Below are 1,145,709 nucleotides of genomic sequence, written 5' to 3' on the forward strand. Positions count from 1 at the left end.
ATTACGTTTCTGTTACGATTGTTGGCGACGTATGCCAATACATAGACAGAAAATAACAGCTGAAACTAGTTACTTTATGACCTATAATTTCGTAATCGGCCGTTACCACAGACCATTATTGCCCCGTGTGATTATTAAGTTATAATTCGATATTTAACGCGATCTCAACCTGAGAATATGTAAAAAATTAAGAATTGTACTCAATAGCACTACAGTTTGGACCAGCATTATTTGAAACCATACGTAATAACAGAGACGTATGGTAAGGCGAGAGGGTAAACGACCGCTATAGATCAGCCAGAGATTATTAGTAAAGGGACAGAATGTATTGTAATACTACGATGTGTGTGTGAATGAATCCGAGTACGCTAATCTCACGCACACTACAGCGAGTGGTCAACAAGACGATACAGTCCAAAGTTCTCAAAATCCCCGTGAGAGCAAGCGAGACGACAATATAGAGAAGAATCCAAAACCAGATCAGTATTGGTCGAAACTCGGAAGAGACAACACGCGAGTCTTGTTTACAGTAGGTCGTTATGTGTGCGAGAGTGATACAGTGAACCGTGTGAACGTGGGACTATCAACTCGACGAATCGAGGCTCATAACGATCAATTTGATTATTAAATGACGTTGGATAGTGTTTCTAATGTACTTGTGATCGAGTAATTAGATGCGTAAGTAGAACTGGGTAGAGCCGGTTGGGGATCCTCGCGCTGGCCTTCCCGGGGTCTTATGATCGAGGTTTGGGCCCGGGGTGGTTGACACGTTGAGAAACCAACGCGGATCATGAACACTTGAAATTAATAAAAAATTGGTGTAGCCGTGCGGGCTGGCTAGTACGAAAGGAAATTTGAATACTTGTAGTACCCGGCTGTGAGGTCTGTCACCAACAACGATCATCGTGTGTTTACATCCTGAGAAGGTAGGAATTCATATGTATCAAACCATGCCGATATTCAGGTTCCAAAACAAGCAATACATCACTAATGAGCGATATAGTTTTCATTTCCGAAAGTAAAAATAGAAAACCTCTTATCGAAGACTTGCTTTTATTTCACAATTTTTTTCCCCGTTTTTACTTTTGTCTTCAAATTGTATGATGGATGAAAAGTGTTTTTATGCCTATCGTAACTTTCAAAATTAGATGTTATTGATTATTTCAATGATACTTGAAATTAACGTGTGCTTCTAGTACCAGACCAGAGACTTTATCCAAAATGTTGATATTTCTACTTACGATACAGTTTTTCGTATAAAATATCCTCCAGCACCGGTTCAATAAAGAGACGCTGTCTTAAATCAATGAAAGTTGGTTCCTTCTCACCTACAAAGTGCGGAAACGTCTTGTTAGCATCGCAATTTCTACATTTGACGCTGTTCCGTCTCACTAAAGACCAATAAAATCTTCTGCAAGTTAAACGGTGTTCTGCAGATATTTCATAATTAACCCACCCCCGTTCGATATCTTTCCAACAGTCTACATCCACCAAAACTAGTCGAAGGTTACAATGCAAGAGGAACTTGAAACGATCAGTGTAAAAAAAAAATGTTGGCAATTTTTTACCCTACAGCGTGCAGCCCTCTATACTTACCGCGCTGCATGTATGAATAAGATACTGCATATATACACTCGACTCGTGTATAAATTGCGATTTCGCATACGTATGCCGCACTCGCGACGCCGGAATGCACGGCAGTGTGTGTACAATGCATTTCTCGGTTACTCGAGTGAAACAAACGGTCCTATTTTCCGGACGACCTAGCCGAGTACGTAAGCAAGATCTACGTAGCTGGCTGTTCCGCTTCTATTCTTCATAATGACGTAATTGGGAACGTATACCAACGTACTGTTCCAAGTCTGCGGCGTCGCGACGCCCTGACAATGTCCAGCGTCGCGAAATGTGTATTTGCAGCGGGATTGTTAACAAAGCAGATCCTGGAGACAGTGCGAAGATTACTTCGTCTCTGCTGAACGTAGTTCGTTGCCCGCCGCCCCCATCTTCGCCCTGTTTCAACATCGCTATCTTCACCGCCGTCTTTTCTTCTCCTTTCTTTTATTTTTTCATCACTTTTTCTCATCGCAAGTATAAGGTATATACAAGGTATCGTCTTCCCTTCCTTTTGTCATTCGCACCGTAGCACTTTGTAGAATTCGATACTGTTCAAGTCACGTGGATCCGCGTTGCCGATATCGATCTCATTGTTTCTCCATTTTTCGTCACCGTCGAGATCTTCTTCTTCTTCTTCTTCTTCTTCTTCTTCTTTTTCTTCTTCTTCTAATTCTTCTTCGTCGGCCTCTTCAGTTCGGCTACACGGCACCGCTCATAATCTTCCGAAGGACTTGAGGAAAGACGAGTATTGCCCAGGTGCTACTCGTCGGTCGACTCCAAATTTAATAATACCGTCGGAGTAGACGTGATGTATCTTGATCGAGCTTCGGGCGACTCTCGGCCTCGTCGTTGACGTGTCCCAAGGCGTTGCTGTTACTCGTTCTAAAGTTAGTTACTCCCAGTCCCGGCGCAGAAGTATCCTCCCATGTACGTGTAGGAAAACCTTAAAACAAACCCGTCACTGTGTATTTCCACCGGCGAGGAATTGAAACGAAGAAGTACTCTCTTTTTCGCGAACGAAGAAGAAGAAGAAGAAGAAGAAGAAGAGAAATAAAAAGCAGAACGGAAGAGACAACGAAGAATTGATACAGTTCTCAAGACTGAAGCGTTTCAAGTTGTTTGAGTTATCTGCTAGAAAAATCTTGACCACTCACCTGCCAGTTTAGGCTTCTGGGTACGCGATCCGGTTACCATTGCGTTTCACGTATCTCCCCACCTATACCGACCGGCAAGAGGCTCCAGCGAGCGAATTTTCGCCATCAAACTTGAATATCCCTGCAAGAATAATCATAATAACAATGCGAATAATAAGAATAAAAATAGAAAAAAATCTCACCCACGTTCATGAATTTCAAATTCATACATATACCTAGACTCTTTACTCAAAACGTGCACAGCTTATCGTTGCTATATTCTTTCAAAGGTGTATGCGGCCAAGATTTTTCCTTCGCGACATGCAACGCGCATTTGAATGTACAAACGGTTTAGCTGATACATGGTATCAGCTATTACCAACGAAAGTCGAATCCCCCCGTCGTGGAATATGGTGAAAATCTGCCAAACTGCGCCCGTGATCAACCTGCACCTGTACTGTATAATGCAGCGAACGAATGCACGGGCGCAAAAAGCTCGGTGCAGGATGAATAATAGACGGGGTGTCCTACCGACCAATCGTTGCATGGATGTAATTGGGGAGGATGACGGTGGCCGACGTAGTGCCGACCACGCAGACCGGACAAGTCCTGGACCAGCGGGGTCACACAAGTTTCCCCTTCCATTTTCTTATTTGAGAACTTGTGACAATCTGCTAGCTCAGCAAGAAAAATAAATGCTGAAAAAAAATTGACTAGCAAAGGTGGTTGCATTCATTGTAATAATAACGTACAATGGAAATTCGGCTGCTCTTCCATCTTGAGAAGGCTGTGATATAATTGCGTTACCAAAAAGTTTGGGAGAAAACTGAAAAGTTCTACTAACCCTTGGTTATACTTCATCACCCAGCTCGATTCAAGGGTTCGGTTTATATCAATTCAATTTTCACGTTTGCCACCATCCAAGGATTTTGATTGGTTGCCTAAGCTTTGCAAACCAATGCATGGATGCTGAAACGTGAGAAGTAGAATTACATAATCGACCCCCTGATGGTAATGTTTTGCAAATCGATCCCCTGATGGTAATGTTTTGCAATGTGTTGCCAAACAAGAGTTCCATACTAAAGCATTGACTGTCACCCTGCTGCCCCGGGGGTCGACTTCGTAATCTCACTTTTCACATTTCCCACCTTTCAAGTATTCCGATTGGCTGACTGAACTTTGGAACGTGAAAAGTGAAACTACAGAATCTCAACCCTGGACTGTTTCTCCTCGGCGTGTCCGCGTATCGAGCATGGGGCGAGACGGAGCAATGACCCACCGGGGCCCAACCTGGAAGTAGGTATTCCAGTAGAGTATTCGACTCGTCGACGCGCTCTCACCGACTTGGAGTGCCTGCAGTGTTTCCAAGCTCGACTACGACGACACGCACCCATTATTCGGACCTCCCCGTGTCTGCGAGTGTGTGCATCGTGTGGTGGTGCTGCAGTCAGCGCGTGCGTTTGCATCAATGTGTGTTCAGTGCCACGTGAATATAGCCACCTGGGTACCTACGCGTGTTTTCACACTAATTTGCACGCAGCTATAACCCGCTAACGATCCACGCTCGAAATATATTACTCGGCTGTTTGCTCGCCCCCTCTTCGCCCTTCGGTTATTTTCTACTCACACCGCCACTGCATCATCGCAAAATGTGCAATACCCCGGTGACTGGTGGATTTTTTTAGCTTGTTCGTCGAGCGCATGTGGCCGATGTTTGTTTAGTTCGGAAACTGTATGCATGGAAATGACGGATTGTTTGAATGAATTTTTTTTTTTTTTTTTTTATTTTTATTTTCTAGATAGTAGGAATTTCTGGTTCCCGTAGATTTATGGCAACTTATTCCATTCCCTGGACGGAGTTATGATATTATAATAACCGGCGGATAGCTTTTCGAATATTTATTTGAAATATTCTGCTACCCACTCGCCGAGGTCTTGGAATTCGCAGTGGAAAAAAGGGAGGTGGACAAAATGTCCGACCTTTAATATCAGACCCGGGACTATGCCGAGGGAATCTAAGGGACCGATATTAGAAAACTGACGTTGAATCGACATGCCAACTCGCCATTACATAAATTTCATACGATAAAGTGCATGAACGCATGCATTACACGGAGGAAACACCGCAGGTAACTAACTCACCGCGTAATGACAGCAAAAAAGTACATTTTAACTACTTTTTCAAAAAGATACTCGTTCAATTATGATCATCAAAAGTTCACTGGCGGCAGCATTGCTGCGGAAAGGGAGTGAAGTATCCACCCTTCAACTTGTGACACAATTGCAATTCCGCGTAGGGTATGACCTGTCTGCGAACACGCGATATCCGGGATGTTAATTCGGCAAAAAAATTGCAAAACGAGCAAAGTCGTGACGTGGAAGTCTCGAATCTCCGCAGTATTCAATTGAGGTTTCTCTAACTTTTGTTTTCACTTCAAGTTTGTCTACAGTTACGAGTTATCCGTTACTGCAATGAATTTCCATACAGTGATGAGTCATGTTATTACAGAAAACATTCACGTACAATTATACAGTAATTTATACCCTAATACTGATGAAAATTTGATGCGTTGTATTTATTTTAACTTTAGGTTCCAACTTCGAGGGGGAATGCAAAAGCAACGACTGCTATCTCAAAGCAAACCGCAAGGAGATTCGTCTGGTATTTGTCAGCAAAAATCGTATACACGTCTGTTGAATAAATCGAAGAATTCAAACAGAATTGCCGATACAGCTGAGTAGCATTTTTGTTTGCATTTCGTTTGGCAAGGTACGTAGATCACAGAGGGGATGCGACGTAACCAGTGGTGGTATCTAGAGCCATGCTGTCCCAACATTCTTCTTGTTTGATTTGTTATCCGGCCGCGAAAAGCTCCGCGCTTTACCTCTCTCGTTGGATTTCTCGCAGCATATTTATCGAGCTTTGCCTTAAATCGGATATGATTAATGCATTTGTGTAATCGACGGTGTCTGCCAGGTAAGAGCAGCAGAAAATGATAATTTTATTGTTTCATTGTGGCTAGATTAATGGAAGGAATATTATAGAATGAAATGCATTCGAAAGCTACGTATTTCCGTTTTGAAACCATAAGAAATTTTTACAATTGTCTTAAAAATTGACTCCTTTACGTGGCGTCGCGGCGTCGGTTCAATAAAAACGTTCCCGAAAGTCTCAGAAAAAAGAACACGAAGTCTGATGAAAAAAATTGCAACCAAACCAAATTTTAATTGAACAAAAATCCGTTCCCTAGAAGCTTAGAGGATATATCGACGATTCTAAAATGCTTTGGATTTTGTATATCAGATATTCCGTTCGCCTACAAACGTAATTACTGCCAATCGTTTTCTGCAGAGCTCCGCTTAAACGGACGTGCATGAGTCAATTTTTTAAATAATGTGAAAAACTTTTTTGTGTTTTAAAGCAAATATCCGCTGCTTTCAAATTCGTTTTGGTTCACTCTTTTCCATCTATTAGTCTAGTCACAATAAATCATTAAATAAATGATCATTTTCTATTGCTCTTACCTGGGAAACCTCCTTAATGAACTCGAACGATTGTCCGTTATACCTCGCAGCGGTGTGTAACGTGGCAATTTGCAATCGGGCCTCTGGTAGTCTAGACCATATTAGACAAGTCTGTTTAGTTTGGCCATTTACGAGTATCTGCATGCGGCTCACTAAGAATAATATTGAATTCACAGTGCAGTTGTGCCAGGTGACGATACGTGTGAATACGGTCACCCATATCCCGGAAGCTGTTCGAAACGGTCGTAACATCAGGACATGCCTATATCAGAGGGTGCGGCTACGTATATATGTACATAAACACATACATATACATGTGCATATACACATATTATATATATATACCGTATCTATATACGGAATTTAATGGCGAACTGAATTTGCGACTGTCAAGTAAAACTGCGAGTATTGCCAAACATCTGGCGCTTTCGTGCGACACTATGTGCATGCCGAGTGAAGAAACAATGCATAATGTCGCATGTGTGTCATAGCGTTATGCATACATAATAGCGGGATAACTATGCACGCGAGATTTCTATTCCTACTTAGGGTATATAAGGTACGTATAGTTTCAATTTTGCGAAAAATATTTTCTTCGTTGGTATAACATCGCTCCGCGCTTTCCTTCGATCCTGCGAATGATCTTTACCTGAGAAACTAGGGGAATTACTGATGGATTGAATTACACTGATGACGTCTTTTGGCGTAGTATAGTAATGTATGTTATTACAGACGGCCGTAAATCCGGTAGAGTTACGACCTTGGTCCTGTAATTAGGAATTTTTAGTGTTTGATTGCCTGAGCGCCTCGCTTTATAACCGCACTTATGTAATATGTACATACATATGTTAAGCGAGCCGAATAAAGGTGTATACCATAGGTTTACGGGAAATCAGGAGTAGTTCAGTTTTTCCGACAATTTAATCATCGACTCGTTACATTACACTCCATATCGATTCTTTCCACGACGATTAAAGGATACACGCAATAGCATGAGTGTGTTGCCTAGAAAACCAGTATTTTTAATCAGCTACAAATGCAGCTCAACTTCCATCGCGGCGCGGGATTTCAATTTTCGCAGAAATAGGTTGTCTTTAATGTGTTGACATTCGCAATATACCGCAGACGGATCGCGGAAGAAGACGAAGCGCGGAAATCTGCCGGAGTTTGTGCCGTGAAGTTTCTAACATCCCGCATATCCAACCGACGAGTGCAGACTTGATGACACAGAAGTGACGATAACGTGGGCTTGCAGCTTGGCTGGTAATTCGCAAACCGGCCGTAACCCAGGGCGGTGTATAATGCAGTTCGGGTGTACCGAGGAAGTATAATAACCGGTGCGAGGATGTAATAGCCGGGCGTGTTTTAAGAGACATTTGGCGAAGCACGTTTCAGGAATACCTAACCGGTGACCCGGCGCGGCGGGGAGAATTGAACCCCTTTGCAGACCTCCCGGCGAATCCATCTGGCGTAATAAAGTGCAGCAGCAAGTCATCTTGTTATTAGCACCGTGTGCGGTACGAGCACGGCGTGGAACGGTGGCTGGTGCGGAGGATTCGCCATGGGTCGTCTACAGTTCGACGGCAGACCACGCGAGAGCCAAATGATCTCCATAATAATAAAAATAACAACGATAACAGCAGCAATAGAAGTAACAACGCCACCTGCACCACCAGCAGCAACAGCAACAACAACAACAGCAACAAGAGTGATAATACAACTGTATACGAATGCCAGGCATGATCAAAGGAGGAGTTGCGTAATTGCGCCGAGGCGTGTGCAGTGGAGCCAGGAATGGAAGAAACTCGGAAAATTTATGGTCGTTATTGTCGAGGCGTTCGGGGCCGCCTTTTCTATGGACCTTTGGGTGGGACGAGGGATGCTGAATGGGGCGAGCCTGGTTCTCCTCCCCGGGAACTTATTTACGTTTCCATGGGGCGTACGTCGCAGTCGCACAACGGAGACACCTGATGCCCGCGTAAGGAACGTCAGGATGCCGGATCCCTCCAGGATGCCGTCGACGATGGTTGACTCAATTTCATCGATTCGCGGAGAATCCTCGGAAGGACCATCCGACGCCGGAAGGAAGAAGAGAAGAGACTGCTCGGAGAGGAGCGAAGAGGACGTGGACTTGTGCCGTCGTATACATGATAATTAGCGCTCACCTTTGGCGCATTAATACAGCGGTTAATCAGTTCAAGGAAAAACTCTCCTCGGGGTCGAGTCCGATTCGCGCAATCCCTTTGTTTGGTCGCGTGTAATTATAATGCCGGTTTCACAATGTGCGTACCTGGACGTGGTTATCGTATCGGCGATGAGGTGGCCGACCTGGAGCGCCAAATATGAACACCTTGCGTGACTTATGGGGGAATCATTAAACGCGGATATGGTAGCTACACGGCGGCTCGCCTGCATACCGATTCGCTCCTGCGGTTTAGATGAATGTAATTACAGAAAGAGAAGAGAGGCGACGTCGGATGAACAAGGGAAGCACAAACGATCGCTCGCTACGCTTTTGCCAAACGATTGTTAAACACAAGAAGTGACAAGTTGCACGAGAGATCGAAACGAGACGGTGAAACACACGGCTGTCGAATCATCGGGAATTCAGTCGAGTGGTGTGAGTGGAGAAGGTCCAACGAAGCCGAGTGAATGGCTTGGAAGTTTTTACGGATCAAGAACCGTGGAAATGTCTACAAATTGCGTCTAGTTGTCTATTCGGACATCGTCAAAGAAGTTTCGCCGTCTCCTCGGCGGATTCCCCGAACTCGTTCTATGCCGTAATCTGGTCTCCTGTGGAGATTGAAGAAGATGAATAGGAGGTGGAAATTCGAGGAGTAAGCGCGTACGACGTATAATAGCTACGACGAGCTTTCTTCCAGCTGTCTGCCCGGCTTTTTCACCATCACTTAAAAATATTTGCTCCAACGGTTTTTGGGCTTTCAGAAAACCGTGTTGCGTTGTAGGTATATACATGCAACGTAAGTCGCTACTGTTTCAATTTGTTACTCCGACGGCTGCGGAAGTCTAACGTTAAGCTTGCGGAATTTCGCGAGGCAGGGGGAATATGCTCGTTTGAAAGTGAACGAATGAAAAGTTAACTTTTCTTCCAAGAGCCACATCCTTGATATACAGCAATTCCGTTGAGCTTTCAAAAACGCTGCAGGATCTCCTTCAACGTCACGGTTACCTATTTGCTCTAGCTATCTCCCCGACTCTGTTTCTACCGCCAGTTCAACTTCTCAGCTCACGTTCATCTCTCACGAGAGGTGTGCAACATCTGTGTATTTTCTATTAAACCGCATGCTCGTTACCGTGATTAATTCATTCTCTTGTCTCGGACGTAAATTCGGATTAATTGTTAAAGTTTTGCGACTGGTTGGACCGCTGCAAAGTAGGTGCACTGTAAAAAAAAAAACAAAAAAAAAAAGCAGCCGTGTGAACTTCTGTAGAATATTGTTCGGTGTCAATCTAACACCATCCAACGTTCAAGTTCTGGTCCCTTTTAGCACCGTCATTTCTTGCAGTGTTTGTTGTCTGAATTCAGTTTTGATTCAGGCGATATAGTTTAAAGACAAATTTTCTGCAGTCCAAACGTGAATCCCGCACCGCTGGCGGTGTGGATCATATACATACAGGGTGTCGCAGAGTTATAGGCTGACGGTAGCGTATATCAGGCGTGTAGTCGCTGATAGGCAATCACGCCTACAATATCCGGTGGAGTCTGTAGCTCCTTCCCAAAACCAATACCAATTCTCTCCGCATTTACGGGTGGATGGGGGTCCGTTTTCACCCGAGCAGGTTGGAAAGCCTGAATCCCCCCCGCCCCCCGAACGGCCACTTCCTGTAAAATGAATTCCAGCCGAGACGTTAGGATCGTCAGAGTGCGAAGCCGCGGAATTCGAGTCGGGCAGCATATCTCCGTTGTGTCTCGGTCATTATATCCCGGTGAATGCAACGGTTATACGCCATTATCATTAAAACCATCACTATTGTCCGTCCGTTATTGTTGCAGCGATTGTTATTAGCATAACAATATTATTACGCGAGGCCATGGTAATCCGCAGGCGAGGGGCTGTGAGATTGACAGCTCGCATAACCCTCGGGCCAGACAGCGCGAACGGAGGTCTGCGGTGTCAGTGTCGGCTGCACGCTACTCGATACAATTAATGTCGACTCATTGATTGGATTGTTACGTGCCTCGTTGAGCAAGTTCTCGCCACCGAAGGGATGCCGTTCACTCTGGTAGTCGAGGGTGGGCCAGAAGCCGCAAGGAAGAAGGAAACTTTGCCTGACCGAGCACCGTTACGCCAAACCCAGCCGGCAACTTCGGTCAGAGTCTTATGGGTATAATCCGAGCTATATGGCGCAGAGAAGTAGACTGCACGGTGGTGCTTGACAACGCCAGACTTCCCTGGCATCGACTAACCAACACTCGTGGGCACCCATAATACTGACCGTTACCTTAATACCCGTATGCTCGGATGATGCTTGCGGAATGGACGCTGGACTTACGAGCTCTCGCGTAGTGAGTTCTTCCAGGGCTGCGAGAAGAGCCGAAGCTTTCGGTATAAGGTTTGACGCTGAGGTGATTTGTAACGTCGTCGGGGAAGACGGTGGAAATCGGTCGAGCAAAGTGCTAGTTTCCTGTAAATCTCCTAGCGACGATTTTTCTTTCGTTTCGACGAAATTATCGTCTGCTCTTCCTTTTTCTCTCTCTCTCTCTCTCTTCTCGCGGGTAGAAGGGTACACCGGTAGCAGTCTGCGAGTCGCGACTCAGACCGTTTCCTCTTCCACTGCCGGCTGGTAACTCTTCTATAACTACGTAGATTCGTACGTATCCACCAGCGCATCTACCAACCTTCCTCTCGACGAACAACTTGGGCAAATATGCAAACGGGGAAAGACGGAGCGTGAGAGAGAGAGAGAGAGAGAGAGAGAGAGAACGGAGTAATAGAATAATGGAATAAGTATTTATTATGCGCTCTAGGAGGAGTCTGCACCGAGTACAAAGCACGGAGACACGCGGAAACTGCAATAAGTTAAAGCACTTAGCATTTGAAGTAGCTGTACAAATAAATGGACTGCTGTACATTGTTTCGCTGAGGGGAGTGACATCGAGAAAATTATGATTAAAGTGCTACACAGTTTGTAAAGTAGTAGTAAGTATACCGGTAACCCTAAAAAACCGTCTAATAACGTACATATTGCGATAAAGAGGTGGAATAAAAAAAACATCGATCACGCGTTGCACGCGGTAACATCGAATGAAACGGGCAACGGGCGAGTAAAAATCCTTCGTTCGATGTGTATTACCAAAAGTGTTGAAAGCAGCTTTTTGCCTCAATTTATTTGAAAGCAAAGCCAATTTAGCAAATTGTTTATACACAGGGTATAGCTCGTCGCTTGTTACCCTTCTCGAAACGCTCTGCGCGCGAGGTATACGTAATACCTGACAATAACATAGGCTAAACTTTTGTTAGAAACATTTTACCCACCCTGACGTGATCCGCCGTTATATCAGAGGGTGAAACCGTTCAGAAACAATTAAAATTCGTGCCACCCTGTGTATGCGCATAAAATACAGATTACGTACGTACGCATCTGATATTTGTCCCCGTTACGTGATACGTGATCGATACACCTTGTTCCGTCCATTCTCTCCCTCCTCGCTCCTCGAGTATCCCCGTTTTACCGGCAGTCTGGTTATTACTGGGTTATTGCCGGGTGTTACGGCTAAGCTTCTCGCCCCCCCGCATCCCTTCGCCCTGACGCCTTACGCCCTTGCACACCGGGTCATCTATCTTGCGCAAGAAAGACTAAACGAGGTAATGTAACGGGATGGGGATATGGTGGAGTTTGTCTTTTCTCTTCCTTCCTTTTATTCAATTTTTTAGTTTTATTTATTTAATGTTTTGTATTTTTTATTTTTTTACTTTTTTTATTTTTGCGCTTTTTCACCCATTTTAATTTTCGTGGATTTATTGATATGTGATGGTTCATTAATTGGTATAACGTCGTATTCGAGTGGTCGTTATTTTGTTAGCTTATTGTTATCGATACTACAAGATAAGTGTTGTATTCGCGAGGTATGTTATTATTTAAACGGATCTTCGTAGCTTCGGTACGAATACAATAATCTCATGATTACCCGATGTACAACTTTTACGATCTCGTAATAAAATTATGAAAGGTATCGAATCTTTTTGCCTACCAACATTCTGTTCACTCGTAAAGGGAAAACCAGATTTCATTCGGCCGATATCAGAACTTGTTAGATTACCTTCGTAGAGTGTTTGACTATAAAATCATTGTGTTTATTTAAGAATTCAAACTTCTGATTATCTTTAGTATTGATATATTCAGTTACAACTGCAGAATGATTATAGTTTTTTCAATGGTACGACGTTAGCAAGACGGGTTTTCTATAATTTATAACATAATGCGACGAACGAAAATTTTGGGTGAAATTTGTTGCAAAAACGGTTCGGAGATTAACGATGTATTATATATAAAGTTCCTTGCTTCAATTTAGCAAAATTTAAAACCACCAAATAAACAATACCGATTTTCTGTAATCAGAGGCATGTGTTAATTCAAAAGCTTCCGAGTGTTACTCGCACTGTTTTCCCAATTCCTACCTGTAACAAAGAGAAGCGACATCAAAGTTTATCCTTTCCTAGAACCTCGTGAAACCTCATAGTATCCCAAGTGGAGATATAAAAATATATAAACTCGGAAGAGAAATTAGCTAACTCCTTTATTTTAACTGTCCTTGAGTATAAATCGATAGGCGAGCCGCAGGTGCAGCGGTAATGAAGAGCCGTTTCGCAACGGCTCGCAATATGCGAATCAGAGGGCGAAATGGCCCCGCTAAATATCCGGGTGTAGGACTGTGACCTTACGTGGTGGATGCGGAGCGTCGCTGGTCCGGGGATACGACGTCTGCCGAGGAGACGAGATGGGGCGATGGTTCGCGGATGGGCGGAGAGAGTGGGTGGGTATATGCATTAATTTAACGGCCGGGCATAAATAGCGCACATTCTAATTGAACAATTACACCCCGAGGCCGTAAAACAGAGAGACACGGGGGCTTCGAAGGCTATGAATTTAGCGGCGTGGCGTTCACTGCGGCCATTCCGCAGCTCCTCCCGTGTTTATTCCCCCGACGGCTACTCCGGTGACATACGTAGGTATGGCACCACCAGACAGTCGAGTGACTAGCACGGACTGACTGCTTTAGTACTACGGCTAACAGCTAAACTTTCTGATTAAATTGCCTCTTCCGATGCGTTAAACTCGTTCCTCCAAAGACTCTAAACCTGTCGCTACGCACGCGACTTGCCAGAGGAATGCCTGCATGCTCGCTGCACGCCCTCCTATAACTTAGAACCGGGAATGACGAGCTTCGGCGTGCTTCTCTCCAACAACGATAAATTACAACGTGCATACCTAGCTCCTTTTTATCCCCGGTAGAAACCCGGGAATGCTCCGAGCCTACGGCACCTGCGGTATACCTGCACGATTCTCCGGAACTAATCGAGGGTACACGGACAGATTCTTGGCCCTGCAGGTTTGACCCACTTCGACGAAGATGGTCGTTCCAGAGTAGAAGCGAAAATTTTAATTTCTCTAAATTAGTTTGGAATTCTTCTTTGGTTCGCGATTAGGTCCAAGATTTTCTTCAAACCTTACATACTCGGCCGCGACTGACGTATGATTTGAACGAGAGGACGGCGGAGCTGCAGCGGGGATTATTTTTGAGGCTGTAAATCCACGGAGCCATGAGACCAGCGGAAATCGGAGGGCGAGTCTTTTTATTTAGAATTTGAATGGTCCCCATATCTTTATCGACGGTGCACGAAGCGCTCGGAGCTCCCCATATCGTCGGCTTACTGCCAAAATCCACTCGCGTAAGTATATTACGGTTATTTTCACTTTGCAGCTACTAAGGAACGTAAAATAATATTATCTTCCGACTGGTACGCTCGACCGAGTTAAAACTTTTCGCTCAACTCCACGTATAATATGTTATGCATATCCGCTGCAGTGGCGGTATAAAATATCAAAGATAAAATTATTTCCAACTAAAGAATTTCATCACCGGCTCGCCGACTCGGCCGTATCAAACTCTGTATTTTTCCAAACTCTTTGTTCTTTACCGTATCGGCGATATTCACGCATCGCGCAAAGTGAAAAGGGTCGCTTAGTGGTCAGACGCGAAGATCCTAAGATTCAATTCCAGCTAAAACGATAGTCGTTTTACCGATCACATACCGCTGGCTTATCAACTGGGTTGTCGACTAAGCTTGGTAAACTTTCTCAAACTTGTTCGAACCGTTTTACAACTTCCGAATTGCGTACCGTGTTGTACACGGTGTAACGAAGTGTAACATTGGTAAATTAGATTCATTCGAATCTTCATTACGTCTGCGAGGAACGCAGTTTCAATTAAAGCTTAACGGAATTTTAGTTGCCTGTTCTTGCAACGAGTTGAGTTGAATTGGACTCGCGGTGTGCTTCACCTATGAAGTAAAGAATTGTGAGCGTAGTTGCGTTGGTGCGACGAATGTATCGGACACATAAATCGTCAAAGCGTGTGAGAAATCGTCATATTTTTGAGCAAAGTAAGTTTTTCTCTTCTCACTTTTCTCTCTCTCTCTTTTCGAATAAGAGAAAAAACTGTTATTACACTCATCCAATAACGAAAAGTCGATCATGTTCCGACGCCATGTCAGTCCGTCCAATTTTGGATCCAACGATAATACGTATACGCGAATCTTTGAAAAACATTGTTACGATTTCCAAAGCTGTCGGATATATATATATTTGATGAAATTCGCTGACCTATAACATCGCCATGGAATTTCCGGCTTCGTTCGGCCGGAAATCGTGTTAGCTGTGCAGGTACGTAGCGAGCGTATACATATACCACAGAAGGACGGAGAAACGGCGATGCAGGTACAGACGTGAACACGTGTACATAAGTAGAACGGTAAAACAAATTCCGAAAGCTTCCTCCCTTCCTTCGGATGCGCCGAAGCAAATTTACCAGCAAACTCGCACTCTCCCTGGTGCAAAACCCGTACTGTGGAATAGCCGGACCCGGAACATCGGAAAGAAACGATTCCGTCCAATTTGCTTCGGTTGGCACTGGTTGCGCGACGGCGGCGACGGCGGCGGCGATTCGCGTCTCCTGGTGGAGGAGGACGGAGGAAGAGGAGCGTCGGTGTGCTCACCAACACCGGGGGAATATTTATACAGCCCTGCAGTGTCGGCAGGTGCGGCGAGCACTCGGGGTCCTCGTAAAAGCGTCCCTTGCCCAGCGGAGGAGGCTGAGGAGAGGAGCGTCGATGTCTGTCCGCCAGCCGCGATACCCACCCGTAAACTTGACCAATCTATATCGTAAACCACCACCGTCTTCCTCGGCGTTGCACCGGACCGGGATATTCGCCCCTACCCGCTGGAGGAATCAAAGGGGGTCTTTCAAGTCGGCTGCTGCTTCTGCTGCTTCTGCTGCTTCTGCTGCTTCTGCTGCGCTGCTGCATCTGAGGCCAGCCAGGCTTGGTTGAACGGAAGAGAAGCCGCTGCTACGGAGGTGGTCGGGCTCCGGGTTATACCTGGGGGCAAAAGCTGCTTTGAGATTACGCTGAGCGTTACCGGGAAGCTTCCTTGAATCCTACAGGACATTCGTGCAGGGTTGGAACGCGCAGCGCGAAGCGCGCATGCCTGTTTGTCGGAGTGAATTCAGCCAGCCGTCTAATGACTCCATTCATTTTTCATCTCCGACGTGAATTCTTTACGCGATAGCGTGTCTTGAAACTCCAGCGGCTGAGAGGAAGGAGAGATTGAGGTGATAGACAAGCCGCGTGACTCGCTGCAGGCGCAACGCTGCATTGTCGTAACATATTTATAGTTCGGCGGAAAAACCGATGCGAAATGCATGGGATTAATTCAGCTTATTAGGATGAAAGCTCTTCTCGCTCGAGTCGCAGACTCCCGCCTCGACGCCGTTTCCTATACTTCGTGCTCGCCTCTTCTACGTAGCTTTGATAATCGAATTACCTTCTAATTACCAACCGCGTCGCGGTTGTGCCGCAGTTGGCGTTATTAACCGACGTCGGAACATTGGATTGTAACAAAGCGTTAGGAATTCATCGCGATTACCGCGTGCAAACTGTAAAAGTTGGCTGGGTGTAGGACGGAATATGTATAAAATCCATACATGTGTACACGAGGGTGGAGCGTATTTAAACGTATACGGTCGCTGGCTGCGCTACAAAACAACCCCGTAAAAATGAGAATATCCGGTTTCGTGCAACCCTCGTACGTATCGGTATGTATGTACGTACATACCCACTCTGCCTATACCTATAACTTTGCACGGTAAGTGCATTTGTAGGTCCGCAACCCGCGGTTCAAAGCACACAGACGTCACGCCGTAATCCCTGAAATAAATATGATCCCTGACTGTGAGGAACTGCACCTTAAACTCCGCCCACCGGTGGACGAGCTGAGGGAATGAGAGTTGCATGTTGATGCCGAAATTATGATTCATGGTTGGCTTTTGGTTATAATTAGCAAACATTTCCTACAAACTGGCTAGGTATACGTATAAGGTGTACCATGACCAACGCTGCAACGCAACGAATTCGTTTGTGGAATGACGAAGTATTAGGATGGTTTTTTGAACAGATTCCTTTTTCTCTTTACGTACCCTTCGAAGAGTTGGTGTTTAGCCTGAAACAAAGCCTCCTGAAACCGGAATTCGGTAGCACAATTCTAAAAGGTGACTCATCCGGTTTGAATTTTTCAAACACTCTAACCGAAATATCTCGAAAACTATACAAGTTGGGAAGCTGTTTTCGGTTTCATTTTGTAGAAAGTCAAGTTTTCTATGAAAAAGTTTAAAGACTACTCTCGTATTCTCGATCTCGTATTCGATACCAACATTTACAGTTGAGTGAATTGAACAAATGAATGAAGATGCTTATGCACGTTCGTGTTGCTTGAAACGTTTAGGTGTAGGTGTAGCCTTGACTTTGTTTATAGAAAATTTGATTATCTACAAAATTAAACCAAAAACAGCTTCCCAACTTGTATAGTTTTCGAAATATTTCGGCTGGAGTGTTTGAAAAATTCAAACCGGATGAGTCACCTTTTAGAATTTTGCTACCGAGTTCCGGTTTCACGAAGCTACGTTTGAAGCTGAAAACTAACTTTTCGAAGTATACGTAAGAAAAAAAAAATAAATAAAAAGTTAAAAAAAAAACCAACCCCAATATATATATTTAGTCGGGAATAAATTGTCACTCGTAGCTTGCGTGATTATATTGCTGTTCGTTTATTTTTTCTGCATGTACAAAATGTATACGTTGAAATGTGTACAGGTGCTATTTAGCTATGCATCAGGAAGAGGAACGGTTCGTTTGCAGTTTCTACTGTACGTGTATGCGTGCAGGTTTGCTACCCACACCGCTAGTACCTACCGCCCACAAGCTTCTTGGTTTTGCTTCGTTTTCACGCACACATATCGTACAGAGAAACTCCTCCGACTATGCGCAGGTATGTGCAAGCACGCGATCCCGACCGGTCTTACTATTAAACGATTTTTCCACCCCGCGTTTAATGCAGAGGTTCGTGTAGAGTGGGGGACAGCGGTTACACCACAAGCATGCGGGATGCCTTTATAAACTATACGTATACAGACATCCGGGAGACGGAAACGGAATCGGAATCGGAATTGGAATTTGAAAATTGCTCAATTTCTTCCTTGCAGTCTACGACGGAAACGTATACATTCGTTAAGCAGCGCAACAGTTTCTTTCATCGACGAGACACCCCGGGGTGCGAATCCATCAGAGACATACCCGCCGAGTTGGCCGAAATAAAGCGTGCACCTTGTTCAAACTTGACTCCGTACCTTGCGGAGGTCTATAGTCTCTGAATTATGTAACGATATGTGAGTGTGTGTGTGTGTGTGTGTGTGTGCATCTGCATAGAAAGCTGAAGGAGGACTGTGCACGTACGCATACATTGTTTGGTGTACGTAGACGAGAGACGAACGAAGGGCGAAGGGTGAAGTGTGAAGTGGAAGTCGGCTGAGGGGGGTCGTTTGCTACCCTTATCAGTTGCTACCTAATGCTGACGCCGTTACCATTATATAGCTGTATATAAGCTCTATCTTCCACCTCCCTCTCCCCCCCCCCCCTCCCGCCCCTCTCCCTTCATCACCGAGACTAACCACCTCTCTTCACTATCCACCCAGCCGCACTACTAAGAATAGATTAGGTTATTCTGCATAACCAACTACAAGCGGCAAATTATTAGACGCTGCTGCATCTATATAACTTGATGCGGTGGTGCCCTGCCTACTTAACCACCACTGATTGCGAGCTCACCGCAGGAAATTTGCTTATCCCATTAATTTCGTCTAATCCTTGCGGAAATACAGGTACCTGTAATTTGCAATATAGGTGAATATACCTGCTGTATACGTATGCGAACGTACTTGCCAGCGGTATTTGCAACTTCTTCGATAACCATTCACCCTCATTTTCTCAACGAGTTTAGCGAAAAGCAACTTTTCTCCTGCGATTGTACGAATTGTGTTATTGCAAATTTCCCGTCCCTCTCAGCGCACTTTTCGCATACCTATTTCATTTCGCAACGATCGCGTATCCGCTAAGAAAACTTGGATAAATCTCGAAAAACGTATCGAGCTGTATGAGATTCCGATATCGAAGATGATGAAATTCTGTCCGTTCAACAATGTATTACGTACATATGTACACACCGTACGCAGGAGGTAAATATTTTTCGTTTCTCTACGACACTCGAGTGTTATACACTGTAGGACCGTATCAGGGGGTCGATACGAATTTCAATTCTCTGAATAAAATACTTGAATACGCGTACAGTCTTTCCGAGATGAAAAATTCCTCGTATCTTTACCGAGAATAGAAAAATTGCACGGTGTACGAACGGTAAGCGTATCGATATGCGTATATAGATACACGTGTGTGTGTATATATACATATATATAGAGCACATGTATACGTATACAGAAGTGTGAAGTTTTGCGAAGGGAGGAAATACCGTGTGTTATATGTACATGGCACGGTATAACAGGATCACGACTGATTTTGCGAAAGGTTGGAAGCGGGGCGAGAATCACCAGGTGGCTTATCCGATCCCACATCTTTTTGTCTCAATTCATCTGGACCAGCTTAGGTAAGGCAGTCTTTCATCCTACAATTTCCTTCAACGCTAGACTAAGCTTTCTGGGTTGATCCTCATAGACGCCGTCCTCCTATTCTCACCGTTCTTGCAGACCCGCGAAGGATGAGACTTCTTTCAGAAATTATTATTACAGTTTGTCGCCGCGACCCGACGAACAGGTATACCTATACCTATACGTGTATACGGGCGCAGAGGAATGACGGTGTCGAGGCGACGAGATGCAGAAGTAAATTCTAAATGATAATTCTTCATCGTTATAACCGCGGCATCAATTTTAATTTAATACCTGAGACCGTGACAGCATCGCGGGACTCCTAGACATCTTTTGCTCGCACCTCGACTCACGATCAGCTATACGAAACGTCTCGATGTAGATTCTCTGCGCCATTTCACTTCCTATTATTATACCGGCTGCATTCTCACGTCATAATTAGTCATAATCAATTACGACGGGACGAGCATCGCGTCGTTATACGTACATCTGAATTTCAAGTATTTATACCGGTAATAATCGCACGCTCTCAGACTGCGTCTGTGAGTCTGGGATTGATTGGTTTTTAAAAAATCAAGGGAAGGCGTTTCGCCTTCCAGTTTCTTCCTTGGCGATACGATCGGATTTTCAGCTTTTATATTTTCAGACGGAATACGCTTCGCAATCGACGTCTTCTATATTAAATCCACGCTCGGCTTGATCCGCGTTTCGGATTCACCGTTCGTACGACAGTTGACGTTTTTGATACCGGCAGCCGCGGCACGGCGGCGTGCAAAGCCTCGTTCTTAGACGAGCGCGATGACGTCTGAAACTCGGTTTTACTAGGATCGCGATTACGAGTGTCTGTCTGGCGCCGGCGGGGGATCCTTCCGCTGCAACGAAGACGCGATATTCAAATCCTAAGACATAGCCTGGCAAGACTGACGGCGGCGAAACGGCGAGCGCGTTTCTTCTTCGCGAATACAGCGCACTTCGATACATCTCTATACATATATGCTATACGTACATCCGTGCGTGCGCGGAGTCGCACGTATGTGTGCGTAATATACACGAATGTCAAAAATTGGCAAAGGACAACGTCAAAGCAGGTCACGTACGCGTGTCTCTTTCCTCTGCAACTCACTTGGCCAAATAGCACTTTTACATCCCTTGCCTCGCCGAAATTGACAGAGAGAAAGAGAGGGAGAGAGAGTTAGGAGATGAAGGGGTCGGTACGCTAAAGCGCCCGCTTTGTTTCCTCTTCCGTTTAATTTTTAAAACGTAAATATTTTTCACCGCAGTTTTCACTGTGCAGCGAAGCTTTTTCCGTTGCACATATATACGCGTTTGCAAACACGTATACACACACAAACACACACACACACACATGTAATCTACGTAAATAGATGTATAATATACCTATGTATACACATCTATACAGATACAATATAGAACGTGAAGCTTTAGAGCGGCGCCGCTCGTCCCGACGCGACGTGGAAAAATGACAGCGGTTGTAATTCACGGACCGCTTTTGTAAGCCATGCAAGCGTAGATAATAAACAAAGTTTTTGTCGTTGGATTGACATGAAAATTACTTCGTTCTATCGTTTCAATTCCAAACAAAGGTTATTATTCAGTAAAATAAATATCCACGGAAGAATTATAGACGGTGGATAAGAAACATCGACAAATAATATATATAACACGTGCCTACCTGTATAATATATAACTTACTGCAGCAGACTAGTAATTCATCCATCTTTAGTCTTGCGTGCATTCAAAACCGGTAGCGAGAAAAATAGAGCTTTTTTACAACAACTGGCTCACTGCTGCCAATTAGAAGAGAATAAGAAGAATCCGTATGTGTATACTTTAGGGTGCTTCTTAAAAAAGGTCATTTTTTGAATTTTGACCGGCTCTCCCCCCTAACCGGCTCCGGATAATTAAAAAATAACGCCCTACTTCTTTCAGATTTTTACCTCACCTCTAACGCGTGCCCCAAAGAGGGTGGATTCCATTCAATCCTTTGGATTTACTTGAAATTTGGTATATGGGGGTTTCTTGTGTCGCTGATTACGATTGTGAACTCAATATGACAAAATTCGAAATAGTGGATCCAGTATAGCAATATCAAGTGACTTTTGGCATTTTATTCCATCATATTGCATCCGCCACTTTAAATTTTGACTTCAGCTTCGTAATCAGTGACCCAAGAAACTTCGCTGTGCCAAATTTTATCTAAATCTCTTCTATAGATTTTATGTACCCCTGAAAAAGTTGAGATAAAAATCTGACATAATTAGGTGGTTATTCTCGAACAATCCGGAGCCGATTTGGAGATACTGACGTTTTCAAGAACTAGCCTAACGTTTACGAGTTTTGAAGGTACGTATACCCGACGCTAATGACGAGATGGGAGCTCCGCGTAGGTGGTCCGATTGATCGTGAAACCCCGTTGACGTAGAGGGCGATCACCCTCGACTGTACCGGTTGGCGCGATGTATGTGCCTCGGCAAAGGAGCGCATACACGTCTGCACCCATTGCAGATGCAATTTAATCAAGGTAAAGTTGGGGCAAACGCGTGTTCCCGACACCGTTGATGCGCAGTTCACAGATCAAGGACGCCCCGCAGCATCTCGAGCCCATAGTTCATTTGCTCGGTCTGCACTTACGCGGATTAACAGCTATCCGCCGGCGAATTTCCACCTCCGTGCAAACTTCAAACTTAAGTCCCAAGAGCCGTAACGGCAGCTATACCCAGCTGCGTCTCGATCGCTAAAGAAGCTCGCTTCAAATTCCGCCCAAACGCGGAATTCCCTTCTTTGTCTTTTGCGACTCTGAGCGCAATACGCGATGACGGATGCGTGCACGGATGGATGAACGCCACGGTTACGTTTGCGTCGTCCGTGCGGCCGGAAACTATCCGTGTATACACCGTGCATGTGCTTGTTTGTGAAGCTCGTAACACGGGGCTGGGGTGTAAACATCTATAAGGATCGCGTCAGGCAGGCCCTGCTGCAGTCTCGTGCAACCACCAGACATCCATAAAACAGCATAAACCCGGAGATAGCCGGAACGCTGCTGATGCTGCACCATATAATATAGGTAGGTAGGTACGTAGGTATCTTCGTCCCGCTACGCCATGCGAAGACACGCTCGATATCGGGAGGATATCCTCATTATACACAAATGTGGATTTAAGTCACGTGACGTATGCCGCTCGTATACCGTTCTTAGGCGAAGGGCGGTAAACTTCTTTTATTAATTGTGACGCCAATGGATTTTTTCAATGATTTTCTACGAATCGATAATCATTTTTTTAATCTATCAAATATTTCAAATTGATTGCATAAATTTATTTTCTAAAATAATAAAACAGGAGTTTTTCAAACTGTACTGATTTTTTACTCTTTATTGTCCGTTGAGATTATATTTTTATCTGTACTGACCGCGGGAAAATGCAGTGGCGGTAATTTAACCTCTTTCTCATTTTGGATCGTTGATATTTCACAATTAAACGGTCGTTGTGACTATGGGTCTATTTTGTTCACGTTTGTCCAGAAAATTATATCAGAGGTAAGTGTATGTTTGCCCAAGTAATTGAAATTGATTATTTCGAGCCTGGAAAAAGCAGTAATTCCGTTTTACAGAGTAGAAAGGTAGTAAAACAAATGTTGCTGCTTTTAGATTTATAAAATTAAAAGAGAGTACTTCACTTATTTCAGGCATTCTGATTCATTGTAATCTAAGGTCCCACCTAAATGACTTTTAAGGGAGTCGTGTGACATATTATTATTCGCTCAATCGTTACTACGAAAAACTAACATTATTAATTCAGTTTAGAAATATCATAAACTTGGATTCCAGTTTTCTCTGTCATTGCTTTTTACACTTTATTGCCTTTTACCCAAGCACGGCAGTAAAGATGTTCTATGATTCTGGTGAAGTGAAATGTTCCTGATTTTTATTATTTAAATATGATACAAGGATGATGAGGTAAAAGTGACGAAGAAACTTTTAATAGTATATCAAAATTATTAAAAAAATTAAAGTCTAGGTAATTCGGATAAGGATCAAAAGGTCCATTGTAGCTGTCTTTGCAACGTTAATTTATAAGCCAAAATCTGCACGTAACACAAATGTTACGTATACCTTTGATAACCTGGCTTCGCATCTCCTGTTCGTATAAATAATTAGGAAACTTTGGGTAGGATGTTACGGGTATAAGGTAAGCCCGAGTTTGGAGTACGTTGCCGTGTACCTGCAGTGACACGTGACGACGATGCTGAAACGAGTGTAATATAATCCAGTTGCGTCGAGCTTTACGAAAATAGCAGAGAAATTATAACTCATATACCCACGGAGTCGGGTTGGTAAACAGGAAAATACATGGATCATCCTCGGGGGTACGTGGTGTAAACGACAGTGATTACTGGTCCAATATATGTATATTGTTCGAGTCTGGTAATTGAGTTGTTAATTGAACGTTTATGCGAGCGATGGTTACAGAAATATTTCAATTCGTCGAAGCAATTAGCTGCAGAAAGGGCGAGATATCATATGACACAATGCGCCTAATTACATCGTTGATTGGTACGTTTACGCTTACGCATTTCGAACATCGATCAACTGTAAGCTGCCTTACTCCTTTGTACAATTTTAATAAATCAGACAAGTAAAGTATCTATCCATCTATCGATCGGGTGCAGACGGCGCTGTTGCGTGTAATAATGCGTATGACGTACAGCCGGTACCGTCGCGGTAAAGAATTGTAAAATGTAAAAACACGCCGACAAAGATTAGGGAACATAACTGTTATACCTATGCGAGAGAGATAAATAGAGAGAGAAAGAGACAAGTTGTAAAAATAGCGTGAAAAAAAGAACGTTGAGATTCGTATCAGAGTGAGAGTTTCGTTTTATGGGAATAACGGTAGTAAAATAGCTTAACGTCTGCGGTGTTAAAACAAGGGTATGTGTGAGTAGTTGGGGTATTATAGTGTATGGTATTCACAGGCCTGTGTACCGGCTGCCCGCAAAGCCTACGTAAAAACGATAATTATAACACACCGAGTATGGTAGAGGTTTGAAGATAAACGAAAGAGTTAAGGGTCGGTCACAATATATATAATAAAATGGGCTCTCGCTCTGCCCGGCACGTTACTTGATTAATTACCCGGTCACACATACACGCCTGCAAGTTCGCCTCGATTGCGGCACCGTACGACGATTAATATCAACTTGTTTATCGACGGCGTCGTCTCTCGCCCCGCAAACACGCCTCTAATATTATGCAATTTTGTCCCGCTTTTATATTTCCATGGTAAATCGCCGGCGTATTCTCCGCTAACCGGTTCAGACAGCGCAGGCCTGCCTAGTCTCGCGTATACTTGTACAAGCCTTCGGCGAGATGAAGCGTTGAGCTGTTTACCGAGGGCTGATGCTGCGAATGTTTCGTCGGGGGTTCGGCTCGCCGAAGGGTTTGCAAAGAGCGCCCTGCAAACCTCGCCCCGCACCCTTCTACGAATCTCGGATCGCCGTACTCGTTAAACAAGTGAAGATTGCCGAGGTGGTAGAAACTGCGCCCCCTCGAGTTCCAGAGCTTTTTTCTTTGTTACACGGCAACGTTCGATCGGTTTTCGCCTTCTTATTATACACGAGTTCGAAACTCGAATATCAGTTCGGGTATTAGGGATTGTAAGCCGAACTGACGATCAGACGATATTTGTCAAAATTATTCTAGGATAATGGCACATCTCTGAACACGTTTCATCAATCCATCGGATCGGTGTAATTTTATTGAAACCGATACACTCTGTAATCGCAAGCGATACATTTTCTAAAACACAATACTTCTAATCGATCCTGTACGAGAAAAAGATGGGCTGCGTTAAATATACAACGATTGATAGTAATCGTGTATCATATTTACCATCGGTTTCAACAAAGGGGTCTTCGCGTCTGATGTGAGTTTGATTATACGCTACGTACGTTATGTATCGGCAATTTAGAAATTAATCAAGTGTACGATTTGGGCCGTAGCTTATTCGCTTGGTGGTTATTTTTCCCGGATTCGACTGTGTGTATAATAGCGTCAGGGATTGATCATAATTGCAGGAAAATCACCACTTCTAAGGCAGTGATATAAACGCGCCTTAAAACCCCAAATATCTCCACGGTCGTTCGTAACTTCCGCCTCGGGCTGCGTTACGCGTACCTGACCAGGCAAACTCATCGTTAACTTCCGTTTCCGTGTTTGCTACTAATAATCACAGAGCCAGGGCATAATATTCGTTCTGTAAACGAAACCGGGCTGACCACAGCTCGTCCGGGATGTGCGTGGATTTGATTTTATTACGAAGCGTCGAGCAGCGGGCGAAGCATCATCCGGCCGAAACGGAGGTGGGTAGGAACCGCTGCAACCAGGTTGACGTTGCCTCACCGGGCAATATGGCGATAACCCAACGGAGAAGTACCTCCGGACAAACAGAGCTTCGCCGAGGCGAGTTCGCCTCGCTGAGAGGGGGTATCGAGACCTCGCCCGGTGTGTATACAGCGAGTTCCAAGAATCATCACCCTCGCCAATTACGAGTAAATTACCAGTAACGTGGCGCGAAGACAATTTGCTCAGCTTAATTATGACTTGTCGACTTTTCGAGATTTTCCCAAAGGTGGAATCACGGATAAAATGTTCTTGCCGTCTTCTTGTTTACCCTCAAGTTAAGCTCGATAATTGGCGTACAAACGAAATGATCCAATGGCGGAAATAAAATCTCAGGCGTACCAAAAGCGGCCATTTTTTTTTTTTTCCGTATCGGCGTCCCAATTCGTGTGCTAAGATTTTCAAGCCGAGATTAAAGGTCTGCTTGGATTCGTAATATCTTTTTCGCGGCTGTAGAGAGCTTTTTCCCGGAGCAAACCGGTGATGACGATTCACTTTTGAGGGTTCACTTGTAACTCGAACACGTTCGATAACGGCTCACGTTATTATCGTATTTTTTTGTTACTTTTTCATGAATTATAATTATAGAGAGAGAAAACGTGCTTGAAAAACATCATTTGTTTTTATGAATTCACGATAAACTGCGAACGCGGCGTATCCCGAGACCGAGAACTCAAAAATAACGGTTGAACGAACCTGACAGGCTCATGCGATCCGTGAAAGCCAAAAACTGCATTTACGGCTGGTTCTTTGACCGTGGCCAGACTTGAGTAATGATCCAGATATCGCTCTGCAACTAACCGTGGCAGGCGTTGTTGAGTAAACAGCGAATTTGTTCCACTCGAATGCATATTTCAGACTAGCTTGTACGAGGTAGGAAAAAATTTACATCACTGTGTGTGTAGAGAGAGAGCGAGAAAAAGAGAGAAAGAGAGAGAGAGAGAGAGAGAGAGAGAGAGAGAGAGAGAGAGAGAGAGAGAGAGAGAGAGAGAGAGAGAGAGAGAGAGAGAGAGAGAGAGAGTAAAACAATTCCCAGTTACTCAGCAGTTTCGTATTAAAAAATATACGCTTTTTCATTCTTAATTTAAATCTAACTACATCCACGGTGTTTTATAATTTGATACTGTTAGCTGTTAAGACTCGTCGAGTATGTCTATCTAAATGATTTTGAACAGAAAAATTGATTATTCTATTCATATTTCGATGCGCGAAAACTGATATAGCTGCATCGATGATCCAAAAACTTTCTCCATAAACCAAGACGACGTTTAGATAGTGTCTAAATGCACACACCTATTAACTATGGTAAAATCAGCAGATGTCCTTCCTGAACCGTGTCCTCCGGGGCCGCCGCAATTCCCTGACATGACTACAACCCGCAGGTCAGGCCCCGGGGAGGCTCCAGGGCGGCGATCATCCTGAGCAAACTAACCGAGAAGCATGGCGACTAGGACGATAATACAGAGATCCGTTAATTGGCGTGTAAGAGAGCTTGCGAATACCCGCTGTACGACGACCTGACTTTTTCACAGCTGCACGAAAGTAGGAATTTTTACCTTACTCTATACGTACAACATATCTCCGAGATACGGAAAAATGTTTCTCGCAATCAGAGACAGACGCACGCCAAACACAGTGCAATTTTCCACGACGCATCCTTACATTCTCGTATTATCGTTGCTATTATTTTCTTTTTCACTCGTCTGTTCGCTCCTCCCTCTCGGATACACGGCAGCCTAGGAGCGGGGTAACAGAACGAGTTACCTTTCCAGCTCACAGCAAAAAATATGTCGAAGAGTCGCAGCTTTCTTTGGCTTCTTTACTTCTACGTGCACATCACCATCAATTATTATAATAAAACTTGGTGAAATGTGAGGTTTTTCGCCCCTATTATATATTCAACGACTGCCAATTGAAGTGTTGTTCGAGCAGCGAACCGTAAGGAATCGGGAGTCGGGTAAGCGGGAGAGTTCGGTCAAGAGGAAACCGCGTGAACGAATGAGCTTCTTAGCACCTAGTGAGTAGCGTCCGCGTTCTTGTACTCGGTGGATGGGAATAACTCACGGTTAGCTGATCGGAAGGATACTTTATCATGTAACACTGGATTCAGCTCGATCTACTTTACATTTTTGGTGCAGAAACCCACACCCCCGTACAGTGTACGTGTAACATACCCACATGTATCGTATAAATATATGTATACAACGTCGAAAAAGAAAAGTTTGAAAAAGAAAAGCCCCCCACCAGCGATCAATCATTCGCGAATGAGATGCAGTTTGAAAAATCTATCCCGCCAATCATTCCTCCGTACGTAGGTACGTGGTACATGATATTCTTCACTTTTTTCCCGTCCGTTTTTTCATTCTCTTTCCCGTTTTTATTTTTTGTTTTCATTTTTTACGGCGCGCGTATACACGTAACAACAAAAAAGTCTGAAGGTTGCGATTGAACCTGTACAAGACGCGTTCGATAGGAGTATTCGCCCCGCAGATTCACCCTCACACGTCGTATCGCGTACCAACTCACACATGGTCTGGGCGACGCGACGTTCGAAAGGCTCACGCCTCGGTGCGTTTCGGATATCGCTGCACTCGACTTCAAAGCCAGGGCTGCAGGGCGCCGGCATGATCGCGCGACCATCCTCGACCGTTTCGCATTTTGACCTGCGAGAGGGCGGAGGAGGGCTTCCGATACGTCTGTGTGTACGATGCGCGATCCGGAGGGGGGAAGAAATCCGGTACCGCGGGCGGAATATCGCCGGACTAATAATCCAGCCCCGCGGCTTCAACCCCTATCCGCATGAAACGGCGAAAGAGGGTGCAGGAAGCGAAGTGGCCGCGGTACCTATAGCTCGGAATCGTTGCGGAAATTGACGCCCGCGATGCAGCGCGGTTATACTTGTATGTGTGATATAACGCTGTATAATAGAGAGGTGACTGATCGCGGTTCCGAGGGGTGAATCGTAGCGTTAAACGGCATAAAGTTTGTAACGATCGCGCTAGTCGACGGAGAAACGGCGGTAAGAAACACTTGGGAATTAATTTCCCGTAATATCGGCTGATAAGGCCGGTATAAACCCGGGGCGAAACTGGCACCCGACTGACTGGCTGTTGTGTTTTGTAACGGTGCGACGGTATGTATATTCAACGAGAAAAGTTCGCGTAACGATGGATGAGAAACGCGTCCTTCCTTTTCCTCCCTCGGCCAGCTCCCGCACACGTTCTGACGAGAAGCGAAAAATAAAGGAAGACTGGGTGCATTAGCTATACGAAGGGAGAAAGGCATCTACGTCAAACGTCGTGGATATCCGTGACAGTTCTTCGTGGCTCGATGGGTTATGATAAATCACGTTACCGAGGAAGAGGAGGAGGAGGACGGAGGATGGAAGAGAAAGAGGAAGAAGCGCGTAAGTATCTCTGGATGTTATTTCTGGCTGTCGTCCGACTTGTCATCCAAGGAGACTCGGGACCCGGCGACACGCGCACTCTGAATACGAAGCCGACGTCGAGTCCCGGATGCGTGGAGAACGATCGAAAAATCCTTGTACCGATACCCCGCGATATCTGCCGGTATCGAGGGGGGCTACCTGACCGACCGACCAACCGACAAAGCTCCTTCACGCAAGGAGCTGAACTTCATTCGTATACGTCGCATTTCTTTGACTTCAAGACTCCACCGCCGCGGGATTATCGAGTGGAAAATATTGATGTAAATCGTACGACTTTCAGTTATGAAACCGACCGGAGTTCGCCCCCGCTTCGAGTATGTATCTCAACTCTCTGACTTGAAACCGGTACAATACGTTGCACTGCGGTACAAGGTAGACGGGGAAATATGAAATATCTGGTCAACCGGAAAATAACAAATAAACTACCCCGTCCAATGCATGTAATAAAGAAAAAATTTGTTGCGCGGGTTATCGGCACGAATGACGGTAGAGTTTCGAGGCAAATGATTTTCATGGCGCGCTTGAAGCCGCGATGTCCAATTTTTTTTCCGAGAGACTAGAAAAATCGTTGAATGAAAAATGAGAACTCAGTCACCGGCACGGCCGCGGTATTGTCGACGTAACTTCTTGGATTCTCATCGGCTCGGCACCGTCGCGAAAACTGATTCCACCTTAGGTTTCAGTGTATTATTTATCCGGCGGAAGACTCAACGGAAGTTAAAAGCATCTTGAGAGGGGTTGAGGGGCGAGGTCAACGCAAGGTTGAACGTCACGTGACGAAGTAGACACTTCCTTTCATACTTTCACACTCGGATACCGCTCGCTTCGAAAAGAGACTTATAACGCGATAGCTGTCCCCAGCCTTCTTCGTATCCACTCCCGACTCCCTTCAATTTTTTATTCCCCTGCACACACAGGTTTAACGGGGAAACACTTTTCTCCGTCAGTTCAGTCAGTCGGCTTATTTTCTACCGTCGCAAGCACATGCACAGGCACTTCCCCGCACGTTCACAGGTCTCGATGCTCGAAGGTAAATTTTATCATCACGCTCAGGGTCGAGGACGAGGAGGAGTCTTTTTTGTGTTTTGTTTTTTCTGATGTATAATTGATGATTGCCCCCGGCTCAACTACAGTATTCATCAATTCATTAATTACTCAAATTTGAAGAGGCTCCGGCTCGTTATAAAGTAGCGGAAAATCACTGGCTCGTGGAAGCATCCACGTGGGACTGTACACGTACACACCCGGACACGTTTTACGAGCGCTTGCAGAGTACGTACATACATATATACATACATACACGTATACATATACACCGGCCAAAGCTCCTGCAGTACATCATTATTTCCGACTCGATGTCGCCACTCATCCTCCCCCTGCGCTGTCCGTTTACGCGATGCTTTACCGCGATAACGAACTTCGATAACGTATCATGAGTCTCCCGGCACTTCAGGCACCTATACCTGCTCTCTGCAGTCTGGCTCGTTGAGGAAAACGACCCGCCTTCTGACCTGAATGGCCGTTTGAATCGGTTTTGCGCTCAGCTCACCGAGAGTACCGCAAAAGCCGATCAACTGGGAACTGCTGTATACGAATGAAAAGTGAATAAACACCGAAACGAGTAGACGCGGTAAAGGTTGTTTGTAAACGGCTGTGCAGCTTCGTCATACCTACAGGTGAGGCAAGTCTACCGTTTATTGATACTCTTAGATCCAATTATTGACCCTTTCATTTTACAAAATTAAACTTCTCGATAACCACTAAACAAATTTATTGTTTGGTAATGTTAGAACCAAGGATCGAACAGATGCAACCAAAAAGGTACAATGCAATAACTGGTACACTCAACTTACTCGCGTTCGGAAAATGTGACTCGGAGCGCCGAAATTGAACCTAATTCTTTATCACGATCACGAGACGTTGAGGAGATCGTTTTTCGAGAGCCCGAATACGGCGACAGGTGGCCGAAGGTTCAGAGGTTTTAATTACGCGGTTGCTACACCAACAGCTGCGGAGAGACAAAAGAGCCCGCTTCGCAAGTCGTTGGAATTACCGAAGGTTCGAGCCGGGCGGACTTCCACGCGTCTGCACGTAAAAATACAGAGCTTCGCCGTAATTAATAGTACAGGCGAGGATGTCGCGCCCCGGACCTCCGCGATTCCACGATCTAATTACTCGGTCTGCTTCGTTCGCGGACGCCCGAGGGTCGGATTCCTCTCCTAGGTGAGATTGGCGTCCGACCACCGCCGGCTGTTACTACTCGCCGCGACGTCACCACCTGGACGGACGGATCGACGACTCGCACTACTGCTGCCTTCACCCTGGAGATTGGCGATCGCCGCCGAGCTAAAAATAATAAATGATGCATCGATCGATCGAATCCGAGAGAAGAACCGAACGCGACACGATCGAATCGGTAAGTCTTAACCGAGGAAAAGTTTTTTTATAACTAATAGTTTCATTAAAAATTTAGGTATTTCAATTTCAGGTGAAAATATTCATTTAGTATTTAAGACAACGACGATAATCGATACTTCAATCGCATAAATTGCTATTGTATCGCATCGTTCGTGGGAGCAAAAAGCGAAAACCAATTGCGAGGACGAATAATCGATTACAGCCGATTAATCGGGTAAAAATAATTGTTTTAATTGAAAATCGATTATCTTTCGTCATTCTTACTGGAGGTTTTATCATTGCCGACAACTGCCCTTTACCTTCGTGGAAGGTTTCGTCGCTGTCAGAGAATGAATTATCGCGTGCTCAGAATTTTGGCGCACGAATTTCCGAAAATAGTCATGAGCTGACTCACCTCTGGTCGGAAAAGTTTAACGGGAAAGTTTGTAAAAGAACAACAGAAAAGTACGACGATGAAAACAGAATTGGAAAAGTGAATCAACGAAAGTGCAGGTTTTGTTAAATCTCTTTCGAAGAAAGGAAATTTAAGTAATTGTTTTATAACTTACAAAAAATGCCACATTGTTTTCGCATTCGCTTCTTCGAGCCAAAATCGCTTAGCTGTTTTGTAAATGAATTTTTTGAAAATTATCTGAAATTAATAATTAACAAAGTTTGCAGACAGATTTCAACGTAGCGAAAGTTTATAGATTATCAAAACTTCATTAAAGGCGATTTGTAGAGAATTCATTCGCGAAAAAACGATCGTTAAAATCGTACAAAAATCACGCTTTCGGAATAAAACTCTACAGTCACGGCCTTTGATCGTGTGTTTAAGATTCGGTTTTTGTATCGACTGTACGCCGACCACATCCTTGACTCAAACTTCCCGCGGTTGGGTTTAAACTGTCAATTAAAATTTCCAGATCGTTTAGCAGCGCCGTATATATAAGAAGGCGTTTAATCTGCTTCGGAGGGGTTGCGAAATTTTTATCTGATGGTAGTACTCGAGTTGCGCTCTCGCAACTAAAGTACAAAAAAACAAGAAAGGGAATAAACAAGAAAAAAAAACAAGGAGAAACCGCGATGTTTTCAAGTGCGAATTATCCAAAGTTTCCCTAATCTTTGAAATTTGCCGGGGTGGTAAATACAGAAAATTACAGGCACCGCGGTCCCGATCCCGCGCGACACTGCACGGTGTTATATTAAACGGCGATCTCAAAATGCTAAGGCTGAACTGAGTTTTAAGGGCGATTACGCGGCACAACTAGCCGCGCAATCGTGATCACCCTCATATCTCGATGGCAGACCGTGCAGACGCAAATGTCGGGCGATCGCCGAGCCGGATTACATTTGCCAAGTTAGATTACCCCGTATTTCCCCGACGATGGTGTCGAAGTTTAATGGTCGCGGATCTGATTAATACCTTTTAGTTTTCCCTGACCTGCTGTGTAAAGCCCGGCAATTTCGCCTCGCGAACCGGCGTCGAGACGTCCAGCGACGCCGACGCTCGGTCGCGTCTCTGTGTGTCTTCCACCTACCTACTGTACGTGTTACCCATCCGTGCGGACCTCGAGTTGGTACGTATCTACCTACGTATATATAAGCTATAAGGTTACGTCGCCGTGACCCGACTGTTCCGGTAATTACGTTTGTATAAATACGAGGCTAGAGTAGGTGCCTATTAGGGCGCTGCGCTCCCTTGATAACGCTGGATTTAATTAAAATTAACGCTTTTCTAGACAAGAGCCGACTGCACGCTCGGCGCCATCGTCATCGTCCTCGTCCTCCTCGTCGTCGTCGGTGCAATGCGATACTTACCGACAGACGCATCAAACGCGAATTTCTCACTGCACCATATAGCTCCCATGCACGCCTGCACGGGATAACTTCCGCACCCGTCGACCGTTTAATTTTTATTTCACCCCTTGAATTGCACTCGCTAGAAGAATTAAAGAATCGCTTAGATGCGCTCACCGGAGGCGGGTGGAAAATAAAACGTCAAATAAAACCGCCATTTTCTTTCTTCTTTTTCTTCCGACGACGCTTCAATCCTCCGATTACCTCCGTTTATCACCTCAAAGTACATCATTCGTTTTATTTCGGTATATTCATTTATTTTTTGTTCGTTGCACGTTAGAGCGGAATCAAAACCAAGTCAAATGTACGGACAAAAATATATTCGATATACATGTATGTTATTTATAACGCAATTGTTCAATCTCTGCACGACTTAAGTCACGATATTTGGGCATCGTAGGGTTTTCTTCGAATCGTGAAATTCCGTGGGGATTTTCAAGAGCAATGATCGACCTGGCGCGGAGAGCGAAGGCGGGCGGGGATGCCGAACGATTCAATTTAATTGGATGGCGTCGAACCGGCCGCAAGTCAAGTTCGGCGAGGAACTCGCGGGGTCGCCCAGCTCTCGAAACGACGATACCTACCCCTTGGAACGCGAGGAAGGCGAGCCAGGGGTCGAAGCCGAAGAACAAAGGAGCCTTAGAGGTATGAGGTGTACGTGCACGAGGCGAAGCACAGACGAGCCTTGGGTTTAACTCTCACTTTGGCTCTTCCACTGCTACGCACTCGACTCATGCCGGTGTAAAGGAGCTTTCGCTTCAAGGGAAAGTTCCTCAAGATCCGCGGGACGCCGGGCTGAAGGGCTGAAGGTTTGCTGCCCGCGGAACAAGAGCCGCTGCTGCTGCTGCTGCAGAAATGAAAGCATTGTGAAAGAGTGCGAAGGAAAGAAAGTGGGGCTGGAACAGAGGGAGAACGGAGAAAGTGAACTACATGCTGTGAGCTGGAAAGGCGAAGGGCCAGATTGCGAACAAGGCGCGGTGATTAGGGCACGTAATCACAGCTGTCTAGACACACACACTGTGAGCAGCAACCGAGCGATAGAACTAGACGACCGAAACTCACAAAAGAAATCCCCCAAAAGCCAACGAGTCCGGTCTGATCTAGGTACCTACTCGAAATAAAAATACGTTGGGCTGCGCATCGGACAAATGTTGATGACAAAATTCTTGGCCTCGGTACTTAATTGTGCAGGAAAATGATGGGAATTTAGATTTTCTCAAAGAAATATTCTTTACCGTGGTGTCGGTCCTAGTGCGGGGCCCTCCCATTTAGGTTGTTGAATCAAACACATTGATACCAACCATAAGCAGTCGAGAATTAGGCAAGTATTAGATGTGTCGAAGACTTATTGTCAGTACTTTCATGGTTCGATTAATCTGTCGAATTCAACAACCTAAACTCTAATTAGTTTAGAAAAAACTGTTTTTGTATCTGTTTATTTATCCAGAATAAATGTTCCCTGAGGAGGACTCCACAATGGGGTTGAAACGTCGAACATCTATTGTTAAGGAAAGCTTAAACGAAGTAAAACCATAAAAAAATCATACGCAACATGGATTCTGTATCCCACCGAACAAGCAACGACTGTCACGACTAACTCCTGGCATATTGTAAAAGAGACTTGGCGTTATATTCTTCGTATCGCATAGATTCGGTACAATATGTATACACTGCTTGTGGGTATAACGTAACGCCGTAAATCGGGCGATTCGTAGAATACGTTACACATAATATATCGTATACGTGACACGCCGTCTGAGAAGGCTCGTAAAGTTTGCCCGATTTTTAGGGGGTATAAAATCACCGTGCAACACGCGCCTTCCCTTATCGCACCCTTAACCCCACACCCACCCCGATACTGAAATTTTCGGTAACGTTTGACCAATCCGAAAGCGGGGATATGTGCGGCAGACCTTAGCTTTTGCCTCGTACCTTACACGCCTCCGCAGGATAAACGTGGGGTGGATTTTACGATCGGTATGATTAATTCATGCACAGCTGTACGACGCAGGGTGGTCTTGCCAGTGGGGTGTTGGAGAGAGAAGAAAAGAAGAGGAGAAACCAAAAAAAAAAACACACACAAAAGATGAACAATAAATAAATAAATATCGCACGACCCCTTGGCCCCCTGAAATCTGTCCGTTCCGGTCTAAGAATTTCCAGGACGTGATGCGATCGGCTTGTCGTTTTCTCGGGAAAATAGGAATAGAGAAACGTCGGTTTCTTCCATTTCCAGAGACGACGGACAACAACAAGGCATGCGTAAAAAAAACAAAAAAAAAAAAGAAACAATCATTCGGGACAAAAAATCCCAGGCTTGTATAATAAATGGCGGGCAAGGGAAAGCTCGCGCTTTCATCATTAAAATGTTATTTCTTTCATCTTTTTTTTTTCTGGTTTTCTCTTTGCTTCCTTTGGTAAAAAATGTGTTGAATAATTAGTTACGATTAAAAGTAGATTGAAATTAAAAGCGCCGTAACTTTTTTCTGACATTATTTATTATTCTTCGCTCTTTTTTTTTTTTTTTTTTTTCGCTACGCAAGAAAGATAAAAGAATAATGGTATCTTAAAGAGGAAATCCTCAAGCTTTCCGTTCCTTTCTCTCCGACGACGGGTCTTTGGGAGTTCGTATTAGGAAACAGGAAAGGCTCAGGTATATTCTCAACGAGTTTCACTCCAAGGTCCCAGTACTCTTACTTGAAAAGATTGGTCAATAACTTATTCGTTGGTATTACTCCAACTCAAACAAAGTAATCGATTCTATATTTCAAATTGTACGTACGAGGTTTTGGCAACAATATTTCTTCGAAGCGAAATCAATTTGTTTGAAATCTTAGCGCGTATCGGCTCGAAACGAAACCATTTAAAAAAATATAAAACGATGAGATAATCCTGTGCAAATAATGAACTAAATTCCATGATAAATAGAGTAATTGCCGAACGGAGATGGATTGAAATCACTTGACAATAAATCATTACACGACGTGGCCAAAGTCTAGGCAAAGTCTTTGGCAAAGTAATTAAGCGCTCGTTTCAATCTGCGCCATACGGTAGCCGATACGTTTCGACACCTTATTGTTAGCGGTAACAGGTTTCCGAACGGACCTGACTTCCCCGCAACTATCGACACATCGAGCAGATGAAAGGGATCCGCGTTTCGTCGCGTATTCGCAAAACATGCACGCGACGTCGGGGGAAACAATTAGTAAAATGGTTTTGCGGGTTGGGGGGCTGGCTTTGATCCAACAAATGCACAATAGCTCCGATATTTAGCTTTATTAGCCGGTTGTAATTATCGGGCGAACGGTGCCGCGGTTAGCGCAGAGCTTAAGCGGGGCTTTGACGAGGAGCTACACCCACTCGCCCACCTTCGTACCAAACCTTTTCCTTCCGGGCGAAACTCCACAACGAGTTACGAAGGGCTTATCAAGTTTTAGTGGCAGTGCTTGCAGGGAACCAAGACGCTGGCGTGGCGCCGCCTCCGCAGCCATCCACCTACAGTACAGGCATGTATACCTCGGATAAAAATAAAACGTCACACCCAGCTCAGTCACTCGCATTCTCGCAGTTTTCCCTTCCTCTTTCTCTCCCTCATCTCTATTGTCTACCTGATACTTTTTACCCGCGGAATACATTCGCTTTGTCCAATCTATGATCGCGGTGCGCCGACGCAGCTACGCGACGTCACATCGAGGTGGGTGCAGGGTGGTTAATATTTTCCAGCTAGCAACCGCACGGCTGTATGAAACTTTTCATACAATCAGCAGGGTATAATTCGATTTTGATGAAAAATTCCTATCTTTGATACATAGAAACCGCAGAAATTGAGTACACTACCAATATCCGTATCGTCGTATACGCCTGCGGCGTGTTGTAAACTTGTACACGTATACATATAATACGTATAGCATATCTGTAAGAGATCGTTGCGGAAAAGTGCAACCTGATGTCGCTCCTTTTAAAAAAGTACATATTTTCCTAGTCTCGTCTGCAGTTTTATGCCCACAGGGGGGAGGGGATGGGGGATGAATGGTACGGAGTGGTTCGCATCTCTGATCACCGAGCGAAAGGCGCACCCACATGCACGTCTGTCGCGTCTATAATATACACACACACACACACACACACGTGTACACATCTCGACAGCATCAAATAGCGACAGCCTCTGGCGAGCCGTTAGAGTGCATTTATTATGAAAACATTAAAGCGATATGCAGCGCTCAGACAGGCCGCGATGCAGGCACGAAGACGTTGAGTTGGGGCATCCTTGCGGAGCCCATAACAACCGAGACCAGCTTCCTAATACATCCTGCATATCCATCCCATGGTAACTATCACTTTGTTTCAACAGACGGGCGGAGTTGCCCCATGCATATTTGATGGGGGTTCTATTATACGCGTGTGTATGCGCGTGTATGTATATATATATATATACATATATATATACACGTACACGCTTGTACCTATGTGCATTGTACGTATGCAGGCACGGTATATAGGTATATGGTACTATGTACGCGGATTACAGGTTGCGGGTGTATTTATGTTAGCGCATATTATAAGACGAGCAGGTATCCCGCTTCGCCGTGTCGAGGATGCCGGCCGGGGAGTTGCCGCAACGGCGATATATAGATAAATCGCTTCTGGAGATCCGATACCCGTATTATACCTTTAATCCCCGCCCGACGTACATATGTGCCTGCCTGCACGAAATAGGCGAGGATCGCTACCGCGCACCTACCGGAGGTGGTGGACGAGGACGAGGACGAGGGCGATGCGGTCGCAAACGTAGATTCTATTTAGATTATTTTTATTCCCTTCCGCGTAACACGTATCCCTCCTCATCCCCAGATTCAACGCAACACCGTAAAACCGTTATCTGTCTGTCCGCTGTCACGACGTAAAAAAAAGTTACCGCAAACGGTCCTCCTCTCCTCTCGTCTCCTCTCCTCTTTCGGATTATCGACGCCGTCGCTCCTCCGACGTGTGCCTTAGGGCCCTTTCGCTGCACGTCCTGCAGGGGCCAAAGGTCCGGGTCACGTACTCCTACTGGGGCACTAAGTCGGGCTAGGCAGTGAATCTGACAAAGTGTTGCACGCTGGAGGCTAGCGACTTCCGTCCTTACGCTCTCAATTTAATCGCTACGTATAATTCGCTCTTTGCGTGTTTCCGAACGGTTGATAATATTGAAATATACGTGGAATATTGGTCACTTATCGCTCAAGTACCCGGCTATTAATGCAACGGAGTGAATTAACGATCTGCGATCCGATTGTCGTTTATGACGTGCGGAACCAGATTTTTTATTATGCACACCGTGCGTCTGCTGGTTGAATTACGACCTTGCGTTACTTCGATTGTTTCGCCACTACGAGCTGCTGCACCGCTGTGTTTTATTAAAGCCATATCAATTCCTAACACCGATCGGTGGTAAAGATATCCCGAGGTGTGAGTTTCAGGCTTCTACTTCCAGCCCAACGCCGTTCGTAACGTGTATCAATGCCGTTGTTACGTATAAACTGCGTACAAGTTCGATACAATCTCGAAATGAATCACCGTACGGTTGGGGAAAAAATCCTTCTTCACCAGAACTTGGTGAATCGAATTGAAAAATCGACTTACGACTCCAAAGGCGCACGTACGTACAACGCTTCGCGTGCCTTCGAGTACAGGAGAGCCCCTCGTTTCATTTCAACTCCTTGGACTGTGGAGGAGCATCGTTTTTCGATACTTGGCTGCTCAAATATGCACATACCTCCTCCACTCGGCACGACTTGGCACATTATCTGAATACCATCTTTGTTGTCACTGATATCCGTCTTGGTTGGCTGGCTCGGTAACTGAGCGGAATCCGCGTATAATGAACGACATGGTGAATCGAACTTTTTAATCCTAGCCGCCGAAAATAATCAAAGTCCCTTGCGTGTGATACCTATATATGTGTATAAAGGGTGCGGGGCAAGAGAGCAAGTAACTATGGATACACCTAGAGAGGGAAAATCCCCCTCGATGAACGGAGAAGCACATACGCACCACGGACCGTGGCAACCACTGACGAGTAGAAAAGGTGCAGAGCGTGCGCAAAGGTGAACCATGTCGAGCATAACCGTAACCGTTAGCGGTGCCATTATTCCAGGAGGAACTCGAGGGACTCTCTCATCCCGATGTCCGAGGTTCCGGGTATTCCGAATGCCTCGACGCGGTCCGTCGTAGGGTGATCCTGGACCTAGAAAGGAGCGAAGGATGCGAGTGTGGTTGGATCGAGCACACGCGGGGCATGTTCGAGGTCGTGCATTGCGTACTTTGAGAGATACTTGTACATAATACGACGGGTATAGGAGTATGCGAGTGTACGTATGTACCGAAGGATGAAAACTGCAGCCGCGGAACCGAGTGAGATTTCAAAGTCGGAATCGGGGCGAGAGGGTGGATGCTGGCAGCGGTATAAGGTATGCGCTGGAAGTAGAATGGCAGGAAATAGCTGCGGGGAGAAAGGCGGTGGCTTCATTTGACTGCGTCTCACGATCTTCCGAAAAACATTCCTAGACCCGGGAATAACGCGCAGCGCGGCATTGCACTGTATAACTTGACGCGGGCGGAAAAAGCCGGCGGTAAAAATAAACTCGCCGAGCGGAAGTATCTCGAAGATCCGATTTTCCTGAAACTGTATCGACGCTGCAGCCGCGATCGTTCTTAGCGGACCCTGTACTTGGAGACACGAACGTCCGCCCGACGTCCTCTCTTTTCGGCCCACCCGTTACCCTTCAATTAAGATCAACTAACGCTCTGGCAGCTCATTAACTCGAGTCCCTTAGGATAAGCAGATCTTAGGCACGAACACCCTTAGGCGCTTTAGCCGAACGCAACTTACCACCCTCCCTGATAATCTACATCTAGACGTATACCTATATTACCGTAGAACCGAATATTCCCAACGACGATTCATCCCGTCGTCCACGGTTCTACCGCATTCAAGTTTCCGCCCTGGTCTCGTCTTCAATTATACACTGCCTTACGATTACCCGAACCATGAAATCCTACGTCGATTATATATCAGGTTTCCATTGAGTCTGTACCGGATTAAATTACCTCGAAGATGTATGAAACCGATGAAATTACTCGTCTCGTGGATATGTGTTATTTTTTTTACTTCATCTACGCAAGAATGACGAAATCATCGGACTTGGAAACTGTTCGCTCGATCCGCGCGTTATCTGACGTCGATCGGAGCACCGCGTTTCGCTGCTTCAAAAAAAACGTCGCGCAAGAATAACTCGCCCGGTGTCCGTAGTACATAATTCAAAATAACGTCCCTAAGGTTACGAGGCTTCATACAGGGAGGCTACCTGCAGCTCTTGCAGGCAGTAAAATGTAATGACTGGCGTCAGCTGTAAGTTGCATTGCCGTTTCCGCTTCGAGTGGACGAAGAAGCTGAGCGAACGCGTGCATTACACCTATGCACGTATGCACGTATGCACGTATGCGCCTAGGTATCGCACACAGACGCATACGTGCCTCGGATATCGGTTTTCCGAGTACGTGCGGATATCCTACGGTGGTATGGTTCGGTTAGCCCGTTCGCCCCGTCGTCGCTCCTGCACCACCTTTTTCCAAAGCCAAGCGCATCTATTTCCGGTTGATGTAACTATCGCCGGGCTCTTCTTACTTGTACGTCCAACCCCTGCCGCCCGACTATAGGAATACAATGAGGCGAAAGAGATAGCGCGCGAGTGACGACGTTGGACAAATCGAGCATTCCCACCCTCCCCTCATCCCTCCTGGCCATAGCGGCGTGCACGCTCGCGATCAAGAGACCGAGTCGTTTTCTGCGGCTTATAAATCACAAGCCATTAATTTCCGAACATCTTGAAACTAGATTTTCCCGAACACGTGAATTAGTATGATAATGAACCGTTAACGAAGAGATCGAAGGAAATCGTTGCACGTGCCTGTTCTGAGAAGTCCGTGTATTAAAATTCAACCTATGTTCATCTCGAGAAAATGCACTTTGCGATGGTGAAAGAACGATCCAAATCGTTTCAGCAGTTTCTCAGGTTACTTCAAACATATGCACGAAATTTCTAGCCCCGTGATGCTGTTGTAGACAGTGTAGACACAATTATGCATAGTTGGATAAATCACCCTCATCGGCTAGATCACCCCTGGTTGTTGCACGATTTCCATTATACCTGTATTATTCACCGCGTTAGCAGACAATTTTCTTGAACAAACAAATTGCCACGAGTACGCGAGATGCAAAGTAAATTTGAAAATTGCAGCACTCGCGGATGTGCGTTCTACATCTGCGAAGGAAAACGGAGATAGCCGATGCACGAAGCTCCGGTTGGTTTATCCAAAACGTTTATATACCTACGCGCTTGGCTTAGGCGAAATCCGTAATAACAATATTATTCCGAGAAATAACTAAAAGTAGGTACGAAAACGCGAGCGTCGCTGATTCCCCGGGAGCGGTTAGCCTCTCTATATATTATCACAGAGTGCATTATCCATACATCGAGCAGCGTACGAGGTACGTACCCGTACAACGTGTATCCGCATGCTGGAGAAGAGCAACTCCAGCGGAATATATATCTAAACATTAAGATTTCACGCCCAGCGTATCGGCGCGCGGCTTTCTCGCTGCCGCTGTTCTCTGCCCTCTACGTTCGTACCTTTCGTACGTATTCGTCGCACCAGTTTCCCGGCTGGCAAGGAGACAAAGACCCCGGGTATACGAGACAGTTTTCTCCCTTGTCTTGGACATACGCCAGTGATACACCGCACGGCGTTACGAGCGTAGACAAACCTCGAGTTTCCGCACCACCATGGAATGTCGAGTACGTGCCAGACTCCGTAACGTAGCATAAAGGGCTGGCTCTACTCCACCGCTGCCTGCATGGAAGATTTCCTTTTACTTCGAAACCGCACGCGGGTTCATATTCAGCTTTTAAACAAAATACCTAGGCTGATTTCAGAGCCCCTCGAATTGCCCCGAGAGAAATACCAACACTTTTCAACCCACCCGGGAAACTGCGTACGGCGTCACGAGGGTGGGTGTTTAGGGTGGAATTCCTTGAACGATGGCGTTCGACGTCGTCTCTGAGCTACCGGCACAATATGTTCGTTCGCGCGGAGGTAAGACTTGGAAACGTGAAGAAAAAAAAATCGCCCTCGCATTTGCTTCTTAATACCAGGTATACGTAACGTAGCGAGGCGGCGTAATATACAGGGTAAGAAAAGACGGTGCGCAAAATTAACAGGGAGCCCCGTTGTTCTCCGTCAGATACTATCCCGCACCATTCCTACTATAGGTATTAGGTACGTATATAGGTATAGTGTATCCGGTCTCGTCGACGAAATGCTTCCCGATTATAAATGAACGACCGGAACCGCCCCAGTGAATAAGACAAGTTAATTCAACGCGGGAAACTCCGGGATCCTCCTACCGGATTTTCACCTTTTGCCAGTCCGCGAACCGCGCCTCCCTACCCGTGAAAGCTCGACTAGAAAACACTGTTCCAATCGACTTTTTACATTGTAGGAAAACATCGTGTCGTCAATTGAGGGTCGTAAAATAAATCGAACGAAAATCGTAGATCAAAGTAAAGATAATTCAGCGAGACTCGAGGCTCGTTTTCTCCGACACGATTTAAACGGCGTTCCATTTTTTCCGTATAGTTTGAAGGGAGCCTGGACTTTGTTCGAACTTCGATTAACGTCCGGCGAAATCGTGCCTGAAATATCGTCGCGGATCTCGTTCCGCCTGCAGGCTGATTGGCCGTCGAATCTGCACCGTGTACGGAGCGGTGCATCAAATTTGCCATTTGCGGTTTATCTCGCCGCAACCGCACTTGATCCCCGCGTGGGAGTCAACTTCCAAGTCACTTCGCTAAACACCGACCGTCGCCATCGTCGTCGGGAACCAGTACGACAATAATAGTTAATTAAGCATTGAGCATCGCCGCCGCCGCCGCCGTCACCGACTCTCACCACTTCTTGGGACACAAGCGACCCAACCTACCGTAAAGTATGCCTCTACAGACTGCCGAATTTACCGTGAAACTGACTTAATCCCGTTCCTCTATGAAGCCGCACTCTGCTGCACTCGCCATCCACACCATCAGCCGTGCACTCGAGTTAGCAGCTAGCTCGATAATTGACGGCTTGCGCTTAAGCATCTCGGAGCTGCTTCTGCCCGTTGCGAGTCGCGATTATCTCCTGCAAGTTTGAACACCGAGGAAATCACGGCAGAAACCTGAATTCTAGGGGTGAATCACTGTTCTAGTCCGATGTTCTAGTCCACACGTACGTACGTAAACAATCTTTGTATATGATCTCGTACAACCCTTGTATCATCTTTTCTAATCGCTTTGTATTCGCTCGTCACGTTATCTTTGTAATCATTGATGATCTTGATAGTCACTTGTAACAAAAACCAGTTACACTAGGCATCCGACCCCGAGCGAGCTTTAGCGAGCGAGTGTTTTAAAACTAGTTTTTATTAATATCGCTGCGTTTCATAATCTCGTGTAATCTCTTTGTAATCAATATAATCGACTTGTAATTTTGTAGGAGTGCATCATTTTTGCATGAAATGAGATGAAATTTCAAAATTTCAACATCGCAGAGATCCTGAATATTTGACAAGTTTTAAAGAATCTCTAAAGATGTCGCGGGTGTGATGGTTAAGCGCTCGATTCAGTCTTTCCGAAACTTATTCCCGATTACTATAATCACGATAAACAATGCAGGATATGATATTTTCATATCAGTTATATCAGTTACACGTGAAGAAAGTTGCAATTTTTCATGATGTAAAAAAAGATTGCAGCTCAATTTCTGCAAGGATAAATACGAGTCTCGCCGCGTTTAGAGAAGCCTGAGACGTTTTTTTTTTTTTTTTTGCATCACTGATTCGAAATAACGCGAAAGATAGGCAGATTATGCCTGATACCGAACAGGGACGGGGGTTGTTCAAGGTGGCGAGTGCAAGAGAACCGGCGGCTGTTGGACGCGTGGGCGTGTCAGGCACAGATTCGCGATCGTAGATCTTCTGGGACTAACAGATCCGCATAACACCTCCCTTCCGCCCTTTCGCCCTTTTGCCCTCTGTCGACGACCGAGACTCGTTGCGAGACCGGAAGTGGATCCCAGCCGTTTGAAAAACGCTGCGCAGCCTTCCCCTCGGATGAAATACGACCACCATCTGAGTTATGACTACTTCGCTTTTTATACAGCCACCTTATTCAGGTATTTAGACCTTCTTAATTGCGGCTCTGCAGCGACTCGCCCACAGAAATATCACGGCGAAAGCTCTCTTATTTCTTTCACTCTTTCTCTTTCTCTCTGGATATAACTCTTCGCTGCAAAGAATCTTCAACGCAGCAGCCAGCCCGAGTGTATATAAAAATTAATCAGACTCGGGGAAAAACTATCCCTACCACGATGGTAATAATAAAATATAAAGAAAGAATGATGCCGTTTGACTCGGGGAGAAGAATTTTCGCCGACGTTCGACAATTTTACGACTTTCACGATATATTTACTTTTTACCATACGTGCAGAAGCTTGTTTCGAAGGAATTATAAATTCCTACGAGTTCGTTTACAGAGTGAGAAATATAATTACGTTCGAGATGTGAATCGGCACAAGATTGGCATCTTTTGTCCGTCCGGTTGGTCACCTTTCGTAAGATTTAAATATCTCCACCGTAACGCAGAGGTGCGGTATCGGTCTGCCTACACGTACAGAGAGGATGAGCCCCGTAAGAGCTTCGCAGAATGCAGATCGAATAACCGCGTGGGCGAAAAGCTCGAGATTTCCACGGTCGTCTACTATACGTTCCGTAAGGGAACGCCGAGGGTATAAGAGACCCGCGGCAAACTCTATACGTTTGCGAAAATTTATAGATTTGTTTTCGAAAGGTGGCAACAGATAACAATAGGGTCTCTCAAGAAATAGTAAATAAACGAATAAACGACTCTAAGATATTGGCTCGCGGCGCGCGGCAATAAATAACCGCCGGAAAAATCGCGGGTAAGTTGCTCTTCCGGTTTCGAAGAATCGAGAGGACTACGACTAGGACGACGACGATCATGACAATATTGATATAATAACCTATCTCTCGCTGTTTACTCGGGCGCAACGCGATCCTTCAACATCCGCAACGTGTTCCTCGCCCTGATTGGCCGGCCCATCGTCTAGAGCTGCCCCCGTCCTAGGTACACAGGCTATAGGCATTTACAGAGGAGAGATGCGTTTAAGCGGTTAAGCATGGGTACATATACAATCCCTGCGAAAGCTCCACGCGCCTCGGTAGGTGGCTAGAGAAGTGCAGAATATTCCTAAACTCTCTCCCTCTCTTGAAGTCTGCGCGTTGAAGGAGGCGGTGGTAAGTATTCCCCTGCACTGTTTCCTGTTTCACATCCCTCCGTTATTCTCGTTCTTCTTCTTCTTCCTCTTGCTTCCGTAGCGAGTGATACGAAAAGAATCTGCAGCAGCAGCAGCAGCAGCAGCAGCAGCATGCAAGCTATACAGACGTCCTTCGTGAATCTGAATATAAATGGTGCACTTTTCACTTGTTCTTCGTCCCGCTTCAATTTCCCGGATGAAACCCCGGCCCTCGGCAGTTCATTTGAAATGAATCATTTTGCACGTATATGGTTTAGACATATGTGTATATGTATATGTAGGGTATAATAATGCATGGGATTGTATGGGTATCTGTATACGTGCATAAGTACAACAACGCGTATACGCTACGGGCGGATTTAAACGCGTATAACTTTGTACACATTCATTGTCGCTTATACAGCTATGGCAGGGATCTCTTTCCACTCCGACATGTCAAATTAGCGAGGATGCGGTCACCGTAAAAACAACAATATTATAACTAGAATCGGTAAAGTGTTTTCGACAATGATCTGATTCACGTTAAATATAATACATTTTTATTGCACGTGTGCAAAACCATTTACATACGCGAGAAAGAAAGATATGAGCAAATGATTGAAGCCAAAAAATTGTATAACTTTACGTATACCTGTAAAACGAATCGTGACAAAAAAACGTTTGCGGAATTTGTATACCGGAAAAAAGGTGCTTTTAATTGTTATGGGTATCTAATTTTCGTCAAGAGGCTTGGCTTAATAATGCAAGTTTCGATAAGTCCTGCCTACATAGCTGTACACGATACATGTATGATAATACAGATATGTGTGCTCGTGTCTGTGCGTGTACGAGTATTTCGAACTTATTGCTTGCTAGGGAGCTTAGTAAGCGCCAATTTCATTTTCATCGTAGTTTCCGCGCAAACGTTAACAGAAGCAATTTCATCTTCCTACTTCGCAAATGTACCTTCCACGAGCTGCTCTAACTATCGAGGTAACGATAAACGCGACAAATTAAAACCCACACAGATGATATCTTCGTGTTCCAATCCTACCTATGCCGATACGAGTATATACATATATGTATATATAAATACGGTTAAATTTGGGTACGTAGTTCACGAGGCGCAGGCATCCTGAACACGAGTTGAAAAAAAAGCAAAGAGAAAGAGAGAGGAAAAATTACTGAAACAACCATATTGGGTAAAGAAATATAAATTGAATTTAGAAAATCCCATCGGCATCCTATAAATGATAACATACCTGTAATCGTACTATCTTGCAAACGAACCTGAACTCTGCTGGTGTAATCACGGCGATTTCAATACTTGAAATGTAACGCGTATGTGTACATATGTATGTAATTTCGGATTGCAGATGCACTCGTCGACGCGATGTAACCTGCAGGGGGAAAGAGTCATAAATTATATACATTGATACGTTAGGGTGGTTGAATAAAAGTTTCTTTTTCGCTTTTACCGTCTGAAATGTTGGTGCTTGACAGAAAAAAGTCCGCTCGAAAGATGAACTCACTAAGCTCAAGTCTAACAGCCCGATATTCTTATTTTTATTTCCCATTGATTTAACATCGGAAATTTCACTTATCGTTACAAAAGTTAAAATACTCGTAAATTATTTAATATTTTTCAAATTCGTGCATAGATCCTTGAAGCTGATTCTTCAGGCTTTGCAAACATTTGCGACAAAGTATACTTATATTCATTAGACCACACACGACTGTCATCAACTGTTAGGATCTATTCATGAATTTTGAAAAACACTGAATAATTTACGAACATTTTAACTCTTAGTACATATGTATAACACATGTATACCATATACAACGTATCATTATATATTGGCGTATATTGTATATTTCCGCTGTTCTTCGACTTTCACGGCCGGTAAGTATGCGAATTTTTGAGTCTACAACATCAACGCACTGAGTTTTTTTCTTTAGAGAATATAATGCCCTATTAATAAGAATATGCCTTGAAAATTTCTTTATCTCAAACGGTTTTCTTCTCAAAAGTTAAAAATCTTTCCAAAGGTGAGAATTTTTTTCTCACCAAATAGGTTCTTCTAAGACCACAGATTCGATAGGTTAGTTTTTTGGCTCACCCTAATATACACGTAAATACACAACACACCATGTATATCGGAACGAAGCGATAACATATATGGGTGATTTCTAAGACAGAGAGTATACGGTCTATTCCGTTAGTTTCCTGATTTCCGTCCGATCGATGTAGGCCCGCGTCCAACGTCATCGTAAACGCCTGCACATGCATACATCCGGATGTTCCGGTTCTCTCGGATACCGGGAATCGTATCATGCTGCATTATTAGGTGCCTGCACCGTGGCCAGCTGACCAGCTGCAAGTGCGGTGGGCGCACGAATACGTTGCTCGAAATTCCCTAAAGGAATAAAAGGGCTTTGGTTGCACCGGCGCCGCTACCGCGGCGGCGTAAAGACCTCCTCGACCATTCCCTTTACTTACTTATGGGAAAGGAGGGCAAGACTAAAACTACCTGTAAAACGGAACCACGTGACATGAGGCTCGAGTCGCTACGCACACAGATGCACGCCAACATATTTTGTTTAGGTACGAACAGAGTTCAATCCGACTGACATCAACCGGCGAAGTTTGGATGTGTTTTGTCTTTTTGCGCCGAATTTTTGCAGCGTTATTATTTGTGCGAGGTAAGTAACGTTACTGTTTCCATTTTCTGTTTTTTTTTTTTTTATTTTATCCCAAACTTGGACCTTCCACCTTGTCCTCCCTTCCCCTGAGCCTTGAATACTCCGATATGGATCGCGGCGACGGTAACGTTACAGGGTTGGAGGGGAATACGACGGTAATACACCCACTCCGTCGGCATTGATGTACGTCTGCAGTACCGGGATCGACGATCCCGCATTATTCGTGTCGACTGATCCTGGACAACCAACTCCCGTACCAGATAACAATACCCTTCCAGACATCAACGGACACTGGTCTAGGAAGCCGAAGGACCGCTTGGGGGTATTTGATCCTTCGTCCTTGTTTCCCGGAAGATCGGATCTTCTTTTTCGTGCACGCGGTGGTTGCACATTGGGTGATCATTTGATCAAACCCCATTCTCCGATGGTCAATTGCACGTTTGTTAAAAACCGATTGTTTCATTTCGATTCCAAGTGAATTGATCATTCTCGTCTTTCTTGTATAGAATCGCGGAGGAACTTGACAAAAAAGGACATTGACGTTGATGCAAAAATTTTGCGTTGATTCGATTATGCAAGATAGTCTAACAATGCAGACAGTTTAAGAAATTTATATATCAGCAAGTTGCAACGATTTTCCTGAAAAATCAAGAAAAAACAAGAGCTAATATATCGACTTTTTATTTCAAACCGCATGAAACTTGATTGAAATTTAATATAAATTCCTTATTTTCGAGATCTCTTTATAAAATATACGTAAAAGTGCGAAAGTATCGATTCTTGGCTGACCAATCTTTCGAGAAAAGTCAATAATACACTCGAGACGAACACCTTGTAGATTTAGGTACGTATTACATAGAAACGCGGAGAGGGATTTTCTCCTAAAGTTCGAACCATTCGGATTACGGTCGAGACATTGAGGACCGTCTAGCCGTTAACTTCGGACACGTATACCCTGGTATAGGTATACACCGGCACGTGAATATCTGATTGAAAAGTTTGATGTGGGAAATGAAACGCGACCGACCGTGGACCACGAGAGATGGCGAGTTGAAGTGGTTGGTTTATTAGAGAAACGAGGAATGCGGGATGGGATAGTTGTACACACACACACCTCGGACAATGTGCGTGCCGTACACCTATACATCGAGTCTTATCTTTGTTGGAGCGAAAAATAAGACACGAGAATGAATAAGATAGGAGAAAGCTGAACTTGCGCCGGCGAGCTTCTAATGTCTATACCTACCAGAGAGCGGAGAACATAGCGAATGTTTATAGATATATGTATAGTATACGTGTTTCATAGGTAGCCCGTTATCAAGTAATAACTCTACCGAGGAACCAACCGCGGGTGGCAATATCGCATGTATCATTGGTTATACCAAGATAACTGGAGCACGCGATTCTGTGTAATGTATAAACGCGATATTTCTCGACCTTTGCTTCTAGCGGGAGAGAACCGGCAGGACCTTGGCTATTTCTCTCATCCTGCAGACAAACGTTTCACAATTCTCAAGAGTTTTTCGACGCACAACGGAACAAGGTGATGGTTTCCCTTTCGTCCGTTATCTTTGAAAAATTTTCAATCACTTTCATCGACGGACATTTATTCGATGCAACGTTTGTGTTACTTCAGATGATTGACCACTATTTTCACATGTATGATAACGTGACGTACTTTATAGGTTTGATATATAAGCCAATGCATCTCACCACTTGTACTTGCGTTTTCTAATCGTTGAAGAAAAAAAGCGATAAATCTGTCCCCGCGGAATAAATTCAAATTCTGCTTGGCCCCGTCCGATTCATGAGGCGATCTCGGCAATGCATATAATCGAATTTCGCTCCTGCTTTCTGGAGCCCGCTCGTACGATTTTTCATCTAAAAAAGCTTCCGCGTTGGGAGAAGAAAAAAAAATTGCTGTCGCAATCGTATGCAAATTTCAATGATCGTTTGTATGAAGTTTAGAAGGCATGAGACATTAAGCTGCCAGAGGACGTCCGAGAATATATATTTCGATTAAATGAGGAGACATTTATGCGTGGTTTTATCCATACTTTTATGCGTCGCGTACATAATATCACAATATTACCTTCGGAACAATTTGTCTAATAATGTCCCGATTAATATTGGCTCTGCTTCGGTGATTGCCAATATCATAAATTAATATAAAACATTTCTTGTCGGGAAGAAACCCATTACGCCGAGGATTCAGACCGTTGCTCCTTCCGCAATAAAGGACTTTCTTTATATTTCCCTGCGACAAACATAATTATTTTTATTGCCACGTTACACTCCGATAGAATATTTAGCTCGGTTTCAGGGAGAATTCTTCCATTATCTACAATCTTTCGAAAGCAGTGATTTCCATGCGTATACCGTATAATGTATTTTTCAGCCAACTTATTGACGCCTCGTTGAATTCCCCTTCTCCTAACAATAACAAAAAGTTCAAAGTATAAGCATGCAACAGACAACTCCAGCAAGAGTTGCAAATGGCCGGTCTCTGGTCTTGATACTCTTTTAATTTTACGAAATGTTTCTCCATGTTTCACAGTGCAATTTGCATACTTGATGCATTTGCATTCACATCTTCACAATACTGCGAAATGATACAAACTTTTCTCCCCAGCTATCATACAAATAGCCGGGTATTATTTAGTTACCTACTTTCGAAGTCTTCTTGAGGTAGAATGTAAATATACCTATATACCTGCATACATATGTGTGCGGATCTATATTCTATGCGCATAAATACACTACGACGAACCTGCAGAGTTGGCCACCTGAATGTATGGGGCGTTCCGCCTCTTCCTGTTTATCCTTTATTTTATTTCTACAAAATATACAACTTCACATCCTATAAATTTATGCTCCCTTCAGGCTTACCTTCATCTCGACAGATTCTTGCCAGTACCTTGAAAATAATTTCTACGTCAATTTTCTTATTATCTTGGAGCGTCTCTAAATAAATCTGTTTCGCCATTATTTCAGGGATAGAACGATATCTGAATTTAAACAGAGCTCGCGCTAAATATTTGATTTTATGTCGTGTATGATTATTATACTTCGCACCTCCTCGCCGATCCAACATCCTTGCATTTTCTCAAAAGTTACCAACTTTTATTGCCAGTTGTCGAGTCGAGCTTAGTGTTTTGTAATAAAGTGAGGCTTGCAGTTTATTTTCGAAGCATGTTCGCAATGTAATGCAGGCGTTTCGAGTTTTGGCTAATATATCTTGCAGCGTGCGATACGCGTATGCGCATGTAAGTACCTATCATATTTAAATGACTAGAGGCGTTGATATCTGCCCTACATATACAAAGATATAATTCCTGCGGTACACAGAAATGTAGGCGAATGTACATATGTAATTATTCTGCAGACGCGGGAGAAAGAAACGAAGCAGGAGATGCATTTTCCCCGAGTTTATCTGCGACTGACGGGAAAAGACGTAATTATAATGCAGAAAAGTTTTAATTTTATGACATGGAGTTAAACTTGAATTAAACGGGGGTTCTCAATATGAGTTTTTTGAATCAAGCGATGCTTTTGAAACTTCTACTCGAGGGGAGGAGTCGAACTGACGAACGAAGCTCTTTCACTCGTAAAACAAAACCATGAACCCCGAAAAGAAGATCCTCTAGCTTAAATCTAAAGGATAACTTTTACAAGTTACGTTCTGGTCGACTATCATCTCAACTTATGTTAATTTTATGTAGGCAGGACCGAATTACCGCGCCGGGCTCATTTCATTTTAGTTTTATATACGCGAACTAGGGTAACACGAGATTTAATAGTGCACTCGGATACCGTAACGTGCTTGCAAAGTAGCCCTTAGTGCAATTGCCGCAAAGTTGCAAATTCTCCACGAGTCTTATAATCGTCAACTATACCATTTAGGCTGTAGTCAATTCCTTCCGACTGCGTTAAATGTCCTCTATTTGGCTAACATCAGACGCTATGCATCGCGACGTAAAATAGGATATGACGGTCGGATTCTACATGCAATTACGAACAGAAAGATATCAATACAGTTTAGTTTCATGCAATATTGAAGAAATGGAATGAAACAAATAAGAAATCGTTATCATGGTATCGTATTTTTTGCCGTATCTTTATTTCTGCGTAAAACCAAAATGCATTGGTGTGTTTTTGTTCATGATTGGACGCAGAATCCTACCGCCCTGTTCTGTTTTGCACTGCAAAACGTATAGCCTTTGATAATTTCACAATAGGAGACATTTATCGCAGTCGACAAGGACTGACGATAGCTTGCCCTGTGCTCGCATTTACATCGGTACATTTCCATTGGAAAAATGCAGATTGAATTAAAATAGAAAATAACTCTGTAGAAATAATCTCTATAGTTTTTTACTTTATGCAGTAACTAAAACAGCGGATCAAGCGTTGGCTGAAATATTCGTTATACTCTTTCACGTGTAACTTTGATAATAAGAGGTTATTCGTGTGAACTCTTTGATGTATACGATGATAAACACCTTTTATCAGATAGAGAAATCGTGATTATTGTAGAACGTTCGATTATAAGAACTCCTACGAGATCGCAAAGTTATTGTATCATCAGACAGCTACATCTCAACTGATTGTAAGATCGATTCTCACTTGTTTGTACAAACAATATTCATTAGTAGTAAATAGATATTTTTTTCGGTCAGGAGAAAATTGATTGTTTAATCCGACCGTTGAATTCTTTGTCAGACTTAGATGTGAAACGTGTAAAATACCTAGATTAATGAGAAAAAGCATCGAAGTAACAGTTAGTGGAAATTTTTAATCTTACGATTTAGTCGTTCACCGAAGAATATAAAGATAGTTGGGCTTTGGTGTGACAACCGAAAATCGTCGTTAGTATACATATATGTGCGGTCCATGTACGATATTAATATACATAATCCATTTACGATTAATACGTGATGCATATTATAAATTTTATAATTTTCCAGGAGACTAACTAGATTATCGACAATAATACGAATATAATATGACAATAGAAGAATTATTCATTTCGAAATGGGATTCTATTCGACACGCGCTCGATGTATTCCATAACATTAATATTCATAATTATTCCAACAACTTTTCATTTGCTCTCTCGATCTTGAATTTTCGTAGGCATGGAATCGAAACGCTGTTTTAGCTAGTCGCAAGTGAAGTGTCTACGTTGGGTAGAAAAGCAGAATTGATTTTCAAAAAGTGTTCGTATAGAAAAAAATTCAGAGTAACTGTAATACATCACGGATGCGCTAATCTCGATCCAGATGAAATAGATGCTCCGTATATGAGACAGCGTTTGACGCAGTGTTCTGATTTGAAGACCTAAAAAGGTGATTGTTGGAGATTTTTTTTTTTTGTTGATAGGGAGAGATAGAACGAAGCTTCTTAGAACTTCGAGTGTAATGTAACACACATTTGAGAGGTACAAGCAAAGATTTTTATCATCCAACCGTCGCAGAACGGCAGCGTTATTAGCTGACCCGTTAACTGAAGAATATATCTTTAGTCACCGGCTGACCGTCGAAAGGCCTAGCCGCTCGAGTCTGGAATCGGCAGAAAAGATGAAGTGCGTATTTCTTGTCTGAAATGGGAAAAGTAATATCATTATACATCATATCATACATTATACATCATACATCATACATAGTATTAAAGTTCGAAACCAAAGTTTGGGTGTTCGGATGTTCAGAAAGTGACGTCGCCCAAATTTTTTTTCTCTTGACGTCAACGATCTCCAGCCGAATTCCTCAGTCTAGAAACAACAGCATAGTAGAGCGGACGTATGAGAATCGCGTTCCGCAGATTTCGAGTACCGGGTACTCTACATTCTGGATCCTGCGCTCCGGGTCCGCTTCCTCGTGCATGTCGACTTTCTGAACAAGCGCTCCGTACTTTCTGCGCTCAAGCTCCGCTACCTTGTCAAACTCTACTTCCAGGACAAGCGCTACCTGGTGGAACTCTACTTCCGGGACAAGCGCTCCGCAGTTTCTACGCTCCAGGTCCGCTACCTAGTAAAACTAGACTTTCGGGATAAGCGCTCCGTGGTTTCTGCGCTCTAGGTCCGCTACCTGGTGAAACTCGACTTCCAGGTAAAGGGCTCCGCAGTTTCTATGCTCCAGGTCCGCTACCTGGTGAAACTCGACTTTCGGGATAAGCGCTCCGTGGTTTCTGCGCTCCAGGTCCGCTACTTGGTGAATCTCGACTTCCAGGACAAGTGCTCCGTAGCTCATTTTATAGTATTTCTGATTATTTTCTTGGTACAATGTGTCAATATAAAAATTATATTAATCCTTACACAATATTTTTGATTTGTTCTGATACTGAGAATATTTATTAGTATTCGACGTACAAACCGAGGTGGTTAGCGGTGGTCGTTGGAAGTGGTCGGAGGTGGTCGGAGGTGGTTGGGGGTGGTTGCGGGTCATCGAAGTGGACGAGGAGGAGGACGAGGTGAGGGAGGATAAGGAAGACGAGGAGAACAAGACGAGGATTTGTGCACAGTGAGCATAACATTTTTATAATATTTAATGGCAATTGTAATTATATTTTATCTGAAATTTTTCACACTTGTCATGTTTACAATAAATTATTTCGATTCATTTTTGCCGCAAGCCCAAATGCAGTAGCTATCAATGCGCTACTAAAATATCTACAATTTTTTATCATTTTCTTATAATCTTCTTGGTGGAATGCATCATTGAAAAAAATCATATTAATCCTTACACAATATTTTTATGTGTTCTAATGGTAAAAATATTTCATAGTATTCGACGTACAAACCGAGGTGGTTAGCGATGGTCGTTGGAAATGGTCGGAGGTGGTCGGAGGTGGTTGGGGGTGGTTGCGGGTCATCGAAGTGGACGAAGAAGAGGCCGAGGTGGAGGGGGATGAGAAAGACGAGGAGAACAAGGTGGACGAGATGGATGAGGATTTGTGCACAGTGAGTATAACATTTTTATAATATTTAATAGCAATTGTAATTATATTTTACTTCCCATTTTTCACACTTGTCATATTTACAATAAATTATTTCAATTCATTTGTCGCGCAAGCCCAAATTCAGTAGCTATCGATGCGCTAATAGAATTTCTATGATATGTAGCTATCGATGCGCTAATAAAATTTCTATGATATGTAATAATTTTCTTGTAATCTTCTTGGTAAAAAGTATCGTAAAAAAAATTATATTAATCCTTACACAATATTTTTGATCTGTCCTGATAATAAAAATATTTATTACTATTCAAGGTATAACCCGGGATGGTTCGCGGTGGTCGTTGGAGGTGGTTGGCGGTCATAGTGGGTGGCTGGAGAAGGAGGAGAAGGCGCAGGAGGAGGACCAAGAGGACTAGGACAAAGACGAGGAGGACAGAGTTGGTAGGAGGTAGTAAGAGATGGCAGGCAAGCGTAGAAGTAAGAGTAGTAGGAGTAGGAGTAGGTTAGCAGTTGATTGATTGATTGATTGATTGTTCAGTTTATTATGCCTTGGTAGCACCCTGAGGCAAATTACAAAGCTATGGAATAACTAAAAATAAGTCGGTAATTAGGTTTAGAATGATAAGTATAATAAGAAATGATATAAAATAAGTAACATGATAATAAAAATAAAAATGAATTAGAAATAAAGATATGAAGATATAATTGAGAAATGGTGAGTAACTAGTACTAATAATAAAAAATAATGAAATGATGCCAATATTATAAGATTATTTGAGAATTAAAAATTATTCAAAACCAATATTAAAAATCTTTTACAAACTATGAGTAGTGGAGTGAAAGTTTTAATTTATTTACAAATATATCCACACATGATCCGTCATTAAGTTTAAAATTCATTCATTCATCCATTCCACAATTCATTCATTCCAGGTGTATATGTTTTAAAACAGTGTATATGGTTAAAACTGGTGGATATGCTTGAAATTATAAATAATTGTCAGGAACCGTCTTTCGTCAAGGCACTATATTTGTTTATTGCACTTTTATTATTTCTCGTTCTATATCGTTCTTTTTTTTTGGGCAAAAAACTTTTGATCTCAGATTCGATTTAAATGACCCTTTCTTGACTGATTGGACCCTCAGGAACTCAGAAAACGCTGCGAAAAGAGCGTAGGACCAACAGGACGGAAACGGCGAGCGAAAAAACACCTGCTGAAAAATGTCGAAAATTCAGGTTCTGGTTTTTTGGCTGTAACTTTTGATGCGTTGATCGCAGCGTATTGGAATTGCGCCCAATCCATTTCTCTCGCAAAATAACGTCGATATAGTGGGCCAAAGAATTGATTTCAGCACTTTTCAAAATCGCAAAAATTTTAGCCAAAACACAAAGGGGTTAGCCTTACTTTTTTTTTGGGCAAAAAACTTTTGACCTCAGATTCGCTTTAAATGACCCTGATCTGACCATTTGGACCCTCAGGAACTCAGAAATCGCAGCGAAAAGAGCGCAGGACCAACAGGAGAGGAACGGCGAGCGAAAAAACACCTGCTGAAAAATGTCAAAAACGCAGGATCTCGTTTATTGGCTGTAACTTTTGATGCGTTCATCGCAGCGTATTGGAATTGCACCCAATCCATTTTTCTCGCAAAATTACGTCGATATAGTGCGCCAAAGAATTGATTCCAGCACTTTTCAAAATCACGAAAATTTTCGCCAAAAACACAAAGGGGTTAGCCTTACTTTTTTTTTGGGCAAAAAATTTTTGATCTCAGATTCGATTTAAATGACCCTTTCTTGACTGATTGGACCCTCAGGAACTCAGAAAACGCTGCGAAAAGAGCGTAGGACCAACAGGACAGAAACGGCGAGCGAAAAAACACCTGCTGAAAAATGTCGAAAGATCAGGTTCTGGTTTTTTGGCTGTAACTTTTGATGCGTTGATCGCAGCGTATTGGAATTGCGCCCAATCCATTTCTCTCGCAAAATAACGTCGATATAGTGGGCCAAAGAATTGATTTCAGCACTTTTCAAAATCGCAAAAATTTTAGCCAAAACACAAAGGGGTTAGCCTTACTTTTTTTTTGGGCAAAAAACTTTTGACCTCAGATTCGCTTTAAATGACCCTGATCTGACCATTTGGACCCTCAGGAACTCAGAAAACGCTGCGAAAAAAGCGTAGGACCAACAGGACAGAAACGGCGAGCAGAAAAACACCCGCTGAAAAATGTCAAAAACGCAGGATCTCGTTTATTGGCTGTAACTTTTGATGCGTTCATTTTTTTTTTGGGCAAAAAACTTTTGGTCTCAGATTCGATTTAAATGACCCTGATCTGACCATTTGGACCCTCAGGAACTCAGAAATCGCAGCGAAAAGAGCGCAGGACCAACAGGAGAGGAACGGCGAGCGAAAAAACACCTGCTGAAAAATGTCGAAAATTCTGGTTTTGGTTTTTTGGCTGTAACTTTCGATGCGTTGATCTCAGCGTATTGGAATTGCGCCCAATCCATTTCTCTCGCAAAATTACGTCGATATAGTGCGCCAAAAAATTGATTTCAGCACTTTCCAAAATCACGAAAATTTTCGCCAAAAACACAAAGGGGTTAGCCTTACTTTTTTTTTGGGCAAAAAACTTTTGGTCTCAGATTCGATTTAAATGACCCTGATCTGACTATTTGGACCCTCAGGAACTCAGAAATCGCAGCGAAAAGAGCACAGGACCAACAGGAGAGGAACGGCGAGCGAAAAAACACCTGCTGAAAAATGTCAAAAATTCTGGTTTTGGTTTTTTGGCTGTAACTTTCGATGCGTTGATCTCAGCGTATTGGAATCGCGCCCAATCCATTTTTCTCGCAAAATTACGTCGATATAGTGCGCCAAAGAATTGATTCCAGCACTTTTCAAAATCACGAAAATTTTCGCCAAAAACACAAAGGGGTTAGCCTTACTTTTTTTTTGGGCAAAAAACTTTTGGTCTCAGATTCGATTTAAATGACCCTGATCTGACTATTTGGACCCTCAGGAACTCAGAAATCGCAGCGAAAAGAGCACAGGACCAACAGGAGAGGAACGGCGAGCGAAAAAACACCTGCTGAAAAATGTCGAAAATTCAGGTTCTGGTTTTTTGGCTGTAACTTTTCATGCGTTGATCGCAGCGTATTGGAATTGCGCCCAATCCATTTTTCTCGCAAAATTACGTCGATATAGTGCGCCAAAGAATTGATTCCAGCACTTTTCAAAATCACGAAAATTTTCGCCAAAAACACAAAGGGGTTAGCCTTACTTTTTTTTTGGGCAAAAAACTTTTGGTCTCAGATTCGATTTAAATGACCCTGATCTGACTATTTGGACCCTCAGGAACTCAGAAATCGCAGCGAAAAGAGCGCAGGACCAACAGGAGAGGAACGGCGAGCGAAAAAACACCTGCTGAAAAATGTCGAAAATTCTGGTTTTGGTTTTTTGGCTGTAACTTTCGATGCGTTGATCTCAGCGTATTGGAATTGCGCCCAATCCATTTTTCTCACTAAATTACGTCGATATAGTGCGCCAAAGAATTGATTCCAGCACTTTTCAAAATCACGAAAATTTTCGCCAAAAACACAAAGGGGTTAGCCTTACTTTTTTTTTGGGCAAAAAACTTTTGGTCTCAGATTCGATTTAAATGACCCTGATCTGACTATTTGGACCCTCAGGAACTCAGAAATCGCAGCGAAAAGAGCACAGGACCAACAGGAGAGGAACGGCGAGCGAAAAAACACCTGCTGAAAAATGTCGAAAATTCAGGTTCTGGTTTTTTGGCTGTAACTTTTCATGCGTTGATCGCAGCGTATTGGAATTGCGCCCAATCCATTTTTCTCGCAAAATTACGTCGATATAGTGCGCCAAAGAATTGATTCCAGCACTTTTCAAAATCACGAAAATTTTCGCCAAAAACACAAAGGGGTTAGCCTTACTTTTTTTTTGGGCAAAAAACTTTTGGTCTCAGATTCGATTTAAATGACCCTGATCTGACTATTTGGACCCTCAGGAACTCAGAAATCGCAGCGAAAAGAGCGCAGGACCAACAGGAGAGGAACGGCGAGCGAAAAAACACCTGCTGAAAAATGTCGAAAATTCTGGTTTTGGTTTTTTGGCTGTAACTTTCGATGCGTTGATCTCAGCGTATTGGAATTGCGCCCAATCCATTTTTCTCGCTAAATTACGTCGATATAGTACGCCAAAGAATTGATTCCAGCACTTTTCAAAATCACGAAAATTTTCGCCAAAAACACAAAGGGGTTAGCTTTACTTTTTTTTTGGGCAAAAAACTTTTGGTCTCAGATTCGATTTAAATGACCCTGATCTGACTATTTGGACCCTCAGGAACTCAGAAATCGCAGCGAAAAGAGCGCAGGACCAACAGGAGAGGAACGGCGAGCGAAAAAACACCTGCTGAAAAATGTCGAAAATTCTGGTTTTGGTTTTTTGGCTGTAACTTTCGATGCGTTGATCTCAGCGTATTGGAATTGCGCCCAATCCATTTTTCTCGCTAAATTACGTCGATATAGTACGCCAAAGAATTGATTCCAGCACTTTTCAAAATCACGAAAATTTTCGCCAAAAACACAAAGGGGTTAGCTTTACTTTTTTTTTTGGGCAAAAAACTTTTGGTCTCAGATTCGATTTAAATGACCCTGATCTGACTATTTGGACCCTCAGGAACTCAGAAATCGCAGCGAAAAGAGCACAGGACCAACAGGAGAGGAACGGCGAGCGAAAAAACACCTGCTGAAAAATGTCAAAAATTCAGGTTCTGGTTTTTTGACTGTAACTTTTCATGCGTTGATCGCAGCGTATTGGAATTGCGCCCAATCCATTTTTCTCGCAAAATTACGTCGATATAGTGCGCCAAAGAATTGATTCCAGCACTTTTCAAAATCACGAAAATTTTCGCCAAAAACACAAAGGGGTTAGCCTTACTTTTTTTTTGGGCAAAAAACTTTTGGTCTCAGATTCGATTTAAATGACCCTGATCTGACTATTTGGACCCTCAGGAACTCAGAAATCGCAGCGAAAAGAGCGCAGGACCAACAGGAGAGGAACGGCGAGCGAAAAAACACCTGCTGAAAAATGTCGAAAATTCTGGTTTTGGTTTTTTGGCTGTAACTTTCGATGCGTTGATCTCAGCGTATTGGAATTGCGCCCAATCCATTTTTCTCGCTAAATTACGTCGATATAGTACGCCAAAGAATTGATTCCAGCACTTTTCAAAATCACGAAAATTTTCGCCAAAAACACAAAGGGGTTAGCTTTACTTTTTTTTTGGGCAAAAAACTTTTGGTCTCAGATTCGATTTAAATGACCCTGATCTGACTATTTGGACCCTCAGGAACTCAGAAATCGCAGCGAAAAGAGCACAGGACCAACAGGAGAGGAACGGCGAGCGAAAAAACACCTGCTGAAAAATGTCGAAAATTCAGGTTCTGGTTTTTTGGCTGTAACTTTTCATGCGTTGATCGCAGCGTATTGGAATTGCGCCCAATCCATTTTTCTCGCAAAATCACGTCGATATAGTGCGCCAAAAAATTGATTTCAGCACTTTTGAAAATCACGAAAATTTTCGCCAAAAACACAAAGGGGTTAGCCTTACTTTTTTTTTGGGCAAAAAACTTTTGATCTCAGATTCGATTTGAATGACCCTGATCTGACCATTTGGACCCTCAGGAACTCAGAAAACGCTGCGAAAAGAGCGTAGGACCAACAGGACAGAAACGGCGAGCAGAAAAACACCCGCTGAAAAATGTCAAAAACGCAGGATCTCGTTTATTGGCTGTAACTTTTGATGCGTTCATCGCAGCGTATTGGAATTGCACCCAATCCATTTTTCTCGCAAAATTACGTCGATATAGCGCGCCAAAGAATTGATTCCAGCACTTTTCAAAATCACGAAAATTTTCGCCAAAAACACAAAGGGGTTAGCCTTACTTTTTTTTTGGGCAAAAAACTTTTGGTCTCAGATTCGATTTAAATGACCCTTTTCTGACTTATTGGACCCTCAGGAACTCAGAAATCGCAGCGAAAAGAGCGCAGGACCAACAGGAGAGGAACGGCGAGCGAAAAAACACCTGCTGAAAAATGTCGAAAATTCTGGTTTTGGTTTTTTGGCTGTAACTTTCGATGCGTTGATCTCAGCGTATTGGAATTGCGCCCAATCCATTTTTCTCGCTAAATTACGTCGATATAGTACGCCAAAGAATTGATTCCAGCACTTTTCAAAATCACGAAAATTTTCGCCAAAAACACAAAGGGGTTAGCTTTACTTTTTTTTTGGGCAAAAAACTTTTAGTCTCAGATTCGATTTAAATGACCCTGATCTGACTATTTGGACCCTCAGGAACTCAGAAATCGCAGCGAAAAGAGCACAGGACCAACAGGAGAGGAACGGCGAGCGAAAAAACACCTGCTGAAAAATGTCAAAAATTCAGGTTCTGGTTTTTTGACTGTAACTTTTCATGCGTTGATCGCAGCGTATTGGAATTGCGCCCAATCCATTTTTCTCGCAAAATTACGTCGATATAGTGCGCCAAAGAATTGATTCCAGCACTTTTCAAAATCACGAAAATTTTCGCCAAAAACACAAAGGGGTTAGCCTTACTTTTTTTTTGGGCAAAAAACTTTTGGTCTCAGATTCGATTTAAATGACCCTGATCTGACTATTTGGACCCTCAGGAACTCAGAAATCGCAGCGAAAAGAGCGCAGGACCAACAGGAGAGGAACGGCGAGCGAAAAAACACCTGCTGAAAAATGTCGAAAATTCTGGTTTCGGTTTTTTGGCTGTAACTTTCGATGCGTTGATCTCAGCGTATTGGAATTGCGCCCAATCCATTTTTCTCGCTAAATTACGTCGATATAGTACGCCAAAGAATTGATTCCAGCACTTTTCAAAATCACGAAAATTTTCGCCAAAAACACAAAGGGGTTAGCTTTACTTTTTTTTTGGGCAAAAAACTTTTGGTCTCAGATTCGATTTAAATGACCCTGATCTGACTATTTGGACCCTCAGGAACTCAGAAATCGCAGCGAAAAGAGCACAGGACCAACAGGAGAGGAACGGCGAGCGAAAAAACACCTGCTGAAAAATGTCGAAAATTCAGGTTCTGGTTTTTTGGCTGTAACTTTTCATGCGTTGATCGCAGCGTATTGGAATTGCGCCCAATCCATTTTTCTCGCAAAATCACGTCGATATAGTGCGCCAAAAAATTGATTTCAGCACTTTTGAAAATCACGAAAATTTTCGCCAAAAACACAAAGGGGTTAGCCTTACTTTTTTTTTGGGCAAAAAACTTTTGATCTCAGATTCGATTTTAATGACCCTGATCTGACCAATTGGACCCTCAGGAACTCAGAAAACGCTGCGAAAAGAGCGTAGGACCAACAGGACAGAAACGGCGAGCAGAAAAACACCCGCTGAAAAATGTCAAAAACGCAGGATCTCGTTTATTGGCTGTAACTTTTGATGCGTTCATCGCAGCGTATTGGAATTGCACCCAATCCATTTTTCTCGCAAAATTACGTCGATATAGCGCGCCAAAGAATTGATTCCAGCACTTTTCAAAATCACGAAAATTTTCGCCAAAAACACAAAGGGGTTAGCCTTACTTTTTTTTTGGGCAAAAAACTTTTGGTCTCAGATTCGATTTAAATGACCCTTTTCTGACTTATTGGACCCTCAGGAACTCAGAAAACGCTGCGAAAAGAGCGTAGGACCAACAGGACAGAAACGGCGAGCGAAAAAATACCTGCTGAAAAATGTCGAAAATTAAGGTTTTGGTTTTTTGGCTGTAACTTTTGATGCGTTCATCGCAGCGTATTGGAATTGCACCCAATCCATTTTTCTCGCAAAATTACGTCGATATAGTGCGCCAAAGAATTGATTCCAGCACTTTTCAAAATCACGAAAATTTTCTCCAAAAACACAAAGGGGTTAGCCTTACTTTTTTTTTCGGGCAAAAAACTTTTGGTCTCAGATTCGATTTGAATGACCCTGATCTGACCATTTGGACCCTCAGGAACTCAGAAATCGCAGCGAAAAGAGCGCAGGACCAACAGGAGAGGAACGGCGAGCGAAAAAACACCTGCTGAAAAATGTCGAAAATTCAGGTTTTGGTTTTTTGGCTCTAACTTTCGATGCGTTGATCTCAGCGTATTGGAATTGCGCCTAATCCATTTCTCTCGCAAAATTACGTCGGAAGAATGCATGAAATAATTTATTCCAGCACTTTACAAAGTGGTGAAAATTTTCGCAAAAAATGCAAAGGGTCCCAAAGCCTTCCCCTACTCGGTTGTCACCTTGTCGTTGTGTAGTGGCTTGGTCGCAATGAGTCTTGAAAGTCATTCCGGCGCCGGGATCCTTGAATCTCGAGGCTGGGCTAACCTCAGGACGAGCGGTCACTCAGACAACCGGCTCAATCCCTCGGGATTGAGTGTGTGAATGGAACGAGTGCGTGGGTTGGTGCGTTGGGGCCCTAGAAGCGATTCCTCGGAGACTCACCACGGAAGGAGTAGTAGACGACCGACCGGGGCTGCGGGTGAAGTCAGTACCTTTACCGGACCTCTGTGGCGTACTACGGGTAAACGTAAATCCACGGAACCTCGGTTTCATGGCGACGGTCCCACGAAACCACATGCCCAAAGTGGGAGAACCGCTCCCCGCGGCTGTTTGGAGCCAATCTGGGGGTCAAACCTGGGGCCCCGGGCGCATGCGTGGAGGATTACCTGGTCAGTATTTCCTCATACCCGATGTCCGGTAGGCCAAATCCGGCAAGGTCTTACTCGGCCTTTGGCCTACCCTGCTTCGGATTAGCAGGGGAATCACCGGCCGCGCGACTGGAAAGAGCTAGGGATGGGGGGTTCGCATGGATAGGGCAGACCACCCGATAAACCGACAGCGGCTTGTGTGCGAGGGGATAGGATTTTTTCCAGTGGGGGAAGGTGCCACACCGCGGTGTGGCTGCCATGATGGCCGAACCGTCGTCATTAAACAAGCATTTCAGTATGGATAACTTAACAACAAGTAGGCAGAAGACGAAGCAAGGAGAGGTGCAAGAGCACCTGAATAGCAAGGGCACGCAGCGGCACGCAAGGGGTAGGGGCGCGCGCGCGCGAGGTCAGGCACTTGTGCGGGGTATTAGCTGGCCCCCTCTCGAAAGCACGGAGCCGGGGGGGGGGTACGCCAGGGCAGGCACTTGCACCCAACGTTTTCTCTTCCTCATCCCTGTCCACCTCCTCGTCTTTGTCACCCTCGTATTTTTCCTCCGATCACCTTTCATCACCGCCAACCACCTCCAACGATCACCGTTAACCACCTCGGGTTATACCTTCAATAGTAATAAATATTCTCAGTGTAAGAACACATAAAAAATATCGTGTAAGGATTGATATAAGTAATTATTTAATTAATAATAATATAAATTTCATCAGTGCATTCATAGCTACTGAATTTGTGCTTGCGCGAAAAATGAATTGAAATAATTTATTGTAAACATGACAAGTGTGAAAAATTGTAAATAAAATATAATTACAATTGCCATTAAATATTATAAAAATGTTATACTCACTGTGCACAAATCATCGTCCATCTCGTCCACCTTGTTCTCCTCGTCTTTCTCATCCCCCTCCACCTCGGCCTCCTCCTTGTCCACTTCGATGACCCGCAACCACCCCCAACCACCTCCGACCACCTCCGACCACTTCCAACGACCACCGCTAACTACCTCGGTTTGTACGTCGAATACTAATAAATATTCTCAGTATCAGAACAAATCAAAAATATTGTGTAAGGATTAATATAATTTTTATATTGACACATTGTACCAAGAAAATAATCAGAAATAAAATGAGCTACGGAGCACTTGTCCTGGAAGTCGAGATTCACCAAGTAGCGGACCTGGAGCGCAGAAGCCACGGAGCGCTTATCCCGAAAGTCTAGTTTTACTAGGTAACGGACCTGGAGCGCAGAAACCACGGAGCGCTTATCCCGAAAGTCGAGTTTCACCAGGTAGCGGACCTGGAGCATAGAAACTGCGGAGCGCTTTACCTGGAAGTCGAGTTTCACCAGGTAGCGGACCTAGAGCGCAGAAACCACGGAGCGCTTATCCCGAAAGTCTAGTTTTACTAGGTAGCGGACCTGGAGCGTAGAAACTGCGGAGCGCTTGTCCCGGAAATAGAGTTCCACCAGGTAGCGCTTGTCCTGGAAGTAGACTTTGACAAGGTAGCGGAGCTTGAGCGCAGAAAGTACGGAGCGCTTGTTCAGAAAGTCGACATGCACGAGGAAGCGGACCCGGAGCGCAGGATCCAGAATGTAGAGTACCCGGTACTCGAAATCTGCGGAACGCGATTCTCATACGTCCGCTCTACTATGCGGTTGTTTCTAGACTGAGGAATTCGGCTGGAGATCGTTGAAGTCAAGAGAAAAAAAATTTGGGCGACGTCACTTTAATACTATGTATGATGTATGATGTATAATGTATGATATGATGTATAATGATATTACTTTTCCCATTTCAGACAAGAAATACGCACTTCATCTTTTCTGCCGATTCCAGACTCGAGCGGCTAGGCCTTTCGACGGTCAGCCGGTGACTAAAGATATATTCTTCAGTTAACGGGTCAGCTAATAACGCTGCCGTTCTGCGACGGTTGGATGATAAAAATCTTTGCTTGTACCTCTCAAATGTGTGTTACATTACACTCGAAGTTCTAAGAAGCTTCGTTCTATCTCTCCCTATCAACAAAAAAAAAAAAATCTCCAACAATCACCTTTTTAGGTCTTCAAATCAGAACACTGCGTCAAACGCTGTCTCATATACGGAGCATCTATTTCATCTGGATCGAGATTAGCGCATCCGTGATGTATTACAGTTACTCTGAATTTTTTTCCATACGAACACTTTTTGAAAATCAATTCTGCTTTTCTACCCAACGTAGATACTTCACTTGCGACTAGCTAAAACAGCGTTTCGATTCCATGCCTACGAAAATTCAAGATCGAGAGAGCAAATGAAAAGTTGTTGGAATAATTATGAATATTAATGTTATGGAATACATCGAGCGCGTGTCGAATAGAATCCCATTTCGAAATGAATAATTCTTCTATTGTCATATTAAATTCGTATTATTGTAGATAATCTAGTTTGTCTCCAGGAAAATTATAAAATTTATAGTATGCATCACGTATTAATCGTAAATGGACTATGTATATTAATATCGTACATGGGCCGGATATACACATATAGTTTCTGGTCTCTGCATCATCACTACATCTGATCTATTATTATTTATGATCTATGTATACATTCGTTTCTCGCGTACCTATACTTTAATTAAATCACTATTTTGCTACGAATTTGGAAGAAATTTATTCTCATTATTAATTTCTTGTATCGCCGACAAGTCAGTAACGCTGCAAGTCCATAAGTGCACAGGCTAAGTACTGGCTTGGGCTTGTCATTGCGAAGACTGTTAGTCGGAAGGTGAATGCAACCAGCATCATGTCGTAATCGGCAACTCTCTGATGTTCTGCAATAAATTCTCAACTCTACCGTTGAAAAATCTCAGGGAGCGCAGGCACATGACGATTTTCGGTTGTCACACCAAAGTCCATGGCAACTGTCTTTATATTCTTTAGTCAACGTAGGAGGTGTTTGGTGGTGGTTGGCGGTGGTAGGAGGTGGCAGGTGGCGGGCAGGCGGTGGCAGGAGGCGGACGGAGATGGTAGGAGGTGTTTGGAGGTGATAGGAGAAGGTAGGTGGTCGTAGGAGGTGTTTCGAGGTGGTTGGAGGTGATCGGAGGTGGTCGAGCACGAGGACGACTTGAACGACGAGCGGGTGGAGGAGGAGGAGGAAGAGATAGTTGGGGTTGGTTGGCGATAGACGCGGTTACGCTTCATATCACAGGGATGATCGAGCTGATCGACATTTCTAAGGCGCAGTCGACAAGTAGTCTTACGTACTCACTTTGTACCGACTCAATCTCAAGCTTTGATACCGACACTTCTTTGGCTGCTACGAACGTCGGTGCGAGCTCGTTAGGTAGAGTCGATAGAGCAGAACCCTCCCACGCTCCCAGGCCCACCTGGATCCACTTGCCCGCCAAAAACTGGTCACAAAAATTTAACCAGGGTATCCGTCTTTATGTTCTTCAGTCAACGGCTGAGTACTCACAAAGAGAATTCATAATGACGTGCGGTGAAAATGGTTCCTCAAATTTTAGACCAGTTGACGCCACGTCCCGGAGCGATTGGCGGCGTCATCCTGCAGAATATTTGTAAAATAATAAGCAGCGACAAAATGCTTGCGTAAGATCATATGAGATGCTCAGATACCTACATTGTCACGTTATACACCGTGGTATGGTCAATTACGATTTTGACGACAGTAATTTGAACAGTGACTGCCAAAGGAAAACTGTACATCTGACGTCTGGCAACACTGTTCTGTTCATCCCAGCGTCGTACACTGGCTGAATTTCTTCATGTTCTACTGAGGAACTATTTAGTTTGCATCGCGGAGTAGAATATACACATATCTACTCAGCGTAATCAGAGTCGCAAGTCCAAATTACGAAGTTTGATTGTGGCCGTCGGTCTAGAAACGAATAGAGAAATTAATTGTGCGTACGTAATTGACGTACGTATGTGTTCGAAGAGTAATTGAACTGTATCAAATATGCAGACGACGAAAATTATAAGTGAGTCGATACAATTTAGAACAGTGTTGTATATCGTATAGAGGGGAATGTTATTAAAAAACGCTGTAATTGTTGCAGATTTTCTTCATCGCACCTGCAGGATTCAACACAATGCGAGAACTATTGCCTCCATCTCATCATTGCCTGAAACCCATCAGATGCTCTACAAAACATGCAGGTATGTACCTTATCAGAAGAATGATAAAGTATTTATAGAATGTCTTTGAAAAGGTGAAAAGTGTACCCAATTCATATTTGAAATATCTCGCCCATATGCTGTTGTTTCAGAGACTTTGCCGAAGCAGAGTTAAAACCGATTGCGGCAAAGACTGATAGAGAACACCGCTACCCGGGAGATAAGATACAAAAGATGGGGGAGCTAGGTCTGATGGGTATAACAATCCCTGAAAGTCTAGGTGGAACAGGTCTGGATTACCTGGCATATGCAATTGCCATGGAAGAGATATCGAGGGGTTGCGCAAGCGCTGGAGTTATAATGAGTGTAAACAATTCATTGTACTTGGGTCCGATAGAGAAATTTGGCAATCAGGAGCAAAAAGAGAAATTTATCACCGGGTTTACCGATGGTAAGAAAGTTGGTTGCTTTGCTCTGAGCGAACCAGGAAATGGATCAGATGCTGGGGCTGCGTCGACAACTGCAAAATTAGATGGAAGCACTTACGTAATCAATGGCACCAAGTCGTGGATCACAAATGGATTTGAATCTGAGGCTGTCGTTTTATTTGCCACCACAGATAAGTCTAAAAAGCACAAAGGAATCAGTGCTGTGATTGCACCCAAGCCAATTAATGGCCTAAGTCTAGGAAAAAAAGAAGACAAACTTGGGATTCGGGGTAGTAGCACGTGTTCTTTGATATTTGAAGACTGCGTTGTACCCAAAGAGAATCTGCTGGGTCAGCCAGGAATGGGCTTCAAAATTGCTATGATGACTCTAGGTAAGAATCCTTTTCCCTCAGCCATATTATTGCCAATGTTGAGTGTATTCCAAATCTGAAAATGATCACAGAATTAGTGCAACATTACAGACCTCCTAAAACATATCTCTTCACAGAAGAACCTACCATTCTCTAATTTTTGACATGACTCTTGTAAAAAACAACAATCAAATTAATTCTTTTTTCCTTGCTTTCAGATGCTGGTCGAATAGGAATTGCCAGTCAAGCGTTAGGAATCGCGCAAGCATCTCTGGATTGTGCAATGGAATATGCATCAAAGCGCACCGCGTTTGGTAACTCTATATTGAAATTGCAAGCAATTCAACAAAAAATTGCTGACATGGCACTGAAACTTGATAGTGCGCGTCTTCTCACGTGGCGAGCATGTTACTTCAAGGATAACAATAAACCATACACAAAGGTATGTTACTTTTAACAATGACGAAGATTTGTGCCTGCTCATATGATGCAAAAAAATGTCCAATTATTCATTTAGAGCATTCCCCAATTCTAATTGATCGTGAAATTGATAAACGCATTGATTGTTTTGTATACAGGAAGCAGCAATGGCAAAACTAGCTGCATCTGAAGCAGCAACGTTCTGTGCGCATCAATGCATCCAAATTTTAGGAGGCATGGGGTATGTAACAGATATGCCTGCCGAACGTCATTACAGGGACGCAAGAATTACTGAAATTTATGAAGGAACTTCGGAAATACAGAGACTTGTGATCGCAGGAAACCTTATTAAAGAATATGGTCTTAATTAGTAGTATCATATCTTTAGTTTGCCAAACGTCCGACTCACGACATAATCCACCTTACAATTGCTTTTGCAATAAAGTATTGTGCTACAAATACTGGCACACGTTTAAGCAGTAGTTTTTGCCACTGAAGACTTTGGAAATACCCTACGCGTCACGTTATAAATCTGGAATAACACCACACAACATGTCAAAGTGTAGTGTATTCGATTTTCGTAACTAATCAATTTTGATAATAACTACAGGTATACTTGGGTACTGATGATTTGAAACCATGACGTTTTAGTAATTAAACAATCAAAATTATGTACACATATAATTACTAGTACGTTCATTGCGACTTACTGCAAATAAATAAGTTTGCGAATTGCTGAGCAGTGAATTCTAGATGTTGAGTTGTAACCTGTACTTTTATACTTGCACTGGTTTTAGAAATTGCAGCAAATAATAAAGTTTGTAAATAAGAAAAAATTATCTGCAATATCCTTTTGATCCTAGTGCTGAATATACTGAAATTTAACAAATGTTTCACATGGGTCAGAGCATATGTAAATAAATACATAAATTTATCACGTATACGGAATAAAATTCTTGTATATTCAATAGATCTACTGAACTTTCATTCTTGCAGCTATTCAAATTCATAATGTATTTATTTTCGGTATTTTGGATATTGCTGAGCAAGTGAAAATTTCTTTGAATATTTTCTGTACACTCACCTGAGTGAATTATTTAACAAAATGTTGAATTCATACAAACAGCAAACTGAAAGTGGGATACATTTTTACACACTCTAAGCATTGCCAAGGAACACAGACTGATGTCGCTAATTATATTGAACTGTAATACACCTAGTATAGAAACATAATTATTATGATAACAAATGTCTATGCATATTTTTGTATATTGACAGGATCAATAAATTTTATACATTGCAGTATCTCTATTTTTATTAGCGTATTGACCTCGTGACTTGTCCAACACATATGGGTACTTCAGGGCCTTTGGCAGCGCTACAGGATTTCCCTCCCAATTTCTTAATTTTTTTTCTCATGGGTAACAACTAGCTTCTCATTAACAATTAGGTAGAATTAGGACAAAAGTAATATGTAGCTATATATAATATATATATACAGTGAAATTCAAATTATGTAGAGATCTATACAGCAACAATTTGCTTCAAGCAACGTAGTAATTTGTAAATCATATATTATTTTGCAGCTAGCCAGCAGTCTTATTTGTTAACATTTTGGGCAAATATTGTTGCTTGGTATTCAATGATATCTTTATCTAACGTAAATAATTAACCAGGCATTATTCTATTTAATTTTGAAATTTTTTTGTTACTTAATATTCCCAGTCAGCCATTTTACAGTAATAATAACTGAGTCAATTTTTTTTTATACTGAACCAAACCGACACCTTACTTTCAAAGCATTACTTTTTAATTCAAAGTTATATTAAAATTACGTAGTATATTTGCGCGCTAACAGAGATGTGCTAAAACAAATTTCAAAGTAAAAAGTATTACATGAAACAGGAAGTTAACCGAAGATGTCCAAAAAGATTACATTCATTGGTTGACTGAAATTTATTAGACAACACGCTTTGTCAACAAATATTCAGCATAGCATAGACTAAGTTAATGAGTTATAAAAACAAAGGTGACGCTCCTTCATATTTTTTCTACATTTTTATAATACATCACATCGTTATATCTGCCAGCATAGTTATCTTCTGAAGTACAATCAGTCATTTACGTTATAGCACATTAATAAGACATTAGTATGCCTAAGAAAAAGAAAATTAAAATCGCCTGTTATCGAACAATGTTCTAAGCAATTTCCTATAACGCGTAGAGTTAAAGTTATGTCGAATAACAAACATTACTTGTACGTTAGAGTTTGACATTTAAAAAATTTTCGGCTTTGTGACAGGCGCATGCAAAAAATGCTTGCTTCTAGTCTTAAAAAAAATGACTGAGCACTGTAAAACCAGTTTTAGAGTGTGCAAACAAGTTTTTTGTAAAAAACTGAAAAACTGATATTAGCATCCGTTCAACACATATTATCTCTTTTATATTTTAACAAGGAAAATGCAGTATGACCCAAAAAAATTATCTAACGTGCATTACAAATAAATGCTGATATAGAGGGATACTAAAATTTTTCATCATTTTCATTCTTATAATATTATATCTCTACCTTCTGGTGAGTGTTAACTTATTTTGCATATTGTTAATACATTATCGCGTACCTACCGGAAAAGGCAAGACAAGGTCTGCCAGGTTAGCTAGTATTATTATAAAAGATATAATACATGTTAAAAGGAAACCAATATCGATTTGTCACTTTTTTGGAAAAACAATTTTTGTACATCCTAAAACTGGTACTACAGTTCCCAGTCTTTTTGAGACCTCTTATTAGTCTATAAACAAGCATTTTTTGCATGCGCCCATAGAACATGTGAAAATTTTTTAAATGTGAAACACCCTAATGTACGCAAATCACTATGTAATAATATTTTGAATTTCACTGTACTTTCTTTTATGTACAGTACACCCTTCCTTCATTCGTCTACTGCTGACAAAATTTCAATTACCTAATTATTTCCATAGCATTTATCGACAGACAGCTAAAATTATTTATATATATATATATAGTATTATATAGTATATCTCAATTCGTTCAGTTTACATAGAATAATTCATATTTATACCTTCAAGATACAACTGGTAGTGGTAATGTGGTTTTAGGATCGTAGTCAAATGCCAAAAAATAAGCCAGCAAATACATTCAACTATTTAGCCTAGCAAAATGCAAATAGCTTGCATTCACCACTTTTCAACGTCATCATAATTATATTCAAGACTTTGAAGAGAGAAGTCGTGTATGAAAACAAATGTAAGAAAACAACAGTTCGATAAAAAAGTTTCCAACATATCAGATGATAAAAATATTTTCGTAATGAACAAACCAATTGTTGGAAAGAAGTGAGCGATAAATTTCAATACTATCACTCTGTCACTTGATAATTGTTAATTTTTTGCATTCAATCGTTGACAATTTTTCATAATTTTAGGTATGATATTTCAAAAGATCGAAGCTGATAACAAAGTCTGGCAAAGAATAACAAATTGTCAAGTTGACAAATAAAATCATCTAAGGCGACATTTTCAAAACAGAACTCAAATATGTGTGATGTGCTTTAACCGGAGGAAGAAAGAATGATAAAGTAAAAAGCACCGAACGTGATGAATTCATAAAAACAAAAAATACAACAACTGATTGTCTATTAACCCTGGAGCATATAATTTAGGAGATAAAAATCTCATCAGGTATACCCATTATTATGTAGGAACAAAGTATTCATTTGTCATGGCATAATATCAGTTTCGCATGGCCAAACTTGGCAAATTAAATGGAATTTTATAAGTTCACACTGTTATAAAACGTATTGAAAGTGGCAAGATTGTAATATTTAAATCTATTCTGCTCGAAATGAATTTTCGGACGTAGTATGGATGAAAATCGAAAAAACGAAATAGAAAGCTGCTAGAACAGTATTTATTGAGCCATGCTCACAAATCGTTTTACGACCGTTGAATGCAGAACATTACTTGTATATATTTTTGTTTCTTTTACGATTAATTTACCTTGAACACTTGTTTCATTACTATAAATGGACTAGGCTGACAGTTTTATAAGCGGTAGGTTCTTTTTTTTTTAAATATTTGACTACGATTTTCAGACAGTGCTACAACTTTTGAGCACCCTGCACTCACACAAGCCTTTGTTGATTGCTTGTTAACGAACGTTTATAATTAATATTATCCAGCTACTATGCTATTTATTATTATTATTATTATTGTTGTTATTGTTGTTTAATTGTTTATATTGGTTGCCATCAAACCCCATTTGAAACAATTATTACTTTAGTAGGGCCCCCCAGATTTAATATTTTATATTATTAATAATAGTAATCTTTGACAATAGGTACATCTATCTAAAACACTTGTAAATATAAATAAATTAAAATGGTGGTAATAATAATAATACATGCATTGCTGTATTCTAGACAGAAAAAATCTGAAAACAGCCACGGTCGCAGAAACCAAGTACAGCTGTATATACCTATGTGTGTTTATAGTGAAATCGTTTAAACTTATCCATAAGTGAGCACCAATGTCTCAATCTTCAGCCCGCATACCTCGTACTTCGCCTTGGTGTCGTTGCTAGAAACAATTTAAATACCATACTCAATAAGCAAGACTAAAAAAATTTTGGAATTATTGTACCAGCCAATTTTTTCATCCTATTTGTTTATATGATAATTTTTGAAAATTCATTTAATTATGGCGAGAATTTATTTTCACAAACGCAATAACATGAAAGTAACTATTCAAAATCTGTATTCAGTAAGTGTGTTGAAAAAAAAAATTCAATTTACGGTGATGATAGCAATACTTACTCTATCTAATTCTTCTTTAGTATTATCCTCAATGGCCCTAATGTCTGCCATTGTTAATCCTGACCAACGGTCCATCCAGCAGAAGACTTGTCGATGGAAATTGGTAAATAAACGTCTTTCCGCCTTCTGGATAAAGTTTTCAACCCGGGTCTGCAGACCAAACCACTTAAACTCACAAGTTACTAATTTGTAACAAGTCATTACAGGCTGAACATTATTTTTCCAGTCCTTGCCAACCAGCGGCCCTCGGCCTGTCTTTTTGGAATGGAACGTAGATGGATCTTCATCCGCCTTATAATCGGCACTTGCTATTGGATCATTAGCTATGTCTATGTAAACAACTTCTCGAATTTTCAATTTATCAGCAGGTAATTCGTGCACCTAAAATTATATTACATTGACCGGTTAGATTATCCCAATGATTAGATAAGATGAACGATTCGTGTTCGAGATAGTAGGGCAGCTCATTGATTTTTTGACTTGAAAATTGAAGATGCTTCAGCGCTATTAAAACAAATAATGAAGAACCCATATTTTAATGACAACGATACAAAACTTCAATGTATTCAGCTTGCAGCATAGCTAATAGTGACTAATCCAGTCCAATTTTTCAAGTCAAACTTCAATCTGTTATCTATATTGAATAGTTAATGAGAGCTTACATTATTTTGGTTTCCTACATCTCCAATGTGGAACGATTCAATCATAATAATAAAATTGTCCTTCATGTATCCTGGGTTCTGAAAAGCGGTGAAAAGGTTACTTCAGACAAATAGAAATATGAGTATGAATCCATCAAACTAAAGCATGCACTGCTACCTGTTTAGAAAAATAATAGAGATAATTCGCGATATGACTCAACCGATATCAAATAACATTACACGCAGTGAATTTATTAATCTAAGCACATTTAATATATTTGCTATCCATAGGCAAGGCATTTTTTCACTGGTAAGAGTTGATATCATCAAAACCAAGGTCATAGCCTTGCCGAGGATAGCTCGTTTATGTATATGAGCATATTTGGTGAAATTAATGTTTAGAAATAATTTTATATATCTTTGCACAAACGAAGCAGGCAAAAACGAAGGGATCTTAAATCATCAATGATTTTGAAAATTGATGATTACACATTTTACATTGCAGCATAAACTCCAAAACAACAAATGGTCTGTATTTCTATGCGAATAATATTGAATGTGACCTTAATAGATAATACTTAGTAATTGCCAATTACAGTTATCACTGTTTTGCAGTAGGGATAAGCATTCCACGCTTCTTCATGTATTTCCAAAGAGTTTTTTGGTAACAAGAGACGGATGAATGCTGGCACTTTGCTTGCTAAATGGTAGATTTTATACGTGTATTGCCCTGAAGAGTACTTTCCTCCAAGCAACGGATAGTCTGTGAATGGCTCATTTTTCAAAACTTCTATTCCTTCTCCACCTCCTGTATTGTTTTTACTCGCCTCAGCGACAGAGTAAAGTTGTGCCACCTGGTACTATAAACATATAATAATTAATTGAAAGAGATATAGGAGAATAGTAATTTCATCAAGCATGAAATGAGGAATCATGTTGCAACTTCTGTTTTTATCTTATATCTCAACCGAAATAATTCGAACTAGATACATATAAGGTGCAAATAAGTTTACAGACAAACACCTGGATTCAATGATATAAACTTAATCCAATGAAGAATCTCAAGTAACAGATAGGCTTGATATAATTATCATGAAAAGAAAACGACTGGACATATTTATCTTGGATGTGTTACATGCAATTGCTCTGCATATGACGTAGGGACAACCGGTAAAATTGATATCTAATTTTTTTTTAAGCTGGCAATCTAATAGCAGTGTATTCGGCATATCTAAGCAGCGTGTAAGATCCCGGAATGTTACCGTGCCGTACAATTAAATGCGTAGAAATACGGAGTAAACAATGTTTAGGTGAGTTGTGACTTGGAGATATTACGCAATGTCTGGAAACATTCAATTAACATTTGCTTCCTAGCATATGAATGAAGAGGCAGGTTTTAAAATGGTGAAATAAAATGAACCCAGAATATCCAATAATATTCAATCTTCATTATTGACTTACCTCTTCGACGGTGAGGGGAAGAGTGACACGGCTGTGAACAAAAACAATATAGAGTATTACAATACTGTCAAACTTTAACACTTTGGATCTGTGGCCTTGAACTGTTTTCTCCTAGCACCAAATGGCACATACAATGAAAACACGAGTTACTTTACTGCTTGCAATATGACTAATCAAAAAATAATCTATACATTAGCATAAAATATCGAAGTATGTGGACGTAGTTTATTTCTCTCTCTTTTTTTTTGTTACGCTAGCCCCTTCTTGCGCCAATACCCCTTAGAAAATTGTAGGGATGAGGCTGCCCTCCCCCCTTCCCGACGCCGTTAAAGATTAGCAACCACCCTCCAGCTTTCGATCAGAATTTGAAGAAATCCGGCCATACGGCTTAAGCGAACTACCTTGATATAAATTAATCGAAAATACTCACAATTCCTTGATCAGCATTTTAGTCAGCAAAGCACATGGACCGGAGATAAATTATCTTTGACGGGGAAAAGGCCACCCTTCCTTCGCTAGGTTCGCTATCTCTTTGCCAACAGCTACACACACACTACCGCCGGCTGCGACTTGCTAGTGCTGCTGCCTGCTGGCACGATACCTCCTCCCCGCCCATTCCACACTCGCAATGACGTCATTCTGTACACTCCGTAACAGAAGTTTTATTTACTAGCTATTCGCGATAGCCTTGTTACAACTGGAAAATAAATCAAGCATATGAATCGGAGCAGACCTCAGACGGGGAATCCACATGATTCGCTGCAAATTTTAAATTGATTTACGGTCTGAAATCATGAGGCTGATTTTTTCAACCGAAAAAACTTGCGTCGTATGTAACTAGAAAGTATACGTATATATGTATACACCGCAGTATGTTCGCCTCGAAGAATTGAAAATATCTGGAAATCGATTCTATGTATTCAACGTGGTGTTGCATTTTATTGTAATGGATTCTGTTTAAAGATTTACGATTATTAACGTAATAAGCAAAAATACGTCGTTTCAAAATATTTCCTCAATCATTACAGGCTTCGTGTCGTAGAGTTGATCAATATTGTAATCGATGTTTTCATTACTCAGTTATAGGTTTTTTTTTCCATCAGTTGGTACTTGCTCGTCAGAGACGCATAATATCCCTGCTACCTTCGCTCCTTTCCAGTTCTGCGTTCGCGCTACAAACACGTGGCTGGAGTTTTAGTTGTCGAATTTAAGGTGAAACATTGAATAAATCACGTAAGTAAAACCTCTAATACGTCTATCCAGTATTACTGTAATTTATTATAATACATTTATCCAACAATCCAGCTCCTGAGTATTGATAACCGTACCGGGTTGCATCTCGGGGTACCCAAACGTCGCCGCCTCTTCTCGATAATTCTGCTTTGTATCGGATATATTTTCCACCTAAAATACCTTAATATTTAAAAAAATGAGACTACCCACACTTGTACCGCGAATTAGTGCCCGATTGGTTGAAAATTTTACTCACATCATCGGAAAATACAGTATACCTTTTCTCACTATCTTGTGTCAAGTTGCACAAGATCTGCAGGCATGGTGAAGCAAAATTATAGGTTGTAATTCGCGTTCACATTACAACTTTTCCATAAGTTTGGAATATCCGTTTCCTATGTTTCATTTCTCAAGAATCTTCGATTACACTAATGAATTCCATCTGTAAATAAAAGAAAACAAAATAAACGTATATATAATCTGTTCATTTCTTAAACGCTAGTCGCATTATTCGCAGCCTATATATAAAATAACAAGTTTTATTTATGACTTTTTGAAAAATACGATTCTGAAGTACAGTTTTGAAAAGCCCAACTTGTAACATGATTAACCAAATGTTTCTTTTCTTTGCTATCCAGAATGCCCTTGGCTCGCGATTTCCTGCATCCCAGTCCAGCTGAGGAAAAGAGGCGCCACAAGCTGAAGAGATTGGTCCAGAAGCCAAACAGTTATTTCATGGATGTCAAATGTCCTGGTTGCTATGCAATCAAGACCATCTTTTCGCACGCGCAGCGTGCTGTTGAATGTGACGGATGCCGCACCATCCTTTGCACATCTACCGGAGGCAAGGCTCGCCTCACCGAAGGATGCTCTTTCAGAAAGAAGCCCCAATGCTAATGTATTGGACTCGCCTAATGACTACCTTTACATTCAATAAATAAACATTTCAAAAAGGAAACAAAAAAATTTAACTCAAGTGTCTGTTACTATGCTCATACCTTCCATTTTGCATCGAATCCAGATTTAGGGTGACGTCATTTTCAAATATACCATTAAGCTGTATTGAATAACTATACTAATTTTAATTTACTGTGTTAATATTATATAAATTTTCAAGCTGACAAATATCACACAGTAATCTTGTGAATTTGTCTGCATTTCAATACAGATCAAATTATTCATGAACATGGGACTTCCTGGCATTTGCAAAACAGTAAATAGATCGAAATTATCTCATGTAATCTAGTTGGCTAATTTCTTCTGCTCACAATCAGTATAAAACTGTGTCACAAATATCACAGACGTACTATGTGGAATTACCCAAAATCCTGTGCTGCAAAATACGTATGTGGTATATTATCAAGCTTAGTAGTTTATATGTATATCATATTTCTTCATTTTATTATTTATACATCATGGAGCACACAATTTAAATATGTTTGCGGCTACTCGAAAACAATTATGTTTAACACGATTTGTTTCAATATTATACACTATCACTTGTGTTCGTAGCAGATTTCAGTGAGAGTATATTGTTTCAAACAAATGATGTCTCGTGGAATTTCGTATTTCCTTTTCGAATGTGAGCTGAAATAGGTTGCATAATTTAGTGTAACATTTTAACTCAATCATAACATGTACAAGGTTTTAAAAATGTAAACAATTTCAAGAGAAATCTGGACAACGCATTCATTATAATTAATTTAATAATTAGCAATAAGATTCATATTTCTAAGTTCTTGGGTCGGGAATGATGGTGTTATTCACGAATGCAGAATCGCATCATAAGCGGCAAAGACTCCTGACGCCACCTCCACAGATCGTGACTTTAGTGACAGCTGTAACAAGAAGTATATGCTGCTGTACAAGTCAGAAAAAATGTAACTGATCAATTCCAAAATTGAATCGTACCAATAATAGGTAGCTTCTAAATTGAGTTGCAAAACCATACACAAAAGAATTTCAATATCAATACTTACTGTGACATTAGGGTTGCCTGGTTGGATTTTGAGTTCGTTAAGAACCCAGACGTTATTGGTCAGCTTGAGGGATTGATAAAGCATATCTTGCCCTTCAACGTTTCTTTTGGCTATTGTAAACACGTTATTTTGTTGCATCTTCTGTACTACCTGATCAGCAGTGAGCATAACTCCAGTCAACGTGTATTGTACCTATTATCAGAAAAAGTGACAAACACATCACATCTATTGAGATACGAGTTTCTTCCAATATCAGACAATTTCAACTAAATTGAAAAAGTCGTTTAGTAATCAATTGAAGTAATCTGTTTCTAAACATACGTATAGTTCAAACAATGAGCATCAAGCACCAGTTTGATATACTTCAGTAGGAATATAAATCATACTATAGGCTATTCAATATCTGTATAACATACCTCATTTTGAGCTGGAATATCTTTCCAAGTGGATAAGAAAATTCTTTTATCCAACTGTCCATCTTCAGTGAAGAACACGTTCATTGGTACAAGACAAGCAAAATAGAAGATGCCAATGTTATTCTTCATCGCAACTTGCAGATCATTCAAAGGATCCATACGCTGCACAGCACCAGCCGTTGACAGGATAACGCTTGTTTCAATACTAGCACCCGGGTTAAGAGGACCACCGACTTGCAATGGTGCAGCTGGCGTTAAACCAAAGCTGTTTTTGTTTAGTTGAATTGCAAATCCTCCCATGGGCTGCATTGCTTTATTAGAGAATGTCATATCCATACTGATTTGTCCGTTCCTGGTGGCAAAAAAGAGAATTATTTGTACAATTTCCATGAAGTCGGTGATATGCATGAGCATTTTTCACAGTTCTTACTTTCTCGAAAACGTCCCCCAAACATCGAATCCCTTTCCTTTCTCAGCTGGCAGCCAATTCACTTTAGGTGGTATATAGGACGTTGGTGCCTGACTGAATCCAAATATATCGCCCAAAAGGCCAGTGGTGGTTTGAGATATGGCGGGTGCGCTGATAGGGTCATTAGAACCTAAAATACCATCAAGTCCCCCTCCCAACAGATCTAAGCCCAATCCAGATTGCGACGTTGGTGCAGGTGTTACAACGCTTGGACCACCTTTCAGGAAAATAATATTTGCATGAGAAACTATATCTTCTGTATGAAAATGATGTAAAAACCTGTGACGTGAATTTTATTTAGGTTTCATGAGTCATCTGCACTCACCAATGTCCATGCTGAGGAGATCTCCGATCAGCGAATCCTGAGCAGGTATAACTTGTGACTGTGGCTGCGGAACTCGCTGTACAGTATCTTCGTTGGAGTTGCTCCTAGCTGGAAGTGATTTTCTGGCACCAGCAGCTCTTCCCTCCACAAAGGCTGTTGGTGGTTTGTGATAAACAGAGGCTAGACTGGATATGTGACAAATTAGTTCATCTAGAAGCGCGGGTTCCAAAAGGTCAGTTTCTTCGGAAATCAGTGGCTTCTCCGCTAATACGACTTCCTTGGCAGCTGCTGGATCTGTACTAAGTAATCTCCAGTAAATGAAGCCACGGTCTCGAAGATCAGGATTGTCGGAGTCTTGAGTAGCAAGACTGAGTACTTGCTGTACCAGCTCTTGAGTGTCGGTGGGCCGTTTCAGGAATAATTTTACAATCGCTGTGAGCAGCTGCAATTGTACCTGCGTATTTTCATCGTGAAATCCTTCTAGGAAACTCTCTAGTAATTCATCGGCATTATCGATTCTCTCCGCGTATTCGCCTATTATCCAGATCATTGACGCTCTTGCTTCCGGCTCGTCTAGAGTGTCCAAATTTTCACACAGGGTTGATATTATACTCTCGTATTTGTTGGGATATTTTCGGAATATGTCCTTGATGACAACAATTGCTTCTTGGACCACGTAATTGACCTGAAACAATAGGTATACATCATTAGTAATCTTGTAGTTAATAACGCGATGAGAATTGTAATAAATAGTTAGTATTTTGCAATTCAATATTTCACAAAATTAAATTCAATAGCGTGATTTAATGGAGATCTCTAAATGTTCTCAGATTTCATAAAATTTTTGTACCTCTAAATATTTTATAAATTTATGGATCTCTAAATTACAACATACTTTTGTTTGAATTAAATCCAGTAAGGTAGATACGCAGCGTTCAGCAGAAGGTTCAACTTTGATGGCGCAACGTCCAATGGCTCTAACTGCTTTCCTGACGAAATCTACGTCAACTTCAGTAGCATATTCTTTCAACTCGGATAGAACTTGAGCAATGTTTGCTTGAGAGGCCAATCTGATCATGATATCTAATTTTTCAAGTTTCACATAGATGGGATCGTTGTACTTGACAAAAAATACCTTCATTTCATGTTTCAATATATCTGGCCTTTTCTGGACGATCAGATTGATATTCCTTAAAGCTACATATTGAACTTCAGGCTCGGAACTAAGAAGGGTAACTAATGGTGGTGCTAATTTTTTAGTCAGCGTACCAACGAAGTCAGACTCTGATTGCAGCATTTCCATAAGCTTCATCAGAACCTGAAAACCATACGTAAACAACATTATTGAAGATGATCGGCTTAAAGACCATACATCTTTATTAAATAACGTGCCAAAAGCATGTGCAAGTGTAGTAAGTGTGACAACCTTGACAGCAGACAGAACTACTGCTGCGTTTGCATGGGCGAGACGTGGCGTGATCCGTTCGCAGATACTCTGTGCCTCACGATCGTCTTTTGGAGAATAGTTGGCTAGTGAATCAAGAATGAAAACTTGTCCCCATTCCGTACATTCGTTCAAGGCTGTAAGCAGCTTATTGATGGTCTGCGCATTCATCTCTACCAACGGCTGTCCACTGGGGCTTGCTTCATTTATCTCAGATAGCGCCGCAACAGCATTTGCAACAACCTTGTTAAAGAAGATATTGTCAGCAACAGAATCGAAGTACTGAAAACTTGAGATGAGATGGGACATGGGACTTAAAATGCATTAATCGTAATTGATTTTTCCCCATATTATTATTATAATTATTTTTATTTATTATTAAAAAAACCCATTTTATTAAAACGTGAAAACTCTTTTTGGACTGAAATGCTCGTAATTAGAGCTGAAAATCTTGTTGTAATGCAAGAATATCACGAAGTTATTTACCATAGGATTGCTGTCCGATAAAAGATCCTTCAGTTGATCCAGAAATCCTTGATCTTCAACAAGTGCTGCATTAATGTCATACAGCTTGGCGACGCAAACAGCAGCTGTCTTGCGTACGTACGGATCCTCGTCTTTCAAACACTTTCGAAGAGGTTCGCAGAGGTATTCAGTAATCTTATCCACTCGAATGCAGCCCATGGTGCGTACAGCCAAAGCTCGGATCAGGGGGTTCGGGTCCTCACAGTCCTACGCAAAAATCGGGCAAGCCAGGGATTCAAGTCTAGTCACAGCAGTGGCTATCTATCTCAACCCGTGACTTTTGAAAAATAGAAAAGGGTATGTGTACCTTTGTCATCGGAGATGTCGCTAGCTCCTTTTGCGTGTCAGAACGAAAAAGGACAGATTGGTCACCGTCACCATTTTTAGTGCTTATTAGTTATAAATATTAATCACTTATCTTAGTATGCAAATAAATTGATAACATTTTTCAAAGAACACGAGCCCAAGTGATTATAAGTATGAAAACTTCAAAAAAATTGTACATCCATATACACAATAACCAATAACTTACACTCGTGGTACTTAAAAAAATGTGCAATTGAATCAATAATTAGTTCAATACTTTTTGCACTGCAGATTAATCATAATGATAACTGGTATGAATATGTGTGAGATGAGAAAAACTTGAGACGAAGCAAGATGAAAAACAAATCACACTTTACTATTGGGTAATGGCATCCAAAACACTGATGGAACTCACCAGCGGGCTGCAGTTTTCTTTCCAATTTTGAGTTTAAGGCATCCCAAGTACAACAAACATGCAATTCTGACGGTACTTTTTGAATTACCTTATTTTAATCAAGTAAAATGTTGGCTTTAATGAGTGATCGAATTCGAATATAATTTGAGTGATACGATGCTCTAATTGCAAAGTACATTACTTCCAAATAACAATCTCTGTATTTTTTTAAGTTAAATAATCAAATAAATGTGAATTCAATAGCCCAAATATAACAATTTCTATAAATTTCTTATAAAAATATTGTACTCTGCATTTTACTTTGAAATGATCCGTGAAATTATACATGGACATACATATTCTTCACACATGAAAGAGACGATTTTTGCAACATGCCATCAGAACTACATGATTATGTGAGAAATCAATTAAAAAATATAACACCGTTGTCTTCAATACATCGTATCAGAGAACATCCCTATTTACAGTACGAAAAGAAAATTGTCGCCCACTTGCGAATGTGATATTAATTTTGAAATGAAATTACCCTAGTGATACATAAAAATGAGCAATGATGAGATGAAAGAGATAGTGATCTATCGTTGTATCCTGTTTAACAGCTTGCCTCGAAGCCTGTTCAATATACTCGCATAATGACTCGTGCATACAATATAAAAGTACATTTAAAAAAGAGTAAAAAGTTTGTTAGTATTATGAAATTGCTGGCAAAGTATAAACATGAAGAAAGTTCTAAACTACGTTACCTTAACAAAGGTGTTGACAGCCATGATCGCCATGTCGGGTTGACTTTTAGCATAGTTCATCAGGTACAAGTATACCAGCTTCTTCAATTCCAGGTTATCCGTCTGCATGCAGTTTACAACATCAGGAAAAAGCGCGGAGACATCTTTTCCTACCGTCATCGAAGCAATCACCTAAATAAAGAGCAACAAAATATTCGTCTTTAGTCAGTTCCCAAATTAACAGTCAGTAAATTCTGTGTTGACAACAAAATAAATTAGAATTGTACCTTTTTGACTGCTTCTTTCTTCTTTTCTTTTTTATCATTGTTTAACTCAGATTTCAGCTCGAAGATTTCACCTTTCTTCGTTGTTGTAAAATACTTCGAATCAGTCATTGTTACTGTTGGAAATATTGTTTCAAGATTAAACACAGTTACAGCAGACACTAATGCTGATTTTATGCATGCGCAGTTTGCTATTCATTCGCATCGAATTGGTGAGGTAACAAATGTCAGAATTTCGAACAAATTTGATACGTTAGTAGATGGATCAATGTGTAACATGTCTATAGTACGATCACGCTACTCTGGAGCACGACAAAAATCAATGTTCTTAAAAAATTATTCGATTGCCGAAACAGCTGTCTTTGTGAAATTGGAAAAGAAAATGTGCAAAAATCGGAACGATCGATATTGGTTTGCAGCGATAAATCTAATGGTAAACGATTACGGTGAAGTGAATTTTATACGCCTGTAGGTCCACGACGATCCATTAGTAGGCGGTACCAGATAAGTTAAACAAGATATGACCAAAACTCGACCGAAAGAACGAAGCTACGATTTTTATTATTCCGTATATAACCTAAACGAAATATAATTTCTCAACATACTTATAGCAATTTCCAGTTACCTGAATAGCTACAAAAATTCTGAAATGATGAACGAACCGTCTACTGACAGCAGAATCAACGCCCCCGGCGCTACTTGTCGTACACCATTTAACCAGAACGGAGCATGCGCTGTTGGCTGTCCCCTACCAACTTAAAAGATCGGTATCCTGCGGTAAAAAGTAAATTATTGTTTTACAATTTACAGTACGTTTAATGTGATAAAGATTACACTAGCCTATTTTACACTTACTCAAACCAAAGTTTTCACCTTCAAAGTTGAATCAAGCGTATATCTGTTCTCGAATTTAATCTTATGACACATGTATGCGATGTGATTTTCAGGAGGTTATGATCAATCATCATGCCATGTGCAGAAGCATAAAGTGAAAATGACGTGAATGTTAAACACGAAATTGATGAACGAAAATGGAAGTACTACGAATGTTACTTGACTTTGGGTTGGATTATAAATTCCTCCTGGGTTTGGGAATAGGGTTTAGTTACAGTATATTCAAGTTGCTACGAAACAACTCTAGCAGTAAGTCTGATTTGGACGAACAACATAACGTGGTTTGTAATTGTTTCATAAAGTATTACACTGTGTATAGAGACAAATATTTGTTGAGATTTTTGTACTCCTACTCCTAATATTTTTGTACATACAGATATTTAGCGATGCTGATAGCAACTACAAGCTGGTATTGGTTATCAGAACTGACTTGAAAATGGGCAAGGGGAAAGTCGCAGCACAGTGTTCTCACGCAGCTGTCGCAGCTTATAAATTAGCTACGAAGCACCCACAAATTCTCAGGGAATGGGATGATTGCGGCCAAGCTAAAATAACATTGAAGGTAAAATGAAATAACTTGTAATCACCGATAAGCAAATGCGAAACTTTCAAATCTCACTAATTATTATTACTGTGCTCATGTGATCTTATATTTATATAGAATGGTCTTCCTAGAATTGCTTGTAATACTTAATATTCATTTTCCCTTGTAGATGAGTGTGTAAAATCGAAATTCAAAAAGTTTACTTAAAGACAACATAAAAAATGACTTCATTGATTTATTACTTCTAATGTCACCTATGCTTGTTTTTCAGGTGGACAGTGAAGTAGCTTTACTTGAACTAGCGAAGCATGCCAAGGCAATAGGTCTTCTATCTAACGTAGTCAGAGATGCAGGTCGAACTCAGATAGCATCTGGTAGCAGAACTGTTTGTGGGATTGGTCCAGGTCCTGAAGAATTAATAGATCAGGTGACAGGACACTTGAAATTATTTTAACATTTTATTGATAAATAAAGCATATTTTAAAAAAAAATTCGATTTCTTCCATAAATATGATAAACTGCTAAGATATTTCGATAAACTTGTGGATTAAGTGTCAGTAGAACACTTGAACGTTATGAACACGTCAGATTGTTACTGCAGGCATGCGATGATGGAATGTATTATTATATTTCATGATACATAATATCTTACACACAGAAGTCTTATGGATAATATGTTACATTTTTCTTTTTCGTTCAAGCATATGGAAAAAAGTGTTGAATACTGACTGAATGTCTTCTTTGAGAGCTGTTTCATATTTTCAACACAGCAGTAACATGTTACATTCATTTGTACAATACTAAACTATCAGTCATTCAATACTGTTGCCCCGTACAATTTCCAGATGCATAATACTAGAGTTAAATATTCCAAATTTCTTACACTAAAGCGATACTTGATACCATTCCTATTTAAACTATACTATATTTGTTAAATATGTAACCATATGCATTTAATTTCATCCTGTTTTCCAATATTTAACACTAATCTCCGCACAAATATTTTAATCTGCAACGGACACAACATAAATAATTTATACTGGGGGTGGGGGAGCCTTCCTATGTATTTTATTAGAGCTTGTCGCACTGCACTGAGATTCGGCAATCGATCTACCATCTGCTTCATCTCTTCGGCATAATTCCGGTTCATTTTGCAACCAATTTTGAGTCTGGCTATGGGTTGGCCTAGAAATCTGACTCTGATCATTATCTTGGACAGAACCAACCTCCTCAAGGAGTTTAGACAGAGATGGTGCTAGACCAAGGCCCAAGTTTCGTTCATGGTATACTTCAGAGATCGTTGGAGTCAATTCTCGAGTTAAACTAGTCAATGATGTTGCTAGGTTTCTTAAATTATGAGGATGAACTTCTGATGGTTGAGAACCTTCAGTCTGCGGATTGATGTCTTCAGTAGAAGTGGGGTGGCGAGGTTTTCTAGGCGAGCTAGGCCCAACTTCTGTTCTCACACTTAACCTTTCAAGAACAGTAGCAGGTAATGGTGGAAGTGGTTGACGGCGCAAGACAGTTGCATGTCCGCTTTCCCAATCCGTTGCTGAACTGCTGGAACTAGAACCAGGTCTGGGATTTTGGTCAGAATATAAATTTCGGATACGTGTTTGATGATTCAAATTCAATGCAACCGGAGGACTTGGTGTGAATGCAGCGTCTGACTCTCCTATAAAAAATATAGCAAGCATTAAGATGGTAAATAACTTGGGAACCATTGCTTTACTTTGTCAGTCGTGTAAGCGAATGTCCTTCAATACCTCCACAGTTGCTCCGAGATGGTTGAACAATTGGAATATTAGGTGCTTCGGTAGTTTTCCCATCTGGTTCCCCACGACGACGTACATAACTTGCAAAAGCTCCTCCGAGTCTGGGTGGATCGGGCGAAGTTTTCTCAGTTTGTGATACTGAAGCTAGACTTTCCATAGAGCTGCTAGAATCTAGGCTAAGACTTTTGGGAGCTTCTTGGGTATCTGTCAAAAGTGAAGCATAACGAACAAGATGAAAATTTCAGCCTTTTGACCTTCTGGTACTCAGTGACGTACTTTCCTACTGTACGAATTACTTGATTCCCTTGAAGACTTGACAAGTCATTCAATAAAAATGTCTACCCACCAAACAAAGCTAGCAGTGCTTGCAGTGCAAATTGAACAGCTCGGCGTGAAGCTTGCTTTCCAGTTCTTAATGTAACTTCCGATTGTCCCACTTCCATCAAATCAAATCCTAAACTGGCAAACAACTCATGCGATCCTGCAGCCCGCCATACTCTGACAGGTAAACTAACTTCTTGACCTTCAGTTGCACAACTTGCTCTTCGCATTGCAGAGATCACATCCTCGGCAGCTTCGGGTACCTTTTTTGTATGAAAAATGATAGTCAAAACCAGAAAAAAGGGAATAATACGAAAATGAAGTAAAATCATTGAAATAAAATAGTGCTATGTGAATTTTAAAATATCATCACCATACCTGTAAAAGTCTGACGAGAGCGTGTAAAGAAGCAGGTCCTAATCCGAGTAATGCTTGTAAGCTGGCACTACATCTGGTTAATCTCTCTTCAGGGTCACTTTGTGGGAAAAACACTGACGATGGGATTCCATTACCAGCTGGTTCAAATCTGAACCCAACTGACATAAGCAATTCTCGCCAGCCCGCAGCCTCGCCAACTTTATTCTCAATACTACGCTGTGTTGTATACATTGCATTTTTCTGGCCACGGTGTATTCTTTGCAAAGATTTCTCAACTAGATGCAGTGTTACTCTTAACGCATCTCGACTCTGTTCTGGACCACTTCGTATAAGCTCTGCCAAAGCTTGACCCATGAGTGCCACCTATACAGTTATAAAGTCATGTTATCTTCTGTGCGTTTTTTTTGAAGAATCAATGAGTGATTTATTTATAATGACTAAACAATCCAATTTAATAAAAAGTCAACATAAAATTTACCTTATTCGAAAGTCGAGCGTCTCCACCAAGAAGAAGCCATCCTGCCCAGTTAGACGGGTGTGCGAAATGTCTTGTATGTTGTACAGTTTGCATGGCCTCAGCCAATGCCCTAGAAGCTCTAGCACCTTGCAGCATTGCACTATAGAAAGCTCTCAACAAAATGCTACCTGCCGTTGGTGGTACAGGCCACATTCCTATTAGTACGCATTGTGCTCCTGTGCCCAGTAAAGTTTTCGCCATTTGTTGGATTCCATCAGAACTTACACTTGTATTTTCACCTCCGCTCCAGCAGTGACCACTTGATATTACAACTAGACGGGCTGATAATCGCAATCTTGAAATATCTGAACAGGTCAAAAGGTATTCTGATTTGTCGGCTTGTTCCTCGCGTTGATCAGCAGTTAAAGCTATGCTTGCAGATTTCCAAAAAACAGGGGTTGTCAGATGAACGCATTCAGCGTCTGGTAATGCTCTTAAAACAGCTGATCTTGTAGCTTCGTTGCCTGTAAACAAGATTATACTTAAAAATTGTTAATCCGTATTTTATCTTATAATATGCAACCAAATTTGTTGCTATTTCTTGATACAGGAAAAATTTGATTTTTTTTTTTGTAAGATAGTGTGGAAATAATCATTTGACGTGGTATACCAATTAATGGTCGGGACTCTAGAAGCTCTGCAACAATTCCAGCTTCTGTTTCTGCAGATATAACGCTTTCTGGCCATCCGTATTCTTCTCTGATTTCATCGGGCACATTCGGATTTCCTGCGACTAGCGCAGCTACCGTTGCTCCACCTTCTGGCATCGGGATTCTTGATCTCCGCCTCAATGCTGCTAGTGATGGGACAACCAGTAGAGAAAATCTCTCACAAAGATAATCTTCACCTGGACTTGATTGTAGCGCAGGTAGAGGAGCCAAGTATAGAGATTTCTCGACAACCAGTATAAGTTCCTTTCTTGTTGGTGGTAGAAGATCTTCAAATGGTGCAAGGAGAAGGTCGTAGAGGCTTTGCACCTGAGCAGGAGCTTGCCAAACTGGCCCTTTAACTCCTATGCCCCAACGTGCACTTCCAGCACGCGAGCTTACCGATCCCACGCTGAATAAACTACTCAAGCTGTAAGAACTTGCATTTAAACGATGTCCTCTTGATGGTATTTTTCCAGGTTCTTCCACAGACTCGCTTGACTCTCCCAATAACGCTTCGCGTGCCAATGAAACTCTTCTCTCCAAACTTACCCCATCTTCTAGCGTTGCAGAGTGAAATCTGAGCAGACCCCGACCAGGTGCTAAACACCACGCATGTAATTCAGTTTCTGCTTCACTGAAGTATAATATAATACCTCGCTGTCTGTCTATTATTTCTGAATAATGTGTGGCATCATCTAGAGTTCGATTTTTACATCTCCGAGATCTTTCTGCCCAATTTAGAGCTTCCTCGGGTCTATTCAAACTTACTAAAACTTTCTGCAACATTCTATATGTGTTGGAAAGTAAATCTGCTCTGCTTGGCTGTCCAGAAGGAGGAGGTGGACAACCGTCCAAAGATTCTAATAAATTGGCTGCCCTTTCAAACTGCTCCACAGATGTTGTAGCTTCTCCAGCTTCCCAATGAACCAAGCCCAATCTGTGTCTCAAACTGGCGGCTTCTTCTCTCCGACCCAATCCCTCAGATAATGAGAGTCCAGACTGCAGATAACTTAATGCTCGCGACAGATCTCCACATAAATGATGAAGACGGCCAAGACTGGAAAAAGCAGCTGCTCTAGCTGACTGATCACCAGCTGCAGCAGCCAAACTCAATGATTGTTCTTGTAATCTAACAGCTTCCTCAAATTGACCAAGTGCTTCTTGTGTTGCTCCAAGATTTGCACAAGCTCGAGCTTGTAGTCCAGCTGCATCCAATCCTTCCGCAATAGATAGCTCCAGCTGATGGTGTCGTAGAGCTGAGCTCGGATCATCCATGAGAAGATGAACAGCACCAAGACCACTAGCTGCTTCGGCCTCCCCAGCTCTATCACCCAGACCTCTGGCAAGAGTCAGTTGATGCGATAAACAACTGACAGCCTGTTCATGATTGCCCAGTGCAGCATGCACTCTTCCTACATTGAAAATGCCAATTTTAGTTTTACGTGGAGTATAATTTGCACATTTAACAAAACTTACGAAACATACCCAAATCGCCATAGGCTGATCCTCTTGCTTCAGGACTATCAACTTCATGTGCAGCTACTAATCTTTTTTCAAAGCAAACCAAAGCTTGTTGCAAATTTCCTAGAGCCTCACGTGCTCTTCCCAATCCTCTGTAGGCACGTTCTTGATCCCGAATACTTCTAAGTCTATTTGCAGCAATCAGCTGTTGGTCATGACACTTTATCGCCTCTTCAGGATCCCCTAATGCTTCGTAACAGTCGCCCAAATTACCAAGAGCTCTTGCTTTATCAAGTAACGCTGTTGCTGTTGAAAGTGGTTCCAAAGTTGCCAGTTGTTGCTCAAAATATCCAATTGCATCTTCGTAGTGGGCCATGTTGAGTCTAGCTATACCCAAATTTCCTTTTAAAAAAAGAAAAGAATACAAATATAAATAGATCCGACCTTTTGTAAATTCGCCAGTTCAAAGCTGCGTCATATTCAATGCACTACTAGCTTACCTAGAGCCTGGGCTTCAACTCCAGAGTCTGCTAATTCTCTTGCTCGCTCCAATTGTTCCTGGTAACATTTGACAGCATGTGTATACTGACCCAGAGCCATATGAACAGCACCTAAGTTGCCATGGGCTCGACACTCTCCTCTTAAGTCTCCTGCTTCCTGCCTTAATGTCAGTTCTTGCGTATGAAATCCGAGAGCTTTGTCCAAATTTCTCGTTGCTCGATGTGCAACACCCAAAGCTCCGTACGCTGCTGCTTCGAGACTACGGTCGGCTGCTTGTCGCGCAAGACTCAACTGGCGTTGGTGCATTTTTATAGCTTCTTCAGGTTCATCGAGACGTAAAAAGCAATCTCCGATATTGCCCAGGGCTCTAAATTTTCCAGCTAGATGTTTAGTCATATGAGCAATTGCTAAATAGAAAAATTATAAGCTGGTAAAATTCCAGAGAAAGTTTCAAGTTAATGTATCCATAAATGTCCAATTTACCTAAATAATATTTCTGGCATTCCAAAGCTGTGTCTAAATTTCCAAGAGCCAAGTGTGCAAGACCTAAGTTGCAGTATGCTCTTCCCATTCCAGATTTATCCTGCAAATCTTTGGCCAAAGCTAAATCTTGATCATAATATCTCACTGCTTGTCGATGATTGCCAAGGCAATAATGGGCATAACCCAGAAAGTGACAAGCTTTAGCTTCCCCCTCTATGTCATGAAGTTCCTGCGATATCATAAGATAGTTTTCATAGTATGGAACAGCTTCTTCAAATCTAGCACGGGATGAGAGACAGTTGGCAAGGTTAAGCAGCGCGCAAGCTTCTCCAGCCACATCTTTCAATTCGCGAGCTATTGCCAAGTGAGCCCGATAATGTCGTAAGGCTGCTTCGTGTCCTTGTACAGCTTGATATGCAACGGCTAAATTTCCATGTGTACTTGCTTCCGAACTACGATCATTGACCTATAATAAATAATATGATTCCGAATTAACTGAAAATAGTTGACAATTCTAAGTAGTTTAGTAAAGTAAATCATAAAAGGTACTAAATAACATTGAATCACCTCTTTACTTATCGTCAACTCTTGCTTGTGGTATTTTATTGCTTGTTCGTAATAACCCAATGCATTATAGGCATTCCCAATGTTTCCATACGCTCTTCCCATACCAGCGGTGTCCCCAAGGGCTCTGGCAATACCTAAGTGGGCTTGATGAAGCTTCAATGCTGCATCGTGTTCTCCTAGCAGTTGATACACGATTCCCAAATTACTACAGGCACGTCCTTCTGCTACCTTATCTTTTGTCGTCAGGGCTACATCCAGTTGTCTCTGATGCCAGAGCTTTGCTTGTGCAAGATCACCTATAATCACATCCTGACCTTCGAATAGGATCGATTTTCACTTAATAGCCTTGTATTTGAGCTAATAGGGAATAATTTAATATTAGATTCTTGTGGATCTGGGCAAGGATTACAAAAGGCAATTACTACTTCGTTGATTCCGATCAGAGCTGCAACAACGAAATAAAATTATCTTTTGTAATCACTGTTGCCTCCTCTCTTGACCTGTACTCTCACAGGGTTCGTACGCTTTTTGGAACCCGAAATTCCCTGAGTTTTTCAGGTGTTCCAGCTTGAAAATAGGATTTTTTTCAGTAACCTTCCAAGAAATATGCCGCTGATTCATAACAATTTTTTTGCATATCAATACTAATACCTTAAATATTACCTAATAATTAATTTACTGTCCGACTACTAATTTACAAACAACAGCCAGCGATTTTCAGTAATAAAAAAACGAAAGGAGGTTTGATATCAAGTAATGTACGTATAAGAACGACTTTATTTCTTCAAGAAACTTAAAATTCCAGTCTTATTTTCGAAATTCCCTGCCTTTTTCCTGACTTTTCCCTGCTGTAAGAAACTCCCTGAGTTTTCCCGGTTTTCCCGGCGTTCCCTGTGCGTACGAACCCTGCCTCAATACATATTAGTGGAAAGCAGAAGATGAAGCTTCGTTAAAAGAACTAACTTTACTTCGTATAATTGAATCAGTATTCAATAGATTTGCGTACTACGATGTCAAGAATTTTTGTAGCTTGCCAGTACTAAAATTACTCACAGTGGAGTTGACTTCAAATTTTGCTGAATTGTAATACTCAATTGTATTGAAGATTAGATTCTATTTGTATTTCTCACGTAATGCTTGTGCCCTGTGATTGCAATACCTGGCGGAAATTATCTGCTTGTATAATGTTATACCATTACCTTGATACCAGAAAAGTAATGATTCGTTAAAATTAATATATTTTGATCACGAGATATGAGAATTCAAAACATATTGAATCTTATGATCTTGTGTTAATTAGCATGAATTATTACTCTGCTCAAGTAACATGTACCATTGAATTGGGTTTAGAGCAATTATAATGCTCACCTGCGCATCTTGCTGCATGTCCAAGTCCAGCATAGGCTCTTGTCTCCACAACTCGATCGCCAAGTTCCTGAGCTATTCTCAAAACATTTTCATGATAAGCCATAGCTTGACGAAAGTTTCTTCTATAGTGATGTGATGATCCTAAGTTACTGAAAGCTCTGGCTTCTTCTACTCGGTCTCCCAGACGTCGAGCTATTCTCAAATGCTGTGTGTGACAATCAACTGCACTCTCAAACTCGCCCATTGCCAAGTAAACTGCTCCCACGTTACCAATTTCTCTTGCTTCTTGTAGGCGATCTGCCATTTGTTTTACTAATTGAACGCATTGCTTGTGTGATGCTAAAGCATTTGGTAAATCTCCGATAGCTGTATAGACATGCCCTAAGCTCGTCAACGCTGACGCGGCTGCCTGGGTGTCTTTACACTTCATGGCTAAAACCAGTTGATATCTATGTGCTGTTAAAGCTTCCTTGAAGCTACCTTTGCTAAAGTATGCTGAGCCCAAATTGCCATGTGCTCTGCATTCGCCTTGAGTATCACCTAATGAACGTGCAACACCTAGAAATAATCTTGCATATTACTAAAAATATCATGTATACAAAGCAGACCAAGGTCCAAATTTTAACCGTATAGCTGAAAATGGTATCAGATGATTTTCGAAAATTGTACCTAAATCTTGTTGCATGTAACTGATTGCCTTGTCCAACGAATTGAGAGCCCAGTAAGCACTAGATAGGGCAGAAAAGACGGAACCCCTTAATTTCAGACTGCATGTTCCAATGGATAACGCTGCTTCTAGGACACCAGCTGCCGCTCGATATTGCCCAGCTCCTAACAGCTCTTGCCCAACTACAGATATAACTACAAATGGTGATTCATCCAGTTTCATTGCCCTGAGTTGTTGGAACGTTGGTTCTAGGGTTGTGCGTAAAGGTGATTTCAACGAAGCTTCCACCAACCCGGACAACAGTTGACAATTGGATGAATCCCTTGCCAAGCCAGCACTAAAAGCTGCCAAGGCTTCTCCATGTCTGCCTAGGCATTGGAGGGCTACTCCTTGCCGATAATATGCCTAAGAATAAATTGAACAATGTGTTTTAGAAACAGTTGAAGGTGATGGAAACGTTCGATTTGAGTTTATTATTTAGTAATAAATAGGACAGGTATGGCATTTATACTTTATGCCATTGGGGGTTCAGTTCCGTTGCTCTTACTGCATCTTGTAAAGCTAGAGCAAATTGTCCCATCTTTAAACGAGCCGCAGATCTATTTGAGTACAACACGTGACTAAGAGAGTCTAAGGCAAGGGCTTCCGAGTACAGAGTAGCAGCTAGGGGGTAGTCTCCATTCTGGCAAGCTGCGTTACTTCTGCGCACTGTTTCCAGAAACAGAGCCCGAGATCCAGCGGCCAGGGCCGACGTACCTTCGGGCTCCACCTAATGGTACCAAGTTATTATTATTACTTCGTGGAAAGAGTGTGTACTCGCATTTTAAGTTCAATATCTTGTAAGTAGACTAGACTTGAAGTTCTTAAGTATTCAGCTATTATTATACTGGTTTTAAATATGTTGATAATGAAACTTTATCACTATTTTTTTTTTTTTTTAATATCAGCTGCAAGCATTTTTCATAGTTTGAAGAAAATAGTACCGGTAAAAAGGTATCAGATTCTTTTTAGGAGAGTCCGTTTATCATTTGGTAGTATTAAGCATTGAAAAATCTGCTGTGAATTTGTTAAAAGCAGGATAATATTTGTTTTTAGATGGAATTGTTTCATGACTAGTCAAAGATTGCTGGATAGTACATAAAATGGTAAAAAATACGGGATTGAACTTGTAATTACCTCAGAGATATCCCTATGAGACATTGTTTAAGACGAGCCGGTAGCATCCTCTTTCATGGGCATTATCTGAGTCGGAGGGGGTCCATTAGATAAGGCCCTTTTCAGGGCCCTACCTCTTGCCAACTAGTTTAGTGATTCTGTAATAGTTCACTCAACACAATTGACAAACTTTCCAGCAATCACAATTTGTCACCAAACTCGTCATTTAACAGATAATTAGAGTACGGTTTGTTTATGATATTATGAATCTATTGAGTTGATTAAAAAAAGGGGGAAAGGTAGGCGTCTAAGGGGGGAACCCACTGCATTCCTAAGGTACAGCCATCTTGGAATGTGACCCCAGGTCTCCCCACTTAAAGCCACTAAGTGGGGTGGCAGGTGAGAGGGGCCTTAGGCCCAAGTCCCAAGATCTCCTCACCTCCCTCAGGTTCCTGCATTCACTACTACCATACTCTGCATAAATATACACCTGAGGTTCAGCCGACAATGCCTCTAATACACCTGCACACCCTTCCATAGAGCTAACTTTCGTTGAGATTGCATAAACACTTGTCGGCGCTTGACGAGAAGAATGCTAGGACAACAACAATCCCAATAGAAGCTTAAAATTTGCATCGATATCAATAAATTACACACATTCAATGATTTTTGCAGATTACACGACTCTTGATGTACCTCAGTTCTTAAAATTACCATCAAGCAGTGTTATTGAACGTTTCGGAATAATTATTATCCATGCAAGAACAACAGTTTCATTGTGATGTAAATATTCATGTGGTTATTTGTATTCAATTGGATTCCCGAAATATCCAATAAAAACTTCAATCACAAAAGCCAATTCTGTAATCAACATTAAATCATTTATATTATTGCCTGAATTCAGGCCAATACAGTGTATTACAAAGTGTTTACAAAACTATTGTGATCTTAAGATTACAATATATTTGTGTATTCTACGTGTTTGGATACATGCCAGCAGACATTATTTAATTAATGGACGTCATCCAACACTGAGTTAAGAAATTATTAAGTAATCATTCTTTTCCTAAAATAATAATTTGCCGAGTACTGTAAAAAGTAAAATAATGCATTTTTTTACAGTGTTGAGATGAATAACTAAATATAAATTGTAATAAGTTCCTGTCATTAATTGTATTTCAAAATTTTATTTGTTTTTACTTAAATTTGAATCACGTACATCATTTCCGTAAATAGTTATATGCATAACGTAAACGCATATTGTAAAAATATCCACCAATCATATAAATACATCAATTTTCCGGTAGATTCCACCGATTCAATATAATAAACAATTGCATGTATAAGTTGAGCTTGAATGTAGTGTTCCTTGTATATAGTTACCATTGCATGTTAAAGGACATACGGTATATAAAATTGACCCCTAACATATGCTACTGATATCTCACATATTTTTACATATATTATATATATATAATATTAAACTGTGTTATTTTTCATACAAAAGTACAGTCATACTCTCTAGAATGCATATTTTGGAATAATAGCGTAATATATTATTTTTTTAAATAAAATTCGTACGAAAGAAATAGCATTCCCATAGATAAACAAAGTAGATTTGTCATTACCAGTTGATTTCAAAATTTGTACATTAAAAGATGTACTTTAAGGTACAAGAAAAATATTGGTTGTAATTGATAAATGTTTTCTACTTTTTGGACCAGTTGCTAAGCCTTCCGTTATTATGAAAAATTACACAGATTATTGTACACAATGAAACAGTATTTGCTTTACATGAAATCCATGAAAATGAATGAACATTATTGAAAATTGATAAAGTGCTAAATCATTATTAAAGAATTTCTTTACTTTAGTTACTAAAGCGCCTTATACAAAGTCAGACTTTTTGGCACAACTTGAAACAAATAAATATCAAGAAAAAATGTGCATTTGTCTGTAAATTTGTAAGTTGGATTGCTAAAAAATAAAAAAATAAAATACAAGAAATTTGTCAAGGGTTGTTCAACTTTTTTACATTACAGTAGATTATCATGTAAACTTTAGCATATTACCACTGGTATATTTATAACTTGCAACCAAGATCACTTTGTATGTAAAAAAAGACCACTGCTGATACGAAAATGATGCAAAAGTATTGTACAGAAAATCCTAACATTATGGAATGTATAAGAAGAAGGTTACAAGCATGTGTGCAGGCTTGATTTATGGCCAAAATTTGTTAAACAAGTCCATAAACGAATCATAGACCATAAACGTAATTGCCACATCCAGACAAACTCTGCTCAATCGTGGAACTGTACCCTTGTAGAATGCAAATGCTCCTTCTTTTTTCCATACCTGTACTATACAGTCTACAGTGCCTTTGTACTTAGCAGCTTCCAAACCCTGTAAAAAAAAAAAAAAAACCCAAGAACTAAAATAGTATTACACTACCACCACTTTCAATCTACATATTTCGATTTTACCTCCTTTACTTTTTATGATGAAAGCACCAGAAATGTGTACTGCATAATTTGTGTTGCATTTAGTTTTACAACTAACAAACAAAATCTTTAAGGTCTAAAGTTGTATCTCTTCTTTTAAGATGGAAAGGTAATATTCTTAGTTTTTAGAGTGAAAAAGAAAATTCTTTTATTCAATTCATAAATACTAACCTGCATTCGTGTTTTTATTACATCAATTGGAGTATTTCCAAATACCGATGCCGCACCAGCAACTGCACCAAACGCACCCACGAGTAATTTGGGTACAGACTTTGAGTTATCTCCCCCTCTGTACCAGTCCTTTAGAGTTTCCATTACAAAAAACCTTATCGCTTGATTTGAACCTTGACGCATTACTGTTGGAACTAGTCCTTGATACACACCCCTTGCCCCTATAAAAGTAATATAAAACTGCAAGATCACATTTGTATTCAGGCACGGATGGCTATGTTAATTTTTTATTAAGTTATCTAATGGAGAGAAATAACTTCAGGTAGAACTTAGCTGTTCGGCATCATGTGTCAAGGAAATTGAGGTATATATTTATAAAGAAAAAAAAAATAATATGAACCATGCTTCAAGACTATGATGTAGGTAAAATCAATAAAGTCAAGTAGCCGTTATGTAACGATAATGAAATATAAAGTGAACCAGTCATGAGACTAAAATTTAGATCAAATATGTGTTCTTTGCCAACTTTGAATTCAATTCTACACCTGCAACTGTTACGCCACCAGAAATAATTGTCAGCTCAATTTGCGTCAAGTGTCTGGTTCGATGATAAAGCATCTAGTTACAGTAGAGTGGAATCTTTATATAATAACTTACGTTGCTGCTGGAATGTATTGCATTCTAAGTTGGAAACGCAGAGGGTTTTCTAATAAGTTGATATAATTTTGATAGAATATACTTCTATCATTTCTATCTCCATACTCAGTACAAAATACTTATGTAAGAAACTACAAGGAAAGAGAAATAATAAAACTACTTCGAACATGGTGGAAATATTTAAACTGAGTTTTTTTGTAATGGTAATGAAATTGATAAAAGTAATAGCGTTATGTGTTGTCAGGCAATCCTTATCAAACTGCCCTCAACAGCTTCACACCCTCACGTCACACAATCACGCATAGGCATGTAGTACATCAGTAGGCATGCGATATGTGTAAGTAACAGAGATTTTGAAAATAGATTAAAAATTTTTGTCCACTACATTCACAAATATGTATCAAGTCCATCATAGTAAGAATATAGTACATTACTTTGCAATTGTGATAGTCTGAAAGTATCTATAGAGTGTGGTAATATGTGAACGTGTTTTTTTCCACAGTTCAGCAAAGTGTTCGGCATAGGTAATGGTGTTATGTAATCTCACCGAACAAAGTCCAACATTTGGAAATTTAGACTTTGAATGAAGTTTAAGGTCATACTACCACTTTAAAAGCTTTCAAGCAGCTAATCATATACTTGTTAATTGACCGATTCTATCCTCTCGTAAATGAAAGTAAAAGTTCCGAGATTGAAAGCCTCAACTTACCACTTTCTTTGACTATCAAGGTCACTCCATGCAAGAATCCTTTGTATCTTGGGTTCCCTGACCTTTGGTCATTGATAAATTTCACTTTAACAGTTTCCATAGGCGTTACAACTAAAACAGCTTCGCTAACTCCAGCACAAAGTCCTGCTAAAAGTCTTGTTTGCGCATTCAATTTTCCTTCTGAATCGACTAGTCGTTTTTTAACTGATTCAAACGCCCCAAATCTCACAGCAGACTTGGGAATTGAACCATAAATTAAAACGGATAGTCCTCGGTATAGACCTAGGACACCGTGACCTTTTACTGTTTTTTTCACACAATCCAATATTCCAGAATATTCTTTGCCAGCTCCAGCTTTTCCATCCAGCTGCAGTTGTGTCTTGACATATTCGGTTGGATATGTTATGCAAATTTCTATACCACCCGTTATTCCACCTGAAATATTTGAATGAAAATATTTAATTCAGTCATCCTAGTGGTCATACTAGAAATTAGATTTTCTGTACCCCAAAGAATTCAGATAATATTTCTCGTGTATTTTAAAAATAGTTAAAATCATCGCAAAAAGAATAATCTTTACATAAAACTCGAATGCAACAATGAATGCTAACTAAAGTGTCAGCAAACGGGATAAGCCTTGATGTTTTTAAACAAGCATTGAGCAATTGATAAAGGTGCTTCTCTGAAAACCGGATTCATGTTTATCATTACAGTGTTAGCTCTTGGCATATTTGTTCTGGACATTAGCATTGAGCATTTTTTTGGTTCAGAAAATAATGTAATGGAATTCAAATTTTGCAATACGAACATAAAGAGATTAAAGGTAGAGAACGTACAGCAAAACTTGAAAGCAAACTTGAATCAAGCTAAGAAATTTTTGTCTTTAAGTATTGAGTGCTGACAAGGAATGAGTGAAGTTATCATTGAAATAATTTGTCTGAGTGTCAATGGTGATTTAGTAATTATTTTGTATAATAAATTGGTTTGATTCACATCTTTCGACTTGCTATCAATCGCGCAAATCAATGAGTGATAAAAATTGTAAGAAAAAAAAAACGAATCCAAATATAAAGGTATGTACGACATGTGTATACCAGCAACGATTCCCTTGAGTCCAACATTTCCACCACCAGCTGCAGCTGCAGCTGCAGAATCTTTTAGCCAAGGTCTCCTTGGGTATGGATTTTTAAAAGTGGTCAACGACGTGGGCGATTTGGTCAGCTGTTGTCTCAACCACAGCGGATCCATGGCTGATGGGTATACGTATTTAGAAACGTAATGTCGAAAGGACTCGGACGAGACCGATGAGCGTAGATTTGACACGCGGCGCCGTCAACGACTGTCACTTCCGACAGCCAAACTCCAACTATCCCAAGTCACCGTCGAACGCATAGCCCCCCCCCTTCCATTCGCCGCTTCCTTTTATCAACTCTTTACGAAAACCCAGCCGTATCACGCCACACTTGCGACAGCGTTTCTACACCATTCTACACGTAAATGAGTGGCGTGGCCCCTTAATCCCCACCCTTTCGGCCCCGCGAGTACCCGCGAGACACGAATGCCCCGGACCCCGCTTCGCCGCAGCGGTAATAGCCGGCGGGGCCGCCGGCAAAGAGCGGCACAAACAGCAATCCCAACATGTCTGTGAATCTCGATTGAGTGCTAGGATCGACTGGCCTGACTTCAGGGGCAGCTTCGGTAGCGCATCACAGCAAAACGGAATATGTATAAGTAATGATGGATGATGCACGAGTCCGTAGACAATGCTATAATGTTAATAATAAAATGAATTTGGATAGTAACTACAGAAATTGTTTCTGCCTGATTGGAGCAAGCAATCCCGTTCGCGTTTTAATCTTTGGAGAATGTCTATATGGCGCGTACTATTAGCATCTACTATTTTTCATTAGATCCGCGATTGTTAAACACTTACTGAAAACATCACATTATGAAGACTGAGTTCCAGCCAATCCAGCTGTAATGAATAAACACTGATCTTTTCAAGCCAGAGTTTATTGTCGAAACTATAAATAACTGATAGTTGACTGATAACAGAAACTTTTCTTTTTTGATTCCAATGAATCGGTAACGTTATCTTGTAGTATTATAGTTTGAGGATTGTTCAAGAAACTGGAATCTCAATTACTGATCATTCAAGATTCCTCGTGCAACGAGTCTGAAGTTTTTTTTTACGCATCTTCTGAAATGGAAGTTTGAATTTTCAACTAGAACTGTGTATCAAAGAGTTTAGATATCCTAGTCAGTATATAAATTGAAGATAGATACATGCAACATGGGAAATGCAGTATTTTAAATCCTTGAAACTTTCTGAGGATTACATTGAACTTAAGACTTGGAATTAAAGTTGGTAAAGATTGACTTAATGTAAGAAGCTTCTTGTTTCTACAGCAATTTATGATATCTTGAAGTGATGTTGAACATTGTTAATCAAGTCTGCACTCTGTTGTTAGTTTAGGCTGAGCTGTATCTTATAAAAATATGTAACAAGCATACTGCCTTGTTTACTCAATTCACAGTAATGGTATCGCCATGGACGTTGAATGTCACAGTCTATTGTTCGTAACTTCATCAACGGGCACACATACCACGTAAGAATATTTTTAGCTATTGCCAAGAAGCAAAATTTAGGTACATATGCCAAAGTTGGAAATAGATCTCTATTGAATAAATCTTTATCAAAGTTTCACAATCGCAAATGTTTATCACGTATTACATCAACTTGTTATTTTTTTCTGATATTACTGCTCAAGTTCGATCAGAATTTTTGTGAAATGATAAACAGCAAGCTACTATCTGATAATGCATAATCTGGCATATGAATTTTAGATAAATAACAGTCATTGGTTCACAATTTATTACACTCTGTCCTATCTATAGATAATTGTATTGCCCACGAGCTGTATTACAATTTTATAGTATAAGTTAATAATAGATACGACAAGAATAAGATATTATTTCACGCTGTACTGTAATGACATTTATTAGGCATATTCATTCGATCACATTAGTAGCAAGACTATTGATGACACGTAATCACGTTAAATACCGTTGTCACACAACATTTAAATACTGAACGAACTGCAGCATGACTTGCTGCACTGGTTATTCAAGTTCAAATGCAATCGATTATATTCATCTTTTAGTTTTACCACCCTGGTGTAGTATTAGCCAATCTCCGCATTCGTCTGTAACATAAATAGTTATTGGTTCCAAATTTTTTATAAAATAGCTTTTGGATTAGATGAACATTTCAAAAAAAGAAACGTACAAAAATGCTAATTAATTAATTTCTATCTTACCGAGTGTTTCTGTCTTGATCTCGTATCTTCTTTTCCATTTCTGCGTCAGTCAAGGTCTCGAGGAAAGGAGCCCATTGGTCGGCTTCTGAAGGAGGTCTAAATGGTACTTCAACAGTTGGCAGTGGTGCTTCAGAAAATGCGTATGTTCTTTGATGCCATGACAACTGACCTCTGACGCTACAAGTTTTGATTTTTCGTCATAGAATAAAAATTTATATTTATGATATAACACACCAAAACAATATAGTAAGCTTGAAATTGAATTTCACATCAATTCAAAGTTTGTTAAATTTTCACCTATAAGCAATGGCGGTGACAAATTCTCCTCCGAGCCCCAACTCTGCGCAAAGCTTCATTGCAAATTTTTCTGGATTATTCTCTTTCTCAGACATATCCCATTCAACTTGATCTACCAATGACGTATTTCCAACGTGGATATTTAACTTAATAATGACTCTCTGATCACATTGATCTTCCAAGATAGTCTCTTGAGGGAATGCTTCAATTTGTTGTCTAATTGCTTGTGCGATAGCAGGGACAAATGTTAACGGATTCAGATCCAAGTCATCACACAAGACTTCTGCAAACTGTTCTGGTGTTATAAGGCTTTCTGTAAAAGGCAACAGTTTCGTTGGTCAAAATAGGATGAAAATTAGTTAAATTTTATGATCTATGTGAAACTTGCTACAACTAATCACATTACCATTCTTGTTCCATGTAAAAGTATCTCTAAGTTTTTGCCCTTCAATTTCCATGTCCAAACGTATTGGGACAAGCATTTCTTGTTGAGCAGCATTTTCTAAATTTGCAGATGGATCTGTATCATCGAAGCTGCATGAAGATGAGATAAGATAAAAAATGATATACAACTTTCTTGTTCAGTAGTGTATGAGAAAGAAAAATCATAAATGTTCTTACCATAGAGGAAAAGTTCTGACTTTTTTAGTATGAACTCTATTGCGATTAATGGGCGTAGCTTGCGGTACAGCATCGAGATGCGAGCTGTTTGGTAAACTTGGAACCCAGGACATAGATTTTTTAGATTTTCCTTCCCTAGGAGCAGGTGGTTCGGTTGAATGGACCGAAACAGCCTTGTATTTATCATCATTGCCTTCTATAATGTCTTCAACTTCACTGGCACGTAACAAAGACACGCTGGAGGCGAGAACATGTTGACTAAGACCAAGTTCCACAAGTTTTTTTCTTTCGTCATTGGTTATAGATCTTCTGAACATGCCAGGGTATCTTTTGTACAAAGAACCACGAAAGAGACGCAAATAATTACCGACTTCTGAACCGATGCAATAATATTCTCCATTTTCTTCAACTTGAAAACTTATGGGCTTATCGCCATACGTTCGTAATGCCATTTTATCGACTTTAATTAACTTTAGCCACTAAGTTTCTGTGTCTATACTGTGATTAATGCGGTATTTTAACAATTCTTGCTTTTAATATAGAGGCCGGATTGTTGTTTGAAGCATTAGTTGGATATGAAACAAACGCTTGTTCGTGCGGTTTTCAACCGTTGCGTTGATAGTTGTTTAGCTACGCGGAAAGACTACGAGAAATCGTAATAGCTGTCAATTTTCCATTTGATTATTGCTTTTGTCGTATTTGGTTGACGTCTAGAACACTACACAAACTAGGTTTGAGATTCTAACCTCTGATTCACTCAGCGTCAGTAAACACGGATTATAAAACAATAAGAGAGGACCAGCAGACAGCAGCGCTAATGCCAGCTAATGCTGACAGAGTTTGGAATCTGAACTTTGAGCCGTCTACTTACCAAAAATCGCCACTACGAGGCGCTGATTTGAAATCGAAAATTTGTCACGTAATCGCTAGTAAACTTTCAAATTAAATTTGAATGTATTGTTTAGGATTCATCATTAATTATTTCTTTTGGTTCTGTAAGTAAAGATTGGGTAAATAATTTGCGGGTGAAAAGTTGTGAGTTGAAATAGATAAAGCTATAATTAGCTGAAACAAACGAAAGAGTAATTAGCTGATTGTGAGATGGGCCAAAAGATAATTAGTTAAAACAGACAAAAATATGATAAGTATGATAAGAAATGTATACATGTATATTCTGTATAGAAAAAAATTGCAAACCCGACAAAACATTTGCTTAAATAGCCTTCAGTAAGGCTTGTGGAATAAAAAATAATACGATTAGTATAAAAATGTTTTGTACACCATCATCAACAATATTGAATGAAACTTGAGAAAAGGTTTCATACTATACAGTCCGTGATTATTGCCGCGCATTTTTGTCAGAACCGAGAAGTATCAAGTCAACGCGCAAAAGGTATGGTCAAAACTGAAGATTTCATTGGGTGAAGGCTCTTGGAATAAAGAAATGTAGTGTATTCTTCGCTTATATTTTCGATTGTGATCTTTGTATAAGGTCCAGTCTTTTTTTTTTAGTCATGAATATTCAGTCCGAATTTCTCTCATCTTGGGCTAATCGAAAAGCAGAAAAACTTAAGCGCATAATAGTGAAATGTAATAGCAGTTTTCGTGTGTGCTTTTACACAGTATTGGCAAAACCGACACGTAAACGGCGCAAGCGATTTGCGTGGTTAATCGATGCGTAAAAAAACGTGATCGATGAAACTGTAGAAAAAGCAATGAAGGAAAATCCAATCAGTTCGGTAGACGACGGCAGTGTGTACATCAAAAATTTGTAGTCCGATGTTTCTGTTGATTTCTATATTCATCCACTGCATGTTAGCAGACAAAAATAGTTAATCAGCTAATAATTATTAAATAAATAATCTTATCTCCTCTCGGTTGGTTCATACTTTAAATATGATTCTCGGACCATCTGTCCAGATCTAAAGTTCAAGTCACACTTTTTAAATTTGACCATGTTCACTGAACTACGAACGTAGCAAAATATTCAGACACGTAACCCTTAACTCAATTTGCACGAATGCATAACTTACTCCTACCACTTCGTGCCTACCACTTTATTCACGTTTCGCTGCCGGAAAGCGAGTGACGCTACGCAAAATTCGCTCGTCGCGCGAGTTTGATCGCTCGGAGCGAACTGTGCACAGTAGTTAAACACGACGCGAGCTGATGTTTACTGAATTGAACGGGATATGTGACAGATTATAGATAAAGAATATAATACAATACAAAAAAAATCATTTTATAATATATCTAACTTAAAAACATATTTTAAAAAGTAGGTTATAATTTTATAAAAACTTTATTATAAAATAATGTTGTGTGTCGGTAGTAATATAAATTTACTTTTATGCAAATATGCTACATGGATGAAGTATTTGATAACCATGCAGCTTCGTACTACGACAGATAGTCTGCACGAATTTCAGCTCTGCTTACACTATATACATTTTATATTGGATTTAACCGTCATCTATTTGGATATTGATTATTCCACTTCTGACTGATACACATGGGCGCTCTTAGAATACCAATAATGCCTATATTAATCATATCTGTCCGTTCAAAAACTGGTACCGTTAAGTGAAGTAATTCTAAAATGATGAGAAACGGAGGTAAACACTTTTTTTACATGATTGCAAGTAAAATGATTCCTCACAGAGTATAAAGAGTACATCAAAATATATTTACATTGATTAGCTTTTTTCCTTCTTTGTATAATGAAACGATTCTATAGAATTCTATAGGAAAATAAAGCATTCAGTGATAAAAAGACCTTACCAAATTGATAATCCGTACTATGTTACATATTGGGATAAATTGTATAATAAGGATTTTTCAATTGCTTTCCATCTATTGCATAAAAATGAGGGTCCCCAACTGAAAAGGACTGACTGATATGGGTTGGAAGAGTTTTTTGACTCTGAACAGTCGTGACCAAATACTGTGGCGTTGGAGGTTGTGCAGCCTGAGGTTCACTGGGGACAATTTTTCTTTGGGAGTAAATCAACATTTGTGGTACTGTGGAAACGTCATTTTGATTGGCATTATCAACCGCAACTGTATAGGTGGATGCTGATCCTGATAATTGTTGCGCTCTGCATTTTTTTGTATGAGCATATAAAGAGCCAGCATTATTATAGCGCTTAGAACATATTTTACATGCATATGGTCTCTGGCCAGTATGAGTATAAGTATGTTCATTTAGGGAAGTCAATCGTCTGAATGATTTCATGCATATTTGACAATGATATTTCGCTTCTCCTGTATGCATCGTTATATGTCTAGCTAACGTATTAGCTCTAGCAAATGCTCTACTGCAATACTGACATATGTATGGTTTTTCACCACTATGTGTGCGGAGATGCAACTGCAAATATGTACTCTTTGTAAATGCTCTACTGCAAACATTGCAAACGTATGGCTTAATTCCTGTATGAGTTCTCATATGGGCTACTAGCGATCCACTTTGTGCAAAGCACTTACTGCATACTTCACAAAGGAAACGTTTTTGCGGCTCTTTGATGCGTTTGTGTCGTTCCATATGGTTGGCCAATGATTGCGCCTGCGCAAATGCCTTTGGACACATAGCGCATTGATGAGGTCTGCACTTTTTTTCCTATCAAATCAATCAGTCAGTTATTTTTCAAATATAGACAAGATTCATATAATTGAATAAAATTTGAATCAACAAGTTTTACTTTTGCAAAATTGTAAAAACTATCGGACAACTAAAATTTATGAATTCGCAATACTAAGTGCAAAGAATATCTCACCTTCCTTTTGGATTCGGCACCTTCATTTGGTCTACTTTCGTTATCTGTATCCTCATCTTCATCATCAGATGCCCCAAATATTTCTGCTTTGTGTTTTGACTGCTCATGATCTTTGAGTTTATCTAATCTAGAGAATTCCTTTCCACATGTTGAACAATTGAATCTAAGACCACTGTGGGTTGATACATGCCTTTTCAGGTTTCCTTTTGTTGCAAAAAGTTTACCACATTGAGTGCACTGTAAACCTTCGAGAGGTAAATCGTCGTCGTCGGATTCGTTTATTTTGGAATGAGACGAATCAGTTTGATGCTCCAGCGATTCTTCTATCGTTGTCAGCGGCATGGAATGATTATCTGAATTTTCACATTTTTCATATTCAGGGTGAGTCTTAATGTGGGAAAGAAATGATTTTTGATAGGTGAACTGTTTCGCACAGACTTTGCATTTCATTTTATAATTTTTTTTATCTGTTTTCTGTTTGTATATCGAAATGTCAATGTCTTTCTCTAACTTTTCCCCTTTTCTATCAGTATCTATTGCACCACAGTTATTATCAATATCAACTCTGTTATCATTTTTCAAAGAATCATGATTATCTGACACATGATTCTTCAACTTTGCAACAGTAGAAAATTGTTTGTCACACAAGTAGCAAACATATCTCAATTTAGTTTTGTGCTTGTGAATGGTCATGTGTCGTTGCAAAGCTAGATTTGTGGCAAAGCTCTTGATACAGTGAGGACATTTTCGTCTGCTGGTTCTCGTGATCAATGGTTTCTCTTCGTCACTATCATTCATTTCTTCATTAAAAATTTGACAATTGTTGGGTTTTAATTTACCCGATTCAGACGAAACATCAGCTTCGTCTTCCCCTTCAGAAAGTAAACTATTTTTTAATTCAAACTTGAGATCATCATGAAAAATAATTTCATCCTGATTGTTCCTCTCTCCTTCTAACAATTCACATTCCTCTGACAATGGCATATCCTCTTGTTTAATGGGTTCTGGTTCAGTATTTTGATCTGTCGAATCAATTAATTTACCTACTGTAACACCCTGGTCATCCAGCAATATCTCTGTACTCTCCAAAGCAGATATTATCTCGCGCTGGCTGAAATCGTCATCTTTCTCTATTTGCTTATCAATTGATTCATCGCTCAGGCTTTTGTCCTGCATTTCCTCCTCTTGTGAGGACTCGTTACCACTCATGCACTCCTCACTGATTTCAAAAGCTACTGTACTTTGTTTATCATCAAAATTAGTCAATACTACACGCTTCATCTCTTGTGCAGCTTGTGATTTTGATACACTCTGCATTTCCAATTCCTTTATTCCTGTTTGCTGATTAGGAATTTCGTCAGCAATGGCTTCCGTGATAACATCATTGATCGATTGTGATAATAACTCCTTAGCTGCATCTCCGTTTACTTTTAAATTCGATAGCAATATTTTACGTAAAGCAGCATCAGATTTTTCAACCTGACATTTGAAATCATATGACATATCCAATAGCTGACGACATGAAAAACAAATAACACTTGGGAGACCGTCGCCGTGTTCTACCTGTAAAAATGTTTAAAAATACATTGCCAATAATTTGTAAATTGAATTGTTAAGGAGTGTGAAGTAATGATAGTAGTAGTGTAACAAACAAAATACAAAGAATTGTTTATATTTCAAATGCAGTCTGGGTGGTTGAATAAGCGACGTTTATTGTTACCAACTGATCGAAAATTAGTTCTGACGGCAAATATGAATTGGAAAAATAAAACATGTTGATGATCGTAATATAACAGTGATGATACGGTTGAAAATGCCCAAAAACTAACCTGTATAGCTGCAAACGCCATGATTTTTCTTGGAATATCCTCATCATTTTGGAATAATTCCCAAAACTGGTTGCAATTTTTTAAACAAATACGACACTCCTGGATAGAAGCTAACTGAACTTGCGAAACACATTCGGCTGTTTCTATTTTTTCCACTTCCATTTCCATCACGAAGCAATACTCCGCTGAGCCCCGTCTTGCTGCGCCATTTGCTTGATTTTACTTTAAGTGACGTAGCGCTTAGTAAGGTAGACTGGTGGATGTGTTCGAAAATCTTTCGAACGAAAAGGATTCGAATTTTTCCTGTCTTTCTCTCATTTGGGTTAAAAGAAAGAGATGAAACCATAGGACTTGTAGAACAGTATCGAGCAGCTTCAAACAGTTGAAGTAACGATTATAAAAATAAACACTGCAAATCATGAGCTATCCGGGTAAGTCGTCATTAAGCTATGTGTGTAACACGCGACTTAAGTAACGTATCATAACGTGTAATATACATGCTGATTTCAGCCGCGACAGTTCGACACTGTTGCTTTGGGAACACCAAAACATCCTAGTCTCCTCAAGCCGTGGAATTAAAAGTAAGATAGCCTGATGTGACAGGCTAACGCGTATCATCTTTAATGAGCGTGAACATTGCCCGTGGCTCAAAGCTGTGAGCTGTCATGTGGTTCAGCAATTTCCAATCTGTTGGATGAAAATTATATTATATTATACTTGACGTAGTTAATCGCGTGAAGTGTTGCCTGTGATAATACATAGTATATTTGTTGAAAGTTGAGGATGCAATGCCAGCGCGTAGACGACGAGGTGGCTCCGAACACGAAATTGATCCAATGATCACAACCTCCAACAGTGCATATCAAAATCGTGATTTTGGACATCAATACTACAATGATAGAGTTGTTTCTCAACAACTAGATATCAACAATAAACAGCAAGAAGCTAACTTAGTGACAATGACTTCGCGAGACAGGACCAAAGAGTTTGCGAATGCGATTCGCACGATGCAGGGAAGGACAGTGGCGCGAGCCGCTGTTATGAGAGATCCTAGACAGGCTCGTCAAATACAGAGTTATTCCAATTTTATGATGATTGCTAAGAATATTGGAAAGAATATCGCTAGCACTTACACCAAACTGGAAAAACTTGCGTTGCGTAAGATGATGTTCAATTAATATTCAATAGTTCATTGGTATATTTGTTACTTTCACTTTTCACACGAATGAAAACAATCTTCTAAATCCTAGCTATCCTTGAAATTTTAAGTAGCTGCAAACAGTTATTGAAAATTTAAATGAAATGACACGAGTTTAAGAATTTTACTGCAAAGAAAAAACTGAAATTTGTTTCAATGACTTTTTCCTTGTATGTTGTAAGGTTTAAAAATAATTCAATATTCATCTACAACGTTCATGATGTTTCTTGTTATTGTAGTGGCAAAGAAGAAATCGTTGTTTGACGATAGACCATCAGAAATCCAAGAATTGACTTACATCATAAAAGGGGATTTGAATAGTTTGAATCAGCAAATAGCAAAATTGCAAGAAGTAGGTAGACAACAGCGGGAGAGTCTTGGGACGACACGTGGTCATCACCTTGCCTCTCACTCCTCTTCTGTAGTCGTCGCTCTGCAATCAAAATTAGCCAACATGTCTAATCACTTCAAAAACGTTCTTGAAGTGAGGACAGAAGTAAGTATAACATGCTATAAATGCCGTTATAGACTTCATAGTTTCAAACAAATGGATAAAACTTCATATCTAGATTATGGATGTCCAAACTCTGATTATTTCAACTTCTTAGTTTAATGGTTTATCTTCTTTTTTTTTTATTCTATGCTGTAACTTTGAATATAAAATGCATTTGAGCCTCCTATCATTTCTGCTTATTACATTTGTGTAGTTAAAATATTACATTCTGATTTTACTGATATAATTCAATAACTACCAGCCATGTATACATGAAAACATAATAATAGTTTTCCACTAACTTGAAACAAACTTGTGTAGAACTTGAAACAACAACAATGCCGAAGGGAACAGTTTACACAAGGATCGGTATCTTCGTCGTTACCTCCTAGTGCAGTATCAGGGCGTCAAGGTTCCTTGCTTCTTCAAGAACAAGCAAATTCTTCCTCTGTTAGCATCGATTTGGAACCCGCAATGGGACAGCAAGTAATGCAGCGTCAAGCAGTCCTCTACGACGAAACAGTGAGTAATCAATTGAGCTTCTTATCAGTAATTAGAATAACAGACATACTCAAATTGAATTTGTTCGTCAGGATACTTATGTACAGTCGAGATCAGATGCTATGCAGAATATTGAATCTACAATTGTTGAACTTGGAGGAATCTTTCAACAACTGGCTCACATGGTCAAAGAACAGGAAGAAATGGTTGAAAGGTATGATAGCGCTAGAGTTGAACATTATTCCTACGAATTTTTCATTATTGTAATCTTACGATATTTTGTTTGTTCAATTTCAGGATAGACAGCAACATACAAGATACCGAGTTAAACGTAGAGGCTGCGCATGGTGAAATTTTAAAATACTTCCAATCAGTCACGAACAATCGGTGGCTGATGATAAAAATTTTTGCTGTTCTTATATTCTTCTTTATATTCTTCGTTGTCTTTGTAGCATAGGGCAAAAATCCGTCAAAACGATATACTATTATAATTATGTATATTATTTGACCATTTACTTGTATTAAGAACTTATTAAAAAAAATATCTGTTTAACTGACGCGGGAATAACTTTTTTTTTTTATAAAGTAGGTTCAGTGTGGATATTGTACCATAAGCATCGAAATTGTATATTCACAACTGTTCCGATTACGGGAAATTAGCTATTTTTAATATTTTATAAATATAACAGAGTATTTGCATTCATATGTATATTATCAAACTATACCGTACATAGTGATAATTACGACAATATTCAATTAAATAATCACATGATAGTTAATTGAATTGTATTATCTTAGAAAAATTATATTTGTACGGTTTAGTTGATAATATTAAAGTTTTACCGTAATCACCTAGTAAGAATATTCGAGCTTCTAATGCTGAAATATTTTCGCAATATCGATTTATCTACATTAATTTTGAATCAATGTCGCTTAACACGGCCAATCCATCAATTGAATTTTTATGCATCTCCACCTAATCATTGTGTACAGTGGAATACAAGTTATTGAGGCCTTGATCAATTGTGTGAACTGGTATAGTCATAAGACTGCCCTTGACACTTAACCACAATTCGTATACGATTACTTGCGAGTCATGTGTCCCATTATGGATATAACAAGTAGCAACAGTTAATCGCAACAAAATATTACACACAAAATAGTATCTATTCTTGCCTAACTGGGTGCCTTATATGTATATTCTAAAGGAGTGGCAGTACAATTTCATACGTCAACACAATCGATCTTGGCTTTTACAATATCAATGTAAGGAATGAAGTGGGCCATCATTTCGCAAACTGCGTAACTGCAATTCTGATATTGGCAACTTATACTATTGTATCACTAAATTGTGGTTTACGCAAATGAATAGGCTGGTTATATTTGTATAAAGTATAAAGTCGTTTAGGCAAAGGTTGATAGAAAAATAAAATTAAAATACTACATTATGTATAAAGTTAACGCACTTTATGACATTCCTCAGTACTGTAGTAATTTCACTCAGCAGCTATTACTTATTTTACTCAAACTTGGAATTGACAAACTTGTTTTTCTGCAATAGACGATCAAGATTGAAGTTTTATAGAGATGTAACAGTAACTTTCACGAAATTATTTTTTATAGATTTAAACTCGACTAGGCAAATTAAATCCACATGTTAATTTGTAAAATATTGACGGTAAATTTAAAAAATGCATTTAATAAATGATCTTGTTATGAGCATAATTCTCCCGGATTTCAGTCAAATTCGAAGCCATAACTCGCGAATAATAATAAATTACAATTTATTTTGATTCTTTAAAATCATAAATATACATTTTACAGTGTGATTGTTATACTAAATATTACAAATTTTTTTCAACATGATTTCAATAATCACATTTTATTTTTATACAAATGTTCATATCTCTACGCATATATATAAATATGTATATCTGCTTTCCTTTGAAACGTTCGACTATAACATTTTCTGAAACCATGTAGTGTAAGCTATTTAGTATTTCCACAAAAACTCTTACATGAAGTGATTTGGTATCTACACATCAGCAAGTACGAATTTGCTACAGTCGAATTTCATCATACTCAGACGAAAATTTTCGAACATAGCCACATCCAAATTACGGATAAGTTCTTCAAAGTATTGATAATGCATAATTCAAATTTGAACTAGCATCATTTTATTAAACGGGAAGAAATCTATGGAATGAAATATTAAACGTATTTCTGGTTCCAGATAAGACAAAAGGCTTAGGCTTTTCCAGTATGATTTGATTTGTCCAGGGAGTCTCCAGAAGAATGTAACGAACCTACAAATAAAATAACAATTTATACATAAACAATAATTCAGATGCACATGCGTATATATAATATATTTGATTCTAATTTGCTTGGTAGCGTATTAGTGATGGTATGGATCTGGTGAATCAAGTAATCAAGTTAGTGCGTTATGTTTTGGAATTTCAAATAACAGTTTGCAAGCAAGAAAGCTTAACCAAGTGTCAAAAATTGATTCTACTTGACAAATGGTATTGATTTTTCCGTTCAGGCAACATTTTTAAATATTGACTCTACTGAAAACCAATTATGAAATGGGATGGTTAAGCAAACTAAGGTGAGTCTGTGCCTTGCATTAAGTGCTATGCGTGGTCCTTAGGACAAGTGTAAGCAGTTGGCTTTACAATTAACCACTAATACGTATACATATAAACACAAAGCCAATAAAAAAAACAGAAAAATTAAATAAGTAAGTGCCATTAGTGTACAAAGAAAAGCTGTATTGTTAAAATAGTACTGATTCAATATGTGTAAAGTAGTTAATGTTTCACAACTGAAGATCGATGATAAAGACGTGTAATTGAGCATTCTACTCTATGATGTGGTGCTATATGAATAAATATATTCTGCTCAATAACTGGATTACACAATTAAGAACTGCTAGAAAAAAAGTATATAAAGTAAAGATCTAAAATAAACCTGCCACAGATTCTATTTTGAATTATTTCCTTCCATTGTACTCCAAAACTGCCTTACTTTAGAGAAGCGCTTGCGTCCTTGCGTGCACAAATATAAAAATCCAACCGATTACAATATGACTGAAATAAGAATCATTCCAGTTTCCCTAAAGCCGGAGGTGAGGTGATGTGAGTATTTTGTGTGAAAGCTTTTATGCGATTTTTGAAACAAACCTTTGTGGTTCCGTACACGCTGCTCACGTTGATGGGGATGGAAAACCGGATTTCGTGTGGGTGGTAATATATCATCCCCCCATGAATGCAAAGTTCCCAAAGGTGGCAAAAATGGAGGAGGCGGACCATGATGATACATATGGGCATGTTCGTTGCTAAATGGTGGCGGTGATCGATGGTTGTAAGAGGGATGTAACGGAGGTGAAAGCGGTGGTGGTGGAGAACTGGCATCTTCATATCTACCAGGTGGATGAGGAAGAGGTATTGGGGGTGGTGAAGACAGACGTCCTCCTAATGGTGGAGGCCTCCTACTAATATCGTACATTGGTCCCCCTCCAGAATGTGGCGGTCCCGGTATAACGGGATACGGAGGGTACGGTGGAAATGGGGGTATAGGGGGAGGAATACCTGAGGAACCAGTAAACAATACAGGAGAATTTGATGTCTCTGCTCCCAAAAATAATTGAGGGGATGATGCTGTCTCTCCATTCGTCTCCATGCCTGCGTGGGAGTTTTCATTAGGTAAACATAATATGTAGCTGTACCCTGTGTATCAGTGACAAGCTTTTACATTATAAAATACGATCAACTTTTACCTGATCCTGATGCTTGTTACTATTTATAATAGTTCCAAATTAAGAAGGAACCATATTCAATATTTCACAAATTTAAATTTTTTATATGACTTTCAAATACATTTGAAAAAAGCTGAATTCTCAATAAAAGTAAATACTACCTAGCAAAATATTTCATCTGTTGGTCACTAATATTTCAAAGACTTTTTAGATTAGACTTAAAGCTTTTCGATGTCAGGTTTCAAAATGTTACATTAGAAGGTCACCATTTGATAGACTAGTATCACGGAAGTATTTGTAAAACTGTCAATACAAAGGGTGTAGATTCGCCTTGTAATGTAAGAGTATAAAAAATCCAAGTGTTGTCAGAATATTAAGTAAAAGATTTGATGGAAAAGTAACATTACCACTAGAAAAAGATATTCACATCAGAAATAATATACTTACGATGTAATTTTGAATCGGCATCTACTTCATTTATACTTTTCTCCACCAGGGTCAGTCGATTTCGTAATTGGCTGGCTTCAGCCTTCGATTCTTCCAAGCGTCGTTCACTTTGTCGAGCGATTACCTAGAAATTATAATAATAATAATGGTAAAAATCCTTTAGAACTGATCCTTATGATTAGAATATTTCAGAGATATAATGTCATGCATTAAATTACCCATTGTTCATGCGATTTTGTTTCCAAGGCTGAAATCTGACTCTTATATTCCCGTTCTTGATCTAGTATTTCCCTCTTCAAGGTCTCAATTTGTTGCCTATAATTCTGAATTTCATTCTGCATCGTTTGTATCCTGTCAACAGTCGAAGTTACCTCACCTTGCTTCTGCACCCACATTGCTTCCTGCATGCCAAGTTCTCTGAAAAAATAATTAAAAAAAAAAAAAGAAAATTAAATGTACATTTACCAACCATATTCAAGATTTATACAATCAATCACGGTTCCAAAAAAGTGAATTGAAGCAAAAGCCAAAATACATGGAGTCACTTAAAACATCCTCAACTTACTTTTGCAATTGACTTTCTTTTTCTTTAAAGTAATTTGAAAGCACTTCAAGTCGGGTTTGCGCTTCTATTTTATCACGTTCGGCCAATTCATATTGTTCCGTAACTGAAGCAATTTCCTCTTTAATTAGCTTCGTGTGTTCTGTAAATATGAAAATACGCATATCTACGTCTACAAATCAATGCTGAACAAGTAATGAAATCACTTGTATGCCTATGAAGAATATGTGCAAAAAACACGTACTATGTTACTACACTGACAAATGACATACCCTCCAGTAGCTGGTGAGCTCCTTCCACTTCGGTTAGTTTAATTTTAAGCTCATCTCTCTCTTTAGTGATGACTTGTGCATCAGCCTTGATGTGGGATATGTCATAAAGTTTCTTGAAATCCAATTTATCGTTACTTTGTTTCATTACTTCTGCGAGATCATTCAATGCCACTTCCTTCAAAGTCAACTGATTGATCAAAGTGGCTCGTTCTTCAGAAAGCTTTGCGAGCAAAATTTTTTGAAAAGAAGTTAATGAACAATTGCGTTGATATCGAGGAGAAAATTTGATAAACGCAGTAATGTTTGGTAATTACAGTAAGTTAAAATAGATCTTAATTATTGTACCTTATCAACTCGCTCATTCAGCTGCATAATTTTATTTGTCAAATCTTCTTCAAGATTCTTTTTCAAGTTTCTCTGAACTTTTAACTCTCCTGTGAGTTGTGTAACTTCTACCTCAAGTTGTTGGTACTTCTCTTGAGTAACGGCAAGCTCGGCAGTTAGGACTTCATTCTGTGAAGATTTTCATCATTTATATTTTTAAAGTATATCTTTAAATGCTTGAGGGCTTTACCATTTTCAATCTACATATAATTTACATGGGGCATTCCATTTCAACTCAACCAGGACCTTCATTTGTTGTTGCATTTCCCAAAATTATTTGTGGGTACAGGACCTCGAAATTAATGTAATTACTTATTTTTTATCTTGTGTCGAAATGATCATTGAAATTTTTTCAGATTTTACAATCAGAGTATTTTCTGATGACTTTTGCTAGTCATTGCTCATGGGTTATTGCTTAGAAGTGTTAAAAAAAAAATAACAGCTGTTTTTGAAGTCCTACTACATCTACAATAAATTTTGGGGAACCCAATATAAAATAATACAAGGATCAAGATCTGGTAGAGTTGATTTTGGAATACCCCACATATATTTCATAGTTTAAGTGAGCAGAATTTATTTATAAATGATTTTTGAAATAGGTCGTCTCTCACAGTTCGAAACAACAGAAAGCGTGACCGTGAAGCAATAGCAGGACACATACTTAGCATTATTTAAATATGGACTATAGCAATTTCTGTTATACTAATCACGATGATTTAGAATTCCAAGCCAATAACATATGACAAAATATAAGGATACTTTAGTGAATTTTGGATGGACACTTAAATTGCTGACGAGCTTTGGAATTTTAAAATATTGGTATTACAGGTAGATTACATTTGACAAACCTCAAGTCTGGTGAACTCGAGCTGAATTACAATAAGAATATATAGTTATTCATGAGCAAGAATGTATTTGGAAATTAAAATAAAGAAAACAAATTACCTCTTGGGATTTGAGATTGAGGCTGTTGGTCAATGATTCATTTGTAGCTTGTTGAGCATTTAACCGAGTTTGCAAATCTTCCACTGATTGAGCCAGTGGATTATCATCACTCTGTGATGCTAGAAACTCGCGTAACATACGCTCTAGTTCCAAACCTGCTTCTGTAGCACTCTCTAATTCCTTTTCCAATGTAATAATTTGGTCCTCCAATTCTCCTTTGGTGACCTATAACCAAGTTATTCGTAACAATTGTTAGAATAGTATTACGAAAATTGTGCCATCTGATATTTACCTGTGCCATTTCCAGCTCTGATTTTAACGAAAGCACCATTTCATTAGATCCAAAGGATTCATCTTCGATGGAATTCAACTAAAAACGAGATACAAATCGGCATTGAATTTGGCATCATTTCTATCATGTTCAATTTACTTTCTGTACATTGAATTGAATTAACACCTATTCAAGAGATGCTGTCTTCTCACCTTGTTTTTGGTAGTTTTCAAGTCTTCACCCAGTATCATGTTTTCTTTTGTTATGACTAGCAATTCCTTTTCAAATGTATTGATTTTAGCTACAAGCTCTTTATCACGTCTCTGGTTCTACAGAATATAAAATTATATTTAATTTATTACAAATATCAGGAAATGTAATTTCCTACATTGAGATATATGACATATCAACTAATTTAATGAGCGCGATAAAACAAACCTCAATATAATAATAGCCGAGCGAAAATAACAATGTTGTGAAAGCTGTTAAACCAAGATACATAAGTGTCTCTAAGTAATTATGTTGATCATAGACAGATCCCACATCTTCGTCTTCTGCAGCTTGTTCCTGAAAACACATGTCCTTGTTGAATGCGTATGAAAACAAAATCAGAGAAACATTACTCTGCAACTGTATAGATAATATGAAAAAATCTCATAACTTTCAGGATAAATTTATATCAAGTGTAACCTGACACCCTATAAGATAATTGGTCGAAAGTAGCGAATTGTGCCAAATATAAGTCGACCCTAGATATAGTCAACCTCTAGTTTTCAGTCTGCATTTCAGGCCTTTCTTTAAGTGATGAATATAAGTGGACTTTTATGACAAAATTGATATAACAGAAGTATATTTACATATGAATTTATGAATTGCAATTTTTTTTAAGTAGGTACATTTATCAATAGAACTTAGGTAGATTGAAATATTGCAGCCCAAATTCCATTGGTCTATTTTGATGATTAAACTATTCATAAAAAACAATTTCAGTCTGTAAGCTCAATTTCCTAAAAATCTCGAACATAAGTAGAGGACGATTTTTAGGGGTTCATATTAGCAACAAAAAACCTTGACTTATATTTGGAACAATACGGTATATGCACATCAAATTTTACATATTAATTCTAAGACGTGACAGTTAGTTATAAAAAATGAGATGATAAATGAAATGTACAGCATAGGTTGCCAGTAATATTGTCCTTTGTTTTGTGACAGACTGTACGCTGATTAGTATTATCAACAGTTGATGACTCACCGAGTTCGAAAAAGATTCATCATTATCTAAATCAGGACAGTTGGAATTAATATCACACACTTCAGGTGATGCCACTGAAAAAAAATATATTATTTACACACAAATTACATATTTTTATAGATTGGCTCACAATTGAATAGGTATGTTAATTTCATCACCTGCATTACTGGACTGTCCAGCAAATAGTAGAATTTTGCTAAATTGTGCCCAAATACCTTCTTCTGTAGATTCTATTAAGAGATCGGTTTCATGGTATATCTCATGTTCGTTTTCTTGCGGTGTTTGAGATGCAAAGGTATCAGGTTTATTCATGTCCAAGCCACCAATGGTTGATTGATCTAAAACACATTTTATTTTTAATATATTAGAAAAGTAATGGAAAGCACTTTCAAATTTATCTCTACCAATCAATTGAAGTTATTTGTTCTAGACATACAATTTGCATAGTTTTTGAAATAGATAATATCTTTTAATACTTACCATTGGCATGCTGAGAGTTATCTTCAAGAATTAACAGATTTCTGGTGGTTGTTGATTTTTCTTCTTCCAAATTTGAATATGGCTCTGTAACTACCTCTAGATGGCCAAAGTTGCGGTCATCCACTTGATCAGCGCTTTCTGTTACTACTTCTTGTAAATTATTCTGTGAATCGTCTTCAATTACAGTTTTGACTTCATCATCACTAGCATTGTGACTAGTGGAATTTTCGACATCACTCATTGCGTAAAAAGGTACTTGATTATCATCTTGTTTTTCTATTTGGTTACTCGGTGAAATTTCAGGGTTTCCTGCGAAATTTGTTTTCCCAACATTGCCAAGCCCATCCATTTCGTGGTTGTTGAAATTAATACTTCTGTCTAACAAATATTCCGTTTGTGCTTTTGAATCTTGAGAATCTTGTTCTGAGAAATTTCCATCAAGTACAGTTGTATCTACCGCAATGTCAGATGTGCTGTTATGAAATCCTGCTTCTCTTTGATAACTGCCACTACTTTCCAAATTCACTTCCGGCGCAATCACATCGCTGTGATGTATAGTTTTAAGATGCAGACCTTCATCGGTTTCCAGTGAAGGTACTGCATTTGGTGTAAAATTATTGTTAACTATATTATCAGGAATATCTTCCTCTGCACCAGGATTACTTCCTTGTGGATCATTAACAAAGCTGCCAGCAGCTGTATCAGAGTGAAGTAATTTCCCTTCATTGCCATTCATTTCAGAATTATCAACACGATTTTCCATTGTCCCAGTATTCTTTGGTGTATCATTATTATCGCTGAAAATTTCATCAGTCGGAAATTTTATCTCTGAACCATCTCCAGCTTTACTTTCCTTGTTGACATTCAGTTGATTTGCAGCATTATCTGCATTTCCCTGTGTTGGTATAAATTCGTTCATTGAACCAGATTCACCAATTTGATTTTCTGTTGCAAGATTTTCGTTTACGCCTGAATGCTCTTCAACTGTTTCTTGGCTATCGGGCAGACTGGATGTCAAAGGATGGCCAATTGAAGGATTTGGATGAACACTGAGAATTGGTCCTTGATCTGCTACATAGCTGGGTTTGATTAATACTGGGTCAGCTATAAACGGAATTCTAGTTCCATCTATAACCTCATACGATGGAGTTGCACTTTGTATATCCTGTAACACTTGTTCTGAATTTTCTTGATGAGCTTTTACTCCAAGTGCTTGAGAAAAATCAGCCGTGGGAGTATACTCTTCGTGACTTTCCAGAAATTTTACATCTTCTGCATCATTTGAGGTTTCTAATTTATTCACAGCCCCATTTGCTTCAATTTCTACATTTTCAACATTCTTTGAGACTTGCAATTCATCTGCAGGACCATTTGTTTGAAAATCAACCTTTTCGGAATCCTTTTGAATTTCTGGTTGACTTGGAACATTTATTTCGGTATCATGATTTGTATCAACTTCTTGTTGTGAAACTGATTCTTGAAATTGTTCATTGGTACTAAGTTCTTGTTGTGGAACATCTAGTTTAGTTTCATCAGTCGGAATAATTTCTTGCTGTGCAACATTTCCTTGAAATTGATCATTGCTACCAACTTCTTGTTGTTGAACATTTCCTTCAAATTGATCATTGATACTAACTTGTTGTTGCGAAACATCTACTTTAGTTTCATCAGTCGTAGTAACTTCTTGCTGTGGAACATGTCCTTGAGATTGGCTATCGGTACCAACTTCTTGTTGCAGAACATCTACTTTAGTTTGATCAGTTGCACTAACTTCTTGTTGAAAGAGTTCGGTAGGCACTTCATAAGTCAAATTGGTTTTCAAAATTTTCTGTTCCCTTACCATGTGTTTTGGTAAGTAACCACGCTTGCCGTGTACCTGAAATAGTGTGTTAAGCTATTTACAAGGCAGTACTTGAAGAAGAAAGGCACAGCTTGAATCTTAGATTGAAAACACTACAAATTAACTCTAACAGATGTTTGGTCAGTGAAATTTCCATAAGATGGTTGAGCATTTTTTTTAGAGTGTAATGAGACACAATCTACAATCTGCAACAGTGCACTCTTTATAGCCAATGAGAGACTGTCAAATACAATATAGCTGTCATAAGGACTGCAGAAAATAGTTTATGAGAAAGGTTTCAAATATACTTAGCTGGGAATATTTTCCAGTATACACCACTTTTGACTATTCAGCTAACTATATGGAATACGACTGTTTTGAAGGACTTTTACAAAGCACTTCAATTTTTTTATGAACAACATTCAGTACATTCTGATAACTGTTTTTACTTAAATTATATTTAACGATGAAGGACGATCCTCAATTTCAATCAAATACATTTCTTTAAAACTAATGCAATCTGTATCTAAAACAAAGCAGTACTTTGAAATGATTTTTTTAAAGATATTACAAGATGGATGTTTCACTTCAGTCAACAGTATTGGGGTATCTGATATCTTGATTACCTTCAAATGTAACAAAAGTTTTTTAATAGAGAAAGTGAATGAATAAGAGAAAGTGATATCACTTTGCAGTTTTGATAAGAACACTAAATTTGATGTTACATACATGCTAAATGTTGCATTCAAATTGAGCGTATGATGGTTTCAACAAACTGTTTGCAACGTTAACGTTTATAAAGAGAAAGAATAGAAAACTGTACCTCGGCACCCCACAAGTCTAGTCGACTTCCAGCTTCTTTACTGTAGATTCTGACCTCTACATTGGGAGGGAAAGAAAGCATCAACGGTTCGATGCCATTGTAACGAAGCAAAGTTCGGGCCAACGAGACAGGTTCTGTAAATATTTAGGAATGAGTACACTATAAAATGCTTATAAAAGTATAAAATATGGCTTCATTTACCATTGCACTTCTCATCGTAACATAACCGTTTATCCGAAATAACCCCATCGCACCGTGTTATTGCAAAAATAGCAATTATTGCTGATACTATAACAATATTCGTTAATAAATATATTTTCGTCATATTTTCACTAAAACAAAGTTCCACATCACTACAAAATTCCACTGACACAGCCTTGATCGCACATCGCAGTCACGGATTTCATATCACAGAGATTTGTAGACTCTGCCCGGAAAGCAGTTCAGCTTTTTTGGCGCCCTCTCGTGAATTCTTATCAAACTAGTCCCTCTAGATGTCGAGCCTAAAGCTAAGACTCCATGTATGCGTTGAGCTCCGGCAAACGCATGCGGAAGGCGACTCCATGCACGCGGCAGACTTTAGCGCCACGCCACGTATGGAAATCGAAGATGCGTCGTAAAAATGTATACAAACGATAGCTACATAACCTAAAAGAAAGGAATACTCTATCGCATAATTCCGGGCGGTTTCTCACGTAATGAATTACAAGTTCATTCACGTCATCACAATTATATTCCATAGTGGAATCTTTTGTTGATGTTATTGATGGTTTGTTTTCATAAACTGTTTTATATGACATAACCTACGTCGCGTTGACTATTATTTGAGCCATGATTTGAGCTTTGCCAGATTTCGAATGGCCCCGAAGGTTCTCGACTTTAGCCGAATGACGTGCGGTACTGCGGAAAAATTAAAATATTTTGATCTCAACGCAGTGCGGTGCGGCACAGTGCGGCACGCCGGAGGTTGCCGCTGCCGGACTTGCGCCGGGCTCCTGATTGGTCACCGCAGCATTTGCCGGAGCTAAACGCATACATGGAGTTTTAGCTTAAGTCCGTGGCGAGCCACTGATATGCACTGATATAGAACAATTCACAGGCATGAGCATCATCATATTTATTCATTCTCGTGGTTGTTGGTTGAGTAAATGCTTTTAAATCCCTTTACCACGGTCAACAGCTTACGTGACGTAAAATGTAAATAGGATTAAGGGTGACAGAAGCATGACAAAAGCTTATATGAATGAATTTCAGATGTTTTTATTTGATGTTGCAAAGTATTCACTTTAATCGCAAGCAACTACTACATTGTTTGGTATAATTTATATGATTTGGTATTAATTGTTAAGATGTGTAAACTTTTGACGTTACTTTGCACGTTTCCGCGTTGTCTTCAAAAATGAATGAAAACAAATATGTTCATACAAAGTAACTAGCTAAGACAGCATTTTTACACCTTGTTCTAGCCTGCGACGTTCTGAAACTGGCATGCCACAGTATTTTTCTAAATCCGTTAGTCGAACGTCGGTAGAATCTAATCGTGATAAATATATCAGAGCAGCTTCCAACTGAACATCTTTCGTCAATAGTCCTTCGCCTATGTAACAAGCTAGGAGTTGCAGATGTGGCCCAATAGCTGATCGATAACGTGTCGCTAAAGATTGCAAAAGATCCACACTAGCGTTCGTCATTGGTTTGCCCACTTCTTCTGCCTGGATATGCAAACAAAATCCATTTATTTCACTTTAAACAAAGCTCCAATTTGCTAGCATAAATGACGAATGAAAGTTGTGAGTTTATGAGTCTCATGATTTACTGACAGTATATTTCAAACTTACCTCTGCTTCAGCATATTTATAAATGGTGTAGAATATACGACGGCGCTGTTTTTCCATCATTGCAGTATCCTCATCATCTTCATTGCCCTGTTAAGATTTCGATTATGAATATAAGAAATTAATTTGGTATAGTGCAGTGCAAGACAGTTCAAATCCCAAGACATTTTGAATTAAAAATTTGATGCTACGTACTTTATCTTTTCCAAATAGGGTGACAAAAGACACGTATCCCTCTTCAACCTTTTCCAAAATTTTCAGGTAGGCTGTAAACGATTTTTCTTATGTCTTTAGATCGTAATCAAGTATCAAGTTACACAAATCCCTATGAAAAGAATTAAGTACAACCCAGGAGCTGAGAGATTATTCTCAACTAATTTGTTTCTAAATGTTCTTGGAAAAATATAATTTTTATATAGCATATGATGCATTTATTTCATTAGCTTATTTAGTAAATGTATAATATGTTGTGAAAATGGAATAGTTCAAAGCTACTGACTACGTTACTCGAATGTCTAATTACTATAATTCCTTCTGCGCTGTCATGCAACAGACAGTTTATTTTATGGAAAATATAACTCACATATCGTCAATATCATATTTCCTAAATATCTTTTAATGTATGAAGTATCAAATTAGCTTCTTTATAATAATTCAGAAATGTGATATTGACGTGTTATCTTTAGGGTTACAATAAAGTAATAAAAACCATCCAGTTTGACGGCGTTAGTTATCCTTTTATTGACAATCGACTCCACCAGTTGCAGGAAATATCGCATCACTTTCGGCTTCGCTTTCATTGCAAGTAGATAGAGCAGCGTGCCTTGAGTTGTTGCAATATGTGGGACCCAAATGCGTGCCTTCAATATGTATAAATCAAATGCGTTCTCTAGAAACAAGGATTATAGCTTACCTCTGTAAGGGCTGCTTTAAATCGATTTCGTACTTCGTCATCCCTAATTGCAGCAGTAGCTTCATCAACGCTAAATCCAAGAGCTAATAGAAAATCAAGTGGCGTATCATGGTCAGAGAAATTGAATATCTCTTCCTGTTCCGAAGTTGTGTCACTTGGTGCTCTTGTACACACGTACTCGTCCCCGGCCAGGGTTAATCCATCTGCTCGAAAACCTCTGCGAAAGCATCGTCCAATTTCTTCTGGAGTTACCTACATTTGATTTATCAGGCTTCAGACTCACTTATAAGTAGTACTTCCTTTTTTATGTCTTACGATTCCAGCAATATCCGGAGATTCCCAAATGCTCTGACCATTAATGTTGTTCTCTTCATTTTCCACCACTTGTACTTTACGAACCAGTTTAGCTTCCGAGCCAGATCGATGATATTTGCCCTTGAACATAAATCACAGAATTTTGATCGTACAATTGCACGCTGTTCAATGATTGTAATAGATTGTCACTAACTTTTTTGCCATCATCATCCAATGTGTCCATTTCAGCACGATTTTTTCTTCGAAATATTTTGAACAATTTACTAGATACTGTTTTCTTTTTTTCATCCTGTTTATTCTCGCTAATTTCAACAGGAGGTTCATCATCCTCACAAACTGAGGAATCAGTTTTCCTCAAATAAGACTCAGTAGTATTACTGCATGGAAAACAGGGTGCGTACCCTCTAGGCATCATTAGCCACTCGGGTGGTGGTTGAGCGTGTATGTTATTTGACGTTGTAAAATTCATTTCAGCACGTGGTAGGTGATCATGTACATTTGACATTGGTGGGAACCATGGAATGGGAACCATATCTGGAGGTGGTGGCTCATTGCCATTCTTTCTGACAGTCGGTTGCCAATCTCCGTCAGGTAGTGGAAGCTTTGAAGCCGGTGGTGGTTGTTGATAATTTTGCCAGTACTGCATCATATATGGAACAAATGGACAACAGAAGGGATAAGGTGGCGGTAGAGCTGAAGGAGGCGGGGGTGCAGCTGTATGCAGAGCATGAGGTGCAGTAAGCTGTTTTTCATTTATTGGATGTGCAGGTGATGACTGCAGATAAGTCTCGGTATCTTTATGTGAAGTTGAAGCACGATTGTTCGATTGAAGATGTAAATGATCATGATTTTCCTCAGGACTAGCGGTTACGTGATTTCTTCTGGAATGATTTGTGTGGGTAGGATCGGTGTAAGTTTTTGTAGCAGGATTTGTATGAAGCAGCAAAGTAGCACCTTTGTGAAGATTCAAAACAGTATCTGACTCCCAATAATTAGTGTCAGCTGTTGACGACAACATTGTAGACTGCGAGGGCGCAGAGCTTTCCAAAAACGAAGAGGGTGGTTTAGGTAGCTGGTCAAGAGGAATATGGGTAGTTTTTTCACTCTTACAAGATTTGATCTTTTTGAATATATTGAAATTAAACTTGTTTGTACGGCATCTCTTCGAGTCATTTGGTGCACAAATGAACCTTCTGGTTGTCTGAGATTCATTATCAGTGCTATTAGCAGTCGATTTATTATTTGCCCACAACTCATATACTTTGTTTGAATCATAAAAGTTTTCATTTTTGATTTTCAGTCGTTTGGAACATTTAATTCTCTTATGTCCTGGGTCCGTTTCCATAACGATTTTTTTATCCACTAGATACAATTTTGGATTGCCAGAGCCTGTTTCAATATCACTGATGCTCGATTTCACTCGTTCAGCAGCCTTGTTGTGCACTAGGGCAGATGTTAGATCTGTTGTGCTCCTCGATGTTTCAAAGGCTTCTCTAATCTCTTCATGCTTCACATCTTGTAGTGACGTAATGATTTTATGCTGAGCCGGTACTGTAGGTATATCTATAAAACTGTCTTGTCCTTCTGCATTGTTTAAATCCAAGAAACGTTTACTGACAACATATTCTAGACTTCTCTGCACTGCATTATTTGGCTTTTTCAGCACTATAACTTTATCCTGGTCAATTTTAGCATCTCTCGCAGAATTTAATTGCTCACTAGATTCTTCTTCCTCTGATAACTCATCTCTCGAATCCGAACTATTCTCTATTAAATATTTCCCAATTCGCATCTCAGCATTATCTACATCCTTCTCCTCAAGCTCTGGATTATTAAATTGGAAAACCTTACTTCTATTTACTTCTTTCATCTGATAAGCAGTAATTTGATATGGTGAATACATGTCCAGACTATTGGTAAATGCAGACAAATATTTATTTGTATCGTACAGAGTGTATTTTGTTTCGGTATCCCGCTTCTTGAGTTTTTCTTCACATAAATTCGGGTGGCTTTTAATATTTTCTCTAATTCCAACGAATTGTGTATTGACAGGATCATCCAAGGAGTTGAAGATACTTTCAAACCTATCATCATTAATATTGTGGTACAGAATAGTTTGCGTATTGTGAAATTTTCTTTCTGTAACATGTTCAATTTGTTGATGCTCAGTCGAGTTGATTTTGGCTTGATCGGAGTGATCAAAATGTCTCTTGTGCAAATCGTTGTGATATGATTTGTAGCCGCTGCTTTCTCCTCCGCTGGATTCAGTATTTTTCGCTGCCGTATTGTTACTTCTTCTACTTGGAGATGTTGTTTTCTCCGAACCATGACAAACAACACTGACACTGGATCTATCGTTAACTATTCTTATTCGGCTGGTTTTCGGGCTGTTTTCATCGATGATTATTTTGACGTTTTCTCGCTCTGGATCAATTTTCTTTTCATGTTTCTGATACTTTTTCTCATTCGATACCATTCTTTCAATGTAACGTGCCATATTGCAGCACGTATTTTTCTCTTTATGATTGAAACGTCTGTACTTTTTCGAATATTTATAACCATTCGTTTTCAAATTCGATATTATTTTGTCTGAGGTGTGACTTGACGACGGGTGTTTCAAATATGCTGTGATTTTAGCAGCATTCAAAGTCTCATAGCTCTCCATTTTACTCATGTTATCTGGTAACTGCGTTACAATATCTGATAAGCTTGCTGTTTCAACATTCACCGTGCTGTTGCTGCTTCCGGAGTTTTTGTAAACGTCTTGAGTTTTTTCATCCTTACAATTAGCTAGACCATCTTTCGATTGATGTTTGTAGAGTGAAAATTTGATAGTATTATTATTCAATCCTTGAGAACCATCAATTTCAGATGCTGGATGTATCAAGGTTTTCGTAAGATTATATTTTGCATCATCGTTGACAGTGCTTTTATCTTTTTCTAGTTTGGTCAATTTTATATCTGCATTAGTAGCATAGTTTCTGTAATCTTGTTGTTTGTTGGGTCCTTTACGATATGGTTGATCAGAATAGCATCCATAATTTATTGAATTGGCGTTATACATGATTTTATCTTCAGAAATAGACGAAAATTTGTTGGCAACTAACAATTGTTTCAGTCTGTTACAATCACAGTTCGATGGTTCTAGCAAATTCGCTATCGATTCAATCTCTGCTGTTTTTGAGACATCTTTCTCGCAACATATTTTTACATCCTTGCTCGACTGGATAGTATTACGAGTGGAATCAATACAACATTTTGTACAATTCAAGTTGGTCGGGTCACTTGCTTTACTTTTTGGCTTATTCTTGTGCTGTGTTTCAGGTGCAGAATTAACATCATTAGATTCAATCTTGGAAGTGGAAAAGTTTTTATCCATTTGTATAGACTTCTTAAGATTGAAAATTCTTGTTCGAGCTGCTCCATTGTTCTCATTCTTTGCATTGATACAGTCATTGTTGTCACGAGCATTATTTGTTTGTAAATTTTTGATTTCAACAATTTTTTGACGATATTTTTTCTTAGCCTCGTAACTCTTTTTTAAATTTTCTATATTTTTCTTAATTCGTTGTTTATCTAATTCGATCTTTTCCTGCATGTCGGCTTTTGCTGAAGTTTTTTTCGAGAAATGCACATCTTGCTTCTTTTTAACTTTTTTCACAACTTTCTCAGTGCAATGAGCTAATATTCCCTCTTTTCCCTTTTGACCCTTGTGTCTAAGTGCTTGCTGTGGAATGATACGCGGAACTGAGGACAGAACAGTATTACAAGACACTTCCTTTACTTTAGGTGGCTTCGTTTCTCCGCTTATTCTGCATGAAGTTTTTTGACAATCATTTGATTTATTTTTGAGAATTTCTCTATTACCTGTTGATCTGGATTGTCTTTTACATGTAGTTATCACCTCTGATTTGTCGTTTGAAATTAATATCTTAGAATTTTTTCCCTCCTGCTTATCACAAACTGTACCTCTTGGTTTTTCAACAGATCTAGGCACGACTTTGTTGAACTGCTCTGGCCAATGTTTGTAGGTTTGATCCTTTATCAGATTTTCGTTAACATGAGGAGATTTTTCTATCAAATTTTCAGGTAAAGGTGTTGTTATTGCAGTTGACACGTCGGTATTAGTTTTATCATGTGTTCCATAACCCAGTTGCGACCCCTTAGCAGTAATTAAAAAATGTGGATTTTCTTGGAGGCGTAAAGAATGGCGAATTGATTTTTCTTTAGGTATAGCAATGCTGCAAGCTCTAGCATTCGTTGTATCGTTATTAGTATGCGAGTTTTTTTCATTATTGTTCATAGTAGTAAAAGGAACCTCTTCGCAGCTTTTGTAGTCTATGTTGATATCAAATGTAACGCACTCCTGGTCAATGTAATGGATCTTTATATGCGATATGGCAATATCTTGATCCGTTGTATCGGTGGAACAGAGTGTGCGAGCCGTGCTCCCAGTTCTTTTTCCAAGCAACGTGATTTGCTATGTATTGGTGAACCTTTACTATCACCGGCTGTACTTAGAAATAAATAAGATTGTTGGGTCTTTGGAGATGTCTTGCTTCTTTCTAAGTGCTTCATTGCGTCTACCACGCTATTCACAATTGCTGTCACAATCAAATCATTCCAAATATTTCTCTATGTACGTGCAAAATTGTTGAAATAAATCATAAGCACAGGTGTTTTCAAATTTTTTTTGCAAAATTCGGTCCCGCTAGTGCCAAAAGAGAATTGAAGGTAATTAAAATATACTCAAATAATATCCACATTTTACGACATAAAAAAAATGAGCTGTCATTTTTAGCGACTTGGTAATAGTTTCATGAGAGTTCTCATTGGTTGCGTCACTTTTATGCTGATTTTTAGACTTAGCACTGCGTTCAAGCCTCTATCAAATCAATAGCTAGTGAGAGATGACGAAATATTTCAATTTCTTGACGTGATGTGAGTATGATTTGAAATTCAAAATCTGCGGCAGTACAGTCAATATCAATACTGAAAGTTCTCGACGAACAGAGCATTATTGGTATAAAAATACTATACGAGTTGACAAGTATATTCTTGCTCTCGGAATTTGATTTTAACTGAAATTATCTTTAAAATGAGCGAGTTTCGTTAGTTAAAATGATCATAAAACGCACACAGATGGTCTGTGGATCTCGACCGGCGAAAAAGTCCTGTGAGCGCGTGCGCAGCGTGACGCAACACCTGACCAATCCTGATAGGCATAAGGTGAAGGGCAGGTCACGTTAGCACGTAAAGCGCGGACAAGATCCGAAGAGTTCGAAGGGAGCAACCGAGTTGGCTGGTCGTTGGTAGCGCGTCAGAGGTCAAATAAAGTGCAGTGACATTTTGGTTGGTTATAAAATGGAACCCAAACTAAATTTGAGGGAAGAACCCACGTGGTTACAATTACAGCAGTTGTACGACAGCCAGGGGAGCAAAATCAATATATACGAATTATTCAAAGCTGATCCTAGTCGATTTGAAAAATACAGGTGGGTAGTGTCACGTATTCTACATTTGACCTTGCGACGACCTTCATTCCGAACATTGAGCTCGGCGGTTTTTAATTTGGTTTGAATCAGTATTTCTCACGGACATTGACTCAAGATTGATTGTTTCTTCTACATATCACGTAATTTGTTGGTTATACGTGCAGATTAAACATCACATTGTTGAACTGGTGATGTTTATACTATCCACGTTCACTGTGCACTTTTTTTTACAATGTTGTACATAATTTCAGCCTTCAAATCCAAACACCAGAGGATGGACCAATTTTACTTGACTATTCCAAAAATCGTATTAATGATGAAGTTCTTTCTCTACTCTTTCAACTGGTATGTATCGGCAAATAAAAAGAGGCGATGAATCTTGGGCATGTATTAAAATGGTTTCGAACATCTTTTGCAACTTAATAATGTGAGGGATGTTGAAGGATTTTGCCCGACGTTAAAAATTTCTGTTTCAAAAATATCCCTTATCTGCTCTTGTATAGCAAAAGACGCTTCGTTTATCAATTCGTATTATATATGGTCTGAATTTGAGCAAGATTAATATTATACTCATATTATATGAAATATATCTTGATGCTAAAAAAAAAGGTTATTACTCATCATGGTGTTATTAACATTATACTTTGACTTGTTTTGAGCCATTCGCGTTTGATGCTTTGTGATAAAGTTTCAGGGTGATGTGATCTTACATATAGTTAATAAAGTTTTGATGATAGGCGATACGAAACTAAAAAAATCCAATGTCCATTAATATAATTACATGTAAAATGTTTTTGTATCATTCAGATAATCTTATTGATAAAAATAAACAACACACAGATTGATATTCATTGAAAATTACATAGGTTATCTAATGAAGACTTGACACAAAGTGGTTGAAGAGAAGCTTATATCACTGTTTCGATTTTAGTATATCCTAATCAGTGCTAACCTGATTTCAAATTATTGTTGATATAAAATAGGCACGTGCCCGTAAAGTAGAAGCAGCAAGAAATGCCATGTTTTCCGGACAAAAGATCAACTTTACTGAAAATCGAGCAGTTTTGCATATTGCCCTACGAAATAGATTGAATACTCCAATTCTTGTTGATGGCAAAGATGTAATGCCTGATGTGAACGGGGTTTTAAGTCACATGAAGGAGTTTACTGAACAGGTGAGAAATTTTTTTTTCTGGTACATATACTGGCCTGTATTTCAGTTCGCTGTACAGTAAAAAAAATTAAATTTTTCCCGTATCGTTGCAGGTCATTACAAAAAAATGGACTGGATTTACAGGAAAACCCATTGAGGATGTTGTAAACATTGGAATTGGAGGTTCAGACCTGGTAAAACTGATTCAATAATATTCGTTAACATTGTAATACATGTATATTATAAAAAAAAAAAACTAAAACTAAAATACGAAGTGTCAAACTAATAAGTGTTAGTATCTATTGAAATAATTAATAAATATTACTTAGGGTCCCTTGATGGTGACAGAAGCTTTGAAGCCATATCATATTGGCCCCAGAGTTCACTTCGTGAGCAATATAGATGGAACTCACATTGCAGAAACTTTGAAGAAAATTAATCCTGAGACCAGTTTATTCATAATTGCCTCAAAAACCTTTACGACACAAGAAACCATAACCAATGCGACATCGGCTAAACTTTGGATTTTGGAACATTTAAAGAGTGTACGTTAGAATTCTTGGGTTTGATGAGATAGCTGTAATATCTAATAAAGTATCATTAATTATCTATTGATAATACATTTTCTTTTCATACAGGAAGCAGCCGTGGCTTCACACTTTGTAGCTCTGTCCACAAATACACAAAAGGTTAAAGAGTTCGGCATTGACGAAAAGAATATGTTTGGATTCTGGGACTGGGTCGGAGGTCGCTATTCACTATGGTCTGCTATTGGTCTTTCCATATCACTAGCTATAGGCTTTGAAAACTTTGAAAAGCTTTTGAGTGGCGCTCACTTCATGGATCAACACTTTTGCTCAGCTCCATTAGAAAAAAATGTAAGAACTGAAAAGCTAGTAATCTATCAAAAGCTAGTATTTCAAAGTAATGAAAAGTATTTATTCCAACTTATATTAATACCTTAGTTACTTTATCTCACCTTTCTAATTTGCAATTCATTTAGGTGATGGAAATCAATTAATGTTTTATCGTACCATATAATTTGCCAACTTTAATATTCCAGGCACCAGTAATTCTTGCTTTACTCGGTGTTTGGTATCACAACTTCTATGGGGCAGAAACTCATGCGCTACTACCATATGATCAGTATCTGCATAGATTTGCTACATACTTCCAACAAGGTGACATGGAAAGTAATGGAAAGTATGTCACTCGATCTGGTAAAACAGTAGATTATACTACAGGTAAAAATATATTTTGAAACGTGGATATAATTATTACATGTGAGTGTTATCCGTCAGAATGACAATATGTTCCGAATATACGTCAATTTCATTTTACTAAGGTCCGATTGTATGGGGAGAACCTGGAACAAATGGACAGCACGCATTTTATCAACTAATTCATCAGGGCACACGTCTCGTGCCAGCAGATTTTATAGCTCCTGCTATCTCACATAACAAGGTAAAACATTGCAAGTGTTTTTTACAGTTAGAATAGTGCAAAGGTCTTTGTATAGTGTTCGTATGTTCCACTGTTGTAAAAGCTTACTCAAGTAAACGTATGGATTTGCAAATAAACTTTTTAGGAAACGTGTACTTCATCAGTGAAACAAGTGTAGGCAATCTTTAATACCTGGTTCAAACAATATACGTCTTGAGTAAATAATGAATTAAATTTTTCTATATTTCAGGTCCAAGGAACTACGCATCACAAACTTTTGCTAGCTAACTTTTTAGCTCAAACTGAAGCGTTAATGAAGGGCAAGACCGAGTCTGAGGCTAAAGAAGAACTGCAAAAGGCTGGTTTGAGTCCAGGGGAATTGAGTGCTATACTACCGCACAAAGTCTTCCAAGGAAACCGACCTACAAACAGCATTGTGGTTAAGGGAGTTACTCCCTTTACTTTGGGAGCACTCATTGGTTAGTTGAATAATAGTGTATAATTATTAATTCAGTTTTAACCACCGAGATGTATAATCACTCAACCTTATTGATATATTTCAGCAATGTACGAACATAAAGTCTTCGTACAAGGAGTCATTTGGGACATTAATTCATACGATCAGTGGGGGTGAGTACAATCGTTTTCGAATTGTTATTGAACTATTTTCCATTGGAAGTAAAGTAATGCCAAATATCAAATATGTGAGATAGATCAATTTTAGAGCATTGGCACTTATTTATTGAATTTCAAAGAAAAGAGTGATTTGGTCCGGCTAGGAAGGAGTCTATTTGGACTTCACTTTGTTGTTATGTTGTTATTGTGCATTATCTTTTTGATGATAGTGAGTTCTTATCAAATTACAAACACAATACAAAATGGTTGTAAATTTAACAAATCAGATAAGGAGTATGTATACATTTTTTTTTAAATTCTGTCTTGTATACAGTGTGGAATTGGGAAAGCAGTTGGCTAAAGCTATAGAGCCTGAGCTTAAAAACAACAACACGATTACCAGCCATGATTCTTCGACAAATGGGTTGATTGCGTTTATTAAAGCTCACAGCTTTTAAGCATTTAATTGATTGTGTAGTGTGGAGTTGGGTAAACAGCTAGCACTGAAAATCCTTGCAATGCTGTATCACAATGGCGCTATCCAGACTGAAGATTCGTCTACGAACGGCATAATTAATTTCATCAAGATGCAGACCTGCATGTGTGCGTCCGCCAGCTGTGATACAGTGGAATCGGAACCCAAATCCCTTTTTTAACTATTTACGGTTCATTTCAATGTGAGTCAGCCTATTGTGAAATATAACTTCGCATTACTTGAAATTCCTCTATGTATGTTCAGTAAAGTCAAATATGCGTATTGGATTGTTGAATGTTAGTGATAGTCATGGACGTCTACTTTCTCATTTTCATTCGTTTTCTGTTAATATCTAGCTAATAACCCATGACCCGTCATCAGCCAAATTAGAAAGTCTGGAACTAATCACTTAAACAATTATTGATTAAATTAGTAGCTGTACATGTGAAACAATGTATACTGCTTCGTTTATTATACGTAAATATTATATACTTTGTTATACGCATAATTTATAATATTTTTTACATCAAACTGATTTCCTTGTATCATTCCCAGTGGAAAAAAATGTAATTTATTGGCTTTTCAGATTGATATTAAATATCAGTCATGTATGTAACATCACAACATTATTCTTAGCAACTACGTTCAATACAAGAACAGAATTTGAACTTATATAACTCGTGAATTTTTTCTATTTTTCATTACCTTATTCGTATTGCTGCCATAGGACAAATACCAACCAGTCCTTTTTAGCACATTGTTGTTTCCAAGGATGTTTTTCCTTTGATATGTACGACTTGGTAACATTTATATACATTATTTGACACAAAGTTGTAAAATAAAATTTTATCTATTTAAAAAGTTCTATAAAAAGTGTAGAAATATGAAAAAATGGAATTATACTTAAGGAAGCTTCATGAAAATTTATTCACCACCATACTTGACGAAATTCAAAACTGACGATCATGTTGTGAGTATTGTGGTCCAAATTTTTATTTAGGGCGGAACGTTCCATGGGTTATTTCTGTCAAGATTCTCCAGCTTTAGGTACATGAAATGAGAATAATTTTCGTAAAATCGCATACCTTTATCTTACATCATACAAGTTCTTACCTTCTGAGTTAGATGATCAACACATGCTGTACGGATACGAGCCGCAGTAGCTGGAGAGTCAAGTCTAAAGTAACCTGTAACATTAGCATCTCGGCGTGCACTTTCTATTGCATTTTTAATAGCAAAGAAAACTGAGGAAGCAAGGAACAACGGGGGTTCACCAACAGCCTAGAATTTCAAGAACAGAGTCTGTTAAATGTAGCCTTTTTATGAGTCACCCATAGGCAAAATGTTTCTGTTCTTATTATGTCTCACCTTTGAAGAATAAACCGCCCTGGGATTTGGTGCCCCTTTTAGAAGAGAAACATTGAATTCTACAGGAATGTCTGTAAAGCCGGGTATTTTGTAGGCTCCAGGGCCACGACTGTATAGTATTCCAGCTGGTGAATAGATCAACTCTTCCAGAGTAAACAATCCATACCCCTGGATGAAACCACCCTCAACTTGGCCGACATCTATGGCAGGATTTAAACTCTCACCTAAATCCATTACGATATCTGTCCGCAAAACCTGAAAGATTTTTCTATTAGCAAACTTACACGTAATCAGTTAACATAATAAATTGTTTTACGTCTAGTATCAAACACGTGCGAGCACCTGATGGTCTCCCGTTAGGCAATCAATTTCAACTTCGCTACATGCTGTTCCATATGTGAAGTAATTAAACGGGTTTCCTGAATTTGTTTCAAAAGAATATCCAACATCCGGAGTGGCATAAAATCCAGTCGCTGAGAGACTGATCCTTTGCATATAAGCCATATTTATCCAGTCTTCCCAAGTACCTCCTGGGTTTGCACTCATAATGGGTTTTAATCGGTCAACGATTTGTGTGCATGCATTCTGAAATGTGGCCAGAAACGCACAGGAAATTATTTATAATGGACTACTTCTTAGCAGCAAATTTCTGTAAGATACTACTGTCGATGATAACTAATTTGTTATTGTATTTACCATGACAGCCATTCCATTGAGATCAGATCCTGCACTGGCTGCAGTAGCAGATGTATTTGGTACTTTATCAGTCGCCGTTTCTGTTATATGTATTTTTTCTGGATTTACTTTGAGTACTCTGCTTGCAACCTGTAAGTAAATTCCAGTTGTAGAATCGTCTATGAGTAGAAAAATGTAACTTAGTCTCGTTCTTGATACGTACTTGGATCATTTTGGTATGTAAACCCTGTCCCATCTCGGTACCACCGTGGCTCACTAGTACAGAGCCATCTGTGTATACATGAACCAATGCACCACCCTGATTGAGGAATGCAGTTGTAAAGGCAATCCCGAATTTCGTTGGCACTACCGCAATTCCTCTTTTTTTATACCTGTTTTGTCTATATACGGAAAATTTACATGACATCAAAGTAGTCAATTTATTGTGATACTAGCTACTACGAGTGGTTGACGTTGTGTTACTTGATGGTGCCAATATGTAGTATGTAAAACTAATTTCTTACTTGTTATAATTTTCAACTGCAGCAGCTCTATTCGTGTAATCAGAAGTTTCAAGACATTGGTGCCAGCATCGCTCAATTGTGCAGTGATTGAGTTGTTGATTATAGTGTGTCAAATTTCCTTCTTTGTACAGATTCAACTCAGATACCTGTTTTGAAATATAAGCAATTATCCATGGTAATTTTCAAAACATGAACTGTTCTCGATAAATCGTATGAAATATGCTACAAGTAATTCAATCAGGCAGAGCCCTATCAATGAGAATGCTACGAAAATTACCTTTACAGTATCCATTTTGAGGAAATCAGCTACTTGACGTATCATGTTCTCCGCCACAAACATACCTTGCGGACCTCCAAAGCCTCGAAAAGCCGTATTGGAGGGTAAATTAGTTTTGCACATGTAACCATATAGATCTACCGATGGGATTCTATAGGCATTTTCGAAATGGAACAGTGCACGTTCAAGTATCTATATATCATGAATAGTGTTATTACGTCATAGATCTTACCATATGCAGAAAACCAGTGAAATGAAAGCATATTTATTGATTATACGACGAAAGATTTTCTGCTAACAATTTGCAGCTACTTGATTTTACTTAAATTTTCAACTTACCGAGGATGATAAATCGGCTGAATACCCTGCATTGTTATAAATGTATACTTGTGCAACTTTTATCAATCCATCACTATTAAAGCCAATTTTCCATTTATAATAAAATGGATGTCGAGTACCACTGATCATCATATCTTCATCTCTGTCAAGCATACAACGTACCGGCCTTTGCAACCTAATCAGATTTAGTGATTTATGAAATCATTCTTAGTTACATACAATGTCAATCAATCCATACTACAAAACGACAAACCTGTGCGCAGCTAGAGCAACTGGTAACGCAACTAACATTCCACGAGATTCCTTCCCTCCAAAGCCACCACCCATGCGTTTAACACGAGCAGTTACTCTATTGATGGGGACGTGGAGAACGTGCGCTACAAGTTTTTGAATTTCCGATGGATGTTGTGATGAACAAAAAACTTCGATCTCATCCTCTTCGTGAGGTACAGCAATAGAAGCATGTGTCTCCAGATAAAAATGTTCTTGTCCACCCATTCGAACTTCTCCCTCTAGGACATGGTCCACTTCTGCAAATACTTTTGCTGGATCTCCTTTCACAATCCGTTTTGGAGTATCTGAGATGAACGACTTCTCCTTGATAGCATCCTGTTTAGTAAAAACTAGATTACATGATTCAGAAGTCCGGTAGAAGGACAATCGATATTTTATTTTCTTTACCTCAATTGTTACAATAATTGGACGGAGATCTTCGTATTCAATTTGGACCATTCGTGCACCTTTTTGCGCTGTAGCTTGATCAACAGCAACAATTGCACCAATCAGTTGCCCCTGACTAGTTACCTAACATTGAACAACATGTTAATTATGGACACTTAGTGAGAATGATTCTTTGTTCTTTCTTCCTATAATTTTTTGTGTTACTTAACCAGTTTTTGTGAATAAACATTTAATAATGTTATATTACCTTTTCCGATATGAACAATTCCTCATCGTGGAAAATAGGACCAACCCATCTTCTGTCATCCGGTACATCTTTTGCACTGAAAAAGGCTTCAACGCCTTCAAGAGCTAGAGCTGTGGAAGCATCTATTTTGATTATTTTTGCATGTGCTCGTGTGGAAATAACTAAGGCTAGGTATAACTCTCCAACAAATTTCGGCATGTCGTCACAGTAAATTGCTTCGCCTGTAGCTTGTTTAAATGCGCTGGCGTGAATAATTGGCCTACCAACTAAATCAGTGCGTTCTTGAGTTTTGGAAGCCTGTAATCAAGTATGATGAATAGTAAGAAGATTTACACACGTCTTGTGAGTAGATTTGAAGTACTATAACATGTAAATTCAAGTCATTATTATTGGAGAGCAACATACTACTTGGAAGTACTGCGAGCTCATTGGAGGTTTGTAGTGAAAACCATCAGCAGCGTTGTTCAGCTCTTTGGGTAGCGATTCTACTCCAATTAAGTCCATGTTAAGGTACTTCGTTATCTGGAGAAAAGCCTTGAAGAACAAACTGAAAGCAGTATCATTTTTCACTTAGTATGTTATATCTAAGTATAAATTGAGTGTTGTCATCAACAGATTTTTGGATCATACGCACCTTAAAGTTAGTGCACGACGATATTGTACCATACCTCCAGGGACGTTTCCAGGCAACGGCAATTCCGTTATGAGCGAATTGAACACTGAGTCTAGTAGTTGTTCATCCCATTTTCTAAAAAATATTGTGTTATTTGCATTGAACATAGAGTACTTTGCAGAGGTGTGTTGTATTATTCCGTCAAATTATCCTTAATGTACCACGTACTTCCCTATCATAATTTCACAGGTTTTTCGGGCCAATGTAGTGGTTGGTGCCATGCCTCCATATGCTAAGAAAGCATTCTGAACATCAATTGTTCCTGGGTTAAATGATACATTTATTGCAGAATTGACAATAGCAATGTCATCGTCGCGTCGTTTTGCTTGTTTGTAGGCAACGAAATATTGATACTGAAATAAAACGTTTTTTCTGAATACTTTTGCTAATTTTACTTGAACTTTGATGCTCTCTCGATCGTTATTTCACAATCGCATGAGTGATAACAAATGAAACTACTGATATATCTATTCGTTAAAATAATGACGATTCATCGTACCTGTTTTGTAAAAGGTATTCCTATGGAAACTAAAATTTCATCTGGTAAAACAACATTGCGACGATAGCCAACCCAAAACGTGTGATCCATAGGAATTTCCCGTTCTCCTCGGTCCAGACTGCGCAACGTTAATGTTACATTAGCAGCCATAAATATAGGATTTAAGTCAGATATTGGGCTTCCAGTCATTATGTTTCCACCGACAGCCTGTAAAAAGAAAATACTGCCGGTTCTACCGATATTTTGTGAAATTCAGAGTATAACTGAAGTAATTATCTGAACTTACTGCGACATTGCGAATTTGTTTTCCTGCAAACCAATGCAGCATAGCTACTATTTGACTAAATATCCTCGTCTGAAATGCTATAAAATACTGCATATTAATGTACACGAAAATAATCACTATATACTCATTCTGAACAACTCACATCGTCATTAGCAAAAAAATATCGACATCATATGTAGTGAATTATAAGAGGGTTCAAACACTTCATACGTATGCACCATGATTACATTTTCAATAACCCAAAGTTGGTAAAATTCCTGACTCACTTGGTTTTATGCTTATTTGATGTTTAAGAGCTTCTTCTAATTCAATCAAAGTTACACTTGCCCCCACTTTCAAAATATTTCTCGTTTCTATTATTTGCTTCATTTCAGGCACCATCGTTGGTTGTATCAGTACAGGATACACGCAATGCTTGAATTTGACTTCGACTCCTTAATCAAAATGCATTAAAGATAATCAAGATATCATATAAAATCTTAGTAAAAGCTGTGTGTGAGACAAGTTAACTTACCGACTTCGGAATTTCCAACAATAATTTTTGCAGTTGGATATTTTTTTTTCAAAGCTAACAATTCATCGAGTTTATTTGGTCGGTACCATGTTACATTCTTTCCTCTAAATACCAAATACTGTTTATCAAGTTCGTCCGATACCTATTAATAGTCCAATGCCGAAAAGCAAATCAGATGGAATGAAATGCACATAAACTTGTGAGAAATAACGGATAGAAATTTGTTATTCGAAACGAAATGAATGTTTTTTTCCTATCAATTACAAAAAATAATGACTTGCATAATTGTTTCTACCTTCAACTTTGGCGGGAATATAAGTTCTTGTGAAGGGTCATAAGGTGTGAATTCTGTCGAATTAAACAGTTTATCAGGTGTAGAGGTGGGATTTGTTTTGCAGCATGCATCTCTGTTTTGACAAGTTCTTGCACATTGAGGCAGCGCATTGCTTTTTTTACAGCAAGCATCTCCCATTTGGCAGGATTTTTTGTTATTCAGCCTTCCATTATTCTGCATGTTTGATAGAATTTGGGATTGTTCCCACTCTTCTGTAAAAGTCCGGAAGCCTTCTATGATCGGTCGGTATCCTGTGCATCTACACAAATTGCCTGAAATAATTACAAAACGACTTCAGTGATATTGAGTTAGATGCGAATGTTAGTTTTGCAGATCAAGTATATAACCACTCGCATTGAAACATCGTTTCTCAACATTCTCTAGTCTGCGTGATAAAAATTTGTGTTTTAACGATGTTCATACGGTATGAAAAGTACCCAACATTTACCACATTACCTTGAAATGCTATCTCTAAATTTTCCATAGTAGGTTTTGGAATTGATCGCAACAAGGCATACATTGACATTATAATGCCAGGTGTGCAGAAGCCACACTGTGATCCATGAGCCTTGGCGAGACGTTCTTGAACAGGATGTAGCCTTGTTTTAACACTTCCTATCCCTTCAACTGTAGTTACTGCCATGCCATGCATGGCGCATACAGGCATTAGACATGCATTTACCGCAAGATGACTAGGAGTTATCAATATAAGAAATATAAGTTGCATGATTCAGAGATCCGTTTAAATAAATAAGCTAATAATTGCCCAATATGACGCTATGCTTCACAGTTATCAATAGACTATTTCTATTAAAGGATACACAATTTTTTGTGCAGAGTTGTCGTATCTTGAGACCATGACCGTACAGGCACCGCAACCACCTTCGGCACAGCCCAGTTTCGTGCCGCATAATCGTACTGTGTTCGTTGTTCAGGTTTTTGCAAATAGTCTAATGGATTATATAGTTTAAAATCGCCGGAATATTTCTTCAACCGTGGAAATTCTTGACTCTAACTTGGTCATACGAACACATCGCCATTGCTGAAAGGATTGTTGAATAGCACGATTTGTTGCAACAATCTATCTCAGTTTTAGGAAAAAAGGATACGCTTATTTCGCAGATAGTACAACAATGTCCACTCGGGATTGACACTTCTATCCTCTATCTAAAAAGTTGTGAAAAAACCAATGATTTTGTGATAAATTATTTCCAAAACTTTCGTAGCAAATTAAGTTTTTGTAAATTGCAGATCAAGATGTCAGGTATCTCATACCTCTGTTCCGTTGACATAAAATATAAGTGTAGTGTGGATATTCCTGGTTGTGGAAAGTTTCTGCATTTTTTTCACTTTGTGAGAAGTAAACATCTTGAACTTCCTCACTAAAACAAAAATATTTATAGTGATCAACATATTATTTTTATAAATCTTCAAGAGATTCGTTTATTTAACAGATGTATTATGTCCACGGAATGTTTCACTTAACGATATGTGGTGTCAATATATTCGAAATCATTTCGTAATCGCCAAAGTCACAGTCAAATGAGTAATATTAAAATAAAATTCTACAGTGGTGACCATCGTTAGTCATCACACTACTGAAAGTATTCGCGTGATAAATCATAATAATCATATGTCATGAATAATGACTTATCAGATATCATAGGTAGGTATATATATATGTATGTATATCCATATAGTAAAGTAAATTCGTGAAAGTATAAGGAAAAATTTTTCCTCTCATATTTTATTTCTTATTTAAATATGTTTTGTATAAAATTATTTAAAATTATTAAAGTTAATTTGTATCGACGAATTTACTTTATTACAAAAAGAACGACAAGGTGAGGAAGGAAACAATTATATCCATATATATCCATCAGTTGAAAAATGATATAGTCAAGTATATAGTTGATGTACGATTTTTAATCCGGTATAGCTGATGATTCATACTTTTGTAATTTATTCTTTGATTTCTTACTTGTTCTATGGAATTTACAAGATAAATGACGTAATAAATTACACGCTGCATTCTGCCATAACATTTTATAATTTATCAAATGAATATTTTCAGTAAGGTAGATGGAGAATCCATTTAGAAAACAGAAATCTCTTTGTAATTGTTACAAGCAATATGATGCTTTGTATAATGTATGCATGTATGTGTGTGAGTGTGTCATAGAGGTGTAAGAATGAGGTGAGGAATTAGATCAGTCGTGATGTGAGTGTTTTAGTTACTCTGCTTCCACACAACTTTGTTTATAGTTCGATTTCTATGGCACCTTGAATACACTCAAATCAAGTTCAGTTTGTGTATTCAGTTTCTACTCCTCCACCCTTGGCCGTAGCTGCATTAGTTGCAACAATAATATTAAGAAATCATATGAAATCTTGGAAATCCTAACAAATCACGTAATTAAAATAAAATTATTTGTCAAGTAATCCCTCGTAATCACTCTATAAAATGTAAGTAATTATGAAATATGTCACCATCGTGTCACTTTTTTCGCGCAGTGAAACACTCCTTCATTATCTCATATTATAATCTCATTTCGTTGTCAATTAAATCAGTGCACGAATTTAAATTCCTATAATATAACAGTTTGTCTGTAAGTTTTTTTTTTCTGGTAAACACGAAATTCTCTGACGTGGATGAATCTGGAATTTAATAAGAAGCTAAGATAGGTACAAAGTCTTCTTGACTGGTCAATTATCACTGACCGTAGCACAATTTAATTGATTCAACTCCTCAGCCATATGACAGATCGTATCTATAAAACGAATGTCATTACTTATATTTACTTCCAACGCTGGTATAAGTCATCTTGGCTTTATTCGCAATAAATTACTCAAAATACTTAAACATGCAAGATTTATCCACCAGTTCTATTGTGTATCGCGTAAGAAGTGTGCAGGCCAGTATTATATATATAATTTACTTACAATATGTCTTTAAACCTGGACTGACGACATCGTTTTGATTTTATTTCAAAGAAAAACTGTGTCGAGAGCCTAGGTTTATTACAAACATCAACATTATTGACGTAGACATACACGAACTGCGTATGGAAATAACAAAGCTACTGTCACGCGATATTAGAATACCAGTTGTGATTAGTTACAGCATAAACGTCACATTCCAAGACTCACGATACGATAATTAAAAAAAAATGTGCATTTATAATTTCTAAGAAATCTTATTAGATACTCACTTTGGCATCCGTGGCTTACAGTTCACGCACAGGGCATATATATGCAAGTGGTTCGATCTTGACTTTGAAGAAATTTATTGACATGATGATTTGCATGTACTTTAATACCGCAGGGTAAATCAAGATGTGTCTCCCGCTTTTAAAATATTAACAATTTGGAAAAGTTTTTAGTCCGCAAAATTACTACATAATAATTTCCATGCGTGCCGGAATGCAGTTCAGATAATTTTTCGCGTAACGTTTACTCGGAATCTCTCAAAATTTTTGCTTCATTTGTCGAAAAGAGATAGGAAATGACAAGAAATCTTCAAAACAACATAAAATATTTGTAAAAACTTTAAGTTCGGTAGGAGAAACCATTTTTCATGCTGTAAAGAATTTATATACGAATAATCTTATCTTCGTCTAGATAATTACCTTGTACAACACTCTGGTCGGTTTGAAGCAAATCATGCAGTTTTTAATGCAATGTAGGTGCAAAGAAGATACACTCTCGTATGGGAGGAGAACATAACTCGAGATTATATTCACATAAATATAATTGCGATTAGTGCAACGTAAGTATCATGTTATTGAATTTTCTCAAGTTCGTCTTACTTTTATTGCAAAGCGATAGCGCTAACACATGTTAAAATAAATTGAACACACATGTACATAATGCTATTTTTCAATTCGTACAGTCATACGTCACGTGCAAGATGAAAGCAAACAAGTAGTTTCGTGATGTGGATGTACATAGGCGTTTTATTTGATATGGGTCAGGATTTTATTAACGAATGAAATTTTAAAAAATTTCGGTAAACAGTACGTCACGTTTTCGCGATTGTACATCACTCGAGAATATAGCGACGTGCTTAATGCTGTTGTTTTCATTATGGATTTTCAGCACTAGTTGATTAAAATGCGTGCGTATTTTTTTGCAGCCTTTTCGCAAGGGTTGGGGTTTTATATAAATGCAAATATACTTTCAAATTTGGAAGCTTTCAGTAATTTTTTACCATGATTGTTGTCTGTTTCTTCTAACCGTGATGGTGATTTTATTCTTTCCAGATTTTTGACGCACGCACTGTTCTGAAACATTTCGATTGGACTCCAGACCTATGATACTAGTTTCAGTTGTATCTCGGTACTGAACAACGACAATTTTTCGGGGCATTGAGAATTTTTACATTATTATCTTCCAGTTTATGTAAATAAAGTAAATTAAAGCTCTTATATTCGGGCAAAGGTCAATTAAATGTGCCTTAATCGGACAGATACGCGTGACACATATTTTTTTAATCGAAACTGGACGCGTGCGCTTAGATATTTATCATCACTTATCGCTTCAATTGAAGTTCAACTTTAAAAGTTCAAATTAGACAGTTTGAAGAATAGACCTACCCACATTACCCTGTATAACGTTGTATACATTACAGCTAATTTTTACATCTACCATGTTCGTTACCTGTTTTAATAACGGCGACTTTAATCGGGAAGAATTGCAAATTTTTCGGTGCGCATTGAACTCATAATCGTGTTTTAATAGAATGCACTGCTGAACTAAGAAGATCTGAGAAAACCATGCTCAAAAAATGTGAATGCTATCTAGTCAAGTAGAGGGGTTATCAGTGTAGATGAACGTCTGTACGAGAAGCTGTCTGTTTGTACTATATCCTGTTTTTAACCCCCCACGTAATTCCAATATCTCAAGAACAAAAGATTGGCGATAAGCATTCGATAACAGCTGTGTGGCTCCATTGAAAGATAGATGGGAGATTTCTTGCTAATAGGCTCAACTTTATTGTACTCGAATATTTTTATTCACTCGCTGATAATGATCATTTATAATTGATTATAAAAATAATTTCAGTATCCCCGTGTTGTTTTTCCCCGAAATTCATCAACAAATTATCATTAATTGATTCATTTCCACGGAAAACACATTTGTTTCACTTCGTTTGATTACATAAAATACGAAAATGATCTATATGGCACATCTGAGGAGATCAGTACAATTTCTGAATATGATATTGAATACTTGTCCACCGACAAACGAATGGCACATCAAATCGGTAAATTCAAACAAGTTAGCAATAATTCATACCCGCAACAGTGATTGACTCAGAATAAATCTTCATAAATCACATAGAAAAATATGTGATTGTAGATAACAATTCCGGAGTTATAGATACTTTAAGGTTTGCAAATTTCAATTTTATTCAACGGAATATGTTTACCTCCATAAATTTATTCACTATCGTGTGCACGTTTTGATTTTTACATTTCATGTAATACATTCACTTAGAAATTCGCAAAATTGGTTTAGAAGTAACTACCATCCAGAATATAAGCCATGTCGGAAGTAAAACGCAGACCGTTACGCTGTACAGCCAATTCCCATAGACCATGGAATCGATAATCCCAAATACGATCGCTTGCTTTGATGCTTGGATCCATTTCAGTGCAAAAGCAATGATTGTGTAGTCCGGGAATGTAAAATGCGTATATACCGCTACTACTGTACATGCTAGACAAAGCGGATGTAGCAGTATCCAGGGTATACAACGTAAATTGTGGAATCTGAAAATTATATTTACGTTTTACTCATTTCTCAGCTAAATCACTTGGGCATTGTTTTATTCACGATTTAAAATATAAAAAAAAACGAATAAATGGTAAAATTGAAACCGTTAAATAAGCAGCACTTTACTCCCCAACATCAGTGTTTCGCAGCCTTCTTTTTTCCATGTAATTAATTTTTATTTGTAATATCATATATAAAGTACTGCATAGCTCGGTTTTTAATAAGTGCTTACGTCTAAAATATCCAAGCATCACTGTTTATTTCACTAAAATTGTTCTTAAATTATTGATTGACTAAAATGAAAACAGCAATTTATCACCCATGCCACTGTGTGCAAACCTCACAGTTATCAGCACGATGTTTTGTATGCATCTATCTTATCTAGAACGTGTTTAGTATATAATTTAAGAGCCAATTATTGATGAGATGTCTGGGTAAGCAAAACAAAATTCGTGGCGTATTCATAAATAAAATATTTGAAAGTTGTACAAAAATAAGCATAACAAGCCAAGTTTCCAAATAAGAGACAAGCATGCACTGCACTAATTATCTAGCATTGCACGGTAGGAAATGACTAGAAATTCTGTCGAGAAGTAAGTAATGGATGGTTTTATCAGCGGTACTTTTATCACCACTTTTTTCAGCGTGATTAGATTAGAAAAGTCATCTTACAACAGAAATGACAAAAGAACAAGCTTATCAGACCATGTAAAATTCTATGTATCGTATTTCCTGCAGACTTTAGTAATAATTACAAAATAAAAATATTCATACAGGTATAATTTGTGATGCCTGACCTGGATTCGTTTCCCTTCTTTGGTATGACGGTCAATGCTGCAGGAACGTACACAACGGCAGCTACTAATGCCAAGGAAAAGTTGTGCATTGAAATGCATAAAAGCATCGTTGCCAATTCTATTAATGCTATCACATAAAGTAAGGACGCAGTTTCGTAGGTCCTATGTCTGAAAAAATGATGCTTGTACAGTTTAAGCTCCTTGTAAAAAGATTAAAATTTTTGTTGCTGATGGAAGTGAAATCAATCTGATACTGTTCAATATTTTAGATTCTGGTTTGCAGATGCATTTTATTTCATATATTACCTTGTGATAATTGCTCAGATTACCTTTCAAAACAGAGAGTCCCAATAAACATCAGGATTGTGAGAAGTAAGAGGCCTAGGGATACTGAATTTTCGGTCGCTAGATGAAATTTTATGCCTATATAGGTAAACAATCGTGGGGCAGACAATGTCGCTACCCCCAATATGTGAGTCCAAAGTACCTCCCAAGCGATGTGTGACAGTACAAGTTCCTCTGACTAAATTAAATTATAAAAATTAATGACAACTTCGCGAATTTTGAGGACAGAAAAGGGTGGTGGAGAAAGTTGATAAAATTCACCTTGGCTTGTTTGACTGCATCACTTTCACCATCTTTTTTTTCAGTAGATTCTTGTAACTTAAGCCACACAGAAAATGCTTTTATGAAAAGCCCAGCAATAATTAGAGCTAATGGTGGCATATATAATCCTGAGAGGAAAAGTAGAACAATATAGTCTACACAAATTACACACTTTCAGTTCAAATTTCCATATTTGGCCAAATTCGGCAGGATTGGTCCGACCACTGTGACCAAAAATAAATTTTTGTGTTATTAACTTACCAATAGAAATATACCTATCTGTCGACGGTAACAGATAAAAAAAGAATGATTGATGGAATCGTTCTAATAAATTATTGAGCGAACGAATAAGACTTTCAACAACCCGTCCTATGTTGTAAATAGTAGATTCCGTCCCAGACCCGGATTTGGCAAAACCTTCCAATGTAATGGCTTCAATACCAAACCTTGAACAGAAAAATAATGGTTAATTTTTTTCTTGTAAAACAAATTAAAATCAACTTGAGAAAATATTTGATATTTTCATTTTTCATGATTCTTAACTTACTGACTTAATTGAACGACTTGACTTTCAATACAAAAAAAATGATTGCAGCAAAATGATTGCAGCAACAGAATTATAATACTTGTAATTAAACGTGTGCAACACGAGTAGGCCTGTGTCACAAAAATTGACCATGAGGTATAACATTATAAGGAGCACTTTAGATGTTTTCGGATCCAAATTAAGGGTTACTGAACTATTCTTTGAATAAGATGTGTTCATACCCCAACAATTTGTTTCTCGTTTCTTTACCATTTTCTACAAACTTGATATTGACAACTCAAAAAACTGAGAACTCTTCGAAGTTTTTGGCTGTATCTGTTGAACGTGTAGTCGGATCAAATTGGGATTGATCGCCATAGCTTTATTTTGCAAAACAACATTGATGTAGCATGTGAAATAATTGATTTCAGAACTTTTTTGGTAAATATTTTGGCAACAATCAAAAAGGAGAGCTAAGAGCACAACCTTCTCACAAGAAAGTTTGGTCTCGAAACAAGTCGAGCACCATTATTTTTAATATTAGACCTAATTATGCTATTATTCATCATCAAACTCTCTGAGGTGGCTCTGCTAATATTATCCACATTCCAAACAATACCTGTGAAAAACACCGTGATTTCCAGTTGGCACACCAGTTGCTTGCGTAGACACCATTGACATCATGGTAACAAATTGGTACCACCATTTTCGTATTTTGTCTTTTGGATTACTGTCTGCTCTGCGTTGAAATGTTCTCCGGATCCCTTCTTTGGCACACATTTTGTTTGCCAGATTAACAAGATCTAAATTTGGAAGTTGTCCATTTAAACCTTCCACCTGTACAAAAAAATTGATTGTGTATTTTTGCATAATCGAACTGGCTAAGTAGTAGCAAGTGGTTAATGAACTCCCCAGACACAGGGGTTCAGCTCCAATCACCTTGATGTCAATGGATCCAATTTTGAACGAGTGCATTTCCAGATTTATGGCAGCTTGAATAGACCCAGCTCTTCCTACCAAGTCGCCTGCAATCAATACCCCATCCTGCCCACAAGTACAGCGATGATACGCCTCCAGCCAAGCTTGCATTCCTAACTGCTCGTGCTCAGTCACAACAAAAATGATATCCTTTGCCCAATAATTCTGTTCTGAAAATTGCAATAATTGTAAATATGGCGTAAGTTAATGTTAGAGCTAAATGAGGGCACTTACTCCGGCAGAATTTAGCAAATGCAAGTAATAGAGCTATCGATGGTGCAGTGGTCAGATGAATGCTGCTTGCAGATCGGTATGGTACACTTAATATTATTGCTTCGGTACTGGCACTTCGCGGAGCTCTCAATATGCTATACACATTCTGTCCAGTAAACTGTAAAGAATAAAATTGTCATGCAGGATGAGCGGTGATAGTGAATTTTGAATAATTTTGCACCTAAGTTTCAAAGGAACCAAAAGTTGCATTACTTATCGAAATGGCACTAAGTAACTCTACTCATGAGTTTCAGATTTGAGAAATTAAGTGCAGTCGTTTGGTAAATAATTTTTCTAGTAACTGTGTTTCTGAAAATTGAAATTCTATTTATAGAATGCTAGAGTAAGGTTTCATTCATTTCTTTATAGTCAATAAAAGTTTTTTATTCGTTCATAAATATTCAAAATCGTATTTTGAATCAGTGTCTAAAATCAGCATGGAAATAAAAATTGGAAATTAGTTACTACAGAACATCTCACAAGTTAATAACGAGTCATGTTTTGGATCATGTTTCTGACAAAATTCATACCTTCTGTTGAGAGAGTGGATAGTTGAGCGTAAAGTTATGAGTATAAACATCTAAATTAAGTTGACGGAATTTTGCTAATAGCCAAGGGTAGGGCATGTCGTCCGGATATTTCTTCATCTCAGCGAGGAGTTCATCGTGAAATCGTTTCGCTCCGCCATCTTCATTAAATTCATTGGTAACCAATCCAGGTAAGAGAGCATTTTCAGAAAAATAGGTATCTATAAATTAATTTCAAGTGAAACTGGATACTACAACATTTTTGAAAATCAAATGGTTTAGTACGATAAAATATACTTACTGTCATTGAAATCAGGATATGCCAGGGACACAAACCATATTACGCCTGTAACGTACAGCGTCAAGCATAACAACTTTTCCCATTTCATAACAAATTTTATAACTGCTCCATTCCCAGCTCTGGGATCCGTTAAAAGACCCATTGTTTTAACACCGGGGAGAACAGAAGAATTCCAAACAGCGGCATATAACCTCAAACATTCGCGCAAAATCGTTTCCAACACTAAAATTACTAGTGAAAAACGCAGACTGTCCTGAACAGTGACATTTGAGGTAACTACAAATCACTCTGGTGTAATTAATTCATAATTAAATTCTTATGTCAGGTTATTTATAACAAATTTTCACCAGTCAACAACCTGCACATTCAATTTTGACAGCCCTGCCCACGGCCGGCGGCCATTTTTATAATCGATACTAAACTCCAGCTCTCGAATTGTGCTTAGCGGTTGCATATTTCGATTCAATATGTCGACGCTGCGGCGGATAATTTACAAATCATGACGAGGCACGGACACGCAGGCTAGTTTGGGATTTCAGATTCAACTTTTGGATCCCATTCATGCCGATGATTCATATCTTGACGAGGAATTACGTTGGGATTATGCTTACGTTTTGAAAAGCTGTATTCTGTTTCACAAGACGTTACGACGAATACAAATACCTGTCAAAAGACGTATTCACGCACGGTTCGACCGTAAAAATCACTGAGATATATAAAAATATATGAATAATGCGTTTCGATTGTTCGAACAGTAGTTGTTTTGATAAAACGAAAATTGTGTATATTGAACTATTTTCTGCAAATAAACTGCATTATATTCACAGTATTTAATTAATTGTTTAGGAATGATTTGTTCCTTTACTTTCACGCTATTATTACTGGAATTACAGACTTGTATAACTCATTCAAGCGCTTCAAAATGTAAATAATTCGATCCAGGGAACTTATTAACCTTCACAAGTGCAACTCTTTGAACATTTTGAATCCACTTATTAGCTATATGTTTTCGTCTCTGCAGCGGAACGAAACGCGACTCGTACCGATTTGTCCAGATGCAAGCTCACGCAATTGGGTACCGATTACATGGGTTCGATCACGACAACTGCTGGTGGAATTCGATGTCAGATGTGGTATTCGGAGAAACCTCTTCATCAGGTTCACTCTTACTGTACCCTCACGACTTTTTGTTATTTGTTCATGCTGTGATAACATAACACGAGTAGCTCGGCTATATCTGATCCATAAATTTTGAACGTATCGGCCAACACTTGTCGTTGATGATTAAGTTACACGGTACATTTTTCACGACATTATTTTAATCACCGCAGGTCAGCGAATCCATTACTGATAAAGTCTTTCCTGAAAGATCTTTACGACTTGTTAGAAACTATTGTAGAAATCCGACCAAAGATCCTCGAGGTCCTTGGTGTTATACAATGGACCCAAATCTGATTGACGACGAATGCGAAGTGCCTCTGTGTAATTTTGGAGGTGAACATTTAGGCGTTCATCCAATATCGTTACATCTGACCACCATACCAAAGTGTAGCATTCAATTTGGTGCTTCAGTTCAATTGATGCTGTATTAATTTCTTTCAATCATATTTTTAGAATGTAGAATATCAGGAACAGGTTCCGAGTATGGTGGAACTCGAGAAACGTCTTCGTCTGGTAGAAAATGTAATTCTTGGGACAAGCGTTTGAAATTGGCCGTTAATAAGGTAAAATTTTGACGGTCCTTACATTTTCGAAAGTATCTGTGGGCCTCATCACCATTTCATAATCGATTTTATCATTTCCTTAGACAGAAAAATTCCCCAGTAACTACTTCTCAGATCTGTCCCGAAACAAGGCCAAAAACTTCTGTAGAAATCCGGATAGCAGCGCAGGTGGTCCGTGGTGTTACGTTGATTCAGAAAATTATGACATTGTAGAGAAAGAATACTGCAGCGTTCCATTCTGCGATGACAAAGGTATACTAACAAAAATTTTATTGACGAAGCTTCAGTAAGATTTATTTTCTTTGATGAATTCTGGTCATTGAATGACTGATGCTTAACCTCACACATTATGCATCATGATAATTTTCATTCATACAGATTGTCTGGTTTATACTAAAAATGCTTCGACATACTCAATTCTGACAAGCTTGAACAGCACTATTGGCAACATAACGTTCTGGGTCAAGCTTTGGAATCCCGGTGATGAGCAAATAGTACGGTGTGAAATTTTTATTTAAGTTCATACCATAACAAATTTAGCTGTAGATGTGTTTTGGAGACTAAGGTGAATAACATGCTTGAAAAAAATGATTAAATTTAGGGCCAGGCAAGATTACTATTGTCTAATCTACAAGTACCGTCTTCAGCTGAAATGATTGCACAGAAATGGGGAACAGGTGTTGAAATTCTGATATCAAATTCTGGAAGTGGGCAAGAATATCCACGCACTGACGTTCGTTTCTGTCTAATAACCCCTGTACGTTTTAGTCCAATAAGAAATAAGCGAAAGCTTGTTTGCAGGAGGAGACGGATTTTGAAGAGACTCCGAATATTCTCATTGGCACCAAATGGACAGCTCTCTGGGTTACTTGGGGTGGCGGTTTTATCTCTGTTGGGCGTTCTGGTTCATCGAAGCCTATTTTTTTAGACGAATTTAAGCAGAAGAACACGATATCGAGCATGTATCCGGAAAGTTTTTTCCAGTATGGCATAATGGGCACGGGAATTTTATGGAGTATGCAATTCTGCGAAGCAAGTAAACTGAACATTTTTACTGAATTTCGTTTAAATAGCGGTATTGTACTCTCTGTTACTTCTGGCACTCTGTAAGGCCTCGACTTTTAGCATGTGAAGTTCATACTACTTTTGGACTTGAATTCCTGAGAATTTGGCCCCTGTTACAAAGTAACAGCAGTCATGATCTACAATTTCACATCAGAGCTAGTCACGGGGCAATGATACAACTGACGCAGACTCCCGCTGTTCCATTCCCACGTTATTTGGTACGCATGTCTTGTTCTTTGAGAATCGTATCAGTCAGAAAATCAGAAAAGAAATCGATTTCAACAGATTCACTTGTTACAAATTTCAGATAATTTTGGGCCAGTCTGGTTCTACTCTTCTTCTGTATCAAGAGAAGGAAACTTCTACAAAAAAAATTTTACTGGACATTGAAACTAAACAAATCCTCAATTTTTGGGCCTGGCATGAATTCACAATTAGGTTCGACTAACAGGGTAATGAATTTTTCGTTTCGATCGTTTCACGTGCTTGATATAATTTTAGCATTTTTGGTATGGCAATACAAATGTTTTGGCATCGGGATTATGGTAGAGAAAAAGTTTTCTCGATTCGAGACGATGCCATTCAGACTGTGAGGTGGTTCAGTATTGGAAGTGAGAATACCATAGCACATTGGACACTGTTTTGTACTCCAACAGGTAATTTCGTGAACGTTTATTTGCATCCTAAGATGTTCATGTTTGCATGAGTGCACATATTGAACTGAATAAAGGAATTATTATTAAAAGTCAGTAGATATAATAAGATAGAGTTCTAACGATTCGTATTATTGGCAGAAGAGAATGCGGTCGAAGCTCCGTGGTTTCCAAATTGCATTTCGAATTCAGCAGATTCAAGATATGAAGGTACACAGTGGATGGCTGAAGGCGAAGTTCCATGCGTTCCATGGATATTTGACAAGGTTCGCCTTCTTCTGCAATTCTTTTTCTCATAATTATTTGCTCGTCCATTTATAGAATATAGAAAAAGACTGACTTTTGTATGCAAAATATCCATCATTTAAAATTCTCCCCATTGGATAGATTCCTAAAGAAGATCGAGTAGATGACCATTTTATTGACGGATCTGCACTGAAAGCACTAAATAAGTGCAGGAATCCCACAAACGACCCTGAAGGCCCTTATTGTTATACATTACAGGATTTTAAAAGCTCTTCCGTCGAAAAACAGTACTGCTCCATCAGAAAATGTAGATCTTCTGGTGAGTTTTGTTGAAAAAAAAAAAAAAAACAACAATCCAGAAACTTTATCATAACAAGGATAATTTCCAGAATGTCGAATGGCTGGTACAGCCAATGACTACATAGGAACTATGTCGGTAACACGTTCCGGTCGTACGTGCGCTCCATGGTGGACAGGTTACAACCAGACAAATGTTACCACTGAAAAAACACCTAGCTTCAAATCACTGATGGTCAAAGCACTGACTAGTCTGAAATTCAAGAGAGAGAATGCGTTGAAGGATAATTTACTCGATACGCCAAGCGAACCTTGGGATAAAATTGGTCTTCGATATGGATTGTCCAAAGATTTTGACTTTGGACACACATCGCGACGAGTTGCCCGAAGTTATAAACAGTCGGAAGTGGACCAACTTATTAGACCTCACAGACACCCCATAAATTTAGATACACGTGGTACTCTGGAATCAGTTGGAGATGGTGATTGGCTTCGGTCCAACTTAAGCACTCGGCAGGTATTAGCCAGGTACAATTTGGTCAGCTTAAATCGAAGGTTGCTTCAAGAGCAAGACACTTCGAAAAAGGCCAATCTACATCCGATATTCAATCCATATCAAGAAATTGAGGAAATAACCACGGAATTAAACGAAAAAGATGAATTTTTCAATATGGTCCGAGAGACCGTTCCACAGGAAGACATTCCAAGCACGACTTCCGAGAGTTATAATTCGATATCGCCAAATTCACCGTACGGTGAAACATCGAAATTTACTTCAGAATTACCTGGATCGCCTGATTTTCTAACCGTTCATTCTAGTTTAGCTACTACTCTACCACCAATCGGTGCCACTTCCGAAAAACCTGAGGTAGATGAATTTTCTCACACAACTGCAAGCCCACAGCCAAAAACTGGCAGCACGGAGAAACCATCCAAGCCACATGATCATAAGAAACCGATTCATCCAGTTGATCCACTTTACCTAAACGACACGCTATATCCTGAGCAAAATGTTAAAAGTGCAAGTAATTTCTGTCGAAATCCTTCGCGTAATATAGCTGGCGCATGGTGCTACACAACGGATCCGGAAGTACCACAAGATCTCTGTAACGTCAGAGATTGTGAGCAGCCTGGTATACTTATAACTCTTCGTTAGATCTACTGACTGATTTTTTTTACTACATAAATTAATGTCTCATTTGGTTTAAAATTTTTTAATCTGATTGCAGAAGAATGCATTTTCCTCGTGAGAGGTCACGGTAGTGGTAGACGTCTGTACGTCTTACCGGATTATCGTTCGGAGGGACTTCAATTCTCTCTCAAAGAATGGGAACCCGATCATCCAGATTCAATAACTTTTGCGATATTAGGTGAAGACGATGTGAAGTCCCGTCTCATTCTGAAAGTTGGTGCCATGAAAAATGAGAAAGTACTTTTATACTACGAAACCGAAGGGAAGGGTAAGCCACCCGAGTGATGACGAATTATTGTACATGTTTATACTCAAGGTTGTTTAATATTGCCTTGAATTATACCTCTATTATATAAAAAATTATTCGTACATTTAACTACATCTAGCAATGAAATTGGTAAAGGAAAAAACCTTACCTCATCTCCTATACCTTGGAAAGTGGACTGGGTTCGTAATTCGTATGGAACGTGGTGGAATAAAACTCTACTATGAAGGTGCCCCGTATCCGTTGTTCGAATGGGAAGACCCGGAGCCTGCCAAAGCTTTCTTACCCGTGTATTATTACTACAGTAGTGAAATAGGCAATACTATCGGAGTTGCCTTCAAGTGTAACACAAGTATATATGTTGAAGTGTGACATTAACGTTTTTTGCAACAGTTTCCTTACTGTTATACTATACTTTGGCATAAGGCAATGAGCCTTCGATTTAAATCTTCAGAACATTGATATTTAAAAGCAGAACCACCATATATAGAATGTCACATAGAAGAGACGACCACGGATCGATTCACAAGAATACTACCAATTTCTATTTGGGAGACGGAAGAAACGCCAAGCCCTCACAGACTGGTACTAATGGTTCGTGGACAAGGAGTTATACTGCTCCCTTTGCTGATGCTGCCTACCATGCCTGTGTAAGCGTTTTAATTTTTCCTGCCAGTCTTCTGATAACTAAGATCATACCGTTCGTTTACAGGTACTACGCATTGACTATAGGTGAAAAGGGACATTGGGTGTTTTTTATGAAAAATAAGCTTCCCGCTGTTCACATACTTCACAAGCAAAATGCAAAGGGACAATTGTTTAATTTCAATACTTGGACCAATTTGACGATACAGTAAGCACGGACCGGAGATACTAACTGTCTCTGATATGATATGATCAATACGAAATAGATGTTTGATAAATTGAATTTACCCAATCACGATTTCGAGGATTTTGTATTGAAAATTTTTGTCTACTTAAAAGACAAATTGTTTTTCAAGGTTTTACGACTATACCATCAAGGTTTTGCGTAACGGTACCGAGGTATTCCATTACGATCATAACTTACCTTTGCTGTTCTACTTCTTTTCTCTTGCTGTCGACAAAGGTGGGTCAGTTACATGGGCCGCAAATTGCATGCCGACAGGCACGTTCATTAATCATTTTATAGCCATGATTTTAAGAATCTACCACAGAAATGCTCTTTTGAGACTACGGCCAAGTCTTTGCTGGTCATGTCATTCTCATCTCTACCATTTCAGACATAGATGGTTCTCCGGTGGATGGTGGATGGTCAGAATGGGGCCCTTGGAGGTGCAGCGCTACTTGCAATGGTGGAATAGGCGTAAGGAAACGGGTCTGCAACAACCCTGAACCGAACATAAGAGGTCAGCCATGTTTGGGACCGAGTACGTCAAGTGGCCGGTGCAACATGAACAAATGTGACGACGTAACAGAGGGTAGAATAACTTTGAACACCATACTGTATCGTTATAATCGTGTAATATGCTGTAGAAACATACATATTAAGTTACATTTTATAGTCACCCTCGAATTGATAAAGAGAAAAATTAGAACTCAGCACACGTCATTGATCGTGAAGGAAGGAGATCGTGTGAAGCTTTTAGCCGATCCTGATATTGTTTTAGCATTGAGAAATGAAACACCAAAGTCTGACATCAATTGGTCTCGCAATGGAATTTTTCTCGAAGAAGAAGAGGACAGAATCAAACTTGAAGATACTGCAGTATGTGAGTGACATAGAGTATCGATTCCTTCTACCAAACTTTTTACACGTGTTTTGAGCATTTGAATCGTGAATTTTTGATTTTTCAGCTATATCTTACACAGTTGTAAATGACTCGGGTGTATACACGCAAACTTTGCACCGAGTGGATGACACTCGCCTTATTTTTAAAATCATCACGCTAGCGGTTATTCCCGTCACGAATGAACTTGTAACTCGAGAAACTCTATCCTTTTCTATGACTTGCCACTGTGTTGTACTTGGATACGTATATTCGGATCTCAAAATATCATGGAAGTTGAATGGCCAAGTGTTCAAAGATTATGGAGTATCGACCCCTGTTGCGGTGAGTAAAAATTTGCGTCAAGCTTGGCGGGTTGTTAATGGATAGGTATTGTATTACTTCGAAACTTAAAGGGCCGGTTGGCATCACGTAATTACGTCGCATACTTGTAATTTATACGAACCGATTTTGTTGGGTTCGTTGATTTATTTATCAGGTAAATGCAGATCGTGTTCGAAAAGTTAACAAGTCCCATCGTGGAGAATGGAGATGCGAAGTTGAACAAAAGGACTTGAATTTCAAGTGGACTACCAACGCGATAAAAGTTCGAGGCAGGTATCTTATAAGCTTATAAACTGCAACCGATTTTATATGGTAGGTATGAATCTTATTATCAATCTCTATATGGTAACGTAGTTTTAGTTTCAAGCCATAAGCAGAGATTCGATCAACATTAATTGAGAGACATTTAATTTGCTTGTAATGAAACATTTTTACAGTATTGGGTCCTCCTAATTGGCGCACTCACTTGATGGACGATGAGCTAACACGCCCGATATTCGGTTGGATGCCGAACGAAAGTTTCGTTGCATTCTCAGCATTTCTATTGACATTTTTAATAATTGCGGCGATAATTGCTTCAACGATTACGTATTTAAGGTATTTTAATACGTTTTCCGAAGAATTGGAGTGTATAACTGTTTAAAAACGGTCGAAATTCAACTTTATTTTAACACGCAGGTTTCGTGAAAGCCTCAAGTACAAAGCGCCACAGACAGAAAAGTTAATTGACAGCGAAAAATCGTTCAACGACTCAGGAAGTGAAAATCTAATCGACGATAAAAAACGGTGAAATAAGAGGGTTCAAGGGTGGAGAAAGGTGCATGAAAACGATTTGCAGAAGAAAGGTTCTCTGCCCTCGGCATCAACTTGGCATGGCGATAATCTACGGTGTGCCGCCTCTACTGCGTGTCTATAAGTTATTTATAACTGCAGTTGTAATTATATGAGCGATTTCCGATCACGCAGCAGCAAAAATAGAATTCGATACGGCCGTGCTCCGTTTGTTTATTTTTGAAAAAAGGAAAAATAGTCACGCCTAGGCATCCGTAAGAAGCCGAGTCAATTCTCGGTTCGACGCACCTTTACGCACTACCAAGGATACCTTATAACATCCACTGTGGTACGCTTCTTTCAATCCTGCGGTAATCCATAATGCCGTGTTGAACCTTCATACCAGAAGGACGGCGTGCAAAACTAGTTTTCAATGGAGAAGTCCTCCCGATCAGACTCATTCATTTCCAGAAGAGAACAGACCTCGGCTAAAAACCCTTCGGCGAACGGGTAGATTGAAGAACGAGATCATCGATTCGATCGCCTCGCGTAGGTCTCGTTCCGAATTTTCAGTCTGAAAAAGTCCTCGCACAGCTAATTACAAGTCTATCGCGTGTAATAGCTGGCACATATAACTTATTACACGCAGATGCATGTAGTAGCAAAGAACTCGCCGAAGTCGTCGAGTGCTTGCTTTTTCTACAGTATTTATATAACCATGTGCAACCTGCAGACCCGGACGGCGATGCCATACACTTGGCACACGTATACCCGATGTGCACGCATGGCGCACCGCAGGGAAAGGTAAAAATGACGCTGGTTGGTCGGGACTAAATCAATGCGAGCGTACAAGAATTGACCGGAGGATGGTGCGTGCATGGCAGGCATGAAGGCAAGAGCATGAGGCCAGGGGAGCGACAGGTGCCGAGTCGCCCACGTGGGTTCTCTTAGCAGTGGAAGACGGCTTCCTTGTGACTGCTTGGAGTCAGGACGATGCCGAGTAAGCGAGTGGGGGGATCCATTCGGTAGCAAATGCTGCTAACCCGTCGCAAGGTCAAGATCAGTCGGTTAATCTCGTCCAGTGAGCGAAGACCTTGTTTGCACCTTGCACAATTATTGGAAATAAGTTGTACCCGTCTATGTTCAGGAATAAACATTGCTGCGTTATAGTTTGATTTTTCATCAAGCGGCAGAACAGCGCGACAAACTTACGAACCTTTTCCGCCTATTGCGTCCCAAGTAATTCTTTCCCTCCGAAAGGGATATTTCGTTTGATGGTGTTTATAGTGGATGAAACTTTGAAATTTTGCCGGGATTTATCCCCTCTCTCGATTCACCGCTAATCACTGTTACACGCGCGTGTAATCACACAGCCGTATTTTATTAATCACAACTTGTTATGGAAACTTGTGTTTTGATTCCAAAAGAGTTCTCATTGGTTCTTACTGCCGGTCCGTCGAACAAGCTATTCAAAAATGCACCCTTCTCCGAGATGCGGATCTCGGTGTGGTCCAACGTATTTATACCTTCGGGAACACTTATATACCCGTTTCAAGGATCAATCAGATTCGATAAAATTGATCTTTACTCCCTTCTCGATGACAACGATGTAAGTACGATGTATTTTCTTCATTACACATGACATTATGATATCATAACGACGACTCGACGTGGATACTAGTATTAAAATGTATAAATTTCACTCTGTTTGAAGTCTCAACTTCAAAGGCAACACCAATTATCCATATTGTTCTATCAGTACTGCTCTACAGTGTACATCCGATCAATTATAGTTACATCGAGAGAATAACGTAGTGTGAACATCGTTTCCGGTCGCATGATAATTGGCAGCCAGAAACACGTTTTTATTTAAGTCTGATCTAGAACCATCTGATCAATCCATAACTACTGAAATACACAGGTTGATCTCGAGTGATTAATGGGTTGGTATAGTTTTGAGATGGAGCTTTAAAAGTGATAAATCAATTGTGGAGGAAACAAGCCAATCAAGCAAAAAATGTCTCAAATACATGACCCACCTGCACGTTTCATTATACATATTTCATCTTATCAGATGCGAAGAGATAGATTTTTAATTGATACTATAGGAAAAACTGTTTAGTCCAATGCACGGACAAATGCATATGCTTACCTATCGCTCAATTGGTGCTTCTCGGTGGATTGAATTTATACTCACTTCGTTAAATTATATTCTTCCTTGCAAATGTTTCAAACGTCATTACGTTTTATTACGATCGAGTGCATGCCTGTAACGTATTTTAACGCGATTTACGAGCACGCCTTCGCCATGATTCGTACGAGCGCGAATATCACGCATACGTGCTATGAACGACCTGATAGAGTCTTTCCTTTTGTTATTGCCTTTTCTGAAAGGAACAACGAACATTATACATATCTATACTTTAGCCAGTAGCATCGAGAGCTCGCGACTGAAGAGAAAGGTATTATAATTCAGTTATATCGAGAACTGCACTATATGGCTAGGTAGGCCTGAGGTAAATAACAGTTATTACCTTATTTTCAAAAGTTGTGTTCCTATACATTATGCGTAACAACATGCTTTCAGTTAGTAAAATCAGTTGCAAGTATTGTTGAAGAATCGCACAATTTCGGTCAGCTGATCAGCATTTCAGAAATGCTGGAAGTTATATTTTTTTTTCACTTCCTGGTCACCGATCAAAGTGATCTGAGCACTTCCTTACCTTTCTAAATCAATTTATTCATAGAACATTCGAGATTTTAGAAGATTGAAAGAAATTATTTATCATCCACTGCCATACTCTTACGTTTTAGATACGGCGCGAGTACGGCTGCTACGACGAGGTGTCATTTTCGAGTTATAATCTGAACTACCGTCAGTGTAATTGGATAAGGTTCCTGCACATTGTACAGACTTACAACGAACAGGTGAATCTTATCGGCACAAAAGTCAAGGGTAAGTTGAACGGGAGTTCCTCGAGCAAACATTATTCATGTTATAAAAACCGTCTGTATATTCATTTCCTCGCTAATATATTCGACCCGATGATAAGTGGATGGATGTATAATTGTAAGTGCAAGAACAGGCAAGTGAGTTTTTTAAATAACAAAAGTCGAAACGATAACATTTCGGATCATAGGAGAACCGATATTTGAGGTGATCAAAGACGTTCAGCCGGACACGGAATTGGCAGCCTGTTTCGTACCTGTGGATGATAATGATTTGGTTTTTATATCACACGCTCAGTGGACACGTACTGCGATCTACAGGTACACGATCGATTCAATTTTGGACGGTAAGTAGCCTGTTCGCATGTATAATTTTACTCACGATGAAACTATTTAATTATCAAGTTCATGTTCGGTATGAAGTAAGGTAGCGCAGTGCAGAAATCGTTGTGTAAAAATGCTGGCAAGTGTTGCCTTGGGCGTATCGTGCAACGTGAGTTTGAGTGCGGCTGTAAAACATTAAACATAAACTCACTAGCCACTCGATCCCGGAACGGATGAATTTGCGAAGCTCTAGCACTGCTTTTTCTGGGTGGAGTTAAGTTTTCTTGGATGGAGCTGCAGGCCTTGCCTGTTCGGCGCTCCTGGAACACTTGATTCGACTGTAAAGAATACCTCATAAAAAAATTAACGATCTAAGCGGGTCTGGAGTCAGTGCCTATAAATCTAGTCCCGTAAAAATAGTGAAAACAAACTTGGAATAATGAGGTAATTTCATTAGGAGAGCGAGTCACTGACGGAAAGGGAGTGGCTCTTGGTTTCCGAGTACGCCAAGTTTTTGAGAATTTCTGAAGTACAAGTTCTCCTTTGAAAAATAATAAACTGAATTGAATATGTATTCTCTCTCTCTCTCTCTCTCCATATATATGCGTGTGTATGTGTGCTTATGTATATTGTCTCGGAGGTTCTATTCGAGTTAAACTTGGTAAGAAATACCGAGCCTGTTGTCAGTAGTCTGAACTGGGTTGAAGATGGTAGCTGGGTGGAGTAAACAGCTAAGGACCGTCCAGTTGCCACCCATTGTACTGTCTTTCAGTGGCTGTGAGCGCTACACATTTGAATCACAAGTAGCCGCCTTGATCTGCACCGACAAAAATTCCACCGATATTTGCATTTCAGATTTGTAGGCCTATTCTGTATTTCGCGTATAATTTAATCTTACGTTTTTCTTTCCACGAATCAAATTACGTTTAAGGGTCGACGCCACTTATTCCGCTGCATATTTACCTCGCCATCAAAATTCGGGTTGCCTTCAATTCGTTGCTTGCCATTGCCTCCTCATATAATCATTTTGAAATCCACTTCAATATTGAGTCAAAATTCCAGAAACAGAGCCAAAGGAGGTGCAGTTTACTCGACAGTTTCACTTACCAACGGTCATAGTCCGTGTTTAACTCAAAAGCCGTCATCAATCGGTTCGAATTCAGTAGAAATGCCTTTTATCTGCGTCGCTGCAACCTTCTCTGGAAATTGAAGAATACTTGAATGAATTCTCCCTATCGTTCTGTGTTGTTGACGAATTTTTGGCAACCTTGCACGGCATTTATTGATAGATGAGCTTAGTTTCTACGATTGTTAATTTGTCTTTTAGAGTCACCGCTCGATCTGTCAATGGCCTTATTATCGCATCAGTCATCGTCAGTTCCATCTTGTTACGAAGCCGATGAATACGAATCGACGTCCGGCGAATCGTCGACGTCCACGTTGTCCATAGTTGGTGATCATTTGGAATGCAGCATCTTGACGACTATGAAACGGGGCGAACGTGTTTTATTGCCATGCGAAGTTTGCGGAAAATCTTTCGACCGGCCATCCCTACTTAAGAGGCATATGAGAACGCACACAGGTGAGAATGATTTTATGATCGATAATGATTTCTCTGTATTATTAAGAATTGAAACTTTCCTTCCAGTCATCTTCCTTTTCATTTAATATGCACTAATAATGCATTACAAAGATATTATTTAAGGCGAGAAACCCCACGTCTGCATGGTATGCAGCAAAGGCTTCTCAACGTCAAGCTCCTTAAATACACACAAACGAATACACAGCGGGGAAAAACCGCACCAATGTCTTGTGTGTGGAAAAAAATTTACTGCTTCCTCGAATCTCTACTATCATCGCATGACTCACATAAAGGTGAGTACGTGCAAAACATGTCTACAGTGTAATCACCCTTATTTACAACGTACTAAACCGCCATTAGCATATAATTATTTATACGAAAAAATTGAGATTTTAAAATCTTTTCCGTCTAGGTATATAACGCGTCTCGCTATACCTACGTAATTATTGTCCCGTAGTAAAATATTAACAAAGCAAAAAATTTCTTGAGAAACATCAAATTGCAAAAGCAAGAAGTTCCGCAATTATTACAGGACTGAGAAAAAATAAACTGCCATGGTGCTACAGAACTGTTCAGAATGTTTCAAGTTAACCTGCAGAGCTAGCTTGAATAAAGCACGTGCACATATTTATACACGTGCTTTATTCTCCGAACTGATAAAAATGCCTCTAAGGACGAGGAGACTGGTGTTCGGATTTTGGTAGTTTTTGTAGAACCGGAGGAGAATGATAATGCGCAGTGAGAATGAATTCGACCAGACGACGAATCGTTCAGACTTGAAAGGTGAATGCAAGAATTCACTCAATCGGCTCTCCTCCATCCGCAGCACGCAAGACTGTAGCTTTTGCTTTCCAGCAAGGCTTAATTAAAACTTTAATGAACCCGAAGAAAGCGTTTCAATTTCCGATTGAACAAGAATTGTGAACGGGTTTTACTGAAACGGTGGATCGGTTTTTCTCTTTCCACAAAGGAACAAACTTGGCAAGTACGCTACAGGCTATTTCCCGCAGAACTGAATACGATGCAAAGACTGTCCAAGTCCAATCATCCGAAGCAAACGAAAGCTGCGCGTATCGCAAAACCTGGATTTCCATACTCGTAATCAGCGTTCCGTGTTAGTCGTTTCTCGGTTAGTAATTCCGTTTCCGGAAGCTGGTAAAACGTAATAAAAAGGTATAAAGTAGCGATTCTATGTTCCGTAAAGATGGTTTCTCCTCTCCCGATAACCCTTCAAGTTAGTGCCATCAGCTAGGCAAAAAACAGTCAAGATTCAAAATCGAATAGTAGACTCGCACACATCCAAGTGGCTTGTCGAGTTAACGAGCCCGAGAAATTGCAAAGCTACTTATTCTATCCTCCGCGCAAGCAGGTGGATAATAAATTTTGATACGACCTGTAGAATTTCGACAGATCTCAGTGGCTTCATCTCCGTTGACCAGTCTTGGCTGCCGCTGGTCAGTTCGCCGACGCCAGTAGCGGCATTGCTTTGAGCGTGTCGAGATAGCCTGCCTTGAATATCGGAGTAAAATCATTTTGCTGGCTCTGCAAATCCTCGCTCCAACTACGAAGTCGAGTATTCTGTAACCCGATTCGCAATGCCGGGCGAGTATTTGCAGCGTATTTCTGTACCATTAAAATTTGACTCAAGTATCGATCAGTTATCGATAATTTGTAACCGGTATAAGCTATCCATTGATCATCTCGAAATTGACTTTATACCTCGGAGAAAATTTTCACCAGGTACAAAAATATCGTTGCACGACTTAAAAGGATGGAAAATATATCGCGGATTATACCTACCAGCGTTCTAATATTCGGAAGTAATGGTACTTGGGAGCAACGCAGGTAGGCCTACCATCAGCTACTGTAATTGGTCCATTACTTGCTCCCGCGTGGAATGCAATCCAATTAGAGAGACAGAGAACGTTGCCCTGGGCGATTTCAGTCGGTATTAGTGCTGTGGTGTTGTACTACCGCTCTACTGCCGCAGCTCGTTGCTATCCATACTTTTCAGATTTCAACCTCTGCAGCTTACACACTCCGGCATGCGTTCGCCCGATTAACGAGTATACAGCGATATTCATTCGGCGTAGAAATATACTTGGGTGTTAGTTAGAAGCGGATTGACAAACGACGTAAACAAACCTTTGCATTGACCTCGATGACCCTACCCATGACGCTGCAAATAACACTTAATAATTTAATTGAGGATCGATTGTAGGTGAGCGTTTTCAGGCACGTAAACGAAATTTCGCGGTTGTTCTGAAAAGTTTGCAACTTTTTTTCAGGAAAAGCCACACAAGTGTTCGCAGTGCTCGAAGTCCTTTCCAACACCGGGTGATTTGAAAAGTCACACTTACGTTCACAACGGACTTTGGCCGTTCAGGTGCCACATATGTAATCGCGGATTCAGCAAACCGACGAATTTGAAAAACCACATGCTGCTGCATTTGGGCAGGTGTTCGAACAAGAAGTTTGTCAAGTCAGACTTATGATCGGCTGACGGATCTCACGAGAATAGGTATACAAATGCGTAGAGATACGTAGTTACGTCTCGCATATTGGGACGGCAAACGTGACAGTTAATCGTAACTTTGTTTCAGACTGACAATTAATTATAGTATGGAATTCATCTCACCGCATACCGAGGATGCACGGTTAACGGATATCGCGCGGGCTGCATCGTTAATGGGCTAAAAAAGGTGCAAAATGCTCATAAATCAAATTCAAGTGTCGTCTATACGTGTGCGTGAATTCTCACATCGATATCGTCTTACCTGGAATGAATTATAAGGAGGAGAAAAATTCTCCGCGATCAACACTGGTACATTACACACATACAGTCGCACATATGTATACACCTGCACCGGTATACACGGATCGAGATCGAGTCAGCTCACAAGCAATTTAAAACTGGGATTGACGGAGCAGGTTCACCTTGACGAAAAGTAGTTCCAGTACATATAGGTGACAAGAAAACTATATGTATGCATGGATGCGTGCAAGGGGTTTGCACTTTCGGTATAAATTGCGCGTGAAACTGAATTGCTGAATTAAATATTGTGATTAACGAGATTTCAAGGCTGAAATCTATGATACTTTGAGCAAATTACAGTCGAAGCGGCGCGTATTACAGCTTTAACATTATCAAGTCATGTTACTGATACGTATACTTGGTACTAGCTTTTGTAAGGATGTTTTTTTCTTTTTTAATCTGTCAATTTGCTTCAATTACAATGTAAGATTGCGATCGAGATAACGAATGGAGACATGGTTAAACCGTGTATTATGCATACTCTCTTATTATGGTCTCGCATGTGAGAATTTTTACTGACTGCCATATACAATGCTGACGAATATGTCACATACAGATAGTAACGTTATGTATTAAATATTCTATTGTATTATATCGATGAATTGATAATTAAGGATTTTTAAAGCAATATCATTTAGTCTTTGTAAGCGGCGCGTAGTCTTGCCTAACAGATTGAACATTGTCTGTTGTAAATAATGTTAGTCTAATAAAGTTAGTTTGAATAAATTTGAGTATTTTTCATTGCCTCCAAATCAGGACAGATAATTTTTTCACTTTTTTACCCGAGTACTTCGCGTCGTCAAAACGGTAAGAGCTTAACTCGTAACAGCGTGAACTAGCAATGCGTCATATATTCGTTCGTTAATTACCACGACCTGTTATTTTGTCAATCAAGTTTTGGAAGACAATCCTTACATCCATTAAAGCTTCATCCAATGTCGGACCGAGCAAATAGTAGAAGACAGTTGGTGAGCTGAAAAGCAAATAAGTTTATTTTATGTTAAATCTTTCATCGCATTTATATTCGTTGGATTAACCAGTGACGATAAATGTTGTAGAATTAAATCCCCCGGCAGTCTGAACGACGAAGGACTGCCAATTCTGACAGGATTTCAAGTTTTCTATAAATATTCCGAATTCGTGGTCGATATTATCTCTGAATATCTTCGTAGGTATTACTGCGCTGAATTATTTCTACTATAAAACTAGACTGCTCTCTTTACCTTGACGACTCTGCGTCTTGCGAACTACTGGAATCTTCGACTTGCGATTCTTTCCTCGGTGGGACAGGAGTTGCCATCATAACAACGGTGGATTTTCTGGTTGCAAACGGTATTGATTTCAAGTCATTCGGCGTGACCTGTGAAAGTGAGCTTTTCGGAAAACGTGGTCAACCATTGGAACCCTCCCCACGGTATAATTATCTCTAGCAGAACAATACTATCACCGGTGCTCATTGGAACTGTTATCTTTATTCTGCTATCACCAATTGTCAATCTCACCTTAAATTGGTACTGGTTTAAAGCATCGACTTGAATTTCAGCCTCAGGTGTATTTTGATCCAGAAGGCTGGTCAGAAAGCGTGTCTCGGAATTCGTAACCACAGATGGTAACTCGGTGTCCTTATTCTTCGTGCCCTTCATCGAATGTTTACTAGATTTTGGCCGGGTATTAGGCAGCGCTTCAATCGACTTTTTTCCGACGTTTCGAATTAACAGCACTGCAGATTCAGACTTGCTCGTTTCCAGCTCATCGGTAGGGTTGAGATTTTTAAAGTTTTTTTCATCGGTCGATCCGTTGTAGATTACGAAACTTTTATCGTCGTGCTTTTTTACGGTTACACTTCTGCCTGCGTCTTCGATATTCTCATTTCTCAAGACGTCAGTTAATGATGTTTTCCTACTTGTCATCTGACGGCCATCAGCCACACTCGTTTCAGCGTCGATGTTGGAGGCGACGGAGTCGGCTTGAGAGCTTCGTTTTTTGAACAATCTTTTCACACTTCTCGAGAACACGCTATCAGTCTTGGTAACGCCGTTTTCTTTCGACGTCTTCTTAGAACCATCGACTGCCAATCTCGATGAATCTACCCTCAACTCATCTTGGTTCTTTTCATCCATCCGTCGCTTTGAAGACTTCGATTCCAGTTCTTTTCCAGTTTCAATTCGCTTTCTGATATAGCTCTTCGCTACGGACAACAGGCTACTTTTTTTTACGCGACTCGATTGTTGACCTACTTGTTGCTCGGTCTCAACTGTATTGTTCGAATCCGTTTGCCTTACATGTGATATCACAACCTCGGCCAGATCTTGTACAATTTCAACATTGTTCACCGTAATGTTAGCCTGATCAGATATTATTAAAACATCATTCGATCCGCATTCGTAACTTTCCGTTTCCTGATTACATCTTAATTCACTTCGACTTGTCGCTAGGTTATTGACAATCAGCACTTCGCTGTGAGTTACGGGACTTTCAGGATTGCTGACACCTTCTGGTTCGCAACTTTTCACTTCAGACTTCGACACCTGCTTCTTACTTTGTCGTCGACTCTTTCGCTCGTTAGTATCAGCCTTGTCGTCCTTTCGCATCGAAGTCTTGGATTTCTGCTTGGCTTTGTCACTCGGCAAAGCTTCGAAAGAATCCCTACCTTCTTGGTACTTTACGGCACCAGTTTTTCGACACTCCAAGGAATCCCGCTTGGCTTCATGATCAATTTTACCGACGCAATGATCTTCCATCTCCGCGTGATCCTGTCTGCTTTTCACCGATGCTCTGGATAAGAGTTTACGTATCGTCGCAAAACTTTTCCCCGAAGATCTCTTGGGACGTTCCTCTACGTTGTCGTCCTCCTTACATGTATCGTCGTGTTCGTTCGATATGTATTTAGCACTCTCCACCATCGGGGCATATGAGACAATTGTGCCTTTGATTACGTGGATCTTTTCCAAAGGCTTCCTCATCTCCTCGTTGTCCCTCAACGAATATTTCTTCGTTAAATCATCAACTTCGAATCTCTTGCTATTGGAAGATACTCGATTTACCTCAGTCGAAGCAGCTAGCAAAAATTGACTGCCTAATTTTTCCGTACTGATAATTACGTCGTATGATGGTTCAGTCGCGTGTTGGGGCTCCAGAATTTGGTAGGAACGTTTCTTAACGACTGATGGTTGTTTGTAGTCGTTATGCTTTTCCGATCCAGGAACAGAGTCGAATGATTTTACAGCCACAAGCTCCTCTTTGTCATCGTCAGCTACGTCCGACTTACCGATTTGACGGTCATTTTTTTCCGCATTCGAATGGCTTGACAATGACAATGGTATTTTCGTAACTTCAAAATGGTCTTCCAGAATCATCTGCGAGTTACCCGTAATCATAGACAGACTGGTACCGGTTCTTTTTTTGGAAGTACTGCTAAAAATCCGAGACAACGAATTGGCGAATTTTTTTATATTTCCATCGATCTTTTCCTCATTATTTTCAACGGCATTATCTAGCATCCCGTGTTTTGCCCTCACATCTTTACTATTTTGCAGCAATTTTTTCTCCTTGGTTTTTTTGGTAACGGTATTTGATTCGGGAATTAATATGGCATTTGTATCGTTCGGTTTTTGCTTCTCTTGCGTTTTGTTTAGGAATGATTTTGACTTTTCAATTTCCTGTTTTACGGAGTCATTTTTAACGTCGTTCTTATTCATCGACGCGCTTTTCGGTGGCCCTTGGTCATCCTCGTTCTTCAGTATCGATTTTCTTGGGGACTTAAATAAGGATTTCAGGCTTTTTCTTAAAATCATGGTATCGTCATTGACAACGGCTGAGTTCGCATTTTCTGCTACAGATTCCACACTGTTTGCAGCAGACTTAGCTGATATCGATCCTAATAGCGAGTTTTTCTTAGACGTCTTCTTGGGTTCTTCTTTACTTGTTGGTAATTTTATGGATTCTTCGGAATGTTTCGCTGCCCTATAAACTCCAGCGTCTTCAGTTACGTCACTGGTGTGTTTTTGCATGAAATCGTTTGGGAAAATTGTTGCTTGATACGACTTCTGACTAACTTTTTCAATCACCAATGGACTATTTTCGTTACCCAATAGCTTGTGGCCGGCTGGCTGTCTCGAGTTTTTCGCTTGTTTTCTATTGTCTTCTAAGGACTTGGTACTTTGTATCGTTGGAATTTCTACAGCATTCTGTTCCGAAACATGAACATTTTGTTCATGATCAGTTTCGATTTCAGAGGCTGCGGGTTCCAGCCCACTGGGCTTCAATGAAAGCAGGGATTTTTCAACGTTGTTAAAGATTTTTGAATTTTTATTACCGGAATCAAAACCTTTTGGAGGCTGTGATTTGTTTGATGATTTGAATATAGATTTCACGTTCAATAACAGCCCGTGCTTTTCTTTATTTTCTGTTGTCAAATTATCTGACTGCTCTTCGCTCTTTACATTTTTTGGTGAAATTAAATTTGGTTGTAATTTAACGCCAATTGAACTTTCTCCTTGTAGCTGATCCTGGATCGATGGTTCAACCAGATACGTTGCGGCCACAAAGTTTGGGCTCTTGAAAATAACTGCTGGAGTGTTTCGAATAGTTGATTCAATCGGTTCCGGTGCTTTCGCCAAGATGTGTTCATCGCTGGTTTCATGTTCTTCGTTTTTCCGATGTTCCTTTTTTAATTCCTTCTTCACTGATCCTTTGCTTCTCTTTGTCAATTTTTCTTCACTCTTGAGACGATTCGCGGAATCTTTAGATTCTGGGAATTCACAATCATTTTCTGATTTCTTCAACGTCTCTTTGCTAGATGTTCTGAGATGCATCATTTGACGAAGTCTTGAAAATGATTTTTTCACTTTGGGGGAAAAAGTGTTTATATTTCCCGATCGACCCAACGTGCAGGATTCTGAATCCTCTGAATATTTCACTTCGAGTTCAAGATTTGGAACGGACTTTTTTTCATTTCTTCCTAAACCGCATCCACGTCTTTCACTCTGCAGATTCTTGCCACCATCAAGTATCGAATGTGAATTAGTTATCTCACGTGGCGAAGAAATACTCCGTTTATTGTTAGTTTCACTGTCCGTCACTACTGAATATAATTCGATCACATTCCTTGGTATAACATCAGCCGATCGTTTTGACACAACAGCAAATGTTTCTTCAAACATATTTTCGACGTCTGTTGATATTATTGGATCCACTAGTAGATTTTTAGAGTTTATTGATTTCTCATCGTACTGTACATCGCCATCTATCAATGAAATATTTTCACCCATATATTCTTGGCTGATCAAAAGATTTTCTTTGCTCAGTGGTGACAAGTTACTCGATTTCAAAGCGAGCGACTGCAAAGGTTTACTCGATTTTTCGTTATCATTTCCATTCTCGAAGTCGGTTGAATGTTTCGAAGCGAATTCTACGTCCATATCTGTCTGCGATTCTGTATCAATTTTTAACATTGCTTTGCTTCTTTTTGCAGAAGCTTTCGAGCGTTTTCGTTTAGATTGCAAACTTCGTTTCAAGCTTTTGGATAGACTGCTCGGTTCCTTGGCGTCTACAGATGCTTGAATGTCAGGTCCGACTGATGTCTGGTCGTTTGTCGTTACCGAGGTTGTAAATAACTGCAGTGATGCTAAGTTATTCTCTGTTTTATTCTGAAATTTGCCAGTTTTAAATTTGAAAAGTAGCTTCGGCTTTGTATCCTCGGTATTGGCCCGAACATCCTTAGGCTCTTCTCTATCTTCGATTACACCACCACCTGTCGGAGACGATTTTGAAACCACATTGAGCATGAATTTTTTTCGCTTCATAGGTTCTCTCACATTGGAACTCTTTCGTGAAACATCCACGCGATTATCTGTGACATTCGCCTCAGTTTCATTATCGCTGAGAAGTTTCTCGCCTTCTTTTACGTCAGTTTTAGATTTTTCACTACGCAGCGACCAGCGTGAATCATTCGCTTTGATGTTCATCGCGTCAATTTCTTTGTTCGTTTCCTGCTGCTGTGACGCTTCTGCGGCAATTGACGATTGTCCTGTGCTAGGAAGGTTTGGTTTTAATATGTCCTCAGTGGCAATGGGATATGCCTGAGTTTGAATACGTTTCAAATAACTTTCGAGTCCCATTTCGTTAATTTTTAATTCTTCGGTCAATTTCTGCTCAATTTTATTAACATCCGTGTCCACTGAATAGGAATTTCGAAGTTCACTGTCGTTACCAGATATTGGCAAAGTTTCCACAGGCTTATTTAGATTCAGACTTATTACCTTGTTGTCATCCGTTTCCAACAATGTTGCCGATGATTTACCACCTTCCTGCAGGGAAACTTTTGACGAAGTTTTTTTCAGAGAGGGATCGTTTCCCGATTGCTTGTCGTCGTTGCTGTCCATTCTCGACAATTTCTTTGATAATATACTCCCTGTTAGGGAAACTTTCTCCGAAGTTTTTTTCCAAGATTGATCGTTCGTCAGACCACTCTTTTTCTTCCCAAGTGTGAGCTCCGTATTCGGTTTATTACTGCCCAGTGTAGACACTCTATTCAGAGATTTGGTCTTCGATATTTCCTTACTATCTATTTTTCGAGTCACATTTTCATCTAACTTTACGTTTAGCGTTGAATTTCTTTTACCATCTCCTAAATCATTAAGAGAGTTAGTTCTTGGAACACTCGAACTTTGCGTGCCAACCAGAAGTTCACTACCAATTTTTGGTACTGCACTGTTCTCCTGCTCTGCTGTTGCATTTTGTTCAGTTTTATTTTCTTTGGAGACAGTATTTTTCTTCGACCTGACAATTCTTGAGAATAAAGACGGTTTTTTCGCAGAGAATTCCATAATTTCTTTACATTCTATTTCTTTCTCTATTCCAGGTGAGTGATTGGCAAATTCACCTGGCAAAGAGACGCTTTTTTCTACTTTAGACTCGCTCTCTTCAGCTAACATATAACTTGATTTCAATCGCGAATCGTTACTGTAATTATCTGAAGCATGATCATCGTTACTTTCGGTCACATTTTCTATGACTTGTCCATCTTCCAGATCCACTTGCATTGCGTTTACTTCGTTATAAGATTTAATCATTTGAATCGATTCCAAGTTTTTCACGACATTTTTATTCCTATTCACATATTTTTGCATGGGAAAAATAATTGGAAGCTTTAGAGCGTTTTCGTTTTTCACATTGGCGGCGATTAAACTTTTTTTGAAAAAATTCATGCCCAATCGATCAACTCTTTCCGTCCTTTCTATTACTTCAACATCACGTGGACTTTGAATAGTCGACGGTGTCTTGGAGGAAAGTATAATTTCGTCATTTCTAAGTTTCTCAGCACTGAGATTAGCACTTGTCCTTCCGTTTTCAAAATTTCTTTCTTCACCAGATTGATCCAGCTCCGCTGTTACTGTATCGAGTGCAAGAATTGACGAGGACTGTAATTTTAAATTTTCCAACGACTGAACCGATTGTGAATTTTCCGCCACGTGCGATTCCTCAACCGTACTTTTATCCCTAGTGCGCTTTTTACTAGTGGATAAGAAGTCTTTCACAAATTTCGGTAAATGATTAATTTTCTTCTTGTCATCGTTCATATTTTTACCGATATCTGTAGTCGGAATGACAACAATATCACTGCTAATGTTTGTATTCTCACGACTTGCTTTGCCTGTGGCACTTCTTTTCCGAGACACCTTTTCCACCACGTCCAGCTCGTATAAATCATTCGTGCCTTCTCGCCTTTTGTTGCAGCTATCGTTCAAATTATCCTTCGACGAGGAATTTGAAACCTCCAATTTTCTATGCTTACTCCTTCCTACATTCTCTATTGTCGATTGCTCTTCTTTCAACTTTATCTCGATATTGACGTTCAAGACCGAGGGTTTCGTTAGCGATGATTTTTCATCCAAGTATTCGACGCTGTCTATTCGTTTCTCGTTCCTCTCACTACCACTCGGTGACGCTGACAAATTATCGACGCTGCTTTCCACCGCGACGTACTTATCGCGACTACGTTTCGACGATTTTGATTCAGATCGGACAGGCATCTCCTTCCTTTTATCATTCTTAACATCATCTCTCGCATGCTCGGAATCATTTTCATCCAAGAGAAGAAGCGTGTTTGAATTCTCGACGATGTCGTCTGACGTCTTATTACTCATCGTCTTCAGATTTTCTAAGCGATCACAATTTTTTACCGACAAGCTGTTCGAACTATCTTTCGCAGCTTCTGCGTTCCCAGGCTGATTTTCTTTCGGTGATTTACGGAAGAGACCCTTTTGTTTTTGTTCGTTAGTCGGTTTTAGGCACTCCAATTCTTCATTCGTCCCAGCTCGATATGCATCACAGTGTCCATTCAACGGTTTCGATCGATTATTCATTTTCACGTTTCCGTTTTTGCTCAAATCCTTTTGACCTTCGTCAGACTGATCGCTTGCACTGCGAGAGTTGCGTGTATTCACTAAAAGGTAGGAAAAAAATTCAAGTTGAGACGAACTCTGCGAGACGTCGACGTTTTCTCGTTCCGTGACCTTATCTTTGGTTTTATCATCTTGGAAAATTAACTTCTTGGATTTCGTTTCTTCTCGAGTTCGGGAGAATTGATTTTCATCACTATTCGAGGTTGTTTTTGGTGTTAAAATTTCTTGAGTGTCGACATTTCTCAAGTTTATTTCCTCTTGCTTACGAAATTCGTCATCTTCGATTCGATGAGAACTCTCAACACCGATATCGCTTCGGTTTTTCTCAGAGCTCTTAAAGTTTTTCTCGAATATAAAATCGTTGTTTTCTTCTACGTTTTGCACGGTATTTTTTGACTCCGTACCATCGTTCTCAATTTCTACCACCTCGGTTACCAAACTGACTTCCTCCGGCGCAAAAAAATCGTTTTCAACTCCGTCAAAAACCCGCACATCCTCGTCCAAGCTGACGGACTTTTTTTGCTTCGTCGATAAATTTTCACTGGCAGAACTTGGTGCGGGGGATTCGACGTCGATGTACGGCAAAAAGCAAGCCTGGTCGTCATTGACGACGAGTCGACACACGAGGGACGTTTTTATCCCGTCAAATGGTATCTCCTTTCTGTTCGCCTGTTGTACCTTCAGTATTAAACTGTCTTTCACTCGCATGCCAAGAGTGTTCGAGCTGCGGTTGTTTAATCGATCGAAATTATCGTCTATGACGTGAAAAACCGCCTTAGTAATCGACTGGACAATATCCCTGACATCTTTCGTCTCGGTGTTCTCTGGTGTTGAATAATGGATATTAGAGAGTGATATTTGATGGTTTTCGATGTCATGATTTTGGTACTGACTTTCCGGATTCAAATTTTTTGATGCACCGATTGAAACCGCTGGTTGAGAATTTCTCGAAGGGATTCTGTCGGTCAGCGATTCGTCGTCACGATTATTGTTATTCCGGTTCGAGTTTTCCTCACCATTTTGCTCGTCGATCATTTTTCTCCTCGATTATTCACGACGGCAATTTAATCTCACATCTCAAGGCTGCTATATATGTAAATTACTATGTGATTCTGATTAGCACACGTGACAGTAAGGTTGTGAAATTTTTTCGCAGTTCTTTATCGGAAAACATATTGTATTTCTGCTCAAACGTGCAAAGCCTTCGTGAAAATGTCCAGCTACTCCATTAACCCAAACGACAATTTAATTCAGTTCTTGCTTGATTTGTCTGTAAAAATTCATTACGAATCATTCTTACACTTACTTGTCGAGTCGATCTCTTACTGACAAGAAGAAGCTACTTAATGCATATTGCTCTACAACAGATGTTTCAATAACAGGTCCATACCTTTCCTTCGAATGGATTTGACGAATACTCGAATCTTAGGAGTGCTAGCACTGACCGGCTGCCTTGGCTTTGAAGGAACTTCTTCGTTATTTTTGACGATAGTTTTTATCTCGGCGAAACTTTCACGCAATACGTTAAAGCAGTCGTTTATTGCTTCGTTTAATTGGCTTTCGCTCTCATTCCCAGTCTCGTGATAATTATTTTCCGATTTTACAAGAGGGTTACTAATTTCATTAGACTTGAACATCGCTGTGAGTATTACGCTGAGAAAATTTAGCACCTTGTGATCAATGCAAATTGCGTTCTCTAATTCGTAATACAAGTAGTAAAATAATTACAGACTTACGTTACATTTTCCTGAGGAAATATTACGCTGCGAAAGTATTGATTGACTGGTACAATTTTATAAGGATGGTTGAATGAAGATACGGAGGAAAAGATAAGGGAGTATGTATTTATTACGCAACAGCCTGAAACCGGCAATCAGTTCTGCACCCTCTTCCGAATGCATATGTTTTCAATGTTTCATTGACAGCCTTCACCGCATGTACGTGCGTACATACAATGAGATCTATAAGTTTACGTGGATTAGTTGAGAAAATTGCGGGAAAACTGCATTCCGACTAGTTTCTCGACGGTAATATCGAGATATTGGAATAGAGGGACGAACACTGATCGACTGTAAAAATGTAATTACCGTATCTGACAGTCACAAAAGTAGAATTTTATTATAGTAATAATAACTTTAACAATACATCATAGTACTGCATGAATAAATAATTATTATAGTATGTTTTGCGAATAAGATAATTAATATACGCGACCCGCGCCGTAGGTATTATATTAATTCAAACACCGATCATTTGTTTGTAAATATTGCAATTATAGATTATTATAAATTTCATTATACTTCCAACGATTGGTACGACAGAAATAATTTCTGCTACTAAACTAGCTACGGTAACTATTAAATATCATCATTGTTTTCCTTCACAGTATCTAGATAATTTTTGTTTTTTTCTCCGCTAAAGTTATCAGATAGTTATGTAATAGTTTCATTGACGCATCCATCATATAATAATAATACATCGCGTTCGTAATTATTTACACATTTTCACCTATTAATAGTATTATTGTTATTGTGTCAATTAACTAGGAATTATAGAGCAGGATTGTGTAAATTATTCCTTCGTAATATTTACAATAAATTATCTTAAAATTATTGCCTAACATGTGTATATATTATTCACGGACCTATATACGTAGACTAGATCCGTGATGTTATTGTATGTTTTTGTTGTTTTTTGAAATAAATTTTTTTTTTTTTTCGTTTTTCTTTTTGTCTCTTTCTAATTTATATATAATTGTATAATAATTGCAACACTAAGGTCTCCTATAATAATTAACTACTTTATAATATATAAATTCAATATCATGATGAATTATATACGTTAAAAGAATTTAGCAGTAACTGCAATAAAGCAGACCCTTGGTCGATAAAGCACTGCAGTTCAAAAACATGGTTCTTTTCTTATCGATTGACGCAACACTTTGGCGCAGTCGTGCAGGAAATTGTACTCATATACGTGGTATACGGGAGGTTTCAATTATTTTCAAGACAACGCAACGACGGGAAACGGGTAACGAAAATACCCGCCGCGGAGTGAAAACGGAATTATTATACATCGGTGGACATAATTCATCCAAGTATGCATTCCAGCCGGTATGTTCCATTTCGTGAAGGTATTGTGGCAACGCTTCCTTGGCTTTGCTTTTCGGGATTAACATTCGTATCTATACGGCGAACGAGCACGAACCGGATGCTACCGTACACCCGACACACGATCGATCTAATCGATAAGGTTTTTATATATAAATATAGAATTTTGTGTATTTTCTGCTAAGAGCTGATATCACATTACACGCGTGAAAGACGACATAGAAGGGAAGAAGAAGAATTCAACTTTTCACTACTCTTCTATATAGTTATCTTGGAGATTAATTTGGATTGTTTAAAATCTGATTGTTACCTTACTTTATTACGTTATAATATATCTTTGTTATTATTATTTAGAAAAATTATATATTATCATTTCGAACGCTTTCACTACAATAACCATATAATTATCAACCATCTGCCAGTTCTATTGGAAAACTTATCCGCACGTGCACTGTAAATATATTGAAAATTTTCACTGCTATAAGTCGATTACGAACGTTAAAAATATTCATGATTTAGTTTGGTACTGCGAGTGAGGATATTAAACCGTGCTTTGTAGATAGCAGGTTCTTTCTTCGACATCTTAAAGAAAAAAATTAACAACTATACAGGTTCAATATTAATAGAAAAATATCGATTCCGAAAAAAAAGACGGGATAAAAACCGGTCGAATTGGAAAATGCATAGGAACGAATTTTAAGGAGGATTCACCATTAAACGGAACACAATTTGGAGATAGTTATCATACCTAACTCGTGTATATAATATGGATTGCATATTCGTGGGGCCCAAAAAATATATATCGCTCCAGTATCAATTTCGTTCCGTCAGCTTATATCCCGTATCCTCCGCCGCTTCCCAATCCGGCCTTCGTGTCAACGGGTACTTGCTTGTGGAAACAGTCTTCTAAAAACTGAGCCATTGATAGGTAAAGATGCCTCTTCACGCCGGCCAAGCCGTGACTCTCGTCGGGATAAACCTAGTGGAGGAGAAAAAAATGTATTCAGATATGCGAGTATACATATATATGTATATATATATATATATTTTTTTTTTTTTTAAGGACGAACAACGACGGAGGGAAAGACATCTCGAGTCTGAAAGATAACCGAGGTTGTAATGGCTCTCTCTCTCTCTCTTCCTATCGTGCTCACTTGCTGACGGAATAGAATCCCCTTTTTGGCAAGATGGCCGGCGAGAGCCATGCTTTGTTGAAACTGCACGTTGTCGTCAGCGGTGCCGTGGACCAGGTAATACATTTTGTTCCGCAAGTGTTCCACCTTTTTAAAAACGTCGGATTCCTCGTACCCCTTGTAGTTTGAGGTTACATTCGGCGAGCCCATGTACCTCTCGGCGTAGGCCGAATCTGCGGGGAATCGTAATAATGAAAAATTTAGCGATACTGCAGCGTTATCCGCGATATATATGGAAATATGTGACTGTAAGGGCGTCTCACCACCCACCGTAAAGTTTCCACGAAACAACCGGGGCGACGCTGATTCCGCATTGGAAAACGTCTTGATCAGATTGGGCCAAGGCTAAGGCGGCGACAAATCCCCCGTAACTCCATCCCCAAACAGCGACTCGTCTCTTATCCACAAAATGTAACGAATCCCTCAAGTACCTGCGACAAGTAAATCCACTGTAAACTGGAAAACTTTACTCGCTACCAAATCCCAGCCATGGTAATATTATTCGAATTAAAATTGCGCTCCGAAGTTTATCGCTGGTTTTACGAGCCGCAGTCGTATCGGATTCTTTTTGCTACATCATGATTTTCATAGAATTTGTTAGTCGGAGGTGAAATTACACTTCAGCAACTCTGGCTGCATGTCATTTTCTTTAGCGTGACGTAAAATATTTTGCATAAAAATCCAACGAGTTCAGAAAACTAGCGTATGAATTCCTAAATATAATCACGAGGTTATCCAACGAGGGCCATTTTGATTTTTCCCCCAAGTTCGAATCTACCAGATGAATATTGTAAATATCAACACTTTCGACGGAACAATATTTTCATCAAATATTTGAATTCAACACGCAAAATTTAATTTGACCCATGTACAGTAATGTTCACTGTTGCCTTTGGCTTTCGGCTAACTTGTTTTCGGTCCGAAACACAACGCGAGTTCTATTCTATACGAATTACGTGACAACGACTCCCAATCCCTCACGTCGGCACCTAATCGGCTGCATCGCCAGTCGTTGTCACATAATTAATACAGTATCGAGCTCGCCTTTTGTTTCGGAGCGAAAACAAGTTAGCCGAAATCCCAAGGAATTAACGAACGTTACCGTGCGTATAACACGTGTTCGAAAAAGAAACGGAAACGGTTGTCCCGCAAGTCAAAAGCACATCGCGTTTTATTATTACACTCACTCCGTCACTTCCAGCTGGTCCGCCACTTCGACAGATCCCAATCTGTAGTACACTTCGTGAAGTAATTGATAGCCCTGGCCTCCGCTTCCTCGGCCATCAATTTGGGCCACAATTGCCCCCTTGCTGCTGGCCAGGTAGGTGTTCCAATCAATTTTAAATTTATCTGTCACCAGCTGCGAACCCGGCGCCCCGTACCTAAACGTGGAGCGCAAGGATAACGGGAGTGCAAGATAAAAATGAAAACTTTCTCCTTAAACCGGAAGCGATTATTCAACGGCGTAAGAAATCTTTTAATCGTTGTTATCGATACGTGTTCGCATGTCTATATATGTACCTATGTACACTGCAATTTTACGTACACTTGGACGACCATCGGGTAGCGAGTGATTTCTTCCTCCCGTAAACCAGGCGGCAAATGAAGACGTACCTGGGCGTTATAACCGCCACTTATTTGTACGGGGAAGGTCTTTACTTGGGGAAGAGCAATTTTCTCTACTCTTTCCTGTAACAATACCATTTCGTTCATCTAACGCGGTTTCAATATCTGTAACATTACAATCGAGTGGAGAACATTTTTTGTGGTCGGCGCGTCACAGCTCATTCACTGCGCTGATTTTAAAACTCGTGTCCGTTAATTAGCACACTTACATATGTATTCAGCCAGACGAAACGCAAGGTCGTAATCATTGTTTTAATTATTATATAATTAGTGTACGAAAATTGTCTGGGTTTGCTGAAAAAAAGCGCAACCAAAGTTTTTCTACCCTGCGATTCCAACGGGTGAATAACGGGGGTCCTTGGAGAGTAAATTAAAAATGTGCTAATTAAATTTCGCGCCTTCTTTTCTCGCAGTTAATTTATTCCAGGAATAACGATTCAACGGTGGATAAATATTACTATATACGCAATCTGTGCGTGCGATATGAGAAGTGAAGAAAAATTATATCGCGCGATTTTAAAAAATCCCCACCAATTACATCAGCGTGCAATTTGTGTAAATTGGTCGACTCACCCGAAGCTCGGTGTTGTTCTGCAAAAGTCCAATAAAGCGCGGATCTGGCAAGGTGGTTTTGTAAAGAGCGACCGTCGGTATGCTCGGTCCGAGGCATTCCAATACGAAGTAATCCAATCCAGGGGAAAAGACAGCGTTATGGTATTGGCAAGTCTCCAAATTTTCTGAAAAAATCATAACGAATTGGAGAACAGTTGCTTCCAGTACTGACACTTCGAAACCTCGTCGGCCTAGTTTTAATAAGTAGCATTTGATGTACAATAAGCCGCATATCAATAGACTGGGTATTTCATGCCCGCGTGTTTTTGTATATCGCAATGTTGGTATTATACAAAGTAAGCTCTTTATGTGCCGTGTGAACAATCGTGTGTATCGCATTTGTCTCTGCATTCGTCGAAACCCGACTTATTAATCTCAGACTTATTGGAAAGAGCTTAGAGAATCGAAGCTTCACGTTTTACCCGTCCCTCGTCATTAGTCGCGCTGACGAAGTGAATATTCTAACGATCTACGTAATTTCATAACATACGTAGGGCGAATTTCGCCTGATACTCAAATATCGCAGTAAAGCCGTTGTACAGCCCGTTCATTATTATTATTATTATTATTATTATTATTATTATTATTATTATTATTATTATTATTATTATTATACATGCCGAGAAGTTTTTGACGCGGTTCCGGACCCTCGTCGTCTTTTAACACGTGGCTGATTCCGTTTCATTAATCCTACCTTCATTTTTCTGGCTCACCCAACCGACATTCTTTTCATTCCGAAATCACCGCAATCGCTCCTGTATTCGTGAACGATCGTACAATCAGGGGTGACGTAGATTTGCTTTGTACGAGATTTCCTTGCAAATTTAATGACTGTAAGTGTGCAGGTAACAAGCCACCGGTACTTTCCACTAGAGACAGATAAGGGCTGACGACGAGAAGGCCAAAACGGAGAACCGATAAGAATAATGATAATATATAATAAATTTTTTGAGGGTGAGGATTTTGCACCGATGGTAAAAATTCGCCTCGTTTTCTGGTCTCCTCGAAAAGCTTTCAACCGAATTGTCAGCTTTATACCAGCTCCACGTGCAATTTTCGATTCAATTGTTATTTTATACCGTGTTCAGACTTGCACCGCCTTGGACTATGTCCAAATCCCTTTCGCCGACTTAAAATACAATCCTTTATCCGGTGATATACGTCTTGATCTTACGTCGAATTAGTAAAAATTCTTTAAAAATATCACTCAAGAACAGACCTGTTATTCAAAAATTCGAACGCTGTCTGTTCCACAGTGCCAATATATCGGCGGCCTCAAAAAGCAAATGCGTTTTCGCCAAAAATATTTCCAGCTAGTATTTTCTGTCACCAACCCACACTTAAGGATCCATCTTTCTTCGTCACATCTGTTGCAGACGAAACGTACGAGAGTGGAGTAGACGACAAGGATCTCGTAGCGAAACTGCAGGTTATCCGAACCGGCCATCGTGCAAAAAGCCACTTGACTTGGGTAACCGATATAATATAAAACGCAACTCTGCTATACATGTATAACTATCTTTGGCAAAGAAAATCAAATAAATCTGCATCGATGGGCCACAGGTGGACGATGAAAAATGATAAAGCTGTACACCTGGCACATCACACATTTAAATTCACTGGAGATTAAACTTGGCACAAATCAACCGGGATTTATTGTCCTTTTTCCGATATTCTCCGTTTCCTCTTTTTTCTTTCTTTCTTCTTTATCCCCTGAACTCGCGTGTTCAGCCTTGTGCCAGTTATATAATGTACTCTGACGCAACCCTCGCATGGGCAAAGCGTAATATGCTGACATCGAAACACGGTCACGTGAACATTTCACGTATTCTCACGTGATATTTTTTCACCCCGACGAGTATCCTCCAAAGGACCCCTGACCTTTGCCCCTTGTTTCTAATCGAGTTAACCGCTCAGCTGCGGGAATACCCGATATAAGTTTTAATCACGGGATCGACTGCATCAACGCTTGACTGCGTGTCACGTTAGAAAAACCCCGCGCTTAATTTCCTCAAAGTAAACTCTGCATGCTATCGCATTTTCCTGCGTTAGAATGTGTTATTTTATATTTAATATAAAGAGATAACGAGAAAGGAAATGATCCAATCTTAACACGTTACGCTTTCTTTGAGAAACATTCAGGCTTGCGTGTTTGATATTAAGAAAAATGTACCTACGCGATTTAAATTCTATTACACGAATTGTAGAGAGAAAACTGTGAAAACTTTTGTGCGTGTTCCGTGTAATTTTGGTCTGTTTGCATCAAAATAAAGTGAGAGAGAGAGAGAGAGAGAGCGAGAGAGAGAGAGAGAAACTTATCATACCCTACAGTCTGTAACGGAACACGATAAATATAAGTGTTCAAAGCTTACACCATATAACAGCTTATAAACTTAGGATTAATATATGTATACAGTTATATGTATGTACTACACCAAAAAACGTGACGGAGGAAAGTGTTGCGTAACATTTAACGTGTAATGACATTTTTGTGTGACAGGCGTGGAGGATTTTATCGTCGTAACGTGACTTCGTCGTTATCACTGCAAGCGAGCACACATCCATGGATCAAAAATATTTTTGCTTTCCAAAATATTTCCACAGGGAACATATGGCAAATACGATCGATGGATGATAATTTTTGTTCAACTTCGAAATAACGGATTGTCATGAGTGAAAATTGAGTACTTTCGCTGCTAAATCACGGCTTAAAGTAAAGGTGAAAAAATCTGTTATAGTCCTAATGTATTGTATAATGTGGGAAAAATCGAGCAAAAGAAAAAAGGTAAGTTGCAGGCGACAATCAAGTTGAAAATTTAAAACACCTCGAACAAAAATCATAACAGAATAAAAAGGTAAAAAATTATTCAACGACAGCAACTGTGACAAATTATTATCGAGCACGAGTACGACGAGTAGTGATACACATACATTTAATAATGCGCTGCAGTATCCAAATCTCAGCACCGCTGTGCATATAATTATTGATATATAACTTTGCGAATGGGTGATTTCTATTATTCGACGGCAACAGTGAAGCACAAAACGCTGCAAAAAACGCTGTACAATATGTAATATAATGATATAATGTAGTACTACTGCTAAAATTTCAGTAAAAAAAAAAAGAACGGTCGTGCCCACTTGATAAAATAATATTTTTCGAATGGTAAATACAACTAAAATAGGATTAAAGATAGATTTTAAGTGAAACGATGTATACATGTACATGTACGCGTATGTATCTAAGAAGCGCTTTTTACCATACCATTCCATTATTCAAACATACAAATAAATATTATAATACAATATAAGTTGAGAGGAAGAAAGAAAGAAAGAGAGAGAGAGAGAGAGAGAGAGAGAGAGAGAGAGAGAGAGAGAGAGAGATAGAGGTAAAGAAACAATTATTTTTTCTTTTCATACATTATTACTTCAGCGTACATCTAACAGTAAAGAACTGTACCGTCTCTACCTGCTTAACTTGGCCATCGTATCGCGTCCGACATACTCCGATCTGGAAGCACCGTTGTCAGGCGCTTAGGAGCCAGATGGCAATTAATGGTAATTACAGGGTAGACAGAAGGGCAGCAGTATTCTGTATTGTCGCCAGGATTCTGGGCGGCCACCGTCAACTACACTTCCAACAAAGGCGGCTGTATAAGAGATACTTGCAAACAATGCCGGGTAGTAAAAGAGTCAGGAGTCAATCATCAATCTATAATTCTATACTCTATAAACTCTGTAATATCGTGAAATGGTGTGTAAGTGCAGACGAGGATGACAGTAGCCGTGGGTAACTGTTCCTGTTACACTTGGGGCACGCCGAGTGATCGATCATCGATCGAGAGGGTTTAGTTATACGTACACCTGCTGTATAACGCGTCAGAGAGTCGGGGACAGAGATAACAATAACGAGGAGAGCCAACGGTGCTTGCCTGCGAGCGATTCGGTCGGAGGAATCCTTGCTCGCCCTTTACCCGCTCTATCTCAGACACTTGAAACTTTCAAGTCGATAAGTATATAGTGGGTAGGTATGTACGGTACAGAGAGTCTCGAGAACGTCCGTAACAAATTTGTCAAGTATGCAACCTCCGAGTACGGATAATCGAGTCCGCCGACACAGCGAGTTCGTTATTGTGAAAAACATGCTACCGAACGGTGGATCCTTTGGCTGTGAACCTAACGAGTCGATGGTGAAGGTGATCGGAAGTTGTCTCGAAGAAATCGGAGTGGAGTTGGCGTAGAAAATTTTATACACGTGATATCGTTGTTGCACGGAAACGGAAGTCGGAAACAAGTGTCCTTCTCCCTCAATGACGCGAGATGAAGATGAAGCAGCTGAATTACTTCTACTTTATTACTAGAATTACCGACTTCTAGAACGGGTGTTTCACTTCCAGCCGTCGACTTCCATTGTTACTGTTGTTGTGTTTTTCAATTTTTGCTATTGAAGCTGTGTCTACAATACGCATACCACTCTGTGCTGCTATCGAAACTAGCGATATAATTTTGGAAATTAGCTTTTGATTATAAGGTTTAATTGATGCGTGATGTATTACCTCGAAGAGCATTCACAGCTACGATAACGACCGAAGCCACAGACGTAAAAGAATGAAATGAAAGGAACGTCAGGGAAAAAGGAAATGAACAAACTGAAGGAATATTCGAAAATGAGACCTGGGATGGACCGTTCTTGCGTGAAAGGCTGATTAAAAACTCGCGGTTACGTCAAGGTGAATTATTTTGAATGAAACTGAAGGAAACGAGGTGCGCACTTTTTCTTTTCCCCTGTTATTCGACGTAGCAGCTCGCCAAGATCCGGGCAGATTTTGAGCAAGGCAACAGAGACGTGTTTAATGCTGTAGAGTATCAATTAACGAAAGTGCGTATAACAGGTATCTAAATATAGATAATAATTATTTAGTAAACTCTAAAAACTATTCCAAAATTAAGCAGAAAGAGAGATCAATAATTAACTATAAGTATATATATAAAAGCACTAATCAGGCTAAATCAATTAGTCAAATGTCAAACGAAATAAATAATATATAGGTATTATAACTTCACACATCTACGGTTGAACGATAACGAAAACGAAAACCTAAAGGTCTGCACGTACGGATTTAACGGTCACAATATTACATTATCGTTCGCATTAATTATATATTCTAGGGTAAAATTCAAATGCACGATATTTAGTGAGCGTATCGAGTGAAAGTCTACTTACTCGTGGTGGTTTTTTTCTTGCTGCCTCGACGTTCCTGCTTTTCTAAGGGAGGTTGAACCGCGCTTTGAGACTCGGTCAGCTCATATTCCGCCCAATCGCTGCTGTCCGGCCAGGTGTGATAACCGTTATTATTGTTATTGTTACTATCAGTACCAGCGTGCTTGCTTGGCCGGTCCGAATTGTATTGAGCTTCGGGATTCATCACAGGTGTACAAGTGATGCAAACGGGCGAGTGAAGAGAGGAGCCAAGGTGAGGTAGCTGAGAATTGACGCGGTACAAATGTCTTTGTCCGGGATGCGCTTGCGGTATTCCTATGAAATATCTGCAAGGGAACGATAACGCGCTGCTTTCAAAAGGACTCACCGCCAGGCATTGTTCATTTGAATTCTCTGTCTTTTCGTGGCTCAACTCACATCGTATTGTTGACTTGATCCCACGCCAGAATGCGGATCACTTCGTATCTCCCATGAGTTAACGGGACAACTCGCTTCTTCGATACATTTGCCAACATTATGTGTTTGTAGTATCCGGACGGGCCATCGCGGACGGGTATTATGGCGACGTAGCTACTTCCGTCCGTAGAAAAAACCGGCGATTCCGGCGGGGTGTCAACCCACCCTCGACCTTCTCCGACGATGCGCTGAATTTCCTGAAAAATACGGATAACGAGAAAGTGTACTTAAAAAGTGTAAAACGGGCACGCGGATCGTTATTCGCGTCGAGATTCGAAGCTTTGAAACACCCACCTGACAATGCCACATGGGACTTTTGCAGACGGTTATGATGGACAGATTTTGCGCCCGCGTTAGCCACGTGACGCAGACTTCTGTCAATGACACCCAAGAAGCTGTGGTGAAGTAGTGTTCCCTGAAAGGAATCAAAAACATGCTCGAGTACCTGCTTACTGAACGACTCTATACCTATACTAGGACGGTTTAACGATCCTCGGAGTGCCGAGCCATCGGATCTTTATCTTTTCGTGTCTTTGTCTCTTTGTGCTCGCGACTCTTTGGCAGTCGCCCGTTCGAACAGACCTCCATGACGGCGAAGGATGTAACGCGAAATCGGAGTAGAGTGACTGGGCTAAAACCAGAGCAAAGTCTTGAAAAGACAAGAATCGATAGACCAGCACGCGACGAGCTGAGAATTGAGCAGCACGCGAATCGACCCGTTGGCCAGTCATCCTGCAGAAAAAATAAATGGATTCCGAGCAAGTTGGAGGAAGCCGAGTCAACTTACGCATGCTCGATGGCAGGCGGAGGCCGCAATGTTCTCGATCGAATATTTTTCAGGTCGGCCAAATCAGCGACAATCAATTGTATCGACGGGTTCGGAGTTCCTGGCTGCAACAAATTGATCCTTGGGTAACAGTTCTGCGCTAAGGTGGGAACAATAAGGATTACAAGTAAAGGGTGACACTTGATTTCGATCAAGTTCAGAGATCAATCCACACCTGCAGGATGCCCGTGAATTGTTTCGTTTCGCATGAAAAATCGAGCGCACTAGATTCATCGAGTTACCTTCGGATAGCGAAGAGACCGGATGTCAGGGTACAAAGTTTTCGTCCCTTCTCCGAACCACGGAATCTTCATTTCTTGCACAAGCGAATCGTTGAATGACGCGTACAACATCAGGTGTCCGTCTTTGGACATCCATATCGCTTCTGCGCTGCGTAAGATCTCCTCTGCGCGACAAAGATTCAAAAAATTATTATGCATGTAAGAAGATGAAGAGAACTTCCGGAAAGTTTCAAGGTTCTTCCCCGGAAGTTGGTAAGAAAGAAAAGTTCTTCTTTCAGTTCCCACAGTGTGAAACTTTGATCGCTTGCTGCAGCATTGAAAACGATGAAAAATTCCGCAGACACGTATCATCTGTGTCCTGTAAACCAGCCGTGAACACAAAAGCTTCCGTCAATCACCCGCGACCTATGTTCAACACTTTGGCATTCGACGCCCCTCGAACGGGACGGGATTACGTATGTTTTTTAAACGTGATAAGCCGACGTTTATACCTTCGTACAACCAGTCCGGTAATCCGTTTGACAATATTCCCGGTATCGCCGAATTGGTGACACGGTACCCAGTGTTACTGAATGGACTAGGCCGGTAGTATATGTCGTAATCTTGAATCATGACGAGTCCGTGACCCCTCGGCGTCCATTGAGCCAACAGCAGATAGGGATGAGCATCGGTCTCCGGTTGAGGAGTCAGTGGTATTGTTTCTCTGAAATGGTGAAAAACGACAAGTTGTTCCAAAGGCAAGGTTTACCAAGCACATCGATGCTGTTTTTGCAAACTTGTTGGATTTAATCCCTGCAACCGTGGTGGTTATGAGATAAATAACGAGCAAAGTTGTCCACCAGGCAAGTTTGACGAGTCGACTCACCTCGTGTTCACGTCGTAGATAATGTACTGGGCGAGATACGAATGCCGGAATAATTTCTTTACGTTTTGCGCCAGTAGAAGATACTTGTGATCCGGAGACAGTGAGAATTTCGCCGGGTTCAATCGTCTCTGGAAATTTTCGCTCGGTATTAGTGTTACAACCCTGGTAATCCCGGGGTAATCCGGGACAGAAACATAACTGAACAATAAATCAACTTTGTCCACTCACGAAAGTTGAGTTCGGCATTAAGCTGTGCGATGTAATGTTCGGATCGGAAGCATCCAGCAGGGAAATTCCACCCGAAGGGTCACGAAAACAAATATGGCGACCGCTTACCCAGCTTCCATTGAATAGCAATGGCGATAAATCTCCAGACAAGACCTGACGAAAAGTCGCTTATTTAAAGCGTTCGCTACTCAGGGTCAAAGGATCGAGCTACGAGTCTGACGACGCTGGTTAATTTTTGCTAAATAATTCGTACCACGGCCACGTACTGCAAAGTACCGGGTACCATAAACCTCTATTTCGTCGCCTCGGCGTCGTTATATCATAAAAGTGAATTTATTAGCATGATGTTCGAATGCAAAGGGAATAATCTTCCCGGAGAGCACCGCATGAGAATAAGAACTACACTGAGAGAAATTTTTAGTTCCGGTTACCGCTCAGTCCTTAACTATTTTCATTTTTTACCACAACCGAAAAATATAGTACTAAGTAGAAAATGAAAATTAGTTTTCTAGCTGTTACCAGAAAGTCTAGTATCCGTTACTATTCTTTCTCATTTGCTAAAATTTAATGCTTGTGCAACGATAAATTGACGTTAAGGCCTTATTTAATTAAACAAGTACAGTAAACCGAACAAACTGATTTTGCGTTGTAATTACCAAAAAAAGGATCGACAATAGCGCAAAATGGTTTAGCGTACCTCGTTTTTCGTAATTCCAATAATATTCAAACAGTTTTTTTAACGATACCTGTTTTACTCAATTTTTCTACTTATTATAACAAATCAATTTTTTCTCAGTGTACATACTCTCGCTCCTTGGTGAATATCAGTTAAATAGCCGGGAGAAGGTTTGACACGAAAGGTCCTTGTACCTTTACACGCGGTACATTGCGTTGTTTCATAACGATACATATGAATTCTAATCGCATTTCACAGCAGCGGTAAAGAAAACAAAGAAAAAATAGCAACTAAGAAGGTAAACCCGTCGTCGCGTGGCATTGATAAATTAAGATGAAATGTACCAGATTCAACTGAAATGGGATCGAGCAAAGTTGTTCGAATCGATTAGGCGGGATGAAACACTTTCAGCTCCACAGATCATGACTTGGCGATACCAGGGGCAACCGTTCATCAATCAACGCACTCCCGTCGTTCTAGACTGCTAATGCGAAATGCGAGTAAACGGAGTCTGAAATACATTTACGTATTCGAACAAAAAATAAACTTCGACCAGAAAGGTAAGAGCGGCGGCTCAGAATTTTACTTCCACTCGGCGTCCATTTCCACATTCCGCATCTTGTCGTTTGACGAACAGAATTTCTACGACGTACGATGATTCTTTTGGTTACGGTAATGAGCAATATTTTCGCAACTCACCTCTGCCAGGCGAAGATGGGATCCGCGAACTCTTGGCCCCTCATCGGGAGGTGTGAGCAGTGCAACTGAAGTAACAATCAGAGCAAGAACCGCAATGATAACGAGCAGAGCGATTAAGATACCCCTCCAGTTCCTCTGATTCGGATTGGTCGAAACGAGCTCCTAGATTGAACAGATCGTCAATGCATTTTTCGACTAATTCCATATCGCTCGTTATAAAAACACAGTGCGTATAAGTTGTATTTGCGATGCTCTTTTGTTGGATCCTCCATTAAAGCAGGGATTACGTTACGCGCAGGTATAAGAACTGAGAACAAGTCGGTTCAAGACGACTCGAAGTTGTCAAATGTCACCGATAGTGAATAGTGAAAGACAGTGAATATTTTATGCAGATTCAGAAATATGCATCCTCCAACTCGAATACTACGTATATTCTCCAAAGTAAATCATTCAATCAACCGACAGGATAGATGGACGCCAGACGTCTGTTCGAGTTCAGAGTCTACTGAAATTTCGAAGCGAAGATTCACGAGCCGTGCTCGAGGCTGTTTGAAAGCGATTAATTAACCCGCGGCTAAATCCGAATGAGAACCCCGATAATTACTCAGGGAGGAATTAAAATACGCCACCTCCTTTGACTTGGATTATCCAGGACGAACACCTCGGCTGAGCAATTCATCAGCAACAGTATACATGTATTTATGTATGTGTATATTGCTCTGGGACTGACTTACATTTATTACCTTTCATCGCATGCAACACATTCCTTCCATACTTCTTTTTACTTCCTTTTCTTTTTTTTTGTCATTTCTTTTTGTTATTCTAGTATACCTGCCGTGCTTCATCACCGGAGCTACTTAATGTGCATTGATACAATAAAATAATGCGAAAGACGTTAATGTCGCAGAAGTTGAATGTTATACGGGAAACATGCAAGACTTTGAATAATTTATAGCATTTGGAGCGTGCATATTTTTTAACTAAATGGTCTCTGAACACGTATTGTGGAAATTATTTTCAATATTTTCGAGACCTCTTCGCAGTGGAAGCAAAGTGAGACGTCTCGTTGGGAACTTTTACGTGCTGTTCTCGTTTTTGACGGCATTTTTGAATCTCAGGTCAAAAACCTCCGCGTTCGCAGTGCAGATATTTGGAGAATGGAATTGTAATCGACTTCATTAGCGCAATTGGTGAGAAGAAGAAAAAAATTTTGCGTAACGAAATCCGAAGAAACCTTTATGATTCGCACTAGAGTAGTTTTAGACGTGCCGAATCAATATTTGTTAAACGCGATCTATCGATCATCATGAAAAAAGTACCGTACATGAACAACTGGTTCGATAGTAATTTTCTCAGAGACAAATCCAATACAGTATTTAGATCAAATTTTATGAATAAAATTTGTTTCGTACCACTGGAATGTTTGAATTAATTCTAGATCGGCGCGTTCCGAACCAGCGAAACGGCACCAAAGCGAGTTGTAATTAAATTCGTATTCAACTAAATCAGTCTAACCTGCAGGACGGTACGTTTACTCTGGCTAACGATAACGACAAACAATAATACGATCCGTGGAGCAAAGTTTACTCGGGAGTTTACCTCTTAACTCTGCTTGCAAAAAACGGTCGCGAAATTAGATTTCTTGAAATCGATAGGCAGTATATATAAACTGTACAACAAAATTTCTAAGTCGAGCAGAAAATTCCGGTTACTTTTTTATTAGCGTTGCCGCAACCGTAGGTTCCTTCCTTTGGAAATAAATAACGAATTCGTTTAAAAAAATCATCGTCATTGATAAGACACTGTCTGACTTTGAAGCTGAACTCATGTACATTGTATCTTGAAATATATCCTGAACGCACCTATAGCATCGAGAACAGTTTCTCATTTATTTACCCAGACGTGGGATTATAAAGCAATTTTCAAAGACCAAACGATATAAAAGATTGCGAAAACTTTACTACCAGCTGAATACGAGTCAACTGGAGTTTGTAAAAAACTGAGTCAAGAGAGCAATATATCACGAAGATGTTCAAGGCAAGTTAAGATTGAAAAAGAAGGCAGGAAGTAAATAAACAATATATATATATATATATATATATACGTACGTATAACTCAACAGCGAATTGAGCAGCATGATCGGCAAGTTTGAAATTTGTCTCGTCAGACAAGTTCTTTGGACTGAGGCGAAAATTTTTCCGGATGATATTGACGAGAGATAGAAAAGAAAAGGGGGAAAAAAGTAAACTTCGGCAATATGAGTTGCGAAGAGAAACGAGAAGGGAGAGAAGGCGAAGTGAAATTTCAAGAAAAAGAAAAAGACCGTGAAGACACAGTGCTGGTACTTGACATTATTACCTCCTTTTCAACCCCCTTACCTAGGATACTTACGCGACTTAAAGGAAGGCTAAGGCAACATCTAATCTTGGTTCAACCACCAGCAACCCTCTCGCATGTAAATATACACGCACTTACGTAGTAAAAGGCAAGAGCCTCACCTCCCAGCAACCGACTTAAACTCCGGTGGTAGTCAGCTGCTGGTTGAATCGATAGTTGCTCGGTACGCCTAGCAAAAAGCATGCAGGTCAAACGCTCAACACTTATCGACATAAAAAGGTGCACGTGATTCGCCCTGTTTCCCACGTACATGTAAAACGATATCCTTGCAATATTTATTGATACAAATGTACCGCGTGCATTTATAGCCTTCGCAACTCTGAAATACAGACGAAACTGATTCACCCGCAGCACTTTTGTGACACTATCTTTTACGTGGTGGTGAAAAGGCTGAATACATCGACCGCGTATAAAAACGCGGGACTTTCAGGGCTGCGGGGTTTGCTGCTGAAGACTCTTCTCGCTGATAGTTAGGACGGCACTAATGAAGACATTAAAAATAGCTCGGGATAACCGTTTTAAAGAATATGTTCTGGAAATAAAAACAACGTTGACGCGAGAGAACCTCGTTCCTTAGTGATTCGCTCCATTCTATTATACGTCTACCGCTGATATTTTCCCACGAAATTAGCATCGCCGATTGTCAAATAAATTGATCAAAACTTTGAAAAATAACACTATAAGTGACAGCGTGAATAACCTAACTGCCCATATTTTGAAAAATGAGCGAACTAAGCTGAGGTAACGAAGTGTAAACTGTGTCTGGTTCGCATCCGCGGTTTCCCATGAAAGCGGCATTAATTAACAATGTACACAGCGTTCTATTCAACTGTACGGTTGATATTGACAGTGACTGATATTATTTATTCCAAATAAACAGCAAATATGCCAGTATGATAGTAATAATAAAATACTGGGTGCTAAGAAGAGAATATCAACATCATATCAAATTATACATTAATATTTAATGCGAATGTGATTGAAATAACGAATCGATCATATACTTTCGTGACGAACGAGACCAGACACGAATTGAAAACACAGCAATAAACTTGTGCTATTTAATATCACGTGCCGTCGTGTACAGGTGCGTTCAGCCCCCGAGTTCCGCAGCATTTTCCCGTTTTCCATTATCTAAATCAAATATGAAGAGAGGTCGACCTTGTCGCAGGGCTCCTGAATTCAACGCGCGTGGAACTATAACGCTTACGACTTGACACTCTTCGACCTATATTCGTGAGTGTAACGACTTGTGAATAGAAACGCCGTATATCACGGTAATATTTCCTAAGACATCGAGGAGTGTGAATCTAGCAAAAATGTAGCTGCGGACTTCTTTCGGAAGAAAATGTTATAACGATTCGGAATGTTTATCTTGGGCTCGATCGGCGCGCTTTCTCTGTCAGAGTTGTCTTAATTAGTTTTACGGCGTCCGACTTGCGAATGTGATAGGTATCTTCACCGAAATGGTGTATAATACACAAGCAAATTCTACGAAGTTCTGGAAATGTGGTCTTGACAATTGACTTGATCAATCGCTTCTATTCCTTTCTCAGCAATAAGTTTCATTTCGCCGTTAATTAGAATTCGACGGAGTAAAAGCAGACTTTCGTGACAATAAAACAGGGTAATTTAAAAGTTGTCTTTTTTTTCAAGAGAAGTCAGGTTTTTCGAGCAACAATGAACGTTACATTTAAATGGGAGATCATCGATATTTATAGGTATAATTTCATCCCTGCACGAACGTGTGGAAACATCTCAAAAGTAACGTTATCATGTTTGCTCCAAACTTCTAATAATTAATCACCTACTAACTATGCTTGCAAAAAATCAACCAGCATGTAGAATTGAATGCGCAAATATGACCATTGCAATCGTGTGTACTACTTCTGGAGCAATTCGAGATAAGCTGTTGATGAAACATATTAAAGCGTGTAATTGAATTTTTATACTCACAGGCAAAACATTAATTCATGCATTTATAACGAATCGACATGCAATGCTAATCTATTCATCTACGGACCGGGACCAGTCGAGAAATTGATTGTACCCAAGTTTACGAGTTAGGAAATATCAGACGAGCCTGTACGAATGCAAAGTAAAACAGGAATGTATAATTTTCATTGTAATTTTTGATTTATCTATTTTTTTCTATACGTAAAAGTGTAGTTGAGCTGTATATATGTATGTTATAATTTCTATTCGAGACATGAAACGTGCTGTAACATAGACATAAAATTGAACTAACGTTAGGAATGGTGATAGTGTATCGTTGTGAATTGAATAATGTCTGTAGAAATGAGTTTGTTTAACACGGATTTGAAAATTATTACCTCGTCGTCGTAATTATTATCTGGGTCTGCCATTAGCGAGACAAGTGTGGCTCAATTTCTGTTAGAATATCCGATTAATAATATCAATTGCACCGCGAGCTTCGGTGGTGGTTAAAGTTTACATGGGGACCGAACCACCCACGGAGTACGAGGAGCCTTGGCTACTGGGCAACCGAGTCCGTAGTGATGCTGCGAGAGCGGAGGCTGCGCGTTTCCAGAGATGCGCGCTCCCATCTCGAAAATCTCATGGTACAGGTAGGATATCTGCACCCACGAGACGTGAGGGACACGAATAATAACAATAAGTGATGACGAAGACGACGACTATGACAACGATGCGAAAAATCTAATGTTATATAGGAGCAACAATGCGGTCACAACAGCAACAACAATTGACAAAAAGCTTTACGGTGATGCAGTACCAGTTTAGAAATAATTAGGGTGCACGGAAGGTGTTGACAGTTGAGCGACCGTGATCACCGCAAGAGCGGCGATTAGTCAGTTGTTAAATAAACAGATGGATAAACGAAGTGTGATCAGTTGCACGGATGTTATTTTTCACTGCACGATTATTGATGAAAAATAGTTTATAGACAGTCTCGGATCCGTACGTTGCTTCCGTTACTTCGACCCGAGAACGAATGGAACAACGCGCTCCGTCTCTCACTTTTACGCTTGATGTCAGCTGGATGTGTATTAGAGTTTTCTGTGGCTTTGTGTTAGTCAGAATACTCCGAGCGGATTCGATGTATGTAGAAGTAACCGCGTAATTGTCACTCCGCATCCTGCGTCTGCGCGTGGAATTCAATATTTGTACGTCGAACCCTCGACGCCGCTGGACGATAATCAAGTCGAGTTGGACCACCGTGTGCATCGCGTAAAAATCGATTTACTCTCGTTTACGAGTTCAAAATCATTAATTCAAGAAAATTTTATACAGCCCATTGCGATTCGACGATGAAGTTAATCATGTCGAAGTAACAAAATGTCCGATGAAAAATCATTATTTCACAACTCGAGGATAACTTTGAGGGAGTTGAAATCGAAAAACATGAGTTTCTCAATGCTGCATTTTACGTTTTACTGTATTTTAGACAATCCTAAAGTTGCGGAATATCAGGTTTTCCGAAAAACGTATCGTTATTATATGTGTAAACGTTACGAACTTGAGCCTCACACCGTATTTACAATTACAAACTTCTGTAAAGATCATTGTTTGAACGAGAACAGATCTTTAACAAGTACTAGCCCATTTGTTGTAAATTAAACCGCATACACTATCAGCTCTGATTCATTGTTGTCTCATACTAATAGAATAACAGACATGCTTGAAACCAAAAATCGTCGTCTTTTGCGCAAAGACTAACCAACCGATGGTACGTATCTCTTTGCTACGTATTTGATAATACAGTGTTCAACACGTTCAATCGGTTAAAGACGGTTAAAGTAGGCCTTGAGATTGAGAAAGTTAAAGCGAGCGCGCTACGTGCAGGTTCTTTCAAGAACTCTCGGTATATTATCTAACAATATGGTCTTCAGTCAACGCCGTTGAACGCTAGTGTAGCTAGTTGCGTTCTTTAAGCACGCTACTGATGTGCAAGACAAACCCATTGGGTGCTTGCCATAGGGATGGTAAAATCGATTCCGATTCTACCCGAGAATCGATTCTGTGGTCAAAAAACTCGATTCTTTAGATTCGATTCCCGGTTATCAGAATCGATCTAGAATCGATTCTTAGCGATCGATTCTATAATTTATTTTAAAACCGGAGTAATGACACTATAGCATCAATATTGAATGAAAAAATACTAGTCTTATTAATGTTTTCAAATGTTACTTTTTTAATAAAATATAATATTTTATAAATTTACATTTTATTGTACCTTTAACCTTATTTTACAAGTTTTATTTAAAAAAAAAAAAAATTTATTAAATTTTAATTAAAAAAAAGAAAAATCTTACTCAGAATCGATTCTTTAAAAGAATCGATTCTTGAAATTGATTAATCGATTCTGAGAATCGAAATCTCGGAAAAAAGAATCGGAATCGAGAATCGATTCTTCAGCTCATGTTTCCATCCCTAGCTTGCCATTTACTGACTCAAGTCGACTCGTGTCACTATTTCTGGTGTATTCCTTTGCTTAGATTGGCCGGTTACACCAGAAATAGCGACACGCGGCGAGTCGATTTGAGTCAAGTAAATGGAAGCACTCATTCTAAATTACCAATCAAAACCATGTCTGTCAAAATATTATTCATACTACTTATACGGTTCGTCGATAGTTAATAACCGTCATTTGGTCATTTTTAACAAGATGATTGATTTATATCGTAGTCGGAAGTCGACTTTTTCCGCAACTTTTCTCGGATTCAGCTCGGCAGCACCAGGAAGCAGCACTAAGCAACAGATCAACCATTTTAAAGTTGTTAGTCTCCATGATTTTTTCCATGATTCACTAATATATATATATATATACTCACAAAGAACTCCAGGGAAACCCCCGATACTCATAACCATAGCGATCAATATATATATATATTGATCGCTATGATTATGAGTATCGGGGGTTTCCCTGGAGTTCTTTGTATAATATATATATATATTGATCGCTATGATTATGAGTATCGGGGGTTTCCCTGGAGTTCTTTGTGAGTTTACTCATTACAAAGCAACCGTATTGTAACGCACAACGTCGCAAATCGTGGTCAAGAGCAGTAGGCTCGTTTTTTTGTCACATTAAGAGTTGTAAGATTTTGACGCGAAAATCGAAGTATCTGAGGACGACATTCGTCAACGAATGATCGATTCATTGATTTCTTTAATTTACACAACGTTTATACCGGCACTCGTGCAGCAAAATGCGTAGATCAAATGGTATGTAAAGTACATTACGTAACGCCACTGTAAAAACTAAAGAAAAGCGCTATTATATATCTCAAAATATTGAAGTCCACGAATCTCAAAAGTGAAAAAGGACCATTCTATACGCAATTCTAAACACAAAAACTCTAACACATTTTCATTCGACATAGAAATAATTAACGTATAGTCAGAATTGAGTATAGAATGAGGTTGTTGAGCCCTTTTTTGCGTTTGAGATACGTGGACTGTGATAGGGTAATTATATGATATACTATTCACATTGATCTATATAATTATTCCTTTCTATAACTTGAATTCACATTTCTAATTATATGATCGTGTGAAAATTTAATATTAGACAGTTGATCACATGTCTCATTCTGATACATGTATTAATTGCTATGCAGATCATGACAACTGGAGAAGTCGAAATGGATCCTCTGAAGAAAAATCTAATGGTGATACAGAGGGTGGTTTTCAACGGCACTTTCACAGTAGATTGAAAGGCACAAAACCGTAAGTCCGATTTATGTTAATTCGGCAGTCGCAAAATTTTTGGAATAAATTAAATTTTTATGACTGACTTCTAGTCTTATAAATTATGTTTGGTAGGTTAAAAAAGTAAAAACTATGAACAGGCAGGGGTTTTTCATAAATGAGTGACTTATATCGAATGTTACGTGAATCTGACCAGTAATGTAGGTATTTCAGAGTACAAAAATTCACGGTGATACAATAAGTTTCCCTGTGTGCTGTTATGCTGAGAACGTAGTCTGTAGCTTTATTTTTGATAATAGGTATTTGCATCGTAGAACCAAAGTATACGAATATATTTGCAAAAACAAAACACTTTTGGGCACTTTTTCTACACTCAATCGATCGACGCAAAGTTTGCTCTCGTAATGCAGTGAACTTTCAGATCTTGTTTCTAATAGGCAAATGAAGCTGTAAAACAAAATGCATCGAAAAAAGAACTTGTATGAGTGAATATCCATTTTTTGACCATGCTGACTGGGATAATTGGAGTATCAAGGTGGTTCTAAACTGCAACAAAAGTTTCCAAACCGGATCCAAATTTTGTGTATACGTAGTAAATGTAATGTTAAACGTGTGTACAAAATTTCGGCTTGATGGCCTTTACGGTTTTTAATTTATTTTCAATTGATGTTAACAAATTTACATGTGAGCAATGGTGCAAGTACTGCAAAGGAGATGTTTTTTGATTATAACTATTAATCGAATATCAAAACTAATGACAATTAAAACTTGTGATTTCATGATGACATTCACAGTGGTTTATGGATGCGCTGTAAACACGGAAACGTCACTTGCGCCACTCGTAGCATGCTATTCATGTAGCAGAGCTTGTCAGTGCCAATTTGTTTACTCAGGGCACTCTTGGATATGCCACTTCTAAATCACAATGCTGGTCATGATATGTCTATCTTTATTAATATTATTTATATTTCACAGTTTAACATACTATTTCACAGTTTAACATGCATAAATACTCGTCCAATAAAGTTTTTGTGATATTAAGTATTTTTTCTTCGATTTTACTATGACCAGAATTGTTCATTTAAAGCTATCTTAATACACAGACGCTACAACAATTCGTTCCCACATTTTGCAGAACCCCTCAGTATGAAGTATACAATAGAAGTTCTAATCATGGGTACCCCAATAGAAGTGCATATAATATACAAGAAACCAATAGCTTCACACGTTCTAGGTATGTACATAAAAACATTTTTCATATTCATATTTTCAGTTTCGCCGTTGCATAAGACTATCTTAAATGTAATATAATATTTTAGATATCACCGACAACACTCCTCGTACAAACCTAGTGGCAATATTTTTACTTGGGATACCAGAATTGGAGCCACATGTAGTGCAGAATACTTTAATTTTACGCACCTGGAACAATTAGACAAAATGACTAGTGATCGAGTCGTAGCTACGTTAATGAAACAAAGAACAGAATTTGAACAATTCTTGAACAGTACATTTACACCAGACGCCTTAGTAATGACTGTGCGGGTCCTCAAAAATCTTTGCAAAGGTAACTTCACAGAGAATATGAGCGGCATACTAAGTCGTGCCTGTTCTGAAACGTTTCTAAAAAGCTTAGAGACGTATCTGATGTCATTGCCTTTCGAAAGTGAATCGGCTGCTAAGAAAAGTAACAACATTTATTGGGAAGATAGAAATGGGTTCTGGAAGAATTTAATCGAAATATTCCAAACAATGGTTGATCTTTTGCCTAGTAAAGCTAGAGACGAACTTCCGGGGATTCTAGACAAAATGAATATTATTATCACAAGCATTGAAAACAATCAAGATTATGTAATTGATAAAAATGTCAAGACCGCTGCATTATATATGTCCAATAAGTTGCAAAGCCAATTACAAATTTTCGAAATGAAGAGCGCAATTCATGCTAAAAGGCCTGAAGAATTGGAGAAAAGTCCACCTGAAGACTTCAGGTCCTTGAGCATTATACCAACGAAAAAGGATTTGCTTGATAGTCATCCTTTCATTAGGATTAATAAAGTCAAAGAAGCTTACAATTCAGTAGAACATTATCTTGACGTGCAGTTTCGTTTACTGCGTGAAGATTTTATAGGCCCTCTTCGTGATGGCATTGACGAATACTTGAATGACTTCAACCAACGTCGGAACAAGAACCTACGCATTTACAAGAAAGTCAGATTCGTAATTCCCAATAGCGATGATTTTGGTGTTATTCGTGATGGAGTTGAAATATTTTTTGGAATCAAGAATAACATCAATTGGAGAGATTCCAAAAGGCTTATATTCGGTGGGCTGTTATGCCTGAGCAACGATAATTTCAATACCATTTTGTTCGCAACTATTTCCCACCGAGATGAGAAATATCTTGAAAAAGGTATACTTACAATCAAGCCATGCGGTGGAACAGAGATTAATTCGGAATTTTACGACAGTGATTTTGTCATGTTGGAACCAAAATTGTACTTTGAGCCATACTTTGTAGTACTAAATGCTATGCTGCATATGAATGAGAGGAATTTTCCAATGAGAAATTATCTAGTAGACGCTGATACTTCGACTTTCCGACCTCGTTACATTAACTCGACTTACTTGACCTTCGGAGAAACTATATTCAGTTACAAGGGAATCGAACTACCTGTAGCATCAAACCGAACATGGCCATCAGCTCAGGAATTAAATCTAGATGAAATGCAATACAAAGCATTCAAAAGTGCACTCACTCAAGAACTTGTACTTATCCAAGGACCACCAGGAACAGGCAAGACTTTTCTCGCTTTGCAAATAATCCGCACGATTTTGGAGAATCGTGAATACTGGCTGAAACATGGGCCAGTCATGGTTGTATGCTTGACAAATCATGCTCTGGATCAAATTCTTGATGGTATATTAAAGTACACGGACTCTATCGTCCGTGTTGGTAGCAAATCAAGTAATCCAAGATTGGAGCAATGCTCAATCAAGAACAAACGTAGCAACAGTTTTATTTTCAGCGATTCAGCAAGAAATGCGCAGTCAAATATGCATTTTGCAAAACGCGAATTGCAATACAATATACAGGAAATTAAAGAAACCTGCAATGTGATTGAGAATTTAACACAAGAGAATAGTATTGTGTCGGTATACGAACTGCAGAAATATTGTAGAGAACCAGCATTATACGAACTTGATAATCAGGACCTCTTGAAACGGCTGTTCGGATTCAGCGCTGAATTCATTGCAGAATATATCACTGTCGAGCAATTACGTGAGCATAGAGCTACCTTACGACATAAAAATTTTGAATGGAAATCTAACTTAGTCGAGCCCGTAACTAGGAAGAATTCGACGTATTCAACACATGAATTAGACATGCCTTGGCAAACTCAATTATTTTCCAAGTTATTCTTTTCACTTGATCACTGTGAATTTGTACTTCCTCTGGAATGTATAGATGAACTAATACATGAGAATTATGCACAAATGCATCTATGCACAAATGAAATGAGTATTCTGCCGTTTAATCCGACTACTGGATTGGAGTATGATATTACTGAACTACGTAAACTACGATCAAAATTACAGGTTAGTATAATTATGTATAGTCAATGGTGTAGTGTTAAAGATTCAAAAAAATATTCCAGTAGGGTTATAACATGACCTGCATCCCCGTAGATATAGATAAAAATTCAATTAAAAATATTCATATTACGTCATTTTAAAAATTCGAAACTAAAGGATAAAACTAAATGTTCCGTACAAGTTGAAACGTCGTTTTTGAAATCTCTAACATTATCAAGTTGTATTGGAATTGACTTTGATGGAACTGGAGTTTTTTATATTTTGTTTCTATTGTTAAATATTTGTACCTAATTTTATTTCTAATCTTTTTATATTTCAGCAACAATTGGCTCAACATCCATTATTAAATACAGAAAAAAACCGACGTCCTCAACATCCAAATTGGGAAGAATATTGGCGATGGATAACAATCAGTTATGAAACCGCAATGTCCACTTTAGCTGAACTTAAAAAAAGGTCTGGATACCTACTTCAGGAATTGAAAGACGCTAAAGAGTATTTTGATTTAGAAATACTACAGGAACATGAAGTCATCGGAATTACTACAACGGCTGCGGCAAGACTACACACTTCCATACGTGCTCTTCATGCACCAATAGGTAGATATAATATTTGCTCTGTGTAGAATGATACAAGTGCTCTTAATATTTTGATGCCAGTTTCTTGGCTGACGAAAACAACCTAGTACACAATGCAGAATTAACTTGGGAATAAATTATTTAAAGATTTATATTCAAGTAAATAAATTACTAAAAATATTCGTATAATTTGAAAATCATGATTTGATTCCGGAACAAAACAGACTCATATTAATTTTTATAACCATTCACAATAATTTTATTACCTATTTAGTACTGGTAGAAGAAGCAGCTGAAATTCTTGAAGCTCATGTAGTTTGCTCTCTAACTAAAAGTTGCCAACACCTCATCCTGGTTGGGGATCATAAGCAATTGCGACCAAAAGCAGCTGTTCACAAGTTAGGAACTAAATATAATTTGAACATATCGTTGTTCGAAAGAATGATCAATATACACGGAGATTATACGCAATTGACAAATCAACATCGAATGCGACCAGAAATTGCTGCATTGATATGCCCATCTATATATGACACGCTTTACAATCATGAATCCGTTTGCGCATACCCTCCAATTGAAGGTGTGAGTAAAAATTTATTTTTCCTGCATCATGAGCACAAGGAAGTTAGCTCTGATCACAATGATGACACTTGGACAAATCCGCACGAAGCCAAATTTCTGGTAGCATTTGCCAGACATCTGATATTACAAGGATATGATGTATCAGAAATTACGATAGTCTGTACCTATGCTGGTCAATTATTCGTATTGATAAAGGTGAGAATATTTCTTATGGCTCAGGCACTGTTACTGGATGAAAATGTTAGAAAACTCCATTGTGCTTTTTCTACTTTCAGGAGAGAGAGCGTTATTCAATCCTCAGAAATTTACGCATAACAACGATCGATAACTACCAGGGTGAAGAAAATAAAATAATTCTCTTATCATTAGTGCGAAACAATGAAGAAGGAAATGTCGGTTTTCTCAGAGAAGAAAACAGAGTTTGCGTAGCACTGTCGCGTGCTCGAGCGGGTCTTTACATTATGGGAAATATGCATAATCTCATAACAAATAATCATATTTGGCCCAAAATTAAAAATGTTTTGGAAAATGACAATGCGATTGGTGATTGTCTCGAATTACAATGTCAAATTCACCCTCATGAATTATTAAGCGTAAGTATTCATATCAATATGTTTCAAGTAATATAAGAATGTCAAACTACTTTTACAAATAATCAGCATAGAATTAACATACAGGTACAGAGTTCAATGGATTTTCAAAAATCTCCGGAAGGAGGCTGCTTGAGAAAATGTGATACAAAATTGTCTTGTGGACATACCTGTTTGAGCGTATGTCATGTTTTGGACCGTAAGCATGTTGCAGAACATAAGTGCCATCAACCTTGTCGTAAAGCTTGCCCAAAAGGTCATCCTTGTCCATTTACATGTTCTCAAACTTGTAAAGACTGCCTCGTATTCGAAGATCGAGAACTGAAATGTGGCCACACTGTGCCTGTCCCATGTTGGGTAGATTCAGGATCATTTTTATGTCCTGTCATGGTATGTTTGCAATAAAAGAATTACCGTCGTGTCTCAAGCTCGATGATCACTAATTTAAAGATCGCAGCTAACTCGAATTTTATAGGCTGCTCCAAATTTTCAGGTCAACGAGACTTTACCTGACTGTAATCACACGGTTGTAAAGCCGTGTCATAAATCTGTCAAAGATTACCCATGCTCATATCCCTGTGATGTTCGAGTTCCATGTGGCCACTCTTGTGAATTGAACTGCCACGTAAATGATGACCCTGATCACTTGACGGTATATTACGCTTTTTAGTAATGTCGAATGTTCAAGTTGTTTCAATGAAAATGTCATTAACATCAGGTCTTACTGAAATACATTATACAAGATATTAATTATTACAGTACATGTGTCAGAAGGAATGTACGAAAACTAATCTCAACTGTACCATGAATCATGTGTGCAAAAAGCAATGTAGCGAAGATTGCACCTTATGTGACATCAAAATGAAGAAAGAACGCTCATGCGGACATTACTTTGATTGCTTATGCAGTGAAGATGTTGAAGGAATTGTGTGTAATAAGCCATGCAAGCGTGACATGGATTGCGGTCACAAGTGTCAATTGAAATGCAGTGAAATTTGTGGAAAATGTCAAGTAATCGTGAGTAAAACATGCAAAATCGATTATATAATTGCATTCAATTCAAAAAACTTACCAAGGTGAATTACAATACTGAAAATATTGCAGGTTGAAAAAACAAGCACATGTGGACATAACATAAAATTAAAATGCTGCGAAGAGGCAACATCTTCAAAATGTAGTAATGAGTGCAAGCTTAAACTAGCCTGTGGACATCCTTGCAAAGCTAAGTGTAAAGACCCATGCACTACTGCATGTAAACTCATGGTGCGTAGAAGTGAACTCGGATTGTGTGGACACAATTTTTCAGTGCCTTGTTATTTGCAAGGAACAAGTAAGGAACTCATGAATTATAATAATGATTCAAATCATTTATAAAAATATGGAACAGTGTGGAATTTGACTCCAGTTATTTTTTGCAGACTGCACAATAAAATTCTGTTTTGAAGCTAGAAAAGTACTCAGCGATATCGCTTATAGTACAAATAGTTAAATATGAATCCTTTGACCAATAAATTTTTTGTTCCAATCAGGAAATCTGCTGGAATTATTGAAATACTGTAAAGAACCATGTATGACGGAACTGGCTTGTGGACACATCTGCAAAGGTAATTGTGGATACTGTAAACAAGGACGCATACACACACCTTGCGGCGAAATCTGTGGCAACATTCTCGTTTGTGGGCATAAGTAAGATATCTGCATGCATCAAGTGATTTTCTCTTTAGTATAGATAAGTGAAATACAAATCGTTTCAGATCTTAGATAAATTAAAACTATAATCTACCCCATTGATGTGAAACATATCAAATGTCTTAACACACAATGATTTTGATACAGTGAAAAATAAAACTATATTTGATGCAGATAAGAACAAGGAATAATGTTGTCAATATAACAAATATTAAATGTTTAGATGCGAAGTTCCTTGCAGACAAGAGTGTCCACCTTGTAAGAAAGTTTGTGAAGTTAAGTGTCGCCACAATAGATGCAATAAAAAATGTGGCGAACCATGCACACCATGCAAGGTATGATTTAAACTGACCTCACTGTGAGCAATATCATGATATTAGGTCTGTAAGATATTTTGTCTATTTGGATGTAGATAACGTACACTTATTTAGATTCAATATTTTTCGGATTTAATTATTCTTCAATATTTCTCGTTGTAGTTCGTTCATGACAAGAATTGATTATAAATTACTTTGTATTAGGAAAAATGTGGTTGGGGATGTCCTCACTCCAAATGCACCAAAAGCTGCTCCGAATTGTGTGATAGGGAGCCGTGCAATGAAGAGTGCCCAAAGCTATTAAAATGTGGCCATCCCTGTGTTGGTTTTTGCGGGGAGCCATGCCCACCATTATGCCGAATTTGTAATAAAGAAGAACTTATAGAAGAATTTTTCCTTGGCAATGAAGATGAACCAAATGCAAGGTGAATTACCATTATTTGCATCAATGGTGATATTTAACCCATTAAAATTACTGATAACTGATGAAAATGTTAATAAGTAACAAATTAAAATTTAATATTTCAACAGATTCATATTATTGGAAGATTGTGGACATTGCATAGAAAGTGAAGGGCTTTTGACATGGGTATCAGAACGCAGTGACCCAATTCAAATGAAAACCTGCCCACGCTGCAAAACGTTTATCAGTAAATGTATGCGAATAATGAATCAAATTAAAACTGATGTGGCAGATGTACAAGCAATCAAGAAAAAAATATTTGGAGATCAAACATGTTTGCTGAACCAGCAACAGCTTTTCCTCAAAGAAATTAAACGCATGCAAGAAAATCGAATTTCACAGAGTACGCACATAAACATATTATTAAATAATACCGCTATATCCATTACCTAGCAAGTCTCACATGGAAGTTCTCAATATCGAATGTATTGTGTGAATACAATAACCATCTGATTTATTTTTCATTTTGAATTCAGGCATAGTTTATTGCATCACTGCAAGGAAACACAACTACTACATCAAGCTGACAGATTCACTTTCTGATTTGAAAAGCTGAAGTTTTTATCGACAAGTTAACTTCCACTAGTGAAAAAACAGTATTGGTTTGGCAAAATTACTTGACCTCACTTGCGCTATAATCTTTCTTGATATCCTATTATACCATACATCCATATAAAGCAAAATCTTTGCCGACGCTTCAGTGACATTTATGTCAATATTGCGAAAAATAAACCATTAATTCATTAAATTTCTGTTTATTTAAAGAAGACTCAATTCAGGGCCGAAACGTATGGCGATAACTTTATTTTGCGAACCTATTAACCTCTTCTGGGTCGAATTTTTCACGCGTTCATTCCAAATATGGGACGATGGCTAGGAAGTGGTTAAATCAAATAACCCCTCAATGAACTCATTAACAATCTTTGACCATGTGGATAACAAACATTTTTAATTATAGGTTTCCCGGATCTGAACAATTTTTTAAAAATTTTGCACACAAAAGTGTTTCCTATGACAAAGAAAAAGCGCCGGCAGGTTTTGGATGTCCGAGCAACGGAAGCTACCAAGATCACACTGAACATCTTACAGCATGTAATCGAAAAACTGGAAAATATAGATCCCACCATTACGATCTATCCATGGTTAAACGATCAGGTTGTGATGTTGGTACAATCACTCTCAATTAGGGGACAGATTTCCAATCAGGAAATCAATGACATCGAAAAAGAACTTCAGAGATTACATTATATGGTAATAAATGTATTTGATCTGTATTTAGATACCAAATCTAGAAATTTTAAATACCAATTTTGAGAACTAAATTTTTCAACTGCTAAAATTTTATACTTTGTACTGATGTAATTCTTCATGTGTTCGCGATATGTAGATTAATTTTGATATGTGGTATAATATTTCATTTCTGACTGTTATATCTAAATAATCAAACTCCGTTCAATAGAAATTTCACTGTATCAAGCCACATCTTGCGTTTTAGTTTGAAGGATTTCTTTATTTGGTTTACATTTTCATTTGTTATGTATTTTACAGGCTGAAATTTGTAAGATGAATCTTCAGATCGTCTTCCAGCATAATGACACCGTGGAACATGAAATAGATTTCATAAATTTAGTAGAGAAACTGACAAGTGTTCATAAATTTACTGAAGAAAGAGAATTGGATATTAAAAACCAGATACATCTGCTCGCACCATTATTAGATATGAAAAAAGTAATCCTGATGGATAACGAGCGTAAGATGATTGTTAAAGCAATGGGCTACAAACAAGGCCATTGGTTCAAGTGTCCGAATGGACATATTTACACTATAGGAGATTGTGGAGGTGCCATGGAAGAAAGCAATTGTAACGAGTGTGGAGCTGCCATTGGCGGCGGATCACATCGTTTAAGAAGCGATAACTCATTGGCTACAGATATGGACGGAGCTACACGTCCTGCTTGGCTTGTATGGCCCGTATTCATAGGCCGGTATTCATAGTCAGTGCTTAAGACCGGACTCGAATAAAGCCCGCTGCACACGGGGCTTGTTTTGCTGATAGATCGCATGCGGGGTACTAGGATGGCTGCTCTGCTGGGAGCGCTGCTAGAAAGTGGCGCCTCTGATGGCTCTGAAGCGTGGTCGCGTGCTGGATTTCGGTGATAGAACGTGTGCTATTTTTCGTGATGGTTTTCTTGCGCGTAGCAAAATACTATTTTTAAAAACCTGATAAAAAAAAGACGAACGAGAAATTTTTATTTTCCACGTGTTCCTTTTCAAAATTCAAAAGTCGAAAAAAACACCCTATCGTGCCTTTATCTTCGTAGAAAAGCAAAAAAAACTTTTAAGCAGCCTGAAGGGAATGATAAATGAGAAATTTCCATTTTTCATGTGTTCCTTAAATTTTCAATTTTCAAAAATCGACAAACAAACCAGAAAAAAATGATGAACGAAGGAAATTTTTGTTTTCCACGTTTTCCTTAAATTTTCAAAATTCAAAAATCGAAAAAAAACAATCATGACAATTTCTTCGATGTAAAATCTTGTTCGATCGAGGGGGAATAAATTCTGGTTAGAAAGTGACAGAAAAAGAGTACACCAACCTGTTTTGACATCACCGACAACCAAAAAATCTTGATTTTCATTTTCTTTTATAAAAATTCCATTCCATAAGTCTCCTGTTTGTTTTTTCATTTCGTTATTTATGTTTAATATTTCACGTCATTCTTTATGTATAATTGTAAGCATTAAAAATTACTCCAATTGCTAAAATTAAGGTCAATGTGAAGCGGCAAGATCGATGAAGGAACAAAATTAACTACAGTTCACAGTACTCAGGAACTATGGATTTTTCTCGGTCGAACTTTTCTCTCTGACACCAGCTTCGATAATCGTTGAGAAAAAGTCGTAAAAAAATATAATCGTTCCCTTCGTCGCTTGCACTTCGAACGACACTCTGGCCATTCACACTCTCCGGAATTTCTCGAAATTTCCCAGAAGTCCTCGGCGAATATCCAAAAACTCGAGAATCTGTGTAATTTTGGAGGGATTCTTTTTTCAATTGTCGATGCTGCTTAGTCAAAGAGATATTTTCAAAAGTCTTTCGTACACAAACAAAATTTAAATAATATAAAACCAGTAATGGCATTTATTTATTTCTGTATAAACATTGTACAAATACTGTCCAATACAAATACAAGCCGCGGCCGCAGTGCTAGTAAATAAATTAATAAATGAATAAATACTATGAACTTGCTCGTAGAGCAACGACTAATAGTTACCTCGTTCAATAGCGGTATATTGAAATGGCACTATGCCTGTAGTATTAAAGTATTCACAAAATTTATCTCGTATCTCTAGAACTTCGTTACTGCTTCGGTTATTTCTCAGATATAGGGAGGCATTCTGCCCTTCGGATAATTGTACTGCATTACACTGCGGGTTGAGATTCTGTAATTATGCGGTACGTACCATTGACTGGAATCATTGTTAGATTTATTGATTAAATAATTATGTGAAAGCATACACGCGTAAGTTATTCTTTCTACTTTTTGAACGGAGAGAGATATCGTAGAAAGTAAAACGCGCCATCTGTTTGCCAGTATGCCAAAAGCGTTTTCAACAGTTCTGCGAGCACGGCTCAATCTGTAGTTGAATATTCTTTTGCCAAGCGTCAAGTTTCTATCCGGATACGGCTTTAACAAATTAGGTTTCAAGGCAAATGCGTCGTTACCGACAATCACGTACGGTAATTTGTAACAAAAGCCTGGAATTTCACATGGAGCAGGTAAGTTCAACGTTCCATCGTTGATCTTAGTCCATAATGGGCTCTCACGCAAAACAGCAGAATCGTGCATACGTCCATTTCTTCCGACGTCAACGAACAAAAATCTGTATTCAGCATCGACAAGACCCAGAAGCACAATGCTGTCTTTTCCCTTATAATTACGGTAAATCGATCAGTCACTTCGAGGGGGACGAAAATTGATGTGTTTCCCATCCAGCGCACCGATGCAATGAGGAAAATTCCATAAAGTATCGAATTTGTGAGCGATAACCTGCCATTCCTCCAGCGATGATGGGAAATTCCATACTTTTGAGTCGAGTACTTCTACTATTGCTCTTAAAGTTTCGTCAATCACTTTTGAAATTGTGTTCGCGGCTATGCGAGTGGAGTAACTCAAATCTTGAAAGGTATTGCCCGTTGCTAAATATCGAAGAGTCACAGTGAGTCTGTCCCTCGGTGATATAGCTTGACGCATAACGGTATCCTGTTTTTTTATGGCCGGAGTCAGAAGTGTCAACAACTCATTCCAGTCATCTTCCATCATTCAAGTATAATTGGTGAAACTGGCTGGATCTTCAGGGCTAAACAAAAATTTAGTATAAATATGCATTGAAAAGTCAAGTATAAAATTGAAAATCCAAAAAAGTAATAATAAATAAAATGAAAATCATATGGTTACATACCCGAGCTCACGAAATACCATATTTAGAACATTCTGTCCTCTATCACGCCGTAACAGCCACTCGCGACTCCACAATTTACGTTTTCGTTGTTTCAGTAGATGTCTACGTTTAAAAGCAGTTGCTACAGCTGACACGATAATTGCTTTCCTACGTCGAATTATTTCAGCCGCAATAGTTTGTTGCACTCGAGCGTCCATGGTACTGTTGAGGTTAGAAATGCTGGGACTACGTATTCGACTATACTTTCTCTCTAGGCTCCCTGCACGCCAGCACGCCTAGCGACAAGCATCGTGTGAAGCCAACCCAACGAGGGTGCCATCGTTGCACCCAGCGCCACAGCCAACTTGGAACCCAGCGGTAAAATCTAGCAAGCAATCCAGCAGCAAAACAAGCGTCGTGTGCGGGGGGCTTAAGACGGTCTTATACGAGGCCTTAAGATGGCGTTTGGTTCCATAGACGTCAAACAAGACGGTCTTGAGACGCGGCAAATAAGACGGTCTTCATCAAGTCGGTCTTATTCGAAGCGTGCTTACAAGGTTGCATAGTCCCGTCTTATTTGAAATAAGCATGGTCTTGAGCACGCAACGTTTCATAGTCAATTAACGCCGTCTTATTTACGTATCTTGATCAAGTCGAGTTCGGACTGCACTTAAGCAAATGCTTGTTGCCTAAATATTACTCAATTGCTCTGATGCGTACGAAATTGATAATTACGAATTGTTTGGAAAATATTATATTCGAACAATATAAATTAACAGGAATAGATTGTGAAGGAATGTTTGGGAAAGTGCAGCTGGGACGGGATTATTTACTGTAAAAGGGTAGCAACGGAAACTTGCAATTGAAATAGAGGTTATGAGAGCATTCGCTTTGAAAAATTTGTGAAGTGAAGTGAATAGTGAAATTCTATTGACTGGTGAATATGCAAGATATGTTTAATTTCTACGATCAGATCGAAGAAATGAATAATATGATTGAGGTGGTTGCAATGGTCAACGTTGGGCCGAATGACGAAGACGAGGGTGAAGTACAGCGAGCTCTAAAGAGATACATCAGAGATGGTCAAAACCCGTTCGAGTTTTAATCCGAGCAGGAGTTCAAACGGCGATTCCGATTTTCAAAGGATGGTATTATGTACGGAATACTACCTAGAATTGAAGCTGCCTTAGTCAGTGCCAATAATCGTGGTCTACCAATTCCACCTGTCATGCAATTATTAATATGTCTACGATTTTACGCTACCGCTAGCTTTCAAGTAAGGATCATTGTGATTATAATTTCTGACATTCTACTGAAAATATAAAGTGATTTCATTGCTTCCTGTGATCATGGAATAAATGATTGCTAATACATTTTGTACTGTACAGAGACAATCATGAGAGACAACTTACTGGAACCCTGGTTGGAGATGCCGGCTATCCGTGCTTGCCATTTCTGCTGACTCCATTGGCAAATCCAATTACAGATGCTCAACAAAGGTAAGATAAAGATTATCGCATTACTTTAGATTTCGATAAGTAGTCATAAAATTGACAAAGTATACATGTGTGAATTAACCAAGTCGGTATCTTGATAGGTATAACAACGTACAAAGCAGAACAAGGCAAATTGTTGAAAGAACATTTGGAGTTTGGAAGCGACGTTTTCCTTGCCTATCCCGAGGTTTGGGAACCAAATTGTTGTGCTCTACCACAATTGTTGTAGCTTGTGCCGTACTACACAATTTATCACTAACATTGGATAATGCTGTTCCGGAAGATAATCGCATCGAAGAAGAAGAAGCGGATGAATTGCCACCTCAAGCACCGCATTGGCAGTCTGGAGAGGGTTTTGCAATACGCGAAGCTCTAATCGAACGGTTATTCATTTAATCAAAATATATGTATATCAAGTTAATTTAATTGTAAAGACTAATTGATTTTAGAATGAATATACTCCAAATATTTAATAAAATTGAATTTAATTTGTACAAACAGTTAACATTAGAATACATATTTTACTCATAACTTATCATTGGTTCTCATTTTATTTTTAAACCCCTCACTTACTCATGAAAATACTGATATGTACGTAATTGTACTAAGCGTCAGTCTTATAGTTACGATAATACTTATGAAAATTTGTCTACGTAAAAATATTCTTCGTTTTATAGCTATACCCCCACTACAAAAAATTGTACGCGATTTGTTCCCGTTTTTTAGTTCCTCTACGTGGCGCTAACGTTGTTGTGTTCATAAACTATAAAAATACTCAAGAGCTGCATGTCTATACGAATATCTTGCACAGGCTGAGAAATAAAATCCGAGCGTCTTATTGGGGGATACATCGGAAATATTCCGAACATAACCGAACGTCGAATAAGACCGTCTTAAGCTCAGTCTTCGCCAAGACGGTCTTGAATGAAATAAGCTAGCGCTTGAGACCAAATTCTTGACGAAGACCGTCTTGTTTTCCGACTATGAATACATAGCATCTTAAGACGGTCTTGAACGAATAAGACGATCTTCACCAAGACGGTCTTAAGCACGTGCTTGAGACCTGACTATGAATACGGGCCATAGTCAGGTCTCAAGCACGTGCTTAAGACCGTCTTGGTGAAGATCGTCTTATTCGTTCAAGACCGTCTTAAGATGCTATGTATTCATAGTCGGAAAACAAGACGGTCTTCGTCAAGAATTTGGTCTCAAGCGCTAGCTTATTTCATTCAAGACCGTCTTGGCGAAGACTGAGCTTAAGACGGTCTTATTCGACGTTCGGTTATGTTCGGAATATTTCCGATGTATCCCCCAATAAGACGCTCGGATTTTATTTCTCAGCCTGTGCAAGATATTCGTATAGACATGCAGCTCTTGAGTATTTTTATAGTTTATGAACACAACAACGTTAGCGCCACGTAGAGGAACTAAAAAACGGGAACAAATCGCGTACAATTTTTTGTAGTGGGGGTATAGCTATAAAACGAAGAATATTTTTACGTAGACAAATTTTCATAAGTATTATCGTAACTATAAGACTGACGCTTAGTACAATTACGTACATATCAGTATTTTCATGAGTAAGTGAGGGGTTTAAAAATAAAATGAGAACCAATGATAAGTTATGAGTAAAATATGTATTCTAATGTTAACTGTTTGTACAAATTAAATTCAATTTTATTAAATATTTGGAGTATATTCATTCTAAAATCAATTAGTCTTTACAATTAAATTAACTTGATATACATATATTTTGATTAAATGAATAACCGTTCGATTAGAGCTTCGCGTATTGCAAAACCCTCTCCAGACTGCCAATGCGGTGCTTGAGGTGGCAATTCATCCGCTTCTTCTTCTTCGATGCGATTATCTTCCGGAACAGCATTATCCAATGTTAGTGATAAATTGTGTAGTACGGCACAAGCTACAACAATTGTGGTAGAGCACAACAATTTGGTTCCCAAACCTCGGGATAGGCAAGGAAAACGTCGCTTCCAAACTCCAAATGTTCTTTCAACAATTTGCCTTGTTCTGCTTTGTACGTTGTTATACCTATCAAGATACCGACTTGGTTAATTCACACATGTATACTTTGTCAATTTTATGACTACTTATCGAAATCTAAAGTAATGCGATAATCTTTATCTTACCTTTGTTGAGCATCTGTAATTGGATTTGCCAATGGAGTCAGCAGAAATGGCAAGCACGGATAGCCGGCATCTCCAACCAGGGTTCCAGTAAGTTGTCTCTCATGATTGTCTCTGTACAGTACAAAATGTATTAGCAATCATTTATTCCATGATCACAGGAAGCAATGAAATCACTTTATATTTTCAGTAGAATGTCAGAAATTATAATCACAATGATCCTTACTTGAAAGCTAGCGGTAGCGTAAAATCGTAGACATATTAATAATTGCATGACAGGTGGAATTGGTAGACCACGATTATTGGCACTGACTAAGGCAGCTTCAATTCTAGGTAGTATTCCGTACATAATACCATCCTTTGAAAATCGGAATCGCCGTTTGAACTCCTGCTCGGATTAAAACTCGAACGGGTTTTGACCATCTCTGATGTATCTCTTTAGAGCTCGCTGTACTTCACCCTCGTCTTCGTCATTCGGCCCAACGTTGACCATTGCAACCACCTCAATCATATTATTCATTTCTTCGATCTGATCGTAGAAATTAAACATATCTTGCATATTCACCAGTCAATAGAATTTCACTATTCACTTCACTTCACAAATTTTTCAAAGCGAATGCTCTCATAACCTCTATTTCAATTGCAAGTTTCCGTTGCTACCCTTTTACAGTAAATAATCCCGTCCCAGCTGCACTTTCCCAAACATTCCTTCACAATCTATTCCTGTTAATTTATATTGTTCGAATATAATATTTTCCAAACAATTCGTAATTATCAATTTCGTACGCATCAGAGCAATTGAGTAATATTTAGGCAACAAGCATTTGCTTAAGTGCAGTCCGAACTCGACTTGATCAAGATACGTAAATAAGACGGCGTTAATTGACTATGAAACGTTGCGTGCTCAAGACCATGCTTATTTCAAATAAGACGGGACTATGCAACCTTGTAAGCACGCTTCGAATAAGACCGACTTGATGAAGACCGTCTTATTTGCCGCGTCTCAAGACCGTCTTGTTTGACGTCTATGGAACCAAACGCCATCTTAAGGCCTCGTATAAGACCGTCTTATTCGAGTCCGGTCTTAAGCACTGACTATGAATACCGGCCTATGATAAACTCACGCCTTGTCTGAATAACACAAACAAACTTACATTAATGAGTACCACTTATTGACTAATGCTTTATAATAGTTTGTATTAATCGGTTTATTTTACTTTTTGACAATTATCAGTTTGACAGGAATTAGAGATTCGAAACTAAATGATTGTGAAATTCGATTGTTCATATTTCTCAGAATAACTTTTCTAATTAATTTATCAAAATGTGGAAATTCTGCGAACAAATCTAATGATATCAATGGACCTTGAATCCTCTGAACATCACCAATAATGTGAACATTTGGTTGGAACTCTTATTGCTGGACATAATCCGTGTGTAGTTTTAAGTGTTTAGTAATAAAAACTTGAAGTAAACCACAACTGTATTGCTCGTACTAGGCTGCACAACTAAAATGGATATTTTCAACATTTGTTATAAAAATTCATACTCGAAGTTGTTTGGGACTCAGTTACACATTCAGTAATGTACAGATTTGAATTGAAGATCTGTTGAATATTTAATGCACTCAAAATGATAGAAACACATCTTTTATCGAACAACTACTGATTTACTCGAGTCGATCACTTGACATAAAAAAAGAGGAAATTTCTTAAGTAAAATTATAAGGGTAAAGCAGGATAATTTGCGGCCGAATGAAGGACAACAGTAATTCGAGTTACTTATTTGCGTGTATTTAATACTTCGCGACCAGTACGATTTCGTATTTCATATGGTTTCTAGCCCTTAAAAACACATAATTTTTTGTCACGCTAAGTATGACTGACTATGAAATAAAATAATTCTATGTTTGTCAAATACACCAGAACTTGGTTCTTGGTCGTTTAATTCATTTCTCTGAAATACGTCCCTGCTGGTTCTATTAAATTCCGAATTTCGTGAACGTAGGTTCTTGAAGTAAGTTGGATTTTTTGGGGCTATTATTATTGTTCCAATTGACACTTACATGTTTTCTCATATGTCCGTGATACACGAATATCTTACACTTGAAATGCTTTATTCATACATGTGTATTTGCAATACTTGTATCTTTACAGCATCAAATCCCTTCAAAAGCGAATTGTAATCGTGAAATACGAAGTCCCGTAGCTAGTGCAAATTTACAGCGGCTAAAAGTTCGTCCAAAAATCGAAATCGGTCAACAGAATAACCATGCTTCATTTGAAGAGTTGTCTCAGAACCATCTCCTATTTGGAGGTAATTATCGAGGGAACGTGAATATGGCATCCAAGTTGTACTGCCATCCAAAGTTGTCGGTGTTCTGAAAGCATAATTCCGGATTTCCCATCAATCTTGTCTAGTTACAGTCAACTGAGATTTTCTTAATTTTTTTTTGTTTTTTTGTTTTTTGTTTTACTCTTATTTCTAGCTGCGCGCGTTTACCCGGTAGCTGCAAAGGATGTCCACAGCTGGACCATCGTGTCCACCATTTTCCAATCGGCCTCGCTAAATTCGTAGCCTGGAGGTCCAAACTGAGACTTCGGTCCCGGAAGAAGATAGAGAAGCTCATCACCGTGTGCTACACCCATGTTCGAAGTATCCCCTCCACTGAAGAAATAGCTGTAACTGACTGTACCCCGGTAGTTGAATGAGCAAAAATACTGGGGGCTTTTAGTATGAAGAGCTTTTTCCTGGATAGTTTTGTGCGAAAAATATGTGACGGTAAGATCACTCAGGAATAGCGAAAAATTATTGAATATCTGAAACAAGTACCGAATATTAGACCTGGTAATCGAGGAAATCGGAACTTAATTCGCTGACTTTGAATACCTACTATGTTTTGATCGACGGTCAAATTGTTAAAGTAGTATGACTTAACGGCATCAGCGAAAACAGTCATATTGTCAATATCATTCTCATATTGTAAGACGTAAGGTAGAACAATATGCAACTTGTCCAAAAACTCATTGATCAAGTCTTGTCGGTTGAGAAATACTAATGAGAACAGAAACAAAATTGTATCAAATTTGAATTCATCTGTTGGCTACACTTATATTCTACTGCTTTTTTTAAAAAAGTTTTCCGCTCGTGAATATTGTAAGATTACTTGCAGGCACTAAAGACAATTCCTTCATCGCGAACAACCAGGTTTATCGACGGCAGATCACGGACCATTCCGCGAGCATACAAGTTCCTCGGAGTATCCGTTATGAATGCTTCTTCTGTTTCCGGTTCGATACTTGGACCCCATATAACATACGGAAATACGAACCACTCGGTGAACACAGACGTCGTATCGACAAGTTGGGACGCGTTAAAAGTTCTCAGACAGTTAACAAGGGCAATAGAGGTATTAGTCGGGCAACCAAGATGTTCTCCAAGCTTAGCAGCATATTTTGCGCTCTGCGTTTTCGTATGTGGAAATAACAACCCGAGCGCGTTTCCACTTTGCAGGATATATCGATGAAAAAGTCCTGTAAGAATAAGGAAACTGTATCGGTAGCTGTTCGAGCGATACGCAAAAAATGACACGCATTCAATCACATAAAATGAAATTGAATTGTGCATCATGACTGGAGCTGAAGGAAATTCACGACCAAGAAACAGTAAGCTATATAAATATACGTAGGTATGTCAACAATAATCAACAGCTAGTGAGTCTCACCATTCGTTGAATTCGACATCGTCAAGAGATGAACGCACGCGGCCCCTGAACTTCCTCCGTGAACAGTGACTTGATTGGGATCACCGCCAAAATAACGAACGTTGTCTCGAGTCCATTCCAAAGCTCGAACTAGGTCCTTGAGACCGTAATTACCAGGTGATACTTCATCTCCCGTACTGAGATATCCTAAAGGACCCATACGATAATTAGGAACTAACAGAACGACATCTTTATCAAGGATGAATTGAGGTCCCCATCGTTTGGGATTATTCGTTCCTGTTTTGTGTCCACCGCCATAGGCAAAGAGCATTACTGGTAGTAAGGTAAAGTTGTCACCGGTAGGAAGCTGCAGGATTGAGCAAATCAAAAATCATTTTCAAAATACACATTCGGCAATCCAGATCTCCTCCTTGAAAGTGCATGGACTGACTACACGCAAGTTGAAAACATAAAAACTGCCATCCAATTGTGCTGAAAACATGAGGTATAATGATTACCCGTGGTGTATACACGTTGAGATATAGACAGTCCTCATTTCCGATGAACACTGTACCCTCCAGCTGAGGACATGGGGGGGAATCGATGCTACCATCTAAAGTACCATTCCACGCTCCTGCTGGTACGGGTCCCTTGAATCTGTATCGAGACAACAGCGAACGTTGTTTTACCGTTTACATAACGCGACATCCAGTATTCAAATTGATCGATCTATCAGTGGAGAGATTTAAGAATAGTTGTTGATCAAGCATTGTATAAGAAATAATTATTCGGAACACTTGTTCCAACCAACAAAAAAAAAACCACTTCGAAAGTTGAACTTGAGAATTACTCTATGCAGCAGATTATTAACTACTCGCTTCTTCGTTTTAAAGAAGTAGTGAAGTTTATTACAATGATCCCAAAAATGAAAAGTTAAATATTCATACGATTTTCACATTTTGAGGACTAGAGAATCACTTTCGACTATTTTCACAGGGACGTCCGGGAATGTGCGTATGTGTATTTATGTGATATTTTTTTTGAACAAGCAATATGAATTTTCTTGTTGTGAAGCAAACCTGAGATTTCCAATCGGCGGTTGGGCGAATGGGATTCCTTTAAAACCGAAGAATATCCTGTTGCGGCGCGTGACCAGATTTACACCTTGGATATTTCCTTGAAGTACGTGGATTTCTGGGCGAGTCGAATTTTCAAATATATCCGCATTTCCAGCCGGGGCACTGCCGCAAATACTAACATAACTGCTTAGTAGAAATAGTATCAAGACGTAGAATCTTACGCCACAATACGATTGTATAACCATCATCGTGTTTCCAGTTTCGCGATTTGTCGATAAATGATTCCCAAGCGATTTGGCTGTCTTTATTTAACCGTAGTACAACGTGTTACGTAATTCTTATACAAGCATGTGAACTCCGATCCTCGGTGATCTTTCATACTTACATTATTGCGAGTTGTGTGATTCGGGAGGCGTCTTGCTGATAATCAAGGCTGCGTAAGCATGATAAAGAATTTATTTGTGTAATATGGATAAAACGCGTGCTTCCTCAGATTCAACAATGATTAGAATTCATAGCATTTTAAACTTTCAAACCATTAACTGACATAGAAAATCGAGTAGAAAACCTTGTCAATTATTTTATCAATCGAACATAGCATATTCGAGAAATGAACAGGTTTCTACTAACTGGTATTAGCTAGAAGCAAAATAGGGGATGGACAATAGGGTGCTTAAAAAAATTAATTTCTGTCTTCGATCTCCCACTTCATGTGACCATAGTTCGTGACATATTAGGTATGTTTTGGCAAACCGCCAGTATAGATACCAAAATTACCTTACATTGAACATCGTGAAAGCAAAATGCCGATGGCGCAGCACAGCACATACGGGAATAATTGAATCTGACACGTAGAAAAGCCATTGAAACGGAATAGTAATGATAAGGAAATTGAATAAAACGATGTACTTGGTAAAGCACGGATCAGTATGGATAACAATATGGCTATACGATAGATGGCTGTTAATTGATTATAAACTTACAAACTGATTCAGTGGCTAGGTGTGGAAACGACTGAGAACTTTGAAACTTGGTGGAAATATTCTAGATCAACCCCAAATACCAGTCTTACATATTTGAGTCAGAAAGACTCATAATTACTACAGAGTTTTTTGATTTAACAGGACTTCAACTTACAATTGGCAAGTGGTTAGGAAAGACCTTTCTACCAACCATTTTCCACACCACTGAATTCCGCATTGTCAACAAGACAACGTATACACCTTCTGAACTTTTTTCATAAACAATGATGACTCGCTTGGGATCACGACTATGACGATAACACCGTGCTAACCTTCGGGTCCGGTCAAAGGTGCAGATCACTTTTTTTTTTGTGGGCCGGTGTAATCAAAGTATGTCATGTTATCACGATTCCATTATCAAACTATGTATAACCAGGTCCTTCAGGCCGTAATTTGCAGTTGGCAACGCGTGCCCAATGCTAAGGTATCCTGAGGCCCCTAAACGATATTAAAGATAAAATGAGTACACCAACGATTGGAATTATTGGCTCCTGTTTTAGGAGAACGAGATTTAAGGAATTCTACGAATATGTATGTAAGTGATAAGAAGCAGTTCTCAAATAAAAATAGTTTACGTCGAGTAAGTTAAATGACGTTCAGTAGTTTTATACTCTACAGTGTTTATACTTCGCTGAAATTGGAATTCGCTGATATTTTTTTTTTTTCAAATATTTGACTGTCGAAATTAAAAACCTTCAGTGCAAAATCAACCTATTCACTTTCAGACTGCACTATTCAGTTTAAACTTTAACGGCACTCATACTACGAGCCTCTGTTATCTCCCAAGTACACTGCTAAATTGTGTAATTCAAAAGCCATTGTTTCGATAATCGAGAGATGCCGAAAAATGTCGGAAAATTACTTTGTATACTTTGCATAAATGATAAAACGTATGCTATTTCGGCTTCAACGATGATATCTTCTTTTACGTGTTAAATGTTTATCACTATCGCGGATACGAAAATCGCTTCTTCTACCACTTTATCAATCGAATATAACATTAAGAAATCAAGGCAGTCCCATATGCCAATATTAATTAGAAACGATGATAATGCATGGACAGTGGAGCAAAATATAAACTTTACGGTATCACGAGATGATAATACCTACCCGAAGTATTAATAATCGTACACAAAGAAAGGACACTCATTTTTGAGTTACATGCAGTTCTAAGTATAAAAGTTCGCAATAGATCCAATATTACGCAATGGATTATTTTGAGCAAGATGTGATAACCCCCAGCAATATCTCTTCATCACTTGGTTTTTAATCATTTATTAGGCGATTATAAATAATTCTTGGTTGATCTTGACGTCTTAAATAGCCCTGACACGTGATTTCATAATTATCAGTGGCTGACCGTGAGTAGGATTCTTATGTCATGGTCAATGACCATGTAGCCTGCCATCTCAAGCTCCATTCCAAACAACAATCTACGAGTAGTGAGCCCTTGAATCTTGTTTATTCTCTCCGCTTCCAGCATGTTTGTAATTTAGGGGTTTCACAATGATATTAGTGGAACTTTGTTAGCAGTAGCCCTTAATCGTGAATCTGACAAACAAAAATGAATCTATATTATACTAAATCCATCATTGTCGCCAATAATAGTGATGGCAATGAAATATTTACCCACGGATAGCTTTGTTTTTTGTTTTTTCAGTACTATATAAAATAATTGTTCCTCGGTTTTTCGAAGCAAATGACATGACCACTCTACTCAATGGGTTGGGTAGTTTGTTGACAATTCGTGTGATTGTTCGCCGAAGATGAAAAACAGCGCCCAAAGTGTGCAGTTATTAGACAAGAATTATTCCATGAATTAAAACTCTTCAAACTACGTCAATTTCTCACATTCGGTAAGAGTGCTTGCAGCAAATCACGTTATAGCACGATTATAAGAGAATAATCTCTAATAACACAGTTATGATAAATGCTTAGCAATAAATCTTACAACTTATTATTTTATGTGATCGCAGTGCATGCGTAATCATGCCTCGATATGTTTCTCTTACCTGACACAGTTACGCTATTTAAATACATAATGTGTAACTTATGCAACTATTGATTTTAGTGTTTCTCGAAATTGGCAAAAAACGATACCTCGAAATCCATTAGTAAAAGTGATTTACTTCGAAAATTTCGTCGAACATTTCAAGTTGTTAAACATCAGATCGGCTCGAGCATACCCATTGAGATAATTTTTTATCTGTTTGGGCTCAGTAATGTGGAGTTATCAAATGAAGATTCTCCATTCAAAATATTCTAATTACTTAAGATTTTACATAGTATTTCATTAATTTCGGACGATCGTTAAAAAATGGTTTTTATATTTTTTTGTCAATTTTGGTACAATTGGCAAGCACCAATTATTCCGCGTGATTATCAAAACACTGCATGCGAAGCTGCGAAGTATCGGTAAGGTTCAGTCAGTTTAGTCGGGTTACTTTAACGAAATATTGAACCAAAATCATTAATTTGCAATTTTACCATAATGACTTTTAAGATGTCGAGTTTTTCGAATGAGATTCGTTTTGCTGTATTACGGTTTAATAAATTTCACACGCATCCTTGAATAGGGAAATTGCGATTTTTTCTAATCATTTAGTATTACACTAACGTTACGAACATCAACTTCCTAAAAGTACGAAGCCTACGCGCAATCGTATACGATAAAATTCAGACTGTCCTCAGAACCGAAGTGCATCAAGTCCACGCGCAAACAGCGCAGTTAAAGTCGAACAATTTAATTACTGAAATCGCGCTCATAGTATAATATTGCCGTTACTGCGTTCGGTTTGTTGACAGGACACGCGCAAAATCGACGTTAAAATTGATATTTCAGAAAAACGTCAATACGGGAATTTATATTCTGGAATACAATCGGTAGCGGCATCTCTATATTAATCTGATGAATAACGATGCAAATTCTTATTCTTAGAAGCGGTATCAAGTGCTAATAACTGTTTTGTAAAACAGAAGAAAAACTATTTATAATTTTAGTGATTTCAAGAGGGTTCGAATATTTAGCAGCAAGTGTTAGATAGAAAGTGCCCTCATCATAATAATTATTTTATAACAAATTTCATGACAGAAAAAATAAAATCATTTACTTGAAAAATAAACTCCCTTAAAATTGCGAAGAGTCTATATATTAATTTAATAAATCGAAACTTTCTGTAACGATTGTCACGGCCATGTCACATAATGAAAAAATGTAAGCAAGAAATCCGTAACCCAAACGCATGCGACATTCACCAATGATGTGAAGTAATTTCTGATTCACTCCATTTCTGACAGAAACTGAAAAAAGAACAGGGAAATTAATTTAGTTACCTTTCAGAATGTGTGCTTGGAGAGTTTTGTATTTTTTGATTCTAATTGCCATTCGATTTTTTTTTTCGATTTTGAATCATTATAAATTTTGCAAAAGCAGTGCAATGTTTATGCCAAGAAAATTTTATTCCTCTATCTTTTAATTCATCGATTGAAAGTGAATTTTTAGCTTCTCTTAGTTCGTATCTTCAAGTCATAAACTATACGTATATCGATTCAAAAAATGAACCTACAGCGTACGTCATAAAATGCGAAGAGAATTGCTCTCGTAATCATATAACTAGTTAAACCATTTTCAAAGGATATAACACAGTTACGCTCACATAGATCTCCTAACCGAACCAGAATTCTGAACAGTCCACCTGCGTATTAAGCACTGCATATTTGTGTGCACATTAGGTATAGAAGCCAAAATAATTTGAACGTAGTGACACAATTTGGAAGATAAGCCGCTATTTTGTAACTTTATGGTTGGCAGGATTTCAGTACGCCATAATGTAGCAGAGAAGGCTCAGATTTTCCAAACTCGACTCCTTAAAATTCTCTCCAAAGTTGAAAAATGATGATGTTTTGGATGATGTTTTGTTACGTTAACATTTCTAACGACAACATCATGATCGATTGGCAATTGATAATATTGGGGAAAAGAACTTGAAAGTCTTCTGCTGAATTTATAAGTTACGTTAGGAAATTCTATACAACTTTCTTGTATTTCGTTTTCTCCAACATTCCCGCGAATATTACAAAACACGTATACAAGTCTGTTCTCACCTGAGCTGCGAATTATGGCCAGTTTTCCAACGTCGATATTGTCACCAAAAATGTGTTAACCAATATTATTAAGTAACTCATGAATATGTCGATATTTTTAGAAAATTCATACGAAGATGGTTCAGATGTAGGCGGATATATTCCGCATTCGTATACACATCACACTATACACAAGAACTATATCAACCACAATCCCTGCAAAATAAAACCACGCAATGATCTTGCAATATTTTTTTATTCGGCGTATTGTTACGTCGAATGAACAAATATATACAATCACTAGTATAAGTGATATTACAATAATTTAGTGTAGCAGAAATCGCGAGAAGTGTCCTCGACACACGGTGTTGTTTTCAAAACTGTGAGAAACGGTAGGACTATACAAGTCTTATTTTGAGCGACAGTCGCACCGTTGATGTTTAACTCTTGATAGATACACCAGAGAGGAAGCCGATATTCAGAGACGGTGCTTAACAATTAGCCCGATTTTTGACACAAACGAATAGTATTATTAATATGTGTTACCATGCAGCACATGCTTACCATGGCATCCACTGATCTCGATATTTGCATCGCACAACGGCCGCAACGCTTCTCGAACGCCTCTCGTGGACAAAATCTGCAACACTGCACTTTGGTGTGAACATAGGTATATGACATTCGAGCAGTGCATTCGAGTCACCTGACAAAGCACCTGATCTGAACAAAATATAAATTCGGATTCCGTTTGGATCATATTTTTATATCTTTTTGTAGGATACATCTAATGTCATGAGTGTTTATCGTGATTTGTTCATGATTTTGACGTCTGTGGACTGGTCAATCGAAAATCTGTGAGAGAGTACCGAGACAGGGAATTCCAATCTCCACAGAAGAAACTGCGTGCTCCCATTGGGCGCTGCCGTTGTATCCTATAATATGATCGGTTCCTGGTGTCTTGATCTGTACCTCACTCTGATAGTTGCGCACCTCCGACGTGACATTGAATTCAGTGTTCGAGCAGAGATGAGTAGATCAGGGACCATCCGTCGGTTAACCTGTATTCAATAGTCTTTAAAATAGTGCAAGCAATAACCATACGTTCAATTTTTTACGGCCGCTAACGAGTGCCTCAGTGATCCGAATGTCGAAATTACGAACTGTAATTTTGGATCAATTTTCCGTAAAGATTCGGACAAGTTATTTCAAATTATGACATATTCGGACACTACTCATCCGAAGAAACGATATAATCAAAGCTTGAAGCCACATCAAGACCCGGTTTATATTATCAGGCCTACGGCTTAGAAATATATTACATAATTTATTAGTCATTACAAATAAATGCCGACAATATCATCGATGGGTTATCCGAGAGTTTGCATAAACTTATTTACAGGCAAACTTGAATTCAGCACTAGTTCGTTATTGTTTAAAAATCATTACGATACATTAGGCCTCTCTCCGAAGGCTACACAAAATGACATCAAGAGTGCTTACTACAAACTGACCATGATTTACCATCCAGACAAAAATAAAAGCGAGGCAGCAAAACACAAGTTTCGCAAGATCACAGACGCATATGAAGTATTGGGAAGTTACAAATCGCGAAAAATGTACGACCGTGGAATGAGACCTGGTGCTGGTTCTAGGCGCATGGAAGAGAGAGATCCAGAAGAAGTGAAAAAAGAAGACGCCCAAACTCGCTTTTACAAGGCTAGAATGAACAGAAGCAAAATCGTCACTTCTGACGGTCGCTCTCCGATATACAACTTTGACGAATGGGCTAAAGCACATTATGGTTCGTTATTTACTCAAACTAGTGAAAGCAAAGTAAACTGTGAGCGTTTGCAAAGAGAGAAAGAGGACGACATTCGTCGATCGCAACAGGTTGCAATTACCATGCCACTTGGTATTCTATTTCTGTTTACCTTGGCATCTTTCTACACTTATCGGGATAGCATAAGTTATGATGTGAACCGAATCACTCATGATACAAAAGATTCACAGCCTTCTTCTTCTCCAGGAATCAACAGTAATAAGGAGAGCTCTCCCAACACTTGAATGGCTAAGAATGTAATTTTCAGCTTTAGATGAGATAGATTGTCAGCTGTTACTGAGTATTGTATATAGTAGAAATTTGTTTATAGTGTTTACGCTGCTGTTCAAATAAAAAATACTTTATTCAAATATCTGATTTGTTTTCAACATTCTTTTCATTCAAATATATTTATAATTATTGTTTTTTTTTTATCTCTTATGGTTGTTAAAACCAAGTTCGCATATCAAATAATAATAAATGGATCATCTATTCAAAATACACCTTTAAATATCGTACTGCACTTGTTAGTTAGCATTATGTCACGTAAGATAAAATTGCTTTACATTCAAAGGAAATATAGAAGTTTCTTTGCATTTAGAGGAAATATGGGAATTCCAGGAATATGTGCACAGGGCACCATTTATTACGAGAAAAGTTGGAAGAGATGAATAACAAAAAACGACCAAGTAAATTGCAAGAACTCTAATCAGCCAAAATTCATAAATATAACTAGTAAAACGTTATAATATTAGTTTAGTCTTATCAGTTATATGTATGTATTTATAGTCTGAGAAAACCATTATTGTAAAACTCAAGGTTGATTCTTTGTTCATCGTATTCTGCCTTAGGCTTGCTTCCCTATAGGTCTCTGAGTACTCAGATAATGATGACGTAAGTAAATCGCCACACGTTTTTGATCTATGCGTCAAAGCTCTTAGATTTTCAGCTATGTGAAACTATCACATAACAATATCATTAAGCTTTGTAAATTTCACTTCGTCCAACACAGTGGACGGGTTTTTGAATCCCTGAGAAATAATTAAACTGTTATAGAATAATTCGGGATTATCAAACCATGTAGTGCAATTTACTACAAGTTGCTAGAATTTCAGTTTCTGATCAAAACATATGGTTTTTGTTCTTCATTATTAGAATATATCATGTTTACAAACCGCTTTTGTACTTCCAGAACATGATAAATTATACAGAACTGATCATTTAAATGACATGAGGAGTGCCAGATACTTAAATGAATGGAATTTCATTAGTTCAGATGGTAATGCCACATGTTTTCTGTAAAATAAACCTAAACAAACAAAGCACTAAATTTTCAGAAGCTTGTATAAAATTTGAATGTATATTACAACAGTACTGCACCTATGAATCTTTGTTTATTGATAATTCACTGGCAATGTAGATTAAGATTCTTCTTAACCATGAATATTAATTAAGGGTTAATTATACCTGGCATTGAATTAAAAGGGCCGATATACTGGCGGAACAGGCATGGGCATTCCTATGACACCTGTAGGATATGGAACGGAAGGTCCCATCCCTGGGAAGTTACCAGAGGTAGGATACCCTAAGATTCCAGAGGACGAAGGACAAGGCTTTAGCATTAGCTCCTTCATTTTGTCAACTTTCACTTTTCGCAAGTGCATCAGCTTACGGCGCGTCAAAAATTGCTCCAAAAATTCATCCACCTCCATTTCTTCATTCATAAACTTTCCTTGTATTTTCTGAAAACAGGAAAAGAAAACGATTGATTGGTATATCTCTAACTACTATTACATGACTAGGTAATAATCATATTTGTTAAATGCTCTCCAGATACACAAATGTATTTACCTCTGACTCTTCTTCGATTTCCGCTGCAGATGCTTGAAGTAGGGCCAAAGCTGTATCAACAGTCATCGTGCCTGACTGTTCCTCTGCAAAAGGTAACATTTAATGCCTATCTGAACCAATAATTAAAATTTATTAGGGACTATTCCTGAAGTGGATGCAAGAAGAATACAGTGAAATATTTAACTCTTAATAAATTTGGTGATTAAAAATTGTTCTTTGTCAGTCAATGTCCGGAGCTGACATCACAATTGAATGCTCGTATGATTCAAAGTTTTAGAACAACAGAAGGAAAAGTAACAGCAGAATTTCCAGTGTAGAAGACGAGACATACTCAGCTGATCTAGCTTTTCCATAACACTCGTACAGAGTCTGCTTCCCTTCTCGCTGAGTTCCCTTATTGCTTGTTTGCCTTCTTCTAATTTCGGTTTATTGGAAAGATTGAACTCTGCCATGGACCTGTTACTAGCCAAAAGCATCTCCTTTTCAGTATCTTGATCCTTGAACTATAAATAACACCTTAATTATACCATGGGTTTCGCGCTGTTCCAACTAACAACAAAATACGATCACGAAAACCTAACCTGTTTGACATCTTTGACAATCTCCTCGAACTTGTCATCGTCGTTCAACAACTCTTTTAGCTCCTCGTTGTTTAAATGAGCGAGCAATCCTAATGTTGCCACTATATCGGGCTCCTGATTGCACATTTTAGCAAAATAAATAAAAAACTATAAGGCTGCTTTGCTAGTCAACTCCTTTCTGACACAACCTCTGACAAATGACAATCTGCACCTTGACCTGAAGCCTTTACGCCACTGAAGTATAGTGATAATGTGAGTGCTTTACGCATACTCAACCGCACGGGGATTTCCACAAATAACTGACAAGCGATAGTCAAGCTGTCAAAATATGAATAGTGCGTCATTCAGGATGAACGAGATGTTCATCAATTTTTACCTGCTACTTTTGGTTAAAAAATAAAGACGAAAATATTTCCCATTGGTCCTACCCCTCTAATCTGCCGCCACTATTTTCAACAGAATACAGACTTTTATTATGTTCACAAACGAGAAATTCACAAAAGAGAGTTCGAGAAATGACCCAACTATAAGTATATTGCTGAGATTGCATTACCGGTAAACGTTCGAAATTTTATTTCTCTCTAAAGTATCTTAGTTCCTCGCAAGTTTCTTTTAAAAAACAGGTCATCAAAGTTTCGAATAATTTAACAAATTGAAGAAATCAAAATATTGTACACTTTTATCTAAATTGCAAATTGCGCGATCGTTGCTCAGTACATTTCATATAAGACTCAACAATGCTTATAATGAAGCATTCGTTGTTTTGTTCTAAAATGAATACGAAGGATTGCGTGGAGCTTTCCATTATCTGATATGGCTGTTAAGTTTTCGTCATTATTTGTGTACATAGTAAGCAGCTGTAAATGCAAAGTGTAGCATACAGTACTTCTAATTAAACAAACAAACCAAAGACTGTGAGCAAAGCAGACCACTGTACTTATTTGCAGCCAACTCTACGATAAAGCCGAACCAAAACTATTCTTTCAATTATTCAATTTTATTTTGCGTTTTTTTTTTTTATATTTTGTACATAGCAATTATACAAAAAAGATTTTTATTGTTATGTATACTATTTAGTATAATGTTAGTGATTTGATAGGATAAATCAAGTAACAGTTGTTGGGAAAAAAAAAAAAATAAATGCTTTAAAATTATCAAGGAAATCATGTCTTGAGTAAGTTCAAAGCAGACATATCGTCACATAAATGATTAAATATGATCACCAATCTATCACGCTTTCGTTTTTTTATTTTTTATCACGTGTATAACTGGAAACAAAGACTGTATGTGATATGAAGATGAAATACATAATAGGCCTTTGCTCAAAATGCCTAAAAATATGTATTATTAGACTGAGCGTTTTTTGTTTTCTATAATACCATTCCTTGAATTATTATAAATTTTTTTTCAATTGTAGAACACATTGTTAGATCACTCGATCACACAAGCTTGTAACTAATGTAAGCAACGCAATATAATGTTATGCCGTAGTTATTTACATTGCTCAAACTAATCTGATTACTAGTTATTACCTATATTACATTCATGATATCAACTCATATAATAAAATGAATAGTGAGTAGAAACGCTTGGTGATCATATTAACACTTTAAACACACAGTAATGTCTACTTCGTACAAAATATCTTAAAAAATATATCATAGACAGTGTTTGAAAGGTTTTTAATCGTCAAGCTGTTTTGCCAATGTTTCATAATTACGGGGAATTTTAAAACTTAGATATCTTATTGATAAATTTTTATCGTAATATCTTGTTCTCTCCTAATTCATTAATCATGAAGATTTGATAATCCTGTACAAATTCAAAATCAGATAAGTTCAGCTTAGTTCAAAAAAAGTTCGTGTATGTTTTTAGTAACAATTCATTAATATATTCTCAATAATTGAATATTGGTTGCAAATAAATACAGCTTATTATAAACACATTGAATCACGTTTCCTAAATTTTTTTTTCTATGCTTTTTTTAAATCCCTTCTTTCCTTCTTTCCCCAATCACTCTTCAAATACACAGGCCACCAGTAGCTTTGCTTGAAGCCTGGGTCGCATAGTACAAGTGTAATGGCTCCATTGTACCAAGTAGAGCGACTGCCGACCGACATTATACTAGCACAACTGTTGATATTATCATTATTACTATTACTATTTTTTTTTAACTTAAATGCAGTCAACTGAAATGCGATTTCAGGCTTGTCTACGTAGTCACAGTTCTGCAAGCCTAACTCCACCCACCAAATAACACAAGTGATATTACATTGGCAGTAAAAGCTGTACAAAATAAAGACAAGAACTAAAGTTACTCGAAAAGTTGACAATTTCAGAATAATAATTACGGAGAAACGTCACGATACAATCTAGCTATTATTACATTTCAACAAATTATTAAAACCAGCGTCATTGTTTCTATGAACTTAGATTACAGTAGTACCGGTGCACCTCGAATTTATTCCGTCCTAGTGTCATATGTAATTTAGATTTAGAGAATAAACCTTTACATGTGGAAAATGGTGTAAGAATTTTTTGTCTTTAAGGAAGCAATTATTTTTTCATTAAAGAAGTTTACATGGTCAAGAAAATTGCAAGAATACTTTGGAATAGGTGTGAAGTAAATATGGTCACATAAATAAGTAAGAGAAAAACATCAACGAATGTAGGTAAATGTCTCAAATAACAGCAATAGAGAGCTCAAAACTTGATGGGTTACGAAATTCTGTGATAATCTTGTTTATTTTAATGGGGTAACGAATGTACGCATTTGCACACAATTAATGTATACTATATCCTCTGAGCTTTGCTGATTTAGGACTTCATGAGTCTTTTCTTAATTTTATTAATTTCGGCAACACTAATTATCCACAAATATGTATTGGCTATACGTATACTGTGAACACTGAAAATTTTAGTTTGCTTCACAAACAGCAGGTGATTGAATACTGTAGATACTTTGCAAATTGCGACGACGGATCAAAATTGTTCTATTGTAACTGAAAAGTAGTATAATAACGAGATAAAAAGTGTTGCATGAAAAATATTCGCAGTTATTCTACAAATGCCTAATAACGAACCACAATCGTGAGATAGATTTCATTTTGGTAGGATGAGGACTGTTCCTATAAAACAACAATGCTTAGTTGTGATAAGTTTTAATTTACAGGATGCCAATTTACGACTCGCAATGCATATTATAAGTAGTAATAATGTAGTATTATAATACAACTTCACTCGGATAAAAACACACATATTCGCCTAGCACATTTATTTCACTAAAACCCTGCCGCAACGACACTATTTTATGCAATTAATATTCAAAATTCATACACCAAATCTCGATAGTGTATTCTAAATAATTACGTTCATGAAATATGCAAATCAGATTCAGTATTTTGTTACACTACTTCTTAGTGTAATGTACTACTTTAGATTACATTGACAATGGTAGTTAAGGTGGCGTGTGATTGGGCGCAAATCACCATATTTAGCCTAGTATTTTGCAGCCCCACTTCACAAACTCTATGTAGTATCTAAATGGAACGCGACATTGGTCCTGAGTTTGCTCGTTACTTCAATTTTGTGTCCTGCACTCGATCTCACAACACCCCAAGTAGCACCTACACTCGACGTCTGCGACTGTTAAATATAATTATTTATCTATTCACTCATCAATATAACTCACTGACAGATTCATTTTTTATTAGGCGTTCACAGATTCGGGAGTTGCAAATATTGAGTCTATGCTTTGTTAGTATTCAAATGAATGTTGATACAATAGAAAACAGTTGAAGGGTTCATAATCTCAAATCAAAGCAAAATTTAAAGGTAACGCAAAAGAGAATGGAACCCGGAATGGCATTCATGCAGTGCGTGTATGATAGGTACATAAGATGTCATTTAATGCGTAATGAATCGCAGTTCAATTTGGCAATGAGTATGTTACAAAATAACTTCATATTGCAACTTTAGTCTTCTGGCTTTGATTCGATTTTATTCATTTATTTCTGTGATATTATACCATTTAATACTTCACACAGTAGGATTATTATCCTCCAATTTTCTCTGATTTTGACCTAAAATTTAAATACAATCACCCCTTTTTCAAGTGATATCCAGTATAAAAAATTTACATTTCAAATTTACATTAACAGGTTTTTTTCGATCAGACTTCTAGTTGATAAATTTAAGGCATTACTAGATTCACGATGTTTAACCCAATTTAGATTTGCAGAACTCAGGCACAGCTTTATTTGTCAGTAAGTACAACTAAACATTTTATTGACGCAAAGTTCAGTATGATTTCTGGCTATAACACTGACATATTATAATGTTCAAGCTTGATTTTGATTAGCAAAATTATTCGAATGAAAAATTTATTTGATACGTTTTTTTTTCTTTTTTTTTTTGTAACTGAATTCTTTTTATGGAGAAAAACCTTGCATTCTAATAATTTTTGAATCCAATTTTCCCACCCAATAATTCATTTCGTTCAATTTTCATACAGACTATTGTACAAACTGATACTAATAGTGAATTAACAAATGCTGTACAGCGATACTTTCATCAACCATCATAATAAAGAGGGTAATACATACCACGAAGAGTACTGGACCCATTTGAAAAACTTTACTAAATTACTGTATCTCCATATAATTATTGCGAAATATAAAAAATACTGCTGCAGACTTGCAAAGTATTAATCTTACTATATTCACCCTATTATAAGATTTTCGAATTAATGAGAGAAAATTAGAAATAGAGAAAAAACCCCACAACGAAAACAAAAGAATCAGTAGAAACGTCACTCGTTGCTTCCAGAATGAGAACATTCAACCATCATTGGACCATTGAAGAACTCGTATAAAATGAATAGTCCAATATTACTTATGGCATGGTACTTCCACGTTAATGATGCACGCATACGGGTATACTACGAACAATTACAGATATCAAACGCACGAGAAAACGAAAACCTACCGATCATACTATTATGCAAAAATCATTCATTTTATTCTTATTCTTATTATTATTATTATATTTTTTTCATCATTTATTACTCTTAGACTTAATCTCGTAGAATTACTAAGAACTCCGATACACGAAATAGCGTCGGCGAGCAGGCATTCACATCTTACCCACAACAAGAACTCAATTTCATCTCGAATCCTATAACAGACAAACAAACAATCACCTCCTCTTAGCTTACCTCGTTAAAGGTATAATATTTTACACTTCTTGGCTCTGTTTAAGTATATAATATGTATCTGGGCGGTGGTGGGGGTGGCTGCAGATAAAAGGATACAGACGTATCTACAGCAGAGCACATTTCGATCAGATTTGTTGGGGTACAGTAGGGGCTGCGGGTGATTCAGTCCTGCATCTCCTCAGGCATCTCGTGAGGATTGAGGATACCCGGCACTGCCATTTGCTGTCGTCTCTTAACTCTCTGCGCATTTCGTAGGGCCGTTTCCCGCTCTTCCAAGTACAAATCTGTGTCATCTTCACCCGTGTATTCCTGCACACAAAAAATCAATCGGCATTATAATTAGCCAAAATAACGTTTGTCATTACCGCACAAATGACTAGAGCTTCAAGGCTATATTTTAAATATTCTAAACAATAAAGAGTAGGTATTTATATGTCAAAACATTCAATACTTACTCGAATTTGAACGAGGAAGTCCCTAAGATGCTCCTTAAATGCAGGTATGTCTTGGTCAAGATTAAATAGGCCCTGCACCGTGATCTTTATCTGATTATCACTTAGATGTGGAAATGCGGCTCTTAATAAACTTGCTACAAATTCTTGAACATATAACGTATTATCTGGTACAGGTCCTAGTGGCACTTGAATCCTTCCTAATTCTACTAACGTAAACATGTACGCCAGAATCGTTGCATGCATCGTCAAACCTAAGTTAAAATAATTCGCAATTACTACACAGTGTACACACTGTAACAAATATTTATTCAAACGTTACAGATTTTTTTACCGTAAGTAAATACTTCGAATTTTTTAAATTTCTTCAACACTAAGTACTTACCAGCTGTGTGCGAGGTGTCTGTTACGACACTGAATATGTGTTGTAGAATGTCAGTAAAGTATGTTTGATAAAAACTCTGTGCTGCTTGATTATGCATCTCAAGGTTTTGTATGAGCTGATAAAGTATTTGTAGTCCAGTATCTGCGACATTTCTCATTGTGTGCTTAAATGCCCAAATAATGGAGTCAAGAACCAGCTTAAACTGAGCTGGAGGGATTGACAGGAATGCAGGGAAACAGTGGCTATTCACTGCCTGTGGACGACAAAATATGGAAGATTAAAAGCATTGTACAGAACAAGACTATCATATATGGGAAATTTATAAAATAGTTTCTCAGTTTTTTTCCAACGGGTATTCTTATACAAAGAAACTGAAAATTCAATTACTCAAATGAGAAACGTTACCTGCAGTAATAGGAAGAAGTTTGTTCGGTGTTCAGGGAATTCTTCGAAGTCTTTATTAATCATTTCAAGAGTGCATTCGAAAACAGCGTCAAAAATTTTGGGTACTTCGCTTGTGATGTGCGCCTCTAATTTGTTGACAATAGTAGCCATTGCACCCAGTACTTCGGGCTCCCGAGCACAGTGCACATTTGTCTTCTGATAATCAAGCAAGACTGCGTCCAATAATGGAGGTATGAAATTTTCCAAAACCTGTTCAACAAATTTATTAAATTTTTATTACTGCCAACGTCAATATGTGAATAGTTTTTGAATTGAATAAAGAGAACCAGACAGGTAGTGAATTGAACTGAGGGCGTACATAGAATACTCATATGAATGCCAACTCTAATCACAGGTACATCACAGAATCTAAAAATGATTAAAATCACTACACTGATTAGTAACTGTTGTATTCAACATATGCTTTGAAAAATGTTACTAATTAGATTGGACTCTACGCTCTGGCTTAGAATACACCGAGTAAAGAATCAAATTGAGTCACTCCGTAAAATGCTTTCTATGAATAAGTAATGAGGGAGGAGTGTTTCAAAAAATAAAAACTCACCATTTGATGATCGTTTGATCTGCTGACCCAATCTGAGATTAATTTTAACGTTTCCTTTTTGACAACTCTCATACTTTTGATCAATGGCTGTTTCATAACCATTTCTCCATTTAAAGCTATTGCTGCAGTTATGTTTTCACTCATAACCTGGAATATTAAATTCACGTTCAGTAGGATAAGAAAAATAACAATACTGAGAGATGTAGAAACACATATATGATTAATTTTAATCAACCATAGACTTCGTAAGTATTTGAAAATATCAATTTATTAAAATTACAAAAATGGCTATCAACTTTATTCATTGTCGACTTATTACATATTCACAATGCTACTCCACAGTTAGTTCATCTAGTTTTTTTGTTCGTAATTTTGTAATAAAAAAAATTGCTTACCTTGTAAACATTTAACATATCTAAATATATTCTTCCTAGCTGCATGACGTAAGAATGTCCGAGAGCTTTGCAAGCTCGAACGTTTGTTTTTAGAATGCTAGCAAGCTGCTTGACAGCTTCTTGATTCTTCAATATATCAACATTCTAAAAAAAAATCCGAAGTGATGAGTATTAGTATTTTATGTAGATTATTTCACTTTTCCTACTTCTGCAATTGAATAAATCATACAGACAGTTTTGCTAATTACCTTTGATGCTTGACTAATTATATCATCCCAAACTTGATTAGGCAAAAGCATATATTTCTCTATAAGCTGTTCCTGTACACATGTATCAGCTTGAGCACTAATCATGTAGCCAACTGCCTCGTAAAACGTGTGCACCTGTACAAAAAAAAAAAAAAAATTTCGACTGTGAAACACAAGTTTTAAGGGGTTCTGTTTCAAATAAATAGTGAATTCAAGATTTCATTAGTGAATAATACTTCATTTTTGCTTGAACTAACTCGAGTTACGGATCTCCTGAATAATTATAATATCAAGATTTCTTTTTGAACAAACTCAAATCAGAAAATTTAAAACGCAACGTTTTAGGCGGTTTGATCAAATATACTGGTGGGTAAAAAGATTGGCATTACCTGCTGGGTTTGTAGATCGCAAATAATACTGCTGATCGTAGACAGTATTTCTTCGATAAACGGCATAGCTTCGCCAACCTGAATAGTTACGAAATGTCTTCTGCACTTCAATGCTATTTTGATAAAAGTATCACAGGCCATATCTTGTACTCCATCGTGTGTTTCTATAGGGGATAAAATGGCATAGAAAATTACATTAATGAGATACTGAAGTGGAGTTGCATTTACAACGGATAAGCTCAATAGTTACATGTAGACGGAGCTAATACATAAAATGAAAAATGCATCTCTCACCATGCATGAATTCGAATAGCTTATTGACAACAGTCTTCAGAAATTTCCAATGGGCTCTCAAAAATCTTGGATATTGGCCCACAACGTACATAATGTTACTTGCAATGATTGCTTTGTTATCTTTGCCTTTCTTCTGCTCGCACAATCCAAGCAAGTCCTTGATTACTGTTACTAAGAATCGTTTTTCATCTTCCTCGTGCATCGCACCTGAGATACTCCCAATTGCCCAGCATAACTATACCAGGAAAATAATAGTTACATCTGTCATACCGTAATCCATTTCTTGTTAAGTATATTCGATTCTCATCAACAATGCTAAGTTACCAAAAATTCAAAGCACAAACTCATAATTTATTTACTTTTTGGCATAATAGTACATGCACTTTCAGCGCTTACAGTCTAAAATAAATGCTATTAAATTCGAGCTTACGGTATTGAGATTCTTCCAAGACCACTCCGTACCATTGACTTGGTTCTGTAATTTTTCGGTCATAACTCTCTCTGTGTCAACATAGTCGAGATGCGTTAGATAAACTAAGGTCTCCCTCATGTTTTTGTAGAGGTTGATTGAATCGGTATCTTTCATGAATTCTCTGACGACTTCGCCATTTTCGTTTTCCACTACCAATACTTCTTCAGGCTTAGCCATTCGACTGATCATAATATACCGAACCTTGGTCAGCACAGGGAAATAAAATAGCCTTCGTGGTGGTATGGCTAAATTATTTTTATTTACGAACAAAGGCGATGGCGTAGTGAATGGGTTTTCTCTGTACAAATCGGCAGCCAGTCCATTCCAATATTCCAAACATATTTTGAATATCTCAACTTCTTCGACTTCGGAAATCAGCACAAGGTAATGAAGAGCTTTTAAAAGTGTTTCATTCAGTTGCTTTTTTTCAACAAGCGGCCCATGTTCTTTTAGATATGTGCACAGAAACATCGCCAAGTTCTGAATGAAATTCTGTTCTTGATCCTGTCCTACTGCATACGCATCACGGATATTCGTTTCAAGTGAAAGCATTTGCTCCAATTGCTGCATTGTATTAGCAAATAAAACCACAAACATCTCGTCGTAGCTTGTTACTGTGACTGCAGCTATTTCAGTTAAACACTTTAATGTAACATTACGAAATATCGGCACGTTCAAAAACTGAAAACAAAATTACTACTTAGTTTTCCAGTTCTGCAAATGCTAATAAACAAATTTTGAGACTGAAAAAGATACATTTTTTCTAATTTTCATTGTGGATTGGAATGTTCAAAAGGGTTTCTAGTTTGAAATTTTTATCCTTGAAGTAGAGTTTCATTTAAATTTTGAGTGTTACATCTCACATAAACATAGAAATTAGAAAATTAATAAAAATGCTATGTACCAAGTGAAGCATATTAAATAATGAGTATAATATTTCGAGTTACAGTATTGTTTCAAGTGAATTGAGGAAAGTTCCTTCAAGGGGAAGTTTGCTTACATTTATTATGATAAAACACGAATTGCCACTTTTCGTAGCACAATAAATTGAAAATTCTGTTAGAACATGAAAATTTGGCTACCTTGAAAACTAGGGTGTTGATCAACTTGGTTTCAAATATGTATCCAAGTGGAATCCAGTTGAGGAATCTGAGAAGAGTTTCGAGGGTAACAGCAACTAGAGGAACATTCTGTGAGTTGTCCATGACAAATTGACAAAGCTGGAATATTTGAGAGAACTCGCTACACATTGTATCCTTCAAGTGCTTAGCCTTTGTCTGCGTCATCTGACCACTTGAAAAGTCAAACACTTCTTCGCTGAGAAGTTTCAGAATAGCCATATTATTCTGACATAAGCTTTCGTTGGTTTTACTGGCACCCACAATGTCACCTATGAAGGATTCCCAGTTCTTTGGCCATTCTCGTTTTAGAACCTAAACATCAGCATCACGTGTTAAATAGTGATAATAAGTATTCCCGCAAAGAAAACAGTTTTCTTTTATTTTATTTTTTTTCAATTATTACCTGCACAAGGATCATATTCAGCTTGTTTAAGTAGACCTTAGAGGCCTCCATTGTTTCCAGGTCGCTACTAGTTTTGATGATCAACCCGACAATATACTTTTTAATACCCTCACATTGATTCCTTGGTAGAACTTTCCACCGTGTCTTGATAACCTGCTCTAAGATCTGTAGTGCGTAGTACTTTGTTTGTTGATTCTAAAGAATTAATGAAAAAGTTAGACGCATTCCTGTTTCATTCACATACTCCGTTCATTCAAGATTCTTTATTTCGGAGAGAAAAAAGAACATCATAAGGACCATTTTTTTTTTTTTTTAAATCACTGTGAAATTGACATGATCATACTAAACTTTCAGAGTTTTGAGGTTTTTGGGAACTCGTAATTTAATTCTATCTTGATTCAACTGTTCCAAGATTGAAATTTTATACAAATTGTTAGAACCACTGAAAAAAATTAGATGCTGAAGGTTTCCACTTTTATTCTGAAGTTTACTTATTCCAAAATGTTAACTTTAGTGAGAACTATTAATTCTGTGCAGCTGAACTTTTTTCTATGTCTAAAATAAATTCCAACTATCCAAAAAAAATAAATTGATACTCTTCTTACTTTCTGGTCTATAGAATTTCGCAATCAATTTTAAATTTTCGAAATCACCAACTTGAATGGCTAACCATAATAATTTGATATTTTTTTTTGTTGCAATACAATGAAAAATTGAAGGGAATTATTTTTATTTGGTAATTTATGTCAAATAGACCAAAAAGGCAATGGTGCTAAATTTGGCGTGAATAACTTTCAGCTAAGAGTTACAGAATTAACCAAATCATTTATGGTGATGCTAGTGGAAGGCATGACCATGTCTCTCTACATTGACAGCTGTTGATTATGAAATGATTACTTGAATAAAAAGATTTTCACACTTTTCATTCAATGGTCAAAGTTTTCTCTACAATTGGCATAACTCACCTGTGAGTATTCTAAGATGGTGTCAACTCGTGTCCACGCATCTGGATGTTCTTTGAGGGTGGTTAGCACTTCCTGAGCAACACGCTGTTGTTCACCAACCCCAGTATACATGCATCCGACTATATTATCCAGGAGCGTGATGTCCAGCTTTTGGTTGAAGTCCAATAACTTGGACGCTTGCTCTGCAAGTGTCGCCATTGCACTCACTTATTACCCTTGCTTTCACACACTCAATCTGCACACAAAAAAAATATCATTATTTGCATTGTTACTTGTAATGCGTCAACAGTGGTGAGCCTGCACTACGACTCTAGTAAATATTTTAGTTTAGAGGTTGCTGCTGATCAAATAGAGACTAACAGTTGCATGTAAACAGTAGAATTGTGGTAACTAAATTTTAATGAATACTGATAACTTATAATCATAACATTCTAAACAAACAATATTTCCTAGGCAATCTTATTTACATATGGGTACCTAAAAACAAAGTGCCCAACTGAGGGACTAATTTTTTCAAGTTTCTTTTTACCTAACATAATTTTTAAGCATAGCTCGTGCAGCGTAGAAGGACACAAAAACTAAGGTTTTAGAATATATGTGAAAATTTGCGAATTATGATAAATCCGGAAGCATATGGTCTGACAACGTAATTTCAGCTTGATAGAATAAATAAACAAAAATTACAATGTAAAAATGTTCATTGACCGCTATAGAATATGTTGTTCCCAAGTTGTTTCGGTGTGCACTTAAACAGCGTTTGTTAGCAAATTTGATAACTGATCAATATTTGCCATGAAGTATGATGCACTTGCGGTTCAATCATTACAATTTCAATGATATTGAAATATGAGACTACATGGAAAGATTCCAAAGTGCTTAAGAACAAAATAAGCAAAAGAAAAATAATGAAAACATCATTAACTTTCGAATTGATTTCTCAATGATTAATTAAAATTAGATATCAAAGTTTAAGCACATGCCCCGACATGTGTAATCACGTATGTTTGTTTATTCAATGAGGACAATACATTATTTGTTTTTAGATTAAATTTCAACGCAACAACTCTCAATCTAAGAATATTTTCATTTACTGATACAAGATTTAAAAATTTGTAAGTACGATGCTTGGTGCACCTAGTTTCCATCCAATTTTTGATACCGATAGCATCGAAATTGATCTTGCTAAGGAAACATGCCCAAAAAGTCACTGAAATTCTGAAATCTGAATCTCAAAGAACCTTCAAAAAAGATGCATCCATTATTCTAAACTTCATGCCATACATAATGGGATGGTGCTTGATGTATACTTTGTCTATTCAGAAGAGAGTTGGGAAGGGGAGGGAGGGGAGGGGGGATCATGTGCCATGATTAATTAGGGGATAAATAAATTTTCCGAACAAATGTTGAGAATTCAAGGAGCCCGATTCCTCCGCGTGCCGAAAAAACGGAAAAAAACCGAAAATGCTAGGAAGCGTGCCGCAGGGGAGGTCACCGCACTGCGACCGACCGAACAACCGACCTAACCTACATCTGACAATCGCAAACAAGGTTATGTGAATTTCGGATTTTGAAATATAGTGTAATATTTAGAGTGGAATCGGATGAGTAGAGGAAACGATACTAACATAATAAGACTCGACGACGACTACTGGAGTTAGGTTAAATAGTGTAAATTCGGTCGTCCAGGAAGCCCGGCTGCCGTTTTTCCATTGCGTCGTTGCCCGTTGGGCGAAGGTGATTTGAGATTGAAGGTTTTGACCTACCGTATAAACTCTTTCATACAGCTTCCCGTCCCCGGGGTAAAAAAAAGGACGTTTTATTTTCTTTCTCTCGCCAGTCGTTACGTTTCAGAGTAATTAACCACAAGCACAAAAGGGCTAAACACACAAGTCGACGATTCCCGCGCGCTACACACTTCTCGCTCCTCGTTCCACACACTCGCAGTTTCGCTCTTTCTCACTCATTTCTCCAACTCTCTACTTTCTCTCTCTTCCACTATCAGAATCAAATACACTAAAATAATATACCCACCGAGGCCGATGTACGTCAAACCTACTTTCCCCAGGTTTCATGCGAATTTCATGTGATTTTTTCCACCGATAATACGAGCAAACCCGTCAACTGTGTCGTCGCGAAACCCAACCTAAAGATTTTCGAAAATAATAACAAGATGGCCGAAAATTTTACGCGACAAATGCGGAGAAACAACGTTCACCATTGGTAGGCTACACCAATTTCGACCAATCCTCAATCGCATAAACGATAGTTTAGTATGACGTCAGTGGACGTCACATGACGTCACGAAAACACGTGTGCTCATTTTTACCTTGTAATAAAAATTTACGGAAGGATTCTGTTTTTAAGTGTATCAAATTTCGAAATTGTATTTATTTCTATTCGGCGCGCGCCAAAATTTATCCGGACATAATGTACGCTGCATCTATCCTCTCTTTTAAGGAACTTAGAACGCGTTGTTTGAAATTCCGCAATATATACTAGCATTCTCAGAAACATCGTGTCATATGATCTGACAATTCTACTAACTTTTCAGTCAATTTCCATCGAACTTTATTCCGCTACAGCCTGCATATTCATGCATATTCGAGATGAGAGTCATTTAACAACATATTTAGAATAAAGTGTCAGCACGAAAATGTCGTGCCAAATCAAAGGAATCGCTAATTTGGTCGATTTGCCCAACGTCAAGAATTCCTTACTCAGAGATGCTGCCTCCAAACGTAAGAAAATCCCATTCAATTAAAATCTCAACTGTCATCAATAACAGTAACCACTAAGGTTATCCAATAAACAATATGTACGTTATACCCATCTATATCTACATATTTATACCCAATCTTTCAGTGGATTATGTACCGGATAAAGAACTGCCTCTTCAAGATCTTATTATCTCCTTATCACCAGCAGGGGATGTCCTCGCAATTGCTTGGAATAAAAATATGGTCATTCTGACGTGTAAGTTTACAGCAAAAACTCATTGAGCAACAGTACAAGTTTTTGCTTATCACCACAACATCCTCTTGATGACTTTCTTATACAACAAAAGGAGCAATACAATCATCTCGACCTGCATCTGATTTATTACCGATGATAGAATCACAGAATTCTTCATACGAAATAAACTTTTTAAAAACACACAAATAAAATCCACAGAATCGATGATAGTTCCTAATTCAATAAAACTTACCCCGCTTTTGACAAGCTTATATCGCAGAGCTCAAATAGAGTAGCGGTGATGTTTTTGAATAAGCCTATCAAACTCATTCTAGCTTACGAGCTTATATGAACAGTTTTTCCCTACATTAAAAAGAGGTATAAGCAAAATAAAATGCCTTTCAAGAGCCCTTTAAATGCATAGCTGTTTCCACACCATAATTGGGCTAGATATAACTTTATTCTGTGTCAAACGACAAAACGTTAAATAGTACACATTTTGTAAGCATAAGAGACACAAAGTCATACTATATATATTTTTGCAATAATAGAGTAAGAATATACAAAATGTTAGTACGTGAACTGAATATATTCAATTTGCGAAGCCAAATAGCTCGGTAAAGTTCTTCATAAATTTTAGATCCATCTTCAACCATTATCTTGCTAGTATTACGTCTAAAATTCGAGATTAAGGTGCCGATTACTGGACCTCAAATATGTTCAATTTTTCATCACGGCATAGTAGAAAAATTAATAATACTGAGTATTCAAAAACTTTAACATCTTTCTAATACTAGCCAATGATTGATATGCCTGTATTATACTATAAGCATTAAAGTTCATTTCATACAAATAACGACAATTAATTCCGTAAACATTGTAATTTTTCACACACTGTTTGTCAATACAGCAAAATGGGATTCGCATGAACCTGGAGATGTGAAAATGAAATTTCATCATACATGGAGTGGAGATGTAACGGATGAGGAGAAGTAAGTTTTTCTAATTTCGTTGGGCTAGAATGATATTCCACCACAGATTGGGGTTAGTCAACAACTTTTATTTTGTTTCAGTGAACAGATAACATGTCTGGCATGTCTACCTCTTATATCTTTAGGCAAAACCAATGCTGGTAGCGGTCCTGATTGGACCTGTATGGCCGTTGGATTTTCTAGTGGGTTTATAAGGTTCTATACAGAGGTAAACCAGAATTATCCATGAAAAGAAATGTTAGAGCATTTTTTCCAATTTGCATAATACAAGCCAAATAAGTCATTTTTGTTCAGATTACGTACCAAATCATTCATTGTTGTAGACTGGTGCGTTGTTGATTGACGAACAGCTTCACAATGAAGCAGTTTTGGGAATCAAATGTCAATCACATTCTCCTTCCCGGCATGTTGGAGATTCTGGACTATCCGAAGAGATCCATGTACTGTATAACAGTGCAGTTTGCATAATGCAAGGGTTTCCGCTGTTTTCTACCTTGAGAGCATGCAGAAACCACTTGGCTAGAGGTAGTAATTTTAAATGTGTGTATTATCGATAATGAAGGCATGAGTTTGGTACATTCAATTTTTGATCTTCTAGTGCAGGCCAATTGCAATGCTAAGCCTCCGGCAGCAAATCTTTCATATAAAAAATGGGGCTTTAAGAACCAAGGAATCACAAATGACAGTGAAGTCATTGGTACAACATCCGTAGACACCTTTGACCATTTGATGTCTGCGTCTATTTGTGGTGGCTATAATGCTGCGTATCGCTCTAGTGCACCACAACACAGTCTAGTTATGGCAACTGGCAAAAGACCATTTATTGGTTTTCATTACGCATTGGAAGGTGGGGCTGCTCCAGTTTTATCTGACGTCGCGATTGCTATGGCTAGCAAATTAGCAAGTGCAATAGGAACTGCTGTTCCGTAAGTAGCTATTTGTAATGTGATTTTAAATAAACTTTAGCAACTAAAAAAATTGCAATCGAAAATGGCAAGATAAATTAATTCAGCCATCCATTGTGTCGATATTTTATAACCTAGTGATTCTCCCTGTCAAAAATTTGTGAAAATATTTCAGATGGTTTCGTGGAAACAAAAAAACTCCTACATCGCCAGAAAAGACCAAAGGAGTTATAAGCGAACCAGCAGAACCAATGATCTGCAGATTTGGTTTGAGCGATATTATGAGAGAAGGGGACTGCATTGTCGTAAGCCCTAATAGGGCTCTATCTATTGTATCAGATGCTATGGGGAGAGTTACGTTGGTTGATAACAGACGTGGTGTTGCTGTGAGAATGTGGAAAGGTATAATTGAATTTCTTCTTCAAATTCTGTTATGCAACATTCGTTCTCGAAAATGAGACGACTTACAAAATTTTACCGAGTAATAGACATGAGATTAACACTAACTTTACTCACTACGGGCATTATCTCTACATCATTCATATTTATTTCTATTCCCAGGGTATAGGAATGCTCAATGTGGGTGGATTGAAGTTATGGAGGAGAAAAACAATGGATCTCGCAAAAGTCGTGGCAGCAGCAGTAGCAGTAGTAGTGGTAATGTTCACGGTCGGCGAATTGCCTTATTTTTGACTATCTATGCACCAAAGAAAGGAGTAATCGATATTTGGGGAATTCAACAAGGACCCAAAATTGCAACCTTTTCTGCCAGTAAAAATGGACGGTAGGTAATGCACCTGTTAACATATTATATCCTCTATTCACGAAATTATAGACAACTGTTGAGCTACTGAAATGTTTGCAATCATAATCAGTTTTCCAGATCTGATCTCTCACAAGACTAACAGTTCGGAGAATAAGAAGCGAAGCTGCTCTGTAGACCATTGCAATAATATGAAAGATTTACCATCCTAGTGTTTTTTTTTTGTTTTACCTTCGTAAAATATGTCTAATGTTATTCTATCTGTGATATATCTAAAATTACAAGAAATCGTTGCAGGCTGCTATACACAAATTACGGTCTTCTGGGTTTAAATGATATGACGATGTCATCTGCAAACCGTGCGCAGTATCCTTGTGTGTTTGTGGACCCTTTGGGAGGTCTGAAAGAAGTGATTGTTCCATTTCACTTCGCTCTGAGTAGTAAAAATGGAAAAAGGGCTCGAGACTTACATCTGCTCAAAAAATTGAAAGCATTTCTAAGGGAGGAAGAGTTTGACAGTGAGAAATTAATTAACGAAGTTACTTCTACATGTATGGATTTCAAAACGAACGAAATTCGCCTGCAGGCTGTAGAAATGTTGATGGTCAACAAGCATATCACCCCCGAATCACTACTAGCAGCATTGGATGTATTTGTTGAAAACCTATCGCAATATAGTAAGTTGCTTTATGACGCATGTATAAGGAACACGACTAATGACATATCAATTTATAAACTATTGAAGATTTATCGTATTTCCAGAAGACGATGAGTTTGAACCAGCTGCCAAATCCCTTTATCAAACCTCGACGCGGCTCCAAAGAGTTATTGCGTTTTACAAATCTGTTTACCTGCAATTCAATCAACCTCCTGAGTACAATACCATCGCTTCAGATAGCTTGCCTAGTTGTAAACAGTTATCTGGAATTCTTTTAGCATCTGAAAGAGAGATACGACGTATTTTAAAGTTATCAAAGACGCTGAGTGAATTCGAAAAGCCAAAAAGTAGATCACAGACTAAGGTCCTATTCAAAGAAGATGGCAGTGCATTTGTGGATTTTCTATCTTGCTTTGAATTTGGTGGTTCAGGAGATTTTATTGGCATAAAAAAAGACGTACCGGAAGAAAAGAAACACAACATTTGTAAGCTTTTGCTGAAGCGCACTAGTGATCCTTAGGTTCAAAGTGAGTATAATTTTATTAATTTTATATATTATTGCAGGTCAATTGTTGTATCAGGGCTGGTTGTATTCAGATGATCCAATTACAAATTGGCAGAATGTAGCTCTACACAGTTGCATTCAGCCAGCTATTCTAATGCAATTTGCACTTATTTATTGGTTGCATAAAAAACCCGGGGCCCCACTGGAAGTTGAATTGAAACGATTCAAACAACTTCTTCACGCAATTTGTTCTCTGATGGGTAAATATTGCAGCTACAGCATTCAATTTCCGTGCTATTCAATATATTAGTAAAAACACCAGTTCAAGTTCTCTGAAATGTTTCAGAGGTAGAAGAAATTTGTGTTGAATATAATGAGATATCTTCGTGGTGGCAAGAAATGCGAAATATATTGTCAGACTCGACAAATCCGTTCAATGCACTGACAGCTGCGATGGTTTGTAGAGCAGTGGCAATGAAGCTTGAAAAAAGCAAAGATACAGCATACAACAGTGAACAGAAGGATGGTAATGGTAACAAGGATGAAGATGCAGAGAATGGGAATACTAGTGAAAAGATGGAGGACTTAGATGAAGAGCTTAATAGAACCCCAGAAGAAGAGAATTCCAGTTCAACAAGTGATTGGGAAAATGTAAGCAAAGATACTTGCCAATTTACAGCCCTTATCAGCAATCTCGAAGATATAGCTATATTAAATGCTATTGTCAGGTAAGTTGTCAAATAGAACTCATGTGCTGTCATGGTTATTCCTCAATTGTAGAAAATAACTCTCATATTTAATCCAAGATCTGCCTGACATAGATCATTCACACAACTTTGAATAATAATTTCACACCTACAGTCAAAAGCCACCATCAGACCACACAACAGAATTTTTCGGTCTGCCATTTGAAAGTATGAATATTTCTTTGGGCTATGTTCTCTCCAGAGGCCAAGGTATGTGCATTACACGTTCAGAACTGTTTATAACTTGAAATTAAATTATATTTTTCAATTATTGTAACTTCTTCATAAGGTTCAGTATCAGAAATCGTTGCCAAGTGGCTTAGTTCAACGGGAATTGATCCAGCTCGTTTGATAGACACAACAGATGTGGAGTTTGATCAAATGCAATTGTCAATGGATTCTTTAAAAATAGCAGAATCGTTAGATGAAGCTGCAGCAATGGAACTATCGCAGCAAGACCAAATGAAACTTCTCTCCGTTTCTGTAGAACTTGGTAGTGAAGCGCAAGCAGATTCAACTGCACAAAGTTACATTCTAGGTAGGTAAGATAGCTGATTTCACTACGTTTTCCCTTCCCATTGACTAAACTGTGTCCCAATATTTCAGAAAAATTAACTGTATTGAAGAAATCTTTCCCGTACAGTCTAACGACTAGTGTTCTGCTTGCTAATCTTTGTTGGGAATTTACTATGACTTGGAATAAGGATGTCACGCAACTTGATGCGCTTGAAGCAGCTTTAGCTGTTCTTAGACAAATTCCTATGAAGCACATGCGACAAGGTTTGTGATAAAATATTGTTTTGTCTAATATATCAACCAGGAGACAAAGAACCAAATGATATATACGTCAGACTGTCGTACATTTTGCTTAATATTTCATATCTTTCATTCTGTTGTTTTATTTGATAGGAGTTTGCTGCCTTCTTTGGACACTGCACATGAAAAAAAGGATGGAGGCGGCAGCAAAACTGATGAACAAGTCGGGAAAGTTGCCAAAAGAAAGATATTGTTTACAGGACGTTGGTGTTTCTGATATGCAATTAATTACACTACTACAACTCTGTGTTATGTTCTTGGATATATTTCTAGACGTAAGTATCCTATATCATTCACCACATTGTGTAAGAGTCACGAAAGTTTGAAGCCATGAATTACACAAAAAGATCTTGAATCAAGCTTCAATTGAATACTGCATAAGAGAACAGAATTTTTCTTAATCACTTCACTTTCAGGCAGAAGTGATGGAAATTGAGAATAGTTCGATTATAAAATCAGAAGAAATTTGGGAAAGTCATCCCATAGGTCCGCAACCCTTCGCAGCTCTAGCACTTTCTCAAACTCCTGCTTGGTATGAACTGGTGATGCTACATCTGCAATTGGCTAACGTCTTGCACATGATGGCTTACTTTAATCTGAAAGTACAAAAGCCTTTGAACATTCTTTTCGACTCTGTGGTTGGTATTTAAAAAACCGTCTATGTATAGAAACATCGGGACAATGATACTTTTACATTCCCGGAATTTCTCACTTTTACAGTCGCATCCATATTTTTTCCAAGACATCACCAACAAAGCATTGCTGACGTGGTTTCGAGATGAAAAACGCGATAGTGCAAGAACCGAGTTTCTTTGTCGTGTAATCACTGCTACTATGGACTCGATTCATCAAGAAACGACGGAAGAAAACAACTTTAGCTCTACGCAAGCTATTACCTGGATGAGCAAGTGTCAAACACTAGCTTCTATATGGAAAATAAATAACGATGAGCTGAGAATTCACCAAGTTTGTGAATTATATATTAACGGATTTGACCGATTAGCTGAAGAGGTGAGAACTGAGAAATAAACTAGTCACACAAAATCTTCAAGCTTACACGACTGTTTACTATTATATAATTAAATATTAGATCCTTACGGCGGTAAATGACACGGAGGGACTTGCAGTTAATTTGTTACCTATAGCTGGAAGAAGAATGATGGCTTACCTATCCAAAACGCCAGATCTTCTGGAAGAAATATCAAGAATAAGTCCTACGCTAACTACATATCTCGAGGGCTTGGTAAGTTGAATTAACGACATACATTATTGAGACTCTAATGTGATTGATTCCATCCTGGTTTATTATATTGTAAAATGAAGATGTCTCATTAAATCAAATGAAATGAACATGTGCAATTACTCTGTTTTAGTGTAATCCAAGCGCAGCATATACAAGTTGTTCAAATAGCGATACCATAGAACTTATTCAAAGGGTTTCAAGGACTTTACCTGAAACATATCCTAATTATCACATCGCGCAACTGATGCTTGATGCTACGTTTATTTACGAAGGTAAAACGTGATGAGCCAGTCTTTACTTCTGTCAACAAAGTACTAAAACCACAGACGTGAATCCAGAATGAAAAACGGTAGAAAATGTCACGTTTTTTGCATGATTCTGTTGATCATGAATTGTAAATGATTAGCAAAATGAATTAAGATGATCCTCTCAAAGCTGTCTTGACAATTCAGTGAAATACACAAATTTGAGATGTTACAAATATCATTAGATCAGCAAAACATTCCTTAAAAAATGATAAATTATCTAAATCGCAGTCGAAGTATGCATGACCAAAAATTTTAGTTTATATTATTAATTTGTGAAAAATTTCGAGATCAGGGAATGCGTAATGGATAAAAGTTATTACCCTGTTATTATCATTTGAATTATAATATTACATACTTTACATACTCGTTCAGAAACAGTGGATGCAGACTGTTCACTAAATGCCATACATCAAAGCCAAAATATCGCAACCGGTAATTGTTTTCGTCAATTATATCTATCAATCATCTTTTCAATTCGAATTGAACATAGCATTATGTGATTTATCATTGAGCATTTTGAATGACTGTTTTTAACATATTCGTCATCAATGGTTAATTACATCTAGATAGATAATTCAATAATTGTTATCAGATAATGATGTTAAATAAAATTATATTGATTACTAAATAACACGTTAACTATTTGAATTCATCACGTGAAACCTATTACTGTAAATATTATTGTCTTACTTGTATTTAAATAATGATACCAGTACGTGTAATGTGTATAACTTTGTACAAAATAAAAAAATCTGGATATATTCCTTGCTCGACTTTTCAGAATTTTTGTATAACCATCCCAATGTAGCCATGTATATAAGATCTCATATATTGGCTTGCCGCCATGTCCTGGTATCGTGTTCTTTTTCGCGTGCCATCAGTGTACAATAAACATTTCCCTCCGCAGTGTTTTGCAGGAGTAACAGTTTTTGTTCATTGTGTTTCTACGGTATGACGGGACGTTAACTGAAAATTTCTCACTCTACTGAAACGTATTATTTGCCGTCACATTTTCGTCTCAGATTCCAGGTGATATATATTACAATGAACGATGTGACGAAAATTTTCAACGTTTATTTTTTACATCTTTCTTCCACATATTCTTTCTTTAGTACTTAACTTAACGATTTAAGATTACTAGTCTATACAAATAGGAATCATTGACCAGCTAAACAATATTCACTAGTTGATAGTTCAAAGTAATTCAATAAAAGTAAGAGAATCTTCACTAAAAGTCTGTCATATCTAGTTGGTAATTCTTATGATTCAAATATTCCACTCTCTTTAAAACTAGTCCAAAGATTTTTGAACTTTTAAGTACTACTGTACAGCTTCAACGAGTTATAAATAAAATAGTATAATTATGGCATACTCTCACACATTCTCGGCATTCGTGCATGTATAATTAAATATTAAATATAATCCAAACCTGAGAGACATCAGAGATGTATACACCAGAGGTATCATTTATACAAAATAGCCTCTGTGGTCGATACATTTCAATTCTTTTACCCCTATAATCCTGGTGTTTAAATTTCTAAAATGGGAAACTAAAACAAGAGTACAATGACTCTTGCTATAAGATCACCGGTGTTTTTTTCCATAGAATACTCATAACAAAATGGGACATTGATATGAACTTCGAATTATATCTTTGACTGTTTCATTATTCAAATTTCCGATTCATTTGCCAAATTTTAGAGCCGAGAAACATTTTTTTCACATGGCAAGTATTTTTTTTTTGTGCCTTGTTTTGAAAAATGCAATATTGTTTTTGATTTTTCACGCATCGATCTCATTATGCTCGACGCTTTTTTCATTCAACAATTTTTTTCAAAAGGTGTTATTTTCACAACAACTGGAAGTATATAAATATGAAATGAATTTTCGGATTCATTTTACCCATCACCCTGATTTTACATCTCTTGCTTAAAATTAAAACCGAATTACAAAGCCCTGAAATTGCGGTCGTACCACATTCTCCCAGTTCGTGAATTCGCAATGATGAATTTCACTCCCAGGACTGCCCACCGTCGACAGCCACTCCGCCCTAATAAACAAAAAAAAAATAAATTCATTTTCCGTAGTCATCGTGAGTAGAATTGGTAATCAGACAGGTTTTTCATAATATCTGCAAAAAATCGGAACTTGTTGAAAAAAGAGGAAAAAAAAGAAACAAACTTGCGGTATGTTACACAATCGTTCTCTTTAATCGTTTCACTTATCTGGGCTGTTACTATAATTAAGCGTGAGCCTTTAGCGTACGCGTCAATCAAGATTTGTTTTCTATTCCGTGTCAAGTGTTGTAAGTCTCCATAGTGCGCAATTGGTGCGGTCATTTTGACACCACGAATTTATTTTAATTAAAAATCTTTCCGAGGCATCGTCGTCGCCGTGTCATTTGGCAAATTTCCAATGACGCACGTGCCAAACATTTTTCCTATTAGCAACGTAACGTTTCGCTACAAAGTACCGAGAATAACAGCTGTTAACACAAAATATCGCCATTCCAGTTTATTGTGTACTTTGAAGGCAGAAAAATTATTCACACTCCCACTGCTTGCATCAATGGTTTAAACAATAATGCGATATTTCGGGTCATTTTCCCTAACAATAAGAGAAATTTCAGGATTAATCACGCGACTTCCTATAATACGAAATGCTATTTCACGTGCATCTTTGAAGGTGACATCAATGGGACTAATTACAATTTTAACTTAACTTAACCGCACGACCGTTCTCTGATTAATATCGTTAATGACAAAAATGTCGTGCCAATGAAACTGCACAATGTCGACGGTACTGGATGTCCAAAGCGTACGAAAGAGACGTCGGCAAACAGTTCACTTACTTTTATCAAGACTTATGCTGCAATTTCACGCGTTGAAGTCACTCTTATATTGAGTTACGTGCAAGCTTACGTGACTGCGTGATATCATCGAAAATATGAGCCGAAATCCGTAACGATGTTTTTATTTCGATATTGATTCCCTTGTTTGCTAAACAAGACGAAAGCAGGCATCGTATTGTTACGGAGACGTGTTTCACCCTTATAGATTTGTTGCTCCGTTTGTTCTACGCCACTGTAAATGTTTGCCGAACAGCCAATTGGCCGTCGAACCAGTAACTGACCACTACCGCGAACATCTTGGATCTCTTTCCGATACCCCGACCTCGCATTTATTCCTCTTGCTTCTCTGATATTTATTATTAGCTCCTAATCAGACCGAGTGCAGTTATTTTTACCTCGCTTTGTCGAACTAGACGTTTAAAGGCGATCAGCTGTTTTTGAACAACACCTGCAAGTTTATTTAATTCAAAAAAATTACTCCATCCTAATTACTTATTGGGTATTTATATAAAGACAAACAGGAATGTTGACACGGAATAATTTTTCATAAGTGACGTAGAGATTGTACTCAATTCAATGTAATCAAATCGGGACTGTTGTACTTTTTGTAGAAAATGACCGATTGTTAGAAAATTATTCTTTACTAGACTGCTGGTTCCTTTGCTATTTGACGTTGTCTTGAATAGATCAGTATCTGTACCCGGAAGAACGAAACTTAACGAATTAGCAAACAGTTATAAACTCACTTGTAACTGCGGATATTGCCACATCTTTGCATTATATCTAATGTTTGCAAAGTCACTCGAAGGGCAAGTAAATGCGGTTACTTCCGCTTGGGGATAAGCCAGATCTCGATACGTTTGCTTTTTATAATCACAAAACAGACAAATAACGACTTAATTAGAGGTCGCCAGAAATAAAGCCTGATACAAATTTCTACACATCCCCGTAGTGCACCGCAGTTTGTGGCTGTTCAAGTCGACATAATTACGTAGAAATTTGAAAAGATTTCACAATATCAGTCAAATAATCAAGAGGATTCGACGTAAATAACGTTACAATTTCCAAGACATATCGAGTTTCAAAAGAAATAATTTACGCTTCGTTCCTATGACGTTGCATTAAAGCTATAACACTTTAAATTGAGTGTCCGAGAAATGGATTAGTAGAACTAGCTCACACCTAGAAATAACGACGAGCCTTATACTGAGAAACTCTGTCGGACGAAACCCGACTCGATAAATATCGAGTAATTGTTTTATTCCGCGAAAATTGGATTTTAGAAAACAATTGCTCGGTCGTGATAAACGGCCGTCTCAATTTTGCAATATTCATCAGACACTATATCGCCCCACACCCACGTTCATCTGCAAATAAAGAAGACGTAACAGGCGGAAAAACGCAGAGCAGTAGCTGAATCACTCTATAACTTATACGTTGGCTTGCTTCCTCAACCGGCTGCCTGACCATACATTGACCAGTTCTACTTGGAGAGAGTTGTTATCGGCTCGCAACATTCCGGCGAGTGAACATTACGCCGATTCAAAAATTTAGTTCAGAAACTTGACAATGATCGAGAGATCTGCTCTGCTGAGTTACTTGAAATTCGAACTGCTATTGCGAGGGGAAGCAAATATTCCCAAGTAGATTTTCGTCGGCCATTTCTTCCGCAGGATGCGTTATTAGGTACATACGGATTTAAACTCGGCTGTGGATGTAACGTCTTGAAGTAATTTGGTAGTGACTTGCGCATAGAGGAGGTGGTGATGTATTGGGCTATTACTTTATTAAAGCCAGTCTTCTGTCTAATGGACCTCGCAATTCATGACTGAGGTCATGCTTAACAGTCAACGAATACAAATGCTTCGGAGACAGCAATTTTGTACGACGGTACCGTGACCTCTTCATTCGTTACCTTCTGAGATACGTATACCCAACACACTAAATTTCTCAAGAGCATTTGTATCTACCGATCGAATTTGAACAGATTTTTAATACTTGTTGACAAATTTATAAATGCATGAGCTTACTTATATTGTGATAGAAAATGTTTTAAATTTATGAATCCATGGTCGAAGGTACAACTAATTCGTGTCAACATCGATATAGGTTCACGTGCACATGCGGCAATAATGTAACTTACATTTCATCTACAAGGGCCTTAGGACCTTGCATTTTTCCAAGAATTGTTCCTGTTTTACTGTTCTTCACCCACCCGCAAATATTCAGTTGCAGGCATATGTCTCTGACGTATTTGGTGAAGTATACGCCTAAAACATTGGCAAATTAAATCGAAAATTATTGTCTTCAGTCGGGAATAAAAACGCGTACGATATTTTTTTTTTTGACTAAAATTTCTCAAGAGTGTCATGTGAATACAGGCACCGGTTAATCGCAATCGTACTTTACGCGTACAGAGAAATATCTGGCACTGAACGCCGTTGTTACGTAAGGCCTCGGCGTTTTCCCTGATGATAAAATTTGTCCTTGCTTGGCATTAATCAACCGATCAACTCACCCTGAACTTTGCCAAAGACCTCGAAGTCTACGGATACGAGAGGCTCGGAGCAGAGTGGGTCATCCGCACCCATTTTACCCGTAACTTATCAATTCCTTTCCACCCTGTCTGTGCGTCCCCGATTAATTTCTGTGCCTACTTCTCCTCCTCGGCAAAAGGACTCGCTCTTCTGTCAATCGGACGCCACGGACAGTCGGTGGCAAGGATCTGTTTTTGTTTTAGCACACTAAACAAATTTTCCGTTCGACCAACTCTCGATGGCGAGATTTGCAAACTGACTCTTGGTACAACAAGGCGTTGCGACGCCTCAAATAGACGTCCATCCCCACTCTCCTGCGGTCAGGGGGCCAGCATGTCATTGGCGATTGATTGAAAACTAATTAAACTCAATTCTCTCGCCGAAAATCATGACCTCGGATCTCGGTGGTTGCATAACTTTTCTCATCTTCAACGGCGGTATTAACTGCTTCAACATTTTCCAATTTCACGTTCATGCCGCACAAGGTCTACCCTTTTGCGATGCGTAATAGGATCGCCAAATCGTCAAATTTATTCGGTATTATTATCTCTGGTACGACGTTGAGGCACATATCGCCAAAGAATCGGTCCTGTTTTCACTGGGATCTTTTCCAACTTATGTATCCAGCGGAATGAATTCCGCTTCTCGCAAGCTAAGCAGATCGTTAAATTTTTTTAACGAGCATCGTCCGAGAATATTATACAGGATCTAGTGTCGCGGTAAGGATAGTTTACGTAACAAGCAAAGCTACTCATCACACGGGGGTAGGTAATATTTCTCACCTGACAAGAAATAATGGGATTTGTTGCGAGTCGCGTTAATTTTACCAGCTCGTTAAAAGGAAATATGGCTATGCAAAAGGGAGGGTAAAGTAAAGCAGCACATGTGAGTGGACACTTGTTTCGTTTTACCGTAACGTTTCACCACGTGCAAAACAAATAAAAAATCGATTACTTATAGGACTTAAATGGTGAACCAAACTGTGAGTATTCGATCCTTTGCCCTAATGCGAAGATTGAAATAAAAGCCAAATCAAGGTCCGACCGCAGGTATTAAAATAAGGTTCATTGATTGACTTGAACGGCGCATCTGTCGCAACGAGTTCACGAATCAAGCAATTCAATAATAATTATCCACTGGATCACTGGATTAGCATTGGCCATTGAATATGGGCCAGGAGGACAGGAGCGCCCATCAGTGAACTAGGTACTTCCGACGATGGCATTGTCCCGTCATTATCATAGTTAATTAATAATTATCATGATGACATCACATAATTGGGGTATGTACAAGAGGAAAAGCGGGATTTACAGGATGCGAGGGAGAAGGTTAAACCGACTTATAATAGTCGTTTATTATAATCTCCCACCATTGTTATTCAAGGTCCTTTGTCAACCGTAAAGTGCATACCTATATCTTGGATAGTCTAAAATACAACGCCCGTTTAGCCCCGCTGTGATCCAGTCTGCAATTTCGGATGTAAAATATACTCTTCGCATCCTCAGCGTTCTCTGAAAAATTTAATAAGGATGCGAGCCTATTAGGGGGCGTAGTTAATTCTTATCGAGTTCAAGATCAACATTTTGCGAGCTTCCTTTCACCGCGAATTGCGACGAGACGATGCTCCTGGAATTTCTAAATTTTAATCGCCTTACGTACAGGAATGTTGGTGAAATATTAAACAGACTAAACCACACCTTTACAACGTTACAGTATAATTTATTTACATCGTATTAACATTTACTGGGAAACTATTTTTGATTCATACATTAAATTTTCTAATAAATATAAATAATCGTTATTCGATATTACGTGTAACAATTTCACAGTCATTCAAACGGTAATCTCGGCAAGAGTATTTTATATTTTATTGTTCTGAATTAAAGGGATACTCGGAATGATGTATAATATGTATTTTATGAGAAAATTCGTTCCTCTCATGTTTCTAATATCTCACCGAATTCTCAGTTATTTATAGTGTATAATGCTGTGATCCCAATAAAATTGAGAATTCAGAATATTTTATCATCAAATAATATCATAATAAATATACTTATACATTTCACCTGTCCGGTGTATTTACAATACTAATATGCCAACAAATTCATACGATTCGAGATGCACATCTTTGACAAAATCTTTTCCTGATTTCACACCACTTTCAAGCCTCACAGCCATTCTCGAATATACATAGAATTTTTTTTTAAATTATTCTTTTTTGTTCGTTTCTTTTTTTTTTTTTTTGTTTTGACTGCACGCGGCACAGCAAGCGACGAAATTTGCAACTAAATTTTTTGGCTGTTATTATTAGGAATCAGCGATGAGAATACTGCCATTCATAGTACTAATTTAACGTATTATACATACATATGGTATGTATATTAATTACCGCTACACGTTGCAATTTCACGTAAATTGAATTTTACGATTATCTAGATCGGGATTTACAGCCTCTTATAAATCCGTCTAAATGATAAGATAAACATCCAATTTATAAATTGTGTTAAATATCTTATACATAAAGTTTGAACGTAGCACTGTCACTCAAGCACACTTATATTTAGCTTTGGTACTTTTTAATCGTTATTTAACAGAATTTTTTTACCATTTTCTTCAACTTGAGACAAAAATATTACATCTGTTAGCCATTATCTGTTAAAGCAATTTTTAATCTTACTTTCATCCATCGACCGTTTAAGCGTTTGAATAATAACAAGCCGGAAGTCGTTTTACTTTGGAATTTCGAGTTTTTGTTATACTCTATATTCTTAACCGTATGTATACCAAGTATGTATACTCTGGTCATACCCGCTTCCAATACCTGATTGGAGCTTCTTATAAATTGTTTCGGCGATGCCGCGTAATTCGTGATTTCCGAATAAAACTTGCGAAACCTCAAGTTTGCATTAACAAAGAAAATAACGACATAAAAAAAAGAAAATCCCCTGACTTGGGCAAGCTTCGTAATACTATACATCTCATTGACTGACGGCCGTCCCGACATTTTGGCGTTTCTCGGCCAACATTTGTCACGCAAATGTACCGCCGCGCTGTTACGTTTGGAAGAAGCGCTGCTTCGACACTTTCATGCTCATAATGCTTTGGCCGGAAGTTCGGGGGCTGATAAACTGGTAGAAAAGTTGGGGGCACAGATCCTTAGCTGATCGATATAACTCTAGACGAGAGACTCGGGATTCTCTGCAGCGATTCCCGAATTAGGGGTGTTTATGAGGATCCCATTCTCCTCCTTCCCAGTGCGTTCTCTAATAGTTGCCAAGTCCCTCGAGGCCACAACGATATTTTGTCTCCTAGCTGCTTTTTTCTCCCTTTCAATCTGAAACGAGACATGCGTCATAACTAACCAACGACTGAACGCCCCTTGAAATTCGCGATAGTCGACTCGATGTATCATCCGGTATTCCGACGTATTGTAATATCGTACGTGAGCTGACCTTAAAGAAGAGCCTGAGGTAGTGGCAAGGAAATACGACGCACTGTCCGCCGTCTTCGTAACCGTCTATGTAAACACCCCGTACGAGGATGGAGTTGCTGCAGTTAAGGAGAACCAGGAATATGAAGCAGCCGAGGTGCGTTATCCAGCAGGACAGTTCGGGATCCTCGGGAAGGAACCAGAGGTCCAAAACATTCCATACTCCACGCCATACGTTCACCGTCGCTACGAAACTGAGCAGCATGAATAGGTCGGCGACTATAAGTCGAGAAAGTCCTTTTAGCCGGTCGCAGATGCAACACATTATCGGCTGCAGGGAAAATGTAATCACTACAAAAGTGTAGCCAATCACCTGAAACACACGTTCCACATGTTACAATTAACGCGTGTATTAATCGGTGTGGACATGCGATTTTGACTTTTTTTTTTAAAACAGACCAAGAGAACTTGTATTTCCTGAAAAATCATGCGATCCCGGAAGTAAAGCAAGCCTGGAGGAAGCTGACGAATCTTTATCACGAGCCAAAACCGTGGTCAAGTACAGTGGAGCAAGATCAATCTAGCCATCCACAGGATTAATGTCATTAAATGGTGGAGTGCTGGAAGCACTATGTCGGTTGGTTAATCTGTTTGAACGTCAACCTCGATTATTTAATCGCTTCTTGCTAAACGCTGCTTAGTATGAACTCTACTGTACAGAAGTCTTTCGTCGCCTCGTGTTACAACGTGGCAAGTATATTCACACCGAATCATAAAATTTTACGTCATCATCTCTTATTACATCAGGATCACGCGAATTGATACGTCACGTTTTCATGTCCCTGTAAAATCAAAAGATTCGACTGTTTCTGATAATGCAAATCTTTTCACTCTTGTCTCATCGCTTTGCTTAATCGTATAACCACGTCGACGAAACTTAAAAATCGTCAAGAGTCATACGACTCCAATTGCTGGGTTTCTAGTTCGTGGCGTGGGTGGGCCTCGTTAGCCTGACATCAAAAGTTGGGATTTCCTTTTGGTGTCGCTTTCGCTAATTGACAAGTTGACGGGAAGTACCAGATTTTCTCGAGATATAAGGTCCGGTAACAACGACAGAACGGTGAGCTTGCGAGACAGGCTCGTTAGGCGAAGTTGCTCTAATTTTAGACCTGAGGAACTGCGTATTGCACTCTGATAATTTTTGGAAAGTATAGATAGATCAATAGTTCAATCGGTTGCACTCTGACTGCGAACGAACGTTGACTTCTTTGAAGCTACGCTAATACTCTCTTCAAGAAATTGAACGAACCATTTGATATACATTCCATCGTTTGTGGTGTGATAAACAAGCGCTATTAAAGTGATATACATAAGTACGATACGTAGTTTAGTCAGACATGTGCCTGACGGCAATCATGCAATTGGCGAACATTGAATTATATAATCGAAACATTTGTGCCGTGGCCTAGTCGTAGAGTGCATTTATCACCTTACGAACGTCTTAAACTTTCAAAACTCTACGAAACATGCATATGTTTTCGTTATAGCTTTCTATGTAGCTTTCCGATTAATTCGCTGAACATAAATGGCACCGTAATTTCAGACAAATTTAATGGAACTCTAATTGTCGCATTCACTACTCTGCTCAATCTTCTAAAAAAAATATCAAGCAATATAATTTAAAGCTCAATTTGACCGATCAAAGTTCTAGTAGCACAAAACTGAAAAATTCTGGATTCAACTTTTACGTGAAAATGATCTTCAGAGTCCTTTTAATATTTTCCAGTAAGTCGACTCATGGATTTTTATGCTTTCAATTTAACACCTTTGATCAAACAAATTTCGCAAATGTTCAAATGATCTGAAAGCATTTATTAATCGCTTACGACGGATTGGCACTTTTGTTTCTAGAAAATAATTTTAAAAAATTGCTAATCGTTTAACCAGGTGCAAGTGCGACTTGAGCTTTTGAACTCATGACAAATTCGTAAATCCAGATACCTACTTGGGAATAAATAATTTATAAACTCACAAGAACTACGGCGTGAACGATATGGTCAGCCGTAAGTGGTAACGGTTTGGGCCACGTCAGCCAACAGTGGAAATACGTTATGCATTAGAAGACCGACGATTGTGAAGAATCGCATATAAAATAATTGCTTGATGCTATATGCTGTGAATTTTTGTCTTGGGTTACATATTTCATCGAAATGCTCATCGCGCAATGGCGACATCACTTTAACACAAGGGGTTATATTAGTTTTTATACTCCATTAAACCGGAGGGTACTTATAAACTCAAGAGGTTGCGTGGCCCATACTTATCCAGCTCATTAGCGCGGTTGAACTGATATTGTGGGTCAAGACATGTACGTTGTGTGAATTTATCTATGCGTGCCGAAATGCGTTGTACTCGGGAGTTAAAACCCTTTCGGCATAATTCGTTAAGTCGGGACTGACTAACATGTGCAATGAAATTTATGAGTTTGAGATTAATTGGCTTGAGAATCGTTTAGTGAAACAGTACAAGTTGCAGATAAGACACCTACGATTAATCAGACTGAAATCAATACAGGATTGTGCAATCCCGTAAGATAAAGCGTTCATTTTTTTACAGACTGCACGCCGAGCATTAGAGGCCACTGATTAACAGCTTCGTGATAACGCAAGCGGTAGTCCAATGTTTAGCATTGCTTAATTATCACGGTAAGATTGTTGACTCAAATTTGGCAGTTGAGGGTGAATCAACAATGTGAATCTAAAGTTGGGAAGAGCAAAAAATACGTTAAAAAACTTTTAACGATGTTATTTTCGCCAATAGTGAACATGAATGACAGAACATCCCTTACTGCCTAGTGAAAATCTGTTTGACCGAACAACATAAGTCAAGATGTTTACAATTTTTGAAACGTTATGCTATTAAAACATTCAAAACAATTAAAATCTGGTGATTTTCGGTCGTTTATAATGTTTAGGGCTTATTTTGTAGACTAAAGAGATCTTCACAGACCACCCGAAGAGAAATTTCACAACGAGTTATCTCCAGAGTGGATAAAAATAAGTTTGCACAAGTGACGATGCGACAGATGTTCGCCAACAATAACATTTAAATCGTTGATATCCTAGTTTGTGTTACTCGAAAATTTTCCCAGATTCATATCGATCGCCCAGTTGGGACATTGTTTAATTTATGCTCACTGTCATTGGCGCAAATAGCACTGTCATAGATTTCTTACTTTTCGTAACTTGCGATTCAGACAATGCCTTTGGCTGATTCGTGGATAAATTATCTTCGAGAAACGAAGAAATTTGCAGGTCTTTTAACCGTTTGTAATGCGCAATAGCAAGATTACTCTCAGATTGCAGTTAAACCAAACGAAAGGTTAGCCGGTGATTAGAGTATACTTACTACAGAGCCAACAGCTGAGTATTCAGCGTTGTCCGGAAACAGGTACAAGTCGAAACTGGCCCAAACACCTCGCCAGACAAATACAACCAACGTCCCTACAACTCCGACGCTGAAAGCGCAGTCCAAGATGTAGAGGGACCAATCTCTTGTGTTCTGCAACATCCAAAATTCATCTCTTATATTGGTTACCTTGCATATTTTACAACCATTCAGATACCGTAAAATTTTTGATAAATGTTAAGAGGTTCCAGGTACAAATGAATCATGATGGTTTGTTACCCGTGTCACATGTAAGTAACATTATCAGGTACATAAACTTACAAGAGAACGTTTTGTGAATCAATGCTTATTACGAGTTCAACTATAACGACCACAATTTGAAAGTTTTTTTCCTAATTGATACAGCTTATTATACCCTTAAAACTCCGGTTCAAGTTCCTTGTTAAAACTGTTGTAGCAATGAAGGTCGCAGGGATTATAAGTAAAGAACCCAGTATACCCAAAATAAGTAAACAAAAATTTGAGCCCAAAATATTGATCACGAATCACTATCGACAACGTAAACTGCGCTCTAAAAACCTAACTAGATTCTAAAAATGACAGACAATTAAAATCAAATCCGGTTTTCAGAGAAGATCGCACGGATCATAAACTGCGGTATAAAGAAATTAAGAAGTACACTGATATTTGTCTTGCCAGATCACCGTCCCCGCTGCAAATACCGTAATCTATCCGACGAACACGAAGTTGTAGCGTAACACAAAAGAAGCACATGGCGCAGACCAATTATCTCCATTCGTTATCGGTCACGGAGGCGAAAAATCGCGACGACCTCGCGTCAGTGGAAAACGGCGGTACCTGATCCGACTTCGCGGACACGTAAATACGTAGAATTACTTATTGTTAGAGCTGGTCAGACGGAGTTGCGATGCAACACGTGGCTGCGACGTCACCTCGATCGGCTTGCCGCGGCGCAAGTGATTAGCCCCAGTTAAGAATCAGGCCGCATTCTGCCCACTGGCCAAGCTTTTTCGCATTTCCAAGTTGACTGGATCACTTTCCGATTTTCTAATAATTATCGATAAGGCATCTTTAATCTTTAGACTTATTCGAACAGGTCTTATTAAAAGCCGCGGATATGTTTACAGAAATTTGCAATAATTTAGGTGTGAGTCTGAGAACTGTAAACAGATCTGTAATTGTGTATGAATATGGATAGATCTGATTCGAGTTGATTATACGATGAAACTGGAGCGATTATTTCGGACAAGTTCAAGCCAATCCTAAGCAGTCAATGAACGCATGGTGTGTAATAACGAGCTGCACACGAGCTTTTACGCAGGGAAAAACAAACGCATTCAGCTCGTGTCGGCTCCGATCGAACGTTGGCTATCGAGTTCGCAGATATGTATATAGAAAAGGGCGTACAAGAGTGTGACAGACAACCGGGGGACATAGCCGGAAACTGTGTATGTATAATATTATGTGCAGCATCGCGCGCTTTGACATGTGCGAAAGCAGAGACGTCGATATCTGCGTCAGCTTCGCTGGTAATCTTACCATTTTAAATCGTTCGGATTAAATACCGTTCGAATAGCATGAGCAAAGTTGGAAAGTTTCGCGCCGATTTTATGGATTGCAATCCAGTGCGCACGATACGTGAAACCTCGTTTTAGTTTGAAATAATAAAGAAGAAAATTTGCCGCCGACTTCAACGTGTTTAAGTATAATGTTTACTTTACTTCTTTGGGAATTACCATCGCACTTGCGGCAAAGTTTCAACGCGTATTGTATACCGGGCGAGAATTAAGTTAGCCGCAAGTTATTTCCGTTGTAAATAGTAGGAATAATAGCTTTTTATGATCCAAAAATGGTATAAAAAGCTTCTTACCTTGAATCCGAAAGGGTCAGGTATGGGAAATTCGTTTGATTTGACGTGAATTTACCATTGAGTGAACTTTAGTCGAGAAGAATAGTGTACTATGTGTAAACTCTGAAGAATGCAAAAAAGACAGATTCCATGACATTACAATTATTCGGTAGTGATAAGAAGTTATCCGAACACACAAATAAGGTTTCAGGATTTCTGCAGAATTCATTTAACTATACGATTCATCAATGATACTGTCTTATACGTTATAAAAATGACCAAATTACCATTCTCCGCTAAAATTTCTTGCCCGTCACAGAGTCATTTCAAGTTCGGCGCGTTGATCTTACTTCAATCGTTAGGGTCCGCGGCAAATAAGAAGAAAAGTTCCTGTCGCATAATTACTCTGAGGAAAAGTTGATAAAAAATGTTTGGCAAAAGTTCTTTCAGCCTATCTGAAGTAATTGTGAAACGCTTCCAATTGAACAACACTGTCAAGAATATAGATTTATCGAAACTATCTGTATTCGCGCAATAGAGACTTCTTCTCTGAGGTCTTAGGGACCCCCTAATGACCAAGATATGGAATCTTCCAACAAGCATACAATCTTGCTGAAAAATGGTGATTTGAACTGCCACGAATATTTAACGATCAGTGAAATGAGCTCCGGCAAGTCGGAACCTTCTTGATTTAGATTTGCTTCCGTTGGTCCAAAAACCGTAAGCCTTAGTACTGCGGAGAACAATAAAAACGTGACCTGCGACATTGACGCATGCGCACAGCTAAAATTCTCAATTTTACACACTGGGTCTTTTTCGTGCATGCGCACTTTCCGACAACTTAGTTTTACGTACGGACTTAACGGACCTCCAGTGACATCATAAGATTGAATTCAACCTGAAGTTTGCGCGAATAGGTTGAGTTTCATGAAACCGGGCCTATACCTTGATCTACTTCTTCAAAATTATTATATTACATTTATTTGCTTCTCAAACGAAACTTCTCTTCACAGGTATTTGAAAAAATAACGTGTGTCACACGTGCGAATGGGCGATATCCGACTCGTGTATAATTTCAAACTTCACACTCGTCTAAAATCGCCCACTTTCCGCACTTGCAACACAATATACTATTTCCTAATTCTTCAAAGTTCACATGTAACACTGGTCGTTTTAATTATTTAAGAGACAACTGTCACGATTGACATCTGCAATTTCGATACGGATATCGCTCCGCGTAAATTATCTTCGACGTTCCGTTCAGGATGATCTCGAAACGCTTTCTCGTACTTTCGTTTAACTCTGGCATGCTTACTCCGATACGTGTAATATCAGAGGTGGTGGAAGCGAGCGACTTACTTCGACGCGAAACATGGTGGGTACGTCAAAGTACCCGGGGCAAGAATCAACGGAGATGGTGAAGGGCGGTGCAGCGATGTTCCTGATGACGCGCAAGAGGGCAAGAGCGATCAGGGCTATCCCGGTGGTGGCGAGGACGGTGCTCGGCATGAGGCCGGTCGTTGCATCGAGGGCCTGCCACGCACCTCGCCACACGTTTACGCAGCAGAAGCCGAACACAGCGGTGTAAAGCCGGGAGCCGATGTAGTAGGAGAGGCGATGTTTATCCGGGTGAAAAAGCTCGTCGAGGAAATTCTGCGACACGCTGAATATAAAGAGGCCGGAAAACCCGATGACGATCGAGGCTATGCAGCTGAGGATCTCGTCCTCCGGGTATATGTAAAAGTCGCTCAGGCCCCAGGTTCCTCGCCAGTAACCGACGACCATCGGCGCCGCGACGCATCCCGAAAATACAGTGTCCAACACCGCCAAAATCGTGTAGTGGACGCTTCTCGACGAAGGGTTGTCCAACGCTCCTGTCACGCTGGCACCCCGAAGTTCGACCATTGTCCAATCTTGTCTCACACCGGACCTACTATCACTGGACATCATGCATTGTTCCCAGGATTTCGGATTTCACTTGTGATCGAACCAGTGAGGCCTTCTTATTTTTCCCTGGGTTTCCTTGATCGCTTTAACGGATGTAAATCTTTGTTTTTTTCTCACAGACCGTAGAAGAACTCCTCTGCCGAGGCTGGTTTACTCGAATTTGCAAAGAAGACTTTTACGCAGCTATCCTCTGGGGAGGGGGTAGGAGAATTTGCTCTTTGTTCGCGGATGCACTTGGAGAGACATTTGCAGTCTTGATGTTAATTATTAGTCTTATATCCCTGACGCTTTTCTCCGATGCATCCCGCTCCTTCAACTTCAATGCAATCAATCCTCTCGAGCGATTTCAAACCAAACCTGCTTCAGCGGTTCAACTATGACGCACAGATGCAGTTCCGATTTTATGCACGTACGAAAAACGTTCCGTACCTATAATAGACTCGTTCTCTGTTTGTCGGCTGCAATCTTATCCCTAATAATTTATAACCATCGCACGTTTTTCCCTGTCTCACCGTTTGGTGAAATTTCTACGATCCAATCCGTCGTTAACCATGTTGGAATGTCGTTTTATTTTTCTCTTCAAGGGCTCTAAGGACTGGAATATCTCACAGGTCTGCGTTTCGGAACCCGATCAAGTCCTACTCGAATGTATATAATTCACAAAGCTGGGCTTCTTTGCTGCAGCGGGAATAATTCTAAGACTTTTACTCTGTCATGTCTCTGTAAGGAATCGGTTTGCCTCCCGACTCCGAATCGTTGGAACGGGGACTCTCTCGTTCAAAGAAATCTAACAACTCTAAGCGAGTGCAACGGTTTCGCGAATTTGAAGCGGCTCTGAGTTTGCTCCGACTGACAGGTCAGAGCCGGATACCGGGTGGGTACTGGCCAGCTCTAGCCACCGCTATCTTTTATCAACCGTTGGGCACAAACTAACACCACCGCATTATCACATCGTACATAAAGTACTCTGGACCCCTCCTTCTCCCCAGCCTCTCACGTGTAATGATCATCCCAGCTCTACGGTGTGTCTCCATTGTGGCACACATCGACAACATCTCCTGCACACGTTTAATCTGCACGTACTGTAAACGTACGGTCTGCCTACGAACGTGCGGACGATGATGGTGCATGTGTGCATTATATCCACGAACACGGGGCCTCCTACGCTCGCCTAGCATCGCGGATGCGATTTTATCCGTTTTGTCAAGCCGAAGAAGTGCGCAGCCGGATCGTCGCGCGAATCCGGAAATTTTAAACCCGTTGAAATACGTCTGTAAATTATTCTCCTTCGCTTTCTCAAAGTTGACGTTGTCGCTGCGTAACGAGGAGAAACGAGGTCCGAGGTAAGTAGAAAGAGGGAAATTTTGCCTCATTACAACAGTTGTCAGTGTAAGCTGTCGAGTAAATTTACCAATAGTTCGTGTAAAACGGCGATGTAATATTATATTATTTGTTTACGAGGCGTTCCACGCCCAACTGACCTACGTCTCACCCTCATAAATGGCGATTGTTTCATTATTTTTCTCTGATTTTAACGACCCTTAAAAAACCCAATTTTCTAATGAATAATCCCGATCTATTGGCTCAAGATTTTTCCCATGAATTCTTTGTTAGCAAATAAAAACTTCAAGACCAGAATGGATGTGGGCAAGCTTTTGGTTTAGACGCTACAGGCGGTACAAGTAAATAAAAAGTCAGAAAAATCGAATTGAATATAAATTGATATTTTATTGCTGGAAAGGGCTGAAGTGAGAAAATTGGAATTAAATATGAATTTGTATTTTGTAAATTTACATTCAATTCGATTTTTCTCACTGTTCGATTACTTGCTTTGCCTGTGGCTTTTAAACGAAAAGCTTGCCCACTTCCATCTTGGTCTCAAGATTTTCATTTTTCAACAAAGGAAGCATGATAAACATTAAAGCCAATCGGTTGGAGCTATTTATTCGAAAATTGGGTTCTTGTGTAATATTTTTAGGAGCAGTAAACTCATACCCGTGCGGCCGTCGTCTAAAGGATCTACAACTCGGTGAAAAATGGTTTCCTTGTACACTCTACATCGCACTTAAAAATGAGAAAAATCGCCGATGGTGAGGGTCAGACGTAAATCGGTTTGGACTGGAATGGCTCGTATGGATTTTTTATAAGCCCACCCATACAGTCACAAGAATCATTCGTCAACCGATTCTACGCAAAGGAATATCGTTCGTTTGTTAATGACAATATTGAGATAATTAGCCGATGAGGAAGGAGGATATTTTCCCGTGCAGGCAACGTTACAGCGACGAACAAGGTATAAACAACCCCTCGCAGGATGAAATCGGCGTGTTGAAGTAGTCCGATTAGTTGCAGCTTGTGGGTGTTATAAAATTTGCGAAAAGCGTATGAAAAAAATTTTGTCACCGGGTGGCCTGCAATTGCCGATAGCTACCTTGAGCCATGATTTTTCTGAGTGACGTTTCCTGTCAGCAAATCCAGCGCTTTGTTGTGGAACCATCGACGCTAATAAACATCTTTTTGTGCCCCAATCAAGCTTCGGTTTCAATAATCTTCTCACCTTGGCTTGACACGTTTATCTCAAGCGCGCATTTATCAAGCTTAAAAAGCTCCGTCGATGAAACAATCAACTCTTATAGGGAGGCTAAAAAAGTCGTGGAATTATTTAGGGTTAAAAGGACCCCCGTTTGGAGAAAAAAAATATCTCTGGCTTTATTTCAGTCACCTGTCTAAATAACAAAAGGACCGATTACAATAACTGACTCCTGATTGCTAAAGCGAGAATTAAAAAACAGCAATGAATTTGTTTTCTGGTGAACGGTAAAAAACACTTACCACGTTGAATCTCGTCGTGAACTTGAACGTGTATTCACGATTGTCGATTCCCACTGTGAAAGGTGAACTCAAGAGGCCTCGGATACAACGCAGCAGCATCAAGACAATCAAGCAGATGCCAGTGGCGAAATTCGTGATCCTGAATTAACATCAAAATACGATTTAAATAACTTGAGGAAGGAATATCATGCGTTTATATTTTATTTGGCAGTTTGCAACACGGTCTTAAGTAGAAATGCAATCCATCAATTCTAATTCCCGTCTCCTTTTCTCGTGTCATTTGCCTGTCAGGCTTAGTTTAACGCCACTTAATATAACGTGTCGCGTAACTTAATTGATTTCCCACGAGAAGTCCACACTATCCCACTTAGCGTACGTTCATAAGAGGACGAAAGAAGAAACTCGAACTTTTCGGAAAAAAGAGAGAATGAAACGATTTTTTTTCCTTTTTTTTTTTTTGAAAACTAGAGCACATCGTAGATCAAAATATCGCTAGGGATTAAATTCTCGAGCAGGTTGCAATCAAGTACTCGCGTTCATCGAGCAGGTGTTAAATTTAACGAATAAACCTACACTGAAAAAAATTTCATTTGTTATAGTAACTAGAAAAGTTCAGTAAAACAGGTATCGTTAAAAAACTGTTTGAATATTGTTGGAATTACGAAAAACGAGGTAGGCGTAACCATTTTGCGCTATCGTCGATCCTTTTTCGGCAATTACAACGCAAAATCAGTTTGTTCGGTTTACTGTACTTGTTTAGTTAAATAAGGCTTTAACGTCAATTTGTCGTTGCACAAGCACTAAATTTTCTCAACAGTTGCAAGAAAATATAGTAACAGTGATGGTAATGAGAAAGAATAGTAACGGATACTAGACTTTCTGGTAACGGTTACAAAACTAATTTTCATTTTCTACTTAGAACTATATTTTTCGATTGTGGTAAAAAATGAAAATAGTTAAGGACTAAGCGGTAACCGGAACTAAAAATTTCTCTGGGTGTATAATTGAGTAATGAAAAATTCGACGAATGTAGCGGACACACCGTTCCAAGAAAAAGCTAACAAGAGAAGTAATCGAACATAAAGCCGTTTGATCAAGGATAATTTGCACCAATAAATCATGATCGAAAAGCATTGAGGCCAGTACCACGAAATTAGGCCTCGAGAGAATTGCGATTTTATAAATCATTGGCTGTGAAAGGTTTCACCCAGAGGATCGAGTGGGTGAAATCTTTTGCTAGATCATCAACGAAACCAATTACGATGTGATAAAGATAAAATTTATCAATGTAAAAGTAACTTACCACTCGTAGGCTGTAAAGTCAATGAAAATAGTCCACGCCCCTCGCCAATGCATGATGCACCCTGTGGTGAAAATGCACGTATACACCGTTCGCAGCATGCGATATCCCAATCGAGTGCAAACACTTTTGGCAGGTATTTCCTTCGCGAAGGAATCGTCTAGGTAATACTTCAAAACGGAGAGAATCGTCTGAATTATCGAACCCACCAAAATACTGCCCCACGCTGGAAATCTGTAAGAGGAACGTACCTCTTTCATCCTAACACATCCTATTCCTGTCGAATTTTGGCAAACAAGTTAAAGCGTTGATCGGTAGCTGATAAAAAAAATATTTCGAATCATTTCGAAGGTAAAAAAAAAACTCGAGCGATACTTTCAATCTCAATTACTGAAGCAAAGTTTAAATGTGAGGGGGGGGGGGGGGGGGGGGGCGTACAGCTTGCATGGTCTAAAATCGTACCTATTTTTAGGAGTTTTTTTTTTTTTTGAAATAACATGAAAACACTTGGAGCAATTTGAGTTTGAGGGCTTTGTTACTTATAGTTTGCAGAACATTTTAGAATTTTTTCATTTAAATTAATAACAAAATGGCAGAATGTTGCATATGAGTAGCAAAAGACCAAGTTTTCAATCCGTTCGCGCAGATTCCACGGTTAATTATTATCCGATAGACTTGAAATTTTGACACAACCGTTAAAACTTGTTTATCGATTCGAGCTCGTAGCTAGATTTTTGAATTTCGGTCCGATAATTTTTGTAATAAAAATTTATTAGTCGCAAAATGACATTTTTTGCTCATCGTCGTATATATTAGAAGAAAAATAATTTTTTTGTCGAAATTTGGGCTGTGAACTCGAACGCGAAAGGGTGTTTTTTAAATCTGAAATTTTTTTCTGTCTGTTACAAGCTGGCCAGTGATGTCAGGAGATGTGCCACGGCAAAATCCTTCGAGTTCCGAGTAGTTGGCCACTTATTATATGCGCCATGCCACCGTTTTCATAATAATTTCAATGAAGAAATTCTGCAATGTTCTTGAAATTATAAATAATGAAGCCCTCAAACTCGAATTGCTCAAAGTGTTTTTATTTTCTTTCAAAAAAAAACTCCTACCCCCCCCGCCCCCCCCCTCCACCTCCGTAATGCAAATGCAAAAAGAGATTGTATTAAACTGTTTCTTGGCCAAAAGCCGTTTTCAATCACTCGAGATGTTTGCACAGCGATTGTTAATTACTCAAAAGTTATAAACACATGTCATAAATACATCGAGAATTCTTTGCACTTCACCTATATACCGAGTGGCACTCACTTTAACGAGCTTTCGCTGCTCGTTTTCCCGCAATTAGCAAACGTATCACAAATCAACCCACCCGTCTGTACGCGACTGAATAATAGTCGCTATTATCAACATTCGATTGCAAGTGGTATTGGCCTTGAATAAATCCCAGTTATAAGTAATTCATTCTCTCCATTTCATAGTCGAGATATTTCTTTTATATCGACTGCTGCATATTCTTGATCTTCAAATGTTTCAAATGCACTCAAAACATTTCATGTTATAATTGGAATCTCTTCAATTATTCGAACTTGGCAAACTCTTATATTGACACGATGAAGTGTGAAATGTTCACAGATAACTGAGAAAACTCGGTAACGTCTATGGTGTAAGACTATCTATGTCTGATTAATCGTAAGTATAAAAAACGAAATTTACTAAAATTCCGCTCTAGTTTTTTTTCACACTTATAGCTTCCCCTGTCTGTGTTAATTACTATTCTTCAGCTCATTGTCCAGCTGTATAAAAATGCAGCAATCACGAACCCATTAAAACATTAATACTCGATCATAAATCACTCAAATATGAAAATTTCGTATACTGTAAAAGTATGACTCACCTTTCGAAATACATGTCCATCAAGGTCCAGTAACCCCTCCAATGACCAATTACCATCGGAGCAATGATAACAGTGGAGAAGAAATAGTCAGCGAATGACAAAACGCAATCATCGTCAAAATCTGCCTCTGTAGGCTTCACCTCATTTTTATTATTGATACTTGTTTCCGTGCTCGGTACATCGTCAATTGGCGTTTTCGTTTTTTCATTCTGTAACTTAAAAACATCATCGAAGATTTCCGATGACCAGTTTATGGTTGTACTGAATTTATTGCACAAAAGCTTCAACATTATTCTACGCGTATCATCAAGTAAATTAAACTGCTTCGCTGCAGTGAACTTACCTGCGGATAACTAGTTTTGCGGGCTAAGATAATTCTTGAGATTCCGTTTGAAAATTTCACCGCTGAATCTTCGCCGTTTTTGTAAGTATTTTCATTTCCGCATTTTGATGGTTTCGCGCTGATTTTTTCATCGCTAACAAAAGCGGTGTTACAGCAGCACAACTTCGTATTCAACTTATCCGGTCCCAAGTTGTCGTCGGGAGATGAACCATCGTTTGATCGAGGCAGCTTGCAGCTTTCGTCAAGAATTGAAGTTCGATACTTTTGGACATGATTCCGACGCTCCTCGTGATGGGAATTCGAGAGGTGCGCTACGACAAACTTTTTTACATCAGAATTATTCTTCTTGTCGCTATGAGAATGGTGTGTGTCATTAGAGATAACGTCTTTATCCTCGTCGATCGCATTTATAATTCTCGAAGCCCCGTTCGACGCTTTCACTTCACCACCCTCGATGTTATTCCACGTATCTTTATTTCCGCGATAATCTTTGTTGGCGGCTTCATCTGCTCCGGGTGTTGAAATTGGGCTTTTTTTGCTGTCAAAAGCACCCGCGACATTATTTTTGAATGAAATGGGTGCTGGACCATCGGGGAACGGATGATCAAAGCCCTTCACGAATATTAGAACTCGATGTTTGTGGTCAGCATTCGGACGTTCGAGACGTTCGGCAGTCAATCGGTGAATTACAACGTTTCTACTTAGGTCTAAACCGTTTTTTTCGTCATCAAGAGGACCGCCGTTTTCTACTTCGTTAGTTCCGCGCTCTTCAACAATTTCGCAATTACGATGCATATTGAAACGAATCCACTGGGCCAACAAAAAGCTGTCAAACAGTCTGACAACGGATCTGCAGGTTTTCACGTTAACTTCACTCCGATCAGAGACAAAGTACACATTTTCCGGAATCGTATTAAGATCCTTTATTTGTTCACGAATTTTTACCACAGAATTTATGACGAACGAAAACCGGTAATTGGTTCACGCTCCAGAGATGGAAAAAAAAACCTGTCCGATTTACAATCCTACTGTTTCGTCGCCTTACCGTAAACACTTAATACCGCCACTGTGATTGAGCTGTTCATGATTTATCGAGGAACGTGAAGGAATGTGAAGTAACAATTACTTGTACAACGATAATTTTAAACCACTCCATAAACATTTCGAAATTACAGACGTATATACCACCGTTGATTCTTCTTAATCTTCGATAGAGTTCCTACTTGTTCCACGCGATTGTCATGATCGACTTATACGTTCTACCCGCGTGAAACCGCGTATCGCACAGGTGGGAAAAAGCTATAGAATATACTTCTGCGCAAGTATCAACACGCATCCTCAAAAGTATTACATGATTGAATACGAAAACTTTCATTTATTTAAATGATATTATTCTTGTAATCCTAAACTCATAAAATGTGCGTTTGATGGCGATACCGCCTATTTTCCTAATTCACTAGTAGATATCAAGATTAACAAGAATGTCGATCAATTAAATTTTTTCTGTGTCAGTACTTGTACCCACGCAATATGAATACGCATTACAATGATAAGCTAACTATTATATACCGAATATATACGTGAAATATAGGTATGTGGATCTCAAGGAGGTATTATATATAATACGTCGTATGTTGTCTGGGTATCTATTCAAGTGCAATATAAAAAAAAAGAGGATGAACAATGTTAAGCTGAAGAACTGATTTCAAGGAGATTATACCACCGCTGAAGTAAAGGATTTGACACTATATTATAAAAATAGATGTTTGCCTTCACAGACATTCCACACATTTCGAATTGGTAGTAGGATTGGATGTATAGACACTGATCTAATTTCACGGTAAATCGACTCTATCGTACCTCATTAGCAATTGTTTACTATTTTTGATATGATAATTAACGTATTGTCAGTCGAAGAGCCTGATGTATAAGATTTTAGATAGTCTATTAGATAGTTAAAATTGATGACAATGTGAGTTTGAAAAAAATTCGCATTCTTTGTTAACTGTGTGTCTATACGTGTAAATTGTAAAAATTACGCAACGTAGGGGTAATAAAGTGCAAATTACACTGTGTTAAGTGCTCTAAAACGGTCCGCCGCGGTTATCGCAAGTAGTAATGACTTTATTCGCGCCTTATCGAGTGATGTAATCTTGTCAGGATTTGAGAAATATAATGACAGCATGGTGAGGAAATAGGTGACAGAACTCGAGATCGGTACGTAAGATTAATCAGATTTTTTGGCTCACGAGAGAGTGAGTGAGATGGAAAGTGGCAATCGGGGATTTTGTCAATTATTCCCTCGCTTTAGGATTTTGAGATACATTTCGATTCCTACGTACAATAAACTAGAAATAACTCAAGATACGCATCTGTCTTACAATTATAGGTGTTTGGTTTAAGAAATTTCGTCATGTTTGTTTTTCTTTTTTTTTTTTTTTGACAATGTAACACACGCAATTATATTTTGCACGTAAAAAAAAAAAAAATACCACCTAATCATTCTGTGTTCCTTTTCCTTAGATACGTATAAAAAAAATCTTTCCAAACGCGAAGACTAAATTATAGCGTCGTTTCGTATTCTCTTGGTAAAAAAAATACCACCTAATCATTTAGTGTTCCTTCTACTCAGGTACTTATAACAAAAAAATGTAGAAACTTAATTATAGTGTCGTTTCGTTTTCGGCTGGTAATGAAAAAAATAACGACTAATCGTTTTGTATTTCATCTCAGGAAAGTGTAAAAAAAAATCTCTTCAAAAACAAAGACTCAATTATAATGTCGTTCCGTTTTCCCGTGTTATATAGATATTTTATACATTCCTATGCTTATAAATTATAAAAAATCGGCTATCGATGACACGTTTGTAACACGAGTACACATTTTTTGTACAACTTCATTCAATAACTTCGGATTCGTGCTATGTACCTAATTATTCCGTCTCCTCGTTTTGCATTGTGTGCTTTAGGAATTCAGTCGCCGCTAACGCGAATAACCGTGCTGCACAATCAGGCCAAGGTACTGGATTTCCAAAAGTTTCCAACTCGTCACTTAGCCGTCACATTTTTCCCCACCTCCATTTCAATGGTTGACAATTTGAGGAATGCAATAGTTGAAGTGAATAATACTGCATAATAGATTTAATATACAGGCAATGTACTTGATATCACCAGTTTCTTCACTGGGTAATGAGAGGTAACATTAAATTTCTTTAAACGTAACAATTCGCTGTATGACGTAACGTTGTGAAACAAAAATATGAAAAAATTACGTGGCTCTTTGAAGCAAGGTAATCAGTTTTAACGACTATGAAAATTGGAAGATCAGACTATGCAGTAACGATGGCTTTGTCATTATATAACACGATACCTCACGCACACCTCAATTACTAATGAAGTGATATGTTTCTTTTTTTTTTTTTCAAAATTACATCAATTTACAGCGAACGAATATTCTTTCACGAGGTATTTTATATAACAGATGACATTCGGCGACTCACAATTCTATTGATGGTTAATTTTCGAAGGTCAGGAAATGCACCGCCTCTACCCTCTTCGAAATCGTTGCCTTTTTGGTATTGTTTGACAAGAAGTAATATTCAGACGGAATCGTTTAATAGAAGCTGATTATCGTTTCATGAACAATGAAAATGATTGAAGAAATCTACTTCACGATAAGACTCTCGTTCAATTTTACAGACTCGAAGCGGGGAGATGATGCTTGGAAAAACTAATGAACTCGAACTACGGAATGGGAAAATTTAGCAAACTTTAGAATCACGCGTAAACTTAGCCTCTGCGAATATGTCTAACCGTGACAGATTTTGCCGACAACATAATACAATCGCAATCCCAGCTGGAACTAGAGGAATCGGAGACTATATGCCACCGGAACTTACGTTCTTACACGCGCATCAAAATCCACATTACGATCGTTCTTAGCAGATGACACGTTGGTAATGAAAAATGTGAATTGGACATTCACAGCGAAGTATTCGAGTTTAAGGTAAATAATATTCTAGTGGCATCGATGAGTATCTATCAACTATTTCTAATTCCTTTTCGTTAAAAATAATTTTACCATTATCCATAAAGACATTGATCAGTTTACTTTTCATAGGTACTTGACTACCGTATCTTTTCATCATTTTACACATGTATAGGAATAGCTGTTTACTTTACTCGACAAGCTGCTTCACGGTTTCACAACGTAAGGTCTCATTATTCTCATCCTTCTTCATTCTTTTCGATTCTCGTCGCCCAGTGCATTCAAGCTAATTGACCAATTTGAGTTTTCAAACATTTCGCATTGAAACAAGATGCAACGAATTGTTAGTATGTGTTGAAGTTAATAGTTTTGAAAGCGGAATCTTGAAGGCCTGGCTTAATCCATAATTCATTAGTTTTCGTTTATATATATTTTCGGGTGTATGCCTATTCTGTTTGCATACAACAATCATATTTAAACTGCATTTTTATGTAACGCATGTATGGTTTACGCGACCGTTTTTACCAACGTTCCGTTCGTAAATTTAACGTTTTTAGGACAGTACAGAAAAGATTCCGAACAGTACAATAAAGAACTTGTGAACCACATTTTGTTACATAAAGTATCATATGCACCACAAGGGCAGTCTTTTTCGCCTCGCGTATTTGCAATATTCAGTCTTTAGAATTCAAAGATTTTTGAAAATTTTGTGACTAACATTGTACGTTTATTGAAAAATGTACGTCCAAAATAATTTTATTTTTATACAAAAACAAAAATTGTTGCACATCACTTCTAAACTTGTTGAAACCTCCTTGTATTTGTATTTGGTAAATTTTTTTTGAAAATTGGACAATACAACCATTGGGTACTGACCGTCCGATGTCCTTAAAAGTAATTAAAATTACATGACTGTATCTACAAATGTCGAATTTTTACAAACATCGAACCTTACAGGTATTTACTGAGAAAATTGCAGCATCGACAATTTTGAAAATATTTAAAAACTGAGCGAGAAAAGTTACCACTATCTTACGTCGATTCCTAGTACTTGTGGGGTAGATTCTTAATCAAATATATTAGTAATCGCATTTGATAAATGAAATCCACAAAATCGCAGTTTTAACAACTTTATTCAATCATCGTCGAATAAATTAAACATAATGTTATGTATCATATATATATATGTACAAAGTGCAGCAACAGAATATATTATACAACATACTTTTCTTTCGAACCAACGCACAATCACACGTTTAAATAACCGCTTCACAACTATATCTTTATAAATCTCCAGCACATGGCATTAAAAACGTCTTCAAAAATTGTAAAGTTCATTCAACTTACATCTATTAGCAAACTATCGTTCTCTTTGACCATTGCAGACTAGGATAAGTCGGAGAGTGCAACGCACATTACTATGGTTAGTATAGAATACTGCACCGGAAATCACATCTGCTGATATATGATTTCAAATGCCAAGAGACCAAAATGTGAGATTAGTTTTGTCTTGACCACCGAGTACTTCGCATTAATTTAACTATAATCAATTAGCTAGCAATTAATTTGTGCTAAAAAGAACGGTGGATTTTTAATTAAATTTTTGGTACTCGCTAAAACTAAAGTATTCAATTTGCGAAGAAAAATGCAACAATCTATTAGACTTTTAGGCATGTGAATGAAGTTTGATTTACAATTGATTCAATGACTACATCACTAATTACACCCACTATCAAATTTCTGGTAACATTTTATATACTGCTTGAGAAAAAGGAATTATTTGCAATTTGTAAGCTATTCTGAGATATTCACTCACTATTGATTTCCTTCTAAGCATGATTTAGTTTTCCGTATACGTCAGCTAAGTAATAATTACGACATAAAACGAACTGATAATTGGTAACATTTACAAATTTGTGCAATGAATAAGTTAAAGTTTTTGTATTCAAAATAGCTATGAGTGTTAGAAAATTTTTAGTCACTCATTAAATTTAAATAAAGCTAAATATTTAATCGTAAGAATAAAGTAGAGATATACGTATACTGGATCGGAAGAACAAGAAATTTTTAGCAATATTATTTAGAATGTAACATTGAGATGTGACATAGCAATAATGCACTTATTAATCTTTGGTTATATTTAAATGCAAACTGGTAATATATTTCACTGTTGGTATCGAATCAGTGTTACGAATTAACTTGTTCAAGCATTTGAGTTTGCCAAATACCTGGAGTCATGAATCACTATTTACAGATGGTAAATATTCGAATATACATAGGTGTGTGTAACGTAAGAAATAAAAAAACGATAATCTCAAACATTGATTACACTCTACTGTTTGAATTTACAGTAAAAATATTACATTGTTGAGTCATTATGTTCCTTTCCTCATGTATTCGGCACATTTTCAGTTCAATTTCAACACTTGTATATACATTTTTTTTTGTTTTATCACATAAGATGCTATACAGTATAATGACGATAGAGTTAAAATATAGTATTTCGAAACATTTCTTTTGTTTTCATTTTTTGATAAGTATACCTATGTACCTATAACATAGGAAACGGTATTTTTCACAGATCCCCAATATTTACTTCAGGAATAGTTAAAACTTAGGACAATGAGCAATATATTTCAAAGCATATTATAGAACATATATAATATATCATTGATATAATAGTATTCGTGCTGTACGAAAGAAAATACTTCAGTTCTGACTGCCATCATTTGCAATCACAGAAAATATTATTTGGAGGATGATTATTATGGAATACGGTTTTTGTTTCCGCTGTTGCTAATAGTGATTTATTGAATACACGGCTGTAGTTAAATGATATGAATCTTTGTATTTTACGGACGTAGTAGCGGGTAAAATGATATTTTCATATGTGTATAATATTTAAATGTCCACATTGTGCCGAACATATTTAGCTCTACCTATTGAATTTAGAAGTAATTACAAAATTTAGGTTATTTACGTACGATTGAGAAAAAAACCGAGTTGTAAATGTATCAATTATAATACATACCTCACTAGTACTCTTTATCATATCGCGTAATACCAATATGCTTACAATCACATGTGACCAAATTAAATGGTATTTAATCATTTACTTGATTTCTGAGATTGCAGGTTTAACTGTCAAACAGCTTGTCATAAGCATTGATTAATCATTGAGTCACAGCAAGTCAACACAATTACACTCCGGTTTCAAAATATAAAATATGTGCACGACCGAATGATCATTACTACATTATCATTATCTTCCATATTTTAATTTTTTTTTTTTGTAAACAGAGCTAAGATGTCTTAATGATCAAAACTTAAATAATCTTGAATACGGACTCAGAAGAGTTATTATCAACATTGATAACATTCTGTATGATTATATTTTTTAAGGCTTAAGAGATATTATTTCGTTAAGAGCTAAATTAATTTTACGCACGATTTTCCCCAATCCATTACTCAACCTGACGATGTCCGGTTATGGACATGAATACTTCACTTATACAACTAGACTATACGATCCTAGCATTAATCACATGTAAAAATCCTACAACGAAAAGACAAGTCGTTAATCACTGTCCAAAGTCGTAGTTTCTTTACTGGGCGCTTCCTTTAATTCTGATTCATCAACAAAATTGTTTTTGGAATTTCTCTCCTCGATTGATTTTACACACTGCAAGGAAAATGAAAATTTTTAATTCATTGAAACACATCGATATTGATTATACAAATCATTTTTCAATGAAATTTAATCTTCAAATCACCATATCCAATACACCACTGAAGATAGTTGATAATTGTATACGGTGCATATGCTTCAAAACAAATCAACAAAGAATGTATTTTGAAAGTTTATTATAATATACTAAGATCAGTATTTTCAGTATCGTTTCATTCAACATTTAGACAAACGGACTTTGAAACACAGGGATATAAGAAGCATATTACGTACGTCTTCAATTCGTATTCGAGGTGCACTGATTTGCTCTGGGAAATGCCAAGGCTTGTGATCAACCTTGTGGAGACTTTTCCAACTCGGATAACCGATGGCAGCTTTGTGTAATTTTTTCACCATCTATGGATTTTACCCAATTTGAGTAAAGCCACAAACTAATGTTGCTCAAATTTACGGAGAAAAATAATGACCTTTCGAAAATTAAGAAATATTTGAACAAGTTCTTACCTTTGGTGCAAATATTTGTGTCACTTTATTTACCAGCCATACTGGTAATTTTCCATGTGGATCTGTATGTGATACATATCCCAACTCACAACCATCTCCATTAAGAGATTGCCTCACTATGTATCCTGAAGAATTATTTACATCATCGCGTTAGATATTGTTGAAAATGTGTAAAATGTGTATAAAACAAGGCATCCAATGGCTAAGTGATACAAAATTCACTGAGAATTTCAGGATGAACAAGAATTTTTTCAATCAAACACGCAGGATCCAATATTTTTTGACCATTGAAATTTAAAAATGAACGCGTGATATGAACATGCTGATACTGAGATACAATAGATAAAGAAAGAGTCAAGCGTAATTAGAAGTATATCAGCCATGTACCTGTGAGATAAGACGTAGCTCTCACGTAATTTTTCCTTGGTGGATGGTCTTTGTGAAAGACAGAATGATTGATGATAAGCTGTTCGTGCCCAATATCCAACCATGAACGATGCAAAACAAAGTCTCTATTCTTCAAAGGGGACGGACATGCCACTGAAAAGTGAAGTATTTTTAGCAACGATAAATTATAAAACTATATTCTATTCTCGATGGATGACATTTGTTTTCTTCGGTAATACCTGAACATTGAATGTTATTACAAGTATTGTGTAGATAATAATAAACATAAGTTGCTGAATAACATTTCCAAACTCCACAAATATTCTCGAGGCTACTTACTTGAATAGTACCCGATGTCATTGTTAGGATTGAAAAAGCCAATGTCCTTGGACTCAATCATGTGTGTATCCCAAACTTTTCTATATTCAGGATCATGGAGGACGTCGTATAAAGTTTCTGGTAAAACATCAGGAAATCTTGTCTTAATCTATGAACGCACCAAAAAATACATTTCTCAAATGGCAATTTCCATACTCGAATTTGCAGTATATTTTTTTTAATTGTAACTACAAACATGTTCAGTCCGTGTTTTTTGAACCCCATCAACAACAACATGGATTAGGATGAATCAAGACTCACTTTAACCATCCTGAAGCTCGTCCCAGTCACAGTTTTAGTCCAGACCGAAAGATCAGGTTTGTTGTAATCCAGCCTCCACTCATTGTTATCATCGTACAGCTGCTTTAGCTTCTCAAAGTCTTTGTCCTCCGCTATCCTGACAACTCCCACGTCCATTATAATTGGTTTCTGGGCATAAACTAGAGAAAATCACGCCAAATTATTAACTAGTGAGATGCCATATATTTTTGTGAGTTATGCTTTTCAAAATTTTAATAACTCACTAGCTAGCTATCTAGGCTAGAGCCAAAAGCCGTCTGGCCAACACTCTTTTGCTTTTAGTCAATAGCAAATGGCATACTGATTAGATTATTCTCCTACAACGATCAAGTTATGTGGTACGTGTTTTAGTAGAACGTTATCGACACCGTCATCATCAATTATTCGCTAAGTTCTACCACCTGCTGTAGCTTTGGAATATTTATTACGTGTAATTGGAGTCAACTTACATCGACACGAAGAGCAATAAATTTAATTAAATATGTTCCTATACAAATGTACATTAAATGCTATAAATTAAACTAAAAATTAGTAGATTTTTAATACATTACCATCGTAAATTATAAACAAAATGATAGAAAAAACAAACTAGCAAACTAAATGAACGAAGTGAAATAATATATTTGCGGATACATTGATCATTATACGGAGATATTTCGACCAAATAATAAGTTTGCTTAGAAAGACAACGAAAAAATGTTATACAGATTCAATTTAGTTGGGTGACGGTCAGGGATGAAATGATACAATTTTAGCAATCAGTTATGTTTTTTCAAAACGACATTTCGGCAGGCCCCACCTACCATCATCAGGTTTCTTTAATGTAAAATAAGTTACAATTTTTACATGAGAATTTCTAGTGCTTACAAATTTACTAACGTACATTGTTTAACTTTATTATTGAAACTAACGTGAAAATTGAATTGTTCTAAACTTACATATATCGACATTCCTAAACATTTGCCATGTTTGTTACATGATCTGCAAGAGGGAAATGACTACCCACCTGCCTATACCACAGGACTGTTATCTCAATGTTTATTTCAGCAACTATCTTTGAAAGTCATACAATTGTTTACATAACAGTCAGTACAGTTTCTATTGAGAATTTATATGATGGCTAAATAGAGGTGACTGAGATTTTGAATGTCAGTTTTTTTGTTTAGTGTGTTGTTTTTATAAATATAAATCATGTCTTTGATAAGCCTCTGATGCCAGTTTGTTTCCTTGTCAATAATCTTTATGTTTTCGAAGTCAAACCTGTGCCCTTCAACCAATGAGTGTTGGGCCAAAGCCGATCTATCCGGATCACGTGTTTTTATATCATACTTATGATTTGCAATACGTTTATTTAGATGTTGTGATGATTAGCCAATATAACATTTATCGCAATCTTTACATTCAATTTTATAAACAATATTGGTTTGTTCCAGTGTAGCGGTTTTTGATTTTAGAGATGTAAATATATTATTCAATGTATTGGTAATTTTGTATGAGACTTTGATATTTTCTTTCAATAGTGTCTTTCTGATATTCTGTGACAGGCTGTTAATAAAAGGGATTGATCTAAGACATTTTTGTTTGCTGGTATCGATGTTATCAACATTGTTTTCTATGCAGCTATTATAATGTTTGTATTTTCGTTGTTCTCGTAAATGCCTAATCAGTTTCGATGGATTACCATTTTTCCTCAGATTTTCACATACTAATTTCAAGTTTTTCTATCTGAATTGAGCATCAGCATGTGTTATGCTTCTATCAAATAGGCCTATTGCTACACTTTTTTTATATTGAAGCAAATGGTGCAATTGATAGTTTATGTATCTGGCAGACCATGTTTCTTTATGATACCAATCCGTTAGCACTATTCCTTCGTAATTAATGATACAGGTATCAAAAAAGCTGATTCTATTGTTTGCTTCTATTTCATACGTGAACTTTTGTTGGATATCATCTTTGTGCACATGTGTAATTATATCATACACGTATCATTTATAAAAAATTAGTTCCAAATGAAGCGCACTGATGACTGTTTGTTATAATTTTTCGATTACTGAATGAGCTAGACATGGACTAATTGATGACCCCATAGCTACTCCATAGGTTTGTTTGTAAAAACTGTTATTATGTATAAAATACGTTGAGTTCACGCATATCTCAACAGTTTTCACAAATTCCATCTTAGGAATGGCTATGTGTTTTATTATTCGAGCCCAGTTTTTCTTTATGATCGCTATAACTAAATTAGTAGGTATGTTCGTATATAGAGAAGACACATCTAACGATAGGCGGGGCCTGCCGAAACGACGTTTTGAAAAAATATAACTAATTGCTAAAATTGCATCATTTCATCGCTGACCGTCACCCAACTAAATTGAATCTGTAGCACATCTACATGCTCATGTACATCAATCTCATCTATGAAAAAATGTTAGTGGTAAGATAATAAAAACTTTAACTACTCTGTCAAATTATGCACACACATAGATATGTCGAGAATCAAAAGACAATCGTCAGAGTCAACAGAGAGAAAAAATCCGCAAAGTATTAACGGTTTGGGGGTGTAGAGAAGTTATTTGTACAGGAAAAAGAAACAAAAAAAAAAAAAAAATGGAAAGTAATTTACTTACCTACCCTTATGCTGATACTCTTGTTCAGTGTCACGGCGACAAGTTCGTTTTATTCACTCCGCATGTGAGGATATATTCGTGAATTTGCGATTAGATAAACGATAACTACATATCGAAGCTAATATACTTTATGACATAGGTATGTGAGCAGGCGGGGAGAAGGCGGGGAAATAGCGATTATGAACACATAACATCTGCGTCAAGATGCGAATAAAACAAATGCGAATTTATGTGACGTTACTGCAACAAACCGAAGGGCAAATTAAATTGACGCATGAGCGACCAAAAAGTGGATAGAACTGGTACGGTCGAGGGCAAAAGAAAAGAAAAGAAATTCGCAAAAACTCCGCAGAAGGACGAGGAGAGAAACCTGCGCGACCTTACAATACGCACATCCCGTGAGTAAACTGTTCTGGCGTTTTATTGATTCGTAAAACATAATTCAAACTTTCAGTCGAGTATATATATTAACGGTATTTTCGCACGAATTCATTTACTCTATCGATTTGCCACTTGCCAGTCAAGGAATCGCCCGATTCTTCCGTAAGTGACCTAGCGTCAAATCGTATTTGCACGAGGTTATGTTGTCACTGTATTTTAAACACGCATTCTTGGCCCGACCGGGGGGCGATGTGCCTAAGAAACTGTTTTAAAAACATTGATATTACCTTATCTACGATATTGCATAACAGGGTCATGGCCACTGATATACATTCAACAAACTTTTCGCGTTTCTGCGACTAGACGACATATCCCAACTGACTGCCAGCCGTCCGCAAACTGCCGCAAACTTTCTGCTCGAGGGCTTGGGACTCCTCTCTGTCACCGAGAAACCGTGGGAATTTTTTTTAACTATTAACTGCTGTGAGTTTGTTACCCTCTTCTGTCTCGTGAAACTTCCCGAAATATAAGTATCGCCGATCATTTACGTCATTTCTGTGCTTACTTTACAACAGTGCGCAACTCGAAATCGTTAATTTCTCTAAAAAATGATAGGATTTAAGTTAACACTTACATCTAATTCGCAATTACGGATCATTCTATGACATAGTTTACACACAATATGATGACATCGATTTTTCTTATCTCTGACTGGAATGATTAAGATTAGATTATCGATGAAGACATTATCAAAAAATCCGTGTTATGCCGTGTATTTTTAAATCGTAAAGGGCATAACTCGAGTTTTGTCAAATTACTACAATTTACACTTCAACAAACTTATTTTTACGATTTATATTTTATATGTAACAAAACATGGATAGCAAAATTATTTTCACCTAAACAGTTTTTCATATATTGACGTAAAAACATTTTTAAAAATATTTTTGTGAATATCTAAGTATCTTGTGCATAATATTAATCAATCTATGATCACTGCACCATATTTTGATATTAATCATGGTACAAAAGGATAATTCGAATTATACCTTAGTAACCATTGTTTAGCAAATTTGGTAATCTCATTCACAACATCACGAATTGCAATGGCCAAAATTAATTACCTTGACTAGAAACACATATTTGTACGTAATATATATATATATTGTCATTTTTTAGTGTATAATAATAGTAAAATAATCTTAGAGATATTCTAAATCATTCTATTTCTAAGATTATTTTACTATTATTATACACTAAAAAATGACAATGCAAGTGTAACAGAGATTATTAAATGCTGTGCATTAATCTGTTCTTTCCTCTATAATTCCAGTCCCATTTTTGCATCATAAAATTTTATTTACAATCCGATTATGGCTCCAAAGGATTCTGTAAATACTGGAAACACGATCCTAGATGAAAAGATAAAGGAATGGCTGTCTTGGAATAATGTATGAACCAATTCTGTAATAAAAAAAAAAAATTTTCGCCTAAAGATTAATATTTTTTAATCTAAATTTTATTTCCAAGGATTCAGCAGCAGAAAATGAGATTCAGAATTACATCAATGAAGGAGATGTATCGACTCTGTCTAAACTTTTTCTTACGCGATTGGAATTTGGTACTGCTGGACTGCGTGGTCGTATGGGTCCAGGATACAGTCAACTAAACGATTTAGTAATTGTACAAACTGGACAAGGATTTGTCAAATATTTACTATCCACGATTTCTGATGCTAAGACAAAAGGAGTGGTGCTCGGATATGACGGTAGACATCATAGTAAAAGGTGTTACTCTATCATTCATTTCTTATTCAAGTGAAATTCATAAAGTTGTAGGCCCAATTGCTATGATTCAGAAAAAATGTGCACACGATAGTAGTTGGGATAGAAGTCCTAGAAATTTTTTTAATTCATCATGTGTGAACAAATCTCGCTAATTTAAAAGAAATTGTTTACAGATTTGCAGAGCTGACTGCCGCTATTCTTGTGAACAATGGTGTAAGAGTTTACATGTATTCAAAGGTTTGCCCAACACCTTTCGTCCCCTATGGAGTATTGAAGTATAAATGTGCAGCAGGTATAATGGTCACAGCGTCGCACAACCCAAAGGAAGATAATGGCTATAAAGTTTACTGGGATAACGGTGCTCAAATTATTTCACCCCATGATAAAGGAATTCAGAAATCCATCTTGGCTAATTTAGAACCATTGGAATCGTCGTTTAACACTTCAGGAATTAATAGCCATCAGCTATTCAGTGATCCACTTGAGGATGTTATGCAAACTTATTTTAAAACCCTTAAAGATATGGTTTTGTATCCTGAAACAAACAAAAATACAGTTCTAAAGTTTACATATACAGCTATGCATGGCGTGGGATATGATTACATGGTCAAAGCATTTGATGCAGCTAACTTCAAGGTAATTATTAGCTCAAAGTATCAATGTGACGGGAAAATAGTCTGGAACTCTATTCTAATTTAAAATAATTGAAAACATGTTTCTGTCTCACGCTCCATATTACTACATCTCATATTTTTCAGCCATTCATTGTGGTCGAGGAGCAAAAGGATCCCGACCCAGACTTTCCAACTGTTAAATTTCCAAATCCAGAAGAGGGTAAAAGTGCGTTAGATCTGAGTATGAGGACTGCTAATCAAAATGCTTCTGGAATAATTTTAGCCAATGATCCAGATGCAGACAGACTTGCTTGTGCTGAAAAAAATCAGAAGTACGTTATTGGAGGGGGTATATAATCTGTTAAGAAAAATGTTTTCAAACGACTCATGCATTTCAAGAAGGATACGATAATTAACTCACACCCTCGAAAATTTTTACACAAATGTCATATAACGACATGCATTAGAACTAATCCACCAACATTTAGGATTTAGTCCATTTTCATTGTCAAGAAGCATGTAATGGACTCTGAATACTGTTCTTATGAACAATTTTCATGATAGTGTATGAAACAAGGTGTACAAAATACCATTTTTTTTATTGTTCACTCGTTTCCAAATACCATCACTCTAGAATTATGTTATAAAATTCGTTAATTTTCTGACGAACCATGCAGTTTACATGTAGGAATAGCCTTTGATTTTGATTGTGTTTGATTATCACAATTGATGTTGTCCAAAATTGAATTTTCAACAACACATATTAACATCAATGCATTAGTAAATGATTAATTGCTCCATCAATAATAATGTGTCGAAACGTATCATTTGGCGTCAGCGCCAATTTTTTACCATCGAAATGACCGAAAACATTGACAACTTATTTTAGTTCATACACACAGAGCATAGCCATTAACTTTCTTTTATTAACGATTTTCTATGAGCACAGAAAAATATTTTTTTTCACTGATGTACTTATTTTACAAATTTTCAGAGGCGAATGGCGAGTTTTCACTGGCAATGAATTAGGAGCCTTATTAGGCTGGTGGATGCTACATCACCACCAAGTGCGATACCCGGATGCGAATTTAAGTGACGTGTTCATGTTAGCATCTACAGTTTCGAGTAAAATACTGCGATCTATGGCCAACAAAGAAGGTTTCACATTCGAAGTAAGCACACCTACCTAATTTGATAATGAATCATAACAACGGCTCGGACTAACAATTCTACTAATTTGTTCTTAGGAAACATTAACAGGCTTCAAGTGGATGGGTAACCGAGTAACAGAGCTGTTACGTCAAAAGAAAACCGTATTATTTGCTTTTGAAGAAGCTATTGGATTCATGTGCAGCTCCACTGTAATAGATAAAGATGGTATCAGTGCGGGTGTCCGCGTCGCTGAAATGGCATCATATTTAGAAACTATGGGGATATCGCTTGCTGGAAAGCTAGACGAGATTTATGCAGAGTGAGTATTTTTTGTCTACTTTATGGTGTGTAATATCGTCAAGACCAATTGCTACTGCAAAGTTGTTGAAGAAATTTAAGGTTCATGTTAAAAATAAAGTACATTAACTTTTTGAATGCAGCTCTTTAAAACAGCGATAACTGGGCATTCATTTCCGTCACTTACTTTATAATAGCATGAATCGACTCGAACATTCTTGCACGTGCAAATATTCCCACCTGTGCACAAACGTGCAATTAATAATGTTTTTGTATATGCTCGCAAGTTATACACACACTTGTATCACACAACCTGACTAGAAAATTTGTGCAACGCAAACTCTATAGTCAGAATCTTACTCAAGGTATGTAATTCTAAATGCAGGTATGGTCATCATATTAGTGATAATTCCTACTACATCTGTCATGAGCAACTGGTGATCAAAAGTATTTTTGAAAGACTAAGAAATTTCAACGGAAAACCAAATACGGTGAGTACCTTTACCTTGTTACTTCTTTCATTAAGACTAATCAGCGTAATGTGAAACTTGACCAGTTTGCACATAATTCAATTAAATTACCACAAGAAACACATGGTCTACTTTCCCTCGTAAAATTTCGTGTAATTGATGACTTCTATTACGTGCATCCACTCGAAGTCCTGCTAAACAAAGTGTGCATGTTACATGCTACTCTAACATGTTTCCTACCCTGGCCTCACTAATTTCTCTAACGCTATTGAAGTTATCATTTTTTTAGCGCTGCGAAGACTACTTTCATTTAAATTAATCTTGAGGAACGACCTTTACCCAAGTAGGGAATGAATCATGAAATTTATTTACTTTCCTAATAAGCTATTGTTTTTTTTCTCTCCTGTATTTGAATATTCTGTTTATACAAGTTGTATAACATCGTGGGAGAAAATCTAAATTCTACGTATCGGTTAACTTTGATTTCATTATATTCCAACATGAAACACATAGGTTGTGCTTGAGAATAATTCATAGATTAGTAAAAAAAATTTAAATACATAAGTAATATATATTAGTTAATTTAACTTCTGCAATATTTCTAATCCCGAGTTGTAGAATCTTGTAAAATTTTAGCTTTGTCATGTGTTTATGTGAACCTCCACGTCAACTTAACGGTTTACATAATAAACACATAATTTATTCTCAAGGTAAACGAGTTTCCAATTCATTACAATAACGCAAGAACTTCAAAGAACGTGATGGAAGGTAGTTCATATATTTGAAATGATAGGAATAGTACTCAATGTGTACATATAGAGAAAAAGATACCTTATCATTACTGACACATAGTTAAATACGTATGGAGGTATCTTTCAGAATGTAAATACTTATCTTCATTACAAAAGTAAGATTATCCAATCGGCACCCATGCGGTGCCAAGTTAGCCAATAAAAATATTTCTACCATTTTAATTGATGACAACGCTTGTATGGAAAATATTTTATCCAATTGGAATGGAAGTAATAGTCAGTTTCAACTGCAAGGCTGTCGTGACTGGATTGAGAACAAACAAAAATATCTCTTCAAATATTAGATATTACTTGATCTCAACTTTTTAGCCTCGTTTATTGCTTGAAAATACAATTGACAATGTTGTTCAAAAGTCATTTATTAACTATAAAAATAATATTTTGAAATTGATGTATTGAAGTTGCATGTTTATGTATGTGAGTTTTTACTAATAATGTACATGACTTACTTCACTTTATTTACAGTTCAAATTGCATTTTCTGAAACACTTCGTGTCGCTTGCTGCAATATTAATATCAGACGGGAAGTTTGCGATTTCTTTTTTAGTGTTTAAATACTGATTTTTATGATTGGTCTCCATTGATTTTCTTCACTTTGTTACATTTTTGGTACTGTTTTTTCCATTTCGATTCACTTTTTCCAGTGTTTTATTATCGTGTGCTGTTAACTCTTGAGTACTAACATTAGTGTGATGACCTTATCTATATATACATATAGGAGTTGGTCAGCAAAGTAGAGATAAAATTAAAACGAGCAGAAAACGTGAACATCTTTCACAGTTGAACTATCAACGTTCCTGAAAGTCATAAAATAATAATCAAAATGTCAAACAACACAGTGTGGTTGAATAAATTGACGGACATGTTCCTCACGTCGCTGACGCTCATTCCATTCCTTCTTTTGGGAATATTAGCCATTCCTGTAGTGCAGTCCTTATATTTTCTTACACCTTTCTTCGAGGAGACATCAGAAGTGGGTGTATCGTAAGTGAGGACATTGTTGATTTCTTCACCGGTAACTTTTCATTTACATATTTGTTCAACATAAATATTTGTTCTTTCCTTTTATATTTTATTACAAAAAGTTTGAGCCATAAGTTTATGATGTGTGTAAATGACTCAGAATTATTACATTCCGTAATATGTACTAAGACTACTGCAATAAAGAAATGCAAGGTTCAAAATGTTAATAATTTTCAATGAAGACGAGTTCGACAGGAAGTTTGCACAGAATTACTAAGCATCCATTTTTCCGGAAAAATTGGTTTATGCTGTGATTTTCTCCAAGTTCCCTGATGGATGCTAAATAAACTTGTGGAAAAAAGTAAAAGATGTAGCAGTAAATTTACCATTACATATAATTGTTTTGCTTTACCAATTGCATGTAAATGTATTTGGCAGCATTCTACTCATAATTTTTTAACCCTTTTCTGATTCTGATTCTTATTTTAGAAAAACTAAAATTTCTGGAATGCAATACAGTCCTCCCATTTTTCTTTAAAATACAGTAGACAGTATCTCATACCAAAAGTGATGAGCAAATAGTCTCACGAATTTTTCCTATGTACTTTATAAAGTTTTATTAGAAAACAATTTTAATGCTATGAATCCACCGTTTATGCTTTACAGTATCCAAGCAGCATCCTTGGAGGCAAATATCCCATAATTGGCATTCGCGATCTTACGACAGGATATGATAATACACAGCCCGACAACAAAGCAATTCTGCCAGTTTCAAAGTCCAGCCAAATGGTCACATTCACATTTGAGAATGGGCTTGTACTTACGTTGCGTACCAGTGGTACTGAACCCAAAATCAAATATTACACAGAGTTGTGCGCCTCGCCAAATAAGCAGTGAGTACTTCAACTTGCATAACTAACAAAATTTTGTATAAATTCACTGTCCTGATGAAAAGAATCATTGTCTTGTGATCATATTATTATTAAACAAGTATTATTTCGAATGTCTAAAAAAAACGTACATGCATTATCAAATTTTTTTTATAAATTTCACGCAATAACGTAAGGCAATTTACATGATACAAAATTGTTGTTAGCCCTTAAAAAATTTCGCACGAATTTCGTCTACACTTCGTAAATGTCTTATCATCAATGATCAATAACGATGGCAAATTGTTATGATTGTTAAACAGCTCAGCTATCATGTGATGATCAATATTTTAGACATTCTCATTAGAATTATCTTATCTCTGATCGAACAGGCCATATTTTATCCATGCTTTGATTAAATTTTTCATCAGGCTTGAGATGCCCAAGCAAAGCAGCTTGCCGCCATCTAACTTTATATGAAAAATATCGTACCAATCACAAATGAGTACGATCAGAGTAGAACACAAGCAGGAAATTCAAAAACGAATGTCTAACTTGTAATCTGTGTGATATTTTATAACGTATATACAATGCAATATTGATAATGGCATGACTAACTGTGCCAATTCCTTTTTCTAGGGACCTTACAGAGCTGAAGGATGTACTTAACGAAATGGTGGCTGCTATTGTGCTTGAGTTTTTACAACCAGAATTGAATGCGCTTATTGCGAGAAGTTCGTGACTTGATTACTATCTATTTAATTATGATATGGTATGAAGAATGAAGTTAATTTAAATGATTTCATGAACATTGTCAAAGGAATAGTTTAGTTCTAGTCACAAACCTATTTAACACAACCAGTGGATATTTGAAATAACCCATTAGATTTTTTCATAACATTCATATTTTCTCAAAATATTGCTAGTTACAGACAATAATTGAATTGAAATAACTTCTAGTTCTATTGTTTTTGGAAATTTTTGTTGAAGACAATCGAATTTCTAGTTCATCACGAAAAATAAAAAAGTATTCACTTATCAGTCATATTGAAATGAATAAATTAAAAGAACATATACGTTAATATTTCATTAAATGTTCGTTTTTTATATTCCAGTGATAGAAAGGCAAGATTTTTTATTATACCTCCATATTCTGTGTTAATAAAAGAAAATATATTGTTTCTTATTTTTCCGTATTTGTATCACAATATAATAACTAGTGATTTATTACAATTAATTGTAGTTGACTGGAACGATTTGTCCAAAAGGGTCTTGTGATTTTCATAATGATTAACGTTTGTTGGATTTAGGTTAAACCGAATGTTCTACTTTCTACAATAAACAAATTAATCTTAGCAGTGAATTATTAATTTATGATGCAACGATAATCATATTCTTATCCCTATGTCTTGCTAATTGATACCTGTGTATTGTACCTATCACAGCCGGTATAACCGATACATAAAACGGAAATTCTCAAACATTGCAGTAATGACAATTAAGACTTTATTTCGTAGATAATATATTCTTCATTCGATAAATGTATCTCATTAAATTCAGCAACTGGGTCAGTTGCCATGCAGTGATAATTATGATCAGACTCCAGGGCAAGATAATAACGATATCAAGAAATATAACTTGTCAGACATAATAGACATTTAATGTGCTGTCGTTCTAGATATCAACATGACCTAATTACCTATATTGTTGCATTATATTATTCTTCAGTCCCAATAAATGAGATTTGACATAAATGTTTTACAGCGAGAAATAATTTTTCTGATATACTTTCAGGATATTATAATCAAAAACAAAAATTTGACGCTTAATTTGAGTCGAATGCTGACAAGAGTAGCCAGATATAAGGAAACGATCAAGCTCTTTTTCCGATTTACCATGTCGTCAGTACAGAAAAATAAATTCAAGTATATAACATGTCATTTCCGTGCATCATAACTATGCATATACATGTAGGAATATGTATCTAATAACAATCGGTTAACTTGTATTTAAAATATTCTTACTTTCAACGACCTTTTGGTAATTTCTTGAGTTCTTTTTGACTCATTAGATACATCAGTTTTTTTTTGGGCTGATTTTCCGTTTAGTTCTACTCTTCTTTGAATTGGCCAATGTGCGGAATGTGATGCACTGTGAGAAAAATTAAAGAACATTTAAAATAATTTCTTTTTGTTGTTCTGAAAATTTACGGAGTAAATTTCATTTTTGGTGCAAAACCATATAAAATTCGGGCTCACCTGCTCATCTAACAAATCCATCAAAGCATTGAGATTGCATTTTAACCCTTGAGCTTTTAATGTTGCATGCAGATCCTCTAATATTAATGGTTCATAGGCCAAAATTTTGTTGTGTAGTACTTTATCCACCTGTATTAATTTCCGGAAAAAACTCTCCAAACTGTCCGAGTTATCAGACTGGCTGAGAGTGTAAGAATCATTATAGTCTGCTCCTTCGTAGTCGTCGGAGGCTTCCCCTACAGTTCTTCAAATCAACGAAAATTTTTTAGTAGGCATAACATGCAAAGAATCCATGCATTTTTACACTTATTATCATTAGTTGATTTCTATTGATATTTCTATTTACCTGGCATCAAAAACCAATGCTTCAGAGTCGGACTCAACATTAGCAGTGTTTTTGCCATTCAGATCTTCAATACTGTTACTCCTGTTCAGTCTTTTAGGAGCGGGGCATTCATTATTGCTACTGTATAAGTTAGAATATGAAGTCACATTGTCATCAGCCACAGGCACCAATGGGTGTAATTCGTTATAAATGTACCTGAGAAGTTGTTTAGCTCTGTGACGTTTTTGTGCCTTCAATCCGTATTTGTTCAACTCTTTCTGTTAAAAAGTAATAAAAACACTGTTACGAAAACATTCTTGTTGGAAAGAAAGTTAAATGAAACAACGTGTTTTGACTAAGAAATGAAACAACTTACCCTCAGTTCGGGTGTCTTCATTGCACTATAATTAGCCAGTGGTGTGACATTTTCGGTAGGTACTTCTTGTACTGGTGTCGTTTCATTTTCACCTTTGCTGATATCCTGATGTTGCACTGGTGGCGTCCTCACCTTTGCCAATTCACAGTCAAATGAATCACTCATTAAATTAGACGAATTTGATTCCTTTGTTTTGATAATATTTTCCGATATTGATCTCTTTTGCAAACTAACGAGAGAACGTTTTGGAATATTTATTGGTGATATGCTTCCACTCCTTGAGTGGCTTGTTGAATGTTTGGAAGTCCTGACTTTTGATCTTTTCATCGAAAAATTAGATGGAGTTTTACTCATTTTATGGATGTTAGAATTTTCATTGTCACTCAAATCACTGTCCAAGATATGATATTTTTTTACTGTGCTCTGATTGCTTGCATCTCCTCTCTTTTTGGTATTTACTGCGTTGATTTTCGAAGAATTCTGTTTAACAGAAAATTCTGCTTCATTGAAATCTGCGTCGCTTATTCTGTCATGTGAGAAAACATCATCGAATACAGTTCTATATGTTCGAGAAATAGGAGTCGATATAAATGAATCTGAAGGATCTGCTCTAGATGGTGTGGCTAAATTCACAGGCGATTTGGGTGAAGTATGATTACTCCTGCTGCATTTTTCAAGTAAACTGTCAACGTTATTGCTAACTATATTAACGAGATTAAGGTCCATCGAAGCGGATGATATTATTCCAGAAATTTCACAGTCAGGAGAAGATATGTCAAAGCTATTTTCGTCAAGATGTTGTAAATCCGGTATTTTTTCAATTTCGTCATCATTCTTCTCTTCCATATCCCCTGGGTCAGTCTCTTCACTGTAAATATCAGATTTTTTTGGTTTACCTAATTCGGACGATTCAACTTTTTCAGCCTGTCTAGGAAGTACAGACTCAATCCAACACTCAGCATCAGTGTCTTCATCGGATATGTTACTTTTTTTGGTTTTGCCATCATCATTTTCTAAGATTGTATCCTCCAGTTTTAAGTCAATGAAACTCTGAATTTCTTTGACCGTATTCTTGTCCATTCGTTCATCATCCGACATTTCATTATTCGATTTGATTTTTGATAAAGACATTCTGTAATATTTACCATTTTTTCTACTTTTCGTTGAGATGTTCAAAGATTTAGTGCTAGATAAATCAGATAGATCTATTTCCAAATCTGAGGGTTCAGCATCATCAAATTTCAAAACGTTCTGTTCCCCAGTATCCGAGTCAGTAGAACTCAAAATTTCTGGTGATTTTTCAACATTTTTTCTACCCATTGGCAATCTGCCTGATAATTCCCTCTGTATATTAGATGTGCTCTGATTTGGGTCTGTGTACTCATACTTTGACGAGTAACTATTACAATTCGCTGCATCATGTGTGTTCCATAGTTCATCACCAGAGCTTTGATAATCTTCAGATGATAAGCGTTCATTTGTAACTTTAGAACTCGATATGGAGATCCGCGAGTTATTATTTTTAAGGGCACACCGATATTTATCTATACTGTTGTGGCTGTGTTTTCTCTTATATTTTGTGAACATGGATAAATCCTTGTCTTCGGTATCAGTGTTATTGGTTTCTTCATCACTGTTAAGTTTACTTTCTCTGGAAGATTCCTGCGTTAGATCAAAAATGGCATTAACAGTGTCATCCAGTTTAGCGACTCGTTTTTGGGATGGTTCTATTTCATTCTCAGTATCTTCATCATTATCTTCTTCTTCATGGACTTTCGAGTCTGTTAATTCATCACAGCTGACTTCAGGTTTTGAGATGTGAGATGATCCCATATTTTTTAAGCATACGTCTGATATAATTTTATGGGTAGGTAAATTAAATATCGCAGGATTCTTAATAGCTTCTGACTCTATCTTCGCTTCAAAAATGCTCAGAGCTGTTCTTTTCTTTGATGGAACTTTATAATCTAAGTCAAGTCGTGTAGTATCTTGCAAATTTTTTTCAATTTTAGGCGAAACATCGGACCTTTTAATACGAAACGGATTTTTACGCTTTTTGCTAGGATACATGGCAACTGATTCGCATTCAGAATCCGATTCAGAAATGCCTTTAGAGTTTACCTTTTGGATTCGTTCAATTGCTATTGTAATATCGCCCTTTTTTTTTATAAACATGTTGGACTTATTTTTGTCAAAATTCATATCATCAACTTCCACATACGGATCAGCATCATTTATAGAAAGAGGGTGTCTGTAACTTTTTCGCTTACGAGTAGATACGAATTCAAAGTTCACTTCAGGTTTTCCACACTTTCTCCGGTGAGTCAGATCTGCTGTTTTATTAGCTGTTAATATATCATAATTAGAATTTTTAGTTTCCAAAGTTTTGGTGGAGGGAGATATAACTTCAATGTCTGAATCACTACCATTTGTAGTATGTTCCAAATTACATCCTTGTTGCTCCAATGCCATAATAGTATGTGAGGGATTTTCAATTACACTATCATCAAAAATGTCAGGGGATATGCTGCGATCTACTTCAAAATTTTTGTCAAGAAGTTTCAAGCTTTCAGTCCAAGGTAGAACATCACAATTGGTCTTGCTGAATGCTGAAGTAATTCTCTCGAAACTCTTTTCATTTGTGGTATTGAAGTTGACAGTTTCAATACTTTTGGAGTTCTTTTGGCTTGTCGGTATGGTTGATAAATTCTCACACGCAGTTCTGGTATTTGCTGAAGTTGATAAAAATTGTGCCCCGAAAGAGTCTTTGTTAAATGATACATGGGAAAACATTTCTCGTTTTTGTTGTATCTTCAATTCCAAATGCGCATCCTGAACATTATTACAATCAGATTTATGGTACTCAATGTCTTGCTTATTTTTCTCCAGATTATTCCACACACTGTCTGGTGGGTTGGAAGAAATACTCACTTCTTCTTTCCCAGAACAACTAGAATTACTATCAGGCATGTCAGTAAGGTCTGGCTCAGAATTCATCTTTAAATGTGGTTGTTGAGTTAACATATTAACTTTATTTGATTTCAGTTCTTTTGATTTATCCCTTAAGTAAACAAATATTTGTTTCAATTTATACTTTCTTGCAAGTGCTCTTACTTCTGACAGGGTATTAGGATCATCAAACACTGACACGTATTCCACTATAACACTGCAATAGATATATTCCAGAAATGCACTTGCTACAGAAACTTCTATTTCTGGCCAGTATATTCTGGCCATTATGTGATCATTAGGTATCGCATCATCCAAGACTTCTCTACATCTTACAAATAATACTAGTCGATGGGCAGGTAATTTTGTATCTCCTTTTACAATCACTGAGACGTCACTCATGTAGGAATTAATCAGTAAAAATCTCCAGTCGTTGGACAAATGACCAATGAACTCTCCATCTATTCTACTCTTTAATGTTGTTACAGGATTATCATCAGCCGTTAAACTTTCAGCTTCAGAAGAGATGGAACTTTCTGAAAGAGCTGTGATATTTTCATCAATTGTTCCTGGAAGGTATTTCGCACTTTGGTCGAGAGGTTCCTATGAAGCACAAAAATATTTGTATTTTGAAATTTTTTTTAATCAATACTTGACGTTATTTCAATTACTGTATGACGATGTAAGTTAACGACAGACGAAAAGGTAAACTGTCGTGTGTGAGTAATATACTAAAGAAACGAGAAAAAGTATATTGTTATTTCCTGTTTAAAGAATAACTCTAAAAAATATTTTACCTCTTTGGGCGGTTCTTCTTGTCCCGATTTTGTTTCAGACTCAACTGTGACTTTACATAATAAAAGCTCCAACTGATTACAAAAATATGAACCTTTACTACCGAGACATTGTTGAGTTTTATCCCATAATCTGTCTGTCTGTGGAAATCAAGGAAAAAAATTGATAATCAGAAAACAACTTATTAATCATAGGGCCAGAATTTATGAATATTCAAACTACGATCTAAATTCAATGCTTACCACACGTTCATAAGATTGAAGCAAGCGACTTTTGAGAATGATATTCTCTTCTGGTTTGGTAACTTCTCCCTCTTCCTCCACCATAGCTTGTGTTATCGCTTTGTCACCCATTAAAACTTCAGCGATTTGAACTGATAAAATATGATCTCTTTCCTGCTTAGTACGGGTTTGCAAAAGGGTTGGACCAGCCAGTCTTCCTAATGAAAAATAAGATTCAAATCTCATACATATATTTATAGTCTTCCATGTATAGTTAGTAAAAATGCATAGCGTCAATATTTTTGTGATTGTTCATTGTTTGTTCGATTGACTGTAGATGCGTGATGCCTTCCAATGGCTAACTCGAAGGTTACATGTGCTTACAATTGCCAACGCTAGAACTTATACTGCATTACATTGATATTACTATTCAGTTCAGACCATATTCTGTTGTTCAATTGGAGGTGTGGCTGATATTTAAATGAATCTCCATTTGTTTCATGATGTCAAGTTTCGAATCTTGAATATTCCTCATTTTATCGAGCATTGATAATTTATGAAACTAATAACAATGTTCATTCAAAACCTCCTACTAAGATCACTTCTGGGCATCCACATAAAGAATGTGTTAAAGGGATGGTAACATACTTTTTTTGGATTTGTTACTGGTAGATACTGTTGCAGGCTTGTTTGTTGTGAATCCAAAATTCTGCAGTGTTTTTCTACGCTCCTCCGTCATCTCTCCATAACTTGAAGGACAGGGTTCACCTACTAGTAAGTGTGCATCTTCGATTTCCTCCATCAATTGTGCTTCATGGAGTGACATTGAGAGAGCCAAAGCTATTTGTAGTTGCGGATCTTTGTCTGAGATCTGTAACATTATTTTGCTTCTTCATTCATATTCATAATTATATCCTAAACCATCAAATAATGATTTTACAAAGCTTTACATATTCAAATCGTACAGATACTTTCTCTGTTTCTCTACATCACTAATTTCTCTGGAGAGTTTTTAGTTCATCAAAATCCTTTACGTACCTTACAATAAATGCATGGGTAATAAATAAGCTATTAACATTACGTTAGTTTTCAAAATTGCATGATCCATTAGAAAACATAGTATAAAATTGCATACCAATTTACGCGATACGGTTTTCTTCGGCTGTATTGGAGGAGCTTCGAGGAGGCCCAATGCTTTTCTCTCATTAGCTTGTTTTGCCTGCAATTCGACGGCATCCAAAAGTGTTTTGGTTGATACCTTATTCTTCGTAGCGCAACTTTTCATATGACTATTTTTAGTTGTTGTATCTTTAAACGATTTGAAACACAATGGGCATGGAAAACCAGTTTTCACCATTGTTTGTGGTTTGAAAAAAGATGATTCTATCGATGGTTGATTTACATTTGACAGAGCATCTCGATTTTTTTTCTGCTTTTTCTTAAGAACAGGTTTGTTCTCTTTATGAGTTAATCGCTTGTTTCGTAACGAAACTTTGAAATCCGCTAAAGATTCGTTCAAGTCCGTCTCTTTTACTGGGGATCGAAAATCAGCCAAGCTATCATCTTTATCCAGCGACGTAATGTCGCTGAACATTCCACAACTAGAGGTACTTATAGAATTCTCTGAATGCAAAAATGTTTCAATAGCTTTTGAATGACCGGCAGACCGATCAGATTCTTGGGCCAATCTAAAAAGAAATAATCATATTTTATATCCTATTACCAGATTTAATTCTAATGAATTTTGTATCTGGCAAATTTCGAGCGTCTGCCGTTCAAAATCTGACTCAGAGATCCTAAAATATTACAAGGTCAAAAAAATCACATAGCGCAGAAGTTTAATAAGAATTTCTTTTTATTACAAAAGACAACATAAGGGTTCTTACATTGTACGATAAGGTATATTAAAACAGTCAGATGTTGGACGAGACTTTTATTGACTACATAATCAAATCAACAGGATCCTACCTTTCGTCATCTTGCTTTTTTATCGACAATTTTTTGTTTCTAAGTGATAAATTTCTAGGGTTTATTTTTCTTCTACAATCTAATTCCCTCAATTGAGAGGGATCATCATGCTCCCGATTTTCCATTCTTACGTTTCTTGATGTACAATATATTGCATAGCTCTAAATACTGGGCTCTGCAGATTTCTGTTTTTCGGCCTTTGCTCTATCATCCATTATGTTATAGAATGTACTGAGCATTAAATTATTTCTGTGTCTTTCTTCTTCAGTAGTTTCACTTAGTATCTCTCTCCTCAATGCGCTCTTGAGCTCAAACGATTGAAAGATGCCATGAAAAAGAGGAGTATACCTGTGGAAATGAAAAACTCACTGTTATGTGTAGTCAGATGTCAGATATTTTTGAATAGCTCAGGCTCTTGAGCAATGCATACTTGACAAGCACACTACCGATATATCTGCAATTTTGTCGAAATACCCATTTTTATCACATGCTCACCAAGTTATATCTAGAAGAGGCTTAATTTATCTATGAAGAGTAAACTTATATCACAGTGTTGATCTATAGCACAATTTTCAGACAAGTTCACTTTATTTGGTTTTCACGCACATTTTGTAATACGATATACGTCTAACGCCATGTGAATTATTGTCAACTATTGATGATATTATTTCGAATTGAAACTTACGTAAGTATAACTCCGGTTAAGAGAGTGAAAACAGACACGACACCACCAACATAATATCGGAATTTAAATAATGGTGTGCCTTTGGTTTTACGGGGTTTTCTATATCTAGCATCTATTGAAGCCATCGAATTGATTAAGTGTTATTAAATTTCGTTGTTGCCGGCACAATCATACACTTCGTGTTAATTCCTTAACGAAATCTAGTTTCCTCCGTGGTTTCCTCTTTCCCGTCTTCATGTGTGCGGCGCGGACCGTTGGCATTTGGCAACGACAATACTCTGGTCCGACCTGCGTTTACCGACCATGCACCTCGACCATTAGTACCAAATCATAAAACCTATTCGTGTTAGAGTGCGCCACTTCAATCAAGAACACACGAAAAACGCGTCGAATAGTTCCATTAATGACCACAAGGGTTTCAGTACTATTGGTATCATTGTGGTTTCAACCTCGAGTATAGTGAGAAGGGTGAGAAGCATAGCTAACTTCAGACAGATCATAGGGGTAGTAGTTTTTATGACCACTCAAACGCCACTCGTAAAAATGCGTCATTTGCCAAATAATAAATAATCCCCCTTATTAATTTGTTTTGATGCATTGGATATGTTGCATTTGGTGAGTAATTAATAAGTCCTCATCATCTCTCGGCGTAATACAGATTGAGTGCTAGGATAGATTCGAGTTTCATACGAGTTGTTGATCGTTTCTGAAAGTGCTTTTCATCAGATATGATAATCCAGACTTAAACACTTTTGACTGATTTTTGTTGAGATTCTCAAAGATAACACATACAGACACTCTCAATAATCATCGAGTCAATAGCCTCGACCTCTTCACCCAACAATAACAAGCACGTAACCATCTTTTTGCCGAATATGTAAACATTCTTGCCTGTCCTTTACTCTCAAACACAGTCAAATATTATTTAATAGTAAATTAATTATGAATCTCGGGTTGTGTAATAATCCTACTTATTACTAGGTTCGTGTTTAACCCCGTAATGATATATTACTGCAGAACAACATCGTCAACCAAAAAATTTGTTATACACACACACACACACTCATATATATATTTTGTATATTTAAAAATACAATTTTCACTTCAACAAGTGCTAAATCAAGTATACCTAGTTAAATAATATTGTTCATAAAACTACGCTTGTCAGGTACTAACTCGTCATAAGAAAGTAATGTCTATGAATCGATTGCTTTCTTTGAAGAGCTTGTCGTTTGTTGATGGACATGTTCTTTTATAAGTTTTTTAATAGCTCAAATAACAGACATGTATTGCTGACACACGTGCGATTTTATTTCTGTTTCATATTTTTCATTTCATATAAACCCCATGGTTAATCAAATTTGTCTTATGATATTTAACAAGAATGACCATATAGACATATACTTTCTAATATAACTAAGCATATTTATAGTATCAGAAAACAGAAGACTTGTGAACTTTTCTGAGTTTGCATTTATTATTATATAAACCTTTTCGTTCCTTTTTTTCAGATCAAGGAAGGATGGGGTGTGTTAACAGTCGGGCGGACATTAACGATCTTCATCCAAATATATTTCAAGTGATGAACGTTGATGATGCGGGCAACTTGATAACACCTGGTAAGCTAGAAATAACAGACTTAGATATAGTTTTGTATCAACGTGATAAGCAACCAGTCAAGTGGCCTCTACGCTGTTTACGTCGCTATGGCTATGACGCCGAAATATTCAGCTTTGAATCTGGAAGACGCTGTTCTACTGGGCCCGGCATTTACGCATTCAAGTGCCGTAGGGCTGAACAACTATTCAACCTTGTACAAACCAACATTCAGGTAATTGCCTATATACTCTATCAGATGCTTATTCGTCCCATAAAGAACAATGCACATAAATTTTACATTACAAATGCACAGAAATCTTATACCTTCCACTTGTCACTCAGGTTTGCAATAGTAGCGGAGATGATACGATATCGAGAGAACTGCCAGTTGCATCACATCCAGGATCGACGGTAACAATGCGAGTAATGATGCCTTCGGAGCCCAGTTATTTAGACCCAACTCCTGCAAGGAGCAACAGTCGAATAGGTCCGAGATTTTCTCACAGCCAGCAAAATGGAATTGGAAGATTAGGCAGCGTTGGAAGCAGTAGTGGCCCCATGTCACCCCAGGGTACTATGGGATCGCCATCACCGCCACCCATGCTTCCACCACCACCTCCAGTTCCCCATCCCCCTCCGTCCTCTCTCTATGTCAATGAAGAAGTGCTGACATCAGCCACAATCGAACGAGAACACAATAATAACAAAAGCCTTAGAAGAACTATGCAGAGGTATATTGCTGTTGATATTATTGATTAAGAGCAGTTTTAAAACTTCTGTATTTACGTTGAATCTTTTAAGTGAAAGTTGTTACATTTCACTTAGTTACGAACACATAGTTTTAATCAGTACTCCTCAATTTTATTTGCAGGTCTTGTACAGTGAGTAGTACCACATCTAGTAGTGGTTTTATGGCTTTGGAACCTACGCCTCTACCTCTACCTACCAGTCAAGAATCCAGTTGCCGAAGTAGGCCACCACCTCTTCCAATGGCATCTTATATCAATGTTGATCTGAGCAGTGATGCCAGCCCACTTTCTCCGTCGCACAGTATTTCTGATTCAACGCCTTTGCGAGAAGAAGCCAGTGAGCTTGATGGTGCTCAGCATGCCTACATGAATATCAGTCCTGGGCAAGAACATTATGATACTGCAACGACTACAATGCGCACATCGTTACCACAGGTACAACCTGACTGGGAGGATGAGCCTAGGCACTGCTATGCAAATCTTGAATCTAGTGATATAGAAGGATTGAGAAAAAGATTCTCAGGGATATCTACTGCAGAGAAATCTCCTCTGCTTCCCACCACTCCTCCTGCTGGGCCAGTCAGAGAGGTGAATTATGCCGTTCTGGACCTTGACCAAAAACATAACACAACAGCTGTGAGCCCTGAAGGTAATGTGAACCCTGCAAATACTCCAATTCCACCCGACTCACCAAATAAACCGTTGAAAGGGTATGCGACAATAGATTTTAATAAAACTACGGCTCTTTCTCATTCTGTTAATCCAAATCTTGTCAATGACAACGAGGGCTCTCGGAAAACTCGACACAATTCAACGATCAATGACTTATCAGCTCCATCTAGACACAGCTCATCTATTAGCGAGTGACCCATACTATTATGTACCTTTATTATGCTACAGGTATTTCTGAAGAAAGTTTCTTTAAAAAACGACCCATGGCTTCGTACAATATGCCTGCTTGTATAGCTTGTCACTTTTGAACAAGAATTTCTCATAGAAGAAATTTTGTAGGTAGCATAATTACGAATCTAAATAAATTCTGATCTTTTTATCAATATGGGCTACGTTTGTAAAAAACTATACAATTTTCGAACTATGACTATGTTGTGAACATGATATAAGACAACGACACGTATTGAAACTAATGACTTGATTAATCGTCCTCATTTATATGGATATATTCACACTTCTTAGCAAAGATATTAAAAAGACTAGGAGACTTGGAATGTTACAGTATGTATCGAAATACCAAGAATTCAATCTGAAGCTATGGATACAGATTTATAGGTTAGTCTACCCTGTAATTTCATTTGAAGTGTAACCTGATTTGTTACGCCTTACCTCGATCCTTTCACGACCTCTTAAAGAAAGAACCAAATTTTCAGCAAATATTTTCATACTATATATTTACTAATGATACTGTGTGCAGCCGAAAAATACTCCTCAAAATTAAACAACGAAACAGAAAATGTAATACTTATCAATAGTGTGTCATTCGTTTTTTTTTTTTTAAGTATAAAAATGTTTTTTGATTCGGTTTTCATAGTTCATTTTTTATTTCTAAAAGAGAGTTGGAGGCTGACTTTTCGATCGAGGAAAAGAAAATGCTCAATGCCTGTACGACTTGCGTGACTCCAAGTTGTGTACAGTACTACATTTACTGTTGACATTGTAGTTGATACCTTTGATGTCAGCCGATGAGGTTTTGCATTCTATTTTATGTCTTTCAATTCTACATATTACAGATCTTATATCGTGTACATGCACATACTCGTATTTGTACAGTTTAACGGCAGTTGACTCAGTGATATAATACGTAAATGTGATAGGTGTAAGGCCTATGAATTGATAGTAAAATAAGTACCACAAGACTCGTTCGAATATGTAATATATGTTTGATTGATAAGGAGCTTGATTCTGCCCAAATTGTAAGTAGCTTATTTTTGGACCATATGGCTTTTATGTCTGTTATTTAAGTGTAGACAAAATGTTATTTACAACGTAAATTTTTTTTGTTGGAATCAACTAAACTTTGCAGAAATCTGCCATTTCTAAAATTTTACTTTACTGCTCACGGAATTATCTCAACAATTCATGCCAGCAATGTATTGCTCAAATTAATAGAAGCAGACATGAAAAAGGAATCTGAATATTTCAGGAATTTCAAAGTTCAAATTTATTCATATATTAATATGTTACACATATGTGCGGTACTGGTAATGTAACAATTGCTGAAATTTTAGATGAAATCACAATCGAATCATTTCATGCTCGTTACAGTGTACTATTTTCACTGACCAATGCCATGCATATCGTTATGGATGGTCCTTGGTCTGTAAGGAATACTTAGCGTAGCTTTCCCAAAATGAATAGATTTTTAGATAATTGTAAAAAATATTATGTTAAGAGCCAATTTGTAAATAAATTCTATAACTTGTTTCGTACGAGTCTTGTGTTAAGAAAATATTATATAACGGACAATTAATAGCAGTGGTATATTAGGTATAGGTATATGCCAAAAGAATATTAAATGTATGTATAATACAGGCCAAAGAAATTAGCATAACCAGATTTTTTAATAAGCAAATAAATTTCTGGTACTTCCTTTGAGGACATTATATATTTTTAAACATTTATTTACGAATGTTTCATCAAATACCTGACAGCATGCTGTTGGTGTTTCATACGCACAATAAAGAGATTCATCAAATAACATATGAACTGAATATATATGTATATTTGTTTCTTATTTTTTAATCAACATAGATAATCGAGCAGATTCTCCATATAAATGAAGAAGTGAAATTGAATATATTGTAATTCGGTTTTACCTTTATGTCCTCAATATGAATGCTTACCAAAGCGCCATAGAGCACTTGCTCTCTAATCGAACTAAATGAAAGATGTATAAAACTATTTTGTAATCATAATTCTCTAGACAATTGTACATTGGAAAAAAGCACAAGGTTTTTAGAGATCAAGTATTTCATTCTGATATACAATATGTTAGACAACCATAGAGAATAATTATGAGATTTGAGTTAATTCACATCCATAGATACAATCTGGTTGTGATGAAATAATTGCTTCCACAAATACAATAATTCCATCCCAATTAGTACGGATTTTTGTAAAATTTGAAGACAATTTAGTGACAGTTCTATATTCCACAAATATTTGATCAAGTAGCATGACAAAAGTTTGATGAAATATTGGGATGAAAATGAATTTCTGATACTTGAAATACATACTGTGATTTACTAAACTATAATTAGAGTGAATTTTATAACTTTTCTTAGGTATTTTATTTTATTTACCTTTTTAAAGTGGCAGCAATTATAATTGTTTTGAATGTCTGAAATCTTGCGAGCTCTATGGTATATTAATATATTAGCTTCTGAAATCATGGTAAAATGGAATTTTGGGCACTATAGTATGGGAAATTCAAAGCATACTGCATATGTCATCGATAGTAGGGATCTCCTTGTCAGACATAGACAATAGATTGCTTATGGCCTATATTATGTTATTTATTATTTTCATGAGCCGTGCGAAATTATATTTAGATGTTAACCAAGATGGAAATTGTCATATACATATGTAGACTAAGCATTAGATTCTAGGTATCCAAAGTTTTGACCAGCCAAAGAATTTATCGATTCTGTTGATTCAGCTCACTGCATGATTTACCTTTTGTAAAATGTTACTTTTTATTATTATCATTGCTATTATTATCATTATGCATAAGTATGAGATTAAAAAAGCGTACTGTTATAATCTAAGGAAATATTGTGACAAGAAATGGAGCATTGAGATGTATACGGGGTAAAGTTGTAGCTTGAATGTGCAAATCCAATTGATTTGAATATCTAGCTATAACTTTTCATCAAAGCTAAACAGAATAAACATCGAACTGATTTTATCCAAAATCTATTTAACAGAAATTTTACGTGAGCAAATGAATGAAATATTTTTTATCACCGATAAAGCAATGTATTTAGAGACGAATTTTGTAAATACAGTAGTACTTCTAAATTTCATCTCTCTTATTTCGACAACGGGTCGTGCCAAAAAATGATATTTATTTTGTAATTGTACATTCTAAATTAGCATAAATAAAATGTCAAATTAGCTGTAAAAATTAAGAATAGATAAAACACCTCGTTAAGTTGGAAAAAAAAACAAAATCGAAAAACTAAAAAAAAAACTTGAAAAAAAACACAAGTACCAAACAATAAAGAAGCATTGCTCCATTTTTTCAGCTACAATGACACAACCATGTTTGCTATAGGCATGTACATCGAACTGATTTTTTATTGAGATAATAAATATATTATATGTACACAAAATTAGGTATTAGATCTATATTACACAGTCGAAGTGAAGGGCAACTCTCAACTGCCAAAAACTTACTAAAACAGGTTTACATCTGTTACAACTGCAACTTGCTACTCAACGGCTGCTACATTTTTTGCAACCCCTCAACGAAAACTTTTTTCTTGCTCGGATTCAAACACCTAATTTAAACTCTTACAAGACTTTGTTATAATCTTGAATAAAATTGCACATTCCACCTTTGAAACTGAGTTTCTATAAATGAAACAAAAAATAAAAAAGAAATTTTAGTAGCGTTTCAAGTTGTACAATGCATTTTACATTTTTTTTTTTTTTTTATTCGCGAATCACCGATATATAAATGGCAACTATTTAGAGTACAACACATGAAAGAATGCAGTGATTTCTAACAGTTATATTTTCTGAGTAAAGCTAGTCACCATTATCCCAAAAACGGTGCAGTGCATATTGCGAGTCATCAGATCAAATTGGAGTGCACCATATGTCTTTGTTGAGCACCTTAATTGAACAAACAGTTGAAATCAGTGCTTACAGGCAGTGCTTGTCAAGAGGGAAGAAATTTCTGCACTGAAATTAATTTGATAATGGTAGTTGAGATGTGGCCTAATTCGCATAGCACATACCATAAAAAACAGTATGCGATTCATGGATTTGTAGAAATAAAAAATAGCGACCTCAGGCTATAGAGTCAGAGAAAAGTAGATAAGTAAGATGTAACCCCACCATTACTTTTGGAATACCGACGTCGTAACATCTGATACCAGATTTTTATCTGTTACAAGAATTAATATACAAATTTATTAAAATGAATAGTGAAGAAAATCACAGTTGATAGTGTATCGATCTTTTTCATACTAATACTTACCAAGAATTGGTGTCCAGATGAATAGGTTACAGGTGTTCTATTGCCTCGTTGACACATCGAATACTTTTCCCCAATGACAAGTGCTATATTGTTTATTTTTATAAATCCATCATCAGGATATATCCAACATCAATGCATATTTTAATAAACTGTAGCTTATAGAATTATTTTATAAATAATTGTACATAAACAATCAAAGAAGCACATTTCATTCAATTGATTTGTGCTTCATTTTGAAATCATAACATATGGAATATACGAAAATGTTGTACAAGATCATGTTTTTATTATTAACAACAATACTTTGAAAATTACCTCATTCCTGTCAGAAAATTTCAACACTGATTAACAGGATACTATCCATCACCCGACAGTTTATGTATGATTTCGTAACATCACAGCTGCTAGATGGTGAAGAAGAAAAATCATTGCAAGCTGCTCTAGCCAATCAGTTGTGAAAATAATGAATTTGTGAATCAGAAGATTGGATCCAACATCTAAAATTGTGCCGGTGATAATTTAAACAACCTTCAGAAAGTTTACTTCTGTGATGTTATTTTTGGCAAACAGAGCACTCACAGTGGTAAAAAGTGGAACGTTTTCAAGAGGAAAGGATCGATCTAAAACAATGGTACATAAATTTTGTTGAAGAAAGAATATTTATTAAAAATATCAACAAATTCGTCTACATTCGATATAAGTTGTATTAATCGCTACGGCATGGTAAGCAATCCACAGGATAACAGTTTTATTACATAAAACTAGAACACATAGATGTGACTGTACAGTAAAAATGGTAATGAGTGTTAATCACTCACCGCATTGATAGAATATTAGCTATAGATATTTTTTTTATTACGAATACATCATTACCTGACATCTTTTGGTGCTGATGGCTGACAAAGTGAATCAGATCAAAATGAGCCGCAAGGCCAATTTGTGAAGAATTGACCAACAGCTGTTTGACAATTAATTCCCAATATGTAAATAATATCACAATAATTCAATGAATTTTCGAAGAAATGAGACAATTATAAAAATAATACAATAACATCATTGTATATAAAAATCGTTTGTTACTGTGAAATCATTCAAGCAGCGAGCTGTCGGCGTCTTGTTAACTCGTGATTAATTAATACAGAGATATCAGGATGACGATGTAAAGTAGTGACACAGTAATTAGCAGTTTGACTAGGATCGGCACCAGCTTTCAACAAAAGTTTTACTGCATTTACAAAACCGCTTTCAGCGGCAACTTGCAACGGTGTTAATCCGTCATCATTAGTTTTCTCCAACTGTGCCAAAGGCGAAGTAACCAGAAGTGAAACAGTCTGATGGAAGCCTCTTGCAGAAGCTAAATGCAGCGGTGTATTACCTCCTGCATCCTGCAAGCTTGGATCCTCCCCAAGTTTAAGGAGACTATCAACAACTTCGGACTGGTTTTTTCTCGCTGCAATGTGCAGAGGCGTTTCACCATATCTGGACGTTATACCGGTGGGTGTGTGAGGGATCAGAAGGAAAGCTGTATTGAGTGCGCCACACTCTAGAGCTTCGTGCAGAGGAGTTTCGCCACGGTCATTTTTTTGAGCCGGATCCGCTCCAGCTTCCAAAAGTGTTCTTATCATGGGTTCAATTTCTATTTTATGACTGTTGCCAAATGTTGAAGATGACGCCAACAGATGCAGAGCACTGCGTCCTTGATGATCTTTGGCATCGACTGGACCAACCTTTGCAAGGAGTTCCAGCGTTTTTAAAGCTATGTCAAAATTGTGATGAAGACTCTTTGAACTTTGTGCATTCGCTAGCTGCCGTGTCAAAATATGCAACGCCGTCAACCCTCCACCAGCTTCTTTCACCGTCGATGGACATCCATATTTTAGCAGCTCTTCTACTATCTCAAATACGCTTGACGGGCTGCCATTTATTATCGCACGATGAAGTGCAGTCTCACCACGTGGAGAACGGACCCCAGGATCACAGCCATTTGCAAGTAAGACCCTGTATTCACATTAAATGCATTAGAAAAAAATTTCAATCTTGAATTATCAGCTAAAAGGTCATCTGCTCAAAAAATCTTTTAAAAGAAAAAAAACATTTGAGCCAGTAGGTAATCAGTTCAAAACTGAAAATGGTAGAAGGGAGCAGTTTCAGACAAAAATGTTAGAAGCTTGAGACCTATTGAGAATTTTATTCGCATTATGATTATAATGAACTTGAAAGGAGGATGTATTGCGTTATTTTCATTTTAGTATGTCATTTTGTGAATCAATATTGAACATCTTGTTTAAAAATAGGCAAATTTCCGTCGAGTAAAATTAAACGAATTTCAGGAACTTTACTGAAAGTGAAAGTTACGATGACAACGGAATATAACGTACAAAGCGTTTGTAAATTGACTTGATTGTTCAAAGTTGTTAAAAAAAAAAAAAATTAATCCTACGATTGTTAAGTATATACGCACACAGGATTTTTTCGTTTCGAAGTAGGTACTTATAGGTATATTCGGTGAGTAAATTCAATCGTTGCGGATGTTTGAATATTATGCGTGGCACGCGGGTATTAAATTCGTACAATAATAATAATAATAATGCACTGCGTAAGCGAAAAAATAATTCCGTTTATATTAATGCATGCGAACAAATTCATTAAGCAACACGGAAGAGGAGACCTAATATTATATGTACTGCATATACCTACATATGTATCATGTATATTTAATGCAATGTCTGAAATCGGGGTGGTACTTTTTGTTAGTCCAGGATGCCGCATACCGCATGCCTACTCTTATATTTTATTTGTTACTGTTTTTTTTTACCTCAGAACCGGGAGGTTGTGATTTGTTGCCGCCACAAGTAGCGGCGGATCCCCCGAAACGTTCCAATCCGGTTCGTCAATATTTTGAACAACGCCGCGTGCTATGAGCAACTCGACGCTCTTCGCATCTCCAGTACGAATTGCCTCGTGAAAACTCATCGCGCATCCCGGGTCGTAATCATCAAAGTTTTCTTTGTTCAAAAATTCGGCGACCCCGCCTCTTTCGCATCTTTCCTCGAGTAAATCAGAGCCCCTTGTTTCGGGGAAAAAAGAATTTCTTTTTGATCGATAAACGTTTTGATACGTTTTGATCTGATCACTGGACTTCGACACCTGAATCCCATTTTCTGTAACGCACTCATCCGACGATTCAGAGGCATATTCGTGCAATGGGATACTTTTAACTCCGTTTTCTTGAGAGTTATTACAATTGACAGACAATGCGTTACTGTCGATAAGTAATTCTTGGAAGATCGCGAGCTTTTCGCTTTTATTCTCGTCTGTAAGATTACAGCTCAGATCTTTCTCTTCGCGGACATTGCCTTCCGAGGTAGACGGTGATGTTGGATCGAAAGAAACGGCATCTATCAATTCCGTGGATAACTTTTCAAAGTTGAAACTATCTTTACAAGGTTTATCCTCGATTTTTGTATCCGGTATTTTCGAAGCATTAGATTTCTGTACATTAATGGTCGAAAGATTTTCTTCCATGTCCGAAACCGTCTTCTCCACATTTTTTTGCTTACGAAGTATCAAACAAGTTTCCGATAAGTTCCCATGTTCGGAGCTTGTGCAATTCCCTTCGCCTTTATTTACTACTACATTTCCTACATCGACACATCGACCTGTTATCGAAGAATTTACAGTTTTATATCCTGCACAAGCCTCGGGGAATGGTAATTCCTCAGAATTTCGACTTGCGTTTTCAGAACTTTCATCTGCAGCTCCGTTTTCGAATCTCGAATTATTTACGGATTCATCCAAAGTTGTCGTTACAATTTTTTGCGAAGCGAAATCCACCGGCACATCGCAATTCTTAACGTCTTCTTGCCGGCACGGAGAAATCGTATCGTCATCGTACGCGGCGGTCATCTTCCAAATCCCGTAGATTTTTATTACTTCAAAAATAATTTGAGTCAGCTATTGTTGTTGTTGTTGTTATTATTATTATTATTGTTATTATTAATAATAATAATAATACAACAATGAGCGTTTTATAATCGTAGTTTGTTAATTCTGAATCCTTAATTCACGCATTCGAACTTTTCCGCCCGCAATTCACCGTCCGACTACTTCATTCACCTGTACGGCGGTCAATTCTCGAATGTCTGATACTCGGTCGCAAGAACACGATTCGCGGTAAGCGTAAGAAGACGACGGAGACGACTAAAAGAGACTAAACTAAAACGCGTCCACGCGATGCACGCTGCAACCTCCCCTCCTCGACAGAACACGACGAAACTCACCCGAGCATAGGCGTCAGCATTGAGGAATGCAAAGAAATTTTATGAAATAAGGAAATTTTAGATGGTTCCCCCGTATCTTCCGATCATCGATCGATTTCGGTTGACGTTTTAGTTTTGTTAATGATCTGAAAACGATGAAACTTATACCAATACTTTGATTAAAAACAAAGTAAGTTTTCAGTTACCGTATTGTTGCATGGAACATATTATCCGTAGGACTCCGCTGTCTGTATTTGCACAAGTGTTATTCGCCGCTCGCAGCCACTTCGTGGTAAACTTACAAGTGAATATTTTGCTTTGCGCTAATTAAACAACGTATTCGCGTCTTGACACACGGAAATTAATGTGCATGTTGTAATACGATATGTCGACAAACGATTATTATAAGTTACTTAAGCAGATATTACAGTACGCTGCCGAGCTGTATTCTTTTCTTTGCAGTGCATACGCCTGCCTTCTCGTGTCTCTAATAAAAATGCTGGTTAAAACAATTAACCGTAATAATACAACACTTGGTACAAAATGTTCGAGCGTTACTAACGATCGTATGACGTCGGATAGATATTATGCTTGTACGTTATATTGAGTACCGTTGATAAAATACGTTTGTAGCACTTGGTGTATCTTTTCCTTTTCTTGCGCTTTTTTTCTGCATATTTTGTGTATTTTCGGAGATTATAAATAGTTTTCGCTGCACATACTTCAAAGGTCAATACTTCGACGATGTTAGATATTAAATGTGTACCATGAAGAGCTTAGGTGTCGCGTAATATTTCAAACGTACAATACGAATATTCAAATATAAATATGTTATAGATATAATTTTAATGATTTTGGAAAAGAATGAAAATTAAAACGACCGACATATACCCAAATCCTCACGCTCCAATTCATTGTCTTACATTATCTTATCCGACTAGCCGTGTATACATCGAAATTCTGATTCTGAGGTTACAGTGTTTTTACTTCTAAAAATGAACCTTCCACCCGCTGGGCGGCCAGTCGGAACATAATCCGTCCCTTCCTCGGCATTTTTTTAAAGGTGGGGAATATACCTGCCTCTATTTGCTAATACAGTTCGAATACGTAGTTCGTCTATCTTTTTCTGAGATCTTCTAATATTCCTGTTTCTAGTTCTAGTCGGTACATCGATTACAGAAAAATTGCGTATAGACTACCATTTGTACCGTGGAACTTAGGGTCTTATCTTTACCAAACAAAGCTAATAACAGTATACACGATGTCTGTAAAACACTCAAGAAGTCCGATAATAAACGATATCTGTACATATATGTACAACAAATACGAAATTTGAACAGGAAGTGCTTAGAGAGATTAGAAAGTACATAGCTTCTAATGTTTACATTAGAAAAAAAAGACTTATAACGCATTCGTATATGCAGCAAAACGGTACATCTTGTATAATTCTACCTCGAAAGAAGTCCCAAAGTACCGGATGTGCATGAAAGATGATTAAATGACACTTGACCGTTTTATGTGAGCGTGTATTTTCATGATGCGTTTGCTTGAATATTCATTCCGTAAGCATTTCGCGTTTTGTAATGAAGAAGAATGCAACGGCTTCTTTAAAACTAACGGTCTGATCTCTCGACCACCGTAGCCAAGTGTATAGCAACAGATCCAATGTGAACCACGCGTACTTGAATAAGAGAAATCTTTTTCCAAAGCTAAACCACATGTGAACATGTGCGTGAAACAGCTTCTTCTCCCCTTGCGTTACATTAACTTTTTTTTGCCCTGCTTAAATCTTATGGATGACGGTTTGTCCGACTTGCTTGTCGTCGCTTCTAGTGCCAAGGGCATAAGAATAGCAGGATAGAAGGTCCCTTTATGCGTGGCCATTGAATAAAGTGTATTTTCAAGCGTTCGATTGCACGGCATATCATTCGTTAGATTAGAGTTGATTGCCTCTATCCGTATGACAATGAGCGTCGTCGGGAAGAGTACAAATTTATCAATAAGCTACCGAAGAATGACAAAACCCGTACGTCGAATGGATTTTTATAAACTTGACTCTCCAAGTCATGATGTAGTCGATTGATAAATATTTTATGGTAATGATTGTTGTTATATATTTCACTTTGAATGATCAATATAACGATACCATGGAAGCTGATAATCTAAGAATTGATTGCCATTTGAATTCACGTACCGGATCTAAGTATGATACATGTGTTTCTAATGGTTCCGCGCTGATATTTGTCAGAAATTTGCAATTTTTTTTCCTTCAAATTTCGACTTGACCTCGCAATGACGTTTCAACTATTTACACGGTATTAGCTATGTATAGTTTAAAAATTTTTCATTTTTCGCCTTCTAAAATTATGAAGAACTAAAGCAATTGACGAGGACAGATTTTTAATAAATGAGACAGTCTATATTATGGTATAAGCTTTTTTTATTGATAGTCAACACGTATTGTTACGAATATGTTCACACTTTCACTCAAACGTCAAACCTTAGGTTATTATTATTATTACTACTGTTATTATTTATCGTGTACCATTATAATACGAAGAGAAAATATCCATACAAATTTTGAATCAGCTTATACGTTTATACATACTTTTCTTTTGTTAACAATAAGAAAGAGTGTCAGAATAATGGGGCATTGTTTGAAGCAGTAATCAATGTCTACCCTAATTGAATACAACTTAAATTCTAATCTTCCTTGGCATTCCCATTCCGATCTCCAATTGCACGGCTCCTACATCGTCAAGGTGAGCAAAAAAAAAAAAAAACATCCATTTATTTCAAGCAATTATTTCTTCAAAATATGAAGGTGAATCCTTTTTAAATTCTAGCCTGATGTACACTGTAATTCATTGAATTTCTAGCTCGTGTACGATTTATGTTTTAACCCTTTGTGTGCACACTTCCTTAGAATTACGTACATTGAACACTAAGGCAAATAAACCGTAAGCAATTTTCCAACAATATAGCTCGATAACCTTGCTAGTTTTCTGAAAAGATGTATAAACACTTTTCGAAACTAACGAGTTATATTTTAATCCAGTATGGTCATTTTTCGTTCAAAAATAAGTAATGCAAAAGCAATATTTGAAGTCGACGATCATTCAACAAGTTATCGTGGGTAAAGGAAAATTTCCGTGTTAAAATGACTAAATGTTTAAACGGAAGGTTACAAATATACTTCAACACACTTTGTTTTTTACTTTATCTTAGTAAAAAACGTGCCAGAGTCTGTATGTTAATATTTTTAATGGATAACACATTGAAATACTTTGTTCCTGAAATTTCATGAGGAAAATACACCTACTGTCCTCTCCCGTATTATAAGATTCATTATATATAATCGCTGGAGTTTTTCAAAAACAGAAGACTCCTATGTATTTCTTTATTGGTAATCATGTATGTACTTGAATAAATACCAAATGCCGATGTTTACCGTTTACCTGCTGCGGGACCTCGAAGCTGACCTGGATTTGGTTCTGCGTGGACTACGATCTTTAGATACAGATCTGGCCTTACTGCGAGACCTGTCCCTATCTCGACCACCACCTCGACTGCGAGAACGGCTTCGTGAAGCTGAACGAGACCTGGAGTGTTTGCTGCGAGATCGTGAGCGTGATCGTGACCTAGAGTGAGACCTATAATGAACTTCACATTAAAATATGGATCGTTCGATCTGTGCCTATTATATGTGTATGTATACGTAATTTACTATTGCAACTTTGAAGTTTTTTGTTCAACTGTTACCAATTTAGATGCATGCTTTGAGCACAAATACCAGTCCCTCATCGTTATGTTTTTACCTATTGACATCAAACCATTCGATTCCCTAACCAGATAATAATTAATCAGAGAAAATGCAATGGCTCATTTGTAGGTAGGCTGCTTACTTACCTACCAACTCATTTGAAACTGTGCTAATCGCATCAAACGAATCGTATAATTCACATGTGAGAGCTAAGAGCTACAGATATGTAGTTCTTGGCTCTCAATATACATAATACGAATATGGTTTCTTTTACGACTGTAGCAACTAATAAAACCAGTCAATTGTGATAAATTTAAGCTGCAGCAAATTGAGGTTTCTAATAATTTTCCTTCGTTTTTTTATGGCTCCGTTTTCTTGCTCCATATAGCTTGATGAATGCCCAACAAGTATTTTTTAGTTTGTTAGTTAGTCATCAGAGAGTATGATATGAATTTCGATTTGACTGTATGTGATAGTCTACAGCTATATTACATCAACATGCAATGTTACGGATTATTAATTGATGAAACATTCCTTTCCTAATTTATTGTATCATTTTCTTCTGTATCATGAAAATCAGCATTTCAATGAAACTGTTGTATTGATGTAACATACATTCAAAAAGATTAACCAACATATAGACATAAAAGAAACGTTACTTACAAATAGTAAAGTTTTAGCAACTGATCAGTGAAAAAATTATGGCCAAGTCAGTGACAACATAATGAGGTTGAAAATTTTGATATCAAACCAAAAGGATATTATCTATTTTGTTCCGATCCATCTTACTGTCCAACAACTGACATTTGGTTTCATCTTCGTAAGAACATACATGTCGTGTAAAAAAAAAAAAAAAAAAAAATGCATCCCATAGTCTTAAGTAATACTCCCGAGATCGATTGGTTAGTCTTTTTTCGTTAATGTTACATATTGCAATACATTCGTCGTATACATAACATTGCCTTTTGTTTTTGTCGAAATATCTGATTACTATTTTATTTATATACCATAATTTGTGACAGCCTATAGTAGACGGCTGAAGAACGCGTGAAGGCAATGGCCAGGAGAATGGGAGAGTGGGCGAACACATATGTAGACGAAATCGCGCGAGGGTCAGATGGACAGATGTACGGACGGAGAGTGGCTAGACGAGATGGCTGGACAAAGACTGTCTCTCAGTGAAGGGTACGGTACTACGACGACTAGGCGCGAACTGCGAGCAGATAGAAGAAGGCTGGATCTACCAGACGTGCCGAGGTGAGCAAACTCTTTGTCTAGGGTGATGTCAGTGGTCAGTGAAGTACCGAAGTGCGTAGAACTAGCCACTCCGTCAGCCATGTTTGTCTCTTTCTCTCTGTCTTTCTCTCGCTTTCTCGTAGAGTGCAGAAGGTAACCCAAAGTAGGTGGGTGCTCTACGCTGTAACTCTACGCAGTGTGTGTGTCACAAAGTGAACCCAAGTCGAATCACGCGAGAATCTCAGTAGATACACATTTCTCAAGCGTGTGTCTGTGTTCAGCCGCATCTCCTATAAATAACGGGCAGGATTACATCGGCTTCGTCCTCTGCCAGTTTACCAATTTATTTCCTAGCAATCACTCTTACTTATTTGACTCTTTAATCTTTTTTCACATCAATTAGCTATTCAAGACATTATCACTTTTCTATGCTTCACCATTGACTTACATCTGATAGAGATTACTGCCTGGTAGGGTCCAACCTGTTTTTACCTCAATTTTAATCAGTTTACAATGAAGGGTCTAAATTTACAAATTGCCGATCAGGATACCGAGATCCATGAGCATTGTACCAAATGAAAGATAAAAATTTTCTTTCTATTTATAGAAAGAGATTTCTTTCATGGCATATGCTCACTTCCAAATTTCGTTTACCAAAAACAATTTACGGATTGCTCAGTTTTACAGCTAACGTACATCGAATTTAAACCACTCAGACCCCAGGACAAGCAACAAAAAAATGAATGGCTTTTTATATCTTCAGATAGATTTGAACCCTGCGAGCAATGACTCGCCTCACATTTTGCCACAACCATCAAACCAACCTTGCCCACCTTCAGAGAATAAATGAAAATACATATGTTCACAATATGATACTTTATCAAGGAACATGTTTATCATTCTATAAAATATCTCGAACTATTTCTCATGTACAGTGTCTTCAAGACTGCCATTAGAACTGTACTTTATGTAACACAAAGAAAAAAAAAAAAATTCCAAAAATCAATTCAATATTTTCTTGCACTCAGAAATAATTTATCACATAAATAGCAGCAAATGCATTTAGAAAAATATTAATGTTTTGGTGAGTCAATTTCGGATACACCTGACTACTTGAAACTAACCATAGGCGACATTAATACTTATTAGACAGCATTGTATCAAGAGTAGGGAGAAGTGCACAGAGTCTCAAATGAATGCTAAATATATTGGGTAATATTTTTTGATGACTTGCTCTGAAAAATTTTTTATGACGTATGACTCCAAATTATTAATAAGCAAGATAACGAACCTGCGCCTACGAGATCCGCGATGCCGTGGGCAATCTCTTGCATAATGTCCTCTTTCTCCACACTCGTAGCATCGATCCTCTGGATGGAAAGGACGTCCGCCGCCACGTCTTGACGGACCACCCCGATCTCTCAGTCTTTTCCCATTCGAAGGTTCAACCCTTGCTCTTCGGCCACAAATAGTGCGACCGTCTAACCCTCTCACTGCATCTTCAGCATCACGCGCATCCTCAAATTCAACAAACGCAAAACCAGGAGGGTTTCGTGCAACCCATACGTTTCTCAAAGGACCATAATACGAGAAGGCATCTTCTAATTCCTGCTTTGTGGCATTACTTCCAAGATCACCTACATAGATCTTACAGTCGGATGGGTAGCGTGACATCTGTTGGAAAAATAGTTATATTTTTAGCATACAGAATCCTTCAAGTTGGTCAGAGTCAGTATAAAAAGTTGGTTTATTAGTAATCCGCGAGATTTTCAAACACCAAAAGTGTCTCTGATGAAGGGTAAAAGTGTCAGGGTAAGAAAAATCGATTAAGTTAATTAATTAATGGCTGTAGTCTTTAACTATGTTATGACTTTTTATTGGTATTCACTTGCTAACAAATGCTCAGAGTCCCATAAAGTCTTAACGCCAGTCTAATATTATCAACTTTATTCAACAGGACTTAATTTTCTTATTTCGGCACCGTCTTGATCAAAGTGGTTAAAGCCTCTTCAATTTATATAAATCAGTCATAAATTAGCCAGTCATTTCATTAGTTGAAAATGGTTTATAAATTTCACGTGAATACGTGGCTCGTAAATAATTTGCGAATATTTAGCGCGTAACGTGTTATCGACAAAATACAATGAATTATGAGAGGGCGCTAACTGGACGCTGCATGATTGAGAATAATTTGGGCATTGTAAAGAACTTTTGGCGTCGCTTTGAGAAACTGATTCATCTTCATAAAATTCATATTCTGCGCTAAAAAATGTCGTTGGAATTGCGTGCAATTATACAAGCCTACTGAAATTATTACTATACATTGTTCTTCTGGAGTTCATAATTATGTTTAATCGCCATAGGAAAAAAGTTTGCACAATTTGCTGTATCTGTATTCTTTGACGCCATCTTTGCAACCACCCAAATCCACACCGTCCAACTGCCTGTGTAACGCAATACACTAAAGTAAAAATTTCACCCCGTTAAAAAGATATTAAGATTCACCTACCTTGTTCATTATTGAATCACGTTATCGCCCTCATACGTGCAGAATATCTTGGCAGAATTAATTAATTTACCGCAAGAAAAAGCCGGCTCTGTTTCAGCCGCACGGCGTCGTCACCCTTTGCCACTATCGATCTTTTCTCGAGAAAACAACATGGCTGTCGCACAAGCCCACCAATTACACCTCCGTGCCCTCCGTGACTAGACTATGGACTAGACGAGCCGAAGTTCGCCGACGTGGAAAGTGGCTGACGACGCCATCACCCGATTTCCTATACGCGCGAAAAATACAATTTACGAAATCTGCATGAAGAATTTATCGGGGAGTGCCAAGTGCTGTCACGGGATGTTAAAAATACAATTTAAACTACAAGATTTAAACAGCAAATGAATGAATACTTGACACACATTAATCGTTGTAGTATTTATGTATTATAATCTACGTTTTTCAAATTTAAACCATTTTCAAACCAAGGTTTATCGTTCATTTCGAAGAACTTCGAAATCTGTCAAGTATATCACTGAGAACTAACAACTTATGGGAATAGCAATATTTTCAAAGAAGTTAAGCAATTTGAAAAAATAAAAACTTGAGACGATTACAGAATTTTAGACAATATAAACATTTTCTGTATCTAATCGCTAGAATGAATTTGGGTCTTGAATTGTTACGGAAGTCAACGAAATAGATTAAATCTGGAAGAATTTCCTAAACGAAAGCACTAGAGCATTCATTGACTATGTGAACGATAATCTAGAATTCCTGAGTAAGTATCTGAAAACAGTTCTGTTGTAAAATTTTTCACGGTAAATCGTGGAGGAAAAATTTGTACCAGGAGCAATACTGTTACGGTACTAAACTGCGTAATTCACACTAGCAAATTTTCAAATCGCAATTCATTTGAAACACATCACAGTACCAACCGAACTATTTCTTTTTATTTCTACAAGCGATACAATCAATTTATTCTCTCGCTGAATACGCCATCCATGAATGCTCGTTACGATTAAATAAGTAGTTTACATCTAAATTTCTATAATTCTCCTTACATATCTCCATCGATCAATTGATAATGTAACTCTGTTTCAATTAAAGTCTCCATGAAATTAATCATGGATTTTCGCTATCGTCAAATCAGTGCCTATTGTGTAACATAATATTAGTGGAATTGACATCAAGAATTGGCACTCCCTAGTTAATAATTTCTTGAGGTTAAAAAATTATACATTCTACAAATTTGAATTTATTAACAATAAGAAATATTTCTATTTCCCCACCTACGCTGAAGCAAAACTTTATAAGTTATATTACTCACTCGTATTGACATAGGAAAATATAGCAATTATATTTACAACGCAACGCCTGAAAATTTCGGCCCTGGGTAACCGGCTCCTCCCCCTTCCTGACTCAGCCTCGGTAGCGAGGTAATTCCCGTTTTTCGTCGGCACCACGTATTGTACGGAGTCGCGGGCTTGTTTTGTTTTCAGTAGATATTCTCTAGTCAGTAGATCCAGTGACGTGGCGGAGGGAGGTGGTGCGGATCGCGCGTTAAGTAATTGGTTCTACGTACCGTACGTAAAGAGACAATATTTCTTCAATGGGAATCGTTGGTCTGCCGCGAATTAGAGGTACTCGATAAACGTATCGCCGCACTTCAACCCCAAATGAGTTCAATCATATTCCATTAATGTTCAGGCGACTTTTGAGCATTTTCTTTTGCGATGTGCTGTGCATAGGCGAGTTTTGCGGTAGGTCGCGTATCGAAAGCAAAATGACTTCCTTGAACTTGAAGGCTACCGACCCCGAGAGCATTCTTTCCCTGTTACAGGATCTCGCCGACGTTCCGTGCAATGTAGTCCAACAAAAATTGAACAGCTACGTAAGTTTTGTTTTATTTTTATCAAAGAATGATTAACTGAAAGCCATCCTAAATCCAGCAGATCGCGGATGCTGGCCTATTTTTTCATAAATTATCTAACATCGAATGGTATATCATTTGTTTTTTTTTTTGTTTTTTTTACAAATATTTGCACAACTTATTTGCACCTTGATGTTTATCCCTATACGTTTGTTTTCATTCATTGGACGTCTGGAATACATCCAGATAATCTGTAAATATTAGGTGAACGATGCCTGGTCGGTTGCACGTTTTATTTTCGAGCTTTTACGATGTAGTTATTCCGGATGTTTTTGTTTTACACACATCCTTTTCTCTTCCTCACATCTATGCATGCTCTATATTATCTTGTCACAATGCAACTACAGAATGGTTTTTAAACCATCTGTCGAACACAATTCTTTCTCATCATTTGGATTACTTTATTCCATAATATGAAGAGAAAAAAAAAAAATTTGCGTATATTTTCATAGTTTTCCGTTTTTATTTGCATACAAGAAAAGTAATAGTTTGACAGTGTTAAACTTCCGTAATTGCCATGGATGTATACAATGTGAAGAATGTCGGTATTGTGGTATTACGCAAAAGCAGCCTGTGCTACCAAGTTTGGTCAACATAAAACTACATAAGCCTAACACTGCTTATCTGTCTAGTTTTCAGAAGAATATCCCTCCCGACTAAAGAAAAACAAGGAAAAAAGGAAAAAATTTGCCGAATAGTATTTTTCCCTGTTGTATCAATATTTCCTTTTCAGTGTTTACGTTCACAGAAACTTTTCTATCATACGCCTGTGCACAAGATAATAACCAGACATCGTGGGATTTGATTATTTACCGATCATAAAACTTTGTCAAGTATATTTACAAGAGCTAACAAGTATTAGTTGAAATGATTCTGTAACAGAAAACAGTCCGGGATTTCATTAATCTTTTGTCATAGTTCACGGATGTTTAAAAATATTTCACGTGTACTAATCTGCCCGAGAATGAAGACATCGTAAAGAACCAGACAAATTTATGTTTCAGAATATTTGAAAATGTATTCCAATCGCCGAATAGTATTTTTTTTGTGCATCTTGCATGTTTCTAACGTGTTATTCTTTCAAATTTGTATTGACAAAGTTCATACTATGTAAAAACACCAATTTTTTTATCAAAGTGTAATCGAACACTATTGATCAGTATTTAAAGTTATTTCCTATTACAATAGTGGACACTGTTTAATTAAACCTTAATATTTCAAATCTTTGATAATCTTTCATCAAAATATACATTTAATTTTCAGTTACAAACGGCCACTGGATCGAAAGTGGTTTTCCTAGCTCCGATTCTCTTGGAAACAGAGGAGATGGTAATACATGTTGTGGGTGAGAAGATTCTTGAGAGAGAGCTAAGGTTCCCAGTAAGCCAATCCAATGTAATATTCAATATTTAGGTATTTTCTCTTTGTGTTTATTTATGTAGTAACTGAACACTTTATTACTTCTTTTACGTTGCCTAACACAAAATGTCATAATTAACAAAGTGATCTGCTAATATATGCTTGTGTCAATTTTATTAGTGCCATATATTTTCATTTATTGCTGTTTGAGGTATAGATTTAAATTCAATTTAAGTATGATGTTTTGCAATGAGGAAAGTGATTGAATTCCTAAAACAAAAGAACGTTTTCCGATGCAGTTATGTAAACATACCTATGTATATGCATAGCATTGTTACACATGGCATAATGTTCGAATTGCTTGAATGTACGAATGGCCTTGGTTAAACACGAGTTATGAATATCAATTAATCAGGAACCAAAACTGCGTTTACGTTGCTTTGATAGTAGCACATGTGAAAGATTAATCTATGGCTGTGTAACAGAACGCCAGTTTTGTTTGGCATGCGTATCAGATAAGAGGAACAAGTCAAACATCACCTCATTAGCTAACCCCACCTACTACTAAATCTGCCTGGCACTTTGAAAATGTTATGGGTCAACATTCAGCGGCTCCATATTTTACATTAATTTTTATTATGAAGCGCATACGACATGTATTACATACTGGATCTGATAATTCATAAAAGTACCGGATTGTATTATATCGTTATTGCAACATGGGAGACACCCAACAATCACTTGCTCCTTTATATCAATGCGATAAGTAAAATGAATCATTATGTCCTGACTCAACTTAATTCGATGCCATTGCATGTGTCAATATTATGATAATCAGCCACTCTCGAGCATATAGTATTGTTACGTAATTTTTTATGTATCTAGGCTAGTCCCTGAGTTGTTTCAATTACGTGCATAGGGTCGAGACGTCAGAAAAAGTGACGAACTTCCAAGTGATTGCATGTAATAAACACCGCCTCCATTTATCTCAACTACTGTGATACTTACTACATTTTGAAAGTTTTTAATTGGCTAAGTCAGTCGAGTAAAGCAATATACTTCTATAAAACTAATTTTCAGTTATTACCTAAGAGTATCATTCTTACTAAGATATCTGACACAATATGGGCCATTAAAAGTGAAAAGTAATCCCAGGTCTATGAAACACATTAATAAGATCAGAACTTTATCCGATGCAGACCATACTTTTAGTTCAGCAAAGCAATTAGTTCACGTTTATAGAACAAGAAACCGTAAATACTACCATGGATTCCACTGTTCAATTACATACATTTAGATTCTGAGTTATTCTTAGGATTAGCTTTGAGTGTACATCAGTTTGTATAATGATCATGTGTTTGTTCTATGAGTTCATAAAAAATTGCTGTTTAATTTGAAATCGGGTTACCAATTTTCTCATTTACATTCGTTTTACGAATATCTTTGTGGAATTGTCTTTGTTTGGAGTATTGTTTGAATAGCTGATGCTGAATTGAGTTGATAAATTGATCTATTTGCATGCTCTGAAATAGCTTTCTATAGAAAAGTTAGAGATGACTCTCTTAAAGACTTTACCACGGACAGATGAATTAATTGTAATGGAAAACAGGCAAGTTTACCAGTCTATGGAACTCCAATTATCTAATTACAATTAGCTGAGTGCTCAAACTATTAAGACAATTTAGTACCATTCGTAATTACCAAGACAATAGTAATATTAAATATTGGTAGAATTGATGACCTTCCATCATGCAACCACTAATGTCTTAATAGCCTTTTGTACTCTTACATCGAGCCCGTCTGCAGCGAGTCGTTAGATCAATATGTCCATCCATTGATGATGAAATGTATTTAAATGTTAGCTAATGTCTGGCCTTTCAAACTTATTGTTTTCATTACATTACCTATGTGATGACGTATTTCGACAAGGTAGATCTATGTTTTGAAAAGTTGAGCAATCAAAACTAAAAACATTCATGTATACAGTTCGTAAAGGCGTAACGAATTTTTTCTCACGTGGGTGAGTATCGTTAAAAGTGTTGCATTTTTTGCTAACTTCGAGCAGATTAAATTAATACAGGATACTTTTGTATTTATAGTAAATGTGCTTGCAACAAGAATCACGCGAACTGGACTTGTTCTTTAGGGTAGCACTGTTTTTGGCCATTTCGGTGTTTTGATGAGCCCAATCAAACACTGAAGTTTTTATTATAGTACTATGCAATCTTATTACAGAATTCAATTCACAAATTACTAAGGCCACAAATAGAGCAATGACCATAACGTTGTATCTACACTGGCTTAAGGCTTGACATTATTTTTGCGTACTATCAACCGAATTTGTAGATTCCATTTAATCGTTATTAATGATTAAAAACTTTCAAGATACCACTCTGTCAAATCGAATAGGTATCGCCAAAATAGTACTCGATTGTTAAAAATCGAATGACTGGTAGGAAATAATTTAACTGCGTTGAGGTAATGTTTGATTAAATTGTATATGGGAAATAATGCGAGAAATTAAATTTTCACAACTGTATATTTCTTACTTGTTCACTCGGTAACCGGACATTGCAAACATCAACAGATGGTATCTATGATAGCTTTTATTAGGTGTTTAATATCTAACCACAGCACCATTACACATGCAATAATCTCATGCCTGGAAAGTAATCTCTTTTGATAATATTGCTAATCAATATTTTGAATCCCTGTTGTAAACTATCAGAAGTATCTATCTAGTGATGAGAAGATAGGCTCTACGTTATGAGTAAAAAGAGTATTATCACAATTCATAACGAAGCTAGATATTTGAGATTGTCATCATCGCTTTCAGTATTTTCATTTGTCTCGAAAGAGTGTACATATTATGTAACATCACTCTCCCCTATATTCTATCACCTGTTGTTTCGAAGGCTGCGCTTGGAACTTAAAAAGTGGTTACCAATCATCACAAAAAGTGTTCATTCATGTTCTGAATACAAATGAATTTAAATAATGTATTCGTAACGTGACTTAACCCGTCAGAAGTAAATTTAACATAACAATTGCTAGTTTCAGCCCAGATACCATTAGAAACACCTCACGGCAATCATTGAATAATAAATCGAATTATTGCAAAGCGCGACACTACCAAATGTTATGTTCGTCTTTAGGCAAAATGAAAACTTGTGTTATGTGTCGATAGTTTATCAAACGGTGTATTAAAAAATGATGTATGATAATTTACTGAATATGAATCATTTTTGTCAATATATACACTTATTGTACACAATAACATCGTTATTATGAAACCTTTATGCCTCAATGATTACATTTATTAAATATTTTCTCTGTGAAAATTATATTTACATGTAATTACATCATCATTGAATTTGAACAATCAGGACTCAAAAGTAGCTGGAATTTATTTATAGAAAGTTATTTAATAGGTCTTTCGTATTTGTACAAGCTAAATAATTATGAGCTAAGCTCAGCTTCATCACATAGTTCTGGTTCTATTTTGAAGTTTTATTTAACAATAAGATAGATCAGTATACCTTTTTGCTAAACAACTGGTAAAACTAACATCCGTTCCAAAGTTTTTAAAAATAGGCCGTCAGTGCTCCGGCGAAAATAAATTGAGAAAGAACTTTGTATTTTTGAATAATTCGCATCTATTATCACCAATTCATGTATTCTAGTTTATCGCTAACTTTAAGAATACTTGGGTTCTCACATCAGTGTCGAATTTGCCAGATAATAAGATACATAATGTGATTGTAATTCTACAAATTACACAATCCAATTACCTAATAATCTGTCTACGTATGATACAACAGACTTAAAATTCGCATGTGCTGCTCATGAATAATATCTGCAAAACGGAAAATACAATTTATGCAGTTTCCAGTAGAAACACTAAAATTATTGTTTTTTTTCTCTGCATTATCTTAACTCGATAATAGTTTTTGAAATTCCATGCCATTTATAACTATTCTGAATTAGAAAATTATTATTTCTTCGAACCTTTCTCACTATAAGCTGATCGATTGTAACTTTATAGTTTTTATCTTTATTGATACTGTGATATATCCACGTCACAGTTTTACGAAGACGTCATTTTATAAGTACTGATAAGTTATCATATTTCATATCGCCAGCATGTAGTTTCACTAACGTCTTTATTTTCAACTTACAGGGCGTATGGGAATTTATTTTAATTGAGAATATTGCAATTCATTGATCTTATTTATTTTGAATTCTGAGAAAGAGAGAAATGATATTATTTTTCAAATTAGCGTTGAGAGTTATTTTTTTATTTAAACTAAGGCTGTTTTATCTTTAACGTGTTGTTTTCCACCTGTGATACCTTCGTTTATTATAATTTAATACATGCCCCACTTTATTATTTTTCTACTGAATTTAATCATTTTCAATGAATCTATGTTTTTACCATCTATACTTCAAACTGCTTATAAATTATGATTCAGTTTCTAGCACTGTTACAAATGTATTTACGTCTGTGATGTATGTGTCAAGTAATATATCAAAATTTAACACCAGCAATGCTTATATTTTGTCAGTTTACATCTCGTTTTCCGTTTTAGTGAAAGATATTATACGTATTCTTCATTACATATGTAGAATAATTTTATGAGCCTTATCAAATCTAATCTCAAACATGCAGTAAAATGTAAAAGTCAGATATCAATTGCTCCAGTTCACGTGTGGGCACATGACTTGAGACCAATTTTCAATCCCAAACTACCAAGAAAATACCTTTTTCAGGTGCTGAACCATGTCTTGCACAGAGCAGTGAAACATCGCAAGTCCGTAACGGCCCATGCAACAGAACTTGATCAAGAACTCTTACAACATCTTCACTCGGTCGTGAATCCTGTGCCAGATCTGTTTTTATCTATTCCGATACAGCATCCCGTCCGGCATCACATTGCTCTTGTTGTTTGTCTCGTGAATTGCGAGGACCGAGAAAATGCTGAATATATGTGTACAAAAATGGTCCAGGAGTGCTTTAAGTAAGTTCTTACCTTTGTATGCAACGATTAACACCCTGTCAGCCTAGCACCTTGTTTATCATTTGTTATATACGTACTCATACTAACTTTATTACAAAGCAAATACTTGTGTCTGGGATGCTAAAAGATATATGAGATCGTTATCCCATAAAATGAACTGGAAATTTTCCATCGGCATATGCATAAAAAAAATTCTATCTACTGTGAATATTATGTCAAGGTCTGGGCTGATAAATTCAATGATAAGCAAATAATATTTCTAGTTGAAATTATATTTGTTAGCTAATAACATCCTCAAGCCCACATCTGTTGACAATTTATCCTTTTGCATTTCATCAGTGTGCGCCAAACAGAATGTCCAATTCAATTAATTTTGTATGTAATATGCAATAATTTTAATTTTAGGTATTGTTTGGGTTTACTGTTGAGCACTTTGCGATGTCAAGAAGAAACACGATTGAAGTTACAATGTCAAGATTTACTGGCTGTCTCAAGAAAACTCTTCACACATTTAGGTGATAGATAATTTTATAACAGTTGTGCGTAAAACCATTTCAACGAAACCTGTTTAAATTGGCGAGAATTTGCAAATAATCCCTTGGTTATGATAGTATTTTCAAATTCACAGGAGATTTGTCAGATCTCCTGCGAGAGATCATGGCAGAAGCAAGAAAGCTAACTAATGCCGAAAGATGTTCCTTGTTTTTACTTGACCCAGAACAACAGGATCTAGTTGCTAAAGTGTTCGATGGTATATCTACAAGAGATGTAAGCAACATTGCTAAACATCAGTTGCATCCCAAAGTGAATATGTGTACTAACATGATTTATATGTGCTGCTCTTGTCTAATTTGATGGCTATAAAGCTTGTAATCAAACACAATCATGCAAATGTTTGTAAAGCAATTTTATCTGTTTACAGTCTGTAAAGGAAATGCGGATAGCTCGTGGCCGAGGCATAGCAGGTCATGTTGCTTCATCAGGAAAACTGCTTAACATAAGGAATGCTTATGATCATCCGCTTTTCTATAGAGGAATAGATGAGGTTACAGGTTTTAAAACGCGAAACATCCTGTGTTTTCCTATTCGCGACGAAAAAGGAATCATTGGTAAATTTCATTATTGCTCATATTATTAGAATTACCTGAGAAATGTTTTGTAGAAAGTTAAACTTTGTGGTAAATAGATTGGATGAAACCGTTTTTTCTCTAGGTGTGGCCCAGTTGTGCAACAAAATGGATGGGTTGTATTTTGATGTATGCGACGAAGAAGTGGCTACAGCTTTCAGTATCTATTGCGGTATATCCATAATGCACAGCATTGTTTACAAGAAAATTCAAGATGCCCAAGCGAGAAACAAACTCAGCAATGAACTCATGATGTATCATATGAAGGTGAGTTTCTATAAATGGTACACCATTATTAAATGTTTTCATAGAATTTTTCTACATTATTATTTTGAAGCCGTAATAGTATTTTTTAGAAAATATATTGTAAAAAGCGTTTAAATTTCGTCACTTTGGTATCGTAGTTTGTTGAATATGGAGAGGAAAAATAAATCTATCAAAATTTCTTGCAATACCAACATTGAATGAAAATATTAAATGCACGAATGAGATTATTTATTCATCTAAATCTACTTTTTATGATCATTCAATATCATTTTTATCTTTTCAATCTTACCATTGGTGATTACAGCAGGTAATGTGCTTATAATACTATTTAACAGAAATTTAGTCAAAGAAATTTCTGCTCTTTTAAATCTCACAGATTTCATTTGGCTGAATTGAAAATTTTAATACATCATAAATATAATAAGTGTTACAGAGAATCTGATAGAAAAATATATTTAATTGTTGACCATTCATTGTTTTCCTATGATTTGACGAAGTTCGTGAATATTAAAAATACATCCTACATTACATACTTTTATTTTTCAATGTTTTAGGTGGAAACTGAATCAGTTCAATCTTTCTTAAATTGTCGGGATGATCACAGTATTAAGGACTTCGATAAATTTCACTTTAGTCCTCGAAGTGTACCTTACAAACACATGCCATGCTATGTACTTAAAATGTTTGGCGAGTTAGGTTTTATTAATACTTGGAGAATTAAGACAACAACACTTGCTAGGTAAGTTCAACAACCGATCGAAATTTATATTGTATCACTCAAGTAGTGCTGGTATCAGATATCAAAAGAAAGCCTTAATTGTAGTATAAAAAAGTACGTACATGCTGTCATAGCTTCTGACATTTTTTTTTCTTTTATTCACTAATAAATGGATTTTTACAGATTTATATTGTTCGTGAAAAAAGGTTACAGAGATGCCCCCTACCATAATTGGGTTCATGCATTTTCAGTGGCTCACTTTGCTTACTTGCTGATGGTAAATCTAAATCTAATAAAAAATGATTACATAACATCTCTACAAGGCTTGGCATTCTTGGTTTCGTGTCTTTGTCACGACATTGACCACAGAGGAACTAACAACTCTTTTCAAACCAAATGCGGCACTGTTCTCGCGAGTCTGTATAGTTCTGAAGGATCTGTTATGGAGGCAAGTAATAATCAATGTTAAACACATATCATTACAGATTGTACATAGTGTTAATTAACCCGAGCTTTGCAGAACAATCTGTAAACTTCAAACTGATATTACAATTTACACAGCAGTGATATTTACAGTAACTGCAATGACTAAATATTTACCAAGTTCGTTACATATGGTAAAAATATTTATTTACATCTTGCAGAGGCATCATTTGGCACAGTCAATGTGCATTTTGAATACCGATGGCTGCAACATTTTTGAAAGCCTCTCCAGCGAAGAGTATAGTGAAGTATTAGATTTATTAAGGAACAATATCCTTTCGACTGACTTAACTTCTCACTTTCGTATGGCCGAACAACAACGCGAGATGATCTCAGCAGGATTCAAGAAAAATGATCCTACTCATAGAAAGCTTCTTCTAGCAATGTTTATGACGTGTTGTGACCTTAGTGATCAAACAAAAGATTGGAGGGTCACAAAGAAAACTGCAGTATGTAGTTCAAGTAATTTATATGGTGAACTCATGGTAATAACTATCGTAGGGACAGGGTAATAATAGTTTTCTATCTTTTAAGGAGCAAATATACGACGAATTTTTCTCACAAGGTGATTTAGAGAAGAGTATGGGAACTGCACCTGCAGAGATGATGGACAGAGAACGTGCCTCGATTCCGGATCTTCAAGTGCAATTTATAACGAATCTTGTACTGCCTCTTTTCAAGTAAGTTCAACCAACAAGATAGTGTAAAGAAATTGAAAACTCATTTGATTAATTATTTGTCGAATTTTCAGAAATTTGGCAGATTTGTTTCCTGCTGCGCAACCACTTGTAGATACAATTATTAATAATAAGAATGTTTGGAAGCACGCTCGCCATCTTTTTCAAGAGTACAGTCAGAATGGTACAAAGTCCATGGAAATTCTTCTGGATCCAACTTTGGAGGATGAAGTGCTTAAAGCATTCGAACAAAGTGGAGATATTGAGCAGGAATCGGCTACAGAAATGACGGAAGATGCAGTGGAAAGTAGTAGTAAACATGATTATGAAGTCGCAGATGAAGATTGAGATCCTGACCGTATTGATAATTATTAGCATTAGACAGAATATCTGATGACATTTCCAATCAACCTCTTACAACTTGGTATTACCAGCAATTACACTATATACTTCTACCTTGCTATTTCAGTAGCGATAGGGCTTACAAGATACGTCAATTGCTTTACTGCGAATATGAATTCTTTTGGGTCGTATTTAGAAAGGAAAAAAAATTATTTAACAATATTCTCGAAGATAAACCAAATGAAACACGTAAGCCGTGCAAACACATCTCAGTGCTCAAAGTTTGTCAATAAATTGATCATATCTAAACTTTACCTTAAACATGTTATTTGGTATACAGAAAATGCACTAAATTATAAAGAATTTGGGGTTATAAATTGCGAATACAATTTCACAAAGTTGGATTTTCTCAACTGAGTCCCAAAAAAAAAAAAGAGAATAAACAAGGTATATATTTTTCGATGGTTTAAATTTAACACCAGTGTCAAATAATACAAGTATTAAATTAATTATCTAAAAACAGATTTATAGTCTACTGAAAATAGAACGGCGAAATTTTTTCTCACAGCCTGAGTGCAAATAGCGGTTTAATGTCAGTATTTCATGGCCAAATTAGATTTATTGGAATAAAGTGTAGTGTGAACGTATAGAAATGATTAATAATAAATGTACAAAACACGTAGAATATATAGTTATAGTGACTTTACCCGCGAAAATAGTAATGAAAAATGGTTTCTTAATATAAAGTTATTCGGGAGTAATAATGTTTTCACCTACTGACCAAATACTTGACGAACTCATTGTGGTTAACTGTAGTCCAAAGTATTCTCTGTACTAAATAATACGGAAAAAAAATTATCCTAATGTTCCACGTTATGAAAGCTCAAAAATTTCATAATTCTAAAGTATTGGTTGGATTTAAACTGTGTCTGATATTTGTAATTACATATGTATTTTAGTCTGATTTGAAAATAACAAATTAAAATAGCGTAAGCTTGTAGCTTTAAAAGTTGACATGGCACTAAACAATTGCCCATCATTTTTATCAAAGTTCAGATAGTAATTTTTACAGTTGAGTGTAAATCCTCATATCATTATGAATTTGTGTAGAAGACCGTGATTTGGTCCAAAAATAATCTGGACATATCTGCTGATAGCGAATGAAATTTGATACATCCGCACTGATATAATAAGTCTCATAATTTCAGTAGTAACAATTATAATATAAGTAGTTATATGTGAAACCTCGTTCACTATTTTTTTTCTTCATCATGTTTGAATGCTACTGCTCAACTCTTGAATAGTCATCTGATATGAAAATATAATTTACCTCCTTATAGAGCGATTGTTCGTTCGTCTGAAATGCAACGTTTAAATATTCATAAAATTTACTTCCTGGACCTACAGGAACTTTTCTGATTGAAACTAAAAAATTGTAAAATCGATTATTAAGAATTTCTCGTAAGCACGTTGTCTTACCAACTACGTCTTTGTATTCTGAGGAAAATCAATGCCGGCGTAATTGTCAAAGTATGATTATTTATTTTAATGTGAAGATTCCACAAAGTAAATTATCTTTGATAAAACCAACAAGTCATTCTGTAACGTTGTATTTGGAGCAACTTTTTATATTTGGAGTATTCCTATGAATTACAAAACAATAATATATAGGACTCTCAATTTAAAAGTATAATTTTATTCCGACTACGCTTTTAGTCGCATAGCAATTTTATCATATTCATATAATTGTAAATAGCTCAACGTTCTATAATACATTAGTCTATTACCAATCAACCCTTCTCTATTCCATAATTGGTTAAACTGAGAAGATTCATTTAACAGAAAAATAGTGTATTAAGTTACAAATTATATAATATCATATCAGTTACATTCAAAAATTTAATCTTGCAGTTGCATATGATTTGTCGTAGATTCACTGTACCATAAAATCACTTCAGTACGGAATCAATCAAAACATAAAATCTTATCCAATGTAGAATAATACCTGTATTCGCACGTGCGAATTTGTATGAAACATTGTGACAGAAACTAACGACGTTTACATGACGAAAAGAGTGATTTGTCACATTGAGTCTTCATCCGTGATTCAATGCCATTCAATTTGATATCTGTATTTAGCACTAACAGATAAAATTCATCAGTTAATTCTTTTTTTTACCATGTGATTCTATAAACATGATTCAATCATATCATTATTTTTGTTGCATCGATATTCAGCTTTGGGTATCAACATTTTATAGTGTATTTATGAAAATTTACATATACTTTTTAATTATTATCATTATGATATTGATCATATGTATATTATTGTTGTTCACTTGAATAGATCCGACTTTTATTTCAAATTGTAGGCATTGGTATAAATTATCGTGGCTCAAATATTTGCCTATAGAAATTTGCCTTATTAGATATTTAATGAAATGTTGTACTTTGTTAGAATTTCCAGAGCCAAACGCAAAAAAATATGCAAAAAGCATACATCTAAGTAACAGTTTCATTAGTTTGTGTAACTATCATAATGTCTAGACATAGCATTTTTGTCTTAAATATCAAATGATTGTGATTAATGTTTAGTATGGAACATGTTACAGTGTACGAACGCAGTCTAAGGAAAGAGAGAAAAAAACGATCTAGTCACGCATACGATTTGTATTTTGCAAAAAAGTGTAATTTTACACAATATACACAACTGATTATTTGGTGTATTAAACATTTTTCTTTATATATATCACAATACTTATCTTTTGATGTACATATCTAATGCCAAATTTCAATTATAAGAGCTGATATATTGCAACATCGCACCCTTTGGCTGCACCGATACAAATTTGTCAAGAATGTAAAAAAAGTGCAGCTGATGAATATATCTATGTATATGAAAGTGTAAAAGTACGTTATAGTGCTTACTTACGGTTGAGAACAGGTTGAGAACCTTATCTAAGTGGTAGGAGCACTGATATATATATACACATATCAGTGGGTAGTAGAAAAGAAAATAAGTGCAGTCTGTCACAGATGGCGCTAGCTGGTAAAATTTAAACGAAAGAGACGTTATTTTGTGTGAAACTGCCAACAGGATCGGGATGCCAGTGAAGTGTTGACGTTCGTAGCCTCTTTTAATTGGTGATATTATTTTGAATTTGTAGGGGATTCTAATAATTTATCTCTATTAATGATTTAAAGCCGACGTTGAAGCTTTAGTTTCATTTTCACTACGAGTAGTTGCAGTCTCGATCTCGATTGAACGTTTTGATGAGATTCCATTGAGTAAATACCGCGCTGCATGGCTTCATGATTTTGAGCCAGCTTACGTTTAGGATATCATTAACAGGAGTTGAACGAACTGTTCGTCAAACCGATCTAATAATTTATGGAAAGCACTTAATATACTTGCTCTGTGCCAGAGGAACAAAGCTAATTTTGGCAGTAAATACACAGGTGCAAAAAAACAGTTATATTAAAGACCTACGTCTTAATTTCCAAAAGCTTTCCGTTTCACGTGAATATTATGTACGTAAATTAAATCTATACATATAAACTTAGGCACATAAATACCGAGCTTTAGATCTATGAAAGAAATTCTATTTTTAAGTCGTAGAAACTGGTGCTCATTAACGATTTTCTATTCCTTCCAGGATCTACAAAATAATGGAGGGCTGGACGAAGGAAAAGGTGTTCAATTTCCTTCAACAACAACTGGTCGATTTAAGCGAATTTGGTAAAGCTAATGAAAAGGAAATCGAAGATTCACTCCATGAAAACCTGACATTTTTGCGTCGTTTGGTGTCCCAAGTTCCAGACTCAAACAATGGTCCATTACTGCCGAAAACTCCAAAAGTTAATCGCAAGCATCCAGCACAACGAATCGAAACAATTCACGAGGATGAAGCTGTTACATTTGAAGTCACTCGGACGACCAGCATCATCTCTGCACCAATTGAACCAGCAGAAACTGATGACGAAGATGGTAAAACGTCTACTCGTAGATCGAGAAGAACGGCATCTAGACAAGCTTCAAGGAGCATAAAGCAGCAACAGTCTTTAACTCTTAATACTAAACTAAGAAGACCTGAAGCTGAAGATGAATCTGAACCACAATGTCAAGAGGTCTGCATAATATTTTTCTCAATATTCTACAAGCCAGTAAACTAGCTATCAAAGAAGTTTTTATGAAAAAACAGTCAGTTGCAAAGAATATACAGTTGTTTCCAAATTTTCACCTGAGCTAGTATTTACTACAAACTATTGTTAAGTATTGATAATCATATGACATCAAATTTTTAGGACAATGTGAAAGCTTCAAGTAGTTCAGAGAATGAAGATTATCTACCGCTTAGGCAATCCAAAGCTAGAAAAACATCCATTCAGAAGAAGAAACATGGCCAAAGGGCGACGTCAGAAATGAAAGACAGTACATTTGTTTTGAAACTTGAAAATGCTCACAAAAATTCAGAACCTGAAGAACGAGTTTCAAACAGCAAACGTAAACGTACTCAGGAGAGGTCTCCATCTCCAAATTTATCAGTCGAATCCAAGACTTTCAGGGCTCATAGTGGAGAACCTGCAGCTAAAAAGGCTAATCTTATTAACGAAACTTTGGAAAAATCAGACATCGATAATACTTTAGAGTCGTCGATTTATGAAGATGCTATTGGTAAACCTGCACCAATTCATAATTCGACTAAGATTATCGACGTTACAGTCACCCTGGATCGAAAATCTCGTGAATCGTCAAAGTCACGAGAATTACCGTATCCGTCAAAAGCTAATCAACAATCCAACATGAATGTAACCGTTGTACTGGACAGTTTGTCGAACAAGGCAAAAACTCAAGCCACTGCTCATCAAGACAGACTGGAAGATGATGAGGATGAAGTTGGCTGTACTCCGGAAGTCAAAACTGTTACTAGGGGTATTTTGCAGCAAGGATATCGCTCTAAAGTAGATCAAACAACGAAGAATACTCTAAAATCAAATGCATTGTTTAGTCCTTATGCTACGGATTCTGTGAGAAAACGAGTCCAAGCTTTTGAGCAAGTTGTTTTTAACAGTCCCAAACCTGTAGAGGTAGATGCTCCGACTAGATTAACAAGAACGAAGACTCGAGCAATGGCAGCTGCTGCAGCTTCAGGAAATACCGTTCAACCTCCGCAGTCTGTTCAGAGTCTTGCTCAAAAATTAGCGCGCAAATCTTTGGCCAAAGCAAAGAGGATTTCATTGGCTAAAAGGGTAAAAGATGTCGATGACAGCAAAGAGGTAAGCAGAAACGTCTGTATACTTAGCGTTATTGAAATTCGAAAAATATTGCCATTAGCACTTTCAGAAGGTATGTTCACTCATATTCATACTTTCTGTATTAGCACTGCAACTAAAATTTTGTTGAATTTATAGAATGAAAATGCGAACAACACAACAACAAAAGGCAGTACAATGTTAACACTCAATGAGAAACTGATGCAAAAGCAGCTACAAAGAGTAACTCCAGTTGGAAAAAGTCGTCTACAAATTCCCACATCTCTTAATCGCATGCCTCCCACACCATTGAGCGTACAGCCTTTTTCCAATGTAAGAATTTTCTTTTACTTCCTATATTTTCTCTACCATAAGATGTTTTCCTATCAGTTTTCTCGACTAAAAACTATTTCTCAACTAACCGTAATAGCAATAAATCCATTACAGTACCCAAAAGCCATGTCGGCATCTCGCACAAATATCATTATGAACGTAGACTCGTTCCTTCAATCAAATAAACGAGCTCAGAAATTGAGTTTGGCAGAGAAATTTGAAGAAAAAAGAAGAAAAGTACATGACGAAGACGCAAGACGGAAAAAGGAGGAGGCACTGAAAATTCAAGCTGAAGAAAAAAAAAGGTAATAGCCTTTAATATTATCTGTTTTCCCAATTATAATACTGTCCATTAAAATGCTAGAGTTAGTCATCCTACCTTCCCATTAATAACTTTCACAGAAAAAGGGAAGAGAAGGAGTTAAAGAATAAGATGGCTAGAGAAGCTAAAGAAAAACTTGATCTGGAAAAACGAATGAAGGCTGAAAAAGAACGGGAAGAGAAGGCTAAAATTGCGCTGCAAATGCAAGAAAAGATACGTGAGGAAGCTGAAAAAAAGCGAATTTTGCAGCTTCAACGGGCACAGGTTTGCATATTGACAATCCAAGAATCAATAATAGTAACAATAATTCATAATTATTAGTGTAAATATTTAAAGGAAAAAGAAGAAAGGCGTAAACAAGAAGAACAGATACGGTTGCAGCGATTACAAGAGCAGGAAGAAATGGAGCGGCAATTAGCTGAGCAGAAACGGAAAGAACAGGAAGCTGCTGAAAAACAACATCTACGTCGTCTGGCTGAAGCAAAGGCTCAGCAACAAGCAGTAGCTGAGGCTGCAAAAATCAAGGCTCAATATCAAGCAAAGGTGAGTAATATCCTCATACAGTCTAAATTGAAGCATTGCTAAAAGTTCACTCACATTAAAACATTTAAACTGCACAGTAAGTTAACTACAGAGTGAAAACTGTTAATATTTGTTCTAAAAATCAAAGCAATATTGTGTTTTACTTCTGTGAAGTGGATACTAGTACTTACTTGGAATCAAAATTAACAGGGGAAACAACATAACAATACTTACAATGTACCAACGCAAGCTCAAGGTCCAGCTGCATACAAAATAGAAAGTGAACCTGATGAAGATGATGATACTACAGATAACGAGGAAGCGCCTAAGCATGCCGTACCTACTTGGGCTAATGGTGGGTATAAAAAAAAAAATACCTTTGATTAAATTTCATAACTTCATGACGCATTTTGCAAGGTCTGACATTATTCAAAGTATTGTCGTTAAACCGTAATTTATGCATTTCATTTTTTTGTAACTTCGAAAATTATCTGGATTAATGAATTAACTCCGATTATTGTCGTTTCCAGCCCAAGTTCGCAGGGGTCAGCTGGCCTTACAAAAGTACATTCCAATTAGGGAAATATATGGGTATTTTGGCAGTAGACAATGTACACCAGATCTCACAGAGATATTCCAAGGCATTGACAAGAAACGACTAATACGCACATCTAGTGCGGTCTGGAAGACACCGCCACGATATTCTATTATGTATAGAGAATAATCGTTTTGCTGACATGGACGTCAATCATTCAAATGGAGTAGTTTTACTTTTATATTATTTAGACGTACATATTAATACTAATGATAAAAATGAGTCAAATTTTGCTTTGTATTCAGTTGGAACATGTAGTATCCACTGGATGATGTATACTGCTTTGGAAATCGATGAGCTCAAAGTATAGAATACGATGTACCTACCAAGTAGTATAATCTAATTTGATAATAAAAATTTTAAAGCTCAGATGATACGTTGTATAAAGATGAATAAAAAGTGGCAAGGTCATGATTTATCAATGTAACAAACGTAAAGCCACTCTTTCATCAGTGTCAAACACTAGACTTTAATTCGCTAGTTAGTGAACCGACGTAGTCGGAGTTTGAATTGCAAATAATTACTTGGTATAGTGACATATTTTAATTATTTTCTTACTGAAGTAAAATATTTGATATCATGTGATGTGTCACTTTTTAATTCGTATAATCTATCAGCACGTGTACGAATTCGTTAATTCCGTATTGTACTGAAAATTACTTTCAAAATTTTTAGCTGCATTACTGAACTGCCATTTATTTTTTAATAAACTGAGATATTAATTTTTTCTATTAATACATTGAAATCAATAATGAAATAGATAAACCAAAATAGGAACATGCTCTATTTTATTCATTAGTAGACATTGACAATAATTAATTTAGGTGTTAATTTGGGAAAACTCCATATGGTACCTCATGTATGATGAAATTATTAATACAATCAAAATGACGTTCATTTTAGTATCTCCAATAATATTCTCTACAGAACCATACTTAATGTGAACTTTTTGATTGAGTTTCTTTTGTAGGGTTCGATACACCTTTTGCTTTGATTTTTGAATGCAGGGTTCTGTTAGAAAAGAATAATAATAATTAGTACATATCTCTTTATCAATTTCGATGCTATTCTCATTATTATTATTATTACTAGCATATAAGATATCAATTATCTGTTTCTTTTCTTTATTTTATGTTTAAAAAATTCATACCAAATACTTACGGTACCGATTTCTGTATTAGTTGTGGTACTGGAGGTATCATTATTGGCTGTAATTCATGAGTTACTAGATGTGTATATACGGGAATCTGAATATAAACGGAATTACGTCGATGTATTACATACATGTCTGTACAACATTTGTATATCACGCTTTCTTCAAGTAATACTTACATAAGCTAGTGAACTATCCAGAATTGGCGGTGCACCATATGCATTAGAACGGGCAGGTAATTTGTAATAATGCCCAAGTTTAGGAGATGATAATCTTGTGCCATACAACATGTATCTCTCGTGTTCCGGTACCTCCTTCAGCATTTCAGCCTCTTCGGCCTTACCTTCTGTTCTCTGTGGAATCTGACCTCCATTTAAAACCTTAACAAAAATGGTACGATAATGTATGGCTCGTTATATTCATTTATCCAAACAATTCGTCTTTCAACCAATTTTTATTGGTTCGAACATCAGTCAGACTGAAATACCTTTCCGTTCAAGGGAAGCCCGAATATCATACCCTAGATCGTTAAATATTACTGAATTTCCCATCTCTCACAATTTTACCTTCATTGTAGTAAAACTTCCGACACCTTTGATATCAGGTGGCAATCTGTATGAACCAAAATATTTTTCCACCCAAGTGTTAGGGAGTAACGTGGACCATGGCCTGAATGTACCCAAAGTTGAAATGTAACGGCCATTCAATGTCCACAATCTAACAGTATGATCAGAACTGCCACTGCAAAAAATTTAATTACAAGTACATGTTTTCTTAATGTGCCTCTTTACGTACATACACATACACAAGATTGAGTTTAGAACAATTCATATTCTATTTTCAAATTAATTTTATTAGTCTTGTATATTGAGTGATTGACAAAGTAAATTTTACTACAGCGATTGAGAATACGATAATTAGCACCACTAAACCTTACCTAATAATCAGCCTTGCTTCTGGGATGTATTGCAGAGAATTAATTGTTTTACAGTGAGCACGAACGGACGAAAGTAAAAGTGGCTGCGGTTGATTTCGAACAGCCCTTTTTGCACGTCCGTCAATCCGATCTTTCCATAAGAACGGAAACTTCGGTTTTAATAGTGCTATAGACACCTCAGGAGGATGTGGTAAAACATAGTTCGAGAGCAACCAAACCTTTATGTATCCAGCAGTATGTCCTAGGAAAATATTATCTGTTTAATCAATAATGTTTCGTTACCAGAGTTAATTTACTGTGATTCATCTTCTTCATATAGTGTGTCTGAAACTTCACAGTTACAAGAGATGATCGATTGGAAATTGAAACCATAATTATATCAAATATTGATCGATTTCATTACATTTTCGATTACTATATCAAACCTGTAATCAAATATTGATTTTCGGGATCTGTTGCTAATGACATCACATAATCACCCAACATGTGAATAGCAGAAAAACTAGTTAAATATCCAGCTGCAGGGTGATGAGTCCACACTTGGATCATCCCGTTCTCTAACGATAGCAATAAAGAGCCAACATCGGGGGCAACTGGTCGTACATTGAGAAAAATCATAGCATATACACCGACTATCCTTGTAAAACTCAATGCGGACTTTTGATGTTTAGATACTTCATCGTCGGAAGTATATACTGGATTATTTTCTGTATCGCCATTCAGGTTTGCGTCTCTAAAAATAAATATCTAGTATTAGGATTTGAATATAATCTCTGTTCACTGGTGAACTAGATGTGGTACAAATGGAGTGCAATTTGAAAATAGGCATTTAATTCCTGTTTGATGCACTATATAATGCAAATTTGAAATTGCAGTAAGCTTTTTCTTGAAAAGGAAATTATTTCTTGTTACAATTTAGATGTATACGGGTTTTAAATTGTGGAACAAGCCTTACGATTTCAACAATAAGGTCTTTAGGTTTGATTTGAGTCTCTTCATTGGTATTTCTAATCTCTCCTTTATTTCTTTCTTGTATGATATAGCATACCTATGTTACAATAGATGAAACATCATTAGTGTTTCAACTTTATTACCAATCAACGAATTTTTAATAAGCTGTAAGAACAAGTAGATTTTATCAATCACTCAACTTCCCGTAGGATTGTTAACACGATATCTTCTGTAAGGCTGCCCAGTCTCTAATCGCCAAAGTATCAGTTCGCCGTTATATGATGCAGTCGCTAGGGCTTGAGGGTAATTTGCAGCAGTACAAAGTACGTCATCCGTGTGTCGGGTTTCCCAATTCTTTTTATGCACGCCAGCTTCGGTGTCTGCAAATTCGGTAATGTGGCGATTCCAACCGGTACAAAGAATTCGGTTCGATAACCAGGTAATGCTTGTTATTTCACTAGTGTAAATAGAAGAAACAATTATAAATCACAGAAATTAATATAGAGAGTATGGTTTACAAAACATACCACTGGGGTTCAATGCTCATGTTTCGTATACAGTTTCCTGAATGAAAAATCCACATTTTTATTGTCCCATCTCTAGCGCCAGTGACGAGGAACTGCTCCGACGTATCAAAACTGGCAGCAGTTATTTCAATGGGGACTCGTTCGCCATACACTAACTTATAGTGGGCATTTTTGCAAAGATACAGGCGGCGTCCTATCCAAGGATTCCAAACGATGAAGCAAGAATCCAAGCCTGTTGTAACAACCTGATGAATGTTTAACAAAGAGGTAACATTGTGGACCAATTTTATAATTTTTACTGTATGTAATTGTTTTGTGACTTATTAGGACATTCATTAATATTTACAACTTTATATAAGGTGTTATAAAGCACGCAGCTGACAGGTTTCGTATGCGTATATCCATCAGATATTTCCGCATTTATCACGTGTTCACATGTCAGTATGATCATTTTCATACTGGCTATTATCAGTTTTTGCGTTATCGAATTATACACGACAGACATTGGAGTATGTTCGCCAAGTTCACTTGGTAGACCGTTGTAAGTCTGTTTGAGAATTCATTTGAATTTTTATGGATACCACTACTTTTTTTTATTATACCAATGTGAACTCTATACGGAATATTCAACCTGCATACAAGCTTGAGCTGCGACATCCCATACTTTGATACATTTATCCTTGGCCAAAGAGTATATCCGTTTTCCACCATTGTGCGTTATTAGTGTACAAATAGTAGCATGATGTCCTTGGAGAATACAGTTAGGTTTATTAGGCACAAACGGATTCCATACACGAACTGTACAATCAGGGCCACCCGTCACTAGAATATGGCCTTCTGTAGGGGTAGATTCAATATTAATTACAAATTGGGAGTAAGCATTGCAACACGAACCAGTATTTCCCTGTGTACTAAATTGAGCTAAAGTAAATTTGACAAACCTTCACAGAAATCGAAGCATGAAACTCCCTTTGCTACATTGAATATGTATTGCATCCTAGTACCAGTTGCATCGCTGAGAAAAACTGAACGATCTGAGCAGATACCGCAAGATACGAACGCTCGCAGATTTCCATAATATCCTACTTGTCGTACCCAATCAGCGTGAATGTTTTTAAATTCTGTAACTTTCATGCCTTGGAGTTCGCCCTATTATTTGAAAAATCACTAACAGTAACGTGAAATAGCTGTATTGAATTAACTTCAGTGTAAGAAATTCAATCAGTTGTTTTCAAAGCTAACTCTAGCCACAGCTTCGTAACGAAGATGAATTAAATCATGTCGTGGAGCATGTTTAAAAGGTCCCTTCTGCAAAGAACTAAACGACATCACTTTGACAGTTCCTCCCATATCACCCAAAACAATGTGTGAGTTTTCTTTAATATTGGGACTAAAGTAATAGCTCATGCATACCACTGCATTTTCTAAGCTTGATATCTGTACAGAAATAATGCACAATCAAAATTCAGTATATTTTCCGGAATCAATATCGACAAATGCTAATTTTACTACACATATTACTCTACTGGAGCGCCCTGATGGTACCAGAATTTGAATGTTTGTTAAAATGAAAGTGTACACGTACTATTACTCTGAGATCAAATTTCCTTGCCATGGTATCATAAAACCGTAGGTCACGCTCCGAAGAACTTGTACATAATATTTGAATATCGGGTAGTACAATCATATCAGTTATAGTTGTAGAACAAACTTTCAAATATGCTGAAAGTTCAAAGTTAGCGCTCTACAATTCAATACTCACTCCCAAAAAATGTATTAAGATATATCTGCGTCAAAAAAAAGGTTTTGGAAATATTGGCTATAATTGTCTAAATTAGGAGTTTCTATTAAAATTAGGTTTCTTTGTGTGCTAAAATCTCTTGAACAAAATAAGTGAAATGATAAGAAAAATCAGGAAACATGACGAAAAAGATTCTTACGATTTGTTGATTGAACGCTTCGCTCATATTCAAGATCCAAAGACCAATAATTAATAACACCATCTCTACTTGCTGTTAAATAACAACCTTGCAGGAAATCCCAGGTTCGATCCTAAAAATTGAGAGAACCCAAATATTCTAAAAATGAATCACTGATAAGCTTATGGTGACACTCACTGGGCGAACTTCTGGACAGAACACAATTCTGCAGACCGCACTACGATGATGGGTTCTTTGTATCTCTGGTTCACCAGTTAAAGGGGGTTCCAGTGTTTGCCGCTGCAGGGTTGTATCTGTTTGTTGAAACTCTAACAGCAAATAAGTTATAAATTCATCCCATGTTGTGTACCCATTTCTTCTCAAGTTTATCTAATGAAAATCAAAAAGTATCCAGAAATCATATAGAAATGAAAAAATGGTACATAATCTTTAAAGAGTGTGAACCTTCTTGAATAATGTTCGAAATTCATCATTCGGGATATGAATTTTCAGTATAGTTCTGAATGCTTCTTGGAGTTGCAACTCGCTTATTTCTTCTCCTTCATTTGCCTATAAAAACAATTGGGTTTTTGAATTGATTACACTCTTTGAATCGTGATGAATAATGTCGTTAGGTGGAAAGTCAATGTTTTATGAGTTGAAATTGTTTCCCTAACTGTTCATAAAATATGTCATACTGAATATGTTCTGTGCTTATATGAATACGGCGAACGATAGAGAGTAAGCAGGAACTGACCAAGAAAGCTTCATGCAAATTTATCAAATCTTCCTCTGTGCATTGCTCTTCGATGTTTTGTTGGTTGTAAAATTCTTCGAACTGTTGTTGAATGCTGAACAAGTGCATTTGTAGGATTAAAATAAAATTTTCAATCATTTACTGAATATTCAACAACTAGTTTCATGGAATGAATATATCAGCCCAAATAACTTTGTGAATATTTGTCACGTCCTGCATAGGAAACTTGAATCGTTTTACTCAACTGTTAACGTTTTACGATAATATATCAGTAACATCACAATTTCATGAATTTCTCCACTAACCATGTTTCTGTTGTCAGTATTGTTTGGGGAAACATTCATTCACAGGATGCTATCAAATCATAAACGAATCAAAGGTAACTTTGCTATTTCCTCTTCTCTCCAATTCCCTCCAGCTCCTTCCACCCTTGTTGTCATGGTTTAGAATAGTCATGCAGACATCAGCCGCAAGATACTTCTTATAGTAGGTACTAAAGTATTTTTTATAGATGCAAAAAGATTATTTAAAATATTTCAGGGCAGAAGTGAGCAATTTGCCATGCAGAATGCTTTTCATTTATTTTATTGAAACGTAAGATCATGAAGTTCATAACATACTGCGATGCAATATTCAAGATACTATGGAAAAAAACTGCAACATTATATTATTGTATTATTAAAAATCATAATATGACAAAATTGGTCGTATCAATTTTCCGGCTAGCTACAATTCCACTTTTCATTGTGTTTTTTGTTCTTTGTCAAGGACAGAAATAATCAATATACATATGTCCAGCAGAACAGGTCATGATAGTTCTCTACCAAGTGATCAATATTAGTCTCCCCTGACACAACAGAGCCGGAAAAAATTCTTATTGTTTCTTGGACAATGGATCCCTTATATTCGGCAGTCAGTTTATTTAGCAGACGAAAGTACGAAGAATGTGCAGCTATATGTTCGACTCTGTTAAAGAAGAATCCGTTGGATCAGGTGAGTCACTTAAAATAGCTATTAATAATTATATTTTGAATGCATAATTTCCACATATCTTTCAAGAAATGACACACAGTAAATAAACATTGTCTTCAACTATTTGATATTAACAATAATAGTTTTATGCAGGCAATCTGGATTCTCAAAATGCGTGCTTTGACGCTTCAAGTTTATGTGGATGACATCGAAGGTGAAGAAGAAGGAATAGCAGAAAGTATTTTAGATAATGACACAATTGCTGCTATGCCTCGACCAGGGACATCACTTAAGAATCCAGGCACCTCACTACCTGGACAAGGTTTTCGGCCAAAAACAGAATCAGGTTAACATTCTGGCATTACCTCTAATGTATACCACTAAAAAATTTTACCGAGAGTTTTGACCGCTCAACCCTTAAGGGTATTCTCTAAAATCAATCACAGAGATTGTAGTTCAACATTACGAGTATTCACTAAATAATATAACATCAAAAATATTGAGTCAAACGATTGTTCTTGCATTGTTGAAGGTAGACCAGTCACAGGTGTAGTTCGACCCGCAACTCAATCTGCAAGATCAGAAACCATGGAACAAGCTTTGAGAACAGCTAGAACATCAAAAACAGCAAGACCAATCACTGCAAATACTGGCCGCAGTATTAGGTCAAACATATGACAAAGGCCATACGTTTGAATTAGTAATATTTTCTGTTCACATGTTTGTATACTGATTAATTATTTTCAGACTTGGCACAGCATCAATGTTGACAGAACCTGACGGACCATTTATACAGCTATCGCGTTTAAATATATCAAAATATGCGGCTCAACCTGGTATTGCCAAACCTTTATTTGAGTACATTTACTATCATGAACACGACGCGAGATATGTAAGTGGAGAATGGGATCATAGCGTCTTATGTGCTAACTCTCAAAAACATTTAGATGAGATTCACTGAAATTTTAGGCTCTTGATTTAGCAGTCCAAGCAACTCAAGCGTGCCAATTTAAAGATTGGTGGTGGAAAGTCCAGTTGGGTAAATGTTATTATGCTCTTGGACTAACTCGAGATGCAGAGCATCAGTTCAGATCTGCTTTGAAGAACCACAAAACCATTGAAACTATTGTTAGATTGATAAGGGTATATATCAGATTAGATCAGCCATTTGCTGCATTGGATATTTGCAAAGGAGGTCTCGATTATTTTTCAAATGAAGTAAGTCATGTTAAAAATCGAACCCAGATAATAAATTAATAACCAATGCTTCAGGTACCAAATTCAAACTTTCTTCCAACGAACTATACCTACCTAATATTTTATAATTCATCCACACATATTAAACCGTACTCCGAGACGTAAATTAAAAATTAAAAAAAATACGCCAACAGGTAACTATTTTGACCGAAATGGCTCGTGTTTTTGAAGGTTTAAATAACATGCAAATGTCTATGAAATATTATAAATCAGTACTGCAAGAGGATGCAGCACATATCGAAGCTATTGCAAGCATTGGCATGCATCATTTTTATAACGATCAACCAGAAACGGCATTGCGTTATTATAGGTAAGGTCAATCTTCTATTATATTTCATACAGTTTACTTTCAAGTTCTCTCTGAGATATTTGATTTACAGGCGTCTTTTACAAATGGGAGTTTTTAATGCTGAACTCTTCACCAATTTGGGCTTGTGCTGTTTCTATGCTCAGCAGTATGATCATACAATATCATGCTTTGAGAGAGCACTCAATCTTGCAACAGAAGAGAACATCGCTGACGTGTGGTATAATATTTCTCATGTGGCCATTGTAAGTTTGCATAATATAACAATATATTACATACATATGTATGTACGATATCCTTAAATCTAAAACTTGTATCGACATGTGTTCAATTTAATACTTTGGATTTTCAAGAGTGTAGGCGATATACACATGGCACAGGAATGTCTGAGACTAGCAATTTCTGCAGATAACAGTCATGCTTTATCTTACAACAATCTTGGAGTATTGGAATCTAGAAATAATAATGTAACAGCTGCTCGGACTTATTTTCATGCTTCGGCAAATCTTGCCGGCTATTTACATGAACCACACTACAACAGTGCAAAGTTAGCTTACGAGGTACGCTTTTAATGGCTAATGAAACAGATGACTAGGCAATGTATTAGATTTTTTTCTCAAAATGTTTATAATTTAGAGTGGTAGCTGAATATCAATGAGACCAAAGAAACTATGCTACAGTATAATGTCAGTTTATATTACATTTGATCTACTGAATTGACAGGTTGGAGATTTACAAACAAGTTATATTGTTGTGCAAAGAGCACTGCGAGCATATCCAAATCATCAGGAGAGCAGAGAACTTTTCCAGAGATTACAGAGGCATTTTTCTTACATCTAAATAGTAGGCAGAGAAAGATAGAATTTCGTATTGATGTCTTTTTTTTTATTGGAACATTTGATTTATGCTTATTCAATAGTTATCACTTAGTTATACACGTTAATATTATTATTTATATAATAAATATTACATATTTTCATTTGACATTGAAAATAAAATACTTTTAATCCTAGGAAATGCAACGTTGAATATTGATAATCACGTTTGATTATTCAGATGTTAAAAAGAGTTCAGAGGCTACATACCTTTGAAAGATTTTAACCCGCATTAAGAGAAAGACAGAACCAGCTTTAATCTTCAAGCAAATTTGCCAGTTAATTCAATGTCAATCTTTTATTGGGCTTTGTGCAGCTTTATACAGTCTTGAAGTCAAAATCAATTCTTCTTTGTGTTTAAGATTTTTCACGTGGAGTGTGATATCACTAACCACGATATGATAAAGTAAAACAAAAAAATAGGATAAACTGCTAATGCTTTTCGTCCAGCTGGCTGACTATCCCCAAGAAATGCCATGGAAGCTGAAACATGATAGTTTACGTGTGATAATGTTTCTTTAAAATTTTAGGACCTTTAAGACTATTTTGATACAGGGGCTAACAAATTTTTGCTTTTCATAAGATAATTTCTTTATACTGTACAAGCGAGCTCTAATACTACACGACCAGTAAATTTATGACAGAATGGTAACTGAAATTGAAATACTCACCATATGTAGCCCAGAGAAATCCAATTATCGTAATAATAAACCGTAGGATGAACCAAACAAGAGTTTGTTCTACCAACAAAATGATTCTGCAAATAATGAGAGCAACAGTTGTTGGTAGTAGGCAATAGCCTAGAACGCAAACACTTTGAAAGAATGATCTGAAACATGAGGAGAACGATAATAATAAAAGAATGTTATTCAAGAAGCTATTGACAAAATGGCATTTTCAACATTACTGAATAGCAAGTTCAACAAAGTAAATAAGTACTATATTAATCCCATTGATCTTTTCACTTAAATTATTTGAATATTATAACTGACTTACATGTTGCCTCCTAACAATTTAGAATTAAGGGTGACGATCATAGATCCGATCCAAACAATAACAAATACTTCAGCAAATTCTGGGCCACCATCATTTTTGTTGATTGCATCATCATCCGATCCTTGGAGAACCCTGTTAAAAATGATCAAGTTGATTATTAAATTATGCAGTCACTCAGGTTTAGTAAATGAGTAATTGAAATTTCAAATAAGAAAGAATATGATTTGGAACTAACTTACATCGCCATGAATGTACAAAGTACCAGAGGTCCCCAAAGATCCCCTAAAGATATAGAAAAACGTTAATATAATTATAAAACTCAACCAGCGAGTTTTTTTGTTGACTCTTCCGTTACAGGTAATTGTAATTTTGTAACAATGAAACAACGGCGGTTGCCAATGACAACTGATTTTTTGTATTAGACACAGGCTACTCGTAAACTGTTTGAAATGGAACGGCACCTATTTTTGTAATTAGCCGTACGCGCAAGGTTAGTGAATAAGCCTGTAATTTAACAGCTGTTCAAATACACATACATTCTTTGAGTAAACTCTTCTTTTCCTTTGGGTATAATACATGATAGAATTTTTTTCCAACTGCTCGAACATCTCTGAGCTGAAATGAAAGGAAAATTTTTAAATTATTTCTACTTTCTATACGCATCAAGTTTGTAGGTATTTGGACAACATGGGAGTCTGAAAAAATTATTCAAGGTGATGTAGCTAATAGATGTTGTGATTTTGTAACGCCTCAAGATGTGTTATGGAAAGAAGTAGAAAAGCAGTTGAATGTTTTGAGGATATTGTATTAGGAGGGAAATTGGAGAAGTTATTTAACTGTAGGTCTGCAAAGTGGAGTAAAAACATTGACCAATCAACTAACAATAGTGTCTCTAATCGGTTCGTCAAGGGTGTTGAAGTCAGGTTCCCCAATATTCGCTTTTTGTCTGGTGCCAACTGTCATCTCTCCTTCCACGTGTTGTGGATCAACAGCGTAGATCGTATCATCATACATCTGTAAAGTAAAATTTTATGAAAATGACACATCACTGATTAAACCACCAGTTGTTATATCAATTTATTCATTTCTAAATAAAACGATAGCGATCCGCGAAAACGGATTGTGCTCACTTAAACACATTTTACAGAATAATAGTATCAGAAAAATTCACATTCAACACAACCCACTTTGGCTAATAACAGAATTTATTTAAATATTATACGAACGTCAAGTTTTGCATCCACCATGGTGGCCATATTTGTTGCCGATGTGTTCACTCCAGCCCCCTGTCACTCCGTGTTTCAGAAAACGAGTCTATGTTGTCACACTCGGTAGAGAGCGTTAGTAATACAGTTGCACGGTTTGCGCGATTACCTTTACGGCCTTTACAGAGTGCAACCCACTGATACAGTGGTGCAACCCGTGCAACTGCACTACTAGCGCCTTCAATAAGAACTAAAATTATATGACATACTAGGTTAGTCTTTTTACTTTTTCGCTCGATCTAGTTGCAGGGGGCTGGTTCACTCCACGGTTCACTCATTGTTCACTGTTAAGATAAGACAGAGAGAGAAAAACGTGAAGCCTGGTTTACATTAAAACACGTTGTCGAAACGTGTAAGTGATAGTTAAAGTTCGCCATGGTAACCATACCCTACATTATTCACTGTTCACTGTAAATCCGGCAGAGTGCGAGTCGGTAACCGATATCCGCTTATCATTCGGTTAGGTACGTGGAAATTAATTTCAGGTAACTACTTCAAGCCTGAGCGCGCTACTGCATGGTCGAGACCATAGTGTAAGAAAATACATGGTCGAGACGACTAAATACGACCAAGCTGCCGCGGGCTCTGTCCGGTTTTATTATTTTTACACCGTGTTCAGCCTGGCATTAAATAATCTTCAGTCACAAGCGTCGTGCCCAGCTAGCGTCGTCTCTACACCCTATTTTCTTCAGTGTTCGTTACGTGGCGCGGATTGCGCCAATTGCAAGATGGCCGTATTTGAAATATACCCGTGCACGCGTGTAACCTGTCGTGATTTTAAACAGTTCTTTTAGAACTTATCGATACGGCACAAACAGGTTCGTTTTATGGTACTGAAGGTTTTTCCAAAATAGCTTCCCATGCACGTAAACAACGTACGCAAAACTCTTGCAATATGCAGACACCGAAGATGATTGCTTTTTATCTTCCTGTATTTGTCGCATCGTGCACAGCGCAGGTGCAAAATACGACGCCGGCCAGACCAATCGGCGTGGGAGAATCTACAGCCGGTGATTCAGTTCAAACTGATCCGAATGAGCTACTTTGTATCCTTCGTTTGTAAAGTTATTGACATTAATTCATTTCATGTTTACCGAAATTTTCTCTTGTATACGTATTGATTGACCCTTGACCGAATTTTTGATCGCATAGTCAAAAGACTCTTTGCCCGGCGGCGTGAGGAACATGTAGAAGCTGTTAGGGGATTAAGGAAAATGGAAAATTATGAAAGACAGTATAAAATGATCATGGTATTAGCTGAAAAAGTTTTCTCCGTCATGCAGACCAGCCGAGATATTTTAGAAAGTGCTGAATTTGAGCCGGGTAACACCCCATTTCCAGAGGATGCAAATCTGCGAGATGGTACAAGAAAAATGATTTCGATTCCAACATAACGCCGGATGCCACGTAGTCACTGAATATTACAAAAACTTTTCTGTGTCTCTGCATCTTGATATTTCCATAGCTTACCTATACTGATCAGCTGATGTTATTCTGTTTACTAGTCAATTTTATTCCTGATGCTCATACTTTGGATCACAAGTTGTAAGCGTGTTTCATATTAATATACAGTCGGTACTTGACCCCACATATTCTAAGAGATCTAATAACGTTCGGCTGGAACTGATAATTCTCAATAGTTATGACTTGTTGGTTTAATTGAATTTTTCCCTACTGCAATTTCAGCTTTATCCAATATTCTGGAAAATACAGCACTATTTGGCGACATAATCCTTCACTTACCAGAGATTAGCCAAAGGGTGTTAAACACACAGCCGCAATGGGATACGATGATGCAGTGGTCTTGGAACTTTGCTAATCAAACCAGACACTTGCTCGATAAGTCGACTAACACAATGATACATTTGGTTGGTCAAGAGCTCAACATAACAACTCGCGAGCCTGGGTATTTTAATCCATATTGGTCGAACGCTGCTGGAGAATCCATCCATAATGAGGATACTAATAACAAGCAAAAGAAGAGGTCGAAAAAAGAAAAACGAAAAAAAGGTCCTAGAATGACGAAAATGGAGTTGTAAATTGAAAAATTTATAAACAATGTCATATTCAGAAACGTCTTCGTGAGTTACTTCCTGTAAATACCTAATTTATAAACTATTGCAGAAAATTTTAATTCCATGCAAATAAAATGTGAATATAATGTGTTATTGTTGTTCTGCGATCGTGAAATTTAACAATGATTATATTATATATACTTTAAAGAATACTTTTCAATACACATATTGAACACGATGGTGATTAGAATAACGATAAAGTTACAAATCAATTTCTGTGACTTACTATGTTTTGTAGTAAGAGCGTCGACTGCTTTCAAAAATTTGAAATGAGTCGATTGTTGGAAATTGTGCTGGAAAAAAATTTCTACTGGTTGTTTTCTACCTTGTCACATATCTCTATTGATATATTGACAGATTTTATATGGTTTTTGAAGTCAAAATTTGCGTAAACAGTAAAGTAACATTCAATATGCATATTTTTTCGTTTTGACCAGTTGAAGTAGGCACTGCCCTTAAAAAAATCTTGATAAATGGTACGCTACCTTCTGATTTTCTAAAAAATTCAATACCCATAGGAGCATGTACATGTCTAAAATACTGAGATTTCGCTAATTGATTTACGTAAAAATCAAAGCCATATAGGTATACACTCTCTGAATCAGATTTTCTTAAGCAGAATTGTATCAGTCATTGCTCGAGAATGAGACTTGCGTTAGTGAGTAAGCATAACAATTCGAACAAAAGAATAGTTCAACAACGGTGGATAATAAATTATTGTAATGTAATTAGGTACGAACGGTTACAATAAGAGCCATTTGAAAATTGAAAGGGAATGATGAATAATTCATGGAATATTCAGCATGTAGTATTGTGCCAAAGATTGTGTGAAAACTTAAATATTTCATTCTTATACAGATGGAAATAGAAAAATTAAAGAATTATACTACATAAAATATTAAACGTTCCTCCACATTTATACAGAATGATTGGAATTCTACTACCTCGTACAATTAGCTTGTATGTACCACACGGAGGGAGTAGCTATCGTTTATTACGTAGAACGGAATGCTACATACTCAGAAAGCTTTCTATGCAACCAGAATATCTGGCCTTCAACTTATTTAGGAAATCAAATTCTCAGTTGGCCCTAGAAATTTCAAGTTTCTCTGGCAATTCCGATTTCTCCAGTGTCTAGGTCCCTCGACATCTCTGAACCACGTACGTAGGTATGTACATGGTATGAATGTGGCAAATTCATGTCGTAAATTATAACTCGGCTGTACATAAGTGTAAAATAAAAGTCGATGTATTATAACACACTTATGCCGAAAGTAAAATACAGAAAATCCCAAAGATTACCGGCTTTCCAGTGCAACGAAAAAATGTTAAAATAAAAAGTTGGTTGAACGTAGGGATCGCGTGCTACGTGACGATCCATTCACAGTCGCTTTTGTTCGATGAGTAAAATTTCTCTTCTTCTTAAGGATCCCAGGTTAGTGCTGGGTGTCTGAAACTTGTCGCGTGAGTATGTTGCGCGAGGTGGATACAGTCGGTAAAATAAACGAAGGATTCAATTTACTCTCACGAATGGCTCGGCGTTCGAATATAATATATACATAAAATACATACTTTCAATTTTTAAGCACGGCGACCTTAATGTATTTTCGAGATGCTGCGGGACGAATGCGTATGTACTTTCTTTTACTTTTTTTTTTTTTTTGGGTAGTCAATACCAGTCAGTGCAGCTTCTGGAGATACGTTGCCAAACAGGAATCATCGATTTTTTTCTCGTTATACCAATAACTTATAATGGACGAATACAGAGAAGTAATATTATTATGATGATGTTCTTCCACGAATTAAAGTTATATATATAATATTATATATATACACACACGTTCTGTGGATAAATGTGTGTGCACAGGACTTGAAAACCGGCAAATTCCACAGCTTGTATTATGTTATGTCCTGAACATCGAAAGTCGTTTGGAAAAACCGTTCACTATTAGTGAGAATTTCATCAAATCGCTGCGACTCGAATTACTTACCTTAAATATCAGTCTGCACTTGCACAGACTTGATGTAGGTACGCATTACATTTATTCGGGAAAAGGTGCCACAATTTCAGCCTTGAACTTGCCCTCTTAACGCTCGTGAGTAAAGTTACGAATTTCTTACACATGCACTCTACAAGTATAAAACGAATAAGTACTAGATGAACCTTGACTTCAGACTCCAAATAGAATACTGATTTTATCTGAAAAACGGTTACGTTCAGTTTACTCAATGTCGGAGTAACTTTAAAGAGTACTAAATGTTTTCTCAAAAATCGTTACTAGTATGATTTTTCTCACAAGTTTGATTTCGCAAAGTTTCAATCGAGGCAAATTTTCAGAATTTCTCAAGTGGAGTTCAGTCAAATTTAATAATTTCTCCCGTAAGTTTGAGAGGGACACATTCACCAGCAGACTCACTCGCATCACACGTACCAGTAAAATTCTGCAAAAATTGCGAACCTACAGTACTTTTGGCGCAACGAACAGTTCGTGATGTTCATGCATTCGAACATTGCGATGCGGGTTTATATTCGACCGAAATATATGTGTGCGTACCTGGCAGGTTCAGGTTTCAATAAATTTTGTCTCTTTCATTAGCAGTAGAGACAGTAGAAAGTGGTCAGCCAATCGTTGGTCGTCGAGGCGGCGACGGGTGCACCGTGAAATCGTGAAAGAGGGATCTCTGGAGTCTTTCCTGGCGATTCCGATCAGTCAGTGTTGGGCGAGCTGTTATTCCGGATAGTTGTCAAGTTAGAGAAAAAAAGTGTTACTGGAGAGTGACCGGGGGGCTATTTTTAGTCATTGTTTATTCAACGATCGAAAAGAGATCATCGAAGAAGTTCGAGAAGAGTTATGAAGCTACCAGGATCGGTGCTCGTATGCACCGCATTACTGGTTACAGGTGAACATCTAGTTTTCCAATTACATAATTACCATTTTTGTTTTCCCCATTTTAATTAAGTGAAATTTGCAGTCGGATAGTGTTGAGCATTTTTTGCGAAATGTAATTACAATTTAATTGAAACTACAAGATTGCCGAGGTGTTATACCGCGTGTCCCTGATAAGAGGGAAAGTTGCGCTTGTAGACTTTAAAGTTAACTACTTGTCAGGAATATGTTTCGCTGTGGAAAAAAAAATTTTCTTACATTTATACAATTCAATATTACTACAATCACAACGGGGACGTTGGCACGTTGTTTTTAAATTTTCAATTTCGATTTTACCTGGCTTGAAACGCCTTCGCAAACTTGTTCCATAATGGATGACCATTATCGTGATATATTCGCGTGAGACGTGGTCAAGATGCAGCGATGATTTTCACATTGATGCAACACCTCCTGCAGTGCAGTTTATCTTTCAATCGGATCGTGATCGATCGGTACATGACATTATACCCTTAGCTGACATAATGTTATACTCAAATATCACAGTTTGTTGTGTAATTATCACGGCACGTAACAAATAGACTTCTTTCTTAATTTATTTATAAAATCTCTCGAATGCGAATGAAATCGTCAACGCTTTCCAATTCGGACGTGCGCCATTGCATGACTCTTTGAAACGCAGCGAATTTCACAGGAGAATTAAAATTCCGCACGTGTTCAAATAATTCAGCATACAATTTGCAAAATTGTGCAATGCCTAATTAATAGCGAAAGATGGAGTCCAACACCGTACCAATATTGTTTCCCGAATTTCACTCCGAAGGTCTAGTAATCGTTCGGGAAGTAGTATAGCTTTTGGTGATTATCGTATTGTTATAATTTAAGCCTACAGAATTATTTATATTCTTGCATTTAACACCCATATGGAAGTCACGCGCAATGGTATATATGTACAAGTTATAACGGTATTGTCGCCTCTGGGCACCTGTAGATATATACCGTAAACATGTCATAAAATCCCATCGTTCTTACGTAAATTTGTGCTTTCGCTTTCCACTAATATATGCGCATCATTTAAAAATTCGAAATCACTATATTATTCAAAGTATAACAATATCATTACGAACTATACCTAATATGATTTCGATATTCTGAGTAATTTACTCGTTGTACGGCTAACCAGACGAATCTGTAAACAAATCAGTTTCAGTATAGAAAAATTCATTTCTTATAACCGTAACACGATGTGCAAAATGATGGTATCTCTTCTCGAGGAAATAGCTTGGTCTGTACGTTACAGAGGATCACAGTGAAACGTCCAACGCGCACAAACATCGCCAATACAAAAATGCCGGAAGAAATTAGAATCCCTTACACGTACTCTCTGTTTGACTGTCCCTCACGAGGATTGGTTTGTTGAACTTGTAGCTGGAACTAAATCCATCCTTATCTATATATTTTGCGGACCACGATCAGTACGCAGAAAATCTGAATATCGTGGCCATTTGAAGAATTTACGGAATTTTGGAAAAGGTCATCCTCATACTAGTCATTAGAGAAGCCTTCAGTTTTATCTGTTTACGATCACGTATACATACGAGTACTTATGTATGTAATACTTTATAGGTATTAGACGATCGATCCGTAGGTATGAGACTTTCTAAGAACGCGTCTACATCGATATCTACAGGATTTCTCTCTTCAATTCCTAATCACAATTTGGGAATGTACCGGAGACGATTAGCGTTAATTGCTTCTTTGAAATAAAAAGTAGAAATTAAAAGATATATTATATAAAGTTGGAACGAAGCGGGCCCTACGAATTGATTTCGTTACGTTAGCATCGTTAAAACTGTGATCAAGCACCGCGCATTCGGTATAGCTATAAAAAAATACGTCCTGTGCACGAAATGCTCAGGTACAATTATTAGGGAAACCGAAAGATGCTTCGGTGAAAACTTTCTCGCGTCTCAATTTACGTTTCGAATTCGTTTTCCATCTGTATAATTCGCTGAGACTCTGTTTTAATCTATGCGAAGATTGATTATCTGTGCGAGATAAACTTTCAGTTTAACTTTATCCAATGTATGAACAATATGGACTCAACTCGTCGCGGCATTGCGATCGTGATCGATTACCAAGGCTGCAAATTATACCGTATATGTGAACGTGGAAGAATGAATGTCATTTTATTTCACCTTGCACTCGACGGGACATAAACCTACTTTGAAGGTATAGATTGGAGCAGTTGTACGGATAGTTTTTCCAGTTACATGAAGCTTATTACAGTTCACCGAAAGCGTATTCTCGAATAATTACCGAAGCCTTTCTAATTCTTACAATTATCGGAATTCGAAATTTTTTAATAATTTATATTGAGATTCTCACGATTGCGGCCATGCGTCTGATTTTTTCTTGTCACAGTTCACCGTCTTCCTTATTATGCGAAACGAGAAAAGTATTTATGAAGATAATTTACATGTCACTAATTAGCAACACGAGTGAGAATATCGGAATTCTGAACCGAAGAATTAAACAAGCGAAGGTTGTTTTATCACCGATTTATGCATATAATGTTATTGCCGCGAATCTGATAGCCTTGGATTAAAACTTCGTGCGAACAATGTCGCCGACCATCTTATATATTAATTATACTGTACCTATGTTGCATTCCTCGTGCATGCGTGCATGCGTATACCTGTAAGACAGTCCGGGAGCAACAGAATGATAAATAAAATGAGATGATAATCATTCGTGAAAGTTCAGTATATCGTACGAAGCCGGTTACTCCTTTATAGATATACATATACACGCGCATGGCGTACGCATACTTGTACAATACAGAAACCGCACACATCATACCGGTCGCTACTGGAACGCACTATAAATTGTGATAGAGCAAGCACCTGTGATTTGACTTGCTAAATTTCAAGCTTTGACATTTATATAATGTACAAATGGTGGTTCCTCAGCGAATAGCGAATTATCTTGTTTTCTGTACGGTAGTCAAATTTGATTGGAAAAAGAGCCAGTCTCAAGGGTAAAGTGAAAATATTGTTTTGCTAATATTGGAATAAATGTATACGTACGTCGAAACGGAAATGTAATATTTGTGATATTTCGTCACTGAGGTGGTAAATCAAATACTGTTTTAGTGTGAATGCATACCGCGTGGTATGCATACATATGCACATGTATGTACACATTGTACATATCTACGCGTAGAAAGCCGGCGAGCGATCATTCGTGTTAGAGAAACTTTAAGTTTGTTTACCAGGAAATCAGGTGTAGTGAAATTGCAAATACATATTGGAATCGCAAGTATAGGTCGTTTGAGCCAAGCAGGTCAAACTTGTTCCTATAATCGCGTTACCATATTTGTATAAGAATTGATTTCCATCCGCAGAGGAAATTAAAATAATCACGCATCTTTGTAATTTTCTTTATTTTTGTTCCTACAGTTTGCGCTGAAAAAAGCGTCAAGTTCAGCGATGAACCGTTTATCTGCCCGGAAGGTCAAGGAAACGGTAATTTCGCCGATCCGGCGACCTGCAAAAGATTTTATCAGGTACGACGGTGGTTAATTTTATAGCACCGATTTGTTTCAACCCAATTTTCTTTCCGTGATAATATTACTAACACGTAACGTTCATCTCATACAGTGCGTAGATTCGTTTCCGTACCTGAACAGATGTCCCTCCGGGCTGCACTTTGACGATATCAGCAAATTCTGCACGTTCAAAAATGAAGCAAGATGCGGTCCAATTCCTGTTAGTAAGTACACATGAAATATTCATACTCGCATGATTTCAAGTTATCGTAAATTTTACAAACGACTACAAGGTACATCGGTTCTTTTTTTTTTTTTTTATGTGATTACAGCTCCTGCACCGATAACGGAAACGCCTATAGACATAGCGTTAAAATGCGACACCGCGAATTGTGAATTACCGTATTGTTTCTGCTCCCGCGATGGAACGATAATACCTGGAGGTATAGAGCGTGAAGAGGTAATTTTAATTGAATAGCTCGTTATGACATTAAATTATCAGGCGATTTTTATTTACCATTTACGTAAATTGTTGTCAAGTTTTTACAATAAGTCATTCGAATTTTAGTATTAACACTGCACTGGTTGAATCTTACAGACACCCCAAATGATTGTAATGACTTTCGATGGTGCAGTAAACCACAATAACTTTGATCACTATCAAAAGATATTTGCGAAGGACAGAGTGAATCCTAATAACTGCCCGATAAAGGGGACGTTCTTCATCTCACACGAATACTGCAATTACAACATGGTCCAAGGCCTGGCGCATGACGGTCACGAAATTGGTGTTGAAACCATATCGTAAGTGGAAGATTTTTAAATGGTGTATAAATTCGTTCTACATTTTTCAACTAATTTAAAAATTCCACGGATCTCTTTTTAAATATTTTGCTTTGAGTACGGAAATATTTCTTCTTCAGGAACGGCTTATATCACTATTTATGCTTTACAGTCTTCAGAAAGGTTTGGAGGACAAAGGGTACGAAGAATGGGTCGGTGAGATGATTGGTATGCGAGAGATTTTGAAATATTTCAGTAACGTTACATCCAGCGAAATGGTTGGCATGCGTGCACCATATCTAAAGCCTGGTCGTAACACGCAGTACAAAGTCATCGAAGACTTTGGGTTCATATACGATAGCAGTATTGGTATTTCACCATCAAAAATACCAATCTGGCCGTATACTCTCGACTACAAAATTCCTCATGAATGTAAAGCTGGAACATGTCCCACTAAAACTTTCCCAGGTAAGTAATGCATTAATAAGATGTAATGCTGTTAACAATCATTAGCACTGCGAAGAAAACGTTGAGTCAATTTACGTTGTTTGAATCTCAGGTGTTTGGGAATTGCCTCTCAATGCTCACTACGTAGAAAGCTACGAAGGTGGGCACTGTCCGTACTTGGATCAATGCGTTTTGCACAATCACGATGCCGATGATGTTCTCGAGTGGCTCCAAGAGGATTTCAGTCGTTACTATGACCAAAATCGGGCGCCTTACATGATGCCGTTCCACACGAATTGGTTCCAAATCAAAGAATTGGAACAAGGTCTTCACAAGTTTGTCGACTGGGCACTCTCATTGTATGTCTTGAAACGATTCTGAAGGTTTATTTTGTTGTTCTATGGAATACGTTTAAAAGAATTGAATGTATTTTCAGGCCTGACGTATACTTTGTGACAGGCACACAAGTCTTAAATTGGATGACTGATCCTACGCCATTGAAAAATTTGAATACATTTGACGCATGGGGATGTAAGAAGCGGGACAATGTTCCAGAGCCAATGTGCAATAATGCTAATAAGTGTGCACTTGATTTCAAGCCTGCGGAAGCCAATTTTACCGCAACTAGGTAAATAAATAATGGTTTATCAATTAAAGTAATACATTTTTGAGATTTTTAATTGAAACAGTTTTCCTTAGTCTGATTAATATAATATTTCATGATTATAACCGATTATCGATATGTTATAGGTATCTAGAAACATGTAGGGAATGCCCGAATAAGTATCCGTGGTTGGGAGATGCTGAGGGCACTGGATTATTCAATGACAACTACAATCCGGAAAGAAAATAGTATTCTTCTACATCCGATTTTGGATTGTGAGCTGGGAGGAAGAAATACATAACGGTTATGTGACGCACAATGAAATAGTTTAAGATGGTTTAAAAATATCCATTACTATTTCACACTGCATAGTGCTCAAAAATTTGAATGCCTGTTTTCAACAATCAGCATTCAAATACTTAATAATAAATACGTACGTTAATAGTTGACGAATTTATTGAATTAAGTTCCAGTCGATCTAAATAAGCATGTAGTCTTGTATAATTAATCTGTTCGAATTTTTCAAACACTTATTGAAAAGTTATTTTCTTATAGCGAACACCACAGATAAAATCTAAACTCAGTCATCGCCTGTTTAGACCGAACTTATCCTTTCGTTTCCCATGCCGGCGTGTGCTTTCTACCCCGTCTGATACCCGGAATCTTTACCGCTACTAGCAAGCCGCGGCAAGTCTAGGCGCGATTGCGGGGGTGGATCGTCGATAATCGCGAAAGATGGCGCTGATCGTTGGATGAATAGCGATAAATATCCGGGAATTGAGGCTCGGACTTTCAGTCAAATCGAGTCTACGGTAACGATAACATCGCTGCGGATCATCTTAGGTATTCTCATTTTTCCATCCTCTCAGTTGAGTCTCTGTTCCTCTCCTCTCCAATTAAAAAATAGTAGGTTCACGCCTTCAGGCCTCTGAATCTCACAGCAGCTCTCCACATGCGAGATAAAACCATGGATCGTACACTCACACCTCATACACCCTTGACACGACTTTATTACTAGATAATAAGGGGTTTTTATGCCTCAGCGGCTTTTCCTCTGCGAGCCAATAAATTGCAATAATTTTCTTGGCTCAATCGAGTGTTTTGATCACTTCATTTCGGCCCATATTTCATCCTCCAATCCTCATTTTTTTACTATAGAATCACGAAAGCTTTGCACGTTGGAAAGTTTTCTGACTCTACATTGCTACTTGTAGAATCATTCTCACTTTTCAAAAATGGGATCGCATTTAATAAGCTACTCCATTCAAGCTCATTGTTAAAAACTGTGCACTTGATGTGATGGGAAATATGTAAGCTGCTATATCATTATGATATAACACTTGTATGATGTATTTCGTGTTTCACTCAACACATGGCTGTCAAATAATTTTCTCGACAGCTTAGCTTGCTACTCAAGCTTGGAGCAAGTAATAAGATAAGTTCTACCATTATTCATTCTCAGATTATATCGGAACCTTTCAGTACCTTTCCCTCCAATAATTTGCTAACACATTAGGTTTAACGGAACAAGGTAAGATGATAAATAAAGTTCAGACAAACTCGTTGCTCGTTAGACAATGTCTAGATTATATATGTACACGTCATTAAAGGTAAATCAAGTCCTCTTGTGGCAGGAGAGGAGTGATTAAGAGTTTCACTCAAGAAAATAGATATATCCGTGCGATGAAAATTAATTTTTTCGTTTCAATTCAAATTATGATTCAAATGAAGTCGAAGCTAGCAGCCAAACGTGTTTAACTTTTTGGAAATGGAAAAATTCAGTTTAGTTTTATCCTCATTATTCTATAAAAGTGTTGGGGGTTCAAGGTGTTTCACGAAATTTTGATTTTCGGACTCCACTACCTTATTTGAATAAACATTAGAACGTTTGGCTGCTAATTCTGGCTGCTAGCTTCAACCTCGTGTAATTCAATTGATATCATTCGAACATTATTGTTATGTGTAAAAAAAATAGAATCCTTGGTATACGCAAAAACGGCATACCCTTCAATTGCAGAAAGGTTTTATAGATAGTTCGTAGGATGTAAAAAGTAAAGCGAATGTGGCATGTAGAAGATGTAACCTGAATGCTACCGGCCTATTACACAAAACTGTGTCGAAGTTTAATACTAGTGAAGAACCTTCAAAAATTCACTATACAAGACTGTTTTCAATACTTTCGTTATTCTATATTATGTAAATATTTACAAGAGAAGTTAATAATATTCACCATTTATTCAGAAACAGTAGTATTGCATGTATGAATGACCTATGAAAACGATACAATATTCTCATTGTGTCTAGCGCACTGGAACCCACTCCAGAAATTGGTCACCCCACTTTTTACGTTCTGAAAAAGAATTGGCATTCTGAATTAGATCAAGTTGCTGCTAGAGCTGACAGCATTGAGATTTTACTAGGTGGAAGAAAAGTTACTGAGATCTGTTCATAATAACATTGAAAATGGTGGCAGTATTTAGTAAGTATAAAATAATCATGATGATTGAAGCAAAGCTAACAAAAAAACATTTAAAATAAAAATTTATGATCCTATCATGTGTATAAAATTACAGAATATTACTGTTTACCTGGCTCTGGAAAATCTTCAGGATGGCGCCGAATGTAATCACGAAAAACGGCGTCCCTCTCTGAAAGTATGCTTTCTCTTTTGAGATGACCCCACTGACCTATACCAGCTCCCAGTACGGTAAGCACTATGTGTGATTGAATTCCTGGAAGAAAAAATTCGAGTCAATACATTGGGGATCAATTTCAATGTTATTACTATCAATGTGCAAAATGGTCATCTCAATTTAGACAACTAATGACTGTACGTGGGATTTTCGTACATACAAGATACAAAATAAGTAGAGTGCAAAACAGTTGAAATTTTAGCTGACAGCTGTAAGAAAACAACAATTCCGATGATACTTACAACGAATTTATTGTTACTTGCGATTGTTGCGTAACAGGGTAAGTAAGGTTAGGTTCAAATGTTGAGGGGCGGATCGATAACGAGTTACCACCGGTTAGCTCGTTCTAAATTTGTTGGGTTCAAAATATATAAATTGACGTAATTACCTGACATTAAAGGTCTTTTTCCAAAGTAATTTACGACTAGAGCCGAGGCGAAACCTGCCAGAGCACACGTTACAGGAGGCCAATAATCGTATAAAACAAAACGTTCACGCTCTGGATGGGGTGTCAATAGGTCTAAAGCCCACTGTATGTTGGGTTCTTTCTCTGTCATTTCGCCCATCGTCCACACGAGATTCTTCGACTTCACGGATAGTCAGGGTTCTAGTCAGGGCAATACTGCTTGAGCCAAATTAATTGATATCAAAAGTGTATGATCAGGGACGAACGTCGTTTAATCGACTTTCGATACTAGCTCAGCTGTCAAAAATGGCTGTGAGTACGACTATCGATCTCGAAGCGCGAAACTCTTTGAATTTCCGGCGATTTCGTTTTCAGCTGGGTAACATTGGAAAATTGATGTTGCATATCAAGTGTTTGTTAATTCGCGCAGTAGTAACAAAAGTGTGATATTGAATCTGGAAGTGCTTATATTGACAGTTACCTTCTCTGCTAAAATAAAAACAAGTTTACTGCGTTACACATTTCGTATAAATTAGTGAATATGACTAAGGTATAGAAGTATGAGATGCAATACAAGCATATCGATCACCCGGATGAAATTTGTGTCTGGATATTACTTTACAATTAATTTATTCTAACCTTTTTCAGGGCAAAGCTGGTAGTAAAAATGAGATAGAAAAAGAGAATTTAGCTGAACCCGCCCAGGCAAATACATCCGCTTTATCTCCGGAAGAATCAGATATCCAAAAGTCAATCGAGATAACTATCAACAGTATTGAAAATTTGTCTACAGTTAATATGGTAGGTGTTCAAAGCATGAGAATTAAAATCATCTATGATTCATGGCCATGTGAATAATTTACAGTTAATTTAATACGCAGGTGGGAGGAGAGGGTATCGAGGTACTGATAAAAGTTCAGCACAATGATAATATGTTGGGAGAAAGTCCTTTGCTAAAATTAGACCAGATTGAAGAGGACTCTGTGATCAACATCGATTATAATACTCTGTTTACAATTGTAATAAATGAAGAGAGCAGCACGCAAACCGCAGTATCGACGCCAATTTTAAGTAGGAAAGAACTTTGTGCTAAAATCAGATATGTTTCGGATTTTAATACATTTTTTTGGGTTTCATTGGTATGTTTGAATTTTGCAGTAACCGCTTTGACAAATTGCAACAGTAGCAATAATGCGACAATGAATACCATCGATTCATCTGGGGATGCCAGCAGTAAGGACAAGGCAAAGCGGAGTTCTGCCTTGAAACTGAAAAACTCGAAGGGAAATCATGAATCAGTTATTTTAGGAATCTGCAATTTTGATCTTATACCACTGTTCTTAGGTAAACAGAGCACTGTAAACTGAAAAAACGTTTTGTGACTAAGAGTTGTTATAAATAATCAATATCTCTTCTTAAACTCTTCAGGAGAAGAAAGCCTGACAGAAAAACTGATATTGGAAGTGCCATCGCTCAATGCTAGTGAAGCAATTATTTCTTGGAGTAGCTTACCACGTTTAACTGTCTCGGCACGGTTACTGGATAAAAACATTTTCCCTCCTGAAATGAACATCAATTTTCTGACAATCACCGTCGAAAGCATTTATAACTTGCCATCTTCTTTCACTGAAGATATGGACTACAAAGCAAGCACAGTCGTCTATGCCTCAAGTGAAGTATGTTATACCTGGTTATTAACAATAGCGTTGGACCATGTATTTGTCATTTGTTACATGGGTTCACCATCAAGCGGTATTCTCATGTATATCATACTCTTGCCGAATAACATTTGAGTGAAAAATGAAAATTGGTTGTTTGCTCTGCTTAACATAGGTGCCAGATGATATTACATTTGACAGTGGTGTAAGGATGAGTGTTCCTGATACTGAAAAAGTTAAGTGTTGGGAATCATTAGCCCATTTGGAAGGACATGCTAAGTTCGCGAAATACAAACTGAATAGTGATGTTACAAGAAATGAACTTAAAAACGACCTTGACCTCAAGGTACACAAGAGTATTCCTGTCTTGAATAGTCAGCTAGCTGATTAGACTCATTGTCAGAAAGATGACTTATCAGTTGAAATATAAACTGACTTCTCATAATCTATGTACCACCTATAATTTTCATGAACAGTTATCAGAAACAGCACCCAGAGTACAGTGGAATTCTATGCGACGTTCGTTGCTTTTGCATTCAGGATCTGAAGAGATGTTGAGCACAATCAAAAGGTGAATATTAATTAAGTGAAAATTAAATCTGAGAGAAAAGTGCCTGATATTAAGGAAGTACCAGTCACATCTTAACTTTTTTGTATGCAGGTACAAGTATTGGCCGTTTTTTTTTAATGTTAGTGGAAAGGCAAAGAATGGAGGAAAGCAAAAAACAAAAGAGACGGACACTTACCTACTATTTCAGAGCTATGTGGACGTTTCTGACCTCCTCTATCCTGGCAGTAAGTTAAAGTGAAGTAATTATACTTTCAAAATACACATACATCCTATTGATTGTTTTTATTTCTGAGATAAAAATCCCTGTAGTATTTTCAATTTTGAAGAAATGCGGTATACAATTTTACACACACAGCGACAAGAACTCGAGTGGTTGCACGATTACACACGTTCAGTTTGTCAGCTATGGCTGAACAGACGGGAGTTCATAAATCTGTATTTGTAAAATACATACCAAAAGAGTCGATCAAAGAAAAGGATTTGAAGAGGAGAAAATCTTCTACAAAAGATAGTTCACTTCCAATGGTTGGTAAAGCAACTATAAGACATCAGATATGAAATTCTTGAGTTTCGTAACACTATTGTACTATAATTTCTTCAAACTGAACAATTTATACAAGCAGACTGCAGGAGTATCAACAGAGACTGAATACGTACCAAGTTTTCCTGTAATGTCAGAAAACGGTCAGCCTACATTTGTCATCATCGAGTTTGAATTACATCATTCATTGCAGCCAGCACGAACATTGGCAGATCTGACAGGCAGGCAAGTTGAATTATAATGTACTATGTAAAGGTACTTCCAGCATCGATAAAAGAATGTTTGAAGGTAACGACAAACTAATAGTTGTTTATAAAGTTGGATGATAATGGATAGTTGCAATATTGATTGAATGCATTAATCTGTACGCATTTTTCACACTATTCATACTTTCCAAGGTAATTGTAAGCAAGTAATTCAGTACAATTCTTAAGCAATATTTACAGCATAGACAAGATGGTACACAGTTGTATCTTACCACCAATACCATGTACAAGTGATCTGGCTGAAGAACAGTACTCAAACTGTATCAGAAAATTAGTAGACACACTTTGCGAAGCATACCAGGTATCACTTTGTCGTCATAATTAAATTCTTCATCATTCAATACCTCGATTTTAATTTTACATTCTTGCGTATTGGTAAATTTCGTGATATTGTAAATAATTTTAATAAAGTAATAAGCACGACAATCACTTGGTATGCAGGATTTTATTCAAAACCATATGATACCTAGTGCATCTCAGCAGAGACCCCATAAGATTTCATCATCTGTAGAAATATTTGGTTCAAATGAAGGATCTAACAGCGGGAAAAAATTTGGTGACGATATTAATGTTGGATCAGGTGATCAGAAGGACTGTAAATATAGCTACATTAAGGTGATTATTCAAGTAGAAGCTACCACTCAGTACTAGTTTACATTGCATTATATAATTGACAGTAAAACAACCAATGTCAATCAAATTGTTTGTATTGAATTTATTCTCAAAATCAATTTTTATGAAACATTCAATTTGTTCAGGATGACATTGCTTGCTTTGTACAATATCTACATGACACAGGATCATATTTGACCGTACGTAGTACACTGAAAAGTAAAATAATAATGCTACTGGATCAAAAATTCAAAATAGAAATGTATATGCTCGGTAAAAAAGAGTGTCAGGTAAACTACAATTACTTATTATTGTAAAACTATAAAATAACTACAATTTCTAACAAAAAATGTTTCAGAACGAAAATTCATAATCGCTAAATTATTGATTTTTTCGTTTTTTAGAACTTTGTCGCTACAACTTATATATACCTGGTCGAACAAATGCATCGCACCTTGAATATAGTTGTCGAGGGCCAGAACGCCAGAGACTTGTTAAATGGTAATCCTATTGCAAACGCAAGTTTCTTTGCAGAAGAATCATGTGCATTTGAGTCCACAGACGATGCACGTACAGAGTATCTAAATGTATGCATTGTCATTTTTTATTTCTAATTGGTGAAGCCGTTACGATTATTGTATTCAAATCCCAATTCCTACTGTCCTCTTAGATAATAGAAAAGGATAAAAAAAATCCTGATAGTTGGGTCGAGTATGCCGTATACTTACTTCGCATTAAAGATATAGACCGTGCCACAGAATGTTGTCGCGAGGCCATTGTATTAGACAAAAAGCATAAAATCGCGTGAGTCTGATTACATAGTTTGATCACAATTATTACTACTTCATCGATGCGCTTGGATATCTACAATTTTCATGATAATTATTAATTCTTACACAGATTACTTTTATATGGCGTAATTCTTTGTCATAAAGAACAGTACTGTGATGCAGAGGTTTTTCTTCAAACTGTGACAAAAATTTATCCTCGGTTTCCCGAAGGATGGGCTATTCTTCATCTCTTTTATCTTCGAACGGAATACTTCCTAGGTATATTATATTGTTACATTAAACTGTGAAGTGATACCACATGTAATTTTAAATTTCAGGTGCTGATGTCACTATTCAAGTCGCACTAAAGTGCATGAAAGACAAGGATTTGGATAGCATTTCCACCCATTTTTTGAATCGCGATCCATTGGTTTGGACAGCATTAAATTATCCAAAGAATAGAATTTATCTTGTAACAGCAGTTTTACTGTTGAAAATGTTTTGCTTGGATGTAAGAAAAATTTATTTTTCTCTGATTCTCATAAATTGCAATAACGAAGTATTTAAATCAGTTTGCAGGCATAGCGCTTTCACAAGAATTGTTAGAAATGGGCAGAACAAGACATTTTCTGTATTTTATGGCTACACAACATTATATGGAAGATAGATATGACGATGCAATATGCCATTTACAAGAAATAGTAAGCTTACATGGAATGGTACGTGTATAACAATAATCGTTGCAATTTAGCGATCGTCACTTACACATTCTAGTTGAAAAAGGAATACTTAATTGGTGTACTAATGAAAATTTCCAGGAATACTCAGTGGCAAGCTTAATGGGACATTGTCACTTGAAAGTGGGCAACTTTGACCAAGCAATGTACTGTTACGAATTTGCCAATTGTTCATTTGATCGTCCTGAAGACCTACATCTTGCACAGCTAAGGTAAACAAATATAACTCTTCCATTTGGAAATGATACACTATATTTCAGTACTCAGAATATATTTTGAAATAGAGTAAGTTGGTAGGTTGAAAACATGATTTGTGGTCCACTAAAACTCTTGATTATCAGATTGGGATACCTGTATCTTGACACTGATAAATACGAAGCTGCAAGAAAACTTTTCCTTGTTGTTTGTAAGAATTCACCGACATGTCGGTCATGGCTTGGTGTAGGAATTGCCTCTTATTACGTATGTTATGTCCAATTATTAACATAAATATTTGGGACGTGATGATATCGCAATGAATAAACTTAAATTTTATTTTACTGTACATAGTTGAACGATATGAAAAATGCTGAAAAATCACTGACAGAAGCTAATAATTTGAGCATGCATAATGCTGAAGTGTGGGGTTATCTATGCTTAGTGAACATGTCATTACAGCGTTACGACGAATTTCTCCAATGCTATAGACAAGTTTTGAAGGTAATAATAATACTTAACAAAAATGACTTGTTTGTTGAGTATTGGGGGTACAGGGTAAAATAAAGAACGATTATATTTTGTTAGCAAGCATTATAGATTTATTGACTTTTATTTTTTTGAAAACATATCAGAACAATCTGTCGAATGTACGGGTATGGACAATGATAAAGGACCTAATGGACAGTCTCGATTATGTAACTCCTATGTTAACCATTGATTCCAAAGAAAGTTTTATGCACGAATCACCAGAATTTGAAGGTGGCCAGGATTGCCACGAGCCTGACGATAACTGAGGAAATTCAAGATTGCATATATTCCTGCAGCAACCCGTAGGTATGTTAAATAATTATTTTATATCAAGCAACGACTTGGAAAGTATCTGGTTTAACTTATATTTTCATGAGTTATTTTGTATTATTTGGGAATAATTATACCGTATCCACAGCGTTAACAAATGTAAAATTACAGGCTCTATCAATAACAATGAGTTACGTGTAAAGAGTAAAATTACCTTACTTGCAAGCACCTAAGTATACGGATACATAAATTGGATTAAGGTGTACCATGCATTTGCAACTATCACACGATGACTGTGATGTTGAATGCTATACAGTGTATTACTTCTAACATGAAAATTATTCATTTCTTATTATAAAAATGGTTAACATTCTTGAAATTTATGGAAGCTGCAGTTTTAATAACCAACATAAAGTATTTAGATAGTACTTTTGTATTGGTGACGGCGTTCAAAAAAATCAAGTCACATAAATAGTGGTTTGCAGAAACTGGTTGATTATAATTGTTAATAAAATAACATAAATAACAAAAATTTAAATAACAACAAAATAAATACACATATAAATTCTAAACAATTCAACAGTGTGCTAAAATAAAACTTGTAAAAATTTGCAATAAATAAACATCGATTTCGTGATAAGAAAAGAAAAAAATTCTTCATATTTCTTTTTCTAAAGCAGTCTTGCATCTTAAATTTTTAAATTCAAATATTTAGTATAAAAATATTCGATTGTTTTTTAAAATAAATAATTTTCTTTTTCTTTTCATTTACTTTTTTTCGTATTTACTTATGTGAATACGCATATTATATTCTATTGTGTTACAATAAGTCTGGTGCTACCATTGACTCCAATATGTGCGTTCACCATTTTCAACATTTCTGACTTCTGTTATTAATGTTATTCAACATTAAATGGCAGTAAAGATTACTATACTTCAACAATAATCGATAAGAGTATAAATATAAGTAATATTGATGGTACCCAAAATGTAAAAGTATTGCTTCAAGTTGAACAAGACAAATTAAGATCATGTCAAATATATTAAACGAAAAAATCAAACTGCCATATGATCACGATAGATAACTTTTGAGTAAGAAAATTTTTACTCATAAGTGGCAGTATAACAAATAAGAGAATAAAATCCCGAATAATTATTGTTAAACTAGAAATATTGGATACATTTTTATCAATGGGAATTGTTGACAATTTCAAACTTCTTTTGAAATCTTATATTTTAACCATACAGTTGGCATGATCATATTTTTTCAATAACCGTCTTCATTACAAATTATAAGATTTCATTTCGATTGACACAAAATTTACAAACTTGCAAGATATATAAATTGAGCATTGCAACTTGATATCGATATCTCTGCTTGCATTATTTACATCATCATGCCATCTGTTTTGATAACATTAAAAAAATTTCGTTTATTTAGCATTACCAGTTTTTGTGCATCACTATATTATGTACAAATTATTTTGTTTAGATTACTGAAGTTTCTTTATCTTCTGGATTCTTAGCAACTTGGCTGTCTACATTGCTTGAAGCTATTTCTTCATTATCCTGCACCTTGATTTCCAGTGATGAAAGCGCTTCTTTCTCGACATCTGAGATCTCAATGGCGTTACTAGCTTGCAGAAGTTCTTCTGCAATATCTTTAGGCTTCTGAAATATTTCAGCTTTTGCTTCACTCTGCAGTTCATTTGTCAGAGTGAGTACATTTTCTTCCGGCTCCTTCACATTATCAAGGCCTTTTGCAGGAATTGAATTCAGCTGTTCACATTTAATTTCGTTATCAGATATATTTTCGACAGTGCAGTTTGTTTCCAGTGTACTGTCTACTATATTGATTTCAGTAATTGTTTGAATGTCTGGTTTTTTTTGTGATTTATCTAATACTTTTGGCAATTCGTTACTAGTCTCAATTTGTTCAACAATATCACAGTGTTCACCGGTTTTATCTTCATCAGAATTCGGAATCATAGAATCAATTTCACTCTCTTTCGCAGCATTTTTATTACATAATTCTTCTGAATTGGTATTCTCATAGTTCAGTATAATCATTGGTTCAGATTTGTCAGTTATATCACAAGTATCAATGGAGCAAATTTTATCAGTATCACTTTTTTCAATTCCTATCACACCAGTAGATGGACTGGCATTTTCTGAATCTATAATTGGTTTCGACGCAAACTTGTCTCCGTTTTCGGTTTCATTGACTGCGTTAACGAGCGCAGTGCCCTCAGAAGATTGTTTTTCACAGATATCGTTTACATTATTGGTTTCATTGTAATTTTCACTGTTATTGACAATTTGGTTATTGGTAGATCGTTCAGATTTATCGTTATTAAGATTGTCTGACTGTGTGTTGCTTTCGTTAGTATTCGGTTCTTGCCCTTCTCTACAGTTACCGTGGTGTAAACTTTTTGATTTATCATTTCGCTTATGTGTTCGTTGAGGTTTTGGAGTATATGGCTCTTCAAACTTTTTTGGAGTAGTATATTTCTGTGAATCATTCTTGGTCTTATCAAACGTTCGTTTTTGAGAATGAGTAGATGCACCCGAAGATTTGTTTTTTTGCCTAATATTAGAGTCCCGATTTGAAAAATCGGATTTCTTTTCAAAATGTGGAGACTTTGGAGAGTCTTTAACTTGTTTTCGTTGCGGGTATGGTGATTTAGATTCGTTTTCTCCATGTCTCTGCTGTTGTGCATCATACTTAAATTCTTTCCTAGGTAAATACGGAGATTTAGAGTTACCATCCGTCTTACGATGTGGATGTGGGCTCTTTGGAACAGAGCGCTGTTGCTCATCATTATCTCGGTTGAAGTAAACATGACTTGTTTTATCATCTGGAGATTTATGATTGAAAAATTTATCATGTTCGTGGCTGGATGCCTCATTTTCTGATTGACTGCTGTACAGAATGCGGGGTTTTTGACGTGGTCCAACCCGGCCTGTACCAGCAATACTTGAAGAACTCACTAAAAGTTTATTAAAAATATAATTTCGTTTTCTGACATCTATGTACTAAGAATTTCTGCTAAATATGCCGGACATTGATTCTCAATTTCTTGCTATCTTCATTTACATACCTTTAACACTCATCACAGGACTCTTGCTAGTAGTTGTCTCGTGATTGACAATAACTTTGATACTTTTATCAGTCGCTACAACAGTCCGTTCATCAATTCCGTTCGGGGACAGAGATGCAGATTTATTAGCTGAAGGTGACGTATGCCCATGATATTGCTCAAATGAATTTGAATGCTGGTAAACTCGATTGATAGGAGATCCTCTCGGAGCACCACGACTAACATGCTGCTTTCCACCACGGCCACGAGGGGAATCATGATCATTGCCTGGTACAATTATCGCAAGAGAAGTAACAAGGTATGTCCATTACCAAAAATCTACATAACAGATAATTCATTCTATCGATTTTCAACTTTCAATCGTTCACCATTACTCCTAACCCGACTAACGAATCTCATAACTTGGCTACCTTGTTAAACAAAAACTATCTATACGCGATAATATTTTTATCAAGTGTGAACAACTGCTTCCTATTTATTGTTTCAGTCTATTCAGATCACACAAAGACATGAGTACTTGTTTAAAAATGCAATGGATTACCTATGTATGATCAGAAACTCAAATATCTGAATAATGTTCCCGTAATCTTACCGTAATCTGTAATACTAACCATTGCTTTGCCACTTATCGAACTCCTTATGGTCTTTTCTAACAGTCTCTCCAATATTTAGGCGCACAGATTTTGGAGCTCCAGTTTCATTTTCCGCAACGTTTACCTAAAGTACAAGAATAATTTCACCTTTCGCCATTTGATTGGCAAAAATCGTTTGCATCGAATTTTTTAGTTTATTCGCAATAATACGGGCTTGATGGAAACAATTTGGAACTAACTTCCCATTTTTTCACATTCTTCCTTTCTCATAAATGAAAACGAAATTCTTGACTGCAAGATTTGAGTTGGTGCAATACTGATCATTACTTTCTACTACCTTTCTACTATTTAAACCATTTTTAAATTCCCGTTTCTCTGTTCTCAGAGAAACAAGGAAGTTATTGCAACGACCTCGAAAATGTAAAGTTGATGTTTCATCAGTTCTCGATGTTTGGAGATCCAGACAACCACTTCTGACCACTTTCAGATGCTGTCTATGCGTATGTAAGCATGTGTGTGATCAATTTTTTTATTCGATAATATCTCAAAAACAAGTTGCCAGATTTCAATGATCTTGGGCTCAATCGATGTGGCTTTTCCAAACTTAGACTTGATTAGATTTTTGCTTTGAACGCGGGTTCAGTACTCTTTGAATTGTTTTAATAAAAAATTCCAAATATAAAATAAAAATAGTGTTTTCAGAATGGATGAATGGATTTGAATGAAAATTGGTACTCGAAAGTTTGTTGGGTGGCTGATTACGAATCTGAGGTCAGATTTGCGGAATCCAAAATGGCGAATCTAATATGATGGGAACAAAATCTAAAAATATTCCGATTTTGATAGAAATTAGTGGGTGGCGGTTTTTTGGGTCACCGATAAAGAATCTAAGGTCACACTACCAAAATTTGTAATGTTGGATCAATTATAGTGGTTCAAAAAAAAAAAAGAAATCGTAATATCTTCAGGTAACAGTATCCGAGGGCTTTTAAATCATTAATCACGATTCTGGTTTTGTAGTTCAAAATTTGAATTGGAGATTGTTATTTTTTTCTCTCTGAACTTGTAACCTGCACTATGAGAATGGGAAGTTAGGGGCTAGCACATGGCCTAAAGTTGCTTGTTTTTCTTTCTTTCTTGCAGTTTCAGATATCTCTATAAGGATTATCATTCTTGCGTAATAAAACACCTTAAGACTCACCTTATTATTATCCCACTCTCGACGCCAGTTACCCTCAGCTGTACGTTGGCGACTAATTCGGGCTTCGTCAATTCGATTGCGCTCAGCTCGCCAAGCTTCATACTCTGGTCTGGTAGCATCCTTAGTTCCCGAGGCTGATCCTCGATAATCCTTTGAAATGAGAAAGAAATAAATTCAATATTTACTCTGTCACCTGGAGTAACTAAGTTATTACCAGTAAATCGAGTCACTGATTTAAAATATTATTACAACTATAATATTAAAAGATTTTCGTGCAATGTCAACATTTTTTTTTGGCTCATGCAATATCACTTACTTTGGAATGCCCTTGCGGATCCCCGCCTCTTCTTTTAGAAGTTCCTCGCTGAGATCCACCGCGACCTCTGAATCGATCATCTCTCAAATCATCTCTAGCCCTTTCTTCTCTTTCAGCGTCAGCAAGAAAATTGTAGCTAGGATCTGGAGGTGGTCCATCGCCCTGAAGTATCAATGAATTTTTCAGATATCAATGAAATAGTCACTTCTTTTTACTCGATTATTTTCAAGTACCACTGCACTGAGAATAATATACTGGGATTTAATATTCTAAATTCAAACAGGTGAAGACAAATATCTTGGTAGAATATTTCTTTACCCTTGTACCATTCAATCTGAAAATTACATACCTCAGCAAATACATGTGTCTTCTTTCCATCTCCACCTGCAGCATGATATTGCTGTTGTTGCACACGATGTTCTCTCGCAGAAGATTTTGGCTTGTAATTACCATTACTTCTTGGAGCAGGTGGATTGGAGAATTCAGGTGGTTCCTTTCTCTCCGGCCAATCGGTCGGGGGGACCATTTTTACCAGGGCATTTAATTTAGCTGCATTTTGTTTGTCTGCTTCCACTTCCTGAGAGCAAAAAAAAATTACCACAAATGTAAATTTTAAATAACTTTCACAGAAATGTTACGTGAATTTCATTGTTGAGCAAATAGATCTTCCTTTTCCATTGCAATTTTTGTTTCATGCGTCATTTACAATTGAGAAAAAGTGACATAATTATCTAAAGATCTTTTGTAATTTTTTTTCCTTTTTCTCATAAATACATTCTATTCATATACAGATTGTATAATCATGCATATGATTGTTTCCTTGGAATGAGAATTTTGCATTGCTGATATAAGTACGTAAATAATTTGCTGTATTGGGTATCAACTATCAAATATGTGTAGATACAATATTTGCCGTGACTATAGATAAACATCTTAGGAATGTGTAAAAATGATGTCAGCAATGAGGCCGTTGTAGCACAGGGTATTCAATTACCCAATTCTACTACTTTACTCATCTTGTAAATATGACCCGTAACACATACTTCATGCCTTCGCCGGATCTCTTCATTCCTTTGCCTAATCTTATTAATTTTCTCTTCCAAAGCAGTCGACGCCATCTGAAACATGTAGAATGTACGTGCATGTGAAGTATAACTGAAGATATAAACTATTCAAAATTCAATCTATTGTTTAAATTTTTAATGCCGCATTTACTTGTTAAGCAAAACTGTGCTCTAAGTAGCACACGTACTGTAGCGATGATGCGTGTCTTTGAATTACTGATAAAAGTAAGAAATTGCTGTTTCACAGATGTGATTAATGCGAATTTATCAAAAGGCGATATAGATACTGGCACGATGGCTTGTAAAAGACGTTAATCGAACTGGACGGCGAGTACAATATTTGCAAACAACAGTTAGGCCGAGTTAATTAGTATTTCATATCACGTTTTAATATGGTATGATCAGACATCGAAGAAGGAATGTCACCTCAGTTTCCTGTCTATTTTTTGTTTTTGTTGCAAATATTCGCCCACACATACGGAGGTTTACGTATATAATTTAGGCTGATAAAATAATGCGAAATATCCGTACCTTCTGATTTGTAAATTGACTACAGCATCGGTTCGGCGTTATTCCATTAGACAAACGGAGTACTTGTCAATCAAACGAACCTAGGCGAGAGCAGAGAAGCGTACAAAAATACGGGAAAGACGATCTGGGTTCAGAACCAGACCCTCCAGACCGCAATGCCAGATGGCATCGGCATTTAAGCTGTCAAAACGCGTGCGCAAAACTGACTTCCTATTATTAAAGCGCAACTAGATTCGACGGATGAATTCGAAAAAGAATAACTAACAATATCGATTGCAATTGTCAATTAATAAATTAATTTGTTAACGCAAAGCTTTTCTTTCCTCAAAATTACACACTTCGGTAAGAAATGAAATAAGTAGGTGGCAATGAGGAAGTGTCAACGTGACAGCTGGTCAGCAGACGACGTGAAAATCGGACTATTTTTATTATCTGCACACACAGTGCAATTCCTGTTCCTACATCGTAATACTTATCTAGTCGGTCAATATAAGCCTCGGAATACGTGTCTCCTAATTGATTTTCAAAAATTTTTAATATCCAAAGTCTACCTCATTCATACTGTCAACTCCAATTCGTAACCTAACAATTTATTATTTTGATCGCGAAGTTTAGTGCACATTCGTGCATGCCTCTTTATTGCATACACACAATGTATATGCTGTAACACGCACAATTTTTCGAGGCGCCTAAAAAGGTGGCCGGGCGTAATTTAGCCACACCGGATCGATTTTATTCAAATAATCTGGATTTAAAATCAAGTTTAAAGCGTCGGATTTTTGAATCAAAGAAACCAGCCTGTGGACAGTTAAGATGTATTGAATGTTGAAAATGAGGATAGCAAAGTCTACTGTGATCTTTTTGGTCTTCGTACTGATGCTGTCAGTGTTTATGGCCAATGTAACCAATCTCATTAACGTTGACTCGCATGCCACTAACAATACACCACTCTACGAAGGATTGGATGACGCTGAACCCCAATGGCTCCCTCCAAAGAAATATGACATTTCTGAATCGCCTGACAACCTTGTGTGGTTTTTACAGGTTCGATTGTGATAACAATTGTTCGATGTCTATGCCTTTTTACTTACACTAAGTTATGCTCCGCCAATATGCAGCTGATTTCGTACTTTTATTTCAGACCACACAGCATGGTCATTGATTCACTTGTAATATTTTTCAGATATCGGATATTCATGTTAGCATCTTTCAAGATCCATCTAGAATTACAGAATTGAAAGAATTTTGTGACATCACGGTTAGCGCGATCAGGCCTGCGGTTGTTCTTGCCTCTGGTAAGCTTATTTCAGAATTATATTATAGAATTTGACTTGATGGCTAGATTGCAAATATTTAATTTTACATGGTGAATAAATTTTGTCTGTCTGAGTGTCTGAGTATATAAATTAAAAATTATGAACTGTGAATTTATAGGTGACTTGACTGATGCAAAGGCAAAGGATAAAATGGGGTCAGGGCAGATTCAAGGAGAATGGGAGCATTATAGGAAAGTTCTAGAAGAATCGGATGTTTTAAAAAAAACTGAGTGGCTCGACGTCAGAGGAAATCATGGTAGTATTCAAGCTATTTATCATAACTGAAATGCCAAAAATACAGCACAGCGAGTGGGAACAGAAACTGTTGAAGTTGATGACCGATCATCAGTATCTGTACAGACTTGCACCTTCGTTTTTTCTATATTTTGATTTACACTGTCTACATTTTATAATTTTGTATAATAAACCTTGCTACCAAAATTTCAGACAACTTCAATGTGCTCAGCTTGGCTTCCAAAGAGAATTATTACCTAAACTATTCAGTTCAGGGCCGTGAGCACCCACGATCATATATGCACCAAACTGCAGTCGGATCAGAGAAATATACTTTCATTGCGATTGACGCTTGCTTAGAACCTGGGCCACGTAGACCATTCAATTTTGTCGGAATTTTCACTAATACCGAAGCGGATAGTATTGGAAAATATGTGCAGCAGGCAAGGGCACAAGGTGGAGATTACATTATATGGTTTGGACACTATCCAACGTCGTGCATATTAGCACAATGCAGCGGAGGGATTCGAAGTATTCTGGGTAAATCTAATTTGTCGGAAGTCGGAGTGCAAATTGCATGCATTGTATTTAATATCACAAAGTGTTATATGTCATGCATTTTGTGAGAACCATCACGTGTCATGATTAATGGCAGTTGTTCTAATTTAGGGAGATATAGAGAAGGACTTGTCTACCTTTGTGGACACTTTCATACACTGGCTGGCACTGTGCCTAACATGTACACATTACAGCAGGCAGGATTTCTGGAATTGGAACTTGCGGACTGGAAGGATAACAGAGCGTAAGCTAAATGTAGTGGCTTGTTTATCTTATAAGGAAAAGAAGTTGTAAAATATCCTTAAACAATTATCTCGATATATAAATACTTGCGAAAAAATTTGACGTAACTGTGCATGAATACCGTACAAATTCGATATTGTTGGCATTTCTAATAGTCTATAGTACTTCATGAAACATGCATGGAAGATTGCACAGTTCGAATTTTATTTTTATGGTGTGGCTTTACCAGTAGTTCTGCCTCATTTACTTTTACTTATTGTTAGGTATCGACTAGCAGCAATAGATCATGGTCAATTTTCATTTATTGACATAAAACATCGTGACTGGCCTGTGGCATTGATCACCAATCCGAAACATGCACTATACGTGATGCCGCAAAAAGAGAATTTACAGTCTATTTTTGAATCTACGCACATCAGGTAAACACTGCTTTCAATGCGTTCATCTCTCCCCATAGACTTTTTTACCCATATGAAGCCTGCTTTAATCGGATCTCTCTCGTCATTGCTTTCTATTCAAAATGAGGACTGGCTATTATTCACTTTTTTAATCTTTTAATTTTAGTATGAAACTCACGAAAACGCATAAAGCGGCTAGAATATTTTCTCTGAATCATCTCATATCATATACGGTGTTATATCATTGAGGTGCAACAATTCTGGTAACATTGTCTGCTATCCAATCATTACTTATTTTGTTTTTTTTTTCTTTTACAATTTTTGGTCAATTTATAATACAATATCGAATTTAATATTAGATTGTGAAAAGTTATATTCCTCAGTGAAAAAGTCAATCCTTAGCTAATGAATTGTTGCAGAGTATTGGCATTCTCCATCACAGATCTGAAATCTGTTGAAGTTCAGATTGACAATGGGAGATGGTTGGAATGCCGACAAGTTAAAGGGCCACTTTACAGTGTCAAATGGAATCCAAAAGAATACAAAAGTGGGCTCCATCACATACAGGTTTATTTGCATGTTAAGCTGCTTACACACAGAATATTGAATGAGATTTTTCACGCAATTTTCTTGTTGATAAATATGCAATATACTCTTATACTGTTATTTGGATGTCAGACCATTGATTTGTGACATTTAGATAGTCTTGACTTGCTCACAGAATCTGATGTTTAAATACTCTCTATATGGTAATCCTGTTGAAGTCAAACTCTCTGTGTAAACAACTTACTGGTTGAAATTCTAATCACTCTAGGTAATGGTTTGTTGGTAAAGTTGTACTGATATTTTTTAAATCGTCTTTTTTCTGTTGCTCAACTTCCACAGTATATGATTTATATTTTTTAGACAATGTTCATGTAACCAAAACTAAATATCTGTAGAATCTGAGCTGAGTATTTCCGTCTTGATAATATTCTTTGATTAACTTGGCCTTTCGTTGCAGTATATTACATATTATAACAATGTTTGTCATATTGATATAGTTCCTGAATAGTTTAATGATATCATGTTAAAATTATTAATAAAATTACTGCATGGAAATGCTGTGAGATACGAATTTCATCGTTCGAAATGAGAAAAATCGTATGTGACTGGTGCTTTATTGGCTATTACTACCGATAAGCAGCATTACTAATAACTATCGACTAGTATCTACTATAACTACTTTTCTTACATTTTCCATCAAATCTGCATTCTCCTTGTTTCTTTGTATTTAAATTCATCAGGTTATGGCGTGACTTTAGATAAAGGGTGAAAGTAGCATCTTCCATCATTAGTCATGCTGTTTCTTTCACAGGTTCGAGTTGTGGATAATGATGGACGAGAGAAACTCACAAGTCAGCCATTTTCTTTGGATGGAACCAGATTGTCATTCCGAATCTTACCCAGAATGCTTCTCATGTCTAATATAAGTCACTTTGTAAGTGGTAAAAAAAACTTGTGTTCATTTTTCCGACTTGGGACATTTTTTTTTTTAAAGTGCCAACTATATTACTTTTAATTACATAGAGAAATTATTCTTGCTAAGATTGCTCAGAAGTAAATGACCAACTAACAATTTAATAATGATTACAGTTTCAAGTTTTGTTTGGCACAATGCTGATTCTGCTGGTGGTTCCATTAAGTGTTCTTCGATTTCTCCACAAGCTCTGTGAAAGTAAGCTATTACAAATCTGTTTCATTCGGTCAGAATGGTGTTGAAAACTCATCTGCTTATTCTTAGGTGGAAAGCTGCAGCGTCCTAGAATACGCATAAAAGTATTTCAGCGGTGGATTCGCAAATTATGGATTCTGTCCACCATTGACCGTCTTTTCTACCCATTAGTACTATATGCATTGTATCTAACAGTGGGTATGTAGGGATGTATATATATTTCTCTACAAATCGTGTAACATTTTGCAGGATGTGTTCACTAACTCATATTTATAGGTCCATGGAGTATCGGAGAAATCATCGAGAATCATACTGGGATGATATTCGCATGGGGCACATGGGTTGGATCGTCTTACCTTCCTGGATCTTTCACCTATGCTTATGGTTTCTTTCAATTATTATCTTTTCAATTACCTCTCACACTAATCCTAGCTCACCGTGCTGACCAAAGGTGATTTTATTCAAATAATGACATTTCATGTTCTCACCTGAAATTTATACCAGAAACATTTCCCCGTCTGTGTTGAAACCAATAATCTAATCTTTTGCAGGGTATATCTAACGGAGAAACCGTCAAGAAAACCTCCTACAATATTAAATCTGTTACAGAGGCATACATTGCTTGTGTTATTAGTTACTATGCAGGCAAGTATGGTGTATTTTTTCTGGCTTGCTTATGGAACCATGGCTATCATCCTTGGTCCCATGCGTACTTGGAGTGTACTTTTAGCCATTGTTTTATGGTACCAAATTAACGTGATGCCTGAAAAATGCTTCAGGTCAGTATTTTATTTTTCCTACATTTATTCTCATAATTTTCTCATGTATGAGTTTAAGCTGAAAGTTTCGCTGTGAGAATGTGGCAATTTATTCTTTAAATTAACAAAAAACAAATTGATCGTTTTTATTATGTAATATTTAGACGAAAATATCTTTTTACAACAGGAGCGCGGCAATGGTATGGTCATCCAAAAGACCCGTAATAAACAACACGGAAAATGAGGCTAATTCGGAGGAGTCTAGCAGTCATAAACAATGATTAAAAACTGTTTTGAATGGGTATTTGTTAGTTAGCCTAAATTAGGATTTGAATAGTCGCTCATAAGTTTGTTTCCAAAGGATATATCAATTTCCAGAATTCTTTCTTGATTAGAATCTACATGCATGGATACAAGAATTAATCAGCTACCAAAGATAACTATCTTACACGATCTCACTGATACAATCTTTATATTTGTAAGAAACTGAGCTGGGTTATATGTTTCATAAATGTTTTCCGCGAGTCAAGTTTAAACATCTCCATCGACAGCTGATATGAATTTTACAATTCCAAATTATATTAATAAACGTTGTCGATGATACACAATTGATTTGAAAACGCACAATCTGTTATTATAATTAGTAAATATTTAGACATACGTATGTATATATAAAATGTACTTTCAGCATATGATGAAACCATTCAACCTAGAATGAGTAATTGACGTTACTTTTTTTGGCTTGAAGTTTCTTATTGTTGAAGAAAAATCAGAGAGGCAAGTAAAAGCAGAAAATCCCATTGAATTAAAATTATCAGTATTTTTCTAAATTGCAAGAATTTAGGACAGCCCATTTCAAGTGAATTTGAAATTTCTGAAGTCCGTTACAGGAGTTAGGATACTGCGTGTCAAAGTAGCTTTTAGTGTGTGATTTTCTGTCAGGTGAAATAACTCATGAAGAATATACTTATTATCGTCGATATGAACTCTTACAATCTTACAGTATTTGAAGATTATCTAAAATCAAATGATCAAACACCTTATTCATGAGGTACGTATATTAATGTGATGCAGCAAACACGATAAATGTATTGTATAGGAAAACTATGCAACAACCATTATTGATGTCGCATTGAAATCTTAGATAAGATCAGTTTCTTTGAATAATAGATGAATCTATCTTTTTTAAAACTATATGAAAGTATTCCCTGAATGGACAATTGAGTCAGGTTTTCCTTGACCGAGATAGAGTAACTGGTACAGGAAAAAATGTCTGAAAAATAACATAACTGATGAACTCATACGTAGCGTTATTTATTCGTTGGGTTAAAACACTGATGAATATGTTCAATTGTTGGGTAGTAATTCTAGCACAAGTTCAATGTTACAAAGACAAGCCAGCGAATAATAAATATTTTTGAAAAAGAAAACTGTGTTCATCGATATCAGGAATGTGTAATAATATTGACAAGTTTGAAAACCTAATTTAAAACTCACTAAAACTTTTCCGAAAGTTGGTTTTGGATTAGGAAAAAAAACCATTTTTGTGATAATAACAATTTGTTGTATTCCAAACTCATTACTGAAAATAATTTTTTAATTTCCACAATTTTACGAAATTGAATGTATAACTAGGTTTGTGTTTTACTTGAATTTATTTCAGTTACTCAACTATGAATCTAATACTCGAGACTTGTCGTCGATAGAAAAATACGCAATAAAACTTATGCATGATAGTAAATATTGGAAATAGATAAATTTGATGATTTGAAATATTTATTTTCTTGACTTTGTACAATATTTTAAATAAGTTTATTACTTACTATACAAATAACCTTATAAAGAACAAATTTTTGGGAGAATTTCTCCGCATCTTGCTGCTACTTTAATTTGAGCATACTGATCTGCCCTTGTTTTACCAATGTTTACAATAGCTATAGGTCTTTTCGCCTCGACTGCCTGAAGAATTATTCTTAGCCCAGAGAAAACGGAAAGTGAAGATCCTAGTACCAGTAAAGAATCCGCCATTTCCACTTCCTGCTTTACTTTATCCACCCTTTGCCGTGGAACATTGTCCCCAAAGAACACAATGTCAGGTTTCAATATTCCTCCACATTTACCGCAAGATGGTACAACAAAGTTTTCAACCTGATCCTAAAGAAATGAAAGGGCAATTTATGTCAATATAGCAGTAACCAATAATGTTAATAATTGAATTTATTTTCTGATATATGATCGATGGTACCTGCGACAATTCAACATCTCCATCAGGTCTCATCATCTGAGCTTCAGCCTTCATGTCTTTATTGTTTTGCTGTAGTATTTTCTGTAAATCGTATCTAGAGATTTTATGGTCGCAGTTTAAACATGTAACTCTAAAAGCAGTTCCATGGAGTTCGATCACATTTTTACTTCCAGCTTTGAAATGCAAATTGTCTACATTTTGCGTAATTACGCAGCTTACTTTCCCCGCATCTTCCAAATTCTTCAGTATCTTGTGTGTAGAATTGGGTACAAAAGAAGAGAACCTGCAGTAATGTTATTAGCAAACAGCTCTACTTCGACGATTGGATTTGTCAATACTGAAAAGTAATCAGAATACCAAACCTCGGCCATCCAACGTAATTCCTTGCCCAATATCGTCGTCTCGTTTGTTTACTTTCACAAAACTCTTTGTACAACACAGGTCTTCGGTCACTCCTGGCATACAAGCCTACGCCTTCGGATCTATAATCTGGAATTCCACTTTCCGTTGATATTCCAGCACCAGTTAGAACGCATATTTTATTTGAATTTGTCATGAAACTTTCCAATTCCGATAATTCTTTCTCTCCGACGGGTTGACATTTCGGTACAAATGCTAGCGTTGAACAGCTGATACGATCTGTCAAATTAATGAAATTTAAACTCTGTTGAATATTGTGAATTTGAAATAACTTTCTCCATTTCAGAGACATTATTTTATATCCCTGCTAACTCTATTTGATATTTGCTACTTTACTATAATACATTTGAAAACATTGTTGAAACTAACAAGGTTAAAAACCCCGAAAATATTGGAGGTTACATAATGGAAATAATCCATACAATAATAGTGGCCATCGAGGTATCAAGGCTACATACGTTTAGCGTCACTGATATATTTCAGCGTCTTTGGTTTCAGCCATTAATATCTGTACTCAAAGCGTTCTCCAAACTAGCTATAATCGTGTCTAACTATTGTCTAGTGTCTAGGTATATGACGGAGCAATATTATATACCACAGTCTACTTCTTTATCGAATGCTTTCGAACAAACATTGCGAACAACGACATCAGGGCCTGCGGCGTATTTTAGAACTACGGTCTGTTGTCACTTAGGTGGTCGGTTCGCCTGGCCAAGAGTGGCCAAGAGTAGATGAGCAGAGCAGGATTTATATTTCACGCAGCGTTTTCTTGTTTATAATCTAATTTCTAGTACAAAAAAGTAGCAAAATTATTGTGAACATGGACGACAAACTTCGGCAGATGGAAGATGAAATGAACAGGTAATTAACACTTGCTCAATTCCTGGTAAATGTGTATCTTAACTTCTTCAGTTTTCCCCTAACCTCAGATGTCACGATACGTTTTTCAATCAACATCCGTATATCATAATCATATAAACAATTCAACTAAGTTACAATAATATGCATCTGTCTGAATTTCAGAATCTTATTTACCTTCATCTACATGACAGATCTGTACCTTTTCACGTATAAGGATAGCCCCGCTGCTCACTCTGTTTACATACAAATATGTTTACAATGTTTAGGTTTGAGGCTGAAATCGGGGGGCAGCTTGTTACCTCTGTAGTCAGACCTGTCATAGGAGTAAACACATACAGCCAAGTAGCCAGGCAACTCGAACAGCATGAAATACCAACTCCAGTGGTAGCAGCAGCTGCGGCTTCGTTGGCATTCTCTCCTATGATTGGCTTTCCACCTCCGCCACCACCACCACCGCCAATGCTAATACCCCCACAAGTTGCAAGACAATGTAAAGAAAAAATGAATAATTCGTTTTAATTTATTACATCGTCCTGACAATTTTTTACTAAGTTTTCAAATGACTTAATTTCAGCAGCTATCTCAATGTCGACGTATTCATCACCTGCTCAAATAAGCAACTCGTTCTTACCGAACACATCGGATAATAGCTTGAGTGCTACACCAAAAACATATGAGCCAACTTCAGCACCGATCATCCGTCAGGAAATTATAGAGCAAATAATTAATACTAAAATTCCTGAGGACGAGGGAAAAAAGAAAGTTAAAGCTAAAGGTGTCAGTACAGCAGCTGAGTTAGCAATCAGTCAAGGAAAAGCTAGCTCGATTATGGCCAATGCTAGTGCTGAGGAAACGCATCCTAAAGGCAAAGGAAAAAAGAACAAAAAAATCATACGAATGGCTGGTGGGCAAACATGGGAAGACACATCACTCTTGGAATGGGACGAAGGTAACGTTTGCTCTAAACTCAAAGTTATTAAGCAAATCATATTTACTTAATTTATTTGAGCTTATTTGTAAAGTTTGCCCTAATATCTTGATAAGTTGTCTTTTCATTAACCGAGATCATTACTTTTCCTCAGATGACTTTAGAATATTTTGTGGTGATCTGGGAAATGATGTTACTGACGAAATGTTAGTCAGAGTATTCAGCAAGTACCCAAGTTTCCAGAAGGCAAAAGTGGTGAGGGACAAAAGAACGAATAAAACCAAAGGTTTTGGTTTTGTTTCATTCAAGGATCCACAAGACTTCATCAGGGCCATGAAAGAGATGAACGGTAAGTTTTGTTACTTATTAATTCTCGAATTATGAACTGAATTCTTGTGCGCATTTGTTCCATGACTACGATCTTAAAATTTTGAGCTAATCGTAAGTTGGATGTCGAGCGATTCTGGGAATGTTGCTAATACTTAGTGTTGGAAACTCATACACCTATCAAATAATAAAAAGATATCTGGAAATTGAAATCATACCATGCCGTCTTGTGTGATTTTCATTTAATATTTGTTGTCAAATTCATATTCCTTTGCTCACACTCATTGATTGATTTTGCATTTGTAGAGACATCTTATTTCTTGACATGCCTCAATAACACATTATGATACCTTTGGCAGAAAAGGGGTAATCCTCATATTAGAAATATATTCATTATACTTTTTATGCTTTACTTGGAAACATAGTTCATTTATTACCTTTAGAGCTTAGTAAAACTGAGCATGTTTATTCAATAATTGCTCCAGCCTATACATCGAGTTTTTATGCAGTTGTTGAGAATTAATCAAGCAGAAAAAATAAGTCGTAAAGATTTCTCAAAGTAATCTTATAATCGTTCATTATTCGTTGAATTAAAATCTCTAAATAAATAACTACTTATCATGAATATTAGTAAATAAATAGCAGTAATAGTATACATAAATGACAACAATTTCATTTCAAGTACATATCGTGCGCATAAAATTTTGAGATTGTATGTGATGAGACTGTATTTACCACCGAAATTCGTAACAGTTACCAGTAACAATGAAATTAGCTGTGGTAATCTTGATTACGAATTCTGCATATTACAGTGAATTTTTTTATCGTTTTAAATTTAGCTATTGTTACGTTATAAACGCTGCTTTTGATACGATTATGTTGATAAAGTTTAAGCATAATAAATGATTGGGATTCTTGTAATATTCGAAAATTCATACATTTCATAAAGTGGCTAATTTTAGAGTTACCTACTGAATGGCAGTTTGTACAATTGGTAAATTGGGTTGAAGTTCAAGTTTTTTTTTTCAAGTACCTGATAATATAGCATTATTTGACAATTGTTTTAACTCTGTGAGATATTGATGCGGTTATTAACGAAGAGTACTTTTCTTTGGCAAACTTTGAATTGTGAGATTACAGTAATTATTCCTCTAATCGCGCGGTCCCTTAGTCACATTCGCATTTTTTATCTGGAAATAACTATTTCCCAAGCGGCCCCCATCCGTAAGATACAAAGAGTTGAGGTATTATGGAGTACTGCCTTCTTCCAGAAGCTCCGTTTCGTAGGGCTACGCGATTGGTCGAGTGTCTGGGTGGTGGTAGCAAAGCAGGGCTTTCCAATGGAAGTGCTCTCACCGGTTCGATCTCGTTAGCCCCTAAGCAAGCAAATTTATTATTTGAAAGTAATCATGTATTGGATCATTGAAAAAAATGTACGCAGATTGAGCCTCAAGAAGAATCCATAATAATTTGAAAGCCCAGCCAAACCTTACCTGTGTTACTGTTGGAGCGCGAACTGTGCGGATTCATATATAATACAGAAAAAGGCATTCCACCCGCTCCCCATCCGCGAGAGGTGAATACACCTTTTTTAGCTATTCTATTAGTTGGCGGCAAAGTGTCTAGAGATGGTTGCGCAACGATTGAATTTTGATCCCGGTGACTCTGGAGTCTGAAAGTATAGAAATAAAATGTTTAGTTTAATTTTATATTCATAAAAGAACTGTTTGCGCTTGAATCAACGGATTGCTAATCATGCTTCTAGTACCATGCAAATTTTTTTTGTCATCTGTCTAAACGTTGATAACTTTTGAGCTATTAATATACACACAATCGATAAAATTTTAGTCACAAATAACAAGTGAAGCGATAGGAGATGTTCAGTACACGTGTTAATGCTGCATGAGAGATAATTAATTTAAATCGGAGAACTAAATTGACTGAATCAGTCAACTTTGCCTGCTTCCCCCTCTCTAAAACATACATAATCGAAGCGTAATTCCTGTTTTTAAAATTCGCGTCAGTCTGGTATATACAAGTTGTGTAACGGATAGCTGCTTTTCAATTTCTCAACATCTTATCAATATTATCGATGGCACTTGCGCGTGTTTGTCAAATCATTTAGCCTGATAGATTCCCTCATTTCTCCTGCATATAGACCATTAATTAATCTGTCAGAACGAATGGCACTTTGATAGTTCAACTCTATTAGGTCAAAGAGACAGCTTATTTCTTTCTCAGATTTCCAATCTAAATATGTGGGGCATTACAGCTGAATCCAGATGTTGAGATAACTTACATTCTGTATTATTCATTCTGTTATTCAGTTAAGTTTAAAGGATTTCTTACGTAGAATATCGCAATTCGATTTTTTCTGTAAAAGCTTTCATACTCACAAAGAGAGAAAAAAGAAATAAAAAAATAAAATTGAAACACGATTTAACGTGAAATATTAATCCGAAGAAACGTGATGAAGTGAGATTAAATACGGCTAATTCCGAATAATAGAAGAGATTTCGTTAGTTCTAATTAATTTTGAACAAAGTCAAGATTCACACCTCGTTGGAAATCGTGAAATAAATTGGGTGTATAAAATCGTGGAGACTGGAAGATATGGATGACAAAAGTTTGGAGTTGCGATCGAGCAGTAGCTATTAATTACATGAGAAAGTCAGACTTAAATGAACCTATTGAATAAAACTTTTTTAGATAAAGATCGGTATTACATATTAGTGAGGGATTTTTGTCTACCTCAGAGGATCTTTGTAGTAATCTTGCTTAGCTGGTAGTTCCTGTCTCTGTAAATATTCCCAGCAACGTCCTCCGGGCGAACAATCCACCATATTTTCATCCCAGGATCCATCGGTCGTTTGGTGTAGAAAAGGGGCGCATTGAACCAGAAGTGCATTCAAGCTCAAGATTATAGTTACTTGATAAATAATCATCATTCTAGATTCTAATATAGGAAACATGTTGCTTCTTTTCTATTCCTTTCCTTCTTTTTTTCTTCTTCTCAGCAGGCTGATATACCTCGTCGAAGTGTATGTACTACACAGATTTACTTCTGTAACACAGAAAATTATACGAACCGTCAAACCTGAATGCTATTTAAGTCTAGAAAAGGTCGATGAAGATTATAGAAATATTAGTTCTAAATAGGAAGAGGGTAAAATCTCGAAGATAAGCTGGCGTAGTATCGCAAAGAAAAAAAAAAAAGGTAAACTGGAAATGTACTTTTGACTGTTTACCAGACGTCTGGCAACCGCCGAAGGTGACTTACTCACAATCGGTAGCCCCGTGTGTTTGCATTTCAAGACATTGATGGATGCAACCACTTCGCCTTACCATATTACGTATCAATATTAGAAGGAACGTCAGTGCCTTTTGTTTTCAGACACGTGGTTATACACGAGGGTAAAACTGTCCTACCCCGTGTGTCCTTCCTCCATGACTCATTATTCTTGTTTTGTCATATCGGGTTGTATTAACTTTATTCTTTTTTCTTTGAAAATTCTAATTGAATCTTAGAATATATCGAATTCGTTTAATCGAATGTTTGTGAGACGTTGGTATGGAATTGCGTTGGCATTAAATATTCTTATATTTTGTTAGAACGAAAACGTATGAGAATTTTTTTTCCCCCGTAGGGAAAGAGAGAAAGAGAGAGAGAGAGAGAGAGCGAGGAAGAGACGTTTCATTTTTTTGCGATTTACGTGAGATCAGAGATCAGGGCGTGAGACCTTTCAACAAGTCAATGCAATTTTTGAACCAGAGCCGGTTTCAACCACGCAGGGTTCAAGTATAATAGCCCACCACTTTCTGAGTATAACTCAATACTTGCAGGGGTCTGAAAATACGCTGCACGTGGCGTATGGTGTTACACGAAATTCAATTTGCTCGAGAATTATTTTCTAGCGCGGTAGTAAGTTCACGGTGCGACTATTTTTAGAAATAATCTCTCCCTCTCGGAATACATTTCTTCTAAAATTGTCGAACCTCGGTACGTTACCCGTGTAACTAAATTTTTATCGATGCCCGCGTTCTAAAATTTTAACGGCATCACGAAGGATTGTAAGAAACTTACGGAAAATTAACTGGTCGATGATGTATAGAAATTTCGTTAAATACCCGGAACATGGAATCTTGAGTGTAATTGAGATGTTTTTATGTGCATACATATTTTATACAATGGCTTAAATACTGCGGAACACCATAGAAATATGTGTCTTACGGTTCTCAGATCACTTTCAATTTCAATCTATAACTAAGTCGTATCAGTTGAGAATTTCAATCTTCGGTTCGGATTATATGGAAAAGTGAGACGGTTTCAATAATGAAAGTTTTCAATTATTCTGTCTTGGTTTAAAAACAAAAAAAAAAAAAAAAAACCTTTAAAAGGAAGGGAATTCTATTTGACATATTGTGACGGTTGCCGGCTGATAGCGAGGCGCCGTTGATAAGCTGGAGGTGGCAAAAAGTTCACCGGACAGCTGAGTATATCGTGCTTGATCGGGGCCAAGCTGGTCACGTAAATTTTAAATTAGAAGAAACAAGGAAAAGACGATCATCGTTCCATGTACGATTTGCAATCTGTATACAGTATTTTACTCGCGAGTCAAGTGACTCTCATCATTCGATCACGCACAATTATCTCACTGGCTGGTTGACCGCTTCAATTTCACATGTGCATGTGTACAGGCACACGCGAATAGGAGATGAAAAATGCCAAAAAAAAAAAAAAAGCAAAGTAAAATTCATTCTATTTTTTCACCGTAAATTTGATTTTTTCACTTTGCAATCAAATTCGTGTATACTCGATTTTATTATGACTAATGAAACGCGTGACTTAATCGATTTTAAACCGGAATTGTAGTTTTTCCGGAAAATTAGAAAAGAAAAGTAATATTTCGGTAAAATCGATACTAAATGATACCTAATTATTTTTGCGTCAAGATTCAAAGGATTTCCGCAATTGATTGAATTCCTTTGTCTGATGGCATAATATTATACGTATAAGTGTTACAAATATCTTTTTATCCCGTAACGCAATTCTAGCGTTGTTCTGCGGTAAACAGTCTTTAATTGATTATTATTCGCTGACTGTGCAGCCTTCATCTATTAAGAAAACATCGAGAAACTGTAAACAAGTTGTACCGAAATCTCGAACCGCAATTACCAAGAAGTATATTATACGTGTATAATGTATATCTATATAATATAAAACTAACATAACGATACAACGAATTATTAATTCAATGATAAAAATTTTGTTTAAGTAATTTAATGTTGTGATGCGGAGAGCGTTAAATATATTATACTTATACATAGGTGTGTATATATATATATACACATCTGATGAGGATATATATACCTATATATGATGCTTAAAAAAATTATCATTGAATTAATGATTCGTTCTATCTTTATGTTATTTTTATATCCATCGTCCATACTGAATGAAAATTAAATTTGACAGCAAAACCTACAATTTCAATTTGGCCTGCAGTTGTTTTGTATTTTTTTTTAAATTTCCGTTGATTCAATCCCGTTTTGACTGAGTTGTAACTCGCTGCATTTTGCGTTTATTGCTATTTTGATGTTGTTACGCGTGTCATTGTAAATCGAAAGCTTATTGAACGGAGTGCCGGTGTTTCAAACCCAGAAGAATCTAAGATTATGCATTTCTTATGATAAATCGTTTGCTTCGATTCGGAATCATTGAAAAGGATATTTGGGTATAACGACATTTTGTCTCTGATGATTAGATCTTTTTTCAATTTCACTTGAATTCTCGTCTAAGTGCCAATTCCTTTCTACGCTTAAATTCTTTCAACGATCATAACGTTGCAACAGGGATCCCATCGCTCTATCAGTAAACTGACTCTTTATTCAACCGTCTGGCCATTATAATGAAATTGGACTGTTTTTCGCTGTGTATATTATTTTTTCATTCTGGTTTTTTCAAAGAATTATTATATCATTCTCGTTTTCATTATTTGGACGCAAATTTCAGAGGGAACAGCAGCAAAGAAAAGCGCAACAATTTTGTACATTTGAAATATGTTTTATACGCTCGGTAAACCCTTCGTATATTTTCATCAAGGTAACTGAGCGTCAACGCGATTGATACCTCAGGTTTTCTTAAACTAGTTTCAGTTCATTTTATTCAACATTGCCAATTGACGACCGTTGCATGAAAATAATAGATTAAAAAATACCAATCCTAATGTTTTTTCTTTTAAAAATAACACTCGTAAGCCGAGTTTCCGAAAAGTCAAACTCGCGTTCTAAATGTTGCAGATTTTTTTTTTTTTTTGTCGCACTTCCGGAAAATAATTGTCCTCCGTCCGCATGAATTTATTTAGGTTGGCAGATTAAGGATTCAGTTGCATGTATTCAGATTGTTAAACTCTAGTGGATCGTATTTATTCGGCTTGTACAGCGTAAGGCAAGTGCGACGATATGCTCGTGTGTGATGATTAAGTTAAAGTCGAAGACAAGCAGTTTTGCGGGGGAATTACTGCAATGCGTGTATCTATTTCTGTGACATTCCGTATTATTTTTAGTACGACGTTATATTTATCATTGCGATTAAGTTCAGTGAGGAGGGAAGCGGGGTTGGGAAATGAAATGGTGGCAATTTTACAACTCGCAGACACCACGAGAACGCTTCGTTTGCCAGTCACTTCACCCAGCTTGTAACCTTTAACGGTGATGGCTTTATGTATGCGTGTTGCGGGAAAAGAGAAAATGTAAGAGCAACAAAAACAACGCGAAACGAGCTTCGGAATACTTCAATATTGCGTATATTTTTTAATACGCGAACAAAAATGCTCTGGAAATTTGTTTTTGGCCGATTTTCATTTGCGTGTTTGTTTATTTTTTCTTATTTGCCACTTGAGAAAACTCTCAACCTGTATCGGATTATAACAAAAGTTCGATTTTCCGGTCACGTGAGATAAGTACGCTATTAACATCGTATTGATGAGGCATATTTTCAACCCATCGTTGTGTGTGTGTATATATATATATATATTTTTCTGTGACCCATTTCTGAAATTTCATTACGTCACCAGATTTTGCCTATTATTTTTGCATCACGGAGGTACTGCACGTTGGCAAGAATTAAAAGAAGAAAGAAAAGATACAAGTATGCTGAAAGAAATTACCTCTTACTTTCTATAATTATTTTCAATTACTATAAGATTCAATAAAACACGCAAACGGAGAGATATTATCGATGAAAATTTTGTTCTAAAAAAGAAAAAAGAAACGACAGTGAAGCGTAACTACTTAATTAAATCGAATAATTTATTGAACTTCAATTAATGTTGATAAATATCAAAAGCCAGAGTTTACAGCAAACGCATATGCAGGGAAAAGCGAGGTACAGTTTATCGAAGAGTCGCTGGTAATTTAAAGTTATAAAACACTTTCCCTTGCCACGATTTAATTTCACACATCATGAGCACCTCCACGAGCTGCATGGCTTTGTCTATGGATATTGTAATTATTCTCGAAGATTGACTCGTTTGTACATTCTATCCGGATCTTGAGCTGTAATTATGTTATTGCTTGGAAATAACCTACGCAACTTACGTTACTAAGTCGGGTGAAGTCGCGGCTTTGACGTTACAGATAGGCGAATTTTACTTGAACTTACTTTGCAGTAATTAAAGTGGTCGTGTATGCTGTATATATCCTAGAATTTCGAATCGTCGGTTGAATGTCGCGGGAATTCGCTGAAAAAACGTTTCTGTTCGTTATTTCCGTTCTTTACATAACTCGTCCGAAACAAACGCAAATTGGGACACAGAGAGATTTATTCGTATGATGATTGAAGGAAAAAAACAAAAATGAATAAATAAAACATGAACCTTTGCCAGTGAAACACCGAAATTTGTCTACCAACGCGATAACGTATCACAGCATCAAAGTTGAATTATCTCTGTTCATAGATGGTTCAGAATGTGTAATTTCCTTTTTTTTTTCCATTTCGTTTCATTTCATGCCAGTGTAAGGATGGAATTAATAAAAATTGATTTCATGATTTCCCCACGCAAGTTTGCTTTCCCATAGACTTAAATCGAAAGGCTTTAACAATATTATAACAGAATTTCGACTCGTTCCAAACTTCTGTAAGGTTTTTGTGTACCTACATTATCAAAAGTTCCGACTACACCTTCGGTTAGTTTACTTGTCTTAATTCTAGAGCTCTCTCAAACCCCCGACAGTTATCCATACGAAGTTGTGCTTACGTACCGAAATTAATTACAAACTGTAGTGTAGCACGTTGTGTTGCGCCAAGTCAGAGGTAACCGCAAAATAAACATACGTACACAGATCTGCACGAGTTCCGTTCAAATTAATCGTTCGTTCGAGTTGATCAACTCGAGGAATCCAGCTTTATGTAACATTGTAACTTACTTGCGGTGGTTGCACCCACGAGATCCTCGGTCAAGGACCACTATCGAACGATCAGTCCATCTCTGCAACCTGTATCTGGAGCCAATTAATCGAGTTCGGATATCAATTTGGCCGAACATTGCAGACGGAGGTTTCACCTACGTTCTTGATCCGGCCGAGTAGTCAATGTTTAATACGGTTACGGTTATTTTCGCACCAACACAATCCTGACGAATTATGAATGGAATGCCAGTCGTGCGGAGTCACGTAACTTCGACATTTCATCATCGGAAGTTCGAATTAGCGGAGCAATTGGTATTCAGAAACCGCGATGACACCTACCTTGTTTGCGGTTTACATTGAAACAATACCAGCCATCTTGTACGCAGATACGTTCAATACGCACACTTCATCGGGAATATTTCGATGCGCGCGTATGGTATCGATCAATCGTCAATTTTTTAAAATATTCTCGAATCCCGATAAGAGTATTAAAGTTTACTGTTTCTGTGGATAACGATTCTCCATTTTCACGGATTATCTCATGATACTTTATAATTGTAGACATCCATCTTACAGGTACCCACTTTACCTATGTATTGTACTACCGATTAAAGTTTTATCGAAATAAACGCGAATTCGTGCTGCAGGGGCTGTGTGATCGATTGTTATATTAGCGAAATTAACCCGCCAAATATCGCACAGAGATTTGACGCGGGCTCGAAATGTATGTATAGTTGTATCAATAGAGCTAATACATATATATGTGTACATATTGGTTTGCATATTCGGGCTAAACCGGGCCGACAATGGAGTCGCAGATACGGCTGTTAGGTATTTTTACTCTCGCGGTTAAATTGAAACCCCGCGCGTTATTAATATATTATAATGCCGCAATTTAAAAAAAAAAAAAACGTACATGATGCACAAGTCATGATTTTCACGGTTCGATATCAACGAGATTGTCATTTACGGAAGCGCATTATTCAGCCGAGAATAAAAGAAGAAAGAAAAAATTGTAAATGAGATATCTCTGAAATTTTTTGTTTTTCGAAATTTACCAACATTTTTTGTTACGAACCATAACGTAAGAACTTAACCACCTAGTCATTTAAACTTTTTTCTCCCCGTGTAAAACTGAAGGTGACGAAATTTATGTTTCGCATATTATAGTTGGTTCTCCAGAAAGAAGTGAAAAAGTAGAACGAGATTACAAATCTATGTCATTATTACGATAATACGTGCTGTACGAGTGTAAGAATCGGAATCCATCAGATATTAGTTTGACGTTTTATATTCTTCGGTAACGTTGAACGGGGAAAAAAAAAAGCGCGCTTTCAAAACGATACACAGAAAAAATTCTAGTTACTTTTACTATGCAGTCCTTAAAGTTTTTCATGATAACCGAAAAATATACAAGTTCCAAGTACGAAATGAAAATTTCATTTGCAGTTGTAACCAGAAAATCTACTATGTGTTACTGTTCTTTTTGATTATAGTTACGCTTATCGAATTTCTTTCCAACTAATGCGATGATAATTCGCCGTTAGTGGAATAAAAAATTCATGTTGAGGCTTTAATTTAATTGAAATTTTTTTAGTAAACTAAGCAAACAGATTTCATCCTCCAACAATCACAAAATTTACCATCGGCAACTATAATCATACTAAATAGTTTCTCGTAGTACGTTTTATTTCTAATTCGAATATATAACATTTAAATCGTTGTTGTATCGTTGCCTACTTTATGAAAATTTCCAATGATACCAATAACAGATGTAACTTTTCTCAGTGTAAATGTTAGCTTTTTTTAATTACTTTCACTTTTTGCCTTTTTTCTATAAACGATGCTTGAAAGAGTTACCAGCAGTTGTTTCTCCAAGAGAAGTTGGAATAGCAAAAAAAAAATAAAAAGACGAAGACGAGTGATTAACTTTTCACGATTACCCCGAAAGTTCGCCATCAAGTAAGAAAGAAAGTTTCATTTACCTGTCGCATTCGTTCGTAGTCGTTTTCCTTGGGTTCTTCTACCCCGTATCGTTCGTCTCGTTTTCCGCGTTACTGCCTGTATAATTTACGTCAAAACTCCTCTAACACCTCTCTTTGGTTTACTTGATCTTACGATCTCACTCGTGTCTGTTTGTCTCTTTCTCTCTCTCCCCCTCTCTCTATCGCTCTCTGCAAACTACCAAGCCCTCGAAAATTAATTGCACCAGTTGTAGATGCTTCGCGTTGTGTTATACAGGCTGCACTTTGGTTTTCCTTTACTGCCAGGGTGACGGCGTCGGAGTGCGTCGCGACGAACGGCGTCTCGCTACTAATTCAACAACCCCTACCCGAACCGGACCTCCCACCCTTATAAGACAGGCCAATAGGATTTTAGGATATATTATCAGCCAATCGTCGAAAACTTTTTTTTTCCTCCCCACCATTTTCATGTATAAATTTTTTAAATGTTTTTAATTATTATTATTATTTTTTTTTTTTGTGTGTGTACTTTTTCATACAAACATACGTATAAATTTGTTTTTATTTGCATAAAAATCGGCGCGTATCGGGGGTGGGGGACTAGGAAAAAATTGACGCATCTGCATGCGCGTGTGCACGTGCTTTTTTATCCTGCAGTTTTGCGTAGAGGGAGAAGAAGAACTCGTGCAAATCGACGTCGCGTAACCCTGCAATAACAATAAAGACGATCCCATCGTGTCTACGTACATATACGTACGTGCATACGCACACGTAGGTCGCTGTGCTATCTCACATCCAGCGTACGCGTACGATAATTGATGAACTTACATCAATCTTCCATTTACTGGCTATTGTAGCTATTTATATACCACCTATAAACCAATATAATAATCGTCTTGCATTGCCGAGGTGTAGGTATATCTTTGTTACATATACGTTAATAATTAGAGGCCGAGGAGGCGAGTTGATAAGGGATGAAAGATTTCTACTCACTCGGTAATACATCCTCGTGGAATTTTTATTAATTTTTTTTTTTAGTTGCTGTTTGTTTATTTATTTATTTATTTACTTGATGCTTGCGGGTAATTTTTTTTCCATGCCATTTAACAGCTCTCCGAACGATTTTTGGGTCATGACTTCGAGATATACACTCGATAATTAATTATGAAAATCTCGCCATTACACAACACGTATATATATTATGTAAAATATATATATATATATATTTTTAATAAAAATTCTTTTCGCGTTTCTGATGTATATATTTATATTCTGATATATATATATATATCAGAAACGCGAAAAGAATTTTTACTCACGGAACACACAAGTCGTATGGAATTCTAAATGTGAATAACAGAAATAGAACGAATCGTGTATTTTTAGTCGCGGTTTTGTTGAATATTTAGTACTTGACTCAGGATATAGAAAATAAAAATGTGCAACCGATAGAATGCATGTGCGTATAGAAGTATATTTTTAGTTTCAACATCTGAGAACATTTTCAAACTCATCTCTGCAGGAATTTCAAATATATTTATTTATACATATGTATATATGTATTATGTGTTTATTATACCTTCGCTATGCGCCCTTGTATATACGCTAGGCGTGAATATGTTTAATAATATATTACACGAGTAGGCGATTGATCGCGGGCTGTAGGTGTAACCTAATTGTAAGAACATGTGACAAAAAACATAGTCTTCTGTGAAAAATGTAAAATTTATACTCCATATTTCACAATTCAGCTGCGGATGAAGAGACAGAGCTCGGAATTTTATAATTAACATTATAACTCTGGTTAATCGCGCAGCGCTTGACGAATGTTGTTATAACTGTGATTACCTAATTTTCCTCGACGAAAGTTCGGGAAATCGATCGTCGAGGTGAAAATGAAGTTGAAGAACAACGAAATATATCTTTCCTTCCTGTATTGCCATTCTTAAAATTCCACGCCGTCAAATCCATTGTAAAATTACAAATTAGTGATTTATCGAATTTTTCTTCAATGTTTCATTAGTTTGAAGTTAGGAACTTCAACCTCGTGTTTTTCAGTGATAAAGACTCGAGTCGCGCCGAAGCAACAAGTTGTTTCTATTCACTGCGGGCCGGGAACAGGCTGCAATTATAATTGTAATGAAACCTAAAGTTTACGAATTAGGTTTGAGATTAAGAAAGTATCTTATTATTATTTATTTGTTTATTTATTTATTTTTCAAACAGAATTACAGCGCGTTATATTGAAATTGTATTAAAATCATTGTGTACCGTTTCGTTTCCCCTCGAAAGAAGTTCTTTCTTATATTCACGTTGAAGCACACACTCCAATAAATGAATAATAATATAAACCTTTGTGAAAATTTAAACGAGCGTTTGATTCATACAGCATGTATAAGGTAGCGCTTGTAGCTTTACGCGATGTTTCATTATAATAAAGGTTGGTAAAAACACGCTTTCCTGGAGTCATTGTGTCGACATCGGCGAAGCTTTTGTCCTTTTTTTATGTCCTGCATCAAGCTCTCGCTTAGATTCAAGCCATTGACTGTAGGAAAAACTGAATCTGTCACGAGGATTAATAAGTTTAGCTTTTTCATTTCTGCGGGTTTTTGTCAAATTTTACACAGTTTTTAGATTAAAAATTCGCACACTCCAATAACGGCCGGGGTTTTGTTACTCTTAAACGGCTTTCCCCGCGTGCAAAGAATTTCATTATTATAATCATTCGATTTTGGTTCACAATCGAGTAATTGGGACGCGGAGATGATGATAAACTGAACGGATATCTAAACGGCGTTTGAGGTACCGGAACATCCGGTGTAACCTTGCGCTGTTATGATTAAAATTACACTGCTGATCCGTGTACAAGTCCTTCGATTACGCAAACCATTTAACACCTCTGTAGAATTGTAGTGATTTGTAGATTTCAACCGAATGTCAATAAATTCAGCGATATTTTTCTCCCTCTTTTGCCGTTCTTTAATTCGCTACTCGTTACAAATATTCAAGGAGCGCAGGAAATTTGACGAAGAAGAAAAACCTCGCAATAATAATCACATTTCATTAACAACTACAGGTGTACAAATAAGTTTATCCAATTTTGAAACATCTTTTCAACGATTTCGAGGTGGATGATTTTCCACGTAGTGAATAACAGGTCTAACGTTATACAAATGCATCGCAGAATATATACAAAGGAATATAACAGGACAGAATGTCTCTTATTGTGCATAAATCGTAAGCGTGGGCGAATAGAAAGGAGCCGGTATCCTCGTGCAGATTACCCTGCGATTTGTCGCTTCCGAATCCCACGCCTAGGTGATTCCTTATCGTTAATAGAAGGTCCTAGACTTGTGCAGTTTACCAACGTCATTCTATGACCCATCATGACCCGATACGCCTCTACGTCAAGTTCGCATTGAAGACAGCCAATGACCGTGGTTCCCAAAACAGATCCTTCTTATCTCGATATTGCGTTGCTTATTTTTGTACTTGAAAAATCCGCGCTGCGGATGAAGATGGAATAGATAATCCCGTCGGAATTTTCGACTTTGTGTGTGCGTATGTGTGTATAGAAGATGTTATGAAGCATGAAATTGATCCTTGATGCATGCTGAAAGAGTAGAGTTATTTACGTTGTACAAATTATTACATTATATTCAATGCGGTGTATAAGACACGTGGACTTTTTTTTGAATGGTAAGCTTGATTAAAATCGTCAAGGTATTTCTGCAAGATTAACCTCGGCATCTTTGTTTCGTTGTATATAACGTGGATAATTGCTTCTTATGCTACGAGAACAAACATTTTTTCAATTTCTTTTCAGGATTCTTGTTATTCTCACATCCTCATCGTGAAAATGAAGCGTGACAGAGAAGCTGAGTCGTATAATATATATTGTAACGGAGTTGTCCGGATCCCTAATACATCTTCGATCAACGGATCATATTCTCTAAATCAGCTGTTTCATCAACTGTCATAATCAATACCGTTGTCGTGTAAATCAATAACAGTTAACGTTCTTATTCTAGGTAAACAATCTTGTCTTAGACTTGAAACCCACATAACGTATAGCTATTTTCAATATACTGCCTTTTTCCAGATTTCATCTTTGCCTCTGTTTTATTTAACTTGCTTTCACTTAATTCACTCGGAGAACCGTTTTAATCGTTGTTTTCACGAGCTGTGTTGCCATATTGTAATAATATAAATTGAACAATGTCTCGGAGACTTTTTTTTTCTTATATATAACTCGGGGCTTAAATATTCCACCTGAACACAATATATCGTCGGAGATATTAGAACTGGAGAAGTTTCGCGCGGTACAGCGATAATTGAATTTACAAAACAATTAAAAATTATATCTCTGACGTCAATTGGTTTTTCAATTTTGTCAAGCCTGCAACCTCTCGATCTGCTTGAATATCGGGTATAGCCATTATTCGATAAACAATTTTCACGGTCTGGCTACCACCATGGCACCAGCTGTTCCATTAATTAATGAGTTGCTTGGAATTTGATTCTTTCAATTCGATCACATAATCATTGTTCAGCAAACGCGTGGGAAAATTTATTTCAGACGCATTCGATAATCACATGGTACGAGTAGTATTGCAAAACAATCTCTGATCCGCGAATTTAATTCACACTGCACGTATAATATATTATTCATCGGATAGCGTATAATTTATAGATCTCCGTTAATGCGAATCGATATTCCATGCAAATGTTGATTTTAAGCTGTTCTGACTGACCTAATTGTACTTAACGTAGTCCTCCGGCGCACAGAATTCCACTTCAGTGCAATTCAGTGATTAATTTGCCAATTCAACCGATATCGTTTCTCAATGGATATAAAGAGCAAATTTTTTTCACGAACGTTATACAAGCACCGAGTTGTACAAAGGAATAGCGATGTATACAAGTTACTAACATGATGTTCCACTAAGGCATTTCACGAATGCAATGCAGAGAAGCCGTTGCCAAATATCTCTTAAACGTTTTCTCCTCGCAATATTATTCGCGGGGTAAGTATTTTACACGAGTAAATAGGAAACAAGAAACGAATGCACACGTTGGCCAGAAATATTCTCACTATATCGTTTATATTTAACTCGATGTTCATCCTATACAATATGCTAAATCTGAATAACAGAGATCCTTGCTTCTACTGAAATGTCAATAACACAGGCCCGCGAATTATAACTTTTAATTTCCTCTTTAAGTAATGATAATTTTTTTGTCCAAGTATTTAGGTATTTTGAATTAAAATATAGCGTTAGATTTTTTACAGCACATCGAAATTTATTATATTATGCAATTTTGAACTATTTTCATGGGAAAAAAAATAAAATGATGTATAAAACTGGTGATTAGATATAAAATGAACAGCATTAGGTTCAAACAAGACTCAAGAGACTGGATAAGTCAAACAGATTCGTGATATCTTTTTCTACTTTCTTTAAAACTCCTGTTCAATGACGAGATGAACCGAATCGTCAATGGAAGAGAAAAAGATTAATTTACTTTATTTTTTTTTCATAAAAATAGTTCAAACATGCATAAAAATAAATCTTGGCGTGTTGTAAAAAGTCTAGCGCTATATTTCAATTCAACATATTTAAATACCTTTTAAAAAAAAGCATCGTTACTTGAGGGGGAAATTAAAGGTTGCATTTCGCAGGCCTGTGTAATCCTTTGTTTTTATTCTAAGAATACCTACTTCTCAGTCACAGTAATTGATAGACAGAGAGGGAAGAAAAAGCCCACGCAATAAAAGATGAACGATTTAAGTTTTTTTCTTCAACCCAGTACGTCGAGGGGAAAAATTTAATCCCCAAACATTTCTATACGCATATGTCTTATCTGTGTGATAAGGACAACGTGCGACTTGCCCTAAGATCATTTTACACGTACAAGAGAGAATAAGAGAGCCTTGTATTTTCGATATTGGATGTCATCTATTCTGCGCAATTCTTTTGTTCCTGGGTGGAAAAATTATTTTGCGCATTCTTTGTCTGCGTCATCGAAGAATCCTTGAAGAAGGAGAGGAATAAGAAGGTATAAAGGGGAGATCTATCATTTGATCCTTATTCGACAGCAGGCTTTTTTCACTTTATATTCTACTCTGTATTCCACGTGTATTTTAAACACGTACGAGGTGAGATACATTTCTTATATATTTTCATACGTGATGCAGGCGTATAACAAAACAGTGAGGAAACGAATCGTCGTTACTTTTAGAATACTTTTATATAGAATACCGGAATACTTTTTAATACCAATTTTAATTTCCCGTTGCACGTCAATTTCATTTTTATTTTCTTTTCCTTCGTTATATCTGATTGCAAATATTTATCCTTCACGTCATATTACTAAATGTTATTGAACAACCTTTAGATTATTATTTTTTACCCGATGTGTATACATAGGTACACAAATTTCTTCCGTATAAGAATTCCATTACCCTTATTAATATCCGAAATTTACATTTCAAGCAAGTACTTTGTTCATTCTTTTTCTATTTAATAACACAGGGTCCGTATCTTTCTTTTCTTATCTTCAGTAAAACATTGACGAAGACCGATGTTCGCGGTTTGATAAAGTCGTTTTAAACGTGTCGTGGTTTTACCTGCGGTTTTATAGTAGTAGTAATTGAATATTTTCCTCTTTCTATGTATGTCACACATTATGCGTATTTCCCCGTGAAATTACCTACCCTTTACAAAATTTCCGGAATATTTCTGATAAACGTGAAACCGCGTCGTGATCACAATTATATGCAAAACTGGTAAACCGATTAGAACACGCGGAATGAAATAATATCTGCAGCTGCACCCGCATCCTCCTCCAACTTTCATAAACATGCAACGAAACTTTCGTTCGTATCTCGATAATTTTCAATTTTCGCAACGATAACAAAGATTTTCACTCGAGCAAATGACGAAGAATTTTTGTCCCCTTTATCAAACTGGAATTAATTATAAGTTGAACGTGTGAAAATTATCATACGTGGCATTAGTTTTCATACACGTATACAATATCAGTCTCGATATTAACGAGACTGCGTCACTTGAAAAACTCCGCGAGGGTGTTGTTATACTCGATGAATAAAGTAGGTTTTTCGAGTGCTCTACCGTGAGAATATGGCAGCAGGGGTTATAAGGCTTCGTTGTCACCGCATAAAAACCAGTCGATGAGTTTATATGCGACGATAAAAGTGATCGTAGCTATTGCGTGGGCGATATATGTATCATTTTTCTCAATACTTAATATATAAATTCCAGCGGGCGACTCGGTATAACGAACTTCAATTCCCTCGGTATCGGTTTATAATTAACCCTGTCGTTTTACGCGAATTTCTCAACTCCGTTTTCCTTTCTCTCACCTCCCGTAGAAAATGATGTTTAATTTTCTCTGTTTATCAATATTTCAGGACGGTACGTCGGCTCGCGGCCCATCAAGTTGCGGAAAAGCTCATGGAAGCAGAGGAATTTGGACAGCGTTCGAAAGAAGGAAAAGGAAAAGCAGGCTCTGATCGGATTACTCACCGGCAGGTGATGCGGACGGTGTCGATATCGCCGTTTACCTACGTCAACTTCTTGCGAAACACCGGACCGACCTTGTCGACCATCTTCAAGTCGAAATCCTTGGTCTTTTATCTGTGTATAATATTTGCAACACGCGTCGCGTTGTATGCAATATTTAGGATACAGTTTTAGCCAAAAGAGAAACGCATCTCTGGCTGACGAGTACTGTTTATGTAATTTGTATGTTAAACGGGCCACTTTCGGTGCCACAGATGTCACTACCCTAATTTCGATGAGGAAAAAATGCGTACCGCTTGTTACTTGCAGATACGTTCAATACGTTTTGTTGTGTAATTTTCTACGTGTGTATGGCGATTGGATACTGAAAGTTGTTGTAACAATAAAATGTACGTGAGACTTTGTATATATATATATTTAAAAAAAAGCTACTTCGGTAAAAATAATAAAATCGCAACAGAATTGAACCGATCATGTCAAATTATATCCGGAAGTTATTTTTATTTACAACTTCTTAATAAAATCAAATACGTTCCATTGTGTAATCGAAGAAACACGCTTGTTATCATGTCTGTATAATGTGTTAATCCGAACGTTGAATTGTGGACTGTGTACTTTTAACTTTGTTGTAACTTTACCGCAAGTGTTTATGGAAAGAAGTTTACACGAATCAAATTTAATTCCCGCGAAAACAATTCGCATCATATCGATTTACCAATCAACGTTAGAAAGAACTGCATATTACACCCTATTTAAAAAAAAGTAAAGAAATACGTGACTAATACCAACCTTAGTAATCGAATTGAATTTTCTCGAAATGAAATCTGAACTTGCGCACGTATCCGTATACATATACTTGTTTCTGAGAATAACTGCCTGCAGCCTTATTCAGACGGTGTAAATTAAATCCTTGACGTTTGGGAAACGTCTCATTACTCTAAAAGATAAAACCTGACTTTCCAAAATGCCCGCGAGAACTGAAGCAAACGGTGAGGGTGGAGAAGAGGACCGCAATCCTCTCGGCGTGAGTTCCTAAATTTGAGTACCTGAATTGCGCTTGTAAGCTTAGGAAACCTCAACAAAGGAAACTTGAAACTCCCGAAGGAGTCTGTGTCATAATATTCACTCCCCATGCTGTCTTCAAAGTTTGGTGGAATGCGTGGAGTAGAAAATTCACATGCTAGCTGTTCGTACGATCTAGTCCTCGGTTGTGCTCTTCACAGCCAAAAGGCACTTCCCGCATGCCCTCATTTATTTTATCTCGTATTACACGTCCCAAATTTCCTTCGTGAAAATATCATCGAGTACCAAATTGTTTGTCCTCGAACCTCTGGCATTAGGAATACGAAGGGGAACGAAACGAACAAGGCGAGAGACACGGTCAGGGCAAAGCACTGCTACCGAACGGCGATATGTACGTCGGATCTTATTGCAAAGGATCGCGGCATGGTAAAGGACTCTACGTTTTTCGCAACGGTGCGCGTTACGAGGGCGAATGGCGCCGCGGCTTGAAGCATGGTCACGGGACATTTTGGTACCCGGACGGAACTAAGTACGAAGGTATAAAAGCCGGGCTTCCGGATCACCAGGAGACCGCGTGCTTGGGGAAATTTCACTAATGGTAAACCTGACCCTGAACGAACTCAGGAGATTGGAAACGCGACACGAAGTACGGCTTTGGCGCGTATTACTATGCGAACAAGGACGTCTACGAAGGATCCTGGAAGAAGAATCTGCGACACGGTATGGGAACGTACTTGTTCGAGGCGACTGGTACGAAATTTAACGGAACTTGGATCAAGGACCGTATGCAGGGTCCAGGGCAGCTCATTCATCCTCGACACCGCTTTCACGGATTTTGGGAACTGAATCAGGTGGAACAGCAAGTTTGATCTTATCGCAGCTTTTCTTCGCTGCGAATTGTTCGATTCTGCATATCAATTTTTAACCGATTCACAACCTCGAGTGCGTCCAAATAATTTAGCCCTACGGCCGAGGGTGCTTCACGTTTGAGAGCAACTGCATGCAGCATGGACATTACATTCACATCCGGGATCCGGACTACGACGAATCTCGAAAAGAGGTCGACGCGCCTGTTGTAAGTTTAACTCCCGTTGCCAATTTACAAACAATCTTGGGCGTTCCTTGTTCGCTTATATATAATGTCGTGCCGTTTGCACAGTGCTTACGGTAAAATATTCGATTTTTTTTTTATGCATATCACGATTTTTAACCAGCTGTATACTGAGAGTGAGACTGTTGCAGGAAGACTCTGTTGAGAGAATGATCGAAGAGGTACCTGAAACCACAGAAGAGGCAGTGCAGGATGGAAAAGTGGCTCCACAATCCAAGCCACCACTATTCGAAGAGCCGTTGCCCTTGAAAAAAGGAGTCATACCTCTGTGGAGAGCCAGGTATATCACGGCGTATAATCCTGATCTGCTTCCATTGGAACCAGCGCCTCTGCAAGAGGAGGTAAGATGATGGTATCACAAGAGTTTGAAGCTCTTCACTATTGAAGTAAGATGCATGCATGAATCGTCTGAGAAGAAGTTCTTGATGTGATAGAACAAATGTAGGAAGTGCAGTGAACAGGTTTTTTGTTAGAAAAAGCCCAGGTAGATATTTCTATGGATGTAGATTGACGTGACGAAGACTTACTTAGAATAGGTGGCTAGCTTGAAAGTGAATGGAGAGTGTGAGGAAAAGAGTGAGTGTAGAAAATATCTCGCAGCTTTCAGCCGAATTTTTACCAAGAGGGGTGAAAGGAAAATGAGAAAAATAACTCACCAGATTTATAGAACTTTGATTAGCCTTATACATTGCATTCAATTATCGCCACCTCTGTCATTTTGTGTAGCTAATTTTTTTCGAGCCATCTTTACGATGGAAGTTTCCCACAAAAGAAAAGGTGGGGAAAATTCTAGTGAATAATAGGAGAATACTCTACATTTTATATAATATAAAAAAATAAAATAACATTTTATTTCGAGTGCCTTCGTAAATAAGTAAAACAGCGACTAGAGAGATGGTTTAATTTTAGTGGTAGCCAACTGCGTGATTTCTAATTACATCTTCGCTGTAGAAAATACTAATAACAATTAGCAATCGCGTCTATAATAGCATTAAAAACTATACCAGGTACACCAATTACAGAATATTATCTCATGTATTTATTGTGCATTGTTGAGCTTCGGGAATACGCAGGAAGTAAAATTTCACTGTGAGACAGTCTCTGTTGAGGGGATGCTTCACTTTCATTAAACCATTTCATTCCTAAAATTGAAATTGACAAAATTCAATTTCCTCGCAGGCGTCTACGGATTCGCTAACTGATAAATGCGATGAGGATCTATGGCTTGAAGATATTGAATATTTGAAACACGAAGAAGGAGAAGGCGAATATCACGGCGAGGGAATCGAACGTGCGGAATATTTCGGGGACGGTGATGCGATAAGTGCAGATGCTGTGTCAAGTGAAGATAAATTTTAATGATCACTCATTGCCAGTTGTGAATGTTCAAGTTTTAAAGACAAGTTCGACAGAAATTTGATAATGGCCATTATAATGATTCGTGTACTGCGGATAATTATTCGAATTACAATTCACATTTATGATTTTCGATAAGACGTTAGTTACTAACTTATAGTATCGAACAATAGCGACTGGTCACCCAGACATTAGGAAACTTTGAATTTCTACCATGTTTTTGCGTACGGAATTTTTTTAAAACGTTCCACCAGCCAGATATAAGGTATGTTTCTTTCACTTTATCTACAGATCATTTCAGTGTTAATTACTTGAAGAGTTAGGACGGTATATTTCTTAGCTGTGGAAACACATCTACAAGATCGTGGAATCACTAGCTGAGAATATACGAAGAAAATATGAAGATATTTTCCATTTTTCGGCTCTCACTTTCGATGCGTGGTTCGCAGTGAATCTAGACTACGCGTAATCGATTCCTCTTGCAAAATTACGTTAACGTAATGCATCAAAGAATCGATTATAGCATTATTCAAAATTTGGCCAAATTTTTACCATGAAAGTCCAGCCTTGCTTTTTTTCGATCTTGGGGCCAGAAACGTTTTGCCTTAGAACTATTTAAGTCTTAGAATTGATGCAAATGACCTTTTCTAGACTAACTGGATCCCTAGGATCGCAATAAAGACATTCAAACTCTAGAACGCTACTATAGAGTGGCGGTACACCCCAGTTGTTCCTTGGCATAAGCTTTCTATATGCGATAACAGGATTTGAATATAATCAAATCTGTTCAACTCTTAACAAGGATGAGAATGGTGTAGTTAAAAGTCAGTTTCAGAATATTGAAGTTAGTGAAAAAACGATTTAAACGGAAAAGCATTGTGAGCATTGGCAAATTTCTAAATTTGGGAACAGGACAAAATCAATAATAATCCACTATAAATATTTTTGTTACAACTTATAATGTATATTACGCATCGGGAAAATATAATAATACTGAAAAGAAATAAACTTGTGTAAAATGGTTAGTTACGTTCGCTGCACAGTGGGCAGTAGAGTGTACGATGTTCTTCGCACAAAATTCGATTGCAAATTGCACAAACAGTACGCGATTTTCGATCGTTAGATCTTGGGCAAAAAGCACACCTTGCCCGCTTTCCGAGGGTGGGGGTACAGTTTGTGTGAACGATAGGCTTTTCAATGTCCAGAATTTCTTCAATATACAATCGCAAGTTCCGACATAGATTTACAGTCCGCAGTTTCGCGCGAAGGTGAGGCTCGATCAATGCTCTACCTAAAGTTTTCAAAAATTGTCTTCTAGCCAGCAGCTGGTTGTTCCCATTGAAATTGTAGAGTACCATTGCGTTGATGGCTGCTTGATCGAGCATGGCCATCCAAATTCTTGTAGGCCATCTTGAGGTTTTTCTCGCCGTGGTATACTCAAGGCACATTTGATTAAATGTGTCTGTGCCACCTTTCGTTGAGTTGTAAAATTTGATAATTTCTGGTTTTTGTGACTCCTTATCGATTTCAACAGTTTGATGGAAGGTTGAAAGTACTAGAACAATTTTCTTCTTTTGTAGAGTGTAACAAACTAATGTTTTCGTACCATCGAATGCAAATTTTGTGGATGAAACAGGCCCTGCTTTTCTGAAACTATCAGGAATTTGTCTCCTATTTCTTTTGATGGTCCCGACCATCATTAGGGAATGATCTTGTAACATCTTATCGAAGATCTCAACAGAAGAAAACCATTTGCCACACGTCAGATTTCTCAAGGTCCCATGTAGTGGCTCGGATAATTTTCGCAAGTAATAGGATGAAACACTCTCCCCAGGGTCCGTCGTCACTTTCCCTAAATATGGCTCCGCGCTGTACATATAAAAAGTATGTGAATCATTTACCATAACGATTTTTATGCCATATTTATCGGGCTTTAAGCCATTGTACACTTTAAATGGACAACGTCCTGAGAATGAAACCAATTGTTCATCAATTGTGCAATATGATGCTGGTATGTAAAACTTTGTACAGTTAGAGGTGAAGATTTCCCACACTAAGCGTATTGGGGCAAATTTATCCATTTCTCTCCGCTGTGGCCTTGTATTTTTATCATCAAATCGTATCATCCTCGAGAGGAAGTGGTACCTGTGAATCGACATTGTTGCCCGATATATTACCGAACCATAACCGGCAGACCACAAGTCATCAACATTTGCAGATGAAGTTTTCTGCAAGCCCATGAAATAAAGTATTCCGATAAAAGCTTTCAGTTCATGCATTGCCACATTGCTGTACACATGATTCACATTTTTTTCCGTTTCTACTGAATTTCGGTATCGTATAATTTCTTCATTTGTATGACGAACGATTTTTTCCAGGATGGAATCATTCAAGAGTAAACTCCATGCTTCGAGTGGAGTTTTAGCATTCCATGCTTCTCCAACTGGACCTGGCAAAAAACTCGTACTATGATTTTGGTGACGTATTTTTTGACATGCCGTTGAGTACCACTGGTACCCGTCATGTCCATAAATGACACTGGGTATTCTGCCATCACAAGACGTTTGAGTAGTTGGCCTTTGACGTTTTCTTCCAGTCTGGACCCAATATTGTTGACTTGCAGACTGTAAAAAATCAATTTTCTACCATTATACTTCCATGGTCAGAAGAGAAAAAAACCAAATGGAAATATGTTCGTGTAAAACGGTACAGTGTTCGTGTTCATACCTCTGATTCACTTTCATCTGCGGTTTCCAAGTCAGATACAGTTTCTTCGGATTCAGAGTTTGTTACTTCTTCTATGTAATCGCTTTCCTCATCTGAAGAAAGCCGGTCATTTCCTTCTTCTGTTTCTTCTCTCTCACAGATTTTTTTGACTTCCGCAACACTTCGCAATTTATATCGGTGACTCATCTGCTTTCTTGACGCTGCTTATAAAAAAAATGTGAATTCATACATGTTTTCCTCTTGAAAAACTAACTGAAGAAATGCGTAGGAAACTATGATAGCAATGCAAGGGACGTAGCTATTCGAATATTTCACCCATGAAGTACGTAAATCAGATTACAACTCAATTTATGAGAACCAGGAACTAATTGCGCGCTTCTAGGTGCAATATACTATTTTCAACAAAGGCATTAAAATTGAATTACCTGCACGTAACTGTAACGTAAGTGCCACAATGTTGTTTAAACGCGGCGCCGGCAGAACACGGGCAGGACCCTGGTCTTCTCTGTTCAGTAAACAAGCACGGACCACGCACCAACTGACACTTTTACCAACCTAACCTACTCCCAGGCACTGTACTCTTTGAATTATGTCAACGAAGGTCGAGTCACATTATAGGTCCGCTTCGAAATCAGGTTCCAGTGTTATCAATGACCTTTTATCTCTTTTGCGTTGCCGTGTTTGTAAGCAGCTCTGCCTTTAGAGAGTTTGTAGCGCTACCAGTTAGTTTTGGAACGCACCCTATGCATAGTACGAGCTGAAAATGTCTGCTCGGCCAGGGCCGTGATCCAAAGTTTGGTTGGGGGCACATGCGGCCTGTAATGGCCTTCTAGGACCTACACCGATACAACCTACAAGCCTGTGCTCTGGTTTATTACAGTTGTCTCGATAATTAGGCAGCAGCAAATGGCTAAATTTACAGAATACTTATAAACAATTAACCCTAGTAGACCATACGTCGGTCCGAGGGACAGACAGCGGATTTCACAGTACGCTAACTTTTTTATCAGTACAATAGAGCGCTTCGGCCTATGCGGTAAAAAAAAGTTTAGGAGATGCCCCAACTTACCCGGCGTTGAACCAAGTTCAGTGACGCAATAGCAGCTGGACAGGATGGTTGCTTAACCTAAGATCGGTCTGTCAGACCAGTGTGTGGTACAGACCGTGATTTTTTTGCGGATCGTAAGTACATTTTTTTTTCAATAAATATGTGATTACAATCTCTAAAAACAATAGTAAACTATCAACAGACGATTATAATCTTATGAAAAAAAAAATTTGCCGTGAAATCGAAAAAAATAAATAACCTGCGGCCACAGTACCCTAGTACACATAATCCTACCGAGCTAGTATTGTTGATATTTGGGATTTTAGATATGGTTGTGATAAGCACGACTTCGCGCAATCCGTTAGCGTCAAATAAGCTGGAGTACAAAAAAATTTATTTACTCTACCCATCAAAATTCAGTTAAAAGACACAGTACCAATGTTTAAAGTGTAAAAAGCCTATGTGCTTAAAACATGCGTCAAAATTGTGCTGCAGCTGTACTCCTGCTGAATAGTGCGTATATTATATGCATGATGGCATTTACATTTTTTTCACATTTATTTTTTCTATTGTTGAATTGGAATTCAAATTATCTGCTAAATTTTTTAACTAATTATTTATTTTAACATCCTATGTGATACCACTATTGATTATATATCTATTCACCAAGTTATTGAATTAAGTGAATTTTTTATTCTACATGTTCTTGAGCTTCTAACGATTCACTTTCACCATAATTAACCTGAAATATTACTTCATGTAATGAAGTTTCACAGTAATACCCGTAACTTCATGCATATTGACAAAGTCGTGCTTTCTTCAAAATCGCTCAAATTCAGTTGTCTGAGAAACTCAACTTATCGAAGCTAATTAGACTGGTATATTTTTTTCTAGCAGTTCAAAGTGTCTTCTTACAGAATCCAAATGCCATTTTGACTTATACAACGCAACAAAGAAATTGATTTTTTTCACGAAACATTGAATGTTCTATGAAGAAGTTTTTTATTTTTTTTTTGGCAGTTTTAAAGTTATGAATTGAAAACACTCAATGTCTCAAGTTTTGAGAATATTCGAAAAATTCAGAAGCACTTTTCTCTTTGCCTAGAAGTACGTTAATTGATGATATGTCGAAGGCTACACCTATTTTCTGTATTATTCCCAAGATTTAAAAGCGGTATTTAGTTTTAATTGAGAAAAATTACGCAGGTGCTTGAATAAATATACAGATCAATGATAGAAATGAATCTATTATGAGGTTCGTTGCAAATGAACTGGATTGAAAAATAAAAGTCTTGTTAATTTATTTAAAATTTTGGTAAAGTGTTAACATAGTCTTTCGATAATACAACTTCTTGGTAGTGTGGCGATAAGTTGCTAAAAAAATTTATCCCACCTTCTGCATTATATTGACGTGCTTATCAAACCATATTGTCCTTCCCGATTGTTGAAATGTTCGACATAGAGTATTGTCAATTCACGGTTCCTCAAAGTGCTGAAAAGACGGGGAAAAAATCTTTTACTCTTAGTAATTCTTAGTAAAAGCTTAGTAATTTCACTAGACTGTCTAGTTTGACTATTGCAATAAACGTATCACCTGCCTCTTATGGATAGCAATCCTGTGAGGTTATAATTGAACATGCGGATGACTTTGTCACAAACCATAATCATCCTTATTATATAAAAATATCTTTTGTGGAATATTTATTACAAGTTCGCATGAAATATTTTTGTTATTGTTAAGTGAAAAGCGTGTAAACCCAAAAAGTACAGACACGTGGATTTGGAATTTGACATAGATGTCAAAACAAATAGATGATTGGTTGCAAAATCTTCCGAAAGCTTGGAATCTTCTGTGTCGAATAATTCATCAGAAAAGGGTTATACAAATCGATTCCTAGGTACCGGGAGAAATCAAAAAGTACCGGGAGACCATCTGAGCCGAGGAGATCTTCCAAAAATACAGACTGACTGACGGATTGCTTGTGATTTTGATGCTTCATCTGAACACATGCCTGCCTGCTTGAGCGGACTCGTGAGCGTTTGATGAGCGAGCCACGGGACAAGAGTGATGGCCAAAAAGAATTCATAAAATTTGCACCAACTTTTTAAAGAGGAGGGGAACATTAATCAGAAACTCATAGATCCAAAATTTTAGTTTCGATTTATTCAATATGTCTTAATCGTTGTACAGATGTTCTGGTGTTGATGTGTAGTACTTTAACAAGTTGCTAAATAGTATTGTGGTGGAAGACAAAAAGAAATGTAAAAAAATGATGAAACATTACATAACAAATCTCACTATACCATGATGAAGAAGAAGTGCGATATATTTAATATAATCTCAGGCAGAATATGAAAAATATTAAACGAGATAGTTATTCTTGAAGTTGTAAGTAGAGTCTGAGCTCCGGCCTGTGTGCAGGTGCAACAGCTCTCTGCAGGAATCGGTATGTAAAATATTGTATTCTTACCATTTGATGTAACTCGTACTGAAATAAATCAATGAACGAATTCATCTTTCTTTCCTATTTTCTACGTATTTTCTGAGCTGTTGGTGCTACGATCTTTGAAGCCGCTTTTTTGCTCTGCTCAGGGAACTTCAAATGAGGTTCAATTGGTCTGAACAGGGTCGTTTGAGTCGAGTTAGAGGCAAAAAGTTCTTCGCCCCAAGATGAAAAAAAAGCAAGGCAAATGCTTTAGGTTTTATCCCTTTATTACAACTCCGTCGGCTATTTTCGTATTGATTCTATCAAGAACTGGTTCTTGAGTCAATAGTGTCGTTGACATGATGCTGGCTACATTCATTTTCCGAGTAACACAGTCTTCGCCATGATAAGCCCAAGGCTGTACTTACCGACTTGTCGGCGATACAAGAAGTTGATAATAAGAATAAATTTCTTCCAAAATTCATATCAAATAATATTCATAATTATTCCAACAACTTTTCATTTGCTCTCTCGATCTTGAATTATCGTAGGCATAGAATCGAAACGCTGATTTAGCTAGTCGCAAGTGAAGTATCTACGTTGAGTAGAGGAGCAGAATTGTTTTTCGAAAAGTGTTCGTATGGAAAGAAATTCAGAGTAACTGTCATACATCACGGATACGCTAATTTTCATCGAGATGAAATGGATGCTCCGTATATGAGACAGTATTTAACGCAGTGTCGTGATTTGAAGACCTAAAAAGGTGATTATCGGCGATTTTTTTTTTTATGATAGGGAGAGATAGAACGAAGCTTCTTATAACTTCGAGTGTATTTTAACCCACATTTGAAAGGTAGGACCAAAGATTTTTGTCATCCAACTGTCGCAGAACGGCAGCGTTACTAGCTGACCTGAAATGAAGAATATATCTTTAGTCAACGGCTGACCATCGAAGGGCCTAGTCGCTTGAGTCTGGAATCGGCAGGAAAGACAAAGTGCGCGTTTCTAGTCTGAAATGTAAAAACTAAAATCATTATACATCATATCATATCATCATACATGATACGTCATACATCATAGAGAGTATTAAAGTTCGAAACCAAAGTTTGGATGTTCGGATATTCAGAAAGTGCCGTCACTCAGAATTTTTTTTCTCTTGAAGTCATCGATCTATAGTAATCAGCTAGCCGAATTCCTCAGTCTGGAAACAACCGCGCAGTAGAGCGGACGGATGAGAATCGCGCTCCGCAGATTTCGAATACCGGGTTCTCTACGTCCGTGGTTCCTGCACTCCGGGTCCGCTTCCTGGTGCAACTCGAGTTCCAGGACAAGCGCTCCGTAGTTTCTAGGCTCCAGGTCGTCTACCTGGTGAAACTCGACTTCCAGGACGAGCGCTCCGTAGTTCTGTCTGTCCAGGTCCTTCACCTGGTGACTTTAGACGTTCAGAACTAATTTTCCGTAGTTCTGGTTAAACTTTCTCATGTTAACAAAAGATTATTTCAATTCATTTTTTGCCCAAGCACAAATTCAGTAGCTATCAATGCGCTAATAAAATTCTATAATTTTTTATAATCTCATAATCTTCTCGGTAATGTGTCAATAAAAAAATTGTATTAATCCTTACACAATACTTTTGTTGTGTTCTGATACTAAAAATATTTATTAGTATTCGAAGTATAACCCGAGGTAGTTAACGGTGATCGTTAGAGGTGGTTGGTGGTGGTTAGGGGTGGTTGCGGGTGATCAAGGTGGATGAGGAGGAGGACGAGGAAGACGGGCAGAACAAGGTAGACGAGGAGAACGAGGGTTTCTATACGGTGATTAAAACATTTCTATAATATTTAAAGGCAATTGTATTTATATTTTACCTAAAATTTTTTATACTCGTCATGTTTACAAAAAATTATTTCAAATCATTTTTCGCGCAAGCACAAATTCAGCATCTATAAATGCGCTAATAAAATTTATTATATAAATGATTTATTAATTAATTATATGAATCCTCACACAATATTATCGATGTGTTCTTATGCCGAGAATGTTTATTACTATTCAAGGTATAACCCGAGGTGGTTATCGGTGGTTGTTGGAGGTGGTTGGCGGTGGTTGGAGGTTGTTGGAGGTGGACGAGGAGAACAAGGTGGACGAGGAAGAGGAGGATTTGTACATTGTGAGTATAACATTTCTATGATATTTAACGGAGTAGGAGTAGGATCAGGAGTAGGAATAGAAGAAGAAGTAGGATCAGGAATAGGAGTAGAAGGAGTAGGATCTAGTGTGAAAGAAGGAGTAGAAGAAGTTTTTTCAGGTTCGGGGAGGTTCAATCTTCAATTTAAAAAAAAAAAAACGTATGTTCGATGAGGGAAGTTATGGACCAAAAAAGCCTACACTTAGGGGTGGCTGCCGCCCCCCTCGGCAGGGTGGAGGGTGGCACCTCGGTTTTTTCTTCAAGTACTCGACCTACCCTATCGATCGGTACTAGTTTTAATCGTATGTTCGATGAGGAAAGATAACCTCGAAAAAACTGACCGGAAGTGACATTTTTTTTGGCACTCCGGACAGGATCCATTGTCTATAAAGTCATGCACCCTATTGACCACTATATTCCCCATCGATTCATATGCATTTTGGACGTATGTTCGATGAAGGAAGATATGGTGCGGTCGGTACTGTTGCGTTTTTATCCTAAGAATTGAAAAATCTAGGATTGTTAATTCGAAATTTGACCAAACGGAGATAATGAAGAAGCAAAAAGGAAATCAATTTAAACGTTAGCAGTTTTTTGAGGTGAGAGAATAATCCAATTTATTCTCATTATTCCAGAATCGTGCACTCGTGCATAGTTATCATGCCTTTTCATACGTTTATTAACGCATCGTCTACACTGAAAACGTTGCGGTGTGTCCAGGGCCTTTCTTCTGAACAATAAACAAAAATAAAAAAGATAATAACACTTTATTCATTTCACTGCATTACATGTATGACGATTCTAGAATAATGAGAATGAATTAGATTTTTTTTCTTATATCTCTAACAGCTACTTATACAGCTTGTAGAAGAGTTTTGTGGAATACGCTGCGAGCGAAGTATCCAAAGTACAGCCGAAAACGTAAGATTTTGTTCGTAATTCCTCTGCTGTTGGTCCTATACATATACGCTTTATTAAATGTCTTTTCGACATTTTTGAAAGTTAGAATTATCTGATTTAAAAAGAGTCCTGCAAAACGATTTTACGACGAAAAGTTTCCAAACTCCGAGAATTGCAAATTTTTGGCTGATTTCGGGACATGCTGATATCGATTTATTCACACCCAGTATCAAATAATTTTGCAACGATTCAAAACTTACGGCTGAAAAACATCAAATTTGCACTGGATTTTTAACGAGGTGGGAAAGAAAAATCACGAACTTGTAGGGACAAAGTTCAAGTTCCAGTTTATTCAATGTAGTACAAGTGTTCAGGTGTCAGTGTATACTACTTTACCAAGTTTCCAACTACTATAAATTTATTATGTTACACTAGTACATTATACTAACGATTTTATACCAATAATTATTATAACAATATTCTCATTGATATAATTAGTATGTTATTTCTATATGGAATAGATACTGCGATATATATTGCATTGAGCAGAATATGAACAATGTTGTATAAAATAGTTATTGATGTTGTTTGTATGCGCAGTTTGGGTTCCAGTCTGAGTACCTACAACGCTAAAAGCTACAATGCACCTCTGCAGGATTCGAGATGTGTAATCTTGTATTACTATTATACCTAACATTTAATAAATTGAATAACACCTGCTGGAATTTCTCCGTAATTTTTCCGCATCTTCTCATATATTGGTCCCACGACGTTCCAAATACCTTTTTGTATTACTAGAGTTCCAATAAGTCTGGAAAGGGGCCGTTCGCATTGATTCTATGACGAAAAATTATCCGTTTGACAAAAAGGAAGGTAGACCTCGTCAGTTTTTTTCTACCCGTTCAAATTTTCCACAAATTTTCGGCTCCAAAAATGGAGAAAAAGTAAGGCTAACCTATTTGCATTTTTGGCGAAAATTTTCGCGATTTTGAAAAGTGCCGGAATGAATTCTTTCATGCACCATTTCGACGTAATTTTGCGAGAGAAATCGATTGGGCGCAGTCCCAATACGCTGCGATCAACGCATCGAAAGTTACAGCCAAAAAACGAGAACCTGTGTTTTCGACATATTTCAGCAGGTGCTTTTTCCTTCGTAATTTCTCTCCTGTTAATCCCACGCGCTTGTCGCTGCGTTTTCTGAGTTCCTGGGGGTCCAATTAGTCAGGAAAGGGTCATTCAAATCGAATCTGAGACCAAAAATTTTCAGCTCCAAGAATGGAGAAAAAGTAAGGCTAACTAATTTCTATAATGCTGCTTTTTTAGCTTTATTCTGCTTTCTCGTTTTTTCTTTTCTTTTTCGCTTTTTTTCAGACATTGTCTTCGCCGTCTGTCTCTGTTCTGTTCTCCGTTCTAATTTTTTATCCCTAGATCTTAAATAGTAATATAGAACTAGGCTAAGGTTTAGTAATTGAGGCTCTGTTTATTTTTAATTTTGTAAGAATGATTTCCAATAAATTATAATAAAATAAACCATCAAACCATCAAATCCCTTTGCATTTTTGGCGAAAATTTTCGCGATTTTGAAAAGTGCCGGAATGAATTCTTTCATGGACTATTTCGACGTAATTTTGCGAGAGAAATCGATTGGGCGCAGTCCCAATACGCTGCGATCAACGCATCGAAACATACAGCCAAAAAACGAGAACCTGTGTTTTCGACACATTTCAGCAGGTGCTTTTTCCTTCGTAATTTCTCTCCTGTTGATCCCACGCGCTTTTCGCTGCGTTTTCTGAGTTCCTGGGGGTCCAATTAGTCAGAAAAGGGTCAATCAAATCGAAACTGAGACCAAAAATTTTCGGCTCCAAAAATGAAGAAAAAGTAAGGCTAACCCCTTTGCATTTTTGGCGAAAATTTTCGCGATTTTGAAAAGTGCCGGAATGAATTCTTTCATGCACCATTTCGACGTAATTTTGCGAGAGAAATCGATTGGGCGCAGTCCCAATACGCTGCGATCAACGCATCGAAACATACAGCCAAAAAACGAGAACCTGTGTTTTCGACACATTTCAGCAGGTGCTTTTTCCTTCGTAATTTCTCTCCTGTTGATCCCACGCGCTTTTCGCTGCGTTTTCTGAGTTCCTGGGGGTCCGATTAGTCAGAAAAGGGTCAATCAAATCGAAACTGAGACCAAAAATTTTCAGCTCCAAAAATGAAGAAAAAGTAAGGCTAACCCCTTTGCATTTTTGGCGAAAATTTTTGCGATTTTGAAAAGTGCCGGAATGAATTCTTTCATGCACCATTTCGACGTAATTTTGCGAGAGAAATCGATTGGGCGCAGTCCCAATACGCTGCGATCAACGCATCGAAAGTTACAGCCAAAAAACGAGAACCTGTGTTTTCGACACATTTCAGCAGGTGCTTTTTCCTTCGTAATTTCTCTCCTGTTGATCCCACGCGCTTTTCGCTGCGTTTTCTGAGTTCCTGGGAGTCCAATTAGTCATGAAAGGGTCAATCAAATCGAATCTGAGACCAAAAATTTTCAGCTCCAAAAATGAAGAAAAAGTAAGGCTAACCCCTTTGCATTTTTGGCGAAAATTTTCGCGATTTTGAAAAGTGCCGGAATGAATTCTTTCATGCACCATTTCGACGTAATTTTGCGAGAGAAATCGATTGGGCGCAGTCCCAATACGCTGCGATCAACGCATCGAAAGTTACAGCCAAAAAACGAGAACCTGTGTTTTCGACACATTTCAGCAGGTGCTTTTTCCTCCGTAATTTCTCTCCTGTTGATCCCACGCGCTTGTCGCTGCGTTTTCTGAGTTCTTGGGGGTCCAATTAGTCAGGAAAGGGTCATTCAAATCGAATCTGAGACCAAAAATTTTCAGCTCCAAAAATGAAGAAAAAGTAAGGTTAACCCCTTTGCATTTTTGGCGAAAATTTTCGCGATTTTGAAAAGTGCCGGAATGAATTCTTTCATGCACCATTTCGACGTAATTTTGCGAGAGAAATCGATTGGGCGCAGTCCCAATACGCTGCGATCAACGCATCGAAACATACAGCCAAAAAACGAGAACCTGTGTTTTCGACACATTTCAGCAGGTGCTTTTTCCTTCGTAATTTCTCTCCTGTTGATCCCACGCGCTTTTCGCTGCGTTTTCTGAGTTCCTGGGGGTCCGATTAGTCAGAAAAGGGTCAATCAAATCGAAACTGAGACCAAAAATTTTCAGCTCCAAAAATGAAGAAAAAGTAAGGCTAACCCCTTTGCATTTTTGGCGAAAATTTTTGCGATTTTGAAAAGTGCCGGAATGAATTCTTTCATGCACCATTTCGACGTAATTTTGCGAGAGAAATCGATTGGGCGCAGTCCCAATACGCTGCGATCAACGCATCGAAAGTTACAGCCAAAAAACGAGAACCTGTGTTTTCGACACATTTCAGCAGGTGCTTTTTCCTTCGTAATTTCTCTCCTGTTGATTCCACGCGCTTTTCGCTGCGTTTTCTGAGTTCCTGGGAGTCCAATTAGTCATGAAAGGGTCAATCAAATCGAATCTGAGACCAAAAATTTTCAGCTCCAAAAATGAAGAAAAAGTAAGGCTAACCCCTTTGCATTTTTGGCGAAAATTTTCGCGATTTTGAAAAGTGCCGGAATGAATTCTTTCATGCACCATTTCGACGTAATTTTGCGAGAGAAATCGATTGGGCGCAGTCCCAATACGCTGCGATCAACGCATCGAAAGTTACAGCCAAAAAACGAGAACCTGTGTTTTCGACACATTTCAGCAGGTGCTTTTTCCTCCGTAATTTCTCTCCTGTTGATCCCACGCGCTTTTCGCTGCGTTTTCTGAGTTCCTGGGGGTCCAATTAGTCAGAAAAGGGTCAATCAAATCGAAACTGAGACCAAAAATTTTCGGCTCCAAAAATGAAGAAAAAGTAAGGCTAACCCCTTTGCATTTTTGGCGAAAATTTTCGCGATTTTGAAAAGTGCCGGAATGAATTCTTTCATGCACCATTTCGACGTAATTTTGCGAGAGAAATCGATTGGGCGCAGTCCCAATACGCTGCGATCAACGCATCGAAACATACAACCAAAAAACGAGAACCTGTGTTTTCGACACATTTCAGCAGGTGCTTTTTCCTTCGTAATTTCTCTCCTGTTGATCCCACGCGCTTTTCGCTGCGTTTTCTGAGTTCCTGGGGGTCCGATTAGTCAGAAAAGGGTCAATCAAATCGAAACTGAGACCAAAAATTTTCAGCTCCAAAAATGAAGAAAAAGTAAGGCTAACCCCTTTGCATTTTTGGCGAAAATTTTTGCGATTTTGAAAAGTGCCGGAATGAATTCTTTCATGCACCATTTCGACGTAATTTTGCGAGAGAAATCGATTGGGCGCAGTCCCAATACGCTGCGATCAACGCATCGAAAGTTACAGCCAAAAAACGAGAACCTGTGTTTTCGACACATTTCAGCAGGTGCTTTTTCCTTCGTAATTTCTCTCCTGTTGATTCCACGCGCTTTTCGCTGCGTTTTCTGAGTTCCTGGGAGTCCAATTAGTCATGAAAGGGTCAATCAAATCGAATCTGAGACCAAAAATTTTCAGCTCCAAAAATGAAGAAAAAGTAAGGTTAACCCCTTTGCATTTTTGGCGAAAATTTTCGCGATTTTGAAAAGTGCCGGAATGCATTCTTTCATGCACCATTTCGACGTAATTTTGCGAGAGAAATCGATTGGGCGCAGTCCCAATACGCTGCGATCAACGCATCGAAAGTTACAGCCAAAAAACGAGAACCTGTGTTTTCGACACATTTCAGCAGGTGCTTTTTCCTCTGTAATTTCTCTCCTGTTGATCCCACGCGCTTTTCGCTGCGTTTTCTGAGTTCCTGGGGGTCCAATTAGTCAGGAAAGGGTCATTCAAATCGAATCTGAGACCAAAAATTTTCGGCTCCAAAAATGAAGAAAAAGTAAGGCTAACCCCTTTGCATTTTTGGCGAAAATTTTCGCGATTTTGAAAAGTGCCGGAATGAATTCTTTCATGCACCATTTCGACGTAATTTTGCGAGAGAAATCGATTGGGCGCAGTCCCAATACGCTGCGATCAACGCATCGAAACATACAACCAAAAAACGAGAACCTGTGTTTTCGACACATTTCAGCAGGTGCTTTTTCCTTCGTAATTTCTCTCCTGTTGATCCCACGCGCTTTTCGCTGCGTTTTCTGAGTTCCTGGGGGTCCGATTAGTCAGAAAAGGGTCAATCAAATCGAAACTGAGACCAAAAATTTTCAGCTCCAAAAATGAAGAAAAAGTAAGGCTAACCCCTTTGCATTTTTGGCGAAAATTTTTGCGATTTTGAAAAGTGCCGGAATGAATTCTTTAATGCATTATTTCGACGTAATTTTGCGAGAGAAATCGATTGGGCGCAGTCCCAATACGCTGCGATCAACGCATCGAAAGTTACAGCCAAAAAACGAGAACCTGTGTTTTCGACACATTTCAGCAGGTGCTTTTTCCTTCGTAATTTCTCTCCTGTTGATTCCACGCGCTTTTCGCTGCGTTTTCTGAGTTCCTGGGAGTCCAATTAGTCATGAAAGGGTCAATCAAATCGAATCTGAGACCAAAAATTTTCAGCTCCAAAAATGAAGAAAAAGTAAGGTTAACCCCTTTGCATTTTTGGCGAAAATTTTCGCGATTTTGAAAAGTGCCGGAATGCATTCTTTCATGCACCATTTCGACGTAATTTTGCGAGAGAAATCGATTGGGCGCAGTCCCAATACGCTGCGATCAACGCATCGAAAGTTACAGCCAAAAAACGAGAACCTGTGTTTTCGACACATTTCAGCAGGTGCTTTTTCCTCTGTAATTTCTCTCCTGTTGATCCCACGCGCTTTTCGCTGCGTTTTCTGAGTTCCTGGGGGTCCAATTAGTCAGGAAAGGGTCATTCAAATCGAATCTGAGACCAAAAATTTTCGGCTCCAAAAATGAAGAAAAAGTAAGGCTAACCCCTTTGCATTTTTGGCGAAAATTTTCGCGATTTTGAAAAGTGCCGGAATGAATTCTTTCATGCACCATTTCGACGTAATTTTGCGAGAGAAATCGATTGGGCGCAGTCCCAATACGCTGCGATCAACGCATCGAAACATACAGCCAAAAAACGAGAACCTGTGTTTTCGACACATTTCAGCAGGTGCTTTTTCCTTTGTAATTTCTCTCCTGTTGATCCCACGCGCTTTTCGCTGCGTTTTCTGAGTTCCTGGGGGTCCAATTAGTCAGAAAAGGGTCAATCAAATCGAAACTGAGACCAAAAATTTTCAGCTCCAAAAATGAAGAAAAAGTAAGGCTAACCCCTTTGCATTTTTGGCGAAAATTTTTGCGATTTTGAAAAGTGCCGGAATGAATTCTTTCATGCACCATTTCGACGTAATTTTGCGAGAGAAATCGATTGGGCGCAGTCCCAATACGCTGCGATCAACGCATCGAAAGTTACAGCCAAAAAACGAGAACCTGTGTTTTCGACACATTTCAGCAGGTGCTTTTTCCTCCGTAATTTCTCTCCTGTTGATCCCACGCGCTTGTCGCTGCGTTTTCTGAGTTCTTGGGGGTCCAATTAGTCAGGAAAGGGTCATTCAAATCGAATCTGAGACCAAAAATTTTCAGCTCGAAAAATGAAGAAAAAGTAAGGTTAACCCCTTTGCATTTTTGGCGAAAATTTTCGCGATTTTGAAAAGTGCCGGAATGAATTCTTTCATGCACCATTTCGACGTAATTTTGCGAGAGAAATCGATTGGGCGCAGTCCCAATACGCTGCGATCAACGCATCGAAAGTTACAGCCAAAAAACGAGAACCTGTGTTTTCGACACATTTCAGCAGGTGCTTTTTCCTTCGTAATTTCTCTCCTGTTGATTCCACGCGCTTTTCGCTGCGTTTTCTGAGTTCCTGGGAGTCCAATTAGTCATGAAAGGGTCAATCAAATCGAATCTGAGACCAAAAATTTTCAGCTCCAAAAATGAAGAAAAAGTAAGGCTAACCCCTTTGCATTTTTGGCGAAAATTTTTGCGATTTTGAAAAGTGCCGGAATGAATTCTTTCATGCACCATTTCGACGTAATTTTGCGAGAGAAATCGATTGGGCGCAGTCCCAATACGCTGCGATCAACGCATCGAAAGTTACAGCCAAAAAACGAGAACCTGTGTTTTCGACACATTTCAGCAGGTGCTTTTTCCTTCGTAATTTCTCTCCTGTTGATCCCACGCGCTTTTCGCTGCGTTTTCTGAGTTCCTGGGAGTCCAATTAGTCATGAAAGGGTCAATCAAATCGAATCTGAGACCAAAAATTTTCAGCTCCAAAAATGAAGAAAAAGTAAGGCTAACCCCTTTGCATTTTTGGCGAAAATTTTCGCGATTTTGAAAAGTGCCGGAATGAATTCTTTCATGCACCATTTCGACGTAATTTTGCGAGAGAAATCGATTGGGCGCAGTCCCAATACGCTGCGATCAACGCATCGAAAGTTACAGCCAAAAAACGAGAACCTGTGTTTTCGACACATTTCAGCAGGTGCTTTTTCCTCCGTAATTTCTCTCCTGTTGATCCCACGCGCTTGTCGCTGCGTTTTCTGAGTTCTTGGGGGTCCAATTAGTCAGGAAAGGGTCATTCAAATCGAATCTGAGACCAAAAATTTTCAGCTCCAAAAATGAAGAAAAAGTAAGGTTAACCCCTTTGCATTTTTGGCGAAAATTTTCGCGATTTTGAAAAGTGCCGGAATGAATTCTTTCATGCACCATTTCGACGTAATTTTGCGAGAGAAATCGATTGGGCGCAGTCCCAATACGCTGCGATCAACGCATCGAAAGTTACAGCCAAAAAACGAGAACCTGTGTTTTCGACACATTTCAGCAGGTGCTTTTTCCTTCGTAATTTCTCTCCTGTTGATTCCACGCGCTTTTCGCTGCGTTTTCTGAGTTCCTGGGAGTCCAATTAGTCATGAAAGGGTCAATCAAATCGAATCTGAGACCAAAAATTTTCAGCTCCAAAAATGAAGAAAAAGTAAGGCTAACCCCTTTGCATTTTTGGCGAAAATTTTTGCGATTTTGAAAAGTGCCGGAATGAATTCTTTCATGCACCATTTCGACGTAATTTTGCGAGAGAAATCGATTGGGCGCAGTCCCAATACGCTGCGATCAACGCATCGAAAGTTACAGCCAAAAAACGAGAACCTGTGTTTTCGACACATTTCAGCAGGTGCTTTTTCCTTCGTAATTTCTCTCCTGTTGATCCCACGCGCTTTTCGCTGCGTTTTCTGAGTTCCTGGGAGTCCAATTAGTCATGAAAGGGTCAATCAAATCGAATCTGAGACCAAAAATTTTCAACTCCAAAAATGAAGAAAAAGTAAGGCTAACCCCTTTGCATTTTTGGCGAAAATTTTCGCGATTTTGAAAAGTGCCGGAATGAATTCTTTCATGCACCATTTCGACGTAATTTTGCGAGAGAAATCGATTGGGCGCAGTCCCAATACGCTGCGATCAACGCATCGAAAGTTACAGCCAAAAAACGAGAACCTGTGTTTTCGACACATTTCAGCAGGTGCTTTTTCCTCCGTAATTTCTCTCCTGTTGATCCCACGCGCTTGTCGCTGCGTTTTCTGAGTTCTTGGGGGTCCAATTAGTCAGGAAAGGGTCATTCAAATCGAATCTGAGACCAAAAATTTTCAGCTCGAAAAATGAAGAAAAAGTAAGGTTAACCCCTTTGCATTTTTGGCGAAAATTTTCGCGATTTTGAAAAGTGCCGGAATGAATTCTTTCATGCACCATTTCGACGTAATTTTGCGAGAGAAATCGATTGGGCGCAGTCCCAATACGCTGCGATCAACGCATCGAAAGTTACAGCCAAAAAACGAGAACCTGTGTTTTCGACACATTTCAGCAGGTGCTTTTTCCTTCGTAATTTCTCTCCTGTTGATTCCACGCGCTTTTCGCTGCGTTTTCTGAGTTCCTGGGAGTCCAATTAGTCATGAAAGGGTCAATCAAATCGAATCTGAGACCAAAAATTTTCAGCTCCAAAAATGAAGAAAAAGTAAGGCTAACCCCTTTGCATTTTTGGCGAAAATTTTCGCGATTTTGAAAAGTGCCGGAATGAATTCTTTCATGCACCATTTCGACGTAATTTTGCGAGAGAAATCGATTGGGCGCAGTCCCAATACGCTGCGATCAACGCATCGAAAGTTACAGCCAAAAAACGAGAACCTGTGTTTTCGACACATTTCAGCAGGTGCTTTTTCCTTTGTAATTTCTCTCCTATTGATCCCACGCGCTTTTCGCTGCGTTTTCTGAGTTCCTGGGGGTCCAATTAGTCAGGAAAGGGTCATTCAAATCGAATCTGAGACCAAAAATTTTCAGCTCGAAAAATGAAGAAAAAGTAAGGTTAACCCCTTTGCATTTTTGGCGAAAATTTTCGCGATTTTGAAAAGTGCCGGAATGAATTCTTTCATGCACCATTTCGACGTAATTTTGCGAGAGAAATCGATTGGGCGCAGTCCCAATACGCTGCGATCAACGCATCGAAAGTTACAGCCAAAAAACGAGAACCTGTGTTTTCGACACATTTCAGCAGGTGCTTTTTCCTTTGTCATTTCTCTCCTGTTGATCCCACGCGCTTTTCGCTGCGTTTTCTGAGTTCCTGGGGGTCCAATTAGTCAGGAAAGGGTCATTCAAATCGAATCTGAGACCAAAAATTTTCGGCTCCAAAAATGAAGAAAAAGTAAGGCTAACCCCTTTGCATTTGTGGCGAAAATTTTCGCGATTTTGAAAAGTGCCGGAATGAATTCTTTCATGCACCATTTCGACGTAATTTTGCGAGAGAAATCGATTGGGCGCAGTCCCAATACGCTGCGATCAACGCATCGAAAGTTACAGCCAAAAAACGAGAACCTGTGTTTTCGACACATTTCAGCAGGTGCTTTTTCCTTCGTAATTTCTCTCCTGTTGATCCCACGCGCTTTTCGCTGCGTTTTCTGAGTTCCTGGGGGTCCAATTAGTCAGGAAAGGGTCATTCAAATCGAATCTGAGACCAAAAATTTTCGGCTCCAAAAATGAAGAAAAAGTAAGGCTAACCCCTTTGCTTTTTTGGCGAAAATTCTCGCGATTTTGAAAAGTGCTGGAATGAATTTTTTCATGCACCATTTCGACGTAATTTTGCGAGAGAAATCGATTGGGCGCAGTCCCAATACGCTGCGATCAACGCATCGAAAGTTACAGCCAAAAAACGAGAACCTGTGTTTTCGACATATTTCAGCAGGTGCTTTTTCCTTCGTAATTTCTCTCCTGTTGATCCCACGCGCTTGTCGCTGCGTTTTCTGAGTTCCTGGGGGTCCAATTAGTCAGGAAAGGGTCATTCAAATCGAATCTGAGACCAAAAATGTATTCTCATTATCAACTTTTTGTATCGCCGACAAGTCGGTAAGTACACACAGGCCAAGTACTGCCTTGGGCTTACCATTGCAAAGACTGTGTTACTCGGAAAATGAATGCAGCCAGCATCATGTCGAAATCGGTAATTCTCAGATGTTCAGCAATAAGTTCTAAACTCTACGGTTGAAACATCTCGAGGGGCGCAGGCGCACGACGATTTTCAGTTGGCACACCGAAGCCCATTGGGGCAACTGTCTTTATGTATTACAGTCAACATAGGATGTGTCTGGCGGAGGTAGGAGGTCGCAGGAGGTGTCGTAGCTAGTTGGCGGAGTCGGAAGTGTTTGGCGTTGGTTGGCGGAAATCGGCGTAGCTCCATAGCGTAGGTCGCGGAGAACCATTCGGCCGACGACTACGAGGGGGTGGAGGAGCAATAGATCGGCGACGCGATGAACGATGATGAAGAAGGCGGCCGGAGGTGGGAGGTGGTGGTCGACGGAGGTTGGTGGTGCTCGGAGATAGTCGGGCCGGATGGCGGTGGGCGCTGTTACGCGTTTTATCATGGGGATGATGGAGCTGATCGACATTTCTAAGTCGCAATCGACAAGTAGTCTTTAGTACTCACTTTGTACCGACTTAATCTCAAGCTTCCATACCGACACTACTTTGGCCGCTACGATGTCGGTGCGAGCAAAGAGGATGAAGATGGGATGCGAGCTCGTTAGGTAGAGTCGATAGAGCAGAACGCTCCCAGGCCCACCTGGACCCACTTGCCCGCCAAAAACTGGTCACAAAAATTTACTTAGGGGTATCCGACTTTATATTCTTCAGTCCACGACACAAGTGTCTTACCTTTTCTCATCTTCCGCTTTGAACGAAGATAGAATACCGAACGACACTGACGACAAGATCAGTGGACGACATGCTTACCGATGTGTTCCTTTGCCAACAAACACCATTGTTACGTTGCTAAGATACCGACTAGCACTCTACTTACTTCAACCTCCGAAACGAATAATTTCATAGCGCCGGCATCGGCATCTTTGGTAGGATATGGTTACACAATGGCGTATATCTTTTTTCCGTTACCCGCCAAATTTCTTAACCGGCATCCTATTCGTCTCGTTTTCGCTGAGTGCGAACAGCGTGAATCGCGTTTTCTGAAATTTTCATAAAAAAAATAATAACTGTAGCGCGTAAAAGTAAATAACCTATTAAGCATGTCTATGTCAGGGAAATTGTACGTAATAAAACGAGGTATGTACGTAGTGATACGAAGTATGTATCAAAATTCTTATTTCTACGACACTCCAGTTGAACTGCGAACGTCGGTTCGGAATACCCCAGCACATCATTTTCTTTTTTTTTTTTTTTCTTTTTTCACTATTTCGCAATGTAGATCATCATTTTGCAGATGGGCGCAGGGAAGATGTTCATTATGACAAGATAACCTCGAGAATACAAAAATTATGCTACGGTTTGAATATGGACTTTGTCGATCCGGTAAGCTATGGCTATTTTGTGTTTAATACGTTCAACGTTGCTTATTTAACCCAAAACTGTCTTTCGAATCCTTTAGCATCACCTGTAAACTTTTATTTTGTACCACTTTATTCAGCCACTGTGAATATTCGCACGGCAGAGTGACTGCATGAAATTTGCATTAGAAATACATGTCAAACACTATTCGTACACATTTTCCTTTTCGCATTCTAAGTGATGCCAGTGTCTTGAACTGAGAATATAACGTGAGCAAGTTTTTAGCTGGATTTTCTCTACTATTACTATCTCTTGTGATGTATTTTATATCGATGCCCATTTTCCAGCCTGCAATTACCCGATGGGTCATCGGTGGCCTTTATTCTGGCGTGACCACGGTTGAGCTGGATAATCTGGCTGCGGAAACCGCTGCTACAATGACAACAAAGCATGCAGATTACGCTATACTGGCTGCCCGGATTGCAGTCTCCAATCTCCATAAGGAAACAAAAAAACAGTTCAGTGGTATGAGAAGACTATTTAATGTTGTTTACTTACATGAACTGACCAGTTATACCCTTTCAGGATTTCCAGCAACCCTGCAACCACCTGTTTCATATAGGTTGTTTAACATGGAAATACCTTGCCGTTTCACTTTTTTCTAAAAATTTTGTTGATTTCCTTTAGTATAAGTTTTGATTGCACGAATCTTGAAGTATCCACTTTTTAGTGTAAAGCGATTGACAAACTGGATTATACTCAGCTTGTATGAATTACGTTTTTTTCTGTTCTTTCAGTGATAAAAAGTTTTTCTAATTTATTTAAATTTACCTTCATGTTTCAATCTGCAAACCATGGAAATAACACTGCATTAAATGTTGCTTATAATTTTCAGATGTGATGCATGATTTGCATCATATGATAAATCCATATACCAAGTTACACACGCCAATGGTTAGCGAGCATTATTATAAGATAATAAAAAAACATGCGGAGAGATTGAACTCTGCGATTATTTATGACAGAGATTTTAGTTATAATTACTTTGGCTTCAAAACACTCGAAAGAAGTTATTTGCTGAAAATTAATGGCAAAGTCGCAGAGAGACCACAACATTTGTTGATGCGTGTTGCTGTGGGTATTCATGGAGAAGATATTGATAGAGCAATTGAAACCTACAATCTATTATCAGAAAAATATTTTACCCATGCTTCTCCCACTCTTTACTCAGCAGCTACTCCCAGGCCACAAATGTCGAGGTGTGTAGAGCAGATAATCTCAATTCAAGTCTAATGGATGTTTCATTTAAAGAAAATATTCAAATAATGTAATAAGTGTCACGTTATTGTAGCTGTTTTCTTTTGACAATGAAGGAGGATAGTATTGAAGGAATTTATGATACTTTGAAACAATGCGCACTGATAAGTAAGTCTGCGGGAGGTGTTGGATTAAATATACATTGTATCAGAGCCAAAGGTACTTACATAGCAGGAACTAATGGAGAATCTAGCGGAATTGTTCCTATGTTGCGTGTATATAATAATACAGCAAGGTACGTTGACCAAGGAGGCAATAAGAGGCCAGGTGCCTTTGCAGTTTACTTAGAACCATGGCACCCGGATGTTTTTGAGTTTTTGGATTTGAAAAAAAGTACTGGTGAGCTCAGATTCAAGTTGAGAAGGTTTAAACCCAAACCATAAAATTAGCTCATAAATTCTGAAATGGTAACCTTGTTTCACAGGCAAAGAGGAGATGCGAGCTAGAGAAATGTTTTACGCCCTTTGGATTCCTGATTTATTTATGAAACGTGTTTTGGAAAAACAAGTTTGGAGCCTCATGTGTCCTCACGAATGTCCTGGATTGGCGGATGTTTGGGGTGATGAATTTGAAGCTTTGTACACACAGTAAGCAATGAATAGCTCCAGTCTTGATTTTACAATCTTTTCCACATAAGTACTATTCGAATTCACAAAAATATGCATCATCGATAGATATGAAAAAGCGGGCCGATACAAACGACAAGTAGCAGCCCGGGATCTGTGGTTAGCTATCATGAACTCTCAGGTTGAAACTGGCACACCATACATGCTGTACAAAGATCACTGCAATCGCAAATCAAATCAACAGAATGTGGGCACAATCAAATGCAGTAATCTTTGCACTGAAATTATAGAATATTCAAGCCCTGAAGAAGTTGCTGTTTGTAATCTAGCATCGATTGCTGTTAACATGTTTGTTACCCCGGAAAAGACATACGATTTTAAAAAACTCAAGGAAGTTACCAAAATCGTAGCCTACAACCTGAACAAAATTATTGATATCAACTACTATCCAATTCCTGAAGCTGAAAAATCTAATATGAGACATAGACCAATTGGTAACTTGACAGAAATACTATCTTATCTCTTATTGAAATTTCACGTATTTGGAATCCGAATGGAGTTGAAATCTGGTTTTTTCTTCAGGCATTGGTATTCAGGGACTAGCAGATGCTTTCCTATTAATGCGATATCCTTTCGAAAGTGATGAAGCCCAGAAACTTAACATTGGAATCTTTGAAACATTGTACTATGGAGCATTGGAAGCCAGCTGCGAAATTGCAGAAAAAGAAGGACCTTATCCAACTTATGAAGGTTCTCCAGTCAGCAAAGGGGTAAAGCTGAACAAGACCAAATTTCAAACTATCTGTTTATTTAAATCATTGAGACATGTTATATTTATTAAGTATGCTGCAATGCCCTTCAGATTTTGCAGTATGACATGTGGAATGTCACACCAACAGATCTTTGGGACTGGGCAGCTCTGAAAGCTAAGATAGCTAAACACGGCGTACGGAATTCGCTACTCATAGCCCCAATGCCGACTGCATCCACAGCACAAATTCTCGGGAACAATGAATCAATCGAAGCTTATACCAGCAACGTTTATACACGCCGAGTCTTATCTGGAGAATTTCAAATAGTCAATCCCCATTTACTAACAGATCTTACTGCTAAAGATCTATGGGATGAAAATATGAAGAACGAGATTATTGCCAATAATGGTTCTGTTCAAGTGAGTTTAAATCTTTAGCCATTGATTGGCCGAAATTTATTGTATCCCATAAAACATGCACAATATTTAATCATTTTGATTTACAGAATATCGATCGCATTCCTGCAGACTTGAAAGCATTGTACAAAACAGTATGGGAAATTTCCCAGAAGACTGTTCTAAAGATGGCTGTCGATCGTGCAGCATTTATTGATCAATCACAATCGTTGAATATTCATATGGCAACACCAACGGAAGAAAAGCTTACATCCATGCATTTTTATGCCTGGAAAAATGTATGTCTTTATTATTTCAAATTTTCGAATATTTGATCAATTTAATATTATTGAGAAACTCAGCTAAAATTCTAATTGCCGAACGTTATTACGATTTCAAAAGAAAATCTAGTGTTAAACCCTTGACATTTGTCATTGCACAATCTTACATTAACGATTTTTTAGGGTTTGAAGACTGGAATGTACTACCTACGTATAAAGCCTGCTGCGAATGCTTTACAGTTTACTGTAGACAAGTTAAAACTGAAGGATGCATTCTCTACTTCAAATAGTAATTACACTCCAACAAAAGCACAAAATTCGTTGGAGTGCAATTCACCAGAACATAGTGAATGGTTGAAGAAAAAGCGGCTAAAGCAGCTTGAAGAAGAACGCGAAAGAGAACTCGATGAAGCGCTACTTTGTTCGCGAGAAAATGGTGATCAGTGTATGGCGTGTGGTTCCTAGAAAAATATTCACAATTCATTCAAACACTTAGTTAATCTCCATTTGTACATGAGCAAAATGTTTTGTATTCAATTCATTTCAATCTAACTGATCTAGCCATGATTTTACTTATTTTTTAGTGTGTATTCGTATCGTATTATATAGGGAAAAATAGAAAGAAAAAATAAGGTGATGAGTAATCAGAAACGAGGTTTTGTAAATCTGTACTTGTCAAAGTACTACGCTATTTAAAAGTATGATTTTTTTTCTACTGGTACAATATTTTCAGTCAAACTGTCTGACAGTGAAATTGATTTCTTCCTCAATAAATGTATTACTTTTAATTAAAAACTTAGAAATTAAGATCATTATAAAGTTGTGATTTGATACCGCAAGAGTGAGGCAAACTTCATAAATATACGATCAAGTACTACTTGAAATATTTTCTTACGAATCCTTACTCCTAAAACTGCCCACTTTCAGGGACTTGTTATGATTATAACTAACAACTTCCTTGAGGATAGGCAGATTTTCATAATCAATCTTACATCAATATTATCCTCGTGAAGCAAAGCCTGCAACATGCAAAAGAAAGGTAAGAAACGGATAACATTATTTATTTTTTTTTATTCAAGGTATTTCGAATTAAATGTTTAGAAGCAATAATAATTAAATATATGAAATAAAAAGCAAAAAAAAAAAAACACTTAAATCAGACGTTTCACCTCTTTTACATTGGCCACATTTTCGCTTATTCTTGATTCGACTCTTCATAATTACGTTTTTTTAATTTGTACTTCTCTTGGCGCAATCTTGTGCCCTACTACCTTATAAGAAATCATTCGTACAATTGCTTGCCCAACACTGACAGATTTGCGAGGTTCACTATGTTAATGTTGCAAAAATTATAGTATTTCGAACTTTGCAGCTTGATCACATAGAGTGCTTCCTGGCTTCGGTATATTATTAATATTCAAAGTTACATTTTCGAAAAATTATATGAGTTCAATATTTCGGAAAATAACTTATGTCTGGTATTTTGATATTGTTCTATGTATGTACATTCATGACGTTGTTGAAATAATATATACCAATATACTGTTCTTTATAGTTCCCGGACCAGCCCAAAATACAACTGGTTGATGCAATATCACACGGTGGTCAGACTGCTGAATATAATTTAACGTTGTGTATGAATAGTATGTTTAAACGACAAGAACAAGCCGAAACAAGCTGCATAGTTTTTATAATTATAATAATAATGATAATGATAATAACAATAGTAGTAGTAGTAGTAGTAGTAGTAGTAGTAGTAGTAGTAGTAGTATTAATATAATAAGTGCTCAATAAAACTGTAGATCAATAGTAAATTAATAATTAATAATAATTATCACTAATAATAATGATAATTACACGCCACTTCTAATTAATAATTACTGGAAATATACAAAATGTGTAGAAAAAGGAAAGTAAACTGTTTTTATAGCTTATTCTTTAAGGTAAATACATAATCGTGTTATGTAGTACCATGTGTTTCAACACTTATCAGAATTTGTTTGGACATACAGGGAACCCAATGTGAAGTAAGATACTCAATGCATGATTTTTGGAATTTGTAACACGGAATGAGAAAATTACCTGGCTAACACAAATCTTTTTCCAAAATGTGTCCGTGTAGCATGTGTGTTAATGAACATGTAGTTGTTTGATATTTTAACTAAAACATATTAATTAAATAGTGTAAGATCTATTTATTGCTGAAGAATACCGATTCTTGTACATCCGACTCAATAATTGTAACTATACCAACCAACAAATTATTCAGATCAAACGCTGAATTTTGTGCACCAGTATTTTCAGTAGCACCTTTATAAAGTGCAAATACAATATTGATATATCATTTTGGTACATCTTATTCCGTGCTGCTTACCCAATACTTAATTTACTGCTATTTGTGAGTTCTCTGTTTGTTCCGCAGATCAATTTTGAAACTCATGGTAGGTTTATGCATACTCTGTAGTATTCATATTTATTTTATGTATAATGGAGTAACAATAAAGCAATATGCAATTTATGAAGACTACTTTGCTCATTTGGAAAGGGGATTTGAAAACAGCATATTTTATGAAGGGACTTCATAATATACAGTAGCAGCATTGTATTTACTAATCAATGTCTTTCTTACTTCCAATCCTAGAAAAATTTTAATGTTGATAAATCGTGTTCAAATAAAAGTAATCATTACAGTGTGAAAAACCAGCATTCAATATATTGGAAGTGATATTTTCCATAAAATTGGTCAAGTCATATGCTTTTCGAAACCCCTAAATGAGTCTATTTTAATACAGTAAGTATAGTATTACTTATATTTCATAATCTGATTAGCCGATGAATATCCCGCTTTTATGGTTGCTTGCATCCATTTGTAATATTTCTCTCATTACATACAAACTTTAGCATAGCCTTATATTATAATTAAAACAGCATGGTCAGCAATGTAAGAAAATCAACACAGAAGATGCATAAAATTGAAGATTGTTCATGACATAGAAAACCCAGAAACTATGTCTGTGAATAAGTAGGGAGGACCAAAAGTACGTATAATTCTAGATAGTTTCTTTTAAATAGCATATATTAATGAAATCTATAATTATATTACTCGCTGCAGCTGACCATTCTGTAATAATGTTACAGAGCAACTAAAATCGTCAAAATTTCAACATGCCCAATTTTGTCTACTTATAGATTAATTATTAATTATCTTTCTTATGATTATTACAATTTTTCCTAAAATTTGCCTAATTCCACCTAATAACTTTGAACTACATGATCGGTTTCTCAGTCAATGTACGTAAACTTTTCTTTCTAATATCAAATTTTAAGTGAGCTGATGCCGAATGCAGTTTTGACGATCTTAGTTCAAATATATATATATATATATATATATATATATATATATTTATATATATTTATATATATGTATATATATATTTTTTCTTTTTTTTTAAATTATTTATGCTGTAATGACTGACAAAGGTGACAATTGTCAGTAGATATACGACAGTCACTCTAGGTTTACCCTAGATTAAAATTTTCTCACAATCTTCATGGAATAGACGATATTATAGCAAAGAGATAACGTGACATGTGTATGTAATATTTTAAGTAATAATGACAACTATGAATACATCATATGTTAATGTTATTAATCATTATAGTATATATCAGTAAATATTAACCAGTAAATAATAATCGTCATAATATAATGAAGTTATAAATACATCACAGAGATTTATGTTTTTTTTTTTTTTAATTATTTTCTTTTATACATATTCATGTTGCATTAATCGAGAGAGTGCATTCGGAATCATTAAATTGAATCATTCATGAACAGTTTGTTATACATAATCTGCCGATACAACTGCGGCTCTCAGAATATACTCACGATTAACATGCACTGTCTCGATATTACCCTTTTCAGTTAATTATTCAATAGGTTAATGGGTACGAATTGAGTGTTCAACGGAAAACCAAAAAATTGTTGCTAATATACGTCTTTCATTTATTTCATGTAATATCCATGTAATCAGCATGTATACCTATGCGTATGGTATGAATTTTGATTGATTTCAAAGCAATGTGACGATATACCTACGTTACCATTATTAAAGTGACTATGAGCTCCTGTATATGTAGTGGAAATTTGCGTAATTAGATGTTTGTTTATGTATATTAACTACAAACGTTTACAATCAAAGTCAGTGGCAGTCTGTTCTGTGGTAACTGTGTTTACGAAGTACAATCAATCATGGCTTAAAAGTATACACGATTAACCATTTTCACACGTACGATGTAAACGCAGTATGAGTGAGGAACTTTTTATTTTACTTTATATATGCCCGCAAATACCAGTTCATTGCTATAATAAATTATAGGCTGATTTTCTTTACTCCAGGTTCGGATGAAAGTTTGGTCATGTATTTGCAAATGATCACTAGTTTACCGATTTTCCTTTTTATACAATTACGATAATGTTTACTGAATTTCGAATGATGATTCAAAGTGGATCAAAATGCGGTACATAGTTTGCTAAATATTTGTAGGATGTACATACTATGCTTTATGTGGTATAAAAATTGGATCTTAAAAATGCCAAGTAATCTCAATTGAAGAAAAGTAATCATCACATCGAAAATTGGAAATAATTTTCAACTACCATCCTATCCTAAAGTAAGAGAAAACTGTCTACTACCGCTAACGTTTCACATTAGTAACCGGGTATCATTTTCATATCAGTTATAGTCTGCACTGATTGTAGAATAAGAAAAATGTTTTTCAAACAGTTTACACACTTTCACAGTACTATAATATATTCCTTTTTCTCCACGCTTACTCGCCCATATTAAATACTACTCAGTTCTGTTCCTGTTTGCAAACTGGAACCCATTTCCTCTCCATCATTTATACTAAATCCTAGCTATCAGCGACTGAATCTTGCAGGTGATGATAAAACAATACAATACCAAGCATGCTGCAACACAGTGTTTTCAACTACAATTTTCAATTAAATATTGCATGAAATGAAGAAAGTATCGTCGTGATGCAAACATGGTATTAGATATACTTGAAAAATTTTTAAAGAAATATATTGAATCAGTAGAAAGAGCCGTATTTCAGTTGGAAAATTTGACCTCTTGTAAGGAAATTCACCTCGTCAGTCGCCAATCGCGACAAAGTTCGAAATTATCTACACTTAATCTTAATTTCGTAATCGTTCACTCGTAATCTGCACAGCCTAATCCACTTGTCTAATATACTTTGAGAATTCAATGATGACTGATTAATGATAATGATTACTACCCAGCTACGCCCTGCAGGTCATATCCTATGATAATACGTTCAACAAGAAGTGAGATAATGCAGTTAGATTCAATGTCACATCTACTACCAACTATATCAGATGCACTACAATTTTAGTGAATTTTAAAGATTTGCTTCGTGCTGCCGGCACACCATTTGAAAAAATTTTAAGCTATGTTAGAAGTACTCAGCAATGAAATCGCTATTAAAATCGACTAATATACATATGAGTATTTATTGGATATTACTAATCCAACGCTTGATGAAATATTTAAATTTTATTTTCGAAAGCTGATTAATAGAATCGAATAAGTTTTATAAGTCTAGCGAAATATATAAAAAATAGTGGAAGAAAATAAGACACGTTGGAAACTATTTTCATGTATTCACTCACTTCTTGGATCTATTAAAAGACTATCAGAGTAGAAGCGCCGGCTCCTCGTCACCTAGCCAACAGCAACCTAAGGCTAAATAAATGTGTGGATAACATATCAAATTATTAACATTGTCAAATGTTCTAAAAATAACAACCTCAGTTGTAAACTGCGAGAAAAAGTGAAATCCAGAAAATTAATATTTTCAATTGTTCTCAAAGTTGAAGATTATTACAACAATAAAGCAATCCATTCTCTGCATAGAAATTGGATTATGGAAATATAATGAAGTATCAGGTTTCAATGTTTAGAGTTCAGTGACTCATTTTTATACAAATTTCCCCAGAGAATGTTACTGTTTTCAGTTCGTGACAAGTCATTGGTGTAATCGTATCCTGCATTGCACTAATTTTTGATATCCGGAACTCTTCTCCGTACGTATATGCTAGGTGGGACGAAATTAATGCCTATCTGACCCGCTGCAGGTGTAAAGTTGGTAAGGTTGTATAATACTAATGTTGCATACGCTAATTTGAATGCTCGAAAATAATCTGATAATATAATTCAGATGTAGAAAAGTCATGAATCAAAACTGTGCCTAATTATTAAAAATTATTGCAATTTGGTATCTGCTCACCCTCCAATTTATATAACGAATAGAATTTAATAAATAATCTAATACATTCACTAGAAATTTAGTTGCTAAGCCTACGCACACTTGGAATACACATTGAAGTAATCTTGTGAGTGGTAGAATGACAAAAAACATTGTGGTCATGCACGCACTAAGTCTCAAAGTTATTTTAGATTATATTTAAATATAAATTGTGTACGAATAGTGGTATGCCTATAGATGCGTGCTCTTGTTAAATACATATACATAAGCACGCACTAAGGTCTTTATGTATTTTTCATCATATGTGTGTGTATTTACCCACTTATTCGGTGTGTATTTGAATACTCGTTATACAGAACATTCCATAGAATCGTTTAAATTCCCATTGAGTAAAAAAATTTGGTTAACTTGGACATTAGTTACAAACTGACCACAGTCAGACAACTTCGAGTTATACTTTATTCCTTTCTTTCTGAGAAATCTATCGATAAGAAATATATTTCGTGTATAATAATAAAAGAATTGTGGAAACTTTGACGTTTCCCAAAGACTTGTTACTATGATTTTGAAAAGTAAGTTTACATATCCAAACTCTTAAGTCTTTAGACCAGATTCATTCAATTACAAACATTTAAATTTATTTATGATACACATCTTCCACATAGAGTGAAGTCTTGAAAAATTGAATAAAATCTCACCATCACACTCTGCCTAGGACATTTTGTGTGAGTAATATTATTCCGAATTACTTAAAAGGCCCTGGCTGTTTCATAGAAAACCTTGGTGAGGTTTTTAAACGGTTTTCCTTGGAACCACCCTGTATAATTGCGAATAATCTGATTTTATGTTATGCAGGTAATTGGACTTAATAATCTTACAAGTTTTTCCCGTACGTAGCATACAGCAACAAATGTTGAATCGAGCGATGCAGATGTACGAGTTATTAAATGATTGCATGATGTAAGCTCACCTGCACAATGAGCAAAATAATATCTCTCGGTTTCATTTTTACAACAAGAAAAGGTACTTGATGTTCTTAGAACGGTGATATACCAGACAAACATCTAGAAAACACAGTTTCGAAATATACTGTTAAGAAACAACACACTTTTTACGCGAGTAAGCTCGTTAAATGCAATCAAACTAATACACGTCAGGCCCATTCTTTTATTTCACTTGTAGTAACCACTAATGCTACGTATTGAATAACTCATGCAATACAACATAGTTATATTACTCTTCTTAGAGTATCGTAGTACCTAGGATCACGCGTGTCACGTATACAACATTGCTAATTTATATACATACAGTACAATACAGTTACAGAGTAGTGTCACATTTAATATTAATACGTAATATTAATCATTTTTTTAATAACTGTAATTATTCCATCTGCTCGTAACGATGATGGTATCATCAGATTTTTACCGTGTATGAATTAAACAATTCCTACTGACCTACTTGCCTAAAAAGTTACTCGATTACTTATTCTTAGTTCTGTTTATCATATTGTAGATATTATTTTCATATACTATTCTTAATATTATTGATCATATCGTTCATTACTCAATATCCGTTGTAGAAAATAATAATAATAATGATAATAAAAATGAAAATAATAGCAATAATAATAATGATAATAATAGTAATAATGATGATGATGATAACTGCAAATATCCATCATAATTGGGTATGAATAATTATTAATTCATAATATAAAAGTAACATAACAGAGAGACACAAAACAAAAAAAATTTACATACCAGGCCTCCCATTGGTCAGTCAGTCAGTCTATGGATATTCTGAACTTTTTCAGAGGGCGTAAAGTTTGCAAGAAACTAAGGTGGTGCACCGTTTTCCGATTGATATTTCAACGAACTGGTTTGAACAAGAATATTTTTTGAAAATAAATCATTTATCGGTGTGTCATATTCGAAACATATCTGGATAGGTGTAATCCTACCTGTGTCTACATGTTACGAGGTAGAATTAATATCATAGCAGTGCTTCCAATCACTGACTGACTCTGTCATTCTAACTCTAGAGCTATATGTTTACAAAGGAACAAAAGTCTCGGTACTCGATATTTGGCACAGATTAAACAAAATTCAATGAAATTTCATAGCGGTGCGAAATCGAATGCGAGAAAAACGAATCGCAATCGTTTATATGCACTACATACTTTTATTACATCTTAATGTGTGTCAAATATTAAGTATGAATATTTTGATTTTTTTAAATTGTTATTATTTTTTTTGTGGTTTTCAACAATGACTAAAAACATTGAGAAACGTATTTTTTATCATCAGTTTTCTGTAACAACGTAAAAAAACGTAAATCTTATAATACAGCGTACTTTTAAGAATTAGGAATATTATTGTTATAATAATATTAATCTTAAGACTACCTTACTGAAGAAAAACACTTACTCGATCTGTGAAAACATAAAAACAATTGTCCATCGAGCGAGATTCAGAACAGGAGAGTGTTCTTTGTTAATTAATAGAATATATAGAAAAATCGGATGTATTTACAAGAAAGTTCGATTATGTACGATTTTTTATGGGTGTACATATAGTGGTAATAAATACGAAACGATTTACTTTGACTCCGTAATTGCAATAATCAACCTTCTATGTGTCAAAACAAATAACGAAAGGATAATAATTATCTGAAATGGTCAAGTGTTGCGTCTGGATAAACTTTTTTAAGAAACGTTTACGAAGATTGCAGTGTAGTAGCAGAATTTCGAAGATTAGTGTCGTATAGTGCACATCGACTTTAGTTGAACATTGAAATTTTCAATGGATGTGTTCAACTCAGAAAAAACAATAATGTGTGACTCACAGTGAATACTTGACATCAATTATAACATCGATGTCTCATCTCATTCAAACATTGTTCAATGGGCAGTGAAAACTGAATTCAAGATCACGTAAGATTGATTAAATTTTGTGTCTGGTTTCTGATTCACACTATAATTTAACAGCTATCATTCAGTTTCCTAGTCGTATAAAATGTAGCCGTGAAAATTTCACATTTTTCAACAATTGTATATGAAACATCGAATTGCAGTATTTGGACCACTTTTCAAAGAATCTAGAAATTCTTTGAGCGACCATTCTTATATAATAGTAATTATTTGAACTTGGTCAGGAAATTCAGGTGTACTTATGTGATCAAATTAATAAACTTTGACCCACATCCAACGCACTCGCAAATCTATGATATACTTGCAATACTGTAAGCAGTTTAAAGACTTGTTCACGAGTCATAATTTATCAATTCGCTTGGCGAATCTATCGCTATCGCAAAGTAACAAAAGTTTTGTCTGAAATGCCCCTTTCACGCAGAAATTAAGAATTCTAGGAATTAGATTCCCATTGAATCTTTGTTACATGATTTGGATTGGAAAACAGAATAAACTTGACTACAAACAGAAGGCCGTTGAAAATTGCGTATTAAAGAGTCGAGTAAATGATAAAAAAAAAAGGAAAGAATTTGCAACAAAATATTGAAGAAGTTATCCGCAAATTTTTAAATAAAGTCAATGTACTGGGATCGTAGGTATTAATGTTTTGAGCGTGGCGTGATGGACGATCACGAATGTTTGACAACGATAACACCAGGTCGTTGCTGGGCTTGCTGTTGAGAATGAAACTGAAGGAAGTTGTTCATTTCTGCATGTAGCAATCGTTTGGTCGTTGTCGCTGGTGCCACAGTTGGTTTGTTTGTAAGAGCTAATGGTACATCCTGTGCTGGTTCATCGCTGAACAGGTGATCACCTTCTAAGTGGCGTATCGCTTCGACGATGGTTTCCAGGTTTTGGCGTGATGTATTAGCAAGATATAGCCTTGCTTGTGGCGTACCATCGTCCAACGAGTTTGCTGGCGAGGGCAACCTAGAATACAAAAACAGGTTTACTTAAACAGTACTGAATATAAGGTTGTATCAATTTTACTTATGGCGAATAGATTTTGACGTAGCGAATTAGATGGTATTTCTATGGTGCCTCAAGGCAAGTTCCACTGCCGAAACTACCGAGATCACACATGGTCGAGAAAATGTTAGGTATACGAACCTTTCAACCTCAACTTTGGGCTCTGCTTTCATAGCAGCTTCGAGGACACTGGGTAATCGCTGCGGTTCTACAGGTGGGGAAAATGGTCTTCTCGGACTTGTGGGTATAAACTGAGAAGGAACGTTTTTGAACTCAATTGGAGCCGTCGTGTACGTCACATGTGTTGGTGAGAACGATCCAAGTTTTTGTTTGGTAGGCGTGGAAAACCCTTGATTCTGAGAAAAACTACTAATCTTAGGAGTGCTGGGGCGAGATACTTCTTCTTTTATTTCATCTGGTACCATTTCTGGAAGTGGGGATGGGGATGGACTGGGATCTGGAGTTGTCGTTTCGACGGTTTGCGTCGAACCTACGGGAGGTAGAGCGACCACAGATACAACTTGTAACGAGGCAACTGCTTCTTCAGTTTCCTGGGCCATCACGTTGTCGGTATGCTCGATCACCTGCAGAACAGAAGGCAAATCATTAACTTTTGGATTGGTACCAAATCAGAGAAATTTCGTTCAAGAATGAATGTTAATTTCTATCTCGACATTTGAATTATTACTTTGCAGCACAAACCTCGTGTGGTTGATAAGCGATCAGTTGATTATCCCTAAATCTTTCGGGATAAATTTGACTTTGAAGAGCTCTCATCTGTTCCTCGACGCGTACCCTCGCACGACGTTCTCTTTCCAACTGTCGTCTCAGCTCAGAAACGTCGCTGCTCGATACCGAATGTGCATCCGCAGAGACGGTAATAACAGATAATGGCTCAGGGGACATGCTCCCTAATCCTTCGTCCCCGCTCTCGTTAACGTGCATTGGCAAGCTAACAACGACTGCTGAAAAAAAGAAGACAATACTATTCATATAATCGCTTGTGAAATGGTTTTTGCTGTATATTATTGAGAAAAGAAAACCCGAAAAAATGATTTCACCTATTACCTAAGATGTCGATGATGTCTGACAATGAGCTATAAAATCACTACGTTCGAGTACTACGTACATCTGCAATAGCGGTACAATTTTTGGCTTGCACGACGATGCGCCGAATCTTTACCCGAGAAAAATTGAAAGATAGAAAAATTAGTAGGCAGGTGATCGTTACGCCCGTGTAAAAAGCCTATCTCGTTCGTTTTATCGGCGTTGATCGTCTGATACCCGTAATTTCCGTTTCCCGTGCCTACTCTGGGTCTAATTGCAAACAACGTCTGTCGTCTCATTGTCAGAATCGCTCTGAACGTATTCTGCGTCCCGGTATGTCACGAATCAAGGAAAATGTGCGTGACGTGTATGATTGTAGGGACAGCGAATTACACCTTCTCCCATTATACTACGCGCTGTCCCCGGAGCTTAGATCCGAGCCACGCTTTCATTAATATACGACGTTTGGAGGTTCTACACGCAGGTTGCCCCGACGTAAACTCACACGCACTTAAAAAATCCGAGACAGTCTTTCATTGCGTCCAACGGAAGAAATGGCCTCAGAAACGTCGGTGTTGAAAAGGATGAAGAGAGGGAGAAAGAGAGAGAGAAAAAAACACCGTACATTTGAATTGGGTAAAACATACCTTGGTTGTCAGCCTTGCGCTTTTTGATTGGTACATCGCCACCTTCGTGCTGGTTGACCAATCGCTTGAGTTGACAATTTTGTGATAACAGCTGCGTCTTCTCTTGCTCCAACTGATAAATGTATTCGGCCGTTTGCTGCAGTATCGCCGCCTAGAACAGACAATGGGAAACGGTCAAGTCGACAATCTGACGTAGGGATCGCCGAAAAGCTTCGTCGATTCGTGACAGTTGGATAAAGTCTAGTTGAAATTTATTACGAGCAACGACTCGATGCGCTCGTCTTTGTGCCTGTAATCTGTGCAGAAGGAACACGTTGGATGACCACTTAATTTCCCTGCGTGGGTATACTTTAGGTGTGCGACGTACAGGAAGTTTCGAACAGTATTCAGATCGTTGAACACAGATCGAGCTGCAGATTGGACTTTCTATTACGCATTGTCGCTTATAGAGGAAGGAAATAAAGAGGAAATCAAACATCGCGCATATCTCCCTTCGTACTTTTCCTCATTTGACCAGGTATAATGTGATTCGACTTTTTTCAACGAGCTGAGCCAAGAAGGTTGATTAAAGGAGAGTCTCTCCTCGAATGCAATTTGCATTACCGATACGAGTATTTATCGAGCAAAATTTGCAAATTTCGGAGGGCTGAGAAATGAAAAACATTTCTCCATGATTTTTATAAAAGTAGTTTTATTTTCGTGTTGCGATCCCAACTCCTGCGGTCATGCGATCTTACGATTCCGTTTTTTTTTTTTCTTCTTTTTCTTGCGCAGTGGTTACATGAAACAAGGGTGTCCGTTTTTATAATGGCCACTGCGATGAAATGCGCAAATTTACGACAGGTGATCCGTCTTAATATTTCATACCGTTCGTTGCTGCGGGGCGGTATTGCTAGAATTATAGTCGTATTGCATTTTTTTACCGCGATAATTCGCCGTTACATCGCAAGGGGATATACACTCAAATTGCATTTTTTGTAGCATAATAAAACCAGAGTTACTGCCACGTCCAAGGCTCTAACGTTGGTGGGATTAAATTGAAATGGTATTTCTTTTTTAATACCCATTGCGAAAGTCAGTTTACAACTTGTACGTCCTGCACCTTTTTTTCTTTCGTTCTCTCTTACATCCTTCCGTTCTTTCACTTTTTCACCATCGTGTGAAACAAAAAAAAAAAAAAACACCGATTTCGAGTTTCGTTTACGGTGCTTGATTCGCATTGCGCGCGTGCACGGTCGTAGGAATACCGGTAGCGTACCGCGTGATGTCAGGTCAACCATATTGTCACGTTGGCATCGGATATCACGTGTCGTAAACAAGAATGACCTCGAAAAGGGTTGACGAAAACAAAGCGTAAATTGATACGCTATGCCATGCCCGAGGGGCCGAATATTGCGTACCGGGGCTTCGATCGCGTTTCACACCTGCCAAGAGTCGACAGGTGGTGATCGAAGATATGCCGCCTGCAGGGTGCACCTTTGTCGTCTTTCGGGTAATTGCAGTCGGTTAAAAAGTGACTACATCTCCGTTCGACCGACAATTGCGCAATGGCAGCCCCTCGACGTTTCCTCGCTGAGCCAACTATCCGGGCGTTATCGATCTACGAGACATGCGAAAACCAGATTTCCACGACCCTCGACTCATTGGCGTTGAACGGGGGAAACAAACTGAATCTTACCACTTGCCGCCGCCCTTGATCCTGGTATCGAGTCGCAGGTAAAGGTTTCCTCGTCGATTACTCGACTCGATGATAGCGACTATCCGTATCCTAAGTAGTGGAAAATAGTAAGACTATACGCAATATGCGAATGGGTGAGAATCTTTTTGAGCGTGGAAAATTTCTCTGGTAATGTTTTAGCATAAGGTTGAAAATGCACCGCGACGACACACTCCGTTGTGAAACATTCAACCTGCAGTCCGAACAACCAGAGGCTCACAGTCGATTCTCAAAATTGCAAACAGTGCACATTCTGTCAGTTGTAAGTATGCCGCGACAAGCTGGTGTTTAATTGCGATATTGCGTCGCAGTCTGATGTGTTCATTACCGGGTGAAGTTGTGCAGTTACAGATTTTTAACAAGATTTCGATCAGTCGAGTAATTTCATTTAGCTAAGTTTCAGGTGAGTACGTTATAGCTCGTTAGAAAACTCGGCTGCCTGGTACGAGTGCGTGCAAGGATCATAAAATCAGTATCGAGTAACAACAAATACCGCGGCGGTAATTAATCTCGATTTCATTCTTCGTATCGACTTGGTCAAACTGTATAACGCAAAGTCTCGTAGTGTAGTACAAATACGTCGTAACGTTGGCCGCATTAAAACTCTGATAATCCTTCCACCATCAGCAATTGGAGATCGTTAATCCGGCGCAATAGGCTGAGCGTGATTCCATTTTCTGCATCGAAGCAACTCGAGCATAGTGAAAAATAAGACGTAGATAGTCGAGGGCTTGAGAAAATATCATCTTGAATGCTACAAACTTTGTTTCAATGAGGTAATTGCTAATTTTAAGAATTACCAATACACGCTTAATAATATAAAGTCCAAACAGGCGTTTCCTCGTATTCTATCGATGTCGTATATTTTTCAATTTTTCTGTCCAATTATCACTTTGCAAAGTTGCAATTTAACGATTGATTAACTTTCGAAAATTCCATCGAGTATCAAGTGATTAGAGGCAGCCTAATTATATTAACGGAAGACGTACAATTATTACTGGATAGTTCAAACGGAAAAGTGAATACAATCATTCCGGGAGAATTCATCTGTTTTCAAGATCGGCCGTATCTAAATTCGTCTGAAAAATGCAATTAATCTAACCGAAAAGTGACACGCAATACGGAGCAGAATAACATTGGGGTCAACTGACAAAAAGACCTTACTATGCAGATGTTGGAGGTGGTAAACGTGGTACAAATTATAGCATTCTCGTGTGAAAAGTTAACAGATTCCCCGACGGACTGGCTTTCTGACTAAGCTAGTAGCGTAACTAGGAGGTTGAAAATTATCACGTACTGTGTAATTTGAATTTAAATTTCCAGGGGTCACGACTTAGACTTGAACTTCATCGTGAAAAATGACAAGAGTCAAGAGTTCGACCTGGAAGAGGTGATAAACAAGGATGTCAGCACGAACGATAAGTTTTATCACAGACTTGTGATTCCCAACCTGTTATACTTCGGCGCCCTCCACGTAGGCGCGGTAATTGGTATTTACCACTTGCTGGTGAACGCCAAGGTACTCACAATAATATGGGGTGAGTTGAAATTGCCTTATTCGTCGGAATACAGATATAAGAATCAGGGTGTAGGGCAGCCTAACTCCAAAAATTTCAACAATTACTTCGCAAAACTTCTCCACTCCTTTATTTCCTAGCGTTTTTCATGGCGTTCTGTACCGGCGAAGCCGTTACGTTGGGGGCCCATCGATACTATTCGCACAAGAGTTTCAAGGCGACAACGGCTCTCAGGCTGGCAATGATCATTTTTCAAACGGCGGCTGGACAGGTTAGTGACATTCAATTATTCGGCGCTAATCGCAGAAAAATCGGATTTCGGCAAACTCGTGCGCTCATTATACTCGAGTTAATAACAACGGGTATCATGGGTATAACGTGATAACAGTCGTTGTGGATTCAAGATCAAAGCGCTTTTACCCCCGTAATGTTTCCAACCCCCTTTTCGGTTTCCCCCTAACTACCTTTTAATAGCTGTGCGACAATCAGGCAATATTAGGTATACTTCTCGCATTACAGAACAGCATGTATACTTGGGCAAGAGATCACAGACTGCATCACAAGTACAGCGACACCGACGCCGATCCTCACAATGCTACCAGAGGATTTTTCTTTTCCCATGTCGGTTGGTTGATATCCAAGAAACATCCTCTCGTCAAAGAGAAGAGCAAGTGCATCGACGTCTCGGATCTGCTCGATGACAAAATCCTCATGTTTCAACACAAGTGAGTATCCGACATCGAACACGGCGCGAATTTGATTTTAATATAAAATCGGCACGATTTTTCGAATCAGAAACGTAAAAATACTAACTAGGACATCATCGACGGTTTTTATTTTCTCATTATATCGCGATGTAACCGTGGCTGTTCTTCGTCAACCAATATATCATATATATGCGGCTGTACGAGAAACAGATGGAAAGCAACTGATAAAAATTTACTTTCAGATATTTCGTACCGGTTTATCTACTCGTGGGATTTCTTTGTCCGACTTGTTTGCCAGTTTTCTGTTGGGATGAAAATTGGTGGACTTCCTTTTACGTCGTATACTGTCTTCGCTACGTCGGCATTCTCCATGCAACTTGGAGCGTAAATTCTATCGCTCACATGTTCGGCACAAAGCCCTACGACAAGTAAGTTCACGATCACCGATTCATTTCTAAATTTGCAGATGTAAAACACTTGCGGAATGATTTTCGAGATTCAAACCCTCATGGTTACCGCACTCTCCGTTTATACTTGGACGAATATGGATGAAATTCACAATTACCTGACAATTTCAGAAGAATTGTCTCCGTCGATTCCAACGTCGTTTCGTTTCTCACCGGCGGAGATGGATGGCACAATTACCATCACAGTTTTCCCTGGGATTGGAGAGCTGGGGAATTCAGTGTAAGGGGTGGTTTCAACACCAAGTTCCTGCAGAGGCTGGCGGATTACGGCTTCGCGTACGATTTAAAAACGGCCTCGGACTCGGTCGTCGAAGGGCATACCAAGAAGCACGGGGACGGAACGCGTCCGGTTGTAGACGTCGGGCTAAACGAACATGAAGATAAAAAGCCGAGAAACGGCGTTGTCCGCAACGCTCCGAAGGAAAAGAGCCTCGTAGCCGACTAAGGCTGCGTGTTTTGTCAGTCTTTCAACGTACAAGAGTCCTCGATCATTGAAGTATAAGCGCATTGATTGTCACGAAGGATAATCAGGATAAGCGAAGCACTTCGCATTTCACGTTTACGAATTCGGAACTTGTACTTGCAAAATTCCCCTTCCCTCGAAATTTAACATGCTCTAGAATAACTTTGAAAGAATTGTTTATTGAAATAAAATAATGCCATCATAATGCCACGTTACGCTATAAAAGTATTTTCACAACTTTTGTACATATATATGTGTATACGAATGAAACATGAAATTAAAAGAAATCGCCGATTTCCTCCCGTTTCCTCCAAATATCACCGAATGGCGTGTTTTTTGAAATTCTTAGTCCTAACCGGCGACGTCGGCGTCGCCCTCCTAAGCGTCGCCGTCACACGCAAGCGATAAGCGTTTGCATGCGTGCCCATGACATCACCCAACCTATGCCGGTTGCTTTTTAGCCCGCGGCCCCCGCGCGCGCAACGAAAATGTGCTAAATTTAGCTACGCACAGAAAGAGAGTTAAAGAAAGGCCGCCGGAGCAGCTCGCACTCGTATATACGCGCGAATTCTGAGAAGGCGTCCAACAATATCGTATAAACGTTGGCCGGATGCGGTTCGTTTTAATCTTATTTCTTCTCCATCCCTTTTTCACCTTCTTCGTCTTCTCTCGTTCTCTCTTCTTTCTTTTTCTTTTCCCTTTTCAAACCTATTTTCATTTCATGTCTTATAACGCTTCCACGCCTACGCACCAGAGAGAGAAGGAGAGAACGAGAGAGAAGAGAGACGAGAAAAAAAAAGTGCAGCCGGCATTCCGCTGCAATCTTCGTACTCAGAGGGTGCAGGCTATAATGCATGCTCGCGAATTATTAGGTACACCAGGCTCGCCTTTGCAGCTGCTGAGAGACCCTCGACGCGAAATATCTTGCGATTTGAAAAAGAGAGAACATTTTTTTTCACGTCCCCTGCGTTTTGTCGGCCTGAAAGAACATAAATTTACATACCTACATATATATATATATATATATATATATACACACATGTTTGTACGTGCATATGTAATACGTATGTGGTAACATTGACAAATATTCTAATTTATTCCTATACTATAACCAAACCTGTATAATAAAGGTATTATATATGTACACGTAATAAACATCCCGGTATGGCCGAAAGGAATGCTGTTAGTCCGTCGTTAGTTCGAATAGATTTAGGGAGGAAATTTTTGCCATTTCGACGATTTTTATTCTTTTTACTCTTGTATTGAATTTTAATTGATGTTAGGACGAAGATAAAGAAAAAAAAAAGGAAAGAAAATTGGTCGTAAATTTGGTAGAAATATCTCAACGATATAATTATATATATATACATATATATAGTTATAAGCGACCGGCGTAGTTTAAACAAACCAAAGACCGTGTGCGTAGGTATATCTCATGCCTTCGTGTTCCGCGTATTACCCAAAGATTCCCACAATCAATGAAACCTGGTAGATTTGTTTGCTCAGTTACGGACGGGCATGAGAGGACGGAGAGAAGAAACTAAAATTCAATTAGCGTTCTTCCTGAACACCGTCACGTGACGTGCTCGGCAAATTACAGTCTGGATCAACGGTGGTAAATAGTAATTGCATCAATGAGGTAATTAGCTGAATTGGCCACATGTACCGTCCATTAATCGCGGATGCATGAATCTCGAACCCGAATCCCTGCATACATATTTAATCGTTCCGGTTACACGCCGATAAGCGGTTGCGTCAAGTAGTTACCTGCCTAATTATTCGCTGAATCAAATCAAGTCAATTCCGTAATGGGTACACCCGCCTACAGTTGTTGCAAAATTCGGTAGGTAAAACAGTTTCCTCTGTTACATTGCACGCGCCGCATGTAAACTTGTAATGTCGAGGCACAAGGTGCGATGCTCATTTTGGCCATTTACATAACCGCGGGATGTGACTTAACTATATAATTTGATTTACGCTGTATCATTCGCATTGCAGCTTATATACGACTTTATACGGTCCATCCTAAATCTAACGGATCCAACTGTCGGCGAATACGGGACGGAGTAAGTAACGTGTGTCAGCTCTATTAACACGTATAGATATACGACTGTGTATGTATAACAGTACGTAGGTATAGTTGATACGGGGGCAGGGAGGAAAAGAGCGGGATGAGGGGAGGAGGGCTTCTGGATACGGTCGACTCGGTCAAAGTTACCTCGCACGTGCCGAAATCTTGCAAATATGTATATACATATATATTTGTTCCGCAAAGCCGACTTGGGGGCCAAGGCAGCGATCGCGGAGCGGTTCTTTCGCAGAACGCAATAGAGCCACTAATTGTGCTTTCGCTTGCAATCACTGTACGTATGTACGTATTTATGCCTGCTGTAACGTGGGTTTGTTATAACGCGATAGGCATATTATATTCTCGTCTTCGAGACGAACGGCGAATAAGCACGAATATGCCGGTAATGAGATTGGCAACGAGAACGATTGTATAAAAGGAGAATTTAAATTAAATTCAAATTTTTCGGAATAATTACAGACGTTTTTGGGTGAATGCAGGCAAGCCTGGAGTTGATCGGCTCGTTTTTGGCTTTCTTAAAACCGAGACGAATGAAACGTCTAGAAGATCCATTATATTATATTATTGTTGCAGGTAGGCATACCTACAGACATTAACGTAAACTTCTACCTGCCTATTGTCAGGGCCGTGGTACAGAAAAGTTCCAACGAAAAGAAAAAAAGGATGTGTATTCACGGAGCTCGGAAAGTGAGAGTGTATATTTATACTATATTGAAATGCAAATTTTACCACGTGCGTGACTTTGCAGAAACGTAAATCGAGCTATGGGAATGATCTGCGTTTCTTTCATTCTCGCATTTTTCGTTTATTTTTTACTTATCTCACTCTTTCCTTCTCCTTCTTATTTTGCCAATCTGCAGAAAGAAACGAAACAACGCCGCGGCGCGAAAATCAGGGTCAAGAAAAACTTGGAACTCATGTTTCGCCCATCTATCAGCCCGCTCCTTATCGTTGCTCCGTGTATTTCTTTTTTTCTTTCCTTTTATTTCGTCCATTCGACTTCGCGAACTTGACCGTTACCTGGTCAAAGTCTTATCGCGACTCATCGAAATTTATATATGTACATATATAGATATATACATATATACGTGTAGTATAAATCTATTTATAAAAGTTAACGAAGGGATTTTTCAAGGCCGAATCACTTGCCGACGACAAAATTATCGTACGTAGGTACGCGACGTCCCGACCAATGATATTTTAAAGACAATTATACAAAACAGAGTGACGATTTTTTCCTGCTGTCAACGACGGGTGCAAGACTTGCGTGCACATCGGAATGTCGGATTGCGCGAAGGTGAGAAGGTGAGAAGGAGGACCGACTCGAACCGAGCATCGACCGTTATCATTTCTGTCAAGAGCTGAGTTTTCCATTAATCGAACACGAATAGAACGCGCGAACGCGAACAACATTGTCGGTTGCTTCGGGCCGTTTGTTAACGTCCGCGGTATGTTGACAACTACAAGCGGTGTAGACATGCCAACATCCCCCGCAGCGTGTCGTCTCACTAAGTAAGCTAGATAATATCTGCAGTCGTGAAAAGCATCCCATATCGTAGATGCAAACCTGCAGGACGAACGGTGTATAATTTAGCGTATTCTGTTCGAACGAGAACGTAACCGGATACGGTCATCATGTGTTTATACGAAATTTCATGAAACGTTTCAAAGAGTTTAAGGTTTCGTTCGGAGTGCATTGAACAAGTAACGGTACGTGACGTGCGGGTTTCAACCGATGAAAAGCTTCAACGGCCGGCAAGTAATCTTTAAATGCATTTGAGGGGAAAAAAGAAAAATTTAAAAAAAAAACAATATATGAAGATGAAGAAGAAAAGTAAACGGCTCCGGTTCTTTTGTAGCGTCTTCTTCTATCCGTGTATGCGCACAGACACGCGTGTTTACAGCAAGCACTACGCGCGCACACACACACGCGTTCTGCGAGTGCGAGAGAGATCATTGGCGGTGGACGGCAGATGCTCAGAACTGGCATCGAGGGATTCTTCCTCCTGTTCCTTTACTATACTACACTATACTACTACTACTATTACTACTACTACCACTACTATAACCACCACCGCCAGCACCACTTACTTCGTCGGCAGAAAGAGGATTCTCCAAAAGAGTACAGGGGAGGGGAAAGAAGGCCCGGGACCACCTGGCTCTCCGTCCCCTCGCGACAAAGAACTCCTCAAATTCAGGAAAGCATAAATTGTGAGTAAAAGTTTGCGTAAAAGGTGCGGGTCGAACGAGATAGGCGAGTATTTATTTATGCGTACGTATACTCGGTCTGAACCGAGTCAATTTGTCAGATAATTTCAGGTATATTATAACATGATGTAAGAAGGAACAGAGCTACAGTCATGAATTCTACTCCGTGAAAATTGATCGCCGACGATGAATAATCGTCTTTGTGGCGAATTCGGATTACATGGTAAATAAACTTGGATCGAACGAATTCGCTGGTATTCACTTACAATTACCTCAATCAACCGAATCTCTCGAGAATTCCATTCTCACGATTGATTTTTAGCATAACAGATCAAGTATCACAAGCATGTAGATAGGTAGGATTCTCCAACGCTGGGAAAAGGTTACATTTTCAAACAATCAAACGCCGTAAAACTTTACAATCCGCTTTGAAACCGTGTTGTTCACGGAAAGATCGTTTCATCGAAAAGCATGGAATTCATTTCTCCTTTTGCGGTTCTAACGAGTCAAAAAAAAAAAAAAACCGATCGCTGTCAACAGGTTGTCATCCTCCCAGGCATTTGCCGCACGGAAACTCGGGAACGGTACCGCGGACGTACGTGACAGTGTGAATCTGGAATAACCCAAAGATCCGACACTCAAAGTCTTTCAGGAAAAACCCGACAACGTTGGAGGTTGAGGCTCGACTGACTTGATCCGGTCGATTGAAAAGAGGAATGAATGCTCGAATGGCGATCAGAGAAGATTGGCGCGTTACACGTAGAAGAAAGCGTCCCAGTTAGTGAGATGAAAAGGAAAGAAGGCGCGTGCGAAGTGAATTACAGCCTCGATGTTATTTACGCGTTAATTCAGGGATCGTAGAGTTCCCGCAGGAGCAGCAGCGGCAACACGATCAGCGACGTCGGCGTCGGTTTATCTCCGACCGATCGTCGGGCTGCATAAATTCTCATATCCAAAGGAATGAATGCAATGCTGAAATATACAGAGCCACGTGGATATAGGATAGCCGTTCGACTGCATGCGGTATCGTGGATGCAGCGTCAGCAGCAGCGCCACTCGTGCGTATTCCCTTCAAGACTTCAAGAACACAGCTGACGTGAGAGGCCCCGAGTGAAAATGACTTTGGTCTTACGGCTCGGCTGGCTGGCTGGCTGGCTGGCTGGCTGGTTCGTCTCGACGACGGCCCGTGTAGCATTCCACAACTGGTTACTTACTACTACTACGAGCTGCGGATGAGGAGGGGCGGAGGAAAGGAGGAAAGAAGGAAAGGATTGACTCGCCGTCAGCCCAGCAGACTGGGTCCGTTCTTCGTCGCTCTCTCGACGAGTTTCGGTCCCACCTCAAACTCCGAGGAGTAGGAAAAGAAGGAGAAGGAGAAGGAGGAGGAAAGGAGGCGAAGGAGGGGGTGTCGCAGTCTTCTTGTTGCACTGGCATTCCAGAGGGTCTCCGTTGCGGCCTTTCAGAGGCAGGCAGAGGCGGCTGTTCCGCTGACGGAGGGCCTGCGGGCCGGTTCGTTCGCCGTTGCTTTTACCCGACTGCATGTGGCGGTGAAGCAAGCACGGCAGGCAGTATCGTTGCGTCCATGCGGACGGTCGGGAATAACTCTAAGTTGCGGGTTTTTTTTTTTTTTTTTTAGCGCGTTTCATTTTCGTTACTTGTATAACCCGGCGTTAGACGTCCCGACAGGAAAGGTCCTTGAAGATGAGTATTATAAGAAGCCTGCACGCAGCGAAGAGCCGCAGTTTTAGACGTTAACAATATATAATCCGGCATTTGTGGAACAATTGGCCACCGCCGATGTCTATCCTTTAAATTCAAGCGTTGCGAAAAATTTTCGCCTCTTGTATTGCACGTTCCAGCCTACGGTTGTAAGGTTATATAAGAGATGTCATCGTCGACGTGAGATGAATTCAAAGAAATATTTCTACCGACAGTAGATCTCTGTTGAAACGCTGCGAGACTGGTTAAATGTGAAAAAGTCAAAGTTTGAAAGAGTTTTTCAGCAAGCTTGACATTATATTTGACTGAAAAGTTGTGTTTCTCTTAGATTCCCGGCGGCGTCGCCGTCGCCGCCCTTATCTTGCAAACACCTGAAAAACACCGCGTTGCGTACCTGCCGGGAGCAGCAGCAGACGTCTCGTTAGTAATTAGAATGAATGAAATCTGTTCGTATACGAGAAGGTGGTTGGTGTACCTGACTATGCGCATACCTGCCGACTGTAGTCGGGAGTAACTCTTTACGAGGGGCTATTTATAAAACACGGGGCGCATCGTGATGATAATTAATAGTAACAACACAATTGCACCAGCACACCAACAACAGCAGCAGCAGCAACAACAACAACAACAAGAACATTTATTCATAAGTACAAGGTAGTTTGCGGGTCCCGCCATCCCCATAGCGTTCCATCCCTCATGCGATAATTACAGCAATTACGAGGAGGAGGAGGAGGAATTCATTTTCAGTACGCCGCACATAACCAACCATACAATGAAAGCACGTAAAATTAGCATTTTTAGAAGTTATAGCAGATTCCCCACGGTCTCTACTCCGGCATTCTCTTATACACCCTGCGTATCTATCTATCTCTCCTTCCATCAGCGACGAAGAGGGGAAGAATTGCATTTTTTCAGGATAAACGCCCGTCCTGCAGCGATATACTCGATCGCCGTCGGATCGATAATTTCGTTTTCATGTATTACCCGGTGTTTTCGACGGTGAATTACCAAAGAATCACGAAATATACTTTTCTTATAGTTGACTACCACGTGATACGTCGCATCGTGAGTTGGAACGTTGTTCACATGCATCGAAATTACATGGGTTGATGTAACGTGTATGGTGGCTGTGGTGCGGGTAGATATTTCACTTTTTCCCCGCATAACCGGAGTATACGTAATAAATACAGGCTTTACGGTACTCAGGCTGGGTAATTTTAGGGTAAATAGGGAAAATAGGAGGGTGTTATACTTCGAATATTTTCTCACATTACTGACCAAATAGAGCAAAATTAGATACGCATACTGCGATAATAAAATGTCGAAGGAAAAAGATATTGCACTTGTACGGTTGTACGGATTATTGTAATAAGTTATCGTTCGGATTTCCCTTCTTCTCAAAATATTCTCGACACGTAACAGCGGGGTTTAAATAAATATTTAAAAGCTACATGCGAAGATAACTGCGACATGGCAAAGCTGATATATTATATCATATGCGTGTAAAATGATTATGTATTTGCGATGTTATTGTTTATACGCGATAGTAGAATTTTACGGAAGTTATACACGCCGCAGAATGAAATCTGATCGTAATACAGCTTGACTATAAGTGGAATAATAAAAAATTATGTTGTTGTTGTATGTTTTTATTTATTTTTTTTCCTCACCCTCAATCCGCGCATGTCAGAAGCCTCGCTTGACTGGGCATGAAATAACACATATGTGGTGAACGTGAGTAAGAATTGACATTTGGCACGGTGTGTATACATATATATATTCGGAGCGGTCAGGTAGGTAATAAGATCCTAAAAAATGCTGATCCCCTGGCCTTGGCCAAACAAAGAGCTCGTTTTTTGCCAACTTCTTCCAGGAAAGAAACGACCGATTTGGGATACGGGATTAGTTTTTATTTTTCTTTTCCCCCGCTCCTCCCTCTCCCATTCTTTTGTCTCTATTCTGTAAATTTCTCTATTTCACGTCCGTAACATCGTGGTATATTTTACGCAAAATCGGCGTTCCTTTGACGCCAACAGCTTACGCCGGCGATCATGCAAAACGGTCCGAATTACATTTCTTAGCTCGCGAAACTTTGTTCGGCGCGCGGAGCAAAATAGCGGAGAGTCGGAGGGAGGCGCGAGGGAGTTGAGTAAAAAGTAAAAAGTAGAAAATAAAAAAATGAATATGAAAATAAGGACCCGGCTCGGCGTAATACCCGTAACCCGTGAAAAAAAAAAAATACCTATTCGGAAGACTGGCGTTTTGAATTTTGCGCACGACTTTGAACCGCGTGCTTTGTCAAATAGCCGTGTCAAGAGATGGACAGTTGTTAAAGAAGCGGGTTTTATTGACGTTGTTTTTTTCACTCTTTGATGCCAACTTCAAAACCGTCGTAATTATCCGACTGGCGCCACTGATTTACCTACTCCTTTGTGCGAAGGTTTCTCTTCGGTTGGTCTTTCCGCATCTGTTGCGGCATGTTGCGCGGGTCAGGCGTCGCGGCGCCAGACGTCTAACCGCCCGCTTATAAAGCGACCTCGTCTCGTCGCGTCGCTTTGGCCAAAAATACACTCTGCATGATCTACGAAAAGGCTGCACCACGAGTACGTGGCCGTTGCATTATCCTGTATACAGCCAGGCTGTGTATTCGCTTAACGATTCAATATCAAATACCGCAATGTTGCCGCAAATAATTCATTTCTCGATTAATTGCAAATTTTATTCAACGCTCGAGCAAACTCGTCAATCGATTGTTGTACTGGAATAATTACGAAAACTTGGGTAGCTTGAAACTCTTTAAATAAGCTTGATCGATCAGCTTTTCGAGTATATGAAGCGATATATGAGGAATTCTACGTCAACTCGGCCACTTTTTTTTCGACCATCTCAGATCTGCCCCATAATTGGTTATATCAAAGTACTACTAAAAGGTATTCTATGTGAATTTTTTCAGATTTTTTAATTCATTATTCGAGAAGTTGCCGGTTTTTTTTTCAAATGAATGTATCTCGGAAACTTGAAGTAATTGAAAAAAAATGACTCCGCATAAAAGTTGTGGTTTTTTGTTAGCTTTCGAGAGGAATTTTTGAAAAAATTTTTACGTTCCGGTAACGCTGACTTTTTTATCAAAATAGGAAGAAATTATTTTTTTTATTCAAAAAGGGCCGTTTTTTTTTTTTTTTTTGCTGAAAAAATTACATGATTATGTACGTAGCACTGACGATGATCTCTCAGTGTATCGAGCACAGTTGAAATGGATAAATTCGAACTAACAAAGTATGTCTTACCGATTACAATTGATCTTCCGGGATACAGGTCACATAAAGCGACGTCGGGAATATGAACAAATTCAGCACAAATTTATAAAATTCAAGAAAAGAATGGTTTCGATACATTATAAACGATACAACTGGTCACGAGGTGCTAATGTCATTTTTTGGACACTTGAATCTGTGTCTTATAACATAATGAAGAAAAGTTTCAGAACTAAGTAAAATAATACAAATTAGTTCGCAATTATTAGACTACTTTATACATTGGTTTGAGTAACCGCGGAGCCCTCGATGAGACTAAACGCAGAGTTAGTAGTATTGCGAAGCCTAAGGCAGAATTGGATTTCTTACGCGTTAATTAAATGGCGAATAAAAAATTTTGATGCGGCATCGGTTAAAAAAATCGCACGGCGATTTCCTTTCACGAGGTCCAACATTATGTTAAAAGCTATGATTTAATGAAGCTGAAGAACGAAAAAAGATTTTTTTTTCAGGGTAGTCTAATATATTATACATATACACACGTATGTTTCGTATTATGTGTAACATATATAGGTATACGCACGCTGGTCTCTCCGTCTGAGAAACGTCAAAACTGTAACTAAATTATACAGATAAGTAGTAAGTAATGAAAGAGAGATAGCTGCGGCAATAACCGCATGTATAACGAAGACACAAGTATTTAGTACAAACGGATATTCGATTAATGTAAACTGTACAAGGCGGAGAGTTAATATTGCTTGAGGACAATAAATTTGCCCGCGAGCGCGCGGTTAAAGAGGACAGCGCATGTCGCCTGTCATTGCTTGATAAATTACGTTGACGGTAATAGGTGATATTACCGCAGCTTTTGAGGTCGAGACCGCGACGGTGAAAAGAAAATCCCTGCACCGCGACTTACCGCTATTTCGAGGTAGGAGGATGAGATTGGAAAACAAAAATACGGAGAAAACTGTATAAGCTGCATATCTGACGGATCGTTAAACATCAAAGGCTGGACTGATTGTTGGATATTATACGTGCAATATGACGGTCGTGTGTGACTTGGGCATGACACTGTTTTTTGCAATACTAGGTGAAAAGATGTACATATATAATTGGGTGTTTCAGAAAAAAATTATTTGCGATTTTCTACCACGGCGCCCCCTGAAAAGTTTGTTCAGGTTAAAAAAAAAATAATGTTTACGTTATTGACTGGAAGATCGCGGTGAGTTAATTTTTTATTTTTTGTACACTTTTTCGAATTCATAAAAAATCGTGAGGAAATTTTTTTTTTTTTATCCCTTGCATCAATCACAATATCAATTCACTTCCCAAAGAAAACCTACGCTTGTAATGTCAAGTCTCCAGTTGATATTTGAAAAGTGGATCTGACGACTTTTTCATTATTTAATTCAATCTCATTAGATGGTTATAATTTAACATAAAATTTTAATTTAGGAGAATACGATTTCCGGTAGATATATTTTTGTGTTACGGATCGTTATCTTTGGGTTGAATATAAATGTCAGGAAAGAAATAATAATTGAATTGAAAAAAAAAAAAAAAAAAATGAAAAATCAAATGAGCGCGATCTTCCACATAACGTAGAACGCTCATTTTTCGACAGAATCTTTCTTTCAATAAAACGAAAACTTTTTAGGGAATGTCACGGTCGAAAATCGTAAATTATTTTTTTTCTGAAAAAATCTAATAAACATACATTACAATGTATATACTTTTGCACAGAGTTTACTGCAGCGATGCTTATTTCTACATCAGAAATTGGTTCTCCGAAAGTACAATGAACGAAATTGCAAAAGGATTCCTCGAGATATCGCAGATTCTGGTAGTGACATCTTGCTTCAGGATGAGGTTACAATACCTATACCTCGACGAAGAAAAGGAAGGACAAAATTTTCATTCCATACCCTTATATTCGCGGCAATTTATCGCTAGGAAAGAAACTTGCCACGATATTTCGCTTCCAATCTCCCGCCGCAGACGTACAATCAATCGCGTTTGCGCTCGAGATATTTCGAATAGTTCGTTTATTCCCCGCGCGTCATCTGCGGAAGATGATCATTTTCTTTTTCTTTCTTATTCTGAATGTCCTGCATCCTCTATTTGGTTTCGCCTTTTCTTTCCAAATCAATTTTTACGTCTTTTTTCACCTGTTGGTTGGATTTTTTTTATTTTAATTTTTTAATTTTTTCTCTCCTATTACCCTTTCCCCGCCGTTCTTGTCAATGCCACGTCTAGAGAGGTGGTCGTTCTGCGGTAAAAGCCGCGGGTAATCTAAGCAGACGCGGACGGGAATCGCAATTTGCATAACTTATACATGACTCGCTTCAACAGACTCTCAGCCTCGTCAAGATTCCTACGTTAACATTCATAGTCTCGGGGTGGTCGGCCTCTTTTCTTTTTCCAACAAACCTGCACCATCATTCCGCGCAATGAAATTCGTCGTGATAAACTGCGAATCGAGCTCAAAAGCTGTGTTTTCGAAACACAAGTATGTACAATTATTATTTTCTCTCTCTATAGGACAATTTAAACCAACCGCGTGTGAATTCTTCTCTACAACCCCGTTCGAACAATTTTCCCAAGTTTTCCCATAAAAGACTAGAGTGGGTAGGTACAGGTATAATATAATGGTCTGCAGTGATGGGAAGTGGGTATAAACTGTATCAGTTTTTATGGTCGCAAGTATCGCAGTTCTTTCTCGATACGCAAGTGTAACAACGGCGACACGCATTTTTGCGACAACGTTTAATACGCGACGGAAGTGCGACAAGGACATTGGACGATTTTGCCTTTTGCGGAGCCGTCGACCAACGTCATTGCGGTAAAACGGTATACTTAACGATACTCACGGGTGACACTTACGAGTTAGCAGACTTGGAAAGTGGTCTTTCGAATCGCGTGCATTGGCTCGCATTGTTCCGGATGTCACGTAGGTACGGTGCGAGGTAGAAATTGATAAGGATAAACTGCGTGCGGTACGTTTCCAAGTTGTATTTTTAGTCTTATCGAGTGAGGAGATATCGGATTGACAAGTAACGCTTTACGATTGACTTCGCTCTTTGCTGCTGCTGTTGCTGCTGCTGCTGCTGCTTGCACGTCGAACTTATCGCCTATCGGAACTGTTAATAACGACGGCTGCATGGGTCTACAGCTGGGTGTTAGCCTTCGCGTAAAGTTCAAGTCTTTTCAAAGTTCTGACACGGACAAGCGCACATACATTGTGTAAAAAGACGCGAAAGCGGAAACTGATATTTTGCCGGATAGGTGCGAGTAGTCTGACGGACCGAGTCAACGAAACGTTAACGACATCGACGATCCAGGCACGGAACCAATTGCGAAGAACGAAAATTGAAAACATTGAATCGGAAAAATGCGATACAGGTTTTGGTCGGAGGAACTGGAAACTGACGCGTGTTTGTAATTTCAGAGAAACACCGCCTACGCGATTATATCGCAAGCCGGTACAGCTTCCGGTATAGTATAAAATGTCGTAGTTGGTCGTTGCTCGTCGACGACAAGATTTACGCAAGAGAACAGAACCAGAGAACTTGGAAGTACAAGAATTGAATTACGATCTTGATTACAAGGCGCGACTACCGGCCAATTTTTCCCTTGTCGTCTTCTCAGTGTCACCATAGATTTAAAATTCGGTACAAGAAGACGTCAGATTCCGAAAATTATGTACCACGGTCCGATTCAGTTGTAAATCAACGACGATGAATAGGTTGAAAGTATCCCGACTTAACCGCGAATATTTCACGTGGGAAAACTACAACTGTGTGATATTTCACGGTATAAAAATTCTCACCGACTGACGTTTATAAAACGCATAACTACACGTACAAATATACCTGCCCGTCTATGTAACAATTAATGTTCTCACGGAAATCGATGTAAAAGCGAAGACGGAGAGTACGTATAACGTAGGGCAGGAAGTCGAAGAATTGTTCGAGTGGGCAGCAAGAAGTTGAGTTACGTGGGCATAGCTTGTTACTCACTAGGTACGCATTATATCCTGGATGTGGATGAACTCGGGTTACTTACTTACTGCTTGCCGCGCATGCCAGACAAATGTGCAGGTATAACCATCCGCCGTTCAGTACTTGCCAATTTATACGCACATCCGCTCTAACTGTATAACGGAATGCGTTGATTCAGGACTATAATAGAGAAGAGAAACCCGATCGCGGTATACAAGAAAAGTAATTAGCCTGGTATATCCGTTGTTGTTTACGAGATAACCCTGAAATGCAGGGGTTACGGTCAAGGTCGGAATGAATAAATTTCGACACAATTACTACAGAGCCGCGTGTCACCGCACAATACAAGGTAGGTACGTAAATTTTCTGCATGACAAACAACGTGCCGAATGAAATGAGTGTATCGCACGTTGTATCGGTCACTTTGAATGTCCTGTCAGGATCAGGTATTCGCAATTTTATCTATGTATGTTGCCGCAGTGTCTCAACTACAGATATCCTTTCTTGTGACATGACGTACCTGTCTACAATTTAAGTTGAGCCGCTGAAAATCGACCTATATATTTCACGTCGGTTGTTCAACAAAGTACGTCGTAAGTTTCGAGTAAAAAGCACCTGGGTATAAGGTAGGTATTCGAGTGAAGTGAGTAAAATGGATCGCTCTTCTTGCGACGTTTTTCCCCCATCCGCATCGGTTGTATCACGTCAACGTACACGCGAGTAGGTTCGAGCATTTTTTTGTACGACCTTGGCCAACCTCGGGTCAATTTTCCACGAGTACTGTGAAAATGGATGAAACGGCATAAGGTTGGGCAAGAAGCGACGCGTCGTACCGCGATCGAATAAAACCTACATCACTCATCGTCAGAGGGAGGCAGGTTTAACAACGAAACCCCAAGTCACGGACAGAAGCGCATTTTACCAGCTGTTGCGACAGAAAAATAGGGGTGTTCGATGTACACGCGTTGTTCGATCAGATCAAGATAATTTTAGAATAATTGTATTAGTTTGTCGGGAGGATTGTGCGAATTCACTTCCGTTAATTATTCCTTAATCATCAGTCCATGCGAGAGTGAGCAAAGAATTTTTTCAATATTTTTTGTCGTAAAATGACACCGTAAACGTTGTTTTCGTTCTTCTTTTATGAGCATGAAACTGCAGGTTGGACAATCTATCGATAAGAATGCAAAGACCATACCCGTATTAAAATCCGTTTCACCGAATTACCTACCAATGGGCTCACGAGAAGGAGTGTATAAATGATATTTTCTTGTTTTCTCTTTCATACAGTTCGCGTGAATACATCGCAGAGAAAATAAATGCAAATGTGTGAAACACGGCGTTATTCGATAGTGCAAAAACTCGTCGCTGGTTTATAAGACTAGATTGTCGTTGGTTGTTTTTGTTATTCTTCTTCTTTTTCATTCATATTTATTTTCACACTGCGGACTTGTTTTGCTTTTATTCCGGCTTTCTCAGCCCTCTAATTCGCGCATTGTGCCAATTACAGCCTTTATACTCACTCCCCCCCTCCGCAGGAAGAAGGGGGGTCGACGTGCAGCCTCCACAAGGCATCTGTCAGTTTCGGGATGCAGCTGTCTGCCCCGTATTCCTTGTACTCCTTCGGCAATCATCGGCTATCCGCATAATAATTTCATGATATTCGTTTACAGCTGAATATCGTCATCTGTATTTATATATTTGGTAAGAGTATGGAAACGAGTAAAAAAGATACGACCGTAATGGTGCCACGAAATACCCTGAATCGTTTCAGCTGGTTATTCGTGCATAACGAGAAGAAGAGGAACAAGTCTTTTGAACTTGGTTGCAGGGATCGAATGTAAGAAAAGGCATTCCAAGATTTATTTATTTATCTTACCGACCGCAATTAACACGTAGGAATGTGCATTGTATGTATGCATGCATACACCGACTTCGTTCAAGTCGAAGGTATACAAACGGTGAATCTGGTCTCACGTACTCTATACGTATTTCGACATACGAGAAAAGCACGTGGCCGACTGGTAGGTCGGTGTGTTCTTCTTGTACTTTTCAAGTGTTTGTAACAGCCGGGAACGGGGGCTTCGGTTGAGAAGTCTCGGCGTCAGCAGCAGCAGCGACCGATCCACGGCTTGCGTACAGGACGGAACGGAACGGAACGGAACGGAACGGAACGGAATGGAACGGCGCGACTCGGCGGACGGACGAACTGACGACCCTGACCTTGACTGTCGGACGGAGACGACAGAGAAGAGCATCTCTCCTTTTCTCTCTCTCTTCCTTCCTTTCTGGAGCCATAACGCGGCGGTGAAGCCGACGCCGAACGCGAGACAGCTGAAGAAGGAGAGAAAAAACGGAGGGAACGGGCGAAGAGGGGGGGGGGGGGGAGGGGCGGTGAGAAAAGAGAGTCGATCTCGATACTGAATGAGCATTGAGCGAAGGGAGGGCTTCGATACAGGGAGTTGGTTTACGTCTTTCGATCTCGGTCAAACGTTAACCCGAACAAATGAGAATAGCTATAAAACGTATACCGGATCGGTCGAATTAACTCGTTCGATATGAGCGCAAAGACGAGTGGCGCCGCTTGTGGCAGGTGAAAATTTTTTCTACGTCGCAAGGATAATCCCTGCGGTAGTTCTCCTCGTCATCACCTATTTCTCCTTCTTTCTTATCCCGCAGAGAAACATTCTTGCCGCAGCATCCTCTTCGAGTAAAAGGATATCCCCCCCCCTCCAAGATATACGTTTCGTAGAAGGGGGATATTTGTGCACTATGGTAAGCGAGAGAAAAAGAGCGTTGCACGGGCACCGTGGTTTCGCGATTCGGTGTGCACGAAGCCTTAGAAAAAGACAAATAAAAGTCGCACGCCGCATGGCGGAGGTCCGTGAAAGAGGGCGGGGGGATCGAGGGATCGAGGGATCGAGATTCAGGATCGTAAGACGAGAGAAGCGGCTCGGGGGAACCGAATATTGCATTCCGCGAGACAAAGCGTGCGGGTCGTCGGTGGGACGCCGACAACACGGAGAGACGATGGTGGAAGAGGTACACTGACATCGAGCAGCCTATATATATATATACATATATATTATATATCGCGGAAATTATCGATGTACGCAAACCCGTCAGATCACCCGTTCCACATATGTATGTATGAATGTACCGCGGCGCGGGTACGTCCAACCGTCAGGGGGAACTAAAAATAGCCAGGAGGAAAGAGAAAGGTTACGGATGAGAAGATTCTTCTATAATCTACATACCTGCTTGCCTGCTCCGCCCGTGAGCGCTGCCTTCGTTGTCTTCTCCAACTTACGTATGCACGCACAAAGAGGCAAAGGCAAACACACTCACGCACGCACATACGCACGGAGAAGGAGAGGTACGTACGTATTCGTGCACGTGACGGCTTTCGTAGCGACGGCATCCGCCTGGGCGAGGTAAAAAGCGAAACATTCAACGAGACGGAGATGGAAAGAGAGAAGAGGTAAAAGGGTGGAGAAGGGTGGAGGCGAGGCGACGCCGATAGGACGAAGATGAAAAAACGGAAAAGAAGCACGCTCCATGAGTAGATAGAGAGAGAGAGAGAGAGAGAGAAAGAGAGAGAGAGCGAGAGATAAAGAGAGAAGAGGGAAGGAGAGAAGAAGAGAGAAGAGAGAAGAAAACGAGCAGCTAAGCTCGCTCGAGAAGATTCCTTCCTCTCCTCTCGGGAAGGAGAAGATCAGCTGACTCTACGCGGCGTCGAGAGAGTTATTGGTCAAGGCCAAAGGCTCGTCTTCTTTAGGTGTTCCATCCGCGACAGCATCACCGTCACCAGCAGCAACGTATTACATCTGCCTCTTGTGCCCCCCGCCGCCCGTCGTCGTTATACTTTGTTGCTCGGAACGTATGTACGCGGCCGGTATATTCAGCCGTGAAATTGGTTACGTTGAATTACAGCAGCGTTAGAAGAGGAAATTTAACGTAACGCCCGATGTAAGACCTTGTTATATATACGTATAGCCGTACGTTTACGCTGCAGTGTTACAGGTATGTATAAACGCAAGTCAGAGGTGTTTGCGTCGTTGGGTCTGAACGGAGGATTAATATTAGGGTAGGGATGTGGGTTAAAGTCTGACGAGTAGAGATGAAAAATTTTACACCATTTTTTACAGGTATTTTGTTTTTTATCCGACCCTTGTTGTTTGTTCGTATGGAACTTGTAGCGTGGGACGACTCCGAAGCGACCGTTAAGGATTTGAATAATCTGTCACGGTGTTGCGGGACAGAAACGGAGAGTAAGAGAGCGTGAAAGAGTAGAAAAAAAAAAATGGGAGACCGAGATTAGATTACAGGATGTGACGTAGCCGGTGCGGCGTAAACGAAGCCTCTGCGCTCTCTTTTCCAATTTACGCCGGTAATAGCCGTTCATCGATATTGGCCTGGCGACGTTCCTTCTTCCCGTTGGAAGATGCTCCCCCCACCCCGTTTTTCTCGCCTCCCTTATTCCCTCCGCCTTTCGCATCCATCCTCGCGCCTGCGGCCGCCTCGAACTTTCGCCCTCTCTCTCTCTCTCTCTCTCTCCCTCTTTCTTTCTCTCTTTCCTTTTTTTCTTTGGTTTCTCCCTCTCTCTTTTTCTCCCGAAGAAGGACTTACATTTAAACTCCATTTCGTGAGTTTTAAGTAGTTGTAAAGCCCTCGAAAACTTTAATATCCCCTCAACCGTCCTAGAAGATTAAAGATTCACCACTATTTGTTATTCCGCCACTTTTCCTACGGAGTAACCGACGACGACGCGGAGGCAAGAGAATTCCATTCCTTGCCAAGAGAGACAGGGACGAAAGGACAGAGAGAGTTTGAAAGCTTCCGGTATTGAAATCGGGCGAAAGGGGAACCCGGAAAATAAAGTTAAACGAATTTCGGGCTAATTTTTCGCAGCTTCTCAACGAGTCGGGAATTTTCGTGCTCGTTTTCAAAGTAAACTGTACAAGAAACTGAGAACCGGATACAAAGAAAAAAATTTCACCCACAACCGTAACTCGATAAATCGAATATTTCCGATAATCAGCTCGAAGCTTGATGGTACAAAGAAAAAAATTTCATTCACAACCATAACTCGATAAATCGAATATTTCGACAACAATCGTTCAGAATTTTGATTCGGTACAGAGATTGAGCTTCGACGGAGAGTGCGCCCGTTGTTCAACAGGCCCGAAAAACATGACCTAATAAAAAAAAATGACGTTCAATCCCGCGCCAGTGGTGTTGTATTATAAAAATAGTTATGAACGATGATTTATTCGCTCACGAGACAAGCCGTTGAAAGGATATAAAAATAAATCTTGCGGGGTATCTCTTTTACGTGACTCTGCAGTTCTGACGGTTGTACAGTTACGAACCCATTAGGCGATTGAAAAACTCAAAGACAGAAAGCGTTCGATCAATCAAACAAGAAGCGGAGGGAGGGGGAATGGCAGGGGGTAGTAGGATAAGGAAGTTTCGTGCTATCGGACAACTTCTACTTCCGTAGATAACATAAGTAAAACACCGCGTGTCATTTTTTTCAACTACAAACTAGAAAGCCTAAGAATCGCTAGATTATCAAAGAAATTAACGATAAACAATCCCTTTTTCCGGGCGCGTTAGGCTGTGTGGAAAATTCGAAACGGTAGCCGACTTAAAAAGGATGGGGCGATGCAGGTGCAGCAGCGAGGTGCTGCGCTCTGGCGGCGAAACGACGACGAAGAGAACTCGGGCTACGTTACTGAGTGTGCCGGGTGTAGAGGGTGAAGGAACTGCACGTATCGCCCGTGTGTGCGTGCGCGTGGTGGCGAAAGGGAGGGAGGGAGAAGAGGGAGAGGGCGATGTACACGCCAAAAGTGCAGCGCAGCGTAGCGGCTGACAAGCGCACTAGTCTCGTATCGGTACACGGGGGGGGATCGAGGAGCGTATCTCGAAGGAAACGTTTCACTGTCGTTGTGCCGAATGCACGAATGGGCGACGCGGCGGTCTCGATTTAGTATTGGTGTATATCGTAACACAGCGACGTAAGCGATCGTCGCCGTGCTTGCTGCACGCCACGTTACTGGGTGGTACCGTCGATTCAATAGTAGTAGCAGTAGTAGCAGTAGTAGCAGTAGTAGTAGTAGTAGTAGTAGTAGTAGTAGTAGTAGTAGTAGTAGTAGTAGTAGTAGTAGTAGTAGTAGTAGTAGTAGTAGTAATAGTAGTAGTGGTAGTAGTAGTAGTAGTAGTAGTAGTAGTAGTAACACGAGGTTAGTCAAAGATGGAATGTTGAGTGAGCGGTTTTAGCGCGATCTTTTTCACCGGCTTCGCGCGAATATACAGAAAGAGGAGGAGGAGGAGGAGGAGGAGGAGGAGAGACGGCTATACGTACGAGATACTTGCGACGGAATTATTCAACTCTTTTATTTTCGCTTCAACTTCACTCTTTCAGCTTTCGCGTGCAGCCGGTATACGTATGTATTACTCCATATACACACGACGAAATTCCACGGCCAAGGACAGAATTGTACCTGCATTATATAGAATGCAATTTTATACCTATCGTTGAGTGTGATACACGATAAGGTTTTCTAACATTGTGTAATTTATTTTGCGTCGTAGTTTGATATTTTTATTTTCATACTCGCCTCATACATCATTCTCTCGTATTATCTACGCTGTGCATGTAAGATCGTAAACGCAAAGAAACATTTCACGGTCTTCGACCGTAAATTTCCAGGTTTATAAAGTTAAGGTCATACCTTTACACTGTATAAAAAATAAGACGCTTCTTCCCTCGGTTAAACTACAACTGACCGTTTTTCGCGACTGTTTTATCATTTCTTCTTCTTTCTAAATCCACATAGATCCCCTAATGAAATTCTCTATCTACTCATACAAATATATGTATACTGTGGACTTGTAAAAAAAAAAACTCATAATAATAAATGAATGTGCAAAGAGACGAGCTGCAATTTTTTCATTAAGAAACAACGATTTCCCGCTTGCAGAATATGCCCGCATCATGAATATTTATAAACTTGGTCGCCTGACCGATCTCTATAATTCGCCGTTCGCGATTGCCCGTCTATATAACGATAAACGCTAAACATTCAATGCTTACGCAACGTTACGATTTTTTCAAAAATACCTCCTCAGAGGCACCTACGAGCGCTTCTGTTCCATTTATTTTAATATATTTCACCGGCTTGCCGATGGTTATATACCCGATTCATTGATCCGGTGTACGGCGATGATGGGGCATAGCATCGAGGCGGTTTTCGAACTTGAATATGGAACGATTTTCGGACCGGTATAAATGTAAACGAGTCGGTCGGAAGGTTGGTCGCTCGGTCGACTTTGCGGGCGGAAGTGAAACGAACCTAAATTAAACGTTGGTTAAAATAATAACAGAGTGCCGGTGTGAAGGCGACGGCGGCAGCGGCGTTGCAGTTCATTCATGCGTATTTCTCTGACTGGGCAGCAATCGTGCAGAATTAGAATGCAGCTGACGTTTATTGGCTTAAGCACAATACACTGCACCTACGATGAATATAGGCGTAGGATGTACATATAATATTCATACCGTATATTTAAATTTCAAATTATTAACCTGATGCTCGCAAACTGAAGGTTGTGATATTTTTTTTTTTTTTTTCAAATACTAAGATTTGCCCGCGATATTATTTGAATATTCAAAATTTCATTTTTACTATACACTTCTCTCCGTTTATCCCGCAAAGTGAGATTCAAAGTCTTATCAATTGAGTAAAATCATACACCGTGAAAAATTTCTAGAAATTAGAGGATTGGCAGTGACTAGAAAATTAAGTATACAATTGACAACTGTATCTAATCAGACTAAATTTCACTATAATTTCCCAGAAACTCTTTGACGGAAGATAAAATATTTCTCAGTGTAAATTATAAATTTTGTTAACCGTAGATTAATGCAGATTATCTCCCTATATATTTCTCCGAGTTTCTTACCCTCCGGAGAAACGCGAGACAGCTGTAAATGTTTCTACGTACGTCAATCTCTCGACTCGAAGCTTGTCGGAAATTAGAAAAGAGATAGATAGTAATACGGGATCATGCGCATATAATACGTAACGTATGTACGCCGTACGTAGAAGTATAAGCATTGCGAAGAAGACGAACGGTTGCGGTAACGAACCGCAACTTCATTTAAAACGTCTACTCTCAACGTTTCTATTTGATGTTGAGTTTTATTTATCGCGTATATACGTGCCTCTATATATATGTATAGGTATATAAGGCGCCGCGTTGTCTCAGGTTGCGGACGTAGATCATGTTCGCTACGATCTTGGATTTTTTACTTTCGTGTTATTTTTTTTCGTTTCTCTCTCTCTCACTCTTTCTTTTTTTATTACTACTAGTACTACTATTATTATTATTGTTATTGTTGTTATTATTATTATTATTATTCTCCTCTTTTTCCAACTGCGCCATACAAGACCAACGGACATAACCAGAAGAATATAATACACATTTGCACAGGTTTTCCGCCGCGACGTTTTGGAAAATAATAAAAACGTCAAGGTATAATAAGGTAATAATTACGTCCTACAAACGTAATATCTCGGGAAGAGATATAACCGCAACGTCAATTATCAGCTGTTACACATACCTGCATAAAATCATCGGCAAGGTCTTTTTTTCCCCCCCTTGTTCTTTTTCTTTACAACGATTGCCGCGAACGACGAAAGCTTGTATGTCGCGGGTGAGTTAATATTATTCATAATACTATAAACAAAATGAATACAAATCTAACGCGACAAGGCGGAGAAAAAGATACGACGCGTGATATAATTACGTGTAGTACGTCGAAGAGCGGCAAATAGATGTACAAAAGCCTCGCGACTCAAACATTCCAAGGTGTTCGGTGTGTGGTAAACGCGGGGTATATAAGAGATGTAACAATTCGCTAGAGAAATGGAGGCTGAGTCTCTCGAACGGCAGCAGCTGGGTGGTTGTAATATAAATATAAACAACGGTTCATTAACGACCGTTAAATCGCAACACAACAAGTTATTCGCGTCTCGAAACGCCGACGGCGGTTCGAAAATACATTACGTAACAATTCCAGCAGCAGCAACAGCAACAGAACTAGCTTCCTCTGCGGTGCAGACTTTTGTCTATAAAGCGTTACGACTACGCCGTAGCTCCGATTCGAGTGCATTCGCAGCTATATAGAAAAACATAAACACAACAGCGTGTTTTCGATTTTGTATGCAGGTTAAACCGGCTTGTTTAGTTTTTCGCTCGCTGGTGACACACGCCGGGTTAATTATAAATAAAATCGAAATTTGCGTCCCTTGGCAGAAACAGATCGATCCGATCAGTTTGTGCGAATACGTATTAAAGAACAAGACAAATATATACGTGAAGTATTGGGTAATGTCGTGATTATTATTCGTTAAAAATGCGTATCAAACTTGATACTGAATTCTTTTTCTCCAAAGTTACAAAAATTCGATTTATCCGGAATAATCTGCGCGACTCGATTGCGATTTTGACACACACACACGCACACCTATGATGACTCCCGCGACAATACAGACTGGAGATTTTAGTTATACGTGTTATTACATAACGTCGCAAGGCACGAAAGGAAGGTCGGTTATTCAACTAATCACGCGTGAAAGATGAGGAAAAAGAATAAGGAAGAGAGAACAGGCACATACAGACACAAAAAAGATAAAATACTGTGAAAAAAAAAATCGGCCTTCCACGTTGAGAAATTTTTTACACGCGTAAAGGTATCGCATATATAAATGGAAAAAAACAAAATCCACGGAGAAGCTGGAAAGAAAAGACACAACGAGGACCGAAAAAAAACTGTTTCGTTTGCGAAAGTCTGCCAAGAGGTAAGAATATCGGCGAACCAACTAACCAAAGAGATTGACCATAGGAATGCGATTCGCGATAGGTTACACACGCACGTATGTGTGTATATATATATATATATACACACATAAATACATACATAGATGGGTATGATGGATAACCGAGCTCAATAGATGACTATAATTATTGCGGCATTACGAAAGAGCGAAGAAGCCTGTTTGCGATGATTGATCAGTCATCATAGAGGCCGACCTTGCCCGGCGCCTGCCTGCGTAATTTTCTATTTAAGGTATATAACCGTCATGTAATTTAAGTATGTGCGCCTGCAGCGGTATCATCAGCTTCTGCATCATTATTGATAAAAAAAAAAGTATACAGCTATTATTATCTCGCAGGACGGATCATTGAAATTCTAGAGTCTTAGAAGACGTCACAGTACCAACGCTTTCGTGTACCTACGTATATCTGTACCATTGAAAATCTGACTCAATTTTTCGTCCCTCCGATTGAGCGGATCCCGATCATCCCCGTGTCCTTTCGTCCCATCTTCCCGCGCGTTACGAACGAGTAAGGAAGACACTGAGAAAAAGTTGTTTGAAAACTCGAGATACCGCTGGAGTAAGAGGAGGTGGACCTCGCCAGTTCGCGAATCTCTATAAATTCTCTTTCGAAGGGTCAGTGGTCCGCTCTTCTTTGGCGCGTGCCCGAGAGATGGAAGGAAGGCAAAAAGGAAAGAAGGGAGGGAAGGACGCTGCACCGCGAGAGAAGGACGGAGTCCATATAGTCATATCACCGTCCATGTGTGGGAAACCCGGAAAGCGGAAAGCGGAAAGCAAAGAGAACTTCGGGTCCGTCGTCTCTGTCCTCCATGGCGGGGGGGTCGCTTCGAGGGGGCTCCACACCCACACACGTGCACTACTAATAGTTTGTCAGTGTAGGATGAGGATGCAGAGGCTAAGGATTTTCTCCAAGTATAATAAGCGTAATATGCAGGTAAAGAGGACAGCGGAGAGACGCTGCGGGAAAGATGTAAGGATATTCGGCATCCTCGTAAACTCCTGCAGGAAACGAGTGTCTTCAATGGATCAACGACCGTCCGAAAACCCCGCGTAAATGTTCATGGAAACTGAATAACGTTTAAAACATCCCCCGAATATACGTGTCCGTGAGGATGATGTTAAGTGACTCGATCTTTACTCCTGACTTGTATAACATGCGTTATACAAATTGGGCGAGGATTTCTTGCCGGAAGGATAAACGTATCGATTCTATTTTATAGACTTAATTCGTTCGAGACATTCTCCATTTCGATAAAGCGCTAACCACGAATCACGAGTACCGTTACCGCAGTCAGGCGTGTCAATGAATTAATCAGCCAAGAATGTTACGCATAGCCCGTGTTACATATTCCTTGAGATATCAATTCGGATTAGGCTATATATCAGGATACAGGACAGTGTCGAAATATCCAGACGCGTCTTACAATTATCGCACGGCGGTGGGAAGAAGAGATAAGAATAAAACTAGGAATAGAGCAAAGAGCGAATTCGTATGCAGCGGAATGTGCTGAATTGTAAAGCCGTACGATGGAATAAACCTGTGTGTGTGCGCGCGCGCGCCCGGAGTTGAAAGAAAGATAATCAAAGACAGGAATCTACGTTACGAATCGTGAGGGAGTGGGTGGTTGGGTGGATGGATGGTTGGATGGATGGATGGATGGGTGGGTGGTTGGGCGGTTGGGTGGCGGTTGCGCTCGACCTGTGCAACGTAATGAATGGTTGTAGGTAGAAGGCGGGGGGCAACGCCCTGCAGTGCCGACCGACCAGCTGACTCAAATGAACCAGGTCCTAGATGGCTGCAGGAGGTGTGTGTGTGTGTGTGTGTGTGTGGGTGTAGTATACTACAGTATAGTATAGTGTAGCGTAGTATAGTGGGTACCGACCAATACTAGGCGCTGCCCGCGATTCCGTTCATGTTTATGCATATACGGAGCGGAATACTGCGCCACCCACGCAGGTCGACCCAGTAAAGGCGCGGTGAGAACCCTGCCGTACATAGTTGCCGACTGAACGAAGGGTGCAGTTGGTCTGCTCAACGAACGGTTAGAGTTACGTGTAGATAATAATGGACGTGTGTGTCGTAGGTATACGACATCGCTGCATGACACCGTGGCACGAGAGCCAACCCGGGTGGTGTTTCTTGAGTATAAGCGATAATCGATCACTGCAGATTCTACGCGTACGCCACCCTGGCCGGAATTATATGACCCTCTGCGGGAGTTTTGCCCGTCTCGTTCTTGTACGTTTTTCTCTCTTCTTGTTTCGTACACAGACCTACGCGCGTAAGGACGTGTCACACTTACCCGTCACCGCAATCCATAAGACGAGAGATTCGATTTTTTGAATCAAGCATCGTGTAGTACGTACCTGGAAAAGAAAAGGAGAAACAGAGGGTTAAATTAGGTCGACGAGAAAACCAGCAAAATTATACTAAAAGTTGACGAGTATTACATTTTTTTGTTGTTTTTTTTTTAGCATACTCTGTACGATTACCGTCGTACTTTTGATCAAATATAATCGTCTAACGAAATGCGGTTAAACGTTATTGTGTGAAATGGATCCTAAACTTTCAAAGAATATTTTTCATTTCCGTATACATATAAAGCTGCGATGCCGATTGTTAGAATTATGGGATGAGTTCATCGATATTACGGATACGTTAACGCAGGATTTTAGCAACGTCGGTTCATTCGCTTGTAACATAAACGAGAAACTACGTCGTCATCTACAATTTTTACAATAATAATATACATGTATAATAATACGTGCGTTACTTTGTAATCAATTATTTTCTCCTCTTATCGTATAATATGCAGAGAAACTATCAAGCGGTTCAAGGTAATCAAATAAACTATTCCAGCAATATAAAACTGTATATGTCCAATACATCGATCACAAGTGTTTCGTACATCTGATGGGTATTAAAATCTCGCATGCGGAAAGTAAATTTGAATTATGTCAACGAAAAACGTTACATAATATCGAAGTTTGTAAACGACCCGCAATTTGAACATTTCCAGTTACCTAAAAGCATCGCATCGATTTTATTCGTTCGTAGTTACGTAACACTTCGGACCGTATCCACATCCTGCAAGCAGCAATAGCTACAAAAAAAAATAAATAAAAATTTTCCGTTATACCAAAAACACCGAGCACCAACGATTCATCCGCGAGTGATCCGTTCTTTACTTTGTACCTGTACGAAAATCAGTCGATCTGGTTGAAACGAATCGCGACGCGACGGCGTGTTTCGGGAACGAAAGCCGAGAAACGCCAAAGCAAGTATCCTTTGCGCTATGCTAGCAATATAAGGTCGGAGGTAGGTGGGTGTAGGTGGATGTAGGTGGGTATTCGGGTTCCGTGCAGGCCGCGGTGAAGATCCCTGCGTGTAGCGTGATTCGAGTGCGGGCGTCGGCCGTGACGTCAGACACGGTTAGGAGCGTCGCCCGGGCGAGTAGAGTGGAGTATCGACCGAGAGGCGGCGTCGGGACGCCGACCCCCGCAAACCGTGACGTCACGACGTCAGCTGGTACCTACGCTCGGACGATGCGGCGGCCGGAGGAAAGGCCGCTTCGCTTCGACGGCGGTTTCTAGGTGAGGCTTGACTCGACACTGAGAAAAATTTCGATTGTTACGGTAACTAGAAAAATTTAGTGAAATAGGTATCGCTCAAAAAACTGTTTGAATATTGTTGGAATTAGGAAAAACGAGGTACGCCTAAACATTTTGCGCTATCGTCGATCCTTTTTTGGTAATTGCAACGCAAAATAAGTTTGTTCGATTTACTCTACTTTTTTAGTTAAACAAGGCTTTAATGTCAATTTATCGTTGCACGAGCGTTAAATTTTCGCAACGGTTGCAAGAAAATATAGTAACAGTGATCGTAATGAGAAAGAATAGTAACAGATACTAGACTTTCCGGTAACAGATAGAAAAACTAATTTCCATTTTCTACCTAGAACTATATTTTTCGATTCTGGTAAAAAATGAAAATAGTTAAGGACTGAACGGTAACCGGAACTAAAAATTTCTCTCGGAGAAGATTTCGGCGGAAGAGATGATCGAGATGACCGTTACGTCGTCAGCCGCAGACCGGAAGAGACGCGCATTTTTATCTGCTCGCGATTCCATTTCCGCGTCGGATTCCCCCAATATCACTCAACTCCTAATGTTACGTAATAACGTATACGTACGACTGTAATTTTTTCGCGCGAGCATAGAGGTTCCGATTTAATCCCAGAAACGCAGTTTTCGATTAGTTTCTCTTCAACGTTTTCTACACAATTATTTCGAATAATATTCAAATGGATATTTGAACGCATAACAGCTGCACTTGTTCTCTGATCGCGTGGGAAAATTCAACTCGTTTAATGATGCAAAACGAGCGGCGATTATTACGTGTCGTCGTTTATAAACTTTACGGTAGTAACTTTTGTCCTCAGCTACGGTTCGGAAGCCGCGGCCTGCCAACCGCGTTTTTACATCGTTGCAGAATTATAATTACAGGTATCAGCAGAAACGGTGAACAGCCGTTTCGTCAGTTTTTAAAAATTCAACACCAATTAAACAGCATATCGGTGATTGGCCTGGCATTTAAACGATTTCTCTTATAATAAACGCGTATCGTAATATAGTTGTTATAGTAGACATATGCCTCCATATTTCACGTGAAATTTTGAATATTTATTTTCTCAATGTTGTTACGTTTCTTCTTCCCAAGCGCTTGCCTCTCATTTTTTTACCTACATCAATCGTCTCGAACGTTCCTATCTCAGTCGTTTATCTACAATACTTATACATGCACTGAATCGTTGTATCATACCTACTACGTACTTTTTACGATGATTTAGTTTCCAGTATATACGCTAAAATTGCTTAGAGAAATAATGTTTCTTTTTCTTTCTTTTTCACATTTATTTCGCTAAGTTTCTACCGAGAACGTCGTAAATCGCATCAAATTAAGTCCCTGAAACAACAACAAATGAGTAAAGTAAATTAAATATCGTAAATTTACTCCGCTCCGCAATGACAAATTTCTCTCCCCCACACACCCCCCCGATTCTGGTTCTCTCCTAGCGTGTTCGCGGGTTCGTTGGTAATTGCGGACGGTAGGTTCGTAAAGGGACGCAGGCGTCGCGACGCCGTTTCCTCCCCTGCGCAACCTTGCCAACGACCGGTTTCTCTCCATCTCGACTGCTGCGTGACAGCTCTTCTCGTCCCTTTTCTAGTTGCGATTACGTTTCCGTTGCTTCCGGCAATTTTTCCACCGCCCCAGGCACGATCTCCGGGATGTAGTCACAAATCTATCTGACGCGGAACTTCCTCTGATATTCGTCGCAGGGATTTTCCTGGGAAAAAGAAACTCACTCTCTCTCTCTCTCCCTCTCTCTCTCTCTCTTTCCTTTTCTTACTTCTTTGCGTCGGGAAAGACTTGGGCGTTGGTCGCCTCTTACGGTGTCTAAAGAAAGACTGGCGTAACCGGAAGTAAAACGATACACGCGTCTGTGGATCTATGATGTTTATGTAAAGCCAAGTACTTTATTCTCTCGTATATCCACCGTCAATTTACGAGTCGACTTTCGATTTTTATACCCTCGTAGATACCTACTTTATCCGCACGATTTGACAACGTTACCATATCCAGGATCACGTGACCCTTTATCCCGATCTACGTGCATTTCGATTTCGTATTGTCTTGAATATTACGAGCCAACACAGATTTTGAAACTGCAGTTTATTCCAAGGCCTCGTACTTGATAATATGTAACAATAAAAGAAAGATATTCTGTCACAGAAAAATTGGCAAAGAAAGCGGCCCGATGTCAGCATAGTAAATAGTAGAGTGCAACAAAAGAATCCTCTTCGAATCTGACCATTCCAGGAGATAATCTTTGGGCTTGGATTTTCGCCGAGTATACGAGTATCCTTATCTCGAAACGATCGACACACGAGATTTTGCGATCGAGTTCTTTTTCCGCCGCTCGACCGTAGATCAGAATCAGCGTTCAACTCACTCTCTCTCTCTTATCTTGAGGACAAGACAAGCGAGTGTTTGCGACTGACCTGCAGTAAAAAGTTCAAATCACTGGAGAAAATCTCGAGGTCTACTTCAGAAGAGCGGCATTCGCACATTTCATTTTGACAAATAGAGAAAAAAAAAATAAAAAAAAGTACAGCAAAGTTAACTTCTCATTTCTGCGAATCACAACATATAACAATTATTTGTAAGAATGAATAAGAATTTTTAACAGTATTTGAAAATTTTTGTAAAAAAATGACGGTTTAAATTATACAGTTGCGTCTGATAAACAATTGAGAAAAAAAAAAATCTCCCTGATAATCGTGCGATGAATGTCAACTGACACCGATTTTCTTTGCAAATTAACAACTGAACGTGTTATAAAAATTAGGTTCAAGAACAATTTTCATACAGGCGAGTAATATTCAAAGGATCGAATAGTTGATGGTGAGCAAAGCTGGAGAAAAAGGGAGGTAAAATGAACCTTCCCTCATCGCGGATGAGGATGCGATTTATCGTATTGTTATTGCTCGACGCCAACCATTATCGGAGACTCCATCCAATGATCCCGGTATAATCCAATCCCGAAGTCTTAGGCTGTGGCATTTACGACACATTGTCGACACATGATACATTATACGCATGGACGTGTATATGTTATACACGCGTATATATACAATACTCGTACGTACACAGTTTGAAAAAATTACACTGCAGGTTCACTTTATGTTTGAGTTACCCGTTACATTTTTGTTACTAAATATGACACAAATTATTGTAATTTTAACATTTAAACTGTCATATCAAAATTTAATTTGTACTTTCTACTTTTTTTTTTCACGTAGTTATACGTAAAAAGAAACTAGTTACCAGTTAAAATTAATCTGTAATTAAAATTACCGGACCTGCTGGGACAATTCATTTTTCGAACCGTGTAGATTGATTCTGCGAACTCTACCAGACCTAACGCAACAAGCGAGTGTCATTTATGCCAATCAGCTTTGCATTAACACAAATTATACTCTATAGTTGTATCGACGCGACGCGACGTTATAAATACATGTATAACACACGCAACCTCCATGATTGCAAAAAAAAAAATAAAATAAAAAATGTTAGTCGACGTCTAATCGTAAGCTGCAAGGCGGTAAAAACACACTGCACGTTTCACCCGCTCATGTGCAACTACCATTTGTATTACATGCAGCGAGTCATTCAGATCTCGCGTATAGTACGAGTATACGGGCGCTACAAGTTGTTACACACACACGCAGACGCACATACACATAGGTATGAAATCTCTGCTAGGGTTGAGAAAACTGCATTCTTGTCAAGTACGTTTGCGTAATATTCCCACTTACGATTAGCAGTCACCGCGACTCACTCACTCACTCACTCGCGGTCGGTCAGTGATTATAATTATTCCCCGTGTCGTCCGGTGCAGCAGCCGATCGCGTAACGGCAAAACGTACAACGTCGAGGTGTACGAACGAGTCGTAAAAAATCCGTCAAATCGATTTCGTCAATTCTTGATACAATAAATTATTTTCATTCAATATTCTTACTACGAGGTACAGTCTGTCATGTTGCATTATTCGATCGGTTCTTAACAATCTTCAAACTTACCTCACACTTCTTATCGTAACAGTTATACATTTAGAGATAATTGTGTGATCTGTATCTTGGTTAACCGCACGATAAACGTTTTGCTGAATCTAATTAACGGAGTACAAATATACAACATACATGTTTCTGATAAGCGATAACGATGAGTCCTCTTGTCCGTTCTTTTCTCATTTCAGTTCTGTCTATTTACAATGTTACAGCGAAAGTCGTGTCAGTAGTAAATCAGGTCCGTTGCCTCCGGGAGTTTAGATCTTTTAATCCATTTTTAACAGTAATATTTGTATCTAAATAAAACGTGATTGTATCCACGTATCCACCGAGCTAAAAAGTAAAAACTTCTCATACGCGAGTCCTTCCTTCAGCTGTTTGTTACATCCTCCTGTATTTTTTAAGAACTTGTCGCATATGACCCGTTCATGAATTTCAATTGCCACAGAGTGTCTGGAGATATTTCTTATTATTCTCGCACGTTGTTTCTTTTCAAAACAGCCACGTAGACGAGTTCGACTCAAGGCAAGAGAGAGAAAGAAGGATAGAGAGGGAGAGATAGAGAGAGAGAGAGAGAGAGAGAGAGAGAGAGAGAGAGAGAGAGAGAGAGAGAGAGAGAGAGAGAGAGAGAGAGAGAGAGAGAGGAGGTAATTTTGACCTCAACAATCGTCAAGTTTTGAATAACAAATCGTCGGCAATTACAGGAACAACCGATATTGTAGCCGTTTGCCATCGGGTTATAATAGCGGCAAAGCATTGTGTCGAAGAATCAACGCCGCCTATGGTAATATTTGGATAAGAGATCAGACGGGCTTTTATATGGTATATACGTAGTAGCTCTTTCTCTCTCTCTCTCTCTCTGTAGGTATAACCTACTCAACTCCCCCACTGTTGAGAGCTATAACGTACCGTTGACAACTATTGTTCGTTAAAACTTCAATATACTACCGTGCAGCAAAATACAATATTGTACACTATCTATAACAGTCATCGTCTGAGGTGTTAAACTCACCTTGGGAAGCATTTGCAACGTCGTTTCAAGTCACGTTCCGAAGCACGGTGCCATAGGAAGCTTTTTCTTTTTTTTTTATTTCTTTTTAAACGACAAGCAAAATTCGTTGGCCTGAGTTGAGCGATCGAATTCGAGAAATCAATGGCCTCAAATATCGGTATAACTACAGAATAAACATTCCGGCATATTCTGCCTCGTTCTTGTCAACCGATAATTTTGTTTATTGAACTTTGTTATTTTCTTCTTTTTTCATTTTTCTCATACGAAGTTTGGTCAGACGCGTCGATCGAGTCGAGATCTAATTAGGCTTGATTTAATGGATCAGCTGTCCCCCTGTATATAACACAACAGAGTCGCGACACGCTGGTATTATAGAAAAAATAAAGAAGAATCTGTCTCGCGTTTCGAGATTGCGAAAGAGGAGAACGTGTGATAATTACATGCGTATAAATGGTATATGTATGTATGATGCAGCAGCAGCAGAAGCAGCTTGACTCATCAGTGATAATTATTGAATCATTCATTCGTTCTATCTCTGGTGTCGACAGCTTTCATCCTTGTGCTAAGTGGCATTCAGCGTTTTGTTACACACGAGATTTGAATTTTGTTTTTCTTCGTTTGTTTTTCCTTTCTTTCTTTTTTTTTTTATCATCGTTGCAAATACTTGTACTCTCATTTTCGATTCTTTCATATTATGCATGCTTCAATGTATTTCCAACGCCGACGAGTCATCCGGGCTTTCGATAATCTTACAATTTCAACAAAATTACTCCAAATTTCATCTTTACGGCTACGAATCAACAGCGCGATCCCGAAGCGAAAAACCACCAAGAAAGAAAGAAACCAGCCGGTTCCCTATTTCTACCATTCGAAGGCACGTACCTTCTTTTCGATCGAACTGAACTCAGTATCAATACAAATGGCAACGTTTTAGTGAGGTAAACGTCCCGCATCGGCAAACACCGCAAAAGCATGACAACCCGAAAGTTCTGGCATTTCTAGTTTTTTCGTGCAAGAGCTTCTGATAAGCGGGCAAGTTTTTTTTTTCTCAATTTTATACCGATCGATGCCAGTTTCCTTATGGTTTTCATTGCCCTAGATTAATTTTCCATCCAAAAACTTGTCAACTCTCCGCCGGTAAAACAATTTTCTTCGAAAGGCAATGAAAAAAAAAAAACCAGAAGTGCCAGAACTTTTTGTTTAGCCGGCGTTCAATCGACCCGAAAAGCTCTGATGAAACGGCCGGAAAAATTCTTCCGCAGACGAGTGTAAAGAAAGAAACAAAAAGGGGTAACAGAGAGAGAGAGGGAGAGAGAGAGGGTGAGAGAGGCAGGTACAAAACCGAACCATTTTCGCTTAGAATGAATTTCGTCGTTCGTTTTTTATTCTCATTACTTTTCGTCCCCTGCGGTAGGTCGGTAGATACATATTAGATCACCGGGTAAGATGGGCAGGAAAGTGGTACGTACGTCCAAACCCTTTCAGTAATCGGGATGATGAAATTTATCTCAGTCGAGTGGAGTGCGCTCGGTGATGCAGGGATTGCAGGGTCGAGTGTTGCAGGAGTTGAATAGCTGTCGAGGTTCAGCGGAGAGGAATGCGGAGGAGAGCCCTCAGCCTCGGGTAGAGAGAAGAAGAGATCCGATCTGGTCTGGTCTTCTTATCCGTACGAACGAAACGGACTCTGACTGGGATTGAAAAGTCCCATCCGATGCCGATGTAAAGAGAGGATTAATTAAGAAAACTGGGCTGACAACGCTCTCTTATCTCAAACGACAGCCTCCTGCCTTCCGGACGGTGGAAATTTTACGTCTCACGATTGCTAATTCACACGCGTATCGCGTAATATTGTCAAGTGCAATGCGTATCATCGTTCCTCGTCCACACGTCAATTGGTTGAGAGGTTTAGTCCTGATCTCTCCGGTAAATATTACCGATTTTTTTTTTCCAATCTTGAATTACAATAACAAAAAGTTACGGAGAGATGCGAGAGAGTTGAATAAAAGGATCGGGAGAAAGAATTCGGACGAGTTAATTGCTAATTAAAAGATCCAGGGTGGTGGCTGGCTTCTGTTCAGGATTACGACGAGATAAGTTTTGGAATTATATATTCTATACGTATGACAAAAGAAAGAGAGCTAGGGAGTTTTGAAAAGTTGAAATTGGAATGGACACGCACATTGAAAAACACGCGAACACAAATCACTGACGAAGACGAATGGAATTGCATTACATGACGGGTTGTGTCATTGTCAGATCGGAGGGTGAGAGAATAGATGTTCGTACCTACGTAATTACCGTGTATAATTATTAATAAGAATTAATTCCTGGAATTGACTCGATATAATATGCAATCGGAGATGATCCTCGCGCGCGATTAAAATTCCAACGAGATAAACAAACGAATAATAGTATACGTATGTATGTATACATATACATATATATCGTTGGCGCCGTCGCGTTTGCGAAATGAGAGAAAAAACGTGAAAATATGTGTTAAGAAAATGCACACGATACGTACATATACATGTAATATGTGAAGTAGAATTAACACGCGCGTGTTTTCTTCCTCTGTGCAAGGGTTATGAAAATCAGTCACGGCAGATCGGATAAAACGCATGATCATTAGTAGTCAGGTACGTACGACGGACCGACGGAGGTTCGTGTTTACTATCGCTGATATCGAGCTTGAAAATGCGCGTGATCACTTAGCAAACAAGGGATTGGTTTGTGGGGCGGGCTCTGATCCTTCTACGCGCGTATGTAATAATATAAGCTTGAGGAAAGAGCGCGCGAGAGAGAGCTTATCGAGTGCTATAAAAATAAAAAGGAATGAAAAAAACCGAGAAAAGAGTGGGCCGACTGACTCCACGGTCTATGAGTGATGACCGAGTGTCGTCGAACAAGAAAAGTCGAAAAGCAACGTGGGCAGGGGCAAAAGTCGATGACCTTATCTCTTCGGCGTGGCCGTGCATCGGATTCGTCGTGCAACGTCCAAACGATCTTCAAAAGTTTCGTCAGGTCGAGTTTTGTATCATATTCATCGGCTGGCGCAATCATTGACGGGTTACGGCTACGTATGACAACATTTCACGATTCATCGATAACGTGTAAAGTGAGTTGCGATAAAACAAAAGGAAATGGACCGCATCTAAAATCTTTACCGATCGACACTGTGTGCATGCGGATTTTGAATGATCATTGGTCTTGGTTTCTTCAATGATATCGCGTTGAAATCAGTAGTTGTACGCGCAAGCATCAGCTGTGTAAGAATTCCGGGTTGGTGCATTGAGTTCGATACATATGAGATATACAAAACACTCGATCTAATTTGTATTTACGAACTTTGCTGTAATTCAAACAACCCGTGCATGATTCGAACTGAAGTTTCTGACGTTCCGTTATCGAGCCCAACTTTAAGTGAGTAAAAATTTCCACTGTTAATTAGCGTTCAAAAATAGCTTTCGATAAAAGATGAATATGATCAAGAAACCGGATCCCGACAAAGTAGAGTATGGGACAAGTTTTGAAGAAAAAAAAAATATATATATATATATATGTATATAATATATCTATATTAAAAGTAATTCGTCGAAGTTGGTCACAGTAAAAAATTTTTTTATCAATTATTTAAAAGGTTGCGACGTTTCGATCAGCTTCAGGCAATAATTATTGACGATCCTACGAGCTTAACGTGTTATTATCTCGCCATGTCAGGAAGAAGTGAGGATCTTTCAAGAAGGATACATAACCACAGTGGTCAGTAAATCCAAACTCCTAATATATCTGTATATATCCTTCCAACCCAGCGAGGTGCGTCGTTGAAGAAGGGAAATTAGCAACGTTACGTTAATCACCTTGCGGGGATTTCTGCAGCAGCGGCGGGGAATCTGTGAAAACCGTTCTCAATACATGCGGCGATCTGCGTTCCTGTTTGTTGTGTAGGTTACACATGCACGCGCAGCGTTAACTATCAGCTGCAGCTGCAGCAGGTGAATGGAATGTTGCGAGGATCAGGTTCGCGGCAATGGAGAGAGAGGCAAAGAGAGAGAGAGAGAGAGAGAGAGACTGCGGATTTACGGAGGTTAAGAGCATCGCGACGTCCGAGACGAGTCGATTGATTCGTCAAACGCGCCACAAATGTCTCTTCGTTTCGACGCAGAACAGTAAAGACGAACGATCAACTCGGGACATCGAGACTAATTAATTAATTCGTAGACAACGATCGGCAGTCGCTGATGAGAAGTAAAACAAACCGCGCGAATAACGCAATTTATAATAACACGTTCATTGAATGTGGACCGATTGTTTGTTACTGGTGAAAATTCACCCGCACTTCGTCCCTGATTCATACCTGCGAGTAACATCGTTCGGGGAGTCCTATTGACGATTAAATTTTCCACGTTACGCGAAGCAACGTTCCGGTTTTTCGTCGAGATCGCCGTTCAATCGCAATCCGAGACAACGATCCGGTTTTCACCGAGCGAACCAATTCCAGCCCTAAAGAGGCTGGAAACTCTAGGCAAGAAGTAAGTAGTGCCCACCTAACGAGTAGGTTGAGTTGAGTAGCGAGTAACGAATAACGAGTAAGGAGAAAAGATCGTACAGCCGGCAGTCTACGAGACTGTCAATTAACGGTGCGTAGGTATGATACGCAACTTTGTCTCGAGTCGCGTCCGATAAAACCGGCGGCGTGAACGGAAACAGGGTCACCCCCAACGATCGGCACTTTAGCCGTTATGAAAGCGACGTAGAAACTCGATGCTTAGACAATTAATTACAAACAAACGGTACGAACGAACTGTGTAAACTTTCAGACGTTGAACAAGAAAATCATTGCAAAAATTTTCTTTACCTTTGTAGCCAATTAAAACAATTCCGATCCGATTGTCGGACGAGTAGCTTCTCTTCCCCAGGCAAAGGGAGATCAAAGAGAGAAAGATTAGATAGAATACGACGGTAAAGCTTCAAGTCTGAAATTATATCCGTAAAGGAATCCAGAATCGAATCGCGTTTCCGAATTGCGGAGATGATTTATTGGTTTAGTTTACAGAGTTTGGGGGAGGAAAGGAGATGGTAAAATCAGAAATAGATGAAACAAAAGAGAAAAAGAAAAAGACGATGCAAAGAAGCGAGAAATACCGAAAACTCGAAACGAATTATTGCTTATTGTGTATACGCGTGAGAAAAAAATTCGACCAAGCAATAAACAACCGAGGTGAAATCGTTTAAAATGCAAAGTTTATCTCCTCTATACTTGTGACATTTGTAAAAATGAAAGATACGACGTCAAGAGCGTCGCTTTGCACGATATCGGACAGTTATCAGGGCTCTGCCAACCTGGAGGCGGTATTAATTCATAAATAATTGGGACAAGCGTTCAACGCCCCTGTGTGTGACTTCGTGTTGTATACGGTAAAAGTTATACCGACAAAGTATGCGTGCACGTACACGTATGCGAGAGAACGATACGCACAGATGATATTTTTATTGCGTTCAAAGGTACGGAGGCAGAACGCGTTTGCTCCGTAAGCGTGTAATCTTAAAGCTCTTGGCCTTTCTTTTTCCGGAGGACGGATAGGAGAATACCTCGGCAACATTGTACCCACTAACGTCTTGTATTATAGTCCGCGGCGGGTCTTTTGTCTCTGGCAAAGTCCCCGTGTGTATTATTACCGGGTTGTAAATACATCAGACGGCTTGATAGAGATCAAGGATGGTCTTCTCGACGAGGAGGATAAGGAGGCGCAGCGCGCGCGCGCCGATGATAAACGCCACTGCAATTTGCCACGGATCAGTTGCTATTCACGTGCTCCTTTCTGCCTCATTTAAAAGCCTCTCGCCTTTCTTCATCCTCCTCTTCTTCTCAAACTCTTCCGCCTTACCAATGGCAATGGGAAAGGAACAACATTCACAGCCCCGAAGCCATAAATGAAAACAATTTCAGAATCAGATTGCGAGCCAGACTTTCATTTGCATATTTCATATTTCATTGCAAAAACGTTTCTTGAATAAGAAATTTGTCAAACAATTCAGAGAATAACTCTGCCGATATTTCTAGCAGGCTCATCGTCAATGCTGCAGAAAGCGGATCCGTCCAGATCCTGAGACGAAGAGCGACGTCTACGACGTCGTGACGAGGATTCTTTAAAGGGGCTTCCTTCAAAGAGAATCGACTAGATGGCATCTTTGAGATCTAATTTTTCTCCGTTAAGTGAATTCGCGTTACAGGTAAACTTTCCGCGTACATACGTATATAGGTGTGCGTGCGTATATATATATATATTTATATACACACAAAACATACGCTTACGTAGGAATCGAATGAAATGGAATAAAATCGCGACAAACAACGACCACTCGTAAGCTGCATATTTCACTCGAGCGCATGCTAGACACTTTGTATATGTATACTTGCGCTATATGCGAAGATGAAATGAAATTCAAAATAATTCACTCGCTTGGAAATGTTTGCTGCTGCTTGAGCAGCGTTCGCACGCTCCCTTTACAAAGTTATTCAAATACCTACTCAACGTTGAAATATATATCGTTCAAATGGTAATAATAATAACAATAATATCGTCCGCAGGCTGCCGTCCCTGCAGTGTCTCCTCCTACTGCCAAGTCGTTATTAACGATTGTGTTCATCGACCAAAACGGCGTCAATTTCTACAAAGAAATTAATCAAATTGTTCCAATCGTCGAATTCTGAGATGAGGGTTCAAAATTTACTGATAAGATAATTCCATTATATCTATAATTTATATACATGGAACACAGAGAAGGATATCGATTTAACGACGAAGAAAATTTCGGCCTCGAAACCCCATCGAATGTGCAGGTAATTAGCGGAAGCCATTGTCAACCAGATTCGGAGGGAAAAATGACCTCAGAGAGGGGAGAAATCAAAGACAATAATAACCACGTACAAAACCGGGCAATTCGAATCCTCGCTAACATTCCTGCCGGCAGTTTACGCCGGTGTAAATGTCAGGTTTGACGTAGTTTCAGCCATTATCTCTTATATTTCCCCGTACGTTGCGGGGAGGAAAATATCACAGAGTGGCAACGTTTGCGTTTCTTCGGTTGGTCAAGGGTTTCCAATGCACGATCTGTAGAAACCAGCGTCTCGAATGAGCGCAAAGTGAGTAAACCGGGTGATTTTAGCGTCTCGGTATGTAACAGCAGCCGGTATTCTCGTCTCGTTTCATTCGCGGCTTTTCTCCTCCAAGCTTTCTCTCTCTTTCGTTTCCTCCACTTAGCACCGAGTACTTAGCGTCCTGGAATGCTAGGAGAGGTGTTAACAAGGCACCTGTAGCCGCCTAACGAGAGAAAATGAATTATCATTCCTCCTGGAATTTGCGTTATTAAGGATCCCGGAAAGGGGGGCGAGGAGGAGGAGGGGGCGGGTCGCCCTGCAGCGAGAGGAAGGATACTTCTTACTATTTTTTTTTTTTTATTTTTCCACCTTCTTCTCAGACTCAAACTTATCTCCGTTCTCAACTCGCCACTTTCAAGCAGGTATAACTTATCCCGGTAATTTTCCCGGATGTATATTAAATTATGTTTGTTCAGATTTTTTTTTCCTTCACGTGCGTCTGAACGCGCCAGTTATTTTATCATTTTTAAAAATCCGGTGACGATACTTCAAGACTCTGTAATAATTCGAAATTCCAGAGTCCGCGATTGATAATTGCAGAAAAATTAGTTAACTCACCGCGTCGGTAATTTAGCGACAGATTAACCGTTAGTGGGAATTATCGTACGCGAAACGCGAACACGTGGTCGTGTCCGATGCAAATAACCGTAGATTTTTTATCGTTTCTGCCAGTAAACGGTTCGAAACAATGCGAAGCGAAACTGCCCGCTTCAGGGTTAGAGAAAATGCAGTGCACGAGACGTCGACGAACGTTTGTTGTTGAAATAGTCACGAAAATAACCTATAAACAACCACTGCGAGACACGAATTTTGCTCTCAAATTATAAATGATTAACGATCAACGCTGCTGGGGGTAATAAATTTTCTCCTCCACTACACAACAAAGATCATACGTTGAAGAACTTGAGAACATGGAGGAACAACAAAACATTCAGCGTCGCCGGTTTCGTATATTGTGTTTTTCTTCATTTGTTTTTTCCACCCCCTTCCGTCCTTGTCTTTCTCTTTCACCGATTATGCATAATACACATTTGCCAATTGGCGGTAGCGCGAGCGCTTGTTCCATGTACCTAATTGTCATTCGCGTACCCGTGCATGTGCAAATTTCTACTTGCGATACGTAAATACCTACCAAACCTACCTCGGATCTCTGATCGTGAGGATATTACAGTAGTCTCGGGTGAGAACGCGAGCCTCGCCGAGCTCGTGAAAAATTTCGCAAACATTCTATTTCTCAGTCCCGCCGCAATGTACACGTTTGCGCATACAATAACGTTACCTCTCTACGTGTTCTCGTCAGCCTGCATACTCAAAGTCGTTTACATGTACGAGTATATAGTACGTACCTAGGCACAAGAATACGCGTTGTACATGACGCCGAGTACAAAGGTTCGCCAGACGTATACGGATATGTTTATACGCGTGCATATATATATATACGTGCATTTCGTTAACACTCGAGTTTAAAAAAGCTTTCGGGACTTACTTCGTGCGGAATTGAAGCACAAGAAAGAATTATGACAAAGTTTGGCGCTCGTACGTGTTCGTCGCGTGACGATACGAGGCTTTTTTTATAACGTATCAAACGTTAGAATAAGAATATTACATCACGGGTATAGCCTGGAGGATAATGTAGACCGGCGTAACGACGGTACGTGTAGAAAAGCGATTCGAGGATGTACGCGTGCCTGGACGAAGTTGGCACAGTTATCGTCGCAACAATGTGTGTGCGCGCGATATTCCGAGTGTGGAGGAATAAGGACCGGCTCACCTTGACGGGGTCCTTCCACTCCTGCAGGGAATGCGGCGCTCGAGGAGGATTGCAACCGCGAGCATAGCCAGAGTGCACACGGACGGTCTGACGAGGCGTGGGGGAAACTGGGTTATAGGCCAGGGGGTTCAATGAGAATGCGCGAGGAAAAACGGCGATGATGTTGAAGGATGAAGAAGAAGAAGAAGAAGTAAGAGAGAAAAAAAAGGATACGAACGTAAAACGCGAAGGAAAGAAATGAGAAAAAGAAAAAAACCTTTACGGCAAAAAATATACATAAGCCATCGTTACGTTATCCGTGCAAAATGCAACTAGTTAACAACGAGAAGAGAAAAAAATAAACGAGTTCAAACGTAGAAGGTAAAATTGTACAACCTGTTCAACGGTGTTGCAGACTAGATTATTTTATCATATTTTTCACAATCATCTCAGCCCGTACAACGACGATCGAATGTCTAACCGAATTAGACGATTTTTTTAATACGTAAACGTTTTTTGGAAACCTTCCAAAAATCGGGCAACATTTGATACGACGTCAGTCGCAGAGGCGGTTAGGAATGATTTCTAACGACGACGGAGGACTGGCGACGTTTCCTTTTCTTCTTCTATTTACAATTAGAGAGACATCGTTCGTTATCTGATCAATTATCTTATCGCGTAATTTTATTTCGTTCCCTTTCGCAGTGTCGCGACTCGGTTTCTTAATCACTCTCGTGTTTGCGCGTTCGCTGGAGTCAGCGCGAATGCCAGAGCTTGAAATACGTATAGGTATATCTCTGTCAAAGGTCCGCTTTTTTTTTTTTTTTTTTTTTTTTCGTTACATACAACGCTGTGAGCCTATCCATTACGGCTACTGATGTGGGCTGTTCTTTACTTTGCATCATCTCGCGTCGTCAAGACTAAACAGAGTAACCGAATCCCTTGACCGAAGGGTATGTTGGTCGCCACATCTGATGCAGTATAAGAGCAACCCTAGACCGGCGTGTATCAAATATAATCAAAGATCACATCCCGACTCTCGGATATTGAGAGTCTCAAATTTCCCGAGTTTCCCCTTCGCCAAGCATTTCGAGTATTTTCTTTCTCTCTCTCTCTCTCTCTCTCTCTCTCTCTCTCTCTCTCATCATCATAATCATCATCATCATCATCATCATCATCATCATCATCATCATCATCTCTCTCTCTCTCTCTCTCTCTCTCTCTCTCTCAGGAATCCTAAGAGTACGCGTTTGTTTACTCTGCACGTCAAAATGCTCTGACGTGTAAATTTCAGTTGGTCAAGGTTCATTTCAAATGCGATTCTACCGTTTTACCACGGGTTGATTTTCCCCGAAAAATTAGAAAAGAGAATCGTAAATTGTTTTCCCCGATAAATTTTTATCACACACCGATAACTGATAAAATTGATATTCAATCGCATTTTTCATGAGTTTGCCTAAATTTTTGTACCCCCATACAACAAGTTTGACGCCAAGTATTTGACCACGCGTTAAACAAACCGATAACGTCGATTAAGTTACAAAAGTCGAAAAATTGCTCGGGCTTTCCAAATTTGTTTTTACTTTTTCTTCCAAGTTTCCATGCCGCAAGGAACAGGCGCACCAAGGATATCGATTGGTTAATATTTCACGCAGGTAAAGTCAAAGGTTCGTGCGTTAAGCCCAAGAGTCCGGAGGGTCGCGAAATTTGATAAGGCTACTCGCAACAGTTTAATTAACTCCAAACCGCTCATTATACATGGACGGATTCCACGGTAATAACGATCATCATCATCATCATCATCATCATCATCATCATCATCATCATCATCATCATCATCATCATCATCATCATCATCATCATCATCATCATCATCATCATCATCATCATCATCATCATCATCATCATCATCATCATCATCATCATCATCATCATCATCATCATCATCATCATCATCATCATCATCATCATCATCGTCGTCGTCGTCTCTCAGACCGATGTTATGGGTACGCGACGACGACGATATCGGCACGTAAACGCCGCGATACCCGCTGACCACAGGTGCATACCACCCATACATACACGCGATACCGTCTTCTTATCAATTATGCAACGGTGACCAAGTTCCTTGAAATATACACGCTTATTACTGCGTGCGTGCGCGTGTATACTTATTTATATTGCACACCGCAAGCTGACGAGGGTATATTTATATCACATAATTGCGTAAACTTCTTTTTCATTTCGTTGCAGAGTGAAATTGAGAAGGGTTTATAACTGCAGGCGTTCGTGGAACGACAATGGTAAAATAAAAATCGTCATATCGATAGATACAAGCGAAGATCCTATCGAATTTCACAAAGTTTCGACGCCAAACAATAATCGTCGACGAGTTCGGGGGGGTTGCGAAAAAAGGTGCAGCGTTTTCCCAATTCATGATAACAACAACAACAACAACAATAATAATTATCATTATCTTGCTCGCAGATATATATATTTATTTTTTCGCGGAAAGTTTGCGCGTTACAACGCGACGATCATCGGCAAGGTCGCGCGGCGTATCGGTTATTTACAGTAGAACGATTCCGCGTAAATCTTGACGGATCCTTGGCCGTTTGCCACGGATCTCCATTGGACTGTAAATACGTTATGCATATGCCACGATTCCATCAACGTTGCGCTGCGAGACGTTGTTAATAATACACAATGGCATTGAAAAGCACGTGCTGTGCGGGAGTCTCGAGGAAATTGCATGTGTTGCACGTCGCGATATCTTTCTATGCCTTGTACAACATTCGCCAACGTTTTGAAGAGAAAAAAAAAAAAAAAACATCACCAAAACTAATCTCGTTAGGTGTAATCATTTTGATGGAAAATGGATCTAAGAACGCCCTGTGCATACGACAACATCCGAAGAGCTAGTTGAATGATTAATTTTCCACTTTCTTTCACCTGCACAGTCGTCATCATCCCCAGCGGCGACTAATCGTTGGATTCCCGCGTCTAACCTAAATAACCGTTGCAGTCATATTAGGTATAACACAGACGGCCGAGTCACGCATATGCAGCGGGTTGATTGGCAAAAGCGAGAGCCCTCCCCCCCCTCCGCGCCCCTCTCCCTCTCCCTGCACTTACAAGTTGCAAACGCGCGTTGTTTTGTACCAAGACGGAGATCGGCCGGATTGGCGCCGGTCCTCATATGGCAAGGTCTGATCACGCAGGAGCAACTCTCGACATCTCGCGGGAATTTATATACATATATCTATAGTAATCGCGGGTAAATCGAGTATGATCGAGAGGCGAAGAGACGTAGAAGGCGAGGAGCCTTTCCTTCGCCGATATGAGGAGAATCGGAAAGATCCCTTTTTTCTTTTTTTTTTTGCCTCATCCCTCCCCGCCCCTCGCTGCTCGCGATATAATCCGTCGTATTATACACGCGTTGCAGTTTCCACGTGACGTTTAAATACCTACGTCCTAAATCCTCAGCCCTCGGAAAGTCGAGCCAACATTGCGCGGCACGTATTAATCAATCTACGGTTCTCCAATGGCATAACGGTCGTAAGTACGCAATATCTCGGACGACGAAGGCACGTTGGCATATATCTTTCCACCTGTCGCCTTGTACTCGCCTTACATATGCGTGTATAATAACACCTTCGTACGTACGTAAACGTATAGTAATCGTACCTTTGACCTTTTTACATTATCATGCCCCGATTGTCGGGAAAGAAATGAATACGCTGCGTGTAATGCGTCGAAGGTGCAGGGATATATAATAATAAAACGTGCATCGACGTCTCGCGAATGACGTACGATGGACATCGAACATCGATGCGTACACGGGGATTATCCCACGTATAAATACAACGAAAATGTAGGATACAGGAAGCGTAGCGCGAGTTGACTAAAAAAGAAACGTATCCTCGTCGCAATCAGTGTGTGAAAATATTAAAAGAACAGTTACAAGTCTTAGCGATCAATTCTATAACCGTCGTTCGGTAGGATAGGTAGGTTAGGTATATAAACGCTTAACGCGCGGGCGAGAACAAGATTAGCGATAAAGTAATCGGTTCGGTCTTGCTGGTAGCTCATAGCTGTAAGTATAACATAATTTATAATACGTATAATACAATACACGGAGAGAAACGTGCGTGTACAAAAGGTACGACGGCTATTCCAGAGCTGGCGATAAAGCGAGGGAGAGAGAGTCGAAGGATTACGTCAGAGCGACATGCACGAGGTCGGAATTATAAATGCAACGACAAATCGCAATAATAACAACGTGTAGCCAAAGTCAACAAACCCATCGATTAACTCGCTCTTCGCTCGGAGTAAGTCACATGACCGATGGATGACTCATTACGCCAACGGCACCTCGGTTGTTCCTCCGCCGCCTTGTGCTCTACACCTCAAGGCTATAACGACGCCGTAATGTAGGTACCTGCGCGTTTGAAATTGCGATTTTTCGACGGTACGATTTTCTTTATCCGTTGATTATCAAAATTCTCGAATTTCGTCCACATTCTGCGGTAGCTTCTACCGCCATCTTGAATCTATCGGTGAATTCGATTTTCGTCAAATAACTCGTCCGTTTTCAAATTTTTACCAACAATAAAAATGACCGTAATTAAACTTGTGGGAAATTTAATTTTATACAATTTTGCCCGTCGCAATGTTTTGCCTACGATTGATATCATCAGACTTGAACCATAAATTCAAGATGGCGGCCAAAGTCAGTTACGCCGGAATCTGATTCAAATTCTGATTTTAAACCAAACCCCTCGCCAGGGATTGAAAAAAGAAAATACTGGTATTTGATAATTGCGATTTGAGGTCCTCTTTTTTTGTGCAAAGTAAACGGGGTAATACGGGTCTGAAATTTCCGGAAAATTCCTTCGATTTCACAGCGGCCACGTTCCCGTTTCTGTTGTTCGACACTGCACGTATGTATGCGTAGTTATACCAGATGTATTCATGCACGAATTGCGATGGGTGCAAGCGAAGAGATCCTTATAAGGCGAAGCAGGAAAGTTGACAGCTCCTTCAAAGCTTCGGGCCAATGCGGTAGCTCAGATTTATCACGTCTCATCTGTTTCGTCAATCTCTTATATTTTACCATAAAACATTTTGCCGCGAGGGACGAATCGAGGAGCGCAAATATGCCGTTCAGCTGGTTTATAGTTTGAAAGGATGGAAAAAAAAACAGCGTACGAATTTGAACGTAATTCGGATAAATATACACGTGCCTAGATTGAATTTTGAACGACTTTGATGACTCCCGGTTTATCGTAACCGTGTTGAAAAAATTTTTTTTAAACATTTTACCAGATGTTTTTATCAATATTGTCACTACTCTTGTGGATTGTATTAACCGCTGCTTGTCCGGTAGGATTCCAAAAAGAGAGAAAGATAGAGCGAGTTTAATCCAAAAATAGCAAATTGCATCAAAAAACTGTGATTCCTCACATTGACCTGTTTGCGAATATTTTCCTGTACGGATATACTTTCAGATAATCATGGAATAAGCGTGTGAATAAAATAAAAAACACATAGGTACATATTTCTCATATCGTCATCTCGTTTCGCGTATATTTATAAAAAAAAAGTTAAATTCAAAACACTTTTTTTTTTTGTGCTGGAGAAATAAGAGATACGTGCAAGTTTCTTAAATAATTCGAAAGTTCTTTTCATGCAAAAGACTCGGGACGAAATAAGATTACAATAAATGAAAAAAAAAGGAAAAAAAAATAACACAAGAAAATATTCCTCGACACTTCATTAGGTGTGAATTTTACGCACATAATTAGACGATTCTTGAAGTAAGTTTAAAAAGGAATACGATTATATCCAACGTCGTTGAAACGGCGGTCTCGAAGTCCAACGCTGTCAACGTCGCAGCGTTATTTACTTTTTTTTCTCTTCTACTTCTTTTTTTTTTTTTTTTTTCCAACAATTATCCAACAACTACGGCATCGAATATTTTACCTTCGTGCTTAACAGCACTAACGTAGAGTTAAATAGGTGATCGATCTTTTGCAGAGTGTTTATTCGCAAGTACCTCCGCGCTTTCTCTCTCTCTATCTCTATCTCTCTTTTTCTCTCTGCCTGCATCGAGTCAGCGTTCAACAATCCAAACAAACGCCGTGTGATACCGGCAGCACGATGGTCATCAGACGATGGATAATTTTAAATTGGCGTCCGCGACGCGCAACTTGCGGAATTCTAAAATAGCCTGCGTGTCGCGTTGCAGACAAGACGAGCACCAGAGATTATAGCTTCTTCAAAAACGAAAGAGACATAGTAAGCCTCAGTTTGCCGGTACATCGGTTACATACCAGGGTAATAACATCGTACAAAAATTAAAGAAAATAAAATAAAATAAACTCGTGCGGTGACAAACAATTTAGGATGAATCTAGTCCGCGCGGGAAGGAAATAGATCGACTATGTATAAGGGAAGCTTACTGGTGGGAAATAGAATATACCATGTGCTCAACAGGCGCAGTGCTCAATTAATCGAGTGACATAAAATTTGCAGATTGCCATTGAATGTTTCCTCTTTGAAAACAATTACATCGAGGGAATTGGAACGGTAAAAGGATGATCTGCAGCTTCGTGAATTTCCGGATAAACGACGCAAGTAAAAATATTTATCACTCGTGTCAGAGTGATGATAAAAAAGAAAAAGGGAGAACAAGGAGGAAAAATGTCAGAATTAATCTAATTTTCGTAGCTTACCTTGTACAAATGATGAGAGAGAAGAAGATGTTTGATTGTAACGTAATAGTGGAGGCACGAAATACCTCCGGCAAAGTTAAGTTAAATGAAATCGCATCGGCAATCGGAAATCGGCGACGTCATCGTGCAAAGCGTTGTCAGTTGCAGCCTTCTAGAATCATAAGCTCGCGTCGTGCTATTAAGAATACGCGTGTGCGTGACTGACACACTTCGTGTTATTTACGACTGCATCAACGTCGCGGACCGGCCGTTTCAAGTTTTAACACGCGTGAGTTTCTTATGCGAATGCATGTCGAGCCGTTCAACATTTTGCGGTGTGTGTGTAGGGGTATAAAGACAATGTATAGAAACAAATCAGCCTGCTGCCTGGACTTAAACCTAACAATCGAACGCAACTCGCTTGCACAGACCGTGCGATTATTTATCGGCAATAATTTACCTCACCTCACGGGTCGCGAGACAATTTTCATCAGACTTTGAATAACGATAAGATTTTACGTAGCGCGGGTATTATACACCCGGCGTTGGATCGCACATTATTCTGCATATATTTATACACATCTATGTATTATTAAGAGAGCATTCTATGATTTGATTCTCACCCCCGGCAATCTCGTTAAAAAAGAGCCGTATTGCATAAACGATATTCCGATCTGCTCGACTCGTGACAATTTGTTTATGCGCCTGATGCACGGATACTCTTTGTATATAATATTGTAATATGCGTTTATGGGGCAGATAACAGCTGCAGCGTGTCATCGTAACGCCGTTGCAGTTGTACAAACGACTAATCACCGAGGCGTGTAATTATTCAAGGAGAATTACATACACGTATAGGTATGTGACGGGAGTTGAACAGCGATACGCATAAGTATACATTCTACATTGTACACAAATCAACGTTCATGCCCAACTCGGTCGATTTCACGCTCGTTTGATATCCCGGTGAAATATGATTTTTAAATACAAATCTGTTCGTTATACACCGAATTAAGGATAACACTGGGAAGAGAGAGAAAAAAAAGTATGATTATAATTATCATATTTCTCGAGTTTGCGGTTTCGAAGCGATACTTTTCTCAATTAAACAAACATGTAAGGTCTTCGGAAAATAATTGTTCACCTCAAAAACCTCCGAGATCTGGGTATACACGTGACGATGCATATGTTTTTGGTAATGCACTTCTTTTAAGACCGTTAGTTTAGAGGATTGTAAAAGAAAAATTTGACGACATAAAATCGACAAGTCGTGTATAACGTTCAGCTATAAATCTGACTCGCGGAGTTGGTTGGTTCGACGCGTATATCGGGTAATAAAAGATTTACTACGATCGTAAAATGATTTTTATATAGAACGATCGAGATCCGAGGAACGAGACCGAATTACTCGATCTCATTACTGCAAGCTTGTGAAAGTGAGAGGAGAAAAAACTATCGCGTCAATTTTTCGTTCAACGCGGTCGCAAAGTAAGTAAGAATTCTTCGCTTTGCGTAGGGTTTGAGGGAAAATTAACACCTTTTCTCACTTCAAAACTGATACATATAATACATATACTATATCGAATCAAATCACAATCGATACGCAAGCGCGAAATAATAGCTGTAGAAGACATTGGGGTTATGACTTTTATCGTAGACTGTATAAAATAAATGCAACGGAAATTACCTGATGTCGAATGAATTCTGTTATCGCCACAACCGAATAATAAGTAATGTTAAACAACGTAATATAACATAATATTTAGCAAGTATCCGAACGAATATATATATATCCAAGGATTAGACACATATTTATTTTTTCTCCATTACGTTCACGAAATCACGAAACATTCCTCGGCAATATTATACCAAGTAAAAACTTGGCAATAAATGATTCAACAACAATACCACGTGACAAAAGATTTACGAAGAAACGATGAGAACAGCGATTGATGGTCACGAGTCCGTCGATAAGATGATAAATGAAAATACCTTACACGTGTATACATGCGATACGCATGTACGGGATAACAGGAGCAAAGCAGAGGGGAAAAAAGCAAGCGAGTTTAAAGAAAAATGACAAATCTTCTCTTAAATTATATCTCACACTTTCCAGCCGTTTTCAAAACGATTATTCAACATCTCGTAAACGGGGGGGCTGCTTATAGACGTACGTAGCACGTATATTACACCTTACACCGATCGGAATTATGAGTGGACACGTTCCTTGCGGTGGAATGGTGTGATAAACAAGGTTACGCCGATGGGGTCGAGGTGAAGGGGTGTGACTCTAGCCTCGTGCGGAACAAGGAGTGCAAACATCGCGACACCGGGTCGAACCTACCTTACATTATACCCGGCACCCTTGGTAATTTTCGTATTTCTTTCTAGCCAAGGCACGGCACTCCTAACGACCGTGCTTGATTGGCTACGTGACCTACGTACCTTTGCGCCGTTTGTTTCTCACATCGCATGGGTGTGAAACAACCACGAGTCTTGTGTTGCGCATATTTATGCATTTTCAGTGCCGATCCGATTCTTCTATTATTCCTACGGCCAACGGAATAGATGAGAGAAGAAAGAACGAAAGAAAAATGAAATTGAAAAGGTCTGCCGATTTTTTATAACCCTGTGTACAGAGTAATTAGCTATCGACAAAACGGTTCGTCGTCTGCTACAGTTTAGTGCGCATGCGATGAAATTTGAGAACAGCCGTTTGTCAGGGTTACCAAATGCACTCATGCTGTCGGTGTTGAACGCGACTGTCAAAATTTTTGAGGTTACGTTTACGACGGTTGGTCGTACTGGCGCACAATTGCTCTCGAATTTCAGCGCATGCGCGAATTAAACCGTAACATGCGACGGACCATTCTGTCGATAGACAATTAATCTCTCTCTGTAGCTTGATAAATTTGACAACGAGCTGTAACAATGTTCGCCATTTTACATCGTTATTATTCCGTATACAGTTTATTCCACTTTCTCGACTCAGGCAAGTATGAAAAAAGAAGAAGAAGAGGAAGAAAAATAAGGTGGAATATTTCACTCTGCGAAGAGTTGCACAACTCGTGAAGCGTATAACGACTGAGAACTGGGGTATTACGTAGACGTGTAATGAGATATAAAACCGTAGTCGAGGTACGTGCATCGCAGTTTTGAGAAGTGATAATCGCCAGGCGCAAGTACCGCGGTCTTCGACTATACACACACAGATGCATACCCATTACACCGAAAGAAGTTACCCTCGGGGCAAAAAACGACGATGGTTGTATAAATTTATGGGGATCCTAACCTTTCTCAATCCCGCGAAAGAACAATAACAGACGCATAAATTTATACAGGAACATTTACGACGCCGAACTGTAATATAACTTTAGTTACGTACGTATACATATTATGTTTTAACGAAGGTACCTTCTCACCCTGTAGGATTAACACAAGGGAATATTACGAATAGATGAATTACTTGGTGCCGTGTCAACCATTGTTATTGTAAAAACAGTCTTTTTCTCTGGACATTAACCAAAAAGCATGCATTTTTTTGAATATACGATTTTGCCCGTCTTATTTTCCGTGTTTCACCGCATTAGTTTTTATCAACGTTCAGAGCGACGGCCAGGCTCTTTTAAAAGTCAGCAGATAATTCGGAAACTCCACCGGATGTGTTGACTACTCATATGTACATAAATCATGCGTGTATAAAAAAAAAAATACGGAATTTCAAGAGAAAAATGCCGGCCCTCTAAAGGTTAATCGGAGAACACTTTTATTTTCTTGTATGATAACACAAATCTACAATACACATAATACAAGTATAGTAAGTCCAACGTTCGAAAGAGAGTATAATTTATATTTGCCTTTTTGAATGAAATCCAAATTCATCCTCATACAAGTTCCTCGTGCATGAGACAGAAGTACAACGGCGGACTCTCAATTTGAGCGGAAAGGACGCGTTTCGGAGAGAAAAGGGAGAAAGAAAACATTGGGAAGTTGGGAAAAGATCAGCGACTCTTATCGTTTATCGTTCCACCGTCGCAACGTTTTATGTTATTTTGATTTTATTAGGCGCTTATTTTCCCTCCCGATTCACATCCGAGAAAGAGAGAAAAAGGTAGAGAGAGAGAGAGAGAGAGAGGGAAGGATCGTGGCGGCATAAGACACAAAAAGCTCACGTTTTACGTGGAAAATTTACGACTTTTCAGCACCTACTCTAACAGTTATAGATAACAGGGGCGAGGAGGGATGACGACGATCGAGAAAACGGCATTAACAACCTCTGCGACAACCGCCAGACTGAAAACCCCGTAAAACATTCATTGCAAGCGTATCAGACAATCCGACACCGAACCTGTTCGAATTGGCGCTCGTTTTCTCGTCTTCTACTTTTCGTATTTTAAAATTTTTCATTTTCTTTGTTAAATGAAAAGTTAATTGAATTGTTCCACGGTGTAAGACATGGATACATTTCACACAGTTTTTTTTTTTGTAAATTCTTTACAACGACGATTAGCGAAGTAGGGAATTAGACCAGCGAGGCAAAGTGTAACATCACCTCGGCGATCCTTGCAGTACATGACATCGCATTTATAATGCATACGTGTAACATGTACCTGAACGCAAAAGGCCGACCGGCGACTTCACGGAAGCACTGAAACCCGGAATCCTCGGCAATAAAAGGGACCAACCCAACCACCCATATTATATATATATATATACACGCATGTGTGTTTCTAGGTGAGCTTTTACCGCAAAAGATTCAAGCGGATGTAATGTTTCGAATTAACGCAGGGTTGACGACTTTGCGTCTGGAAAATTTGCCGGACGTCAGCCTTTTTCACCTCACCTCTTTCAGATTTCGTTTCGATGAGAACTGATCGGTTTTTCAAACCCTTAAGCTTCCTCGTCTGGTTCTCTGACCGATCCGATCCAACCCGCGTGTATTCATATACGGCAGACAATGTGACCGATCTTTGTTTCTATTTTAATATTCTCTCCTCTCTTCGTATTTTATCTCGCTTTCACTTCCCGTTGAAGAGATACGCACAGGAAACCGATTGTTTGCCGATGCGACTACCGTTGTAGCTCTTTCCGCTCTACCAACATCGGAATCAGTATTCATACAAGCGCAAGAGTGTCTGGAGGTCAAGGTAGTCGGTCGTCTCGGCGACGTTTCGATCGGTAAACTATATAATTGTATAAAGACCCTTGCCGAGTATAAATGTTCGCCTCAAACGGACAAGTATCATTCTTAAGGAATCTGTTGAGGAACAGAGGAAATGAAAATATAACGATCGTCCAGCCTTTATCGCGTTGTGATCCGAGTTATGCGCGTACATGATAATATTGTCCTGCGAAACAGCTGAGAAAATTTGCAGCTGCGGCAGTAAAGCTTCCTCGATAAAATTGTCAGGCATATATAACCTTTCGTAGATGTATACGTAATAACAATAAGTTGACACAAGTTGTATTACGCGTATGAAAAGTAACGAGAACTCAGTCATGTGTCAAGTATTATAATTCTCTGGAAAAGATTATCGTACACCGCAAACTCGTTGCGTATAACTGCATATATCAATATTTAACGAGACCCGGTTACGCCGCGAGTACAGCAACAATTATGACTCATTTTATTCATTATTCTCGCCGACGACCGGAATGCGATACGGCGTATGAGCGATTTATGCGGATAAACGAAGAGTCTGGATATTGATCGTATACGAAAGAGATTTTCAATCCGAGGAAAATGTTTAGTTTCGAGGATACAGCTTCGCTTTTTCACTCTACCGAGAATCTGTTACCAATGGTGACTTGCCGGTTGTTACGAAAATAGAGGATTACGAAGTAGGAGGAGAAAGAGGAGGCGAAATGTGAATTGAATTTTTAACAGCGACCAGCTGCACCGCGAGCCGCTTCATCACGCGTAGCGATCGTACATCATCCGAGATACACACGACTTGAATTATTAAAGAAAAATTGCATGTAGCTACTCAAATTCTCAGACACGCGTATTCGAGTACCTATAGTTAACGATAAGTAAATCACACGGAATTACACGCGGATGATCCGAGGACACCTTCGGAATCTTAATTAACCGCGTCTCATCAAAGGGGATTACGCTAAGCACAGGGTGATTACGAAAATGATATTTCGATATAGGAAAACACTCGAATAGATACGTACTTGAGAAACAAGCCTTCCTCTGCCCGGTTCTGATACATATATACATCAAGTATGGATCATCTCTTACCTGGAACAGAAAAAAATAATCACAGGTTAGTATAATTTTCGGAATGAAATGATCAACGCGACGAGAAATAATGTTTCAAATTTTAGTGTGTTCGTACGGAGTTCTTCATTATAATTATATAGAGGAAAACTGAATATTCGTCAGTGTAAATGGTCCTTATTCAAAAACACAATCGTTTTATTTTCTCACGTTTCGGTCGAAACAAGATTCGACGACGCTTCCTCGGAGCCTGTAAGATATGTAAAGTAAGATATGTTTTTTCAACCACGGGGGAACTTACTTTTTCAAAAATATAATTCTGCGTAATTGTAATATATATACAACAATACGGTCAAGATAACATTGCCATGTAATTATACAGGCATTATAATCAATTTACATCACTTTTCCCTGTTCAATCCGACTTGGAAACCGAAATGATCGGCGATTTTCTATAATTACGAAGATAGATATTACCCAAAATCCGCTGATTGGTAAGTACAACTGCTATACACTTTCTGCAGTAACATCGTTCTCCACGAGAACGTGTAAAAACTCTTTTGCAAATTGTCCCGCATTTATTTATTTATTTATTTTTTTTAATTTTTCATTTTTTTTTGGTTCGGTTGCCGGTTCGCTGCGCAGCTAGACGAATATAACGAATAAATTACAATCGTGATATATAACATTTTATACACATATATATTTCTTCTCTGGTGAAGGAGGGTCAACTTCGCTCCACCTGCGACACAGGAAATAGATATTCACGCGCTCACGCACACATCCGTAGACAGAGAGAGAGAGAGAGAGACAGAGACGCAAACAGACACCTTATACAGAAACTACGGAACGCAGGGAGGAAGCATCAAGGATAAGAAGATCTCCACACGATGTTCAGTCGACATGCCGCCACGTGGATGTGAAACACTCAGCGATAGTATCACTAGTACATAAAATATTGATCTTGCGTGCGTTAAATTTATCGACATTGGAATATATTTGTTTTACGGTCCCGCAACCCGCGGTTATACCCTCGGCACCCCTCCACTAAGGTATCGTCGTCAGGAGAGGTGAAGGTGCTCACCGACATCCTGCATCCACCACCAACGACGAACGAAACAGCGGCTCGACTCTCTCTCGATATCGTATCTTGTCGGTATTCCTCGTGCGAGATCCACCATCTTACGCGTCTCGCGTACGTTAGATAATTCTTGTGACGTTGCCCATTTCGATTGGAAAATGGAGGAAGGAGGGGGATGGCCAAGGAGAAGAAGAAATATGATTAAACTTGAAAATTAGTTCGAAAGGTCGAAAGTCATCGGGTCAAGGACCTGGACAGCTAGAACCACGGAGCGCTTCTCCTGGAACTCGAGTTTCACCAGGTAGCGGACCGGTAGCGCAGAATCCATGAGGTAGAAGAACCCGGTACTCGAAATCTGCGGATCGCGATTCTCATCCGTCCGTTCTACCGCGCGGTTGTTTCCAGACTGCGGAATTCGGCTAGCTGATTTTCGTCGTTACGATTACTGTAGATCAATGACGCCAGGAGAAAAAAAATTTTGGGCGACGTCACTTTCCGAACATCCGAACATCCGACCATCCAAACTTTCGTTTCGAACTTTAATACCATGTACGATGATGTATGATATACTTGTGTCACCCTCGAATGAAACGTAGTTTACAATAATTGATGTCATTTCGTATTTCCCCGTGACTTTCACGCTTGGCGGCAAACGGTAGACACATTGTGTAATTTAACACCCTAATCAAATCTGCCCCTACCCTGTATAACACGAGGACGGTGTTACGGTGATAATGTACCTATTGCGAAACTGGGAAGCTACCCGGTCTAATTAATAACCAGAGTATCATCCCCGTGTATCATCTCGGAGCTTATACGCCGATTTACAACTGCGCAGTTTATTCTTACCGTTATTATTATTATCATTGCGTTGGAACAAAAAAAATATTTTTCGATATTTTTTTCTTCAGTGCATAGCTCACGACAGATATGGATAATTCATGATCGTTACGTGTATTCAGATGGTGAGGATCGATGACTTTGATAGATGTCGGTAGTCATTAAGCGCGCTCCTCGACTCCCCTTATTCGGTGAGCAAATCATTTATATATATTAAATCATTATCATTATTATTATTATTATAAATTTTATATTTCATTCTTTCGACTCGGAATCTCGCGTAATTGCAATGATGCGTAAGTTACACGCGTATGCCTTGTGTAGTACATATCTATAGTATAATATTATAACGACGTGACGGGAAATTATATTTTTTTTCAATATATTTTTATTATACCTATCCTAATTACAACAGAGAGGACGATCTACTGTGTTATGTTCAAGTTGGTATCTGAGGAATAAGGAATGGTGAAGAAGAAGAAGACGAAGAAAAAGAATAACTTTATGTTTTGTTTCAATTTGAAAAGAGATTCTTTTATCCAACGAGATTCTTCTTCCCCTTCTTTCTTCCATAATTTATTAACCTATAAAAAGCTATTTCGTGAGATTAAACTCAAGAGGGAAGATAGAAAGTCAATTTGAATAATTCGTTTATTAATAAACCGTACGGTAGATTACGCTCTCGGTATTCTGTATAACCGGTAATTACTTCGATTCTTTTTCTTACTCTCAAATATTCCATTCTGTCTTCCTTAATCCTTACAGCTAGCACGACGCGTCGTTCGCCCTTTTTGCTAAATTACTCGTGCACGCCTCGTACCAAATCCAACGTCAGCGATACGCTTTCGTCGTTCGTTGGACATTTTATCTTGGATCTGTAGATATGCAAAAAAAAAAAAAAATAAAGGAAAGATCGTGAATAAATGTTTTGTAGAGAGAAGAAAAAAGTGTCGAACAAGCCGAAAACCGATTTCTTTTACTTGTACACGCGTGTTCAGCAATGAACGGGAATAACTGAAGCGAAAAGTCAGCATAGCGTAAATGATAATACGTTAGAGATAGTAGATAATTGGACGAGCGTGTCTTCCGCGGCTGATACGCAACCGAGGATGAATCGTCAGGGTCGGAACATCGCAGATTTCGACTACACCGAGTTTAGATAAGTTCCTAGATTTTTAATTTTTTTTTTTGCCGGACGATTCGAGTCGCTATCACACGCGGTGCGATTAATTGGTCTAGTAAAAACTTGGACCAAGAAAACAAGGAAAGAAAATATAAAAAAATTCAACATCCGATACACCAATGATTATAATTGAATTATTTTTAATCCGCTAATTTCCAACAACGGTGCAAATCGAGACTCGCGCGCGATCGAACGCAGAATTGCCGATTATACGAAATTCCCGAAGCGACGTTCAAATAAAATGCGCGGGGAAAGACGCGAACCAGAGAATGTTATTACAAGTTGCTACTGTACTATCTTATCTAAGAATTCCACGCCTGCTTGAGTAAGCAAGCGTGGAATTAGATAAAGGTATAAAAAAGGAGAAGAAAAAATGAAAAAAAAGAAAAAAAAAAAAAAAACAACGTAAAAAATTCTGTGGTTGGTAAACTCGCCACTTATAACTGATGCGTGTAAGTACGCGTATAATGAGGTATGTATGCGAGGAAGTAGGAAAATACAAGTGCGAGGGAGTAAGAAATTTGCATTTATATTGCACTTCGTAATTTATGGACGTCACTTCTTCTCTGCACCATATAATTATTTTCGTTCGGTTTAAACGACGATACTGTATATAGCAGCGGTAGCAGCAGGAGCAACAGCCTTAAGGGTTTCGATCATCTCTGGTAAGCTTGTACCTACGCCGATGATTACCGATCGAAAAGAAAACTACGTGAAAAACGAGAGAAACAGAAAAAAAAAAAAAATAGAACAAATAATCAAGCATAAATTATTCCGTTGCAAGACTATAAATTTTTCAAATATCGTTGCGCGTATCAAAGTCAAAGTAAATGTAAAACAAAAGGGTGAGGGGGGCTGACGTCACGGTAGATTTCATAATTTGTAAAATCACCGTACGAATCATTCCCCAACGAAACAATTCACGTATCGCACATTCGTAAGTATTCATGAATCAAATTCCGTGCTAACAAAAGGAAGCTAACTATCAGAATAAAAAATCCACTAAAGTGTTTCAAGTTCAGAACGCGGGTATTCATTAAAATAATGCCATGCCTTAGTCCTCGGGTGGAAACAATTGTGTTTATAAACCTTAGCATCAAGAGCAGTGGGTTATGCCGTGTATGTATAACCAATGGTATTTACCCGCGAAAGTTCAAACATGGAGTTGGCGAAACAAAAGAGGCGGGGAGGTGAAGGGGTAGTCAAGGGGTTAAGGGTTCGAGGCAAAAGACGAACGAACGAACGAACGAACGCGCATCGTATGGTGAATAAATACTCGATCATCGATTATTGCGTTCGTAAATTAAGCCTCGTAGGTACCGGATTAGCACAGTCGTAGAACACTCGAGATCTCTACGAGGCTGAAATTAGTAACGTTAACGTGACGAAACATCGGGTGAAAAAATCATAAATGCCATTTCAAAATAAGAGTATCTTTTGTTCATCATGGGTTTAGTAAATTTCGTACATTCCCAAAGGGTGCGATGTAAAGATTTTTTCTAAACACGCATCGTTGCAGTAACGTTACTCTAACTTCATGCTCATAGATCTCTCGATTCTATTGTTTTGAAGACTCTAACATATCGAATACCGTAAGAAACATCCGGTACGGACTTCTATACACAACAAATTGGTGAATCAATCCAACGACCAGATACGTGATGTTGCGTTTCTAAACTGACTTTTGGTCCATTTTGTAGGGAAAATTTTGTTACAGTCAAGAAAAAAAAAGGACTTTTCAGCATAACGTTGAACGAAATCGTTATTTTATGCGAGTGAAATTCGCGGGTGGGGATAAAAATAATCGACGCATATCGACACGTGCCCACAAATCTCGCGAATCGTAACGCAAGTAACGAGTTACCAGTTTCGGTATTCAATCTCTCACACGTGGTTCTCAAATAATGTTATATCTCTTATTACAAGTCACACACGACGATTTCCGCCGCCAACGCAATCAGGCACAACCGTAATCCGATTGCTTACTCGGTATTTACCGTGTCACAGTCCCTACCTACAGGTCTAGCAGTATAAGCACAGTTGGTACAGACGGCTTACATTCTCTCACGTGCACTTGCGTATATAGTTATTGTTGGATACGTGTCGCAGAGATAAGCAGGCATGCAGCAGGCCGACGACCAACGAGCAAAGCCGCCTTTCCCGCTGTCGCGAATGAATGAAGGTATCGCCCGTCTGCGGCTGGCTATTGCCGGATTATTTATAGACCACATGTACCGCGGCACAATCATCGATTTCAAAACGGTTAGCTTGTACCTGAGCATGTAACGTTAGAGAGCCGTGTAAGATGAGCCCAAGTCGGAGTCTGGAATACCCCGATCGGTAAAAGTACGCAAAGCTAAATCGCTGTAAAACGCAATAACGGTATAAAACTACCACGTTAAGAATCACTCGCTGTCATACGCTGAGAACGATCCCCAAGATTTCGAAAAGTCTCTGACCACCTTCGCCAGCGAGAAAATTGCGGGTAACCTTGGAACGACGTCGCAGTTCGTACGTTGTAATAAATAAATACGTACGTAAACTTTTCTAATTCAATCGCATTGTGCGCGTTCCGGAGCGCAGCTTTCTCCTCTCCTCTTTCCGGCTACCGCGACAACGATGACGTCAATCAGTTCTGTGAAAACAACGGTTCTACATAGTTGAGACTTGCAGCGACGATCGGCAGGCATGCGTTATACCCTCCGTAATACGTAACGTTGCAGATACGAACAACCATGACTTGAGTGTGTTGCTAGTCCGCGTGTAACGAAACCGGGATTCTCGGAACGAATCAATCAGTCGTCGAACGACCATGTTTAGAAACGTATTTATATAACGCGGAGTGATCGGTGCGCGTGTTCAAACGAAAAAATATCATTCGCCGACTGAATCGTTGCACTGGGGGGGGATAAAGATCAGAGAGAAAAATCGGCTTAGCCGTAAGGATTCGATACTCGAGCGAGTCTTTTCTTCGTATCACTTACGCGACTACTCGGTTCCAGGGATCGAGCTGCCACGTCCGGCGTCCGTCGAACACAAATCCGATCATCGAATGCCGGCTCGATGACGCCGTCAAGGAACGTGGGTACGGAGTGACACACCTCGGTTTTACGATCCTCCGGCGATACGGCAACGCCGAGACTCGAGTGAGCCTAGAAACTTCTCGGCTAGTCTACGATGCATAGAACTCGAGAAACAGAGATTCGTAACGCATGGCTACAAATGTAAATTCGTAATACTTTCCTTACTTATTCATCCTTCATTTTTATTCACCCTTTCATTTTATCCCATAATTTTCAGCGATTCAACAATTTTTATACAACATGTCACGAAACTGAGGAAGAAGCACCGCGTCGTCGTCATTATCGTTATTATTATTATTATTATTATTATCGTCATCATTTCACGAGCATAAACAAGCGATTATTTCTACGGTAGGAGGGGAGGAAGGATGGTAAAAATGAATGAAGAAAGATGTAGACAATGTAAGGACTAGGGGGAAAAAAATGAAGAAGAAGAAGCAGTGAGAATTTATGAAGCGTGACGATTGCTCGTCGGGAGAAGGATAAAAAAAAAAAAAAAAAGAAATCAAGGACGATAAGGGCTAGATTCTCTCTCTCTCTAACGGAGAGAACCTGCAGTCTGAAAAGGTAAAAAGGTTTGTTTATTCGCGCTTTAACAGAGACTCGGCAGGGCGGCTTCCCTGCTTTCTGCTGCTGCTTACCGCGGGAGAGGTAAAAAACGCCCGGTTACCATCGCACTGGTGCTAAAATCATTCCTCCCCTCCTCCATCATTGTGATGCGAATGAGACGAATGTTTGTCGCTGTTCATAAATATTTGGAAGCTGTCCAAAATAAATCGTTGACACGCGCGTTCCGTTTGACGAGGGCAAATAATGCCGTCATTATTCGATCCTACATTTCTCAAACGATACGCATCCGTCCCTCGATTCTCGCCTCTCCAATTCTGAACTCACCGTTTTGTGAATTTTATAACTTACATATATATATATATACACACATACACCCGAGACGATTCCACTTCGTTTAAACGCGCACTGTATATTCGAGAGAATTTCTCGTGCAAATTTACGCAACGTTTTATGAACGCGATGCTGGTTGTTCCAGGATAAAAATCGCGGCTGATCCTTGTTTTCTTCTTTCTGCGTACGTACAGGGAATAGGGTGCGTTTAGTTTCCTTCTTTTTTTTTTTTTTTTTTTAATTTCAGACTACACCCGACGTCGCGATTATTGTACTTCTCCGTCACATACAGTCAAACATGCGTGCGATAAAACCATCGTACGTACTTACGTACACGTGAAGTATCCCGAAGACCAAACACGAGACCATAACGAGAGAAAAAAAAAAAGAGACGCATACACACACGCATTTACACGAGGAACAGAAAAATTGACGCTGATTATACAACAGATCCTGTATAATTTAACTAACGCGGGATAAATCTTGACAGCGACAAATCGCACGACGCTTCTTCACCGCAATAAATTCCTTTTCCTCGCGCCGAACAAACCGCGAGCTTCGACGTTTATCTCCGCTTCATCCCTCGCACACATATACACATACATATACATGTATATGTTCCAACAAGATTATACTCAATGAAAGCTGTTTATTCCTAGAAACTTCACGATCACGATGGATCCTTCTTGCTTTGGTTTGTGTTCCTCGGCAAAGTGTGCCGCTAATTGCGAGCTGCGGATACAACAGGCATATAAGTAAGCAGCCCGCTACATACGCTGCATACCCACGGTCAAACGGACGATCTATATATCAATCGAGCAGATCTCGCGGTATTTCCGACAGAAATTACAGTCGGACAATGCGCAAGGAAAAGGAAAACAGCCGCGAAGTGTAGTCATGAATGAAAGCAATAGGATGATTAACAAATATTGCCAGCATACGCGTAAAGAGAAGTACGAAAGCGGTAAAAAGAAACCGACAGTGAATAACGACGAGTTTATGACACACGGCGGTAAAATTGGTCTCGATTGGAGAAAGAGAGACGGAGAGATTGTTATTGAATTTCGCATCCGTTGTACCTACGCAGCAACATTCTCAGCGCAACGAGTAACACGCTGCAAGGCGGTGCGCGACCCAGTGTTGTGGATTGTTGCAACCCTTTGACTGTGAACCCGTTTGACCCCTGGTAACCCGTCACAAGTCCATGCTGCGAGAGTAGTTTCAAGGTTCGCTGGCTCTCGGTGCCTGCGGAGTCAGCTGTTCGTCGAAGAGAACCGCGCGGCGTGCTTGATGCATACACCGAGAATATCGTCGCCTCGTTGGTAGGTACGCTAGAGAAGGAAGGAGAATTTATGCCGCGTAGTTTCCTTTCTAATTCCTCAACCCAGCTGCCTGCCGCCTCGCTCTACAGTTTGCCGTTACTGTTTCACGGACCGAATTTACGACGTTCGCTTTAAAAATCAAAGTATTTATTAAAGATACCTCCATTTGAGCAAAGAAACAATTTTTTTTTTACGATTTCGAGATGTTTTGGACAAGTTTCGGAAAGTGTATTTTTTTTTCGATTGTTTCCTCGAATTTTAATGATCTCTAGAAATGTGGGAATAATTTGAAAAAAAAAAATAAAAATAAATAAATAAATAGCGTCGATCGATTTGTCAGAAAATTTTACCCCTGTTTTGTATACCTGACAATTATTTAACATGCGATGCGTCTCGAGAAAATAGTTAAAAAAAAAAACAAAAACAAAAAAAAAAAAAACGGATAATCAAGATCGTACGCTACATTGTACAGAAAAAAAAGCGAAAGAGTTAATGCGAAATGAATCGATCCATCAGGGGAATCGCCTCAAGTACCCGGGTATTGAATGCTGATTATTGCCTGGACCACGCGACGAGCCCGCAGAGATATGAGCGTAGAGAACGTTATTAACAGATCTGACAAGATGTATAACCCTGTAATTCTGATTCGATCGATTTGATACAGGTATACACGCGCCGGTCACAAAAACGAGGAGGATGAACGAACGAACGGACGGACGGGTGTGAAAAAAATTTGATTGCTGTGATATGCAGAATCTTTGTTTGTACACGAGCTGTTACTTTGTAACCTGGTCGTATTTTGACGTAGGTACGTCGGTGTTACTCGTGTGTCGGTTGGCGGTCGGTTACGCGTACGAAAAGTACGATTAAAGGTTCGTCGGGTGGCCGAGGATAGCTGCAAGAGGTTGGGTAAGCTAATGAGGGTAATTATCTTGAAATTTTCAAAGGCCGGGTGGGTTTCGTTTACAATAGGGAACCTGCCACGCCAAGAACTCTGGGAATTGCAGCCCGCGCCCTGTTACGACGTAAAGATTAAAAAGCACGAGGGAGGGAGGGAGGGGAGGAAGAAACACGCCAGCTTTTCATTGTGCATCGCTACCCTTTACGAACTCGTTCAATTTACCCTTCAAGCCTTAATTTACCACCACGCCGCGTCCAAGACTCTAGACTTCGTAGTCATTAGTCCTTTCGTGTATCCACCTGATACGGGCGCACTCTTCGTTGCATATTTTATACGAACACGCACAAATGGGTTGGGAAAATTTGTGGTTTGGTACCAACTCGCTGACGATGAAGATCGCGAGACACGACGATGTTCTTCCTCTGCATATTAATGACACAATCATTTTTATTTCGCTCCTACTTTTACGCCGGAAGCCTACATCTATCCTTCGCTATCGCGGTATCTTTTCACCCTGCATTCGGTGCGTTTATCGTCCCGATCAGTCCCTGATCCTGCAGTCGATAAGCGGGCGATAGACCAACCGGTCTAAACTCACTCTGCGGAATATCAAATCCCCTTCGGCGATTGCATTGCGGAGAGAAAGCGAGAGAACTAGAGAGAAAAACAGAGAGAGGGAGAGGAATTGGCGGGTCGCAGGTGATGCAAATGGAACCGATATTGTCCCGACATTACCTTTCGACAAATTAGATCCGTCACACTCGCGATCCATTTATGGTAGATCTCCAATTCAAATGTTGCGTGTCGAAAACGTCAGTGAATGCGCCTGTGTACCCGCATAATGCCTAACTAACTTTCTATACAAATATACAACTACTTGCACCCAGTTACATAGTTTATGTCGGGCATCTGTCAAGCTGTCAGTTTCGAAAATTCTCGAAGAGAATGAGATGCAGTTACGCTAATCTTGCGCAATAAGGCCATCTCAGAGTGTCTCGGTTATTCGGTCGAAAGCTTCCACAATTATTTCTCCCAATTCAAACTTCCTCCATTTCCATTCTTCTCTTCTTACAACAAATCCTAAGGAAATCGGTGTAGAATGATGAAAAAATTCACGGAATACGGTTCGGTTTCGATTCACCTGCGTAGCAGAGGATACGATGCGTCCCTAAACGCGTCTCTGAGATGTACGCTTAATTGCGAATGACTGGGGGAGGTCTCGTCACGCTTGGCGCAAAGCTAGGAGAAATATGAAAACCCTCTCGGAAGCTCGTAGGTCCGACACCGGTCGTGTTGTGCCCCTCGTAAAAATATCTTCCCGGATTGGAGCAGGGAGGCATGAAGAGAAGGAGAAAAAGCAAGGTTCTAGCATGACAAGCGAAGTGTTACCCGAGGGGAAAACCATAGGAAAAAGGGGGAGGGTGGGGTTAGGACACGGGGGTGTAGTAACACGTACGCGCTTTTACGAGATCGTAATTAGGCCCGGTACACGAGACTCGGTCTCGTCACGACCACCGCAACCACCGTCAACCACCATCACCAACCACCACCAACCACCACCGACATCGAGGCCGCGAGCCGGCGTCATTACGACTACTATTGCCCTCGTCTTTCACGCTCGCGAGGGAACGAACCGCCACTTCGCTTTATGGCAGTGAATTAGCCTGAATAATTGAAGAGAGGACCCAGCGCAGGCCGAGCGGCGATTATAACGAGAGTAAGAAAGAGGCTCGAGACTCATACGTCGGATGAGCTTGCGAAGCGCTAATTTTTTGGTAATAGACCTGCAGGGGTGCTTTCGCCGCGCGCGTCTCTGTGTTTGTGTGCGTAGGTAAGACAAGCTTTACACACGTATACCCCAAAGCCTTATCGGTTCTCCGCTCTAGGGCATCGCGCTGATTGGCTGTGGCACTCGAAAGAGGAACGCTGGGTACTCGAGTTAATTATCATAATGGATTTTACCCAGTCTTGTTACACGAGCCGAACAAAGACGTAGCTACTTACCGCACCCTGATGACCAGTCACAGTGAAACGGCATCGATATTCTGTACTGATTTGAAAGATGTCAAGTAAAAGATAAAAAAAAAACTGATAACCCTGATACAACGGGCAGTTAGTTGCACGATCTTGTCTTTACGTCAAATGACAAACAACGCTCCCGATCGGATCGTCCAACATTCGTATCCCCATCGTGAGCTCTGGTTTTCAATTTCCAAGACATGAATAGACCAATTCGTGGCAACGATGACCAACGAATAACCACCAGCTATTAACCACCGTGCACCAGACAGATGATCAACACGCGTTACAACGGGATGTAAACCGAGGTTAGAGCAGAGGAAGGGATTAAACCGTGGATGATTCCGCTTCTGAGAAGTCAAAGACCGGAATACGAGGTCATAACCGCGCCTTGACCACGCGGAGGGAACTCGACGACGTAGAGAGGAGGAGAACAGAGACCAATCGTTCGTTGTAAGTTTCTCAAGGCCTCTCGACCGCCTAACCTAATAAACCGTTTGACTGTCTGCCCATCCGTTCGTCCGTCTGTCCGTCTGGTTCACAGTTCTGCCAAGTACCCGACGCCCGTTGCCTCCTCCTTCCTCTCCTCCTCCTCATCCATGGCTGGTGCATACCTACGGCTAACCCACTCTGCTCTCGACGAGTGCAACGCGCTCGTGGATTCAAACTCGGCGCTGAATTCCGGAATCACACGGTGATTGCCTGGCGGAGATCGATCGTTCCAAGATAATTAATATCCGTTCCTCCGATCAGGAACTCGAATATTCAAACGACGCTGACGGACCGTTATCGGTGTACGTTCGTCGTGGCGCGACTGCCTGGCATACGATTGTGAAACGAGTTTTGTCACATGATTTTTCGGCTTCGACTACCTGAGAAGTTCACACGGTCCGAATCCAAGCTTTCGTACCGTAGAAGCTCGCGCTGAGATCTGAAACTTTGCTGCGATTGTCAGCGTCTTTCTAATCGCACCGCAACCCGTGTTACCAACGATTCGGGTGAATAATGGCATGGTTGTTACAGCGAGCACGAGCACGCGCTTCGAGAGAGTCAAGAAAGAAAGAAGGAAGTAGTAATTTGGCGACAATGGACTCGTAAACTCTAAATTTCTGACGATGAGATAAAAATCAAGGAGGTTCAACGGTTCGAGCGTGGAAGAAGATTACTGCACAAGTTGGGTCAATTAACGTATCGGTCTACGGTATCCTCCTCCAACGACGGGCATTCTCGACGTTTCTGACGTTCCGTAGTCGCGACGTCACTCGGCGCGCAATCTGTGTCTAGGTATACCATACAGACCGCAGCCAAAACCTTCTCCTCTAATTGAGTAATTCTTATCCGATTACAGATCCGGCTTAAACGCTCCTTCGAAACTTCGGAATAACAGGGCGCTAAACAGCCCTCGACAAACTTGCGTTTTAAGGCTATAACATCGAAATCCGTTTGTCGATTTAAATCGAATTAAAGTCGACAGCAACGGCAGGAGCAGCAACAAGTTTCCTTCCATCGCAATTTCTGGATACACGGTCTCGGTGTTGGGGGGAAAATAAACACATGTCAGCCGTAACGAGGAATAATTTGTATTGTCTGTAATAAAATACGGTATTTCTGAGTAAATTGCAAATTCCGTCACAATTCGCGCACGATTGAGAGAATCCTGATTACGGTGAACCTAAATAATGATATTCATATTCGAGCTGAAGAAATTTTTTCGCAAACTCAACGGAGGTTGACCGGCATTGTCGTTACGATGGTTATTTTCGATCGTCATACCTGCTTTCACTCGCAATTTTTTCCGCATCCTGTTCGTTAAATTATACGTACTTATGCGTTAAAAATTGTCTGAAACTAAATAAGACCGGTACGTACCGCTCTAATCGCGAGCGACCTGAAATAAAGAAATAATCGAGTAACAATGACGGTTGAAAAAATATCCTTCACCGAAATACGATTAACCTACCCTACCATTGACAAGTTTAGCGTCTGATACTCGTTAATACGCGTTATCGCGAGTAAAAATAAATTCTCAAACGTATTTATCGATTCGATTAGAATCGAAGTAGAAGAAAAAAATGTCGAAACTAAAATAGTTAAATACGGACACGGGATTGCCGTAAATCCGTGAAGGGTATATCGCACCGTTGGGATGATACCTTCCGCGTTTCGAACGTTACCGCCCCTGCATCACTATCAGCAGCAGCAGCAGCAGCAATCCTCCGCCGTTGTGCACAGAGTAGTAAATTTTGTTTCCTTGGCGCAGTTACCCCCATTTACTACCCTTCTGGAGCGTTGCGTGTTACGCGGTGCGCTTAACGCAACGTAACGTAATGTAACGTAACACAAAGTAACGACGCCAGGCTGCACGGCGTAGAGGCTCTTCGGTTTTTACGACCAAAGGAATAGAGCGAACTCGTACTGAAACCTCCGTCCAGATCCTGTTGGAAGATCCTCGACGATGGTTTCCTCCTAACGTACATTGCAGGAAATTCAAGACCATTGCACCGCCGAGAGAGATAAAAACACGAAATTGATGGAACATGTTTGGATTTTGGATTATTGTACCTGCTCGATTAAAATAATTTGGAAAAAAACAACGTGAAAAAAGAATCGTATCTATAAGAATGTGAAAATATGGGAGGAAGAAATATAGAACTATACGAGTTATAATAACATCGTTTCGGATAAACCGAATCCAAACACACTGTATACGCGAGGATTTGTCCTTCGCAGTTCGTAAACTGCAGCCAGCGCATCAATGCGGAACGACTAAGAAAACCGTCACGTCCTCGTCACGTTGTAAAAATCGTATAAAATTATTATTCCACTTTATTTCTTTGAAATTCCCTGCAGTCACCGTGCAACTGAAAATTTAACGTTCAAATATTGTATAAAAATCCTAGGGAGAAAGCTTCTGATTTCAGGCTTTAAAGCCGAATCTGTAAAGACAATAATAGGAACAACAGAGAAAGAAAATGGCAGCACGACTGCCCAAAAATCGTATAACAATTTTTACTGCGCGTAGTTTTTTGAATATAGGGCAGAACGTTTGTTTGAAAACAAGTGGCGTGAAAAGCCCTTGATAAACTTTTCCTCTTCGCGGGAGAAAGGGACGTTTTACCTCATGTTTCTTGACGTGTGGCACGTTTCATGAAAATTATGTTGAATTCCACGGGGTGTTTTCAGCGGTTGATCCCCGGTACCGCCTCGCTCAATCTCTACGATCGTCGCTGTTAACCCCCGGTGAAAAACTGGCAAAGCACCCGATAACAATTAGTCCCCGAGCAGGGTTGAGACGCTAACGTCACTTTGAGCCCCAACTCACCCCAAGTTTATGTTTTCAACGACTCGGGGACGCGTGCCGATCCCCCAGCGCCACTTTACGACCGACCGACCGATCGACCGCCACCTTCTAGAGCTTTAAGTGTGCCTGCAGCACGCTGTGAATTTCGGCTAAAAGATACTTTCATCTTATCGATGCAGCATAGGACAGAGATGAAGAGCGAGAGAGAGAGAAACAAGGATGCGAACAACGCAGATTCCAGACGATGAAATGGAAGAGAGAACAAAATACAGGGACAGTGTTTCAAAGATCTTTAAATTCCCACTAGCTCTTGTCAACACCCCGAAGCCTGGCTCCCAGTCACTTTTCTCGGCGATAAATTAAACCTCAAGTTACGTAGCGATGATCTTGTACATACGACGGTAAAATAAAACCCACCCAAGTACCTGCCTCATTCTCGATTTTGGGATTTTACACAGAGGTAAATTTTATCATGTTATACCCGTATCTCTTTTTTTTCCCACGCAAGAAAATGAAGCTTTTCACACGCGCGCACACACACGTATAGGTGTAAAATATATATATACACACATCAACTCGTCAATGAACGTTAAGATTTCCATACGACGGAAGGATCTTGAGGCAGATCTTCGATTCGTTTGTTTGTTACGCTCTCCCGTTTCACGCCATCTCGTATTTCTCGCAGTGTATTCCTGCGGTATTTGCGGTACCGGTTGCGGCATCCTTCGCGTCAGAGTTACCGTTTCCCCGTATCGTACGAAACTACTCCACCGAAAGCTTCAACGCCATTGCGACCCGAGCCAAGGTAACGCAACACTTGGTAAGCGGTACTCTCGACAAGTTTCGCGTTCAATGAATTTGGGTAACCGAAAAAAAGCTCGTCACCTTCGGCCACTGACGACGAGTTTGAACAAGCTCCGCTACCAGATTGGATAAAACCTATGCACGAAAGAATCGCGTCGCACCGCGTTTAGAAATCAAGATAAGTATTCCGTTACAGGGTGCAACGCGTTGTCCAGGTCGTTTCTGTCGGCGTATTTCAGTCACAGCCCTAAATCAAGCAATACGCCATCCGCGTCGGTCTCGCCTCCGCCTCCGTCAGTGAATCATTGGCCAACGGTCTTGAGTGCCATGGAGTAGTTGTACAAGGTAGGCACTTCGAAAAGCGTGGAGCTTTGGCCGACCTCGCGATTGCTCGTTAACCCGCGTGTTTTCGTGAATACGGGAAATCCCCCCTCACTCCCCCCACGATCAAAATATTGGAGCAACTTCCTGTTGCTTCTATTACGGTTCCATTCTTCCATCCCGAGTACTTTCGACAAGCCGCGGAGGTCCTTTCGCTTCAACGACGGCTGAATTCTCACCACTCTCGATTTGTTCCTCGGGGTCTTGGATTTTAATTAAACGAATCTAATTACCCGCGAGAATCATCGACGACGTAGCGGCAACCCTTCTCTTCGTCTCCGAGATATCCGACCGACGACTAATCGGATAAATGCCCCAGAAATCGTTCCGCAAGAGATAAGAATGCCGGGATGGGCCTAATTTCAATTTTCTTATCCGAAAGGAGGGGCGACCGCCAGACTCTTCCGCCAAACTTAACGACGAACCAACTGATTAGAGAAGAAGTAATGTAATCTTGGTATTATCTTACTGCAGCGTCCTATCGTTTCATTATCGTTGTTTTCCCCTAATCGTAAAATTCCGAGGAGGAAAAAAAAAATGATCCTCCGATTCCCTTTCATCATGTTTATTGCATATACACTACGTAGATGGTAACTACTTAACGAATTGGTTTTTCTTTGCAAAAATTTCTAACCGCAAGTAAAAGTCGGTCGTAAAAATGCGTCGTTAAAAGATCTGTCAAAGTATCGCGATCCTTTCTTTGCGGAAAAAGAAGGCGGGAAAAAACTTTCGACAGTTCGATCAAGTACCAACGTATGTACAAGACCCCGATTGAGAAACGGTCAAAAATATGTAAAGAAATTTTTTCTTCCTTCTCCATTTCTTTTCAGGATCCCTCTCTTCCTTTCACGATAATCACGATTAAAGGGCAGCGGAAGTTTAATCAAGACGATGCTTCCGGTTGATCGATTCACGCAATATCTTTGAAACGTTTTTATTATACCTATACATGCAAAAGTATATTCAACCGATATAAATATCTGCAGCTTACGCAGCGAAATTTCGAACGATGGATAATCAAAGATTTGTAAAAGGAACCGATCGTTTCCGTATTCGAAGATTGCACAAGCCTGAGTGAAATTGACGGTCCGTGATTTTTTTTTTTTCTTTTTTTTTCTTTTGATATTAAAAAGTGTACGATGCACGTAGCGATGCGTATCGCCCAACGCTATGATTCGATCGATTTACACATATTTCTCAAGCACGTATCCACATTGAAATTGTTGAGCAAGGTGCACGACGCAGAAGAGTGAATATTTTTTAGGTAACAGGATCATCTTGTGTCATACCTGCGACTCTGTATACGTGTACAAACTACAGTACCCCCGAGGTAACTGAACCCAGCCGCGTTACGCAAGCTTTAACTCCGCTCTAGGAGTCTCTCTGCAGTTTCTTTACATCCGTACCCCGACACTAGTTAGCAACAGAACCGACCTACCGTAGAATTTGAACACATATGAAACGTTGCGCGTAGAAGAATAGAAAAATAGCGAGCGCGAAAGTGCGGTTGAGAATAATTCAAGAATCTAGCGCGCGAGAGAGAGAGAGAATGAATAAATGAATAGGTTTTATTATGCCCTGGAGAAAAAACTCCGTGGGCAATACGTACATAAAAAAGATTAAATATAATGTAATAAAATAAATAAATAAATAAATAAATAAAATAAAATAAAAAATAAAAAGAGAGAGAGAGAGAGAGTGAGAGAGAAAAAGAGGGAGAGCGGATCAGGAATCGCGTCTTGTCTCCTCAAACTTCGAAAAGCTTCTCTCTAACCATAATGAAAAAGATTTTTATCGATGGAAAAGTTGCCGATGTTTGTTTTTCATCTTATTCTCACCGCACTCCGCACGTCACTGGGTGTAATGTTTTTCCTCGTTTGCTTTTATTATTCTCTTATTTTCACAGTGCGGAGAAGCTGCGAATGAAGTAAAAAAATAGGACGGGTGGGGAGGACTCTGCTGGAAGGTTGTTTGGAATTTCCTCGATAAAACGCCCGATTTGTTCGCCGATCGGAACTCCGGGATTCGACGGCTCGAATCCGTCCGTAGAAAAGAGCATCGCGACTTCGCCCGCGGTGTCGTTATAACGTGTAATATTATTATGCAGAACATATTGTGCGCGTTGTTCCGTTTAGGCTAATGCTTCGCTTCGTCGAACTTCTGTGTAAACGAGGACCCTATAGAAGTCGTCGAACTGTTAAGTATCCTCTTGTACCAACTAAAGATAAGAATGAGAAAGAATAAGAAGAATAACACGAAGAGGCGGGAGAGAGTAAATACAGAAGAGAGAAAGAAAAAGTGTAATAGTATATTCCGAATTCGCGAAAAATTGTCTGGGATAAACAACACATTTCTACAAAAGTGTATGAGAAAAACGAGAGCTGAGAAAAAAAAATAAAATAAAAAAATTTAACCGACAAACGTGCCTATCATATTTTTAGATCATATCCACGAAGTCGATTTGTGAAAGAAAAAGAGTAGAAAAAAAAAAAAAAAAAACAGAGTAGTTGTTCCGAGTCGTATATAGGAATGATCATCGCGTACGCTGTGTTTAGTTACACGTACGATTCGAAAACAATTCGTGGAATGACGCATCCATTTTGGAATGCGGTTAGTCGAATCACGAGGACACGAGAAGAAGCGACTAGTTTTTGCAGTCCTTTTGCCAAATTTACAAGAATTTTATCTTAAACTGACGATATAGGTCTCTCAGACAAATCCCGTATGATTTACGAAAATTACGCGATAAGTGAAACAAAAATAAATGTGTACGATGCGGTAGATTTGACGAGTTCAGTTTTATCGTGTGAAAATTTTGTAGGTGGAAAATCGCGTATCGTAAGCGTAAGATTACGTTTTTTGGGACACGTCGTCCACCGTTTTCCTCTTCTTCTTTCCCCCCCACACGTCTGATTTCTATTCACGTATTCCGTCGAGAGGCATTTAAATAAAATATGCATTCATATTTAATATTATCGTCATTGGTATTCCAGGCGGCGGGAGGAGTGGGTGAAAAACTATTGGGTATTCCGAGGGGAAGTAGAAAGAAAGAAGAAAGAAGAGGGAAGAAGGAATAAGGGAGGATCGAAGGTGGGGATTTTCAAAGTCACAAACAAAAAATTGTCACAGATTTTATTCCCGATTCGTAGGAAACTCTCGTCTTTTCGAGTATCACGAGTATCTTTCCCTCGTCACTGCATGAATTTCACGGGGAAGAAGGCAGAGCGTATTATGGTAGAAAGGCTGCAGACTTATCGACGCCTCGATCGAGGCCCGGACTCCTTTTAGTTTTTTCAAAAAATCACGAACGCGCACATTGTTAAATTTTACTCAAAAGCAAGGCGTAGAATTTTGGATTAGCTCGAAGTTAGGCAACTTTGCTCCCTGTGATGCGATCGCACGTTTTGAAAAAAAATTGTTGATTCGCAATTACATACAGGATTATCTGAAATTTAGTAAGTATTTAAAAAAATCCTAAATAAAAGCATTTTAATATCCGTTATGTATCGTTTTGGAATTGATTAATACCCGCTTCGTCAGTCGTTTATTTCTCTTCCTTTCCAGCAGTGTTTATGAACAAAAAAATAAAGGTAAAAGGAAAATAGAAAAACGGAGAAAGAAAGAGTAGCACAAGTCATTTTCTTCCGACCCGCGCGCGATTCGCAACCGAATTCATGTAATAATCGTTGTCGCGAATTTCCCGAATCTTTTCAAATATTGCCGCCGATGTATCATTTGTACACGTATAACACATTACGTAATGAAATTCCGTTCAATTTCACTATCAGTACCTCAAATGACAAATTATTACTGTATATAAGAAGTTTTGCCTCGCCGGCACTGCACCGAAGTGGAAGAAAAAGAAGAGTACTTTCAAACTTGTCCACTCACTGAAAATCCGCGGGAAGACTGTTTATCGTTAGCCCCGTTTGCCGCAACTCCGAACCCGTCAGTCAGTCGGTAAACTCTTCCTCGCGTTCCAAATTAGCGTAAAGTTCATGGACAATTGCGCACAGCACTAGTTGAGGGGTAGAATTTTGAAACCTTGCAAGCGAAGAAAAAAACACGAAAAAAAATAAAAAAAATTCGAGAGAATTCATTGCATAATCATAACTCTTGCTACTGTATAAAAAAAAAAAAAAAAAAACAAATTTTACTCCGATATTCCGATTCAGAACGAATTCTCAGCAAAAAGATCCTCCCTCCTGGTATGCCCAATCTTTCATTCATTCCTTCATCCATTCATTCATTCGTTCAACTGTTTTCTTATTTCTGAACAGCACGATTTTTCTTTCCATTCGTCGTCGTCTGAAACGCGTTTCCACTTGTGCAAAGTACCGTTCGCTTATATAGGTGAATAGGACGTCGACCGCCTGTACCATCATCGCCGTATCTTTCGTCTCTCTGCGTACACCGATCCATGTAATATCGTAAGTAGGTATATAGCGTCGTTGGAGCATGGCGCCTACGTAAGGTGGTTTTTTTTTTATCCCCACCCTTAGCTCGATTTTTCCGCAACGTAAAAATACTACAATTAACGGCGTAGTGTCTCCCCGCCCACCCTCACCCCGCCCCCAGCCCCTCACGACAGCCCAGCGACGTCGAGCTTTGTTTCCCCCTCTCCACCCACCCCCCCCACCCTTACGTCCGATTCCGACTCGCCCCTCCCTTGCTCCCGCTTCCGTTTAAGGGAAGAAGGTAACCATGGAAACGAACGCTCGGTGCATCCAAAACCCGCGATGCAGTTACGCGCACGTTCACCGAGAACGGCGGGGATTTCCTACCTCCCCCCCACACCCCCACCAACTCCACCGACGTAGGGGATGTATATATATGCGTTGTACGTGAATCGGGGTGTCTGGCCGGCTGAAAGTCACCCGCTCCGTGTAGCTAGACCCCTAATTAAGCTCGGCCCTAGTTTTCCACACACTGAACGAGCTGATACAACACGCCGAAACGATACAGCGAGATTTTAGCGGATGAAAAACGTTCGTTTCTCGCGATCACGGAAAAGATTTAATTTTTCATCGCGCGGTTCAAGGAAAATTTCTTCATTCCCGCGCACGTGCCGTAATAATCATTAAAATAAGAAAACAAAATTTGGTAAAGAATTGAATGAATGAATGAGAGAGAGAGAGAGAGAGGGATAGAGAAAACCTAAATAATACGGAAAATATAAGAAAACCTTCGCGTACTTTAATGAGTTTCTCTCGTTTTTATACATACCTTACATATAACGCCGTTTCGCGTCTCGGCTTGTTATGTATTGTTAGTCGCGACAAGCGACGACGAGGCAATTAATTCTACAGTCTTAAAGAGAAGAGAGAAAAAAAAAGAAGCGAGAAAGAGAGGAATGAAGAAAGGAAGAACGAAAGAGATAGATGGACGGATAGATATACAGAGAAAGAGACGTAAAACGTTGTATAAAAGTCCAAACTCTCGCGTCCGATATAGCGATCCGGAATATTAAACGACGCAAGCGTTGCGACAAGTAGACGCGGCAGCTGCATCGGGAACATTCGTAATCGCGTATAAATTGGACGGGAATAATGAAAAACAAAATTAAATAAACAAAAAAATTGGGTGCCTACGAGGGGTGCGCAATTGCACCCCGTGCCAGCTTCTGGACCCGACGTCGCCGCCGCCGCTGCCGCTGCTTCGAGAATCGAGGCTGCGAGGGTGGGAAGAGGCTATAGGCTGCGGGGAGGGGGTGGAGGGTGTCTTGAGGCCGACGCCCAGATCGATGCTTTCGTCTGAGGCTTCTGTAGGCGGAGGCTGGCTGGATGGCTGGATGGCGGGGTGGATGGCTGGCTTGGTTGTGCCGCGGTCGCCGTGTGCCAAGGGCCGCTTCTTCCGGCCACCCTCGACGAGGACGAGGACGAGGGCGAGGACCACGTGACACTTTATTCCCCCTTTCGTTCCTCCTCCGCGTTTCCTCCATTACATTCTACGCGTACGTTGCGTTTATTTTATACGCTCACCCGATTCTCACGCAACAAAGTCTATATCCTTTAAATTTTTTTTTTTTTCTTCATTTTTCTTACCCAACTTTCGCATCCTTTCTTTTTTGTACGGTAAGTACTTTGCTACTTTTTTTTTTTTTATGTTTTGTCTCCCGGTCCCATGGTGTGTAACGTTTGCCGTGAGAAATTAAGATACATACGTAGATTTGTCGTTTCTCCATTCGGAAAGTTACTTTTACGTTCATTTTGTTAACGAACGTGTGCTTATTTTTTTTTTTCTCTCTCTCTTCTTCATCTTTACACGCGTTATTACACTACGTCCGATTGAAGATATTTTCAGTGCCACAAGGAAGTGAATCGTAAGTGAGAAAAAAAAATTAGATTACGCACGAGTATATGAGAATTGAATTTCTCACTTAAATTCCAACGTTCAATGGCACCAAATTGGTCTGCACAACCAATGCGATTAAAATAAGAATAAGAATAATAACAAGCAGTGATCCCCGTATTTTCGCAATCGAAAAATTAAACCTAAATCCAGAAAGAAAAGACCTTCCGCTCTCGGTTCTTATCTTACGATTAAAAAAAACAATCATTCGCGCGCACTTGAATGCTTGATTTCGCGCGAGATCTTAACTTGACGATAACCAATTTTACTTTTTATTTTAATTTTCCAACGCAGTAATACCAACGCGCACATTTTACGCGCAGAGAGAGAGAGAGAGAGAGAGAGAGAGAGATCGTCATGGATACATGTGAAAAGATTACCCACGCGAAGGTGTCGGTCGTCAACGCGGCGATGAAAAAGGTGAAAACTGGGGCGGCATAATCCCTCTCGAAACCCTTTCGTTTTCCGCCGCGAGGCCGCGTTTCGCTGTTTTATCAAAACAACCCCCACCCCTCACAGCTTGACGGTCCACGGCCCGGGCGACGAGTGCGGAGGTCGAAGCCGGGAGATTCGGGGTGGAAATAAGGAAGCAGGCAGGGAGCAACACTCACTCTCTCTCTCTCTCTCTCTCTCTCTCTCTCTCTCTCTCTCTCTCTCTCTCCTTCTCTCTCCCTTCCTTCTTCCAGCCACCCTCTTCCTCTCGCTTCTTTGCCTCGAGGGGGGGAATCCATTGTGGGATATTTGGGCTCGCGTCGAACCGAAGGAAGTCCGGACTGGTGACGGCGCTCACCGAACGGTCTCTCATTGTCCTTCTAATTGTCCTTCGAGGATAACCGCGAGCCTCGATGCTCGAGAGGCCCTAGCGAGGGTGTCCCAGAAGAGGCTCCTCAAGTGTCTCGCCTCCTTTTCAAAACTCTACCGGAGCCTCGATAGATCGAAATATATAACGAACTGCGCTGGCGCTGTTTGTACAACCTTTACACGTGCAATAACAATAAGAATATTTTTTACAAATTGAATCAATCCGTTCGATTATCGCGTAGAAATTGACACATTTTTTTTTTGCATCCCGTACGTTCTCGAAAGCACAAATTAGCATTGTTCGATCGTTTTTCCGTTTACATGGCGTACACGTGAATATCGCAGGCGAGTTCAAGAGTCACTTGGAACACGAATTTCCGGGTGAACGAGTAACTTCCGACATATGAAGGCAGGAACGAACGAACCTCTGTAATCAAGAATATTTGACTTGGCAGGAGAAGTTGAAAGGAGGGGACCGTGTGACGTCATCCCCCGCTCTCGTAATTGTCCTTTGAGGATACATCCTCGTGAGTCGAGGGTCGGATACCGGAGTGGATCATTGGGTATCTTGTATTTCAAAGGGTTCTCACAATTGATCCGAACGCGTCTTCGTCTTCGTCTTCGCTTATCACGTATGTACGCAAATCGAAGTACGCGACGTCCTATAATTATTCATATGCACGAATCTAAACACTGATTTACGGTTACACATATTAAAACCTCGGCGTTGAGCTTTTAAATCGAGCGAACTGATTGGCCAATCAAAAGATGAAAAACGTTCGATTACAAGTTTTGAAACGTTTCTCTTTCTCTTCCATCTTTCGCGCATCGACACGCGAACGGCAAGTTTGAAATTCGCGTGAAACGAGAAAATTTTTGAACAGCTACGTCGACTCGATCATCGAAATAATCACCATCTGCACACTCGATCAGGTGTCTCAAACAGATGTGCGGCAAAAAGTCTCGCGAGTTGTTGTTGTTGTTGAGAAAGAAACTTTGGCACGTAAAAAATGAAGGGGAAAGAAAAAAAAAAAAAAATCAAGAAACCCATAGAGACGAGAGATCGATCAGGGAAGGTGGGGGGAGGGGGGGGAAGGAAATCGAGCTCGTCCCTCTTGTAGTTGGATAATTTATCGCCGTTATTCGAGCCGCCAGAGGGATGCAATCCTTGATAAGAATCTGTGCCGAGCGATGTGCCTTTTGCGAAATTCGAATTGTCTCCTCGATGCTTGGAATATCATCCTTAAGCACCCAGTGAATTTCGCGCTGCGATAAATATAATGCAGGTAGAGAGAATTAATTGTCGGTACAGAGAGTCGCGAAACGTAGATTCGTCCCGAGACTCCAAGATGGATGTAATTACAAGATTAATTAGGACAACTCCCTCGAGTTTCCCACTTAGCATAGTAACGACGGGAGTTTGAATCTTACCGAGTTGCGAGTACGGTGTATAAGACAAGGTAACGTACTTGCTCGTCGGAACTTTTCTCGTGTTATTCCCGTTGTTTCGCCCGCTGCCACAGAAGTTGATAACTAGCTTGAGCTTCGACTATAACAAAACGTGCACTTCTGAATACAGAAAACAATTCGGACGAAAAGATACCGACGACTTCGAGTCTCTGCTTCGTGTTTCCTTCGTTCGAAACTTGGCGAATCGAACGCGCTTACGGGAAAAATAGTTCCTCCAATTTGATGAGATGATAAAGGAAAAAGAAGAAAAAAAAAAAAAAAATAACTAGCAAACTTCGGAAGCGTTATACGCACACCACCACCACCACCATCGACTCATTCATCCCCCGGACAATAAGCTGCAACCGTCGAATACAAAATGAATAGCAGAGAATTCGCGCGTACAAGAGTTAGTAGGTAGGGAAGTTGTACAATACGCGATAGAAGTCTATTGCTGTGGCCAGCTACTGGCTACTGTACGGTATGTACGACTGTGCCCGTTGCTAACTTTGCAGGGTGGTAGGAGTAGTACATAGAAGTTGTCTGTTCAACAAAGTTACACAGTGGCTGTATTAGCGGTGTGTATAGAAAGCAAGCGGTAATCCCCCAGAGTAGAAGCCTGCGGAAGCCAGTCACGAACGACTCTGGACAGGGAATCAAATCGAACCGTTTGTTTTATTCCTTGCAATTTCTGGCTTTTTTTTTTCCCCCCCGAACTTGCACGTCTGCACAATTCCCTCGGCAAATGACGCGACGTTGTAACACGATCGATCGATTCGCCTCATCGCCGATTCAGTCTCGTGTTTACCATGGAACCGTCCTGTTGTTGGTGGTTGCAGGACCATCAGCCCCTCTCCTCCTTTCGCTGGATTGCAATCAATTCGAGTTTTGGTACCTACGTTTCACGGTGTACCTAAAACGACGTCAACTGTTCCGCACCGGCTGGAAAACGCCATCCCGACGCTAATGAAATACGTGCAGGAGTTGCCTAAAAGAGGTGTCAGGTTGTTGATGTACAGGAGAGGGGTTGAAAACCTTTGCTTTTGTCTGGGAATTTCAACCCTCCCCCGCCCCCTCTTCAATTTTTCAAACGTCAGTGAGTCCGTTTGTAATTTATTTATTAATTTTCTTTCGTTTCTTTTAGGTACATTTATTTATTCGCTGTTTCATTTTTCACTTTCACTTCCTTTTCACCCCCTCCCTCGTTCTCTTGGTAATCCATCCTCCCTTCGCGCTTCTGCCGCATTCGTCAGTTTGACTATTCACCTCACGTACGTCCGCGCACGAATCTACGACTCTACTTTTCGTACACATAAGGGACGATGCTGACGTATCGACGAGGCCGATAATTCGAGCGTGACGGAAATGCCACCGTCGACGAGAGAATCATCCCCCGGAGTAAGAACGTAGCGGTGACTCGGCCAAATTGCAATACCGCAAAACGGTGCCGAGTAGGTATAATTCGCCTCTCAATTCCTTCCATATATATATATAATGAGATTGAGAATACGGGTGGGGGGGTTAAATTATCACCGCGATACAATCGATAACCGGAAGTGGCGTGGGCGGTCCAAAATGAATCCGGGACCTGAAATTGGCCGAAGCCAATCTACTTGACCTTGATCTTGGAAAGGTAATAACGGGACCTCGGTCAGGGAGTAAAGGACTCTCCTCCGAACCCCCCGAAGCTTCGAAGAGGACCGAGCACTCTGAAGACTTGCTTGGACGATCCGACCACCTTTCACATTCAACGAATTAATTCTCGATAACACCTTTCCAAAAGTATCGAAATATCGAGGCAAGAACGCAACCCTGAGGAGATTTCCACAGAAGCATGCTACTGCAAAATTAAATGCTATAAATTATCCACTCGTTGTCAGAACAAACACGTCGAACGAATATTAACCTATAACCGTGCTTAGAAATGACAAAATAATTCCTTCTTTTGCCGATTCTTTTACGTCCACGTATCTATCCAACATCGAATTACGGTTCGCGGTTCAGGCTGACTAATACCGTACGCATCTGCTCTACACATGCACGTACGGTGTAGAATTGCACGTGCGAAAGGATATTGCGAGAGTGCGATTTTTAATTATCCACAAACTGCAACCTGCAACCTGCGGACTACCGTTTCAACTTGCCAATTAGTTGTGACAAAACTTTGCGCTAGTCGACGTGGCGCGTGTACAGGTAGGTATATAAAGTTGTACGAAGTTCAGACACTGCAGTTTATCGGCTTCGGTGGAAGCGTATCGAGAAGCCGAAGATGATGGTCGGCGAGTGTTTCGATAGCCTGTAATGCAAATTCGCGATAGTCCCTCTCCTCGTCGATCCACCATGCAGCCTGTACGGTCCTTAAATAATAATTCGATGGTTTGAGAGCGCAGCTGCTACCCTCGTTAGGACTTCGATCCTCCCTCCCTCCCTCCCTCCGCATCATCCCCGTCAGAGTTCCCGTCGTCACGCGTTATGAATACATAGATATATGCACGGAAGCACGCAAGGAACCACGCACGCGGCAACCAAGACAGAGGGGGGCGAGATCATCGGCGGTGGTGAAGACAAGGTACGCGGAAACACCGCGTGATTAATACACGTCGGAAGTGCAGCACTTTGCCTCAAAATCGTGCGAATATTCACCGCGTCGTATTGTCGTGACGGAAAAGCGAGAGATCAAAAATTATTCGAAGGAGAATCTAACAATGTGAAAATACGACGTTTCGCGTTTCGGGAATAAATTACATACGACGAATCACTTTTTCATAGAGTTTGATGGAGTTTTGACTTGTACGGATATGATCGCGTCTCCCTGCGTGAAAAGATATGTGCACATATTACAATGTCTACATATGTGTACAAAAAAGATGCAGGAAGGGGATAAGCGAAAACAAGAGGAGAAAAAAAGGAGACGGAAGAATATGAAGAAAAACTACCGTAATGGGCGAAAAATACTCTCTCTGCCGTTGGGTCAAACGTGCGGGAAGCATTTGTGGCGTCACATCCGGTGGCGCGGGGATTGACGATGGGAATTTGAAAGCCCAAGGCAGAGGGTTCATTTTTCATCGCCGCTGCGCTGCGGAGCTTATATTTTATACATATATATACAATATACATACCTTGTACACACTGCACTCCGTCACACTCTCTCACCCGGGGCAGAGATTTTTCAAATCCATCGTGAGAAAAACAAAAATGATTAATTACATCCTGGCTGTGTACACAAATGTGCAATATACACAGCACGCATGGATGTGTATGTATACCTAAAGTCGACGATACGAGTGTCTATCGACACACTTGTAAAGCGACGTAGCGGTTAAGGAAGAATAGCAGGTAATGTCCCCTGCATAGACGGGAGTGAAATTGGAATGAAATATACTTGTGTCAACAGCATTCGGCAATGCGAAATACGCGAAAATTTTTTTCCTCACCCATGACGTCTCGATTTTTAAACTCCGTATTCAGGCTGTGGAAAAAAATTCATACACGAAAAATAACGCACGTAAGATGCGTATGTACACGTAAATACACGGTAATGGAAGAAATATATACGTACATACGTAGCTAACGACCTGCATCGATCGGGTATAATTTCTTTGTCATAAACAGAGCCGCGAGCCACCGAATTATGACACGGACTAAAAAACGTATAAATCAACGTTTCTTACGTTCCCAATTTTAAGATTTTTTACCAACTTACGAGAGCAGAGCCGGACGCCGAGGGCGTTCTGATCAGCGATCTGACGAAGTGGACTTACCTGAAACAAAAAAAAAAAAAAAAGAAAATTACAATTATAATTGCGACGATCTTCAAAGAATCGGGATGCTAAACGAAATTGCAGTTATTTAGCGGAAATAATTTATTGCGGTTAAATCGTTCAGCTGTCAATTTCAGGCGTGAGTTCTAGCTGTATTAATAATACCTGTAACGATAGTGAAACTCGATCTTAGGAACCCTTTGAAATAACCGCAACACCGCGGGTAATCGACTCTCAAATTTCGACGGGATCAAATATCAAAGATAAAATGAAGAGGAGATTCAAAAGTGCCCATCAAAAATCTTGGAATTATTAGTAATCGATACTGCATAGGTTTGCAATTAATCCTCAAAGTCTATTACGTCTATACTGTACAAAAAAAATCAACCTTTTTTTTTTCTTAACTCAAGTCGAAAACGTTGTTTGAAATAACGAAAAGAAGATGCTGTCCAAGTTTCAGCTCTTATTATTAATATCAAGAGGTACCTCATCCCGATTTTCTATTTCCAAAAATTTGTTTTAAACTTTGGAATTTTACAACTCGTCAGCGCATCAAATCAAAACGTATTCTTGTAGGGAAGTGAACGTTCTACAAAAACGAGCGTCATTTTGCGACGAAGAGTTGTCACTTTATGATAAATCCACTCGTTCAGAAGTTATTTAAGGTCAAAAGGTATTTAACGACCTTAAATAACTTTTGAAAGAGTAGATTTATCATAAAACGACAAAAGATCTATTTTGTAGACTGTTCAATTCCCGACAAAAATACTTTCTGGCTTTGCCGGTACACTAACGCGTTGACGAGTTATAAAATTCAAATATAAACAAAAAAACTGTCGATTTTTTTATACGGTCTAAAACATACATATATATACATATATTATATATATATTACATATGAATTCAGCAGTTCTAGCGTTCAAACGAATGAATTAAACCTTCGCATTCTGATAAATCAGTCGAACACGTTAATCAGTTATTTTCGGTACAATAGATTCATTAATTTATCTGCCATATAATAAAAATAATAATAATGATAGTTCTCCTTCTGCGATTGCGACGACAACCGATTTTCAACTCCACAACTATCATGTCCATACAATGAAATGACCACATAAAATATATATATAACTCTGCAGCGGGTGTAACTCGTAGACAGGTACGGGGTTTCATTTTCAAACAATCCCGCACGCGTCGTTCAATTGGAATACGTTACACATCCCCCACGGCCTGGTGATTAGTTTATGGTTTAATCACGCAATTAATATCGTGTTCCGGTGTAGGAAAGGCCTCGCGAGGATTGGCGTCGGCAGGAGCACCGATCTTACGATCAGCCGGCTTGGTTCTTACCTACGGACAAAACGTCCTTTCGAGATTCGGGGCTACGGAATTAAAATTTATCATACATCAACGAGCACCAAGGAATTCGAAAAGGAATTTTCCCGCTACGCGTATCCCGCATTGCAACAACGGACGTCGACGACGTCTTTCGCGATCTTTCCTCTCTCGGCTGCTTCACGTATTGTTGTAAAGACGGGGTTTAATCGTTCACCCGACTATTAGTTTTAATCAACACCTCTCCGAAAATGACAACGCTCCTTTTTAGTTTAACATACGCTGGCTGCGCCACACGAATCAAGAATTTTACTATTATTTGACACAACGTCGTCGCGACTATTAAAATTCATTCAACGAAGGGTCGGGGGTGGCATAGACTCAAAAAATTTTCATACAAAAATCCGTACTTCCGCCAAGTTTTATCGACGTCCTTATTCATTTTTATTTATTCCTCTCTGATTTCGCGACAACGGAAATCACGCCGAGTGACGGGTCTGCGAAGTGATTCGAGCATCGCAACGTACATCGAAGTGCGATGAAATTTCGCGGAGGGATTCATTCGAGTATAAATTACAGCGTAACTCCTCGACTTTTGCACCACGTACGACGTATGTGGAGTCAGCTACGTCGCGCGTCGATCCCGCGGTCTATGTTTAGACGAGCCACGTCACATCCGGTCTCTCATCTCCCCTCCGAATTGCACCCGGTCAAGTTCCCGACCTGCAGCAGGAAGTCAAGTCCTCGTGCTCTCGAACGCCTTGTACACATATATAAATGAGAATTGTACGTACGTATGTATGTGTTTGCATTGTATAGCGGTACGGCGCTTGTTACGGTGCCCGCATTGCGATATATTTATGAATACGTACAATACCTTGTACATACATACATACATACATACGTATATATATGTATATAAAACATACGTTGAATTGTTTCGCTTCTTCACGTTAGTTGGGTTATCAGTCATCATCGATCATATCGGCAGCGGCACGACCACCGAGCCTAACGATAATTTTTCAGGGATTTTCTCTCCCGCGCACGCTTTCAGGCCATCGGAAATATTTACACCCGATGCTTGTAATGCTCGAATACACAACGGTCGGCATCGATATAGTCTATCACATAACCCTGAATGAAGGAATGACGCGATTTTGTCAAACGAAAGGATAAATATTTCCTGTAAGAAGTCACAGACAGTCACAGCGATAGTAATTGTCGTACAGACGATAATTGGCCTTGACGGAAATGAAATAATCAGGTTTGCACACGTTTTAAGAAAATTTTTATTTCGGCAACTTAATTATAACGTAAACATTATACATATATACTCGTAGACGATACAGTGAACATATATTAGACTCGAATGTACTGCAACATATAATATAATATCGTGTATACACGTGAAGCGTGCGTAATTAGAAAAATGATCGTAAAGCGTCGGCGAGCCGACGCGCGGCTGACTATGATTAAAAAAGTAATTGCTATTAATGCAAAATCCAATTAAAAATATGGTGTGCTCCAATTAAAACGTCCGGCACGAGGATCGGTCCGAGGGGGCGGGAGATGGGGTATTAAAAAAAAAAAAAAAAAAAAAAAAAAAAAAAAAGTAGAAGAAAAAGAGCAAGAGAGTGAGAAAAAGAGTGCAGGGTTTTCATTAACAAGTGCATGTGCAGCTCCTAGTTACTAGTTTTCTATCTGGTATTAAGCAGCTGTAATCCCGTATCCCGTCCACGTGAATACCTACAGATATCTATGTCTAAACCGTATGTATCGTAACATATGTGCCGACTCACGATGCACGATATTCTGCATCGCCTTTCCCCGAAGTCAGCGAGACACGGACTTGAAGGGGAGAAAAATTTCTCGCAACGTCAATTTGCGGTATATAAATCAATCGATAAACAAAGGGGGATATCGTAGCTTGTTCGAAAGAAAAAATTTCCTACGAGATTTGGAGTTTCGACGAAACAAATATTTTTATGCTCTGTGCGTGCGATGATATACGAGAAAGGGAGGGGGGTGGAATACTTTAAAGTTCTACGAGGCGTGAAAACATCAGGTCGGAGACTATAACATTCGACTTCCAAACCTTTGGATGACACTAATTGGCAACATTTGGTAGACGAAAATTTACTTTCACGAACCGATAAATACATACAATAAATGTGTTATGATAATTTTTATGAAAAGACATAAGATGCTTCGAGAACCTTATTCATCGATATACAGAGTGAAAGCTGGAGTAGCACCAGTTTTTTTTATATAAAACTTTTATATAAAACTAGATATAATTAATAACAAGTTAACTACGCGCAAATAGATGTTTTGCACTGTTTTTCAATTGGAACGAACGATTCGGTTCGGTTTTTTTTTTTTTGCAATCTATAAGAATTTATACCCTCGTTAATTAGAAATCTCGAGGATGTGAAATCTCTGTGAGGAATAACAATTAGTTCGATTTAAAGATCGCGGATCGGTAAACTGGCTATAAGACGAGGGAACAGATGCAATGCAGCAAAATGATGAAAAAGAAAAAAGAAAAGAAAAAAAAAGACCAATACGATGATAGCTAAAACATTCCTCGAGCAAGTTCCTTCAGGGTACATACATAAAAATACACATCCATCCGTCCATCCATCCATCCATCGCGAGGTGCGCGCGTGTGTGTGTAAAAATTGATATCATCGATTTTTCGAGGGTATCCGAAAACGGTGAATCAGCCCGTAGTTGAGAGGGCCTGTTATCGTCTCATGAATCGGTCGTCGGTTTGCCCGCCTCGGTGTAGAGGAGCTGTTTGGAACAGCACGAGCCGTTCCGCAGGAGAGAGGAGGAGACTCGTCGTCGTGACGTATCCATAGTACTACTTTACTACAAGCCGAAAGTTCCACCTCTTTCCGCGGTGCACGTAGCTCGACGTAGCCATGGCAATATTGATCCAGAGAGCCGGGGGTGGCGATGGTGGTGGTGGTGGTGGCGGTGGCGGAGTTCGTCGCAGACGCGGGGGCGTCCAGGGCGTCGATCGGGGAGGAGGTGGCAGGCAGGCAGGAAGGAAGGAAGGCGAGAGGGCGCGCGGCTCTTCCGCTTATTCGCCGGTAGGATACCACGTGTCCGGCGTATCCATCCCGGCCGGAAAAGGTACGCAAAGATTTTTCCACCCTTACGCCGTCCTCGTCGAAAAAACGGCCGGTAAAATTTCACCCTATGAATTGTTGCCGACATTCCAGGATCGGGCAGAGTTTATCCTTCGACGGAATCCCGATGACGAGGTTTCGAGTCTAACAACGTAGAAAATAAATTGACGATTTTCCGAATCTTAATAGAATATCGTAGTGTACCCTACCTGTTCGTAATTCAGTCTAATCGTTGATTACCGAATATTACAAGACTCTTTCATTGTTTTACAATTGTAACGGAATAATTGCGATTTTTCCTTAAAACCACAAACAAAAAAAAAAAAAAAGAAAAAGAAAACAAGCCCTACCCAGTCATTTTAGTCTATGAACGATGTCGCCCTATTCTCCTGATTTTCTAAATTACAAACTGCGGAAATACCGGTTAAGAACCGAGCTCTGGACGGAGAGCAGGAATTTCGAGAGGAGCAAAATTCTATCCCGGTCCTTGTACGACGGAGGATGCCGAAGCTTTGGATCGAGCTTCGCGCTTTCCGAGGGAACCGCCCTTTTTTTTTGAACACCCGCCAAGAGAACATCCGAACGAAGAGGTGAGGATGCGATTTTTGCTGAAAACACGCGCAACTCGCCGATACTGTCTGCATTGTCAGTTTTCATACACGATGATCAACGAATCGAATAATTTGTAGACAATTTTTCGTCGGTTACTTGCCAACTAAAGAAGAAACTAAAACTAAAGAGTCGCTGTTCCGGAAAAGAATAGTTGAAAATTTTTCTAAGAAAATTCGTTTGTGATCTATTCCTTATTACTCGCGTATAATGAATAATATATTTACACATATAAAACACACACACACGCATCATGTACAGAGAAAAAAGAAAAGCGAAAAGGAAGGACGGGAGAAGAACCGTCATCAAGAATACAAAGGAAAGGTATACGACCGAAGGACAGGCAGGAATTGTGAATTCACCTCGCGCAGACTGACCTGGAGCCCGAAGGCGGACGTGCAGGCGGCGGTTCTCGTCTGGTCCATTAGGAGGGCGAATGAGAAGAGGTAGGGACATAGAAAACAACGGGGGTGGATACGTATACACACACACATTCATATCCATAAATATATAGTCTATGGGAAAAGTGAGGCAAAGCCCGGAGAGAAGGGAGGGAGGGACTGCTTTGAATACGGGTTGGCGGTGCAAGCCGAGAAGCGAAAAGGAAAGAGGAACAAATAAGAAGGGCGAGGGAGGGGAAGTTGTCCTAGGTCGGCGAATATGCCAACCTATAAACCGGCTGTCGGGAATTTCAGAAAAATACTATTTGTCACCGATCGACGAAAGAAATGATCCCAAGGAATTGGCGGCTAATGAAACGACTCGACTTTTGGCACCTGGATCGGTAGTAAAAAAAAAAAAAAAAAACTCCATATATATATATATGTATATATATATGTACGTATGAAACATGTATCGCAATTATCTGAAAAGGATGAAGAATTGCTCCTAATCTCGGCGTGTTATTTTTCCAATCCCGCGAGATGGCCGCAATTTTTTCTCTTCCCTCTCGGCAGTGTCGGATAACCTTTGCGCGAGGAAAAACCGACCCAGCGGAAATCTGACGCGAAAGCTGAAATCGGATAAAGGAACGAGATGACAACTGAATTCCAAAGAACACCTACGTATGTATAAAGAACGAGTCGAGCGGATTAATAAATCAAAGGATGATCCTCGAGGATGATCTTTTTCCCAGATTTCAATTCCTCCGCCATTCCGCACATTCGTCATACTTTTCACCCGTTTCCTCAAGATTCTCTGCGGCAGGAAAATCTCTGAAACGATCGCGCATTTATCGTTCCCAAGATTCCTACATCACGCCATTGCGCCTTGCGATTCGTTGGCAATTACTAATTATCGGCAACAGAATCAGCCTATCCATGTATCCGAGTGGGTTTTAAAACGCTACGGTCGAAAATCACAATGGGCATACGGTTAAAGGATCCGAAAGAATCCTGTTACCGGCATCGAGAGGCTTTTGTATACAGAGGGATAAGCTGAGAGCGATCGTCGCGGGAAAACGGAGGCTTATCGTCGATGCGCGTAACCGACATTCGGGAAATGCGTGCGCGGTATGCGTAACGCGTGCGTATTACGTGCACGCGTACCCGGTGTAAGTATACGTCGTAGGTATAAGACCCCGGGTACGGTGTGCGCCCGACGTCTATCACTCTCTCCATAAATCTCTGGGCGCGTTCAGCTTATACCAACCATCCGACCAAGCATCCAGCCAACGAGCGAACCTCCTACTACCAAACCCACCTGCAAAGAGGGGAGAATATTCACGGGGTTGTTTATTAGCGACGCTACACGTACGAGTATACGGTATACGGTGTGTGTATACCACACCGCCCGGAGGTACGTTCAGCTAAAACCAGACTCGTGACTTACGAGGCACTAGGGTTTGAGCCTCGGGGATAGACGGAGCGCGTCGCGAAGACCCTCCTCACCCCCCCAGCGGACACACCGACGAAGGCAACCCTGCGAAGAGTAAACCACCCTCAAGGCTTTCGGGTGCCGAAACGCGGCGGGAATTTCGAACGTATAATGTAATGGATAACGATGTTTACCGTTATAATAAGAATAATATTAACAACGAGAAGATTGAGTATTCTTCGAGGCGGATGGTAGTTGCAGGGGACGATGATTACTCTCTGACTTGACTTTGACGAATCGGTGGACAATTGCACATTACGTATATCTGTATACGTATATTAGGGATTCGGTAACGTTCCCAAATGTCGTGATACATCGTGTATAGTTGATCATCGTCGATCATAATAAGACTGTATAATTTGACGATACTCGGATGGAAATGAAGATATTAGACTGCGGTACGAGCTGATGAACGAAAACGGATTGAATGTAAAGAAAAAAAAGAAAAAACACATTCATACTTCGATTAGTTAAAAGAGTCCCGTTCGCCCCGCTGCTACAGGAAGTTGGCAAAGGGAAGGAAACCATGACGAACCGTTTCACCCCCGAGGGGGGTGAACGTTTCAAGATTCGTACAACTAAAAGACGGGGTACCGGGGCAGGAAAAAGTAATTTTGAGTCAGTGGCTCGTCGAGTGTTGTTCCGGCGTCAATGAGCGAGGATAAGGTGGCGTTGGGTGGCCGGGATGTAGTGCGGGGTGTGTGGCTGACTGAGAGCATAAAAGATACTAGGGATGTGGGGGGGGGGTGGTGAAGAGAGGGATATCGGCGAAGCAAGTTCTCCCTTTTATTTTACACGCGCTCGAGCAAATCCCGCAGCAACGGAATAAGGAGAGAAGAATTGATAGAGAGAGAATGAAAGAAGAATGAGAGAAGAAAACTGCGACGGCCCGAAGGTTGGATAAGGGGGAAAGCAAAGAGAGAAAAACGTTGGGTAGTGCATTGCAACGTACCTACAAAGAAACGCATACGTGTACGTAGACACACGCGGCTCTCCGGCAAATGAGAACGAAAAATAACACCCTCCATCCTCCACCTAGGCCTACCGCACCACTGAAACTTCCACCATGACACCAAACGACCCGCACGTGATGCGGGGAAAAAAAATGATCGGAGTGCGGCGGAAAAGTAATAGGTACAGATGAAGTGGATGATGGCGGTGTCGGTGGCTGCCTACCACTACCATTGAAAAACCTCCTGGAACCAAACCTCGTGGCCGTAATGATAATCGCTTGGTGCAGGCGTACATAGGGTCACGTGGTCGGCTACTTATCGTCACAAGTGCAACGGCGGCAGTCGGTTTGATGGGGTGAGGAGGGTGCGAGGGTGGTTAGAGGAGGTGGCTGACAAGCGAGTACCCCCGCTTCTCGAGGAATATTTACCGATCTTATCAGACGTTTACCTCAATTGAAATGCATTACGTGCCCCGTGCGGCGGCTCGGCGGACACTTAAAACCGCGCACACCAACGACGACGTGTACGATAGGTTGATATGATGCACAACCACGCAGGTGTGGATAAAGTGGGTGCGACGATACGCGTAATACGTGACACGGAACTCGACACCTCTGAGTATCCCGTCGAGGAGAGTCATTTTTACAAACTATCCAAGCTCCTTTCTTCCTTTCACCCTCTTTCGATAAATCCTCAAAATGGCAAAATATTTCAAAGCGAAACATCGGACGGCAAAAATTTCTTCCAACATTTCATACAAGGTCGGAGAAAAGATGATAAAAAAATTTTTTCTTTCATCTCTAGACTCTGTGACCACAGAAATCAATCACTCGAAGAAACAGGTGCTGCGTATCGATATTTTTATCAACGCGAACAGCTTCAACGCTGTACTGACCAAAATTTATTCTCGTTGTTACAATATTTATCGGTGATGATGAAAAAAAGAGAAAAAAAAAAAAACAGAAAGAAAAAAAAAATCGTAACTCGGTCAAAGTAATCTCAAGTGATGTTACGCAATCACTGTGTATGTATGGAAATAGATATCGCGCCACGATTTACAAAAAAAAAAAAATAATCTCTTCGTATCTCTGATAAAGAGGTAATTTAATATCGTTTTGAGTATAAAACGTGAAGCATGAGTGGTTATCTCGCATCCGATCGTAATATGATCGATAAAGATAGATTGTTAAAATAAGACAAAAATTTGTGTGTCTGTTAAACTGCGGCCATAATTTTTCAACACAATGTTATACGAGGAATCGTGTTTAAAATAGACGATAATTTTATCAGAAACAACGGAAACAAAAAACAAAACCCAACTTTAACAAACTCATTTTTTTTAATGATCATGACTCAAAAATTGGACATCAAGTGTCTCCGTCGTAAGTTAAAATAGTCCAATTTTTTTTTTCATTTTCAGCCACACTTTCGATACATGAAGATAAGAAAAATCGATCTGAAAGTATCAATTATCTTTGGTACTTGTACATATTTTTTATAAACATTACACAGTGCTCACGTCGATTTGTCAATTCTCAAAATTCTTCCAAAAATCATATTATTCGTCACCTTTTCGTGCCCTTTTCACACCGACCCTCTCAATTGTCTCAAAGACAATAATTTTGAACATTTCAAAAAATCGTACACCACCGAGGAAGAAAACACAAAAATTCCAGGACACACACCACAACTCTCTGACATTTCCTGATTTTTCTATACGCGTACAAATTCCCCGACAATTCCCGGATTTCTCTGACATCTGGACATCCTCGACAATCGTCTCTGCCATACGCAAGTAAAAACACCGCGCAACCGAGTGGCCGTTATAACGAAAAGTGTCGAGAGAGAACCGCAGCTCGAGGTTGTTAAAAAACTTGACTCCAATATGAAAAACAAAAAAAAAAATGAAAGAAACCCTGCAACCGCCGATCCGTTGCAATATCTAGAAAGAAGAAGATGAAAACTGAAAAAAAGAACAAGATAAGGTAAACAAGTGTAGTGAGTAGCAGCGGCAAGAAACGTGGCGAAGAAAAGATTTGAAAACAGCTTTGCAGCAGCGCGATCGGTGATTAAACTATTAATTATTCCGAAGGTTTACGATACGGAGCGCAAGTTGTATCTCATCTAATTCGTTTGTAACACGTACACGATATAATATAGAGTTACGTAGTAAAGACAATTAATTTTCCAGCAAGTGGTAGATGAGCTCTGTATTACGAAATAACGTCGTATGCATGTATATTATATATATATATATATATTATTACATGCATAACAACGTGCCCATAATCGCACCGTTCAGGTAAACTGATAATTGCACGATATACGAGGGTGTATAACGTGAAACGACGTTAGACGAGCGACGACTAATTAAGAGATAGCCGGCTGTACCGTAATGTACGGGGATAGAATGTAGCGAAGATGCGGGTGGGGGGGAGGTTTTCACACCGACAAGGCTGATCCCTGCAGTAAAACGAGTTGATCGCTCTTTTGCCCTACAAGGCCATCGGCGTCTTCTTGCGAAATTTCTCGTCGACGTCGGAACGTTCTGGTTTAAACGAAACCGAGGCACCGGCGTACGAACGTTTTTATTTATACCTGTCCGCGTATCCGCCCCTCTCGACAAGCACGACGTGTGTCCAAAAAACAACGGGAGATTTCGTTTTTTGAAATGACTTTTATTCGAAAATAGTCCCCAACGGTTATTATGCACTTACGCCGACGCTTTTTTCAATCCCCGAAACACTTCTGGAACTCGTTAAACGTGAAATTTATAAACAAATTCAATGAATTTCTTATTTGAAGCTTGCAAAACGACGACTCTTTAAGGTTCCCTTTATTTTTGGAAAGACAAAAAAAAAAAACTCACGCGGAGCCACGTTTGGTCAACAGAAAGGCTGGGGCGTCGTTACATTGGTATCGTTTTTGACTATAAAATCACGAACAATCAACGAAGTGCGAGCATGTGCGGTTGCAATAAATTCTCTGATCCCGCATTTTCAAAATCGCCGATTCTAACGCAGTACGACACGTAAAATTACAAAAAATTCCCATTATTCATTTTATTTATTTTATTTATTTTGAACTGTCGTCGCGTAAGCATGATTCGTGATAGAAGGAACAAAGACGGAAAAACATGTTAAAATTGTATGAAAAATCAAGATAAAAGGCGAAAGACGATCGGAGAATATCGGCCGAGCGAAAACAACGAGTGTCAGAGCGCCGTTGGGAGTTTTAGCGTCAGCTGATCGTGATCCGTTCCATATTTGGCTCGTCTGGGGCGAGTTTCAGAGCGTCCCACGCGTTTTGTGCCCCCCCGGGTGTCCGCGTGGTGGTTAAGCCAAGCCGTCGTGGGTTGCCAGACTCCGACTTACGACTGACTGACTATCCCTACGACCTACGACTCTCGACTCTTGAGTCTCGACTTACGACTTACGGCTTACGGTTCACCGCCCGACGAGAGACTACGCCTGAATAATTTATCAACCCGACGAGTATTTAAGGGGTATAAATCGGTGCTAAAACCCCGATCGAATAGACACGGAGAGAAAGATTTCCTATCGCGCAAGTTCCGTGCTGATAATTAGATATTTATCATCGATATACGATGCAGGTTATAAACAATTTATCAATCCGCGTCGCCTTTCGCCGTTACATCGACACAGATATCGGTATAGATATACGTCGTGATTCAAATACACGCGACATAACTCGTACAAAATGTGCCAATAATATAATTCCGATTCGTCTGTAAAATTCATTCGCCAATTCGTATCGGATTTTGATTTTTTTCCTTTTATCGATCAGCTGTAAACAGGCATCGGTTCGATTTTTGAAAATTTCAAGTATTCTCCGCGATTCTGATGTTACAGAGTTAGATCGGCAAAAATCTGATGAATTGTGCAGACGTTATTATTATTATTATGAGCGTCGCGTTGTTCACCGTAAATTTCGTTACTCGTAAATATAACAGTAATTACTTACTAGTTACCGAAAGCATCGTCTATCGGTATACAATCTTTCTCACATATTCCCACAACGCAGACGACAACGGCCGGCAGTAATTGATGTAAAAAGAAAAAAAAAATGAAAATGAAAATGCGACAACGTACAGTCAACAAACGCACATACAAACAAACGCATAGGTTTAGCGTGTACGGCTAATCGCCGATTGAAGATTCGAAAATTAACGATTTATCAGCCAGTATAATGTTTTCCAGTGACTGTGCTGCTGTAGGAAAGGGAAACAAAACTGCGTTGCATTCCTTCTGTGCCTGCATAAGCGTAAAAAAGAATCGTGATCAAAAAAGGTACAACAAGAGAAAAGGCAAATCTGAGGGAGATGGGAGGCGAAACTGTAAGAGAAACAAAAAGAAGGAAAGAAAAAAAAAAAAAAATAACAACACGAAACGAGCGTACAACGCGGGCAAAACAACACAACGAAGTTTGAAAGATGGAAGATTAATGAAATAATGGAAAAAAAAAATAAATAAATAAATAAAATAAAAAGAAAAGATACAAAAAAACAAGACAATCCAATGGAAATGCGAGGCGTAGTAAATCGTGTAGTAGTCAGCTGACATGCACATGCAACGAACGCACGAATCAGTCAGGCAGGCAGCCGCTTCGCCTCTCCCGCCGCCTTCGGCACGTCCTCATCCACTCGCCAATTTCGTTTCTCTTTCTCTCCCACGTACCTCTCTCTCTCTCTCTCTCTCTCTCCACCTCTCCCCGCCCCCGCCACTTTCGTCCGTACAACCGCGGTGTCTCGATGTGCTGCTGCTGCTGCTGCTTCCGCTGCCGTTGCTGTTGCTGCACACCCACGGAAAGAAGAGCCGCGCTGCTATGCTGCTGCACTCATTCATAAAAGTGGCCCCCGGAGTTGTAGCGGGCCGCGCCTTTTACCATAATCGTTTCATCGGCCCCAGGCAATTCGCAACTGCGGGCGTGTCGCTTTTATTGGCCTTTGGTGTGTGATAATTTCTTGAGGTGAATTTGCCATAGTCGACGATGGTGCCATTCCCGTGGCAAGGTTCTTGTCTCTCTCTTTTTTTCTTTCTTCCCCTTTTTTTTTTTTTTTACATTTCTTTATTTTCATTTATCTTACATCGAAATCCACCCCAGTCGCTGCATAATTTCCTGTCTCAGGGTATATATGAGAGGGGGGGGATTCAAAATTCGAAGTACAACGTTCTTCGGGTGATTTTTTCGACGATAATATGAATGTTAACGTAGTTCAGGGAATAAAAAAAAATGTGAAAACAAAGATTTGAAAAATGGAACTGAGGTTAGGCCATCGAATCGAGTCGATTGACTAGGATGGCTTATCGTCGCCATCCGGAAATGGGAAATGAGCCGTAATTTACGAGAATTGGATAACCGTGCGATATGCCTTGCGCATAAAAGAGAAACAGAGCGACACGATAACAGAATACCTACAAGTTCTGAGAACGAAGCAACTGCGTTCTTGTTCATAATTTGTTTATTTACACGATGTTTTGACTAGACTAAACTCGAGCAGACTAGAAGTAGATCTGATTACAAATTCATGAATCGTATAAAAACTTCAGCCTTTGATTAATTACGTGAATTTATACTAGTCCTTTTTTTAAATTAACTTATTTCTTTTTTCACTTCAAATAAAAACGATTTTCAAACCACATTCTGCCTGTCTTTAGTCAGTATAAAAAAAAGGAGGTCATTCAAACATTTTAGCCATTTTTTTTAAACATTTCCTGCTCTATTAGCTAGCTAATCGACACGATGCAAAATCCGTTCCTTAGAAGCTTAGAGGATATATTGACGATTCTCAAAAGTCTTGGTTTTTATATTTCGGATATTCCGTTCGATTGCAAACGTGATTACTCTTTTTTTGCCAATCATTTTCCGCAGAACTGTACTTGAACGAACGTACAGGAGTAAAAATAAAGCCAGCTGAATGGTTTCCTTTTTTCGTTTTTCTTGTTTCAAATTGAAAATTTCTAGCTTTCAAATTCATATTGTTTTGTTTTGTTCTCTTCCATCCATTATTCCAGCCACGATGTAACGATAAAATGATCAAATTCAACTGCTTTTATCTGGAAACCCCCGTCAAAATGAACTTGATGACATACGCTGCACGAAATCAACATTCCGAATTACAGAGGCCTTCTTGAGACAATGTCAAATAATATTGAAAATCGGTCGAAGGATCTGTGAAAAGAGAATTAAAAAAAATCCCACTCTGATACAAAAAACGCGGTGCTAACTTTCAACGAGCAAGTCTCGCCAAAGTTGTATAAAACTTTAGTCAAAGGTGCTTCGAAATCTCCGAACAATTTTAAGCTCCTAAGTGCGTCAAGAGGAGGCTCGGCACATGCCCCCGGATAACTTTGCGACGTCTGGAGGAAGATCCCAAGGTGGCGATAACGCGCAAGCATCAGTTTCTCTCAACCTTCTCCTGGGCTGAGTGAGTACAGCAAGCACCATCAGCGGCAGATGGTTGGTTGGTTGGTTGGTTGGTTCCATGGTCGGTCGAGAGGTAATCGTCACACCCCCGTTATACCAAGGCATCCGCATTCACCTCGCCTACATTAGCATAATCGAGGAATACTAGACGCACCTTGATCGCTTGGTGAATTACACACTCCTCCGCGTTGGAGGCAGACGACGAACGTGAACGTTCATTCATCCCGCGTACAAGCATTGACTGCCGGCATGCAACGTAACTACGTGGCAGTGGTTTCGATTCATTACTTACGCATCGATCGGCGACTCCCGGACGGCAATTTCATTTTTAATTTAACGACGCGTCGTCACGATGCGTTCCTTGCTTATGCTTCGACTTCGACGCGACGCGCACTTTCCGCTTCTTGGTATAACGATGATTTCGCGCGATGACGTGGAAGAGGCAAGGTTAAGAACGAGATTTATGTGCGTGCATACCTACGCTTGTCCAAGTTGTAACAAAACTGGCTTACGTTAGTCATGCAAAGATTATATACTATAAACTTCGTACCTGAGAAGAACATGTACAACTAGTAACTATAAACGAGGTGTTATTCGCTTCGTGAAATCATCGTTACGTCGCAACTCCTTAAGGTCAAGTCAGAATTGCCGACAACGACGTAAAATTGCGAACGTCTTGAGACGCGTCTTCTGAGTATAATTAAAATTTTTCAACGAGTCACAATTCGTTTCGACAACTTCGACTGTCGCTGATTGAAAAATTATCGTTTTCCCTAATCTGCTGAAATAAGTGGGAAAAAAAAGAAAGAAAGAAAGAAAAAAAAAACACCTCACGAGCGCTGAGACTGAGAAATTTTGCTGTCCCGCAATGCCTTTTATAGATTTGCGAGTACGGTTACAGGAATAGAATGGAGTGCCGCTAGACGTGTGAATTATGGAGATGATAGGCAGGCTGCAGCCTTGGATCGGGTCGGTAAGTCAGTCAGTCCTCGACGTCGTCTGGGATTTTATGCGGTCGCGGCATATTGTATGTCTGCTACGCAAATGATTATGGAAATAGAATGGATCTAATGTTGATTGAGGACATGTATAATCTGTTCGTATAGAATGATTTTTTTCACTCTCCCAGCTAGTTGCGTTGGCATTGCAATATCGTAACGTCGTTGCGTTTGTATGTTTAAAAAACCGACCGATATTTACCATTTGCCGCGCGTCGAAGAAGCGATAATTTACTTGCGTTTTGCGCGTAAAGAAATAAATCGAGATCCACAGCCCCACGGGATACTTAAATATGTAAGAATATAAGTGGTTAAAACGATCCTCGATTAATTGCGTAGGGTGTTATTATTCTCTTCGATATTTCATTTCAAGTGTTGCTGCGTCCTTTGAAAAAACGAAGTATTAAACGATAAGAAAACGACGGAATCGGACTCGGTGATATCAAGTATACCGTAGTACAAGTGTATCTACCGTTTAAGGTCTAGACGTATTTTCATTGTTTGTCGATCAAACCCGTAATTACGTTACAAAATAAAGACCAGCGATCGATCCTAAAATTATACGCCTACGTAGTGTAAGAAAAATGCTCTACAATTTAAAAAACGAGCAGCTGTTGTACAAATCCTAAAAATTATCAACGTTGTTCCAATACGAAAATATAATACGTACAGCAATTATACTGCAGAAAAGAAGAAAAAGAAAGTGTTGAACAAAGTAAACGATGACGATAATTTTTCTTTACGTGATTTTTTCCCATCTGTGGCCAATCGATCGTTTCAATTTACCTCGTTTACCAGCGATATGGAAAAAAAAAAAGAAAAAGAAAAAAAAATAACAAGAAACTGAATAATTCACCTCCTAGAAACGCGATCCCGTTCTTCCCACGCGCCCGTACGATCTACGAGCGTAATTGCACACGTACGCAATGCGCTTATTGTTAGCAAGGAGGTCGATTCTTGAACCCAAACTATGCGTAGTATTACAAACGTACGCTACAACTGAAATAGAACAAGGCTCATCGTCTGGCTATGTGACGTCTCTGTCCCGTGCAACATGCAAGTGTAACTCTACCCACGTGGTGCGTGAACGGAATGAAAAATAAAAAATATCAAGATAGCATCAGTCGTTGCACTTGCGCAATTTTAGATCAACAAACTGTATCTATAGGTATATTATTACAAACGAATTCCGCGATAAGAACACAAAAACAGCTTACACTTATACTCGTCGCCTACCCTATATATTATTTCCACCTGCCAAACTCGACCAAAGTTTAGCATAACCTATAAAGTATAACGGAATTTCACGATGGCCTGAAATAAGCTTTGAAAATTCTGTGCCAAGTAATCGCAAGCTGACTGACCGAAGAGAGACGGCGGGTGGTTGAATTTTCGAGAAGCTTCGCGTGAAGGGATTACTTCGTATCCTGGAAGACGTGAGATTTGTAGGTACGCCAAGTGTGGTAATGGCGCGTCCCTTTTGGCCTTAGATGGAAATTGGGATCGACTGGAAAGGGTGGCAGAACGGATCGCGCCGAAACTATCGGGCAGGGACCGAAACCGTCTGATCCGTCATCGAGACGTGCAGCCTGATATTACCTGCCCCGAAATTTCATTGCTCCGAGTTCTGTGCGTGACGGTTGGAGGACGAGGAAACTTGTTCGAAAAGAGAGACGATTTTGACCTTCGATTTTTCTTTAAAACTTCCTAGAAATTAATCAAACCGTTCGGTAAAATCGATGAAACTGCTACTCCGACGTGAGAACGTGTGAAAATGCAGCTTGTAAATCGGGCCACAAAATCATTTCGACGAATCGACTTTTCCAAATAACATACAGAAATTAAAAATCGGTATTAATATTATAGTACATAAATGATTCTGCTATCAAAAGCAGAAGGATGAAAAAAAACCGAATTATTGTATAAAAGTTATATTGCACACAGTCGGATCGAATTTCCATATCTTGTTATTAATTTCCCCTGTATAAATGAATATTGGCCGAAAGGAGGAGGAGGCTATTTTGCCGAAGCCGTGAAAAGGGGATAACAATTATATACGTAATGTGAGAATAATTGGCCTTTTCAAGCACGAAGAAGGCAATTAAGAATAAGAATAAGAAGTAGAAATAGAAGCGGAATACAGACGGCGTAACGGGCGTCGTTGTCCGAATCTATGCGTAATAACATCTCCGCAATTCTGCTGCCACGACATTTCGCCATTATTCGCAACAAAACACGTATAAAGCCAGCGGCAAAAACGAAACGCTGACAAACGCGTAAGAAGCAACGATGTATGTGTGTATACATATACGTACACATACACATATATATATATATATATATATATATTAGGATTGTGTAGGTACATTTAATACTCGCCACGTGTAACGACTCCTTATAAAATCAGGACGACAAATAGAATAGGTTAAAAGTACCCCGTGACCGAATAACTCTTCCAATCATTATTATAGTAGTCGAAGAGCATATACATATATATATATATACTCTTATGTACCAGTATACCTTAAAATTGGCCAAATCACTCGAAAGTATCGCATCAAAATTCTTGGACCGTTGTCAAGAATTTTTCAATCATCATTACACAGATAAGAAAAATCTTTTCATTTTAACGAAGCACAGAAATTCTTATCACTTCGATAGTCAAGAAAAAAAAAAATATATATATATGTGTGTATATATGTATGTATAAATTGATCCGATGAGTTTTTTGTCTGCTGATTCGTCCAACTTTACTCGACAGACCGGAAGTGCCACGTGTTACGGTCAACCGAAAGCGTAGTAGGGCTGCTGAAAAAAGGCTATTGGGTACATTATATATATATACATACAGACGCAAATGCGATCCGTGTCGGAAGAGGGGGGGAGAGGGCGGTGGGTTTTTACTTGGCGAATCGAAGTGGTGTATTCAGCGAAATAAAGGCAAAGGCAAAGGCGAGAGGATGCTTGGTGGGGGTTTCAGAAGCGCATGGCACGTGCGAATTTATTAGCCTTGTCCCAGTCTTCGGTTTGGCGCGACCTTCGAAATCGGTCGCGGCCTAATTCTGCACGGACAGTCAGGCAAAACCATGCGAGGAAACCTACAAGGGTACGTTCACACCGTATCGCCTCTTTGGCTTTACGTACGTGTGAGTGTCTGTGTGTGTGTTCCATACACACGTGGGTCTGTGTAGGTGCATACTTTACGTAAGGGATACGCCACCAACTCGCCGCGACGATGGATGCAGGGTTTACGATTTCATTGTCAGTATCGTGTTTCTCAATTTTAGAATATCGCAACCGCTAAACGTTGATTTGTAAAACAAAAAGGAGGAGGAAGAAAAAAAGAAAAAAAGTAACAGAAAGAGAGAGAGAGATAAAAGTGTTACACGGATCAGGTGTAATAAAATACGCCAACAATCGGTGTGCAAAAATTTCATTATAACGGCGAGAACAAATCCTCGAAAGAAAACGAATGCGAAAAGAACGTCGGCAAATGATTTTATTACACGGTTGTACAACATTTCTTGTTTACTCGACAATCCCCCCATATTTACTGCACTTTGCCAAATTGTTGTATCTACAATCAACACCGTATACTTGCGCGTGTATGGTAAAACTTATACACAAGAAAGTTTATTTCAGAACCTATTGAATCGATTCGAATCCCGGTTTGTTCCAGGTCAAGAGACGGATTTGACCAACCGCTCCGCAAGTTTGAAACTTCGTACGATAGAAATAGATTTATAAATCTGATCAACGTGATCCTCGTAAGTTCATCGGATATTCTCAGCTAAGAGAAACGCATTATTAAATGCAACAGCGACGGTGTTATACAGATATTATTACCAACGTATCATTAAAGCAGAGAACGAGGAAACGATTTTGGTCCCCTTGAGTATTGATTTTGGCTTCTGAACGTGGAACAGGTCAATTAGTTGCACGGAACCCTGCGGGAAAAGGTGACTGGTCAAAGCCGGGCGTTATCAAAACGCTATTAAAACGGAAAGTGGATGAGACCTGGTTGATTGGTGTGTCGCGGTTCAGCCTCACGGTTTGAATTTTTCATTTCGATCCGACAGCCACGATGACGGAAGGACGACGGACCGATCGCAGGCACGTATGTTCAGCGAGTGGCCCAGACAATGTATTTTGGCATACCGGAAACGGGATGAGAAAAAAGAGAGAGAGAAATTACAGGTCTTGCGTTTGACAATTGGAGGGAGGGAGGGAGGGATGTGCTACCAGGATGGAAGCCGTGTTTCAAGATACATGTACACATATATGTATACATATATGTAATATGCACACATTCCTACTATATATATATATATATAGTAGAGCTGCTGCGGTATGTGACGCGTATAATCTCGGGGTGGAAACGAGACGTGACGGTATAAACGCCCTCAGAGAGAATGTCTAAATACGAAAACGAGAGGAGAACAGCAGCAAAGGTAGATAAGGTAGGTTTACAGGCACTCTTGCCTTACTCGTGAATTTCAAGCTTTTCGAGGTGGTGTTTTTTCTACCATTGCGACGATCCCTTCTACATTCTATGTTACAGTGACTGAAGACTCGGGATAGATCATCGTCATCGTCGTCTTTATCGTTGTTACCACTTCGTTTCGCTCCATTCCGTTATCGCGAAAACTGGCGTTGCAACGTTGAGATCGAACTATGACGTACGGTAATGTTCGCTAACGGATTTCCAGTAGCTAACTGTGTTTTTGGAACGAAAACTAACGGTAAAACGAGTTTCTTTTCTATGGAAATACTTGTGTGTCTGCGATCAACGTGTCGCTTGTTTCACCTGTCACTTGAAATTTGCTAAGAAAGAAAACTCGTTCGAGTTTTCAATTAAAAATGAGACACAAATTTTTTAAAATGTGAGCCACCGAAAACATATTAACGAACATTACTGTACGTACATTAATCAACCATGATCTTGTAACAGTTTTGTTAACTCTGCTTGTTTTCTACACCGGATGATTATATCATATATACGATGGTTGTCGAATATTATGTTAATATTGGCAAGAAATGAGGCGAATATTTTCCACGAGGTCTGCAAGGTGGTCGTCGGTTAATTAGTTAAGACCCAACTTATTCGAAGCACGTTGTAGATGAATAGAATTTTCAAACGAATTCAAAACTCATCGTCGATCCTCTCGATTGAGATTCTGATTCAACCGATGTTTTTAAGTGGGATGTGAGTTTAAATATAAGAAGAAAGAGCTTTCTTGAATGGAATAATTGGCGTAATTATACATCACGGCGATGAATTGAACGAGTTAAATATTTGCAGTGATGTTTGCGAATATAATAAATAAAATTCGTACCGCGATGATCAAACGGGGTTTATTCGATATTAACGAGAGAGAGAGAGAGAGAGAGATGCGATGAATTCTTGTACGCAGGTTCGTGTAACTTTAGAATTTGCGAAACGGTGAGCTAATTAAGCGAAATTCAAACGAGCTCTTCTCTTCGCTAATTCCCCCTCATCAGATTTTCTCTCCATTCCCATTCCGGTGTATCTTGGCCTTCGCGAAATTTTCGAATCGAAGATATAATTTTCTCAAGCTTACAATATTATATTTCCGCGTGTCTTTTCCGTTTCGAAAATAAATCTTCTACTCTCGTATCTCAAAATTTCATCCAAATGTGAAATTGCGCCACAAAACCGGCACAACATTCTCCCATACAGCGCTTTGTCCACCGTGTTTCGGTTCAACTGTCGTCGATACCGAAAACTGCGACTCAACTTACATTGTAAATTATACATACCCACACTTTTATCACGTATACCTACGCGGTACATCTCTGACCACTAATCCTACACATTATACATGCGTACAAACATATTTTTTCGTTTTTTGTTCCTTGAAATTTTTTTGCGATTAGTTCTGCAACCGCCGTAGCAGCTGCAGGCTAGCTGTTATATACGTTGTACAAAATTCGCCTAACAAAAAAAGTTGTGCAAATCCCCCCCCCCCCCCCCCCCCCCCCTCGAACTATATACGTATACTTATAATTGCCAGGTGTTTGGAGACCTTGCGTTAGATTGCACATTGCGCCATTCACCGTGCGGCGCATGTCTCTCAAACTCAAGATCAAAACAACTACATGTGGGTATATAATTCGAATAGTAGGTTGAACGCGAGTGTGTGTAAAATCAACCGCACACGTGATACTTCGTTTCATGATTGAGTAAATCGAGTAATTGAATTTTCAATTAACATCGCGTGGGTACCTACTTTGTATGCTTTTCTTTTTTTTTCTTTTTTTTCTTTTTTTCTTTGCCGTCCTCCTTTTTGTCTTTACTCGGCGATAACGGAGAAAGCTGCTGCTTCGCGTATCGTATGCACGAGCGATTAATTACACGGATAAAAAAAAAAAAATATGCGTGCAAGTATCTTACGTAATAAGTTTACACCAAAGATAATTCGCGTGAATCATAATTATACACGACGTACGATACGAAATTGAATTCATATTTTTAACGGCGGCAGCGGCATTTAATTGCACGAATTAATTACAATGAAAGGAAACATCGGTGTATAATATAATTGATATACTATCGATAATAATAATTAGCATAAAAATTAATAATAATTCAACCAAGAAGAAACTAATTCGGCATGAATACTTGAGTGGTATCACAGGTATAAACACACAGGTGCGTACCTCTCAACGTTACCCGATCGACTAGTTAATTAACCAATAAATTAATATCCTCAATTAATTTACCACTGAACGCTTTTACCAAAAAACGAAAACGACCAGACTAGAGATATAATGTAACGTAATGATCCAAAGTTTGTATTATGTTCGTAAAGTGTTTTTAAAAACAAGTTGATCTTTGCGTCAAGTATTCCTATGCAAATAGTTAATATAACGATATGATCTCGGGGAGGGGAGCAAATAAATCCTTTCCGCAAGTGCATTGCAGACGTGAAGAGAACAACGCAAAGGAAATCTTTCAAGGTATCCGTATACAAGAATTCTCACTGCAAATGCATACGGAGAGAGACGTCGCCTGTTCTGCCTCTGTCCTTCCCCAAGAGGAAAAATATTCAAGTGTCGTGCAGTGGCAAAAATGCTACGTACACGATAGGATGGTCGCTCGGAGGTTGAAGGTGTCGCTCGAATAGATACGTATACTCGCGACGATTTCATTAACGTTTCCAGTGTAACAACACGGCGCAAAGGAGCATCAACTCTCGTAAAATCTGTTCGTGTTTGTGTGTTTGTGTGCGGTGTAGTATAATAAGTAGTCAGTGTCGGATGGTTCGCGTAGTACTCTAGCTTCTGTTACGACAATTACGTACTACGGTTGGTTGCTACGACTTGAATTTATGCAACAGTGTTTGTAGCGAGGTGTAGAAACGACGCTCGAAAAAGGAACAACCTTTTTTTACGCCATTTATTTCACCCGCCCCGGGATATTTGTTTCCAGTTTCAATTTTCAGAAGGAAATTTGTCTTTGTTTGTTTATTTTTATTTATTTTTTTTTTCATTTTTGTTTTTTTTTTTATTATTTTTTCCAATCTCTCTTCGCAGATGCAAGAACGCGGAAAGTTTCCGAGATAACGAGGCGATGCACGCCGGCAGCTGTGATATCTATTGTTCGAGGGTAGAGGGTATAATCTTGAACCAGACTCGAGCAAACTCTCAACTTTTCCCTACAAAACTTTACACGCGGTTGAACGTCAAAGTTACGCGGTATAATCATGCTTACGTTCTTGGCTATCTTCGATCTACGATCTACACACTGTAACGACGTTGTAAACCGACGTTAATTGCAATTAATTGTAACATCCAATTAGCCCTCGCTGTTCCTCCCGGGGTTTCAAGCCTATAGTCGTCCGGTGAATAAATACAGTGGTACTCAAACCCCGTGGCTCGTTTTCTCTCTCTTTCGACGTCTGTCGCGTGCGTGCAAGGCGGAAGAAAAACAACAACAACAACAATAAAAAATATCACAGATTGCTCGAATTTTCTCCTCAATTTTCAAGAGAAAGCGGGATACGTAAGAAAAGCAGAGAAAAAACAAAGATGCAGCAACCGTGATTTTGGCTACACGAAACGTTGCGCAAGAGGGAAGGAAGGAAAGGAAAGCACGGCATTTGTATTATTACACATACACGTTGGATCAGTGAAACGCGTCGTTACGGAAAGGGTATACTAATTGAAACGAGTCCGAGGATCCTTTTATACGCGAGTGTGTATACACAGGTACGCACATAGTCGTCTACGACGGGAGAAAATAAGCCGACAAAGTGTATTATTGCCTCGCGAGGTGAAAGAAAAAGAATTAAAGCTCGGGCGCGAACTTTCCAACTAAAATAGCCCGACGCGTTGGCTAATTACAGAGCAGGGGGACCCGCGTCTGTCCGTCAATTCCTCAGGATCTGCCCACGTGTCAGTCGGACGGACGTCTATAACGCCTCTCTCTCTCTCTCTCTCTCTCTCTCTCTCTCTCTCTCTGTCTCTCCAAGTGGAATATGACCTACAACTCGTTGTGCGTTTTATTATAAAATTGCGCCCACGTGTCGCGTTCCTGCCCGATTGACACGAGCTTAGAAATAAGGAACTTTGAGAATTATCGGTCGAGGAAAAAGGAAAAAGAATAATTATTCTTGGCAAAAAAAAAAAAAAATAAAAAGTATGTACGTACATAGATATACGAGTATATATATATATATATGTGTGCGCGCGTGTGTGTGAATATTTTTAGCGAGCAGCGTAGCCGCTAATCTCACTTTTTGTCATATACATAAATGCTGCGTGTATATTAGAGTATACGTATAGGTATAATTTAATTCGTGAATGTAATAGGAAGAAAAGGACGTTTTAGGCGAGGCGATTTTTATTCATTTTATTAAACAACGACGAGAAACGACCTTGTCGTGCATTAGCATAAATTCGCAATAAACTCGACCGCCTAATTATACCGCGAGATCGATAATTCGCACGTCGCTGCCACTCCGTATTTCGTCACACTGCTATATAACAAGCTTATAAATAATCCCACTCCATCGTTATACCTGGTGAACTATTTGCACTGTGAACGGGATTGAAATTTAGAATGGGGAAAAAAGACGGAAAGTGTCCGGATGACGATGCCCGACGATTTCCGCCGCAACGGCGCTCAGCGATAACCGGAAGTTGTGTTCAATGACGAGGAAAGATTTTTTAAAAATAAAAACAAAACGAAAATAAAGTAAGACGAATATATATCCATAAGTGGAAAAGTCTTCGAACCAGGCAACTGCGACGGATGCGGTTAGTAATTTAAAAAACATTACAGCAATTTCATTATCAAGCCTGCAAAGGCAGACACGTATTTATTATATACCTTGCATGTGATGCCTGATAACTCGAGCTTCTCCTCACCGCAAACGGCAGTCAACTTGTCCGTTCTCTTGCCATGCTACACGCGCAGGTATTGTCTGATTAAACGCGTTTTTTTTTTTTCTTTTTTTGGTAACTCTTTAATCCCTGGTTCTAAAAGTACCAAAAAAATCTAGCAATTAGTTTTAGTCAGATCCGAGAAATTCACAATATGCGCAGTTGATTTATAATTTTGGAAAATAAAAGAGCCAATAATGTGGTCAAAACATATAAATAACCGTTAGACTTACCTTACGTAAAAATAAAATTGTTCGTAAAGAGCTCTAATATGTTATTAATTTCGGTAGAAAGCTAATTACGTGTAATAATAAGACTGATTAAAAATTCTCACGATTCAAACGTTTATACAGTATATAAATCCTGTGTGTATCTCTGCATTCCACAGCCTCGGAATTAGCGAGCTTATTTCAGACGATAACGGAAGAACGATCGAATGAAATAAAGAAATAAAGATAAATAAGGGAATCCGAACAATCGGTGTGAATTTGCTTCACGACGCGACGGCCGCGGCCGATCGGTAAACGATGTTACATGCAAATTATTTTTCTTTGTTAAGCCAACCGACGAAAAACGTGACTTGGCCAACTTTTCTTTGTTCCCATGCCGCGGATACTGCTGCATAATTGCATAGGGCTGACCGAGAATATATATATATATATACACATAAAAGGAATTTGAATTTACGATCGCGTTCGAATTGCCCGTACCTTTCGTGCAAAAAACTTATTCGACTTATTGTTAGTTTAAAAAAAAACCAATTTGCAACCTCTCAAATATATTTAACCACAAGAAAATTGAGCGTACAATTTATGAAAAAATCACTTCGCTTTAATATTATTATATACCTAGCCTTAATAACTTATAGAAACCGTTAAACGCGGAGCAACCAGAATTTATTAAAATTCCAAAACGCGGGAGTCCGCCTTCTTTTCTTAACCTGCCATGAAAAACAATCGCATTTACAGCGAATATTCGTTGTCGAATGTAAGCAAAGGTTCGCTCGCCGAGCTCTCACCAGAGAATAAAATCATTTAACAAAAAAACTACAATTATTGTATCCGAATTAAGACATTATACGCAATGATAAGCGTATAAACCAATCTAGGAATGTTCGGAGTGAAAAATAGAAGCTTGGAAATTTTTTTAGAAATTGTCAGACCGTTTAAACATTATTAAAAGCACTGAACAAAAAAAAAAAAAAAACAACGACAACAAAGAATCGGCCAATAATGGAATCGATTTTGTGTAAGGTTTGAAAAAGAAAACACAGTTTTTTGACAATATTGCGCGAATTTCAAAAAAAGATCCTTTGCAAAATCACTCTCAAATATTCACAACTAATTAACCAATGGAATAAAGAGTCTGAAAAAATTCAAAGCACTGTTTCAGATTTTGGAAGAATTGCAGAAAAATTTTGAAACAAAATCCAAGATGGCGAGGGTCAGACGTCGGTTGGTTTCGCGTGGAATTATCCCACATGCATATAAGTATATTGTATTTTGTGGATCCAAGAGTAGCATCGAGGTATCAAGCGACTTTTGACTGCTTAAAAATAACTCGAAAGATAGAGATAACGTCCGCCGAGCGGTTCTTATCGAATCCCCGCTCCGTCGTTCGGTCAAAACTTACTTTACACGTTGCTGCAACCGCTCGGTGTCGAGTACGACGAAGGTAAAAATTGTCGTACACCTACAAACCTCAGCGTCTATCCGTCATTCGATATTGCGATAAATGTATCAATTTGAAAAAAAAAAAACCTTGCAGGGTAATTTCGATGAAAGAGACAATTTTTTACAAAACACCATTATCATTTTTCTCACCTTCTTCTCAATTTCCGAATTACCGCGTTATTGCAACAGAGTCAAATGCACTTCGGAGAGAGGTTCGTCGCGTTCGTTGGTTTTTATTATTTCTTTTTCCTTGTTCTTCGTTGTTGTTTTTTTTTTTTTCTTTTTTCTTTTTTCTTTTTTCACAACGGTGCCCAGCCGACGTACTCGAGGTGAACACGAACTACACGAGTATCAATTTACACGCTGGCAGTAAGCCATACGAGTACTCACCAACCTGCAACCGGTTACGTACGATCATATTCGAATATTACCTGAAACTGAGAAAGCCAATCGGATGCATGGATGCGGATTTGATCTGTCGCCTTGATTGAAAGAATTTTTTCTTTTTCTTTTACATTCAACTCCCCTCTCTCCGGTTTTTTTCATCATTCTTTTATTCAGGATGCAGCAAATGTAGAATACATTTCACGGAATATTGTCGTTCGAATCCAACGCCAATCTCGTCATCGATAAAAAAAAAAAAAAAAAACCTTATCTATGCCTCCTTCGTCTCTCTTTTCTGTAGCTCAATGCTCGTACATAGTTTGCATGGAAATGGCGACGATCGATTACAACTTGTACGATTTATAAAAAAGAAAAGCATATGTGGAGATAAGAGTGTAGTGGAAATAGGGCGGGGGGGGGCTGAAATTTAAAGTTGAGCGTAGGAGTTTGTACAAGGTGTCGCGTTAAAACCAAATTCTTCGCATATGTAATTTCGAATGGTGGGAATGCAAAAAATAAAAAAAAAAAAAGAAAAAAATATAAAAAAAACTGATCCACATTCACAAACGGTTTATCGATAACATTATTCAAGTTCCAATTCAAAGAACAGTTACGTAAATAGGTACGTTTAATTTAATCGTTGAAATTGCCGGATCACACAGCTGTTACAATTTTCCACACATTTCACAAACGTTTTTTGCATTGTTAAATTTTCTCAAACGTACGAAAAACATTGATTGACTAAATATATAATAGATTCTATATTATCAGAGCCGCAATAATATGATAACAAATTTGTATAAATATCCGATAGTAAAAATATGGAAACACGTAATTGGGAAGAAAAAGTTTATCGTATATATATATATATATATATATATACGCAGCAGCATCCAACATCCAACAGCAGCCGACCCGACATATTGTATCGCCGCAAGTTATTTAGCGCATCGAAGCGAAGTGCATCGGCGTGCCAGCGACACCGAAGTTAAATTCCCACAATTCGGCGAACGAACAACGTCCGCTCTCAGCGCGAAGAAAACTCGGTCAACAATTCGTACGGGCTTGCAATTAATTTAACCGGTTTACACGTTGCCGGCAAACGAGGCTTCGGAGACAAAAGGAAAAAACGAAAAAGAAAAAGAAAAAAGAAAAAACGTAATATAAATAAAAAAAACGGACGGGTTTTCAACAACTTGTATATATATATATTCAGGTATCTGACCAAAAGTTTTGTACGGTCCGGTAAGGTAAGGAGGTAAGGATAAAATGCAGACAAGAGACTATGAATGTAATAATAATATAAAAATTATATACGCTTTGAAGTGCATTTTGATCGACGCATATTTACGACGTATGACAAAGCATCTGCGCCACCGACTCGCAACAGTTATCAGTTATTTTGAACGAAGCACGACGCGAAACAGTTTCAGTTTCTCACCGCAGGCGCATTGCGGGAGGTAAACAAAGTCAGCAATCCGTGATCGTGACGTTAACTGAGCTTTCAAATTAGTCGGACCGCTAACTAGTTTCCCAATTAATTAACATCAGTTTACGCGAGGATTTCTATCGTTGTTTCAGCAGCCCGAATGGGATTTGCACCCGCTAAGCTTTGCGGAAAAGTATACCTAACCCTTAGATTCCGCTATATGACACGTAAATAGAAATCTTGAATTATACGAACGAACAACAATTGAGACGAAATTTTGTACACCCCAATCACGAGACAATAAGGATTTAAAATCGCGTAATAATATTCAAGCGAAACAATTTGATCATTAAACCACTTTTAAAAATTCATTCGGGCGCCAATTTTCATGTTATTACATAGCTGCACGTTCAGGTTGAAGAAACGTGCATGTATTATATGCAGTGTTCAAGATCGTTGAACGGTAAGAGTTTAGTTGAGGCAGGCCGTTGCATTTTTAACGTCACAGTAGATACGTTATGCAAAACAAATACGACACGATTTCATAAATTTATATACAACGCACGCAATTAACCGGTACGATAATTGTTTCTTTTCGTATATTTTTTATTTTTTCATTATTATTCGCGGACGGTTTCGTTCGTGGAACGGATATGCAGCGGCATTGAGACGTATCGTGAGAAATATTAATAACATTACGTAACCGCTACGCGTCGATGCAATTGTACTTAATCATTCGTTCCTTTTTTCCTTCGTCATTTATTACCTACACATTTTTTCCACTTTGATTCGATGAAAAAAAAAGTATGCAAAACGAAACGCGGAAATACTGCTAAACATGATTCGACATATAACGTACACATATTTTTATTCGAGAAATGCGCAAGTCACGTGATGATGTTATGTTGATTTACGTTGCTATATTTTTCAAGCATTAACCCCCAAAAAGATATATAATTATAATAATAATTATATTCCCTCTACGCGACGATAATCGTTTTTATTACACTTTTATATCTCGACTCGGACTGAATCAGTAATTGCGAAAAGTTGAAGTTCTCGTAAATCGAGATTTTAAACCGAGCAGGTATATTTATATTAAGGATAGTCTGACAAACTGTTTTAATAATTATTTTACATAAAATCGTCTTATACAACTTACGCTATGAAATGAATTTCATTGCGAAATATAAATCGATTATTGAGATTACAGCAACGGGCGCATTTCAAAATTCTGATACGATTGCAAGAAACAAAATTTCACCGACCAAATTACACCCAACAAGTTGAAAAGCTTCCGAGAGAAAGAGTAATTTCGAAAAAATTCCGCAATATTGGAAAAATATAGGCGTACAAAAAAAAAAAAAAAAACCATCGTTTCTCTTATTATTACATTACAATATACGAAAGGTGTTGTCCGGAAAATTTCGATCGTCGCATGTCAGCTGCGGTTAGCCGCTCAAACGGCATCAATAAAATCAACTATGTATGCGCGTACGTAAACACACGTACACATACGCACAAAACCGCGCCAGCTGTTCCTTTTCCCTGATTTCCCCACTTGGTTTTCATTACTTCCACCTTCCTTATCCCCCCCAGCGGCACTGGTTTCCGCCTACGTTTTCGATTCTACGACGCGTTGTCTTCGCGGTCGCGATTCGCCGCGCGTGTCAAGGTAGCCCAACAAACCAATAAACCAACCAACGTCAATAACGCACCACCCATCATAATGAAATGGAATAAAACGCGACAGGAAACGTTCTCTCGAGCAAATTGGATTATTGTTATAAAAGAAAAATAAGAAAATAAATAAAATAAAAGAATTTCACATCAAATTTCTCGCGTCTTTTTGTGCGGTTCGTGGCATACCTTTCGTTGTGGTCAAGTTAGCGTGTAAGGATAGTATTCGATGAGTGTACGCCAAAGTGTAAAATACATGAACCATAATGCATCGCGTCCCGTCGTTCGCTTTGGAAGCGACTCGTGCACGAACTAAGGAAGGAAGGAAGGAAGGAAGGAAGGAAGGAAGGGAGGAAGGAAGAAAGAAACGAACGGATGGATGGACACGCCGCTGTTAGCCGGTTCACGCTCCAGTTAAGGACCGTTAAACGAGAAAGGTTGTAGAGATCAGGTGCCCCGCATTACGGCGAACGTTTCTTCGAAATGGAATCTCTATTTCATTATCTTTTCATTCCTAACCCTCCGGTATCAATTAGACACAATATCACCGCGCCATAGATTATCGATAAATTGTAATGCAAAATCATGAAAAACGAGGTCAGACTAGAAGCAAAAAAGATAAAGAAGACAATAAAGAAATTCGTATTAACGCACAGTGCGAATGAGTTGGTGAAAAAAAATGTGACAAAGACCCGGATGAGCGTAAGTTCCGAGTCACGTAACGTCTCTCTTCCTCTCAATTTCCAAATAAATCCTCGACTGGCTCGTTACGATTGGTAATTTATCCCCATCGGGGAAAACGCGTAACCGGCCAACTCGCCTTGTGACACAAGCCACCGCGATTGTCTCCAAGATAACAGTTGTAAGGGTCGAATGTAATGGTTGGATCCTCGAAAGAGTAATCTTCCATTCAATCCAAACTTCCGGTGTCGTTTCACCGGAATTTAAGAAGGGGGCTTGCTCAAGCCTGCAATATACGTTATTATTATACTCAGACAATCCCTCCACAGGCGTATTATATAGACGATCCCCCATGTTTGCAGTAAACCCTCTTACGCGTCCGATACATGTAATCGTGTTTCTCGAGTGGTTGCTTACGATACACGCACTTACGCACAGCGTTTACTTTATACACCTGTAATAGGTACAGTCATATATTTACGTCACACAATACAGAGCTTGGAGGCTTTTACCTTGAGGTCGATGATTACAGGGGTTGAAAGAAACGCCGACTTCCGATTATCAACGTTCGTTATAAAGCGAGCGGCGTGACTTACCTGAAAGAAAACAAAAAAACGAACGTATAACATTTTATGAAAATACTGTAGTGCGCGTATAAATGCAAGTTTCTTTTTTTTTTTTTTTTAAATCTTTTTTTCTTTTTTCAACGAGTGATGACTGCTGCGCAATCATCAATGATTATATCGGCACTGCAGCAGAAACTGTTTTGGCAATCTGATTACAGTGTAATATGTTAATAAAAACGCCCACCGCAATTACAGACGGATCAAGATGACGATGACGATGCTCCTTCGCATAATTATTAATTTGAATAAAGTTGAAACCGAGCTGCGGATACGGAGGAGTCCAAGCTTCCGGTACGTTATTCAATTTCACGACGATAAAAGATACCTACGCCAAAGCGCACCTAACCAAAGACGAATAATTTTACGTCTGTAGTGCATGGTTGGATATTGTCACGACAGGTATTAAATATACACGTGTATATAAAAAATTAACGGTTGTAAAAAAAGAAAAACCGGAGAATCGTACGAAAATTCCTGAAGCAAATCAGGAATGGTGAGGGAAAATCATTGGTCGAGTAGACGTGGAATGCCTCATACATAGTATATATACATATACAGATGGAAATAGGAATGTAACTGATGCTATTGTGACTATCAATTCCGGGGGTGAATGAAATAAAATATGACAGATATTCCCAGCGGAGTGATTTCGACTCCTTCCGGCACGCGAGGTGATTTATCGTTCCGTTTGAGTATCGTTCACGAATTAAAATCGCGTTATTTCACTACCCTCAACACTTTAAAGTACATTATCGCGTGCGCTTGTGACGCCGAAAACGTTTTAACATATCGATACCCGAAAATAATTGGTCGGGAGTATCTAAATATTACTTAATAGGAATGACGCCGATGCAAAGTCGGAATGCAATCGGTAAGAAAAACAAACTGTTCAATTAACGCGCTGCAGCCACGATTAGCGAGGTGATCATCCGTGGTGGTTGAGCAAAGAAACAACAAACAGCTGAATAAACGACAATTAAGACGTCAACTTCAGAGACCGGGAGAAGCTGCAGCGTTGAATACTCTCACAATTAAAGAGCCTGAAACAAGAACCGAAAGAGAGGAAGAGACGAAGAGAGGGGGGGGGGAGAGGGAGAGACAGAGAGAGAGACAGAGAGAGAAAGAGAGAGAATCACGCAACACGTAGCCAAGCCAGCGCAGGTAAATGCGTCATTCCTAACGAAGCCAGGATAGACACTCTCTTTGCCTTTAAAGCGGATATGATTCAGCGGGATTCCAACGTGTGTCCATAATAATATAATCTAACACTGCTCGGTGTTGTCGTCGTGTTGCTAGCTATTCGTGAGTATAGTTACCACCAGCAATGCCTGGATGTTACACAGGTATAATATCGGCCAGTCCATGTGCGGGGTACGGCTGTAGGAGTAATCGAGTGTGCGATCCTTGTACCATAACGTAGTAAGTTGGACGCGAAGGTGCCTTCGATCCGCGTTGACAATGTTGTTGTGTACGTCGGGTATGGTTAGACGTTACACACCGTCTACCCTCACGGATCCAAGCCCTGCCACGCATTTGCAAAATCAGCAGCCAGTCGCTCACCGCGAACCGTGAACGGAGGAATACATCGTTTGTAGGTCTTTGGGTGAATGTACCCACGCGCGAGGCCGTCGTCGGCAACGAGAGCACCTACACGGTATAGGTATACACACCTTCGCTTTAAATAAACCTCTCTGTGCCAAATTTTTACAACCTACCCCCTTCCCTCCACCTTTCCACCAAGGATCGTCGTGAATGGTCCCACCACCATTGTCTCTGCACTCTGCGGTCTATCCTCGCGGTGTTTTTCCAGCATGTCTGTCGCTGCATTCGTCCACATTTTTTCACCCCTCTACCCCCCTCTTCTTATTGTTAGTAGGTGGACAGGTTAAGAACGGTCCCCGAGGCACTTTACGTGTCATATTCTACCGACAACGTTCCAACGAAGGAGAGATGACGTGAAACGCGGTTGATTGTCGCTGTACGCCGAAGAAGGTGGTCGATCGGTTGGCTCTCCGCGGATCGACGACTGCGACGAACGCCCGAAGCGATCCGATCGACGTAAGGCCCAAGGGCCGGTTTCTTTATATATGGTGGTCTTCTCGCCGAGGCGACGTCGTCTTGATCGTCTATGCGCCACTTTCACTCGAACCTTAAATACGACTCGCTCAATGGCTGACTGACTGACTGACTGACTGACTGATTGACTTTACGTTACGATCAAGATCGGGCCGCAAGACCTCTTTTCCCAAGGTGTAATTAAACGGTTTGACGATTTGATTCGGCTGAAAACAGGATTTCCAACGTGTCTGAAATTTCAATCGATCAAGCTCGAGACAGTAAACGAAACTAGATCGTCAACTATTGAAAAGCACGATACGGCGATGAACTTGAGGCTAAATACTCCATGATTTTTATCGAAAGTTTTACACTTCAACCGGTAATGAAAGAGTATAGTTCCAAGTTCATACATTCGTACTGTCACAAGAAACAAAAATGACCAATTCACTTGCTCGTCGGTAAGTAGAACGTGAATCCGTGACGTAAGTATACATGCATAAATTTCACCCTTCAGTTATTAAAAAGCATATCGATACTTGTATTGAAAATTTATTGCACTTTAAGCGCGGAAATACTTGGGATGAAAACCAGATTGCCGAGATAATTCCTCTCCTCCTCCCTCTGTGAAAACTGGCCGGTCGTTTAAATCCCCAAAACTCAGCGAGGGGGTTAAATTTTCCCGTAAAACAATGCCGCGGATTTTCGAAACCCCTGCATGTACGTCAAACTTTTTGTAATCCGACGAGAAACAAAAGTCCCGCGTTTTAAATAGACACAATTACTAACCTATGTAGATGATACGTGCATCTATCTTCAATTTATTTTTAAGAAGTTTTCGACGTTTCACATATTTCGAACGAAACGCACGAGAATCGACGATGACTGTACATACGACCGAGGTTAATCGACCTCTTGTTTCATCTGTCGCTACTTGCTGTTGCTGTTGTTCTTTCGTTTCGTACTATCCATTTTTCGCCTACAAGCCCACGACAGAGAAGACGCGTCGTCATAAAACGGCATTCGAACGGACCGAAGGGTTTCACCCCTGCAGACCGAACAAAACTGAAACCCTCGACGTAGTCGCGAGGCGAGGGGTTGTTAAATTACGAACCAGCAACCGACAATTAATATCGCCATTATTATCACGATGCTTGTTATTTTTCTCATTCTAGTTGTTATTCTTATTGCTATCGTCGTCGTCGTCATCATCATCATCATCATCATCATCGACATCGTCGTTGAGGGGACGATCGCCTCGAGATCTTCCATCGTCCTCGTAGCCGGTACACGTGTCCTCCCTCCTCCTCCTCCTCCTCCACCACCACCACCACTACTATTACTATTACTGCACTAGTATTATATTTGTACACGTATACGTATAGGTATAAAACCCGCGAGCTATTTGTAAACAGCGATGTTTGTAAACAACTGGTTCTTTGCGAGGCTTGACTATAATACACAATAACCCTCGGCTCCAGAAATCGTCGTATATAAAACAAGGTAGGTGGCCACCAGCTGGGAAAATTGAAAATTCCGAAACAATTTCAGCTTTTTGATATAAAAAGCACCATTCTTCAAACAAAAATTTTCTTTTTCATTTTACTCAATATCAATCTTTTGCCAATCTTTAGGTCAGTGCAAATGTGGAGAGAGAAATAAAGAGAGAGAGAGACATGTTGAAAGAGAAACGGGGAACAAGTTGCTTTCTTCTACATGAAAAATAAAATAAAATAAAATAAAACACAAAAATATTCTTTCACGCGAGATCGTTCAGAAATCATTCGGGTGTTGTACACATATACCAGATTCTTCTGCATATCACCGGCCACCGCAGTTGCTTCGCGATGATGACGAAAGATTCTCATTCATTGATGTTTCATTTTTTTTTCTCTCTTTCTTTCTCTTCTTTGATTAACACTCAAACAGCTTCTTTTTTTTTCATACACAAGCACACGTGTGTATAATTTTATCTGCTCACTTGGAGAGCGTCAAGTAAAAATTCATCCATTAACGCGAATCTTCGCGTTGAATGAAGAGAGCAGAAATTAGGAATAAAAAAAAAAAAAAGAACTTGATTTAAAATGCTAATAACGTCAAGAATCGAACGAAAATTTGGAAATGTTGTTCCGCGTGCCAGATTGCAAGAATTATACGCGATACGTGTTGCACGTCTACATTCTGTCTACAATATGGACACAGTATTGTTGGCGAAATATTAACACCTATAAGCGACGAAGACGCGAAATTTTCTAAATCTACGAAAAGAAATAAAGCAAGAAAAACACCGTTCACCGTTTTCAAACTATCTTCTTCTCGTTTCTCCGAGTTTCTTTTTTTTTTTTTTTTTTATCACAGTTTCGACGTTTCGTCGAGTTATCACTTTTCGTACCTCGCTCTAAAAATTGGGTTGCAATTGACTGACGCGTTGAATTTTTCCACGTAATTCTAGCAATCCTCGTCTCTCTCTCTCTCTCTCACTTCGTTTCTTCGCGATCGCCTTATTTTTGATCGTCTCTCTTATTGTTTCCCCCATCCTTCTCTCTAGCGCGCGTTCCTCGTCTTCCGGGACTGCGGCGCCTCGGGCGAATCGAGGCCAGTTTTATCCCCGATCTTTTTTTTTTCCCTTTCTTTTTTTCCTCTTCCTCTCGATCCTGCAGCAGAGCAGCAACATCGGCGGCATTCCCGCGCGCTCAGATCCGACCGAACATTGACCGCGGGACACTTGCGTAATGCGAAAGTCAGACAGACACAGACGGTAAACGCTAAGGAACGAAAGAGGCAGACACACCGGAGGCACGCGCTTTATCCACAGCCAAAACTCCGATCAGATCACAGCATGCGTGTAACGACGATGTTCTCCAAACGCTTAGAAACTGCGCTCGGAGTCTGCCTGTATCTACTTCTCCGCAATCTGTCCGAAAGCTGTAGAAAATTAGTTAAAAACAAGAAAAAGTAAATCAAACTCATACCATCGAGATGATCCTGCGTAGGATGCACGTATTTCTTTTTTTTTCTTTCTTTTTTAACGCAAAAATTAATCGACTTTCTTTCGATCTTACAACGAGAGACACGATTATCTGTTCGATGTGAAAATTAAGAATAATAATAACAACAATCGTGACATCGATCGTTGGATCGTGATTTTTTTTTTCTCTCTTTGTTCCGCGTAACACAATCGTTGACAGACGATGACGCTGTGCCGATAACCAACCGCGAATTGAGGAATAGATCGCGGTTTCTCGGTATATATTATAGATGCGGCTTGAGCCAGACGCGACTATTATACATCGATCGAGGCTGATAAGTGCCGCCGCCTAGGATTTCGAATTCTCCCACGATACTATATTTATATACATATCTGTACGTGTATACCTATACAAGGTATAACAGACGAGGAAAAAAGGAAGTAACAAGAAGCAAGGGGGGGAAAAAAAAATCCGTTGACCTTAGCCTAAAATCGGCACGTGTAGACTAATCCTTTGTTTGTGGTTCGCTTGGTTCTGCGCACATCTCTTCCTCTCTCTCTCTGTCTCTCTTTCTAACTCCATCTCCCTCTATACAGCATATTACACCTAGACGTCCCAACTAGCCGCCGTCGGTTCGCAAATTTAATCGCACGTATCGTATACTGTGTGTATAACATACCTCGCGATGTAGCAGTAAAAAAAAAAAATGAATAATAGCGGATAAGAATACTTAGGAATACAGAGATAAAAAAAAGAAACAAACACCGTTTGAAAGAAGAAAGAAAGAAAATAAATTGGCACCGGATTGACGATTGGAGGGAAAATTTGAGAAGCGGGAGACGGAAGGAGGAAGGAGGAAAGGGGAAGAGGACGAAACGAAAGGACCTCATCTGCGCGAACAAAAGTCTACCGCTCCGAAAATTATTTCGAGGAAAGTCAAATCGAGGCTGCGAGTGCAGTGAGAGGAAGAGGAGGAGGAGGAGGAGGAGGGCGGATCGAATCAAGACGCGACAACGACTGCATCGTAAAAATTTAACAAAGGTATATACGCGTCGTGCTTTCCGTTCATCGTTTTACAGTGCAAGCCGCGGGAGGAACCAGAATTCCTCGACCTGGTTCACCGAGCGTGGACAACGCGGAGTACGTACACGTTGTACGTAAGCCCTGCATATATACAAACACATGCATACGTTGTTACATAGATATAGCGGCGACGTCTGGCGTGTACAAAAATCGTCCTCTGGTAGGAAAGCTGGACTTGCGTAAGCCGGGCAACGGCAGCAGCGGCATCGAGTAACGTTATATTGCAGAGAACCCTGCCCGCCGCCTTCCTTTCACGTTCGACTTTCAGCGCGAAATGAGAGACCTCCCCCCGCATGCGGCAGCTTCCCATCTCGCGATTCGATTCGAAGGAATATAGAAAATGAAAGAACTTGGAAAAAGGAAAAACAAAAAAATAATATTACACTATCCCCGTTACGCTCGTAAATGATACTTTTGTTAATTATAATTCGAGGAGATGATTTTTAGCAAACGTTCGACGAGAGAGACACAACGCGACAACAACGCGTCTCTCACGATCTGCGTTTCGCAGACGATATCAAAAAGGGGACGCGCGGATTAGATCGTACGTTTGATAAAAAAAAAAAAAACAAAAAAAAAAAAAAAAAAACTGAAATGTCCCCAATTTAATTGAATTACATTAATATTAATAATTTGCCATCGTATAAAAAACCGTGCAAATCAGCGTGAAACAAGATCGCGAAAAAACCATCATTTTTCAATAAAACAATTAGGTATGCGATGACGCAGTTGTTAGATTTTACTATACTTCCAAAGGAATTAGGAATCCAATTATAAACAAGCTTTTATGAAAAATTTCCACTCTAATTACTCGATCTATATGATATATGTATATACACATGTAATAAAATTCCATTGTCGACAAAAATAATCGTTGTATAGCCTGAGAACGACGGACGGACAGGAAGGATAACAGATGAACGGCGTACGAATGATTAGAAAAAGTGATAACTTGTTAATTTCGACCCAACTGTATAATCGTCGATCGTTGATGGGGATTAATGAATTGAAATGAATTAGTGAAAGCCAGCTGAATTACCCTAGGTTCGTTCGTATCGCTCACTCTTTTTTTCCTCCATCAATCTAAAAATGTAATTTACACCCCGCAGTGGTTTGTGCACTGTATAATCATAGTCTAACATTTGCATACGTATACAAGTGATAACAACAATTAATTACGTTCCTTTTCTCTTCTTTGTTTTTTTTTTTTTTTCCCCTTCCAAGACCGCCGGACCATCAATTAAAGTAGGTAGGTATCTATCTATCCATCTATCTATCCCGTTATCTATCTGTCCATCTGTAGAAATGTTTAATCGCTGTATAATATTATTCAAATTAGTTAAGAACACGAGATATTTTGGTAATTTAGACAGGTATTACAAAAGTATTAGTGACCAAAGGCAAACAAGACTAAGGTTTCTTTTTTCTCTCTCTCTCTCTCTCTCTCTCTCTCTCTCTCTCTCTCTCTTTACAGGTGTACAAGTAGATTTAGACATCGATAATCGAACGTTGAATTTTCGGTATATACACGAAGGTATAATACCTACGACAGATGTACCGACGCCGCGCGTTATAATCCAAAAGACGAGATTCGGCATCGCGAGTCGAGTTTCCATTCACGGGGTGCGAAATACCGGCAATGACGAAATGTTTGTCAATTAATTGTCACGTATCGATATTATCCCAGAGTTTGATAAATATATGCACATATATAATAACGGTGTCATTGGCCACGCTGAAACGTGGCTGGTTTACGTAACACGGCCGAAAGACGGCGATACCTGAGTATTTGTGAGTTGCCGCACATACCTACATTCTCTGTGTAATAATTATAAAAGAAGAAGAGGGAAAGAAAAAAACACAACAAGAAATAAAGAAGACGAAGGCAAAGAATCTTACTCGCTGCCACGGTAGTCTTTCTCTACCGACCTGGCGGAATGTCACTTATTTTTAATATCTATAATCAAAAAGTTCATCTTATATTCATTTGTCAGATATTTTTATTCGGCGTTGCAACGCATGATCGCGCTTGCCGTGATATTTTCCCACGAGTGATGTACAGGCTTGCGAGCAGATAATAATAATAATAATAATAATAATCGATACAATTAAAATTCAATACATCGGGTAAAGACTGAACATAGCATAGTTTTAAATCGCAATAGCCAAAATGATTTATATGCAAAAACACACGTGCCTCTATTTTATTTCATCTTTTTTCCTTCGATGTGATTTCTCCTCTTTTTTTTTTTTTCAACAAAGACACGCGCTATCCAACTATGATTACACGTGTGTAAACAAAATGAAATATATATTCCCACGGTTTGCGTGACTGCATTCGGGACATTAATTCCTTGGATATAGACACGAGTGCTGTACGAACCTTATTCACGGACAGATACATGTAGAAATATCGGGTATCTTGTTCGGGATTTCCAATGTTCGTCGCTAATTGTTTGTATACCTTGTAAACAATGAAAGAAAAACATTGGCAAATTTTCAAACGAAACGATGGTTAAAAATGGAATAGAAAAAGAGATTAAAAAACAAAAACAAATAGAAACCAACAACGGCAAAGTGACTCGCGTGAGCGATAGCAATTAGTGTACCTGCAAGTTACATCCAAAAGTTTATAACGTAGAAATTTTAGTCGCGGATGTTGAAAGTTCGGTAATTGCATTCTACAACTGCACCTCTCGCGTTGTTATCGTCGTTGTCGTTGTCGTCGTCCGCCAAAGTTCGACAGTGATTCTCAACGTTGTTATCCGCGCGAAGGATTTCAACTCGACTGTCTGTTAGGATGAGAAGAGAATAAATGTAGGAGTAGCGAATGTCGCACCGCGTAGATTGTCGTCGGTAGATTGAAAATATTTACGCGAATTAAAATCTCGTGAAAGGATTCGTTCCGTGCGTTTGTTATAGTTCGGCGCGATTTTCTCTCCCGCTGCTTCGAGTCTCCGATTAGTTTATCAACGCGCTTCATTCGTAAAAAGATTCGCGACGATAAGACGGGTCTGCAAAAAATTTTTTTTTTTTTTTTCTTCCATGAATGACTTCCATTTCCCTCCAACACGTACAGTATTCTTGCAAAATACGAGGTGTTTCGATACAAAAAGCATAACAATAACGAAAAAACAAATCACCGTTTTATTACACTCGAGTAAATAATATTTCTTATAAAATTATGTATTCTGTTCGCCTGTGAAAACTTTTCTCCTTCTACTGTGCAATTTGCACACACGTTCAGACGTTTGTGACTCTGGACAATGAGTTGGTCACTCGTCGAGAGCTTTCCTTCCTCGGACCCTTGTAATAAATAACGCCAGTGCAGCTCTACGTGCGATCTTGTTTAAAGATCGTTATCTTCTTCCCTCCGTACAATCGACCGCGGGATGTTTCGCGCTAATTGACGTATGTAGGTAGGTGAGTAGGTAGGCAGGTACTAAAAGAACTTTGTGGAATGTGGAAGATACAGTGGCGCCTGAAACTAAGAACACGCCGCGAACTCGATGACTTTTTAACAACAATTCACCACAGATGTCAGAGTATAATAACGTTCGTAAACCGTTAATGTTGTTATTTCACGCCATAAACTCTGATCATAAAACGTATAACTACTATGGCCTAATTAATTTCACCGACGGTTAAACTTGCGGAATATCGTAGCGGATTACCCTTTTATTTCAATCAGCGTTTAGAATGACTAACGAGAAAGCTGCGTAAATTTTAACCTCCTGCTGTTCCGATAAATGATTATTTATTTCAACGGTTACGAGTTTCAGGATTACGTAAACGTGATCAATGTTGAATTTTAACTGGTCCGATACGAAAATTCAATATTTTCAACGTATCAAGATTCTTTTTTCACTTCATTTCTTCTCTCGCTTCTCCAAGTCAAACGATTACACGATGTCAACTCATCGCTCGTTCTACATATTTAATTCTGACGTAAATCTTTTTAAATTTTCTTCAACAGATGAAGATCTCTCGGCAGGTAAAACTTTGTTCGGTGAAGAAGCTAATGTAAACAAAGTGTGTGTAAATAGTTGTACTCGTATAGAATACTATACGGGAGTACCAGGGACATACAACCGACCGCAATAACTTGAACGAGCTTGAATTGTCCCTGCACGGTTAGAAAGAAGCGGTTTACCCAACATTCACAACACGCTACGAAAAGCAGAAGAAAAGAATCCCAAGCAGAGATAGCCAGAGATTGTGCAACGCGGTGCAGAGCAGCGGCGGAAGAAAACGTTATAAAAACTAAGACGAAAGAATTAAGAGAACGCGATAAAATATCTTGTACAAGAGTTTTGGACAAAGAGAAAGAGAGACGTTGTTCGTTTTTGGTACAATACGAGTTAGGCAAACTCTGCGCGAGTAAAAAACAAAAAATATATAATAAAATAAAATACCAGAGGAAGACCTTAACAAAGGGGATTCAAAAGGAACCGAGATTTTACCCTGAAGTCACGACGACGACGACGTTAGTTGAGAAACCAACCGAATATGAATAGACCGACATTTGCAGTGACGAATTTTGAGGTACGTATAATCGATTGATCGAGCGTCTTTCATCCCACTAATTTCCGTGCGAGCAATTTGGTACCGCACGTATTCTTGTTTGTTAGGTAAATCTGCCGACAGAGTTAAGAGCGTCCCTGCAGGGCATAGAAAATCGGGGCCTTATATTACCGTTGGTCCCAACACCGTCAGTCCAGCTCGCTTTTAACAAGAGGATCGCGAGTGTCAGTGCGTATGGACATACATATACATATATAGATCCATACGTGCGTCAAAGTAACCACGCACACGGTTGGTTATGTTTACGGCGCGATGGATGAAGAACGGCTTGAGGCTGAGAGAAGAGAAATCGGTCGACGATGAAACGTCTCTACTTTCCTAGGCCAGGCTGCTGTTGCTGCTGGTGCAGTTGCCCTCGGGTGACGGAGTCTTTTAAAAATCATTCCCGGTTTTTTACTTTCACGAATCCAGATAGACGTCACTGTCCGAAAATGTCCATATAATTTTTTATCTTTTTTTTTTTTTTTTTAAATGTTCTTTTCCCACGACTTTCGACAGTCTTCGGACACATCGCAGGCAATCATCGCGAAAAGCCGAAATGCTGTGAATTCCGTCTCTACTCCGGTTTGCAAGCTCATCTTCGTCTACCTATCCGACCGCTACGACTAATATGTAATTACATAATTAAATCAACGATTTCGTCGAGGTGCGCGAACGAAAGGTTCGAGTGATCGCATCGTGAGGCTTTGAAACCCTCGTAATGATAATAGTAAAGTAAACAGCCGTCGACAGCTTGTCTCAGTCAAGAGGACTCGACTCAACGCTGACAGTCAGTCGAGTTTATCCTTAGCCTAACCCGGGAATCGTGAAAAAAAAGAAAAATAATAAAATAAATAAATTAATACAGCGGTTTTACTGTGAGAGTAAAAAGAGAGAGGACGATGGTCGAGAGGAATCTCTCTATCCGGCTTCTATCACCTCGACGAGGAGTGCAGTGATAGAGCTGCGTTACACCCTCAAAGTGCTTCCAACCGCTAACGGCAAGCGGCGTATATGCATGCATATACGTATATACGTATGTACGTATGTACCAAGTTGCACTTAATGCACTTGGTCGTGTCACGGCGTAATGCAATGGACGCATGAAAGACGTCACGTGACGTCTGCGGCATTCTCGTCGTCCTTGCAGTCATCTCTCTCCCGACGCTCGACGACGTGCCGATCTCTTGGAAATCGTGTCTTTTTCCACTCGGTGGTAACATTACTTAACGTTCGATTTTACCCCGATGCCGATTAGCGTTTCGATTCACTTTTTTTATTATAATTTAGATAATCGCGCAGTGCAGCTGCGGTAATTAACGTTTGTTCCAAGTTTAACGGATACGTAGCTGCAAACAACTAAAAGTCGTTCGAAATTTATGGGCATCGTGTTTCGCATTGATGAAAAAAATAAATAAAAATAATAAAAAAAAAAAAAAAAACACATCCTCACCGGTTCCAGTCACGATTCCCTGACCTCTTTTTCAGCAATGCGTATCGCATAACAAGCTTGCCGATATATTTTTTACCATCGCGAGGTCCTCGGGATTCGTAATATCTTCAAGTCTCTCTAAGAATTCGCAACGTGTAAACGCCACGTGTACGGGGGTGAAATTTTTCAGGCTAAAATAGATCAGCGAACGAAGCACCGCGTCGATTCGCGATCGGATGGCACGGAGTCGAGTTTATAGCTACCGATAACGAGGCTGAAATTAGCAATCAAAAGTTCTAATCTTCGTTCAAATAAGGCAGTGAAGTCCGAAAATAAAAATTCGGTGAAATAACTCGAACCCCCTCCACCAAATACATCAACTCTAGCTGCTAGCTTCAGCTTCAGCTTCACGTACCGATATATATATATATATATATATGTACAAGAAGCATAGACACAAAGTTTCGGTCACTGCACTCTAGGCGCGGGTTCATTGTTCAGGTTGTACAGACAATCTAGGTGAGTGGATACCGACACCGAGGGCCGTAGAGTGAAACTTTGAAGTTTCCTCGAGGGAAAAAGATTACGGTATCCTCGATAGCGAGGAAGTGTCCTTCTTCCTTCCGCGTCAAGAAGCATTAGGTCAAAGTGGTCAATTTTTCATCCCCCGAAAGAGGGGAACGGAAGAGGCGGCGGCGTGGCAAAGAAGAAAGAACGGATATAACCCGACTTAAGCCGGTTAACATCGATTGATTGATCATGGAAGAGGACAAATTTCTCTCTCGGCGATTGTACCCTGGCTATGATCCTAGCGGTTTTGTACATGGACGAAACGAGTCGCAGGTCAACAGTTAAAGGATAAGCCGTTGAAAGTGAAGCCCTTGAGTGACGAAGAGGGGCAAACTTGTCTTCTTTTATCGTGGATGACGTTTATATTCAACACCGTAAACCGTAGTTAGGTATAAACTATACGTATATATATATATATATATATGTGAGTTACAGGATCTTCCGGATTATCAAAGTTCTCCGCGACTCTACGCGGTTCGTAAGCATACATAACAATATAAACAAAATTTATCGTCACGTGGGACATCGTTCTTTCAAGATTATTTAAATTCTACGGACCGTACGAACAAGACGAAATAAAGAGCGTCGCATTTCTTAAATATAATATGCAGCCGATACCTACTTCAAACACTACGCGAAAACCCCCCTCATGTATAACGAGGTTGAAGATAGTAATGTTAATCCTAACGAAACATTGGCGAAAAAAAAAGAACTATTTTCTCAACTTTGCAATGAATTTGCAGAAACTAAAATTTCTAATTATGAGTGTCGTTTTTTTTTTTCTTTTTTAATTCTATTACGGTTTACTGGACTTCAGATAATTCCAAAATCGCTTATGAATTGTTATGATATCGTTAGAAACTTTGATATGATTGGATATACATATACCTACATACAACATCCGGTTAACCGCGTGATAGATTTTCGACAACACCGTTCATTCCGGTTGAAATAATATCGTATCCTGATTGCGGTGAAAAATCGCTGAGTCGCGTGTAAGAGGATTTTAAAAATCTTAAAATTCATGTTTTACTGCTACCGTATCTTTGGTAAATACGCATACGTCGAAATGACGAAAAATAATATCGTCGTCGTCTTCTCCTCTCTCACGCGCAAACGGACATAATCCCGATGATCGAAGATTAAGCGATACACCCACAGTCAGCTGTTTCCAAAAAAATGTCAATATCACATAACGTACGTTACAAGCTTTCTTGGCGTGGTTTTACGCATCCCGCAACTCTCGACGTTCACCTGCAATACAGTTTGGTTTTCACGGTCTGCTTGCTGGTCTTCGAGGACTTAAAACCGCTCCATCAATCTCAAGTAGTTACACGCCGAAGCGTACCGACACTCGTCTTCGATACTCCGATACTCGAAAGCCGACTTCGCTTCAAGTATAAACTCGAGGGAAATTCCGATGATTTTAATACCAGGTAACCCTTGAGACCAAAGTCAACCGAACGCTGTTACGCGTGCAAAGCGATCACCGTTGCGACGCGACAAATAAGTAACAACGACCGAATACTATCGATCATTGATTTACGCTGTTTTGTTGGGAACAAATATCACATTCTTAATTACCAATCATTCCATTCGCGCGTCATAAAACAATAAAGACGTCCTTGTGATACCTCGTTCACCGCCAATTAGCTAATGACAATCGAGCTGAATCCGTGGCGTTCATTTGCCTCGATCAAGTCTCGATCAGGGCACTGTAAAAAAATATCAGTGCGTCGTCCTACGTCGTTCCCAAGTTTAAACCGACTTCTTTTGAACCACGGCCGATTATAACAGAGATCACGGAGGCTGTAATTTGTTTCGCGAAGAGTCATCTAAACACTGAACCACTGTCAAATCCTCCGTACCTTAAGTTCACCAACTTCTGCGTTAATTGAATGGTAAATAAGTTGCGTGAAGGAGAAATGCCGCGGGATAATTAAGCCGGAATATAACGGCTAGGCTGCGGTCAAAGCTGACATTGGTGTCTATTAGGTATGCGTCTGTCTCCGTTTCCCTGCCTTGTTGTGACAAGAGAAGCAACACAGTGTGCGGTATACGTGTAACAACATTTAGAGCTAGTCTCGTCTCGCATCGCCTCAAATATTGCAGACGTATACTTGGTCGAATCGGCACATTTGGCGAACGATTTCATACGCGAATTCGCAACGTAGTTCGAACATGTAGGACAATAACTGTTGCAAATAGAAAGAAAGTATAAACTATAAAAGCAGGTAGCATGAAAATGGCCGCTTTTCAACATTTGCCAACTTCGCAAGCCGCTATTTCTGCATACGTACAAAAATATCTCGCTTCGTTAGTTCTGTTTGATTATAAAATATCATATCGATGGATGTTTTTATAGGTTATAATTTATACACGGACCTTTAAAACTGTGCAAAAATGCCTATCGAATCAGAAATATCTCAAGAGTCGGTAAGATCAGAAGAAGCGGATTGGCAGGGCGTTCAAAGATGTACATTCAAGAGGGCATTCAGTCAGTCAGTCAGTCAGTCAGTCAGTCAGTGAGTGAGTGAGTCGCCGGGTCGGAGAAAGAGAGAGAATAAAGGAGATAGAGGGAGGGAGGGAGAGGAGGGAGTGCAACGGGGGAAAGGCCTAGTTTATTTTTATTTCTGTCTGGCTGACGGGTACGAAATAGGTCGAGGTGTCTGCGGCGACGCTTGTGCGGCACGCACGCACGCAAGCACGCATGCACGCATGCACGCGTGTGCGTGGGTGCCCCCAAGTGCATCCGTAAATGCATGCGTGCGACTACTGCAGCGGTGGAAAAGTTTGCACCGAGGTTGACTCGGCGAAAGCCTGAGAAAGTATACTAACCGAGTGAAGAAAAAAAAAAAAAAAGACCGCACCGCGCGGAGGTAATACGATTGCGGCATTAAACACGCGTGTCGATGGGAAATTGGAAGCTGCGCACGAAGTGCAGGGTAAGAGGTTGACTGAAAATGAAGCTGACAAACAACGATGCCGGTTGCGTGAAATTATCCAAAGGAACGCGTCGGCGATCATCGATTTCAAATATTTCATTTACCCGCTCCGGGTGAAGAGAAAAAGAGTAGATTTTACACAAAATGCAGCAGCAAAAACAAAAAATTACCATGTCAACCATATTTCATACTACAAATTTAGCATTGCAGATTTTATTCCACGCACAGTGGTTTTCACCGTTTTTAGAATAAATCCTTCGTTTTACGAAATATATTTTGGAAAAAAAGGAAACAATAACCTGACGCGTCCCGATTTTCTTCAAGTTTCGAGTAAAATCTGCCCTCTTATTTTCTGCGTTCAAATATTGAAGACAATTATTTGGCGGTACAGTCGGAAAACATTCTCGTCACTCCCTCTTGATAAAATTTTTTTGAAATTCAATATCTATGCCGAGTTCTTTTCAGTTTGAAAGCTCGTCGTCGATTTAAGTCCACAGCACTTGCTGATTTTAGCTTAATCAAAAGAAATTCCGTACATGCATTAATTTTAATAATAAACTATTGACGTCGTGTCATTCTCTTTTTCATAACGATTCCCTTTTTCTTATTGTCACTTTTCTCCCAATCCCCGCGTTACGTGCAATTTTGATTACGTAACAACGCAAAAATTCGCAATTTAGGGATTTTTATGTTTTTAATTTTACCGAAATCCTCTCAAATTTTTGCCATCGTCATCGTCATCATTACTATATACTACTACTACTACTACTACTACTACTACTACTTTCCTCAGCCGCGGTGGACGAAGTTAGGGAAGAGAGAAATGACAAAAATTTTGTTGGTGAAGTGAAAGCTTTGAAGGAGAAAAAAGGAAAAGAAATTCTCAGCCCGATACGCGTTTTGTATGCGATCTGCGTTCGTCGCTTCGTTGCCGTCGTGTCGATTCTTCGTCGATTATAAAAAGGTAAGACAAACGACGGCTGCTGCCTCACAAAAAAAAACAAAAAAAAAAAAAAGCAGGCCTTATCGTGGTAAAGGGTAGATTAACATCGTTCATGTCCGATCAATCTTACCGTTAGCCGCGACGTTACGCGAAGCGTTTCAACGGGGCGCAAACTTTGAGAAAACCATTCAAATGTGTAAAAACGAAACGGAGAGAAGTGATGAAAGAAGAGAAGAAATAAAAAAAAACAGCAACGAAGCAAACTCCGAGTTTGAAAGCAAAAATATCAAACAGTCAAACGCCGCGCTGCGCGATGATATCGAATGGGGGTCAAAGGTCGGGATAAACTGGCGCCTCTTCAGACCGGAAAAAGAACGAAAGATTAAACTCGTACGTGGAGTATGGAAGTAGGAAAATGCTGACGACTTCGGGATAGGTACAGTGTGCATATTTCACAACGTATGATTCGCTGTGACACGTCACGAGCTTTAATTTTATAAATCTAAAAGGTACAAGGTATGATTATATTGTTAAATAAAAAAAAAATAAACAAATTAATAAACGACGACAACGATAATAATAATATAAACAACGATAACAAAGCTAGTCAACTTGTTACCTCTTGGACGTTTTGGAAATCCCGATGTAACGATAATGAATATATTCCAACCAATGAATTTCTTGTATTACATTGATTTATCACTCAAATTGTTCCGAGTTCTATGAAGCTGCCGGTAGCAGGTGTTGTTTCACGGTGTATTAATCAACATTTCGATTCGTCTCTAATTGTAATTTTCCAACCGAGTTGGAAGACAAGGGTCAAAGGTCGAAGGCGACAAATTTCGTGGTAAAACCCGCGGTATATATATATATATATATATATATCCGTATTTATGTTTACGCTGTGTGTCGTACTATGTAAAATAGCTGTGTATATAAGATATACGCAAAGCGTCATTTACCTTTAAAGCAAATGCACAATACGGTGGACGATAGATGTGAAAAAGATATTAAATAAGATTTTATATACGAGAAAAGGAAAAATGAGGAGAGAGAAAAAAAAAAGTGAAAAATAATACGACGGTACGTACAGAAATAATTTATAGTCGACGGACTACCTATACACGTGTTATTTTAGTTTAATTTTAATTTTTTTTTTCTAATTTTTTATTCGCTCAATGAAACACAGCGTGCAGTTAATCCTTGTCGGAAGAACTTTACTATATTTTTACCAATTTATCCTGTATATCTGATAAACACGCGGGGCATTATTGTACACTTGTCACCGTTATTTACATCGGCAGGAAAAAGAAATGAGGCAAAAGACGGGCATAAAATTTGTAGCGCCGCGCCTCGCTCATATACCTACATACAACTATATGTTCAATATGGGTACTGCGACAACAAGGCTGAAAATCTCAAGAAGGTTGATGAAATTTCAACAATGACAAATGAGAAAGGTGGTCACGTTGGTGAAATTGCATATACATATATAAGACACGACGCTGTAACCTCCGCGCCTATGTTTTTCCCCATTTCTTTTTCTGCTCGCACACTTAACGGTCGCAAGCATGTAATAATGCCCTGCATGTATTTTTCATTAGGTAAATTCGGTTAGTTATTAGGTCAAATTTCGAATTTGAATCAAATAATTAACATCTCATGAAATGTTGTAAATATCTGCAAGAGAAAAAAAAAAACGAACGATCTGAAAGAAACACAGAAAAAAAAAAACTCAAAACAACGATAATTTAGCACGAACGTAAATTGAAAAACCGAGTCATCGAACGCAACTCCGTAATCCTCATGTTATTTTTTTCATTAATGTATTTTTGGTATCAATATCTAATTTCAATCGATTACACCTCTGATTTTGCGCAACCAATATTTGCCTATGAAACACATTCTCATCGTAGCGTTGACGTATTTTTTACAACTTGTACCTAACACTACCCATAACTACTGTCTTGAGTTTATCGTATCATTTTTTTTCTTTTGTTGTTGTTTGTCTTCTTTTTTTTTTTTTAACGTCAACTTTTTTCCTCTTGTCGTTGTTGTTAAGAAGATCACACACGCTGATAAAATCCGTACCGCGTACAACACAATTTTCGCCAACAGTAAAACGGTCACGTGACCTTCGCAATATCTATATCTAGGAGCATGCTTACGCACACGCACGCGTACGCGTACACAAAATACATTTAAGTCGAGTGTTGGTAACGCGTCGCGCGAACATATACAAAGCGATTAAAATTCCGTCTGGCATTCATTGAGGGAGTTTCATGTGAATGAAGTCCATTGTCGTGCGTCGTTCTACGCTGCTCGCTCCACTCGCGATCCGAGACTCCGCTTCCCGAAGACGTCATCGTTTCCATAAAGACCTGCACGTATATCGCTATGCGCACACACAAACACAAACACACACACACGCTACACGTGCACACATATTATACAGTTTCTGTCAACGCGTTACAACACCGCATACTATTTCATGTATATGTGTGTGTGTGTTGCACAAGCGATGATGTCGACGACCTCTCTCTCTCTCTCCGTCTCTCTCTTTCTCTCTCTCTCTCTCTCTCTCTCACTAACACACGCGCGCAACGTGCGGTGCGTATGCGTGACACCTGTACGTAAAAACACGGATTTGTGGAGCTTGATGTATCGAACCTCGGAGGCATGAAAAAAACTTCACCGCCATATAATCGACGAAAAATGAAACGCAATTACGGAGGATCATCTCGAAACGCTGCCGCGGTCTGGCGTAGAAATTCATTCCTCACGGATAAACTTCATTCGGTAGACCACCCCCCCCATCACCCCTAATTTCATCCTCCGTAATGTTGTTGGTTGATTATTAAAATTCAATTTCAATTATCTATCAATGCGATAAATTTGTTAAATACTCCGTGAAGTAGCTGAGGAAATGGGGGGGGGGTTGCCTGTAGCATATTATAAGAGAACACCTGGTAGTATAATAGTTTATCATATTCTCGTATTCATTTATTACGCGTCTTTGTAAACCGATTGTTGTTGAGATTGTTTTGAAAATAAAATTTATTCCGTTCGATCAAAGGTTTTCCTTACAGCCATGATAATAAATTTACTTCGATTAGCTTCGATGATTATTAACAATGATTTTTAGTTCGATTTCATCAAACGTTTCGCTGTTTAATAAACTAGACAGTTATACTACACTTCATACTAAAGACTATTCAAATAATTCGAAGATATTTGTTCGACGAAGCGCGTGAACGTTACTCTATTTGTTTTTCGTCAGGTTTCTTTCCTTCGCGCTTTCTTTATATACCGATCAATCAAATATTTGCTATAGAATTACAACTGATATTTATCAAATTCGAAAGAATGTTTAAATATGTAGATTCAAAACCAACTAATCATTTGAACAGTTCTTAGTAGCGATTTAATGGTAGGGGAGAAAAAAAAAAAAAAAAGTGTAATACATTTTCCCGTTACATTGTAACTTTTGCAAAGTACTCACTCACCGCGATTTTTGATTATAATCAAAGGCAGCGAGTGGCGAGTTAAAAAACAATGACGCGCTGCTCAATAATTCTACGAAACCAGCTGCTGTTTTTCTTTCTTTATTTTTTTTCGTCGCTAGGAAATATTTTTACTCGCTAAAGTCGTGAACAATATCTTTAGCGGTCAAGAATGGCATGTGAAACTTGTATAAAGTATAATAATCGCATCGCGGATCACGATGTTTCTTTATCGATGATAGAAATTTTTGCGGTTCCGACTTTTACGATGTAATAAAATATAAAACAAGGTAGTTGAACATACGTCAATACGACGGACCAAACAAAGATCGCCGATATGAGAATAAGGAGGATATTCGCCATTTCCGTTTTCACATTCCCGAAATGTGCGGTATAACAATTTCACCAAAAGTTAATGCATATATTACAAAACGGAAACGGATTAGACCTTAATTTCATTTCATTTTCAGTAGTGTAATATCCTAATTATGCTAATACAAACAATTTATTGTGATCTTTTAACCCACATACACCGATGTTGCAAATATTGTTAAATTGGCGTAATTCTAAGGGAACGTAACGAGTGAAAAAACAAATTAAAAAAAAAACGTGCATCCTCCGGGGATCAATTTGAAGTAATTGTTGGTTCCTTTATATAAAATAAGTAGGTAAACGTGCGAGTAATTTTACGACCGTAAAAATTGTCCTGCAACAGGGATGATGGAGGGTGGTTGAAAAAGTTTAAAAGGGAAAGAGCACGTGGGCACGGACGTTTAATGGCTTGATGAAAAAAAAAGAAACCAGATTAGTCAACTTGCCTTTGATAAGTTCTCCTTTTTTGATAACCGCCTGCAAGATTCGCTTGCAGGTCACCCCGACGATAATAATCTGGCCAAGAAATTTCACTCTCACTCTTCAACTCCGCATAACGTCCCCTTATTATTATTATTATTATTATTATTATTATTATTATTATTATTATTATTATTATTATTATTATTATTATTATTATTATTATTATTATTGGCATTGTTATTATATACGTACATATCTTCTCAGGTTCAACAATGTAATGTAATGCGAAGAAAATTCTTTGACGAACTGCGCGTTCGACGTTTGGCTATAAATTTAGTGAATATTACACAATGCGCAATAATAGCATAGAAGCAAGAGATAAAAAAAAAAAATCCATTTAGTTTTTTTTTTTTTTAAATTGATCGAACAACATTCAGCTATAGAAATCAATTGCAGATCGCCATATCGATAAGAGTGATAAGATAAACGCGGACAACAGACGATTTCGATGATCTGCAGCAGCAATTATTCAAGAAGATATGAAATTACTTCATGTTATTACGTATAAAACATACATAAATAAGCAGTGTCTTATAATAAACCGAATAAATATATTGACGACAATGTCAGGCGAAGAAGTGTGAACGACGCACGCTGTGCAATTCCAAAGTTTACTTACAGGGTGCAACAGCCAATATTACTCTGGACGTATAAACACGAATAAACAATACGGGTGTGTATGAAGATTTGTTTGTTTGCGCGTGCGTGCGTGAAAATTGCAGACTGCTGATAGAAGCTCGGTGTGTATTTGTATAATAACGGCGCAAGCTTAAGACTAAACTGACAATGTGAGCCATCGGCGAACGTTGCAGCTTCTTCTTTTTTTTACAGTGTCTCATACGTATCAAAGCTGCAGGCTTTCGACTATTACATCGGTATAGCGACTAGTAACTGACCTACATAATTATTCGTTTAGATAACTGCATACCGTAATCGTAATATCCGTATGTCCGTGGTCGTCGTTAGCAGTTGTTGGAGATAGGATAGAAAAATTGCTTGCTTGGCATAAAGTATAGCGCAGCCGCCGCCGTCTGGACCGCAACGCCATAATAAACAAGTATGTTACGGTTGAAACTTGTAGCGCACGATGAGATATCGCGTGAGGGTATCCCAAAGACTGCGTTACGATACAACAAAGATCGTGTAGGTATATTCGACGAAAAGCAATCGGCACCGAGGGACGATTATTAAATTCGTCAATCTCTCCGATCGCAAACGAGACGATAAACACCAGCGTGGCAATTGAATCCGTTCTATCATCGCTGTTTGAGTTTTCGCCTCGCGGACCTTAGACAAGAGAGAAATGATTGATACCGTTGTAAAAATTGTACGTAAAACGATAAGGCAGACCTCCGACGTACCGACGCGTTGTTGATTGTAAAGTAAAATACGAACAATAAATCATAATCGATCCTCAGCTTGGACTCTAACGACGAAATCTGATTTGTTCGATCAACGTTCGATTAATGAATAAATTTCCTCACCTTGGACAATTTCTCGCCTTCGTGATGGGGAAGAAGCGTCCTGAGGGATTGAAAGCCGGCGTTGATACTCTGCATTCGTCGTCGCTCGTTGCTGTTGGCGATTTCACGCCTCATTCTCTTCTCTTGCTCCATGTGGCTTCTTGGCGTAGTCCGACCCGCGACGCCGTTTCCGTTGTGACCGTTTAGATTGTTTCCAACCTGTCCGTCGTTAGATTCCTGAAGTTCGTGATGATCCCCGACAATCACGTTCGTCGCTACCGAACCCTCGTCCGCCCCCTCGCTGCTGCTGAAAACGAATGACCGCGCAATTTTTAAGAAAACAATTTACAAAATACGGTCTCCATCGACGATGGAAAAATTCCTAAATGAAATTCTCAAACGCGATAATGATACGATGAATGAAACGTCGAATTGTTATGAAAAAAATAACAGATTGTGAAATCTTTCTTAAACACTCCAAGTCGTAAAAATCCAATCTTGCGTTTCCTGATTCAGAAGGCAGAAGCCAAAATAGACATTTTCTTTGACGAAGCGATTCGCTTATCGCAACGTTTCCTCCAAATTCCCACATCGATTATACACATATATATGTATATATCTACGTGTGTGTATAGTACAAGCCACTGCACGAATGATAATATTACGTACAGGAATGGATGCTTCGAATTCTTCGAACCGATTTAGGTAGCGTTTAATTCATTACAAATGCACGCAGGCAAACGGTCAGCTTTAATATCTTAATTGCATTTTTTCCTCGCGTCACTATATCCAGCTATTATAATTATTACCGTACCACATATTTCCCAAAAATACGAATTACATGCATGTATTCATCGGTCACTCAATGTCGACGTGTTTTCAGAAAAAACCTTGATTAGTCAGGTGTAAAGGAATGCAAGCTTCGTGTCGGTCTTTCTTTCTTATTTACTTGGTTCGCTTACTCACTTCCTGCGTGTTTCTTTTTTTTTTCTTTTTTTTTTTTTATTCGAGATCATTCTAATCCGATTATTCATTTTCAGATGTGATTTTACAGATGCAGCCAAATCTGTTTAGGAAAACAAGAAATCGTTGGCGCCAGCGTCGAATGCTTTTCAAGAGTTTAAAAAGACTCTCGGAGGAATTGATTCGTATCGATGGATATGTGTATTGTTCGTGAATCGAGTGCAGAAGAAGCGTGCGGTTAGCTTTTAAGGAAATTGAAATCTCCGCCATGATTTCTTGGTTCTTTTCGCAGAGTAATTCTTTATACCTATCGATACAGCCGAAACCGTTTTAGCTTGTATAATAAAATTTCGCCCCGAAGCATTTCCGGATGGTTGAGTATATCAATACCGGCGGTACAACGTAACGAAGAGAGAATGCCTCCGGATCATTACCTTCATCCTTTACTACTGTTGTCTTCTTTCTGCAAACGAGGCGAATAATTCAATCGATAATATCGCTGCCCACTGACTAAAATTTTGTAAACGAAAAGTGTACATGTATATATCATAAATATTATAAACTGTAACAATCAATTAGTCAAAACAGACAAGAACTACCAGAATTAAAAATTCTCGATAATATACGTCGTCGAATAATAAACCGTCGCATCTCGCGTGTGAAGAAAAAATATCTCATAAATCAACGAACGATACTTCAATCTTTATTTTTGATGTTTCATGCGGTGCAACCTGAGCTCAAAATTATTCTCGTACCTACAAAATACACGTCGCGAGTGTACATAATTTATCGGCGAATATAAATTGGGCCTTACGGAGTCAAGATTACTACTAATAGTTTTTGATACATCAATATTTATGAATTTTGTACGTTACGACGTAACGCAGTAAATTATAAATACCCGTAATGCCTAAACGTATATGAAATTAATGATACACGACGGGCCTACGCAAATTTACACTGAAAACTCGTGCAGATATTACAGGTAATATATTAAACACACTGTTCCATTACTCGACGAATCTGGTGTCATAAATAAATAAAACTATGCAACGACGCAGAAAAAAAAAAAAAAATCGGTATTCGTAACCAAATTTTATATACGAATGCCGGAATCTTGTGCAAAAAGACTTGGCAATTATTTCGTTGTTTTTTTCTTAAAAAATGTAATAAAAAAAAAAAGAAGCAAGAAATTTCCAATCAATTTTTTTTATACCGAACATAAAAAGTCTTCCAATCCGATGAACGTATTATTTCGCACATCTGCCGAGAGTAGGACGAAAATAAAACAAAACGATGAAGATAAAGTATAAAAAAAATATTGACAAATATGATAAAGTATCGTAAACGTCAATAATTCCCACGCCGTCACGGATTCAGACGAGTCGAGTATATTCGAAATCGACAGTGAGGTTACGATCGTTTCGCGACCTAAATCTATGGATTATGAAAAGCGTCTTTACAAAGTTGCATAATTTTAAGATTTTCTCTCCTCACTGCAGTTATAAACGAAAAAATCGAGCGATCAATGAGAAGATGAAAGAAATCCATCCTATAATCAAAACTCGAGAACTATATTTTAAGTTTTCCAACTTGTGTTTATCTAATTATTTTGTTCGTTACTTCTTTTTGTTTTTCTGATTTCATAATACAAGGACAGCGATTCACGCGACCGCCGAATAATTTCTACGATCGTTCAAAGTCCTCGTCGCTGCATGGTTTCGCACATGGCGATAAGCGTGTAACGACTCCTCCCCCATGCATATATATACGTATGCATATATATATATGCATATATATATATATATAAGAATATAAATATATGTATACATTGCACACGTACCGTATACACAAAATTTATTTATAACGACAGCTGCAGGAATTATTTTGTTTACTTTAAATTATTCATCCGCATTTTTCCAACAACACAAATGAACTGTACCATGTACGTGTGTATGCATAAAGCTAATTGAATTTATTATTTATTATCGTTTCAATAAGCGGGCGCGGTGCGAGACAGTAGCAGCGATTCCGTAATACTTTGAAAACAATATAAGAGAAAATATCGTCAAACGTTATTTGCAGGAGATAGAAAGGAAAGATAAATAAAAAATGAAGAGAAAATTAATTATCCAAACACGAAGACGATATTGTCTAGGTATTGGATTGAAGAACTTACCGACCGAATATAAACATCGGTCCAAAGTACGCGTGAACTTAAGATTTGCATTACACGCTTGTCTTATTATCATTGTTATAATATACATATATTATATACGTACAATTATGCACTCCGGGAAAAAAAAAAACATCGTCGCAATGCAGCAGCAGCAGCAGCAGCAACAGCTTCGACAAAAGTTTAGTGATGAGAATTTTATCACTAACGACGAGTCCAACAACAGGAAAAAAAAAATAATCGAAGAGGAGAAACATCGCCGTGGTTTTTCCCGGCAAATTGGTCAAATGTTACAAAAAATTAGTGATTATCGTAGTAAAAGCCGATAACTTTTCCTTCGGCGCAGGATCAAAAAAAAAAAAACGAAGGTAATCAATCCGCAACCCGCGAGATCGCGTAAAAGTTTTGCCAAACTGTCTCAAGCGTTACGGGTATATTATAATATAACACAGGTCGCATACACATTCTACGTATAATACGTACATGGTACGTATGTATTGTATGAATCGATGTATACAAGAGAGACCCGAACGATAGTCGCATTCAAATAATCCTATATATTATATACACGTATATATACAGGTAATTATCCAATCATTATAACAGAAAGCGCCCGTGGTTAATGAATAATTAATATATGCAAATATTATTTGTTCCTTCTAAAAGTCGAGTAGGATAAAGAGGAGTGGGAGGCGGAAAAGGAGGATGACGGAGAAGAGGATCTCGCAACAGTATTAAAGTTAAAAAACACTCGCGGGGAGCAATTATTATATCACACTTATATATGTATACGTATACCTGTAATAAAATAAACGTCTGCAGCAAAGCGTGAAGTTTCATCGCAAAAACTGATCTACGTTTCACCCGGTCAAGTTGGCTCATACGTACCGATACAACCATTTATTCGACAAGAATATCATCACATACGTTAAACGATCCAAAAAATTACCGATCAAATTAATCGGACCGTAATAAAATCAAGAAGACAACAGGGGGGGGGGGGGGGGGGGAATAACAAATAATTTGAAAAAAAAGAACATAAATTCGTACAACCAAGCGTAAAATAACCAAGAGTCACCGCCGTGTGCAAAATAAGTGAAAAGAAAATTCCGATACCGCGTGAATGGATGGAGAAAAAAAAATTTATAAAATTATTTAATTGTTATCTAGAGCTGAAAGTTTATACCAGATGTACGTATATATGCGTGGTATAACGAGAAGAGCTAGGAAAGCGGGGTTGCCGAAATTGAATCGAGCCGGGCTAAAAGGCGGTGAGTCATCGTCAGAGGCCGTGACCTTCGGCGTTGCTGTTCCACGGAACACGCTCGTTCTACACGTGGCGGCGATAACGAAACTGCGAGGCTTATGGGCGACGTCGACGTCGACGACCGTCAGCCATAACCGTCGGAAGGGAGGGAAACGCGTCGCGGCGACGACGCGACGGATTCTTTGATCAAGTGGAATAAAAATAAATAAATGGATAAAATAAAAAATAATAGCGAAGCGATAAAAAGTAGGAAGAAAAAACCCTTTTCCATTTTCATTTGCCCATTTTTTTTTCTTTCTTTCTTTCTTTCTTTCTTTTTCGACTCTTCCTGCAGAAGTTTTTAGTGTAATTGCAATTACAGAGATACGCATGAAAGTACGATTGTAAATCTTTCCAATGAATTTGAAAAAAAAATTGATTTAATTCGGTTGGTTAATTTAATTAAGTTAGTCAGCGAGTAATCGCTGGGGAATTTTTTCAATTATATCTACAGATATACCAACCATAAGCTACATTGACAAAATAAATTTATAATCCAACGCAAGTATAATAGAATCGACTGAAATTTATTACACATTTTTGTACACCGCGCGAGTTAGTGAAAATGTACATATATTTAGTGCATCTTAATTCCACTCCGACCAAGTTAATTATGCTGTCAACTTATAATTATAAGTTGTAAGTTCGGTTGTATAATTTTTATAATCGCGATTCGGTTTCACAACTACGCGTTGATTTTACGGAAGAATAACAACGACAATATGGTAGGGAAAAAAACGCAAGCGACTTTCCCGAGGATGCGAGTGTTGGATTTTCTCTGTCAAATACGCGTGCAGGCCTGCAGGTGGTACTTCCTGTAAGACATGAGATATCTAACCCAAACTTCGTGTATCCCCTGGCGAGGTTATCACAGAGTTGAGGAAAAAAGAAGTTACCGCGTATATACGTGGTAAAATAACCGCGTACCGAACAAGCGTCTCAAGTGAAACGTACACTTTAAAACTGTTCTTGGTGCGTTTCTTCTTTAGTCTTTTTCATTATTTTATTTTATTTTATTTTATTTTATTTTATTCCATTTCATTTTATTTTATTTTATTCCATTTCATTTTATCAACACATGTACCGAATTCAACTTAAGAATTGGACGACGTAAATAAGAATAGGTACATGATTTATCTTCCGTAAAATGAACAAAATCCAAGTTGAATTGTGCGATCGGATTTTCGTCGCTTGAAAAGACAGCCTCAAATGTTGTACCCGCAGAAACGAAAGAAAAAAAATATATATATATAGATAAAGATTTGTCGAATTGACCAAATATGGCGATAGAAATATTTTGTTAAATCAAATATACATATGATTTCACTGCACAGACGTTCCAAATTATCGTTCTTCCGATAACTTTTCTTTTTTTAAATAATTAATAAACTCAATCACACGAAACTAATTATTCAAGAATTTGGATTCAAATCGTTAAACTAAATTAATACACACCAGATTCTTTTCTACAATACGTACATACCGCTGTATTTTTGGCCTTCAAGTATCACTTCACTTTCGGCATTAGCTGCGGATAATAATCGACATCCCATTACTACGCGGTGATTTTGAAAAGATAATTATCGCGCGCACATGGAATAAAGTATTTTTAGAGGTATGACTAAATGTGAGCCAACCCGATCTACGAAGCAAATTAAATCAAAGCATACCGAAACCAAAACCTAGGCTAGAAAAAAGCAACGAGTGTACCACGTACGTAGGTATCACTGATGGACAACAAAGAGAGAGAGAGAGAGAGAGAGAGAGAGAGAGAGAGAGAGAGAGAGAGAGAGAGAGAGAGAGAGAGAGAGAGAGAGAGAGAGAGAGAGAGATCAGAGTCGGAGCGAAGAAGAGTGTTGTACATCTTGTGATTCGAAACGCGCACCGTTACGCGCGTCCGTGAATTCATTAAAGAACGGAAGTCACCGGCCCTACGCACTACGACGGTGTTCAACTTCCGGTTCGCCAAGGTCCGCGAAGGTTCAAGGCCGGGCGTTGTTACACGTGGAATTCGCGTCCGTCCGTCCGTCCGTCGGCTTATCATCAGCTGCCGACGATGGCGACTCGCTTTCCTGACGTCACTCGAATCGCCCACGAAGCCACGCGAAGCGAAATAGACGAGAGATTAGATGAGATGAGATGAGACGAGATGAGATGAGATGAGAGTAGCCTCGGAGCTTCGGTACATAATTTACAGAACGCGAAGCGTGCCCGCCTACGTCGCGTGTTAATAGGAAGGAAGAGCAGGAAGTGGGTCGCCTGGATTTCCTCCCTTCTTTCGTCTTACTTTGACTTGTCGGAGAGACGTCGCGATTTCATGCGTTCAACTTCACAGCGCGGATATAACCCGCTCGTAGGTAATTAGATCCGTCGTGGTTAGCTGTGCCGTGCTCCGATCTCTTCTCCCCTCCTCGCATCTCTCGCTCTAGGCCACTTTCGCTTCACCCAGAATTCATTTCTTCCGCCCTTTATTACTAGACATTTCTTTATTTTTATTTATTGTTATTATTATTATTTTATTTGCGTAGAGAAGTTGTAACTACAAGAATTGCAGTGAGAACTGTTTATTACTATACAAATCTATAATGTATGTCTTTGAACTTTTCAGATACCAAAATCAAAGTAATTTTCATTCAAAAAAAAAAAAAAAATGAAATGCCGTCCACGCGATTACCTATTATTAGTAACTTTGACATTGATTTAACTTGACATGGACTCAAACATATGAAATAACGATTGCATAATGAATAAATTTTTTTTTTTTTTGTTTTGTAAATAAACAGCTTGACGTTGGCTGGCTGTACCCTGCCGAAACGTCGCAAAATTGCAACAATCTAATTTTGTAGGTCGTCAGTCAATGACCTTTTCCAAAGAACGTCTTCCTCACATATAATCACCATCGTGCTTATAAATCGAAGATTTCTTTTCTTTTCTTTTTTTTTTTTTGTCGTACAGAATCGATTGTAACAATATTCGAATACAAGTATCAATTGCGCACACGGAATTTAGTTGGAAAAACTTTTAGTTTCTATCGATTCTTTTATAGTTGCGTTCATACGTAAAACCACTGTGTACGTTACATCTTTTGACAAACGATAAGAATTTTATTTTACACAGGTAACATAATTGAATTATTCTGAGGAAAATAGGTGTTTACAAAGTTGGAAAAATACGTGAAAACGAAAATCAAATTATCGGTTTCACATGTCAGAGACAATTGCGAAAGATTCTTCAACATGTGTGAAACAAAATTTCTATACGATAAAAAGGAAATACGAAAATATTCAAAAAATAGTTTAACACTTTTCGACAACGAATTCATCGAATAATAAGTGAGATGCACGTCTACGCAATTAAATCCCAATACGAAACCCGTCGAGAATTTAGACGGTACCTGCAATCAATTGGCCAAATAAGTGGAGAAAAAAATGGTAGTACTTCTTCTTCGCCGAATATATTATTACGCGTGTACAAAAAATCGTGAAACGTACGACAATTAACACAAATCCAGCGTTACGATCGCAACGTCTCTTTCGATCGGACGCTGGAAGCCGGTTTTGCGCATCGCGGGCAGAGTCGTCGAAGGAAAAACCCGGAAACTCGTCGTCGGCGGTGCAAAAAGTGAATACGCGTCGAGCCCGACGGTTCGTTGGACGGATGATGGAAAGAAAGAAGGAAAGAAATAAGGAGGGAAGGAAGGAAGGAAGTAAGTAAGTAAAGAATAAATAAAGGAAGGAACGAAGGAACGAAACGAGGCGAGGCGACGTCCAGAGGCCAGTGAGTCACGCACAGCTGACGACTGGCGCCACTCAGCTGACTTGTAAGCCAGCTTATTCCCGGCGTCTGTCTATCATCAGCTGTCCGGTCCGTGCGGTAAAAAGCAGCGAGATACGTACGTAAACGTACAACAATCGCGGGATAGCCGCTCGTCTCTCGGTTTGCATTCCATTCCGCGTTTAGAGTTATTTGTTTTTCTTTTTCTTTTTTCTTTTTTCTTTTTTTTTTAATTTTTTTTGTTCGTCGCGGTGAAAAACGTGTCTCTTCCTCCATCGTGCGATTTCGGACAAGAGGATGTGTACCGTGAGAATAAATCATTTGCTACTCCCCGGCTATTGCACAGAAAATTTTGCATTTCAATTTTTCGTCAATTTATATTATACGCGATTCACGACGGACGAATAAGAATCCGAAATTCAGCACGTTTCAAAGATTGATATTTAATACTTGGCGAAGGCGATTTGTTTATTTATTTGTTTGTTTTTTTTTTCACGAAATTAAAACAGTTGAATATAAGCGACAGATTTTTGGAGAAAAAAAAAACACACAACCCTTGATCGTACGCTTGGAGAATAATACGGCATTATTTTCCGCGTTTTGCGTAACGATTTTCAATCTCCTTTGATTCGCATCCGTGAGGGCAACTTATATAATAGCGCGAAACAACGTGGAAGGCGGGAATTGAATCGGAGAGAGGCGAAAAACCGTCGACGAGAGCCGAGGTGATATATTCCGGTATCGCGTTGTTCGATCCTGTTTACGCGTCACCCGCGAAATACCCGCGAATCGCGATTACGTAAGATGCGAGAGTGAGAGAGAGGGGGGGGGGGGGGGGGAGGGAACATTGCAAATTCTAATTTCGATTTCAATGTCCGTGCCGAAACGAGATACATAACGCGGTCTAACAATACGGTGGGAGGATTTTGGCCTTGGCTGGAATGGGCAGCTGTTGCTGCTGCTGCTGTAAAGCTGTTAAACGTACATATGAGGCATTCCACGCCAACTCTACCAACGTTGGACCCTCGCCATTATTGATTTTCTTGAAAATATTTCGATGCAATTGTCCCAGCTCCAAAAGAGTACCCTAAATTTTTTCACATTATTTCGAGTCAATTTATATTACTAATGATTTTTGAAAACCAACATGTCCTGTGCCGTAATTTGAGAATGTGAAAAAATTGTCAAAAATCTTGCGTCAGTTGTGGAAATTTTTAAACTTGGACTCGGAGCGGGCCGGCTATCGCTGCGACTCTTTTTTGAGCTTTTTAAATAGGAAAAATTGAAGAAAAAAAAATAATTAAAAGAGGCGGTGCAAATTGGACGATTGCTCAAATGGAATCGGATATTTTGATAATTTTTCGACAATTTTTTCAGATTTTTAAATCACGGCGTAAGACATGTTGGTTTTCAAAAATAATAAGTAGTACAAATTTACTTAAAACAACGTGAAAAAATTCAAGGCATGTTTTGAAGTTTGGGACAATCGCACAAACTTTTTTCCAACATAATCAAAAATGGCAAGGGTCCAACATGGGTACAGTTGGCGTGGAATGCCCCATACATTCGTACATCCTATGAACCCAAAGCAGGCATAACGCGTACGTATAGATAATTGGGAGTACGCGCGTGACTCGACACCGAGGCTGGGTAAAAAAATTGTCAAATTTTATCACCACTGAGACAGTGATTAATTTTACATATTACCGTAATATATAATATCTTATACGAACAAGCTTTAATAAACTGAAATCGTTACATTGATCATCGGCGATTAATAACGCAGTAGTTGCGTACATTGTATAAAGAATTTGTAAAGAAGTGTACAAACTATTCAACAAAATTGGTATTACAGATTCTCGGCTTACGAATTTTAACTTTGTTATACTATACTCTAAAAACTAAACTAAAAGTGCAGGCAACATTTTAACGATATTGAATTTCGACACTATCGTTATTCGCATTGGGAGAGTAAAAATATAAAAAAAAGTAAAGAAACACGGGATTGCAACGAAAATTGATCTAGTATATGTGGGAAAAACATTTTTTTTTTTTTCCACAAATAAAAACGTATTTCACATCCGACTACACGAAACTTCACCGACGATCGATAGATACATGTGAATAATTTTTGTATCAAAAAATCACCGAAGCCTAGCCTTGAATGATAATAAATATAGAAAAGTATCCGCAATCCGTGGAAAAATTCTACTTTCTCCGTACCGTCAAAAACAATCCGTTGAAGCTCATCTGTGCAGTGGTACAGCTTATACTCTGCGCACAGCTCGATCATAAATTCATTCGCTCGACACGTTCAACCTATTTTATACGTACGTACGTACATGTACACATATATGAAACAAGGACAATTTTTCATCGTTCAAACGTCTCGGAATATGCAATGTGAGTGTATACGTACAGACAAAATGCCTCTTTTATCACGCTTATGTATCGTACACAGAGACAAAAAGTGATAAATAATTCAACGGAGATAGGGTGCAGCTGATCTCTGCTCGTATTGTACGATCCGCGGAGAAGGTTCGACCTGTATGGCGAAGGAGGAAAATGTAGGAAGAAAAGCTGTTCGCTCAGCCTCCGTTTACGTACTTTGACGTCGTCGACGTTCCGGGAAACAGAAACGTTTGCTTTTTACGAGCCGTTCAAAAAATTTGAAACGTGTATCTAGTGTCAACGGAGTCTCCGGATGTTAGAAAACACGTGAGTCACAGCGTAACGGAGTAGATGCTTTTCATGTGCCAAATTGAAAACTAAAATGAAAAAGTAAACAAATGAAACTTCACTTGTGTCTGTATTAAAAAAAAAAAAGACGTTGTTTCCAAATATAATTGTAAACCCAGGAATTCGAATCATCGATCGAATGAAAAATATGACATAATTTTTGCTATTTTTCATCGTTACTACATTTTTCGACCACATTGTCTGATCGACTAGCAGAAACTGGAGAGTTTCGCTGAAATATTTTACTACATTTCGCAATGACAAAACTTGCCTCGAGATTAATTCAACGATATCATTGTTTATAAATCGGGAGCGTAAAATTTCACCGAGTAAAATGGATAATAAATTACACCGACATTATTAGCAATACTAATCCTCGCTCGTTTCAATTCGCACAAAATCGGGATCTCAAATGTTGTCAATCCTACGTCGCGGTTTAGACATCGACGCCACGCTGCTGCTTCGGTGCAGCACAAGTTAAACCTGAGCCGTAAGATCTCCGAGCTGATCGCGAGCCTCGGACGTTGTTGAACCTTTCGCGAGATATTATTTACGATCGAAAAACATTCCACGTGAAGCTGATCAGTTGCAGGCAGGCGTTCCAATATCAACATCTATTATCTATAAATATATAATTTATACATATCGCAATACCGAGATACCGTGGAATGAGGCAAGAATTTTTGTGTAAAAAAAATAATAAATAATAAATTCAAACACAGTTTTGGACAAAAAAATTAGAAAAAAAAGAAAAAGAAATGAAATTAAAAATTTTTTTTTAAATCAAACATGTTTACATCGCACGCTGTTTACACAAAAACAATTGTGTCAATTACGATCAATTACTATCAATTAAAACTCTGGAGGTGACCTGCGTTGAATAATCAAAGATTTGATACCGCGCATTTTTCTCGCGAATGACGTTGCATTCATTGCTCGTGAGCTTTGTATATCATATACATACATTTAGAGAGCCACCCTAAAATTTTCTTTTATTTCATCACAATGCCGACAATGAATATAACAATAAGAAAATATGATTGATGAAATCTACGTTTATCAATTATGGAAGTAATTTTCGATCCGCTTAGTTTTTTTTTCATTCAATTTTTTCTTTACAACGATTAAAATTAATCATTGATTTTCAATCAGACATGCGTTCTCGAAATATTTCAATTCGATTCGCAGCGTCGAATGATATTTCGAAGTTATACATATTTCTCAATCAACACTGTTGTTGAAAACTTTGTATTATAAGAATTGCAAGGGTTTCAATCAATCTTCATCAATTGTTATACAGATAGGTACAAGAATAATACGAGAATGCTTGTGCAACACTACGCGCAAAACATCCAACGATAATTTTTAGTAAATGATCGATGAAATATCCCCCCCACACGCCTATGTAACACGATTATGTAGAAGTATACGTATAGATATAAATGGACCACAATGTAATAAAGTGACAATAAATTGGAAAAAAGAGAAAAAAAAGTAAAAATACCAACAATTCAACGTGCTAAAAACAGTTGCAACGATGACGGAAGTTTGAATTTCTTTGCTTCTTCATCTTAAACAAATATAAGAATGGCAGTAACTGCGTTAACGATTCCGTATATTTTCAAAGGATGTCCTTAGTTCATTCGTTACTTTCTTTCTTTATTTTTTACTAATCAAACATCTCAGCATCCGCTGACCGATCAATATCTTCGTTGTTGTCGCACAACTTCCGTTCGAACAATATCTCGAATGAAAGCAAGTCTCTTCGTTCCGTCCTTCCAAGCACAACGCATTGAATAAAACATGTATAAAAATTACGATTTATCGGAACGATTCCCGCCATATGCAAGGCTATTAAAGAATTTTCCCCCCAATTGTGTAAACGCTATGGAAATACGTATACGCTCGACGAATTGAAAACCGCGGTTATTTCAATTTTTTTCGTTTTATTTCCCTTTACGCACGCACCTTAAACGGTGATGATCGTAAAAAGCAACATCACCAAACTCTGTCGTGGACATTGTCCAACTGCAACGCAGCGGATCGTTTTCCTGTTCGAAAATTCAACTTTCTCTTCCCGCGAGTACGAGCGACCATTTCATACATTGATACACAATGTACCTATAATACGTATTCGTGCGTATACGTACGTACGTTATCCACACATATACGTATAACAAAAGCCATCAATTTTTTCCAACCGATACTGTGCAAGTAGATCATTGAAAGCGATATTCCACGTATAGTATATACATTCGGAACTGAGTGTAAAACATTACCCGAGATAATCGAAATTCGATTCAAGAATATGATAGGTATATAATATTCGTACAACAAATCTAAAACCATTCTTGCCCGCGATACATCATTATACCGAAATATACCCATTATACGACAATTGAACATATAATAAATAAACGAATCCCTGTAATAACAATAACAATGACGTTTACAAAATATGATGATTTCGCTCCGAAAATATGCCAATTCGTTTTTACAATACATACAGGGTGTCCAACTTGAATCGACACGGCAGAATATTTTGCGAACAAATGCGTTTGAGAGAAAAATTGTTCGAAGTAAAAGTTTTATGCTTCGAATTGGACAAAATGCATTGTAGTACCGTATTTTTTATTCCGTGGACGTTTGCAAGGTCATTTGAAGGATAACGTTGCTTTTTTAAATAGAACCGTGTGATTTTTTTCTCACAAATTTGAATTCTACAAAAAAAAAAAGTACTTAAAAAAAATTTTCCGCTTCGTCACCCGAAACGGTACACCCTGTATAGACGCGCGATCTTTGCCCACGTATACCACGCGTAGAATATCATATCGCGTCGTACGCAATGTAATCGATAATACGCGTTCATTGAATAATGGCGGTGGTGGTGAGTTGTAAAAAATGAGGCGTAGTTTCCAAGCTGCCTGCGGGCAGGGTTCGGCTCAAGGGCGTCGCTGCAGGCGTCGAGGATGGCGCAGCTGGCCGTCGCGTCCCTTGCTGCATCCATCCCGTGCCACATCGTCGGTAGCTTCACGCGGCCCAGAAAGAGTGTTTATTTTTAATTCCGTACGCCCTGCATCGTCGTCGCTAGTGGCGTTCATCGTCAGCTGGCGGTTGCTCCTCCAGCTTGCAGCTTGTACGATGCGTCCTTAGCTGTACGCCGCAGGGAATGGAAATATAACGCGACGACGTGCGACGATCGTGGTTTCATGCCTAACTTCGATTGAACTGCGGAGAGAAATCGGAAATAAAGAAAGAAAGAAAAAATCGCTCTTGCGCAATTTTAAAATCAGACTCTTGGCATGGAATTTTAACTTGCAAAATATATGATTATAGGTATACGTTTCGACTTTCCGTGGTTTATTAAATTTCCCACAATCCCAGAGGCGCGAAGTGCGAACGATTTTTCTGAAAAATGAATACCTTTACGGTAACGTAACCGCAAACCTCATCCTCGTAAAGAAAAACGATCCCGTGACAAAGACGACGACGTGGCGATCGTTGTGTATCGATACGTGACTGCGTAAACACTCGGTAAGTGAACGGGTTCAGGGCTCAGCAAAGAACCGAGGACAACATGGATTGTCAAAAAGCTTTTTACTGCAACAAAGAGTAACGTCAAGCCACGAGATCCAAGTGCCTGCTACTGGGTAGGAATAGAGGGATTATGATAGCATCGCGCGTCTTTTCGTGAAAAAGATCGAGATTGCGTATCAAGTACATAAGTAATGGGGGGAGAGGATCCGAGTACGACGTGCTTCGAGAACGCGGTCGGCCGATCGTGAGTCGAACCAAAAATAGCCGTCGAGGAAGAAAAAAGGCGGGCGGTAAGGCGGACGCTTTGGTCCGGACCTATATCACTACCTTGGCCCTCTTCTTCTTCTTCTTCTTCTTCGTCTTCAGCTTCGGGATCCGAGAGGCTCAGCAAGCCTTTGTCTGCGTGGCTGCGGGCGGAGGGAGAGAAGGAGACAGAGAGAGAGAGAGAGAGAGAGAGAGAGAGAGAGAGAGAGAGAGAGAGAGAGAGAGAGAGAGTGTGAGAGAGAGAAAGAGAGAAAGAACCGCCGCTTGAGTTTAGGCATCTTTTTGTTTTTTATTTCACTTTTATTATTTCTGTTTAGAAGACTGTACGGAGCCGATTAGGATCATCAGCACGGATGAATTCCTCCCAGGCGTACATTTTTTATTTTTCAGGATCGACAGAATTCGTTGTTATTAATCGTAAGGGAAAAAAAAACAATTTGTCTTCTTTCGAAGCATCGCTGTGTAAGGACTTGTAATTCTGTAATTATATCGTTATAAATGAATTTATTATCAGTACAGGGAATGTGATGATAAAAAAAATTGCATAATGTAATATAAATAATACGTTGTTTGAAATAAAATTTAAAATATCCAATTCCCGCGAGGTCAGACAACGAAACCCTCAACTATATAGATACGCCATGCACACCTGCCTTCTCTCACCATGTTGTTACACCTTATACGTTTTTATTAAATTTTTCTCCCGCCCGTCTATAATCTCATTACTAATAATCTTCAGTCTCGAGCTTCCGCTGTTTACATTACGCAAAACCGTTGAAATTTTCGCAACGAAATATTCGGCTTCCCGTGCTGCGGTACACGGATGAAAATTGAACTTGTATAAAAAAAAAAAAAATAAAATAAAATTCCTCCCCTCAGTCTCAGTCAGAAAAAAAAACAGGTCCTCCCTCTTAATTTACGAAACTAGGTCCTAGAGTAACGCCGTGGTGCGTCGCGACGCCTTGACCGCGTGGCGTCGTCTTGGGTCAGTGAACTTTATACAAGTTGCCTCAAAGTCATCGCCTGGTCCGGATAGCGCTGCGGTCAATCGAGCCCCGAGTCTCGTCGTTGCGGGGTCATTGGGTCAGTCTTGCCGCATGTTTGACCCGCTGCTGCAGTCCGTAACCGAGAGAATTTCGACTGCACCGCTCCGCGTACATGGATAATCAAAAATTAAGAAACTATGCGCTGCACTTGGCGACGTAACGCGAAATAATTCTTCGACGTGACGCGTTGGTAAGTGTGCATGTTAGAAAAATATATATCGATCAGAGTGGCGACAATTTTGCTCAAATAAAATTCCGAGAGTCTTCCCGTCAAAAGATTAAATATTCTCTGATCTTTTTCCACGAAACTTAGGCAATTTTGGGTGGCTTTTGTGACTTGTAAGAATGTTCCAAAAATTGGGCATCTTCGATGTATAAATTTGAATACAAAAATACATGGTGCTGTTTAGTTTCACAGAAGTAATTATAAATTGAATAATACCATTTTTGCAAGTTATCGTACAATTAGTTCAACCCGAGAACGGTAAAACTTAGATCTTTTTTTTTCTTTACCTATTCACGTAACGGGGGTGAGGGTGAAAAAACGCTCGAATCTTGTAAATTCCACCTCTCGAATGCATCGTAATATCGTTAAGGGTCTTATACAGGCCCTAATTTTCTTCGTTTTTGATTAAAGAATCATGTGAACCAAACAACTTTTTTTTACTCACGGTTAATGAAATCTAATTACGGTCGGTATCCCGAATCGAAAACGCAAGCTGTTCTCTTGCGATGGGAAATTTGAATTCCCGTGCGTATGTTTCTTAACCCCCCCGTTTACGCCGTTCTAATCTAAAACTAAATCAAATGTAAATCTAACAATAAAAAACACTGAATCTCATTCGTCCATTTTGAATCCATCCCAAAGTGTCATTAAAAATGACAGATGTCGAGCCGCTATTAATAACATAACTAACGCGATACACCTGCAAAGAATTCCTAATTTAACGATTTACTTGATTATATTATGTAAAAATGAAGTGTATCGAGCGACAAATCTCTTCCGGTTACAAAGAGATCCGTAGAAAACGTATCAGATTACCACGCAACGTCGACCTCTTCGCTTCGCGTTGTAACACCTATGCAGAATTACTCGTCGTTCGTTATTTCATTAAAGTTTGCTCTCACACACACATACAATATTATATTATAATAGACTAGTATACTACAGCAACTACTAGTATATACATATACGTATACATAGGTATAATATACTCGATTCTTTCGGCAAGGTTAAGCGAGAGCCGTAAAGAAAGAAAGAAAGTAACGCGGGCGAAAAGAGAGAAGATACATTTAGCGATTCGTGACGTCAGACGGAGCGACGCCGTCTAGCAGCTGCCTCAGTCTCCTCCTCCTTGTCCTCCTCCTCCACCGATTCTCACGGGTTTTCATCGGAATAAAAATAAAATTTAAAAATAATAACCACAATGAAAGTTTTTATTTATTTTTTTCAATTTAAAAAAAGATCACCTCTACAGCGATAGCCTTAAAAATTTATAATAATTATTATCTACTTTTACCTTGATCTGCCGCAGAAAATAAGATATAGAAAAACAAATTCCGAAGAATTACGACCAATAACTTTGTATATCGCACGAACCGTTGTCACATGCTGCACGATGCGCCGAAATGAGATGGACCCCAATTTTTCTCGTCATCCCAAACGACGGAAGCGACGTACGGAATATATAACGTATAGTGTATCCATCTCGACGTATTTCGTCGGGCGGCGCGAAATAAAATTGGATTTTTTTTGTTTCCTTTCTTTCTTTAATCATATTTTCCGAATACTATGTATGAACGCGTATACAACGATACTTAGAACGTGACAAGTTAATGATACGATGTACTGGAATCGGACGGACAAATTACAGTTGCAGTTATATACTACGTATGTTACATGTGCGGACCTACGCAGTATGCGAACGGTTATTATTTTGTTTACTGCATAAAACATTGAAATAAAACTTCATCCTTCTGTGTAAACTGCACAAATCAATTACGACAATACCCTCGTCAATATTTCATCAACGCCATTGATTCGTCCATGTAAAGAATACGAAAAAAAAAAAAAAAAGAATAAGAAAAAAACAAGGCATCAATTGGTAACGTTTACTTATGCGATGTTCCAGGTACATGCATGCATACATAATATCATTTTCGACATTGATAGACGTTTATAGGTATAATGCGTGCAGACAGAAATGCCTACAATCAGCGATCGAATGTCAACATCGTCTGCAGGCGGGCAATTTTTTACTGCAACTTCAGTAAAAGAAGTTCCATTATTCACTGCACAGTCATTCCTTGCATACGTATAGCCGGGATGTTTAGTTTTATTTCTCATTATTATTATATTGATTCCGAAATGTCGCTGCGATAATAGAAAAAGAAAAAAAATAAATAAAAATTACCTGCAAGATTACAAATTTTAACACGCAAGTTCACGCAATACGTGATAGAATTTGCATGAAACAAGCATACGCCCTAATATAAAATACATCTGTTAAATCACGTTGACGTACATAACGCACTCGGTATTTGGGAAAGTAACGTGGAGCGATATCTGACATCATCCTACACGTGACCGCTTATAATATTAACCATACACAATAAACATCATTCTAAATACCTAAATTCGAGTGTATACAGGTGCCTGAATTCATTTATCCCTTCCCCCCCTCCGCGTCCGTATACGTTAAGGAAACCTAACCTATAACTTAAACCAACCCAACTCCAACGTCAGCAATAAAGCACGTACCAACGACGAGACTGTACGCAGATGCATCGCCTACATTTTATAAATACTAGAAATAAAATGCGAATGACGCGCTATTACACTATACTCGGTATGAATTCCTAACGACTAGACAACACCCGGTCATCTCCTAGAGTTGCGATTCGCGCGCTTGCTCTAGAATTCGACAATTTAAATAAATTTCAAATATCCGATAGTTGGTCCCCCTGACGGACAGCCGTTATCGGATTCTAGCGCATGCGCATCGCCGCGAATCCAGAAGACTACGACGGTGTGTAGTAGTTGAGAATTCACTCTGTACACGCACATGTATATGTATATATATAATAGCCTGAGTGTTTGTACAACGATATCTCGACTAATCTCAACGCGACTGATGCTAGCGGGCTGCATCGGTTATACAATATTATAACCTTGTACCCATCACTCGAGTGAGAGAGAGAGAGAAAGAGAGAGAGAGAGAGGGAGAGAGAGAGAGAGAGAACGGATCGTACAGCCGGGCAAACGAAGAAAGGGCCCCTTGCCTGCATGTCGGGTACAAAGGGACGTGGGGGTTTCCTAGTACCGAAGGAGAGCGTAGGGAGAGAGAAACAGCGACGAAGAGGAGAGGAGAGGAGAGGAGAAGAGAGGAGAGGAGAGAAGAGAGCAAGGGCCAAAAAGAGACACGAAGAGGCGAGAGGCAAAAAAGGATAAAAGTGGGGGAGACCCTGCGGGGACTACTTTCTCCCTACCCAGCCCAGCCCCCCCCCCCCTGCCCCGCCCGGCGTCCATCCCTCAAGCAGCGTCGCTTCCGCCGTCCAAGACGGATAGAAGGAGAGGAAGAAAGGAGGGGCGCGAGGGTTGCCCAAACGAAGCGAGAGACGTTTCCTACGCTCCGAGAGAAGATGGAAAATTTCGATGCTGTATTCCGTGCGTGTACATACTTGTATATAACATGCAAATAATACACATGCGTACATGCACGTTCGCATATTATATATATATGTACGCATGTAAGGTTATGACGTTGCCGGAACTCTTTTGTACAACGAAGGAAAACAGTGGAATATTGTTATATTTTTCTTTGTTTTTTTTTATTCTTTTTTTTTCCTTTTTTTTTTCTTTTTTTCTCTCCCGTTTGTCGTTCGTCGCTGTTGCTGTTGTTATTGCTATGCTGCTGCTGCTGCGACGGAATTCATATCGATTACCAAACTTGCTGTATTTATTTTTAACGTTTTCACTTTTACATAAAAGCATGTATAACGCACCGACCGTAATGACAATCATAGATCCTAGTATATGTGTATATCAGGGTGGTCCTTGTATGAGGCAGAAAAAAAAATTCACAACGGAGGCTGTTGATTCGGTTCTAAATGGTGAAAAAAAAATTCATTCATTTTTTCAGATTCTTATTTTATTCCCCTAGTCTCCCTGTTTAAGCGGCAAGTTTCAAATTATCCAAAAACATGCTCGTTCACTATATTTTGTACTGAATTTTATTTCAAAGTTATTCGTAGGCAAAAAAAACCGTAATCTCGAATATTCGGTGAGATTCAACTTCTTTGCAGGGAATAAATAATAAAGAAAAAAATAAAAAATCCCAGTGTCAGACTTAATCTAAAAAAAAAAAATTTCAAACAAAACACTAACTAATTCATTTCATCAGCACTGTAGTGGAATAACCCAGATGTCAACGCTACGTATTATCACAGTCGATGACGTGCGAATGTTGAGGTTCTTTTCTTTTGAATTAATCTGATCCATTTGTCATCTTGGGGGAAGAAAAAAAATTAATAAATAAAAAAATTAACGTCGCATACGTTTCTCATGGAATACCCCATTTATGATTGTTTATTTATCACAGAAAAGCAGATGAATCTCACTGAAAATATGGATTTTTTGTTTGCCTACGAATAACCCTGAAATAAAATTCAGTACAAAATATAGTGAATAAGCATATTTTTTAATAGTTTGAAATTTTATATATATACCCTAGAAGGAGAATGAAAATTTTGACGGAATGACGATTCTCGGTCATGTCTGCAAACTGACCAGTTGCTTGTAAGAATAATATATATCTGAGAGATGTGGAATGAAGGGTGTTCGAAAGACATACAGTAAACTCCCGTTTATCCGAACAAACTTTTTCGAATGCACCTACCTCTACCTTCGAGTAATGTTGTGTTTCATATTTTTGTAGTTCATTTTTTGTTTCAAAGAGTACGTAGTAAAATTAAAACTCCTTTTTTTCCCGCTGGCAAACCAGGTGGATTTTTTCTGTATCGTCGCAAAATAAATGAGCTTTGTTATTCAGCACTTAAAAACTGTTTAACCCGTCAACAAAAATTGTTCAGTCAAAAACATACAGGCTTATTCGCAACCGTATCAATAGCATTCTACGTACGCACGTTTTACGATCATATTTCGCGGTATTGATGCAATTCGGGGTGTTTCACGCGAGACTTCCGTTCATCCGAAATTTTCGTTATCCGAACCGTCCTCCGTCCCGATCATTTCGGATAAACGGGAGTTTACTGTACTACTTATATTCTCCGAAAATGCTGCTCTAGAACGGGATCTGTATTCGACGAAAACGGTAGGGGTTCGATTCGGTTGTTATGCAAGTGCAACGTCGTGAAGAGTAAGAGAGAAGGAGAGAAGGAGAGAAGGAGAGAAAGAGAGAGAGATAGAGAGAACGAGAAGCATCACCGTATTGTGGGTAAGGCTGGTAACGCTGGAGGTCTCAGAGACACCATTGTTGTCTGCACGTCGTCGTTTCGACGCTTTGCGTACGACGAATTATACGTAAATCCAACGTACGAGAACAACAAACGACGTACGGAAGAATAAAATAATCGAACGTTATTTTCGTAGCTGCTTGGTAATCGCGGAAAACCGCAAAGAATCTGCGTACATCAAAAACCGATGCGGCGCAAAAAAAGGAAATAGTACAGCGGTAGCTGACGACGGAAATATTGGTATATTAAGGACGTGGAAAAAAAAAAAAAACCCCAGAAAAAACCAACAATAACACAATCATCGCCGCTCAGGAAGTATAAAAATAAGAATGATAACAATAACGATGATGATAATAAAACAACCTTACCGTTACATATACCTATGTATAATAATAAGCGCGTACTCGCGAGTTGTTGAATGGATGACACGAGCTTTACTTACTCTTACGCCTTACACGTACGTAATGTGTACACTCGTATGCGCGATGAATGTGGGTACGTGTATACTCGGTGCGACTGCCGATGAATTTTGCAACGTTGCATTATCGATGTATGAATTAATAAGAACAATACCTACGTCACGTGTGACGGGTTCTATGAACAGTTATCTGTAATCAATGGGACTCAATTCGCGTTATTATAGTTTTTATACTTGTTTTTTTTTTCTTTTTCTTTCTTTGGGCGGGTTCCTTCAGTTCCAATTTGCAGTCTTCTTAACCGCAGACTACGGCTCGTTCGATATACAAATAGTATATTAAGAGGGCTAGGGAGGTTTCTTTTATTTTCGTCTCTTTCTTTTCGTCGAACCGTTTTCAACATGCACGACGCAATTTGCTAGGCTAGGTCATAATGCTTGGCATGCCGAGATGTTACGTATGTCTGGTAATAAAGGGCATGATTCTTCAGCTCTGCAGTTATAGTTACAGTCCCGTGAACGCTGCACGTTATATAATTTTTTTTATTTAAGGTCTCTTATTCCACGGTGTAAATAATCGTAATTCATAGATTTGAAAAAAAAAAAAAAAATTAAATATTAAAAAAAAAAGAAAAAAAAAACATCTACCGTAACTAAAGTGAGTCGTTTGTATAATTAGCAAAAATTAAACTCCCGTAGGTACCTATCCGTACGACGTATAATACGTCTACGTTACGCGTAAGGATGAATGCGTCCTCTTAACGGTTTTTCACCGTTCAAAAGATCAAAAACTCGAAAATTCGTCTCGTCTCGTTCAGTCCCGTTCAGTCTCGTCTTCTCGATTCTTATTTTATTTTTTTTCGACGACCCTTGTACGATCCACCTGTTTGATTATACAGGTAGATAAAGAGGGCGATATACCTTAACACGTGAATGTTCCAGAGGAGAGAGTTCCACTGGCAGCAACTGCGCCATACGTAGGCGTACTACAAAGACGTTTTAAGATTAGGCTCTGTAGTGTATACTTTTATATTTTATAGACAGCCGTTCAGAGAGGGCAATACATCCAACGTTCGGTTGGTAATAATTTTTCCTTCATTTCATCATTTTTCTCAATCCCTTTACGGTTCTCTTCTCTTTTAGTTTCGTTACAAGTAGGTAACAGCACGAGCAAAGTATCCGTATTATCAGAACTAATCAACCCGATTATATCGCAGAAAGCAGCTCAATTGTTACAAGCCTCGGAAAACGAAAGGGGAAAAAACTCTGATGCACGGTTTTACCATACGATTATGTACATGTTTTATAACATACAATTAAATGGCTTTACACACAACGACGAGAAGAGACGGAATCTCCGCGCGGTTAAGCGAAATGTGACGATGAAAAAATAAATAAACAAAAAAAATATATTTACTTATCAAATATTATTTTTTAGTTTTTAGTTGTCCACTTTTCCTCTTCTATTTGTATTTTTATATTTTCGGTCCGCGTACAGGTTCATTATTGAACCTCTGCGGAATACGCGTGTATTGTTATGCGTATGTATTTACTTTGTAACCGGACAAACGATAAATAAAAAAAATAGATAAACATATACCTATAAATGAGAGAAGAGTTTTATTAACGAGATTAGGAAATATGCAGTCGCAGCAGCCGATAAGTCCATTCCTAGACGAGGCCGAGCAAGTGCATAGCTGTGCACCAGAAGCGATACTGCAAGCGGTTCTGCGGTGCCGTGGCAAATCGAATCGCCGCAGAGCTCGCAAAGGAGCGAATTTATCCTCTACAGATATGCATACGTGCATACAGAATGCATCGCTTCGATCGTACGGTAAACGATTTACGTACACGCATGTTGACACGAGTACCGAGAAGGAATGAATTAATTGAAAAGAAGGGCTTCGATATACACCGAGAAAAATTTCATTTGTACAGTAACTAGAAAAATTGAGTAAAACAGGTATCGTTAAAAAAAATGTTTGAATATTGTTGGAATTGGGAAAAACGAGGTACTCGTAACCATTTTGCGCTATCGTCGATCCTTTTTTGGTTATTGCAACGCAAAATCAGTTTGTTCGGTTTACTCTACTTTTTTAGTTAAACAAGGCTTTGACGTCAATTTATTGTTGCACAAGCATTAAATTTTCGCAACAGTTGCAAGAAAATATAGTAACAGTGATCGTAATGAGAAGGAATAGTAACGGATACCAGACTTTCTGGTAACAGCTACGAAACTAATTTTCATTTTGTACCTAGAACTATATTTTTCGATTGTGATAAAAAATGAAAATAGTTAAGGACTGAGCGGTAACCGGAACTAAAGATTTCTCTCACAATCAGTGTAATTTTCGCTGCCGCGGACGATACAAAGGCATTGTGTACGTACCTACGTATGTTACATATGTACGTGCGAATTAAGAGTATGCGAGGATAAGATGATTCGAACAAGATAAGGCCGCGTTCTTAAAGAATCGCTGCAATTTATAATTGAGTCACGATCTGTCTGCATCGATTTTGAAGGAACATCACATTTATCTAATTGTAGACATGTATATATGTGTATATACTACATACATTGCCGCCGCGACTTGATAACGATTAAATTAATAGAGAAAGGTTTATAAATATCTTATAATTATATACGTATACGAAACCTACAGCACATTTTTTACATTATCCTATAAATTTCCGAACAAGCAAAAGCTCCCAGAGGACCATCATCCTATAATTACCTCTTCCATGCACACAAAAAAGTAGGAGGATATAGATATTATCGCGCGACGAAAAATAAAATTCAGCAACTTGTCGGACGTCGTAAAGTTATTGTACAAAACGTCCTACACGGGTATTATTTATACACAGGCTAGAACAATATAAACGCGAGGTTATACGTTAGCAAAAATCTAACACAGAGAATGGCAGCTTGATATAAATAAATTGGAAAGAAGAAGAACCAAAAAACAAGGCACTGAATTCGAAATCGAAAAATAATGAACGTGTAGGCGACGAATGACGAATGTCGTTACTTCTTTTCTTACACTTCAGTGAAAAGAAACGAAATGAGGTCAAGATTAAAAAAAAAAAAAAAATAATAATTAACCAAAGAAAAGCACGAATTACGAGAGAGTAAAATTGTCGTAATTTTTAAAATTTATTTCTTTCGACTTCCATCGACGACGTCAAGTTACGTCTTCCCATGCACACACGCATCACCCTCCCTCCCCGTAGATGTGCGTTATAGACGCCGCGCGATATCTATTTTTCGCTCGTTCCTATTAGGTACACGTGCACCGAGCCGAGTGGTGCAACGCGGCGTGCAGTGTTATACATAACAGCGGCGATTGTACCTGCAGCACTCGTATACTATCGCGTTGACCGTGGTCAAGAGAACCGTATTATACATTCCGCACGTCTATGTCCAAGCAAGCCTGTTCCTGCGATTATTAGTGCGCAGGTAAAGAGAGGAGGGGGGAAAAAAGGGAGGAAATCATTATCGATATTTTTGACTGCTGATACGCAAACTCGTATGGCAAAGTGAGGTAAATTTTCAATTTCTATAAAGCGTGTCAAGTCGACCGTATAAGAGACAACATTTTTTTTAGTACATTATATATATTATATAACTTCTGGCGGGGATTAAGCGATTATAATAATACATCCTCTTGACGAAAACTTGATATAGCCTTTGTAAATATGTGTATATATATATATATATATATATATATATATATATATATATATATATATAATATATATTGTGTAACATGGATTTGCAATTATCTGATAACGACGCTATCGAGATGAAGAAGAGGAATTTGAGTTAAAAATGGCTTAAGGCGATGTTGCGAGCCGTTTATACCTACGCTTTGAAAAACTTTTGCACAATTTTTGACCACTTACTTATCTCTTGTTTTTATTCATAATTTGTTATGACGTGAGGAGGAAAGAAAAAAAAAAAAAAAACATAGAGAAAGAAAGATACCGAAACAAACAACCCGTTGAACAGGAACCGAAACGTGGACTGAATTTAAAAATATAGATATAGAGTTGCGGGTAAGAGTTTGACATGAAAAAACGAGGACGACGAGGACGACGAGGACAAGAAGCAACAAAGAAACTTGGTTAGAGGAAGCAGTCAAGCCCCTCGTCTATTTTTAAATCCGTACGCTCGTCCGTCGAACAGCAGCGTATAATAATACGTAACTAATACCTAGTAGCGTAATCAGTATACGGTACCACACACACCTCCATATATACATGCATGTATGTATGGATGCTATTGATGCCCTGCGGCGACCAAACCTAACCAGGTTATTTTTCAGATTTATGAAAATTATCGTCCAACAAACTCGTACAATATAGTTATAAACGTCTTGTATTTTCCCAAGGTCGTTCGTAAATGCGCAAACAATTGAACCCGTTGCGAATAATGATAATAATATTAAACGATTGATAATGATAAATCAATAAAACGATTGCTGCTGCATGTACGCAACCTGCACACGCGTAAAAAATATTTTATACATATACATTGCAGTAATAAATAGTGATAATAACTAATTCAATTACATTTCTCACGAAATATCTATGTGTATATATATATATTATATGTAAAATATAACGAGGCTGTAGAGATCCGGTAGAATTGATAATAAAAAAAAAAAATGAAGAAAACAAGGTACAATTAGTGAAATCTTATAATTGATAAGAGGCCGCGGTGCTCGTTACGTGGCATTCCACGTAAGTGCATACGTACATATTGACATACCCATGCACACATACCATATCGGTTTATACGAAAATGTCTACATAGCGTTTAATCACGGTTTGCAATCAGCTGATTGTCTTCTCTCTCTCTCCCTCCCCGCATGTGTCCATGTCCCTCTACCCAACGCGTATGTACAGGGTATTCCGTCAGCTGATACGCAGCCGATCGCGTAGACTCGTTGTCATTTGCACATGTGGCGCCACCAGATTTGACTCGAGTCACTCGAGTGACGTCGTACGACGTTACGTACCACCGAGGAAAATTGTGCACAAACAACGTGCGCACCTATATAACGTATCTATATAATATATTATATTATATGTGTTCATGTACACACTGCGGTATTGTAGTAACGCAATCGCATGCATAGATATATATGTAACTTTATTATAACACGTGTTCCACGTCCAGAAGACTACACACGCGCACACACACAATGTAGCGATATATGGTGTACGTATGTACCGCGTTTACCTATAATAATGCTGTACGGCGCCGATAGGGACTGGGTATTATTGTTATTATTACGGTTATAATATATACCGGCCCAAGCTTCCATCCTTAAACAGAGAACGACGACGCTTCAATTCAACCGATGCATGGAAAATTGAGAAGAACTTAAACATCTTTTTAAACTCGTTCGATATGTATTCGCGTAAGAAAATACTCCTTCCGAGACGCGGCATATGATCTATGACCGTACGACTACCCCATGGTGTGCAATACGTGTTACCATTTACACCACAGCGTAGTACATAATTATTCCGATGTATAATTATGATGTAATAGTATATTTTTCTATACCGGACAAGGAATAAAGTAAGAAAAAGAAGGGAAAAAAAAACGATTACTACATTACGAAAAACTAAACGATTCGTATATAAATTAACGATTGTGTTAAAGTTTAAAACATCCGATATTTTTTTTTCTTTCTCTTCTTAGTTTCCTTGTTTTTCGACAATCAAATTACGCACAATACCACATATTATTGTAGGTTGAAAGAAGTGTTATTCTAGTCTCTTCGGTGTGTTCGTAAAATCTCAAAAACATGTAGGTATATCATAATGACGGTATATTACGCAGGAAAACCTGTCGAAGTAGGTACAGCTTTGAAATCCTTATACCTGTATCAAACTGTAATAAGAAAAAAAGACAAAAAAAAGAGAGAGAGAGAGAGAGAGAACCCACCTACAGGATCCTGACGACGATCGAGCGTTGTGCGGGGTTTTTATTTTGGCGTGCCTTGAAAATTATTTTGCACACCCACGTGGACCCGCGATTGCACGTCTTTTCTTATTTTCTCACAAACTTTGCCAGAAATTTTCTTTTGTGCATTCGTTTGAGGGGAAATTGGCAAATAGAATTGAATAAAATGAAATGAAATGAAAAACAAAAACAAACAACAATGAAAAGAAAAAAAAGACTGCGAAACCTTATTTTCCAAAGCGCCATTGGCCATCGTATAGAAAACACAAGAGCGTGCAAGCAAGTGTCGTCAAAGAAGTAAATCGAAATTTTTTGCATGCGGAAAACAGAGAGAGGAAAAATCGAGGAGCGAGATGTTTGTATATCGCTTACTTCCTATTACAGGCAACAAAGTACATACATAAATACATTCGTGCGTAAATGTGATAACGTACCGATGTACGTTCGCCGTGTACAGCAATGGGAATATGTAAACAAGAAGAAGGCATTCAGCCGGCCGGCGGCGCGGCGTGGTTCGCGTCTTATTTATAGAAGCAAATTATTGTGCAACAAAACGCGGGGCTTACGTAACTTGCCGCCGGTCACTCTTTCTCCTTCTCTTTCGATTTCTATTTCTCTTGCTCCTTCTGTCCGTCTTTTGCAAACTTCTCTTCTCTTCTATTCTCTAGTATCGTTATTTATATGCAATTTATTAATGATATTAATGAAACTGTTCGCCCGACTTCTCGTGTAAAGTGTTTCTTTCTAAAATTCGAACCGTAGTGGTCGCAAGTACATACGTTGTATTGTTTCGTTTCATTGAGGAGAAAGACTAAAAGCTTGCCGCCAGTGCTAATTGTCGAAAATTATGAAAGAAACCTCAGAATAACAACAACAATAATAATAATAACAACACATCAACACGAGGGGAAACAAACCCGGTCGGTTATATTGTATGTACATAAATACACGGCACGTCCTACCACGCCTCTGATTCGCGTTTCCAAAACAACTCTTATAATAAAAACCGCGCCTCGGGTTGATCATGCGGTTGAGGTCCGAGTAAGGCTTTATGAATTAAAAATTCCTGACACGAGAAATACGCGATTCTACACGTGTTTCGTCATGTCATTAAAAAAAAAAAAGAAAAAAAAAGAGAAGAAATATAGTTGAAAATTACATTATCGATTTGGTGTCAAGTCCAAGGCCGTCGGGAATTACTACATAGGCAAAACTATTTGATTTATCGAAATAATGCTATTGAAATATCGTCGTTCGATTGACCCGCAAGATGATATAAAACACAGTAAAAGCAAAAGCAAAACCAAAGATAAAAAATAAAAACATATACAACATAATCGCACGTATTTACCTATCTGCTTCCCGTCATAATATTGCTGTTATGGATCGAAAAATATAAACCGTTAATAACGAGAGTAAGAATAAAAAAATTGAAAATTTCCTCACGAATTAACTGGTAAGACCTGCGTACAGAATGACTACACGATATACGCTCATAAACTCATTACACGAGGTAATTGTAAATACAAGAGCGAGAATGCGACGGCAAATGGCGTGGCGGCGAGGAAGGAGCATTGAGTGCAGAGACGAAAATCGAGAATAAAAGGAGAATCGAGAGAAGGAAGGAAAGCAGGTAGGCAGGCAGGCAGCCGGCCGGCCGGTCAGTCGGCGCCTCGCACCAGCTGAGTAAAATGAATTCGTTTAAATGCGCGTACATCGCGCGTCCTCCGTCCCACGTTTCTAATTATAGAAGTTCATTATCGCGGCGCTCGGACGCGCTCCGGTCTTCGGTTCGATAAGCGAATTACAACGGACAAAAGTTGACCCCACGGATGGGAATCGGGATCGGCTGCAGCAGCAGCAGCAGCGAAAGCAGCAGCATCATCATCATCATCAGCAGGGGGATGTCGAGGGAGCGGCGGCAGGGCGGCGAGAGTCGGGGAGGAAAGAGAGGGGGGGGGGGGGGGGAGACGAGGAGGGAAAACGTCGAGAGAAACGTGGGGTGGTGTCAACGGGAGAGACGGAGGTGCGCGTGTGTTTTTAGCCGGTAGCGCGAAATGGCGCGTCTGGTATAAGCGAGAAACGAGAGAAAAATAGAATATTTTTTAGCACGTTTTCGGTCGGCTTACCTGCAGAGTTCGGCTTCCTGTTCGTCCACCGCTTCAACGATTTCCTCGAGGAGAATTCTGTCGTCACTATTACTAAACACTGACATAATTCGTCGATCTACGCCACTTTGGTAAACCGCGTATTTTCACGTCCCACGGGTCACAGAGAATATGAAAATACAGTAGCACACCTCCGTTTTGGATGGTTAGAATAATAATAATAATGATAATAATAATAACAACAAAAACAACAACAACAACAACAGCAACAACACACACTTGAAACTCGCACAGGATATTTATACGACGTTATTGCGTACCATTTATCACGTATATCGTATATTAAACGCACGTCGGTTTTCGTCCGTCCACGGGGCAGCCACACCGCGGCGCACACACAACGCCCGATCGCGTTTTGTAATGGCGATCTTTGGCGGGAAACAGCTGAGGGCCCCTACGACGACGCACCGTGGATCACCAGGGATCACTCCGCCGCCGGCTACCCTAACCCACCGCCGAGTTTTATTACGCACCTCCGATATCGGGTGATAAAAATTGGTGCGACTGAGAAAACGGGACGAACCGCGGACTCGAATTAGGGCGAAATAAAACAAACTGCGACGAAAGTCATCGTCCACTAACTCTTACACACGAAATATCCACCGACCGGCATGCGAAATAACTCGAGCGAAGCGACGGACTAGTTTTCCTCCGTGTAGCTTACGCTAGACGTGCGCCACGGCCGCGCGGGAAACATCTGCCAGCTGGCGGAGGCCCCGCCCATAGAATACGCCGGGTATCCCCCCCTCTCATTCCTGCCATCCCTACGCCGAACGCCCCGCTCCGTAGCCTCGTCCCGCACGATACGCAAGTACACAAGCCCACGGCGACCCGCCGGCCGGCCACACGCCGTGACAGTTGACGATAAAAACTGCCCCACTCTTCTCTCCCCCGCCCCAAAGCCCGTGGCGTCGCCCCTCGTCAGCCGGCGTTACGCTTACGTTGCGGTGTAGTACGCGACTCGAGGACTCTGCGCGTACCCGGGAGTATTTTTCGCAAGTACCTGGTTTACTGAACGCGGAATTGAAAACTTGGAGGGGTACGACCGAGAGGAATCGATAACGGTCGAAATCTCACCTTTTAGCCTTTATTGCGGAATAAAATGTTAGCGCAAAAAACGAATAAATGAATACAATATTAGCGAGCATTAGCTCCAAACGTTTTTCTTTTTTCACCGTTCATCTTCATCGATGTCAACGGGCTAGATCTTTATCGTAATATTAATGATCAAAGTCTTTTAGGATAAAAATGTCTGCATTCACCAGCTGAACACTAGATGCTTGCGGACGCACTTGTGTACAAAAGGACCCACGCGGTCGCTGGTGTGGTCCGATATACCGAATGGAACTCTTTGAGCTGATTACGGCGAATCGATAACCTACCGAACAAGTTTTTCCGTTTTAATTAGTGCATCGTTATAAAATTCATAACGTTAATCGTTCCCCTCGAGCCATGCTTGGCGTTGTTCCGACTGTCTCGCGATTTCCTCCATAGGGAACTTGCGTTTTCGGGCTCGTTACGTGAATCAGGCAGACTATTGACATCTAGCGGTAGTTTTTGGTACTAGTCGAAGGACACTTCTCATAATCTGAATGTGAGAAGAAATGGAGGGACGTTCAGCTTAATTTTTAGACAAGACCCCTTTATCGTTATTTGCAAATATCTTTATAATACAAGTGTAAAACATTCATTATTCATAAATTTTCTCTTCACTTAATATAAAAGAAAATATTCGACGAGACAAACTTACAAATAAAAATAGAGGCCCTAGATTTTCATTCGAATCTCGTATTGATAAATACTGTATCTTATCTACCACGATGTAATATTTGTTATGTTTAGAAATAAAAATAATGCTAATAAAATTATCACTTTCGGGTAAATTAAATACGACTTAATTAACGACGTTATTATAGTATCCTATATATCATGTATACTGCAACGTGTGTTGACCCATTACACCAAATTATGTTCATCGGTTAGTGACATTTAGAAAAAAAATTGTAGTAAGATTAACTGCTGAATCGAATCACTTTTTGATGAGAAAACTTCCATCGTCGTAAAGTTTTAATATTTAACTTAATTCCCTGTACCGAAACTATTACCCACTGACATTGCTTGAACTATTTTTTGAAACAATGGAATGGCACAAGTATTAATCACAAGGTGAGGAAATTTTTTATCCATACAAAATGGCAGGAGATGAATCGATTGCCAAACTAATCCCAAGCCAGTACCGTACCATGAAATATATCTTCGGTGTCCGGATGGAAAAAAACATTGTCGGACATTGCCAGGAACCTTGACGAAGCAGGAACTAGAACCGAGCCAAAAACATTTATTCGGTCACCAGTCCGAATATTGGTATTTTAATTAAAAACATTAATTTCAATTCTCGCGTCGTTTATATGAATGCATCTGCCAATGTTCGACTATTATTGAATTATTATCACGAGTTAGTGATAAACCGCTACCTTGCAAACTGAGCCTAGTCCAATGGGTCAACAATCTTCGTATTTTGCACCTACAAATAATTCGTCAACAATCTCTTTGCAAATTCGTTAATGGTATATAACTCATTTCTCAAAGAACAGTCCCTTACCACAAGGACATTATTGAACATAAATAAATAATAGAAATGCCATTCTCGATTTGACGTATTAAATTAGTATTTGTAGATGCAAGGGGAGAGAGGGGGATCTAGATTTAAATTTATAATATTCAAATCGACTGGTTTCATTCACTGTACCGGTGAGTAAGCTATATTTACTGCTGTAGATGCCAGGTAAACGCATGCGCCATTACACAATCACTTATCACCATTCTACCAGCCACTTTTGGAAATTCGCATCTTATTCAAACTTTTTATGCTTCAAGTATTTATACAGACAAACAAGTGCTGAGAAATGTAATCACCTACATGATATTAGGTATCGGCAAACAAAAATGCATTTTCTTTTCATTCAGTGATGTACGTACATACAACATGGCTGATGCATCTTCCTGATATGGAGTGCGTTAAACAATGGATTTACACGTTGCGGCCGCATTGGATAATGAGAATTACTACCAGCCAAATACTGTTCGAGTGCAGCATTGGCAAACCACAAATTTGTAGATGAGTAATATGCTTTTAAGCAGGAATGTATTTCACGTTTATGTATAATTAAAAGCTGTTCGTAATATTGACTCCCAGTTTTGGGTTTGGCCATTTTTTGGAATTAGTTCTCAGTATTAAATTCATTCTAACTAGGCTAATGGTTCGTACTTGTTTAGCACAATCTATGTTGACGTAATTTATTCTAAGATATAGCAAATGTAATTAAAAAGCAGAATTGCTTTTTATACCCAGTGTGGATACATAGGTAATTTAAACAAAATAGGGGAAAGTTGAGCAAGCTTTAGTCAAACTGTGGTTTAGATGTTACATTTTGACAGTGGCCTGTCACGACATCCTAAATATCCCTTACTTCTGTCAAGTGAGATAAAAGAATCTTCTCAGATTTCTGAAAAAAATCTTATTGCATGTATGTCGCAAACTATAAAGGATTTTACTTTACTTATGTGTAATGTAAGTCTGGTCTAAAATATAGGTATGCACGACTTGCATAGTAAAGATAAGTTAAGTAGGGCAAGAGCAGCGATAGGTTGCGGGGCAACATTGTCACCGACTATTTGTATTAACTGATTATCGCTTATTTTTGTATATATTTACTATTTGTGTAAACTACTACGAAATTATTCATTAATTCTCGTAACGCCACGTGTGACAAAGTTGTCCCACATACACTACTCTAACTGTAGTTGCCCTATTTCTATAGGTATTACATGTCGAATTTTTCTCAAATATTATGAATTGTGAAAATTTGTACTCAACAAAGTCATCTCTAATTAAGAATTTGTCACTTCTATAAAATCACTTTTTTCCTTGTTGACTAAAATTTCAGAACGTTAAATACTACATCAACGGTATTAGGCTTGTTCGAAACTTCCCTACAAATTTGTAGATACGTGTGACGTTTTACGAATCATACTTGTAATTATAGTATTTTAATTTCGTTTACCTTGTCATGCTAATCTTGCGGATTTTAAATGTTTTGTAATGTCTTCTGTACTGTTAAGATTCAACATGCTCGTTTATGACTTCTCAGCGTTTATACTTTGCATCAGAATTGAGCAATAATTGTAAGTATGATGAAAGCACATACGAGAATTCGGAAAGTGCTAGCAGATATAGAACTTGAATCAGATTATAGCAAAAGCCGTTTAAGTACAGTGAAGAATTTTATCCAGTCATTGATAAGAATCTCCTATAATTGGTGTAGCGTTTGTGTTTGCATGAATTCATACTGAGAACCACAAACAAATCAATTTTGCATATTTCACTGCTAAATTAAGATTTCCGTGTTTGTAAAAATCATTATCACCATAAATTTGCAAATCATATCGAGTTACAGTGCATGGAACAAATTGTTTTCTCAGTTGCCTACTTTGTAAATCCATGTTTATCCTAAACTAATAATCTTATCGAAGATAAGCTATTATCCTAGCTTTGTTATAATAATTTTTTCAGTCCTAGTTTCAACCGTTCCTGAGCTGGATTCACTTTGATTTTCAATTGTTGAATAAGATCAAATATCTTCAGGGAAGGCCCAACTTTAAAACCAGTTAGATCTATAATTTGATCTTTAGTCAAGGTGAGCAATGCATTTCCATCTATTTTACGCTTACTAAAATTGTCACAATACGTGGCACAATCATTGACACGAAGGAACTGCGCAACGTCGAAAACATTCCATTCAGCAGGCACCAAATCACCGAAATCTGAATTCTTTTGTAGACCATCCGCTAACCGAGGAATAAATTTATTATTCGCTGAAGTTACCTGCAAATAAGAGCAAGGCTGTTAGTATTAGTACAGAGAATAGATGATCAGATGTAGTATCAAGACGGTCAACGATTATTGACAAAAATAGCACTATTTGGGACTCAAGTATTCACCTACATGTTAGTTGCTATCAGTTTGAAAATTACCTGTCGTTACCTTATGTTATTTGATCAGAACCATGAATAATAGATCGATTTTCTTTTTCAAAAGGAAAAACACGGTGAATCGATGATCAAAAGCCTTTTAAAACAAAATACGGCGAGGATTATGAAATTGTGGGCTATTGTGCGTACAATACAATACTATACATCGACAAAAAAAAATGACACAACGAATAGAAAGAACTTGATTTAGGTATGACACAAATGATATAACAGCATCCCAAAGCTCACGTTAATATAAGATGTAGCAGTTCTCCCCTTGGGTGGAATCAAATTTTGGGCCTCACTACGTGTTTCACTTTCAGCATGTCCTTGGCCAGTAGTAGGACTTGGCAGTGTTTGGTCAGGTCCAGCCGGTTCCTGTGCTGTTTCTGGCTCTCTGCCTCCCTCTTCCGGCAAACTTTCTAATTCTCGTTCTCTCTCAATTTTAGTACCTTGTGCCGGTTGTGGTTCTCTCTCACGATCACGACTTTCCATTCTACTACTTTGCCGGGGTAAAATACTTTTGGCACATGCCACCTTACCCCCTTTCTTCGGTTTTCGTTTACTTTTACGTTTAAGGCCTCTTGGTGATTTTACTGTGGATAATACATGAATTCATAAGTGTAAAAGAACCTTATAAAATCTTGAGCTGAAAGAACTGACTTGGTTTGCAATGAGTGCAATTTTTTTTTTTTGCAACTACACGTTTCTAAAAATTTACTCAACTTAATATTTTATCATATTTGAAGAAACAAAGAAAAAAAACGAGATTTATCGTGAACTTGTTAATCTGTTGAAATATCCTCCCTACACTCCAGAATATCTAAATTAAATAACTTTGAATTGCACACACTTTAACTTTTTGTTAAGATAAGCTTTTCAACAAATAATCAATTTACCAGTAGGACTAGTGTTTTTGCCAAGCAAACGGGGCCCTTCTAGCTTATGGTCGACGAGGTCACACCACCCGACAGGGTAAATGTCCGGACTATGACAATCGAGCCATTGATCATACTCATCCTCCCATCCATCAAAGTGTACCCTTAATAGCCTGCCAATTACCCTAGTGATTGTAGCTACGCACACCAATCGAGGATCCATTAAATCAGCAGCTTCTAGTCGCATTCCTTCAATGAATCCATGCTGTGGAATTTCCTGTTCAAAATAAATATTAGGTATTAGGTTGAAGTATGCAATTTTCTGTCTTACGACAAAAATCACGAACCAAAAGCTACAACTGGTACAACATTACACATTACGAAAATTATGTAATCACAGACTAATCTAAATTAAACAATTAATATGACTCACGTATAAACACACATTTAGCATACATGCCAATATTGCTTTACTAAAAGTATAAGCTTACCCTATTGAAAAGTTGAACAGGTGCAGGGATATTATTAGTTTCAGCCAGGTAAGCATCCCAGGTGAACGAAGTCGGATCGTATCCTTTTGGAGGTGTTAGCGGTAATCCATGTTGTGCGCAAAAACCAATTGGGAAAATACAAGGTGAACACGAGTGATAACAGAACCAATCCGCGCCGCTGGCATCTTCGTCATAACTGTCAATTCTAATCATGATGTAATCTTCCTTTAATACTTGCATCACAGTAGCTGCACAGATAGCAGAAAGATTGAGAGGATCGATAGCCTCGATTTTCATCCCTTCACGAAACGTGTAACCTTGATGTGAATGATGATTCTTTTGTGCCAAAAAATAGCTGTCTATTGCATCATCTTCGCACAATTGATCTAGCGAAACACGCTCCAAGTAGTCCGAGTACGCATCCAGAGTTTGTCCTACTTTCTTTGCCCATCCGACAGGATGAATCAGAGGTGAGTCTTCGTGGCACCAAAATCCGTTATCTTCCGGAGAAGAGTCGTAGTATCTGACGTGTAAACGTTTTCCTATAATTTTTTGCACTGTCGCAACTTTTACTTGTGAAATTCTATTCTTGTCCACCACTTCTAAATGAAGTCCACATCGGAATCGAGATTTCATACTATCGTTAACCTTGTTGTAAAAGTTAGTTGGCAGTGTTCTAGCGCCAGTTAATCGCCTCATTAGGAAATCCTTCCAATCTTTGTACTTGTTTGCTATTGCTGTAAAAGTAAATACGAGTCAGTTGGTATAAACTAGTCAAAGCATGCCGGTCCTACTTTACAAATAGTATAAGAACTCTAACATAACATAAAGATGTATTTTAAAACTCCGCTGGAGTAAATCCGAAGCGTCAAATTGATAGCAGCTACGTTTGTATGCTCTAGTCCAGTCGACACAGTACTGAAAATAGTGTTATATCCAGTGCCACGCGTTTTCCCAATTTATTGCTTCTGCTTGCTAACTCTCTCACGTTTCTTATATTAACACTATAGTCTGTATCCTACCCTATCTCCATCCAGCCTCAGACCACTTGCTTAGCTCAGCTAATTGCTTTCCTCACTACTCTGAATTCTCACACCTTTTCTGCATCCATCAGCTTTGTCTCTAGCTTCACTCGTATTTCTACTTTCATTGTCTCTCAAGACACACTCTTGATCTTTTACGCATTTTCAATTATAAACAATAAACTATTCAATATTGTTAAACAAACTACATTCGTCAAACAGTATCATTTATCAGTACCCTGCCAACGTCTTCATCGAATCCAGACCATATTACATTATAACCACCCTTCAGGTGTATCCAGACTTTAAGCGGGAAACAACCCAAACAAATAATATCAACATTCCATAAAGGACATAACAGGAGAAATCTCTCATTACTGAAATTCTTCCAGTTTTTTTTTCGTTGGCAGATGGTGTTGCGGTTGCCAAAACCCTTGGCTGCTAGCTACTGGAGAACCTAAGTGGCAGCAACCAGTGCAGGTTATGAGTATGATATCAAGTGACTATAAACTTACTCAAGTGTACTAATTAAATGAATGGGCATGCGAAGAAAAGGACTGTCACATTCGAGAAGAATTATTTCGTATAATCCAAAATACGGTACATAGTCTGCAAATATTTGACTAATGTTTGATGTGTTGAATATTTCTAAAACTTTTATCCATACAGCTGTATAGCGGGTTCTATTTTATAATTTTGCAACAAATTTTATACAAGTACGGCATCACAGTACTCCAACGTCAAGGTGGGACGCGCTTTGAGTGATGAACCAGGAATATCAATCTGCTTACTAGGACTTATTAGGAAAAAAATTGATTTTGCAACAATATTTGTAACTTCACAAAATTAAAAGAATTTTTATAATGTTCCATCAAATTATATACTTTAGAATTATATGCCTCTGTGTTAGAATCGAATACTATCTATAATCATCAGACGACGTCCTATTATAAAACTTGGAATATATAATACGTATTTTCTTGCAATGTGTATTGTGTGGGGTGGTTCTTATTTTACTCATGTCGCAATTTCTTCACGCTCACCCCCTTAAAAGTAATCAACATATATAGAAGAAAATTCAGCTAAATCTCCAAATTTATCCGATAACTCCAACACGCCACGTTAAGCAGTCGAATTTTTATATGGAAAAATGCATGCATTTGAATTGTTTTATGCTTGGCGGGGGATGTTAGAATTATTGAAAAAATTTGGAGATTTAGCCAAATTTTCTTCTGTATATGTTGATTACTTTTGGGGGGTGAGCGCGAAGAAATTCCGACAGGACCAAAATAAGAACCACCCTAGAATTACGAGAATGAACAACAACTGTTTTGCATTTTGTAAATCCACTTAATAACGAACGCGGAGGGTCTTCACCTAAGATAGCGCCATCAAAACGTTAAATTTATTAAGAATTATATTACAACCTGAGGCCAGTTATGAAGTTTATACCCTCTATAACACCCCGCGGTTCAGTTTCAAACTAATCGACCGTACTGCCCTCTATTAGGGAGTGATGTACTACACAAGATATCAAAACAGATTCGAGTTTGAATTGTTGAATCGTACGGTACAAAAATACAACTATGCAGAGCTATGTCGGTACCATAAAGGTCGGTATTACGAAGGTCGGTACAAATTTCTCTTGCCCTACGTCGATCAGAAATGTTGGTGAAAGTTCAAGTTCTCAAACGGAGCAATTCTATGGAAGAAACTTGTCAAAAAGCATGTGCATTATCATAGGGAGCTAAGGAGTGCCTGGCTAGAGAAAAATGCATGATCAAATTCAGACATTACATCAATATGAGAAATAACTACTTATAGAAAGTACTTGTATAAAATATTCTTTGGAAAAGGATTGTTAATCACTTGGCTTTGTGATGAGTGAATTAACTCCTGACAGTGTAATTACGATTTGGATACTAATATAATAAATTTTCAAACTCGTTTATAAATGTCCAAACTTTTTGTAAATAAATAGGCACAAGAGTACGAGAGAATTAAACACTGATCAATAATATCTTCGAAGTTATCAACTATTACTATCCCAATTACTTGAGTGCAATATAATAGATATGTATAAGTGGTAGTGGATATTTAGAACTCTATTCACTTACTGTTTGGTGGTATTAAGGGCTTCCCAATGGTCGCACACCAGCCCACAGGGTGGATATCGTTTGAGCACAGCGAAACCCAGAAGTCTTTGTCTGCGTTGTGACCAAACCCCTCGTACCTTAGCAGTGCTCTGTATCCAGAGATACGAAGCACAGTTGCGACCCAAAAGGAATCTGGAAATGCTTCACAAACTTCATCACAATCCGTATTTTCCACTTCAACTTTCATCCCAACTGTTATATTATCCCATATTTCGGATATTGGCGCCTAGAAATATTAATTTCAAACAGATTACACAACTGTAGGTCAGAACATATCTATGATACAAGTTTGATGTATAATTCATTGAACATGCTCACAATTTAGATAACCAAATTTAGCAAAAACTAATCGATGTCACGACAAAATCATACAACCCTAGACAAAAATTTCTAAACGAAAAAAAATTTCTCGATTTTTGAGTTTTATACAAAATATTAAATGTTGCAATCGGCATAGGATTGAATGAAATCGGCATACATGCTTAAAACAGGAAACCGGTGCAGCGCAAAATCCAGGCTCAGTGAGTTGTTGGGTCCAATCGTAAGAACCTGCCATTTCAGCCGTGCGTTTTCTCCTCACTGGAAGATCTTCTGGCATTGCAGGTTCTGCGACTACTTTGTCTTTTTCCACCTCAGCTTTCGAGTAGTCACTCGATTCCTTGTCATCTTCATCAGCAATCGTCTAAAAGTTAATAACATATTTAAATGTTGTAAGATGGTGGTGATGCATACTCTGAGAATGATTAAAAAAAAGTAGAAATGTGAAAAAGATTGAAACCTAAGTGCTTTATATATGTATCATATGAAAATACCAATATTGTGTGTCTCTAAAGGTCTGGTTGAATTATTGATATTTAAGCGGGGAAAGTGTTAAAAAATTCTTAAGTTAATCGCAAAGGGGATGAAACATTCGTAGTTGCCGATAGTTGGGATAACAGAAATCTTTGAATACAAGAGTTAGCTGTGGTAAGAAAAATGTAAATTGTGAAATCTAGTATTGAATACATAATCTAGCGATCATGAGAAAAATTGCAGTTAATAAGTAACCAACCTCGTTAGGAATGGCTTTTACATCCTCTGGTGAAGCAGGGTTACTTGAAGTGCGTTGTTGTGGATGTGACGGACTGTAAGTAGAATCAGCTGTAGGGGCAGTATGCTCTGAAGATCGGGCGCATGCTCTACTGCAAAACCGACGCTCCTTGGTGTAGAACGCGTGCTTCACACCAATTGCACCACATTTTTCACACACAGCTATGATAAAAGTTGAATTTATATTTTTTTTAGTCATTAGAATTGTTTGTGTTTGAATAGTAAGTATATTTCAATCACTGCAAAGAAAATATTTCGCCATTTAAGAAACTCTTGCCACTAGTATTACATTTCTCATGGACGATTTCACTTGAAAATTGCAAGTATGAAGGATCGTAATTCTGATCAAATCCAATTGAACAATTTCTATATGATATCATTAATCAGAAGTATAAAAATACAAGACGGACTTGAGATGTTTGGTTCTGAATAGGGAAGAGAATGAGTGCCTGGAATAACAGGGAATTGATGAAAGAATTCATATCGAGTAAGTAAGTGTGTAAACGAATATAAAAATAGAAAGAAAAGTGTCCGGTTACAGTGTGGAGATTCATAATAACAGGAAAAAGCGATGATAGTAGACAAGGAGATGCGTGGCGAATAGCCTAGACATAAAGAGACTGAATCCACAATTATCTCCTGCATCTTAATTATACGTGATTGAAACATATACATATATTGAGAAATATATCTTCACGTTGAAGTATGTGCTTTTCGTTAGCTTCGCCATAACATTTTCACGAGCTTATTCATTGAGCATCAAATTTTGTATTTCAGTTAATTCATTTGCCCTGATCGAAAACCAGTAAATAAAATAGAGAAATAAAACCCAAACGTTGTCGATTAACCATTTTTTCTTTTCTTTCGTATTTTTTAAAATTTAGGTGAAGTACATCACAGAAGTTATTTAAATAGCGCAGTCTCATAATTTGTGTGCAGATACTTTTTTTTTTTTTAACATATGGTATCTTTTTCAAGCTTCAACTGTAATGCATACCTGCTAGACGTGATTATAAAATATATTTCTTATAAGAATGACTTACCAATGCCATCCTTACGGATAGGTATAAAGTTCAAATCTGTATGTGGCTGATAAGCAATTGGAGTCTTTAGGACCAAGCCTGGATGTTTTATAGGTTTGATCTTGCGGTTTCGATTGTCTTGGGTCTGCGTAGCTGCATTTGTGACCACCTGTTCACGATCTCCATCAGCCATGTAATCCTCTATAGTCATGTACTCGCTCATCTCTGGCCCAGTTTGCGGGTCATATTCCTACACAATATTTTTAAACAAATTGACTGCATGTACAAACGTTGTTCATCAAAAAAATTGATATGATCTAAAATCAATAATCAGAGAATGGTTTTCTACGACGGGAGATATGACATAACTTACATTTTGTATTTCTTGAGTATCCACAGCCTCCATCGCTTCGTCAGGTTCTGAGCATTCGGCAGTAAACTGTGGGGCCAAATATCGCACCATAGTAGGCGGGCCCATGTGATGATTACGCAGATCGTCAAAAGAATGAGATCCATGAGAGAAAAAAGGGCTTTCTGGTTGGCGCGGGTCTAGCATTAACTCATGTGTTGGCTCCCCATGCATCATCATGTCACTCATCCATACCATCCCCAGCTCTGGCATCCCAGGGATGGATGTATATACTGGATATAGAGAACGTTAAGCTTATTAGACGTATGTATCAGTATCATTATCGCAATATCAGTGAATGGGTAAATAGACATAGAACCATAAATATAATTCTAATGATATTGATATATAGAGCTAATGCGTATTATTTACAATAACAGGAGCAGTAGTTATCATTGAATGAGCATCGCTCTAATTTAAAAGAGCATATTGTCCATTGCAATGCATTGATTATACACGTCGTATATGACGATGGACCGAAAAAAAATTGAACCAGCACGCGACTTCTTAGTCCATGAATATCGTCATTATTCAACACTTCTGACAGAATCAAGTTTCATTATGATGATAGCTACTATCAAGCAAAGCAGATGAATGGATGGATATATCTGATCCACTCTGGCTTCAATAACTAGGTGGCTCATTACTCAATAGTTAATGCTTTGTTATACAAAGTAGAAGTCAGATTTAAGATCTTAAATGTGCTACTATGTCAAGTCGCATTGAAAAATCTCAGAAGTATTTTACCGCTGACGAACACAATTACATTATTTTTATGTAAGCTTAATCAAGCTACCTGCTATGGTCACGGCAATCCAATATATGAAGCATTTGGTACTGCTTTAAAAAGAGAGCATGACACGCTACAGTGACAATTTTGTGCAAAGTTATCAAACGAGACAATTGTGACGAATACATGAAACATAAGAGAGCTCGGACAGGGACGTAACACACAATCGATATGATCTCTACGTTAGAGTAAAAAATGTTGTTTCCGAGAAGTATTGGGAATGGATTTAAAAAAATACATCATTTTCGATGTACTTATTATGTAGAAATGAAAATTGATCAGAATTATACAGATTAGTGTTCCATTCATCATAAATAGTCCATACCACATCGAGAGCGCCTTTGCTTCGGCGGTACGAACCCAAAGACCTAGGAAAACTTTGAAATTGGAAGAGTATTTAGTGCTTGCAGATAAAAACGTGTATTGTTAAGATATGAATAATACTATATTACGTGATTTTTCATATGTAATATGATGCATTCAAGCACATAGAAACGGCGATGTGGAGTGCAGAGGGAGCAGGAAGGGGGATGGGGGCGAGCAAGGGAAACTAGCGGCTGTAAATTAATTACGCTCCTGAAACCGACGCCTGGCGCCCGAAAGCCTGCGTTTATTTAACCTTTTTACATACGTTACCTTCGACCCGAATGATGTCCTTGAAAAACTTGGGAGAGAATCTAAAAAAAGGAGGTCTTATCCGTGCAGTAAAACATTCAACTACGACTATCTGAAAGTTATGGGGAAAATTGAGAAAAGGTAAAGATATATACAAACCATTGGAGGCCTGCATGTCCATGACAAAGGGTTTCGGAGGGTTTATTTGGAGATTTCGACCCGGTATTACCGCAATCTGTGTTTCTCGCGCAGTGGGTACTCCATCCCGATCGACACGAAGAACATTATCATCGAAATTTTCACCCGTAAACCGAGATTCACTTAAAAAAATTGTGTTTTACGCGACATCACCGAACAATAGCGAAAAACATTCGTGGTAGGCCTATTCGCTTCATCCCCACCATCGCAATCGCCCTCCTTAAACCCCAGGGCCGTACCATACGATTCTTCACTTCCCGTTGGAATCCCTTGGGCTGCTGTATCTATCTACTTCACACCAAATCACCGATGGACAAACTGCACACGTCCCATTTTTGTCCAATATCTAACTACGCATACCTTATGCATCAGTGTGTGGGCCTTGCGTAGATATAACGCTGGTGCCTCGGCCAAGTTCAAAGATCAATTGTCACTGCTGTAAATCTACCAATTCATCAAATAATTGCCACGTAATTGTGGTTAACGCAATGAAAGATAATTTTCCTGCCAGTAATTGATGGCATTTTTACGTAGCGTGTCAGGATCATATCAGGATACCGAAATTAATTTGAATGCGAAAAACAAACGATAAACAGTTGCTGAACTTTCAATCCAAGGACCAAGGACGACTTGTATAATTATTGTCAATTACCTGTTTTCACCTCTCACTTGTTATGAGACCTGCATGCCTGACTAGCTGTATCAGTCCTAAGGGTCCTAAGTTAAGACCGTTTGTATAAGGTCCTAAGTATCAACAAATGCATGTACAATTGACGAATAAAAAACCGTTTGCTCATAAATAATAAACAGATTTGTAGTTATGCGTGTGGTATATATTCAGTTCATTGATAGCCAAGCACGTTGAGTATCTTATCTCTGATTGACCTTGAAGTGTTGCCATTCTAAGGCCAAATAAAAACTGACAATCAGCAACTAAAAATTTTGAGTGTAACTGGTAACTCAACAATCAAGGTGATTTAACCGTTACGCCAAACAATTTGTTTTGTATTATAATCATATACTCACAGCATTGTATCACCCGTTCATCGTGTTACCTTTGTCTTGTTTTATGTCATTGCTTTATGCCAAATAACAGTATTACATCTTGTAGGAGTTGTCATTTCATCCTCTTGGAAGAATGGTGAAATCTTCACAAATATGCACTTACTTTGAAGTTCACCATTTTGTGTCAAGTTTTCCATTTTTATTCACAGATATGTCACCCGAGGAACTACGTCTTCCAATGCCATGGGGTCACATAGCAGCCAAGGCATGGGGTTCACCTAATGGCAAGCCTGTTTTGATGGTTCATGGACTTCTGGACAATGCAGGATCATTTGATCGCCTGATTCCATTTCTACCATTCGATTATTACTTTGTCTGCATTGATTTACCGGGCCATGGATTATCGTCACACTTCCCTGCAGGATTACCCCTGGATTATTTAAATCACGTTTTAGCTCTTCGCAGAGTCTTAGATAGTCTTAAATGGAGCAACTGTATCTATATAGGTCATAGTTTAGGCGCGACTATGGGACTGATGTTCACCTCAATTTATCCTGAGAGAGTAAAGAAAATTTTGTGTTTTGACGCAGTTACTGCTACGCCAATTACAAACAATAGACTAATTCCCCACATTCGGAAGGTACATGACAATATTTTGAGCATTGAAGGGAAAGAAAAGACTATGAAAGTATATACCGAGGACGAAGTGATGTACATGCTCATGTATACAAGATTCTTTGCTCTAAATTTTGCTGCTGCTGAAGCTTTGATGAAGCGATCTGTTACCAAAATTGGTGATAAATACAAGTTAAACCGCGACGTACGACTCAACGCCGGCTTGTTTCCGGTATTTAATTCTGATCAACACTTGAGTTTACTTGAGAAACTCAAATCACCTGCGACAGTCATTGCCGCAACAGCAACAATGGCTACAGCTCATTATGAAAAAATGTTATGGCTTAGTTCAGATAGGTTGACGAAATCACACAGGTTTCTAATAGTTGAAGGTAATCATGACGTACACAATAATCACCCTGAGAAAGTTGCTTCTCACGTATGCCAATTTTTGAGTGATCTTAAGAGCAATTTGTGATCTACGTAGCTCTTAGTTAATCTCAATTCACATGGAAACATGTACGATTTGATTAAAAATAAACAAAAAAATAATCTATATTAATTTAAATTCTGTTTCTATTACGTTTCTACACGTCAAAATCAATTTAGGGTATGGATTATAAATTACTTAAAAGTATGATTGTAATATATTGTGTAGTCAAATTAAAGGAAAAATGTAATTTAAAATGTAATAAGCTTTTTTGCTCTCTTGACGGTTAAAATATACAGTAAAAGTAGGTGAATGGTAAATATGTGGTGGGAATCATTGGAGGAAATTCTAATAAACTTGATAAATGCAAAACTTATTGATGTACTTTTTTTTTACCAGATTCAACAGAATTGTATTTTACATCAATTCTAAGATTTTATGAAGTAAAATTGACAAAGCTTTGTGGAGTGATGTAATATGATTGAAAGTGATAGCAAACTCTTCTATTGAATAAATCAATTTCTTTACTCGTTAAGATGTCACTAAGGTGACTCTGACTAGTCCATTCATTTGATATACCTTGAATGTGATTTCTTTATCCTGCAAAACAAGATCTCGCAGATGATCTTCTAAAACAACCGCTGTGTGATTCATAAATGAATCACATCTTCTGGTGCTGTGTATATGTTCTGGTGCGAGTTGAATTTCATACCAACAGATCAAAGCATTTGGAATAGCTCGTTCTGGTACTGATATCTTGCCAAAATTAACTAACGATTCGTTGGTCTTGGAATCGCCTAGCTGAGTCAAAGTTACTGCGTTCGTTGACGGTCTGCATTCATACATACTTGAGTTGAGATCAAAAACCTGATTTATCTGCAACATCAGGTCAAAGTTGTTAGCAATCAATCACAAGTCATATGAAGCATATTTCTCAGTTCAAGGATTGTCATGTTTTAATTTGTCTTGCAACTGGTTAGCAAATTGTGAAATATCACAAATGAAAGAAAGCTTAGAGAATAGTATTCAAGTCATCCTGAAAAGTACCTCATACAATTAAAGAGAGATTAAATCATCACCAACCTCAAATTCGTTAATACATTCTGCGACAAAAAAATATCTCCCATCATTACTAGTACTATGAATTGTCGAACCAGGTTCATTTTTACTGTCTGCACTCTGAAAAGATGTATGTAATCAAAGTTATGCTTAGACTACAGCTTCATATTTCACTGTCAGCTATTAGAGAAACTTTAACTTACCATGTCATATTTACTGTTCCTCAAATGTCCCTGAACATTTTTATCGTTAACTCTGACCATTTTGGGTAAATCAGTAGAATACACTAGTTGACCCATTAAAAAGATTTTCTGTTGTAGTATGAAACCAGCGTTATTTAAAAAGTAACTATAAAATAAAGCACGCTTAATTAATTAGCAATTACCGTGCAGTTATTCAGTAATTATTTAGAATCAGCTTACTCAAGGAAATCGTGGTAGTTTTGCTGGTCCCGATCCTTCAATTCTCCTTTGGCATCAAAGTTATGAATTAGAATGGCATCAATTTTGTTGTTAATTTCACTGTAATTCGATATCGGTTCAATTAGTGAAGTGATCCCACTGTCGGTTGCTACTTTGTGTAAAACAGTTTGCAATGCTAGTGAATTTGCTTCACAGTAGAGCTTTTCACAGTTCCTATTTTCCTTCAATAAAGTCAGTCCGTAAACAGGAAATGGTGAAGTATCTAGGACGTATTTAATGGGTTCATTTTTTTGATGTTTTGCAATTCTCACTAATGATATCACATAATCGAAATCATTCAAGAAAGTAATCACTTCTTTTGGAAGACGGAAAATCGGTTCCATTTTTGGTGTCGTATCTGTAACTAATTTGTACGAACAGTTGAGTTTTCCGTTCAAAATTTCAGCCGAAATTTCCACGTGATCACGTTGCTTGCAAATCCTAGGAATAGCTGGAAAAATAGCTTGCTGCCAGCAAGATTTCCCTTGTGATGAATTAAGTGTTATGTCTTCGTCTATATTCAATTTGAACCATGCTACCAAACCATCAATGATCCCATCGTATCTACATTTTACATTGACCATTCCTTTTTCACCATCTCCACTGAATGTTCTTAGTACCGATAAATCGTTGAAATTGACCTTTACTATTTCTTTCGGTTCAGTAACATAATTAACGTTGACATTTTCTAAATTCTCAGTATCATAGAATTCGTCGTCAACCAGGACAGATACGTTATCAAAATTTAAAAAACTTGGGTGATCGGACTTGTTGAATAATATTGTTGATCTAGACCGAATATGTTCAGACTCGACTGCAGCTACATAAAGCGTAGCTCCTAAGGGAATGACCATCCCTGAATTGTTTCCAACAAGGAGATTTTCATGTGCATCTATTAGTGTCGGTATCACACACTCCCCAAATAAACCAGCATCAAAAGTTTCTGTGATTATCAAATTTACCCTGAAACAGACCATGTAATATCCACATTTTATGATGCGTTAAAAAATGTGACAGTAAGGAAAAGGAATAACATTTAAAGTATTCTGTAGAACATAAATAATGGTAATTTAAATTGACCTATTAGGTATGTCCTGTGGGATGCACAAATTCTCTGAAGACTTGGGGAACAATTTTATATCACCGGCATTGTTTCTACTGAATACATTTCTTGCAACGTTTCCCATAACAGGTGAACATTCGCAGGCATATATTTCTTTTGCACCTGCCTCGTGCGCATACAAGCTCAACAGGCCAGTGCCAGTTCCTATGTCCAAGACAACGTCATAACCTTGAGCTATGCGCTTTTGAATTGCTCTTCTGAATCCTCTATTTCTAGCCGTGTCATTCAACATTGGAAAATGCCATCTGTCTACAGCCATACTGAAAGCATTCTGAAGGTTTCTTTCGGCGGGTAGAAAATTTGAATCCACTTGAAGCGCAAGTTTTAAATACTGAATGGCTTCTATTGGATTATTATTTCTAAAATGGCAAAATTAACAATTATCAATAAGCTAAGAACATACATAATACAAGAACTATGTGTGGTGTACTACCTAAGAAGATGAGCAGCAAAATTATTCAGCATACGTGTATTATTTGGATAAATATTTAGCGAATGTTTGTAACAGGTCACAGCATCCTCAATTCTATTCCCCAACTCTAACTGCATTCCCCACTCGCCTGCAAGGAAATATCAGTAATATTATTACTAAAATTTGAAGGAATGAGTCTTAATAAATCAATAACTATACAATTTGGATAGGAGGAAGAGAAATATTGAGTATACCTTGAAATAACTTACACAAAACGTCAGTAAACAATTTTTCCACTTCTGATCTCTTCGCTGGACATAATTCTGCAACTACTGTGTAATAAGCATAGGCTCTCCCAACATTTCCACATGCATCCTGTTCCTGAGCCTTTTCCAGTGCTTTTTCAACAATTTCCCTTATTTCCACATCCATCCTGGGGTGTGCTGTAATAAATATTGCACCATATTGGATAATCATTACAACTGTAAAACTGCTCACTGTCAGGGTGCATAATCGAGACCAGAAAAAAAATTCAAAGTGATCAGTGATTATAATTGAAGAGTGAAAGAGAAACATTTATAACATCCAAAATTAACAATCAATCGAATCATACTTCTCTCATTGATGTAATTAGGGTGGAATAATTCTTGAAAATATGTGAATCAGTAGAGTGGATCGACTTTTACGCCGAAACCAGATTGGGTATTTTCATTATATGACCCCTTGATATGACCTGCAGCGAATGAAGGACAGATTTATGTTTACAATCTCGTTCTGTCAAGCGGCATTGACATTCAAGGTTATGTTTCCGTCTCCGGCAATCAATTGTAAGTTTATAACACAAAAATACAAGGATACATAAATAATTAGGGACTATAATCTTCTCCACATCGCACTGGTTTACACACGACGTACGATTTGTGATATGTATCGTCAGTTGTTGGTAAAATATTCTGTGATTAGGTTATCCTCTGTCCAAATTCCCTAGCTTCTCAATCCTTCTGGTCATGGAAGAAGGATTACATTTCACCACACTTCTGGTTAATGGCTTAAGGAGACAAGAGAAAAAGCATTCGATACTTTAGAAATAGCCAATATTCGATTGGCACTGATTCATGGATAGGATTTTAGAGGATTTTTTTTTTACAAGTAAGTTTTGTGACTGAGATGTTAGATCGTAAATTTTATTAGCATATAAATCCAGGGGTGTGTATACATTTTAATTGAAATTTAGAAAAAGAGTACAACTAGGGTAAATTTTCATACAAATATTTGAGTCTGTATTAGGCAATTTGGAGAATTTACATTTTCAATCGCACCAATCAATATCATTAATATGTATGAACTACATTATTTTATGTACACATAAGTTGGCTACAGATTTTGAATTTTGTAATCCATTGAGAAGCCATATTAGGCATAGATAAACGGTCACTGTATTCTCTGAATACTTCGTGTATCCAAGGAACAATACAACAATCGTAACAATGTGATAATTACTTACAATTTCGTAAGATTAATATGACTTTTATATAAATATTAACATTTTCATCGTAGATTTAATAAATTACAAACTGTTCAACAACGACAAAATTCGAATCCAAAACAGCATTATTTACATTTAATCTAACAGAATTAATAGTTTGTGAAAAAATAAAAAATCCTCAATCTCGCATTGACCTACAATAAATATAGGAGAAAAAAAAACAAGAATGATTTAACTAAACAGTTGTACATCCATGCATGGATAGATTAATTTTTTGCAGTATAAGTAATGTTCAACATATCATTTGTTTCTTACTTTATTCATGTCTAGCATGTAGAAATCTGAATTGCTTGTTAAACTCGTAATGTTTTCTAACCGCACAGTGGTATTTAATTTGTTACTACATACCTATTGTAAATTTACCACTTATCTAATTCACTGCAGTTGCAAAATTCACGGGGAAATGGAGACGTGCATCAATTATCAAGCAGTGAACCAAATGAATCGCAAAGCACCGATCATGTAGGCATGTTGCATATGATGCGCAGACTGAAAATAGCTAACAAACGATACATGGTACGTACATTGATATTATGATCACTGTATCGCGTATCGTTTCATCACTATTTGCAGTCTGTGATTTTCTAAGATTTGAAGAGGACTGTCTGACTGACGGGTCAATTATAGAATGATCTGGTAAGCAGTTACATTCTTTCACATTAGCTGGTTACTGGATCATGTTACAGATAATATGGAATTTACAAAATGTACTGATACCTCCCAAAGTTTCGTGAATGGGCTAACGTCCTAATTAATTTATAATCGGAATGATTTTAAATATTGCACATCATTTCATCACATTTTGGATCAAAGTATTGAAAATGTTTTCCCAAATCCAGTTAATGTAGTTGACTCACCGAACAGCTATGAAAATGAAGATGAACCGTCTTCTAATTTAATTATGAATCAATTAGATCAATTTGTTGGAATGAATAGACCAGATGAATTTATAACATATGGCCGCCATTGGTTCATTAAAGTTGAGAATGATGACAAAGGTATGATCATGTCGTAGGGTGCCAAAAGACTTCAACTTTTTAGCTTCCATATAAATGATTTTGGTTGACCGGTTCGAAATAGCCCTGTTATACTACTGATGGAGCCCAACAATTCAGAACTGCTAGTTACAACTACAATTGAACAAATCGTACAACCCAGTGGCCTAGGAAACTTGTAAGACGAAAATTGCGAAAACAAATTTTTGAATCATTTCAGTCTCCAATTACCAAGAATCGATGAGCTCTGCAACATTCATAAACCGAAAAGTCCAACCATAAAAAGGAAACCCGCAAAATATAACTTTTGATGATAATCCTCAGTTCCTCAGTTGGTACTTAAAATCCTCAATTTTGCATTGGCCAGCAATGAATGTAAAAAAAAACAAGACCAATGTAACAAAACAGTTATACATGCATGCATAGCTACATTATATCTTCCGCAAATAAAAGAAGCCATAAAAGTACGGTGTGATGTAATTATACACATAATTACACTTTCGAAATTTTGCCAAAATTTTTGATTGTGTAAGCTATTGGTTGCTGTACTGGTTTTCAATTTGCTTTTAAAAAAATAATGAGCCCAAAATCATCTCTACGGTAAAAGTAATTTGGCTTATACAGTTACCAATCGCCTGCAACCATGAATGCATCTTCATCAGAGTCTTCATCATTCGAGTCAACATCTAGATACAACGCAGGTAAGTCTATATCATCTTCGTCATCATCTTCTTCTTGAACAACACCGTGAAAAAGCATGTTGTAGCATTTGGACTGTGGATTGCGGAAATGTACATAAGGTGTATCTGCCCGCAAACGCATTCCGCACAGCCAACAAAAATATGTATTGCACCTCCAGCATACCATCTTGTTGCAACCATCGGATTTCTAAACAAAATTTGAAAGCACATTATTATTTTTCGTGAATAAACTATAACACGTAAATAATATGCATAAGGTGAATAACATAAGGAAAAATTTTTTATCCCTGAACTAAATCTAGAGCTTTTACAGAAATGCTTTTTTGAAATTTTCTATTCGTTTTCGTTAACACGGAAAGTTTACAATTTGCTTCAGTGTTCTAGATTTGTTACAACGCTGAAATTCATATTTAGTTAATCAAAGAATACCTCAATTGCAGCATTGCAGTGCGGACAATTCCGGCTATACGTGTTTATCCAAGTTTCTGACATGGTGTTCTCAACCAGTGCTTGTAATTGTTTCTTCCCATAACGCTGTTCGAGTTGGATCTTCTTATCATCAGGTGCGTTTTGATACTCTGTCACAAGTTTTTGTTTTTCAGCTGCGGATGATTTTACTTGTATTAATAATAATCATGTGCTTTATTTTACTCCAACTTTTTTTTGCCTTAAGCTTTCGAATTACCTGACTTGAATTTGCATGGTTCGATTCCATGGTAAACCATTTTGCAATAAATACAAAAAGCGTACTGACAAGCAGGACAGTTTGCCATTCTATCATTTGGCTCGCGACTAACAGGATATTGACAATGGGGGCGTGGACAATAAACAATATCGGTCATTGTGTCTAATGTCACGCTTAGCAGAGTGGCGTCGTATTTCGCAAATAATTCTTGACTGACTAAATCCTTGACCTGTATGAGATAAAAAAATGAATGCATAAAAATTAAAATTGTTACATTATTCGATATGATGATAATGACGGAAGGATCAATTTTGAGGTAGTTGATGTTTGACAAACATTGCCAAACAATTTTCACGTGATCGCTGCAATGATTGTGGTAATTCTAGCAATTTAGAACATGTTACCAACTTACTTGCCCTGGAGTTGCTTCGGACGAGCATTTTTCTTCGGGACAGCTAATATTCTTGACATTTCCATCTTGAATCCTAATTTCCAAGTAGGTAAGAATACATTCTTTACAAAAGACATGAAAGCAGGGTACAAATTGTGTACAATGTTCACCCAATTTATCTAAGAAGCAAATTTTACATGTATAAAAGTTTCTCTTGAATTCAGTTTGCTTGCGTTTTGAGTCATAATCGATCAACATTTGCACTGGATTTCTACTGATTGACTGGTCTGAAACAGCTCGTTCATCGGCGAACTTTTTAGTCTTCTGTTTCCTCCCACGTCTTCTTGCAGGATGTTTTTCGTTGATTGTTTTTCTAACCCTTGGCTTTGTCAGGATTTGGTTACACTTAACTTCCTTGCTTTTCGAATCTTTCTTAATCTCTTCATCACCATCTTTAAATTTGTTCGTATCTTCCGCATTCTGAGTCTTCTCTAGGGCCATTTTATAACAAGTATAACCATAGTCGATTGCTAGGCTTGCTTCTATGTTTAAAAATTCCAACGTTTCATCTTTCAAGAATGCCATCCATGTAAAGAGGATTTCAAGCCCTTTGTTTTCTTCCCACAACTTATCCAATTTCTTACACAATTTAGCAATAGCGTATTGACTTAACCATGATGAGACAAGGGTAAATTTCGGCGGAGATTCTGAAGGATAATTAGATGGCAGTGTAATAAATAACGACAATGGGGGCAAATGAGATATCGGTACGCTTTGTACAGGCTCATCAGGAAATCTGCTGTCTTTGTAAGTGAAGGAATACTCCGGAGGAATAGTTACGTAAGCTTTTAAGGTACATTCATACTGTTCGTTCTCCTTGTGATATGAAAATTCTTCTTTGTTATAGATGCTTTCTAGGGCAACAATTTCATCTTTTTGCTTCTCGTTGTCAGTTGACTGAAAATGAAATATTGTTTATCAATTAAAAAATCAAAACAAATCCTATTTCGCATAAGTAAATTGTTCGTTACTATATATCATTTATGTCATAAACTTCGGAGAACAGATTTTTCTTTCGTATTGAAATAATATTGTAGGTATTTTTATAGGTTACGTTTAGTAAATAAAGCGCGATAAAGTTTATAAAATTTACCATTTTTTTCGCAGGTGAGGGTTGAATAACAAGATTTTTTCTGAAGAATAAGGTTATTCGATTTTTGTTTGAAATTTTTCAAATATATGATGAAAAAATTTTATTCCTGCGCACGGTTTCCTACAAGACTATGTTCCTGCTGGACAAAAATCCGAAACGGTGAAGGTCAGTGCAGCCGGAACATGAAGAAAACAGCTGTTTTTCTGTACCAGGAAGTACAAAATACAATTATGGCAGTTATCGATTAAAATCGAAGTATATTTTTTAGCCTATAAAGTATTCAGTGAAACTTGTCACACTTCCACTTCCTGCCGACGTCAGTTTGGTCGTCGTCAGCTGACGGAAGAAAAAGTAAACAAAAATATACTATGCAATATGCGTTCACGGAACAGGCATTTGACCAAAGTACATACATACGTGTGTTGGACAACATAGCTGAGCCGGGTTTAAAAAGTGATTTCTATTACTTTTACTGAAATGGAAGACCGTGAAGTGTTATCGAAAATGAATTACCCCATTTACGCAAATGTGCTCATGTCGGTAGTCTCTTATTTTTTGACAGTCCGATTGATACCAAAGTTTAGAGATATGTTCATCAAAGGTAACCTCTATGGCATAGATATGAACAAGAAGGACGGTGGTAAAGTGTGAGCGATATTCTTATTCTTTTACGTAGTTTTTAATCTCTGCATATTTTCGTTAAATAATAATGTATGTACAACTGTATGTATCTGTATAACCGTTCTTTTTCAGACCAGAGGCATTGGGTGTCGTGACAGGATGTGTGTTTCTTATCACAATGTTTTTATTCATTCCCGTTCCATTTACCGACTACATATTCAAGAATGCGGACTTTCCTCATAATGAGGTAAATATCATAGATTGAATGGTAAAATATATGAAATCATTTTTCAAACTTACACATCATCATCTCTGGGGAAAGATTTTGAAAGTAGATTTAACCTATGTTCTTTTCACTAAAATTTACCATATTTAATTGATTATTCTACTCTCATATGTTTTCTATTCTTGTGTACAAAAGTCGTTATTACTTTATCTGAATAAAGTACAATTAGGCTAAATGAAATTATGTGTTCGTAGATCATGCTAATAGTTCTTTATTTCCCAAAGAAAGATGTATGGATTTGAATGGTTAGAAACATCTTTATTTGTATAAATTGCCCATGAATAAATCCGTATTTTTTGGCCGTTAATAATTTTCAGTTGAAAATAAAAGGCACAAACAAGAGCTTTGATTGGAATAGAAAGCGTACTATTTTTCAAATGAATAAAACCTCGGCTTACGATAAATAAGCAAAGTTCCTGATGTATCACAATTTATGACACTTGCTATATCAAGTATGCTGCTAATTTTTATTTCTTGAATACTTATCATTTTCTTTGAATTCGAGCAGAGCAAATGGGGCAAAAAATATATAGATCATTCTCAGCATTGTTAAAAAAAACTCGACTCATTTGCTTACAGTTTGTCGAGATGTTGGCGGCTCTTTTATCGATATGCTGCATGTTATTGTTGGGATTTGCCGATGATGTCTTAGACCTGCGGTGGAGGCATAAGTTACTATTGCCCACAATTGCATCATTGCCACTGTTGATGGTTTACTACGTGAACTTTAATTCGACTTTGATCATAGTTCCAAAACCGCTACGACCATGGTTCGGTTTGTCAGTTGATCTGTGGCTGCTTTACTACGTTTACATGGGGATGCTAGCGGTATTTTGTACAAATGCTATAAATATATTGGCTGGTGTCAACGGACTGGAAGTTGGGCAGAGCTTGGTAATAGCAGCCAGCATATCAATCTTCAATTTAGTCGAATTATCTGGGAACGTGTGGAAAGCGCATCAGTTTTCATTGTATTTCATGCTACCGTACATGGCAACGTCACTTGCACTTTTCAAACACAACTGGTGAGTATAATACTCATATCATTAAATATTCACTGTTTTGAATGAACAAAGTTTTCCTTTTCAAGAGTTTTATTAAGAAGGAGATTGAATAGAAAATTTAGCGAATGAAACGACTGTGTTGCTGCAATGACGAATGAAATTCTGAATAGAAAATTGCTTTTTATTGTGTATCACATATGTTGGAAAGTTTCAGATATAGGTGAGCTGATCCATAAATATGAGCGGTATTTTCGTTTTACACATCTTATCTGTCTTATTCGCAACTTGATCTGGTGAAAGTAGGTTTTATAATGTGATATGGTACGGCAAAGTTCAAGCTAGAATCGTATTCATACCCATTACCCATTCGAAGAGTAAGGTGTTAATAATCTCAGACTAACGGTTTGCTTTGCTGTGACGAACTAAATACTGTAGAAAAACTACAACAAATAATGGAAGTACAGTATTATCTGTGGTATTTTTTATTCATAAAGACAGCCTTATTGAATCATATTGACAATAAATTGATTGTTTGTCCATTCTAAACTTGGACTCTTCGAAAAAAGTACTCATTTTCATAGGTCAGCTACTATAATGCCCTTTGGATCGAAACTTAACTATAAATGGTAAATTTAAAACAATTCCATTCCTCCATGAAACGAGAATTATTTTGTTCAGACTATTTCAAGGAGATGTGTATAACACGAGTAGAAAAGATTTATACTTAAAAATCATAATATAAATAGATTCCAATGTTCTTTTACATCTTACATACAAACTATTTAACATTAATATCTAAATCAACGTATTAACTTATTGTATAAATTTCTTGTACACTAATTAGTGTGTAGAGAGTATCGAGTATGAGATAATATCACAGTTGTGGTAACGGCCTGGGTGTTAATAATAGTCTAACTTTGCATAAAAATTTTCTACCAGCCAGTCATATTTCCACGTGTTATTCATCACTATGTCTGGAGCAAAATAAGGATCGCGGGATTTATAGGCCCTCAAAAGCGCAGTCTTGTTGTCCAACCATATCCCAGTTTCTATTAAATCTTCAATGTAAGGAACGTCAATAATTAGCTTTGCATTTTTCTCTTTTACATTTGCCTTTTGATGAAGAGACGTTACGATATTGGCAGGATCTTGACAGAGATAGCAGTACCATCCACCATAATGATTAAGATCCCCTATAACTAAACCTAGAGACTCTCTCTCGCTAACGTCACCATCAAAGTCTTTAGGTAGCACTAGCGAATTTTGATGATATGCTTCACGCAGTAAACTAATTGTCGATGCACCGATTACAATTGAAGTCTTGAGCGGATGCTGCCAAAAAAAGCCGAACACAGACCATCTCAATCGGAAGCCAATAGGTTGCGGCCACCCGTCGTATACCTTCAGGAACATTAGTGCTCGTGGATTTAAAATTTGTTCAGATTCAGTAGTCACGTAAATATCATCGTCTCTTAAGTTCCGCACAACCTGACATACTTTTTCCCATATATACTTAGATATCACTCTTAATGGCTTACGTATCTTACTAGCTATATTTATGTACAAAATCTTATTTTGCCCTTGTTGCAGCAAACCTTTCGCAAGCTTGTGCTTAAAATTATCCTCTGCATTGCTGAAATCGCAAATTACAAATAGATCTACGACCTTGTAAAGTTCCTCCACTATTACTTCAGCAATTGCTGAATTGTAATCGTTTAACGAAAACACATAGACAATTCGTCGCAGCGTTTTTCGTTGTTCTAATTTGATATTTTGCTTGGAAGCCATAATCGCTCGCCACACTACTTCTGGCTGGCCACAGTCGGTGCCATGCCAACCCTGGTTACAGATGCACCGTTTTCTTTCGATCTCCTCGCTGTTTGCCATTCTCGTTACATCTACTCCATCTCGCCAACACCATGTGTGATTGTATTTTTTGAATGATTGCAGTGTATGTTTGTCCTTTAGGTAAATATTGCTCTTGATTGTCTGAAGATGCGATGCTGAGTGGTCAAACGGTAGTACATTTTGTACTGGCTGCAATTACAAATCTAATTCAATACCTTGATACTAAAATCTTGGTGATTATTTTTGGAATTGCAACTTGGGATTGGGATTGACATTCTACCAAAACCGGAAACTGAAATAATATACTTTTAATTGGTAGATTTAAAAATGTATAATTGATCTTTACCTTCGGTTTTTCGATTTTCACGAAACTGACTGAGGTCTGTGTGGTCGGCGCTATAATATCCGGTGGTGGTGTAGAGGCCACGTAAATTACGACGATAAGAATTTGTAAAACTAACAACGTATAGAGCAGGGCCAGCTTCCCATCTAGACGGCCCTGCATATCCACACGTTTAGTCCTGAACTTTTGAATTGCGAATTTCACATTTCACTCCTTGATTAAAAATTCCAAAACGGTACCTCTCAATCCCGATACGGCTTGACGCAATGAATGCAATGAATGCATTTCTTCATCTGAAAAAATGATCAAATATGAATCTTAAAATCAGGTCAGGTGTAAAAATTATTACGTCGCGTATTATGAAAAATTTCCATCACGGTATGAAGGAGAGACATCAAAAGACGTCGTATATCGACCTTAGATATATTTTCATCTCGGAGATATATACATATATATATAAATCATTCGCTTAAAAATTGAGTTTTTTGTAAAACGTAATTTAGTCATGCAAAATATTTGAAAAGAACAATACTCAAAGTTGTGCGAAATTTGTAAAAAGCATATCGGATCATTTTGGTATGACGCAAAATTAAACTGTGCTGCCCAGTTTTTTAGAATTCAAATATTCCGTTGCATGATTTGAATATCTCATTTTTCGTATCAATGAGAAATTCTGAAAATGTATTGTTAGGGGTTAGCTCCTAGAGATGCATCCCGTTTTACATTCATGGGATGCTTGAAGCGCATCGGTTATTCCCAGGCTGATCTGACGGGTCCGATCCGTCTCGCGATTGACTCACGAAATACGATGACAACCGAGATAAGATAACGCAACGTGAAAATGCTGTTTTTTTTTTTTATTTTTATTTCATCACTATTGATGTCGAGTTAAATCGTATTTGAAACAATCAAATTCAACAGTTCATTTGTGCACGTTTATTTACTTTTCATTCGTTTATATGTTGAATATAAAAATTTTAACGTTATTATAATTATATCGCTTTATTTACATTAACAAATCGCTTGTAATGCGTATTTTACAAATCCGTTTTAATTCGAAATACTCCAAAGAATTTTAGCACACGATAGAATGTCAAAGGTGACATGATGAGGGATTTCAAATCGTCGGGCGTGTCTCACAAGTGACCGGGTATAGATTGCTGATTTGTCACGACTAATAAGCAACTCGCAAACGCGAGAAGACCGCCACTGAATGACGTCATTGTCCATGCATCGGTTCAAAGGCCTGCAATTTCGAATCACGGAATAACTCGACACTCAGTATACGCGCGAATTCAACGTTCAGTCGCAGTGCCTAGCAACAGTTCAATTGTTGTACAACACTCACCGAAAATTGCGGTCTTCCCTTGGCCTCCTAGCCGCACGTCAAGATACTTCTGGAACGGAATAAGCAGTCCCCCGCATTTCGCATATTTTTAGAAGCGATCGTAGCCGAGTGCGCGGCCCATTCGACGGCCGGGTGAAATTCCTACGGGCGCTACGTCTTCTCGGCTCGTCCCTTCTTCCGTAGCGAATGCGAATGTGAATGCGAAATCCAAACCACACCCGAAACACGGTGAAACGCGGTATGCGCAAGGCTGAACGAGGCGCGTGCGTCGCGCTCTAGTTCTGCACGTATAATTCGTCTGCAATGAAAACACCAATTACCAATTTCTATCAAGAGTTCAATCGCCTATTTGCAACAGTAAACAGGGTTCATAGAAATATGTCGATTCGTTGCCTCATCGGAATAAAGCGAATGTTACAATCATCGTCAAGCTAGGTCGTTGCCTCGCGTTGCGCGAGATGTATCTTTGTTCATTTTAAATATCTCGCAAGAATTTCCAAATTCTAATTGACGCGATGCACGAAAATTATAAAATTGATTAACTAAAAGGAGCGTTTTTATTCGGTAAATACTTTCAACATGCGTCGAATTTACCACAAGCTACATTTTTCATACACTCACGCGTGTTAAGAACATACACGCGTTCAACTAAAGTCGCACTGAGAAATTTATAGCGCGAAAAAATAATACCGATATCCGCACATTTTAAAATGGCTCTAATTATTGCGACGTTTTTAACGACGCGCATTGATGGTCGGATAGCTCTTGGCATACTACTGCCAGCTAGAATCTTGAGGTCGATTGCTTCTGTCTGTGGTTCCTTTTTCTCTTTCAATCGTAGCTACCTGTACAGATTTTCAAATGGCTCTAAAGACCATCTGCCTCGGACTTATCCGATGTATATGGGAGAAGAAGCAGCTGGTGTTCCTTTTTGAATGTCAGTCGTTCAACTGCCGGCCGGCTGCCTTCTTCTTTGATACAAAATTTACCCATTTTGCAGAAAAACAACTTTCTTCGAAATAGTTAAAATCGCTGGAATTTTTGTCAATTCATATTCTTATACGACAACGTAATAATATATATGTATACCGTGGTGATGATTATTTGTTTAAAGGTATCCGTCGCAGGTATTCGTCGGAGACACGTTTTGCTATCTTTCCGGAATGACCTTTGCAGTGGTCGGCATATTGGGTCACTTCAGTAAAACTATTCTACTATTCTTCATACCGCAAATTATAAACTTCTTGTACAGCATACCGCAACTATTTCATTTGGTACCTTGTCCGAGACACAGACTTCCTAGGTGAGCAGAAAACAAAAGTCCAATCAGTTAATTATTGGGATTTGAGATATTTTCATTGTTGCGAATGATCAGTATGATAAATTGATTATACATATTGCAAGATGAGGTTTTCGCACATTTTTGAATTATATAGTAAAGTTCGCGATGTTTTATACACTACAGGTAAATCAAGGTATTTTAAAGATAACATTGAACATAGGATTTTTTTTTTTTTTAGATATAACAAAGAAACGGACAAGCTGGATATCAGTGTTACAGTTTTTAAAAAATCAGAGCTCAACGTGCTTGGTAAGTTTGAATGTGATTATTTATGACTTTAATCAATTCATGCCTATATCAGGTGTCACGAAAAAAATAAACTTTCCGGCTGATTTCCTAATTGTTTTCGATTTTTTCCTAAGTGGTTCTCGTATTTTAATGTTGAATCTACATTTGTCAACAGCTAAGCTTTGCTTGTGGGTATTTCGCACATTGAAGATAGTAAGTTGGAAGGAAGACAAAACTGGTTTGGTGACATGTAACAATTTAACGTTGATCAATTTTATACTGTATATGATTGGTCCAACATCTGAGCCAAGTTTAACTATAATCCTCATACTTATTCAGGTAATTCAAAAGTCACATAATAGTGTAGTTCACAATAAGTTTCGCAGTCACAGCTTGCCAGATGTCATTGACCAAAATTCACGTATATTTATCAATTACTGAAAATTTTTCCTTGCAGATTATGAGCAGTGTATTGGCATTCATGATCAGGTATCCACTTGCGTCAGTGTTTTACGATATTTAGATGAGAGTTATTTTACGCAATGAAATTCGAATTTGGATATCTTAAGAATAAGCACCACGGGTCTTGATACTAATCAAATTTATGCATATTGCATTCTGTTATACCAAAACTTAATGATCATAATGATCACAAAAAGCTTTACTACTCTGTATATATATATATATATATATTAAATATTATATTATCAAGACGAAAATCGTATCTTTTATTGCCTGGAATATAATTGTACATAAATATTACCTGTATATTAAGTGAGGCAACTAATAGCTTGAGTATGTACTATTTACATATCAATAAAAACATGGATGTTAAAATGTTCACTTTAAATTAGTCAGTTAAGAATGGCTTGTTTAAAAATGATCACTATGAAGTCAGTAGATCTGTTTAAAATTATCACTGGAATTAGTATAGGTAAATATATGCAGTATATTGCAAGGAAAAAATTTCTTTCCCACATTAATTTTAAATCGTTACTTACGCCATAGTAATGTAGCTTTTTTGTAAGACTTCAAAAACTTTAGAACCAAATTGGTACATTTCTACGAAAGAATATGTGATTAGCTGCGATGTAAAATATATACATATATATATACGATGCTGCGTTACACCGTGTTTCTCGTGTGTTCATTATTCATAAAATAACGTATATTTGTCTTCAAAAAGCAGATATTGAGTTAAAATTTGCCCTAAGATATTTACGAGAAAACGTTGTTATATTTGGATTTCCTGTGCTCATTCTGAGGAAAGTGTTGGTATCAGGTATTCATAATGCTGAATATTTAATTAGTTTTATTTTTTTTTTTTCACGATACTATCAGTATACATTGAAACATGACCGTGCAGGAATATACATTTTTTTCACCACATCCTTATAAAAAACGTAACATACTTACTATACGTACAACATACATATATCTGTTAAAACTTATAATTCATGATTTACTATCACATATTTTTTCCCCAAGCATGGTAGCTAAACTCGCAATGTTACTTCACAAATGGAGACCGACAAAGTGTTGAAGCTGCATTGCAACGAGTTCGCTCAGCAAAACTGGTAAAATATAGAAATCTTCTGAAAGGTTAGCATTGTGGCACATCTTTCAACTTATTTTGCTTTATTGATCTGAACTCCATTTGAAACTTAAAAAAAAACTAATACATATTATGAGAACACGTCATGTACTGTACTTGACCAACATTACTGTAATTACACCATAGACTCTTTTCTAAACATATTTGGAGATGTTCTATCCTATTCTGATTCTACAGGTGAGGATGGAATCGAATGCAGACATTTTTCACATCTTACTAGAAAAACATGCCCCATAGGGCACTTATACCAATCTTCGTCATCTAGTCCCACTGTCTTAATCATGATGTTTTTCTCTTCGTTAATTGTTAAGGATGATTGTAGTGAGTCTTTCAGTCCCATTAGCTGTTTGTAGATTGTATTGCTGTTAACATCTGTAAATTTCCTGAGGTTCAACAGTCCCAAGTAAATTATTTCTGTTTGCAATGCAGTCTCGTCCTTGTTTAATTCATGGAATTTCTCAAGTTTACAGAGCTGAACCTGTGAACCAATTGATTCTTCAATATATGTATTATAACAATACAAACAAATCTGCGTGATAAATAAAAGCGGATTTGGTATAGGTATACTATTGTATCCAAATGATCCAAAAGCAGTAGACGATATTTTTTATTACCATATAATGTAATCTGATGAGCTCATTTTCGATATCCTTGACCATTTGATACGACATATTGTGATCAGTCGGAAGGCATGTGATCAGAATGATAATTTGATTAAGAACCACTGGCCAATTGTTGGTATCACGAACGATGTTTCGTATTTCAACGAGTTTTTGCAAAATAATTACGGTGACTCTTAGTTTCATCTTGATATCCTTCAAACATGAGATACTTAGGTGTTTTTGTCCATTCCCAATTGTTCTCAAGTTTTCGAACAATTTTTTGTGGGCATGAAAATCTGAAAGTTCAGTGAAAGTATACATAAGCAAATCATATAAACATTATTTCGATCTTAGAATACAGATAGAAATATTTATTGCAAACATACAGTTGTTGAAAGATCTTTCATCAGTTCAATTACTCAAGTATTTGGTCAAATGTAGTTCGAAATACCTGGTAATAATACAACTTGAAATAGCTTTGTATATAGTTGTGACATTTCATTAATGTCATTGACAAGTCTCTGTTGATCATCTCGTAACTTTTTTAGTCTGAAGGAGACCTGACCCACTACAAATTCTATATTTTTACATTCCTTCTTAAGCTGGTTTGTGTATCGTACACAATGTGTAATACGACTTTTGCATACTGGACATGCTTTAATACCAATTTTAAAGCTGTGGTGCCATTCCCAGTCAAGATAGTTACTTTCGATACAGTGACCACAGTCTGGCAAATACACAAACCTGTAGAAATTCAATGAAAATATTAATCAGCTTGGAATAGTTTGATAACATAAAAAAAAAAACTTCAAACTCTTGCAAGTCTTGTATGCACGATTATTCACTTCTATATAATGCAATATTTTTTTTGCTCGCTCAAAGTGGACTTACCGTGCATCAGATTTACTTTTATTAGAGACTAAAGTAGGTAGATCCTTCTCATCGCAAACACGGCAGAGCGGTGGGCATGGTTCACCGCAAAATCCGATGCAGGGATGCCCACATTTAGTAAGTTTTCGGCATGGTTCATTACATGCCTCTCGATCACATATTTCAAAGCACAGTTTCTCACATTGAAGATGTTCACAACGCCATGAACAGGGTTCCTAAGAAAAAAAAATAATGAATTACCAATATTCTAAATTATAAATGTTATATTTATTAATGTGAATTAATCTCGTGTCTTGTATCAAGTCGATTATATTCTTTATAATTTCTTTTGTTTTTATCAGCAATATGAAGTGAAATTGTTAATAATTCATACTTGGCTTACCTGACATGGCGTACAAGGTACCCGGCACTTGAGTTTACATTCAGTATGTTGACATTTCAGAGAACATATTTTATTACACGGCCGACATTGATCCTTGCAAAGAGCCGTGCATCTGTAACAACGACATTCCTTGTAATTGGGAAAGGAAAACTATCGGAAACTGTGACTTTGGTACCACTAGATTTGTCATACGTAATATACCTATGTTAAATGCATTAAAAAAATGTAAAATAGATTTGAATAGTCAAGAACTTGAATTCTAGACACTTTGAACGTATCATACTTATGACCACAGATGAGAATCTTGTTGCAAGGTTGGTGGCATGCAATATGGATTCGTCCTTGTTTACAGGAACCACAACTACCGTTACAAACGTGACCACAAGGTAACGCAGTGGCGCAAGGTTGTGGACAATGCTGCAAAAGTTTATCTGCATATTCTGGTAAACCTACGATATAACAAAAACTATCCATATTATTTTTGTAATTGTTTTATCATTGAAATGATCAACGAAGTTGGATTCGCTGAGAAAATTTCGTGAACTATGTTTACTCACCAGCTTCTATTTTGTAACATGGCACAGAATATATATGTTGACATAATCCCAGTTTTGGCAAGGGTCGTGGATATTCGCATCGTTTAGTACATGGTTCCTTGCATTGGGCTTTGCAGGGATGTCCACATTCAAGCTTCCGTGGGCATTGACCCGTACAAGCAGCAACTGTTGGATTCTCAGAACAAGGAATTTTTATTTCATGGCCACAGTCAGGTACAATCTTGACTGTCTGAAACGTCGACAAAATATTGTAGAAAAGAATATCAGATCAACATCAAATTCATATTTTGGTGAAAATAGTTAATACAGAAAAAAAACTGTGTCAACAGCAATCACATTGTTCGCAAAACTTTTTAATAATTAAGAATTACTTTTTGGAAATTGAAGGGCCAGCTTTTTTCATTGTTTTAGCGAAATATCTGAGTGTTATATACTAACCATTTCTTTACAATTTCCGCATGGCATGAAACACTTCTCTTTGCACGTATGACCACATGGTAGCTCGCGTTTGCATCGTCGACTACACATTTTTTTTTCCACATCATTTGAGCATTGCACTTTATATTTATGGCCACAGGAACGTTCCTTTATCACATCTACTATACAAACTCCACATGATTCATGGCATCGTTTATAGCATCGATGGTCAAGTGCACATTCAAGTGCTATTTTTTTACATTCTTCAAAACATACATACTGAAAATTCATAGCAAAGAACAATAGGGATAGAGTTATAGTGTATACAAAATTTGAGGCAATGGCGAATATTTTGAAAAGTTTGAACATACTTGTAGATGATCAGGATCTTCTTTGATGTGACATTTTCTTTTGCAAGTGTGACCACAAGATAACAATTTCGCACAAATATGAGTACACTGAAATGTCGCAAAAGGTAAATGACAAGGCTTTCTTACAGTGTGACCACAGCTTAAGGGAGTTAATTCCTATAAAGAAAGGTCTTATTAATTCAAATAAATAGTAATTGAATACTTGTTGTACAATTTCCAATTTATAAACATTCAAAAACGGTGCAAAACAAAAAAATGACAAAAAAAAAAAAACAGAGTATAATAATTATCAGGCGGGAATAAATTAAGTTGAAAAAAACTTCTGCAAAAAATATAAGCTATTTAATTAAAACTTCACCTTAAATTGACATTTATATTCTTCTAAATCTGTACAACAAGGAAAAGATGCGATATGACCGCACTTGATATTTGTCGTGATTGAAAATTTACAAGGTGGACAGGCTACATTGCACCCTGAATCACAACGATGGCCATTGGGGCAGCGTTTCAAACATGGTTCTTTGCAAACGTAATTCTCATGATCTCTGTCCGAAATATGACAAAGATTTATACAGGTATGACCGCAAGGCAATACAGTATCACATTGACGTGAGCATCCACCAGTAGGAGAGATTTTGAAATCGTTTGCTTTTCTTATCTGAAATAATATGCATAATCTGGTAGAAATTCAGATTCATGAAGGTGGACTAAACTTCAGAATTTTACGATCTTACCAAGATATTGAGCAGACATTAAAATGAGTTGTGAATTTATACCTCTGTTAATTGATCTGGATGATTTTGGCACTGCAAAACAAGCGAACTCCCGATAGCATCGTTGTTTTCAAGGGTTTTTTTTATCTTGGGCCAAATTTCATTGTTTACTATTAAGTTGTCCATATTTCCCATAATATAGAGTCCTTCGCGAGCACGTGATAGTGCTACACAAACTCTATTCTCAGTACGTAAAAATCCGATGTTACCATTATGGTTATTCCGAACCAACGATAGTAGTATTATTTTGTTTTCCTCTCCCTGGTAGTTGTCGACTGTTGTTACGCGTACATTACACAACATTGGCATACTTCTTTTAGCCTGAAATTCGTACACAACCTAAGCAATCAGCTTTCAAGCGCTAACCATGTTAATACCTATACGTTGCAATATACCACTGGACAAAGTATGAAAATATTAATACGGGAGCAAAATAGTTGGAATCGAAGTACTTGAGATACATAACAGATTTTGCTGATTCTGTCTGAGAAACTCACAAAAATTGTTAACTGTTATATGTATAATTAATTTATAATGTATCCTTACCTCTTTGAATTTCAATAACTGACCACTGTATGTACACAGTATAGTGATTTCATTCGAAGTATATCCTTGTTGCAGCAAATATTGTGCAAAAGCCAATAAAAATTTGATTTCGAAAGGGTTGGACATTGACTCGCTTTCTGAAGTTCCCAATTCATGATTTTGATGATTCAAAAAGAATAAATTTTTCTCCAAACCTTTGACTGCAGGATAAGTGAACACGGATACATGATTCACTAGTGTTTCATATATCGCCGGGGATATCAGCTCAGCAATTTGTGGCCGCATACGATGCTGAACAACTAACTGTGCACTTTTATTCCTCATCTTCACTATTCTCTCAAAGAGAGAAATGTTCAGGTTATAATTCACCTCCAACTCATAAGTAGCCGGTTTTGGTCGTAATTGTTTATGATCGCCTATAAGAATAACTTGTTGACAGTGTTCTGTCAGAGAACATATTACATGAGCTTCAAGAATTTCTGCTGCTTCCTCTACCAGTACTGAAATTAAAAAACAAACTCAGAGCCAGTATTTCACGCATCGTTTATGGAACGTGAAAAGTAAATCAAAATAATTTGGTTGCATACATGTCTCAAGTGTAAGAAGATATCCAACTAAGCAAAAAACCATCTACCTATTGGAGCCTTCAGGGCACGCAAGGTTTCGTGCAACCTAGCTGCACCTGTAGTGGTCAATCCTATGACCAAAGCATTACGCATCACTTCTAAATCAGTCATTTGTTTGAAATCATCCAGTTTAGCTGATATTTCATCATACTCCGTTTCTAGCTGCACAACACGTTTTTGCACCACTTCATGGCAGCTTAACAACCAACTACTATAGATTTCCCATGTTTCGTATTTTAGGTAGTTCTGTGATGTAGACTGATTTTCACTTAGGGGATGTTGACTCAGAATTCCCTTGAATAGAGAAATTTCCAATAACAAAATATAAAAACTATCATTGGTTGCTACTTGGTTGATATACGAAATGGAAATTGATACTTTCACAAAATATTCAGTAAGAACTTCATGATGACTAGACAGAACTATATATTTTGATTATAGTAAGTTTGAGATTATTCTAAATGGCGATCGTCAGAGAAATTGAGAGTCAAAGGGCTAATATTTTTTTGTCACATATTTTTGACAGTAAATTCCAAATATACCAGAATATTCTTAGATGGTTTCGCAGTTTTCTAAACCTATGGCAACTTCATCGATTTATAATTCGATTCTTTTATTCCCAAGTAATATAAAGAATAATGTATTCACAACTCCTTCTTACCTGTGCAGTTGTCTGTAGTGTTTTGAATTGCTCAAGTACTTTATTGAAATCCTCTTTAAGATGTACCTCTTCGGTTTTATTGGTGCTACACTGAATTATTTTTGTTTCAAGTCTGTGAATAGCAGCATCCAGATCACTGATATCGAAACAAGTAATTTGCGATTTATCCGCAAGTACTACACTTGCTACATCAAAATCATCATCTATATCTATGTTTTCATCCTCGGAGTCATATTCAGATTTTGCTGAAGACTCACCCGAATTGTATTTGTAGGTATTTATTTCCTGAATTAAAAGTATAGAATTTGCACCAAATAGTTGAGTAATTAAATCGTCAGCATTTATGCCATGCAATCTATCATCATTGGCATATTGCCGAAGTATATGTGGCGAGACTATAACAGTATCACTTGTCAAAGCCCTTAGCACTGAGTAGAGCATACTGAGCTCATTCAATATTACGTTTAATAGATTGCGGTTGTGATACATATGCCGCCATAAAGAGTTTTTCTTTTTCTCTTTGTTAAAGTAATTATCACGTACATTTTTCAATTTGTATTTGGTCAAATTTGGGTTTTTGGATTGTTCGCCAATGCGAACTAATGATTCTGTATGCAACATAATACCTTCCAGAAACTGATCAAGGGCATGATTTGTCAAGCAAACAACAATCATGGGTGTGGGCTGCGATGAGTTGTACCAACTTGAAGAATTGGCTAACAATGTGCTAGCTATTTGCAATGCCATAAATGTCTTACCAGTACCTGGTGGCCCATGTAATACTGATAATTCTTGTAGAAGCGCACATTTAAAGGCTTCATACTGGGATTGATCAAACTGAAAGTATTTAGCACTTGGCCATCGTTTAGTATCCATCACAGGAATTCTGAATCCTTTACACACATAGACTGTGCTTTGATCGAGATATTTCGGTGGAGAAGGAGATGATTCCGCATCTACGATATAGCGCTTCATTGGGAAATTCTCTTCAGTCATAAAGCGTAAGCTGCGAAGAGTATGGTAGTAGGGCAAAAAATATACTTTTGACTCTACCATAACAAATGAGCAGTTGTACATGTTTCGCATCATTTCTGATCCTGTACAAAGCTCAATGACTAGTTCGCCTCTTCCTAAGAGTTTTGGATCTCGCTCGGCGACAGTTGCGAAGAAAATGCTCTTGAAGTTATCATTAGTAAAACATAGGAGTGATCCGTACATGAACAACTTCGAACGATTCCAGTTTATTTTTGGCATAACTCCAAAAGAAATAGTTATGCCAACTTGATTTCGTACTATAGTTGAACCTATCAACTTTACATTTTGGAAAACCCTAATGTCTGACTTTGGCTTTAGGATTTTTCTATTTGCTGCTAACGCTTCTTTATACTCTCGAATACCCTCTCTCAATGGACATAAAAAGTCTTCGCGGACCAGTCGAAACTGGACATCCAGGTAATGGTCCACTGAATCATAGGCACCATGAGTTTTGCAAGGTCTGATGTATGGATGATGATCATTGAGATCTTCTACCGTTGGTACGATATTCAAAGTTCTGAAGTCCATGAATGTTTCACTACCCTTTTCTCTTTTCTTTTTCAGTTGCTGATGTAATTTCTGAATACCATATTCTATCTCTTTATCAATTTTATGATCAGCTTTGGTTTTTATAGACTCTATAACATATCGCATAGTTAGCTCCATGACTGGTATTAATGTACCATGAGAGTCTACAGGAACAAAATTGATGACTGCTTTATAAAAAGCATACAAGGTATTCCAGAATCCGTCAATGTTTTCCCAGTAAAATCTATTATCTTTTGTCTTGCTTTGAGTTTCAGAAGGCAGGGATACCAAATAGTGTTCTAAGTTGGCGAGGAATTTCGACTGGCATACATCGCTGAGGATATTTATCACAATTCTTGTGAAATTTGCTTGTCCAAGCTTTGCCAAAATACGAAGTGTAACAACAATGAAATCTTTGTTCAAATCGCTGTTCAGTAAGAGCTTGAAATCAGGGTTGTGTGACAGTTCTGCTGCTACTTCATTCTCATCCATTTCACTTAGTCTTTTTAATTGAAGAAAATGAAGGTACTTTGAACATTTTGCTTGATGAGAATACTGTGCGCTTCCACTAGAATTCCTGCTGTAATAAACATTACTTTGATCACTCCCAAAATAGAAGTAATATTATGTGACACTAGATATGGCATGAGAAAATAATGGCAATTGGTTTAAAGACTCATTCGCAATACATTTGTCATATTTTTGGAAAAGTAACATTTATAATTTGGCATATTTCATTATACTGATCTTACCTTTGTCTATGGAATTTTGGTCCTGAGAATTGTGATACAGAAGGTGAAGATGATCGTGAATCACTTTGTTGTGAGTTCTCATCAGGTTCAGCAACTTTTAGTTGCAAGTCAAACCAGTCATAATATTTAGATGGTTCACAAGATTCTTGCACATTTCGGCTCGCTTGGGCGGAGTGCTGTCCTCGCTGATTACTTTGTATATGTTGACCACGTTGTCCATGCTGACTTTGTCGACCACGTCGATATTTACCACGTTCCCCACGTTGACCATGTTCCTCATGCTGACTTTGTTGACCATGTTCCCTATGCTGACCTTGTTGACTATGTTCCCTATGCTGACCTTGTTGACTACGTGACCTATGCTGACCACGTTGCCCATGACCCCTAAATGGCCTTCTCGGCCCTGTAGACTGACCTCTTTGTGGGTGCCTATTCTGCATGTTGATATCGGGTATTAAAGATCTTGAAATTGTAGCGTTACTGCTCGGTCTACATGAAATAAAATTCAACAACGTTACTATTTGGTAAAACTGCTCACGACAGAATTTTGACCGTATTGCGATGGTGCGTGAGCCGTTTCAACTGTCACAAAAATTATCACTTTCGATGATTTCTTATCCGAGGAAATTGGGGAGTTCCCATTTCTACCACCAAGCAGCCAATTACAGCAACTCACAATTATGTCATGTTGGCGTTCATGTTTAGTTGGGAGCACGTTGGGAGAGGAGTTGGAGAGGTTATGTGGTTTAAACACACCAGCTAATTACCTAATCCAATTCCAATGCAATTTACTTTCAAGGAAAAATAGAAACTAGATATACTTTCATAGCCTACGAAAATTCATTGTAGTATTTCATTTTATTCAACATTTCCATACATGAATTATCTTTTATATCATCTAATAAATATGAGAAAGGCGGTTATTTTGTTATTCCTTCAAGAACATAGGCGGTTAACATGAATCGTCTCGTATCGCGGCTGACCGTTGGACGAAATTTCTTTCAAAAGTGCACACACTCTACTCGATAGTAGAAGATAAACTTTAGTGTCATTTTTGGCAGGTGTCTATATACATTGCATACGGCAGGATAGAAAATTAATCTTATTATAATTCAGGTTCTCTCATTGGATATCAATCGATTATGTGAGTAGTGAAACTCAATAGCTTCTTAGCTACTTATCTAAGGGCGATACCTGCTTCTTATAATATTTATTATATATGAGTGTTACTCACACTCATTTGCTTACGGTTAATACGGTATTTTTAATTATTTTAAGATCGTTACCCTTTAGGAACCTGTACTTAAATACGCAGAAGACAAGAATTTGTATTGTAACTCTGAATATATATGAAATCAAAGAAAAAAAATATATAGAACAACTTCTTCGTTTCTTTTTCGAATCAATACATTATCGTTCATATTTTTCAAACTGAATACTAGTAAGGCTCCAAAAAACATGCATCATTGAAATCAATTGTTCATTGGCATAACTACAATACTTCGAAAGTTGTCAAATCAAAAGATACATTAGTATTCAACAGATGTATAATATGTATTTGAATATTAAGGGTTAAAATATGAAATCAGTGGCAGGCAGACAAGGCCCTAAGGATAAGCGGGACGCGTAGCCCCATCAAGTTCTGTAGCTACTCTGTTATCAGCTCTCAAACGATGCGAAGTGCCACCAATTCTGGCGTCACACTCCATGCATTTGCTTTCCTCCATTGCGCCACCACAAGCATCTATCGCGTAAAAGTGGCCATTTGGACACTTATACCAATGGCCTTGTTTAAAGCCCATTGCTTTGACAATCATCTTTTGTTCTTTGATAATGTTATTATCAAACTGCTGTATTGCAATTTGTATTCCCTGTTTAACTTCCAATTCTCTGCTTTTGGTGAATTTTTGAATGCCTAATAATTTTACTAATACTGCATCGTATTCTTTTTGATGAGCAATTCCAGACTTATCATCTATTTCGCACATTTTCGCCTGTAACATAAAGTTGTGGTACAATTAAAATCTGAATATTACGGTTTTCTACTCTTTTTGAAATCAATGGTATCGTATTTCAACTATAATCCGATTTGAAAGTTTGAAAACCCTTAGAATTGTAGAAGTTACATATTGCGTAAAAGTGCAAATTCATATTCAAATGGTCATAATTTTTTTAAATATGCATTTCTCACAAGAGAAAAAATTAATGCTAATTGAAATTATACATCATCCGTCAGATTCGAAGGAAAAATGCAGATTTTCTTCTTTTATTACACAATAGTGCGCTTATGACTTGAACAACATTCTAAGTTCTGGAAACTACCGGAGGTATTTGATGTTAAAAATTTATAAATATGATCAAGGAGCATACCATGTATCTTAGCCGTTGAATTTCTAGTGCAATATCTTCTAATTCTTGATTGGATATTTGGCCTCGTGTTGGAAGAAACTGCACTAGCATAAGAAATTGATTTTTCACATGTTGATAAGATTTAACAGAACGGTCTTTTATTGACTTCAGTATGTCAAGCATCTCTTGTAGAAGTTTCAACACGGTTTCCATAGCGTCAAGTTCTTGTAAACTCAAAGTTTGCCATTTTCTATTTTTTATGAGGATTCCGTTTTCTCGTAAGTTTTGTAATAAATTCTTCACCTCCGGAAATTTGAAATCTTGAGGAAATACATGAAATGAGATTTTCAAAGAATTTATAAAGTAAGTAATTGTAAAAATACGAATTGTTAGTAGCAGAATATACATTTGCTTAAGAATAGGTAAAGATGTATCGAGAATTAATCGAGAATTAATCGAGAAATTATATCAATTTAATAAGCTTAATTACTCGGAAACGGCTTGTCTGACAAAAATCTATAATCAGACCTTTTTTGTAGGGAATTTAATTTTATAAAGGGATAAGTGAACATAAATTTTTTCACTTCAATATTTCGACAGTTCTGACGCAAAACATCAAATTATTACTAAAAATCAAAAATAGCGAGGATAGACCTCTTAAAGTTAATATTAAGGGCTTAAAATTTCATGAAATTTTTTTTTTGCCATACTGAATGATATTCTCAATATATTTTTCAAAAAAAAAAAATAGTCAATTTTTTTGGCCCAGTCTAATCTATATACTGTATCAAATAGGCTGTTGTAAGCCAATGATGAAATACTTAGCAGTATTGAAATATGTAGTTCATTTAATACAAGTACCTGCAACATCCAAGTCGGAATTCATATCTTGTATTGTCTCAACAATATTTGTCTGCCTAATTTTTTGTGTGTTCGGTTCACCGAATACTTTTATCTTTACTTGTAGTACATCAGCCATATCTTTTTTGATTTGGTTCATAACTCTCATACACTTTCTTATAGGAGTTTTACAGAGGGGACAAGTTTTCATTTGAATCATCTCACTGCATTTTGATGCCCATATTGTGAGTGCATCACTTTCTATACAATGACCACAATCTTCCAGAAATATAAACCTATCAAGATTGCAAAGATTGTGCAAAGTATATTAGGAAGTTGTTGTATGGTAAGGTTGGTACTTGCAATTTGTTATTGTATTCATGAAAAAATAAAGGTTTAAAAAATTAAGGTATTTTTAATTGTGTAAATTTACCTTGCATCTGGATCATCTTCATTGCCAAATAAAATTGTTGTGAGTTCCTCTTTATCGCAAATTCGGCATAATGGTGGGCAAGGATCGCCACAGAAGCCAACACAAGGATGTTCGCACTTTAACATCTTCGTGCAAGGTTCAATACATGGTTCTATATCGCATAGTTCATAGCAGCGTTTATTGCATTTTTGGTGTACGCATTTCCGTATGCAAGGTTCCTGAAAAAAATAATCCCCACATAATATTAACGTAACAAAAGGATATCTTTTCAAGATTTACTAGTATGTGAAAGGAATGTTCACATAAGGTTTTCAATTAGCCTGTGAAATTTGAAATCAAATTTATTTAAGGGGTAGATGTTGACACAAAATTCGAAATTCCAGAAAATTTGTTAATATCAGAATATTAGAAGCAAAAAAACAACAATATTCTGAGTAGTAGCAGTATTCCATCAATATTGTATTAAATGCTTTTACAGCGTCATAATTTGTACTTTATACCGCACTTTTTCTTTATAAAATATTTCGAGTATGATGCCACTATACTGGTTGCTGAATTTTTGGATTCGATTAGTAAAATTACTCTTAATTATAATAATAACAACAACAACAACAATAATAATAATAATCACTACCAGTCCCGCCATATCCTTTCTGGTATGGCCCCATAAGCGGATAGCTTGTGTGGTGTGAGGGAAGGATCGGTTAGTGATCATCATTATGCGTCTGCAGTCATCATAAAATGTTCAATAGAAACAGCCATATTCGCACAAGGGCCAAGGAAAACTACAGAGATTGCCCAGGTGTAGCTGGACCGAGTTCAAACTTCAGTTTGTCGATTCAGTGCCTGAATGAAGTGACCCGTATTACAATTTTGGCGAATTGCCACTCTGGTCCTCATCGACACTGTAAATTCGAACTCAAGTCTTCTTGTTCCGCAGTCTCGCATACTACGCACAACACTACTACGGTCGGTAATGAATTATTTATTTTTAAAATTTGTATGATCAATATGTGATTAATTTTGGATATACTAACTTTACATTCCGTACAAGGTATTCCACATTTCTTGTTACATCTGGTGTGAAAACATTTGACTTCGCAAGGCTTCTTACAGGGTTGACATTCCTGCCTGCAGGGCACATCACACCTAAAAAATTCATAACAATATTGTGAGCATGATGACATTTTTCCTAAAAATATTTGTAATAATTGGTTTTATATCTTGTTTAGATCATTGAGTAATGTTGAGCAGATGAGTTCATTTACAGAAACTTGAAACAATTGATTGATAATTTCACATTTTGGCATCGTTTACTACGTGTTTATTGTTAATATTAAAATATCAATTACTTATGTCCACAAACAAGGATGTTGCCACAAGGCTGTCTACAAGAGATGTGCATACGTCCTTGGTTGCAGTTTCCGCATGTCCCGCTACATAAATGTCCACAAATTAGTTGTGTTCTGCATGGTTCCTTACAGTACATCAGTATCTCTTTAGAGCTCGATTCTAGACGGAAAAAATAATTAACACTCAAAGTATGAATTTCCTTCCAAACTTAAACTACTCTGATTTTTTTCCCTTTTTAAACCTTGTTATACTGTATGAAAGTACCTTTCATGATTATAGAAAATAATGTTTTGGGCTCTGGTTCCAGAGTTAACAACAGCTGAAATGTGGTATGTAATAAAATTCTGCAATCATCAACCGAAATTTGGTCTGCAATAATTCCTGAATAGAGGCATAAAAATTGGTAAAATCAGAGAAAGTGCCCTTACATAGTGTAACAAAATCACAAGAGGGAAAAGAAGTTCAAATCGTTGAAGTCTGAATACATGAATATACTAAATTTGAAACCATTTTATAAATTTTCACCTGTTGCTGTTTATAGAATACTCACCAATGCTTCGTAAGTGACAAGGCACTGAGAAAATATGCCCGCATAGCCCAGGTTCACTTCGACGAGTCATTACTTTGCATTTGTCAGTGCATGGTTCTTTGCATTTTGCTGCACAGGGATGACCACACATTAATATTCTTTGGCATTTAGCACCACATTTAGAACGTGTTGGTTCTTCACTGCATTTGACTTCCACAGTATGCCCACAAGGACTGAGTTTATTGACCTGAAAAATATTCGTAACTTTTTTTTCAACTAATTTAATTACTACTCACTTGTTTCATTTTGAGGTAGATTTTATGAAAGAATAGGTAATATATTTATTGGTCAATTGAGAAACATGTTTTTCATTTTTCATAAAAGAATAAATTGATAAGAATTCGTAACAAATTTGGTTTGACAACTTAACTTATACTTTATATTACGAAAAAACTAGAGTCCATTGAAATGATGGTATATTTAAAATTATACTCACTTTTACTTCACAGCCACCGCAAACTTCATAGCATTGGCGATCACATTTGTGAGTACAACTCATAACACGCTTGCAAGGTCTTTTGCATAACAAATCTTCTACATTTACAGCGCATTGAATCTTTTTATAATAATGGCCACAGGAGCGCGTTTTCTGTACATATATGGTACACTCTCCACATGTCTCATGGCATCGTTTCTTGCATGGGTGGTTGGAAGTGCAACCAATATTATTTTTTGCACAATCTTTATAGCAGAGGTACTATAAAAGAAATACACATCAAATATTAAATTTCTAAATTAGTGTTACCATTGTTCTAATATTTCATCGACAAGTCAAACTTTACCTCAATATGATCAGGATCTGCATCAGCATGGCAAGTAAGTCTGCAACTATGACCACATGCCAAACGAATCTCACAAGGATGCGGGCACTTGCACTTTTCAATAGGTTGATAGCAAGGTTTTTTAATTTCATGATTACAATGCGGTAAGATGGCGTTTACCTATGTAAAAGAATCAAGTGATATATTTTTACAGGAGTTAAACAATCTTATTCATAACAAATCTTTCACTTATAATTAATGTAAAAGAAATTAGAAAAGAAATTTATTTGGTGACACATGAGAGCGCTAGATTCTTGTGAGAAAAATTTTTGCTCCTATTGCAAAGCACAGCGCTGCATACCTACCGTAATATAACATTCAAATGTTTCTACATCACATCCACAAGGCATTTGCACAGTGTGCCCACATTTGAGTTGACGATCTACCATCACTCGACATGGTTTACAGCCTTCAAAACACTTGAGCGGACAAGGATGATCATTCGGACAACTTTTAATGCAGGCTTGCTTACATTGAAATTCATTGTGCTCCCTATCTAATGTGTGACAAATACTTGTACAAGAATGTCCGCACGGTAAATCACCGTCACATTTCTTCAAGCAACCACCTTCCGGACATTGTTGGAAATCACTCACACTCTGTATCTGTGAATAAATTCTGGTTGAATGAAATGGCTTCCATAAGTGAGACGTCAGTATCCTGAAGAATAATAATTATCGCAATGAATTATTACCTTTAGCAACTGGTCAGAATGTATTTGACATCTTAATTCAAGGGTATCACCTATGGCATTCTCATTTTCTAAAACAGTATTAATTTTTGGCCAGATCTCATTTTTTGTAAGAAGGTCATTCATGTTTCCCATTATGTAGAGACCTTCACGTGCACGAGATAATGCCACACAGACTCTGTTTTCCTCTTTAAGGAATCCAATGTTCCCTTCACCATTGTTGCGTACGAGTGAGAGAAGAATGATCTTATTCTCTTCACCTTGGTAATTGTCAACTGTTGTTACACGTACCTGTTTGAGAATTGTATAACGAGCAGTTTCCTGTAAAGTATAAAGCAATGTAATTTGTATTTGTAATTGTAATTGTAGGTCAACATTATTTCAAATTTTAAGAAACACGTGCCGATATGGGAATTGCAGTTAGTATATATGAAATTGTTACATAATCGAAACTAAATTCTAAAAATCCATCAAAGTAAATACTAAAACCACTTACAATGACTACGGAGCAAAAACTGTAATTACCTTCATAAGAGCAAATAATTGTCCAGTATAAGTACACAATATGGTGATTGCTGTGCCACTGTAACCTTGCAGTATTAGGTGTCTAGCAAATGCCACTAGAAATTGCGCTTCGTATGGGTTAGTCCAACTTTCTTCGCTATTATGGCTATTTTCATGGTTGTTGTGATTAAGGAAAAATATATTTTTTACCAATCCTCTTACCGCAGGGTAATCAAGTACTGATTGATGATTATAAAGTGTCGGATAAATTGGCGGGCAGATTAATTTGGCAATCTGTGGTCTCATTCGGTGCTGATACGCTAATTGTGTGCAATCACCTCTGATATTAACCATTCTTTCAAAGAGCGATATGTTCAAATTGTATTTTGTGCCCAGTTTGTAAACAGACGCCTTCGGTCGAAGTTGTTTGTGATCCCCAATCAGGATCACATGTTGGCAAGCCTTCGTCAAAGAACACACAACGTGTGCTTCAAGAATTTCTGCCGCCTCTTCCACTAGTACTAAGAGGGTAAAAGAGATTGGCAAAGGATGAATAAGTACTAGATTCCAATTAAAAATAGTAATCGTGTAGTGACAAAACTAAACATATTTATAAATCATCAACAATAAAAAGGCACTACAAATTGATTTTACCTATCTCGCGTTACTGAGAATTTTCTAAATTCTACAAGAATGTTCAAAAATATCTTCACTTCCCAATACAAAACATTTCAAATTATGAGCTACTCGATCGATGATAGATCTTTATTTTACTGTGTACACAACTCTAACTTCTAGGAGTCCCTACTTTTCTTAATATCACCTATTGTTTTACTTTAATTCGTTTAGTTACTTAATGGATACATCTGTATCTTATACTGATCTTTTACTCTCCCAGGTCTCACTATAAGGTGAAGTTATAAATACTGTGGTATGATCAGTCAAACGTGATCGAAATGTACCTATGGGAGCATGAAGAGCACGTAAAGATGCGTGTTGTTTGGCAGCACCAGTTGTGGTAAGCCCAATTATTTTATGTTCTCGTAGTACAGCCAAATCAACCAGTTGTTTAGCTTCATCCAATTTTGAGCGCAGTTGACGAGATGTACGTTCCATCTCAGTTATTTTCTGCATTACATTTTCATAGCTTATCTTTACCCACTTCCAGTACATTCTCCAGCGAGGATTGCTGACTGGGAATCTTTGGTTAGTGTTTATTATTGGATGTGAATTCAATTTTTGCTGCAAAATTAAGTACAATTAATAATAATAATTCAATTTGCTACTTCGACAATTATGGATGAATTTTCGTAATAAAATGTGGTGAGTATTCTTGCCAAGTTTAAATTGCATACCTGTTAGATCTCATTCTGTCCTATAGGAAATGTTTCCTATTACGTCAATTACCATTACTAATTTCATGAGTACGAATTAAAGTTAAAAGTCTTGACTAAAACTTTGTAATTTATATTCTACTGTATATAAATTTTGCATTTATACATACTTCAGAGCATAGCAAAGCTTACCTGTAGATTCGTTCGTTGTACGAACAATGCATTTAAATCCTCTTCCCATTCAATGGTTGGATCAAATGGCAGAGCATGCACCTCTGGGCCTAAACTTCTGTATTCAAGTATCTGTTGATTCAGCCTGTGAATCAGCATATCTATACTTCTCAAGGGAAAAATAAGTTTATCAGAATCATCAACTTGAAAATTCAAGTTAAGTTCTAATTCGTCATCCATATGTACGTTTTCATCATATGGAAGTTTTTCTTCGGGAAAATTTTCAGCAGTAGCACCTTCCAGATCTTGAATTGGTGGTGAACTTTGTGGAACCATAGTTAGATTGGTACTCACGATTAAGTTTACCAGTTCTTCATTGGATTTGATTCGCTGTAATTCTACATCATGGCAATATTCTTGCAGACAGCTCAAAGGTACAATAGCCTCCGCGGTGGTCAAATGCTTAAGAGATGCGCGCATTCTTTGAATAGAACTCAGAACACTCTCCAATTCACGTTTCACGTCATACATTACTGACAACGCATGATTCCTATAACCACATTGGACTGCCTTGCGTCTTTCCATTAGCGTGAAGTGTTTCAAAGCTTCACTTTTCGATCTGCTGCCAACACGCACTATGGAATTAGTGTGCTGGAGAATACCTTCCAGAAATTGATCCAAGGCATGATTGGTCAAACAAACAACAACAATTGGTCCATGAGGCTTCCAATATTTTATGTTATCCAACAAAGTGCCCACTATTTTCAATGCAATAAATGTTTTTCCTGTTCCTGGTGGTCCTTGGATTACTGCAAACTCTTGTGTAAGAGCACACCTAAATGCTTTGTACTGTGTTTCATCTAATTTCATTTCCTTGGCACTCGGCCAAAGATGATCTCCGTCAATAGGAAGACTGAAATCTTCGTATTGCAACATTTGACCTGGTGTAAGGTAACGAGGCAGAGAAGTGGAAGTATCAGCATTTACGAGATACTTTGTCATTGGGAAGTTGGATTCCCTCATAAGTCGCATAGCATTTAGGACTGCTAAATATGGTTCAAAGTATATCTTTGATTCCAACATAACAAACTTAGAGCTGTATAAATCTCGAGTGATTTTTGTACCCTGACAAGGTTCTATCAAAACAAATCCTTTTTCGAGTTCTTTTTCATCGCGATTAGCAACAGTCACAAAGAGAATAGTGTTGAAGTTATCTTTACTCAGAAGTAATAATCCACCAAACATGAATCTTTTTGATGTATGCCACTTTACTTTTAGTACACCAAATGAGATCAAAATTCCACTATTATTTTTCGCAACATCTGGGGCTATGAGTGTTACATTTTTATAAATCCGAAGATCGTGATTTCGGTATTTCGCAGGACCATGCAAATACTCTTGTATGCCACTGCGCAGAGGGGATACAAAGTCTTCACGTAACAAACGAAACTGAACATCCAAGTAATGTTCAACTGAATCATATGCGTCTTTTATTTTGCATGCCCTGACAAAAGGGTTTTGATTGTACAAGTCTTCCACTGTTGGTATAACGCTCAATGATCTGAAATCTTCAGGTGGATTCTCTTCCACAACTTCTTGAGAAGTTGTCTCACGTTTTTTGTTTTTGTCTTCAATTTTCTTAATTTCTTTTTCCAACTCTTGCAGCATATTTGATGCATCATTTTTCAACTGTTCACGAATTTTGTATCCATCCCTAAGCTCAATAGCTGTGGTAATTGGGATTATTTTTTGTAAAATGGGGGTTAATTCGTCCCTAGCTTTACTCGGCAATAGTTCCATGATTTTTTTAAACAGCACAATCAGGTTAAGCCAAAAATTATCCTTGTCTTCATGGTATAGTCTATTTTGCATTTTGTCAATAGCACTTTCAAACGCCAATTTTGTCAAGTAACTTTCCAATTCTTTGAGGAATTTAGGTGAGCAAGCGTGGCTTAGTACACTAGTTACAATTTCAGCAAAATTAGCTTGCGAAACATTGGTCAAAACTCGCAATGTGACCACCATGAGATCTGGGGTGGTAATGTTGTTTAATAATTCTTCGAAGTCAGCTTTCTTGTTGGTTAATGTTGTAACAACATCATCACTATTGCTTATACTCAAATCATTCAACCGTCTGAAATTGAAGAATCGTGTACTATACTGATCTCTGTTAGTCGGTTGCCTATTGGCACCACTACTTCTGCTACGATGCTGACCTCTGTTCTTGCTGTGAAATTAATGAATATCATATTATTTCAAGAAATGTTATAAGACTTCACAAAGTACAATTGCTTATTAAGTTTGGTTCTATCAATAAGTATAAACGATTGTTCAAATACTCCTTCAATTAAAATTGATTACATATTAGATAAAAAAATTTTAAAAATGCAACTAAGTAGTAGATTTTTTTTCAGTAAATTTTGAAACAGAATAATTGTACAGCACTGAAATATCCGTGTGTAATATATTTACAATTGATCAATAAATGGACTGATGGTGATAATTATCGTTATGAAGCTTTAAATTACAGTTGGTTTTATTAGAGGAATTAGAGCTTTATTTCTCTCAGAAATTTTCAAAATATTGTGTTTACATCTTATATCTAACATATGTAAAAGTTCGATCACTGGCATAAACTTATATTTAGACTTTCCGGCAGTCTAAAGGTTAAATTGAAGATTATGAACAGGAATTGAATTTTACCAAATGTCATATTTTGTATAGCATATAGAGACAGTATTTGTAAGTTTCCAAAAAAAGTTCTTATTGTACAAGGAATAATTGGAACAACTGGGTGATCTACCAAATACGATTTGTAAATGTTTAGTGCAAAATAATTGGAAAATTGATCACAATAGTAAAATTCAGAAGCAGGAAATTGTTGGATATTATATCAGGTTCAGAGAACTCACTTTGCATTGGCATTATGATCTTGGGAATGATCATTACGCCGATATGGTGTTCTGTTATTGCTGTTATTCACATTATTATTTCTTCCACGATATCTGCAATGTGGACGTTGCCCTGTAAATAAAACAAAAAGCATGAGTTTTGATCTGTTGTTTTTCTTATAGCTTATAATCTACTTCCAAAGTTATGGATTCGGTAAAATTTGATGAATTATGGTATACCGACATGTTTTTCTTCAAGCTAAAATTATGAAATTAATCAGTCAACTGACAGAGCACGAATATTACATACGACTTTACTATTTATAAGAACATATCAAAATAACAGATAGAGTTTTGTGAAATAATACTAAATATATCGTTACGATTGTATACAAATCTTCCAATGACTGCACTTTTAGGAAAATAGGTATAACGTTTATGCAACTTAACACTTTTCTTTGAGGAAGTTTGATGTATGTATGTACGTTTAAATGGAATGTTGATCACGAACAAACGACGTTTATGCACATACATACCAGCGTCTGGTGGGTTTGACCTATCCATGGTATTTTGCCACGTCAGTGCCCCGAAACCATGAATATTGCGCTTCACTTGGCTCTACGATTTAATAACTTCACTGGATCCTTATTAACGTAAGAACTAGAAAGTGGCAACTCTCGTGTAAAGGCCTAGCATAAAGCATGAGCGTCTGGACGGTCTGGATCAAATCCTTCTTGGTCGAAAAAATCTGAATAAATGCACTTCACAGCTAGAGTCACCGTACGAGTTTATCGCGTCGGGGAACTCCCGCGTTTCGTACTCCTTGTGCCGGGAAACTTTTCCGCAGTTCTCCACTCTGCTGCTTCCCGACCACGGTCTTCCCGACTGTCGCCGACTACACTGGGGCAATGTTGACTTACATACATTAAACTTCTCTCGCACACTGTTTCGGCCCCCAGTGAATCACCTCAGTCAACGACGGCATGGGTAGCTGAGCGGAAAGGCAGAGCATGTCCTACCCTCTACATTTCCACAAACTCTATGGAAGTTCGTTTTTTGCCACAGCTGACGACGGTTGGACGACGGCTTCCACCGACGTTGTGACCGGCGTGTGTGTGGCTCGTGCTTCAAAAACGTCATTTCATCTTTTCACACGTACGACGTAAAGATAAATGTAGATTTATGTAACCAGTTATCGCAAAATGCCAGGATTAACGAAATTTCAAAAATATGCCATCTCCGGACTCGGCGTTGTCGGCGGAGCTGCACTGCTTTATTACAATGTTTACGGCGGCGGTGAATCTATGCATGTGCTTAACTCCTGGACCACGAATTTCACTCCATCTGTACAATGGGAGCACAATTGGGATAGGTTAGGATCGATTGGACTACAAAATTATCTGGCCACTGTTTTTGGTGGAACGCGCGAATCACGCAAATTTTTTCCTATCTGAATCTCTTATTTGCACACTCACGTGCTTAATTCATTCGACATAACCAACACGCAGCATAGTAGTTCGTGTTTCTGACATGTAAAGACGTTCTGTAATTCGCGTTCTTGTCCTCGGGATGGAAAATGAAATTTGTATAATACGGAGCCTAACTTTGCCATCACAAAATCACAGTATTACTCTGAATCTTTCATTCTATTTTGATGTTGCACTTTTCAGACGTGAGCCAAAGTCCTTGGTCAAACCTGTCAAGATCAACTCTGAATCTGATGAGAATAGGTACAATGAAGATCTGGCTTCGCAAAAAGTGACCGCTACACGTAATTTGTTCCTTATACGACATGGACAGTACAATACAAATGGGAAGACCGACTGTGAGAGAATTCTTACCAATCTCGGTGAGTAGCTTTGAGACGACAGGATTTTATGGTTCCCAATGCTATTGGCAGTAGATTTGGATATCATATTCTGCACAAACTGCTTCTGCAGATTTTTAATAAGCATTTCAGATTTTATTACGATGTTCATATTTCAGGCAGAATACAGGCAGAATCTACTGGCTCACGCCTCGTTGAATTGAACTACCCTTACACGCTGATCGTCAGATCGACGATGAGTCGGGCGCAAGAGACGTCTAAAATTATAGAAAAGAATTTTCCCGAAGTTCCTACAAAAGACGACAGTCTTCTGGAAGAAGGAGCGCCTATTCCTCCCGAACCACCAGTTGGTCATTGGAAACCTGAAAATTATGTAAGCATTACAAGTATTGTTGTGAATTTCGTTTTTCTTCAGAATCGTTTTATGCTCGTTTTAATTTGCAAATCAGTTATAAATTCCTACAGCAAGAGAATAGTGACTTCAAGCGTAGAGTATATATGAAAGATGTTGTTCCGTTATTCGTCTCTTTGTGTAAAGCATGTTTCATAAGCAGCTTGTTGCAGCAGTTCTTTCAAGATGGAGCTAGAATAGAAGCCGCATTCAGGAGATACTTTCACAGGGCAGATCCTAAGCAGACGCAAGATTCCTATACCGTACTCGTTTGTCACGCAAACGTGATAAGATACTTCGTCTGCAGGTAAAGATTGATAACTTTCGCTCAGGTCATTTCTTGAATAAATGATGAATAAATTACTGTTTTTACCCTCGCAATGTGCCATAATACGATAACATGAATACCTCTTAAAATTTGTAAAAAGTCTCTAATTTTCTTTACAGAGCTCTGCAATTTCCGCCAGAAGCTTGGCTACGTTTGTCATTGAATCACGCAAGTATTACTTGGATTAGAATATCTCCTTCTGGTAGAGTTACTCTGCGTTGTTTAGGCGACACTGGGCATATGTTACCTCAAAACGTTACTGCCAACTAAACTAATTGTCTACTAAGTAACAAGTGAAACATCTTCTATTTTTTAATCCATCAAAATACTTTTAATTTAAATTTGAATACATTTGTAAATTAGTATTACAGTAGATAGTATTAATTAATTAATGCAATATAATATGCATACACGTATTACATTTATGGGTATTTTAGATTGAAATTTACGGAGGTATGAAGGTGACTCATTTCTTTCGTTTTCTTAGGTCTCATGTTTGAAACGATAACGTTGGGTTTTATCTGTTGCAGTTTTTTCTTACAAAATTTTGCTGAATCGATACATGTATAACGTTCACCTGAAACTGAACGGCATCTTTTACATCATTTTTTACCGACATAATACAAATAGTTATCATTGTTTCAATCATTCAAAGTACATGATCACTTGTAAATTTTCCCCTCAAAATATTTCGATTGTGTTGATCGTATACATTTGTAAATTTAATGGAAATAATTATTTGTCAGGTTATTGTAATTTTGAAATTTTGAAAGTTGGCATCAATCAAAGAATTCAGCAGCCAATTATAAACTTCTAAGGTTAAAAAACATTTCTAATGATTTCCTGTGATTCCTGTACTCATGTCACATCTTTTTTCGCTCAGCAGGTACCTTGAACTAATCTAAGTAAGTCATTATATTGCTGGCTGTGAAAATGATAGATTGTGGGAAAGTTAATGAAAGCGAACTCTCGCCTGAAGTATCCGAGTAACTGAGAAACGTGCGTGATTAGACCAGAGATAGTATGATCGTCACGACTTCTCAAGCTGTCCGTTATCGTGAAAAATTAGACCTTCTCTCACATCTGGTAGAAAAGTCGATGATTTTCACTGCCAGTGGTCAAAGGGTACGGGTGGAAGGAGTGAAAGATAAATTGCGTGAGTAACGTTTTGTGATCGATTTATTAGATTTTCAAAATATTTGGAACAGCATGTAGTTTATCGTTATAATTATTTATTAGCATAGTAGGTAATAAGATATTTAAGGTACGAGACTTAATAAAAGTATTTAGCAATATAGACGAATATAATCTGAAAAATGTTCAATAGTAGGTACCATGATTCATTTAGGTTTCTTTTTCTTCATCCGTACGCGATATAATTATTATAATGTCAACAACGTTATAGAAATGTATAATGTGTATCTTTGAACAAGCATGAAAAACGACACTCCACATTATAGTAGACATTATGATATAGAAATGGGGATATCGATTATTTTTTTACTTTTTTTTTTTGTAAATCATCGTCGTCAAATGTTTCATATTCACAAGATTGATCCACAGTGGAAATATGATACTCCTGCGTCAACGAAAAAATTACGCTCACGTTGCACGAGTAAAGAATATTTTTCCTACGTAATAATATTTATTACCGATTACGTAAACGAGATAGAATAGGATATGTTTGAATTTTAAAATCGTTTAATTGCTTGTAAAATATGTTCTCGAATTTCGAATTTCGAATACCAGTCGCAATTCTTTCACACTAGATTGAGCAAAAACCGGACAAAAATACGACAACTTTTAAATTGGGAGATCTCGAAGAAGGAAGGTATAATAAAAGGAAGACTTCTGGAATCGCATTTCTTACTTTTTCTTGTTAGATTGGAAACAGTTAAAAGTTTAAACTGCGACCGTACAGAAATCGAATGTACATTTACAATCTTGATATTCGACTGGTTTTCGATAATGGTTCTGTTGCCGTCGAAAAGTTGCACGTGTGCTTTGTAGGGGTGCCGAGTAATAGGAACACGTTCGATGTTACCTGGTTTCTCCTCACCTTTTCTTTTTTCATATTCGTTCATTCGTACAAATTGACTGATCAAAAACCCCGAAAAACGAATCAAGACGCGTTATACCTGCTAGGGAAAAAACCGAAGTTTTTTTTTCTCTTTTCATCAAAAGATAATATTTGAACCAAATCCATTGCCCTTGTGGCCCCGTTAGAATAAAATATTGAACAACTTTCGGGGAATTCGAAAACTTTTAATTTTCTTCACGCACAGAAGGTCGAAGATTGAAGATCGCGACCCCTCCGGACACAGTGCTGCACAAAGATGCTCTTTATCGACGGCAAATATTTAATTTATTCTATCTAAGAAGATCGAAGCGGAAGATACAGTAGAATTTAGTCTGCTGGGGACTGGGGCTCGTCTTCCTCGTCCTCTTCGTCCTCGTCAATCCCCGGCTCGCCAAGCGCATGGACGAATTCTGGAATCGGACGGTCGGAAATTAATTGACATTGAATTAACGTGAGTATTTTTTCGAAGGACGAAAACTCGTACATCGACGTGGGGTGTGATTCAACGTTTCAGAGAGTTCGAAAGCGTTTCGGCGTAGGGTTCTTTTTTACCCTCGATTTTACAAAATGCCCTGCTTTTACACACCTATATCCGGATAAGCGAGAATCGCTAGTCTGGCAAATTGACACGTAAAAGCTATGCATCAGTCTTACAGAAGCGGGAGGTAGATTTCCTAAGGTTGCGCCAAGGGGGGATTTGGGGAGCCGTAAAAGGCAAACGTGCGCGCCTTGTGATCCCGATGACCCCTTTTTCAAGACTTTGGCGTGATCCGCGTCTACGTCGTCTCGTATGAAGCGCAATGCGAACGGGAATTCGGAGGCGCTAGACTTCGGGAAAATCCCCAAGATGAAACCGAAAAAACAAAAACATCAATGTGTAACGAATTAACGACTCGTGCCTCGAGTTTTTCCGCCGCACAAGCGACTGTGCAAAGTATCTTTAAATCTTGAACGATAAGAAGTTCTCTGCAAATACGTTTCAATATTTCAATTTTAGACGACAAGCTCTCTATTATTTTGAAAAACAATTTTAAAAAATCACCGCCGGATTTCTGTGCAGATTTTCTACGTAGTTTAGTATCAAATATCTCGTAATGTCTCTAAAATAATTTTCTCCGTCGTATTGTTAAAATAAATTCACCGGATGAAGTTTAATCTGCTCACGGATGAAGGTTTGATATATTTAAATCGATTTTTCGAATTATACGAGTTTGAATGCCGATCTTCTTCCCCTATTTTTGCATTACGGTCACCGGAGTAATCGCGAATGTCCAAGAGTCAAATAGGAGGTTACTCAAGCCGTTCTTCAGGGACGAGGACCGTCTCTTCGAATTATTCATTCGGTACCGCGTACACCGCGCGCTTTTATTATCAAATCTAATTTCGATTGCAGATGCTGGACCTACGGCCCATGGTATCCCCCAACCCCCGACCCCTCACCCCTTGACCCAAAGGGTGGCAAACAGAACTTACTCAGGCATCGCATCCCCTGTTAAGCCATCATCCACTCAAGTGTTGAACTTTTGCAGGGACGACGCGATCGGCTCGAAGATTTGGGAGCGCAAGAGGGATGGAGAGAGAGAGAGAGAGAGAGAGAGAGAAAGAGAGAGAGAGAGGGAATCGCCTAGCTCCTTCTGAATAGTTATTCGTGGGAACTGCACCCTCCTCCGAGTTTCCGATCGCGCGACCCTCGGCTGCTTTTCGTGCAACACATGCGGTATTTCTCGGGGCAATAGAGAACATGAGCAAGAACTAATCGCGGAGGGCTACAAGTTTGCCAAACTAGACGTAGGCTCGGCTCTCCCTCGGAGAAACCTACGATCTATGTGGCATTAGCAAATGGTCAACTTGTGCACTTAGCTTTATGCCTGGTCCTCTCTCTCTCTCTCTCTCTCTCTCTCTCTCTCTCTCTCTCTATCCACTGTTGTTCTACTTCTCATTGTATTTCTATCTCCGTTTTATTATGTTTTACGTTTATTCTCATTGTTATTCTTAATTTTATTATTACTTTTAATTTATTTTATATATCTTCCTGTACTACCTATTCTTATTCTTATCCTGCATCTATCAAATTGTGCACTATTATTTTATTCCTATCGTCGGTTCTTTAAATTGTAAACCATCATTATTTTTATTGATTATAAACTCTAAATTGTATATTTATTATTAGTTAACTATTTATATATTTTATCTTCCTGGTTCATAGTTAGTAATATATCCTTTTTATTATATTACACTTCTGTTATGTTGCACTATTATCACTAGATCTACTGTAAAATCCTGATCTTGTATCTTATGTTACTTGCCTTAAAACCCAAGTGGGTCATGGCATAAATAAACGCGATCTATCTATCTATCTATCTCTCTCTCTCTCTCTCTCTCTCTCTCTGTAGAGTTTAAAGTTCGACAAGAAAATTGTTATGTCATATTAATAACAGACGCGTAAGGCTCGGCCCGGTATCGAAAGAAAAGATCTGAAAATTTTCACGTCAAAAGAAGATCATTAACACGAAGTGCAGATGTGTTTTCTGTGGTTTTTTCATTCGATCGCACTTATAATTTGCGAATCTACATGTTTTTGTTGCGAAAGTGAGTTTATCCAACTCGTATCTCCCATGCCTGCGTGTGCTGTAAGGGAGGTACAGTGTGTGTGGTTGACGAGAGGAGCGCTAGTGTGCATGGATGCGCATAGAGTGTTGTTTGTTTGTCTTTGAAAAAAAAACAAAACTTGGCAACCGCATTGTTTAGCTTAGTAACCACGCTGTTTGTTAGTAATCACGTTGTTTTCGTTAATGTATCAATAAAGTTTTATTATCCAGTCTCATCCGAGTGAAATCGTCAACTAATTAATATATAGAGAATTGAATCTCATCTGAAATATCCCATCAGTTTTTACAGAACGTCGAGTGTTTTCCCAAGATTTATCTAGGTACAAGATAATAAAATGGACCGCGAATCACCCCATTGTCATCGCAGTTTTCGCCTTCTTACAGTGAATCGGCTCGCGATAGGGATGAAAAGGTGATAAACTTTACAATGATCTCGTAAAATGCATTTTCATCAAATCCCTCGGTTCGTCTCTTCTCGTCCTGCATGCATCATTCTCCGCACACAGCCGTGTACCTATGGTGTAAATATATCCTCGCACGGCCGATTTGATTATTTACGAACCGGAAGTTTACCGTTTCGGAAAATGGTACACGGCCGTGCGTTTTCCCCGCTATACGAGTAAAGGGTTCAAGGGGAAGGTATGACATAAGCCTCACCGTAAAAATCGATGCGACCGTCTCCGTCGACGTCCACTTCCTTTATCATATCTTCAACTGAAACATACAATCATACCAAACGTGTTCGTCAGATAGTGTAGCAATATAGATGTATAATAAGAGGGAAGCGGAAATTGTTTGAAACCTTCCGAAAAACGGGCGGCATGATAACCGCGCGATTGCAGATCACTGCAACGGCTATAAAAAGGGTCAAAAGAGAGGTATGGTGTAATAACACTAACATAAAAGAACCATTCAATCGCGTTTCTGTGTCCGGAAACTGTGCATAGGGGATCATTTTATGATGATATCGATAGCAGGATATCAGAAATGTACAAAAACAATCACCTTCCCTCGCATGGTGTATTGGAGGTCAATGCACGGATGAATTTAAATTTTCCCGATAGAATGCAAGCAGCAGCACTAAATTCATTAACTGGCATTATTGGAATACACGGGAAAATTTCTGAGTATGGTTACTATAATACAGTTCTTATCTATTTTCGTTTTTCACCATAAACGAAAAATATACAATTCTCGATACAAATTGAAAACAAATTTTGCAGCTGTAATTATAAAATCTAATACGTCTTATGTTGTTGTTTATTTTACTATCGTCACTCGCGTTATATTCGTTTCTAATTATTGCGATAATTTGATATTGAGTCAAAAATAAATTGATAAATTGATGAGACTATAATCACACGGAACAGTTTAGGTTTGTAGGTACCAATCTTTATCCAATTGCAATAATATCCAAACATTGTCGTTGTAACGATACAAAAAAAAAAGACAATAAAGAAATAAATGAAAGCCATCAGCTTGACCGATGCTTGAATTATTCTGGCAAGGCTATCATATAACATTAGCGTGAAGCAAATGATTTACGCTGTGATAACGGTATTACAATATTTCGTGAGAAACTTTAACACCGCGGATCTTATCGCGCTATTTAGTCACGACATAAACGCGCGTATAGCCAATAATCGCTTGCAAATATTGACCAAGCCGGGAAAATGAAAGCTAGGCGAGTTATTGGGCATTATTCCAAGAGGTTTTAACTCGCGATTACTCACTTTCTTCCTCCGACAGATCCTCCCCGAGACACTGGAGAACGGCTCTGAGGTCCGAAGCGGTGATGTAGCCGCGGTTGTGTTTGTCGAACACCTGAAAATTCAATTTCAAATGTGAAATTTCACTCCATATCTTCCTCAATTTCGGGGGAATTATACGGGACGCAATATTTTTCCAGTGAAAAATTGTACGGCTTAGAATAAATAACGCGGCTTCTTTCTTGGTAAGCGGGAAGAGCGAAATTTAAACGATAAATTTTTGTTAAATTTTTTACATTCTGAGGAGGGGAGAAAAAATAAATTTTTATTAATTCGAATATTCTTGTATAATATACAATAACGGCGAGGTAAGTTGATGCTCTAAACGAAGCTGAATCCGGTTATATATTTTCCTTCGTGTACTTAAGGGTCGATCTCCTACAAAGTACCGCGGGTTATATCCGTCGGACGGACTTCATCACGTTTAAAATTCGACGGGGCTTCATATCACGCAGAATTTTTTTTTATCCAATGAAACTTGAGTGTACATTGATCCTTCCAAATGAGAAATTCACGCGATGAATCAATCATGAACAGTTGCGGAAGATTTGAAAAATTCAAAGATCTTAGAACTCGAAATACAGCCCTTAACGTTCTTCCGAGCATGGAACACTTGCGTTTTTAAAAATGGGTAGCAAAGTTGTGGGTAAAGTATTTTTTGTTCGTTTATTGCAATAATTACGGAGGCATCGTTCATCCGATTCTTTGCGAAAATCATTCAGACGCGCTGCTTTCAGTCCGAACAGAATTACAATTAGAGCGTGAAGTCTTAGCGGGGTGATTTTCGATATTCAAAGTACCTGCAACGTTAAAGAGCTACTGTGATCAAAAGGCCCGCAAAGTTGGGGGTGTGCGGAACGGAAGCTGCGGTTTTACAACGCTCGAGATGAATCACCTCGAGCACTTTTCTCGGGGTGAAAATCCTGAATCCGTGATCAGTCGCAAACTGCTGAAGCCTTCCAGCGTGACGTAATCCTGCAGCATCTCTAGATATTCGTTCAAACGGATTCGCGTTGAAAAGCCTAAGCTCTTGTCGAGTTGGTAAATCTTCATCCTCATCGTCGTCGTCGACGTCGTCGTCGAATTCAATCGCATCCCGTAGATCTATGGAATCGTGCAGGATTTTAAGAGTCAGGGTTTTATTGCACTTTGTAAATGCGTTTCTAACCAATGCGACCCTTTTCACGAAATAGATTCAGAGCTTAATCGAACTGCGGCAGGTGATCGGACATTCCCAATTCTATTTCTCTTAGTCAGGTATGAATCAATCCTGCCGTGTAAAAGTGAAGAAAATTCCTATTTCAACCGAGAGGAGTTTCTCCCCTCATTTTTACCCCATCAACGGCAAAAGCTGTACGTGTATTACACGTTATCTATTCGATATCGATGTAATGACCCTTTTTACCCCACTTCGTTTGATCCTTCGCGATACATATATTATATCTTTTATTGGCCCGTCATTTATCGCTGATAACCGAACCTGCATATCCAATTCGCCGAATTATGTGTCATCTTTGAAAAATACGTGATGTGCGTGATCGGATTTTCACATCAAGAGACGGTATTAACCTGCAGAAACGTTAGGCTTGAAAAATATATCAGGGTAGAGTTACATCGCCAGTTGCGAATCCTGCAAACGGCTACGTGGTACGTATAAGCGATATTGAAACGACAAAACGCTGCGGCTTTGCATGCGGAAAGCGGCTCAGGTTCTTGTCAATTCAACGAAGCAAATCTCAAGCCCCCGCAACAATCTTTATACATAAGCTTATCAAGCATACGTCGTGCATGCGATCGGTAAATGTAGCATCGGATAAGTTGGGCACTTTGCCCACGGATAAATCTGCTGTATACATTGCAAATTCCCGGTAAATAGATGCTGTCGGTGCTTTGCACATTACATAATCCAGTGCATATCTAGACTGCAAGAAAAAGGTCGGCAGAGTTGAATATTGATTGAAATTTTCTCGATTGCATATTGAAAGAAACTTGTATTAGCGTAAAACAAATTAAATTTGAAGACCAATCATTTCCAATTGTTAATCACAATACTTGTTCAGGGGGAAAAAGCGTATCAAATTTTGTGTAGACATTTTCACTCGAAGATTATTCAAATGAAATTCAGTGCTGATGTGATATAACTCGTCAAAATTATTGTCTTCCCGCGTGTAGGTTATTCAGTCGGAATGATTACGTACAACTGAAAATATCGGTTTATATTTTCCGTCGACCATCGAACGGCGTAACGTATATGAAAACAAATGGAAAAAACAATAACATAATACCATAATAATTGCATTATCAGACTTGGCCGCGCCACTCGCCCCCGTTTTCAGCGGCCCTTTGGCCCGTTATAAGCGTTATAAAATTTGCAAATCATCCCCCGACGCGCAATATTTATGCCGTTACAGGCGTCCGTCGTTCGGTTCGACAAAAAATTTCAAAAACGAAATAAAAATAAAGGGGTACTTTATTTTTTGAAACTGAAGTATTTTTAACCCAAAAAAAGAACATGGATTTTATTTTTCCTAGAACCGCGCCGACGCCGCGGACATTTTTTAAATTATAGTTTCTGTCAGAATCGCGGACAGAATTAGCTGCGCTGAAATTCTAAGGAGAGAAGAAAACAGTCAAGTATAAGTTATGGACTGCGGAACGTGGATCCATTTTTTTTTTTTTATTACGTAGTAAAAATTTCTGCATTGAAAAAATGGAAATATTGCAGGGGGCCGAATGACTCTAATTAAATTTCGATGCCTGTTCATTCGGATTCCGTCTTCACGTCTGCTCGTTGATGCATTTTTGCTCAGTTAGTAATTTTTCCGGCACTGATTGACTTTATTGTTCTAGTTCACGCGTTCGAGTTGCGTTAGAATTTCAAGCTCCACTTCACCCACGCGGTTATTTAGGTATATGTATTATGTATATGTATACGATGAGAATTAACCCCGTTCGTATAGAAGTTTAAACGCGTTTGAAACTTGTCGAAACAGTTAGGAAAGGCGAACTGTAGGCGATTCCGCATAATTTTCACTCCGTTATTAATACGACTCTGAACGATGAGGGTTAGATTCCAGTATATTTTAGGCTCGTTTTGCCCGTTGATTAGAAATCTTACTATAGTTGTAACGTGCGAATGTAATTGTTGACGAACATCTGTTGCATCGAACTTACGCAGATAAATTCTTATCCACTTTGGAGATAACTTTTGGTGAAATTTTATATTCAGGAAATCCCTTGGAGAGATTTTTACAGCGAAAAAAATGAGCGAATAATACGATCAGAACTGGATCGAAAATAGCAGGGTTCGATCATTTTGAACGATCTGATTATAAAATCTTTTCTCCAATCGTTGACACCTTAACAGCTTGATCGCGTTATTCGAATTTGCTCGAATTCATTTCCAAACCTTAGCAGAGATATTGTTTTATTCGCGTTGACTACCATTCGCAGATTTGTCAAACGGGTTTTTTCCTCTTCTCCTAACTTTCGATTCACATCCATGACGCAACGATACGCGTTCACGGTTTCCGCACGTTCGAACAAAAAACCACCTTTCGAATCAATTCTCCAATCAACGGATCTTCGTGCTACGGTCTGTAGCTTTCGTAGCGATCCGATGGTCCCGTGGGGCCAACGATTGCAAAGGAAAAATAGAACGACAATCTTTTGTCCGGTTTATTCTGAGTTTACAATTGAATCGAACGAGGCGGTGAGGCTGACTAGAAAATCATTCGATAGCAGAATCGAAAAAGAAGCACACAGCTCTTGGTTACAAATTGGTGAACGGATTTTCACGACTTTTATCATTATTCTCATGCGAGGTAAACGCGATTAGATTCACGCAATCCCAGCAGGAATTTATTCAGATGCGTAAAGATTCTGGGAACTTTGAGCGTAGCTCGCATACAGATTAGAATATATCTCGTATTTAGGTCGCCGATGAATATTTTCAAGCACACCCCCGCAAATCAATTTTATTATATAATGCATGCTTAAAAAAATTGGTCCAAACCCTGAACATGTGACACCTGATATAGGTAGATATATTCACACCAGCTAGAAAGCTCTCTGGCGGTTGTTCCCATGAGTAAACGCCTTGTATATTTAACAGCGAGCTTATAATAATACGTCGATGGGACGTGAGCGCATACGGGACAAGAAAGCTGCAGACTTGAAATTTGCTTGGTTATAACTTGCGCGGATAAAACTTGCACGTGATTTATAGAGACTGTACAAACTGGGTTAGTTGGATACCTGGAGGAGTTAAATAGGCGTTGGGTATGCGGGTTTAATTATTTATAAGCAGCTGAGCTGTGGCTGTTTGTATTATAAATCCGCTGCTTGTCGTCGTGGGAAATCGAACTTGCTAATTTACGCTCGAATCTATGAATCATTTCTGCGTCCGAGACTTTGAATCGCAAAGAATCGTGTTGAACTATCATTGATCAGTAGCTACGTCAATAATTCTGGTTCGGAGTATAGGTGTTTATAAATTTTGTACCGAAAATCGAATTAGATAAGTGTTAAAAGGCATATCGATACTCCTTCTCCAGCGTGAGAAAATCGTGCGCTCCCCCTTTAATCGTTGGTAACTGCAGATACGGTATCATTTCCTGTCGATACTTTCCTCCCCCGCAGGTATGTGTGCACTCTATGAATTAAATATAGCGAAAATCGATCCTCGTGGCTTTGAGCTGCGGCTTCAACGTGTTTCGATTGGCGAACGAGAAATTTCTGTTCAAACACGCTACCTACGCGGGCTCAACAAATTGTGTTCATATGATTTTACGATATTGGATTGACCGTTGCGCCCTGAGCCATACCTGTAATGTTTGATCAAGAACGGGAAGTTGACTATGTGAATATTGTAACATGCACAAGATCAGCAGCAGGCGACTCAATTTCAACTTCTGGGTTATGTCTTTAGAGAGAGTAGTTTAAAAAATGGAGGAACGAATTAACACGAGACAAATTTTCCCGGTCGTATTACACGGACCGAAGTCTGAGGATTCGAATCGAAATTGAATTAGCTTCGAATCCCTCCCCACCCCTCGGTTTTCAATTATTAGGCGCTGGCCAAAATGCTATTCGAACCAGCTGCAATACACCCGAATTTTCCGATCTCATATCACAGTGGCGGCAGCTGTTATTTGAGGCACTCGAGAAGCATCAAGCTCCTTAAAATTTCATCATAATATAAACCCGCAAGAAATCAGGCCTACATATTATGTCGAGCCGCGATTAAATTCCCCGATCGAATCGGGTTCAATTTGAATCGGGATTAAACTCGGAGAGGCTTCTTGGATGCCGTGATTCAATTAAGACCTAGAGCAGGATCTTTGATGGCAAAAAAAAAAAAAAGAAATAAATAATTAAATAATTAAATAAATAAGCACCCTAAAATATTGGGAAAAGTTTTACGAACCATTCGTTTTATATTGGCAAACAATGACACGCAAGATGATAAATTCTTGCTGTCTTTCGGGGGTTTTCCAAGGCGCGTGAAGAATTTCCCCCCGCAGTGAAGGGTGACAAATTGGCCGACCCTGCGATCATCTAATCTCAAACTTTAATTGTCCCTGTCCTCCAACCCCCGGTATAACACACTTTTATCCGATGACTCACCACCGCTTTGCGCCATTTTTAAACGTCGCGCGTAAATAATTGCGCCTTTAAATATCTCCAAAAATTGTTTCCGTGATAGACGGACCCTCGAAGTTGTACTTATTCACGATTCAAGCGAAGGTCTGCGCTACATACGTGTAGGTATGTATAATCGCTGCGCAATAATAGGAAGCCCCGCATCAAGAGCTACAAGAGCTCTGTAAGATAAGGGCTGAACTCTGCGGGTGTGTAACGTTACAACTTGTATTATCAAGCGAGCACTTGGCGCGAAATAATTTCGTTATCTTCGCGTCACCTAATGTATTTTACAGCCCGCAGCTGTATAATATTCGTCCACGTGGAGATCGTTGATACGCAAGACACGAACGTCTCAGGTTGAAAGAAATTTTACTCAAAACTCTGCATCGCCGGCGATTTCATTTCGGCATTATTTGATCAATATCTTGTAAAATAGCTGCTGCAATGATCATTCCGACGCGTATAATTGATATGCGCAATTGAATTTAGAGCCCGTTGTCCGCCATTGTTCGACGATTGTTTGAACGTCAGCGTATTTGCACGAGTACTTGACCATGCACGGCGGTCAACCGTTTTCGCAAATTGGCTTACAATTAACTCCATCGAAGATTCCGTCGACGAGGCTTGTGGCTCCAGATTGTGCGGACAATGAACTCGCCTCGAAATTCAGCGCAGTGCGTTAAAGATGATGAGTTATCGAGCCACCCTTAAGACCTTAAGCTTTAACAATTCAATTTTCGACAAACGTTGGAACTTTTTGTTAGCATAAAAAGTCCCGAAAAATTTGATGCAGGGATGAAGTGGGAAGAGAAAAGCTTCCGGCAGGCGAACAGTTTTAGTTTGAACCGCAATTATATACATGCATGGGGGGGGAGGGCAAAGTTTTGTCAAACTTCAATCCGGCGGATTTGTTTTGCGGATAATTTATACAGGCCTCTGGAATTGTCGAAGTGTAACGAACGAATAAAAAGCCTACGGTGATATAATTGCGTGATTAATTTAATAAAGGTATTTCAATTTACATAGTGAAAAGTTTCCAACCGCGTCGCAAATTGAAATCGCATCGTTCTCTGATCGTTTTCTCAAATACGATTTTCGCCACTTTTCTCAACCATCAAAATTTCAACCACCCGAGTTTCTCGTTGGCAAGTCGCTGCGAAACTTGCCGGTTTCACATTTCGCCACTCTCTGGTAAATTGTTTCGTCGTAAACGATGGCTTAGGGTTCATATACGGAAAACGAAGTGAACCGACAAGCGTGGCTCGTGAAGTAGGATAATTTTAGCACGTATTTTTATAGTATAACAGGCCTCGACGCAAATTATCGGAAAATTATGCCAAAACGTATTTTCGTCTCAATGTAGAAGACTAATTTTTCATCGAATTCCAGTATATCAAGTATACCGTCGAAGTTTTACTGTACAAAAATCGCAAGAATTTCACTTGATGACGACCTGCATCTACGGGGACAAAAACAAAGAGAAAAAAAAAAGAAATAAAAAAGGGAACAGTTCCCATCCGTTTCAGCGGAGTCCGTGACAATCTGCAAGCTTCGGTAGAGACTGGCAGTGGCACGAGGTCGCGGAGATTAAAATATCGACTTCTTAACCACACGTGCGACTTGTCTCCGCGTTCCTTGCACCTGGAGCGGGAGATAAATGAAAATGATAAGCTCGGAGGAGCGTTATGTAAGAAAATATGATTATCAAGAATTACCGATTCAGGTGCGAGGCAAAGATTTCGCCAATTGATTCGCGCCTGTTTGAAAGATCCGGAACTCTGGGCGAGACGAGAATCCTCGATGTATATTCGGAGCTGCCTCGCAGCTCGAGCCTCTTAACCACTTCCGGTTTCGTGCTGAGCTCCCTAGAATTGACTCCCAATCGCTATTCGTTTCCTCTCCCCGCTTCTCCTCCAGTTATTAGCTCGTTACTCAGGCTCATTTCACGCGCGATCGGTTTATCGTAATCTCATGACACTCGGCGTCTTCCGCATATATCCATCCGTCCGTCCACGTTTCCCTTCGTATAACCGCCCTCCGCCGGTTTCTACGTCGCCCAAGACAGGGGAAATATTTTACAAACATCATTTCGTTCGTAATAACGAGGGAAGGTTGGTTGCCCGACATCCATACACAACGATCTTATTTAATTTAGAAATATCGGAAAACAAACTTTGATGTCGATACTTCGTTTCGAATCGCTTAAACATTTCAAGAATCTAAGATATTGGTTTCTATCCGGTAGACTGTTTTTAAAAAAACTTTACCGAAACACTTTCTTCTTTTTTATATCTGCATTTCGGTATCGTCGAATATTTAATTTTACCACGTAGTGACATTATTTATAATCAAGATACGGTAATATCGAAACGACCGTTACTGAAAGATAGAGAATCTCTTTTAGTAGGAATTTTAAAGCAGTTTTTAAATTTAGTTGAGACAATTGAAAAGAATATCATACCGTTCGAAAATACAGTTTTTCCTCGTCGTCTCTGCGAGCGTAATTTTCATATCATCTTTCTCAAATCCAACATACCTATCTGCTATACCTTAACGTTCGTTATTCTCCTTCTCATTTCGCGCCCTTCCACGCGCAGCCGGTTTTTACGACTCTTATTACCAGAAACGGTTTTCTCGTGTTGCCTTCTGCGGCGAATTGCGTCTGATTGTTCGCTGTATTGATTCTAATTGATAATAAATTCCCAGAGCATGACGTAGCTGGTCGAAGGGTTTTGGGTTGGTTTACTTTTTCTACTTATCTCAGGGCAGATCGTCCCACAGACTTTTTTTACATCTTATACCGTACAACGGAGAAAAGTTCCGCACCGATTTTAAGGGGGTTATTTTTTCCGAGTAAGAGTTTCGTTGATACCTACTTACGTTATCCGGTAAAACTTTTTTCCTCGTCTGGTTAAATAAGTTTCTCTGTAAATTAGGGTATATTTTCACCCCTTGTTTTGAGATAAATTTTTCGCCCCGTCTAATCGCGCGGCCACGTTTAAAGAATATTCGAGACTAAATATACATTAATGACGATTACACCGTACAACACGAGATAAAAGATGAAGGCTAAAAGGCGCGTAATCGTTATTTCGCATCACGCCTGCAGCTCTATCAAATTAGTTCACAGAGTCGGAAAAGCGGCCGCAAACGTCAAATTTCCCCGTAATTTTCCCACCAGCTGTAAAGTACCCTGCGGCACATTGCGATATATACATATATATGTATAATACGAAGCGAGAGAGAAAACTTAGTAATATGATTTAATCCCCGCTCAAAGCCCGCCTCTCAGAGGCTCGCGCAGAGCTCAGATGTTTCGTAACAGGTATATTCGAAAGGGTGAAAACCCATCCCTCAGCCGCGGGCTGCAAGCTTCGAAGTCCCGGGTGACACAATGCGCCCTAATGACCGTCGACACTCGGTTCCGGCGGCGTTGTTTTCATCCCGAAGGAATGACAGGACGCGAGTTCGTTATCTACATTCAGTGGCGTGCATGGCACTTTTTCGCATCTCGGGCTGTTTTTATGCATGCTAAGTGATGCGATTTTCAGCCAGTTAGGCGAAAAATACCATAGATTTAAATTTTTTAAAGTTTGAAAATTTGGTACCGCGGCGAAAGAAATTTTTTTACAGGAGTTAATCATTATCATTTTTTCACCGTAACGGGGAGACACGACTCGGGGTAAATAATGAAAATTAATTGTTTGTAGCTTTGATTGGGAAATCTGTAGTACGTTCGACTGTTTTTACTTCGGTTATATGGTCAATTTTCCTATACTATTCCTTACTACTATTACGATAAATTGATGCTCGTGCAAGCATGAATCGATATTAAGACCCTGTGTTGTAACCGAGGTAAATACATGTATATAGTCAACAAATCAAGTCAATTCAATAATGCAAAAATCAAAAATTGTGCCATTGACAACTTTGTAATTATCTAACCAAATGTAATTGCGTCTACCAAATTTTCTACAGTCATTCCAACCGTTGCAATTAAACCGTTGTCGTAACGATTGTAAACACAATATTTTACTGGACGGTCTTTAGTAACTTTAACAATTGAAATTTTTCTCACAATCAGTGTGCTTTCAGACGCAGGGCCGAAGGGCGCTCCACGAGTCCAAATTGCGAGGCGGCATGCGAAAGTTGTTGCAGGGTAGTAGGATTAAAGGGTTTCTACGGGTATACAATCTTAGTGAAACATCGTTGAACTCTGGACGCTGCAGCGGCGTCACTTGGTAATTTAACTCTGTCGGATTTATGCTCTGGAATAAATGACCCTCCCGTGTTTCACGATGCAACGCTTATTACAGCTATTACGGTTATTCAGTCAGCTATCTACTCGCTCCTCGTCCGTCGTTTCGTGCCGTTTCTGAAGCGGTGTCATTTTCCGGAAAACGTGGAATCGTCAACCGGTTCGCGTGAATTTCGCAGCGAACAAATCGCAGGTATGTACTTTAATTTATACACAATATAATTATAATTACAAAGGTAGCAGGCGCAGATGTTTGCGGTTTGTAAATAAGGAAAACGGCCCCCTTGATGGGAGAAAACACTCGACGATTCGGTAGTTAATTCGCGGAGTACTTTTAGGAGTGTTTTTCTCACCAGGCGTCCCCCTGCAGGGTTCGAGATGCGATTGTCCTTCCTCTCGCAATCAGATCGCAGGCTCCAGTCATTGTTCGAAAAATTTTTCAAATCAAATTAAGAGACGCATAATTCTATCCGGCGTCCCTCGTTTTCTACAGACAAAAAAAAAACTTTTCAAACTGGCTAAAACCGCGTTAAACCGCGAATCCGGCCTTATCAAATTTCCATAAAACAACCGAGGTATATTCGGCCGCTTCAAACGCAATAACAAAAGTTATCGCTCCCCATTCCTCCTGTACCGAAAAAAAAAAAAAAAAAAATTCCCATTCACGTTTAGGTATAACGTATTTTAATATATTTACCTACAAACGCAAAACAAGTTGGAGAACGGAGAATGTAAATTTTCTCACTTTATATTTATGCGATTGCTTCGAATTGAAGGACGAGAAGTTTTCCTTTTATTACCCTAAGGTGATAAGATGCGAGATCGGTCTTCCCGAATTGTTTTTCACGACGTTATCATTTCATCCGAGGCATGTTTAACGGGGCGAAAAATATCAAGACAACAGTTTGACCTCCCGAATATTATCCGCTGCATGCAGACGGCGTAAATATTTGTCACGCCCACCTTGTGTTAACGGGTACGTATTTCGTATGCGTAAAATCAGGCATTCGTGTATGCCGGTAGTGAAATGAATTTGTGATTTTCCAAGCCGTCGAGTGCAGCGTCGATCCTCGGTTCGATAAACTCGGAGAGCCTCGAGTTGAACGGGTTTGGATTCTTCGATTCGTCGTCAAGTTTACGTGCTTGCACGAACGTAGCGTCGGTACAACGAGATAATGTACACACGCCTGGATGAAGAAGCGGAGAATCGCTCGGCCAGAGAGGAATTCTTCACGTCGCGTCGATGGGTGTGTATTTTTGCAACTACCTTGCTCTTTAATCGCAAGTTGTTCCACTTACGTACGTACAATACGTACATACGCGAACGAGAATCGGGGATGAAGGTGAAGGGTTCGTCGGGGGTTCGCTTGGAGAAAAATTTTGTCTCGGAGACTGTGGGGGAGAATCGTGAGTCGCAAGATGCAAGCCTCGTTAGATGCATTCAAGATGCGAGTCAAGGCCGAAGGTGACTTGCAGGGAAATCCGGGACCTTGGCATGCTCTGTAAATAAACTCGATGCTGTGTGTTGGGAGAATCGATCGAGAAACGCGAGATTAACCGACACGCATCTCGGGGGTCTTTAACGTTTCAACGATCGGATAATTTGTTGACATTTTATACTTGTTTTAGAGCGGAAACAGCGTCTATAACGCGTGTATGCTACTCTTTTTCCACGAGGGAAAATTCTACCCTGTTAGGTTTTTCCCCACTGTTGGCTTCCAGCTCGTTAAGGACGCGCGGCTTATCAAGAATTTATTAACCCCTGGCTAATTGTTACCCGTGACGTCATCGCCATGCTTTCGCGGTGACACAAGCGCGGAGTGCGTTTAATCGCACGAACAGCTTTGTATTATTGCCCCTTTTCTTCTGAAAACTTACGCATGCGATTCGCACGGCTCTTCTGCGATGCGATTCGAGAATCGCTCGGTCTTAGTGCGTTCGATTTGACAACGGCTTGTTTCACTTAGATTGGGTTTTAAGTGACGCGGGACAGCTGAAACAACTCCCTGAATCGATTTAGGACCTCGGTACTTACTATTATCACTTTAAATTGACTGTTTCAACTCGCCACCTTCGCTCATCCTACAACAACACGATATAATTTTGAAGCAAAGCTGCTCGAAGTTCGAGAGATCCGGAGGAGGAGCCCCATTTATTTACCCGCTTCGTGGATTTTACCTCTATCGTCGGAGCTTCGCTCGTTTTTGCAAAACATTTGCACAACGTTCCCAATCAATATTTAACTTTATCCAAATTTTCAAAGTCCAATATTTATCTTTCGTGTTTTTGTTTAAACTCAACTTGTTATCGCGCGAATGAATTTCGGCAAGATTTGCTAAGAAATTCTTTGCACGATATTTTTTGGAGAAATAACCCTTTTTCTCCGCCGTCCTACTTCTCTCTACTTTTGCGATCTCACATCTCGACGCAGATTAGAAAACATGTCAGCGACGTTTACGCCGCGTTTGGGATTCGCTGTTCTACCTGCTCGTGTATATAACTCCCGGTTATCTCGAGCAGGACAAAAAATTGAAGGGATGTTTGTCACGCGAGAACGAGATAAGCGCCTCGCGGAATCGCATGAAAATACCATCCGGACAGTCACGCGAAACTTTTAGGTTCGCGACGTGTTTCGGTTTCGATCGATGCGGAATTTTCCAAGTCGTTGCATCCCGATGCGACATTGAATACCGCAGTGAAAAGTTTGAATTTTTGAGCGATTCGCGTAGTCGGATCGAGCACAATTTTATGACGAAACATCGACGCAACTGCTTTCAATAAACTCACCCGAAATGCGTCGCGCAGTTCCTTTTCCTCTTGATCTTCCGTCGCTTCTTCCGCACTCGTTCCTCCCATGTTGCTTACGATTTCTACGAATTCTTCAAAGCTTACGTTTCCGTCTCCTGAAAGAAAGAGGAAACGTCGACGTAATTTCAGTTGCAACATCTGTTTCAATCGTGTTGTCGTATTAACCGAATTAAAGAATGCTGTCTTTTTTCTCCAACTCACAATCTCGGAATAATTAGAATAAAAAATTATTTCACCTAGTGAATGTACATTTCGTTTTACTGTCCAGCGGAGAAGTAAAATCTTCATTAATCACGATGGCGATGTGGGAGTTGGAAATTTGCCGGGGAATCAAGAATTGCAGGGGAAATTTTACTAAATGGAAGAGTTGGAGAAATGTTGGACAATTTTCTCCTCGCGTTGGTCGGAGAATACTTCTGTGACGGTGAAAAAGGAGGAAAAGAAAACGAGAAAAAAAATCATATGCAGGCGAAAAAATTCTGTAACAGCTTGGTCACGCGAATTTCGTCGACCCTTGAGGCCGCGATATTAGCGTTTCCGATAAGGTTGAATTTACCTTTTCATGTATACAAACAAAAGAAAAAAAAACAGAAACGTTGAATTCGAATCTGGCGAAATAAATTTTTTGTCGATTTGCACGAATCTGCTTTCACTCGATAAGCCAAGTTTTTGTTCCGATCACTTTTATCTTGAATCAAAAGAGGCTGTTTTAAATTAAAAGAAGTATATTTCTTTTGCCGTTATTGGAATAAATTGAATCGTTTCTACGAGATTAAACCATACAAAAACAATATTAGCGATTAAGGTCATGTAATATTCCTATATTTACCGACCGAGCAAACTTACTCTTTTTTTCTCTATATTAAATAAGCAAACGAACGAAAAGAGTTCAAATTTCGATGGTGCATCGCGTGATTCTTTGACCTTCCGTTCATATTTGTTTCTTTAATGCATGGAGAAAAAAGCTGAATATGCTCGGTCGGTAAGGTTAGGAGTACTATATGGCCTTAATAGAAAACTTTGGTACCTGTAATGTGGTGTAGAGAGATAGAGAGAGAGAAAGCATAGGATGCTAACAAATAAGGCGAACTCTTTCGAGCAGGGTCGGAACAGTGCGAAGTTGCAATTTGCAAAGCAAGTGACAAGTAATCGATATTCCATTTAGGGGTCGCCGGTACGATGCGTGCGAAGGTTTGACCTCCAATTAGTTCGGGGCTATTTGTAATCCAAGAGAAAGGGAAAAACACTGCAAGGAGGTCCGGGTCCATTTTTGTCTCTTTCCTTTTTTCAACCTCGGAGGTGGATAAATTTGAAAGAAGGTTTCTAATTTCCGGTACGAGCAGCGTTCGCTTCGCGGTTTTTCCTTTTCTCCCGCTTCGCTTTTTTCAATGTTTTTCTTCTTCCTCCACCCCCCCTCCCCCCCTCCCCCGCCTTGTTTGGTCCTAATAAACTCTAGTGCCAGCGTGAGGCGGAAGCGGGTGAAAAATCGTCCCTCGTGGATTCCTGCGCAACTGAAACTATTGTACTTTTACTTTTCTTTATACACATATACGATGCACGCGGTGTTTATAACGTGCAGCTATGTATGCGACACACGTATCTTTTCAGTAATTAATTTTACAAAGTGTGTCTGAGATGATAACCCGTGCTGGCATGTTGCAGGGATTATATGAAAGTCGAAAATCTTGGCGAACCTGACTTCAGCGTGTCGCGTTTTCCGTCACGGAATTGGAATTCTGAAATCTAGACTCGGTAAAATATTCCATAGCGTCAAAGTTCAAAGCCATAAGATTCACCTTTAATTAAATACTTGACTCGATTGCTATCCGTTTGGATATCCGTTTTCTCAATGATATAAGCTTCAAACGGTTGTAGAATACCGGATTAAATTACCACTCTCGGCCGAATCTGGTGTAACCTGATCGGTATTTATAGTGCCGTATTGTACCTGTACCTAATTCTACAATCGTCTCAAACTGCAGTTTCGGTCATTCTCCCCCTCGTAGGGTACAACGTCAAAAGTTGCCAAGGCTTGTTCGCCGTTCAGTTTTCGAGAATCGCAAGCATCTTCTTTTACAAAATAATTGACCTCCCAGCGCGCTTCTGGCAAAAAATCGTTCAAACTCTGGCCAAGTTGTTACACGCTTGCATCTGCGTCTATACAACGCTTTCTTTCTCGGGTGAAAGCCGGCAATATATCTTAAAGCTAATCAGCTTTCGCCGGAGGCTCTCTCGACTTCTCCAGTTTTCGCAAACGTAGACGCGAGTTCATTTTCTCGAAAAGTATGTACGGGTAAAGTTGTAACGCAGACGTTACGCAGCAGCGCTGATCACAGTCGTAAACGCCAAAGGGAACTCGCCTAATTGGACAGAATTTTGCTTATATTTCGTACCATAATTGTCGGTGGGAGCCTTCAAAGAAGAATGGCCAGAAAACAGAAGGAAGGGCCACGACGTCGATTTTCAACGACGCTAAAATAAATTTCATACAATTTCAATATGCAGAAAGGTTGAAGTACATGTATATGTATATATATTATAGAATCGGTAGAATTCTTTTTGGTTTGGCACAATGTTCGTCTTGACGAATCAGTACTTAGGTCTTTTATGCTTTAACTTTTCTGCATTTCTACTATAAAACTTGAAGTTTCAGTATTGTGACCGTCCCACTAATTCACTCCCATTTTCAAACTGTAAATCGAGCTTACAGAATAGAAAAAAAATTGTCACCGTCAATTTTTCACACACAGTTTTTGCTCCGTCGTAAAAATTCGTGACCAAAATAGCCGAAATTTCTTTCCCACTCTCTTAAAAAAGAAAAAGAAAGAAAAAAGAAAAGACTAAAATATAAAACATTTCGCCGATGGGCCGTCCAATTTCTTATTCCTAACACGCCTCACCTTCCGGACGTTCAAACGAATGGTTTTCACCCCCGAAAGACGTTAGAAGGCGGCCGTTTATTGACCAAGCGAGTGTCGCGTTAAGGCGAGTGGCGTAACCCGCGGGACAAGCTGGAGCAGAGCAAGTCCTTGGATAAGCCATCGAAGGATTAGCGGGATTTCGGGACTTCGGAGGATGACTTCGGGAAATCCTTGCCGCTACTCGGCGATGCCTCGAGGCCTGCTAACGGGTGCTACACGCCGACGAACCTTGGAGATTCTGTAAAACCGATCGGAGTATCTCACACCTGCCGTTTTCTAATCCCCTAGAACAGATCAGCCGCCTTATTTATCGCCCTGATTAACGACGCCGGAAAGATCCAGGCAAATTAGCCTGCATTTATTCCCCATGTTCCGTACGGCGCGGCGCTCCCCTAGGCGCTTAATTTTTTTTCACCCCCTCAGGTTAACGTATTACGCTTTTTCTTCTCCCCCCTCCCCGACCTTCGCGCCATCCTTCTCTCTCGCACCCGATGCGTGGGTGCTCGAATTATGCACCGGCAGTAACGCTCCCCGACAATTATTAACGACGCGCCAACCAACCGTAATAGCATTTTTCTTTCGCGTTCCGTGAAATTAACGAACTCTGTGTGCGCTAACTTCACGAAGAGTCGGGCCAAAGTTTAAGGTGCTCCGATTTTTGTAACGCGTGTTAGTGCGACTCGGTGAAGTGGCTTTCAAAAGTGTTCTGTTTTCCTTCTTTTCTATTCCAATACTCAGTGATTAAATTTCGAATCGGCGAATCGACGGATGCCTGGAGTAGAAGTTTTAACGAGGACTGAAAGAATTCATTCGAGATATATGGAAGTATATTATCAGAAATTATATGACCTTGTGCTTTTGGCAGAATTGATGTCGCCTTTTTGATTGATTCTTTATTTCTCTTTTCCAGGCGACTGAACTTGACGGGAAACTTCCTCGACGTTTAAGTTACAGATACGTACGCATCATGACGCTTTCGAATTAATTTATCTTTACTCTCGGTCCCGTCTACCGACTTAAGCGGCAATTGAAATTTTACAGTGATACTAAGGAGGTAAATATGTTCGAGCAAAGTGATACTCACCGTTTGCTTCGTGACTTCCCATTTCTAATTTGAGCCTCCTTTCCACCTAATCCAAATATTTTCACTAGTTTACTTGGAGATTCTTTAAGAAAAAATGAAACGCCTTCTCACAATTTTAAACACTATAAGTTCTTCAGTAAAATGGAACTTTGTTCGCACAGTTTCACGAACATTTTCTCACAGTCACAGCGAAGTTAACGCGAGATTGATCGCGTGAGAAAACAGATCTGAACGTAAGAAAAAAGTTGAAGTAGATTATATGGGCGATGAAGAAGCTTTCGCCCGAGCTTTGTTCGAATTGTTCGGTACTCAGACTCGTTGGGATGCGTGTTTTTCTGACGAGTCTGAGAGAAACGTTCTTTCAATGTCTGTCTAGGTTTCCGTTTAGCTTGAAGGTTTTTTATTTCCCCGATTTAGGTTTGACTAACTATACACGATTTTTCGAACATCAAATGTGCGATCGTGAACAATTTACCACCGTCAGTTATTTTTTTCTCTTTAATCAAAACTTCCGATAACTCTGCATCTTTACAATCAAAAGCTCCGTAGCTTTTTGAGCTAATACACTTCGCAATTCCGTTCGCCTGCTCTATTTTGTTAATCCGTATTCATCCTTGCAAAGAATTTCACATTTCCTAAAATTTCTCAATCCCTGTCCGCTTCGAATGCTCTCCAGGGATGAAGTAACTGCACTCCTTAAGATTTTCGAGGGTAAAAAGGTCAGACAAAGTTCTGATCGCGTCTCAGCTTTTTTACGTCTGAAACAGAACCGTTGAATTGTGGGTATTCGAGATTGCGAATCCACCCTCCTTGCATACCTTCTACCTACAGGATGGACTGTAACGGGCAATTTTTGAAAAAGGTTCGGTAGAACGCTGCCACGAAATGGCCGCCCTCGCGCGCCTCTAAACTTTGCTTTCTGGTTTATGATACGAGACTTTTGGTACCGCGGGTGATGCGGCGCTGTATCGAAGCCGGATGTAGCTGGAAGTCGATCACTAAAGTCTCATTTTTCAAATATCACGAGGCCGGAATCCGGGGAGTCGGATTTCTGGTTAGCCGTACGAGCATCGGAGTGTCATGAAAATACGACCGTAAAAACGAACAGCGTACTATCGGCTTTTATATTTTCGGAATGGAAAATTCGATCCTTTTAATGCGAATGCAGGTATTTGCGATACTTGTCGACCCTCAACATGTTGTTGAAAAGGGTAAAATCACCCCTTGCGCTCCCCTTTTATGACGTAGCAGTTATCATCATACATAAAAGACACATAAAAGTCATCGAATGTTTATCGAATGAATAAAGTTACCGCGTCAACCTAGATTATTGTAAAAACAGTATTGTTTTCAACTTCCAACCAGAGAAACACGTTTCGCAAATAAATAGCATTTTTCTTTGCCCTTTAATTTTCATCTGTTTGGCCACTTATTTTCACTCGCGAGGTTTATTTATTTTTTTTTACTCCGCAAGGCAGCATTTCAGCGATATAAATATAATGATATAAATAACCCTCGATGAAAATCACCCTTAAAGTCAACCTCAAAAAATCGACGAATCAAGAATTTTTCGATAATGAAGTAAATTCTTTCGTTAATACCGATTGGACGTTGTTCACATCTTACCGAGCTAAACTGTAGGGATAGTGTCAACTCCCAAAAACTGCAAAATTGGCTCGTGAAAAAAAGAAGTTTTGAATGTTTTTAGGTCCACCAGAGTGTACGAAAAAATGAATAGAATCGGCGATGCGAGCCTCGGGAATTTTCCCTTTCCGCTCCTTTCGCGTCTCGGTTTGCGTTGTAAATTTAACAAGTTGAAGAGAGTACGAGACCTCGAAGAACGAGACAATGTATTCCCTTAAGCAGATTCGGAAGTTTCCTCGTTTCACAATCACAGGCTCGACCCGGCGTGGAAAATCCCCTTATCATCCGGCCATCTAACCCGAGAGCCACGCGGGTAAAAGTTGGGCCGAAATTATGTTGAAATTTAATCAAGACCGCGTCCGCTTGTCTCGGGAAAGTTAGAAGGCCCGCCTCTGCAAGGGTGGCCGATGTTCGCACACCGCGTTCCGCGCTCTTCTCCTGATCGCCGTTTAATCTCCGACGCCTCGGCCAATCCTCCGGGGACCGGGGTGCAGGTCGAAGGTGCAGAGCAAGGATCACGTGCGGTCCACAGTTGGAAGTTACCGGCATCAAATCCCGATCCGAGACCCTCGCCAATGTTTCTTGCGATTAAATTCACCAGGCACGCCGGTGTTCTTTGGGCCAGTACCTACGGCGCCAGCACTCGGCTTTAACTAGCGGTCGAAGCAAACAGCCCTTTTCGTTATACGGTTGCGTTCGCACGTGCTTCGAAACTTCGGTCAGCTGCAGGCGAGGTAAAAGAACTTTTCCCGGGCTGCTATCCCGACACCTAACCGCATTTCACCCGGATAATATCACCGGTATTTAAGCTCAACGAAGAGTTAGTTTATCGAGTTTCTTCGGCAGCTCGCTTCCTTTTTCCAACAACACTGCCCGCTTCGTGGTAGTCCCACATCTTTTATACCACAGTGTGCTTCGGACTTCCTTGGACGAAAACGCGCGATAAATTTTCATTATACGTATACTTTCACGGTACCTTCTTTCGTGGCTTCTTTTATGTAGGTACAGGCATACGGAACCGTGACGCATCGCAAACTTTCAAATCGAATTATACTTGCGTGAAAAAAGGTGAGCGTTTTCACCGTCGCGTCAGCGGAGTTCAAGTTTTTTCAAACGAATCGATGGGTTGGATTCAAAATCATTAATAATGTCGTTGACGCCGCCTCGTGTCGTGATTTTCGATGCGTCTACGACACTTGGTCTCAAAATGTAAAAATTAAGAAACGAAGACGAAGCTGACCAGGAATTTCCGGCCCTCGAGTTGGATCAGCGATTTAATTGAAGCTCGGTTCTTCCGGAGCCAACCGCGTTAAATGAATCGGTGAGAATTAGCCGGGATTCCTTTTGTCGAGGAGGATAAAAAAGGCGGATCGCGCGGAAGCACGCAGGTATGTGAAAAAGGGAGAAGAGACAGGTAGGGCACTCAGCGAGAAAGTAATTGCATTACAATGGATCACTAGGGACATCTGGGACCGAGTGTGGTCCCCTGGTGTCTGTCTTTGTAACGGAAATACCGCTCGTAAAATTCGTCTGCCACGTCGTTCTTTCGCCCCGGAATACCTTTCGGTAAATTGAAAATCACTTTCTGACGCTTCGAAACCGATGATTATTCGCCCTCCCTTTATTCAGCTCTCGTCGCAATTTTTTCACCCGGCGTTTCTGCCGGCTAACAAAGTTGACAAAGAGGCGGGAGTTCCAATTAGTATCTGTAAGTCTGACATGTTCGCCGATCGAGTTTTTCGGAACCGAATTCGTTCACTCGGAATTTTCAAGCGCGCAGGAAAGTTCGAAGCTTCGTCAGTTTCGAAACGTCGTCGATGAACGGTTCCATATCGGTCAAAAATCCAGAAACGAACTCCTCCTGCAGCCACGGACGGTTCGAACAACTAATCCGACAGTCTCGATCGCTACCGAAATACCAACTCTCTTTCATTTATTCTCTCCGGGGCTCTGCAAGAGGAACGTTTCAAACCCCACTATCGAATTCCCTCGCTTTTATTGTACACGTATATCCTCCGTCGTATTTCTCCACAGTGGAAGATTCGAATTATTGTTGATGAAGAAAGAAGCACAAACAGCGAGCCGTCCGGAGGCGTGTAGACATTGCTAATGCAACTTTGCCATCCGGGCCGTGAATGGTCTTTTGTTTCAACTTAACCCATGCTCTGTTATCTGGCTGACTTGGCATAGGAAACTGAGAGAACGAACGTGCGCGTGCATTTGATACACAGCTTGCAGATAAACGGACGGACACGGCATTCTCCAAGTTACAGCAGTGGCCAGAGCCGAAGTATGGAGTTGACGTTACGAGAGGATGAAGAGTGCGAAAACGCGATAAAATCCTGAACGTAATCGAGGAAATTCAAGCCCGGAAGTGCAACGTCGAACGAAACGCAGTGACGGTCAAGCTCTCCTCGACGTCGATCGAGTTGATCGCCGGATTCATCCGCACTGATTTCTTCTCTGGACATCTTTTGATCGTGATGCTTTTCAAGTTTGAACTTTCATTTCACGGATCGGTATGGCAAAAGCGTGGAACGATCGAGCTGTAATTTGAAATCCTGTCTTTGGATCTGACGCGACGCTCTCACGTATCTACAGTAAAGTGTAATTACGCGCCGACTGACATGCCTTTTGAAATTCGAACATCGGAGAATCCGTGACCTTATTGGCTTAACGACAATTACTCGATATCGAGGAAACGTTTTCCCGACATTTGGCTAATTGTAAGCTGCGACACTCGGGTAACGGAGTTCTGGAATTCTTTTTCACATTCCCAACTCTCTTTTGTATTAAATTCTTTTCCCATTAATTCTCACGACTTCTGCCGATAACGGCCCGTGTGGTTATGAATATCGAAACAACTTTACCGCACTATCGGTTATAAAATTGCGGCCAACCGCAGCACTCGTCGTAAATTTCGGCGCAACGTTGCTGATGACAATCCTCGAGTCTGTGGCCTTTCCGATTTCCGGTACCTACGTGGGAACGTCAACATAGGTATGAAAGCATGTACGTTTCGCGAGCAAATCGGGTCACCGATAAATAGTTATCAACTATCAACCGAACAGCGGTATCGCTGCTTGGTTTAAAACGGAACTGGACGCAGCTGGCCATTCGGATGCCAACTTGTTCGAACGGAAAGTTTTTTCACTCAGGTGTGACGCGTATTGAATATTTGAATTTCTTCCAGGCTCGGTTCATTCTCAGTGCGACGAACACACAAGTGTCGAAATGAAGGAAATTGAAGGGAGAGCTGTAACACATCGAAGACCAATCCTGGAGAGTGGCGGTTTCGATTACAAGCCATCGTCTGTAATTGCTCGTTTACTACCAGCGAAGGACTTTTGCACGGCTCAAACTTCTTCTCACAGGACGTGTTGAAACGATTTTGACATTCTTCGTAGAGAGTTAGTCTCGCCTAAATCGATCTACTCGGCTTGTCACCCTCAACACTTCGCCACCTATAGATGTCAAGCCGATTTCTATTATGATTTTCACTAAGATTTCCGCATTTGCGAGACCGAACCCGAGAAACTCGTAACCTTCGGTAGATCAATTTCAGAGCGAAGTTCTATTAAACCTTTTTCTTCGTCATTGGAATGTCTCGTGCGAGTATTAAAATGAAAAAAAAACAAAAAAAAAAAAAACGAAAAGTATTATCGATAATCGAGTGATGGAGAAAAATGCTCCAACACAATTTTCGTCTCAGGTCGAAATAATCATTCAAAAGCTATTTTTAATACTAATTTTGTTTTATAACTAATTTTGTTTTTGGCAGATGCAGATGTATCGAAGATCGTATCCGTCTTCCTCTCTAGTGCCTTAGCGGACATTTTTACCGTTGGAATTCAGATTTGCAAAATATTATTCAACCTGCTAGACGCCCCCGCGTTACAAGCATCGCAAATTTTCTTGCGGCGTCCCTCTATTCGTGAGCTTGAAATGCGGACTAACACAGACTTTTATACCGTAACAACTGGTATAAAAATTCCACCCACAGAGTTTGAAATTTACCCCAGAGAGCCGACCATCTAAGAGACTAAAAAGTGTGCCGCAGAGCGCTAATTTCTATTCTCTTTACAGGGTGTTTTGAAACATTCGAATCCAGCAGTGTTACAAGTAAACCGTTGAGCAGGTCGTGAATACTTGCGAAAAACACTAATGCGCGATTATGTTGCAAAGTGAGCAACGAATGGACGTTGTTTTAAAATTGTAAAGAGATTTCGGTTTTACTGCTTCTATTATTATTGCAGTTTTTGATATTTGCGTTTTGATTTTATTTGGTGAAGATACGTATTGAAATTCGTCTTTGAAGATTTTCGACGCAGACTTTGTCTTAAAAAAATATCGCATGTGTGTAATTTTTTCAATTTGTCCGACCCAATTTCACCGCAGCCTTGTCTCTTCTTCGCTTAAATTGAAAATCTAAGTAGACGCGCACAACTTGTCGCGGATTAAGGTAAAAGCAAGCAGAGGCAAACGGAAAATCAGGTGGAAAATACGATGATGCGATTTATTTCGCGTTTACGCCGCCCTTAAAAACAAAAAAGAAAAACTCGGAAGGCGTGGGTTTCAAGCATCTCAGACCTTCCGTCTGTCCTACGCGTCAACACCCCTCGGTAATCCCGGCACGGGTGTAAAAATCACGTCTCGGGAAAATTGCATCGCACGCTGTCAACATAATCCCCCATCGTCAACCATGTGTGCCGGGAAATTATTTCCGAATGGGTAATCCTCGATTGAAATAAGGAATATCAAATTTTGTTCCCGTTTGCATCGAGCTTTATAGAGCAGGCATATGCGAGTGTATAATATTATACGCATATTTCCTGTCGGTGGATTAAATTTGACAAACTTGAAACTTGACGAGGAAGAAAAAAATCACCAAGTATCGCCAGATCTTGAGATGTTTTCGACAATTGAAACGAATGAACAGGGATTAATCGTTCGAGAACCTCCGTCGCTAGAATAAAGATTTCGTTGCACCTTGGCATTTGAGAACTTTTTTTTTTACTCAACTTACATAGCTTACAGGGAGTATTTTTTAATAAAGTCGGAACTACTCGAGGCAAATGAAAAAAAAAAAAACGGAACGGTTTATAGGTACTTTGGGAACGCGCGAAGAATCTGCTAATAAAGTTTTTACCTGTCGTCGTTTAAACGCTGTGTTGACCTGTATTGAATTCTCACCGTGGTCGCTTCGCGAAGTAGGAGGTAATAAGTATAAATTTCGAAAGCTGTCGTTAGGCATCCTCCGTTAATACATCCAAGCTACCGGGAAGCTCCTGGTTATTATTTTTCCGCGGAAGCAATGACTTACAACGAAAACACAATTTTTTTCCACGTTCACACGATGATAAATTCTGCGAAAAATGATGAAGGGGTTCTCGAAGATTCTCTTGGCGGGGAAACAAATTTCTCAGAAGTAATGCATACCTATCATACGCGGGATATTTTACCCGGTAGATATGTTCGTGTGTATGGTGTTTTTTTTTTTTTTCCCCCTTCTCACCGGAAGCTGGAAAGCCGTGCAAGAAACTGCGCGGGTATAATATGAAGTATAGTAACGGGAAATTTCACACTGAATTCACACGGAGCGAGATTGGGAATGATGGACTTGGTCACGCGCTTCGTTATTGCCGAGCTTGTGTGAAGCTGAGACAGACTGGCTTTTGTAGATTTCACATCTTTGCCCACCGGTTCGCATTCCTTCCGCCCGATTCTCATTTCCGTTTATTTTCCACGTCATTGCTGCAGGTCTGATGATGGCTCACCTTCGGAGAATCGAGAAATAATGTGTGAGATGCCTGCTTCGAGTTATTAAACTTGAAGATATAATTTTTTTTTTCTTCGAGTATACTGTAAGCTCTGAAAGTTCGAAAAAAACCGTAATTTATATTTACTGTATAAACGTCAAGAAGCTTGATTTACGTGATACATTCACGCCCACCACGTAGATTCGTTTTTAATTAAAACCAATCGACTCTCGTAAGGTTGAAGGTGTAAGACGGTAGTCGATTTTGACTTCGTATAAAGGCATCGTTCTCTTCAGAAGACGTGCCTTTTCCACTTAAGCTCTGGAATTTCTCTGCTTCTTGTCTTTGACCGAGTTATGTATCTTATACGTTAAAAATAAGGACAGACTTTTTTTTTTATTTGAATTTACTTCAAAGTGTAGTAAATAGACGACATTTTCGGGATTACATTCTTTTCTCAGTTACCACACTCGAGCAGAGATTGCACGTTTTTTGAAAAGAACAGTCCCCTGCCAAGTCAAATCGGACCAACGGTGTACCTTCAACCTTGTGACATTCCCCCAAAATTCTCGGATTCGATTTTACTAGGACGTTCTGGAACGCGAATTAATGACAGTCGCGGTTTTTTTTCACTCTCGCATCTTCTTGACTTGCGACATTTTCTTTCCACCCTGTTTCCTTTTCTATGGATAGCTTTTTGTGCGATTCCAGACGTGCGGAGTCGAGCCAGATTTCTTGTAGCAGGCTAGTAGTAAAAACACGAAAAGGAAGAAGGATAGATTCGCGCGGTCGCGAAACGCGACAAGAGAAGAATTATTGTGTTTTCGCAGCTCCGCTTGACACGGTGTGATTGATATCTATCTGGATCGTATAAAATAAAGAACGGTTTTTTATAGCCGTGGAAGCGGTTTCAGCCTCCCGCCGGATATCGAATCCCTCGGATTAGTTGAAAATGAGAATGAAAAATTAGGAAAATTGCGAACCCTCGTCCCGAAGCTTACTCCAAAATGACAATATCGGAACACCTCGGAATCCCAGACCGCTGGGGAAGAAGGAAAGAGGGAATATCGAAGGAATTGAACAGGGAAAAGGGGAAAAGTTGGCACAGTAAATTAAATTTATCGTAACACAAAATTCCTCTGCACGTGATCTGTGATGGAAAACTATACCTACAAACAAATTCATTTCGAAGATTCACTTCTCCAAGATAGTGACGTGTATTTTGTTATTTTTATTTATTTAAAGACTCGTTACAGTTCTGATAGTATTATTGATTCTCTCAGCTATTTGCCCAATGCCAACGAGAGTAATAGTTTTCAATGTAAAAGTTCAAACTGCGCGAAAAAGGAACAAATACAAAGTTGCGCGATGAAAAAGCGCAAACTGTACTTTTGGTAAATTTTAACGGAGCAACTAGCCGCAAAGGTGAGGGAGAGAAAAAGAAAAAGACAAAGTAGTTCACTATTTTCATCGCTTTCGATGGCTCTTGGCAAATACTTTTATCCTCCACGGAATTGAACGGCAGTCGGTCCAGCTATGCATACAAATTCGTAGAAGAGCTCTGGCAATAATTACAGATATGGGTTAATTAATTGCGAGAAATGAGAAAACACTCACCGTCAATGTCAATCTCCTGGAGCATGGTCTGAAGTTCTTCGGCGCGTGCGAACTGCCCGAGGGAGCGCATAACTCGTCCCAGTTCTTCCTTGGTGATGCTGCCGTCGCCGTCCTTGTCGAATAGCCTGAACGCCTCTCTGAACTCTGTAAAAAATGGCGGTCGATAAGGTTCCTCACGAATGCCGATTGCCTTTCGACGATAGCGAAAACTAACGTCGTTTAAATGCGAAAATGGCGAAAAACGAAAATTTCCGCACTTTCGGCAAGTAGCGAGATTCGTCAGAACCGTAGGGCTTTAAATTCTTCCTGAAATTTTTCGACCGAATGAAAAGCCTCACCTGAACAGGGATTTGTCAGTCGCGGGTGGCCTGAGGGCGAAATTCGCTGCTTTTATTTTCCCCCTGCAGCGTGGGGTGGAAGTCGTGCAATTTGCTGCCCGGGAAACTGTGTGTGCAATCGTACATACCCGGTGAAAATACAGAGAACAAGAAGAAAGAAGCGGAGCGTAAAATGCGACCTGTTATACCTGGGATGCGTCCGTGTGAGCGTTTCTGCATCGGATGAACTTAGAGCGAGTTTGTGTGCTCGCGTTTCTCTTTGCGTGTGTGTCGAGGCATGTGCTCTGCACGAGTAAACTACGTGCAACTGTTCGTTAAGCCGACAATTCGATTCGCTCCTCCGCTCCAAAGTCACTGCGCGCATCTCCGACTGTTCGTGACGTTCCTCGTAACTTTTGCCTCAAATTCGTTGCAAATTTCTCACGGTTAATCTCCGGAGTAGCGAGGAATCGTGACGTGCAACTGGTTATCCGATAAAACTCGTTCCCAAGAATATCTGACACCTCCTCTACGCAGCTTGTCAGGACTCTTGCCACATTTCGTCGCAAAGCGCGTCTATTGTTCAACTCTCTAATTGCTTATACATGTATCACGTTTCGCTTCGAATGAGAGAATAATGTTTAAATTTACAAGTTTGATTTCTGCTTTAATCTAGGGAAAGAGGAAATTTTCCAAACTTCTACGCCGGATGGTTGATTCGTTTTTCTTTATTTCATAATGCGGACGACGAACCGCAACGCTGACGGCTGCAGGTCGTCTCGGGCTGAAATTGCTTCCTATTCTCGGACGAGATTTCTCTGTTGCGAGTGCCCGATTGTCCGCACGTGTCCGTCTAGGGTGTAATCGACAATTCGATTATATTTGTCGGGAAGAAGTGCAGGAGAAAGCGAGTCACGTTTTCACCGAGTGCCAATCACCTTTACTCCGACTACGTTCGCTTCGTAGAGTACACCAGAGAATACAGTAAACGTCTTCACCTTCCCACTTTATTCAACTTTGTAAATATTATTTACCGGGGAAAATCGATTTCCGTTAGAGTCAACAATAGCCAGAAGTGAAAATCATTTTTTTTCGGTGAAACAAAAATTGCAATCAGAAAATATACATTCGTATGGATAACTCGACGGTTGAAGGTGAAGTAAGAAGAACGAAATCTTCGAACTATAGCTGAAAAAATGCGAGGAGTGGTAAAAATCAACCTAATCGTAGCCTACTCCAATTATTTTCGGTTATTCATTTTTCTGACTGACAACTTTGCAACGCGGTTGATCTCCTTTTTTACTTGATAATTTTAGACAGCTTATATTACACGTGCAAACCTACATGCCTCCAGGCAGCGAAGCTTGAATATAGTCCGGCTTGACCAAAAGTTCTGAAAAATTATATCGCATTTTGCATACGTCACTCGTAAACTTTTCCCTCTTCGCTTATCTCGAAACTCGCTGCAAGGTTGGACTTTTTTTCAGTGAAATAACTCGTTCAGATTGCGAGGTGAGTAGTCGCTTCGTAAGAACGCTAGGAAAAGTCCACTGCCGTAAACTGTCATTCATTGTACATTATGCCAGTGTTTGTCATTAATTTGGAGCTATCAAAAACTGTCTATCGATATTTACCCACTTTCTATGTGAAAATATTTCGAGCAAATGTCAAGGTTTTAAATTTCTCGCCAACGAATCATTAGCTAAAATAACATAATCGTCCTCGGACATTCGCGAAAAATATGAATAACATTACACGTGTTATTTGAAAAAAACCAGCAAAGAGGTTTCCTTTCATTCCGAAATAACAAATGCTGATAGCATGTCTTGCCGTAATCCCAAAAGTCGTCCTCGTAGCAGGAATGGAACTCGTCTCCTTCTCTTTCAGGAGACAAATCGTCGGCTTGATTCGGTCAGCGGTCGAATAGCGTGGACGAAAGGACGGACAGGAAGGTTTACAGTGGCTTAAATCGAGATAACCTGGTTCGGGGTGAAAATAATACCGTCTACCGGAGGAAAACGTCCCTAGCCACTTTGTCGGGGTGCGACAACCCCTTCTGTCCCAAATCGCAAGGGCGAAACAACGCCATAGGTAATTTATAAACCACCCATCGCAGGAATGTGGGTAGAGAATCGCCTGTGGTTTCTGTACGTGAATTTGGGGAAGCGATAGACCTTGTAGTTCGGAGTCAGACGGTCCAAAAATTTTCCGAAAAGTATTCCGGGTCTGTGTGTTCAAATTTTATTTTGCTGTTAATTTCTTGAGTCTCGAAGTTTCATCGTCACTCGAAGACGATAGAAGAATTATGCGAATGAGAAGTGTAAGGATTTGAGGTTAGAAATCTCTTTTGTCCCACCTCGCGTTTTGCAACATTAATTGCAGCCGTTTCCCGAATGAGGGTTTGGTTTTTTTCACCTAGTTATTAGCCGAGAGACTGACGAAGAGATTTGCACCCTTAAGTTTTTACGTGAGTAGGCATTACGCTCCTTTTCGAACGGAGAGAAAAACGCGAAATAAAAATGGCGCAAAAAAACTCCTTATCGTTTTATCGCTTTCAGCTGAGCGATCTTCCCTCAACGGTTGGTGCAATTCACGCGTTTTCGATAGAATTTACATGGCATGTGTAATATGATATTCATGCATAAACATGGAAACGGCATGAGTCTGAACTCTGAGCGAAGCATCGTCTTGGCTCCGGAATCGTTCAACCTTATTTGACCGGCTGAATCGCGCACGGAGGAATTTAATAGCGCAGCGTGATAAATAAAAATTCTTCCCGGTAAACTGCGGCTGCGAAATCCATCGGTGGGATTCGTTTCGCACTAGAAGATCTTCTGCACGCATCCGCAACGTGGACGTAAACGTTACGCGTTTTTATTGGTTAGTATTGGAAGTTTTGCACGATGTTCGCAGTGGTGTTATACCGACGCAGCGTAAAACCCTGTGTGTCTACTTGTACCGCTTTGCAAAACACTTCACTCCGTCTGTCGAGAGAATAAATTCGTAAGTACGTGACTATATTCGAGAAAATTGATTCGGGCCACGTGGAGATAGGAAATTTTCTGAAACGCATCAAATTTCACCGTCGTTGGTGAGACATGTTCCGCTTGAATCGTCCCGGCTTTGCAGCAGGTAGACCTTCGTGCTATCTCAATTAACACAAAGCAGTGGTAAATTAAATACTTGTAAACGTCGCGGCTGGTATAACAATAATCTTCTCTTCATCAACGAAAATCCACTTTCTATGGAAATGTGTACTCACGTAACGAGAAATGTAATTCAACTGCAGTTCCAAGTCATTTCATTCCTCGAGTAAAAAGCAACGTGGTCCGATTATAAAATTTATTAATTTCGTATTTCCTCCTGCAGGGATTGCTGTTTGTATAAATTAATTCATTCGAGTAAAGAAAGTTTTCGATTGTTGGACCGAGATGATAATTTCTCTCAAAACACTTTGAAATTACTTTTGCATTTCTCTTTAATAACGCAAAAATAGCAAAATGTATTCCGGCAACTGTACACGCGTTTTCTTGACGACGAGTCGAATAGAATTTGTATCCATGTATCAAAATTTGCGTATACGATCTGATGCTAACGTTATTACCGTACATATGTACGTGCGGAGAGGTTCTGCATATGCATACGGCAGCCCCTCGAGGGGTTCGTGAGGATCTGAAGGCGGAATTTGAAGGGTTCCAAGGAGCGCGTGTTAAGCCATAATAATACGGTTTCCGTTACAGCGAGGGAGTTGAACTGCTTATAAGAACCTTGACGAAAGGGAATAGATGAGGACCGTCCGTGAAACGAAACTGATCCCTTTGTCCTGAAGTAAATGAAATAAAAAAAAAAATATAGAAAACAGTGCTTTCGATGCAAGTAACGGGTTGTACAGCACTTCGCAGGCTTCCGACCGTGGGATCGATAATATTTATGGATCCTTCGCAGTGATTTCGGGTAATTCATAAGTGTGTACGTATAACGCACGGCATCGATTTCCTGGGGGGGGGATTTTTCCATCGTAGTGACAGGGTGACAGGGGGCTAATCGTGAGAATATCGAAGTGCGGTTGGAGTGTGTAGCCGAGCTTTAGGAAGCAGAAATTATTGGGAAAAGAGCTTGCGTATAGCGTATATTCCATCATAGGCACCCTTGGCTCCCTCGCGTCTCGACCGACGAATCAGCAGATCCTCGAGAAAAGGCGCGATATTACCGGGAGATTCAGGCTCGGTGAAATATTCATGGAACACGTGTATACCCGGTAACTCGATCACTCCTCACCGTACGCGTTGCGTTAGCATGATTCGTTTCGGAACCGCGCGAGTTTCCGAATTTTCCACTTTCGGCTGGATCCGTACCTCAGAAGGTTCTGGTGTGAATCGTCCGATCGTCCGGCTTTCTGGACATGTTTACTACGCTTCAAGGGAGCTTACGCCTTTGCCTACCAACTTCTAGCCAAGAAGTTGCGGTCGTGCGGAATGAGGGAAAAAATTCGCGACCCGTTTGCTAACGGAAGGATGACGAACTTTGATCAGGGAATACCGGTGACAGATTGAGTTTCCAAGCTGACGTACAAGCGACGCCTCTCGAGGGAACGAACATCAGCTTTCAAGAGGGCGGACAATTTGATCCCCGAGCTCATACTTTTCCCCAATAAAGATTAGCTTGTTGGTCGCGAGGAGAGGGGCGATCATCAGACGGCAAAGATCTCTTGGCGAAAACTCGAAGTATCGCGTCAATTTGTTATGCGGAATTAGATCTGCTTTTCATTAATTCTGCACCGGCTGCTTGCCAGTTAATTGAGAGACCGATGTCTTTGTTAGCGCTTAATGAATTACCTTCAGCGTCGACCCTTCTGGTAGAAATGAGCGGTATCGTTGAAACTGCCTGGATGTTTCCGCCTCGCGTGCCTGTCAGATTAAGTGCAACATTCACAGAGAACGAATTTCCGTACCTACGAAGACGAAGCTTCTCTTTTTTTTTTTTATCCAGGAGTTCCGTAAGAGGATTGTCTTCTGGCTCCTTGGCTCTAGTTATGCCTCCAGCGCCAGACGTGACACGATAAAGGGGCCAATGATCTCCGCTCGACTCTCTCTACTATCTCATTTCGAACATTTTCGCGAGAAATAAGATCTGAGAAACTGACTCATATTTCTCTTCAACAAGCTGCGCCGACGCCACAGGTGGTAGATCAAAACGCAGGGTGTATAAATATAAGTGTGGAACATGAGTCAAGAAATTTTGCTGAGGAAATGTTTTTTCGCCACAGGAACACTGAATTCTTCTTCAATATTTCATTTCTGATTATAGTGGATACTTAAGAGAATAAGAGGGTACAGTGTTGGCGCCCCGACCTGTGTTTGTGTGTGAAAATGTAATCAAGATATGTCCGTGACCGACAAGAAAGTTATCCCAGGTCGATCTCTCCAATTTTGGTCTAGTACACACACGTTTTAGCGCGTCGAAAACTAAGCGTCACGTATTTTTGTTTTATAGGCCATGAAACAGTTTGAGGGGATGGAAACGAGGGAGATTTTCCCAAGGATGGGCATCCATCGAAATGATTTCTCGATGTATTTAAACGAAACCAACGCTGAAACGATTCATTCATTAATAGAACCATTACAGCGTTGCTTTCATTTAAATCTTTGGCGGTCGGTTTTACCCCTTTGGAATGTTTTATGGCCCATTAAAAAAAATACTTGTCGCTTAGTTTTCGATTTACTACGACATGTATGAACTATTAGGTACAAAGTCAGAAAGATCGTCCTGCGATACCTTCTTTGTAAATAGTGACTATATCTTAAGGTGTCTAAAAGTAAACATTCGTCAAAACTTTGTCTGCGGCTCCTCAGGATTCGTCGACACTTTCCATACAGACAATTGGAAAACGAAATCATAACTCGACGACCCGCTCGACGTGCTCACCTTTCATTTGTGCCTTGGTGATGGTGCTCCTCGGCCCCTTTTCATGGTGGCTCTTGGTGGCGGAGGCGGAACGTTGCGGTGTGGCGGGTAGGGCGAAGAGGAGGTTGGCCGGAAGTCTTGTTGCGCCCGACGGTGTGCTCGGTGTGTTCGAGGTGGGGAAGCTCACGTTACCCGGAACCGTCGTCACAGGAACCGGAAGCGGCAGTGGTAGGGCATAACTGTCCAAAGTTTCCTCCGGCGACGCGATCTGCATCGACGATGACGATATCATTGGTAATTTTGATGGTCCGCCCGCCACTTCGTCCCCCGCACTGCCGCCGACCACTCCGCTGGTTTGCCGCGTCTGAAAAATCGGGGAATTTCTCTTTCAAAATGTCTCTTCAATTTTCCGATTCGAGATGTGAATTCTCGTTGAATTCCGTCGGTCCTTGAACACTTTTCGTTACACCTATAATACCTGAAATCGATTTGACTATTCCGTGAGGGACGGAATTAATCGACGTAGTCAACTGTGAGAGCGTTTACCGCAAGAAAAAAAACCTTTGACGTGAAATAATTGGGTTTCAGCCTGCCTGATATTTTTATTCCTACTTTCTGGATCGTTGTAAATTGTTTGGAGGGGAACCCCAAACATCCTTGTACCTACGCAACAATATATATCCGGTATAAAACGAAACGACGGAGGAGGCAATCGAGCGATACTTTAGGCGGTTCTCAAAGAGGGTGGGAAAAGTCCGGAACGATTCGAGCTGAGACCCTAAACGAAATTACTATTGGCTTGAGGAAGTTGCCGGTATTGGCCACTTCTCCCTCTGAGGTCCTGCTTTTCCTGGTCACATGTGACCGATTGAGACTCGATCGTTCCCTAAGTGCGTTGTATAACACGCCTGCGACTCGTGAAGGGTGCCTTTATGGACTCTTTTGAATACGAAAAGGACCAATCGATTTCTCGACAGCGAATTGACGTGTTTTCGATAAAATAAATGCCCCGCGAACTCGACAAAAACAGAGAGAGGAAGAAAATGAATGAGTTTGCTGATAAAATTTCGGGGAACCTGGGATAATGGGAGCCTGCGGGTAATGAGAGCAGTGTAAAAATGGATTTTTCCAATGATCGTATTTTTACAATTATATAATATAAATTATGAGTTTCGTTAACAATTTACTTTACTAGCCTCTCATTCCCCCACGCCCCCCTGCCCAAAAGTTTTGCTGTAATATATATATTTCCGAATCAAATTTCCGAAGAAAATTTTTCATTCCGATTAATTGACTTTCTGAAATAGGTCAATCGTCAAAAATATGATTGTATTTTTTTGGTGTAAGTTTAATTTTTGTTAGAATTCTGTCACACAAACAGCGGCAAAGTTATTGCTTCAAGAATTTTTTTCGAGTAGATCGTAGGTGCACGAAATGGCGAGGCCATTAGGAAGTGGCTTTCTTATTTGGTTAACAAGCTAAGAGACGGACTTGAGTTCAGGGAAAATTTTTTTCTGTCAAGTATCCGGGCTCCAGGTTCGATACAAATTTACTTTGTTTCCTCCTCTCAGTTCGCCGATATATAGCTGCAGAGATGGCTGATCGAAGATTCTATCCCGTGATGCTAATACAAGATCAAATTTCGTTTCACCGTCCACGTCAGTCGTTGCACGGGGATTCCGGCGAATAAACCGAGCGAGATACCTAAAAGATCGAGCTTTGTATAAAGGAAAACGGTAGAATTGGCTCAATTCTGCGACAGGGTGTACAGAGTTGTTTTTTCTTTGATTTTCTTTTGCAATAGAAGGTCACAGATGCGTTTCGACAAGTCAGTGATTCAGAGAACAGGTAAAATGAATGTTTCTATTAGCTTGCAATATTCTTCGAATAGCTTGCAATATCTTTCAACGAGCTTCGACAAGTATCTTGCACCTTTGAAGCATCCGCACAGTCTGTCTCACGGATGGCGGTATTCTTCCATTGGCAGAGTTTCGAAATTTCGCGTGTCACTTCGCATTTTATCATTGTGCTCGGCCGAATATCGAGATCGGCAGGATCCAATTCTGATCCGTTTGTTCTTCAGATGCCAAAAACATTCGTGTTTTGATATGCGGATCAAATTCAAATACGCCGGGCTCAAACTTCACGATGTATAAATGCAGATATAATAATAACAACGCTGATACTTTAGGAATATTTCAACGGAATAAGCGTCGAGCAGCATGGCCGGAGTTTCCTCGCTGTTATTTTGCAAACAATGTTCACTCCCAGACACATCCTTTTTTACGCACCAATTCGGGCGTTTAGGGAATAAAAATTACCTCTAAAATATAACCTGGAAAATCGATTTTGTTCAATTTCTGGGTAACAACGTGATAGTTTTTTTTAAAACTCATGTACTACATCATCGATTAAGTAAAATCGGTGAAACGCACCTGGGGTACTTTCATCATGAGTGCGGAAAAATTCAACCCTTCGAACTAGAATTTTCAAGTAAAGGAAAGTGCCGATAAACGGCACGGACAATTTAGCCCGGGGTAAGATCGAATTTAATCCCGGCGGGATGCAAACTTTCTCGAGGAATCCTGACCGAACCCGTCGGAAGCCGCTTGTCGCCGACGTGCCCTCAGCCAGCCACAGGTGGCAACGAAAGTCGCTGGTGTAAGATTTCCCACCCCCAGCATTCATAATTTCAAGACAAACGTTTAAACCTCGTAACTGTATTAGATTTCCGAAGCGTGTCGCCTAGCTGCGATTTTCCGGAACACATCGTTCGGGGGTTCAGAGGTACTGGATGAACGTAGATGGAATTCCCGGAATACGTTGTGCTTTTGGAATTGATCCAAGCACCGGGAATTTGCGGAATAGCTAACCAGTGAATTATGCGAGTCGAGCTGTTCTCTCGAGATAATATACGAAATTATAGGAATGCGCGTCGTTAAACGATGGAGATGAAAAGTTGGCGCGATTTTCATGATTGACCGAGTCGAACGACCGTAAAGATGCAAATGAACGGTGTAACGGAACGGTGGCGAAAAACATTCTGGAACTCCGTACGATGGTACAGAAAATGACTCGAGGATAGTAAGGAGTATGCTAATATGCCACCCTTGAGGCGGTCTTGATGAACCGGATCAAGCTCGGAGCCTTCTAAATCTCGACGGGAATCACCGAGCAACAGTAACGTTCAAGCCGGAGGAAATATACCTGGCTATGTATTACAGCGCGGTGCTCATCGCAGGATAGCGCTGTTATTTGGCAGTGGAAATTGAGTTCATAACGGCGACGAGAGACCCTAAAACCCACGCAAACGATCAACTCGCCCTTTGAAACCGAGACCCGTAGTAAATGAAGGCTAATGAGGTAATGTCGTAATTATCTCCTAATTACCGACAGAATTGATTTTGCTCAGACGAATCCTCCTCCTTACCGTTTAACCAACGAAACGTCGTAATCTTTGGAATTTTGAGTAGCGCGATGCAGCGAGTATATGTATACAGCAATTAACGATGGATCGAGAAAGAGTTTCTAATTGGATGGACGAACGGACGAATTGCGGTAATGAAATTGAATACGACCGAACGTGTTTTGAAAATGGAATTCGCATTGCCGAACAAACAGGTATTATCGATTGGCGGAAAATGTGTGTGTGTGTGTGTGTGTGTCGAATGTTACGCATAAGATACTATTGGATGCGTGGAAAACAGCCGGGTGAATCGGACGTTAAGGTGGATAACGAGTATGGCGAGAATTATTGAATAATACATTCGCAACTTGATTATACTTGTTTTCATACAACCCAACCTAATCCTAACTCACAAACCCGTAAGCGACTTCGGACCTTTATTACCGTCATTAATCACAGCCCAATTGACTCCTCGGCAACGGTATATTACACGAATGAAATTACCGTGGGTCAAGAAGCGAAAAAGCGGAGTTTGAAGTTTCATATCCAAAGTGGAATTCACGAAATTGAATGAGGAGGGTAAAAAAGAGAAGAAAACAACCGTGAAATTGCGCACATATTTTCTCATGTCGCAAAAGAGTTTCGCATAATTCAGGAACGATTTACGCGGGCGGTAAAACTTTTTACGTTCAGCAGCGTGTGGTGGAAAATATATGAAAAATAATGCACCCTACACGCGACGAAGGAAATAACTGTTCGCAAACTCATTTTTTCCTCTACAAGAGAGTGTTGTAATATTTGGTGTGTTTTTAAACGTGCCTGTACAAGGAAATTCGGAAAATTTAGTAACCGCTTATCGCAATCCAAGCTTGCGGATTCCGGTAATCGAGACTATAACTCGAGTGGAAATTGAAAGCGTCAAATGTCGGACAGGTCGCGGTGAAAGCAAATATCGAAAAGCGGAGTGTCGGGTGTTTCCAGCAGGTGTGAAATATCGCAACGATTAGGAAAAGGTGGATATTGTGAGACGTAATTGGCCGCGATGTTATCGCCAATGACAACTTTGAACAGCAACGGCGGCTTATAGCTGCACGACAGTAATTAGAACGTCCTCGGCACGCGAATATTCGCGCTGAATGTTGTTTGCATTTTAACAAAACGACCGCCTAGCGGGCGTCGTATCATTCAGGCAAACACGGACTCGCGTTTTTACCGTGAAAGCTTGCGAGTCGTTATCTCTTCCTCGCTCACGCCGCTTTAATGGACACTCATCCTTCCCGAGTAATCGCGTCCAGTCCGTTTATCGACCCGATCCTACCTCGCATTTTCTCCCATACGTTACAGGTGTGCGTGCTCGTCGGACGTTACGACGTTTATGTTCACCTCGAAGCCGACTTGTGTCGTCCCTTCGAAGGCGTCGGAATCCGCAGTCGGGCCGCGGCCGTGACGCCGTGCGTCGCGACGCCAGCCCCTCTCGTCCGGTTTCTTCGATCTCGTAAGTCACGATTTTTACAAGTTGGAACAGTTTCGAGGGAATAAAGTTTACTGTAATGTCAATATGCGATCAGAGGACAAGTCGGTGAAGCTCCGAACTCTTTTAATTTACGATTGTTCGTATTGATACGAATTATTTCAACAATAAATGCAGGAAGATTCAATTTCTGAAAGAATTTTTATATTCTATTTTAACATCTTTGTTATTTTATAAGCGTATCTTTTTTTATCATTTCTAATTATTTGAAATTTTGATATCAAAATTTGCGATGGTTTTGGAGGACGCTCATTTTTTACACGATTAGAACCAGTGTCTAAAGACTTTTTGAGTAAAATCTGTTCGAAAAGGAAGTAGCGTTATACTTGTTTTACGAACGTCTACTGTTAGCATAAATTTCATGTCCATTAAAAAAGTTTCACTGACGTGTGCTCTAAACGAAACGTAATTTATTTGGAACGAGTACTTCTGATTTGATTACATAATTCGTTGGCCTATAAACTGAAATTTACATCATCAGGTTCTTATTCGAACGAACCTTTCCTGATCTGGGTGTAACCGCAGCAATAATGGAAGCTAATTGTCTTTCTATTTGAAATTGCGAGATCAATTTTTCGCCATTGTTAGAGTAATGCAACGTAACTTTTTCGTGGTTTCAAGGTTCAATTAAAAATACTCTTACTGTCAGATTGAATAAAAGACTTCCAATTTCGTGAACCCGTCGTATTAAACTTTAACTGAAACGAAAGGGACTCGATATAAACAAAGCGGATGTATAATTCTCATTTTGGGAGCAAAGTCACGACGTGGGATTCGTTTTAACGGAGTCGTCTGCTAAGATTTATCGGTTCGAAATCATGCCGCGAGTGATTAACCTTCGAGAGAGCGAATAGCCGTTGTTAACTTAATCGCATCAAATTTCCCATTACCTACTTCGGCGACCGTTTGCCTTATGCCCCCGAAACTTTTCGGCTTATGCCTCGTTCTCGGTAAGCCAGCTTCTGTTTTTTGCCTGCAGCGCTGCTACCTTGAGCCATCACTTGGAAACTTTATTGGGTTATATACTCATACTTTTGATGGTTCGGTGATGCTCCGGTTGTGAAAATCTGCGGATCCCACCCGGTGGCTTCTCTCCTCGAAAGGAAACCTCCGCTTTCTCGTCCCTCTCCCTTCAAAGAAGATCCGAAATCAATTTCACGCGCGTGGTTCATTGTTTCAAAGAAAGAAATGACCGGCTTTCGAAACAGTTCAATAATCCCGCTTCGCGCTTTTTCTGCAACTCGGCAAAAATTGCGGGCTGGTGAAATTTAACGCTAGTCGAGTTAGCGCGGATTAGCATTAATCACAAGGTTAGCGTTACCTGGATCCTGCCTGGAACCTGGCCGTTCACGTTCTCTGAATATTTCACATCGCTCACGGACAATCTCTTCGAGCCATTCGATTACAAATCGTTCGAACGCGACGAGACGCCGAGGCTTCAAATTGATCACGATTTTTTACTCGATGTTACGTGACAAATATCTCACATAATATTGGCACGGATTTTGCTTTACCGTAGAGAATTTGATCGAGCGAATCAGCTCGCCTCGAATCAATCTGTGTTGTAAGCTCCTTTGCCTCGCAGAGCTCAAGCTCAATTTTTTCTTCATCTCAAATTTTCGTCCCAGGTTAATAGAGTCTGCGTCTTCGGAGTTTTGAATTTAGGTCTCCATTTTCACGGTTCGCGAGCTTTTCTCCTGCGGACAATGTTCATCTTGAAAGCTCGGTCCGGTCAATTTTTAAAAAAGTTTCAACAACACTCGCAACTAATCTTCGTCTCTTTACATGGATTTTTTTTCTTATACACCGTGGACTTTGTATATTCTTTCAAGGTCGAACCGCAAATTTTAATATATATACAAAAAATATATATATATATTATGTATATCAGTATAGATACTCGTTTCCTTTTTTCTTGCCGGGACACTTTTTACCGGAGTCAATGAAGCGCCGCATGCTAAAAATCTTCCTCTCCACATTTCTCATGGTCTTTTTTTCATTATCTTTACTCACCCTTGTAATATTTTTTGTCTTGATTTACACAGCTTTCCTTGGGCTACTAAAAATCCAGAGTTGATTATTTCGTTACGTCTACCTATATTTGATATAATGAGGGGATTACATGTCTCCTTTATTTCTTCGTCCCCTCTGTCTCTGACCCAGCTTTTTAGCGGCAATAAAACACTCCGAACTCTACTGGAGACCATTCAGCAATGTCGATTTTCGACGCTCAGAGTTCAACCGAGGATTCCTGTTAAATTGTCACTATGTTCGTTGGAGCTGATCTGTAATGGGGCGCGTCGTTTGAACTAGATTAAAACGACCTTCGTGCCCGAGAATCGCGTGCATTCTTTCACGGATCATTTCATCCGCCATCCACCTCCCTCGCATTGCTTCGCAGGATCGATCTTTCACCTGTTTCACGTTCGAAATTCGTCCGCAGAATACATGTACTTGTAACGAACGATTAATTAGGCCACAAAACCACCCGCTAATTACTCGTGAATTATTCTATTAGTCTTACACAAAAGAAGGTTACTTCCGTATGTGCAAAGTTATACCCAGAATGTTATTCTGGATCCATGAAACTAACGGTGAAAATTCTCTCCTTTAACGGCCAGCGAAGAACACAAGATTTCCGACTTCGGCACCGTTCACCTTGCGATAAATTCTTCGAAAATTGGCGAACCGAGATCTACGTGGAAGCTGCTCTTCCGCTTATCTGGATTGGAGTGGTAACAACGCGAGATGCGCTGCCGCAAATGATTCCAATCCACCCAACAATGGACCGTAAGCTGACAACGAACCGATCGAGTTTTACTGCCTGCTCGGCGACTAGACAAAACTTCTACAGATGGCACATTTAACCCTTGTCGCTATTCAGCTGCGATTTTTCACTCGTGTACGTGAAATACACGATGATTCCTCAGTTTCGTTAAGCACAATGAGAGATCTCAGTTTCTGAAAAATTCTACAACTCATCCAACGTTGACGCATATCTTTGCTGGGAAAGCTGCGATAGCGGAAACGCTAATGAAACGAATGTATTTTTCTTTGTGGCAATTAACCTGCAATTAACACGGGACATAAATTAGCTGCGTTACGATTCCGTCCACCACAATTTTTAACGATAGTAATACGGTATGAGAATTACTCTCTGATTATAATATTCGGAAATAAATGTGCGGTTTGTGTTATGACGATAATTAAATTGTGCTTCGATTTTTTTTTTATGAAAACAGATACTCAACCGAGAGTTGGATGCGGAATTACGACAATTATCAATGGCTATAACATACAGTTTATTTCACCATAGATACACGTAGAATTATATGTTTATCGAAACACGTAATAACTGCAAGAATTTACGGATGCTGAGTTAATTACATTTTCAAAATTGTTGTATTGATTCACCAAGCGTCAGGCAGGCACCGAATATGATCGGTTTACTATCTGTTATTGGATTTTTACGAGTAGCCAAAGGTTGCTTCTGTATTGTCCGGCTGCGGAGCGGATATGAGCCCATCTGTTCATAATTACGAATTAATCATTAGCTGTTGGGTTTCGATGTGGTTAACGTTGACGAACACTAATGACGGGTTGAGTTTGATTGTTGTTCATGTTAGTCACGTTATTATAGCGTTTTCGTGATTGGTGTTTGTGATTTGCAAACTTAATGGTAGAGGGGAGAAAACCGAGTGTTTAAATAAATATTCCCGCACTTGATTTCGCGCGTTATGTATTAACTTTTGGGGATTAGAAATAAAACAAGTCATGGGTGTCTATACTGTCGATGTTGCCTGAATGTTATACTTATAAGTGTCTGTGTGTTACGGAGTTGAATAGTTAATCGTTTGATGCAGTTAGAAATTTTGCCAAAACTCATTTTAGTGTTGCCCAAATTACACGCAAATACTGTAAACATTTTTCCTCACGAATCGATAATGCAGCATAATAAATATTATCTAGACTTATCTGTAATCAACCAGTAATTTAATCGAGCGTGTAACTTTTCGCAGTCGTCTATATTAGATACGTAGCTTCGGAGTGCGAGGATAGTATGTATTTAGAAAATTGATAATAAAATATATAGCGTGTGGTTTGAAAGTTTGTAATTTTATTACCCTCCGGCACTTATTGTGAGTGCAAATAATAAAGAAAGAGAGAAAAGAAATCAATTCCTTGGCTGCTTCAAGAGATACTAAAAACGACGATCGCTGGTATAAAGTAAGAGCAGAAGTTACGGAGGGCTATCATACCCACTTACATCTACAGACACCCCGAAGAATCAAGTTAACCGAAGTCGATATTGGATTAAATTCGTACCGAGTGAACCAATCCGAAAAGTCAACATGAAAAATTTTATCGTATACGAATTTTACGATCGTATACTTCATCACGACTGGTATGAGAGCGAATGTATTATTTGTTTACAATAATGTTTTTGTAGAGGACTTTTTCAATGGCTTCGGGTCCATTTCAATCCTCGACCATCAATTTTGCTCTTGGTATGATATAAATTTTATACAATATGTTCCTGTTAAAAAAGAAGGCAATCCTCGTTTTCAGCTTGTCAGATTCGAATCATAATCCGTTATCAATCTCAATCCCAACGACAAAATATGAAACAATCGCACAATCATTGACCCATCATATTCAATAGATCGGAAAATTTCTGAGTACAACTTCACTGATCGATCTTGTATAGAGGATTCTAAAAATCTCCAAATGTAATGTTATTCGGCATGGGGGTAAATTTTTGCGCTGTGAATTGTTCCATTGTTCCATATTACTACATCTCTTTAAATTCTCGAAAGCCGTGCAATTGGCGTCGATATTTTAATAGGTCATAGCGGAAGCCCCGTCACCCTTCGAAGAAGAAGAATAGGTCAGATTCGGAGGTCAAGGCCGAATAGATGTGCCTTGCCGAATAGCCGTTCCTTGTTGCACGTATCATAGAATTCAAGCAAACGTAGAATCCGAAGGCAACGACAATCCTTAGTCTTGGTTCAAACTTTATTTATTTAAAGAAACGTCATTCGTCCATGTCGGAATTAGGGTAGTTCAAATAGAATGTTTTCCGTTTACAGTTAGCTCCGAAGTTCAAACTAGTTTTATCCACGTCTTGCGAAAATTGAACTAAAGCTAGTGATTGTAAGACTGGGATGTCGGTGGGTGCAGATATCTAATAAACTTTTGCGGCACACCGCAATTTTCGATGAAAAAAAATTTTTTTTTTTCATTCTCTTCGATTCGTTCCGACGAACGACACCATTGTTGAACGTGAATGGTCTGAAGTGGTTCGGTGTCCTCGAACCACGAAGACGAGGGGATGCCGAAGAGCGAATAGAAGCCGTGGCTATACATGTTTGAAGTAGCAGGCAGCAAGCAGCGTAGCCAAAAACTCGGCGGAAATGCGCCGCGATTGTTATCCGCAATTCCGTAGGTATTCCGCCCGAAAGAGTTTTAAAAAATTGCAAATATTCTGCGCACATTCAGGTCGTTGGATCCGAAAAATCGAGACCTTTTGCACTCGACCCGTTTCACGAGTTCGAACGAAACGCTGCCGCCAGCAATTGAATCGGTTCGATTTATAATCGACGCAGTGATAGTTGTGAAAAATTTTCAAGTCGGCACAGAGGCGAAGTTGGCTGTGATTGAGTGGATGGTGGTCGAGGAGTGCGCAGCGCGACCCTGAGGAGGGTCACACGAAAGTCAAAACGAAGAGATGAGAGAGACACCAACGTTACCTCAAGTGTCCTTGCTTGGGATCAGTAGACGGATGCCGAAAGAATGGAATCTCAGGCAGAAGAAGTCTCTTTGCCAAAGGGGTGAAAATATGAAGGGTGAAAAAGTCGGAATGGTTTCACCGACTCCCAGAGGAACATTTTCTCCTACAAAGTGTTAATCATTTTTAGACTTCTCGTCGCGTTACACCGTCTTTGTGACACCGTATCTCCCTTCTATTAGATTTTCAGCTGCGGCAGCTTTGATTAGTATTCATAGCCATAAAACGGGTGCATTATACTAGGTATATACTCACGTCGTTACCCTGAAGAGAAATAAGACTCTGTCCTGACGCCGCGTTATATCTCGTATACACTTTATATGGAAACATGGACAGGGTCGTAAGATTTCAGCGAACCTTTCGTGTAAATCTCCAGGCTCACGGAGATCTCGGTGGGTTCATTCGCTGCCGACACGTTTTCGTATATACGGGAGACCTCGTGTCGGGTTTATGGTTATTTCGGACAACGCCGAAGACGCCGGGTTAATTTCACCCGGCCCCCTGAGGCCTCGAGATCAAACGTCGCCTAAACTCGATATTAATGCAGTATACGATTGCGTAATCTGGGAGTAAGATCGCCTGGTTAATTAGTCGGAAAATTCCCCGTTGAGTTACAGTTTTTTTCGTTTCCATTTCCGCAGTGTCGAAAAGATTTTAGGGTAAACGGTAACGGTTCGGCCGAGCTTTCCTTCCGCCTGAAACTTTTCCAGTATTTCTGTGACTCGAAATCAGGCATGGATTTCCGAGGCGGTTGATGCGATTACGATCCTTCGGGGCTCTCGAGAAAAAATTGACCGATCAATTAGCAGAAAACATCGTAGCTATCTGATCGGAAATAATTGCCATTTAGGGTCATCCGCTTTTAGGATTCGCCGGTTAATTAAAGCTTCCGCGGAAGTCAGTCGTCGGGAAAGGCTGGGGAAAATTTGCTCCGTTGAACAAAACCGCGCATCGTTTCTGTTAGGATAAAATGATCGTTCGGCGCCTGTCATCCAGTTTCGTGACGAAGTTATTCGAAAGACGTCGTCATTCTTCCGACGGTTTTTTGCTCCGTCCAGAAAAATGTCGGGTCACGTTGTCGAGGCGAGGCTCGCGGCAGGGGTTGGAATGCAAGGGGATGGGGTGGCATGGAAGCTGAAAGAAACCCGGTGTGTTTCCTCGCCCTAATGATCCTCGGGCGTCGACCCGATCCCAAGGGGCAAGACAGACAGGCTCATTTGGCGTCTCATTTTCGCTCCCTGCAGATACCCCCTTGTTTTAAACATACACATCGTCCATATATACACGAGCACCGTGCGGAGCACTCACTTTTTCACCGCGAAATGGATACATGGCCCATAAAAACCCGTGGAGTATTCTCTTCCCGCTAGCTTGCAGGGAGAAACACTGCACCCCATGGAATTCTATCTGTTACATCAAAGTGGATTACTATGGAATGCTCGACTTTGAATGCTTGAATGTTAAAGAGCAGCGTCAATTAGCGATACGTCAATATACGTCGCGGGGTGGTGGATGGTTTGTTTTTTCATCAGTTTAATCCATGGTTTACACCCACGTGTCCTGCCCCCGCGGGCGGATCGAAAAAGCGTTAATATAATCGGATTTCAATGTACAAGAGAACGTTAACGAATTAGCGTTATATATACACATGGATCGGAGATGCTGGTACGAAATTGGATTGGGTAATTGTTGCGAGATGATTGATCCAGTACCGTGTTTGTTTTTTATTTTCTTTTTTCGTTTTTGCTCTTAATTTTTTTCAAACTCGTATATCTCTCGATAATTTTCCTATAAATCTCGACTTTTATCGAATGCAATTTACCGCCTGCATGCCCAATTGTAACCAAGGCCTCACTGCGGCTGCCATTCGTCGATTATCACCAACTTCAAGCTGCAGCAATGCAATTCGAGGCTGGTCGCGACTATTAGCTGCTACGGAATGCATCGAAGTGTGGCAAGCTGTAAGCTCGTAGTTCTGGCATCAACGAGCGGCTGTATTTCAGGGACTGATTCACGCTGATTGGATAACCAATTATTCACCGGCAGTTCGATCCCCAGTTAGTCACTGCAGGAACGAACCTTTTAATCACAAAACCAGCACGAAGAGAGCAAGCATTTAAATTTATCTTGTACTTTGAAAGCAGTTTGTCATTTTACTGTTGTGTAGAAAATTTTACATCTGGGAGGGATGAAGCCTGCAGGCGGTATTGGGCTGCAGGAGAATTGTAAAGAAGAATCTCTTTTACTCAAATTGGAAGACTTTCGATTTGTCTCGCGAGATTTGCGGGCCTCGTGCTTTCTCCTTGGACCGTAAAAAATGAAGACGCATCGAGGCAACGGTCTGATGAATTTTTAGGGGAAACACGAATGTCGAATATTTCCGTTCCATTACTCCCTGAAGCTCGACCCGGCGGGATGAAGTAAGGAAAGTGGATGCGTTACGCCCACGACTGTAAATGTCGGAAGTATAATGTATAAAAGTAGCGGGGTTGCGTGCCCGAGCACAGATTCCCACTGAGAATATATCGTACGCGTATCGTTAAGTAAAGACCATTTCCAAATGATCGAAGAATCGCGAAATAACGGCCGGACAAGCGCAGCTCAGATTCGTCGAGTTGAGTTAGATCGAAACAATTATGTCCTCTTGATATGGAGGAGCAAGAAAAAATAATTTAACAAATAAATTAGAAGAAAAAAAAAGAAATACAATGGATTCGCTGGGACAGATACCTTAATTCCTATTCTTCCTCTATTTATTCAAAAAAGAAATTTTCAAATGCACCGTATATCCAATTTCAATAAATCGTCGTTCGTTTTTTTTTTTTTTTGTAAATGAATTATGCGTAAATCACGTGAGCTTGAATTTTTATTCAGCTTTTTGCTTGACCGAAAGAAGAATTGATCCGAATCAATACGGCTGCAGGTTTTGTACGATGAATTAATGATTTATTTCAAAATACATTCATATTGTCATAAATTCATGTCAGGTGATTTGTGCTGAATTCATTCAGGAACAAAATGAGCTCTATTATTCATTGAAATGGGACAAATTACACGAATTTGACATCAAAAAGGGGCGTAATACTGGATAATGTAACTCATCTGAGATTAATAATTATACCGAACAATCTATGTTCACCGTCTTCAATTTTTCTTGAAACCAATCAGAGGGTAGATTTTTTACACAACAAATTGGAACTCAATTCGGTTATCGTTGATTGTCAAACTCTGCTTCATTATACCGGACTGTATACCTGATACACCCTTTTAGTAAGATTGACTTTCGAGTTTTCATCGAAGCTCGCATTTTCCCTCGTCGTTTTTGAAAGGAAGATGGGGCTTGCGATACGTCGCAGCGAGAAGATGAAATTCCGAATTTCGCACTATAATTACGTGTAGATATCGTACCTAAACACATATACAGGCAATTCCGTTTCAGGATGACGGTTATTCAACTAATTCCTTTCGGCCGCGAGGCGTCGTCGCCCGTTATCGACGAATCGCAGTCTCGGTCCTCATACCGGGAGCTTTGAAAGTGCGAGGGAACAAAAAGCCTTGGTCGCGTGCCATTTAGCCGACCGGCCATCCGACGCGTTAATTAGCCATTTAGGACTCGTCCTCCTCATAAATCACGGTGCAGTTGCAGCGTAGGCAGGAAGTTGAACCCTTTTTAAAAGCTGGAACTGGCCCATTTACCCCGCGAGTTTCATCCCGTCAAGATTACGTCCGAGGCTTTGCCATATCTCTCCATTTTCCGCTAAATATCAGGCTGCAGGTTCCGAGTCGACGCGACGCGAGACGCTTTAATTCTATTCTGCACAGCGAAAATGACTGGCCAAATTTTATGCACAAGCGTTTGTAAGACCGCGTCTCTTCTGGCAACGACTCGCACATGACGGAAGAGTCTGCGGGACCCGTGAAACACGCTAACTGTAGTAATTTCCTGTGCTCTGGGCGCAGCTTGTATAATTATATTGTGCCACGGTTAGGTTGGTTGCCCTTCGTCGGGTTACCCCAACAACAATTTTAATAACCCTCGTAATTTTTTATCGTTATTACCGCAGCTTGATTTTAGCGAGACGTGATTAGGGAGTATTGAGGAAACGGATCATGAGGTTTAATTTTCACCTGATGTGGAAAATGCCATTCGTAATGATCAGTTTCGGAACGGTCCGTCAACAATATCGTCCTGACGTTCGAGAAAAAACAGGCCTTCGTTAAATTTATGTGAGCTACGAGGTGCTCGGTGCATTTTTACTCAACTTGACGTTATTGCTTAATACCATCCAATTATAATACGTGATAATCGTGATTGAAATAAAGTTTCCTCGAATTTAATATGTACAATTATTATCTACCCGATCACATTTTTCATAATCTTCGTCAGATGTTCTATATCGTTTCATCGAATTTAAATCATTGTCATTCACTGTAACGAAGCATTTACTGCGGACTTCGGAAGCTCATTGGCACCTCTTAAAAATCGATGCTTTATCACTGATTTTATAGAGCATTTTATGGGGGGTGTTAAATTACAAAGCGATTGTATCTTTACAATACGTAAATACTGTCATTAATCGCAGCGAAGCAAAGTGTTGACGTCGGTATAGTTTGTCGCTTCGAAAAATGCAGAATGAAAAGAAGAAAAAAAAAAAATAAATAAAAAAAAGAATCAAAATCCAAACACAAGGTTGTGTTGAGCGTCGTAGTCGGTGGTTGTGACGTCATATCTATCCATCAGGGTCGAAGGGGTAAACTCGTAAATCTCGTAAAACGTAGACTTTAGTAAAACCAAAAAAAACAAACAATAAACACACGCGAGCTGCGCCTATCTGCTGCCTGTTTTCCGATGTAATTGATTGCCATAATGTTTTATATCCACCTTACCGCAAAAATTGCAAAAATTTTCATTGCCTTTTCGTTCCAATTTTTTTTACGCCACTCACGAGTTTCAGAACAAAATGAGACAGAGACGGAAATGTATTCTTACGGAAAATTCAGCGATGAGCAAACTCTTCGCCATATTTTCCCGGTTAAAAAATAGACGTAAAAAAAAAAAGAAAAAAAAAAAAAATCCTTTCAGCCGTAGCCGATGTTTAGATATATTTTCTGCCGACAGAAAATGATCCGCAGATCTTAATCACCACGTCCCTCGACACCTGCCACCTTAGTTGTCCTTTTTTCTTTCCACCCTTCCCTCGATTTCCACCGATCTTTCAACCCTAAACTTACTTGAAGCCTGTTACGTAAAAACTGTGATGATTTTCACACGGGTATTAATTTGTCAGTGAAAAAAATTTTATATTCAGGCTCAGTAGGAACGATGAAATAACTCTCCATATCAATCGATAGATAATAATGTTGCGTGGGTGGATGAACAACAGCGATACTGTCATTAATATCGAGTCTGATAATTGATTACGGCGATAGAGAATGATGCTGAAAATAAAAGCAAGCAACGGAGTGACGGGAAAGGGATACACAAAGGAGAGAATGGGCAGGTGGAAAAGCGCAGGTTAGAAGCATGCTCTTCTCTACTCCGTTACTTACACGGTGTAAATCAACAACGAGTACGTATACATACATACTTATACATACGGTGATCGTCCGTAATAAATTACCCTATCATTCCCTTTATACATTATTGTTTAACAACCTTATAGTTATACGTATGTTTCTTTATTGTAATTAAACTAATAAATTCGGTACGTATAAATTCACGCTATCGAATTCACTCCCGCATACAATGAACGAATGATCACCCAAGAGCATAATTCGGCAAGGGAGAAGAGAATCCGTCGGTCGCTATTTCTAAAATTTTGACGTCACCGAGCGACCGCTGAACGCTCGACGATACGAGCAACCACTTCTTATAAAAGCGCCACCGCGGAGCGACGCTCACTTCTCGTCTGATTAGCGCCGAGTTGACATCAGCTTTGATCATCGAAAGACCCCATATCTTGGTTACGTAAAAGGTTGACAATGAGTACCCTCTTTTTGTGCAACCTTCTTAAGAGCGTTTAATTCGTGTAATCTTGTCCGCAGCGCCTAATTCGCGCCATGTTCTCAAATCGACTTGTTCGGTTACAATAACGAAACGCATTCTGTTTACTCCTTCCTTCGAATTAACACTGTTCCTTTACTTTTCAGTTTCTTTCGATACAGCGCTACTCACGTTATAAAACTACGATTATTCTTCTAGTTTCCATTAAGTTTCTTATCCTTCCTTATTTATTATCATTATCTTTCAAATATATCTTTTCTTCCCAAAGACTCAGTCTGATCCTTCGGAAGATTCATCCGAGCCAAACCTGATATTATACAATTATGTAATTGGTTTATTATCAGAAGCAAGGGTAAAAGGATAATCGGCGTGAAGGAAATAAGGTAAATGTTGAAAACAATATCCCCAAATATGTGATTTTTTTTCTCGTAGGCCGGGTGGAGAATCGGAGAATAACAAGTTCGTAAAGAGTCTTCGAGGAGGCGTCGACGGATCTCTGTTGCTACTCAAAAGAGAGATATAAGCGAATCATCTACGGTGGAGCGATAAAAAGTGCGGCCGAGTAATGACGGATTTGCCTGTTGCCGTCGAGCTGCGGTTATTGAAGCAGAAATACGTTTGGCAAATGACGGGGTTATCCGTCAAGGGATCGAATCGAGGGATTGGCGAACGGACGGGTAATTGTGCTTGCATGGACATATTTACCCCCCTGCAGTTTGGATTACGTTCGATGAGCGTTGCTCCATTGATTAAATATAAATTGATCGCACCCGTTAGCCGTGTAGGTATATCGCCGTGGGGTGGGGCTGGAATTCCGAATTTGAACAGTTCCGAAAGCGCCTAATTCGGAATTGTTTGGTGGCGAAACTTGAAGCGAAGAGATCTTTACGAAGATACTTTTACGAAACGACAAAGTTTTTAATCGTCGGAAACCCGACGCTGCGATGGCTCATAGTTCGAAAACGCAAGATTGCGAAAATTCAAGCTGCGATAGAGCAAAGTTCCGATAAGAAAAGGTTAGGCAAACTCGAACTCCGTAAATTAATATATACTCGCGCAGCGAAGTTTACTTAGCGAGTGCGTACGAAAAATCAGATTCCGAAAATAAATGTTATCGAAAATCCAGAACAAAGATTAGTGGTGAAATTTTACCGAGCCAAAAATTCACAGAACTGAAAATCTTTGATCACTCGGAATTTCAATGTTTCAGATTTTTAATTTTCTCTTATTCGCACTCTCCGAACTTTGACTTGTCGGAGTTACGCACTTTCTGAATTTCGACCCTTCGGAACTTTGATGTTTCGTCATAGTTTGATTTCTTTACTTTAAATTTCGCCACCAAAAAATGTGGAATTCACGATTTCGGAACTTTTCAAATTTGGAATTTCAACCCCGCCTCATTGCCGATCGGCTCTAAGTAGGTATCCGTTAATTCAAGCTCTGTACCAGGAATCGGAGCTTTGGACGTTGAGTTATCGTGCATCGTTTTCCGGGAAGGAAGAATTCCGTAAGTCCGCGGGGCGTTAAGAATATAATGAACGACGCATCGAATATATTTTCTCGATGAGAAATTGCTGCAGCCCAGATAACAAGCTTCCAGCGTACCAGTTCAAAGGTACCTACATAAGATCTTTTATACAGCCGGTAGACGTCGATCGGAAGTAAATGAAGAGACGAAGGAGAAGCGGATGGGAGTAAAAAACGAAATCCGCAATGCTGGTTCGACTCAAACGATCCGTCGCGGAATACACGCTTCGGCGTACGACGATGGTAAGTACAGAAGTCTTTACTCCGGCTAGATGGATGCTCAAGTGACTTGAAAACCGGAGAAAAGTGTCGCTTTGCCTCCTTACACACCTCATTCGAATACCTTATAGTGTAACTCTGCTTCTCTACGGCGCCTTAGAGTGCTTCTGAAAAATCCACGCGGTCTCCTTGCTCCTGAATCTCATTCAGAGATTCTCCCTGGGGGGAATAATTTTGAATAACCGCGTGGTACAATTTGTTAAAATTTTTCTTTAACCTCTGCACTATTTTTTCCGATATTATTACGAGGTAAGAAATTGCCAAAAAAGCTCCCAAAAGTTTCTAACGAGAAAGAATTCGCGAAGGAGATGCGTAAACAGACGCGATGAACGATATGAGGTATTTTGTTTAAATTTTCGCGGCGAGTCTTCAGCCTCGGGGGAATTCCGCCTATTGATTTATTGGCCTCTTCGCATCTGCTTTTCCATCATTTTGCGTTCCGGCTGCCGCGATACTCAGAGCGAACAAAGTCTGATCTGTCTCTGCACTTATGCAGAATTCTTATCGACTCGAATACTTTGTTTACGCAGTATTATAACCTAGTTTAATAATTTTTTCCCCTATATCGATGATCGGAAGACTAATTTTTACCTACTTCATAAAATAACTAGCTCTTATCTCGAGGCTTGTGAAACATTATTAAAATCCGTTTGAGCAGTAATATAACCGGCGTCTTTTACGCCGGATCATCCGATCCGCATTTTCTTATTCCGACCTTTCTACATCGCTGTGTTCTACCTACTCTTCAATTTTCCCTGGGAAAATAACGATCGTTGATGCTCTGCGAGGTGTGCAGCTGCATCTCGGAGGGCCGTTTTCCCTCCATTTCTTGTAATTATAGTTCGAAAGCTTCTCGCCGACCCTTTGTTTTCACGATGGTGAAGAATTCTTATTAAACGACGAGCTGCTGCACAGTCATGGGTGATAATTAGAAAGTAATACCAAACCGCGATGCTGCTGCAACGAAGCGGCTGCAGAGACGCTATTACTCGACATTAAGAGGAACTGCATGTCGGACACATTTTTGTCCGGAGTAATACTATAAATTCTGAGGGTTACGGAGAATTCGCAGCAAATGCTTGCGGTTTGAACATCAGAAAGCTCATTTTACACGATTCGTGCCTGAACAATCGACCAGCCAGGTAGTTTTGCTGAAAAATGAACCTATTCGCTGACCTACGTAACAGGAATGAATTAATTATGGACAATGCTGTTTTCGATGTTTACAAACAGCGAACGTCCATAAAAAATTTGTCGAAACCGTCATAATTTCCAGTACTCGTGAAAAGAAAAAAAATGGGTCTTTGCACCTCACGACAATCAGTTTTCGTGATATACTGCAAGTTCGCTTAAAATTTCACACTCAACCGGCTGATCCTTGTTACACGGTGCCAAAACGCAAGGGGTCTATTTGTCTAGCACCCTACTTACAATGGCTTAGAATTAGTGCCGAGGAGGAAACTTAGGTTCCGGACGATCCTAATTCAGTCAAACACGGGTAAGAAGCCCCATGATAGCAAGCCTTCGTCAGGCGAGTCCAAAGAGCACCGCTGCAGCTTATAACGCGTTGTTTGCGAATCCCCGAAGCGTTTCTTGCCCACTCTTGTGTTTGTCAATTATCCTGCAAACCGGACAGCGGACAATATAAATCAGTCATCGCGCTACAAGGGCGGTAATTTTTTTCCCCCGAATTTTTTTCTCGTTCTTTACGGACTGGTGCCAACTGTCAACGCGACTCGTTATTCTCGACAACAGCAAATAGTGAATCGTGACTTGAACTCGACCCGGGACAAGTTGGATTAATGGCATTCGCGTGTTTTGCCACCCTGCCCATGCTCGCCGAAAGGGAGAGCCAGCTTCTTCCGCCCTCCCCGCCCTTCGGGTACTCAATTAACAAGCCCGGAAAATCGCTTCAGAAACCAAACCCGCGTAATTCTGTTGTTTAAGTTTCACCTCTTTCGTTGCTTTCTTGGGAATCGTTAAAGGTAAGAAGATTATCTGGAATGGAAAGAGTCTCCCGAGTCCTTTAATAATCGTTGCTAATTCAGCGGGTTTAAGTGATACTAAAGATCAGCAGGAGATCTTGAGAATCTTCGTTTCTTTAAAGCTGGCATAGCTCGTCCGCGAACGGATAATAATCCTGAGCGATTGCAACAGTCGGCCGGATCTCGTGAGCCATTTCTGAATAAGATTCGAGACGATTTCATCCCCCACAGTCGCCGTTCTAAGTCCTCCTCGATAATTTATGAATCTGAATTCGGAATTCAAAGGCTGCAGAGAAGCTTTCCCCTAATTTCCCAATTCCACCTCTGATAAATCGTTTGTGATTTCGCCTAGATCAGATGAAAAAAAAAGCCCAGCCCGTGAAGCAAACATCCGGTGACTCGTTCGAAGTTTCGTTTGTGAACAGAAACGACGGAGTAAATATTTGATGCTTGGATATACTGATTGAAAGATGCAGAGGCATCCGAGTTTCCCTTTTTCAAAAGAGAGTTTTTCGTCGTCTCAAGCATACCTGTGTTTGTGTGTGTGTGTGTTTCGATGTGTGAAGTCAATCGGCACACATGTTTTTGTGAAAGAACTTTTCTCTCTACACTTTTCTAATGAATTAATTAAACTGGAGACACGAACTCCTCGCTATTACCTTAGTTGGACGAGTAGTTCATTTTCTGCCAAAGAATTTTGCGCGCAGTTACTTTTCTCCGTGTTTCCTTTCAATCCGTCGCTGTGACCCTCGGCTCACTCATTCTACGCATACAAATTGGAAAATACGAAAGGAAAATACCTCAACGGGAAGAAAGAAGAATACCGAACGTAGGAAAATATATAACGAATGAGACGTTCGACGCGCTGCGAGATAAACGAACCAAACTCCACGTGTGTCTCTTTCTTCTACGTATTTTCGTTGTAATAATAAGAATGGAAAAGGTAATAATAGGCGAAAAGGTGTCGCCGTGAATTCAAAATGTAGGTACATCGTCCCAAGGGTAAAGCCTGGGGAAACAAATCAACTTTTATTTGCACAATGTCAACCTAGTCGCAGGTTTATCCGCTGTAAATACTTGTTTTATTTCGTGGAATTGAAATTCATCCATCAAGACGATGAATTTTTGAATAAATAATGAAATTCGTTCGGCAACCCTTTTCAGGTCATTATTCGCAGTTTGCACAGCATCTAATTGTTGAGCTTGCAAAGCGCCCTTATTTAGTCAGCAAATCAACGTTTCGGTGCAGCTGGTTAATTGCTTCAAATTTCGCATAGCAAAACGCAATCGCATTTCCGTGGAATTTCCTGCCGCAAAATTTTGCGAATTCCACCGAGGGATCCGAATTATACGTTAACTCGGAAACCATTTTGGGTACGTGTGTAGCTTTAGGCACGTACAAACACGTTCCTCCAAAACATACGACCACCTAGGATTCCTCCATTCTTCCCTGGCCGTATGCTGCAGCCACTGCGGATCCACGGGGAATTCTTTGAAACGCCGAATTCTGGTTTCACGTTGCAATTTATGAACCACGCGTTGAACTTGACGATTATCTACAAGCTTCGTGGTCGACTATTGCATCTCGAATAAAAACCAACACGGTTTTTATCAACGACGCCATCGTTGATCAGAAAACTTTTTATCTTGGACTACTTTATTTTAGTATCGCGTAGAATTTAAGGTCGAAGCATTTAGCTGTACAAAAAAGAACGACGCGGAATAGCACAACCGTAATTCGTGAAGTGAAGAAGAAGGAAAAGGGTTTTACGTTCTCTCTTCCGTTGTAACTGTCCGTCCGAATGCGGACGCAGTATAAAGCAGCGATGCCGATTTAAAGGCCTCTCTAAAACCGCCGCACATCCCCGCATTACCTCACCTGTTTATACGGACACCAACAGCAGGTGCTCTAGTTACATAACGCACGGTGGTCGTCACAGGCGGTAGTTGCTCTTTATTCGCGTTTCCGCCATTCTAGATCCTGGCAGACACCTGGGGCCTTACGCCTAGTCGACGGAAATATTTCCGGGTGAATTCGTCGGCGAAATGAAATTCGTATCGCAAGGGGAACGAAGAAACAAATAATCCGGATTCCAGCGATTCTTCCAAATGTGTCGCTCATCTCTGTACAACGATAGCTGATTCTTCTACCGATAAATCGATATAATTTACAAATCGTACCTGCTCTCGGTCTATTGCCTGCGTTTACGGTGCAAGGTATTGATTTTATACACCAGCCGTAAAGTTGAAATAGTTAAGCGCTTTGTTTCGGTACATAGACAAGGGTTTTCGCATCCACGGGGTTTGTTACTCCACACCTGCGGCAGAGGATTTGCTTCGTCGTTCGCGATTTAGCCGACCGTTTTTAGCGAGGGTAAAATTTTAGTTCACGTGAGGCATTAAACGTTCCGTTAAAATCTGCTCTGTACATATCACGTACCTTTTTGGACACCCGAAGATTGTGTCAGAAATATCAAGCTACATGACACCGTGCCTTGTTATCTCTGGATTACGTTCGACCTGAGCGGATTTCTAACCCGAAACTAATTATGCTTCAGAGTTGTAGATGAATTATTTACAGGTCTTGCCTGGAGGCTCATTGAATGTTTATAATCAACTAATTTGCGAGAGCTTAAAGTCGAGGGGTCAAGGGTTCAAGGGTTCGATATAAATTGATTTCCCGATGGTAAATCACGAGCTCGTGAATGTGATACATTTGCTCGTGTAATAAACAAATTTGGCCAAGTATTACAGGTTGTTATAAAAAATGCTTACCTACACTAGGCGTAACGGGAATTTCCGAGTAATAGGAAAGGGAAGATGAGGGGGAGCTAGAAAGAGTGAATGAAAAACTTTGCGGTCCTGATCTTTCGGTAAAAAGTTTTACTACAAGGCTGACGATGAAGCAAGACATACTCTCTTCTCTGGAGATCATCAGGGTCCAAATCTCCGCTAACTTCAATTTAACGAGCAAAAATTTAAAAACGGAACAAACAAATTAGGCTCTTCTTTAGGCAAGCTTCGTCTCGCCCATTCATGATAAAAATTTCATTTGTTACAGTTACTAGAAAATTCTGCTGCGATGGATATAGCAACAATTATAAAGGTTTAAATACTATCGGGATTACAAAAAAATGTTGTATACTACAAGTAACGATTTATAGAAATGTCTCTCGGTGTATTCACGTTTATACATATATGTATAATGTATATCGTACGATATTCTATACGGCAAAACGATATTAAGGTCATTACGGAATGTCGTGTTCACTTTATGTCTGCTTTCTCGCTGCTCGAAATGGCCTCACATTTGTTACGTATTTTACTCTCTGCGTGACGAGTTTCTAATCGAAATAATGGAATGATCAAAGCCTTCTGCGAGCGAACGGCCTTGCTATCGCCTGTATTGTACGATTGAGCTACGTTCCGCCAGACGGTTTAAAATCGTGAGACTGTTCCGACTAAGCGATCGCAGCTTTGACGCATTGACTCTCATCCTTGATCCTGGATCAAAATTTTTCCTCTGCGTTTAACGAACCGCGCGCATTTTCACTTCTGCTAATTAATTTCTGCACCACATATTCGCACTGCACCGATAAACGTTTCCTCAATTACAGGAGGCCATTGTCACCGGCCATGCAGGACAATTTCGCTGACATGGGAAACCGATGTATCCATTATAAACAAGGATCCACGGCTCAATTAGCCCACGCCCTGACTATTCACGAGGAACGTCGCCCGGGGAAGTCCCACGGGGTGTTTGGAGTTCACTCGGCTCACACTGATCGGTAATTATACTCTGACTAGTTGTCAAGCTTATCAACGAAGTCCCGTATACCCCGAGGTCCTCGGACGACGGGACGTCGGAAAATGTTATGCATAAACGAAAACGGAGCCCAGCCACTCGCGTGAAAATGGACCCGAAGTTATTCAAGAGGTGATAGTGAATTGCTTCCGACGATTTCATCCTACACCGGGATACAAAATAACCAGTCCATTTACTACAAGTCAAGAGAATCTTCTTCGTTTAATACCCGGTTAAATTATTACGCTTACGGAGCTTGCAGGGTGGTTTTACAATTAACGGGTCCTGAAGGATCGTTCGAAGCCCTGCCTGGCGGCGATTCATGGCCTCCGCGTGGTGACGAAAGGTGGATTAATAAATGCGTTCACGTAGTTGGCGAGCGTAAACCGATCAATTCCTTGGATCAGTTGACCTGGTGACCCGCGGTGGCCTGTTAGCTCGATCCTCTCATCTCGTTTCAGGTAGGTTTACGCGCCAGTCTGAATACTGATCGGTCTGTTCGTAATCTCCTTATCCGGCGAAGTCTCCTCACAGCCACATCCTCTAAGGACACGCGATTCACGCGAGGTTCTTACTCCGAAGGGTTTTGCCGCGTCCCCTGGAGAACAGGAGAGCTGAAAAGGGTTCGCGATTCGAAGGGTTGCCGGCTAATGATATTGCACGGGATGAAAATTAGGTGCGGAAACGAGAGGATTCTGTTATACCAGTAGCTTTTAAAGATTTTTCATTTTTCTTTTTTTCTTTCATCTGTACTACGACGGTAACAAGAGTGGTATTGATTGCATTGTTAATCAATAACTTTTGTCGCAATACTATGTATGCACACCTTATCCGTCAGTTTTTTTCTCGTTTTCCACCCTCCAGGGATCGAGGATTCTTTGTTATTACTTCAATAAAGCTTGCAACGTGTAACGAGTGCTGGTTAAAGTAACGAAAGAACTTAAAAGACTTTGGGCTTCTTTTTCCTCGGGGAAAATTTCTGGAATACCGGCTAGCCGTTTAGTGTAGGTAATCGGAGCAGCGGTTCTGTACCTCATATGAAATACTCCCGCAGCGTGTACTCGTGAATTTTACAAGAACTGCTGGTGTTTCATTCTCTTAGACAAAATTCCCTTTTTACACGGTGAGACGTGACAGTGAAATTCTCCAGAGTCTAGATGCTCGAGTAAATTCGTGCGCACGTCAATTTGGTCGACGATGTTCTGGAGGTGGAGGATGCAGCTGAGAAAAAAACATCGGTATTCCACTCATCCTGTAGAATCCGAACCCTGCAGGGATCGGCTGTATCTTGACCCGTTGACGGCTCTGGTAAATCCAATTGAAAGTCGCCTTTCACGAATTTCGAAGATTTGGACGGGAGCGTCTCGTCGGCGAAAAAAAATTCGTCGGAAAAACGTATGAAGAAATGCTCACGCTTTCCATCGATATAATTTGGGAACGAAATGTATTTGTTAATTTTGAGGAAATCTCTGTCAGGAGAACCAGATTTTTCCTGAGAACTGATTGCAGTTTTTATGCGCGGTTTGTACTAAAGGAACTTTTTAACGCTGTCGGAAGTATAAATAAATGCAAGATTGGACTTACTATGCACTGTTACTTTGAACTTTTTTTCTCTGCTGAATCGCGTGGGAAAATGAATTCCCTCGAGGCTGCGTCGGCGGTTTATCATACGTATGTAAATATAATATGAGCAAAATATTATTTCGAACTATTTCGTACCTGCATTCGTGGCGTATAAAATCTACGTTCATTTTATTCATTGCTTCGGTCGAATAGCAGTTGAACATGAATACGTTATTAAATGGTAAAATACACCCCCAGGCATGCGTAGCCGCATATATGCCGTACCCTTCGATTATAAAAATTTATCGGAAGAATCGCGGGATCCTCTTTTTATTTCTTCGTTGCAGGATTATCCGCGGATGTTTGTAAATTACATTCTCGAGGCTTTTCTTGTAATTCACCGCTATCTGTACGATGTAATGTTCGTATTGGAGGAAAAGTTGTCGGGAAGTTGGAAGAGTTGTTCATCTTTTGTCCAGACGGCCCAGCTGATGTCTCTCGAATCGTGTCTCGTATTTGTTGCGATGGTGATCAGTTTGATTCTCCGATATGCATACAGAGTACATTAAAATTTCTCGAGTGAATTCGTTGAAACTGATTCGAGAAACCTTTGCAAATTGTAACGTATAAGACTTGGGTTTTAGGTTGTTTGGCCAAAAATCGATTGTTTTACTGATTTTATTAACAGATAGTGCTAGATTGAGTATTCATCGAATTGTTAAGCTACATTCATAAGCTACGAAGATCTCTTTGAAATTACAAGAGTAAAAAATACTGGAATTATAAACAAAAGCTTAGATATCAATGTTTTGTTTCAAATCCCTTCAAAACTGTTGAAATTCCATTAGATCCATCCCTTTTAACCCTGAGACGACTTGATTTTGTCCCATAAATTCTCTGAAACTGATTTCGTTTTCTTCATCAGTCAATTCAATATTGCAACTGTTTAATCATAATCAATATCGATGCAATGTTACAAAATCAAATATTCACAGATGTCAGTTCGATAAACAAACAACAGACTGGAACGGAGCTGCGCAAATTCATTTTGGTATTTCCCCTGATATTCGGCCGCTAATATAACATAGATCGACTGTATCTCGGAAAATCCGTACGTGAAATATTAAAGCTGAAATGAATTTCCATCGGGGACTAAAGCTCTTTGTACGTTTTCCGAATAGAAGTGCATCAGTGAAAACCAAGGTAGTAAAGCTTCCCAAATTCAAGTTTAAATAATGAAAAGAAACCGACAAAGCACCCGGCCCCCATGTCCAAAGTAATCTCGACTATGGGCCCTATACATACATAATACGTAAGGTGAAATTCTCGCGAGATAGCCGCGCTCTTGTGTGAAAGCTCGGAAAGCTTCCCTTCACCCTTGCCGAGTCGTATCGAGCGCTTTGTCGACGTATCGGAAAGCGGGCTTGAATCGGAAGCATCGAGCCTGACACACTGACTTACTTTCTTGCGCACGCGGATCCAAGAATTACAAAGCCGAACATCAGGGTCATATCAATTTCCCGGTACAAATATGCCCGGCATCGAACGGGTCAGGATATCTGCCGATGACGCAGCCCGATTTCATTTAACCCCCGTCGGGGAATCCGGGACCGCCAGTTTTTTATCCCATCGAATTTACCTTGCAGCCGCAGCAAAACCGAGATAACAACGTTACGTATGACAATTTTTTTCCTCCCCGCCCGCTGGCGAGGGGCTGATAAGGGTTGAAAAATTAAAGCTCACCGCAGGAACGCTCGCGCCTATCTTCCACGGATTTTCCACCAGCGCTGGTCGCGTGAAGTTCGGTTTTCTTTTCGCGTAACTTATTATAATACGAAGAAAGAAAGTTCCGAACGCTCGGAGCCATTTTGGCGAACAATGCGAAACTCCTCGACGCACAATGACGATGAAAATAAAAAATCTATGTTCAACAAATTTTTCAACCAGCTAATTGTGACTCGGTGCATTCATCGCCTGTCTCACTCTGGCGTCGAGGTAATCAGGCAAGGCTATGCTTTGACTTTTCCCGCTCTGCGCAGCGTGTCTGCCTGCATGTTCAACATCACCCAGGCGTATTTCCGACTGTACATCGCCAGGCCAATCAGGATTCGTTGGCATAATTGGCGCACAGCCGGAGACAATAAACCGGGTTGTTTGGAAATTTACCGATGGATGTGCATTCGGAGCAAACGTCGGGCTTTTGAAAGTCCACTTCGCCATATCGTTACTGCGATTGTGTGCATAAAAATTCCTGACAATTTACTGTTTAGGAAAAATTATACGTCAGACCTCCGATGAAGCTCGGGATTGAACTCGTCACATTATACACAACGACGAGCAAATATCGTACCTAATGGGTGTTCCAGAAACGTTGGAAAATTTCGCAATTCCGCGTGGTTTTATCCGACTGCGACCGGGTAGCTGTTTGGTCCGTTGTATAATTACGGAGGGCTGAAAACAATTGTCGACTCGTTACATTTTATTTACCCTGAGAATGATTTTTTCCTAAAACCTCTGGTTTCTGGTCCCGCTGAGCGCGCGTAACTTCCGTTTTACGAGACGGCTGCGCGCACCTTGTTCTCATACTAGTTCTAATTTCTCAGAGTTACAGTATAGCGGATGTAATACCCATCTGCTCGCTAACTGCAAGGCTATACCGGCGAGGCTTTACGATGTCCTTGGCGATTTTTATGGGAACGAACGCGAACTTTTGCCGGACAAGTAAAGTACCGCAAAGCGTTTTCGCTCTTTAAAGGTTTCGATCGTTTTTCACCGACGTAAGAGAAACTCCGCCGCCGCTCTTCCTCGTCTTTCGATTCGATACCCGCGCGATCTCGACTTGAGGAACATATGTTTTTTGATCATACGGGAAGCTCCGCAGTTTCTGGATAAGAGTCAAATGTGCTTTAACTTGTCAACGATTCGCCGATGGGGAAAGATATGATACAGTAGATACCGCAGGCGGAACCGCAACGCTGGTCGCGGCTTGTTGACGTAGCAAAGAATAATGGAATGCAAATAGGTTTGTAATTACGCGTCATTCGAGGTTAATAACGCGTCTTGGGTACCGCGAAACGACCCCAAATCTTCGGGGGGAATTAATTACTCAAATAAGACGAGCAGCTTTGTTACACGCGGTTCGCACAACGGCAATCCATGCCGCACATCGACGTGCTCGGAATCCCGAGGGATTCACCATCCGGTTCGAGGAACGTGTAATTTACGTACGAGGGTACCGATGTCTTTATATATAGCATATATTTTCGCTGGTCAAATCTCACGTGGATTACAATTAGTGGATTGGATAATCGACGCGTGATACGAATGAAAAGTCGCAGGTATGTAAATGAGATCTGATTTATTTTGCAAAGAAAATAAAATATCTACTTCGATTCCGAGCGTGATGTATAAATAGATTTATTTTTCGTGCTTGGTGGGTTGAAATCTTAAATATTCATTAATTTTTCTTTCCGAGAAACAACATTTTAATACTGAATAATTCATTGCAAGTTTGTCGCATAAAGGAGTCAAGCTTTCAGATTTATCAAAAAAGTCTCTCGGCTCGGTGGCAGAATTGGCTGAGATGATGAAACCGTTTCGTTCCACGTGACTGGGGATTATACGATTTTTATATGAACCCTCGAAAGGGAGGTTTAAAATACATTACTTTCGAGAATTCATTTTTCAATAATCGCAAATGATCCGTGAAACTCTGAATTCAGACTGACAGACAGAGACTTAAAACGAAACGAAATAACGGTCAATCATTTGTTTATATAATTATACCTCAGGCGTAGGGTCGTTGAAAGTTAAGTTTTATTCGGTAAAAATTTTGAAGAAAATGTCTTAGTTTTCGAGCCGAACTTGAACTGCACTTGAATTATTGAATCCCATCCTCGAGATGTAATATATGGCGAATCGGAAGTGATACATCTCGAGAGTTGGATTCTTTTCTTTGTTTCCGCTCTGCTTTTTCTTGCGCTTCGTGATATATAAGAATAACGTAAAGCAACTTGGATGTTTTATTTTTAAACATGGTGGCAGGTACATAGTATACGTATGCAAGCACATGCGCGTATAAAATAACGTTCGTTCTTGAATAAGTCAAACGATTTATGGATACGGTTGAATTTTTAATAACTCCTTTCTCTTCCATTTCTTCTTGGAAAATGAAAAATAGGAAAACGTACCAAGAGGACGGAAGGGAAACAGGATCTTTGTTTCATGTGATGGGGAGAAACGGCTATTTTCTTCGTGAAAATACATCCCCTTGTTAATTTACCGTATTCTCTCTCTCTCTCTCTCTCTCTCTCTCTCTCTCTCTCTCTCTCTCTCGGGGGGGATCCAGTCCCTCTAATAAAATGTAAAACAACAAGAGTCGGACAACGTTGCAAAATTTTTGGAAACAACAACTCGCTCATTAATTATGATAACAATTGAAGAGGAGAATTAAAAAGGCTAAGAGTACAATTTTTTCTCTCGGCAATGTTCGGCCATGCGTTTCGATAGAAATTACACCTCGAAATCATAGCAACTGATCGATCAAAAGTAAGAGAAAAAGGGTCGATGCAAACGTTATGAACGAACATTTGCGACCTCATTTCCTTCCTAGCGTCCTTCATGGATATAATAATCCTGCTGACCACGCAGCGGAGTTTGTCTAGATTCGAGCAGGTATAACATTTGACCGAGGGATTTCTCTCGCTAAACGAAAGACGTAACGTCTTCTTCGGTTTGTTGCATTCGGCTGATTGATTCAGGGTGCCTGCGTCGGTTATCCGGACCACCTACCATCAATCAGTTCCATTCTACTTCGCGGTGTAAACGAGAGTTGAGTTGTGCTTCGAATCTCTTCCTATATTCGCGAAGCTGTAAATATTCACCCGCATGTATTTATGTATGAGATAATGTACATAATACATGTATATATGTATCTCTACGGACGTGCGAGAGAGATGAGAGGTTATCAAATCAGCCGAGCTTTTATGCACCCTTTAAATGTGAACGAGATTTATCGACATCGCAACAGCTACTATTTGCGAAAAATGAAATTCTACTTCTCTTATCTCTTCTTTCGAATGAAGAAAAAAGCAAAATTGAATCAGTCAAATGAAATAAATCACGAGAATTACCGGTGGATAATAAACTCCTACTCGATTCAGCGCCAATTTCGCTGTGGATGACGACGTCGCGGCGATGGAAAAAGATCGACGGTCGTTTAGCATTCTCGATAACATTTGTCATCTCACCCCTCAATCAAGTTCCGGAGTTTTTGCCGATCAAACAGAAGGTATGAGGAATTTTTAATCGCATGTCTATGAACAAAAAATATCCCCACGGAGTTGCCGGAGTTCCTGATCATGGATTGGCATATCTTTTCTCTCTTTCTCCGAACGCTCTTCCTCTTCTTCTCCACTTTAAAAGGGCTTTAATTTTCCCGCGGCTTCGACCGTATAATTCATACCCGTATCAATCGCTGCTGTGTGCAAAACGGAATAGCCAGCTGGAACCGCTTTCTCCGAGTCGGTAATATTTAGGCGAGAAACGCGTCGTAGATAGGAGAAAAAAAATTCAAGAAGGCCGGCTACTCCGTCTTAGTCAAACGTAATGTAACTACGAAATTTATCCTTTATAACCACGGACACGTGCTCAAAGGATCGCTCCAGGCTCCGAAATCCTTCGGGAAGGTAGGCGGATTATGGTTCTTTCCTCAAGCTGCTTTTTTCTTTAATTTTATTTTTCCCTCCTCCCTTGCAATACCCAACCGATCTATTTTCACTTAGCGAACGACACTGACGTAGGTCTAATATCGCCTCGCCTTGGAAGGCGTGAAGAACTTTCGGGGGGATACGTGTTCGATCTTCTTTTTGAACCACCTTAAGCCAAATAAATGTGCACATTGCATCAGCTCTCAATGAATTGCATCGCGGCTTCGTACCTAAATAAAAATACATATCCATTTTATTTCGATTTACGCACGTATACATAAAAGTCTACATTTTTTCTTTCACCAATAGAATCGGTTTTCTTAACTTCCGAAAAGTCGCTGACTCGAGAGATTTTCTGATCATAAAATTACGTAGAATCTGGCTAAGCTCAAGTCGAGTGAAATTGAAACAACGAACAATTGCCGATGAGGCTGGAAACCTCGATCAGCACGCAACACGTACACATATTTATGAGTTTCGAAAATTGCGTTGTCCGTAAGGTAATAAAGGCCCTGAATATTCAAATTTTCAGCATAATAACGAGGATAGTCAAGCCGGTGAGATTTTAAATCAAAAGCTACGACAATGAATAAAGAATACATAGTGTCGACGAAGAGGATCAGAGAGTAAAAAGAGGGATGGCGTAGGGAAGGGGGGGGGGGGGGGGGGGGGGAAGGTAATTCTTTACTTGACACGAAGCCTGTGAAAATTAAGCGGGGAATTAAACAAGCACACCGGGTACTATCCCCAAGACGCAAAACTGAGATGTAAATTGGTCCCATTAAAATATTGTTAACATGGGAAATTTGAATAGGGTAGGCTGGCTAAGTTCGAGTTACGATTCTACGTTGCCTGCAGGTTTACATCTACAATGTAAATGCGAGCCAATTACAGACCGCAGGTATCCACTCCGAGAGATTAGGAACTTCAAATTTACTCAAAACGGTGCTCGTACTTAGTTCTCCTGTGTTTTATGGCCTGTGTTATACGCGCTCGAGTCGGATCGCGATAGTTTCAGCCTCCGAAATGAACGACAGAGACTGATCGGCTCGAGTCACGTCGTCCCTTCATTCGGCCGTTGTTTCGGTTGAATTTACACGTGCCCAGAGAAGCTCATATTCCTTGTCAACCAAGCTATTTTTATCATGATACTTCCACACAACGTTCTCGAATTTATTTCTCGAGAGGATTTTTCACGAGCGCAACAAACAGTCGGTGATATTGGCTGATATTCAAGTTTCCTGAAACTCATTCTCAGTCATTGATCGTCGGGAATTCGTGACAGCCGAGTAGAAGTGACTTTACTGTCGCGAAGTTCGAAATTGACAAGTTAGTCGGACTCGAATTATTAGAGTTTTCGGAGAGACTGACAACCGAAAGCATTTCGCTGAAACTTTGTCATTTGCTCATATTGCTGTTAGGCTGTTAGACCATCGCATCAGGTCGCGATGATCAATAAACTGCAGAATGAGAATTAACAAGCCTTTGTATCCGCAGGTAATAACTATTTGTCACACTGTCAAGTTACGGCCAAGATAAATTATGAGTTCACTTCCTGCTCGCAAAGAGAAGCGTAATAAAAGTTATAAACTGTTACACGAATGTTATCATCATTCCTCCCGTAATTGTCAGAAATTTTCGCGCGTTTTTCACAGCCGATTCAAGTAGATGGAAGAATGTTTTAGAGCCAAGTCATTTTTTTCAACTCGTAGGGAAATTATTCTTAATGAGAAACAAACCGTGTTCAACAGTTGACAAATTCGAGCAGACAGTTTCGCGTGCGCAGCTCTTTGCGAATTGTAAGGCATACCCACTTCAATTTAGCCACCCCTGAATGAACGAGCCCCACGGTCAGGATAAAATTTCGTTATTCAATCGACACGAGAACGAGTGAAAAAATATGCGCAGACACTCTCAGAGTGCCGTTTGTTTTACGAAAAACCGCATATAATTTCACGCGGAAAATGTAGCGTTGATCTGAATTCGAGTAAAACACCAAAGACACAGAGATAAATGAATTGCCCTTTTTGCACTCACCATCAGAAGTTTGACTTTGTTAACCAAAGGGGATGTCGTGAAAAATTTGTTGACAGCTGTCAATATTTTCCCTTCCAATGTGTCGGCGTGTGGTTCGCATCCGGTTTCAACTCTGTCCCCGATTCTTGCCGCGCCTTCGGCCCGGAAGTTCTATTTCACTTGTTGTTTACCGCTCAGATCCGTGAACAGAACGAGACGCTACGCGGTCATCGGATCCGCGCGTTTTTTCAAATATACTTTTGAAACCTCGATTATTTGGAGCGATATTTCCCACCGCAGAGTGCGAGTTCGTATTTTTTTCTCTTGTCGAACAAAGCTTATACCGAAACTTTTCAAGTACAGTTGCAACTGAATATTACTAGCGGCGTAGTTCCTGGGACAAATTCTTCGATCGAGTCTTGAGTTTACTCTGAAAAGGGTTGAATTTTTCGTGCAGAATAACAAACGAGGGGCTCAGTTTTTGTACCTATGGATTTGAAACGACGATCGTTCGTGATCAAATTTAAGTATTTGCGTATCTGAGAACAGTTTTTACATCGTGGCAAGGTGACCGGTCAACAAGGAGAGAAACACGAGCAGTTGGCCCGAGTAAAATCGTTCGAAAATTCGGCAAAGTCTGCAAATCGCGTTGATTACCTTTAGTTTTAGGAGCAGGGTCTGCGGCGTCCCGAGGTGCCGACCGTTTTGTTCCAAATTGTTAAATTGGATAAAAACTTTAAGCTCGGGCAGGCGAATGCCGCGTACCGTAATTTGTCGCGTACCGGTTTTTGTTCGAAACAACTTATAGAACTCAGCCGAGAGCTTGCGTAGGCTCAGAAATAATTACCGCCGCATCTTGATTGACAGATTTGCTCTGTTACATGGTTCGCTTTTCCGGGCGATACGATGCCCTAATTATTAACCCAGGGTTTGCTAATTCAATAAACAGTTCCGAGTTCACCGAGAGTCGAGATTGAAAAGTGAGCTTAACACGTGATGGAAAATTCATGGCAAGAGTAACTTTAGTTTCAAGTAGCTACGTGTAGTACTTTATCTCACCCGAGCCACGAACGTGCGGTTCAACGTCTACTTTCAGCCTTTTACTTACAAGTTTGAAACACTCTCAGCCCCCTCTTTGTAAATTCATCAATGATTGATAGGAGTTAGCGAGCATGATACACTACGTCATAAAATCACGCCGCTTCTGAATAAAAAATCGAGCCCCTACTTGGTTATCAAAGAATTTTGAGAGCTGGTTAGCAATTTGAAATTACGATCGGCCAATGATACAAGCTGCTTTAGGGTTTCGTTCTCTCTGAACTGACGTCACCCCGCCACTTGGGGAAATGAAAATTCCGTCGATTTTTTCTCGGTGATCGATAAAGAGGAGAAAGGGTGAAAATTCATCGATCTTCTACCAAATATCTGGTAAAATGAATGGTCTATCAAAACAGAACGGGATCTAGGCTGATCGTGAGACGAGCGAAAATACTTTTTTGCTAATCTGTAAATCGTGTCACTGTACAATTAAGAATTCGGTGGGTCTTCCAACGAGTTTCTTGGAGCTACGGGCGCACCGCGTCAGGATCCTGGCTCCAGAGTAACGCGACGTCGCGGTCTTAGAGGCGACTGGATGCTGCGAGTCGCGGCTCCACAGTCATCCCGAAACCAGTCCGAGTTCACCAGACGCTGCGGCGTCGCGACGCACGGGGTTTGCTCTGCTTTTGCGCCGGCCAGCCGCCACTAGTTGAGCCTCTGCCGTGGTGTAGTCGAGGTCTCGTCGCCTCTCTTTACTTCTCATTCGCATCTTTATGGCTTGTATAAAAACTACCCGACTGCAGCCCTTGGTGCTGGAGGACTCTGGCTTCTCTGCCTCGAATCGCTGCATTCCGAATTCGAATGGCTCCGAATGCGTCAAATTCTTCAAGTAAAGAAACCAATATTTTACGTTAAGCATTGATGTTTTGAATGGTCCGAAAATCGATGCTCAAAGTTCCGGAAGGATAAAATGCCGAAAGGGCGTAATACAAGTCAAAGTTCCGAAAATGCGAAAACGAGAAGGTTTAATTATCTGAAACATCGAAATTCCGGATGACCGAAGATTTCTAGTTCTGTGAATTTCTGGCTTGCTGAAACTTCACCACTTTGATCTTTCTTTGTTTTGGATTTTCGATATTTTTACGTTGGGATTCCTGGTCATTCTGATTTTCGGTTTTTATCATTTATTACACTCACTCGTTGAGTAAACTACGCTGTGGGAGTATATTTTAATTTTCTGAGTTCTACTCTATAGAAATTTTATTTCTCGGAATTTTGCTCTATCGGAACTTTACTTTCCGGAGTTTGGTTTCATTTCTTCAAGTTTCGCCATCAAATAATTCAGAATTAGGTACTTTCAGAACTTTGACTCCGCCCCGCTGCAGTCTCACAATCAGTATCCTTTTCATCTTTCAGTGAAAGACGATTGCATACCTTATTTTCATTATTACATGGCACTTTTAGTTTTAAACTCTTTGAATCTCGCGTCAGTGATGCAGTTTTTTTTCCCATACTTCTTGTACAGTAGATTTTTTCTTCGTTATTATTTCGAACTCGGAAACTATTGTTTTTGTCAAGCTGCATGGAAACAAACTTTACAATTTTCTTATCTGTCTGCGTTTTATAATACCAATCAGACTCGACCCAGTTCTGCGATGTTGAAATTTCGAATAGCTCAAAATTTTACAATCGAAACCGCAAATAAGTAGCCTCAAAGTTTCGAGATTCAAGAAATTAACCATGCATTAGACAAAATGTATGCTTTGAAACGTCGATGACTGATTACAGGAATAACTTTCCTTTGATGCATCCAATGAAACTTTGATAGCATGATTGTTAATAATGACGCAACATGAAAGTTAAACTACCTCAGAGAAGCGTGAATCAAGCTTTCAATTAATGTTGCACAACAAACGCAACGGAACGTGGGTTCAATTTTCTGTTTTGCGAGCAGCTTCCGAATAAGTCTTGTGCAGGACCCCGGATATCACATCGGTGATCTCATATCCTGATGCCGTTGCAATATCTTTAATATTTTCTGGAAAAATACGCCACTGGTATAATATAATACGTGATGGAAAGTAAACCTGTACCTGCAGGGATGTAAGGTCGGTGAAACTCGTTACACGTCGGAAACTATATGTATACACGTAAATAGGACACTCGAGTGATCAGAAATAAAATTTAGATAAAGTAAATAATATTGCAAAGCGAAGCGGAGTGTTTATAAAATTCCTCAACTACAGGCGAACCTTGCTTCTGTTTCTCGTTTTCACATCCTGAAATTTTTTTCCCTATTTTACCTCGCTAACATCCACATTCGGCCTTGCAAACTACATACAGCAGAATGACGAACGATGTTGACTCGATTGTCACTGCAATGATGACGACTCAATGTCGAGATGCAGCGTCCAATTTGGCGAAGTGATTTATTACCCTTGACGATCGGTGATCTCGCATCCCGGCATATTTTTGCGATTTTATTATTTATTATTTTTTTCTGTCGTTTACAAGACCAAAATAACTCACCGAGAATGAAAAGTGGCTGACGCGCGTTTCTCGGCACCTTTTTTACTTTCGGTCTCTTCCGTTTCCCCGATTCCCGGTACACTTAATTAGTCTACGGATCTATTACGGACAAGCCGAGTATCAGTTTCGCGCGTGGCAATAATTCGGCCTTTGTTGCATCGACGAAGCTGAAGCCGCTCCCGTGACATTATTGCTGCACCTATATGTATAGTAGACTCGATGCAATTACGCCCATTCAGTGACTAATTTGAGAAACACGACTCATTCAATCGGTCAAAATCGGTACAGCTAGTGCAGAATTCTGTGTACAGGTAACTCTTGTATGGACTGATAGCAGCTAAACTACGGTACGGTGACCGAGTTATTTATTTTTCTATTTTCTCGTCGACCGAATTTGTTTCGTTTCGTTTAATTTTTTTTTTTTTTTATATCTTTTTCTTTTACTGCCCTGGACTAATGACGCATTCACCTGGCGAAGGTATGCACGTGAAAATTCCAATACTTTTATGATTCCGAGCCCGATTCGCCGGAGTCTATAATAAATTTTATATTCAATGAGGACTACTCGCATGTGTACGTTGCTTTTTTATTCAAATTTTTGCCAAAGTATAGGAGCTATGTATGTATACGCTTTCAATATAGCCGTGTCACGAAACGTATGACTTTCATGGCAGTCTGATTATTACGGGTATGGTGTACGGACACGATGGCGCCGAAGCATTTCGCTTTCCGAAACGAATCAGGATCAGAGCTCCAAACCAAAAATATCTTATCTCGTCTCACCGACCGAAGACTCAAAATGGAAAGAGACGTATGGCAGTCGCGTAACAGTGATTACGAGCGTTTAAATACGAAAATAGAACGTGTGTTCGGTGAATGAAAGAAAAAAGTTAAAGCTTGTCATTACGAAATAGTCAATAGTCAGTAGTCGTGCAAAGATGTGACTTGCAGTGTAAACTTTTCGCTGTGGACTAGATACGCGTAATCGTTTTTCAAGAACCTGAGCCGTGGTAGAGGGCGGGAAATGTGGAAGTTAGTTTTGCGAAAATTAATCCTGTCAGATAACTATTTTACCGTATAACTATTCCCTAGAAACCGATGTACCTACCAGATTTTACGCGAAGAGTTTTTAGTGATTGGATTGAAACTGCATTTTTAGTCAACTCCCTGCGGGATTTCCTTTGACCTAATTTTCTCAATTTCTTGTGTGAAGATCGCAGGGGAAGAACGTGTCGAGCATGAGCGTGGGGAAGACTGCGAAATCCTTGAAATGCAAATTTGCGTTATCCGATGAACCAGTTTCGAGGTAAGTTTGTTCGAATCGAAGGAGACGCGCTGGTTCTGCAATTGCGGACCAGGATGATGTATCTTGACGAGAAAACGTCCGAGAGAATTAAGAGCGGAACAACTCGGTAGTTCTGCTCGAGTCGATCATCACGAGTTACACAGCAAGACGTTTGAGTTGTTTCGCCGTGCAATGCGGGCGAAAATTCCGAATCGTAAAAACCATAACGAGCGAGGAAGAGAAGAAAAAGAAAAACAAACGAGGTAACTGGGATGAAACTGACCACCGACAAGAAAAGAAAATAATAAGAAATGTTAAAACAAGCGATACCTACTTCCACATCGAGTACACTTGAAAGCTCGAATGCCCCCCTCCCCGTCCCCCGGCTCTTTCTCCACCGTCGGACCATAAAAAAGCGCACGCTCGCCGCCCCCGTGAAAGAGCTTTTATTTCCGGAACTCTATATCTTTGGTAACCCAGGGCGAAGTGGTGCTGGCGTGGCGGTTGATTGGATACGGAGATACTCGTTCGTACGTCCGTTCTATCCGCATTGATACGCTGCCTGGCTAGACTCTGCACCAACCGAGATTTCAAAGTACTCTTACGGCTGCAATATCAACGCGTACGACGCGCAAACTTGCAGCCGGGAAACTTGGCTCGGGTAACTCAAACCTGGCAGGGTATAGTTTGCCGGGAAAACGGTGAAGCGCTACGTACATGTTATTGTCCTGGTTACACATCCGCCACGCCATGTTAGTCCTGTTACTCTTTCGAGCTTCCGTGCTTTCGATTATGGCCTCGGAGTTTATCACCCAGAAAATAGGAAAGCGAGCGTACCTACCATGAATCACTGGGACTCTGCGGTACGCGTGACCAGGTGTTACATGTAACGCTGGGAGTGTCGCCGAGTAATCGAGGTTAAACCACCCTTTCATACGCCGTATCTACCCTTCCTCGTTGAGTTACACTGAGATTACGTCGAGTGCATATTTTCCATCGGAAACTCACCCGCCACCTCGCTCTTTGTCTATCCACGGGAATCTCCGTTTATTCTCTTGCAAAAATATCCCGCACCGTGGGATTATCGTTTGCTGGCTACAGACTTTTATCGAGATCTAACGGTCTGCCGAGTTTTTCAGATCTTAAGGATTTTTCTTTTCTTTTTTCGCGCATGGTTGAAAAGAGCGATGTAATGAATTTCGACCGATTTTGCAGGGTGAGCTTTGAATCCGTGGTTTAATCATCGCGTTCTCTTCTTGTGGGAAAAAAAGTTTCCACGTTTCGAAATCAATTATTCGTCGTGCGGAATAGTGCTGGAACATCGTCTTTGAAAACAATTTCTTCTCTTCTCTGCAGTTTTATCAGCAAGTTTTGATATAGTTTCGACGTTTTTATCTGATAATGAGAGATCAGAAATTCGTTACGAAGACCTTAGTGAAAGTCAATAAACTTGTAAGTGAATTTTAGTCTTTCAATGGAAAATAGGTTGAATATGTAGTGCGACTATTGTATCGAAGAAAACAACTCAAATTCGATGAAAAAACTGAATTTTCTTTAAACTTAGACTCTGATATTCCAAAAATTTTACAGGCGTTAAGATTTTAGTGCAGGAGTACTAATCTGATACATGAGTGCAAGAGTGAATGTTACAGATGCAGAAAAGTAAAAATTCTTAACTTGGCTTGTAACGAGTTAGACTGAATTGTACAGCTGTAACAAATTTCGATACAATCTGAGGTAATTGTCATACCATTTACAGTGCGGTTTATTTCGCTGCCAAGAATTCTTTTTAATTTGTAGGTACTTCTCAGTTCCGTAGCTTTAAGGCGAGAAGTTAGAATTTCATTACGGAAACGGAACCCGATTTTCCGCAGATTACTACGATGATAAAATTGGAGAATAAAAAGCTGTGTAGTATAATATAAAAAGCTCCGTAATATTTTCATCGATGAAAATTCGTCTAGAAACAAGGCGAGCGGTTGGAAAAGTTTTAGGGAACGCTATTTGTCGAACCAGGTCACATCACCGACGGCGATTCGGACTTTGATAAGCCGTGTTTCAGGCTCAACAAATCCAGGATTATAACTGAGCTACGCACAGCTGGTCTGCCGGCATAATCTGCGCTGTTATATACCCGGAATCTTAATTGATATCGTGGATTTATGCGACGAATTCTTATTTTCAAAAAATCGCAACGGGCGTTCGGCGTTCCGAGATACGCGATGCGAACAAACGAACGTTCTTATCATTTCTCGAATTTAATTTGCCCTCCGTCGTAAACCTCAGCGGGAACTCGAATATAAACTTAAATACACAAATGACGAATCCTGCAGTTCGGCCCAACAAAGGACGAAGGAAAAGCTTCCGCTCGAGTTGATTGCCACTTTGGTGACGCGGTCTTGTCGGAGGTTTTTGACCAGAACAATGCTTCGACGGCATCTCTCTTTCTCTCCTCTTAGCTCTCCCTCTCTCTGTTTATTCTTATCTTTAGTCGTAACCGTGGCATTCGGCGAGTCCCGATGTTTCCAGCTATATTTCAAACGGACAGACTTACGTTGCGTGCTGAAAATTGCTGGCGAAAGAACCCCAGAAGAAATCGGGCCAAAGTAACAATCACAGTGGAGAAGTTTTGTCGGAAGAAAATGTCGCAGTTGAATTACACTGTTTTTCATATATTGTTATTCTTATTATTATCATTATTCTTACAGACATATTTTAGTATGTAAGCTTACGTCCCGTTAAGATGGGGGGGATAGTTTGAACCGTCTAAAATAATGTCTATTATTTTAGGATTTTTTTTTCAAAGAAAATGAAAATACTTAAAGCACTTTGAGTTTTAGGACTTTATTATTTATAGTTTCAAAAACATTTTCTAATTTTTTCGGGTTAAATTAACTACAAAACGGCGCCATGGCGCATATAAGTAGCGAACAACTTCGAACTCGAGGCTCTTTGCGGTCGCGTATCTCCTGACGTCACTGTTCAGCTTGTAACAGATAGAAAAATTTGTACAAAAAAATTTTAGGATTGAAATTCAAAAATCTAGCCATGAGTTTGAATCGATAAACAAGTCTTATAGATTGTGTCAAAATTTTGAAAACGTGGTCGTTAGCTACTCCTATGCGCCATGTCGCGATTTTGTTATCAAGTTCAATGAAAAATTCTAAAATGTCCTTGAAACTATAAATCATAAAGCCCTGACACTGAAATTGCTAAGTGGTTATATGATTTTGGACGGTCCAAGCTGTACCCCCCGCCCCTCATACAGTAAATCTTTAAAACATCTTGTATTTGCTTGAACTTTTCGTGAAAATGAATTTCGAGATGGAGTTCATACGGAACCGTTGCGTCTGTTTGAAAACCAGAGGAAGAAAAGTAAAGTCCGTGAGAAGGGTATAAAATGTAATCAATACACCTGGACGCTAACTTTGATTAAGAGGATTTTTCACCGTGAAAATGGATTGCTACAATTAAACGGTTCCCTTTATTCCGGAGAGAACATTCAATCTTTCATGCATCAAAATTTTTTTTTGCCCCTTGATAAGCTGGAAATACACATATATCAATGAATATTAATTTCCGGATAAATACTTCAGTTGTGAATCGACCTGAAGCGTCGGTGTAGACGCAGGGAAATGAAAATCAATGAATTTCTTTTATCGTCTCCGACACTAACGAACGGCCCAATTCCACGTCTGTTAATTTTCATCCAGCTGTCGTTCACAGCTTTGCAAATAAATTGGAAAGCATTTTTATTGCCACAGTGACACGCGGTTATTAGTAACCTATGTTGACGCAGAGCGCCATAGATTCACAGACGGATAACCCTGATCATGTCATACCTTCCGCATAAAACCCTTAACCTGTTTCTCGGTCAAGATTCTCGTCGATGAATTCTATCGGCAGTAATGGAACGAACTTTGTGCGTTCCTTTTTTTGCACAGTGTAATTTTTTTCAGGGTGCGATGATCAAACCGGCAGGTGGAGGTGTAACGCATGTCTTGTAGGTGCTGCCTGCGTGTAATGAAGAAGGTTTATTTATTTTCGAGGTGCAAGCATGGAATCGTGCTCAAGCTAAGGTGACAAGCCTTACCTTTCAGCGTGTCAACCTAACTCCAAGTAGGCTGTCATAATCCCGAAGTACGTTTCGAGAATAAATTATCGCGTAAATTATGTTTCGTTTCAAGTACGGTGATCCAGCCAAACTGGGCTGCTTTCCACTGAACGTTCTAATATTGTACCGTGGAAGTTTAGAATTTTGGAACTTAAACGACAGCAAGACACAAGGCAGAATTAAGCCAGGTATGATTTTCAGAAAACCAAACTGCACCGCACGGAAACTATACCCGTGTCACGTGCGGAGCGGTCTCGCACGCGACGACTTCACCCTCTTTGTTATTAACGAGGTTTATATTTAATTTTTACGTGGATTAGGAGGCGACGTCCTCTACAGGGCGTTCCGTGGGAAATGGTTTGAAGGATTTCAATTATTTTGTACCAATATTTTGAATGGAAGCAAGTAGAAATGTTTAATGAAATAACTGGAAGCAGCAAGGTTATAGACAAGGAAGCTTACAGTACGTTCTTATGCTACTCACGTTCTCGCTCTTTCGCACTCTCTCTCGCGGATTCTGCTTCGGCCTCGCAGGTGCCGAAGTTTACACCTTCACTCACTCACTTGCGTACTACACGGCTTGATCAAGTTCGTGGCTTTGCGTATTGCGCTTAATTCTAACTTCACAGACTGATGTCGCGACGCGAGATGCTTGGACGACCGGGGGTAGATTTAAAGGGAATTCTCTCTTTGATCGTCGGAGACCCAAGACTGATAACTCTTTACTCGACAGCTCTGAAGGAGGCTGATTCCGTAAATGTTGGTTTGATGCTGTCTCTAACGGACTGTCTTCGCTCGCTCGTCCGACACCCTTGGGAACGTCGGTCGGCGAGCGAGCTTTTCACTGACTTTGCAATTTCGAACAAAGGCTCGCCTCGCAACGGTCATCCTCGAAGCGCGTGATTTCGCGCTCGCCTCATCCCGGTGTTGATTACAATAAGATCTGGCGGGCGCGAAGACGCTGACGTTGCTGGCGCTGTCCAACTGCGCCGTTGCGCTTGGCTATACCACGAACTGATTATAATAAGATATTTTATATGGACTAACTAAAACTATGCTTCCTTGTCTCTAAAGATAATAATCATGAAAAATGATAATTGTTATGATCGGTAATATATTACAGTTTTGGGTAAATGTGCGGCGCTCGTGACACCCGAATAACACAAGCGTGAAACACATTACTCGAGGTGTTTTGCCAGCTTTTTTACCATCTTGCAAAGTGTAATGTAACCACACGTATAATATAATAAGAAGCCTGCAGACTCTTGCGCCTGAATGTGAAAAGGTAATTTCATTCTTCGCGACTTATGTAAAATGAGATAAAATGTTAATGACAAGAGGTAACTCGGAGTCTCGTACCGCTATAACCCATTTGTTGAAGGATATATTATACTGGCATTTTTCAACGGAGACAAAGGAAACTTTTCTAGTATTATCAGGCGTTACGTGACGGGCACAACAGTTTTTTAATTGCTCATTACCGCGGGTACCGTTGCACCTGACAATTATTAGTCAATTGTAGGCAAATACGTTCCAGTTGGTGCGGAATTCTCAGGAACATTTGCCACCGAATTCCGCAAACGATGTCCGCAACAACCAGCTGCTGTCGCAAATATGCCGTTAGCTAATTCGTGCCAATTGACAATCGTGGCATTTCTAGATGCTCTTAAAGACCGATTGAAACACTTCGCAGCATTTAGAACTCCGGTTTGTAGATCAGTGTAGGTACATATCCAGCTACGGTATGTATTACATCCAAAGTTGTACGGTTACACAGAATTCTATGGGGGAAGTGCAATTTGTCTGGTAACCGAACTCGACGTCTGTCTCCGCGGATATCAGATGAAGTGAGAAGGGTTGACGAACAGCCTATTTTTCTTTTCTGTTTTTTCTCGCATATCTCTTGGGAAAGAATCGTTATCTGAATGGTCAATTCCATACGCCAGAGTTGCGACCCAACTGCAGTATATACAGGATGAGGAAATTTAAACACTGATGGAATTGGGCATTTTGTTTGCTGTACGGCGATTTCAGAAAATATCACGTATATAACCGCAATCGTTGCTTTCTGGAAAGTGTCATGAAATCCAATTAGCAGTTTTCTTTCAGAAACTAATATCCCAAGGTCTGCAACAAATCGCGTACAGTATTCTACGTAAGTTTTTCTTTACTCCGAGTAAAGAGAAAATTTTCCCGAAAGGAGGTCGGCAACTTCTCGTATATAATACGTGGATTCGTGCAACCCAAAGGATTTGCCGAGTGCCCGTGTTTCGACGCAGTATATAAAGTATACATGTATATAATTGAAAAACACAAACAGAGATTACGTCGTGGACGGAGAAATTAAGTTTTCAAATATTCTCTTTTGATGTTAATGTACCTTTCAAATCCGTCCCGAGTCGAGACTCGCCGGGTCTTATGACTCGTGCCAGGTTTTTATTTGGCTTTCTTTTTGGATTTCTATTTTTGATCGTTTTCTCCCTCTCTTTTCGTCCCTTCATCCCCGTCGCTTTGCCTCGCCTTTTCGTCTGCACGCGTCACTGCTCCCTTGCAAGCTCGGTTGGAAATTGGTTCGCGGAGCCTAGAAACGATTTCCGTAAAAACGTAATTACAGTTTCCGAACGAACAGCGACGACTTTACCCAACGACGCTTATGCCTCGGCCTATACTCCACGTAATACGCGGTGCACGTCCTTCCCCTGTACACATATTACACAACCTGTGATAACCGACAGGCTGTGTTCAATTCCAATCAAGCGACTCGACTCGCGGCAGTAATACGTCGGCAGTCTGCAGCAGTGCCTATCTCGGTGTATCATCTGATTCCCAAAAGCTTGTTAACGAACGAGTGAGTCGATTGATCGATGGGCATTCATTTCTCCCGGTGAAATTGCGTCCAACGATTGGTGTAGAAGATGAATCGCATAAGTTGCGCCGAATTAAACGGGACGGCTTTCTCGATTTTCATATTTTAAGATTCATCGTTCTTTCTTCATGCAAATTTTTCTAGCGTCGGTAGAAGCATTGAATATCAACTATAGCAATTGCAGAGGATGATGATTATTTCAATTTCTACGATTTTCCACAATAAATAACACTGATGCACCAAGTTTTGAAAATAGATTTACGAAATATTACACATTCTATTCGATTTGTAAATAATGCACGATTCAAAGTAATAACTGATGTGACACCTACTTACCTGCCAATCGTAGATCGTGAAATATCGGTTTGGATCTAAAAGTCGGCCAAGTCTTACGACAGACTTCGTTCAGGTGTAGATTCAATTTCAGAGTGGGATTTTAATAAAATTGCCTGCTAGTCGTGCAATAAAAACCCAGAGTCATATCGCTATTTCCGTTTTCTATTTCTGGTTTATTTTACAAGCAAGGATAGATTTATCCAAAGATTAAAATTCAAATGTCATGACGTATGAAAAACAATTAATGCTCTTTCGAAAACGTGTCGAAACCTCCTTCGAGATATGTTTATCCAAACTTTTCTCGCATAAAATGAAAAAATCAATTTATGCCTACGAAATTTGACAATTTATAGTTAGTTTCGTCAAATCCTTACTGTCAGATCTCGATAATCTGTGGTCAAATTTCAAACAGGCCGTAAATATGTTAAAATTTTTTTCCTGTTTTATCGACAGATCTGCCTGCCGCAGTTACTAGATAGATAGCTTCATCTTTGCGGTGACAACCACAATTTTCATATTACCTTGCCATGATAAAAAAGGTATCTACCGTAAGTGTACTAAAGTAAACCTGTGATACCGACGACAAGATTGAATTAATTGTGTAAAGGCAATTCAAAATATGCTTCATCTGTCGAAATTTGTAATGACTGTGAAAGTGTTAACAGTTAAAATACTTCTGTTATTAAAATCTTTTTTGGGGATGAAGATCATACGCTAATATCAATTTCGGGTAGGAAAATTAATTAAAAATTGATGTTTAGTAATCAAAAAATATATATTTGAGATAGGAATTGTCTCTTCTCGTCGGAATTGTGTCTAACAAATTGTCTTCGTTCTGATATACAGGTAACATGCAGTATTGGTACACCTAACATTATACATATATTCAACGATTGACGATATCATCAATGTCAAGTTGGGATTTACATCTTGTACTAATCGGGTGTAGAATTCTCATAAGAGTTTCGGAGGACTTTTTACGGGCGTATTATTCTATGGATACCTCAAGCTCCATCGAATGTCTCGTTAAAAGAGCAGATACTTGGGAATCCTACGCGATCGGTATAAACAGTTGTTTCTTGATGATGATTAATCACATGGTGGCAAATCCGCTTGATTCATATTACAATAAAGCGAACACAATATGTCAGAAAAAGATAAAGACGTACAAATGACACAGCGAGACGTAAGTAAATATCATCATGGGTGTTAGAAATAAAATTAGAAAGAACTTTATTTACAAGAGTCGAATTTGAACAACCGTTTGACGTCATACAACTGACGTCATTAATCTCAATGCGAATTATCGCGGAATTGTAATGCAACGGTGCATACTTTGTAACTGACTTGAAATCAGTCTTAAGAAAAATTATAAATTAGTTTTCATTCCCGCTTCGTATTTCTTTGTACATACAACAAATGAGAGAACAAAAATAAATTCGGGGTATCTCTGTTTTCAATTTGAAATCGACTTCGTCGCCGAGCACGACATCGCCTCAACACGGATCGTAATTTAACATCGTTCGTATTAAGAACGTAAACAGTTATTTCTTTGCTCAGGTGCAGAAACTGCAGCTTATGAAAATATTCGAGCAATTCGTCGACCACCGCGATGCGCGTACACAGAGGTACCTAATGCTTGTATCATTTTGACTCAGACGCGTACAGCGCAGCGGCCAATATTTGTTGCATTTGTATTCTGACGTCGAGCTTCTTGACGTCGGGGACTTGTTTCATCATCGGCAAAAGCGAAAGGAGAAACATCCGGTCGTAATCCTCGTCCTGGATCATCGGCTGACTGTGGGAAGACAAAATGTCGTGGATATCGTTGTCGAACGAGTTCAACGACGTTTCGCAAATCTGCGTCGAGTATCGACCCCGCATTTTCGGCTGGCCCATGCTCATCGACACGTTGTTGTATTCCCTCGAGGTGCTCGGTTGCACGGCCGGAAAATCATATTCCTCGATCACGGGGTTGTCCATTTCGCTATCGCTGTCCGGGTGATGGGGCGAAGCCTTTTTGACCAGATTTCTGAAAATTCGAACTAGTCAACCATTTTGTACAAAGATCTCAACTCCTAATTCCTCTCAACGACGAGAACCGCCAAGTCGGCACGGAATTAAAATACCTTTTGTTCTCGACGGTCGGCAGAAGAAAGTACAACTGGTCGAAGTAAATATATTTCTTCCTTTTTCGTGCGGCCGGACCAGCTTTTTGCGAGCGTTGCATCTTCAGCTCCTTCATGAAGTAATCCCTGATGTTCCTCCATTTCCCGCGTAAATTCTTCTCTGAAACACAAATACAGCCCATGTCTCATCAGCCACCGCATCGTAAAGACCAGTAGCAAGAAAATTATTGAAATATTGGTGTAAATTCAAGTCGCAGCTTCGAAGCTCGCAGTCTTTCTCCAGCCAAACGGCTTAATTATCGGCTCGAGGGGTTCGCTGCGCATGCGCAGACCGCAGCCGTGCCCATCTGCGAGGACGCGTACACAAGAACGAGAACAATTTTCAACGGTAAGCCGTCGGTGGTCGGTGGGTGATTTTACCCGCAAAGCGGGCACGGAGTCCGTTTTATAAGCGTCGATGGCGAGGCGCGAATAGAGGATTGGTAAACGGGGAGGGCGTGGAGCAAAGCGCCTTGATTTCTATCGATTCACGGCCATTCGGCCACGGCGACGGCAGTCTGCGTCTTTCTCCGGACGCAGGCTGCGGTCGCGGGGTTTTACAGGCTTGATAAAACGATCGCGTGATTGTTAAAATTCGATTCTTCGTCCGCATTACACTCGTGACATCGCTATAGATAAGTCGATTTCGGAACAAGGGGTACATATCGGAGGGAATCTCGGAATATTCCTCCGCTCGTAACGACCAGCTATGCCGGAAACGCACGTGGTTGATTCGAGACGGTATTATCCGTACGACGATAATCAGAGTGGCCGGCCGGGCAGCGTGATCGATGAAGGAACGAACGGTGCGGTGCGAGGAGGATATACTGCATACTTATACCCTACCTTCAGTGTTTCTCTCCTCGTTCGTCAAGCCGTCCCAATTGGGCACCATCACCTGGCACATTTCGTCCCAAGCGTCCATCTTAGCATTCCTGTCGTTATACTCGTCGCAGTTAACGTCGTAAATAGCCGGCCGCTTCTGTATCTCAATGATAAACTTTTCAGTGTCGAACATTGTCTCTCCGTCCCTCTCGTCTGTATTTTGTTTACGCCTTGCGCCCTTCCCCCCTCTCTCTCTCTCTCTCGCTCTCTCCCTCTCTCTGCAATTACGCTCGCGGCTGGCGGGATTCACGCGGCGAGAAAAACACCCGAGACGACTGCACCTGCACCGGCATTCGTCCCCTGATCGGCAGCTTGAACGGGGTCTGCGGCTCTCCGCGCACCGATGCGGACTGCGGACGGCGGACAAACCGCCTCGCCTTGACTCGGCCGCCCGCGGCGCGTGTTCAGCGTTGCGAGTCGTGACGCGGCGGAACCTACGCAGCGGCGTTGCCACATCTACAACCCGTCAGCCCCGCCGCCCGGCCGCTTCCGCCCCGACGCCTTCATTCCGCGGAAGACGCGCGCCGTCCTCGCGCCGATTATGTCGGCTGACTCGCCTTTTCACCTGCGCTATTCGCCCGGCTGCGTGAGGAGAAAAAGGGAAAGAATCGTGCGCCTCGCGTCCGTCGGCCACGTCGGAGCTGCAGTGCCTGGCGGATTTCCTTTCGACGCATTGCTTCGTAGATTACTCGCACGCGTACAAGTTGTTACGTATTCTATCGAAATCTCGCCCCCTTTCACCTTTGCTCACTACGTTTAACCACGGCTAGTTTTGACAATTTTCGTTAATATTGATACAACGTATCGATCGAGAGCGGGTGTATCTACTCGTTTCCGGAAATCACCTCGAGTCGTTACGTCCTTGATAATAATACCGTGTAAGCATGTGTTCCGCTGCACGTGGAGGTCGCGCGGCAGCCCTGCGGAGGATAGAGAAAATGATCGCGGATCCCTGATGGCGCGGAATCGAACAAAACTGAGACGAGGGTCAAATCCACTCTGAATCGCTTCCGTGACCGCGACACTCGCCCGGTTTGACGGAACCTGCAGAAATGTCAGTGCGGGTCTCGGGGCTGCTCGAAAAGTAACGAAATTTTTAGGAAAGTGAGCATCGAAGACCCGCTGAAAACGGTCTCGACGCAGTAGTCAATTAATATCGGGAATGACTTTGTCAATTTCCTTGGCAGTATTAGGGAAATACCGGGTGCAGTGTTGGGAATGGGTTTTTTTTAGCACCGCGATGAGAACCCGTGGACTCATACCTGTCCCGAGGAAATCGACGGGTCGGGATCGGTCCGGTTCAGCGCGGAATGAGGCAGGCAGACAAGCATGGCCAATCCGGCGAATACACACCCACCGCGGCGGCGAAATATACGCACACCAAAGAAAAGGCTGCGACACCGTAGCGGCGAACCAATATTTGCCAGCGGCATTCCTCGCGGAGATATTCCGTTCGCGATAAGTCGGCTGGACGGACGGGACGGTTCGAACCTCAAGCTCAGTCCCTGCGTACAAAAAAGAATCTGAAACTGCAATTTTTCGATGGTACAATTGGTGTCGCTGGTAGTCTGAATCCAGAATTCCGACCAGATTCCGCAATAGCTTCGGCCGCCATTTTGAATCTATAATTCAACTAGTCGAATATCGATGATAAAAAAAAAAAAAAAAATTGTCACGACATTGTCGAGATGCAGATAGTCGAATCTACAAGTTTAGTTCCGATCATTTTTAGTGAATAGTTGAAAATAGCCGAGTTATTTGACAAAAACAAATTCCCCCGTAAATTCAAGATGGCGGCCAAAGCTATAGCAGAATCTCGACGAAATTCTGGAACCGGACTACCAGCGATCCCTCCCAACTATTGAAAAAAGAAAATTGTGACATGTAAAAATTCCAATTTCAAATGTAAGCATATTCCGACTGGACTACTCGATCAAAGCCGAGTGTGGCAGAGTTACTCGGCGGTTACGGCAGGCGTCGCGACGCGGCGAGCCTCCCAGATGTCCGCGCTTGTAGCCGACGGTGGCCTACCGGAAACGTCGGACGCACGTTCTCGGAGCCAATTTTAACCGCCGGCCAAGTTGTACCTGTGGCCTTCCTTCGGGGCGGGCATACCGGGTGTTCAGCCGGCTTGCCCCGTTTTCCATCCGCAAGGGCCGCGGCGCGGCCGGAACTGACAGACCCCAAACGATTATCGTATCTTTGAGTAATTTTGATAATCTAATCTTATTTCCGTTTAACTTAGACAGACTGGTGCATGGGTCGAAGATTGGATACTTTTTCGTTATCTGCAGATCGCGATATTTTCGCATGCTCGGTATTCACCAAATTAATACATTCGCAAGCTAGATATATACGATGATTTTCGTGAAAGTATACGAGAAAAAATATATTTAAATTATAAACTAACTTCATTACAAATAACTTTGAAATCGTTAAAACTCCACCAAATTCGTTCGATTTCACTCTATCTAAGATGACTGATTTTGATCAGATGCCTAGTGGTTTATAAACTCCCTGAAATCGATTCTACCTTTTTACGTTATTCAATTCGATATTCAAACACGTTGATCAAAATCGATATTAATGCAATCTTAAAAAAAAATTATATTTTACCGAACCATTGTGATAAGAGAAAGAGTCTTGGCGATATTATAGATAAGAGTTTCTCGAATAAGTGACTACAGAGTGAAAACGAGCAATGTACCACATTCTTTACCACTCTAAACTTGAACTAAAAAATCTATAGGTATTCAAGTTCTTGCATATAATTTTCATATTTTATTTTCTTGTCTTTTTAGAAAAGTTATCACAGCTTATATGGAATATATGATAATTAGATGAGTAATAAATCTAATTGCTTATTTTTGATTCGCGCCAACCTCTTTAAACTTCACAAAAATAATCATTATCATCAGAAGAATCGCGCTTACCGATCAAGTACTAAAATTTGTTGTTGCAGAAAATACAACTAAAGCGTAAGTTATTAATCAAGAATACTATATGGGGTGTAACGGACTCCGAAGTATTCAAAAAAATTCAATAATATCTTAGGGCTGGGTAGTGTAACACATGTAAGCAAAACGAGGGTGTGGGAGGGATGGGGGGGGGTCGAGATCATATGCTGTCAGAAGTTCTTTATCCTCGACACTACAGACTCTTGGCCGCAGAGGCGGAAGTCGGCGTATTAATTATAATACGTCGGAATACGCCGCAGTTCCGCTGTACAAATTCAATTACGAATAACGTTTGTGTGGGTTCTAATTATTGCGATATATTAGGATGAACCTTTCTGGACGTCTGGTTAATTCTCGATCAACGAACCCTTGCGGATCAACGAACCGGAAAACTTGAACCGACCTCGTATTCTGAAATTCCATATTCATGCACAGTCTGGCATTTATCCTCAGGCACGTATTGAAAGTTTCTTATTCAGAATCGAACTCCAACAAGGTACTTGTGTGTGCGAAAGAATATTCCGCGATTTGCCAAAATTTAAAAGTTATTTCAAAATTCCGAGAAATTTCAGATTATCATTCCAGTTCATGTGTCTGAAAAATTTTTGTTTTTAGATTTGGTTCACTATTCGTGGGATGAATCGGGATCAAAAATATGAAAATTCTACAGTATGCTCGTATAATATCGTACACGTATATTACAACATCGACTCGAGGATTGTCTGTAAAAAGTTTAGTGAGCAAGTTTTTTCGCGCTCATGCGGCAGGAGTTTTCTGTCTCTTGTACAAAGTTTTTACTCCGCACGGACAGACTCCGCGAGCAAATCCACCTCCGGATTGTTGTAGTTCGCCGCAAGTTTAGCCGAGCGTATCTTTCTGAGCTGCGCAATTTCACGAATTTGTTGCCAAATGAATCAGGAATTATTCACAGAGCTGTGACTTTCGTTAATCATACATAAGATACGATTCAGAGATAATACACAAATTTATATATCACCAGAATTTAGGGTTGGTCACTTACTCATTTAAACTTACTCATTTTGCTCGACACGCGTAGCAACCGCTAGAATTGTACAACTTCTCCTCCAGAACTTGGAGGAAAGGGTTGGGTTGAAAATTTTCTTTTACTGCTGCCTCAACGACGTTGAAATTTCGGAAAAATTTACATATCCGACAAAACTGGAACGCATGCGATTTTTTTTTTGAGTACTGAAAAATCTGTTGAAATTTTTAATATTTGATAGTTGATAAAATTTGTTTTTACGAATTTCAACGTGAAGTTTTCGATACTAAACAAAAAAAAACGAACGCATCTCAGATTTTACAAAAACTTTTGTTTCGAGATACAAAACGTAGCCATCGAAGGATGTTAGGATATCTCAATTTTGAAATTCCCGAAAGTAGCCTTTTTTCGAAATTTCAACTTCGTTGAGGCAGTAGTAAAAACAAATTTTCAGCCCAACCCTTTCGCGTAAGCTATTTTTTAGTTAAAAGAGTGTAAGGATCTCGGAGAAATGCGAAATCTAGAAGATACCGTTTTCTGAACCGCCCTAAAATACGTACACACATAGTTTGGAATTTGAATCATTTACGTTTACTTCATTTTATTATTACACTCTCAAAGATAGGCATACGTGTATAACACATGAACGAATTTTCTACGAGGTTGAAGGTAGTAACGTTACCGTAACGACGAATGATTACGAAAAATCGTTAGCGTCACAACTTTCAGATTGTCTAAAATTTAGTAAACATTAACAAACAAAACGTGCTCATATTTTGTAAATTCAACTCCTTGATAATCATTCCGAAATTGCAAACTCATGACTCTTTCCCCGATGTTTCCTTACTTCAACGTCACTAACTTCAGGTCTCTTAATTTTGTCCGATCGAGAAGCAGTCGGCCCACCATTTCCTCACCCAATAAAGAGCGGGATGTCAGGAGCAAGGAGGAACCCATGCAATGCGCGTGTGCGGGAGTGTGGCGTGATCAGCGATCCTGCGTCTCTTCTATATTGATCTCTTTACCCGACGGTCGGTCGTCTCGCCGCGGCTGGGATCCACGTGAATTGCAGCCACGGGCGGATTCCCCTCCTTCGCCTTCACCCCTCGGTTTCTTCCTCTATTCGTCCTACGCTCGGTGCTCGGGATGCTGCAGGTCCATCTCCCGACACATTTTTCCCCCCACGTCTGCCTGAGAATGAGTACCGTTAAAAGCGCAAACTCGCGCAGAACGCGAGATTTCCCCTCGTCTCCTGCGACTTCCTGTATTACAATCAGACCCAAACCTGGCTTCGGATGCTTGCGATTCACGCCGGTAACACGATCGTAATTACTTCAGGAAACCTCTCGGCCTACTGCACGTCGATGTCGATATCAAAATTCTTTTTTCTCGGTCGAGAATCGTATTCGTTCCTCGAAGTGGAATTGAAACTATTCCTTTTTTCCTTCTGTACCTTTTTTCTTACCGCTTAACTGATCGTAACGTCGATCTGAAATCAAACTCGCCAACTTTATTCAGGATGTAAAGAATTATACAAAGTGCTACTTTCGTCAGTAAAAAGAAACGTCGTTTCTGAGTGCCCGCATACCTAATAGTCGAACTATGATTCATTACGGTCTTTGGCGGACGTACTCGGACGGATTGTATTATACCAATTATCGGTCTTTGTCCGATAGCAGACTATTCTTACTATTCTAAGAACTAATCAGGAAGATCAGCCGTGACCACAAAGAATACGTCTGACGATTTCAGAGTTTCAGTCTGGGAGAGGCGACGAAAGCTCTGTGCCGTTGCATCGTCATATTGTTTTCTAATTGACTCGAAAATTTGCTTCGGTTACGTACAGTCGCAGAGGCAAACGAATTCGAACCAATTTAAAAACCGAACTATCACTTAATTGGCTGCTCCTGAACGCGGGATATTTTTTAACCAATGGGAAAGCGCCTCTCGTGTTGCGCGATGCCCATTGTGCGCGGAAGTTGGCGGGGATAAAGCCGGCTCTATATTCTCTCTCTCGAAAGGTTGCGGGACATTTTCCTCGATCAGTTGCTCGCCGGCGAGAAACCAGTACAGCTCGTGTTTATATTCTCTGACAAGGTTCAAGAAGCTTCGTTAATACGTACAAACGATACAATGGCTGATTTTTACGGCAAGAAGTACAAGCTCAGCAGCAGCGAAAACTTTGAGGAATTTATGAAGGGTTTGGGTATGTATATGATTAAATTTATCGCGATCGTATCTCCTTCTTATATTTATACATACGTATAGTTTAATATTCGATGCGGAGTAGCGGAATTGGTCCTTCGAAACATCATGAAACTGTTACTAATAACCAAATATCCTGGTTGTAGCATCAACGTTTATTTGTCAAGTATTTTCGGGATCAGTTTTTTTCCCCCGGTATACTCCGGCAGTTGGGCAGCCCAATGGAAATGCAACAAAAGAAAAAAAAAAAATTTTTCCATTACACCCTTTTTTATGCTTGAGAAACCTCTTTAAATTCGAGATAATATTATGTACTACGGTTAAGGCGTGTTTCACACTGCATATACCGGGTAGATTCATTTCTCTCCTTGCAAAGAAAATTGGCCGGGTATCGTAGCTGCCATACAATCGTATCGAGCGAAGTACCTACGTGTCTATACATATAGATAAAACGCTCCTTCAAAATATCAATCACCTGTGGACTCCGGTTCAATTGGTCATATAATAACGACTGACGGCTTTTATGTTATCTCAAACCACCGGTATCAAAATCGGGGTACTTGGACGATAATTAATCCGTCGTGAGAAGTCACCTGTTCTGAGATCGTGATTCACACTCGCGGATCTAGATAATAATCGAAACTCGTTATCGCGATGAGAAATGCGGCGATTCCCGCACGGTAATTGGTCGAGGGAACATTCATCATTCGATCGTGACAATGTATGCCTGGTACATGCGTGCACAGTACTTGCGATAATGCGCGTTTGAAGCATGAAAAAATGACATGTTTCCGTTACGCTGTAAAGTATGAAACACGAAGCATTCCCAACGTCTTACCATTTTTTATTTTTATTTCCTCAATCTCTGCTTCTCTGCCCACCGCCACAACGTGACTCGGACATTCTTTCTTTACGCCGAGAATAACTTCTCCGCGCCCTAATGGTCTACTGCGGAAGAGCGATATAGAGGTGAAGATAAATCGCGAGGAAGACCTTCTGTGAATACCCGAGACAAAACGAAATGGGATAACAGCGTAACAGGTGTTTGTAACCACAGTGGCTGCAGTTTAAAATCATTATGATTTATGGACGAATGTGTTTCCAACGCATCGTCGGAATACTTGCGCCAGGGGTCAAACGGTCCATCTTCTAACGGAACCTTGTTGTGATCATTAGTGATGCCGATATGAAGCTGCGTATACAGATTTTTCTTTCGGAATGTCGAGGAACCCGTTTCCCACTATCACCTACATTGTCATCGAAAATCTGTCGTCGTATCAGATATCTCAAGATTCGGTGTTACGGTTCTACGCCTCCGTTCTAGATGACGCTACTGTAGTCGATTCCCAACTTCTCAACCTTGACTCACGGAATACGTAATGAAGACAATCAGGCTTGCCGGTCAGTTAACGGCTCGTCTCATCGTCGACCAAATAATCAGATCGTCTCAGCTTTTTCAAACTCTCCAGATTTTCAGCTTTATATTATTTTGCATTCTGTAAACTTCGGACCAGTTATCAGAAAACATATTTTGGGTGCGATAAGAACATTGCGTCGCGTTGTACGTACGGTTGCTACAAAATATAAGTTCAATGTTCGCGTGGCTTCCTACAGTTTCGACATTTTTCGACCATGCGAACTCCAACGCTTGTTCACATGTTAATTTTTCTTTTCGTACACCACAATGTCAACGAGACTTACTGGCGTTCACCTGAATGGCTGCTATATCGAATTTTTACGCTTCCGTGACGATTTATATCAATTATTGGTACACCTCTTCTGCTGGTGTATGTTTCAATTCGAGACAGACATGCGAGATAACGTGTATGATAAAAACTCTGAACGTTGTCACCGCGAGTCAATTCAGAAGATATAGACAAATATTGCCGCAAATTTTCACCTCTCATGAAAAGGCTGCCATTAACGGCAGTTGAATTAATTAATTAATCGACAATATTTCCAACCAGGTTCTAATTTTGAAAGTTCCAATTTTTTTCTTCCAATAAATGTATAATCCATGTGAAGCTAACACCGCGGGGAATGCGATAATGGAACGTACGAGAAAGTATCGCAAGCCCAAGACCGCGCCCCGAATATCCAATGAAATAATCAATTTTCATTCGTTTAGATTAATCGGGATGGATGCATTGACTTAGCACCGACCGTGAAGACGTGCATCCGACTCTTCGACGTTCGTCGATCGCCCGACCGCCCGACAGACAGACCAATTGAGGCCCAATTTAGTCCCTGAATTTATATTCCAATGTAGACTAATAAGCGGCAATCGTGTGGCGAGTGCACATCCAGTGGGACTAAATGCGGGCCCGTCGTCTCGTCGCGATGCTCGCAGCATATCCCCCCTGTGGTATGGTATCAAGCATCGTGATACCGGAGAATACTATCTCTTTCATGTTACACGGCAGTATGTAGAGCTGTGGCTTTTACCTACCTACTCAGATATCCTGGGCCTTATTAATGCAAGCATCGCCTGCACGGTGTCCCATTCCGCTTCGTTACATGCGTGAACGGCAATGAACGAAGAAGATCAATTGTTGAGTAGCTTGTGCGGTAAAAAAATTCGATATTCTCAACAAAAAAAGTGGTAAAGAATTGTTTGACGCGTTTGAATAATTGTTATACAAAATTTGTTTGTTTATTTTATACAATCCTTTTTTACTCGCGTATATCCACCGTTGTAACTATAATGTGCATTTGATTGTAAATCTTTCGCAGTTTAGAATAGTTATCACGAGCCGTTCATAGGTCGATGTGAATTCGTTAACGCCTTAGACTTTGACTCGGTGAGTTTTTTCAGCTAATAGCTGAATGAAGTTAGCTGGTGCGTGGTGCGACAGATCCGAGAAAAAGAACAACGCGTCTGTAGGGATTCTTGTGTTATCTTTATCGAATTTCGGATCTTGCCAATTTCTGGTCGGTAAAAGCTCTTGGAACGATAACGCGATAAGCATAATTCTCGGTAACAACGTTGAGAAATGCCAAGGACGAGTATTTCAGGAAATCGTTAAAAACGTGTTGAAAGATGGAAAAGAAATGAGAAAAACCGCAAACCGGTATCTGGAACAATGTAACCGAAGGAGCTGGATGCTCGTAACTTGAGAACCTCAGAACGACCTAAGACCAGGGTATCACTTCTTTAGCTGTTCTCACCTCCGCAGCCTGTTGTACCTATTACCATAAATCTGTCTCGTATCGGATCGCAAGGTCCCGACGCAAATCAATGGGGTTCTATCTTGTTGCTGGTACATGGCTTTATATACATATAAATATGTCGAAAATGAGTTGAACAATGTGTGTTACTACACACGATTTCTTTCTATATTTAGCCACTCTCTTGGTCATACCGTCATCAACTTTTATGCATTACGTAGACAGATGCGAGTCAAACGGTATTCGAATGAAAAAAAGTTATGCATAAATTAATAAAAGTAGTCAGATCTGTAATTTTGATGGTATAAGTTATTATTTGCATCAATGGAAAGAAATTTCGTGTAAAGTTTCACATCTGCTGACCATAGAAACAAGCAGATTCATTTACTTATACTTATAATTTTAATTACTTTGTATAGATTTATTTTTACAATGCAGACCGCAGTCGAATTAGCATGATTTCTGAATTGCTGATTATTAGCTGTGGTTGTAGAACGTTTGTAGCTAGTTAGTGCCTTTCGTGCGGAACTTGTCATTTATGTGAATGAGCAATCGGCGAAATATGAAGAATTTGAAGTAGAGTAGTGTGTCGTTATTAGAGCTTAGAATTAGAGAAGTTTGTCGCTTTTATTTCCCTGGGGTAGGTTATAGTAATCGATTTTTCATTTCGGATAAGAGAAGCAAAGCTTGTTAAGCACAATGAGCTTCGTTCCCCATCGCGATGATATAACTATCATTCTTGCGCAATGGTGTTTATCGGATTTCTCTAATCAGTCGGCTTTACTTACTTTTTTTACATCTATTTTCTTTTTTTTTTCTCTTTTTCAACTAATCACCGAGTTGCGTTTAGATAAAATATCCAAGATCGGACTTTGCCGGAAGACTTTATTTAGGGTCTGTAGTTCATTTCGTTGGTGCGGGAAGATGAAATACTGCAGTGGGATTCGTTTACAGTAATCCTCATCAATTACTGTCAACTCTTATTTGCAAAGGTCCGAAATCCGTCAGATCCGTATACATATATTACTTTTCATAAATTATATCTTATAGATACTGGAATTGTATTCTAATTAGAACCCATTAGGCAAGATGACATAAATCATTGTCAATCCGATCAAAGTTTGGATACCAAATTCTGTTTGTGCATTGCACTGCACGGTCTTATCTCAAATGGCCACAACTTTTGAGAGATAATGAGTCCAAAAGATACAAATTAAGAACTTTGATAACAGAATTTATCTTTCTATATTTATAATCCGAGAAGAAAATGTTACAGCGGATTCGGATAAAGATTAATGCTTCGGATTCAGGCATTGATATGATGGAGTTCGTTTTTACTGATAATGTATGTTCGTCACACTGTTTTACATTTTAGCTAACGAACCGATCCATCGTACTGTTATTAATTTTTTACAAAACCACTTCCTCGCAGGTCAGTAAGCCGATCGCTCAAACAGGTTCGATCTTGACTGAGATACTTTAGTGAAAATAAATTTGCTCTGATATCTTATCGACCTTATTTATGACCCCCATGAATGCTAAAATTACTATATACTTATTATGATTTTTGTATCCAGCGCAATATATCTTACCGTCATGGTGACACGTAGATGCTTACAAAAATTTTCATCACAAATTTATCAGCACGCGAATACTTACAATTTTTGTCGGATGTGTATAATCTCTGTATTATACATTTCTTTTTTCTTTCTTCTATATTATACCGAAATATCTGTCAGAATGATTTGTATATTTTTTTTTGAAGACTCATTTCACCCTGTTAGCCTGAGGCAAGTGTAACCGGTTTATGCGCATGGCTTCACGATGAATGTCTGAGGCCATCCGACCCTTCAACCCTTTAAATAAACAAAAATTCCAACCTACTTACCGCCCACGTCGTCTGTGAGCAAACTATACTCCATAGTCAAACAAGTTTGTTAACTCATTGTCCTGTAGAACTTGTTCGGTAAGAAAAACGAATAGCTTTTGTAAATACGTTTTTGTACAATTTTGACTAACCCGTCTGACGCGTTGTACCTCATTTATGTGACAAGCTCGGCATAAAATATAATTTTTGGTATCGGATGCGCCGTATAGTCTTTTCAATACATAATTAAGCCTATTCACGAATAATTTCCCACTGCGATTCTACGAACGACCGGAATCTGTAATCAATTTCCGTTGTAATTGTTTTCTTCTATAATCGCAGGGAAAACGATTCTGTTTTACAATTTATCGCCTCGCGTTGCCGCAATCGCAACGTTCCAAGTTTATGCTGTGGATGTGTAAATGCCCCAGTATGTATGAGCTCTGACAAAAGCATCGGTTCGTTTATTATAAACGCGTGCATTAGTTCGTTCGAAGAACTCGAGAGAGTTAACCTGTCAGCTTGTAATCGTAATGGATATAATTAAAGCATGCAACTAACGTATTTTGCACAATATCGTTTCTGTGCGTTTAATTTAAACACACGCCTGTAATTGCAGACTGACTGAAATACCAGGGGTTTCAAATGAATGGGGAATTCCAATTCGATTCGTCGATAATACTGCACGTCATTTTCAAAAAATGTAAACGTTACAAGTTTGACGGTTCTGTGAATTGTTGGAAACATAACGTGCTCGCTAATCTACTTTGTCGTTTGACGCTGAGTGTCTGCATTCGTTGAAAGTTAGATTTGATACTGTTCGTTGAACTATTCGCAGTTACTCGAAATTCAATAAAATAATTGTTGTACCTTGCACTGAAGAGGTTTCAGTTGTATACCAGCTTGATCACGGATAATGTACATACGTACACCTTACAGGCGTAAAGTGTTATTGAATATGTATAGGTACACAAGCCGAGGCGCGTGTACAGCAGAGGGTCAAACTTCATCGATACCATTATTCCTCCTCCTCTAGCCTCTATCGATCAGTCTCTGATTGGCTCGACCGAATCCTTGCGGACCAATGAATGGTGAGAGCATCTCTATCGGTGTCAGGAGAAAAATATTTTGTCGATTAGAGGAGTCCTATAAAGCTCGGTTGACCGGCTCGTCAGAAGTCAGTCTTACTCAAGCTTTGCAGCTGTGAAAATTTTCAGAGTCCTACCTCAGATCAAGTCGAATCTTACAAATCCGAAATGGCAGACGCATTCATAGGAAAGAAATACAAGCTCGACAAGTCCGAAAATTTTGACGAGTACATGAAGGCTATCGGTAAGTCTCATTTTTTTCGAACTTCGTCGGTTAAGGATATGTACATTCAGAACTAAATTATTACGATTCATCCGGTGTCGAATCTGTAATAAATTATTCGGCTATTTGGTGCTCTGATTTGCACAATTTAGCATCCAACTATTTGTTGTAGTTGGTAGAGACTAGAAAATCGTATTATGAGCTCTCGTGTGATCTCTGACCTCTACCTATGCTTTGCAATTGTTTTGCAAAACTTATCAGTCATTCTCTTGGAAGCATAGACTTGTGAAAAATGTTCAATCACTCGTTAGTTCGTACGCGTATCGCATGAGTTATCTACGTGTAATGCAGAAATTATGTGAAGCCTTCGGTATCCGGATGATCCAGAGGTACAAAAATTTAATTTTTTTTATAATCATTGCAAATTGTTCTACCGGGAGATCGTGAAGCGTGTAGGGGGCTGGATTTACGTTTCATTAAACGGAGTTAATGGTTGTTGTCAAAGTAAAGAGAATGGAGTAAAGAACCGACAACCAGATATAAGTAATGGTTCCACCAGTTTTTCTTCTTCGATCACTATATTAGTATAGATTGCCGGGGTCGTCCTGAATTACAATCGGTTAAATATGATAAATATAGACGGACGTTGTTTCGCATACGATATGATTCGAAGCGTTGTTATGTCATCTACATACAATCATCGGTTATATTCGCAATAATCACGCCCTAGATTCTCATTGGCATTTACATTCAGAGCTTACGAGTGTGTAGCTATGAATTGTGTTTGTCAGGCATCGAAGCTTTGACTGAATGAGCTCAAAGTGATTGAAATACTTGTTTATCTGCGTTAATACCCATTCTAAACTTGGATGCGATCGAGCAAACAGACCTCTTGAACTCCGGTCGCGGATTATAGGAGATAGCAAAAAAAAAAAACTACCACCAAGAATCATTCTGTCAATATTGTTCCTGGACCGGGTCAATTTATGCCACGCGAAGTTTGTGAGATGTTGTAAATGCTTCATTATCACTGTGTAACGTGTTTCACGTCTGTTCAACTCGTTCGACTGCGTCGGCCGCCTGCGGTTTTTATCAACGAATGTTGGTCTCGACGATATTTGATACGTCTCGTCTTTTTTTATGCGGGCAAATTACCAACTGGCAGCCGCATTCGCCTAAACAAACATTATTTTTTTTCGTCTGAACCTCTTTTCAGGAGCAATTTTATCACAAGTTTTGACGTATTATCAGAATGAACAGCTTGCATGAAATTCATCGTGCGGATCATATAATTGCAGTGCATTTCGTTTCAGAATTTCCACATTTCATTACAACTCGTTCAGTTTCCAGACATATATTGTAAAAAAAAAAAAAACAATTAATTTTGTAGTATACGAAATCATATTAGAACAGGAATCACGATCGCTTTCGTATGATAAAGAAAAAAGGAAAGAAGCGGTACAGCGCTAATACCAATACACGTTTTGTATTCCGATTTAACAGGAGTCGGTCTTGTGACCCGGAAGATGGGAAACAGCATCAGCCCGACGGTCGAGTTGACCGAAAACAACGGCGAGTTCGTCTTGAAGACGACCAGCACCTTCAAGAACTCTGAGATCAAATTCAAGCTGGGTGAAGAATTCGACGAGGAGACATTGGACGGTCGTCAAGTGAAGACTGTTATGACCCGCGAAGGAAATAAATTCATTCAAGTTCAGAAGGGAGACAAGGAGACCATAATCGAGCGAGAATTCACGCCGACGGAGATGAAGGCTGTAAGTGTCATACCTATAACGCTGTTATTGCATTCGCCTAAGTGTTATCTGCATCAGTAATTGTTTCCACATCGGGGGACATTTTTTTTTCTACGGTAGCCGCAATAAGCTTGCACAATAACGCAGCGGAGAGGAAATTCGTTGCATTGTTAGTCCGGATCAAGTCTTGTACGGACTTTGACACGCTGCGCACTGTGATGTTACTCTTGCGTGACAGAGTCACTTTACGGGCATAAACTAAGTACGAAATAAACTATTGCTTGTTAACGTAACCGCTGACTCAATCGTCAGTGATGCTATTTTTAAACGGTATAACGCGAACCGTCCGGCAAGGTTCGTTGCAATTAATCTGCCGTACTCAAGACTCGATTTATTAGTTTCATCGTAAAATTCTGGGCGAGTCTTTATTATTTACAATTGCGTGAGACTTTGTGCTTATAGGAACTTTTTATTGTTTCAGGTCATGAAGCTGGGCGACATCGTCTGTACAAGAGTGTACAAAGTTCAAGAATAAGATGAATCATCCGGTGGATATAATTTCCAAAAAGTGCCGAGAGTTTGCCCATTTCTTCGTTTTCACAAAAACTAATCATCGATACGCGTTTACATAGTATTTGAAAAATACTACAAGATACATCTCAAGGCATCATCATATAAGTTTATCGTCACGACGTCTTAGTCATTAACGAAAGAATGTAATTCAAAACTATCGTCACCGAAATTGTGATACAGCAATCGTACACATTCGATACATAATTATGAATTCCCGTTTGTATATGTTGATTTCGAGAGTTTGATATTTTTCTAATTTTCCTATCGTACTAATCGAAACGTTCCAAAGCGAACTTTATCAAATAAAGTTTATTATTTAAAAATGTTTGCGTATAATTATTATTCCTATGTATGCAACAACCTCTTGACCCCGTTTATTGTTGTATATAACATTTCTTTTTAACTTACGACATTCAACTGTATTTTCAAAGATTGTACAAATACGGTATCTAACATAATACATGACGCATATTTCAAAAATTATGAAATAATTCTTTTAGTGCAAAGTGTGATTCTCTTTATCTTATTACAAACTCCCGAAGAGCTGAGGAAGTTCAAGGTTGCCATGAAATGAGGCGAGTCCGTACGCAAACTTCGTTATAAATATCCAGTAGCTTAGCGGAAGCAATAATTTGAATTGGGCGTTACTAGGATTGTTATTGGGATTATAAACGTGAAAAATATGACTCAGGTGAAAGATCAGCTGGTAGAATGGGGAATTTTGTAATGTAACGGTTGGTGACGTACAAATTTTGAAACCGTCTAGCTGATATATGTAGATATTGAAAAAACGAACGTACTTCGTATTTTCTCAACTGATACTCCGTGTGATCGTTATTTTGCAACAGAAATCTTCCGCGCATAGTCTAATGTCGCTGCGATAAGCGGATCAAGAGTTACAGTCGAAAGTCGAAAAGTTTTTGTGTATTTTCTCAGCTGTTGATCGCACTATGTTCTATATTACGTGCCATTTTTGAATTTCGTGGAATTCAAGTAGTCCAGATAGGTCCACCTGAATCGCTTCTGATTGTACAACGAAATGTTTTGGGTTCCAAAATTATCAGAAAGAAGTCTAGGCCCTTTAGATTTTTGCATTCCATATTAGGCGGATTTTTTCCGCCTTGACCTGTTTTACAGTTTACACGTTAAAATGGTGAAACTTTAAAACACGTGCCACGAAGAAGGCGTTCCTAGTACTAATTCTTACATTGCACTAAAATAAGATTTAAATCTTACACATGTATAAAAATGGCTAGCATATCGAGATTCTTCCGTCACTCTCCCAGACGGCAGAAAAAGATTTCCCTCGAGTCCTCGTGAGCTCAGCAAAAACCGCATGGGAAGCTCCCTGAGGTGCCCCACCGTGGAGCCTATGTCCCAAATAACGAGCTCTGCTGTAGCTCCTCGGAAGCTTCTAATAAGTTACCAACCAGAACTTCTGAAAAACTCTGCAGACGCTCTATATAAGCTATTCTACAAAGCTTTGAGGGAGCATTTCTATACAAAAACTCAAAATTAAAGTTCTTAACACAACGCAGTATAACATTTGAGATGGTGATGAGATCGGTGAGTACATGAATTGTTGTAAAAATCCTCAAATGCTCTCTGAAATTTAGCGATTATTATTTATACAATTCGGATTTTAAAAGGAATAAATAAGTGTGACGTTTGTATCGATTCATAGTATGAACATGGACAAGAATTACACTCAGATAAAGAAATAAAGGTGGGCGGGGACGGTAGATTTCACGAAAAACAATCTCACCGAATGATGAAAAATATATTGAAAACCTAAAGGAAATTTGATGTCTTTCAGTCGTACGTTTTGATGCGTTGATCGCAGCGTATTGGAATTGCGCCCAATCCATTTCTCTCGCAAAATTACGTCGATATAGTGCGCCAAAGAATTGATTCCAGCACTTTTCAAAATCTCGAAAATTTTCGCCAAAAACACAAAGGGGTTAGCCTTACTTTTTGTTTGGGCAAAAAACTTTTGGTCTCAGATTCGATTTGAATGACCCTTATCTGACCAATTGGACCCTCAGGAACTCAGAAAACGCAGCGAAAAGAGCGTAGGACCAACAGGAGAGAAACGGCGAGCAAAAAAGCACCTGCTGAAAAATGTCGAAAACACAGGATCTCGTTTATTGGCTGTAACTTTTGATGCGTTGATCGCAGCGTATTGGAATTGCGCCCAATCCATTTCTCTCGCAAAATTACGTCGATATAGTGCGCCAAAGAATTGATTCCAGCACTTTTCAAAATCTCGAAAATTTTCGCCAAAAACACAAAGGGGTTAGCCTTACTTTTTTTTTGGGCAAAAAACTTTTGGTCTCAGATTCGATTTGAATGACCCTTATCTGACCAATTGGACCCTCAGGAACTCAGAAAACGCAGCGAAAAGAGCGTAGGACCAACAGGAGAGAAACGGCGAGCAAAAAAGCACCTGCTGTAAAATGTCGAAAACACAGGATCTCGTTTATTGGCTGTAACTTTTGATGCGTTGATCGCAGCGTATTGGAATTGCGCCCAATCCGTTTCTCTCGCAAAATTACGTCGATATAGTGCGCCAAAGAATTGATTCCAGCACTTTTCAAAATCTCGAAAATTTTCGCCAAAAACACAAAGGGGTTAGCCTTACTTTTTTTTTGGGCAAAAAACTTTTGGTCTCAGATTCGATTTGAATGACCCTTATCTGACCAATTGGACCCTCAGGAACTCAGAAAACGCAGCGAAAAGAGCGTAGGACCAACAGGAGAGAAACGGCGAGCAAAAAAGCACCTGCTGAAAAATGTCGAAAACACAGGATCTCGTTTATTGGCTGTAACTTTTGATGCGTTGATCGCAGCGTATTGGAATTGCGCCCAATCCATTTCTCTCGCAAAATTACGTCGATATAGTGCGCCAAAGAATTGATTCCAGCACTTTTCAAAATCTCGAAAATTTTCGCCAAAAACACAAAGGGGTTAGCCTTACTTTTTTTTTGGGCAAAAAACTTTTGGTCTCAGATTCGATTTGAATGACCCTTATCTGACCAATTGGACCCTCAGGAACTCAGAAAACGCAGCGAAAAGAGCGTAGGACCAACAGGAGAGAAACGGCGAGCAAAAAAGCACCTGCTGTAAAATGTCGAAAACACAGGATCTCGTTTATTGGCTGTAACTTTTGATGCGTTGATCGCAGCGTATTGGAATTGCGCCCAATCCATTTCTCTCGCAAAATTACGTCGATATAGTGCGCCAAAGAATTGATTCCAGCACTTTTCAAAATCTCGAAAATTTTCGCCAAAAACACAAAGGGGTTAGCCTTACTTTTTTTTTGGGCAAAAAACTTTTGGTCTCAGATTCGATTTGAATGACCCTTATCTGACCAATTGGACCCTCAGGAACTCAGAAAACGCAGCGAAAAGAGCGTAGGACCAACAGGAGAGAAACGGCGAGCAAAAAAGCACCTGCTGAAAAATGTCGAAAACACAGGATCTCGTTTATTGGCTGTAACTTTCGATGCGTTGATCGCAGCGTATTGGGACTGCGCCTAATCGACTTCACTCGCAATATTACGTCGGAATAGTGCATGAAAGAATTTATTCCAGCACTTTTCAACATGGCGAAAAATTACAGATTCGACCAAGAAGATCATGAGAAAATTCTACAAAATTATACAAATTGTATTAGCGCATTGATAGCTACCGAATTGGGGCTTGCACGAAAAATGAATCGAAATACTTTATTGTAAACATGACAAGCTTAAAAAATTTTAGATGATAGTTAATTACAATGTAATTCAATATTATAAATACTATAATATAAGTATAATTTTTGTTATTGATTTACATGAACATAGTTGATTAAAATTATTTATTTTGTACTATTATCGTATACAAATGGTCAAAAACTGAAAGCAGTCAATAATTCATAAGTTTTTCATATATATTTTGGAATGAGTAACATAGATCTTTTTACACATAAACCATTCACGCATGCATTCCCTCACGTCACACACACTCCTTTACACACCGAAGATTTCTATACAGGATATAAGTGAACCTTCCCGTTTACATTCAAACACTCAGGGAAAGTTTCGTTCATACAGGCCAATAATGAGGATATTCACGCTTGCATTTCCTCACGTCATCCACACTCCTTCACACACCGAAGATTTTTATATAGGATATATAAGTGAACCTTCCCGTTCGCATTCAAACACTCAGGGACAGTTTCGTTCATACAGGCCAATAATGAGGATCGCTTATCTGATATCGGCGGCCTTTCCCACATTGGCTCTTTCCCTTGTTCCGAGGTCTGCTGATCGGCGGGTTGGGCGATTTCGTCACGTTCCTTGCCCTTGAACACGGAGGAGATTCGAGTCATTGAATTTGCCTGGCCAGGACGAGTTGGGACTTCACGGATGACCCCCGAACACGCTGTTGATTAGATCCTGCTCAGTTGACGACCCCGGAACGAAAGAGACAGAGCTCCGGTCTCACGTGTCGATCTCGCTAATAATTTAGAGGGTGGGGATTGGCGTGTCGAAATATCGATTCGACGTACTTACTTCGAGAAATCGATGCGGGATACTCGATGTTGATCCTCGCGATCATTGTTCGTTACAAATTATATAGGTAAATATTCAAGTCACACCGAAAAAAGGTCAATAAAAAAATCAGATAATGCAGAAAAAATATCTTCCATGACGGTTCCAAGTGGAAACCGGGTTCTTTAAATGCTGCCACATGAAAGATCGGGAAAAGTGCACATATTTTTAATTTTCTTAAATCAATCAAATATGATAATTATTAAGCGAAACGTTGACTGTCGGCTATTTTTTTTTTTAATGAGAGATAGGTAACGATGCTTTTCTAAATTTCGAGTGTATTTTAACTCACATTTGGACAGTACAAGAAAAATTTACTTATCATCAATTGTCGCAAAATGGCGAAGTTATTAGTCAGCAATTGAAGCGGCTCGCTGCTGGAATCTCGAATTGGCAGGAATGATGGAGTGCGTCATTTTTGTCTGAAATGTAAAAACTAAATTTACTTTGCATTGACATATATTTTTAGAATCGATGAACTGAAAAATTCTGAAGAAACGTTAAATCACATTCATTTTTGTTTAGAATTTTCTTAGTAAAAATCGTTACTTTTTACGTTTGAGCAGGGCCGGATTTGGGGGGGGGGGCAACCGGGGCTACAGCCCCGGGGCCTCCACGAAAGAGGGGCCCCCACAATTGAGACTTCGAAAAAAAAAATTTCAAATTCCAACTAGTATATAAACACTAGTAAAAATTTTTTTACGCTGTTTTCGCTTTTAGAAATTTTTCTTTCGCTGTTTTACCTTGCAAGTGGCAAGTGTGAGTTTTGTTTCTTTTTATTGTAATCTTCAAAAGCCAAATTATTCATTGAAAAGCTCAACGGAAAAAAATTGTCCGCTTTATTTGGAAAATAATTTGGGGCCAGGGGGCCTCCACTCCTTTGTTGCCCCGAAGCCTCTCGACCTCTAAATCCGGCCCTGCGTTTGAGCTCGACAATTAGTATGATATCACGGTTTTCTGGGTTATTTTGATACATCGATAATAAAATGGTGCGCGAATTAAAAATGACTAGTTTTCAAAGACCTTCTTGCTAAAGCTCGCTCGGGGTCGGATGCCTAGTGTAACTGGGTTTTGTGCTCGTGCGCTCGCTTACTCGTTGTCAGTATTTTACCACATGACGTATTTGTAGGGGAGACTGGGGCACTGGGGACTCCCCGAGTAATTCTGGTATTTGCTTCACTGTATACAGAATGAACACTGTCTTTGTGCATGTGAGGCAAACCGAATCTGCCCGTAAGATTTTTTCTATATAATGCTACAAATCACCTTTACACATGCATGTAAGTATAACGGATTGTGAATTTATGAAAGTAAATTTCCTCAAAAAATACCACAGAAGAATCAGCTAAGGGCTGAAAGATTTGAAACACTACGCACAGCAATTTTAGCTCTAATTGAACGATGTTGTTGTCATGTATTCCTATCTATACAATGCCAGCCACTCACCAATTGCAATTTGTTGATCCCGATCGTTCGGTTTTTTTTCCAATTCAAAATGTTATCTGAAGCATGCATATTGGTTGGATAGTACAAATCATGACGTTTTCAATAATCAAACTTGTAAACTTGAAAATTAGTCCGGAAGGTCAAAAGTCATCAGATCAAGGACCTGGATAGCCAGAACTACGGAGCACTTGTCCCGGAAGTCGAGTTTCGCGGTACTCGAAATCTGCGGAGCGCGATTCTCGCCGTCCGCTCTACTGCGCGGTTGTTTCCAAACCAAGGAATTCGGCTAGCTGATTACTATAGATCGATGACGTCAAGAGAAAAAGAATTCTGAGTGACGTCACTTTCTGAACATCCGAACATCCAAACTTTGGTTTCGAACTTTAATACTCTCTATGATGTATGACGTATCATGTATGATGATATGATATGATGTATAATGATTTTAGTTTTTACATTTCAGACGAGAAATACGCACTTTATCTTTCCTGCCGATTCCAGACTCAAGCGACTAGGCCCTTCGATGGTCAGTCGTTGACTAAAGATATATTCTTCAGTTAACGGGTTAGCTAATAACGCTGCCGTTTTGCAACAGTTGGATGGTAAAAGCTTTTGCTTGCACCTTTCAAATGTGTGTTAAATTACACTTGAAGTTTTAAGAAGCTTCGTTCTATCTCTCCCTATAAAAAAAAAAAAAAAAATCGCCGAAATCACCTTTTCAGGTCTTTAAATCAGGACACTGCGTTAAATACTGTCTCATATACGGAGCATCCATTTCATCTTGATCAAAATCAGCGCATTTGTGATGTATTACAGTTACTCGTAAGAACGTATAAGCATTGTATATTAAAAAATAATTTCAACACGTAATTATTTCTCGCTGTTTACCCTTGTGCGTTTGAAATTTTGCAATTAATTTTGGATAGAACCAAGTATCGGATGAAAGAAGGAATAGGAAGGAACCTTTTTAATGAGAGTTTATAGATTAATTGAGAAACGGGCGTATAGCTTAACTGGACGGAACTCTCGAAATATAATCGAATGATCTCACCCTGTAATCAATCCGTGTAACGTTTCAGGTATCTGTAAAATCTACACCGAACAGATAAATAAAGTTTCGTCTTCTACGCGGCGACGTTCCTTCCCCAGCCGTTCTCACTAATCTGACGCCAAAGCGGCATGGATACAGGGGATTCACTGGTCGGGTGGTTCCTCAAATGGTCACCGATGGTGCCACCACCCTGGCGCTATCAAGGGCCACGCGTGATGCCGGCTTTCTCACGTTTGCTCTCGAGGTTCACGTCGGTCCGTCGGTCCATCCGCAGGATCGTTTGAACGAATGAGAAGTTTTGGCGTCGCTAGCGCGATATTCGCCGCGGCTAGGTACTTTAGTTGCGGTGCCATGAAGCTTTCGCGGTTGCACGATTGAACGTACATACACGTATACATGCATACACATATTTTTTCTCGAAAAAAAAAGGTTATGAATTCAGTTTTAGTTATAGAATTTCTTTGATAATTGTGACACGGTGTGAAATATCTTGCACATTTTGTTAAAATGAAACTGCTGAAACCTAACTGGGTTACTCACGATGGTTTGTACCGCAATCTCTTAACCGATACCTAACCTCAAATCCGACTCGAAAATCTTTATTCATATCTTATACATTTCTAGAATTTCCCATATTTTCTGTTGATATACATCCCGATGGCAAAAGATTCGCGACTGGTGGACAAGGTGAGTTACTTTTTGTTATTATTTCGGAGGATGGATTTTAAAAAACAAACATTTTTGTCAGCGTTCGGTCCATCGGCCCCTGCGCGAAGGGCAATGTCCGATAGGTTAGGATTTAAAAACCCGCCCATTTTTAATCTGTCTACACTTTGCTACCGATGTTCAGAGTAGGGAAACATGTTTTATCCTAAAACTATGAATCTCAATAATTCGTTACTGGTTTCGTATCAAGTTCTTCGTGTCAATCGGGTTAAAGTTTGTCTCAATTTGAGCGTGTTGGATAATCAAAGCAAGCATGGATTATTAACTGTTTGTCGTTGAATTAGGAAGATGTGCTAATATTATTAAAATCTAAGATTGTATACTATGCTTTACAATCATCTGTTTTTTTGTTGTTTCAATAGGAGGTGATTCCGGCAGAGTGGTAATATGGAATATGCAACCAATAATTGATGAGTCTGCGGAGATTAATCAAAATGTTCCTAGAATGCTGTGTCAACTAGATAATCATCTTGGTAACCAATTATTTATGTCGATGTTGTCAATCATAGTAATCCAGAGATTGGTTTGAAGGAGAAAATTCAAATCAGGAAATAATATTCATTTGGACAATTATTTGAATTTTTTACCATACCTTTACCATAACGCTGTTTGGTATCTGATACTACAACAAGTCAGGTATTGCAATGTTTTTGAAAATGCTTATGCTACCTGCAACTACTTATTCAGAAACTCAGAAAAAAAAACAACAAACAATTGGAATTGAACGAGGAGTATACGATATACTTTCAGGCTCAGGTTCTATTAGAAATACAAACTATTATTTGTTACCGAACAAACTGATTTAATACAATCAGTCCAGTTCTTTACACTGAGTCATATTGAAGAAACAGTAAATCAAAATTGATACTCGTTTAGCCCTCATTCCATCCAGTCTCTTAAGTATTTGACTTGCCAAAATCCTGGGTTGATAAAACTCGCTGACTACATTCCATTTGCCTATGTATAAGTAATGTATATTTTCTCGTGTGACACATTCTTACAGCATGTGTAAATTGTGTTCGTTGGAGCAGTGGTGGCTTGTTGGCCTCGGGAGGAGATGACAAGCTCATAATGATATGGAGACTATCGGGAGGTAGTGGTGGAAGTTCTATCTTTGGTAGCAAAGCCGGAGTCGAGACTTGGCGATGTATAGCGACACTCAGATCCCACGAAGGAGACGTCCTAGACTTAGCGTGGGCACCTCATAGTCCTTGGCTGGCCTCAGCATCTGTTGATAACAGTGTCATCATATGGGATGCATCTAAATTCCCAGCCGTGGTCGCTGTACTGAAAGGACATACCGGGCTAGTAAAAGGTGTCACTTGGGACCCGGTCGGAAAGTACTTGGCGTCGCAGTCCGATGATAAAACATTACGAGTTTGGCGGACTACAGACTGGGCTGAAGAAGCTTTAATTTCAGAGCCATTCGAAGAGTGTGGTGGCACGACTCACGTTCTTCGGTTATCCTGGAGCCCTGATGGACAGTACCTGGTTTCAGCCCATGCAATGAATGGTGGAGGTCCGACTGCACAGATTATCGAAAGAGATGGCTGGACACAAGACAAAGACTTTGTTGGACACAGAAAGGCTGTCACTTGCGTTGTATGTGAAAATATTTGATATTTTTGATACCACGATTATACTGTTACATATTGCCACAAAATTCATGTCTGCTTCTGTAATTTTCAGAGATTCAATGGTAATATTCTACAAAAAAAACCTCCAGGTAGCACGAAACCTCAACAGTATTGTTGCGTTGCGATCGGATCTCGAGATCGTTCACTTTCGGTGTGGTTGACGTCACTCAAGAGGCCTCTGGTTGTGGTGCACGAATTGTTTACTCATTCAGTACTGGATGCCAGTTGGTCTCCATGTGGCCTAAGATTGGCTGCCTGCTCTTGGGACGGGTCAGTCGTTTTCATCGAATTTACGCAGCAGGAGCTTGGCCAGCCACTAGACCACACAGAGCAGGTATGTTTACATGTGTTATCTTTAATGTAATCATTTTTCAAGTCATAGTGGGTCGTCCAGTGTATGTTTATGCTTCGACTTTTAACAAGTAACTCCTCGCATACTGCACGACCATCAAACGACTCGATAGTAACGGATTGAAATAAAATAAAGTGAATAAGGAGTTTCTAAAATCTAAAGTATTGACAACAATTGAAGATTTGAAGTATAAATCGAATACCCAGTTCTTTGCCAACAGAATTTAGAGCCTGCTGCAGCGAGATACTCTCTAGTAAACAGCAACGAGATCAATTTGAATAAAAAGATAGAATGCGTACAGCAGGGAAGTAAGCAATCGGATGTCATTTTACAGAGCACTCTCCACGAACGTATGTATGGTAAACCACTGGTTCAAGGGGGTTGTATGGTCATGGAGGCCCCTGAGCTGCTCAACTTGAAACCTCCAGCGCCACCCTCTCAGCCTTGTCCACCGCGGCCAGTACCAGCTAACAATACACCTCCTCCTTCTATAACTTCGACACCAGCTAAAGGCCCTATCAATAAACAAATTGAGACGAGGACCTCGGATGGAAGGAGAAGAATTACACCCATGTTCATACCGCCACCACCAGACACAATGTGAGCTGAAAAATAATAACGAAGTTTTGATCATGATTGCACTGAAATCTTTAGATATTGCACTTGATTTCTTAAGCTAAGTTCATCAAGCTATGGAGACGAAATTTTTGTATTTTCTACAGGGACACATCGATAGGTGGAGGTGTAGGGCCCCCGACGTTTACAAGCACATCACAAACGAAGAGTTCTATTATCATAGAGAAACGAGACGATGTTGTTACTCCCAATGTCAGTTCAGCATTGAATGCCACACTGCCTGCAACACCAGTGCCGACACTGACGTTAAAACGTCGTGAACAGACTGCCTCGAAACCGCATCATTCTACCCTTAGCAAAAGACTGAAATTAGTTGCAGAAAGAAGTGCAAATCACATTGTTTTCCCTGCGATAAAGCCATCCAGCTCTTTGTCTCAACAAGCCGGACACTATGCAGTGACCATCACAAGTAGTCAAGGATTGGCTCACCTGCAAGTATTCAGGGGCACCGATTCCGAACCTATTTGGGAACTGTACCTCGGTTATAATGCGGTGGCCTTGGCCGCTTCCCCGGCAGTTATAGTGTTAGCACTAGAAGACGGCAGTATTCACACTTTTCATCCAGCTAAAGGATCGAGGCCTGCTCCTCCACTGGCTCCTCCAGCACCGCTGGCCAAATTATATGCCATTGGAAACATGGTCAGTTGATTGTTTTTATTCTAAGAGTTGACGATTCTGCGAAGCACTTAGAAATAGCTTACATACCTATTTCTTCTGCAAGGTAATGGTCATATCAAGCTGCGGTGCCGTCAGAGTATGGGAATTCGGTCCATCTCCTCGTCTCATCGTCTCAACTTCAGCAGTTCATTTAGTCTCACCTGGAGCATCACTCTTGTCCTGTACCATACACAACGGGATGCCACATTTATCATTTACGAACGCCCGAGCTTACATATATCACAAAGAAATGGGTAAGACTAAGTTCTTGATAATTTTCCCTAATTTGACGGTCACTTCACTTATTTCATAGTTGCGAAATAAGTCGTTTATTGCATATTTGGCTGTAACATTTCTTATCCACCTGTAAATCCGTAATTCAATTATTTTTTTCCAAACGATACATCAGGTACTTGGCTGTTGATTGGTGATAACCAGGATCCGGTATGGCGTTGGTCGTCTCAAGTGGCTTCCAGCACGTCTGGTGGCAGAGCGCCGCGAGGCCCACTATCATCGTTGCAGGAAGCTCTTCAGCGTACAGCGGGAAGTGCGCCACCACACCCGAGACCACCTCACAGTGCGCCAAGTGTTGTTGCTTATTTGGAGCAACAACTTCTCGCTTCGAAAGCGCTCGGGAGTTCGCAAGAATACGTCCACTGGCTTATGGCATTAGTATCTTTTTTGTTAACTCAAGGCAAGTTGTGAAGGACGGTCATGTTGGCTTTGTAATATTGTTTGGCTTGTATCTAATATGCTCACTATTTAATGATACAAAGTTTAACATTTTGAAGTTGAATCTTTATTACAGATGGATTAGAGAAACGTTTAAGGATAATACTCGACGATTTATTGGGACCGAGTCATGGATCGGCTGCAAAAAGTGCCTGGGAACCTACAATGCTGGTATGTAACAAACCAGCACTAAATACATTTTTCTTTAATTTTAATTGATAATTCGAAAGTAATAAAATTTTACTTACTCGGGTCAGGGGATGAACAAACACAAGTTGCTGAGCGACGTATTGGCTGTTGTTGGGGGGCATCTGCGCTGGCAAAGGCTGTATCTGGAATATGCTGAACAGTTAGCAGCGATGAAACAGATATGATAATAACGGTACGACGACACGGTAGACTGAATTTTCATTGCAACAATGATATTTATATATATATATGTATATACATATATATACATATATACATAGGTATACCATACTACTATACAAAATGTATATTTATTGCAACATTTATCAATGAAGACTGTACAGATTTTTATATTTTACGTTGTATGATAGTGAAAATAAATTATTATGAAATGAGTTTGGTGAAGTTGTCACTACTTTTTATGTTGGAAACTTGTATCAGCACGATTAAAACTTTGCTGACGAATACACAGATCGTTATAAATTTTTTCAAACCGTAATCCGAGGGAAAGGGAAGGATATAGAAAAAATACACGCGAAATAACTGCATTGTATTTAATAGTGTTTATAGCAATATATTATAATATCGATAGATGTACACCACCGTTAAGCTCTTTCTTTATAAAAATACGTAACAAAGCTCAATGTGCAATAAGCAAAAAACATGTAAATTATCAAGCGTAACTATTTGGCTTTAGGCCCGGTAAGTATTCGTATTTTATTTCGCCAATTAACTTATGGTTAATCTGTGCGTTCAATAATTTCTCGTTCGTTTTCGGAACAATTTCTTTCGATTCTTGTTACACTTTCAACATGGTATACACACATTGTTCGTACCATCATTCGATAAACTTTCGCATTCTAATTCAGATACACGCACGGCAGTAATATAATAACAATTGATTATACAATTAAATCAATTATATTGTACAAATCTAAGTTCCTTCTGTCGAGAAAACCGCAACTGGAATAGCACCATCGGACCATGGATATTGTTCTAAGTCTGACTTTGAATGTTCCACTCTTCAAAATCAGACTTATAACTAAATCGCAATAAAACTAAAACAATATAGAAAAATAAAGTTAGGCAAGTATCCTTTGTTCCCCTCTATAGTATGAATGTTGCGTACAGTAGGAATACATGTATTATAATGTTAAATAAAAGTACTTTATAATATATTATACGAGAGGTTAATCAGGGTATATTGCGGGATTGATTTTTGTTTTATCATATATTTGGATAAGATCACAATTTGGACACGAACATTGTAATAATAAATAAGACGCATTTCTACAACAAAAAATGATATAAATAAAATTGTGATCATATCCGATATTAATTTACGTATAATAATAACATGTGTCGGTTATCGCAAATTATAGTGTATAGATATTACGTAGTAGCGGTATTAAATTTCATACGGCACGCGTGTTTGATTAAGTAGAATATAAGTATACATTACCATCAAAGGATGTCAGCCTTTTCTTTTTTATCAATCGTTTTATCTCGGCGTCGTATGTACTTTTCTCGCTTGATGTACATACTTTTGTTTCTTTCAAAATCATAAATGCAACAGTCGTAATAATATATATCAATTTCAGACGTCAAGATTTGGTAATTACACATCCATATATCAAGACTTCTTCCGAGCGATCCGTACACGCAATATTACATCATAATATACAAAAGAACGTAAAATAAATTATAACAATTATTCTCTGCCAGCCATTACGAATATTCAACCGCTTGGTCCGCTATATATGTTTTCTTTATTTACAAAATCTTCTTGTAAAACTAACTATAATCTAACATTACAGCAGTATAAACTGTGCTAGGTAATGAGTGATGAAAATGTACGAATAACGCGCGTAGTCGCCTCCACCGAATAATTAACTCTTTGCACTTGACCACTTTTACTCCAGCACAGATTACATCATGCTGTAAAGTCTATACTGACTGGCATTTGAGAAGAAGTATTAATGTCTTTGACACTGTTACAGGGGAGGAGGTCCGTTAGTATATTCAAACGATGGACTGAGGCTTTTCGCCAAATTGTTAGATAGCGTGCAACTGTAATCTTCTTCCGCCGAAGGTACCAAAGTTGCAACGCCAAGCAACAACAGCATTAACGCTTGGATCGGAAGCGAGGCTCGTAAAACACGTCCCAAGAACCGATATCCTCGCGCTAATACGGTTCGATCTTCGTTGTCACCACTGAAACACAGGTAAACGGCAATGTAAACAGGTCAATTTTTTTCCGTCGCTGAAATGACAAACTCCAACTAATAAAATTACAGATATACAGGTGCTCTACGAGTGAAAACTATAAAACGCTATTTTTAAAATACGTTTCAGAAAAATATATTGCTTTGGTCTATAATTCTTCTGAAGAAAATGAGTGTTTTCGATATCACGTATTTCAATCAAATTCGTTAGTCTCCGACTGGACTTACGTCCGTATTCAACAACGAACACTTGACGGGCTTAAAACGAGTGTCATACTTTTATTTCTTAATGATTGTATACAAGGAAATAGTGAAACATACTCTCCAGCAGCCGTGTCGTGGGGTTGAACAGTTCCTGAGGTAGCTTCGTCGAGTAACTAAAATTAAACAAAAAAAGAAAACGAAAACTATAGATACGGTGCACTGTGTGGTTTCTACTTCAATACGTAAGAGCGAAATTTAGATAGGCGAATATACATTACATCGTTTTTCTCAATCCCATCAAACTACATTATTATTATTCTTTTTACCTAGATGTGGCTCTACTTTGGTGCAATTACCTGGGTTACCTTAATCCAATAATACCAAAGAAAACGTTATAATTTTGACTAAATATGAACAACGTCAGAAGTCATTTTTCGCATTATGCAATTTATCGTTCTTAAAAAGTTTCTCATTACTACAATGTTAATCGCACAGAATAAAATATATTCATCGCTGACCGCAAAAAAAAAAAAAACGATCCGTTAGTGTTGCGAAATTTTACGTTACAGAGTTAATACTTTCTTGTGATCGAGTAAATACTTACATCTTGAGAAAGGGACGCAAGCGACGAAGATGTTGCAGCGAGGCCCACTTCTCGTGGATCTAGTCCAAGAGCTGCGCCCAATTTTAAGGCGTAAATTCCGGTCAGTCGACGAAGCGACTGCAACCGAAGACGAAGTTCCGAAAGTCGTTTACGAGCTTCGCCGCGTTCTTCCAGCAACTGGTTAGCAGACTCTTGCAGAGACAATACGCGAGGTTCGCATCGTTCGAGATCACTGCGCAGCTCCCTAAAACGTAACATAGTTAGTAGGACAGTGGTCCACGGGTATTTCTCCAATCCGATCTTATATCATCGCTGATCGTCTTTATCCGCAAAGAATTGGGCGAACTCACCTGAACTTGTTGTACTTTGCCTGGATGATGTTGTTATTTTCCGTTAGGTCGATGGGTTCGCTGGCTCTTATCGAAACCTCGGTTCTTTCGAGCCAAGTTACGAGTTCCTCGATAATACGGTGGAACTGCTGATTGCCCATGAGGGCTGTTTGCAGCGCCGATTGCCACGAGCCTGCTGCTTGGCAAACTCTGTCCCAGCGCATATTCGCCGTTGCCAATCTTTCCCGCAGTTCGTTTGCACGTTCTATATCTTCCGTGTGATCAGCGAGATGAGTTCCCACTATATTCAGACTGACGACTATGCTCTTATGACTGTCAAGATCGAGTAGGAATTCACGGTGGTCTTGTATCACGTCTTCGAGTTGTTCTATATCACTCGGCGGCGATTGCTGCTCGCTTTGTGTACCCTCTGCCAGCTGTAGCCACTTCTCTAATCTCCATAGATCATTATCAAGCTGAGCCCAATTTCGCCGCGAGCAAAGCGGGCATGTCAATCTTCCGCCGTCACTGTATTACGGAGAAGAGAGATGTTTTAACAAGAGTTCCTATGCGGTAGTATTAATTAATCATTTGCATGTTTGTTGTGTATTTGCACGGAGATTGTGGTGTTTCGTTTGAAACTGCGGATTATAATACATATCATGCACTGTTAATATTGTAAGCTGGTAAGTTAAAGGACTCACTGTTCGCATGGAAAAGAGTAATCGTCTGAGAGAGGAGACCTGGATACGAAGAATAAATTTTAGTTAGTATTGCAGTGGCGTTGAATATATTATATAAAAGCTGGAAAAAATCTGTATCATCGAATTCTCGAAGTGTATAATATTAATTGTAGTTAGAGCAATCACCGTTTGTAAAAAATTATAGTCAGACTTTATAGTGTGATCATAATTAGGCTGAAATGAAAGCGTTATTCTCCGTTGTTAATGCGTTAACATAAATTCCAAGATGAAGACTATCTGAAAATTTCAGAAGCAAATATCACGCCGTATGGTAAAGTACCTGATTTCTCTTATTTGCTGTTCTCGAGCTCGTGCTCGAATCAAAAGTTCCTCATATCGAGCTGTCAGTACTGCGACTTCAGAACTCTTCGCAGCTTCTTCACTCAGCTTCTCGTCTCCGACCAGCAAACCGTGTAAATGTCTGACCAATTCCACGGAGGATTGACAGCTTCCAATTAATTTGGCCTGGGTGAACAAGTACAAAGGAATAGTAATACGGCGGAAGAGACATAATGGTGGAAGCCAAAAGTGCACAGAATGTAATTTGAATTTCATCACATTCTGTGAGGAGTTTCCATCACTTCGATAATAATGATTCAGCATCAATACTAACCATGATTTTCGCAGCGGCAGGAAGACCCGGTCCAGCAACGGGATCCGGTGTGACGGCAACCTCTAGAGCATCAAGTGCGGCTCGACACTCTCTAATCGCACCTTCCAATTCCATAAGATAAGCGTCGCACGAGGTCATCCTAACAATTCTTGGCAAGGTGTCAACCTGCACAGCCGAATCTTGTTCAAATTTAAGTGTTTCCACCTGTATGGCTGCGTCGACTTCCATTTTCTCTTGCGATTCAACTTGAGCGGGGAGATCGGCGAGACGGGATTTAATGTCCTTCCACAAAAGTTGATATTCGTCAACAAGTTCCTGAATAGTACCGACATCGTCGGCGTGACTCTCCTCCATCACTTTCAACGCTAATTTGTCAGCCCGTTCTAGGGTCGCGTCCAGCGCTACCAATTCTTTTGCTATCTCTGCAAGTTGCTGCATCCTTTTTCGCGGAGAGGCTTTTTGCTCTGGAGTAGCCAAGTGCTGAAGCTGCGTCAACCGAACGTCGATTTGCGTCAGCGCAACGACAGCTGTGCCGTGAATAGTGATGAATTCGCGATAACTCTTCTGCTCGCTTTGCAGCGCAGTCAACACCGCATCAATTCTGGGTCGAAGCGCGTTCCACCTATCGATTACTCCACGAACATCAGCGGTCAAAGATCTCAAATTGTCAGGCTCCAAACCACCCTTAGCGAGGCGGCTGTAGTTCTGTTCGAGTGTCTGACGAGCGGGACTGTGAGCTTCGACGTCTTTCAACATCTTCTTGGCCTTCTGCACAGTCTTCGCAGTCTCCTTTTTCGACAGGTCATCGACATGACTTTCGAGCTTCTGCAATTCTGATTCGGTTTTTATGAGCCACTCTTCGTGTTCCGTTTTTAGCTTCTCCAACTGCTGGAGCAGCTTCCACGCAATCATGATCTTCCGTTTGCGTTCTGCGGAACCAACGCAAGCCGCTTTCCACCGTCGTTCCAAACCGTCCATCCCAGACTTGATGGCATCCGTGTTGAAGGATGCCTTCCAAGAGTCACAATCGCTGAGCAGTATTTCACACAGGTTCAGAACCTCTCCGATGTTGCCGCTTTCGGCTTCGATCATCTTCTGCAGGACGTCGTGATCTTGGATCTTCTTGTCGACGGCATTCTGACTCCTTGCTTCAAGGATGAACGGCTCATTCAACTGCACTTCGATTCCTCCGAGCCACTGTCTTATCTCGGCTATTCGTCTTTCCAAGTTATTAGTCGTGTGAACCAGGTCTTCTATCTTGCTTGTCCGAGCTTTACTGGCATTCAACAACTTCGACCATCTCTCGTTGAGCTCGTCTAACGATCTCTCCAGTTTCTCTCTCTCCGTGCTGTCCTCTGCAACCTCAATCAACTCTTTACCAGTGTTCTGAAGCCAGTCCAATTCCCTCTGCTTAAGAGCCATTTCGGCTTGAAGTTCGGACTCTACCCTCTTCAGAGCCTCTTCAGGTTCATCCACAGCCATAGAGTCACAGTTCTGTATTCTATCCTCGGCATCTACTGTCCAAGTGATCAATCGAGATCGTCTAGTTTCCCAGCGGTTATAAAGGCCGCATCGTTCTCCTAGTCTGTGAGCAAGAAGAGCCAACTGATGTTCGAGGTCCCCGTGCTGCTGCCACAGAAGAGAACCGTGCTGGTTCAGGGACTTCATTTCGGAAGGACTCAGGCACTCCTTCAATTGTTCGGCCGTTATACCAAGCGCTTCAAGATCGGAGGTGGTAGCAGCCAGTTTGGCCTTGACATCCTGAAGCGAGTCGAGCTCTTGACGAGTTCGCGTTAGACTGCTGGGTCCAAGGAGGAAGGCGTTGTTCAGCGATTGGCTGACTTCTTGGAAGGCAGATGTGATTTTGGTGCTTTGTTTTTCGTGCTGTTCACTGAGCTCCTGTATCCGGACGACGAAGTCTTTCCAAGTTTCAAGTCCAGCCCGAATGTTTGCTATACGTTGCGTATTCGCGGCGTGTTCCATGCGCACCGAAGCGGCAAGGGCCTCGTCGCAGTTGACCAGCAGAGATTCTTGCAGGCCGGAAAGAGACTCGGCCTGCATCTCGCCAGCGGGTAATTTCTCCAAGAGGGAATGGATTCTCGCGAGGACCTTGTCCAGTCTTCGCAGATGGATGAACCGGAGCTGGAGTCTGCTCCTTTCCCTCTCCGTCTCCTTGAGCCAGGCCAAAAGCCTGTTCTGGTCATGTCTGTACTTTTCCCAAGCAGCGAGACGGTCTCGCACCGCGGCATGTCGTTCCATGATCTTTGCGAGAGTCTCATTGTGGAGATTCGTCAAGGCGTTAAACTGCTCGGCCACGGAGAGTTCGCGACCCTCCTCGGAATTCACGGTCAGCAAGAGATTCTGCTGATCAGTTAGCAGGTTCTTGTGAACCTCGCACAGGTGTCTGTGCTCTGAGAGACCGCTGTAATCCCCGGGGACTCCCATCGACAGGAAGTCTTGAACATGAGCGAGATACTCCTGCCAGAGACGCAAAGCAGCCGCGCCGTCCTGCGAACGAACCAATCGAGCCGACAGCCGATGATACTGCTGGAAAGTCTCTCGGAAGACCCTCTGCCATAGTTGCAGTACTTCGACCACGGAGGTTTCTTGAGGTGCGGTCTCCAGGGCTCGGTCTTTTATCGACTGCAAATGAGGCTCCGTTCGCGTTAACGCTAGGAGATGATTTCTGAGTAATTTCAGTTGCTCCTTTGAATCTCCATGACCTACGGCCGCGAGACTCTGGAATCGAGATAAGATTGTGTTGCGTAATTATTTTAACGAAAGACGTATTTGCACATGGTAACGGAGTAAAAGTGAAACACTGTTTGGTAAATGTTTTCATACGGAGCGGAAGAAAAAAGATTCATCTTAAACTGTGGGGGATATAGCATGTCGGTAATCACTGTTTGATCTTGAATCGGGCGATTGCAACTGCAATGGAAATTCTATCGGGAAATTCACGCCGCCTTCGAAACTCCAGTGTACGTTAAGTTATAGGAACCACAGCCACTCAGCTGTTGCGGATTCCGTGACCAATGTAATTGCCACTCAGTGAGCCTACTGACCTTGACATAACAAATTGTTTCGAAACTACAATTAAAATATAAGCGTGTGCCGGGGGGTATGATTGAGTTGTGCCAAGCACCAGAATCGCACCAAATGCCCGCGCTAACATCAACGGGAAAGGCGCCGTGACTAATAACTCGCAATATCGTAAATCCACGTCACGTATACACGTTTATTCAATCTACACCTCGAAATCACCAATTAAGCTAAAAATCCACACCCCGTCTGTTTCTGAGGTACCGATGAATAATTGTTTTTTATTTTGTTTTTTTTCAAGCAAAGTTGCGCTATATTCTCTTTATTAGCCGGTCCACTTTCCGATTGAACTTATTTTTGTTTACACGAACAAAACCATCCCAAAACGCTCCACTTGACTTCACAATATCCCAAGAGCCACACGTAGTAGACTGTGTCAAGAGCGGCACTTGTGCCGGTGACACCGTATCTGGATATATTCAAGAGAGCGTCCGAGGATACGATAAGCAAGATTTCTGACCACTCTCGAAGACTACTCTGACAAGAACGTAACGGGAAGATAACGATCTATAAACATATATCTACTTAACGTACAAGCTCGCTTCTTCCGGCACTGCAAAACAATGCAAATTGTTACACAAATCACGTACTTCCGTTCCAGGTTACAGACACGGGGGTTGGTGCCGGTATCATTTAAAGTTTACGTCGCTGAAAATTGCGTACACACCTGCTGGACAGAGTCGAGGAAGATCTTTGTATGGTTAAGATCACCGATCGCCAACTCCTGGTTCAGCGCTCTGGCGTCTGCTGTGTCGGCCAGAGTCGACAGGGCTTCCCTTACATCCTCAAGACGGCGACCCAGCGCCTCGACCTCCGTGTGTAAAGGGCCGCCTGCGTCAAGGCCAACGTCCGAGGCGATCTGTGCCACAAGTCCACGAAGTTCGGCCAATCTCTCCTTGTGTTCGGCCAGTGTTTCCTCGCAAACCTGCATTTTACAATTGATGAGAAAAGAAAAGACGTTGAAAATTGAACGAGGAGAATTGAAATAAACATTTTTTTCTGAAATTCATTGCAAGATTTCAACGGCATTAATTCAGTGACACAATCGACGATCTGCAGATCTTTATAGTTAAATTTCAAATAGAATTAACTTTGGACTAGATTTGTTAACAGTTTAATGCCCTTAATTTAAACTGAGGGAAACCCTGTTTATATAAACTTTATGAATTCGTTTTTCGTAATTTTGTGATAAATTGTCGCAAAAGAGGAGTTTCGAGAAAACGTGTCTGAACTTGCTACTTGTAATAAAATTAATTCACATATATCCAAAGAATATCTTAATGTTGTTTACAAATGCGTAATAATTATCGTTTCTCAAGGTCCAATTACGATTCGACGAGTTATCGTTACGTATTAATGCTACTTGCTGTATGAAAGTACGTAACAATAACGGATATACAATATTATTACCCAAACGAGAGTGCCGATAGACGCTGTTCTTTTTTTAGCCGTCTGTATTATCGGTGCAGCTTTAAACGTGTTTGAGAAATTCTTTTCTCCAAACGTTAAGGATTCTCGTTTCAAAAGCTACATAATATTCTAATATCAATACTGACGCAACCGAACGATTCCGAGATCAACAACTTCTATAACCGTCAAGCATTATTTGTATATTATACAAAAATTCCACAGCAGCACAAAATGATGCCGATAATTCATACCTATATTCATATTCTTTCCTGAGAACGAAGCATAAAAATGTATTAAAACTTTCACTATATCGTCCGTAGGAATTTCCATTTCGTATGTAATACGCGGGAACTACGGCAGCTGCCGGTATTTTATATATTTGCTGGTATTTGCCCCGGAACAAACCAACTCTTGTGCGCGAGCGTGTGTTTATTGTGACTTTGAGGATATTTATAGATATCACCACGAGGTTTCAGTCTCCTCCGTCGCTCTCCACCAGGCTACAGGAGTGTTATAATTTTGAAACGAATTTCAACCGCGGTTGGCAGCGTATATGCATAGAATTTCATCGACAATCCGTGTCATTACTATCCGTATTTCGTTACAGTATGGATAAATTTTATATTCTTAAAATCGATCAAATTTAGCGATACATCGAATGCGTCTCATCTCCCGCGGTTAAATGAGAAAATAAAATAAATTCGAGCTACATTCGTGCATATATGTCAACAGATGTTTAAGCAGGCCGTAGAAACCAGCAACAGCGACCAGATGGCGAATTACGCTCAACGGAATCGTGATGATTCGGAAGCATTTGACGTAATCGCCAAGTTACCAAGTGTGTTATTCGTGTTCGCTTAATTAGACTATATTTAATTAAACAACGATCGAGTATACAGTTAGCTCTTGATACTCAAGTAATGAGATCGGGTAATTAATCGGTACTTTAGTCAATCGGTCTAATGCCCTTTCGCTTGCAATAACACAGTATTGTAGGTAGGTACTGTCTACGAAGTTAATCAATTTAATTAAAATGCTCGCTGCAACAACTAAGGACTCAATTTTTGTATTATATCCAAATGCAGGTACAAAAATTCTTTGCAAGTAAAGTTTGAAGTCTTTATAATCGTAAATAACCGCTGCCATTTACGTTTATGTGATAAAAACTGAGAGACAAATTTTTAGAATATTAAATGCTTTTCCGCACCAATTTCTTGTACATGTCTGTACAAATTTTTTAATAAAAAGAAAGCGACGGTATAACGAACCGAAAATAAATGTTGGGTCATTGACATTTTTAGTCCCCGTCTATAAGCTCTATTCCGAACCAACTAAATTATGTTGAAGTACGTGGGCTATCATCGGTGGTCCGTCTCTCGTCTGAATACCACAGTTTTTAGAAACCTTCTCGTACAAAACAGACTTTCAAATAGTTCAATTTTTATTATGTAGCAAGCGCAGTTTTTCAGATGTGTGCAAGTTAAGAAGCTTAGTTCATTTCATATATCTGAGATATGACATGCGAGATAAGTTTAGTGCTGCCCTAGCTAGAGAAATTGTTTAACTTTCCAAGATAGCAAAACTAATTATACAACGTGCCTTTATCAAACATGTTTCTTCTTCTTTCTTATTTGTACTAATCTCTGAAGTGATCTTACAGTAATTGGTTCATGTTTTCGATAAATTGAAGCTGCAGACTTACTGCGATTAAAACGATTGAACTCCGATGAACTGTAAGTAAGGAAAATAGCAGAGAAGTGAAGAAAAAACGAAAGTTACACGATACGTGCTTCTTAACGCTATTATACCTTTAGTTCTTCCGGAGTGCACATAGTTCGCTCATTTGTACCCAAGCGGTAAAATAATCTTCACGTGCCGTCGACTGCACTTTGACGTTTCACTAATTGACATCACGTGGCCCTAAGCCACTGGAACGAAAGTGAGAGAAAGAGAGAGATAGAGATAGCGAAACACGTGTGTAGAGATACTCGGAAGGAACGTCATGTCTGCGCAAGCAACATACCGAGAAAGTGGGCGTAAAATATAAGATAGATCCGACTGATTATATCCATTTAAAAACCCCGGACCCGAGTGTATTAATTTTAGCTGAGTTTTATTAGCGTGGGCAACAACAACGGGGACGAAATCACTGTAGCGTATAATGGAACACTGTGTTAGGATATGGATGCAAAAAATCAACACTCGACAGCCCGCCGAGATGAACTCATCGTCGAGTTCAGGCTCGGAGGAGACCAAAAATTTTTTCAAATATTCGAAAAATCCGGAAACGCCGATCGGCAGGCGCGAATACACACGAACGAAGGCTGAACGCGGATGTGTATCTGTGAAGCAGGCGTCGCGACGCCCTGGTCCAGACTGGCGTCTGGGAGGATCGATGCGCCGACTCCCTCGCACAATACTTCCCCTGTCGACTGTCGACGACCCCTCCGACCGACTCGCCGAGCACCCTTCCAAAAATCTTCGGCCATTTTTCCCGACCCTGCAGGGATTTCTCGTTTAGAAACAGGGGAGCCGTCGGAGCGATCTCACTGCGGATGACAATGGCTACGCTTTTTCAAATAACCGGCCGGAACTCTGCACGTGCCTGACGCAATTTTCGAGATGATGATCGCGCGTGCGTCATACGACGATCCCCCCAAAGCCATGCGGGATAATCAGTCATTGAAGGGGTCCGAAGGACCGGGAGGGTGGAGATCGCCCGAGGAAAGATAATGGTCTATTTCAATTTTATAATCAATATATTTAGAGACTAGACCCCGATGAAAATTCAAAAATAAATTATTGGAATTTTATTCCTAGTAAGAGACAAAAATACCTACGCTGGGCAGTTAAAATTCAATACTTTGTTTTAGTAACTTTATTATATCACTAGGTGGTCGAGTGTTTATCTAAATACTACATTCGTAAGTTAACAGCGATTGTTTTATAGAAATGTAGAAAGGAAGGAGGAACAAAATTATAAACTAAAAACTAAACTGACTTATTTTCTTTGGGAAAATTATTTCTTACTGATTCAACGAGACGGATTTTTATTTCGTATTGAAGTCAATTCAGTATCGCTAAAATAAAGCAAACTGCGTGCATTTTTTAAGACTATTAATCGAAAATGGAATTAAACAATTCCTAAAATTATAATTTCGACCCGCGACGCAGTGGCGTTCGATTTGTCAATGCCCGATGACATCACGTGTGCCCTGCAGCAGCGACAACTGTTCATTTTCCGACCATATGTCAGACTCTTGGGGTGTCGTGGGTTAGGAACAAAAACCGGCCATGAAGGCGAGCCGAGGGGCGGATGTACCAAGTCGTTCCGTAGAAATAATACACCCTGAGACGATTCATTTATAGGGGTTTCTTACCCGCGAGATTTATTTTCTACACCTGTATTCGTTTCGTTGCAAAATCGTTCAATTAACATCTTTTCAAACTGACCATTTCTCACGAAGAATTAAATAAAAAATAATTTAAAAATATATCCCCAAAGTAAGAAACCTATTGCGAGATATTGTGAATAGAGGTAAACGAGTGATTGGTCAAAGCCGGTTTATTACGGTTGAAATCTCTACGTTTTATTTTTAATGAGGTTCAAGAAACACTGCCTGATCTCTAGAGGCCACGTTATTAAGATAATCTCTCTCGAAGAGGCTGCACGCTGCAGATAAGAACTTCCGTCCAACGCGCTGACGGTAACTTAAAGCTGCAACTGAATTGACAACTATTATATGTATGCACCTTGAAATCAGCGTACTTCACGCGTAAGTATAAACTGATCAAGTTACGCATGATCTATTAGCAAAGCCTTCCGCTTCTACTAACTTCCGGATTAACCCTAATCAGTCACTGAGTGTGAACCCCCCCGTCCCGCGACATTTTTCAAACTCCTCGTAGAGTTCAGAAATAGACTTTCATAGTTTGTTTGCTCGAAATCAATTTTGTAAAAAAAATTTTGTAAAAGTTTTTTATTCCGTTTTACTCAAATTGTGCCAACGTTTTACACTATTTAAACAATGAATTTTGGTTAGGAAAATTTGGAGAATTTTTTCAACGATCCTTAAATAATAACTGGATACCTTTTTTAGATTTTTAGAACTCATTGTTGAAGCAGGATATCACTTTTTTAGAGCTGGGGTGAATTTCACCTCGCGTGAGCGTTAGACGATTCTACCAAGGTGTGACAATATTAGGGTTAATACGCCAAAAAAGCAGTGAGCGCAACAGGGATTTGTACGGTTTCAATTTATTACACTGCTATACTTCGAGCGCATCGGAATTTACGAGAATTATCGTACGTCTTAGATTGGGCGTGAAAATTAATTTTATAAAAATCAAGAAAAATTCATAATATCAAGTTTTCCCTGAAGTAAGTATGTTAGAGCACGACGTAAAATGGAAATAGTTGAAGCGTCGTCCGACCTTCCCTAAATCGCAACCTTTGAGCCATTGAGTCATGGACTCGATTAGGGCCGGAAACCGTTCACCGATGCCCTCAACCTTATTCACCAGTGCCAACTGGCAAGACGTGATTAAAGTAAAAAACAAACAATTCTTATTTGCATACATTTCGGCATCGGACCACCGCTGTGTATGTATCTAATATACCTCTGAATAGGCCAGTGTTATAAAAGTGCGTCATACGGTGGTAATTTTGGAATCATTCTGACTATCGATGACTCACGTTTCCAATGTGTTTGTGCATATACACAATTGACGAACACTAATGCGTGCGGTCGATCTGTGTTCGGTACCGACTCAAGGTTCAGTTTCGCTGTAATCGGACGCTGATCGCAATGTCAAAGTCATTCGCATAGGTTACTCCGTGACCTTAAAGAGGGGATGCCAGTAGACGGCTAACAATGTGGGTGAATTTTAGAAATTTGTATATCCCGCCAAGCAATCACTCGACTCGATTCGATTGTGGTTTGTTTTATTGAAAAGTAAAAGACCGTGGTGTATTATTTACATTTCTTTTTTTTCACGCTTTACAATAACAATGCTTCCTACTAATTGATTCCAATTGAAAAAAATATCTCGACGAAGCTTGATCTATAAAAATACACCCCAATTGAAATTAATAATTTGTTACGGGGCTGAAGTTAGTAACGTTAACGTAACGAACCATCAGGTGATAAAATAATAAATTCGCAACTTTAGAATAACTTTAAAGAACTTGGCATTTCGAACTAAGAGTATGTTTCGTTTATCATGGTTTGCCAAATTTCATATATTCCCGAAAATGCGAAGTAACAATTTTTCCTAAACATGCATCGTTACAGTAACGTTACTAACTTCATGCTCAAAATTAATTGCGGTTATCGCGGTATGAATTTCTGGAATTCACCTACTTTTTTCCAAGTCTTACACTCGTTTTCCCCCTTAAGCGGTTCAGCGAAAGTTACCGATTAATGAATAAAGCTAGTTCGTCGATTATGCAACTGATTGCCGATTAATCGCCACGTATCGTGTCAGAATTTAATTTTCTTCTTATCTCTGCCTGTCTTAATTTCCACATACCTTGACTTGCTTCCTTGCTTCTTCGGGTGGCAAGTTGGACACGCTGCCCATTTGCGTGTCGACCCAAGCCTTGACAGCGGCGCTTGCGTCCCGATATTGCTGCCAAAGTCTAACGGCGTGATTATACTTGTTGCAAAGGGCGTCTAGTTCCGCCCTCGTATCTTCCCAGGCCTGGACCGCCTCCTGGACGGCGGCTTCGACGCGTTCCCCGACCTCCGCCGTACAGGACTCCCGTAGAGGTTCGGCTGCGGCCCGAAGTTCTCCAACAAGGACCTCGCGAGCGCCCAAATCTCCGCTTAGACCCTGAAAATTTGTTAAGAAAATGTTGGTCAATTTTTCGGATTGGTCAGACGGTTTTTACCATCACTGGATTATGTTCTCCGACTAATGCTTCACTCCGGCCAACCGTTCTAGCCTTTAAAATAAACAAGGTCGCTGATATTTCTACATCGATGTTGGACTCGGAAGTCTATGTATGTATAGAAATCTGTAGCTGGAAGTCGGTTTCCGGCTTATAGTTGCGTCTCTGTAGGCGATAAATACAACCGAAGATCAAAACAGTGGTTTTCCAGGCGGCTAGACCGGGTACCTACGTTATGTTATATACAATTCCTGTGCACTGCTTGATCGTAAAATCGCATCTGGTTTTGCTCTCGTTTCAAACAGAGATATTCAACAGACCGGAGTTCACTTGTGGCTATACATAGACGCGTCGAAGCAATGTCGATTTCAACTAACAGACGGTACAGCTTTATGGTCTGCATTCGCTTATCTGCACGTCTTGTATTCGCTCGTCTTCAGTCGAGAGAGGTTCACGCGATTGGAAGTATAATCTATACACCTATACATACGTACATGTAATATGCATATGAAGATTAGTCTTTCGAGGAGAGAGTGATAAAAAATTTTAAATACACCATGCGTGGGTAATAAAATATCCCCATTATACATATACGAGTACGTGATGCACTAAGGCACAAAACGGAATTTATTCTTATAATTATGCAAAAAATAAAATATCTAATTTTGCAGTCAATTTTCTTTCGCATAGCTTTCAGTCCTCGATTCCTTCTACAAATAAACTTCCCCGCTATGTAATGTCGTTGTAATACCGATTCTCAGTGGCACGCTATCGCACCGCTCAGAAAATGTTTTACAACAATTATTAGATGTCGAGCGAATCAGTTCTTGACGTATTACCCTTCACTTACTAATTCTAAGTGAGCCAGCCACTCCTAAAACCATTTCTTCAGATATCGGTTGAATCAATACGTACTTTCGTATCCTCAACGTTTCTACGCTCGAAACGAGTCCCTGTATCGCCGTACAAAAGGCACGTATCGAAGTTTGCATTCGGTTTAAGGCTAAGTAGCCACACACGCGAGTCTCTGCGTGTATGCAAAAAGATTCCTCCCGGCTCTGGCCCAAGTATATTAAAGTTAATTTTATTCCTTCATTCGTACTGGTGGAATGACGTAAGATTTTTTCACGTACAGCCAGGGAATCGACGCACGTACGATTCTGCCGACGATGGATGATTCACGAATTGAAGTATCAATAAGGATTATACTAAAGTAACAAGTTCGATTTGGCTGCCGTAAAAATATTGCAAACAATCGTACAACATATACTTGTATTCTTATAAACATTGAACAGTCCTAAAAGTGGAAAAGCGTACCAATAATTCAACGTTAATTTTTTCCTCCACTAAATTATGAACAGTAATTTAAACTTTCCTGATTAAAAACCACCTCTGTAATGATAATAATAATAATCACGATGCTAATTCTTATCTGCCGTGAAACTAAAATCTCATAAATCACAACAATAATACGCAGCATGATTTATTCAAGAACTAACATCATCCATCACGGACTTTCAATTTTTCATTTGAAACGGTGTTTTCTTCTTCTTTCTTTATCTCTAATTTTTCTTACCGGAGACCGAGGACTCTTTGGTTTTGAAAAATTTGCATAGTACGGTATAAAGTAAACGTAGGTGAAACTGCCGTTCTAAGGTAAATACTCGCGCGGGTATACCAAACATATTGCAGAGGTGCACGTGATGCTTTTTTACATGAATAGGAAGGTCCACGTGGCGACATTTAGTGACACCGTTCGGTCAGCGCGTAACAACTTTAGCGATTATGTCATTCCAAGTATAATTATTATTAACTGGATTAACAAACGGCACGTTGCAGGATATATTCACAAGATATAATACCAACTATGAAAGAGAGACACGCGCGTTAGGCACCTACACAAATTTACACAAACATTCATTCCCAAGCAATCAACCGTGTCCATATAATATAATATAATAGAATACGAGAAACGTATCAATGAAGGACTCACGACGCAAAGTCTTAAGAGGATTTATTTTTCGCTTAGCCAAATTACCCGGGATTTGACCCAAATATTTTCTTTTCAGTGCGTAGTATTGGAAAAAAATTCTTACTATTACGTAACCAACAACGATACAATAAGGACAAGTGCGTCGGGTTTTGACTTTTAAAGGACGTGAAATAACGATCGTTCGTTACTTTTTTTTTCATCTACGAAGATTTTTTTTTTTGTTTGCTAGTTGGAAATTTTTGAACGTGAGTCAATGTATACGTGACTCGAGTTTCTTATCGTCAGCAGCAATTCACGATGAACTATAGCTACGGAGACTTCCGTTAGTGGAGCTAGTGCTAAACTTAACCGAAACTAAAGCAAAGTAACGGCTTAACTATAAATAACCACCTCTATATGTATAAACGCGTTGCATTTTGCGGTGAGGAGCGAAGCTGCAAGTCGCATATTTTTTGTACTTTATACATCAAATCACGGTACAAAACGTTGGCTTGCAGTCGAATACGGATCTAAAATTTTACTCGGCGGTATATAATTCTGGCTATCCGTTTTGCAACGTCAACGTTCATTGCAGCGTGATTCCCATGGAACAATGACGAGATTACCTGGGAAACTAGGAAGACATTCACAGCTCGCATCACGACTCAGCCAATGTTTTACGGTTCAGTGCCTGTGCAGCAGGACGCGATGCTGGTTCGCTAACCGGAGGTATAAAATCTGCGGACACCAGCTAATTGCAAACGTCAACGTCAACGAATAATTTGCATAATGCGCGGAATACGTTAGCTAATTTTTTACCTGCAATTTTTTGTATCCAAAGACCATCAAATATGCGGGTAGCGACTACGAAAATACATTGCATATAATTCTACAATAAGTTTAAGCGAAAGAAAATGAATGTTCGTTCTCACCTAAATATCCGCCGTTCGATAGCAAGAATAGCGCAGAGAGTTCGAGATAAACAGTTTAGAACAATGCAGAGAAATTATGAAACCGAGACTGCAGATCTCAAGGCGTCTCAGCTATGCAGTCATCGAAGAAAACTGCGATAATATGCACGAGTAAGAACCTTGGCGTCCACGTGAACACGAGAGATAGGCGTTCCGCACACGGAAAATATGCAATAAACTGCATTAACGTATTTTTTAAACGGATTCACAATTACGTATATAACACTATCTTGTAATACCACGAGGAACAACACCAACGATGAAACGTAACAAACAAAACGATATACAAACATTAAGAATTTGTTTAAACGACGTGGAGGTTCCGACACTCGATCACCGGTGTGTTAGAGCGCGCGATCTTCACTGGCCCACGATTGGGCGCCGACTGGCGAGAAGACCGTTGATAGCACCGTGGCCGCTACTGATAGCATTCCGAAACAAACACATAATACGAATCAAGCCGCCCGTCCGATTGGTCGGTGCGCGTGCGTAGCCGGCGAGTTTTAACGTCCGTGAAACGGTCGGAAGTTGGATGGATAGGTGAGTCGTGGTGTGTGCAGCCCGGCGAGGGCGTGGATCGAGTCAAAGAGTCTTATCTCCACGGCTCCATGCAAGTCTAACGCCTCGGCTTTCTCGTCCAAACTATGACGCCGAGAATTTCATTATATTTTGAGGGTTTGAGTCGCTCAGATTCGAAACACATTAAATAAGAATGTACGTGTAAACTAAGTTGTCACACATATTTCTTATGCCGAAATAAAGATACTCTAAAAATTTGAAACTGTTCGGAGCAGCATTAGGGTAGATACGGCGTATAAGGCGTCTGAATAGGGTCATAAGTCAAAAGGTTCCTTGTTTATGATGGAACTGTACATAGACCGTTTTCGGATAAGATAAAACATTACGGTAGCCTATTTTCTACTTTACCGGCATTTTGTGGAGGTATTATGTACCCGGCTATTGAATGCTGTTTCTTAGAGCTTGGTTATCTCAGACTCCATGGTTATGAGTATGGTGTAGACTCGGAATAAAATGTTCGAAAAGCGCTAACGACATTTCAAAGTGCGACTAGTAATACATCGTGTTTTATGAGAGAATTTGAAACAGGTTATTATATTATTGGCCAACTATTTCACTCGTCGATTAACACCTACACGCTCGCAAGTCAGAAACGCCTTGAGATATGAGGTCGGCGTCAATTATAATGAACTGTTCATAGTACCTACGACTCCGCGATATTGATGTGTCAATGTGGCACATGATAGTTTTTTATTTGAAATCTATACGCGAATATAACGTACTATGCAACAGGAAAATGGTATCAGAATTCTTTTTCAAATGCAAGGGGCGAAGAGAATCGAGATGTATTTTTAATCCAGTTTCAACGTCTATATATATTTCACAAGGGTCATTGAAACCTGCTGCACCGAAGCCCAAGAATGCTTCGCTGACGATAAGCTGAGTCTGCAGTAACAGTTATCTGTCGTTACAGAATTTGAAAGGGTTCGTTAAGCAATACAACGATTATAAAGTTGAAACTGGCAAATTGGTAAAAAAAACGTAGTTACTGATCGACAATTTATTTACCCTCTTTTTAAGGTGTAGAGCAAGAATTTAACGGGGTATTATAATTGGATTTATCCACGGATTCGATTGGATGAATTTTCATAAATTATTAAACGGCAAATAATACATAGCAACAAAGTCATTACACCGAACTCTACTACCCACCGAGCTCATTGTCTTACGAGCGACACCTTTAAAGTGATGTTCTTTAACTGATAAAAAGACGATTAATTTATACCGATATCTTACCTCCAGCCGTTCGGTCGCCTTCAGCAGTCTTTCGTAGTCGACGGATCCCTGGACGGTAAGAAGTTCCATCATGTAATCCGCCTCCTGAACGGACTGCTGAACGAGCTCCAACTGCCTTTCAAATCTGCGCCAGAGCCCGAGTCTGTTCCGAAGAAGAGTAAGGAGTCTTGCGCACCGGGATTCCAGTTCAGTGTGTACATCCTGAAGGTTGGAGATTTTTCTTTCAACGGCGAGTGGTGACACCGACACCCTGGTCCGCATCGGTAGGGTGTGAAGAACCTGGCGTAGTCCCATCAGATCTTGCCACAAGTTGGTCAACTCCTCGGCGACGCCGTGGCACCGATCCACGCACGCCGCCACGATTTCACTACCTTGACCCTCGTTGCCTTCGCATTGGTCAAGAACGGATGACTGTCTCTGATGAGATCTACGAACCCGCGCGAGACCTCGTTGCAAGGCTTGCAAGCGCTCTCTGAGAAGTTGCGCAGCGTCTAGCTCCTCGCCGATCAATCCTTCGATGCGGCGTGCCGATGACAGCAGGACTCCGACCCGCTCGCTTTCTGCAGCCGGAAGTAGTCCTAGCCGGCCGAGTTCCTCCTGTATGATGACGACTCTATCGAAGAGAACAGATAACCGTTCAACGTACAGGTCAAGCTCTTCTTCGGTCTTCAGAACTCCATGGAAATCGTCGATGGTGACACGAAGTTCGTTCAGTTCTCGCTCCAAGAGCTTTAGCTTGTCGTTAACCGGGACGTCGCTCGACGATATATTTTCGGCAACGGAAGCTTGGATCGTGTTTATCTTTTCGGTAACGCCTTGCCAACGGTCTTGGAGCTCACCGTGGAACTGCCTCTGAAGCATCTCGTCTGACAATGGAACGATTCTAAGTGCCTGCTCGAAGTTGTTCTCAGCCTCGTTACGGATATTGTTGTGCACCTCGTACTGCGCTTTTATTTCCTGGAAGAAAGGAGAGACCTTGATTTATTTATTTATTTATTTTTTCATCTCAAAAACCCTCTTTTGGCGGGGAATTCAACTACTCGAAAGAAGGACTCCGTGTATCCGGATCTTTAACCGAATTCGTTGGGCTCATATGTCACTGCCGCATCTTGTCTGAGGGGGTATATTTACTCTAAAAATACCAAAGTTGATGGTGTACTCGCCTGTGGCGGTGAGCCAAGTCTATTTTCAAACTTGACCTGAATCTATGAGCAAGCTCTTAACCCGTAGCTACATGAAAGAAAGTTCGAGAGATTTGGACACCGAGAGAAAGCTTTAAGTATTTACAAATATAACATAAATTCGTGAAAACTTACCCAGAATTGTCGCATGTTACCGCCCGATGGATCGTGGACAAATGCAAGATCACGTTCCGCGGAGTTCATCCAATTTTCCAATCGACCAACTAACGCTTCCTGGGTTGTCCAGCGATCTTTAAATGCTATGAGACGCCTCAAAGAAGATTCCACTTCATCTTGAAGCTTGATGATAACATCCAGTGCCTCTCCATATCGATCTTCGGGGTCTTCAATTTGCACCAATTCTTCCAAGCTACGAGCTACTCCTAATAGCTGAATTAGACGTGCATGGTGGGTCGCGATGTCGGAGGATAATGACTGAAAACCATATTGCAATGAGTCACATCACCAAAAGGTTAAGTACTGTAATCGAAAAAAAATTATATAATAATTCTTACCTGATAAAGCGAAATATACTGTTCATAGTCAGAGGACGTGACTGTTTGTAGGTCCGGAACCCGTTGGTGAGCAACTCCCAGCCATCCCCTTTCCTCCTTAAGTCCTTGTTCAAGTATAATCCATCTTGAAGCTGCCAGAGACATCTGCTGAGCGCGAGAAGCAGCCTGGTCAAGCAGCGTGGTTGCTTTCCTGTGAAGTTCCTCGTGGAGATCGGAATACTTTGCTCTTGTTTCTCTATCAAGGTTGCCCTCTAGAGATTCGAGAATAGCGCGACAGTGGTTCAAGTTGACGAAGAATTTCCGATGCTTCTGCATTTCCTCCTGCAGGTCTTCTAAGCTCGCGACTGATATTGGACTGTCCAACAAGTTCTCCGCTATCTCGGTGATCTGTGCAAATTCCTGCAACGTTTGCTCGTACTCTTCGGCGAGGGAAAGAAGTTGTAGCAGTCGGTCTCTCTCAATGCAGATGGTGTACTCGATGACTCGGGTCATTTCGTGAGCGGCGTAAGTGTCCTCGGGGACAATCTTCCCGGGATAATCCTTCAAAATTCGTCTCGCGGCAGAAACCAACTTTCCAGTCTTCCACATGTGACAGCGGTTAGTGTTATCAATTTTTTCTAGCTCTTGAAGCTTCCACTGCGTCGACGCATCACTCGCTATGATGATATCCAGTTGCTTTCGATGTTCGTCAACTAGTCGAGAGACGTTGTTAACACCATTCAGGAACTCGTCCCAGCGGATAAGTTCCGTAGTAGCGTACTTCTCTCCGTCATCAGTGACGTTTTCGATTGCCTGAACCTGAGACTGTAGAGCATCCAGACACTCCATTATTCTTTCACGATCTTCTTCTACGAAGTGCACTTCGACGTTATTCCAAATAGAGTCCAACTCCCTGACACTTTCTTCGACATGATTGATTTCTTCTTTCAGTTCAATGAACGTTCGCAGGTCGTCGTGTGAAGGTCCGTGGGGACTTTCCCTACTCAAAAAAATTCTGTACTCCACAGACTCGAGCCAGGTTGATATGGTCTCAACTACTGTGATCAGAGTATGTTTTATAATGACTGTATCACTTTCTTCTTCGACAGCAGCTCGCAGCTGGCCCAAACCGCGTTGAACAGTTCCACTTAGTTCTTCGATGGATTCGGTCGTAATCACCTGATCCAGAGTTGCTATGTAAAGTATGTTGGATAAATGAGTGGTCTGTTTCGCATTTTGCGAGTTCCTTACACGGTCTGCTATGACTTTTGTGGCTCTTGTACGCTGTGAGACTTGATTTTGCGGAACACCGTATTCCAACGCCTCCGCAAGAAGCAAGGATGTTGGGCTAGGTGTTTTTCGAACAGGACTGTGCGATACTAAGAGTCTGTCTTCCCAGCTGGAGTTGGGACTGGTATCACGTTTTTCATACTCTGTACTCAAAGGCACAGGAACTTTGGATGTTTTTTGGTCGTCAATCGTGTCGGTATAAGATTTCACTTCCACTTTTGATGATGGTTTAGTTTTTGCGGAAAGCACAGATTCCGTTGGAGAAAGGGGTTCCTCTGTCGTATCCATTGGTTCAGGAGCTGTTACAATGCTTATAGCCTCTCTGATAGATTGACGAGAATCTATACCTACTTGGCTCGAATCTGGAGTTTTCGCTGGCTTAGCTGATACATCAGAATAAGTTGAGAGGAAAGTTGAGCCTTGAGATTGATCCGTTGATATTATCAGCTTTACCTCATCTTTAGGCATTTTTTCCGTAAGGCGTTCTTGGTGTGGCGAAATTTCTTGAGAAACTGACACTACCTGCACTTGGGCTGTATTCGGATCAGAAGACTTCAATTTCGCAATGGTAACTTTGGACGTGATGATTTCTGCCTCGGTTTCATATTTCTGCGAAACTTTACCTTGCGCTCTGATGGAGCTTAGGTCAATATCGGTCAATACTTTTCCTACAACGATGTTGCCCGGTTGTTTATTCGTGGCATATTCTTCAGAAGAATCTGGTGGCGACCCAGATCTCGTTTGATCGGAATTTTTTCTGGCTACGTCGGAATAAGACAATTTTGGTCGTGACTCAAGAGCCGTTGTAGGCTGACCAAATATTGTTTCAAGGTCAGTTTTTTCTTTTTCTTTGGTAAATGGAGCCGACTCTTGTGCCTCATTTGTCTTGTGTTTTCTTTTCCTCCGCTGTCTTCTCCCTAGCCTGGCTGTATCATCTTCCAAGCTCGTAACGTTCTCCGAAAGTTCTTCGGTAATACTCGTGTCTTGCGACGTTTCTATCGCTGAAGCGCGTTCAAAATCTAGGAAACTTTGACTGGCGCTATCAGGTATTTCGATGGTGGCTTGGACGTGAATTTCGTACGAAGTATCCGTAAACGAGTCCGTCTCCGATTGCTGTTGAACAGGCTCTTCTTTTTTAGCAACGATTCTGGTCACTCCCAGTTCCTTTGTGGCTAAATCTTTCTTTTCAGGTGTACGATCAACAGTTTTTTCTGGCACTATAGTTTGAGCACTAATATCAAGCGTAGTTGGAACAGCTTGAGTGCTTTCTTCAGAAGTTGGAACAAGTTCATGCACCTTAGTTTGTATCGACGAATCTACAGCTGTCAATTTTTCGGGGACAACAGTTTGCGACTCTTCTTCGATAGTTATCGTGGTTTTTTCGACAGTTGTCATGGGTAGTAATTCAGGGGCTTCGGTAGGCTCTGGACTTTGAATGGTGCTTGTTTGCGCAGCACTTTCAGTGGTTGGTTCTGGTGTCTTGGTCTGTATTTCCATATCGGAAGTAACTGCCGGACGCGGGCTTTCTTTAGGGGTTGTCTGCGTCTCGGAGGTATCGATTTGTATATGATCGACTACGTCAGTCTGTATGGTGGAGTCTTCTAATACAGGCATTGCAGGCGTGGGTGTTACACTGGTTTGTATGTCCACTTCCGTCGTGACGACAGGTTCTGGTGTGATAGTCTGCATCGTAGCTTCCTGTGATACCATCTTTGTCTCATTAGGCAATGGAGTTGTTTGCTGAACTGCGTCTTCGAGCACTGCTTTGGGCTCTGGTGAAATTGTTTGTGTCTCTATTTCATTGGTGGGCTCTCTTTGGATTGGAGAGGTTTGAGATTCTATGGTGATTCCTTCAACTGGAGTGGTCTGCACTTGAATGTCGTCAACCTTTGTCTTCTCTAAATCGACAGGGCTCGTTTGTACTTGCGCATCGTCGATCTCTGTTTTTTCAGGTTCAATCGGGCTGGTTTGAACATACGTTTCTCCAATTTCTGGTACTTCCACTGGAATTGGACTCGTTTGCATAAAAGCCTCATCAACAGCCACCCTCTCGAGTTCGATTGGGCTCGTTTGAACGTAGATTTCATTAATTTCTGGTTTGTCAGGTTGCACTGGACTTGTCTGCATGAAATGCTCCTCAATTGCTGGCTTCTCTGGCTCAATCGGGCTGGTTTGACACTGCATTTCTCCAACAACCGGCTTTTCAGGGTGAATAGGACTTGTCTGGACAAAGTTTTCCTCCAGGATTACCTTCTCAGATTCGAAAGGACTCGTTTGAACGGAGGTTTCCTCAGCACGCGGTTTTTCAGGTTCGACTGGGCTAGTTTGAACATACGTTTCTTCGATAACCGGCTTTTCGACTTGAATTGGACTCGTTTGTACAAAAGTTTCGTCAATCTTCGGTTTCTCTTCCTGTACAGGACTTGTTTGCACCTCATCATCTGCGGTCGGTATAGGAATAGGCGTGACCGTTTGCATAGCCAAGTCTTCTATATCTGGTGTTTCAGGCTTACTAGTTTGATTGGACACGTCAACGGCGGGTTTTGGAGAAGTTTGCACCTCGATATTAATTTCGCTCAATTTTTCTGTCTGAACTTCTTGTTCCTCGTTGTCCGCTACTACAGGTTCAGGTGAAGTTTGTGCTGAGCTTGTGATGATTTGTGGTATTTCGGGTGACATGACTCCGGCTCCTACGTCACAAGTTTCAACGACAGTTTGCGTTTCAATCTCAGTACGTATCGGTTCCGGTTCTTTAGGTTTTATTTCGATTTCTATGTTCTCAACATTCGATAAAGCCTCGCTCTTCTGCCTACGCTTCTTATCCTTCGCATCCACTTGACTCGCTTCAGAATCAACAGGAATAATTTCATCCGTGAAGTCTGCTTCGTCGGTAGTTGTTTTAGGTACTTCTGAGTTTTCGTCATGCTTAGTTTTCACCTTCTGTTTTTTCTTCTTTTTCTTCTTGTTCTTTTTCTTCCCACCTTCGTCATCCTCAGCGGTAGAAATTTCATCTACCGTTGTTTTGTCGTCAGGTTCGTAACCGTGATCCGGTTCCGAGTTATCATCGCGGAAAGTTGAAATCAAAGACAATGGTTCTGTAATATCTTTCAAGTCCGGTTGCGGCTGTTCAGATTCATGTTTCGAAGAATCTGTCATCGGTACGTTAATATCGGTAGAATCAGCAATCGTGGTAGTAATGGAGGCGCTGGAGTCTTCTGTAACGGATTTTTCAGGGGTTTCAGGTTTATTTTTATGTTTTTTCTTTTTTCGAATTTTCCTACTCGTTGTACCGTCGGATTCGCTTTTTTCAGAAGGCTCAGGGTACGTCTCGGTTTCTTTTTCAGTTGTCGGAACGGTGCTTGTTTGAACTATTTTGTTGTGGATTACGTGCACTGTTTGTTTCTCTGCGGGGAGATTAATGTCTACGTCTTCCTTCACTATGTGATACGGAGCTACCTCAGGACGTTCAGCCTCAGTTCTTACGAATACAGATGAACCTGCCTCTTCGTCTTTCTTCTGTACCGATAAAGATATTTCAACCTTTTCCATCACTGGTTTGTACTCGGATCCGCAAGAGACTGAACTCAATTGTGGGTCTGTCAATGCATTCGCACGTTCGTGTTCAATGAAGTCATCGTTTGATTTATGATGAGTTACAATTTGGTAGGTGAACGTTTCTCTTTTATTATCTGGTTGCTCTGGAATGACAATATTCTCTTTTGTAGATTGTTGAACCTTATTTTTATCATCGTCAGCTATAAGTTTTAAAGTATCTTGCACCGGCTGAGTTTCAAGTACTAATGGTGTCGTGGATTCAAGAGCTTTAGGTGAATCAGGTATTTGGTGAACTGCCTCGATCGGTTCTATTACCACGCTTTCAGTCTCCATCAATTTTATTATTAATTTTTGTTCAGCTGTTGGACTTAGTTCTTTTGAAGGCTGTTTTTCAGGTGTTGCTTCTTTCTCCTGAATTCTGACGAGCTCATCACGGTTCATTTCTTCTGGCACAGGGATACTTTGTTTATTAAAATCTTCTACTGTGCTGCTACCTGCATGCTCTACTATTTCTACCGTGCCGGATACTAGTTTCGTGATTTGTGAGTCACCTTTACTAGGTGCATCGGACTTACACTTAGCGCGAGCTACGACATCATCCTCAGCAGTAGCAGTTTCTACGGATGGTTCGGTTTTTGAATCACCAATCGACACGTCATCGATAGGAGTCTGCAAAATTTGACATTTTTCAGTGTTGATTAACAATTGACTTAGACCAGCTGCTGGCTGATGGTCGTGTGCATCATTTACCTCAATGGGCAAATATTCCATAGCATGTTTCTCGACAACTGTGATCTTTGGAATTACATCTACCACAACAGGGGTTTCGGTACGTTCCGATTCCATAGTCACAGATTTAACATCAAACGAAGTTTGAATGTTCGATTCAACAATTCCTTCATCGTCTTTCGACGGCTCCTCAAAAGCTTGATCTATCATCTTGTTTTCTGCGGCTAAGGGGCTTTCTTCGTCACTACCTTTCTCCGATTTCTTCAGAACTTCTTCCGGCTTCGACTCGATGGAAGTAGGAGCTTGAATTGTCTCTGTAAAAGAAGATTTTGATGTCATATCTTTGGCAAATGGTCCAAAGAACGGTCCTTGCATCGGACTTCCCGGTGTAAGTGGCACCGTACCTTCCGGAAGTAGAGGCTGAGGTACCTGCGCACTGGCCTGGGCATCAAAGATATGTCTTTCAACTCCAGTGGTACCTTCAGGAGCAAATGCAATACTGTTATCGATGATTCTCTCATTGTCATTTCTGGTTACGTTGATACTAATGTGCGGTATATCTTGCTCGTCGATTTCCACTTCTTCCGGTTCTTCGATAACTTCCTCAGTCGTTGTTTCTTTGCCGTCAATTATGGTAATCTTCCGAATGGTGCGCCTGGTTCTTCTGATCACTCGGCGAGTAACTTGCTGGACTACGGCGTGAACGCTCGAAGTGGTAGTTTGATACTCCCCAGATTCTACTGCCGACGGTTCACCTTCTATCGGTTTAAGCTGCAAATCCTGAATGTTGCCTTGGATTATTTGGTGCGAATGCTGAGGTCCCGTCTCGAACTCTTCAACGTTGATTTCGCCGCCCGGTGCACCAGTGGTAACGCGTCCCCCGTAGGACTGAGTCGTCGACAGTTCAACAGTTCCATCGGGCTTCGATCGCGTGACGGTAACTTGTTGGCCTCTCATGGTGGCCTCTGAAAAGGCTTGCGTAACCGGCGGGTTACCGTCCACTGCTGTCGACAAGGTGGTCAAATGTTGTTGAGTTGTTTGTTGGCTTGTTACCAAAGTGCGCCGGAGCTTTCGAACGATGATTCTCTTCGTGCCATCGGCGTCGACCACTACTTCAGTTGTCGTATCGTCAGGTTCTGTCAGGAAAGTTTCGAAGGCCTGCGGAGCAGCGTGCGATATGTTCAACTCCGACGTCGCGCTCTCGGTCTTCTGCGCGTCTTGGTACTTCATGTCGACCACTATGTCATCTGGCATTGACCCAGATTGTTCGCGTCTGATGAATTCTGAGCTCGTACTGGAAGGCACATTTTTCGTCGCTATTTCGATTACATCGTGATTGCCGACCGAAGATTTTACAATTTTGATCGTCTCCTGAGTTTGGGCGTTGTCCTCGTCTCTCTTCACGAGTGTGCTCGATTCCGTTGGCATCGTTTGAGACGCGGTAGAGACCGGTATCTGAGTGGTGGACGTTTGTTTGGTGAGCTGAGCTGGTTTTTGAACAGTTGTTGTTGTCGTTGACGTTTGTTTTGTCAACTGGGCTGGTTTTTCAATCGTGATCGCATTGAGTAACAAGCTCTGACCGGTTTGCAAGGAAACATCAGCTTGCGATGGCAGAGAATGGGGCTCGTGCTCTAAAGAGGAGTGAATCGAAGGCGCTGAGTCTAAAGTACCTTCCCCACGCTCGGACGCGTCATCTTCTGCCTCTGCCATTTCCTCTAAGTCCTCAATCTCCTATAATTTGGGAAGAAGATTGTGATTGGAAATTTCACTTAACGATGAACGTTTATCACTTGTTATTTTTTTTTAGTCAGCAGTTACGTATGTAGCGAGAAATAATAGAATTGAATTTGCAGACAGATAGCGTGCAGTTTCAAAGTTTCAATATTCTATCGGAAAAGAAATGTGTTCAAACCACTCGAAAGCATTGACCTAAGAGATCCTTCAATTGTTTTATTTCTCGAACTATTACTGGCTCAGTGATCTCGAGTACAGGAATTTATTCGTTGATTAAAACGAAAAAATATCCAGTCCCGCACATCCGGTGCAGACTGATACAGACTGACACTTAGGTAGTGAGTTATACTTAGCGACGTACCAGAAGCGAGGAATTAGCCAAGACTTTATTTGGATTAGCATACAAAACAAATTACATACGTGCAGGGAACGTGATTGGCCTAGACGAACACTGTGCAAGGTCAATGACGCTGGTTGACAAAATTACCGATCAAATTAGATCATCATTGCATAACATACTTGGCAGATACTGAACCAGGTACATTAATTTTTACATGAGGGTTATCAAGCGCAATTTATGAATGTAATTTACATTTAAAATTTCTATCTTTTTTTGGAAAAAAATTCCGTGCCATAAAATCATTTGGTTTTATTCTAAAAATTTGCCACATGCGGCTACTTTTAAACGAGGATATTACATATTCATAAAAATATCGAGAGCACCGAATATTGTATAAGAGTTGACTAAGTGACAAGTTAGCGAAAACGATTAGTAATGACTCACTGAAAATGACAAATTGTCGTCTAATCTACCGAGAAATTATGTTTCTGTAGTCGTGGATTACATATTTAGAGATAATCTGTTCTGAAGCGAATATTATTCTATTTTGATATCAAACAGATTTACGAGAAATTAAAATTTACGAGTACGTTGTGGTAGTTTTTCTTGAATCTATCACAAAAGTATTTTGCGAGATTCGAGTAACAAATTTTCCGGAGTCATCGTTCACTTAGTTTGATTATGAATTGTGCTCTTTAAATATTGATAAAATCAGTTTTCGTCTGATTTTTCAATTAAGGACGCATAATATTTGCAGATCGGTAATAATGCAACATTTAACAGAGTATACAGCAGAGATTAAAATAACGATAGGGAATTAATCAGAAAAGTTTAATTATGTCAAAATACAATGATGAATTAACATTCCTTAAGTACATGCAACTCCTACAATTACATCTATCTTTTTACATTAACAAATATGTATAGTAAATATGAGCTATGATAAATGATATGCAGAAAGATACAAAATAATATACGTATATCAGTGATGGGATGAATAAACGATAATATAAGCAAGAATATACAATCTACGCAGACAATAGCGAGCAGTACTTAAATATGCAAATTTGATTCTACTGTACTGAATTAAACATCGGTTCTGAAAACGATAGTAAAGCTTCTTCTGATTGTTTGCGTACAGCGTAGACGAGCGTACAGACGCTGAAAAGCTTGATGGTCGACGCAAATAGAGATAGATAGATGAGAAGTAGAACCAATTACCGACGACTTAATTAAGGTTTTATTGCATTGAAGAATATTCCTGGAACATGCTGTGTGTTTTAAGTAATACCATTTGACACCATGATTAGGTACATGAAAACTATAGGATGATTCCTACATACCTATAAATTGTGATTATTTGTCATTCTCTCTTGAAGCAGACGAAATTAAAAAAAAATTTGACATCGTCTGCTCCAAATGCGAAACCAGGTTATACCACAGTGCGTAATGTGGCTTACACTTGGGTGTAAATTGGGGGTGAGAATTGCAAGGATATGATTTAAGCGATGGAAAAAAAAATAGGGCACGATGAAGGAGCGTGAGAAGAAATGAATAATTACACTCTACAGGCTTGCTTGCGCGAGCAGGCCGCCCGAGAGTTCAGCTAGAAGCGAACCCCGCCACCTTAGCGTGGAGTGTTGCGAACAGTGCGAAAGCCCCGAGATGTTGTAAGCGTTGAGTACCTGCTGCTTGTGTCGTAGACGCGTCGCGACGTCCCTCAGAGCCTCCCTCATAGTTTTCGCCAGGGCACTCACTTCGGGAAGTGACTCCATTTCCGCAACTCGCTTCTCCCGAGTTTCTATTTCCTCGAGAAGCACCTATCAGGGCCGAAACGTATTTTATCATCATTGTTACGAAAGTGGTTTCTATCTAGTGGACACCAGAAATGACCTACAGCATCCAATTCAAGCCGCTTTACAAACCTTGCACGCCGTCACTGATTGTTTTTCGTGTATGGTCGCGATGATCTGCCTAATCCATATTTCAGTTTCATCCAGGAATGACATGTAGATTTGGACTTCTCGCTGACGACGTTCTTGTGCACTTCGTGCATTCTCCAACGCAACAGTTCCCTGCTCTGCTTGCGATGAAAGGGTTGCGATTCGCGCACGAATTTCCTTGAGAGTCGATGACAATTGCTGAGTTTCGGAATCTCTGGGGATCGTTGCCAATGACGTGTTTATGCCGACTGCCTGTCGGTCGTACACCTGAAGATCCGCTAGTATTGTCTGAAAGTTTATTGTCGTGTCTCTTGATAGCAATTTCATATCAGCGTCTTGCGCGGGTTTTAGATTACGATTTTGTAAATAGAGGAACATTGAGGGTCTCAAGACGAGTTATAGGAGGATTTTGAATCTAAAATCTCACCACAAGTGCCGAAAGCATAGACTGTATGCTATCTCCGGGCAAACAATCTAATGATAGCTCAAGTCGCGTCACTGCCAACTTCAGGGATGCAAGGTCATCCGAAATCGATTCCTAAAACGATCAATCAATTAATACGCAGATTACGAATATCGCGAATCACTTAATTCATGCCGTGCATTCGACGAACGCCAATCTTACTCCAGCGATGAATTAATATATTAGCTTCAAGGAAATCAGCAAACCTGTCAATTGAATAAACACAATTAATGAGTTAAGGACGGTCGCATGAACCGAGCTGAAGCACGATTTTAGCATTGGATAAAACTGCTTCATATAATGAGTAAAAAAATCTCGAACGATTGATATGCATGACGAAATTCAGCTCGATTCAAAGACGATAACACAACGATAACGACGAAGATGATATGGGTTCCTGAGCAACGAGGATTTATGTACAAAATTGCGGGACGATTGAAGCAACGCAAGCGAGATGAGGATTGAACGATGTGCGGTATGACATGCAGGTTGAGGGCGAGCCGGAAGCGAACACCTACTGCACAATACATCATGTTGACAACAAAAAATGTCAGTTAAAATAATAGTAACAAGTTGTAAAAAAATCTTGTAAAACATTTGTCCATTGAAAATGGAAAGAAAATTGATCAATGGCAGACTGTGTCGCACCTTGAGCCTTCGGGTTCTCTCGGCCACGGTCACGGCCGTTGCCATGGTATCTCTCTCCACCTCCCGGAGTGAACTCCAGTGCTGCATGGATGTTTCTGTCTGTCTACCTAAAGATGAAGAGGGTGGCGGTATGGCATGGGAAGGGGTTGAAGATAAGGTCAAGGTTTCGGAGAACGGACTATCGGGAACATCTAAATCGGTTATAATCTCTTCTGCCATTCTACGAACTAGCTCGGATGTATGGTCTGGCGGAAGGTCTTGATGATTATCTAACGGTTCGTTAGCTAAGTAAGTGCTATAATCAGTCCAACTACCGATACCGCCCGGAAGATCTGCGACTAAACGTTCCGTCTGCGGCGCGCTCGCGGATGTTTGCGAACTCAGGCCATTGGAAAGACCTTGCGGGCCGTTACGATGAGAATTATTATCGTCGTCGTTGTCATCATCTTTGTCATGTGGACCCTTATCACTGGGCTCGTCTTCATTTGTTACTTCTGGCTTCTCAACGATTGCTAAGTTTTCGAACAGAAGACGTTCTGCTTCGTGGTAGTCCCACTTTTCGAACCAAAAACCACTGTCTAATGGTATGAATTTCGACAAAGCTGTCAAGCCCGACTCTTCTTTGGGCAAAATGATTTTCTCATCGTGTTTACTGAGGTCAAGTACTTCGTCATCGATGTAAAATTGCACTTTCTGTTTCGGTGCTGCGTCAGATTCAAGGTGCTGTGTTTCTATGATCGTTTCTTCAGGGGACTCTGGGACCTCCTCCTGGATGTTCTTTTCAATGACAAGTTTTTCTTTCACTTCTTTCAACGGCTTTTGTTCAAATTTAAGCTCTGTGATGATTGCGGAAGAAACTTTTTCTCCTGATTTGTCGATTTCGTCTGCTGATGTTGTAGAAGGTGTCGGTAATCCGGTTGATGGAATTTTAGTAGCAACTTGCTGGAGTTTCTCGGGTTTCGTATGTGCAGATTTTTTATTCTTATCCGTAGGTTCCTCTGGCTTTGAAACTGCTTTTTTGTCCTTCGTTTTTGTCTCAAGTGTTGTCTCGATGCTAGTTTTTACAGTGTCTTTGAGTGGGTCTGATGTTTGACTCTCGAGTTTTGCTTTTGGTAGATGTTTATCTATGTCCAAATTCTTATCTTCTTTAGGTTTCTCCTTTGCCTCACGTACTTTTTGATCGTCTTTTAACACTCCTTCACCTTCAACACTTCGATCACTGAGCTCATTCTTTGCAACGATCGAAATCTTATTATCGGTCTCAACTTTTTCGTGGACAGCGTGCTTCGATTGACCATCGACAGCTTGTTGCTTCAGAGATACATCATACTTTGTTTCCACTGTTTCCGTCCTCTTCGGTACTTGATCATTTTGAGCAGCGGTAATTTCCTCAGACTCTTTACCTTCCTTCGATTTACTTGTCGCCTGTTTCTCTGTTTCGATACTTGATTCCACTGCAATCTTTACTGTTTCTTCAAGCTTGACTTGAGTCTGAACTGGCTTTGAATCTTTCGGTTTGGATTCTGCTGCCACGTCTTTTGGAGGTGTTGCAACATCTTTTTCCACTTTGGTCACAGTCTGGGGTTTCTTCTCTTCTTTAGGCTGTGCCGTTTCAGGTGATTTTGATTCCTTTCGCGTAGTCGACTGTTCTTTGGATTCATCAGATTTCTTAGATGAACTCGGAGCCTCACTTTTGTCCTTATCTACAATTTCTGGCTGCTTTTTCTTATCTTTTTTTTCTTTTTTGTTTTGGAGATTATCTGGTGTTTTAATAGCGCCAGTATCTAGTTCAGATTTCGTCTGAGTGACTTCACTTACTTTCTTCTCCTCAACGATTAATTTCTGGTCTTCTGTCTTAGCTTCCACTTTTGGTTTTACTTCTTCACGTTTAGTTTCCTGTTTGACTTTCTTTTCCTTACTTACTGTAACTGGATCTTTGGGCTTCTCTATCGTAGCTCCTAGGTTTTGCAGTACTACTGCAGCTATGTCCTTCAAGTCTTCAACTTTCGTTGATAATTCAGGAATTAGAGTTTTTGAATCAATTACCGTCTTTTTCTGATCACTTGATTTCGTGGCTGAATTTGTTGTTTTCTGGGTCTCATGCCCTTGTATTTCAGATTTCTCTTTGGACTTTTTAGGTTCAACAGTTGTTTGAATTATTTCTGCTTTTGAATCAACGATGGGAATTGATCCTTCTTTAATTTCGAGATTTTCCTTCAGCTTTGCCTGATCACTGGATTTTGTGGATTTCTTTGATTTGCTCTTCTCCGACGTTGCTGGCGCTTTGCATTTATCCGTCACTTTGGTTTCTCCGCTCAAAGCCGGTGTTTCAGGTTTTTTAACTTCAGCTGGCATAGGCTTTTCTTGTTTCGACGCCATTTCTGCAGTTTTGTCTTTCTCCTCAGGCTGTTCCTTGATTTTTTGTGGCTCAGCCACCTTAGCGGAATTTTTAGATTTTACTTCTTCAGAGATTATATCCTCCTTTGCTTTAGTCTCGGTTTTTTTACTTATATTGCGTGTAACCTGTATTTCTTGCGGATGTGGTTTCATAGGCGTCTGATCTGACTCGTATTTTTGCTTTGACTCCAATTTTTCCTTCAATTTCCGCTGCTGAATAGTCTCAACAGATTCGATCGATATTACTTCCTTCTGCTTTTGATCTATTGTGGTAGTCACTTCTTCAGCTTTCTCAAGAGTAGAGGATACTTCAGATTCTTGCGATTTAGCGTCAGGGAAGGTCTTTGCTTTATCTTTCACCTCAGACTGTTCTTTCGCTTTTTCTTGGTCGCCCAACTTGCGAGCTTTCTTCGATTTTTTGTCTTCTGGAACTTTTTCTTTATTTGTTTTATCTGTTTCCTTTATTTTTTCTGCCTTAGCAAGCACGGAAGATTCCGATAACTTCACCTCAGCACTTGTCTTTCCTTTATTCGTTGGCTCATTTTTTTCGACAGTTTTTTCTTCTTCACTTGGTAGTTTCTTTAACTTTTTATCTTCCTGAGCCTTTTCATCTTTGACCTTAGTTTTATCAACCTTCAGTTTTTCCGTTTTCGCATCCAAAGTGGGTTCCTGCACTCTTGAATCAATTGCGGATGTCACGACATCTTTCGTTTCTAGCTTTTCGTTAGACTTATCCTGGTCACTTGATTTCGATGCTTTTTTAGTTTTTGAGTCTGCAGAAGTTTTTTGTTCTTTCGCCTTTGGTTTCTCTTTCGGTTCTTTTACTTTTGGTTCGTGGGCCTTGACATCACCAGTGGGCTTCGCAATTTCTTCAGTCTCAGTGGATTCAATTGCTTTTGCTTTGTCTACCGCATCTGATTTTTGTTTTGAAACTTCAATCTTCGTTTCAATTTTTTCGACTTTAATTTCACTTGCTGCCCGTGTAATATCAGATTTATGAATGCCTTCCTCTGCCTTTGCTTGAGGAATTGGTTTCTGCTCATTAGGTGCCTGTACTTCATCTGCAGAAACAATTTGGTCTTTCGGTTTAGCCTTATTCTTTCCCTTTGTTTGACCTTTGGTAGCTTTAACTTCCTTCTCAGATGTAGCTTTATCTGGAACATCTTTAGTTTTTGATCTGCTTTCACGCTGCTGCTTGGTAGGTTCTTCTTTTTGATTTGGTTGTTTCGGCTTTGTTTGATCCTTGATTTTAGAGTCCTTCTTATGCTTCACATCAGGTTCTTGTGTCAAAATATCTTTTACCTTAGCACCTGTATCTGGATGACTTCTGTCAACCGTTTTGGCTAGACTTTCTTGTTTAACCTCGACCTTCGTATCACTTCTATCTTGAGATCTTGCATCAGCATTACCTTGTTTACCAAATTCTTGGTCAGTCATTTCATGGGCTTGCAATGGAACATTCCGTTCTCGCCTAGCACTCCTAGAACGTGATCTAGACCTTCTGGAACGCAATTCTTTCTTGTTCAAAAATTCCATGAATCCCTGATCGTCAACTTTAACAATATTTTCAATGGGTTCAACTTCCGGAACTTCTTCCACAAGAATTTGTACATGTGAAACAGGTGGTACAGACTTGTGAACTGGACTGCGTTCGCGTGTAATCACAGCCGACTCAATCGACGTGGATGTTTCAGTAGTTTTAGTCCCAACGATGGCGGCCCACGATTTCGAATCAACTTTCACGGTGTTATCCGAAGAGGAAACTTCTTCTGGTGCAGATGAGAGACTGAAATCTTCAATTTCGTCAGCCCAAAGTGAAGATTGCGGCTCCGTATGCGATCTCGTATCAACTTCTGCCGGTTTGTTTTCTTCGTGCGACATCACCAAGGCCAAAATATCGGGTTCTTTATTTTCTCCCAAGGCTTCAGTGTCACGTACCGTCGGAGCCTCCACAACTTCCACGCTTAGTTTATCTCTACCATGAGGTTTATCTTTGCGCGGGCGTGCGTGCGTCGGTGATTTATTTATTTGTGTCCTAGTTTCTGTTGGTTTTTCCAGAAGTGATTGGTCAGTATCTTTGGTAGATATCGCGGTCTTGATATCAACGTCATTATCCGAAACTGTAGCGATTGCTTGAGATGTCAGAGTAGCTGATTCCTCGGAATGAGTTTGGGAAGAGACTTTTGTCGAGCTTGCCACGATAGAAGCCCACGATTTACCATTAGCATCTTTTGTGATATCAGTCTCGGAAATGGTGAATTCGATAACCGGAGCACTAGTCGTAAGTGAATCGATGGATATTACAGGCTCATCTTTTTCAAGAACCTCGGCCTGTTTGACTTCGACATGTTTGCCCTTCTTCTTATTTTTCTTCGCTGATATAACTGGCGCTGCTGGTTCTTGAGTCTTTTCTTTCTGTTGCTCAACTGTTGCAGTCTTTGATATATCTTCTTGAGTTGTTATTTTCGGCAAGTCAGATATTTCAGGCTGTACAGCTGATATAATTTCGACAGCTGCAACCTTCGGCGTTGCTTCAGACCTGCCCAGCGACTGTTCGGTAGTTTCTACTTTTTGCAAGGTATTTGGGTCAGATTTAGGGCTGTCAGTCACGCTCTTCTTTCCAACGACGGATGCCCATGATTTGGCATTTGGATTTAGTCGATTGTCGAACTTGGCGGGTTCTTCCTTTGAATCAGGCGAGACTGTTTCTTCTGTTTTGAGAACAGACTTTAGTACATTTTCTTGAGTAATGGATTTCTTAGAGACAACGTTCACGTCTTCGGAAACCGATGTGGCAACTTTAGACTTTCCTTCTTTCTTCCCTTTCGTAATTTCCGTGGTATTCACTTCTGGCTCGGAATCAATATGAGCTGCCTGTTTTTTTGTCGGTTTCGTTGATTTTTCTTGCTCTGTAACCATGTCGTGAGTTTTCGGTTCCTTAACGTTCACTGAAATTTCTTGCTTGATTTGCTCACTTTGCTTGACTGATTTTTCTACTACAACAGCTTCTGACTTTTTGTGCTCCTCGACTTTCGTTTGTTTCTTGGGTGACGGTTTGATAGTATGTTTCGATTTTTCCTGGGGTTCTGAAACTTCAGTCTCGTCAAAACCATCGTCGCAAACAGTCATTTCCTCGTCCAGTATAATCGTGTCCATCCACGAATCACGAGACACCAAATGAACGGATTTAGGTTCTTCGACTGGTTTGATCGGAACGATAGTTTGAACCTCCACTTCACTCTGGATTACTTCTTTCGTTTCACTTTCGTCTTTTCCAACTGGAGCTTTCGACTCAACAGCTTCTTTTGGTTTGGATTTATCAGTAACCTTCTCGTCCACAGTTGTCCGCTTGATTTTAATTTCTGCACTTTGTGCTTGTTTTTCACTGGTCTTCGGCTGTACAGCGATCTTTTCTTCAGATTTAATTTTCTGATCGACCTTGACCTTGGATTCCTCCCACTCCTCAAAGCCATCGTCTTCGATTACCACATCTTCGTCCAGGAGGTCCATCCATGAGTCATCAGAGACAAGGTGAATAGATTTACTTCTTTCTTCGGATTTAACTTGACTTGGTTCATCGGGCTTTGGCTTAGCAGGGACATCTGGTTTCTTCTCTTCCTTCTGTCCGAAAATCGTTGGGACTTCCTCCTTTTGTTTATATTGAACTGCAGACACTGATTCATTCTTTAGCTTTTCCTCGCTAACGACAGTTGCTTTTTTAGTACTCGTTTTCGGTTCAACTTTAACTGTTAAGTCCGGAGACTTTTTGGACTCATCTTCTGATTTGACAGCTTCTGGTTTTTTCGATGTATTAGTTTTTTCCTGAGTTTTTTCTTTGATCTCTATGGCGTGCTCCTTTTTATCCTTGACGACTGTTGCCGTTTCGATATTCGGCTTCGGTGTAATTTTATCTGCAGGTTTGGATGGTTCTTTTGCCTTCTCCTCTGGCTTCTGCATATCAACAGCCTTCTTTTTTGTCTCTTCTGTCGGCTGTTTCAAGCACACAGTGAGTGACAGATCTTGTCGCGAATTTTCGTGCTCAAATGTCGGCTGACTTCCAAGTTTTTCCTCGGTCACAATAGGTGTACTAACAGCAGTTTCTGATTTAATAATAACTTCCTCTTTCGTCACAGTTATTGTAGTAGGTATCGGAATGTCCTTGGTAGCCGGTGGTTTCTTCGGTTTGACCTCGGACTTCGAAGCAGGTTGTTTCTTATCTTGAGATTTCTTACTCTTCTGATCTACACTTAGCTTTTCTTCGGTGTTAACCTCGACTTCCACTTTTGTCTTTGTATCCGTTGCGACCACTTCAATATCTTGAATCGTATCCTTTACTTTAAGTGCTTCGTGACTTTGAATTTTCTTCTTGGGCGCCTCGTTAGATTCCTGGTCTTTAGGAACTGGACCCTGTTCAACATTAACGGCCTGTGGTGTTGGAATAAACGTAGATTGAGTTGGTAACTCATTTTCCATTGCTTCTTTCGTAGGTTCTTTTTTATCGGTCATTTTACCATCTTTGGGCTGCTTACTAATTTTGTTAGATTTTGGTTGATCTTTTGTGACAATTCGTATATTACTTTGTGGATGGGGGTCTTCTGGCTGAACTTTTCCTTGTATTTCTTGAGGTTCGATTTCCTTTCCACCAATCTTACATACAGCTTCAGTTTTCTGTACCACCGTCGATTGCTTCGTTTCTGGTTTCTTTTCACTGGCTTCAGTTTTCTGTATCACCGTCAACTGCTCCGTTTCTGGTTTCTTTTCACTGACTGCAGTTTTATGTTTATTTACTTCTATTGGTTTAATTTCATCCTGTGATTTTTTGTCCGCTGAAATTTGTTCCATTTTAATGGTCTCTTCAATTTTGACTGATTTCACATGTTTCTCTTCTTCCTTACTTGGTTCAGAATCTTTCTTAATGATGGCAGTATCCTGCTTAGCATCAGTTTGGACTTTGATTTTGGAATCAGGCATCTTTTCTGCCGTAGAAACAATTTTATTTTTCTGGTCTCTCGCATCTATTTGCTCTACTGGTTTTTGAGCATTTTCTTCAATTGGCTTTTCTATAGGCTTAGCCGTTGGATTGGTCTTCTTCGAAGCTTCTTTCTCTTCCACTTTTCCTTTAACATCAACTTGCTTGCTGCTTGTAGAGATAAGTAGCTCACCTTCACTGGCATGTTCTTCCTTAGTCGTTTTTACAATATGTACGGTAGCTACTTGAGACTCATGTACCGTGGAACGTTCAGACTTTGTTACTTTTGTATCTTGCAACACGTTTGTGGGTTTGTCGTTATCGGATTTTGCTTTCTGCTTTGGAACTGGCAAGTCAATGATTGTTTTCGATGTTGTTTGCTCATCTATTTCATGTTGAGTAGTTTTAGAATACTCTTTCGGAGCTGGTTTATTCACCTCAGAAACATCGTACTTCGATTGCAAATCGGCCTGAGTGTCCGTAGAAGGTTTGATCTCTGCTTCTTCTGCACTTGTTGCACTTATCAGTTCTCGCCGCGTTTTATTCTCGACCCATCTAGACTCAATATCGTAAAAGTTCGTTTCCAAATATTTGGGAGCTTCATTGGAAAGTGCAAGCAGCCTTAGCTCTTCCTCTGACTCCTGTTGGGCCGGAAGGGAGGCATTCTTTGGATCACGCATCTTCGATTCTTGGATTATTTTTTCAATATCTGATGGACTAAGTTTTTCAGGAGCAGCTGGTAAGACTTGTTTTTCTATCGTTTTGACGACAGTGTAGTGCTGATGGAATTGTCTCTCTGCATCCGCATAGTGGTGATAGTCTATCCAGTATGGTTTAATAATTTCTGCTGAATTCTTGAGATTTTCAGTAGGACTGCTAATGTCGATTGGTTCTTCCTCAGGTAATACTTCTTGAAGTTTCATTTCACTGTTCTCCTCATGTTTAATTTTTTCAGGTTTATTAGATGCCATTGGTTGCAATGTGAGCTTCTCCTGGGGCTTATTTGCGTCACTTACCTTGACAACAGGTTTGGTAGTTTCATCAAATATCACGGTCTGTTCAGAATCAATTGCCTTAACTACTTTGGTGTTGCTAACGCTGGTAGAATCGAAGCTTTCTTTTACAATTTGTTGCGATTCTTTTTGAATAAACTCTTCAGGTAGGGTGGGGCGCTTCTTAGTCTTCTTTTTTAAATTGTTCTCAATACTCTTCATGAACAATTGATCTTCCTCGGTTAAAACTACATCCGAATGCTGCGAAATTTCTTTCTTGTCGGTAATGATTTTGTTAGATTCACCTACAGCACTTGGAACCTGGGAAACTTCATCTGAAGCTAAGAGATAACTTCTACTCCTGTCCTTAACGCTACCAAACAAAGGAGCCTCTTCCTGCAACGAAACGATAGCAGAATACGCGGAAAGACTTTGGACATCCGACTGCGAATCCGTAACAGTTTCACCTATCGACTGAGCTACTTGATCTATTGGCGCGGAATCGACGTCTCCGACCCTAGCATAAGTTGTCGTTAACGTAGCCTCAACATTTTCCGGTCGCAAAGATATTAATTCCGTTTCTTTTGTACCTACTGTAACCGGAAGTGGAACGTTTTCTAAAATTTCAACGGACTTGACAGACTTAATAGCGGGAGGTTTTATTTCCTCTGATCCAGCAGTTGTGGTTGTTACGGTGGTAACTGTTTTCTCAATGATGAGAGCTTTTCCAGTCTGGATTTTCTCTCTAGGACCTTCGTCAATTACTAGCATTGTATCGGTCTTCAAATGAGAAAGGACACCCTCAGAATCGGCTTCATCTTTTGGTTTTAACGCAGCATCGCTCACAGGCCGAACTGGCTCTGTTATTTTAGCCTCCTCCGTAGGTTCAGACAATTTTTCTGTCTTAGATTTCCATTGTTCTTTGGATTTAGCTTTCTCATCTAGCTTACTTGTGGACTTAGTACTCGGATTTTCTACTTCTGATGATTTTTTAACCTCTGATTTTTGGCTATTTCCAGGTTTCTCGTTCAGCTTTGTCTGTATTTCAGTACCAGCACCCGATTTCTCTGGTATGTTCTCCTGTTCAGGCTTATCCTGATGTCCGCTCGGTTTTATCGATGTCGTAATTTCGGCCCGTTTAGTTTCAAACTGCACATCCTCTTTTACAGAGGTGGACACAGATGTACTGTGGGATTCCGATACAACCGTCACTTTTTCCACAGATACAGATTTGTCCTTACAATCAACTGGCTTGTTGGTTGTTGCGCTTGTAGTCTCAACAACTGTAGAAACAACTTGTGTGGCAGGTTTAGTTTCTTCAATTTTAGTCGTCTCTTTCTTAGACTCGCCCGTTTGTTCGCTATGTTTTCTTTTGTTCTTGTCAGCAAGTACAGTCGCGGGAGAGCTGTGTTGTTTCTTAGGTTCAGCATCTATGTTGGATAAAACTTCAACTTTGACATCAATTTTTTTCTCAGATTTATCAACAGCACTAATAGTTTGTTCAAATGAAACCTTGTTAACAAGTTGCTTGGGTGTTTCGCAAATCTCGGGAGATTGCGGCTTATTTTCAATTTTAGTTGTTGCGTCGGAAGTTTTCTCAGCAGTGACGATTACTTGTTCCTCACCTTTCACTTCCGTTACAGATTTATTTTGTTTGTTAGATTTAGATTTGCTCTTTGTCGACGTTTGTTCTTCGATTTTAGTCTCTTTAGGAGTAGCCTGCTCTACAGGGGCAGATTTAACTTTGGACGACTGTGGTTCAGCAAGCCTTTCCTCAATTTCCGCGACACCTGCTTTTTTAATTTCAACCGTGACCTTCGAGGTGGATTTTTCCAAGATCTTTTCATCTTCTGTGACGACGATTTGTTTCTCAGAGATTTGTTCATTCTTAGAAAATATCTCCTTTGTGGGTTCGATTTTAACCTCGGTAGAAACTTCAAGTTGAGTTTCGGATTTGATGGGCGAGTCAGTTTTTGGAGCTTCAATTACAGGGGTTGTTGAAGTAATTGGTTTTTCTGGTACAATTTCAACTTTTTGCGCAAACTTTCCTATGGAAGGTTCGTTCTTCAAAGTAGATTTTACGTCTTTGTCTTTGGGAGCCTTTTGCTTATTCGACTTCGGTTTGCCCTTTGATGAGGTACGTTCCTCTGGTGAAGATTCAACGATGGGAGATGGCGGTGCGTCAGATTTTTCTTTTTCGGAAGTAATTACTTCTTCACGTATGAAACCAGAAGAAATTCCTACCGAAGATTCCACTGTTTGTTTAGCTATGACTGTTTTCGATGCGGTCGTGATTTGAACGTCCGTCACTTCTTGGGTCTGGTGTTGATCTCCCTTTGTTGGGACGATTTCACCTTCAGGATTAACTTGGTCCTTAACAGGTTTTTCATCTTTTGGTTTTGCACCATCATTTGAATCAGTTTTACTCTTTGCATCAGCTACATGCTCCACAGCTTTGCCTTTTGTTTCAAATGGAGTTCGTTGCTCAGACTGCTCCTTTTTAGGAGGAACTTTTTCCGTTTTAGGAGCAATCTTTTCCTTTTCTGGTATAATCTGTTTCTTATCAGGAATAAGCTTTTCTTTTTGAGGAATAACTGTTTCTTTTTTAGGAGCAACCGTTTCCTTTTCTGAAATAACCTGTTTCTTTTCAGAAACAACTTTTTCCTGTTGAAGAGCAATTGTTTCCTTTTTAGGAGCAAGCTTTTCCTTTTCAGGAACAGCATGTTTCTTTTCAGGTGTAACATTTTCCTGTTGAGGAGCAGCCTGTTTCTTTTCAGGAACAACTTTCTCTTTTCGTGGAGCAGTTGTTTCTTTGTCAGGATTAACCTGTTCCTTTTTAGGAATAATCTTTTCCTTTTGAGGAGCAGCTTCTTCCTTTGTAGGAAGAACTTGTTCCTTTTCAGAAGTAACTTTTCCCTTCCCCGAAACAACGGCTTCCATTATAGGAGCAATTTTGTCTTTTTCAGCAGTAACTTTTACCTTTTCAGGTACGTCTTTTTCAGCAACAATCTTATCCTGTTTTGGCTCAAGTTGAACACTGGTAACAGTTTTTACCGTCGTTTCGACCACGTTCTTTGTAATAATCTCTTCTTTCGGAATGACTTCGACTTTGGAAATAGATTGTTCTTTAGACCTTGTTGGTTGCTCAGGACAAATTTGCTTTGTGGTCTTGCCTTTGGTTTTGGTGGGAGTTTGATCTTTGATCTCCTGCTTTGACTTCAAATTAGTTGCTGTCTTTGGCGTATCATTTTCTTTAGAGTCAGCTTTTTCTATAGGCTTGGTTTTCTTATCGAGGATACTTTTGTCTTCAAACTTAGGCTCGTCCTTCAACACAATAGGACTTATGGGCTTCGAATCGTCTTTCGAGTCGTTTTGATCTGAACGAACTTTTTCTGTTTTAGTGGATATCGTGTCTACAACAGTGATTGTTTCTTGGGAACTTATTTGAGAGACAGTTTTGTTCTTGCCAGCAATTGGGGTAAGTTGTTCCATGAGCTTGGTTTTCTTGCCAGCATCTGACGAGAGCTCAGCAGGATCCTCTGGTTTCGAAGGTATTTGCTTGAGTGGTTCAACTTTTGTCTCAACAGCCAGTGAAGGTGTCAAGGTTTTCATTACTTCTATTTTAGACTCAGATGTGCCGATGATTCCCACAGGAGAGATGTCAGTATCCTTAATGACACTTTGGTCTTTTTGGATAGATTTAGTTTCGATGAGAGTTTGTTCCTTAGGCTTATCTTCTTGAACAACTTTTCCTTTTTCTGACTCAATTTTTTCTGTTGAAGTGATCTCTTGGGTGAGACTTACTGTAGTTATCGGAACTGATTCCTTTGGTTTGCCGTCCGTCTTCGGCTTATTTTCCTTGTGACTAGATTGTCGAGTAACTTTGATCTTAGTTTTTGTGTCAATTTGAACACCAGTTTCGCCAGGAGTTTGATGTTCTTCTAAAAGGGGCTGAGAAGTACTGACGGTTTTTGCCTTGCCTTCAGTTTCATTGATTGGCACAATTTCTCCTTTGAAAACAGTTTTATCTGTTGGCTGCTGCTCCATCTTAACCTGATTTGCAGCAGTCATTACCTCTAGATCGTTTTTACCTGCTAAAACTGTTTGTTCCTTGGAAATAAATGTGGTCTTCAGAGTTTCTTGGGTATGAATCGTTGTCGTGAATGTTTCTGCTGAAGTAGAAACTTCCTCTTGTTTACCCTGTTTCTGAGATATCATTTCTTTTCCAGGTCCTTCCGGCTTCTTTTGAATGATTTGTTCCTTGGGCTGTACTTCCTTCTTAGATTTTGCTTCAGCCTTAGATTTGCTTTTATTCGACACCTGTTTCTCCTCTTTCGTTACATCTGTTGATTTTTGTGTCCCTTCAATCGTAGGAGATTTGCTTTTTTCTTTTGGTACGATTGGTTCACTCGCAGGTGTGTCTACCTTAGATTGGGCTTCAACTTTAGCAGTTTTCTTTGACTGAGCTTGTTTCTGAGATTTCTTACTCTTAGATTGGACTGTCTCCTTGGAAGTCACTTGAGTTTCAAGTTTCTTCACTTCCTCGGGCTTGGGCTCGATAGAAGGAGTAGTTTTTGGCTGCTCAGATTTTGCTTCACCCTTCATCGAAACATCCTGTTTGATAGCAGTCTCAACTGAGAGAACTTTTTCCGCATCTGACTGAGCTTTTTGCGGGGAAACAGTTTGCTTTTCGGACTTTGATTTCGTCTTAGTTGATATTTGTTCCTTAGTTTTTTCCTGGCCTTTGCTGGGAGTTGTTCCCTTCGCGTCGACTTCAACTTGACAACATACAAGCTGTTCTTTTGGTTTGATCTCCTTTTTGGGAGTATCTTGTTTTTCTGGCTTATTTTTGGACTTGGAAGATGCCTGATCTTTCGATTTGGACTCCTCTTTCTTAGTAGCCTGTTTTGTAGTAGAAGTTTTTACAGTCGTTGATACTTGTTCCGCAGATTTAGCTTCTTTTGGCAAATTAATGTGTTTCTCAGATTTCGTTTTCTCCTTCGAATGAGCTTGATTTTTCAAAACGTCATCAGTGACAGATGAGAGAGACAATGACGCCGATTCTTTATGCTTGATCGTTTCCTTATTGGAAATTTGTTTATCTAGTTTGCTCTCATCTTTCGTGGCAACTTTTCCCTGAACATTCGTTTCGTTTTTATTTTTCTTTTTGTCTATTACCTTGGTATCATCCCCTGCAATTTTGTCTTCTTCGGGCTGCTCTTTCTTAGCAATGACTACATCTTGCGTAATGATTTCCTTAGCAGTATTGACTTTATCCGTTGGTGCGACATTGTCCTTATTTTTCTTAGCATCCTTATTAGATTTGGATTTACCACCTTTCTTATCTCTATTTTCTGAAATAACCTGTGCCTCGGATTTTTCCGGCAGCTGAGTTTCTTGCTTTACCTTAGTTTGTTCTTTAGGCTTTGGTTCATTTCTAGGCTTGGATTTCTCCTTTGATTCTGTACCGTTCACAGGCTTCTTTGCCTCTTTGACTTTTTCTTCATTTGTTGGTCTATGAATATTCTGCGTTGCAGAGTCGTTATCAATCTTGACCTCTTCAGTGAGGATAATGTTCTCTTTCGGTTTATTTGAACCCTTGGATTTCTCCTTCCCTGTTTTCGGCTTATGTTTATTCATATCTTCGATTTCTTTGAGCGCCTTTTCAATCTCATCGTCTTGAGACTTCTCTATCTTCTTCTTTTTTGGTTTGCGTTTCTTTGCTTGCTGCGCATCGTTGGCACTCTGCTCAACGACGGCACTTGGGCTCTGCCTTTGAATATTATCAACGTTTTTCTTCAGCTCGGTTAGTTCTTTCATCACCGTTACAGTAGTTGTACTTCCGCTCGATTGTCTCGGAGGAGTATTTCTCTCAGTTCGCCGATTGGATTTCCATCCCTTTCTATCATCCTCACGTTGGGGTCTGTCTTCCTGATACTGTTTTTTCTTTATCTCTTTCTTCTTCATAACGTCCCACTCATTATCTTTCTTCACTTGCGAGAACTGGGTCTTTTCCAAATTGCCCGTCTGCTGAGGTTTAGCATATTGTGGAGGGGAAGATTCTTTTGGCGATAAGGATCTGCGTGGCTGTTGCTCACTACCACTTTTTTCCCTAGGAGGCGTCGTGGCTTTCGGACTAAGTCCTTGCGATAATATTTGTGCATAAGAGAAGGATTGTCCACGAGAATCAGCAGCAGGTAAAGAACCTTCTCTCTGTTCGTGTCGTAAAGTCATTTCACTGGTAGAAATAACTGAACTAGTTTGCGTAACAGCTTGTTCTTTGTGCTCGATGTGGTCGACGTGCTCGCTTATTTGTTCGGCTGGTTCAGTTAATACTGGCACATTATTTTGAGGGATATTTTGATTGAAAGAGAAATCATCCGGCACATGTTGTTGCTCCATCTCAATTACATTACTAGAAGGTGTTTGCTGTACAATTGTTTGCTGATGTTGATGATACAATTCTGCAGTCGTCGGCAAGTAAGATCCCTGCGTAACGTAATGCTCGCTTGTGTAACCGACCATGTGACTTTCGTAAGGATTCAATGGAATCGCGTCCAACTGTTGGACCTGCTGCGAGTCCGGTGCGTAGACGTAAGAAGTTACCGGATAGGCACCAAGTTGTGAGTTTATGTAACCGACGAGTTCCGGCATAGGATGAATGTAGTCGTAAATCTCTGCGGGAGGTCTATTGATAGTTTCGTAGTGCTTATTTTCGATTACGTTGTAACCTTCCACCGGTTCGTCGGCCCAATTTGTCGTCTCTTTGGTGTAACGGGTTATCTGTTCTCTGCTTATTTCCTCAACATTTTTTGAACCGTCCAACTGACCTATGTTTTGATACGAGTCTGTAACAACGTTGGGAGCTTGAGGGCCAGCGGGAATATTATGAGCTTCGATTGGTAGCTTGCCTTCTTCCATTGTGTGAGTGGGTTGAGCCACAGACTCTTCAACGTGGCTGACTACCATTTCCGCGCTCTGACTTAGATTGACAAGATCTTCTCGAGGCGCATGATGACGAGTTTCCTTCGAAAGTTGCACCATGTCTCGAGAGTCAGACGCTGCTTCGGAAGACGCGCGAAGTTCGGCCTGCATTCTTCCTCTGAGAATGTCCGCGTAAGACGTTGAACCCGGAATCCATATCGGACTTGGAGAACGTCCCCTGATTTCACGCGGCGCAAGAGTGTTAGACTGACGCGTTTGAGGCTCCTCGGACACCTCGCGGACATTATGAACGTAGTGCTGTGTCTCTACATGTATCGAAGGTACTTCCTTGACCTCCTTCGCCGCTTGGGGCTCTCTGGAGTCCTTCTCCTTTCGTTTGAACGCTTCCTTCCGAGTCGGAGAACGCCCGCGTCTCGATGGACGTTCGACGTTTCTTTGCATCGACGAATTTCCGGTCGACCTTTCGGTGGCGCTAACTTTACTCGCCGATATCGTTCGGCTTTGTTTCTCTCGTTTATACTCGACGGCTGTTACCTGCTGTGTCGATACTTGTTCGACCGCAGCTGGTTCGGGTTGCTGTTGATACTGAACGGGCTGAACGGGCACTTGTGGCTCCGAGATACTAACGGTTTCTACAACGGTTTGCCTAGCCGGCGTCGGATGCAGAACGTGCACTAGCACCTGAGGAGGAGGCTCATCGCGTTGGGCCCTCTGAGGACTACCGCCTCTAGAATTTGGACTCATGCGGCCCGCAGCGATATCTGCGTAAGAAATGAGCCCGGGTTGGCGGGGATTCGCATCACCCCCGAAAATATAGTAAGGGTCCACTGCATGAATCTGATCCACCAGAATTCTCGAGCGTTGCCTCCAACCGTCCATCTGTGTCTGCAAGGCCTGTTACCATTGCAACAGCCAAAGAATATGGTATTGTCAATTGATATTTATACCAGAGTGATAATATGGTTTTTAGTTCTTACTTATTTTTCATTTTCTTAAAATCATTTATTGTATTTTGCGTTTCCAATACATATAATATTATATATCGTTACGCTTTAAGCGTTTCTCATAAAAATTACAAAACATACTAAGGCACATGATTCAGAAACTGGACTTGATACACGTTGTTCAATCGGTAAATCGGTAAATCGGTTAAATCGACAAATCCTAATAAATAGCATAATATCTAAAGGTACGAAATACGAAGGCTGCGTATCTTGTAATTATCAACTATTCCACTCATTCATAACAGTTTTATACACGACGAGATTTTATGCCATTTAATGTAAAATAACGAGACTTTACAACAATAACAAGAACAACGACGAGGCCAAAAAAGAAAAGAAGAACTTACAGGTTCTTAAATGGAAAAATTTATTTAAGTAAATCACGTTTCGATAGATTAAAATAAAATTAATGATCCGTTGACTCGTTCCACGTTCATGCGATATACCGATCTAAACGTCCAACGGTTCGACATCGGGAGATCCGCGTTGAATCAAGAGCTTCGATCGCTCGGTACGCGCAGCTATCTTCGTTTGAAGCGATTTAATCTTCTCTCGATACGACTAATCGACAGCGCAAAGAATAGAGCAGAGAGAGATGGAGAGAGAATGAGGTTATCATGGCGAGTATATAGTATGATACGAGAAGGTAAAATTACACGATTTCAAGATGACGAGAATGAAGAGATGACCAAGTGACGGGGGGTTCAGTTGGAAGGAGAGGATGCAGCAAACAAAAGTTATGAGTGAAATGCTAGTCGACGAAAAAAAAAAAGGTTTGTTTTTATACATCCTGTTTTAAAAAAAAGTATGTAAGTACTTTTGCATTAGTCAAAGTTCTGTTTCTTTGTTTTTCTCTTTCTGAAGAATTGTTGAAATAATAATGCATTTCAGGGAAGTCACTTGATTGTGCGATTTTTGTCGATGATACCCTTGACACGAGTCAATGTTGAGTCTGAATATAATATAGATGATCGAAATAATAAAAGGTCAATGATTAGATGCTGTGCAATATACAGCGAATGTTAAGCCCCCGTATAATGATTGTCAAGGGCTTACATGTGTGACAGAAGCTACCAACACCATCACATGTATGTGTGCGTAATACACCAAAGTATAATACCAAAATATTTGTCAATTATGATACAATAAATTATAAGTAAAAAACAAATCAAACTCAGCGTAAAGTGAAAATGAATTAAACACAAACAACAAAATCAAGTATTCCCCTTTTCCTTATTTAAAATAACAGTATAATAATGTATCAATAATAGTAACAACAAACAATCTTAAAACTAAGAAAATAAAAAAGAAAACACAACCAAGAACAAAAAAAAAACAAGATACCAACCAATACCCTGTACATGAAATACCACCATAAGGCTTTTACAATGAAAAACTGTCCTGCCGGACATCGTCACGCGCCAGCTGTGACTCGATCCCACAGAACAGCCTACATTGTATATATTTGTTACACATAGTATTAGTACAGCTACTGTTAGACGATGTTATCGTGTGTATTAGTTTACGTCAGTATAATAAATATGCGGGTGTGACAGTGACTGTAGCGTATGGTGCGAGCTTTTGTTACGCGTGTTCTTCCAGAATAAGACGTTAAAAGCATAAGCAAAATTACGAATGAGATGTGTGTTCGACGGAAGTGAAGTGAGGGTGAAGAGCGAGATGTGACATGAGGGAAATTAGTTGTGAGTGAATTATAACGTATACAGCAACGGTTGAGGTGTGATATATTAAATTGGCGTAAGGGATGGAATGGGTGCTTAGTTGGGAGGTGATGATGTACTGTAATGGAAACACCTTGATGATAGCTGATTAGATCTTTACCTCATCCTTCCTCAATCTCCGTCGCGCGAACGCGGACAAGACACGCAGCCAAACGTTCTCTGGCATCAAAATGTTTCCACTTAAATCATGTATTAAACTACAGATTTGCAGGTCAATTATTTTTAGATAGTTAAAGAAGTGCCATTGCTTCAATTCAATCGTATAATACGTAATGATAACGTAACGGTACCAGGTAAATCTCGGAACGATAGAAGGAAATAAAAAAAATTATCAAAAAAAAAAGACTTTTAGGTACTCGCCGCGGCTAATTACTGCAGGGGATGAAATAACTTCTAATATATAACTTTTAGTATGTAGTCTTGAGTATTATTTACAAATTTACTACAAACACAGTTATAGTATTAAGTGCAATTTGGTGGCTAGTAGCTCAACTCTCAATGTTTCATACATGTAAATTGGTGGTGGTGGTTTTCAGTTGGTATCGATATAATAATCGTATAATAAATTAATTTATGCGCAGAGCACAGTGCTTGGTGAGTATATATTACGTAATAAAACCTACCTGTTGCTCTTGTAGCGCTCTTTCCCGATCGTTGGGTAGATACGTCGGACTGAGCACTGTTCGAAGCTGCTGTTCAACCTGGACAATCTGTTGACGAAGCTGCTGAATCTCCTGTAATCAAATTTGAAGAGAACAGTTTTAGATATTTCAAGCTTTCGACAAGGATGGAACCCCCTCAACTTTCGCAGATGAACCGCGAGACGCGTTTGTACCTGTTGGTACTGGTCAATCTGGGCGAGGCAGGTCTCCAAAGAAGCGGTTTGATCCTTGACAGATTCGTGAAGGACATCCAACTCCTTGATCAGTTCGTTGGCAGCTTCGCTAATCCGTGTGTCACCACCGACTCCGGACCTGAAATGAACCTGCAGTTTTTCCACCGAGATGGATATCTTCGTTTTCTGGATGGTAATGTCGCTGAGCATCTTCTCCCTCGTCGCGTGCTGATCCCTTAGCGGTTTTTTCTTGCTTTGAGGCGACTCTAAAGTTTGTCTAGCTTTGTCTAGCCAACTCCTAACGTCTTTCATCTTCTTCTCACACTGTTCCCATTCTTCGCTCGTCTCTTGGAGCAGAGAATTCTGAAATAATTATTGGAACCTGTAGTATTGCCGTGACCGACTGGCGACGACGTGTTACAATCAATGCCCGACGACCCACCCTTTCGAGTAGTTGACCCTCGACCTCAACCTTGGCGTCTTCGGCTTCGGTCAGTTTCTCTGGAAGATTTCCGACGTTCGTCACCTGACCTATACCTTCCAACTCCTTGCTCATTTCACTCAAATTCTTGTTTACTTGCTTGCAGCTCTTTACCGCGGTCTGAAAGGATGCAGAAAAATCGTAAGACGGTCAACGCGCAGGCGCCGTAGGGTAGAGTAGAAAAAAAAAAGTCTGTCAACCGAGTGAAACACCTACGGAATAATCGTGGAGTCTCTGTCTGGCTTGTATCAAAGTACTAAGCTGCAGAGGCTCAACAAGGAAGACCCGTTTCTCCTTAATCCATGCCATGACCGCTTCGTGAAGTGTAAGGAATCTCTGCCACGCGTCCAACGTGTCGCCAACTTGTTGCTTCTTCTCCTCGAGCCATGATCGTACCTGAGCTAGCTGCTCGGTCAAGTTGCTGACTGTGCTTTTTATGAGTTCCCTCTCGTTTCCATCCTTCGTATTGTCAATTATCACCTGTCCGTTTCTAGTCAGCCTTTCCAGTTTATCGGTAATCAGTCCAATCTCGTTTTGTATCTGCTGAAGGTGTTCCTTGAGCTTCAAAGGCTCCATGGAACGATCCTGCACCTTGAGTTCAGCGGCACGAATCCACGTCTGGACTTCATCGACGTCGGCGATGTAGTCAGAGCGCGTAGTTCTTGCTCGCTTTTGTTCGCGTTGCTTCTCCTCCATCGCTGAAGCTGCGCTCTCGGCCGCTAGTTCGAGAGCAGTCAGCTGCTGGCCGATATCGGTTGGAACCAACTGCTGGCTAGCTTGGTACCGCGCCTTAGTGTCTCCCGAAAGCTTCTTGCCCGTCTCGACAAGCCCTTCGAGGTACGAACGGAGCGCCCCGAGTTCGGTCTCAGTCGCGTCCTGGTTCGCCCCGAAAACGTATAAAGAGGTCGTCTGGTGATGGACCTCTTCCAATCGCTTCTTCAACTCCTGTACCTCGTGTTCGATCGTTTCGAGTGTTTCCAAGTCCTCACTTGCCTTCTTGGACTTATTGCGTAGTGAATCGACAAGCCTGTTTGGATAAATATCAACACATTGAACACTGAAGTAAAAATGATGATCCTAATTATACTATTTGCCACCTCGTGATTACGTGATCAGTACGTCAGATATTTGTGTTCGGAAGAAACTCGCACGAAATGATACGCGTGTTAGAAAATTTGGAGAATAAAAAAAAAAAGAAAAAAATACAGCAATAAATATTGGAGAGGAGAAAACGATCTTGTTCAACAATATTGTTGACGGTTTAAACCACGAGATTCCCAGGCAGGCAGCAAAGCAGTCGCGAGCCAGTTGCACGCACGGCCAAGCCAAGGTGGGTGGCAGGCGGTTAGCAGCCTTGGCTAAAAGTAGACGGTTGAAATCCGGCGTTAGGCCGAAGAGGCGCGAGGAGTTTTTGCTCCTCGAAAAAATTTTTCACTACGAAGCTTTCTAGGTTTATACATTCAACTTTTACTTGTACGCATAATTGAGCTTGAAACGCAAGCGCAGCTGCGGCTTGGCGTGACATCGCTTCAGGCTACGCATCCCTCGGCACGTATACGCGTATCCTGACCGATAAATATAACCGTGGTCGCTATACGCACATCCGCGCTATAACCGAACCTAATAAAATAAAATCTCTACATAGTCCTGAATCTTTTGGAGCGATGACATCACGGCTAAGCTAACCCGTATAGAATCTGCACACGGATTGCGTACGCGTGCGATTATACACGCATGTGAAAATTATTTCCCACCGAAACTGGTATTTGAATGTATACTTTTGTGGCAAAAATTCCAACACCGTCAATGCCCACGTGACACCGGTTAACCTACATCTAGTTGTACGTTAAACAGTCACAAGTGACGTATTGTAAATTGTCTAAGATATTTGAAAACTAATAACTATAACGTGTTCATAAATTTTCTTTGCAACGCTGAACTGGAGAACAAACCACGCATTATTGTTTCGCGGTCACGACGTTTAGAGGTGTGCAATATTTGGCCTCCGGTTAATTTATATTTGGTATTTCAAGCCCACCTATAGTACTGCTTGACGTTGTATCACGATTATTGTCAGGTGAGGTTTGGTAGTAAGGCAACGAAAATATAAATAAATAAACAAATAAGTAACTAAATAAAAGTAAAAAACAAAAAAATCGGTACAGTTCGGAGTACAGTATGTGGCGCGGCACTATCAAGCCAAACAGCGTCGGTCGCGGTTCGAAACGTATTGCCTGCCGGCGGATGAGCTCCGACGCGAGCGAGCGATGGGCAGAACGGGCTAGCTGGCAAAACGCCGGGGCGCATGCGCAACCCTCCCTGTTTCGAGGCGAGCGAAGCTTTCGACGCCGGATATAAAATGCCGAATGTGCAGTCTCCCTAAGAATACGGGCACGCATATCGCGGCGACAAGCAGGAAGACTTATTTACGTCGCCGAGAGACGCCTTGAGACACTAGAGGACAAACGAACTGATTCTGATATCGGGGAGTAAGGCTACAACCGCCTAATAAGGATGCAAAGATATTAGATACAGGGGCGAGATGAAGCATTTCACATCAAAGATCAACGTCCTTTGATCGAAGGCTTATCTTTATTCCGTTTGGGTGGGTTCTATTTGCGGTCCCGAATTCGCGTGATTTCGTATTCTTTGCCAACTATCCGAACGCTGGGCACGGAACTCTTCGTGATCTTTGCCTTGTTGTTGCCGTTGGCAGTATTCTCGACTCTCCGACGACTATGCGGTACTAGGGTAATTTATAAGTATTCAAGGGCGCTCGGTGACCTCGACTTGGGACTCTTTATTCGCTTAAATATTTCGCTTCGAAAGTTGCACGGATCAAGTACTTATTACGCTCGAAGATTTTCCTTCGGAATTGTTTTACGCCGAGTAAGCCAATTCCGAAATGACCCTGGCTGGATTTAGAGGTGAGGTAATGACGAATCAAAATTAATTTAAACCACTGCGTCATCTCTTAACACATATTCAAATGAGAAATGCTGACAAACACACCAATGGTCGGCTTATTGATTTCTTCGATTTTCCGTTAACTCGCTGACCAAAAGAGACTAAAAAGCTAATTGTTAATTAAATTCGGTGAACCCATAAGCAACGATTCTATGACTATGCCTTATGAAGACACTTAGTTTAAACCTTTGAACTGAGGAGAAAAAAATATTGTGAGTTGCCATGATCTGTTTACAGTATGCACAAAACAACGAGCACGTGCGAGCGCAAAATTGAAATAAGAGGTCTCGGGATGCTCGCTACGACCAATCGAGATTCGTTGGTTCTATTTTTCTTTTCAACGGCATACCGATCGATCTACTTATACACAAGAAGAAAAAGATTAAAAGATTCGAGTATTCGACATAATCTTCCGGGTTCTGCAAATCGAAATACGCGATTGTAAAGAGAGAGAGAAAGAGAGAGATAAAGTATTTTTAGAGACGTACCAGACAACCAGCGAATACTCAAATGGCACACATGACTACTATTACACTTGAGTGATACATGGCCCCTGTGATATCGTTGCCAAAATCGAATACCATTCTATCGTCGTTCTATTTCTGCGCAAGATCATCTCTCTCGAGTTGCCTTTTTTCTGCACCTTAGTATCACGTTAGCTCATCGCCCGGTGAGATTCGTAATCAAAAATAGATTTCAATTGTTGAATGCTTCACCAAGTGCGAGTATAAACACAGAGCAGCACGTTTTCAGCCTGCAGACTTCAGCCGTATAGGAGTTCTTTGAGGTGGAATAGCTCCATTAATTTTTGGGCGATTGCCATTTACTCAAAATCTTCTAACTTGTATCCTCACAAAACAACATAGAAGAAATAAGGGCACGATGAAACAAATTATCAAAAAAACTAGAAAAGTGGGCAAGAAAATAGCATATCGATGATTCGCAGTGAACTGGAGAATAAAATGCGATGTACATATAATTAGAGCTCAGAAGTATCGTCATCTATAAAAAAGTGCGTTTCAAAAATGCTGTTTCTCTGGAGATATCGTAAGGTTGTAAAGAAAACAATCACACTTATGCTTTGGAGATATCGTTCCATTCTATTTCGGATGGCACGTATACATAGGTGAAGTCCGCGGACGTTTCATTGATTACATTATCCTTTGAGTGGACCGTTTAACGTGTACATATTTGATGTATACCTATGGATTGTACCCAAATGTATGTTACTGCCACTGAGTGAGGCGAAATCAATTTAAGCTCAGCTCCACGTTTAAGTGCAAAAATAGCCAGGCTGCAAAATTTTTTTATTCAGCTAATGGAGTTCTACTCGAACTTTGTCCAACTTAAGACTACTTTCACTGGCTCCACTGTATAAATTGTGATTTATGAAACACATTTTCTGACACAAATTTACAGAGAATGACCTTCTGATATTGGCTTTTCGACAACCTTCTTTGCTTTTCGAAGGATCAAGAACTGCGGGCAGTTTTTCCAATGCCAAACAGACTTTCGCTTCGCTATGATGCCTCCGCATAACCTTAACTATCCTAGCTGAAAAGATCAATAGCGGCAAAGCGTAAATGAGTGAAAAACAATTCAATAATTGAAACATGTCGAGGAGCAAGAACTCGCGGTGAATTTGCTTTAATCATGAATCATGCGCTGAAATCAATCGAGATGAATTATTTAGTCTCCTTCGTTAGTTGTCTTCGGTAGAATGCCGGTTTCACCTTGTGAATATCACGCTATATCCACAAGTAACGATTCTAACACCTATCGACGTAATTTTGCGCGAAGATTAGGTAAAAAGAAAAAAGTTATAAATCAAAGAAGTACCAAAACGAGCTACAAAAACTTCGCAGAAAATAAAATGCGGTACGATCGCGTAATTCTGTGCTTGCAGAGCCCCAAAAATTAGTACTAACGCGAGTTGACATTTAAAATTCGCTTATACGTAGATTCGCGTAAAAACCACGTGTTTTCTATAATCAGCGAACCTGTCGATGAAAAAACGAACAAGCTTACCTTGAAGGAACATTGTGCTCGCAAGGCTGCAAGCTCACTGTGCCAAAAACATTATGTCGTTAAGAGTTTTGAAAATATACGAAAACGATAAAAAGTATATGTATATACACGTATGAACTGTGTCAAAATATTGTCGGTATATACAGAGCGCGATATCACGTTAATTAAAAAAGTTTTATACTGTGGTTTTTACAGAAGCGTTGCGTTGTCACGATTTATTAATAGAACACTCATACACGTGAGGAACACGGCACTCTATCGTTAACCGAACACACTTTCCTTTTCAAATCACTGGCGGTCCGCTCGATCGAGCGAACGGATGCGTGAATTTACTACCGCGAATGAAAGTAAAATCGAAACGGATAAACTGTTCGTATATAGTACTAAAAAGTCGTTCATCCAATGCAGTTAGATTATTTTACTTCCGATCTGATATGCAGCCGCGCACCGTTTGGAAAGCCTCGAACGAACTAGACACCAGCTCGACGGCAACAGGTTGACTAAACGCCTCTGACTATATGAATCGTGCGTCGAGTCCGCGAATTATGCTACCGGCGTTCCGTCCGCCTCCGTACAAACTTGCGCTCTGCTCGGACAGCCAGGCGATAAAATGGAATGGAATGGAGTGGAATGGTGAGGAGCTGCGACCTTCCGGCTGTTTACCATTGTGTCACGGCACAAATTTGGTTATGACGTCACAGGTACATACGTGATGCAAGTTCCTCAAGAGGCATCTTTTAGCGCTCTGTGTCGACACTTGACATACGTCTATCCTTCGCACGCTAGAACTGTCTATACGCGGTGTATCGCTCGCCGGCCAAGCAAGCTTTTACGACATGACAGGGCTTTGCGTTATCGCTCTACGGAATATCCAGCTACTCGGCGCTTGCGCATCGTTCGCTTTAACTCCGTGCGGCGAAGCCGCTGCGATTAATGGTCGCGTTTTACCTTGAACTTGTGTGGGTGACCTGTAACGTTATACGTCAGTTCGAACACGTGCTGCGTCCGACTTGGGCGCCCTTGTTGCTAACTAAGTTTTTCGAGATTATACGACCCTAATGTGTCCGTTTGGACAAGAGTACAATCCGCAAGTTAGCTGTAATTGCATATAAGTAAGGAGAGAAAATTAATTCACCAGTGACATTGCTGGACGCCAATTCGAATCTCATTTTATGCCAAAAGCAAGGATTATTGGCATTCAAAAGTTTTTTTTGTTAATTACGCCATCTGATCTATCGTACACACCGTGTATGCGTACGTATCGATTATGCGTTTACGCTGCAGGTGGTCAACCGAGAAGAATTATTCTTACAATTTTATTGATCCTCAATGCATTCGGAACTAAGTCGCGGACATACGCCTATATTGCATCAGACTCGGGATTGGGTGTAAAATTCAATACCGCTGTGCAGTATGCGTTCCTCCCCAGAGGCCGCCTTTTCCTCTACTTTTACTCTGTAACGATCAAACCCACGTTCGGTTGAAACGGAAGATTGATTCGAGAAATTTTTACCACCCTCAATTTTTAGACCGTAACTTGAATGGTTAAGGGGTCGGACGGAGCTTTTAGGGGCGGAAAAAGCCTTCGACGGAAATTCGATTTAACATGTTACGGAGTCGGTCTAAAAATCTTACATTCTTTGAAAAATCGAGCGTGCAAAACTTTCGAAGATGAATTATACGCTGGCTCGATTTTGTGTAATACTGTACCGGAAGGTATGCTTCGACACAAATTCGTTGATGATAAAATATTTTTATCAGCATTGCAGCTGAGCTGAAGTCAGTATCCTGCAGATAATTTTTGTGCAAATGTCAAAACAGGCTGCATGTTCGCGATATCCAGCAACTCTCGCGATCAAGTTATCTGCTGATACCGAGTTTCACCGATAAAAGAATGACTATCATATATGTTGGAGAATTGCCACACCCTCTCTGTTAAAGTTATTCTGTACACCTAGATCTGAAACCTTTTACATTACTTATACTTTTAGAAAATTTACAATTTTAATATAAGTCCACATCGTTTGATGCAAAATTCAACACCATCGGTGTAAATTGTGCTTTTTTCATACCAAATGATGTTAACATCGACACCAAAATACTGTGTGAACTTTAATGTAATTTTTATTCTCTCCTAACAATGTATATTCGACAAACGTAACAAATCGTCGCGGATAAATCACTGGGGCTGCAGCTCGCCAGTCGTAACCGGAAACCACCGGCGGTTTGCGACCATTGTACACATCTGCGACTGGCCACATGTATAGGTACTCTCTCATTCATTTACTTTATGCTTTTACTTTATGTTTTCACTTTATCCCGTCCCCTCTCTCAACTGATTCAGAAAACGGCCGGCATAGCAGTGGATATCATATCGTTACTTCCGGGACCGGAAGTCTACTGACCTTGAAACCTTGCACGTGATTGTGATGATTGCAAACATCCATAAAAATGTGGAATACAATTTGAAGCAAATTTTACGCAGTTCGTTAAACACTCGCTAGTTTTGTTCCGGAAATTCATTTAATTAACTGGTTTATTGGCTCGACTTCCTCCTCCCGCCTGGGACTCGTAAATTTGCATAATATTCAATTAGTTATTCAATCTCTCCTGGGAAGCTATGGGCTAGAGCACGACGAGATACAAATATAATCACATTTTGTGCAATTATACATTATATTTGTGTTATATCGCTCCTGAATATGACTGCAATCTGGTGCGTATCGGCTCATTCCAGAACTCCCTAATGTACGTAGTAGGTAAATGAATTTTGTGTACGATAATAATCTCTCTCAGTGTAAGCCGAATGGCTTTCTCCTACTGAGGAATGCACTGCGCAAACACATGTCGGCAATTACTCAGTGCAGCATCGTGATTTCAATTCTACTAATGCCTTTATCGTACAAGTTATGTTGCCATTGAGCCAGTTCGCAGTGGCTGATCTTATGCTGGCGGTAATAAAAAATCAGTCACTGCTTATGCTGGAACGGCAAATAGTCAGATATTTAAACTAGATGTACTCATAGGTATGATAATTTGGACAGTCGACGTTATAAATGTATTGTCGATATAAATAAAATGTGAAATAACGTTGGTTATTGGGGTGTGAATCACAAGAAAATGAGCCATCGTGAAGAATAAGGTTTGGCGTTTGCCTGAATTGTCACAGAGTGCAGTCACAAGTTTTTTAGGGTATAACGTTGAACACGTTTTTGATTCGTTTTGATTGTTTTCACCTTGAGATCTATGAAAATTTACAACCGTTTGACAACATTATACACAGTCAACTTAATCTGAAGTTATACAACGTCCTGAAAACTGAAAGAGATGTTAAACAGATTTATGCAAAGATTGTATAATAATAACGAACGACATTTTTATATTATTTTTTTGTTCAAGATACCTGTGAAGAGAAATAAAGAGAGAAGAAATTTACGACTTATACATATAGTGAAAAAAAAGCATATAAGCCCACTGCAAACACACACACGCATACTCATGCAAATGTGCTCGAGTATACAGCGGCCGCCAAAATATGGGCAAGGGGATCCCGTTTTATCATGAATTCAAATAATCGCGAATCGTTGTCGCAAAAATTGATCTCAAGCTTTGCATGAAAAATTCCACGTTTTTATAAAGTTATAAAAGTTTACAGATTCAGGAAATGTTTTGAATTCACCAGGGTTACAATTGCTAAAGAACACAATCGTGAATTATACATATCGAAAGGAAACATTCGCAAATATATATAAATACCCAAGAAACGGATTTAATCCCAGCTATTTCTAACGGTCCCTATAATTAGAGCATATAATCTACACGGTGCCAAAACGCCAGGGAACCTTTCGAATAACAAAATTAGGCATTTATCAGAAACCGATTAGATTGAACAGCGCACACATTACGTCTAAAGTATCGCGGCTGGAATAAGGCACAATAATGAAATGAACGATATCGATAACCGATATCTTCAGAGTCAAGGTCTCAACCCTACAGGGGTTTCTCGGGATTCCTTCCAGCGTCGCACGAATACTCTTTCGATTTTGCGCGCATATCTTCACCTACAGTTACAGATAAGCCCCCAAGGGAGGCTTGGTGGGGATGAAACGCGCCTACGGGGGCTGTGGGGGGGTATTTTGGCTGGCCTGAGTTTCGAGTCGACGAAATAAGGAAAAGAATTGATTTTTCACTCACGACTGCACCGACTGTGAAAGTTTCTTCAGACGTTCTTCAAGGATGCGTGCCGGCTCTTCGGTAAAGGCAGCGAGATAGGCAAGGACGGGACCAGCGAGCTTTCGCACCTCGTCGGTTGCCGGTTTCAGTCGTTCACCCTCGGCCAGAAGCTCCTGCGATAATAGAAAACGGCGAAACTTAATGATCAAGGATCCGGTGAAACTGCACACACGATCAGCACTCCTCACTGCTTACACTAGAAATCGACTAGATTTCGTGTATAATCGTATTGTGCCCCAGTTGAACGTTAATTTGGGGGTTGGGGACGGGGACCGAGGTGGGGTCACGCACCTGCGGTACCTGGCTGTGCAAGTCTGGCAGCGTTGCCCTCTTTTCAACCGTTTCGGGGATGGAAAAATTAGGTATCAGCCTCGTCTAAGAGCCGAAAGAATTATCGCGAATTGGCGAAAAATTCCTCGGCTGGAATTACTTTTCGAAATATTTTTCCGTTCGATCTTCAAGTCGGTCTTCAACTTATACACATTCAAAATTGTTCCATTTTCGCATTGAAATTTCTCGCCCTTGATTCATTCATGATTATAGTAAAAAATAATAATGTGAAACTCATTTTGGAATTATAAACATGATTGTGAATAATTTGACAATTAGCAGGCACAGGCGCTTAGGAGTGAAAATTGAAGAAAAAAAATATGTAAGCTTCGATAAAAGACTGACGAAACTTTGAGGACATGATTATGTAAAGAACTTGTCACTATACAGACGACTGAATTAATTCCGCGTCACAATAAAATGCTGAACAGTTTTATCATAACTTATGTATACGGTTAATTTCTAAGAATACTCGCGATGACGTAACCCTCAGTTATACTGCACATCGAGTTTTTACTTTGTTGGTATAACATTTTCCGACGGTGACGTCATCAGCAGCATAGCTGTCAACCTCTGATTTATGTGCAAATATTAACGATTCTTTCGATTGTGTATACCAAAACATCGCACTGACCATAAACGATAAAAATACTCATTTCAAATCATGACTGAAAGGGAGATTTGATCAGAAACGGAATAGAATATGGTAAAATTATTGCTCAAAAATGACTGTTCTCTCATATACGAACGAGGAAAGCATCTTTGTTAAAAGTGTGTGCGGTTGAAAGACTAGGCGTAATTTTTATAAATATAACATTTTCCCTTGGACCTTCAATCTTATAAATCTTCCGATCTGAACACATGTTCTTTGATTATCGTGATCAGCGGGCTTACTCTAGTGGTTTTGATCCTCACGATGCGGAGGTGAATAATGGCGATGTAATTATAATAATTGAATCGAAATATTATACTCACATCCAAAGACTTGGTTGTGTCTATGAGATGCTGTTTCGATCGGACGATGTTATCGATAAGTTTATTTCGTTCGTCGTTGGCGTTGAGTCGTGCTTCGACCTGGGACCATTGCGCCTCGAGTTCCTCCCAGTGCCGAGAAAGAGCCTCAAGAGTGTTGCGGCGACCTTCGAGTCCGGAAACCAGATCACGCCATTCAAGAGTCGTAGCTGACAATTGAGTCTCAATAATAGATTTGTTTGCAGAGTCGGCCTGGTCTAGAACCTCCCTTCCACGTTCGTTCAAGAGATCTAGCTCGAACTGTTGATTCTGTGAACCACGAACGTTGGAAGATCTATTTTAGCATATAGTACTCTCTACAAAAAGTAGTAATAATAAATAACGGAAATGGTCAGCTGCCTGCAGAAGCCTCATCCGTCATTCATCGCAACCGGTAGTGATATCACCGAGATTTTCGTCCTATAATTTTAAACTGACACGTTTAAAGTTGTAAAAATACTCGGCGATTGAGAAAACATTCACCACCATCGACGATTCGGGTCAAGGTTGCATAATTTGTTGCAAAGTAATATTCACGTTACATAAATACCGAGAGTGCGATTGGCGACAGATAAGGTTCTACTTATCTTTGATAAGTAAATTCCGGAATCGGAATTACTGTTCACGATTAGATGAATAATCAGGTGACACATACAGCTTAATAATATTCGTATTTCACGTGCAAAAGTCGGAATTAACCTGAACATCATACTGTTAGCAATAATCCAGGTGCTGTGTCTCACCTGAATGTCGTTGAGGGCGTGAGTAATTTTCTGAATATTGAATTGCAGACCGGCCAGAGTGCTGACGGGATCATCGGAGAATCTGGTCCTGGCAATTACAGCTCGAACGCGTTCTAAAGTCTGCGAATAATCACGCCAAGTCTCAGCACCTTGTTCAAGACGAGCGCGTTGCGATTTCGCAGTATTCAAGGTATTCTTAAGCAGCTGAGTGTGCTGCTGTTGTTCCCTACTCAGCTCTTCCTGTTCCGAACTGTTCAACGACGGCCAGATTTTGTCCGCTGCCTGCTGTATCTGCTGTGAAACCAACTCCCGTATCGATGATTCCGTGCTGAAGTAGATCTACAACATTCAAGAGATTCGATGGAGGTTCAACATTGGTGTCAAGGAAAATAAGATACACAATAATGTAACTCTCCGACAGCCTATTATTGACAAATAAAAGTTTGCAGATAAATACCTTGTGCTCCTCCAAGTCGGCCAGTATATTTTCAAAGTCAAGGCCGTCCTTATCGCTCTGTAATCGGATATCAGCTTCCCTGACCCAAGCGTGCAGTTTATCTGTCAAAGCCGCGTAGTCAAGACGCATCAGTCTGTTAGTTTCAAGGTAGGTACCACGATCGTCCATTTCCCGAGGAAGCGATGTCATCAGAGAGGCAGCCTCGCTGAGCATCTCCTTCAGCGAACCAGGCATGCCCTCATCGTGGCGGACGGATTCCTTCAGGACGCGTATTCTCTCCAGATTTTCATTGACACTGTCGCAGAGTTCCTTGTGCTTCTTCAGTTCCGCATCAACGTTCGCCGAGTCGCGTTCGAGAAGCGGACGAGATTTAACGTCCTTTTCCTTGCTTTGAAGCCAGTCGAGAATATCTGCCAATTCGTTCGCCAATCGTCTGTGTTCGGCAGCGGCCAACTCGTGTTCTTCGCGTTGAGACTCGACGGCGCGTCTCAGTGACTGGAGTTGCTGTTTGAGGGACTGAAGTTGTTCGGTCACATTGTTTCGGTCGGCCGCTGATCCTTCGGCTGCGATTTGCTGCCCCTTGTCAGTAGCGCTAGCTAGAGTCGCTTCGCACTCCTGGATCTTTAAAATCACGTCGTCATAGCGTTTGATTTTTTCCTCAGTCGTCTGGCCGGACTTTTCAATATCTCTAACTACCCCAGTGTACTTCGTAATGAAGGTCATAATCTCTGTTACCAGAGCAATGAACTGTTGTCTGAGCAGAAGGAGTTGGCGTAATTTCGCTATCTGGGACTCAAGCGCTCTGATCAGGTCATCCTGCTGGCTCACAACGCCGTGAAGATCACCGACGTTTCCAGACTGCAGGTCAGCCAGCTTTGCTTTATTGGCCTTCAGGTCTCCTAAGATTCGTTCGTAAGTCGCCAACATGCCTTCTACATCTTCGGCGCGTGACCCTATCGGCTTGTTCAGTTCTTGGAGCTCTCGTTGTATGTCAGTCATGAATTGCACCGCTTCCGCGACTCTCGCAGCTGCCTCTTCAGCTTCGGCTATGCTCGCCTGGAGGGCCAAGGCTCTCTCATTGATTATGCCAGCTACTCTGCGATGCGAGTCTTTCAAGTTCTTCAGTTGCTCACTAAGCTCTAGCTTATCGGCGTCGCTAATTGTCGGAAGGATCGATTTTCCTTGCTGCGTTATGTTCTCAATTTCGTCAGCGTACTCGTTCGCTTCTTTCTTTAGTCGATCGTACTGAAAATAATATCATAAAAAACATGCTTATCGTAGCAAAAATGATTGCGTAACTTAAACGAGTAAAACGTCGCTTACCTTGGCCAGTTGTTCGCGAAGGACATCGACGCTGGTGGTACGGAGTTCCACGGACGTTGCGACCTCAGCTTCGTTGATCCATCGTTGGCACCTGTCCAAGTCATTTTCGAAGGCCTTTCGTCCTTGGAGAAGGTCAGCAAGGGCCGCCTGTTTTTCTTGAGCTTCTTTCTTCAGCGCGTCATACTCTTCGTTAACGGTATTCAATACTGCTTGAAGCCGACCGCGATCCTCGTCGGTGCAATCCTTGAGCAGCGCGTTACCTTGCTTAAGGACATCGTTGAGTTCAGTCTCGTTGAAGTTTGCAATGTCGGATTCAAAACCATGATGCTGGCTGATATCTTGCTCCACTTTTTTCGCCTTCAACGGTAAATAGCCGCTGAGCTTCTTCAGGTCGCTGCTCTTCGCTTTTATCCACAGTCGAGCGCGCTCTAAGTCCGTCTCGAGCTTTCGTCGAGCATCCGCAGCCGCTGTGGTACCCGAAATTTCTTCCCTCAGAATGGAGCACAGCTCCACCTGCTCACCCCGCAGTGCTCGCGAGTCTGACTCGAGTTGTTGTTGCTCACTGGTTTCCAACTCATTTTGCATGTTGCTGACCCTTTTTTCCAGTGTTCCAATAAGGACCTGTTTTCCCTCAGCCTCCTTGAGCAGTGCCTGTAATTTAATTGTCTCAAATGTCAGAAGGAATTGCGGAACTGTAGGTAGCAATGTAAAGACGCTGTCGATTGTGCAGCTCTGCAATCAACCGCGAACCATAAATAATGTAAGTTTGCTTGCACGAAATTATTCAAGGAATCGAACGATTTATCATCTTCAGCCAGTCGGCGATAGGCGGCTTAAGCACCAGAATTCACAGATAAGCCAGCTTTCTACGCTCTGATTAATATCTATTGCTGCTCTAAATAAATGTTCTTTTGATCAAACGTCGTAAGAGAAAGCGAGAGAGATTTTCGGGCGTTACTATCAATGCCACACATTTAAATTCAAACTGATAATAATATTCTGTAATTAAGCTGGGGATGATCAATCGATGGATACACTATCATACATCATATAAACATTATCAAGTGGTGAAAAAAATGATTACAAACAGAAAGTGGCGCTGAAAAGTATCCCTGCAGGAACCTTCAAGATGTTCGAAAAAAGGTTGGTATTACTAATAGAAATTTCATATACTTGCCTTGAGAGATAGAAGCTTCTCATCGGCCATTCTGCTCTCGTAACCGATGGGCTCAGATGTTCTGGCAACTTGCTTTTTCTCAGCAACCCATTTTCTGTTTTCTTCAATCTCGCGTCTCGTGGCTTCAATACCTTGAGCGGTCATGTCCAGTACCTGGCTCTTGCGTTGAAGCTTCTTACCGATGTCACCGTACCTCCTTTCGACGGATTTTATCTGCTCCTCAATTTGCTGGGAGTCAAGATTGCTGACCGAGTCCATAACCAGGTCACCAAGCTTCTTGACTTCATCCAGCTTACCTGGACCCTGAGATTCGAATTCGGCGGTGATTTCTTGAACGGTGGAGATCTTTTGAGCAATTGTCAGACCACTACCCTTGTCCACAACGTCTGCTCTTTTCGACAAATTATCGAACCAAGTCTGAATATCCTGAACGTGAGATCTGTACCTCTCGATCAGGTCTTGGGTTGCCTGCTTCCCGGCTATCGCCTCGATCAATTCTCCCTCTAACTTGTTGAGGCCTGATTCAAGGTCATCGGTTTGACCGCCCTGAGCCGAGGAAAGTTCTGTGAGGGCTCGAGTTCGACGCTCTCCAACCCCAGCCAGTAATTCGTTCATCGCTTGAAGCTCGGTGTGTGCAGCTTCTGGCCGCAATTTTGCTGGTCTTGACTTCCACTCGGCGCAAAGAGCCCGCTGCTGGTTCACCCAAACGCTCAGGGCGTTCCGCTGATGGGCACGTTCCTCAAGAGAACCAACCGCCTCAGTGACTGTAGTCAAGTGCGTTTGCATCTGTGATCACGGAATACGTTGGTATTAAAAAATTAATGCTTTGCGTCAGCATGAACGAATTGATTGGTTCATATGAGTTGAAATAATTTTCAATGAGACCGATACATTACTATAGTTATGGGATTTCAATCAGAACTGTTAGTGTAGAATCAAGCCGTGTTAAATACGAACGAACATTATGAAAATAAAATAATTTACAAAAATGCAGTAATCATGAGAATATGTTCTTACACATAGCGAAATAAAAATAAAAGTGATGCAAACCTTGTCATACATGTAATTAAGTTTCGCTAAGAAGCCGCTGTGCTCAATAATATCTAGCAGAGCTTTCAGTCTTCCTGAATCCTCGTTATTTTTCTGTTTTGAAGGGTGAACAAAAACAAAAATTCACATCAAACATCATGCAAAAATAATAAGAAATAGATTAGCAACAAAAGTGCAAGATCCGAGTAACTTTGTTCTTGCTATCTCATACTTAATGCTGCACTGAATTAGAAAAAAATCTTATTTACTAGGATACAATACAGAGATCCTAGCTTCTATAACACTTCATGCGAAGAAAAAATTAAAAACATAAAATCAGCCACAAAATTATCGGTAACGTGCAAATAGGTCACGAATTATAATTCCACGTAACTGTTTTTTTCAATCAATTGAAAAACGATGACTAACAAATTGTAGCAGAATAAAAATTAGTCATCATTCAGGAGAAAATTAGCTGATAAGAACTGTACTTCTAAGCGGGTTGACCTAATCAAAACAGCGATAACAAATACGGTGCATATTACAGCTACGGAAACTCTACAAAACTTTCGGAAGTCATACCTGGTCTATGAGGTCTTCGAGCCGAGTTCGCACTTCGACTTCTCTAGCTGGAATTTGTACAGGTGGTGCGTCGAGCGGACTTCCGGGTCGAGAAACGCACGCAGCAGCGGCTTCGCAGGCTTCTACAGCTAAAGCAAGGCGCGCCTTTTCTGATTGCAATTTATTGTGAAGTATTCTCGCACTCTCCAAACTGCGCTGTGCATCCTCCAGATTGTCAATCGGCGCTTCCAACTCTTGAGCAATTTCCGGCTCGTAAGTATCCAGGTTCTTCATTATGCTTTCAAGGGTGTTTTCATACTCTTGGAACTTCGCTAAAGACTCGGCCAATCGGTTCTTTATCTGAAGTGCAGTGCCCAGGAGAGCATTGTAGCTTTCCTGCACATTTTGGAGCTGCGTTTCGATGGTTGATTCGATCCCCGGAGCGGCTGAAACGTAGCGTTTTATCTGACCGGATCCTTTCGCTCTGAGGTCATCGAGTGTAGACTGATACTTTTGAATCTCTTCGAGCAGAATCTCGTGCTGTTTCATCTGCTCAATCGTCTGATCCTTGTTGGTGATGTATAATGAGTTATGAGCCATAAGCTGGAATGAGATTTGCAGTAACCATTTTTCAGTCTCCTGAAGAGCTGCGTGATAACCGTTGTACTCTTGGAGCTCCTCCTCAAGGAGTCGTTTCCGCTCCTGAACGTGACTACCCAGTTTCTCCCACCGATTCAGCAACAGCTTAGTCTGTTCCTTGGTGGTATTGTTCTTGGCCCAGCTGGATAATTCGTCAGCCTCGTTCAGCAGGTGGTCAAGGTCAGATCGTTTGCCCTTCACTTCGTCTTGGGCATGCTTGGTCCTCTCCAGAAGTCTTTTCATTTCTCCAAGCTCACCTTTCGTCTCGGGAAGCACCTTGACGGATTCTTCAGCTTCGCTCAGCCAACTCTCAAACCGTGCTCGAGATTCTGCATAGTCCTCCCACCGACTTAGAACCGATTTCACTTGCGCCTGAATGCTGTTGAGGTCCATGCTGAGCTGCTCCCAGCTTGAACGTAGATCTGCCATGTCAGTTCGTAGCTGCTCTTGTTGTTCCGGAAGAGCGGTATTTATCGCTTTTGCAAACGCGTCTTGCAACGTTGATAGCAAATGTTGGCCCTCGGTTATTCGTGTTGCAACGACCTGAAATTTTCAACAAAAGTATTCGCAATGAACCCCTCCTTTAATACCTACTATACTTCTGAATTCAACATTTTTGGTACTTACACGTGTAGTTTCCAGCTTATCTTTAGCCCACTCGATATCGCCAACTCCAATACAGTCTTGGACAGAACCATGAGCAGTATGAAGCCATTCTTCGAGTTCCTTTTTAGCCTTGAGGAACTCCGTATGGTCGGACAGATTCTTCTCAACTTTGGATACGAGACTTTGTGCTTCTGTCAGCAGGGTCGTGTATGCTGATTGAAGCTGTACTGTTTTATCCCTGGCCCAACTACACGCGCTTACTTCCAAAAGAGCTTCACATTTATCGTTTAGGTCTTCGAGTACTGGTTTCTGACGAACTGCCTCTTCAACGATACGTTTGCATCGTTCCAGGTCTTCCGGGGTTTTGTTGTCCTTGGCAGACTCGTTGCTGACCTTCTTCCTGAACTGATCAAGCCAATCCTTCATGCTATCAAACGCAGTTGTGAATTGGGTCCAAGTCACGATGCAGCTTGCCAAAGTACATTGGCTGTCACGTGACTGAGTTTTCAGTGATTCCCAGTCAGCGTTTAGTTGCTTAACGTCTTGCTTAATAGAATCTTGTCCTTCAGAGCCAGTAGTCAAAATGACAGAATCGCTCAGTTCCACTGCCTTTTTGATCAAAGATTCACCTTCTGGCATGGATGCTATGATCTGGTTCACCTTCTGCTCTCGTTCAATGACCTTCGCCTTCTCGCCGTGAGTGTCACCGTACCGCTGCAGTTCAACCTTGGCGCGACGAACCCATTCTACGGCTTCATTTTGAGCTTGGCGTAGGCGATCATGTTCCTTCACTTGTTCTTCTAAGTCCTGAATGCAAAGATGAAAAATAAAATATGGGATGTTCTGTGGATAGAATCTAAAATATGCCAAGTATTTGAATGCTGCAAGGTAAGACCATAGTTTACTTACACTGATTCTAGCGACCACAAGGGTCTTCAACTCCTCGTACTTTGCAATCGTCGCTTCGTAAGCGTCTTTTGGGATGCTTGAATCTTCGATCAGACGAGCTTTAAGGCGATCTACTGTCTCCGCATGACCATTTATGTCACGTTGCACCGTTTTATACTTCTCGAGGAGAGCTCGCTTCTCACTGAGGTCATTTCGGAATCCTTCTTCGGGCTGTACTTTGTGTTCGACCTCTTCAATCCAGTCAGCGATCAACCTATGCATTTTGTTAAGCTCTTCTAAGACACCAGCTCTTGTAGCGAGTTTCTGCTTCGCTTCTTCGACGTCTGCCAGTAGCTTGTCGAATTCAGTTTTCAGATTTTCAGTATCCTCCTGAATCTTTGCCGCACCGTTCTGCTCCGTGTTCATAATGACCTTTTCTTTCAACTCAAGCACATAGCGAAGCTTGTTCTGACCTTGTTCTAAAGTCTGACGAATAGTTTTGCAGGCATGCAACTTGTTGTTCACTTCTGCTAACGTGTTTGGTATCTCTTTACACTCTCCCAGCTTATCGCGTGTTCGTTCAATCCAATCTTCACATTCTTGGTAGAGGGTATTGTGTTGCTGATGCTCCTATTTACATTTAAAAAACCGTACCATCAGAAAATGGACTGACGCCTCAAATTAGAATAAAATAATTTCGAATTCTGATGTTTAAACTGCTCAACTTGGTATCAAACTTACCTGATAATGTAATTCCAATCTTCGCATAATTTCCTTTGCCAGTGACAATAACGCATTGTATTTTGTAGTCAGCTGAGTAACAGCATTTGAGATTCTGGTATCAGCACAAGTTTCGAGAAGCATCTGTGCCTTCATATTAAGACGATCCAATTCTTTCTGCCAATCGAACAACGTCTGCAAATGAACCTGAAATTCTTCTAGTACAGTTTTCTTTTCTTCAAGGCTATCCTGTAGCTTGTTGTATGGTCGCACCAGCTGTTCAGTTTGCGTTAACCAATCAGAGGCTTCAGAAAACTGATCTTCATATTCAGTCCACTTGACTATACCAATCTCAAGCAGAGATTTGGTGCTGTTCAAGGAATCGCTGTGAAAAAAAAATTGATTAGTTCGATTATATTCAATTTACAATTTACGCTAAACGTCGATCAAATTTCCAAGTCTAATACTTACACGTAATTATCGTACTCTTCTTGGAGAAGAGCAACTTCTTCCTCGATAATTTCTTTATCTTCGGCATCAGCCACTTGACACGCAGCGTTACCTTGTTGTAGAGCTTTCTCGAGCTTCTGTTGGCCTTCTGGAAGTTCACTCTCCAGCACTTTCAGCTGCGTGATCTTGCTAGAAAGGGACTCTTTATCTCCAGTAGGTTCCGAACATTTTCCTAACCGTTCCTTCGCAACACGGATCCATTGAATGAACTCATTACCACTATCAATGAATGCTTGATGCTGTTCGACGGTTTCCTTCTGTTTAGCATACAATTCCTGGGCTTGTTTACTAAGCGTTTCGTATTTGATTGATATTTCTGTAGCTGGCGTTGCCTGCTGAAGATCCTCAGCCTTTGTCGTTACAGATTGAATCATAGGCTCGAATGCAACGATATCTTGAACGATGCTGTTCGTCTGGCGCAGATTGGCCTTCCTTTCACCGATAGCCAGTGAACTGAGACCAGCCAGACCTTTCCTGGCCTTCGATACCTTCTGTTCGCAAACTTGCTGTAGTTTTGCCTCACGGTCGTTAATCCATTGCTGTAACTGCGAGTATGAAGAGCTATAATCGGCCCACTGAAGAAGGCTGGTCTCCAAGTGGACCTTAGTCGTCGATATCTTCTTCACCAATCTCTCCCAATCATTTTGGATTTCCTTCAATTGTGAGTTGATCTCTTCACGGCCGTCAGATCTCGTGTTACGCATCACTTTTTCGCCACAATTTACGGTAAGATGTACCAAATTTTGTCCATCTTCCCGTTTTCTGAGGAGTTCTTGTATTTTGTTCAGTCTGGATTGTAATTCATCCCGGCTGCTTGTAGAGGCAGCTTCGGTACCTTGGCGAATAATTTGTTTAGCATTCTCAATCCATGCGTGAGCCTTGCCGAGATTTGTTTCGTACTCTTGGTGTTGAGCAAAGTTCGTTTCCACCTTCTTAACGACATCCTTGGCAAGATTCACTTGTACTTGGTATCTGGAGTTTAAATGCCTTAGTTGGTTGTTCACGTATGTGTCAAGATGTGAAGATAACAACCCTGATGCAGTCTTATTGAATTTGTCTATTTGCTCTTGTCCCTTGAGCAAGTTTTCCAGTATTTCCTTGACTTCCTTCACCTGCTTTTCTTTCTCTTTCACGTTTGGTAAGAGAGCGTTCTTCTGTGCCTTTATTAAGATATCGAATTGTTGCAGCCAGTCACTGAGTCTCTCGTATTCGTCCTTATAATCTCGCCACTGACTAACGGTGGCTTCCAGTTGATCTTTCTGTTGCTTGATGTCTAGAAATGGAAATAATAAGAGAATGATTTAGAAAACCGATAAAAATAGGATTCACTCGTGAATGGCAATTATCGAAACCTATATTCAACTTTGAATAATATTTAAACAGAAATTAAAATTTTTCAGACGTTATTATTCAATGTGCTTCGAGATAAAATAGTTTTCAAAAAAAAAAATAGTGTACCTTTGAATAGCCCTTCAAAACTCTCAGTGAGTGCACGAATGTCGTTTCGAATTACTTCCTGTCCTTGATCACTGGTACTTGCGCAGACCACTTCACCAGTGTGCTGAAGGTGTTCGACCAGCAATTCACCCTGAGCCTTTTTATTCAATAGACTTTCAAGTGGAGCAACAGCGTTTTCAATTGCAAGTTTATCACTGAGCGATCGTTGCTTCATCGATGGTATTTTTTCGCGTGCACGGCTGAGCCAGCCGATAAGATCGTCGTGTGCCTCTTTGTAAAGACGGTGGTCTTTGTATTGATCCTCGCGTTCGGAAAGAAGCGATTTGATTTTCTCAAATAGGGAGTCAAACTTGTTTAGAATGTCCTGTGCTTGTGAGGCAGCTAGGCTTTGTTGTCCGCTCGCTATCATCTCGGCGACCTTGGCCTTGAGACTATCGACTTCGATATTTTCGCAACGGACGCGTTCCTCCAAGGTCTTGATTCGCTCTAATTGGGATCGCTTCTCAGACATTGTAGACTGAAACTGTGATATTTCGTTAACCGAAGTCTGCATGTACTCTACGGTTTTATTAATCGATTGAATTTGTTCGAGTAAACCAGCCCAATTATTTATGGAATCGTCCAGGTTTGTCTTGGTTTCCAGCATTTTCGAAGCTAAGGCACTCCATTGCTCTTGAAGCTTGGCCAGAGCGTCGTTTATGGCCTGATGTCCAGGCGGTGCGGTATTCGCGAGTACCGTCTGGGCCAATTCAACGATGCCTTGAACCTTTGAGAATCCATCTTCCTTGTATAAGAGCAGGTCTTGGATAATTTCCATTTTACTCTCCAAGTCTTTCTGCGACGAAGCGCTAAGGTCGGAGCAATAAGCCAATTTGTTTCTGATGTCTTCAAGCCACTGCATACACTCGGACAAGTGATGGTCAAATTCTTGATGACTGGTGAAATACTGTTGCCAACGATTGTTGAGATCCTTAACCTTGCTCGATATTTGCTGATACTTTATTCCAAGTTCAGATATTTGCGAGGTCCGTGATGTGATGTTCTTGTGCAACTGTTGAGCTCGCTCTGTGACTGCGTCTATTTCAAGTTCCTTAGCCCTGACCTCACCCTGAAGAGCGCGAAGTTTCTCTGACTGATCTTTCTTTTCTTGCAGAGTTGACTTCAGATCCACCGCGTGCAGTTTGGTGTCGGTTTCACGTAGCCAAGCAAAACATGCTTCCTTCGATGACTCAAATTCGTTCCACTGTTGAAGCTTGTTTTCCAACGCTTCGATAGTTGACTTTACAGCGGATACCAACCCTTCCCATTCCTGCTGAGAGGAGTCGATCTGCGAACGGATATTCACTTGTCCCGATTCCAATGTTCCAGGTATTACCTTTTCGCCCAGCGCTCGTATCTGCTGAACGCGTGGCTCATCCTCGGGAAGACTTTGCAGTAGGTTCTGCAGGCGGTCGAGATTCGTGTGCAAAGAAACACGTTCCAGTTCCGCATCTCCCCAAAGATTCACTGCGTTATGAGTGGCATCTAGCCATTCGTGGGTGTCGAGAACAGCCTTACTGTACTGCTGATGATCGCTCACTATTGCTTCATATCTTTCAACGAAACCTTGAGCACGCTTTAGGATGAAGGCATGTTTTTTGGAAAGTTCATCGAGGACATGGTCAATTTTGTCTGTGCGATCTGGAAGGCTGTCCGCTTTGTCGCGTAAATTGAACAGGTCTTGTTGATGAGACTGAGTCTCGTGCAGAAAAGTGCGATAGACTTGAAGCTGCGCACGTTTTTCATCCAAGGTTGTCTTCAGCTCGATTTCTGAGGGTAGCTGTGCTTCGACTTCCTCCAGCCACTTTTTGAATCCGTCACTGCATTCATCAAAGCCTGACCAGCGTGAGAGTTTCGTTTGTATTTCACGATCTGTGGACGCAACGCCATCGTAGAGCGTTTCCATGGCTTGTTGGAGCTCCAGAAGCTGCTGCCGGATAATTTCTCTGCCCTCCATTCCAGTGGTAGGATAAAGGCGCTCGCCAGCTTCAACTGTACTGTTTACCAGAAGGTTGGCTGAAGCCTGCTGCGCCAAAAGCTCCTTCAATGCATTACTGTGTGAAATTAACTCCTGACGAGTTCCCGAAATTCCATCTCGAGAAGTTTGGAACTTCGACTGTGCGGTTGCCAGCCATTCTGAACAATGCTTGTAGTGCTCCAAGTAGGCCTGGTGATCAGCTGCTGCTTGTTCGCACTTCTTTATCAGTTCCTATACAACGAGACAACAAGTATTTAGAGCGGAACAAAGTTGAATTGATACAATGAATACGCGAATCATGAAGAACGGTAGTTATGTACCTTGGCAGTTGTTTGAATGGATTGGAAACGAGACGTGACCTGCTGAACGCTTGCGGAGAATCTTGTTTCCCCACTAATTTGTATAAGTTCCGAAGAGTCATCGCTCATTTTGTCAAACTCGGCTTCATTGTGGCGCAAATTCACGATCAATGACTGTAGAAAACATAATGATATTAGGGCGCGTTTACTTCCGGGTTATTTATACTTTCTGTATAATCATAGTGTCACGAAAAGAAGAATTTCTTTGCAAATGTTAAATTTCTACCATTAAACCCACATGCCAATGCCATCTAAACGAGTGAAGTGAATTGATAAATGTCGTGAACATAGCAGTCGTCTATTGATAGCAGCTGGAAATCAAGTCGAATTAAAACAAATGCTTTATTCTCTAATGAATGACAGAAAATTCTGCAGGTAAATCGGGTCGATTAATCAAAGAAAGAAAAATTCAGAGTATAGATTTCGGAAGAGTATTCTTCACTTTGTAATAGGGACCATTTTCACCATCAGTATTTTCTTTATAGTGAACCGTGTCATGTCACATGTCAAGAGTTACGAGGTACATCCTGTGAATGCAAGTCTTATTTACGAAGTAACAATGTGTCACGAGTATAGGGAGGTAGAACTATGAAAATCAACGTGTAGATTTCTTTAAAAGTGAAACCAGTATCTTAAAAAAGGAAGGTACCCGTGTTTAATGCTAACTGACATTGTATAATAATATACCAAAAATTTAAGAAAATATGCTTGGATAAAGTTTGGTGAAACTCATGTAGGTATCTATTTGGTTTTACTGTGTACGTGACATATTTCTGGTGTATACGAATCATTGAATGAATGAATGTAAGCCTGCCTACTTTCTGGTTAGACTAATTTTCATACGCGTTAACATAGAGATAAATAGCCAGAAACAAAGGTAGCGAGAAAAAGAGGCATAGATGCTCCAGGCACGCCACAGTGCGATCCTCCTACAAGACAAAACAGAAAGACACAGTGATCAAGCCTGGAAGCTTTTCAACGACACGGGCATAATAACAAATAGGACCCACATTCAGAAGTGCAACAAATCGACGTTTGCCTATCCCTTGTCATCAAGGTGAAAAGTGATCATCAGTCTCTGTTGAGTAAAGACTATTGTCTATGCAGGGCCTAAGTATACTATGCCTATGGCTTATACATCAAGCAATATCGGAATCAGCGCGTTGTTGAAGATTGAATCTGTGGATATATCCGTACTATAAAAAGAGACTTAAAGTGTATTCAATGAATGCCGAAGATCCCACTTCAACGAGACGCCGATTCCGTGAATTTAATGTGCAGTACAACAGGCATGTTTATTTTTTAGCAAGATAAATTACCAAGTCAAGTGGATACAGATACTATTCCACTTTTAGCGATACAAGTAAACTTGTTGTACTACACAAAAGAAAAATTTCGAAGCATTCCCGCCGACAACTGCCACCGATGAAAGCTGGAAGCTTTATTATACGAGAAGAAAGTAGCCTACTCAATGGTTCCCTGAAAGCAATGCAACGTGTAAGTGAGTAGTAATTGATAAGATACTGCAACGAGCCCCAGCCCCTAGAGTGCCGATTCAAGCCCAACCAAGCTTCGGGCCCTACAGATGGAGCCAGAGAGTGTGATCTCTTACTTGATCGAGGTGGTCACCCAGCGCTACCAGTTCCGTCACATCTGAACCTCGAGACTCCGTTATTTTTTGCAGATCCTAAGACATTTCATTAGGTACGTGTGAAGGATTCTTCGTGCGTAAGCCATTAAAAGGGTATACACGACAATAACACTTAGTTATAATCGAGATTCATGCGAAGAAAATCTGTACGTTGACGTAAATATTCTTAAACGACGAATAAGTGCGCGTGAGTAATTATCGTGCGAAAAAATCTATTCGAAGCAAGCACTTCTTCATTCGCTTTTTTTTCGTGTTCTAATCTTAGTGTTGACTAAGCGTGAGAAAAAGATGTTGAAATGGAAACGTCTTGCAACTTCCAATTTTTTGTCTACGTTGAGTGGTATGTGACTAACTTGCGTAGGGTTCTTTTTGGCAAATCACTATGTGTAATAATGTCGAATAACGACTCGCGGAATTCATTATCATGGGCCTTGGACATTTCGAACCAACAGCAAAAGCTGCAACAGTGTTTGTCTCACCTGATATTTTTCTAGTTGTTCCTGCTTTTCTTCGATTGTATTACGCAGAGTGTAATTCTTCAGAGAAGCTTCGGCTTCGGAGAGCCAAGCCAATAATCTGTCCAAAGAGTTTTCGTACTCGCTCCACTGTTGAATTCGTTCTTCGATTCCGCGAATAACATCGCTCACAGCTGTGGTAAACTTTTTGTTTTCAAATCTGAAATCAAACGTCAGCTGACGTCAAATCAAAATGCCACGTACTGGGAGAATGAACTCAGATCAATAGGTTCTGAGACTTTTATAACTGACCTAAGATTTGTCAAATCTCTTTCCATGGATTCCTGAGACCTTGGTGGAAGGCTGCCAGCGCTTTGGGCTACATGATCACTGAGGACACGGAGTTTAAGTTCACCTTCGCCTTGACTATCCTGTATCTCAATCACTTTGGCTAATCTAGCTTGTAAGACCGCCTTATTTCCGGTGTAGTCAGTGTAATTAGCAAGTCTCTCCCATTGCTGCTTCTGATAATCTTGGTAGGCCTTCTGAAGATCATGGAATTGTTGGAATATCTCTAAGAGCGCTTCGAGGTTGGAAATTCCCTTCTGAGAGGCTTCTCCGAGTTTTTCGTACCTCTGAGAAATCGACTTTGCTTTCTCTTGAATGTCAGCTGGTGTTTGGGCACTCTGAGCCAAAGCATTTGCCTTTTCAGATATGGCTTCGATGATGCGTTTGTGGGCAAGGATCTCTTGATGGATTGTCTGAAGTAGTAAAAAACAAACATATGTCATTCTAGCCACTACTCGCCAGCATCGAAAATTGCTTACCTTGTTCTTCAGCAGCTTGGATCGGATTTCTTGTAGCGACGACCAGACAGCCGCCGAGTCCTGCTTCAAAGTTCTTTCCATACTGTCCAGCCAGGCCAGCGTTTGTTGAAGCGTGTCCTGGTAACTGGACCATTGGAGCGAATGTGCATCTTGTTTCTTCTGTTGTTCCTTAATGCCCTCAGCCAATTTGTCCCATCGTTCACGTGCGTGGCGAAGTTCGTGTCTGATAACCTCTCGACCTTGAGCCGATGTGTCCGGAAGAATTCTTTCACCTGCGGCTGTCAATCCAGTCAGACGATGTTCAGCTTGTTCCCGCTCTGCAAGAAGAACCTGTAGGCGAGACCCCTTTGCTTCGAGGTTACCACCGACCTCCTCTTTTTTTAAACCAGCCAAATTTTGCTCCAATGGACCAAGCCAGGCGTTAACGGCCTCCAGCTTGTCCTGGAAAGCTCGGTGATCGTCGACGAGGGTTTGGCATCGATGGATCACTTCTTTACTCAGCACATGAAGTAATTGATACCTTTGATAAAATCAGTTACAAGTTATTGAAAAAGAGTTTATATCAGGTACATTACTTATTATTTTTTCAAACCACTTGCTTACCTGTTACTAATCTGAGAAATCAATGGTTTAATACGATCTACGCTACTGGCGTGAAGAAGACCGTGAGATTTATCGACAAATTCGTCAATTTCTCGCTCCTGTTTCGCAATAGATTCACGTTTATCTTTAAAGGTACTCAGTTGACTTTCCTTGTCTTTCAGAGTGGCTTGAAGCTGTTGATCTCGGAACGCAGCTTCCATTGCACGGAACCATCGAGTGTGTGACTCCAACTGGTCCTCGAAATCTTGCCACTTTTGGAGCGCACCAATTTGCTTGTTCTCCACCGATTCTAGAATCACAGACACAGATACATATTCATTGAATTGCTTTAGCCTTTCACACACAATTGGTTGCGTTGACAGTATTGACTTCCAAACTTACCGATTTCACTCAGATGTTGGTGCAAATCGGCTTCCAGACTTGCAATTTCTTTATTGATGACTTCTTGTCCTTTTGGTGCGGTACTCTTCGAAACAGTTGCACCTAGCTCCTTCAGACTAGCAAGACGATTAGCTCCCTGAGTTTGTCCGTCCTTCAGAACAGCAAGAGTCGCAAGTCGACGAGTGATATCACCCTTTTCTCCCGTGACATCATTGCACTCCAGCAGTTTTTCGTGTTCACCGCTCAACCAATCAGTGAAACTCTTACATTGTGCATTAAACTGATTGTGCTTGTCGACGCAGTCTTCCAGATTCTCCAACAGATCCTGTGACTTACCCACAATATTCTGGAACAGTTGCTTGATGGATTGCAGGTAGACATTGAGCGACGAATCTTTTGTTTGATCAACGAGTTGCTGAGCTTTGTCACAAACAGATTCCACCAAGGCCTGATGAGACATTATTTCTTGATGCATTATCTTGTGGTTTTGCAGCTGAGCTCGTTTTTCCTGTAAAGATGACTTTAACTCTGTATGTTGGTGCATGGCACGTTCCACATCACGGAGCCACGTGGTAAGTTGCTCTTGAGAAAGTGAAAATTCAGCAAATTGCATCAGGCATTGATCTAACTTTTGCATCGCGGATTGCAAGTCCTCTGAGAAACCGTCCCACACGGTTCTCAAGTTACGCAACTGCTGACGAACAATTTCTCTACCATCCGGTGATGTATGAGCGTACAATTTTTCTCCAAGGTCTATGACCGATTCAAATTTAGCATTTTCTTTGGTTCGAGTGTCGGCCAAGTCACGTATGTTCTTCTGCCTGGTCTGCAACACCGATAAGTCACCGACGATTTGACTGTGTTTTTTCAATTCCCTATCAACGTCACGAACCCATTCTAAGAATTGGTTGTACTTCTCATTGAAGATTTTGTGCTCCTTGACGAATTGTTCGTATCGCGCGACTGCTTCCTTTGCTTGATTTTTGATAGCTTGATATCTCGTTGCTTGTCGTGATATTTTCGTGGCCAATTCTGACTCACCTTCGATTGCCTGGCTTTTTTCAACAGCGGCGTTGAAATCTCCACTTTTCGCATTTATATCTTCCTCCAGTCCTTTCAATTTCTGCAGGTGAATTCGCTTAGTGTCTTCCGTACTCTTCAAACTCTGATCTTTAACTTGTGGTTCCATCTGCTTTATCCACGTTTCCAGCGATTCGACGACCTTTTCAAACTCTGCCCACTTGTCGAAAAGTTGATTCAACTTGTCTCGAGATTCGAGACATTTCTGGATAAACTCGTCCCACTTCAATTCGCTGTGTAGCTTCAGAAGAGGCTGCTGTCCTTGCAACGAAGTTTGTTCCAGTACGACGTTCAACTGGTCGGTAACCTCTTTCATAATTCGATCTCCTTCAGGCTTTTGTTGAAGTATATTTTCTATGAGGGCTATTTTTGCCTTTGCAGTGTCTCTGTCGATAGTTAAATCATCTGTGACAGGCGATGCCTCATTTACCAGAGTATTGATCCAGTCTCGCATCTTTTCAATCGATTGCAAGTAAGATTCATGGTTGGCCACATATTTTTCTGACGTACTAATCTTGTTTTCAACATTCTCCGAAAGCTGATCGTATGCGTCGATCACGTTTTTCAACATCTCAGCTGCGTCGTCATCTGACATGGTCGGAAGTCTGTCCTGAAGTTGTTGCAAGATATTTCTATGCACGTTCACATCCTGAGCGATTGTTCGGAAAAAGTGGAGTTCCAATTTCTTTTCTTGAAGGTTAGGCAAGAGGTGGCACTTTTCTGCGAGTTTGGTCTGAGCATCAAATACCCATTGCTTGACTTGAGAGTATTTGTCCTCGAAAGATGACCTGTGCATCATATCGCTTTCAATTCGCTTGTAAATAACGTTAGCTCGGTCCGTCAATGACTCCACTTGATTTCTGAGATTACGTAACTCCGTTCTAATGGTTTCTCGATTCTCTGGCGTGATTCTGGAATACAGAGCTTCTCCAGCTTCTGCAGTACGATTCAAAATTACTTGACCTTTCTCACGTTCTTCAGCGAATCCTTTCAGTTCTTTCAATCGCGATTGATAGAAGGTTATAGCCTTTGGTCCAGAGATCTCACCAAACTTGTTCAATTTCTGTTCAGCACCTTTAATCCAAGCTTCGAGTTCCTTAACATTAACATGGTATTGGTCGCGACCTCTTGCAACTTCTTCAAGGCGCTCCAAATGCGATGATAAAAATTTCACAATAGCTTGATAGCGAGTATTCAAGTGACCTACGTACTGGCCAACACGGGACTCTGGGCTCACTTTAAGAATGTCTTCGCCCAAGCTACTCAATTCTTTAATTTCCGCTTCATACTTCGAGACAATTGTCTGGAACTCAACTATTTCCTTGATTTTATTTTCAACATCAGTGAGAGTTACCTGAACACTACTTTCTATTCTAATTTTATTCTCAGTTTCCTTCAACCAACTCGAAACATTTTCCGACATCAGCTCGTATCGTTGCCACAGAGCAATATTGCGATCTAAGACTTGTTTTATCTTCGAATAACTTTTCTTCAGCGATTTCAAATCCGCAGCAACCTTGTCGCGTTCTGCCTTTAATCCGATCATTGTTTCCTTACTCTCCACTGACTCCAACAACTTTAATGAATTATCCACGTCAGCTTTACGGGATTCGCAATCAGATATTCCTGTCTCTACATCAATGAGCGAAGCCATCTTCACCTCAAGATTATACCGATCACTACTTTGCTCCGGTTCACACCAAGCTACCTTTTCTTTATGTGTAGCCACCATGCGTTGCAGGGCTCCAAATTTCTCGTGATACAACTTTGTCAAGAAGGCTACCAGAGTGGCGCTTACCTTATCAGCATGACTGGCCACACCGTCATGACGTTGCTGCAGTGCTTGAAGTTCCTTAGGTAACGTAGACTTGGAAATAGCTGGATATTCCGAGGACATGTCTGTTACCTTTTTCTCTACGGCAGAAAGAGCATTGTTAGCTTGTTCCAATTCGCCTTTTAGCGCTTGGCATTTGTTGATCCTTGCAAGAATTTTCGTGTTTTCACCCGTTAGATCATCGCACTTAATAATGTCTTCACGAATTTTCGAAATCGCCTCTCCAGATCGCTTTAGTTCTTCTCGAATATTCTTCTCTTTTTCATGGAATGACGAAGTCACGGACTCCAGTTTATCTGCTGACTCCTTGACGACCCTGAATTGATCGTCCAACAAATCACTGAGGGACTTCAGTGTGGGTATACTTGCATTGTTATTCATTTTCGATAATTGGGCAGTCTTCGCTGCAATGCCTTGTCGGAGTAATTGGTGAGCCGGCAATTCGTCGCGATACCTGGCAAGCTTCAGTTGCCCATTTTCAGCATCAGATAAATTTTTGCAGGCACTCATCAATGCTTCATTTGTGTCACTCAACCACCTCGATAATTCGTACTTTGCTTCATCAATTTGCTTCCATATGATCACCTGAGTTTCGTAAATCTGAGTCTTCTCCACGACGTTTGTATACGCGTCCTGATACTGCTTGCGCATTTTTGCGAGGTCTTTTTCTATAAGCTCAGACTTAAAGTTTGGCATTAGTGACGCTTCCTTGATTAACTGCTGCGCTTTGTTGTCCATTTTCTCCAAGGATTGCTTTCCCTTCTTCAGCATATCAGCGGCTTTCTTATGCTTGTCAAGAGCAGCGCTTGCTTGCGTTATATCATTTGGCACTTCCTGTATAGATTGGCACAATGTTTTTGATTGTTTAAGATGGCTGGATAGCTTCTTTTTAGCTTCTAAAAATTGCTTCCAACCACCATCCATATCGGCATATTTATTCTTCTGCTCTCTCAATAGCTCATTAACTTTCTCCCAGTTGGCATCTGTCGAAGATAAGACAACCTGGATATTAGTCACAGCTCTCTGATCCTCTTTCATCAGGGTATTTCCCTCACGATGCAGAGTTTCCTTGTCCGGTTCACGTTGCTGATGATCAGCGATTAGTTGCTCAATCTGCTCAACCGCTGGAGCCAACTTTTCGCAGGTATCAACCTTCATGGTGATATCCTGGAGTGTGGTTTGTGTTCTGGTAATTTCTTCTGTTAAAATTTGCTGCGTTTTTCTGAAGTTATCCCAACGGGCACTCAAATTTTCCAGTTTGTCACGCTTCGTAGCGAGTTCAGTCTGCAGAGTGACAGCCTTGGCTTCAAGTTCATGCACCAAAGCGGAAGCTGTCAGTGGTTTCTCCAATTTATCGCGCACTTGCACACCCATCGAAGTGTCCACCTGGGGTACTTGTACCTTCCAAGTGTTAATCTTAGTCGACATCGTCTGCAATTCTGATGTCAACCTTTCCAAGTCAGATACAGTTGGTTTATGGGCATCGACTTGATACTTACTGTGACTCAACTGGGCACTCGTGTCTGCGTGCCAGCTCAAAAGTTCCGCCCATTTTTCGAGTCCTTTCTTTTTCTGATTCAGATCGTCCTCAAGAGCCTGGTACTTCGTAGCTAGAGAGGAATAAAGTTCATTCAGCGCTGCCACTTCTTCCGGTGAGCTTTGTTCCGAAAGATGCTTTACCTCTTCGTAAATGCCAGCAAAGCTGGGCTGCTTGTCAGAATGTTCCTGCAAATACGCGTGTACCGCTTGCAGGTTCGTGTCGACATTATCAGCGTTCACATCGCTGATCTCAGCTATGTTTGCTCGCAGTCTTGACATCCAGTTGTCAAAGTCTGTCAGTTTAATCTGGAACTCTTGTCGGGCAAGTAAAGCGTCTGATACTTGGTTTATCTGGCCTCTGACAATGTCAGCTAGCTTATTCACGCGAGCCTTCATCTCGACCACCCGTCCCTTCAAATTAGTTGCACCTTCCAACGCCAGGCCATGACTGATGTGATCTGAGACCTGCGTCAGAGATATCAATTGGGCTTGCCTGTCGGATATGTCCTTGTTGAATTCCTTCAAACGAGCAAGTTCTCGTTCTAATTTCACCGTCTCCGGCGTCTTTACGTTCGGCTCCTCCAAAGATCCCTTCTCGCTAACCTGCAGCCAAGAGTCAAATTCCTTTGCCTCTGATTCAAACGTGTTCCAGGACGATACTAGTTTGTCCAGTTTAGTTGCTGTTTGGATGGCTACATCGTGGACGGAGTTCCACCGAGTATGAACAGCATCCACCTCGTCAGGTGCGACTGTTCTACCCGCGATCTGTTGGCTAAGTACCCACAGTTCTTGGACCTGTGGAAGCTGCTCCTCGCATTGTTTTTCGAAGGCCTTTGCCGTTGACAGCATTTCGGTTGCCTGTGCAAGCGTGGACGGTTTCGAGCCGATCGTAGCTGCTTTGATCTCGGCCTGTTCTACCCAAGGCTTGAGCTGCTGAATACCAACTTCATATTCTTTCCATGTAGCCAAATTGCGACCAGCCATTTCCTTTTGGTACACTATACTTTTGTTCAAAGAATTCGCAGCTTCTTGAAGTTCTATAATTTCCGCACGTAATTTCTTCGCCTCAAGATTGTCCTTGTCATCTGTAAATGTAAAAGAGAATCAGTTACCGTGTATATACTTGTTTCATAAGAATTGCTACACTAGAGAATCACACTTACCCTTTACCAACTGCAAAGACTCTTCGTCGAGAACCTTCAACACGGTTATTTTTTCGTATATCTGTTTTTGCAGGCTCTCGGTTTTGCGTACACGTTCCTCCGGAGATGTTGATATTTCTTGTATCTGAGCGAGAAGTTGCGGTGCACTCTGTTGTGTCCAAGACTGTAATTCACCGAGTCTGGCCTGGAACTTGGTCCACTTCGCATTAAATTGTTGTAGAAAAACGACCCGTTCCTGAACAGTCTCAAGGGTGACGTGAAGCCTTTTTTCTACATCAGTGATTTCTTTTTCCAAAACGGGTCTCTTCTCGGGTGCGGTAACCTCTGAAAGGTTGCTGTAAACATCTCTCAGCTTCTTCAACATCTCTTCGGCAGCCTTGCGCAACGTGATACTCAGCTCGTGTTTACTCTGAAGGTCAGCAGACATTTGGTTAGAATCATGACAGCCCGTCTCGACGCCCCTGAGTTCGCCTTCTGCCTGCTCTATCAAATTCAAGACCTCCTCCTTTTGTTGCTGATAGTTGCTCCAGAGTTTCTGAGTGCTCTTTAAGGTCTTCAAAGCCTCGATACTCTGCCCATAGGTGTTATTCCAGCTTGATTCCAGTTGCTGGACTTCTGAGGACACGAAGGTCGGTGCGTGCTGATCTTTCAGTATGTCTTTTCCACGTTGCAGCATACTGACAATATTGGCTCTCTGTTGTTCCAGCTGAGTGAGACGCGTCTCTTGGTGCGAAAGTGCTTTGCGCAAGATCTCGATACTTTCGGGTTTAACAGGAACAGTAGATTGCTCGCGGACCTTTTCGAGTAAAGTACAAACCTCACGGACCTCTTTCCGGTAGGTATAACTCTTCGAGTAGATATCCGTCTTTGTCATCGTGATCTCAATTGTTGGTATCAAGTTCTTGTAACGCGTGATAAGTTGTTCCAGTTGATTTTGCTCAGATATTGCTTCGTGATCCGAACGATTCGAGGCGAGGCTATCCAAAGTCTGTACCAACCACTTCATCTCCTCTCGTTTGCTGTCAGCCTCGCGGCATATTTGCTGTTGGAAAACAAACAAATTGGACGTCAAAAATGTGTAATGTGAATAACCGGCATTATCGCGAAAAAAAGTAGATTTAATTAGTAACTAATCGTAATCTCATCTAATCTCCATATTTACCGTCACCGTGTGAAGCTATCCAGGTTAGCAGGACAGAAATACAATCTACTCAGTAAATCGTCGACGAAACATAAATAAATCAGCGATAACTCCACTTACTTGGAATACCGTCTTCTCTTTTTCGAATTCCTCCAAGGAGCTCACTTCCTGTAAAATAGTTCTCAGAGTGCTGTCAACGTGGTCCATCCAGTGCACCATCTCGTTAAACCTGTGATCAAAGGAAGAGCAAAATTTAATGAAATTTAACAAAGGCGTTTTTAATATCGCGGTTCATATTATGAAACATTATCCCGAAATATATTATGACTAGAAATGATGAACAGAATCTCACTTTTGTCTGTAAGCAGCCCATTGTTCAGGCACTTTGCGCAGTTGTTCCCTCAGGGTTTCAACGCGTTGTGCCGTGTCTTCCCATTGATTCTCTGCTCTCTGAGTTGCTTCATTAAGACTTGAGTCGTCTGGCTTAAGGAGATGATAAGCCGTGCTGATCTTTTTCAAAGTTTGCAGGCAGCGTTCTACTTCTAAAACGACACCGCGACTCACGAAGAACTCCGTATTTCGTTGGACGATCCCTCCAACATCGTCGTTTTTAATAAGTGCCTGTTGTTCCGAGTTAATCTCCATCTCAATTTCTTTCAAGTACTGTAAAAAGGCAGCCTCGTCAAGGCGGAACTCAAGTCGCATCAGATGAAGCGGTGCAAATGTTAAGACTTCCTTCCAACGTTTTTGCAGATTGTTTAAAGCCTCGACGATCGGAGCCTGTTGTTCTGCCGGTAGAGCGTTCCTGAGATCTTGACCCGCGTTGATCAAGTCCTGGATCCATTTTTCGTTAACCTTCCCAAAGAAGTTCTTGTGGTATTCCACGGATTGACGACTGTCGATGTGTTTGTCGTTTATCAAGGTTTCCGCAGCAGAAAGCCATTCCGAAATCTGTCTTTCACACTCACGGAATTTCGTCCAACAGCGCACGGCTTCTTGAAGTCGCTGCTCCCATATCTGTGCTGATTGCGAAACGTGAGCAAATCGGTCGTTCAAATCACGAAGAGCAGCTCCTCCTTCGGCAACCTCTGTACTCGCCTGACAGTCCACTGACTTCACCATACTGGAGAAAACTTTGTTCTTAGATTCCAACATGGACTTGTAGTACAATGTCCGTGAGAAAAATGCTTTGTGACGATCGAGGTGAGCCAAAGCCGCGTCTCTGCCTCCCGCAAGATTAATTGAGGTCAACAAACGTTCCGCCTCGTCTAACCAGTTGGAGATTTCCTTCTGCCCAGCTTCCAAGGATTCTTGCTGAACGAGAAGCTGGTGATACAAGTGCAGCTGCATCGGTATCAAAGCGCGGACCTTGACGAGAGCCTCTTTCTCTTTCTTCAAGGTGTTCATCATCTTATCAACTTCCTCCCGTGACATGTCTTGAATAAGACATTGGAACTTTTTACTAATGTTCCTAAACAACTCCTCTATTCCTTCGACTTCGTTGTGCAAAAGTTGAAGCTGTTCTCCGTAGGCCTTGATTCTTTCGGTCGAAGTTAGCTGCGTCGTGGATAGTACTGATTCTGCGTTTCTCAACCATTTCTGCAAGGTCTCAACTCCCGCTCTGTAGTCCTTTCTATTTCTAAGTAAATCTCCGGCGTGCATGTATTGCTTCGCTTCGGAGAAGAGGTTCTCCCATCTCGATGTCATTCGGGTGTACCGGTCCTTCAATTGAAGAGCAACCTGTTCGTCGGAGGTTGCTATGAGGAAGCTAACAGTGTCTGATAGCTGCTGGTATTTATCTTTCCGCACGCTGATGTCCTGGAAGAACTCCATTCGTTCCTCATCCGGTAATTCTAGTGCCGGTTCAGCCTTGGATAGCCAAGATTCAAAATCGTCGGCCACGGTGGCCCAGCGACGCCAATATGCAACAACTTCTTCAAGCATACTTTGCACACAGCGCAAATCCATTGATACGTTTTTCCACTTTTCACCGGTCTCTCGCATAAATCGATCGGCACTGATGGATTCCTGCCGGTCTGTAAAAAAAATGCCAATTCATAAGTTCATTGGGTACAAATTAAATCCGTGACAAAGCTTAAACGTTACTCAATTTTGTGTATGTATGAAGGTGAGGCAGTATTCTGAAATGGACTTATAGCTTATAATGCTTTATATTGTAAGGAGTGCCTCCGACACACTTGCGAATAATTCTTATACCATAATGGCCTTATCGGCGCTAAATCGAAAGAAGCTGAACACAAGAGTAATAAACTTCCTAAGTAGTTGTAATCTATCTTCTATCTATTAAAAAGCAGTGTTACCGATCTAACACTCGATACGTCGTAACTCAAAAATTGATGTCCAACGCGTCAGTGAAATAAAAATACCGATGAACGCCAAGCCATTATCACACTTGCTTAGATAACTATAAACGTGCCGCGTGACCTCTCGACTAAAGATGTATGTATGAGAATTTTACTGGTTGTTTTTTTTTCTTCGCCAGAAAAAAGTCATAGATCACGTAATTACCGCATATCTGTGACGATAATTATGTGATTCTAACGTTAATACGTAGAGTTATCTCGTCAACTCACCAACGTCTCCCTCCCTCTTGTACTCCTCAACGACTTGTTGCATGTCCAAATACGCCTTCTGAAATTCCTGGAATATTCTATTTCTCGAGACGAAGTTCCTGTACTGTTCGAGCATCTGATGAACTTTATCCTCCGTTCCGTACTTCACACTCCAGCCCTTCAATTTCGTCTCGACTAAGAATAGGAACGCGATCAGACAACATTTGTGTTCTAGGAACTTAAGACGGATTCTGCGCTTAGCAGCGCGAGTCGGTAAAGTCGCCAGTCTCGAAGCTATGCTTTCCAGTTGTTCCAGAGAGATTTGCTGAGCGACAGGAGATCCTCTAATGCCTTGGAATTTCTCCGTAACCTCCGGCAAGTCCAAAAAGTATTTCTTGTGCTCTTCGAGCTTGTTTGAAATTATACTTGCGGTCTCCTCCGTCATTTCATCCGGGATGTCACCGTCCGATTTGAGGATTTGCTCGGCTCCAGCCAGCCATCTTCCCACTTCTCCAAACTCACCGGGGAGCGATGAATCCAGAAGCCAAAGCCAGCGTAGCATCTGTCGTAAGAAATTGTACACGTAGATTATAAAATCATTGTTTCGATCATCAGCATCATGAAAATAAAAAAAAACTAAAGACCATAAGTGACAATTGCATGCTTGCGTGACTTACCAGGATTTCCATTTTATTCCATAAGGTTTCAATCTGTCTCCAAGAGTCTCGAGTTATGCTGATCATGCTCGGAGTATCGACAAGATTCTGAAGTTTCCGGTAACTGACTGATTTGTCGTCAGTTTCACTTCTGAACAGCATGTATTCCTGAATGCAAAATTTCTCAAAATAAACACTAAGTAATCGAAGTATCTTCAATATTTAAACGAATGGAAAACTTGATTCGAAAACGAAAATGAATGAAATTAGCCTGTAACAAACGAATGGAGTAGAACGCTTCGCGAACATTAGATGTTTCATCTCACCGGATAGCTCATCGGGAAGGCGTTGGTTCTATCGAGCTGTTCAAGTTGTCTAGTCCTGTCGTTGAGCCAGGCCAAAAGTGAGTCGTACTCCTGTTGCACAGCGGCAAACGAGTCAGGCCCCGTGCTTCTGGGCTCGGGGTACTTGTGCAGAAACTGAGCGACGTAAGTCATGATGGATTTCTCGTCGGGACGCGGCACGTCAACGTCCTCGGGGTCGAGAAGTCGGGCGATTCCCAGCTCTGTTTCAGCGACCTGGAATGCCGTCTCAAGACGAGACTTGTTGGAGGCCTCTCGCATGGCGGCGATGTTGACCAGGTTGGCTCTGATGGCGTCGATTATGGCCAAGAACGCGTTTCCATCCCTCCAACTCTCCCCGAAGTCTCGTACCTGGATTCCGGCGTCCCTGTGAACAGAAAACGTGCGTTGAGTCGCCTTAAACGCGCCTTTCCTTCGCGATGCGGGCTGTCATCGAGGTCCAATCCTTACTTCGGCAAGGCGTTGGTCACCCACTGCAACAACGTCTTCCTGGCACCCTGCTTCCACTTCTCGCTGCTCTGTCGGCGGCGTTCGTTTGCCGCCGAACCCTGAGTGCCAAGGCTGTCAAGGCTGCTCTGGCTACCCCACGTCTGGCCCAAGTACTCGAGGGCTCTGGTGTTCTCTTCGATCTAGAGAAGAAGGAGAGGTCTTGTGATTGCGCAGGTCTTACTGCATTTTCGACATCTAGCGTGCGTTCTAAAATGTGTCGCGCAAGGCATGCAAGAATGATGCAGTGTGCACGGGCGCTCGCAAGCCCATTTTTAATATATCTCTTTACTCTGTTTGTTACGCTTTGTTGGCTACTCACCCGCCTTCGATCCTTTGATCGTAGCTTGTTAGTTAGAATAGATAAAGTTAGCAACGTTGCATTTTTCGACCTAGCTCGATCGGGCTAACTCGGATAAAAATTGAATAAATTCACGATTCGCCCGGTCAATATCTTTTTCTTCGTGAAACGAAGGTGACTTTACGAGAAATCGAAAAAGGTGAGGAAAATGCGTGAATCTCTTCAAGTACAGTCAGAATTTTGAATCAATTAGGTACCGTTACCTGACTTGATCCTAACTTTCGGTTTCATACGTTTTCACCGGACAACCCCAAATCAACCCGATCATAATACTGTGCTCAACATACTCAGGATGTGTTATGCGCTATTTAGAAGCAGCTATCGCATACTAATGACGTGTATACTGTAACGAAAATTGCTGGTTGATCTAAAATACCTGGAAATACAGGATGATGGTCCAAATAAGTCCCAATACTACCGGAGGTCGTCCATCCACTAGATCGGATGAATTAATGTTCACTAATTTGATCTGAAAAGAAAATACGACGTCCACGGTATAGCCAGTGTGTTGTAAATTGCTAGGGTAAGATCTGTTGTGCATATTCACAAATTAATCCAGTTATTCGGATTTATTATTATTATGTACGCTAAGCAATCTATACTCACTTTTTTGCTCTGTAAAAATTGAAGTGCCGTATTTGCATTGCTGAGGAAATGAGGTCTCTTTAAGTTACGTCCTCTTTCAACCGGCTGAAATTGCATTTCAACATTCAAATTCACAGACAATCAGAATTTTTCATGCTATGCTAATTAAACAAAAAGAAGAAGGAATATACGAAAAACCGTTGACAGAATACGTCTTAATTATTGTCAAACGATATTTGGTAGTCTCATATAGTCAGTGTGAAGTCAGAATGACATCACGCGACAATCCATTTACTTCGGAATTTTTCACGTAAAAAAAAAAAAAACTAACTAAGTACAGCATCGATACGGGATTAACGATTAGCAAGAACCAGTCGCCCCAGATTGATTACCCGCGACCAAATACGGTAATGCCGTTTCTATTTACGTCAGGATTAATTCTCACCAGTTTCTCCCCAGACAAAACTTCAAGTAGGGCAAGAAGGCGCGTTCCATCTTTCAAATCCTCGATCAGTTCCTCTACTCGAAGCGGTGGAACTCGCTGTAATCAATGAATATGTATACACATGTATTAAAAAATTCAAATTAACCTGGAAATCAGCATATCCGATCGTGTAACTAAAGTGTCTACATGACTTTCAACAGAGAATAATGATGCCGCGATTGATCCTTCGGGCAAAAACTGCCTCAAATCACACGGAATATAATCAATCAGACAAGATACCTGGCAAGTGGTTGTGAATAATGATAAACAAATAAGTGACAAAATATCCACGCAATCCTCTCGTGAGCCGCGGGCCAATTCTACGATATACTCTACTGCCTTTTAGAGCCACAGGTAAGCCCAAAAAAAAAAAAAGAGGAGAGAAAAAAAAACGACGGAACTCTTTCATGCCGTAGAGCACTTTCGCAGAGGCTATGTACATCACTTTCAACTGGTGCTTTGATGTCGTGCAAAAACATGATTGTTAATGCATAAGAAAAATTGGCGAAATTTTTTCCGGCCTGCAACACCTCCCCGACAATTCTGTAGGCCAAGCTTTTCAGTCTGGCCGCAGGCCAATGCGTCTCGCATTTTAGACCGAGTCGTTGACTGGCTGTATCAGCTAGGCGCCACTATTTTGCCGGCTGCATACCGAGAAAGCATTTTTCCCAGATGATTAATTCCATCTTCGACGTGTCCGAAATACGAGTCAGCAAATGGTTCCAAACGATTGTAAAACCGATAGAAATTTGCCGTCCAAAAATCTCGAAATTAAATCAGCCAGTTCACGGAAAGCCCAAAAAGCTCGTTTACCGACCTGAGAAGTCGTATCGCGGTAGACGAGCGGATACGTCGAGTAGTTTGCGGGGTGAAATACGAGCCAGGTACGGCCTACACCGTTAATTTTCAAGTTTTGAACTCGAGGAATCGTGCCGGAGGTTGCAGCTTGCAAGCATGGTGCTCAAAGCTCGCGAGAGAGGAGCTGCAGGTTGAAATGCACCGAGTACTGAGAAAGTTGTGAGTAAGTTATAATTATCTTTCAATATAACTGCGTTATATTGCAGCTGTCAAGCTGTCCTCCGTTGATGGGCAGCGTCTTAGCGGAGTGTGCGAATTTCACTCTTATCCGTCGACGTCAACTCGCCGAAGAAATTGTCATAACAAGTTGTTGTTATCGTCTACCGAATGACGTTGTACGGCTCTCTCATGGGAAAAGCAATCAAGATTTATTCTGGATTGGCGAATTTTTTTTTTACCCTTACTTCAATCAACCGTTGTACCTACAGAAAATCGGAGGTGAGCTTACATCGCGCAGCTTTTATTCTATAGATCGTTCGTCATTTCCAAGTCCGAAACGAATCGTCGATTTCACTTTGGCCTTTTATAATATTCTCCTCGCTTATGAAGTATTTAAAAAAATCCACATTTTCTTGTTTGACGTTTATTTTCCCCTAACACCAGGACACGAGTAACGAAATCTATAGTATTTTTCCAATCTATCACCGATCGATCAGCCCTCGTAATTCAAGGACGGTAATAGAAGGAAAGCCGCTTACCTTCGAGAGGTAGGAATTAATCCAATTTACAAAAGTCTTCTTTTGCACGCGCTCCTGTTCATCTGAAACAAAAAATTAAATTATCTTTATTAGAGTCGTTGGTTTTCCATCCACTCTCTGGTTGCCAGAAATTTCGCAACTACTCAAACTTTGTAACACTTGATATATTTTTAGTGCTAGTAAAATTTGGATTCAAAGCTGAAAAAATAAAGCATTACATCAACATTCGGTTGCAGCTGTGTTATTTACACGAGTAAATCATATTCTGTTAATGCATTGGTAAAATGCATTTTGATCATTAATTTTCTTTCTATTTATTTTTCTGACCCGTGCCGTACAATAAAAATTCACATGCGATGAAAATCGTCGGCGTTCGATGTTTCTTGATTTCAGTAATATGCGTGAATAATTGTAAATTGTAAGATGACACGAAGTTATCTGTCGATAAAATGACGCGAGACGGGTTTGTTCGTATCTTTAGTTAAACTTGACCTATAAGAAACGACGAAACGTTTCGCCGACGACGAGAGATGTTACGAGAACATAATCAGTTGAGCCAAAAATAAAAACCCGTCCTAAATGAAGTGTCGCAATACGTGATGGACAGCGGATAGCAGACTTACGCTTTAAAAAAAAAAGAAATCTTTTCCCTGTAATAATATTGCTTTATTGTTTTCAAAGAGAAGAAAAGATCACAAGCCTAAATTATTATACTCTGCATCACGTGCGCCGTTGAAGACTGTTAGCTGGTACGGCTTTGACGATATATTTTTCATCGCATAAGCCCGTCAATCTGGCTGGAAACTAAAAGCTCGTCAACTGGATCTGCAGTGCCGTTGAAATAAGGCTAAAAATGCGACGTTAACTCAGCCTCAACCCGAAGCCTTGATACGTCCATAAGGCGGTGAGTGACGTAATTTAGGTGCACGCAATTTATGGATCGACTGCAATCTCCGGTCGTAAGATGGAAATCGGCTTGATCCTTCGTGCACCTGCAGTAAGTAATCAGACACGTCTTATCGAGTTCTATAGGAATTACGCTCCTCTCGTTATTTCTCCAAAATCACGAAGAGCGACTCGCCGAATATTGCGCGAAGGCAAATGTATGAGTAGTTCCCGATTAATCTTGTAATTAAAGAACGCCGAGTTAACGTTGAATTCATTCATCGTTCCGCCCAGTGATTATAACTGTGGTTATTAAATTCCCTGTCAAATCGACACAGTGTGCAGGTATACCTACGTGATGCGTAAGACAGTTGTAAAAATTTCCAGACAGACTTACACCGCAATTCTGCACGGTACAATGCAGGTCTGCAACAGCTCGTCCGCCTTTGCATTTGTAATAAGATTTACTTCTGTAACGGTCGTTTTGTGCAACCCGTTTTGCGACGGCAAAATGAAACGCCTTGAGCGATTCCCCAGAATTATATTCAGGACGAGGCGACCTCGCGAGCGATTATGTCATCCTGTTTACAGACACAGTTTCGTTGAGGGGGAGAGATGGAGAAAAAAAGAGAGAGAGAGAGAGAGAGAGAGAGAGAGAAACAAAATGAGAAAATAAAAGAAATAATTATATTACACGATGTATATTATATGGATATGGGTTATATCTCCAACTTGATTTCAAAGCGACAACTTGTACGTTGTATTACCGCCTAAATTATCACCTCGGTTCAATAGCAAATTGCACAAATACTTCGTTGCGATATTCGTCGCGGTCTCGGCGATTCGGGTTCAGTAACGCTTTTGTACAACATCCCGAGACCAAACTCCGATCCGATTGCGTAAGCTTAGAATTTCAATCGCCGTACCGCACCTGCGGAATAATTACTATTGCTGCACCGGCGGCAGGTCTTTACAAGGTAAATATAGACCGGTAATTTTCGTCTTAGAATATACCTGTAAGCCATGCAGACGAGATCGCGATCCCACCGTTTCTGTTGATCGCAATATCATTGCCAGTTTGAGGAGGTAGTCGCGGGTCTGTTAAATGGACTGGGATCTTTAATTACAGTCTGGAACACAATATCGTACGGTGCATAATTCCTAGATGCAGCATCAGGTGAGAATAGGAATTTCGACATTGCAATGTCAACTTGGTGCATTGAGATGCATTTGGCTCAGAATGCAGTTGAATTTTTTCACCACAAACGATGGTCGCCAGCCTTCTGGCACGCTTCTGGATAAGGTCTATGCATGAATCTTTGCAAAATAAGACTCTCAGGTGTTGCAGAAAGATAAGAAGACGAACGCTGCAGAGCTAACGAACACCTTGGCGCAAAACTTTGACTTCTAGTAACGTAACGTCGATCCTAAGGCTAGTGTCAACGTCAACAATCTACCATACCTGAGCCAGGCTCGCCTGCTCTCAGACCTCTGTTACACACATTACTTTATCTTAAAACGTTCCTGACATTTACTGAAATCATAAAACGTTTTCTTATTCTGTGACCATAGCAACCAAACTATTCCAAATACCTTATCTCAGGATATTACAATAACTACACGGGGTAGTTGCCATGTGATTTTGTAAATCCCGGTGGAATTAACCTTCTAGCTGGACGATAAGGTAAATGTAAAAATATAGTTCTGTTGCAAAATGAGGATAACGGTAACCGTATCGCTCGGTATCAACCTTAGTGGTTTTCCAGTATGATATTAACGGGAATTTTATAAATATAATATCGTTCCGATGCAGAATGAGAATAACGATAACCGTATCGCTCGGTATTAATGTTAGTGGTTGTTCATAATAATATTATTGAGAATTTCACGGAAGTTCAAGGCGTCTGCGGCATGTGTGATTAATTAATTAAAAGTAATGTCTACACGCGCGTTGACATGTGCAACGGGCTTTCAGGCTTGCATTATACAAAGTTGAGAAATCCGTTGCGAGCTCAACTTTTTGTATGTTGCGACGTGCTCTGTAACAGGCTGAAGCCACTGTTGATACGCCCGAGTAAAAATACATGGTTTTTTCTTCAAAGATAGCACAGTCGCTGCATCTCAATCTATTGTGTGACCAGGAGCTCCATGCGGCGTTGGATAGTCACGTGCGGTACGGTCTTATCGGCAGCTCGATGGTGCGGCCAAGCAAGTACGATGCAGCTGATATGGCGTGCAAGTTAATCTGCTTGTACGAAGTTTAAAAATTATCTTATGCATTACTTCTTGATATCATTGACATAGTATAAGCTGACGCCGCACCGCGTCTAGTACGTATCCCAACTCACGAATATACTTGGACGAGCTTAGGTCTCGATCGGTCCGCTAGCAGGCTGCATGTGCATTGAATGTGCATCGGACCGACGTGCAGATGTAGGCGTTACGGTGCAACTTGTGCAGCAGCTACTGCGCTCTGATAGGTCGAGCGTAACGGCTCAGGAGTTAACATCGATCCATGATAGAGTTGTGTCTCTTGATTTCAAAAATACCACCCCCGCTGCCCCCCAGCCCTAATTTTGAAGTTACAGCCCGTACGTTCTTGTGTAACTGACTGTATATCATGAGCCAATTAATCACTGCTGGATACACAAAGTCTGCACGCGACTAAAAACCTCATTTTGTTGTACTCTAAGGTCACTTTAGCAAGGATCTCGACTGCGGATCGAGCTCAGCTTGCGAAGCTCCATTTCCGAAGGAGAGACTGACGACCACGCAGAACTTGTACGTACAGAACGAATTTCTCAAGATCGGCAAGGCGCGTAATATCGCGATGAGACTGTCAGAGTCTTTCATGGTTTCACATAAATCGAAAATCGATGTACGGAATAAACAAGGCTGCACAACAAACAAGGTGGAACGAGAAACCTTATATAATATAGCGTAAAAAGAACAAATACACGTTTTGCACAACTAACTCAAGGTTTTTAAATGTACCTGTAAGACAACCGTACTTTTCAGAAGCGGACGAATTACGCGCGAAATCTGCTGCAATTCTTCGCGATGGAAACGGAATCGTGAAAATTCTTTATTCTGATACATCCGTGGAGGAAATGGCTGCGGGTTTTGTTAAAGCCAGCGAGGCACGTCCAACGGTCCTTTTTCGTCGAGAGTATTAGCTTTAAGAACCATGGATCAATACCTCCAATCAGTCGGTCACCGAACGCGTTGAAAAATGTCGAATCACGTACACAAATTTCCCCCGTCTATTTTTCACCCTTACAAAACGTTAATCCACGGCTATTCAACCCCGGGCAGACCGCAGCACGTCAAATCGTCGTTGATACATGCCAGTCACGCATAATTCGTCCAATTTGGACGAAAAGTTGCCGAGACTATCCGTGCAGGTGTAAAAAGACGCGTGCTGTTTGCGAATCGAACGCCTTGCCCTTGAGTGACCTTGACGATGCCTATTCGAAAATCGCAAAAATCCTCGCGATATACTTTTGCGCGGTAATTTCGCTGCGCAAGTGTAAACAAGCGGATTGTCCGAACAGCATCGCATCTCTTTGGTAGATCGCTAATTCCCGGTTGCGCTTTGTTTCAGCTTTGTCATTGTACGTGTGCGTCTGCAAAACTCGTATCGAGGTATGGAAACCAGTCGAGCTTCTCGACATAGAAACGAACGCATATATATTCGAGCAACGCGACGACGAAAATAATCCAGTGCATCAGCATCAGCATCACCGTCAGCATCGGTATACACATAGCAGTACCTACAGTGTATGGATGTATATGAGTAACGTGTGGGTCACACATGCGGAGGATTAAGCCCGAAGTAGGACACACATGTCGTAATTATTTTCGTTCCCTCCGTAGTGTGCAGATCTCCGATTTCACACCCGGACCACCGTTTTTCACTCATCCGCTCGATCACGCACCGCAGCTTCGCATAATCTTACCGAATCGAAGCTCCGTCGCTTCAACACTTACGCTACAATCGTCCACGGTGAAATTTTCAACGTTACACGCAGTTTCGAGGAGGATATTGCGTCCTCGACTCGTTAATCCACCGATTCTAACCACGACGATTTGTTCGCTGTAAGTAAGTTCCTCCAACGCTCGCCAGCTGCAGCTCGATCAAGTACCGTTGCAAATCACCCCGAAGTGCACAAGGTGCAACACATGTGCACAAGACCCGGGAACCGTGATCAGAAGACGCACGGCAGCTGGTACCAAAGGTATTATTTTATTTAAAGACTCGGAACGATGGTAGTAAAAGCACACACGATATTATTCTCCGAAACGGCGGAGTCGTCGCGTAATTCCATGACGACCTCTTACATCCGACTGCGGACTCGTCAACGACGATATAAGTTCGTACTGTGCCCTTTTTATTTATCTTTTGCAAATTTAAACTCTTCTTATATTCTCCATGCGCGAGAAAGAATCGCCAAAGGCTCTCCTCTGGACAGATGCTAAAGTATCGCGATTCTCGGCGTAAGAAAAAAAAAACCATTCCTTTCCGTCTGACGGAGGGGAAAATTTATGTCGAAATAAATCAGAAACTTGGAGCGAATTATCGGGAGAACTTCTTTGCACGCTCTCTGGAGTGCACTCGAAGCGCTGTCGACATAAAATCCATTCGCGATATGTGAAGGTAAAATTTACATTGCGTTTCTAGTTGCAGAGCCTGGTACCTACTGGTTGTCAGGCTTATAGGTGTAAGCTAATAAAAAGGCAGCATCTAGCCTCGTACGCATTTAATGTATCTGTGTAACGTAGCTTGCGACGCGAAGTCTTACAATTTTGCGGTTTACCGTGTACCGCAGGACTCGCAATATGAACAGAACCGCAAAGACGTTCGTCAATTAGGTACAAACACCTTCTGCCAGTTGATCCATATTACAAATCGATCGGATCTTGGTGTAAAACGATATTTTTTAATCAATTTTTTCCACTAAAATACCCGAACCTTGCACAATGCAGACGTGTTCGAATGGTTCTTGATATAGTCAATGTCGAATTGACTACCTTGCCACAATTAATTACCAAAGGAAGGAATATCAGAGCGGTTGTAAAAGAACCAAAATTTTAGAATTCCAGTTTTTACGACCTGCACCGCGCACGTTTTACGCAAAAAATTGGGTCAGTCTCCTACAGAGGAACAGATGTCTTTCAGCCAAGAATTTGGACAAGGTTACAGTAAAAAAAAAATCAGACTGCTACAACTTCCAATTTTCCGCTACGTGTGCATGCAATAAAATTGTTTTATTATTACTCGATGATCGTTCCGGAAGTCCGAATTTTTGGCAATTTCAACGCAATTGATATTCGGTGATATTGAAGAGGTTGTGGAAAAAATGTCAACTTTGAAATTTAACCTGTGGTCGTGATGATCTATCGACTATATTCGTGAGTAATATGGAGTTATGCCCAGCCGAGTTCGGGATCGCATGATGTTTTGCGTACAGGGGCGAGTTTTGAAACGTCTCGAAAGCACCCGAGAATCCCCAAGCCGAGGCTGGCACGAGGGAACTGAGATGCCAGTCCCTATTGCACAGGGAATGTTTCCGAGGAGGAATGAAACTTACTTGCCTGCCAGAAAGAGGCACGATATTACGCAAGGCAATTCCGGCTGTCATCGTAAATAATAATAATATTATACTTCTGGTTAAGTTCGTGACATTAAAAACTTTAAATAGAAAGAACCCATCGCGCGAGTGGCTCGAGAGCCACCGACTATCTCCGACAAGAAAAGGAAACGAAAAAAAAACTCATACCTCTACCGGTCTCAGGTACCACAACTTGTTAAACGCCGAGCCAAAAGCTCCGAGTCACTTTCCGGGGGAATTTAAAGCTCGTGGTTTCCGGTTCTTTCCGCTTGTCAGACGTCTTTAATACTGCACAAGCAGTGAAATTATTTTTTTTTTTTTACTTTACGCTTTTTTTAACGCTTTTCTGAGATCGTGGCTACGTAAAACACAGATTTTTAAACTCTTGGCAGCAGAGAAACGTTCGAATAGATTTCCTGCCTTTGCCGTGTCTTCTGAAAATTTAATTCTAGTACGAACAGACCCTTCACAAACCACAGTTAGTGAAATTATAAATTCAAAAATTTCCCAAAAATTTGCCCAACTTTGACTTGATGTACCCGCACGTTTCGTCCTCTGTATTAAAATATAAAGAATTTTATCAGAGACATAGAATGCGTGGCCGTTTTCTTCTCGCGTGGAACAATGCGTCGTGAATTTTATTCTTATCTGATAAATCGTGACGTGCGTCACGTAGACGTGGAAATAATAAAAATTCCGGATGTTACAGCCGTGTACAGGAGAAAGAAATTACTCACGTAGCAACGAAGCAGAGCCGCGTGCTTTCGCATATCTCTTGCAAGCTTGCGAGCTTGCTGCAACGGCACTTGAGTAAGACACTCACTATTTTTTTCTTTTCTTCGACACTACGCCTGCATTTCTATACCTCGCACAAAAGAAGAGCACCTGAGATATGAGAACACGTGCCTTACACTCCGCTTACAGCGTCTTGAAAATTCGATTCAAGGAAATGCACGCATCTCTGAAAGCTTCTCCAAAAAATTACGAACCACAATTTCCTGTAGAAGTTTTCGCGCGAAGCCGATTGCTCCAAAAACTGATCGTTCAGAGGGTTGATCAGCATGAGCATAATCAGTTTCTTTGGTTAATTTTAACCCTCAAAGTAAGTTTGACGTATCGACGTTTCAATTCAGAGCATATCGGATGTCGCCGCGTTATTCTCCTCCTTCATATTATGTATGAAGTATCTCGCGTTACGGTAATCCAATGTTGAATTAATCCAGGGCGGGATCGATTTCCTACCCTTGGATACAGTCTCGGCTGACATCGCGGACGACGGATGGTAAATAAAAAACAAAGTGCATGCCGGTATGAATAGATAAAATGGAGCTAGAGCCAAGCCCGATGTCGAATCGATGGAATCAATACCAACGGCTCATCCAATCATTATTCGCTACCGGAAAAACCGATCATCACCAGTTTGCTTGTAATCGCTACATAGCGTGTTCGCTGTCTATATTTTTATGATTTTCTTCCTTGTTTTTTTTCTCCTAAAATCGCTAAAACTGATTAAAAGGTCCGTCATGCTCGGCCTTTGTTTCAGTCAGATCATGTCAGAGACAAATAATCTCTGCCCTGCGAAACGCGGTGTCTATTTCCGGATCGCTTTACATCGCGTTCCTGGAGCGAATATGTCGAGTGTAAGACAAGCTTGAAAAGCTCAAGAATCTCGAAACCTATTTGCTTTTCTGCTGAAGGTGAAGATCTAACGGTGGAAGACTGGCACCGCGTTTGATCAAAATTTTTTCGGAACTTCATCGCTGGCCAAGAACACGTCTCTTAGAGTCGACCAGACACAAACTCGACACTTCCGGCTTACATCTCAGTCAAGATATGGAAAATTGGCCTCGAAATGTGTATGATACTTGCGAATGTGAAACTGGTTGAATACAATTTAACTAGAAAATTTCGAGGCCGCCGAAACGTCGATAGGGAATAAAATCGGAAGTTCATAAATTTTCATCTCATTATTGGAAACCGAATGTGAATTGGACCGACCGCTACAGCTTCGACACACGTGCCAGAATTGGCCTCGGTCTTGTTTGATCGAGGTGAAATTTTTCCAACTCGAACGATAATTTGTCAATGATCTATACAAAGGATTTCTCTCTAATATGTAGACTTGTAAGAGTTCGCGTGACGATATCGTGCCGTTAGACAATGAAGGGAAAGAATAATTCGGCGAGGAAGAAGAAAGAACAAGGGAGAAGAGTAAAAGAATGAGGAAAGGAATGCGAAGGTTGGAATTGCGTGGAACGGACCAACGAGAGGGGGTTAAAATCCCGAAAGACCGATAAATCGACTGGTTGAAAACCCGAAATTTTCTACCAACGAATTTTAGAACAAAAAATGACCAGCGTACCGAAGCTGGGATTTTGAAAAATCACCCAGTAGAGCAACTGTTTTCCCGAAAGTTCGTTTAACCGAACACTCTCTTATTCGAAACAGTATTTTCAGAACAGTCGGCATTCCGAATGACCAGAGCACAGAATGTGGAGGTACAGAAAAATGAGAGTTCCGAAATTAAAAATTGCGAGTGGCTAATGCTTCGAACAGCCACAAAATCGATGAAATTAGCTGTCGACAATCAAAGCAATGAATGAAATGAATCTTTCAGTTCAGTAGAAGAAAATGCAGAATGGCCAGAAAGCTGAAAGGCCACAATACGGTTGTCATAGTTATGTAGACTTATGCTACATGGCACTAGACACAGACCATTGGATACATGTGGCACCGCAGAGAATAATATATGGGTTTCTGACGTCATCCAACCATTCAGCATTTTGGCCATTCTGTCTTTAACAGGTTTCGGGATTTCGATCATTCGAGGCTTTGGACAGTCGTCATTGATAAATTCGGATTTGTCGATTTTCGACACAGGCACGAGTCTGCCATTTGAAAAGTTGACTTTTTGACTGTGCGTTTTATCGCAATTTAATATTTCGTCTTTCGAAATCTTGGCCATTTAAAAAAAAAAATGTCGGTATAAATTTTTTTACACATTTTTGCATTCTCAATTTTTACTTTTCTACAAGTCGTATTTTCATATTTATGGTCTTCCTACGCTTTTAACTATCGGTAGTTTGACTTCGGGATTTTGTCCAATCGACTTTTTGACCTTTCGCAATTTTATACCCCACGCCGAACTAAGAAGGAACTATTTGGTTACGTATTGTACTTCCGGTCCCATATTTTTCTTCGTATGATAGATGATGCACGATAAATTATGCACAAGTAGTGCATACTTGGGGTTCGCTCGCAAATCGGTTCGATTTCCAACTTCCGAAGGGGAATTCGTCATCTTAATAGGAAACAGGATGAAATTAATTACGAAACTAGTGGTTCCACCTTGTTGGTCAAGCTTTCAATTTTCCATAAACGTGATTTGGAGAACTAATACACTTATAATTTTTAACTGCTCACGCGAAATTAAACACCGAGATCGAATCCTAAATAGCGCACACCGTTAAAAATGTTTCTAAATTCACTATGTATTTACTGTACAAAAGAGTTACGATAAAAATGTTTAATTTTACGAAACTTTATAAGAAAAATACATAAAGGCAATTCGAATTTACCAAATTGTGTAGTAAATTTATTGTATTTGTAAATTGAATTATCAATGAACGTATGGTCAATTCACTGTTCCATATCCGAATAAAACTTCCGATACAGTGGAGGAAGTTCCATACAAAAATTTTTAACATTGCTTTTATTTGCCGAACGACGCAACACTTGGCAATGTAATAAATTTAGAATCCTTCTTCGTACGATACGTATTATCATAAGTATAGGCTTTGAGCAACGCGATTCGGGCTGAATTACACCTTCGGATTATAGGTATGTATATACTCTACAGATGCGGAGAAGGCTTGCATCAAAGATATGTAAGAGATCGCTTATCCTCGCGGCCACACCCAAAGTCTGGTCAAATGAGAGTAAAAAGGAAAATAGAATGGAATAATCTACACTGTTAAAAATTTCCGTGTGGAACTTCTTACACTGTATTAGAAGTTTTATTCTCATACAGGACAGAGAATTCGCCATAAGTTCTCTGTTTGTTCAATTTACAAATATAACAAATTTACTTGATCTCAGAATCCTTTTCGTCCTGACGGTAAATATTTGGCTAAAATAATGAGGCGTAGATTGAGCGCGGATACTTCACGTTTCGTTGAGAGATACTCGTTACATCTGCAATTCCTGCGAGTATTCAGTCTTTCTGTACTAGTTTGCCATGGACGTCTGTAATTCCTTAATGAAGTGAGTCCTTTGAATTATAAGTGATGTTTCTATATTCATTTCTAACGAATAAATGAGGAATTCACCAAGCACACGTGGACAAAGTATTCCGTATTTGACAGAATTAAAGTATGACCAAGTTCTAACACGCAATTAATTCTATTGCATTAATTATTATTAGTCTTATATTATTGCTATTATTACTTGTAATCAGGGGTAATTGATCAGCAATAAATTCTCGGTCGCTTAATCCTGCTGCGAGGATTAAATCGTGTTGTTTGCTGAAAATTATTAGAGATCTTACGACGACGAGCGGTAATAATTATAAATTACCTCACAACACAATCAGGGTTAAAAGTTACTACGTATGAATAATTCACAATTTATTGATGCTTGCCTTTGTATAAATCGAACTTTCTCTTTCCTCTGGAGCTCGAAATCAGAGAATAAAAAAAAATGGACCTTGGGAGAATTTTTTCACCTAGGTAAACGATTAAACTTCTAATCAACTTTCAAGTTCATGCGAATTGCAGGCTTGCCATACCCACGATATTGATAATTCCGTATAATGTTACGGCATCGATATAATCGCTTGCCGCACGTGCCGATTCTTTTCGCAATATTTGTTTGGCTGCAAATAATACGCGAACCTCGGCTGACAGATTCGTGCAAGCATAATACAATTTAGCAAGTGAGAGACAGGATATGTACTTGAACGAAAGACGAAACCTACACGCATGGCGACCGTGACCTAGTCGCTTATACGTTCAATGTATATTACCTTGTTTTGTGCCGGCGATGATAGTTTTTTTTTTTAGATTTCGACGAGAGACCGAATGCGCTGCAGGCATTGCGTATTACGAGTTCGTCGTTGCTTTTCATTCTAATTTTATAACACGTTTTATTATCCCGTGCACTAATTATCTCAGCAGCAGCTACGAAAGCTTGCTGTATTAAAATGACCTATACAATTTTACCATTTATAAACACACCGTACGTTGTTCTATGAGTTAATAATCTAGATTAAAAATAGAGCGTCTTCTTGTGCAATGCGAACAGTTAAAAATAAATTTTCACCTACAGATAAACCTGATCTACTCAATATTTCAACGATGTTATGATCACAAAGTTGTAAAAATTCGTTCGTCGTGTTTGCTATCAATTCCATACCCGTATCAGTTTTCAAATTTAATATCCACGTCCTAATATGAAATATAAAATGATTGTCTATGAGACCTCGTAATTAATTGCGTTATTATTCTTAAAAGAGGTCTGTCGTACTACGATTGTCAAATTCGGATAAATTTTTTATCAAATCTCTCAACACTTTCCCACCATTCGAGGTTCTCAACAACAAGCTATCGAAAAATTCTATCCAACGATATGAATATATGCTCAACGTATACGTGCGATATAACATAATATAACCCGTCGACTTACTTTCGCATAACTCAATGGATTCAGTCGTGACGGTACAATAACAAAGTCGTGATAAAATCGTCACAGTTTGTCGCTTTCACAGTGCGATGTTCACTCTTCGCCTCTTGTGGCAGCTATTCCGATGCAGAAGGTTCACCGGTTAAGTGGGACAGGTTCTCAGCGATGAGGTCAGACACTGGAATCGAGTCTCTCTCTCTCTCTCTCTCTCTCTCTCTCTCTCTCTAATTCTCTCTCTCTCTCATTCTCTCTCTCTATCTCTTTCGTACCTCTCCTTCGCTTCACTCCCAATTACATAATCGTGTCAGCGAAGGCCTCGTCCATGGCATAGCGCTTTTACACTGATTGCGCCTATCGTCTACACAGGTATATTCAATTCAAATGAAAGAACTGCTCGAGGTGCAATTTATAGAAATCTTACAGGCGTCCCTAATTTGCCGGTATAATTGGGTGAAAAGGAGTACAGACAGGTGTCCTGGTAGACACCTTGAATTTGTCAAGTGCTAGCGTTTTCAATTTTATTATCAATTTAAATTATATCGGGAGCGTTTCCGCGGCAGGTGTGCAAAAAAATCCAGGAGCGCTTTTAATGAAGAATCAAGTCAAAGATAAAATATAAATTTCTGTCCAACACTTACAGTTTTTGATCTGCATTTTCTGCTTCATCAATCGGATAATCTAAACCTGACGGCGCAGAAATAAAACGTAATTGAATTCTGTACCCCAAAGTCACCAATTCATCGTCCAGGTGATATTTTGGAAGATTTAAAAGTTATTTAACAAAATGGGGGTGCTTGAGGTAAATATCGTGGCACTTAAAACGAACATACTTTAAGTAATCGGAAGCCTTAAAGACCGTGCGTGTTTTTCGTAAAAACAGTCATGGATACGATTCTTCGAGAGTCGTTCATTTAAATTTCAGAATTCCAGACCGCCGACCATTTCTTGGAGGCCTGAACCATATTTCGTGACAAAGTGACAAAGTACCAGCCGTATAATTACGTGTCCAACTATATGTTTTATGAAAGACGCAACTTGTTCATACAATGCATTATAACTTGTAGAAACTGAGTACGTGTCATTCAACCGGTTAATTTATGACTCTGCGTTGTCGTCAAAATATTTTCTCAGACTCGCTGAGATGTTATTCTGACAAATAAAAAGTAAAAACAGGTTTTCCGTGAACGTAGACAAGTCGAATCGTCCGAGTCTGAGCTTAATAGAGGAGTGAAACTATAGCTGACAACTTTTACTAGTTATTCCTACGTATACATGAATAATTATTGAAAGTATCGGTATCTCGGTTGCAGCCGCCGATCGCGTATTACAACAAACGAGAAACAATCCTTCGAAAATAGCCCGGAGGTCAAAGCCACGAGGAATTTCATAATCCATCAACGTGCAGCGAGTTAAAGACGTTGACTTCTCGTGACGATGACGTAACGTCTTACGCCGAAAGGCATGCCTAATAATCTCGCAAAAACCCAACGGCCAATCAGAGATAATCCATTTAAAATGAGATCAATCCGTTCCGTGATGTGTAACAAAATCATTCAATGGCATCGTTTTCTTGATAACATGCGAAGAAATTCGATTCGAGTAAAATGCCGGAGTTACGTTTGACGCGGTAAAGTTCGTCAACGATGTTGTCAAATAATTAACAGTTCAGACTAACAACGAGCATTCGGCTTGTGTTCAGAGCTACGAGACGTCGTTCATAACATAATTTAAAGCTGCTAGTCGAATCGATTTACGACGGAGGTTAGAGGTCACAGAAGCAGAGTAACCCTCGGTGAATGTTATAAATAGGAATGACGATGAGTGAATCATGAATGGTATGTTATCAATTACAATAAAGGGTGTTACACATAATTGAAATAAATCCTAATTTTCACCGAGCAGCCTTTGATTCTTTGGTATTAGGTATTATTACTATCATCGACGCGACAAAATTAATTAATATACCGTTTCTCATCGTGGCTGTTGGGCGCTACGGTGACGAAGCGGATAAAACGATCATTGATTGTCAATCCCATTAGCCTGACTATCGCACACATAGTGTAGTACTCATATTTTTATTAGGTACGAATGGGACCCGCAGTATGGATCGAAACTTAGAAAAGGAGAAAAAACTGTTTAAAGAATCTCCAGCAATGTTATTTGCGCCAATGATAATGAACACAAACGAATCTTCGTCAAGATATACGCGAATAACATTTCGAGAGTTTTTCTCTCTTTTCCTAGCTTTTGATTCTGACTGTATAAGGCACCATTCATCCTCCTCGCAGATCATATACAGTACACCATAAAATATTTAAGAGCAGCTTCGAAGTGTCTCGTTCGAATTTTATTTTACAACACAAGACTCGGAAAATTTTTTTGCATTTTGCAAGTGTAAAAACTCCCCGATATCCGTACATATTATTCAAAACCATCTCATTTCGATAACTAAACATGCTCCTTTGAAGAGAGTGTACAATAATTCCACATCGATTTCCTATAAGGTGAGAACCGTCGTTGTAATCCCGCGAAAGAGCGAGCCTGCAGAAATATCGAGTTCATGTTGGCAGTGATTTGACGAGTGAAGCAAATACGAGATCGTTAAAAATATACGTATATTATACATCGACTTACGGTATTCTACCAAGACATACGATATCCGGAAAAAATATTATCTTACCAAGCTTGCTGCGAAGCTGCCGCTGCTTCGGACACTTTTCCGTCCATATTTACTACGCGTCGCGTGAGTCTCTCTGCCTGTACACCCCGATAGAAAACCAAACCACGTTTCTCACCCCAGCCAAGGGAGCAATCGCCCCAGTGCGATAAATTGACGGTGCGTACGCCTTAGTATTCACTATTACAAGACCGACAACTGGGTGGCTAGAGAATCAATACTGACCGGTGTGTCCAGGTGAGGGTTGAACACTTTCCCATGCTCTAGGTATGCTTGCACGGCACTTGCGTGGTTACCCGATTCACCTTGAATTCTTTTTTTTCTACATCGGTTACTGTTTTTCGACCTGTTATACATTGCAAGTCAGTATGAGAGAGAAAGTTAACTGGACGCGTTTCTTTGACGATCGAGTGTAATGTGATTTTTATCAAAATTGGTACGACCCCATTCGGAGGATCCGGTTTCGGTAACGATTTTGTAAGCTCGTTGTATTCCTGGTCACATAAGAAACGTCGAAGATTGTGGTGACTGCAATCGCAATTTAGTAACTCGAAATATATGTATGATCGATTGTAGTATTTAGAAAATTTTAGTGAAATGGGAACAGTTAAAATAATGGTTTAAATATTCTTATAATTACCTACAAGAAAGCGTGTTACGTACTAGTAACTATTCAATCTGATTACAGTTGTCGGCAATAAATTTTTTGCTGATTCAAAATTCTATCCGTTTGTCTAGTTATTACTACATTTCTTCAGTTAGAATAGGGCCTTAGATTAAATCATTGTTTTCCCAATATCAAATATTGCACATATACCTAGGTAGAATTACGAGAAAGTACGGCACGAGTGACGATAAACAAAGAGAATAGTAACACTCGCTAGATTTTCCGATCATAGCTGCAAAACTTATTTCTATCTTGTACCCAGAACTGCATTTTACGGTTATGGTAAAAACGAGAATAGACGATAACTGTACTGTAACAATAACCAAAAATTTCTCTCACCAAAGAGCGAAGAGTTGCGGGTTTCTGCCCATCAAGTTTTTAAGCTAAATATCAAATTGCGTCTTCGGTTCAAGAGCACAAAACGCCAAAGATGTTCGCCTTCTCAATTCCGAAACGGACCAAAGGCTAGAACCCAAATTTTTACGAGCGGTGAAAAAAGGTTTTAAATCCAACCAACGCGCGAAAAGACGTCATTTTAAATTGAAATGCCTATGCGAGGGATTAGGATGAGAAATACAAGGATCTGAAGGTGGAGGCGAGTGAAATCCTCCGAAACAGAGTACGACTATTTTAACGTGTGGGTTCGAATTGATTTCTGACAGTTGGTGAAGTCAATCTCATCGCCGTTTGGCGAACAAAATTGTTTCATAATTACTTGGTAATTGGTGTGTTTCCGACGTGTACAGGTAATAGGTATACAGGGTTAAAATCGCATGCCGAGAGCACGTAGAGTCTGACAGTGATTTTGGTAAACTCGTGGTGCATGCGAGGCAAACTGAAACTAGGATAATACCTATTCTAACTTCTACGTCACGGTTAACAAGCCTCGTGTTTGTATCTTGTGGGCAGCGTAGATTCTCTCCAGTCTTTTGCGGATCATTTTCTTCATGTCGTATGTAATGAACTCATTCCATCACTCCGGCTCGTGATGCCCGTAATACATATAATCAACCGTTTAACGCGGTTCAGCCTTGTCATTTGACGCGTGTGTACCTATTCGGCACGCGTGATTAGTTGTCATGAAAAATGTCGGGACTGCATAATACGCAGGGATAAAATCTGCGTGAGAGTCGCTTCGCTGCTCCAATTTCACGCTAGTAATTATCAGTACCAGTTACTGACCCTGTCCCAATTTTTGATCTTTTTTGGTTGTATCTGTTCGATCCTTAGTTCTCAAATTACCGAGAAATACATTTGTAGTCTCTAATTCTCCAGCAATTGGTTTTAGTCGTCGAGAAATTCACAACTTATACCGTCAATTCGTAAGTTTGGTAAATAAATGGGTCCGTAATTGGGTCTGAACGTGTCAATAACTGGTACATTTACCTTAAATACTGTTATACAAGTACGAAATATTGTGTTTCAGTAAAGTATACAGCATATCCACAGCCATATCGTCACAGTAGGTACTGTGCAGCTTGCGCCACGCAATGGAAGTCGGTCAACATCGATAAATAAGACAAACAACTCGATATTCCTTGTTGACTTGCGGTTGATTTCATCGCAAGACGTACAGGTGAGAACACAATGGGCAAAGCCCCGGGAAAGTCGTTTGAAAATGTTCCGAATGGTTCGAAAAGCAAATTTTAACGAAAATCTGTGACACGCCTCGGTTTAATAAACGCGATCCTCTTTTCAGTGGCATGAGAATCGTGTAGATTTCTTGCGTCGGTGACGAGTGTGTAATTTATCAGTCGGCAAAAGTAAGCTTCATGCAGCGGTTTGTCACGCCGGTGGATGTCTGTTGTACGTGTAGTTATACACAAGCTACAACCTTGAACCGGCATACAGCGTCGACTGTAAGCGTTTCGCGGCGTCGCACGAGGCTAGAAATGCCGGCCGGCACTCGATGTAATCAGTGGGCGTAGCGCGTTTCCCATGCTTCAAATTTACCCCATTATCCTGCCAATTTCGAGGCTAATGACGGGTACCGACCACTGACCGTGATGATACGATATCGCTTTCATCGGTTGCCACGGCGCGTTACGAACCGACTTCGAAGGTGTCCGTTGACCTTGGCTAGCTAGGCGCGGCATCCCGATCATCTTTAAAAAGTGAAAGTACACGCGCAACGGTCCAACGATTATTTACCAGAGGCCGTCGAAGTCCGGTGTCTTCTGGCATTTCACGGAGCCAGGTGGCTTTTTAAATTAGGCGCGAACGATCCGCAGCCATGTAAGACCAATTAGCCGGCGATTTTGCATCGGTCGAACCGTCGCGACCGCCATGACAGTACCGACCGAACCCATCTTTGAACACCTTCTCAACAGGTTGAATAGAACGCAATCGTAAAACACAAAGCTCAAGAATTCTTGCTGCTAGTAGCACACTGCAAGCGACTAATACTCAACCAATCGACGGTAGAAAATTAAGACAGCTGATGAAAAGGGCGTTTTCAAAGCCAACGGTTGACTTTGACATCGACCAGACGTTCGCGAATATCCGCTCGGTTTGCGGCTTGCGATCAATCTAGGGTGCAAGTTAGATGTAAATTCACTTATTAACGCGATCAGAGAATAGTGAAACTTGTTTTCATCTAGATTTTGTTTCGATTTTTCTCGATGTCGACGTTCTGAAGACATTCGTGAACATAGAGTTGGCACAACTTTGACTCTAGGCTTATCGACAGTCATTACACCACATCTCATGGGAAATTATGATGGTCACCGTCTTTTTTCTAATCCATTGACACCAAGCATGCCATTTGTTACACTAGCCAAATGATAGTCGTCGGCGCGACGCCTCGACAAGTGTGCTATGCACCTGGTAACGACCTGCAACTTATAGGTACATCATCTCAAGGTAGATACCTCTTATCTCAGCAATGTGAGCGTCGTACTCGCTGCGGCTTCGCTGGTACTCCATCCTGACAGCGATGTTCTGGAAGCTCTGATTCCGGTACTCAGCGTACCACTCGGCGGAAGGTCGCTCAGCGCCGAATCCCTCAAAATCGGGGGTCCCGGTCCTGTGAGGGCTGGCCCCTTTGCTCCTGGACAGACTCTCCTCGGAGGGAAACCTCGTGAAGGAGGTGACCGAGCTGGACTTACTGCCGTGGACCCCGTGGCTCTGGTAGGCCGAATCCTCAAGGGCCTGCTCCTCGCTCGGGGTCCGACTGGCGGTCCCCAGGGTGCCTGGGCCCCGGAGGGTCGTGGTTGTAGAGGTCGTGTTATCGAGCTCTCTGACGCTTTTCCGAACGGTGATCTTCTCGAACTTGACCACCTTGGCGCCGTTGAGCTCGCCCTCTTCGACGAGTCGCTCGAAGCTCTCCTCGAAGGAGGAGTTGCTCGTCCTGGAGGAGGGCCTCATCGTCATCGGGGAACGCGGGTGTACCGCGTGGTCTACCTCGTCGACGAGGTCCTCGGTGCTGGAGGTCCGTCCTCCGGAGGCCCACACCTGCTCGAAGAAGCTCACGCGATCGCGAAGCCGGGTGCCGCGTGGCGTCCGGGGACTTCCGGCGCCCCCGGGGCTGCCGCCCCCCGGCGGAGGCTGTGACATCTTATTCTAGACGGGCGAGATCCCGGAGACCATCCCGGTCCGGTACCACTTCCGAGGTTAAACCTGCCGCACTGCACTTCGCGAGCCAAGGTGGTTCTACGGTTCGCCTAGCCGCCCCTCGACTCTGTTTCTCTTTGTCCGGCCGAAGGCGCGCGTGCTCCGAACGCTTTTCTACCCTCCTCACCCTCTGGCGAACCCTTCGACTCGGTGTCGACTCTCTTGCTACGGTTCCTGGGAAAAGCCGGCTTCCTCTACTCCTCCAATTCTCGACGCACAATCGCCCCCGACTACGAGGCGTATCACTAAACGCGGTATAAAATGGAATGCCGTATATGGAATGTACCCATCTAGACTCGGCTGGCGCCGGTTCGATACTGACGACCGACGAGGCGCCGCCGTCGAGTCGAACGTCCTCTACCCGCCCCCATGCCACCGCCGCAGTTCCCCCAACGGAGCCGCTTCCACCGCCTCCGCCACCTCCGTGAACCTTCGATCAATCCTTTATCTTGTCTGGTCCTTCGCCGGCCGGCCGGCATAACCTCTTGCGGAATATCGTACCTACGGCGACTCGGTCCAGGACTCCGCAAAGGAAACCACTCGGTGTCCGCTTCTTTTCGGAACACCGCCCACACGCGCACTCGCCACGCAAATGGTGAACGAGGAAATGCAAATGCAACATCCCACCAGCGGCAAAGGTCCGAAGGTTTATAGCCTCTAACGAGCGGTACTTTCAGGAGATTATAGAGTCACGGATTCTGCCGCCAAATTCATTTTTAAAGTCTCTTTTGTGTATAAATTATAGACTCGGCCTTGAATTAGTTCACGGCAATTTGTGTATCTGAAAATTGGTTCGGAATGTAACTATCGGCTTGAAAATTGTTACAACAAATATTTAATTGATACTCCTTTTTTTTCGTCTCGCGTCGATTAAGTTCTTGAAGAAATTCATATTCGGGAAATCAATTTTGCAGCAATAAAATGTTGACTTACAGATTACTATACTTGTAGTGTACAAAAGAGATACCATTCGCAAATTATACCTCCCCCAATTATGCAATACTTCCAATAATTTGGAATTGGAACAATATCACAATTTAAGCAACTTTAATCATCACAGAATTCAGTTTTATGAATATTTTGATGATATGTTACTCTCTAAATCGCTGCTTACAGTTTACGTAAGTGAGAGAACCAACGTAATGAAAGTTATGTCAACAACTTTATTTTTTGCTTATCGCTCCTCTAGTTTGCGGATCTTTCTAAGAAAAACATTCCGATAAGTTAATCGAATGGTATAATGAAAGCTGGTTCATAACATGTTTGAATACGGTCAAGTATGCGGTTTTTCAAAATTTCTTGTTTCAAAGAAACAAGCCAACATCGGAATTTTCACCTCGCGTTCAGCGCAGGTATGGACACATCAAAATTCGAGTCATGAACGCCGGCGCGTTTTGCTCCGATACCCGAGTTAATTGCATCCCCGGTCACCGCAACGGGGAAACTTTTATCGCTTCCGAAATACGACTAACAGAAGCTTACGCAATTCGACCGAATTCAGCGATCCAAAGCTTTGGTTAATTAGTTCCAGTGGCAGCCTACACGCCTTTAATTAGCCGCCACTGCACTTGGACCCGTATCCTAAAGAATCCAAACGATCGTTTTCACAATGTTCGGTCCAATCGCGCACGTGGACGAATTGACCGCTGCAATTGCATAATTACATTAACAAGACTGTATCGAAGAAATACGATTTTTGGTATATCATCCATATTAAGCTAGTAATTCGTCACCTTTGATTCGTTAAAATTTAGTTTTTTGTTCACCGTCAATACGGCAGGTCTGACCTGTAATATTAAAACTATAATCAAGAAGAAAACAGACGGAGTGATGATAGGACGAAGACTCAAGTTGACGCTTGTTTGAAGTAATTATAAATCCATTCGACTCGTCTTCCTAATTGTATTTCGAGCCTCGATGTCTTATACAATGAGTGAAAAAACGCTAAGATAAACACTTGTTCAGCGTGTTTAAAAAATATAATATTTGGAGATATTAGTTCCACGTGTCTAAAAAATATATAATATTTAGACGGTCGGTTATGCGCTACATAAATAGTTTATTATAGATTATCAGAATGAAAAAAAAAGTTCGGATTATTTTTATACACTGACTTTCGAGTTCAACGCGACATTCGATGAGGCGCGAGACTAAGCAGGCTCGTGTGATTAATAATCTTGACTTTCTTTGCTTCGAATACATTATATATGTGTAATATATGTACGTGTAGAAATAGCATCGACGTAGCGTTGCTGCGAGAAACCAGTTTGACTTCCCCCGCTGTTAGGTATTGAACTTTTCTTTGTTTCTTTTTTTTGCTTTTACATAAAAAAAAGAAGATAAAATTATCTCGCACACTATATATACATATGTAATATATAAGCATACAAAATTAAATAATTTAATATCATTACTGCCGTGTTGATCTTGTGTTTTGCTGCGCAAACAACGGTCAACTCACTAATCTAATCTGTATTATAAATTTACGGCAGAATTAGCCGATTACACTGATAACAGCGCCAGAGTCTCGTGTTATAACTCTCAACGATCAAATTAAACCATCGCCAGATACGGTACAACGGCATGTGGAACGGATTTTTTTCTCTATCACTCTCACGCCGATGCAACGAGTCGCACGGCACGTGGACATCGGTTACTATCAGCCAAATGACCGCAAGATCGACGAAAGTCCTCGGAACTTCGTTATTGTTCACGAATCGCATAGTATAGTTCACGAGAAACGCCTGCATGATATTGACCCATACTTTTCGTTGGCACTTTCTCGAGCAGCCGCTCTGTCCTTGCTGCGCCGTAAAGCATTCAGCGCAGTAATCGGTAAGTGGCGGTTGCTTATACACATGTAATTTGATACACCGGGTGTCCCATTCGAATCGATTCTCTAATTTACGTTGAGAAAGTGGATACAACTATTCGGAACGACTAATTACGGCGGAAGAGATTGTTGAAAAATTTGTTATTTCTTGAACTGCATTTATCTCCTATGAGCGCTGTCAGCTACCAAATACGAGACTATCAGTCATTAGCGTAAACGACATTGCTGAATATTTTTTAAACGGTTTCTCATCTTTACCAAAATTCAATTCTGACTCTGCGTCCCATTCAGTCCTAAATTTCAAGATTCCAACATCCACGACACAATGACTCGATACTTCCGTAATTTTCTATGATACAAGAAGAATATTCCACAGTGCCGATTGATGCTCGGTAAATTCAACTTTGAAAATATTAATCAGACCCTGATTTCCTGGTCAAACTGTGCCGCAATTAATCGAGCAAGCGTAAAAATTAAAACGGACTACACTGTGTGCAGGGCAGGAATACACAAACGTAATACGGTCCGCATGCGACGGGTAAAAATGAATACAATTCGTCGGTGAGATGGCCTCGCACACGCGAATTGGGCGGATGTGTCTTCGGTACCAACATTCGCGTTTTCGTCGTACACACGTCTCTTCGAAAAGCCGGTTTGCATCCCGGCGGTCGCAGTTGGTGCCAAATGACCGTGTCGGCGAGCGAAGGTCATTCCGTGAGGCGCGTCAAGGAGATAGAACTTTGGGCATTTTCTTATTTCATCCAGCAATCGAACCGAGAACTGCGTGGTTTTGCCACGGCGATGAATTATGTCCGAGGCAGAAAACGAGCAAACAAGTCGATGACCAGGTTCACCACCCGTAATCCCGCGTGTCCAACTCGTTACGAGGAACCTAAGCTTTCCGATCAATATGGCGACCGTTGCTTTCCGCTGACATCGACCCTCCGGTCGAACACCGCTTGCCAGGGTTTGAACAGCTTTTTTGTTATTTTCCGCAATCAGTACCAACGAGAGGTAGCGGTTTGAAAGGAAACTTCATTCGATCTAAAAGCAAACGGTATATTTCCTTCGACATATTTCATTTAACGCCAAGAAATGGCCATCGAATTCTCCGACAAATCACATCGAGTGTAATGACCGAATTAACGAATAAGTTACCGTAAAGATTTCAAACACTTCGGGAGGTTGGTCCGATAATGAAACAGTTGAACTTTTAAAATTCAGCATTCTTACGGAGAACGAGCTTCTCTGAAAACAAGCTATCCGGAATTTGAAAAATTTAATCAACTCCTCGCTACAACGATATCTAGATGAAACAAAAGTAGAGTAAGTTTTATCGAATTTTTACGAGATCTGTAAACAAGAAAGTAAACCACTTTACAGGGTGTTACACAGCACTTTTATCGGTGACAAGAAATCCACCGTTTATAAACCACGTGTCGCGTATTCAGTTCATGAGCACCAGTCGAACAATTACCGTGAACACTCTCAATTTCGTCGGCTCGACGTTTAACGGAAAGGGCATTTTTTTGTGCAGGGTATGAGAAAAAACGGCCTCGGCTAAAAGTTACACCGTAATCACGCGATGACCGACGGTACACTGAGTAAGTGAGTATTATAATCGACGTAACAGCTGACCGATCGTCGAGTATTAAAGCCGCATAGCCCCGTGATCGTTCACCGCATCGATCCGTTAATAATTCGATCGGAAATCATCGATACGTGAACGAGACACGCGTGTCTCGCATCGCTCTTTTTTTTTTTTATCGTTGTCCCGCAGTCGCAACATCGATGCGTTACCCTGCTGCATAATTTCATCCACCCCGACTGCATGAATTTCCCTGCCGACTTATTAAGTTGTAAACTTGCCACCAAACGTAATTACTCAAGTGCGCAGCTATGAATTTGTACACCTTGAACGGCCTGCTTCGGCATTCCTTGCATTCCCGGGATTAAATTCACTCTTGATATTATGCGTTGCTCGTTTCGCCTCGGTAATGCGATCTGGTTATTTACGCGAAAATTTCCACTTCTGTGAACTGCATAATCCTACAGACAGTTTTAATTTTTCTTCCCGCCTTCCTTGTTACAAACTTTCTTCTTACTCAAATTATCAAAATTTCCAAAAAAATTTTATATTCGTGGTGAAATTTTCTTCAATTTCTTGTAACGCCAGACTGATGTTATACCTATACGTAAAATCTTGGCTCTGAAAGTGGTGCTGGTCAATAAAGCGTTATGTAACGTATAATAAGTGTAACCCTTGAACTTTATAAATATAAAATCATTCTCCCTAGGGATTGCTAAAGAATAAGAAGTGTACGTACAAATCGTCTCAATAATTTTCAGTTATTCGAACTTGTAACGATAAACCGAGTTCGTAAAATTCTAGCGGGTGTTTGTTTTTGGTAACTTTTGCCCGATCAGCTGATGTTGCGTAGCTATAAGAATTTCCGGAGCTCTTCTACTTTATTTCACGACTTATAGTTTTACTTGATCGCACCAGTTAATTCGTTCGCTCCGTTGAGCTAAACAATGTGGAAAAATTCTTGTTAGCCAGCTGCAACGCTCAGGTGATCGATAGGTAGAAGACGAATAACTACATCATCGGTTGGTTTGCCGAGCGTTACTGTGAAGCTAATCGATGCATGGTGCCTGGAAAAGTGTACAGCAATGCCAATTTGAAAAAAAGGCATCGGCGAAAATTATTGGAGCTGATAATGAACAAAAGAACCTTAACGATGCTACATCGAAGCATGTAAACTTACAAACTATGTAACCCAGTTTTTACAGCTGTATACATATATGTAAAGATAAAACCGATTAAGGGGTCTAAACAACTTTCACGGTACGATGAATTGTTTATCAAAAATCGTATAGACAGCTGAGCTGCACCTTAAGAAACTCGAGGGAGCGATAGCGGGGACTATGATAAAAGGGAATCCATTATTTCCCAAATCGTCGTATAAATATTTGAGTAGAATCGAAGTCTTCCTCCTGCAGTGGTATACATTGTATTTCTGACAGTCGACGAATCGAGGTGATTTATTTTTATTGCTCAGTCTTCCGAACGATACTGATACAATTTACACAGATCGGAACTCCATGTTTAGTATCAGAGTGAATTTGCCTTTTTCCGAAACGAAATATGAACCCAATTAAATACATCACGAAACCTCGCGCAAATCGGAGGACGAGTCGAAGTCCATTCCAGTTAAAATCCTCAAGGAATAAAAAAAAAAAAAGCGGTTGGGAATAACGGCGTGGTTCCTCGCTCTAGGCGAAATGAATCGATTGATTCGACAAAACCTGTATCGATTTCAGGAAATGGATCAGCTCAATCCAAGCTCACGAACCAGGAGTATAAAAATCCTTTCAGGTCGAGCATAAGTAACGTGCAAGTCTGGAAGAGCGATGAGACAACAGGATGGGCACAATTGCGTGGGCAAAACTACCTCGGTCAGACTATGCTAAACGGGTTTCTCAAGCGTACAATCTTGTGAATATCCGGCGAAGCACAAGCAACGCGTGCAGACTCCGGTGCGACATAAGCGCAAGTTGAATTCTCACCTCTCGAGCTTCCATCGAAGACAAATTCACGACTAAGCCATTCTTGCCATTATTTTACTTAGCGTCGAATAATTCTGGATCAAAATTAAACTCCATAAATGGATTTGTAGCTAAAATTAAACCACAGGCGTGCAGATTGGCGGCCATGTTGGTTCCGTAGTAGAGTTTCCTTGTTTCCTATCCTATAGTTGCGTCCACATTTTCACGCGATCTGACGATCAGCCTGAGCATTATTTGGACCTAAGGCATCATTAATCTGGTTCGAAAGTATCTCTCTATTACCGAGAATTCGTCCAGAGTAATTTATTCGCATTTTTGCCTGGGATGGAAACGGTTCGCTCTTCACCCTCAACGATTTTCGTGTAACACGAGCTAATATGCAAAGCGACGTGTCGACGCTGCTCCATTATTCGGTACGACATAGGTACGTGTACGTAAAAATACGGGTGTAATATACCGACTCTCTGCGAGCGAACAAATAAACGGAAATTTTTTTTCTTGGTGGTTATTCTTTGTAGAACGGTTCTTCGGCATGAGTGATTGTACATGTTGTTAGCACTTGTATATTTTGTGTAATGCTTAATTTGATGGTAGTTCGCCGCTACGGAAGTCCATATCACCGACTCGGAATAAAAGTGTGCTAATACAGGCTATTGATACGGATGTGTTTATCTTTCGAAATCTGGTTCAATGGGTAAATACGCGTTGATACCTCCGCCGTTGGATACCGGAGAAACGAAAAGGGGCAGCTTATGCCTGCAGCTATCGTCTATCGAACAAACATTCTGTGACTGGGAAAACGACAATGAGTTCTAGATGGAAGTTCGTGTCACCGCATCTAAATTCACGTCATAAACAAGTTACGAGTTTCCGCATGCCGATATACGTATATTAGATGCAGAGGGAAGATGCATATTTATAACCTGAGTATATTACGTGCACGAGTGAGAGACACATTGAACGAGGGAAATTACGTTCGGTCTACGATTTTAGGAGAAAATCTGAAGGCGATCCTCCGTCGACAAAATCTTTGACACACCGTAAACTGAAAGCCAATAATCATTCTCACTCTCCTAAAAGCAGCGACTGCTATCAAACTTTTTCACCGTTACACGATCGATGAAGAAAAATTTTGCGCCACACGTCAGAGCCGAGAATAAACACGTCGCGAAAGTAAAAACTCGATTACGTGGGTGCAAGAAAAATAGGATTGCACGCTACGTGGACTCGGTTATGACGAGGCGGTGCAGTCGGTGCAGAAAAAAAAAAATACGCAAACAGTATGAGAGTTTAGCGGCGACGAAATCGCCGGAAATAAACGTTCCGTGTAAATTGAAACGTGCAACTCTACATCTGCCAACTTTGCACAGCCGCGATTTGCTACAGATGCATGAATTTCGAGCGCAACAAATGATTCGCATTTGCAATTACCCTCGTATCGTCCAAAGACATGGATTAGTTCGCAGTGAAACATTGTGCCATAGGGAAATAATTGATAGCTTCTATCGAGACGATTGATTAAACCCTACCTTGTTAAATTATACTGCTTTCTAAATAACTGGCTGCTGGATTCTTGTCCAGGTAATCAATGTATTGACATTTCCAATTGAGGCTTCGATTCATTGCGCAACGCTTCACAGCACTCGTTGCAATGCGAGCTGTTCGACTCTTGACTCTTAAGGAACCCTTTAATCCGAGTGCATTTATAAGGTTCGCTACAACAAGCGACACGGCTATTCCGACTTTCACCAGATTGTGTTTAGAGACTTCAGCATCAAACTGTCATGTTAAAGCTTGAAAAACGCGCTCAAGATAAAGACTGCTTCGAAAATCCCCCTCTTTAATATGCCATAACAACGGACGTTCGGAGGCTGTTTGGTAGCTTTTACGACTGGTCGATTCCCGGAATATCTAGCCCTAAATGTACGGAGCAATTCCGGAAAATCAGTGGGGACCACCTTGTAGCGTGAACCACATTTAGTCTCGCTCAAGCGTCTATTTTACACAAGTGTAACGATGTCAAGGTAACAAAGTTTCCAGCCGAAGGTGCAAGGGTCGAGAAACTTGAGTAGGACCTTATTGAAAATTAAATTTCACGCGATTCGAGGCACGATCATCGGTTCTCGGTCTTGAAATTGGCTTCAGATCTTGGCATCCATTGAGGACGGAACCGTTAGTCTTGGGTCTCGAACCGGCTACTGTGATCCATGTGAGTACGTATCGCCACATCGCGACTCGATAGTAGCCAGAACATGACCAGGGCATAAATATATCCTGGACTTCTTACCGAGAAGCATCAAACGCTGCGTGATTCAGAGACGTGACTATAGCGACCCCGATTTCTCCCCGGCGATTGGACGAGACCGTAAGTCGGTGCAGAAAGCTCATTCGCAACAACTGCACATCCATACGCTCGGATAAAACTGAGCTGCATTCGAAAACGGTTGGAATTTGAGAATTGAAAATGAGAAGAAAAACCTTGAAAAAATCGGGCGAATATAGCTGCAGTATTTGTTTTGGCAGGTTCACACCTCGTGATGTTTACCAGGATTTTTAACGAGCTTCCCCGATGAGTTTGAGGCGTTATTAAACCCGACTGTATACCTGCTTCGTCTAGGCACTCCGGGTGTCGCGCATGTACATCATTGTAAATATTTACAGAAGCCACACGAATCTTATGAGCGAAATGAACGCGATCATCGGTCTTTTTGTCCGTACCTAGCTCATCAGGGTGCGGACACTCTACCATTTCACGGACGAATTATTCGTCGACTTGGACCAAACTGCAGTCAACATAATAATGAGATTTCCACTAAAGATATTACAGAATATTTTATATTATCACTGAAGTAGTTGGTAAATCTGTATTTATGCCGACATGTGCCGATTAATAACAGTTTTACCCAAGCCGCTTATAACGATTCATGAATCGCTTTTATATTGTCATTCGCAAATTTTAATAATTTTGTCTTAAAAGAAAGCACGAGAAAGCGCCACTTGAAATCAAGAATACAACGAAAAAAATTTCTACGTTCTAAACTTTTGTCCCACCGTTGCGGCATCGCTTTGGTGGTCCAAACCTTACGAATAACGTGTGGAGGGAAGTCTCAAGAGTCCACACCCTGGAGCTCATGTTCTCCTCGTAATAATTACGACTTTCTCTGCGGTCATGCGCAGCTTAAGAAAGCTCGATTCAATCAGCGACAAGTAAACTTGTAGACCCCGTTTACACGTGTCAACTTATCTTTGCGTACACACAGTGTAGGGTTTCAAGTCGCCCTGAACCTTGCAGCTTTAAACACAGTTTGCAGCGCGCGTGCTCTGCTGCTTGCTGCCGCTACCGCTGAGGCTTGGGTATATAGGTATAAAGATTTTGCCGTCACGAGTGAAAATAGAAAGATCAGTTTTATTTTTGTCACCGACAAAGAGACCACGAAGAGTTTTACACCGCGAGACCACGATCGCGGCGTTTCTTGTGCCCACCTTCGTAGTTATAAACTATCGACCTGCACCATGTGGCATGGGGAAGCGGTAAAAGACGAGCTACTCGAATTACGCCCGTCTCTCCGACAGGCAAATCTCTGCCAAACTGTGGAAGCCTCGTGATTATTAACGATCGTTGGATCAGTTTCATTTCGTAAGCGTTCACCCGCTTCCAAAGCCGCAAATCACTCGCCGATCGGCAGAAATCGGTTTCCTTCACATGCCTGCGACAAAGTCGCGCGGATCGAAGTCTGCATAGCCGGGCGGCGTTTCAAGTGCGTTGAAAAATACTTCGAGCCGGTTTATATGTCCCAGATGTGTCTGTCGTCGAATAAAAATACGTAAGAGACAAGAGGCCCCATTGGCCAAGCGGGAGCGGCACAACTGCGAAGCCATAAATCGGACCGTTCTGCCTTTCGCGCCCACGGTAAAATAGCCCCGAGTTCTGCCCATGCGGTTCGTATCGGTTCGGAGTCGAAGCTCGTCGTCGTAAATTAGCCCGACGATATTCGCCGTTAAATGAAAACGTCGCGGTTCGGTGGCGGAAAATTTCTTCCGAGACAGCCGAGATTTCCACAACTACGTGAAATCACACAAGTACACGGACCTTTCACTCGAGACCTTCGAAAGATCTGTCTTTGCACTCGTTTATTGACCTTTGCCAAAAAATTTCTTTACAGTTCAACAAATATGATGAAGCAGAATTTGCGTCTGTTATACTAGGAAATTTTTTCCGTACCGTAATTTCATTTCACGGTCCGCTTTCGAGGTAACGAAACTTGTATTCTGAACCGAGTCTCGACTTTCTTCTGCAACTTTTCATGCAAGGCAGGCTTTCCTTCATCCATCTTACGATTTCTACTCCTCGTTAATCCAAGTATTTCCGTTTGCAGATACAATCATTCAAATTTGAGAAGTTAAAGAAAGAGCTTGAACACAAGGAAAGAGCTTTTTTGATCCCAGTTGTCTCTTCTACATGAAATTATAACGGCGAAACAGCTGCGCTCTAAGAAACCTCTGAAGCAAACTGGCACCACCGATCACTTCCGGTATGAAAGAGACTGAAGGAAGCTGATTGAAATCTCGTATTCAGTTCCGCATACTTTGAATCAACTTGAGATTGAACCTGCTAAACATTGTCGGAGTCGATCAAACGGTCACCGAAAAATTGGAATGATGCAAAAAATCGAAAAATAGAAAGTGGTGAGTAGAGTTAGAAGTCAGCCGAGCTGACAGAGGTGCATTCCACTTCCTGGACCTCCCTGAATTGAACACCAAAAGTGCAATTCATCGGCACAAGCCTTCTGACCGGCATTAACTCTGGCGTAGCGTTACGATTTCAGCCGACGTAACATCGTTACATGTTAAGCCTTCAGCACGATCCCCACCAGTGAATGTGAATGGTTCGCGGGCAGGTGTTCGTCACTTCTATTTATAGAACGGTGTCCTACTGTACTCACGGTGGAGCGGCGTTAACGAATATTTATTGTGTTTCTCCGAAAAGAAGAGAATACCGCGGCTTCGCGCGTTACAGAGCTTGCGGCACGCGTCGCCTTGCGCAATATGAAACGCGGTGAAAATCGAGGTGATAAGAAACGGAGCCGCGGGCTTGAGAATTGCACCCTTATTTCGAAGGACCGTGAGTATCATTTGATGGACGCAAATTCCCAGGCATGAATGATGCGCGTGTTGACTCCCAAGTTACGGTTCCACTAGATTCAGACTCGTAACCGGCGGTCTGGGGTTATATTTTCGAGAAAATATCTCGGGCAAAGTTTTATCAATAACCCCGCGATTCATGGAGAGGGTAATTGATGGGCACGCCATGGCATCGGAATGCCTGCTATGCACCAGTCAACAATTCCATGTACCTGAGGAATTGGAGAAAAAAATATCGCTCGATGATAACACTGGAGTAATGTAACCCAATTTGGATTTCGGACCGGGGACGCTTCGCATTCTAATTTTATTCTTAATCATATTGTAAAGCTATTCCGATGGTTTTCTCGAGCCCTACTCGATCAGAGAACTCGAATGAACGCGGTTCTGATTCAAAGCACGGTTTTAGAATAGTCGCTTACTACGATTGGCGACGGGCAGAACACCTGACGGAAGTACAGCGGCGTGTGGATGGACCACGAATCACTTAAGAATATGACTAATTGTCATTTATACGAAGAGGAAATGATCCTTTCAGAAGCAAGGAATTTGCGAGAGAGAAAAAATTAACTGCTTCTATTTACGACTAAATATACGGTCGGGCATAAAATATTCATGCACTGGACGACGGGGAAAAAACTGAAATCTTAGAGCCAATTTCCTAGAAGCTGTGCATATTTTTCAACACTCGAGAGAAATATCAAAGAAAAAATGTGGAGCTTGGAATCGACTTGAAATTGGTCAGGAATAGTGTTCTATTTCCGCTTTTCTTGTGGCAGAAATATAAAACGCTCCCAATTCCGCGCCTCGTTGTCACAGTTGTCATTCGATAAATATGAGAGTGGTTTCTTTTCCGAAAAGTCAAAGACCCTGCAGACGATTGAAGTCATTTTTACCCGATTACAATAATAATCAGTTTCTAATGCCGCATAAACCCGAAGAGTTTCGTAGAGGCTGAGACACGATTCACGTGACCAAAGTTTTTCTATATTCCAAAAATATTCAGCTTTTCAAAAGGAAAAAAATTAATTGCAACATGTTCGAGCCTCGACTTTTTCCATTTGTCAAAGTTGACCCGAACCGAACTGTTTCGCGGTAACTTCGACCCGTGCCAGCGACGTAAAAGATGCAGGAGAAAGGTAATAACAACTAGCGGTTCGTGTGTTTATAGAAAAATCACCTTGACCTTCAACCTTCGTCAACGTTTCACGTGGCAAAAATTTTCCAGTCAGCCAGCTAAGCTTTGCCGGCTTAGCGACGCGGACTGACGCCGGAAGCATACAGTCACGTCAAACCGACTCCTTCGGACGCCTTTCTTGGTTCTAGATTTCCTGAGATAAGTATGCTTGGACTGTACTTTTCACCCAACACCCGACACACTCCGCCATGAAACCCTACGTCGGTGTAAGAATAAAGCCGAACCGAGAGGTTGAAGCCCGCTCGTATGATGCTTGCAGTAAGTGAGCTTTATGCATGATCTAATTGAAGATTATTGCTACGGAAAATACTTACATCCTGTACGCTAATTCACAAGGTCCGGTAAATTTCTCTGTACCGTGATGAAACAGGCACTTGGCTGTCGAAAATCCAATCAAAGTCTGATCAAAAGTATTGCTCGTTTTTATTCTTCTTTATTTTTTTTTTTCCAGACACATGGGAAATAAACCCAATCAAATGGGCAACAGCTTTGATGGAAGAATGCAACAATCTTTGATTATTTTGGTATACTGACCCGAAAGCCAAATCGTGGGATGAAAGATTTACGCAAGATTAAAGATCCGCCGCATATAGGTGTCGATGATGCAATTTGTAAAATTAACGAATCGCAAAGTGACGCCTAAAGACTACGCGTAAATATTTGCGAGATGAATTAACACCCAAGTCGACTCGTGACAAGAGGATCACCTCTTATATGTACTGTAGACATTTTGGCACAGCCTTTTTCATTTAGATTCAACGTGCCAAACTTGCCCACTTGCTTACTCACTGCAGTCGGCTTGAACACTCTGCGTTACTTTCAGTGACGCCGAAATCCAACGTAATCTTATTTCAGCTTATCCGACGCTGATCGTGTACCAGAAAATCAATAAGCAAACAACTCTCACTAACCACAAATCGGTCAGTTTTTGCACGGTTATCGCAACGAAGACGCCTCTTCGCTTAGATAGTTCACCCAAGCTTTCGGAGCTTTTTCCGTTTTGTTATTCATCCGAGATAAAATGTGGGCAATTATTTTTTTCATTCACTGCCGTAACCGGAGGCTGGAGAATAATATACAAAGCCCACCGCGAGTTCACCACCGGATTTTAACTCTTGAGAGACCATCAGCCGCTTGTTATACCTCACGTCCTACTATCGCGTAGGAACAGGGCTCGGACTCGTAAACTCATTCACTAACCTATCCAGTGCCAGTAGGTAACGGTGAATGAAATTTGACTGACAGCGGCCAGGTGTTGATATAGCCACCTTGCGCAATACAAGGGAAATAAAAAGCGCCGCGCTATACGGTCAGAATAAATTGCTTAACATCCGTGCACCACCCACGTGTTATATGAAAACAGGCGCTCTTTGTTTACGTATATATGTATATAACGAGACAGAGAATAAGAATCAAGCAGGCGTGCAGTCGAATCTGTGTTTAACAATCATCGCTTCTGGCGCTGCAGCTTTTTCAATTATTCTCATGAGTATAGCACCTAATCGCTTTCATGAAACACTTGGCAAACACTTCATTCATTGCCGGGGTCTTGGATCTGCCTTTTAGAAACCTTGAACTTCGTAGTAATAATCCAAAGATTTTAATAAGCATCAATTTTTCTTTTTCCTTTTCCTTTTCCATCTTTCAATTCGACCGATTGCGTCATTAGTGTTGTAAATTTTTAATGGCTACTTCGACGATAACGATACTCTAAGATAAGACTAATTTCGCATTTGGGTCTACATTATAAAATACATAGTCATCCCCAACAAGATCCTGTACACTTCAATCAATCGGTATCGGAAACGAAAAAAAGCTACGCTACGTACAGTGGAACGTTAAACACAAACTGTCAGGTCCTATAGCATCTCTTTTGGCATTGATATGGATATTTATTACAGCATGTGAATACGTATGGTAGTTGCAAATAAAGCTCGTGTCAAGAACCTTTCAGAGTTTTGCATAGAAATGACTGACTTCATTCCCGGCCTTGGGTACAAAAATAAATCCTACGAGATGTAGGTAAAATAGAATTACCTTCACTTTAAATCCATGACACGTGTTCATTCGATTGGTGTGGGTGAACTTTGCAGAATAGGATACCTACACGCTGCCAGACACGCACATTACCTAACGATTACGTGACTCTGCCATAATCAATTTGGTCGATGACAAAGGTAAGCAAGGTAAAAGAAATACTAAAAAAACTGTTTAAACGATCCAGCGCTCTACTATGATTACGATTTATACGATCGTTGTCCGCGCTGCGACGATTTTTTTTTTTTTTCTTCCTCCGATTTTCTTATCAACAGATGATTTCGAAAAAAAAAAACTAATCTTGAAGTGAGATGAGACTCGGATCGAAATTTTCGAGATGCGAAGCGATGAAATGGGAGGAAAAATATAGCTGTTGAAAAGCTGACACAGAATTTACGATATTTCGGCATCACGTCTGAGAGAGGCGTTAACGTCCATTAATTAAACTTATTATACACGAAGGAAAACAAAAACACAGCTTATGCATGTTACCGCCGCGCGTGAATTGGGTCGTTGAAATAATTCATAGCGTAATAACAGCTGTCACCATATACTAATTGATCGTGACCCAATGACGTCTCCGTCATTTGTCCGGGATAGTTGGGTCGACCACCTATCGGCGTTGAACATTTCGTGAAACATTTAACTGCGCATCTGACACGTGCAACGGCTCAAGCTTCATCGTCAGCCCGTAATAGCATCTAGTCGGATAGCCGAGGACTGGCTGTGTATACACGTCTGGATATAATATCGAGGTGAGAAGACGTGCAAAGAGAAAAACGCTATCTCGACTAATTTTCAAATTCTGTCGATTGAATAATATTTGTTTTAGCTAAGATAAAATATAGATTTTTCCACACTAAATAAGTGGATACATAACATTTCGAATCAGCGGGGAAATCAAAGAAATATAACAATCGCATATTCGATCAACGAAAATACTTTACTCCTTATACCGAGAAGTCATTAAGCCTCAACTAGGCTTTTCGTTCAACAGCCTCAGATGTATATTCTTTAACTGTGAAACTGAAAGCAATATCGTTTCATATTTTTATCGATTGAGAAACGAACTATGTCTACAGCAAGTTGACGAGAATGCGGTATAAATAATGATTTTCCGTTTATTTGAACATTGTCTTGAATTTTCAGAATCGAAAGGGCTAATTACTGTTCACGTTATCGGAGTTTACACGCCTGCCCGGAGTCAGTAGTTACGGTTAGTAATTATCAGCCGAAAGCGCCTACCGTTTGTCACCTTGAACGCCGCATCGCGTACCGTGTAATCTGAATTCAGGCGTACGGTTCAACTAGCTGATTAATACCTTCATGCGGTCTATTTTTACAAGGTGGGAATATAAATATAGGCGGAAAAAAAATCATGGAACCTAAGAACGATCTCTAAAGTTTTGAGAAAGTAATGGGAAGAGTGAATGTCTGAGAATGAATAGTTTTGGAATGTTTTACGCGTTTTACACGATCGTTAATCGTCCGGTGAATCTTGTTTGAAGTTCGCTGCTCAACGCGGCTAGATTATCAGGCAGATTTTCTATCCTCTTTATAAATAAAATCCCAAGGGGATCGAGCAGATCGAGCGTGAAACTCACCCTGAAGTTGTTGGATGGTCGCTTGGTACTCGGCTAGCTTCTCGTCAACGTAATCCTGGCTCTGACTCGCGATGATTTCCGCCGTACTCGGACCCGTCGCTTCTTCGTCGCCCTGACTCGGCTCCAACGGCACACCGACGTACTCGTAATCACCGGGTCTGTACGGTGCGATCAGGTATTCCGGTGGACCACAGGGAATCGGCGAACCGCTTCCGCTTCCTACCGGACTCTGCGTAGGCCGAAAATAATTATCTCGCTTGACTGTCAAGTCGAATTTTGCGACATTGATTTATCCTTGTCAAAAATCGATGGCCCCTGAATTCTCGCAGAGTGATTTAGATCTCAAAACAGAATTTTTCGGATGAAAAATGGGTATTCCCGCTTGGGACATATTTAAATTGAGCAATTAATGACGTAAAAATAACTGTTCGTACATAGAGAGCAAGACGTGTGGGTTCAATTAATTGAACACCTTCAAGGGAAATGATTAGTTTCAAGTTTTCAACCAACTTAACTCAACTCAACAGTATTAGGGTAATATTTTGAACCGACCACTAATTTTTTGAAAAACTCTATCAGTTTATTGAACCCCAAACTGTGATTTCAATTGCAGGGTTGCCACATTTAAATTTTGATGTGTAGCAACAAACCACTGAAATTTCAGTGCAATAAACGATATCTTCATAATCCTCAGAGCACGAAATCTCGTGTACATGTATAAAAAAATTAATCACTGCAGAATAATTATTTAAAAATCGCGGTAAACGATACAAGTTTTCGGTGAAAACTGCATCCAAGGAGGTTGGAGGGCCAAGAATCGATACTTTTTATTAATTTTACAACGAGATAGTCGTGAATTGAGGATTAATAAAATTAACCTACTTGCAAACCGTGATAATTTCTTAAAAATTGACATAACCAAACATATTGAAATTATATACAGAAGCTTGGATATCGATGGCTGATTTGATTCAGAAGTCTATATTTCTTACAAATTCACCGAATAAAACTTTTTCCTATTCGCCGGTTCGATATTGCCATTCATTGATAATGTGCACAATGACGTTGTGTAATTAAAATCTAAACGAGATAAGCATGTTGAAACCAAAAGTGTTTCACGAGGATCGTAGAAATTATTCTTGTGAATAAAATGAGCCATCGCAGCGTAAAAAATCGTAAGAATCTACCAGATTTTCCATAATTTGTAAGCGATCTAAACATCGATATCCGAGCTTTTGTTTATAATCTCACTATTTCTTGTTTCCGTATTGTTGAAGAAAACATCATTTCTCGCAAACAGACCGTCCGTCGATTCGCTGAATACTCAACATGCTGACGACAGGATGTTCATTCGACGAAGACGAACGTTTTTCTCACCTGCGGTGGTAAATAAGGTCGAGGAACCGACCCCGGCGGCAAAGGCGACGGCCATCGAGGTCTCGGGCATTGGATGTATCCCGGCGGTGGTGGACAGCCGAAAATGGGTGACATTCCCGGGGAAATGGGCATGCCCATGGGCACCGGACTCATCGGGTGCATCATGGGGGGATAGCTGAGCGGCGACATGGGGTGCGGGTGCATGGGGGTGGTTGGCCCGCGAGAGCGGTTATGGGGGTGGGGTAAGGAGTGGGGGTGGTTGTGGGGATGGTGGTGGGGCGGGGGTGAGGGACTGTAGGGAGACGCCGGTCGGAACGGACTTGGAGCGCCTGGCCGGTTCGCCCAGCTTCCCGGAGGAACACCGGGAGGCCCAGGCGTGCCCGGCGGACGCGTCGGGTGCTGCGACATGTCGCACTACTTTTTTATACTGCTGAAACTGGCCCTCTCTTCGCTGATCAGCATCGCTGTAAATAGATTTATAAACAATCACGTTATTGTCGTCTACATTGGTATGGCCGATACGGAAATGGGAGATTTTCAGGTTTGAAAGTGCAACTGAAGTTCATCGAGTTGAGTTTACAATTATTTGAAACTGAATTTCTCAAGCAGGAGAAAAGAAATTGAGAACGATAATTTTCAGCTACAATTGAATAATTACTGACGACTTTGGAAAGATCCTGTCATCAAATTAATTCTTCGTCAACGAATTCTCTACAAATCGAAAAAATCAGTTTTTGGATAACTGTCGAGCTTTTTTATTTGTTGGGCAATTGTTTACCCTGCATCACTTATACTAGTTTTACTAATCATATTTTTTCGATCAACTGAGAAAACGAATCGAAAATGTGTCTTTGTTATTTGTAGACAGTTCATTTACGGTTTAAACGAGCTCTAGTTCATTTTAAACGTTCAAACAATGCGATTTTTTTCATTGTGGAAACTATTTAATAACGGGATATCTTCACTCAACAATAATTATCCCATTGTAGCTGAAATTTACGGTTTTAAATTTTGTTCAGTGTTAAACAAATATTGCTTCAACTAAATTCAAATCGATGAACTTTGGTTCCGTTTTCAAGCCTTCGTTATATGATATTTCTGTCTTTACAGCTTTTTGACTGGACTGTACAGTTGTTACATGCTTAAATATCCTGTTTACATTTCCGCAAGAATCCTCCATACCTACCAATACGATAATAGGTATTATGATGATAAAATTATTTTCAGAATCATGCGCTTTCTTGATTAACACTTCAGTAAAGTAAATTAGATGGAACTGCTCTTTTCTAACTAACCCGCTGTTGGTTACGATAAAAAAAATATTGGCTAAAATAGTTGCAATTTATTTTACATTATCAGATGTGAATTATGCAACAGTTTATTTCTGAAAATTTCTTAAATTCGTGAACTATTGAAATCCGCTTAGAGAAATTTCCACAGAGATATGTAAAATTATCTGGATTTCGTAATCGGATATCGTATAGACAAAATAATTTTTTTCGCGTTGTAAAATTTATGTCAGACGTTGACAGACAGAAGCCAGGCAAAGAAATAAACTATTGTCACCGTCCTGGTTTGTTTAACAAAGCGCAGATCAGGTATGACGTAATTTAACGTAATACTAACGATGAGACATATTACTGCAACTGATTGTGAGCGGGAAAGATCGAGTGATATTGAAAATTTGTAATTCAGAAAAAGATTGATCATATATCAAGTTCCTTTCGAAAAAGGTTATATTCAAAGTTTCTTAACAAAGAACTAATGATATGACGTAAATATTCAAAAGTTCGACACCAAAAGAAGAAAAGACGGAAAGAATTCGAAGCTTCTAATTCATAGTGAAGAGTAAAAAATTTTTAAATTAGAAAAAATCGATCGATTACGTAAACGGCGATCTATCAAACAAGTTTCACCCGTCAACCGTCCGTCGACAGATTTTCAACCCAGTTAATATGGCATAACTTTTTTCCCGGATGGTACGAGTATCGTGCAGTTAGTTACGCGATAAAATAAATTAGTGGTACCGGCCACGACACGTATAAAACATCATTCGGTGAACATGATCGCTTGACCAAGGATTCTTCGAGGAATGCATTCGTTATCCGCCCGCAAGTTTATCTCATGTTATGGAAAATTGCTTGTCGTCGAAGCTCGACATGCTTTGAAATATTCAGGGTACCAGGTGCCAGGCTTTCGATGGGAACGAAATTCATGCCGCTGTAAAAAAAGAACGTTTCTGCCCGAAGAGAACGACAACCGCGTTTCATTGTTCAATATATCGATGGCCATTAAGCTAAAAATAATCGATGCATCACACGTTTGATCTAGGACAAAAAAACAATCGAACACAACTCGAATGAATCGGCAAACATTAATCGATTATATCGTATTTTTTTGAAACGATGTGTTTGAAACCAAAATTACGTAAATTTCAGTATATGTATAGTCTTGATTATTATAATATTAATATACTTAATATTTTTGAACTTCAGGTAAAAATATTCAATTATCTTTCACTTGTTATGTCAAATAGGTACTCAGCAAAGAAAGACAATGATAATAATTGATACTTTAATCACAGAAATTAATATTGTATTGCGTCTTTCATGGGAGTAAAAAACAAAAACCGATTGTGAGAAAAAATAATCGCATATACTCGATTAATCGGGAAAAATTTATCAATCTAATCGAAAATCGATCATTTGATGATCGTCAGCTGCTGCCGCTCTACTCACGCGCCTCGCATTAATACTGATCAACCGCTATCAAAGGTTCTCGATTCTCTATTTACTAAATTAAATAATCCACGTAATTGATCGCGCTTTATTATTCGTTGATATAATTCAATTGTCTTTAGCTAATAATAAAACGAATTGAGGGCGAATTTCGAGTGAGCTGTTGATTTGTTAAATTATCATAAAATATTATTTCGAATTATCGACGAAGTGCTTTGATCTCAATTTCGATCAATTAAAATCCATGTGACCATTAATTTACTTCCCTTTCAATGCATCATCGCTTGATTTAACTTCACGGTTGCGCAACGATCACTAGCGGGAATAAAAATAATTTTTACAGCGATTGCGGGATGGTTTTACAGTGGGAAACTTCGCCCACTATGCAGACGAATCTCGAAGGTGGTCATCTGCTCTTCAGGTTGACTTGTGACTTCGGTCTTTGCCCGTATTTCTCGTCGTTGTATATTATCGGGTGCGAAAACTACGCGTGCGTCTAAAAATTCCCCGTTATACTGCGATCGCGGAGATAGTTCGGCGAATTGGGTCTTTGCATTAATAAACAGCCATTATTCACACGTGTATAAAGCAGAGAAACATAAAATAATCAGGTGATATTTTTTTCACCGAAAAAGAAAATTTCCTATGTTATGACGAGCAGTTCAATTTCGCTGATTTTGTAATACATGAGTGACGTCATGCTGTACTTTTCAATCTGCTATATTTCCTTGATTTTTTTGTTCAGTCGAAAAAAGTAAAAATAGCGTTATCAATTTTGGTTTCTCTATTTAACACGCATACATTTTTATTAAAGATCCAGCAATTGTTGGTTTTCACAATTTGTCAAATTTCGCTTAAAACCGTGTTTGCGATTCCAGAATCTGAAAATAACGTGCCGCTTATCATCTGCAGATTTTCATTGACCCGTGATTAATTACTGCGGCATCATTCGCGACACAGTGATTAATTACGATCAATAACGGTCTTGTAATCTCGTCGAATTCTTCGCACGAGCCTTCTTAAATTCCGGGTAATAAATTGGGATGACTAGGAGAGATTTTTATCTAAACGAACCAGAATATCAGTCGTGAAAGCTGCCGCTGTGATCCGGGCAATAAGGAAAATCCTGCGCTCGAACTTTTAGCCAGAGGTCGCATAATGGAACCGAGTGAGCGTTGAGTGAGCAGTTTGTATGGCGCTACGCCAATCCCTCCCGAAATAGTGCGTCGTCTGCACGTACGCGCTATAGAAAGGCCATGTACCGAGATCAACCAAAGAGTTCATTCCCCGCTTATAAATGCTACAGTCTGTAATATTTTTCGCAGGCATCGCACGAGCCTTGGTTTTTAACAGTCGCCCGACGTTTACCGGAGATCACCTATTTTTCATGACGAATTAGAAGCCAGAAAATGTCGATTTCACAAGACCGCAAAATTTTGTGCAAAATGTTAATTTTTTACTTGAATTTTGATGTGGACGGATGAAACAAATTATTCCGTTATAATTAATTTCGTGCGGCTAATTGAGCATCGGTTACCGGTTTTTGTTATGTTCGCTAATTGCTGTGAATTTACCGTGGCGTATTCATGGACCATTTTTGCTATGATATATTGACACGCGCACTGTGCAATATTCAGTTGACAAAATTTTAGCTCAGCGATGCTTTGGTTTGACCAACTGCGCATTTTATTTCTGTGCGTTCTCGTTACAATCACAATCCCATCAGTCATGCGTGTGTTTTGCTGGTTACAAGATCGCAGGGAGAAACCTTATCTACTTCCATTAAGTAACGAATGAGTGGCGAAACGAATCGCGGGCCTTGCTACTCGAGTAAAATTAAATAAATCAAGGACGCCCATGCACTTTTTTCGCTAAGAATTTTTATGAAAACTTACTACATAATGTGTACGGAAAACAAATAATTTTTAGATTATTTTTATATTCCGTGACTGAATTATTCCAAAAATGACGTTATATTCGTGAGGGAAATTGTTTTGTTGAAAAATAGTTCTTTCCCCCTTGGAAAAGTATTTAATGAACACAAAAACGATTTCTTGAAGGTTCTTCTTGACTGGCATGTGTGAAAAAATTTCCTACATACACTTTGGACTAAATTTTTCTGCGCCGCAAACGAAATTTCGCTAAAGATGAAATAATTCCCCGGAGACGTTTTATCTGTTTTTCGGTGAAAGCTAGTCGAACTTCTATAAAACACTTGGCAGTAATTCAAAAATTAAATAATCCAAAACCAAAAGCCTGACGCTTATGCAAAATTTGAAGATTACAAAATTTCATAATTTGGCAGTCCAAAACTTGAAGATTGACCACTCAGAAAGTTCTTGAATCGGAAAAACACCGATCAAAGGCAGAACGTTTTGCCCGATGGATTAATTAGTAGCGATAATTTCCGGTACATTGTGAAAACGGTTGGTGGATAAAAAATTTGGGCACCTGGTCATCTCCTATGTAAGAAATTCGAGGCATTTCATCTTTTAAACCAGTTCAAAGCACGGCAATATAGACATCAAAGTCGGAGCGATTGTCGTAAAGTATAGACAGTATCGGTAACAACAGAAGTCCTCTGAAATATGGTAGTAAAATATAAAAGCCAGCCAAAAAGTATGAATGTATGGCATATGTTATAAATTCACGTTATTTAAAAGGACTTAAAAACGGGCCTTGAAAATAGTACACGAAGTACGATAAAATTCATCAATGCAATATTTTCCACGTTTCTGAACGCAATTTCAATGCGATCCGTAGGAAGTTATAAGAATAGCTATCTATAATTTATCTCGTGAGTCACGTCAACTCTGAAAACGCGCAATATGTTGAAATAAGATTGTACGTTTTTTTTTGCGATTCGTTTGAGACAGACCAGGTCCTTGGAAAAAATCTACCCTTCGACATTATCATTCTCTATCAAACGGTTGCACATATTCGTATAAATACGAATCCTGCGGCAAGATATTTTCAGATCCGAATACACCGCGGCATGAAATCGGTCAGCCGCAGTTGCGGAGGCCTATTAAAAGTGAATCGCCAATCCTTAAATTAACCACAGCCCAACGGCGGCCTGATGACTGACCCGGTATAAAAATTTGAATTTTTCGCGCAGTGCACGTAGCCACGTTTCAAGTTGAAACATGTGTTACAGGTATGCGTGTGTTTCTACACGTGAGAGTACGCGTCTGTAAGTATGAGCGAATCCGAGTCTAACTAAATATAAATCTAATTCTATTTTTGAGTTGGAAGCGACATGGATTGGATGCACACTATATTCTTGGTGTCTACCGTGGATATTTCAGAATCTGACACAAATATTTAAATTCGCAACGCCCTTCGCGATGACGCTTGTGCCGAGCGCTGAGCGTGTGGCCTAATAACACGCGACGACGGCTACGAGAATGGATTAATTTTAACGTTTCGATGCGACGCTGTTGATTACCAAAAAGTTTATTTCGATTTTAACAACGACACGATCGAAAATGCGTTCGTAGAATTTTCATTCGCAAATTACTACACTGTTGGAAAAATTTTACTAAAGATAATGTTTCAGCAGGTCCACTTTATGTTCGAGTTATTTGTTACATTTCTGCTAGTAAATATGACACAAATTATTGTAATTTTAACATTTTAATTGTAATATCGACATGTCATTTGTAATTTGTACTTTCTTTTTCACTCAGTGATACACTAGAAAATGGTTTAATCAACCAAAAAATCTTAGCGGACCTGTTGGGACATTTTTTTTCTAACTGTGTACCTGCAGTTGACACTCTTTCTGTATATCCTTCCCAATGCATTTTTCTACTACTGTGTGACAGTAATTTTACGTTGATGAATGGCAAGAACTAACTTTAGATGCAGAGCCTGAATTGAGAACACCATTTTCTAAAAATTGAATTACATTTTTATCGTACCATTCACAAAGTAGAGTCTGCTGTGATGCTGAAAATTAGTTGTTCACCGAATTTCAATAAGTTTCTTCAAGCCGTTGAGCAGATATTTCCATCGAGTACTTTTCAAAATTGCGATCTATTACATTTGCGCGAAAACAATTGTGCTCGAGTATTTCATTCTACTCGTTAACTGGCTGCTCGTCTCTGAAACGTTCTATTCTAATCGTTTGAACACAAACTAGACATTGATGTGTAATCAATTACAATGAAAAAAAATCTTTTGATAAAATCCTTCTTGATCGATCGACGATTTCAAAACAAATGTTTGAAAGAAATAGGAAGCCAAATCAACGACAGTTAATTGCGACGCAAAAGGCCGTTTGAATTCGGTTTTACGTACCACTTCGATATACAATAAAAAATTTAACATAATCAGCAACGACTTAATACGGAATCCTTAATATTTCGGTAAAAATTTACTCTTAACGTGACAAAACTGACAGGCATGAGCGCATTGAATAAAACATTCGAATCGGAAAATCATGAACTTCGATGGAAAATAATGTCAATTTTTAACGGCTGTAACAGATATCCTGTTGATCGGAAAAATTCATCCGTGAGACAGGATTAGGACGTAAATAATTGCGCGGCGGCACTTTCTGCCAAGAGTAAACCGCAATCAAATCCGCCATATTTTGGGCAGCGTGCACCCATTTCGAATTGATTTTATAATTCACTTTCGACTATAACGATTGAATACGTTAAAATGTATTCACGAAACGCACAGGGCAATGGACCGCGCGAAGGCTGAATCCTGGATCCCGAATGCTGAGTCCAAAAATAAAATCAATCGTGAATTGCCGATCAGAAATAGTTCCGCTCTAAGCGGAAGTCATGTTCCTAATAGATCGAAAATTCCGCAACGTCCTCCGGGTCTTTTCCGCTCACTGTACAATCGGCGTCGCAATGAGAAGTCACAACAATTCCTCGATGCGGAGAAAAATTTCTCAACTACGCTAGGAAACTCGTGTAAGAAAACGTTCCTCCGTGTACTTTAAACAACGTCTCCGTACACGTTGATCTATAAATCGATCGAGAGCATTTTGAAGAGGAAATACATGTAATAGGATAGTAGGAAAAAATCCGTTTTTGCTGAATTGAAAATTTGACGAAGAAAAGGGAGAGAAAGAAGGAGGCGGGGAATTAGGGGTGAGTTTAGAGTCGAGATCCGGAAACTCGGCATGGATCGGATATCTTCCTATATCGACGGCCTCGAGGATCGTTACAAGTGACTCTGCACAGGATTCACGGAACAACCTTGGCTCACCTATAAGCATGTACTCCGGAAAAGAAGTCACCGTCTACCGGTTAGCGAACAGCTTGTATCGAGAAGCACTGTTTGTGAAAACGCGTCACAGTCCGTTCGTGATTCGTCTTCAGAGGTAAGCCGTAAAGTGTATATAATCGTATTATTATCGCTGGTTGTAATCCCTGTTTCTGTTTTACCACCCCGGTTCTGATTATCGAAGTCTCCCGCGAACGGCCGACGCAGAGATCACGACGAGACTGGCCAGATTGGTCCAGGATGAGCGTCGGGGCGCGGGCGTCGAGACGCTTGCCGCCACATTTATATTTAACTTTGGCATCACTCGACGAAGAAGATCCAGCACCTCCCCCACCAACGACACCCGGCGTCGCGACGCTGCTATTATCTTCGATGAGCCCGCGACGTTGCGTATGAGACATTACGGCTTCGGATCATCGATAAATTAAGTATCTGCGTGCAGAGTGGATTACAAAATGCAACTTACGAACCAACCGAATTAGCCCTTCCATTCTCTCACCACCTCGGCTTCGTCCGTGGTTGAATCTTGCGTTACGATTGATACGAATAACGTTGTTCGACGTGGGATTCAAGGTGACTTGAGAGTACGCGTGGGTTGCGAAAGATGCTTGACAAGTTATTGATGAAAAATAATGAAAAATTCGCTTTGATCTTAAAACGGGAAACCGTTGCAGTTCCCGGGGCAACCGGGAGTGCAGTATAATTGTGGCGGTGACGATTTTAGAAAAATTCATTTCCAGCAATGTATCGAAACTTTTCCAGTAGCTGTATGCCTTTCAAAATTAAACAGAAATTTTTATCCCGCAAAAATTTAAGGCGTCAAGAATATCGTCTGTTCTCATTCACTTTCGTGTAACTTAACAGTGGTTAAAACAATTACCAGACCATGTGATAAGAATTAATCTTTTATTGTGTTTTCCGTGATCTGACTTCGAAAAAACTGGAAAAAAGAACAATTTTTGTTTGAAAAATAATTATTACTTTACTTGTATTGTTTTCGTGACCATATAGATTTCCACGCTTGCTGCGCACACGTAAAAGTAAGTACAACACGACGAAATAGGATGATTTGATTAAATTCTGACGTGCATTATTATACCTAATTGATAAAGAACACAACGTATATCCTCGACCGCGTATTCATTTAAAGATAAACAGTGAATTGAAATACTGGTAGAATTTTAATGGCAAGTCTTGTAACAACAGAATCCAACCCGTCATTTTACTCCAATAAAAGCCCGGAACAATATTGTGGAATTTATCAATTGCCGATTCAACTACACTGTTAAATCAGAAACTTTTAGCCATACATACCTGTACACGATGATATTACATACTAACCATAAGATATAAACTTGAATATAATATTATAATTGAATTAAAGATGCGCTCATATACTATAGCTTATAATTTGGATGACAGGATGATGGGAGTGGAACGTTAATTGGAGCATCGAGCAAAATTCAAAACAAAGCGTTATTTTTCACTTATACATCGTTGAAAACCAGTTATCACTATTGCAGCTTTTTTTTCATTCCATTCCTGGAATAACGCGGGGTCTTTGAATTTTGCACAAATGCTAAATAAGTACACTTTGTGAAACATTGATATACATGTAAAAAAAGTTTACTTTATTAATTTCCTGATCTTTATAATAGGATCGGATAGCAAGATGGTATTAATTATTTCTTTGCGACTGGTCCAGATTTTGCATGGTTGGGATTTCCTTGGTTTGCATGATTATTCAAATCCGCTTTGGTCCCTGCACCGTGATACCCAGCGTCGCGACCGGGGCCAGAGGGTTGATGCTGTGGGTTCTGCTGGCGAGAACGGTTATCGCGTGCATCCTTGTCCATTTTTCTGCAACGATTTGAAGAAAGTCACATAGTTACATACAGTTATCATTTTACATGTTAATAATATAGCTATCGACATCACATGCATAGTCCTTCTAATGTGACTTAATTGTACTTGAATATGCAAGAAACTGATCACCGAAAACATATGAAGTGTACTTTAAGATCCCAACATTAAGAAAAACTTTTCTTGACCTAAAGCCGATCCATTTGCATATTAGTAAATTTCATGCCGGAAACAAAATTTAATTAGCAATTACCTTCCAAGTTTTTTTTCCCGAGACAGGTTACGAGATGCAGTGAACATTCTGGATGCGCACATCAAATTCACTCACTTCAAAATTCTCGGTTGATTTTCAAAAATATCAAGCATTCGTACACGATTCGAAAAATGTTTCAAGCATTCAATTATAGAAACTAGTAATTCGTTTCAATTCAAGATGATTCTCGATTATTTCAATTCAATGTACAGAGTTCCTGTTACTTTAAAGTAATCCACCTAATTCATATAAATTTTTTTTAACCTAACTCCTCATTATTATTCAGATTTTTCCCCACTCAAATCTTATTATTTCAGTTATTTCTCAGTTAATTCCCAATACTTCAGGGTTTAAAATTAATTCACGATCTATTGACACGTTAATTTAACAACTTATTTCCCCCTTGAATTTGCGCATCCGAAAGATACCAATTCACTAAATGTAGTCTTAGAAATATGACCGTCGCGTCGCATGAAAGGCCACGGTTGAAGAATATTTTGACGAACACGTTATAAATTCTATCACGCAGGAAATGGTGCAAAAATTATTTTTTATGGGTAAATGGTAAAATGTTGAACACGTTCAGCACTTGGTTAAACAAGACATTACGAAAGTGTTGAGCTTCAAGTAGGATGATTATGAAACGTACCTGGATTTATTACTGTTGAAAACTGTAGAAAACTTCGGAGATTTCGTCGTACGATTCGCTGTGACTGTTGACTGAAGTCTGTGCCCTCCCGAGAATCGGCAGCCTTTTATATTTCTTAGGGAGTGCGCAAAAGATTGAACAGAGCACGGGGGGGGATTACCCTTGTTCCTCAAATCGGCGGAGAGGCAATTCTGGGAATCACATTATCTGCTTCTACTTCCACCAATTGGTGAACCAAGTGAACCGGAAACACGATGTACGAAATTAAAGGAAACTTATTCCTCTTTTGATTCCGAAAAATAGTGTGCCACTGGAAACCTATTAATGAACATTACTGTAGATGCATACGTAAGATTAATATACCACCAAAAAATTGTCTTATATTTTATTGCAGTGCAGTCGGGTATTCTTTTGGTTTGTTTCGCGACCGGAAGTTCTCAAAGTCACGCAGCCGCAGACGACGCCAACAGATAGACGAAAAGAAGATAGATATAGAAGTTCATCTCTTGGTCTCATCATAAATTCCACAGCTCTGTCGAATCAGTTGAGTTAGTTGTCCACAGCAACGAGAGGTAGAATTTGGGCAGAATCTGCATTATCGATACAGTTGTTTACCGCTCGTTTTTCGAGGTTATGATTTACTACAGTGCGCTTTCATTCTGATTGTGAATACAAATAATAAAAGCTACTCTACAATGGATAAATGATTGAATCGAATTTCTGTAACATAAATTCACATGTTTTGTGGTTGAGTCAGCGGTTAGAAGCGGTTCGTAAAATCCCAAGCCACAGTCATGGCTCAGTCTTATAATCCTTACTACAATGAATATCATCAAAACTTGGAACTGCAACAGAATATAAAGTATAAGAAAAAGTATAGAAAGCTGAAAAGGATCGTCAAAGACACAGTCTTCGTAAGTACGCATCAGGTTTTACCGAAACATCGCTTCGACATGTTCCAAACATTGTCTCTGGATAGAATTCAAATAGTTGATATTAGGTTTGCAGTCGATTCCTCCAATAATGAAAAACGTTGGAAGTCATCTCTGGGAATAGATTTATGTTCAAATTAATATCTAAAAATGTATCTTTTGCGTTTTTAGGAGAATGCCGCACTTTGTGATCAAGTTGCACAAATGCAGGAGAATCTTTTGGTTGTCAAGGAAGAGAGACATTTTTTGCTGCGTAAACTTTACCAACAACAAGGTGAAGTCGATCCTACAATGCTGACAAAATCGCAGACGAACAGCTTTGGATCACCATCTCCAAACCATGAAGGAGTGGCCCCAAAGAAAAGTGTAAAAAAGAGGAACTCTACCGAAGCACTGGGTAAATAGCGATGATCAGGCTTATATTTCGCCGCTCTAGCAGACCTCAGTTTCTCAAATTTTACGAAACTTACTTTTCAGAAACTAAGAGCAAACCAAAGAGGTACTGCAAGGCAATGCGAAGGGTGGTGCAGCTCATACCGCTAGATATTCACGGTCGCCCCGTTTTTCCAATTTCTTTAGGTGATCTGACAGTCTATTCGCTCGGAGAAGTTGTTTCAGATCGCATTGCATACCATACAGAAGATCTTATCTATCCTGTTGGTTATTGCAGCACGAGAATGTTTGCGAGCTTGAGAGATGCTCATACCAAGAGTTTATACACTTGTAAGATTTTAGATGGCGGTTCAAATCCAAGGTACAATAGCACTGTTTTGTTCTTTAGAAGATTTCTTTCCAAAAAACAAAGGTTTCTCAATTTTTCTGTAGATTTTATCAGAAAGCTTATATTACTTGCAGGATAAGCTCAACTATTTCTACACTCATTTCTTTCCAATAAACAGGTTTGAAATAGTTTCGGACAGTGATCCTGATCAGCCTTTAGTTGGCTTGTCACCCGACGAATGCCATTCCAGACTCTTAGCTGCGATTTCTCCTACCCTTTGTTCCATTCCTCCAAGAGGAGCAGATTTCTTCGGTATTTCTCATCCAACCATTCAGAATTTGATACAGAGTTCACCTGGAACACGAAAACTTGCAAACTACAAATCAGTACGTTTTGAGGTATGTATTAATAGAAAATGTAATTTATTTTAGGTATTTGATTGTTAAGTTGTTATAAACCTTCGTTTTATGAACCGCAAATTCAACAAAAGGGCTTACTTTTTTTGAAGAAATACAAACGAGGGTTTCAATTATACAGGTTTACAAGAATCAAAATTCCGATCGAGCATCGAGTCCCATTGCCGAGGAAGAAACAGACCCTGGTCTTGGATTTTCTGCCTTACACAGGACTTTTGCAATTCCTAATGGTTACAGAATTAAAGAGGAACCACCAGATCCCAACTTACTTACGTTCCAAGATTTCCTCATGTGATGTTTACGCTCAGTATTAACAGTGTATGCGAGACTAATAGTGTATTCCATGTTAATTCTAGTTACTCGATTTAATCAAATTGAACAAATCTACAAATGCTAGTGTTACTTGTTGAAACCACGTGTTTGAATAATTTTTCAACCAAATTGAGATTCAATTAATTGTAAAAAGTGATAAACGGCAATGAGAAGAGCCTGCTTGACATATTAAAAGCTACGTAGGAAAAAATTAAATGCGGCGGAAATAATTGTCACAAAAATTTATAATGCATTGTAATGCGCGTAAGTATAAACAAAAAATGTTTTTAACGTTGTATACAAAAAGATTTATTGTACATCAGATTCATAACACGTACGATGGGCCCTGTCTCACATTTGATAAAGATAACATAAAAAGGTATTTATCACAAGTTGATAAACAAAACGATAATAATAGTTTCATTTCAGTTATTTAGCTATAAAATGAAATCCCTGGATTTTATTAAGTTAATATTAAAACGTACTTCACTATACCTGCCAAAAACAAAAATTAATTCTTTGTGCATGATGTCAATAAACGTTGGGCATATTTAGATTTGAGGTAAAAATCAATCTACATCCAATTATGCTGAATTGTTTCATTAGATAGTCTGACGAATATTGAAGCATTTCTATTTATAATAGTCAATTATTTATAACTATATTTATGTCAAATGAAGTAAGTAGATTAAATTTTCGTACTCAATACAGATGATCATTTTTAAAAATCACGAACAAGTTATCTAGGTTGATCTGTTAAATCTGTGTCGAACAGTTTGTCACTTGAATGCTTTTGTACGATTCAAAGTAATGTTGAATATAAAGTAGATTAATTCTTTTAAGGTCAAAATTCATTTCACAATTTCTATATTGTATATATAGAATTCTGTCTCAGAAGGCGTTACTATTATCTAGGTATATGCAAACAGAACCTATTATAGCCAATAACAAGAACACAGCTGCCGAATATGCTATAGTCTACAATATGATTTAAAACCTCTTCATGTCCAACAATTATTGATCAGTCTAATCAGGTGCGAAATCTGATATTTTTGTATTAAGGAACAAGAGATCTCAAAGTCACTAATTAAATCTGTGGAGTTGTCTAGTTGTGTTCCTATTCTTAGCGTTGACTATTGTATCAGCATGCAATCGGAAGAACAACACAGTAAGAAATTACATTCTCAAATATATATACATATTATGTTATTTTACGGGATATGTATTGTTGCAAAAGTTTTTGCCTAAATATCTGCGGCGTAAGTGCTGATTTCTCGTCTCATATTGATTACCTAACTCACAAAGCATCGTTTGCGTTAAGCCATTTTTGAGTATCAGATATTCTCAAGTAAATTCTGATGAAAAATTAAGCTTAGGTTATACTTTAAGTAACGTGAAACCGAAATCTTGGTAGATTATACGATAATTATACCTTGCCTTAAACTGTAAAGCACTATCTGATTGCTGGTTGTTTTTTTTTTCACTAACATTTTTTTCCGCGCACATATACACACACATATACTGAATGTAGCAGGCATACAAAATAATATAGCACTCAGTTCTGTTTTAGGAAATACGTGCTTTGCGTTTTGATACGTAAAAATTGTTATAAAAATCTTATGTGTATACAAATAGACCGAATCTGCGTTTACCAAAGTAATTGATTCGTCCGATAAACTAGCCGTCTCTGAATCAATGTCTACATGTGTACATACATACATTACCTAATTTTTACTGACTAATGTCGTTTTTCTTTAAATATCCTCGAAAAATACAACTAGTTAGGTTATATTTAGTAAGTAAATTACAATTACGTGCACTTACAACTTATTCATACATGTATGTATATATTCAGTGTTATTAATTGTTTGTTGTATAATAACAGTTGCGATAAGTATTCGTTGTATGTACAGCTTAGGGCATATAGTTAGAATGATTCAGACCCCTCCGATATCCCTAGTAATTTTACGACCCACGGTTTTCGATGAACACTGTTGACACTGCCGACCGCACGCCTCAAGTCTTTTTCGAATAGAGAGTCGCAAAATTACTTGGGATATCGAAGAAATCAGAATCAATCTAAGTGTCTATACTTACAGTTGTTATTTAGACACCGCAGAATGAACACTAATTATCAATGCTTTTGCAAGTCACCAGTATATATATGTACGTCACATTGAGTGTCGTCATTCAGTATGTTGATCTTCCACCATGCATACTTACAGAGAGTATACCATGGATAAACTTTCTTACATCCTATCGATTTTTTGTTCAAACTCACTCAATTATCATATTTCAAATATAGTTTTCAATGTTCATCGAAATGAATCGTTAATCGTGTAAAAGCTTACCATGCCCTTGAAAAATAAAATATAATTTGTGACAGGGTTGGTGGATACTAAAATTTTCGACTCGTTTAACTAATTAAACAGAAGTAATGGGTATTTAAATTATCTTCAATGTTGGTACATTATATGATAATGTGAAATAAAATTCTGAATCTATGCTCTAAATTAAAAGTCTTATAATTGTAAGACGTTAACTGAAGCTGAAATATCCTAAAAAAATTGAATTTTTATCATTGTAATTGCTGGTTGATCTCGTACAGTGATAATTAGTGCTCAGCTAATAGATAGCTGCTTTTCAATGCGACAGTGCAGTAAATAGCAATAAGCTTGTTACGATGTTGTTGCTTCCGTATTTCACTCGTGCATACTTGAAATAGCAGCATTTGGAGTACCGTGCAATTGTCACCGTCTGGTCGCAGGCCGGATAGTTTTATTGAATAGAGTATTCGCAATGGCAATGACTGGTGAAAAGAGCTTGAGCGGATAATCACTGCAACAATCAAAAAACATGTGACTAGGTAAACTAGCAAAACATAAAAATTTCGTCTTAACATAACTTCAGATGTGCAGTCTGGAATAGTTTCCTGCTACGTTTACCTAAGCTTAAAAAAATACCATCAAACCAAGAGTAACAAACATCAATGAAGTAGTAACATTTGTATTATATTTACCAGACTCCAGTCACTGGATCTGCTTCATTTCCACTGATTATGAACAGTGGAAATAAAATGGAGAAGACGCACCCGCTAAAAACAATTATATCAAATGCATTTAAATGACGAAATTTGTAACATGAATAGATTTGATTCAAGATAAATCCAATAAACGTAAGAAAAACAAAAAGCCTTCAACAATTCTTCATGGACAGTCAATCGTACCTTATAACATATGAGTTTGGAAGCTGTGTCAAAACGGCTAGTGGAAGTCCAAATCCAATAAAATAAGGCCAATTTCCCTCAATGAAGGTCAGTCGCCTGTGCAGTTCCCAGCCCATGTTAAACCACTTGTACTCAAAGGCATACAAGGCGTAGAGGAGGCACATATGCACAAGAGCTAGAAGATCGCCTACAGGCGGAAGAGGCACTCGCGACACCAGCATTCCTTGCCCCAGGAAAAGTGCCTGAACCAAAACGCTGAACAGCATGTCAGCCACCAGCTTACTTACACTTGATAACAAGTGGGGCCTGCCCTGCCTGTATCTGTACGCACTATCGGCTATATCCTGAAATGAAAGTAAAATCTGTCACTCATTTGCCAGTACATTTCAAAAATTCGTTTATTGTGTCACTTATTTTGAAAATCATCATTCTGCACCGAGATTTGTTTCGTGAGTTAAATTTCAGCTTCAATCTAACCTTTTCACAACAAGTGACTGAGAATGATATAGTTTCATAACAGAAATTGCAAAATGCATTACACATACCTGAAACCATAAGCTATTCACTATCCTACTGAGTAAAAAAAGTGGTAGCACCCATATAGTGCCGAATGTTAGGGAAAGAAAAGGCTTCATCCAAGACCAAATCATGATGCCCATTCCAGAAGAGTCACCGAACATAATAGTTAGTAGATATTTGAGGGACGGCAGCACTCCGCATTCAAAAATGAAAATACTGGCCCAAAAGACTCCGCCGTTAAGTGCGCAACACTGTATTGTTCTTTTGAGGACCTTTGATTCCCTGAAACAATGATCGTACGAATTAAAGTAAAACCTATAATTGTATTATCTCGAAACATATTATTTGCGATATTTACTGTGTTAGTAATCTGTTTTACAGAATTTTCAAGGTACTTTGGCTGATAAATTGAATTCAAGGTTCAAACAACGTGACTTTAATTCATTGACCAACGTACTGTTGGTGTTTTGGCTGCTTGCTCGATTCTCGTTTCTGTAGTCCGGAATCTCTCCTCAGCGGAGGATTTCTGAGTGCCCTCTCATTGATCTGTTTGTCCATGTAAAATAAAACCAGAGCACCTTTCAAACTGTCCATAAAACCTCGGCACATCGCTCGTACTATACCCTGTGAGAAAAAAATAATTACCCATGACAAAAAAATGTGAGCTATGACAATGAATGTTATTTGTAAAATAGTAACCAAACTACTTTTCATCACAGCTTCAGTTGCAACTAACAGAGGAATTCGCATATTTTAAAAATTATTATTATTATTTACAGTCAACTTTCAAAAATCTAATTTAAAATAAATCCAGCCATTTCGGGTGATGGGTACATAATATCTTGGATCCCGCTTTACCATTTTAGCAAATCTTTTAACTGTAAACTGTAACATGAACAAGCAGGTAAATATTTTGCAAATTTCACGGGTATTTCTATTTGTTCAATATTTTGTAACTATGAAGAAGAGAAAGAAAACAACAAAACAAATTTTTGTCCTTTTCAGGATAATGCAATTCATGCCTCCAGACTGAAAATTCAATTTCGATTCATGCGTGCATTATAATGAATAGCAAATGCTTCAGCTGTATTTGGTGGAAATTTAAGCTGGGCAAAGAGTGACGAATAAACGGCTAATCAAAGTAAGGAAATAGAAGGTATAAAAATGTTTGACAACAAAGGAATGGGCTACATTCGTTGACTAAATGTGTGAGGAATGTGTAAAGGTAAAGGCAAGGAACAGAGGTTAGTAAAGAATTTCGGCCCGCTAATAAGAGGAAGGGAAATTACATAAAACATATGCGTAAAATATTCTTGCAATGAGGTAATTGTTAGATAGCTAGGTATTAATAGAAAACGATATAAGGTTAGTGTAGCGGTGAACGTGTAATTACGGATAAACGAAGTATCATTTTCCAATGAAAAATGCATGGATAAACGCGGGAAGATTATGTGTAATTACCGTCATGTTGTCCATGTCTCATCACACTGTTGTCCACCTTTAATAAAATAATAAATAACGCTAATATTTTTGATCACGTCTAGCCAGTAGACATTTTCGATACGACATCTGTGCGGGGAGATCGATAGTTCAAAGTACAACGGAACGATCATTTCATTTTGAACTCGACCTGAGTTGGTTAGTTTTACACGCGTGAAACAGGTTACAGTATTTTTGTATTTTTCGTTTCTTCCTGCAATTTAACGCTGAAATATAATGTTTCAAAAATTTATCGATGGTGGTGGTGGTGCCGAAATAGATAATTTAGAAAACAACGTGTTCGAATATTCCGCTTCCTATTAACCTTGTGACGCAGTGCGAGATAACGACATTTAAAGGAGTCGATACTGACATCGAGTATCGACTCGACGAAGAAGAGAAGCCGCCGTCAGCTGTGTTTGACAGGTGAAACAGGCAACATAACCTATTCGAGTCGAGTTCAGTCAATCTTTCACGTTTATCATGGTAATATACGGCGTGTATATTGTTTCCAAATCCGGGGGATTGATATTCAACCATGACCACAACGTTCCCAAAGTAGAAACTGAAAGGACGTTTACATATCCGTTGGATATTCAGTTAAATTATGAAAATAAAAAGATTGTTGTTGCCTTTGGTCAAAAGGATGGTATCAAAGGTGGGATTCTAATATTTATTATCTCCAAAGTCTCCATGTTTTCTCTTTGATTTTCGAATCATTTCGCACTTTCTCGATAATAATTTTACACTCTGAGCTCGCGCTGTTGCTGTGTTTTAAATTCTTGTAATGTTTACTAAAGTGAGAATTTTTATCACAATGCACCTGTTGAAGGCAAAGCTATATTCTTTCGTTACACATACCTATATTCTGCAGTGTACACGCAGTATTTATCGAATGAAATTAATTATCTTCTTGATTTCACAGAACATATTTGGTTTCTGTAATTTTACTACTTATAACCTATCCAGTACGGAAAGCAAAGTCGATTTTACAGCGATCTGTATGAAGCGTGGTATGAGAATAAACTCAGTCGGTCAAGTAAGGAGTGTAGCCTGTTATTGAGTTACTGATAACGTTGTCGATTACAGGAAAAAATCACAGAAATTTTCCGCTATCAATAATCCATTGATCTGGCTAGTTGTCTGTTTGATTTTATATACGGCTATCAAGGTGTAAATAAAATCAGCACTACAAGTACTGATTTATGTCAATAATGAAATGACCTGATATTGATTTAAATAATATTCAGTTGCTAAGAAAAACATAATGTTCACTAAACATTGATTTGCATTATCCGGCTGTCCTATTTCGTCTGAATATTTTTCACTAAATTTTATCCCTTACAATTGCAGTGGGTCATGTATTGACTTCGGTAAATAAAAATCCAGTGAATGGCCGGGAGTTGGATGATGGAAGAGACGTTTTGGACATGTTGTCCAATGCCGAGAATTTTCCTATACTGCTAAAATTTAGTAGATCAAAAATGACGACGAACGAGAAAATCTTCCTGGCCTCCATGTTCTACCCGTTGTTTGCCATTGCAAGTCAGCTCAGTCCGGAACCAAAGTGTTCTGGAATAGAAGTCTTGGAAGCTGACACCTTCCGTTTATACTGTTATCAAACGTTAACCGGAGTGAAATTCATGGTAGTAGCTGAACCCACCCAGGCTGGAATGGATATTTTGCTGAAACGAGTCTACGAACTTTACGCCGATTATGCACTCAAGAATCCATTCTATTCTCTAGAAATGCCGATAAGATGCGAACTCTTTGAAACACATCTTCAAACTTTATTAGAGACGGTAGAAAAATCAGGCATAAGCAACGTGTAAAATCATTATTGAAAAAATTTCTTAAAGATTTATCAATTAAGATATCAGGTGCAGTGAACATGATCCTGTTGAGCAATAGTATTCCTCAAACTCCAGGTTAATTTGGTACATGCAACACACCATAGCGAATAAGCTAAGATCTGCCTTGGAGGTAAAGAAAAAAACAGAACAAACGTTTATCATTCATCCGACGTTATTGTACAGTAAAAAGTATTTATAATAAACTATATGTATAAATAAGACATAGTATCATGTACAAATGGAATAAGCCCTTACTTGTAATAAATTGACGTACATTAATATGGTAACTTATAGAGATTTTACATCTCACTGATTTAATCAGAATTCCATAGAATGCAAGTTTGATATATTAAATACAAGTAAAATTATCTAGATTTAAAGTCTGCTGCACCGAGACTGTAACAGTTCGTTAGAAGCCGAGTGTATCTCGCACACGTGTCGAGCCGTTAAACGGCGTCGAAACGATTTGCTGGAGTGCGATCCTCTGGAATTTATAAGCTTGAGAGAGAATGAAGATCGGTTCAGTGGCCAATGAGTATCGGCGGTTACCGGTTGCCCACTCATGGGCAAGGTATGCGGCAGCTATGCAGGTGAACGGAGAGATGCGACGCCGTTGAGACCATGCATATACACCGCGCAGACAACCAGGTCTAATTTTGGGGTCACTGACCCGAAATTATAAAATATTCGGGACGATCGAAATCCACCCGATGCTCCCCGCATTCCATAGCGCGTACACCCCTGAAACGAGGTGAACCGCTCTGTGATTATTAATGTGAAAAGCCTCGATCAAAGGACGAATTTTAAATCAGTTCTGCGATTTTTAATTCCAGAAGTACCTGGTCCAGTCATAGAGTAATCACAGATTCATGATCGTTCACACGTAACGGTGTAAAAAAAGGTCCGAGATTCGCAGGGCTGTAAACGGATTACGAAACATGAGATATGAACCGCGACGAAAACACTGCAGGTATAATAAACGGTGCAGGTATGTGAGACACATTATACATCGGAACCTGCGTTAGCTTCCTATATGCCAACCCACCACCTCTTCGCCTTTTATTTCATAGTCAGGATGCGAGCAGGTACGTGACGTCACTCAGCAGGCGCGCCGTTTTCTTCAACAGATTCCGAGGAATCTGTTCAGCTATTTGTTAGGTTCGTACCGTGGCACTCGCTTTAACCAGTCGCTGTAATTCGTACCGTTTCAGAACACTGGCTGGGCTTACGGGAATAGAGCCTTCAGGAGATGACTTAATTAAACGGGTCGTGTAAATGTGCGAAAAAAAAGAGGATACTCTTAACAAGCATCGGCGTCTTAAGAGGAATGTGAATTGCACGATCGAGGTCTAATTTAAACGCTCGTAACGGCCTGGTAGATGAAAAATTCCTTCGCGGTTTATAGGCCTCAAGGTCAAATTCGTACAAAATTTCGCCCGACTATTAACAGGAATAAATTACGCATGCGATTGTAGTATTTGCGAGGACACAGGATTTATGTCCGCATCACAATTTTTCTGGTTAATGATTACTAATATTATCGTTGCCGGGGTTGACTCATCGATTGATAATTATCGTTAGAACGGCGTGAGACATTGTAAGGACGACGAGTATCGTGCGGTGAGTCACTCGGCGCCTAAAAGATGATTCTCACGCTGTAACGGTTAGTTAATGTGTCGCCTCGGTTGCCTGACCACAGGCGCCGCGTCACATTTATCCGCGGTTAGTCGCCCTCCCCCCCCCCCCCCCCCCCCGGCCGCAATTTGTTCCACAAATCATTCCCTTAACGAGGATCACTCGACACGAAAATCCACATTCCTCGCAACTGGCTACTTTCGTTAATCTTGAGCTAATGACGTAACAACAACTAGACATACGAAAATAAAATATTTTTTCAGCGAACCCGATTAGTAAAAACAATTCTAATTTTATCGACACCGCAGCTTTACGCCGGTGTCGAATTGAAACCTATGCGACGATACTTGTTGTTCAGCGAGAGTTATTTCTAAGATAAAAAATAAAACGCTACGTTTTTGGGTACGACTACTCCATTCAACCGAAAACACGACCAGCTGTAATGTAACGTTTTTACGATTTGGCGCGGGCGTCCTTCCTGCTTTCCAGGAAGCCCGACAATTCGTTGGCACAGTTTTTAAGATTCTAGTTGGACGATCCATTCAATTGACATACGCTACGCGATCTCTTTGCCGCGTCATAAAATTTTCCTGTAACTCGACTCGTCAGCAGGGATCGTGGTTCAAAATTCATCGTCGCCTAGTAGCGTGGGGCAGTCTCGACGTAACGAAGGCCGCGTCGCGACGCCTGTCGCCCATATTTCATTAATTGTAAGATGACTAACTCTCCCACGAATACGACGAACGCAGACACTGTCCGAGGCTTGCATTCAACATGGTTTTCGGACGACTGCTCGTCGCGTACGCACGAGTATCGGGCGATATCGTCCGCCCGCCGTTGCGGCGGGACGCAGCGGAAACCGGCCGCTACATCGAAACGGTAAAACGTAAAACCACATCCGCCCCCGCCATACGCGTGTACCCAAATCAATGGACCGGAAGGTAGGTGTTTATTTTTGTAACATTGCAGAAGCCAGTGATTAGCCGGGAGAAACTTTCGGCGTGTACATTATGCGGAGGAGTGCAGCCGGTCGGCACCGTGCGCAGCTTTTTTCTCTTCGGTCGACGTGATTCAGCGACGAACCTCGCCGCGCTCGCCCCTCCGGGCGCAGCTTTGCTGGTTCCCAGAATCCGCGGGCGATTCGCCTCCGCCAATAGGACGACGAGATTTCGGTCCATTCACGCCTGAGAACCATGCCACGGAACCGCGTGACGTCAGACCTGGGAAATACGCTGGGCCAAGTGGTGGCATAATGGTGCTGCTGCTGCTGTTGCTTGCGGAGCAAACTGCAGAGGAATTCTTAGAACTAATAGTCGCTTTATGCAGCCTCTGAATCGCGGCGCGAATATCTAGGCTTTAGGAGGAATCATTCGGTAATCCGCAAAACGGAATTTCGAGCACCAGTGGCGTAATATAGACTGCTGCAGCCGTCAAGGACACGGTTCGTAACTCGACGATATATCGCATCCCAAGTCGCACGATTTACGCAATATTTTGACAATTCTTGAATAGGATCTGCTGTTGTTATTTTCCCCCAACAAATTCCAGGAATCCATTCGACGACCGACTGACTGCAATTCCTGTTTCACCTGCAGGCCGCCCGATGGAGCAGCTTGATATTCCGCGGCGAAAATACAAGGTAAACGACGGGTAAACGTTGGGCTTGCGGATTGTTCCAAAAAACTCGAGATCGAAACGGCCGTCTTGTCCGTAAGACGAAGGATCGATACCCCTCGATCTCTCCCGGGGAATTTGATTAATCGTGCGGTGTGGTACCGACACCGCAGTCGTAACTACCAAAAGTAACGAGATACTTACTAGTCTGTCGATTGCCGACGGCGCCGCAAGCGGGTCCAGCCGCGCCGAGAAGTCCGCTCACTCACGCGCTCTGAATAATCAAAACTCGATGTGAATCCCAGAAGGTGGATGATTCCGATTACCGAGAAATCCTGGCTACTATTGACGCGCGAAACCGGATGCGGCCTTTGAGGAGTCATCGATGTCCATGAATCAGCAACGCAGTCACTCAGACGAGCTGCATCGCGGCGCCCGCCGTCTTACCGAGACGCTCCGCGGGCCTCAAGACAGTCCCGAGTCGTCGACAGGTGAAGATGAACTCGTTACAGAGGTGCGGACAAGTCCGAGCCGGGTGTCCTGGTCACTCGACGACATCGAGGAACACCTCGCGGGGAAAAGCGGAGCATCGGTAGTACGCGGTTCGAGGGAAGAGCCCTTCGATCAGGGGAGGATAAACTGCAATCCGCGGCGAAATCCGCGCAGATCGATCAGGGCCAAGCCATTGTCTTACATCGAATACACGGAGCTCGATGAGTCGTCGTCGACGCGGGTTTTTGGAGAGAAACCGTTGACGGATGCTTCCGGTGAGGAAGGTGGTGATTCAGAGGGAAGATCGGAGATTGGTGGTGCCGGAGAATCGCGGTCCTCGGTGAGTCAGGAATCGAATAAAAACGTACGCGCTCTAGTTGGGACCAGGAACTGCGGACAAGTTTGCAGGCATGGAGAGATGTGCGAGGCAGACTTGGAGCTCCGCCGGGAGTTGGAGCTCCTCGACACGGGATCAAGGGAAGGCGTCGAGGAATCCTGGGCTTTCATCTTTCACGGCAAGTCTCGAGAGTCGTCGGCTCCTGCGAGGATCACCGGAACTGGAGGAAGTCCGTCACGCTCCGGGGAAGGGACCTTCTTCAGGAATAACCCCAGGATTACCGAACCTGCCGCCGCTTTTCCGACCAAGGAGCGTCGCGACGTCGAGTGTGGATCTAGTGCCAGTGCGTCGCAACGTGTGGCAGGGCAGTCCTGCATCCGACCTGGAAAACACGCGGCTCCGGAGAACAGCGACGGACCCCGAGATCCTTTCCCTGCTGGGGCCGCCCAGCTATCGCAGTCCGGAGAACGTGGAACGGCTGACGATGAAGATCCACTCGAGGACTCTTCGCGTCTATCGAAAGGCCTTCTGCCGGGATCTTTGCAAACGTCGGAGTTCCGCGAAGGCTTCTGCAGAGATATGCAGCGTGCGGGAGACGGAAGTGCCGTTAGAAAAGGAGGCGGATGTAAGGTGAAACCGGAAAAACCGAAGAAACCCCCGGACGCTGAACAGACCGATGAACTGGTCCTGGTGCCTTTCGGTGAGTAACGTTTGTTTGTTTGTTTGTTTGTTTGCTTGTTCTGCGGTATTCGTTGAGTTGCAAACTAGCGACGCATGCTCGACTCGAGAGCTGAACATCTTACACTGTGTGGATGTTGTTCGAAGCTAATCGACGACCATAATAGCAATAATAAACAACGAAGGTCAAGGTGACGGGAATGACGGAGTGGAATTATTATGACGTGTCTCGAAGTTTGCGTATGCAATTCAGTTCCAGTCGTAGATTGTTTCTGGGAAATAGCCTACGCGTTACTCTTATTATATTTTCACGGATCGGCGTCGTCCGACGGACGTGCGTCGATTGTGCTATTGGCAAGTAACTACAAGTGTCGTTTGTGTTGAACGCCGCGCGATAAGTTACGACGTAAACGTAACTGCTGATGGAGTGCAGTATAAAAATAATAAGGACTTTGCGGTACTAAAGTATAATTACGTAACGAGGCATCGTCGTGGCTTAACAGTGCTCATTGTTATACGGTATTTACAGCAACGGTGACTGATTAAATCTGAATCATAATACACACATCATTGTCAGACGTGAGAAGCATAAATAAAAAAAGTTCAATCCTAAGTGCAAACATGTTTTTGGAGGTGACTTGGCAGAGTGAAACGGGGTTTTAGGGAATAGCTGTTATTTATTCCGTGAATCTGTCCCAAAAATTGATGGTGTTGTCACGCGTAATTTGCATATTGCACAATTGAAGCAGATCAAGTGAGAAGGTCTTACCAAGAATTGAGGAATACGTGAATTCTTACGACGTTCATTCTGTGCCTTCAGTCAATAATTTACTCCAGCCCACTTGATCATTTGACTTTGTTTTTTTCGGGTCCCGTTTGATCGGATCGTACTAGGAACTGGGGGCCACCTAACACTCACGATTATTTTTCCGTTTTTTCAAGTCGCTATCCACTTTAAACGGTGTTTATTAATCGCCCGGTTTCTCTGAACACAGTAAATCGATCGTGATCATTAAATTCCTCTGAACCGTATTTCAAATAGTTTCAAAAATCCGGCGGTTACAATTAGTCGAAACGATAAAATTACGCGATGCAACACAACGATGACCTGCAATTGATACACGTATCCAATCTTAAACATTCCTAACAAACCATGTTTTAAATACTACGAGACAATTCTTATTTTATCTCTCTCTCTCTCTCCTTCTCTCGGTTATTATCATAAAGCAATCAACGCTTGTACATTGTCGTTTTAATTGCTGACTACAGACCCTTCGGAATGGAACGAAAGCCACGTGGCTTCATGGGTGGCCTGGTGTACGCGGACATTCTCTATGAAATCGGCACCATCTACCACGGATTTGCCACCAACAGGAAAGGAGCTGTTGGACCTGACAGCGGAGCGTTGGAAAAGCTTACCCGGAGGAAATATTCTGGCAGTTCACCTGGCACACCGTCGTTTCCAAGCGACAGGAGTATCTAGCCCAATCCTCCAGGAAATGAACAAGCTTCCTTGCAACGAAATCGGTGAGTTATTCAAATTGGGTGATAAATTTGCGATGCACTCTTCCGTGCTTTTTTAATGTTCTCCGTAGCTTGAACGTATGCCAACGCTTCACGGCCGCATGATTCACAAAAAAAGAACACGATTGCATCACTTGCGTGCATGCAGCCTTCCATTTGGTCATGATGTATGTAGTATTTGCAACTCTCTCCGCCAACGGGTGTTGTGCAAGTTCATGCTTGTACGGAACATATTCTCCGAAGTACAGGTCAGTGTAATAGAAAGCGAATTCTCGCGTCTATCGTTCAATCCGGATTCCACTTCAGGTGAAAAAGTGGTTGAATTTCGAAGATACTAAAAAACATATCCACATGAAGTTATCTTATTTTTACTCCCGCGGTATCAAATGTTAAACGTGTTATCGCGTAGCCAGATTATCTATCCAAAATCGATGCAATCTTTATTCACGACCCTCTCTTTGAAAGATCAACGAATTAATAGCCGCTTCAGGGAACGCGGATTCCTTTTGAAAGGGGTGGCTGGCTCGTAGGTAGAAATTCGGTTGAAACAGAGTCTATAAATCTCGAATCCTAGATCTCAGATCCAAATGGGCGGGTCCTTTCCTACTCGTAACTCTTTCCCATAAAAAGCACGAGCCTTACATGGAACGAAGTCCCAGCTGCGCCGCGTTTCACAATTTTATTAGAGAATTATTCATACAGCCTGAAAGAAATGTGTGAAAATTTTTTGAAAGCACTATAGTCAAAGCATATTATAGCTTCGTTCAAAATCTGAAAAAAGAAAATGTCGCGATTGAATAAGCAAGGACGTAATTTATCCTTATCGGTCAATTCGCGCCATAAATCTTATGGAGTCCGAGCTGCACGGCCAGCACGGGGGTTAATACGGGTCTCCCGTTTCTCCTAGTCTGGAATTACCGGAAACGACTAACCGCTCCCAAGGGCGGCGAGACCTTTCATCTTATCTCTAACGAGGGAGCGATCTATCAGCGATAAGGCCAGTCCGAAAAGTAAATATCGGGCTGATAATAGCCTCTTTCAGCTACCGGTCAGTGCAACTATCCCCTCCTCCTATCAACCTCTGGCATTTATACCACTGTAACTTATCAAGCTGGACTTCCAGAGGCTTGCGGGTAAATCGATTCTGGATCGCCCATTATCGCCTCGGAACGGAATGAGAGCTTAAAGTTTACCGACTGTCAGAATAATAGATTTTTCAATTCTCATTACTGTTTTTATGTAACGGTTGTTTCTCACGTTTTTAGAAGGGTTCGGTTATTAAGGCTGGGACTTCAGTCACTCTTTGGATTTTTATCTCCAAACATCAGTGGTTTTACGTTCACAATTTCGATCAGAATTTGTTCTTCTCCTCTTCATCATCTTCGCATGAATCATGACGTGAACGTTTTGCGGAAATCTCTGTTCACTTATTTACCTCGCTATAAAAATCTTGCGGACTGATTCAGGTGACGGATGAAAAAGTGCAGAGATGAGTCGAATGTGATGGTTTCAAGTTAAGCTGGAAGAACGCTGCAAGGTGCTTTAAAAGTATTCAAAATCATCGAAATCCTACGGGATGCTTTTTTTAAGCGGTGATTCAAACTGGATGTTTACTGGTTTAATTATTCAAGGACACCATGAACATAGAAATTGCGCAAAATGCGTGCAATAAACTGTGCAAAAACGTATCAACACCAGGAATAAAATTCTCTCATATTCCTCGCCCCTTCAATTAGTCAATACAGCGTCTCCTTGACGAAATAGAAAGGATCCGCGTATAACAAATACACTTGGAGCGCATGAATCAGAATGTGTCAAGTCCTTGGGGAAGGCGTTTTGCCGGGTGCAGTCATCCGCGTCGCAGGAGTCCTTGCGGTAACCGCGAAGGACGAATAAGTGTGAGCGAAGGACAGTCGTAGGTCGGACTCTCGTAAGCCTGCTGAAGGCGATGGGAAGTGTTTTGTGGGCGATAGGTCGAGTCGAGGATTTCAGCTCTGGCGTCGCGGCGCATGGCTCGAATCCCCGGGATTAGAGGATCAAGTGTCGCAAACTCCGCCCGGTCACGTTCGCGTTCTCGGCGAGGCGCAACCTCCTCGGGAGGAAAGGGCCCAGGAGGAGGAGGCCCCTCTGCACCCCCGACGAACAAGTAATCCGCAATTCAACGCCTAGCAGTTACAGCTAGACGCGTGCTGTGTCGGGAATTCCACGTAAACTCAACCACCATTGATCATCGATCGATAATTATCATTTTCGATTCGCTTCAATCCTTTTTATACCGCACAGCAGGTTCGATTTCGATCTTTCAGGATCTGCCTTTTTTCAACGTCTTGACCAGAGTTGCGAATTTCCAACCCTTCTGTCGACTTTCAAAAAAAGAACGTAAAATTCGAAAGTCAATTTCACACATGGTCACGTTTGGCGCGGAGATTTCAGTCGTGGAATGATTAGAAAACATGGCGACGTTTCTCCATCTCAAAATTAACTCTTACGATATAGCTGTGTAGCCGAAAAGGGCAATTTGTCATCCCTGTCAAGGAAAATCAAATGAAAATATGTAACTCGGCAATAAGCTCTCACTGGAAAAGTATTCGAGATATACGTCACCGATTTTCTTAATTCCATGATATGTCGTAATACGTCATAAACCATTCGACAGGAATTTTTTACCTCGTAATTCGGCCATTGAAGGGATGAGAAGAACCCCCGATTTGACCTTGAAAAAATAACCGATGAGACTTGTAGAGGCAAACACACCGCGCATATTATCGTTTGTTAATAGTGAAAAGTGTTCATTTGTGACCATCAAAAAAGATTTCTTTAGTATCAAGAGATATTAAAAAATCTATTTTTGCGAGTAAACTTTAGGGGTGATTTCTAACCCTTAAAGTGTCGATCGAGCAAGTACAAAAAATAAGCGTCTAATGTTTTCGATGTACTGTAACGTATTATAAAATGAGGAAATCCAATGATAAACTTTCACCAGTGAAGGAATATCGAATTCACATGAAATGCCCTGTATAAATCCAAGAAGCGAAGCTTTCCTTGGTTTCCTCAAATCCACCCCCGCCTCCCGAGGCACGCATAGGTGTCTCCAGACGTGGCGGATACACACGTCCGTGTACGTGGACTGGGTAGGTATTCGAGAACATTCGCCACCCCTTCGCTCGACGATATAACACCCCCCACATTATACTTTTAGATAGCAGTGGCTATTTCGTTCGGCATGAAGCGGCCAACCCTCACGAAGCTCAAGGGATTTCCCCTCCGTGTAATTTCAAATTAATTAATTTACCGCCATTAAACGTCCTACTGCAGTATTGAGATCGGAAAATCGACCATCGAATACCTTCGGATTAGCCTGCAGTGCAAGAGAAAGCGTTGACTTTTTTATCTAGACGCATCGTCGTGTCGATTAATTGATTTTTTACATTTAAATTAAATATTTTAATTAGCTCGATTTGCGTTTGGTCTATCTTACGTTGATGCAATCGCGAGCAATCGCAGAATCAGGTTTTCATTGTGTAAAAGGCGTTGACGTTATATCGTGATTATTGTATACTTCTCACCTTCTCAACTATTGTCATTTCTTTGACCCTCGTCGAAAAATATAGTTATGGAGACGAAATAATCATCAGTCTTGTTGCTGCAACAAGAAAATTTGTATGTTGTGTTAATATATTTTTCAATTTTTTATTTACGTATAATAACTCGTAATATATTTTACTGTAACTGTTTCAATAATGTGATGTCGATACAACAACAAATCGATTTTAAGGCCTTGTTCGGCAGGAAAAATATGTTGAATTAAAGGAACAGATTTAATATTTTAGTAAACAGAAAATTTAATATTATCAACTATTAATAACACTATAAAATATTTACCCGCGCAACATATTTCCTTTTAATTCCACCAATATTTATACCATTCTTGCGGCGATATGCAGGCCACTTTGCTAGAATTCAACTACAAAAAATGAAATTTTTCCAAGTAATAGCTCTGCAGGGGTAAAGTATATTTTTACAAGAAACCGAATGTCCTCTCGCAGAATAATTTTTTTTATATTTGACGGGGATAGAGTTGAGAAGCTCACGAGGGATAACCTGTTTCAACGTGTAACACAAAAGTGGTGAAAAAATATCGATTCTCGAGTACCTGGTCTACAACTTCGAAAGCTTGACACCGGGCACAATGTATCGAAGCAGGAAAATTCAAAGTTTCGACCTTAGCTCCCTGATAAAGGGCCGCCCCGGTACTGCAGTATAGCGGCTCTTGACACGGTAAGCCCTCCCCGAGATATATAGACGTTTAAATAATGTTGTACTCGGTGGCGCCCTTTGCCGTTTATTAAATGAATCAGTGTTATCGCGGTAAGAGTCTCCTCATGAATAAACCATCAAGAGTGTTTAGAGAAGGGGTCGCCCGGCGGGGGTTGAGGGGGGGTTGCCGGGGGCGAAACACCCCCGGAGGAGGCTTCGCGGGTTGATAGGTGGTGGGTTTTGGCGGGAGGACGACCGGGCGGTTCCAGGGTGGAGGTAAGCTCGCCACGGGGTGCTGCTATATTGTTTTCTTGATGAGCTTGAAACATCCCCCTTGGATCATAGAAGATATAGATGCTCCGTGCAGTTTGCGCCCATTCGATTGTTCTGTATTGTATTAAACATATCTATAAGCCATATCTCTGTGTAAGGTACGTATGCCGGTAAGATTTTACCATCTACCGTAGGATAAATTCCTTGAGCTTTCGAAACGGGGAAACCGAACAGTTTTCTCTGTCTCTTAATTTGAATGAGACGAAATCGGAGAACCGATTCAATGGCACCGATTTAAAATCAATAATCCACTCGTCTCGACCCTTGCAGATGAAAATTTGTGTCACCACTCGTTTAAGTGTCCATCGCTTATCGTTGGTGGGTATTAACGATTTGGTACCTCGCGATGTTTGGTTTACAAGATGACGGTGAGGTGGTTATGAGCGGGGGATTAGACGAAGAGCATTCGCACCCCCGCTGGAACCGGTTACATGTAAGAAGAAAATTTCATTACACATCCGGTGGCGAAGCCGGCTCTCCTAAACACAAACGATATCAGAAAATCCCAAAATTTAGCTCTTCTCCTTGTGCACATAATATATTGCTTTTTATGCAGTGCATGATTTTCACTTGAGACATAAAATTCTCTTTTACAAAATTTTCACCAAATTTTTTTCTGATTTACGATCAATAATCTCGCAGTGTAACAGTCATGAATTTAGTTACGAATTAGCCACCTTTAATGACCCATCAATTTTTACCGAAACTGCAAAATATTTATTGATACTTCGATTTTTCGCCAAGTACGTAAGGGATGCATTTTAGGCGGCCCCCTTCCCAGGTTTCGGTAAAATATGGAATAATTTCTTGGATTTCCGACTTCCGGATCTGTCCTCCGCGTAGGGGGTGGAAAGCTCCTCATCGCGCCTCGTCGCCAACTCGGATGGCGAAGCGGGGGCGTCAGGGGTTGAAACCAGAGAGGGCAAAGGTCGCTCAGTTTCTCGTTGTCCACCAGCTGGTGAGCTTTATTTTATTTACCATCAACTGCCGGGTCTTTATCTCGGAGTAAAGTTGCGGCTTCATCTACAGCGACAGGCATTTATTGCTCAACCAATTAATAAACAATATTTCGTTACGATTGTGGAAAAGAAAATGGATGAATATGATTTTATGGTGAAATGTGAAGCTAGAAGCTAACCGTTCATTTGAAAGCCAATTAAGTTATTAAAAGCTCGTAGCTCGTCGTTGGTTACATCAAAGTGTTTTTTTTTTTTTTTCTTAAACAACCTGGAGTATATGAACAATGTAAAATATGAACAAAATCTCACTTCTCCAGTATTCTGCGAATTTTTGTTTCTGATTTTCACATGTGGACTCCGATACTGTCATGATATGGCGTATTTAGCTCAAGTCGCGTCGAGGTCACGCTGAATCGGTACCAAATAACATCCTTTTTGCTTGGTTACGTTAATTCGTATTCGTTTTTCTTAGCCAAATAATCGAAGATTTATGTGTCTGCGGTTCTTTGCAATCTGGTATTCTCAAGCTGGGCCGTCGTCAACCCAACTTTTAAGTGCTACTCAAAGGTCAATCTTTCCGGGGATTTAAGATTATTTGCCTCTTTGTGCGTAGCGCGATATGTGATAGTCTCACAAACGGATAATTCTTACCCTTATTGTTAGTCACTTTCTTTACGACCAAGCTTTTAAACGGACATTCCAAGTAATAACAACCTTTCCGCAAGGTTCAACGTCGGCGTCAACCAATAAAAAAAGTACCTTGAAACATGTAGAAACCTTTTACTTTCCTGACTAAAATACCGATTAAACCCTGCATTTGATACTGTATGTAATTAAAATTGGAAAGAAACATCATAGAATTCTCTAGACCTCATTTATAGGTTACGTATGTGAAATGACGATTGTATTAGATTGTTGTTAATAAAAATATATATCAGCGCGGGTGTGAACGCGATGTACGATAGCTTATATTCAAATTGTGCGAGAATTGGTGCAAAGGAAGAAAATGCGAGGTGAAATGCGAAGTAAATCAAACAAAGTGCTGAAACTGACGATTGTACTAAGTTACAAAATAATCAGTGAAACAGTGCGTGGTTCCGGAGTTCTAAACCGATGTACCCCATGCCTCTGTTGAACCGGAGTAATGTGGAGGTTACAAACGCACCCGCTGCACATTCAGCAGGACTCCAGACTTCATCCATCCACAGCTGCCATTTTCTACAATGGTACTTTGCATGATAATCTGTATAAAAAGCCATTCTGTGAGTCAAGCGAACAAAAGATCGACGATGCGGTTATTATTTGTCGTTTGAAAGTTCTGGCTGAGAACATTATTGTCAGCAAGTTTGCAGTTCACTCGCAATCATTGGTAATAGCTAATTATAACCGCACGAACACCACCATCTAAATCCTATTCTCTTGCATGATTCACCGCCAAACTTTTGATTGGATTTAATTCTTCGTTTCGTTCATCGGTTTCAAGTCTTTGTTTGCCGTGAAGTCATCATTTTCAAATAGTATTTATCGTATAACATTGTCGAAAATATCAATTGTAGCGATCATTTACACTCACGGATCGTACAGTGTTCAAAAATAATTATTATCCAGCTTCTTATAAGCTAGTTGTTTTTTTTTTTTTTTTTATAAATTTATAATGTTACCGTACATCGATGCATGCATCAGGGTGTCTGTCTTGAAGGGTGTGATCTCCCCCTTCGCCATGGTAATGACAGGCTTATAAGTCGCGTGGATATTCCCCGAATATCCCGGCAGAGGCTCAACCCATAATTAAGTACATGGGTGGTTAGTTTAAGCGACAAATCACTGATCTGATAATACACAGCCACGCGTATTATGGCAAACACTTAGATTCGTGCTAATAGCTCTGTTTCAAGCTTAATCGTCTATGTATACTTAACATTGTATACAAAGATTGCGAAGTAAATATTTTTTGCTTTATAGATCATCCTCTTGCTATAATAAATTTCACAACGCTGCAAGCGTATCGACTTTTCTGCGGTATCCAGACTGAATTTCTCGATGAAATGATTCGATGATAATCTGCAATATAATTCAAAATTGCAGTTTGTGCATTATGCGTTGAAGCTAATTTTCTATCATTGAAGTTTCGAAAACAGTAAATCTGCGTATTGAAATCTTGAATGAAAAGTTTGAAGAGTTGAATATTTTCGATTACAAATCTGGCCCAGATCCCAAAACTACATCTCCTGTAAAATAATCCCAAGATTTTTACCTTACTTATGGTACATGTAATTATTTACAACGGCTATTCTTCTAAGTAACTGCACCATATTCCAGCTAGCGCGTTTATTTGACGAAAATCATTCTTTTTAAGAAAACTACCGGCCAATTTCCGATGTTAAATATACGATCCTGACAGATTTCAGGAAGTTTAGAAATACCGCAATGAAACTTGTCCAATCACACGAATTACACAGATGTAAGTATAATGTATATAAGCTATATCATGACAACAGCTCGAATAAGCGTAATTCGAAGATTGTTGAATCTGCGACCGCAATCGGCAAGGTCTTCCAAAATCCTATTACTAATCGGCGATTAAGTTACGCGGCTTGATCGCGGCCATTCGCGTTTGTACCGCATGGCGGTCGTCTCGATCCGGTAGACTGCAAAAGTCCCACCCAGGTATAAGGTATCTCCTAGAAAAGCAAACCACGGACTTAATTGCCAGTTCTTAGTATCGCCGTCTCGCTTGTGTATCTATAATAGTATAAAATCTATCGAGGCCGACACGTCCTGTTATTTCATTCCCGACAGCTATTTTTTTACTCAACCTTTCATATATCTATACGTATGAGTATATGGTTTCTCTCCCGCCGTACCAGCTCCAGCTTTATACCTTCTCTTCGGTCCCGCTTTTCCCGCCTCCTTAACGTTTACCGTCATTTTTATACATCTGTTTGGCTCTTCGACACAACCATACGGCCGCATCACGCCTACGCCTGTTACGCCTCTGCCACCATTTTGGTGAACATGGATATGCTTTTAAGACACTTCGGGATTATAATAATTAACACATAACGAAGGAATTGGAAATTCGCCACAGTAATTCTACTGCGTTGATAAAAAATTTTGTTGTCGGTCTTACTTTTTGCATAATATTCAATACCTTCGACAACTTATACCGAATTTTGTAATTTTCAAACATATCCTTCGGCTTCGTCAATAAAAGCGGTCTCTTAGGCAGTTTGGAAAAATTTTGAAACGTTTTTCCATCATATACGTAGAGATCATGAGTATAAAGTGTGTCGGATTTATAGATTACTCTTTGGAGAAATCAATTGATCTGATTATAGATATTACAGTTTACGTCTATTCGACACCCTCTTTTTCCCATGGCACGAGCCAGCCAATATCATTTCTTCATTCATACACGACGCGTTATTCATAACATTACGATAACTCTCTGTGCTTACGCAATGAGCTATATAAAAGTACGATCTAAAACAGTAATCCAGCAATCCTCAATTCTCTATCATTGGACTGAAATACCCATATAATTTCGCGCTCACTCTTTTTCTCTCTCTCTCTCTCTTTCGCTCTCTTATTCCAAAAATGTAAAAAACTCGCCGCATCATATTTTTATCATTATTTCACTCCTTCGTACATATTTTCCTTTGCTCATTGTCCGCATAGCGGCGAAACTCATGGCGCCAGGCGCCGGTGCCGAGGTGAGCTATATACGCAGACTTCCTATACACGTATAAAGCAGAAGGCAGATATAGCCGCCCCTCGAGTGACTCTCGGCATAAATTTCCTCTCTCTCCACATTTTCAGAACGGATCAGCCTCCTGCAGAGAACTTGTTCGCTGATTGGCTCAGGAAGCGGTGGCCCCGGATCGGTCGGGGGAGGTCAGGTCCAGCTGTGGCAGTTCCTCCTAGAGCTACTCTCCGATTCGTCGAACGCCTCCTGCATTGCGTGGGAGGGCTCAAACGGAGAGTTCAAGCTCACCGACCCGGACGAGGTGGCGCGGAGATGGGGCGAACGCAAGAGCAAACCCAACATGAACTACGACAAACTTTCGAGAGCCCTCAGGTGCGTAATATTGGTATCGATCCGAAAGTGTCCAAGAGTAACCTGCGTCAGATTTTTAATCGGAGGAACTTTAATTACTGAAATCTGAGGAAACACATCGAAGCGAATCACTTCGAATGACTGGAGAAATCCTGCTGCCCGTATTATTTGGAATAATGGTAACGATCGTTGTAAATCTTGCGGTAAACCCACAAATCGTTTCGATCAATTAACGTTTCGTCGATTTCCGTCTTGTCGTGTACTTTGATTGATAATTGTGATTTCCAGTGATTTTCAGTGATTTTTCAGCGTTCTGTAAGGTGTTTTTCCTGAAATTCTATCTAATATGAAAATCACCGAAAGTTGTCAGATACAACGCTTATAGACTTCATTCTAAATCAATGTTAACGAATCGAAGCCATTCGTTTGATTTAGAAGTAAAAGGGCCTCTCGTACTGTACTAGACGGTGGCACAGGTGTTCATACGTGTATCTTGCAGTCTTTATCAATCGATACCTTACATAGAGGGCTTATACTGGTTTCGAAGCAATCATTTTATTCATGCTTCAAGTAAAATCGAACATTTGATCTCACATATTGTACGAAACTGTTGTATTCAATCAGAATTAGAAGAATTTGTATGTTAAATTGCTGAAAAACTTTTGCTATAATACTAAACACTGTAAAAAACTAATTTAATTTTAGATTCTTGACTGAATTACATGACGATTATAAACGTGACGTAAGTTGTTACAGGAGATGCATCCATTATCATTGAATATTTAAACCGTTATATAACGCAGTTCTATATTTTCTGTGCAGGTATTACTACGACAAGAACATAATGACGAAAGTCCACGGCAAAAGATACGCCTATAAATTTGACTACCATGGGTTAATGGCGGCATGTCAGGCCCAAGCAGGTGTGACGGTGGACCAGCCGCATCCCCATCATATTTACCCATCGGGCCCACCGCCTCCACCACCACCGCCCCCGCCGCCTCCACACTATTGTTGGCCCTACAACGCGCGCTACAGTCCGACGATTTAAAAGTCAACCAAAACCACTAACCTTCGATGACTCAGGATCCCGATGCAGTTCCTTGGATTCCTTAATCTCGCAAGGACGTACGGGAAATACTTGAAAATTACCATAAAAAAAAAAAAAACATTCTGTGTAGATAAATCTTGAAATTTATAGAACAGTCGCAATAGTATATATGATAACTGTTATTAATTATTGTAATAACATTGTATAATTTATAATAAAAACAATAAATGTCCTTATTCCCGAATTTACCTATATTTTACATCGACTTCAGAATGATTCCTGTAGTGTGCCTCGTTCGACGAAAAGAAGACATAATATTCCTCGAGTTTGTGTCTAATCCACTGGCAGAAGAAAATAAAAATTATTTGAACATCGATAAATTTTACGGTTGATATATAATCCACTGAACGATGTGTTGATACAATCGCAAAATTACTCGAATTTTTTTTGCATAAGGAATCAAAATATTTTAGCTATTTTCACCGAAAAAAGTTCAATACAGCAATTGAAAATATTCCGTTGGAAAGATGAAATCAGATTTACACAGTAAATTCGTTTTGTAAGGTTTGTAAAGTAATTTTTTAACTATGTTAATTTCAAAAATTATCGCTTAACCGGTTTTTTTTTATGCTACGTGAATCGGAAGCAGCTTGAAACTATTTCAAGAAATCTGCGTTCTTACTGGTAAGCTCATTAAAAATACTCTTCATCTGCTGCGATGACTGGTTAAAAAAATACAACTGCAGGAAAACGAAGATATCTTGTCGTATTTTCTCAGCGGTTCATCCTAAAATTTTCTGCCTCTGTTTCTACCAATAGACTGGAATAAGTGTGCGGTGAAATGTAAAAAAAAATTATAATACGTATCTAAAATATGTTCAGTTCAAGTCAACTTAAGCGCAAATAACAGTGTGCCAAGATGTGCGCAGAACTACATCATATCTTGTATATTAAATTGAACCAAATAGTATTAAATTATACATTTAGTCAGCCTGAGTGAGTCTGCAAGTGAAATCGATGGTGCAAGAACGCATGTAGCTGCACTTAAAAACTAACAATAATCATACGATATTTTATTGTACAAGTGTTAATTACCAATTTTCAGACTGATATTACTTACAATTTCCTGAATTGATTTGCGTACCTACGAATAAGCTGTTGAATTTGAAGTAGAAACTATGCGCTTAGAAAAATAAATTGATGATGCACTGCAGACATGTTAGGTTGTAAATTTATATTATATATGAGAAATATATATATAAATATATATATATTCATTACGAATAGAACAAATTTCACAATATTAACAACGCATCCGTTCTGTTTGAAGTGTTTCATCTATTTGACTGGGTAGATAGGTAGGTTTGTTTTACGAGTTCTGAGATGTTGACAAATTTTTTAAGACCAATATTAAATATTCTCTTCTGCAAAAATATCGTAGAATACCGAATTTTTAATTTAACAGAGTGTATCGTTACAGGCCAAGGTTGATTGACAACCAAATGGAGAACATGCGCAACCTTTGAATATATTGGACGATTACTTGAGTATTTATTCCTATCAGGTAGGTATGAATAGGTTCGTATTTGTTCAATAGTCAATCCTTTCTTCAATGACTGACAAAAAAGTATTACAGTTCGGTAATTTAATTTTTTAACTCATCCCCGTGCAATTGTATAAGCGGTTGCCAGCCTACCATCGAATTATTTAACCTCATGGGGCTGTACGGGCTATACAGCTGTAAATATCTTAAGAGGCCTGAACTTCTGTTTGTTGGTAAGAAAAACGTTACCTTGACTGGCAGTCGTATACTGAACCTCTTGAAGGCCCTCCGCCGGGAGTTAACTGAACTTGTGGTACAATGCTAATATTCAGGCTGTCACAGTAACGTTTTTATTTCAAATAAAAAATCCAATAAACAATCGTGACTAGAACGAATACCATATGGTATTAAAATAATTATTCATCGATCTTATTATGAAATCTTTTTATAAATTTCACCCTGCAAAAAATTAATTATAAATTTTTACTGTGCGCGTAAAATATATAGGTAAGCAAATTCCTAATGGATTTAGTAAAAGACATAAATATTATGCAAACTTTCCTATTCCATAAATGAAAATCTCGAGAATGATGCACTTCCGAAAAAAAATATGAAATTCATTCAAACTGGCCCGCGGTAAGTAGTCGGAATATGGACATCGACCGCTGACATCTGATTTGAGAACGCACCAATGACGCTCATCCAATCAGTTGAAGTTTCAACAAGCTCCAAGTAGCAACTACAGCTATTTCCCTTTCCGGTTAAGAAAAGGTAAATGTAGCGCACATCGTGTAACTGGTGATCGAATCGAGCGAATTTACGATAATCAGTGTTCCACTTGTGAAAATAAATCGTTTTGAGCAAACTAGAATCATTTTGTAATAATCTTGTGTGTATATTTCAGGTCTCCAGCGAGCTCCAACAATGTCTGATGTGGAAACGTAAGTGTCTTGCAACACGTCTAACCTCTAACAACTGTTTACACGCTAGATATTCTGATACTCCAGAAACCATAATCAAGTTGTAAATGTTATTTATGTGATGATACATTTAGGCAGGCTCCCTCTTCTGAGACGAACCCTAAAATTTCATTTAAATATGCTGTGTAAAGCCTTCTGACAGTCCGCCGACCACATAACCTTACTTCCTACTTGCACCATACCTGATGCTAATTATTTTTTTATCCATTTCTCTTCTCACAGCGATGATATTCCCTCCGGTGTGGCGGCTGGGGGACCCATGGACGTAAATACAGCCCTTCAAGAAGTTTTGAAGAATGCTCTTATTCACGACGGAGTTGTTCACGGACTCCATGAAGCGGCAAAAGCACTTGACAAGTATGTGTTGGATTTTATTTCTTGACATTGTATCAGTTTACTATTCTATCACTTATAATTTTCTATAATATTTACTGAAGCTATCTTCAACCTTGAGTCAATCTGATGTTGATTTATAAATCCAAATATTATTGTTAGATTTTTAGTATATACTTGAAGATCTTTTGGATATGTTTTGCTTTATAAGATTAGATATTCAAGAACCGTATTTAATTTTATTATGGTAAAATTTTGGGTATCTGAGTTGTAACGACACTATATATGATGAGACACAAAGGCAGGCTCCCTCTGCTGAGATGAACCCAAATTTTAAAAAACAGTGCTGTGTAAAGCCTTACTGAATACAAAATGTATATCCATTTTGACAAAAACTCATTGATGCGGTAAAAGCTTTAATTTTCTTCTATAATTATTGTCAACAGGAGGCAGGCGATGCTCTGCATTCTGGCAGAAAACTGCAACGAGCCGATGTACAAAAAGCTAGTACAGGCATTGTGTAACGAGCATCAGATTCCTCTGATCAAAGTTGACAATAACAAGAAACTGGGTGAATGGGCTGGACTCTGCAAAATCGATAATGCTGGTAAAGCGCGCAAAGTTGTTGGGTGCTCCTGCGTTGTCATCAAGGTATATATGGGCATTGATGTTTAAAGTTCCATTCCAATAGATTTAATAAAAATGATTATGTGGTAACCGAAGAATTGTTTCGAAAATCAACATTAAATGATCTTATAGTCATTTTTGTTAGTTTTTGTACCACAGTTTTGTACTCATGATGAAATTTAAAGTAGTTTATGAAAGATCTTGTTTATAGTAGAAGCCACATTTACATCATTAATCCACAAATTCAGCAAACTATTATATTCACCTGACAACTAAAAAATACCAGAACATTCCAGTTTCGTACATTGCTTAGTATTTTTATTCAAGAAAGCTGGTATCTCATAAATGAAATGCATTAACGTTCTCATTGCCTTATGCAAAAAAAGCCCTTGCGTGACTGCTTCTTGTTCATCTAATGCAGACATGCTTATATTCATGGTTTACATGATGATACTTTCCAAGGCAGGCTCCCTCTTCTGAGGTGAACCCAAAAACGTAAATCCTGCTGAGAAAAGCCTTTCTGACTATTCCACCCAGTATTGAATTTATTTTCCTTATTCTATTCTGAATGAAATCTTTTTCTCAAATTCATGTAATTAAATTTTTCAGGATTTTGGAGAAGAGACGCCTGCCAGGGATGTTCTTATGGAGTACCTCAAACAAAGCTCTGTACTATAAGCTCGTTTTAATAAAACTTCCTAAACTGTAATCTCGCTCGACGCTATCTTACTTTACATTGAAGTAGTTATTATACATATACCTGATTCAATCCTTTATCTGGCCATCCTGAAATCCATGACTTCTCTGCATGAAAACACATCCTTAAATTTTAACCCTTCCGTTAACGTTCTAATTGAATAACACTGAGATTCCTAAATAATTTTATATTTTACCGATCCTTAAGCAAATATTCTATTAATAATTTAATGCATCTGCTAGACGTATGCGAGGAACATATAAAATAAGTTATCATAGCCCTGATAGCGAGCTAAAAGCTCAGAAAATGCGTGGTTCCGCAATTAATTAAAATTCCTTCAGACATCAGTAATGATGTGAAATTTCTAAATTATCTAAACTGAATCTCTGCCTACAGAAACATTCGATTTGTCGTGATCCTTTTCGAAAGTTTTATAAATGTGCTAGTGTGAAATCATAGCATGATTGCAGTATTAGCTCCGAATTGTAAAAGACGATATTACAATTCAATAAAGATTTAGCGTATTTCTCAAATGTTTTCAATTGCCCTGATTGTGTATGTCGTCGCTCTACTGGTATAATATACCGTATTGAACTGAATGAACGTTATCATGGAGCATTAAATGTATTGATGTTGCAGAATGCCGCAGAAGTAAAGGGTAGGGAAACACCGAAGTTTATAGCTACAACCTAAGCATAATTCGGAACGTCCAATATAACGCACATAATAAATAGGTATAATTATATAGCCTTCTGCAAACTCTTGGCAAAGCCTTGACAAAATAATTCTCAACCGGACGAAACAACCAATCCCACAATTCGGCTTCTAAGAAAGCCATAACACTGTACAACTGATTCGATTAATTTACCATTTCAGTACAAATTTCATCTTTAATAAATTAATCTGCCTAGACATTGAAAAGGTCTTTGATGCTGTCTAGCACAAGGGAATAAGTTACAAACTTTACGAGTTCGACATCCCTTTTTAGATTATAAAAATCTTATAGATGTACCTAAGAGAGAATATTCGCGGTCTCAGTAAACTGTGAATCCTTAGGGAATCAAAAAATAATAGCTCGAATACTCCAGGAGTTAATTTTAGGTCTAGTATTATTTCTCCATTACATAAATGACATTTCAGCATTAGACGAAACGCATCTAGTACTATTATGAGATGATACCACACCTCCTAGAGCAATAAATTAGAAGTCATATGCAACATGTCGAATAAATCACGAGTCAATTCCGCAAATGGAAAATGAATGTAACAGAAATCGTCGCGTTTAGTAAAAAAAAGGTAGCTATACCAACATTTAGTATAAATAAGGAGCCAATAGAATTGATGTTCAAAAATGCTTTACTTCAAATAATATTTCATCATTCTTTTGTCGCATGGTTGCAGTATTATTTCTTTCATAATCATAAAGGACAACATCAGAGTTCGACATAGAAAGAGCGTATTTTTCGAGTACTTTAGATTTTCTTGATTATGGAGTTCGTCGCACTGCTAGTATTATAAACTGTATTGAAGCTACGAATGCTATCCCGAAGGATCAACTTTATTGACGTTATAGAATGACGCATGTGAAAAGGATGGGTCGTTTGTAGTACCTATTTAATATTTATAACCTAAGCATAATTCAATACGCCCAATAAAACTTATAACAAATGGATTCACTAGCTTATTTACGAGGTATGTTTCGATTGTCGAACATTTTGCAAAGATTTTTGTGGTGGCCCTGAAAAGGGCCGTTATTTGTATTATGTCGCTGACGAGCTCACTTGGAACTAGTGTATTTGGTGACGGCTTTGGTACCCTCACTCACAGCGTGCTTCGCCAATTCACCCGGTAGCAAAAGCCGAACAGCTGTCTGAATTTCCCGAGAAGTGATGGTGGACCGCTTGTTATAATGAGCGAGTCGAGATGCCTCTGCAGCAATACGCTCGAAGATGTCATTAACAAAGCTGTTCATGATGCTCATTGCCTTGCTGGAAATTCCAGTGTCAGGGTGGACTTGCTTCAGCACTTTATAGATGTAAATGGCATAGCTCTCCTTCCTTTTCTTCTTTTTTTTCTTATCGCCCTTCGAGATGTTTTTCTGGGCCTTTCCAGCTTTTTTGGCCGCTTTGCCACTAGTCTTCGGTGCCATGGTTTAATCAGACTTCCACTGCGTATATTCTGACTTAAAACCGTTGGGTCTCAAATGACGACTGTGCTCGGTCAAGGGTCTCCATGCGTATTTATTACACTCTACGCCTCGCTGGCCGGCCCAATCAGGGAGCGCGGCGAGCGGTGCCGCACTCTCATTGGTCCGCGGCTGGGAGCGCCAAGAGTATATAACCTTAGCTGAAGCCAAACTCGGCACTCACGACTCGTCAGCTGCAGTGTGCAGTACGTATCAGTTCGATCGAAGTTACCCGACTCACAGTGTCATAATGTCTGGACGCGGCAAGGGCGGTAAAGTAAAGGGAAAGGCAAAGTCTCGCTCTAGTCGAGCCGGACTTCAGTTCCCAGTTGGACGAATTCATCGATTGTTGCGCAAAGGAAATTACGCCGAGCGCGTTGGTGCTGGAGCTCCGGTCTATTTGGCTGCTGTGATGGAATATCTGGCTGCCGAAGTATTGGAGTTGGCTGGAAATGCTGCTCGTGACAATAAGAAGACCAGGATTATTCCTCGTCATTTGCAGTTGGCCATACGCAATGATGAAGAGTTGAACAAACTGTTGTCTGGTGTAACGATCGCTCAAGGTGGCGTTTTGCCCAACATTCAAGCAGTGCTGTTACCTAAGAAAACCGAAAAGAAGGCGTAAAGCAACGATGCTGAGAACATAAACAACCGGCCCTTTTCAGGGCCACCAAATTATTCGGAAATAGCAAGCGAATGAATATTCTATGCACGTTACGGAGCATTTCATTGTTCCGCAATTTTTTGAATTTCTTTAATACACGTATTCGCCTCCATATAAAATTATTGATTTTGTCGTTGATGGTTAACTATTCCTATTGATGCAGGAAAGTCCTATTTCAATAGAAAGCAATTCAGCTCAAGATAAAATGTCTTCGAAAATCTTTTCAATATACTGTGAATTTCAACGTCCAGAACTACGGATTGCCGAGAAATATACATACGTATACAATAGATTGATTACAAATCAATCGTTTTCTTTTTCAGTCACATGTTTAATAGTTGTCAGAAGAGAAAATAAACGCCTGCTACAATACGAACACTTAATATTAATGTTTAGCGTTCCTGAGCGCAATGAAACATTTGATGAACATGAAAAAATAAATGATCTATTTCTGAATTTTTCAGCTCAGTAACGAGGCAATGTACATAAATATCCGATACGTATTTTTTTAGGAAACTCCACATGGATAGCCATTTCCGAAAAATACGAAATTTGAAAAATGTCAACATCGTTTGAATACTCGTGCTCGTCAGCGATGTAGATACTGATATTCATCGAGTTTCTATGTTTCTTTTTTCTATCAAGTCTTAAAAACTCTTTTTCATCAGTTGGGTCATAACTCCTGGATCAGCGACTGAAATTCGTTTATCGAACTGACAGATACAAGAATTCACTGAATAATCAATTCGGCAGAATATCGATTTGTAATTTATCCTAATATCTGTTTTTTTTATACAGTTCGAAAATTGTTTTCTGTAAGAACGAAGTTCTCACGATTCATCGTTTCTTAGAGACTTGTTCCTCTCACAAGTAGAATCTTATAGAATCATAAAATTTTTTAACTACGTGACCTTTACCATCAAAATGAAGATCAATTTTGTGGCGACGATTTTTTTCAGGATCTGTGCTGATCTCAACATGGAAAATCATCTGGTAAAACGGTGACACATAATTTTTTTACACCCTGTACAACAGGGCGAAGAAAAGGTCAAATGGCGGTTTAAAAATTGGCAAGAATAAAGGTCGATTCACAGTACATGGCACGATACGTATCGCCAACAAAATTATTACTGGCGCTCCAGTAGGAATGTTTCACTCATACCTACATTTCGAATCTAGAGAATATGTACTCCTCAAATTCATACTATAAGAATTTGTCTGGTTTATTTTTTTTCTGCAACAGGTATTGGGCATTTGTATGGTTTACGTTGCGTCGGACTGCAGCGAATGGTCAATACTTGTGAATCAAGCTTGTCTCAGAACAAGATATACGACTGGTCGTTTGCGTCGCAATAACTTCTCCATTATTTTTCTTACAGTATATGGATAAACATCGGACTAAGCGTAGTTTGAAATTCGATTTCTAGTCCTTAAGCTGTAACCGTAACAGCGATACGCCAGGTGAGCCTAATCCGGAACGCGGCGTGGCGTCCCAACATTTTTTTGGCCAGGTAGACTGCGTCCCCTCGAGCAGTTACAATGGTTAGCGAAGGGTATCCAACCACCTGGCTTGCGTATACAGCTGGCTCAAGAATCCAGTGAAATTTTTCCATAGCAATATTTGCCGCTACCAGTGAATATCTGATGTATGAAGGATGTATGGGCCGTAACGTCTGCGTCAAGAGTAAAGGATAATTATTTAAATCAAGATAAAATATTTAAATTATCACGTTTTTAAGACAAATTAAAAAGTATGAGACAATTTGTTCTAGCCCCATACAGATTTAACACGAAAAAAGTAGGGTGCATGTATTAGATAATTGTAACGAGGGCAGAAAGTAGCTGCGTCGAGAAAATTCAAACAATTCGTATCGATTACAGCGCAATAAAATTTTCAGTAACCGGGGTGTACTATTTGTGCATTAATTATCTATTGGATGCGCACCACATTTTTCGTTTTAAATCTGTGTGGGGCTAGGGGAAATTATTTTGAATTTTTTAGTCCGTTTTAAAAACGTAGTAAGTTAAAATTTTTATATTTAAATAATTATTTTCTGCTTTTCCGTCATATGTGTGTGAAATTTTGCAATGGGTTTCATACATCTTGACGAGATTATGACAGAGCATATAACACGTAGGGAAAACCGTTGGAAAAATCTCGTTTTGTTCTTTGCATCAACGATAGTGAAAATGAACAAAATAACATTCCTAAAATATTGTCAGAACAAGCCGAGTAAATTTGAATAACACAAGCAAAGGTATCAACAAGGTTTCATGATCATAACGTTTGATATGATAAAACTGCCGTTATTGATGTGATCAAATTTTAATGGGGTCTTTTGTTCATTTCACTTGCTGACCATATTCGTATAAATTGTCTTAAATTTGGCCACGAACATCTGTCGTACCCTTTGGTTTGTTTTATTCGAGTTTTCTCAGATTTATTTTACCACAAAGTCGGAAAATTATTTTATTCGTGTTCAGTGCCATTAGCACGAATAAAATTGATTTTTTGTTTTTTTTTGTTTTTTACTTCCCGAAATTTCGATACAAACGGTATTCATACGTATTACTGCTTTGGACGGCATATGCATTTGTGTAAGCTCATTAGATTTTTTTTCGTAAATATTCAGAATTTTCATACTAAAATTTATTTTTCAAATCTCTAACACTGGCAAAGTTATCAATACTAATTTTCATTTCGCTGTGTATTATTTATTTACTGGAGAGTATCTTTAACGTTGCAAAAATGCAAGTGGAAATCTCGGGAGTATACAGAATTCAACTATTTTAGGTACATTTGTCTGATAAATTGGAAATTTTCCTAGCGATGCCAATTTTTTTGATTCCTGTCTTTGGCATACTTTGTTGGTTTGTGCGGAAAATCTAATCATCTAAAAGTAAAGAGCATTCTATAGAAAATGTAACGTGAGATCAAATGAAATGGTGTGCTTTCGAGTAAATAATTGTTTTCATACGATATTTAATATTGTATTCCTTCAGTTTTGTAATTTGCTAGCATAGATTTAATACAGAAGACAAAATCCGGACTTGATACACGTGATGTATTTATAAAATCACTAGGATACTCGAAGGGTTAATTTTCAAAGATAGTGTCACAACTCGATAAACTACGAATCGTAAAATCATATGCGAGGTAAAAATGCGTCTGTTTGGATCAGTTCTTTGCTTTGACTAAAATTGGTGGCCCTGATAAGGGCCGGTTGGTTTTTCTCTCGACGTATGTCTCGTGAATCAATTACGCTCGCTCGCCACGAATACGACGTGCCAACTGTATGTCCTTGGGCATGATAGTGACACGTTTGGCGTGAATAGCGCACAGATTCGTGTCCTCAAATAGTCCAACCAAGTAAGCCTCGCTAGCTTCCTGAAGAGCCATAACTGCAGAACTCTGGAACCGAAGATCAGTCTTGAAATCTTGTGCAATTTCACGTACCAACCGCTGGAATGGAAGCTTGCGAATTAGAAGTTCCGTGCTCTTCTGGTATCTACGAATTTCACGAAGAGCAACAGTTCCAGGACGGTAACGATGAGGCTTCTTCACTCCACCTGTGGCCGGGGCACTTTTCCTTGCTGCTTTTGTGGCCAGCTGTTTCCGCGGAGCTTTACCACCGGTCGATTTGCGGGCAGTTTGCTTTGTACGTGCCATGTCTAAGTTACTTAGTAGCTTGAACCGAAGTCACTTTAGCGTCGTAGATCCGTAGTGAAATGAGCTCTGTACGATAGTAACGGCAGCGAGCCCCACCCGAAGTATATAACCCCAAGGCGAACCGCAGCGGGACCGTTGATTGGTCCGTGCCGCAGAGTGGGGGAACCGGTCTGAAAGGTATATATATATCGACTGTGCCTGGCTCTAGACAGCATTCGTGCAAAGACTCTCCAACGTTAACAAGTCTATACAAGGTTTCAAGATGACTGGTCGAGGAAAGGGAGGAAAGGGATTGGGTAAAGGAGGAGCGAAGCGGCACAGGAAGGTGCTTCGTGATAACATCCAGGGAATAACCAAGCCCGCTATTCGTCGTCTGGCCCGCCGTGGTGGAGTGAAAAGAATCTCCGGGCTGATCTATGAAGAGACTCGTGGTGTCCTGAAGGTGTTTCTTGAGAACGTCATTCGTGATGCTGTGACTTACACCGAGCACGCCAAGAGGAAAACCGTGACCGCGATGGACGTTGTATACGCTCTGAAACGACAAGGTCGCACTCTTTACGGATTTGGAGGTTAAATCTACAAGCGCTTGCCCGCGTCGGCACCACAACCGGCCCTTTTCAGGGCCACGAAAATTTTCAAAGCAAACGAATTTCGTACGAAAATGTAAACAGTAGTTTTCAAATACATCTTATGATGTACTTGTAAATATGTAACTGACTTCATCGTGTAACAGACACTTCGTACAATTCGGATTCAAATTGTGAACGTAACCGTTTGAACGTTCCGATAGTATAGCGGAATATTATACCATACATATATCTTAATGGAATGCAAATATTGAATATTATGCGATAATAAATGAATGAAATTGTGGACAAACACTGGCAGAGATGTCCAGTTATTTTAATTCCGCAAATTCAGTTTGCATTGCTCTTGCAGATGTGTAAGTATAATCGACACATGCCGAGTATTAAGATATGAAAGTTCCAGATCTTTCGTGGCATGCCGGCTGTTGCTACCAAACAAGTCCTCACACTACAGTGCCGTTCTCATGCACCGTACACATATAAGGACGTATATCTATGTACACGGTACGGCATTACCCAACGAATTTAAATGGTATTTCATTTGTGACGAATTATGGTGCTCGGTTACAGGAAAACACTAGATTGTCTTGAACCCATTAGTTCGCTGACCGGAATACATATTCAATTGTACTGTGCAATTGAATAGCTGTAATAAATAATACACTCAATTAGATTTATTGAGTAGGTGCAATAAATAATACGTTGAATTAGATTTATTAAATTTATCAGAGACGTGTTAGTTATTTACAAACTCAGCCAAATCAAGGCTAGAAACCCTCCAGGGACGTAGACTTCGTTATATCCAGAACGAATCGATTGAGAAAAAAAAGTGGAGCCGTGTACTAAACCTGTATTGTGCAGGCTTCTACAGTCTGTCCGTGCCTACCTGACCAGTCCGATCGAGTTTCTCATGCCCTTTTCTCAATGAGAAATACTTAATTCGCCTATGATAAGATATTGCGTAAAAATTTTTAGAGGAACACGTTCGCCAAAAAGTTAATTGTTTTGTGCACGTTGGGATTTTCCACCATTTTGAACTGCTTGAGGAAGCGAAACAAAGTTTACATACATCGATATACGTATGCATATGAGATACGCATATATGTATATGCATAAGAACTATATGTATACGTAAATAAGACTAGTGTTGCATTGCACGTACCAGGAAGGAACAACAGTGGCGTATACGATAAAAGTGCATATGATGCAGATAGCGCCGCACGGCCTGATGATAGACGCTACGTGGCGCTGCATTATGAATTCAAATAAATGCCGGACTCGGAAAGTAAAGTGCATAATTCCACCAAAATTTATTAGCAACGGCCAACAGTTCAGTCACAAGTCGCACATGTTCGTTCTGTTTCAACGAAGTTCTCTACTGTGAGGTAACAAAGCATCCCGGCAATTAATCCACCGGGTTAATCATCCTGAAGACATTTTACCATGAAGTATTATTTTTGTGAAAGTGAAAACATCGTATTGAAAGCGAAATGTTACTTGATTAGAAACCTACTGGTCAAATTAAAAGGAAAGAGATAATTGTTACAAGTAAGTATTAGCACATTTAAGTTAAATCTTCATTCAGTATTTTACTAGATACTGCATATTCTGTTTCTCATTATTTTCCCGGTTAAACTTGTTGCAGTAGGAAATGTTAATCATTCGGTACAGTGTGTTAATTAAATCGTATCACCTGTATAACTTATAAGTAGCCCTAGTGAAAAATTACGGTGTAAATGATATGCGCACATCAGGTTTGACCATAGGTACGCGTTAAGGCACCAATCTGTGACAGTAGGAATAAATTACAACCGTTGAAGCATTACTAGGTAACTACTTGACAGTATATCCGCATTTATGATAAGAATTTTAGATAGAATACCAAATAAGTGGGACACGCCAAAAGGTAAACCTTGCCTTTTTGATACTACGAAGATTTATAAGGACACGTTTGTCCGAAGGTACTCGCGATCGCCTTAAATACACGCCGTGTAACTCAAACCACAGCATTTATAATTTAAAACGCCCCGCACAGTGTCATAGATTTGTATTATTTTGCTGTGCAGTATATGTCGAAGAAATTCGCAACGTAGTTTTTTATTAAAAGAAGCTTACGGAAATGCAAATGAAAGGTCTGTTCACATCATCAATCATTCTGCTTCTTGTTGTCCCAGGATATTTCGCATCCTTGCCAAATTCAGCGATCAAGGAACTTCGCAAAAAATATGATGGATACGGAGATGATTGGATCTTCATGCCAGATGGAAATGGTCAACCACAAGTTGCCGTTCTGAAGGGATATGTGCCAGAGACTCGTGGTTTTTTCGACGAGGATCGAATTACCTACTTCCTGCATACACGGTATTCGAGAACCAATGAGATAGAGTCGCACAGCAGTGATCTGGAGAATTTTTACTTTTGAACCGAAAGCAATAGGCCAGTACAGGTTTAATACGAAATATCTGAAATATGTAATATCATTTTCAGAGAGGGTCCCAAAAACGGTACGAAAATTAAAATAAATGATAAGGAAGCGTTAAACAAGTCAGGATTTTCTCCGTCGCGTCCAACAAAGTTCATCACTCATGGTTGGAAATCTAGTGCGTTTAGTGCTGGTTTTCGAGATATGAAAGACGGTAAGTTATGTACACTTTTTTTCCACCAAAACATTTACTTTTGAGACTGGTGTCGCAAATTGGCCACATTTCAACATTTTCATCTTCCGTTTGGTGTTCCATTCCCTAAATTACTCTCATCTTTTACGTCCGCTTTCCAGTGTTTGCTAAACGACAAGACAGAATTACAGAAAAGCTATAAGAACTATTTTCGTTAATATAATCACTGGTAGATTTCTAACGTAATATTTGGACATAATTTCTAAAGCGTGGTTGGCTCAGGGTGAGTACAACGTCTTCCTGGTTGATTGGGAGCCGCTGGCTGCTAGCACGTTTTATCTAGGACCGATGGCGAACACCGGAAGAGTGGGAAAAGACGCGGCCACGTTTATTGACTTCTTGGTCCACGCGACTGGGATGAAAACAGAGGACGTTCATTTCATTGGTAAGTTGACGGTGTGAAAAACTTCAAGCAATTTAAGATTTTTGGCGTTGATGAAATATTGACAAATGTAAGGACATTCCCTGGGAGCGCACGTTGCCGGAAACACAGGACATCAAACAACTTCTGGTCTTCTCGGTCGCATAACAGGATTGGATCCCGCATTGCCGGGTATTCACATATTCTCAACTTTAGAAACTCGATTGGACCCGTCTGACGCTAAGTTTGTTGACATCATTCATTCCTGCGGTGGAGTTTTGGGCTACTTCCAGCCCTTAGGTCATGCAGACTTCTATCCAAATGGAGGAACTGCGGTGCAGCCCGGATGTTGCTGCATTCCAGAGCTGTTGGGTGAGGCAATTAGTAGTGATTTAGATGGAAAATTTCCGGAATAAAACTAACGATGTAAAAATTATGGATTTCAGAGGCCTGCAGCCACGGAAGATCTTACGAATATTTTATCGAGAGTATAATTATAAAAAACGGGTTTCCGGCCACAAGATGTTCCGACTGGGACCATTACATGGGGAAAAAATGCTCTGATTCTGATGTCGCGTACATGGGAGCTCACACCGATCCTTCTACGAATGGCTCTTACTTTTTGCAAACTAGACACGAGAAGCCTTATGGTTATGCTGCGGAGGTCACTCAAAATGAAGTTTGATCCATAGTTGCGCGAAGCATCCCAAAACTAATGCTTGTCTAGTCTGGACGGAGTATAACATGTAACACAGTAACAAATGCATCGTTTTAAATGTTATACCTATTTCACGTAATGCATTTTTTTGCTGCAAATTTCATGCGCGTGTGCAATGTGATTGTAATCAATAAATATCGCTAAACTATAAGGTGATCAGAGAAAATTATTAATGAAAACTTCGTCACTATGTAAATTAACGTTTTCTTATAATTTTTTATTATTATTTTTCTCTCGCGTTTCTTTTTTGTTTATCAATAATCGATACATTTCCCACAATATTCTTACATTACTGTACAACAAACGAATGCACCATTTTTCATGCTTCAATATTAATTCACAAAATTCACAAGATCGACTTACGGATTACATTATCGACGTGAACAATTCAAGAAATTTTTGATTTTAATAAATAATAGTTACAATACTCAACAGATACGTAAGGTACAATATATTACAAGCTAAAGAGGATCGAGGGTAATCACTTTAATCAAATGTCGTTATAGACAATCACTAATGTTCTGTTATTTGACATGTAAGCGAAAAATCTTTTGTAAGTATTTCTTGACAGAAACTAACATACTTTAATGAAACGAAACTATAGCAACTTTTTTACAGAGGAATGAGAAAGAAAAGAAATATTATATAGGCTTGTAGAGTAGAGTTGTAACGTATTTTTTGCGATAACGATGGGTGGCCGAAAGAACCATCACACTGTCTTTGATGCTCAAGGCATAAAGGTGATTCAACATAACGTGGTTTGGCTCAGGTAGAAGCGTTGGTTCACACTGAAAGGTATAATTTAGGAAAGAATAAATATGCGTAAGTGAAAAAAGAAAACTTACTAAAATTTTATGCGTATTAAAGGCTAGATGTTAATACTGACAGACATGGGAGTGTCCTTGTTCAAAATAACTTGCAATAAGTGTGGTGGCAAGACTGGAGGGCCAGCAACTTTTTCCCAAGGCTTATTTGGCGGAATCTCTTGACTGTATTCTGTCTGAGCACTGCTAATTATTCCTTCGCTGTCTTTTGCTAGCGCTTGGAAGACCTCGAAATCTGATTGTTTCACTGAGACAAGGTTATTCTTTGATCCCAAACCGTTGTCAACGATTTTCTGTAATTTTTAAATTAACAGAATAGAACACAAGAATGAAACAGGTATTATATAATATCAACAAGGCTATTTTGCAATATTAGGAAGAGTCAATACATATAAATCAATTCACAGCTGTTTCCAAACAACTCTCCTAATATCTATTCCACCGACAAACTGGCCTTAGTTGAGGATAATTTGTAGCCTTCGTGTTATGAAAGTAGTAATTTTTATTCCAACTATCAGCTCTTGATATATATTGATATTAAAATTGATTTGTCTTCCAACTCACCAATCCTGGATCATGTCTCCATTCCCCATCTACATAGAATTTGTATTGATGTTCACCCTCGGGCAAATCGATGATCGTCACAAAATCTCCGTGGCTTTTAACCATTGGTAATGTTTTCCATTCCGTGAAAGTACCACTGATATATACTTGTTTACCACCTCCTTCCCATTTGAACACAGTCGGTAATACTTTGCTATCGGAAACTTTGGTTCCCTCAGATACTGTATTTGAACGAGGACGCCCAGGTCCAAAGTTGTCCCCATCTCCTGGACCAGCCTGTTCAATACTTAGCGGTTCATTGCCCATACCAAATTGGTATCACGATTATACATGGCATGTGTATCTTTATTCAACTTGTTGAGTTTTATGTTTGGTCAGGACACAAAGAAATACTAATTTTATATTCTTTTACAGACTGAAAAGCAAGTATTACATAGAAGCAGAATAAACGTAGTTAATTTGCTAGAAGGAATTTAACACTGAGGTGAGGCCGTGAAAGTGGAATCTATTTGAGTTTTACTTTGTTATTAAAGTTCATAACTATGATATTCAAAAAAAGCTGTTCATAATCATAAAATTTAATCAAAATCAAAGATCCGTGCGCAGTAATAAGTGTAGTTTTCAAGTAACTATTTGTCAAATGATAAAATTATTAATCACACCTTTGTGTAATAAGGCTCTTCCTCGTCGTGAGACGATTGAAAGACTAGCTTTTGACTTGGCTTTTTGTCAAAAATAAAAGCTTGTCCATCTTTTCCAGGGGAGGAAGGTGGATGATCCTTGCCATGTCTGTGATGACTTTCTCGTACTACGCTACTACTATGATGTCCAGGAACATGGCTGCCTGCGTTACCCATCCTTGAGCTTTGATCCCTAGATAAAAGGTTAATTCAGATTCATGGAATATCTAATTAGTACATAAGCTAACTGTTTAGGTTGGCTAAAAGACCTAAAAGTACAATGATGTCATTAGCAATCAAGGAATTACGAAGAATTAATCATAACATCGAGATGGATGTAGTTTCTAACGATATGAAAATTTGTCACGTTTGTTTACCAACGAAATCGTTATCTGCTTATTCATTACATACCTTAGATAATAGCGTTTCGGCTAACAAAATTTCATCGAACTTGATACATGCTTTAGTTTTTTTATTTAATTTTATTTTATCACAGGTAGAATAAACGTTACAGCAGCAAAAATTACCAAAATTAGGTTTTAATTACTTGAGGATATCAGCTGTTGCGTGACAAAAAAGCAGCCCTTGAGCAAGATTGATATACTTGGTGATGAGGTTACCTCGATCAGACCAATGGCGCCTGATTGGTTACCTCGACTGACGTCGTTGTAATTTGCTTCGAAACATTCAACACTTCTACCGTCATTTTGCAGTTTGTAGAAAAGTTCTGTTTCATAAGGTTTTGCGTCAGTATGAAACTTTAAAATTGTGAATTCAGGCAATTGCCTTTTTCTTTAACGTCTATCTACTTACCGTGAATAAGTAGAGAGCCATCTCTGTTTGCAGGAAACTAGACGTCTAGGTCATCTGGCAGAATATTTTGGAACTATTCACATCTTAGTCGTGAGAAGGATGAGTGAACTCCCGAGAACATTTATTATTAGCAGTGCTTAACAGTCTTTGGGAGGGGGTTGGTCGCTTACTGGTAAAAAATTTTGTCAAAAATCACCATCGGCGCTGGGATTTCGCCCCTAGTTGACATAGCCTTCAAAATCGGATCATCCGTAATTTTGTAAACAAAACTAATTTTATGCCGACAATTGCCTGCATGATTGAAGACCGTGATCAGAGTCGTTGAAACCATGGACGATTTTTCGAAAGCTGAACTGCGCAAGGCTGGTTCTGATGACGATCTTTGGAGAATATTCGAGAACGATATTGATATCGAAGCCATCGTTGCGGAATATGTAAGTTGCGCAATCTTATGGGTCTGAAAAGATACATCGACCAAAGAATTGTTGAAGACGACAAGACATGTGGATCATTTTGAAGTGTGTAGAAAAGCATGGTTAGCCTAGGTCACAAACCGTGGCCTAGGTCAACACAGTGTTCTGTATTCACTGACTTGCTCATTGGCTTATAATGTGAATTCTTGTGTTTTTTTTTTTTTTCATTATTGGACACCGGCAATGACGTAATTTGAATAACAGCAGAAAAATTCTGGAAAAGAAAGAAAGAATCCATGCAATCAAATACCTCCAAGGATCTTTATTCAATGTATTATTTAACTCAACAACATCGGTTTATGCGTTGCACTAAGATAACGATGTTTTCTTCTTTTTTTTTTTTAGAATAGTTGGTTCCCAGATCCAGTGGTTGGCTGGACTGATGAATTTTGCATCTCCGAGGCGTTGAGTTTGTGTGTATGGAAAGAAATTCCAGAAAATGATATTGAAGGACACTTGGTAAGATTTGTAAATCTTTGGTTCTCAGATGACAAGATTGAACCAGAAGAAATTAACATTATTATCAGAAATGTACTTCTCATGTTTCCACTTGGCACATGTAATGAATTACTGCTCAAAAATGTGTTCGATTCAGCGATCGAAACAGCACAGATTCCTACGGCCGTTGAGGCTGACAAACATGTAATTAAAGATCCTGTTGTGGATGATCTTGATTGTGACGTCAAAGCCAATGTTTTTGCTTTTCACAACTGGCTAAAAGAGAATTTAATTCTTTTAAAATCCACTGATAACGATATGCATAGTTCTGCCAGTTACAAGCTCAGGACTGTACTTGGATTCTTTGCTCTAATACTGATGCAACTGATAGTCAGGAAAGAGTCGCACGTCAAAGAATACTTTCCCTATAAAGCTTGGAAAATATTTGATTGCTTGTTTCCCGACATCAACCTCACTGTTGCTTTAGTCGCACCTTCGGCAAATTGCTTAAAATTGGCGTCAGATGCTCTGAATAAGAATCGCAAGAATAAGGCTCGTAATCTATTTCATTTATTAATATTTGAGTACACAAAAACTATGATTGAAGGTGGTGAATCTGAATCTGCTCTATTTGCCAAACAAATTCTTCAGAATGGGTGTCTTAAATTCATGGAAGGCAATGGAATTGGATTAGTGACCATGTTTCTTGATGTCAAGTTACTATACAAAAATATTGAGGAAAAACAATTGCTTTCATTTATCGCCAACAGTGAACAGGATACGGAGAGTTGCGAGCGGCTGATTAATTTTTTGGATATCTACATGCAGCAAGAGAAACCTCAGTACTCGTGGAAATGGGCGAGAATATTGTTTGAAGATATTTTTCGTCATTTGAACATTCGTGAGAATCAATCTTTTTGTTCTAAGCTTGCATCATTACTCATCAAGAAAAGACCTGGTATATTTCAACATAAAGATCTGAAAACTGATAACCCTTACGCCAGTTCATCGGTCAAGTGGGCAAAATACGCTACTAGAAAGTTGATAAAACTAAATAATCAATATTCGCAAACTTGAGGTAGCTTGATCATCAACTCATTGAAAGCAAAACAAATTCAAAATCAAATGTACTGAAATTGATGACTATATCCCTATGTAGAGAACTTTCGACCAAGTCTGTTATCAAACATTTTGTTTGTTAAATGACGGACCAAATTTTATAAAAAGACAAATTAGGACATCCAACTTCTACAGAAATTTCAGAAATTGCAAGGTTCGAAACAGTCTATCCTTTCTTGATATGTAAAATTTACTATTTTAAATAATATTGGTGCTCCTCTGTGATATTTGTAAATTTTAACCCTTTGTGATACTGCCATTGTAAAAAAATTTGTCAGAGAAATAATTAACTTCACATCTCTAATTTAATAAACAAGGCTGCTTCCTTTGCAGGGCCACTGAACTAATCTGGAGTACAGTAAATCTAAATAACCGTGTTTAAACTAACATGTAGACTAAGGATAAACCCAACCGAGGTTTTGGAAGCGTAAGATAAGAAAGAGAACTGCCGACAATGCTTGCAGTCGATAATGCAACATCCACTAGGAAGTTAGGAAACTGCATGGAAACTGACCGTATCCTTCGCAGCTCCCAGATCGATGATCGTATTGGCCGATTCTTCTGTAATACTGTTGCGATTGGTTAATACTTTTTGTAAATCCAGATCAACTGTCGTACAATCGAGACGCTGCTGGGTACTGTATGTTGGCGTTTGCGTTGCTTCCTCACGTGATGTATACATATACTATACGTTCTTTCTTATCGACTTCTGTCGGCGAGACATCTGGTGGAAACATGTGAACAAAATGTACAAATTACAGGTATATGTTTCGGACTGGGGGTAGAGTAGTGAATCATATATATTCGAATGCTTCTAAAATCGCGCCAAACGTTAGTCAGGGAATCACCTGTCCGCACGCCTTTTTTCTACTTGTTTAGCTGTCTTTACAAGTTCGTCAGTATAATCCCCACAGCTTCTTTCATTTTGTGTTCATATCTCGAGTGTTTACTTGTTAAACCATGTCTGCTGGTTCAAAATCTACATTTAAAATGTCAGAAGAGGAAACGGTAGACTTGCCGGAAGAACTGGAAATAGAGTTTAAATGGTCAGACGAAATCTGTATGACTAAAGGGCAGAGACGGTGTGTTTGGTTAAAAATTCCAGAGAGTGATGTCAGAGGACACTTGGTAAACTTTGCAAATTTTTGGTTTACGACAGAGAGTATTAGACCAAAAGAAATTCTTACCGTAATCAGAAACGTTCTACTGTTGATTCCAGTTGGAAAAACAAATAAATTACTACTTCAAGATGTGCTTGATTTGGCAGTTGAAAAAGCGAAGACCCCGCCAGCTGTGGAGACTGGGAAGATTGTACTTAAAGAACCCACTGTTCATCGTCTTGGTCCTAAAGACAAAGCAGCTGTTCTCTCTTTCCATAATTGGATAAAACAACATTTACTCCGCTTAAATGCAGCTGATAAGGAGACCCTTAAGACTGCAGGCTATAACTTTGAATATAAAGTGGCCAGTGAAAGACTCAGAACCGTTTTTGGCTTTTGTGCTCTGATACTGATGCGATTAATGGTTAAGAAGGATTCACAAATAAGAAAGTGTTTTCCTAACTATGTGACAAAAACTTTTCATAGTTTGTTTCCTAAGGTTGGGCTCACAGTTGCTATTGTAGCACCTTCGCCAAAGTGCATGGAATTGGTATCAGCCACTGTGTCACATGATTCTCCTACCAGGGCAAAGGCTGTTAATGTTATGTATTTATTAATGATTCAATACATAAAATCCTCAAATAAAGATGAAAAATCAGCTCAACGTACCAGACGAATTTTAGAGGAAGGATGTCTTAACATTCTGGAAGAAAACGGAATGGGACTATTGCAGATGTTCCAAGGTGTTAAGAAAATTTACAGTAATGTTGAGGAGAGACAATTGCTTTCATTGATACCTGAGAATAAAAGGGATACTAAAAGCAGCAAAATTCTGATGAAATTCTTGGATACATCTTTCCAGCAAGGCAAAAAGCAGTACTCATGGAAATGGGCGAGAATATTCTCCCCTGGTGATTTCATTTATATGAATATTCGTAGAAACTTGTCTCTTTGTTCGAAGTTTGCTGCGCTTCAAATTGAGAAAAATCCTTCTATATTTGAGCATGAAAGTTTGAAAACTGGAAATGTTTTTGCTCAGCCATCGCTGAAATGGGCTAAATCTGCCAGGATTAAGTTACAAGAACTAGATAAAGCGCTGGCGCAAGGTCATCATCCGAATAATCATGATTGAGAAATGTATAATCTATACATATATGCACTCAGAGATCCATCTCCATGCGACCTAATATTATCATTAGTATGTGCTTTGAGATGTTTTGGGAAATCGATTTGAGTGTAAAATATGATTTCAAAAGGCGATCAATACCATAGGAGTTGATTATTTTTCTGATTTTTTGATATGTAATTTCATAGTAGTGTGTCGGTGGTGCCTAAATTCTAAATTTTGTAACTATTGACCTTTAAAAATTTAGAATTGTGATGTCAAATGTTAATACTGCTTTGAAGAAATGCTGCATCAACGTAGATTTGAAAATACACAGTGGAAACTGGTCACTATTTTGCAACTTGACAATGACTTTCAAGGAGTTAATTTTACTAAATAAGTTCAAAGCTGCAAGAACTTGGTTCCTCAAAAATGTATTACATCAATGTGACGAAGTTTAACCTTATTTAAATATCCTCTTCTTGAATCCTCATCATGTACCATATAGAAGAGATTACGAACCAATAACGTCACGTGTTTATATTGTAATCTAAATTTAATTTAGTAATTGGAGACATTTAATTTAGTATCATTTTAATATACGCTTGGTTTGATAGCTGATAAATAAGTTCGTTTATTTTTAACATATATGTTTGATATTTTCCAACTTGATATGTAACCTTACTTTTTCAATTTGATTTAATTTTCAAAACCGATTCAATTGATGCAAATAAATGAATAACTTTTCAGTTATATTTATGGATCGATAATGGTATGGCAATATTTTTCGCCATGGTGCAATTGTGCAAACCCTGTTCCTTTTGGGTTATAAAATCCGGCTTCAAGTATGACTAAAAGACGGTACCTTGAGTCCCAGTGACTATAAATTAGATGCCGGAATAATTCGGGGATTGAATGAACGTCTTTTTTCCCCTTGCATAATATTTATTTCCGTTTTTTAATATGTACTTCTAAACGATGTTTCGAACCAATTGGAAGTATATAGATTCCATCATCACCGAGTGTCAGTGAACCGGCATCAATTCTTGAACGTCCTAGACAGCGTATCGTGGAATTCAACGACATCGGACAGAGCGGCGTGACGTAACTGCGCGAAAGATCGATTTAGGGCAACTGCGCATTCTCCATACGGGTCCAGGGCCGAGCGGCTTGAAATCTGAAAGCGACGTTACTCGCCGCTGAGCTAGCGGACGGATCGTTTCGTGCGTGGGATTAGCACCGATTGCTTATCGTGTCTCAAGTGTCATTTCCAGGTGCATCACAAATACCGATCGTGATCAAACTTGCCAATTTGATTAAAGAGGTGCGTTGGTGTTTATATGTAAATTTATGTGAATCTCTTGTGATAACTCGTAGCGTGTCGTTGTCAAGTTTCGTAGAAATATAGATACAAAAAAGTTGAGAAGAATTTAATGAAAGAAACAAATAAAGACAAAAGATAATCGACAAGAAATTATTGCCAGGAATATCCATGCAGGTTTTCGTTTTGATATTCCACATGTCTTACGATTTTTTCTCTTCGAAGGCAAACGCATCTCCAATATCTATAAATATCATGTCTGAACTCTTTGTGGCAGACATTCGCGTAGGTTCATTTTTTCTCAAATTCTTTCAGTTAAATTGAATTACAGTAAAATCAGTTATTTCCTGTTGATCAATTAATTCACAACGTGATTAAGTGTGGAGGTCCGACCTCAGCCGGGTCGTTATAACTTCATGTAGCTACCGGAGCTATTCCAGCGATTCTAAATCCTCGGATTAAATCTAGTAGAGTTGGTATCTTTTATGACAAATAATCCCAGTTGTAAATTGCGTTTCTTCGACCAGTTTATCGAGCGTCGTTGACACTCATTTTACGTGGTATATAAACAAGCTATGGAAGCGTTTGTGCTCGCTGTCCGTTGCAAAGCCGAGCGGGGGAGGGATATAATTGCTGTATCTTCCTCTGAAAGAAGTGATTTTTTAAAGCAGGATATGAGTCATAAATGTAGCACCGAATCGGGACGAGACGAGACGAGAGACAAGACAAGAGAAGAGAAGACGAGACGAAACGAGGGCGAGGCGAAGTGAAGCGAGGCGTCGCTCTTGGATCTAGACTTTGAGGGCGGAACGCCTTGGCAAGGGGTGCGTTCGGCGCAGCGGCGCACGCGATCAATAAACCCTGCCTCCAGCCCGAGCCGAGGCTCGCGTTAGTATTTTCTACCGATTGTAATCAACCGCACACGTGCATGCACGAAGCCGAAAGCTGGGAGTTGAAATGGAAAACGAAATTGAAATTATTCGCCAGCCGTTGGCGCGCGTTCTGCGCTGCACGCGATCGTCCAACTTCTACCAGAGTCAGAGAGGCCGAAGTCTGCGGCTGACGCGATCCGCAATAATAATTTCCAGGATGAACTCGACGGTGCGGCGGTGCGACGGACCAAGCATCAATGCATCATGATAATGATTACAACTTTGCTCTCGTTTCCGAGGCAAGCGGCTCTATCAGACCTCCGCTCACACGCCAATGCGAGAACTGCATCTCACCCTCGCGCTCTTCACGCATCTGTCCATCCTGCCCATCTTTCAATGTCTGTATGGGTATACCCGTATCCGCGTATATAGGATTCATTTTCACTCTGCTGGATGGGCGGCGAAGGGTGGGAAGGGGCGCCAGGGGCAAGTCTTAAATGAAAACGCAGATGCGGCCTTTTCACGTTCGACCAGACGTCGATGGTCTGTGTTATATATAGATATAGAGATTTTTAAGCCTCGAGAGTAAACTATAGACAAAAGGATGTTCCCCGAGCGAAATTGTATTTCAGGTACAAAACTGCGCTTAGCGTAATGGGTATTCCTCGCAATATTTATCACTTGTCAAAAATGAGTTGAAATTTAAAATCAGATCGGATCGTAGTATATATACATATATGTATAACTACTCGCAGGTTGAAAATCGTACTGGTGCTGATAGGTACTTGTTTAATTATGTGCGATCAGGTGGTGTTGATCCTGTTCAACGTTCTCTTCAGGATGTGGTGTGATCCGCCTGGCGGGCGCAGGGCCCCGTTAGCCCTGCTAATAACAGCGATGATGGCGTTTACGAATGGTAAGTTGGCAAAATATATGTGTTAAATTTCTTGTATCGAACAGTAGTGCAAAGTTTGAAACGAGATGATTCCGAAACCCGTACAAAATTTGGAATATGCTCATCACAGACGTGATTCAACCGCTATGTTATATATGAAATCCAAGAAGCTGTTTTCACTCCCACGGCGAGGTTCCTGCAGGCAGGGTTCGGTGAGAACTTGCTTACCACGAAATGATGCGAACGTGCATGGAGTCGATAAAACGCCTATTGACGAATACATCGCTCTGTCTTCTAATACCTACAGCTACGGTATAGCGCTTGAGATTTTTCGCAGCGACTCAAGGTGAGAATACGGGGGTCAAATCCCTCGGTGAGAACGACCGTGCGTCTCTTGTCCAGATCGCCGAACATGCCGTGGTATAAAAAGAAACCCGAGACTCCTACATCCGACGCATTTTTCCAAGGCTCGTTTAAACTCGAGCATTAAATACTTATTAGGAACCTGATACATTTTCGGTACGCGGATGTTTCTTTCCCGAGGAGGAATGAATCTCTCCTACCTAATCGCTGCTTATCTATCAGTGCACGTGTGAGGTAACTTGGTGGCTGGTTTTGTTGTGCCTAAGCACACACGGGAATGTATAATGTACGAGAAAAATTAACACCGTTGAACCGGGTCGAGGAACTTCTTCTTCCTAATGCTAAATATAGAACGCGCCAATCAAATTCCACGCGTTTATTGTTCCGGGCTATATAGGCTGCGCACTCGAACTCTTCTTTCTATTCAAGGTTCAGACGAATAAAGATCTTCACGGTATAACAGGCAGTGTGGCTCCTCTACACCTTCCGTCTATACAACGATACATTACAGTAATTAAAGCAGTAGAAAGTCTCCGAAGAACTTTAGGCGCCGGGCGTTACAAGTTCACGCGTGTTGTGTTATTATGTCTATCATAAGTGATAATGAACGACGAGAATCGGCTCGATATTCCTCGAGCATATTTACATACATGTATGAAACTGCAAAGAAGCCACAGTGAGGTCTTTCATGAATGATATACTGCAGTTAAAGTTTTATCTTACCCTGCAACGACTTCATCGTATCATGCTTGACCGTAAAAACAATTTCAAGTATCTTTTTCCAACTATGCATGTATCAAATACGTACGTATTATACTAGCAGTGGTTTTACGATGACTTCATATTTATGCATATAGTAGGTGTATAGAACATTGAGAAACCGCGTCTCTGTAACCTTGACGTGTTTCTCTCCTACGCGATAAAGGCGAGAGGGATTGCAGATTGAATGGGAATTGACCGTTTCTAGCACATTTGTCATAATTATACACATGTACGGTGAAATTTTGTATCTCGTGCCGAAATAAAGAAAGATAATTGACGAGTCAGCTAAACGAATGTCGTGTATACACGGCCTAAATAAAGGATTTTTTTAACAACAAAAATAAGCATGGAACGAAAGCTCCTGTTGCGGTAAAAATTTCAGAAAGTGACGCTTTTGCTTTTTGTTATTCGCTTTTCACGAAAACTCACCAAAAGTTTCTCTTTTACCGTATAATTAGGCCATGAAAAAGATAGCTGGCACCTCTAACTACGGCTTTTACATGCGATATTGTGCGTTTATTACACGTGTGACACGCGAGTCGTCAGAGACAGTCGCAACAGATTAATAACAATCGCTCATCCGTGGTGCAATTAAGTTAAACTGTGAAACACACACGTGAACGTTGCGATTTGTAATCTATCCGCTCCTGCCTAAACTACATCATATTGAAGTTAGGAACGTTATCTTAACGAATCGTGTTGATAAAAAACTGTCATTTCGCAATTTTGGAATTGTTTAAAATTCAGTAGATCGTATGATAAAACAAAACACAATCATGTTGCGAAATCTTAGTTGCGAAATCTTAGTTGCTTGAAAATCATTGTAAAATTATGAAAATAGTGATATTGTCCCGATGTTTAGTTACGATAACCTTACTAACTTCAATTTCGTTAAAACTGCTCAACTAGTGCAAGTCAGAATCAAGCCTAGAGAATTTTCATCCGTGTTATCTTAATAGAATATGACGTACCGGTACAAAGGCGGAACTTTTATTGAACATCCTATCATCTACTTACACCTATAACAATTCTCATGACGATGCCAATCACGTTTCATACGACGAATTTATTCCGAGGCCGTCATTATAGTCGAGATTTAGGCTACAATTGTCATTTATGAATATGTAACGGGCCCAGCTGCATGCAGAGACTGTTTGTAATTCCACCGTTCCATTTCGATTGCAAAACATTCGGTGTCTTTGACTTGTTTTTTCATACTGCAGACTGCAGTGACGGTGAAATTGGACTTTGAATTCTATCATTTTTCGGCGACTCAATCGTACCGCATGAATCCAAAAAAAGTTAATTTCGTTGTGATTCACATTTATTATTATTATTATGCATCATGCATACATTTACGTATACATATTCTGACTCTTCCAAGCCTTTATATTATGCGGAGGGGGAGAAATAGGGCTGCAAGAATAAGGTATATAGATGACTAACTCCATGACAACGAGGAAACATTGATTCGTCAAGGGCCTCGGTGACGTCGTTATTATACCACTAATTAATTTCATTATTATTTTTATCCCTTACCGCAACGTAGCGGCGATTCGCCGAAAATATTACAGCTTTCGAAAGATACCATTTCACTTTACGTCGTGGCGTTCGATCAATTCTTAATTCGGTGTCTTTTATATTTCTGAAAGGATTGGGAATTAATTCTGCTTCATCTTCTCTGATTCTGCGGTGTTGGGTACTAATTAATCAGGCTCACCGAACGGTACTTTGTGAGACACTTAATTATTTTTACATAAATTATTCGTCTTCCGTTCCTTTGTACAGCATTATTTCCTCGATAAAGGATGAGGCTGACTTGGATTTTTAGTTGTATCTTTTGAACGCGTTGTTTCATCGACCAATTGGTACTAGATAGTCGTGATATTTTTGTCTTGCAAAAATATGTTGATATATAACTTGGGAAAAAATTGATCGTAACGTTTTTTAAAGTTCATAAACATACTGGTTAAAATCAAAAGAGTTCGCCATGAAGTTTTTTGTCTCTCTTGTATTTTCGAACAAAGTCGAGCACAATGATGTTCAATGTGGCATCTCATTAGCATTAGAGGAAAGGGCGCAAGCGCTCCCATAATTATACTAGCATGTATATCAGGGTGTTTAAGAAAAAAATAGTTTGCGATTTGCCACCATGGCATCCCCGAAAAAGTTTGTTCACGTTGAAAGAAAGGTTCCCTCAAAAGATGAGCGTTTTATGTTATGTGCCAGATCGCACGCAGTTGATTGTTCACTTTGATCAATTTTTTTAAATCCATAAAGTATAATGAATAAATGGTTTTTTATTGCTTACACCAATATAATACCAATTTACGTTTACAATTAAGACTCCATTTGATGTTTGGGAAGCGTATCTGATGACTTTTTCATTATTAATTCAATCTCATAAAATAGTTATAATTTAATATGAACCTTTAATTTATGTTACGGATCGTGATCTTTGGCTTGATTATAAATGCCAGGAAAGAAATAATAATCGAAGTGCTACAACGTGTTTATTTGCTTATTCAAAAAAATGTGAAAAAAAAGTGAAAGATCTACTGAGCGTGATCTTCCACGTAAAGTAAAACGCTCATCATTGCACAGAATCTTTCCTTTAACCCGAACAAACTTTTTAGGGGGTTACCACGGTGGAAAATTGTAAATTGTTTTTTTCTTCAACACCCTGATATACACGCTAGTAAAATTACGTGAGAGCTCGCACCCTTTCCCCTGTAATAATGGTCGAAAATCAATTTTTGGTTCTCGGCTTGTTATTTCAACGAACCTCGAATTGCTCCCGACCCGTAAGTTCCTGTCGGAAGTACACGATTCATGGGACACATGTGCAGCCGCTCGTCTTCGAGCAGCGTTCGCCATGCAGGCTGCTCCCGGCGCTGCTCGTCCTAGCCCGGAAGTTCCGGAGTTAACAGTTATAAGGACGCGATTCCTGCAGCACTCCGGCACATCCATGGCATGCGCTTGAAACGGCGTCGTCGCTCAATTCGGAACGCCACCCTCATCCACCTAAGGCACATATACGTAAATAGTTGCTGCGACCCTGCAGCAAGTCGAGGAGTAGTAATCTCTTCTTTTTTCCTACCACAGTTATTCTATCTACCGTGATCCTTTGTTTGGACAGCTTCGGATATTCGCTTGACGAGTTGTGAAAATAAGAGAAGCATTATACGGTTTAGGTGACGGTTCTTTGGTCGAATCTTCGAATTGGACAGGATTGAATTCCTGTTTGGTATATGAGGCATTCGAGCCCAAAGCGATCTACGCCTCACTTCCGCTATCGGCGGTTTTTTATTTTTATTTTTAAGGAAAATGTTTTTGGGAGGAATAAAAACGTGACCCGTGATCCAAAAAATCTACAACTCGATGAAAGATGTTATTTTTGTACACTGTACACCATACTTAAAAATATAAAAAATCGCTGTTGGTGAGTATTAGACGTACTTCAGTTTGGGGTGGAATGCCTCATATGTACTTAGGTCTAATCGGTCCGGGCAAATAACGAATAACTAATTCGAATATTCAACACCTCCAATCTATCCGTATGTACAGAAAAAAGTTTACAAACTCGTTGAAGAGAGCAAAAAAAAAAAAATAGAAAAAATTGCACACGTGTGCTCACACAACGGTATAATACATGTAAAGCGATGTTGTTTTTTTCTCTGTATTATCATGACTTCATCACCGAATAATTATAAACATATATTGAATTTTTTTTTCTCACCTCTTTTTAATTCAACTCCACGTTGAAAAGGTGATCATAATCACGATTGATTCCTGAAATTATTTTCTTAGCGAAAAGACTTTCCTGCGAATAAAGTCACGTATAAAATCAAATGAGATAATAGCACATATATACCTGAACGCAGCTACATATTTTCATCCTTCGTGCGAGTTTTCATGTCAAATTTTACACTCGTTAGCTCAGGATCGTATATTTTACGTGTCCGTAGGATGAGATCATCTTTTGCCAGCTGACGCTGGTTGGACAGGCTGGTTTGCCTCGGTTTTAGCAGTTGGAGGATGGATTCTGAAACGATGCATGCACAGTCGTGGTTGAGGCTCGCAATAGTAAAAAAAAAAAAATAAACAAATAAATAAACAACTTGGTTCTTCCGCTTTCGTTACAATGTTAATTAATTTTTCGTCACCTCGGACGAAAATTCTCAAAATGCACGAGAAGAGCGTACGAAATGAGTAATTTCGTTACTTCGTGCAGACGCGGGTTTGACCGGAAGTCGAGATTTACCGGGGCTCTCGCTTCGCGTTCAATTATCGTAACTCTAGCTCATCCGGTAAACTCAGTCGTCTCTAATTCTCGTAAGAGTCATTCGCTCTTGCGTTTTAAGGTAAAGGACATTTGCGCCGCATAAAGATGACTCAGGAATGACTGGACAACGGTATGTACGTGTCTTATAATTATTCTAGAAATGAATAATCAGCGCGAGATTTTCACCTCAAATTAATGGAGATTGTTATTATATCGTACAAATATATATCTCACACAATCGTCGGTACGAATATTGTATTTATAATGTACATACGTCACTGCACAAGGCAGGATACCAGCTATCTATGTATAGTCGTGACAAAGGAATGGCTTATTATAGTCTTTCTCATCTTGCAGAAATTTCACCAACACTTTTACGGTCTCGTACACTTCGCTCCTTCTTACAGGCTCGTTGCAACTACGCATGCATTATATTCCCCCAGGAATACGTGCACTGCGGTATGTTGCCCTACCTAGGACCTTAAAATCTAAATATATCCTTACGGAGTGTAAAATTGGCGTATAGAGGCGGAAAGGAAAACCGCGAGGTGCGGTCTCGCGTGCCTAGAATACGGTCGAAGAGAATCTCGTGATTCGAAAGATTGGCTGTAGCTTACTATTAGTTAGTCATAGTTTGTCACCGTGTATTCGAATATACATATAGCATAGTATGCAGGTACGTGAGTAGGTAAACCAATAACATTTAGCTGACTCCTTGTAGTCGTTTCTGACGTAATGGTTTTTTAATCCAGATTTTCGTAAGTTGAAAGTTTCTGCCTTTTAACAAATTTTTTACTACCTTAAAATTAAAAATTAGTGTTGCGACCTTTTTTATCTTGTAAAAGACACTTAGGTCGAACAAATAAAAAAAAAAAACAATTCAAGTAAAAATATTAAATCGCTTATATACCAGATAAAGGTGTCAGCTAAAGGTCAAGGACTAATGACAGAATCGCGTCTATAATCGGCAATTATTGTCTAAACTTAACAAGTAAGTAAGAGTTGACTTGATAATCGTCTGCTTTGTTCGGACTTTCTCTGATATACTCGAGTAGATGTACCGCAGTCGTATACATTTATTGATTTAGTCTTGAGGTTTTACATACAGGGGTCACATACACCTGAATGAATACCCATATCGAAGTTCGACAACCTCGCTCGTCGGCCCGGCAATGCGAATATGTATTACATTTTTATACCGGCACAGTATAACCGCTGTAATGAGTTGGAATTATTTGTGAAAAAAGCGTGATATAAATGATTTACGGGAGTTGATACCGCATTGCAGTGGTTTTATATTATATATATATATTATAGCCATAGCATATCGTCTGCTCGTAAGAAAGAATTCTTTCGCCAGAGATTATTTCTCGTGAAGACTCTGAGAAGACCTCTGCCGAGGATGTGGAGGGCGACCGCAGAGTTAGGGAGGGAAATATGTAAGGTAGTCGGCATCATCGGCAGCTGCGCTCTGCCAAAGGCGTAGAAAATAAGAAGCTGCGGAGCTCGAAGAATCGACGAGACGATGAAGAGAAGAGCCCAGGCGACTCCTAGGAACGGCGAGGAGAAGAGAGAAAAGGAGAGAGAGAGAGAGAGAGAGAGAGAGAGAGAGAGAGAGAGAGAGAGAGAGAGAGAGAGAGAGAGATGAAGGAGAAGGAGGAACACCTGTCGTTTTTAAGAAAGAAGGAGACGTTGGTCCCATCAGCCAGGTGTTCGAATCCCGAGGAATCCCTTTTCTCCACGCTTTATCCTGGAAGCCTGCTGGCCGTTGGTCGTTTTCTTTTGCACAGATCGAACCACAGTTTTTCACGGTCCAGCAGTTAGACCTACTTGCAGAGTCCAGCTTTGCGAATGACGAGATGAAATACCGATGCCCCATGATCGAGAATTTCTTCCTAGTTTGATGGAGTAATGTGATGATTGCTTGTTTTGTACCTTATACACTCTTCGTGCTGACAGCCATTAATTTTACTCGAGCTACGCGATTTATATTCCAGAGATTCCGTAATTTATTTGCGAAATGTTTTTCAGAAGGTTTTTATTTTTATTTTCTCTCACCATTTTCTTGGTGGTTCTCAGATTTTATTATCGTCTGATTATCGAATAATTAAAAAAAATCGTTAATATGCAACTTTCAGATTGTATAAAATTTAATATACATTAACAAAAAAAAAACATACTTGTATTTTGCAAAGACAACTCCATGAGAATTATTCTAATACTGCACATTGATGAATTTTTTCCTGATGTTTCGTTACTTTAACATTACTAACTTCAAGCTCTACGAATTATACATGATTTGACTTCATAGGCTTACACAATGTGCGACCAAAAAAACAAAAAAAAAAAATGGGTTTTAACTGCAATATTGATCCGCGTATTCTGATTGTATGAGCTATTATCAAGTGGTAAAAACTCATTCTGGCTTCAATGTAAGGATGTCGGGTTCGTCAGTGCTGAAATTTTCAATGAATTATTACATCCATTTTTCATCTCATATATATCATACATTACTGACAAGTAGAAAAAGGCTTTTGAAACACTATCTTTCCATTCAACAATTGTTTCAATATCCATTAACGATGGGAAAAATAATAATAAAAAACAATGAATGGTATATAATGAATGAAAACGTTGGTAGTTTTTGTCTGCAGACCTGTACAGAGTTCAACTGCGTCTCCGCAGTCTCCTTTACAATTTCTCTTCGTATAGACATCTATTATATTCAACAACTAAGCGCTAATTGGAAGTCGTATATATACTTTCCAATTCTGCTTGATTACGGAGACGAACGAACAGAGACGTTCTGAGCAAAATTTGGTTGATAACATCGAAAAATTGCATGGCATCTTCCTATTTTGGTGGAAAAATATTATATCCGAGTGCAATAGCCAAAGCGATAGCAAAAAACCACTAAAGAATCTTTCGGTCTTTGGTCGGAATTCCTAGCAGTTTGAAATTAATTTTCATAATAGAACTTTTCATACCGATCGTAAATTCGATTGTCCAGCTATATTTCAAACGGGTTACTCAAGTTTTACTGTAGAAATAAGAAGAAATCTTTTTTTCCCCAAGACTTGCGATTAGTTCGCTGTTTTCTACTGCATGTATCAGTGTTAAATCAGGGTTGAACCGCCCGTGCATGAGGTAGGATCGTATCAATTTCAGTGTCTTTCGGTTGTCCGAGAGGTAGGAAAGGAAGCCCGTTGCTCATGCCTGTGCAGGGTGGCTACTCGTTCGGAAAATCTATAAAGTCGGGAAATGTCGGGGAATTTTAGAACATACTTGCAGTTGTTCTTGAAAATCGCGTGAAAATTGGTATTTCTATGTAATCTATAAATATTTTCATCTATTATTATGTAATAATTCGAATCGCTGTCCATAATTTTAATTCCTCGGATGTTTTTTTTTTAAATTCTTATTTTCCTCTCTAACTTCGTTAGATCGTTAATATTTATTTATACAGAATACAGATGATAGTAATGATCTCCATTACAACGTGAATACATAAATACTTGATGTCTAAAATACGTTCGTAATAGCATTGATGACCTTCTGTTTTTTATGAATGAACTATTATGAAACATGAAATGAATGAAATAACAATTTCAACGTTTCTAGAAATATGCAGAAAGTATTGCGTAATGCGATTACGATTGAAGCACGAAGATGAGAAAAAGAAAGATTGATTTAGTCAGCAAAACCGGGGAAATTTCGAAAATTTTCATAAATGACTTTAAAATGATTGGCCAGCCTGAGGGATGTAGAAAGGTTAGGAATAAATATCGAAATTTTCTCAAGCACGTGAAAACATGTCTGAAAAAGTTGAAAAATCTAGAAACCGCAAACATACAGAAGTTCAAAATATATCTAAAAAGTTCAGAAAGTATGTGGAAAATCAAAATACACAATCATCGGAATTCTGTCTTAATCTTTGGCTTTCTACAATCATTCCTTACATTAATTCCAACGATTCCATGCAATCATTTTAACCCTCTGCAATACTTTAACTCAATCTTTTCTACACCTCGACTTTTGCCTACGAACCAATCTTCTACCTTTCGAAATCCTACGAAATAGATTCTCGCGTGTTTGATCATTCTCTATACCGCGACCCTTTAATTTTTTTATCATTCCACACCGACCCTCCTCCCCCCCTCCCCTCCACACTCGTGTCTATTTAACAACGCATAACGTATAACGTTAAACATATTCTCACGCCTCACGCACGATCAGCTAGGATTTACCGAGAGGTTTTCTCTGCTCCCTGGTGTGCGCGGATGCGTCGCGGGGGGAGGATGAGGATGATGTCGAGGATGAGGGGGATGAGGGGGATGAGGGTGGTGAGGGGGATGAGGGGGGTGAGGGGGAGGGTTTAGCCTCCGTGGCGGATGGCTCGGCGTTCTTCTTCCTCCTCGTATGCAGCGCCGGTTTGCCCTCGACGACGACGGCTTGGCGCGAGAGGATTGGGATGTGGAATTGCACGTGACCTAGCATTTTAATGCGCACCCCCACACGCTTTGAACCTCGCGTGTGTGTGTATCCGTACATACGTACGTTGAACGCAACGTTGATGTATGCGTTCATGTATACCCGTTAAAACAAACACTGTCGCGCGCCTCCCAGAAATCGCTGAAAATAATGCACCGACGCTCGGCGTCCATGTAATACGGTTCTGAATCTATATGCATACACGTATTTGTGCACACTTGTACGTACAGACGTGTTTGTGTGTGTGCGTAATGTATAGTAGACGAGGATGATCGGGCTACTCGATCCTCAAGGCGACGATGGTCGCGTTTCTTTGATTTTTATCTCTATTTTGTTTTTGTCGTTTTTTTTTTTTTTATCTTTACGGTCAAATGTGACAAATTTCATACCAGCAATAGCCCTTTTTTTATTGAATTTATGGATATTTCGATTGATTGTTGTAATTATCTTTTAATACTTGCGTCAATAACGACACAGAATTTTTATTTTTCAATTCATTAGTTTCAGTTTTTATTATTGTCATCGATTTTAATAGAACAAGGAAAGTTTTTCATGTACCTATCCTAAACTCTGGAATAACTACAAAGAATTTCTTCGATAAATTTTGAAACGAATTTTGCTGTATATAGCTATGCTTTGGTATTTTTCCTCGTACTTTAAGTCTTGTCTCAAGTTATATCTCGTCGAATCATGAATTATAATTATCCCGTGGTAAGATTGTAAGAAAAGTATGCGCGTGAAAAGCTTCCACACCTCGGTATTCCTCTTTTGCACCTTCGTTAAATTTTAATCCTCGTTACTTTAATGAGGCAATAAAAAAAAATAAAAAATTATGCGCATGCACCGTTGCATCTTTTGTTCAGGCTTATGCATTGCTTGTAACGCAATTCACGCTGATACAGTTGTGTATTATTTAACATACACCGGTGAAGTGATTTTCAATACGAGCAGAGTCAGTAATCCATTTGAAGAAAATTTTCAAGTGTCCATGTCCCCGTGCATTTCGACCTTATGTGTATATACATACATTTCGAGATACCGACACACCGTCACGTGATTCATTTAATTCTACTTCTATACCAACGCTTTCTTCGTATTCATAAGTGTGCGTGTAAGGGTGTGAAAAAGGGTCCCTTGCTAACGACCCTGCGCCCAACTGCGAGGGTGTGAAAAGGGTAACCTTAATAACAAGCCACCGAGTGCGAACGAGTTACGAGTTCTCAAGACTCGAGACTCCGTGATAGGTAGGTAGGTAGAATGCACTTTACATCATCTTTACTCTTCGTCCTCCGGAGCGGATATCGAGCATTCGGCTTTTATCCAACTTTATGCAGTACCTCGAAATAGTAGAAAAATCTCCAAACTCTATCAACGCGAAATTGCAGCAGAAGTATGATTGCGATGATTTAATCTTCCGCATATTTGGCGCAAGTGTTAGTGGAAATATCGTATAAAACATTAGTTTTCGAAGGCGCTGGTATGAACACAGAACAAGACTGCATCGGTTGACTGCACGCCGGTGCATCTGTTTATTAATGTCATGTCAGGGAAAAAAGGGTCGCGCTCACGAAGCTCATATCCTCCTCTCGGTGGAGCCGAAAAGCTTAGTTGTCTTGTCGCGTCGTAAGAGAAATATTTGGAACTTGTTGTTCTCGATGCTTCTCTTCTCCATAGTTTGGTGTGAAAAAAAGGTGTGAAGGAAAAAAGGGATGTTCTTATACGGAAGTGAGGCATGTATGAATGATCCATCTATATGCAAGGAAAACCCAGCTGCTGTACATCCTAGGATTATATGTACACCGGCTTTATAAGCGATACGGTGACGACGTCGACGATACGAGACTCTCTGAACCAGCTTCTTTTCAACCGTTTTCTTCATCCTCGCCGTAAATATCGATCCTTTCCACTCGGCGACGCCCAGCAGGCAGTTTGCAGTTTGCCACGGAACGTTGAGTCGCGTCTAGTATGTTGTATATATATATAGCTTTAAGAAAATGTTTAAAATAAAACGGCACTTCAATTTACCCCGATAACTAAAATCAACAAAGACCTCCTTTCAGCTTTCAGATCGAAGCGTTTATTCAAGCCCAAAATGCAACTAACTAGACGGAAACTCGCTTGCTGCAAGATCAGCCGAACCAAAAAGCTTCATTAGGTTTGTGTGTTGACGTAACTCATCGCGTCAGGAGTTAGAAGTTGACGTCATGTATCTTTGTATAATTTTTTTTTCCACCGTAATTTATTAAAATCTGTCAAAATTTGTTTCCCGTTCGAGCGTCTAATATTTTGCCTTCGTAATTCAACGCGTTTCATATTTTTCACAACTTATCTGAACCATGAACCTTTAATATACGATATATTCGACGATTGCCACATCGTTTGATGCATTTGCACACGTATTATACACATGATACACTTGGCGCATCGACGTTCCTGCACTACCATTACGGAAACTTAATAAATATACATGCACGGAGAACATCCGTTCATTGTTCTAAGGGTCGCTTACTTTATCGTTTACCGATTAGTAATCAGCTACCAGCAACCTTAATTGGCCACAATGTCTGAACACGTGGTATAAAACCGAAGAGTCTGCAGACTACCGAATCGATGACCTCGATAAATTATCATGTACAACAACTCGCTTGCCCATCCTAAGTTTCAAGTCGTGGCACGAACTGGAATTTTTATTTTTTTCAAAGTAAATGTAACATCGTTGCGGATACTCGGTAACCTCGGACATGTCTAAAATTTCGCATCTAGTTCTGATATACAAGATACTTGTCTAGCTTCTTTTTACGCAAAATTCAACCATCATTTCGATAGTCTTGAAAATGCGATTAATGGAAGCACTCAAATCCCGATTATCGATACGATTCACGCGCATTAACGCTTCGGTGTTTGTAAACCATTAACTGAAGCGACTATGGTCCTAACTCGTATTTTAAATTGATACCCAAGTGTGCCAGGTGTAAAAATTTGATACCAATATCGTTAGGCGTCTGTCTTCATCGAAGTTACAACGTGCTCAGAAGTGGAACTACACACCAAAGTGTTTTGCAAGGTATATAATACTTGCGCAACGTTCTCTTTATGTGCCTACATAGTTATCTGTTAAAGTAGTAAAATACTTGCTGAAAACCGGTCATCCCACCACTTACTCACTACTCGGTCGGGCAACCTACCTGCTAAACACATACAAGGCAGAATATCGTACACCTGCCGTTCTCCCGAGACTGGAGCGCCGCAAATTGCATTCGAGTAAAAAACGTGGCGAGATACGCGCGCGAAAATTTAATCCCCGTTATTTTCTTTTTGGTTTTTCATTTCCCTGATTGAAAGTTCGAGGAAGTCAGGTACGATCTTCTGCTCAGAAATACTTGCATGATTTTATATTTAACCAAACATTTTGCATATTCTATGGACGTAGAGGAATATTTAACGTGTACGATGGGCTTGTGATCAATTTTATAGCATTTTCAACAAGATTACGTATTGTGTATATTTTTTTTATATAGAGGTGCAGCAGTCTGCATGGGCGTTAAAAGAGAAAACAGTTATATTCTGATGTATACGACCGAAGCAAATATTACAGTCACATCCTACACGTGGGATTCGGTAAAATTGTCGATTCTAACGATTTTTTTTTTTTTTTATCTTACTATCCTCAACCAATTTTTGGGCTTTCGCAACATTCGGGGCAAATGTTTAAGCGGTGATGTTTGAGGAAAGTTTGGGCTACATTCGAAGTATGTTGCAGGATAACTGTGCAGAAAAAATGTTAAAATATTGCAAATTTAAAGCAGAATATAACGTTTCATCCTTTAACCATTTCAAAGTAAATAATTTCTATTTTAAGTCGTTTAAACGGTATGATATTTATTTGGTATGAAACCGGCCTTCTTTGGCTCGTAGGACTCTGGAAAAGTAATTAAACCTAGAAATTGATGGGTCTGAACCAACTGCAACCCCGTAAACATGAGCTTGCGGTATTTGAGAGGCCGACAATATTCCATGATTGATACCATGACGACGACACCGAGACATTGGGTTATGCATCAATGTACAATTCTTGTCGAGAGCGTAGTTTGACCAACAAGCCCCGACAAATTGAAAAGACTTTCGCGTCGAGAGAAAGGCTTAAGGATTTTGGACTCCACGTTCACACAATAAACAAAGAATAAAAAATGAATATCACGTGTTCTTCTTTGCGTTTGCGCGATTGTGGCGTGTAATTGAACCTCGTGAACTTTGGGAGGCTTTGGAGTTTCTCTCAACATCCTCTTTCGTTCACTTTCCTTGTTTATTTCTCTTTAGCGGTCCCCCCCACGGTTTTATATAATTACTAATCATTGCTCTAATTTACCGGCCCCCGGAACAGCGAGTAAAAAGGCACCAGGCGCGCAGGGTCGTTAGGATTCACATGATCTTTGAAACGACGCGCAGACTCTTCCGTCATGATCTGTATAGTTTTTATTTTTCCAAGATAAATTAGTCGCTGGACCGTAGTCGAGTTTGACTCGAGTCGCATTCTGTGTCACGTGTATAACAGTTTTCTTCATCTATTTTCTGGCTACTCTCCGAGCTCGCTCCTCCTCGGTAGTGGAATACCCACCCATGCTGCCCAGCTATAATGATTCGTCGTGGCTTTTGTGAAACGCCGACAGTTTCGGGCGGTTCTTGTAATTTTCTTTTTCTTCAATTTCTTACACAATCTGCCAGCCGTCGCGTTGCAAACGCAGCGTGAAAAGGTCGTGGAAAAAGAAATTAGGGCTTCTCGTTTACAATCAGCTGTCGAGACGTCGCGGCTTTTGCTGGGCCCTTCTTACACCGCGCTCCTGTAAGCATTTGGTACTACGAATGGTCAATTGAACGTGGGTGTTAACATCCTCATAAAAGATTACGATAAACAAACACCAACGAGCTCGATACCCGCCGACACGCGTTATAGAAGAGGTGGTGCTATATCTGATTACCACTGTTTTCCACCCACGCAAAAGGGTTTGCGCTCTACGGAAATTCTACGACGTTTTAATAGTTATAAATAAGTTGGGCACTTTGTCATACGAACTGTACCGTCTCCCACGTGCTAATTACACCACATGAAATTACACCAGACTGCCGAGGAATTCGCGTTATTTTACCGGAGTAATGGTAAACGTATTCCAACAACCGGTTACTTCCGTGCCTTTCATCATTGCATGAGCGTAAGCGCGTTTATTAAAGCTCTGAACGGCCCTTTGAAAGTACAAGTGACCTAATTCGACATCGTTATATATCCAAGGTTTGCTCTCCGCGCGTTTTAGACACGCTATTGTTTAGTCCCTGAATATCAAAAGGGGTAAAATTTCAGGCGATTATTTCTTATCACGTGGAAAAGACGTGTGACTAGAATCGATTTTCTTAATCTGTCGCGTCTGCAGGCGAGTTTAAGTTTGAAACCTAGAAAATGAGGTATTGTTGTAAAATATAAAAAAATACCAATTTATATTTCGGTATTAGACAAAAAAAAAAATAAAAAATGAGCACGAATTTAACCCCTCGTGGACGAATACGTATCCTATTGCATCCAGTTTATATATTTATATATACTGTATACTTTCAGCGCTTGTCTTGAAATATATAAAAGCGTGCAGCTATCTGGTATGTATAAAGTAATGGTGCGATGTATTAATAGACCCGACGATTTATTTACTCAGAATTAATGGGGGTCTTATGGACAGTGTGTTATACATCGACGGTACAAATGTAGTCTGCGTTGTTAACAAAGATTCACTTGAAAATAAAAATGAAAGAAAAAACGGGAATCAACAACGCCGACCGCAATATGATGGTAAAAATAGAAATTTGATGGGGAAAAAATGTGTGTATTTTCTCGATAGCTGGAGTGTCCCTTTTCTGCGTAGCTAGCCGTGGAACGATACATAATGTAAGGTGATAAAAATACCCATAATATCTTCGACAAATGTGTTCTTGTCGTCCTGGGTATTCGTGTGTTGTACAGAATCTTGGACAAAACCATAAAGAAGATCCCTTGCGACGTTTTTCCAAGTTTCCGGCCTTCGATTTTAATCTAATCCTAGCTTGTTCGGCTTAAAAAACATCTTCCAACTCACGCGATAAGTTTTTAACAACCGAGCAGCGATTGCATATAACGAGGCGTATAGAAGAGCACAGAAGGAGCAAAATGAAGAATCGAAATTCACCGCGTAAGTTGGCGGCGGTACTTAAATGTTACAACGAAGAGGACGTATATATGTATATATGTATATATGTATATATGTAATTGCCTCACTGAAAGATAAAAAGCTTTTGTCTCGTTGTCACTTTGAGATTTACACTGCAGAGAAAGAGAAGAGTTGCCGCAACGAGAGGAAATCGTGAAATAGATATGAAACAAGATGTAGAACGGAAAGGAGATAAAATCTTAAATGGTATCCGTATCGTTTCCTCTACAACTGTGAATATTTCGTTTGTACTCGCCCAAAGAGTATCGTTAACGCTTGCTGATAAAGTTGAAAGCTTTGTCCTCCATCCGGCCAGTGAAAAGAATCTTCGGATGATATGACGTAATGGGTGCAAAAATTTTCTAGTCGGTCGAGATGAAGAAAAAAACGAAGAAAAAAAAAAGTTTAAAAGACATCGTTTCAAACGGTTGCATAGTTCATTCGTTCGAGTGTAGAAAGCAAAGTGCAAGAAAACACTCGCGCATAAATCAGCACTAACAGTACTATCATTAATAACAGTCGATTATGCAAGTTATACCTCTTGAGAAACAAAAGTAGAGGAAATCGAAAATCAGAAGCAAAGAAGGAGAAAATAAACTGCAGAGCTAAAAGCGAACCGGAAACGGGTTGAATTCTAAGCCATTATTGTAACATCTATAACGAAAATTCCTGTCGCATATTTTGCGGTACACGTTTTGGTGTGCCATTTGAAAAAAAAAATATAGCACGTCATACGAAATGCAAACGATGTTAAAAATGCGTAATTAACTTACGAAGCTAAATACTTCAACGGTATTTGACACCTCTGTTTATGGGCGGTATTGGATTATATTTTATTTATGCAATTCCGCGTCGAGAAATTTTCTCCTGTGTTAAACTTTGCATAAATATATGAAAACAATATAAGAACGGAACCGCTCTGTGATTCTGGCTTGATCATACGGTGAAATTTTACTCTGAAAAGGAATAACGAGTAGTAATACGATGACGTCATAGAATGGTTCTAATTCAAGTGCAAGATCACGATGTTTAATTAGTACCGTAGTTGAACTGCAGCTGGACTCTTCCGAGCCTTATTGGACTTAAGCCTGAATATTTCTACCATTGGGTCTAACCCAATGATTAATTACTACCCATTGTAATTGAGGAAGTATGTATGGGAAAATGAGTAATTTCATTTTATATGCTCGAAGGAACGAAATTTGAACGAAACTAATCGAATTACTGGTGGTTACTACGATCGCGTGGAAACACGTTAGAACATAAAGGCGTTACGGATAAGATATAGATTCGACCCTTTCACGGTGATAATAAAAGTACAATGAACCTCGCGGCATTTATAAATGCGCTGAGCATTCTCGCCTCGCGATTTCTGAGTAGTTAAAGTTATGCTTTAATTCCGACGCGAGCGTGTTTGTTTGCGAAGAATATCGACCTGTTCGACGGGTATTTTCCAAAGCTAACAATGAGTTGTACGAACGGCAAACGTGCAGTGTAAGCTGATACATAGTAACACTTGAGTATCATCTTACAATAAGTAAGCTGCAGGTAAAGTTGAAAGCACTCAGAGTCGATATAAACCACTACCCTAAATTTTATCTACACTTTTCGATCACGGATTTTATTTTAAAAATGTTTTTAAAACACCGTTTTCAGCAGCGAACTGTAACGTCGCGGCTGCTGGCTAGCTAAACCAGATTTAGGATTGAAGAGAGAAAAAAAAAAAAAAACACCCCGAAGACGAAAAAAGGACAAGTCTAGTTACTAATAGCTCCGTGTAGAAAATCTGGCTACACTAACCCGTTTCTCGTGGTTAAAACGAAGAGACAGACAACGGGAAAACAGCCGGTTTCTTTACTTAAGGTTCTCCAGTCGAGTCCGATCGCGTGCAGAGTGCTGCTACATGGCCACACGTTTGTTTATTAGCAACAACCGACCGACAGGTTGGCGTGCATCCGCATTCGTCGTATGTGACACCGTATACAGAAGCAGGAAATGCATCCCGCAGGTGTCAAATTAATATTGACTTCCGTCGGACGAGACGTTGTACATATCAGCCTATCGATACGTGTCCAACTGTCCATGGCACGGTGCGACTGGACGAGGAAACTTTTTTTTTTATCCCAACAATAATCAACGCTGGTAATTTCCGAGCCCCGAATCAATCGGAATTAGTTTTTTCAGGTCAAGCAATCAGGTGTACACAATTAACGCTGTTAAATTGAGTAAGGGAAAATCAGGTTACGTAAATTAAGAATTAACCCGGCGAGAGATACACTCAATACTTATAATTACTGCATGCAGAGCGCAGATTAGACGTGCAGCTATGTCACGAGTAAACCGCATTCGGTGCAGACATTTCGCTAATGAGAAAATAGAAACACGAAAAAATGAATAATTTAATCGCTTCTGGTACGTGGTGCTCTGAGTACTTTTTCGCAGAACGGGGTCACGTAGTTCTTACTCTAGTTTGAAAATTCCTACGATTTTCAAACGCCCTCTCGCGTGTTCCTCGCTCGCTCCACATTGCTGAACCGGTTTCTATGCTTAATTGAGATTCTGCAGCATCGTCGCGAATTCAGGCTGGCAGCCTTTAGTTGCGGAGTGGATCGGTGAGGTATATTTTCTTCGATTCACTCAAAAGTTTGATACTTGGTGAAACGGGTTCCATATTCCTCTTTTCAAGAATCTGGGAGTGTCTTCAGAGAAATTGACACGCGACATTGATGAAATAGTGTCCCATCGCAGTATCATCATCGACGATGTGCCCGCTAATGGATCCTTGTGTAAAGGACGAAAATAGTCCTTGAATGGTATAGAAATAACGTCTGTCGACGCAAGCATCCCTAACGATAAGTTTTTCTTCACTCGCAATTAATGGTTTCGGAAAACATCGGGGGTTGAGGAGAGAAAGCTTTTCGTACGTAGTTCTCACTTGACCATTACTCGTAGCAAAAGTGTATCTACACTTCGTGCACGTATGTCAGGGTGAGAGAAAAACAGGCACGTGGTGGCCAGATGCTGCTGCGAAGAGGCCCGTGAACGTGATCCTTCATGATTTGCGACATGGTGTAACGAGTATACAAGGGTGTGTGAAATTTTTGAGAGACTCTTAACCAACGAAAGCTTCGTAACCACTCCCCTTGTTGATTTTACAGAAACTTATTTTTACTTTCCCCAATTCTTGTCGCAACGACCCGTAGACGTTGCGGAGTCGAATCGATAGATGCGCCTCGCTGGCATCTGCGCCGAGTACCTATCGAGAGACTCTGTCTGTTAAATCCAATATATCCGCAAAGTTGTACTCTTTTTTTATGCAGAGATCACTGCCGCGCTTCTTCCAATTTGATCTTGCGTACGCGGATAAAACGCCTGCGGATAGTTTTGTCATTTTCTTTTCCCTCTTATGTCGTTCCTTCTTCTCTGCCTCGATTCCATCGCTTCTTCGGCTCATTCGAGGCGTGTAATTACGTGTCAGGTATGCGAAACGATAAGCTTGATATTTCTGGAGCAGAGTCACGTGTCGTCCTTATAGGTATACGTCTATCACCCACCAGGCTATAAACTATAATCCGAGACTTGTTTTAGCAGTGTCCGGTTTCTGCACGTTCTGTAGACAGACGCTCATCGTTTGCACAAAGGAATGTCCTGATTGTCGCTTTAAGCTGGACAACCGCTTGATTGCGGACTTGAGGTTTTGCCAAGGCGAGCGTGTTGCGAGTCAATTTATTCGCTTCGAAACTAAGAGTGAAAACAGCTGATTATATTTCTCTTCTATGTTGTTTTTTTTTTTTTTTTATTTCTTTACCTCCATTTCTTTCGTCCACCGATTCGTGCGAGAGATGCCGGTTTTAATCTTCTTGAAATTTTGATACAACTTATTTGCTGCGTTGATTAAACCGGATATTATTTTTCTCTGCTTCAGTATTCGCTGATGACGAATCTATGGGGCCGGTTTTTATCAAGGAACCACCGAACCGAATTGACTTTTCCAACGGCACTGGAGCTGTGGTCGAATGTCAGGCTAGAGGAAACCCCCAACCGGATATTATTTGGGTACGAACTTCTGATGGAACAGCTGTCGGCGATGTCCCTGGACTTAGACAAGTGAGTGTTATATCATAACACATTTAGCATCAATGTTTAATCAATATTATACATATTGGTATATTTAAACGTACGTATATATAGATTAATGCGCGCGTTTTGCGACGAGAATAAAACTGGTTTGATTCCGCATTAATTTTCAGGTACTTCCCAATGGAAATTTGGTCTTTCCGCCGTTCAGAGCCGAAGATTATCGTCAAGAAGTACACGCTCAGGTTTACAGTTGCCTTGCTCGATCTCCGGCAGGATCGGTTCACAGTCGCGACGTTAATGTCAGGGCCGGTAAGTTTCGTTAATTTCATTTTTACACCCTGTGCTGCATTTATTCCAGATAGCGTATCCAGCGAGCTGACACACTTTCAAGTATTTGTTGCTCAATGAGTTTTTACAGAAAATCAAGATACGTTCGGAGGAATATTCTTGAGAATCGTTATGGATAACTATATCAGACGTATATACTTTTTCTTACATTTCGGGTGAAATTACTAACAATCTTCATTTGCTTGATTATGTACAAAGTTTTTGGAATAATCGCTGGATGCGGACGATGAAAAAAGATGATCGTAAAATATCCGTTTATCCATGTTTCGTGTACAAATGACTTAAATACTGAAGATTGAGTATTTAGGGTCATTGTTTAAAATCTTGATTATAGTTGTAAATTGGCCACATGACGCCTGCCGCGTACGAATGCCTTCAGTCTTCTGGTATTTGCTTTATTTAAACTATCTTCGCAGATGTCAACTGCGATCCTTGATCTCCGAGTTATTGTCACTACTCGTTGCGTGTTGAAATCATGTAACTGCAAACGGATTCCGTAACTGAATATTATTTGCGACCGAAAACCAGGGTGGCCACACACATGGAAAACCTGGAAATGTCAGGGGATTTTTAATTTTGTCATGGAATGAACTGGAAACATGAATTTTCTACCATGGGAATTGAAAATGATTTTCTTAGGTAACAAGTTTACTTTTTTGTCGTTGAGAAAAGAAATTGGCTCAGACTGACTTTTTTCTACATTACATTTTTCTTCAATCTCATTTGAATTTGAATCGAATACTAGAACTGGGAAAATGTCAGGGAAAACTAGGCTTTAAGTCCTGGAAAAGTCATGGAATTTTTTTCCCAATAATTTGTGGCCACCCTGAAAACGAACTTTTGCTTTTCTGCTCCATGGATAAAACCAATATAGTCAATGGAGGTGCTTTTTTCATTCGTGTTATATACTGTATTAAGCTGTCGCATATATGACAGAGTTTTGTATAAAGATTCGTTTTTATGCACAAAACTTAAAACAGATAATCAGATTCCCTAGATTGACAAGAGAGAAATCGTGTCAACGAACCTAGATAATACAGGAAATTTACGATCATTTCGTTTCACTCGAGGAGTTTTCAATCTTGTCTCGTATTTATTTCTAATATTTCAGGAACTTTCAGAAAGGAAGCAGCGACGTTTACTTCGAGTATATATAATATCTACACAATACGTATGCGATATTACATGCTATTGACCGCAGCCCATATATCGTGCATCTGTATGTCACACTGTTATTTGATCCGTAAATTTCCATGTGTTTTCAGCCTGAAACCGCACATTCTCCAACCCTAAATTACATATACGAGTTGATCTAATAACTCGCCGACTTCCGTTCAGACGGAGCGTAATAAGTACGTATATGTATAAAGTTTGCCGCTCTGCCATTTAAGGGGTTAATAAACGTATTACGGTCTGGTGAAGTGAAACCGAGACTCAAACGTTCCAACATTTCGAGCATCGGCACTAAAGCATTCGGGATGCAAAAATGCGAAATAAAAATGAAACAAGTTACCGTTAATCGTCCGCAGATAATGAGATACGGGAATACGCTTTACTGTAAAAAAAAAAAAAAAAAAATCCTTTCGTTTATATATTTGCTATTTTTACGAATGATTCGCACTTCGTAGCAAAGGCTGATCATCTATTTATGCGAATTTACATTTATTGTCAGTGCTAAACTTCGCGAGTCATTATTTCCTCAAGGCGTAGACGCACACATATGCATTCAAAATAATTAACGGAACATCATGTGTTCAATAAAAAATATAAACAACGAAATTATAATATTTTCAAGGAGTTGGAATTCGGAGCACGGTACGAAACTAGAAATTCGATATTTCATAAAATTCCTACTTGGTTTGTCTTGATTGTAGTATATTTCTTAATGGAATGCGGAAGTCTGCAGATATTAAGATAGTGCCATGAATTAATTTACATATTGTTAACAATATGTCTATCTTGTGATGTTTTCTTTTTTCCACCGCAAAAATAATCTTCTTAGGGATGGCTTGTATTTAAACAGTTTTCTGGGTATCGGGGAATGTGCGGTTCGTGACAGCGTAATGAATTTCTGAAATTTCTTTCAGCTTATCAACGACCGGGTGTCATTCAAAGTTTCGCCACGCGAACGATCGATAAAAATTTATCGTTCGATCGACGTGTCGAAGAATTGATTATTACGTGTCTGCAGCGGTATATTTTTTAATATTTTTATTTATTTTTATTCCCACTAATGACAGTGGTGGCGCAGTATTACGACGTCGACGTGAACAAGGAATATGCCATCAGAGGTAACAGCGCGATAATGAAATGCGTCGTCCCATCGTTCGTCGGTGACTTTGTTAAAGTTGTCTCTTGGCACACTGACCAGAACGAGGAATTCGTAGCAGGGGATGATTACGGTAGAATGTCAAACGGATATTACGTTACATGTCAGAGAATAAAAACCCATCGCCTTGAATACACTCGAAAAATCATAATTCTCGGTCACGGGCAGATCGCGCTCGCAAATTCCAGCATACTATAACCCATAACGCCTCGTGTTTCGAGTTGAGAAGAATAGGGTTCGTTGCTCGGTTATTTCGGGCTGTTTTTAGGGGAAAATAAAGGCTCGGTTGTTGAGGGCCCTTTGTAAACCACGGGGGGATTACTAGGGTGCCGATTCTTTGAGGGTGTCTTTTAACGCTAAAACGCAAACGTTATACGCGAAGTGCTCTCATGTATGGGGGAGACTTATCCACCTGCTAGACCTCTGTGATAATCAAATTTTACACGCCTGGTGGACGATTTTCGTTTTACAAATTTACCGCAGAAGCGAGAATCTCTCAGTGATAAAAACGACGATATGGCGGATCGATTTTTCAATCACACACTTGCGTTTACCCTTCGCAAACACACGCGCGTACATACATATACATATTTATATATGACGTTGTACCTATGCGTACGTACATGGGGGCACACGAATATACATAGTTAACTACCAAGCACCGTGATTGGTCCAGGACTTAACGTATCTAGTCCAATTCGTTTTTAACTCGTTATCTACGCTCGCTAATAATTGGCGAATATTGCCAGCGGTGCTCCCACTTGTACACATGTACGTACATACGTGCCGCGTTTTAGCCCTAGAGCAGCAATTTGTGGCACTGTATGCGCGCAGGCATTGGTCGGAAGATAAACATTGCGATTACCGTATTAACAATACTTGCATGTTGTCGCCAGACAAATTACCCACTGTAGAAAATTGGCGGAAATTTGAAGGGCATATCGTGGAACCGCCGAATGATTTTTTAAACTAAATACATCCGACTGCCCGTGACGGAATTAAATTTGTTAGCGTACCTACGCGATATGCTGCTGTCAACGTCGTCGAATATTTTTCTCTGTATTTCACCGGTCATTTTTACATGAAAACATAATATGTTCTCACTGTCGAAATGGTAGATTCAGACGAATCACGTGACTTGAATGAAACTCCTGGCCAAATGTCGTCTAACTAGTCGATTCGATAAGACCCTGCTTCGTTGTTGAAGTGTACTAAAGGAAGACGGTCCAACGTCTATTGCCTTATAAATATTGAACACCATTCGCCGAATTGGATTTGTACGACGATATATTGACTTGGCGGTCATACTTCAGCTGCATCTTTTATTCAGCTGAATCGTTTTGCACCCTAAACTGCGACTCGAGATTGCGCAGGACATAGATACAAACTTTCATTGAAAGATAGATGTCTCCTCATATACCCAAGTACTTGAATCCCGCGTTGTTACACGGTCAGTTGATATAAAATTACTTCAATTCCATTTGTAGTCGTTCATCAGTACTATCAATCCGAGGTAAATAACGAGTACGTTATTCGAGGAAACGCGGCTATTCTAAAATGTAGTATCCCAAGTTTTGTGGCGGAGTTCGTTCAGGTCGTCGGATGGCAAGATGACCAAGGCAATGATTTTGGCCCTGAAGAAAATAACGGTAGAACCATGACATTTTCAAAGTCTACTATGTGAAAACAAAATATTACTGAATCATTTGTCGTTCCACTTTAGTAGCAAGCAGCGGCGTCGGCGTTTCACTTTGCGTCGTGTAACTGTGTATGAAAAAAGAGAAAATAATAAAAAAAAAAAAATAATGTATCATTAGGCAGATTAAACATCGCAAAAGCGAATCGTTGATGCATCATCGTCATGTTGATACTATTTTCACCGCACTGTTTAGTCGTCACCCAGTACTACGAGGCTGAGGTCGTTTCGGAGTATGTGATTCGCGGTAATGCTGCGATTGTCAAATGCACCATTCCCAGTTTCGTCGCTGAATTTGTCTCCGTCGAGTCTTGGCAAGGGAGCGACGGCTCAAGCTATAGACCGTCTAACGACACTGGTATTCATATTGGAAAAAAACACTTTGAGTCAAATTAAGGTATCCAATTTTCCTGGTGAACGCGAGTAGCGGCTAAATTTATTTTGCAATTGATATTCGACGTGCTAATCTTCCGAAGATATTTTATTAATACGCCCTTGTGCGACGTGGTATTCAACGTAATTCGAGAGCAATAATACTTTGTGAATAATGGGTCTTTTCTCTGTTTCTTTCTTTTTTTTTTTGGTTCCAAATCGCTTTTTAGTGGTCACTCAACTCTATCAGCCTGAAATAATGACGGAATACGTGATCCGAGGAAACAGTGCAATTTTGAAATGTAGCATTCCAAGTTATATAGCAGAATTTGTTACCGTCGAGGCCTGGATTCGCGAGGACGGAGAAACTTATCTTCCTGGTCCTGTTCCAGAGCGGGGTATACGTATAAAGAGAATTTAGAAATTCGTTATTGATCCAACTGCTGATATCCTGTAAATGTCCGTCATGTGAATTCCTCGCTAATAAATCTTTGTACGAATTTCGTTAACTAATGTTATGTTTGCGGGGGCAGTTGTGTCGCAGTACTACGTCACAGAGGCTGAAAACGAGTATGTAATACGTGGGAACAGTGCTATTATGAAATGCAAAATTCCCAGTTTTGTTTCCGAGTTTCTTTTTGTGGATCAATGGACGGCCGACGATGGGAGCATCTATACAACTGGCACGGAATATGGTACACTATGGGACTTTGAGAGACGATATTTCGTAGATTTGATAACGGATTAAATTCCCCAACAGCCGTCCTGATAAATGACATCATAAGAGAAATTCCCATCAACGATTTCTTTCTACCCGCAACCTCGCAGATGCTGCCTTGTGAAAATCAATTTTATGCACGTTTTAAAAGTAACCTGAAATATTGGGGTTTGCGCGTTGCAGTGGTTCATCAATTTTATGAAACAAGAATCACGGACGAGTTTGTCCTGCGAGGAAATACGGCGACTCTGAAGTGCATTGTGCCAAGCTTTGTGGCCGAGTTTGTAGACGTTATCGAATGGAAGGCAGACGATGGGTCAAGTTACACTCCAGACAATACCGACAAAATGGGTATAACTGGGAAATCATGATACCTTACACTGTGTTCCACGCTACTGTATTATCAAAAAGCTATTCCAACGTAACTCTTGTACACCACGTGACAAAAACCTGACCGTACATTCACGATGCTTAGCACTGATATCTTTTTCTCTCACTTTTATGTGTCGTTTGAACAGTATCACGGTACTGTTCCGTATTCTACACAACTACCAGACATCTCTTATACTAACACCTAATTGAACGGATCTGGGGTCAGAGCACAGCGATGGACGCGTGCATTTGTAGCGAGTGTAAAAACAGTCATAGCCATGTGGTGTAACTGAATTTTATCGTCCAATTATTGAAAAAAGTCACTAATGACGAAGAGTAAATTGTTTAAAAGGAAAAACATGTTGTGTCGTTTGCAGTGGTATCTCAGTATTTCGAAGCACAAGTTTACGACGTGTTTGCTATCCGTGGAAACGCAGCTATATTCAAATGTCAGATTCCCTCGTTTGTGGGCGATCACGTTGACGTTGTTGGTTGGATTGATTCGAATGGCGGAAGTTACGTTGCCGAGAAAGAATCCGACGGTACAAGAGTGCAGAATTTTTGTTTTTTTCTTCAAGTCCTCTCAAAAATCGTTTCCACGTAGTTAATCTATGAACCGGAAATCGTGTCTGGTTGCAGTGGTCGGGCAGCGGTACGCAGTGAATGTGATGGACGAACATGTCCTTCGGGGGAATGCGGCTATTCTCAAGTGCCATATTCCAAGCTTTGTTGCTGAATTCGTCGAGGTCGACTCTTGGGTACAAGATGAATCTACTAACATATACGCTAGGCCAGATTATGGTACATACATAAATCATTTTTCCTCATCTCAATATTGTTAATTGGTTTAGCGAATTTTTTTTTCCATATCGTCAAGCTCAAAAGTTCGCCAATCACTTAAAAAATTGAAAAAGGGAATTACTACTACTGTACACAGTTATAGAACAGCACTGTTCTCTTGTAAACGTTATGTCTACTATAAATCTTGGAATCTAAATTAACAATCGAGTGAATCCGTGCTAGTTAATGTCAGTACGTCCGCCATGTACGATAAATCCGCTCATAGTTATCTATTACCTTTAATAATGTACGTATTTGCGTGTAATTTTCTGCCTGTATACATATAAATCCGTGCCGGTTGAATAGCGGATTTGGTGTCTTCCGTTGCGTAGTAAAAGTGATAATACTTGGTTTTCGCATAATTTTGGTAACATGTATAATAGTATCCACGTTATACCTCTGCAACTGTAACAAGTGACATTTGAAAGGGGTAATCTTGTTGAAGTTCTGGAATAAATTGATCCATTGCAATATGAAACAAACATTGATCTTGAGTCTATAAGAATCGAGCCCATTGTCTGCTGTCTTTGCTAACGAAAAGAAATTTAACATATGATATACTGACAATGAGCTTTGAATGTAAAGCCGTAAAAAAGATAAAAAATTTAAAAAAAAAAATCGATTTACATTAATGTTAGACGTGTTCTGTTTGAATTGATTTATATGACGTTGACCGCCGCTGCTCGCGCTGCCCCCAGACCCTTTCCTCGGTACCTCAGACCTGTCCTAAAGCCTGGACCCTTATTCCTGTACTTGTCATGTAGCAATTGTTACAGTAGTTGTAGCGAGCGAAGTAGCTTAGTTAGCTAGTAAATGTCAAAGGCTTGAAAGAGCACTTGGGGTCGCCTGTTACGAGGGGAGAAAAAATTCTTTTGTATTTAGAACGCGGACGTGTTTTACGAATGCGAAACGGTCCCGCATTATATGCGAATTATAACGCTAGATGCATTATTGGTCACGAAGTCTTTGTGCGCGGTGATACCGGATGTGCACCATTGTGGACGACATTCGAATTTCGTACGATTGTATGCATACGTATATCAAACTTTCGTTCTTTATACACCTGTTGAGAATAATCGTATTAATCAGCTTCTTTTCTTTCCTCGTATCGTGGTCGATCGACTAATTGGAAATTTCTGAAAATCAATTACTTAATTCTTGTCAATTTTAACTAATTACTCTAATACTTGGAAAAAAAATCCTTAGTTGTCAATCGAATATTTAAACAATGTTCAGCTCTTCTCTGAGCGGTTTTGAATTTAAGTTAGGGTCCGATATTTGAGTGGACGTAGGGTTTTTAGCTATGCATGCTGGTTAGAGTTCTATTACGTATTGCATTCTATACTTATCACCGATTTCATTAGCTCGTTAGTGAGGAAATAGGTGAATTAATTATTGGCAAGATAATTCATCTTCGTAATTGTTCCACGTTACATGATTTCGTGAAAGAACTTTATCGCGTAGTTTTTTTCTTATCGTAGCAATGGTGATTGTGATGAATTAGGAATACGTAATAGAACTAGGAATAAATCTAGAAACTTGATTTGTTTATATTAATCTCCATATCTTATTGACAACAGATGGAAAATACCTGGTGTTACCCTCGGGAGAATTACATATCAAAGATGTCGGGCCAGAAGATGGTTACAAAACTTACCAATGCAGAACAAAGCATAGATTGACCGGCGAAACTAGACTTTCGGCTACCAAAGGACGTTTGGTCATTACTGGTAAGTTTTTCCCCTCTTCATTTCATACATTCAAATCTAAATCTCATGACAATCCTGGTACATCGGTTCTCGAAGCATTGAAATATTTTTACAGAATTTTCAAGTTCGGCATATATTTCCGGAAAATTAAATATCACGATAATTTTGAAATATGATTTTTAATTCAGTGGGTACAAAAATATTTTTGTGAAACGCCAGACTTTTTTCGTAAAATATTTTTCGTTCAGAATTCGTGTAATTTTACTTTATCGATTAATAGTTGGAAGCAATAAACTTCAAGCTTATATGTCAAACGTTATCTTGCAATCATAACGGATTTCAAATAGTAAACCAGGAGAGTCAAGATTTTATACAAAAAATGTAAGTGTGCAAGATATTGGGCTGGCTTGTAGACGGTAATAATAAAAGTTACTTCCTCCTCAGATCTTAAATTTCGTTGGTAAAACAATAAATTAAAACATAAGAAATGCAAACTGATAGCATATTCACAGGTACCTCATAAAATGATCGCAGTACTAAAATGAGTTTACAATTTTTTCTCTACTATTACTTGTTATGGTAAAACTAGCGAATTTGTAAGATTGAAACTCGATTCATATCGCATCAGAGAGTTGTTCTAATTTGTTTATCAAATCTGCCTACATAACAAATTTCATGCAACATTTTATGAACCTGAATTTCAATATTCAGTAATTTCGTCATAGAATCGAACTTGCACACCTACATTTCAGTTCTCTTACTGTATGCAATCAATTCTCTGATTTTCAATTTAATTATCTGTATACAATTGGCATATATAATAAACTACGCGTGTTAGCTACACGCACAAATTGAATAAGCCTATGAAATCCGGATAACATTTATTGAATTGTATATTTGGATTCAGCGTAGCAGAGAATTGGTTCAGCAAATTTTGTAACGGCATGCTATGTCTATTTATGCCAGCGTGCTTGGTCTCATGCATAAAATTGTTAATTTATGCCTACTTCCCGATCAGTAATCGTGTAAAACAAGGTTTAATTTTTTAAAGCAAAAACCTCGAGTTACGCTAAAGTATCGCGAAAAATTAAACATCCGCAATTGCGCTGATAATCGACACAGCTGTGATCCGAGATGAATGTGAGTCGTCAAGCACTCGTCACGCCTCATCGGTCTCGCATAACGAGGTCGAACATACTTCGGTACATAATGTAATAACGAGATTAATAAAGCAAAGACCAAGCTCGTTGATCGCCTGAATGCTGGGACAGGGTACCCCTGCGGGCACGCGCCACCGTCCGCCCTCGATCCCATGAATTCCCGCTCTCAAATTCACCAAATTATTGTCACTTCGCTATTGTTCTTCTTACAAATGAAAGGTAAGTTTCTTAAATAAGCTAGTAAAAGAGCAAGGATTTAGCCGCAAGTTAATACGTAGTATTAAGGTTGGCCTAGCAGGGGGCCTAAGCAAGCTCGAGACATTTTTTTTTTCTTTTCTTTTCTTTTGTCAATACGCAGAACCTATGGGAAGTGCGAGACCTAAATTTCCAAGTTTGGACAACTTGAACGGACTTTCCACCCATTTCGGCTGGAGTCTACCGCTCCTCTGTCCTGCACAGGGGTTCCCGGTTCCATCATATAGGTAGGAGATCCAATTTCCTGGCTTCTGTAAAACTTTGTGTACGCATATTTTTCATGTTTACTCAATTTGCTAACAGCTAGGTATCTTTTCTTTATTCCTTTCGATCACTCGGTATACGAGTGTTTAATACGTATTTCGGTACAACTTCTCGCTGATACGTCAATGAGAGACGGACCTTCTTTCCGACTTTCGAACCATCGCGTATTTGGGTACTGTAGCATTCACTTTGGAAAATATATTTCGTTTTTATAGAACCAGTGGGAAGTGCTAGACCAAAGTTTCCGACAATGGACGATGTTCGTGGATTTAAATCAATTATCGGAGGATCGATTACTTTGTTATGCCCTGCTCAGGGGTTTCCTGTTCCAGTGCGCAGGTAGAATGAGAATAAGAAATAGTATATTTTATAATACAGAACCCGTCGGCAGTGTTAGACCAAAGTTTCCGACCGTCGACGACTCTAGAAGCTTCAGAACAATGAACGGTGGTTCTGTAACGTTGATGTGTCCCGCTCAAGGGTTCCCTGTTCCAATGTACAAGTAAGTCGAAGCTTGAAACTAAAGGTTCAATTTCAATTCCGTAAACCACAGAGCCAGTAGGTAGTGCCAGGCCCAAATTTCCGACAATGGACAACTCCCGTGGTTTCACCTCGATAATCGGAGGTGCTTTAACGCTGCTGTGTCCGGCGCAGGGGTTTCCCGTTCCTATGCATAGGTAGGATCCTTTCAAAACATCGTTATTTCCTCATGTAGAGCCAGTGTCGAGCGCCAGGCCGAAATTTCCAATGATGGAAAATTCAAGAACTTATACAGTTTTCCTCAAGAGACCAATGACCTTGTTATGTCCTGCGCAGGGGTTTCCCGTTCCAAATTACAGGTGATTTTTCTCTTTCTTGTATTAACTCTCAATTGCCATTCACTGTTATTCGTCAATTATGGTAAATTATAACTGGTATGTCAAATATCGAACAACGTACCACTTCTATATTCAGAACCAGTCGCTAGCTCTCGTCCAAAATTTTCCACCACGGAACATACGAGGGGATACATTGTACCCATCATTGGTTCGTTGACAATTACTTGTCCGGCTCAGGGATTCCCTGTTCCATCGTTCAGGTGATTACATTTATTTGGAATATTTATTTTATTGTTGACACCTGTCAGCTGAGTGTAGGTATACATCAATGTTGCCTGAGTGACTTTACGTCGCTGTTATCGAATGTACTTTTTGCATATAGAGCCAGTCGCAAGCTCTCGCCCGAAATTTCCATCGTTGGCTGATTCTCAGACTTTCAAGGTCTTGCTTGGTGGCGCGATGACTCTATTATGTCCTGCCCAAGGGTTCCCCGTTCCATCGTACAGGTAAATTCGTACTAAAAGAAAAAGATCTACTTATTATTCTCAGAACCAGTCTCTAGTTCTCGGCCAAAATTATCCGGTACAAGTGATCTTCAGAGATTTACTGTCAGTTTAAATAAACAAACAACACTACTATGTCCTGCCCAAGGGTTCCCAGTTCCATCATATAGGTAGGAAAGTTACTGATTTTTATTCCTTAGAGTAAAATAAATTCTGTGTCAAGAATCGGAATTATAACATAGTCAAGGGTGTAGGTAATTAATAGTACTCGGAAATTTTGTAGCACTTAAGTGTTGTCAAATACTTTTTGACTTTCAATAGTCTGTGTGACTACAACAGTTAACGATGGAAGGTAACTGAATTGAATATGATTTGTTCCCTAACTTTATAGAGCCAGTGACAAGTTCTAAGCCACAGTTTCCATCTGTAAATGACATCGGCTTGAGAGCTATACAAGGATCAAACTTTACTTTGTTGTGTCCAGCACAAGCGTTTCCAGTTCCCATGTTTAGGTATGGTCACTATTTCATTTGCCTTTTTGCTAAATAAGTTAGATAAAGTAAAATTTTTGCAACTTTTTCTTCGCTACACCTCAGACGTTTCCTGTCCCAGCAGACTAGCACTGAAACTATTCAGCAAACGTTAGTATTCAGTTTAATTTTTAGAACCCGTCGGTTTTGCTAAACCAAAATTTTCAACCATCGACAAGAGTCGCACGTTTGAAATTCAGAAAGGCCAAGGTGTTCCGCTGGTCTGTCCGGCACAGGCCCATCCTGTCCCAGTTTTTAAGTGAGTTTGAATCAGTTGGTTGTAAATCAATTTGTTTAAACATTATGACGGTATTAAGGTTTTTATTTCAATCTAATATAGAGCCAGTGTCGAGTACAAAACCAAAATTAACAGCGCTAGATGTAAAGGCTATAAATCCTAGTATATCGTCTAAGGGAGCCGTGACCTTGCTCTGTCCTGTACAAGGATTCCCTGTCCCTGCAATGAGGTAAATATTCCAGCCATCCGTTCATGTTATGATATTTTTTGGTAGAGCCAGTTTCAAGTTCCAAGCCGAAGTTCACAACCGTAGCTGTCAAGGCATTGGAACCAAGTGTCCCTGAACGAAATCATATTACGCTCCTTTGTCCTGCTCAAGCATATCCTGTACCAATGTTCAGGTACAATTATAAACATGTAATATTTGTAACACATAATATTTGTGTTTGGTAATTCAACACTGTACCGGATATGATCTTTTGTTTATTGAAAAATGAAAATATTTCGATTCAAAGATTGATTTATTTGCTTGGCGAAAGGGTTACCTAGATTCCAGCATTCAACATTTTTTTGGCCAACAGAAATTTATAGACATTTCTTCGTTCCTCGTATAGAGCCAGTATCAAGTTCTAAGCCGAAGTTTGCTGGGGTAGCTGTAAAGACTTTGGAAGTGATTGTTAGTAAAGAGAAGCCAGCAACGTTACTTTGCCCCGCTCAAGGATTTCCTGTCCCAGCATTTAGGTACATTAAAAAGAAAAAAAAAATATATACTTGACGATTCAAAGTGTGAATATAAATTCCCGTTTTTATGTTGATTTTTCAAAAATTTTATGCCAAATATTATGTCGTGAACTCATTTAAAAACTTGATGTTTCATATCCTCTTTCCCAGAACCCGTATCCAGTACGAAACCAAAATTTACAAATTCAGATATAAAAGTTGTGAAGCCTACGATACACTCTACCGCTGTATCTTTGATATGTCCTGCTCAAGGTTTCCCTGTCCCCATTACACGGTTAGTAATTTTTCCATTGCTGCACACTTACGTCGACTAAGTATTTATACTTTTGTTAGAACCTACCTCAAGTGCAAAACCGAAATTTCCAACTATCGACAAAGTTGAGTGGGCTGAAGTCGTATTAAATAAATCAGCAGCCTTGTTGTGCTCTGCTCAGGGATACCCTGTTCCTATTTCAAGGTGAGACGACTCCTTTCGTTGATTAAATGTTACACCCATTAGCTAGTCTTAGCAATCAGTCGATTGATTTTCGAATGTGACGCCTACAATGCACTCTGCCGCAGTATCTTTGATATGTTCTGCTCAAGGTTTCCCTGTCCCTGTCACACGGTTAGTGATTTCTCCGTCATTGCATACTTATACCGACTAAGTATTTGTATTTTCATTAGAACCCACTTCGAGCGCAAAACCAAAATTCCCGACCATTAACAAAGTTGAATGGGCTGAAGTCATGTTGAAAAATTCAGCAGCTTTGTTGTGCCCTGCTCAGGGATATCCCGTTCCTATTTCGAGGTGAGACGGTATTTTAATTATCAAAATATTATTAGTCTTAACAGTTCGCCGCTATCCATTCCATACAATCAAATGGTAAGTAAACTTCTCTACTGGGACAATTTTCACTATTGTACTAGGAATACTTTGCTCAAATTCTACGAAAATTGTCATTTCGGTAGAAGTAAAGCATAGCCTAAAGCATTGATTTTTTGCCCAAAAAACTGGGGTTTCCTGTCCTAACCTTCGGGTTTTTACTCGATTTGTTGTTTTATCTTATTATATTTTTAGAACCAGTCGGCTTAAAATCACCAAAATTTTCATCTGATGATACATCAAGGGCTTTTAACCGTTACAAAGGCTTAAGCGTCTCTATAATGTGTAATGCACAAGGTCACCCTCCTCCATCTACTAGGTAAATTTATCTTATCATTAGGTACTAAACTGTACTGAAATTTAGATTATCAGGGATTATTTTGATATAGAATGTCGGGGTACCCTAGCCGATCCTACAGGTGAAACAAAAATGGTTTAATTTTTCTTACAACGTTTGGTCAAGTTTCTCTTTTTCACTTTCTGTAGAACCTGTTGGACAAAAATCTCCAACCTTCTCTACAGACGATTCGCTTAGTGCATTTGTGAGGCGTAAAGATACGAATATCGCACTAACGTGCAACGCTCAAGGGCACCCTGTCCCAAAGACAAGGTAACATAAATACTTCAGTCTAAAATATTTTCAGAACCCATCGGTGCAAAATCTCCCAAATTATCCTCCGATGATTTGAGTAGAACAATTCGAAGACACACCGGACAAGGCGTTGCGTTGTTTTGTACTGCACAGGGAAGCCCTGTCCCAAAAACTAGGTAAACTTATACATCTTGGGAATTACATAAGACCTTTCTTCACTTAGAACCAGTCGGCAGCAAAGCACCTGCGTTTTCGGGGGATGTCAAGTTGTCCTTGTTGGTTCGAAGGGCTGGTTTAGGAATAAGTCTTCCTTGTAACGCTCAGGGTCATCCTGTTCCAGTTACTAGGTATTGTGTGTTTTGTCGTTGAGTAGAGTTATTTCTTTTTTACGTTCCCAGTATACTTTCATCTTGTTGTCTTGGTATCTAATACTAGTGCAGACTGGATAATGAATAATTATTTCTGCATCGTTGGGATAGGTAGATGTGTTTCCATGTAAAAATAACTGAATAGACAGCTAATTCCAAATTACTGTTTTAAAACAGAACCAGTTGGCAGTAAGGCTCCAAAGTTTTCGAGCAGTAACAAACTATCTTGGTTTGAACAAAAGTCCAAACAAGAGTTTGCTCTGTTTTGTCCGGCACAAGGTGTGCCTGTCCCAACATTCAGGTGTGTGCAGCATTTACAATGATTAATAATTATAAATTTATATTGAAAACCTCGAACCAGAGCCAGTCGGGTCCAAAGCGCCAAAGTTTTCTAACGATGCAAAGAAAGCTTGGTACGAAAGACTTACCGGTCAAGATCTGACGGTACTTTGTCCTGCCCAAGGGTTCCCTGTTCCAACGTATAGGTAATTTGGAATTTGATATAACATACTGTCCTTAAAATAGAACCTGTTGGAAGCAAGGCACCAGCATTGACCGGTGATTTGAAAGGTGGATGGTTGGAGAAGAGAGTAAAGTTTAGCGTTGTGATGTTGTGTCCGGCTCAAGGGCACCCTGTCCCCATGTTTAGGTAATTTCTTATATTCTGTTTGACGAGTTGTTAATTATATCAATAGAACCAGTAGGGAGTAAAGCTCCGTCGATTTTGGGAGAAAAAGGGAGTCTGATGGAGAGGCGGGCTGCAACAAATATTGTAATTCTCTGCCAGGGGCAGAGTCATCCTGTCCCAACATTTAGGTAATATTTCTTTCTTACTTCATTGCCAATGATTCCACTTCTTCTTTTCTTCTTTCAAACAAGAACCAGTTGGTAGTAAGGCACCGGCTATTATTGGTGACGCCAAACGTTGGTTAAAGACTCAAGCAACGAAAATTTCTGAAATTCCTTGCCAAGCTCAAGGACATCCAGTTCCAGCATTCAGGTAGAACCAGCATTGTCTTAATTATTTTACCTCACTTTTACTTGCTTTCATATTTTTGGTATTAAAAATTATTTACATCCAACTGTATCGGTCCAAGTTTACCGTTCCTCTCTTCTCTCTAACTGAAGAGTTATTGTAAATTAATTTTCAAATATCGCTATCTAGAACCGATGGGAGTAAAAGCTCCTAAATTTTCAACTGATAATCGAGTCAACTCGTTTTTTCGCCCCGTCGGGGGAATCCTTACTTTGCTATGCTCTGCTCAAGGGTTTCCAGTACCGCTCTTTAGGTAACTATTAGAATTTTATTATTCTCGCATGTTAATTGTAGCCTTTAGGGTTTTATCGAGGGCAGTTTTTCACTTTTCAGAATCAAATTCCTCAGGTAATGCGATAAGTATTGTTATATCATATAGTACATTTCACGTAATACTACAATGAATGGCAATTGAAGTACAAGTTCGATTAAATCATTGGCTCGCTTTTAATATATTCCACTGGATTGTATGAAAATTTGAATTTCTATTCTCTTCAGAACCTATGGGGTCAAAAGCACCATCTTTTGAAAGTGACGCAAAGAGTAGTACATATTTGCGCGAAGCAGGGTTACCAATTAGTCTGTTATGCTCCGCACAGGGATCACCTGTTCCAATTTCTAGGTAAATGAAACGTTCTTTCAGTTGAATATAAAATTAATTGATTCCAAATTTCCTACGATTAAGGGTCAAATTATTGTACTATTGCCAAGATCCCAGTATTCAGGTAACATTATGTATTAAAAGTTGTAAATTTAACATTTTTCTAATACCATCTCAGACCCAGCAGGACGAGTGTCTCCCAAATTTCCCAAGTCGGCAAAGTCTGATTCCTTTGACGTGGCGGGTGGTACGGATCTTAGCTTACTTTGCGATGCCCAGGCGTTACCTCCTCCCATGTTTAGGTCAGTTCGACAGCTGTAAACAAATCATAAAATTGTTCGTAGAACCCGTAAATGGTGCAGCACCTAGAGTACCACCAACGGCAAAGTATAGCGTGCAGATGAGTGGTATCGGGCAAGCCATCACAATGCTATGCGAGGCTCAGGGAAATCCGCTTCCAATTTTTAGGTAGGACTCGAATTTGTTTTTTATACATTGATTGGTATTGAAAGTTTGTTGGTGGACCTCATACGATACTGTCCGAGAAATTTGTCGTTTCAGTGTCATCAAATGGGTTTTTTAATTTTTCTGAATACGTAGTGGAAATTATTTTCGAATAGGCTCCTTCAGTTTCCAAGGAAAAGTGTCTGTTCTTTGTTGCATCTGCAGTTTTGGTTCAACGTCTTATGTTGATAACTTCTCACATTATAGAGCCTGTCGGAAGTAGCCCACCTCGTCTTCCACCTCGATCAAGGTTAGATGCTATTTTTGGGCATGTAGCAACATCCCTGACATTGCTGTGCGACGCACAGTCTAGTCCGCCACCTTTGTTCAGGTATTGAAAATTCACTTTTATCATAAATATTGGCATTCTTGTTTCTAGAGCCGGTGGGAAGTAGCCCTCCACGTTTGCCACGTAGATCCAAGTTTGATGGAATGACTAAATGTCAAACCGAATCTGTTTCACTACTTTGCGAGGCACAGTCTAGTCCACCACCATTGTTTAGGTGAGGCATTAAGTTCTAGAGCTTATAACAAAAACCATTAGTAGTATCGACTGTTCACTCTGAATAATTACAAATATGCTAGTTTTGCGATACCGATATCCAGCAAAAATAAGGTAATTACTTTTTCCCAAATTTCTCCACTGTGTAACCGAGATACCCAGTCTCCAGCATTTAGACACTTTGTCTAGGATCGAGCTTAAGCATTTTTCGTAATTGCAAAATTACAGAGCCTGAGGCCAGTGTGCCTCCAAATGTACGCGACAAAGACTATAACGGTATGAGGAAATTGATAAAAGCAAAGCAAACAACTGGGTTACTCTGTCCCGCACAAGGATTCCCAGCTCCCATATTCAGGTAGTGAAAAGATTTGTGTAAAATCTCATGCATAATTTTAGAAAAGATTCGGTGGCAGTGCTTCAGTGGTATTCTTGAACTAGTATCCCTATCTTTCATCTTGTAAGATTGAAAAACTATCTTACAGAGCCTACAAGCAACATTGCTCCTCAAATCGCTGGTAAAAAATACGAAGGTGGAGAGCTAGCGAATGTTTTATTAAGGAATGTTGCTGCCTTGAGCTGTGCTGTACAGGCGTTTCCTGTCCCTATAACAAGGTACCGCCTTCTTATTTTTCTTTTCATCTCCTTTACAGAACCAACGAGCAATGTTGCTCCACGCGTAGCTGGTGAACGTTACGAAGGTGGAAAATTAGTTACAGTCTTCATAAATAAAACAGGGGCATTAGGATGTGCTCTTCAGGGGTTCCCTGTTCCCATAACAAGGTAGACGTTGAAAATTTCTTATTCACTTTTCAGAACCAACATCTAATGTTGTTCCGAAATCTCCAGGAAAGAAATTCGAAAGAGAATTACTTTCCGCATCAATGAAACAAACTGTGGCATTAGGTTGTGCTCTTCAAGGATTCCCTGTTCCTGTAACGAGGTATAAATTATTCTTTCAATTTTCCACATAAATTCTCTTATGGAAATCTTGAAAACCAGTAATTTTGTCCAAACCAAGGTGGGCATGTTGCTTTCCATACTTTTCTCCTAACTGGAAACTCGATCTTGCTTAACTTGGGCGTTAATAGAGACTGATAGAATCAGGAATGAATTAAAGTTTATTGTTTTGTATGCAATGAATCGTTCTGCATTCGTCATCCGACGCTAAAGGTAGGTAATATTTTTTGAAAATTAAAATTACTTTGGGCATTTGGCTGGTGTCGTATATCACGGACTGATGGATCAGTAACAAAAAAGGTTGGTTCATAGCTCACACTATAAATTTAGATAAATTATCCTTTCAGAACCATCAGGTCGCACCGCCCCAAAAGCGACCGGAGACGGTCTTAAGTACCGTGGGGTAGAGGGCGAGTCTCTGGCGCTGGCATGCGCGGCTCAGGGGTTTCCTGCCCCTATAACTAGGTACACTAGCTCCTTTTTCCTGGTTTTCCTATTTTCTCTTTAGACTTACCCTTACCCTCTACCCCGCGTGGGCGGCGGCACCAGATTTAGTTTTTTACTTTCCTCGAGAAGCATTAAAGAATTTTCCTCTAAGAAGTTCCTTGACAAGAAAACTTCCTTAGATCCTCTCGGGGCCAATCAGGCGTGTTGGTTTCAGACCCGACTGGACACGTCGTTCTCAAAGTGAGCGGTGATCGCTTGAATAAGGCCTGAAGTGGGGTTGATGAGGGGTCTGCTCTGCGACGCCCAGGCCTTCTCTGGGTTCGGCTTCAGGTGGGCTACCTACCTACACAGTCCCAAAGACTGGCTGGTAAGTCCCGTCGTCGTCAGTCGTCAGTCCTCAGTGCCCAATCCATATCTTTGTATTTCAACCATCAATCTCACACATTGTATCCAGCATCTCGCCTGCCTCGTTATCGGATTAAATTTAGTATGTCTAGTGCACCGCCGCCCCGCTCACCACAAAATTTATCATCACCACTTACTTCCAATCATCCGAACATCACCAATTTTCCAAATCAGTTGCTCTGTTCTCCTGCCCCTTCCTATAATACCGTGCTTCTTTGCAGTTAATTTATAAGGATATTTTGCATATGAGGATATATTTAGTACAATAATATTCATCCTAATCATTTATATTCTGTCACCGTTAGAGATAGCATATTGATTTAAGCTGAAAATTTTTGATATTGTAAATTTGTTGTTCTGATAGTAATTTGAGCTCAATCTATTATCAAGATAAATCATTTTCACTCATATTTCATCGAGTTAAACACTGAAGGAAACAGTGATCGAGTACCAGAAAAAAGTGATTCAAAGTGCCGAGACGCCCAATACCCGTTGTAAACCTTGAATCCCCGCTTCAGTCAGCGTATTTTAGTCATCTTAAATTTGAAGGCAGGCAACTGCCAAATCGGTAGACTGTGGTATCTAAATTTGAATTTTGTTTCAGATGGTACAAATTTATTGATGGAACCAGCCGCAGGCATCCAGTTCAGTTGAACGAACGTGTTCGCCAAGTAAGCGGTACTTTGATAATTCGCGAAGCTCGTGTTGATGACTCTGGAAAATATCTATGCGTCGTGAACAACTCTGTTGGAGGAGAGAGTGTTGAAACTGTCCTTACTGTAACTGCCCCTTTGGCAGCTGAAATTGAACCTCGAACGCAAACTATTGATTTTGGAAGACCAGCTAAATTTGTATGTAACTTTGAGGGAAATCCAATCAAAACTATCTCTTGGCTGAAAGATGGAAAACCACTTCAATTTGAAGAATCCATTCTCACAATTGACGCAGTAAAGAAAGAGGACAAAGGAATGTACCAATGTTTTGTTAGAAATGACCAGGAAAGTGCTCAGGCCACCGCTGAATTGAAACTTGGAGGTCGCTGTAAGTATAAAGTCTGATCACATTTCCTATGAAATTAACTGATAAATGTGAAATCAAATGAAAAAAATCATTTAACCGTTATTACATCAGTAAAGATAACTCTCTTCACTTTCTTGTCCAGTTGAACCACCACAAATTCGACAAACCTTTCCTGAAGAAACTCTACAGCCTGGACCCAGCGTCTTTTTGAAATGTGTTGCTAGTGGTAATCCCACACCAGAAATTACATGGGAACTTGACGGAAAACGATTATCCAACACTGACAGACTCCAAGTTGGACAATACGTCACTGTTAATGGAGATGTCTTCTCACAGCTGAATATTTCGAGCATTCATACGAACGATGGAGGAATGTACAAGTGTATCGCTGCTTCTAAGGTATTGCAGTTGTACAGAAATTTCAAATACATATATATATATATTTTTATGTGTAACCATTTGTTGCAATTATTTTCAAAAATTGTAAGTCTTAATAATAAGTCATGCCCTTCAACTATTCCTATTGGATGTCTTATAAAGTCACATCAACAACCACGAACATTATGTTTACACATCAGACTATTGAATCTTGATCTAAACTTGATGTTTTTTCCCTATAGGTTGGTTCAGCAGAACACTCTGCGCGTTTGAATGTCTATGGTCTACCCTTCATTCGTCACATGGATAAGAAAGCTATCGTAGCCGGAGAGACGCTGCGTGTGACATGTCCTGTTGCTGGCTACCCTATCGAAACCATAGTTTGGGAACGAGATAGCAGAGTTCTACCAATAAATAGGAAGCAGAAGGTCTTCGCCAATGGTACATTGATCATCGAAAATGTCGAACGAATGAGCGACCAGGCGACATATACTTGCGTGGCAAGAAATGCTCAGGGATACAGTGCAAGAGGAACTCTAGAAGTACAAGTTATGGGTAAGTTTCAATCTCAGATTCTCTTTAATCTAATCATACAAATTTGAAGAGTATTTGATGAAATCCGTTTTGGACAATAGGTTTACCGGTTTCACATTTTTAAATATGATATTTCGATACCAAAAATAATAAATTGTTGAAAATCTTGATTGAATTTTGATGAACTCTAATATTATACAATTAATTTCATTACTTCGAGTTAAATATACCATATTGTTTTGAATTGAAGTACTTTCGTAATGATTGAAGGATGGATTCGAAGTTTAAATTAAAGCCTACGTCTTGCCCATCTTCAAAGCAAGTTAATAAATATTCAAAGTATTCTTTAATAAGATCTCGTAAATATTTTTTGTGCCTTTATGTATTTCAGATATTTTTTAGGTCTTACAAAGTGAGTTTTATACATTGCTTGATCCGTATATATACATATATATACATACATACACGTGTCATAGATTTTTATAAGAAATCACAGTACGACAATGATAGGTGCAGTAACTCATTAGCAGAATACTTTCTGATATAGGAAGGAGGTAAACTTCTGTAGGAATTCGTATAGCGTCATCGTTGACCGTTGAGTTACTGCGATAATTATTTTTGCTCCTAGTGCCACCCACGATAGATCCATTTGCATTTACAAAACTCCCCATGAATGCTTATGAATTTGCAAATCTACAATGTATCGTTCCTACTGGGGATTTTCCTCTGAGTGTACGTTGGAATTATCCTGGAGAAGAAATGGGTGGTGCTTCAGGCGTACTCACTAAGAAAGTGGCAGATCGAGTTAGCATGCTCATGATCCCTGTTATTGCTGCGAGACATGCAGGAGAATATACTTGTACCGCACAAAATGCAGCTGGAATAGTATCTCATTCGACATTCCTAATAGTTAATGGTTCGCAATTGATAATATGTTTTGCATAGCCCGTATTGATTTTGATCAATTTTTGCTACAAGCGCACATTCCTGCACATTCCTCACACATACGTTCAATTTCAATTCTTAGCAATAGGTTTAGTAGCTGCCCCTCACTTGAATGACTCTGACTTTCCAAATGGTCAATAGATGAAAATTGTGTTGTTAATAATTTTTTCTATACTCGTACGGTGTTTGTTAGAATCAGTTTTATCATATATTACAGATTAAATTAGATACTGCTTGACATCATTACAGTAACTAGGAAAATCAGAGAGAATTTGATAACCAACATTAGCATCCATATATTTAATTCCGTGATAACAACTTCACGAATTTATTATCTTGTTATAAAATAAATTGATCATATAGTACCTAGAAGCTAGAAAAAGTCTAGCAAAATCAGAACACATGGGAGAAATTTGTGTTTTTCAATATCATCGGTTCTTGTGTCCCTCAACGAGCACATTGTACGTCTTATTTTTATTTGCATCTTATTAGGCCACTCAGTTTCATGACTTTCATGTTTCATGAATTAACAAAGGTATGATTGGCATAGCTCCTTTAACACAGAACAGTAATGATAACAGGGAGATTTCGAGTGCAAGCATTGGAGTATAATATTACTTGCTGACTAATTGTGAAATAATAATTGGCTTACTCTAGCGTCATTATAGTTCTTTGAAATTGAGAATAGTTTTCATTTTGTATATGTATAAAGAACAACATTTTAGTTGCTCCCCAGATAATGCCATTCTCATTCGGAGATGAGCCAGCTAGTGCTGGAGAGAGTATCAGCGTGCAATGTTCAGTCCGCAAAGGAGATTTACCTTTAAAATTTGAATGGAGTCATGGTGATCACGTTATTACGCATATTGATGCTGCCGATGGAATTACATACAGAGTTGATAAAAGAGTTACTACATTAAATATTGAGGCTGTCGCAGCAAGACATGCTGGAGAATATACTTGTTCTGCCTCCAATAGAGCGGGTGGTGCTAGTCATACCGAAAGACTTGCGGTCAATGGTATATGAATAAATATTTGACTCCATTTATAGTGAAAATGTGTAGATTTTTCACGGCAATGATGTAGTTCTCTTAGACTCGTATCTTTGTTTTTATTTTCGTACAAACTGTCCATACTCCTTTCCAATTGGTTAATAATGTCGGAAAAGATCAGCGATATTCATAAGGTATTGAAGGATTACGGTGGAGTTAATCACATGCATCGAATTTAGTTGGTCCACAGTTAGGTCCAATTTCCTTCAACGCTGAAACTGCGAATTGGGGAGACTCTGTCTCTGCAGCCTGTTCGGTGCTAAAAGGTGATATGCCAATGGACATTACCTGGGCATTCAATGGTGAAATAATAAATTCCAAATATCCAGAAATAGCAATAACTAGAATCAACAAACATATGAGCGCAATAAGTATAGATGGAGTTACAGCAAAACATTCTGGGGAATATACATGCTCCGCTTCAAATCTCGCTGGAACCGTCAGTCATTCTACATATTTAGCTGTGAACGGTATATGGATGCAACATTAACAATAAAAACACATTGAATGTGTTCAATCTTAGATATGAATTCGAATTTGTAGCTGTGAGTCACGTTCATAGAATTACTTATCCTCTCCTATCCTACGAATTTCACGTTAATGATTACGTGCTCATTATGCTTAGTTTTCTCTTTCATTTCTCCAATAGATTTTCAATTTCGTTCACCTATAAACTATCAAACATTATCTTTATTCAACGCAATCGGAATGTTCATTACTTTACTTACATTCCCTAGATTACTATACTTATTATTCCTTCACTGGGGTTTCTTAGTCGCTCCACAGATTCTTCCATTCACTTTTGGTGAAGAACCAGCCAATTGGGGTGAGCTAGTGTCAGTTACTTGTTCGGTCATCAAAGGAGATGTTCCCATTGTTATATCGTGGGCTTTCAATGGAGAACCAATTGAAAACGATCAAACAGATGTAACTATCGGAAGCACAAATAAAAAAAATAGTGTTCTGAGCATAGAAGCAGTAGCTGCTCGACATGCTGGAGAATACACTTGTTCAGCATCTAATAAGGCTGGTGCTACAAGTCACTCTGCGGCATTATTTGTCAATGGTACTAGATTTTCGCTGGTCATCCTTCATAGTATTTTCGTAGAACCCATTCATTCACACCTTTATCTCCTGTATTTACCCCTTTCCAAATGCGATAAGCTGAATGCTAAAATACTCATTCTGGTCTTCAGTTCCGGATGCGTAGAATGAATTCATTGCTGTCATCCGCAATGTATTCAAGCAAGGTCTCAGCGGAAAACAAAAAAATTGGTGCAATTCTCAAAAATTAATTATCTTATTCTTCAAATATTCTGCAAGTTGAAGCATTAGATGACTATTAGCTTATTGAAAATATTTCACTATGTATTATTCTATAACATACTGTTGAACATTTGTAAGGATTCTATAATTTTGTACTTCTTCTACTGTATTTCATTCTCCTACAAAGGTTGGAAAATTTATATACATGGAATTGTATTTTACAAACCTGTACATTTTGCTGTATAAAATTTGAAAGAAGAGCGTAGCCAAAGCTGCTAAATTCCCATTTAATTTTTATAGTCGCACCGCAAATCATGCAATTTTCTTTTGGCGATGGTCCTCTGAACTCTGGTGAAATGCTCTCTGTTTCCTGCACGATTTTGAAGGGCGATTTCCCAGTAAATTTAACATGGACTTTCAATGACAAACCGTTAAATTATCATCAACCTGATGTAAATATTGTCAACAATAAAAGGGTCAGCTTTCTAAGCATTGACAGCGTAGCAGCAAGGCATGCTGGAGAATATAAGTGTACTGCAGCGAATGCAGCTGGATCTGACAGTCACACAGCCGTCTTGTCCGTTAATGGTAGCATATAAATCCCAGCACTTTTGTAACTTGTTCGCACATGAAAGTAGCACATTTCAGCATAGATTTCAGTAATAGCCTTGCAAATTTATTCACCTGATTGAGATGCTCTATAAACCAAATTTTATCATCATTGAAATGGGATGACACGTTTGTAGATTATATTTATTTTGCTTACATGTCTTTTAATTATGCATATAGAGGTTACCGTAATTGTAGTTAATTTACTGCAGTTTTCAATATTTTTCGTTTCTATATTACATGTTTCATATATGTAGCATAGAATGTGATCCTATTTCAAGTGCATTATTATTGATCAGTATACTCAAATGAAAAAATCGATCCAAATTATATTGCTAAAAAATTGAAATTTATGCGGCTACCAAGTGCTTGATGTGATCTATTAGACTTAAAAAATTTCCTCGCACCACCCATTTCCTATAGTTAGTTCCATTCCTCCTATTGTTTAAGGTTTTTTTCAAACTTCTAGTGGCACCACAGATAGGGTATTTCTCATTTGACAACGAAGCTGCAAACGCAGGAGATATGGCCACTGTTCAATGTGCCGTGACAAAAGGGGATTTACCAATAGATATTACATGGTCTTTAAATGGCCAGTCTATTGGAAATGATTACTTGGATATCATTGTTAGTAGAAGTAGTAAGAGGGCTAGTACATTAACAATCGATTCAGTGGCGGCAAGACATGCAGGCGAATATACCTGTTCGGCAAGCAATGCTGCTGGATTTGTTACACATTCAGCGACTCTTACCGTTAATGGTACACTAAAGGATTATGCACAATACATATCATGCACTAGCTTACATTAGTGTGTATAATGCTTTTTACTTGAAGCTATATACCTATATCGGCAACCTTTTCTTATAAGTTCAGTCTTAATGATCATTTTTGAACGATTGATACTTAACGAGATAAAAAAAATTTATTTTACTCATATAGCTTCAAGTAAAGTGCTTACATAAACCATTTCCATGTCAAAATCCTGCCGCACCTTACTTTTAAAAACGGCTAACGTGATTGATCCCTTTGACAATTTACAAACGAAATTAACCACCATGTTTCAAGTGGTAATTTACTTGACCTGATCTTCAGTTTTATACATTTCAGTTCCTCCTCAGATAGTTCCATTCGAAATATCAGACGAACCTTCAAATTGGGGTGATTCGATATCTGTCGTTTGTTCTATTGTAAAGGGGGATGCTCCAATTGAAATTTCATGGGCACTCAATGGTGATGTAATTGGAAATAACTATCCTGACATTACTATTACAACAAATAAGAAGAACAGTCTACTTAGCATTGACCCTGTAAAAGCAAAACATGCTGGAGAATATACTTGTACAGCATGGAATAGAGCAGGAGCTGCAAGTCATTCAGCAACACTAGCTGTGAATGGTACTTCCGACCCAAATGTCAACCGAATGAAAAATATACTACTACCTTGTACCCATCCGAACCTACATCCCGACACTAATCCCTAAGCACATCTGCGCATACTAGAGTGCAGCTCAATCGACAAAGTTCAAGATGCACATGTTTTGAATAGGCAATTGATATTTCTTCCCGGTTGTTAGTTTCTCCACAGATAGGTCCCTTTGAAATTGCCGAAGAGGCTGTAAATTGGGGCGACTCTGTTTCTGCAGTTTGTACAATAGTTAAAGGAGATTCACCAGTTGATATTTATTGGGCAATAAATGGAGAACCTATTGGAGAAAATTATCGCGACGTATCTATAACGACGAATAAAAGAAACAGTCTTTTAAGTATCGACTCTGTGTCTGCCAGACATGCCGGTGAATATACCTGTACTGCTTCTAACAGAGCTGGGGCGACAAGTCACACATCTGTATTAGCAGTGAATGGTATTCCATTTCACATAATTCTAGTTGTTATGAAAATCATCCCATCCTTCTTTACCACACGTCCCATGACATGAACCTATCCACACACATAGGAATTCTGAGATCTGTTGGATGAAGGATATTGAATATTAATGTCTTGTGTGCTAACTTCAGTGAATTACTCGATTCTAATCAGTACATAACGTTACTATCCAAGAAAAATTTCAGTTGCTCCACAGATCGCACCAATCACAATAGCAGATGAACCAGTTAACTGGGGTGAATCCATCTCTGTAGTTTGCGTTATCCTAAAAGGCGATTTACCAATTGATATATCATGGGCTTTGAATGGTGAACCTATTGGACAGAATCATCCAGATATCAATATTCTGGCTACAACAAAAAGGAATAGTATTATGAGTATAGATTCCATCGCCGCACGACACGCCGGAGAATATACGTGTACTGCGTCGAATAAAGCTGGAGCGACAAGTCAATCTGCTACACTTGCTGTAAACGGTACTTCATGAAAGAAATGAACGCACATTCATTTTAATTTCCTTCTACTCGAAAAAGTGAAAATCCTACCAACGCTTACAGTCCCTTTCTCACGATTGCTTATAGTGTATGAAATCCTGCAATTTGAGCTAAGTTAGCAGGGGGCTTAGGTCAGTTCACAGATAGCACAGGGCACTCCATCAACTACAAGAATAAAAAAGTATCTACAAGTATGCGTACATATTGATTCTATATCGACTTGATTACATATTTCTCTTCGTCAGTCGCTCCACAGATAGCACCATTCGTTATTAGTGAAGAACCAGCTAATTGGGGTGAAACTGTAACGGCAACCTGCACTGTGATAAAGGGAGATCATCCTGTTACGATTGAATGGAATCTCAAGGGAGAACCAATTAATTACAATTACCCGGACATATCAATTATTAACACTAGCAAGCGAGTTAGTGTGCTCACAATTGAAGCCGTATCAGCAAGTCATTCAGGAGAATATACTTGTACCGCAAGTAATGCTGCAGGGGGGACAAGCTACACTGCATTATTAGTCGTCAATGGTAGATTGTACCACATTCTTATTTGATTGTTGTATTGAAATTCATTTTCCTATCCCACATTTACTTGACGCTGGATTTACTATTCTCTGATATTCTCTTATCAATGTTTTTATTTTCGATAGGTTCCAGTCTTCGTCGCGGGTTTGAACTTTATTAATATTTCCAAGATGAATTCAGGGCGATATATTTAGTACTTTACACTCAGGGGTTTTCATTGAATTGAAATTGTTATATTGATCTCATTTTAGTTGCTCCGCAAATAGGCCCATTTTCAATCAGTGATGGTCCAGCAAATTGGGGTGATATGGTATCAGCTACTTGTTCCATAGTGAAGGGTGATTTTCCAGTAGAAATTGTTTGGCAATTTAATGGGAATCCTATTAATTTTGGCGATGATGATATTGTAATAACAAGAATCAACAGACACATGAGCGCTGTCAGCATAGAGTCAGTTGCAGCCAGACATGCAGGAGAATATACTTGTACTGCTATGAACAGAGCTGGAAACGTCAGTCATTCAACTACCCTGGCTGTTAATGGTATCCATAATCTAAAACGCATTGAATTTTCTATTGCTTTGTGAGCACAATATCATACTAATGCACAATTCAGTAACATCAAAGCTTTTTCGCTTCCCTCATTGATTATAAGACCCATTTTTATTTTGATAGAAATTATTATTGCTGCATATTTGACAGCGATTGTTATTAATTCATCGTGAGCATTGTATGAGTACTTTTGTTGTTGTTGACGTGTTTAATTTCACCACTTTGTCAACGTAACAATGGTATTCACGTATCTGAGCTATCTGGCTTAAATTCGTCTCTCATGAAAACTGGACACTTCAGTTGCTCCCCAGATATTTCCATTTTCTTTCGGCGACGAACCAACAAACTCAGGAGAAGCGATGTCAGTTACATGCTCTATTATGAAAGGAGACTTTCCTATGGATATCTCATGGGCGCTAAACGGAGAACCTATAACTGCTGAACAATCGGACATAACCATTTCAAATAGCAAACGTGTTAGTTTGTTGGCGATTGATGCTGTAGCTGCAAGACATGCTGGGGAATATACTTGCACTGCCTCAAATAAAGCAGGAGCTACAAGCCACTCTGCACTTCTAGCAGTCAACGGTAGATTTATACTGAAAACGAAGCATTTTCTGATTGCCACAATAGTTGGATTTCAGCTTCAAATTTTCATCAATCCTACCTCTTTCCTTGATTCTCCCTACGTGCAGTTCGTTGTTCGATGTCAGTGTTTATATAGACGAGGCGCATAAACAGAATACATTGCACAAAGTTTTCAAACCCTAATTGAGTTCATTCACAAGATGATTATTTTGTATGTTGGGAATAGATTTAGAAATAAAATCCTCTAAAAAATAAAATATCTTAGTTGCACCACAGATAGCACCATTTACAATCAGCGATGAACCAGCTAACTGGGGCGAAGCAGTATCAGCTGTTTGCACGATTGTTAAAGGAGATTATCCCATTGAAATAAGTTGGGCATTCAATGGAGAGCGTATTACAAATAATAAACCAGATATTGTCATATCTAGCTCTAGCAAACGAGTTAGTCTACTGACCATTGACGCTGTAAATGCTGGACATGCTGGAGAATATACTTGCATTGCTTCAAATAAAGCTGGAGCAATTAGTCATTCGTCGATGTTGGCTGTGAATGGTATTGATTGACACATCACATCTAGATGATTCTCACTCCTGTACACTCGACCATCCCTGCCCATATTATGAAGATGATCCATCTTTATTATTTTTATAACAATTTTTTTAATATTTTGTTTAATCAATTCTGTCACCTCTGTTCCATTTCTATTTTCTGATCCGTAACATTCCTCATTTGGTATGCAGAGATGGTACATTATTAATTCGATTTCAAAATACGTTGTGAGACTTTGCAGGAAAATGATGGTATGAAAGTGGAAGGTTGATGATTGTTTTGGTATGAAATATTATCTACGGCTTTTCATTCGCAATTGGGTTTTTTAGTTGCTCCGCAGATAGCCTCATTTACAATTGGAGAGGAGCCTGCAAATTGGGGTGAACAAGTATCGGCAATGTGTAGTATTCTCAAAGGCGATTATCCTATTGAAATGCAGTGGACTTTGAATGGAGAACCCATAAATCACCAAAATCATCCGGACATTTCAATTATGAAAACTAGCAAAAAAATTTCACTACTTAGTATTGATTCCGTTGCTGCGCATCACGCTGGCGAATATACTTGTATTGCAAGTAATATCGTGGGATCTACAAGTCATTCGGCCACTTTGGCAGTCAATGGTATAGTGGTATCGTTTACTATTGTTTTTTCAATGCCTTGGTGTATCGAAAAGTAGTGCTATAGAGTTATCGGCAATACATTTTTTTTACTTTTCATGCATTTTTTCACTGCCCGATATTCCTTGTCTCGAATGCTGTTTGTGAAAATCAGCTCATCCCTCCTACAGTGATACGTCTTCACTACACAATACCATATACATTGAGCTTGTAAACCGGTATGCAAATACTCGTTAATTTCCAGTTTGAGTGTCGTTCCATTTATAAAACAACCAGAAAATTATCCAACTGAGTAAATTTTCATATGATTAAAAATCTTCCTAAGTTGCTCCACAGATAGGTCCATTTTCATTTGGTGATGAATCCATAAACGCCGGTGATATGGCATCTGTCCAATGTGCCGTCATCAAGGGTGACCTTCCGTTAGAAATTTCTTGGGCATTCAAGGGCCAACCAATAAGACCTGACCAGTTAGACATCGCAGTATCTAGTTCAGGAAAGCGACTAAAGCAACTGACCATTGAGTCAGTTGCGGCAAGGCATGCGGGAGAGTATACTTGTATTGCATCGAATAAAGCAGGCTCGACATCACACTCGGCGACATTAGATGTCAACGGTACTTGGTTAATATTAGTAGGACAGTTGGTTTAGGTGTATGTAGTTGTCATAGTATATTGTGACTACAATGCTCATTGTTCGAAATTTGTTGTTATGGGTCATTTTAAAACTTTACATTTTTCCCAACCCCATGTCATACAATCCCTCTATTATTCAGTGCGACTGTTAACATGGTAGCATACGTTGTCTGCAGTTGCTCCACAGATTCAGCCACTCATGTTTGCTGAAGATTTTGTAAATGCTGGCGATATGGTGATAATTCAATGCAGCGTAGCTAAAGGCGATCTTCCTATACAAATAATTTGGACTTTGAACGATTTACCATTGGATCCAACCGATTCCATGATAACTGCAACAATGTTCAACAGTAGAACTGGAATACTTACTGTTGAAACAGCCAGTGGACGACATGCTGGCAAATATGCCTGTCACGCATCTAATAAAGCAGGATCTGCGCAACGTTTTGCTAACTTGGCAGTAAATGGTACAAAATCAAATTTGTGTACAGCTACCGCCACAGTATTTTTGCTCTCTTTACGATATCTTCACGCATTCTGATAAGTTTCGAATTTATTTCTGTTCGGTGTAGTTTAACAACTTCGCATAAAACTTGCAACAGGCTCAGAAGACATCTTGTATGGTATTTTTATTATCGTACTGTATCTTGCTGTTCTCCTTAAAATCATAGGATGATCCGACTATGTAAACTCTGCTTGAACAAATTTCGCAAGCATCAATACCTGTCCTGTATCATTATTTATTATATTACATAATCAGTTTTGTTCTCACTTAGTTTCATGATATACAAACTTCTATATTTATCAGTTCTTTAGGCTTCGTGGACTAAAATTATACATATGTAAACGTATCTATGGCTGTACATTTTATCCAAATGCATCATCTTACACTCTCGTTAACTGATATTAGATTTGCAATAGCTCTTTCCAATCGTTTCAAAAATTTACGATGTTTTCTGGATCATCCTATACATTCCTGCTTCCCAGTTGCACCTCACATTGCACCTTTCACGGCTTCGGAGGATATAAACGCTGGAGATAATGTCCAACTAATTTGCAACGTGGCTAAGGGTGATCGTCCCTTGTCAATTTCTTGGAATTTTCATGGAGAGCAGTTGTCCAGTTCAGCAAGTGGAATATCAACGATGAAGATTAGCAGTGGAAGTGCCAGCCTATTGACGATTGAATCTGCTAAAGCAATGCATGCTGGGAATTATACGTGTACAGTATCGAATCCAGCTGGCACAGTGAGCTACACAACGACATTGAAAGTCAACGGTAGAGCAAGCACAGAAAAGTGGAACTGACACTTGACTAAAAAGTACTAACATTATTCGATAAGTTCAACTAAAAAAAAAACTGATACCGAGGGTTTTTGTTTCATACGGCTAATCTTACCTCAGACAAAGGGGGATGAATGCTGTCCTACAACTAATTAAGTTCATGTAATTAATCGATTCTTCTCCGTTTTAGAGTTCCTGGGATTTGTTAGGAGAGTTAGGAATTCCATCCATCAAATTTTACTTGTAGCTGGGCGTCTCGTTAGGTTTTGCAAATGAGTGGGTCTGGTCGATAAATTTTTTAGCAGATTATATTTGTTTTACAGTAATCCCAAGACTGTTACCGTTTACGTTTGGTGACAAACCGCTCAACTCTGGTCAAGTAGTGACAGTACCTTGTGCAGTAATAGAAGGCGATCAGCCTTTGAAACTTCGTTGGACGTTAAATGGGCATTCTATTTCACCACATTCTGGAGTTTCGATTTTGGATCTTGGTGGACGAGGTGCTATATTAAGCATAGGATCTGTCCAAGCAACACACGCCGGGTCATACACGTGCATAGCAGAAAATTTTGCTGGACGACATGAATTATCAGCAGATCTAATTGTCAATGGTTTAAGAAAATTATTTCAAAGCCTTCGAATATTCTTTCTGTTTTGTAGAGTATCGCATTTTTTATTGCTGATTTGTTTTTCTTTTTGTTCATATCAATCCCGAATCCAACCGTCGTCATCCTTTTCCAAAAATACTACACAATGTGCATTGCTGCTGAGGGGACAGTGTAACTCGAAGCATTGGACGCAGTACATTAGGAAACGGTTTATTAATTGAAACCGGCAGTTCATATTTAATTTCTTAAATTAGTGAAATCTTGTATTTTCTGCAGTTGCTCCCCATGTTCAACCGTTCTCATTTGATGAGATGAATACCGGAGATCTTATAATAGTTCATTGTGCCGTGGTAAAGGGCGATTCACCAATCTCTGTGAGATGGTTTTTTGAGGGTCGCCACTTAGAGATAGGGGATGGCGTGCATATAACTCCAATGGGTGACAGAGTATCGGCTTTAACTATCCCAGCCGTAAGAGGAGAGCATTCTGGAGAGTATGCTTGTGTTGCCGACAATCCTGCTGGTCAAGCAAAGCATAGCGCTCATCTCAAAGTCAATGGTACACGGCCTCTGATAGTGTAGTTTTGATCAGTGTTAAAATTCTTGTCTACAATCCATAGTACAGCAACTCTGAACTATCTGTTCGCGTATTTAGTAATATGTATCAAAGCTGACTGCCCAGATTTGGTTCGGAGCATTGATAGATGCTTGGATTAATGTGTAGATTGAATAATCGTTCATTGAATTAATATCGTATAAAGTAAATATTTGTAGCTTGGGATGCCCTTTCTCCAATCCTTCCAGTAATGTCCTCTTATGAAAAATAAATGGAAATATTTCAAATGATATGGCCAATGTCGTCTAGTTGGATTTTCTGTTCTCAATATTTTACTCCAGATATTTAATCAGGGGAATATTAAGTTTTTGTTATACATACCTACATAAATTATGTTGCGATAGATCCAATATCTTCTAGGTGTTGCTTTTTTAAGATCGTGTACTAGTGAAAGGAATTACGATATAATTGCTCTTCGAAGTTGAATATTTAATCGAGAATCAACAACTTATTGGTGTCAAGAATGCGGATTTGATGACCCGTGACTTGCAGACACTAACCAGATTAAAAGAAAACTGAAATTTCAATGAAATGGTGCAACTTGTCAATATTCAACGATATATTCCAGTATTACCTCGCATCAGCCCATTTGATTTTGGCGATCAACCAATTTATACTGGACAAGCAGCTCAAGTAGCTTGCATGGTGATGGTTGGAGACACACCAATAAATATGACATGGACATTTAATGGAGAACCATTATCTCAATTCATGGGATATACAACAGGAATACTAGGACCAAGAACAAGTGTTTTATTAATTGAAACTGTAACTTCAAAACATGGTGGAACGTACGCATGTATTGCAAATAATCCATCAGGAAAGGCTATTCATGAAGCCATACTACAAGTCCATGGTTAGGAGAAAGGAAAAAAATACCACGAATGAGGATCAAATTGAAATGAGCTGCTCTTTAAAGATGTCGCTTTTGAATGAATTGACGTTGACGTTGCTTTCTCTTGAGGATGATTCTGCTGTTATTCTTTTTATGTTTGTTTTGAAACAGTTGAGTTATCGTTGTCGGAATAATCGTTCATAAACAGGCATTCTGTTGCTTAATAGAGGGTGTGTAAGCCAAAAGCGAATAATGATCACATCAAAATAAACTAACTGTCCTTATAATGGTAATGTCATGGTGTCAAGATCATATACGTTGATCTATACTAGTTGTTAATTCAAAAAAACATATGTACTTATCGTATTAATTTGTTGATTGTTCTTTCTGTGCAGAATTGGTTTTTAGTAATATTTCAAAGACTACTCAAATTTCAAAGCATTTTTAAACGCACATTCATGATTGTATATGTACTAATTGCCATCATGCGCTCTGTTATGCTTCAGACTCAATGGCTTGTTACTTGCCTGTGTGTATGTCATTTGAAAAGAATGGTTGAGTAAGGGCGTATTCTTCGATGCATCGTTAAATCCGTCGTAGCGGTATCTGAGGAGGCAGCACTCTTCCTGAATTCTATCCTAAACCCTAGTAATCCATGATTGTGCTGCCGTTTGTTTCAGGATAGGCTTTCGGGTTGCGCTTATCGTTCTGTCAAGAATCCTATTTCCTCAACCTACCCAGGCCTCTCACCTTTTCATTTTGTATCATAATGCATGTTTCCTACTACTGACATCGCAGTTTAGCATGCAACTGTCTTTGGTTCAACTTTTTTTACTAGGCTCCTTCTGAGCACACATCATTTATATTCAGTAGCTTATAGTTAATGTGTAGAGAGCGAGTTTTATTAAATGCATGGTTTCAATTATATCTCGTGCCTTGTCCATCGAGTCATTTGTTATTATTGTTGTACCGTAAAATTAAACAATTCATACTAATCAGACACAAGTCAAGCAGGTAAAATACATCCAGTTCAATCCATCTATATAATATACCTATATAACATCACTTTTATAAACCAATGAATATATCAAATGAAATTTGTCATCTTCTATATGATATCCATTTCTTTGAGATGCTAGCAGTCATTTAAATTCAATAATATTACATACATTTGTAATTTATTTGTGAAGGCACGAGGTAACTCGCTCTATAGTTGATAGTAGCTAAAAGAACATTGCAATTAACCGGATATATTCTTCAGTGCCTCCTCGTTGGATTCTTGAACCAACCGATAAAGCATTCGCTCAAGGTTCAGATGCAAGAGTTGAGTGCAAAGCCGATGGTTTTCCCAGGCCCCAAGTGACATGGAAGCGGGCAGCTGGTATGAAATTGTTTTAATTGTTACATTGTTTCAACAACATTCAAAGCGTTACATCCTAGCGGAATCATTTTTATTACAAACATTACAGGAGAAACACCTGGTGATTATAAGGATTTGAAATTGAGCAATCCTGATATTAGCATTGAGGATGGCACTTTGTCAATAAATAATATTCAGAAAACGAATGAAGGTTATTACTTATGCGAAGCCGTTAATGGTATTGGAGCTGGATTGTCTGCCGTCATTTTGATCTCAGTCCAAGGTACGAATTCATTTTAATATTTTCCGACAGTATTTGCTTTAGTGACTAGGCAAGACAGTTTTACGTCATCCAATTGATATTTTCAAATTGCAGCCCCACCCCAATTCGAGATTAAGTTACGCAATCAGACAGCTCGTCGAGGAGAACCTGCTGTACTACAATGCGAAGCTCAAGGTGAAAAACCAATTGGAATTTTATGGAATATGAATAACAAGAGACTAGACCCGAAAAGCGATGCACGATACACAATTCGTGAAGAAATTTTGGCCAATGGAGTTTTGTCTGACTTGAGCATTAAGAGGACTGAACGAACTGATTCTGCACTATTTACATGCGTTGCCACAAATGCTTTTGGAAGTGATGATACTAGCATCAACATGATTGTACAAGGTGGGCAGTATGATGATTTTTAATTATTCTTCAAAATGAATAAGTCGTCTATTTTCAAATACAGTGTTTGTTTTTTAAAGTAGGTGTATTTGAAAGTTGTATTTCACGTTTTCAGAGGTCCCCGAAGTTCCATATGGATTGAAAGTATTGGATAAATCTGGCCGTTCAGTTCAGCTCTCATGGGCAGCACCTTACGATGGCAATAGTCCTATTAAACGTTATCTTATTGAATACAAAATTAGCAAGGGATCCTGGGAGAATGATATCGATAAAGTCTTGGTACCTGGCTCTCAACAAAATGTTGCTGGTGTCTTTAATTTGAGACCTGCTACAACTTACCATTTACGTATCGTTGCTGAAAATGAAATCGGTGCTTCAGATCCTTCCGATACTGTCACTATTATTACTGCCGAAGAAGCTCCCTCGGGTCCACCAAGCTCAGTCAGAGTTGATGCCCTTGACCAACACACCTTGAAGGTAGATATTTTTCGCTCTTATTTCAAACAGTATTACTCTAAATGTCTATCCTTAAACTGTCACGGTGGATATCATTGTAAAATATATACACTAGATACTAATAATGTACACAATACAGTATTAAGGGATGTTGAATAGAATAGGAAACTCTAGATGTTTCAATTTTTTATTTTTTTTCCAGGTGACATGGAAACCACCTCCACGTGAAGATTGGAACGGTGAAATTCTTGGCTACTATGTTGGCTACAAGCTTTCGTCAGCTGACAAACCCTTCATGTTTGAAACTGTTGAATTTTCGAAGGAAGATGGCAAGGAGCACCATTTACAGATAATGAATTTAAAAACTTATACTCAGTACAGCGTGGTTGTACAAGCATTTAACAAAGTTGGAGCTGGACCTATGAGTGAAGAACGCAGACAGCACACAGCTGAAGGAGTCCCTGAGCAACCACCCCATGACACCACTTGCACGACATTGACTGCTCAAACTGTAAGAGTTTCATGGGTATCTCCTCCTCTGAGTGCAGCGAATGGCGTAATCACTGGATACAAGGTATGCAATTGTTATTATGATGAATATATTTGCAAATGTTGTAATGTATATTACAAAATATAGAGTATTGAACTAAATTTTAATCTAGTATTGCAGAGGTAACCAAGGTGTGTGTCAATATTCTTCAAATGGATATTTCAAACCATTTTGTCTTTCTATAGGTAATCTATGGACCCTCTGACTCCTGGTATGATGAAAACTCCAAGGATACTAAAATAACATCGTCTAGTGAAACTATCTTGCACGGGTTAAAGAAATATACAAACTACAGCATGCATGTTCTCGCTTTCACGTCTGGAGGAGATGGTGTTAAATCTGCACCCATTCACTGCCAAACTGAACAAGACGGTGAGTAGATTTTTGAACTTCAATAACCATCTTTGTGAAACGAACAATGGAAATATTCGTAGCAAAAGTATAACATGTAAAATACTATAATTTAATCGAAATATTAATTTTTTTTTGGTCAATAGTTCCGGAAGCCCCAGTTGCCATCAAAGCCCTGGTAATGTCTGCCGAGTCAATTCTCATTTCATGGCGCCCACCAAGCCAGCCAAATGGCGTAATCTCTCAATACACTGTCTATGCTAAAGCTGAAAATCGTGAGGAACCAACCACCCAGAAAGTTTTGCCGAATCAATTAACTCATGAAGCAACTGGTTTAGACAAACAATATAGATACGATTTTTGGGTTACTGCAAGTACGAATATAGGCGAAGGTCAAGCATCTAAGATTGTTACACTGTCTCCTAGCACCCGTGGTGAGTCTTGTTTCAAAATAAATCAGTATGATCTATCATTCGCAAATTCAGAAATATTATTCGTAATCTGAAATAAGTTGAATAAACATCCTCTTTTATTCGGTTCAAGTACCTGCAAAAATCGCTTCGTTCGATGATAAGTTTACTGCAACGTACAAGGAAGATGTTAAACTGCCCTGCCTCGCCGTTGGTGTCCCTGCTCCTGAAGTAACATGGAAAGTACGTGGAGCTACCTTGGAGCCCAGCGACAGATTGAGACAATTACCGGAAGGATTTCTTTTTATAAAAGAAGTGGATAGAGCCGATGCTGGAGAATACGCTTGTTACGTTGAAAATTCATTCGGTCATGACACTGTAACTCATCAGCTAGTTGTTCATGGTATAAAAAGCTAACAATAATACATTTAATAGGCCAATACTGCACTCCAGAGTAAGATATATATGATACTATTAATTTTTGTATTTTTCAGCTCCTCCTCATTCTCCACAAGTCACGCTAACAGCAACCACTACAAACTCATTGACAATGAAGCTCAGACCTCATCCCACAGATAATGCTCCCCTTCAGGGATACACTATTCACTACAAACCAGAATTCGGAGAGTTGAAAACGGTCCAAGTTAGCTCAACTGCACAAAAATATACTCTAGAAAATCTATGGTGTGGTTCGAGATATCAAATCTATGTCACAGCTTATAACGGGTTAGTTCGTCTCATTTAAATACTAATATCCTTCATACTGTTATTGTATATTTGCGATATTTACAAGTTTCTCATTTTCAGTATTGGAACTGGAGATCGGTCAGATATTTTGAACACACGAACTAAGGGTTCAAAGCCAATAATACCTGAGGCTGCAAGATTTATTGAAGTGTCGACGAACAGTATCACGCTGCATTTGAGTGCTTGGTCCGATGGAGGGTGTCCTATGTTGTACTTTGTTGTTGAACACAAGAAGAAGTAAGATGATCAATCGATTCCCTTAGTAGTCTCTCAAGAATAGATAGACAGATACTTCATAGTCGAACCCTGTCACGTTATGAATGTAACCAAGTATTTTGTAGTGATTATAATCAATTGTTTTACACATAAAATATTTTACATTTCCTGTAGGCTTCAGCAGGAATGGAATCAAGTTTCTAACAACGTGAAACCAGGCGGTAATTTCGTTGTCTTGGACCTAGATCCTGCAAGCTGGTATCATCTGCGTGTAACTGCACACAACGATGCTGGATTTGCTGTTGCTGAATACGAGTTCGCTACTCTCACTGTGACTGGTGGTGCGTCAATATCTTTCTTCATGATTATAAGCATACATATAATTCTATGGACAAAGAAAGACCCAGATCCTTACCAATGAGCTACAAATCACTTTCTCTCTGATTACGTTCATGTTCATTCTCTTACGGGAATATGATACAATATAACGTATCTTTCATTTTGTATTTCTATTGGTTTTATACCCCTCAGTCGATTCTGTTATGGGTCGGTGCTCTGGTGGCTGGATTTAATTTGAAATAGCGAGAAAAAAAGAAATTATTTTTTGTTCCAGGCACCATTGCCCCGGCCCGCGAACTTCCCGATGTTAATGGTGGTGTTAGTGATGAGGATCCAATGAAAATACTAATGGCAAACTTAAACCTCGTTGTACCGGTTGTTGCTGCTATTCTGGTCATAATTGTTGCCGTTATCGTGATTTGTGTGCTTAAAGGCAAGGGGCATGGCAATGACAAGGGTTAGTGAAGAATTTATTATCTTATCTTAAAACAGGCACAATTGCACCACCTGTTCGAGAGACTGGAACAGAGAATACGGATGTTAGGAGGTATTTCCCATGGCTGCCTAGCTGGCTGGATGTCAACGTTGTTGTTCCTGTCGCAGCAACTGTTGTCGTCATTATTGTTGGAATAGTTGTCATTTGTGTTGCACTGTCCAGAAGAACTCGTGGGCCTGAACAAACACGGCTCCGAGGTATCTCATCAGCCGACGAGAAATATTACGAGGGACAATGTATACAATTTTATTTATTATTATTCACACACACTATACATTTAAAATTAGAAATTTGATTGCTGTCCCTCGTGGCTTATGCCTGCAACAACTAATCAATTTATGGCAATCTGCTATAACAATATTGTGACTTATTTATCTCGTATCTAGCGAGGGACAGCTATTTTGCTAATTTCAAATACCTATATTTTTTATGCTTTACATATGTGAAACGTATCATTCAAAAGGGGGCCATTATCATATACTTGCACACTCAAATCATGCAATAATCATGTTTATCATAATTTTTGAATTTATAATGAAAGATTAAACGAAAAATTATTCCTGCTGATCTGGATTATAAGTAAACTGAACAAACTGCATCAAATTAGTAATGTTTCATGTATCATATAACATCTTCAGGACTGCAAAACAGTCGGCCAATACTTCGAATTCATTGATTCTTCCAGCTTTCTTAAATTTGTAAAACAGTTCTGTCAAGCGAAGAAAGACTTAGAAATAGTAAATAAGGAAAAGCATAAAAACAGTAAAATTTTCAAGTGTTGCGTGTGTCTAGAGATCATTTTTAGAATTATTTTTCATTTTCGTAAATTGATATGATTTTTTAGATGACGTTGTGTATCAACAAACTGGAGTTGTTGGAGCTACTTTGGATAAACGCAGGCCAGACCTTCGAGATGAACTTGGTTACATTGCTCCACCGAACCGCAAACTTCCACCTGTTCCTGGCTCGAATTATAACACTTGTGACCGTATCAAGCGAGGTACAGTGATAAGTAAGCCAGAACTGCCAACACTTTGACTAATAACTTCATCTAGGTGTTGTTGCGTTGGCACGACAATTCGGTTTTTAAAACACGACTATTGGGTGTCACCTGTTAAACAGCGCATGTATCGTCATATTTCTATAATTATTGATTAATGCTTTTTATCATTTGCTTTACCCCAAAGTTATTATCGCTACTTCAAAGCACACTCTAATTTAATTTAATTTCAAGCTTCAAGCACTCTGTGTACCAAGTATGATCAATATGTTGAAAAAAAGCTACTTTCGGAAATGATCAAAATAAGTTGACAGAAAACTACCTTACCCTTTCTTTCTGGCATTATATACTCTTACGATTAATTTGTATCGCAGAGTATATAATGCGTTTATATTTGTGAAATTCTGATTCGAAATGGAAATATCTTAATGTGATAAATAATTATTACTTATTAATGATGAAAGCTCTGTACGTATGAGCAAAGCATACAGACATCGAAAATAAGTTTTATCAAAGTGCTTGGTAGGCAAAAGTGGTAGAACATCTTTGTAGCATTTGTTTGACAGGTGGGACAGGCTCTTTAAGGAGTCATTCGACTTGGGATCCGAGAAGAAATATGTACGAAGAATTGACTCATTGTGCGCCAAATAGAAGATGCCCACCACCTCCCCATATGGGCAGTGCTGAAGGGCTCTCGCATAGAGGTTGGTAATTATGAAACATACACTTCGCCTGTCATCATTCATTCATTCATTTACAATACAATGCACATTACGTTTTGTACTGATTCGTAATTTTCACATTTATTTCAAAATTCTTCATTTGTCTTGATCATGTATGAAAAAGATTTTATATTCGTAATGTAAACCCAATTTAATAGTGATGACCTCATATGAGTTGGTATATTGCTGATTCATGCCTTCGGAACGAACAATTCAGCCAAGTTTCGTATTCATTATTTATTGTAACACAATTTTTCTTCTAATCAAATCGTAGATTCCATCCATTTGCAATTCGTTAAGATAATTTCATCATTGAATCATAGTAATTGGGAACTCAAAAAATAATACACTCCTGCACAATATTTCTTGCATTCATAAAATTTAACTATAGAGTCGATTTTAAAATTTACTATTATGTTTTTGACTCACACATCAATTACTCTTCTCATAAAAACATGATAAAATCACCGCAAAACAACTTGAACCAAATATGAACAAACGTTGGAGGTAATACAGCGTCATAATGTAAGTTCTCCATGTTCAGTGTTAGTTACTTTTCACGAAGTTTCAGTGTCGCACGTTTGCATGATAGGGGTAGTTTTTATTACGTTAATTATTTTCTTACTTATATTAATTATTTAAAAAACCAACCGTTCGTATTTTCCATCGCTCCATTTGATTATGATAATTCAGTTAATTTAATGCATTTCATAGCATGGACTAGAATGCATTTAATGGCATTATGAAAAATGTTTAAAAAAAGACTTGGCTTCACATAATGGAAATTAGTGTTGACTAATTAACAAATAATACCACTGAACTAAGTTTTGTCTTGTACCAAGGAAAGTCAATCATAAATGACTCAATGCAGAAATACATCTTAATTATCCTTTTGTGGCGTTCGCAAATACTTTCTAATAATAATTGTTGAATGCGCAAACTTTTCTTTAAAATATTTGGTCTTGTCTTGGATAATGTAAGTAACGTATCACGAGTCTTCTATCCAGGATTTGTCATAAAATTAATGCAAAAAACGTATAACATCTAAAAAATTTTAACGTGTGCTTAAAAAAGAAAGCGAGTCTCTCAAATCTGCCTCTTCAATTATATTAAATGCAGCATCTACCCTCTAAAAATATTTCCAGGCATGGAGGATGAGATCTGCCCGTATGCCACCTTTCACCTATTAGGTTTCCGTGAAGAAATGGATCCGAACAAAGCCATGCAATTCCAAACATTCCCTCATCCAGCCAATGGACACTCTGGAACCATGGGACCGCCTTCTAGTCATCCTACTAATGCATCTGCCCACAGCAGATCTGGATCACAATCTATGGTAAATATTATACAGCCATTTCAAACGATTAACTAAGAAAGTAAATGTAACTGAAATTGAATATAATGCAATTATTTTTTTACAGTTGAAATTGTGTACAGGATGATAACGTGGGAATTAAATCGAATTGTACTCTTTTTCGGCATCTTTGAGTCTTTGATTAATAACTATATATATTAATGAATCAATATCTTGAAGCTATACTTTATTTAATAAAATACTTTTTTCACTTTCAACAGCCTCGTCAAAATGGTCGCTATTCGCGCGTCCCATCTCAAGGTGGTGGTCCCCACAACATGTTTTCTCCTGAATATGATGACCCAGCCAATTGCGCTCCTGAAGAAGATCAGTATGGTTCACAATACGGTCAATACGGCGCTCCTTACGATCACTATGGATCTCGTGGTTCTGTTGGCCGTCGCAGTGTTGGATCAGCCCGAAACCTACCAATGTCTGGTTCCCCCGAACCCCCACCACCACCACCAAGAAATCATGATCCAAACAACTCGAGTTTCAATGACAGCAAAGAAAGCAACGAGATTAGCGAAGCAGAATGCGACCGTGATCAAATAATCAACCGCAACTACGGTGGTCAGTACTACTAAATTGAAAGGACATCACGAGACATGACCACTAGGCCCAAACAACCGGAACCTCATAAGATTCAGAGGAAGTCAGTTTTTGCCCACTGCAACAAAATATTTAAACATATGATAATGACATATACTTTTTTGTTTCTACTACTAGATTCATGGCCTGGTCTGTATTCTAATATGTTATGTGATTAACAGAATCGGTCTTTCTTTCTAGTTATACGTAATTACTCGTCTAACAGGTACATAAATAATTTTCGTTTTGTTTAAAAAAATTTTAATTCAATGACTTCAGCTTGTTTCTGCAACTATTTATCACGTGATGAGAAAGTCTCTGCAAAGTTATTGTTATTTACAAGGAAGTTATACTTATTAACAATTCCAACACATGCGATTTATATATTAATTGCACATCTTGAAAACACCAAACATTTTACAACAATTTTGTGTCAATGTCATTAACAATTATAAAGTAAGCTCTGAATCTTACAGGGGTACTTGGTTCGGTTTGCATGTTACAGGAGGGGCCGAGGCGTTTCTCTTCCGCAGATTTAGCAGAGTTACGCAAAGCCCAGTTTCCCGTTCCCGAGCATGTTATGTGTCGTAGTAACCGTTGTGTCAATTGGTCTGTGTGTTTCTCTATTTCAGTGAATGCTCGCAGCAAGGATGGCATGACCACCGAGGAGATGCGCAAACTCATAGAGAGGTTAGTAGGGTGGATGATTGGAGATACGAATGAATCTTTTTTAGCTAACTAGCGAATGAACAATGCGATATTCCTTTAATCTGAAAACAGTTCATCAAATTATCCCTTTAATACACATTTAAGAAAAAATTCGTCTCATCTACAGTGCGAAACTAAATAAATTTTTAACTGTCGACATTATTACTGACCACTTAATGAACTTGAATTTCATCGGAAGTTTGCATATAAGTGCCTTTATGTTCTTTGATAATTATAGTAGAATTTTAAAAAGTATTCCAAACGATGGTCATGGTAGCATGAAATCACGTCCTTGACTGAATTCTCTAGTTACACGTTTTATTTTACGTCTTGTGAAGTCATGCACAATAATTGTTGATGTGAAATATTATTTTTTCAATCTTGACCTTAGCGAAATTACCCCGTTAAATAGTCTAGAAATCGGGAAAAATAGATCCAAAATTTTGTTATGATTTTGCTACGTGTGAGTGAATAAAATAGATCTGTCATGGATGACCCCAGGAGCTCTATCATGTCTAACATATCCTGACCTTCTCTTGTTTCATGACTCTTTGTGCAGGAAACCGTAAGTGTTTTACCTCTTCGATGAGTGTATTCTGATAATCAATAGTAAAAATCAGTGTACAAATTGTTAGAGGTTCTTGAAATATAGTCAAAAATCATCTAAATTGATGTCAGAATATACTTCCTGCGTGTAACTAAACATGACGCTAGTACACTTCATTAACATGCTATTCAACACCTATTTTTTGCATGTAATTGTTTGTTAATGCTTGTAGTAAGTCATAGTAATACATTTTTCAGGCTTAAAATAAATTGTCATCCCAATTTAGTTATGCGTCTTCCCATTTTCCAATAACACTTACCATTGTTCACAGTAAGAATAATGCATAAAGAATTTGAGACGTTTTTCATATACATGTGCTTTTGTTCTTAGTGCTCCAGAAAATCAGAATCCATCCGTATTTACGTCATTAGAATAATCATAATCCATCTTCCACTATTTTGAAACAGATTGTTTAACTCTCGCAATTCAAAACTACATGCCCACGAAAGCTGCTACCGCATTTGCTTCTCAAATAGCATTTTAATGTTTTTTATAACATGGATGCAATCATGCAAATGGCAGATATAATACTGCGCCCCAAAAACTTCCTAACTGTCATTTTTGACGATATTCGATTTTCAGAAACGAAGCTACCGGCAGGCAAACCAGCGGCCCCCCCGGCAGTCACGGCGGACTCCTCACACCCTACGATACTGTGGCAGTGTAACTTGTAAATCTCCTACCCACACCTACGACCATAGAAGAGTTGACAGCCTATATGCCATGTATGCGGCATGTTCATGAGTATGTAAGCAAATACCAAACATACTACTTCCCCAGTGTTGTCAGTCCAATTGCAACGACTTTAAATTATTGCCATTGCGGTTAGCTAGATTTGATTATCACATAAGGATTAAATTACTATAATCTAATGTAGAAAATGATGGCAAATATCTTGGAAATTCTCTTTCGAATATATTATAATGTGGAATATTACATACATGATAATTATCAAAATTACGCCAAATTATTGTATTAAGCGATTTAATAGCAATGCTGAATTTTCGATTATAAACTTTCGAACTATTTTATGAGTAGCGAAGAAAAGACGTGTTAAATCATGTGCGGTGTAAACTATCCATCTGCTGCAAAATGCATAAAAAGAAGGTAATCAATGATATGCATAGTTTTCCTGACATTCAGGTAAATCATTGAACTTGAAGAAACATGGGATAATTGTTTGCATCTTAATTCTATTGATTACTTGAGTATTATTTATTGACAAAAGTTTTGATTTGAAATTATACAATGTTTTTAAAATGGTCTTTCGTAAAAACTGCCAGATTTTCATACCTGTTGTCACATCTGTGTACATCGGAGTAGAAATACCAAAATTTTTTTAAGTTTGATACCAAGAATTAAGAGGCAAGTTCAGAAAATTATGATCTAACAGGAAAATAATTTGGCAACAGAGAATGAAACTAATGTTTGGTCAAGAGTTCGTAAAGTCTTGAACATTTTATGAAATAACTACTCTATCGAATCAAACATGTCATTGATGGTAAAGGGGATCCTGACAGAAGTCGATAATCACCAAACGGCAAAAGACGAACAAATAACATGTCATTTCTTCAATATTTGAAAGCCTGCAAGTTTTAAAGTTGACAGGGAAATCTAGTTTCTCGTTTTGAGTCAAGGTTGTGCCACACTGCCGCATGTTGGCAAACAATTTATAATTTCGTAACGAAGGTTGTGTCTCCAATGATTGATGATAATTTTAACGACAGACAGAGCAGAGGCGATGTATCTGTACGCATCAACTATTGTAATTATTATCATTGCATTACCTAATTTTCCTAATAATTGCATATATTTTCAAACTGATTAATTACAATTGAAAAGAAATCTATTTGATCGCTGAAGAACCTACTATTATATTGGTAACCATCCTATTTAATCTACAACCCATAACTATTATAACATAATGCTATAATTAATTTCACTTCAATGATTGATGATATTAAAAGCGTACGTGATTAATTAATGATTAAACTTATAATAGATAGGTTTTAAGTAGGACAGATGGTCGCGAGGTGGTACTATTATCAGTAAGAATGGTACGAATCTCATAGTATATAATACTGGTTTTTATCATACTACTATCCCTAGGTATTGTAGGTGTCTTGTTTACGTTGGTGTAGGACTTGTCCAATGCGAGTTTTCATAAAAGGTGAGGGGAAGACTTTTACATAATAAAGCATTATAATCTAGCGCGCCACTTTGTTTGAGAAGTTTTCCCACTCACCAATAGTAGAAATTCTCAATTTGGCTGAGTCTAACAATGCTTTACTCATTGATGTGATTTAATCGCTGCGCAAATTTTTGTGTATCGTGTATGTGTTGGATATTGCACAACCGAATAGTGTTAATACTTAAACTATAATATGATATACTAACTAACATGCAAAAGCTTGTCGCTTATCACATTTAAAAGTTTAATCCTAAATATGAATAACCACAATACTATGATACAATGGTAACGAAGTAACATTTTAGATATGGAAATGTTACAAAAATATAAATACGTATATTACATAACGTCTAGCTGTGTTACTGGATAAGTTTTGTTTAGTTGTCGATATTATAAGCCTATGGATTAAAATTATAATATTAAGATACAGTCACTCATATAGCTTAGTTTAAGCTGCTTAGTGCTTCGGTGCACATTTTCCGAGAGGTAAAAACTGGTGTACGATTTTGAATGTTGAATTTTTTGTGTAATATAATGATTATTAACAGCTACGACTTTGATTTGCGCAGAGGTTTTGTATGTGCTTGCATATTGGAGACTTTCGTTATCGCCAGTTACATATATTCTATGCTCTTTTTCAATCCTCATATAATTATTACACAATTTCCTATAGGATTTAATACACAGCAAAACTGAGGTACTGATGTTTTTCACATTTCTAGTTATTCGAAACTCCGATCAGAACAATTACCGTCTCTCCAGTGCCACTCTTTTATGTTTTTGTACCAAAGTTGTAGTATCTAATTTTACGTTGAATAAATAATACATGAAAACAACTGATTGAGCATATCTGTATATTATTACATTGATTTCTTTATATCTTAAGCCGCTATGAACAACTGATTACAATTGCTAGCCGAAAATCGAAAATTTTCAACGTCTTTTCTTCGTATTTCCTCAGTCACTGGTCTTACGTTGTTTAAGATGTCTCTTTTGATTTTCGGAGGTACAATTAAGTACTTCAGAAAGGCCCATATACATACAGATCGATCCTGACAAAAAACGTTTTACGTTCCCAGAATCGCAGAAAAACGGAAAGGGTTATCCCTCCGAATTTTTTTACTAGAGATTTCATTTGTTTTTTAAAAACACTAGAATCAATTTGATTATGCCCTGTTTCTACGTAATTGTGTGACCGAAAATGATTACGCACTGGAGTTTCTAGTCCCGGCGCTTAGCGGATCAAGAGACACCCGAAAATAATGGTAAACAAAGAGTGTTTCATTTGGCTGACTTTGATGAAGAATGCCTGAGGTCTGTGAGCATAAGAACTTCCATTGACTGAAGAATATAAAGACGGATACCCCTGGGTGAATTTTTGTGACCAGTTTTCGGCGGGCAAGTGGGCCCAGGTGGGCCTGGGAGCGTGGGAGGGTTCAGCTCTATCGACTCTACCTAACGAGCTCGCACCGACATTGGCAGCAGCCAAAGTAGTGTCGGTATGGAAGCTTGACATTAAGTCAGTACAAAGTGAGTATGTAAGTCGACTGCGACTTAGAAATATCGATCAGCTCGATCATCCCCGTGAGAGGACACGTAACCGCGTCTACCGCCAAACACCCCAACTACCTTCGAGCACCTCCAACCACCGTCAACCACCTCCTCCCACCTCCGACCACCTTAATCCTCCACGACCACTTCGTGCCCGTCCTCCTCCTCCTCGCGCCCCTCGTCATACTCGTCTTCCTCGTCGTCCTCGACCGGCGCCGATCACCATCAACCACCACCAAACACCTCCTACCATCTCCCATCTACCATATGCCGCCTATGTACGATATTGATATACCTATATGATCCATTTAGGATTATTACGTGATGCATACTATAAATTTTATAATTTTCCCGGAGACAAACTAGATCATCTGCAATAATACGGTTATAATATGAAAAGAGAAGAATTATTCATTTCGAAATGGGATTCTATTCGAAACGCTGTTTTAGCTAGTCGCAAGTGAAGAATCTACGTTGGGTAGAGAAGCAGAATTGTTTTTCGAACAATGTTCGTATGGAAAAATATTCAGAGTAACTGTAATACATCTCGGATGCGCTAATTTTCATCGAGATGAAATGGATGCTCCGTATATGAGACAGTATTTAACGCAGTGTCGTGATTTGAAGACCTAAAAAGGTGATTGTCGGTAATTTTTTTTTTTTATGATAGCGAGAGATAGAACGAAGCTTCTTATAACTTCGAGTGTACTTTAACACACGTTTGAAAGGTGGGACCAAAGATTTTTGTCATTCAACGGTCGCAGAACGGCAGCGTTACTAGCTGACCCGAAATGAAGAATATATCTTTAGTCAACGGTTGACCATCGAAGGACCTAGCCGCTTGAGTCTGGAATCGGCAGGAAAGACAAAGTGCGTATTTCTTGTCTGAAATGTAAAAACTAAAATCATCATACATCATATCATATCATCATACATCATACGTTATACATCATACATCATACAGAGTATTATAGTTCGAAACCAAAGTTTGGATGTTCGGATGTTCAGAAAGTGACGTCACTCAGAATTTTTTTTCTCTTGACGTCATTGATCTATAGTAATCAGCTAGCCGAATTCCTTAGTCTGGTAACAACCGCGCAGTAGAGCGGACGGATGAGAATCGCGCTCCGCAGATTTCGAGTACCGGGTTCTCTACCTCCGTGGTTCCTGCACTCCGGGTCCGCTTCCTGGTGCAACTCGAGTTCGACGACAAGTGCTCCGTGGTTTCTATGCTCCAGGTCCGCTGCCTGGTGAAACTCGACTTCCAGGACAAGCGCTCCGTAGTTTCTCCGCTCCAGGTCCGCTACCTGGTGAAACTTGACTTCCAGAATAAGCACTCCGTAGTTTCTCCGCTCAAGGTCCGATACCTGGTGAAACTTGACTTCCAGGACAAGCGCTCCGTGGCTTCGGCGCTCTAGGTCGACTACCTGCAGGAACTCGACTTCCACGACAAGCGCTCCGTGGTTCCTGCGCTCCAGGTCCGTGACCTGGTGACTTTTGACCTTCAGGTGTAATTTTCCTTAATTCTGGCTGTCCAGGTCCTCCAACTGGTGGATTTTGACACCCGGAAAAAGCACTTTGTAGTTTCTGCGCTGAAGGTCCACTATCTGCAGGAACTCGACTTCCGGGACAAGCGCTCCGTGGTTCCTGCGGAGCACGTACGATACCTGGTGAAACTCGACTTCCAGGACAAGCGCTCCGTGGTTCCTGCCCACCAGGTCCGCTACCTGGTGACTTTTGACCTTCAGGACTAATGTTCCGTAGTTCTGCCTGTCCAGGTCCTTGACCTGATGACTTTTGATCTTCCGGCCTAATTTTCAAATTTACAAGATTGACTGTTGAAAACGTCATTTTTTGTAATATCCTACCAATATGCATGCTTCAGATAACATTTGGAATCGGAAAAAAAACCGAACGACCAGGATCGAGAAAGTGCAATTAATGAGTGGTTGGCACTGTATGCATAGGACTACATGACAATAACGTTGTTCGATTAGAGCTAAAATTGACGTGCGTAGCGTTTCAAATCTGTCAGCACTTAGCTGATTGTTCTGTGGTATTTTTTGACGAAATTTACTGTCATACAATCACAATACGTTATACTTACATGCATGCGTAAACGTGATTTGTAACATTATATAGAAAAAATCTTACGGGCAGATTCGGTTTGCGTCACATGCTCAAAGACGGTGTTCATTCTGTATATTGTGAAGGAAATACCAGAATTTTTTGGGGAGTCATCGTGCTGCAGTCTCCCCTACAACTATGTCATCTGGTAAAACACGACAACGAGTAAGCGAGCGCACAAGCACAAAAGCCAGTTACACTAGGCATCCGACCCCGATCGAGCTTGAGCGAGCGAGTGTCTTAAAACTAGTAATTTTTAATTCGCGCACCATTCTATTATCTATGTACCAAAATAACCCAAAAAACCGTGATATTATATCAATTGTCGAGCTCAAACGTAAAAAGTAACGATTTTTAGTAAGAAAATTTTGAACGAAAATGAATGTGATTCATCGTTTTTTTCTGATTTTTTCAATCCACCGATGATAAAAATATACGTCAATTCAAAGTAATTTTAGGTTTTACATTTCAGAAAAAAATCACGCACTCCATCTTTCCTGCCAATTCGAGATTCCAGTGGCAAGGCGCTTCAATGGCCAACTAATAACTTCGCCATTTTGCGACGATTGATGATAAGTAAATTTTTCTTCTACTGTCCAAATGTGAGTTGAAATACACTCGAAATTTTAAGAAGCCTCGGTAGTTGTCTCCCATTAAAAAAAATAACCGACAATCAACGTTTGGCTTAACAATCATCGTATTTGATTCATTTGAACACAAAGAAATATGTGTACTTTTCCCGATCTTTCATATGGCAGCATTTAAAGAACACGGTTTCCACTTTGAACGGATGTGGGGTAGGGTAGGGTAGTGTAGGCCCCACTACCCCGCCTCCTCAACACCCCAGACTATCTTACCACCTTCAATCACCTGCGACGACCCCCGTCCTTCTTGTCCACCTCATCCTTCTCCTCTTTCTCCATTGTCCTCCTTCTCGTTCTCGACCACCTCCGTTTACCTCTTACCACGCCAACTACCTCCAACGACCTCGAACCAGCTCAAATCACCTTCAGCTACCTCCAACCACTACTAATCACCTCCAACGACCACCTCTAACCACCTCGGGTTATTCCCCGAATACTGATAAACATTTTCAGTAAAAATTAGAACACATCAAAAATATTGTGTAAGGATTAATATAACTTTTCTGTTTACAGGTTTGACCAAGAAGACTTCAAGAAAATTATAAAAAATTACAGGAATCTTATTAGCGCATTGATAGATATCGAACTTGGGCTTGCGCGATGAATGAATTGAAATAATTTATTGTAAACATGACAAGTTAAAAAAATTTAAGATGAAATATAATTACAATTGCCATTAAATATTATAAAAATGTTTTACTCACCGTGCACAAATCCTCATTCTCCTCGTCTTTTTCGTCCTCCTCCTCGTTCACCTCGATCACCCGCAACCACCCCTAACCACCTCTGATGATCACCGCTAAACACCATGGTTTATACCTCGAATACTAATAAATATTTTCAGTATTAGAACACATCAAAAATATTGTGTAAGAATTAATATAATTTTTTTATCGACATATTTTAGCGAGAAGATATTTGTATATTTGTATATTTGTATATTGAAACCAGCAATTTACATCATATACATTCTTGACTTAAGACTAATAGTCCCAAGGACAATAATATATACCCTGCAGAGACATTTGGCATGTCTGTGCGCAGGACTGGCGAAAGTAGATGGAGAAAAAAATAACAAAATAGTTATTTAAGTTATAACTAAGAAAGATTATCAATAATAATATAATAAAATGTAATGTGAATATCAAATAAAATGATCATTTTTGTTGTAGTTTTTCGGTGCTTGAGTAGTTTCTCTGTGCTATTTGGTAGCTCTTTATTTGCCTCTTTATATTTTTTTTACTACATTCTAATATTTTCAGCTCATCCGTGAGTCTGTTATAGCTCTTTATTCCCTGAATCACATGATTTTTAAAGCCTATGGTTTTAGAGGTCTTTGGTATAGCAATGGTTTTGTTTGTAGTATTGCTTCCCGATTGAGTGTATTTGGTTTTCAAGTCGTCATAATGATATAGCAGTGACTCCAATGTGTAAGTCTCGCGGATGTTTAGAGGTTCCATCAAATCAGCATTATTTCGTGCAATTATCTTCCATAGTCTGTGCTGGACCCTCTCAAGAGAGTCCATTACATTTCCGTATGCTCCACCCCATGCTATTATACCGTAGTGAGCTACACTTCCAAAAAGTGCATGGTACATCATTACCAGAATTTTTATTTTTTATGAGAAAATTATAAAAGATTATAGACATCTTATTAGTGCATTAACAGCTACTTGTGCTTGCGCGCAAAATGAATTCAAACAATTTGTAGTACACAAGACAAGTTTAAAAGGCAGCAAGTGCTTCTACAGGATTGTAGGGATATCGAGGATTTGTGGGTAATTCACCTGGTGGACAAGCAGCATGCCAGAAGAAATTGTTTCCCATCCAGCTCGGTACCATCGAGCTTGTAGACATAACGGTAGCATTCCAAGGCTAGATTTTCACTCGCTGCAAAATTCTGTGGCAATATTTAGCGTTGTTTTTTTCTTCATTTTTGGAGCCGAAAATTCTTCGTCTCGGACTCAATTTGTATGACCCTCTCCTGACTAATTGGACCACCAGGAACTCAGAAAACGCAGCGAAAAGAGCGTGGGATCGACAGAAGAGAAATTACGAAGGAAAATGCACCTGCTGAAAAAAGTCGAAAACACAGGTTCTCGTTTTTCGGCTGTAACTTTTGATGCGTCGATCGCAGCGTATTGGGACTGCGCCCAATCGATTTCTCTCGCAAAATTACGTCCGAATAGTGCCAGAAAGAATTTATTCCAGCACTTTTCAAAATCGCGAAAATTTTCGCCAAAAATGCAAAGGGGTTAGCCTTACTTTTTTTTCATTTTTCGACCAAAAAATTTTTGGTCTCAGATTCGATTTAAATGATCCTTTCCTGACTAATTGGACCACCAGGAACTCAGAAATGGCAGCGAAAAGAGCGTGGGATCGACAGAAGAGAAATTACGAAGGAAAATGCACCTGCTGAAAAAAGTCGAAAACACAGGTTCTCGTTTTTCGGCTGTAACTTTTGATGCGTCGATCGCAGCGTATTGGGACTGCGCCCAATCGATTTCTCTCGCAAAATTACGTCCGAATAGTGCCAGAAAGAATTTATTCCAGCACTTTTCAAAATCGCGAAAATTTTCGCCAAAAATGCAAAGGGGTTAGCCTTACTTTTTTTTCATTTTTCGACCAAAAAATTTTTGGTCTCAGATTCGATTTAAATGATCCTTTCCTGACTAATTGGACCACCAGGAACTCAGAAATGGCAGCGAAAAGAGCGTGGGATCGACAGAAGAGAAATTACGAAGGAAAATGCACCTGCTGAAAAAAGTCGAAAACACAGGTTCTCGTTTTTCGGCTGTAACTTTTGATGCGTCGATCGCAGCGTATTGGGACTGCGCCCAATCGATTTCTCTCGCAAAATTACGTCCGAATAGTGCCAGAAAGAATTTATTCCAGCACTTTTCAAAATCGCGAAAATTTTCGCCAAAAATGCAAAGGGGTTAGCCTTACTTTTTTTTCATTTTTCGACCAAAAAATTTTTGGTCTCAGATTCGATTTAAATGATCCTTTCCTGACTAATTGGACCACCAGGAACTCAGAAATGGCAGCGAAAAGAGCGTGGGATCGACAGAAGAGAAATTACGAAGGAAAATGCACCTGCTGAAAAAAGTCGAAAACACAGGTTCTCGTTTTTCGGCTGTAACTTTTGATGCGTCGATCGCAGCGTATTGGGACTGCGCCCAATCGATTTCTCTCGCAAAATTACGTCCGAATAGTGCCAGAAAGAATTTATTCCAGCACTTTTCAAAATCGCGAAAATTTTCGCCAAAAATGCAAAGGGGTTAGCCTTACTTTTTTTTCATTTTTCGACCAAAAAATTTTTGGTCTCAGATTCGATTTAAATGATCCTTTCCTGACTAATTGGACCACCAGGAACTCAGAAATGGCAGCGAAAAGAGCGTGGGATCGACAGAAGAGAAATTACGAAGGAAAATGCACCTGCTGAAAAAAGTCGAAAACACAGGTTCTCGTTTTTCGGCTGTAACTTTTGATGCGTCGATCGCAGCGTATTGGGACTGCGCCCAATCGATTTCTCTCGCAAAATTACGTCCGAATAGTGCCAGAAAGAATTTATTCCAGCACTTTTCAAAATCGCGAAAATTTTCGCCAAAAATGCAAAGGGGTTAGCCTTACTTTTTTTTCATTTTTCGACCAAAAAATTTTTGGTCTCAGATTCGATTTAAATGATCCTTTCCTGACTAATTGGACCACCAGGAACTCAGAAATGGCAGCGAAAAGAGCGTGGGATCGACAGAAGAGAAATTACGAAGGAAAATGCACCTGCTGAAAAAAGTCGAAAACACAGGTTCTCGTTTTTCGGCTGTAACTTTTGATGCGTCGATCGCAGCGTATTGGGACTGCGCCCAATCGATTTCTCTCGCAAAATTACGTCCGAATAGTGCCAGAAAGAATTTATTCCAGCACTTTTCAAAATCGCGAAAATTTTCGCCAAAAATGCAAAGGGGTTAGCCTTACTTTTTTTTCATTTTTCGACCAAAAAATTTTTGGTCTCAGATTCGATTTAAATGATCCTTTCCTGACTAATTGGACCACCAGGAACTCAGAAATGGCAGCGAAAAGAGCGTGGGATCGACAGAAGAGAAATTACGAAGGAAAATGCACCTGCTGAAAAAAGTCGAAAACACAGGTTCTCGTTTTTCGGCTGTAACTTTTGATGCGTCGATCGCAGCGTATTGGGACTGCGCCCAATCGATTTCTCTCGCAAAATTACGTCCGAATAGTGCCAGAAAGAATTTATTCCAGCACTTTTCAAAATCGCGAAAATTTTCGCCAAAAATGCAAAGGGGTTAGCCTTACTTTTTTTTCATTTTTCGACCAAAAAATTTTTGGTCTCAGATTCGATTTAAATGATCCTTTCCTGACTAATTGGACCACCAGGAACTCAGAAATGGCAGCGAAAAGAGCGTGGGATCGACAGAAGAGAAATTACGAAGGAAAATGCACCTGCTGAAAAAAGTCGAAAACACAGGTTCTCGTTTTTCGGCTGTAACTTTTGATGCGTCGATCGCAGCGTATTGGGACTGCGCCCAATCGATTTCTCTCGCAAAATTACGTCCGAATAGTGCCAGAAAGAATTTATTCCAGCACTTTTCAAAATCGCGAAAATTTTCGCCAAAAATGCAAAGGGGTTAGCCTTACTTTTTTTTCATTTTTCGACCAAAAAATTTTTGGTCTCAGATTCGATTTAAATGATCCTTTCCTGACTAATTGGACCACCAGGAACTCAGAAATGGCAGCGAAAAGAGCGTGGGATCGACAGAAGAGAAATTACGAAGGAAAATGCACCTGCTGAAAAAAGTCGAAAACACAGGTTCTCGTTTTTCGGCTGTAACTTTTGATGCGTCGATCGCAGCGTATTGGGACTGCGCCCAATCGATTTCTCTCGCAAAATTACGTCCGAATAGTGCCAGAAAGAATTTATTCCAGCACTTTTCAAAATCGCGAAAATTTTCGCCAAAAATGCAAAGGGGTTAGCCTTACTTTTTTTTCATTTTTCGACCAAAAAATTTTTGGTCTCAGATTCGATTTAAATGATCCTTTCCTGACTAATTGGACCACCAGGAACTCAGAAATGGCAGCGAAAAGAGCGTGGGATCGACAGAAGAGAAATTACGAAGGAAAATGCACCTGCTGAAAAAAGTCGAAAACACAGGTTCTCGTTTTTCGGCTGTAACTTTTGATGCGTCGATCGCAGCGTATTGGGACTGCGCCCAATCGATTTCTCTCGCAAAATTACGTCCGAATAGTGCCAGAAAGAATTTATTCCAGCACTTTTCAAAATCGCGAAAATTTTCGCCAAAAATGCAAAGGGGTTAGCCTTACTTTTTTTTCATTTTTCGACCAAAAAATTTTTGGTCTCAGATTCGATTTAAATGATCCTTTCCTGACTAATTGGACCACCAGGAACTCAGAAATGGCAGCGAAAAGAGCGTGGGATCGACAGAAGAGAAATTACGAAGGAAAATGCACCTGCTGAAAAAAGTCGAAAACACAGGTTCTCGTTTTTCGGCTGTAACTTTTGATGCGTCGATCGCAGCGTATTGGGACTGCGCCCAATCGATTTCTCTCGCAAAATTACGTCCGAATAGTGCCAGAAAGAATTTATTCCAGCACTTTTCAAAATCGCGAAAATTTTCGCCAAAAATGCAAAGGGGTTAGCCTTACTTTTTTTTCATTTTTCGACCAAAAAATTTTTGGTCTCAGATTCGATTTAAATGATCCTTTCCTGACTAATTGGACCACCAGGAACTCAGAAATGGCAGCGAAAAGAGCGTGGGATCGACAGAAGAGAAATTACGAAGGAAAATGCACCTGCTGAAAAAAGTCGAAAACACAGGTTCTCGTTTTTCGGCTGTAACTTTTGATGCGTCGATCGCAGCGTATTGGGACTGCGCCCAATCGATTTCTCTCGCAAAATTACGTCCGAATAGTGCCAGAAAGAATTTATTCCAGCACTTTTCAAAATCGCGAAAATTTTCGCCAAAAATGCAAAGGGGTTAGCCTTACTTTTTTTTCATTTTTCGACCAAAAAATTTTTGGTCTCAGATTCGATTTAAATGATCCTTTCCTGACTAATTGGACCACCAGGAACTCAGAAATGGCAGCGAAAAGAGCGTGGGATCGACAGAAGAGAAATTACGAAGGAAAATGCACCTGCTGAAAAAAGTCGAAAACACAGGTTCTCGTTTTTCGGCTGTAACTTTTGATGCGTCGATCGCAGCGTATTGGGACTGCGCCCAATCGATTTCTCTCGCAAAATTACGTCCGAATAGTGCCAGAAAGAATTTATTCCAGCACTTTTCAAAATCGCGAAAATTTTCGCCAAAAATGCAAAGGGGTTAGCCTTACTTTTTTTTCATTTTTCGACCAAAAAATTTTTGGTCTCAGATTCGATTTAAATGATCCTTTCCTGACTAATTGGACCACCAGGAACTCAGAAATGGCAGCGAAAAGAGCGTGGGATCGACAGAAGAGAAATTACGAAGGAAAATGCACCTGCTGAAAAAAGTCGAAAACACAGGTTCTCGTTTTTCGGCTGTAACTTTTGATGCGTCGATCGCAGCGTATTGGGACTGCGCCCAATCGATTTCTCTCGCAAAATTACGTCCGAATAGTGCCAGAAAGAATTTATTCCAGCACTTTTCAAAATCGCGAAAATTTTCGCCAAAAATGCAAAGGGGTTAGCCTTACTTTTTTTTCATTTTTCGACCAAAAAATTTTTGGTCTCAGATTCGATTTAAATGATCCTTTCCTGACTAATTGGACCACCAGGAACTCAGAAATGGCAGCGAAAAGAGCGTGGGATCGACAGAAGAGAAATTACGAAGGAAAATGCACCTGCTGAAAAAAGTCGAAAACACAGGTTCTCGTTTTTCGGCTGTAACTTTTGATGCGTCGATCGCAGCGTATTGGGACTGCGCCCAATCGATTTCTCTCGCAAAATTACGTCCGAATAGTGCCAGAAAGAATTTATTCCAGCACTTTTCAAAATCGCGAAAATTTTCGCCAAAAATGCAAAGGGGTTAGCCTTACTTTTTTTTCATTTTTCGACCAAAAAATTTTTGGTCTCAGATTCGATTTAAATGATCCTTTCCTGACTAATTGGACCACCAGGAACTCAGAAATGGCAGCGAAAAGAGCGTGGGATCGACAGAAGAGAAATTACGAAGGAAAATGCACCTGCTGAAAAAAGTCGAAAACACAGGTTCTCGTTTTTCGGCTGTAACTTTTGATGCGTCGATCGCAGCGTATTGGGACTGCGCCCAATCGATTTCTCTCGCAAAATTACGTCCGAATAGTGCCAGAAAGAATTTATTCCAGCACTTTTCAAAATCGCGAAAATTTTCGCCAAAAATGCAAAGGGGTTAGCCTTACTTTTTTTTCATTTTTCGACCAAAAAATTTTTGGTCTCAGATTCGATTTAAATGATCCTTTCCTGACTAATTGGACCACCAGGAACTCAGAAATGGCAGCGAAAAGAGCGTGGGATCGACAGAAGAGAAATTACGAAGGAAAATGCACCTGCTGAAAAAAGTCGAAAACACAGGTTCTCGTTTTTCGGCTGTAACTTTTGATGCGTCGATCGCAGCGTATTGGGACTGCGCCCAATCGATTTCTCTCGCAAAATTACGTCCGAATAGTGCCAGAAAGAATTTATTCCAGCACTTTTCAAAATCGCGAAAATTTTCGCCAAAAATGCAAAGGGGTTAGCCTTACTTTTTTTTCATTTTTCGACCAAAAAATTTTTGGTCTCAGATTCGATTTAAATGATCCTTTCCTGACTAATTGGACCACCAGGAACTCAGAAATGGCAGCGAAAAGAGCGTGGGATCGACAGAAGAGAAATTACGAAGGAAAATGCACCTGCTGAAAAAAGTCGAAAACACAGGTTCTCGTTTTTCGGCTGTAACTTTTGATGCGTCGATCGCAGCGTATTGGGACTGCGCCCAATCGATTTCTCTCGCAAAATTACGTCCGAATAGTGCCAGAAAGAATTTATTCCAGCACTTTTCAAAATCGCGAAAATTTTCGCCAAAAATGCAAAGGGGTTAGCCTTACTTTTTTTTCATTTTTCGACCAAAAAATTTTTGGTCTCAGATTCGATTTAAATGATCCTTTCCTGACTAATTGGACCACCAGGAACTCAGAAATGGCAGCGAAAAGAGCGTGGGATCGACAGAAGAGAAATTACGAAGGAAAATGCACCTGCTGAAAAAAGTCGAAAACACAGGTTCTCGTTTTTCGGCTGTAACTTTTGATGCGTCGATCGCAGCGTATTGGGACTGCGCCCAATCGATTTCTCTCGCAAAATTACGTCCGAATAGTGCCAGAAAGAATTTATTCCAGCACTTTTCAAAATCGCGAAAATTTTCGCCAAAAATGCAAAGGGGTTAGCCTTACTTTTTTTTCATTTTTCGACCAAAAAATTTTTGGTCTCAGATTCGATTTAAATGATCCTTTCCTGACTAATTGGACCACCAGGAACTCAGAAATGGCAGCGAAAAGAGCGTGGGATCGACAGAAGAGAAATTACGAAGGAAAATGCACCTGCTGAAAAAAGTCGAAAACACAGGTTCTCGTTTTTCGGCTGTAACTTTTGATGCGTCGATCGCAGCGTATTGGGACTGCGCCCAATCGATTTCTCTCGCAAAATTACGTCCGAATAGTGCCAGAAAGAATTTATTCCAGCACTTTTCAAAATCGCGAAAATTTTCGCCAAAAATGCAAAGGGGTTAGCCTTACTTTTTTTTCATTTTTCGACCAAAAAATTTTTGGTCTCAGATTCGATTTAAATGATCCTTTCCTGACTAATTGGACCACCAGGAACTCAGAAATGGCAGCGAAAAGAGCGTGGGATCGACAGAAGAGAAATTACGAAGGAAAATGCACCTGCTGAAAAAAGTCGAAAACACAGGTTCTCGTTTTTCGGCTGTAACTTTTGATGCGTCGATCGCAGCGTATTGGGACTGCGCCCAATCGATTTCTCTCGCAAAATTACGTCCGAATAGTGCCAGAAAGAATTTATTCCAGCACTTTTCAAAATCGCGAAAATTTTCGCCAAAAATGCAAAGGGGTTAGCCTTACTTTTTTTTCATTTTTCGACCAAAAAATTTTTGGTCTCAGATTCGATTTAAATGATCCTTTCCTGACTAATTGGACCACCAGGAACTCAGAAATGGCAGCGAAAAGAGCGTGGGATCGACAGAAGAGAAATTACGAAGGAAAATGCACCTGCTGAAAAAAGTCGAAAACACAGGTTCTCGTTTTTCGGCTGTAACTTTTGATGCGTCGATCGCAGCGTATTGGGACTGCGCCCAATCGATTTCTCTCGCAAAATTACGTCCGAATAGTGCCAGAAAGAATTTATTCCAGCACTTTTCAAAATCGCGAAAATTTTCGCCAAAAATGCAAAGGGGTTAGCCTTACTTTTTTTTCATTTTTCGACCAAAAAATTTTTGGTCTCAGATTCGATTTAAATGATCCTTTCCTGACTAATTGGACCACCAGGAACTCAGAAATGGCAGCGAAAAGAGCGTGGGATCGACAGAAGAGAAATTACGAAGGAAAATGCACCTGCTGAAAAAAGTCGAAAACACAGGTTCTCGTTTTTCGGCTGTAACTTTTGATGCGTCGATCGCAGCGTATTGGGACTGCGCCCAATCGATTTCTCTCGCAAAATTACGTCCGAATAGTGCCAGAAAGAATTTATTCCAGCACTTTTCAAAATCGCGAAAATTTTCGCCAAAAATGCAAAGGGGTTAGCCTTACTTTTTTTTCATTTTTCGACCAAAAAATTTTTGGTCTCAGATTCGATTTAAATGATCCTTTCCTGACTAATTGGACCACCAGGAACTCAGAAATGGCAGCGAAAAGAGCGTGGGATCGACAGAAGAGAAATTACGAAGGAAAATGCACCTGCTGAAAAAAGTCGAAAACACAGGTTCTCGTTTTTCGGCTGTAACTTTTGATGCGTCGATCGCAGCGTATTGGGACTGCGCCCAATCGATTTCTCTCGCAAAATTACGTCCGAATAGTGCCAGAAAGAATTTATTCCAGCACTTTTCAAAATCGCGAAAATTTTCGCCAAAAATGCAAAGGGGTTAGCCTTACTTTTTTTTCATTTTTCGACCAAAAAATTTTTGGTCTCAGATTCGATTTAAATGATCCTTTCCTGACTAATTGGACCACCAGGAACTCAGAAATGGCAGCGAAAAGAGCGTGGGATCGACAGAAGAGAAATTACGAAGGAAAATGCACCTGCTGAAAAAAGTCGAAAACACAGGTTCTCGTTTTTCGGCTGTAACTTTTGATGCGTTGATCGCAGCGTATTGGGACTGCGCCCAATCGATTTCTCTCGCAAAATTACGTCCGAATAGTGCCAGAAAGAATTTATTCCAGCTCTTTTCAAAATCGCGAAAATTTTCGCCAAAAATGCAAAGGGGTTAGCCTTACTTTTTTTTCATTTTTCGACCAAAAAATTTTTGGTCTCAGATTCGATTTAAATGATCCTTTCCTGACTAATTGGACCACCAGGAACTCAGAAATGGCAGCGAAAAGAGCGTGGGATCGACAGAAGAGAAATTACGAAGGAAAATGCACCTGCTGAAAAAAGTCGAAAACACAGGTTCTCGTTTTTCGGCTGTAACTTTTGATGCGTTGATCGCAGCGTATTGGGACTGCGCCCAATCGATTTCACTCGCAAAATTACGTCCGAATAGTGCCAGAAAGAATTTATTCCAGCACTTTTCAAAATCGCGAAAATTTTCGCCAATAATGCAAAGGGAATAGCCTTACTTTTTTCTTCATTTTTTGACCGAAAGATATTAGTCTCAGATTCGGTTAGTATGGCCGTTACACTAATTGGACCTACAGGAACGCAAAAATAGCTAAAAAAAGAGCGTAGAATCAGCAGCAGGGGAACTACCAACGGAATCTTCTAATTGTTGTCCGCTACTCCTGGTGCGTTCCTCGCAGCGTATTGGAACTGCGTCGAATTGACTTTTCTCAGTAAACTCCGTCGATGTACTATATGAAGAGATTAATTTCAACATTGTCCAAAATTCACAAACACCGGATAGAAAAAAACTGACGAGGTCTACCTTCCTTTTTTTCGAGCGGATAATTTTTTGTCATAGAATCACTTCGAACGATCCCTTTTCAGACCTAATGGAACTCTAGTATTACAAAAAGGTATTTGGAGCGTCGTGGGACCAATACCTGAGATGATGCGAAAAAATTACAGAGAAATTCCAGTAGGTGTTAATTAATTTATTCAATGTTACGTATAATAGTAATACAAGATTACACATCTCGAATCCTGCAGAGGTGCATTGTAGCTCTCAGCATTGTAGGTACTCAGACTGGAACCCAAACTGCGCTTACAAACAACATTAATAACTATTTTATCCAACATTGTTCATATTCTACTCAATGCAATATATGTCGCAGTATCTATTCCATATAGAAATAAAATACCAATTACATCAATGAGAATATTATTATAGTAATTATTGATATAAAATCATTAGTATAATGTACTGGTGTCACATAATAGATTTATAGTATTTGGAAACTTGGTAAAGTAGTATGCACTGACACCTGAACACTTGTACTCCATTGAATAAACTGGAACTGAAACTTTGTCCCTACGAGTTTGTGATTTTTCTTTCCCACCTGGTTGAAAATCCAGTGTAAATTTGATGTTTTTCAGCCGTAAGTTTTGATTCGTTGCAAACTTACGTTGATACTGGGTGTGAATAAATCGATGTCAGCATATTCCAAAATCAGCCAAAAATTTGCGACTCTCGAAGTTTGGAAACTTTTCGTCGTAAAATCGTTTTACAGGACTCTTTTTAAATCAGATAATTCTAACCCTCAAAAATGCCGAAAAGACATTTCATAAAGCGTATATAGGACCAACAGCAGAGCAATTACGAACAAAATCTTACGTTTTCGGCTGTACTTTTGATACTTCGCTCGCAGCGTATTCCACAAAACTTTTCTATAAGTTCCATGAGTAGCTGTTAGAGATATAAGAAAAAAAATCTAATTCATTCTCATTATTCTAGAATCGTCATACATTGCAATTACTCGTTTTTTTGGTGAAAATAAAAGAAAAAAAAGACGTGAATTCGATGGACAGGCTTACAAGACAATATTAAGAGAACGATAATAAATACGAGTTTGACTCTCTGTTGAATAAATTATAGATAAATAACATATAAATGAAATATAAATAAAGTATATGTAAAATAGTCGACAAAATTGTAAAGATAAAATAGTATAGATAAAATAGTTCGAATAAACAGATTGATAAATGGTAAAAACAAAAGCGTACACATAAAAAAAAAGATCAAAAGTTATTCATTCACACATCCAAACATTGACACAATTTAAAAATACGCCTTCAATACACAAGACGTTAAAATTAACTGGTCCCTTGTCTTTGTCGTCGAATACCGTTGCACCAGATGAATCACTTGCCAATCCGGGTATTATACTCTTCTCCACTCTCGTTTGATGGATGCTTAGAAATCTTGTGTTCACCTTCAGGTTGCGTCGTTTATTCACGTTGAGATGGGAGATGAGAACAGCAGGGATCGTAACGACATCGAAAATTCAGTGAACTGGTACGGTATATGTGGAACTTTGGAAAATCTTAAAATTGACTTGGTTTTCGACTTCTGCGGAGTATTATGATTGTCGGGCCGTACGGGTTGGTGTCTTTCTGCAGAGTCTTCGAAACGTTCAACCGTTTCTCCCGCCTGACGCCTGGATCGGGATGGCTGTGTCCAGCAAAACTTCGCGGGCACTTCGAATTCAGAAAATCGTTACAACATGTAATGCAGTGAAATGAATAAAGTGTTAATATCTTTTTTATTTTTGTTTATTGTTCAGAAGAAAGGCCCTGGACACACCGCAATGTTTTCAGTGTAGTCCATGCGGTAATAAACGTATGAAAAGGCATGATAATTATGCACGAGTGCACGAGTGGAATAATGAGAATAACTTGGATTATTTTCTCACCTCAAAAATCTGCTAACGTTTAAACCGATTTTCTTTTTGCTTCTTCATTATCTCCGTTTGTTCAAATTTCGCATTAACAATCCTAGATTTTTCAATTCTTAGGATAAAACGCAACAGTACCACTGACTCAACCACACAGTTTTGACCACGGTCTTACTAGTCCAGGAGCCGACCGCGGGTTATACTTCGAATATTAATAAATATTTTCAGTATTAGAACACAACAAAAGTATTGTGTAAGGATTAATACAATTTTTTTATTGACACATCTTACCGAGAAGATTATGAGATTATAAAAAATTATAGAATTTTATTAGCTACTGAATTTGTGCTTGTGCAAAAAATGAATTGAAACAATCTCTTGTTAACATGACAAGTTTAACCACAACTACGGAAAATTAGTCCTGAATGTCTAAAGTCACCAGGTGAAGGACCTGGACAGACAGAACTACGGAGCGCTCGTCCTGGAACTCGAGTTGCACCAGGAAACGGACCCAGAGCACAGGATCTAAGAGGTAGAGAACCCGGTATTCGAAATCTGCGGAGCGCGATTATCATCCGTCCGCTCTACTGCACGGTTGTTTCCAAACTAAGGAATTCGGCTAGCTGATTACTATACTTCGATGACGTCAAGAGAAAAAAAATTTTGGATGACGTCACTTTCAAAACATCCGAACGTTTGTTTCGAACTACTATGTATGATGTATGATGTATGAAGATGTATGATGATATGATATGATGTATAATGATTTTAGTTTTTACGTTTTAGACAAGAGATACGCACTTTATCTTTTCGGATGGATTCTTGGTCTCCGCATCATTATCACATCTGATCCATTATCATTTATTATTTATGTAGACATTCTTCTCTCGGGTACCTATACTTTAATTAAATCACTGTTTTGCGACGAATTTAGGAAGAAATTCATTCTCATTATTAATTTCTTGTATCGCCGACAAGTCGGTAAGTACACACAGGCTAAGTACTGGCTCGGGCTTACCGTTGTGAAGACTGTGTTACTCGGAAGGTGAATGCAGCCAGCATCATGTCGAAATCGGTAACTCTTTGATGTTCTGCAATATGTTTTCAATTCTACCGTTGGAACATCTCAGAGAGCGCAAGCGCACGACGATTTTTGGTTGTCACACCAAAGCCCATTAGGGCAACTGTCTTTATATTTCTCAGTCAACAGAACTTCCCTCTGCGATTCGCGTCGAGCCCACAAATCATTAGAAACGAAATTTTTTTATTCACCTCATCTTGTCATAGTAATAAGTCCAAAAATAAATGTCCCTGAAGCTCATAACTTTTGTCATTTCTAAATAATTAAAAGTCGCGTAGACTCTTTGTTCATTCGTTCTACAATTCTCCAAACCTAAGTTGTACATTATGATTTTGAAAGCATAGCAATATTTTTTGAATACGCCTAACGTTATGTAACTGTAGCTACATATTTTATTTACGGTGAATCCTGTAAGATAGCACTGTCGATTCTCCAAGGATGTGGCGCCATCTGCTATCGATTTGGTAGATTACCAACTGCTACGGCTCGACAGTCAAGCCGTTCCGAATCCACAGCTACATTTCGTATAACGGATTTGACAACAATTTGTTTATATCATGGCGTCCACCGGGGGTACGTATGTACTACATATTTCGGTTTTTTACTATAAATTACCAATGCTTGTTGGTAGCCTGCATTATAGAGTTCCAAATCTAAAAATTTGTACTCTTTTTTAATGTAGAAACCACAACCGAAGAGCGGACTGAGCCAGCGCCAGCTCAACCCAGCACTAATGTAGTGTCAGACGCAGCGAACGTAAGAATAACCTTAAATTTACAAACTACCGGTCTTTGTAATTGACTGTGATTGAATTGATTTTAGATTTAAAAATCTTATTTACTTTCTTGCGGCCCAGACGCAGCAGAAAATCAATCGATATTCAAATTCAACGTCAACTCTTAAATAAAAAATAATAGTATAATTGTGGAGCATGCTTTGGCAATATAACTGTCTAGGTTCGACAAAATTAGCTTTTTCTCAGTCTCTGCCCTACTAATTCCTTTGGAATAACAAACAACAACCCGTGTATTATTAAAATTCAATAAATCATGGTCAGTCTGAAAATAAGTTGGACTTTGAGTTTACCTTAATTCCACATAGTTCATTAGTGTTGACAATTTTGCCTAAGCCTTTTTAAATGGTTACACATTTTGTGAATTGCCTACTCAAACATCCCGAATACTCACCTCATTTAACGTATCCATGGTTTTAGAAAATAATATCGATGGAGAAGGAAGCAGACTTGACTGCTGCACCGCAGAAGAAATCTAGAGTAGAGGTCCAGTCGCTGCCGACAAGACAGTACTTGGATCAGACCGTTGTGCCAATATTACTCCAAGCATTATCAAGTCTTGCCAAAGAAAGACCGCCAGATCCTATTAATTTTTTAGCTGCTTATCTATTGAAAAATAAGAGCCAATATGACAACAGTGGGTCACCACCGACTAGTCAATAACAATAGATTCTATATTAACTAAATCAACAATTCAAATAAGGACGTATTGTTTAATAATTATCATTTATTTGGAGGTGTTTTATATGTGTATTACCAGAATTCTTGTATGCTGGGATGATTTTTTAATATGGATTAAATGTTCAATAGTTTGTCAATGTTCAATGAAGTTTGTCAATACCAAAACTAAGCACGTCATTTTTATATTTATAATAATTGTGTCCATTAGAATGAAATCCATGTGCAGATTTAGAGAAAAGAATTTATATTGTTTAAACATGATTTTTACGTATTATAATAATTTCTTTATAAATATCGGCTGATCATATGGATCCAAAATAGGGGGTCCCTGTCGCAAAAATTGGAACAAGTGTCATCTGATGGTGAAAAATATAATGCTAATCCAAGAGTTTCATACTATATCTGAAGTACGCGTTTTATCTTAAATTTTATTCTGTATTACTTCAATATGACAAAATAAAATCTTGATGGACAGTTTTCAACTCCTATTTCATATTTGTAGAACTACCAACAGGGATAAGCGGACCACAATCTGATCTTCGTCATATTACGTAGCTATGCCCATATTGTATTTTATCCCTATACAGTGTGAAGAAAAATAATATCAATACCAGTAATAGTAATGATAATAATAATATTACACCGGATATTTAGCCTGTGTATGTGTGTTTGTACAGTGAGTTGGGATGCAAAGGGGGAAGCCTCATTGCAGGAACGAAATACTGTGGGTTGTTGTCACTTATGCGTCCCCCACTACGCAGCATTATTGCTTGACTCATTGCTCATCCGTGTTGAGTTATCAGCGTAACGATAACAGGCAGTAATCGGCCTTCGACGAGGGCTCAGGTGTGGCCATTCGTTGCGTGTGAATATAACGAAAATAAATCTGATTGTGATCGAGGCTGTGAATGGTTCGTTCGAAAATCCCGCTTCATTATTCATGATGTTAATTCGGTTTCTCGCGGTGGTGTTCAATTATCATACCAATGAGTTGTGCATTCGAACTGTGTAAATTTAGAACCATACGTAAAATAATTAAACATGGTCGAAAATAACCGGCGTTGTTCGACTGCTTGACTGACTATTCGTTGTATTATTATTGAAGAGCTGCAACGGGTGGTTGCAGAACTAGATTAGTGACTGCTATAACTATTTCTGTGGTTATTACTAGCTCGTGTTACTATAATCAACTAGTTGACAACGAGCGGTAGTCCCGTTGCGTAATCTCTATTAAACGTCCAATTTTCTCGCTTCTTCACGCGTCACACGGTTGCGTAGAAGACTGAACAATTCGGTTGATTCTCTATCGTAACACTGGCCTAGAGAAATACATTCCAGGCCTTCGAATAATCGTGAGAATGCCGGATTCAATAGTCTCGGTTGCGGTGGCCATCGGTAACGACCAAACTCTGGTGAAGATGGACCGCAGTCTCCCACTGGATGAGATTATAGCCGATCTCTGCGTGAATCACGGTCTGATAGGAGAGTGCCACAAGTATGCGTTGCAAATAGCACGACCGTCGCCGAAGGCCGAAGACCAGACGATATCGAACCGTTACGTAACACCAGAATTAATATCCCAAGTTCTAGATGGTACAGAATTGCGATTGGTATTCTCGGCCGCAACGACGGTCCGCCTTCTCTTTGAAGTGATCACAGACGAGCGGGGATCCAAGCGTAAAAGCGCCCTGCAAAAGCTCGCCAATGCCTGCGAAGACCCGGAATTCGCGAGGTGTTTCGTCGAGGTCGAAGGGCCGTCGCTGATCGTTGAGAAGCTGAAAGTTGCCGCGGCCGGTGAAATCACCGCCGCATTGGCGTGTCTCAGACTGTCGATGCAGCACGGATACCTGGACCAGCTTTGTCACGTCGGTATCGACAGAGTCGTTGCCGAAATCGCCGGTCCCGGGGAGAGCGAAGCCCTGAGAGAAGCTTTGCTGATCGCCTGCCTGGTCATCGCCAGAAGCGAGCCTGAGCACGGGGAGAGGCTGCGAGCTGCGTTGACGACTACGGAGATTTTGACCTTGGTCAAGGGCAGGTCGCCCGGTGTTCAACTGGCCGTTCTGGGCCTGGTCAATGCGATTCTGCTCTCATCGGAGTCCCCGCGACGCGAAGAAGACTTGAAAGCTTTGGCGGATTCGCAGTGGAGGCAGCTCATCTTCCGTCATGTTCTTGGTTCCGGGCAGCGGAATGCGGGCGACGAGTTGGCTCACCAGCTCCACGTCCTTCAAACGATGCTCCTGAATTCCATTCTTGGACAGAGCCAGGAAACGCTAGTCGAAAACGACGACGAGAACGGGAAAATACCCTCTTTCTGGCGGAGAGTCAGCACCGAGACCATCCTTGAGTCCGTCGAATCAATGCCCAGCACCCCGGAACTCAGCAGGCAGGGTTCCACCATCACTTTGGACGAGGCGACCCAGACCTACATGCCCTCCATGCCGTTGCCTTCGCCGAAACCACCCCCAACCCTCAAGAGATATTTCTCTTACATGTCCGACTCGAGCAACGACACGATCAGCCATCTGACCCCAAACTGTCTCGAATACTTCTCTCAGAAGTATCACGACAGTTTCGTCCTCGCCAAGGAGGAGGCTGAGCTTCTCTCTGACCTGAATCATGTCGCTCAGAACGTCGTAGATGTTCTGTGCACCGTCCTTCGGGTGGGAACGAGTCACGAACGAACTTCGACCAGGTACTGTCCTCTCTTCTTCAGCGCTAGGGACGCCTTCTTCGAGGAACTATTCTGCCACGCTATATGGACTCTGGGAAAGACCGTGAGGGATTTGAGGACCCGAGAGCCCGAAGATCATTTGATTGCACTTCGAGTTCTCCATCGCCAGCTGAAGGACGCCCTGGACGCCAGGCCGACGACTTTGTCCGCATTGGCCGAAAACCTCAAGGAAACATCCGCTGCTCATGTTCAAGAATTGTGGGCCGCTGAGCGGCAGGCCAAGTTTGAAAACCTTCTTCAAAAGCATCCAGCGATTGATGATCTGAGGAATGATATCAGGCCGAAAGCTGCGAGGCTCGTCACCCTTCAGAGATTGAACGCGCTGAAGGCGGGTCACAAGTTCTCAAAACACTTTGATACCCTCAAGGCACAGGTGAGCAGCACTGATTCGGATACCCTTGTTTGTCAGTAGGGTTTCTGACTTCTTGACATACTTTTTTTCTCGGGACTCGAGAATTCTTGACTAGGACTTCCCGTGGATTCTTGGATTTTCGAGAAATTTATAAAATTTTTAAAAAAATCACAAAATTGTTAATTGAATGCGAAATAAATTACGCTAATTTATAATCATAAAAATTTATGTTTTATAGTCCTGTTTACATTTGAATTTTAATTACTTATACATTTTATTGACAAAACTAACTAAATTAAACTTTGATGAGTATCTTCCTATAAAACTTTTAATTTATCTTTTTATTAAGTAAAGTAGGTACTTTGAATATGTATCTTAGCTTCCTTTCTGACTTAAGTAAAAACATTAACTTCGCAGTCTTTCACTTAAACAAATAGTAGATACCTGAAGTATCTTTATAAAAACAATCTTTAAATTAAAGTTATGTACCGTATCTTTCTTCCTATAAATATGTATAACTTTTAATCACAGTGTTCTAATTGAACAAAAATTTCAATTTTTAATAACACAATCAACTGAAAAATCTACTTTGAGTATCTGCTGATAAAATTTTTGACTACACAGTCTTTTAATTAGGTACAAAAAGAAACCATGAGAATCTTCAAAACAGACTAGCTTATTAGTCTTAAAAACGTAGGATGAAGTAAGAAAGCGGAGGACAGGGCACAAGCACAATTAAGGCGCAATTTTTGAATTTCTCGAGACTTATTTCTCGTCTCGAAAAAGATTTCCCGGGAATTCTCGCTTCGTGAAGTCTCGACCAGAAACCCTATATGTCAGAGACGCTGTATCTTCTGCTAACGCGAAAGTGACAGAAAACTATTTATTTTTACCTGATTTTGTAGTTTCAAATCTAAATTTAATTTCATTTCAATTTATATTTCCGAGCAGAAGGCCAAGAATTGGTGGTTCGTTCATCTGTCGGATGACGAACGGGTTCTCATTTACGGAGACTGGGACTCGGAAAGTCAACCGTACTCAAACTTGCACAAGAGGATCAGCGTGGCTTCTGCTACGGGGTTGGCGACTGGCAAGAGATGCCCGCATGCCAAGGGTCGGAAATATCCTACCGATAAGACATTTTTTTCGCTACTGCACGAGGGCGGTTCCCTCGACTTTATCGCTCCTAACAAAGAAATCTATAACTTGTGGACCGACGGGCTCACCGCGCTGCTGGGTAATCTTTCACTTTATCTAACTCTGTTTATTCAACTCCTCGTCAATTTTACAAGAATCAAGAATTACAACAATTACCGACGCACAAGTTTACCAAGTTTCGAAAATCTGCGAGAGCCGGAGATGACGAAATATTATATCTTTCACTTACCCAAAAAATAATCCAGCAAGACGTGTTGGTCGTACTAAAATAAATTTTCTTTTACTACTCGAATAAACTGGCAGATATCTACTGTCTGAAAGAATTTGACATTCGGAGAAAAACCAATCTCTTTTACCGTGCCGATGCAGTTTTGGAATATTAGTCTGCGGCGGATTTATCAGGCGTTTTTTTTTCTGCCCCGCAGAAAAAAGATACCTGGAATTCCCGGGGCACGTCACAGGTTTATATTTGATTTTTTCCTGACGCAGAGACGGATTCCCCTTGTTTCAGGACGGCCCGTGCTGAGCGCCGCGTTTCACGAAGACGTCGACATGATCGTTGACATGGAGGTGAGATTGAGACTTCTGGATCTCGGCGACGCCCCGACGCCTGTACCCATGGATCCACCGCCTCTGCCATCTCCTCCGGCGAACTACGAGTTCTGCGACGAATCCCTGGTGTGAAACCGATCGCGACTGAGGATCGAGAGCTGTGGAAACCGTAAAAGGAAGAACCCCGTGCATGTATACATAGCCATATCCAGGGCCGTGGATCGCTTCCAATAAAGCACATCTCGAGACGTGGTACTCCGAATTGGGTTCAAATTTGCAACGGGTTAGAGAGGGCGGAAGGTGGAATAAGAAGGAAAGAAAGAACAAATCCTTACTCTTGTTCTGCGGCTCGTGGTGTGAAATTGTAGAGGTGCCAGGTGTCGAATAACGCGTGCGAATTTGTATTCAGATGTATGCAGAGCTCGCGAAACTTCTCCCCTCTGCACTTTCGGATAGCACATATATACAATACTACCACATGCACACGGCCGTATTTAATATAAAAGTGTAACTATAACAGGAATATGCTAAATTGGCTAATAATACTGGTGTTCTTGAAGCTTGCATCGCGCGTTCTAGCGGGATTTACTTTGAATTTAAACGTTCCTAAAATATATCTTCATGTTACACGGTAAGAGACTATTTATCAGTCGAGTACCTACAGAAGAGGTCACGGGGTAAAGTGATTCTTCTTGACGCTTTGTACGTTTTAAAATTTATGTCCGTTCGAGGTATCGAGTAAAAGTAAAAACAATGAAACAAATTACAGTGGTAATTTTACTTTGTAACTCCAATCGACGGAATAATGAATTGCCGAGAAATCGTTACGTTTTTTCGTATGAAACGGGAAGCTTCACGTTCTTTCGTGGAAAATTTCGGTTGCTCTGGTTCAGCGGAACAAATCGTGACAGAGGATGATTAAAAAATGTCCGGTTCATCGACAGATTCGAATCACCTGCTAGTCACTGCAGTGTTTTTCGCGCCACCGAGTTGAATGGCAAATTGGTTCGATTAGCTGGGCGTATAGCAGTGATTTTAATTGAAGGAACAGTTCAATTGCAAGTAATTAAGCGTAATCGAACTGAATGTTTCAGGGATCGGATCGTTAATCTTGATCGGACGTAGGAATGTAGAATGCGTGGGTTGGTTTCATATGCGTACAATACGGACGAAATCTGCGCCACACTGCGTCAGTCGAGGAGTTTAAATACGAACGGCTGGACAAAAAAATGCAGCGACATGCAAACTTGATCGATTTATTTCGGGGGTTGGTAGAATATGAAATTTCATTGTCCGTCGGATGAGAGAATTTTTTTCTTTCACACATAAATAATACAATATTTTCTCCCCATTGCGATAGCGTTTATTTTTATCGCTTCCAGGCTCCGTCACTGTAGCAGTGGTTTGCTTTCCATTTCCCTCCCGCTCGAAAATTTCCATTCAAAACGACGGATAATAACGAAAGCAATTGTCATTGTCTGAAACGGAGGCGGCTGAAACTCAGTCCCTCCTTTTCCTCGTCTCCTCGCCGTTATTCAACATGATCGTTTAAGATTATTGCGTACCCTGCTGCACAGAGTGCGCCCTTCAATTTGAGCGGTTTCTCGAACAATAATTGGAATCTATGAAATAAACCTTCCCTTCCGTTCTTATCTTCACCTTTTATTCTCCACCCCCTGATTCGCCCTCGGCAAGGCTCGGGTTTCGGATTTTCCTCGAAAAGCACTTTGCGCGCGTGGCGGAGATCCTGCAAAGTCTGGGAAGGCCGCTGCTTACGTGAAATAACCCTAATTTACCTGGACTTATCCTTGCGAAGATCTTCTTGTCTCCAATTGCTTGTTATTGTCTAATATCTCAACCATCACGCAGACATACGAAAACACAAAAAAGTAATAAGAAGAAACCTCATTATATAATACACACAATTTGGTTTGTTGATATTCGGGGTTTCATTTTGGTTTACGAAGTTATTTATCGAAGGTAAGATAATCGTTCCAAGATGAGATTCTTTCGAAATTCCCCTAAAATATTATAGTTGCAATATGTAAAAACAATCATGATAATAATACCGATTAAATTTTGGGTTGTATACTGTAATGGAGTTTAACAACTGAGCTTGAGCATCGATCAGGTGCTTAAGTGGTACGCGGGATTCGTTGTTTCATATTGTTTGAACAACCCAGAGGCGTGATTTTGCTCGAGCGTCAAAGGTCAAAGAGGAGCTCAGGATTTTCACCCCTCCGGCAATTTTTGTCCTTTATAAGTACAGCGAAACAAGTCCTGGTTAAAACCGAACCCTCTAACTGCTGTATTTACGTTTACTGCTCAGGCTTTCCCGGAAACACGTAATTCCGAATGATTATCGAACCTGTGGGGTGTTTTTTCATTATTGGTATCAGATTGTATAAGGCTGAAATTCGCGGTGTGAAATTGTCCGTGGTCATTTTGCTAATGGAACAGGTACATTTGCGGTGAAATATTTCGCAGATGCCGATTTGAGAATCGACTCGCGAAATCGAGCGTTAAAACGGGCGCCGGGTTCGGTTGTACAGAAGACATCGCGAACGGCCCCCTCTGCTTTTTGCAAGAGAAAGCAGAGTGTGCGTAATAAAATTGAAAAAGTTTCGCATCAATTTTCCCCACTTCAGATCCCGCCTATAGCACGGTGTCTGCAAAGATGTAAATTGCTATCCGAGCACTACCCTCTGCAGCCTTTCTGCGCGATTGACAATGAACACCGAGAGTTCAGACAGGTAATTACGTCACGCGACTTGGGGAGAAAAAAATCTTCTCCCTCGGAGCATGCGGTTATTGGTTCTAAGTCGATATTTGACTTTCAGCGATGAAGACACGCCACGCACTTTTTTTTTTGGTTGTTCAAGAAATGGAGTGGCTTGAGGAAACTTTAGGGAAACCGTTTCTGAAAGGTATAACGGATGCTTTTCCAATTCAATATATATATCACGTATTCAAAAGTCGAGAGAGTGGCGCTAAACCGAATTTCGAAAATCAGCCAACACTAGCTTCACGTTTTCAAATTTGTAGCAAAATGCTACAAACTACGTGACTCTGCTTTGAAGTCGACACTTCCAAATGCTACGGGTAAACTTGAGTTGACATGTTAATTACAACGCGTTATCACGATGCTTTGAGTCATCAAGGGGAAAATGTTTGCTTAGCTACGAAAGCTCCAAAACTACTTCCGCCTCGTAGCAAGGCTGCCACCTCGAGCTGCGTCACTGCATTTTGTTGACGCTGCATGTAAGAAAATTTCCTGCGAAACGGTGCGAGATTCGATAATTTTCATTTCGAAAAACCTTTTGTCATATATAGGCATAATCGGGTAAATATGGTATGGTAAAACTCCTAATTCAACGCTGAGTATAAATTTATGTTTTCCACGCTTAAAAGCTTGCTAGAGCTCTCCAAATTCAGCAAATAGATTCATTGAATTCTTGACATCTGAACGAAAAAAAACTTGCCCTATTTTACGCAACTGGTGCTACATATCGCGGAATTAATCTTCCAACATTACGTATCCAGCTGCTGGCAGCTTCCAGGGCTGGAAAATGTGGGTTCAGGTCGCGGGGGTGGATAGGCGGCAAGTTTCGCAGTAGTAGCGGCATAGTTTCCAAGCGAGACAAAGCGTCGAGGATAACGGTCCAGGAGACAGAGCGCGGGACGTCCTTTCGGACCTCGGAGGTCTTCGAGGAGCACGTCAGCCTCGCAGGCCCAACATTTCAGGTCGGCGCGGCGAGATTGGGGCAATTCTGCGGCGGACTACTAGCGTTCATTTTAGCCCCTCGCCTATACGCGCCGGGCTCAGAGCGGAATCCCTTGGTCGTTCACGAGATCGCACCCTCCGTTCAATTAACGGGACGCGGTGCGACCTCCACCCTTCATCCCTCTGTCCTCTTTCCGTCCCTCGGGTGACGTAGTCACTCCCACACGCGCGGGTATGTCTCATACAAGTGTTGTATGAATTTTATTACAGGTACTTGCACTTCGTAGCTGCACGTTAAACACCCTTGCGAGCTTGTATGGGAGACCAATTTTTTAAACATTTTTCTACCGACGCCCCCGAGACGTGCGTTGCCCCACGTTTACGTATATCTATGTATGTGCGAATCCCGTACATTATCTGCCCTCGGGTACTTTTCGATTACGCTTTACTTTCATCGTAAGCCGATTACCTTCAGGAGCATCGTTTTCTCCCCCTTTATAACTCCCCGCAGCTTTCCTTTGCTCGCTCGTTATTCATCACGGTCACGGCAGAGTCTGAATTCCCATTATTTTTATAGGCACGATCGTAAAACGGAGCGTTTGTTGTACCTACTATTTGTCATCGCAAGAAATGTCATCCTGAGAAAAAAAAATAAAATATTCCACTTTGAAACACGTTTCATTACTTGCACGACCCGCTTCGAAAATTTTTCAACACGCGTCCGCGTGTGTTTGTAAAAAAGTGTTGTAACCTGAATTTCGGAAAAACGGCTCCATCGATTTCCCTAATAAATGGGTGAAAAAATGTCCCATTTGAGTCAGTTTGATTCGGCGAACGAAAAAAGACAAAGAAAGAAAGACGTCACCCCAAGATCGAGTAGTTAATCGAAGGTATTCACGGGATGCCGGATAGTTTGGCGTGACCTGCAATTGTGCCAAGTGTACGGTAGCGAAACTTCCGCGGAGACTAATCTGCGCAAGAACGAATTGGCCCCGGTGGCTAGAGGGCCAAGAGTTTCTATGAATGTCTAACGAGGAGTTATCTCGCGCCATTTAATCTAATCATCGTATCAAAGTTCTAGCCTACTACACGGAGCTTTATCTCGACTGGGTTGCCGGGCGAGGGCGAGATTCTGGGTAGAATATGGTATAAGGCGGGTATTATTAACGAACAGCGACCCGCGCCGTGAGAACTAATTCTTTTTTTTTAAATCTACTTTTTTTTTTCATCTCTCTTTAATGCCGTTCATTTCCTTCTTTTTCCGCAGCTATCTTCCACTCCTCTTTCAAGTGTTTAACAAACTTGAGACCGCGACCTCGCGGTCTTATCGGTATTACCGCTAATTTTAATGGCTTGAAAAGTTTCTTAAAACTCTTACGCGGGAAATTACGTGCTTGCGGACCTCAAAACGTATACGCATTATTATATTTCAGTGAGCGCCAAAGGTGTAAATGAACATGTATATGTAGTATGTATACAATATATTGTACCATGTCACGAAGCAAACACGCTGCTGTAGTTTCTCCGGGTTCCGCGAAACCAAGGCTTTAGACGCCACTTGGCTCGGAGACGATCTTAAGTTTAAGTTAGAGCAAAAGCTCTCGGCGTTTCATTTCAGTGAAATTAATTTTCGGCGCCACCTTAAACTGCTTGTGTACCATCGTCACCGTCTACACGCTGCCGGATGTTCGTGTGAATACATCCGTGTGCGTATTATACGCATATTGGGGGGAGGGATCTACTTGGTCATATTTAATCGTGGATAATTTTGAGTAAACGAAAATGAAAACGTCTCTACAGGTACGTACATCAAGTCAAAGAGAATCCAGACATCAGGTAATTGTTTACGTTCTTGACAAACGTAAATAGAAAGAAAAAAAAAACTGTTAAGCCTAATTCACCACTGTGTAAGAAGTACCAAAATGGCGGTCCGTTTTTGCGTGACAATGCGTAAATTTTTATATTCCACGAGGCCATAACGCCCTTCGCGTATCAGATTTACAGACTTCCGCCTCCGTGCTTTACGGATCTCGGGCACGTTTAATACCCAACGAATCGCGTATGGGAAATAAATTTATTCCGTGCCAATTTCCCGCTGCACTTTCACATGCCTCGGCGGTTTCCACTTAGCGGCGTTACGTTTTTCCGCGAATTCTCATAAAGGGGTGGGAATGGTGTAAGGTGTAAGAAGAGTGGAGGGAGGGAAGCGGGATGACGAAACCGGAGGATGAGGGGCGAGATCCGGGAAGTCGCTTGCAGCAGATGCGCGCTCCTTCATTCAATTATGCTAAATCTCAGGACTAGCCTCGCGAGATATGCCATATTTTATTATCATGTCTATTTCCAGTCCCGTGGGTAAAATGCATATATAATATATATATATGCATATATAATATATATATATGCATATATAATATATATATATGCATATATATATGCATATATATATATATATATATATATATATATATATATATATATATATATATATATATATATATATATATACTAGGGTGTTGCGAAAAAATATAATTTACGATTTTCCACATTGGCAACCCCTAAAAAGTTTGTTTAGGTTAAATGAAAGATTTTGCGAAAAGATGAGCATTCTACGTTATGTGGAAGATCGCGCTCATTTGATATTTGATTTATTGTTACATATTACTTTGGATTTTTATAGAAATATTTCTCTTTTTATAGAAATATTTCTCTCCTGATATTTATATTCAACCCCAAGATCACGATCCATAATATAACGATATACCAACCGGGAATCTCATTCTCTTAAATTAAAAGATCATATTAAATTAAAACTATTTTATGAGATTGTATTAATAATGAAAAAGTCGTCAGATTCACTTCTTAAACATCAACTGGAGACTTAATATTGCAAGTGGGGATCTTCTTTGTGACGTAAATTGATATTGTGTTTGATGTAAGCAGGAGAAAAAAAATGTACAAAAGTGAAAAATCAACTGAGCACAATCTTTCACATAACGCAGAACGCTCATTTTTTGACAGAACCTTTCTTTCAACGTAAATAAACTTTTTAGGGGTGCAATAGTGGAAAACGCAAATTATTTTTTTCGGAAACACCCTAATATATGTACATAGGTATCGTCCGTAATCTATATCACACGGAACAAAATGTCGAAGAAGTGCGTCATGCTCCATTTTTGTACATTTGGTCGATTATGCGTTACCTCACTGCGTAGAAAATCAATTTCCTCTTCTCTTTGTTCACTTTGCTCGATTCCGGAAATCCGTAAATTTTAATGTCGCACCTGAAATATACCAATGGGCCGCACTTGCAAGTCTCGCGAATATTTATCAAATCGTTGGCAATACTTCTTTCTACAACAGGTTCGTGTATCGCACTGAGGCATATGCGATAGTATAGAAATAGTACAATTTTACATAAATTTAGATTAAATTCATATATTACAGTAATCATGATGAGAATTAGCAATTCCTTAACTGCGCGAAAATATTTTCTTTAAATTACGTCGCGTGGTTAATTAAAGTATATAAGGTACCTACTCGAAATCTTTTCCTGGATCAACATTCATTCGCTGGCAATGGTACGCAGAGAAAATTCTCCGCGAATAAATTTATTCACGTGCCTGTCAAGAAAACTGTATGTTTAACGAATGTACATAAATAACAATTGTCATGCTATTTCTCTGCATTGAAAGCGTGTAGATAAATACGATAAAAAATACACATAATGAAAGTAGGTAAATAAGTAAACGCAAAAATTGTTGGTCATGATTGGAAAAACACATTAGCGTCATATTCTCGTGTATCGTATCAGCCTATACGTCATACAACAACAATAAATATTACTTATAATTTAACGACAAATAAACTGTGCACATGTATCCACCCACCTCCCCGGAGTGTGATTACAGTTATTAGTTACAAATGGATATTAAATGTGACAAAGCTGTTGATTCACATTCGACTGTATCCTATATTTTAAACACACGATCTACGCAACGCGTTACAATGGATCAAAATTATTCAGCAAACATTGCATAATGACTAATGAAAGAAAAATACATAAAGGAAATAAAGTCAGCGGGTCGGAGTCGCTTCATTCATAATTGAATCCCAAATACATCGGGTGTACCCAAATTATCCTGTATACAGAGCGTAACGGGGAAGTAAAGGGAAAACGGGTTATGACCGCGTAACGCGTTGTCCTTCTATACATATATGTATATGTGATCGGGGTAAGGGAGAAAAAGAGAGAGAAGCTCATGGCCAGTGATCCCGTTGTTCGTTTGGAGCCGTTGTTAGAAGTAGTTGATAAATAGTGCAAGATTATTTTTCAGGTATCCTTAACCCCTCGACAAAGTGTAAAGCGTAAAATTTTTAAAAGTTTATCAACCCCCAGCGTCACGTTTACTCGCGTACAAACTTAGTGAAGAGATTTAGTAAGTAGAGCTTAGTACCTAGATATCTGATACGGGTAAGTGGAAAATCTATTTTTATTTTGTACGAATGAAATAAATTGAAATTAACTCATTGTTGAGAAACAATTGCTTTATCACCGGATGAAATGTTCAATTTGCTGACACAAAACGTGTTGTGCAATTTTTGTTCCAATCCTTCGTGTCTTATTCTTTTTTTTATCTTTCTTTTTTCCCCATCACTGGCTACCTGTAGTTGGCGACACGTTCGGATTCACACGATCCCGGGTGGTAATCGAGTCTCGCGGATTTCCCTGGGAAAAACCTCATATACCTATATACGATACGATCTACGACACGTTTCCCGGAAATTCAAGGCAACGATCGCATCGCCTCTCCCTCTTTTACTCCTCGCCCGGTCGCACGTCTCACCAACATAACATATACACGTAATACTATAAACAGCCGATAATGCTAAAAGCATGTCAAACCGAGGGCTCAGGGGCGTATCTGCGCGGGGCCCCGGGCCCCGGGGGTTCCCCAAAACCCCGAACGCTCAGCTGGAGTCGGCTTACACCAGGCTCTGGGCGATCGGAAGGCATCGCGGTAATGGCGATTCCATGTCCGTCCAGATTCCCTCTTTTGCCATCTGTTGCCCCGATGCATTCGCAAGGACGCACCCTCACCTGGGGACGCGTGCAGACCAGTCCATCCTCGACCTCAACCCCGGCTAACGATTCCTGTTCCTCACCTCTTCGCTCCTTCGTCACTTTTCCAGTTATTGCTTTCCCAGCATTTTTACCGACCGTTTTGACAGTGGTCAGTTCCAGAATTCGGGGTATCTATGATAGTAAAGAAATAAGCGTTCAAAGCCAGAATACGCATGCATCACTTCCGATCCAAGTGTGAAAAAATTTTCTGATACTGGTCCCGCGAACTGTCGAATGTCGGGTTGGCTTAAATTATTAACGAGTTGAAGCGATGAAATTTTCCCGTGCCGATCGGAACTTCAAATCGCGTCAAATTTGGGAATGTTGGCGGGTGCAGAGACAAATTGTATCAGGCAGTCTACGGGTAGGGAAATTCCACACTGTTTATTTATAGGTGTCTCATTATGCGTGTATTGCGAGTTGTACAAGCAGCGACGTTTGTCCTATATCTAATCAATTACCAAGTGATCTCGAGAGTTAACAGCGATGTTTGCCGTTACCCCGCACGTATCTCATTAATTAACGGAAATTCCTATTAGAACTCCGTATCGCAAGGGCTCCGAGAATTCGTTAGACCAAGTTCAAAAGCTACCTTTGACGACAAGTCGACAGAAACAAACGCGGTCTCTCTGAACCCTATCCTCTACGTATCTCTTCCTTAACTCACTAGCTCACGTGTTCCTAGCTCGGTTTTATAGCTTAGAAATACTCAGAGAATATTTACGTTTTCAAAGTTAGAATCGAGTTCAATACCCCCTCACGATTTATACTCACAAGATTATGATATTAGCCGCGAAAAGAGCCCTCCGCGATTTTGAGGACATCGTGTACGACTTGAAGCTGTTTCTGAATTCGCAATTCTTGAACGAGCTTCGGCACGTATCGTCACACGTCCTTTATCCTTACAAGCAAGATTGCAAGATGCTTTTCGCGAAATTTAATTCTGCGCTGTACGAGGTACAACGAATTTAACGGAACTGTTGAAACCACTCAGCGACTCCGGCAAACGTAACAGCTCGGGAAAGGAAATCGATTTCACGGGGGTTTAGGGTAACGCGATGCAAAATTTGCTATCAAAAATCGTCGGACAAAAAGCAAGCCCGTGGTATCCAGACCGTGGCGCGGTGACAACTGCGACCCTCTTTAAATTAATCTCTGTTCCGCAAAAAAAGGCCCACGACTTGGGCGGCGATAGATCAAAACGCTGGCTCCTAATAGGTATCTTTTCCCCATTCTCCCGCACCGACCTCACAGCCGCACCCGGGAACACCGCAGATTTTCATTTCAGATCTGGCTCGTCCGCGCTGGGGAAGAAGTTGCTCGCCTCGTCCGTTGATTTCAATCTGTTTGATGGCCTTGTTCTCTACATTCGCGAAGTTAGCGAGTCGCGGCTCGACATGTCCTATCGCTCCCCGACATCGCGGGGCACATCCCAATGCCTCTATTGCGAGTCATTTTCGGACTTCCCATCCACCACTATTCTCCAATAGAGCAATCAGACAGGCTGCTATCTGGAGGAATGAGATCCATCCGTCCTCCTCTCTTCCGTTTGACTTTTCCTTATTTTCGGGAAAACGAAGGAATTCTCCGCGAAAGCTCGGATTTGTTTTCTACCTAATCGCAGACGTCGGTCGCCTCTTACCCGCTATTTCGGCAAGTAAAAACAGACCCAGCAGCTTTTGATACTACTTTCATATTTTTCTTATCTCCTCTTTTCTGTTTTCCCCAAAATATAATCACGGGCAAATACTCAGTGAAAAGCTCTACTGCCAGTCGAGTATCTTTATGCTACAAGCCCAATTTCAGAGTTGTCTGAACGAATGTAGTCCAACCGCGATTGCGTCATCTTGGATCGTACAAGGAGCGTGTACTCTGATTGCCTGTTCAAATTGAAGAGTCTTTGGCCCCACGGGACGTTGGTTCTCAAATCTTCCTACCTGTGACAGACCAATCAGCTTTGGCCCTCGAGTCTCGTGATTCCTGAGAGGCCATATTGTGCGAGAGGTCTTTAGACGGCAGTCGATTATTACAGCAGACGAATCACACATTCAGTCACAAGGTATTTCGAACTACGCTTTTTGCAGGATCTTCTACGTGCTTACAAATGTTTTTGTTCGCAAGCACTAAGCTCATAGCCTGAGGAGCAGCTTCTCGTCTGAGTAATCTTAATCAGCATCTCTCACCTGTATATACGAGCAGCAAGGCAGAGAATCGCTTTGACTTAGAGGCACCGTAAGGCTCAACGCTTGTATACTGTTCAACCAGGCGAACGTCAATATCCATTGCCAACTGTTTCTACGCCGTTGAGTATATTATATGTATACACACACACACAACATACACGAGAAAATTGACTCCCTGAATCATCAGTTTGGGCTCAGTTTTGATAGAAGTATCACGACTGTCGTTTCATTCTTGGAGATGATGTTTTTCCGATTTCGAGGAACCTTTTGTCTTTCATTACCGTCAACTTTCTTGCCTCGATCCGCGCGCAATTCCGAAATTAAAAATCTACCCGAGGATGAATTTATATACGTGGTCAAATAAAAGCACCGCACCAAGTTAATTTATATTTGTTGGATTCCTTAAACGCGGCCGTGTCAGCTTCTCTGGGGACGGAGTTTGATGGCGCGCTTAATCCCAAGGTGTAGGAGGTAGGAGCCGAGGAATTAAAGCAAACGTTGATTTGTGGCCGTGCGGTTGCTAGTCGCGGCATTATTTATAATTTGCGGGTATTAAACGAGGCTTCCGAGTCCTTCCCGTCTCTCCTGCTCTCCACCTCGTTTCGTCCCGTCTTCGCAACGACAATTTACCGTAAATTATGGCTTTGGAATACTCGAACAGAATAGCGGCAGTGACAATTCATCCCGACCGCAGCTGAACGCAACGCGCCGTTTCGGTCCCCTCGTTATCATTGAAATATATCAGCTATATCTATTTCGCGCGTGATTTTCTCTCGTGTAAGATATTTCACCGACATCACGGTACAAGGTTCGTTGGGTCGGGTCGACTAGTTGAAACCCTATAAAATAAAAAATAAAAAAAATCTTCGCACCTTAACAGAGTGTAAAAAATTTCGGCCAAATAATAGAAGTCTCCATATTCTTTGTACCGCGCATGCGGCATCAGCATGCAAATGAAATACATACCGACGTTCGAGCAAACTCTGTTTGCCATATCGTATCGGGATACTGGAACGACTATGGTAATGGAAAGAGCGACGTTGTAACCATGCCAGAAGTGTATTGAATATATTAGGCAGAATCTCGATTGCACGTTTTCCAATTCTTCTCGCTTTCCCCTTATCGCAGCTTATATTCGCGACGAAATAGGAAAGCGTAAAACGGGCTGTCTGCGCACCCCTGCAAGCGCTTGATCCTAATTACTACAATTGCCGAAAGTTCCAGGCTAATTGTAACCCCCTTAGCCCCGAGTCTAATTGTAATCTTGTTCGATAATGAGGTCTTCTCGTTTCGCGAGGTGGGGCGGGAGCCCGGAAATATTCAAATTCCACCCGCCGTAGGCCGCCTCCTCGGGCCGGAAGTCCCGGAAGTGTGCCCTGGAGGGCTGATGGTGGGAAATAAATAAGCAGCTCCACCGCCGGCTGCCTATTATTATTTAATATCCACCCACCGATATTTCTGACCGTCCCGCGGAGCTGAACTCGCGGAAAAGGAGAAGGACTCTTGGAGGAGGTTACGAGCTCTCGGCTCGTGTAGCTCTCATGAAAATATTAGTCTGGCCGGGTGAGTTATGCCCCCGTAAGGTATTATTCCCAGTAAAGGATGGGCATACCGTACACCGCTATCTGATTCTGTTATCTCGCGAAGCCGTATGCTATCCTTGGCTCTGCCGCGAAATAATAGGGTAGGTATCTAGGAGAGCCAGTTCGCTTATCCTACATCTTTTTTATTGACGTTACCCGAGGAATTTTTGAGGCCAGGCCGCGTTCCCGTTCGAACCGCGTACAGTTTATGCTCCGGCGTGCGTGTGTGTGTGTGAGTGTCTCTGCGTATCTAGACGAGACTTCCTCCTTCGCGTTGCGGAGGTTGTTTTAACCGAATGGCCACTTCCTATAAATTATGCATTTATGCTCTTTGATCCATAAATATGAACCGTCGGGACGGTGAAATTCAAATTCCGGAACCTGGGTATCAGAATCGACTCTAGTGCCCGAAGGAGGAGGCCCCTTATCGGCTCGGGCACCGTCGCTTCCATCTTTCAAAACTCACCCTCGCTACTCCCTTGTTAAGGTAATACGCCGAACGCCGGGCCACGATGGGTATCGCCATACGTATAACCTGCCCTCCGTACACGCCGCCAAACGAGGCTACTTCGGCACCTCTATTTCTTCAAACGCTTCGAAGGATAATAATCTTCGTTCGAAGGTGTTCATCATTGGAGTCCGAGTGGTATAATTTCGTAGTCAAGTAGTTCAGGTTTCATCCTGACCTGCAGCTTGGTTCTTGAAACAAACTTAATGGATTATACGCCCAGTCGAGACGAGAGAAAGAAAAACGGTAAGTAACGATAAATCACCATAAAAAGGTGCGAAACCAGACAGCGTCTTACGATACCCTCAATCTTCGCTGATTACCTTTTAAGACAGTTAGGAGTACGTGCAGGGCTAGACTGTTATTCCCCCGATTCTGTCACGATTTATAATACTGTAGTCTCGTATTTTGGGACTTGACTTAATTCGAAATAGCTTACCGATATTCTGGTTTGGCTTTCGCAGACAGACAGGTAGTATAGGTATGCCTGCAATGGGGATGGAGCATGTGACGCGACGCCGAGGCACTTTACGAAACGGATAATTACCTGCACCGAGTGAACGTAGATCACAGTGCGGATCCACAACTTGCCTATTGATACATCCTCGGCACTGTTTTCCATTGGCACAGTAGCTCGCAGCTCTGTCCGTGCCGCACAGATTGTAGATTTTAGACGGTATATTGCAGCAGTTTGCGAATCGTACACACTGTAGATCCACTCAACGCCGTATACATGTAGTCTAGGCTAGTCGTCCCCGCAGTGCATTACCCAACTTGGTAAATATTTGCAGTGGTTTGTATCAGAGCTAGCACTAGACGAGGCTAACGTTTCTCGAGGAAATTAGCAACGGCGTTTTCCCAAGCCGTTGATCCCTCATCCTTCATCCCTTTCGTCTCCTCTCCTCTCCTCTCCTACTCGGCTCACGATCGGTCCGCCTCACCATCCGTACAACTTTTCGTGTATCCAGGATATTTCCTCCCGACTTTTATACGTCTTATACACATAAACATCGATACTCGATATTTGTTTGGTGTTTTCCTCAGCTGCAGGGGGGTACGATCGGATTGGTCGTTGGCGCGTAACGGATATTCTTTCGAGCGACAAATCTCAAGTTTCTAGACACCCGCGAGTTTGCTCGGAGTTAAAGGCCATCGATTACAAACCGCACGCAGAGCTTGACATCGTCTGATAAATGTTTTCCTTTACCATTACCATCGACGTAGAAAACAGAGCTGCTAAAGACACCTGCACGGAGCTTTGGTCTCGTACTCGGTAAGGTGTGTGAGAGAGAGAGAGAGAGGGAGAGATTGAGAGAGTGGTCAGGTCAGTCGGAAACCAGCTCATAAACAGTTCCGCAATAACACAAAATTCCATTTAACTTTAGCAGTTGGGAAATTGAAGATACTTACGCGATTCACCGCATCATAAATCAATAGCGAATTGGAATTCTCCACCCAATAAATCACCATTGTATAAACCAACTTGCGCCCCGCATCTTCTCCGGGGGCTAAATCTACCAACACGCCAACTTTCCACGTGCCCCGATACATACACAGTTAATGCCTTGCTCCAGAAACCGTGCAACCTGTTCCACACCGTCGGACCGTTTGCGCGTGTCACGAATCGAGTTATCGGTACCAAAAGCCAGCGCATAGAACACGATGTAAGTCGGTCCATTCTTTACCCCTAATCCCATTTCGATATATTCGTCGTACGTCAGGTCTCGATGGAAGAAATAAAGAGTTTGCATTTGTCTCGTGATTTCGATGAGCGATCAGGGACGTCTGGACCGGATGGAGAATCGCTCACCGGTCAGCGGATCGCGACGTTTCGGGTTCGTGGTTGCGTGTGATACAAAGGGCTCGGTAAAGGGCCGAGGGACAAGTATTATTTTCATATTTTTTCCTGCCTCGCTCACCCCCTCGTGTACAGGGTACGTTATAGCCGGGCTGGTGCGACAACGACAACGATTCGAGCCCAGCGAAGCCGAGGCTTGGCCGGCTACCCGGGATTCGAGAGATTTCGAGAGCAGAACGATGCGTCGCGGGGCCCCGTCCTCGTAGGCATTTTATTTGCTGACAAACCCCCATAAACCACGAGGCGAAACAATTGCAATATTTTTTCGCGCACGACCCCGCCTACCTGCGCCTTGCCATCCCGGTTCCCGTTCCCTCTCTTCGGCTTGTCCTCTCTTCCCCGTCTCCCGTAGGTACCTTATACCGCGTGCAGCCCACGGGGACCGGTGTTGCCGACATTTGAATTCCCCGTTAAACACGCCGCCCTATCTTAATGGACATCTACCCCGGTCCCCGATCCAGGAGCATGGAGTTCTTCCTTCTCTTCCCCGCTTTCGCCGCCCTCTTCTTCAACCCCGGCTCACCGTTTCTCCGGCTCTCTTTCGCTCCCTCGGGAGGACGGAGTGAAAGGAACCGGGGTGGTTCGCGGCGCGGGGAAAACTGAAGGCCTCTATTTGTTTCTCAACGATTTACTATAATGACGTGATATATCAGGGAACGGCTGACGGGTCGGGACGATTGTTTTGGTCGGGTCGCTGCGGCTGCGAGTGACGAGGGACTCCCCTGGGATACTCGAGGGTTCCTGCAAGGGCTTCCCGCTCATTTCTTAGCTTCATCAATCCGCGGATCGTAACCCTCCGATTGTATCGTCGTTTAACAACATTCTCACGCGCTCATGCCAATTTTCTTTAAACGTATCGGAGAGACGCGTGCAAAAATAGTGTCGCTTTTGCCCTTTTTGATACTCAAACACGATATTCGTTTCTCACTTGCGGGAACCGGTATGTCATGGAAACTGATGACGACAGGATACTGCTGTCAGGTTTGTCTTCCAGTACCATAATCTCTGACGGTTTCAAAAAATACATGATTTATGTTTGCTGTTTAAGTATTAGAACTATATTTCACAGAGTTAATTCATGCGCGGCACGCAGGTCAACGCATAGTTTCATTTTTCAGCAAAATCAGTTGGTTGTCGCAACGGTGAAGGTACACCGTTAATCCATTTTCACTTCACAAGGCACTGTCGTCTGTGAAAAAAGATGAAATATGGCAATATAGAGAACTGAAAAAATCGCGTCGCTACTTTGCCCATGACTCATCGTCAGTTGAAAATGAGAATCAAGAAAATCCCTGTGTTCAAACAAAAATGGCATTTCGTCTGAAGAGACGACGAACTTCTTGCGACGTCAAATTCGAGTAATTGTGCAGCTTCAATCTCACGACAACCAAATGATTTTGCTGAAACATGAACCTGCATACGTTCTGATCTATGCATCGCCTACGAATTAATTACCTGAAACGTGAAGTTCGATGTTCAAACAGTGAACATGAACAGTGATATTTTTTTGGTACTCTAGAATTAATAGTAATCGATAAAAAAGTTGATCTTTGCATCCTATTGGGACAGAGCGGTCCCCTTAAACTCGTAATCTGATCTAGTCTGCGATTGAAAACAAATCGATCAGAAAATTCAAGATGTTTTCTGACTAGTTTCTCATTCGATTTTCTTCACGAGAGAACAACTTTACACCCGAGCGAAAATATCTTCACGCTAGTACATCGTTGTGCGTAAATAGCGAGGTAATGCGAGAATCTATCCAGTCATAGATGCAGAGTGCGTGTCTCGGCTGATAAACTAACGTGACGCGTCATCAAAATGCAATATCGATGATGTCGCATCGGATATTTAGACGGTCATTGACTCGCTGTTTATTCTGCAGGCACAGGCGAGAATTTCTGTATCGCAGAAGTAACGCCGTTGCCCTCCTCATGTTTTAAGTAAATGTGAGAATAAATTAACTCAGTTATCGCTCGGTTGAGCTCTGACGGTAATCTGAGGATTATTCAACGTTCTATACGCGATATATCACACCAACTTCATTAGGGATGGTAAAAAACCGGATTAATGTCAAGTGCAGAGGTCTCAGATTCCGACGTTACTTTTTCCCCCCATTTGTACATTTCCTCATTTTTCATGTTCTCTTCCTGAAAGCGGCCAGAATAAGCGCTACTTTTTCTTTATAAAAATATGCTTCTCGATTCGATAATCTTGTGGTCAGGAAGAATAGTGAGAATCTCAATCCGCCACAGTACGACGCTGGAACCAAAGTCACCGTTGACATCGCGTTCCTTCCAACTTTGGTTCAATTACATGAAAATTTCATCAGACCCGTGGCACATTTTTTCATCGAACGGTCGCGATTTTGCGCAAAGGCCGCCAGTAATGATCGCTTACCATTTAGGATCGCGAACTTGATATGCAGAATGTAAGAAACGGGAGGAGATAGAGGGAGACAGTGAAATTACGTATGTAAAAAATTTTAGTCAGACTTTCGCGAGGTTAGCATACTCGTGACGACCGTATTTATAAGTGCTAAAAGCGAGGTAGGAGTGAATATTTGCGTTCGCGAAAAGTGTTCGGCGCTTCTTCGAAACAAACGTTGCGTGTTGCCCGCCTTTTTTATCCGATCTACGCCGACGCCCTGAGGGAGCATCGTGGGAATACAAAATCACCGCGTGGCTTTCGGAATTTTCGCTACAGTTGCGCGGTACATATTTTCGGCGATGTGAAAAACCGCGCGCAGCGTTCCACGTGCAATTTTTCAATTGCCCGTCCGCAATCCCCCCCCCCCAGTTAGACTACGTGTGCAGTTTCGCGTCGAATTGACCCCTAATTCCGTCCCCCTAAAGATCCGGTAACGGGATTTCCCTGGGGTGGTCCCGGGGCGTGGAAAATTGTCAAGGAGCAAGGATCTGCGGGGCACCTCGGCCAGGTCACCCTCTTCCAGACGCTCCGCACGCTGACCGTCAATGCTCCGGGGTCCTTGGCCCTGCTGCGTACACACAAGAGGTGCGGCCATCCGCTCACTCAAGGGGGTCGCGTCGAAAGTGTATTAAAATGTAAATGCGTGGGTAGCTAGTTATTATGCGGCGCCTAGGGTGGCGCTCCTTGACTCCTCCTCCCCTCCCCCCTTTTCGACCCCTGGTTTCGCCGTCCTTCGTCCTTCGATCCTTCCGAGCTTGCTCGCGTTTCGCGCAGGATGATGCGCCCTTCGCCCCAAGGTCCTCCCTCGTAAACACCCGATAATGGGGAAACCGTGTCACTTCCCGTACCGCCAGACCTCCACTTGCGTATCAGGGACGAGGTGAAGCTGCAACCTTTGGCCCTTTGGCTTCTCGTATCTAGTCTTTGCGGGCCTACACGGGGACCTTGTGCGCCTGTTCACCTGTACGGTACCTGCAGTCACTGCAGAGTGCATAAATTTCGTACGACCCGGTGAGGGAACGACACGGAACCGTTCGTTACGTGTAACCGATAACAATCCGCTGAAATTTATTGTGATAATTGCTTCTCGTTATGCGCTGTTCAAACTTCGAGCTCCGAGCCGTTTGTTCCAATCATATTATAGTATACGAGATTAATCAATGTCGGCGAAATCGCTTGAAAATGTAATCGAAACATCGTCTTTTTATGAAATTGGTACCTCAGTTTCACCTCGTTTCAATGTTCCGATGAAACGCAATGAGCTTACAAATATGGCTTTCGAATTTGGAACGAGTCTACGTACTCAAAGTTAAAAAGCGGTATTGAAAATCTGACCGTGGGCATTAAATCCCAGAACCATTATCCACAGATACATGCAATCGTTGCAAAAAAAAGCTGGAGGTATAAGTCACGGCGCGGAAAGCCGTCCGTTTGTGGAGATTCAGACAGTGATATCTGCGGGCAGACAGCTTACGAAGAAGCTTATAACTCGCTGTAAGTACGTACAGTCCATAAAACGAGGATAGAGATTGATCAGCGATGCTGAATGGAATCGTGTGAAAGTCGCAGACATACCTATGACCGTACATCGCATGTTGATCCTCGCGACAACGTTTCTCGCGCGTTTATCAAGGGGTTGGCCAAAAGCTGACTCAACTGTAAATAGCCAGAAGATCAACTGTCGCTGCACCGAGTAGAGCCGGCCAACAAACTGCATCCAAGGAGGAGTTTAAGTGGCGACCAGTTATCCTGCACCCACCCAGTTCCACTCGGAGCCCAGTTCCCTGCTTACCGCAGTCGCATTGCAGCTGTTTCGCGGAGCTAGGCACGTTAGGGAGATGTTTACAGGAGCCTGGAATAGCAAATAGAAATTGGCAGTGAAGGTGGATAGAGACTGCGCTTCACGCTAAGCTACCGCCGGTTGACTACCCGACTCCACTTCTGCGGTTCGCTAAGGAAGCAATCTAGTTTAATTATAAATTGATGGAACTTGCGATCGAGTTGCCTTCGACACGCGGGGAGAACGCGGCGTTTATGCCGTCTAACGGTGTTTCGCGAACCAGACGATCGCATGGAACAACTAACTCGAGAGGTCGGCGAGTCGGACAGATATTGCAATTTTCTAGCAAAGTAAAACAGTCACTTTTACAACACGAATAAAAATTCCTTCGACCGTATCCTCGAGAGCTGCGAAGGGTCTTTCGGTGTGTGGCTGATTCAATTTCTATCTTTCAACGCCAGACTTCACAGCGCAATGCGGCTGGGGTTCAATTGAGGGGTTATTAACCACGTACAACCCACGCCTCTACACCAACGGAGTCCACAAATACTGTTGCACAATAGCCTCTCTCGAGTTACGGTAATTGGCATCACAGCGGTGGTCCTTCGGGTTCCCCGGAGTCTACCGTGCATCGTCGTATTTTCTTATCGCGTGCTCTCCCGTACCCTCGACGTATTTCTAATTCCGAGGTCTCCTCGACTAGTGATATTTGCTTCTGATTCACCCTGGCAATGTACCTCGACTGTCTCCTCTAAGCGGTTTTTTAGGTCGTCGCGCAATTGCCGAATTGGTTGGCTTCTCCGATTCACCTGGATCCAGCCGCAAGAAATTGAGACGATATCAGAGATTCTCAACAGTGCGTCAAGTTTCTTGTCAGGGTTTTGCTTTACGGTTCCATTCGACGTTTGCCTCAAAGCCGTAGAGAGTCTCTGATGTTTAACGAACGGTATTATTCGCCGGTTAGCTTTTGATATCGTTGACTCGTGCCTCGAAGCACCCGCACCTTTATCATGTCGCTTTCGTCTCGTCGCCTCCGATATTATGCTTTATATAAAGAAATTCCGGTCGGTCAAGTATTCGTTTAATGATATGGGCAGGTGGGTAGAAGTAATATAGGTACAGGTGCTTGTATAAGAGCGCCAAGTTTCAAAAGTCTTTTGAGAACCGTTGGGAAAACGTAAGGATATATTCGTTTCGACAGATTCAATGTTTATCCTTTGTCAAATTATTATACAAACAACTCGTCGTGCAGATTCGTCGTAAAATTTTTATTAATATTATTGCGAATTATTCATCAACTCAATTTACTCTGTATTCCGTTTATATTTTTATGACGGTCGCCTTACTTTATGAAGCGAAAAAATCTCTCTCACACTCTGCTTAACAATTTCACTGTTGACAGGCCCGTTTTAGTATTCTTGTTTCACTCATCAAATATGCATAGGATAAATATGTATTGATGAAGTATAAAGTTGAAGACATCCATCCGAAGCGAAGTTAATAATTGGGCTTGATGGAGTTTTATATTCATGGTGTTTCAATTTTTTTCCAAATGTCAGGGATTATTACACATAAGAAATATTTTTATTCAACTGTACTGGATGTTTTTGGTAAATATTATGTCTTCGAGTGCGCTGAATCCAGAAATGACTTTTCCTTCATCACGTACAGTATTTGTGCAAAATACAAGTTGTTTGCATGAAAAAACCATATCAATAATGAAAGAACCACCATTTTATTGCAATGAACTTAAACAATATTTCTTATAAAATGAAACAAACAATTTTTTATGAAATGTATTTAACATTCCGTGTTCATTCTTTTCGCCTATGAAACCTTTTCTTCTTCTTTTTGATACTTCTCCGAACACGCTTCTGCTTTCCATTTTCCGTTTCGCTATTAGCATTGATTCTAGAGTTTCACTGTAATGCGTATTAAATGGAAGTAGCGAATTACTTATCTATAGGATTTTTAGAATCAAGAATTGGATACCAGATTTCGAATTAAACGGGAGTTTCACTCCAACAATAAGTGAAACTACAAACACGAGTAAAAGAAAACCGTGACGTGATGGAACTTTTTGAGTACTTCTCCCGGTTTCAGTGAGCAAAAATCTGCAAGCAAGAGTATAAAAATCCTGTACAGTTTCTTCGCTGCAATCCTGTGTTATTGTTTCAGTGCAACGAACTCGATCGATTTTAATCGCACCTTTCAAACCATCGCTTTGGCATTCCTGTGATTGGACACATTTTCGACGAGACTATACGCTCGATACATTCTTATTTGATTTACGATAATTATTACAAGGGTATAAGAAGCCCTTCCAATCCCCGATATTCGTGAAAGGTGAGAGGTCTTCAAGACGCTACTCATTCTAAATGAGAGCACGCACAAGTATAGATATCGATCTTCGTTCAATTAGCTGAATACTGAAGCTACAATTTGAAGGAGAAAACGGGAGTTTCAATTGGTCGAAAGCCCCGCGCTCATTTGGACAAGACATTGAAAAAATCTTGAAACTGCTCGAGTCCCGATTCATGGGGCAGACACTTGATCATCGCCATTACCTGGCACTCTTGAATTTCAACTTCTCCAATGTTTCTGCAGGTAATTCAGATGAAAAAGATTGTCGTTTCGCCTCCGGAAGATATGCCCCGTTATTGTCGCTCCTAGCAGCCATGGACAAAGGGTATAATTTCAGGGCTTATTTGTGGGTAAATCGTATACGCCGGGTTTTGAAATGTCGGTTTCGAATGACGGCGACCAAATACAAGAGATTATTAAAATATTTAAACGAGGCCGTCTGCTGGTCGTTACGAAGCGACGTCTCTTCGCAAAGTTCTCAATTAAATGCTAACAAGCGAAGAGCTTGGAACCGCTTCCCCGCTTTCTCCTTGTCTCGAAGCTCTCTTTTCCCCGTGAATCCCGCCTCCACGGCAAGGGCGCGAGTGTAGCCAACAACACCCACCGTCGTCCTCGACAACAGGGAGCGACATTGTTTTAACGAGGAGGATAAAACCCTCCGATTTGTTCGGCCTGGACGAACCGACGGATCCGGATGGAGATCGCAGGGCTTTCTACAATATGGATTATGTTCGACTCATGTTTGATTTATACATAATTATAAGCGTTAAAACCTCTGAGCTGTGAACAACTCGACGGATTCACGTGTCAATATATCGTGCCGATGTTCGTGCATTAATTGGTATTATTGATAAATTACTGTGTACGTATTGCCTGAAAAGTTGACGGCAATTAACAGTAATTAAAATTTATCGATAAAAAAGCTAGGGTATTATTTGGAGATATTCGTAGCTTGATAGAAATTTCACCAGTAGAATGCGATTTGAAAAATCTGCATCGAGCGATTCGCTTCGTCTTCACACGTCTGCAATATACTTCGGGCAGTTGAGTAACGAAGACACGAAATGTATGCATGTGTGTATGTATATTTAACCTGTAACCAACTTTCTCCACATCGAGAAACTTGCATTGGAAATTTTATGTACTTACTTACAGAATTTACGTGGGTATAATGTGTATCTACTCCGGAGCCCTGTGACGATGTGGAAATTTACAGAGCTGGTGGACTCGCTTCTCTTCGGACGGGTTGCTCAAGTTAAATTTTAATTTGCAACTAGTTAAAAAGTTTGCCCGCGAAGAAGCCTCCGGCTGCTAGTGGCGGCGGTGATAATAAGGAGCGAACTTTACCACAGGGCTTAAAGAGCTGCAGCCAGTCCAGGGCACCGGGAAACTCAGCCTTTCTTCGCTCTTCTTTCCATATTTCATAAAAATTGCATATTTTTCATCCCCCGCGTATTTCCTCCAACCAAACTCTGCAATACCCACGTTTGGCGGATTCCGAAATGGACTTGAGAAAATTAATTTTTACCTTGCGGTGCGAAATAAAATTATTTTTTACCTCTAATCAACTGCGGATATTCGAACATTAAATTTAACCGTGACAAATGACGAGATATTCAACTTTTGCTGACTGTACGATCGCATAAAAACAATTGTTACCTCTATTTCGTTGTAAATTTGGATCGCCAAAACGTCGGCTCGTAAAATTGCACTCCATCGTGACAATTAAACTGCGTATAAAACAGCTCCAAACTATAAATGGATGATAAATTCAGTGTCTAGAGCGAACAGTGGTCTAAATATCAACGTCACTTAGGTGAAATCAATTGAGACATAACGGATCATCGCGTGCCTGTCAGTTTGACGTCTATCCAGTACTGGGCGTATTCACTGTCAGTTTAACAGCGTCGATCCTCGTTAAGTAATAACGTCAAGTTTATCACCTGCTGGATGCCATGACGCCCGATCGTTTGCTGTCAGTCAAACGCTGTAACGAGCACTTACACATCCGAGTAGGAAAAAAAAAAAATAAATGAATAAATAAATATAAAATCAAAGGAGGAAGAAGAGCAGAAATTAGACGGTGCAGCTGGATGAAGTGAAAAATGTCGGACTCCGGCATTGCGATTCGCTCTCAGGCAATTCGTACCACACAAGACGAGACACAGGACGCACCTCCACTTGGAAAACAAAGCTCGCAGGAGTTTTCAATCAACCGCCTCACAATAAGTTCTTCGATCGCTTGCAAACCCTCGGGGTCCTCGCGGGCCGTTAACTTGTGCTAGAATTGGCCAGTGTTTTTTCCCCGATCGTAAATAGTAACCCTTGTCGCTGGCAGCGGCAGTGGAGTTATCGAAAGTTGCGTGAGTTAATGGGCGTAATAAGTTGCCGGTGAGAGAACGAACGAATCAAAACGAAAACCCACACGGCGAAAATATGTTTTTTCGAATTACCGAAAGCTTCGATCTTGCGGATTAGACGCGGGTTTTGGGTTCAACGAATTCAAATATCTCAATTCGGGTGGCATTTTAAACACAGGGTCGGAATATCGAATTTTCAATGACGCGAAAATATGTTTCACAGAATATGTAAAAATCTAGAAAGTTGGATTGTAGCAAATTCAAAATACAGAAATAATCTCTGCGTTGAAAAAATCTTTAAGATTGATTTTTGCAATTTTAATGATCCGATATTGTTACCCGTCTGTTTTCTGATTCTTATAAAATTTTACACCCCTCAACAACTAGGTCTCGTTTTAAGCCTCGCATTTATTCCCGCGCGAGACAAGAGAAAAATTGTAATGGCAGGAAAATAATTCGTCGCGAAGTGAAAATAAGCCGGTCAGATGTAAATATTTCTCTGCACAAAGGGTATACGAAGACATTTGTTGCGCTGCAGGTCCCCGAGGAGGGTTGTCGCGTGTCCTCGGCGTCGTTAAGCCCCCGTCGTCGCCCGGGCAGGAGCTAGATAAGCGTCGCGACGCCTCAGGCTAATCGTAATTCTGCTGATCCTATAAACATGTACATAATGCGAATACAGCAGAGGCGTGTGAAGTCGCACGGACCTGGAACACCTACGGAAAGGGTGAACGTGTTGCCTGCAGTGACAGTTTCGTCGAAGATTTGATTCAGTTTATTCGCGAATAACGTGACCGAGCTTTCGGCGTGAAAATAATTCGTTGAAAATTCAAATAGAGAAAATGTTTCGACGAAGTTTCTAAAAACGTTCGGCACTCGGAATCTGTCAATCGTCGAGAAATTCGCAGATAATTTTAACGTCGAAAATATTGGGATCAAGGTTTCGGAAAGCGTTCGTAATTGGTAAACTATTACTCTGATGAATTTTCGTTTAACGCAACGCCCACGACCCCCTTCTACTTAGAATCGCCTGTATCGATTTATCGACTGTATGTTTTATCCATTCACGGTCCTAACAAGATCGCTCTGCCGCTGCAGATCCATGCATAATGAGAGAGCGAATCTGCAGAATTTACACGCGGATTCAATCTGTGCGGAATAATTCGAGTGGCGAAGAATTGTGAATACGTATCATTAAAAACCACTCGCACCTGTGCAATTACGGCTCTCCGATGGATTCTGAATCGCAATAAAGAAGTGCATTTCAATTCTTTCCCATCCCATTAATCGATCGTTCAAATTCGATAGTTTATATCGCATCGGAGAAGCCAAGAGCACGACTTTTATCCAGGGAGATAAACTGCGGCCTGGGATTCTCGAGAGAAACTTGGCGTATACTGCTGCTGATATCGTATCAAGTCTTTGTTATTTCGCCAATTTTCTCGTAAAATACCCCGGACCAAAGATTCCGCATTTCGATTGGCGGGCTTCTAATTGCTCGACTTTATCACTACGTTGGTTCGTTGAGTGCCTCTTTACGAGTAGGTATAGATTCTTATCGCTATTGACTTGTGGAACTGTTTGTTATTTTCGTGCTTAACTTTCACTAACGTAGGTATCAAAGAATCACTGAGACCTGGTCAGAAAAGTAAGTTGCCAGTCTGCGATCCTCGCTTCGGCAACTTTTTTCACTTCATCCAACCGGTGAATCCCGAAGATTTGTACTGATTACTCGAGAGACTCTTTTTACTCCGGTCTATTTCTGGTGGCTTGGAATCCTTGAATCAGAATATACGCCCTCCCTTCACACTCTACGACCACACATACCTGCACACTTGAGACTTCACCCAGCAGCACCAGCTTCCATCATTGGTAATGGGCCCTAAGGGAGAATTTCGCCCAACGCCCACGGAAATCCATATCCAAGTTCCTGAGGGACGAACCGGCTGGCGGAGTCTTAAAGAAGTCAAAATTTAGGGCTGTATTTTTACACATAATATAAGTCAGCCACCTGAGCTCTTCTCCCCCAACCCCAGTTGATCCCAGGTGGAATTCTCTCAGCCTTTTCTTCAGGCTTATAAATATCGCACCGACCGTCCTTGCGCAGTTTTTTTCATCTCTTCCCTACCCGGACATCCCTCTTTTCTTGGTGTATTATTCGCGCAGCGTGTAAGGTGTATTCGTACAACAACAGAACTCGGTCGATATTTTCCACACGCAGAAAAATGCACTCGCGATTCGTCCTTTTTTTAATTTCTCACCCCCTTCCAATTATTCATAACGCTGCATGTTTCCACACGGCTTGCGTCGCACCTTCAGGCCAACAAGCAGATGCGCCCGGTTAATTAAACAGCTCGCGAAGCGTTCGAATCAACCGCGAGTACATTCCGGGGGTCCCGGGGGTCCTCCTCCTCGTCCTGCGGGTGCAGGATGGGTCCTGAGCTCGACTGCCACTGATAACGAGTCACGCTATGTATGTACGCGGACAATGCCGACCCTGCGCCTGCAGAAGTGTCGATATGTACTCGTGGGAGCGCCGACTGGGATGAGAAATGCATCGCCGGCTCTGGATATTCCGGAATTGTCATAATTAACGGGGTTTGATTGTTGTATTATTGCCTCATGATATTCGCGGTGCCCGGCTGCCGCTCCTCGTGCTATCATCAGCGCGCCATCGTCGGAGCTAGAATATGTACAGTTGTCGGTGTAAGAGATGCTCGTAACTGATTCGCCGTGTTTTACATTTCGGATGATAGAAATTGTCGGATACTACAGCGTCGGTGACTGAGATAAGAATAATCGATGCATCGATTAATCGAGTCCAAAAAGTGATCGAACATGACTCGATTAAATAGATAAAAATTAATCGATTCGTCGCTTGTTTCGTATTTTTTTGAAACGGTGCATCTGAAACCAACATTTCGTTAATTTCAATACGTAGTCTCAACGGCGAAAAAGTTGTTTCATAGTTTACAGTTTCGTTCGAAATATTTTTCAATTTCAGGTAAAAATATTCATATATCACCAAATAGATACTTAATAAGTAAGCAAATGATAATAATTGATACTATAATCACACAAATTTATATTGTATTGCATCCATTTTATTCTTCATGGGGTTAAAAAACAAAAACCGATTCCGAGGAAAAATAATCGAGTCGGTGGATTGATCGCGTTTGATAAATAATCGATTATACTCGATTTATCGGGAAAAACGATCTATTTAATCGAAAATTGATGATTTTGGATCATTCTTACGTATAGTGCACAATGCGGAGAAAGAGTTTGAGGATTCTAATAATCAAGTGGATGGAACAGCGTTCTTTTTTTATCGAAGCAACCAGTTCAGGACAGAACGATGATTAGCATTATTTACTGAAAACACGTTCATTTAATCAAGCAAACACTTCTATCGCTACGTCTGGTTCATATAATAAATTTGTCTCTACGCGTTAAATTTGACTAACCTTCAACATTACGAAAACCAACTGATCTTGCTGAAAAATTAACCTTTAAATATGTGTTGACCTACAGTGTACTGCTCATGAATTAGTTATGTAAAATTTGGTTGTTCATGGTCAAACAGTAAATCTTTATATCAAGCACGAAGTTTTCAACACCTCGAGAATTTATGATACTCAAGACGAAGATGATATTTGCTTTCTACATAGTCATCGTTTGCGTGCCTAAACTGCCTGATAAAAAACAATGTTGTGAAAAATAAACTACATTCTTAGAAACTTGATTTTCCCACTTTTTCCCCTCTTTCGTCAGGTGGATTTCCGATGATTTCCCGAGTCATCGTCTCGTGAAAATTTCCAGATCGACGTTCCGCGGTGGCGTCGCGACGACGACGTCGTCGTCGTGGCTTCGCGCTCTCTCCGTTGGATCTGGCAGTTTGGCGTTTCGCCGGGTCGCGGGGACCTGCGTGCTCGTTTCAGAGCGCGAGAGGGTGACAGCCACTTCCTGCCTAATTGCTCGGGGACCCTCGCTGACCGGAAGTCTCGCGGAAACATTACTTCCGCCATCCGAAAGCCGGCTCCTCGTGCACGTAAGTGGAGCCGAACTGCGGGCGGGAATATTTCCAACGTGGCAACTTCGGGTACTGAAAGAGATATGACGCCCGACCCTTTAATTCATGAATTATCGCGACACCGCAGAGTTTCGACGGGGTTTCGTTGAGTCGAATTCGCGTCGGTGTCACAGAGTTGAACGTTAAAAACTCCATACTTGTATGAAAGTTTGCTGTATTGCGATGTCTGTCGTCATGCGAATAACGTGCGATCGAAAGATTATCTAATAATTATCTGCATTCAATCTTTCGCATTATCATACGCGCACTGTTGTATACATTCTATATACCTATTATTCGCATGTATTCTAGCTGCTTGTTTCAACATAATTCGTGCGAAATTTGAATTCGAAACGAACGGAATTGCTCGTTTGAAATTCATTACATATACCGTTTCTGGTAAACCCGCCACGCGCAATTACACCAATTGTAATACTTCGTCGACAACTGTACACTGTTGCTGCTCATGTCCCATAAGATTAATTTTGAATTTAAATTATACTTATACCTCTAAAACTGTCCGCACGTGATATTGGCATCGAACGTGAAAGTATTCGACAATATTAACTTATCTTGTATTGTTTACTCGTAGAAATCGGCGAAGGAAAATCTGGATCCGAGAGAAAAGTAGTTCAACATAAAAACAAGTCAAAAACTGAAACTAAAACTAAAAAAAAAAAAAAAAAAAAAAAAAATGAAATGAAAAAATAACACTGAAACGAGGGAGTGAAAATGGATTAAAATGTTCAACGGGGAATCTACAACGTCGCTGCAGGATGTCCCTTTTCACAGCGTGTAGCCCCGTTATCAAGTTGACGTTGGGTACGTAATATATCACGCTAAGTGGATATATAGGTATATCATGCATCGCAGTTCATCGCGTGACTGTGCCTTTGATCCAGGTATTAAAAAACAGAGAGAGAGAGAGAGAGAGAGGGCAAAAAACCAAAGCACCAAAAAAATAAAAAAGAAAAAAAAAAAAGGACGCATTATATGCTAACGCGATGACGTCGACGGAATCACGTGATCTATTATCGGAGCTACACGTAGGTGTATAATACATAGAGCAAATCTTTGCTAACTCTGACATGTGCGTCCGCGTCATTTTTAAGGATTGCATTATGCGCGTGTAATTACTGTGGAAAAAGTAAAACCGAGCCGCAGGGGCCTCGATGGGACGAGAGAAGAGCGAAAGGACGTGAATGGAATGGAAAGGAGAGGAGGAGGCACGTGACATCCGCATCGTGAGCCAAAGCGCAGGCTCTGTGCTTCCTGCGGGTGGAAAAGCGACAAGGCATTTTCTCTGCGCTCTAAGTGAAAACTCATATTTACTGGTTAGTAGAGGCGCACGAAGAAGATACGCTATAATTCTGCCTTATGGCTTATGCGATACCTTGGGAATATGGGCTGTGCTCGTCTCTGTAGTGCAGTTTGCAAAAGCGGGGTGAAAGGGAGAGAGAGAGAGAGAGAGAGGGATGAAAGTGCAGCCGGCGGTGTTGCGTCTGTCGCCTTAGCAAATACACGCGGACTCCTATCTTTTAAATTAAAACTGCGTTCCTGACGCGAGATCCAGTTTTGCTGGAATTTTACTCCAAGTATGAACAGCGTTCTCATTATATCTATGCATAGGTGTACCGCAGAACTTCTATCGCTTATATTTTCCGTCCGAAGGTTTTACCTCTTTCATTTACCACCGAGAGTAAAATTATTAATGTTTAGTGTATGGACCTCACTGAGAGCAGGTATAAGCTTGTTTTTCGGTAATTGTTATTGTACAGAGCATCATCTTGTGTTTACACGCGAGATGAGAATTTACAAAGAAACGAGTGGTGGTAATTTCAATTCCAATCGGCATACTTATTATCCACTGTATTTGTATAATTATACATGTATCAGCGCTCAAATTCGACTCCTGATACGAGTTCAATCAATTCGACGAATCCAAAAACGTCCCATTTTCGCAATTTCTAACGACTATCTCAAATTCGTGTACCTCGTGTTTGATGTAGCTTTTAAACGTGCATCAAAAAGCCACCGTCAATTAGATACCATCGAAAAGCTTCGTGATTCTTGGAAGATACATTTTGAACGAGATTCAATTCGATTTTCCCACTACGGCCATTATTTTAAAATCCTGCAGCGGCAATCAAATGCGAAGGGGTGCATATTATAGCCTCGGTGGAAACCACGATGTAGTAGATACTTCATTCGAGGATTTAACTTTCTCCAAAGTGAGTTTTACGAGTAGGTACGTGACGTAGAAATGTAAGGACTGCAATTTTATTGGAAGTACGAACAACCACCCTGTTTCTGCTGCAAAATTTACTTCACTTCGAGTAAAGAGCGTTGGGTCAACTGACAGGAAAGGAAACCTTCAGGTCATTACAGGACAAACTCGTAGTATCCCTTGCAGTGATACGCGCGAAAAAATATTGAAATAGCTTCAAGTTTGCTGGGTGAAAGTCCTGCACCCAGATTTCCTAGCAATAGTAGAACGGTTACGATCTCTGATTATTGATTATAATTAAATCTATGCAGTTCCCTGACGCGAATATTCTCTTCGAGGCGGTGAGTCATTCTTAAAATTTACTCAACCGATCTTTAGTTCCAAGAAATAGAACCAATTAGTCGGTAACTAATTGGTAGAAATTACATCGTTCACACATTGTATAGTAATGTTAATTAATGGGCTTTCAATGGCTTGTTATTTTTTGAAATTAAAACTTCGTATCGTATCGATCAACGTATCGTTTGTTTCATTTGTCACTTGCGTCGCTAGTCATTGGAACATAAAATTTGCTTGGTAACGGTGCTCGTTTCACTTCTGAATCCCCCACCCCAAAAAAAAAATAAAAAAATAATAGCGAGCCACTGGTAACCTATCAATGAACATTACTCTACATACTTTGTAAATATCTAATTCCATGATCATGGAAGCTTCGAAGTTTCATGTTTACATGGGCTCCTCTGATATTTTAGTGGTGCACTAATTTATGCTCAGTCGATTATCAAATATTGTACCTCAATTTGTAGAAGATATGTTTATAATGTTTGCACTTCAGGATTTTTTTTCATTTGTCCAATGTGCGCCCGAGAGATCGAATTTTAACATTTGACCGTGTTATTTCAATACACTTTCGTATTTGTGTTGAAATTTGCGAATATCAGTTGTACCCTTTGACGTACACGATGTATATCAGCGAATTGGCACGAATATAGGTATACGTGAAATCAGTTAAAAACGTTTCTACTTTCAGGACGAGAATTTCAACACTTTGAATAGACGGCGTACATGGTAGATGGTATCTTCCGCCGGAGTGAAGCCATTCGTTCCACACGTTTAATAACCGTGATACGTCGTCTGGATTGAAATACCCTGTCTCCGTTAATGGGTCGGTAATAAATATTGCGAATACCACTGAGCGTTAATTTAGCACACGATAGGTCTAATGTTGTACGACACGGGTTACCATGGTTACTGTTTTGCACCATTAGGACTTTTCAACTTTTAGCCACCACCACCACCACCACCGCCACTCAGTGACGCTGTAATGACCAACATTATCGCGATGAACGAATGGAAATTGATGCGGAGTTGCTAAAATGTTTTAATGTATTTTCACCCTCTAATGCCTCGGAACACGATACATTCATACCTGAGTGATATGTCTACGGATCTACTACCATTACTTTTTTTCACTCTTCGTCACGACGACCGAGCGTCGAACAGTCCGCAGGTCTGACATTATCACGTTTCCCCTTATTTCTCCTCGAGGAAAGTAATTTGATATTTATCATCTATGGATTTGATTTTTTCCCTGCGTTTAAAAAAAATGTCGAAAATACGTTTACCAGCTCTAAAAATCGCATTTGACCGTTGATACGAACAGAATATTGCGCAGTAGATGAAAGTTTCAAATTATGCAGCAGCATGTCAGATTCGGGGCTTCTCTTCTCGCTCGAGGCCAAAATGTAATTCGAGAAACGACGTATCGGTCTCAGTTGCGTCGAGACACAATTCTCAGAAACGTCCACCAAAATATTTGTTTCGAGAATTGATTCACTCAATCCTTTCAGGATGATTATTTAAACTTCTCGGTAGTCGAATAAATTGAGTAAATAGTTTAATTACAACTGGATTCATGCTCCAGACTGTTTCACCTGGGAAAAATTTCTTTCCTCCATGCAGGACTAATTGCTGAGTTTCTATTCTGAGCCGTCCAAGGAAGAAGGAGAACAGACCAAGAAATGAGCAGACAAGTCAGCCCGCTTCCTTGACTTCCAGTTACGTATAATTTATACTCTTGGTTGGACCTGCATGTGGAATAGTTTCGACTCGAAAGCAAATCTTTGCCACTGGGAGAACGGCGCTGCGGTGATAATATGCTTAAAACTGTGTACGCAATGTGTTATTTAGAGAGAGCGGCTCGATTTATTACAGAGTTTGACACGAGCTTAATCAACATCAGGCGCTGCAGGAGTTCAGAGTTAGTAAGACGATCCTGCGAAGCGCTGATCCGAGGCGAAAGTGTTGGTCTCAAGAATCTCGCGCCGATTTTCAAAAACCCTCTACGAGGTAGTTGCGTAAGCAGGAGAAGCGGGTAACGTTCACGGAGGAAAGTGTGAAAAATGATCGCGGAACGAGAAATTGACGATTTTGCGTACCCACTGTGCCAGATAAGGCTGAATGCATTGTGATTACCGGTTCAAATGCGCTGGCAACACGGCGCAACAAAGGCTGGTTGAATTTATCGCATGCACAGCAACGTTGCGGCCTCGGTGCATAAATACTAAACTAAACTTGGTCGCTATTCCGGCGGCTTTGCCTGTTGCAGTATGTTTTTGTCGTCCGCCCGGACCGTCGGTCCCACTACCAATGCAGGCGTGCCGCATCTTTGTTGCCCTCAAGCAGCTACACAAGAATATATGTAGAGTGCCGAGTTTGTCACACAAACGTATTTTGTAATAGCCTGCACCATAGACTCTCTGAACAACGAATTTCCACTGGTTTTATCGCGTGTCAGAGACGGTGACGAGAAGGCTGACGATTATTTACACAGTCGTGTGAGAAAGGTTGAAAACTACAAAAATCGCGAGGATGATATTTTATTAGCAAAGGGAAAAAAGCCGGTGCTAATTCGCGTGTCCGTGTGCAGCTGCAATTTATGCGCACATGTATTTCAATTAAAAAATACTTTCCAAGCCTGTTACACTCGAATCTTATACGCAGCTTTTCACAGCGCAGGTTACAAAAGGAGTAACGAGTTCCAGAGTTTCAAAATTGTAGTTTTAATTTCGCGAATTAGGCGACTCGACGCCCGCTGACGAGATCATGTTACGTGTAATATACGGGTTCTCACGGTCTTATTTTTTAAGCGTATAATTTTTCGCTCTTTATTTTACGTTTTTTGTTTTTTGCCGTACCAAAACTTTCCAGAGATTTGTTGGAACTTTACTGGAACGTGAAACGCGTAACGTGCGGACTGTACGAGTTACTCGGCTATTCATGGAAACTTCGCGTCTTTCGTTGCCGCATAGAGCGAGTCGTGTAGGAGGTCCAGTTTCGTACGTGACGAAGCAACGCGCCTTTCATTCTTGAATTCTAAAATTTACATTCATATTCATCGTTAACATGTCCGCATATCCGAACACACGGAGACGCGGTGAAATTTCTCTAAAATTTATATCCCTTCCACCTCGATCTCCGCCTTTTGAACTTCGGCAAATTTGTTCTCTCCTCACTGCTGTAGTTTCGCGTCTTTGCGTACGAGCGCATCTCGTACAGCTCGTATAATTTTTACTCATAAAATAAGAATAAAAAAAAAATGATGAAAATTTTCTTCTCAATATCGTCTTTACAGGGTCTTTGAGCCGGGCATAAAAGGTGAAAAGAAATGTATGGGATTAGCTTTCACCCATCAAGATACCTAATGAAAAGTACACGAGACCCTGCAGCGCGACACCAAGCTAAGGCGATGGGATTCGTATCTTATAATTATGGAACAATAACCTGCAGGCGGAGGTAGGACGATGCTGGCGCGTTGAGAGATACACTCTTTTCTTTCCTTAATTAAAAATTCCAAAGTGTACGTTTGCACCGTATTTCCCGCGCATTTCTCACACTGCACAGCCGTATAATACCGACCCGTTCTCTTTCTGAATATTATATCCCCTCCCCGCCTCGCCCCTCGGCCACCTCGTAGGAAATACCTAGCAAACAAGGAACACGACTGCAAAATTATTAATTAAGACCACTCTAGTTTGCGCTGCGGAGAAACTGCGAAATATACTGGCGCATAAGCTACACCCATGTCTTATACCTATATGTATACATACATATATATGTCAGGCACCTACAGGCGCCTTTGTATTTACCGTAATACAAACTCGCAAACACGTTTGCGGCGTGATGCCGGGATCGCTCGGGTTCGCATGGGTTCAACGTTTAACAATGGTTTTACACCGTTGCGCCAGGGCAAATGGTGGTTATTAAATTCATCCCGAATGGTTGAGAGGATGGTGAATTTTTAATCACACCTTGTATTACCTCGGCGCCTCTCGATATCTCGACCAAACTACCTGCAATCGTATAGATATACTGTACAGCCAACCTGGGAGCTAGCGTGTCAAGCGGCTTATTTGATGCACTGCACGGAGTAATTAATAGATATGATAACGGGCAACGGTGTGACGTCAGAGATTTTTGATTTGTTATTGAGTGTATTCTTTCACCCGCTTTCAATGATTAATTCTCTCCAGTCTCTTTTGTCTATCGGTTAGAGAACCGGGATGATGTATAAAGAAAACTGGACAAGTGCGAGTAGGACTCGCGCTCTGAGGGTTCCCTACAAATTAAGCTATTTTTTTTTTTGTGTGATATAACAAAAAATTAACTATTTTCAGACTTTTTCCTTTATTTGTATCACGAGATCTGGCTTCTCTCCAAATTTCATGATTCTAGGTCAACGGAGAGAAAACACTATAGGTTTTCACGAGTAAGTTTGCGAGTATCAAAATATGTCATATGAATGGCCGTGTATTTTGATTGCGTCGACTTAGAAGTTTGAATTTTTTACACCTCCAAGAGACCGTAAACCTTAGTATTTGATATCAATTTCAACCTGATACCTCTACCCGTTCCTGAGAAAAATGGTCTGGACAGACGGACGGACAACGAAGTAATCCTTAAGGATTCCGTTTTCACCTTTCGAGGCACGGAACCCTAAAAAAGTAAAAACAAAAACAAAGATAGTTTGTTGAAAAATAAATAGTCCAGGCAGATATCTTGTAGAATTTTGAGAACAGAGTGGGTATCAAGACCGGTTCGCTTGATCGTGAGCTCGGCTGACCAAACTTGTTGACTTTTGACGTCCGGAGAAGATCGCTCGGGCAACTCCTTCAATTTGGTTAATTGCTTTGGGATAATGGGGTCGTGTTTAGGAGGTGGATATCACGATGAGGGTTATCCGACAGAGGACCTCCTCACTCAGAAACTGAAGGCACGTGTCGGACGGGATGATTCGAGGGAGGCGTGAATCCGTCTCGTATACATAAATTTTTACTTCATTTTCTGGAAAAAATGTTATGCATCACACATTCGCACCTCTATATCATCGTTGCGCGGCATGACATTATATATGATATATATATATGTATATTTAATACGCATGTATATCGTATACGTTATAACATCAAAAGCGAATTTCCTTTCTCTTTCATTATTTTTTTTTTTATTTTATTTTTTTTTTTCATATTTTTGCTTTTTCATCTCTTTGCAAGCCTCGCAGTGACAGACTGATCAAGGCGCGAATTCGCGTATGCGTCACTCGTCACAGCTGGTTTATAGCTGTGACTCTCGGAGATGAGATAAAGAGGGGGAGGAAGCGTTACACGGGCGCCAGCATAGTTTCGGCCTGATGAAAATGTGCTCGCTCTCCTTTAGAGATTTATCAAAACTCGAGCACTACGAATTTGATGTTGAAAAGCGTAAAAATGACGAAAAAATAAAGGAAAAAAAAAAAAAAAATGAACGTTACTTTTACCACCCAGTATATTGCTTCGAGGGGAAAAGAAAGAAAAAAAAAGAAAAACTCTCAAAGGGAGAAAGAGAAAAATAATAACGCTGGAACCCCCGTGCTGAGAATTACGGGGAGAGAAAAATAAAAAAGAAGGGAAATGAAAATTAGAAAAAAAAAGAAAAAAATAGCAACAGAAACGTACTTTTAGTAAATGAGGAGATGAAAAAACTGGACACCAACCCTGTGTTGGATTTAATTGCACCAGCACCGTTGCGTATAATACGTCTACCTACCCACCTGCCCTCCAGGAATCTTCTTTAAATGTTCTTTTCTTCCCTCTTTTTCTTTTTACTTTTTTATTTCCTTGTTGCTTAGGGTATTAATTCTTTTTCTTTCCTCATCATTTGTACTCCCAACACTTTGTCTTCTCACCTTATCATCCCGTCTCTTTCTGCACGTACAAACACGCGGGAAAGTCGGATTTCTGAATTGTGGTTACAACGCAATCAATCAAGACCGTCAGGCGTCAGGCCTTCAACGAGAAGTTGTTATTTATTGGATTTGCTACAGAAGATAAACTTTCGTGTTTAACTCTTGGAACGTTCGATTACAATTTTCATTGCTGTTCGTTTTTTTTTTTTTTTTTTTGTTCGTTCTTCAAAGCGTGCAATCGCAATACCGATAAGAGACGATGGTAACAAACTGTCGCGCATTAATGAATAATCATTGATAAGAAGATCACGGTTTATCCCAGGTCTCCTCACCAATCTGGGAACCCAATTTCCTCGGATATCCCCGTACGGAGTTATCCTGCCCCTTGTAATGAGAGCTCAGCTATGGCGTACCTGGCGATCCTGTCGGCTCCTGAGGGCGCCGACCCGCTTCATTTGGTTACGTTATGAAGCGAGGTTATACCCGACCCTGGAACCGTAAAACAACTCTATAACCAGAGCCTCTTCTCTTCCGCACCCGCCATAATGTCCGTACACCTACGTATATACGTGTACAATATAGGCAGTTTGGTACGTCAGATCTGGAAGTATGGAGCAGCGCGTTTCTTCATAGTACCAGAACGGATACTGTCTGATCAGTGGACCATTCGCCATTTGCTAATTTTGTACATGGACTTGCATTTCTGAGAAAACTCAGTTTACTGTTCAGAGATTTTACTTACAATAATGAGAGTGAGAGTGTTTCAGGGTTTTATGAGATAAAGCTATAAAAAGTTACGAATGTTATTTTGAGAAAAGTTTATCCTTTTCAGGATTGTGACACTCACTTCGTGAAGTAATGTGCGAAATAATTAAACCCGTGCATATATGCATAATGAGATCGTTTTAATTACCGCGTGATCAGTTATGTCGCGTTTTACGAAAGAGAAAATATTCTCGATGAAAATCACATGACTATTTTGCATTAAAAATGGAACACTCTGTGGGTTGCTGACCTGAAAATTTTGTCTCCAGCTTACTGTATCTGGTGTCCACTCATAAGGGTCGTCGCACATTATCCCTTATCCATAAAATTCGGAAGTTAAGCTTGAACGATGATGAAAACTGAAGTATAGGTCGAAGTAGGGATGAAGTCATTGCCTCTTAAATTTGTTAATTGCGGGATTGTTTATGCACGAGGTTTGATACGTACATATATTACACGTGAACCAATCCATCGGTACCATTTAAGGACGATGTTACAAGTATGGGAAATTACAGAAAAACCAGGAGAGAGGGTGAAGGGATGGTCCGTTGAGGTTTGAGAAGGTCCAATCATCAAGGGGTGAAAGTTTTGAGAGAGGTTGAATCCAAAACTGGCCCATGTATACAAACCGGTATGCATGGGCTTCAGCCGAAGCTCTTGAAGTATCGAACCAAATTATCATAATGGCTTTCGTTTTAGTCCTGCAGTGGGCCAAATAATCGAGAAATGTAGCTTCGAGCGTCGGAGTATCGAGATTTCGTTTCTCTGTTCTTTCTCGTTAGATAACGCGACGCGGTCCGTCGATGATATAAAAAAATCGTTCGCGATTTCGAGGCGAGGAATTCTTAATCAACCGGATAAAATCCATCGCGCCGAAACGTCTTCGGATATCTTCGAAAATATTTTTCACGATTGTAATTCTCCGGCGAATGAAAAACTCGATAGTATCTGGAGCAAAATCACCGTTCGTTGAAACTTTTTGAATTTTGAGTAATAAAAATGTTGAAGCCTGAAATAAGGGTAGAAAAAGCTTCTGCCTTTGCCCATCTATCACCTTCATCTACGTAGTCGCAACTCGAGTTTATAACGTGCTCTTAAATTACTCGGAGGCAAACTTCGCAGCTTTTACAACTCGGTATACAGCAGCGAGCTGGCTGCACTGGTATATAAATTCTGCTAATTTTATTTATCATTTTATTGCTGTAGCCAGGGCAAAATTTTACGCCAAGGTACGTAGGTACATCCCTGTATGAGCCTACATACTCCTCCATACAGCTCGTTTACGCGGGCATTAGGCGTGTAAGTCCGAGCTTGAAGCTGACCCTTTACGATGTGAAAATGAGCTTGGACAGCGGGTTTTTTGCCCGGCGAGCGAAGAGACTAGAATTTGTTATTTCACCGTAGCAGCTCGACGCATGCGGGAGTCGCTACGCTTTCCTCGTTACGTATTTTGAAAAATACCGTACCAGAAGCCCTGAATTATTGCTGTTGGCAGGACGCGGCCAGTTATTTTCCTTAACCATACGCTTTCCCGCCCTGTTATTAGCCGGTTCTACACCCGAGTTTATACTACGAACCCTCCTCGGCAATACGAGCTCTTTTGCGCGCGCTTCCGGCCCTTCGGCTCAAGGCCACGGTCCGAGCTTTTTGCAATTACTTCCGAGGCGCGTGAAATTGTGTTACAATTAAGCCGAACCCCGCCGTTCCAACTCCTCTTTCGATCATCCCCGGTTCCCCGCACTCGACGTTCCAACTTCCAATTCCTTTTTTCCCCGGAAAAGAGATAAAACAACAAGAAAACCGAAAACAAACAAACAAATAAAAAAAATTTCGAGGAAAATTAGCGAAAGCTTTACAATCCGTTACTCGAATCGACGAGCACTCGAGCCGAAGTATTCTCCTCACGAAATTTCCACCCATCGCGTAACACCGCGCCTTCGGCGGTGTGCTCGGATTGCAAAAATGTCCCAGCCGAGAGTTACAGTATAATGACCGTGATGCAAGGGTCGGGGCGTCGCGTTAACAAAAGCTTCAGCTTTAATTACAGAGCCGTACGCGGGTCGCCGGGACGGAGACAGGTGAACGCAGAGGGGCGTGAAGCGTCGAATATACCCTCATGCATAATATATATCGGCAGACGCGTGCGCGGTTATATCGGTCGCCATGCACCCCCGGTATTCTAATCTGTATAATACGAGCCCTTCCAGCATTCCCCTCGGCCACTGGACCGCGGGAGAAGATCGCCGAGTCCCGTAGGACGGCTCGCATTGGGGCCCATTGGCCGCGGTAAAGGGCCCGCTGGACTTCGATCTCCTCGCGCAGGAGTATGGATTCCATCGTGAATTTGTCACGTGTTACAGGCGAGCATATAGGACGAAATTACACCGAGCGTACATGCTGGGGTTTTGTGAAATATTGAGTGGTCGTTGGTGCTGCCGCGCCAGCACCGCGGAAGCGCTATTAAATCACCGGAAGTGGGTGTTAGCGGGCCAGCTTCCAGGTCTGGTGCGTTAGATGCCGCCGCCAAGCTCGGCTGCCCACCTGCCAATTACGCCCCTGGGTCCCAGGGCTTCGAACCACCTTCTGTGGCTTTCAAAGTCCGCGAACGGTACGCCGCGTTATCGATGACGTGAGTTTCGTTCAACTTCCGAGCCGAGCCGAGGCTACGTCGTAGGTGAAAATGCTACGAAAAGCACAGACCTGAGTACAGGATGAAAATCGTTTTTGTAACTGAAAATTTATTCCTTTTCATCGTGGTCTGCATTAAAATGTATATAATTATGTTGTATTGCTTTTCATCATCTTTGGTGATGTAAGGAAAGTATTGGTTTCGGTCGGAAATCACTGTTTTTCATTTAAACGAATTTTTACATTCTCGAACCTCTAGAATCCAAAAGATAGGTTTGTAGAAAAATTTTGGTCTGTTGGACAAACTCTCGCGATGATCTTGGAAACGGTTCGATGAAAAAATTTGAAACTCGCAAGATTTTACAATCGCACTAAACAGTTACTTGCACTATTTTACTAGAATTTTCTGGTAACAGTAACAAATGAAATATTTTCTAATTTTAATTTCAATCTATTCGTGCACAACGGATGGGCACAACTTTTTCTAATACCGAACAACTACCAAAAGATATTTCTTTGATTGGCAATAACAACTGATTTACCGCAGTCCAACGATTATATTCACTTTCGATGAAGAGACGATAGCAAGGCAATTCGCGAGGTCTTTTGTCAAGTTTGATTTTCACAAATATCCTTTGTGTGTACACTGGATATTCGATTCGTAGCGCGGGTAATCCTAAATTTTAATGTAGTATAAATCGGATAGCAGCTCGATTCATCTCGTCTGCGACTGGTTCGAGCATCGGTTCCCACAACTCGATTAGTGGGACCCAAAATGAAACTTTAAACACCGGAAATCCTTAAACGAACATTTGGATGTTCTTCTCGATACGTTAATCATTTTTTTCGCAATTAAAATTCAGCGATTCTTAGTTTAAAAACTACAAGTATATATTAGTAAGTACGAGACAAGCAAGTTGGCTTTTTCCCCACATGTGATCCTTGAATAATGAATTCAATGCACTGTTTATCAATATTTATTAATAATTTGCCATACTCAAAGATTCGAATTCAACAGCTTATAGCTACGGCAATATGGGTGTATGTGTAATATATTGTGCATGTATTTGTATGTAGGGGATATATTCAGCGATGTGACAGTTTGATAAGTTGATTATAGCTCTCGGTCATGTGCATGGTAAAATAATAAGTGGCCGTGGTAAAAAGAGGGCGGAAGAGGTTACGTATATATAGTTTTACAAGCTGTTCAATATTTACACATACGTACCTTGCCGGTGTATTATATGAATATACGGCTATGTATTCATGCCGAACCGTGCAGCGTAGTGCCCATCTGATATTTGCTTCGGTCCTACGGGCAAACATTTTTCTTCGGTACAAACGTTTTATCCGGCTAACATCACCGCCATAATACACCCCTTTTGTTCAAACAGAAGTAAAAATTGTTTGAAAAAATAGGAGGAGAAGGAAGAGGAAAAAGCTCGCGAAACAGTACTTGAAACGTATACCTAAAACATTATCGCTTTATTTCCGTTTACCGAGCATATTACGTATTTATATACTTATTTCCGAGGGATCGATGTTATATTTACCGATTAGATGCGAGTGGTGGATACGTGGGCGTGAATTTCTCGGATAATCCGTAACGGGGAAATTCATTTCATCCGTTTCTCCACCTTTCGAAAGAACAAATAATCTATGAAAATAAACTTTTGCACAATGTATACGTACATGTAATATTATTGTAATACGTATGGTACAAGCGCTGCTTTGAAAAATATTTCCTCTTCTTCGAAAGGCGGTTTTCCACTCCCAGTTTTCTTATTTTTACTTCCACTTTCTGCTCCCGTAGAGTCTCAAACGGATTTTACCATTTTTTTTTTTTTTTTTTTTTTTTTAGAACTTTTTCCCCCTGGGAAAGACAACACGTACAGCCGATGTCCCCTGTTTGCTTTCCCAATTTCGCGTCGTTCTCGATTCGTTCAAATCTACGGTATCCTGGTCAATCGCTTTCGCTTTCGAATCAGGCCCAACAGCGAGAGTGAAAAACAATCGGTCCAGCATCACCTTAATTTTAAACGTTTTCAAAAAAAAAAAAATTAGGCAATTCGTGTAAGTTATACTTTGTTTTTTGTACTTTTAGCTAGCAATCGATCGTGTGGCAAAATGCCGAGTATGAATGGGGGCATTTGTTCGTAGGGGTTAAAGAATTTGGAAAAACGAGTAAGAAGAAAACGAAAAGAGAGAAAAAAAAAAAAAAAAATGCGAAACCTTACTGAAAGCCGTTGTTGCCAAACAATAGAAAAATAAAAAAAATAAAAAATAATAAATAACGGAGCTGTACGGACGACTCTCGAAGCGTTTAAATTCTTGGCAAAAGAATACAAAAACTGTGGAAGCGAATTAGAGATGGTTGATGAAAAAGCTGCAGACAGGGTCGAGTTACCCTCGAATATAAACTAACCTGAAAATAAACGAGATCACTTTTTCGCGGCTGCGTCGCGTTTCCCGGTATGAGCTTTCGGGATAAAAAGGGGTGTTCGAAATTAGTCCATTTCCCCCCCCCCCCCCCCCCCCCCCCTCTCTCTCTCTCTCTCTCTCTTAATTCCAGTTACTACCGCACTTTGCTCACCATGATTTACGGTATTCACTTGACTTTTCATATTATATACGTAGAAGTACATGAGCTGGTTAACCAGCGGCTGCAGGGTGCAAAGTAATATGCGGAGGTAATGAATGCCTGGAGAGATAAGTACACGGTGCGAACCATTCGGCTTGCAAACGACACTTTAAATATCGAAATTCAATAGCGCAGTCTCGCTATTTATTTCGCCTCTCGCCCGACCCACCCCTCCTAACTCGGGAAACTCAAACTGTACTACTTATGCAAATTTATCGGCAGGAAATTGCACGCGTATGTACATGTATTTATGCCGACAATGCATACCTGTAAAAGTCCGGTCTCGCAGTTGAAAATTTACGGTCTTTTCCTGCTATCGCCTCTGTCTGCCCCGACTCGAAGTCTTCGGCTGAACTTATCGCCTGAATCATTTCACCCCGCGTTCTAGAGAACCGTTTTCGTTACTATGAATTATTATTGTTCACCCTTAGAAACGCTGCATCTATCGCCGGGGTTGAATTTCGAAATTCCAATTCGGCTCGTTGACGGGTGATTGGATCGCAGTTATTCCGACGCATGGATCTCGCGGTTTTCAACTGGGTTCAAACGCCATTTCATCGAATATATACAACTGAGCTCGGGATAGCGATCCGAGAAGGGTTTTCGAAGCCTCGAGTAAACTGCCCGCAGTCACGATACTCGTTCCTGACTCTTTCGACGTGTCTGCATGGGGTGCATGTTCACCTTCGTCGACGCGTCGATTGATCGTCCTTAATGATCGTGTTCGGAGATACGTTGCACCCATTGCAGAGCCTTTCTGGCCTAAACGGGACGAAACTAATAATTTTCTTCCGCTCAATTCTGGACGGATACTTTCAACCAGACCGACCTTTTTAGAGCAGATATCATGTTCAAGTTTACTTTCATTTTAGCGATGATGCGGACTTTCTCGTTCATCAAGTATATGTTACCATAAAAATTCATTTTCATGAATTTTTCTTAATACTTAGCTATTTGATTGAAATCTTAAGCTCACAGCGAAAATGCAAACATGTTTAGTTTCTTTGTGGATGAGCTAGTCTTTGCGTCAATTACGTAGCTTCAAAATCTTACCGAGAAGTACGAATTTTAGCAAACAATTGTCGACAGTTAATTGACTGTAGAATTAATCCCCGATTACAGCGAAGCTTCAGGGAATTTTCACACGTGTGACGAAATTTTTTCTCCTGCGAATGGCCCGGATTTCGTTACCGCACGGACACTCCAAATATTTTACAACGAGGTAAAGAGCAACGAAAGTAGTTTTTTTAGCCCGCTCAACCCACCGCTAGCTGTTATTTTTGCCCAAAGGTTGTGCAGTCACAGGGGTTGAAAATTACTAGAATTAGATGGTGCCAGATTTATGGAACGAATTATGTGAAACTATTAAGCCGAGTGAAATCATGACGATTTTAGAATCGTTCTACTTCCAGTCACGCGAAGTTTCAGGTCAGCCTGGCTCTAAACGATTCAATAAATCCATTCATTTCCCCATTTCTGTTTGAAAACAAACAATTCGGGATTCCTGAAAGTATTTCGAAGTAATGACGTAGGGCTTTGACGCTAAATTTCAGAGGCGATATTTTACATTGTTGCTGTTATTCCATCGCACCGAAAATTATTAATATTGATTGTTGTTTAGGCGCGATTGTGTCGTTCGAGAGTGTGAGCCGTCCTCGGAAATTCAACACAGCGATGAAATTAATCGGCTAGACTTCCGCGTTCTTCGGGCATTTCTTCGAAAGGCAGGCGGAAAACAATGCCATTGGTTGACGACGGTATAACACCGTAACTGCGGCCCAAACCTCTAATGGCTTCTGACAATTAAACGGTAAGAATTGCGCTGAAAGCCTTTCGACGGCAAGTTTCCCGCTTTCTGGGTAAGTTCCCGCCTCCGTGAAAATATTGAAGCTCTTCGCACAGCTACGTCTGCAACACTTTGCAAGTTTTATTCAACCACTGTGTTGTAGAGAATTTTTCGCGTCACTGAAATCACGGAAAGTGTAATTAATGCCATAATCACTGCATTTGTGCAACCGTGAAACTAGCGCCAATGATATTCCTTACGCAATTATATATCACTCAATTTTCCATTAAGACAAGTAACCACATTTAATTAATTCCCTGGAAATTTTTATTTGGATTCAAATAGGGTTTTTCAATTATTAATAATATATTTGTATAAAAGTTTTAGAGTTCGATTTAATTGGAAATTCTGATATCAATCAATTTCAGTATTCTTTATTATTGAACGGTTCAAATAATGAATTAATGACTGTGTCCACATATATAGCTGGGCGTTGACTCGGCTAATTTTCGAAACTTAATATGTTAATTGTCGAAATTAGACAGAACAATAAGACCGTGAATTAAACCAAAATATTGTAGAATCGTCAAAATTCTCATATTTCTCCACATATTCGTATTTATCCTAACAATTTTGTATAGTTTCCTTCCATATTTCGACTTTTTTGTCTCTTAAGATTCTAAAATTCGAAATACCATCAATCAGCTCTCATTGTCTGCAAAAATGTGTTTTTGATTGTTCAACTACTTTTTGATCGCAATTCTAACGCGTGTGATCGAAGGGCGCAAGAGCAGCGTAACACATCCTAGACTGAAATAATTCCGAATGTTATATTTCATAATTTGAGCTTGAGCCGCCCGAATACTCGCCATTTTTGAACACGCACCGAGGAGCTGATACATCTGTGTTACACATATGAATACAGCTCGCGCCTCGGCACGCATTTTCACCCTTTGGCCATGGCCATTCTCGGATTTTTCCCCCTCTCCACGTTTTTCGTATTTCACCTGCGCCAGGCGAAATGCGAATAAAAAATTAACAGCGTTTTTAGAATAGCGAGCGTGAATCGCGTGGGTGGTTGCCTGATGAGATATTGTCACCCTTCGGGCCTCCGTTTTTCACGCGAGACACACACCACGTGACGATGTCGAGCCTGTTTCGTGTCACAAAATTATTCCCTGACTATTTCGCGCGCGAAAATTTTCACCAAATTTATTTCGCAAGCTCGGTTTGCGCCTCCTTGCTTCCGCAATTTTGGGTTGGGTAGAGGAAAGCTGCGGTGCGGTTTCAATCGCATCCCGCAGCGCTCCGCGTGGGCGGCGGAAAAAGTGTAAAGTGATCCTTTTTGCTGATCGTCACTCGTCGTGTGAATGACGTCAATTTATTCCTGATTTGCTGAAAACGCGGATGGTCTTGAAATTAGGGTGTTTTGACAATCGGTTCTGGCGTTGACACCGCGATTTTTTGCCTCGTCAAAATATGTCGGTTTTAAAATTTGAAGGGAAAAGTTTTTTACCGCGCGGTGGCGGTGCGGTTGGATATCATGACTCTCTGCGACGGCTTGAACAAAAAAATTTTGGTGAATAGCCGTTGATCAACGAAATACCGAAACACGTGTTGCAATCAGATTTTTTGTCATTTTATGAACTCCCGATCTCCGTGACGAGCTTTGAATTTTTCATCATTCTCATACACTGCATGCGACCAATTCGTTTGCGACTGACACGTGAAAAATTTCGCGATTGGCAATTAAATGAATTTTTTGAATACATGCTCGATTTATCGATCCACGTTTCACCTCTTTCACCACCCCACCTTCTTCTTTGCAGGTATATAATATTCAGACTTCTTCTTTATAAAATTACTGGGTCGGATGCCTAGTGTAACTGGTTTTTCTTCTCGTGTGCTTCCTTACTCGTTGTCAGTGTTTTATCAGATGACATAGTTTTAGAGGAGACTGGGGCACGATGACACCCCAAGAAATTCTGGTATTTGCTTCACAGTATACAGAACGAACACTGTCTTTGTGCATGTGACGCAAACCGAATCTGCTCGTAATATATTTTCTGTATATAATGCTACAAATCACGTTTACACGTGTATTGTGATTTTATGACTATAAATTTCATCAAAAACACCACAGAAAAATCAACAAGGTACTAACAGATTTGCAACACGACGCACAGCAATTTTAACTCTGATTGAACGACGTTATTGTCATGTATTCCTATTTATAATATGCCAACTACTCACCAATTGCAATTTGTTGATCCTGGTCGTTCGATTTTTTTTCGGATTCACAATGTTGTCTGAAACATGCATATTGGTTTGATTGTATAAAACATGACGTTTTCAATAATCAAACTTGTAAACTTGAAAATTAGTCCTGAAAGTCAAAAGTCACTAGGTCAAGGACCTGGACAGCCAAAACCACGAAGCGCTTGTTCAGGAGGTCGAGATCCACCGGGTGGAGGACCTTGACAGCCAAATCTACGGAAAATTAGTCCTGAAGGTCGAAAGTCATCAGGTCAAGGACCTGGACACCCAGAATTACGGAGCGCTTGTTCTGGATGTCGAGTTACATCAGGAAGCGGACCTGGAGCGCAGAAACTACGCAGCGCTTGGTCAAAAGTCACCAGGTCAAGAACCTGGACAGCCAGAACTACGAAAAATTAATCCTGAAGGTAAAAGCTCACCAGATCAAGGACCTGGACAGCCAGAATCACGGAGCGCTCGTCCTGGAACTCGAGTTTCACCAGGAAGCGGACCGGTAGCGCAGGATCTAGGAGGTAGAGAACCCGGTACTCGAAATTTGCGGAGCGCGACTCTCATCCATCCGCTCTACTGCGCGGTTGTTACCAGACTGAGGAATTCGGCTAGCTGATTACTGTAGATCGATGACGTCAAGAGAGAAAAAATTTTGGGGACGTCACTTTCGGAACATCCGAACTTTGGTTTCGAACTTTAATACTATGTATGATTACCGAACATTCAATGCCGAGAATTTACCACATAAAATCTTTCTGGCACGATGAAACGAGTAACTTTTTTCAAAATAACAACGTTTCTTACAGCCAAGTAACTCGGTGATTATAAATTGCCGATGACTAACGAGATCAATCGAGATCCAATACGACTGAACCTTAATAATTATTACAGTTCCTCACACGTCAAACTCGACTACTCATACCTTTGCACTCTCGACAAAGTTCCATCAAATCATCGGCAGAGTTCGTCGGAAGAATATAATGGGAAGTAAACCCGATTCTGGAGCACCTTTAAATCACGTCAATCCATTTGTTCCGACCCCTGCAGCGATTAATTCCGCCCATAGAAGGCGAGCGGGGGAAGCGATCGCAAGCTTTGTAGGTAGGTACGTACTAATACCAACAATATAAGATTGGGACGTAAGCAATGGGGGCAACGGGAATGGGTACAAAGTGACGGGACGGCCGCCATGTGTCTTCAGTTCGGACGGCTGTTTGGACGAGCGTTCGCCTTGTAATTGCATTTGTGTGTAGCCGAGAGCTTTTATTTCCTTGGCATTTATTCAGCTCAAAGAGGCAGCTCCACTTAAGACGCTGCAAGGCAGATAGATGGATTCTTATATTGCCCGAAAATCTGCTCGGCGATTCTCGTCGTTAACAACATTCGTTTTCGCCGTCTATGTATAAAGCTCTTTGCAAAATTACAACCCCCTTTTCCGTTCCGATTTTTTTTGCACACACTCATTACTCACCTCAACGTCGGAAATTTTCTTACTGCGTGCAAAACTCATCCGCTGCAGCGCTGCTGTGAAAGATCCTGTTTTTAATATCCCGACCGGAACGGAAGATGAATAAACGGAAATAAAAAAATAAATAAATATGAATTTTGCGCGAAATCGGATCCAAGCGACCGGAAGTTTGTCACCACCGTGACCCTAAAAACTGGCCACTGAGTTTCTTCGCGCCCTTCCGATTCTACTCCTTCTTCTGTTCCTCCTCTAATTTGTAGATCCGGCAGACAACCCGCACCGGCCGATTTAGACGTGGCGAACTAAAACCTAAGCGACGGGAATTAATTCGATTGTCGCGAAAAGCTACGGCCCCGCACTGTACCTAACCTCTAGGAAGGCTATCTCGATGGTCCTGGTATCTCGATTTCTTCCCGAATTAGAGAGGGGACGGGAAATCGCCCGTGCAGGCGAGATAACAAATCTGCCGAACCTTCTCGAACTTCGTCGCCTCTGTATAGGTATACTATACGTACATTAGAGTGATTAAGAAAAAAATAATTTACCATTTTCCACCGTAGCATCTCCTAAAAAGTTTGTTGAGGTTGAAAAAAAGATTCTGTGCAAAGATGAGCGATCTACGTTATGTGGAAAATTGCGTTCATTTGATTGATCATTGTTTTCACACATTTTTTTAAATTTGTAAAGAAACTCGCTGTTGCACTTTAATTATTATTTGTCTCCTGATGTTTACGTTCAATCCAAAGATGAGGTTAAATTAATAATGAAAAAATCGTCAGACACACTGCTCAAACATCAACTGGAGACTCGATATCACAAGTGCGCATCTTCTTATTGTAAGCAATAAAAATATGTTTATTCACGATACACCATAAATTTGAAAGAATGTATAAAAGTAAAAAATTAACTGAGCGCGATCTTCCACATAACGCAGAACATTAATCTTTTGACAGAACCTATTCAGCCTGAACAAAACTTTTCAGCCGGTGTCATAGTGGAAAATCGCAAATAATTTTTTTCTGAAACACTCTAACGTATACATTGTATTCATATATTCGTCAATCCACACCCGAGTTTCACTCACATTCAAGTTCCAAGATTGAAGAGAGAAAAGAAAAAAAACATGTGGTTATAAAACTTGTCAATCAATGTCAAGACGAAACAACTGTAAAAATAAAATAAAATATTTGCAAGATCGGGGAAAAAAGGGGGGGGCCAATAGACAAATAAAGTTCGAACCGAGAATTTTGGGTACAGATAGATAGGTGAGCATGCGTAGGTATAGGGCGCGAATACGATTTACACGCATTGTATAATAATGCCGTTGGAGAAAATATAAGTTTCAACGTCTGGCCGCACTTTACGAGGCAATAAAATGGCGTAATTTAACGCAACGTATTTCCGGGCAACCCTCTCTGCTCCTCTTCCCGCCCGTCCCGTCATTCCACAAGTCCTGCGGTACGTCCACGACTTTCGTCGGGTTCCTCCCGCTGCACGTTGCGTTGTGACGTTGCAGCTTATATCCACACAGTTTGAGACCGCGGCACTCTCTGACATAAACTCGACTTTTTAACGATGTCGTCAAGGTACCCGCGGATTTATGTAGCATAAGGAGATTAAACGCTACCTCCATAGATAGGTATGTGGATACCCTGTAGGTATACCGATACCGAAGGAGGTAGGCGGAGGAAAAATGAGGACAAAACGCCTGAAACTTTTAATTATACCGACAAATAATTCACTTTAGGCCTGACCCCGACCCTTTCCTTGCTTTAACAACCCTCGGATATCGTTGAAAGCGAAACGCTGCTCCCCAGGAGAATGTTACTGATGAACGAGAAAAAAATTACCGTAGATCACTGTCGGTGAAATTCGCGTACCTACTGCCTGTATAGACGAACGTGTTTTCACTTATCTCGTACGAAGGGTTTTCAATTTACACTTTTGGTTGTTAGTCGTGTTGTGAAGTTATTTCAATACACTCGAACAGTCGGGTCGAAAATGTGTCGAGACAGAAATGTGGCTCCAACGAGGTTTTGGAGGTCGCTATTGAAACTAATCCAATTAAACCTGATTAAAAAAGTTTCCGAAATCTTGAAAATTAATGCGAATACACTGATATTCAACTGTCATCACTTTGTTATCAACATCTCTAGAGAAATTAATTATACTAGTCTCATATTTTACCACAAAAAATCAACGTAGTTCGATACGACAAATTGTACTGTCTAATTTTATTCTTTTCTTTAGTTCGTAAATAGGTAAAAAAAAAAAAAAACAACATCTACAACAGCAACTGACACGTGTTGCGTTTAATCGTTATCATTCATAGATGATGATCTAATAGAATCGAGGAAAAAATACGTGTTTTTTGTTAATCAAAACCTAACTACTCGGACGATCAGATTTCTGTGATGCGTTGTTTATGTAATCACACATTCGGTAACATTGCTTTCTGTATTGCTTGCTGACACTCTTTGTTAATTATATTCCCATGGTAAAAATAACGAATCACTATTCTATGCTAATTTAATCAGGTGTTCGAATTTTGAAAATGGTGTTTCGAAATTTTCACCCGTATCGCAGAGCTTTTTTCACACGACTGTAACTAGATTAACGTCAGTGGCACTCGTCGAAGCTTCGTTCTGTCACGTTTTTGTTTCAACGCTTCGTCGGGTCGTACATTATTGAAGAAATCATAAATTTAAATGTTTTTATGCAAAAATTTATTCACAGAACAGATGTTCTTCGTAAGTTTTCCGGTGATTGCCTCCACGTACCGCAATTCCGTAACTCACGTCGATGAATTCTTGCGTAGCAAGGTAAGCGTAAATAGAGTAAGAAAGCAAGCACGAACCCTCGGTGAAAACTTGCAGTGCATTCGCAGTATAGAATAATTCGCGACGATACGGAATCGTCCCCTAGCTCGGAGTGAAATATTTACGAGTATCCCGAGGGGGGTGCAGGAAAACCCGGGGGCAGAGATGCTCCGGGGAACAATATGCGGCGTACCTTCGGGACGGGGCGACCTGTTCCCGAAGCGTTATGACGTCCCGGTACAGAGTGTGGAATGTAGAAACACAATCTAGCTCGGGAGCAAGCCCGCAATTCGTGTGGACATATCCAAGGAATTTTCAAGAAATTTTCTCGGGGCCCAAAGGAGGGGGTGGAGGGCGGATGCGGGGCCGTAAGACCCAAAGGTGGAGCGGAGCGAACTGCGCGCGGTAAAACGGTATTATAGAAGAAGAACAATTTGCATAAAAATGTCCCCCATATTTATATCTCAAGCACAGCTGGCGTACCAACGTTTTCCCCCAAGAAAGCTCCCCGACTGCCAGCCGTGGTGGGTATGGTGTATGTACGTGTATGGTATATATAGGTACACACATTCATACCTGTACGTAGATGTATACGTTGTAGATGGCCGACGTCGAAACCCACGCGACTTCTCCGTCATCCGGGCGACTTTTACAACCCCCGAAGCCTGCATGATCTCGAGTCATTTTTTGTTTGTATTTGGGTTGAAAAATTAGACCTGCTTCTCGGGGGTTCCAGAGCGAGACTTTCCCGCCGCTATGCTCGTGGTTTTAATATTATTTTATCGACTCGCAAAGGAGAATCTCGACCCGAAGCTTTATGCCCGAGAAAAGCGAGGCGAGGCGAGGCGAGCAAATCTTTTTCAATCTTTTTTGAATCTTTTATGTGGTGGACGAGATTGGTCTCCCCGTAGCTTCTGAGAGGCGGCTCGCCCCGAGGAAGGGGAAAGGGTTTTTCTTACCCAGACATTGATTTGCTTGTAAATTTCTCATAAATTATAATGGACTTTGGGGTTATCCTGTAGGATTATTTCTTATATTCTCACCGTCTGCCCGTGCACACTCGACTTGCCCGTCTCGCATTATAATACCGGAGAGGAAAATAATCACAGTGGGTATTAACATTTTTCCGATTAATTCAAGCTGCGCCTTCTCTCCAACGAGGAATATACATCGTACTTTTTTTTTCACCTCACTTTTCAGACACCCGATATTATCCAGAGGTAGAATTACTGTCTGGATACTTTTTCATTCGCTGATATAATCAATTTCGCTATGTACATGGAAAACCGTTTTTTCTCTTATACTTTGTACCGACCGGTGAACAAAGGGATTTTATTAAAAACTCACAATTTGTGCAAAAAATTGTCAAGACTTACGAGTATACATACGTTATACGCTGCAAATGCGAAAAATTAACCGAAGCAGGGAAACTCGAATGAATATCGTATTTTTGTTTTTTCATCGAATGGAGAGATTCCCGCAATAAACTGCGATCCAAATCTATCATCGCAAGACTTGGGACTTTTCGAGAGTAGAGGAGAGTCCCACGGGAAAACTTGTACCTGTATGTAATACTCGAGAGAATTGCCGTGTGATCCGTTATCTCTCCTGAAACGATTATAAGGGTCCTCGTCATGGCTCTGTCGACAAACGGACACGGGAAATCCAAGTTCCATTCTTCAGCGGGTACTACATTTATTCAATATACGCCACCTGGAACGCACGATTTTAATCCGAAGGCTGTACGACTAAAGTGACTCCAAGAGTTGAATTCATTTCACGTAATGCCTGCCGAATATATATTAGTAATTCTCTACAAATTAGTTCCATCTGTTCGCAAATCAATTCTCTTGAATTTATTGAAAAAGAAGTTTTTTACCCATCAGTTCGTTACAGAACCGTTGTAAGGTTCTTCATTTTAAGAATAAAAATGGAGAGAAAATCATAGAACGTTGATCGCGAACTCTCGAAAATTGTATTTACAAAATGAAATTTCGTCTTATTTGAACCGGCGAGTTTTCTAATCGCAATAAATTCAATTCACCGAACGTAAGATTCACTTTCACAACGTTTACTTCACGATGTTTCAGCATCATACGTGGCTTGTTTTCGACTTTCAAGGTATTCGAATTTCTGTCCTGCTTGGTGAATTCGATGCTGCAAATTCCCACTTACTCTTCGCCTAGGTATAGCGAATATCTTGCCACTGACGTTTGAATAGCACCCGGGGTTTGGATTGCATGCGCGTGTGGAGTTCCTTGCTTCTGCTATCGAGCGATTCGATTTCACTCGGATCAGTTGAACCTGTCATTGGTAGACGTCGGTGCAATCACCCCGAGGCTAAACTGTCCCGTCACGTGATCCACCGATCGAGTACCTACCTTCGTTCGTTCCACGAGTGCATCGTTATGCATGCGAATAAGGGTGAGAAGGGTGGGAAAAATATTGCATAAAATTTCGCGGTGGCGGCGCAGCTGAATGAGGGGCACATTGGGAAAAGAGTTTATTTACTGTTAAAAAACGTACATTCGGATACGGCGGAATAGATGTTTCGTTATAATGATCAAATTTTACTTCAGTCGAATAATGATAGATAGAATTTTGTTAATAGTTAACCCTAGAACGGTAACACGGTAGTGAAAAAATATCCTACACGAATTCAAATTTCACACCGCAAAAGAAGCCGACCGTAATTCAATTTTTTGGCACTTATGCGAAAAGCATTTTTTGACCACGTGATTCTTTATTAAAAAACAATGAAAATGAGACCATATAGGATCCTTAACGATACGATCTTCCCGAGAGATGGAATTTAAACGTTTGTGCCGTGTTCTCACCGTTTTTTCACAAAAATAACGTTACCGTGATCCAGGATTAACAAATCATATTTGGCTCAGTTGGAATGTGATAATAATAACGAAACATTTATTTCACCGAATCCAAATATACGTTTGTTAACGGTAAATAAATTCTTTTCTCAGTGCAAGAACGGGGCCGCTGACTCGACGCGATTCCCGCATCGCGGGTCTCTCGAAGAGTTTCCGGTGACCGGAAGTCGTCCTCGGATTGTGGCTTGTGTGCCTAATCGTTCCCACGCAGGGGGAGAGATGTCGAGTCCCAATTTGGGCCAGACAAACGGGCAGTTACGTCGTCAGTATCAACGAAATAACTGAGAACGTCGTCCGCTGTTCAAGACGGAATTCGCAAACTCGCGATTCGTATCTCGTCCGATGTTGTTTGACTCCGTTTCGCGTTCCTGACGGTTTTCTGGATCGCTAGCAGCTTTTGCCCTCGTTTATAGGGACGATTGAAGGACGGATGAAGCGACGGACGGTCGTCGCCCGCAGAATAGAGTCGTGCCAAGATTGCGAGCTGGAGATTCCAATTTAGATGAGGCACCATCGGATAGACTCGCGAAGCTGAGAGTCGTTTGTACACAAATTTTCCGACACAAACCGGAAATTAAGGAGCCCGAACTTCGTCGAGGACTTCGCAGCTAGCCGCCGATTCGCAGTGCTGCTTGTGATGTTTTTCCGCAACATCTCGTGCCCATCGAATACATCCTGCATAGTTTGCCAAAAATGCGAGAATACGACGAAAACAACAACGAAACAAATTTCATCTCACAGGCGAGTCCTTCTAGATCTATCCTGCCGAATCTGATCTCAAAAGTCTACGCGACTTACACGCATTTGGGTTCGCACACCTGACTCAACGTTTCGCGAATCGCGAATTTATTTGTCTCTATTTACCCTCAGCGCAAAAGATGGATTAGAATTTCAAAAACTTACCGGCACCTTACCCGAATATTTTACGTACGCATCTACGCAACAATAAATCACTTGTATAAATTTATGCAGAGTCCTTTCATCGTTTGATTGGAAAATGCGAAGCAGTCGATGTGCGTTATATCGCATATCTATAGGTGAGGGTGTAACCGTTTCGGTCGGACTTTGTCGCGGGTCGGGTTAGCATTGTGCCGGAATTTTTCTTTTGTTGAAGAAATGATTGATTGAAATTATTTCATTCATCGTCGGTCGCGCGCGCCTTTCACTCTCGCTTATATCGCGCTTCGTGTTGTATGTCCCACGCGTTCGGTAATCTCGATGATATTTATACCCCGCCTGAGGTATCTACACAATATAACCGCCCACACAGATGACAATTTCCGGTTAAAGAATAACAATTTATGGCCGTCCAATAACTTTTTTCAATATACGTGTACTCCTGCGAGACGCTTGTGAAAAATTAAATTAATATCCGGTCGCTTGCTGTGAAAATATACAAATATACGCGAGTTTTGAATTTCTTCCATTCGGAGAAAAACGCGTATATATAAGCTCAGAAATTAGGCGCCGCCGATTCGGTGGCTCTACGGGTCCGGCTATAAATTTTCTTTCCATTTTTCCTTCTTTTCTTTTTCTTTTTTTTCTTTCACTTTGAGAGAGAAAGTTGAGTTTGCCTTCCCGAGTCAGGCCTGCCGAGCGGAGTTTCATTCATCCCCTTACTCCGAGAAAAAAAATCTCCCGGCAGCTGTTATCTTTATTTATTATTTATTAACAAAGTTTGACGTGGGCACTATGAGGTTTAATTTGAATTTAAAATTGCACCTTAGTCGGCAAAGAGTGGGCGGGTAGACATAAGAAGGGGGGAAGAAAAAAGATGAAAGAAAATCAATGAGAAATATCAATCTAAACTAATCCAATCCCGCACCGCAAAGAAACCGCGCTCCTCTCAAAGCTTCGTAAGATTATACCTTATACCAATGCATTGAGGAAGGATAAAAGTATAAAGTCGGCGTATCGCTGCATGGGCGCGCAGGCTTGCAGGACCTTTATTAATATTGCTTCCGGTGTTACTGCCTGGAGTAACGGCCCTTTCGCTTCCGCACATAGGCTTCTTCGATCCGCAAAGACGTAGCAATTGGCCGTTTCCGTGGTTTTATTTTATTCGCGAACACACGGGCAACCGGTTGCAGTAAAAACTGCAGCGCAAGGCGGAGTGCGAAAAAGCTCTCGGGGCTCGTGGCGGCAATTAATGTCGAGATAAAATCGGACCGGGTAGCATCCGCACGTAATTCTTATTCTCCGGCGAAAAGTACGATGCTGTGCGGATTCGGGACGGGGAATGAAATTTACGCTTTTTCTCTGTAAATCGGTAAGTTTTATCTAGGAATTATAATTGTTGCAGGAACGTCGCGGCTGCGGTTTGAAGCGGGGCTTTAAAACGCGTGGACATATATTGCGAAAAGAAGAAAAGAGGGAAACGGAGGAAACATTGTAATTCCAGGAACGGCGTTGTTATTAGCATGCCGGGTGTGGAAACGAGGAGGTTGAAAAATCGGGAAAAAGTAATCTCCCGGCTCTTTTCATTTCTGCGTTTTGCTGTTTCATATTTTTTTTCCATTTCCTGTACCTACGTATCGTACAACATCCTGTAACGCTCCTTCCGTCCGTTCGCACAAAGAAACGGGCTGCACGAACACGTTCGCTTTCAACAAGAAGTTCAAAGTCGATTTTTTCCCCCGTTTTTTTATTATTTTTTTTTTCATCTCCAACGACGCAATTATCTGGAGCTGCGCTTGCAGGCGAGATCAGGCGCGATTTCGGAAGAAAAAATTATATAAAAATATTCCGTCGAAGAGACGCAACATCCACATGGCTGATCTTTAGCTTTTTCGTCAGCACGCTTTTCCCGTAGCGGGAAGTAAAGATTACACCGTCCTGCGTGTGGGGTCAATCCCGGAAAATGGGGCCTTTGCCGGGAAGCAGCATGGAATCAATGATCCTCACCTCGTAACAAACCCGGCAGGGTCGATTTTATTGCCTGCCCAGTTGGACGTTATCTATAAATTCGGTGGGAGAAATTACCAATGAGAAGGATCATTTAGCAGTTAAATTTGATAAAGACGGAAGCTACACGCCCTCTGGACTCCAGCTGAGGGTTTTCAAGGGGATCGGCAGTCAGTTCTACCCTTCATAAAGTCTGTATATCACGATTTGTCGCCTATTCGATATAGCCGGCACTGCGGAGGTTCGTCGTGACGTCATTTCCGGCAGCTTTATCACAATTGTTTTTCGGGTTCGGATCATCGTGCATGTAAGGAAAAAAATCAACTCTCTCTTTCTGTTTTTAAAAGAAAACAAAGCTCGAGTATTTAAATTACGCGCCCTCTGTCTGACACTGATCTGCAGTCGTGGAATAAAAATATAATATACACACACGCTCGCACTCACATATATATGTGTATGTATACGCATATACATGTAATGGGTAAATAAGCAGAAAATTTTTAAGCTCCTCCCACGGGGCTTCGCGAAGCTTTTAATCCGTTCCTTGATTAAATTCGTGTTTGTACGTGATAAGTTATGCGGCGAAGTATTACCACTTAGATTGCAAATACTGCTTGCTGGGATGAAAGATTTTCTCCAAATTCTATATCCCACTGCTAATGAGTCCCTTATAAACAGTCTGCTCGCTCCGTAGTCTCGGAAAATTAAACCCCACGCACACACGTTGCCTGGGTTAATTATGCCCAATCCCATCATCCGGTTTGCAATTATTGTGCACGGAATTGTGTTTTCACGGAAATGCTTTCAGTCAGGGGTGATTCAATAAATAATTGCGCGGTTCTTTTGGAAAATTGAAATGGCGCTCGCAAAGCACCTGTTGTTGTTGATTTGTGAAAATCATTCTTCCGTGTTCCCTTCCATTACATACGATTCGTAGCAAATATCCCGATTGGGTTGATTAAAACAGTAAATAAATAAGAGACCAACGCCGACTGGCGATCCGCTGAAAGATATAAAAGGGCAATGCAAGGGTCAGAACATCGGGCGTCTTGGACCCTCGTAATACCCTTTAGCATTTTGGCGAGCGCGGGTCTTTTGTTGTAGGCGGTGTGGAATCGCATATACAGAGAAAACGTGACAGCAATGAATAGAAAGATTTATCCGTCGGCACTATATTTCAATATTTCAATTTTCCCGAGTCAAAAAGAGAGTGTGTGGGAAAAAAAGAATATAATAATAAAATGTGAGGCAGAAGATGGAAAAACGAAACAGAGAGGTGAAAGAAATGAACAACGAGATATGGAGGGAAAGAAAAGATTGAGTGACGCGTCGCCGAATTCCCCCCTCGCACTTTTACACCTTTTCACTTTACTCCTTGCCCTGCCATTCCCCGCCATAACGACCCCGTCAACTATTCTCAAGGCTTAAAAATATACGCTAACTCGCACCCTGCGCACGACGCCGCCCGTCCTGCAGGACTGACATCCATCAAATATGACGTCCGACGCCGGGTTTGTCCCATATTCAACGCGGACGTGCATGTATACCGAAATTTAATGTACACAAAAATCCACCCTGCGGTTTCACGGCGTGTCGTGCGTTGAAAAGGGAGAGAGAGAGAGAGAGAGAGGGGGGGGGGGGGGGAAACCACGGGTGATGCCTCGCGGAATAGCAAGTCGACGGTAATGAAAAATTATGCGATAAAAGAATCCGGCTCTTTTTAAAATTTGATATTCTCCGAGATTTCATGTCGTTTTTTTATTTCACGCATTCACTCCTGGTCTTGTTTATTTAAATTCACCCCCCAAGGATGTTTTCCGGTATAAATGTAGACTATTCTGGTATGAAAAGAATTATTGTTGCAGGATTTTTATATTTCACGATACAAGAGAAAGCGTATCGAGATTCAGCGATACCAACAGCAAAGTGAGTATCCAAAAAATTTTGCGCAAAAAAAGAACAGCATATATGGTACCAGCAGTATTTTGCCGTATAGTTTGCACTAATTATGGTAAAATATGCAACTATTCTCATAAAATCTGATCACCGAGTTTTACCTTTTGGTCTAATAGTTATGTAAGATCCTGTTTAAATAACATACGATTCATTTTTCTCCATGTATTTTCCTCGTAGTTGGACCCTGATGTTCCATCAGTCCTTTTCATCTCACGATATGGAGTTTAAAAAAAAAACAAAAAATTCATCTGGTTAGGTCTGGTCCATTCAGCACGAAACTTCAATTCGTATTTCCCTCCACGATGAAGAATGTTTTAAAAAACGGAGCTGTGTAACTGTCATTCAAGTTTGAAACCCGTGAATCCTGCTTCTTTCGTCACTGACGATCGAGATGGTAGCAAATATCTGATGGAAATAATTATTCCACTGGCGTTAACGTACACAAGAACAGTTACGTTATGACGAATTCAAAGAGAAGTCTATGTCAAGGCGAGCAGATACCTTGGACGGTTGTGATGAATACGAAATGTTACACCTTACGTATGCATTGCTTCTGCAATGCTTGCGTAACATCCAAGAGACGATGATAGCCGAGTTATGATCCGGCTCAGATTACACCTGGCATCTTCGCATGCGGTGGAAGTGGTTCTTTGCAGAAATCTGCAGACGTCAGAAGAGAACGTGCCTCGGTAAACGACTCGGCGCAGAAGGTGTGCGGCGAGGTTTCAGTGCGACTCGTAACCCCGATATTGAGCTGGAAAGTGAAACCGTTTCTCGTGTAGTTAAGCCAGTATTTCCCCATTATTCGGCAGTTCACAGAGCGCGCCAGGAGTGACATTATCGCACGTATTTCGCCCCTGGATTTCGTTCTAAATCTCGAGTAACGTTCATTTGAAAGTAGGGTCGACTGGAAATTTTTTTTATTTCTTCACGCTGCCTAAATTTCGAGTAAAAACGAGAAAATAAAGAATTAATAAAATTGCGTATCCGTCTGAGAACCAAGAGCCAGCTCGTTCGAGTTTGACCTACACACGTGCACCTACCGCCCTACGATATCGAATACGTAAAACATTTCTCGATTCGGTGGAAATTCAACCCGGCGCAAAGTGAGGGCACTGAATTCTATGTCGATAATTTAGGATTCATTCGCCCCGCGTTCTTTATCCAACAGTTTTGGCTCCGAAATCAGTTTCCGGAATAGTTTCTCAATCCAATAGCTTGGGAACAATGGGAACTGATGCGGAATTGATACTAAGCTAGCTCGAGTTTGTAATAAGATTGCCCCCGTAGCTCGGGGGTATTGTTCTATTCAAAGAGCACATCCCGATCCCGTCTCACCCTCCTAAAGCCCGAGTCGCCTCGCTTCCTCGTTCGTTGCCTGCGCGGATGACATCATTCAAACACCTCTCCTCAGTCTACGCGAAGAATTTTATTACACCTTCTGGATTTCCTCGCACGTCTATCGTCCGATGAAACCATCGGAAGAAGCGCGATCTTCTCTAGGTGTACACCTTGTTCCGCTTCTAGCTATTTTCCGGTCCTACATGTCGTTTTGTTTCGCTACTTACACGTGAAAATTCTGCTCAGACGTTTATTGAAAGTATGGAAGGGAACTTTGGGAGACGGATTATACTATCACCGGTATGCATACAGAAAGTCGTACGCAAACTTGCGCTTCTCGTGTCAAGGGTGAAAGTTGTCCTAGTATTCTCTGTCCCTATTCACCACAATCACAAACCTGCACTGAGATTATTCTCTCTGTAACGTATGTGCCCGCCTAGGTGCTCAACTGCTGCGGGAACATGCAAGTGGGTTGGAATTTTGCCCGGTACGATGAAACGGAGAGAAAATATAATATGTATGTACAATTGATAAGGAGGTATTCCCTGCCAAATGACACACCCTCCGAATCAAGGATGACCGTTTCACTCGCTGTTCGAATGCCTGATTCAGTACGTGTAATGTGCACTGAACCAATTTCAAAAACGTCCACTTAAATGTGTATTGGCTTCTAGTTCCTAACTAGAGTTACTCTGATTTTTCAAATGTCTAACGATCACTGGTTCAATTTTATTTCCGTTCAGAGCTGTACGACGAATTCAACGTGAATAACAGCCTCGCGATCTTATCGTCATTTGTAATCAATCATTTTTGTATTAAGGGTTGTGACTCTTGCGATTTTTTTTTCTCCTACGGATTTGGTTCGATCTTGCGGGCTTACAATCAATTCTGAAAAGGGTGAATTACACTTCTCGCCTCTGTTCAACTGCCAGCTAGATGCTGGATAGACGAATGGACGGACTTACTTTAGATTCGAGGTCCGTGATGTTGCATAAGCATGAGATCGGATGCGATATCGATTACGGTTGACTCCAAAGGTGGATTACCGGCATAGAAAACTCACAATCTCGCGTCCATGAGAAATTTTTTCACGCAGAAAAAAAAAAGAATAAGTGAAGGGGAAAGAGTGCCATCCAGATCTTGACACAGCGGTAAATGGAGAAGCTCTCTCTCTCTCTCTCTCTCTTTCTGAGTAATTCTTGGAAAGATTTTCGGAGTTCTTTTGAACTTGCGAGGTCTCACGATGCACGTGTATGCTCGGATGTGGGCAGGTACCAGATGAGAGGAAACGAGAGAAGAGAAAGAGGAAGCAGAGAAGCGAGAAGCACACAGGGATTGTATCCACTTGACCGAAGGGTGCAAAATCTACAGTCGAGTCGTTTTTGTCGAGGCTTTGAATTAACGCGTGGAATTTGAGTGGAGAAAACAGGAGGGCAAACTCTAATCTGCGGAGGTTCACGGTGAGGTAACGTCGAAGAGAGGGCCAAAGAAACAAGGTCAGTACTTATTCAGATCTCGGTTCTTACAAACTTTCGTTTTCAAAGTTTCATCAGACTTTTCCACACTCTCTGCCGACGAAAAGCTTCTTCATTCACTCCTGTGTGATTTCAAGTATTTTGCATACTATATGCGGTAAAATGTTCCCGCTGGTCAAGTTTTATACCGTTAAGAAATATTCTAAATTTCAGATTGTTCAGTAACTTACATTATTTCAGATTGGAAACGGTTATCTCGTTTTTTCAAATTTTTTTCCACGTCGGAAAGCGCAACTTGCGATTTTTTTTTTTTTTTGTTTTGTCTTTGTAACTAATAGTTAACATTATCCACGATCTTCTAGTACCGGGTCAGTTTAATGTGCGACTTACCGATCATAGACATTATGGTGTCGTCAATAATCGAAGCTTCGTTCGCTTCGTGGAGTAAATGACGGTATACATGACTGATACCGAGTGGAATCGACATGTTTCCACATTCCAATTCTCACACCACACGGCTGAATCGAATAAGTGTAATACGCGACGTACGTATACAGACAGATGTATATTCCACGCATCGCTGGACCGCGAAGGTTTCCAACGGCGACGTAGTGCCCTCATTACCCACAAATTATTTTGAGGCACCGAATTGGATGTCCGGAATTGACGACATTTCGGGGCAGGCTGGACGGCGACGGTGAGAATCGCGTCGTCCCCTTCACTGATATACCGGTATCATGTCGTGTGTGTATGTGTGAAACCGCCACGTACGTGTAATGGTAATACACAGGGTGTCCTGCGGCGAGATTTTCCAGACGGAAAAATTGATCCCCTTCGAATACCGAAGTCGACAGAGAAACGAGAAAAAGGCTGTTTCACCGGAGTTTCCATCACGGCATGGTTGGTCTATTCCACGGTCTTACAGACAGGTCTGGGCACTCCGGCTGTAAAACCGTGCTCGAAAATGAAGCCGATGTTGTGAGTTTTCGCCGCTAGCGCTAGTGAGGGAGAGGCCTACTTAGTACGCATACACCGGCCTCGGAGATTGCAGCGCTGCGGTCTTTGGTGCACAAATTGAGAAACACACGCTTCAAGACGGTCACGCTGCGTTATACAGGAAGGGGCTTGGAGTGCCAAGACCTGTCTATAAGACCGTGGTCTATTCCTACAGTTTGATGACCGTTTATGGGTAAGCAGAGAACTGGCGTAAATATCCGCCGTCGAAAGGAGACACCCCGTGGTTTGGGTTGCTGTATGGAATTGCGTGGACATGTACATGGCAAAGTACTTCTCGGAGTGTAACCTAAAGGCGTTGGTCCCCCGTTATATAAGGGAGGCGTTTCTGCGAGTGGCAATGCGCGGGTGTGTATCTAGAGGCGGGGTGTGATTTGGTCCCGGTTTTATTCCCAGTTCAGAATCCCGGGGAATCGAGGGATCGCCTTGTATTATTCATCAATCAAATTATGGACTCGTGTATTTCAGCCTTTTCGTAATTATCTCATGTGGAATTATGCGCCAAGCTAGACTTGGCGCGGGTTTGTCAAACCATGGGGAATTAGGCGGTGAAAAAAGTGTGAAAATTCCCGGAATTTTTCCTGCGGTGGTTCGTTATCGAATTTTCGCAAATTAACAAACCTGTGCAAAATTCTCGTTCACCGTCCTTCTGCGCGGACACGGCCGATCCCAGCGAACGTGAAATATTAAAATTTCACCGCTGATTGGAATTTCAGGAAAAGTCATTTCAAACAGTCACGGTTTGCAGGGGAACAACAAACCCTCAACAATACTCGGCTAATGCACGCAACGCGTTTGGCCCGGTCTATACTGTCATTTGGTACGTTGAATATGCACGAGGAAAAGTAGAAACTGAAGATAATTGCCAGTTTAATACACGCTCCGGGTATATGTAGCATCCACATTTCAACCGACACGCATACGTGGTACAAGTCTAATTATTACCCGACTCTTATCTGCTTCAACCATCTGCGGCGCAATTTCGTATCGACGTGTTCCGTTGTCTCTCATCTTAGTCTTGCGAAAATAGGTAGCAAAAATTTCCGCACGCAATCGTTTCATGCTCCATGGAATCGCGGGTTCAACGTACTTCTTGAGATACGTTAATTTTCTCGCGCCGATCGATCGGTTACTTTAATTTCCTCAAACAAAATGTAGAATGGAAGGCGTATAATTGAATCTTCAATCCTGTCGCCTCTTCTCATCCATCATACACCAGTTATCTGTTAATCTACGATCGATACGAATTTATCGAGGCTACAACACCAGCGTCGGAAATTCTCGGTGCGAAGCTTAACGAGGTCAGACACACGCAGCTATTTCTTACAAGATATCCTATAAAGTACAATTTTTTGCGCAGACTCACCCGGTCTCTGGCCGTGGACAATCTCTGCGAGGAGCTTTTAAATCTACATCAAATTTAGTGATAAAATTTAACGAAATTCAGCGATAAAACTACACAGACCTGCACCCCTCACTCCGTCTTTGATCGACGCTCTTCGATGCTTAACCCGGGTGGAATTACGAGTCATCGATTTTGGATAAAATGAATACCCGTAATCAATTAGTCAAGTGATTGTCGATCAGGAGTATGACTTCTCGCGTTATGAATTGAATATTACCGAAGAACAGAAGTCTTAAACTAAAAGACTGTAGTTCGATACCTGTCATGTTTATGGCACTAATCAATTATAACTGATACCTGTGATCAAGGTAAAATTAACGCGTTAAATCGAATCACCAAATCATGTTTCCACTTTCCACCGGCTGTTTCTCAATTTCTTGGTAAGTGTTGTATTCCGCAGCCGCAGGATCTTACATCACTGTAAATAAAATCGCAATTGAAGAGTCTAGGGGAAAAACCACTTTAGTCTACTCGGACTGATTCTAAGAAAATTGCTAATTAGTGTTTGCTTTCTCGCGGGAGTACGTACAATAGCAATTCTTCTGGCAGGTCTTTCATCGACTGATGCTGGTTTCCCCATTCAACACTGGTATTTTCTCAGAGTACTCTCTAATTCCTTAACAATGGTACCGCTGGCTCGTTTTCCGCAGTGGTTTCTTCCCCTGGACTCTTCAATTGAATTAATTATAGAAAACTCGGTGAGGTTCGACCCTGTCATTCTGCTGGCGCAGTGTGATTTATCCATAAGACACGTATCGAGGTTGTTTTTCACCAGGTTTGACGCGCATCAAAGGATGACCGCGGGGGTTGCTTGTATTTTCGCTATGCTGCCCTCGGCTGATAACGAGAGGTCAAAAGCTCATGGAATTGTCGAAGGTGGCGGGGTTGGTTCGCCCTTTCTTCGAGTCGTTCACGATAAGGTCGGGAGGACGTAGAAGCCCGAACCTTACTCGACCGGCCTGCGAGCGCCTGACCCGTTTCCGTTTTTCGTTTCTGAAGACGTGCCCCGACCAGCGAAGATAAAACGAAGAAAGAAATCCTTCTAGTCTCTCTCATAATCTCACATCGGATGTTGTTCATTGTTCCCGGCTGCCCTCCGCTTTCTCTCTCGCCCCGCGAACAATAATTGTTATAATAATTACCGTTCCCCGGCGCGTCTGCGTCTGCACCCCTCGGTAATAAAATAGTGCCTCGCCTGGGGCGAAGGGGAATTTCGTGGGTTATTAATAATACAAACCCTCGGCTTGGTCCCGCCGTTGCAGCCATCTTTGGCCTCATCCGGACAAACGTGATTATGGTAACGACTCGACTCTAGACAAACCACGTGACTGGTGGATCACGGGCCTTATTCTTCGTGCCGATTAGAGAATTGTAAGATATCGCGGGGATGATATTCGGCTGAAAGTGGCAGGAGTCAAGAGGTGAATTGAGATGGGAAAGCGGCAGCCGTCCTCGACCAAGGACCTCTTCGAGCCAAGTCGTTTGTCTGGCACATACGTCCTCCCCCTGCAGCTGCCCGACTTCTTCAACTAATATCATCGTATTTTTCCACCCCCAGAATAAGCGACTTCTGCGCTCAGAGTTCCCCGTTTTTGAAAATGAAATATTGACACGTCGTGACGCAAGTGCAGAGCTTCGGTTCTTTTATTTATCATCCGCCTTGCCCACGATTTCGACGTCGCTTCAACAAAATTTCAAACAACCGCTACTGAAATTCCGCACTAAATTTCCTTGCTATCTCACCGCATATTTCGAATCTGGCCATCATTCGTAAGATAATGCTTGGATCTCAACGGATCAGAACCAATTATCGAAGATCTAGAGCGATAAATTTTTAGCAAAGCAAATAACACAGGAATAGATCGACCGAATTTTCTCAAAATATCATCAGTTATAAGCTACGAAAAACGGCACGTAATCAGATCAAGATAATGAAAACCCGTTCATTCGTTTGGAGACAAGAAACTTGGTATCATCCGAACGTCGTTGCGGAAATGGTCGCAGGTGATTCTCTAGAGTTTGAAACGTAAAGAGTTCTAATTCTCTGGGTGATTAGAACAAGCTTCCGTCTAAGAAAAGCGGGATCTTAAAAAAATGGTAGAAAGAGACGGAGGGCAACATGAGAAAAATATCGAATTCCCGGTGAAGACGTCTGGACGAAAATATGCGCATGGGTTTTGAGTGGATATGGTGGCACCTGGAACCTCGAGTTCCTCCAATTTGTGAAGAATAGTAGTTGATTGGTCCTCGTAGCGCCGCAGACGGGGTTCTAAAATATCCCCCAACTGCTTGTTAGCGGATTCACCCGCAGCTGTCACTCTAATCAAAGTTAACTCGGTTGTAACGCGGTATCCGTGTAATCCAGCACCCTCCCTCCTCGACGTCGGAGACACACACGCGCAGGAATAGCAATTGTTGAAATAGGGAGTAGAGAGTGAGAGGGCGAGAAGGGGGGAAGAAAAGGGCGAAAGAGGACAGGGGTGGAGGACGAGGCGAGATTTGGCGTAGGTATAGCTGAGCATAATCACGCGCGATTCGCCGAGTCACGTAGCGATCTTGATAATTAGTCGACGGGCGCTCCCTCAATCAGCGCCGGTGCTTCGTCTGTGAGCCGAGGTTCTACCTACGCCGCGAAGAACGGACCTCCGGACCACCGGAGGCGAAAGGAAAGGAACGGAGCGCTTCTGATTCAATCCTGAGCCTTGTTAGCGGCGGCCTCCTCGGCTTTGCTTCCTCGCGGAAATAGGAGCAGGGCTCTCGGGGCTCGGGAATCGGCGAGTCGACGGGGTTGAAGCAACCCTCGCATCACCTCGCGGACACCCCGACCGCCGACCGTCGGCGCCCAGATTGCCGGAAGGAAAAGGTTGTTCGCGGCTGTTCGTCGGTCGAGGGTTATTAGATTACTTCGTCGTTAGTTCGTTGTTGTACCGCGTTACTCGTACGTCTCACTATGCTTCCAGTCGGGATCACTCCTCTTCTTTGAGAACACCATTTCGTACCGATAATCGGAACCGACGCGACGGTGACTGATTTACTTGGAAAAATTATGCCCTAGTGTTGTTTATTACGGATTTACACTTATCTCAGGGGAACTTTGTTTGTATCTGTGAAAATTTTTCGTTAGAAAAGTATTTTCTAATATTTACTCGCACTAAAGCAACATGGATGAAAAACGGTAACGAATTTTTCGGTGATATTCAACACTGGGTATCATCAGTATCATTCCCCAGATCATACCTACGTTAGAGTTCAATTCTTAAACTCGCAATTAAATTAATGTGTATAATCAACGCACTCTGTAATAATCAACGTTCATTGCCAAGGTTCTTTCACATTTGATTAATGTATATCGTTTAAACTTGGCCAGTACAAAGATCGAATGAAAGCGATAAGAAAACACGGTTTTGACTCTGGAAGTCCTAAAATCCTCTCCAAATTTCAAATAACCCTACTGTCTGACGCCCTGACTTTTTGCAACGGTGAAACACGCATTGTTGGTGCGCAATTATCTTTTACGGTGATGGTTCTCCAGCGAGAAAATTGTTAGGAACAGTTATGGCTGCTAATGGTAGCTTCGTTACCAGTGCGGTAACCAGTGTTCATGACAACTGTGCAGGCCGTTTCGGGTAACGATCCGCAGAAGAATAGCGTCAATTTGTGAATCTAGTACTTATGTCCGTGTAGAAATAACCGTACTGGAGAGCTGGTAGTTTTGATTAATCGCGCTGCTGCCGTCAAAAGTCTTTAATAACCGTTTTTTAGGCACTCAATACTCACCGCTTGGCTCTCACAAAATAGCAACCATTGAAGTTGCTTAGGAGTAATTTTTCTCAGCCGAAATGATCCTCTATTTTCTCGACGATTACGATTGGTCAGTTATCGTGTTTTTCTACCGCGATCCACTTTGCGTGAGCAATTATTGTTTCGACTAGACTGCATTCATACCATCGACAGTCAATCGCCTTCAACGATCTCACGTAGGACGTGTAATCCATTCTCCAACGAAAGTCTCGATCGATTCATATCTTTTCTTCCGCACCATCGCTGTCTGTATTTGACACACCGCGTTTCGTTGGGTGGAAGGCGGATTTATAGAGACCGTAGCTTGGGGCTAATAATACACTCCGCGATAGCTGATCGCCAGATCAAGAAACGTACGATATGTTATCGGACACGCGGAATTTCTTTCTCCAAGAAAAGCTTTCCACCCTATTTAAGTTCGGTTGTTAATGAATTATAAACGAAAATAACGTGGACGTGGCGTATCATCCGAGTTTGCTTCTGCAGCGAAACACGTACCGTGTAAGGAAAAATCATTCCAATATCTGCCACGAAAGATAAACCTCGGAGATGATATGCAAAGAATCGAAAGTCACGCCCGTCAAGTTTACTTTGGTTGAAATGGGGCGAAACAATTCGCCGCGATGCATGAAGTTGAGCAAATACAATTTTTCTCTGTATCTCTGCGCGACGTTTCGAGCCTTGAATAAGTAACGAGTTTGTACTGAAATAGATAATGTGTGCAAAGAAGGGTGAAGTAAAATCGGATACGAATCGCACTTACATATATATGCGTAACACTTTCAAAATACCTACCACGTATTTGCTTTTGCTTAGTACCGACGATCAGCTCAAATCCTGTCAGATTTACCGTTTTCACTTCGTGATGACGAAGATTTCTTCTCCGTTTTTGAGGGCGATGAGGGTCTCATATACACACACACATCGCATCTTTGCAAACATTTTTCAAATAGTATTACGAGGTTGGATAATCCAGCAAGCGTGGCCTTACCGTCGTCACCATGATCAAAATTTTTTACAGAGACATCCGTTCGTACGGTGAAAGTCGAGGGTTAATGAGTTTGGCAATTAAGCAAGTCATACGTCACGTGTCGCATGCAGGAAAAAATTTGCTCAACCCTTAGCTGCAGGGCATTTCTTTTTTCTTGTTTTTCAAGAGTTACCGCCTCTGCACATCGGTTATATTTTTACTCAAGACACGAAAGGTGTTACACGTTTGTAATTACCGTGTAAGTTAACTATCATTTGATATCTTGATCAAATCGATACGTTGCCAAGGATTGGCAAGGTTGTAAATATGAAAGTTCACGTTTCAAACACGACCCTGGAATATTTTTGACCGTTAAAACAGTATGAATTTAAAGATTCTCAAAAATTCCGCGAAACTCGTAGATCATGGAAGTTAATTAAAATATATAAGACCGCTTCAGAATTAGGGGCTGAAATTTGGTAACGTAATCTTAGGAAAAATTTTATGAGTCCACACGTATGCTGGTAGGTACGGAGGATTTTCTGTCTGCTAAGTAAAAAGTGCACTCCATCTCATTTTCTTAAAATTGTTATTCACTCCAGTCTCGCTGAACTCCATGCGCCTTTTGGGGTCACGCGGCAGGATTTATGTTTCAGTCAGCTTTCAAAACAACCAGAGTGCAAAGCACTCACTCGGATTTGCTGCACCTATCACCTTCTTAGTTTCCGAAATTTTCCGTCGCCTTACTTATACCCGACGACTGTTCACATTAGTCCTGGGCGTATAATTACCATTGGACTTTATTCCACACTAGTGCAAATCGTTTCATCATAATTTCGCATGATAATCTCGATTTACTGCGAGAAATAAAGATCAATTATCCATGCAGTAGAAAAATCTGATCGAATCGATCGCAGTTTCGTTGAATTTCGTTCCGGCAAACCCCTGCCCGTTTATCTTACCGTTCGGTTCTATCCGTGGAGCGCAGCAGCCCCTAATAAAAACACACCCTACTAAGTCAATTTCCCCCTATTCGAGGGCGAGCGACAGGAGGACAATCATTTACAGATTTTTTCCTCGTTAAACCACATTAAAATCTCATAAATTAGAGGTGCTATTTTTCATCCGGAGCTTTCGCAAGCTTTATTAATTCAGTGCCAGCCTGTATAAGTCGACGCGACAACCCGAATTCCGAAAAGATTCATTTCAACAGCGAGTCTCGCATCTCTGAAACTATTTTACCAGATTTTCATCCTCCCTCCTGCCCTTGTGCTCCGTCTCCGAATCACCTTCTATCCGGTGCGTATTTGATAGAAATCGAGTTATTTTCACCCGCGTCTGCTCACCGCGCTAATACTGTGACGAAATTGAATTTTCCGTCGTTTCTCCCGCCTCCTATCTCCGCCCTCCTTTCCATTTCACTGTATAATTATTTTATACCGCGCGAGCTTCGATCATCTATTATTTGCCGTTCGCGTCAAGCTTCCCGATCTCCCGCCGTAGTTCAACTACTTGAATTTTTATTATTCTGAAGATAATTAAATGCGTATCTAGGTTTCAGCTCGATCATTTGATCGTTAAAGTTCTCTCGGATGGTGTTTTGCCGTGAATAAAATTTTATGCAACTTTCGAGATTGATTTTTTTCTGTAATAGTTTGATTTCTTTAGCATCAAAATTTTTGTACATTTTTCTCATTTATTCACAAAGTTTCAAATATTCATATTCAACTCTTCTTTGGATAGTGAAAAATTGAAATTTCGCGTGATTTCCAAATATCAAGACATAATTAGTGGATCTTTTAGATCTGTGAAATCTAGCTATAGTAACGACTAATTGTAAAATGAACGAATAAGTTTGCCTGTTTGGAAGAGAAAATAAACTTTATTTCTGGTTTTGGTATGGCAACGATTGAGACCGGAGGTACATTGTATCGAAGGGTGAATCTACTACTCATTATAATAATAGCGAGATATGATTTAGTGTACGTAATAATACGGATCAAGTGAACCGATCTCTTGGCACTGACAGAGAGCACAAATCTCTCAATGAAAGCACTGGGCTCTCAAACCGATTGAAAGTGGACAGAAATAAAGTAAACAAATGAAAATAACATAAATTACCTGGGTTGAACTCACGGTCGAAAGGGAACGAAAACGTCGTATTTGAAAAAAGGGGTAACCAAAAGAAAAAAAAAAAAGATAGCCGGGATTGAATATAATGGTAAACACCGATAGCAATTCGAGTGTAGCTCCAGATCGTACAACCGCACTCGGCGACCACCGAATACAGAATGAGATCTGAGCCATGTTTCGTCGTTCAAAAGCCGGATTACCGATTGTTGTCGGTGCGATCAATGTTGGTGATCGTTAGAGCGTTGTTACGGTCGGGCGGTCAGCTGGTCTTTGATACATAGATTCAGAAAACAAAGGCCGTGACGTGGACTGAGTTTGCTTCCAAATCCCAACAAAGTTGTACACCGACAAAATAATCATTGAAATCGAAGAATAATTTGATTTATGAATCTGGTTAAATAAAAAATTTTGCCAAAACCGATGAAATATTTGAACGATATAGAAAAACGTCGGCATTGCTAGAATATGAAAAAAAAAAAAAAAAAACTACTTCTCAGCGTCGTAAAATGACTCTGGCCAAATTATCCGGGAAAAGATATATCCGTACAGTGGTATACGCGTATCTGTGTTATGTAGACATAATACACGCATCTACCTACTAGTCACGTGTGCGTACCATTGCCAAAGCATTCATAGAGACGTGGAGTGATATGCGATAGTCGTTGTCAACAGGCTATTACTAATTCAGAAGGTGGATGGATGCAGGAGTGCGGTAATGCCATGCCTGTGGAGGCGGCCTGCAGGAAGGCATGCGAGTCGGGGGGGGGGGGGGGGGGGGGGGAATGTATTCTGCATTCTATGGACGCCACATTCTGCATTCTGCGTTCTGCGTTCTGCGTTCTGCGTTCTGCGCTCCGGGCATCCGCGATCTCTGGAACTGCACAATAGTTGCCACCGAGTGACGCGCATGTGAATTTCGAAACATCAGCCCGAGTGTTACGGAGTTCTCGCTCCGGTGGTCGGTTGCTACGCAACAATCGTCATAGAATGGAGTTGCTCGAGCAATTTCTTTGTATTTTATAGGGGACAAGCTCCGTTCGGTGAGGTTTGAAAGGTTTGCGAGATCGGGAAATCTATTTCTCTGTAATCCGTACACTGAACCGAGTATCGATCATTTCCGATCGGAGATCGAACCCGCAGGGACGAAGAACCGTTCTGCAATGAATCCGCTAATGGCCCCTGGACAGTATGCATCGTCTGTCTACGTATGTGCGAATGCACGCAATTACTTACAATTACCGAAGTTCGCGGAAAGCCTTAAGCTTGTTGACACGATTCGTTGATTGGATGAGTTTACACGGTATTCGCCATTTCATTTTATTATATGCACAGCTCGTGCACTCGATCCGCGCTAACGAGTTCGTTTTAATTATTTCATGATTTGACGAATTTCGTTCCATGTCCAAAGCGAGCTCAAAGGAACGATTTAAAAAATAAACTGAGCACTGCGTAAGCTTTACCACCATGTGCATTCGTAATTAATTTGCATTACCATTTGTCGACGGGTATAAAGTATAATACTTCGTTCGCTGGTAATCCCAGAGGCGCAAATTCCAAAAAAAAATAAATAAAATAAACAATTCGCAAATTAAGAGCGAAGTGTTGATGAAATAATTAAATATTCGCCCTCGAGTCGTATAAGAACAGAGTGTTAAAAATCCATTGATAACTCCAAACAAATTCATAACTCCAGCTTCTTATGATAATTGTCGTAAGTTCCGAACCGAAGTAAAAACTTCGTCAAAGAAGCGCGAAGCGACGCGACATGATTGCCAAAGTTTGCACAAGCATCGACACGGCAATGTTTGCGCAGGATTATCGAACCACTGCATGACGCGTGCGGTTCAACTTCACATGCTTGACGTTACTCTGCATTCAACGAGTCCTCCTGGTCTGACGATTCCACGATGGTAAATATGCTCGGTTAATACCTGCTCCGGTTAATACGAGGGATGAGAATTGAGAGTGGAAAATAGTTTTTCGAGCTCGCGTTTCGCGGGCTGATTAATGTGCGCGGAGAGGCGGGCGGGGGTTTCAACCCCCACGAAATGACAATGCTGCGGAGTAATTTTGTCACCAGAAGTACACTGCGGGAGGACGACCGCGTCAGCTATAACAACTGTTCATGCAAATTTTTGAACCTCCGGGGAGTTACTTTTATTCGAAAGTTTCCCCGCCGCTGCGCACCATTTGTCACGCTGAAATTGGTTTTCTCACTCTGTGTAATAAATAGCCGTATAAATAATCATATTCCTCCCTCACGATTTTATGCTTCTATGGCCGACGATTCATTTTACATATGGGGCTAAAGCAACGTTTCCATTTTCATATCTTTTTTTTTTTTTACTTTTCCTCTTTCTTCTTTCGTTCTTTAGAGTTTGGGCATAAGTACGTGAGGCGGCACGGATGTAACAGTTGACGAAGTTTCTTAACCGAACACTCCAACGTTTGTACGGAATGATGGGTGTAGTTGGTGAGATTCAACGCAATCGATCAGATCGTTTGACTATAAATTCTAGCTCGGTGTGAATTCTTCGGAGAAATTTTCGATTCCGAGGCACGTTTTCATTTCGAGAACTCGAACTGCCTCCGTCTCACTCGTACATGTTATACATGGATATATGTAGAGGTAACTGGGTAACATGTCGCGCCACTTTTGGTTCGTCGAGCGCATTTATATCGGCTATTTATCGGGGTATTGGAATAATTTTGCATTTTATAAACGTCCTAGCGTTAGATAACGGACAGCTGAAAACAAAAGCTTCTGATACCACCGTTCAAACAGAGATCAGTTATTCCTCGGTTTGTTGAAATCATTTTTTGTTTCCCGAACTAGAAACAGACGTCTTACAATATTACACGTAACTTCCATTTCTCGCCGTCTTTTTTCGAACATCTCGAAGCAAACAAGGACAATTCGAGGGCAATCGTTAATCCAATTATCCGGAGTGTCGCGAAACGATGTACTCGACGCGGCTTTCGCCCCGCGAATTCGTTAGTTCACAGAAAATCTCCCAGGAGGTGCACTTTCCGCTACAAAGAGGTTCGGCGGGAGAAAGTTGCGGAAACTAGGGGTGAGAGAAAAAAGAAGCACCGTTCTTCGACGGGGTTGAAAACAGAGGCGAAGACGGACAAATTGAAACAGCAAAACTGAAGCAGAGAATGACGGAGAGGAGCGGCGAGTTACTAGAAGCGAAAATTTGTCGCACAGACTTAGCTTAGCTTCCTGCGACTGGACACCTTCGATATTTCATGGTGGCGATGGGAGGGGAAGGGGAGGTATGCTTTATCGGCGAGTACCACTCGGGCATTAATATGGAACGGCAGTTTGGTGCACTTGGAAAGCTCCTCGCGGGGTCCAGGAGGTTGAACAAGGGTGCGGGATTCGCGCAGCTCCTTTTTCGTTTCCGTTTTGTGCCTGTGATTTTTCACGCACCGGCTTGTCCTGATGTCGTCATCAGTCGACGACGCCTCGTACCGTGCGGCGTAAATCGCTCGTTTGGGGACGCCTCACGTATCGCGACGTGTCGGATATATCCGATTCACCCTCAAAAATGGCGCTCCTGTTTTTACAAACGAACCAACGAGCGAGGCTGATGCCTGAACAGGAGTACCTTCGAATTTTTCACTTTTCCTCCTGCAGTCTCGTTTCGCATTTTTCCTAAACTCGCTGCTGCCTGCGGCGCGATAAACTCTGTAATGGGAAAAATTGCGCCAGGCGACGAGGTCCGGTAACGACCCTCGTTTCGGTATTCATGGACGATTTCGATCGGACCCAAAGAATCCGCGCCGGATTTTGCGGGGATCCTGATAAATGGCCGCTCGTTCACGCCGACTTCTTCTTCTTCTTCTTCTTCTTCTTCGTTATTCAGGTTATCACTTTTCTCGCCAGCTTTATACCCGTGAGCTCTGCGGTTGACCGTTATTTCGATTTTCGCATCTTCCCGTTTTTTGCATTATGGATCGACTCTTGTAGTATATTCCTCGAAAATATTATACACAACGACGGACTCGCGTTTATTTTACAGACGTTTTTTCACATCCTTTTTCACTCCCCTCGATTTCATGCTGTGTGTGAAAAATGACGAAATGACAATAACTATCGCAACCGACACGCTGCCGCGCCTCTCGTTTTTCTCGCCGTCCTCGTGAAACTTTTCTCCCGAGTTTAACCTGACTATCTCTATTTTTACGCTTGTCCATCCTCTCCGCGCGTGATTTACTCGAGGGTTCAAATTACCAATCGATTCCCGTACATGATAATAGATCAAAAAACTTCCTCCGCCTCATTATCCTGCACACGAAGATACTAATTACGTATTTTTAGACGAGTAATCATTATTTCACGCGAAACGAATTCGTAATTAAGTTCTTCGTTTCTGAATCGGTACATATCGCGAAATCTGCGTCCTTGAAACCATAGTTACAAAAAAGCCATAACTATCTTTTCCTTTGTTATTTTTTTCGTTACACCCGTCGATTAGTGACCGGAATTTTGTCAGCTCTCCCCGTAATTACTGCAGCCGAACGTAAGTCACATCGAAACGAAACTCTGCTACTCGTATTCAGGGGAGCAGGTCAATTAACGGAGAGCCTCCCTCTGCCAGGAGCTGAAATATATTCCTCAAGGATATTGCCGAAAACAGGTCGGAAAAGGCGCTGGGTTCTTGGAGGCAACGGAGGCCAAAGAGCAGCGTTCGAGAATCGATTTGATTTTCTTACGTGGGTACGATAATATTGAGTAATAATTTTTCTGTGTATCGGCAAGGGATTCTGGGTAGAAAGTTTTTCCATACAGACACGATGGAAGCCGCATCGAGTGGGTTGAAATACCGTTCGTT

General features: G+C 39.6%; 81 protein-coding genes and 8 long non-coding RNA genes across 191 annotated transcripts; 43 read left to right on the plus strand and 46 right to left on the minus strand.

Annotated features, from left to right (window-relative positions):
- Nucleotides 1-67,020: 67,020 nt before the first annotated feature.
- LOC124177118 lies at nt 67,021-68,164 on the minus strand. Its single transcript, XR_006869524.1, has 3 exons — nt 68,045-68,164; nt 67,880-67,969; nt 67,021-67,814 (listed from the first exon to the last, which is right to left on the minus strand). It is a non-coding gene; the product is annotated as an uncharacterized LOC124177118 (long non-coding RNA).
- LOC124177111 (short-chain specific acyl-CoA dehydrogenase, mitochondrial) lies at nt 67,963-72,061 on the plus strand. Its single transcript, XM_046559133.1, has 5 exons — nt 67,963-68,405; nt 68,484-68,583; nt 68,694-69,361; nt 69,559-69,782; nt 69,919-72,061. Exons 1-5 carry the CDS (start codon nt 68,384-68,386, stop codon nt 70,129-70,131), a joined length of 1,227 nt encoding a protein of 408 aa, XP_046415089.1. The 5' UTR covers nt 67,963-68,383; the 3' UTR covers nt 70,132-72,061.
- LOC124177115 (phosphatidylinositol transfer protein alpha isoform) lies at nt 70,259-77,283 on the minus strand. Its single transcript, XM_046559138.1, has 6 exons — nt 77,128-77,283; nt 76,698-76,728; nt 75,833-76,096; nt 75,258-75,335; nt 74,596-74,976; nt 70,259-74,359 (listed from the first exon to the last, which is right to left on the minus strand). The coding sequence occupies exons 1-6, from the start codon at nt 77,142-77,144 to the stop codon at nt 74,315-74,317; spliced, it is 816 nt and encodes a 271-aa protein (XP_046415094.1). The 5' UTR covers nt 77,145-77,283; the 3' UTR covers nt 70,259-74,314.
- Nucleotides 77,284-77,778: 495 nt separating this feature from the next.
- LOC124177117 (40S ribosomal protein S27) lies at nt 77,779-78,901 on the plus strand. The gene is made up of 2 exons (XM_046559143.1): nt 77,779-77,930; nt 78,569-78,901. Exon 2 carries the CDS (start codon nt 78,570-78,572, stop codon nt 78,825-78,827), a length of 258 nt encoding a protein of 85 aa, XP_046415099.1. The 5' UTR covers nt 77,779-77,930; nt 78,569; the 3' UTR covers nt 78,828-78,901.
- A 401-nt stretch (nt 78,902-79,302) lies between these two features.
- Nucleotides 79,303-85,545, minus strand: LOC124177109 (AP-1 complex subunit beta-1). 2 transcript variants are annotated; one of them, XM_046559129.1, is made up of 12 exons: nt 85,441-85,545; nt 84,819-84,931; nt 84,553-84,723; nt 83,396-83,422; nt 83,050-83,295; nt 82,546-82,806; nt 82,015-82,437; nt 81,120-81,804; nt 80,756-81,011; nt 80,326-80,677; nt 79,910-80,101; nt 79,303-79,768 (listed from the first exon to the last, which is right to left on the minus strand). In XM_046559129.1, exons 2-12 carry the CDS (start codon nt 84,924-84,926, stop codon nt 79,694-79,696), a joined length of 2,796 nt encoding a protein of 931 aa, XP_046415085.1. In that variant the 5' UTR covers nt 84,927-84,931; nt 85,441-85,545; the 3' UTR covers nt 79,303-79,693. The 2 variants fall into 2 exon arrangements, with proteins under 2 accessions (XP_046415085.1, XP_046415086.1); XM_046559130.1 differs by lacking the exon at nt 83,396-83,422.
- On the plus strand, nt 85,478-95,220 carry LOC124177116 (peptidyl-tRNA hydrolase 2, mitochondrial-like). 3 transcript variants are annotated; one of them, XM_046559142.1, is made up of 5 exons: nt 85,504-85,624; nt 85,763-85,990; nt 86,086-86,271; nt 86,525-86,680; nt 95,194-95,220. In XM_046559142.1, the coding sequence occupies exons 2-5, from the start codon at nt 85,847-85,849 to the stop codon at nt 95,203-95,205; spliced, it is 498 nt and encodes a 165-aa protein (XP_046415098.1). In that variant the 5' UTR covers nt 85,504-85,624; nt 85,763-85,846; the 3' UTR covers nt 95,206-95,220. The 3 variants fall into 3 exon arrangements, with proteins under 3 accessions (XP_046415096.1, XP_046415098.1, XP_046415095.1); XM_046559139.1 differs by lacking the exon at nt 95,194-95,220 and adding an exon at nt 86,955-87,092; XM_046559140.1 differs by lacking the exon at nt 95,194-95,220 and having other exon boundaries at nt 85,478-85,592; nt 86,525-86,953.
- LOC124177107 (tetratricopeptide repeat protein 28) lies at nt 86,732-96,499 on the minus strand. Of its 2 annotated transcripts, none has more exons than XM_046559123.1 (14): nt 96,118-96,499; nt 95,453-95,710; nt 94,944-95,346; nt 94,275-94,832; nt 92,907-93,202; nt 92,340-92,805; nt 91,856-92,236; nt 91,380-91,757; nt 89,855-91,306; nt 89,206-89,708; nt 88,728-89,090; nt 88,375-88,612; nt 88,020-88,232; nt 86,732-87,928 (listed from the first exon to the last, which is right to left on the minus strand). In XM_046559123.1, the coding sequence occupies exons 1-14, from the start codon at nt 96,139-96,141 to the stop codon at nt 87,288-87,290; spliced, it is 6,174 nt and encodes a 2,057-aa protein (XP_046415079.1). In that variant the 5' UTR covers nt 96,142-96,499; the 3' UTR covers nt 86,732-87,287. The 2 variants fall into 2 exon arrangements, with proteins under 2 accessions (XP_046415079.1, XP_046415077.1); XM_046559121.1 differs by having other exon boundaries at nt 91,856-92,263.
- Nucleotides 96,500-96,963: 464 nt separating this feature from the next.
- On the minus strand, nt 96,964-101,515 carry LOC124177114 (putative tricarboxylate transport protein, mitochondrial). The gene is made up of 4 exons (XM_046559137.1): nt 101,232-101,515; nt 100,138-100,572; nt 98,772-98,992; nt 96,964-98,502 (listed from the first exon to the last, which is right to left on the minus strand). Exons 1-4 carry the CDS (start codon nt 101,383-101,385, stop codon nt 98,320-98,322), a joined length of 993 nt encoding a protein of 330 aa, XP_046415093.1. The 5' UTR covers nt 101,386-101,515; the 3' UTR covers nt 96,964-98,319.
- Nucleotides 101,516-103,120: 1,605 nt separating this feature from the next.
- Nucleotides 103,121-105,177, minus strand: LOC124177113 (SWI/SNF-related matrix-associated actin-dependent regulator of chromatin subfamily B member 1). Its single transcript, XM_046559135.1, has 5 exons — nt 104,376-105,177; nt 104,161-104,288; nt 103,755-104,067; nt 103,458-103,634; nt 103,121-103,343 (listed from the first exon to the last, which is right to left on the minus strand). Exons 1-5 carry the CDS (start codon nt 104,825-104,827, stop codon nt 103,304-103,306), a joined length of 1,110 nt encoding a protein of 369 aa, XP_046415091.1. The 5' UTR covers nt 104,828-105,177; the 3' UTR covers nt 103,121-103,303.
- Nucleotides 105,178-106,658: 1,481 nt separating this feature from the next.
- On the minus strand, nt 106,659-110,257 carry LOC124177110 (zinc finger protein 492-like). Its single transcript, XM_046559131.1, has 3 exons — nt 109,981-110,257; nt 108,152-109,714; nt 106,659-107,994 (listed from the first exon to the last, which is right to left on the minus strand). The coding sequence occupies exons 1-3, from the start codon at nt 110,146-110,148 to the stop codon at nt 107,179-107,181; spliced, it is 2,547 nt and encodes an 848-aa protein (XP_046415087.1). The 5' UTR covers nt 110,149-110,257; the 3' UTR covers nt 106,659-107,178.
- A 32-nt stretch (nt 110,258-110,289) lies between these two features.
- On the plus strand, nt 110,290-115,454 carry LOC124177112 (syntaxin-5). The gene is made up of 6 exons (XM_046559134.1): nt 110,290-110,411; nt 110,491-111,138; nt 111,418-111,674; nt 111,993-112,193; nt 112,265-112,386; nt 112,470-115,454. Exons 2-6 carry the CDS (start codon nt 110,769-110,771, stop codon nt 112,627-112,629), a joined length of 1,110 nt encoding a protein of 369 aa, XP_046415090.1. The 5' UTR covers nt 110,290-110,411; nt 110,491-110,768; the 3' UTR covers nt 112,630-115,454.
- On the minus strand, nt 112,759-123,644 carry LOC124177108 (transport and Golgi organization protein 1). 5 transcript variants are annotated; one of them, XM_046559128.1, is made up of 18 exons: nt 123,413-123,633; nt 123,212-123,345; nt 120,549-122,424; nt 120,227-120,406; nt 120,069-120,142; nt 119,252-119,380; nt 119,026-119,142; nt 118,835-118,912; nt 118,543-118,767; nt 118,446-118,466; nt 117,559-117,726; nt 117,214-117,433; nt 116,945-117,083; nt 116,598-116,796; nt 116,380-116,503; nt 115,358-115,858; nt 115,150-115,222; nt 112,759-114,478 (listed from the first exon to the last, which is right to left on the minus strand). In XM_046559128.1, exons 1-17 carry the CDS (start codon nt 123,534-123,536, stop codon nt 115,158-115,160), a joined length of 4,374 nt encoding a protein of 1,457 aa, XP_046415084.1. In that variant the 5' UTR covers nt 123,537-123,633; the 3' UTR covers nt 112,759-114,478; nt 115,150-115,157. The 5 variants fall into 5 exon arrangements, with proteins under 5 accessions (XP_046415084.1, XP_046415083.1, XP_046415080.1 ...); XM_046559127.1 differs by lacking the exon at nt 115,358-115,858 and having other exon boundaries at nt 116,945-117,107; nt 123,413-123,644; XM_046559124.1 differs by lacking the exon at nt 115,150-115,222 and having other exon boundaries at nt 116,945-117,107; nt 123,413-123,631.
- An 842-nt stretch (nt 123,645-124,486) lies between these two features.
- Nucleotides 124,487-131,362, minus strand: LOC124177119. Of its 4 annotated transcripts, XM_046559145.1 has the most exons (8): nt 130,142-131,362; nt 126,468-130,021; nt 126,275-126,394; nt 125,960-126,211; nt 125,756-125,906; nt 125,242-125,312; nt 125,050-125,136; nt 124,487-124,923 (listed from the first exon to the last, which is right to left on the minus strand). In XM_046559145.1, exons 1-8 carry the CDS (start codon nt 130,575-130,577, stop codon nt 124,648-124,650), a joined length of 4,947 nt encoding a protein of 1,648 aa, XP_046415101.1. In that variant the 5' UTR covers nt 130,578-131,362; the 3' UTR covers nt 124,487-124,647. The 4 variants fall into 4 exon arrangements, 3 of the variants coding, with proteins under 3 accessions (XP_046415101.1, XP_046415100.1, XP_046415102.1); XM_046559144.1 differs by having other exon boundaries at nt 126,468-131,362; XR_006869525.1 differs by lacking the exons at nt 124,487-124,923; nt 125,756-125,906 and having other exon boundaries at nt 125,075-125,136; nt 126,468-131,362.
- Nucleotides 131,363-131,510: 148 nt separating this feature from the next.
- On the plus strand, nt 131,511-136,127 carry LOC124177122 (glucose-6-phosphate isomerase). The gene is made up of 11 exons (XM_046559155.1): nt 131,511-131,769; nt 132,021-132,114; nt 132,753-132,944; nt 133,036-133,116; nt 133,252-133,467; nt 133,561-133,800; nt 133,986-134,166; nt 134,268-134,386; nt 134,616-134,844; nt 134,929-134,995; nt 135,315-136,127. Exons 1-11 carry the CDS (start codon nt 131,639-131,641, stop codon nt 135,436-135,438), a joined length of 1,674 nt encoding a protein of 557 aa, XP_046415111.1. The 5' UTR covers nt 131,511-131,638; the 3' UTR covers nt 135,439-136,127.
- LOC124177120 (xanthine dehydrogenase) lies at nt 134,669-146,648 on the minus strand. Of its 5 annotated transcripts, none has more exons than XM_046559150.1 (25): nt 146,532-146,648; nt 143,148-143,254; nt 142,982-143,039; nt 142,694-142,790; nt 142,329-142,564; nt 141,834-142,144; nt 141,539-141,680; nt 141,291-141,458; nt 141,025-141,101; nt 140,739-140,945; nt 140,408-140,592; nt 140,201-140,314; nt 139,972-140,113; nt 139,567-139,863; nt 139,320-139,442; nt 138,892-139,247; nt 138,639-138,813; nt 138,300-138,491; nt 138,023-138,168; nt 137,722-137,899; nt 137,520-137,648; nt 137,166-137,408; nt 136,824-137,078; nt 136,569-136,736; nt 134,669-136,496 (listed from the first exon to the last, which is right to left on the minus strand). In XM_046559150.1, the coding sequence occupies exons 2-25, from the start codon at nt 143,238-143,240 to the stop codon at nt 136,452-136,454; spliced, it is 4,137 nt and encodes a 1,378-aa protein (XP_046415106.1). In that variant the 5' UTR covers nt 143,241-143,254; nt 146,532-146,648; the 3' UTR covers nt 134,669-136,451. The 5 variants fall into 5 exon arrangements, with proteins under 5 accessions (XP_046415106.1, XP_046415103.1, XP_046415107.1 ...); XM_046559147.1 differs by lacking the exon at nt 146,532-146,648 and adding an exon at nt 146,083-146,205; XM_046559151.1 differs by lacking the exon at nt 146,532-146,648 and adding an exon at nt 145,502-145,639.
- LOC124177123 lies at nt 144,132-148,608 on the plus strand. Its single transcript, XR_006869526.1, has 4 exons — nt 144,132-144,338; nt 145,494-145,641; nt 146,135-146,726; nt 148,427-148,608. It is a non-coding gene; the product is annotated as an uncharacterized LOC124177123 (long non-coding RNA).
- On the minus strand, nt 147,274-152,069 carry LOC124177121 (glycosylphosphatidylinositol anchor attachment 1 protein). 2 transcript variants are annotated; one of them, XM_046559153.1, is made up of 10 exons: nt 151,659-152,068; nt 151,361-151,578; nt 150,792-150,948; nt 150,519-150,727; nt 150,199-150,416; nt 149,315-149,499; nt 149,054-149,181; nt 148,777-148,970; nt 148,448-148,615; nt 147,274-147,646 (listed from the first exon to the last, which is right to left on the minus strand). In XM_046559153.1, exons 1-10 carry the CDS (start codon nt 151,798-151,800, stop codon nt 147,364-147,366), a joined length of 1,902 nt encoding a protein of 633 aa, XP_046415109.1. In that variant the 5' UTR covers nt 151,801-152,068; the 3' UTR covers nt 147,274-147,363. The 2 variants fall into 2 exon arrangements, with proteins under 2 accessions (XP_046415109.1, XP_046415110.1); XM_046559154.1 differs by having other exon boundaries at nt 147,447-147,646; nt 148,425-148,615; nt 151,659-152,069.
- An 88-nt stretch (nt 152,070-152,157) lies between these two features.
- On the plus strand, nt 152,158-160,096 carry LOC124178319. Its single transcript, XM_046561556.1, has 25 exons — nt 152,158-152,179; nt 152,680-152,863; nt 152,995-153,152; nt 153,273-153,382; nt 153,466-153,634; nt 153,761-153,876; nt 153,984-154,115; nt 154,184-154,418; nt 154,508-154,665; nt 154,755-154,885; nt 154,949-155,103; nt 155,242-155,366; nt 155,488-155,665; nt 155,736-156,776; nt 156,873-157,103; nt 157,222-157,466; nt 157,608-157,750; nt 157,813-157,953; nt 158,102-158,208; nt 158,312-158,560; nt 158,645-158,851; nt 158,937-159,193; nt 159,348-159,462; nt 159,631-159,790; nt 159,872-160,096. The coding sequence occupies exons 1-25, from the start codon at nt 152,158-152,160 to the stop codon at nt 159,981-159,983; spliced, it is 4,881 nt and encodes a 1,626-aa protein (XP_046417512.1). The 3' UTR covers nt 159,984-160,096.
- A 636-nt stretch (nt 160,097-160,732) lies between these two features.
- Nucleotides 160,733-168,360, plus strand: LOC124178201 (oocyte zinc finger protein XlCOF8.4-like). Its single transcript, XM_046561437.1, has 7 exons — nt 160,733-161,573; nt 162,779-162,920; nt 163,105-163,260; nt 164,565-164,819; nt 164,943-165,112; nt 167,108-167,340; nt 167,423-168,360. Exons 1-6 carry the CDS (start codon nt 161,364-161,366, stop codon nt 167,312-167,314), a joined length of 1,140 nt encoding a protein of 379 aa, XP_046417393.1. The 5' UTR covers nt 160,733-161,363; the 3' UTR covers nt 167,315-167,340; nt 167,423-168,360.
- A 135-nt stretch (nt 168,361-168,495) lies between these two features.
- LOC124178320 (microtubule-associated protein futsch-like) lies at nt 168,496-177,074 on the minus strand. Its single transcript, XM_046561558.1, has 4 exons — nt 174,845-177,074; nt 169,137-174,685; nt 168,858-168,994; nt 168,496-168,607 (listed from the first exon to the last, which is right to left on the minus strand). Exons 1-4 carry the CDS (start codon nt 177,072-177,074, stop codon nt 168,496-168,498), a joined length of 8,028 nt encoding a protein of 2,675 aa, XP_046417514.1.
- Nucleotides 177,075-178,132: 1,058 nt separating this feature from the next.
- Nucleotides 178,133-197,285, minus strand: LOC124178199 (dipeptidyl peptidase 4). Of its 4 annotated transcripts, XM_046561430.1 has the most exons (16): nt 196,524-196,659; nt 191,794-191,955; nt 190,419-190,571; nt 190,191-190,318; nt 189,817-190,028; nt 189,326-189,489; nt 189,045-189,148; nt 188,552-188,672; nt 188,219-188,454; nt 187,805-188,127; nt 182,542-182,705; nt 181,889-182,031; nt 181,530-181,724; nt 180,613-180,773; nt 180,304-180,515; nt 178,133-180,128 (listed from the first exon to the last, which is right to left on the minus strand). In XM_046561430.1, exons 1-16 carry the CDS (start codon nt 196,554-196,556, stop codon nt 179,982-179,984), a joined length of 2,658 nt encoding a protein of 885 aa, XP_046417386.1. In that variant the 5' UTR covers nt 196,557-196,659; the 3' UTR covers nt 178,133-179,981. The 4 variants fall into 4 exon arrangements, with proteins under 4 accessions (XP_046417386.1, XP_046417388.1, XP_046417387.1 ...); XM_046561432.1 differs by lacking the exons at nt 190,191-190,318; nt 190,419-190,571; nt 196,524-196,659 and adding an exon at nt 196,946-197,285; XM_046561431.1 differs by lacking the exons at nt 190,191-190,318; nt 190,419-190,571.
- LOC124178195 (NFX1-type zinc finger-containing protein 1-like) lies at nt 196,646-218,020 on the plus strand. Of its 3 annotated transcripts, XM_046561425.1 has the most exons (19): nt 196,646-196,778; nt 199,794-199,902; nt 201,020-201,118; nt 201,204-203,484; nt 203,801-204,080; nt 204,334-204,836; nt 204,917-205,234; nt 205,319-205,621; nt 205,725-205,883; nt 205,991-206,248; nt 206,336-206,561; nt 206,761-206,917; nt 207,144-207,255; nt 207,442-207,662; nt 207,769-208,043; nt 208,659-208,951; nt 209,249-209,662; nt 216,896-216,917; nt 217,852-218,020. In XM_046561425.1, the coding sequence occupies exons 1-18, from the start codon at nt 196,646-196,648 to the stop codon at nt 216,899-216,901; spliced, it is 6,147 nt and encodes a 2,048-aa protein (XP_046417381.1). In that variant the 3' UTR covers nt 216,902-216,917; nt 217,852-218,020. The 3 variants fall into 3 exon arrangements, with proteins under 3 accessions (XP_046417381.1, XP_046417379.1, XP_046417382.1); XM_046561423.1 differs by having other exon boundaries at nt 216,896-218,020; XM_046561426.1 differs by lacking the exon at nt 196,646-196,778 and adding an exon at nt 199,186-199,398 and having other exon boundaries at nt 216,896-218,020.
- LOC124178207 lies at nt 213,540-214,170 on the plus strand. Its single transcript, XR_006869761.1, has 2 exons — nt 213,540-213,642; nt 213,741-214,170. It is a non-coding gene; the product is annotated as an uncharacterized LOC124178207 (long non-coding RNA).
- On the minus strand, nt 215,262-215,895 carry LOC124178208. The gene is made up of 2 exons (XR_006869762.1): nt 215,790-215,895; nt 215,262-215,691 (listed from the first exon to the last, which is right to left on the minus strand). It is a non-coding gene; the product is annotated as an uncharacterized LOC124178208 (long non-coding RNA).
- Nucleotides 217,558-221,843, minus strand: LOC124178200 (esterase E4-like). 2 transcript variants are annotated; one of them, XM_046561436.1, is made up of 8 exons: nt 221,706-221,843; nt 220,569-221,001; nt 220,008-220,146; nt 219,511-219,856; nt 218,957-219,319; nt 218,680-218,840; nt 218,289-218,605; nt 217,558-218,166 (listed from the first exon to the last, which is right to left on the minus strand). In XM_046561436.1, exons 2-8 carry the CDS (start codon nt 220,814-220,816, stop codon nt 217,995-217,997), a joined length of 1,746 nt encoding a protein of 581 aa, XP_046417392.1. In that variant the 5' UTR covers nt 220,817-221,001; nt 221,706-221,843; the 3' UTR covers nt 217,558-217,994. The 2 variants fall into 2 exon arrangements, with proteins under 2 accessions (XP_046417392.1, XP_046417391.1); XM_046561435.1 differs by lacking the exon at nt 221,706-221,843 and having other exon boundaries at nt 220,569-221,696.
- A 20-nt stretch (nt 221,844-221,863) lies between these two features.
- LOC124178204 lies at nt 221,864-226,457 on the minus strand. Its single transcript, XM_046561440.1, has 3 exons — nt 226,238-226,457; nt 224,846-224,890; nt 221,864-222,028 (listed from the first exon to the last, which is right to left on the minus strand). The coding sequence occupies exons 1-3, from the start codon at nt 226,455-226,457 to the stop codon at nt 221,934-221,936; spliced, it is 360 nt and encodes a 119-aa protein (XP_046417396.1). The 3' UTR covers nt 221,864-221,933.
- LOC124178202 (dnaJ homolog subfamily C member 30, mitochondrial-like) lies at nt 226,453-227,865 on the plus strand. Its single transcript, XM_046561438.1, has one exon. It carries the CDS (start codon nt 227,018-227,020, stop codon nt 227,735-227,737), a length of 720 nt encoding a protein of 239 aa, XP_046417394.1. The 5' UTR covers nt 226,453-227,017; the 3' UTR covers nt 227,738-227,865.
- On the minus strand, nt 227,838-230,167 carry LOC124178203 (vacuolar protein sorting-associated protein 37B). The gene is made up of 4 exons (XM_046561439.1): nt 229,925-230,167; nt 229,675-229,846; nt 229,344-229,426; nt 227,838-229,234 (listed from the first exon to the last, which is right to left on the minus strand). The coding sequence occupies exons 1-4, from the start codon at nt 230,048-230,050 to the stop codon at nt 228,971-228,973; spliced, it is 645 nt and encodes a 214-aa protein (XP_046417395.1). The 5' UTR covers nt 230,051-230,167; the 3' UTR covers nt 227,838-228,970.
- A 987-nt stretch (nt 230,168-231,154) lies between these two features.
- LOC124178197 (exportin-1) lies at nt 231,155-243,440 on the minus strand. 2 transcript variants are annotated; one of them, XM_046561428.1, is made up of 14 exons: nt 243,304-243,440; nt 241,273-241,507; nt 240,308-240,502; nt 239,866-240,216; nt 238,742-239,464; nt 238,312-238,546; nt 238,018-238,181; nt 237,629-237,763; nt 237,381-237,524; nt 236,986-237,132; nt 236,382-236,630; nt 235,977-236,229; nt 235,595-235,845; nt 231,155-235,448 (listed from the first exon to the last, which is right to left on the minus strand). In XM_046561428.1, the coding sequence occupies exons 2-14, from the start codon at nt 241,468-241,470 to the stop codon at nt 235,302-235,304; spliced, it is 3,192 nt and encodes a 1,063-aa protein (XP_046417384.1). In that variant the 5' UTR covers nt 241,471-241,507; nt 243,304-243,440; the 3' UTR covers nt 231,155-235,301. The 2 variants fall into 2 exon arrangements, with proteins under 2 accessions (XP_046417384.1, XP_046417385.1); XM_046561429.1 differs by lacking the exon at nt 243,304-243,440 and adding an exon at nt 243,036-243,286.
- A 165-nt stretch (nt 243,441-243,605) lies between these two features.
- Nucleotides 243,606-251,185, plus strand: LOC124178196 (rab3 GTPase-activating protein non-catalytic subunit). Of its 2 annotated transcripts, none has more exons than XR_006869760.1 (20): nt 243,606-244,010; nt 244,135-244,245; nt 245,135-245,216; nt 245,298-245,424; nt 245,540-245,741; nt 245,815-246,142; nt 246,297-246,523; nt 246,683-246,905; nt 247,182-247,561; nt 247,647-248,027; nt 248,107-248,307; nt 248,394-248,775; nt 248,909-249,003; nt 249,083-249,331; nt 249,400-249,573; nt 249,703-249,884; nt 250,026-250,247; nt 250,330-250,620; nt 250,755-250,852; nt 250,983-251,185. XR_006869760.1 is itself a non-coding variant. In XM_046561427.1 (20 exons), the coding sequence occupies exons 1-20, from the start codon at nt 243,926-243,928 to the stop codon at nt 251,133-251,135; spliced, it is 4,248 nt and encodes a 1,415-aa protein (XP_046417383.1). In that variant the 5' UTR covers nt 243,609-243,925; the 3' UTR covers nt 251,136-251,185. The 2 variants fall into 2 exon arrangements, 1 of the variants encoding a protein (XP_046417383.1); XM_046561427.1 differs by having other exon boundaries at nt 243,609-244,010; nt 250,700-250,852.
- A 46-nt stretch (nt 251,186-251,231) lies between these two features.
- On the minus strand, nt 251,232-256,801 carry LOC124178205 (acylphosphatase-2). Its single transcript, XM_046561441.1, has 3 exons — nt 256,530-256,801; nt 256,155-256,281; nt 251,232-253,210 (listed from the first exon to the last, which is right to left on the minus strand). The coding sequence occupies exons 1-3, from the start codon at nt 256,600-256,602 to the stop codon at nt 253,096-253,098; spliced, it is 315 nt and encodes a 104-aa protein (XP_046417397.1). The 5' UTR covers nt 256,603-256,801; the 3' UTR covers nt 251,232-253,095.
- Nucleotides 256,802-258,246: 1,445 nt separating this feature from the next.
- Nucleotides 258,247-274,672, minus strand: LOC124178783. 5 transcript variants are annotated; one of them, XM_046562421.1, is made up of 8 exons: nt 274,618-274,672; nt 273,573-273,883; nt 273,230-273,444; nt 271,339-271,569; nt 270,036-270,174; nt 263,387-263,539; nt 260,001-260,351; nt 258,247-259,882 (listed from the first exon to the last, which is right to left on the minus strand). In XM_046562421.1, the coding sequence occupies exons 1-8, from the start codon at nt 274,655-274,657 to the stop codon at nt 259,724-259,726; spliced, it is 1,599 nt and encodes a 532-aa protein (XP_046418377.1). In that variant the 5' UTR covers nt 274,658-274,672; the 3' UTR covers nt 258,247-259,723. The 5 variants fall into 5 exon arrangements, with proteins under 5 accessions (XP_046418377.1, XP_046418374.1, XP_046418373.1 ...); XM_046562418.1 differs by lacking the exon at nt 274,618-274,672 and having other exon boundaries at nt 273,230-273,438; nt 273,573-274,382; XM_046562417.1 differs by lacking the exon at nt 274,618-274,672 and having other exon boundaries at nt 273,573-274,382.
- A 4,001-nt stretch (nt 274,673-278,673) lies between these two features.
- LOC124178787 (START domain-containing protein 10-like) lies at nt 278,674-286,225 on the minus strand. Of its 4 annotated transcripts, none has more exons than XM_046562431.1 (7): nt 286,115-286,225; nt 282,778-282,956; nt 282,478-282,625; nt 282,139-282,291; nt 281,752-281,876; nt 281,521-281,643; nt 278,674-281,241 (listed from the first exon to the last, which is right to left on the minus strand). In XM_046562431.1, exons 2-7 carry the CDS (start codon nt 282,931-282,933, stop codon nt 281,137-281,139), a joined length of 810 nt encoding a protein of 269 aa, XP_046418387.1. In that variant the 5' UTR covers nt 282,934-282,956; nt 286,115-286,225; the 3' UTR covers nt 278,674-281,136. The 4 variants fall into 4 exon arrangements, with proteins under 4 accessions (XP_046418387.1, XP_046418386.1, XP_046418384.1 ...); XM_046562430.1 differs by lacking the exon at nt 286,115-286,225 and adding an exon at nt 285,451-285,589; XM_046562428.1 differs by lacking the exon at nt 286,115-286,225 and adding an exon at nt 285,447-285,585.
- On the plus strand, nt 285,706-294,146 carry LOC124178785 (phosphoglucomutase-2). Of its 2 annotated transcripts, none has more exons than XM_046562425.1 (10): nt 285,706-285,844; nt 287,161-287,278; nt 287,358-287,614; nt 287,788-288,250; nt 288,373-288,560; nt 289,223-289,400; nt 289,476-289,699; nt 290,063-290,168; nt 292,589-292,815; nt 293,431-294,146. In XM_046562425.1, exons 2-10 carry the CDS (start codon nt 287,201-287,203, stop codon nt 293,531-293,533), a joined length of 1,824 nt encoding a protein of 607 aa, XP_046418381.1. In that variant the 5' UTR covers nt 285,706-285,844; nt 287,161-287,200; the 3' UTR covers nt 293,534-294,146. The 2 variants fall into 2 exon arrangements, with proteins under 2 accessions (XP_046418381.1, XP_046418380.1); XM_046562424.1 differs by lacking the exon at nt 285,706-285,844 and adding an exon at nt 286,191-286,310.
- On the minus strand, nt 287,439-302,698 carry LOC124178782. 6 transcript variants are annotated; one of them, XR_006869888.1, is made up of 12 exons: nt 302,369-302,697; nt 301,684-302,031; nt 300,851-301,403; nt 300,364-300,586; nt 299,737-299,933; nt 299,497-299,634; nt 295,751-299,302; nt 295,396-295,652; nt 295,050-295,293; nt 294,816-294,942; nt 288,357-288,544; nt 287,439-288,149 (listed from the first exon to the last, which is right to left on the minus strand). XR_006869888.1 is itself a non-coding variant. In XM_046562416.1 (11 exons), exons 2-11 carry the CDS (start codon nt 301,806-301,808, stop codon nt 294,868-294,870), a joined length of 5,289 nt encoding a protein of 1,762 aa, XP_046418372.1. In that variant the 5' UTR covers nt 301,809-302,031; nt 302,369-302,698; the 3' UTR covers nt 293,692-294,867. The 6 variants fall into 6 exon arrangements, 4 of the variants coding, with proteins under 4 accessions (XP_046418372.1, XP_046418369.1, XP_046418371.1 ...); XR_006869889.1 differs by lacking the exon at nt 288,357-288,544; XM_046562416.1 differs by lacking the exons at nt 287,439-288,149; nt 288,357-288,544 and having other exon boundaries at nt 293,692-294,942; nt 295,396-295,515; nt 295,591-295,652; nt 302,369-302,698.
- Nucleotides 302,699-302,800: 102 nt separating this feature from the next.
- LOC124178786 (fibroblast growth factor receptor substrate 2) lies at nt 302,801-307,334 on the plus strand. Of its 2 annotated transcripts, none has more exons than XM_046562427.1 (4): nt 302,801-302,836; nt 303,880-304,199; nt 304,310-304,698; nt 304,839-307,334. In XM_046562427.1, exons 2-4 carry the CDS (start codon nt 303,891-303,893, stop codon nt 305,581-305,583), a joined length of 1,443 nt encoding a protein of 480 aa, XP_046418383.1. In that variant the 5' UTR covers nt 302,801-302,836; nt 303,880-303,890; the 3' UTR covers nt 305,584-307,334. The 2 variants fall into 2 exon arrangements, with proteins under 2 accessions (XP_046418383.1, XP_046418382.1); XM_046562426.1 differs by having other exon boundaries at nt 302,808-302,983.
- Nucleotides 307,335-310,569: 3,235 nt separating this feature from the next.
- Nucleotides 310,570-314,218, minus strand: LOC124178784 (ankyrin repeat, PH and SEC7 domain containing protein secG-like). Its single transcript, XM_046562423.1, has 2 exons — nt 312,753-314,218; nt 310,570-311,935 (listed from the first exon to the last, which is right to left on the minus strand). Exons 1-2 carry the CDS (start codon nt 313,841-313,843, stop codon nt 311,029-311,031), a joined length of 1,998 nt encoding a protein of 665 aa, XP_046418379.1. The 5' UTR covers nt 313,844-314,218; the 3' UTR covers nt 310,570-311,028.
- Nucleotides 314,219-316,618: 2,400 nt separating this feature from the next.
- Nucleotides 316,619-321,897, minus strand: LOC124178133 (serine/arginine-rich splicing factor 7-like). 3 transcript variants are annotated; one of them, XM_046561307.1, is made up of 4 exons: nt 321,705-321,897; nt 320,487-320,869; nt 317,655-317,837; nt 316,619-316,945 (listed from the first exon to the last, which is right to left on the minus strand). In XM_046561307.1, exons 1-4 carry the CDS (start codon nt 321,711-321,713, stop codon nt 316,900-316,902), a joined length of 621 nt encoding a protein of 206 aa, XP_046417263.1. In that variant the 5' UTR covers nt 321,714-321,897; the 3' UTR covers nt 316,619-316,899. The 3 variants fall into 3 exon arrangements, with proteins under 3 accessions (XP_046417263.1, XP_046417262.1, XP_046417264.1); XM_046561306.1 differs by having other exon boundaries at nt 317,655-317,849; XM_046561308.1 differs by having other exon boundaries at nt 317,648-317,849; nt 321,705-321,893.
- Nucleotides 321,898-323,149: 1,252 nt separating this feature from the next.
- Nucleotides 323,150-336,341, plus strand: LOC124178124 (cGMP-dependent 3',5'-cyclic phosphodiesterase-like). 6 transcript variants are annotated; one of them, XM_046561290.1, is made up of 14 exons: nt 323,151-323,329; nt 323,530-323,580; nt 324,883-325,014; nt 329,749-329,996; nt 330,402-330,511; nt 330,625-330,800; nt 330,919-331,105; nt 331,209-331,390; nt 331,695-331,697; nt 331,945-332,129; nt 332,292-332,556; nt 332,753-333,040; nt 333,126-333,271; nt 333,343-336,341. In XM_046561290.1, the coding sequence occupies exons 3-14, from the start codon at nt 324,946-324,948 to the stop codon at nt 333,614-333,616; spliced, it is 2,133 nt and encodes a 710-aa protein (XP_046417246.1). In that variant the 5' UTR covers nt 323,151-323,329; nt 323,530-323,580; nt 324,883-324,945; the 3' UTR covers nt 333,617-336,341. The 6 variants fall into 6 exon arrangements, with proteins under 6 accessions (XP_046417241.1, XP_046417246.1, XP_046417244.1 ...); XM_046561285.1 differs by having other exon boundaries at nt 323,150-323,580; XM_046561288.1 differs by having other exon boundaries at nt 323,151-323,580; nt 330,625-330,764.
- A 314-nt stretch (nt 336,342-336,655) lies between these two features.
- On the plus strand, nt 336,656-341,381 carry LOC124178122 (inner centromere protein A-like). 3 transcript variants are annotated; one of them, XM_046561281.1, is made up of 9 exons: nt 336,656-337,069; nt 337,267-337,738; nt 337,916-338,887; nt 339,023-339,196; nt 339,311-339,501; nt 339,599-339,782; nt 339,855-340,061; nt 340,251-340,395; nt 340,571-341,381. In XM_046561281.1, the coding sequence occupies exons 2-9, from the start codon at nt 337,280-337,282 to the stop codon at nt 340,762-340,764; spliced, it is 2,526 nt and encodes an 841-aa protein (XP_046417237.1). In that variant the 5' UTR covers nt 336,656-337,069; nt 337,267-337,279; the 3' UTR covers nt 340,765-341,381. The 3 variants fall into 3 exon arrangements, with proteins under 3 accessions (XP_046417237.1, XP_046417239.1, XP_046417236.1); XM_046561283.1 differs by having other exon boundaries at nt 336,656-336,733; XM_046561280.1 differs by having other exon boundaries at nt 336,657-337,141.
- Nucleotides 341,382-341,510: 129 nt separating this feature from the next.
- On the minus strand, nt 341,511-347,676 carry LOC124178121 (WD repeat-containing protein on Y chromosome). Its single transcript, XM_046561279.1, has 18 exons — nt 347,185-347,676; nt 346,880-346,973; nt 346,588-346,692; nt 346,321-346,512; nt 346,144-346,255; nt 345,789-345,925; nt 345,145-345,352; nt 344,835-345,040; nt 344,550-344,750; nt 344,204-344,448; nt 343,876-344,133; nt 343,681-343,773; nt 343,151-343,458; nt 342,726-342,966; nt 342,355-342,529; nt 341,968-342,168; nt 341,797-341,882; nt 341,511-341,646 (listed from the first exon to the last, which is right to left on the minus strand). Exons 1-18 carry the CDS (start codon nt 347,217-347,219, stop codon nt 341,571-341,573), a joined length of 2,973 nt encoding a protein of 990 aa, XP_046417235.1. The 5' UTR covers nt 347,220-347,676; the 3' UTR covers nt 341,511-341,570.
- A 1-nt stretch (nt 347,677) lies between these two features.
- Nucleotides 347,678-350,702, plus strand: LOC124178127 (tetratricopeptide repeat protein 8). Its single transcript, XM_046561295.1, has 9 exons — nt 347,678-347,872; nt 348,005-348,197; nt 348,384-348,516; nt 348,599-348,743; nt 348,821-349,069; nt 349,243-349,418; nt 349,489-349,660; nt 349,769-349,975; nt 350,139-350,702. The coding sequence occupies exons 1-9, from the start codon at nt 347,771-347,773 to the stop codon at nt 350,253-350,255; spliced, it is 1,494 nt and encodes a 497-aa protein (XP_046417251.1). The 5' UTR covers nt 347,678-347,770; the 3' UTR covers nt 350,256-350,702.
- On the minus strand, nt 350,429-352,841 carry LOC124178132 (protein YIPF6). The gene is made up of 8 exons (XM_046561305.1): nt 352,818-352,841; nt 352,513-352,567; nt 352,169-352,300; nt 351,823-351,901; nt 351,526-351,568; nt 351,287-351,418; nt 350,962-351,119; nt 350,429-350,773 (listed from the first exon to the last, which is right to left on the minus strand). The coding sequence occupies exons 2-8, from the start codon at nt 352,540-352,542 to the stop codon at nt 350,658-350,660; spliced, it is 690 nt and encodes a 229-aa protein (XP_046417261.1). The 5' UTR covers nt 352,543-352,567; nt 352,818-352,841; the 3' UTR covers nt 350,429-350,657.
- Nucleotides 352,842-352,928: 87 nt separating this feature from the next.
- On the plus strand, nt 352,929-354,717 carry LOC124178131 (coiled-coil domain-containing protein 134-like). Its single transcript, XM_046561304.1, has 3 exons — nt 352,929-353,597; nt 353,704-353,913; nt 354,238-354,717. Exons 1-3 carry the CDS (start codon nt 353,447-353,449, stop codon nt 354,588-354,590), a joined length of 714 nt encoding a protein of 237 aa, XP_046417260.1. The 5' UTR covers nt 352,929-353,446; the 3' UTR covers nt 354,591-354,717.
- A 2,571-nt stretch (nt 354,718-357,288) lies between these two features.
- On the plus strand, nt 357,289-363,339 carry LOC124178128 (chitin deacetylase 1). Its single transcript, XM_046561297.1, has 9 exons — nt 357,289-357,527; nt 360,973-361,079; nt 361,174-361,285; nt 361,394-361,521; nt 361,660-361,865; nt 362,017-362,312; nt 362,404-362,650; nt 362,728-362,919; nt 363,042-363,339. The coding sequence occupies exons 1-9, from the start codon at nt 357,479-357,481 to the stop codon at nt 363,142-363,144; spliced, it is 1,440 nt and encodes a 479-aa protein (XP_046417253.1). The 5' UTR covers nt 357,289-357,478; the 3' UTR covers nt 363,145-363,339.
- Nucleotides 363,340-365,111: 1,772 nt separating this feature from the next.
- On the minus strand, nt 365,112-366,279 carry LOC124178136 (NADH dehydrogenase [ubiquinone] 1 subunit C2). Its single transcript, XM_046561311.1, has 3 exons — nt 365,977-366,279; nt 365,484-365,627; nt 365,112-365,245 (listed from the first exon to the last, which is right to left on the minus strand). Exons 1-3 carry the CDS (start codon nt 366,152-366,154, stop codon nt 365,196-365,198), a joined length of 372 nt encoding a protein of 123 aa, XP_046417267.1. The 5' UTR covers nt 366,155-366,279; the 3' UTR covers nt 365,112-365,195.
- Nucleotides 366,280-366,367: 88 nt separating this feature from the next.
- Nucleotides 366,368-372,588, plus strand: LOC124178321. The gene is made up of 21 exons (XM_046561559.1): nt 366,368-366,544; nt 366,643-366,795; nt 366,876-367,065; nt 367,153-367,338; nt 367,423-367,670; nt 367,828-367,998; nt 368,129-368,223; nt 368,411-368,447; nt 368,847-368,989; nt 369,178-369,331; nt 369,472-369,645; nt 369,789-369,932; nt 370,047-370,229; nt 370,313-370,446; nt 370,543-370,691; nt 370,751-370,923; nt 370,985-371,131; nt 371,231-371,361; nt 371,491-371,611; nt 371,699-371,848; nt 371,980-372,588. Exons 1-21 carry the CDS (start codon nt 366,536-366,538, stop codon nt 372,139-372,141), a joined length of 3,054 nt encoding a protein of 1,017 aa, XP_046417515.1. The 5' UTR covers nt 366,368-366,535; the 3' UTR covers nt 372,142-372,588.
- LOC124178123 (bromodomain-containing protein DDB_G0270170-like) lies at nt 371,924-379,107 on the minus strand. The gene is made up of 8 exons (XM_046561284.1): nt 378,952-379,107; nt 378,400-378,474; nt 377,706-377,933; nt 377,357-377,518; nt 377,041-377,190; nt 375,858-375,963; nt 375,247-375,513; nt 371,924-375,135 (listed from the first exon to the last, which is right to left on the minus strand). Exons 2-8 carry the CDS (start codon nt 378,472-378,474, stop codon nt 373,634-373,636), a joined length of 2,490 nt encoding a protein of 829 aa, XP_046417240.1. The 5' UTR covers nt 378,952-379,107; the 3' UTR covers nt 371,924-373,633.
- Nucleotides 379,108-379,388: 281 nt separating this feature from the next.
- Nucleotides 379,389-385,602, plus strand: LOC124178125 (transmembrane protein 62-like). Its single transcript, XM_046561292.1, has 13 exons — nt 379,389-379,995; nt 380,135-380,246; nt 380,386-380,523; nt 380,715-381,041; nt 381,171-381,303; nt 381,566-381,721; nt 382,120-382,267; nt 383,058-383,180; nt 383,336-383,417; nt 383,484-383,612; nt 383,691-383,865; nt 383,966-384,193; nt 384,360-385,602. The coding sequence occupies exons 1-13, from the start codon at nt 379,774-379,776 to the stop codon at nt 384,451-384,453; spliced, it is 2,067 nt and encodes a 688-aa protein (XP_046417248.1). The 5' UTR covers nt 379,389-379,773; the 3' UTR covers nt 384,454-385,602.
- A 328-nt stretch (nt 385,603-385,930) lies between these two features.
- Nucleotides 385,931-387,394, minus strand: LOC124178130 (NAD-dependent protein deacylase Sirt4). 3 transcript variants are annotated; one of them, XM_046561303.1, is made up of 4 exons: nt 387,296-387,394; nt 386,780-387,056; nt 386,418-386,700; nt 385,931-386,326 (listed from the first exon to the last, which is right to left on the minus strand). In XM_046561303.1, the coding sequence occupies exons 2-4, from the start codon at nt 386,971-386,973 to the stop codon at nt 386,009-386,011; spliced, it is 795 nt and encodes a 264-aa protein (XP_046417259.1). In that variant the 5' UTR covers nt 386,974-387,056; nt 387,296-387,394; the 3' UTR covers nt 385,931-386,008. The 3 variants fall into 3 exon arrangements, with proteins under 3 accessions (XP_046417259.1, XP_046417258.1, XP_046417256.1); XM_046561302.1 differs by having other exon boundaries at nt 387,207-387,355; XM_046561300.1 differs by lacking the exon at nt 387,296-387,394 and having other exon boundaries at nt 386,780-387,289.
- A 127-nt stretch (nt 387,395-387,521) lies between these two features.
- On the plus strand, nt 387,522-407,288 carry LOC124178129 (RNA-binding protein 42). Of its 2 annotated transcripts, none has more exons than XM_046561298.1 (5): nt 387,522-387,698; nt 387,965-388,188; nt 388,273-388,647; nt 388,781-388,975; nt 406,762-407,288. In XM_046561298.1, exons 1-5 carry the CDS (start codon nt 387,658-387,660, stop codon nt 406,884-406,886), a joined length of 960 nt encoding a protein of 319 aa, XP_046417254.1. In that variant the 5' UTR covers nt 387,522-387,657; the 3' UTR covers nt 406,887-407,288. The 2 variants fall into 2 exon arrangements, with proteins under 2 accessions (XP_046417254.1, XP_046417255.1); XM_046561299.1 differs by having other exon boundaries at nt 388,276-388,647.
- Nucleotides 389,179-399,665, minus strand: LOC124178134. 2 transcript variants are annotated; one of them, XM_046561309.1, is made up of 4 exons: nt 399,348-399,665; nt 391,705-392,017; nt 390,447-390,625; nt 389,179-390,329 (listed from the first exon to the last, which is right to left on the minus strand). In XM_046561309.1, the coding sequence occupies exons 2-4, from the start codon at nt 391,923-391,925 to the stop codon at nt 390,154-390,156; spliced, it is 576 nt and encodes a 191-aa protein (XP_046417265.1). In that variant the 5' UTR covers nt 391,926-392,017; nt 399,348-399,665; the 3' UTR covers nt 389,179-390,153. The 2 variants fall into 2 exon arrangements, with proteins under 2 accessions (XP_046417265.1, XP_046417266.1); XM_046561310.1 differs by lacking the exon at nt 399,348-399,665 and adding an exon at nt 397,381-397,468.
- A 549-nt stretch (nt 407,289-407,837) lies between the features above and the next one.
- Nucleotides 407,838-411,653, plus strand: LOC124178322 (radial spoke head 1 homolog). Its single transcript, XM_046561560.1, has 6 exons — nt 407,838-407,897; nt 408,214-408,433; nt 408,521-408,747; nt 408,858-408,971; nt 409,139-409,348; nt 410,187-411,653. The coding sequence occupies exons 1-6, from the start codon at nt 407,838-407,840 to the stop codon at nt 410,364-410,366; spliced, it is 1,011 nt and encodes a 336-aa protein (XP_046417516.1). The 3' UTR covers nt 410,367-411,653.
- On the minus strand, nt 411,304-413,777 carry LOC124178126. 2 transcript variants are annotated; one of them, XM_046561293.1, is made up of 3 exons: nt 413,516-413,777; nt 413,091-413,290; nt 411,304-412,987 (listed from the first exon to the last, which is right to left on the minus strand). In XM_046561293.1, the coding sequence occupies exons 2-3, from the start codon at nt 413,274-413,276 to the stop codon at nt 411,386-411,388; spliced, it is 1,788 nt and encodes a 595-aa protein (XP_046417249.1). In that variant the 5' UTR covers nt 413,277-413,290; nt 413,516-413,777; the 3' UTR covers nt 411,304-411,385. The 2 variants fall into 2 exon arrangements, with proteins under 2 accessions (XP_046417249.1, XP_046417250.1); XM_046561294.1 differs by having other exon boundaries at nt 413,091-413,293.
- A 112-nt stretch (nt 413,778-413,889) lies between these two features.
- On the plus strand, nt 413,890-416,649 carry LOC124178137. Its single transcript, XR_006869749.1, has 2 exons — nt 413,890-414,272; nt 416,037-416,649. It is a non-coding gene; the product is annotated as an uncharacterized LOC124178137 (long non-coding RNA).
- Nucleotides 416,650-430,932: 14,283 nt separating this feature from the next.
- Nucleotides 430,933-435,713, plus strand: LOC124177946 (ribonucleoside-diphosphate reductase large subunit). 2 transcript variants are annotated; one of them, XM_046560929.1, is made up of 11 exons: nt 430,933-431,092; nt 431,461-431,549; nt 431,873-432,050; nt 432,421-432,784; nt 432,877-433,181; nt 433,267-433,429; nt 433,517-433,902; nt 433,991-434,178; nt 434,271-434,579; nt 434,666-434,854; nt 435,020-435,713. In XM_046560929.1, exons 2-11 carry the CDS (start codon nt 431,532-431,534, stop codon nt 435,299-435,301), a joined length of 2,382 nt encoding a protein of 793 aa, XP_046416885.1. In that variant the 5' UTR covers nt 430,933-431,092; nt 431,461-431,531; the 3' UTR covers nt 435,302-435,713. The 2 variants fall into 2 exon arrangements, with proteins under 2 accessions (XP_046416885.1, XP_046416884.1); XM_046560928.1 differs by lacking the exon at nt 430,933-431,092 and adding an exon at nt 431,099-431,303.
- Nucleotides 435,714-442,283: 6,570 nt separating this feature from the next.
- On the minus strand, nt 442,284-617,663 carry LOC124177952 (helix-loop-helix protein 11). Of its 4 annotated transcripts, none has more exons than XM_046560941.1 (6): nt 616,905-617,663; nt 587,125-587,410; nt 446,765-446,915; nt 445,773-446,032; nt 445,212-445,654; nt 442,284-445,031 (listed from the first exon to the last, which is right to left on the minus strand). In XM_046560941.1, exons 1-6 carry the CDS (start codon nt 616,988-616,990, stop codon nt 444,731-444,733), a joined length of 1,527 nt encoding a protein of 508 aa, XP_046416897.1. In that variant the 5' UTR covers nt 616,991-617,663; the 3' UTR covers nt 442,284-444,730. The 4 variants fall into 4 exon arrangements, with proteins under 4 accessions (XP_046416897.1, XP_046416896.1, XP_046416895.1 ...); XM_046560940.1 differs by having other exon boundaries at nt 445,773-446,035; nt 587,125-587,407; nt 616,905-617,662; XM_046560939.1 differs by having other exon boundaries at nt 445,773-446,035; nt 616,905-617,660.
- On the plus strand, nt 448,799-451,949 carry LOC124177956 (delta(9)-fatty-acid desaturase fat-6-like). 3 transcript variants are annotated; one of them, XM_046560947.1, is made up of 7 exons: nt 448,799-449,025; nt 449,109-449,257; nt 449,805-450,019; nt 450,139-450,269; nt 450,518-450,723; nt 450,948-451,133; nt 451,284-451,949. In XM_046560947.1, the coding sequence occupies exons 2-7, from the start codon at nt 449,253-449,255 to the stop codon at nt 451,615-451,617; spliced, it is 1,077 nt and encodes a 358-aa protein (XP_046416903.1). In that variant the 5' UTR covers nt 448,799-449,025; nt 449,109-449,252; the 3' UTR covers nt 451,618-451,949. The 3 variants fall into 3 exon arrangements, with proteins under 3 accessions (XP_046416903.1, XP_046416902.1, XP_046416904.1); XM_046560946.1 differs by having other exon boundaries at nt 448,799-448,981; XM_046560948.1 differs by having other exon boundaries at nt 448,799-448,884.
- A 905-nt stretch (nt 617,664-618,568) lies between the features above and the next one.
- Nucleotides 618,569-630,954, minus strand: LOC124177949 (polycomb protein Sfmbt). Its single transcript, XM_046560935.1, has 10 exons — nt 630,606-630,954; nt 629,006-629,274; nt 628,654-628,882; nt 627,573-627,772; nt 627,000-627,203; nt 626,483-626,747; nt 623,344-624,080; nt 622,874-623,129; nt 622,224-622,570; nt 618,569-621,828 (listed from the first exon to the last, which is right to left on the minus strand). The coding sequence occupies exons 1-10, from the start codon at nt 630,625-630,627 to the stop codon at nt 621,499-621,501; spliced, it is 2,859 nt and encodes a 952-aa protein (XP_046416891.1). The 5' UTR covers nt 630,628-630,954; the 3' UTR covers nt 618,569-621,498.
- Nucleotides 630,464-633,066, plus strand: LOC124177957 (serine hydrolase-like protein). Of its 3 annotated transcripts, none has more exons than XM_046560951.1 (2): nt 630,464-630,587; nt 631,859-633,066. In XM_046560951.1, the coding sequence occupies exon 2, from the start codon at nt 631,861-631,863 to the stop codon at nt 632,740-632,742; it is 882 nt and encodes a 293-aa protein (XP_046416907.1). In that variant the 5' UTR covers nt 630,464-630,587; nt 631,859-631,860; the 3' UTR covers nt 632,743-633,066. The 3 variants fall into 3 exon arrangements, with proteins under 3 accessions (XP_046416907.1, XP_046416905.1, XP_046416906.1); XM_046560949.1 differs by lacking the exon at nt 630,464-630,587 and adding an exon at nt 631,010-631,616; XM_046560950.1 differs by lacking the exon at nt 630,464-630,587 and adding an exon at nt 631,010-631,356.
- A 115-nt stretch (nt 633,067-633,181) lies between these two features.
- Nucleotides 633,182-636,795, minus strand: LOC124177950 (protein arginine N-methyltransferase 9-like). 2 transcript variants are annotated; one of them, XM_046560937.1, is made up of 9 exons: nt 636,719-636,795; nt 636,665-636,681; nt 636,019-636,192; nt 635,771-635,897; nt 635,295-635,696; nt 634,176-635,177; nt 633,957-634,101; nt 633,778-633,873; nt 633,182-633,570 (listed from the first exon to the last, which is right to left on the minus strand). In XM_046560937.1, exons 3-9 carry the CDS (start codon nt 636,179-636,181, stop codon nt 633,226-633,228), a joined length of 2,280 nt encoding a protein of 759 aa, XP_046416893.1. In that variant the 5' UTR covers nt 636,182-636,192; nt 636,665-636,681; nt 636,719-636,795; the 3' UTR covers nt 633,182-633,225. The 2 variants fall into 2 exon arrangements, with proteins under 2 accessions (XP_046416893.1, XP_046416892.1); XM_046560936.1 differs by lacking the exons at nt 636,665-636,681; nt 636,719-636,795 and adding an exon at nt 636,363-636,482.
- On the plus strand, nt 636,458-637,777 carry LOC124177962. The gene is made up of 2 exons (XR_006869693.1): nt 636,458-636,576; nt 636,738-637,777. It is a non-coding gene; the product is annotated as an uncharacterized LOC124177962 (long non-coding RNA).
- On the minus strand, nt 636,913-641,434 carry LOC124177951 (E3 ubiquitin-protein ligase RNF14-like). The gene is made up of 5 exons (XM_046560938.1): nt 641,221-641,434; nt 640,089-641,024; nt 639,677-639,905; nt 639,421-639,593; nt 636,913-639,178 (listed from the first exon to the last, which is right to left on the minus strand). Exons 1-5 carry the CDS (start codon nt 641,221-641,223, stop codon nt 638,915-638,917), a joined length of 1,605 nt encoding a protein of 534 aa, XP_046416894.1. The 5' UTR covers nt 641,224-641,434; the 3' UTR covers nt 636,913-638,914.
- A 105-nt stretch (nt 641,435-641,539) lies between these two features.
- LOC124177955 (UDP-N-acetylglucosamine--dolichyl-phosphate N-acetylglucosaminephosphotransferase) lies at nt 641,540-649,899 on the plus strand. Its single transcript, XM_046560944.1, has 7 exons — nt 641,540-641,867; nt 641,974-642,088; nt 642,707-643,152; nt 647,785-647,973; nt 648,191-648,261; nt 648,416-648,579; nt 648,698-649,899. The coding sequence occupies exons 1-7, from the start codon at nt 641,698-641,700 to the stop codon at nt 648,761-648,763; spliced, it is 1,221 nt and encodes a 406-aa protein (XP_046416900.1). The 5' UTR covers nt 641,540-641,697; the 3' UTR covers nt 648,764-649,899.
- On the minus strand, nt 642,972-647,277 carry LOC124177954 (beta-1,4-mannosyl-glycoprotein 4-beta-N-acetylglucosaminyltransferase). The gene is made up of 4 exons (XM_046560943.1): nt 647,265-647,277; nt 646,671-646,968; nt 645,326-645,615; nt 642,972-645,168 (listed from the first exon to the last, which is right to left on the minus strand). Exons 3-4 carry the CDS (start codon nt 645,482-645,484, stop codon nt 644,032-644,034), a joined length of 1,296 nt encoding a protein of 431 aa, XP_046416899.1. The 5' UTR covers nt 645,485-645,615; nt 646,671-646,968; nt 647,265-647,277; the 3' UTR covers nt 642,972-644,031.
- LOC124177947 (NFX1-type zinc finger-containing protein 1-like) lies at nt 649,734-658,493 on the minus strand. 2 transcript variants are annotated; one of them, XM_046560931.1, is made up of 15 exons: nt 657,997-658,493; nt 655,682-657,821; nt 655,029-655,314; nt 654,395-654,894; nt 653,852-654,169; nt 653,434-653,733; nt 653,076-653,231; nt 652,726-652,983; nt 652,288-652,516; nt 652,014-652,179; nt 651,731-651,842; nt 651,349-651,563; nt 650,924-651,201; nt 650,470-650,753; nt 649,734-650,333 (listed from the first exon to the last, which is right to left on the minus strand). In XM_046560931.1, exons 1-15 carry the CDS (start codon nt 658,434-658,436, stop codon nt 650,016-650,018), a joined length of 6,000 nt encoding a protein of 1,999 aa, XP_046416887.1. In that variant the 5' UTR covers nt 658,437-658,493; the 3' UTR covers nt 649,734-650,015. The 2 variants fall into 2 exon arrangements, with proteins under 2 accessions (XP_046416887.1, XP_046416886.1); XM_046560930.1 differs by having other exon boundaries at nt 655,682-657,824.
- Nucleotides 658,494-658,835: 342 nt separating this feature from the next.
- LOC124177948 (NFX1-type zinc finger-containing protein 1-like) lies at nt 658,836-670,957 on the minus strand. 3 transcript variants are annotated; one of them, XM_046560932.1, is made up of 16 exons: nt 670,509-670,932; nt 669,994-670,105; nt 667,103-669,308; nt 666,539-666,818; nt 665,598-666,097; nt 665,076-665,393; nt 664,687-664,986; nt 664,343-664,501; nt 663,997-664,257; nt 663,522-663,747; nt 662,971-663,130; nt 662,656-662,767; nt 661,619-661,836; nt 661,207-661,481; nt 660,367-660,665; nt 658,836-659,990 (listed from the first exon to the last, which is right to left on the minus strand). In XM_046560932.1, the coding sequence occupies exons 1-16, from the start codon at nt 670,534-670,536 to the stop codon at nt 659,604-659,606; spliced, it is 5,841 nt and encodes a 1,946-aa protein (XP_046416888.1). In that variant the 5' UTR covers nt 670,537-670,932; the 3' UTR covers nt 658,836-659,603. The 3 variants fall into 3 exon arrangements, 2 of the variants coding, with proteins under 2 accessions (XP_046416888.1, XP_046416890.1); XM_046560934.1 differs by lacking the exon at nt 660,367-660,665 and having other exon boundaries at nt 659,835-659,990; nt 670,509-670,957; XR_006869691.1 differs by lacking the exon at nt 658,836-659,990 and having other exon boundaries at nt 660,661-660,780; nt 661,122-661,481; nt 670,509-670,957.
- Nucleotides 670,958-671,039: 82 nt separating this feature from the next.
- LOC124177958 (serine/threonine-protein phosphatase PGAM5, mitochondrial-like) lies at nt 671,040-673,176 on the plus strand. 2 transcript variants are annotated; one of them, XM_046560952.1, is made up of 5 exons: nt 671,040-671,344; nt 671,643-671,821; nt 671,959-672,173; nt 672,365-672,498; nt 672,639-673,176. In XM_046560952.1, exons 1-5 carry the CDS (start codon nt 671,175-671,177, stop codon nt 672,787-672,789), a joined length of 849 nt encoding a protein of 282 aa, XP_046416908.1. In that variant the 5' UTR covers nt 671,040-671,174; the 3' UTR covers nt 672,790-673,176. The 2 variants fall into 2 exon arrangements, with proteins under 2 accessions (XP_046416908.1, XP_046416909.1); XM_046560953.1 differs by having other exon boundaries at nt 672,368-672,498.
- A 721-nt stretch (nt 673,177-673,897) lies between these two features.
- Nucleotides 673,898-753,742, minus strand: LOC124177959 (neo-calmodulin-like). Of its 3 annotated transcripts, XM_046560954.1 has the most exons (8): nt 746,073-746,179; nt 744,569-744,977; nt 710,957-711,299; nt 704,715-704,858; nt 691,669-691,784; nt 678,942-679,032; nt 677,866-677,922; nt 673,898-675,009 (listed from the first exon to the last, which is right to left on the minus strand). In XM_046560954.1, exons 2-8 carry the CDS (start codon nt 744,569-744,571, stop codon nt 674,927-674,929), a joined length of 837 nt encoding a protein of 278 aa, XP_046416910.1. In that variant the 5' UTR covers nt 744,572-744,977; nt 746,073-746,179; the 3' UTR covers nt 673,898-674,926. The 3 variants fall into 3 exon arrangements, with proteins under 3 accessions (XP_046416910.1, XP_046416912.1, XP_046416911.1); XM_046560956.1 differs by lacking the exons at nt 744,569-744,977; nt 746,073-746,179 and adding an exon at nt 753,493-753,742; XM_046560955.1 differs by lacking the exon at nt 746,073-746,179 and having other exon boundaries at nt 744,569-745,000.
- On the plus strand, nt 715,609-719,979 carry LOC124177961. Its single transcript, XR_006869692.1, has 2 exons — nt 715,609-715,836; nt 718,494-719,979. It is a non-coding gene; the product is annotated as an uncharacterized LOC124177961 (long non-coding RNA).
- A 4,180-nt stretch (nt 753,743-757,922) lies between the features above and the next one.
- LOC124178023 lies at nt 757,923-760,136 on the minus strand. Its single transcript, XM_046561088.1, has 3 exons — nt 759,730-760,136; nt 758,845-759,004; nt 757,923-758,747 (listed from the first exon to the last, which is right to left on the minus strand). Exons 1-3 carry the CDS (start codon nt 759,899-759,901, stop codon nt 758,360-758,362), a joined length of 720 nt encoding a protein of 239 aa, XP_046417044.1. The 5' UTR covers nt 759,902-760,136; the 3' UTR covers nt 757,923-758,359.
- Nucleotides 760,137-765,769: 5,633 nt separating this feature from the next.
- LOC124177749 (fatty acid-binding protein, muscle) lies at nt 765,770-775,087 on the plus strand. 2 transcript variants are annotated; one of them, XM_046560514.1, is made up of 3 exons: nt 765,770-765,934; nt 773,783-774,054; nt 774,515-775,087. In XM_046560514.1, the coding sequence occupies exons 1-3, from the start codon at nt 765,862-765,864 to the stop codon at nt 774,566-774,568; spliced, it is 399 nt and encodes a 132-aa protein (XP_046416470.1). In that variant the 5' UTR covers nt 765,770-765,861; the 3' UTR covers nt 774,569-775,087. The 2 variants fall into 2 exon arrangements, with proteins under 2 accessions (XP_046416470.1, XP_046416468.1); XM_046560512.1 differs by lacking the exon at nt 765,770-765,934 and adding an exon at nt 772,137-772,300.
- Nucleotides 775,088-781,910: 6,823 nt separating this feature from the next.
- Nucleotides 781,911-787,011, plus strand: LOC124179262 (protein HIRA homolog). Of its 3 annotated transcripts, none has more exons than XM_046563502.1 (11): nt 781,911-782,240; nt 782,321-782,383; nt 782,785-782,895; nt 783,426-784,024; nt 784,112-784,393; nt 784,632-785,011; nt 785,134-785,686; nt 785,769-785,958; nt 786,114-786,398; nt 786,513-786,607; nt 786,694-787,011. In XM_046563502.1, the coding sequence occupies exons 1-11, from the start codon at nt 782,204-782,206 to the stop codon at nt 786,808-786,810; spliced, it is 2,712 nt and encodes a 903-aa protein (XP_046419458.1). In that variant the 5' UTR covers nt 781,911-782,203; the 3' UTR covers nt 786,811-787,011. The 3 variants fall into 3 exon arrangements, with proteins under 3 accessions (XP_046419458.1, XP_046419459.1, XP_046419460.1); XM_046563503.1 differs by having other exon boundaries at nt 781,913-782,240; nt 784,746-785,011; nt 786,694-787,010; XM_046563504.1 differs by lacking the exons at nt 781,911-782,240; nt 782,321-782,383 and having other exon boundaries at nt 782,808-782,895; nt 783,454-784,024.
- A 154-nt stretch (nt 787,012-787,165) lies between these two features.
- Nucleotides 787,166-924,129, minus strand: LOC124179261 (nesprin-1). Of its 6 annotated transcripts, XM_046563496.1 has the most exons (56): nt 923,902-924,129; nt 915,935-916,398; nt 914,558-914,786; nt 879,042-879,103; nt 877,447-877,542; nt 877,023-877,106; nt 876,793-876,885; nt 876,378-876,401; nt 876,020-876,198; nt 875,534-875,936; nt 875,229-875,375; nt 874,573-875,113; nt 872,331-874,014; nt 872,099-872,207; nt 872,000-872,014; nt 870,838-871,879; nt 865,222-870,759; nt 864,841-865,129; nt 864,238-864,757; nt 863,723-864,171; nt 863,435-863,630; nt 862,917-862,991; nt 861,266-861,418; nt 858,929-861,176; nt 857,432-858,743; nt 856,982-857,345; nt 856,262-856,870; nt 855,374-856,159; nt 854,129-855,289; nt 853,568-853,660; nt 852,518-853,303; nt 851,341-851,991; nt 850,018-851,262; nt 849,561-849,899; nt 848,782-849,087; nt 847,438-847,589; nt 838,465-839,275; nt 838,210-838,368; nt 837,768-838,130; nt 837,556-837,666; nt 818,884-835,080; nt 818,200-818,310; nt 817,755-818,060; nt 817,515-817,649; nt 808,203-815,486; nt 807,823-808,122; nt 806,507-807,463; nt 801,388-801,690; nt 795,113-795,370; nt 791,344-794,082; nt 791,011-791,195; nt 790,692-790,730; nt 790,009-790,515; nt 789,659-789,902; nt 789,172-789,227; nt 787,166-788,839 (listed from the first exon to the last, which is right to left on the minus strand). In XM_046563496.1, exons 2-56 carry the CDS (start codon nt 916,340-916,342, stop codon nt 788,620-788,622), a joined length of 53,673 nt encoding a protein of 17,890 aa, XP_046419452.1. In that variant the 5' UTR covers nt 916,343-916,398; nt 923,902-924,129; the 3' UTR covers nt 787,166-788,619. The 6 variants fall into 6 exon arrangements, with proteins under 6 accessions (XP_046419452.1, XP_046419453.1, XP_046419451.1 ...); XM_046563497.1 differs by lacking the exons at nt 914,558-914,786; nt 915,935-916,398; nt 923,902-924,129 and adding an exon at nt 897,432-898,131 and having other exon boundaries at nt 808,203-814,069; nt 814,160-815,486; XM_046563495.1 differs by lacking the exons at nt 876,378-876,401; nt 914,558-914,786; nt 915,935-916,398; nt 923,902-924,129 and adding an exon at nt 897,432-898,131.
- Nucleotides 924,130-927,117: 2,988 nt separating this feature from the next.
- Nucleotides 927,118-930,418, plus strand: LOC124178176 (transforming growth factor beta regulator 1). Its single transcript, XM_046561389.1, has 5 exons — nt 927,118-927,598; nt 927,788-928,013; nt 928,094-928,370; nt 928,516-928,735; nt 928,875-930,418. The coding sequence occupies exons 1-5, from the start codon at nt 927,479-927,481 to the stop codon at nt 929,046-929,048; spliced, it is 1,017 nt and encodes a 338-aa protein (XP_046417345.1). The 5' UTR covers nt 927,118-927,478; the 3' UTR covers nt 929,049-930,418.
- A 40-nt stretch (nt 930,419-930,458) lies between these two features.
- LOC124178177 (etoposide-induced protein 2.4 homolog) lies at nt 930,459-934,415 on the minus strand. The gene is made up of 6 exons (XM_046561391.1): nt 934,272-934,415; nt 933,268-933,434; nt 932,837-933,092; nt 932,292-932,635; nt 932,085-932,159; nt 930,459-931,903 (listed from the first exon to the last, which is right to left on the minus strand). The coding sequence occupies exons 1-6, from the start codon at nt 934,284-934,286 to the stop codon at nt 931,816-931,818; spliced, it is 945 nt and encodes a 314-aa protein (XP_046417347.1). The 5' UTR covers nt 934,287-934,415; the 3' UTR covers nt 930,459-931,815.
- A 258-nt stretch (nt 934,416-934,673) lies between these two features.
- On the plus strand, nt 934,674-936,433 carry LOC124178179 (trafficking protein particle complex subunit 4). The gene is made up of 2 exons (XM_046561400.1): nt 934,674-934,947; nt 935,643-936,433. Exons 1-2 carry the CDS (start codon nt 934,773-934,775, stop codon nt 936,119-936,121), a joined length of 654 nt encoding a protein of 217 aa, XP_046417356.1. The 5' UTR covers nt 934,674-934,772; the 3' UTR covers nt 936,122-936,433.
- A 2,641-nt stretch (nt 936,434-939,074) lies between these two features.
- Nucleotides 939,075-953,249, plus strand: LOC124178174. 2 transcript variants are annotated; one of them, XM_046561381.1, is made up of 5 exons: nt 939,075-939,218; nt 939,373-940,920; nt 942,168-942,425; nt 951,791-952,049; nt 952,851-953,249. In XM_046561381.1, the coding sequence occupies exons 2-5, from the start codon at nt 939,777-939,779 to the stop codon at nt 953,077-953,079; spliced, it is 1,890 nt and encodes a 629-aa protein (XP_046417337.1). In that variant the 5' UTR covers nt 939,075-939,218; nt 939,373-939,776; the 3' UTR covers nt 953,080-953,249. The 2 variants fall into 2 exon arrangements, with proteins under 2 accessions (XP_046417337.1, XP_046417338.1); XM_046561382.1 differs by lacking the exon at nt 939,075-939,218 and having other exon boundaries at nt 939,339-940,920.
- Nucleotides 953,250-955,403: 2,154 nt separating this feature from the next.
- On the plus strand, nt 955,404-957,271 carry LOC124178180 (40S ribosomal protein S12). The gene is made up of 4 exons (XM_046561401.1): nt 955,404-955,563; nt 955,825-955,959; nt 956,382-956,586; nt 957,172-957,271. The coding sequence occupies exons 1-4, from the start codon at nt 955,547-955,549 to the stop codon at nt 957,238-957,240; spliced, it is 426 nt and encodes a 141-aa protein (XP_046417357.1). The 5' UTR covers nt 955,404-955,546; the 3' UTR covers nt 957,241-957,271.
- A 1,343-nt stretch (nt 957,272-958,614) lies between these two features.
- LOC124178183 (histone H2B-like) lies at nt 958,615-959,455 on the minus strand. The gene has a single exon (XM_046561404.1). The coding sequence runs from the start codon at nt 959,406-959,408 to the stop codon at nt 959,037-959,039; it is 372 nt and encodes a 123-aa protein (XP_046417360.1). The 5' UTR covers nt 959,409-959,455; the 3' UTR covers nt 958,615-959,036.
- Nucleotides 959,456-959,639: 184 nt separating this feature from the next.
- LOC124178182 (histone H2A) lies at nt 959,640-960,115 on the plus strand. The gene has a single exon (XM_046561403.1). The coding sequence runs from the start codon at nt 959,695-959,697 to the stop codon at nt 960,067-960,069; it is 375 nt and encodes a 124-aa protein (XP_046417359.1). The 5' UTR covers nt 959,640-959,694; the 3' UTR covers nt 960,070-960,115.
- A 3,194-nt stretch (nt 960,116-963,309) lies between these two features.
- LOC124178181 (histone H3) lies at nt 963,310-963,835 on the minus strand. The gene has a single exon (XM_046561402.1). The coding sequence runs from the start codon at nt 963,776-963,778 to the stop codon at nt 963,368-963,370; it is 411 nt and encodes a 136-aa protein (XP_046417358.1). The 5' UTR covers nt 963,779-963,835; the 3' UTR covers nt 963,310-963,367.
- Nucleotides 963,836-964,004: 169 nt separating this feature from the next.
- LOC124178184 (histone H4) lies at nt 964,005-964,374 on the plus strand. The gene has a single exon (XM_046561405.1). It carries the CDS (start codon nt 964,041-964,043, stop codon nt 964,350-964,352), a length of 312 nt encoding a protein of 103 aa, XP_046417361.1. The 5' UTR covers nt 964,005-964,040; the 3' UTR covers nt 964,353-964,374.
- Nucleotides 964,375-964,693: 319 nt separating this feature from the next.
- LOC124178175 (pancreatic triacylglycerol lipase-like) lies at nt 964,694-968,651 on the plus strand. Of its 6 annotated transcripts, XM_046561388.1 has the most exons (7): nt 965,465-965,650; nt 965,737-965,913; nt 966,540-966,726; nt 966,853-967,001; nt 967,249-967,425; nt 967,498-967,773; nt 967,848-968,651. In XM_046561388.1, the coding sequence occupies exons 3-7, from the start codon at nt 966,620-966,622 to the stop codon at nt 968,084-968,086; spliced, it is 948 nt and encodes a 315-aa protein (XP_046417344.1). In that variant the 5' UTR covers nt 965,465-965,650; nt 965,737-965,913; nt 966,540-966,619; the 3' UTR covers nt 968,087-968,651. The 6 variants fall into 6 exon arrangements, with proteins under 6 accessions (XP_046417341.1, XP_046417344.1, XP_046417343.1 ...); XM_046561385.1 differs by lacking the exons at nt 965,465-965,650; nt 965,737-965,913 and adding an exon at nt 964,694-964,869; XM_046561387.1 differs by having other exon boundaries at nt 965,465-965,913.
- On the minus strand, nt 968,316-971,127 carry LOC124178178 (5'-AMP-activated protein kinase subunit beta-1). Of its 7 annotated transcripts, none has more exons than XM_046561396.1 (6): nt 971,001-971,127; nt 970,808-970,914; nt 970,170-970,380; nt 969,508-969,783; nt 969,006-969,236; nt 968,316-968,907 (listed from the first exon to the last, which is right to left on the minus strand). In XM_046561396.1, the coding sequence occupies exons 3-6, from the start codon at nt 970,362-970,364 to the stop codon at nt 968,761-968,763; spliced, it is 849 nt and encodes a 282-aa protein (XP_046417352.1). In that variant the 5' UTR covers nt 970,365-970,380; nt 970,808-970,914; nt 971,001-971,127; the 3' UTR covers nt 968,316-968,760. The 7 variants fall into 7 exon arrangements, with proteins under 7 accessions (XP_046417352.1, XP_046417349.1, XP_046417350.1 ...); XM_046561393.1 differs by having other exon boundaries at nt 970,735-970,914; XM_046561394.1 differs by having other exon boundaries at nt 970,715-970,914.
- Nucleotides 971,128-976,132: 5,005 nt separating this feature from the next.
- Nucleotides 976,133-1,046,312, plus strand: LOC124178172 (Down syndrome cell adhesion molecule-like protein Dscam2). Of its 16 annotated transcripts, XM_046561363.1 has the most exons (34): nt 976,133-976,559; nt 978,236-978,344; nt 998,377-998,558; nt 998,702-998,840; nt 1,004,744-1,004,908; nt 1,005,006-1,005,167; nt 1,006,787-1,006,936; nt 1,016,543-1,016,590; nt 1,016,706-1,016,832; nt 1,018,306-1,018,742; nt 1,018,864-1,019,120; nt 1,019,342-1,019,654; nt 1,029,541-1,029,831; nt 1,030,352-1,030,642; nt 1,030,971-1,031,258; nt 1,033,967-1,034,086; nt 1,034,175-1,034,348; nt 1,034,442-1,034,738; nt 1,034,854-1,035,215; nt 1,035,397-1,035,768; nt 1,035,930-1,036,116; nt 1,036,242-1,036,529; nt 1,036,639-1,036,908; nt 1,037,000-1,037,231; nt 1,037,313-1,037,489; nt 1,037,643-1,037,809; nt 1,038,082-1,038,264; nt 1,039,148-1,039,315; nt 1,039,870-1,040,007; nt 1,041,171-1,041,361; nt 1,041,601-1,041,952; nt 1,042,603-1,042,660; nt 1,043,238-1,043,243; nt 1,043,868-1,046,312. In XM_046561363.1, exons 2-34 carry the CDS (start codon nt 978,269-978,271, stop codon nt 1,043,950-1,043,952), a joined length of 6,753 nt encoding a protein of 2,250 aa, XP_046417319.1. In that variant the 5' UTR covers nt 976,133-976,559; nt 978,236-978,268; the 3' UTR covers nt 1,043,953-1,046,312. The 16 variants fall into 16 exon arrangements, with proteins under 16 accessions (XP_046417319.1, XP_046417320.1, XP_046417329.1 ...); XM_046561364.1 differs by lacking the exons at nt 1,016,543-1,016,590; nt 1,016,706-1,016,832; nt 1,029,541-1,029,831; ... (1 more) ...; nt 1,030,971-1,031,258; nt 1,038,082-1,038,264 and adding exons at nt 1,016,375-1,016,504; nt 1,022,406-1,022,696; nt 1,038,300-1,038,539 and having other exon boundaries at nt 976,143-976,559; XM_046561373.1 differs by lacking the exons at nt 1,004,744-1,004,908; nt 1,005,006-1,005,167; nt 1,016,543-1,016,590; ... (3 more) ...; nt 1,030,971-1,031,258; nt 1,038,082-1,038,264 and adding exons at nt 1,003,810-1,003,971; nt 1,009,962-1,010,085; nt 1,029,055-1,029,345; nt 1,038,300-1,038,500 and having other exon boundaries at nt 976,144-976,559.
- A 1,885-nt stretch (nt 1,046,313-1,048,197) lies between these two features.
- Nucleotides 1,048,198-1,048,734, minus strand: LOC124178185. The gene is made up of 3 exons (XR_006869759.1): nt 1,048,695-1,048,734; nt 1,048,455-1,048,514; nt 1,048,198-1,048,334 (listed from the first exon to the last, which is right to left on the minus strand). It is a non-coding gene; the product is annotated as an uncharacterized LOC124178185 (long non-coding RNA).
- Nucleotides 1,048,735-1,064,391: 15,657 nt separating this feature from the next.
- Nucleotides 1,064,392-1,065,859, plus strand: LOC124177846 (protein dpy-30 homolog). The gene is made up of 3 exons (XM_046560713.1): nt 1,064,392-1,064,481; nt 1,064,591-1,064,664; nt 1,065,122-1,065,859. The coding sequence occupies exons 1-3, from the start codon at nt 1,064,466-1,064,468 to the stop codon at nt 1,065,362-1,065,364; spliced, it is 333 nt and encodes a 110-aa protein (XP_046416669.1). The 5' UTR covers nt 1,064,392-1,064,465; the 3' UTR covers nt 1,065,365-1,065,859.
- A 346-nt stretch (nt 1,065,860-1,066,205) lies between these two features.
- Nucleotides 1,066,206-1,070,938, plus strand: LOC124177845 (engulfment and cell motility protein 1-like). The gene is made up of 3 exons (XM_046560712.1): nt 1,066,206-1,068,486; nt 1,069,417-1,069,702; nt 1,070,135-1,070,938. The coding sequence occupies exons 1-3, from the start codon at nt 1,066,741-1,066,743 to the stop codon at nt 1,070,305-1,070,307; spliced, it is 2,205 nt and encodes a 734-aa protein (XP_046416668.1). The 5' UTR covers nt 1,066,206-1,066,740; the 3' UTR covers nt 1,070,308-1,070,938.
- Nucleotides 1,070,939-1,145,709: the final 74,771 nt, after the last annotated feature.

The sequence above is a fragment of the Neodiprion fabricii genome, chromosome 3 (assembly GCF_021155785.1).
Source record: "Neodiprion fabricii isolate iyNeoFabr1 chromosome 3, iyNeoFabr1.1, whole genome shotgun sequence".
In the NCBI taxonomy this organism is placed as follows: domain Eukaryota; kingdom Metazoa; phylum Arthropoda; class Insecta; order Hymenoptera; family Diprionidae; genus Neodiprion; species Neodiprion fabricii.

What these genes read in the sequence shown, in the direction of transcription:
- LOC124178320 (XM_046561558.1), bottom strand. Translation starts at nt 177,074, where the DNA reads ATGATCGACGAGCAAAATGGTGAGGAAAACTCGAACCGGAATAACAAT. An exon ending in GGAAAGAGTTGATCGATTGG is followed by an intron (nt 174,686 to 174,844) that starts GCATGAATTTTT and finishes CTTATAACGAAG; the next exon opens with TAAACGCAATGCAAGTGGAT. An exon ending in TAAACCAGTACCAATTTAAG is followed by an intron (nt 168,995 to 169,136) that starts GTGAGATTGACA and finishes TCACTTTCACAG; the next exon opens with GTCACGCCGAATGACTTGAA.
- LOC124177946 (XM_046560928.1), top strand. Translation starts at nt 431,267, where the DNA reads ATGTCTATGTCAGGGAAATTGTACGTAATAAAACGAG. An exon ending in ATATGGACTTTGTCGATCCG is followed by an intron (nt 431,550 to 431,872) that starts GTAAGCTATGGC and finishes CCCATTTTCCAG; the next exon opens with CCTGCAATTACCCGATGGGT. An exon ending in TATGAGACATAGACCAATTG is followed by an intron (nt 433,903 to 433,990) that starts GTAACTTGACAG and finishes TTTTTTCTTCAG; the next exon opens with GCATTGGTATTCAGGGACTA.
- LOC124177107 (XM_046559121.1), bottom strand. Translation starts at nt 96,141, where the DNA reads ATGTCTCATAGGGATATCTCTGAG. An exon ending in TGAACCCCCAATGGCATAAA is followed by an intron (nt 95,347 to 95,452) that starts GTATAAATGCCA and finishes ATTTATTCTTAG; the next exon opens with GCATATTATCGGCAAGGAGT. An exon ending in ATGCCAGAAATATTATTTAG is followed by an intron (nt 92,264 to 92,339) that starts GTAAATTGGACA and finishes TTTTCTATTTAG; the next exon opens with CAATTGCTCATATGACTAAA.
- LOC124178786 (XM_046562427.1), top strand. Translation starts at nt 303,891, where the DNA reads ATGGGGTGTGTTAACAGTCGGGCGGACATTAACGATCTTCATCCAAAT. An exon ending in TTGTACAAACCAACATTCAG is followed by an intron (nt 304,200 to 304,309) that starts GTAATTGCCTAT and finishes CTTGTCACTCAG; the next exon opens with GTTTGCAATAGTAGCGGAGA. An exon ending in CTTAGAAGAACTATGCAGAG is followed by an intron (nt 304,699 to 304,838) that starts GTATATTGCTGT and finishes TTTTATTTGCAG; the next exon opens with GTCTTGTACAGTGAGTAGTA.
- LOC124177117 (XM_046559143.1), top strand. Translation starts at nt 78,570, where the DNA reads ATGCCCTTGGCTCGCGATTTCCTGCATCCCAGTCCAGCTGAGGAAAAG.
- LOC124177955 (XM_046560944.1), top strand. Translation starts at nt 641,698, where the DNA reads ATGGAAGACCGTGAAGTGTTATCGAAAATGAATTACCCCATTTACGCA. An exon ending in GCACTTTTCAAACACAACTG is followed by an intron (nt 643,153 to 647,784) that starts GTGAGTATAATA and finishes ATTTGTTTAAAG; the next exon opens with GTATCCGTCGCAGGTATTCG. An exon ending in CCGAGACACAGACTTCCTAG is followed by an intron (nt 647,974 to 648,190) that starts GTGAGCAGAAAA and finishes TTTTTTTTTTAG; the next exon opens with ATATAACAAAGAAACGGACA.
- LOC124178184 (XM_046561405.1), top strand. Translation starts at nt 964,041, where the DNA reads ATGACTGGTCGAGGAAAGGGAGGAAAGGGATTGGGTAAAGGAGGAGCG.
- LOC124178136 (XM_046561311.1), bottom strand. Translation starts at nt 366,154, where the DNA reads ATGGGCGAAATGACAGAGAAAGAACCCAACATACAGTGGGCTTTAGAC. An exon ending in AAAAAGACCTTTAATGTCAG is followed by an intron (nt 365,628 to 365,976) that starts GTAATTACGTCA and finishes TTTTTCTTCCAG; the next exon opens with GAATTCAATCACACATAGTG. An exon ending in TGAAGATTTTCCAGAGCCAG is followed by an intron (nt 365,246 to 365,483) that starts GTAAACAGTAAT and finishes ATTCTTTTTCAG; the next exon opens with AACGTAAAAAGTGGGGTGAC.
- LOC124178174 (XM_046561381.1), top strand. Translation starts at nt 939,777, where the DNA reads ATGTCCATGAATCAGCAACGCAGTCACTCAGACGAGCTGCATCGCGGC. An exon ending in GCTTCCTTGCAACGAAATCG is followed by an intron (nt 942,426 to 951,790) that starts GTGAGTTATTCA and finishes CCACATTTTCAG; the next exon opens with AACGGATCAGCCTCCTGCAG. An exon ending in AAACTTTCGAGAGCCCTCAG is followed by an intron (nt 952,050 to 952,850) that starts GTGCGTAATATT and finishes TTTTCTGTGCAG; the next exon opens with GTATTACTACGACAAGAACA.
- LOC124178125 (XM_046561292.1), top strand. Translation starts at nt 379,774, where the DNA reads ATGTTGAAAATGAGGATAGCAAAGTCTACTGTGATCTTTTTGGTCTTC. An exon ending in GACTGGAAGGATAACAGAGC is followed by an intron (nt 381,304 to 381,565) that starts GTAAGCTAAATG and finishes ACTTATTGTTAG; the next exon opens with GTATCGACTAGCAGCAATAG. An exon ending in ATGCCTGAAAAATGCTTCAG is followed by an intron (nt 384,194 to 384,359) that starts GTCAGTATTTTA and finishes TTTTTACAACAG; the next exon opens with GAGCGCGGCAATGGTATGGT.
- LOC124177113 (XM_046559135.1), bottom strand. Translation starts at nt 104,827, where the DNA reads ATGGCATTACGAACGTATGGCGATAAGCCCATAAGTTTTCAAGTTGAA. An exon ending in TTTTACATGGAACAAGAATG is followed by an intron (nt 104,068 to 104,160) that starts GTAATGTGATTA and finishes TGCCTTTTACAG; the next exon opens with AAAGCCTTATAACACCAGAA. An exon ending in GTCACCGCCATTGCTTATAG is followed by an intron (nt 103,635 to 103,754) that starts GTGAAAATTTAA and finishes CAAAACTTGTAG; the next exon opens with CGTCAGAGGTCAGTTGTCAT.
- LOC124178319 (XM_046561556.1), top strand. Translation starts at nt 152,158, where the DNA reads ATGACGAGGCACGGACACGCAG. An exon ending in GACGAGGCACGGACACGCAG is followed by an intron (nt 152,180 to 152,679) that starts GCTAGTTTGGGA and finishes TCGTCTCTGCAG; the next exon opens with CGGAACGAAACGCGACTCGT. An exon ending in TGGACCAATTTGACGATACA is followed by an intron (nt 157,954 to 158,101) that starts GTAAGCACGGAC and finishes TTGTTTTTCAAG; the next exon opens with GTTTTACGACTATACCATCA.
- LOC124178132 (XM_046561305.1), bottom strand. Translation starts at nt 352,542, where the DNA reads ATGGCCACCATGGTGGATGCAAAACTTGAC. An exon ending in AACCGATTAGAGACACTATT is followed by an intron (nt 351,902 to 352,168) that starts GTTAGTTGATTG and finishes CTTTCATTTCAG; the next exon opens with CTCAGAGATGTTCGAGCAGT. An exon ending in GAAGAGTTTACTCAAAGAAT is followed by an intron (nt 351,569 to 351,822) that starts GTATGTGTATTT and finishes CTATATCTTTAG; the next exon opens with GGGATCTTTGGGGACCTCTG.
- LOC124178128 (XM_046561297.1), top strand. Translation starts at nt 357,479, where the DNA reads ATGAAGCTACCAGGATCGGTGCTCGTATGCACCGCATTACTGGTTACA. An exon ending in CCTGCAAAAGATTTTATCAG is followed by an intron (nt 361,080 to 361,173) that starts GTACGACGGTGG and finishes CATCTCATACAG; the next exon opens with TGCGTAGATTCGTTTCCGTA. An exon ending in ATGCGGTCCAATTCCTGTTA is followed by an intron (nt 361,286 to 361,393) that starts GTAAGTACACAT and finishes ATGTGATTACAG; the next exon opens with CTCCTGCACCGATAACGGAA.
- LOC124178175 (XM_046561383.1), top strand. Translation starts at nt 966,485, where the DNA reads ATGCAAATGAAAGGTCTGTTCACATCATCAATCATTCTGCTTCTTGTT. An exon ending in ACCTACTTCCTGCATACACG is followed by an intron (nt 966,727 to 966,852) that starts GTATTCGAGAAC and finishes TATCATTTTCAG; the next exon opens with AGAGGGTCCCAAAAACGGTA. An exon ending in CTGCATTCCAGAGCTGTTGG is followed by an intron (nt 967,774 to 967,847) that starts GTGAGGCAATTA and finishes TATGGATTTCAG; the next exon opens with AGGCCTGCAGCCACGGAAGA.
- LOC124178122 (XM_046561280.1), top strand. An exon ending in AGGCTCAATATCAAGCAAAG is followed by an intron (nt 340,062 to 340,250) that starts GTGAGTAATATC and finishes CAAAATTAACAG; the next exon opens with GGGAAACAACATAACAATAC. An exon ending in CGTACCTACTTGGGCTAATG is followed by an intron (nt 340,396 to 340,570) that starts GTGGGTATAAAA and finishes TGTCGTTTCCAG; the next exon opens with CCCAAGTTCGCAGGGGTCAG.
- LOC124177956 (XM_046560947.1), top strand. An exon ending in GGTACTCACAATAATATGGG is followed by an intron (nt 450,020 to 450,138) that starts GTGAGTTGAAAT and finishes TTTATTTCCTAG; the next exon opens with CGTTTTTCATGGCGTTCTGT. An exon ending in TTCAAACGGCGGCTGGACAG is followed by an intron (nt 450,270 to 450,517) that starts GTTAGTGACATT and finishes CTCGCATTACAG; the next exon opens with AACAGCATGTATACTTGGGC.
- LOC124178203 (XM_046561439.1), bottom strand. Translation starts at nt 230,050, where the DNA reads ATGTGCAATCAGGAGCCCGATATAGTGGCAACATTAGGATTGCTCGCT. An exon ending in GGAAAAGCTAGATCAGCTGA is followed by an intron (nt 229,427 to 229,674) that starts GTATGTCTCGTC and finishes TACCTTTTGCAG; the next exon opens with AGGAACAGTCAGGCACGATG. An exon ending in AAATCGAAGAAGAGTCAGAG is followed by an intron (nt 229,235 to 229,343) that starts GTAAATACATTT and finishes TCCTGTTTTCAG; the next exon opens with AAAATACAAGGAAAGTTTAT.
- LOC124178321 (XM_046561559.1), top strand. An exon ending in CACGTACAGAGTATCTAAAT is followed by an intron (nt 370,230 to 370,312) that starts GTATGCATTGTC and finishes CTGTCCTCTTAG; the next exon opens with ATAATAGAAAAGGATAAAAA. An exon ending in TGAAAATGTTTTGCTTGGAT is followed by an intron (nt 370,924 to 370,984) that starts GTAAGAAAAATT and finishes TATTTAAATCAG; the next exon opens with TTTGCAGGCATAGCGCTTTC.
- LOC124178131 (XM_046561304.1), top strand. Translation starts at nt 353,447, where the DNA reads ATGCAGACACCGAAGATGATTGCTTTTTATCTTCCTGTATTTGTCGCA. An exon ending in TGATCCGAATGAGCTACTTT is followed by an intron (nt 353,598 to 353,703) that starts GTATCCTTCGTT and finishes TTGATCGCATAG; the next exon opens with TCAAAAGACTCTTTGCCCGG. An exon ending in GGATGCAAATCTGCGAGATG is followed by an intron (nt 353,914 to 354,237) that starts GTACAAGAAAAA and finishes CTGCAATTTCAG; the next exon opens with CTTTATCCAATATTCTGGAA.
- LOC124177122 (XM_046559155.1), top strand. Translation starts at nt 131,639, where the DNA reads ATGGAACCCAAACTAAATTTGAGGGAAGAACCCACGTGGTTACAATTA. An exon ending in GAATTGGAGGTTCAGACCTG is followed by an intron (nt 133,117 to 133,251) that starts GTAAAACTGATT and finishes AATATTACTTAG; the next exon opens with GGTCCCTTGATGGTGACAGA. An exon ending in AATTCATACGATCAGTGGGG is followed by an intron (nt 134,996 to 135,314) that starts GTGAGTACAATC and finishes TCTTGTATACAG; the next exon opens with TGTGGAATTGGGAAAGCAGT.
- LOC124177846 (XM_046560713.1), top strand. An exon ending in TAGTGTCAGACGCAGCGAAC is followed by an intron (nt 1,064,665 to 1,065,121) that starts GTAAGAATAACC and finishes CCATGGTTTTAG; the next exon opens with AAAATAATATCGATGGAGAA.
- LOC124178133 (XM_046561306.1), bottom strand. An exon ending in CGCGGATCTCGTAGGCGCAG is followed by an intron (nt 317,850 to 320,486) that starts GTTCGTTATCTT and finishes AGTTCATTATAG; the next exon opens with GTCTCACTCTAGGTCACGAT. An exon ending in GCTTCGAGGTCCCGCAGCAG is followed by an intron (nt 316,946 to 317,654) that starts GTAAACGGTAAA and finishes TTGACGATGTAG; the next exon opens with GAGCCGTGCAATTGGAGATC.
- LOC124177959 (XM_046560954.1), bottom strand. An exon ending in CACCAAGGCACAAATGAAAG is followed by an intron (nt 704,859 to 710,956) that starts GTGAGCACGTCG and finishes CATTTTTTACAG; the next exon opens with AGTTCAGAGAGGCGTTCAGG. An exon ending in CCAGGAGATTGACATTGACG is followed by an intron (nt 691,785 to 704,714) that starts GTGAGTGTTTTC and finishes TCTTTCTTTCAG; the next exon opens with GAGACGGAAACGTAAGCTTT.
- LOC124178123 (XM_046561284.1), bottom strand. Translation starts at nt 378,474, where the DNA reads ATGGCGTCGACTGCTTTGGAAGAGAAAATTAATAAGATTAGGCAAAGG. An exon ending in ATCCGCAAGGGCATTCCAAA is followed by an intron (nt 377,191 to 377,356) that starts GTAAGTGATATT and finishes CTCATTTCAAAG; the next exon opens with GATTATCGAGGATCAGCCTC. An exon ending in GAGAGTGGGATAATAATAAG is followed by an intron (nt 375,964 to 377,040) that starts GTGAGTCTTAAG and finishes CTTGTACTTTAG; the next exon opens with GTAAACGTTGCGGAAAATGA.
- LOC124178202 (XM_046561438.1), top strand. Translation starts at nt 227,018, where the DNA reads ATGCCGACAATATCATCGATGGGTTATCCGAGAGTTTGCATAAACTTA.
- LOC124178134 (XM_046561309.1), bottom strand. Translation starts at nt 391,925, where the DNA reads ATGTTTCCTATATTAGAATCTAGAATGATGATTATTTATCAAGTAACT. An exon ending in TACTACAAAGATCCTCTGAG is followed by an intron (nt 390,626 to 391,704) that starts GTAGACAAAAAT and finishes CTATACTTTCAG; the next exon opens with ACTCCAGAGTCACCGGGATC. An exon ending in GCGCTCCAACAGTAACACAG is followed by an intron (nt 390,330 to 390,446) that starts GTAAGGTTTGGC and finishes TTGCTTGCTTAG; the next exon opens with GGGCTAACGAGATCGAACCG.
- LOC124177120 (XM_046559147.1), bottom strand. Translation starts at nt 146,164, where the DNA reads ATGTTTCAGAACAGTGCGTGCGTCAAAAATCTGGAAAGAATAAAATCA. An exon ending in GTACTATCTGCGAAATAAGC is followed by an intron (nt 142,791 to 142,981) that starts GTATCCTTTTTT and finishes CAACGAACACAG; the next exon opens with TACGATTATGCGGCACGAAA. An exon ending in TTTAGAGATAGCATTTCAAG is followed by an intron (nt 142,145 to 142,328) that starts GTAATGTGGTAA and finishes TAATTATTTCAG; the next exon opens with GCAATTTGTGTAGATGCACA.
- LOC124177114 (XM_046559137.1), bottom strand. Translation starts at nt 101,385, where the DNA reads ATGGATCCGCTGTGGTTGAGACAACAGCTGACCAAATCGCCCACGTCG. An exon ending in ACTCAAGGGAATCGTTGCTG is followed by an intron (nt 100,573 to 101,231) that starts GTATACACATGT and finishes CAAATATTTCAG; the next exon opens with GTGGAATAACGGGTGGTATA. An exon ending in CTTGATAGTCAAAGAAAGTG is followed by an intron (nt 98,993 to 100,137) that starts GTAAGTTGAGGC and finishes TTACTTTTATAG; the next exon opens with GGGCAAGGGGTGTGTATCAA.
- LOC124177957 (XM_046560951.1), top strand. Translation starts at nt 631,861, where the DNA reads ATGTCACCCGAGGAACTACGTCTTCCAATGCCATGGGGTCACATAGCA.
- LOC124177958 (XM_046560952.1), top strand. Translation starts at nt 671,175, where the DNA reads ATGCCAGGATTAACGAAATTTCAAAAATATGCCATCTCCGGACTCGGC. An exon ending in ATTGGAAACCTGAAAATTAT is followed by an intron (nt 672,174 to 672,364) that starts GTAAGCATTACA and finishes AGCTTGTTGCAG; the next exon opens with CAGTTCTTTCAAGATGGAGC. An exon ending in ATAAGATACTTCGTCTGCAG is followed by an intron (nt 672,499 to 672,638) that starts GTAAAGATTGAT and finishes TTTTCTTTACAG; the next exon opens with AGCTCTGCAATTTCCGCCAG.
- LOC124178787 (XM_046562431.1), bottom strand. Translation starts at nt 282,933, where the DNA reads ATGGACGTGGGAGTTGTCAGGATAGCGGAGGACAAAGACTTTGAGAAG. An exon ending in TGACATCGGGTACTATTCAA is followed by an intron (nt 282,292 to 282,477) that starts GTAAGTAGCCTC and finishes TTCACTTTTCAG; the next exon opens with TGGCATGTCCGTCCCCTTTG. An exon ending in CACAAATATTTGCACCAAAG is followed by an intron (nt 281,644 to 281,751) that starts GTAAGAACTTGT and finishes TAAAATCCATAG; the next exon opens with ATGGTGAAAAAATTACACAA.
- LOC124178178 (XM_046561396.1), bottom strand. Translation starts at nt 970,364, where the DNA reads ATGGGTAACGCAGGCAGCCATGTTCCTGGACATCATAGTAGTAGCGTA. An exon ending in GGAGACATGATCCAGGATTG is followed by an intron (nt 969,237 to 969,507) that starts GTGAGTTGGAAG and finishes TAAAAATTACAG; the next exon opens with AAAATCGTTGACAACGGTTT. An exon ending in ACAAGGACACTCCCATGTCT is followed by an intron (nt 968,908 to 969,005) that starts GTCAGTATTAAC and finishes TATACCTTTCAG; the next exon opens with TGTGAACCAACGCTTCTACC.
- LOC124178785 (XM_046562425.1), top strand. Translation starts at nt 287,201, where the DNA reads ATGGCTCCAAAGGATTCTGTAAATACTGGAAACACGATCCTAGATGAA. An exon ending in GGTAGACATCATAGTAAAAG is followed by an intron (nt 287,615 to 287,787) that starts GTGTTACTCTAT and finishes AATTGTTTACAG; the next exon opens with ATTTGCAGAGCTGACTGCCG. An exon ending in TGTGCTGAAAAAAATCAGAA is followed by an intron (nt 288,561 to 289,222) that starts GTACGTTATTGG and finishes ACAAATTTTCAG; the next exon opens with AGGCGAATGGCGAGTTTTCA.
- LOC124178179 (XM_046561400.1), top strand. Translation starts at nt 934,773, where the DNA reads ATGGTAATATACGGCGTGTATATTGTTTCCAAATCCGGGGGATTGATA. An exon ending in TCAAAAGGATGGTATCAAAG is followed by an intron (nt 934,948 to 935,642) that starts GTGGGATTCTAA and finishes TTACAATTGCAG; the next exon opens with TGGGTCATGTATTGACTTCG.
- LOC124178205 (XM_046561441.1), bottom strand. Translation starts at nt 256,602, where the DNA reads ATGGGTGCGGATGACCCACTCTGCTCCGAGCCTCTCGTATCCGTAGAC. An exon ending in GGTCTTTGGCAAAGTTCAGG is followed by an intron (nt 256,282 to 256,529) that starts GTGAGTTGATCG and finishes CCAATGTTTTAG; the next exon opens with GCGTATACTTCACCAAATAC. An exon ending in AAGGCCCTTGTAGATGAAAT is followed by an intron (nt 253,211 to 256,154) that starts GTAAGTTACATT and finishes TTTGTTTATTAG; the next exon opens with GGCGGAGTGGCTGTCGACGG.
- LOC124177949 (XM_046560935.1), bottom strand. Translation starts at nt 630,627, where the DNA reads ATGGACATGCAGGCCTCCAATG. An exon ending in TATCCGTAAGGATGGCATTG is followed by an intron (nt 627,773 to 628,653) that starts GTAAGTCATTCT and finishes CTTTTATCATAG; the next exon opens with CTGTGTGTGAAAAATGTGGT. An exon ending in CAAAAACACTAGTCCTACTG is followed by an intron (nt 622,571 to 622,873) that starts GTAAATTGATTA and finishes TATTATCCACAG; the next exon opens with TAAAATCACCAAGAGGCCTT.
- LOC124178023 (XM_046561088.1), bottom strand. Translation starts at nt 759,901, where the DNA reads ATGTTCGACACTGAAAAGTTTATCATTGAGATACAGAAGCGGCCGGCT. An exon ending in CGAGGAGAGAAACACTGAAG is followed by an intron (nt 759,005 to 759,729) that starts GTAGGGTATAAG and finishes TTTGTGTTTCAG; the next exon opens with AGAAGAATTTACGCGGGAAA. An exon ending in CCGACCGTCGAGAACAAAAG is followed by an intron (nt 758,748 to 758,844) that starts GTATTTTAATTC and finishes TCGAATTTTCAG; the next exon opens with AAATCTGGTCAAAAAGGCTT.
- LOC124177947 (XM_046560930.1), bottom strand. Translation starts at nt 658,436, where the DNA reads ATGCAGAATAGGCACCCACAAAGAGGTCAGTCTACAGGGCCGAGAAGG. An exon ending in ATGTTACAAAATAGAAGCTG is followed by an intron (nt 652,180 to 652,287) that starts GTGAGTAAACAT and finishes GTTATATCGTAG; the next exon opens with GTTTACCAGAATATGCAGAT. An exon ending in TACCTTGTACGCCATGTCAG is followed by an intron (nt 651,564 to 651,730) that starts GTAAGCCAAGTA and finishes TTTTTTTCTTAG; the next exon opens with GAACCCTGTTCATGGCGTTG.
- LOC124177115 (XM_046559138.1), bottom strand. An exon ending in ACTGCAAAACAGTGATAACT is followed by an intron (nt 75,336 to 75,832) that starts GTAATTGGCAAT and finishes ACCGCTTTTCAG; the next exon opens with AACCCAGGATACATGAAGGA. An exon ending in ATGTAGGAAACCAAAATAAT is followed by an intron (nt 74,977 to 75,257) that starts GTAAGCTCTCAT and finishes ATATAATTTTAG; the next exon opens with GTGCACGAATTACCTGCTGA.
- LOC124178121 (XM_046561279.1), bottom strand. Translation starts at nt 347,219, where the DNA reads ATGTTTCCCCAAACAATACTGACAACAGAAACATG. An exon ending in TCTGTCCAGAAGTTCGCCCA is followed by an intron (nt 346,256 to 346,320) that starts GTGAGTGTCACC and finishes CTCAATTTTTAG; the next exon opens with GATCGAACCTGGGATTTCCT. An exon ending in CAGCTCAAGCTTGTATGCAG is followed by an intron (nt 344,751 to 344,834) that starts GTTGAATATTCC and finishes ATTCTCAAACAG; the next exon opens with ACTTACAACGGTCTACCAAG.
- LOC124179262 (XM_046563502.1), top strand. Translation starts at nt 782,204, where the DNA reads ATGAAACTGCTGAAACCTAACTGGGTTACTCACGATG. An exon ending in CATATATCACAAAGAAATGG is followed by an intron (nt 785,959 to 786,113) that starts GTAAGACTAAGT and finishes ACGATACATCAG; the next exon opens with GTACTTGGCTGTTGATTGGT. An exon ending in CCTGGGAACCTACAATGCTG is followed by an intron (nt 786,608 to 786,693) that starts GTATGTAACAAA and finishes TACTCGGGTCAG; the next exon opens with GGGATGAACAAACACAAGTT.
- LOC124178200 (XM_046561436.1), bottom strand. Translation starts at nt 220,816, where the DNA reads ATGATGGTTATACAATCGTATTGTGGCGTAAGATTCTACGTCTTGATA. An exon ending in GATGTCGAATTCAACGAATG is followed by an intron (nt 219,320 to 219,510) that starts GTGAGACTCACT and finishes TTATTCTTACAG; the next exon opens with GACTTTTTCATCGATATATC. An exon ending in TGACCGTCGATCAAAACATA is followed by an intron (nt 218,606 to 218,679) that starts GTAGGTATTCAA and finishes TACTTGTTTCAG; the next exon opens with ATATTCAATAATTTTTCGCT.
- LOC124177121 (XM_046559153.1), bottom strand. Translation starts at nt 151,800, where the DNA reads ATGGGTCTTTTAACGGATCCCAGAGCTGGGAATGGAGCAGTTATAAAA. An exon ending in ATATCCTGATTTCAATGACA is followed by an intron (nt 151,579 to 151,658) that starts GTAAGTATATTT and finishes ATTAATTTATAG; the next exon opens with ATACCTATTTTTCTGAAAAT. An exon ending in TTGGATCCATTGACATCAAG is followed by an intron (nt 150,417 to 150,518) that starts GTGATTGGAGCT and finishes TTTTTTGTACAG; the next exon opens with GTGGAAGGTTTAAATGGACA.
- LOC124177952 (XM_046560939.1), bottom strand. Translation starts at nt 616,990, where the DNA reads ATGTCAGTGTTTAGTAATAGTGACGACAGAATTCTCCTCGAGGAAATC. An exon ending in AAGGCGAGAAATTGTCCAAG is followed by an intron (nt 446,916 to 587,124) that starts GTGAGGAAATTT and finishes TGTCTGTTCTAG; the next exon opens with GCGGCGATACTGCAGCAAAC. An exon ending in GCGCAAGGCTGACAACCAAG is followed by an intron (nt 446,036 to 446,764) that starts GTATGTTTTACC and finishes TCTTTTTTTCAG; the next exon opens with CAGTCGTTGTTAGCTTGCCA.
- LOC124177950 (XM_046560937.1), bottom strand. Translation starts at nt 636,181, where the DNA reads ATGGATGTGGAAATAAGGGAAATTGTTGAAAAAGCACTGGAAAAGGCT. An exon ending in TTTGCTGCTCATCTTCTTAG is followed by an intron (nt 635,697 to 635,770) that starts GTAGTACACCAC and finishes TTGCCATTTTAG; the next exon opens with AAATAATAATCCAATAGAAG. An exon ending in AACTACCACGATTTCCTTGA is followed by an intron (nt 634,102 to 634,175) that starts GTAAGCTGATTC and finishes TTTATTTTATAG; the next exon opens with TTACTTTTTAAATAACGCTG.
- LOC124178130 (XM_046561300.1), bottom strand. Translation starts at nt 387,129, where the DNA reads ATGTCTCTGAAATGGAGAAAGTTATTTCAAATTCACAATATTCAACAG. An exon ending in AATTACGTTGGATGGCCGAG is followed by an intron (nt 386,701 to 386,779) that starts GTTTGGTATTCT and finishes ACATTACTGCAG; the next exon opens with GTTCTCTTCTTTTGTACCCA. An exon ending in GAGATGTTGAATTGTCGCAG is followed by an intron (nt 386,327 to 386,417) that starts GTACCATCGATC and finishes TCATTTCTTTAG; the next exon opens with GATCAGGTTGAAAACTTTGT.
- LOC124178783 (XM_046562417.1), bottom strand. Translation starts at nt 274,367, where the DNA reads ATGCATCGTAATTGCGAAATTGTTGAAGAGCGCGGAACTAACGAAGTA. An exon ending in GCAAAACTAGTTATCCGCAG is followed by an intron (nt 273,445 to 273,572) that starts GTAAGTTCACTG and finishes GATGTTTTTAAG; the next exon opens with TTACAGAATGAAAAAACGAA. An exon ending in ACCTCAGGCTCTTCTTTAAG is followed by an intron (nt 259,883 to 260,000) that starts GTCAGCTCACGT and finishes GTCTCGTTTCAG; the next exon opens with ATTGAAAGGGAGAAAAAAGC.
- LOC124178176 (XM_046561389.1), top strand. Translation starts at nt 927,479, where the DNA reads ATGGCTCAGTCTTATAATCCTTACTACAATGAATATCATCAAAACTTG. An exon ending in TCGTCAAAGACACAGTCTTC is followed by an intron (nt 927,599 to 927,787) that starts GTAAGTACGCAT and finishes TTGCGTTTTTAG; the next exon opens with GAGAATGCCGCACTTTGTGA. An exon ending in ACAAATCAGTACGTTTTGAG is followed by an intron (nt 928,736 to 928,874) that starts GTATGTATTAAT and finishes TCAATTATACAG; the next exon opens with GTTTACAAGAATCAAAATTC.
- LOC124178183 (XM_046561404.1), bottom strand. Translation starts at nt 959,408, where the DNA reads ATGGCACCGAAGACTAGTGGCAAAGCGGCCAAAAAAGCTGGAAAGGCC.
- LOC124177845 (XM_046560712.1), top strand. Translation starts at nt 1,066,741, where the DNA reads ATGCCGGATTCAATAGTCTCGGTTGCGGTGGCCATCGGTAACGACCAA. An exon ending in TTGATACCCTCAAGGCACAG is followed by an intron (nt 1,068,487 to 1,069,416) that starts GTGAGCAGCACT and finishes ATTTCCGAGCAG; the next exon opens with AAGGCCAAGAATTGGTGGTT. An exon ending in CGGGCTCACCGCGCTGCTGG is followed by an intron (nt 1,069,703 to 1,070,134) that starts GTAATCTTTCAC and finishes CCCTTGTTTCAG; the next exon opens with GACGGCCCGTGCTGAGCGCC.
- LOC124178197 (XM_046561428.1), bottom strand. Translation starts at nt 241,470, where the DNA reads ATGGCGACACTTGCAGAGCAAGCGTCCAAGTTATTGGACTTCAACCAA. An exon ending in ACTTCTTCCTATTACTGCAG is followed by an intron (nt 236,230 to 236,381) that starts GTAACGTTTCTC and finishes TGTCGTCCACAG; the next exon opens with GCAGTGAATAGCCACTGTTT. An exon ending in AGACACCTCGCACACAGCTG is followed by an intron (nt 235,846 to 235,976) that starts GTAAGTACTTAG and finishes ATTTTAACTTAG; the next exon opens with GTTTGACGATGCATGCAACG.
- LOC124177109 (XM_046559129.1), bottom strand. Translation starts at nt 84,926, where the DNA reads ATGACTGATTCGAAGTATTTTACAACAACGAAGAAAGGTGAAATCTTC. An exon ending in TAGTTCTGTCTGCTGTCAAG is followed by an intron (nt 82,438 to 82,545) that starts GTTGTCACACTT and finishes TATGGTTTTCAG; the next exon opens with GTTCTGATGAAGCTTATGGA. An exon ending in TCTCCTCAGCATGGACATTG is followed by an intron (nt 81,012 to 81,119) that starts GTGAGTGCAGAT and finishes TTTTCCTGAAAG; the next exon opens with GTGGTCCAAGCGTTGTAACA.
- LOC124178172 (XM_046561363.1), top strand. Translation starts at nt 978,269, where the DNA reads ATGTGGTGTGATCCGCCTGGCGGGCGCAGGGCCCCGTTAGCCCTGCTA. An exon ending in GATGATGGCGTTTACGAATG is followed by an intron (nt 978,345 to 998,376) that starts GTAAGTTGGCAA and finishes TCTCTGCTTCAG; the next exon opens with TATTCGCTGATGACGAATCT. An exon ending in AACGACATTGAAAGTCAACG is followed by an intron (nt 1,030,643 to 1,030,970) that starts GTAGAGCAAGCA and finishes TTTGTTTTACAG; the next exon opens with TAATCCCAAGACTGTTACCG.
- LOC124177954 (XM_046560943.1), bottom strand. Translation starts at nt 645,484, where the DNA reads ATGCAGGGCCGTCTAGATGGGAAGCTGGCCCTGCTCTATACGTTGTTA. An exon ending in TGAAAATCGAAAAACCGAAG is followed by an intron (nt 645,169 to 645,325) that starts GTAAAGATCAAT and finishes TTGTAATTGCAG; the next exon opens with CCAGTACAAAATGTACTACC.
- LOC124177948 (XM_046560932.1), bottom strand. Translation starts at nt 670,536, where the DNA reads ATGGATAGGTCAAACCCACCAGACGCTG. An exon ending in TACAACGAACGAATCTACAG is followed by an intron (nt 666,819 to 667,102) that starts GTAAGCTTTGCT and finishes TTAATTTTGCAG; the next exon opens with CAAAAATTGAATTCACATCC. An exon ending in GAAGATGATCCAGATGCAAG is followed by an intron (nt 661,482 to 661,618) that starts GTAAATTTACAC and finishes CAATCTTGATAG; the next exon opens with GTTTATATTTCTGGAAGATT.
- LOC124177111 (XM_046559133.1), top strand. Translation starts at nt 68,384, where the DNA reads ATGCAGACGACGAAAATTATAA. An exon ending in ATGCTCTACAAAACATGCAG is followed by an intron (nt 68,584 to 68,693) that starts GTATGTACCTTA and finishes CTGTTGTTTCAG; the next exon opens with AGACTTTGCCGAAGCAGAGT. An exon ending in ACAATAAACCATACACAAAG is followed by an intron (nt 69,783 to 69,918) that starts GTATGTTACTTT and finishes TTTTGTATACAG; the next exon opens with GAAGCAGCAATGGCAAAACT.
- LOC124178127 (XM_046561295.1), top strand. Translation starts at nt 347,771, where the DNA reads ATGGATCCCTTATATTCGGCAGTCAGTTTATTTAGCAGACGAAAGTAC. An exon ending in TCGATTATTTTTCAAATGAA is followed by an intron (nt 349,070 to 349,242) that starts GTAAGTCATGTT and finishes ATACGCCAACAG; the next exon opens with GTAACTATTTTGACCGAAAT. An exon ending in ATATTTCTCATGTGGCCATT is followed by an intron (nt 349,661 to 349,768) that starts GTAAGTTTGCAT and finishes TGGATTTTCAAG; the next exon opens with AGTGTAGGCGATATACACAT.
- LOC124177951 (XM_046560938.1), bottom strand. An exon ending in CCGAAGCAACTCCAGGGCAA is followed by an intron (nt 639,906 to 640,088) that starts GTAAGTTGGTAA and finishes TATCTCATACAG; the next exon opens with GTCAAGGATTTAGTCAGTCA. An exon ending in ACCATGCAAATTCAAGTCAG is followed by an intron (nt 639,594 to 639,676) that starts GTAATTCGAAAG and finishes AATCATCCGCAG; the next exon opens with CTGAAAAACAAAAACTTGTG.
- LOC124178784 (XM_046562423.1), bottom strand. Translation starts at nt 313,843, where the DNA reads ATGACCGCCGCGTACGATGACGATACGATTTCTCCGTGCCGGCAAGAA. An exon ending in CACAACCTCCCGGTTCTGAG is followed by an intron (nt 311,936 to 312,752) that starts GTAAAAAAAAAC and finishes ATGTGAATACAG; the next exon opens with GGTCTTACTTGCAAATGGCT.
- LOC124178782 (XM_046562413.1), bottom strand. Translation starts at nt 301,808, where the DNA reads ATGGAAAATCGGGAGCATGATGATCCCTCTCAATTGAGGGAATTAGAT. An exon ending in AAACCGTATCGCGTAAATTG is followed by an intron (nt 300,587 to 300,850) that starts GTATGCAATTTT and finishes ATAATGTTACAG; the next exon opens with ATCTCAGACAAAGATCCGCA. An exon ending in AAGAAGAACCGCCCAAAGAG is followed by an intron (nt 299,303 to 299,496) that starts GTAAAATATTTT and finishes TGTGCTTCATAG; the next exon opens with GAACCTCTCGACCAAAGTGC.
- LOC124177110 (XM_046559131.1), bottom strand. Translation starts at nt 110,148, where the DNA reads ATGGAAATGGAAGTGGAAAAAATAGAAACAGCCGAATGTGTTTCGCAA. An exon ending in TGGCGTTTGCAGCTATACAG is followed by an intron (nt 109,715 to 109,980) that starts GTTAGTTTTTGG and finishes ACATTTTTACAG; the next exon opens with GTAGAACACGGCGACGGTCT. An exon ending in GTGCCGAATCCAAAAGGAAG is followed by an intron (nt 107,995 to 108,151) that starts GTGAGATATTCT and finishes TTGATTTGATAG; the next exon opens with GAAAAAAAGTGCAGACCTCA.
- LOC124178177 (XM_046561391.1), bottom strand. An exon ending in AAGCAGCCAAAACACCAACA is followed by an intron (nt 933,093 to 933,267) that starts GTACGTTGGTCA and finishes TCATTGTTTCAG; the next exon opens with GGAATCAAAGGTCCTCAAAA. An exon ending in TGAATAGCTTATGGTTTCAG is followed by an intron (nt 932,636 to 932,836) that starts GTATGTGTAATG and finishes CTTTCATTTCAG; the next exon opens with GATATAGCCGATAGTGCGTA.
- LOC124177116 (XM_046559140.1), top strand. Translation starts at nt 85,847, where the DNA reads ATGGAAGTACTACGAATGTTACTTGACTTTGGGTTGGATTATAAATTC. An exon ending in TGGACGAACAACATAACGTG is followed by an intron (nt 85,991 to 86,085) that starts GTTTGTAATTGT and finishes TTGTACATACAG; the next exon opens with ATATTTAGCGATGCTGATAG. An exon ending in AAGCTAAAATAACATTGAAG is followed by an intron (nt 86,272 to 86,524) that starts GTAAAATGAAAT and finishes CTTGTTTTTCAG; the next exon opens with GTGGACAGTGAAGTAGCTTT.
- LOC124178124 (XM_046561285.1), top strand. Translation starts at nt 323,389, where the DNA reads ATGTTCAGGCGACTTTTGAGCATTTTCTTTTGCGATGTGCTGTGCATA. An exon ending in AACATCAGTTGCATCCCAAA is followed by an intron (nt 330,801 to 330,918) that starts GTGAATATGTGT and finishes ATCTGTTTACAG; the next exon opens with TCTGTAAAGGAAATGCGGAT. An exon ending in CTTGTACTGCCTCTTTTCAA is followed by an intron (nt 333,272 to 333,342) that starts GTAAGTTCAACC and finishes TCGAATTTTCAG; the next exon opens with AAATTTGGCAGATTTGTTTC.
- LOC124178181 (XM_046561402.1), bottom strand. Translation starts at nt 963,778, where the DNA reads ATGGCACGTACAAAGCAAACTGCCCGCAAATCGACCGGTGGTAAAGCT.
- LOC124178322 (XM_046561560.1), top strand. Translation starts at nt 407,838, where the DNA reads ATGCCCGCGAGAACTGAAGCAAACGGTGAGGGTGGAGAAGAGGACCGC. An exon ending in GATTTTGGGAACTGAATCAG is followed by an intron (nt 408,748 to 408,857) that starts GTGGAACAGCAA and finishes CAAATAATTTAG; the next exon opens with CCCTACGGCCGAGGGTGCTT. An exon ending in AAGAGGTCGACGCGCCTGTT is followed by an intron (nt 408,972 to 409,138) that starts GTAAGTTTAACT and finishes AGACTGTTGCAG; the next exon opens with GAAGACTCTGTTGAGAGAAT.
- LOC124178180 (XM_046561401.1), top strand. An exon ending in GCGGCAAAAGCACTTGACAA is followed by an intron (nt 955,960 to 956,381) that starts GTATGTGTTGGA and finishes TATTGTCAACAG; the next exon opens with GAGGCAGGCGATGCTCTGCA. An exon ending in GCTCCTGCGTTGTCATCAAG is followed by an intron (nt 956,587 to 957,171) that starts GTATATATGGGC and finishes TAAATTTTTCAG; the next exon opens with GATTTTGGAGAAGAGACGCC.
- LOC124177119 (XM_046559144.1), bottom strand. Translation starts at nt 130,577, where the DNA reads ATGAACAATAATGAAAAAAACTCGCATACTAATAACGATACAACGAAT. An exon ending in CTCCGGATATTGCTGGAATC is followed by an intron (nt 126,212 to 126,274) that starts GTAAGACATAAA and finishes AATCAAATGTAG; the next exon opens with GTAACTCCAGAAGAAATTGG. An exon ending in CCCTATTTGGAAAAGATAAA is followed by an intron (nt 125,137 to 125,241) that starts GTACGTAGCATC and finishes AAATCTTAACAG; the next exon opens with GGCAATGAAGATGATGAGGA.
- LOC124178201 (XM_046561437.1), top strand. Translation starts at nt 161,364, where the DNA reads ATGGAAACTTGTGTTTTGATTCCAAAAGAGTTCTCATTGGTTCTTACT. An exon ending in CCCTTCTCGATGACAACGAT is followed by an intron (nt 161,574 to 162,778) that starts GTAAGTACGATG and finishes CTTACGTTTTAG; the next exon opens with ATACGGCGCGAGTACGGCTG. An exon ending in GATCGATTCAATTTTGGACG is followed by an intron (nt 163,261 to 164,564) that starts GTAAGTAGCCTG and finishes TTTGTCTTTTAG; the next exon opens with AGTCACCGCTCGATCTGTCA.
- LOC124178204 (XM_046561440.1), bottom strand. Translation starts at nt 226,457, where the DNA reads ATGTATCCTACAAAAAGATATAAAAATATGATCCAAACGGAATCCGAA. An exon ending in CGAGATCAGTGGATGCCATG is followed by an intron (nt 224,891 to 226,237) that starts GTAAGCATGTGC and finishes TTCTTTTTTCAG; the next exon opens with TTTCTGTCAGAAATGGAGTG. An exon ending in GAAATTACTTCACATCATTG is followed by an intron (nt 222,029 to 224,845) that starts GTGAATGTCGCA and finishes AATATCGTTTAG; the next exon opens with GGGCCTCAGGATACCTTAGC.
- LOC124177749 (XM_046560512.1), top strand. Translation starts at nt 772,225, where the DNA reads ATGGCAGACGCATTCATAGGAAAGAAATACAAGCTCGACAAGTCCGAA. An exon ending in CGAGTACATGAAGGCTATCG is followed by an intron (nt 772,301 to 773,782) that starts GTAAGTCTCATT and finishes CCGATTTAACAG; the next exon opens with GAGTCGGTCTTGTGACCCGG. An exon ending in CGCCGACGGAGATGAAGGCT is followed by an intron (nt 774,055 to 774,514) that starts GTAAGTGTCATA and finishes TTATTGTTTCAG; the next exon opens with GTCATGAAGCTGGGCGACAT.
- LOC124178182 (XM_046561403.1), top strand. Translation starts at nt 959,695, where the DNA reads ATGTCTGGACGCGGCAAGGGCGGTAAAGTAAAGGGAAAGGCAAAGTCT.
- LOC124177108 (XM_046559124.1), bottom strand. Translation starts at nt 123,536, where the DNA reads ATGACGAAAATATATTTATTAACGAATATTGTTATAGTATCAGCAATA. An exon ending in TTACGATGAGAAGTGCAATG is followed by an intron (nt 123,346 to 123,412) that starts GTAAATGAAGCC and finishes AAATATTTACAG; the next exon opens with AACCTGTCTCGTTGGCCCGA. An exon ending in TGGACAGTCCAGTAATGCAG is followed by an intron (nt 120,143 to 120,226) that starts GTGATGAAATTA and finishes ATTTTTTTTCAG; the next exon opens with TGGCATCACCTGAAGTGTGT.
- LOC124178129 (XM_046561298.1), top strand. Translation starts at nt 387,658, where the DNA reads ATGGACGACAAACTTCGGCAGATGGAAGATGAAATGAACAG. An exon ending in ATGGAAGATGAAATGAACAG is followed by an intron (nt 387,699 to 387,964) that starts GTAATTAACACT and finishes TACAATGTTTAG; the next exon opens with GTTTGAGGCTGAAATCGGGG. An exon ending in GGCCATGAAAGAGATGAACG is followed by an intron (nt 388,976 to 406,761) that starts GTAAGTTTTGTT and finishes TCAATATTTCAG; the next exon opens with GACGGTACGTCGGCTCGCGG.
- LOC124179261 (XM_046563495.1), bottom strand. Translation starts at nt 898,116, where the DNA reads ATGTCACAGCCTCCGCCGGGGGGCGGCAGCCCCGGGGGCGCCGGAAGT. An exon ending in CAAGAGGGAGGGAGACGTTG is followed by an intron (nt 874,015 to 874,572) that starts GTGAGTTGACGA and finishes TTTTTTTTACAG; the next exon opens with ACCGGCAGGAATCCATCAGT. An exon ending in TCGAAGACCTCATAGACCAG is followed by an intron (nt 853,661 to 854,128) that starts GTATGACTTCCG and finishes CCTTCAAAACAG; the next exon opens with AAAAATAACGAGGATTCAGG.
- LOC124178126 (XM_046561293.1), bottom strand. Translation starts at nt 413,276, where the DNA reads ATGAGTCACCGATATAAATTGCGAAGTGTTGCGGAAGTCAAAAAAATC. An exon ending in CAGATGAAAGTGAATCAGAG is followed by an intron (nt 412,988 to 413,090) that starts GTATGAACACGA and finishes GATTTTTTACAG; the next exon opens with TCTGCAAGTCAACAATATTG.
- LOC124177112 (XM_046559134.1), top strand. Translation starts at nt 110,769, where the DNA reads ATGCCAGCGCGTAGACGACGAGGTGGCTCCGAACACGAAATTGATCCA. An exon ending in TTCTTGAAGTGAGGACAGAA is followed by an intron (nt 111,675 to 111,992) that starts GTAAGTATAACA and finishes AAACTTGTGTAG; the next exon opens with AACTTGAAACAACAACAATG. An exon ending in CAGTCCTCTACGACGAAACA is followed by an intron (nt 112,194 to 112,264) that starts GTGAGTAATCAA and finishes TTTGTTCGTCAG; the next exon opens with GATACTTATGTACAGTCGAG.
- LOC124178199 (XM_046561430.1), bottom strand. Translation starts at nt 196,556, where the DNA reads ATGGCAGACCCAGATAATAATTACGACGACGAG. An exon ending in ACCGGACTGGTTGTACGAAG is followed by an intron (nt 189,490 to 189,816) that starts GTATAAACGTCG and finishes TTTGTCGCGCAG; the next exon opens with AGGAGATCTTACGCAGCGCA. An exon ending in GACCAGCTGGAAGTGACGGA is followed by an intron (nt 180,774 to 181,529) that starts GTGAGTGTAATA and finishes TACTTGTCGCAG; the next exon opens with GTACTTGAGGGATTCGTTAC.
- LOC124178195 (XM_046561423.1), top strand. Translation starts at nt 196,646, where the DNA reads ATGGGGACCGAACCACCCACGGAGTACGAGGAGCCTTGGCTACTGGGC. An exon ending in AACCATGCACACCATGCAAG is followed by an intron (nt 207,256 to 207,441) that starts GTATGATTTAAA and finishes ACTTTGTATTAG; the next exon opens with GAAAAATGTGGTTGGGGATG. An exon ending in TTCAGAGATTACATTATATG is followed by an intron (nt 208,952 to 209,248) that starts GTAATAAATGTA and finishes TGTATTTTACAG; the next exon opens with GCTGAAATTTGTAAGATGAA.
- LOC124178196 (XM_046561427.1), top strand. Translation starts at nt 243,926, where the DNA reads ATGTCGTGCCAAATCAAAGGAATCGCTAATTTGGTCGATTTGCCCAAC. An exon ending in TTATAAGGTTCTATACAGAG is followed by an intron (nt 245,425 to 245,539) that starts GTAAACCAGAAT and finishes TCATTGTTGTAG; the next exon opens with ACTGGTGCGTTGTTGATTGA. An exon ending in TCTGCCAGTAAAAATGGACG is followed by an intron (nt 246,906 to 247,181) that starts GTAGGTAATGCA and finishes AAATCGTTGCAG; the next exon opens with GCTGCTATACACAAATTACG.